This window comes from Triturus cristatus, chromosome 3_2, assembly GCF_964204655.1.
Source record: "Triturus cristatus chromosome 3_2, aTriCri1.1, whole genome shotgun sequence".
NCBI classification, from domain to species: Eukaryota; Metazoa; Chordata; class Amphibia; order Caudata; family Salamandridae; genus Triturus; species Triturus cristatus.
The window spans coordinates 891,728,249-892,881,681 of record NC_140584.1 but is presented as its reverse complement, the minus strand read 5'-3'; the positions used below and the strand labels follow the sequence as shown (position 1 = coordinate 892,881,681).

The 1,153,433-nt window shown below is 45.6% G+C and overlaps 1 protein-coding gene and 1 long non-coding RNA gene across 2 annotated transcripts; one reads left to right on the top strand and one right to left on the bottom strand.

Annotated features, from left to right (window-relative positions):
- Positions 1-189,527: 189,527 nt before the first annotated feature.
- ITGAE (integrin subunit alpha E) lies at positions 189,528-1,037,217 on the bottom strand. The gene is made up of 32 exons (XM_085649316.1): positions 1,037,047-1,037,217; positions 836,737-836,851; positions 834,416-834,534; positions 828,885-828,934; positions 807,990-808,107; positions 799,680-799,748; positions 790,795-790,890; positions 741,482-741,603; positions 611,272-611,423; positions 589,821-589,974; positions 586,463-586,613; positions 541,517-541,584; positions 534,498-534,645; positions 495,330-495,481; positions 491,524-491,664; positions 471,422-471,640; positions 468,326-468,456; positions 417,955-418,082; positions 405,554-405,702; positions 377,866-377,991; positions 364,392-364,465; positions 360,318-360,450; positions 320,415-320,525; positions 311,850-311,929; positions 303,398-303,475; positions 293,547-293,619; positions 293,357-293,464; positions 285,366-285,431; positions 280,820-280,921; positions 223,451-223,546; positions 202,809-202,919; positions 189,528-189,764 (listed from the first exon to the last, which is right to left on the bottom strand). Exons 1-32 carry the CDS (start codon positions 1,037,090-1,037,092, stop codon positions 189,723-189,725), a joined length of 3,528 nt encoding a protein of 1,175 aa, XP_085505442.1. The 5' UTR covers positions 1,037,093-1,037,217; the 3' UTR covers positions 189,528-189,722.
- On the top strand, positions 205,938-234,012 carry LOC146858399 (uncharacterized). Its single transcript, XR_014980021.1, has 3 exons — positions 205,938-206,060; positions 210,557-210,631; positions 233,886-234,012. It is a non-coding gene; the product is annotated as an uncharacterized LOC146858399 (long non-coding RNA).
- Positions 1,037,218-1,153,433: the final 116,216 nt, after the last annotated feature.

Sequence of the window (1,153,433 nt, the reverse complement as noted above, 5' to 3'; positions counted from 1 at the left end):
CCTCAAACTTAAAATAATTGTTTCGAAGGGATATTTCAGCCAATGTCATGATAAACGATGTGGGTACCCTGTGTGGTCTCTCCCTCAAGTCCAAGTAAAGTTCCATCACTTGGAGTGCCTCATCTTGGGGGATTTGGATATACAGGGATGTGACATCTAATGTCACCATCATCTGTATGCCATCATCAAATGTTGTTCCCTCCACTTTTGTGATAAAGTCTGTTGTGTCTCTGAGATAAGATTTGACACTGGGCAAGAATGGTTTAAGAAAAAAGTCGATATATTTAGAGACTGGCTCCAAAACAGAGTCACAGCCTGAAACTATCGGTCTGCCTGGGGGCGTTTGACTATTTTTATGTATTTTCGGAAGAAAATACAGTACCGGGATTCTTGGTTGTTTTTTATTCAAAAATTGGAATTCTTTTGGACCCAGGAATCCTTCATCTAAACCATTTTTAGTTATTTGTGCAATTTTGCCCTGTATTTCACGAGTGGGGTCTTCTCTCACCCGTCTGTACCACTCGTGATTCTCAACGTGAAGTTTACCCTCATTTAGATACATAGTGGGGGGCCAGATCACCACTGCCCCGCCCTTATCCGCCTGCTTGATCACAATCGAGGGGTCTGCTTTTAGGTCACGAATAGCTGTTAATTGGCCTCTATAATAAAGAGACAGACAGGAATACTATACTTCACTACACAAGTTCGCATCCACAGGGCCTAAAGGAGAACCTCCCTTATGGGCAGCTGTTGCGGATTAGGAGAAATTGTACAGATCTGGCAGAGTTTGAGGACCACGCAATGTCATTCTGTAAGGAAATGGAAAAGAGGGGTTGCCCTAAGAAACTCCTTAAGCATTCCAAAAAAAGAGCAAGGTTCACTCCTAGGGAAAATTTGTTACAGAAAAAGGAAAAGACAGAAATGGACAAACTCGTATGTGTTACAACATATAGGGCCCATACCAATAAATTCAAACAAATCATCTTAAGGAATTGGCATTTGCTTGAAAGTTTGGAACATCCCTTAGCTAAACCCATTTTCGCCATGCGCAAGAATCCCAGCATTGGCCAGCAGATAGTAAGAGCAGACAGTTACATCCCTAAACCAAAGAGTGATTTGATCACCAAGTGGAATTTAAAACCCATTTGTGGGCACCACAAGTGTGGGAATTGTGTGGCCTGCCCAGCTACTATAGAAGGAAGTCTATTTGAACACAATGGAGTAAAATGGAGACATGAAAGTTTTACAAATTGTAAGACTAAGAACGTCATTTATGCAGTGGTATGCTTTTGCAATAAAATATATATCGGAAAGACAAGCCAACAGGTTAATGTGAGAATTATACAGCACAAATCTCGAATTAGGAGAAAAGTCCTGACAGCGCCTATGGTAGAACACTTTCTAGCTGTTGAACACAGCGAAAATGAACTGCGCTGGACAGTTCTTGCATGGATTGACTCAAAATCTACATGTATTGAGACCGCTCTACTGCGGAAAGAGGCATATTTAATTATGAAATTCGATAGCATCAACCAGGGCCTCAACTGCATGAGCGAGCTAAACAGAGCTTAGATGGCTCATGAGCTGTAATCAAGTATATGGCGCTGCTGTCAGCTTCAGGACCTGTATCTCTCTAATAAAGTAAAAATGGGATCAATATCGAGATGTTGGAAAACACAACCGACCTGTGATATTGAAAAGTTTTACTTTGGGCAAATGAATTGAGACACATGACTTCAATAAACTACATCTCCCAGAAGTCATTGCAAATGCAATTAGATCATCCCCACCTGTGATTGATCAGAAATGCATCATGTGACACTGATGCACCATCACATGATGTGTCAATCAGCTCGGCGAGCTGCTAGCAATAATGGAGACAAATCCCCACTTGAAACCTCGAGCCTGAAGCTTCATTAGGTGAGCAAAACATAGTTTGCACTTGAATCCAAGTGCTTTCAGCCAAAAACGATTTTTACAAACCCTTACATTTTTTTGCCCCTGCAGCCACGAACTATTTTTAAAGAGAGTGAAGGACCATCATTTGTTACAACACTTCCTCTGTGGGGCCACGCCTTTGGGCCCCTTTCCCTGAGTGAGTAAATAATTTGTGCTCAGTTGTCACGTTTTAAACAGACACCGCGAAACTGCATGTATTATATCTCTTGCAGAAGTAAAGATCTGCAATTGCTGTCTACTGTTTAAAAATCGTTTTGGCCACGCAATATTGAAAACCAGGTAACCTTTTTTTCCCTCCTTGTCCCCAGACATAGCTATCAGACAAAAGAATTACACCCCATGAGCTAAATTATTCATAATGTATTTTATTGCAGATTGGCAACCACTGCTTGTTACATATTGCTGATGGTTACATTTAATCGGCATAATGCAGGTATGTGACCACCAACTTGTGCAGATAGAGAAAGAATTAGGGCTTTGGGAAGCGCCTTTTTTAATAAAAACTTAAACTCTGTTTTTTCCCCAACCCCCCCCCCCCTTTCTGTCACAATCAGTCTGTTCGTGAGAAAGACTAATCCAGCCCTGATGAGAGTGCGGCAATTGATTTAACCGGCACTCGAAACGCGTCGGCAGACAAAGGAACTCAACTCCTTGGTTAAATATTGCAAATATACCCCCTTGTGTCCCTGATATTTCAGAGGATTTGATTTATTCCAAATATAAGGGTGTTAGTTGTCTAATTCATCAATTTGTATGACAACTTTGTATTTCGGATTGTGTATATAATGATTGTTCTTTGTGACATTTCATTTGGTTGTTTCAATGTTTGATTATTATGAGTTTATTTGTAATTGCATGTCAAAACACATTTTTCACGTTGTTCATTTTCATTGTGTAAGTACTAATGTGGTATTTCGTGTAGTTCATTATGTGTTCTTTTTGTGATCAAAGATATTTATTTAAAAATTAAAAAATAAATAAAAGGCAGAAATTACTGCTTAGGTAAACGTATTAATTTTCGTTTACCTTACTTCATATGAATAAGTGTTGAAGTCACTAGAGGTATAGGTAATTTTTTTCTTATGTAGTATAACTGGCCCTACCTACCCTCTAATCCTTTGGGCCAAACCCCTCCTTTTTTGATAATACTTTCTAGAAGTGGCATTTTAAAAACAGTAATGTTAAATCCAGTCTCACCAGTAAGAATGATTTATCATTACCACTGCAACGGTATGAAACATGAAGTAGCTACTCCTTTTTGATCATGAATTGCCACTTAAAGGTGTATAAGGGAAGTCCTAATGATAACCTATGAGAGGAGTAGGCCTCAAAGTAATGGGAAACAAATCTAGTTGTTTGTCACTACCAGGATAGGAAAAAATAAAAGTGTATGTCCTCCTTTTCACTTACAGAGCACTCTGCCCTTAGTGCTACATAGGGCCTACCTTAGGGGTGACTTATATGTAGAAAAAAGGACATTTAAGGCTTGAGAAATAGTTTTAAATGCCAAGTCGAAGTGGCAGTAAACTGCACACACAGGCTCTGCAATGGAAGGCCGGAGACAGTTTTGAAAGGCTACTTCAGTGTTGCAGGCCCACTAGTAGCATTTGACTTACAGGCGTTGGGTATATGATATACAACTATACAAGGGACTTACAAGTAAATTAAATATGCCAAACATGTTTAAAACAACTATACCATGTTCGGAGGAGAGAGCACATGCACTTTAATACTGATCAGCAGTGGTAAAGTGCTCAACGTCCTAAAGCCAACAAAAACAAGGTCAGAAAAAGAGGAGGAGGAAGCAAAAGGTTTGGGGTGACCCTTCAGAGAGGGTCATTTTCTAACAATACCCACCTCAGAGAGGAGCATCAAGTCAGATGCCTGGTGAGGTTTAGATATTACTGTTATGGTTATTTGTTTCCACCTTTGTCCTGAAAGCAGTTGGCCTTTGTTACTAACATTTGAAGAGGGGAGAGGATGTGGCTGAAAAGACTAGGGTGGTCGATCTCAAATATGGGGAACCGGGTTCAAGTTTCGGCAATGAGGCTCAACATCCTGTGATTCTGGGCAAATCACAATCTCCCAATTCCTAACAAAAATGTATGTGTTCTTGTGTAACGTAACCAGTGCTCATGTAAAGCGCTCTGATACCTTCGGGTCAAGTTTGCGCTATATAAAAATCCTGGAAAAAAACATTTGGTGCTTTACAAAAGCTCTATACTGACATATATTTGCTAAAGAGTCCTGCTTGTTCAGAGCATGACAGCTTATATACTTTGGAATGTTGTCTGTCACGTGTGCTTTCGTTTGAAAACGCCAGCGTGCAGGGCCGTTTCTAGGTGTTTTGCCGCCCTAGGCGAGAATTGAAAAATGCCGCCCCTCCCTTTTATTACCATCACTCACTCCCCCTGTCATCCAGGCTTTTCAAAATAAAAGTAAATATTTAAACAGCGTATTTTTGGGGTGAAAATGGCCTGGGAGCTCGGGACTGGAGCTCTGTGAGGACTGAGGCTGCTAGGGGACGGGGGCTGTCAGAGGGCTGGGACTGCTAGAGGACGAGGGTTGAAGGTGCTGAGGCTGCTAGTGGATGGGAGGTCTGAGGGACAGAAAGCTCTGGGACAGGAGCTAAGAATGCCGAGGTTTCCGGGGAAGGCCCGGGCTGCTAGGGGGTAGGGAGTTCTTATACAACTGGAGCTTCTAGAGTGTGGCACCTTTAACGGACAGGAGCTGTATAGACAAAAAGGGTTTTGAGAAGACCAGGACTGCTTGAGGACAGGAACTAAGAGGACGGGGCTGCAAGGAGACATAGGCTCTGGGTGGACTGGGGGGCGCAGCAGCTAGAGGAAGGGGTCCGTGAGAGGGCTGGTGGTTGCTCCGAGAGACTCCCCCAGGGCACTGGGTGGTCCAAGGGTCAGGGGGCTGCTAGAGGCAGCGAGCTCCAAGAAGGCCAGAGCCACTAGGCGATGGGAGGTCTGAGAACACAGGCTGGGTGTTAAGGAGAGTCTCTGAATGTACCGTGTCTCTGCCTCTCATGGGCTGAGATTTGAACTCTCAGTGCGGCCTAAGCCCTGTTACAGAGTGCTTGTTCTCCAAGGAACCTGTTCCTACTTTCAAGGCCCTACTGCAGAGATGATGGACAGAATGCAGAACAAATTAAAACATTCACCCCAGTCAAGAGATCTGGGTTAAATTTGACGTTCTTTTGCTCACCGTGCCACCCCAGTTTAGACCCACCTATATGCAAATCTGTCTTGCCCCTGTTGGGAACAGTCCAGCCCGAACTGCCAGGCCAGGTCCTCCCTCGACCAGAAACGTGAAGCCTGGGACCGGTTTCGGGGTTTCACCCCTCATCAGCCAGGCTAGCTTGAATCCTGATCTGTGACTGGGGGTGAATGTTTGATTGGCTCAGCATTCCATCCATCATCTGTTCTTTTTGTAATTGTCACCCTAAGTGGGAAGGGTATGCCCAGACGTGGGTCGCATGCTCGCTACGCCACCAAATTCAAGCTTGCCTGGCTAATGAGGGGTAATGCCCTGAAACAGGTCCCAGGATGATTGTTTCTGGTCCAGGGAGGACCTGGCCGGACAGTTCGGGCTGGACTGTTTCCATGAGGCACAGGGTCAAGACTGATTTGCATGTGGCTGGGTCTAAAGTGGAATGGCGTGGCATGCAAAAAAAATTTGATTTTACCCAGATCTGTGACTGACTGGGGCAATGTTTGATTGGCTTAGCATTCCGTCCATCATCTGTTCTTTTTTGCAGTCGTCAGATTAGGTGGCAAAGAGTGTGTGCACCTACAACATCTGAAGCCACATCCCACCGGCGTGCTTTCACTCGCCCATATCCCTCCTTCCTCCTCGGCCCACCGACTGGGCCCAGATCACACAGAGCGCACTCCACGCGACGGGAGCTGTTCTTTTTGACAACCCTACCCTATCTGAAACAACAACAGTAGGAAGCAAAACCTGTCTCTGTCTGAAATATACACAAGGCTCCTACATAAAAGGTTGCAGTTAAAGTTCTCTGACTCAAAAGGATTGGTGGTATTTTACAGATGATAAAGAATGTAATTACATATTACAGAACTTCATGTATTAATGTTGGAAGTAACTCAGGTTTTATTGTAGCAGGAGACCTGTAGAGAACTGGAATTCTATTACTAAAAAGAGTTAAAGAACGAAGGGCACAATATTCCTTCTGTAAGAATGTGCAAAGGTTTCCTTGGCGACCAAAGTAAGCATTTCTGCTTCGTAATGTGACAAAGGTAAATATTCTTGTCTGGAGTGTTGATAAAACATGTCCTTTTAAGCATGTTTTGTGGTATCTGATAACTAAGGATGTGTGCATAAGGGCTGTGAGTTATGCTGAGGGCACTGTGGGTGTCTGTGTGTGTGGAATAGGTGAACACTAGGAAAACAAAAACAAACAGGTAAATAAGTAAGAGGCGAACTGATGGGGTAACAGTCAGGGACACCCAGGAAAGGTATGGGGTAGATATGAAACCCAGAGCACAGGCCAAGGAGGCAGGACATGGGGACAGATGGCCGTGGTGGGCTGTAGTGAGGGGGCGGGAGGTGTGTGCAAGCACCCCTTCTGTAGCATATTCATGGCAAATGAAACTAGAGGGCGACAAATGTTATTCGATGAGAGATAGGATCAGACTTTTAAAATCCGACCACTAACTTTGGGGAAAATAGGAAGGTGACAATAAAATAATGACCGGGGGTCCGTGTTTAGTTCTGGCTTGTCGACATAGCTGTCTCTACAACCATTGATAGTCATTCTTTAAAATACCCATTAAGTAAGCTTCAGTCAGAGAAGTCTTTCTCTCAACTCATGCTATTGGATGTTTGCTGTATCCTTTCCCTCCTATGTCACGTTTGCTTTGCAATGCATAAGGGACTATTTCACATCTCTGAATCATGTCACATTAAATTATTTTTCTCCTAAATACATTGTATAAGAAAATCAATCGTTTTTTCTTTGTTTTGCACTACTATAGGCATTTTAAAAATACATTAGTCAGGTTTCAAAATGCAAGCCACACCCATTGGCTTTGCCAATGCTTGCTTTATTAAGTAGGAAGGGGACTTTCTGTGTCTCAAGGTAAGGCTTTGGCGGAGTGGATGATAGAGTGAAACTCTGCATTGCTGCTATGTAGTGTTCGCATCTCAGGAGGATCAGAGATTGTAGGGAAACAAGGGAGGCTGACAAAGGTTGTGTGAGTCAAAAGGGGAGAACTGAAGACTCGGCAGTAGAGAAGAAAAGATACTAACGAGGGGGGTAGTAATGGTGAAGGATTTTAATTTTAAAGAGAAGCCAGAATAATCCTTATCTGATTATGTGAATTAGACTCTGGCTCATTGTGGGGGGTGGGTGAGGGCACTGAGCGAATGATGGGACTGACGGCAGGTTAGGATGAGTGCACGAAGTCAGTCAAAGTGAGATCTATCTTGCTGGCTCGAGAGCTGCTGTGAGGCTGAGAAGAATAAACCAGCAGGCGGAAGATGTCTGTGATGCCGGGTTATCTTGTCTTGCGCAGGAATGAGTGGACTGATGATTAGATGGCATTAGTGCCCTCAGAGGCGAAGAGTGAGTGGAGTGAAGAGTGAAGCGGTGGAGAGGGAGCCGAGGGGGGGGGGTGGGGGGGGTGGGGGGGTGTTCGCACAGTTATGAGACGGTTGCCCAAATTAAGCATCCGCTGTAAAGATTACATCAATATCACAACAACGACAAAGTTTGCCGCCTACTGTGTGCCTGAACTGCATGTTAGGAGTGCAGGAAAAGGCAGCCGGCCTCCTGATCTCTTATTGAATGTCAGCTGGTCCAATTCGGCAGATTTGAAAACCCCTTTTGCCAATGAACATCACCCCACCCCCCCTGCGCCCAGGCCCTTTCAGGTGCCAATATTTGGACAGCAGCGCACACAGGCCGAGGCGGTGTAAGAGAGGCCTGGGCAGGACCCACCCTTCTGGGAACAGCTTGGCCCCTCTAGGCGCTGGGAAGAAGCATGCGGTGACAGGCTGCTCCATCCACCCCCCTCTCCTGACCCAAGGCCAGGGCCCCCATTCATGCCCATCTCTTCCTCCAGGGATAAATCACCGACTGTCTCATAGGAGCAGGGTGGGGGCGTCTCACCCGTGAACCTCATGCACTGGGGTCTGCTGCTATGTCTCATTCTGGCACGAACGTCACTGGCCCCCAATTAAGTCCCTCATTTGAGCCATTCAAAGAAGGCGCTGCTTTGTTTTAGGCTCTCTTGGGCGAAGATCACACAAGCAGTCACATTGGAAGTCAGAAATGTCTCTGTGACCCCAGAGCCTCTGGAGTCTTGGGCCAAACTCATGTCTTTTGCCGCCCTCCCCCTTTTGCCGCCCTAGGCGGCCGCCTAGTCTTGCCTAATGGTAGAAACGGCCCTGCCAGCGTGTACAGAGCACAGCTGCTTATTTGCTGTAGTACATTAACTTTTATGAATACTTCAAGCTGAGGAGTTCATCTAGTTGTTAGGCTACCATTATTCTTTGTGGAGCATCAGGAAGATGATGATGGGATCACTGGTGTTTGGTACCATTTAAAAGGGTTGATGTTGGACAGCAGAACGAATTGGGCATAGACCAGTGATGTGAATGCCAGATCACTGATATCTACCTCTGTAAATGATAAGGAGAACGCAGGTCAGATGGGAACAAGGTGGAGAGGGTGGGTGCTACAGGCAGTATCTCTGTATAAGGCATGAAACACCAAATCAAGAGATATAAAGACCTTTAGAAAAACAGGCAAGAGCTCACTAAAAAGCATCTAATTTTATAGACACACGATGAAGTTGAAATCTATAGATGCATGCACCCTCCTAGTGCAGTGGTCATCAAACTTTTTAATGCAGCGCCCCGTGTAAAAAAAAAAAATAATTCATCAGCCCCCCCAAACGAATTTTTCAAAATTATTTTAATTAATTTAGCAATGTTTAAATATGTCTAAACGTATTTAAACATAAGAGTTGAGTTAAGTTCTGTTACCCCTTTCCCTTTAAAAATGCAGTCAAATGCAGAATTGACAAACATACTATTCTGGTCAGCGAGGTCTTACTAAAGTATAAAAGCATCCAAAGTGTGATTAACAGAAAAGGAAAAGAGGGGTGGGTTGAGGAATATTTGGAGACCTTCCCCTTTGACACACTCCCAGCCAGGATATCAATGATAATGGATGTTAGTAATGGCCATTGAGTGACTGACTGGCACTCATTTTCTTCACTTAAAACAAAACACTGTTATCAGCATGGTGCTTCTCTTGGCCAGATACTGATGCCCCCTAAGATCAATTAAGGCCTGCCCCTAGTTTGAAAACCTCTGTCCTAGTGTAGTGTGTGAACAGTGTAAAACACTAACATGCAGTGGTGGCTAGGCTCATATGTTCCCTAGCCTCTCTGAGCTGCCAAATTAAGGCATGCCCAGCCACGGCACCATGGTGGATATCCTCATAGAACTAATAGCTTATATTTTGGGTATATTTTAATGGGGTCCGGGATACCTCTATCCCCTAGAAACTTAGAAGAATCTCATACGCAACACTCTCAAAGAATATCCCCCCTCTAAGGGCATGGTGCCACTCCCCTTTCCATGGTGACTACACTAGCCCAGCTATGTATCTTTAATTTTAGCATTTGCCCATCCAGACCATCGTCTGGGTCACTAGTATATCTCAGACCTTGACAAGAAAGAGCTTCGGCAAGGCTTCTTCTTCTGTGGACTTGATGGGCAGAGCACATCCCAGAAGAGCTTCCATTTTCTTCTCTCACAGTGGTGAACTATTCTTGGGTATTGTGCCATAATTGAATGGAAGTCCCCTAGTCTAGCCCCTGTTCAGGTTCCTCAGGAAGCCTGTCTGTTACACTCTTTCCTTCCTTGGGTCACGGGGTGTCCATGTTTACTTATCCAGCCAAGCACAATGGCTGTGGAGAGAATCACAAAAGTGGTGTGTTCTCTTAGTTCCTAATGGGTGTATTTACCTGCCTCTCATGCTGTGTCTGTGGCCTTGAAGACCACTGACTCTGGGGCCCAGATTTATTAAGGTTTTGTGTCACGCTTCTGCCACAAGGGGACACAGAGTGACCAATACCTAGAATGAGACTTACCAAGCTACTCAAGGCCACCTTGCTTGGCCCTACGTGGATTGGTAAATCTGGAGTAATGTTAGGCAATGAAAGTTGCTTCTTTTCATTAATCTGCAAGGCGAGAGCGTCACATGGGTGGAGTGTGGGCATTCCCATGCATCCACTCATGTATTGTCAAGCATTCCCAGATTTACAAACACAGGTAGACCTGCGAATGCTTCCAAGTTGTACGCCTTCCTACCTGAGGCGCAACAAAGAGAAATATCTTTGTTTTCCCTTGTGGTTACCTCTTTCTAAATGTACTGCATTTTTCAACACACTTAGAAAGAGGGAAATGCCTCTATGGATTGTTTTGTGCAGGAAGGTGTCTCTTCATGCACAAAAACAATCCTGCCTGTAATGCAGGAAAATTTGCGCCATGTTGCAAGGGTGTCTGCATTGGTTCTATAGCACAGATTGTGCGCCTGTGCAGGCAGAGGACAGGAATGCGCGATAGCTTGCTAGATATGGTGAAATTCTGCCTTCGCCCTTTCATGCATTGCATCAAGCTGTATTGCCGCATGTTGTTACATGAAAAATCTTACAATCTGGTTCTCCATGTCTGTGCTCCATATTGATCTTGTCTAGCCCTTGGGTGGATCCTTTGCCAGTGAGTGTTTATGTTCCGTTCTTAGAACTTTGCATCCTGGGGAATGTGAGTCATCACAAGGATGGTGGCCACTGTCCTCACCCCTTCAGCACCTACAACTTACCTTCACAAGAGAGGCCTTCTAAAGGTCTGCAAGTTCACCCACGTGTCTCTGCCCCTCCCAGCAGGAGAGGGCACTGCTCACTCATGGTGGCTCCACACCTGCCAGTTTCCCCATGGCCTTTGCAGTGGTGGGAGATGGGAGATGTTGAGCATCATGGGACTATGTACTCCCTCTGCAAAGTGTATATATTCTCTCTTTCCAAGGGCCTTTCTGACACTGACACCATGTGTGTATTAGTATTCATAAAGTGCAACAAATATTGATACAACAGCACTAAAGACAGCCAGTGAGATAGAAAAGAAGCAGTTGGCATGGCTTTACAGCAGGTGTGTCACCTAGTAGGAGATGAATGAATGTTTCCATTCTCCCCATCCCTGGGTTTCCATAATCACCTTCTGGTCTTAGCGTCTGAGAAAGTTATGGTTAAGTAAGCATGTCCGAGCACGTGTTTGTCAAGTTTTGTGAATGTTTTTGGATAGGTTCTGATGACAATCCGCCTCACTCCCCGAATGTGGCTCTGCCCATACCTTGGAGGCGGTACCAAGAAAAGTCAAATCCATGGAGGGGGGGGGGGGGGGGGAGGGGGGAGAAGAGAGGGAGGGAAGAAGAGAGACTGACATCCAGGACTTCTGGCCCCTCAGATGTTATGTCTCGGGCTGCAGCTTGAATATGCAGAAACTCAGGTAATACAATGACCCACTAATCGGGGAAGGTACATGCAGCATTTTAGTACTGATAAAAAGCACGTACTATTCACAATAAGTTCATAGTAAGCATGTTTACTAACCAGCTTCAGAAAGGCAGACCACAGTGAAACTAAGCCAAGTGAATCCAAAACTCAGGAAATGGATCAGAGCTCTTCAGAGCAGGAAAGTTAACAAGCATTGGCATAGCCAATAGGTCTCGCCTTTGGGACCTTATAAGTGTTTAGCCAGGCAGCACATTATCCTGGGTGTTGTGCAAGCCAGGAATTGAAGAGCTATACAAATGCTACACACTGGTTCATGTAGTCTGAAGTTTAGAAATATATGCTCGCGTTAGTGAACAGTTATGGACACATTCTAAGGCACTTTAAAGCACAAAGACAAGTGCCTTGATGCAAGTCAACAGAGCTATAACATTCTGTATGCGGCCATCGTGAAGCTGTCTCCTTAATAAATGTTATAAAAACAGAGCATGCACCACTATCCCCCCTCTCCATGCTATTTTATGACAATGAGGTGTCCTTTGAAATAAATAAACATGTTTTAGGAAAATATCCGTCATACTCCTTGCAGTATCGTAACTAAAGAATAATCTTGGCCGGCCAAAGTAATATCTTTCATTACCATGAGAAAAAACACAATGAAAATATAATTATGAATATATTCCCCTGTCTTCAGTGCACTTGAAAGCTATTGATATTTCAAGGCTGTGTGGTCATACAGGAGCAAACATCAGCATTATAGAACATACAGCGCATTCTAAGGAGGTCAGATGAACAGGCAACTGTTTAAATACCCAGACTCCACACAATCCTTTTCAAATAAACCCACTGAACTGCACCCGAGTTTCTGCTTTGGCATAGCTTGAAATCACTTGCCGTTATAAAAGTGTTTCTGTGCCTTCTTCCTCTGAACAGAGCAGGGGAATGTTTGCATTCCTTTTAGGTAAGACTGGTTGGGACACCGGTTTGATTAATGAGGCAATAAAAGTCCTTTGTAAAGGAGCTATTAAAAGTCTCCTGTAGACAGAAGCAGATGTGGCTGCAGACGGAAGCTAGCCAACATACTTAAAGTACTAAAAAAGGTGTCGTTTTGCAAGTCAAAATATGGCAATTAATTTTTTAAGTTAGATTTTTTCTTTCTTCATTCGTACCGGAAGACAAACATTGAAACGAGAGAAGATCGCTACCTCAGCAGGGAGGCGGATGTCTGTACTGGAGTCCAGCATGGTATGCATTCCAGATTATTGATTTCGTGAAAAATATATATATAATAGATAACAGTTCCTGTAAGCATTTTATCAGGGATGGATGAATGCCTAAATCAGCTCGCCGTGTTGCAACTCCTTGTAAATCAAAACAATCTCCCCAGCTGATTCATAACTATAGTGTATTATTTATTTCATGGTAAATTTATATCACATGAAATACACATCACCAAACCAGAGCCACGAGGCAGCGTAAATGTCAAACACGCTTTGCAAACATGGTCCAATAATTTAAAACCCCAAATATCTACAAGATCTTTCTTCCCTGTCCATAGCCACGGCGTGTCATTGACCAGCTGGACCCCAATGGGTGAACAGCCCAGAACTATACAGAAAGAACACCCGCACTTCGATGGCTCTACGAGACCAAACCAGTGGCAGAAATATGCTTACCTAAATATGCCTGAAGACAAATATAATACATGACTGAAAAACGCACCAATTTCTTATCTAGCACAATGCTTATTCCCTACTACGGGTTAAACAACACAAAAAATTCTAGAACATTGCTATCGGGAACAATATTTTATTTACTGCAAATTACAAAATATCCACATTCCTGCAGTTCAGGCAATAACATCAGCTGCAGGCGTTACATTCAAAATCACACGCAAATAAATGAAGTGGCACACATTTTTCAAATAAAAGGGAAATGGCTGTGATAGTCAAGCCTCTCGGAGTTGCTCTGTCTAAAGAAACAAGCATTGGCCGCGCGGCCGTGAAAGTAACGGCCGCGCGGCCGTGAAAGCGAAAGTAATACGATCGCGATCAAAGCGAAAGTGATCGCGATCGCTAGGACGGGACGGCATGCGAGTGATGCGCGCGCATCAGTGATTGCCGGCTGCGCGCGTGCACGCTCGCGTGCACTCAAGCTTTAGGCCACAGGCAGCACTTGAAAATTCCCAGATACAAAATGTCTCTCCGAGCCAGCGCAAGCGCTGGGGCTCAGCGAGACCTAAAAAGGGAAAAACACAGCAATACGACAAAGCAAAAACAGAATCCAGAAAGCAATGTCAGCATACCCGGCAAACAGGTCATAATATAGAGGAACTGTAAAGGGGAACAATTGTTAAGATGGAGGATGGGAAGCAATGAACTAACTAGCAGCAAGCAGAGAGTCAATATATATAATATGGAATGTTGCTATGCATCTTCCTAGAGCCATCACAATGTTTAATAACTACGATATTTAGAGGAACAATAAACCTTCAGGGCCATATTCTCAAGGATCTGTCGTCGAGTTTTCGGCACCTTATCACAGCCAAATTGGCAATAAATTCTTCGCCCCATTCACAAGCTGGTGCAAACAGCCCTTATCACCAGTTTTCCGGCGATAGCATCCTCAAGAAACATCGCCACAGATGACCCCGGCAACTATCGCTAATGAGATGCAGAGTAGGCGTTACCGAGCAAAAAGCCACGACAACTCCACACCTCAACATTCTCAACGACCAGCCAGATAGCGATTAAGATCACAATACATGCGATAAGGCGCGTTAGCAGCAGGAAATTAACACCTGCTCTGACCTGGTGCAAAGGCGGATGACAACCGGTACCAGAAAAGGGAGCCCAGACCACAGCCACACCTGAAGACCAACAAATGCCATGGAGCCTCTGATCATGCAGCTCAGAGCCCCAACAGGGCCACAACATCCACCGCCACCACCATCAGGACTGCCACCCCCCGGACCACCACAGGGGCAGCGCAGACAAAGACAGCGGACCTTCAGAAAACGCAGCAGCCTCACAGACCCAACATCAGAGAATGTCAGTGCCTACTACAGGCTCAAGAGGACACCATCCCACGCATCCTGACCACCATTGCCCACAGGCAGACAGCACCAATACAGCGGACAACCAACATCCCACCTCAGACAAAGCTGCTGGCTGTGCTGCACATGTTGGCCTCTGGTACCTTCCAACCAACAACTACCAGAGTCAGAGGAGTTTCACAGCCAGCCCAATCCAAGTTCCCCACAACTATCTTGGATGCCATCATCAGCTTGGTATTACACTACCTATTCTTCCCCCACACTGCGCAGGAACAGCTGGAGACCAAGCAAGACGTCTACGCCACAGCTGGCTTCCTGCACGTGTTAGGGGGCAATTGACTGCACACATGTCCTACTTGTGCATCCTGGCATCACTGCACGCAATAACCGCAACCAAAAGCACACGTATTCCATTAATGTGCAGGCAACAGTGGACCACCGGGGAATCTCCACTAACCTCGACGCCAACCTCCCAGGCAGTGTGCTTCATTCCTACATCTTCTGACAGTCCATCATCAACCAGCGCTTCCAGGCTGGCACTTACGGAAATGCACTGCTCGTTGGCAAGTACCAAATGAACACACCACACACCTCAACTCCACAATCTTGCAACTCACAACACTGGAAATGCACACGTCACAAGCTCACATACAACATGCCCACCCACCAGACACAACATCACAACTTACTGTGGCAACCTGGGCCAGGAATGCATATAAGCCATCAATGGCATGGCACCCCAGCCACACGATAGCAGATTGTGGGAAGAGGTGGGGACCAGGCATGTGCGATGGAGGCAAGTGACCGATTAATGAGAAGGTACACAATGCCAAGTGTGGCGTGGATGTGATGGCCAGACTGCAGTATGCAGACCACACACATATCCATGTCGACATACACCGCTGGTGTTTGGAGTGTAGTCGACAGTGGACGCAACCATGTCACCCCAGCCAGTGGGGATGATCGAGGAAATGTAGCTTGTGACGTCCCCCCCTGTAAGCATGTGCGGAGTGGGCTGGCCCGGCGTATGCCAGGCCAGCATAGGGGTGTGAATAAAAAGCACGTAACTCTGGAGGTGGTTCTCTTCCGGAATGCCCAACGTCTCTTCCAGAGCGTCGCCCCTCACCCCACCACGAGGCCGACGCCTTCGCCATGAGCGGTGTTGCCTGCGATCCTGTGCGCCTGCTCCACCCCGGGCCGCTGGTCCCCGAACCAGTCCTGCCCGGCCCTGCGCACCCAGGCCTCAATGCACGCCTGCCGACACCGGCGTGTGTCTACTAGGGCCCACCACATGCCGGTGCAAGCTCCAAGCTCGAGTGCTGTGACCCTGGCAGCCTCCTCAGACCATCACAGCCTCCGCGACACAGTCCCGCAGTACTCCTTTCTCGTTGACATACTCCACTGGCAAACACAGTGGACTAGTAGGTCACACATTTGGAACTGAGTCTTGATTACAGTATGGCAGAGAACATTAATTATGGCTGATTTTATATCACTATACTTCCTTCGACCACATGTGTCTGTGGGCCCTTGATGACAACGCCTTCGGCCTATACTGCGGTCCAGCAGTCCTCACACCAATCCAATCCAGTCCGTACCAGGCAGAACACGGCATTGTCGCTGACTGAACACCCGCTCAGCTCTGGTGCCCCTACCTCCATCAACCACAAGTCACCCCTACATGCCATTTCAACGTCGTGTGTTAGAGTTCCTGGAGGAGCTCGCTGAACAGCGGTTGTCTCGCGCTGACCTTTGCCTCAGCCTACACTGCAGCCGAGTAGGTCACACTTTCAGAACTCAGTCTTGATTCATTAATGGCAGATTTGATATCATTGTACAGGCCTCATCGCAGACTGCAGCCCCTTTCAGCTCCGGTGCCACTAAGTCTGTTCCCCGACATCCATAGACACTTTGTGGTTGAACTTTGGTGGCGACTGAGTCTATGGACTGCGGGTTGTCGTCATGATCTTGTCAGTGATACTGACTTGGTGGCAAAAACGAAGCAGTAGCATTCCACTCCTCCATTTTCCATTTCCAGACGGCTTCTACCTTCTGCATCATGCCCTGGAGGACACCTTCCACTGTCCCCCGTAACCCTCCACCACATTCACCTCGGACATCGATGAGGACCCGCTCAGCTCGCGTGGTCCTATCTCACTGCACCGCAAGTCACCGTCCCGTGGCGGTGTGCCTGAGCCGACCACAGTGGAACCAGGGCCACTAACTCTGCACAGCTCAAGTCAGGGACCCTGCTTGCTGAGATATTGGATGGCCTCTGAGACGATGGCCTTGGGTCATCGGCGCCATGTGTCTGTGGCCCTGTGCTGTCCGCTACCTCCGGTCTCAACTGCGGTCCACCAGGGCTCACACGTCAAATCGAGTCCTGACAGGCTCGGATGTCGCATCACCGCAGGAGGCACACCAACTGCCAGAGCCGAAAGTGTTTTACTGACAGACTCTCAGAGTTGCTCACACCTGTCGTGGATGCCATCATCTGCCTGATACCCTGATCAGCACTACAGGTGCCACTGACTCAGTGGCACTTCTGTTTGCTCATTGGGTGACATCTGAACTTGCGCCGGCTACCACCATGATGCTCCGAAGTTGTCTCTGTAATACTGGTGTTTTCTGTTTCCGTTTTGATGGTGTTCACTGTTGTAGTTGTTGCCAGCTCCAACCACTCATTGCGGACTGGCTTACACCCCACACCCATCCAGCACAGGCATCACTATACATGTGACCCTGCTAATAAAGGGGCCGGGCGCACGTGCCCATAGCCAGTCCCACAAACTATCTGTGTGTGACTGTGTGGTCATAATGTATGCATGAGGGCCCTAGGCCATACAACATTACATTGTGCTGTGTACAGTGGCCGCACCATGTCCCTGCTGGCAGAGGGTAGGACCTTGGACGTGTAGCTTTGTCGTCACCCACTCTATACGTAAGGGGAGTGGACTGGGCTGTCGTACCGGGGTCCGGCGTGGGTGTGTGAATGATAATTCTGGGGCTTTAGGTATGATTCATTACAGGACATGTGCAAATGCATGGGTGAAGGTGGTCCCTGATGGGACTTAGACACCCACGTATGTGGTCCAGTTCGGCTTCCATGAGTTCTGACCCTACCCGCACCTGTTCGGCCATCTCCTTTTGGCATTCTGACACCTGGCATTGGAATGCGATGTGTGCCTCGGTGGAGTGATGGGAGCCAGCTGTGGTGGCGGGTGCTTCCTGCTGTGTGATCTGTGCAGGGGCTGGGGTCTCCTCTATGTAGCTTGACTGACTGCTCCTGGGGGTGGGTTGCCTAAGGTGTCCATGAGCTGTTGTAGGGCGTCGGTGTCGAAGGTGTGGTGGTCCTCTCCAGCATCACTGATGAGTTGTCTGGTCTGCTCTGCTGGAGGTGTTGTTTGTCCCTCTGCAATGTGAAGGGGAGATGCATGTTGACATTGTGTTGACATGTATGTTGGTGCATTGTGCTTGTTGACATGCAGACTGTATGACAATGTACATTGTGACTGTTTGGGAGATGTTGCAATATGAGGCGGGACAGTAGACATGTGGACTACATGACGGATGTGAGTTTGTACACATACATTTCCATCTCACAGTTTCCTGCTATGTTAGATGTGATTGGCCTGTTTCTGCGCATGGGCAGACCCAGTTGTGTCCTCTGTTCTGCAGTGTCGGTGTTGCACTTTTTCCCACATTGTCGTGGGATGTGCTGTGATTGCTATGTGCGTGTGCTGCAGTGTGCCATGGGGATGAGGGACATGATCCAGGGTCATTGTGGGTGTGCGGTGTGCTACACATCGTTGTACATGTGTGCCGTTGTGCCGTCAGCCCCGTCCCCCCAGTCCCTGGTCGTTACGCACCTTGTTGATGTTTTGTCAGGTCCTATCGAGCTGTGTCTGTACTCCCAACTCCTTGTACCGTCTCTACACTGATGAATGTGGCCTCCATTTGCTCCTGCTCCTCCTGTGGCGCACAACTCCCACCTCCAGTCGCCATTGCTGCCTTCCTGTTGGCAGCTGGTTTGTGCTTGGTTTGGCTTTTCACATCATGCCAGCGCCTCTTGTCCTCCTCCATAGACCTCCTCGACACTCCAACTGCATTCACGTTTGTCATATTGACGTTCAGTTGATGGTAGTGTTCTGTCACCTCTGTGGCGCTGATCTGGTTCTCCTGCGGACTGCACCCCGTTTTCCTCTCCCTCTTCTCCTTGGCATACCCCGACACCATTGTTCCTTGCTGGTGGTCTGTGGGGCTTGTGGGGTTCGCATTGCCCTCTGCACTCGGTCCGGGGGCTTTCATGGTGCTACTCAGTTTCTTTTGGTTTTGGTGTGTTTTTTTCTGTTGCTTTTATGGGGCATTTTCCCGCATGACGTGTGGGAATTGCAGGCCTGTTGCTGGTTTTCGCTGATTTTTGTTTCATGATTGGTGTCATCGCAGATTCTTTTGCGTTCGTGTTTCGCATTTTTGCGGCGTCGTGTTGACTTTATCGCGGACATTTCATGCATTCTTGTGAGCCTATCGCATGGTATCGCCGGCTTGTGAATACCACGTTAACACAGAGTTATTTTCCCGCGATAGACTGCGATGTGAAGGGTTGCATTAAGCTACTTTTGCTGTAGTTATTACACGTTCTTGAGAATATACCCCTCAATGTTTTCCAATCCACTTATGGATTGTGCTGTTGTAGCCAGGATGTAACTAATATGATGTGACCAAAATGTCATAAATCAGTAGTCATGATTGTCTTCCGTTTCTTTGCAAACTTCTTCTGAAGTAAGTGGAGTGCCCTCAATCTCTTTAATGGTTTCTGTTTCATTTAAATAGGAATATGATAGCTTCAGCCTTCCTAATATCCCAAAAGAAGCCCACTGCCGCCAAATCTAACAAGGCCTTGCTTTCTAATGACCCTATTGGAATGATCAAAGTAACCTACAACAGGAAATGTGCATGACTTTCTGCAGACACTTGAATTCCATTTTTGCCTGATCTTATTCTGAGGCTTAAGAGTCTTGGATTGTGCATTCCCCTGTAATTTAGGGGCAGTTTATCAGAAATTGACTTAGTTTCCCAAAGTACATGCAAGCCCTGTTCTTCCATTTTTTTCTCTGTCTTTTGTCTTAAAAGAAGCTTACATGCAATTCCAGTTTGCATCGGTTCTTCTGGAGCCACGGCAAAATGGCTCCCGGTGAGCACTGAGCATGTGCCTGTGAATCATGGTTTTCTTTCTAATCTTCTTTCTTTTATCGAAGATTAATTGGAAGCACCCAATCAATCAGTGCATTGGCAGTAGTAAGACGATTAGCGATTAGTAAAAGTGCGTCCTTTTAATCATCTTGAAGTCTATGATAAAATGGGGCTGCAGAAGCTTCATCTGTCCACCCTGCTTCTATCTTTAGTTAGCCGAAGAAACTGATATAATAGATGATATCTTTGGAGTCCTGCCGTAAACATATTCATCCTGCATGCGCCATCTGCATACTTTGCCTCACCTGAAATAAGCATAAAACTGGAAAATGGAGGTATGGGGCAGCCAGCATCATGATAGAGCACACACGTGAACACACTGGGCTCAACTCCCCACTCTGCTTACAGCTTCTCCAAGCAACCCACTGGGACCCACTTCCAACAAGGCAAGACTGCTCTGTGAGAGGCGCCAATAAATGGGGATAAGAAACCTGTTAAGGGCTGAGAAGTGAAAAATGAATGGCGACAGCAAAGCCTGAGGCCAGGGGTCAGTGGTGGCTGTTACGTAATGACGGTAGGGAGGTGGGAAGGGGATGGTTGCGGGGTGAGGAAGTAGGGAATTATTTCATTTTTTAAAATCACTTACCTGCCTGCCACCCACCGCCTCTCATTTATTCATTTATTTATTTATTTTAAAGGTTTAATATAGCGCTGACTAGACGCGGGGGTATCAAAGCGCTTTACATGAGCCTAAAGACAGTACAGGAATAAAAAACAGTTGGTCAATAGCATAGCAATTAAGACAGTTTAGATTAGGAAAAAGAACAAATTAATTGATAACAAATTGATTAACAGGGTGGCCAAAAAGAGCTATCTACATAAATAACATTGTGTATAGGTAAGCAAATTTAGCACACTGATACGTGATGGAGGTAAGCTCAAAGGTCTGCGGGTAGTGAATAATTGGTTGAGAATAGGCAGGAGAGAAACAGATAGAGGAAGGTTTGGTAGTATAGATGGGGAGAGAATTATGGGAGGGGGTGGGTAAGAATATTTTGATGAAGGGCTTTGTGCGTAATGCATGCAATCTTGTAGGAGGATCTGCCCTCGACGGGAAGCCATTTAAGGGCTTTAAGGGCTGGGGAGATGTGGTCAAAACGTTTTCAGTCAGTGATTAGCCTAGCCGCTAGGTTGAGCACAGATTTGAGTGGGGCTAGGTGAACTTTAGGGGTTCCGGAGAGGATAGCATTACCATAGTCAATTTTTGAGAGGACTTGTGATTGGGCTACCGATTTGAAATCGTCAGCGGGAATGAAAGGTGAACATTAAGAGTTGGGTTTTTGTCAACGATGATACCAAGAGATTTTACTGAGTTGGATAGGGAGAGCGAACAGTTGAGGGCATTAAGGTCAGAGATCCATGTTTGGATGGGGAGCGGGATGTTTTTTGGAGAGATGAGGATGATTTCAGTTTTTTTAGGGTTGAGTTTGAGATGGTTGGAGTGGAACCAGGATCGGATCTTATTCAGGGTGTTGTTAGGATGCAGAACATCAGAGTGAGATTTTATCTTATAGTGAAGTTGGGTGTCATCGGCATAGAGGTGGTCCTTGATTCCAGCTTGATTTGGAATGAGGGTAAGGGGTTTCATAAAGAGGTTGAAGAGAGAGGGAGAGAGAATAGATCCCTGGGGGACACCTAGGAAGGTATAGGGTTTGAGAGGCAGTCGCAGATTTTGATTTGCTGTGTTCTATGTTGGAGTAATGAGGCGAACCATTTGAGGACAGGACCATAGAGGCCAAAGCAAAATTGAGCGTGTTAAGTAAGGCAGAGTGGTTAACTGTATCAAACGCAGCAGAGAGGTCGAGGAGAATGAGTAGGCAGGTCTCGCCATTGTCAAGGGAGTAGTGGATGTCATCAACTATATTTAGCATGGTGGTTTCTGTACTGCAGCCTTTTCTGAAGCCGGATTGCAAAGAGTCAAGTGGGTTGAAAGTGTCCATGTGTTTATCCAATTGGAGCAGGGCACATTTTTCAAGGGCTTTGGAAAGAAGGGGGAGGTTATAGATGGGGCGGAGATTGTTAGGGTCATTAGGGTCGGCATTGGGATTTTTGAGAATGGGAGTGATTTTTGTCCGAGTTGGAGGGAGACAGGGGCACACCCAGTGGCAAGGGAGGAGTTGATGATAGTAGTACAATATGGGGCAATGATGTGCTTTAGATCTTGGACAAGGTTAGAAGGGAGAGGGTTTTTGGTGTGAGAGGATGGTTTTAGTTTAGCAGTGATGTTAAAGACTTCAAGCTCAGTTACGGGGTGGAAATTACGCCAGGAGGTATTGTTTTCTAGCTGTGAATTGGAGAGGTTGATTTCAAGTGGGGTTATAATGAGTAGGTGAGAGGAGGAATCAGAGGGTAGAGTTCGTAAGGAAGTTATTTTGAAAATAACATCATCAGAAAATTGGGGGTAGTGTGGGATCTGAGTTAGAAGGAAGTAATGATCTATTTTGGTGATTTTTTCCCATTTGAGGCTGTCAGCTTTGGGGGGCAGAGGATGTTTGGTTTTTAACAATGTTGAACAGTTTGCATTTAGGGAGAGAGGGGTGAGAAAAAGTTGTGCTTGGAGTTTAGTCTCCAGTTCCCCAGGGGGGAGAAGATTGATATTTCTGGTCCATTTCATGGGTTAGATGATTTTAGTAGGGGGGAGTGGGGCCGTGGTAGTGATCTTGAACAGAATGAGGTGATGGTGAGACCAGTTGATGGGGATGATGTTGGAAAGGGAGACCAAGTCATTGTTGGCAATGATGGGTTGGGGAATAGGATAGGATAGGATATGTATTTATAAAGCGCTCGAATGCCGAGGCGTCTTGGCGCTAATGTAAGTGAAAGTGGTGCAGCCTACGTTACAAAGACTATGTTGAGGCAAACAGCCATGTCTTTAGTTCTTTCCTAAATAATTGTCTGTTAGACTGGAATTGCATGGCTGTTGGCATTTTATTCCACAGCTTTGCTGCACAATTAGAAAAGGTTCTTCCACCCCATCTCACTCTCCTAATCCTATCAATGTGGAGAAGACCCAAAGTGCTGGATCTTAGGGAACGGGTTGGGGTATAGGGCCTGAACATTTTTTGGATATCTTTAGCTCCCCCACCATAAAATGGTTTGTGGACCAGGCATAGCGCCTTGAATTCCACCCGTTGCTGAACGGGAAGCCAGTGGAGTGCTCTGATTCCAGCAGAGGTTGGTTGACCTCTAGGTATATTTAGTAGCAACCTCGCGGCGGCATTCTGCAATGATGACTGCAGCCTACTCATCTGGGTTTGTTAACCCCAGCAGCAGGCCATTACAGTAATCAAGCTTAGATAGTAGGAGAGCCACCACCACTGTCTCTTGTAATTCCTGCCCAATGAAAGGAAAGATCTTTTTCAGAATATTTATTAAGAAGAAGCAGGAGGAGGTAAGACTATTTACCTGAGCGGAGAAATTTAGCTGGCAGTCAAAAATAACTCAGAGGTTTCTAACCTTACGGACAGGGCTGGGGCATTCTCCTGCTCTCACTGGCCACCAGGAGTCGTTCCACAGGGGTCGCCCCTGACCAAACTCAATGACCTCCGTCTTGTCAGTATTGATTTTTAGGAAGCTATGGTTCATCCAGGTCATAATCTCAACAAGGCACGCATGAAACCTGATAGCTGTATCTTCAGGCTGTTTGGCTATCGAGATTATAAACTGGGAATCATCTGCGTATGACACCAGGGCAAAACCATGCTTCCTAATAAGTCTGGCCAGGGGCATAACATAGATGTTAAACATTGTTGGTGACAACGCTGCTCCCTGTGGAACCCCACAGGTCAGATGGCTGTATGCCCTCCCAATGCAGGCTCTGCTCCCTCCCCTCCAAAAACGATGATAGGAGGGTCAAAGCTGAGCCCTCGATCCCTACCTCCTGCAGCCGCTGCACTAACACTGTGATTCACGGAGTCGAAAGCCGCCGACAGGTCTAATAGTACGAGGACTGCTTTGCCCCCTCTATCCACTATTCCTCGAATCTCCTCAGCTGCTACAATCAAGGCAGATTCTGTAGAATGGTATGATCGAAAACCATGCTGAGTCGAGTCCAACAGATTGTTGGTGTCCAGGTACTCAGTTAGTACCTTATTCATCGTCTTCTCCAGGATTTTAGCTGCTATAGGCAGACCAGCTATCAGGCGGTAGTTCTTGGGCTCCGTGGGATCTAAGGTGGGCTATTTCAAAATGGCAACATTGTTTGAGGTCACTAATCTCTTGAAGATTAGAGAAGAGGTTAACTCTGGGATCCTCAACATCATTCCAGTGGAGGTTAAAATCTCCTAGAAAGCGATTTTTTGAGTTAGAAAGTGAGGATTGTGTAAGAAGGTTGGATAATTCCTTAGCAAAGGGAGGAGGATCACCAGGTGGGTGATAGATATTATGTAGTCGAATTGGGGGAGAACCCTGGACCTTGAGTTCAGCTTCAAGGTATTCAAAGGTTGAGTGGTCTGAGTTCTTTACAATGGAGTGTTGGAGTTCGTTTTTAAAGATTATAGCTATTCCACCCCCTATTCTGTCAGGTCTGTCTTTTCTGATGATAGAGTAACCAGGGGGGAAGAGTAAGTCAAGGATGGACGTTGTGTGCACATTGAGCCAGGTTTCCGAGAGGAAGGCGATGTCAATAGCTTCCCTAAGGATGGTTTCAGATATTTCCGTCGCATGTCGGACAGCCGATCGGCAGTTCACAAGCCTGCAGGCGAAGGGTTTAGAGTTGTCTTTGGGGGAGAGCAAGGGTGGATGATGGTAAGTTGAGGTGGGGATCTGGGGGAGAGGGGAGAGGAGGGGGTTCTGCGAGTTCCCAGAATCACGGGAATGCTGGAGTGAGGGAGGGGAGGATCAATAATCAAAGGATTAAGAAGGTAAGAGTTGCATAGGTCAGAAAGGTCGGAAGAGGAGAGATAACTTGAAGTGTGGGGAGGCCTATGTGAGTGGCTGCAGAGCGGTGCAGTTCTCCAATGCTTAGGATTCGAGATGTTTTGTAAGCGAGGACCGGGGGAATTAGAATGATTGAGGAGGTCCTGGAGTTGAGGGAGTTTAAATCCTCTCTAAGTTGTGTGAGTTAGGTCGTCAAGGTTGAGAGATTTTGTTCTATGTTGGACAGTGTCTGGGTTATAAGAATGAGGGGAGACGCAGTTGAAGGGAGGGGATAGGGTATGTTCAGTGTTGACCGGGAAGGAAGTCTGATGTGCGGAGGGGGTGAGAGGCCAGGAGGGGGGTAAGAGGAGTGCTCAGGCTTTTGGACGAAGGGAGGGACATGGATAAGGACGGGTAATTCGTAGGGACAGGAGATGTGGTTTGAGATGATAAAAGGGTGAGAGGGGTGTTGGAAGAGACAACATCGGGATTAGGAGGTGGAATGCGGTTCAGAGAGGGAGGTATTGGGACCAAGGGGGAACAGTGGGGAGATCCAGGTGGGGGTGCCGGGAGGTAGGAGCGAGGTTAGAGGTAGCGTTAGGGGTTGGAGGGGATCGGTCATTAGAGAACGAGTGTGTTTGGGTGATGGTGTGCGCAGATGAGATGTCAGGGATGGGGAGGGTCGCTAGAGAGTGAGTTTGGATGACGGGGTTTGGAAGAAAGCATTAGCAGTTGAGATGTCTAGGGAAGGGAGGGTTAGAGTCGGGGAGGGGGAGAACAAAAGGGCATCATGTGTTTGGGAATAGGTTTGGATAGTTGGTAGGACAAGGTGCTGAAATGATGCTCAAAGATGGTGAGGTGGAATTCAGAGGCTTGTATGAGGATATTACCTGTTTTGAATATAGAGATTTCAATTTCACTAAGAAAAGCTGGGGAAGGGGAAGTTGAAAATTTGAATCCATAAAGAATTTTGCTAGATTTAGTGACTGGGAGGTGGCGAAGGAAGATGCTTTTCCATTTGGAGGGGCGTTTGGAGTAGAAGATGTAGTTGGTTTTTATAGGGGAGGAGAGGCTGTGGTAGTTATCGACAATTAATGTTTCAGGGTGACGGATCAATAATTTATGTTTAAAAATGTTCTTGCCGTTTTTGGAAAGATTGGGAGGGTAAAGAATGGACCAAGAGTTGGGGCCATGACTGGTGAGGGTAGGCTCCTGTGGGTTGAGGGAGGGATTGTGGGGGGCATGTTAGGTCGATAAGTTGAGGGAGAGGGGGAAAGAGGAAGAGGGGGGTGGGATGAAAATAAATAAGGTGAAGGGGAGTGGAGAACTTGGGGGGAAAAAGTAAGAGAGAGAGAGGTCAGTGCTAGGGGGAAGAGAGGTGGAAGTATCAGTGTAAACACAGAGAGAAAGTTAATAATCAGAGTAGACACAGTAAGATAAATTACAATGAGAGAGCATTACAGGAGTTGTAAACCTAGACAATGTTAAACGCTAGTTGGTGCAAGGGAAAACACAGTTATGGGTACTTGAAGATCCATGGATAAAAGTGATAATCAAGAAATAAAATAATGATAAAGCTAAGAGAACAAAGTGAAGTTCCAATACAAGAGTGGTTTGAGAGTTGAATTGAGCACAATGGAAATAAATAAAAGAACAACACAAGTTACCTTACAAGAGTGATTTGAGAGTTCAATAGAGCACTATGAGAGATCACTTGAGCATCCGTGGAGGTTGCCTGACAGCTTACAAGGGGGAAAAAAATTGTCTGTGAGTTGTGGAACGAAAGATCATGGACTAAGAGATGGGTAAGGAAGATAGGTAGATCAGGCAAAAAGAAGATGTCTAATGGGTTTATTCAAGCAAACAATGCCGTCTTCTGGGGTAGTCATACAGGAACTGTATTCATAGTATAGGTTATTGCTGTGAGGATAAGCTATTGGGCTTCAGCGACATCGAGAGCCGTGAGTTCTTTAGTTAGAGATGAGGGTTCCAAACTTGGGCAGTCGTCTTAGGACACTGGTCAAGTGATTTGGGGTGAGTTCAGATGAGATAATGTGTTTCAGCGTGGTAGAGAGCCGTGAGTTCTTTTTAGTTCGAGAAGGGGACTCAAAATTTAGGAGGCCATCTCATGGCACTGGTCAAGAGATTTAGGGTGGGTTCAGGCTGGTATAGCACAGGGCCAGTTCAGAGAGGCAGAAGGTACGAGGTTAAACAGTCATTCAGAACAGCGACAGAGGCACAGAGCCGGATCATGGGGTCCGGAAACAGCCGGGAACAAGGGCAGCAATTCCGCCTTATCCAACGATGGTCGGGCTGCGATTAGTACAAAGATGGGGCTAGAACCAGGCGTAGCAGGGTCTGGGAATAGTTGGCAAGCAGGAGGCCTCAGCAAGGTTGGAGCGAATGCTGTACTAAGAGCTGGTTGTGGGACAGATCGTAGCCAACGGTGCCTCGTCAGGGGGACCCAGTCAGATCCCCATCAGAAGGAGCTTTGGATTTACGGAGGGTCCACAAACACAATGGGGAGGCTGAGGACAATGTGGTGGCAGGGTGTCGATACAGCCCTAGTATTCCCGCAGTTGTTTAAGCAGAGACCAATAAAGGGCAAATATAGCAGTAAGAAAACAGATTTCTACTGTGAACTCATTGGGGAGTCAAGGGGATGGTCGTCACTCAGGCGACACCATAAGTAGGTCGTCTGGCGTGAAGACAAGGGAAATCACTCACCATGGCCATGAGTGGGGGGCTATAAGTAAAAGCATTTTGGCCTGATCCGAAGATCAATTTTCGGATCCGAGAGTACAAGGTCTGTGCGGCAGCAGGGCATAGATTCAGCCCTGAATGTCCTGTGACTGCTCGGGAGTAAAAACAAGAGAGGCCTCATAACACGGGATAAACAGCGTGCCACTCAGGCCAAGAAGTCGGAAACATGCGATAGGTGGCGGTCTCACTCGGGGTGGGTCCGATCATTGCCTTCAAGGGCGGGCTTAGTAGGGGGATCGGAGATCAGGCAAATTGAGCCGGAAGGTCATAAGGAGGGAGAGATGGGAGTGACTCACCATGTCCTCAATTGGAGGGGACTGTCGTTCGCCATCTTGTGGAGCTAGGTCAGGTGGGTCGCCGCCATCTTGGGGTTCAGAATAGGTCAGAATTATCAATCACACAGTCGAGGCAAATGGAAGGCCGGCGAGTGCGAAGGCTGCAAGTTGGAAGTGCGCAAATCCGGACCAAGTGTTCCTGCGGTGGATCAGGTGGAAGTCGTGAGGCTCATCGATACGGGCAAACGGGTCAGCAGGAGGACCGGGGAGGGCAAGGGCTGTGCAGTAGATAGACGCTGTTCCGGCCCCAGCGGTTCCGTTGGAGGATTCGCTATTGTAAAGGGCTCCCCAAAGAAAACGGAGAAGCAACCAGAGATTAGTCACCCCAGCAGTGAGGGACCAGGGTGATCACCACTATTGGGCCATCTTCAGTGTCGGTGTTGTGGAGGAAGCGGCAAGTGTGAAGAAGTGCACCGGCTCTCAAAGGAAAAACTTCAGGCAATGGAGCGGTATGTCCGATGGTAGACCGGCCTTGAATCGGCGTGTTAGGGGGGTGTGGGCATTGTTACGCGTCCGGTTCGGTCCCCACTCAGAAAGTATTGATCCTGGTGGGCCTGATCCTGGTGGGGAGCAGAGAGGAAAACGTCTGATCTCCGGAGATCGCCTCAGGTCCGGCTCGGTTGGCTCGATCCTGATGAGGAGCAGCGAGGTGGACACGGAGATGGCACGTCGGATCCTTGTGGATCGCCCCTGACGATGAGACACTTTTCCAAAGTAATTCCATTGTTAAGTAGTTAAATGTAAGCAGATAGGAGTCGGATGGTCGTGTAAACAGGGGGATAACTACCGATTCAGTAAACCGCAACCCGGGAGCTCCTGGGCAGAGCTCCTACTCGGCGGCCATCTTGAGACCAACGCCTCTCAGTCTTCTTTGACCGCTTCCAGGACTCCAGGGGAAGGATGCACTAACAGGCAGCACCCAGGCTTCCTGACTCCCCTAGCCAATCACAACGCTGCTGAAAACTGCATTGTTATTGGTCTGAAGACTGTGGTTTGGCACTCAGAGAGGGAGTGTGAGGCTGCGCATGTACTCCACCCAGGCTGTACAATGTTCTCCACATGCAAAGTGTGCATTAATGTTTGGCCGGTTCAAGACGGCCGGCCAAACCGTCATGCACACTTAAGAAATTGCTCACCACTCCTCCCCCTGCTCCTCTGTTACAGCCCAGCCCTGCCCCATCCCTAACCAGCTGAGCAACGACGGAAAAATAAAATGATAATAACAAGGTATTATTATAATTTTATTTTTTCCTTTTTGTCCTTCTCACAGAGTAGTGGGGCGCGCTCCTCCGCATTTGAAGTGGATCGGCCCCATATTGGTTGCCCAGAGGCATCCTGAATGGCAAAATAACAAAGGGAAATAAAGATATTTCTCCTCGTTGCACCTCTAGTGGGAAGGCCTACAATTCTGGCCAAATTCAGGGCTAGAAAGCAAAACACACAATTGATGGACGGAATGCAGAACAAACCAAAACATTCACCCCCAGTCAAGAGATCTGGGTTAAATCCATCATTCTTTTGCTCACCATGCCACCCCAGTTTAGACCTGGCTATATGCAAATCAGTCTTGACCCTGTGCCTTATGGGAACAGTCCAGCCCGAACTGCCAAGCCATTTCCTCCCTGGATCGGAAACAATCATCCTAGGACCGGTTTCCGGGTTTCACCCATCTTCAGCTAGGATAGCTTGATTCCAGTGTCACAGTGAGCCCAGGACTCACGTCTGAGCATGCCTGGCGCACTTAGGGCTAGAAAGCAAAACACACAATTGATGGACGGAATGCAAAACAAATCAAAACATTCACCCCCAGTCAAGAGATCTGGGTTAAACCCATCATTCTTTTGCTCACCATGCCACCCCAGATTAGACCTGGCTATATGCAAATCAGTCTTGACCCTGTGCCTCATGGGAACAGTCCAGCCCAAACTGCCAAGCCAGGTCCTCCCTGGACCGGAAACAAGCATCCTCGGACCGGTTTCGGTGTTTCACCCCTCTTCAGCCAGGATAGCTTGATTCCAGTGGCACAGTGAGCCCAGTACTCACGTCTGAGCATACCTGGCGCACTTAGGGCTAGAAAGCAAAACATACAATTGATGGACGGAATGCAGAACAAATCAAAACATTCACCCCCAGTCAAGAGATCAGGGTTAAATCCATCATTCTTTTGCTCACCATGCCACCCCAGTTTAGACCTGGCTATCTGCAAATAAGTCTTGACCCTGTGCTTCATGGGAACAGTCAAGCCCGAACTGCCAAGCCAGGTCCTCCCTGGAACGGAAGCAAGCATCCTAGGACCGGTTTTGGGGTTTCACCCCTCTTCAGCCAGGATAGCTTGATTCCAGTGGCACAGTGAGCCCAGGACTCACGTCTGAGCATACCTGGCGCACTTAGGGCTAGAAAGCAAAACACACAATTGATGGACGGAATGCAGAACAAATCAAAACATTCACCCCCGTCAAGAGATCTGGGTTAAATCCATCATTCTTTTGCTCACCATGCCACCCCAGTTTAGACCTGGCTATAATTCAAGCATTACATCCATCACCTAGTTTCTTTTAGAGATGCATCTTGCTTTGGTGGTTTACAGCCATTATAATCTACTTTGCCTAGATGATTTAAGCACAGAAATGACTATGGTATCAAGCTGTGCTGTGGGGGTCCTGTGAGCACTGTGTCACTCTAGCACATTCTCCAATAGCCCATGCAGTAGAGCTAGATCATCCAGTATACCATTTGTATTTCTTTGTTCTCTTTGAGATGCTATTCTGGGTATGGGTTAACTCGTGACCATGAGCCACTTGCGTTCCTATAGCCCAGCCAGAGCCACCACCAATTCTTATGTATTACTGGCTTGAATGGAATGTTAATGCAGAAAGTTCTTCCAAGGACTTCTCGGTTTTGCACCTTCTCTCCTAACGAGTTATCTGGTTATGTTCCCTTTTCTTGGGAGCCAGGTCAGGCATGTGTACCATTCTCCCTGGTCTAAAGAGATTGCCCCCATTCAAGGCTACAAGGTAGTATACATTATTGGGAGCTGTCACTGATCCTCCACTGAACTGAGCTCTATTGAGCAATGCGCACTGAAATGTGAGTCTACTTTGAGCCTGCTCTGTATCCCCGGCTACTTCTCCCCCAACGTGGAGCCCAATGGCACTCCTAGCCTCTGTTGTACACTGATACCAGGGAGCTATGATAGCTTAATCTATATAAAGTATTAATCTAGGGACAGCCCCAGTTCTTCTGTTATTGGCTGCCATGTGATTAGTCTGTGCGGATATACCCTGAGCGCAGTTCGGCTCATTTATGCTTGGTTGCAGCCTAAATCAAGATGGCATCCCTGGCGCTATTCTACTACCTGCCACTCCCACCGGGGTTCTCCACAGTCCCAGATCACCTTTTCCAACTGCTGGTCTGAACCCTTTGTGGTGGGCTGTTCCCTGAATTTGAAAGACACACAATTGATGGGCGGAATGCAAAACAAATCAAAACATTCACCCCCAGTCAAGAGATCTGGGTTAAATCCATCATTCTTTTGCTCGCCATGCCACCCCAGTTTAGACCTGGCTATATGCAAATCAGTCTTGACCCTGTGCCTCATGGGAACAGTCCAGCCCGAACTGCCAAGCCTGGTCCTCCCTGGACCGGAAACAAGCATCCTAGGACCGGTTTCGGGGTTTCACCCCTCTTCAGCCAGGATAGCTTGATTCCAGTGGCACAGTGAGCCCAGTACTCACGTCTGAGCATACCTGGCGCACTTAGGGCTAGAAAGCAAAACATACAATTGATGGACGGAATGCAGAACAAATCAAAACATTCACCCCCAGTCAAGAGATCAGGGTAAATCCATCATTCTTTTGCTCACCATGCCACCCCAGTTTAGACCTGGCTATATGTAGATAAGTCTTGACCCTGTGCTTCATGGGAACAGTCCAGCCCGAACTGCCAAGCCAGGTCCTCCCTGGAACGGAAGCAAGCATCCTAGGACCGGTTTTGGGGTTTCACCCCTCTTCAGCCAGGATAGCTTGATTCCAGTGGCACAGTGAGCCCAGGACTCACGTCTGAGCATACCTGGCGCACTTAGGGCTAGAAAGCAAAACACACAATTGATGGACGGAATGCAGAACAAATCAAAACATTCACCCCCCGTCAAGAGATCTGGATTAAATCCATCATTCTTTTGCTCACCATGCCACCCCAGTTTAGACCTGGCTATATGCAAATCAGTCTTGACCCTGTGCCTCATGGGAACAGTCCAGCCCGAACTGCCATGCCAGGTCCTCTTGACTGGGTGTGAATGTTTTGATTTGTTCTGCATTCCGTCCATCAATTGTGTGAGGCCTGGGCTCACTGTGCCACTGGAATCAAGCTATCCTGGCTGAAGAGTGGTGAAACCCCGAAACCGGTCCTAGGATGCTTGTTTCCGGTCCAGGGAGGACCTGACTTGGCAGTTCGGGCTGGACTGTTCCCATGAGGCACAGGGTCAAGACTGATTTGCATATAGCCAGGTCTAAACTGGGGTGGCATGGCGAGCAAAAGAATGATGGATTTAACCCAGATCTCTTGACTGGGGGTGAATGTTTTGATTTGTTTTGCATTCCGCCCATCAATTGTGTGTCTTTCAAATTCAGGGAACAGCCCACCACAAAGGGCTCAGACCAGCAGTTGGAAAAGGCGATCTGGGACTGTGGAGAACCCCGGTGGGAGTGGCAGGTAGTAGAATAGCGCCAGGGATGCCATCTTGATTTAGGCTGCAACCAAGCATAAATGAGCCGAACTGCGCTCAGGGTATATCCGCACAGACTAATCACATGGCAGCCAATAACAGAAGAACTGGGGCTGTCCCTAGATTAATACTTTATATAGATTAAGCTATCATAGCTCCCTGGTATCAGTGTACAACAGAGGCTAGGAGTGCCATTGGGCTCCACGTTGGGGGAGAAGTAGCCGGGGATACAGAGCAGGCTCAAAGTAGACTCACATTTCAGTGCGCATTGCTCAATAGAGCTCAGTTCAGTGGAGGATCAGTGACAGCTCCCAATAATGTATACTACCTTGTAGCCTTGAATGGGGGCAATCTCTTTAGACCAGGGAGAATGGTACACATGCCTGACCTGGCTCCCAAGAAAAGGGAACATAACCAGATAACTCGTTAGGAGAGAAGGTGCAAAACCGAGAAGTCCTTGGAAGAACTTTCTGCATTAACATTCCATTCAAGCCAGTAATACATAAGAATTGGTGGTGGCTCTGGCTGGGCTATAGGAACGCAAGTGGCTCATGGTCACGAGTTAACCCATACCCAGAATAGCATCTCAAAGAGAACAAAGAAATACAAATGGTATACTGGATGATCTAGCTCTACTGCATGGGCTATTGGAGAATGTGCTAGAGTGACACAGTGCTCACAGGACCCCCACAGCACAGCTTGATACCATAGTCATTTCTGTGCTTAAATCATCTAGGCAAAGTAGATTATAATGGCTGCAAACCACCAAAGCAAGATGCATCTCTAAAAGAAACTAGGTGATGGATGTAATGCTTGAATTAATCTTCACCACTGGAAATGTCTTGGGTTTCCTTACAGTCCATAACATATAGTTACTGTGCCACTCTAGAAAAAGACCCACCTGATGCAATTTAGTACCAACCTTGCCCCACATGAGACCAATCCATCATGAACTGCCAGGCAAGGTCCCAGACAAGCCACCCTCTAAAAGGGACCACATGCAACCCCCGATGGGTTTCCACTTGCACATTATAAAAGGCAGCAAAAGTGACAAAGGCGACAAAGCACCAACATGGAGCAAACATAGACGTGAGACAGTCTCTACCATATTACAGGAATTCGTCCAGCAGTTTCTGCAGGATATTAAAGGAGAGGTGGCGACAATCAGAAGCAAGCTGAAAGAGTATCTCAAGGAAATACAAAAGGATGTCCAGGAGCTGGGAAGGAGGGTTGAGGATCTGAAAGGCACAGTCCGTGATTGAGGAGGGAACTCCATCAAAAAGAGATCTGCTTGGAGACACTGGAAGAGCAATAGGAGGAACGATCCCTGGGACAAGAAGATATAGAAAACAGATTGTGATGGAAAAACGTAAGAATTAGGGGCCTACCCAGTGGAGCTGAAAGATCTGATGCCCAAGCATATGTGCAACAACTACTACATCTCATTTGTGATTGCCCAGAAGACCCACCTATCATGCCAGAGCACATAGAGTGGCTGCAATGTGCATCTGCAAAGAGGCCCCACCTAATCCTATCGCACAGATCCACTTCCATGAGGATAAGTAGGAAATAATGATGACCCGAGATGGCAACCCAGCTGAATTCAATGGCCATAAACTTCTATTCTTTAATGACTTAGCAGCCAGTTTGCGCCGGCACTGGATGTAATTCAGATCGTTCACAAAATACTTGTGAGCTCTCAAAATACCATACCAATGGGGCCATACATTCCATCTAATTTCCTTCTGGAACTCAAGAATACACCAATTCAAATCCTTGAAAACAGCAGAGAAGTTTGAGGGATTCAATATGAAGTCAACACTTCAAAGATCCCCAATGGTGAATATAATCCGTTCGGGGGAGGTCTAGACAGTGGTCAAAAACAAGAGCATGAGATCTTCACCAACATCGATAGAAATAGAGCAAGCTAAGATGGTCATGATCAAGGAACTGGGAAAACATGACGATGGTACAAGTGAACAGTGACAGGAAATTGTGACATTTGTGCAACACCAAATGTACCCATTGGCGCCGAAACCGTGTTACTCGCACTGCCCACCAATGCGACGTTCCACCAGCCTGATCCTTTGCGCTACAGCATTGGCCGCTTGCAGGGATCTATATCGCAAATCGCCAGCCTGACCACTCATGACGACAATAGGATCTTCCCACTACAACAACGTCTGTCCGCGACGGCAGGCCTGCTCTTTGTGCTGCGTTGGCAACCATCCGCAATGCTTCCTCTCTCCTTGCGGCCTTCTACACAGCGACCGAGAAGGTAACTTTTCAGCAGAACTAACCTGGTCCCTTGATCCGAATCACGCCCCATCGGAATCAGCTTGAACTTGTGACTTTCTACTGTTCCACCCGACCAGATAGCCGAAAGGGTTGCTCTGGACTTTTTGGCGTTATTTTCACTGAAATCTTTAAAACTGCATATCTCTGGATCTACTTATTGGATGTTTGTCGTTTTGGTCTTGTTTTATTTAATAATATTTACTCTATCTTTCTAAATCTGTTGTCAGATCATTTTGTAGTGTGTTTTCACTGTGTGACTTTTTGAAGTGTTTCACAAATACTTTACAAATTGCCTCTGAGTTAAGCCTGACTGCTCTGTGCCAAGCTACCCGAGGGTTGAGCAGAGATTGATTCAGTGTTTGCTTGTGACTTTTTGAAGTGTTTCACAAATACTTTACAAATTGCCTCTGAGTTAAGCCTGACTGCTCTGTGCCAAGCTACCCGAGGGTTGAGCAGAGATTGATTCAGTGTTTGCTTGCTCGCAGGCATTGACTGTGTTTACCACTGTGTTGGGACTTCATTTGGCCGGTGCTCTGTGACCAGAGGGGACGCTCTGCTGCTAACGGAGGGAACCGAGGAGGTATTACTCTCGGGACTGCGAGGACCAGGGTGCTCACCGTCAACCTCATCCAGCACACCTGCTTCCTCTTCCCGACCCCGCCTCCATCATCTACTCCACGCCTCGCGGCCCCCGCTTCGCGGGAGCCGCTCGCAGGCATTGACTGTGTTTACCACTGTGTTGGGACTTCATTTGGCCGGTGCTCTGTGACCAGAGGGGACGCTCTGCTGCTAACGGAGGGAACGCCGAGGAGGTATTACTCTCGGGACTGCGAGGACCAGGGTGCTCACCGTCAACCTCATCCAGCACACCTGCTTCCTCTTCCCGACCCCGCCTCCATCATCTACTCCACGCCTCGCGGCCCCCGCTTCGCGGGAGCCGCTCGCAGGCATTGACTGTGTTTACCACTGTGTTGGGACTTCATTTGGCCGGTGCTCTGTGACCAGAGGGGACGCTCTGCTGCTAACGGAGGGAACCGAGGAGGTATTACTCTCCGGACTGCGAGGACCAGGGTGCTCACCGTCAACCTCATCCAGCACACCTGCTTCCTCTTCCCGACCCCGCCTCCATCATCTACTCCACGCCTCGCGGCCCCCGCTTCGCGGGAGCCGCTCGCAGGCATTGACTGTGTTTACCACTGTGTTGGGATTTCATTTGGCCGGTGCTCTGTGACCAGAGGGGACGCTCTGCTGCTAACGGAGGGAACGCCGAGGAGGTATTACTCTCGGGACTGCGAGGACCAGGGTGCTCACCGTTAACCTCATCCAGCACACCTGCTTCCTCTTCCCGACCCCGCCTCCTTTTGACCTCCCATCTATTATCAGGGTCCCGCCCATACGCGCTAGCGGTACGCGCGCGGGACGCAGACCGGGCAAAGAGCGGGCCGTTTGAGGCCGTTCGAGTACGGGCGAGGTAGGGCAGGGTCTACTCCACGCTGCTCCGGCCTCTACATGGTAATTGTGAACACTAAACCGGCAAGGATGTCTGCAAGAGAAACCAGAAGCAAAACAGCGCAGGCCATGGGGCCCTCATCAGGTACTCTGGACACATATTTTGCAAAGGCTGGTTCCTTACTTATAGATGAAATTTCTACACTAGAAAGGCGTATCTCTCAAGAGATTGAATGGGTCCGAAGGTCGTCTCTGGGTCCCCTACAACATGCTACAACTCCAAACCCTTCTCCGAGGCATACTTTGGCATTAGGGGGAGAACCCATTTCAATACCTAACGTCACAACTGATCAATCTGTATTATGTAATGTTAGTGTCCTTATAAATGATTGTGACATCTCTGCTCAATCCGAGCATAGTTTATTACCCCTCCCGCTGCCCACTCCATCTAGCTCTGTTACTAACCCCATACCCAGGTTAATGAATAAAGAACACTTTGCTACTAGGTCTCCCCAGCCTGATCTAACATCACAACACACCCGAGAAGGGGCTATCCCGAAAAGAAAAAGAGGGCCGCAAATAGTAGGAGGGCGCAAGCCAAAGAATCCCAAATTAAATCCCAGTAGTGAGAATAATCGACCCGGAACGACCAAAAAGGGCATGAGCTATCCACAAGAACAAGGGTCAACATTCTCTAACATCCTCCCCCAAAAGAAGCCTATCCCAAATGCCACACCGAGGGAGGAGGGGTTTACTCTGTTGAAGTTTGGCGCTCTCCTCAAGGATTTACTCGCTCCGCTTGAAAATTGCCCAGTAAGGATTGAAACTAGCTTGATCCTTCTTCAGAAGGGGATCTCTCAACTAGCAGAGAGACCAAACGTAACTAGTAAGACCTCTAGTGATATACTGTCTGCCGCGTCTGTGCCCCCTCCGCTCGTAACTCTAAATAGTGAAGGCTGTCCGATTTTAAATGATACACATTTGCAACAGCCAACCCTTGCCGTTCCAGAGATCCCACATTCTAATCCTCCAACGAATACACAAGGCCCAGGCCTCCAATCCAAGCCTATTGAATCTTTAAATGATGCCCATGGCAAAGATGTAAATTATCGACTTATTGACTTGCCACCTGAGGCCCTCCCCTACACAGTAATTCTCACGGGGATCCCAGAACTCAATCCTTCCACCCGTGAATCACAAGGGGCATTGAAAAACAAGGTAATACACTGGCTTTCTGCCAATAGGCCCCTTCCGGAAGGTATTCACAGTGAGGTATTGATGGTGAGGCGAGTTCCATGGATAGGAAGTACTAGAAAGTTAATTCAAGGAGATTGTGTCCTGATTAACTTTAGAGATCCCCGCACCGTCTCCCATATATGTAGTTGGACTCACCAGGCACATGGGACTTCAATCCACTCACGTCCTTTATCTTTCTTTTACCCACTTGCCAATTGTGAACAGATAAAGGAGCGTTGGGAATTTGTACCCAGAAGGCTAGGCAATCGGGATTCAAGGGTTATATGGGCAAATCCTTCTCCCATACCATCGCGACTAGACCATTTTCCCACCTTCAATAGATTCGCTACCCTTGACATGGTGGATTGACCGCAAAAGACGAGGGGGGTGGAGGTTAAGGAGCATAGAAGGGCTACTAAAATTCAATTATGTAGATCTGCTTTCCCAGAGAAAGCTAGAGCCAACTGGGACCACTCAGGTATGGAAAAAGGGGCTAGGACCCTCTCGGTCGTGCCCAGTTTAAGTAAGGAACTTGCACCCCAAGTAGCCAGCCCAGCCGTTAACCCTGCAACAGGGCAAGATGTGGGTGTTGATGTGATTTTAAATTCACAACCAGAGAAAACCAACTGTTCCTCCCTTAAGATTTTATCTTGGAATGTGGCAGGTCTGGGCAATAAAGTTAACTGCCCGGACTGGTGTGCCTATATACAGGCCCAAGACATCTGCCTCTTCCAAGAAACCTGGGCGAGAGAACATATTACCCATCTAGGTTTTGCATCATTCACTCTACAAGCAAAATGGAGTGGTATAGGCCGTCCTTCTGGAGGTCTGGCAGTATGGGTGGCTAACGATTTGGGATGTAGGGCCACTGTCTGTCCACAAAAATCGGAGGACATTTTAGTTATTCGGCTCGAGTGGCCGAACGCTAATAGTCTCCTCCTGATTAATATATACTCAAGGCCAGTTAACATCTCGCAGGTATCGCGTACAATAAAGGAATTGGCGCAAGTTCTAGACGAAGTCACCCAGGGCACCCACATCTTAATTGGGGGAGACTTTAATTGCCACTATGAACCCCTTCCGAGTGTTATGGTGGATCTGGCTCAGGATGAGGACTTGGAGTGGTCTATACCCCCGCTGCAAGCATCGGCGCCAAGAGCATGGACACCACTGGTCACACAAATAGTTTCCCTAACATTAAAATACGGTTTCCGGGCCTGTAACGGTAGGACAAATCTGGATTCCCCAGCTAGTTTTACTTATAACAGACCCGGTAAGGAGTCAAGACTAGATTACATTCTTGTCCCATTAGCTTCGTGGCCGCATATTATCGACTTCCGTGTGACACCTAGGGGTGATAGCGACCACAATGCGCTGGAACTTGAATATGACCATCCTGGCCTCGACCCCAGGGAAAAGCAAAGGGTGTCAGCCGAAGCGGGGCTTGTCTTAACCCAAAATAGACGTAGAGTGAAATGGGAAAGATTAGTCTCCAACCCAGAGAATTTACCCAAACTTTATGCGAGGGTAATTCCCATATTCGAAAATATACAGGCACTCATGGCCCGGAGTGCATACATACACCTAGGGCATTTTCATAAAGATCTCACTAACTCAGTATCCGAAATTCTTACCTGTCTCCCAAAAAGAATTAATGGAAGCGCGGCAGGCCCAGCCTGGTATAACAAGACCTGCCGAAAGGCGAAAACCAGCCTAGTGAACTCCATTAAGGCGGGATTGGGAACTGAGGTTATTAGGGCCAAGAGATCTGCTTACAAAACCCTAACGAATAATGCGAAAAATGAATGGGAACACGATAAATGGGAAACACTTTCCACTTCACTGGCCATTGGGGACTCACGCAAATTTTGGCGCACTGTTAATAACGGTTCGGTGGACTTGGCGCCGGCAGTGGAGCCGAACATCTCAGCTAGGGCATGGTCAGATCATTTTCAATCATTATACCATTCACCTGAAGGGAACATAGTAGCTTCCTTGTCAACGCCGGATGATGACATTCTGGACGTGGAGCACTTTACAATCAGCGAAGTCAGAGCAGCCATAGCCGGGTTGGCACCAGGCAAGGCTCCTGGCCTGGATGGCCTTCCGGGGGACCTCTTCAAACAGGAGCAGGATGTTTGGGCACCTTATCTTGCCCTATTATTCAACTCTATCATGGATGGCATGGAGGTCCCAGACACTTGACTGGGCGCAGAGATCGTCCCTATTTTTAAGAAGGGTTCGCCTCTGCTCCCAGCCAACTATAGACCTATTAGTCTCATCGACGTTCCACAAAAAATCTTCGGAAGACTGATATTAAATCGTCTTCAGCTCTGGATCGATGAGCACGAAATCTTGAGTCCATTCCAAGCGGGGTTTAGGAGAGGTGTTTCAACGGTGGATCAGATCTTCTGCTTGAATCTCCTTTATTGGAAGTCCGTCTTAATCGAGGGGGGTAGCTTATACACAGTGTTTGTTGATCTGCGAGCGGCCTTTGACTTAGTCCCTCGGTACAGGTTATGGGCCGTTCTGACGGATCTAGGGGTACCTAATGACCTCTTGTCAATTCTGAAGTTATTACATAGGGGCAATTTTGCAAGGGTAAGGTGTGGCAGAGGAGGAACCCTGTCGGATGTCTTTCCCGTTGACAGGGGGGTTAGACAGGGCTGTGTGCTTGCACCGACCCTTTTCTGCCTCTTTGTCAACGGGGTCTTTGCCCACCTGAATGAGCTCAATAACATCGACTCCCCCAAGTTGGTTGGCACCAGGGTGCCCGCAATTATGTTTGCGGATGACACCCTGCTGCTTTCCAAATCCCCTATGGGTATTCAAAGGGTCCTGGATGGCTTTGTGGACTTTTGTAACAAACACGGATTGGAGATCAATGCTGGAAAAACCAAATATATGATCTTCAATCCCCCCCCCCACAGCACGACCTAGTCCTCGGATAGGGTCCGCTAGCCTGGAGAGGGTCCACACGTATGAATATTTGGGGGTTATATTCAATCAGTTCATGACGTGGGACTCACACCAAACAAAGGTAAAATTAAAGATGACTCAGATGACGGGCGCCATCTGTAGGATGACCAAAGGTCTGAATTATAAGCCTTTAGGACCTCGCCTTCATATTTACAAAACCCAGGCGAGGTCGGCCGGGCTTTATGGGGTAGAAATCTGGGGTTACACTCCAAACCAGGATCTCCAGGTAATTGAGAACAACCTCCTAAGACATTTGACAGCTCTACCGTCCAGTACACCCCTACTGCCACTAAGATTAGACTTGGGTTTAAAACCCATCTCAGAGGAGCTTGGCCTTAAACCAATCATCTTTTGGCACAAACTATGGAGTACACCAGAACTCATGAATTATAGAGTGGAACTCCAAGATATCCTGCGCCTTGTAAAAATTGCCCAGGTGCCATGGCTAAAATTTGTTAAACATACCTGTGAAATACTAGGAAGACCTGAATTGTGGTCTGACCCAGCTAATGCATGTTGTAAGATCTCACGCAAAACTCTAAAATTGGCCTATCATGAGCACAATTTATGTGTGGCAATCATGAACATGCGGGTTGGATCTTTGTCTGACAAATTCCTGACTTTTAAAGATACATACCACCAGGAATCTGTCTTCGACGATATAAGCCCCCCATTGACAAGGAAACTTTATTTCCAATGGCGCTATGGCACTCTCCCTCTTAGGGCACACATGGCTAGCTGGTCTCATTCACAATTTGCACCCCAATGTCCAGCATGTGGCTATCCAGCTGAGTCTGATTTGCACATCTTACTTTTTTTGTCAAGCCTACAAAAGACCAAGGAAGTATTGGCTGGTTCCATTATCAAACAAGCATTTACAATGCAATGGTCTCGGCATTGGTAAAGTTAGAGCTATTGGCATTGCTCATGACATTATTTTTGTTTATGTTTTTGTTTTTAAAACATTTTAAGAAACGGCATTGTTATTTACAATGTCAATAGCTTAATCACTCTCCAATGCGAGACCTATTGCATTTGCACCCACACACAGATTAAGCTATTGACATTGTAAATAACAATGCCGTTTCTTTACATGTTTTAAAAACATAAACAAAAATAATGTCATGAGCAATTCCAATAGCTCTAACTTTAACAATGCCGAGACCGTTGCATCAAGGGGAAATCTCTCAGCAGTGGGAGGACTTAAAAGGGCACGCCGGCTGGCAGAAGGAGAGCTATTAACCACCACACCGGAAAACTAGACCAGGGCCGGCCTTTAGCATGAGCCAGCTGGGCCCAAGCCCAGGTCGCCAATCTTCTGAGGGGCGCAGAAGCTGTGTGCATTAAAGTGATGCCAACAGCGCCCTTCTCATCTTGTTTCAACCATGTCTCTGTCAGTTTAAAGTGGCTTTATCCTTCATTATTATATATCGGGCGATGTTATTAACACCACTTTTAGCTCCCTTCCTTGCCCTCCCTTCACCCTCTGACCCCTGCTGACACGTAAACAAAACCAAACATCTGCGTGGGACACCCAAGCTTTCAGGTGATTTAAGCGCGCTGGGGGAGGTCCCGGGATGTTTGTGTTCAGGGGCCAGTCCCTGCTCCTCAGGGTAATGACCTGTAAACGCAAAAGGGACCCCCTGCTAACTCATTTAATTCACCACACAAGTACGCCACGTTTCTCTCCTCTCACGCCCAGGGCGCTATCGTACCAAAGACCGGCTCTGAAACTAGTATTGGCAGCGTTCCTAAATCAATTTTTCGTTTTATCAAAGCTTGTTTTATCATGGTTTTTAAAACCTTTTTGTTAGGGACGCTGTTGTGCTATCAATATAATAAATGGTTCAAGCAAACATTTTTGGGTCTCTAAAAGCATACAATGGCATAGTAGTCCACAACCACCGAAAGAATAATTATTGTGCACACGTGCCCCTGGTGTTAGAGTATAATGCTCTCACAGTGAAATTAACCAATGACTTATGTGGGCAGAACAGTGGACGACAGTGTATGAAGAAAAATGTGAACAACATCACCAGAACAATGGATAAAAATGCTGGCTAAAAGCCTACATAGGTCTATAATGCATATAATTTTAGTAAAATCTAAAGGCCTGATGTAAAGGCATCCCTGAAGAAATGTATGAACACACGCAAACACCACTCTGCCTTAGTCAAGTAAAAACTCGTTTGAAAACACTTCAGCAGGGGGCAATCCATCAACTCGGTTATTTTTCCATACTTTGAGGCTGGAATGATTCCGTGCATTTAGTGGCACACAATTGTTGACCCCCTGAGTAAACGAGGAATATTTGTATTTTTGTGGTGGCCCTTGGTGGGGAGCTCTGCTCGCATCACCGCAGCACAATGGGCGCCAGGGGTACGAAAAGGGGAGGGGCAGGCTGTGCAGCAAAGCCCTGAGCTACGGCTGAAGTCATGGTTGTGTTTTCTGTCACTTCCAGGTCACCCTGGTCCGCCTGTGGTCAGGGCATGTGCCAGGGATAGCTGCACGTCAGCTTTGACGCTTCTCACAAGCCAGAAGCGCAGAGTATTTTTGCTGCAGTGCTCTTCTGGCCGAGCTGTTATTCTAACCACTGGAAGACCAATTGTTCCTACTGTGGGAAGCGGTGTCACACGTGGTCATGGCTGCCAGCGGCAGGAAAGCTGCGAAGCCGGGTGTCGATGGCGGAAACGCAACATTTGGAGACCTCGTTAGAGAGCAGTTCAGTTTGAGGGCAGAGTGAGCCGGGCACTCACCCCACCCCCTCCCCCCCTCTCCCCCACCTACGTTGGTGGTCCCGTCTCCAGTGGAGACTAAACATCACATGTGGGGTACAAAGTATCGAAGAGCGAGTCAAAGATGCAAACATCAACACACGCAACTCACGTGCCGCGGGTCACATGCAACTCACAGTCCTTTCACTCCGACGTGCGCTCCAAGGGAACAGAAGACACACAGGCGCGAACTATCTTTAAATGAAGTGTGTGAAAGCCGTGGTGTGCAGCACCTCCGTCTCACTGAATTCCTCAAATGGAGCGTGAAATGTAGTGGACATTCAGTGGAAAAGCCTCGGCCAAGGCCTACACCCTGGGCACATCACTGATCCTCATGTAAAGCGCTCGGATGCCTCCAGGTCTAGCCAGCACTATATAAATATTGCAAATAAATATAAATAACTACATGTCCAATCAGAACGAAAATGTAAGTAAAACGCAGGTGCGTGCACCGTCACTTACGTTTTTCAACAGTATCTGGCCATGTAACCTAGTGTAGGGCGTAAGGAAACTTGAGGGGGCCCCCCTGCAAGGTACTTGGAGGGGCCCCTCTGGACTCATTCAGGAGCTCACCTACCAGAGTATTGTGCTGAGGGGGGAGGGCTAGAGCTTGCCCCGCCCCCCCCGCACACCGCGAGGGCTGCGTGGGCCTGTGTTATGCCACCCGAGTGCTCTATTTCTTACTTTCGCTTTCACTCTCGGGAGCCCAGCTTTTCAGTCACTGACAGGGTGTTCTAAAACCTGCTGGTTTGATACAAACCGTCGTCACTGCACACACGAGATCAGCGGCGTCTGCCGAGGTAGTCCTGAAAGTTTCAGTACAATTCAAGTTACTATATCTGTTAATGAACTACAAGGAGCGCATATTTCGGGTGTTTCCGCTTTTGGGCCACAGGCTGTATTTCACTGCAATGTAAAATGTTGCCGTTCATAAGGATCACGGTGTGGAAGGCAAAGGGAGGGAGGAAGCGGAGGGAGTCTCGGACAGGAAGTGCAGCTTTGGACAATCCCGTAGCGGCTGCAGCCCGGGTTCTGCACTTTCAAACACCAGCCTCCCTACCCAAGGAAGTGAGGATCCGAAACAAGCCGCGCACCGGAGCCAAGACCAGTGCGAGTCCTAAAAAAAACGAGGGCACCGGAAGACACCACCGCCTTTCTCCGAGGCACAGCAGAAATGCCTCGGAGAAAGGGAGCGTCCTTTTCGGATTCGGGGGCGTGTTTTGCTGTTGTCTCCTCCCTGAGACTTTTCGCAAAAAACACGCCCCCCGATCCGAAAAGGACGGGGCAGGATTGGAGTGACGGGACCTCTTCTCCAATGGCTGGCCAGCATTTACTAGGCCAGCCAATGGAGAACAGGGGAGAAGAGGGGCGGGTTCAAGCCCCTCTTCTCCCAAGTCATTATCTCTCGCGAGCGAGACTGCGCAAGCGCAGCCATCACTAGCCGAGACCTAAAAACCTAGGTTTTACTCAGCATCTTCCAGCATACAGAGTTTTAAAAACAGAATTATTACCTCCCATAATATTCGCAGTTGCGAAATTTTTAACAGCCATGTGGTTCACCCGCAGTTACTATATAAAACTGAGTAGCATGTCTGAATGTTGTTCTATATAATTATGGTACAATTGGCATTTACTATGGCATCTTGCTTTTTGAATTTTATATATTTCACCGCAGTTGCGAAATTCTAATAGCCGTGTGGTTCAACTGCTGCTACTGTATAAAATCGAATAGTTTGAATGCTGTTTTTTTGATACTCATGGTACATCTCTCATTGATTTATTGTACTTTGTCTATTGAATTTTATATATTGTACTGCATGTAAATTTGTTTTATTCTTTTATGGTCCTAGTGACCGAAATAAAGCTGATAATGAGTTTGCTTGTGACTTCACCTAGAGAACAATTGTGATTGCTGCTTGAGATGGGTTCCACCCCCTCAACCAAACAACCTAATTTCTTTCATAAATTATTCAACAAAAATATAGCGAAAAAGGAGAAAATTAAGATTCCATGAAGGATGTGGCAATAGTGGTAATGCCAAAACCAAGAAAGGGCTGGACTACGTATGCTCATATAGGCTGATATTGTTATTGAACTTTGACAACAAACTATTTACTAGCTTACTCACCCTACTGCTTGGTCAAATGATGCCGAATATAGTCCATGCAGATCAATCAGGCTTTAAATCCATAAGGTAATGAGACAATAATACTAAAAAATCTATTATGCCTTATCAAAAATGTCCGAAGGAAGTGAAAAAAATGTACATTTTCCTCTCTTTAGACACAAAAAAATGTTTGATCAAGTTGACTGGATTTGTTTGCAAAGGTTTTCCGTACACCCTAGGATTCGATAGTGGGGCAAAGCAATGCACTGATCCCTGCCTAAACAATTTACTCACAGGAATACAAATGTAAACTATTGATAAAATAGACTTATATTAAATTCTGGTCTGTGCATAGATTAGCAAGGGGCCCCTATGCTCGTGAGGCCCTCAGGCAATTGCCGAACTTGCCTATCCATTCAGACGGTACTGGCTCCGATGGCAATTCGCCTCACCCCCCAGAACGTGATTCCTTCTCGCCTTCTGTACCAAGAAGGATGTATTAGACAAAGTCAAACACGGGAGGGGAAGGGGAATGGGGTTAACAGAGAAAGACAGACACATACACAACATGTCGATATTCGAATTCGGAATGTGTTTCTAGCAGAGCATTGTAACGTCTGGAGAAATGGATTAAATGCGCACACAGCAACAAATTCATAATTTCAGCCATATACAAACAACTAAGGGGCAGTTAGATTAAAAGTAAGACTCCGGACCAAAAAAGAAGGGAACTGCGGAAGAATATAACAGACAAAGAAAGAGTGAGACTAAATCTTTCACAGAACATTTGTTGCAGTTAGAGCTTGTCAAATAAAAGAGAGACAATACAAACTCCTTCCCTATTAGTATAGGACACAGCATAAATGAGCAGATTGGGAGAAAAGTCAAAGAAGGGACTTGTTGGCAGACCTGTTTTGACATTGCCCGAAATTGAAAAGATACTAGGAAATTAATTTGAAGGACGTAGGAGCTGCTTTTGAAAAAAACATAGGGCAGGATCTGGAACCGATTGCTGGGTCCCTCATATCTGGGGAAGAGATTATATAAGTCACTAAGGAGAAAGCAACTAATTATAGCCCTAACGATCACTGCCCCGGTTATTGTGACAAAGTGGAACCCACATTCTTCACCCACACACGATGAATGGCTTAATAAGATGTGGAATACGCCAGCCATGTAAATAATGACTCAAAAGGTAAATCTGAGACACCATACCTACCACAACGACTGGGCACCATACATTACCATCCTATGTGAAGAATACCATGAAATCAGCCAATTTAAATACCTTTAAGTTCTACATCACATGCCGGACTACCAGTCTTTGCTTTTGGGAAGTGAAATAAACAAATAAATGGGTTTACGAGTGAGAGAGCTATAAATAGAATCCCCCCCAGTGGGCGCTCAACTTCAGATCGTAATAATCGAGAGCTGCCAAAACAACCCGCTCTCTTTGACTGTGCTGGCTGTCCTGCCTAAGAGTGGAATTCCGGGAGGTGTGGGGGCCTGTTGGGTGGGGTATGGAGGGGTAATATGACATTATGGAATCCCAGCAGTTCAAGGCACCTTGTTGGCCATTGGTTGTAGGTGATGGTTTGTGTTATGAAACATCAATATAATGTTTTAATACTAAACTAATCAATCAATACATTGTGCGGGTGCGGTCAGGGTACAATAACAAGGGTGTTGCCCAGATACAAATAACCGTTTGTTAAACAGAACAGAATGGAGCGGTCTTTGCAGAGTCTGAAGCAACTTGCGCGGCTCCGTTAGAAAATGTAAGATACATTGCGCTAGAAATGATTTAAAATATTGTGGATTCCTGCTAAACTTCTTAGGAGGAATCATTCCTTTCAAAGGAGATTCACACATAGCAGCAGGAGGCGGCGTTGTAGAATCACACCTGGATTCAGCAGGCGGTGGAGCTGTACAATCACACCTGGATTCAGCAGGTGGTGGAGCTGTACAATCACACCTGGATTCAGCAGGCGGTGGAGCTGTAGAATCACACCTGGATTCCACAAGGGAGCGAGCCAGAGAAGCATTAGTTGCTTCTCCTGAGTGTACAGAAACATGATTTAAATGATTTAATAAGTAAGCCTGCTCGCTGCGATCTTTAGATCCTCTGGGATCGTCACAGTATCCTGTGTTTAGCCGGCAGCAGGTTGGAATCGGAACTCATGTCAGCTTGGGGGAGGGCCTTGCAAACTGCCAGGTTTTCCTTTATCTGACGAGCTCTGACCAGGGACGCCTTATAGGCCCCCGGGCAAAGCAGTGCACTGGGCCCAGCCTACACAACCACTCAGGAATAAAAATGTACATAATCGATAAAATAAACTTATATTAAAGTCTGGTCTGTGCATTGATTAGCATGGGGGCCCTATGCTTGTAGGGCCCCCGGGCAACTACCCAGTTTGCCCATGCGTTAAGACGGCACTGGCTCTGATGACAATCCGCCTCACTCCCCAGAGAGCGATTCCATCTGTACCAAGGAGGATGTACCAGGCAAAGTCAAACACTGGAGGGAAGGGGAATGGGGTTGACTGTGAAAGACAGATACATACACAGCAAGCCTAGGTCTTCCCCATCACAACTCTCCCAGTCTCTCACGTAGTACAACAAGGTACATGCAGCATTGTATTATGGATGAAATGAAATGAAATTAAATGAAATGAATGAAATGAAAAGGTGATTTGTATAGCGCGGCTGCTGCCCGAGGGCGTCCAAGCGCTGAGTAGAGGGCAAAGTACTCTGAGGAGGGGGGTGAGGTGCTTAGTTTCTGAAAAGGAGGGTTTTTAGGTCTTTGCGGAATGAGGAGAGAGTCTGATTGGATCTTAAAGAGGGAGGAAGGGAGTTCCAAAGCTTGGAGGCGTTGAGCTCGAAGGACCTGCCTCCGCCCCTAGATCTTTTGATTCGGGGAACTGTGGCAAGGCAGGCGTTAGATGATCGCAGCTGTTTGCCGGGGTGGTATGGAGTGAGAAGGGGATGGTTGATCTGGGGGCCAACTCTGTAGAAGGCTTGGTGGGAGATACAGAGGGCCTTGAATTTTATTCTTTCCCTGACAGGGAGCCAGTGGAGAGATCGAATCCCTGCCTTGACTGATTCTCTGCGGGGTATCTGTAATAGTGTCCTGGCTGCACAGTTCTGGGTCCGTTGAAGTTTTTTTAATACATATTCTGGTGCTCCTAGGTAGAGGGCATTGTTGAAATCAAGCCTAGATTGAATGAGGCCCTGAATGACTATTTGTTTGGCTTCGAGGGGTAGGATAGGGAGGATTTTTTTCAGCATCCGAATCAATCCGAAGCAAGTTGCTGAGGTCTTGGTTGCCTGGGTATTAAGAGTCAGGGATTTATCAAGCCAGACTCCTAAGCTCTTGATGTCCTCCTTTGGAGATGGGGGTGGGCCCACCCTGCACCGAGGGGGATGCGGGGGCTTATCTTACGCCACTGTGAAGATGCCAGAAATGCCTCTTATTTCAGTTATGGAGCTATCTCATTAGAAAAACAACAGACCTACAACTTCGGGCCATAAGACATCCACTTTAACACCAGGTAAAAAACAGAACAAATTCATTTTGCACTGACATAGCAACAATAATTAGCCCATAGTAAGATTATTCTATTTTGGCCACAGCCCAAAAATAGAAAAACGTTCTCATATGCCCCGGCAGTGAGGTCTGTGGGACTAGCAGGTTTCTGTGCCCAGGGAGGTCTGTGGGGACTGGCAGGTTTCTCTGCCTGGGGAGGTCTTTGGGACTGGCAGGTTTCTGTGCCCAGAGAGGTCTGTGAGACTGGCATGTTTCTGTGCCCGGGGAGGTTTGTGGGACTGGCAGGTATCTGTGCCCAGAGAGGTCTGTGGGACTGGCAGTTATCTGTGCCCAGAGAGGTCTGTGGGACTGGCAGGTTTCTCTGCCTGGGGAGGTCTGTGGGTCTAGCAGGTTTCTCTGCCTGGGGAGGTCTGTGGGGCTGGCAGGTTTCTCTGCCTGGGGAGGTCTGTGGGACTGGCAGGTTTCTGTGCTTGGGGAGGTCTGTGGGGCTGGCAGGTTTCTGTGCCCGGGGAGGTCTGTGGGGCTGGCAGGTTTCTGTGCTTGGGGAGGTCTGTGGGACTGGCAGGATTCTGTGCCTGGGGAGGTCTGTGTGGCTGGCAGGTTTCTCTGCCTGTGGAGGTCTGTGGGACTGACAGGTTTCTCTGCCTGGGAAGGTCTGTTGGGCTGGCAAGATTCTGTGCTTGGGGAGGTCTGTGGGGCTGGCAGGTTTCTCTGCCTGGAGTGGTCTGTGGAGATGGCAGGTTTCTCTGCATGGGGAGGTCTTTGGGACTGCCAGGTTTCTGTGCCCAGAGAGGTCTGTGAGACTGGCATGTTTCTGTGCCCGGGGAGGTTTGTGGGACTGGCAGGTTTCTCTGCCTGGGGAGGTCTGTGGGTCTAGTAGGTTTCTCTGCCTGGGGAGGTCTGTGGGGCTGGTAGGTTTCTCTGCCTGGGGAGGTCTGTGGGACTGGCAGGTTTCTGTGCTTGGGGAGGTCTGTGGGGCTGGCAGGTTTCTGTGCCTGGGGAGGTCTGTTGGGCTGGCAAGATTCTGTGCTTGGGGAGGTCTGTGGGGCTGGCAGGTTTCTCTGCCTGGAGTGGTTTGTGGAGATGGCAGGTTTCTCTGCATGGGGAGGTCTTTGGGACTGCCAGGTTTCTGTGCCCAGAGAGGTCTGTGAGACTGGCATGTTTCTGTGCCCGGGGAGGTTTGTGGGACTGGCAGGTTTCTCTGCCTGGGGAGGTCTGTGGGTCTAGTAGGTTTCTCTGCCTGGGGAGGTCTGTGGGGCTGGTAGGTTTCTCTGCCTGGGGAGGTCTGTGGGACTGGCAGGTTTCTGTGCTTGGGGAGGTCTGTGGGGCTGGCAGGTTTCTGTGCCTGGGGAGGTCTGTGGGGCTGGCAGGTTTCTGTGCTTGGGGAGGTCTGTGGGACTGGCAGGATTCTGTGCCTTGGGAGGTCTGTTTGGCTGGCAGGTTTCTCTGCCTGTGGAGGTCTGTGGGAGTGGCAGGTTTCTCTGCCTGGGGAGGTCTGTGGGGCTGGCAAGATTCTGTGCTTGGGGAGGTCTGTGGGGCTGGCAGGTTTCTCTGCCTGGAGTGGTCTGTGGAGATGGCAGATTCTGTGCCTGTGGAGGTCTGTGGGACTGGCAGATTTCTGTGCTCGGGGAGGTCTCTGGGGCTGGCAGGTTTCTGTGCCCGGGGAGGTCTGTGGGACTGGCAGATTTCTGTACCCTGGAAGGTCTGTGGGGCTAACAGGTTTCTGTGCATGGGGAGGTCTGTGGGACTGGCTGGTTTTTGTGCATGGGGAGGTCTATGGCACTGGCAGGTTTCTCTGCCTGGGGAGGTCTGTGGGACTGGCAGGTTTCTCTGCCTGGGGAGGTCTGTGGGGCTGTCAGGTTTCTGTGCTTGGGGAGGTCTGTGGGACTGGCAGGGTTCTCTGCCTGGAGAGGTCTGTGGGGCTGTCAGGTTTCTGTGCTAGGTGAGGTCTGTGGGGTTGCAGGTTTCTGTGCCTGGGGAGGTCTGTGGGGCTGGCAGGTTTCTATGCTTGGTGAGGTCTGTGGGGCTTGCAGATTCTGTGCCTGTGGAGGTCTGTGGGACTGCCAGGGTTCTGTGCTGGGGGAGGTCTGTGGGGCTGGCAGATTCTGTGCCTGTGGAGGTCTGTGGGACTGGCAGGTGTCTGTGCTTGGGGATGTCAGTGGGGCTGGCAGGTATTTCTGCTTGGTGTGGTCTGTGGGGCTGGTAGGTTTCTGTGCCCGGGGAGGTCTGTGGGACTGGCAGGTTTCTGTGCCCTGGGAGGTCTGTGGGGCTAACAGGTTTCTGGGCCTGGGGAGGTCAGTGAGACTGGCAGGTTTCTGTGCCCTGGGAGGTCTGTGGGGCTAACAGGTTTCTCTGCCTGGAGAGGTCAGTGGGACTGGCAGGATTCTGTGCTTGGGGAGGTCAGGGGGACTGGCTGGTTTCTGTGCCCGGGGAGGTCTGTGGAGGCTGGCAGGTTTCTCTGCCTGGGGAGGTCTTTGGGACTGGCAGGTTTCTGTGCCCAGAGAGGTCTGTGAGACTGGCATGTTTCTGTGCCCGGGGAGGTTTGTGGGACTGGCAGGTATCTGTGCCCAGAGAGGTCTGTGGGACTGGCAGGTTTCTGTGCCCGGAGAGGTCTGTGGGACTGGCAGGTTTCTCTGCCTGGGGAGATCTGTGGGTCTAGCAGGTTTCTCTGCCTGGGGAGGTCTGTGGGGCTGGCAGGTTTATCTGCCTGGGGAGGTATGTGGGACTGGCAGGTTTCTGTGCTTGGGGAGGTCTGTGGGGCTGGCAGGTTTCTGTGCCCGGGGAGGTCAATGGAACTGGCAGGTTTCTGTGCTTGGGGAGGTCTGTGGGGCTGGCAGGATTCTGTGCCTGGGGAGGTCTGTGTGGCTGGCAGGTTTCTCTGCCTGTGGAGGTCTGTGGGACTGGCAGGTTTCTCTGCCTGTGGAGGTCTGTGGGGCTGGCAAGATTCTGTGCTTGGGGAGGTCTGTGGGGCTGGCAGGTTTCTCTGCTTGGAGTGGTCTGTGGAGATGGCAGATTCTGTGCCTGTGGAGGTCTGTGGGCCTGGCATGTTTCTGTGCTCGGGGAGGTCTCTGGGGCTGGCAGGTTTCTGTGCCCGGGGAGGTTTGTGGGACTGGCAGGTTTCTGTACCCTGGGAGGTCTGTGGGGCTAACATGTTTCTGTGCCTGGGGAGGTCTGTAGGACTGGCTGGTTTTTGTGCATGGGGAGGTCATGGCACTGGCAGGTTTCTCTGCCTGGGAAAGTCTGTGGGATTGGCAGGTTTCTCTGCCTGAGGAGGTCTGTGGGGCTGGCAGGATTCTGTGCTTGGGGAGGTCTGTGGGGCTGGCAGATTCTGTGCCTGTGGAGGTCTGTGGGACTGCCAGGTTTCTGTGCTGGGGGAGGTCTGTGGGGCTGGCAGATTGTGCCTGTGGAGGTCTGTGGGACTGGCAGGTGTCTGTGCTTGGGGATGTCTGTGGGGCTGGCAGGTTTTTCTGCTTGGTGAGGTCTGTGGGGCTGGTAGGTTTCAGCGCCCGGGGAGGTCTGTGGGACTGGCAGGTTTCTGTGCCCTGGGAGGTCTGTGGGGCTAACAGGTTTCTGTGTCCTGGGAGGTCAGTGGGACTGGCAGGTTTCTCTGCCTGGAGAGCTCAATGGGACTGGCAGGATTCTGTGCTTGGGGAGGTCAGTGGGATGGGCTGGTTTCTGTGCCTGGGGAGGTCTGTTGGACTGGCAGGTTTCTGTGCCCAGAGAGGTCTGTGGGACTGGCAGGTTTCTCTGCCTGGGGAGGTCTGTGGGACTGGCAGGATTCTCTATCTGGGGAGGTCTGTGGGGATGGCAGGTTTCTGTGCTTGGGGAGGTCTATGGGGCTGGCAGGTTTCTATGCCCGGTGAGGTCTGTGAGACTGGCAGGTTTCTGTGCCCGGGGAGGTCTGTGGGGCTAGCAAGTTTCTGTGCCTGGGGAGATCTGTGGGACTGGCTGGATTCTGTCTCCTGGGAGGTCTTTGGTGCTGGCAGGTTTCTCTGCCTGGAGTGGTCTGTGGGGATGGCAGATTCTGTGCCTGGAGAGGTCAGTGGGGCTGGCAGGTTTCTCTGCCCGGTGAGATTTGTGGGTCTGGCAGGATTCTATGCCTGTAGAGGTATGTGGGACTGCCAGGATTCTCTGCCTGGGGAGGTCTGTGGGACTGGCATGTTTCTCTGCTTGAGTTCTGTGGGACTGGCAGGTTTCTGTGCTTGGGGAGGTCTGTGAAGCTGGCAGGTTTCTGTGTTTGGGGAGGTCTGTGGGGCTGGCAGGTTTCTCTGCCTGGAGTGGTCTGTGGGGATGACAGATTCTGTGCCTGGAGAGGTCAGTGGGGCTGGCAGGTTTCTGTGCCCTGAGAGGCCTGTGGGACTGGCAGGTCTCTGTGCCTGGGGAGGTCTGTGGGGCTGGCTGGTTGCTCTGCTTGGGGAGGTCTGTGAGTCTGGCAGGTTTCTGTGCCCGGAGAGGTCTGTGGGGCTGGCAGGTTTCTGTGCCCGGAGAGGTCTGTGGGGCTGGCAGGTTTCTGTAGCCGGAGAGGTCTGTGGGGCTGGCAGGTTTCTCTGCCTGGAGAGCTCTGTGGGGCTGCCAGGTGTTTGGGGCAGGATTCTGGGTGATCTTGTCACACCCACAGAGTCAGGGATTTGGAGCCATTTATGGACCAGAAACATTGATCCTTTTACTGCTACTGAGTGGAGTACGACGGCTTCAGGGCGGGAAAGTGCATGGAGCGCCCCACAGTTCAAAGGTCGCAAGTGAGGTTGGTTGTGCTGGTGTTAAAAAAAAAGTCCAGAAAGAGAAGAGAGTTACACACGCTGGTGCCTGTTTCCACGAAAGTCACGTGCAACCTCTGGTAGAACATGCTTCGTAACATAGAAAGGCCGTAAATGTTATTTTTTTCCTTTCATATCAATGGGGTAGGATTGGTGGCTGTTTGCGACAGCAGTAAACAGAGGGGAAGTACATGGTATGCAGTGCCATGAGAATTATGCTGCAGGTACTCAATTATGCAGCAGGAAAAGGCAAATTATGCGGTCTAATGCCGCACATTTTGTGATACTTATACTTAATTTTTTTAATTTTTGCACCTTTTAAGACTGTTTTGGCAAATGTTTCACCTCAGTCTCAGTTTAACAACCAAGCAACAAAGAGTAACTGAAAGATGGCCTGTCAATGTTAGCGAAGGGCATTCGACTGTGCAGCAATGCATGTTGCTGTATTTTAGTAACTTTTAACTGTTTCAGCTAGAAACCATTTTATCTGCAAGCTGCAATTTATGTAGCACCACTGCCACCACAGCCCCAATCCTCCCCCTCTCTGCCCCACTCACACCCAGATGTCCAGTTCAGCTGGACCTGCCCCTTCAGAACCGACATCACTTGACAACTAGAAATCAGCAACAAGAAATTGGGTTAGTTTTGGGGGGAAGTGGGTATCACTTTGCCTTGACAAAGTCGGGCGAAACCGGGAAACTTCTCCCAAAGTCACAGACTAAGGTGTAAATTCATAGGTGAAGGGTATATTTTCTTGTGCCCACAAACTTCAGTGACGATTTTTGTGTTTTCTGTAAAATCCGCAAATCAATATAAATCGCAGGTGAAACTGATGACACACACTTTTAATCTTTAATGTGTAACATAACCCCCGCTCATATTTTCCAAACAACCTTCATGTACCAAAGGCGCCTTTCTTTTACTAAATGCCTTCACACTAAACTGGAGACCTTACGCACACAAGTGGTCGTCGCAATTAATTTTGGGTGTGGTGCACTTGTCTGCGGGGGGGGTGGCATAGACTGGGCGAACAGACAGACTCACCTGCGCGAACCGCAGAAGACAGGGCAAACAAGGCTAGCCAGAGAAATAATTCAATTATGGCAGGTAGTCGCCGCCGCACGTTACCTCTCAATTGTCTCCACTCTGGCCTCTGGGATGCCTCCTCGCTTCACCAGTCAGCAATGCGCATGACAATTGGTCACCAGCCCCACCCTAAGGGTGAAGAGTAAGACCGCGCAGACGCGGCGACGGAGACATCTGCACGCTGCGCAGTGTGCACCATTACCATTTTTTAAATGTTACCATTTAATTTATAAAGAGAAGTCTAGAGCAAGCGTAAGTTACATAACCTACCTATATTAATTAATTACCTATCCTAGACAGTCACGGATTTGTGGTGCTTGCTGGCACCGCTGAGGGGGCCTCTGGAGCACTGGGGCCCCCCCGCAACACGGGAGCTGTGGGGGCCTGTGTTACGCCCCTGGGGCCTGTGTTATGCCCCTGCTTATAAATCCACACTGCACAATTGAACTATAAATAATTTAACCCTACAACATTCCATACCACATAATTACAATCCAAAAAATACACATATTTCCACTTCACTCCATACCACATAATTCCACTTCACAGAATCACATTCCACACAATTTAATACCACTCCCAACCACATAATTACACTCCACATAACATATTTACACTCAACTCTAAAACACATAATTACCCTCCACAAAATACAACTCTGCAACATGTTGCATAATTCCACTGCGCATAATTATACACCACACCATGCCACATAATTCCACACGTCACACAATTCCACAATTCATCCCCACACAATTTATCACACAGCATAATAACACTCCACATAATACCACTCAGCTCCACATAATTAACCTCCACATAATTATGCTCTACTCCATACTGCATACATACACTCCACATAAATCCAGTCTATGCCACGTAGCAACACTCCACAGAGCTACACTTCACACCATGCCTCATATTACCACTCAACATAATTTCACTCAACACCTCAACTTCCACGTCACAACAAACTACATAATTCAGACTAACACCACAAATGCACGACACACCACATACATCCAATCTACACCACAAATTCCACATCATGCTATAATATTTAACAGCACACCACATAAGGAAACTCCACTACATACCACTCCACAACACAAAATACCATTCCAGATAATCCCACTCCAAGACACACAATCCCACTCCACTCAATACCACATAATTGCACTGCACACCATGCCACATTATTTCACTACACAGATCCAATCCACGCGACACAATTCCACAACCAACAATTCCAATCCAAACCATATATGTCCAATTGACACCACACACATTCCCTCCACTCCAAACAGAAAACGCATAGGTAAAATACATTGTCCATTACAACATCAATAGCTCTAACTCTCACCTTCTGATGTGTCCCAGCAGATCCTGTTTCTGGAGCTGCAAACTTGCTGGCTGAAGTCAGCTCTGTGCTGCCTCAGAGGAGCAGTGCCCTGTGGTGAATGCTGTCTCTGGGGCCCCCACCCCCATCAATTGCCCTGTCAGCTCTCCTCTGTGCTGCCTCCTGCCTGCTGTCTCTGGGGCCCCCACCCCCACCCCCATCCTTGTCCTCTCCCTTCTCAAAGGCAGTGCCCTGTGGGAAATGCTGTGCTGCCTCCTGCTCTCTCTGGGGCCCCCACCCCCATCCTTGTTCCGGGACTGGCTGGTGGCTCTGACTGAAGAGAAACAATGTAACTTGTTACATTGTTGGGGGCGCTAGGTGGCGCACAGCGGAATGGCTGCCTTCGGGTGAAGCTCCCGCAGCCCAGCGAAAAAATCCTTAATAATCCTTCCTGAAAGTCGCATTTGATAGCCCACGCGGGCCTGTGTGGGTGGACCGACATCCCCACCGCAGTTGGAGCGCTGTCTCATCCCTGGCGACCCGGAGATATCGGACTGCGAAGCCGCCACAAGTTGTGCCGGCTGTGGAGGACGTCTTGCTGGAGCTGTGTCCGGGAGGCTGCTGCGACGCGAGTCTGGTGCTTCTCACGTGGGTGACAGGCCCCACCTCCGGATCCACGGCTGCGGGCGGCGGCCCTGCGACGTGTCAGCTGGGGGCTCGCTGGGACCCGCGTTAGATCCCCCCCGGCCGGGGGCAAGAGGACGGACTGGACTACGGCGGGATGCACAACAGGCGCGGGCGTTGGTGAGTGGCGCGCCCGGCTGAATCCCCGGCTGGGGTCGCCGCCTTCCCTGCCCGCGCCGGATCCTTACTGCGGCGCGGTGCCGTCCCGCTCGTACCGGCCTGCGCGGACCCCCCCCCCCGGCTGCTGCCCTACTGCTAGCCCACTGGGGGCGATTACACGACCGCCGGAGGGACAGATCGGAAGAGGTGCGAGGCCCGGAGAGACTGTTACCTGCTGCGCTGACCGCTGACCCTCCTGCGCTGGGGCCTTCGAGGGACTTGGATCCTCTTTGCCCCCATATACCGGACTCTCTTCTGCTGACGCTCCGCGCGGAGCTCATCCCATTCACTCACGGAGAGTCGCTACTGGCCGTGGAGGTGAGCGGTGTGCTTGTGGGGTCGCGGTTGGCCCCGGGGAGGGCGGCTGGTCCCCAGCGAGATCCTGCGTGGCAGGTGGAGGGGGTTGCACGAGGTGCTGGTGGTTGAGCCAGTGACCCGCTACACGATCTGGCCGATCTCCCTCTTCCCTAGGCTGCCACTCCCCCCCTCCTTGGCCGCTTGCCCCCGGGGCCCACCCGGGCGTCCCCCCCGATCCCACCGCGGGTGGCCTGGTGGCGCCGCCATGGGGAAGCCGGACAGCCGACAGCCTCGCCTTACTTTTGAGTCCAAAAAGCAGACCAGGCCGCAGACGGAGGCTACTGCGGCGGGGTCGGAGCCGGTGGAGGCCCCGCCGGGGGATGATGTCAAGTCCATCTTGCTGGACATGCGACAAAGTCTTGCGACCATAGTCGACAAAATGGATTCCATGCAATCCCGCATGGACTCGATCGTACATAAGGTTGACAGCCATGGCGAACGCATCACGGAAACGGAGAGACGTCTCTCAGACACCGAGGATCGCACAACGGAACTGTCTGCCGCTATGGCGCGCATGGACAAAATCCTCCATGTAATAGCAGCCAAAAACGAAGACTTGGAAGCGCGTAGTCGGAGGAACAATATCCGTATAATTGGCATACCAGAATCGACCCACACGGGCAAGATGGAGGACTATGTGGAGGGTCTCCTGCGCGAGGTGGTGGGCACGGACTCCCTATCCCCCCAGTTCATAGTGGAAAGGGCGCACAGATCTCTGGCCCTGAGGCCACCGCCGGGGGCTCCCCCTCGCCCTATTATAGCACGCCTGTTGAACTTCCGTGACCGAGATGTCGCGCTTCGGACGGCGAGGGAGAAGAAGAGCCTATCCTATGGCGGCAACGCCTTCACCATTTTTCCGGACTTCACCCCGGTGGTTCAGGAGGAGCGAAAGAAATTTGTCCAGGTCAAGCATAAACTACGCGCTGCACAAGTTGACTATGCGCTTCTTTACCCTGCCCGCCTGCGCATCACGCATCAAGGAAAACAAATCTTTTGCACTAAACCCCAACAGGTGGAGGAGTTTTTGAAACGACTCAAGAAACGTGACCAGGACTGCTCCTCACCGCTGGCATCAGACTGATGGGCCTGGAGTGTTGACCTGTCGATTTTGAGACTGAGGCCTGTCGGCTGGTAAGGCGGTGCGAATATCTGCTATCAAGGGACTTGATATAGTGACCCATGGGCCCGGCTTTACTCACTGTGAGGGGCTGATAGCGGGGTGTAGAAACTCTTTTTCTTGCACTAGACTCTCAGGAACTTATCGCCTCGCTGGGCACCCTCTTTGATCATGGGGTGAGCCCGGCCCAAGGGCGGGAAACTCTCTCCTGGATCGAGGGGTTTATTGTGTATTCACCTAGACTGTCCTCCCAAGGGTATTACCCAATTGACTTTAAGTTTTCATGTTGCTCCACTGTGGCCTTTGCTATGGACGGAGTTCGTTAGGGGGGGGGGGGAGGGGGGCCGTCCAGATAGCATGTTTGGGATGCTGCTGTGGGAGGGGGGAGGGGGGGGGGCGTTGGGGATTTGTACTGTTTGTTAAGTTTGTATGGGATGTGGCGCTGTTGGCATGGTCTACTACATACGGGTCGGGGGGTGGCGTTTGTACTATATTGCTGGGTGTGAGTCTTTTGGTCTTCCATGAGTGATCCGCAAACACACAGGGTCTCTACTGGGCAGCTTAACTTTTTATCCTGGAATGTGAGGGGCTTGGGGGACCACAGGAAACGCAGGCACGTCCTAGCATACCTGGACAGGCATCACGTGGGTGTGGCCTTTCTTCAGGAGACGCACTTAGATCCCTCCAGGCCGGTGCTATTTGCCTCGCGCTGGGCGGTGCACCGTACCTTCTCCTCCTACTCCACCTACTCACGTGGGGTGGCCATCCTCATTAGGAAACATACCCCGTTTGTGCACATGGGCGAGCGTATAGACCGGGAGGGCAGGTATTGTATTGTTTGGGGGCGCATGGGCACGGATACGCTCACTTTAGCGTGCTATTATGGTCCTAACACTGATGATCCGTCTTGTCTTCAGGCGCTGTGGGGAGAGATTCTGCGTATCGGTTCCACCCACCTAGTGTGGGGGGGTGATTTTAACATAGCTGTTGACCCCGGGAGTGATAGGTCGAAACCGAACCCACACCACTACTCCCGCTCGCAAGCATATGTGCATGACCTTCTTACTGAGCGTCATCTATTAGACACGTGGCGCTCTAGGCACCCGGTGACAAGGGAGGGCACGCACTGGACTGCCGCGCACTCCACGTGGGCGAGACTGGACTATATCCTGGTTTCACCGGGGCTTGCCCCCGCGATAGGCTGGGTAAAACACCTCGCTCGCACGTACTCCGATCACGCCCCGGTCCTGCTGAACTTTGTCATGACTGACCTCGCCGGGTCTCCAATGGCGTGGAGATTGCAGCCCACTGCCCTGCTGGATGACGTCTTCAGATCAGAAATAGCGCAGGAAATTGAGAGCTTCTTCCAACGCAACGGTGGCACGGTGGATAGTGTTGCCGTGGTGTGGGAGGCCTTTAAAGTCACGATTAGAGGACTGTGCATCTCTAAGGGGGTGGGGGTCCTCAAGGTTTTACGTAGCACCCTTTGTAAACTTGAAACTGACTTGAAAGACTTGGAGAGTGCCCCCACGTTTCATACTGATGCTGGGGCTCAAGCCCGCTTTCGGGAACTGCTGACAGAATATAAAGACACAGCGGACAGAGAGGTCCGATTCAGGGGGAAACACTTTCAAGCTCGTAGATACGGGGAGGGGGAGCGCCCGGGTAAATACCTCGCTTGGGCAATCCGACCGCCCCGCTTTAACAACCAAATCCTCGAGATTCAGGATGGATCGGGGGAGCTCCACAGAGACACCCGGTCTATTATGCAAACATTCGTCACTCATTATACTGACCTGTACTCCTCCGCTCACACGGCACCGCCGGAGCTGGCTCCCTATTTAGGGGAGACCACATTGGGATGGCTATCTGATAAGCAGAGGAAGTTCCTCATGGCACCGCTCGGGATTGACGAAATTCGTGAGGCCATCATGCAAATGGCCTCGGGGAAAGCCCCTGGCCTCGACGGGCTCCCGATCGAGTTTTATAAGTCATACATAGATATCCTTGCCCCGATCTTGAAAGAGGTGTTTGAGGAGGCCCACACGCTGGGAAAGCTCCCCCCTACCATGAGAGAGGCATTGATTACTTCCCTTTTGAAGCCGGGTAAACCGGCGGCCTCCCCCGACTCCTACCGGCCTCTGTCCCTCCTTAACTGTGACGTAAAGATCCTCTCTAAAACTCTGGCTAACCGGCTGTCGCTCCTTATGCAGGGGCTAGTACTCCCGGATCAGTCGGGTTTCATACCGGGCAGGGCGACGTCGCACAACCTGCGCACGCTATTCGCCACTCTGCAGAACGTTGACCCCAGCCTCCAGATGGTGGCCGTCTTTTTGGACGCGACGAAAGCGTTCGACTCCCTAGAGTGGGATTACCTTGTGGCGGTGCTGACTAGTATGGGTTTCCCCCTAGTTTTCCTGGGCTGGATAGCTATCCTTTACGGTGGCCCCCGTGCCAGGGTATTGATCAACGGTAGGACGTCGGAGCCCTTTGGAATCGCTCGGGGGACCAGGCAGGGGTGCCCCTTATCCCCTCTCTTGTTCGCACTGGCGGTGGAGCCCCTTGCTTCGCGGTTGCGACAGCGTCATCAACATAGGGCGCTGATCTGCGAGCAGAGGCAGCTTCTGCTGTCGCTCTATGCAGATGACATAACTTTGTATGTGCGAGACCCCCAAAACAACCTGAACCCGCTACTCAGGGAATTCATCACGTATGGGGAAATGTCAGGCGTGCGAATCAATTGGGCCAAGTCTCAGATCCTCCATTTGACGGATGGGTGTCGGAGGTTCTCACTTGACTATCCCATAGAATGGTGTGAGTCTGACGTAAAATATCTAGGCGTCAGGATATCTCGCGACAGGGACGAACTGATGCGCTCTAACTATGGTACGGCACTGACACAGGTCTCCTCCTGCGTAGACCGCTGGATAGCGCTCCCCCTCTCGATGGCTGGACGTGCTGCCTTGATTAAGATGGTGGTACTCCCCCGACTTTTGTATCTGTTCATGAACATTCCCTTCCCACCGGGTCGGCACTTTTTCAATCGACTGCGCTCGGAATTGATTCGGCTAGTTTGGGGCGGGAAGAGACCTCGGCTGAAGTGGGAGGTGCTGACCTCCCCCTACTCCCGGGGGGGTTTGGACATACCGGATCTGGAGTTGTACTACTATTGCGCTCAAGCACACTATGCATATTACTGGTTCCACCCCATTGCATTCATGCCCCAACTCGCTGCGGAGGACTGGCTGGCGGCTCCCCTGCCTCTGCACGGTCTGCTGCATAGTACTCTCCCTTATAATACCTCGGACTATAATGCGTTGCAGGGAACGGTGCGGGCATGGCTGGAGATATCTAAGCGAGTTGCGAGCTCGTTCTTGTACTCGCCCCTTCTCCCCATTGCCTACCACCCGCAGCTGCCTCTTCTACAGGAAAGACTGTTTCAAGACTTGATCCACAAACTGGGGATTCAAAGGTGGGGTGATCTATTCTCGGCTGGGCGCTTTCGAGATCGGGAACACTTCTTTGATGGGTACGCGCCTACCCCCTTGGAGCTATTCACCTACATGAGACTGAGGCACGGCATGCGGTCCATATTACAGACATTCCCGGAGGAACCCGAAATCACTGACCCATTGCACAGAGTCTTACAGGCGTCCTCGCCCTCCCACCTGGTCTCCACACTATACCACACAATCCGATCTGACACTGCACTTGACGCCTCACGGGCTCGTGGGGAGTGGGAGCGGGAGTTGGGGCTGGAGCTGGGAGATGACAGGTGGTCATACTGTTGCATACAGACAGAGCAAATCTCTGCAAGCAGCAGACATCGTATCATACACTTTAAGTTCCTAAATCGTCTGTACTGCACACCGGTCACCAAACACAAATTCAAACTGCAAAACTCGGATACTTGCGAGAGATGTCATGCCCCACATGCGGACTTTCTGCACTTGTCCTGGGGTTGCCCCGCAATTCAGGCCTACTGGACCCAAGTGTTCTCCGCTGTCTCACAGATGGTGGACTTACTCCTTGAGCCCGACCCGGTGCAGGCCCTATTGGGGTATACCAAACACATTCCGCGGGCAAGCCGCAGGTTTGTCACGGCGGCGCTGTTGTTGGCGAAGCGGAGGATAGCGTGCCGTTGGGGGCGGGGGAGGGCTCCGAAATTTAAGGAATGGCTTAAAGACCTTGTCTACTGCCAAGAACAGATCCTGGCATACTCCGACCTGCTCCCGGCTCGATCCCGCCCCGCCGATATATGGGGCCCACTACAATGTTACCTACTGCAATATCCAGAGGCCCTGACCGGGGATGCCCCTCCCCCGGCCCTTGATGGCGTTGCTTCTGCTGCTCATGATTCACAAACTACGCAAGGGATCGGTTGAGCTGTTGCGGTGCTGTGGGGGCGGGAGTTCTTCCACGATTGCCAGGCTGGGATGATCGGGTTGCATATCTGTTACACGTGTCTTAAGGATTGCAGTCATGCCCTGGGAGAGGTATACTGTATGGGGAAGGTCCGCTGAAGAACCCCTCAGGACTACACTGTTCGCTTTTCTTGTGTGTGGCTCTGTTGCCGGTTTTTCCTGCCCAGGGTCCCTGTGCTAAGACTCATGATAATGTCTATTTTGCTGTTCCCGCCCCCCCCGGACATGCATTGGATATACTGATGTAATGATTCAGACCTTGAAATGCCACCGAAGTTTGATTATGATAACTGTGTGATTGTATTGTTTTGATGCAAAATCCAATAAATAAAGTTTTAAAAAAAAAAAAAAAAAACTTGTTACATTGTTTCTCTTCAGTCCTGGGTCAGCGCAGGAGCTCCGTGCAGGCTGCTTTAGTTAGAGAGAGAGGCTTGATTTAGAGCAAGCCTCTCTCTCACAGCTCTCTACCGAAGAGCTGAGGGGGCCCCCTTCATTTACTGAAGAGTGGGGGCCCCCCCGCACCGCGGGGGCGGCGGGGGTGTTTGTTACGCCCCTGCTTCCATGCAGGATGCCATGTTGACTAGTGGGAGCCTGCTGTTCTTCTGTGCCAGGGAGACCACGAGCTGGGTATCGTCCGCATATGATATGATCTTGATACCATATTGACGAACGATCCCAGCCAGCGGTCTCATGTAGACATTAAACAGCGTGGGGCTCAGGGAGGAGCCCTGTGGCACCCCGCAGCTCAGAGGTTTGCTGGTGGAGCAGGAGTCGCCATCGAAGACCTGGAAGGTTCTCCCACTCAGGAAGGATCTTAACCATGCCAGAGCATTTCCAGAGACTCCAAGATCGAAAAGTCGATGCAATAGAGTTTTGTGGCATACCGTGTCGAATGCGGCACTGTGGTCGAGGAGGACCACTGCCACTGATCCCCCTCGATCCAGGATCCTTCTTGATTCTTCTACCACGGCTAGCAGAGCTGTTTCCGTGCCATGTTTTGGGCGGAATCCTGTTTGGGTGACATCCAATAGGAGATTTTCTTCGAGGTGTTTGGTTAGGTGGTGATTAAAATACTTTTCCAGTATTTTACTTGCCCAGGGTAACAGAGAAATGGGACGATAGTTAGAATCGTTCACGTTGAGGTTGGGTTTTTTTAAAAGTGCTTTCACCATGGCCTTTTTCCATATGGGGGGTACTATTCCCTTTTCCAAGGAGCAGTTCAGTAGCTCTAAAAGGGTGGGGAAAATTGTTTGGCTAGCCATGGTCATCGTGAGGGGGGGTGCTGGGTCAGAGGGAGAGCCAGATTTTATTTGAAGTGCAAGAATTAGAAGCGATTCCAGGTCTAACGGTGGGATGTCACTCATGGTTGCTAGACGCAGAGGGGTAGTATCTATTGAGAGCTGGGGCTCATTGATGATTGGGTCGGATGCGGAGGTGGTGAAGGAGGAGTATATTTTGTTGATTTTTTGGTGGAAGAAATCGGCTAGATCGGCCGGCACTGAAGGGGGGGGAGATTTTGGAGAGGGTTTTGACGATTTGGTAGATTTCTTTGGGCTTGGATCTGGCGGAAATAATTTTTCCATTGTAATAGGTGGATTGGGCTTTAGTGATCCCAAGTTTGTATGCTTTTATGGTTTCCTTGTATCTGGCTTTGTCAGTGGTGGAGTATTCAAGGCGCCATTTCCTTTCCATCCTTCTACACTGACGTTTGAGTTTCCTTAGTTATTCTGAGTACCAGGGAGCAGTTTCCTGGGCTCTTTTTAGTACTGTTTTTCTGGCGGGAAGAACGGTGTCAAGGGAATCCTCGATCCATTCATTAAAGATCCCACTATCCAGTAGGGGATCCTGAGTAAATGAGGGTTTCGTGGCCGTAAGTTGGCTGCCCCATTGCTCTAGAGGGATTTTTGACCAGTTCCTCTTTGTGCGTGAGGTGGGGATTTTAAGGGTGGGTTTATGGGTGAACCAGGTGAGTGGGATGAGAAAGTGGTCTGTCCACGGGAGCTGAGTGATGGACCCTACTGAGAGGTTGGGACAGTTACTGAAAACAGGGTCTAGCAGATGACCTTTGTTGTGGGTGGGGTTTTTAATTAGTTGCTCTAGCTGGATGGCGGCTAGGCTTGAGACTAGCTCATTAGTAGTGTTATCAGACCGGTCGTCAAAGTGCAGGTTAAGGTCGCCAAGTATAGTGAAGTTGGCGGAGGACAGCTAGCATCGATGAAAAGCTAGCATCAATGAAAAGCACATAATACTCACAATAGGCACATAGAAAGCGTGTATACTCACCAGCTTAGGAAAGGCGGGCCACACATACCTAATCCAAGCAGGAGCAGAGCTAGTGAGTCAAAACTCAGGAAATGGATCAGGGAAGGGAAAAGGGGAAACACAGCAATACAACAGAGCCAGAGCAGAATCCAGAAGGAAATGTTAGCAAAACAGGCAAAGCGGACAGAACACAGACGAACCATAAAGGGGCAAAATAACAGAGTTGGGGGACAGGAAGCAGTAAACGAACTGGTGATGAGCATAGGGTAAATACAACATGGAAAGTTGCCAGGCAGATTCCTAAAGCCATCACGATGTTTAAATACAGTGCCTATGTGTTGTGATTAAGAGGTCCTCTTGACCCAGACTGGTTTGCCATTCATGATGCTCCAGCCATCACAGTCTTAGAGGAATACACCTCACAGATGTTCTCAAAGCCATCCTCAAACCACAGATACCTTGCTGATTTCTGACAGTTCTTTCCATTTAAAGCTCTGTTTGTCATTTGAAAGGATTTCAGAGCAGAAATCCTACTATTATTGGCATCAGCAGATTTTGTTATTGCTTGCAGTGTGGGCTTTAGTTACAGAGAGTTTTACAGATCAAAGTAGACGTCTGGACCTGTGATGTGGCCAGCTACTGCGCTGCGTATTCTGTAATTTCTATAAAATGTGAATTGATCATTTATGCATGCAAGAGGGCATTACAATGATCCAGTGATCAATCCGTACCATGATTGCTATAACCATAATTGCTGTATATACCTGATATCTTATGTATATAGATATATATATATATGTCCTTATTTTAACAGAAGAAATGTTGCTGGGAAACAATAGAATTCTGACCTCTGGGTGAGAGCCTAGGAGCATGATTCTTATCATTATTTACAAAGCAGGTGTCGGGTAAGGTGTACATGTAGGGGTAATGTTTCTTAAAGAGATGTGGCTTTAGTTCTTTCTGAATTGCAGGAGGGTATTCATAGTTCTAATGTCAATGGGAATATTGCTGCAGATCCTTGGTAGCAGGGAGGCTCCTGGTATGGCACTGTGCACCCGAGGGTTTTTGTTTCTTGGACAGGTATGTCGGGTGTTGTTTCTGATGGCCTTGTAGGTGATAAAGCTAGTCGTAAAGATTATACGGGCTGGAAGTGAAAGCCAATACAGTTCCTTGAGTTTTGGGGAAAGGAGGTTGAACTTCTTCAAACCATTGTTGAGGCTATGTGTAATTTGCCTTCGCGTGTGCTTGAGGCATCTGGTATATCTGACCACTTCCTCTACTTGACTTTTCATGGTCAGATGCGCTCCAACATGCATCGCAAAGTCTGGACTTTAGGATGCGTACGGGTGGAAGAGATGCGAAGCAAAATATTTGTTCTAAATCTGCCATCTTCTTGTTGCCTGTCAAGTTCATCTCCATTTTAGAGCTACCTAAACTTTGCCAATTAAGCTTCATCCAGTCTTTGTTGTACCAAAAACAGAATTTAGCAAAGCAGTGTCTCTGCTGATACCACTTACAAATGTAATATATAGCCGAGAGGCATTTGCAAAGCAGTAAAACCCCATGTTGAGACCCCCACAGCAAACTTTAATGGGGTCTCAGACAGTGTTTTCTCTAGCACCAACAAGTCACTTTGCAGCCATTTAGGAGAGTATTGTTGTACAAGTCGATGTGTGGAGAAAAACTATGATGAGATTTGCAAATCTCTCTGCATTGTTAATATTTTTACGACGATCAAAGCATATGTCACATTTGAATGTTGGGCTGCAATCCATCAAGAGAGTTGTGAGATTTTCAGTCTGGATTTCAGCTGACAAGCATCTGACATCTGCTCACAATGTGGAAAAGCCACTATTCAGCTTTAAACAATCACTGCATTTTGTAGTCTCAGTTCTTGGTCAAATGTTTGTATGAAAAGTTACATTTTCAAAAGCTTTCAGAAGAGGTACAGGATTGTCAGAGCTGTCAGAAACCGCGTGAGGACATTCGAAACTCTTGTTAATCCCAGAGGTTGAGCTGTATCTTTTGATAGATGGGTTGTGGGTATGTATAGAACCCCAAAGCCTTGTTCCATAACACCTTGTGTATTGTGCAGAGGATTTGATTTCACACTGAGAGCCAGCGGAGCCTGTATGTAGCATCTTTCTTATGTTTAGGTTGAGTGTCTGCCTGACTGTTTGGTTTTGCACACATTAACATCCTAATATTTGCCAAGGAAATGGACCACCATGCCCACAAAGTAAATTCAAGCATTATAAACAAAATAGGGCACAGCAGTCCATGCTCGGACCACGGATCATCCTAAACCTTACTCCTACTATAACACATTCATAGGACGCTCCCCTTTCTCGGTGCAAGCCACCAAGCTCTAGAATGACAAGATTCAAAGCATTCAGGAGCATTTACACTTCAGAAGAGAGGTGAAAAGATGGCTAGATAGAATCCAGAAGAGTAATCGCTCCTTCCAGCACATTCTTCAGTCCACAGATATGGAACAACCCAGGCAGCACACAACTTTCTATGTCCAGGAGAGTTTTGAAGGGCTTGCTTATGTTTACCCTAGGTCAGGGTTCTCCAATGTCGGTCCAGGAGGGCCGAATCCATGCCAGATTTTAAAGATAACTACATTTATCTAGATGGAGATATGCTAAAATTCTGGCATGGATCCGGCCTTCCAGGCCCGACTTTGGCGAACCCTGCCCTAGGTTTTATATAGAAATGTCAGGTCAGTTTCCTTACCTGAAGTGTAATTCGTAGTAGTCACCACTGAGTCTAAAAATGAACCATTAATTATGCTATTCTTAATGAAAGTCGAATATGCTGTGGGAACACACCTGCGAGAAAGAAAGCAGGGTGAAAGAAGGAAGGCTGCGGGAGCGGTAGAGACAGGAGGGTGATCAGAGGGCGGGAGTCCGTGGTTATTAGTGACAGCAGGCGCGCCTGAGGGAGGCGGCAGATTGGTGAACGGGCATATAGTGCGTCAGGGATTACACAACACCCCAGAAAGCAACTGCATAAAAACACGCTCAACGTGAAACTCCGGGAGTGCAGAACCGGTTTTAATAAGGAAAGTGTCTCGTCATTGAGCAGTGGGTGGACTCCCTGTCGTGCGTTAAAATCCATCCCACGCTGCTGCGCGCCTCACGTCACGTGACTGCGATAATTGCTAACCAGGGAAAGAAAAGGGCGTGTTTCTGCAGATACAATCTCTGTTTTTTGCACGTATAGAACATAACGTCTTGTGTGCCGGGTTAAGGCTACTTATGTAATGCCAAATGATACCCAGAGGCAGCTCTGAGCTTTGAAGCGCTATATATTGAAGACTGGAACTGGAACACACAAAGACGTGAACCAGCCCCAGAATTAATGAGGCGGATTCTGAACAAGCAAAATAAATTGGTTTTGTTGAAGTGGGAATGGCAGGGCATTCCAAAAATGAACTCCATCAACAAGCAGCCCAAATGTCTATTCTCACGAGGAAGCTATATTCTGGGATGTTGATATGCTGCCTGGGCCCAAGGACTGTCGTGTCTAGGTATATATTAGGGAGTTTGCCTGTCATTTTCCAACGCTTTTGATCCTAGGGGATAAATTATGAGAATTCTATGAGTGTAGATGCATCTATGGATAGCAGATTGCATTGGTGCGAACTTGCACCATTTGAATTGACTTGATCGGTGCAAAATGTCATGTTTGCACTGGTCAGTGGTTAAAAATGAATTGTCAGGAAAGCAATGACATGAGTTAACGCATATTAAATTATATATTCAGCCCTACATTAAGGTCAGGTCTAGTCAGTTTGTGGTTTCTCATCAGCTAGCGAATTACAGAGCAAATATAAATGCGTTGTGTGATTAATACATTAATGCCCAGGGAAGCAGCTAATCTGTCCAGGAGCTTGTCCACAGCAGATCACCTTCTGGTCAGGGGTGACCAGTGTTCTTATTGTCGCAACTTCCCTATTCCAAGGCCATTAACCACTACTGATCCTGTGGACATACTGTTTACCTTACAGGTAGGTGAGCAACTAAGGAGTGAGCCAGATGTCCACTGTGGTTCGGTCCTATGTCCTCAGGAAGACTAAAGCCAAACGTGAACTGACCTGAGACAATGTAGCTTCTACCTCCCAACCTTTGTGCACTGTCGCATCATTCTCCAAGCCCCTATGGCAGAGAAAGGTCTGGTCAGCTATTGGTATTTCCACTATCAAAATACACAGGCATTGGCGAAGCCAATAGGCCTCACCTATGCAAGAGTTATTGGCTTTCCCAATGTGTATTAGGCATCTTGTATACCAGTATGGCTGCTGTTGAGCATGGCAAAAAGTTATTGGCATAGAGGAGAGTGTTGTGGAGTGGAGTGTTGTAGAGTGGAGTGAAGTGTCTTGGAGTGGAGTAGAATAGAATACAGTTGAGTAGAGTGGTGTAGAGTGGAGTGAAGTAGAGTGGCATAGTGTGGAGGAGCGTAGAGTGGAGGGGCATAAAGTGGAAGGGCCTACAGTGGAGAAGAGTGTCGTAGAGGGGAGTGGCGTAGAGAGGAGTGCCACAGAGTGGTGTGGCATAGAGTTTTGCAGAGTGGAGTGGCATAGAGTGGTGCACAGTTGAGTGGTATAGAGTAGAGTGGAGTAATGTGTCATCGAGTGGACTGGCGCAGAGTGAAGTGGTGTAGAGGAAGCTGTGTGGAGTGTCATAGAGTGGAGAGTCGTAGAGTGGAGTAGAGCTTCGTAGAGTGGCACAGAGTGTAGTAGAGTGTCTTAGAGTGGACTGTCATACAGTGGAGAGGAGTGGCATAGAGTGGAGTGGTGTAGCGTAGAGTAGAGTAAAGTGTTATAGAGTAGAGTTGATTGACATCACGTACAGTGGAGTAAAGTGTTGTAGAGTGGTGTGGCATAAAGTGGATGGTGTGGCATAGAGTAGAGTGGTGTAGAGTGGAGAAGTGGAGTAGCGTTGAGTAGAGCATGGTAGAGGGGAGTGGCAGAGAGTGGAGTGGATTGTCAGAGTGTTGTAGAGTGACGTAGAGGGAATTACGTAGCGTGGAGTAGAGTGTTGTAGAGTAGAGTGGCACAGAGTGGAGTAGAGTGTGGTAGAGTGGAGTGGCATGGAGTGTTATGGAGTAGGGTAGAGTGGAGTAGAGTGGTATAGAGTGATGTAGAGTCAAGTAGGGGCTTCCGGTGCTAGCGCTGTGTGGCGAGTCTCCCACCCTGCAGTCCAAGATAATCTCCACAGCGCTATCCGCCTCACCTTGGGACAGTGCGTGGCCGGCATCAGTGACCTGCAGATCGCGCTTTCCTGCCTTCCGAGCTCCCACTGCGTGAACTCGCTGCTCTGATCCTGCCGTGGCTGCTGCAGGAAAATGTCTTCTCTCTTCACGCTGATGGCAGGCAGGTATGGGGCCTCCAGTATTGGGGGTGGCACACTCAATTATTGGTCACAGCCTTTGTGTGAATGTCTCGTCCCCCTTTGCATTACTCAGCCACGCTGAGACCACCTCACCGTCATTGCGGACCGATGGGCGGTGCGAGTGCATGACTTTGTAGGCCGCTGCAGAAAGAAGCACTCAAAACGGGCGTTGCTGGACAGGGCAGTGGTATAGCAGCGTGTGGGGCACTGTGGCAGCTCCAGCGATGTTGCAGGCGCCTCTCAGTCCTTGGCGGCCCCCCTGGAACCCTGAACTCAAATGGCACTCTGCAGGTGGAGGCAACTCGTGGGCGCAGTTCCCCCTCTCACGAGGCACAGCAGCGCAGCAACCAGTATACGGGCGGGGTCAGACCCCCTTCGTCGCCAGTGTTGGGTCCTGGGCTCTAGGCCCACATTCTGTAGGAAGGACGGCATGGACACTGGAATGTGGTACTAACAACTAGCCCAGAGCACGTACACTCGGGCTCTTTTATTTGCGGGGTCACCTGACTGGTGACACCCGTGTTGGATGGGTGAGTGTGTGTGTGTGTGTGTGGGCCAGCCATCGGGGGAGTGGCTGGCACAAACACTAGACTGTGTCCAGCAGGACACAACAAGGCCCATTCACAAAAGTAAATAAACATGCATAGATTTACTCACATGTGAGTCGATTCAGAAACCGCATTTTTTAGTACGTAAATAGTACTACAGTAGCATTATTTGCATACTACAAAATGCAATCACCAAACCTACGCATATCATTCTACACCTCCGCCTCTCCTACTATTTTTTACAGGGAGATCCTCACACCTGCAAGTTTATTATTCAGAAAATGTGGGAGGGGCCAAGAAAGTTGCTGGAAAAAGGGGCATACTTATTTCTAAATGGTAGGGGTTTAAGGAAGGGAGTGCACCCACCAATAAAATAGTAAGCCATTGCTATTCATAAACTGCACTTCTGAAGTTACTATAGTCAAAAAGGACCCTAAACATCACAAAATGTACTCAAGCTCAGAACTGTATTAAGTCTATCACCACACATAGCCAGCCAATGGCACTGCTACACCCTTCCACCACAGTGCTGTAGCATTTTGCTTATCTTCTTCTACATTTAAAATGTATAACATTAATTTACAATAATATTTAGCATACAAATATATTTACTGATTCTTTTCAAGTTTAATACACTTTTTTACTTCTCCCTATACTTTTCCTTATGTATAAGGAAAGCTCTTCCTCAGGAGCAGGGGCGGTTCCACCGTAATGATGGAGGATTATCACCCTTCCGGTCAGAGTGAGTCAGTCACAGAAAAATGAAATGATCTGAAAACAATAATATAATGTTTTTTCTGTGACTGGCTCTGGCTCAGGCATGCGTGCATGTGGGGCGGGACCGGGCCATGACAGAGAAGAGTGGTGGGCACTTAGAAATGCGCATGTCAGTTTAGCCAGCTGTCTTAGTCCGGCCAAACAAACATGCGCACTTCTATTTTACCAACCCGACTGTGTTCCCCAGCTGAGTTGGAGAAAATCCACAGGCTCCTAGGCACTGTGTGAGTGGCAGACCAGGCAGCTCAGATCAATCCTGGTGCTGCTCTCATAGCATGATAGCAGCGTCTGGATTGGGTGGTGAGCCTGTGCTTTCCTAGAGACTGTCAGGAGTGAAGCACCGATGCGGACTTCGGTGTTCGGGCAGCGACAGGTACGTTTTTTTATTTTTATATTATTTTACCCTAAATACCCCGTCCCGATTCCTACCCCACTTTTGTTGGGCTGTGGCCGCCACTGCTCAGGAGTCACAGAATTGGTAAACCCTGACATTGTCAAACACCACTGGTGTGCGAGAAGCACAGTGCTCTGAAGGCCAGCCCCCAAAGTATGATTAGCTGTTTTATAATGTATGGATTAAAAAAAAAAGTATTTTAAAAAGTAAAAGCTCAAAAATGTCTTCTTTGATTCTCTGTATAACTTATCAAGGAGTGCTGTGAGTTAGAATAGTAAATACACACTTCAGTGTGTCTGTGTGTGCATGTTTGTCCTACAAACACCACCTAACATGTCAAAAGACAAAACACAGCAGTCTATACACAATTGATTTTTTTTTAAAATCAGCAGAAAATAATAAACATTGACAAAAAGATGATGAAAGGAAATACAGCAGCTCAAGAAAATGATGAGTGAGCGAATGAGTTTTATAATATAGCCTCAAAGCAGTTTCAGGTAATTTCTTTGAATGGAAGAGGATTGAGAATTTTGATATTTTTTTCCCTAAATGGCAGTGTGAACGACTTTGATGCGGATGTCAAATAGGGCATTTTCCAAAGCTGGGGACCCTACACACCAATCTGTACTCTACATTTCAAGCTAATGCACATTTAGGAATCAGAAATAGTTTTTTTGTTGCAGAAATATTGCATGTCGTTGTTGAGGTATAGTGGGGGTTTTATGTGTATGTATTTGTGCGTGAAGCAGAAGCTTGACACGTAGAAAATGTTCTGATTTCAAAGCCATAAAGGTGGCATTTCTGGGCTTGTTTCCAGCAACACTCTTTCATCAGTGTCCGGGAGCGTTTTAAGGCCAGACCAAGTTAAGAGTTGGTGTAGTCAAGACATGAGTTAGTGGTGACTTCCATCACTAAAGAACAGACCTTCGGGGGTGGAGAGAACGAAAATGAGGACGCGATATTGAAAGAAGTAATATTGTTGGCATGCCCTGACCCCGGATCCAGCCCAAGTGGTAAGAGTCATGCCTGAGTAAGAGATGACTTGTGAGAATTTGACCTTGCTGTTGATAGGGATAGATTGACTCATTATAACTGGCCCATTTTGGAAGGATTAGAAATTGGCGCGTTGCTTGTTCTTTGCTTCCATTGAGCTCTAGTAAATTCATAGTGATTCATGATTCAGCTGCAGACAGGCAGGTGTTTAGGGACTGGTAGTGGTTTTGCTTTTTGCTGACACATAAATTTGAGTTGTGTGTCACCAAAATAGGGATAGTGAAGTAGGTCATGTTTACCTGTGATAGTCAGGAGAGGAAGAGGAATACATATTGGCAACAGATGAGATCCTTGTAGAACCTGACATAAAACATGATACAAATTGGAAAGGAAAGGACACAGCTGTTTTGTTAGGTTGTTTAATAACAGGAAAGGCTGAGAGATCAAGGATTGGTGAAATGTTAATGGCTGCTGTATTCCATGCCCCAGGGGCATTTCAGGAAAGGAATGCGCTGACATCTCCAAGGCTGGCCTGGAAACCAAAATCAACCCTGGCAAAAAAGAACAAACCAGCCTGCACTGCTGGGAGCCATGACTTGAATGAGGCCATGGGGGTACGACAAGGTCATGGAAGCCCATCCTGTTCTGAAGCAGCCCCCTAGCCTGCAATCCACTGGAAAAATGCCCGGTAGGCTGATTGCCAGTCCAACCCTCATGATATCAAGCTGATCAATATCTTTCCTATGTGTGGCTACCATTGCTCTAGAAATTACCAGATTAGTGGCTAGAGAAGAAGCGTGCAGTTATGTTAAACATTGAAAGTCAAATAGCAGATTGTAAATGTGATTGATTCTTCCATGCGGAGCCAGTTTGTATAGGAAGAGCAGTTGTGAGAGGCGAATATGTGTTACCCCGAAGTCCACTGATCGCTCCATGCAAAATGGCTATTAGTGGCTGAAGAGTTTAGAGAGGATGTCCAAAGAAAATAGATTTTCCACAGCTCAAATCAAACTGTGCTTGAACAAGTGTCTGTCAATGAGTGGTGGAGACATAGGGTTCATATAGGGACAGGGTCCATACACTTCAATGGCCTGCTCTGGCTCCAAAGGACAGATTTGTATGGATGTGTTTCAAGTGATTTGAGGTTGTAGGAGGATTTTTCTTCACCTCCATTTTGTCAGTTGAGTAACAACAGCCTCCACAACCCCCTTCCCCCCCACCTCCTGGGGGCCTCCTCAAGCACTGTGCATGGGTGGCGACTGAGAGCTCCTGACTTGGCCCAGAGCGTGGGGTGGGGGGCTCAATACACTTTGCAGGGGGAGTCCCCTCAGGTTTTGTTACGCCACTGCATAGTGTGACTGATAGGTAACCGTGAAGATCAGGCATAGAAATAAAGTTGAATGTTATCTTATTTTGCTCTCCCATATTTTAATGCCTTATTATTTATGAGACATGGAGAGGAGGTCTAGAAGCACTGCTGTATAGAGGTAATTTAGAAAGAATGTTGTAAAACACAACTATTTACGATTCTAAACCCAGTTCTAGACTACTCAGGTAAAGTGTTCTTTTGGGCAACCCTGACGAAGCCTGGGCAAGCTGGTGGATTAAAAATATAGATATCTCAAGAACAGGTCTACGTGCATGTAACCTAAGGAAAGAAAAACCAGAGAATTAAAAGGAAAAGCTGAGCCAGTTGTGTGGCTTGGCTCTGAGACCCAAATCACAAGCTGGTAACAATCATCATGTGAATATACTCTCACTTTCTCTCATTCTCCCTCAATCTCACTATTTGTCTTGTCTTTCTCTCTCCTTCTCTTGCTGACTCTCTCCCTCCTTGTGTTTGTTTCTTCCTCTGTCTCTCTCTAATTCTTCTCAATCTCTCCCCTGTTTCTTTCTGGCTCCACTTTCACTACACTCTTGGCTTTTTCTGTTTTTTTTCATTCTCTTTATCTGTTTCTCTTCTGAACTTTCTCACTTTCTTTTGCTCCAATTTCTTATGTTCAATTACCTCCATCTTGTTGTCTGTCTTTCTCCTCTCTCTTCTGTTTCTCCTTCTATCTTTCTTGCTCTCACAATCTCTTGCTCTGCTATAAACTTATTTGTCAGCTGTCTTGAATTAAGTCCTTCCTTTCGGCCTCTCCTCTTCCTCCCTACCACTCCCCTAGGTGCCACAGAGGAGGGGCTGGACAGTGCAGCTGGGAAAAGACTTCATGTGGACATTCTGAAAGCTACCCTTTGCTTAAGTTTGGCTTTGTGGTTTGTAACTCACATTTACTTGCTTTCTATTTGCTGACTTTGTTTCAGGCAGTCCAGCATGTCTGTGTCCCGCCTGTGGAGCATAGTCTGTATACCTTGTATACTTCTACAAGTGCACGCTTTCTATAACCAGACCTTTAAAATGTGTTCATATCTGTCACATTTGCTGTGCGTTCAAAGACAGAGGTCAAATGTCAGTCTCTCTCTTCTGGAGGAGCTTGGTGTTTCCTTTCCTTTTGCAGACTTCAAAGTGGGAGAATTTATGTGACAATCTTGCTGGATACTGGGGATTGGAAAGGATTTTTTTTTTAGCACAAAAAAATATAAACATCAGTAACGGAATGGTGCAAATATTTCAGAATATATCGGAATTAGGAAAGCCCAAATGAACCACATTGCTTTGCAATCCTGAAGTGTGTTGGAAACAAATATTTGAATAAGATTTAAAAAATCAATACATGAGGTGATGCCATTTCCAGACATTATTGCTTGTGTGTTGCATTGTTTTTTTAGTAAAACTGCATGTGGAACTGTCATGGTCATTTCCATTGAAAATGTGTTGTCTGTAATGGCAGTAAGCTACCACACCTTGCATACTCCACTTTACACCACTCCACTCATCAACACTCTACTCCACTCCACTCTATGCCACTCTACAACACTCCACTCAAAGACACTCCATTCTACGACAGTCCACTCTACAGCACTCCACTCTATCCCACTCCATTCTATGACACTTCTGTTAGACCTGGCACCTTGGCGTGAGTTGGTTGGATTCCATAATTGGCTTATTTGGTTTACTGTCAGACCCCAGTAAAGTGCACCAGGAGTGCCCAGGGCTTGTAAATACAAATGCTGCTGGTGGGCTTGCAGCACTGGTTGTGCCACCCACAGAAGCGGCCTAGTAAAGTGTGTCTAAGGTCTGCCATTGCAGAACCTGCGTGCAGTCTGGTACTGTCATGCTGACTGGGCAAGTGTACCCAATTCCCAGTCCCTAAACCTTCCCTTAACTTCATATTAGTCACCCCTATGGTAGGCCCAAGGGCAGGGTGCATTGGAAGCATAAGGTAGGACAAGCCCTGATGTGTGTGGCATGTCCTAATAGTGAATTACAGCCATTTTCGTTTTTCACTATTGCAAGGCTACCTGTTCCCATAGGCCAGAATGGGCTGTTAGAGTTGTTACATCCTATGATCCTAACAGACCCAGGGAACATGGTAGAAATTCGAGTTTAGTATGCCTGAACTCAGAATAATAAAATACATCTTTTAGTAAAGTTTATTTTAATATTCTGTGTTTGCAAATACCACTTTGAGAAAGTTGGTATTTGCTTGCCTAACCATTTCAGCCCGCCTCTGCTATGATGTGTATCTGCCTGTCTGGTTTGTGTGAGTGACAGGGCTGGGGAAACCCAGAGGGGCAGGGCTAGGTAGCCTGGTGGTGAATCGAGAGATTGACATCCAGATGGGTGGGAGGAGTGCACCTGGACTCTGAATAGGGCTGTGCTCTGCCACCACAATGCTGGCTCCACCGCCTGTGGAGCGGCTGATGTCTCTGCCCTGCACCCTGAATAGAAAGTCAGAGTCATGTCAACAAAGTGCTCAGGAACTGGTTTGGACTGGGCAAAGGCCCCTCTACCCCAGAGGAACAAAGGAATTAGGGGTATAAGTATTGGGACCCTGCTCCCAAGAAATTAGATCCTGCTTGACAAGAAGAACCTCTGCCTGAGGAGAAGGAACTGGGAAAGCTGTAAGGAGTACAGTCCTTGACCTGGGGGATTGGCCTGCAGTGGTTGCCTTGCTGCTGAAGGAGAGGAGAAAGACTACAAAGACTTTATTTCAACTTCTGCTTAAAAAGATCTCCAAGGGCTTGGAATAGAGTTTGCCTCCTGCTGAAGTCTCAGGAACAACAGACTTTACCCCCCAGCTTCCCAAAGCTCTTTGGAAGTGCCTGCTGCTGTTGTTGGGCCTTCTGAGGGACTGCGTATCGCAAGGAGCTGGAAGCGCGACTCAAGGAGGAGAAGCGTGCCGCCGTCAGAGCTGCTGTCATCGCATCTCGTAAAGTGTGTCGCCGCTGCAGCATCGCATCGAGCGGAAGCGTCTCGCATCATCCAAGAAGTGTCTCGCAACGCTGAAGAAGCGTGTCGCCATCGCAGCCATCGTAGCTGACGCATCGCACCGCATCAAGAGAAGAGTCTCGCATCGAGGAAGAAGCGTGTCGCCATCGCAGCCATCATAGCTGTCGCATTGCACCGCATCAAGAAAAGCGCCTCCCATCCACGGAGAAGTGTGCCGCCATCGGAGCTGCTGTCGTTGCATCGCGTAATGGGGTGTCACCGCTGCAACATCGCATCGGGCGGAAGCATCTCGCATACGTCGGAGAAGAGTGCCGCTGCCAAGGCCGCTGTCGTCGCATCGCGTAAAGGGTGACGCTGCTGTAGCTGACGCATCAAGTCGAGTCTTCTCGCAACATCGGAGAAACGTAACGCATCTGGAAGATCTTCACGTCTTTATTTCCTTGCACCAAAAACTTCATCGCATCAACATCGTTGCAACACTTCATCGCATCTAAAAGGTACATTGACTTAAAGTGTCGCATTTAAGAACTTAAGAGAACTAAGCAAAAGTCTACCACCTAAAATAACAGTATTGTGTATTTTTGTTGTTTAATGGTCTTGTGGTAACTCTATATAAAGAATCCTTATTTTTAATATAAAAACTGTGTGGTGTCCATTTGTAGTGTTGTCACTTGGTTACTGTATGTGTTCACAAATGCTTAACCTATAACGCTCTGAGATAAGCATTGTCTGCTCGCGCAAAGCTACCTAGAGGGTGAGCAGGGGTTATTTTAGGAGTGTACCCCCTTATCCTAACTAGAGGAAAGGTTCCCTGCTTGTCACAAGTACCTACCTGTGCGAACCAGAGAACCCGGATTCTAACATTGGTGGTCAGCGGTGAGGATTCTGGACTTGCATTTGTGACTCATGTACAGTGATTGGTGAACACTACTTAGTGAGTGCAGACCTTAACGCAACCAATACTTGTTGGTAGATTTCTTTTTGGGACTTTCTATTTTTGAGTACTGCCAAGCTTAACCATGGTGGGGAAAGCAGCATCCATAGTCTCTGTTGATAATGAATGGGAATGGGAAGAAGAGAAACTGGACAGCTACCCAGTTAAACAGCTAAAGTTCTTTTGCAAAAAATGTAATGTTTGCACAACTGGATGCAAAAATAAACCGGAGTTCTACAAGGCGCTTAGGGCCTGGGTAGAAGCAAGGAATGCCACTGATAATGATAATGCAGAGGAGCAGCTGGATGGGCCAGTGGGTCCAAGAGGAAGGAGAACCCCTTCCCCTGCCGGTAGCTGTGTTTCTAGTAAAAGTCTATCTCTAGAGGAGCTGGCAGATAGAAAAGAGTGTAGGATGCATGAATTGGAGCTGACCAAGCTCAAGTTAAGTGAGCAGTTAGAATTTGAAATGCAAAGTAGAAAATTAGCCCTAGAAGAAAAAAAGCTACAGTATGAACATGAAAAGGTTTTGAGGGAGTTGGAGCTGAAAGCCCAGAATTTAGAAAATGCTCCCTCTGGTGGCAGCACACCGTCAGTGCAGGTAGAATCAAGGGTGTACATACCCAAAGATGTGGTAAAAGAATTTTTTAAAAATGATGACATAGGGCAGTGGTTCAAAGCCTATGAAGTAGCCATGTCTTCCCACCGGGTCCCTGAGAAGGATTGGGGAGCAGGGTTGTGGGGACGGTTCCTTAGTGAGGGGCGGGACACACTGCTAGACTTGCCTTCAGATGATTATAATTCTTATCCCCATATGAAGGCAGCTTTGATGACTATATATGGGTTGTATAGGCAAAGGTTCAGGGGTTGCACCAAGATTCCAAACCGTACGTATGTTGAGTATGTGACTTTTTGTTGCAGAGCACTGGATGGTTGGGTGAAGGGTAGCAAGGTTAATGATTTTCAAGGGCTTCTTGATTTAATGGCATGGGTGCACTTGTCCAGTAATTGTTTTCCTGAGCTATGCCAGCACCTGATTGATAGTAGGCTGACTAACCCTAGGAAGCTTGCTGAGGAGGCGGATCGCTGGGTCAGTACCAGGGTCCACAAGGGTCCAGTGGGAGACTCCGCTAAAGGTGGGCAGGGTCCCCAGCAGAAGAGTGGGGAGGACAAGGGTAAACAGAGGGAGTTCCCAAGAAGGCCCCAAAGTAATCCCCAAGGGAACCAAGGGAAAGGTTCTCAGCCTCCCCCACCCCAGAAACCGACCGGGTCCAGACAGGTCCACCTGTTCAAAAGGGGCCCATAAAATGTTACAAGTGTGGTAACATGGGGCATTTTGCCTCTGATTTAAAGTGTCCTTTGTATGGTAAACCAGCACCCACTGGTGCTCTGCCCCGGCAGATGGCTAGTGTAGCCTTGGGGGAGGAGATGGCAGTCCAAGGTGTGTGGGGTCCGGCAGAGATGTCCCTTGTCTCATTAGGAGACTGTGAGATGGTCCCCCAAACCCAGCTGCCTGATAACACTACGAAATACAGCCAGTGGGTGACCATCAATAGCCGTAGGGTGGAAGCTCTCAGAGATACAGGAGCCAGTGTGACAGCTGTCAAGTGTCACCTGGTGTCTCAAGAGCAGATTGTCCCAGGAGCATTCTATCCAGTTGTTGCCGCTGACAACACAGAGAGTCACTGCAAGGTGGCTCAAGTTCCCTTTGATTGGGGGGGTCTCTGGTACTCTTCAGGTAGCTGTGAGGCCCGCCATGCCTGTAGACTGTATGTTAGAGAACTCACCTTGGGCTAAGGTGGAGCGGAGTGCTCACCTGGAGATGTTGGGTATGCCGGATTGGGCGTGTGTCACCACACGGTCCATGGCAGCAAGTAGAGGTGCTTAAGAGGTCCTGGAGCCTGAGAGGGAGGCCCAGGGACCGGCCTTAGAGAGAAGAGGCAGGGGGCGTGGGAAACCGGCCCCTGAAGTTCCCACGGCCCAGGAGGAAGCAGACCTTGAGGGGGATGCCCTAGAGCCTACCGGGAAACAGATAGCTGAACTGGGGGACCTGCCTGAGCTGACCCATTGGCAGTAGGAAGGAGGCCCCTCTAGGGAGGACTTCTGTAAGGCACAGAAAGAATGCCCTTCTCTCGTGGTTATGCGGCAGCAGGCTGCAGACCAGGCCGCAGGTGATCAGTCTGGGTCACATTTCATTTACTGGGAGAACGACCTCCTATTTACAGAGCCTAAGGTTGCTGAGCCTGGGTCAGCCCGTGCGCTGGTGGTACCCCAGGACTTCAGAGGCTTCCTACTGGGGCAGGCTCACGATGTGCCATTGGCAGGACATTTGGGGCAGGACAAGACCTTTGAAAGGCTTGTCACCCACTTTTATTGGCCTCAAATGTGCAGGAGTTCAGACACTCACTGCAGGACCTGTCAGACTTGCCAGGCAAGTGGAAAGAGTGGGAGGAAGCAGAAGGCTCCTCTCCAGCCATTCCCTGTGGTCAGTACCCCATTCCAGCGAGTGGGGATTGACATTGTGGGGCCAGGACAGCCATGGGCAACAGGTTTATGCTGGTCCTGGTGGACCATGCCACCCGGTACCCGGAAGCCATCCCTCTGAGGACAGTGACGGCCCCCGTGGTAGGACGTGCACTGATGGGAATTTTCTCCCGAGTGGGATTCCCTCTAGAGGTGGTGTCTGACCGGGGTACCAATTTCATATCCAAGTATATGAAATCCCTTTGGCAAGAGTGTGGTCTAACCTACAAGTTCACCACACCTTACCACCCCCAAGGAAACGGGTTGGTTGAGAGATTCAACCGAACCCTCAAGGGCATGATAATGGGTCTGGAAGAACCCATGAGGCGTAAGTGGGACGTCCTCTTGCCATGCCTTCTCTTTGCGTACCGTGAGGTGCCACGGAAGTCTCTAGGGTTCAGCCCCTTTGAGCTCCGGTATGGCCATCCAGTGAGAGGACCTCTAAGTCTTGTCAAGGAAGGCTGGGAGCAATCTCCCATGAAACCTCCTCAGAATGTATATAGCTACATGCTGGCCTTCAGAAATCAGACTAGGCGATTCAGGCAACTTGCTGAGGCAAATCTGGAAGCCAGCCAGGAGGAGATGAAGCGGTGGTACGACCAGAATGCCACTCTGGTAGAGCTTCAGCCTGGACAAAAGGTGTGGGTCTTGGCCCCTGTGGAGCCTTGTGCGCTCCAGGATAAGTGGACCGGTCCCTTTGAGGTTGTGGAGCGCAAGCGTCCAGTTACCTATTTGGTGGACTTGCGGTCTCCAAGGAACCCCTTAAGGGTCCTTCATATCAACCGCCTCAAGCCCCACTTGGAGAGGTCCCAAGTGGGCATGCTCTTGGCAACAGATGCTGGGATGGAAGAGGAGACCAAGCCTTTTCCTGACCTCCTGTCAGCCCAGGAGCAAGATGGGTCAGTGGATGGTGTCATCCTCTCTTCCGCCCTGACCCCTGAGCAACAGAATGATTGTCGCCAACTGCTGGGACAATTTTCTGATCTGTTTTCCATGGTTCCCGGTGTCACTGATTGGTGCGTCCATGATGTGGACACTGGGGATAGTATACTTGTGAGGCACAAGGCCTACAGGGTGACTGACAGGGTGAGGGCCTGCATCAAGGAGGAGGTCTCCAAGATGTTTGCACTCAGGGTAATTGAGTCCTCCAGCAGTCCTTGGGCCAGCCCAGTGGTCTTGGTCCCAAAGGCTGCAGCGCTGGGAGCCACACCCGAACTCCGGTTCGGTGTGGACTACAGAGGACTCAATTCAGTCACTAGGACTGACGCACACCCCATCCCCAGAGCTGATGAGCTCATAGATCGGCTAGGGGCTGCCAACTACCTCAGCACGTTTGATTTAACGTCTGGGTACTGGCAGATCGCCTTGACCGAGGGGGCCAAAGAGAGGTCAGCATTTTCCACCCCAGATGGGCACTTCCAGTTCCGGGTTATGCCCTTTGGGATGAAGAATGCCCCTGCCACCTTCCAGAGGTTGGTCAACCAGGTGTTGGTTGGACTGGACTCGTTCAGTGCAGCCTACCTGGATGACATCGCAGTGTTCAGCTCCACTTGGGAAGAATACCTGCGCCACCTCTGGGAAGTGTTGATGGCGCTGCGGAGGGCAGGCCTCACAATCAAGGCGAGTAAGTGCCAGATCGGGCAGGGTTCCGTGGTGTACTTGGGGCACCAGGTTGGGAGCGGCCAGGTGGCGCCCCTTCAACCCAAGATAGAAACCATCCTGAATTGGGAGTCGCCCAAAACCCAGACAGAGGTGAGAGCCTTCCTAGGTCTCACCGGGTGCTACAGGAGGTTTGTCAAGGGGTATGGCAACATTGTTGCCCCCTTGACGGCGCTGACTTCTAGGAAGCAGCCCAGGAAAGTGATTTGGACTGACACCTGTCAGAAAGCTTTTGAGGCCCTGAAAGCTGCTATGTGCACGGCGCCCATGCTCTTGGCTCCCAACTTATCCAAAGAGTTTATCATTCAGACAGACGCTTCAGAGCATGGTGTGGGGGCTGTTCTTTCACAGATGAATGAGGCGGGCCTAGATCAACCTGTAGCCTTCCTTAGCAGGAGGTTACTTCCACGGGAAAAGAGATGGAGTGCTATTGAGTGTGAGACATTTGCTGTGGTCTGGGCGCTGAAGAAGCTAAGACCCTACCTGTTTGGGTCTCACTTCCGGGTTCAGACAGACCACAGGCCCCTCAGATGGTTGATGCATATGAGGGGTGAGAATCCAAAGCTGTTGAGGTGGTCCATTTCCGTACAGGGTATGGATTTCACGGTGGAACATCGCCCTGGTACAGATCACGCCAATGCTGATGGTCTGTCCAGATTTTTCCGCCTTAGTGATGATGAACTCCCTGGGGTAGGGTAGTTCTCCCCACTTTTCAGCTGGAGGGGACACGTGTTAGACCTAGCACCTTGGCAATAGTCTCCCTTCCACTTTTTGTCGCTGTGCCTCATGTGTTTTTCTGGTGTTAGCTGCTCAGAGCACTGTGCCACTGCCAACCAGTGCCACAGTGCAAGTGCTCCCTATTTAAAATGTATATGTTGGTTGGATTCCATGATTGGCTTATTTGGTTTACTGTCAGACCCCAGTAAAGGGCACCAGGAGTGCCCAGGGCTTGTAAATACAAAAGCTGCTGGTGGGCTTGCAGCACTGGTTGTGCCACCCACAGAAGCGGCCTAGTAAAGGGTGTCTAAGGTCTGCCATTGCAGAACCTGCGTGCAGTCTGGTACTGTCATGCTGACTGGGCAAGTGTACCCACTTCCCAGTCCCTAAACCTTCCCTTAACTTCATATTAGTCACCCCTATGGTAGGCCCAAGGGCAGGGTGCATTGGAAGCATAAGGTAGGACAAGCCCTGATGTGTGTGGCATGTCCTAATAGTGAATTACAGCCATTTTCGTTTTTCACTATTGCAAGGCTACCTGTTCCCATAGGCCAGAATGGGCTGTTAGAGTTGTTACATCCTATGATCCTAACAGACACAGGGAACATGGTAGAAATTCGAGTTTAGTATGCTTGAACTCAGAATAATAAAATACATCTTTTAGTAAAGTTTATTTTAATATTCTGTGTTTGCAAATACCACTTTTAGAAAGTTGGTATTTGCTTGCCTAACCATTTCAGCCCGCCTCTGCTATGATGTGTATCTGCCTGTCTGGTTTGTGTGAGTGACAGGGCTGGGGAAACCCAGAGGGGCAGGGCTAGGTAGCCTGGTGGTGAATCGAGAGATTGACATCCAGATGGGTGGGAGGAGTGCACCTGGACTCTGAATAGGGCTGTGCTCTGCCACCACAATGCTGGCTCCACCTCCGGTGGAGCGGCTGATGTCTCTGCCCTGCACCCTGAATAGAAAGTCAGAGTCATGTCAACAAAGTGCTCAGGAACTGGTTTGGACTGGGCAAAGGCCCCTCTACCCCAGAGGAACAAAGGAATTAGGGGTATAAGTATTGGGACCCTGCTCCCAAGAAATTAGATCCTGCTTGACAAGAAGAACCTCTGCCTGAGGAGAAGGAACTGGGAAAGCTGTAAGGAGGAGTACTGTCCCTGACCTGGGGGATTGGCCTGCAGTGGTTGCCTTGCTGCTGAAAGAGAGGAGAAAGACTACAAAGACTTTATTTCAACTTGTGCTTAAAAAGATCTCCAAGGGCTTGGAATAGAGTTTGCCTCCTGCTGAAGACTCAGGAACAACAGACTTTACCCCCCAGCTTCACAAAGCTCTTTGGAATTGCCTGCTGCTGTTGTTGGGCCTTCTGAGGGACTGCGTATCGCAAGTGAGCTGGAAGCGCGACTCAAGGAGGAGAAGCGTGCCGCCGTCGGAGCTTACTTATCCATACACTGTTATCAGAGATGGAAGCAACAGTGGATAGATCCCTTAAACACACCGAAGGAGATTCGTTGGGATCTAAATAAACCCCAAGATCACGTTGGTGTGACCAACTGATTAACGAGTCCCCTTTCATTGAGACATAAATCTTCCCAGCCGTGATCCTCCCTTTGTAATCTATTGTTCCCATAAAATATCCCAACAGGCTTATGACCTGACCACCATAACCTCTAGGAATAATATCAGGCTTAAAAAGCTTCACTTTGTTGATTAAGTATTTTTCATAGAAAATTTTTGGTACTAAAGTGATCTTGGCCCCGGAATCAAACAACATATCCACCTGATTGTCATTAACCAAAACCTTCTCTATAGGACCATCTGCTGACTGACTGTAAATTTGTGATACAATCAGATCGCCCTCATCTTGCTCATAGATGTCTACCTCATTCACCTTTTTTGTATTCTTGCTAGACCTACAACACTTAGAAAAATGCCCTTTTCTTTTACAAATAGAACATGTAGTTTTCCACCCAGGACAATCTTTAAAGTTAGCCACATGTCCTGCATTTCCACACCTAAAGCACTTTACTGAGAATTTTGGATTCCAGTTCTGACGTAAGATCTTAGAGGAACTTTGTCCAGATTGTACCGAAGACTTAACCAAACTATCAGAATTCACATTAGGTTTTATATTGATCTCTTTGACATCCGTGTCAGCACTTTTGTCAGAGACCGACCCCTTTTTTATGGCTTCTGAACAAGCTTTAGAGTGTTCGTGCATTTTCAAAGTAGTGATAACATCTTCCAGCGGTGGATTATCTTTCTGCCAAAGTGCATCTTTCGCCTTCTCAATCGAGGAACCCAACATGAGTTGGTCTCTAAGTCTTTCCTCCAAGCTACCAGCAAACGAGCAAGTGGAAGCTAGTTTGCGCAACGATGTAACATATTGTTCCACAGTTTCATCATGCCTTTGAACCCTCTTACCAAAATGATATCTTTCTAAAACCATGCTCATTTTTGGTAGATAATGTAAATCCATTTTCTTAATGCAGATTTCATACTCATTGAGGGAGTCTGCATCAGGTAGATCTGGAAGGTGTTCAAAAACTTCCTGGCCCTCAGAGCCCAGGCAATGTAGAAAGAGAGCTGACTTCCTCTCAGCACTCAGAGAAGTGCCACAAACCCTGGCGTAATTTGCAAAAACTTTTTTCCATTTAATCCAAGGAATGGTTGGATCCCCAGGAGAAGATAGAAAGAAAGGAGGAGCAGTAACATTTTGCATGGCTGCAAGCAGAAATAACAAGGAGCAAATAACCCAAGAAAAGATAAAATAAAATATTAGGGCAACCCAACCTCTCTTTCATACACACCTAAAAAGGTCGTGTTTGTAAGCCTAAGAAAACATGTACCTATACTGCAGTAAAAACAATAAAGCTGTGCAGATCAGCGTTGTCAACGTAACTGAATCGCTCCACAATACCTTAGGAGTTCTTGGATAATACACAAGTCACCTCGCACTCAGGACGCAGTAAAACAACCCTTGTGCCTAACAAAACAATAAAGCTGTGCAGATCAGCGTTGATTAAGCAATTGAAAAAGATGCAGTGCAGATTAGAGTAGGCCAAAAACGTCAGGAAACAGTATTAAAACACAAGAAATGATCTGCTGAGAAAACAGTAAAGCTATGCAGATCAGCGTTGACAAAGTAACTGAATCACTTGATTAGCGTAGGCCAAAACAAAAAGAAAAAAAAAGAGTCACGAAACAGTTTAAAACGCAAGAAATGATCTGCTGAGAAAAGAGTAAAGCTGGGAAGATTTATGTCTCAATGAAAGGGGACTCGTTAATCAGTTGGTCACACCAACGTGATCTTGGGGTTTATTTAGATCCCAACGAATCTCCTTCGGTGTGTTTGAGGGATCTATCCACTGTTGCTTCCATCTCTGATAACAGTGTATGGATAAGTAAGTTCCCTAAAGTGTTTGAAAAAAAACTAGGGTGTCTTAAAAAGTACGTGCACCTGATTAAACTAAAAAAAGATTCTATTCCCGTGGTGGCTAAGGTCAGGAATGTTCCTTTATTGGTAAGAGACAAAATGAAAGAGGAATTGAAAAAGTTGCTAGATAGTGAGGTCATTCAAGAAATTGAAGCCACAGAGTGGGTTTCTCCGGTTGTTATGGCCCAAAAGGCCAACGGAGAGGCCAGGTTATGTATTGATTTGAGAGAACTGAATAAGGCGGTAGTTGTAGATCATTACCCTCTTCCGAACATCACCAAAATGTTGTCATCGTTAGGTGAAGCCACACACTTTTCTACACTAGATTTATCTTCGGCCTACCATCAGGTCAGACTCCATCCCTCGTGCCAAGATTTGACTGCTTTCATCACGCCATTTGGCACTTTCAAATTTCTTAGAATGCCCTTTGGCTTAATATCGGCTGCATCGGTATTTCAAAGGGTGATGGAAAATGCTTTACGGGGTGTTAGTGGGGTCAAAATCTATCAGGATGACATCCTTGTGTACGGGTCCAGTTTGGGAGAACACAATGAAAGGGTAAATCAAGTTCTCTCTAGGTTGGAAGATTCTGGTCTCACTCTCAGGTTGGATAAGTGCAAATTTGATGTGAAGCAGATTGAGTACCTGGGTCATATGATTTCTGGCTCAGGAATTAAGCCAAAACCGTCTTTGGTAGAGGCCATTTGTAAGTTGAATTATCCTGCAAGTAGAGATGAACTCACAAAGTTTTTAGGGATGGCAGAGTTCTATAATAAGTTTGTTCCTGGGTTTGCTCAAAATACAGAAAAGATCAGGGCCTTATTAAAGAAAGGTTGTGAATTCAAGTGGGATGAATCTTGTAGTTCTGAGTTTGACTTGATTAAGGATTATCTGAAAAAAGCTCCTAATCTTTCCAGTTTTGATCCAACTAAGGATTCATATGTTATGACTGATGCCAGCTCCAAAGGACTGGGTGCTGTGTTACTACAGTCCGGTGATGGAGGGGACAATACCATTCTGTTTATATCAAGGCCTCTCAGAGGGGCTGAGTGCAATTACTCGGTGGTTGAGAAAGAGGCTCTAGCCGTGTACTGGGCGATTCGTAAACTGCGAAAATTTTTGTGGGGTAAAGGGTTTGTTGTTGTCTCAGACCACAAACCGTTGAAGGAAGTTTTCGGGAAAAAAGGGATTGACCGTGTGTCACATAGGATAAGGAGATGGGTCGTTGCATTGCAAGAATTTGAATTTGTTGTCCAGTACTTGCCTGGTGCTAACAATATTCTTGCTGACTGTTTGTCAAGACTTGGTGGGACCACTATTTCGGATGAAGGTGATGATGAGGAAGATTATTTTCTGGGTGAAGCTTCTGGTGAAGAATGGAGTGTGTGTCTGGTCACCCAGGGGGTGGTCACTGAGGATGAATGGAATGCTGTGTTGAGAGATGATGCTGTTCTTCAGCGTGTTGTTTGTTTTGTTCGTGATGGGTGGTGTGAGAAGCATGTGTGTGATGAGGAGATTAAGGGTTTTTGGAATGTCAGAGACGAGTTGTCGTTTTCTAATGGGCTCCTCTTTAGAGGAAGTAGACTGGTTGTTCCTAGTGCTGTACGCCAAAAGTTGGTTGAGAATGCTCATTCCAGTCACATGGGCATTGCAAAGACGAAAGAAAGACTGAGGGAAGCTTATTGGTGGCCTGCAATGGACACTATGATTGAAAGATTGGTGCGCTCGTGTCCTCAGTGTGCGGGTAGTGACAAGGTTCTCAAATGTAGGACTCAACCCATGGTTATCAGAAAGCAAGCATATGGTCCCTGGACTGATATAGCTGTAGACATTCTCGGACCGGTTAAGGTGAAGTCTCGAGATCAGTATGTTTTGGTCTGCGTGGACATGTTTTCCAGGTGGCCAGTCATCAAAATTGTAAACAGTGTTGATTCTGCTGCAGTCATCAACTTTCTTGATGGTCTTTTTGCTGGTGAAGGGTTGCCGGCATCTGTGCTAACAGACAATGGAGTGCAGTTTGTGTCTAGCATGGTGGAGGAATTTTTCCGTGAAAGAGGGATTTCGTATAAAAGGGCTGCATTATATCACCCTGAATGCAACGGTGTGGTTGAGAGGTTTGTGAGGGTGCTCAAGGAAGCTATGCAGCTGGCATTAGTGTCTGAGTATGACTGGGAGGAAGCTGTTGTTAAAAAGGTTTACGAGTATAGAGTCACACCCCATTCCTCTACTGGTGTTTCCCCTTTTACTCTGTTTAGAGGAAGGGTCCCCAGCACGCAGGTGAATCCTCTTTGGGTTACTTCAAGAAGGTTGGAACTGGGTGGTCCTATTGACAAAACTGAAGGTTGGAGGGATCGTGAAATGGATAAAATGGTTAAGAGAAAGGAGTTGTATGACAACAAGAAGAGTGTTAAGAAAACGGTTATTCAGGTGGGTGATTGGGTCAGGGTAAAGCTACCTGAAAGGAGGTTTGGGAAGTCAAAATTTGGTCAACCAATTAAAGTAATAAAACTTCTAGGTAATGCTGTCAGAACTCAAGATCATAGAGTGTGGAATCTTAACAGGGTTGCAAGATGTCCTTCCAAATGTGTAGAGGGAGATGGGTCTCAAGCTGTACCTGTTCCCTCCATTTCTTCTCAACCTGAATCGTCGAGACCTATCAGGTTGAGGAGAATTCCTCAAAGATTTCAAGATTGAGGCTTATCGTTTGTCACAGTGTTATTTTTATGGGTCTCAAGCTGTACCTGTTCCCTCCATTTCTTCTCAACCTGAATCGTCGAGACCTATCAGGTTGAGGAGAATTCCTCAAAGATTTCAAGATTGAGGCTTATCGTTTGTCACAGTGTTATTTTTATTCTTTTTTTTTTTTCTGTTTGCAGGTTCTTTAATGTAGAAAGAATCCAAGAGACCCCATCCTTCAACCTCCAAGAATAACTGACACAGCGTTCAAGGAGTAACATTCTCCCTCAAGTACATTCCACATTAGAATATGCAAACACAGTATGACATAGACAAGTGACCTAAGCCCACTCTAGAACATTACATCATCTCCCTCTTACAACCTAGAACACTACATCACCTCCCTCTTTTCCAAAACATCAAACCGAAAGCAAAAATAAAAAAAAAAAAAAAAAAAAAAAAAGAATAAAAATAACACTGTGACAAACGATAAGCCTCAATCTTGAAATCTTTGAGGAATTCTCCTCAACCTGATAGGTCTCGACGATTCAGGTTGAGAAGAAATGGAGGGAACAGGTACAGCTTGAGACCCTCGTAAAGTGTGTCGCCGCTGCAGCATCGCATCGAGCGGAAGCGTCTCGCATCATCCAAGAAGTGTCTCGCAACGCCGAAGAAGCGTGTCGCCATCGCAGCCATCGTAGCTGACGCATCGCACCGCATCAAGAGAAGAGTCTCGCATCGAGGAAGAAGCGTGTCGCCATCGCAGCCATCATAGCTGTCGCATTGCACCGCATCAAGAAAAGCGCCTCCCATCCACGGAGAAGTGTGCCGCCGTCGGAGCTGCTGTCGTTGCATTGCGTAAAGGGGTGTCACCGCTGCAACATCGCATCGGGCGGAAGCATCTCGCAAACGTCGGAGAAGAGTGCCGCAGCCAAGGCCGCTGTCGTCGCATCGCGTAAAGGGTGACGCTGCTGTAGCTGACGCATCGAGTCGAGTCTTCTCGCAACATCGGAGAAACGTAACGCATCTGGAAGATCTTCACGTCTTTATTTCCTTGCACCAAAAACTTCATCGCATCAACATCGTTGCAACACTTCATCGCATCTAAAAGGTACATTGACTTAAAGTGTCGCATTTAAGAACTTAAGAGAACTAAGCAAAAGTCTACCACCTAAAATAACAGTATTGTGTATTTTTGTTGTTTAATGGTCTTGTGGTAACTCTATATAAAGAATCCTTATTTTTAATATAAAAACTGTGTGGTGTCCATTTGTAGTGTTGTCACTTGGTTACTGTATGTGTTCACAAATGCTTAACCTATAACGCTCTGAGATAAGCATTGTCTGCTCGCGCAAAGCTACCTAGAGGGTGAGCAGGGGTTATTTTAGGAGTGTACCCCCTTATCCTAACTAGAGGAAAGGTTCCCTGCTTGTCACAAGTACCTACCTGTGCGAACCAGAGAACCCGGATTCTAACATTGGTGGTCAGCGGTGAGGATTCTGGACTTGCATTTGTGACTCATGTACAGTGATTGGTGAACACTACTTAGTGAGTGCAGACCTTAACGCAACCAATACTTGTTGGTAGATTTCTTTTTGGGACTTTCTATTTTTGAGTACTGCCAAGCTTAACCATGGTGGGGAAAGCAGCATCCATAGTCTCTGTTGATAATGAATGGGAATGGGAAGAAGAGAAACTGGACAGCTACCCAGTTAAACAGCTAAAGTTCTTTTGCAAAAAATGTAATGTTTGCACAACTGGATGCAAAAACAAACCGGAGTTCTACAAGGCGCTGAGGGCCTGGGTAGAAGCAAGGAATGCCACTGATAATGATAATGCAGAGGAGCAGCTGGATGGGCAGTGGGTCCAAGAGGAAGGAGAACCCCTTCCCCTGCCGGTAGCTGTGTTTCTAGTAAAAGTCTATCTCTAGAGGAGCTGGCAGATAGAAAAGAGTGTAGAATGCATGAATTGGAGCTGACCAAGCTCAAGTTAAGTGAGCAGTTAGAATTTGAAATGCAAAGTAGAAAATTAGCCCTAGAAGAAAAAAAGCTACAGTATGAACATGAAAAGGTTTAGAGGGAGTTGGAGCTGAAAGCCGAGAATTTAGAAAATGCTCCCTCTGGTGGCAGCACACCGTCAGTGCAGGTAGAATCAAGGGTGTACATACCCAAAGATGTGGTAAAAGAATTTTTTAAAAATGATGACATAGGGCAGTGGTTCAAAGCCTATGAAGTAGCCATGTCTTCCCACCGGGTCCCTGGGAAGGATTGGGGAGCGGGGGTGTGGGGACGGTTCCTTAGTGAGGGGCGGGACACACTGCTAGACTTGCCTTCAGATGATTATAATTCTTATCCACATATGAAGGCAGCTTTGATGACTAGATATGGGTTGTATTGGCAAAGGTTCAGGGGTTGCACCAAGATTCCAAACCGTACGTATGTTGAGTATGTGACTTTTTGTTGCAGAGCACTGGATGGTTGGGTGAAGGGTAGCAAGGTTAATGATTTTCAAGGGCTTCTTGATTTAATGGCATGGGTGCACTTGTCCAGTAATTGTTTTCCTGAGCTATGCCAGCACCTGATTGATAGTAGGCTGACTAACCCTAGGAAGCTTGCTGAGGAGGCGGATCGCTGGGTCAGTACCAGGGTCCACAAGGGTCCAGTGGGAGACTCCGCTAAAGGTGGGCAGGGTCCCCAGCAGAAGAGTGGGGAGAACAAGGATAAACAAAGGGAGTTCCCAAGAAGGCCCCAAAGTAATCCCCAAGGGAACCAAGGGAAAGGTTCTCAGCCTCCCCCACCCCAGAAACCGACCGGGGCCCAGACAGGTCCACCTGTTCAAAAGGGGCCCATAAAATGTTACAAGTGTGGTAACATGGGGCATTTTGCCTCTGATTTAAAGTGTCCTTTGTATGGTAAACCAGCACCCACTGGTGCTCTGCCCCGGCAGATGGCTAGTGTAGCCTTGGGGGAGGAGATGGCAGTCCAAGGTGTGTGGGGTCTGGCAGAGATGTCCCTTGTCTCATTAGGAGACTGTGAGATGGTCCCCCAAACCCAGCTGCCTGATAACACTACGAAATACAGGCAGTGGGTGACCATCAATGGCCGTAGGGTGGAAGCTCTCAGAGATACAGGAGCCAGTGTGACAGCTGTCAAGTGTCACCTGATGTCTCAAGAGCAGATTGTCCCAGGAGCATTCTATCCAGTTGTTGCCGCTGACAACACAGAGAGTCACTGCAAGGTGGCCCAAGTTCCCTTTGAGTGGGGGGGTCTCTGGTACTCTTCAGGTAGCTGTGAGGCCCGCCATGCCTGTAGACTGTATGTTAGAGAACTCACCTTGGGCTAAGGTGGAGCGGAGTGCTCACCTGGAGATGTTGGGTATGCCGGATTGGGGTGTGTCACCACACGGTCCATGGCAGCAAGTAGAGGTGCTCAAGAGGTCCTGGAGCCAGAGAGGGAGGCCCAGGGACCGGCCTTAGAGAGAAGAGGCAGGGGGCGTGGGAAACCGGCCCCTGAAGTTCCCACGGCCCAGGAGGAAGCAGACCTTGAGGGGGATGCCCTGGAGCCTGCCGGGGAACAGATAGCTGAACTGGGGGACCTGCCTGAGCTGACCCATTGGCAGCAGGAAGGAGGCCCCTCTAGGGAGGACTTCTGTAAGGCACAGAAAGAATGCCCTTCTCTCGTGGTTATGCGGCAGCAGGCTGCAGACCAGGCCGCAGGTGATCAGTCTGGGTCACATTTCATTTACTGGGAGAACGACCTCCTATATACAGAGCCTAAGGTTGCTGAGCCTGGGTCAGCCCGTGCGCTGGTCGTACCCCAGGACTTCAGAGGCTTCCTACTGGGGCAGGCTCACGATGTGCCATTGGCAGGACATTTGGGGCAGGACAAGACCTTTGAAAGGCTTGTCACCCACTTTTATTGGCCTCAAATGCGCAGGAGTTCAGACACTCACTGCAGGACCTGTCAGACTTGCCAGGCAAGTGGAAAGATTGGGAGGAAGCAGAAGGCTCCTCTCCAGCCATTCCCTGTGGTCAGTACCCCATTCCAGCGAGTGGGGATTGACATTGTGGGGCCACTGGACCCCAGGACAGCCATGGGCAACAGGTTTATGCTGGTCCTGGTGGACCATGCCACCCGGTACCCGGAAGCCATCCCTCTGAGGACAGTGACGGCCCCCGTGGTAGGACGTGCACTGATGGGAATTTTCTCCCGAGTGGGATTCCCTCTAGAGATGGTGTCTGACCGGGGTACCAATTTCATATCCAAGTATATGAAATCCCTTTGGCAAGAGTGTGGTCTAACCTACAAGTTCACCACACCTTACCACCCCCAAGGAAACGGGTTGGTTGAGAGATTCAACCGTACCCTCAAGGGCATGATAATGGGTCTGGAAGAACCCATGAGGCGTAAGTGGGACGTCCTCTTGCCATGCCTTCTCTTTGCGTACCGTGAGGTGCCACGGAAGTCTCTATGGTTCAGCCCCTTTGAGCTCCGGTATGGCCACCCAGTGAGAGGACCTCTAAGTCTTGTCAAGGAAGGCTGGGAGCAATCTCCCAGGAAACCTCCCCAGAATGTATATAGCTACATGCTGGCCTTCAGAAATCAGACTAGGCGATTCAGGCAACTTGCTGAGGCAAATCTGGAAGCCAGCCAGGAGGAGATGAAGCGGTGGTACGACCAGAATGCCACTCTGGTAGAGCTTCAGCCTGGACAAAAGGTGTGGGTCTTGGCCCCCGTGGAGCCTTGTGTGCTCCAGGATAAGTGGACCGGTCCCTTTGAGGTTGTGGAGCGCAAGCGTCCAGTTACCTATTTGGTGGACTTGCGGTCTCCAAGGAACCCCTTAAGGGTCCTTCATGTCAACCGCCTCAAGCCCCACTTGGAGAGGTCCCAAGTGGGCATGCTCTTGGCAACAGATGCTGGGATGGAAGAGGAGACCGAGCCTCTTCCTGACCTCCTGTCAGCCCAGGAGCAAGATGGGTCAGTGGATGGTGTCATCCTCTCTTCCGCCCTGACCCCTGAGCAACAGAATGATTGTCGCCAACTGCTGGGACAATTTTCTGATCTGTTTTCCATGGTTCCCGGTGTCACTGATTGGTGCGTCCATGATGTGGACACTGGGGATAGTATACCTGTGAGGCACAAGGCCTACAGGGTGACTGACAGGGTGAGGGCCTGCATCAAGGAGGAGGTCTCCAAGATGTTTGCACTCGGGGTAATTGAGTCCTCCAGCAGTCCTTGGGACAGCCCAGTGGTCTTGGTCCCAAAGGCTGCAGCGCTGGGAGCCACACCCGAACTCCGGTTCGGTGTGGACTACAGAGGACTCAATTCAGTCACTAGGACTGACACACACCCCATCCCCAGAGCTGATGAGCTCATAGATCGGCTAGGGGCTGCCAACTACCCCAGCACGTTTGATTTAACGTCTGGGTGCTGGCAGATCGCCTTGACCGAGGGGGCCAAAGAGAGGTCAGCATTTTCCACCCCAGATGGGCACTTCCAGTTCAGGGTTATGCCCTTTGGGATGAAGAATGCCCCTGCCACCTTCCAGAGGTTGGTCAACCAGGTGTTGGTTGGACTGGACTCGTTCAGTGCAGCCTACCTGGATGACATCACAGTGTTCAGCTCCACTTGGGAAGAATACCTGCGCCACCGCTGGGAAGTGTTGATGGCGCTGCGGAGGGCAGGCCTCACAATCAAGGCGAGTAAGTGCCAGATCGGGCAGGGTTCCGTGGTGTACTTGGGGCACCAGGTTGGGAGCGGCCAGGTGGCGCCCCTTCAACCCAAGATAGAAACCATCCTGAATTGGGAGTCGCCCAAAACCCAGACAGAGGTGAGAGCCTTCCTAGGTCTCACCGGGTGCTACAGGAGGTTTGTCAAGGGGTATGGCAACATTGTTGCCCCCTTGACAGCGCTGACTTCTAGGAAGCAGCCCAGGAAAGTGATTTGGACTGACACCTGTCAGAAAGCTTTTGAGGCCCTGAAAGCTGCTATGTGCACGGCGCCCATGCTCTTGGCTCCCAACTTCTCCAAAGAGTTTATCATTCAGACAGACGCTTCAGAGCATGGTGTGGGGGCTGTTCTTTCACAGATGAATGAGGCAGGCCTAGATCAACCTGTAGCCTTCCTTAGCAGGAGGTTACTTCCACGGGAAAAGAGATGGAGTGCTATTGAGTGTGAGACATTTGCTGTGGTCTGGGCGCTGAAGAAGCTAAGACCCTACCTGTTTGGGTCTCACTTCTGGGTTCAGACAGACCACAGGCCCCTCAGATGGTTGATGCATATGAGGGGTGAGAATCCAAAGCTGTTGGGGTGGTCCATTTCCCTACAGGGTATGGATTTCACGGTGGAACATCGCCCTGGTACAGATCACGCCAATGCTGATGGTCTGTCCAGATTTTTCCTCCTTAGTGATGATGAACTCCCTGGGGTAGGGTAGTTCTCCCCACTTTTCAGCTGGAGGGGACACGTGTTAGACCTGGCACCTTGGCGTGAGGCTCCCTTCCACTTTTTGTCGCTGTGCCTCATGTGTTTTGCTGGTGTTAGCTGCTCAGAGCACTGTGCCACTGCCAACCAGTGCCACAGTGCAAGCGCTCCCTATTTAAAATGTATATGTTGGTTGGATTCCATGATTGGCTTATTTGGTTTACTGTTAGACCCCAGTAAAGGGCACCAGGAGTGTCCAGGGCTTGTAAATACAAATGCTGCTGGTGGGCTTGCAGCACTGGTTGTGCCACCCACAGAAGCAGCCTAGTAAAGTGTGTCTAAGGTCTGCCATTGCAGAACCTGCGTGTAGTCTGGTACTGTCATGCTGACTGGGCAAGTGCACCCACTTCCCAGTCCCTAAACCTTCCCTTAACTTCATATTAGTCACCCCTATGGTAGGCCCAAGGGCAGGGTGCATTGTAAGCATAAGTTAGGACAAGCCCTGATGTGTGTGGCATGTCCTAATAGTGAATTACAGCCATTTTCGTTTTTCACTATTGCAAGGCTACCTGTTCCCATAGGCCAGAATGGGCTGTTAGAGTTGTTACATCCTATGATCCTAACAGACCCAGGGAACATGGTAGAAATTCGAGTTTAGTATGCCTGAACTCAGAATAATAAAATACATCTTTTAGTAAAGTTTATTTTAATATTCTGTGTTTGCAAATACCACTTTTAGAAAGTTGGTATTTGCTTGCCTAACCATTTCAGCTCGCCTCTGCTATGATGTGTATCTGCCTGTCTGGTTTGTGTGAGTGACAGGGCTGGCGAAACCCAGAGGGGCAGGGCTAGGTAGCCTGGTGGTGAATAGAGAGATTGACATCCAGATGGGTGGGAGGAGTGCACCTGGACTCTGAATAGGGCTGTGCTCTGCCACCACAATGCTGGCTCCACCTCCTGTGGAGCGGCTGATGTCTCTGCCCTGCACCCTGAATAGAAAGACAGAGTCATGTCAACAAAGTGCTCAGGAACTGGTTTGTCTGGGCAAAGGCCCCTCTACCCCAGAGGAACAAAGGAATTAGGGGTATAAGTATTGGGACCCTGCTCCCAAGAAATTAGATCCTGCTTGACAAGAAGAACCTCTGCCTGAGGAGCAGGAACTGGGAAAGCTGTAAGGAGGAGTACTGTCCCTGACCTGGGGGATTGGCCTGCAGTGGTTGCCTTGCTGCTGAAGGAGAGGAGAAAGACTACAAAGACTTTATTTCAACTTGTGCTTAAAAAGATCTCCAGGGGCTTGGAATAGAGTTTGCCTCCTGCTGAAGTCTCAGGAACAACAGACTTTACCCCCCAGCTCCCCAAAGCTCTTTGGAAGTGCCTGCTGCTGTTGTTGGGCCTTCTGAGGGACTGCGTATTGCAAGGAGCTGGAAGCTCGACTCAAGGAGGAGAAGCGTGCCGCCGTCGGAGCTGCTGTCGTCGCATCTCGTAAAGTGTGTCGCCGCTGCAGCATCGCATCGAGCGGAAGCGTCTCGCATCATCCAAGAAGTGTCTCGCAACGCCGAAGAAGCGTGTCGCCATCGCAGCCATCGTAGCTGACGCATCGCACCGCATCAAGAGAAGAGTCTCGCATCGAGGAAGAAGCGTGTCGCCATCGCAGCCATCATAGCTGTCGCATTGCACCGCATCAAGAAAAGCGCCTCCCATCCACGGAGAAGTGTGCCGCCGTCGGAGCTGCTGTCATTGCATCGCGTAAAGGGGTGTCACCGCTGCAACATCGCATCGGGCGGAAGCATCTCGCAAACGTCGGAGAAGAGTGCCGCTGCCAAGGCCGCTGTCGTCGCAACGCGTAAAGGGTGACGCTGCTGTAGCTGACGCATCGAGTTGAGTCTTCTCGCAACATCGGAGAAACGTAACGCATCTGGAAGATCTTCACGTCTTTATTTCCTTGCACCAAAAACTTCATCGCATCAACATCGTTGCAACACTTCATCGCATCTAAAAGGTACATTGACTTAAAGTGTCGCATTTAAGAACTTAAGAGAACTAAGCAAAAGTCTACCACCTAAAATAACAGTATTGTGTATTTTTGTCGTTTAATGGTCTTGTGGTAACTCTATATAAAGAATCCTTATTTTTAATATAAAAACTGTGTGGTGTCCATTTGTAGTGTTGTCACTTGGTTACTGTATGTGTTCACAAATGCTTAACCTATAATGCTCTGAGATAAGCATTGTCTGCTCGCGCAAAGCTACCTAGAGGGTGAGCAGGGGTTATTTTAGGAGTGTACCCCCTTATCCTGACTAGAGGAAAGGTTCCCTGCTTGTCACAAGTACCTACCTGTGCCAACCAGAGAACCCGGATTCTAACATTGGTGGTCAGCGGTGAGGATTCTGGACTTGCATTTGTGACTCATGTACAGTGATTGGTGAACACTACTTAGTGAGTGCAGACCTTAACGCAACCAATACTTGTTGGTAGATTTCTTTTTGGGACTTTCTATTTTTGAGTACTGCCAAGCTTAACCATGGTGGGGAAAGCAGCATCCATAGTCTCTGTTGATAATGAATGGGAATGGGAAGAAGAGAAACTGGACAGCTACCCAGTTAAACAGCTAAAGTTCTTTTGCAAAAAATGTAATGTTTGCACAACTGGATGCAAAAACAAACCGGAGTTCTACAAGGCGCTGAGGGCCTGGGTAGAAGCAAGGAATGCCACTGATAATGATAATGCAGAGGAGCAGCTGGATGGGCCAGTGGGTCCAAGAGGAAGGAGAACCCCTTCCCCTGCCGGTAGCTGTGTTTCTAGTAAAAGTCTATCTCTAGAGGAGCTGGCAGATAGAAAAGAGTGTAGGATGCATGAATTGGAGCTGACCAAGCTCAAGTTAAGTGAGCAGTTAGAATTTGAAATGCAAAGTAGAAAATTAGCCCTAGAAGAAAATAAGCTACAGTATGAACATGAAATGGTTTTGAGGGAGTTGGAGCTGAAAGCCCAGAATTTAGAAAATGCTCCCTCTGGTGGCAGCACACCGTCAGAGCAGGTAGAATCAAGGGTGTACATACCCAAAGATGTGGTAAAAGAATTTTTTAAAAATGATGACATAGGGCAGTGGTTCAAAGCCTATGAAGTAGCCATGTCTTCCCACCGGGTCCCTGAGAAGGATTGGGGAGCGGGGTTGTGGGGACGGTTCCTTAGTGAGGGGCGGGACACACTGCTAGACTTGCCTTCAGATGATTATAATTCTTATCCCCATATGAAGGCAGCTTTGATGACTAGATATGGGTTGTATAGGCAAAGGTTCAGGGGTTGCACCAAGATTCCAAACCGTACGTATGTTGAGTATGTGACTTTTTGTTGCAGAGCACTGGATGGTTGGGTGAAGGGTAGCAAGGTTAATGATTTTCAAGGGCTTCTTGATTTAATGGCATGGGTGCACTTGTCCAGTAATTGTTTTCCTGAGCTATGCCAGCACCTGATTGATAGTAGGCTGACTAACCCTAGGAAGCTTGCTGAGGAGGCGGATCGCTGGGTCAGTACCAGGGTCCACAAGGGTCCAGTGGGAGACTCCGCTAAAGGTGGGCAGGGTCCCCAGCAGAAGAGTGGGGAGGACAAGGGTAAACAGAGGGAGTTCCCAAGAAGGCCCCAAAGTAATCCCCAAGGGAACCAAGGGAAAGGTTCTCAGCCTCCCCCACCCCAGAAACCGACCGGGGCCCAGACAGGTCCACCTGTTCAAAAGGGGCCCATAAAATGTTACAAGTGTGGTAACATGGGGCATTTTGCCTCTGATTTAAAGTGTCCTTTGTATGGTAAACCAGCACCCACTGGTGCTCTGCCCCGGCAGATGGCTAGTGTAGCCTTGGAGGAGGAGATGGCAGTCCAAGGTGTGTGGGGTCCGGCAGAGATGTCCCTTGTCTCATTAGGACACTGTGAGATGGTCCCCCAAACCCAGCTGCCTGATAACACTACGAAATACAGGCAGTGGGTGACCATCAATGGCCGTAGGGTGGAAGCTCTCAGAGATACAGGAGCCAGTGTGACAGCTGTCAAGTGTCACCTGGTGTCTCAAGAGCAGATTGTCCCAGGAGCATTCTATCCAGTTGTTGCCGCTGACAACACAGAGAGTCACTGCAAGGTGGCTCAAGTTCCCTTTGAGTGGGGGGGTCTCTGGTACTCTTCAGGTAGCTGTGAGGCCCGCCATGCCTGTAGACTGTATGTTAGAGAACGACTTGGAGAACTCACCTTGGGCTAAGGTGGAGCGGAGTGCTCACCTGAAGATGTTGGGTATGCCGGATTGGGCGTGTGTCACCACACGGTCCATGGCAGCAAGTAGATGTGCTCAAGAGGTCCTGGAGCCTGAGAGGGAGGCCCAGGGACCGGCCTTAGAGAGAAGAGGCAGGGGGCGTGGGAAACTGGCCCCTGAAGTTCCCACGGCCCAGGAGGAAGCAGACCTTGAGGGGGATGCCCTGGAGCCTACCGGGGAACAGATAGCTGAACTGGGGGACCTGCCTGAGCTGACCCATTGGCAGCAGGAAGGAGGCCCCTCTAGGGAGGACTTCTGTAAGGCACAGAAAGAATGCCCTTCTCTCGTGGTTATGCGGCAGCAGGCTGCAGACCAGGCCGCAGGTGATCAGTCTGGGTCACATTTCATTTACTGGGAGAACGACCTCCTATATACAGAGCCTAAGGTTGCTGAGCCTGGGTCAGCCCGTGCGCTGGTGGTACCCCAGGACTTCAGAGGCTTCCTACTGGGGCAGGCTCACGATGTGCCATTGGCAGGACATTTGGGGCAGGACAAGACCTTTGAAAGGCTTGTCACCCACTTTTATTGGCCTCAAATGCGCAGGAGTTCAGACACTCACTGCAGGACCTGTCAGACTTGCCAGGCAAGTGGAAAGAGTGGGAGGAAGCAGAAGGCTCCTCTCCAGCCATTCCCTGTGGTCAGTACCCCATTCCAGCGAGTGGGGATTGACATTGTGGGGCCACTGGACCCTAGGACAGCCATGGGCAACAGGTTTATGCTGGTCCTGGTGGACCATGCCACCCGGTACCCGGAAGCCATCCCTCTGAGGACAGTGACGGCCCCCGTGGTAGGACGTGCACTGATGGGAATTTTCTCCCGAGTGGGATTCCCTCTAGAGGTGGTGTCTGACCGGGGTACCAATTTCATATCCAAGTATATGAAATCCCTTTGGCAAGAGTGTGGTCTAACCTACAAGTTCACCACACCTTACCACCCCCAAGGAAACGGGTTGGTTGAGAGATTCAACCGTACCCTCAAGGGCATGATAATTGGTCTGGAAGAACCCATGAGGCGTAAGTGGGACGTCCTCTTGCCATGCCTTCTCTTTGCGTACCGTGAGGTGCCACAGAAGTCTCTAGGGTTCAGCCCCTTTGAGCTCCGGTATGGCCACCCAGTGAGAGGACCTCTAAGTCTTGTCAAGGAAGGCTGGGAGCAATCTCCCAGGAAACCTCCCCAGAATGTATATAGCTTCATGCTGGCCTTCAGAAATCAGACTAGGCGATTCAGGCAACTTGCTGAGGCAAATCTGGAAGCCAGCCAGGAGGAGATGAAGCGGTGGTACGACCAGAATGCCACTCTGGTAGAGCTTCAGCCTGGACAAAAGGTGTGGGTCTTGGCCCCCGTGGAGCCTTGTGCGCTCCAGGATAAGTGGACCGGTCCCTTTGAGGTTGTGGAGCGCAAGCGTCCAGTTACCTATTTGGTGGACTTGCGGTCTCCAAGGAACCCCTTAAGGGTCCTTCATGTCAACCGTCTCAAGCCCCACTTGGAGAGGTCCCAAGTGGGCATGCTCTTGGCAACAGATGCTGGGATGGAAGAGGAGACCGAGCCTCTTCCTGACCTCCTGTCAGCCCAGGAGCAAGATGGGTCAGTGGATGGTGTCATCCTCTCTTCCGCCCTGACCCCTGAGCAACAGAATGATTGTCGCCAACGGCTGGGACAATTTTCTGATCTGTTTTCCATGGTTCCCGGTGTCACTGATAGGTGCGTCCATGATGTGGACACTGGGGATAGTATACCTGTGAGGCACAAGGCCTACAGGGTGACTGACAGGGTGAGGGCCTGCATCAAGGAGGAGGTCTCCAAGATGTTTGCACTCGGGGTAATTGAGTCCTCCAGCAGTCCTTGGGCCAGCCCAGTGGTCTTGGTCCCAAAGGCTGCAGCGCTGGGAGCCACACCCGAACTCCGGTTCGGTGTGGACTACAGAGGACTCAATTCAGTCACTAGGACTGACGCACACCCCATCCCCAGAGCTGATGAGCTCATAGATCGGCTAGGGGCTGCCAACTACCTCAGCACGTTTGATTTAACGTCTGGGTACTGGCAGATCGCCTTGACCGAGGGGGCCAAAGAGAGGTCAGCATTTTCCACCCCAGATGGGCACTTCCAGTTCCGGGTTATGCCCTTTGGGATGAAGAATGCCCCTGCCACCTTCCAGAGGTTGGTCAACCAGGTGTTGGTTGGACTGGACTCGTTCAGTGCAGCCTACCTGGATGACATCGCAGTGTTCAGCTCCACTTGGGAAGAATACCTGCGCCACCGCTGGGAAGTGTTGATGGCGCTGCGGAGGGCAGGCCTCACAATCAAGGCGAGTAAGTGCCAGATCGGGCAGGGTTCCGTGGTGTACTTGGGGCACCAGGTTGGGAGCGGCCAGGTGGCGCCCCTTCAACCCAAGATAGAAACCATCCTGAATTTGGAGTCGCCCAAAACCCAGACAGAGGTGAGAGCCTTCCTAGGTCTCACCGGGTGCTACAGGAGGTTTGTCAAGGGGTATGGCAACATTGTTGCCCCCTTGACAGCGCTGACTTCTAGGAAGCAGCCAAGGAAAGTGATTTGGACTGACACCTGTCAGAAAGCTTTTGAGGCCCTGAAAGCTGCTATGTGCACGGCGCCCATGCTCTTGGCTCCCAACTTCTCTAAAGAGTTTATCATTCAGACAGATGCTTCAGAGCATGGTGTGGGGGCTGTTCTTTCACAGATGAATGAGGCGGGCCTAGATAAACCTGTAGCCTTCCTTAGCAGGAGGTTACTTCCACGGGAAAAGAGATGGAGTGCTATTGAGTGTGAGACATTTGCTGTGGTCTGGACGCTGAAGAAGCTAAGACCCTACCTGTTTGGGTCTCACTTCCGGGTTCAGACAGACCACAGGCCCCTCAGATGGTTGATGCATATGAGGGGTGAGAATCCAAAGCTGTTGAGGTGGTCCATTTCCCTACAGGGTATGGATTTCACGGTGGAACATCGCCCTGGTACAGATCACGCCAATGCTGATGGTCTGTCCAGATTTTTCCGCCTTAGTGATGATGAACTCCCTGGGGTAGGGTAGTTCTCCCCACTTTTCAGCTGGAGGGGACACGTGTTAGACCTGGCACCTTAGCGTGAGTCTCCCTTCCACTTTTTGTCGCTGTGCCTCATGTGTTTTGCTGGTGTTAGCTGCTCAGAGCACTGTGCCACTGCCAACCAGTGCCACAGTGCAAGTGCTCCCTATTTAAAATGTATATGTTGGTTGGATTCCATGATTGGCTTATTTGGTTTACTGTCAGACCCCAGTAAAGGGCACCAGGAGTGCCCAGGGCTTGTAAATACAAATGCTGCTGGTGGGCTTGCAGCACTGGTTGTGCTACCCACAGAAGCGGCCTAGTAAAGTGTGTCTAAGGTCTGCCATTGCAGAACCTGCGTGCAGTCTGGTACTGTCATGCTGACTGGGCAAGTGCACCCACTTCCCAGTCCCTAAACCTTCCCTTAACTTCATATTAGTCACCCCTATGGTAGGCCCAAGGGCAGGGTGCATTGGAAGCATAAGTTAGGACAAGCCATGATGTGTGTGGCATGTCCTAATAGTGAATTACAGCCATTTTCGTTTTTCACTATTGCAAGGCTACCTGTTCCCATAGGCCAGAATGGGCTGTTAGAATTGTTACATCCTATGATCCTAACAGACCCAGGGAACATGGTAGAAATTCAAGTTTAGTATGCCTGAACTCAGAATAATAAAATACATATTTTAGTAAAGTTTATTTTAATATTCTGTGTTTGCAAATACCACTTTTAGAAAGTTGGTATTTGCTTGCCTAACCATTTCAGCCCGCCTCTGCTATGATGTGTATCTGCCTGTCTGGTTTGTGTGAGTGACAGGGCTGGCGAAACCCAGAGGGGCAGGGCTAGGTAGCCTGGTGGTGAATAGAGAGATTGACATCCAGATGGGTGGGAGGAGTGCACCTGGCCTCTGAATAGGGCTGTGCTCTGCCACCACAATGCTGGCTCCACCTCCTGTGGAGCGGCTGATGTCTCTGCCCTGCACCCTGAATAGAAAGACAGAGTCATGTCAACAAAGTGCTCAGGAACTGGTTTGGACTGGGCAAAGGCCCCTCTACCCCAGAGGAACAAAGGAATTAGGGGTATAAGTATTGGGACCCTGCTCCCAAGAAATTAGATCCTGCTTGACAAGAAGAACCTCTGCCTGAGGAGCAGGAACTGGGAAAGCTGTAAGGAGGAGTACTGTCCCTGACCTGGGGGATTGGCCAGCAGTGGTTGCCTTGCTGCTGAAGGAGAGGAGAAAGACTACAAAGACTTTATTTCAACTTGTGCTTAAAAAGATCTCCAAGGGCTTGGAATAGAGTTTGCCTCCTGCTGAAGTCTCAGGAACAACAGACTTTACCCCCCAGCTCCCCAAAGCTCTTTGGAAGTGCCTGCTGCTGTTGTCGGGCCTTCTGAGGGACTGCGTATCGCAAGGAGCTGGAAGCGCGACTCAAGGAGGAGAAGCGTGCCGCCGTCGGAGCTGCTGTCGTCGCATCTCGTAAAGTGTGTCGCCGCTGCAGCATCAAAGTGTCTCGCAACGCCGAAGAAGCGTGTCGCCATCTCAGCCATCGTAGCTGACGCATCGCACCGCATCAAGAGAAGAGTCTCGCATCGAGGAAGAAGCGTGTCGCCATCGCAGCCATCATAGCTGTGGCATTGCACCGCATCAAGAAAAGCGCCACGCATCCACGGAGAAGCGTGCCGCCGTCGGAGCTGCTGTCGTTGCATCGCGTAAAGGGGTGTCGCCGCTGCAACATCGGGCGGAAGCGTCTCACAAACGTCGGAGAAGAGTGCCGCTGCCAAGGCCGCTGTCGTCGCATCGTGTAAAGGGTGACGCCGCTGTAGCTGACGCATCGAGTCTTCTCGCAACATCGGAGAAACGTAACGCATCTGGAAGATCTACACGTCTTTATTTCTTTGCACCAAAAACTTCATCGCATCAACATCGTTGCAACACTTTCGTTGCTCTGCGTGTCGCATCTAAAAGGTACATTGACTTAAAGTGTCGCCTTTTAGAACTTAAGAGAACTAAGCAAAAGTCTACCACCTAAAGTAACAGTATTGTGTATTTTTGTCATTTAATGGTCTTGTGGTAACTCTATATAAAGAATCCTTATTTTTAATATAAAACCTGTGTGGTGTCCATTTGTAGTGTTGTCACTTGGTTACTGTATGTGTTCACAAATGCTTAACCTATAACGCTCTGAGATAAGCATTGTCTGCTCGCGCAAGGCTACCTAGAGGGTCAGCAGGAATTATTTTAGGAGTGTACCCCCTTATCCTGACTAGAGGAAAGGTTCCCTGCTTGTCACAAGTACCTTCCTGTGCCAACCAGAGAACCCGGATTCTAACATTGGTGGTCAGCGGTGAGGATTCTGGACTTGCATTTGTGACTCATGTACAGTGATTGGAGAACACTACTTAGTGAGTGCAGACCTTAACGCAACCAATACTTGTTGGTAGATTTCTTTTTGGGACTTTCTATTATTGAGTACTGCCAAGCTTAACCATGGTGGAGAAAGCAGCATCCATAGTTTCTGTTGATAATGAATGGGAATGGGAAGAAGAGAAACTGGACAGCTACCCAGTTAAACAGCTAAAGTTCTTCTGCAAAAAATGTAATGTTTGCACAACTGGATGCAAAAACAAACCGGAGTTCTACAAGGCGCTGAGGGCCTGGGTAGAAGCAAGGAATGCCACTGATAATGATAATTCAGAGGAGCAGCTGGATGGGCCAGTGGGTCCAAGAGGAAGGAGAACCCCATCCCCTTCCCCTGCCGGTAGCAGTGTTTCTAGTAAAAGTCTATCTCCAGAGGAGCTGGCAGATAGAAAAGAGTGTAGGATGCATGAATTGGAGCTGACCAAGCTCAAGTTAAGTGGGCAGTTAGAATTTGAAATGCAAAGTAGAAAATTAGCCCTAGAAGAAAAAAAGCTACAGTATGAACATGAAAAGGTTTTGAGGGAGTTGGAGCTGAAATCCCAGAATTTAGAAAATGCTCCCTCTGGTGGCAGCACACCGTCAGTGCAGGTAGAATCAAGGGTGTACATACCCAAAGATGTGGTAAAAGATTTTTTTTTAAATGGTGACATAGGGCAGTGGTTCAAAGGCTATGAAGTAGCCATGTCTTCCCACCGGGTCCCTGAGAAGGATTGGGGAGCGGGGTTGTGGGGACGGTTCCTTAGTGAGGGGCGGGACACACTGCTAGACTTGCCTTCAGATGATTATAATTCTTATCCCCATATGAAGGCAGCTTTGATGACTAGATATGGGTTGTATAGGCAAAGGTTCAGGGGTTGCACCAAGATTCCAAACAGTACGCATATTGAGTATGTGACTTTTTTTTTGCAGAGCACTGGATGGTTGGGTGAAGGGTAGCAAGGTTAATGATTTTCAAGGGCTTCTTGATTTAATGGCATGGGAGCACTTGTCCAGTAATTGTTTTCCTGAGCTATGCCAGCACCTGATTGATAGTAGGCTGACTAACCCTAGGAAGCTTGCTGAGGAGGCGGACCGCTGGGTCAGTACCAGGGTCCACAGGGGTCCGGTGGGAGACTCCACTAAAGGTGGGCAGGGTCCCCAGCAGAAGAGTGGGGGGGACAAGGGTAAACAGAGGGAGTTCCCAAGAAAGCCCCAAAGTAATCCCCAAGGGAACCAAGGGAAAGGTTCTCAGCCTCCCCCACCCCATAAACCGACCGGGGCCCGACAGGTCCACCTGTTCAAAAGGGGCCCATAAAATGTTACAAGTGTGGTAACATGGGGCATTTTGCCTCTCATTTAAAGTGTCCTTTGTATGGTAAAACAGCACCCACTGGTGCTCCGCCCCGGCAGATGGCTAGTGTAGCCTTGGGGGAGGAGATGGCAGTCCAAGGTGGGTGGGGTCCCGCAGAGATGTCCCTTGTCTCATTAGGAGACTGTGAGATGGTCCCCCAAACCCCGCTGCCTGATAACACTAAGAAATACAGGCAGTGGGTGACCATCAATGGCTGTAGGGTGGAAGCTCTCAGTGATACAGGAGCCAGTGTGACAGCTGCCAAGTGGCACCTGGTGTCTCAAGAGCAGGTTGTCCCAGGAGCATTCTATCCAGTTGTTGCCGCTGACAACACAGAGAGTCACTGCAAGGTGGCTCAGGTTCCCTTTGAGTGGGGGGGGGGTCTCTGGTACTCTTCAGGTAGCTGTGAGGCCCGCCATGCCTGTAGACTGTCTGTTAGAGAACGACTTGGAGAACTCACCTTGGGCTAAGGTGGAGCGGAGTGCTCACCTGGAGATGTTGGGTATGCCGGATTGGGCGTGTGTCACCACACGGTCCATGGCAGCAAGTAGAGGTGCTCAAGAGGTTCTGGAGCCTGAGAGGGAGGCCTAGGGACCGGCCTTAGAGAGTAGAGGCAGGGGGCGTTGGAAACCGGCCCCTGAAGTTCCCACGGCCCAGGAGGAAGTAGACCTTGAGGAGGATCCCCTGGAGCCTACCGGGGAACAGATAGCTGAATTGGGGGACCTGCCTGAGCTGACCCATTGGCAGCAGGAAGGAGGCCCCTCCAGGGAGGACTTTTGTAAGGCACAGAAAGAATGCCCTTCTCTCGTGGTTATGCGGCAGCAGGCTGCAGACCAGGTCGCAGGTGATCAGTCTGGGTCACATTTCATTTACTGGGAGAACGAACTCCTATATACAGAGCCAAAGGTTGCTGAGCCTGGGTCAGCCCGTGCGCTGGTGGTACCCCAGGACTTCAGAGCCTTCCTACTGGGGCTGGCTCACGATGTGCCATTGGCAGGACATTTGGGGCAGGACAAGACCTTTGAAAGGCTTTTCACCCACTTTTATTGGCCTCAAATGCGCAGGAGTTCAGACACTCACTGCAGGACCTGTCAGACTTGCCAGGCAAGTGGAAAGAGTGGGAGGAAGCAGAAGGCTCCTCTCCAGCCATTCCCTGTGGTCGGTACCCCATTCCAGCGAGTAGGGATTGACATTGTGGGGCCACTGGACCCCAGGACAGCCATGGGCAACAGGTTTATGCTGGTCCTGGTGGACCATGCCACCCTGTACATGGAAGCCATCCCTCTGAGGACAGTGACGGCCGCCGTGGTGGGACGTGCACTGATGGGAATTTTCTCCCGAGTGGGATTCCCTCTAGAGGTGGTGTCTGACCGGGGTACCAATTCCATATCCAGGTATATGAAATCCCTTTGGCAAGAGTGTGGTGTAACCTACAAGTTTACCACACCTTACCACCCCCAAGGAAACGGGTTGGTTGAGAGATTCAACCGTACCCTCAAGGGCATGATAATGGGTCTGGAAGAACCCATGAGGCGTAAGTGGGACGTCCTCTTGCCATGCCTTCTCTTTGCATACCGTGAGGTGCCACAGAAATCTCTAGGGTTCAGCCCCTTTGAGCTCCGGTATGGCCACCCAGTGAGAGGACCTCTAAGTCTGGTCAAGGAAGGCTGGGAGCAATCTCCCAGGAAACCTCCCCAGAATGTATATAGCTACATGCTGGCCTTCAGAAATCAGACTAGGCGATTCAGGCAACTTGCTGAGGCAAATCTGGAAGCCAGCCAGGAGGAGGTGAAGCGGTGGTACGACCAGAATGCCACTCTGGTAGAGCTTCAGCCTGGACAAAAGGTGTGGGTCTTGGCCCCCGTGGAGCCTTGTGCGCTCCAGGATAAGTGGACCGGTCCCTTTGAGGTTGTGGAGCGCAAGCGTCCAGTTACCTATTTGGTCAACCGCCTCAAGCCCCACTTGGAGAGGTCCCAAGTGGGCATGCTCTTGGCAACAGATGCTGGGATGGAAGAGGAGACTGAGCCTCTTCCTGACCTCCTGTCAGCCCAGGAGCAAGATGGGTCAGTGGATGGTGTCATCCTCTCGTCCGCCCTGACCCCTGAGCAACAGAATGATTGTCACCAGCTGCTGGGACAATTTTCTGATCTGTTTTCCCTGGTTCCCGGTGTCACTGATTAGTGCGTCCATGACGTGGACAATGGGGATAGTATACCTGTGAGGCACAAGGCCTACAGGGTGACTGACAGGGTGAGGGCCTGCATCAAGGAGGAGGTCTCCAAGATATTTGCACTCGGGGTAATTGAGTCCTCCAGCAGTCCTTGGGACAGCCCAGTGGTCTTGGTCCCAAAGGCTGCAGCGTGGGGAGCCAGACCCGAACTCCGGTTCTGTGCGGACTACAGAGGACTCAATTCAGTCACTAGGACTGACGCACACCCCATCCCCAGAGCTGATGAGCTCATAGATCGGCTAGGGGCTGCCAACTACCTCAGCACGTTTGATTTAACGTCTGGGTACTGGCAGATCGCCTTGACTGAGGGGGCCAAAGAGAGGTCAGCATTTTCCACCCCAGATGGGTACTTCCAGTTCCGGGTTATGCCCTTTGGGATGAAGAATGCCCCTGCCACCTTCCAGAGGTTGGTCAACCAGGTGTTGGTTCGACTGGACTTGTTCCGTTCAGTCTACCTGGATGACATCGCAGTGTTCAGCTCCACTTGGGAAGAACACCTGCGGCACCTCTGGGAAGTGTTGATGGCGCTGCGGAGGGCAGGCCTCACGATCAAGGCGAGTAAGTGCCAGATCGGGCAGGGTTCCATGGTGTACTTGGGGCACCAGGTTGGGAGCGGCCAGGTGGCGCCCCTTCAAGCCAAGATAGAAACCATCCTGAATTGGGAGTCACCCAAAACCCAGACAGAGGTGAGAGCCTTCCTAGGTCTCACCGGGTACTACAGGAGGTTTGTCAAGGGGTATGGCAACATTGTTGCCCCCTTGACAGTGCTGACTTCTAGGAAGCAGCCCAGGAAAGTGATTTGGACTGACACCTGTCAGAAAGCTTTTGAGGCACTGAAAGCTGCTATGTGCACGGCGCCCATGCTCTTGGCTCCCAACTTCTCCAAAGAGTTTATCATTCAGACAGACGCTTCAGAGCATGGTGTGGGGGCTGTTCTTTCACAGATGAATGAGGAGGGCCTAGATCAACCTGTAGCCTTCCTTAGCAGGAGGTTACTTCCACGGGAACAGAGATGGAGTGCTATTGAGTGTGAGGCATTTGCTGTGGTCTGGGCGCCATTTTGAATACCTAATTAACTTGGAAGTCGGAAATTCAGTGTGTGCACTCCGGTGACACGCACACCGATCTTTAACTGCCAGTCATATTTTACTTATCGTAAGTGCAAAATAAATAAGCAGAGGACAACGGAACACATAAGGTACTGTGCTGTGATCTGTTCTTCCTTCAAGACTGTATTTACAGACAGCAGAGTTAACTTATGTGTCGTTCAAAGTATCAGGCAAAATTATAACAATTGTCACAACGAAGTTTCATCACTTCTATTAATATTCACCACGTTCATACTAAGAGTCAACCTTGACATTAATTACGATGACAGGCACACTATTTCAAGTACTTTCCTGCCAACTACTAAACATTCACGTGTCACTGCAAATCATTATCACTGGCTCACCTCTATTATGTTTTTGACACAGTTTTACCTGCTGATAAGAACATTAATACAAAATGTGTGCAGCTCAGACCTTTTCGTTAACTCCTCCACAATTGTCTGATGTAGTTGCTTTAGTCAAAAAGGCGCAAATCACTAACAAATGTGCTAAAGCCATTTCTGAGTCACCAAAGGAAGTTGAGAAACTTACTGTCAACAAAATTAATTCGAAATCAAAAACTAAGTCTGTTAATTTTCCCACACCTAACAGAGACAACACTAAGGTCAAACCTAGTTCATCAACATTGAGGTGTTACAGATGTGGCAGTAAAAGCCATTTAGCCAACTTTAAAAACTGTCCAGTGAGGAAACAGAGATGCCTTCAATGTGGAGTTATTAGCCATTTCACGAAGACGTGTCGACGAATCTTATATAAGAAAAAAAAAGTCCATTTACTTAAGGATGATTGTATTGACTCTTCATCAACATCATCGTGTGATGATGTTTCACCTAAGAATGTTGATTGTGTTTTAGGTGTAACAGATAGTGTAAATTCGTTGAATGTTGATTGCAAATCCAAACCTGTATGTGCAATGTCTATTGGTGGTGTAGGAATACTTATTGTGGCGGATTCAGGTTCTCCGTACACTATTATTGACAAAATATTATGGGAAAAAGATTTTGTTGATGTGTTAGGGTCCACCCTATCACCTCCTGATATTTCACCTGAGAGCTTTACAGGAGAAAAAACTAGATTTATTGGGTTACAGAGAACTTATTTTTGAATTCAAGGGGAGATCTTGTAGTGGCCAATTATATGTGGCTTTAGATGCCCCCCCTGTGTTAGGATGGATTGATCAAAGGAGTTTGAATATCATCCTTAATCCAAATGGTACTGAACAAGTAATGATCTTAGATACGAACGATGATCATCACAGTGAACTTAAAAAGAAATTCCCTGAGGTGTTTTCCAACAAAGTAGGACAATTAAAAGGTTATGTTCACAAAATTGTATTAAAAGATGACGCTGTACCTACAGTTCAAAAATCTAGACATATCCCATGGTCTGTTAGAGATGAAGTCACAAATGAATTGAAACTTCTTTTAGATGATGGCATCATCGAAGAAGTAGAAGCTTCAAATTGGGTCGCACCTTTAGTCGTGGCCCGAAAGGCTAATGGCAAGGTTCGCCTATGCATTGATTTGAGGTCCCTTAATATATATATTGTAGTTGAGAGGTTTCCCCTGCACCAAATTAATGAATTAATCTCACTTACCAAAGGCATGCAATGGTTCTCTGTTATTGACTTAACGTCAGCATACCATCAAATTCAACTACATGATGATAGTAAGAGCTTGACTACAGTTATGACTCCTCAAGGGTGTTTTCGTTTCACACGTATGCCGTTTGGCCTTGCGTCAGCGGCTGCAGTGTTTCAGAAGCTCATGTTTAAGTTGTTTCATGAATTACCAGGTGTTGGACTTGGCCCTTCTGGCAGGTTCACCCCTGGACTTTTTGGCTTTTTATTGGTGACTTGGTGTGGTAATTGTTTGGTCTCTGCGCACTTTCCCTGTGTCCCAGGGTAAAGTGCGTGCGTGCTCTGAGTGCATGTGGTGAGATAGGCCTGCCCTCCCATAGGAATGCATGGGGAGTGTATGTGTCCCTAGTAGTTCCTGATGCGTGGGGTGTGCAGGCCCGAGTTTGGTATGTGCGGACTCGTGGGAGTGAATGCTGCGCGATGATGTGTGCGGCGTGCATGTACCTAGTGTGGAAGTGCCACTTCTAGAAGTGGGCACTTCTGTGTGCAGTGTGTCTGTCGTGTGATTGGCTGGTCGTGTCATGTGACGGGCTAGGGATTCCCCAGAGTCAGGATGAGTCACCCAGTGGTGAATGGGGAGATCAGCAGCTAGATGGGTGGGAGGAGTACACCTGGGTCCTGAATAGGACAGGGTTTTCCACACACAATGCTGGCCCCGCCCCCTGTGGTGCGACTGACGACCCTAGCCCTGCCAGTGAATAGAGTGAGGGGCTGAGCACATCAAGGGTGCTCCCCAACCAGCTGCGACTGGTTTTCCCCCTCACCCTGAACCCAGAACAAAGGGTTTGCCTGTATAAAAATGGGGCTGTGTCCCCACAGAAACTGTTCTCTTCCAGGATCCTCTTGAGGGGGGCCTGCTGCTGCTGGGCGCCAGGAGAGACCGCCACTGGGGACAGCCTCCCTGTTGGAGGGCCCTGTGAGCTGGCCCCTGGGCCCAGTCTTTGCCCCCCCCTGCTCTTTGCAGACTTTTTGGTTGCTGACCTTTACTTGTAGCGCCTGGGAGCGCTTTTTGAGGCTTTATAGCGCTGGGCGCGCTGTGTGGCTTGATAGCGCTGTGAGCGCTTTGATTGTACCTGCGGGTGCCCACCCCGCTTATTTGGTTAGCCTTACGGCGGGTGCCCACCCCGCCGTACATCGCATCATTGAGGGAGCCTACCCCTCGTTGCCGCTGAGAACGTCACCGCCGCGGCCCTTCGGCCGAACCGGAAGTCAGGCGGCCCGTGTTGGGACGTGGGCGGGACGTGGCAGAAAGCAGGAAGCGGACGGGAGCCTACCCCGCGCTCCTGCACTGAAGTCGGAAGTCTGCTGACTGACGCGGGGCTCCCGTGAGATCGAGGGAAGCCCCGCGCCGAGAAAAGGAACCCGCCGAGAGAAGGTGCGGGCGGGAGCCTACACCGTGCTCCCGCGATCCAGGAGAAGCCAGCCGAGTCCAGCGGAGCTCCCCGGAGTGAGGAGAGCCCCGCACTGAAGGAACCACCCGGAAGAAGCCGCGCAATCTGGTAAGTGGTGTTGGGAGCGTTCCTGAGTCCCAGAGGGGGACTCCAACGTAGCGCAGCCACAGGATAGTTGGGGGTGTGTCGGGGGCACGCTTCTCGGTGTCCGCCCCCCACTTAGCGAAATCCGAGCCCGGCAAGCGCCGTGCTCGGTCCTCCTCTCCGCTGCCCCGCCTGCCAGTGGGCAGCGGCAGCCGTGCTGGAAGAGGCATCGTCCTAGAGTCCAAAGGGACTCCAACAACCGGGGGCATCTTGTGTCTGAGCCCGTGTGGCTCCAACGTGGGGGACATTGCAGTCCTAGAGCGCGAGCGCTCCAACGAAGGAGCACAATATTATTTAGAGCCCGCGAGGCTCTAGGGGGCCGGTTATCTTGTTGAGTCCCCCGAGAGGGACTCCAACGTCGGGGGCATTTCTGTTGCACCACGAGCGGCCCCGGAAGGCAGCGGGCCGCTCCCACGACCAGGGGCCTTGGGACAGAGCCCCGTGAGGCTCCAGGGGGCTGGGGTTGTGTTTAGAGCCCCGAGGCTCCAGTTGTCGAAGGTTCACGAGCCCCGAGAAGGCTCCAACGACGGGGCATTGCAGTTCAGAGCCACGAAGGCTCTAGGGGGCATTTTGAATGGTCAGAGCCCAGAGAGGGCTCCAGAGGCACGCAGAGTGCCTGAGTTTCGTTCTACAGCTGCCCAGCACTTAGTGGGCAGCTGCAACGTTTAGGTGGTGGCCGCTGTGTTTTAGCTTGCGCAGCTTGCGCAGCCGTGCCCTGACTTTCCTGGACACAGAGCGTCCTAGCCTGGACAAGGCCAGTTGGCCCAGGGACTGCCACAGTGGTGGCTACTGTAAGTTTTTGCGCTATTGTACCTTTCCTGCACCTCTGAATGTGTTTATGCGTCATGTGCTTTGCTTTACACCTCTGAATGTGTTTATGCTTCATGTGCTTTGCTTTACACCTCTGAATGTTCTGCATCATGTGTTTATGTGCTTAGACCCCTACAGGTATTGTGATACTTAGGTGGTTGTTTTCTCCCTAACACAGGTGGTGCTAGTGAGGTCCTGATTCCCTGCGCAATATTTTCCTAAGGTGGTTAGGGTTGCGTAGGTGGTACTTACCTGATACCAGTAGTTACTGGTTGTGTGCTACATATGTTATTTTGTACTACAGTATTATTCCTATGTTCTAAAAAGTGCTAATTCCTGACAGTGGTCCAGGTGGCCCTGTCCCCTGTATATATAATCCCTTGTAAATTCTGCCCGTGCCTGTTGGCACATTGTAGAGTGTGTGTTTTTATCTAATGTGTTGTGTATAATACAAAGGCTATTTTTATAGAATACCTTGTGTGGAGTTTCCTTTGTGGTGGGCCTTGGGTGTTGTTGCTGGGTGCGCGCGCAAACGCTTTACACATCGCCTCAGGGATAAGCCTGTCTGCTCGTGCCAAGCTACCAAGGGGGTGAGCAGGGGTTATCTTTGGCGTGTAACTTCCTTGCCCTGACTAGAGTGGTGGTTTCTGCCTGACTTTGGCGCAAGCCTTAGCCAACCAGAAATCCCATTTCTAACATTGGTGATCAGCGGTGGGATTTGGACTTGCGTTTGCGCTGTACCGCAGCGGCAACTGGCCGCACTACAAAACTCTGCATTTAGATAAATCACATGGTATAGGGATTATTGTTTTAAAATTGTTTTTAATTGTCATTTCTTTGGAAATGTGGGTTTGTGCCCTGTGAGTTAGGTGTCCCTAGCTCGGGAGGGTAGATCATCCCCCTTAGTGCATTGTGTTTTCTGGATTCACCAGAGGGTGGGATCCAGTGGTGGCAGCGTAATAGGGTCCTGTACATTTGTCCCCCGCCCTGCGCCCAGAGTTGGTACCTGTGTCACGTGGTGGTCAGGTTGAGGAATCAGGGGTGGTAGAAACTGCCTTACCAGTCCGAGGGGAGGGTTGTGTGTGGATGAGTGGTGAGTGGCACTAGGCAAGTGAGTGTGAGGTCTCTGGGTTAGAGAGCTTGATGAATCTTTTTGTGAATTGTGTGCTCCTGTGTGAAACTCAGACCCCTAGGTTCCCTGTATAATTTTTACCATAACGTCCGCCAGAATGGAGCCTACTTGTGATCCGTATGAGCTAGCTTGGCGCCAGAGGCAGGAGTTAGAAAGGTACTGTACAGAGGGAGAGTCCGACACCCTGTACGAACTTCAGGACCACCTGGTCCTATGGCAAAAGGGTCCATGGGATCTTGAGCACAGTATGGAAAGGGCCCGGGCCTCACACCTGGAGGGTGGTGGGTCTGTGGGGAGCCCTGAAGATTCAGAAGAGGAGGTAGAGGATGACAATACCTGGACGCCAGTAGAGAGTGAGGACCCCATAGGTAGGGCGTCCCTTGCTGGGTCCAGCGTAGGAGGCAGCGCCTCATCCCTTTCCCTGTCCCCAGGGAGTGGGAAGATAGGAGGAAAGAAAGGGAGCACCAGCTGGCGTTAGAGAAGCTCAGGTTAGAGCATGCTCAGGCTATGGCGCAGCTGGAGGTCAAAAGACAGATGGCGGAGGCTGAGAGGGCCTTAACCAGAGAGAAACTAGCTCTGGAGGGTAGGTTATCCCCTGAGCGCAGCTGTGGTTTTCTGGACTCACCAGGGAGGGTTGAGTCCAGTGGTAGCAGCCAGATAGATTCCAGTGTAGGAAATCCCAGTCCCAGTTCCCCCAGTCTGGTACCTGTTTCCCAGGAGGAGGAGTTAAGGTTGAAATTCAGGGGCAGTAGGAAACTGTCTCACCAGTCTTGGGAGGAGTTTGTGGATAAATGTGAGGATGCACTGGCTGATTGGATAAGAATTCCCGCAGAAACTGATTTTGATAAACTGTTTGATCTGGTTCTCAAAGAACACCTGCTCAGTTGTTGTGTGCCGGGGCTGCGCCAACACCTGTTGGGATGTGGATTGTCTGAGCCATTTGACCTTGCGGATGAGGCAGAGCGCTGGGAAAGGGCTAGAGGTTCTCTAGAGTCATTAGGGAGTGACTCCAAAAGTAGTGGGTCAGGTATCTTCCAGCCCAGCGTGGTGGAAGAGGCTCAGTGTAGCCCAGCTAGGTCCCAGGATAGCGAGGAGGGTGTAGGGGCTCACTGCCTGGCTCCGTGGAGCAGGAGTGAGAGGGTGACCGAGGGTCCCCGGACGTACGAAACCCTGCCTCAGGACTTGGATGGTTCCATGAGGGAACACCAAGTTGGGGACCTAGGCTGTCCTGTTAGCCCATTTGAGGGAGATCTCCTGGTGAGTAGAGGACCTGGAGCACCTGTAACCAGGGCTCCTGTGGTTCTAGAGTCTGGCAGTACCGCTCCGGTAGGGAGGGTACAGGAGTCCAGTGTGAGGAGTGATTGGGGGATGAGTTTCCCAGTGGAAGAGCCTGTGGGTCAGGGACTACCCAGTTGGGCTAGGATCCCGTGTAGTGACCAGGGTGGCACCACTTCTGTTCTGGGGGACCTCCGCGCACTGTCAGGTGGACAGGGGATGGGAGATCAGCGCCAGACAGACAGTCGCTCGACATATGTGTCCTTTGATAGCCTCAGGGGGATGGAGTGGAAATCCCCAGAAGTCCTGGAGTGCCAGGCAATTATTCCACCAAAGGTTCTAGGCCAAAGGTTGGAAGGCCAGGTTCGGGATCAGCCTGACCTGAAGGGTGGGACGTCTGTAACCAGCGTCCCGACCAGTTCTTCTTCCAGAGGTACCGCCCCAGTTGGTAGGGAGCAGGGCTCTGGAAGGGGGTGCAGAGGGTGGGAGAGCCCACCTCTGCCCCCGGTACAACCTGAGGGGTTAAACCCTGGGTTGGAATGGCGTTCTAGGTGTACCCCTCGCCAGAGGAGGAGGAACCCTAGGAGAAGAGGTAGGGGGAGGAGAGCTTTCCCTGAGACTCCTGGTCTGCCTGAGGGTGTAGACCCTAGGCTGGAGAACCAGTGGCAGTCTAGTCCTGTCTTTCAGAGAGGAAGAGTGGAGAATGGCCGCTATGTGCCAGGGGTTACTACCCCCCACTCTGTGGTTAGGCAAAGACCAGTGGCACCTGGGTGGCCTAGGGCCTGGTCTTGGCCGCGGACAGCTTGGGAGTACCAGTGGGGTAGCCCAGTTGGTCCAGACAGTGGTGTTAAAAAGAATTCCATGGGTTCACCGTGGCGTAGAACCGGAGGGTGTCCCTGCAGTTGCGGGCCCGCGTCCGTGTTCTATCGCCCCAAGCAGGGAAGTCCATCACGGTGGTGATTGGTCTGCCCTGCGTTTTGGCTGGAAGGGGGTTGTGTTGGACTTGGCCCTTCTGGCAGGTTCACCCCTGGACTTTTTGGCTTTTTATTGGTGACTTGGTGTGGTAATTGTTTGGTCTCTGCGCACTTTCCCTGTGTCCCAGGGTAAAGTGCGTGCGTGCTCTGAGTGCATGTGGTGAGATAGGCCTGCCCTCCCATAGGAATGCATGGGGAGTGTATGTGTCCCTAGTAGTTCCTGATGCGTGGGGTGTGCAGGCCCGAGTTTGGTATGTGCAGACTCGTGGGAGTGAATGCTGCACGATGATGTGTGCGGCGTGCATGTACCTAGTGTGGAAGTGCCACTTCTAGAAGTGGGCACTTCTGTGTGCAGTGTGTCTGTCGTGTGATTGGCTGGTCGTGTCATGTGACGGGCTAGGGATTCCCCAGAGTCAGGATGAGTCACCCAGTGGTGAATGGGGAGATCAGCAGCTAGATGGGTGGGAGGAGTACACCTGGGTCCTGAATAGGACAGGGTTTTCCACACACAATGCTGGCCCCGCCCCCTGTGGTGCGACTGACGACCCTAGCCCTGCCAGTGAATAGAGTGAGGGGCTGAGCACATCAAGGGTGCTCCCCAACCAGCTGCGACTGGTTTTCCCCCTCACCCTGAACCCAGAACAAAGGGTTTGCCTGTATAAAAATGGGGCTGTGTCCCCACAGAAACTGTTCTCTTCCAGGATCCACTTGAGGGGGGCCTGCTGCTGCTGGGCGCCAGGAGAGACCGCCACTGGGGACAGCCTCCCTGTTGGAGGGCCCTGTGAGCTGGCCCCTGGGCCCAGTCTTTGCCCCCCCTGCTCTTTGCAGACTTTTTGGTTGCTGACCTTTACTTGTAGCGCCTGGGAGCGCTTTTTGAGGCTTTATAGCGCTGGGCGCGCTGTGTGGCTTGATAGCGCTGTGAGCGCTTTGATTGTACCTGCGGGTGCCCACCCCGCTTATTTGGTTAGCCTTACGGCGGGTGCCCACCCCGCCGTACATCGCATCATTGAGGGAGCCTACCCCTCGTTGCCGCTGAGAACGTCACCGCCGCGGCCCTTCGGCCGAACCGGAAGTCAGGCGGCCCGTGTTGGGACGTGGGCGGGACGTGGCAGAAAGCAGGAAGCGGACGGGAGCCTACCCCGCGCTCCTGCACTGAAGTCGGAAGTCTGCTGACTGACGCGGGGCTCCCGTGAGATCGAGGGAAGCCCCGCGCCGAGAAAAGGAACCCGCCGAGAGAAGGTGCGGGCGGGAGCCTACCCCGTGCTCCCGCGATCCAGGAGAAGCCAGCCGAGTCCAGCGGAGCTCCCCGGAGTGAGGAGAGCCCCGCACTGAAGGAACCACCCGGAAGAAGCCGCGCAATCCGGTAAGTGGTGTTGGGAGCGTTCCTGAGTCCCAGAGGGGGACTCCAACGTAGCGCAGCCACAGGATAGTTGGGGGTGTGTCGGGGGCACGCTTCTCGGTGTCCGCCCCCCCCTTAGCGAAATCCGAGCCCGGCAAGCGCCGTGCTCGGTCCTCCTCTCCGCTGCCCCGCCTGCCAGTGGGCAGCGGCAGCCGTGCTGGAAGAGGCATCGTCCTAGAGTCCAAAGGGACTCCAACAACCGGGGGCATCTTGTGTCTGAGCCCGTGTGGCTCCAACGTGGGGGACATTGCAGTCCTAGAGCGCGAGCGCTCCAACGAAGGAGCACAATATTATTTAGAGCCCGCGAGGCTCTAGGGGGCCGGTTATCTTGTTGAGTCCCCCGAGAGGGACTCCAACGTCGGGGGCATTTCTGTTGCACCACGAGCGGCCCCGGAAGGCAGCGGGCCGCTCCCACGACCAGGGGCCTTGGGACAGAGCCCCGTGAGGCTCCAGGGGGCTGGGGTTGTGTTTAGAGCCCCGAGGCTCCAGTTGGCGAAGGTTCATGAGCCCCGAGAAGGCTCCAACGACGGGGCATTGCAGTTCAGAGCCACGAAGGCTCTAGGGGGCATTTTGAATGGTAAGAGCCCAGAGAGGGCTCCAGAGGCACGCAGAGTGCCTGAGTTTCGTTCTACAGCTGCCCAGCACTTAGTGGGCAGCTGCAACGTTTAGGTGGTGGCCGCTGTGTTTTAGCTTGCGCAGCTTGCGCAGCCGTGCCCTGACTTTCCTGGACACAGAGCGTCCTAGCCTGGACAAGGCCAGTTGGCCCAGGGACTGCCACAGTGGTGGCTACTGTAAGTTTTTGCGCTATTGTACCTTTCCTGCACCTCTGAATGTGTTTATGCGTCATGTGCTTTGCTTTACACCTCTGAATATGTTTATGCGTCATGTGCTTTGCTTTACACCTCTGAATGTTCTGCATCATGTGTTTATGTGCTTAGACCCCTACAGGTATTGTGATACTTAGGTGGTTGTTTTCTCCCTAACACAGGTGGTGCTAGTGAGGTCCTGATCCCCTGCGCAATATTTTCCTAAGGTGGTTAGGGTTGCGTAGGTGGTACTTACCTGATACCAGTAGTTACTGGTTGTGTGCTACATATGTTATTTTGTACTACAGTATTATTCCTATGTTCTAAAAAGTGCTAATTCCTGACAGTGGTCCAGGTGGCCCTGTCCCCTGTATATATAATCCCTTGTAAATTCTGCCCGTGCCTGTTGGCACATTGTAGAGTGTGTGTTTTTATCTAATGTGTTGTGTATAATACAAAGGCTATTTTTATAGAATACCTTGTGTGGAGTTTCCTTTGTGGTGGGCCTTGGGTGTTGTTGCTGGGTGCGCGCGCAAACGCTTTACACATCGCCTCAGGGATAAGCCTGTCTGCTCGTGCCAAGCTACCAAGGGGGTGAGCAGGGGTTATCTTTGGCGTGTAACTTCCTTGCCCTGACTAGAGTGGTGGTTTCTGCCTGACTTTGGCGCAAGCCTTAGCCAACCAGAAATCCCATTTCTAACACCAGGTATCTTATTTTTTCAGGATGATATCCTCATCATGGGTGAGAATAAAAACATTCATGATGAGAGAATTAATTCTGTTCTGAATGTGCTGAATGAAAAAGGTCTTACTGCAGAACTCTCTGAGTGCAAATTTGGAGTAGATTCATTAGACTACCTGGGTCACGAAATCTCTGCTCAAGGTATAAAACCAAAGTCTAAACTGATGAATGTCATCAAGAATGCCCCACCTCCTGAAATTAAAGACGAACAAAGGTCCTTCTTAGGACTCATAGAGTTCTATAGCAAATTTGTTAAAACTTTTTCAGAGAAAACATTTAATATGCGTCAGTTACTAAAGAGCAAATCTATTTTTATATGGTCTGATTTACTTCAACAGGATTTTATAAAACTCAAAAATGAACTGTGTGATGCGAAGAAATTGGTTGGCTCTGATCCTTCTTTGCCTTGCACCATTACTACTGATGCTAGCCAAAAAGGATTGGGTGCCGTGTTATCACAAAAAGAAGTTAGCGGTGAGGAAAAGGCTGTTGCATATGTATCCAGGGCACTGTCTCCAGCGGAGGAACGATACTCAGTTATCGAAAGAGAAGCGCTAGCAGTTGTTTGGGCATTTGAGCATTTTAGGAACTTTATTTGGGGTTATCATGTTGAGGTCAGGTGTGATCACAAACCACTAGTGAAAGTCCTTTCACCAGAGGGGTTACTCAATGCTACTCCCAGAATAGCAAGAATGTCTGTTCGACTGTTGGATTACAGATACTCTATAAGTTATATTCCAGGGGTCAAGAACCAAGTAGCTGACTGTCTGAGTAGATTACCATTACCCTTAGAGTCTCCCACAGAAAATATGGATGATTTCAAAGTTGCTGGAATAAATGTGAGCAAGGACAATGTTACATTAAGTCCCAAGGAATGGGAAGAATCTATGGTGAAGGATGAGCTTCTTTCTAAAGTAAGAGAATATATTGTTAAGGGTTGGCCTATTAAAAAATCGTTGTGCGAAGAGTTAAAACAATACTGAGAGGTTCGTGATGAGCTATCAATTAAAGATTGCAACATACCACGCTGTGAAAAGATAATTCCACCTAAAGTGTTAAGGATGAAAGTTATTCAGTTGTGTCATGAAGGCCATCATGGCATTGTTAAAACAAAAAAATGCGTTAGGGAACTATACTGGTGGCCAGGAGTAGACATTGAGGTGGAGAGAGTTGTGAGAGATTGTTCATCATGTATGAATTCTGATAAATCTCAGAGAGTTACCATTCCTCCTTTGTGCCCAGTTGTGTGTCCTGAGATGCCTTGGGAAACCCTTGGGTTAGATATTACTGGGCCAATTGTAAAAGATGATAGTAATCTGTATATTTTGGTTGCGGTAGACTATTTTTCGAAATGGCCTGAGATCAAAGTAGTGAAGAAAGCGGATTCTGCTAGTGTGCTAGAGTTTATGGATGAATTGTTTCAAAGAGAAGGACTTCCAAAAGTAATCATAACCGATAATGGTGTACAATTCAAGTGTAGTCTTATTGAGGAGTTTCTTGAACGTAATGGTATATTACATAAAGTTACTTCAATTTATCATCCCAGCGGGAATGGTGAGGTAGAAAGGTTCAATAGAGTTATCAAAGAATCTATCCAATTAGCCAATCTCAGAAATCAAGACTGGGTGATAGGAATTAAGAAAATGGTTTGGATGTACCGAATTACGCCTACCGTTACTGGGTATAGTCCCTTCACCACCATGAAAGGACATGTACCATTTACTAAAGACAACCAGTGTTGGTTGAAACACAAGTGCAATATTAAGTCTCACCAAGGAAAATATAAATTATACTATGACTCTAAGTATAACACTAAAGAAGTCAACCTACAGTTGGAGATTTGGTACGAATTCAGTTACCTTTCAGAGTAAGGAAGGGGCAAAGCAAATTTTCAAAACCTTTTAGTGTAATTGAAATATTTAAGAATTCGGTTAAATTGTCAGATGGAAAAGTTTGGCATATTAGCAGAATTGTGAAATGCAATGCAAAATATGACAAGTGTATATATATTCAAGAAGTCAGACAACAGATGAGAAGTTTTCATTGGCTTGATTGTGGCAGGGAGAAATCTGACACATTGTCCAATTCTATACTAGAGGGAAGTTCAGTACAGAATTAAGTTCCTTTAGTTTTTACTCAGAAGGGGAGTCCTCTTAATTCAGTACAGGTTGAAGAGGAAGTTTCATCTTCTCTTGATTCTGAATCTATTGAAGGTGTCAACAATTATGGAACTAATGATGATTCTGCTCCCTTAAAAGCTGATCACTCAAAGTTGGTAGTAGCAGATGAATGTGAAATTGATTCTATTCCTGGTTGTTCATCAATAGGAAATGATCAAGTCATCAACACATTTGGGAGAATTGTGAAACCACCTGATTATCTTAAAGATTTTGTTACAGATTATCTTACTTACTTCTCTTTCTTTGTTATAGATTTTTTTTTTTATTCTTAATACAATTAACTTTTCCTTCTACTGGTGCAGGTTAATTGTGTTAAGGAATATGTGGTAGATTCTACTTCTATTACAATGTTATTATTAGTTGACTTTATTGATTATTATTGGGGGAAGATGTGTTATGTTTTAGTTGGAATGTGTTATGTCTAAGTTGGAATTAATTTAGTTACATTATTTAACTTTATTAATGTTTAAGGGGGAAGATGTGTTATGTCTAAGTTGGAATTAATCTACGTATTGTAGCGTGTACCTTGTTGCATCATTGATGACGCTCGGAATCCCCGAGTGTCATCAGTGATCAGTTAGAGATTTTACCGGTGAAGTGCAGCTGTGCGGAGCTGCGTTGCTGTGCTGGCTTCATTATCTTAATTGAAATAAATACTCTTAATTTATAACGACTCTCGGAGCATCAATACACAATGACTGTCTTTCTTCTCAGGAGCTGCAGTTCTCAACGGATGTCATGACGATTTTTTTCCTATTTACAGTACTTGTGTCTCCTGGTCGTTCTGTACTATGTCTGGTGACTGATGAGCTTTTTGCGACATTCCTGCAGTAAGACTTTTCCTCCTTTTTGGAATATGTTCTTTATTGCACCATTTTCTGAAACATCTGGAACTTTATTTAAGAATGAGTAATATGTAAAACCTTTCTACAAAGTGATTTCTCACTCATTTTACGTGAGATTTTTCCACATTGGTTGCCAATTACTTTTTACTGTGTTTAGAGCACCATCTATTATTTTCCTCGCACGTCAAGTTTCAATTCTGCATTTTACATTACAAAGAATGCTTGTCTGAATAGCACATTTGTTGCTAGTGTGTTGTGTTGTCCATAACAAACCTTCATCTTGTGTTTGGAACCACCAGTAAATCCTTGTTTGCCAACCACCGATAGAGTTACAATAAAGTAAACGTCTTCACTCCACAGAAACAAGTAATCACTGCCATCCAAATCTTCCTGTGCTCTGTTTTTTTTCTCGTCATATTGCTCACAAAGTGGAGGTCTTCATTCTCAAGTCAAAGCGCTGATATTTCATTTTAGAAACTAGCCTTTTATTCAGAACTTTTTCCTGCGACTTGCATTGAAAGTGTCGTCTTATAACATGCTTTTGTGTCATATTCTCTATGATAACATCTCGCTATTTACGCTGTGCTTATGTTGCTGCCATTTAGGAGAAGTGTGGCTCAATGATTAGAGCGGCAGACCCTGATGCAGAGGTCTAGCCCGGGACCAGGGTTCAATTCCCTGCCTCGGTGGGTCTTGGGCTCAAAAATTCCACAGACCTGACAATTCTCGCCTCGGTGCCATTCCAATCATGGAGTCCCACTCTGCAACTCTGGGCAATAGCTTGCTTAATCTCCACAACGGCCCCCACAACGCTAAGGATGCCTGGCCTCCACCTTGGGGGTGCCCAGGAGTGGACGCCTCACAGGGAAAGCCAGGATGGGTTCCACAGCGGTATCCATACAAGCTCCTTGAGACCCTTGCGGGTGAGTAGTGCGCTATACAAGTATCAATTTACATTTATGCCTTGTTCTACATTTTATGAGCATTTATTTACTGTACCATTTTAGATGCACACATTTCTTATATTATGTCAATTCTGTCAACTTTGCATATAATACTTAGTGGAATTTATGCATGCGTTTTGGGGAGTCATGTATCCCGTGCTGTGTATTTTACTTTACTGTGCGTTTCGGTGAGTCATGTACCCCGTGCAGTATGTTTTATTTTGGTGTGCGTTTCAGGGAGTCATGTACCCCGTGCGCTGGGGAGTCATGTACCCCGTGCTGTATGTTTCACTTTGGTGTGCGTTTCGGGGAGTAATGTACCTCATGCGCTGGGGAGTCATGTACCCCATGCTGCATGTTTTACTTTGGTGTGCATTTCGGGGAGTCATGTACCCCGTGCGCTGGGTGTCACATACCCCTTGCAGTGTGTTTTGCCTTGGTGTGTGTTTGAAAAGTCATGTATCCCGCGTGTTTTTGGGAGAGTCATATAACCCACGCTCTGTGTTCTACCCTGGTGTGCGTTCTAAGGAGTCTTACACCCGGTTCTGTGTACTATGTTATGTGGGTGTGTTGCTTAGCTGAGAACTGCTGCTCTCCTGCTTTTTGTTATTCCTTGGGATGCATTTTTTTTAGCTTCTTTTCCCTGTTTATTGCTTTTCGTGCCAGTCTGGCCAACTGACATGATTTGTGATATTTGGGGTTTGGTTTGTGATGTGGGATGGTGGTTTATGTGAGGTTGAATTGGCATGTGATGTTTCTGCATTGGTTTTGTTTGAGGTGATATGATGCCTCTTTTCATGTTTTATGCGAGATGTGACGTTTGTTCATTCTTTTATTTTAGTGCGAGTTGTGCTGTGTTGTTGACGTTTCTTTTATCTGTATGGTGTGATGATTTCATCATCATTCTGCTTTTATCTTTATTGTCTGTTATTCCATTTTAACACTTTATTGTCACCGTACAATTTCCATCCATTTTTTTCTGCATTGTGTCAAAGCTGTTTTGATATCTTTCCTTTGTTTATTCAGCTTGCAGTTTAGATATGTAATCATCTTATCCTATTTCCTGTTGATCTGCTTATTTGGAAATTCTTTCTTTTGTTTCATTGTTTTGAAGGAGGGAGATGACTGCTGAACTAAAACGCTGAGAATAAGCAGATCACTGCAGTTAAACCCAAAACAAAAGACAGGAGGAGTTTAGAGAGAATACTAAAACAAAAGCCTTCCTAACGTGTGACAGAATGTTGAAAACAGCCATTATCCATTGTGGCGTAGAGTGGAATGGCATAGATTGGAGTGGCATATAGCAGAGGAGGTATAGTTTAGGAGTGTGTCTTGGAGTAGAGGTTTGTAGAGTGGATTTGCATGGAGTGGATTAGAGTGTCATAGAGTGGAGTTATGTAGAGTGTGCATGTGTGGTAGTGCACTGCCATTGTAGATAGCACATTTTCAATTGAAATGACCAAATAACAAAAAGGGAAAGAAATAAAAAGAGGCAGTATGGGAAAACAGGGGGGGGGGTGTATTAAAAGAGAGAATGAGGGAACACAGAGGAGCAATAAACAGAGACCATGGGGAACACAGGACATGGAAGAAGAAAATGAGACAGTGAGGTACCAGAGAAAGTGAAAGACTGAAATAAACAGTAGGTGAGCGATCTAGAGGAGAAACATTTAAGATAGACAGTGAGGGAACAGTGGGTTTGCAGGGGTCACAGGAGCCCAAGCTAGAAACTTGTGTGCCTTATCTTCTAGATTGGAAGTTCAAGTGGCTATAAATAGGGACCAGGCAGACGGCGGGAACTCCCCTGTCTGCCCAGGGCGATTGGGAGAGTGAGGACAGAGGGGTGATTACAAAGCAGCGAAGCGGTGCTTGTGTAGCATCACTATGCATGCTCTTGCAGCATGTTTCACTTTCCCACTGCACAGCAAAGAAGGAGGATGGTGGCCACACCCCTCCTATGCCCCTTATTTGTTGGGCCTTCAGGTCCATAGTTTGTGTACAAGGCCATGCCAATCAGATGATCAGGAGCATGTGCTGTGTTAGAGAAATTTTGTATATTCCTGGGTGCTGAGACAGGTGATGAGGTTTGAGCATTACCTGAATGATTTCTAGTTTATTTGCAAAACAAGTTTGACAGATTTATGTTCACCGCCAAGACTGTGTTGGACATCTTTAGTGTTCTTTTGGTGCTGGAAAAGGCAGAGTGTCCCTGCACCCGACTGACATTCAGGGGAATTGAGCTGGACTCAGTGGTCATGATGTCACTTCTGCCAAACAGACAAACTTGACAAATCGAGGACTATATTGTGGGAAGTGGTATGTATTCAGAAGTGTGAACTATTTGAATTTTGCTTGCAAGTTGGCTGCACGAGGCTGGGCAACTGGTTTTTGAGTTAAAAGTGCTATTTAAACACCATCACAGGTGCAGGATAATCAAGGGGTGGAGTAAGGGCGTGCAAGTGTGGTTGTGTTTTTTTGGAACAAGACAATGGTGTAACTTTGTGGCATCTGAATGACCTGATGTCGTGAACAGTCAAAATCTTTTCTGACACATCTTGAGCTGGGGGATTAGGAGGAATTTGTTAAGGTATGTGATATGGTGAGTGGTGGCTGGACGACTGGAGAGAGAAGAGGCATGGCATAGCCTTTTTAGAATTCTTCCCAGTAGTGCTCCCATAAGAGTTTGGGAGAACTGACGGACAGGAGCATGGCCTCTGTGGTAGATAATGAAGGTGAGTTACACATGATAATCAAGTTGTTGACAAAGGACAATGTATGTTTCAATTGTTGAGAGAATTGGTGTGGCTTTACATGCACTGGCAAGTGTTGTTTTGTGCTAGACACATTCCCTACCTCAACAGTGAGGTAACTGTTGAGTTGTCTCGTTCGCAGTGGGCGAGGTTCCATGGTTTTCCTAGGAAATGGTTCAGCTTCTGACTCTAGTGGTGTAGGATATGTGGTTGTTTGGCTTGTAAGAGTGCTACAATAGGCTGAGAAGTGTGTTAGCTGAGACAATGAAGAGAACGCATCAAACAGCATGGGCCTTGTTTGTGGAGTCAGGGAAAGGAGGAGAAAGGGATGAGGATAGGGACTGGTGGACAGAAGAGGTGATCTGATTAATTTTCAAAAGGGATCAAGTGGAGGGCGGTCTTGTGCCAGCGACCACTTCAGGAAAATTGGTGGGAACTGCGCTCTGTGGGAAGTGTTTTTTGGGATATGAGCCTTATGGGAGTGAACTAGGAAAATGAAACGTGAAGGGGAGAGACCAGCAAAAGGGGGAAGAGATGTGACAAGAGTGCTGACAACAGCTGATATTTTGAAGAGAAATATAGCCAAAGTCATCTGTACCTGTGCATCCGGTGTCGGTTGTTTAGGGCGATATTTGTAACGATGTTTTGGGGGTTTTTGGAGTCTCACAAGCGGTGGGGGCAAAGGGCTATGATGGTTTGTTGTGGAATTATGTGGAACTTAGGGGCGACGGGATGGATGGGCTAATAGGTGTAAAACTGATTAGAGGACGAATGGGAAGGATTCTGGATATGGTTGTCAAGTGTGGCATAGATTGGCCAGTGCTTTGTGGAGGGTTAGAGGGGTGGCCAAGGGTAGTTTGCTTGTAAATAGGAAGACAAGAAGGTGACTGAAAGACAGGCGTTTGGTGTTCTGAGACTATTCCTGAGACAGGGAGGTTTGGACAAGAGCACATCTGTCACTCATTCCATCAGGACTGGTGCAGCAACTGAAGGTGTCCAGCGGGATTTCAGGGAGGATAAGTTGAAGAGAATGCAGAGATGGAGGAGTAAGATTGTTTGGGCAATGTTCTGTCCATCAATGAAGCATTGATGGACAGGGGTAATGAGGTTCTTTGTCCCTCTTCAGCACAGCACGTTAAGTAGTAGAAGGTTTGGATTTGTGAACACTCCATCATGGGCAGGGCAAAGCTAGGAAGACGTGCTATGTTTGCCTTTGAAGAAGTGGCCGAGCAGTGGTATGTCACTGGAGAAATGAGATGGGGTCAGCTGAGGCCTTCTTCGTTGGAAGTGAGAGAGAAAAATCGGAATATGTGTTGAAATGCCTAGGGAGAATGACCTGGTTCAGTTTACGGGCCTGAAAACTATAAAAATGATGACAAATAATTATAGCCTAGCAAGGAGATGGATTGTGGCAGACGGTGTTCTGGACACAATTGTTTCCAAGGAGGGTTTAGTGGAAGGCTAGGAAGCCTGCAGCGATGAACAGAGTGCAGGGAAAGATCAACAGGGCGGTGGCAGGCTACTGTGAGGTGAAGGAAGTAGGAGTATCTGAGCATACAGACAGAATGCCTGGTCCAGGTCAGGCGCGATGACGTTCACCTGCCCCTACTTGGCAACATACTGTATCTAGAGAATCTGTTGGAGGGCCAGGGGGACTTGAGTAGTGATCAGCAGTGAGGGAGAAGGGTCAGAGAAAGAATCCCTGAGGGAAGTGTTTTCTGGCAGTGGTGTGATGGTTCGGATAATAGATCTGGGAGGCAGTTAATGGAAGGGCCGGAGAAGTAGGGAAATAGTGAAAAGGTGAAACAAGAAGTATGCCTCGTCCTGAGGCAGGCAGGCAGGCATTATAAACACAGTGAAGCAGCATGAGAAAAGAAGGAGACTATAAGAGAAGAGGTACTTGTAATAGCCAAATGATGATGTAAAACATTGGAAGCCTAAAGTGCTCCCAAAGCAATCAGCCTTTTCAGGCCGAGCCTAGCTGCAGCACGCATGCGCTGCTCGCTCTGCGAGACTGCTGTAGTAGAGTATGGGAGAGAAGCCGCACCAACTCTCCTCCCATATTTTTCATTTGCTTATGTCATTGTCTTTTGTAAATGCTGCTTTCGGATTCGTTAATAGGTTTGTTAGTCCCTCCTTAGTACAGCCTTGTCTTCATTTGTAACCTCCCATGGCTACTGGCCCCTTTACTTTGGTTGTTACACGGGACCTGTTATTTAGTCTGTAAGCACTATTTACTTTATTGAGTTTCTCCTACTGCAGGCCGGACATGTGCTACTTCAGCTGAAACCGCTTGTGTGTTTTTTAAGCAATATGGCCGCCCCGTAACTTGGGCGCCCGCTTTCAATCACTTTAACCCGGCATTATCTCGTGTCTGGTTCAACCCCCTCCTTCCAAGTAAAATGGATTTAGAAATGATTAGAGAATTAAGTCATGTGACTTCCATGAAGCACAACATTTTGTGCTAATGAGCTGAAGCTGACACCAGCACATTTGTATTACGTCATCTGCACTAAGCCAACTGATGGGTTGTTTTCAAAAGTCTGTTTTATTAACAACAACAACACCACCACCAATGCCACCACCACCACCATGAATACCACCACCTCCACTATCACCAATACCACCACCAATACTACCATCACCACCACCACCACCTTCAGTACCAGCACCACTACCACCAACACCACCACCAATATCAGCACTAGCAATACCACCACCACCACCAATACCACCACCACCACCAATACCACCACCAATACCACCTCCACCAATACCACCACCAATACCACCACTGCCACCAATCCAATTCCACCACCACAAATACCAATACCGCTGCCAATGCCAATACCACCGAAAGTACCACAAATACCAATACCAATGCCAATACTACCACCACCAATACCACCATCAATACCACCATCAATACCACCAATACCACCACGACTAATACAACCAGAACCACCACCATCAATGCCACCACCACCAAAAATACCACCACAAATACCACCACCAATACCACCGCCACCACCAATACCACCACCACTAATACCACCACTGTAGTGAGTTCTCTCTGAATACGTACAGGCATTGTTAAGTTAGCATAACCACGTTAGATGTTAGAAAGCCATCTTTTTGCTTTTGCACACGGCACTGCGTTTACATGTTATTTCTTAAAACAGACTGTTGACTCGAGATTTGCTTCACACAAGCGCGATCTGTTGTTACTATCCCAAGCTCTGCGCAGCGACCTTGGTCTGTACATGGTGTGACAAACAGTCTGGGGTATTACACAATGCATGTTTTTCACTCTAGGTTGATCGGCCCACTATTTAGCCATAACACACGCGCAGCTGCAAATGCCTGAAAATTAGTGCTTTTAGTATCACAGACATCATGTTTATTATTCAGACCGAAGACGAGCCTTCCTGCGAGAAGTCTCCTGATGCTCCTGTGATGTGATTTCACTAAGCTGATCTTTGAGGTATGGGGTCCCCTATTCAAGCCTAAGAGACCTTCTATTAGCATAATAATAATATTAGCTTCTTAGTAAAGGGAAGGTGGTAGTATCCACTGTCATTATAATATGATCACCCCTTTTATATTCTATGGTATTGTAACTATGTTGCTGGTTTTGATATTAATCATTTGTCTGCTTGTATTAGCCAAAGTACTGCATCTTAGGACACGTGGTCTATAAAAATAAACCCCTTTTATTTACAACGTGTCTCTGTTGATTATTGTTGTGGACTGATGTGAGAATAATATACGAACAGGTATTTCCGATTCCCACCATTCCTGAGTATGTACTGAGTCGCTTGTTCTGGGTTGTCTACACATTGGGACCGCCGAGCTAAATCTCGGATAACACAATGGGACACTTATGCTAGCCGGATACTGGGTTCTGGGTTCTGAGGTGAGTTTCTGGTACACCACAATTCACTGAGGTCCTGGGGTTCTTCGCATAGTTCTGTGTATCAGCAGAATCCCTGCAACATGGCGCACCTAACGTTTGGTCTATGAGTTGAAACGCCTTAGTAGTGCTTACATTTAGTCCACAGCACCCTCATTCTTGTTTCCGGATAACAAGTCTGACGGATTTCAAACCTACCTAGTTCTGTTGATATAGGTTCCTTCAAGCTTGATTATTAAAAAGGTTATTGAACCCTTGTGCTACTGAATACTTGAAGTGTAGCTTGTCCTTATGGCAATTAATATTGCGGCGCATAGCCGTGCGGCCCTGAAACGTCACTTGACGCAGTATGGGGTGCCGGACGCGGGCATGGACGTCATCTTTGTGGTGGGAGCCGATGCGGCTCACCCCTTTGAGTTGTTCTACTCTTGGGTGTCGATTCCGGCAGTCAGTGGTAATGATAATACATTTCATTCTTACTCTGCCACTGCCGTGCCTGCCGCCTATGCGCCTTATAGGACACAGGAGATACCAATATCTGCTTGGCAACATCAGATTTGGTTTAATGGCGCCCTCCCCCATGTGGTTATACCGCCGAGAATGGGCCCTTTATCAATTGCGGGGGCCACTTGGCCGGTACTAGCCGGATTTACGCCTCATCCCCGTTACCTCACGGTGACGGTGGATGAATTGCGTGTACTACACACTGCCCTTATAACAGTATATAGGGCGTTAGTGCAGTATGTGTCGCGCACTGTACAGGCGGGGGCGCCTGTTAGTGCGGGACAACCTAGTGATCGTCACGCGGTGGTCATTAGTCCTGTTATGGTCAATTCTGTTGTGGGCAAGCGCCCCCTCACAAGGGATGATTATCCTTTTTGGCTTGCTGAAAAATTTGACCAAATAGAGGCGGTGTATCCGCATACAACTCCTGTGGAAAAACACAGGATCCTCACCATTAGTTTGCCTAAAGACTTAGTTCCCCATATAGATGACTGTGTATCCTGGGGTAAGATTTTTGCTGCGACGTACGCGCAGTGCTTCGGCACTCCGTCTATGTTACAGCTGCCCTCCATCATTAAACAGGTTCAAGAGGACCATGGAGCGGAGTCTGCGATAGAATTGGGGATGCGGCTCCTCGGAGATTTTGGCCTGGTGGCTACCATGATAATGGGAAACCTTAAGGGTGATGCGTTGCACTTTCAGGTTCGTAATGAACTGAAGAAGGTTGCTGAAGAGGACAAGCCGCAGGAATTTGCTAAAATAATCGCAGAAGCATATCGTGATTTGGGTCGTAGCTCTTTAGGAGTTAAGCCTGTGATCAAGAATACCGATTCTAAGCAGCAGGGTAAGGCAGGAACTTCTGGTAAGGATGAACGACCCTTTTTTCCAAAACAAAAGTGGCCGTTTAAACAACAGGGCAAGCAGCAGCAGAAACAGGGCTCTCGGCCTGCCTCTCCCGTACAGTCAAGTAGTGAACGCACTTATGATCTGCGAGATCGTGCTACTATTAAGTCTCCTGATAGATTTCAGGTTTCTGAACCGCGTTCTCCTCGTTCTTCACAGGAAACATCGGCTACACAGTCTGGTGGCGGAGGCGGTGGCAAAGGTCGGGGTGCTCCACAACAGCGTGACCAACCCCGACAGACTGAGGGTAAAGGCAAGCAGGACGAGTTTGCTCGACAAAGACCCCCGTTTCAGAAGAAGAAAGTGGCGGCTCTGACGGCAACATATGCCTCAGATAGTGCGGACACAGCTTCAGAACCGGACATGGGCGCTGACGCTACTAGACAGCGCAGCGGAAATTACCATAGTCCGTCAAGCTCTGCGTCCATTTCTGGCGGCGACAGCAACTGATGTATTGGTTACTGTTGAAACAGCTGACACCAGAGTGGCTCCCCCTGATAGACTTTATGAAATAGTCTTATTAATAGAGGGTGACATACAACGTACTATAAAAGGGATTTTTTGGGATAATCTGACCACCACCTATGATATCCTCCTAGCGGAGGCAGATTGGCCCCCGGCCTTCATTTTGGAAGCTCCTAGAGGGGAGGAGAAAATCCTCCCGTCCTTTGCGCACACGGTGCCTAAGGACCAAGCTGAAATGTACGCTGGTGAGTGGGCGCTGGCGCTTGCGCCAGCGGTATATCGTACTCAGGTGGGTTGGGACCGGTTGTCCCCCTGCCATGAGATTCCATTGCGGTCTATGCCCCAGCCTCAGCCCCAATATCCCATGCGTCGTGAGGCTAGACCTCACGTCGCGGCGATCCTTGAACAATTGGAATATCAGGGTGTAATTGAAACATGTGTGTCCCCTATGAATAACCCTTTATTCACTGTGACGAAGCCTGACGGCTCGTACCGTTTAGTTTTGGATTACCGGCACCTAAACTCCCATTGCCGGACCTGCGCGGTACAAAATACACATAGCTCGGCTCTAGTCGACAGTCTCGTGCGTAAACGATTTAAAACGACACTTGACATTTCCAATGGCTTTTTTAGCCATAACCTGTCCACACTGAGTAGCCAGTGGACAGCGTTTACTTCGGGCGGTAAACAAAAACAGTTTACGAGATTAGCCATGGGCTACAAAAATAGCCCTGGCGTCTTTTCCGCTCGCGTGGTTTCCCTCTTAGAAAGAATAGACCCCGAGGCATACTCCTATGTTGACGATATCTACCTCACGGATGACGAGCTGTTGCAGCATCTGTCTCGAGTCGACAATATTGTAGTGAGTTTTGCTGACTATGGCTACAAATTCAATTTTGCGAAGTCTCACATCGCGGAATATACAGTGTTGTTTTTGGGCTACGAGCTCAATAATGAAGGAAAGGGGTTAGCTCCCCACTTTCTGGAGAAGTGCGCATGCTTGAGTGCGCCAACGACACTAAAGAAATTACAATCTCTACTGGGCTTTCTGAATTTCGGCCGTACGTACATTCCTGATTATGCCCAGCGTATCAAGCCGCTTTACGCCTTGGTACAACCCACATTTTCGAAGTCTAGCTGGCAGCTGGAACATTCTAAAATTTTACAGTCTTTACAGGCTGACCTTCTTGCTTCACAATATTTGCTGACACGTGATAACCGCACCAACCTGGTAATAAGAATAGTGCCAGGCGCCGTGGGTTTCACGTATTTGACGTTTAATGAGGGCGATACAGTCCCCATTGCGTACAAATCCCACTTGTACACCTCTGCTGAATTACGTTTTTCCGCGGTCGAAAAAGTTCTGACTGCTGTACAGATGGCGATCCTTAGAGAACGCGCACTATCACATGGGAAACAGATTCTGGTTGTAACACCCTATCCCGCCTTAGAAGCGGTGACAAAGGCAAGTGTACCAAATTCTAAAGCTTTACATCCTCGGTGGATACAATGGGCCACAACACTGACGTCGCCAGACGTCACCTACATCTTTGATGCCTCATTACAGACTCAAGAGTTCTTGCAGTATGAATTCGTTCATCCGGCTCCTCTGTCTTTGCGCCCGCTCGAAGAATACCATTGTGTCATATACACTGACGGGTCTGCGCAGCCCGCAATTGGATCAAAGCACGCCTACTCAGCGGCTTGCGCAATTGTCGTAGGTACTTTCGTAAATGGTGAATTCCAATCTGATGCAGTGCATACGCAGTCATTGGGCGATTGTACCGCGCAATTGGCGGAGCTTCGGGCTCTAGTGCTTGCGCTGGAGTTTGCCGATCCCCGAGTCACTACTCTAATTGTGAGTGATTCTTTCTACTGTGTCCAGTCCTATAATGACAATTTACACTTCTGGTCTCAGAATGATTATCGAGACACAAAAGGTGGCACAATTAAGCATAAAACGCTTTGGGTTCGAGTGGCAGACTTTAAAGAACGTCTCCCACTCGTGAATGTAATTCACACTCTTGGTCACCAACGACTTGGTGTCCATGCTGTCGGCAACGGCTTGGCTGACGAGGCAGCAAAAACAGCAGTGGCTACATACTTAGTGGCAGCAGTAACCAGATCAAAGAGTAAGATTGATGATGACATCTTGGCAGCTATTGCTGCTACAGAAAAGGGAGGCGATTACCCGAAGGGTTTTCCTTCTCGTTACATTTACCATTTAAGTCCTGATAATGTCCCATTAGTGAGGATTAACGACGTTGGTGACAGAATTATTCCCAACGCGGACTGCAGACCCGCACTGATTCTGGCTGCTCATGAGGGGTTGGCGTCAGCCCACGCCGGAGTGTCAGCCACTATATCTCTGCTACAACAACGTTACTGGTGGTTCGGTTTATATAAACAAGCGCGCGCTTATGTTCTTGATTGTGACATTTGCCAACAGATTAAACCTTCTACTGTTGCGCGCCCATCACAAACACAGTTGTACATATCCAATAAACCATTTGGTTGTGTTTATTTGGATCACTGCGGTCCTTTTTCTTCTGATACTGCGTACAAGTACATCTTGGTTGCAGTGGATTCGTGCACACGTTTTCTGTGGGTATGGCCACAAAGGAGTGCTGACTCGCGGACTGTCATCAGAGATTTGCGTGTCTTTGTGGGAACTTTTGCGTGTGGTACCTTCCATTCTGATCAGGGCCCTGCGTTCGCCTCTAAGGCTTACAAGGAGGCTATGAGAAATTTGGGGGTCCTAGTCAAATTTTCGGCCCCCTACCGACCTGAGGGTAATAGTGTGGTGGAGCGAATGAACCGTGACTTAAAGCAATCATTGACCGCCCGTGTTTTAGGCACAGGCCGGAACTGGCTAGCCCATTTGTATAACGTTCAACGTGCACTTAATAATCTCCCTAGAAGGTCTCTGGGTGGGCGGACCCCGTACATGATGCTCTTCGGAATCAGAATGTTTGTACCAGACCTTGATGGTCTAGACATGGCGGCGTCGACCGCACCCTTTGACGTAGATGATCACTGTGCTGTTTTACAGACTCTGCAAGAAGCCAGAGACACTCTATCGAAGGAACACATGCCCTCCACATCTGAAGCTGAAGTTCAGATTCCGGTAGTCGGCTGGCTACCCCGAGTTGGTGATCTGGTCCGTGAGAAGGTGGAGAACAAAAAGGAGTTCGGCCCCTCTTATCGTGCACCAGTTCCAGTGCTTGGAGTGCAGGGTACAAGAACAGTCATTTTACCTCCACTTCCTGGTCGCAAAGAAAACAGGTACATCTCTATTGACAATGTCAAACTTCAGCGAGTGGCCGATACTTCTTAGTGTGACTCCAGCAGTTTCATGCCAGACGATGCAAAGAAATTCAATGTTGTCTCTTGCTTCTAACACCTTGCCTGATGTTGCCGTCGAGATGCAATCGGTTACTGATCCCTTGTTGATACCGTCGGCTGGTGGTTTGCCCGAAGAGACTGAGTATGCTTATCCTACACGTGGTCCCTCACCTGTTTTACAATCTACGGCGCTTGGACAGTCCCGTTTCTCCTTTGACACTAACTCATTGCCCTCAAGCCCCCCATCGAACATTGCAGTTTTTTTCAGCTGGTTTAAGAGACATTTTTTGATTGCCCCTTGGACATACATTTGGCTGTTGCTTTTCAGTGTTTTTTTGTTTATGTCCATTGGATTTGTAATAGTTTTTTTCCGTCTTGTGGATGGCCACTATCTGAGTGAGAGATCGACAATTGGACTTATCAATGGAACTTTGGCCCCCCACTCCTCGTCCCACATCATGAAGAGGGACCAGACTTTTGTGAATATTACTGCCTGGCCCGTCTTGGATGGAATCGCATGGGATGCTGTTAAATTCCAAATTCATGGGCCTACAGAGGTCATTAATGTACCTAATGTATTTCGTGTTTCTATGGGTGATGTGGTTAGGCAGAACATACGTTCTGATGATTGGGATGTACACGCCATTGAATCACTGTTTTCTGATTTGAAATATTATGCCGCTTTTGATGCTGAAGATTTATACGAAAATGCGGCTAATTATGCGGAACAGTATTGTTTTCAACATTATGGCAATCATTTCCTGCATAAAGCAAATACGTTTAGAAATTTTGTAAATTTTACCCAATGGGAACACTGTCCTACTCCCGAATTCGGAAGTTCACAAACACTGGTTAACAAGTATTCATGTTTTACCGATTTCAGTGTTTCCAACCCGGCAGCGTTTTATTTTAAGGTGCTGCCTGAGTCTGCCGCAAAGGTTAGACTGACACACACAAAGCTACTTTATTCTAAGTCCTTTATGGACGAGTTGTCAATCAAAGGTTATGATGTATGGAAGGCTACTATTGATCTAAAGTCGGTTTGGGGTTCCAAGCCGTGGCAGGTACAGGGTACAGAGGCTTTACATCGTGCCTGTCTTATACCAAATCATATTTTATTTTTAAATTCATCCATCTTCCAAACCACCTGTTTCGGATTGGCTACTTCTAAACAATTAAAGTCACCTTCTGTGCCAGATCTGGGCGCTTATCCCAATTGGGATAACCACACAGATCTGTCCCGCGCTGCTTTGCAATCCTTAGTTTCAAATACATCTTTCAATATTTCGAAAGTTAATAGTGAGGGTTGGTTAATTTGGCAAAGCAGTACAGATATCTGTCAACGACGTTTTCTGGGACTGAAACCGGGGTATACTCAAGAACGTGTAGACCCTCGGTTTGAGTCGTCACATACTGTCACTACATACTCTGTGGGCAAGTTATGTCAGTCTTGGCTGCGACATTCCACTTTGGCGTCTGTCAAGGATCACTTATCACAATTACATGACAGAATAGATTTGAATGATTTTGTTAAGGGTCCTGTGGGCGGCAGAACCAAAAGGTGGGCGTATGCTATTTACAACGAAGTCTGGAAGTTGTCACAGATTGAGGCGGCTTCCAGATTGAGAGCTATTGACCAAGCAAACATGGAGAAGGTTTTAGCCGTTATAGATAATAGCATTAGCACTCTCTCTTCTAGGATTTATACATTAGATAATATTGTTTCGTCAGTTGTTGATATTGTGCATGATGATATGTCTGTGTTATATCATGGTCAAAACCAGTTGCGTTCTGTTATGCAGTTTGCGTGGACATTGCAGACGTTAAAGGCAGGGAGGGTCCCTTGGGACTATTTGAACACTACATCGTTATTCCTTCCCTTTAACCTTACTGACAAGCAGCGCTTTATGTCCATGAAGGATGCTACATATTCATTGTTACATATTGAAAAATTAGAGCCATTGCCCTTCTCAGTAGCGGAGATCAATTCGGCTACGTGGCTAGCACACGGATTGATAACTCTCCCTTTTGCGCTTTTTAAGTTTACGTCTTGTATGAAACATTATGCTTTAGGTAGATATGAACCGCTAGGCACCGCTTTCATACACGAGGTTTGGTCCCTCCCCTTTGCGTATAGATGTACTAGGGACGGAACTGAGGTTTATTTGAAAGGCGAGGAATGCACCACGTCACCAGACCATTCCTTGGTTTGTAGGCACATTCAATTACACGGCGCGTGCAATGTACAAGCCCCGAATTTGGCCTGCGTTCTGCGAGGTATCCCAGTGCCTGTGATTACCCCTTCTTTCACGCTGCTTGCTAATGGTAGTTATTTAATTTTGAATAATGAAGCTTGCTGTGGGATGTTAGTGGGAATCCCATACATAGTAACTGTTTCGCAGAAAGTTGTCTGCTGCAATAATGTTCTCTTTCCACCCCCGCAGGGGCGGCTGGATGTTTCTATCTGGCCTTCGATTCCAACCTTGAAAGCAGAGTTCAACAAGTTGAGCAGAATAAGAGCCTTATTGTCCCAAAAAGAGGTGTCTTTGACTTCCTCTCGTGAAACATTCGACCTTCACGTTGCTAATACGCGCACAGAGGTACAGGCGCTTCTGAATACTGACCTCCCCCTACATTTCGGCTCTTTGATCAAAACTATTTTCAATGCCTCGTCCACGACCGGCCTGGCTCATTTTTTTAAACTTGTGGGCTCGGGTCTCGTGACCTCTTTCCAAACTATTTTTGGTGTGGTTCCGGGCTATTTTCATTCCCTTTTCTCGAGCATCTTTGGAGGTGTTCCGCTACTTCTGGCGCTAGTGGCAGGTGTGCTGCTTTTCCTTTTCATACTACGAAATGGCTGCTCCATCTGTGCCACTCGTGCACCTGTCCCGCCTGCAGCTTCTTCGGGATAGGATGCTTGACTTTTATGGAACCCTGCCGATGGCGACATTAAGCCTGGCGTATGGATTGTCCTTCCGGTATTGCTACTTCACCTGCGTACAGCCTGTGCTACACTGCCTGGATTGCCCCTTTGAATGGCCTTTGGATTTGTGCTTGACCAGCCTGGTGTCTCCGGTGCCGGATTTCGATCGACTAATGAGGCCCTTAGTGTCTCACGAGTTGACCTGTTCTGGTGTCCGGATAATGGCTTGTGGAGCAGCACATGGGATCCTGGGTAATTGGGACATCTCTACAGCTGCCTACAACTTCTTGGCTATGAGCTATTTGGAGGAACATTCCGGGTGCCCTCTGATCGTGCTGGAAGCTCCGCTGATTGAAGAACACGTGTGTTCCTTCTCGTTGATGGATTGGATGGCTGAGACTTTCGCTGGCCCTGCAAATGATTTTTTGTTGGAAGCGGTTGCCACATATGCTGCCTATACATTCATGGATTGACTGAACTATCGTCCTTGGCGCCTGTCGCTCCTGGACAGCACCCTGCCGCGGCATATACACTTTTTTATTTTCTCCCTGATGGTTGTTTTGAGTTTTTTTTTTTTTAATTGATTATGTTTTTTTTCCGGACTCCACAGTTTCCCCTGTTGCTTTTCAATTTTTTTCGTTTCAGACTTTAACTCAGTCTGAACCTTTGAATTGGTTACGCCTTGTTCTGCTCTGACGAAACTGAACTCTGCGTTCTCTCTTTTCTTGCCTACTAAATAGTGCTTCGATCAAGGGGGCGTGTAGTGAGTTCTCTCTGAATACGTACAGGCATTGTTAAGTTAGCATAACCACGTTAGATGTTAGAAAGCCATCTTTTTGCTTTTGCACACGGCACTGCGTTTACATGTTATTTCTTAAAACAGACTGTTGACTCGAGATTTGCTTCACACAAGCGCGATCTGTTGTTACTATCCCAAGCTCTGCGCAGCGACCTTGGTCTGTACATGGTGTGACAAACAGTCTGGGGTATTACACAATGCATGTTTTTCACTCTAGGTTGATCGGCCCACTATTTAGCCATAACACACGCGCAGCTGCAAATGCCTGAAAATTAGTGCTTTTAGTATCACAGACATCATGTTTATTATTCAGACCGAAGACGAGCCTTCCTGCGAGAAGTCTCCTGATGCTCCTGTGATGTGATTTCACTAAGCTGATCTTTGAGGTATGGGGTCCCCTATTCAAGCCTAAGAGACCTTCTATTAGCATAATAATAATATTAGCTTCTTAGTAAAGGGAAGGTGGTAGTATCCACTGTCATTATAATATGATCACCCCTTTTATATTCTATGGTATTGTAACTATGTTGCTGGTTTTGATATTAATCATTTGTCTGCTTGTATTAGCCAAAGTACTGCATCTTAGGACACGTGGTCTATAAAAATAAACCCCTTTTATTTACAACGTGTCTCTGTTGATTATTGTTGTGGACTGATGTGAGAATAATATACGAACAGGTATTTCCGATTCCCACCATTCCTGAGTATGTACTGAGTCGCTTGTTCTGGGTTGTCTACACATTGGGACCGCCGAGCTAAATCTCGGATAACACAATGGGACACTTATGCTAGCCGGATACTGGGTTCTGGGTTCTGAGGTGAGTTTCTGGTACACCACAATTCACTGAGGTCCTGGGGTTCTTCGCATAGTTCTGTGTATCAGCAGAATCCCTGCAACACCACCAATATCACCACCACCAATACCACTACCAATACCACCACCAATACCACCACCAGCAATACCACCACCAATACTACCATCAATACCACCAACAAAACCACCACCACCAATGCCACCACCAATACCACCACCACCAATACCACCACAACCAATACCACCACCAATAGCACCACCACCAATACCAATAACACCACAAATACCAATACCACCATCACCAATACACCACCACTGCCAATACCACCACCACCAATGCCAGAACCACCACCACCAATACCACCAATACCACCACCACTACCACCACCATTACCCCACCATCAACACCACCACCACCACTAATACCACCAATACCACCACCACCAATACCACCACCACCAATACCACCACCACCAGTACCACCGCCACCAATACCGCCACCAATACCACCACAACCAATACCTCCAATGCCACCACCACTACCAATGCCACCACCACCAATACCACTACCACCAATACCATCAATACCAGCACCACCAATACTACCACCAATACCAATACCACCACCACCACCACAACCAATACCACCACCAATACCATGACCACCAATACCACCACCACTAATACCAATGCCAGCACCTCTCGCTCATTAGTAATAGCAGGTGCAATGTACGAGGCCGGAGTTGCAGCCGAGATCATCCCTTCCTCCCTCCATGCCACCAACAACATGACCAATCGCACCAATACCACAACCACCACTAATACCACAAATACCTCCACCAATACCACCACCAATACAACCACCAATACCACCACCACCAATACCAACACCAATACCACCAATACCACCACCACCAATACCAGCACCACTACCAATACCACCACCAATACCAATAACATCACCAATACCACCACCAATACCACCAGCACCGCCAATACCACTACCACCAATGCTACCACCACCACCACCACCAATACTACCACCAATACCCCAGCACCAATACCACCACCACCACTAACACCACTAATAACACCAAAACCAACAATACCACCACCACCAATACCAATACCACCACCACCACCAGTACCACCCTGCCAATGCCACCACCACCAATACCACCAATACCAGCACCACAAATACCACCACCAATACCACCACCAATACCAACACCACCAAAACCAATATCCCCACCACCAATACCACCACCTCAGCACCTCTCGCTCACTTGTAATAGCAGGGGCACTGTACGAGGCCGGAGCTGCAGCTGAGACTATCCCTCCCTCCCTCCCTCAATGCCTGCCATAAATCACAGCCAGTCCTGCACCAGGAGGGGAAGCCAGGGCCCTACTACAGCTGGAGTGTTTTTAGGTCTCGCCTACGCAGCACACATGCTCTGCTTAGGAAAAAGATCTTTAGCAATCGAGTCGGTTTTGAGGCCAAAAACGTGTACACGTTGCACTGCTTTCAATGGCAATGCGTGCACGTTTGGCGATTCCCTTGCGGGAGCGAGCAGCAGCGCCATATGTTAGCAATTATCATGCCTTGCTGCTCGCTCCCGCAAGGGAATCCGGCGCAGGACCCCTCCTCTCTCCCCTCCCCCTGCTGTAGCGCGAGGCGGGCGCGCCTGTTTTATTATCTTTTAGCGCACGCACACAACTCTCGAGCTTAGTGCTTTCACCTGATATTGTCCGATTACATTACATTAGGCCACACCCGCTTGCCTGTCCCGCATAATTATAGTGCAAACTTGACGCAAGGGCATAATAGCGCTTTACACGGAAATCAACTCCCCTTAAACAACAGTTTTTAAGCACAGTGTAACGAAGCGATTTGCACGGAATCACAAGATGCTGCGTCTGAGCAGAGATTCTAACCTAGTTACCAGTGGCGGTGCGTCCATTGGGGGCGTTGGCCCCCCGCCTACACCCACAGCACCCTCAGCGTCTCTGAACTTCAGTAAACTCTCAGTTTAGTTAAGTTCAGCGGCTCCGAGGGAGAACTGACAATCATCTCAGTCAGCATGATGTCGGACCGCCCACCCCCTTCAGGGTCTGAAGGGGGTGGGCAGTCTGGCGTCATGTTGACTGACAGGCATTGTCAGGGGCAGGCAGCAGCAGCAGCACAAGTATGCATGAGTGGAGAAGGTAGGCGAATATTTGCGCTGTGCCCAGTCATGCACACTGGTGCCTGCTCAGGCTGGCGCATGCCCATTAGGAGAGCGAATCTCGGTCTCCTAATGGGCAGGCGGGCGAAGCGTAACACTGCCCTGGCCTGCTCTAAGTCAATCCTGGCACTGCTCCAGCGCCAGGATTGGCTGAGAGGGGTTTGCCACTTCCTAGCAGTGATGCGGCTGTTCCACTGTTGGCGCCAGAATGGACCCAAGGCAGCGCGGACCTGGTCAGGTAGGATTGATTTTATTTTAAAACTCCCCTCCCGGCCCCCACCCCCACACGACACCCCCTCTTCTTCCCCGCGAGCCGCGACAGAATATTTTTGAATGATTGCAATAGGACTTGGCACATTGTGTGATCCAAGGCGTGCTCATCGGTGGTATGTGGTGCTGTGCCGAAGGATCACTGGGTCTGTGTTAGGTCCGTGCAGGTCTCCGTGTTCTGCAGATTGTGTTTCCCTATGCTTGGATGTTTGGGGCAATTCAGGTAATAAGGAGTAGTAGGGACCGAGCCAAGCCAGGCCCGCTCGATTGCGGTGGCAATGGCCTCAGGTTTCTAGGGAAGTTCCCACCCCCCAACATGAGGCAGAAAGGGGCTTTTGACCACTCCAACAGCGATACGGGAGTCTTCACAGCCCCCTGTCTGTGACAGGCCCTCACGGCTCTCAATATCCGGCAGGCGCACCTCTCCTGAGTCGGGTCAATTCAACATGGAGGGAAGCGGGTGCTCGGGACAAGCCACGGCCACTCACAAGTGACCGCACCCCCAAGTTCCGTCACCTTTATGGCGTATGAGTATCACACCCTGGAGCACTCGTTTCGGTTTAAGTATCACACCTAGGAACACATTCATATTCCTCGGGTATGAGTATTCCATTCAGGAGAATAGTCTCACGCAATTTGGTTTAGTCTCTGTAGCGCAGTCTTGTTGTCTGCTTATGAGTCTCGGGTCCTGGAGAGGGGCCTCACACTTTCTGATAGTTATTATTGCACCCTGGAGCTCAGTCACGTTTACTTAGTAAGAGTATCACACCCTGGAGTGCAGTCTCACTCGTTTTGGTGTACCTATCAAACACTGGAGCACAGTCTTATTCATTCAGCATTATTATAAACCCTTTGGAAACCATCCCACTCATTAGCACTTTCTCGCAATGTGATCCTCAAACTCTAAAGCTGAGTTACTAATTGCATGTAAATCATGCACTAAGAAGCAGTGACTCGCTCATTGGGTGTCTAATACACTCTGGGACAATTTCACTCTTAAACACTGACTTTAGTGCAGACTACCCCTAAGACACTCTCTTTGTTAAGTGGGGAAACTGAGATTAGAATGTTAATGCATTTGATTTTCAGCAGGACTTCCCCTATGAACATACCCTCTGCAGCGGGCTCTATGTGTGTTTGCAGCTCTAGTCTCTGTGCTTCTCAAATTTGCTTGAAAATGCACCCTTTACCCTCTCTTTTTTCAAAATTTTCTCAGGGGGAACCCCCCCGAACACCTATTAATATGTTCAGGCTCGCTCACTCGCCGCGGTGCACTCCGACAGAAAGTTTACGCCTCACCACCATGAGTCTCGGGTCCTGGAGAGGGGTCACACACTTTCTGATAGTTATTATTGCACCCTGGAGCTCAGTCACGTTTACTTAGTAAGAGTATCACACCCTGGAGTGCAGTCTCACTCGTTTTGGTGTACCTATCAAACACTGGAGCACAGTCTTATTCATTCAGCATTATTATAAACCCCTTGGAAACCATCCCACTCATTAGCACTTTCTCGCAATGTGATCCTCAAACTCTAAAGCTGAGTTACTAATTGCATGTAAATCATGCACTAAGAAGCAGTGACTCGCTCATTGGGTGTCTAATACACTCTAGGACAATCTCACTCTTAAACACTGACTTTAGTGCAGACTACCCCTAAGAACAAAAATGTTCTGCTTGAAGCTTTACTTGCAGCCCCGGATCGCAATCCTGCTGCCAGCTGTGGTGAGGTCTATGGTAACGGCATCCTCTGGGCTTGTCCCACATCCCACAGCAGCAGGACGCGAGGAGGTACCACGTGCAGCCCTGAGCGCGAGGAAAAGTGCTCTTAATTGAGATAAATGGCCGCAGTGCACTGTGAGCGATTTTTGTGCTAAAGTGTGTGTTTTTTTCCAACAGAAGAATATTGAGTTTCCCTGGCCTTAATTCTTCATTAAATGTCACAGGCCAGTTCTCTTGATTGCTTCAGAAATCCCCTCTGTTTAGTGATCTAGCAGCGCCTTTGGGAGAGCCTTGAAGGGAACAGCTATAACATGCCTTATTATCTTAAGCAGAATTACATCGTTATTCACTTGTGAAAAGAGGTTCGTCCGATTGCGCATTTTGTATTAGGATATGATGTGGCATTAGGCGCATATTGTTCAAAGAATTTGACATTCTCATCTGCGTAGTCTGAGGTAATTTTCGAAAATGCTTGTCTTTTTCTTCTGCAGGCCATGATGGTAAATTACAACGTATGCGTTACTTCCCCGTATCGGAATGTGTGCATGTGAAAGGCAGTAATCAGCAATGTTGACACTCTATAAAGAGCCCATGGTATAGCTATTGTAGTTCACACTTTGAGACAATACCAGCTTTCTATTTTCAATAATTTAAGTAAATTGTCCACCGTGGTGGCAATTTCCATGATCAGTCCACAATGTTGCCTCAACTTGTTTTGGTCTCCTTGTCTATGGTGACACTCACAGCCCTACAGTGGATAACACAGCCTTGTTGTTAACTACTTATGTGCACTTCTATATGTGTAGATTTCTGTGTTTAACATTATATATTTCTTTTACTGTAGCCTTCCCATTCCAGGTACCTTAGATTCAGTAGATTGTATATAAACCCTTCACTAATGTATATCAATCTAGTTGATAAAGGATTTCTTGATTGTGCACAACTTCAGCCCAAATACTCTTTTTGGTCTGTGAGCAAGAGTACCAGCCTTACCGCATTTCACGGGAACTTAAGCAGCACACATTGCTGACCGGGAAGGCCAGGGCACAGACTATTTTTATGGCGAGAGTGCTGAACATGTAAGCAGATGTTAGAAAAATGTGAACAGAACCACGGCAAGCAAAGATAGAAGGTTTTAGTTTTATTTTTACCTATTTCTCATTCGAGTTAAACATTAGTTTACGCAGAAAAGGCTTCTGGAACAGGTTTTGGGTTAACGTACTATCTGTTTCAATGTTTTGTGCTTTTCACCTATTCGTTGATGCTTGCAGATAAAATGAGCACCACCAAGTGGGGTGATAGCAAAATGTGTGAGGCAAATTTGTGCTTTATTAAAACATCTGGTGTCGTTAGTCAAACAATGTTTTATCCATAAAACAAAGTAAGTGAAGTGGCCAGTAGAAGCAACATGTTCCACTTGCTGATATGTTGTTCCTACTGCTATGGTCTTAGCACTAGAAGTCAAGGGTAAAACATATTTTAATATTTTACGAGCTTCTGGTATACTGACTATGACTTGGACAATGTTTTTTTCGCTTGGATACTAGGATATGCCAGGTTCCTTTGTTGTCACTTATTCCATATCCTTAGAACTGAAGCAGAATTTAAATAGATGCTGAACAACTGGAGACAGGACTGCACAGTCAGGGAGTTTCCTTCCTAAGAGCTGTCACATCACCGGTGTCTGGTGGTTCTGCTGTTGTTTGCTGCAGTTGTCTTTTAATCATTGATAGGTCGATTAGTTATGAAGTGTTATTGCTGTGGCCAGCGTTCTTGTCGAAGCATTTGGCTGGTGTTCTGGTTTCTTGCCTTCCCATTTCCTGGCATGTTGTGAGTACATTAACTCTCCATCAGCACAAAACATTTTTGCTCCCTCTGTCACTTTGTCATGTTCTTCATTATGTTGAGTCTCAAGATGTCAAAGAGCAAGAGGCGCGCGTGCCTGTGTATGTCTGTATGTGTGTGTTATGGCATGTGCGACTGTATGTGTGTGTATTTGTGCTTTTTTGTACGTGATGCTTTTTTTTTTATTTTACAATGCGCTTAATGCATGTGTCGATGGTCTATGAATGTTCCTAATTTTGTCTGAAAATGTAATGAAGAAACAGGATGGGGAACTCATTTTCTGGGGATCAGTCTCTTTGTTAAGTGGGGAAACTGAGATTAGAATGTTAATGCATTTGATTTTCAGCAGGACTTCACCTATGAACATACCCTCTGCAGCGGGCTCTATGTGTGTTTGCAGCTCTAGTCTCTGTGCTTCTCAAATTTGCTTGAAAATGCACCCTTTACCCACTCTTTTTTCAAACTTTTCTCAGGGGGACGCCCCCCGAACCCCTATTAATATGTTCAGGCTCGCTCGCTCGCCACGGTGCACTCCAACAGAAAGTTTACGCCTCACCACTTTCAAATGTCAACAGCCGCCACTGCTACTTACCCAGTTGTAACATCCGCAGCCCTAGCAGCAACGGGTGTGATATTAAGAAATTTGTCATAAGAAGCAGCACTCCCTGAGCTGTGAATACGTAGTGCTTTCACCTGATATTGTCCGATTACATTACATTAGGCCACACCCGCTTACCTGTCCCGCATAATTATAGCGCAAACTTTAACCAAGGGCATTATAGCGCTTCGCACGGAAATCAGCTCCCCTTACACAACAGTTTTTAAGCACAGTGTAACGAAGCGATTTGCACTGAATCACAAGATGCTGCACCTGAGCTGAGATTCTAACCTAGTTACCCAGTTCTAACATCCGCAGCCCTAGCCGCAGCGGGTGTGATATTAGGAGATTTGTCATAAGAAGAAGCACTCCCTGAGCTGTGAATACGTAGTGCTTTCACCTGATATTGTCCGATTACATTACATTAGGCCACACCCACTTGCCTGTCCCACATAATTATAGCGCAAACTTGAACCAAGGGCATTATGGCACTTCACACGGAAATCAGCTCCCCTTACGCAACAGTTTTTAAGCACAGTGTAACGAACTCAGTGCCACCACAGCATCACTCAGCATCACCACAGCCTCACTCAGCACCACCACAGCATCACTCACCACCACCACAGCATTACTCAGGGCCAACACAGCATCACTCAGCGCCACAACAATATCACTCAGCACCACCACAGCATCACTCAGCACCACCACAGCATCACTTAGCACCATTACAGCATCACTCAGCACTACATCAGTATCACTCAGCATCGCCTTTGCACTAGTACACCACCACATCATCATCACTCAGCAAGACCTGAGTATCCTTCAGCATCACCTCAGCATCGTCTCCGCACCAGTCTCCACCACCACCACCACTACCACCTCAGCATCCCTCAGCACCACCTCAGCCTGCTCTCGGAATCTGGCATCTGTTGATTCTCCCCTAGCGTCTGGCCACTGCTAGTGTTATAATACAGGTACTAGTTCCCAACCTTCACCCTCCGATTGTTTATGCCCCCTCAAAAAAAAGCTTTAACAAACAACCATTGGAATAGGCAGAATCAAGTTGCCAGCATTGCAAGAACAAAAGAAAACTGAGGACATTTTTTATTGGAAATACTTTTTTTTAATATGGTCGTTCGGTTGTACATAATGCCTTCTTGGTCATATATAAGGTAACAAAAATGCTTCTGACACATTTTTATTAAAACTTGTCAGCAAGCTGCACAGCAGCCACACTCCTCTACAGCACAGCTTAAAGACATTGGCAAAGTCAATAGCTCTGGCTAAACACTTATAAGGCCCCAAAGGCGAGACCTATTGGCTATGCCAATGCTTGTTTATTAGGCCAAAGATAGCAATGACATTACACAATACCACACTGCACACTCAAATCACGGAGTGGGCAGGAAATAGGCCCCCTCCTGCTCTTCCTCCTGAGCCGCGATAGTGTAATCACAGAGCGAAGGTGTTAGACCGCTTTGGTAGTGTTGAAAGCTCGGATCATATGTAACTCTCACTTCACACTTTGTGTCTGTGTAATTTACAACACTTCTTCTTCACTGCACTATTTATCACTACTTTGAAGACATCGCTGGCCGGTCTCTTCCTCGGATATTTACAATCTAACAAGCGGTCTAGAAGGCCCTTTATTGCAATGCAATAGGTTTCGCATTTGCAAGAGTTTAGGCTATTAGTATTGTAAAGGACAATGCCTTTTATTTATGTTTTAAAACCAAAAACATAAATAAAAGGCATTGTCATTTACAATGCCAATAGCTCAAACTCGCGTGAATGCGAGACCTATTGCATTGCAAATGCTTGTTTACATCAGGTGTGGTGTCGTTCTGTTTATTTTCCAATGAGGGCCCCGGGTTGAGGGATTTATGGAGAAAGCCCAAAGGTAGCTAAAGGACAGGGGATAAGAATCCACCGAAGAATTGATGTGACAGGTGAGAAGTGGTGCGGACAAATGGTTGCCCTCAACCTTCAACACATGGCAAGTTAGGGGTACGTGAAGAGGCAGGGGCACCCTATGGGAGAGTACAGCAGGGTTGGATAAGGATTAGAAGGGGAATGGGAACACAGGAAAATAATCTGTAGCCAACTATACCCATGACAACCCTTAAATGCAGGGATGGGCATATGTATCCTATGCAGACCAATTTGAGTGATTTCATTAAAAATATTCAAGGGTACCAGTTAACACTTTGATGAACATGTTGTAAACCTTTTGAGGGTGAAGAACGAAGGAAAACTGTGGGAACTACTCGAGTATGCAATTCCATTGAAGGCTACATGCAAGATGCTGAGGTGCATTTTGTCAGCTCCAGTCAAGATCTCTTCCAGATCCCATCCAGCAGCACCGTTAAGCCTGCAGGCACTACCTTCCCATGGTCATGCAAAATGTTATTTCTTATGTTCAAGCCCCTTCCTGTATTTGGAACAGTGGCAGTTGTTTCTTCACGATGAAAGGCTCCAAATGACCTCTTTTGAGCTTCCTTTCCTCCCACTGAAAGTCTTCTGTCCCGGTGGTTGAAGACATCCAATCCCTCTCTTCTATGTCCTTCTTCACCACCCACTGCCGAGCAGTGCTAACCGGCAATGGTGGTCTGGTGTGAAAGTGGTGGTTGATGTCCAGTAGGAATATGTGATGTTACAACGCATGGTGTTGCCACGCGGTAGGTAACAACATGGTTGTTACATCGTCCGTGTTGTTACCACTCATGGCATTACATCGCAAGTCATTTCAACGACTTGCACTAGATGGCGCGCTGGGTTTAGGAATGGTATAAATTACTATTCCTACTCCAGTTAGCGCAACAGCTTGAAAGGTGTTGGATTTAAAATCCAACACATTCCCTGGTGTTGCACGCCACCTAGCGCAAGTCGCTGAAACGACTTGCGATGTAATGCCATGCGTGGTAACAGCGCGGACGATGTAATGTCGCGTTGTTATCAACCCGCGCGGTATTACCAGCGTTGTAAACACTGTCTCCCATCCAGTAGCAGACCACCTTACTCAAGACTGCAGCTGGAGTGCTGAGAGGGACTCAATGAAAACAATAAGGTGAAAGCAGCAAAGTGATAGATTAATCCTGCTAGAGAGTTTCCATTCTTTTACTTAATTGTCTGGCGTCCTGTCTCCATGCCATGATGCCTTGAAAGATCCCTCACCAAGAGATCTATGGATAAATACTAGGCCTGGGCTAAATTTCCGTTCCACATTTGCGGAAATTGTGATAATTTGACATTTTCGCGTTCCGCGGAGAGCGCGAAAATGTCAAAATTTCCGCATTCCGTAGCTTAGCGATAATTTGTTTCTTGCTCGCACTGTAAAATAATACATTCTCGCGTGCGCGCGATCGCCTTACCTGAATCCCCGCATTCGCCGACAAGTTTTCCCGATCCGGTCGCGTTCTCCACGAGATGTTGGATTGTTGGTAGCCATTTGCGCTGTCTCGCGACAGTTCGCACCCGCAGTAAAGTCATTGGTCGTGCGATCACGTCTTTCTTTTCACGATCATGCACCGCGAGAAGAGTGAAAACAAGATGGCCGCGCCCGCGAGCAACCGCATGGGTAAGTTGGCGAGCCGCGACCACGCAGAAAATACCGCGAACGGGCGGGAAAAAAACTTCTGCATCTTTGCGATATTTCCGCCTGTTTGCGGAGATTTTGAACATTTTCGCGATAATTTGCGAAAGTCACTTTCGCACATTCCGCCCACCCCTAATAAATACTCAAGAAAGCCCCTCTAGCTCCTTTCTTACTGCATTATGAATTGAGACTTTTCCTTGTCTGAGCCTTCCGTAGAGTGAATATCGCTTGTTTAAATCCAGAATGTGCCACCGTTAAGTGTAAGTAGGCAATGATTCCATTAAAGGATAGTCAGCCATTTTGTACAGTCATACCTTAGGTGTTGCTTCGACCATGGCGGATGGTCACCTACCCATCTGACCTATTGTGAGATTCCTATCTGCCTGGTGAGGGTCTCTGTGCTGTGAAAGAAACTGCTGCTGTGGCAGCTCTCTTCACTGCACTAAAGGTTTGCTGAGCAGCCACCACTCTTAAGGATGCTGGGCCGACAAACTCTTTTGTACTTAGAAAATAAACTCCCTAAGTTGGAGGGACTTTTCTTCCTGCTCAATAGGGACATTGTAGACGTTCCCTCAATAAGTCAGATGGTCTGTACCGTGGTCTGGTGGCCCTTTTGAGAACCAACCACCAAGTCACAGGTCTACACTGGCTAAGCCAGCAGAGACTCCATCGGGTGCACTTCCCCCAACTCTAACTAGAGCAAGAAAACCAGAGGTCTGATGGAGCGGGAGCACCGGTGAATTGCAGCAGTGCTCACACTTTGCTATACTCTCAATAAGGCCCTTAGTTAGTGCTTCTTGCTCAGATCCTCAAGGTGAGACTTATTCACTGAGATCAGTGAATTCTTTGCACCCTGCGAATTCAAATATAGTCCTATACTTGGAAAGAGTTTGCTCTCTCCTTCATAAACATTTATGCAAAGGAAGGAAGGAAAGATGCCCAAAAATTGTTCTAGCCTGACGTAGAAGACATGTTGTTTAGTTTGCCGTTTCTAACAGAATTAAGAGAAGGCAGAATCAACCTGTCAATTGTCTCCCTAAGTCCGTCATACTTTGATAGGGCCAGAGATAGGGGTTCACAGCTTTGGCCAGGATAGGTTTTACCCTATGGCATATTTAGACTTATAGGTTCTTCCACACTCAAGATTCAAGACGTCTCTTTCTATGTAGTTCAAGCAGAAGAGCTGAATGAGGAAATTTCCAGGGAGAAATGTTACCCCCCCCCCCCTCAAAATGCAGTCCTCTCAGAATGATCAACTAGTAAGTGTAAACAAAGCTAAGATGTACATATATTGAAGCTGAAACTTTCTTTGAAAGGCACAAGCATTTCTCTCCACACCACTGTGATCTAAACAGGCGCCATCTCTTGATGTCAGCTGCTATTCAGGAATTCCTTTTTTTTTTTTTTTAAAGTTTATTAAAATCAGCATTGATAATTTCATAATTACATTCAAAGAAGTTTTAGTCAATACATAATCAATACATAAAGAATACCTCAGTCAGACCCAATTAATTATTGGGGCCCATAGTGCTAACCCAAATTTCTTTTTTCTTTTGCCTTTAAGTTTATACAAAGCAATTTCCAAGTTATACAAAGCTAACAATTTAGCCTTCCAAATAGAGAAAGACGGTGAATCCGGACTTAGCCATTGGGAGGTGATACATAAACGGAAGACAGCCATACATAAAAGCAGAAACCCCTTCTCAGGAGTTGAACGCTTTCTAATATTTACCCCAAACTCCTATCCAAATAACACTAATTGAGGTGTAATATCGACAAGCACTCCCAGAGCTGAGTTCGGAAAACATTTTACCTCCTTCAGAAAAGGGGCCAGTACAGGACATTCATAAAACATGTGCATCGAATCAGCTGCCCTCAAGGCACATCGAGGACAAACGTCCCCCCGACTAGTCTCCCATTTAGCTATCTTCGCTGGGGAATAGTATAAATTGAAAATAGCCATATAACATTGACTTTTGAAACTACCTGATAAAAGAACGGCATCCACCAGGCCCAAAACAAGCTGTAAGTCAATACCTACTACCCCCAACCTTCTATCCCAACGTTGCTCGAAGTGTACAAGGTCATCCTGCTGGGTTGCCATTATAAGTTAAGATAGTTGAGAAATCTTACATCTCCCCCTTATAGACTCCAATATCGAGTTCTTTTCCAGACTAATACGCCCTCTTAAATTAAGTTTATCTAAAAAACTTCGAATTTGAAGATATTTAAAGAAGTCCGAGCGTTGCAGCCCAAACTTCTCCTGAAGTTCACAAAACTACATCATTTGATTATTTAAAAAGAGGTCCCCAATAATTCTGATCCCCTGAATATTCCATCTCAGAATAGTTGAGTCGCAAAAGATTGCAGGGAGTTTCCCTGTTATTCCTAGAGGCATATAACGATTATATTCCTTTAAAATAAACTGTTTACAAACTTTGCGCCAGACTGCAGCTGCAGCCCCAAGAATCTTAAAACGGGTTCTTTTATAATAACTTGGCTCAGAGAACTTAGAAAATAAATACCTAGCTTCAGGCCCCATGATGAGCTCATATATAGAAGGAAAAACAGCTGGGTCTTTATACATCTGAGTACCAAAAAACAATATCCCCATATGCTGGAGCATCGCAGCCCAATAATAATAACGAACTTGGGGGATATCCAACCCCCCCACCCCCTTGCTCTTGGTAAATTGAGCCGTTTAAAAGCTCTCCTTGTCCTCTTATAACCCCATATGAAACGAGAGCACATTCTTTCTATCTTTATAAAGATTGAATTGGGTAACAAAAGTGGAATTGTATGAAATAGATAAAGAAATTTAGGAAAAACAACCATCTTAATAACATTGCACCTGCCATAGAGAGATAGGTGCAAAAAATCCAAATTCTCTAACATTTTATTGGACGAGGCTAACATTGGATCAAAATTGAGATTAACAATAGTTTGTACCTTTGAGGCAATTTTGATGCCCAAATAAACAGCCTCTGTCACTGTGTTGACACCTGTCAAAACCTCTGAACCCGTAAAAATGACTTGTGTCTTTTGTAAGTTCAATTTGTAGCCTGACACGGCACTGAACTCCGACGTCAAAATTTCAATACGTCTCATCGTTTTGACCACGTCCCCTGTAACAACAGCCACGTCATCTGCGTAAGCTAATACTTTAACAGACTCCTGCATAGGTTTAACTGACATAATCACTGGGTCTTGCTCAATTTTGATCAACAGAGGCTCAATATAAAGAGCAAAAAGAAGGGGAGAGCAGGGGCAACCCTGACGAGTGCCCCTGTAAATCTTAAACTCCTCAGAATACTTCCCGGATATACGAACTGTCGCAGCAGGACGGATATAAAGAGCTTGCGCTGCCTTGATAAAGGATAATGGGAAACCTTTCCATATGAGAACCGCCCATAAAAAGTCCCAGGAGACCCTGTCGAATGCCTTCTCGGCATCCAACAGGGCCACCCCGATTGAAGCTTCAGAAACCTGAGCCCAATCCAAAAGAGATATCATTCGGCGGACATGGTCAGTAGTGCCTCTCCCCGCTATAACCCATGCTGACGTAGTGAGACTAGGGGTGCAATAACCTTCCCTAGCCTTCTAGCAAGAAGCTTGCTGTCTGAATTAATTAATGTAATTGGGCGATAGGAAGCCGGTTCAAGCGCATCCTTCCCTTTCTTTTTAAAGACTATTATGGTTGTCTTAGACCATGAATCCGGTATTATACCATTAAATAAATGCCTGCTGAAATAGAGAGAGCAACACCTCGCGCAATTCAACCTGAAAAATACTGTAAAACTCCAAGGGGATCATATCCGTCCCCATCGCTTTCCCCTGAGGTAAAGATGCCATTGCCAACTCAATTTTCTCCCAGATTATTGAAGTAGAGAGCATATCCTTCTGGACCGGCCCTAAACATGAAGAGGGGATTTCCCCCAAATACTCCCCCGAGTCCATAGTTTTTTCATTTTCATACAGCTTTTGATAGAAGTTTTTAAACACCTCCCGGACCCCAACCTCCGTTTCTTGTATTGAACCATCTCTATCCTTGATTTTATCAATCTTAGTTTGCATCTGTTTTTGCCATAATCTATTGGCCAACACCTTCCCCACCTGCTCCCCATATTCATAACATTCCCTTCGGAAAGTCTGATATTTAACGGCTGCTTCATCAGAATAATGCTGAAAAATTAGAGACCTCCGTATAGCCATGTTATTTTGGGATACAGAAGCGTCCGACCTGTCCTTAATCTTTTGAGCTAGCTCGCATTCTGCCATACTTAAATCTAGAATGCGTTGTTCCAATATATGTTTCATAGTTTTACGCTTCTGTACCACAAATCTCAAGGTTTCCCTCCTTACACCGGCCTTAAATGTGTCCCAGACCACTGTGACTGGGGGCGAATTTTTATTAACTAAAAAGAAACCTTGCAGCCAGAACTTGATATGATCCCGATACTCCTGATCAGATAGTAGTTTCCTATCAAAGGTCCAATTGGACATCGGAGAAGGCGCAACAGAAATTTCAAATTTTAACACAAGGGGATTATGGTCCGAGATTAGTCTCGGCAACAGAGTAATTGTGGATTTTTCCAATATCGCAGATGAGACCCATATATAGTCGAGCCGAAACAGTTTATTGTGGGGAGCAGAGTAAAAAGTATAGGCCAGCTGTCCTTTATTAAGCCTGCTCCAGGCGTCGTATAGACCCTGATTCCTAGCTAAGTTACACAGAGTCCTAGAATCTCTTGGCTTTCTCCCCACATACGATAAACCTGAATTAATATCGACTGACTCATCCAAACGTATATTTAGATCCCCACATAGTATGACAGGTTGGGGCCACATAGAAAGTTCCAGATTAAGGAGGTCATATATTTCAGGTTCGTCCAGGTTTGGCCCATAAACTGAACAAATAGTTAATACCTCCATATTTCCAAACATTGCCTCAATGATCACCCACCTACCCCACTTATCCTCCTTATATTTCTTACAGGACAGTACCCCCATCTTGCAAAGAATTGCCACACCCCTAGTATTAGTAGATTGTTTTGAGCACACAATCAGCTCCATCCCCAGTTTTTTAAGCCACGCCCTATTGGCCCAGGCAATGTGCGTCTCCTGGAGACAGAGAATATCCCAAGAAAGTCCTCTAGCTATCTTTGCCAAAACCTGCCTTTTTTTTAAATCGTTCAGTCCACAGATATTTAAAGTACATAATGATATCGTTTTCATTTTGTTCTTTCAAATTTGAACATTTACCCCCAGCTACATATATGGACCCTACCCCAGGTCCCCTACACCAACTTAAAAAGTACAAACATAGCTATGTTGCTAATTATTTTATAAAGAAAAACCTCTTGTCTCAAACAAAATAACATAAAAAAATATATCAATGCTGATTTTTTTTTACACCCCCGTCACCACCCCATGCACGAACCCCCAACACCACCCATACCCCCACCCCATCCAACTTCCCCCCTCCCATCCCACCCCTACCCATCCCATGAAGCACTAGGACAATGGTCCCGGTAGATGAAGAGTCGGGCCACCCACCTCCCCCACTTCGGCCCCCCAATATCCAAGACATTATAGATTCTTAAATTATAGCCAAATACAATATAGATTTCGACAAGTCCTAAGTCCGTGAAAGAAATAACTTTAGATTCTGCAGAAATTCCTTAGCAGAACATTCTTCCATGAACACTGATGACCGTCCCTTGACGACGACTTTAAGCTTCGCCGGATTTTGTAAGAAAGCCTGCGCTCCTTTTCCTTGGAACTTTGGGATGAGCTGTCGGAGTCTCCACCGGAGGTCCACAGTTGCCTGACAAAAGTCCGGACATACAAAGAATTCGAACCCCCTGGCCTGGGCTTTCTTAGTGGGACGGGCCATATCATAAAGAGCTTCTCGTGCCAAGAAATGATTTAATGAAATTAAAATAGCTCTTGGGAGCAGGTTTTCTTGACCCACCGGTTTCCTCTGATGGAATGGGAACCGGTGGGCCCTCTGAACCTCTGCCTTCCAGTCCCAGCTAGTGACCTCCGGAAAGGCCTCAGGCAAAAGTTCGGCTACAAACTTCCGAGGGTCTGAACCCTCCTTCCCCTCAGGAACCCCAAGAATTCTAAGATTATTACGCCTTAGCCTATTTTCAATGTCCGTGATTTTCCATAGGTAGTCATCCCTATGAACATTCAAAGCTGCAATCTCTTTTTTTTGAGACACCACATCGTCCCCTATTGTTGAAATCCGTGTCTCGGCTTCTCCAATTCTTATGGCAGTATCTGCGCATGACTTAGCAACCCTACAAAGGGAGTTCTGCACTTTCCTTAAAACATTATGGGTGTGAAGACTTTCTGCCTGTGCCTCTGCTCTATGTGCCATAATAACATCATAGATGGTGTCCAGTGTAACTTTCCGATGCTCTCGGCCGATAGGATCAGCAGTACCAGATAGTGGAGGCAATGTAAAGGGCTGAGTATTAATTTGGGGGTTAGGCGAGTTTAAGTAGGCCCAGTTTGAGGAATCATCGGACCCTTGTAAACTCCCCATGGCGGATAACTTTCCTCGAACACCATCCTCAGACATTTGCTTAGCTGCTAAACCATCGCCTGTCTCCTCTGCCCCTGAACTTCCCCCGTCTAACCAATCTTTCACCAGGCTTTCGACCGAAGAGTGGTCGGACAGAGAATAGAAGTCTTCTCCAATAGAAACTTTATCCAGAACTTCAGTGCCGCATCCCCCGGATTGCGCGGCACCTAACGTCGGTCCAAAGTCCCCTAGAGACTCACCATGTTCTCTATCCTTAACTCGCTCAGTGACATTCGCACCCATAGAGATCTGATGTCCATCACCGGGATCCCCTTCACTTTGCAGGGTTATAGGAATCGTACTCAAAGCCATCTGAGCCTGCAACAGAACTACAGCTCCCAAAATGCCTTTTTCTGGGTTCTCAACAGCAGGCTCCGTGCTCCGACAACTAGCCTCGGTTCCCGGTAGCATTCGCGTTAGTCACACTGGCACTGCACCCACAGTCTCGAGAACAGAACTCACACAACTGGGGGCGTCCGAGACCAATACCGAGGCAGGGGGTTGCGAGCTGCTGGGGTGAATTTCCGATGCTTTAGCTTCACCCTCCTGTACAAGCTTCTTATTCGCCCGGACTTTAAATAGAGCTGGGACTTTGGGCCGTACATCAGACACCGGGGTTTCTTGCCCCCCCCCCCGGGCACCTTGACCGGCATCCATATGACATGAGAGCCCCTCCTGAGCCGCTGCGGGAGTCTTTCCAGCTGAAGCGACTCCAGTTGATACAGGAAGCGTCTTCACCTGTGAGCCGGTCGGCTTAGGGCGGAGAGCCCGACTCGATCCCTTAGATGCCATGGAGCTCTGTAACCGGAGCTTCGACTCGGAAGGGGTCTCAAACTTTCCAGCCACACGAACACAACAACGATGAAAAAAGGTCACTTTGAAGGCAAGCGGTAGTCGCCAGAGCATCCTTCAACATTGCCCACGTTCGCGGAAACCAGAATCACTGCTTCTCAGGTACGCATAGCATAGCACTCGGAGGCCGAGAGGAAGAGCGGCCCGCTCAAGCGGCCAAACGCTTAGCCGCCATCTTGCTTCACTTCCCAAGACCTTTCTGACGCTATTCAGGAATTCCAGTGAGTTTTTTGGCATTCCTCTTCCAACTTTCTTTTCCTGGGGTTTATCAGCAACTCGACCATGTCAATCTAGACTAGTGATACTCAAAGTACGGCACGGGGGCCGCATGCGGCCCTCCTGACCTTTACATGTGGCCCCCTGGGCAGAAGCAGCACTGGGCTGCTGTTTACTTGACTCAGCACTAACATGAGAACAATGGTTAATATACAGCAAGCACTTATTTAAAGGTTAATTGAAGTTAGGGAAAGGAACTAACTAGGCCCTTAACTTTGGGAACACCTTCATTTTGAAAGACAGTAATTGTGTTCAAATATGATAGTCTTTTCAGAATTCAATATTTGCATTTCACCGACCTGTAGAACTATTTCACCTTAGTAAATCAAATGATAGCAGTGAATTCAGAAGTATTTTTATCAAAGGGATGTTTTACAAACAAGAATTTAGGAACATTCATGCTCTCCCCCTTACCCTGACAACAATGCCATTAGTGATTACAAGCACAGGAGATGGTTTTGAACAGCACGCAACCTGAAGTCTTGTATTTCGAGTTCCTCTTATATGTGATAATGAAGAAAAAGGAGGGAAATTGAAATAAAATAATTGCCCAGGGTCACACAATTTGGTCAAGTGGATAAGCCGGTATTCATCCCAGGTTTTCTGGTTTCAAATTGCGCAATTGAGTTCAGCCACTAAATATACATGTTTTTCTTCCCCTACACAGACTTTACACCCCCTATTGGCATCAGCGTGGCCCTCAGTCACAGCCAAGACCAAACTTTGCGGCACCCAGGAAAATGTTTGTGAATACCCATGATCTAGACGCTTGATTATTTGTCGAGGCTCTGAGGCTTAGAGGAGATAGTGTATGATGCACAGAGAAAGTATTTCAGGAGATTTCTCTGATCTGAAAACTACCTATCAGTAACTTTGCTAGGATTGTCAGATTGTCTTGAGCTCAATCTAAGCAATATTTTCTGATTTTCTACACTTCTGTTATGTTTAGTACCTTATACCAAGAGCAGTAAAATGAACTTCCCAAATGAAGGTATGGAGTGGTGCAGTTTTGGACTTCTATTGAAATTGGTCATTAAATCAGATACAAATAAACTAGGACTGTTCGCCTCGGTAATGCATGGTTACTATGCGGGCATTACTACGATGTGCTTTTTCTCCGCTTTTTTTAGTGCGTGTTTACCATTGCAACGAATGCGGCTATATAGCATGCTTTTACTTCGCAAATGCTTTTAGTACGCATTACTTTACTATGAGCTGTGGGAGTTACGATGAGATGGGACGTGCAGAGAGGAGAGAGAGGTAAGAGGGAGTGTGTATTTTTTAAGGGTTGGCGTTTGAGTAGTAGTCTTTTTAGTTTTGGGGTAGTGCAGGGGGTAGAGTTTTAGGGTTTAGGGTAGTGTTGTAGTGTTTGTGTAGTGTAGGGGTAGTGTTTTAGGGTTTAGGGTAGTGTGAGGGGAACATGTAGGGAAGTGTTTGAGTGTAGGGGCAGGACTGTGGCACAGGGAAGTTGTGCTAAAGGTAGTGTTGAAGTATTTAGAGTAGTGTTGAGAAGTTTGTGGTGGGTAGGGTAGTGTATTTGCATTTAGTATTTTGCGTAGTGTTGGGGAGTTTATTTATTTATTAAATGTATTAAAAACATTAAATACCTTTCTAAGTGTTTGGGTGTTAATTAAAAGAAAAAAAGTGAGGTAAAACTATGCGGTGTATTAAATCACATACACGAGGATTAATTTTCAAAATATATTTGAAATTACTCCCCCACCCAAAACCCCTATTTCACTGCAATCCCATCCCAGGGTTTAGGTAACGTTTTTAAAAAAAATATATTAAAAAAGGTTCATCTTTGCGTAGTAGTGTTATGCGAAGTAATTAACAGCGCATTAAAAGCAGATTCTTATATTTTAAATGGTTTTGCGAGTAATGGTTTGCGCATTAAAAATATGCGGAGTAATGGTAGTTGCGATGTGAAAACATCGCACTAAAAGCATGCGTAGTAATAGCATGCTAAGTAGCGTCATACATTCGTTTGCCTCCCGTAGAGGGTCTCCGTCAGTGGTGTATGCCAAAGAAAGTTAAACCTAAAAACCCTGTCACTTCTAGACCCATCACCATTCATAATCTAACAAATGATAAAGCAGATGTCTCTGCCTTTCTCAGGGTGAACAGCACATCAGCAGTCCTCAGTGCCAATCAGCAGTGGGTCTTACATCTTTAGTCCCATTTTTATTCGGATATGTCGTTTTTGGAACTTAGTCGAGCAAATTAGATTTTCTTTTAAGAACTCTCCTGGTCTGGGGAGTACAATGGAACAGTATTTCAGTTTGAGATTCCAGAAACTGGCTTCTTCACCTAATAGGATTTCATTGGATTCGAACAAGTCTGGACATGTGTATGCTTTACCTATTAACGTCTTCTTTAAAACCTTTCACTCTTCCACATTTGGAAACCGAAACCACACCTCTTAGCCAAGCGGTTGTACTGGTTTGGCTGGCTACGTTTTGGTTTCTTCTTCCATTTTCCTCTCGTATTTTGATGCACATCTTCCCCTAAAATCAGAAAATCTTTTGGCAGACACAGAGGGCCTTAGGGATCCACTAATATGTTAAGGTAACCTAGACCTGAGGTTTCCCAAGCTCTCCCAGTCCTTCCGTCAGATCTTGCAGCTTTCCATCAAGACTAGATGCTTTTTGCAGAGCACAGGTCTAGCAAAGGGCTTTGGGTGCGAGTTAGCAGTAAGAAGTGTGCCACTTGGGTGAGGGCATATGGCCTGAGGAACGATATCATTTCTATAATCATAGATGAGGTTACGCTTGTGGAGGTAATGCAAATTCAGAAGTGCTGGAATGTAAACAATGTGTAAACAGCAGTGGCAGCTGTTAGGGAGCGGTGGAGGGGGTAGGTTGAGGGGGAGAGGAAAATATATATATATATTTTTTAAAACGTACCTGTTGGTCGCGCCGCCAGCCGCCACCTCCCTGTCACCTCTCCTCCTCGCAGGGGAAGCACCCGGGCTTCCAGGCTCCCTGAGCCAATGACAACGCTGCAATGCAGCATTGCGATTGGTTCCCCTAAGTTCCCCAAAGCCAATGACAATGCTGCATTGCAGTTTTGTGATTGGTCTGAGTGCCATGGTTCGGCACTCAGCTGGGGACAGGGAGCCTATGCATGTTCCCTAACAGGCTGTGTAATGCAGCCTGGTGGGGAACATACAAAGTGTGCATGAATGTTTGGCCGGCCCAAGAAGGCTGGTAAACATTCATGAGCACTTTGAGTGGCAAACCACTCCTCCTCTGGCCTCTGCTCTGGCCAGTCCACCCCTCCCTGCACCTAGACATGTAAAAAGAAAATGATAATAACTTTTCATTATTATCATTTTATTTTTCCTCTGCACTGCCTTAAAGCAGTGGGGCGACGCTCCTCCGGCTTAGCTGCCCCCAGTAAACAAACGATGTGCCAGAACTTGCGGACAATGCTTGATGTCCAATGACTTCCATTTTAAACTTTTATGCACTAATTAGAAGTTAACATATTAACATTCATGGACATTTTGTGCACATCTACAATACATGGATACACAGATTCAAGGAGAAGAAAAGAGATAAAACAATAATTCCAACATTCGACCCTTACATTGTCTAGGCTTCCTGGGCCTCATCTACAAGAAAATGATGCAGCGTGGCACCGCAAGCCATTTAGCTGCGCAGTGCTGCGTCATTTTCAAAGCACAGGGATGCATCGTATTAACAACACTACAATGCATCACTGAGCTTTCCCCTGCACTAGCACACAATGGGCTGCCATGCACCAGCGCAGGCACCCTTGTGTTATTTTGTAAGGGTGCCTGCACTGCGGGATGATTTTCTTTGTGCAGGAAGGGAGACCTTCCTGCACAAAAGCAATCATTAATGGCATTTTCCTCTTTCTTACGCATAGGTAGAAACAAAAGTATTTCTCCTCATTGCGCCATTCAGACGCATTCCAAGTTTTGCAAAATGTTGTAAATCTGGGAATGCATCTAGTTCCATGGAAATCACAGCAACACTCATGGAACGCCTCTTTCATGTGGAGCAATGAGTGAAAGGGGCCCATATTTACAAGGCCTTGAAAAGTCACACAGGGTGACTTTACGTGGCCTTGTAAATATGGGCAAGACCATTGGGCTGCCGGAGTGTCAAAAATAGTGACGCACCGGCAGAGCAATGGGCTTGCAAATAGGCACCCTTGTTTTCAAGAGGTCTGGCGAGATGGAAAGGTTTCACTGCCAGCTAATGTCCTGCATTGGTTGTTACTCTCTATGTGTGATATAGTGGGTCTAGAAGATGACAAGGGTCAGCAGCATTAGCCAATCTAGGTCATTTCAGACAGGTTGAAGTAATCACATTTCTTTATTAGTTTAATGAAGAGACACACAGCTGGCAGAACTGTCTGTGTGGCCAGGACTGAGTTTGTGACGTCGGAGAGTAGAGTGTTGGCATTGTTGGGTGAGGTAGAATCAAAGCTTGAATTGATGTTTTGTAGCCAGTTTAAGAGCAGGAGGATTTTTTTTTCTACTGCAGTGCTGACATTCTACTGTCTGGGTCAGAAACAAGGCCAGACAATGTAGTTCAACTAAATATTTGGGCTCTTGGTGTGTAAACCAGAATTAAAGAGTGGAAGCCTTTTTCTGGGGTTGAAGAGTAGGAGGCAGGCATTTTGTGTTTATGCATGTATGTGTATAGAAAAAGCAAAAAGTTCGCTATCAGACAGTGGAGTATGACAAATGGCGCACCAATGTGCACATGCAAATAGATCATAAAAAGGGGGAGGAGCAGGAGTGCGGCCAACAAGATGGCGTGTCCTACCGCGGCGAAATCCGGCATTATCCTGGGGTGCTGAGTAAGCACCGGCCTCACCTTCAATAAACATCTGATTTGGAGTGACCACAAGCCGCTTATATCCTAGAAGAATACTATAGCGGGCGGCTGCGGCGAGCAGAACACCGAGGACGAGGGCCACCATCTTAAAGGGCGCAGCCAGGTCTATGAAGCACGCTGGGTTCCCCGTTTGAAGTATTGCCGATGTGCCGGGGGGACCTACGGGGACAACGGTGGAGGCAATGGGAACCTCAGGCTCTGGCGGCCATATGGTAATGCGTGCGGTCAACGGCAAAGGACGCAGACGCGGGGCATGGTGAAGAGGGCCCATGTGCGCTAGCTGGAGATCAGGGCCAGACGCCGCAATAGTAGGAAAAGAAAGGCATAGTGTACATTCAGCCACGACCAGAATAACCCGGGGGCCAGGAGAACACGGGGCTTGGGAATATCACCACATACCGCCTGTGACGAGCGGCAGCGCCAATTGATGTGGCTAGCAGTGTAATAGGAGCACTTGAAGTGGTCACACCACCAGATCCTGTCTGGCAACAAGCATAGCCCAAGAGATACCAGGATTTGGCTACTCAAGGGTCCTCCGTGAGGAAGCTGGGAGCACCAAGAATGGACAGTGAGTAAGCAGGGGGGCACCCAGGGAAAGCTCTGCATGTGAAGTGGGGCCTACTGCTGGGCTATTAGCCGGAGAGGGGGCCGATCATTAAGGCACAGGGCTGTGGAAGCAGAAACTAATCTATACTAAAGAAGAGCTGACCAGATCGCCCTCATCTGATAGCGGATTAGGTCCTGGAAGGTGGCCATAGTCGGACTGCTGCAGGAACTACATCAGGTAACTCGGGAGGTTCAGCAATGTGAGGCGAGAGACTTGAGTGCCCAGAAGTGGTGATGGTGATGTATGCGTTGACACTGCCCCTGCATTGATTGGAACATTGAAGAGACCTATCTGCAGACCCCTGATTGATAATTATTGGATCCGGTAGACATGGTTGGTAAACCATAGCATGCATGTAGCCTAACTAAAATAAGCTGGGGATTTGGGAAAAGCTGACACCAGTTCTGTCTTTTGTCTGGCCGGGAGTAATGTGAAATTGCCGGGAGAGTGGTCCTAGGATCACGTGGCAGATTGCAGTCCTGGTTGTATACTGATGACTCCTGACACTCGGACTGAGCAACGTGCAGACCCCAGCAGGGGCACCGGGTGAGGCCCTGGGTGTAGGACGCATCGGAGTGATAAAAGGTGAAGGATAAGTGGGCGACGGCCTAGTATTGCGCGCAGGTTGAACAGACCTGGGACAGTGAAGAATACTAGCACTAATCATGGGGAAGGATAAAAGGCGCTAGAGCACAATCGAATACTATATCGAATTACGCACAGCCTCTCCCTCAGGGCTCTACCCAAAGAGACACATGAAGCAAAGCAGATGCAGAGACGGTGCTGGGTGGGGAGTCAAGGGTCCCCTCTCTAAGTGATATTCTGGCGGCAGTACAGACGGCAAGAAATGAAACGGTGACCAGAATCAATGCTGTGGCGATCAAAGTTAACCTCCTCAGATATGATCTGTATATGGTCTCAGACAGAGTCACCACGACAGAACAAAACATGGATGTCCTACAAGCGGGACACAGTGATGGACCTCCAGAGGAAAGCGATCAAGCTGGATGAGCGGGCTGAAGACCAGGAGGGACGCTCGCAGAGGAACAATCCGAGATTTGTGGGATTTCCGGAGCGAGCGGAAGGGCCATCCGCAGAACTGTTTTTAGAAGAATGGATAAAGAAGGTCTAGCTCCGGGCAAACTATCTAAAGTTTTCAGTATTGAAAGGGCGCACAGGGCGCTGGTTCCTCCATCGCACCCAGGAGCGCCGCCACATGCCATAATAGCCCGATTCTTCAACTATCGGGATCAGGATATGCTTCTACAGTCCACCCGTAATAACTCGAATCTACACTATGAAGGACATCATATAGCAATATTTCTGGATTATACACAGAAGGTACAGGACCAGCTATGTACCTTTCTGGCAGTGAAAAAACACATGAGGGCAGCTAGGTTAAAATACAGCCTCCTTTACCCAGCCAAGCTCTGAGTTGAATATAAAGGCATGGCTCTGTTCTTCGGGGCGGCTGGAGACGCGTCAGACTGGATGGAAAATACGGGAGACCAAGAGCCTCGACGACACCCACAGTTGCATCCAAAACAAAATGAGGAGTCGATGGACCGAACGGGAAGGCGAAGAAGACTGTGTGGGGATCGGGACTCAGAGACACGTGCGACTCCGGGAAGGCCGGGTATGTGAAAATGGGACTTCATGTAGTAACAGGGTCAATGAATTTGGACCTGACAGCGTCGGAGATCATACCAGACACTAATCTGGGCTGAGCACAGGATGGAAAGGGAAGGGTGGTTCATGGGCTATGAACACTCAGATAAGTGACTCTTGTCAAAGGCTGTTAAGTATAGTAAATTTCCTAATTTCATGACTCTGGGTGAGGAACGTTCATATATGTGTGCCGCGGTTGGGAGGGGACACGCGCCTCAATAGTGGCTGGACCCCGTTCGGGGAGCTGGAGGCCTTGGCCTCGCCCCGGCCGGGAGTCCGACCGCTTGCATGGCACCTATGCGAAAGTTTTTGGTCAATACATGACTCAACGGGATTTAATTGGCATTTTGTGTTGGGGAATGTTAATGCTGAGTTTTAAAGTAATACTCAAGAATCCCAAGGGGGTGGTATAGGGCAGGGGATAATGCTGCTCACTCGTTATGTTGACAGAAGAGATGGTTTTATTACACTGCCCAGTGGGTGGGGGGGATAATAGGAGTTCAATTTGTTTAAATTGTTATACACAGCTATTGGGGTAGTTTAGGGAATCCATGTCTGGTCTGCGATAGACAACAGTTTGTTCAGTCCAATGGGCAGCCGCGGCCTGTGGAGGGAGTTCCGTGGGACAGAAAGGCGGGGCGGGGGAGCGTTAGGGTGGGGGGTTACTAAAAACGGAATATGGATAATTGGAGGTAAGTAAACAATTAAATAAATAAAACGAATTTCGTAGCGTGCGCTCTGCACCGCAAAAGGGCGCGCTACGAAATTTGTTTTATTTATTTAATTGTTTACTTACCTCCAATTATCCATATTCCAGTTTTTAGTACCCCCCGCCCCACCTTTCTGCCCCACGGAACTCCCTCCACAGGCCGCGGCTGCCAATGGGATAGTACCGGGGTGGGACGCCAAGTTGATAGTCATATGGCTCCTTCTCTGATGAAACTCCTCACCTGGAATATTCGGGGGATGGCATCACTGGAAAAGCGCAGAAGGGTGTACTCCTATATACAGAGATATAAAATAGCTATAGCAGTACTACAGGAGACACCTGCATGGGATGACACACTGCTGTAAATTAGACAAAGGTGGCGTGGCCATCTATATGCCACTTCCTACTCTGGATTTGCTAGGGGGGCATTGATCTGGGTGGCCCTGGGAACTCCTTTTCAGCAGGTACACCATCTCCTTAATCCTGAGGGATGTTATGTGATATTATATGGAAGGCTAGATGGGCAGGAGATATGTTTCATAAATGTGTATGCACCTAATGCAGATGCTCCTTCCTTTTTTTACACCATGTTGGTGGCAGACACTCCATACCTGGGCGGGGACATTATTCTCTTTGGGGATGTTAATTGTGTAATGGATGGGGTGTTGGATCGTGAACCTCCCCGAGCGAACACTAAGCCGGGCATGACTGGGGTACTAATGCATGTAATGAGAGAGATGGGGCTTGTAGATGCATGGTGGGTTAGAAAACCCAGATACTACGACGTTCTCATGTCATACTTCCGCTACTAATACATACAGCAGACTTGACCAGGTCCTGCTGTCACAGAATTTGATGCCCAGGGTGGAGGAAATAGTGTACCTCAAAAGGTACATCTCGGATCACTCACCATTACTACTAACTTTAAATATGGGCCGGCCCAGGGCGGCAATTCCCACGTTGCGGCTCCAAACGGAGTCCCTCACTGATCCACCATTCATCGGGAAACTCGAGTAAGAAATCTCTAACTATTTTGCAGTGAATTGGGGTATGGCATCATCAAGGGGAATGGAATGGGAGGCACTGAAAGTAGTGGTACATCGGTTTTGCCTTAATACGACCTATGGGGTCTGGAAGCAGCTCGAGAGAGATATTGAGGGGGTAGAAAGGAGATTCACTGAGCTGGAGGGGTACTACCTATGAAACCTGACCGACTGAATGAATGGCGGGAGGCAAGGGAGGAGTTAGTAGCGGTGTCGTGTAGACTGAAAAAGTTTCGATACACTGCGTACCAACTACACCTACATGCGGAGGGGGATCGTTTGGGAGCACTTCTTGCAAAGTTGATCCATAATGAGACGCCGGAATCACCTATTGTCCAGATGAAGACTACTGCTGGGCGCACGGTGTACAGCCAACAGTTAATTTCGGACACTTTGGAGGAACAACTGGCCGGAGTATACACAGGGGGACCGGGTCCGGCCCTGCAGGAACTGGAGCAGTTCCTTACTGCATTGAACCTTCCACAGTTAGATAATGAGGCCAGCCAGATGTTGGATGATCCGATTTCAAAGAAGGAAGTAATGGGGAGCCTTAAGTCCCTGAAATCAGCCAAAAGCCCCGGATGTGATGTCCTCCCGGCCAAATTTTATAAAAGCTACGCCCAGGTTTTGGCAGACCGCCTACTGGAGGTATATAACGAAGTGATTAAAAAAACATACACCCCCGCCCTCCCTGAGTGAGGCGATGGTGGTGATGCTTCCCAAAGCGGACAGAGATGCACAGCTTCCGGGGTCATATAGACCCATCTCCCTGTTACATATTGACATGAAGGTCCTTAGTGGGATCATGGCAGCATGACTGCAACCATACATGCAGAGGCTAATACATTTGGATCAGGCATGTTTTATCCCCAAACGCAAATCAACCCTTAACTTAAGGAGATTGGCTCATGTATGGCATTCACCCACACCACAACAGGAGGACTGTGCTCTGGCACTGTTAGATATCGAACAAGCGTTCGACTCCGTGGGATGGGAATACCTCTGGGAAGTACTACGGGTAATGAGGGTAGGAGAACAATTCCTGCAATCGGCACGGCTTTTATACTCGGAAAAAAAGGCTAGGATTAAAATGGGAGAGTTGGTATAAAGGGCATTTTAGCTGCAACGCGGCACTAGACAGGGATGTCCCCTGTCGCTGTTACTTTTCGCTATGGTCATGGAGCCTTTAGCAGTGCTCCTACAGGGAGAGTTGGAGGCTTTTGGGATTAAGTTGTGTGAGACTAACCATGTGGTGTCTATGTATGCAGATGACACTTTTGTGTACGTTCGGGAGCCTATAAGTGCGATCCCAGTTCTGCTGGGCGCCCTGAAACGGTTTAGCCATGTGTCGGGCTGTGGATTAACCGGGGAAATCTAAACTGATCCCATTGGGGAGACTGGCTACACTTCCAGATGAGGAACTCCCAGAGGTGGGACTCCAATGGGTAAGAACCGTGCCCAATACCTAGGGGTCAGGCTGGCAGAGTCAGCTGAACAGTACTTGCCGCTCAACATAGGTAAAGTAGTACAAGGGTTGCCTGGGTCGGTGCGTTTCTGGCGAGAGCTGCCTCTGTCTCTCATGGGGAGTGTAGCCCTGATTAAAATGGTGGTCTTGCCCAGGTGCCTGTATGCGATGCAGCACTCTTTCTTTAGGATTCCTCGACACTTCTTTATCATACTGAACAGGTTATTGACTGACCGATTGTGGGGACCCAAGCGTAAAAGGGTCAGTGTAAGCACATTGCTGAAAAGTGGCAGAATGGGGGTTTGGAAGTCCCATGTTTGGAATACTATTATGCAGCCTCGCAGCTACATGGAGTACATTGGCTTGATGGAAACGATAATTGGGAAAAGACGCTGCTGGCGGGGATGCTTGGCGGCAGAGATCTGCCTGAGCTATTAATGTTGGGGGCGCGGGCGCCCGAGACTAGTCCTTATATTGTTCAACACTTGGCGGGAATATGGGAATCGATAGTCCAGAAAGTGGTGAAGAGAGCCCCGTATGTCACGGACATGCCATTGTGGGTTGTCCGACCCTTCCAGCAGATATCTGTGACCATGTCAGTACAGAGGTGGCGTGTGGGGGCTGCTTGACTATGGGGGATCTTTATGATAATAATCAGTACTTTACACGTGAGCAGGCAATGGAAACCTTTGAACTAGGCCCAGGACAGTTCCTACCATATGGCAAAATAGCACAGGTGGCAAGGGAGCTGTGGCCAATGTCTCCAGATGAGCCCCCTGTCTCTAAGGTGTTACAGACCCTGCTAATAATGGCCCAAGGGCATAGATTGATCTTGCATCGTTATTGGGCAATCCGAGCGGACGGGGCGATCAGGGTATTCCCAGTACAAGCGAGGTGGGAGGTCCTTTCGGGGAACCCCATTGTTGAGAAAGATTGAATTAAAATACATGAAGGGGTGAAGCAGGTGAGTTTGAATGTGAGGTTTAAGTTAATCCAATATAATTAAATACACCAGGTATATTTGACACCCAAGATGCTACATAAGATTTACCCGGTACCTCACCTCGCCGCGGAAGTCGCTCAATGTGCTTTTTGATGTCCTTACTTCCTTCGGGAGAAATTCGGGGTTGATAATCAACTGGTCCAAATCTTGCGTGTATCCTATCTCCGGTGGCCTTCCTCTCTTACCGCCTCGGCTTCCGATTCAAACATCTCAATCCGGCTTTAAATACTTGGGGGTGTACGTTTCGTTGGACCCGGCGGTCCGCTACGAGCAGAATCTCCTGTCTCCCATCCGGCGTTTGAGGGTGGATACGGCTCGGTGGTGTAAGTTGCCCTTGTCTCCACTCGGTCGCGCAGCACTGTTTAAAATGATGTCCCTTCCCAGATTTCTTTACGCACTCCAGAACTCCTTCGATATCATTCCGGCGGCCTACTTTAGGGAAGTGGAGAGTTTGCAGAGGAGACTGGTTTGGGACGGTCGTGCGCGTATCGCTTTGGCAAAGCTGACTCTTCCCTGGTATGACGGGGGCATCGCGCTTCCTGACATCAGAAGGTACTATTGGGCCTCCCAGCTGTCTGCCATTAACCATGCTACGTACGCTCCTGGTTCGAACCCGGCATATGAGATGGATAAATTGCTGCTTCCCGGCGGCAACTATAACAGAGCGCTTTACTCTCGATCTGCCGGGAGGACCCTTACGGGCCCTACTAGGATTGCGGTACGTGTGTGGAAGGCGGCGAATGTAGCTGTGGGCTGGAGTGAGCGTTTAACGTGTGCTACTCCTTTATTCGCCTCAGAACGCTTGGGAAGCCTCTGGACAACGAAAGGCTTTGAGCACTGGGATACGATCGGCATTAGCAGAGTGGGGGACCTATGGGTTAAAGGCGCGGTTAAATCCTTCGCGGCGCTTCAGAGCGAGTACGAGCTTAGTGAAAGGGAGTTCTTCCGCTATGCCCAGGTACGGCACGCCTTACTCTCTGTCTTTGGGGAGGGGACCACGGTCCCTGTTTCTTCGCCTCTCGAGGACCGTATACTCGACGGACACGTCCCCGACAGCACTATCTCCCTGATTTATAAAAAACTAATAAATAATCGGGCTGATCTCTTGGTGCGTCTTCGGGAGGCGTGGACGGGGGATGGGGTTGAGTTGGACGACGAGGACTGGCAGTCTGCGCTGTCATCCCCTAAGGAGGTTGCCATCCCGGCCCGTCTCCGTCTTGTCCAGCTTAAGATTCTCCATCGTGTCTATGTGACGGGTCCCCGTTTGGTCTCGATGGGGTTTTCTGACGATGGGCTCTGTAAGCGTGGCTGCGGGCTCAGTGCCACCTTTCTCCACATCCTCTGGGAGTGCCGCGAGGTGGCGGAATATTGGCGCCGGTTGCATGATGTTATGAAACGAGTCACTGGGGTCGCTCTGCTGCCGGAGGTGCGCCGATGTGTTCTGAATGTGTGGGAGCCCAATGACTATAATGCGGCCCAGACTCGGTGGGCGGCCCTTGGGAACATGATTGCAAAGAGAGATATTGCGCAGCTTTGGGGTTCCCGACGGCCTCCCACCGTGTCCGTATGGAAGGAGAACATGGACTGGTGCATGTTCAGGGAGAAGACGGTGTATGTGGCTCGCGGTAAACCGGGGGCGTGGGGTAGAATCTGGGGTCAGTGGAATGTGTATCGAGGGACTATCTGTTCTCCCCCCCTGGTGGATACGTCTGAGGTTGCCTTGTCCCCCTGATCCTTGAGGGTTCCTTGCTTAATTTGTTCATCTGTGTACAGTTTTGGTTTTCCCGTGGCCCCCCCCTCCCTCTCAGACCCCCCCTTTTTATTGACCACCCTGTGGTGGTCGGGTGTGGAGTTCCTCTGCTGTGGTTAGACGCCCTTTCAATGTTTTTCGCCTTGCTTTTTGTTTTTTTTATTTACTTTTGTTGATATTTATATAAAATGGGTGTATCCTGACGTCCCTTATGTGCAGTCTGATCTCCTGTAATTTGGCGGAGCCCCTGTGGGCCAGTCATTGTTTTTGAACTGCTTGACCATTTCTGGATACTAGCGGCCGGCCCAGGAGGTTGTAGGCCCGTGCTTGTACCTTTTTTCTCTTCACAATAAAGCTTTTTTACCCAAAAAAAAAAAAAAAAAAAAGATTTACCCGGAGCGTTCGGGCAGTGCCCCAGATGTGGAGAAGCAGATGCGGAATTCATCCTTATGGTCTAATCTTGCCCGAAATTGCAAGGCTTCTGGACGGATGTCCTGAGTACGCTGCGAAGAGTGACAGGGTGGGAGATAGTAGGAGAAATTCAAGTGGTGCTGCTAGGCTTGCTGCCCAGACCCAAAAATAAAGGCCTGAGTAGGAGATTTGTCCTCGTGGGACTGGTGTTGGCAAAAAGGCTGACCTGATCTGTATGTTTTGTGTGAAATCTGATGCCATTTGTTGTCTGGAGGTGCATGTTGCAGCATCTCTATGTGATTGTCACCATATTTGTGCCTGTGATCTCTCTTGGGACTGGTGTTGGCGAAAAGGCGGATTGCCATAGCATGGCTGAGCCGACGACCGCACAAAATGATGCAATGGAAACGGGACATGAAAGAATGGGCGACGGCAGAGATGCTCAGAATGCAACAGACTAGGAGGGATGAAAAGGTGGAGGATGACTTGAGGGTATGCAGGGCGATGTTAGGTGAACTGGCAAATGACGGTGCGGATAGTGAAATAAGCGAGGAAGATGACTGGAATGCACAGGCAGGGCACGGATCACTGGGTACGCAGGAGATAAGGGAGGCAGTCCATTAGGACTTATTGGATAATGAACAGATATGGACTGTACGGGTAAGAGATAAGTAGTTATACTGAAAGAGAACATCCCAGACATTGCGAGGGAGGGGTGTTTGTAGTTGAGGGTGGGGGGCTTTGGGGGGTATTACACAGACACTGGCCGGCCCCGGAAACTCAACAATTTGGACCTCATGGGACAGCTCATGGGGGCTGGAGTGGGATAAAGGAACATCTATGCAAATGGAGCGCTTTTAGATTATGATTGGTTTAGAAGATAATATGTGATGTAACCATACTCCTCACACTATGTTTATTACGTTTTGATGGTCCTCATATGTGTTCGCGAGAACATATACATTGTTCTTGTAATGGTAATGCAAAGGTCAATAAAGACATATTCCAAAAAAAGAGGGGGAGGAGCTGGTGGGAGCAAAGGCTCTTGTATTACTGGATACTCTAGCAGTGATGGATGAGGCGCGCCTTGGAAATCTTAGGTTTTAATTCTGTTCTGAAGCGCAAGAGCTGGGCCGAGCTTGGTGTTTGGTAACAAGCTGGTCCAGCTCCTTGGCTCAAGCCTGTAAACCTCTTGTCTCCGGAGCTTTTTGCTTCTCCCTCTCTGTACTTCTAACGCATTGGCCTCTTCTTTGACCTGGTACGGAGGGCCATTGCCCGGTACAGGATTATGAGCAATGGCGCAGGTCCTGGACCACAGACGTGCCCGTAGGGGTATCCATCGAACACACGTAGCTATCAGACGTCCTTGTGAGTGGAGGATCATATGATGACATTTCTTTAAAAAGCAAAGGAAGTTTTCCCTTTAGAGATGTGCCACGTTTTGAAACTTAGTAACTCGCTGCAAATTTTCATAATTTTTTATATTTTAACTTTGCTAGATTTGCAAAGTGCAAAACTAGCAAAATAAAAAATAAAAGATAAAAAAGGAGACGTTCCGGTGTCTGTCATGAGTGCAATTCACGAACCAAGTCTTAACAGTTCCCGATGAGCCCCACACTTCAGATTACTCACTGGTGAAAGTCGTAGGGCGGGACTTCCGGCAGTGGGAAATGGGAAGTGTGCAGCTTGTGGGGTGGTGTCAATTGTTTTTCCTCACTGACATTCTGGGAGGACAGCCCTGAATGACAGTGGGCTAAAATAACGTGTCTTTTTATAATATTGTAAAACTTGGCCTCTCTTCATGAAAGGTCAAATATGCCAACTGGGTTTATTTACAGATACCCATAATTATGACACATTCTTGAATATGAGACTAATAGCCCCAGATGTTCAGGTGATGGATGGGGGCCATCGACGTGCAATCCAAACATTAGCTTGTAGTAGCTGAACAGATCAGTAGCTAGCTGCTGAACACATTGAAACACTGGCAACACGTATGAGATGTGTGTTGTCACCAAGTTGAACTTGTCAAGATAGATTTGTTCTGTTAGGAAGGACTCTTTCCATTTTAATTGGGATTCACATGATGCCCTCTGTGTTTGTATTGTCTGTAAGAGGAAGGGATGTTTGACCGTGTTGAACCAATGATTTATCTACAAGGATTAGTGATGCTACTTCCTGTAGTGGAATGAGTTGCAGTGCAATTGTCTGATAGCCATGAGAGTCGATAGCTGTCCACTGAAAATAGGCTGATTTGGGACCAGAAACTAATTTGTATTTGTATTTGTATTTGTATCTGGGTTTTGTATCGCGCCAACTCACCGACAGGTCTCAAAGCGCTACTGACCAAGTACAGAACAAAGATGGAAGAGATAGAAGGTGGCGGGTCTAGCAGCTCGTTATTGAAGTGGGAACGCGTTCTTGAAGAGTAAAGTCTTCAAGGCCTTCCGAAAGCGGAGGAGATTGGGCTCTCTACGAAGAGCCTCTGGCAGCTTATTCCAGTTGATGGGGGCCTGTACTGAGAATGATCTGCCTCCTTTGGTCGTTAGCTTAAAGCGTGGTTGAGACAATAAGAAGGAGCCCGCCGATCGCAAGACGCGTTTGGGTTCGTGGAGCTCGAGCCTTTCCTTTATATAGGCTGGCGCCTGTCCGTGTAATGCTTTGTGGCAAATACACATGCTTTTGAACTCCACTCTCTGCAGCATGGGTAGCCAATGTAATCGATGGAGCAGGGGGGAGGCATGGGTCCTCCTTGGAACTCCAAAGACCAGGCGTGCTGCGTCGTTTAGAATGACCTGGAGACGGCTAATGGAATACTTCGGAAGGCCGAGGTACAGCGCATTTCCATAGTCAATTCTAGACACTATTGTGGCTGACACGATAGTTTGCAGCATATTTCTCGAGAGCAGGGGGGCAAGTTTGCGTAGCTGCCTGATTAAGTTAGTGCAGCAGCCAACTACAGCAGAGACTTGATTAGCCATTGAGAGATCTTGATCGATTTTCATCCCAAGACTCTTGACATTGGGGCAGGATTTTGGGGCAGGGCCTAGCTCTTGGGGCCAGTATAGGTCGCTCCAAGGGGACACAGCAGTTGCAACAACCAGGACTTCTGTTTTATCCGGATTGATTTTCAACAGATTGGACGACATCCAGTTCACTGTGAAACGTAGGATGTCTTTGGCCTCTGATTGTGCCGATGAAGTGTTGTCGATGCTCAGCAGTAGCTGAGTATCGTCGGCATAGTTAAATACTTTGCACTTCATCTTTGCCAGCGACTCTACCAGTGGTTGCAAGTAGAGGTTGAATAGGAGTGGCGAAAGCGCTGACCCCTGCGGAACCCCACAAACTAACCTGCCCACCTCTGAGACCTGGTCTGCCAATTGGATCCTCTGCGTCCTTCCTGTTAAAAAGGCTGTGAACCATTTTAGCGCCTGTCCCCCTATCCCGAACCCGGCCAGCCTACCCAGGAGCAGTGCATGGCTGACAGTATCGCACTTTACCTAGCTTACCGGTCTGAGGGGCATATTACCAAGGGCCATATCGCCGCTTTTTTGGCTTTAAAACCCAGAAAAGCGGCGAGATATTCATTGCACTATTAACAAGCTCACGCTAACCCCTGTTAGCGCTTGTTTTCGCGCGATGGCTGACGTTTTTTTTATCGCCCTGCATGCCATCGCTAATGACATGCAAAGTAGGCGTTCCTGAGTAAAACAGCATGGGGGGAGAACTCGCTAACACGGCTTCGCGATATTATGAAGCCGACAGCAGACCCGCGAAGCGATGAAAATAATCGCGCTAAGCCCCCTTTATCGCAGGAATTTCACTCCTGCTATAAAGTTGACTTAGCCATCTTAATAATGGGAGGTGGATTGCAAGGCTAAGGCCACAGAATGCATCTCTTTGACCACTAAACGAAAGCACAACTCACAAGGAACGATGTTCCCCAGATGTTGGTTTTGGGCCTCTGAAAAGTTTTGTTCTTGAATATGTGGCTTTTTGAAAAGCCAGCGGGGTCATAAGAGCGTATTCGTTCTTATGCAAATGTCACGTGACATCAACATGCGAACAATATCATCGAAATGCATGCAAATATGCTGCTAGTGAATGTATACAAACCAAAGGCTTTGAATCAGTTTAAACACAGACTATTAAGGCTAAGGTATTCCCGAATCAGCGAGTCACGTGACATTACGATATCGACCTTGTCATCAATAAGCACCGATGTCCGTTTTCCAAACACGGGCTCCGGAACGTACAGGCGATCGAACACGGTGAGAATCAAGATAGCAGAAGGTAAACGCCGAACGGTTGGAATTTTGAGACGGACCCTTTTAACAACTCGAGTCGGATGTAAGAGGTATCGCCTGACACTGTCCCTCTTTGTTCATTTGTACAGACTGAGAACTCCGCTTCACTGCACAAACATGGAGAGTCTACGGGGCATGATATGCATCTAGAGGTATGTCCTGCGCAATGCGAAACAGCTCGATCAAACAAACCCCTTTTTTAAAAAACAACCAGCACCAGGGGCTGCACTAATTAAAGTATGTACTCTCTTTTCTGTTTACGCTGTACTAGGCTGATCGCCAGAGACCGCTTGGGTAGCCCCTTTTTCTGCAAGTATCATTCGGGTCCACTAGCGCTTTCACAAAAAGTAAGTTGCAACAAGGTCACTCTGAAGTTGGTTTGCGTTGGAGTTTAGACTAGCAACTTAATGAGTTCCTTCTCCTTCTTTGTTTTGGCTTAGATAGATTGACACGAACCAGAAACCGCAAAAGTAGCGTGTGCCTCATGTGATGCCTTATTTGTGATTCGTTAAAGGTAAAACTTGTTTTCAGATGAGAATGAGATAAGATTGAGTGCTCCCGAATTGAGTGATCTGTTTGGTAACACATGCCCCTTTTTTCTTTTTATCTCTTCCTTTCTAGCTTCAGCTCACATTCCAGGTCCTGAGGATAACCCTAAAATATCTCTGGGTTTGAAACGCATTGACCGTTAGCTTGTGTCCAAACAAGTAGTTCATGTCAAATTGGGATATCAGGTCTATAATGTGGTTTGACAACTAATGAAATTGATTTTTTGCATGACCTGAATATTTAACTGTTTGGCCTGCTCCTTTTCCCCACACCAAAACAAAATGGTGTATCCACAGTCTTTCAGCACTTCCCTTGGGTGTCTATTCTTTTTCTTCTCTTTTTTCATGTTTGTTGGAATCTGAGCTTTTCCACACTTAACTTTTTTTAAAGAATGTATAGTATTTTTGGTGTAATTTAATTACTCTATGTTATATGCTTGTGGTCCTTTGAATGCTTTAAATGTTCAGAAAAAATAACATGAACTACCTTTCATACATAATGTTCTAAAAAGCTAAAAATATTTAAAAAGAAAATAAAACATTTATTTGGTTTCCAATTCCCGTTGCGTGACATGTGTGTTTGGTATGAGTGAACTTGAGAAAGAGTATCAGTATTGGCAGTTGTGTTGTATCGATAAAGTTGACTTAGCCATCTTAATAATGGGAGGTGGATTGCAAGGCTAAGGCCACAGGGGCGTATCAGCGAGGTTTTCATTATCGCTCAAAATATATTTTATTTCCCACGCTATTCCCGCGTTTTGCTGCTATCGCTGGATTTTTTATCGCCTCTGAGTTAAGTGTTGATAATACTGCGCTAACTCGGTGATGAAATCCAGCGATAGCCGGCAATAGAAATAAACGCGCTATGCGCGCTCTGCGATATTTATCGCAGTTTGTTGATAATATGCCCCTTTGTATTTTGCACTCTGACAAACCAACTGTGGTAAAATGTTGCACAGCATTAGAGTGCACACGAGCGGTAAGCGCATGCCTATCCTTGCAATAATTAAGGTATAGCATTCCACAACTTATTTCAGAGGCAATTTGTTTGCTATTACTTACTCCCTCTGACCCCTGAGTCTCAAGTCTGTTCCCTGATGGCCATTATTGTCAATACGCGATCAGACCTGCTCGTCCTGGTTTAGCAGAGAAAAGATGCTCAGTTTGAGCAGTTCGATGCTTCCAGGTGCCCTACTAGGGACCACGAGTGAAGTCCAGAAATGTGAAATATCAGGTGGATGTGATCGCCAGTTCGCCACCCTCTCTTTCGGCGCTCTGTCCATTAATGGAGCGCTTTATTTGAGCCCGTGGTTTCCCCTTGCTCGGCACCGACACGTAATTGTCAATACCGGAGCTTGTGACAGTCTGCCTGCTGTCAGGCTTATCTACAGGTAAGCACAACAGCAGTAATTATTAATACAATATACATTAAAAATGAGCATATTACCTGCCGCCCAAGCCATTCTTATAGCTTTGGGGGCCTGAAAAAATGTCCGAACTGTGGGGCATATTATCAAGGACGGCGTTAAAATTATCGCCAGAACATGGACCTCTATTGGAATTCTCCAGGGCATATTATCAAGCCCATTATCGCCGCTTTAGCTGCAGTTTTCTGCCGCTAAACCAGCGATAATTTTTAATGCCGTCCTTGATAATATGCCCCAGACACACTTGTAGCAGTTGTGTTGTTACTATCATTGGCAGTATTGCAGGGGCAGTGTGTGGTGCACCCTGCAGAGAGCCCTAGCACTTACTTTTGTGTGTGCAAATTAAGCGCTGATTTCCTGTTCCTCGTCTAGATCGCTCAGACGTGGACAGGGTGTTGGGTGGGGGCACCGGGGGTTGTCATTACTCACGTCCTTGTTGCGGGTGTCCCGAACGGGATCACACAGCACTCTGCGGGATTGAATCCGCCAGAGTGATTGCGTTGCTTTCGGCACTGTTGATAATTTATTGCCGCAGAGGAAGTCCAACACTTTTTATTTGGCCCCTTGAGATGGACAGAGCGCGAGCGGCTGCTGCAGTGACACCGGTCTGTACGGATGATATACGGCCTGGTCGGGCGGCAGACCTCCAGGGAGAACGTCCCCTCTGCTGGCCGCCAGGAAGGGCTCTGCGGAGATGTGAGCGAGGGTATACAAGAATACATTGGGGTCGGTAACACCCGCATAGGGCTGCTCCATTTTTAATTACAGGTGGAGTTTAATGTCACAACTCGCTTGTACTAGGCAAAGACTCCGCTAGGTGCCTTAATAATTAATTACTGTTGACGCCACATTAGACTCCAGTGCAGTGCTGCTGAGTCACAGCTCTGTTTTGTATCTTAAGAATAAGCCCTGGTGAAATGTGTGTAACAACGGCGTGATTAGTGTAATGTTGGTAATTTCGCAATGCTCCTTTTTATGCGAAATTCCCGAAATTAGCCCCCGAGTCTACTTCGCATCATTACAAGCTCTTCATGGTAAAAAATTACCAGAAGTGCAGTTTGTGGTAAAACTGTACCACAAACACACAGGAAACACTCCAATGACAGGTCGCGAGTGGCTGTTGTATGCAGTGGGTTTTTGTGGGCACTTTTTAAAGCACAAAATGCATCCTCGTTTCCAAATAGCAGTTTTGCATTTCTCGTTATTATTCACAATTGCATGACATTTTGCCAAAATGTTGCTTTGTTAAGCAAAAGCAAATTGCGTGAATTTTGTCCACCCCTACTCAAGAACTGTCAGTGAGATTCAAGCCTCGCAACAGGCATCTGAATAGTACATTTATGAAAACGAATGGATTCTGCTCCAATGCCGCAAAAAACATAAAACGGTGTTCACACTGAGAGACAGCCAGGTCGGAAACTCCCATTGCCTGATCAGAGATGGTCCCTTACTAAACTCCCATTGCCTGATCAGAGATGGTCCCTTACTAAACTCCCATTGCCTCATCAGAGATGGTCCCTTACTAAACTCCCATTGCCTCATCAGAGATGGTCCCTTGCAAAACTCCCGTTGCCTCATCAGAGATGGTCCCTTGCAAAACTCCCGTTGCCTCATCAGAGATGGTCCCTTACTAAACTCCCATTGCCTCATCAGAGATGGTCCCTTACTAAACTCCCATTGCCTCATCAGAGATGGTCCCTTGCAAAACTCCCATTGCCTCATCAGAGATGGTCCCTTACTAAACTCCCATTGCCTCATCAGAGATGGTCCCTTACTAAATTCCCATTGCCTCATCAGAGATGGTCCCTTGCAAAACTCCCATTGCCTCTTGAGAGATGGTCCCTTGCTAAACTCCCATTGCCTCTTGAGAGATGGTCCCTTGCTAAACTCCATGGGGCACATCAACAAGCAGCAGCGATATTTATCGCTGACTGCTTTTAGCATGATAAATCCTAAAGCCGTCTATCGCAGGATTCTTTCGCTCGGTCAACGCACAATTAACAAGGCGCATCGCCGAAGTGATAGAAATCTGGCCAATAGCAGCGATAAGCGACAATATCATTGGAATTCCAGCAATAGGGAACGGCTTTAGGGAAAAATATTGTAAATAGGGAGATGTGGACTCAGGATAATAATCCACCTCCCATGATAGATATGGCATAGTAGGAAAAAAAGCAGGTGTAAGAAACCGGCAAAAAACCTGGTTAGCGCAAATTTTTTAGTCGCTAGTCAGGAAGCTGTGTTAGCGATGATTTTCGCAGTATTTCAGACGGGCACGCCTACCTCGCATCTCATTAGCGATGCAAGCCAAGACGCAAAGGAAATGGGCGAAGAAGCATGGATTCATGCTTTAGTGTTTCCTTGCTAATAGGGCGTTAAAATCATTGCCGCTTTTCGTCCGAAAACGGACGCTAAAGCGGCGATAATTTTAACTCCGGGCCTTGTTCATATGCCCCCATGTTAGCTAGCTGTCCTGTCTTTATTTGTTCCCAGAAATCGTGTGATTCCTTTTGGCACCTCTGAATTTCAAGCCCTAGTTCCCCAGCATTTGAAAGAGAGGTTGGGCTGGTGGGTTCAGACCAGGTTATTATTATGTATCTGTAAATATTATCCTTGCACCCAATGTATAAACAGGTAAAGGAATGGCCAAAACTAAGAGGCCCGCAGCTTTATGCCTCTGCATCAGGCAGCCAGCTATGCAGAACCTTGATATTGTAATTATACTTTTTGTTGAAAAAAATGCTCGAGTTTAGATTTATAAGTGCACCCGGTCAAGTTATGGGCTCATTAATCCAAAATGATGTATATAATATTATATATCCGTAAAGATCTTTTTCAAATACAATTGATATTTTTTTCAGGCACTTCACCTAATGACTTGCAAATTTGAGTATTTTTTCAAATTGTAATAAATGGCTGCACACATAGAGAGTTAGCATAGGTCTTTTCTTTATATATTTGTTCAACTCTAGATACAGCATTTGAGAGGACGAATATTGTAAGGAATAAAGTACGCCCAAATGCACATCATGTGGATGTTTGCAAGTTCCATGAGTTCATGAACTCTGCAGCCTCATTATGGAACTCTTCGGTGACAGTGGCGGCTGGTGACATTTGAAAGTGGTGAGGCGTAAAATTATTGTCATATTGCACGGCAGCGAGCGAGCGAGCTCAAACAACCTAAGGTGGGTTCGGGGAGGTTTTACCCCCGAAATTTTTTGAAAAAAGAGTGTACAAATGGTGCATTTTCAAGCAAATGAGAAAGCAAGAAGGTTATAAATGTACTTCTACAACATACAGGCAAAATGATCTTCAGGTATAACCTTTGTGACTCGAGAAAACAACCGCCGTCATTGCTACCATAAAGATATTTTTTCTGACATTTAACTATGATCAAGCTGGCCAAAATCTACTTACTTGTTTCAAAATGTATATTAAGATAATAATTGTTTATAAAGCGCCTTGTTGGTTCTGTAAATAAAAACAGGTTTTGTTTCTGTGAACCTGAGAAGGAACCTTACTCGGTGTCAGTAGAAGAGTGACTTCCTACCCTTATATTTGCATCACATATGTCTTTGATTGACACTGCAATGCCCACGGAGCACACACTCTCTGCATAGGCCCCCTCTCTAGCTTAGATACAGGGTAAAACATACAACCCTGTTTATTCCCAAGCACGGATGGCAGCAAATAGAACTCAATGTGCAACAGGATGTAACAGCACTTGTAATCATTCAGGGACAAGACACTTATGAATGTTTATTGTTTGTCCCCATGTATATGTTGTTTTTTGGGATCAGCCTGATGTGCGTGCCTAGCTGCATTGTTGGTAGTGTGCGGTTTAACTGTTTTGTGCACTTCTATGGAGGATACAGATGTGTCTATTGTGTGTTTTACCCTTGTGTGCCGTGTGTGTACTTGTTACATGCGAGTTGCCATTTGTGTTATCACAGCTAGACGTTTGTTGTCCACCCCCAAGCATGCCTGTAGTGTAGTGTTTCCTGTGAAGTTCTGCATGTCTGTTGCCAGGTTGGTGTGCGTGAACTAGGACAGTACCAGAGCTCCGGGCAGGTCTGAGCCTGAAAATATAAATATAACTCACTGAAAAGGAAGAAACGAAACCAGCACATCACAGGAGGGAGGGGAATGTGCACATCTCTCCATGCAGACACAGGTGTGCCAGAACCACCAATCACCCCAGATATCACACCCTGCTCTGCCACAGCACCCCAGACCTTATGTGCAGCGCCACTACAATTCCAGACCAGTGGTGAGACTCGCACAGACAGGCCTGCCAGTGCACCTCAACCCTTCCAGGCTGGTGTACAACTAACTGTGCCGCTGCTGTTCAGCATGACTGCAAATAATTATTTTAAAAGTGCTATGACGCAGCGGGCACTAATGCGCTTAATGGGTTGGGTGGTAAGGCAACAAACAGAGGAAGGGAAAGAGCCATCTGCACGACCAGAACCTGCACTCCGCGGCTCTCGTGCCGTGCGTGCCACCCACGTGCCCAGAGCACAGATTGTGGGCAGAGAAGCCCGTCTGTAACAAAACACCAACAACCTTGAATATTTGCACCGTGAAGACTAACGGAGCGGCCTCTGGAAACCTACTGCTCCCCACTCACTGAGATGATCTCATGCAGCCTGAAGGCTGCTGACAAACAGACTGGTCTCTGAGGGGAAGTGAGGAAGAAACTAGAAACTGAAATTCACCCTGATCAGCGAGTGGGCACCGAAACCAAAAACAAAGTGTAGCAGAATTTGTAATATCTGTTCTTGTCTACTGGCGCGCAGTGGTGTTAAATAATCAAGACGTCGAAAATGTGACATTAATGATTAGAGGCTCAAACGTGCTGGGGTTTTTAAATAATAAAATCCTACCTGTCCTGGGCAGGTCCAGGTCCGTCTGCGCCGCCTCGGGTCCGTTACTTCTGGCGCCGCCGTCACTACACACTCACTCACTGGAACAGCCCATCAGGGCTGGCATTGCAACTTTGCAAGACGCCTCTCAGCCAATCCTGGTGCTGGAGCAGCACCAGGATTGGCTTAGAGCAGGCTTACGCTCTGCCTGCCTACCCATTAGGAGACCGAGGTTTGAGCCTTGGCTCAAACCTCGCTCTCCTAATGGGCATGCGCCAGCCTTTGGAAACACTAGTGCGCATGACTGGGCACGGTGCTAAAATCGCCCTCCGTCCCCACTCATGCGCACTTGTGTGCTGCTGGCTGCCTGTCAGTCAACATGACGCCAGACCGCCCACCCCCTTCAGACTCTTAAGGGGGTGGGCGGTCCAACGTCATACTGACTGAGTTCTCCCTAAGCGTCTCTGAACTTAAGTAAACTGAGAGTTTACTTAAGTTCAGAGTTCAGACTAGAGACGCCGAGGAAGCTGGGGGCAGGGGGCACGGGTGGAGGGGCAACGCCCAAACGCCCCCAATGGACGGACCGCCACTGTTCGGTGACTTACAGCACCATGATCACGTACAGTTAGGATAATGTTGTTTATACCTAGTGGGCTATGCAGAATCACAACACCACAGTACACACCACATCACATTAGCAAAATATACTCCTTGAACTTGCACAAATGTATCCTCCTCTTTGATTTTCTTGAGGGCTAATTTTAATGTTTGTTGAGGTTGCCAGACAGGCGCATCACAACCTAAAAACCTCTGAAGCAGTGCACGCTTGTCACACTGCACACCGGGGCAAGCTTCTCACACTGTCTACCAGTGCCAACATTTCATATTGCCTTCAACTTCATGCTTTTCATCCAACTCACCTATATGGACTACTCATATTGCCTACCAGTGCCAGTTTTCTCATTTTGTTTGCCAGTGGTAGCTTCTTAGAAATGCCACCCAGTTCCAGCTCACTTATTGCTACATATCAGTTGCAGAGAGGACCATTTTCCTAGTTGCCCATAAGTAGCAGCTTGTCATGCTTCCCACTAGAGGCATCTCATCATATATCCTATGAGTGCAAGTGTGTGCATTACTCATCAGCGCTAGCTCCTCATACCACCCACTAGGACCAGCTTATCACACTGCCACCAATGTCATTTAATACATTGTCATAAATGCCATCTTTCTGCGCTGCCCTCCAGTGTCATCTCATCACCCTGCCCATCAGCACCAACTTTCGGTTTTATACGAATGTACCAAGTCCTCCCACCAGGACTAGCTCCTAACAGTATCAGCCAATGCCTCACTCTACCTAGCAGTGCCAGTTCCCCCCCTAGACACCAGTGCCAACTACTCACTTGGGCCACCGGTAGGCATCAGAGCAGTTCTGGAGAGCGCATTTCACACTGTATGTGATAGAAACAAGGTCACCTTTCTACTGAGACTGTCAACATGAGCATCAAATAGACCGTGTCGACTAATGGTCATGGTACAGCGGTGCACACACACATAACTTTGCTTGGCAACCAAGAAAATCCACCAAATGTGAGCTAATTACAACCTGCACCCAAAGGTGTAAAGCTCTGTATAGCTCTGTATCCTCGTACCAAACCATTGAGCACTCGAGCCCGCTTGTACGGCCCGTTTCATAAAGGGACTTACGACTCATAAAGTTTCGAAGAATCTCTGCACTGACCACTGCAGTGTGGAGATTCTGCCCAAAAATGCGGAGACTCCGCCCCAAGTGCAGAGGCTCCACACTTGTAACTTTACGAGTCGTAAGTGCCTTTGTGATCCATGCCACATAGAGTGCATGGTCACAGCCCGGCTGTTGCCTTCTTAACCCTTGAATGATAGGAAGCTGAAGATGCTATTTATTGAGAGACCCAACTGCTGAGGGACAAAGGAGGTGATATTCCACAAATTACCATACTTTGATGTAAAATACTCACTGTGGACACTCCTTTCAGAGAGGCAATAATCAAATTACCTATATGAGCACATTGTGTACTATGGTGGTGAGCATTTGTAACCTTCCACTGTGTGCGGGAACTCCCGCTCGAGTCTCGTGCTCAGGTTACTTTCCTCAGCACTGAAGCCACATTCTAAATGCAACTTAGAACCGTAGCTTTTTAAATTCTAAGTTACCACCAGGGCCGGACTGGGAAGTCAGACCAGCCCTGGCAGTTATGGGGGTAGGGGCGAATACTGGTAGGAAATACTGCTGCTGCCTCTGACACAGGGGGCCGGTATTGCAGCACCGCTGCAAAACTGTCTCCAAGCAACAAACAAGCATTGGCATAGCCAATAGGTCTCGCTTTTGGGACCTTATAAGTGTTTAGCCATGCAGCAGTTGCATAACTAAATACTTACAAGGTCCCAAAAGCGAGACCTATTGGCTATGCCAATGCTTGTTTAGCTCACAATCTGTATAATATTTGCCCACCCGCTTATACAGAGATGAATGAGCAAAGTGAACTGTAGCAAAATCACCTATGGCAGTGGTCATGGCAAATTTCTTCTCCTTTTTTTCACAATTTACTAACAAACACAATGTGCCTCAAGCTGTCTCGGTGCATCTATCAAAACAGAAGAAGTGTGCCACTTACTAATTGATTCCTGTGCGTTCAGTTATAGAAAATATATATTTGGGTTAATTTCACTAAGGCCCTAGGATTTGAAACTGTTATGCGCTAAATAGTAAATCGTGCTCACTGCTTGCAAAGTTACTGTATAAACAAATATATCAGTGTTTGTGCAGGGCACAGCCTCATAATCAGCTTTTTATATTTGGTATTGGATTTTCAGGATGTTTCTGACGTTAGCGATCCGGGATTTGTGCTTGTCTGACAAACATGACAAAATATTGAGCAATGTCTAACGAACGTATAAGCAAATGCCAAAATTATGCCAAATAATAAAAGCGCATGTTTTGGTTCAACGAAAGGCAAAGGGGGCATGCGTTAGAACAAGCAAATAGGTAAACATTGCAGAAAAATAATCTGGCACACAAGTGAGGAAACGCCCCTTTGTGGAAAGGGTTAAAGTTCTCGCCCATAACATAACAAAATATGATGGCATACACAAAGAAACCCGTTTCTTAACTGGAAGTTCCCTGGTTCACTTTGTTTTTAAATTAATTGTTATTACATCAATATTTGTAGTGTTAAATTCTTTGGAAAGGCAAGTTGCCGAAAGCATTTAAAATAATTCTCAAATGTCTAGCTTTTATAAGAATATTCTAACTAGAATTCTTCCTTTTTTTGGACATTTCTTTTAAGGTACGTTTACAATTGCAGTGAGAGCTTGCCAGATAACTTCACGACAGGGGTTTGTGATGGATTACTTCCACCCACTGCGTTTGTATACAAATAATGGTTTGGTCTCCACAGAAACAAACACTGGGATGAACAGCTTATAAAAGAATATTTTGGTATTTTCTTTGAGGGTGAAGCTAAGTTTAGTTGACATTCTGACATGTTCTCTTGCAGTCTTGCTATAATACTATCAGAGAAAGCATCGTCCCACACAGCAACAAAAAAAAAAAATCGGGAATCTCCCGCATGCATCTGCTTTATATACCTGTATGTCACACAGTTCCAGGTAGCACCTTATTACCAGGCCAGACCTTTGACACCGCATGACTCAGATCCCAACAGCCTCACACAATACCTGTCATTCCGTTTCCTCTAATCGGCGCTCTTTATCTGGTTATACAACTGTGTCTTACTCACAGGTTGCTCTTGTATGCCCTCATGCGCAAACATGTGCTGTTCTTGTGCAATGGATGGGTTTCTTGACCAATACCAATACGGCTAAAAACTGTCAGCACACAGTGCTCGTTGTGGAGCCTAACAGAACAAGTAAAAGAAAAAAGTTTTAAAGCTGCAACTCACAGCCAACCAGCCCTACATCCTTTATGTAGTGCCATAACACGGACTAAAACAACTTTGTATTGTCACGTCAGAATCACAAAGTGTGTGAGAAGCAATCCAAGGGAAAGGTTTAAAAATGTGAATATTTTGGCATTTTATCTCATTACTTACACAAATAAGTGCCAGTTGTATACGGTGGCCGCTGAAACATTCCCCCAAAACGTGATTGCGCACGCTGCTTGTTGAATAAAAAATCCTTTGCAATGAGAGTACAATGATTTAAAACCATACACCAGCAAAGTCTTAAGGCGTCCATAAAGTTAACAGCACATAGGAATATGTTATGTTCGTTATTATGCCAGGTTGGCACAGGGAACAAAAAGAGGCAAAAGGCGCGTAATTTGGTGGAAGTGACATACCTAAAGGATCATAAACATAAGGAAGGTGCACTCAATACAAGAGTCATTCAGATTCACAAATATTATCCGTTGTTATTTCAAATTTATTCCAAATTTAATCGGCAAACAGCCAACGCGTTTCGTCCCTTTTGCCAGGGGACTTCTTCAGGGCTAAAGATCAGATGAGATAAGGCTACTTTTCGCCACTTCAGCTCAATAAATAGCCAAAGCGTCCGCAAACCGCGCAAAGTTCATCATATGTGTATCCCAATATATTCATCAAGGGTATATAGCAGCAAGGTAAATATCGTCAGTGGTAAATTCTAGATTGGAAGGAGCTTCATAATAATTGCACTCCCACTTTGTCAATAGAAGAGGAGCAACAGCGTGATAACTGGCCTTCAGGATCATGACACGGTCTAAGGACAAAGACGATCTAATGTTAACCTTTGAATTCCACCAAGCCAGCCCATGATATTGTCATCATTTAGAGGGTGTGGTGCATATACCAACTGCTAGAAAGTCAAGCTTCACTCCTCAATGCTGGTACAAAGGGCCACTTGCATCGAGATACAGAAAGGCAGCAATTACAGGCTATGCCAAGCGGCTGTACGGCCGCGAAAGTGATCGCGATTGCGATCAAACATCAAAGCGGCCGCGAAAGTGAAAGTAATCGAGCAGCGCAGCAAAGGGCTGGGTGAGAAGGGAGGAGGGAATGCAATGAGCAGAGGAGCAGCTGTGCACGTGCACGCCATCGTGCACTCAAGCTCTAGGCCAGCAAATCCATGTGGGTAGCACTTTTGAAAACCCACTTACAAAATGTCTCAAAGAGACAGCTTTCGCTGTCTCAGCGAGACCTAAAAAGGCCCCCTACCAGTCCAAACCTGGCACCCACCCTTCCGGCCCACTGGTGAAATGCCCGGTGCGCGCTACGGCTAGTCCAGCCCTGGTTACCATAAATTTGGCTGACAAAGGCTGAAAGCAAACCGTGTAAAAATCGTAACCTTCCTGCACAGTTGTCATTCTGCTGTTTATCTGTTTGAAAGACACGGACAGGGCTGGTGGAGGAGGCAGGAGTCCATTCTAGGAGGGGGCACCTGTCGATAAAATGGATTGAAAATGATTACTGGAGACTTGGACAAACTTGCATATCTGAAAGGCTTGTAGGGTTGGGGGTGATTAAGCCAGCGCTATTACCCACCCCTGCCTTAGATATTTTCAAGGCAACAGGTCAGCTACGAAACAGCCTCTAAGGTCAACTCAAAACTGCTGTTACTGTTAGTATTCTAAACTTCAGTTTTGCATCTACATTTCGTGTCTAAGTTTGTACAAAATCATCATAATTGCAGCCATGACCTAAACAGATCACCTGCACCCAAGCCGGTTTCCTCCCTGCAAGGAGTTCTCAAAGTATGGCGAATGGGAGGTCTATTAATGTGCTGCTCAAACAAGCCTTTCACACATCATAGGTACACTTAGCCCAAGCCAGGGCAAATGATCCCATGTACTTTAATAGTCAATGCAAGAGCCACAACACCGATGAGCACCACAAAAGCAGCAGAACAGAAAAGGCTGAAACAGCTTTAATATTCATGACAAAGCCCAGGTCGTTTTATCCCAGTACAAAGTTTGTCCCATGCAGATCTTTTTTCCCCAAAGTTCTCCAAGTCCGTCCGATGACTTGCTGACGATGGCATCACTGGGAATGAATGTGTCAATGATGAGGACACTGGTGTGAATGGGGCGCCTCTTCTCCACTGCTACTCCCTCAAATCTTTATAGCTTCGTTTGAAGAAGCCGCACTGCAAGAAAGCGGAAAGAGAAAAGAGAAAACTGAATGAACGAGGAGACGTGCATTAATGCCATACAAGGGCTCTAAATTTTCCATATTTCATCAAAACATTCTGATAAAGTTTTGCTAAGGCCCAGAGGTGACAGTTTCAAGTTTATTGTTCCTCATGCGGAGCGAATTACATTTAAGACCATTAACCCCTTGTGTGCCACGCCCTTTCCCCGCCCTGTGCCGGCCGTTACATTAGCGGGCGGGGTTCATGACGAGCTGGACTCGTCATGGGCACAGCGCAACCGCGGCCCATGACGAGTCCAGCTCGTCATGGGCACACAAGGGGTTAAATGAGTTAAAAACAATATTATGAAAAATACAATAAATTATTAATATACATTCACAATAAAAGCACCTGGTGACTGCATCGTAATCAGAATCTGACCGGCTCGCAGCTCTGTTAAAGTGCCAAGAGCTGGCGTTCACGCTTGTGTTGTTCGAATTCTGCACCCCTATAACAGCTTGCCTGCGTGTGAGTGCTGATAATTGATTAAACAGATTCCGGAGCAGATGACGTCATGCACTTAATTTTTTTTGTTCTTTTTGTTGCATATTTATATAGCGCGAACTCGACCCGAAGGTATTGGAGCGCTTTACATGAGCACCGTATTTACATTACACATTCAGGCACAAGGAGATTAAGTGATTTGCCCAGAATCACAGGATGCAGACGCGACACCGAGGCTCGAACTCTGGTTTTCAGCACCAAAGTCGGCAGTTTAGCCGACGGACCACATCCTCTCCCCAATAATAATAATGCTGGCACTATGCATAGGACATGGAGTAACGCTTCTTTGGCTGCGCCACAAGCCTACAAGTTTCATCACTGTCAGTTTTGTGCCTTGGTCTGTGGCTGGCCATTGCTGAGTGCACGCCAAATATGTGTAGTAGAAATGTGCTCTTTAAGGTTTTAGAAACGGAGGGCCTCATTTATGAAAAGTGACGCATCACTGCGTGAAAACAGTGATGCGTCACTTTTCACTGCGCCCTCCCTGCGACTCCAATGATGCGTCATATTTACAGTATGACGCATCATGTCGCAAGGAGTCACAAATACGTCAGTATTTCTGAAGTATCTGTAGGCGCAAACGTGACACATTGCTGGAGTGTGTCCCAAAAGTGACGCAACTCCAGCAATGTGTCCTTTCACATGGGGCAAGCCCCATGTGAAAGGGCCTGCGTCAGTCTTACGCCTGCTCTGAGGCAGGCGCAAGATATTGATGCATTTGCACCCTAGAAGTGGCGCAGTGAAATCTGGTAGATTTCGCTGCGTTACTTCTACGATGCTTACGTACGTGGGAACGCCCACCCTGCATACATTATACCTGACGCAGGTATAATGTAGCGCAGGGGTTTACAAAGTGACGCATCTACCTAGATGCGTCACTTTGTAAATATGGTGCAACAAGGTCCAGTTTTTACGCCGCTGATGCGTCACAAAAAGTGACGCACCGGCGGCGCAAAAGTGACGCAAGGACTCATAAATGAGCCCCGGAGGTATTAAGGTACAGTTGATGTTTCAAGTTGGTATAAGTACTAATGACTTGCCATGAATGACTCCTTTTTGCTAATGTAGCTTCATCCTCCAAAAAGGATTCCTGCACCGTGACCTTCTTCAGAGCACCTTTCAAGAGTGTGGTCATCAGTGGCTGAGACCACACGTTGTCCACCTGTAAAAACGATGGAGCGATTCCTCCAAGCTGCGATGTTTAGAAGGTCCCTTGCATTTGAAGCTCCTCTCATGCCTTGTGAGTGAATCCAGGGTGTCTAATTGTGCTGGTTGAAGCCTGTGTTAAGTATGTAAAAATGAGCTTCTACTCGCTGGGTCTTGTTTGGTCAAGCGGCCAAACTCAAGAGGTACGTGAGCCTGACAGTTGTAGATAGGGAGTCTGAAGATATATCTATAAAACGTGGCTATTTCCAAGTCCAGGAGTGTGGAGAACAACTGATCTAGGCATCCTCATTTATGTTCGAATTGAACTCTCTGCTTGAGCCTTTGTTTATGGCATGAATCGGCAACCAAAAATCTTGTGAGTCTTGCTTTTTATTGGCATGCAATATTTTTCTCTTGTACCTCTCATGGCGCGCCTGCTTGGTTATCCAGACCTCCTTTGTTACCGTTTTTCCTCATAATTTGAACAATTGTGCCTATACTGAAAGGAATTCGACAACTCGTGGAATTCTTGAGGCGATTGTTTATCCAAGTATTTTTAGGTCTTACACAGGCAGTGCATGCGCCGCCTCTCCGAGGCATTAAGTAATTAGTAATACCAGCGAAACTCCACCCATTACATTTCTTTTTGGTTTTTGCTTGCCATTGGTCTAATCTGGCATTGCTTTTCTTACCTCACTCATTGTTGGCTAGTGGTCCCATCCGTCACTTCCGTTTTTTTTCGTTTCTGCAGGAAGCAGCATCGACCAACTACATTAGACGTACACTGCAGGGCGATATCTTTTGCTGTAGGGACTACTTTGTTGTTTTATAGGTCTCGCAGAGGGATCACCGAGAGCCGCGTGGACATCTGCTGCCCGAGTGCGCTGAGCGCCTGCAGCCCCCGCCTCGTCTGAGCTGCAGCCCCCAGGCCCTCTGTTACTGTTCTGTCCGCACCGTCCGCAATGCTTTCCCCCTCCCGCTGTCCGTGCTCTCTTGCCCCTCTCTCCCCTGCTTCCGCGTTCACCCCCACCTGCAGCATCTGGAGGATCGCCATGTGGGTGCACTACACAGCACAGCACACCGCGCTTCATTTTAAAGATGGGTGCTTGTTTAACTCGAGTCCGAGGAATTCTAGCTGTAAGCATTCTTCTTTTTCCACAATCCTGCGCTGGAGGGCACGGCGTAGAGGGAGAGTGTGGTGGATCATGCTGTGGACGAATCACAGTGTGGCTCCTCGAGTGAGTGGCACAATAGAGAGAGCAGGCGGTTTACGCTGCCTCCGGGATGCAGAGTGTTTGTTGCGCAACATCGGCACTTCCAGGACGTAGATGAAAGTGAAACACAGGCTGTAGCATTGTGTAACCCTGCAGGACTCGGGTGGTGGCAGCGCCCGCCCTGTCACTGCACGATGTACAAACTACAGAGTGCAAGGTACCCTTGCAGGAGTAGCGAATGAGGGATGCACTCTGGTGAAGTTTCTTGAGCATGGGGGTCACTGGAAAGCCGCCTTCTTTGCTAAATAAAAACATTTACATAATGTCAGCGCGCCTCCTACATACTAAGCATACACTTGTGTTACGCTTGCCTAGAGGCCGTGGTCCCAAATGTAGTGTACATTTTTTTCTCTTGTTTTGACTGCAAAATCTGAACTATGTGAAACCCTACTGTGGACGACAAACTTGCTTTCTTTAGCATCTACGACGCTCCGGCTCTTCTGAGAGCCTGGAGTGTCTGCCAGCAGGTACCCTATTCCAAAGTGGAGAAAGCACCGAGGGCTGAGAGCATGGCGGTCGTGAGACATATTAAAGTGGGATAGCCTTCAGCTGCAGTTCTTTTTTGCGAAAGCCAGTAATAGTTTGCTTTCTCCTTCCATGCTTGCCACAATCAAAATAGTAATAGGAGACATCCACTCCCATCCTGAGGGTGCCTTGTGACGTTCCAAGAAGTGAAAGTGTCAGTCTGGCTTATTTGCCCTCAGGGTGGCAACAATAACATAGGCAGGATAAGGAGGGCTATGAAACAGTAAGCAACCTAGTGACAACAAAGGAAATTGGAGTATAGTATTTTAGAGCATCTTTCCCACCACAAAATATGTGAGTGCTATTGTGCATTTTGCAGCGCAACATTACTAATGTTTGCTAGAGATGCAGAGACCAAACATGCCTACATGAAATGGAAGTATGCTACATTCCCACACTTCCACTTTTGGCAGTCACTAAGAGCATTGTCTTTTGACAGCTGCAAAATGCATGCCATTAAAAAGAAAAATGCCTCCTCGTTGAAACACTAAATAGGCATTTCACCTTGTAGAATAGAACTCCTATAACTGTCACGCTCTTGCTTCCCTGTTTTAATACTGTTCGTTAGGAAGAACTTTATAAACATAAGTGCCTTAAAAGGATAGCTAAAGGTGTGGAATAAGTGCCTTGCTACATTAGTCTGAGGTACCATATGATCTGACGCTGTTTTCTGACGTCATTGCTACTAGGGATGCTAAACGTGTCTGTTTTCCACGTTTGGTTTGGGGGTGGCATGGTGATTAGTCGATTTTCCTGCTGCAGTGCTAGTCATGGAGGAAGTGCGTAACAGTGGCCACCTGTGTCCCCAACCCCTCCTCCTGTACATACAATCTTGCCGTTTAAGTGCCAGTTCCAGCCAAGATACTATTCTTCCTAAAGTATTTCGCTCCTGCATTAGACCCCACCTGGCCTTCTAAGTAGCCGCATTTAGGTCATCTGGTTGCCCATACCCACCACCACCCCCGTCCTAGGAATCAGTGGGGAAAATAGACATCAACGTAAAAATAATAATAAATACGTGGAAGCATGGATGACATTCATTCAAGTTTATAAGTTTGAGTGTGTCTTTATGAACAATTTCACGATCTGCATTACAATTCAGCTTGGGGCCCGTGACTGCAGATCATGTTGGTATACAATATAGGGCATGCAACTATAAGAAAAACAATCTCACCCCTCCCACGCGTACTGCTGCTCTCCCCCACAGTCTCCCAGTGTTAAAATGACAATGTTTTTTACTTGCGTGTTTCTATTAGCAGTTAATTAATCATATTTGCATAGTGTTATTGCCATTGGTATAAACAAGTAAAACTAAAAACGTTGTCTTTTTCAACGCCAACAGCTCTAACTTTAACAAATGCGAGACCTATTGCATTGAAAATGCTTGTTATAACCTGCTATCCTCCTTGTGTTAACTGTGATGGGATAGGACACCAGTAGTAGATTGACAAACTGCTCCCACACTGTGATTCACTTACTCTTTGTGTGATTGCAGTCTTCTAGTCACTTTCCACATCTTACCATTACAGAAGAGATACAGGTGTTCCATATTGACCTCTTTAGGTTATCCGAGTGGGCATCTTCCATCAGTGAGTTTGCCATACTAAAGGGGCAAATTATCATTTTCTAGTCGATAGTCTACTTTGTAGTTAGCAATACATTTGAATACATCGAGGCTCAATATTGTCTAATCAGTGGTTGTATTTGTAGTTGATCTAAGGTGCATGCAGACTGGTGGCTGATTATCCTTAAAGTGCTCATTTAACACTCTTAAGTGACATACATGATTCGGCCAGCTTTTCTCCCATAGCATCCCGGAGAGTTTGCTTCAGAGTTACCTGTTCCGGGATGCCACGCACAGCGACTTGCATAGAGATGCATCTGTCGTGGCTTTACTTGGGAAGTAGATTTAAGTTAGTCACCTGTAATTAGAATAAGGGAGCCATGATGATCGCTTACTAGGGTGGGAATTAGATCCTCCAATTTAGCAACTTGTACTGTATTCTGTACGGCTTGGGTGTATTCATACGCTGACTAGTACAAGAGGCTTGTTTTGTGGATATGACCAGCCTGTTAATTTTACTGCTTGTATGCAGTTTTCTTTAAGGTCCACTGGTGTGACAGTTATCTCGAGTTTACACTTACATAGAATTCCAAGCCTCCTTTCGGCCTCCCCTAAGGGTTTGCACTAAAGGCAGGGCAGTGAAATTCCAAAAAGGCTGGAATGGCTCTCGATGTCATGGCCCAAGCCTCAATCAATCAATCAAAGCATTTATATAGCGCGCTACTCACCCAGAGGGTCTCAAGGCGCTGGGGGAGGGGGGTCCGCTACTGCTCGAACAGCCAGGTCTTGAGTTGCTTCCTGAAGGCGAGGTGGTCCTGGGTCAGGCGGAGGTGGGTCGGGAGGGAGTTCCATGTCTTGGCGGCGAGGAAGGAGAAGGACCGTCCCCCTGTGGTGGCTCTTCGGATGCGGGGGACGGCGGCGAGGGCGTGGCTGGTCGATCGAATCTGGCGTTTGGGGGCGTAGAAGTTGAGGCGGCTGTAGAGGTATCCTGGGCCTTGGTTGTGTAGGGCTTTGTGTGCGTGGGTGAGGAGTCGGAAGGTGATTCTCTTGTTGACCGGGAGCCAGTGCAGGTCTCTCAGGTGACCGGAGATGTGGCTGCGACGGGGGATGTCCAGGATGAGTCGTGCTGAGGCGTTCTGGATCCGCTGGAGTCTCTTCTGGAGTTTGGCGGTGGTTCCGGCATAGAGGGAGTTGCCGTAGTCCAGACGGCTGGTGACGAGGGCCTGGGTGACCGTCTTCCTGGTCTCGGTGGGGATCCACCGGAAGATCTTACGTAGCATGCGCAGGATGTTGAAGCACGACGAGGAGACGGCGTTGACTTGTCTGGTCATGGAGAGGGGAGTCCAGGATGAAGCCCAGGTTGCGTACGTGGTCTGTTGGTTTGGGTGCGTTGCCTAGGGCGGAGGGCCACCAGGAGTCGTCCCAGGCGGAGGGTGAGGATCCCAGGATGAGGACTTCCGTCTTGTCCGAGTTCAGTTTCAGGCGGCTGCTCTTCATCCATTCGGCTACCTCTTTCATCCCTTCGTGAAGGTTGGCTCTGGCGGTGGCGGGGTCGTTGGTGAGGGAGAGGATCAGCTGGGTGTCGTCGGCGTAGGAGATGATGTTGAGGTTGTGCTGGCGTGCGATGTCTGCGAGGGGGCTCTTGTAGACGTTGAAGAGGGTTGGACTGAGCGAGGAGCCTTGAGGAACGCCGCAGATGACTTCAGATCTGAACGGGGGGAGGCGGACTCTCTGTGTCCTTCCGGCGAGGAAGGAGATGATCCACTCCAGTGCCTTCTCCTGGATTCCGACGTTGCTGAGTCGCTGCACTAGTGTACGGTGGCAGACAGTGTCGAAGGCCGCGGAGAGGTCTAGGAGGATGAGGGCCGCTGTTTCTCCGTTGTCGAGCAGCGCTCGGATGTCATCGGTGGCTGCGATCAGGGCGGTCTCGGTGCTGTGGTTGGCCCTGAAGCCAGACTGCGAGGGGTCGAGGGATCCGTTCGTCTCGAGGAAGGCGGCCAGCTGTTTGTTGACGGTCTTCTCGATGACTTTAGCAGGAAACGGGAGCAGCGAGATGGGGCGGTAGTTTTTGAGTTCGGTGGGGTCGGCTGAAGGCTTCTTCAGTAGAGCGCTGAGTTCGGCGTGCTTCCAGCTCTCCGGGAAGGTGGCGGTGTCGAAGGAGGTGTTGATGATGTCCCGCAGGTGGGGTGCGATGATAGCGTCGGCCTTGTTGAAGACGTGGTGAGGGCAGGGGTCGGTCGGAGATCCGGAGTGGATGGAGTTCATCGTGCGGACGGTGTCTTCGGTGCTGATCGGCGTCCAGGCGCGGAGGGTGGTGGTGGGGGGCGGAGGTTTGGTCGTGGCGTGCGTCGGTTGAGTGCTGAAGCTGTTGTGTATGTCCGCGATCTTGTTGTGGAAGTAGGAGGCGAGGGAGTTGCAGAGGTCTTGCGAAGGGGTGATGTCGTTGTTTCCGGCGTTGGGGTTGGAGAGCTCTTTGACGATGTTGAAGAGTTCCTTGCTGTTGTGTGCGTTGTTGTCCAGTCGGTCCTTGAATGCAGTTTTCTTGGTGGTGCGGATGAGTTGGTGGTGCTTTCGGGTGACGAGCTTGAGGGCCGCCATGTTGTCCGGGGTTGGGTCTCTGCGCCAGGTTCTCTCGAGGGCTCGGCAGTGCTTCTTGGAGCTCTTGATTTCGTCGGTGAACCATGGGGCCTTCTTGCTGCCGTGTCTGCTAGGCGGGGTCCTCGGGGGGCGAGGTCGTCTGCGCAGTTGCTGATCCACTTCGTGAGGTTGGTGGCCGCCTGGCTTGGGTCCGTTGTGCTGGTGGGGGGGTTCATGCTCAGGGAGGACGTGAGCTGATTGGCTTTGATCTTGTTCCAGCTTCTGCGTGCAACCTGTTGCTGGTGGTGGTGGATCGTGGTCCTTCTGAAGCTGAAGTGGACGCAGCTGTGGTCCGTCCAGTGGAGTCCGGTGGTGTGGCTGAAGGCGATGTCCTTGCTGGATGAGAAGACGGGGTCGAGTGTGTGTCCGGCGTAGTGGGTGGGGTTGGTCACCAGCTGCTTGAGTCCGAGGTTAGCGAGGTTGTCCAGCAGGGTGGTGGTGTTGCGGTCGTTGTTGTTCTCTAGGTGGAAGTTGAGGTCCCCGAGGAGGATGTAGTCAGCGGAGAGGAGTGCGTGCGGGCTGATGAAGTCGGAGATGTCTTCGCTGAAAGGTGTGCGTGGTCCCGGGGGTCTGTAGATGAGGGTGCCTCTGAGGGTGGTCTTGGGGTTGATGTGGACCTGGAAGTGAAGGTGTTCGGCGGTTGTCAGGGTGTCGTCGGTGTTGGTCGTGATGCGGATGGTGTTCCTGTGGATGATGGCGATGCCTCCTCCGGTCTGGTTGATGCGGTCCCTTCGGATGATCTTGTAGCCGTCTGGGATGGCGATGGCGATATCGGGCGCTGAAGAGGCCTTCATCCAGGTTTCCGTGAGGAAGGCGACGTCTGGGGCTGTAGTGTCGAGCAGGTTCCAGAGCTCGATGGCGTGCCTGTGGACGGAGCGGGTGTTGAGCAGGATGTTGAGCTCCTGCAGAACAATTACTTAGAAGATGAGCTAGCAAGTGAAAACGTTGCTGTCAGTCAGTTAGGAGGATAGTCCTCCACATTCCATTAGCAGATCTTCAATGAAGCTAGGAGGTCCAACTGTGTGGCAGTGGTTGTTGATAGGGCGATTCATGCTTTGGGTGCATTTGACAATGCTGCTGCGAGCCAAGACCAGTCAACATTGTATGTCATGTGTTCCCCTGTGGCTTTCTCTGTGAAGACATCAAGTGAAGCTCTTCATTTTCTCCTTGCTGCATTTCACAATTAAAGCTGGGTTTTACCTTTCCCAAGGGTTTTGTAGAATTTAATGTGGCCCTCCTACTCTTGCGAATATTGTGGCGACATTCAGATTTGATGTGTCCTCTTTCTTCTATTTATTCCTTACCTCAAATCCCTTTTTGTTCTCTCCAGCATGCCACATCCCTACACTCCTATTAGGGTGCTTTCTTAATTGAGCGTAGTCCATGGGCTACCATGGTGAAATTATTAGCATGAACAACTCAGGAGCGACCCATGCAGGGAAGAACGGTGGAGCGAGGTGCGGGGGTGGAAGGGACTTGACAGACAACGACGAGGGAAAAATCATCATCTATTTAATTTTCCCTCATCTGTCGAGTCCCAACCCACCCCACCGCTCTTACCTGCACGGGCCGCTCCTGGAACAACTAAACGTTTTGATGGTAACTTGTGATTCTAGAACAATAATGTCCTATGGCTTCACTGATCTCTGAGACAGCATGTGCCATGGAAGGGGTTGAGAATGTGACCAATGTTGGTCTTGTTTGCTGGTCCCCTCTAGGCTTGAAGGATTCTATGGATATGAGGTCTGTGGACTGCATGGCATTCAAGTTGTCTTTCTAGTTGTAAATCCTTGACTATTAAAGGGCTCCCCTGTATTCGTCTCTTCTTGCAGTGGATCTAATAAGTCCCATGTTTTGTGGTCCACTATGGGTTCAAGGTCTCACATGGAAACCTTGGTGTCACCTACTGGTATCCCCTCTTCCATCATGGGCAATGTTCCTTGTTCCACATCCATTTCCAACATGTTGGGAGCTTTTACTTGAGTCATTTTGGGTTTTACCCACTGTTCAGTAAGATTCCGCTTTAGAGTTGTTGTACAAGCCGCCCTAGTTTCACAGGGGGTAGCTTCTCCTCTCTGTGACGGACTTGGGTGTTTGTCACATGATGGTTGCCAGGGGTGTTGTCGAGATTCCTGACAAATGCTTATTGGGTCTTTGCTCAATGATTTTTTGTGCTGAAAGCATGGTTCTAGAGTGGATACCTCTGCATATGTAAGCCTGGGGCACTTGGGCCCTGCTGCTTTTCCATCCTGCGATAGTTAAGCAACTGATCATTTTTCCCAAATGTGTTATGTGTTATGCTCTGATGATGATCATGGGTGGCTGCTTCTGTTGGCCCTCCCGGGCCTCATTGAGATGCTATAGTTTTCATTCGGGCCATCAGGGTATTTAGGACCTCCGGAATAGTACTCAGTTTTTCCACAATGAGTGAACAGGGCCTGATTGCAGGTCCTCATACTGTTGATTGGGAGCCACCTGCAAATCTTACGGAGCATGCGTAAGATGTGAGAGCAGGTAGACAAGACTGCTTTTACCTGTTTCTGCATAGATCACTTGCTGTTCAAGATGATGACAAAGTTGCAAGCGTGGTCTGTTGGGGCAGGGGAAGGGCCTAGGTCAGCAGGCTACCAAGTGTCATTCCATGGCGAGGTGTTGTTCCCAAAGATGATGACTTCAGTCTTGTCCATGTTAAGCTTGAGACAGTTGTCCTTCTTCCAGTCGGTGATGTTCAACATACATCTATGGAAGTTGACTTGGCGGAGGGGTCTTCTGACAGTGAGAGGATAAGCTGGGTGTCATCGGCATAGGAAATGATGGTGAGTCTGTGCGATCTGATGATTTTGGCCCAGTGGTCATGTAAGTGTTGAAGAAGTAAGGTGTTAGGGATGATCCTTGGGGGATAGAGAAGATGATCTTCTTGGGTTCCGATGTGAATGCTGGAAGACGGATTCTCTGGGTTCTTCTGGTGAGGAATGAGGCGATCTTTTTGAGGGCATCTCCGTGGATTCCGATTTGGTGGAATCTGTTCATCAAGATATGGTGGGAGACGGTGTCGAAGGTGGCTCATAGATCCAGCAGGTTTAGGGCTGCTGCTTCACCGCAGTCCAGGAGTTTCAGCCTTGATGTCATCAGTGGCTGCAATCAGGGCAATCTCGGTGCAGTGGTTTGCTCGGAATCCGGATGGGGAGGAGTTCGGGAATTTGAGGTGTTCCAGGTGTTCAGTGAGTTGCTGGTTGAGTGCCTTTTTGAGAACCATTGCTGGTAAGATGAGCAGGGAGATGGGACAGTAGTTCTTTGGACCTACTGGGTGAGTGGATAGTTTTTTCAGGAAAGGCCCCACTTTAGGACTTTCTTGAGCTCGTCGCTAATCCTCTTGCTCCCAAGGTTGAAGATGTGGTGAGGACATGGGTTCATGGATGCTCAGGAGTGTACGGTAGTTCATGATGGCGATTGCGGCTTGAGTTGTGAGAGGGTCCCAATGGGTGAGCAGGTGTTCGGGATTTGTGTTCATGGATGTGAGTAGGCTGATGCTGTTCACGGTGGGGGGTTGGGGCTCGAAGTTCTCATAGATGGCGGACTTCTTGTAATAGAAAAAGTCTGACAGGGTGTCACACATTCTTAGAGAGGGGATAATGTCATTCTCTGTGGCTGCAGGTTTGGAGAATTCCTTCATTATGGTGAAGAGCTCTTTGCTGTGTTTTGTGCTAGCTTCTATGCGGTCTGCTAGAGCATTTTTCTATGTTTCTCTCACAAGATGATGGTACTGGATGAGTGGTGTTTTGAAAGTGATATGATCTCCTGTCTTTTTGCTAGTACGCCACTTCCTTTCTAGTTGTTGGCAGTTGTGTTTGGAGGATTTCAGCTCTGCGCTGAATCAGCTGGCTCTTCTGGCCAGTACTTTGGATTTTGCTGGCTTGGTGGGGGCAAATGTGTTGGCGCATTCTGTGTTCCACTGGGAGAAGTTCTTCTCAGCCTGTTCTGGGTCAGATAATGTGTCTTGGAGGTGGGAATTGAGAGCGTTATTTCACTGGTCTTCTGATATCCTTTTCCAGTTTCTGGGTGTGGAGCTGGGGGTGTGATACTAGTGTTGGTTCATCAGGTACAGATGGTGAAGTGGACACTCTTTGTGGTCAGTCCAGAAGACCTGTGAGACATGGCTGTACTTGTGGGTCCTGCGATGTGGGTGAGATCGGTGGCAAGTTGTTGGAAGCTGATGTTGCTCATGCTTTTCAGGAGGTCGATTATGTCGGTGTCATCGTGGTCATTGAGGTGGAATTTAAGATCTCCTAGGAAGATGCAATGCTCTGAGTCGATGCCCATCAGGGCGATATGGTCAGGAATGGCTTTGCAGAATCTTGTGCATGATTGCGATGGTGTTTATGGGAGGGTACCTCTGATGGTGCTTTTTCCATCTATGTAAAGTTGGAAATTGAGATGCTCCATTATCAGGTTTGGGTCATATGGGGAGGTTGCGCAGCAGATGGTGTCTTTGTAGATGATGGCAATTCCACCCCTATGTTTGATGATTCGGTCCTTGGTGTGCTATCTTGTAGCCTTCAGGTGTGGCAATGGTGATATCTGGCAAGGAGGCAGGGTTCAGCCAGGTCTCTGTGAGAAAGTTGACGTCCAGGGTGAGGTATGAGATCGTATCCAAGATCTCCATGGCTTGTTTGCCGAGCGATCGTTTGTTGAGTAGAATGTACTGGAGTTGTGCTGTGGCGGTCTCAGTCGACATGAAAGGAAGGAGGAAGCAGTGGAAAACGAGGGAAAAGCAAGGAGAAAGCACTCAGAAAATGGGGAACAAGCAAGGAGAAGACAGGAGCAAGAGCAATGCAGCAGCACCGGAAGAGCTGGGCCTGGGACCTGGTGATTTGGTGGTGTTTTTTATTTTTTAATAGTTTTGTTGCTTTTAAAGGTAGGCTCCAGTAAATCCTAAGTGAGCTAAACAGAAGCATTAAAAGTACAGGGTTTGTGGAAACATTATCATAAAATGAAAGGTGACATGCACAATTACACTGCACCCCACCTCCTCTAAACATAAATAATTAAAATACAACACACAGGCTCAGTGAAAGCTGTCTCCTTCTATCCTCCAATGCCTTCTCTTAAGGAGCGGACTTTGTTTAGTAGTGATGATGCTCTTCTTTGATCAAGATTTGTGGTGCATTGGCATCTTTCTGACTTCACCACACTGTGTGAGCCCTATGTAAAGTGTGTTGTCATCCCGCGATTCAGAACTCTTTTCTACTAAATATGGTAGCTGGTTGAAGTGAAAACCTGTATATATGTAGTCAAAAACTGATAACAGAGCAGAAAACTGGATGCTTCCATTTGCACACAAACACTCACCTTCCACATGATGATGACAATCAGAGCCAGCAGCAGCAGGCCACCAGCTGTGCTACCTATGATTAGTGGCAGGGTGACAAATACGCGGTCTTTCAACAGCATCACTGTGATCTACAAAGATAGAAATTTCTTTTATTTATAGAAAATATGAAACTGTAAAATTATAGATAAAATATCATCAATTGTTAACTAGGCCTGGGCGGTGAACTCCGCTCTGTTTGTGGAGTTTGCAGAGTTTTCCGCACTCCGAGGAGCATGCGGAGTTCGCAGAGTGGAGTTTTTTTCCTCGCTCACGCTCGCCAACGTCAAGTTGGCAAGCAAGGAAAATCCACCTCCTGGGGAGATTTCTCAACGCGGAATATCTACTGGAGTGGCAGAAAAGAAGCAATACCCTCTTGCGCTGTGCATGGTGCTATCCGCGCTGATTTAACTGCGCAACACAATCATCCGGCACTGAAAATCATTGTGAAAGGCATAAACAAACGCCCTCTGCCGCTTGCAAAACATTGCATACCGTGGCTGAGTTTGTTTGGTCACTTCGCTGATTTCTGAGCAGCGAAACTCCATGAACTCCGCCCAGGCCTATTATTAACACACCATTCATCATCTTAAGATCATCTCCAATTTTCATGTCACTCTCAAACATTTTACTTAAACCTTTAATAGAGAGCACAATAGAAAATGAATTCACAATTTATGAACAGGGGCCGCACTGAGGTACTCTGGCAATAGAGACAAAATTATGCCATTGTATTATGTAGTACTCTACAGTACTACCCATATCAAGCTAAATCTGTAAGATACTTCCACTATTTTGCTTATCTCCAATATAATTCCTTATTGTTGTAGTAGGAAAAAAGAATTATGTTGGTATGGCTACTTCCCTCAGTTAAATGAAAGAATGATTTTGTATGAAGAAGGCAGGATGAGCAGCACCACATACTGGTTAACCTGGTGGTTAGAATAGATGTATTTTCAGTTTACTCAGCATTATTCAATGTTATTTAATAAAGGAATATATTCTTAAAAAATTCCCGGGTATGTTTTGTGATTTGATGTTTAATTCAGTACTAAAAAGTGAACAACCTCCATGTTTTACTGAATATGTCTTGAGGTAACAACCACATTTAATACAAATGATTTTAGTAGTTGCCTTGAACCGGTCTTAGAATTATCAACATTAATATATTAGGAATATTTTAGATGACAGTAGCATTAATAAATCTGATAAACGGATGCATTTAAACATGTTTCCATTATAATTCTTAGAATCATTGCTATAAGTATTAAAATTCTCCCTCAGTAGTACTTGATTATGAAAGTTTGCTATAAATACATAACCATACTCATCATTGTATGCTGTAGGGTTTTGAACACTGAGAGGCCCTAGTGGGATGCCATGTTTTATAGAAGCAGGACTTAATTGAACTTAATTAAATTGAATTGAATTAATTTGAATTGATTTAAATTGGGTGTTTCCCCCATTTTAATTTTGAATGTGGATTGTTCACTTCATCCGTAAACTCACATCTGATTCACAGGCCCGACTGACATATCCTCTGCTAAAATGTGTTTCTTCTACCTCACAGGGCAGCTCTCAGTACTACTGGACTGTCCTATCAGAAATTCAGCTTGATACTATTGAATTAGAAAATGGTAATAATAAACGTATTGTTGGGAAATGCAGTAGTCTGGGCTGATGCACTTTCAGATGCAAGACTAAGGTATGACTCAACCTGTATGTTATGTTAAATGTATTTTATATAGCACAAAAATCACATTCAGGCCTCTAAGCGCTTTTAGAGAGAGTCACCAGGATCACTGATGGCAACTGGTAACACAAGGCAGCAGAATTACACTGTGACTAACGTCTCCCTAAATAGGAGCGTTTTAAGTTGTTTCCTAAATGTGAGGAGGACGGCTTCCATCATAGTAATCCACTTTCCTAATTATAATGGCTTGCTTGTAAGAGGTGAGAAGGGCTTTATAGGTAATTAACTCAACTGAGTCAGCCAACACTTCAGACGTTACTGTGACTAGCTCTCCCAATCTTTCAGTGACATGTGAATAATCGGCAACCAGCTCTACCAGTCTATCAGAACCAAATTTTCCACATGACTGACTCTCAGACCCTTACCCACCCCTGCTGGCATTTTATAGGTTTCCCTGCCATGTGATGACTATTCCTCAGTTCTGCCAATAATAATGTTGACATGTGATAAACCCTGCCAAAAGGCTGCTCAGCTTTCAGAGATCATCCTGCCAGGTGACTGCAGTATTCCGAAGTTCTCTCAAGGCACCTTCAGTCAGGCTTTTAGTCAGCAGCCCATTTCCTCTTGTGACTTCTAATTTAGCTTTTTTACTTCATAACCATGAGCTCTAATCTGTTAGCAAGTGCACTGCTGTTTGCCTATCAGCCAGAACTGGCTGTGGATTTAACATTACACATGGGTCCATTAAGCAGATGAGTGACTGTTTCCCAAGAACCAAAGATACTCCAGAGGAAGGTTCGGGAGAGACAGTCATCCAATAAAGCAGAAGTCGTTTTATTAGCAAAACCTCCCATACAAATTTTGGACTGGCAAACACAAGGACTATTAAAATTATACACACCCTGTAGCTCTGAACATGGCGCTCCCTGATTTAGTTCCATTGAGCAATGTGATTCCTTATGAACACTTTCAAAATAAACAGAGAGATAAAGGTCAGATCCAGGTCAATGCCAGCTGGCTATCAAAATCAGGTATGCAGATGTTCTACCAGTTCAAAGGAATACTAACTGGGAAACTGATTCACTTGCCATTTTTTAGAAGTAGTGAGGCACCACGCACTACACCTCAATAAACGTTCCTCGTCAATGTGACTGGGGTAGGAGATATAAAGTGAACGCGGGAGTAAAGGCTGTGCTAACTTTTAATGGATTAAAATAGGATCATCGACCAATGGTGTGCTAGAGTTCTAGCTCTCTTTTCAAAAAAAAAATTAAATGTGTCCCACTTGGAATTTAGAACCAGCATAAAAGAAGAAAAGGATGGTGTTGTGATCTGTTTCTTTAAATGTTGTTCCATTCAAAGAATGCTAAGCATGTCAGCATCGGAACGCACTGACTTCATTAGATGGAAGTCAGTTGTAGCGTCTGGCTGCTGACATGGACTCTCTGGTGGGTGCACGAATAAACAAATCTACAGGGTGCTAATGGTGAGATTCGTGCTGATCAGCCGTCTATGGACAGACACACACATAGTGGTGATGGTGAGTTTCGATCTGACTTTTCTGGACGTCCTGTTAGGTCCAGATGGCCACCTTCGCATTTTCAAGATTTTATTCTCAAGTAGAAATGTTACTTTACATTTTCATTTTCATTGTTATTTGTTTTTTGTTTAATGGTTGGTAGATTTCATTGCTCTTATTGATTTTTTATTGATCCTTTTATCTTTCATGTTTTTTCCTAACTCTTTGTTCTTTTTCTTTTCATGCTTTATTAAGGGAAGATGTGTTGTGATCGGTTTCTTTAAATGTTGTTCCGTTCAAAGAATGCCAACCATGTCAGCATCGGAACGCATTGACTTCATTAGATGGAAGTCAGTTGTAGCGTCCGGCTGCTGACATGGACTCTATGGTGGGTGCACAAATAACCATATCTTGAAGTTCCCTTTGGATGTCACTTCGTTTCATTAGATGGAGAAATATATCAAAACCGGCACTCCTAAAAGAAAATCTGCTTGCTTTAAAAAACACAATGAGACTAGGAAAGCTGCATCTGCCTGAATCTTAGCCCTCCAGGACTTGATTCCAAAGTAACATTTGGGCCAATCCTGCCAGGCACGGCAGCCTGCCTGCTTGGGAGAGTACCTCTGGCGAGCCTGGAACTCAGACTAACACTAGCTGTGGGATCCTGGGAGTTTATCAAAACGAATTTAAAGAGGAGTGGAGCCTCGGGGACCAGTCCTGAATTACCAACCTACACAAACATTTTAGTGAAACTAACCTGAACTTTGAGAAGCTACTTCCTCCCAGCAACAGCCTACACATCTGGATTACAACATAGATAATAATAGGCAGTGTACAGTACTCAATTAGCTGATGACAGTCACTCCTAATTGCCTCTGAGAAGCTTTATGCGCTTACATTCCCTAATAAATATACTTGGAACATTGCTGCCCTCTAGTGGACACATGATTCAAGAATTCTCTATATTGTTAATTTATATAAGGACTACTTCTGGAAATGGTTGCTAAGCTTTTACCTTCGTATCCATTTCTCTTCATTTTTGCAGTTTTTCTCAGTTTAATTTTAGGTGGTGTGGGCTCTTAAGTTCTTTATTCATTAATTGTGTTTTTGTCTTTGCTTTTTGCTTACTCAAACCACCGTATAGATTTTCTTTTACTAGTACTGTTCTGTGTGGAGTAAAATAACAAAGGTCACCTTTATTAAAGTTTGCCTCTGTAGAATTCTCAGCTCACAACACTACTGTGACCTTGCCCTCTGATGGCCTGCCTACCTGTGGTTTTCCCTTTGATTATTAATTACATTTAAATAAACCTTGACTCATACATATTTGCATTCATTTACGATTTGCATCAATCACATGCCCTACAAGCAGATTACGAGAGCATTTACAGTTCCATCTTCTGTGACATATTTTAATGACCTGAAACTGAGGTACCAATTTAATAGGCATAGCCTAGGATGAATCTGTATAAATATTTTCATGAAAAGACTGTTTGAGAAATGAATGCATAACATAGGGCCTGATTAGGATGGCAGTGGCACCGCCACCGACAGGCCATCGGTAGCGATCCCACCGTCATTCAGCCCATTGGATCCTTTAGAGATGGTGGCGCCCTGTGCAACAATCTCTGTTGGCGCCCCCTCTCCCCACACATCAAACTATGCATTTCTTTCTTTGGTGCGGTCTGTAATCTCACAGCGGTGTATCCGCATCATTTTCCATAGAATAATAATTTTAGTTGGCCCATATGTGACCCTTATTCTGTCTCCAGAGCTGTCAGCCATGTGCAGTTTGCATGTGCTCCCGATTATCTCCTTAACAGGGAGGGCAGTGGACATGGGATGGATGATGGAGTGTGGGATGAGGAGGGAACACACAGGAAAGGGGGGGGGGGGATCCACTGGCCCATGTGTAACCACTTTCATCTCCCTCCTCTTGCAAAGTGGCCAAGGAATAGAGGAACATGTAATTTGATAATTTTCTGACGTAGTGACAGGCACTTACAACGACATACACTGGTTTCAGTCTCAACTCCAGAGCTCTAAATTATGTCCCATCCTCAACATCTGTTCACACTTTAAAATCGCACCATACAAGGATCGTTGAATGAAAACCAGAACTACAGAAACTCACCAGAGAAAAAGAAATACTCCTGGAGGTTAGGGGCCCATACCATGCAACGTGCTCTAAAATGAGTGATCTGTAAAACAGAACTGTGTGGCTGCCTTGAATGACATCAAGGGTTCTTACAGTCTTTGCCGAGAATCAGATCAGAGTTTTTTATTTGTAAAGTTAAAGACTTCAATCTAAGACAGCATAGAATCACATTTCAATGGCAGGCTGTATTTACTGTCGGTGCTTACCATTAGCATGGCCCTTCCCTGCACACAGCACAGTCAGGAATTTAAAAGTAAATGCTTCTTTCAAAGATGCAGGCCGATGACTCTAGTGTGCCCCTTCTCCCTCCCCCTTTCAGTGTTTTGAGTGGGATGGAACAGGATTGTAGGGGGGTCTCCAAAAGGACCATGGCCAAAGAAACCTAACAACTGTTCAATTAATTTTGTGACTTTAAATATTTGAAGTAGAATCCTGTTCTTTTGATTTAGTGCTACCTGTAAATTATTGTGTGCCTCACTGAGTTTTCTTAACTGTATCCAGATAGATCGCAGAGCAACAAACATGTGCCTAAAACAAGCCAGGCCTATTGGCTTTGCCAGTGCATATTAACAGTCTCACATAAATAAATAACACCATGTGAATAATTAGAATTGAAAATCAATCAATTCTTAAAATATAAGATTGTGAATTAAACATTTCCAAGTTCTTTGGAAGGAGTTTCTTTCGAAGTAAATTATTTACTCCAGTTCTTCCTTACGTACCATTTTCCTCTGCATTCTCTCCTTCTGCTACACACTTAGACCCTCTTATTCTCTGCATCTTTCTGAAATCCTCTCTCAAATCTCCTTCATCACCCTTTTCACTCAGACCTTTAGCATTTGATTCCTTACGTCACCTACTCCAGCATACTTTTGTACGCGCGTGTACACACACTCTCTCTCTCTGTCTCTGTCTCTCTCTGTCTCTCTGCGTCCTTCATCTAGAAATACAGAATTTTCTTTTCCTTTTTGATCGCTCCTAATACCCACAACTGTGCACCTCCATCACCCACTTTCACATAAATTAGTCATTACTATCAGCACACAAGTAAACATTGATCTGATCTACTGACATGCACTTTGAAGTAACTCCTACCTCCTTCAAGTGGTACCCTGCAATCACCCAGACACCTAGAAGTGACTCAATTCAGCTTAGGCGTGATAAGAGTAATTTGGGACATAAAAAAACGACAAAAACACACATCTATAAAATGCAACCATTGTAGAAGATGAAAAATAACTAAACCCAGGTACTGTCCCGCTGCCGTGGATTACCTTAAGATGTATTACAATACCGAGAAACAGATCGGTGTTTTAGAGACCAAAATGAATGACTTTAACATATTGCCGAGAATACACTTGTTTGAAAGTTATTTTCTTAGCAGCTGTGGCTCTCCTGATCGTTTTTTTCAAGGCAAAAAAAATCCCCATGGTAATGGTGCAGCCACAAGGGCCTCCTGCTCCCATGACAGGCCTATGACACCTCTGGCCCTCTTCCGCACAGAATGTGCATGCCATGCTGCACACCAAGAAAAAGAAAAGCAAGCGCTCGTCTTTTTAAATGACAAACTGCTTTCGTAATCTTTCTCCTGGTATGAGGAGTGGCACGCACGCACCCACACAGCCTCTAAGCTAAAGGTCAGAAATATGTGCGAGCAGGCACCCACCTTGCCTCCTCCAAAACCGTGTGTGTTGTAAGCGCCCAACCAAAGCTTGGCACCCGGTGCGGTGGTACCGGCCGCACCGCCCTAAAGCCGGCCCTGATTGGATCCGATCGCAGCATTATGATGCAGGCGTCGGATCTCGGCTGACAAGGAAAAGACAGCGTCCGACAGGATCAAATATCCCGTCAATGCGGGGGTGGGACTTCTATTCTCTACAAAGGTGCGGTGCATGCTCAGGCACCGCCGTAGGGATTAGGATGTCAATTTCCGCTGGTGGAAATTGACTTTGGTGGCCTATAGCAGGCCCCCTTCTGCCAATGCCCTCCGCTATGAGCCCTGCCCCTGAAACATCCCTGCACCATGTGGGAGACACAGCATGGTGCCTGCCACATAGGGCAGGGATGTTTGGAATACGTATATTTTATACTGCGGCATGTGCTGCAACCCGCAGCACACACCGCAAAGCAAAGTATACACAGTGTGACCGCCGTGAAGGCGGTCGCATCCTAATGTGGGCAGCGGGACCACCGACATCTAGTCGGGTGGTCCTGCCCCGGCATTGAATTAGGCCCTTAATGCCCATTGTCATCAGTAACACTGATTCAAATAAATGTATTAACAACAGAGGCTTGAGTATATTCGGTCTTTAAAATGCATTAAGTAAAAAAAAAGCTTGCTTATTTTTCTCGTTATCAGGAATAAGCCGTTTGAAGAATAAACAGATGCCCTCTGACTCTCCGGCTCTTTGTGGGTGACAATCAAACAGGCAAGGTAAGCGCAAAGAGACAATTCATGCCTAGGACTTTAGATATGCTGTTTCAGATTTGTTAGCATCGTCTCCACACACAAAAGCTAAAACTTCAAGACAAATGCACAGGTGTTTCCTCAAGCACAGACTCCAACAGTGATTTTACTAAAGATGGGAGGAATTTGTTTTATGTGAAGAAATGTAGAACCTAAAGTTTTTTTTTTACAGTATGTGAAGCTACTAAATATTACAATTGAGACATAGGGGCTGATTTAGTATGGTTATAACTCTGAAATGGCTATGGTGTAAAATATTCCTTTGCCCTGACAGATTAACGCACTCTGAATTTAGATGTCCACTGCCCCTGTGGACATCTTGTACACTGGTAGGAATTGCTGTCAAGGCAGTTCCTGTCAATGTATTCAAATTCTGACGGACTGCTCAGTCAACATGACAGTCCTATTGGCCTTGGTCCTTTCTGAAGGGTCATCTCCTATCTTTTTGGCTTACAGCCTTCTGTTTTGCTGACTTTAGGACTCTGCACATTTTACCACTGCTAACCAGTGCTAAAGTGCTTGTGCTTTCTCCTTAAAATATAGTAGAAATGGCTTATATCCAATTGGCATATTTGATTTACTTTTAAGTTCCCAGTAGAGTGGTACTAGTTGTGCCAGTGCCTGTAAATTGAATGATGCGAGTGGACATGAAGCACTAATTGTGCCACCCACTTAAGTAGCCCTTTCAAACTTGTATCAGGTGTGCCACTGCAGCCTGTTTGTGCAGTTTTAAACTTTCATGTCAACCTGGCAAAAAAACCTTTTGCCAAGCCCAAAACTTCATTTTTAATACATGTAAGTCACCTCTAGGCCAGGGTAAGCACTGGACAGCCCAGAGGGAAGGTATAGTGTATTTAAAAAATATTACCCGCTTTTTTTTAGGTTTTACATGTTCTGGTAGTGAAAAACTCTCAAATTCATTTTTCAATACTGCAAGGTCTACCCATAGGATAACATTGGAGTTACCTTATTACATTTAATAAGTGATAATTTCTAAGTGGGAGCAGGTAACCAGTTTATGTTTGATGTATTTGGAATTATAATGATAAATCCTCTCTCATGGTGAAGTCGGACTTTAAATTTAAAAAATGTAAATGCCACTTTTAGAAGATGGCATTTTCCTGCCTTAGAATTTTATTTTAGTGCCTGCAGCCTGTCTGTGGGTCACATGACTGGGTGTAGCTGACAATTGGGCTTTGTGTATTCCTCCTAGACAGCCTGAATGGGCCATCACTGACAGGAAGGGGGGGAGAGCTGGGCACAGCTTAACTTACGCATGAATAGTCTGTGCCCCTCCTCCACACACAGGGCTGCATACTCCCTGTAGTTTATCTGGGGCCAGGTCAGAGAAGGTGGGAAACCTGTCTCCTTCAAATGGAAAACTCCAGAAGCTTCTCCCACTTCAAAGGAAGATCTAGGTATAAATATTGAAACCCAGGCACCAACTCTCCAGTACACATCTGGACCTGTGGAGACTCTGCTAGGAAGAAAGGCTGCTGTGCTGCTGAAAAGGACTACCGCTCTGCTGAACTGCTGCCCATCTGTGCTGACCTGATGCCCCTTTGTCTGGGTTAGAAGGACTAGACCTGCATATATTGAACCTAGGACTCCAGAGTGACTCGAAGGGCTAGTTGGCTGGCCTCCTGGCTAGAGCCATCGGAACAGAAGGCTCCAACAACCTTAAACCCGACACCCGGACTCTACCATCTGTGAGGCCTACCCTGTCAACTGGTGATGACAAGGGCCGGACCCTTGGAAGTGGGCCTGAAGGGGCTCTGCCAGCCCCTCTGTGGATCCGTGGCTCTCCTCTGCTGTGCTTTATTAAGCAGAGCAGAACCGATGCATCCCCTCTGCTGCAAGGATTCTCTCAACCCAAGAACTCCGCATCGACCTTGCAGCCTGCATCGGAACTGCCGCTGTGAGAAGCTGCCTCAATTCAGGCCTTCTTATCACAAATCTGTCATCGACGGCAGCTGCGACGGCGACACAGGTTCTTGCATCAAAGCCTTGCAGCTCTTTGGAACCAATGCATCACCTCATGTGCGCGACACATCCTCCACTCTGGACTTTGCAGCAAAAACCCTCATTGGTGGGATCCTCAAAGATGATGCAGGACTTCTCATCAGAATTTCACAGCTCCTCGTAAACAACACATTGCCTCGGCTGCATGACGCATCCTCAGCATGGGACTTTGCAGAGATCTGCAAGCAGGATTTAAGTTAATCTTGTTTAGCGGGTGTTAGAGTCGGGGATCTCTGGTTGGCGCAAGGTTGCCCTTGTGTCAAGCAGGAACCCTATCCTCCACGTCAGGGCGCAGGATAACCCCTCGCGAATGACCCTTGCTCACCCTCTAGGTGCGTGGCGTGAGCAGCCAAGGCGATTCCTCAGGCGTTGTTGGTTAAGCACTTACAATCGTACACACAGTAAATACATCAATCCCCCCCAGAAACGGACACCAGACTTGGATATATATAAAAATACGATTCTTTATGTAAAAATAAGGTATATATATCTCAGCAGACTTATCACAAGACCAATAACGTTTCCGCTATGCCACCAGGTTGTAAAGCAGGCAAATGTTCGTTGTTCGTAGCTTCAAATGGGTACTTTGCAGTCTCTTGCAAATGTTACTTGTGGTTCCAGTACTCACAGAGTTCGTCTCCTGCGAACGGGGAAATAAGGCGTTGCGGGCCCCGAGCCCGATACTGGAACTTCTTTCTTGATGTGGAGAGTCGGCCCAGGTCGGTGCGACTCTCGGCTTAAGAAGTGTTCTTGGGTCCTCAATCAGCAGGTGTGGGCAAGTAGGCAGGCGCGGCCCGCGACCCTTTAGCACGGCGGTGCAGGAGGGTCTCCACAGCGGGGGCGGCGCGGCCTGAGATGTCCGAGGATAGCGAAGCGGGGTCACAGGGCACAGTCAGTGCAGCTGGATGACCCGGCGTAGATCACAGTCGTCGGACGGCTTCCGGCAGGAGGGGTGATAGCGCGTTCAGCGCGCTCCAGTAGCAGGCGGTGACAGGGATGCAGGCGGCCTGGCCCGGGGACAGAGAGCGGCTCGGGACGGAGCGGGGCTCTCACGGGTGGGAGGCAGGCGAGCTTCTGAGTGTCACGGCCCTAGGAGGGGCGATGAGGGGCGCAGTCTCTTTTCCAGCGGGATGCCCACACGGCTCGAATTGGAGGATGAGCAAGAAGCACAGAGAACCCACTGTTCCTGGGGTTCAGTTCAGGGGGCAAGCTCAGATCAAGCCCTTGGAGAATGTTCAAGCACAAAGTAGCAAAGTCTTTTCAGTAAGTCTCTTCCTCTCCTTTCTCAGCAAGGCAAGCAGCAGGCCAGCTCCTCCAGCGTCTTCTTCTCCTTCTAGTCGGGCAGAGGTTCTTTGTGGTAAACAGGATTCTGATTTCTTAGGAGCCAGGCTCCTACTTTTATACACCAATTCTTTTGTTCTTTAGCGCCAGGGGGCCTAGGCCTGGCTCAGTCCAGTTCTGGAGCACTTTGTTATGGTGACTCTGCTCTTTCCTTTCAGCAGCAGGGCAGAGACATCAGCCGCCCCACAGGGGGTGGCGCCGGCTTTGTGGTGGCAGAGCACAGGTCTATTCAAGAGTCAAGGTGTACTCCTCCCACCCATCCAGGTGTAATCTCTCTACCCACCACCTGGCAGCCAACCTGTCTCTGGGGATCCCCCCACCCTGCTCCTTACTGTTGCCAGGCAGAACACATACACACAGCAGAGGCGGACTGAGATGGTCAGGTCAGTAAATACTAACTTTCTAAAAGTAGTATTTACAAACCCAGGATATTAAAATAAACTTGACTACAAGAAGTATCTTATCATCCTGAGTTCAGGCATACCAAACTTGACACTCTACCATGCTCTCTGAGTCCACTGGGGTCACAGCGTTGGCGTGATCCCAGCAGCCCATTCTGGCCTAAGGAGAGCAGGTAGCCTTCAATAGTGAAAAACGACAAGGGCTGTAATTCACTACTAAGACATGCCACACACATCAGGGCATGTCCTACCTTATGCCTACAATGCACCCTGCCCTCGGGCCTACCAGAGGGGTGGCTAACATGTAGGTAAGGGAAGGTTTAGGGACTGGCAAGTGGGGGCACTTGCGCAGTCAGCGCGACGGTCCCGGACCGCGCACAGGGTCGGTGGTGGCAGACCCTAGACATACTTTACAAGGCCGCTTCCGTGGGTGGCGCAACCAGCGCTGCAAGCCCACCAGCAGCATTGGCATTCACAAGCCCTGGCACCCCTGGTGCACTTTACTGGGGACTGACAGTGAATCCAATAAACCAATCATGAACATCAATTACAGGTACACGTTACTTAGGGAGCACTTGCACTGCGGCACGGATTAGCCGTGGCGCAGTGCCCTGAGCGGACAACACCAGCAAAACAATCGAGGCACACCATCAAAAAGTGGAAGGGAAACTCACGCCAAGGTGCCAGGTCTAACACGTGTCCCCTCCAGCTGAAATGTGGGGGGAACTACCCTTGCCCAGGGGGTTCCTCGTCACTAAGGCGGAAATACCTGGACAGACCGTCAGCGTTGGCGTGATCTGTACCAGGACGGTGTTCCACCGTAAAGTCCATACCCTGTAGGGAGATGGACCACCTCAACAGCTTCGGGTTTTCACCCCTCATTTGCATCAACCATCTGAGGGGCCTGTGGTCCGTCTGAACCCGGAAGTGAGACCCAAACAAGTAGGGTCTTAGCTTCTTCAGCGCCCAGACCACAGCAAATGCTTCTCGCTCAATTGCACTCCACCTACTTTCCCGTGGAAGTAACCTCCTACTGATGAAGGCTACGGGTTGGTCCCAGCCCTCCTCAGTCATCTGTGAGAGAACAGCCCCTACACCATGCTCTGAAGCGTCTGTCTGTACTAGGAATTCCTTGGAGAAGTCAGGGGCCAGGAGCACGGGCGCCGTGCACATGGCAGTCTTCAGGGTGTCGAAAGCTTTCTGACAGGTGTCAGTCCAAATCACGTTCCTGGGCTGCTTCTTCGAAGTCAGCTCTGTCAAGGGGGCAACGATCGTTCCATAGCCCTTGACAAACCTCCTGTAGTACCCAGTGAGCCCCAGGAAGGCCCTCACTGCGGTCTGCGTCTTGGGGGGTTCCCAAGCCAGGATGGTTTCAATTTTGGGTTGCAAGGGTGCCACCTTGCCACTCCCCACTTGGTGTCCCAAGTACACCACGGAACCCTGCCCGATCTGGCACTTGCTTGCCTTGATCGTGAGGCCTGCTCGGCGCAGCGCCATCAACACTTCCCAGAGGTGGCGCAGGTGTTCAGGCCAGGTGGCACTGAACACCGCGATGTCATCCAGGTAGGCGGCACTGAACGCATCCAGCCCAACCAGTACCTGGTTGACCAACCTCTGAAAGGTGGCAGGGGCATTCTTCATCCCAAATGGCATGACTCGGAACTGGAAGTGCCCATCTGGTGTAGAGAATGCTGACCTCTCTTTGGCCCCGTCGGTCAAGGCGATCTGCCAGTACCCAGACGTTAAATCAAACGTACTGAGGAACCGGGCAGCCCCCAGCCGATCTATGAGCTCATCAGCTCTGGGGATGGGGTGCGCGTCAGTCTTCGTGACTGAATTGAGTCCTCTGTAGTCCACACAGAACCGGAGTTCAGGTGTGGCTCCCGGCGCAGCAGCCTTTGGGACCAAGACCACGGGGCTGGACCAAGGACTGCTGGAGGACTCAACCACCCCTAGCGCAAGCATTTTGGAGACCTCCTCCTTAATGCAAGCTCTGACCCTGTCAGTTACCCTGTAAGCCTTGTGCTTCACAGGTACGCTGTCTCCTGTGTCCACATCATGGACGCACCAATCTGTGACACCAGGAACCAGGGAGAATCGGTCGGAAAACTGTCCCAGCAAGTGGCGGCAGTCTTCCTGTTGTTCGGGCGTCAGGGTGGGTGAGAGGTTAACTCCATCCACTGACCCATCTTTCTCAGAGGCCACTAAGAGGTCAGGAAGAGGCTCGGTCTCCTCTTCCATTCCATCATCAGTGGCCAGCAGCATGCCCACTTCGGTCCTCTCTAAGTGGGGCTTAAGGCGGTTAACATGTAGGACCCTAAAAGGGTTCCTGGGAGTCTGCATGTCCACCAAGTAGGTGATAGGACTTTTGCGCTCCACAACCTCAAATGGACCTGTCCACTTATCCTGAAGTGCACAAGGCTCCACTGGGGCCAAGACCCACACCTTTTGTCCAGGTTGAAGCTCTACCAGAGTGGCATTCCGGTCGTACCACCGCTTCATCTCCTCCTGGCTGGCTTCCAGATTTGCCTCAGCAAGTTGCCTGAAACGCCGAGTCTGGTTTCGGAAGGCCAGCATGTAACTATATACACTCTGGGGAGGTTTCCTGGGAGATTGCTCCCAGCCTTCCTTTACCAAACTCAGAGGTCCTCTTACCGGGTGACCATACAGAAGCTCAAAGGGGCTGAATCCTAGAGACTTCTGTGGCACCTCTCGGTAAGCGAAGAGCAGGCATGGCAAGAGGACGTCCCACTTACGCCTCATTGGACCGTCCAGGCCCATGATCATGCCTTTGAGGGTTCGGTTGAATCTCTCAACCAACCCATTTCCTTGGGGGTGGTAAGGAGTGGTGAACTTGTAAGTTACCCCACACTCCTTCCACAGGGATTTCATATATGTGGATATGAAATTGGTCCCCCTGTCGCTCACCACCTCTAGAGGGAATCCCACTCGGGAGAAAATTCCCATCAGTGCCCGTCCCACCACGGGGGCCGTCACTGTCCTCAGAGGGATGGCTTCAGGGTACCGGGTGGCATGGTCCACCAAGACCAGGATGAACCTGTTGCCCAGGGCTGTCTTGGGGTCCAGAGGCCCCACAATGTCAATACCCACTCGTTGGAATGGCGTACCGACCACCGGGAAAGGTTGCAGAGGAGCCTTGTGCTTCCCTCCGCTCTTACCACTTGCCTGGCAAGTCTGACAGGTTCTGCAGTAGGAATCTGAATTCTTATGCATTTGGGGCCAGTAAAAGTGGGTGACAAGCCTGTCATAGGTCTTGTCCATCCCCATATGTCCTGCTAACGGCACATCATGAGCCAGCCCCAGTAGGAAGGTTCTGAACTTCTGGGGTACCACCAGCACACGGGCTGACCCAGGTTCAGCAGCCTTAGGCTCGGAATACAGGAGGTCACTCTCCCAGTATACGTAGTGTGTTTTGGCCTGAACACCATTGGCCTGGTCTGCAGCCTGTTGCCGCATACCCACGAGAGAAGGGCATTCTTTCTGCTCCCTGCAGAATTCCTCCCTGGAGGGACCTCCTTCTTGCTGCCAATGGGTCAGCTCAGGCAGATCTCCCAGTTCGGCAATCTGTTCCCCGGTAGGCTCCAGAGCATCCCCCTCCGGGTCTGCCTCCTCCTGGGCCGTGGGAACTTCGGGGGCCGGTTTCCCGCGCCTCCTGCGCCTTCTCCCTAAGGCCGGTTCCTGGACCTCTCCCTCAGGCTCCAGGACCCTCTCAACACCCCTACTGGCTGCCATGGACCGGGTGGTCACGCACGCCCAGTCGGGTAGACCCACCATCCTCAGATGCGTGGTCTTCTCCACCTTTTCCCAAGGGGAACTCTCCAGGTCGTTCCCTAGCAGACAGTCTACAGGCATGTCAGTTCTCACAGCGACTTGTAGAGTACCAGAGACCTCCCCCCACTCAAAGGGAACTTGAGCCATTGGACAACGACTCTCTACGTTGTCAGCATTGACAACCCTACAGTAGGCATTGGGTACAATTTGCTCTTGAGACACCAGGTGTTGCCTCACCGAGGTCACGCTGGCTCCCGTGTCTCTAAGAGCCTCAACCTTCTTTCCATTGATGGTCACCACCTGCCCATATTTCTTAGTGTTAGAGGGCAGGTAGGTTACAGGGACCATCTCACTGTCTCCTAGCGAGACTAGGGTCATCTGCCCGGGACCCCCACCCTCCTGGACTGCGACCTCCTCCCCAAAGTTAACACTAGCTACTTGCCGGGGGGGAGCACCAGTGGGTGCGGTCTTGCCAAACAGGCGACACTTAGGATCAGAGGCAATGTGACCCAGGTCACCACACTTATAACAATTGAAGGGCCCCTTTGGAACAGGTCTACCTGTCGGGGCCCCGTTCTGCTGCGGGGGTGGGGGAGGCTGAGAACCCTTCTGCTGGTTCCCTTGGGAATTACTTTGGGGGCCTTTTTGGAACCCCTTCTGTTTACCCTTGTCCCCCCCACTCTTCTGCTGGGGACCCTGCCCACCCTTGGCGGAGTCTCCCACTTGACCCTTGTGGACCCTGGTGCTGAGCCAGCGGTCCGCCTCCTCAGCAAGCTTCCTCGGGTTGGACAGCTTGCTATCAATTAGGTGCTGGCGTAGCTCAGGAAAACATTGACTGGACAAGTGCTCCCATGCAATTAAATCAAGCAGCCCTTGATAATCATTCACTTTGCTACCCTTCACCCAACCATCCAGCGCTCTGCAGAAAAAGGTCACATATTCCACATACGTACTCTCAGGGATCTTCTTGGTCTCCCTGAACCTCTGTCTATATAGCTCCGGAGTTAACCCATACCTGGTCATTAAAGCTTCCTTCATATGGGGGTATGAGGTTTGGAGATCTAAGGGTAAATCTAACAGTGTGTCACGCCCTTCAGCAAGGAACCTTCCCCACAACCCCGCTCCCCAGTCTTTCTCAGGGACCCGGTGTGAGGACATGGCCACCTCGTAGGCCCTAAACCACTGCCCTATGTCATCCTTTCTGAAATACTCCTTTACTACATCTTTGGGGATGTACACCTTGGACTCTACCTGCGCTGGTGGAGTGCTGCCACCAGAAGGAGCGGTGTCCAAACTTTTCGCCTTCAGCTCCAACTCCTTCAATCTGATATCATGATCCATTTGGCGTTGTTGTGCCTCCAGGGCCAACTTCTGCTTTTCCATTTCCATCTGTCCTGCCAACTTTGCCATCTCCATTGCATGCGCCCTGTCTGCTGCCCTGTCTGCCAGCTCCTCTGGCGACCGGACTCTGCTGGGCTCCTCAAGGTTGTCGGGTGGAACGATGTCCCCCGCATTCCGTAGGTCTCGTGACTCCTTCCAGGCTCTCAACGCCTTGGTGTACTGGGGCTTCCTCTTGCATCCAGCATGGGGGACTCTGAATTGTACACTGTAGCCTTTCAATTGCTCCATCGTGTAGCCTTCCAGTCTCTCCCAATCCACCTCATCGATTCCAGAAATCACAGAGAGGGCCCTCCCAGCGGAGTGTGAGCCAGGCATGGTTGCAGTAATGGCAGATGTCTCAACAAAGTTCAACAATTACAAACCTGTGGCTGCGTTATTTGGTCTGCTCTCACTATCTGGTGATTAATAATTCACTGTATGTAAATTACAAGTGCAAATCCGAAATCCCACCCGCTGCCAACAATGTTAGAGTCGGGGATCTCTGGTTGGCGCAAGGTTGCCCTTGTGTCAAGCAGGAACCCTATCCTCCACGTCAGGGCGCAGGATAACCCCTCGCGAATGACCCTTGCTCACCCTCTAGGTGCGTGGCGTGAGCAGCCAAGGCGATTCCTCAGGCGTTGTTGGTTAAGCACTTACAATCGTACACACAGTAAATACATCAATCCCCCCCAGAAACGGACACCAGACTTGGATATATATAAAAATACGATTCTTTATGTAAAAATAAGGTATATATATCTCAGCAGACTTATCACAAGACCAATAACGTTTCCGCTATGCCACCAGGTTGTAAAGCAGGCAAATGTTCGTTGTTCGTAGCTTCAAATGGGTACTTTGCAGTCTCTTGCAAATGTTACTTGTGGTTCCAGTACTCACAGAGTTCGTCTCCTGCGAACGGGGAAATAAGGCGTTGCGGGCCCCGAGCCCGATACTGGAACTTCTTTCTTGATGTGGAGAGTCGGCCCAGGTCGGTGCGACTCTCGGCTTAAGAAGTGTTCTTGGGTCCTCAATCAGCAGGTGTGGGCAAGTAGGCAGGCGCGGCCCGCGACCCTTTAGCACGGCGGTGCAGGAGGGTCTCCACAGCGGGGGCGGCGCGGCCTGAGATGTCCGAGGATAGCGAAGCGGGGTCACAGGGCACAGTCAGTGCAGCTGGATGACCCGGCGTAGATCACAGTCGTCGGACGGCTTCCGGCAGGAGGGGTGATAGCGCGTTCAGCGCGCTCCAGTAGCAGGCGGTGACAGGGATGCAGGCGGCCTGGCCCGGGGACAGAGAGCGGCTCGGGACGGAGCGGGGCTCTCACGGGTGGGAGGCAGGCGAGCTTCTGAGTGTCACGGCCCTAGGAGGGGCGATGAGGGGCGCAGTCTCTTTTCCAGCGGGATGCCCACACGGCTCGAATTGGAGGATGAGCAAGAAGCACAGAGAACCCACTGTTCCTGGGGTTCAGTTCAGGGGGCAAGCTCAGATCAAGCCCTTGGAGAATGTTCAAGCACAAAGTAGCAAAGTCTTTTCAGTAAGTCTCTTCCTCTCCTTTCTCAGCAAGGCAAGCAGCAGGCCAGCTCCTCCAGCGTCTTCTTCTCCTTCTAGTCGGGCAGAGGTTCTTTGTGGTAAACAGGATTCTGATTTCTTAGGAGCCAGGCTCCTACTTTTATACACCAATTCTTTTGTTCTTTAGCGCCAGGGGGCCTAGGCCTGGCTCAGTCCAGTTCTGGAGCACTTTGTTATGGTGACTCTGCTCTTTCCTTTCAGCAGCAGGGCAGAGACATCAGCCGCCCCACAGGGGGTGGCGCCGGCTTTGTGGTGGCAGAGCACAGGTCTATTCAAGAGTCAAGGTGTACTCCTCCCACCCATCCAGGTGTAATCTCTCTACCCACCACCTGGCAGCCAACCTGTCTCTGGGGATCCCCCCACCCTGCTCCTTACTGTTGCCAGGCAGAACACATACACACAGCAGAGGCGGACTGAGATGGTCAGGTCAGTAAATACTAACTTTCTAAAAGTAGTATTTACAAACCCAGGATATTAAAATAAACTTGACTACAAGAAGTATCTTATCATCCTGAGTTCAGGCATACCAAACTTGACACTCTACCATGCTCTCTGAGTCCACTGGGGTCACAGCGTTGGCGTGATCCCAGCAGCCCATTCTGGCCTAAGGAGAGCAGGTAGCCTTCAATAGTGAAAAACGACAAGGGCTGTAATTCACTACTAAGACATGCCACACACATCAGGGCATGTCCTACCTTATGCCTACAATGCACCCTGCCCTCGGGCCTACCAGAGGGGTGGCTAACATGTAGGTAAGGGAAGGTTTAGGGACTGGCAAGTGGGGGCACTTGCGCAGTCAGCGCGACGGTCCCGGACCGCGCACAGGGTCGGTGGTGGCAGACCCTAGACATACTTTACAAGGCCGCTTCCGTGGGTGGCGCAACCAGCGCTGCAAGCCCACCAGCAGCATTGGCATTCACAAGCCCTGGCACCCCTGGTGCACTTTACTGGGGACTGACAGTGAATCCAATAAACCAATCATGAACATCAATTACAGGTACACGTTACTTAGGGAGCACTTGCACTGCGGCACCGATTAGCCGTGGCGCAGTGCCCTGAGCGGACAACACCAGCAAAACAATCGAGGCACACCATCAAAAAGTGGAAGGGAAACTCACGCCAAGGTGCCAGGTCTAACAGCGGGTCTAACTCGGTCCCTCTAGCTGGGCGCACTCCAACACAGTTGGCCTGAACTTGTGACTTTGTCACGGTCCAGCGTGACCAGTTGGCGCTTTGTTCTCTTTGGCTCTATTTATACATAAATCTTTAAAATTGCAGATCTCGAGGACTACTGATTGGATTTTTTGTCATTTTGGTCTTGTTTTATTTATAAAAATACTCTAATGTACTAAATTGGTGGGGGATTTTTCCTGTGTTCTGTTTTCTCTTTGTTATTGTTTGATGTTCTGCATAAATTCATTGCACATTGCCTCCAAGTTAAGCCTGACTACTCTGAGGGTTCAGCTCAGGTTAATTTAGGGTTTGCTCGTGGCTCACCCTGACAAGGATTGTGGTTCTTGCTTGATTAGGGTTTTACTCCTGCTACCAGAAACCCAATTTGTCACAGGTACCATCTATCAAGCTTCTAACATGTTTCTTTATTTTCAGAAACAAAATTCCAAGGCGGAATTTTGTTTTTGAAAATAGAAAAACTAATGACCCCCGCACACAATCTGAGTTTTATCCCATAGTGTGGGGGCTGCCCCTTACTGCCAGGATTTACCTGGCATTGATGATCAGTGAAAAGCAGCCATTTGACTGCCCAATCTAAATTGGGCATGCATTCAAATGGCCAAACCACCAATGGCCCTCCCTCCGTCGTTCATCAGGGGAGTATGTCAGCGATGGAGATGTAGTAGTCGGCCGTCATTGCTGTATTGAAGGTCCACATTCATTCTAAGTGAGGCGAGTAGACCTTCCGTTTAATAGAGAGGGTACTATGTTTCAAGTGTGTAGAAGTACCCTCTCTGCCAAATTCTAAATCAGGCCAATACTTCTTATAAAGATGGCTTTTGTGTTTATATTTTCCTGCAAAACGACATCCCTGCAAATCAAGGTGCTGGAAACATCTGGATTAAATTAAAATACATTCGCTATTGCTTCATTCAATATTTGAAAATAACAGAATAACTTTGCAGAGACTAAAAATTTGCTGCAATTCTTATGCATGTCTTTTTGCTAGAATATTTAACTCTGTACAGTTCAATATACTTGTGGGTATTTCTAATTTTACAGGCAAGCAGGAAGAATCATAGTGGCAGATGTCTCATGAATTTTCCTTACCGTTTCTTTGAGATTGCTTAACTTTAAGGCTGCATAGAGAGATTGGTTGTAGTTTATTTCAGCGCTGACCACCAAATCTATTTTATCTTCTACCACCTGAGAAATAAGACAGATAGGCCATTTAGTAAGCTGGCATTCGGACAATGGCAATGGAAGAAACAGAAGGGCACTGCATATCTAAGTAGAAACCACACGGACTGAAGAGCCTCTACTGTTTACCGTAATAGAAACCTTTAGTAGCAATTGTAGTGGAATTTTGGTTATCCACAAAGAAATAGTCACTTTTTCTTGACAAAGTGGGATCCCACGTCCAAACGTTATCTTCTTTGAACTGGTTCGAAGACCTGCTCGTTTCCGTCATCCTCATGGGGACCAACCAATTTCCCCTTTACCTTCTCCTTCGGACGCAACTGGAAGTATATGTACTTTATTTCAGTGTTTCCTTCAGGACTGACTTTTACATACACTTACCTGAAGCACCAAGAATACTAAAGAGCGAAAGTGTTACTATACAATATTTCACTATAATTGTATACACAATATATATATCTATATATAGATTATATATATATATACATACATACATACAAACTTGATAGGGAGCAAGTAGCAAAAAATTATGTAGAAACAGGGGATGAATGAGAATGATTCACAATATTGGTGTAATTGTCTCTCTAGCATTACTCATAGATTTAGGCCGTCATTACGAATGGTCCAGTGCTAGGTGCGATATTTATTGCACCTGATAAACAATCATACCGTGGAGTACGTTATTTATTGGGTGAGATAAACAGTACCAATTACAGGTTTTCCCCCAAAATGGGGCATACCCCACCAACATCTGTAAGTCATCGTGTTTTTGGGGGCCTTTATTTTCCTTTAAATTCCTGCAGGCTTAACCTGCTAAAAATACTGTTGTGGTTTTTCTTGCACCCAGTATGTAGTGAGTGAGACAAAAAAAAATATAATTCTGATAAGTGTGATACTATAAGTTATCACAGGTATCACAAGTTATGGAACTGCCAGCAATGAGTGATCCAGAAAATCTTCTGAAGGGGAAGGTGATTGCTCCCACAGTGGTTCAAAAAAGGAGTTCTTCTACTTTTAGAGCCAAAGAAAATACCCAATACCAGAGCATACAACTTCAAATGTTAGATTTATTGGTAACAGTGGAATGAAAGTCTTTGTTGCAAGACATAAACTTAACATAACTATTTTATAGTAAACTCCACCTTTACAAGGTAATATTTTCATATAGTATCACTTCAATATAAATTATTGTGGTCAATTGCTCTTCTTTTTAAATGCAAATCAAGAGTACTTACGTTTTAAAGTGTTCACTGATCCCCATAATTTGAAACAACTCTATTTATAATAATAATAATCTGATATATAAAGTGCCTGGTTACGCTCAAAGGTGTGTCCCTGCGCGAGGGAAAAGCCCAGAAGCCTACAACCCAACAATCCTCACCTACTAACAGTCACAAAGCCTGAAAGCTTCCATCACCCTATCTTACCCAATACAACCTTGTTCTATAGCAAACTGGAAAAACCATGTTTTAAGCCTCTTTCAAAAGAGTTTTTCCGAAGGTTCCATCCTCAGCTGTAGAGGCAGAGGATTCCATATCTTTGCCACAAGGAAACCAAAAGATCAACCGCCCATCCAGGCTTCAGCTCGTATGGTGGCATTGCACGTGAGGCCAAATATCGTGGGCCCCGGCCTTTGAACATTCTATGAAAGAAGCCTATGGCTTTAAAAATAAGTTTTCTTACTGAGTGGCAGCCAATGTAAGGTGGCATGAGCTGGACCTGCGGGTGCACATCTAGGTAAATTTAACAAATGGCGTGACGCCGTATTTTGATCCCTCTGCAATTTCTGCAGTTTCCCCTTAGTTGCTCCCCAGTAGAGGACCTAGTGGTGCCCGTCCTTTGGTTAAATGTATATATATATATATATATATATATATATATATCTGAGAATTCCGCCTGAAACACTCCTGCAATTCGACAATCTTGAAGAAAGCAGGAATAGACGAAGACTGACCCAAGTTGCGAGTGAGTAATATGATCTTTTTATTTATCTCACAGCATTGCCTGCATGACGCGTTTCAGCCTTCCAGAGGCCTTGATCACATGACGCCAGAGGAGTATGCAAGGTCGTATTTAAAGTGCTTTAGTGCAAATGAAAAGTGTAACACCATTGGCTAATACACACATAGCACAATAGACATAGAAGAAATGAGGTATGTCAGAAACGATGCTGTTCAACATTGGGTGGCAAGCAACATCACAATATGAGCACAGATCACAAATTAGTTCTAAAATCCTTATGAACATATAAAACACACATAATAAGTGTAGTCATATTCAAAGGTAAAACCAAAGGAGAAAAATTTAAAAACTATACATTGAGTTAAAATGATCTCCTGTCTGTGCAAAGATGTACAAAATTGTGCAAAATTAGCTATTTATATATAGGCTTACGGTTGCAGATGAATTGCGTTTTTAGGTCTCGCGAGCCAAAGGCTCGAAAGAGACATTTTATAACTGGGCTTTTTCAAAGTGCTGCCGTGGCCTAAAGCTACAGTGCACGTCAACGTGCACGCGCGCAGCGCCATGTGTCTTTCCTCCGTAGCGATCGTAATCACGATCACTTTCACTTTCGCGGCCACGTTTCCAAAGCTTGTTGTGCTTGACGCTGCTTGATCCCAACAACAATGCTCTTCGCGCTTATCTTGTTTAGTGTTTAGGGATTTCAACCATTTCAGGCTTCCGTCCCTATTTCAAGTCTGCCATGGTTTAATTTTAGCGTTACGATCGGCATTCGCGTTGCACTGACCTAGTTTACTATTTAAAGGGAGTTCAACCATTGCCGCTAAGTCTGCCATTCTTCAATTTTATTTTCACAATTGGCATTTATTTTTTGTACGCACAGAAGAGCTGAGACTCGAACCTGGTTCCCCAGTCACTAAGTCGGCAGCTCTGTTAAAACTTTCGGCGCGCGCTTTTTGTGCTTGCCGCTGCTTGATCCCAACAACAATGCTCTTCGCACTTACCTTGTTTAGTGTTTAGGGATTTCAACCATTTCCAGCTTCCGTCCCTATTTCAAGTCTGCCATGGTTTAATTTTAGCGTTACGATCGGCATTCGCTTTGCACTGACCTAGTTTATTATTTAAAGTTTCTTTCCCTGGGTGTGGCTTATTGTGGGCTTGTTATAGTCCACAGATGTGAGGATAGGAGCCAGATTATGAAATATCATCTCAGCACTCTGTGATGTATTGTGTTCAGCTACAGAGCAGCTGTGCATTGCAAAGCTTAATCGGTCTTTTGGCAGTTATCCATACTTATTATATGTTACTTCCCTTCGTCACTGCCGCTTTGCCGTTGTATTTGCTTTCCCGTCCACCCTCACTCCTCTGGCGCAGTTACTTGTTTAAATATTGCCTTCAACTCGACATCAAATTATGTTATATTTGTTAATTATGTGGAATCTATATATGTGTGTTTGCACACAGAGAGGCTATGTTGTTAGTATTGTGCGTACGGCGCTTACTAACTAAAACAGGCTTATAGGCAGAGGGAAAGAAAACATTTAATTGAAAACATTCTGCATGGTATTTCCAATAGCATCGGAATGTTGTTTACTTCTGCATTTGTAAAATCAAATGTTTGTTTTGGTTTTCACTGCTGAAGCTGGTTAAACCGCCACTCACAGGCTTTCAGGCGGGTTCACCGCCTCTTGGAGAAAGATACCCGTGGAGCCTGAAACAATGGCGCGTGGGTTCTTATGTGTTTCTACAGTACCTACACCATCTTTAGTGCGTGGTGTCCTGGCTTCCTAATCCAAGGCATGCTTCAGCAGCCCTGTAAACCGTCTTGGTCAGGGGCGTATTTTATCCAGCTCAGGTTTTTAACGTTGCAGTCAGTGGTTTGTAATCCTTATGACATGGGTACTTCAAGTCCCATGATGCAAGGAAAATACCTGGCCTGGATGAGCTATTCAAGTATGCCCTGGCATAGGAAACTTTGTGAGAGCTCTGGCAGTGAAAGCACAACCAGCTAACCGGCACAGCAGTGGTTAACAACATGGTGCCACTTTTGGTTAAAAAAAGGGTTTTCATGAATATAATGATGCCCACCATAAGCGTATGGCAATGGCGTGGGGTCCTCTTCCAAATGTAAACAGACCACAATCCGCGTTTATAACCTTATCTGTTCCTGAAGTAGAAGTAAATTGAAGAACTAATAATATTCAGAATATAGCATTACCGACGAGTACAATTTGCTTTTATTTAGTTGAATTTTTACAAACATAACTTTCGAGTATTTCAATAACTTAAAACATAGCGAGGATGATGATTTGCATACGGAATTAGCACATAATAGAGAGCGGATGGATGTCATGTTGGTTTCTTATTTCTTCCACTTCTGTGAACATGAGGCAAGGTGATGTTAATTCCTCATGATTGACGGCACAGCACAATGTTACAAGGTAGAGCAAGGGGCGGACGAGAACAGCATTGTTTCTGTGCTAAAACAGGTTGGCGATTTGACTTGATTTCTCTATATAGGTGTGCAGCAGACACGTTCAGTTTTTCAAGTTGTGTTCCCCAAAGCATTTGAAATTATGGGCCATAGCTGCCAAGTTTTGAGCTTTCTTAGGTGTGACATTTTTTTCTCCCTCTATCAGGCCCCTTCTGCTTTTGTGATAAACAGTAAAAAAAGCTCTGGCAGGTAACAATAAATGAAATATATATGTGTCTAGCGCCAAAGCACTCTTAGGACATCAGTGCGCTGCACAAGTGACTTCCATTCCAGTATAAAACCACATGTGGAAATGCACAGCTCCGCAAACAATGGTGCCTTAAACCCACTGCACTGAAGTTGTAATCTTGGTACGTGTGCTCCAGTGGCCCCTGTCTCCAGCTGCTCCTCTGTCCCTGCGCCTCCTCTCCGGCAGTAAACACAACCCCCCGCCCGCAGACAGGGGTATTTAACACCGCCCCTGCCCAACCCCCCTTCACTGGTGGCTAATGAGACCTGGACTGGAAGAGCAGGTTCTCTTTGAAGATCCCCATGAACCAGAGGCCGGCAGAGCCCAGCCCCCGACCAGAGCAGCAGATTGGGAACATGTGGGGTGGCACTGCATGCCCTGCAGCTATCGTAAGGGGCACTGCACACCCTGCAGGCACGGGCACAGCACAGCACTGCTACCATGCTCACAGCACTGCATACCCTGCAGCCACGGTAAGGGGCACAGCAATGTTATAGTATTTATTTATATTTATAGCAGTTTTATGTAGCGTGAACGTGCCCAAAGCATTTACAATGCAATATGGCATTGTAAATGACAATGCCTTTTATGTATGCGTTAAGAAAACCTGCAAAGTGTGTGTTTACGCGCACCACTTACGGGTTTTCAAAACACATAAATAAAAGGCAGTCATTTACAATGTCAATAGCACAAACTCTGGCAAATGCGAGACCTATTGCATTGCAAATGCTTGTTTACAATTAGATCGGAGAACAGACCATCGAACAATGAGAGGAAGACCAAGAGGAAAAGGAAATAGAGGAGAGGGGGCCAAGGATGCAGAAGGAACATGAGGAGAAACAGCGAGATCAATGCGCTCCAACTCAAAACAAAAAGCCAAACAGTAACAAAAAGCAATACGATCATCAATTTAAGCCCAATAGATCTATCTAGTGAAGATAAGGAGACCCTAGAATTAGGCCTGTCCTATTGCCATAAAATGTAATTTAATTATGCCAATAGCAGGATGGATCTATATAGATTTGTGAAGAAGCTAAAATTGATGAAATTACATAACATGAAGAATACGACACATAATGTACAAGAAAGAGAAGAGATGCCTCTCCCATTTGTCCCAACAAATCTCACAGTGTCAGATCTACCAATCTTGGAGGACATGTGGTCACTACAGAATGAACATGAGAACGAGGAATCAATATTTGATGACCATACAATGGACTCCACAGATCTAGTCTTACAAGCAAAGGATTACACCCCTTTTTCGCCCTCGGTCAAGCTATACACCACAGATAACTAGGGATAATCTGCATATCTTTTCAGAAAGTGTCACAAGGGATTTGAGACTACTATACCAAGAGGTAGCAAATCACAATAGTTGTAAGGATCCAAAAGAATTGAAAATTTTAGGCACAATCAATAAAATCAACAAGGAACCTGAAATAATACTGAACCCCTCTGATAAGAGAGGAAACGTAGTCTTGTGGGGAAAATATCTCTATAAAAAGGAAGCCCTAAACCAATTAAACAAAGATTGCTACAAGAGGATTACACTGATGGATTATGAGGGAATGAAAGAAACATTTTTTGAAAGATTGAATACGTGGAGGGAACAGGAATTATTGAGCTGGGATGAATATCAGTTTTTAAAACAAGAACATCCAGTCATTCCTGTTTTCTTATGATCCCCAAAATCCACAAGGATATACGCAACCCAGTAGGCCAATAATATCAGCTCCAGAAAGTCTTTTTGAAAAATGTCTCTAAATATATTGACTTCTTTCTAAATCCAATTGTAAAGACACTTCCATCATATTTGAAAGATTCAGCAGATTTTCTTAAGCGAATATATTTGGTTAAATGGGAACAAAACATGGTGCTCATGACTTTGGTCATTTCCACTCTTTATACAAGCATCAGACATGGAGATGGATTGAGATCAACTGAACATTTTCTCAGAATGAAGCCCATGAGATTCTCGGATCACAATCGGATGCTGCTTGAAATCATGGAGTAGTGCCTGACAAAGAAAATGTTCTTGTCTGAAAATGAATTGTTTCAGCAAGAACAAGGGACGGCTATGGGCACCTGCTTTGCCCCCAGTTATGCAAATGTACGTCTTGGCTGGCGAAAAAGAGCAGGTGCTCGGGCCCGAATTTGTGACAGTGGACAGAAAAAATATTAACGTGATTGAGATTTATTGATGACATCTTCATGCTGTGGCCTGGCACAGGGATGGAAGCAGACCAATTTATTTGTGATTAGAACAGGAATTAATTGAATTTAAAATTTTGTGGGGCATAAGAGCAAGACAGAATTCTTGGATATAAAGGTTTAGGTCAAGGGGCACAAATTGGAAACTATAATTTTTAGAAAGTCAATGGTGGGGAACACAATTTTACACACTAGGAGTTTGCATCCAACAACCCTTATAAGAAGCATCCCCTTTGGAAAATTTTATAGAGTGAGGAGGGCATGTAGTACCCTAGACGAGTATGATAAAGTTGAAGATTAAATGAAATGTTGTTTTATTTAAAGGGGTTATCCACTTTCAGATTTAAAAACAGCCTTAGATAAAGCGATAAAGTTAAATCGAGAGAATGTATTGTGTGAACCATCTAAAACAGCGGTTAAAAAGAAGTACACGAGAAAAAATAGTAAACACAGACTCATAATAGCATACAATACTGACCATAAGAGATTGGGACAGATTTGAAAAAAGCGCTGGTACTTTATCAAGGAGGACCCTATAATATGACAAGAGTTGAAGAGATATCCAGAAATAACATACAGAAAATCCAAATCCTTGAGGAATTATCTGGTTGGAAGTGATTGTTTGGGGGGTATATTACAACAGGCCTGGTTCCTACAGAAACAACGCTTCTGAGAATGTTTAAAGTGTAAAGCATGTCAACATGGGAAAATATTTCATCTTTTCAGACAGTGTTTGACAAAACTGTAAAAATACAAGGATTTTTAACGTGTAAAACTAGTTTTGTGGTGTACATTTTAAAGTGTCCCTGTAGAAAAATATATCTCGGTAGTACCACACTAATGGCACATAAGAGGATACTGCAGCATAGGAGAGCCATTATCAATAGCGATCATAGTTACCCAGTGGCTAGGCACTTTAAGAAGGAACACCAGATTGATCCATTATTAATGAAATACAGCTGTTTAGCACAAGTGCCTACAAACACAGCAACAGTGAAAACACTACAAAAGCAGTTCATACCGGTTCAGAAAAATAGCCAATATTGTATCTGAATGAAACAAGATGAAAACAACAAAAGTCCAACACACACAAGCAAAAATGTCACTTTTCAAATATTAAATACGTTCAGTCCATAGAAATATCCTGATGCGTTTGTTTTAGCACAAAGTACCTAGGAGAGGTAAAAATTAAAAGACGAAACAGGGACTGGGGTGGTAAGGCGCTGGAAAAGCAAGGCGATGCATTGGTTCATTACTCCCAGGAGAGGTGATGCATCGGTTTATTACTACCAGGGGGAGTGATGCATCGGATTCTTACTGCTAGGCAGGGGAGGTGATGCGTTGGTTCTGTACTGTCAGGGGAGGTGATGCCCCGGTTCCTTACTGGAAGGGGGAGGGATGCATTGATCTCCAGACACACAGCCTTGGTTCCTTACTGCTGGGCAACGTCGATGAAGAGACGGTGTAGAGGGATGATGCATCAAAAATCCAGATGTGTCATCATTTATTTGAATTGAACTATATAAGAATGAAGGGTAAGATCAAGAAGCTGTTGGAACAATGGACCCCTATCGATAGTGGGTAGAGTTTCATTGATTAAAATGTCCATACTTCCACTGCTTATCTTTTTGTTTACTAATGTCCCGATTAAAATAAACCACTCATACTTTAGGGAAATTGATACCTTACTTAGGGAATTAATTTGGGGTAAGAAAGCTCCAAGGATCAAATTGAACGTGGTACAATTACCAATAGTTCAAGGGGGTTTAGCGTTGCCGTATCTGAGAACTTATTATGAGGCTGCTTCTTTAGATTTAGTGTCCGGCTTGATAGGATATAACTCTACTAGAGACAGATTTTTTATAGATAAAATGACACAAGAAATTGGATCACTAACTCAAGTGTTTTTAAAAATTTCCAAACTTCCTAAAAAAAACACGTTATAAAACTTTAAAAGACTATTTTTTTAGACTTCAGTCCTTTTTAAAAAAGATGGGCTTGTCGGGTCTCCAGTATTTAAAATTAAGAGAATGTACAAGTCTCGGTCTCCAATTGCAATTAAGGCATATAAATATTTGGGAAGGCTGTGGACTTTCCGAGCTAAGGCATTTCATAGTTCAAAATTGGCCGATTTCCTGGCAAGAAGTAATGGCAAGGGCGGAGAGCCATCGGAAGCCAACCTTTTTTGAATATCTACGAGTTGTTCATTTGTTAAAAAATACAAGTGGTATTTTGAATACCCCTAACCAATTTGTGGTAGCTCTTTATGGGGCCAATGTTAAAGGGGTAGGAAACTGGTATAGGCTGCTACATAAGCAGGGACAAGCTCCCGCGATAGAAAAACATTTGGATAAAATAGCTTGGGAGACTGGATGTAGGCTGGCTGGGAAGGAGTGGGAGTCCATCTGCAATTTAGGAAGCAAATCACTGCGTGCTGCAAATTTCAAAAGGATGGCCTTCCTATCGAGATGGCTTTCCTATCTAACTCCGGCCGCCTTAAAAAAATGATTCCCGTGAGCTGAAAATAAGTGCTTTCGCTGTCAGATAGATGGGGAAGGCGGGTGGCACCATACTTTTTTTTCCTGTTCAGATGTTATGTTTTTTTGGGGAGGCAGTTTTCTCGGATATTAAGCAAGCAATCAGAAAGAGTATTCTGCTTGAGACTGAAGCTGCTTTGTTTGGAATCTGCAGAGATGAAGCGATGCAATCCGAACCCGAAAAAGCCTTTGTATTTATTTCTTGTTCGGTGGCTCGCTCCCTAATCCTGCAAAATTGGAAATCTAAGGAAGCTCCCTCTCATTTGAAATGGTTTAATAAAATTAAAAGAACACAAAAATTCGAAGAAGCCTACCCCAGGAGGGCAGGAGATACTAAAAAATGTGAAAAAAATTGGAAGTTTTTTAATGAATTGGAAAAGTTTAAAGAGAGATCTTAAAACTAGGGTTGGTAAATCAATGTAGCAGCTTTTACCAAAAATCCATTAGCACTTTCTCCTATCGCACTTTAGTAGCACTAGCACTTTCATAGTTTTTGTACTTTATAGAATGATGTATTTTGTATTTTTGCCAAGGGTGTAATGAGCCGTTATAGCCATAAGTTCTCGTTTTTTTAATAAAGTGTCGTACCTATGATGGCTTTAGGCGATAAGATGGCACTAGCACTTTATTGGTATTGCACTTTAGATGTATTAGGAATTTTCCTCATTGCTGCTATGTTGTAAGATAAATTTGCACTTTGTTTTGTGAATGACTACCTGCTTTAGTTTTTAGCTTTCTTGTTTGTTATGTATTGAGAGGCTGTCATTTCGATTTTTTTTTTGTAGAAGCTGGTGTTAATAATGATTTCAAATATATTATGTACTTCATGAACCGAATGCTCTGCTCAATAAAAAATTTATAAAAAAAAAAAAAATCCTGATGTGCTGTGTCAATGTGGTTTCTATCTCACAGCCGTGAACAAGTGATCAGTCGATTCTTCAGCGGCGAAGCAGGGTCTGAGTCGGAGCAGGAGCCACAGACACCGGTGACACTGTTCTTGGGCCTTGAACTGTGGTCATTTTTCATCTGCAAAGCAGGCAATGTATCAATTCTTTAGCCGCATGGCAGTGCTGCGTCAAGAAAACAGGTGCTGAGAGTTGATGCATGGATTTTCTCTTCAGATCACCAGATTCTACTTTCAATGGCCCAGGAACTGGATTTGGCACCACTCGGCAAGTCATGGCTCTCAGCAGAAGAGCCCAGGCACTGGTAGGTGAAGTCTTTGATGGCCCTGAGACCTCTTAACAGGAGGCAAGCACACACAAGCCCTTGGAGAACCTTGGAAGCAGGATGGAGAAAGCAAAGTCCAGTCCGTTCACTCCCAGGACAGAAGCAGAAAGCAGCAGGCCAACACAACAAAGCAACAGGCACAGTGGCAGTCCCGCCTACTGCATCGAGCTCTTCTTCCTGGCAGAATGTCCTTTAGTCCAGCAGTGTTCTGATTTTGGGGTGTCAGAGGTTCAATACCTATACCCCTTTGTGCCTTTGTAGTAGGCAAACTACAAAAAAAGTCTTTGTAGTGCACAAGACCCTGCCTTACCCTGACCTGGCTACGGACACACTACAGAAGAGTGGAGACAGCTTTGTGTAAGGACAAGCACAGCCCTAATCAGGTGTCAGTGACAACTCCTCCCACAACTCTTGCTCAAGAAGACCCATTAGCCTGGTGATTGCTGTTGGACTTGGCCCTTTTTGCAGGGTCCTCCATGAACTTGTTGCTTTCCTCCTGTATTGTTTCTGACCTGTTTTTGTTGGTTTTAGGACTCTGGGCACTTTACCACTGCTGATCAGTGCTAAAGTGCATGTGTTATGTTAATTGGTTGTCCATAATTGGCATGTTTGCCTTACTAGTAAAGTCCCTAGTAAAGTGCACTATGTGTGCCAGGGCTGGTAATATAAATGCTACTAGTGGACATGCAGCACTAATTGTGCCACCCACATAAGTAGCCCTAAAACGAATTTCATTGCGTGTGCTGAAACGCCAAATGCGTTTCAGGGCGCGCAATGAAATTCGTTTTATTATTATTATTTTTTACATTACTCTGGTTGGCCGTGAGCTGGAGTTTAGTAAGCCCCACCATGCCCCTCCCCCGCCCCACGTCACAGCCCCGCAGAACTCCCTCCTCGGGCCGCTATTGCCCCCACGTAAGGCCTGGACTCCGGTCTGGAGCCGCAAGCCTGTGTGGCCTGGGGAGGCGTGCAGGAGGAGTGCAGGAGTGCTCCGATCTCTCTCCCGCTGCACCGCATTAGATGCGCTGAGTCCCCGAGCGGCCCGTACCTGCCCAGCAGTACCGGGGCCGCCCTTTAAGCTTATGACCATTGTCTCTGCTGTTGGGGCCTAGTGGTGCCCAAGTTGACCACACAGATTGGCTTACCGCATTATTCTTGCATTACGAACCGCATTATTCTTGGACTACGAACCGCATTATTCTTGCAATACGAACTGCCTGATTCTTGCATTACGAACCGCATTATTGTTGCATTACGAACCGTATTATTCTTGCATTACCAACTGCCTGATTCTTGCATTACGAACCGTATTATTCTTTCATTACCAACTGCCTGAATCTTGCATTTAGGACTGTCTTATTACTATATCAAGAACTGCATTACGAACTGCATAGCCTTGCATTAGGACTGCAATAGAGATCGTGAATTGCTCATTAATACCGCAATAACCTACAAGTGATTGCTGGCCTAATAACCGGCAAAGCGAAATATTACGAATATGCATATGTTGGATTTCTATAGTTTGGGCTCATCGTATTCCTTTTTATAAAGATACTGCTATTTTTATGAAACCAGTGTGGTGTTCATTTGTGGTGTTATCACTGTGTTACTGGGAGTGTGGTTGCAAATACTTTACACATTGCCTTGGAGATAAGCCTGGCTGATCGTGCCAAGCTACCAGGGGGTGAGCAGGGGTTATCTACGAGTGTGTCCCTCCTTACACTGACTAGAAGCAAGGGTCCCTATTTGGACGAAGGTACCTACCTCAGTCAACTAGAGACCCCCAGTTCTAAAAATAGCCCATCTGGATATGCAAGGAACCCCTCAGCTTCCTTTGTGTGGCTGTAGAGTGAATGCACAAGAGCTCAACTGTCATCCTAACCCAGGCATGGATTCTACAGACAGGCAGAGGCACAGAATGGCTAAGCAGGTAAATGCCCACATTTCAAACATGCAATTTAAACACCAAGTTTACCCGAAGAAGTATTTTTAAATGGTGAGTTCAGAGACAACAAACTTCAAATCTCTAACTGCTCCCAATGGGAAATGACACCTAAAAGATATTTGAAGGTGTTGGACTTGGCCCTTTTTGGCTAAAGTTCCTTAAACTTTTTGCTTTCTCCCTAGACCCTTTTTTCTGACATGGTGTTGCCAACTTAGATGCTTTGGGCACTTTGCCACTGCTGATCAGTGTCAAAGTGCAAGTGCTCCCTATGTAAAGTGTAATGGTAATTGGTTGTCCATGATTGGTATGTTTGCCTTATTAGTAGTGTCCCTAGTAAAATGCACTATGTGTGCCAGCGCTTGTAATGTAAATGCTACTTGTGGACATGCAGCACTAATTGTGCCACCCACACAAGTAGCCTTAAAGAGAGAACTCAGGCCTGCCATTGCGGTGCCTGTGCGCAGTTTGTTAAACTGCCATTTTGTCCTGACAAGTGCACCCACTTGCCAGGCCTTACCCCTCCCTTTCTATGCACATCATACACTCCTATGGTAGGCCCAAGGTACCCCCTTGGCAGGGTGCAGTGTATGTGAAAGGTAGGACAAGTACTGAGATGTGTATCCAGTCCTGACAGTGAAATACTCTCCATTTCGTTTTTCACTGTTGAAAGGCCATCTTGCCCATCAGACAGAAAGGGGAGGCTACGTAATATGTTTCCAGCCTATCTTCCCAAAGGCTTAAGATGGAGAGGTGTAGTTTAGTATGCCTGAACTCACAATTCCATAACACATCTTTTTGTGAAGGTAGTTTTTGCATAGTTTGTTTAGAAACCACTCTTTTAAAAGTGGCTGGGTTTTTGTGCTCTAACATTTCTGTGTGTCTCTGCCTGGTTGTGGATTGACAGTCTGGATCTGAAAGTGATAGGATCTGGGGAATGTCTTGACCCAGGGGAGGAGGTGAGATAGCAACAAGCTGACCTGCATCTGGAGTGTAGGGGAGGAGTAGCCCCTGGAGGTGAAGAGGACTGGGCTGCCGCCATAAAACAATGGCTCCATCCCCTGTTGAGTGATTAAGGATCCAGACCCCCGCAATCAAAGGAATAAGGTGTCACTGGCAGGGAGACACCCAGAACTGGTTTAGACAAGGGTCAGTGCCCCCATAACACAAAGACTTCAAAGACATTTGGGGGTATAACTATGAAAGATGAAACCCCTGAACGTTGGATTGATCAAGACTGTAAAGGATTGAAACTACTTTGTGGTCAAGAGGAACCTCTGCCAAGGAAGAAACAGCTGAATAGACTGAAAGAAAGAATTGACCCTTGCTGTGTGTTCTGGGGCTGGCCTGCAGTTTTCTGCTTTAACCAAGGAGAGGCTAAAGGGACTTTGCTGTGTGTTGTTTACCCCAGCTTGAAAGGGCTTTGCTGTGCTGTGTCCTGAAGTAACTTAACCCCAAGTGCCCGAGGTGAGGTGGCTCCCTGTTGTGGAAACTCAGGAACACAAATGTTTCCAGAAGTGTCTCAGCGACGCTGTGTGCGTGTGCTTCGTGCAGCCTGAGACCTTTGTGAGTATTGCCCTGGGACCATGCACAGTGAAGTCCAAGAGTGTCTCAGCGACGCTGTGTGCGTGTGCTTTTTGCAGCCTGAGACCCTAGGAAGAATTGCCCTGTGATCGTGGGCACCAGAAGTTCAAGTGTGTCTCAGCGACGCTGTGTGCGTGTGCTTTTAGCAGCTTGAGACCCTCGAAAGAGTTGCCCTGTGATCGGGGGCGCCAGGAGTCCAAGTGAGCCTCAGCGATGCTGTGTGTGTGTGCTTCGTGCAGCCTGAGACCTTCGTGAGGATTACCCTGTGATCTTGTGCACCCGGACTCCAAGTGAGTCTCAGCGACGCTGTGTGCGTGTGCTTCGTGCAGCCTGAGACCTTTATGAGGATTGGCCTGTGATTGTGTGCACCCGTAACTTAAGTGAGTCTCACCGACGCTGTGTGCATGTGCTTCGTGCAGCCTGAGACCTTCGTGAGGATTGCCCTGTGACCGTGCACACCCGAGGCTCAAGGGAGTCTCAGCGACGCTGTGTGCGTGTGCCCTGTTGCAGCCTGATATCCCGATAAGCCGATACGCCGTGTGGAGGAGAGGAGAGGCTGCTGCAGCTCCCGCGGTCCCCGAGGCCGGCAATCCATGACTGCGGCACTTGAGGAATTGAGGACCAGCATAGCCACAACCAAAAGCTGGTATCTCACTTCCCACAGCCCACCCGCTCCCCGGAGCTGCCCGGAGCTGCCAACACTGCCGACCCGCATCCCAGCTCCCTGCTCCTCTTGTGCACTGAATCTGAGCACAGGCTGCCGAAGTGCTGAAGCACCGTCAATATCGCACTGCCCGCCCACAACTCCTTGCTGCAATGGAGCAAAACGGTGCAAGGAGTACAGAGGCAGAGGCAGGGGACGGTTTGTGGATGGTTTGTGGACTCGCAGGATACAGAGCAACGGAGCGAGCAGGCTCCAGTGCTCCTAGTGCTCCATAGTCCCTCTGTGGTGCCCCCTGCGGCAGAACGGGATTTGGAGCATCTGGAGTGCTGGAGTGCTGTTGGAAACCCTGTGTCTGGAGTGCTGGAGCGCTGTTGGAAGCTCTGCTGTTGAGCTCTTGCTGTTTGAGCCCTGCTGGTGTGCTGAAACCCACTGGACCCAGGTGGACCCTGGGGGGGGAGTGGCGGTGAGCTCAGTGTAAGCAGCGGGTGTCGGTGCAGGGGCAGGGAAGGGGAGGGGTAGGAGTGGGTGCGGGCATGGGAGCGGGTGAGGGCGAGCGCATTGCGGTGTAGCTTTGGCGCACAGGGTGGCACAGGGTGGCGGCAAAGGCAAAGGCATTCAAACAGCTAGTTTAGCCAGCAAGCTGCCTGTGTTGCCTGCCGCATCCACTCATGCACCGCTCCATAGGGGATTTCGGCTCACCACACAGCATACTCAAACTCCAGCTGGGTCTACTACCAGAGTAATGGAAAACAGTAAAATGGCAATCGGCAGCCGGCTGACGAACGTGTACCAGCGCAACAGTAGCGCAGTTGAGACGCGGTGCCGACAAGATGGCGACAACCACAGCTGTAACAAGCGGAAGCAACGAAACGCAGCCTGCAACACATTCAGGATAACGCACAGGAGAGCACAGGAAAAACATACAACAGACTGAAAAGGGATTACACCACTTGGGACAACATGCGGGAGATCACATAACGCAAAATAGCCAGACAAGCGATCAGACACGCGATCACACTACTCACCTCGCTTTGAGCGCTCTGCATGGCTAATCATTAAGGGTGGGTACGTGGAATTCCACTAGTGAATTCTGCAACTTCGCTCCGTCGGAGTCCCAATTAATAAAGCAGAAACATCATATACTTTTGGTATAATAACAAATATCTCTGTCTTTACATGCTAAAAAGCATATAGTCATTTCACAAAAGTGAAAATTTAGCAAGCAGTGAGAGAGGTGATGATTTTGGGATCCTCCATAACCTAGGGAGAGAACCAAGCAGATGCCTTGAAAACAAAGAGCAAATCTTGCTGAACGATTCGGTGGTGGTCCCATCCTCTTAGGACCACCCCAAGCACAGTTATGGGCAAAAATACAATCCCAACCAAAGGCCCTGCAAAGCATTATGGGACGAGATTTGCAGTGAGCAGTGAATATTATAGTATCCAATATCAAAATAATTCTGCAAAAAGAGCTACAGTTCAACTAGTCATTACTAGGTGTCCCTCACAAGCTTTTTAGCATGTAAAGTTGCTTTATCAAAGGATTTGTGGGTGCAGTTTAGTATCTGACTCCACAGAGTTCCGTGTTTTTAATGGAATGCACAGTTAACAAATCTCCGCAAACTCTGGCAGCGGAGCGGGAGTTCATTACCCAGGGTTACAAATCATAGCCTTGCCCAGGGTTACTAATCATAGCCGCTGATCTGCTCTCCAAACCATGGAACGAGAGAGGCCATGCCACCCAAACAAAAACTCATTGCAACAGATCAAGATCAAAGTGAGACAACAGCACGGACGGGACTTACCGGCGCCACATGCTCCAACCAACCCAAGATCTACACAAAGTTTAACTTTCTAAGGGATGCAGGGTCAGTTCTTTATTCCAGCAATGCAACCCTCAAAGGCCTGCAACCTCCACTGCTACCCCTACAGTCGCAAGTATCTGTCTCAAGCCTTTTGCCCTCAGATGAAGGCAGGGCGCCACAGCAGCAAGGACAGCAACCTCAGCTCAAGCCGCAATCTCCAAAGCACCCTACGCGGGCACAAATGGCAGGCATCACATCCCCTATGGCCCCCGCAGAAATGCCTGGGAACTTAGGATTCATCCCAATAAAAACTAGCCAACAGGGCAGCACTCAGGGGACTCCAACTGTAGAATACAAGCTCCAAAAAATAGCTGCACCACTACTACAACCTGATGACAGGGATGGGGACTGGGCCACCAAAGAAACCAAGGACGTGAGCGACGCCAAAGAAGGTTCAAGGAGAGTAGATGGCGAACAAATCAGTGTAATTAACTCCAGCCCCACAATCAATATGATGATTAGCAGCCATAGCACTCCCATCAAAATAACTGATTCAGCAAGTACAAAACCCCATTACTCCTTGCTCAAGAAAGTCTTCTTACCCAACAAGGAGGAGCATGTGCAGGGATACCAGACCCAAATCAGAAAGAGGAGGGGAGGGCGATTACATCCTACTTAAACACACAAGAATGGGAAGACATGCTTGCCACCTATACATCAGATCAGGACCAGGAACAAAGGGGGCACTCTCCCCAAGAACTTCCTCGGGACTCAGTTTCTACAGGCCAGACCAAAAAAGTCTGAAGGAGAGTGCGCAAATAAAGAAATAAAACGCTGGCATGTGGACTTCCCTATTAAACACAATTCAACTGACCGTCGAAGCACTGCAATATCAGTCAGAAAAGATGGAGTTCCAATTAACTTTATTGAACACATTGGCAGTCTTCACTGCAGGTATCGACGAAAAATTGGAAAATCTGAACGGCCTGATAATAAGAGCGCAATGAAACACCCACCTTAGCTGCAACTGTGACCAGGTTGTCGACAAACTATCCACCCTGCCCTCAATGCTAAACGGCCTGATAAAAGACATCAAAAGCGTAACAGTAGGAAACACAACAAAAGGCCAGGGCATTTCCAACAGCATGGAGGGAACAACCAATGGTCAATTAACCAGCAACACGTATACGGATGTATGACGTTACAACGCACACTTTTACAACGCATGCACTTACAACGCATTTTTTACAACGCATAATCCATTACAACGCATGACTTTACAACGCAGGACACTACAACGCATTTTCAAAAAATACCTTTACAACGCATTACCATTACAACGCATACTACCTTTACAACGCATACCATTACAACGCATAATATTAAATTACATTTAAGGTAAGTATTAGATAGTATAGGGGTAAAAATTACTATTCTAACTCCAGGGGGTGCAACAGTAGGGTAAGTGTTGGATAGTGTAGGGGTAAAAATTACTATTCTAACTCCAGGGGGTGCATCAGTAGGGTAAGTGTTGGATAGTGTAGGGGTAAAAATTACTATTCTAACTCCAGGGGGTGCATCAGTAGGGTAAGTGTTGGATAGTATAGGGGTAAAAATTACTATTCTAACTCCAGGGGGTGCAACAGTAGGGTAAGTGTTGGATAGTATAGGGGTAAAAATTACTATTCTAACTCCAGGGGGTGCATCAGTAGGGTAAGTGTTGGATAGTATAGGGGTAAAAATTACTATTCTAACTCCAGGGGGTGCATCAGTAGGGTAAGTGTTGGATAGTATAGGGGTAAACATTACTATTCTAACTCCAGGGGGTGCATCAGTAGGGTAAGTGTTGGATAGTATAGGGGTAAAAATTACTATTCTAACTCCAGGGGGTGCATCAGTAGGGTAAGTGTTGGATAGTGTAGGGGTAAAAATTACTATTCTAACTCCAGGGGGTGCAACAGTAGGGTAAGTGTTGGATAGTGTAGGGGTAAAAATTACTATTCTAACTCCAGGGGGTGCAACAGTAGGGTAAGTGTTGGATAGTGTAGGGGTAAAAATTACTATTCTAACTCCAGGGGGTGCAACATTAGGGTAAGTGTTGGATAGTGTAGGGGTAAAAATTACTATTCTAACTCCAGGGGGTGCATCAGTAGGGTAAGTGTTGGATAGTATAGTGTAATATTATGCGTTGTAATGGTATGCGTTGTAATGGTAGTATGCGTTGTAATGGAATGCGTTGTAAAGGTAGTTTTTAAAAATGCGTTGTAGTGTCATGCGTTGTAATGTCATGCGTTGTAATGGATTATGCGTTGTAAAAAATGCGTTGTAATGGTAGTGCGTTGTAAAAGTTGCGTTGTAAAGGTTGTTCCCCCACGTATACAGGCGACACTAATGTGGACATTGTGAAGACTGGAGGGTCCGGCAATGGAGAGTTATTAAAACTCAATGCTATGCAACGCCATCAACAGAAAAGGAAAGAGCACAAACAAAAGCACCACACAAATGTAACAGCTTATTTCCCTATCTTTTCAGGTTCACAGAACAAACGGGATACCAACTCAGGAGATGCAAGTTTTTCAAATCAAGCACTGTTGCCTCCAACCATCTCCAAACATCTGCCAGAACACGGAGGTCCCCCAAAACAGATATCCGCAAGCAGGGCACAAGTGGAAATTGGTGAAGAAAATGGACAAGGACCCCCACCCAGGGTCAACATAGAACACAAAGAAGGGAAAAGACAAGGTATCTCAACCACCCCCCAAATAACAAAACCCGACAAAGGCCACAACAAACAGTCAACACATTCCCAAGACCAGAGGGGTGAGACAAAGGTCTTATCCAATAAACTTGCACTCTTACAACAGTCAAGTGGAGAGGCGCTCAACCCTGGGGCCCCAAGGCTGACTAAAACAAAGCAAAAAGTCACCAACACGGTCAGAGAGTTTAGAGGGCCTATCATAACAACCAATGTTAGCCCCAGTCGGAAGCTACAGGAAAAAGGGGCACAGGACGGGGGGGCAAGATTTAAAACAAACATCCCCCATATTAATAACATTTAAGGTAAACTCAAGGAACTCTATGGCAGAAGCACCAAGTAACCAACTGGAAAAACAGCTCAAAGAAGTATCTTGCTCCAACCTTCTAACTGAATTGATGGCCACAGCTGCCGGCAACACAATCAGTGAGAACTAGACAGCAAGAAACAGAGGTTTTGGTTTTTTATCCTCTATTTACTTCTAAGGGCCGTCGGGATACGTTAAATTAAGGTAATATTCTAAGACCAATGAAGTCAATTCCAAATCTTGCCGGCATAAGATCAAATGACCTACTTTCCGTAGAGTTTATACACACTGCCAACCCTCAAAGCCCGAGGCAACAAAGACAACGTGGACCACAAGCAAAATATCAGAAATAATTCTAGCAGAACTGGGCATATTCCAAAACTGGGGCATTGACATTGCCCCCTTTCAGAAACCAGCCTGCCCATTCCCACTACTAAGTAACACAAGCCCTGGACCAAAAATACATCAAGCACACTTAAATTGTGTACTTAGAGGCGCTCGGCAGAGATCGCAACAACAGAGTGTCAGCAGCCAGTGGGACCGATCAGAAATAACATCGAAGGCAGTCGCCTCCATAAGCCAAAGCTTCAATAGGGAAACATTATCCCGAATCATAATTACACGCACAGAGGAAGATTGACGATATTCACAAGATAGAGTCTACAGCAGGGTAAAGGAGTCCCCTCTCAGACTATGCTCGTGGAACATCAATGGCTTACCAACAAAAATAGAGGACTACATTTCTTGAACTATGTTACAACCTTCGATATAATCTTGCTGCAAGAAACTTGGCTCACGGACCCTCAGCACATTGAGGGTTATACATGCTTTGCCATATCAGCAACAAGGACCGGCAGATTTGGCCACTGCTCTGGTGGGCTGGCCACGTACGTCTCTACGATGAGCATACCTTCAGCAACTCTCATGGATTCGACATCAAATGTAACAATAGCAGTTACAATTATTATCTCCCTCAAGGAAGAAGAAACGGAGGTGTACCTAATCAACTCGTATGTCCATCCCAAACGCAATGTGAAAGATTAAAAAAAACTTAATAACCAAGTGGCAAACTATGCCACAGAGATGGAAAATCCGACGTTTATCTTGACAAGTGACTTAAACCATTATCTCATTGGCTCGGCAGAAGGGGAGGAGACATCTGCTCAAATTGGAATCCACAACATCCCCACACAATGCATTCCACTGCATGGAAGGAAGAAATGCTGAAACTGCCACCTCCTTGATGACTTAGAACATCTAAACCATTGAGCACTAAACGGAAGATTTCCAGATGACTCTCCTCCAGTCGATTCATTTTACTCCGCAACAACAACCTCCATATTGGATTATACCTTTGCAAGCCTTGCTCTGTTCCCATACATTCTGGTGTTCAAAATGGGGGATAAAGGCGATAGTGACAATCGCCCCCAGGAATTTCAATTAACAGCCACGGTACCTAGATCAATTAGGGAAGATGTAACCTTGGGGCCAATTATCACCTCCAACTTAAGAAGGATCAAATGTACAACAACCAACACAAATTTTCAGGCCGAAGCTGCGATTCAAATGTTCAACCCGCAAGCATCCAGCACAGATGACCAAATTGTCTACTGGGCACAGTTTACCGCCATACTGCAAGAGCAACTTTCCCTATAAAAAACAATGATCAGAAAGCAAGCGGAACAAATAAAATTCTGAAAACCCAAAGAGTACAGCTCAAGTCTCAAAAAATCAGGGGCGTGGCCAAGCAACATGGCCGACAGGACGTGAGCTCCTTTGGCTCCCGACCAGCCAGCCAACAAATCCTTCATTATCCTGTCTGCTGACGCCCACGACAGTCCCCCTTGAGCGGCTGGGACTCTACACGCTGCGGGGGCGCCCTGGGGGAGAGCGGTCGGAGGAAGTGCCTGGACGTGGCTGAAACGACTCCGCGCCCGTCGACCCGATCAGCCTAAATCACGCAAGGCCAGGGATGAGGCCTACACCAGCCTGAGATGTGCGCAGGTCTCGAGGGCAGCGATTCCCTCTCTGCTTGCCCCGTGACTCCGGTGGCTGCCGAGGAGGCGCCCTCTGCTATCTGGGGCCTCCCGACATCTAGTGACCCTGGCCCTAGCTGTTGGGCCTTAAAGAGTAGCACGATCCCCGAAGGGCCTTGCGAGGCATGGGGGGCCAGCCTGGAGTGCATCTGGGGGCCGGCCCTGACGCCCACTGAAGAGGGGTCCTCTGTCGCTGGCGGTTCCCTGTGCGAACTACGAACCTGTGCCCCCCCTGCTGGCCTTGGAGTGAGCTGCGGATCGCGGGCTGAGCCGCGAGACGACCCTGGACGGGTGCCTCAGAGGAACAGTACACGGCGGCGGCCACCCGGAGGTGGCAGGCAGTCGTGTTCTCCCGCTGACCTGCTGGGGAGTCCCTGAGGCCGAGGGGTCACGATCGGCCTCGCTGGACAAAGGAAATCTTTTCTCGGCATCAAGCAGGGGCTGCGTGAACTCCACCTACAGTACATGTTACTGTACCCTGCGAAACTCAAGGTGATAACACATGGAAAGGCCCAATTCTTTGACTCTCCAGAAGAGGTATGGGAGTAACTTGAGATCAGGGGAGAGGCCCTCCCCCAGCGCGAGCAGAGGGGATCCCAGAGTACCTGGGGGACCAGACCTCCCGGGAACCGCAGGAACAGATGCAGGAGTCAGGTCGTAGACGACGCCCAAGCGGAGGGACAGCGGATCACGGTGGGGGACGACACCGCCCTCCCCCACAGACTGTGACAGGGACTCATGAGGAGAGCCTGGTACCAGAGACTCTCCTGTCCACCACCCATGTGGTTCCAGGAACAGTCATGGGCCCACTTACACCCACTACAGCACCGTCCTGAAGATGATATCCTTTTTTCTCTTTTCCTACTGCTGGGGTGGAGGGGGCCGGCCCTTAGAGGCCTAGTGATTATTGCCTCACAGGGACTTGGGAGAATTATTTGTTGAAATAGTGCTGATGTCGTAAGCATTTTGTGGGATTTGCCTATCAATCTGGCATAAGTGTTTCACTGGTACATGTTTGGGCAGTTCGGGACTTTGAACTATGCCATGAGGCGGCTGGTCTGAGTCAGGAGTTGGACCTGGGGGAGGGGGTTTTCTTCTCCTTTTGTAGAGTAGTGTTGGCCCCGTTTGGGCTAATGGGACAGCTGTGCACGTCCTGGCACCAGCATGGGAAGGGCATTTCTGCATGTTTTGTTGTCAGTAAATTGCTCGTGGGAGGGAGGAGGGTGTTCTTAGGGGGGTGTTTTTCCCCCCAGGCATTGTATGTATCGCATTTAGGGCACAGGGCCTAGGTAGCTACATAGGACACGGAACACACAGGGATTGGTTACTTCACCACATATGGGGTTTACATTTTTAAGCTGGAATGTGAGGGGGCTTTCTGTATGTAGAAGCTGACATCCATGGGAGATATCTGCTCCTTAGAGCTAAGCTAGATGGTAGAGATGTTGCCATAATGAACATCTATACCCCAACACAGATGACCAGGACTTTTTTCAGTCCCTGCAGGAGGTCCTGGTATCAGAGCTGGAGGTTCCACTACTTTGGATGGGGGATTTTAATTGTGTCCTAGACCCCGTCCTTGACAGGTTCCCACCCCGCACTGGCATGAAACCAAGGATGAAGACGAAACTCCGAGAGGTCATGGGGAATATAGGAGCCCAGGATGTATGGCGCCAGAGACACCCAACCCAGAAAGTGTACACCTGTTTTTCATCCACTCATACTACAAAAAGTCGCTTGGATAGGGTCTTACTCGCAAATCCTGATGCGGCTATGTCCTTTAAGGTGACCCATCAAGCGTTATTCCTATCTGATCACTCCCCTGTGGTGTGTGTGGTTAACTAGGGGGGCCCAATATGTCGCCCACGGACTTGGAGGTTGCCGGCAGAGATTCTCGAGGACCAGGTAGGAAAGCATCACCTAGAAACTGCCATAACTGACTATATTGATCTAAACTAGGGCGGGTCGGATCTATCACAGGCCACGAAGTGGGAAGCCCCGAAAGTGGTAGTGAGAAGGGCATGCATAAGCCTTACATGCGAGGTTCGGAAGCAGCTCCAACAAGAGCTGCAGGAGAAGGAACGCCACCTCTTGGAAGTACAGACCTCTGAAGCCCCTGACACAACTGGGAGGGATGGGGAACTTGACATCTGGGAACGCATCCATGACATTTGGGACAGGCTTGACAAATACACCCTCACACAGTACAGACAACGCCTTCATAGGGAAGGAGATAAATTGGGCCGTCTTCTGTCCTGGATTCTCCGGCGGGAACACGCCCCTGATGCGATTGTGGCTTTACGGAAGCCCACGGGAGGCCTGGTGCACTCTGAGGTGGGACTGCTGCGGGTCTTCAAATCCCATCTCCAGTTGGTGTGTACCGCAAACCCTGCAATCTGCGAGACCTCTTATCTCCCTTACCTTCATGGCCTGACCTTACAGTCTATCCCTAAATTGGCACAGAAGGAACTTGACGAACCCCTACCACTGTGGGAGGTACAATCCGCCCTGCAACACCTACCATGAGCCAAATCCCCGGGTAGTGACGGGTTCCCTTCTGTGTTCTATCAAGCATTCACTGAAACACTTCCCCAACTCCTGTTGCAGGTTTACCTCGAGACATTTGAACGCGGAGTTCTCCCACCAAGCATGACACAGGGGGAAATATGCATGATTCTAAAACCGGGAGGGAATGCTCATGAGCCCTCATCGTATTGACCGATCACGATGATCAACACAGATGTTAAAATCTTATGCAAGCTTTTGGCCTCCCGATTAGCGCTATACATGACTCACTTGGTCCATGAGGATCAGTATGGGTTTATACCGGGACAAAACATGGCTATGAATCTGCGACGGCTAAATCATATTCTGCATGAGGTGCGGGATTGAGAGGAACAGATGGTATTGGTATCCATTCACCTTGCCAAGGCGTTCGACACGGTGGACTGGGGATACCTTCGAGGTCTTATGCGCGGTGTGGTTGAGTCACAAATTTTGTCGCTGGATTCGCATTTTGTATACAGCTTCCCGCGCCAGGGTAAAACTTGGGGTGCGAGGTCAGAAGAGTGCCAACTGGGAAGGGGTTCACGCCATGGGTGTCCCCTTTCGCCTTCATTGTTCGCTCTGGCCATAGAGCCCTTCGCGGTCCGGGCTAGGACTGACATGGAACAGTGGGGATTTAGAGTGGGTGACATGAGTCATATTATTTCCCCATATGCTGACGATGCCCTGTGTTATTTGGCTTCTCCCCGGGACGCACTGCCCGTATTGCTGCGCCAGCTAGACTGGTTTGGAGAGGTCTCTGAATTACGACTTAACCACGGTAAGTCCCTGATCTCTTCCCTTGGTGGGACTGGCCTCAGTGTCCCTGGGGGATCTACCCGACCTCGGGCTGCGCTGGGAACAGACAGGGTTCCGTTACCTTGGGATACAGGTGGCCCTGACGGACACACAGGCACTAGCCCAGAATGTAGACCGCATAATCACGTCACTACAGCAGTCGGTGACATTTTGGAACACTCTTCCACTCTCCTTGATGGGCAGGCTGGCCATCTCTAAGATGGTGATGCTTCCTAGGACAGTATATGTACTCCAGAACTCACTCTGTCCGTTCAAAACTCTCAACACGTTACTCATGTCTCTGCTCTGGGTGGGCCGGTGCAATAGGGTAGCTCTCAACACCATCATTCGCAGCTATGAGGAGGGCGGTCTGGAAGCTCCACGCTTCTACCTATATTATTATGCGGCCCTTCTACAACATGTGGCACGTTGGCTTACAGACACAGACAATTGGGAGAAACGCCTTCTCTCTGACAGGGTGGACAACCAGACGCTGCAGGAAGCACTGATGCAGGGCCAGGGGTCGGACACATCTCTTCTCTATATCGTGCGACACACAGCTGGTTTATGGCAGCGGTTTGTTGAGAAGTTCTTAAGAAGGGCACCCTTTCACAGGGCGCTCCCGATCTGGATATTATCCCCCTTCATAGACATGGGGCAATACATGTCCTTTCAGCCTTGGAGGGAGGGTGGGTGTGAAGTTCTTGCCGACCTTTTCCCCAAGGAGACCTTCATCATTTACAAACAGGCGGAAGAGAACTTTGGCCTTGGACAGGGCCACTTCCTACACAACCGGGGAATTCATGATGTGGTGAAAATCACCTGGCCTCAGTACCCGGACATTCCACCACAGACGCACACCCTAGATATCCTACTTTCATGCAGTACAGGTCGCAAATTGATTTCTCTCCTCTACACAGCTATGAAACAGGATTCCCCCTCCCCCCCCCCTTCCCCTCCCGGTACCACTATCTCGGAAGAGAAACAATGGGCACTCATAGGCTCCCTCACACGCACAGTTTCCTGTAACGCCAGGTTTAAGTTGATGCACTTCAACTTACAACGCACCTATCTAACACCAGTATCCTTGAAATGCATCTCTAGTGACAAGGGAGATTGTTGCCCTATATGTGCCGCAGAGAAAGCAGACTTTTTACACTTGGCATGGGATTGTCCAATGGTCTGGCAGTTTTGGGTGGGGGTGGTGTGTTGCAGCCACAGGCCTTCAGATGACGCTTGAACCCTTGCAGTGTTTACTTGCATTAGTCCAGAAGCCCAAGAAAAAGAAGCTCCCATAGAAGCTCCTACAATTAATGCTGGTGCTCACTAGGCGCAGGGTAGCTATAACTTGGATCGGGCAAAGGGCCCCAGAAGTGTCCATCTGGCTTAAAGATGTCCGTTAATGGTCTCTGGCCAAAGAAGCCCACATGAAACTCACCGGAAGGGACGAGAAACTGCAGGAAGACCTAATGGCTTGGCATGACATGTGTACCTCTGGATTGGCAGAGGGGGAGACCTCCTCACAGGATACAACTGACAGTGAGGAGAGTGGGTTAGACATAGCCAGTGGGTCTAATCCCAGCGGGGAGCGAGAGGGCCAACCCCGGTAAGGCCCGCATTGGAACTCAGTGCCATGCCCGGCTTCCTTCCTCACTGTAATATGCTTGCAAATGATTTTTCTTTCCCCATTGTACCTTCCCCCTCCTGATGCTGCCTTCTGTGCTATGTGCCATTAATAATGTCATCGATCCGCCTACATACGCTGATGTAAACTGAAAAAAAAAGTTAAAAAAAAAAAAAGTCTATAAATTCAACTCTGCATAGGCTGAGAAGATTCCCAGGGAATGCCAGCGCACACTTACCCCTGAAGGACCAAAGAGCAACACTAAAAAGTTTGAAATGGAACATCAATAGAGATCATGAGAATGAAATATGGGCAAAACTCCTATACGACACAAATTGTAACAGTGCCTGCTTTTGGAAAACTGTGAATGGGATCATGCGCCCACAACATAAGGGCATTGGGTCACACATCTCGGAAGCAAATTGGGTAAAATTTCTTACTACTCATTTTAACAACCAAACAGAAAACGCCGGAGTACAAATGGTTAACAGTTGGACTCTAGAGGGCCAAGCTGGAGCAAGTAAAATTGAGATAAAGGAGCAGGAGCCTCCAGCAACAGAAAGCATACCATCAGGCGCAGCTAGCTGCCCTCTGTCACTCTTAATTAAAAAGCAGATTACCAAAGGGAGAAAAGAAGGAGCTCCGGGACCGAACGGCATTCCACCTGCCTTGTTCAAAGCAAAGAGTGAAGACTAGGCGGACATCCTGCAACCTCTCTTTCTGGAAGTCAGGCTGCTGAACAGAATATCGGAATCTTGGAAGGGCTCGACAATAGTGCCAATTTATAAAAAAAGGAGATAAGGCTGAGCCCAGCAACTATCGCCTAGTAGCTCTGATAGATAATGAAGCGAAATACTTTGCGGGCATCATCTTAGAGGAGCTCACATCCTGGGCTGAGTCGAATCAGATAGTACCGCTGAACCAGACCGGTTTTCGAAAAATGGCCAGCACATCAACAAACATCCTCACAATCTCTCTAATAATCGACGCAGCAAAAGCCTCTAAATTACCACTACACCTATGTTATATTGACTTTAGTGCTGCCTTTGATAATGTAGAGAGGGGCAGACAGTGGTGGAAACTGGCGCGATGGGGCATACCACAGCCTATTTTAAACATGCTGTGGCTTCTACACACAGATACCTGGGTGCAGGTGAAATTAGGCGGCGGCAACCAGCTCTCCTCGAAAGTTCCCACAACAAAAGGACTGAAACAGGGTTGTGTGATTGCACCAACCCTGTTTAATCTATTCATGGCTGACCTTCCAAAGGTGCTTGATGTCTGCAATTCCCATTCACCCAGGATAGGAGGAAAAACACTGACCAATCTCATGTATGCAGACGACGTAGTTCTGCTTCGTCATACTCTTCGTTCCCCAACATCTACTGACGGAAATGCAGAACTACGCAACAGAAAATAATTTAAAAATAAAAATAAATCTGAGTAAAACTCGGACAATGTCAATAAACAATTTTAAAAACCTACAGAGGAATTGGTTCCTAGGCGGCACCAAACTGGAAACAGCTCACCAGTACAAGTACCTAGGAGTTACATTCGACAAGGAAGGGTCGGTTAGGCACCAGAAAGAGGAAATAAGAAGGAAAGGTCTGTTGATCGCTATAACGATGAAAAATCTTGCAAATAAATTGATGGGGCCGACTTTGACCCCGCTCCTGAAGGTAGTCCAGGCTAAACTTCTCCCCTCGATTGGTTATGGCAGCGAGGCAATACGGGGAAGAGACGCTAAGGTCCTGGACAACACGCAGGTCAAAGCTTATAGAACTATGTTCTGACTTCCCCTTACACATCACCTGCTCAAATAAGGTTGGAGTTTGGCTTTCAACAACAAGTCTTAGCCAGGTATGGTGCTTACATCATCTGCTGGCATAAGATTAGAAGTGCCACTACAAATACGCTAAACTACTTGCTGTGGCACGACATACAGCACAGGGAGTCCTCCCAAGCCAGAAGCTACCTTCAGTTAGCCCTGGAATATACCAAACTCACGGGTCTTTAGGATGCACAACTCAGCTATTTGAACTTTAAAAAACTAGCCTGGAAAACGATAAAACAAATTTCCCTGGTGGAGGACAAGGCATGCTTTTCATAGATCTCACGCCTGGATGACCCTAAACTCCTACAAATAACTTGCCCCACAAACATTTTTTAATCAGGGTTATCCCAAGGCCATAACAATTAACTTTTTAAAGCACAGATTGGGGATTTTTGCATGTGCTCAGCATCTCCCACCATGGCTGAGGACAACAGCACAAGACACGTGCAGGCTGCGTAACATCAAGAATGGTGACATTCTACACCTAATTTGCTCATGCAAGGAACTGCACCAAGCACAGCAAGAAAAAATGCCCAAAATACCAAAAAATGCTCCAAAAAGCTCTGTCGCCGCAGGCTGTCCAGGAGACGGGAAGAGGCTTTAGCTGGACCATACCAAGGATATACTACCGGCAGCATAGGGACAATCCTTGTAACAAGTCGAGACAACTTGAACAATATACTTAATACTATTTGACATGTGGGCAAGCATGGCCAGAGCAAAAAATCTGCACCTTACAGTATCCAGCTAGCTAATGACATTCATTATTAACTACAACTGATTCTGATCTTAAATTGTAACAAATGTTTTACCTTGGATTTTAATTGCTTTTATTTGAAGATCTTTTTCTTTACAAAAATAAAAAAAAAGGGCAGCAAAGGTGGACGAAATCATATTGAATGTCTGTTTAAAAATTTTATTCTTTTAAGTGTTAATATTGCAATGGTTTTAGTTAACTAAGCAAAAATAAAGAAACTTGAAACTGTTGCAGCCTGAGATCTTCGTTACTGTCGTCGGCCTGGAATCAACCAAGTCGCATCGTAGGCCCAAGTCGCGAGAGGCGGAGAGGAGAGCGAGGTCGCACCCCCCAGGTAACGTGTGTCGGCACCTGGGGCGGGGTGCGGGCTTGGATAGAGACGCTCTCGGCCTCTCCCCTTCTTGCAGTGCGAGCCTCTGTTCCAGATCATATTGTGACCTGTACGTGCCAAGGAGTGGCTGTACCTGGGGCGGAGCGTGGAGCTGCATTGTGGTTTACACCAGACCCGTGTTGGGGGCATATGTTGACGGAAACTGACCGCGAGTCAGTACGAGGGGCGGAAAGACCATCTGAAGCACCGTGATAGGTGCTGGAGAGTATTATGCATTGTATTAATTCTGCATTACGGACTACCTGATTGTTGTACGCATTGCATTAGTTTGCAGAACGAACTACCTGATTGTTGCATTACGCATTGTATTATTTCTGCATAACAAACTGCCTGATTGTTGTATTACGTACTAACGACGTAGAAGCAAGGGTCCCTACTTGGCCTAAGGTATCAACCTCAGCCAGCTAGGGGTCCCGGTTCTAACAGAAGGCAATCCCTGTGTAACCCTATGGAAGAGATAGTCCTTGTAATAGAGAAAAATTAAATTAGCAGTATTTCAATATTAGGACATGTAAAACACAACAGTGCATGTCCTTCCTTTTAAATCCACTGCACCCTGCCTCTGGGGCTGCCTTGGCCTATCTTAGGAATGACTTACATGTAGTAAAAGGGAAGGTTTGGGCCTGGCAAGTGGGTGCACTTGACAGATCAAAATGGCAGTTTAAAACTGCACTCACAGACACTGCAGTGGTAGGTCTCAGATAAGTTCGCACGGCTACTCCTGTGAGTGGCACGATCAGTACTGCAGGCCCACTATCAACATTTTATTTACAGGCCCTGGACACACCTGGTCCACTGTAGGGACTTACTAGCAAATCAGAAAAGCCAATCATGGATAAACCAATCACCAAAACAATTTAGACATACAGTATATATGCACTTTTGCACTGGTTAGGAGTGGTAAAGTGCCCTGAGTCCTAAAGCCAACAAAAATAAGTCCGAAAAAATAGGAGGAAGAAGGCTAAAAGTTTGAGGATAACCCTGCAAAAAGTCCCAGGTCCAGCACAGTATATTACCTACTGGCGGTCGGCAGTAGGTAGATATAGTTAGGACCATGTTGCCATTGGAAAAGTGTTTTTTGACTTGCCTATATCTTTGGCGCCCTTTGACGAATCTTCATTAAATGTTCCACAGAAAGTGTGCCGGTGATTCTTGTTGTGCATGAGAAGGTTCAGGGCGAACCCTCAAGTGGGGGCCAAGTAAAAGGGGATGCAATAAAGTGTGTTTCTCATGTTAATTTCCATAGAGTCTTTGAACACACCTGCAGCCAGAACCACTGGATGGAAATACACCTAATTTGGCAAAAAGCTAGATTTTGGTCAGCAGAATGTGCCTTTTGTGATTTGGTGTGAATCCGTTTAGTAGTTTGTGAAAGATTAAAGGAAATCCAAATTTGTGTATCTACAACCTAGAATAATTTGTGAATACTGATGAGATCGTACAGAGATCTGCAGAGCTCAGATTGGCTGCCAACACTTAATCCAGGAGGTGTTGACAGCCATCATTGAGCTTGGCTCAGTCCCAAAACAAATGTTAAAAAAAAAAAAAAAGAAAAAGGGTCTGGGTACAAATACCCTAACCCCCTAGCATTGGTCCTGGGGTTCCAGAAGGACAAAAAAAACATTGTTTTCCAAATATTTGCAGCAAAATCATGAACAATTCCGAATTTGCTGAAAAAATGTAAAAAAATATAAAATGTGAGCATGGACTCCCGTGCTTGTTTTGACAATGCCCTCCTTGGTGGGCCAGGTCCCTTGGGCATTCTATTAAAAAAAGGAGGGTGCGCACACAGCCACCTCCTGAGGCTGTTTGAGCCTGAGGGACCACCATCTTTGGGTGGACAACCAGACGCTGCAGGAAGCACTGATGCAGGGCCAGGGGTCGGACACATCTCTTCTCTATATCGTGCGACACACAGCTGGTTTATGGCAGCGGTTTGTTGAGAAGTTCTTAAGAAGGGCACCCTTTCACAGGGCGCTCCCGATCTGGATATTATCCCCCTTCATAGACATGGGGCAATACATGTCCTTTCAGCCTTGGAGGGAGGGTGGGTGTGAAGTTCTTGCCGACCTTTTCCCCAATGAGACCTTCATCATTTACAAACAGGCGGAAGAGAACTTTGGCCTTGGACAGGGCCACTTCCTACACAACCGGGGAATTCATGATGTGGTGAAAATCACCTGGCCTCAGTACCCGGACATTCCACCACAGACGCACACCCTAGATATCCTACTTTCATGCAGTACAGGTCGCAAATTGATTTCTCTCCTCTACACAGCTATGAAACAGGATTCCCCCTCCCCCCTCCCCCCCCCTTCCCCTCCCGGTACCACTATCTCGGAAGAGAAACAATGGGCACTCATAGGCTCCCTCACACGCACAGTTTCCTGTAACGCCAGGTTTAAGTTGATGCACTTCAACTTACAACGCACCTATCTAACACCGGTATCCTTGAAATGCATCTCTAGTGACAAGGGAGATTGTTGCCCTATATGTGCAGAGAAAGCAGACTTTTTACACTTGGCATGGGATTGTCCAATGGTCTGGCAGTTTTGGGTGGGGGTGGTGTGTTGCAGCCACAGGCCTTCAGATGACGCTTGAACCCTTGCAGTGTTTACTTGCATTAGTCCAGAAGCCCAAGAAAAAGAAGCTCCCATAGAAGCTCCTACAATTAATGCTGGTGCTCACTAGGCGCAGGGTAGCTATAACTTGGATCGGGCAAAGGGCCCCAGAAGTGTCTATCTGGCTTAAAGATGTCCGTTAATGGTCTCTGGCCAAAGAAGCCCACATGAAACTCACCGGAAGGGACGAGAAACTGCAGGAAGACCTAATGGCTTGGCATGACATGTGTACCTCTGGATTGGCAGAGGGGGAGACCTCCTCACAGGATACAACTGACAGTGAGGAGAGTGGGTTAGACATAGCCAGTGGGTCTAATCCCAGCGGGGAGCGAGAGGGCCAACCCCGGTAAGGCCCGCATTGGAACTCAGTGCCATGCCCGGCTTCCTTCCTCACTGTAATATGCTTGCAAATGATTTTTCTTTCCCCATTGTACCTTCCCCCTCCTGATGCTGCCTTCTGTGCTATGTGCCATTAATAATGTCATCGATCCGCCTACATACGCTGATGTAAACTGAAAAAAAGGGTTTAAAAAAAAAAAAAGTCTATAAATTCAACTCTGCATAGGCTGAGAAGATTCCCAGGGAATGCCAGCGCACACTTAGCCCTGAAGGACCAAAGAGCAACACTAAAAAGTTTGAAATGGAACATCAATAGAGATCATGAGAATGAAATATGGGCAAAACTCCTATACGACACAAATTGTAACAGTGCCTGCTTTTGGAAAACTGTGAATGGGATCATGCGCCCACAACATAAGGGCATTGGGTCACACATCTCGGAAGCAAATTGGGTAAAATTTCTTACTACTCATTTTAACAACCAAACAGAAAACGCCGGAGTACAAATGGTTAACAGTTGGACTCTAGAGGGCCAAGCTGGAGCAAGTAAAATTGAGATAAAGGAGCAGGAGCCTCCAGCAACAGAAAGCATACCATCAGGCGCAGCTAGCTGCCCTCTGTCACTCTTAATTAAAAAGCAGATTACCAAAGGGAGAAAAGAAGGAGATCCGGGACCGAACGGCATTCCACCTGCCTTGTTCAAAGCAAAGAGTGAAGACTAGGCGGACATCCTGCAACCTCTCTTTCTGGAAGTCAGGCTGCTGAACAGAATTTCGGAATCTTGGAAGGGCTCGACAATAGTGCCAATTTATAAAAAAAGGAGATAAGGCTGAGCCCAGCAACTATCGCCTAGTAGCTCTGATAGATAATGAAGCGAAATACTTTGCGGGCATCATCTTAGAGGAGCTCACATCCTGGGCTGAGTCGAATCAGATAGTACCGCTGAACCAGACCGGTTTTCGTAAAATGGCCAGCACATCAACAAACATCCTCACAATCTCTCTAATAATCGACGCAGCAAAAGCCTCTAAATTACCACTACACCTATGTTATATTGACTTTAGTGCTGCCTTTGATAATGTAGAGAGGGGCAGACAGTGGTGGAAACTGGCGCAATGGGGCATACCACAGCCTATTTTAAACATGCTGTGGCTTCTACACACAGATACCTGGGTGCAGGTGAAATTAGGCGGCGGCACCCAGCTCTCCTCGAAAGTTCCCACAACAAAAGGACTGAAACAGGGTCGTGTGATTGCACCAACCCTGTTTAATCTATTCATGGCTGACCTTCCAAAGGTGCTTGATGTCTGCAATTCCCATTCACCCAGGATAGGACGAAAAACACTGACCAATCTCATGTATGCAGACGACGTAGTTCTGCTTCGTCATACTCTTCGTTCCCCAACATCTACTGACGGAAATGCAGAACTACGCAACAGAAAATAATTTAAAAATAAAAATAAATCTGAGTAAAACTCGGACAATGTCAATAAACAATTTTAAAAAACCTACTGAGGAATTGGTTCCTAGGCGGCACCAAACTGGAAACAGCTCACCAGTACAAGTACCTAGGAGTTACATTCGACAAGGAAGGGTCGGTTAGGCACCAGAAAGAGGAAATAAGAAGGAAAGGTCTGTTGATCACTATAACGATGAAAAATCTTGCAAATAAATTGATGGGGCCGACTTTGACCCCGCTCCTGAAGGTAGTCCAGGCTAAACTTCTCCCCTCGATTGGTTATGGCAGCGAGGCAATACGGGGAAGAGACGCTAAGGTCCTGGACAACACGCAGGTCAAAGCTTATAGAACTATGTTCTGACTTCCCCTTACACATCACCTGCTCAAATAAGGTTGGAGTTTGGCTTTCAACAACAAGTCTTAGCCAGGTATGGTGCTTACATCATCTGCTGGCATAAGATTAGAAGTGCCACTACAAATACGCTAAACTACTTGCTGTGGCACGACATACAGCACAGGGAGTCCTCCCAAGCCAGAAGCTACCTTCAGTTAGCCCTGGAATATACCAAACTCACGGGTCTTTAGGATGCACAACTCAGCTATTTGAACTTTAAAAAACTAGCCTGGAAAACGATAAAACAAATTTCCCTGGTGGAGGACAAGGCATGCTTTTCATAGATCTCACGCCTGGATGACCCTAAACTCCTACAAATAACTTGCCCCACAAACATTTTTTAATCAGGGTTATCCCAAGGCCATAACAATTAACTTTTTAAAGCACAGATTGGGGATTTTTGCATGTGCTCAGCATCTCCCACCATGGCTGAGGACAACAGCACAAGACACGTGCAGGCTGCGTAACATCAAGAATGGTGACATTCTACACCTAATTTGCTCATGCAAGGAACTGCACCAAGCACAGCAAGAAAAAATGCCCAAAATACCAAAAAATGCTCCAAAAAGCTCTGTCGCCGCAGGCTGTCCAGAAGACGGGAAGAGGCTTTAGCTGGACCATACCAAGGATATACTACCGGCAGCATAGGGACAATCCTTGTAACAAGTCGAGACAACTTGAACAATATACTTAATACTATTTGACATGTGGGCAAGCATGGCCAGAGCAAAAAATCTGCACCTTACAGTATCCAGCTAGCTAATGACATTCATTATTAACTACAACTGATTCTGATCTTAAATTGTAACAAATGTTTTACCTTGGATTTTAATTGCTTTTATTTGAAGATCTTTTTCTTTACAAAAATAAAAAAAAAGGGCAGCAAAGGTGGACGAAATCATATTGAATGTCTGTTTAAAATTTTTATTCTTTTAAGTGTTAATATTGCAATGGTTTTAGTTAACTAAGCAAAAATAAAGAAACTTGAAACTGTTGCAGCCTGAGATCTTCGTTACTGTCGTCGGCCTGGAATCAACCAAGTCGCATCGTAGGCCCAAGTTGCGAGAGGCGGAGAGGAGAGCGAGGTCGCACCCCCCAGGTAACGTGTGTCGGCACCTGGGGCGGGGTGCGGGCTTGGATAGAGACGCTCTCGGCCTCTCCCCTTCTTGCAGTGCGAGCCTCTGTTCCAGATCATATTGTGACCTGTACGTGCCAAGGAGTGGCTGTACCTGGGGCGGAGCGTGGAGCTGCATTGTGGTTTACACCAGACCCGTGTTGGGGGCATATGTTGACGGAAACTGACCACGAGTCAGTACGAGGGGCGGAAAGACCATCTGAAGCACCGTGATAGGTGCTGGAGAGTATTATGCATTGCATTAATTCTGCATTATGGACTACCTGATTGTTGTACGCATTGCATTAGTTTGCAGAACGAACTACCTGATTGTTGCATTACGCATTGTATTATTTCTGCATAACAAACTGCCTGATTGTTGTATTACGTACTAACGACGTAGAAGCAAGGGTCCCTACTTGGCCTAAGGTTTCAACCTCAGCCAGCTAGGGGTCCCGGTTCTAACAGAAGGCAATCCCTGTGTAACCCTATGGAAGAGATAGTCCTTGTAATAGAGAAAAATTAAATTAGCAGTATTTCAATATTAGGACATGTAAAACACAACAGTGCATGTCCTTCCTTTTAAATCCACTGCACCCTGCCTCTGGGGCTGCCTTGGCCTATCTTAGGAATGACTTACATGTAGTAAAAGGGAAGGTTTGGGCCTGGCAAGTGGGTGCACTTGACAGATCAAAATGGCAGTTTAAAACTGCACTCACAGACACTGCAGTGGTAGGTCTCAGATAAGGTCGCACGGCTACTCCTGTGAGTGGCACGATCAGTACTGCAGGCCCACTATCAACATTTTATTTACAGGCCCTGGACACACCTGGTCCACTGTAGGGACTTACTAGCAAATCAGAAAAGCCAATCATGGATAAACCAATCACCAAAACAATTTAGACATACTGTATATATGCACTTTTGCACTGGTTAGGAGTGGTAAAGTGCCCAGAGTCCTAAAGCCAACAAAAATAAGTCCGAAAAAATAGGAGGAAGAAGGCTAAAAGTTTGAGGATAACCCTGCAAAAAGTCCCAGGTCCAGCACAGTATATTACCTACTGGCGGTCGGCAGTAGGTAGATATAGTTAGGACCATGTTGCCATTGGAAAAGTGTTTTTTGACTTGCCTATATCTTTGGCGCCCTTTGACGAATCTTCATTAAATGTTCCACAGAAAGTGTGCCGGTGATTCTTGTTGTGCATGAGAAGGTTCAGGGCGAACCCTCAAGTGGGGGCCAAGTAAAAGGGGATGCAATAAAGTGTGTTTCTCATGTTAATTTCCATAGAGTCTTTGAACACACCTGCAGCCAGAACCACTGGATGGAAATACACCTAATTTGGCAAAAAGCTAGATTTTGGTCAGCAGAATGTGCCTTTTGTGATTTGGTGTGAATCCGTTTAGTAGTTTGTGAAATATTAAAGGAAATCCAAATTTGTGTATCTACAACCTAGAATAATTTGTGAATACTGATGAGATCGTACAGAGATCTGCAGAGCTCAGTTCGGCTGCCAACACTTAATCCAGGAAGTGTTGACAGCCATCATTGAGCTTGGCTCAGTCCCAAAACAAATGTTAAAAAAAAAAAAAAAAAGAAAAAGGGTCTGGGTACAAATACCCTAACCCCCTAGCATTGGTCCTGGGGTTCCAGAAGGACAAAAAAAACATTGTTTTCCAAATATTTGCAGCAAAATCATGAACAATTCAGAATTTGCTGCAAAAATGTAAAAAAATATAAAATGTGAGCATGGACTCCCGTGCTTGTTTTGACAATGCCCTCCTTGGTGGGCCAGGTCCCTTGGGCATTCTATTAAAAAAAGGAGGGTGCGCACACAGCCACCTCCTGAGGCTGTTTGAGCCTGAGGGACCACCATCTTTCCTCTGCTTTATTTTAAATAAAGGAGGGGGCCCCTTCCTGGGCTTTCTAGAAGCCCTGGTGACCACCACCTCCCCAGGGCTTTGTTTTTAGTAATGAAGGGGGGGGCATGTGGACCCCCTTCCTGGACTTCTCGAAGCCCTAGGGACCACCACCTCCCTGGGGCAATATAATCCCCAAACACAAACTCTGCTCCCAGCAGGCTGGAGCGGTGAAATTGCTCTAGCTAGCTGCAGGTGGAGATTTCATCTGGTTCCCTGCCCATTGTCAAGTTGGCAGGGAAAGAAACTAAACAATTGCTTTCACACACAGGGACCTGCATGTTTAGCAGCTATCTGTGTATGAGAGCAGTCTCGCCATCTTCTGGTGAAAGCAGAGTCCATGGTTCTTCCTAAGTATGCAAATGTCAATAATCTATAGTGCCACTCACACACCCACTCACAGACCCACAAAAGCACTCACACACACACTCACAGACCCAAACGGCACTCACACACCCACTAACAGACTCATAGCACCACTCACACACCCACTCACAGACACACACAGGCACTCACACACTGACTCATGGACCCGCACAGCCACTCACACAGCCAATCACAGACCCATAGCACCAGTCACAGACCCACACAGGCACTCATTCACCCACTCACACACCCACACAGGAACTTACACACCCACTCACAGTCCCACACAGACACTCACGCATCTACTAACAGACCCACTTACAGACACACACAAGCACTCACACACCCACTCACAGACCCATACTGCCACTCAAAGACCCTGTCACAGACACAAACCCATTCACAGACCCACACAGGCACTCATACACCTAGTTACAGACCCACACAGGCACTTGCACACACACTCACAGACCCATACCACCACTGACACACCCACTCACAGACACACATAGGCACTCACAAACCCACTCAGACTCACGCACCCACTCACAGATTCATTGTGCCTCACAGAGCCAGTCACAGACCCACACAGGCACTCACACACCAACTCACAGACCTGTACAACAACTCACACATCCACACAGAGACCCATACAGCCACTCACGCACCCACTTACAGACCCATACAGCCACTCATACACTCACACACCAACCTATACAGCCACTCACACACCCATTCTCAACGTTTACAGGTTACAGTTAGGAAATAAAATTTGAACAAGAAGCAGTTCACTGAAGAAAACAAAGGTTACAGGTATGTTATAGTTAGGAAATAGAATTTAAAAAAAACTTATAAATTCACAAAAAAAACAAAGGGTACAAGGGCATTATAGGCAGGCTCAAATTTAACTTGGATAAAACCATTGAAATTCAGCAGTTATAGTTACCTGAGCAGACTATAACGTATGACCCCGGCAATGCACTGTTTATGACATCACTGATGAGATCATGCGCAGAACCACTCACTCACCAACTCACACCCCCATGCAACCTCCCATACACCCACTTCCCTTCCCACACACCAACTCACTTACCCATTAACAGGCCAAACAAATACTCAAACACCCACTCATTGATCCATAGAGCCACTCACACATCCACTCACTCATACATCCCCTCACATACCCACTAACTCACCCAGACAGCCACTCATGCACCCACTCACTGGCCAATACATCCTCTCAGACATCCACTCATGCAGATATACAGACACTAACACACCCACTCATACACCCATACAGACAGTGGTTATAAAAGAAAACACAGAATAAATGCATCAAACAGTACAAATGACACATTATAAAAATTCTTTGACACTAAAAACACACTTAGGGCCCGATTACGTGTTTAGCGGTGCGGCGCCAGGTCTACCCTGCCACTGCACCACCAAATCATTGTTCTTCTCTTGTTAGAACACTCACAGCAATAGATTTTCTAGTTCTAATAGCGGATTTAAAAAAAGAGGACATGCTAAAACATACATCGGAAGAATTCAATAATTGCAGGTGAAACATGTCTTCTCTACACCGGTGGTGCCCTGACTTTATCAATAGGGGCTTCAGAAAGTGCTTCCAAGAAAATTTGTAGAAGCGGCAGGATAAAAAAGCGCAAAAGTGACTACTCAGATTTATGGTCAAATGGACAGAGCGATACGTCATTCGCCTCAATATTAAATACAGTTTTGAAATGCAAAAGCTAATGTATTGTTCCTGTGTCTGAAACACAATAAAAGTGATATCTCTCATCAAGGGAGGTCTAAAGTTAAATATAAATCAGTTTCCACTGCAGCGAAACATCTAGATAATTCAACCTTCATTCTAGTTTCTTCGCAGTGCTCAAAAAAGGTGGTTTTACCCTTTAGTTTGGCCAAACTATAGATGTTATTAGGATCGTTGATCAGAGGGGACAACCCCAGGATGTCTAGTGATTTGCGGATATAACTCAGCCACGGAATAGTGGCACCGTTCTCCAGGCTGAGACATTCCAAAGAAAAATCCGTAAACAAAGATTCTGCCGGGTCAGTCCATACACTGCCCACATCAATAACAGCGCCAGCTGAACCTTGTCTGCAATATGACCCTATTTGACCTCTGAGTCGATGATATAGCTTGGAGTAGACGTTGGTATTTGCAGAAGTCCATGGACAGTGTGGTTTTCCTCCACCTGCAGGGAGGAACTGTTGTGTAGGCCCCAATTCCCAGCTCCATGTATGGCTGTAGAAACACATTAGGAGTTGTACATTTCAGCATAGGTGAAATAGCCCCTCTGCTTCCAGATCTTGGCAAATTGAGCACTGCACCAGCTGACCTACTAAGTTTGAGGCAGGAACTATTAAGATGAGAGTGCCATGATCCTAGACAGCTACAAACTATGCCTAAATAGCAAAAAATCTCTAAAACTGGTAAGGACCTGGCCGCTGATGTTTAAATTTGGTTAACCTGGATTTACCGGGCACTGATGCTATAAAATGTGACTTACCATAGATAGTCACTAAATCAAGGTTACTCATAAAAAGGACAAAACGGTCTACCAGTAATCTCAAAGCATTAGGAGTTGTGCTAAAAGGACCTCATCATCAGCATAGAGTAGCCCGGGCACCCGCATGTTTGCGATCCTTGGTATATCTACTAGGTTAGAGATCAAGTAAGTGGATAAACTGCGCTTTGGCGCACCCCCCATTTCATGGAAAATTCGGGAGACAGTTCACCATTGGTACTCATACATACTTTTTCAGTTAAATCTTTGCATAAGGAGTGTACAAAATTCACTAAAGAAAGATGCAAGCAGAGTTAGTAAAATCATTGTTATAAAAGTTGATTAAATTAAGTTAGTTACTCTATCTCGTATTTTAAAAACTAAGACGGCTGACTGTTATGTCTACACAAAGGTTTATACTAGCCCATACTAAAAGACCACAAAGGCCCTGCCTCTGATAAAAGGAGTAGCAGGCTTAGTATAACAGGCATACCCCTCAAAAAATATAGGGGTAAGAGAAGAGGGTTTCCTGCAGTGCAATTATATGAAAATCGAAATACAAACGCCCACCAATCAGGATTGTCGATATTTCCTTTAGGACTTGATACATTCAAGCTAAGGATGGATTATGAGCACCCTTGAATGAGCTCTAAGGGGGGCAGTTTGAGCTTCCTGACCAATAGCTCTTGTGACCTAGTTTGAGTCTTGATTATCAGCTTCCAGGAGTCAATCCAGGTCAGAAAGAACTTTGAACATGTTAGATGTAGAAATAGAGGGTTGCTTGCGTTGAATGAGTCGATTATGGGTGCATGTGGACGTGCCTTAGCTGGGACTCGTACTAAACATGCCATATTTGGGTGAGGTGCAGATGGGTGTTAAGATGCCCGTGCAAACTTAGGATAGGTGTATGGGTGATCCGACAGGGAACCTGCTATGGGGGGGGGGGGGGGGTACATCAGTCTCATGGGATGAGGGGGTTTATAAAAGTATCCTGGGGGAGAAGGGTAATCAAGCTTCTCTGTGAAAAGTGAGGGTTTATATTAAAAAACAAGTTATGAGCCAACTATGGAAATCTAAAATTCACGACAACACAGTCCCCCAAACTGTCAGCCATGCTATGCCCAATCCAAGCACACCTTCGTTCAAATAAAATGTCTTTAGCATGATAAAAAAACAGGCCCGTTTGGCACACCAACCGGTCCAAAGTTTTGTTAAATAGTTCCTCATAAGAATCAGACTTGGAGGCTCGAAAGTCGGAACCCCACTTTTAGAAAACAATCACAATTGCTGTATGATGTCATTGTTGATGCCATTTTAGATGTTATCAGTGATCTCATCAGTGATATCACTGACCATGTTATGGATGGGTGATGTAATATTTGAGGTCATAAGCAGTGCATTGGGGGGGCCTAACTTGATTTTATTTAATGTTTCTGTTTTTTATTTTTAGTGGGTGCATTCTAAACTATCACTACACTCATATATATATATATATATATATATATATATATATATATATATATATATTACCTACTGGCGGTCGCCAGTAGGTAGTTATAGTTAGGACCCCTTTTCCATAGGAAATCCGCAACATTCTATTTTGAATAACTTTGGCGCCGGTCGATGAATCCTCGCGAATTTCTCAAAATAGGTGGGGCGCTACGCTCCGCTCCTACCCTGAAAGTCTCGGGGGGATTCGTCAAGCGGGGGCTGAGATAAAAGGGGGGTCCCAAAACGCGTTTTTCCCATGCATTTTTCCATAGGACCTTTAGAACGAGCTACAGCCCGAACGGCTGAACAGAATTACTAGAAATTTGGCAGAGAGGTAGTCCCTAGGTCAAGGAAGTGCCTTTTGTAGGTTTGGTGTAAATCTGTTCAGTAGATTCTGAGAAAATAGCCTTTAAATCAATATATATATCTGAGCCCGCTTACGGTACGCTTACCGTACGCTTACCGTAAGCGTACGGTGGCGTGCGCGAGCGCGATTCTGATTGGCTTTTAGATCTTAGTAAACATTCGAATCGGCCGAAACCAGGAAGCGGCGTCCGCCATTTTGTCTCTCGCACTGAGTGTTATTTATCAAACATGATTGCCAAAAACATGTTACGGGGCTGTTTTGACAACTCCCTCCCACATAGTCATGTTGAGGGAGTCCACAAACATCCCCCAAGAGCAAAAACGGTTTTATTTTTTTTTCGGCAATTTCGCGGAGTACGCTTACCGTACGCTTACCGTAAGCGTACGGTAAAAAAATTAAAATTAAAAAAAACACTATCCACACTTACCCCACCCCCTGTGCTTTTGGTGGCCGCAGGCCACCAAATGTGCAGGGCTTATTAAGAGAGAAAAAAAACGTAATTTTGGCAACATGAAATTATAAAATCGAAATAAAAAAAACACTATCCACATTGACCCCACCCCCTGTGCTTTTGGTGGCCGAAGGCCACCAAATGTACAGGGCTTATTAAAGTTGATAAAAACCGTGCACGGAACGAACTGCGTTAAGTGGGCGCGCACGCCTCGAATGGCGTAAAGTAACTTAGCATTTAAAAAACCGTACAAATTCACTGAAAAAACCATAGGTTTCACACACGTTATAGTTAGGAATTAGCATTTAAAAAACCTTGCAAATTCACTGAAAAAACCATAGGTTTCACACATGTTATAGTTAGCGGAAATTTTACTGATAAAAAACCTGTGAAATTGCCCCGTTATAGTTAGTGCTGGCAACTATAACTCACGCGACCGCAATCTTCTGCTGATGACATATGTGTCTTTATGAAAAAAAAATATTTGTAATATATGTATAGCTAAAAATGTATGGAAGAAGACATGGGCAAATAAGTGTCTAAATACAGTATTAGCATCAGCAGAGGATTGCGGTCGCGTGAGTTATAGTTGCCAGCACTAACTATAACGGGGCAATTTCACAGGTTTTTTATCAGTAAAATTTCCGCTAACTATAACATGTGTGAAACCTATGGTTTTTTCAGTGAATTATATATATATATATATATATATATAGATAGATAGTTTAGAATGCACCCACTAAAAATAAAAAACAAACATTAAAAAAATGACAGGGGTGGGTGCCCAATTATAAGTAAACTATACTTAAGTGGCGCAGCCACTTGTTGTATAGTCGCTACAACCTCTTGGGAGCACCCCATAAGGCTCTGTATGAACTTTATTTTTATATACTCTAGTTGTCCTGGTGCCCCAAGTAGGGACAGGAGAACCACCAACAAATTACAAAAGTGTACTTTAGAATATGGCTATTGATAAATTATTGTGACAGTTACATATGGACATGCTGCAGGAGGAAGATTAATTACTGCCCAGTCAGATGTGATAGTTGTAGCAACATTGCTATTCGATAACGGTTCATTCCCAATTGGAACTGATGTGCCGGAACCCTGTGTGGGGTTAACATCGTGCAAAGAAATTCCCATGGCTTTAACAGAGAAATGTGCTGGAGAGGACAAGTAAGACAATGTTTCCTGAAGTAACAGATGACATGCACAAAGGGGCATTTGTTTCACCAATGGAGGCATGTTTGTTACTTATTCACCAATCCAGCCTCTCAACATAACCATTGACTCACCCATGCAACTACTAACACACCCACTCACACACCTCCACAGTCACTTACAGACCCACGCACTCACTTGCCTATGCAGCCACTCACACGGACACTTACCTACCCATACAGCTACTCACACACCCACTCACTCGCCCTTACACCAATTTTGCACCCACTCACTCACCCATAAGTCACTCACACACACCAGCCTCACCTATACAGCCTCTAACATACCCACTCGCTCACCCATACACAACTGACTCACCCACTCACTCACCCATGCAGCCACTCACAAAGCCACTCACTCACCCATGCAACCACTCACACACCCATAGAGCCACTCAGACACCTACTCACACATGGATACACACAGTCACTCACACAATATGTATTACAAATAGTATCACTCATTAGTAGTACACAAACTATATTCATTTAACTTTTGAAGTGTCTTAGTATATATATTTAACGCTCAGCAACTTTTAGAAAACACTCACAATTGCTGGATGATGTCATCAGTGATGTCATTGTAGATGTTATGAGTGATGTAATCGGTGATGTTACTGACCATGTCATGAGTGATGTAATATTTAAGGTCATAAGCAGTGCATTGCGGGGCCTAACTTATAGTTAGCTCAGGTAAGTATAACCGGTGAATTTCTATGGTTTTGCACAAGTGAAATCTGAGCCTAACTATAACGTCGCTGTAACCTTTGTTTTTTTCAGTGAATTTCTAAGTTTTTTTAACTTGATTTCCTAACTATAATGTCCCTTTAACCTTTGGTTTTTCGGTGAATATATATGCATGACAGCCGGAACGCGTGGATGCCATTGCTCCAAAATAAAAGTTGAGCAAGAAAAAAAAAACCTGGAGTGCTGGTTTATTTTCCTTTCAAGTTGAGAATTGCTGTGTGATATATATATATTTTGCATATTTTTCACGTCAGTCAGCGACGTGATTCTGAGGCCCCCACTTTACAAGTTGGCCACGGACATTGCTGGTGGCTGCGTTTGCAGAATTGTTTGGGATCCGAGGTATCGGAAGGTCCGCGGCCCGCCTATTCAGGACACCAGACGGTGGCGATACATAGGGCGGGTTGCATTGCCTCTCCTGCCTCTGCCGTATTTGTTGCCTGAAGTGTGGGGCTGAAGCGGTGTTTGGGGACCCGAGGAGACACCAGGAACATTATTCAAGCAGGAAATTGGCAAGTTTCTTTCACCATTGTTTGTCCTGCACCCCACAACTCCATTTGGACAGCATATCCCCCCAGCAGCACCTACCTCGATCACGGATGCATCCTGGGACCTGTAGTTCTCATGAGTTGCAGATCGGTGAGCAAGAACTAGATAAGGGGGGCGGAGCAGATCTCCACCAATGGGAAAGCTGCTGGATATTCATAATCAAGTTGTCTCAAAGCGCCTGACATATAGGCATCTGAAGAAGGCCGGACAAGGCTGAAATGCATTATGCCGCATATTTCCATTAAAGGTGCTTCCGAACAGTCCCCCGTGAGGCCTCTGCTCTTTCTTTTGGAGGAGGTGTTTGGGATATATATCTAGCATTATGCAGAGCATTATTCAGTGCTCCCGAGAGGGAGTAGGGAATATACAACGAGTGGCCGTGCCACTTCAGTATAGTGTGCTTATAGTTGGGCACCCACCCCTATGCTGTCCCTGTCATTTTTTTAAATGTTTTTGTTTTTTCTTTTTAGTGGGTGCATTCTAAACTATCACGAGTTTAGAATGCACCCACTAAAAAGTAAAAACCAAAACATTTAAAAAAATGACAGGGACAGCATAGGGGTGGGTGCCCAACTATAAATACACTATACTGAAGTGGTGCGGCCACATGTTGTATATTCCCTACTCCCTCTCGGGAGCACCGCATAATGCTCTGCATGGACTCTATTTTTACATACTCTAGTTGTCTTGGTGCCCCATGGAAGGACAGGAGAACTACCAACAAATTACAAAAGTGTACTTTGGAATACGGCTATTGATAAATTGGTGTGGCGACTTGGAGTATACCAATAGGTCAAAATTCTACTGTAAAAACCAAAGGTTAAAGTTAGGTCACAACGTCAGTTACAACTAGGGGTGGGCGGAATTTGGATAGTCACGTTACGCAAAGTTCTGCGAAACGGTAAAAAATCTCCACGAGCTATGCAGAATCCCGCGAGCACGCGGGATTGCTTGTTCCGCCCGTTCGTGATGTGTTTTTCCTGTTCGGGGATGCTGTTTGCGTGCTTGGGGGGGAATATCTCGCGAGCTTGCCCATGCGGTCGCAAATTGGCGCGGCCATCTTGTTTTACTTGTCCCGCCCCTTTGCAATGTGTGTTAACTGTTTGCGACCGCGAATGTCCAATGGCACGTCCGAATGATGTGTTCGCGATTGCACACTCTCGCGGGATCGCGCGGGCAGCTACCAAAATCTTGTGGCGCATGCGAACGGATAGGAAAACTCGTCGGCGAACTCAGGGATCCCGGTAAGTCGCTACCGCGCGTGCGAACATGCATTTTGAAAGCGCGAACAAGGAAAAAATTCCTCTACGCCACGGATCGCGGAATTTTGGGCAATTCTGTGTTCTCAGAGGAATGCGGAATTGCCAAAATTCCGCAAATCCCACGAGCGGAGCGGAATTTACCGCCCAGGCCTAGTTACAAGCTAATGTTTTAAACCAAAAAAAAAACACTGAAATTCACCAGTTAAAGTTGACTTACATAACTATAACTTCCGCCCTCGCCATGCACTGCTTATGACGTCATGCAGTTTGATAACATCACTGATAAGATATTAAAGTACATCATTGATGACAACACTGTGCATGGCAAGGGAGCAACTTATATTTACTTCAGTTAAGTATAACAGGTGAATTTCAGTTAATTTTTTAGTTTAAAACATTATGTTTTAACTGACATTTTGGCCTGACTTTAACCCTTTGTATTTTCAGTGAATTTTTGAGGTTTTTTTAATGTAACGTAAGATATTATTACTAGATTGCCAGACCTAACTATATATATATATATATATATATATACACACACACACATATATATATATATATATATAAACACACATATATTATCTACTGGCGGTCGCCAGTAGATAGTTATAGTTACAACCTAGTTTCCATAGGAAATCTCAAAATTCTATTTTGAATAACTTTGGCGCCGGTTGACGAATCCTCGCGAAATTTTCTAAACTAATGGGGCGCTCCGTTCAGCTCCTACCCTGAAAGTCTCGGGGTGATTCGTCAAGTGGGGGCCGAGAAAAAAGGGGGGTCCCAAAACGCGTTTTCCCCATGCATTTTTCCATAGGACCTTTAGACGCAGCTACAGCCCGAACGGCTGAACAGAATTACGTGGAATTTGGCAGAGAGGTAGCCATAAGGTCAAGGAAGTGCTTTTTGCAGGTCTGGTGTAAATCTGTTTAGTATTTCCTGAGAAAATAGCATTTAAAAGCATATCAATATCTATACGCGCGCACCGTGCGCGCACGGTGCGCGCACCCTGCCGTGCGCGAGCGCAATTCTGATTGGTTGTTAGATGTCGGTAAACATTTGAATCGGTCGAAACCAGGAAGTGTCGGCCGCCACTTTGTCTCGCGCAGTCTGAGGGGGTGAAAAACAAAGGTGGAGAACGTGAAAAGGGGGCAGAGTGGACAGTTCCTGACCTCCTAGCCTTGGTCAGGGGGTCACAGAAGGAACCCCAAGGGAGAAAAAAACAATTTTTTTTTTTTAAAATCGTGAGGTGCGCGCACCCTGCGCGCACTGCGAGCACCGTTCACGCACCGAGTGCCCACAGAGCGTGCACGGTGTAAAACCAGAAAAAAAAAATAGAAATAATAAAAACATGACTTAGCATTTAAAAAACCGTACAAATTCACTGAAAAAACCATAGGTTTCACACACGTTATAGTTACGAATTAGCATTTAAAAAACCTTGCAAATTCACTTAAAAAACCATAGGTTTCACACATGTTATAGTTAGCTGGACATTTCATTCGTAAAAAACCAATGAAATTCCCCCGTTATAGTTACTGCAGGCAACTATAACTCACGCGACCGCAATCCTCTGCTGATGATGTCAGATATTACATCACTGATGACATATGTGTCTTTCTGAAAAATAAATATTTGTAATATATGTATAGCTAAAGATTAATGGAAGAAGACATGGGTAAATAAGTGTCTAAATACAGTGATGTAATATCTGACGTCATCAGCAGAGGATTGCGGTCGCGTGAGTTATAGTTGCCTGCAGTAACTATAACGGGGGAATTTCATTGGTTTTTTTACGAATGAAATGTCCAGCTAACTATAACATGTGTGAAACCTATGGTTTTTTAAGTGAATATATATAAACATATATATACACACATACATATATACGTCATGTCGGACTGGCTCGAAGATATTCAAATAAACTAACTTGATTGGCACTGATCCTTGGGTCCGTTCTTCGTCTTTTCGATAAAGGCAGCAATTCAGACGATCTTTACCTTCATCTAAATTACCGAGGAGCTTCAGCGGTACGAACGGAACCCCTCCCCTTTGTTTTGGGCACAGCGGCAGGAAGCAGTTGATTCCGGTTTCCGGAACCTTTTTGGATACTCTCGAGAGGAGGAAGCCGCCGTAGCCCCTGAGAACTGTATCAATTACCTACTTCTGCCACGGAAGCTGGGACGTTCATGGTCGGCCGACCGGAGAAGTGTTCCTGGCATTTGGCAAAGGTAGGAGACTACAGACATCCCAGTGGGGAGAGTGCACGGCGTGTGATTGGGACATTGCGCCGCGAATCCACGACCGCAATCACAAGTGTATTGTTAATTATTCCAATTTAGCCAACATGTCCGCCGACGCGTTGCGACACCGAGAGGAGGCATCAAGCTCTATGTTCCTGGACACCCCGGCTGGGGAGTCAATATGGAGTGAAAGCCCTATGAGCCAACCAAGATGTGCTACCGTTAAAGAGCATTACAAAAAATTGGAGAAACTCATGCGAGCAGAGCAGTCCAGGTGGTGGGAACACAGGTCTTTATCCCGCTACTTGGACGTAGGAAGAGTTCCTGAAGGTCTGAGAATCACCCTGGCGCCGAGCTATGAGAATCCAGACTAGGCCTGGGCAGCAAATTCCGTTCCGCTCGCGGAATTTGCGGAATTTGCGGAATTTCGCGTTCCGCGGAGAACGCAAAATTGCTCAAAAGTCTGCTTTCCGCGACTTCGCGAAATTTCTGCTTGTTCGCGTTCTCAAAATGCGTGTTCGCGAGATATTTCTCCTCGAGCACGCTAACAGCAATTGCGAACAGGAAAAAAGCATCGCGAACAAGCAATTCCGCGTGTTCGCGGAATTTCTGCGTGTTCGCGGAGATTTTTTACCGTTTCGCGGAGATTTGCGTAACGCAATTACGCAAATTCCGCCCACCCCTAATCCAGACCCGGCAATGCTTGCCGAATGGGCAGAAACGAATCTGGCATCTTCGAGCAAACTGATGACGATTTTAATCAAATATGCGGAAAGTGACCGAGCGAAGTTACAAATACAAATTGACGCTCTGGAAGTTGAGATTGACAGAATGGAAAAGAATGAACAAACAAAGAAATTGAGGGACGATATGCTGGCCCGCCTGAGCAAAGATGAAGACGCAATTAAACGGAGAAAAGCTTTTAAATTTGAAAGGGACCGCGCTGACTACCAGAACGGCCAAATATTCACATATGCACGCAAATATGATGCGGTCAAAGCGAGGGGTAAGAGGCCCACACAGAGAAATATAGGTGAAGCAACAGCACTATCTACTTCGGCCTCAGAACTCAGTTCGGCTGCGGAAAGTGATCTCGAAGGGGATGCCACTAGAACACAACAATTGGGGTTTATCAAACTATCCCTCGCCCAGGAGGTCGACTGCTTATGTCAAGACAGACGAGAGACCCTAAGACCTCGTGGACCTTTAGCAGCAAAGAACAAAGACACAATTACAAACGAAATCAGAGAAGAAAATGTGCCAAAAGAAAACAAAAACAAAAATGTGGGCAGAAAAGCGTCAAGGGGGAGATGGAATCGCTTTCAAAACAAAAATTGAACAGCAGTAATTACCCAAATGCAGTAATTAATCTAACTAATGTACAGATATCTTCAGCTGAAGAGAAAATTGAGCTTGGGATTATCATTCTGTCCACCATGTGACTTCAACTATGTGGATACCAGATTAGACACCTATTGCTTTGTGAGAAAGCTTAAGTTACACAAATTCCACATACTCCAACCCAAAAAGGCCACAATCCCTTCTACCTCTAACCCGAACAGTCCTCCTTTACTCACAGCGGGGATGCAGCTTTATTTTAAGATGCTTGGTCTCTAGTTGCAGAGCAAGTGGAAGGAATCACAACAAGGGAGCCAGTACTAATTGACAATAGAGGAACTTGTGAAACCCCATTCAAACCTAAATCTACCTTTCAGTCCATTTTTTTGCACGATAATTTGGATGTATACCACGAGTTGGTGACCCAAGATCTGAAAAAGCTGTATACATCTTCTAATAGGACTTTTCGCAGTAGAAACAAACACAACCTTAACTACCAGAATCTCATTAAAAAACTGGGATCTGATACCAATGTAATTGTGAGACAGGCAGACAAGAGCGGAAATGTAGTCCTATGGCCACGCCAGTTATACATGGATGAAGCGAAATTACAACTTGATGATATAGCATGTTATCGGAAGAGCAATATTAATGTGGTTAAAGCGGCATGGCAAGAACATTACTTAAAACTCCTGGCTTGGAAGAGTGGAGGATTATTGACAGAGGCAGAATATCGGTTCTTAAAGAAGGAATACCTAGTTATCCCTACATTTGATCTGATTCCCAAAGTGCACAAGAGCACCACAATTCCACCAGGTAGACCGATAATCTCAGCCATTAACAGCATAATGGAAAATTCCTCCAAGTACATAGACTTTTTCTTACAGGAATGGGTTTGTAACTTAGCCTCATATGTACAAGACACTTCAGACTTTCTCCGCAAAATTGACGATTTATCGTGGGGTGATGATATGTTTTTGATGACTTTAGATGTGACCTCCTTATACACTTCGATAAGACACTGCGATGGTCTCAAAGCAATAGAACATTTTTTAAATTTGAGACCTATGAACTGCGCAGCACATAACAAAATGCTCATGTCGATGGTATCTGCGTGTTTGGAGAAGAACTTTTTCCTGTTTGATAATCAGATTTATCATCAGATTAGAGGTGTTGCGATGGGGGCCTGCTTCTCCCCCAGCTACGCATGTTTACACATGGGGTTGTGGGAGGAGCAGGTCCTTAAGGGTGACCACCTGGCTATCATTAAGGAACACGCTGTGTTATATTTGAGGTACATTGATGATTTGTTCTTTGTTTGGAGGGGCACAGAGCAGGGTGCAAAGGATTTTGTAGACTTACTCAATGTTAATTGTTTCAATCTCGAGTTTACATCTTCAATCAGCAAACAAGCGATATGTTTCTTAGATGTTGAGATTTTTGTAGACAACAATACATTAGCCACTAGACTTTACAGGAAGTTGACTGCAGGCAACACTATCTTGCATGCCTCAAGTCACCATCCTCAACACCTCATTCGGAGCATCCCCTATGGGGAGATGCTCCGCATCAGGCGCATTTGCAGTTCTGATTCAGAATGTGACATTGCCCAGGAGGCAAGTAAACAGAGATTCCTTGCTAGGGGTTACTCTCTCAAGTCAGTTGAATATGCCATTCAAAAAACAAGACTTTTATCTAGATCTAAAGCAATGTCACCAAAGGTTAGATCAGACAAGGTATTGGAAAAGACCTCTAGCTTCCAATCGAGAGTAATCCTTACTTTTAGCAGGCAACATCAAGAACTAAGGAAGATTTTTAGCCGCAATTGGAATTTGATCCAGGGCGACCCGGTTATTGGGGGTACCATCAATTGTAAACCAGCCATAACATTCAGAAAAGCATTTTCAATGAGTGATGGTCTAGTAAAAAATAGCCCTGAGTCTGTTCCCGCAGTTACTTGGATGTCTCAAATGAAAGGCTTCAGGAAATGCTCTAGCTGCAAAGCATGCAAATTTGGTTGCAGCAAAACTCATTTTTCAAGTCCATTTAAATCGCCACCTATTGAGATTAACAAAAGACTTACGTGCAAAACCGAATTTGCAATTTATGTGCTAGAATGTCCCTGCGGGCTTAAATACGTGGGCAGCACTAAGCTGCCGGCTCACAAGAGAATATTGCAGCACATCAGAGCCATCTCCAACAAGGATCAGGCCTACCCCGTAGCAAGGCATTTCGAACAAAAACACAATGGCAATCCCAGTTTCCTACAATATTATGTCATCGACTCAGTATTACCGATGAAACGGGGTTGCAATCGGGAGGCTAAACTTCGGTTATTAGAAACTAGATATATTTTAGAACTAGACACGAAGAATCCGATAGGTCTGAACTCAAGTGAGGATTTTTTTTACTTGTTTATAGCTCTTTTTACCTTAAGCCATTCTTTGGAGGGGATACAATGTGGGCTCATGTTGTCATCCCGTAAAGAATTTGGAGACTTTTTTATAGGAGTTCTTTCCATCTTTTCCTATAGTCATTAGAAGAAGCAAGCATGGATTTTTCTGCAGCTTGCTTTTGGGTTAAATATTGAGAAGAGATACAGTATAAATTTGAGGGGGCATAACAACGTATTCAATGGAACCCATAAATCAATAGATTATGAATAGAGGAATATCAATAAATATTTAAAGAAAAGCAAAACAAAAAATGGAAAATAATAATAAGAACTCCAATCTAGATTGTAACAACTTATGTATAGTTTTCAGAAGAATTTTTTAGATATATTCTTGGTGTGGGATTTGCAATGAGACAGGGTAGACATTCCTTGCCTTGTTTGTCATTGGGTGGTTTTTTAATATACACAATCAAAATCTGTTTTATTAACACCCAATGAGTTTTAGCGGGAAATTTTGGGATTACATTGTAAAGTGATTTTATGACCATTTTGGGATGTGTATTGGCCCACTTGGGCATTCATCATTGAACAGAAGGACAGCATGCACTTTAACTCCTGTTATCACATGGGGGTCAATTTGTTCCGAAATCATCACATTGCACAATGAATTATTTTATCTATTATCCATAGATAGATGTATTTGGTTCAATTTTTACAGCTGTGGTATTTTATGGATATTGCTGTATTTATGTGGTGTTTTTACAAATTTCAAATATTTATTTTTGATAAGAATATTTATTTATTTATATTTATATATTTATTTGTCTATAGATATTTGTAAGAGCCATGCTATATCTACATTGTGCAAAGTACCTCATTTATTTGTACCGTAATGATGAGAGAAAATTGTATGGATGATTTCAAGTAACTCTTCACTGTCCATGACAACATCACACTAAGGTCATATCCGGATGTATTTCCCTTTAAATGCTGCTATTTCCCTTTGCAACGCGTCATGTGATCAAGGCCCGAGTGGGGGCTGAAACGCGTCATGTCGGACTGGCTCGAAGATATTCAAATAAACTAACTTGATTGGCACTGATCCTTGGGTCCGTTCTTCATCTTTTCGATAAAGGCAGCAATTCAGACGATTTTACCTTCACATATATATGTATATGTATGTATATATACATATATATATATATGATATATATTAGATGATAGTCGTATACTTGCATTTATGCAGAAATATCAGCATTACCGGATCCTTGTCTATAGGTTGTAGATTGAAATGACAGCAACTTTGCACATAAGTATTATCAATAATATTACTGAATGGTTTTTAATATTCTAAATATATTTATATATTTTATATTTCTATCTTGTTACAGATGAAATTCATATGAGTGGTTGCAATGTGCCGTCCATACAACTATATATTATGAGATTTATCTCAGGATCTGGTGTTCCCGATTTTGAGAAGAAATTCAATATGAATTCTTAAGGACATTTTATGCATATTATGTCTGACATGCACTAATTTCGTTTTCACCCTAACCAAATAGGATGTTAATTCAACACAGCAACAATGTTGAATTAAGGGGCACTTTTTGAAATGAAGGCAATGACATCACAGTAAAAAGACTGAGACATCCTTTTAGATATTTACCTTACATTCGAATGTGTGCAGTATTGTGTTCATGTTTATTCACGTTGTGTGGTCACATGGGTGTAGCATCACAATTTAAAAATGGCAATTTTACCTCTATTCGTTGATGTGAACAAGGGCGAGTGACACCCGAAACGCGTCTTCAAAGGATTCTACAGCTGAAATAAACTTATTGCTGCTTTAAATCCGTGGTTTGTGATTCCTTGGTGACTGGGTCGGCGAAAAGGAAAGCTGCAAGTTTACTAAGGATCAGGTGTGTTTCTATATATATATATATATATTTTATTTTTTTCTATGTAGACACAAACGTTCAACAGGCTACACCTAGGGCACATTTTGACACAAACTAAGTGGTGTCAACATACTCATTTTGTGTTTCACGGCGCTCAGTAGTGTGACCAGGCGTTTTCACCTGAATCATGGGCCCATTCATTTAAAGTTCAGTGGCTGTATACTTAGCTATTTATATCTTTGCACTGACAGGTACCAGTTTCTATCATGACCTTTACATTATTTAGAAATGTTGCATTTGTGATATCCATGTGTGAACGTTTTACGTAACTCAGACGCTTCGCCAATATCGCTCCACCTCTCCGATTAGTTCTACACTAGGGGGATCCCTAGTGAGTAAATTGTACCTATGTTATTCAGGATGACGCGTACATGTAAATTTATTCTGTTTTTAGGGCATAGTTTCTACAATGCATTATTACATCCGCTGCTTTTTCACATAGTTTTTAGCCCTCACTTTTGTACCTTTGCACTATATTTAAATACTGCACATTTGCACATCCTTTTGCACTGATTTCTGCACATTGACATTGCACTTTAGACTTGACTTTTTTACTGATGTTGCACTCTGATGCTTCATTGTTAATAGAAGATATTTTATACTATATTTACATTCCTGTATTTGTACATGTTATTAGAGTTGTACTTAGATACTACAACATGGGATTGATGAAGTTTAACTACTCTCTATGTTTTTACAGAATACTACAAAAGGATATTTTTGGATTTTAAACTCCTGCAACATATCGCCATATTTTTAAACACAGTATATTTCTGCATTTGCGCATTTTATGTCATATATTGATGTTTTTATGGCTTAGCTTGAATGTATTATAACAGAATGCCAGGTATAACGAATTTTCGTTACTATTATCAGTGGGAATGTTTGAATTTAGATTTCAATCCTTTTAACAACGTTTGTATTCTGTCATGAATTCTTTTTCACTTTTACTCCTGTGTTATGTATATAACAAGTATTTCTTCCATGTCCATGCCTATAGCAGACCAATAGTCACATGGTACGTGGGTAGCCAATATAATCTTCACTTTTTCGTAATGCGATCATGTGACCAAGGCCACTGCATTGGCCGAAACGTGTTATGATCGACTGCACCGTGATTTGAAAAAATAAACGCCATATCGGTAACTGGATATATATATATACACACACACACGTATATACATATATACAAATATATATATATATATATATTTTTTTTTTTCTCTGTAAACATAAACGGTATTTAACAGGCTACACTTAGGGCACATTTTGACACAAGCTAAGTGGTGTCAACATACTTGTTCATTTAAAGTTCTGTGGCTGTATACTTAGCTCACTCTGGGCCTACATGGATTGAGTGTAGGGCCGGAAAATGCATGATACTTGAATGTGAGTGCTGGGTCTTGTGTTCCTGTGTATGATATATGACATGGAGGCAAGGGTGTTCCATTTTGCAAACACAGGGCCTGAAGAGTTTAGGAAAGGTGTGGACTGCAACCCTCAGTCAGGAAATGTGTTCCTCTGACATTCCTGAGGGATGGGTTGGTAAAATTAACTGTAATAAAGGTAGCAGAGCATCCTCGTGCACATAAAAGGCTTATTTCAATTCCAGAATGTGTTGCTAGTCAGTGGGACATGGGCACATTGTCGGAGAAATGTTGACTGACAAGGTTGACACTGTGAACCAGGGAAACTTGATAGAGAGGAAGGCTTAGGCCTTTCCTTTGAACCTTCATAAGGGATATTCCAGTGTAGGCTGACACCCAGGTGTGATTCATGCCTACTCCTGTGACCTGTGGTGTCGGTCAATTAGAACCAGAGTTTCTCATGTTGTGGCAAACGTTTTCTTTGACAAAGAGCAGAACAGAGGAGAGAGAGCTTCTAGGGACATATTTAAAATAAAATGGAGAAGTGTGGCATTAGGCAAACATTGCTAACGCCACGCTTCTCCATTCTGAAAACGCAGGGATGCGCCGTATTCACAAGAACGAGGCGCACCCCTGCATTTCAACTAGCGCTGGTGCTTAGTTCAGCTGCCTAGCGCCAACGCAGGCACCCTTGCACCAAAGTGCAAGGGTGTCGGAGTTGGGAGTGGGGTAAAAGTATTGTTTATGTGCAGGAAGGTCTCCCTTCCTTCACATAAACAATCATTCATGGCGTTTTGAAACTTCTATGTGTGCTGCTTAATGCAGATCAGATAGAAGTTGCAAAACGTCATTTTTTTTTTATGCCAATCAATGTCAATTTGCTGTTGCTATGTGTGCTGCATGAGGCAGCACACATGGAAACAGCAAAAACAAGGAGAAGGAAAGCATTTCTCCTTGTTTCGCCAGTGTAAGACCAAGTTTTTCCTGGTCTTAATGTTGGCACTCTTGCCTATTTACGGCACCCTTGTAAATAGGGGTAGCGTCAAAATCAATGTCAAAATCAATGGATGTTGCAGTAGAACGCCTACCGCAATACCCAGTGCCCTCCCCATTCACGCTAACTGTAGCGTGAAAGGGGGCTTATTTACAGGGCAGCTTTAAGCCACCCTAAGTGGCTTAACGTTGCCTTGTAAATAAGGCAAAGCCCCTATCGCCACTACAACGTCACTAAAAGTGACGCTGTGGTGGCGATAGAGGCTTGTAAATATGCCCCCTAGAATCTTCTGAAATCGACATTATTTTGACGAATTAATTTGCAGCGTTATTCTGAATTTACAAGTAAGGGTAAAAGAAATGCCAAAGAATCAGGTGGTGGCAACAGCTATGATTATACATTGGTGCATAATATCAGATATATTATAATACTAGATATTCACACTGTACCTGCTGAAGAGCCTCTAAATCCAGCTCTGTAAACACGATAATGTCTTCCTTGCTGGTCACGATGGTGCACTTCACGGCTTGACAGGTGTCTGTGTTGCAGGGCTGGAATTAAAACACCAGACAGATTACCAACTGACCTACAGACACGGCTCGCGGCACTCAAACTGCATTTATCTGTCTCGTCGGAGATCTGTTCTACAGAGGCAGCTAACCTAAGGCTAAGTGTCGGCATGGAAATGTCCTCTTGTGGGGATATACGTCCCTTACACCATTTGTAAGTATGAGGGTGTTTCCCAAATAACTGGCTCACATACTCCAGTACTGTTAGCACTAACTTAAATGTCAAAAATGAGTGTGAGCTCCCAATGGGAATACCAATAGTAAGACTTTCCCAAAATTCCCCCTACCTATTCCCTTACCTCGGACCACGAATCAAGGCGAGTCCAAACAGTGCCAGCTTTTTAAAGGAGAAAACTACATTTATTGAAGATTACTTCCTTAGATTCCCATAGAGGCACTTTCACAGCCAAAGATTCAAGACAAATATATAGCACGCAATATATTGTGCATCATGGCAGACAGTGCAATAGCATTATATGAGAATGAGAGAATGAGAATGGCACTTATAAAGCGCATGGCCACACGAAGGCCTCCCAGCGCTGAGAACCAGACCTAATCAGTGAGCGTTTTAGATGGTTGGGAACAAAAACGTCTTTAACTGTCTGCGAAAAACGAGGTGTTTTTCTTCCAAACGAATACGGTCTGGAAGAGCATTCCACCTCTTGGAGGCAATATAGGAGAACCGTCGACCCCCACTTCTGGCCCTGTGAATTCTGGGTACTGTGGCCATCCGTTTGTTTTCTGAGCGAAGAGCTCTGCTGGGATGGTAAGGGGAAATGATAGACTGTAGAATTGGTGGGGTTTTGGAGGCCATAATCTTGTGGGTAATGCAGAGGGGTTTGAACTGAATCCTCTCTGCAATTGGCAGCCAATGTAAAGAGGCTATAGATGTTTGCGCCGCTTCTCTGTGGGGAGTATGAAGAAGCAGTCTGGCTGCACAATTCTGAACCATCTGAAGTCTTTTTATAGTGGATCGCGGAGAGCCCAGATGAAGTGTATTTGCATAGTCCAGGCGAGAAAGAATTAAAGCCTGGACCAGCAGTTTCTTTGCACTAAATGGGAGTAAGGGTAGGACTATCCTTACCACCCTAAGTAATCTGTAGCAGCTGCCTGCTACCTTCTGGGCTTGTACCTTTATGTCTAGCTTGTGATCCAACCAGACTCCCAAACCTTTTATTTGTTCTTTGGGCGGTGGTATGCTTCCCAGGCATTTAGGCCATAGGGGGGTGAAACCTACTGGAGACGGTCTCCACAGAAACATCACCTCTGTTTTTGCTCCATTTAGTTGTAAAAAGGAGCACTCCATCCACGCCGATACTTTTTCCAAACAATTCGCTAAGTTGTTTGGCTTGTTTCCAGGTTGATAAAGGGAAACTATTAATTGGGTATCGTCAGCGTATGTATCAATTTGTATGCCAAAGGGTTCAACAATTTTGGCCAAAGGGCTCATTTAAATGTTGAAAAGAGTGGGACTTAGGGATGAGCCCTGCGGCACCCCACACCTCAATGGCATACTCTTGGAGATGGAGTGGTCCTCGAAGACCTGAAATGAGCGGAGATCTAAAAAAGACACCAGCCACATTAGCGCAGTTCCTGATACCCCTGCCTCTCTGGTCCTGGAGATCAGCAGTTGATGGTTCACGGTATCTATATATATATATATATATATATTTTTGTGATCTTCGTCCCCTAGTTCACTGTTGTCTCATAACACAAAGGGTCTGATTCCAAGTGCCCTTGTAATTTGCGATCCCTGCGCAAGCTGATGTTTGTTCACACCCGGGGCCAGATTTACTCATTTCTCGCACAGTGCAGCAGCCGCGAATGCAGTGTGAGAAGGAGAGCGCCAAATTTACTGAAATATGACTCTCCTCCCTAGCGCCGGTGCCACGGAGGCACCTTTGCACCATAGTGAAAGGGTGTCTCTGTGAGTGAAGCATAGGTTTTTTACTGGAAGGATATCCTTCCAGTACAAAATACTATGCTTAGACGAATTTTAAACCTTTTCTCACTTTGTATGTGCACTGTAAAGTGCCGCACACATGCGAAGTCGGAAAGTGAAGGAAAACCAAAGTATTTCTTCATCATAGCACCTGGTTGAAGGGTGCGCTATTTTCTGACGCTAAACTCTACTTTCTTTAGTGAATTGGGTTTAGCATCAGTAACTTTGGGTGGTTGCATAGGAACGCCCATGCTCCACCCATGGTACGCCCCTTAGCGCTAAGTAATACAAAGCAGCGCATATGCAGCTTCGTGTTACTTTCCTGTTAAAATCAGACAAAATGATTTTGCACCGATTTGAGTTCCTTTTATGATGCTAGCACAGCGTAAAATCTTAGTAAATCTGCCCCCCAGTGTTAAATGTCAGGATGGCAAACCTCCCGAAATTTAATGGAGGAAAACGGTCTGGTATTTACAAACAAATGCAGATTTGGGTGAAGTTAGCACCAACATCCACACGTTATTCCCCATTAAAGTGAAAATGCTTGGAATAGGTGTTATTTATTGCATCTGAAAAATTCCAAACCCAGGACATCAAAGTTTATCGGGAGCGCTAAATACCACCTGTCCCACCAAGGAACTTATAAGGTGGTTCTAAATTTAACTATTCAGCAGTGAACCCAAAGAGTAAAACCAAAGTCATCTAAGTTAAAAATCTGTGCCAGAGGAGGCCTAGCTGCACAAAATGATGTTTTGTATGGCGAAAGGTTATTTATTTAGCCTCCCAACAATTCATGCAATAAATCACTTTCCTCGTTCAATCAAAGTTTGATTTGGCACGTGAAGTCTAATTTCGCAAAATCTTCTTCAATTGCAGCAGAACGAAGCAGCCAATCCCGGAAGCTTCCCAGGTGCCACCACTCCTGTGCTGCAAACAAACGTTCTGTTGTTCGTCTTTTGAAAGTATCTAAGACCAGCATAGGGGCAAATTGTCTGCAATTAGTCGTCAAAGACTTCCATAACTGTCATTGGGGCAGATTTACAACTTCTGGCGCATCCCTGTAAATCAGCAGGGATGCGCCAGAAAAGATACCACACGCAATTTCCTCCCTGCGCCACCACAAATGCGCCTTATTTACAATGCGTGTCGAATCCTGTGGCGTAAGGGCGGCGCATTGCTGGACTTGTGTCGCAAGCGCAACGCGGCTCCAGCAAGCCCTATGCTGCGTCACTCCTTACGCCTGCTTTAAGCAGGCGCAGGGTTTTGACGCAGCATGGACGTAAAAGTGACTTCGGCGTCACTTTTACGAGGCGTTCCTGCGACGGAACGCCCACCCTGCGCCGGAATTCCCACATGAAACCTAACACAGGTTTCATGTGGCGCAGGGCTTTACACAACGAGACGCATCTCCCTAGATGCGTCACGCTGTAAATAAGGTGCAACGTGGCGCATGGTTTAAGCAGCCGCTGCATCACAGAAGTGACACAGTGACGGCGTAAATGTGGCGCATGGGGCTTGTAAATCTGCCCCATTGTGTTTAAATCAGTGGGCGTGCTCCAGTTCAAAGCACAGTTCAGCACATTTCTGGGGAGCAGGGCTTTACACAACGAGACGCATCTCCCTAGATGCGTCACGCTGTAAATAAGGTGCAACGTGGCGCATGGTTTAAGCAGCCGCTGCATCACAGAAGTGACACAGTGACGGCGTAAATGTGGCGCATGGGGCTTGTAAATCTGCCCCATTGTGTTTAAATCAGTGGGCGTGCTCCAGTTCAAAGCACAGTTCAGCACATTTCTGGGGAGCAGGCCATAAATATCGAGCTAGCCCTCCTATGGGCTCGAGGAAAGACGAAAAAATAGTTCAGCAAGGCACAGCTTTCGGCAGAAGCAGTTACTTTCATATTAATCTGCTTCCTTGGCCTTTTATTTTTCATTTTCTCGAAACGCTGCTTACTTTTGGAGTTTATCTAGTATTTCTTCACAAAAGAGGCAGATAGTGCATATTATTCCTACTGAACCGCATACAAGGGATATAAAAGTTGTATCATGAGTTTAATGAACGTGCTTAGATTTATTCTGTTTCATTAATATGAAGCCAGGTTGACTGACATTTCCGTTGTTTTTACATATTATGGTATTTTGTACACAGAAGGATTTACTGTTAGCAAATATTAATCTGTGTTTTGCGTGAGAGTGAGCATGGAGCATATGTCCTTGTGGTTTCCAGATACAGTAAAGTCATACACATTCTGTGCCTGCTTCAGCTCACAAGCTTTAAAATTGCTCCAGCCACAAGGTCTTGAAACCCGGGTGATCCCCCCCAGAAGCCCTTTCCACCACCTAGCTAAGGACACCAGCTTAGTTTCTAATTAATACAGTGTCTTATTTTACACTGTAAATATGGAGTCACTATGTATTTCCTGTGCATGAATGCCATCTTCAGTGTAAGATTTGTGCATTAAAATTATGTGTACATTGTTCTTACCGATGAATCAATACTTTTGTCTGAACGGGAAAAAGTTGCATCGGTAATGTTGCACTGCGTAGAATTCTGGAAAATGACAAAAAAAGAGCATTCTGAGCAATCTGGGGAACAATAAACATCCCCAAAACATCTTGAAATGGAATTACACAAAGGTCTTATTGAAAAGGGATGATTAATATAAATAATGATCCATTATTTACCGGTAATCCTCATTACTCCGGCTCCCGTTGTCCTTGTCCCATTTATTACAAAGTGGAGATAACCATCTCCCAACAGAAAAAAAGAAGAGAGGAATGCTGGGACCCTAATCCCAGCCCATCCCACTGGGAGTACATAAGCAGTACTTACCCAGCATTCCGCCTCAACTACCAAGCCCCCAGCAGGAAGGCCGGCCGTCCGGGAGGGAGGGTGGGGCGTATGAATGGGACGAGGATAACGGGACCCGGAGTATTGAAGATTACCGGTAAGTAAAAGAGCATTACCCCCAGGTCCCTCCTGTCCTCGTCCTAAACATTACAAAGTGGAGAATACCAAAGCAGAAACCTGGCCTCCCAAAACCCACAAGCACACCCATGAAACCACACCAAGGCAGCACGCACGTAAAGAAAAACAGAGAACACCAGGAAACAAGAGGCAGAGCATCCAGACAGGAAAGCACCCCACCAAAACAGGGACGCTCCCAACAAAACACACAGTAGACGATCAAGAGGAAGACAACCCACAGAGGGCAGCCAGGACACACCAGGAGCCCCACCGAGAGAACAAGGGAGGGAGAGAACAAACCAAACAAAACACCCACAGAGGACTGACAACAAAGGACAGGCGAGGAGGCCAACCAAAAAAGAAACAACCCAGTGGCCTCACCGACCACCAAGCCAGCACAGGCCAGCCGGGACACAAACAAGGTCCGGAAACCGGGCCCATGGAAAACCGAAGGCGAAAGCAACAACCAGGAGACAGCCAACCTGAAAAAACGGAAACAGAGAACCCAGGCCAACAAAAGGGAAACTCCAAACCAGCAAGCCGAGGGGAGGAAGCAAAAAGGCGACCAAGCCAAAAAAGGGAAGCCAAAAAGAGGAAACACCCCAAATAGACCACAAAGGCAAAAGCCCCAGAAGAGAAACAGGCGCCAAGGCCATTAATATTCCGTAACGCAGCGGGCTAAAGAAGACGAATCCCCAACAGGACACAACCAAGGGAGCCCACCCGACCAAAAAGGCCGACAACCACATGCACCACAAGGCAGACACACCGAACCCGGCAGCAACCCAGACACAGAGCGAGCCCCCAGCAAGAAAAGAAGGAAAGCCCCGACAGCCAAAGGGAGCAACCCCACAAAGGAAAGGGGAAGAAAGGAAGACCCCACAGTCCCCGCCACAACCAGGCACAAAGGTAAAAAAGGGCCAACCACAGGACAAACCCAACACCACTGGACAGCAACAGGGCAAGGGCACAGACCCAAGAACCAACCAAGGGCAGGACCACCCAGACCAAACCAGGAAGGGGGGGGGAGCACTGACCAGGCACCAGCCCCCCAACCAGAAGGACCAGGCCCCCAGAGAACCCAGAAGACAAAGCCCCCAAAACACCACAGAGGAGGACCAGGCCCCTGGAAATAAAGGCCAGCACCAACCACCAGAGCCGCCAACCCACAAGCACCCAGCCAGGGAGGAGGAGCCAAAGTGAGAGCCCAGGAACAAGCCAAGAGACACACAAGGAGCCTGGGAAACAGAAACACAACCCCCGGAATGCCGTCCCACAAAGCCCACAGCAGAAAGATCAAAAGACCAACCAGAAGGACCCAACAGCAAGACCCCAACGAAACCGAAATAGGGCAGGGGAAGAGCAAGAGACCAGAAACCAAGGAGACCCAATGCCCTACAGTGAACAAGGACCAAAACTAAACTTGGGCCCGACAAGCCACGCCTGAACAACCCGGGCAGGGAAGACAACCCCTAAGGCCACAAGATGAAAGCAAACAGAAAACAGCAGAAGAACAAGCCAGCCAGAGATGCTTCCAAAGAGACCAGGCAGACAGGTGCCCAAACAGGCAGGCCAGCACAAGACCGGGGACCAACAACCCGGAACCCACACAAGCCCGGAAGGAGTGGGACAGGGCCAACGGCCACAACCCCAAAACCCCCAAACCAAAGGGGAGGCAACAAATCCCCAAAACCAGCCAAGTCAGAGAGGCAACAGAAGCCAGGGCGGAAGCCAAGCAGACCGCCCTGGCCCACAAACTCCACAGCCCAACAACACACCAAGGGAGGGCCGGAGCAGGGGAGAAAACTCCTAGGGCAGAACCAAGGCAACCGAGCGCCAAGCAGATGGGAAGCCAGGGCCAAAGCCAAGCAACGCGCCCGAACCAAAAGACCCAGTGCCCAACCCATGCCCGGGGAAGGCCCAAAGCCAGTAACACACAGGCAAAGGCTAAGGGCAGGGAGGGCAACAGAAACCCCTAGCACAGAACCGCTGGACCACTCAGGATCAAAACCCAACAAGGCAATAGCCCAGGGCAGGAACACAACAGGCAGGCCCAAAACAGAGGCAGCAGACACAAGCCCAGAACCAGACCTGGAGCCCAGCACCCATGGAGGACACTCGACCCCCACCGCTCCTCATGGGAACAGAGACCGGAAGAGGCCAAAGGCGAGAAAGAGCCACAAGCAGGCCCACCAGACACAACCCGAAGCCGGGGAGCAAGCAGCCCTGGGGAGAATACAACTGGCGAGGCAGCCCGAGAGACAAGAGCCCAGGAACAGAATGAAAAAAGCACAAGGCTCCCCCCCCAAAACACAGCCTCAGACCCCGGCAAACCAGCAGCCAGGCCAGCGGGCAGGCGCCGAGACAAGACAAACACCCTGAGACCACCCCACCCCGACAGGGGGAGGGGAGGCACCGCCCAACAAACACCCACAAAGGTAGCAGGCCCACAGGGCCACACAGGAAGACAGGAGCAGACGGACAGGCCAAGACAGGCCCCGCCGCAACCAAGAGGCCATAACGGCCGGAACACCACACCCCCAACAAGTTCGGGAACCTGACAGCAGAGTGACCAGCCACCCAATAAACGGACACCACGCAAGCCAAGACACTGACACCAGAAACCAGGGGGGGCAACGCCAGGCGAAATACACACCAGAGCAGGCACAAACCCACAGCACAGCCGAAACCAGCCAGAAGAGCCTCAAGCAAGCGCACGGGAAACTCAGAGCAGACAGCACCCGGACACACAGGCAGACCCCAAACCAGGGATAAACCAGGGCCAACCTATCCCTAGGGCAGGGAACAAGGTACAACGGAGGGACAAAGCTAGAAAAAACCCTAACCAAGGAGCCACCGCAGGGGGAACAACCCAATCGACAGGGGAACCCCAGGTGAACACCCACCGACCCCGGCCAAACAGGACAGGCCCATGTATTAAACAGGCCCAACCAGCACAACCCTATACAGCAAATCAGAGCAGGGGCGACAAGGGAGGAAAGGCCGGAGGCCAAAAGCAGGCACAGAAGACAACTAAAGCTCCACACCGGAGCACCAGAAGCATGACAGAAGGCAGGCAAAGCAAGGCACGGAGAGAGGATGAGAGCAGTCCACAGGAACAACCGAGCCCCACCACAAACAGGAGCCAGACGCCGCAACAGTAAAAGCCACCACTGCAGCCAGAATACACAGCAGCACCCAAAGTAGGGGTAAAGAGTCCCAAACCAACGGAAGAGGGCCGCAACGCGAGGAAAGAGCAGCACCCTCCCCCACAGGGCAGCACAACCGCAGGCCCCAAATATAGGGCCAAAGAAACAAACCAACCAGAGCCCCACATGAGGAGGTGGACCCCGGAGGACAACACTGGCACCCAGAGCCAACACAAGCATGAACACAGCCGAGACCAACACGCCCGAGGAGGCAGGCGAGGAGACAGCCCACGACCAGGCCAGAACACTGAGATAAGAGCCAAAAACCGAGACCCAACCAGGTACCCCAACCCCACGGATGACATGAGCCCCACGCTCACCGGGAGGGAGCACGCCACTGGAACGCAGGCGGCAGTGCCAAAAGCAAGGTGCCGCAAGGCCCAGGACGTGACCAGAACAGGACCAAGGGGGGAGTACTCCAGGAGCAAAAACAAAAAGGAGACAGTGGGAACGGGAGCCATGGAAACCAGCACAGACAGACACCCAGACTCCTCTCACCCAACCCCGCAACCAGGAACTTCGGCCCAAGAGGCCCCAAGTGAGGCCACACTCAGCACCCCAGAAAAGAAGCAGAGTGTGAGAATGCTGGCCCCAAAATGCCCCGAAAGCTGAATACCAAAGAAGGCAGGCCACCAAGCGGGGCCTCAAGCGGCATGCAAGCCAACCAGCACACATCAGGCTTCATAGTCACCGTGACAAGGGGCACAGGACCAAGGCCCCACTGCACCGGCACAGAGAACACCATCCACAGCCGGCAGCCAGAGAATGCAGGAATGCAATGAGGCACACGCCGGGGAGGGGACCGGCAGACCGCAAACAAAGCCCCCCACCCCAACTTCCACAACCAGACCAAGGAGCACACATAATAGTGGGGAACTAGCTCAGTAGTAGAGCGCACGCTTCACATGTAGGAGGCCCCGGGATCAATCTCTGGCATCTCCAGGCTACCTCATGCTTTTTCAAGAATTGTGTGTGAGGAAGAGAGAGCTGAGACCAAATCCCCCACCAGCACAGCGGCAGGAGGCAAGCTGCAACCCAGGCGTGCAGACAAATACCGCATGGAGCAGCAGGAAGAAAACGAGACCGCGCTACGTGGTCCTCACCGGAGAACGGGGCCCGGAGACAGGAACAAGGCACTCCGCCCCTCCGCAAGTCAGACCCAACAATCCACGCAGTGCAGGAGGAAGCAGGAAGGCAAGAAAAACAGCGTTTGTGGCACGCCATCCACCCATCCAGGCCATAGGAAGATGCGCCAAGCAACCCGGAAGGAAACAAGAGGTCGGCGCACCAGCAGCAAAGCATGCAAGAGCCGGCCGGGAATCATCCAAGCCTCCCAGCAAGCCCAGCAAGCCTGGAGGCAGACCAGCAGACACCCCGTCCACACAGCCAGGCAGCTGGACGGGGTGTGGAAGAAGAAACGCCACTCCAGCCCAGCAGGAGCAGCACCAGCACCTCATCCCTATTCTGTCGACAGACAGAAAAAAAGAACAGGCGGAATGCTGTGTGAGTACCGCTTATGTACTCACAGTGGGAGGGGCTGGAGTTAGGGTCCCAGCATTCCTCTCTTCTTTTTTCTGGTGGGAGATGGTTATCTCTACTTTGTAATGAATGGGACGAGGACAGGAGGGACCTGGGGGTAATATAATATTACATAAAAGTTTTCTTTTCCATTTTAGCAGACATTGGTTGATTTTGATAGAGATCTCTAGACACTGTCCTCATGAGAATGATAATTATATCATGTAACAACATTCCAGGTTCCCCCTGCAAGAACCAGATATCACATAGGTGATGACATTATTGGTTTGAACAGACAAAATCCAGGACATCATATAATAACAATAAGGTCTTTATCTGTCAATGTACTGTACGGATTTGGCGTAACATTTTTTGTTGGAATTCGCAATGGAAATCTGACAAGGTAAGACAGCAGAAAATTAGGGGGAAATTTACAAAGGTGACGCAAACGAAACACAAAGTGTGTTACGATTACATTTTTAATGCAAACCTTGATTTGCGTTAGAACATTGCCTATAGTAAAGCAAAGTAGTGCTATGGGCTACTTTACTCTTCTTTGTTTCAAGGGACCTGGGTGGTGCACGAGCGGTCACATGAAACCATCAATACTTATTGATGCAAACCGTTATCTACTAATATATATGTAAACAGGGACATGTGCCCAATAATTACGTCTCCTTGATGTCAAAGCATAGTTTTTGTACTGGAAGGGTATTCATCCAGTACAAAAACTATGCTGGACAGAACGCACACACCCTCGTGCTATGGAACAATGGCGTGTGCTTTATTATATGGCAACCTAAAGAGCCTCAACGCTGGGGGAGAGACAAACAGCACTATATCTTAGTAGATATGACACTGCTTATCTCTGTCCCTTAGACGCAACGCAACAATGCACCTTTGGTTGATGATGGTTTGCATTGCACCAAAAGTTTGTAAATTTGACACTGTGGCCCAGATGCACAAAGCTTTCCGTTTGCATTTCTTATATAGCGACTCCATAGGAATAGCTGTTTAAGGAATGCAAAAGGATATGTAGTAAATTTGCGATTCCCTAATAGCGATTCCTACAAAGTAGGAATCGCTATTAGGGAATCGCAAATAGGAAATGCCATTGCTTTCCGGCCTACGGGCAAAATAGGAAATGGTTTGCATTTCCTAAATTGAGATTTCCTAATAGGAAATTGCAATTTAAGAAATGCAAAGCCAAGGGTGCCTCTGGGTTTAAGGACCCCATGGAGGCACCCCAAATTTCCTACCGCACATATGCCCTAGGGAAATATGTGCGCTTCATGTCACATTAAAAAAATGCAATTTTAAATGCATTTTTAAATGTTGCACATGGTTACCAAGTCAATGGTAATGGCATTGCCTAAATGCCCTATTCGCATTGAGGAAATGCTACATACATGTGCTATAGGAATCGCAATTTGCGATTTATAAATCACGGTCGCAATTTGAGAATGCTACTGGGTGGAAATCACAAATTGCAACTGGTTTTGGCACTTTGTACATTTGAAAAGGCCATTTAGCATTTCTTAATGGGCCGCCCGTTAAACTATTTCGGCCACCAAGAAATGCTAAATGGCTTCATACATCTGGGCATGTATGTTTATGTAGATATGTTAAAAACTAGATTGATCAACATTAGTAGGCATCACCGTTGTGGCCATGTTTAAACTTTAGGGTTGTATGAAATAAGATGACCAAAAGAGTTGCCTAATACATATTCCTGTCCTGAAAACATATAAATAATTGCTAATTTGCTTGGCCTGATAATCACCACCACTAAGATGCTTTCTCTATAACCAGTTGATCATTTACAATTGCATGAAAGCTGTACAATTTTATCAGACATTGGGGCACGTGCATCAAACATTTTTGCCTTCGCAAACGGGCTGATTAGCAGAATAGGCCCGTTTGCAAATGCAAAAAATGCTTTACAGATGCAGCAAACCCTATTTTGCGATTTGGTAACCTGTTACCGCATTGTAAAATGGGTTTGTGTTTCGCTATTAGGAAGGGGCGTGTTAAGGGCGTCCTTTCCTTATACCAAATCGCATCAGTATGTAGGAATGTTTTGTGACCGAGATGCGATATCAAAACATTTGCATTTTACCACCTACTTTAAGTAGGTGGTAACCCATTCGCAAATCGGAAGGGGTCCCTAAGGGACCCCTTCCCCTTTGTGAATGTTTGTTACAATTTTTTTTAAGAGACAGCAGTGGTTCCACAGACCACTGCCTAATCTTCAAAAAAGACAAGAAAACTTTAATTTTCCTTTTTGTAAGGCATCTCGTTTGGGTGCTTTACAAGAAAAAAAGACTGCTTTTCTTTAGCGCAATCACGGACATGGTGGTCCTCAGCAGGCCACCATCCCCTTGATTTTTGCGATTCCTATGAGGTCGCAAATTGTGATCAACCTCATTATTATTAATGAGGTAGAGCGATTTGCTAATCCCTAGCAATCGCTTTCTGAAACTCTTTGAGTTTTATAAATTGTAAATCGTGATTACCTTCTATTGCGATTCTCAGGAATTCGCAATTAGGTATTCACAATTTACAATTTTGATACATGTAGCCCATTATCGTTAGCAAAAAGTAGAAGGGCCTCCATATTGGCTACTGATGCCAACTCTTGAGTGACATATCTTAAAGCCCAACTTCATTGGTGTTCTAGTTATCATGATAGTAAACCCTACTCCCAGCAGTGCCTAAGCAGGGATGTTGCAATGCATAAGCCAGCATCCTGTTTCAGCAACAGAGAATGGAAATGTGTACCTGGGTTGACTGCACTTCCTTTAGTACTGTGACTTTGATGCCTTTTATCATAACAGGAATCCAAACTGTTAATTCCAATTGAGCGCCGTACTGGTTCTCTCCATTAATCTACAAGAGAAAAGAAGCTTATGAGGACAGATCCACCTTCACACAAAAGACCAGGGAGACCCTATGGTTTGAGGGCACCCACGTTAAACTCGTATTGGATCTCTCTGTTCTTGTTCAACGCTTGGCTGATGTTCACCTCAATGACTGGCCTTGGCCTGCAAACACGAAGAGACAAAACATGGTTAACCCCAAATTCTCTCATTCTACTTAATATAGTTTGTTAGACTTTGTGACAGAAACCTCACTTAATATAAGCACAGTAGGATACAAAAATCAATCAACCTATATATTTAGCAAATAATAGTATACAAGTGTGAACGGTAAACAAAATTTGCAGCATTGGGGTGTGGTAAGAGGGGAATAAAGGAGTACAGGAAGTTTGTAAACGAAAAAACTTGTCATAGTATTAAGACAGTCCCATTGATAGCAGTGTGAATTAGGGAAAAGCATGGCATGCAGCTTGCCCCACTTGTATGTCAAACAAGAGTCTGGGACATTCAATTGATAACAGTCATAAATTACGTATTCGGTGTGCACGCCGTACCTAGTACTGCACTCCAGGTCTCAGTTCCAACTCCTAAAGAAATGGACCAAGTATCTCCAGCACTTCCATTTGTATATTGTTTATGTAAAATCCTTCAGTAAAGCTATACCTGTGGGGCACTATACTTTCAGGAACACCTAGTTGACATTTCTTGAGGTGGCAAAGGATCTCAGGGTCCCTTGAGTGGTGTAGCAAGGGTGCATCAGGGGCGTAACACAGGCCCCCACAGCCCCCGTGGTGTGGGGGCCCCCAAGCTCCAGAGGGCCCCCTCAGCACAGCACTCTGGCAGCAGAGCTCCTGATTGAGCCCGGATGGGGCCCCTCCACGTGCCTTGCAGGGAGGCCCTCTCGAGTTTCGTTACGTCAGTGGGGTGCATTACACCCTCATGCAAGAAAGGAAATTGTGCCCCCTCGCACCTGGTTTGGTAGCAAAAAACAGCAATTAACTGCAATGGAGTATGCTTACTCAAGCCCCGGGACTATTGAAAACTACCGCTGTGAGTCCCCTGCCCTCAGGCTATGAGTATTCTAGTCAGATTAGGTCAGTTGTTTTTAAACAGGGCCAGAAGAGGATGCTGTCCCTCTATGTTTAAAAATCACTGCAGATTAAACTTTAATCTGTAATGGTTTTTAAATATAGAGGGATTGCTCCCTCTACCAGCCCTGTTTAAAAACCAGACACTGCAGATTAATTTTTCAGGCGGATCAGCGGAATTTATTAGTAATTCCGCATTACAAGAATAACACGAAATTGCCAAATTGCTCGAATTCTGCCAGCGGAACTAAAAATCCCTCCAACTCTTACTTTTAATAAGGAAAGTCAGAGGATCAAGGGGGGGCCACTTGTAACTCAGGAAAATGTACGTAGCTCCATGCAAACTTCGAATTTACCAACTTTTTTCAACCATTTCTAATCTCAAAATGCTTTTATACTATTTGAGATTTCACTCCAGTCCCAAGCACAGCTATATCCGTGATTCACAATGTATTGGCTGGTAATCTATGTTTATGACGAAAATAATACAAAGATATTCCAAGGACATTTCCTACGTTGCTTTTAGTCGTATCCTCACACGTAGGGTGCAGGGGCGTTTTAAAACAGTTTCTCAGGCTGCGGACATGCCTGACCGGGCCTTACTTCCGAGCATGCAGGAAAACACGCCATACATCCCGAACTCTCAGCATATAAAACCCAATGCATTTTGGGCCTTATAAAAGAACATTAGTGTTAAATTCATGATTATCTGTGGCCCCATTACAAAACAATGTTTTAACGTGTAACGCATGAACTTGATTATCTGCCCAGTACAGTGTTTTCCCTCTATCATCAATAGATGCCTAAACTAACCTCTACCATGTTAAATCACCAAACCTCATTTGACAATTACTATTAACAGGTAACCACCCCAATGCCTGGACACCTCATTTGCCCAATACCCTCTCTCTCGCGTCACAAAACACCTTGGTGCCCCTCATACCTGAACAATTCTTAAGGCCAAATCTGTTTCCATGAATCCTTCTCTGCGAAAACAGCGCGTATTCAATGATCTCCACCCTCTTTAAATGCCCAAACCATAGGTCCACCCTTCCCTCTCAACCAATCGCGCTTGTCCCGCATTCATGATGTTAATCCCAAAAAACTACCGTGCCCATCATGCACTGCTGGAGCTTACTGAAATGTAAACATGATCTGGACCCGCTACCTGTACACATTCGAGAATTTCTATCACATTATTCATTAGGCAATAAAATTTGAATACTCTGCCCTCCCTCTGATGTTACATAAAGCTGATGATGTAAAATAGACAGTTTCAATATTAATAACACGTAGAATGGAGTCCTTAATACATTTCTCAAAGTTCTTGAGCCACATAAATATATCATCCGAAGATAATACAACCACAGTTCTTTAGTCTGTTCCTCAGGATGTAGCTTCCTGCGTGTGTGCTTGTTGAAGTTTTCATACCGTTTAACTCAAGGTACAACATGTAAGTAGGGCAGTGGCAATTACAATAACATTTGTTGTCATAAACATGGATTACCAGCCAATACATTGTGAATCGCAGATACAGCTGTGCTCGGGACTGGACACTTTTTCTTGTAATTGCCACTGCCCCACTCATTCAGTAGCCTCGGTCTCTACAATTATACCCTTGTCATTTAACGCCTTGAGTTTTGTGCACATAGACTCACTCAAGGCTAAGGCCACACCCCGCACTTTGCATCAGACTGGGACAGTATGCCTTTTAAGTGTGATTTTATGAGTGTAATCTGAGAGACACTTCAGCTTCTCATCGAACACTTGTTTGAACTCACAGCTTAAGTCTCGGTCATCCTCACCTTTATTAGAAACACAAGAGATGGTATCTACAGAAATCTTAGCAGTATCAACATCCTTGAGGACTATGCACAGTTCCCCCACAGGAACTAAGATTACACCCAGATCGCCCTGATGAACCCAGCTGATTATGCTATCACCTCTTCAAGAAATGTAAATTTTACATGCTGTGAACCTGCCCTTATAATCCATGTCACCCACAAAGTAGACAAAATGTTATATTGGTTGGCCCCGTGTGCCAGGGGCTTGATGTCAGGCTTGAACCGTACCTTTCAAAGTCTTGTCGAAAAAGTCTCTTGGAACAAGAGTAATTTTTGCCCCTGAATCAAATAGCATTTTAACACTATATCCATTAACTTTGACACCATCAATAAGACTCTTGCTTTTATTTTGTTCAACCTGAAGTACCACTTCACCACAGTGCAGTTAATCAAACTCACAATCACTCTTATAATCTAGGATGATATCTTACACTTGCTTGTCTTTTTTTCCCTTTGGGGACCTACAAACTTTGGCTAGATGCCCCACTTTATCACAAGTATGGCATTTAAAAGACAGAGCAGGGCAACTCTTATAATTTGCCAAATGCCCAATCATATCACATCGAAAACACCTGCATTCAAATCCTTTTTTGACATTACGTACAGGGATACTAGGGTTCACGTGTTCGGCATGTTTAGAGACAGTCTTGTTCACACTCTGCACCTTCTCAGTCGTGAGGCCATTCTCTTTCTTTATAATATCTACACACGCAAGGGAGTGTTCCATCCTTTTAGCAATCTTAACCACCTCATCTAATTTAGGATCATCTTTCTGCCACAATTCTTTCTTTGTTTTTTCTATATTACACCCCAACATGAACTAATCCCGATCCTCTTCTCTAAGAATCCTTCAAATTTACATTTGGTCCCCAACTTGTGAAGTTCCGTCACATATACTTCAACCGACTCTTGAGACTTTTAGAATCTCTTCCCAAAGTGGTACCTTTCCAATACAGTACTCACCTCCGGTAAGTAATGGTTGTCCAACTTTTTCAAACACACGTCAAATTCATTCATATCCTCTGACTCACTCCCGCCAAGAGCAGGAAGATGCTCAAATACTTCCTGGCCCTCTGGCCCTAAACAGTGCATCAGCAAGTCTGACTTTCTTTCTGCACTTAAGGATACCCCACACACACAAGCATAGTTTAGGAACACTTTTTTCCACTTGGACCAACAAATGTTTGGTTCACCAGGAAAAGATAGAAAGAATGGTGGCGGATTAATATTCTGTATGGTTGTCACCGATGTAGACACTGCACACGATCCTAGAGAAGGATATACAGATATGCAATATGACATGAGCTAAGCCATATGTGCATATACAGTAATTATACTAAAAACACACGAGGAAGACACATAGGTGCCGATTCCGATCCTGGAAAAGCCGGGTACGAACCGTCGGTCGGAGCGTTTTCTCCGTCCGACTCGTACCCGGGAAAAAAACCCTACAAACTTGCAAGTACGATTCGTACGGAAAATACCATTTCCGTACGAGTCGGAAAAAACACCGACCGACTGAAAAATACATACGAATGAGATCCGGACGTGATGTCCGGACGGAGGTAGGCTTGTTTTTACGCACCAGCAAGTACGATTCGTACCCACAGCAGTCCGGACGGCAATATTTTTACGGCACCCAAAAAGTGCCGGAAAAGCTAAGTATGCCGCGATGCCAGCGGAATAGGGGGCCCGGTACGCGCCGTACCCACCCCCAGCCCCCGTATGTACGCGCCGAACCCCCAGCCCCCCCCTTGTATGTACGGACCGTACCCCCCGTGTATGTACGGACCGTACCCCCGTGTATGTACGCACCGTACCCCCAGCCCCCGTGTATGTACGGACCGTACCCCCACCCGTGTATGTACGGACCGTACCCCCAGCCCCCCGTGTATGTACGGACCGTACCCCCACCCGTGTATATACGGACCGTACCCCCAGCCCCCCAGCGAACCCCCCCGCTACGTGCTGGGGGTCTGCTCCGTACATACACGGGTGGGGGTACGGTCCGTACATACACAGGGGGGCTGGGGGTCCGCTCCGTACATACACGGGTGGGGGTATGGTCCGTACATACACAGCTGGGTGTACGGTCCGTACATACACGGGGGGGGGTTCGGCGCGTACATACGGGGGCTGGGGGGGGTTCGGCGCGTACATACGGGGGCTGGGGGGGGTTCGGCGCGTATGCGGGCACATGTCTCCATGGTTGCTATGGGAGTTCGGTCCGTACGGTGTTTTTTCCATGCAGTTGTAACATCGGACGCCCGGTACGGATCGTACTTGCGCGCTCGGACTTGAGTTTTCACATTTGTACGTAAAATCGTCCGGGGACGTGTCGGAAACGTTTTCCGACCCGAGGATGTGTGGGGGAATTTTCCCAATACGATTCTTATGGAGTTTTTCCCATACGAATGGTACTTGCCAGTTTGTACGGTATTTGTTCGATTCGTACGGAAAAAAATTCGGATACGATTCGTACGGGGAAATTTTTTCCAGTATCGGAATCGGCCCCATAGTAGGAGTGACAAGAGCCCTGGAATGGAGAAAAGGAAAGTTTCTAGGAAAGTTATTTCAATAAACGGAGTCACTGCCTTTCGCACTGATGAGCAACCCCTTTGTTTTCCTTGCCCCGGTGTGCGATATCACACCTGAGACTAGCTCACTGGTGTGCGACAGTCGCACCCAAACACCACTGTAAACTCCGCAGATTATCTAACCAAAGTAATAAGGAGAAGAAACACAAGAAAATATACACACATCAGAAAGTAACGAGTTTGTGGTGTCCTTCCGTGGCTTGGTAACCCTTGGTATACAGTGAATCCGGGGAATGTCAAACTTCACAGTGTAGAAAACACCGATGAACACAAAGGAGTCAGGTGTTGGCATTGAAACCAAAACGTGCTTGACGAAAGCGAACCTGCCCTAATCCATGACAGACGCTTCGTGATGGACGCATGGTGAGAAACGACGTACACAAAAGAGTCAGGCATTGTCAGGAAAACTAGCCCATGGCTGACCAAAGCGCATGTGCCTAAGATGTGTCATAAGGCGTGCTCCACTTTACCTGACTTCCGGCGTGTGACGTGCTTCCTTCAGCTTTTAGAGGACACCGAATTAAGTGCAGCACGCAATCGCTGCCAAGTGAGAGTACTCAATGACGCAAGGTGAGGGTTATCACTTGCAGGCATGCGCCGATTCTCGTGAGCAAAGTACATCAAAAGATACCAGAAACAGGGTCCTCTCAAACTTAAAGTCAGAGCTATACAGGCTCACTCAAAATAGCACAGTACCTTTCTAATAGAAGTAGAACTTAGTGTATGTTGGGACGTTTTTTCTATGATCCTCATATCTGTCTAAATATGGAGCAGGGTCCTTGTTCCTCTAACTTGTCACCAGTGTAGAGAAGTCACACACGTATACCCCAGGAGTTGGTAGTTAGCTTCTTTATTGAAGAAGTTACAGGATATACAAACGTCCCATCCATCGGGAGACTAACAAGCAACTGATCAAATAGAGTTTTCATACAAAGAGACAGAGAAGAGCATTATAAGAATTCCCAATGGTTGCAATGGGATACCACAGAAATTAACTGGCACCTCAGATACATGCCTTCATCATCGTAAGTGTAGTCATGAAGATATTTCTATGGAAAGACGGAAACCCCCGATTATGCTTCTAATCTTGCCACTTTTTTTTAATAACTATAGAAAGACAATAAACTTCATTTCCGATGAGGCTTCGGAAAAAAAACTACAAAAGAAGCAAGACCCAACCCGAGTCTATGATGGGGTCCCCTGTAGTAGTGACATTCTCTTTTCCTGCTGCTCATATCACTGATATGATACGTACTGTGGGGTATAATTACAATGACCCTGCTGCACTTATATGCCACTGGAGTGTCACTTTTGGGATGCTCCGGAGGCGCAGTGTGCCGGCCCATATTTACAAGGCCACGCAAAGCCATTATGAGGTAGCAGGTAGAATTGCTTGTGTCCTTTCTTATTGGCAACTGATTTCAGCAGATCCTTGGATCTTATAAATAGTCCAGGGCTTCGCCATAGAATTCAATTCAATGCCTTTTCTGACATGTTTTCCCAGGCCCCTCTTTGTTCTTCAGAAAAGTCAAAGTTAATGTCAGCTGTGGAGTCAAACCGAGATGTTCTTTTCATTTAGATAGTTTTGTAAGGAACTTATTTTCAGTAAAAGACAAAAACAAAATGTTTTGTTTTGTTACATAGATAAGAAAATTCAACTTTTTTGTTTTATATTGCTACTTCAAGATGGAGACTCTCATCCAACTTAAAGATGTTCTGCTCCCAGAAAACATCTAGATATGAAAGTCACTTATCTCTTGACCTTAGTCTGTCAATTACAGGTGTTCAGGTTTCTGCCCCTTACATTTCGCTTTTTACCAAGCTTCTAAAACTAGTACTGGCCACTCTCTGGCCTCAGGCTTTCAAACCTCTTATATATCAAGACATTATCTTTCTCGCCTGCCATTGGTTTACCTTGGTCTTTCAGATTCAGTCAGCAAAAGAACATCTTCAAAGTCTTGCTTTCATTATCAATTGGGAAAATTCATCTATCTCTGATTCTATCCTAGCAGATGTTTTTCCTAGGGTAAGGGCGGGTTCAGAGAGGGAAATACTACAGCTAACAGAATTCAAAATAAATTAAATAATTTAAGAACTCAGAATAGTAATGTTATCATCCCATATAACACACGGACATCTACCAAAAATTGCCAACTTCTGGGCATCTTTGATACAGGCCGTCTTTCTGGGTCCACTAGTCTACTTCACTATCATGGTCAGCAGTGATTACAAATTAGACCCCTTCGGAAAGGTCTCACTTATGCAGGTAGATTAGACAAGAAATCCAGGTGGAGATGGGTTGGTGGCTGAACCATTTAGAACCATGGTATGGTTGAATAATCTTTAATATTTCCCCAAGTCTATGCTTAGAATAAAACGTCAATTAAATATCAGCAGACGGTGTAGGGGTGCAACGCGTGCCCATGTTCTGGACAGGTACCTTCTCAGAAACCATATACCATATTTTGCAATCATAGCAACCAACAGATGTTTGCTATCCATTTAGAAGCCAACCTACATTCTGGTAGTTATTCCACAGCTGTGGACCATTAATGGACCCTTCCCCTATTTATAGGAGGGTCTTATCTGTTTTTAGGTTTCGTGACCTATGATATGTGGACCCATTCTAGAATGTAATGTTGGGCATTTACTGCATGAACACTTTCCAGTGGGTGTTTCCTATTCTCTGTCCTCTTGATGATGACCCTGTACAAACAACACTAAATGGTCGCAACATTGACACTATCATACTATACTGTGTATATGCAATTCAGAAGACTGCAACTCTAGATTAAAAACTGGGCAACCTCCACAGTCACTATTGATGTGTATATTGTATAGTACTGGCACACTTCTCACTCACTTACCTCACTCTCCCTGTGCTGTTACATCGCTTGGGAAACACCTCTCTAATCAGAAACTGTACCTGTTATCAGAGCTCAATGAGTTTGCCTTCCTACGATTATAAATAATTCACATTTGAATAAAATTGTATGTGCTCTAGCAAAACTAATCCGCTGATGGTTATTTACTAGCGTTTCCATGAAGTTGAGGTGTACACTTTTCCCTTCAGGGAACATTGTTTTCTTTATCAAATAATTCAGGTCGGTGGAATTACGGGCCAGTTTTCACTGCTCATCACTGACAGAAAAAACCTGATGGTAAGGGGCAGTGAAACCTGCTAAATGCTCTTCTCACAATGGGAGAGGACTCCCACGACGAGAGGATTTTATTTATGAAAATAAAAAAAGAGCCTGTTTGGTACAGGGCTTTGTACCGCTGATGAAGCCCTGTACCAAACAGAAAAATGCATTAACAGGAACCACTGGGACAAGGAGGAGAACAGGGAACATGAGGGATGAGAAATGGCAAAGGTAGTAAAAGAGAGAAAGGAGAAGGTGAAAAAGTGAGTGAATGATAAGAGAAGAAAGTGAGGGGAGAAAGGAAGTGATTGATGGCTTGAGCTTGAGAAAAAAGAGGCAGGAAGTAAGAGAGGGAGTTAATGATACAAACAAGTAATGACGAGGTAAAATGCACATAAATGATTACAGAGGCTGGGTGAGAAATATAACAAATTATCAGGGGTGGGTGGAGTTGGCCGAGTGCCACTATGTGGAATTCTAAAGAATTGCCTAAAAACTCAGTGGAATTCCGCTCCACTCTGCCCCCTGCATGCAGCATGATGCAGGCAGCAGACCTGGAGGGTTCCTGACCCCCAGACTGCCACCTGCTTGGCTTACCTGGTACATTCCCACCATGCCCGGGCTGGTCTCCTCCTGCCGGCTGTCTCCTCTCTTCCTCTCCGGGTTCGTCCGTGCAAAACGAAACCCCTACGATGCATGCACAGTCCTCCCAAGATATACAGCGTAGGGGTTTCGTTTTGCACGGACGAGCCAGCCTGGAGAGGAAGAGAGGAGACAGCCAGGAGGAGGAGGACAGCCCGGCCACAGCGAGAACACACCAGGTAAGCTGTGGCGGCCTCGCTAGGGGTGGGTGGCAGAGGCAGACTCCGCGACGTCGCGGAATCAGAGTTTTTGCTGAACTCCGCGTTCCCAGCGGAGGGCGGAGTTGGCAAAACTCCACAAACTCCGCTGGTGTAGCAGAGTTTGCCATCCACCCGTAAAAATTATAGGAGGAGTAAAAGGGATGGGGACAAGGGAGATCAAGGGTGGAGGACAAAAAGACGGAGAAGAGAAGATGGATGAGAAGGCTGTGTGGACGAAGTAGAAAACTGTGAATGGTAAAATAGAGAGTGTGAAGAAGGGAGCAAATGTAAGCAACAACGACTAAGGGAGGAGAAGTGGGGAGCCCATGATAGGAGTTCAGAGTACAAGGCAGGCAAAGTAGAGAATGAATGAGAGGAGGAGAGAGAAAGAGATGGAGAATGGTCAAGGTAGATCTCAACGTTTCTTACCTAGAGAGAGCGGCTGTGAAGGAGTGTTTGACAGGGAGCCTCTTCTCCTTGGTCACAGGAATTGCACCTTCATTGATACTAGAATAAAAAACAGTGAAACATTGGTTACAGTTCTGTCGGCTGGGTGTTCTACCTTATTGAGTTCCGAGGCCTTCTTTAATGTTAAGGATATGCCTGGGGGTAATTATAGGCTGCCAGGAGCTTCCCGAATGTGAGGAACCTGTCTCTGAGTCATTTCATGGAGCTAGACCCTTCATGTATGTGAGGGAACTGTGTCCGACTCATTTCCTGGATGTGGGCCCTTCTGGAATGTGAGAGACCAGTCTCTGATCATTTCATGGAGCATGAGCCTTCTTGAATGTGAGGGACATGTCTCTGACACATTCCATGGAGCTGGGCCCTTCTGGAATGTGAGAGACACATCTCTGATTAATTTTATGGAGCTGGGCTCTTCTTTAATATGAAGGAACTGTCTATAAGTAATTTCATGGAGCAACATGGAGCAAGGCCCTACTTGTACGTGAGAGACCTGTCTCGGACTCATTTCATGGACCTGGACCCTTTTAGAATGTGAGGGACCTGTCTTTGACTCATTCCATGGAGCTAGGCCCTTGTTGAATGTGAGGGTCTTTGTTTCCAAGTCATTTCATGGAGCTAGGACCTTCTTGAAGGCGAGGGATCTGTCTATATGTCATGTCATGGAGTCGGGCCCTTCCTGAATGTGGGGAACCTGTCTCTGAGTTTATACAGACAACTAGATTTTCTTGACTGTGTAAGACCAATTCTGTTACTAAGCCAGAATTGACCACGTATAATACACAGTAGCCTCATAAATAAATAAACAAAGAGCAGTGTTTTATTAAACCATTTACCATACACATTAATACCTACACCTTAAAAATAGATAAAATGACTTCCTACCCAAAGGTATTTTGTATCTTCTTTTTGATTAACGAGTACCTGGCATTTGCATTAGAAACCGTAAATTGTGCATTTCCACCTATTAGGGTAGCTACTTTTAGCACCCAAAGTGTGTCCATGTGATTGAAATCTATCTAGTTCACCGCATCATAACATGTAATTCAACACAGCATACCAGGAAGTCTATCAACCAAGTATTACAGACTATTAACCTAGCAAAAAACCTTGACTCGAGTAGAACCTATTTTCCCTATCTAGCTCATGCCATCAGTGTTGCTGTTTAGACCTTATAGCCTTTGAGGAGTGTAAATATGTTTTTCATATAGTGCATTATAGAGCACTTCTGATAATTCCAAGCACTATAAATAACTTATGTTAATATTACCCAGTTCAATGGTCATCAGTTTATCACCTTCAAAAGGGAGGAAAGCTAGCATTGCCAGCTTTGCAATTCAGGCCCTGCTTATCACTGCAATATTAACAGAAAGCATTTAACTCACTGAGCACACTTACCTGATTACTGTTGCTGTCTAGGAAGCTGCACCTTGCTTTGGTTGCATTCAAAGGATGATAGATACACCTTCAAAATGTGGCAGATATCCTGTCCGCCTAATTACAAATGCCCGAGACTATAATGCACTTGTAATGTGGCAGACGGGACACACAACACATTTGTGATGGATTATCTCGTCAACCAAACTCTAAATAAGGCCCTAGGTCTAAAAATCTGTATCATTCATATGCCACACAGCAATTGCAAACTTTAGAATGAAAATGTTGCACATTGTACAAGATTTCCTTCCATGAAGGGAAAAATTAGGAATATTTCTGTAATAACTGTGACAGTACACTCTTTCAGATAGTATATTTTAATTATCCACTACTTGGTGTCATTTGCTTTCAAAGTGAAGTGTAAAGACACTAGAGTTTCAAATAATAGGTGGTAACTGTAATTGATAGAAATTAGCTGGCAAGAGTCATTTCCTGTAACGTAACATCGGTCAAAGATTTTCTGATTGAATGACAACACGTCTTTCGCAACATTATCAATCAATAAGAAGGCCCTTCTTCAGGGCTTACAATATCATCAGTTTGACAGTTTAACAGATAAACCTGATTCTAAATGTAACAGTTGAAGCTGAGGGTTTCTCGTACATATTTAGGTAAAATCAAATGGTGGTAACAAATTATAGAATCAGATAAAGTGAAAAGTATTCAATGGCAGTCGTGCAAGTAACGTGGTCAGTGCCATGGTGCAATTATGCAAGCATTACACCCTGAACAAGAGAGAAGTCCTATTCACATCAAAGAAGCCAATTGCTGATTGCCAGTAATGAGAATTATAGTGCTATGAAACTGTTTTCACGACTCTTACATTGGCCTGAATTTGAGGGGAAATCCCATATTTCTTGGAACAACGGTGAGGCTCATCCACTTGGATTAAATAGCTCACAATTTAATTGAAAATATGTAATTCCCATAAGAGTGAATTGAAAACATCTGTTTGCTGGCTTGAGTTAAATAACAAGCAGGGAATTAGTTCATTTCAATATGTATTTCGAACAGTTGCCCTACTTAACATAAAATTAAAACTACGGAAACTGAATACCTCAGAATTTTAGATCAAACTGTATTTAGGTGAAAGGCAGCTGCTAAATAATTATGTATGTCGATGATTCAGATATTGGAGAACACACACATAAAAATAAACCTAGAGCACCCACAACATTCAAAGGCAAAGAATTATTCTAATCATCAGGTGTCAGCTTAGAGGTGAAAAGGAAACTGATTGGATAGGAAACAGTGTTTAAAATGTATTGTCTTCAACAAAAACTACTGCATGAATTTTATCCCAAAAACTCATTTGAATCATTGTAAGGGAAGCTACTTTTTAATAAGGGTATGAGCTGGTGAAAGGATACCAGAAATGTTGTTCAAACACCCACTCTATGTCATAGGAAGGTTAGACATGTAAATGAGAAAATTAAACAGGTTAGTTATTCCTCCTATCATCAAACCCACATTTCCATGAACCAGTAAAGTATGCCTGGGAAACAAAGAAGGTTCCGGTGACCAACTGCAAATATTCAGCAAGACAGAAAGACTTGTGTGACACAATATTTGTTTTCATTCTGACAAGCCAAAATACACTTTCCTCACACAAAAATGACCACCCTACCCAGCATGCACAAATTAACATAGACACATTACACTGTTGCTAGCTTCTAAGTAGCCTTCATCCCAACAAATATGCCATTAATCCCTGAAGGGTTTATGTGAGTTTATAGTATAAACTGCTTGGTTGGACTCACTGTTTCCTGGGATCAATAAATCAGGTAAGTGATATTATATCATTACGCGTGTTTCTCTATGTCCCAAAAACACAGGCCTAAAACATTCAAGCTGTCAAAACACAACCATGCTGAGCATCATCTGATAAACTGATTCAAGATTAGGCTAACACAATTCAACATTGCTATGGGAGCAGGACTAGGACTATTTTGCATATGGAAGGTCTTTGTCTACAGTGGCATAATGATGGACGAACAGCAATGCAATGAAATGCTTGAGTGATCACCTGTGACTGAGATTAGTTCAAGCTTCCTTCCATCTCTTTGTCGTTTTTTGCACTCTGTTACAATAAAGCATACACACTGTCCAAGAAATGTGCTCTCATCCTCAGCCTCTTACTCTCTCATTCGTTTGCATAATCAAAATACCTTGAAGAGGCAGAGGTGTGGTGGAGTCAGATTCTGCAGATTAAGACATTTGACAGACCCTTCAGGTTTTCACGATTTGCCAAAAAATTGCAGAATTGGAAGTTTTGTAAAAATCCGGCACTTTTTACAAAAGTGCCCGCGAAATTTGAGAATGCGACCCTCCTTGTATTGGTCCAGTGGCTCGTCACTGGGCCAATGGAAGAAAGGTTTCTTGCATTCCTGCGAGGGTGGCGACGACTCAATGCCCCCTGGGTCCACCGCGGGCCCTAATATTTTAAATGCCCTGTGGGCCCACTGTTTGCCCTGTGGGCGGAGGGCCTAAAATATATTTTTTTAAATGCCTCCTGGACCCGCCGTGGGCCCCTTGGGCAGCAGGCTCAAAACTTGATACAAATTAATTCCGCACCTGGGCCCACCGCCCAAGGGGCACCAGGGGGGCATTAACTTTGATCAAATTTTGGGCGAGGAGCATTTATCTTATTAAATGTTTAGGGCCCACCACCCACGGGGAACACAGCAGGACCAAGGGACATTTATTTTTATCATGTTCCCCAAAACTTGATAAAAATACATGCCCACTGGGCCCTCCACGTGCCCTTTGGAGGCGGGGCATAAATATTTCAAAGAATGCATGCCCCTGGGCCCGCTGCCTGCCCTGTGGGCCCAAAACCTGATACAAGTTAACGCCCTCAGGTGCCTTGTGGGCAGCGGGCACAGGGGGAACATTAATTTAGACTATGTTTTGGTTCCGCCACCCATGGGGCACGCGACGGGCCCAGGGGCATTTAAAAATAAAATGTGTAGTTGCCTGTTGCCCATGGGGCAATCGGCAGACCGAGGGGGCATTTTTTTTTTAAGATGATTGGATCCGATGCCCACGGTCACGCAGCGGGCATTAATTTTTTAAAAATGATTAGGGCCTGCAACCCACAAGGCATGTAGCAGGCCCAGGGGGCATTTATTTTTACCAAGTTCCCCAAAACTTGATAAAAATACATGTAAAAAAAATGCCGCACAATTTCCATATTTGTGCTGCAAAAATTGCTGATCCATGCCTCAATATCCTGTTGGGGTCTGATTAGGAAGTTGACAAAGTTTTTAAAGCCCATTCGTGCTCCTATTTCCTCAATGGAGCAGCCAACATTCCAAAATTCTAATAGAGTAAGTACCTTAAATTATCGAAACAAATTTACATCACAACAGAAAATGACTTCTGGAAGCAGCTCCTTTATGTAGATAGAATTACCGGCCACCTCTGACTTGAGGGCCCTTTAAATATTAATTGTTGTAGCAAATACCCCAAATTAATGTTTTCTACCTCCTTACGACGTTACAACTATGTTTGCTGACAATTTCTACAGCAAAGAGGTAAGTCCTAGGACAAGTGGAAATGCAGTATGCAATAATTAGCATTGAAATCATAGTGACTTTGCTCCATCCAATGCAGGCATTAAAATATCCATACATTAGTGCTTTTGCAGAGAAAACATGATTTTTGAATAAAAGAGCTTTCACTGCAAACCAAAAAGACTTTCAAATATATGCTTTTTTGAGTTTTATATAGCGTAAAATGAGCACCAGTTTCGTTACAGATAAGCACATTCATTTTTGTTAGGCATGTGGAGATTAAGTGATTTGCCCAGAATTATAGGATGTTGAACGTCGTTGCCGAGACTCGAACTCGGTTCCCCAGCTTCGAGGTCGAGTGCTCTAGCCATAAGGTTACATCTTCTCCCCATCTTTTGAAATGAGAGCTCTGTAGCTCACCACAGAAGCACGCACAGCAAGCGAGTATGAACATCTGCAATGACGTCAGCCTAATGGGGATTCTCCAAGTGCATTTTTGAACAAAATGGAGCACCATACCGTTATCAAGTAGCATTATTGCCCTTCAGCAACAATACATTGTGGGGCAGATTTACAACAAAGTAACACAGCACGGTGCAGCAAGTCATTTTGCTGCGCCATGCTGCTTTATTTTGGAAAGCACAGAGATGCGACATATTTACAAGAATATGTCGTATCTGTGTTTCCCCTGCGCTGGCGCACAAACTGCAGCCATGCGCCGGCGCAGGTTCCCCTGCACCATGGCGCAAGAATGCCTGCGTCGTGGGGAGATTGTTTTTTGTGCAGGAAGGGACACCTTCCTGCACAAAAACAATCACAAGAGGCTTTTTCCTCTTTCAATGTGTGCTGTAGAATGCAGCACGCATTGAAAGAGGAAATTAAAATATTTCTCCTAATTGCGCCTCGCTTTACACGCATCTCTAGATTTCCGATTTCTCGTAAATCTGGAGATGTGTCTTGTTCCATGGGTGTTGCGTGGGAACACCCACAGCAACACCCATGGAATGCCCCTTCCACACACAGTGCTGTGTGTGAAGGGGCCATATTTACGAGGAGAGGAAAAGTCACGTAGGGTGGCTTTTTCTCTCCTTGTAAATATGGAGGAGCCTCCTGCGCCACCAGTGTTTCACGAAAAGTGACGTAGTGGTGGCGCAGGGGGCTTGTAAATCTGCCCCTTTGTGGCAGTCAAACAGGGCATTATTCCCATTGGTGACCAAGAAAGGTTCTATAATTTTTAACACTTGAGGCAAATTTTGAATATTTTTAGTTTATTGTTTTGAGCTTCCCCGCCTCAGCACTTCCCAGCAATGCAACTTTACAACTTGTCAACCCTTTTTAAAAACACCTAAAGCACTTTTGACGTTTGCCAAAATAATCTAGAAACGGAGTTAGAATAGAAAATTTGCATTCCACACACCCACGAAACCCACTGCTTCCTCCATGGACCAAATGAAGGTAAGAGACTAAAGTGTGGAAAATTGAGCTTATAGAGAGGGTCACATGCACTGACAACTGCGCCTTATTTTACTTGCCCTTTTTCAGTTATTTGGCCTTCCAACAGGTGGCGCCCTAGAGCATCTGCTTTAGTTAACCTAATGAAGATTCCCTACCCCGTCCTGCATCCCGACCCCAGAGCAGGGCAACTGGGTTGGCCTTCAAGAAATCAAAGTTCCTAAACAAAAAAGTAATAAAAGGACCAGTAGACCTTGTACCGAGAACAAATGAACACACTTTTTAGGTCTTGCTAGCGTAGGCTGCGCACATGCGTAGTCTCGCTGGCAAGATTGAATGTTTATGGGTATTTTCTGTAAGGGGCTTTAAGCCCCGCCCCTCTTTTCCATTCGCTGGCGTCACTGTTTATGCTAAACGGTGGAAAGCCATTGTAAAAGAGCTTGTTGTGACGTTTTCGCTCGGCTTTTTGAGCCGTCCCACTTGGACGGCCTCGTCTGCTTTCCTTCTGAAGTAAAAGGTTTCTTATCTTTATGGGGCCAAACATATGGCCCCATAAAGATAAGAAACCTTTCAGCAGGCGAGGCCGTCCAAGTGGGACGGCAGAAAAAAGGCAAAAGAAAACGTCATGGTGAGCGCTTGTTTATTTTGGACAACGAGGCCTGTTTATTGCCCCTGTCTGACCCTGGGTGACAGTAAAAGTGATGCCATTGTACATAAGAGAAACTGTTTACACTGTTTGCAGCAAGGAAGAAAAGAAGGGAAAATGGTGCTACTGCTCTGCATTTCATAATTTTTCAGGAAGGATGCTGAAGGAAATTAGCTATTAGACTGTTTTTGCAAGCAGCAGTAAAGCAGGAAGATAGTGCTGCTTGTTTGGGTATATTTGTTTCTGGACGGCCAAATGCATACCAACATCTGGCTGGCATGAGTCCTGTTTTCAAAATGAATTGTGTAGCACCTGAGCGAGGCTCCCGTCCAAAAGACCGTGCTCGACAGACATTCTTTTGAGTGTGTGGCACTGCGTGTCCATTGGTTGCGTCATCACCTAGCAACCCCGGATTTTTTGCCAATAGTGAGAAGAGTGACAGACTCATACGTGGAAAGAGACGGTATTGTTGTCAGTCTGATGACGGTTTGGAGTGCCAGGCTCGTGTCGCAAAAAAAAGTGAACTGTTTCACAGAGACTGGACGAAACTGCTAATTAATCCTATTTGTGCAGGGAAATTGTGTATTTATTTGCCATTTAGAAGACCACGTGCGTTCCATTCGCTGGTAATACTTGTTGTTGAATAAGTAGCATTTAAAACTGCAATTCGTGGTTAGGAAAATGCATACAGCTTTTGTGTTACTGTGCATAGACCTTTTTACAGATGCATGGCAGAAAGTATATGCATGCATGTTTATACATGGTGCTGTAGAGTGTTACGGATGTTTTGTGCTTCGACATAGTGCAATGTGCAGTTATTTTGAGTGTTTCGTGTGCCGGTTTTGCTATTTTGAGCAATAGCACTTGTGTGTTAAGCCGAGATGCAGTTTGAGTGATTCCTGGATCAGACTGCTTCCACCGCCAATCCATTGTATTATTTCAGCGTTTGACAGCAAATGTGTAACATGAGGCAGGCACGCAGGGTTTGTGTATTTTTAGGTGTATGCTTTGTGAGTTAAGTGCTGAGGATGGGTATCTTTGCTGATGAAAGATCCTCGTCACAAAATCGTGACCACAGTCAGAGTGTGCATGTTTTCGAGAGAACCTCATGACAAGCATTAAAAATGCAATAGGTCTCGCCTTTCATTAAGTTAAAGCCATTTGCTTTGCTATGCAATACCATTAGCAAAGCAAATGGCTTTAACTTAATCAAAGGCGAGACCTATTGCATTTTCAATGCTTGTTTAACAGTGAGCACGTTTCTGCTTCGATATGCATGGCCTTCTCCTCAGTGACATTTGCTGGTGCATCAAGTATATTGGTATTAGCGACTGCTCCCTGGAGCTCCATAGCATTACTTTCTTACCTTGTCACATTGACATCAAATGTTGCAAAAGTTCCTGGAAACATAGCTTCTTCTAATTGCCATGTTATGGCAAAATGGACCTGCAGGTGGAGGAAACAATTACAATAGTTTAATCGTAATGAGAAACAAGGCAATCTGGCACCACACAAAATTTCCCTTCATAACCATAGCTTCATTCCCATAGCTTACTCAAAAGCAACTTATTTAATTTTCCTGGCCAGATGCAACTGTTATCATCATTTGATTTCAGCAAGCACATACACTTTTGGCAGGGTTTTGCTTCAGACTGTTATTAAACCATTAGCTCCCTTCCTCTCACATTTGTTTTATAGTTGAGGCATGCCATTGCACTGTGGTGTTGGGCAGTGGTTAATTTGTAAAAAAACTGTAAGTGCCACCCAAGGTATTCCACTGCAGCCAGAACCACCCACAGCTCCTGCCACTGCTGCTGAATGGCAGTGCCAGCCTTACCTACTAACCATCACCCTTTAGAAAGCTTGATATATTGCTCTATTGCAGGGGTGATATGGTGGACTATTGTAGGCCACCCCAAGCTGTAGGAGTGGTCTAGAAGTGTGAGTATAATTATGTTTTAACACACTGAATTATTAAATTCTCGTGCTGTGCTAAAAAAACGGCTGATAGCGCCACCATGTGGTGTATTCTTATTAAGAAGTGCCAGTGTGTAAAATAGGTGTCAGTACTGAGCAACAGCAAACCCCAGCACAGATTAAGCAATGATGTTGGAACAAATTCCAAACTGGGAGTGCTGACCTGTGGCAGCAGCTCACTAAAATCAAAGGAGTTTAATAAAATGCCTCTGTTACTGAACACGCAAGTGCAGCAAATGCACAAATAAGTTTATGGGGTTGGGAGGTGATGGGGTAATAGCCAGAGATAGATTGGTACAAACATGGTCCAAAAATGTGTTATAAAGCAAATATTAAAAATCACCTGGAATAGAAAAGGATATGTGAATCGGCTGGGAGTCGAGAAGAATTTGCCTTAACGGTGTGGTTCAGAACAGAAGACGGTACAAGTACTTGTCAATCAGAGTCCATCTCACAACAATTTCTCCATACACAAAACTACATTGCAAGTGCATTATAGCCAAGGGCACTACACTCTCCATATTGTTCAGGCAGAGCAATCAAGGAATTCATGAGAAACGTAGTCAGAATAATTCCACAGTTGATCAATGCTACTCCGGCTTAGGGTTTCAGTACATTTCCATCAGCTCTGTGAGACCTCTGCTTGCAGGCAGAGTCTAACTGAAATAATTATTTTAATGACAAACACATTGGAAAGAAGGGTTAGTTAGATTTAAGCCTTTGCCATCAAGAACCCTACAACTATTTTCAAGATGACATGTTTGTTCTAAAGAAAAAAAACCTTTATCCCAAATATATAATGTAACCAAATCCTTTTACTTAAACAAACAAGTCGAGCGACCTTCCCCCACCCCTATTCCCACATCATGTCACCCCTGCTGAGAACTCTTTACTTACTCTGGACATTAAGGTCCCAATTCCTAGACAGGCAGATTGGAATGTGGAAGTACCTGCTGGCTGGGATTTACAAATCCAGTCAGTATCATTATACATAAATTCAACCATTATGATTTAATCCCATTTAATGGAAATAACCCTGTGAACTTGGGTTTTTGGGGGTCAAACTCCACATGGTATTCCTTTCTCCATACGTATTTACCCTCTCATTGACAACCAGATATCTGCAGCTGGTAAATACGAGTGGGATAGCTGGTGGGGGGTTGGGGGTCATCGGTAGTAGTTTAAAAGGTGGCAGAGAGCAGGGAAGGACATTCCCTGCCAAGGAAGAGCGTTGCCCCGTGCCATAGAAGGGGCAGCCAGGGGTGTGGGGCTGGGCTGCACGTGCAGCTCAAGCCTGAAGCAATTATATTAGAGGATTTTCCAGCTGGTAAAATCGGGTCCGGTATTCCAGGTGCTGAGAAATCTGGGTGTGGGAACACCAGCCCCTTGGTAATCCAATGGTGGGGTTAGCCCCCAGGGGATACCGCCCAGCGGACTCAAAATCAGACTGACTCGTAATCAGGGCATGAAAGGTGTTTTAAGTTCCACTAGGACAGGACTAAAGGCTTTCACAATCCAGATCAATTGTTTGAAGCATTTGGTAATCGTATTTGAGAACAGTGTGTTATATCTTGGTACAGTGTGTTTCTTCCTATTTACTTCTCCATCAGTGGAACACTGGGTGATGATGTCATGTGGAATGTTGATCTGTGAAACACACAGTTGGAGATGGGCTGAGCGCCTGGCTGGCTGCTCCTGGTGGGGCTCTTTAAGGGCTCTTCCCTGGCTCTTCACTGTCCTAACTCTGGCTTTACACTGGCTGTACTACTGATCCTGTAACTAACCTGAATAAATCATCTGAATCATACCTACCAGTGTGGACCTGATTACTACATATTTTTGGCGACAAATTTAAACTAAGAACCTGTTTCTGCTACCTCTGTTACCTTCAATGTCAAGTCTACAAGAGAGGAGTTCCTACTATCAAGCTAAAGCAACTCAAGGAACTACAGCTGCGTTTATTCAAATACCTGGCACATCATAGCCCCACCAGTGACCTCTACAACGGTCGCCCTCAACTCTACAGTGCCAGTTCCGGTCTCTACTGCAGCTCAAGTCTCTGTTTGCTGTACCTACAGCGTCTTTTTAGTTGCAGATCTAGCCTGACATTCTTCAAAGCTTGTGTCAGGTGCTGTGCCCTCAAGAGAGGGTAAGCCTGTGCTCTGCTGTGCCCTCAGGTGAGGGTAAGCCTGTGCTCTGCTGTGCCTTCAGGTGAGGGTAAGCCTGTGCTCTGCTGTGCCCTCAGGTGAGGGTAAGCCTGTGCTCTGCTGTGCCCTCAGGTGAGGGTAAGCCTGTGCTCTGCTGTGCCCTCAAGAGAGGGTAAGCCCAACGCTTTTGTCAAGTGTCAAGCCTGTGCTGTGCCCTCAAGAGAGGGTAAGCCCGACATTTTTCTACGTTTTGTTCCTGTGCTGTACCTTCAGAGGGTAAGCCTACCTACAACTACAACTTGTTTTAACTACAGTTCAAGTCACTGCAAACTGTTCCTTCAGTTTATTAACTAACAAGGTAACTAGCGACTGCCGGCGTTTGTGTCTCCAGTAAAGTACTTCTGTGCTAACCTCTTCTCTACAAGTGCCTCACAACTTCAATATCGCTTGGGATTTCTTCAAAGCACCTAATTGAATGCTGCGCAGAGTGTACCTACAAGTTGAGAGTATGCCTGATAATTGCGTTAGATAAGACATTCAATATAATGATGCTTCCCTGAAACCACACCGACTCCCTCATTCCCATCTGTGGCGGTGGTTGGAAGAGTGAGGTCTGGTTACAAGTCGGGTCTCAGCTGGGGCAAGGAGAGGTGAGACATTCTTTTCGGCATATGTCTTTTTCGTGTGTGCCTTTGTTTTTCACTTTAATTTTGAACAATGCGTGTGGGGCATTGTTGAATTTTTTTTTTTTTGTTGGTCTCTTCAGAGACATCGACTGTTTAACGGCCTCGTGGCATTTCAAAATGCTAGCGCGAGCATTTTCCAGCGTGCGCACTTACCTATCTAATGCTGCCGTCCACGGAGCCTCTGTGACGTGTTGCCTTCCTTCAGCGATGTTGGGGAGCACCTGCATGCCGGGAGCCACCCGGCGCAACGTGATCGACGTGCCGCCATGTTATGTCTGGCGATTTACTGCACATTTCAATACATTTGCTGGTGCTCTATTCCCGCTTTATGCCAACCACGTTTTAAATAAAGTTTATTTAAGCTTTAGTTTGGCAGGAACGCCGTCGTGGGATTGAGCTCGCTTTTACTTTGGTCTCATAGGTACTTTTCTTTTCCCTTGTCACATTATAGACGCTCTGCAACATTTATAACCTACGCTCTTAGTCACAAATACTGGTTTGGATGAGATAATTTTTCATGGTTGCTCTTGTGCATTTAATATAGGCAGTGACTCGTTTTATTGAGATGGCATTCTTTACTCGAGTGCAGTGATGTCCTGTCTAGAATTCTGTTGATTATCAAAAAAACTACCTGAACGAGTCAAGTAGACAGGAACCTAACCGGGAAAGACAAAAGGTGTAGGAAACAATTTGATCCTTAAGGACACCGTTTTAGAAAGAAAGGGAAAGATTATCTCTTTCTATAGTCCCATCACTCACCAGGGTTTCCCCACGGTGACATGCTTTATCATAGGGGTCCTCCCAGTCCTCTACGGACTGAGGCGTGCTACGACTTGCGGTGTTACGTAGGAGCACTAGAAACTTGTGGACTATGTGTAGTGAAAGTGAAGTAGTGGTGGAGTGGGATAATTAAAATAATCAGCTAGTGGGCTACAAAATAAACTTTATTGGTGCTCTAAGCTGAAAAAATTAAAAACGGGGTAATATGACAAGGGACCCTAACTGTAATGGAAAGGTGTGCCTAGCATATATTCAGGTCAGATAATTTTTCATGGTTGCTCTTGTGCATTTAATATAGGCAGTGACTCGTTTTATTGAGATGGCATTCTTTACTCGAGTGCAGTGGTGTCCTGTCTAGAATTCTGTTGTGTCTTACGCTGCCATCTAGTGACATTTTTTCACATTACGAGCTTGAAGCTCCATGGTCAATATATATTATCTTTCAGTATTTGTATTCAATTATGATGGTTTGAATGTTTTTGGGTTAAAATGTTTTGTTATGTTTACATACTATTCTGTTTAACCCTATTACTTATTATGCACAATCTCTTTATCTCTCCGGTGGTGTGTTGTGGGGGTTTTTTCTCCACTATCTTGTGCATGTTATTTTTGTCCTGTGTGTAAATCGCCCTGCGTCTCATGTTTGGACTATGTGTAATCCGCCCAGCGTCTCATGTCTTTTGTTATGTATAAGTCGCCCTGCGCTGCATTTGTTCTTTAGTGTATAAGCCGCCCTGCGCCTCACGTTATATCTATGCATAAGCCGCCCTGCGCTTCATGTGTTTTGCGTTTTGTGTGTAAGCCGCCCTGCGCCTCACGTTATTGTTGTGTATAAGTCGCCCTGCGCTTCATGTTAGTATAAGCCGCCCTGCACTTCATGTTATGTATGTATAAGTCGCCCTGCGCTTCATGTTTTTTTTTCTCTTTTGTGTGTAAGTCGCCCTGCGCATCACGTTACTGTTAATGTAAGTCGCCTTGCGCTTTAACTTCATGTTCACTGGGTGCTAAGATCTTTCTTTGTTGTTTTAGCCAGTGCTGTTAAAAAATGTTTTGTTATCTTTAATTCTATCAAAGGGAAGCATGATTAATCTTACGCATTCTTCGTCTTCTCTGTCATGTTGTTCTTACTGATGTGATTGCTCTCTCGCACACCCACCTGGCCAGTTGGAGTGCAGAGGGAGTACTCATTGACGTTTTTTTTTTCTCATTTGTAGAAAGGAGGATGGGAAACAAGTTAGGTTATTTGTTTCTTTAAGACCTTTGCTTGTTTTCTGTTTCCTTAAGAACTTTGCTTGTTTTCTCTTTTTCTACCTTCGCTCTGTTCGCCCTTGTATCCTTCTATTTAGTTTGGTTCTTCTGTGCTCTTTATCTGATCCTTTATTTCTTTGTTTCGTTATTCGTTTGGAAGGAAGGAGGATATGTTATATCTTGGTACAGTGTGTTTCTTCCTATTTACTTCTCCATCAGTGGAACACTGGGTGATGATGTCATGTGGAATGTTGATCTGTGAAACACACAGTTGGAGATGGGCTGAGCGCCTGGCTGGCTGCTCCTGGTGGGGCTCTTTAAGGGCTCTTCCCTGGCTCTTCACTGTCCTAACTCTGGCTTTACACTGGCTGTACTACTGATTCTGTAACTAACCTGAATAAATCATCTGAATCATACCTTCCAGTGTGGACCTGATTACTACATATTGCTTATTAAAACAGTTTGTTGCCTGCTGGATTGCATCTTATACAAACCTCTTTGAGTCTAGAACAGGAATGTCTCTTTTTGATGGAGAGTACAGTCTACTAGAGAAATGGTAACCACATTTCCAATTTACCAATATTTGTAAGACTGTAATGTGAAATTGTCATACTTTCAAAAAACATTACCTTAGAACAGAGGTCTTCAATCTGGGGGGCCTTAATCGATCCTGAGGGTGGAGGGATACCAAACTCTGGCCAAGAGATGCATCGTGCTGATAACAGTGCTTCGTTTCAAGTGGAACAAATGAGGGTCAGTAAGCTGCTGTGTGATAGGCCATCGCTGTCCTCTATATCCTGGCTGGGAGTAGGTGTCAAAGGGGAAGAGACTCCAAACATTCCTCAGGCCTCTCCCTCCCACACAATATTCACTCAGTGGATACAGTTACACTTTAGTAAGGCCCGGCCTACCGGAATAGTAGGTATCGCAATGATGTATTTTATTTCTTCTTTAAAAGGAATAACAAAACTTTAATGCTATTTTTAAATATGTTAAGACATATTTAAACTTTGCCAATTTAACAGAATAATTGTGAAAATTGTGGGACAGTGATGATTTGTTTTTTTCTTTTACACGAGAGGAGGGGTGGCATTAAAACGTTTGAAGGCCACGTCCTTTAGGCCAAGAAATGCAAGAGACTAAGCAACAGCCAAATCTCACTGTTAGATCTCTCTGACTTGGTTATAATAATTCTGGAGATCAGTATATGAAAGTTCCAAATCTGGAGCAGCAAAAGTTACAAACCTTTAATTACATTTCTTCAGTAGTGATAATTTCATAGATTCATATGCCACCCTCCCTTCTCCCTTTTTAATGAGCCTCTTGTGATTACCTTTCACCATAGGGAGTGAGGCTCAGAGCCTCTCCACTTTATTGGCTCTCTGCAGGGCAGCAGCTGTTTCTTGTCTAGGGCATGGGGGTTCCGCCCACCCTATTTACATACGAGTGGATGGTGATTGCAAACAGCAAATACAGCATGCACCTTTCTTTTAGTATGCTAAGTAACACCAGTGGCATTACTTAGCATTCGAAAAGAAACCTGGATGCTCTGCACTCAAATGCATGTCTATTGTGGTGAACTTCTGTTCACGTGGCCAGTAGGCCCATGTTGTATCATTGCACTGGGGAAAAGTATCAAAGTAACGCCTTTATAATACTCTCAAAGATACTGAGGCTAGTATGTAATCAGGCAGGTGCTATCCTTGCAGCTCTATTGCTTTCTACAAGGAAAGGCTAGTTACAAATATATCATAAATTGCCATTTTACAATAACACATGAGATTTATGCAAAGGTTCTCAGAGTGGGACCTACAGATGAAGTGAAATAGACATACAGAAAGCGCAACATCTTGGGGATTCGTGGATAGCATAAGGATCTTGCCACATCCTGTTGGAAATAGGGACTTAGCTAGGGCTGTGTGAAATTCGCTTAATATGCTTTTGTGTAATTACAGGAAGTTTCTGTAAAATTGCACAGAATTACACGTACTTCCGTGAAACGCAAATCCATCCTGTTACTCTACATTTTAGCTCAAAGTATGTCCTCGGGTCACTTTTTTAACAAGGGCGCATTTTGTGGTAAAGAATAGTGCAAAAACAAACAGCTGCTAACGTTCCTGTTTGTTGTTCCTGTGTGTGCAAAGTAATTTTTTACCATGAATGGTGCCTAAAAAATCAGAAAACGACTAAATCAGTACTTTGCAGCAGCTAGATAACCCGAGTTTAGCACTGTAGGAACGTGTCCACGTAACAGAGCTAGACAGCATGGCGATATCCCATGCCATGAGTTTAAATGAGGCCCTAAGATGACAATAGGGAAACATGCCCTATGTTGCGCAGAACACTAGGGGCCTCATGTAGGTAGCATACCAGTTACCACTTCTAAAATACCGAACGATACCGAATCGGTATTTTAGAAGTGGTAACTCGTATGTAGGTAATGAGTCGGTATTTTTTACCGATTCGTTACTATTCGGTAATTACCGAATCGGTATTTACCGATTCGGTAATGAGGCATACCTTCCCATTGATGGGAAGGTATGCCTCATTACCGAATCGGTAAATACCGATTCGGTAATGGGGGGAACACTTGCATGGGTGGCAGGGTGTCACATTGACACCCTGTTGCACCCCTGATTCGGCCATGTGTGCACATGTGGCACACATACATGCCCTAAGGGCATGTATGTATGCCACATTGCACACTGCTACGCGCGTAAAAATGCATTAATACATACTTTAATTATTTACCACCAACTAAAAGTTGGTGGTAAATACCGACTCTAAAACACACCCACACACTCCCCCTACATCTCGATTTTGGTGTCGGAATTTACCGAATCGGTAAAATTACCGATTCGGAAAAGTTACCGATTCGGTAACATTACCGATTCGGTATAATTACCGATTCGGTAATTTTAACGATTCGGTAAATTCCGACACCAAAAATTGTCCCCCTACATACCATTAGCCAAAATACCGGTCGGTAACGGTAAAATTACCGAAATTCGGCCGTTACCGACCGGTATTTGGCTACCTACATGAGGCCCTAGATCTCTCAGGCTGCACAGGTCTGGTGATTTATTGACCTACCTCTGATTTTCTGAATATTGGGTAGCCGATCTTGCAGCTCACAGATGACAGCAAGGATGTCGCTGGAGAGGGCTCTGCACATTTCACGCTGGGCGAGCTGGCAGAAGAGGGCTAGAGAAACAACAATACATTTATGGTTAGTACAGAACACAAGAGAATGCCTGTCCTCAGGGCTGCTAGGAAAAGCATTTTCCACTCACAGCAGCAGGTGCTTCTGCAGGATGCCAGAGTGCCTTATTCATAATGTGAAGGGGGAGTAGTGTGAAGGTTTGCTGCTGAATTGTATTGATGTTGGACTAGTACAATTGTACACCATAATTTCCAGATTATGCATCTTGCACTGGTGCAATTTTAGAGCAGCAGTTAGGATGACGATTCAGTGAAAAATTCTGATTGCACTCAGGTTCGGACGGGCCAGCATGGCAATCTGGCATTGCCAGCGGCTGGTCTGACTGCTCACTGTGTGGGCTGTGTTGTTTGTGCTGTTTGTGGGCCTGTTGTATGGTATGGTGGCGAGTTTTCCACAATTGATTTCGCTGTTATTACCTAAAACATTGCAACAGATATGGGACCCCCTTAGAATTTACTTCAGGTCAGGGAAAAGGGGAAAACAAAATAATCATAGCAGAGAAATTCCCTCACGACCTCTATTACTGGAAAACAATTTAATTGTGAAAGGGAAACGCAAGGGCCTACACAATAGTGATACAAAACACAAAGAAATATTTTTCAATTTATTACTTTTTTATTTTTTATCATTTACCATTTTATGTTTTTCTTTTTTGAAAAATTCAATATACTTCTTTTTCTTATCACAAAAATAAATTTCAAACTTTTTAAATTTCACTGACTGAATGCATTACAGTGAATGTGCATTAAATTAATTAATAATTAGCAGTAGTCCCTGGGACAACCTAATATAGGTCACGAAGGATCTATCTCATCCCACAGTCACATCTACACACATCCCACATCATTCCACATTCATACACATTTCATAAAAACATCGAAAAAAGGCATAATTTTTTGTTATCGTTAATTGAACATTGGAGGTACAAGATATACAATAACCTCCTGTGACTAACAAATCAACTGCAGACGCAGAATAGTAGTGTCAAGTCAATGGTCGACGCGTTTCGATGGCGTAGGTGCCACCTTCATCAGGACCACAGATGTATTCAGAAACGATAAAGCCCAGGGAATACCTGCAATAATATATACATAAAAAGGATTTTTTAATTGCCCAAAATTCCCTATAGATTAAAGAGATCCTCACAGGTTAGGTGATCACTAAGTAGGAAATTTCAGAAAAAGTTTTTACAAACAAAAAAGAAAACAGAGAAAAGGGAATATATACATGTTAGAATGGGGAACCTCTGGTTGGCACAGGTAGGTACTTGTGACAAGCAGCGGTCCCTTCTTCTATTCAGGGCGAGGGAATTACCCCTTCAGAACAACCCCTGCTCACCCTATAGGTAGTGTGGCGCGAGCAGTCAGGGCTAAACTTCAGGGCGCTAGTTAGTTAAGCATTTATGATAACACACAGTAAATCACAACGATCCCCCACAAACGGACACCAGGCGTAAGTTGTATCAAAAATACGGATGCTTTATATAAAAGATTCTTTGTTACGCAGGCATGTACAAGACCATCAATAACGGTTGCGAAATGGAAGCCACAAGATGATAATTAGGCACTGTTCTTGTCTTTGGTAACTTATTCGATCACGAGCGCTTCACGGGGCTCGGTTGAGTCGGTCCAGTCACGATGATGCGCAGGGCACCCAGGGTACAGTGATACGGGGAAATCAGAACGTTGCGGACCCCGAGTCCGATAGAGAGTTCACTGTACCTGGGAACGTGCGATGTGCTTGGACGAGACTTCAGGAGAGATGCAGGTTCTGCACCTCGTGGGTCTTCCGGATCAAGAATTCAGCGGGCGGCTCTCGGTAGACAGGTGCGGCCCAGGGCCTCCGACACGGACTGTGCGGGAGGTCACTGCGGAGGGCGGCACGGTCAGACTCAGGCTGGGAGGTGAAGCGGGGCGGCCGGATACGTTACGACGTACGGGCGGCCGTCCGAGGCTGGATTTCACTTCCCCACTAGAAATCCGGCGGGAGGGCGAAAGGGCACCAAGCGCGCTCCAGTAGCAGGCAGGTGACAGGGAAGCGGGACGGCCAGACTCGATGGGTCCAGAGCGACTCAGGTAGAGCGGGGCTCTCGGCGAGTGGAGGCGGCCAGGCTTCTGGGTGTCACGGCCCTAGGAGGGATGCGAAGGTGCGCAGGGCACTCCGGCGGGAGAAAGCACACGGCTCGAATTCTCAGACGAGCGGAGACACGGTGAACCCACTGGTCCTGGGGTTCAGTTCAGGGGGCAAGCTCTTCTTCCAAGCCCTTGGAGATAGTTGAAGAACAAAGTGCAAAAGTCTCTTTCAGTCTTTTTCCTCTCCTTCCTTAGCAAGGCACCTACTGCAGGCCAGTCCCTCAGGTCAGGGAAAGTTACTCCTCCTTCAGCTTCTTCCAGGTCCTTCTAGTCGGGCAGAGTTCCTTCGTGGTTCAATCTGGATCTGATTTCTTAGGAGCCAGGCTCCTACTTTTATACAGGGATTCTTTTGTTCTTTAGCGCCAGGGGGCCTGGGCCTGGCTCAGTCCAGTTTTGGAGCACTCTGTTGTGGTGACTCGGCTTGTTCCTTTCAGCAGCAGGGCAGAGACATCAGCCGCTCCACAGGGGGCGGCGCCGGCTTTGTGGTGGCAGAGCACAGGTCTATTCAAGAGTCAGGGTGCACTCCTCCCACCCATCCTGGGGTAATCTCTCTACCCACCACCTGGCAGCCAACCTGTCTCCTGGAATCCCCCCAGCCCTGCTCCTGTACTGTTGCTAGGCAGAACACACACACACAGCAGAGGCGGACTGAGATGGTTAGGCACGCAAAGGCTAACTTTCTAAAAGTAGCATTTGCAAACCCAGGATATTAAAATAACCTTTACTAAAAGACGTATTTTATTATCCTGAGTTCAGGCATACTAAACATGACTTTCTACCATGCTCTCTGAGTCCACTGGGGTCACAGCGTGTAGCGATCCCAGCAGCCCATTCTGGCCTATGGAGAGCAGGTAGCCTTCAATAGTGAAAAACGAAAGTGGCTGTAATTCACTATTAAGACATGCCACACACATCAGGGTATGTCCTACCTTATACCTACAATGCACCCTGCGCTCAGGCCTACCAGAGGGGTGACTAACATGTAGTTAAGGGAAGGTTTAGGGACTGGTAAGTGGGGACACTTGCTCAGTCAGCGCGACGGTACCAGACCGCGCGCAGGGTCTGCAGTGGCAGACCCTAGACACATTTTACCCCGCTGCTTCGGTGGGTGGCACAACCAGTGCTGCAAGCCCACTAGCAGCATTTGGATATACAAGCCCTTGACACCCCTGGTGCACTCTACTAGGGACTGATAGTAAACCAAATAAACCAAACGTGGAAGTCAATTCACATAATACATTTTACCATAGGGAGCACTTGCACTGTGGCACTGGATGGCAGTGGCACAGCGCCCTGAGCAGCTAACACCAACACAAAAACACATTGAGGCACAGACAAAAATGGAAGGGTGACCCACGCCAATGGTGCCAGGTCTAACACGTGTCCCCTCCAGCTGAAAAGTGGGGAGAACTACCCTACCCCAGGGAGTTCTGCATCACTAAGGCGGAAAAACCTGGACAGACCGTCAGCATTGGCGTGATCTGTGCCAGGGCGATGCTCCACCGTAAAGTCCATACCCTGTAGGGAGATGGACCACCTCAACAGTTTTGGGTTCTCACCCCTCATTTGCATCAACCATCTGAGGGGCCTGTGGTCGGTCTGAACCCGGAAGTGAGACCCAAACAAGTAGGGTCTTAGCTTCTTCAGCGCCCAGACCACAGCAAATGCTTCTCGTTCTATCGCACTCCACCTTTGTTCCCGGGGAAGTAGCCTCCTGCTAATAAAGGCTACGGGTTGGTCAAAGCCCTCCTCAGTGATCTGTGAGAGAACAGCCCCTACACCATGCTCTGATGCATCCGTCTGCACCAGGAACTCTTTGGAGAAGTCAGGAGCCAAGAGCACGGGCGCCGTGCACATGGCAGTTTTCAGGGTGTCGAAGGCTTTCTGACAGGTGTCAGTCCATATCACTTTTCTGGGCTGCTTCTTCGAAGTCAGCTCTGTCAAGGGGGCAACGATGCTGCCATACCCCTTGACAAACCTCCTGTAGTACCCGGTGAGTCCTAAAAAGGCCCTCACCTCCGTCTGGGTCTTTGGGGGCTCCCAAGCCAGGATGGTTTCAACTTTGGGTTGGAGGGGCGCCACCTGGCCGCTCCCCACTTGGTGTCCCAAGTACACCACTGAACCCTGCCCGATCTGACACTTGCTTGCCTTGATCGTGAGGCCTGCCTTGCGCAGCGCCATCAACACTTCCCAGAGATGTTGCAGGTGTCCTTCCCATGTGCCGCTGAACACTGCGATGTCATCCAGGTAGGCGGCGCTGAACTCGGCCAGCCCAGCCAACACCTGGTTGACCAACCTCTGGAAGGTGGCAGGGGCATTCTTCATCCCAAAGGGCATCACCCGGAACTGGTAATGCCCATCTGGCGTAGAGAATGCGGACCTCTCTTTGGCCCCATCAGTCAAGGCGATCTGCCAGTACCCAGACGTTAAGTCAAACGTGCTGAGGTACCGTGCAGCCCCTAACCGATCGATGAGCTCATCAGCTCTGGGGATGGGGTGCGCGTCAGTCTTCGTGACTGAGTTGAGTCCTCGGTAGTCCACACAGAACCGGAGTTCGGGCGTGGCACCCGGCGCTGCAGCCTTTGGGACCAAGACCACTGGGCTGGCCCAAGGACTGCTGGAGGACTCAACCACCCCTAGGGCAAGCATCTTCGAGACCTCCTCTTTGATGCAGGCCCTGACCCTGTCAGTTACCCGGTAGGCCTTGTGCTTCACAGGTAAGCTGTCTCCCGTATCCACATCATGGACGCACCAATTTGTGATACCGGGAACCAGGGAGAACAGGTCAGGAAACTGCCCCAGCAGCTGGCGGCAGTCACCCTGTTGCTCAGGGGTCAGGGTGGGTGAGAGGTTTACCCCATCCACTGACCCGTCTCGCTCTGAGGCTACCAAGAGGTCAGGAAGAGGCTCGGACTCCTCTTCCGTCCCATCATCGGTGGCCAAGAGCATGCCCACTTCGGACCTCTCCAAGTGGGGCTTCAGTCGATTGACATGTAGGACCCTTAAGGGGTTCCTAGGAGACCGCAAGTCCACCAAGTAGGTGACAGAACTCTTGCGCTCCACAATCTCAAAGGGTCCTGTCCACTTGTCCTGGAGTGCACAAGGCTCCACAGGGGCCAGGACCCACACTTTTTGGCCAGGTTGAAGCTCAACCAGAGTGGCATTCTGGTCGTACCACCGCTTCATTTCCTCCTGGCTGGCTTCCAGGTTTGCCTCAGCAAGTTGCCTGAAACGCCTAGTCTGGTTCCGGAAAGCCAGCATGTAACTGTATACATTCTGGGGAGGTTTCCTGGGAGATTGCTCCCAGCCTTCCTTGACCAGACTAAGAGGTCCTCGTACTGGGTGGCCATACAAAAGCTCAAAGGGACTGAACCCTAGAGACTTTTGTGGCACCTCGCGGTACGCAAAGAGAAGGCATGGTAAGAGGACGTCCCACTTACGCCTCATGGGTTCCTCGAGACCCATAATCATGCCCTTCAGGGTTCGGTTGAAGCGCTCAACCAACCCGTTTCCTTGGGGATGGTAAGGTGTGGTGAACTTGTAGGTTACACCACACTCTTGCCAAAGGGACTTCATATATTTCGATATGAAGTTGGTCCCCCTGTCAGACACCACCTCTAGAGGGAATCCTACTCGTGAGAAAATTCCCATCAGTGCCCGTCCCACCACGGGGGCCGTCACTGTCCTCAGAGGGATGGCTTCAGGGTACCGGGTGGCATGGTCCACCAAGACCAGGATAAACCTGTTGCCCATGGCTGTCTTGGGGTCCAGTGGCCCCACAATGTCAATCCCCACCCGCTGGAATGGGGTACTGACCACAGGGAAAGGTTGGAGTGGAGCTCTCAGCTTCCTTCCACTCTTGCCACTTGCCTGGCAAGTCTGGCATGTCCTGCAGTGAGTGTCAGAACTCCTGCGCATTTGGGGCCAATAAAAGTGGGTGACAAGCCTTTCAAAGGTCTTGTCCTGCCCCAAATGTCCTGCTAACGGTACGTCGTGAGCCAGCCCCAGTAGGAAGGCTCTGAACTTCTGGGGTACCACCAGCGCACGGGCTGACCCAGGTTCAGCAACCTTAGGCTCGGAGTATAGGAGGTCGTTCTCCCAGTAGATCAAGTGAGTTCCGGACTGATCACCATTGGCCTGGGCTGCAGCCTGCTGCCGCATACCCTCTAGAGAGGGGCACTCTTTCTGCTCCCTGCAGAATTCCTCCCTGGTGGGGCCTCCTTCTTGCTGCCAATGGGTCAGCTCAGGCAGGTCCCCCAGTTCGGCTATCTGTTCCCCGGTAGGCTCCAGGGCATCCCCCTCAAGGTCTGCTTCCTCCTGGGCCGTGGGAACTTCAGGAGCCGGATTCCCGTGCCTCCCTCGCCCTCTCTCTAAGGCCGGTTCCTGGGCCTCTCCCTCAGGCTCCAGGGTTCCTTCAACACCCCTACTGGCTGCCATCGACCGGGTGGTCACACACGCCCAATCAGGCAAGCCCACCATCCGCAGGTGAGTCGTCTTCTCCACCTTTTCCCAAGGGGAGCTCTCCAAATCGTTACCTAGGAGACAATCAACAGGCATGGCCTCTCTCACAGCCACTTGCAGAGTACCAGAGACCCCCCCCCACTCAAAGGGAACCTGAGCCATTGGACACTGACTCTCTGTGTTGTCAGCGTTGACAACACGGCAGAATGCGTGCGGGACAACCTGCTCTTGAGACACCAGGTGCTGCTTGACAGCAGTCACACTGGCTCCAGTATCTCTAAGAGCCCCCACCCTCTTGCCATTTATGGTCACCCACTGCCCATACTTTTGAGTATTGGGGGGCAGCTGGGCCTCAGCGACCATCTCACTGTCTCCTAATGAGACTAGGGTCATCTGTACGGGATCCCCCGCCCCTTGGACGTCTATCTCCCTCCCCAAGGCTACACTATTCACCTGCTTGGGGGGTGGAGCACCAGAGGGTGCTGGTTTACCATACAGGGGGCACTTGGGATCCACGGAAATGTGCCCCAGGTTGTTACACTTGTAACATCGGAGGGGCCCTCTTTGAACAGGGTTACCTGTCGGGGCCCCGGTCTGCTTCGGGGGTGGGGGTGGCTGAGAACCTTTCCCTTGGTTCCCTTGGGAATTACTTTGGGGCCCTTTGTAGAACTCCCTCTGTTTACCCTTGTCCCCCCCACTCTTCTGCTGCGGACCCTGAACACCCTTGGCGGGGCCTCCCACGGGACCCTTGTGGACCCTGGTGCTGATCCAGCGGTCCGCCTCCTCAGCAAGCTTCCTCGGGTTGGACAGCTTGCTATCGATCAGGTGTTGGCGTAGCTCAGGAAAACAATTATCCGACAAGTGCTCCCATGCGATTAAATCAAACAGCCCTTGGTAATCATCCACCTTGCTACCCTTCACCCAACCATCCAGCGCTCTGCAAAAAAAGGTCACATATTCTACATAAGTGGTACCAGGTTTCTTGGTGCAATCCCTAAATCTCTGTCTGTACAATTCAGGAGTCAACCCATACCTTGTCATAAGAGCCTCCTTCATGTGTGGATAGGATGTGTGGACATCAGAGGGGAGGTCTAGCAGTGTGTCCCGCCCCTCACTCAGGAACCTTCCCCACAACCCCGCTCCCCAATCCTTCTCAGGGACCCGGTGGGAGGACATGGCTACTTCATAGGCCCTAAACCACTGCCCAATATCATCCTGCTTATAATATTCTTTGACTACATCTTTAGGAATGTGCACCCTTGACTCTGTTGAATTGCTGCCACCAGAGGGTGAGTTGTCTAAACTCCTGGCCTTGAGATCCAACTCCCTCATTTTTACCTCATGCTCCATGGCCAGTTTCTGCCTTTCTCTCTCCATGTGCAGTTTTGCCATCTCCACCTCATGTGCTCGGGCGGCACTCCTGTCGGCCAACTCCTCTGGCGACAGGCCTCTGCTAGGCTCAGAAACACCTTCTGGGGGTATCACCTCCCGGGCATTCTCTGGGAACTTTGATTCGTGCCAGGCTCTCAGCGCCTTTACGTACTGATCCTTAGTGGTTAGTCCGCTTTGTTTAATTCGGTACTTGGAGAGATATCCTTTCAAGATATCATTGTTGCACTTCCGCAGTGCGCCTTCCTCCCAATCGATGTCATCAACTCCAGAGAATACGGAGGACGCTCTGCTCCCACTGACTGAGCTAGGCATGGTTTCTTAAGGTGGAGATTCTTCTTTAGCAACAACTGTCAATCAATCTGTGGCTGCGTTATAGGTCTGCTCTAAGTGGTGATCAATAATTCACTGTATGTAAATCATAAATGCAAATTCGAAATCCCACCGCTGCCACCAATGTTAGAATGGGGAACCTCTGGTTGGCACAGGTAGGTACTTGTGACAAGCAGCGGTCCCTTCTTCTATTCAGGGCGAGGGAATTACCCCTTCAGAACAACCCCTGCTCACCCTATAGGTAGTGTGGCGCGAGCAGTCAGGGCTAAACTTCAGGGCGCTAGTTAGTTAAGCATTTATGATAACACACAGTAAATCACAACGATCCCCCACAAACGGACACCAGGCGTAAGTTGTATCAAAAATACGGATGCTTTATATAAAAGATTCTTTGTTACGCAGGCATGTACAAGACCATCAATAACGGTTGCGAAATGGAAGCCACAAGATGATAATTAGGCACTGTTCTTGTCTTTGGTAACTTATTCGATCACGAGCGCTTCACGGGGCTCGGTTGAGTCGGTCCAGTCACGATGATGCGCAGGGCACCCAGGGTACAGTGATACGGGGAAATCAGAACGTTGCGGACCCCGAGTCCGATAGAGAGTTCACTGTACCTGGGAACGTGCGATGTGCTTGGACGAGACTTCAGGAGAGATGCAGGTTCTGCACCTCGTGGGTCTTCCGGATCAAGAATTCAGCGGGCGGCTCTCGGTAGACAGGTGCGGCCCAGGGCCTCCGACACGGACTGTGCGGGAGGTCACTGCGGAGGGCGGCACGGTCAGACTCAGGCTGGGAGGTGAAGCGGGGCGGCCGGATACGTTACGACGTACGGGCGGCCGTCCGAGGCTGGATTTCACTTCCCCACTAGAAATCCAGCGGGAGGGCGAAAGGGCACCAAGCGCGCTCCAGTAGCAGGCAGGTGACAGGGAAGCGGGACGGCCAGACTCGATGGGTCCAGAGCGACTCAGGTAGAGCGGGGCTCTCGGCGAGTGGAGGCGGCCAGGCTTCTGGGTGTCACGGCCCTAGGAGGGATGCGAAGGTGCGCAGGGCACTCCGGCGGGAGAAAGCACACGGCTCGAATTCTCAGACGAGCGGAGACACGGTGAACCCACTGGTCCTGGGGTTCAGTTCAGGGGGCAAGCTCTTCTTCCAAGCCCTTGGAGATAGTTGAAGAACAAAGTGCAAAAGTCTCTTTCAGTCTTTTTCCTCTCCTTCCTTAGCAAGGCACCTACTGCAGGCCAGTCCCTCAGGTCAGGGAAAGTTACTCCTCCTTCAGCTTCTTCCAGGTCCTTCTAGTCGGGCAGAGTTCCTTCGTGGTTCAATCTGGATCTGATTTCTTAGGAGCCAGGCTCCTACTTTTATACAGGGATTCTTTTGTTCTTTAGCGCCAGGGGGCCTGGGCCTGGCTCAGTCCAGTTTTGGAGCACTCTGTTGTGGTGACTCGGCTTGTTCCTTTCAGCAGCAGGGCAGAGACATCAGCCGCTCCACAGGGGGCGGCGCCGGCTTTGTGGTGGCAGAGCACAGGTCTATTCAAGAGTCAGGGTGCACTCCTCCCACCCATCCTGGGGTAATCTCTCTACCCACCACCTGGCAGCCAACCTGTCTCCTGGAATCCCCCCAGCCCTGCTCCTGTACTGTTGCTAGGCAGAACACACACACACAGCAGAGGCGGACTGAGATGGTTAGGCACGCAAAGGCTAACTTTCTAAAAGTAGCATTTGCAAACCCAGGATATTAAAATAACCTTTACTAAAAGACGTATTTTATTATCCTGAGTTCAGGCATACTAAACATGACTTTCTACCATGCTCTCTGAGTCCACTGGGGTCACAGCGTGTAGCGATCCCAGCAGCCCATTCTGGCCTATGGAGAGCAGGTAGCCTTCAATAGTGAAAAACGAAAGTGGCTGTAATTCACTATTAAGACATGCCACACACATCAGGGTATGTCCTACCTTATACCTACAATGCACCCTGCGCTCAGGCCTACCAGAGGGGTGACTAACATGTAGTTAAGGGAAGGTTTAGGGACTGGTAAGTGGGGACACTTGCTCAGTCAGCGCGACGGTACCAGACCGCGAGCAGGGTCTGCAGTGGCAGACCCTAGACACATTTTACCCCGCTGCTTCGGTGGGTGGCACAACCAGTGCTGCAAGCCCACTAGCAGCATTTGGATATACAAGCCCTTGGCACCCCTGGTGCACTCTACTAGGGACTGATAGTAAACCAAATAAACCAAACGTGGAAGTCAATTCACATAATACATTTTACCATAGGGAGCACTTGCACTGTGGCACTGGATGGCAGTGGCACAGCGCCCTGAGCAGCTAACACCAACACAAAAACACATTGAGGCACAGACAAAAATGGAAGGGTGACCCACGCCAATGGTGCCAGGTCTAACAATACATCCAAAAGAATCTTATCATAGTGAAATAACTGTCCCCGCATTACCGTTGCATAATCACAATTTCGACCCATTATGCTTAGACTACATAGAGGTGGCAGTTTTCTAAGGGACACGTCTTTACATAGGTACAACGCATCTTGAAGCGGGATACAATACCACCATCAATAAAAACTTAAAACACCACGTGTATCACTGACATTGTAGTCCTCTGTGCCATACCTAGACACCACCGCTATAATTAAAAGCAGGGGAGCAGAAAGCTTACTTGTTTTAAAAGATATTCTGTTCAGAATGTCTCGTCATACGCTCGATAGAAGGAATTCATAACTCTGTCAACACAGTACATAAACTCATTAATTATAATTTTTTGGCAGGGTCACAGTCTCTATAAATGTATATCCAGAAAAGATCCTCTGTGAAGCTAGGAGAATAATATGTACTGGTATTTTTCAACTTGCACAAAAAAGTGAAAAAAGCCACTATTAAGTTTATTTTAATCTGTTGCCACGTAGGTGTAATACCACTTCTAAACAGATTTCTGCCGAATTTGTGTATTCAGTGGAGACACAAATAACATATTTAGCAAGTAAATATTTCACAAATAGTGTTCCTATAGACCCATGCCTACATTTTAAAGACCTTTTCACCATCTACTCTTTTTATCTAGACAGATCTATTTATATAAATCACTATAAGCATGTGAAACCCACTAAGGCAGCTAACTCGATTTCCTAACGGTACTTTATATAAGACAGTAGTTGTTCTGAAAAACTTATTTGTTAATTAGAGGCTAACCTTAATTCGATCCCGGAGTCGTATTCATTACCAGTTATTCACCAAGATTTGCGGCCGTTATCCTGTTGTATCTAGCAACACCTCAACACTAAATGGAATTGAAACTGGAGTCATCTTTTATTTGTTATAACGAATTTATAAAAACAGATTTTTTTTTTTTTTTTATTATTACAAGGATATGCATAGTACTACCACCTCGTCATAGGCAAAACAGGCGCCAAAAAGGCTTACCTTTTATGTTAGAAATTCTTTTCCTCCAAAAACCATATAGATGTCCCAGAGATAGCGGTACGGTAATATACCCATCCCAATCAAATGTATCCAGAGCTATGTTGTTAGTCTTTCACTCGGGGACGCGTTACATCTAAAAAAAGTCCAACCAGGACAGCATTAACTAGTTTACTTGTTACCAAGTATTATTAACTAATCAATAAAAAGAGGATGTAGCGGCCCAAGCGCCACTCTGTCAAAAAGTTTGTCTATCTAACGGTTTACCTTCTTTTTTAGAGTCCCTTCTCCGTCAATTGTTTCTCAACCTCGCGGTCTTCCGGGTAGACCACCGATAGCAGTACGGCAACACGCAGTGACGTCAAGGCCTACAAGATAATATATTCGTTGCTGGCCAATCACAACGGCTCAGCCAACGAGTAGGCGGAGTATGATTAAAACATCAAGTAAAGGAAAGAGGACTGTCTTACATCGTATATCAGCACCATTTTGAAACGGGTATTATGTAGTCATTCAAAGGCGTTTTTTTTAAAACCAGCTTTATTGTACCCTACTGGTTGACAGGAGATATATTAATACTTATGGATTTAATTTGGATCAAATGTATCTGTTTCACGCATGCGATCGTTCCGAACGAGCATGTGGTATATATTACCACTGCAGAGAGATTGTATAGTCTGCAATGTTACGAAAATGCGGGTTGATAAGGACCTGCATAGTGAACAGTTGTGTCAGTGTTTGTTCACTGAAAAGAAAAAATTAGAGGACTACAATGTCAGTGATACACGTGGTGTTTTAAGTTTTTATTGGTGGTGGTATTGTATCCCGCTTCAAGATGCGTTGTACCTATGTAAAGACGTGTCCCTTAGAAAACTGCCACCTCTATGTAGTCTAAGCATAATGGGTCGAAATTTTGATTATGCAACGGTAATGCGGGGACAGTTATTTCACTATGATAAGATTCTTTTGGATGTATATATTCCCTTTTCTCTGTTTTCTTTTTTGTTTGTAAAAACTTTTTCTGAAATTTCCTACTTAGTGATCACCTAACCTGTGAGGATCTCTTTAATCTATAGGGAATTTTGGGCAATTAAAAAATCCTTTTTATGTATATATTATTGCAGGTATTCCCTGGGCTTTATCGTTTCTGAATACATCTGTGGTCCTGATGAAGGTGGCACCTACGCCATCGAAACGCGTCGACCATTGACTTGACACTACTATTCTGCGTCTGCAGTTGATTTGTTAGTCACAGGAGGTTATTGTATATCTTGTACCTCCAATGTTCAATTAACGATAACAAAAAATTATGCCTTTTTTCGATGTTTTTATGAAATGTGTATGAATGTGGAATGATGTGGGATGTGTGTAGATGTGACTGTGGGATGAGATAGATCCTTCGTGACCTATATTAGGTTGTCCCAGGGACTACTGCTAATTATTAATTAATTTAATGCACATTCACTGTAATGCATTCAGTCAGTGAAATTTAAAAAGTTTGAAATTTATTTTTGTGATAAGAAAAAGAAGTATATTGAATTTTTCAAAAAAGAAAAACATAAAATGGTAAATGATAAAAAATAAAAAAGTAATAAATTGAAAAATATTTCTTTGTGTTTTGTATCACTATTGTGTAGGCCCTTGCGTTTCCCTTTCACAATTAAATTGTTTTCCAGTAATAGAGGTCGTGAGGGAATTTCTCTGCTATGATTACCTAAAACATTGACAGCAGCGAGTGCAAATCCATACAATCTCCCATACCTTGCAAAACACTTACACATCATGGGAGAGATGTACGAGGAATTAGCAATTCGCAAATTGGTCGCAAATCGTTTAGCGAATGCACAAAACACCTGCATGCAATGTATGGCAGGCATTCACTAAACAAAAATAGCGATGCGGCCGTTTTGCGACTCGTTAAATATTGAGCATGGATTTTGCGAGTCGCAATTAGGGAATCTTTAATTGTGATTCGCAAACTGCATGTACAAACGAGTCGCAAATTGCAAATAGCAGTAAAAAGACCTGTTTACACATGCAATTTACCTCCAATTCAAGATAGGTGGCAACAGGGCCCAAGCTAAAAAACACAACACCAGAATCTATCTGGTACTTTCACTATGTCTGCCCTGTGCGTGATAGTGAGAAGGATGCGCGTAATAACTGCTCAGCAGAGGAGGCAGCGATAGGAGATGATATTCTGAGTCAGGCTGACCACATTTGAGAAGACAGAGTAAAAGATATACAAGCAGGCTTAGTATCAATGTGATCTTGGAGCTAATAGCTACCTTCAAGCCACACCTTGAAGGCAAGATGCAGAGCAGCAATGCAATTCCCACCCATGTCCAGGGGCTGTGCTCCCCCACCTATTAGTGTGCTTTCATATTTTTTTCGCAATATCCTAGACGCCCTACTCCTCTACACAGAACAACACGTCAACCTACACAGGCATGATATGGAAATGCAAACTGTGAAAATTCAATTCTACCAGACAGCTAAATTCCCACAGGTCATCGGATGCATAGAAAGGACTCATGTGCCCATATGTCACCCATCCCATATTTAGGAACCGTAAGAACACCCATTCCCTGAACATCCAAGTTGTCTGCAATGCACACAATATCATCACAGATATCGTGGCAAAATATCATAGGAGCACCCATGACTCAGGCACAGTGGCATATACCAGTGACTAAAAAGAGGGGATTTTGATGAAGGTTACCTACTAGGTACTGAAATGTAAGGTCGAAATTTCAATGTATTTTCAGCCATCACTCCCTGTATGTGTGTGAATGTTCTCTCACCATATAATTGCGTAAGCAGGTGACATTCTGTATGCCCTGAGACCATGGATCCTCACACACTTACCTTTCTCCCAACAACCCACATGAAAGGCAGTACAAGATGGCACATAGGCTCACCAGGTCTGTGGTTGTGTGCACATTTGGCATCCTCAATTCGCGCTTCAGGTGCCTGCACAAGAGTGGGGGAGCCTTGCAGTATGCACCTGAGATTGTGTGCATGATTGTGGCAACCTGTGCCATTCTCCACATCATTGCCTGCAGGAGTGGCTTACCCATTGAGGTAACCAGATCAGACTCGGAGGATGATGATCCTGGCCACCTGTCTAGCAGCTAATCAAGGAAAGCAGAGCAGCCAAGGGAAGAAGTCGCAGGCCCAACATAGCCAGACATTACTTTACATGGTAAGACATCCCTATTAACACAATACGTACACAAAATGTCACAACAAGTAGTCGGATACTCAAAATATGCTCCCTTTAATGTCAGGGTTCACCAACACCCTGTTGAACAACCTGTCCATCAGACAAAAGATATGTCCTTTGGTTGCACATGTTGTGCGGTTACATCACCGCAAACAGGTAATAAAGAGAACACAACACACTGTCACTCTGCATTCATTTTTTTGATGTACGTCCTGTTTTGGAGCTGGTGCCATGTGTAGTTGCAGGTGAGAAGCTGCTTCTCCAGCGCAGGACACGGGCAACTGATGCTGAACGACTACTGAGGAGTGAAACCTCACTGTCTGGGGCCTCAGCACTAACCCCAGTGTCAATGTGGGCTGTTTGAATTACCTCCACGGCTGCTATAATCTGTGCCAGGCCCTGTGATGCATCACCGCTGTGGTGACCCATCTTGTCCCATAGGGCCACGATGCACTTGGAAAGTGTTGTAGTTGCCTGTGCAAGCCTCCCTATTGTCCTTGTCATGGCCTCCAACCTGGCGCCTTTTCTCCCCTCCCTGCGCCTTTGCAGGCTCCTGTCCTCATCCAGCTCGGTGCACAGTTGGCCAATGGCACCTGCAAGGGCATCCATTTTAGAGTCCATTTGGGCGTGGTTTTCAGCCAACTGTTAGGTCAAGGTGTTGAATCCCTGGGTGAGTTTTTGTTAATCAACCATATCTGTATCTGCTACAGGTGCTGAATCTGCAGCATTGCTGTTAAATCCAGTTCAGTATATAAAATACCACAGGAATTTTAGTGATGATGAAGAAGTGAGGTTCTTTATTTGCCAAACACGCAGCCTCAGGAAGAACGTGGCACTCAGGTCCGGAGATATCCATCAACTGCCTATCTCCGAACCTGAACGCTCGAACCTGGAGCACAGAACACAAGAGTATTCCAAACATGGAATACAACACATCTTCCCCCTTAAACATCAAACACAAAATGATCCCAAATACAGTGAAAATGAATCAAAATAAAAACTCTAAAGAAATATCAGGAATGATACATAAAACCCCATAAATGGTGGATGCAAACAAACAATTGCCATATAATCTGAAATGATAACTAAACAACAAATTGGGCTTACAAAAAAACATCAATGTAATACATAGTCTTTCAAATAATGAGGGAGACGAATAACTCTTGAGCTACCTCTAATTTCTTGAACTCCATGTGGAAGCTCTAAACTCTCCTCCCTTCCAGTAAACAGAACATCTGAATCATTATTTTCACAAATGTGTTCATCAACATCCACATCATGAGTAACAACATTGTCATTTCTGGTTATACAGCTTTGCCCAACGGAACTCTTTGAAAAATGTAGATTAGAAGAAAAATGTTCATTGATATCATTCTCCCCATTAAGGTCATGCTGAACATTATTCTTTATTAAAACCACATTCCTTTTACTCCACCATTTCCCATTTTCAACCAAAACTGCATTCTTGGAAACTTTAACAATGCGGGTAGTAGGAAAAAACTTAGACTTGGCCTTTTTAGAACCAAAAGGTCTTCTAACTTTAACTAGATCTCCCGACTGAAAATGGAGTTCTGTGACCTTTTTATTTGCATCATAAACCCTTTTCATTTTAGATTGTGCCATTTCTACTGAATGACGAACACGGTTGATGTCTGGTAAATTACCAGAAGAATTTGTTTGTTCCAAAACCCAGAAAGGAGACAACTTAGACGAGCCAAAACGTCCCTTGAGAAGAACAAAAGGTGGTGTACCAGTGACAGAATGAGGAGTGTTGTGATAACTCCAAAGTCTATCTTGGATAGCCTCAATTATGTTATCCCCTTGCACAGACGCAAGTTGGATAGTTTCCTTAATCATTCTATTTACCCTTTCTACCATCCCATTACCTTGTGGGCTGTAAAGAGCAACAGTCAAATGTTTAATGCCTAAATTTTCCAAGAAATGTGAAACAGCATGAGATTTAAACTGGACACCATTATCAGAAATTAAATTCTTAGGAATTCCTTCCCTATGAAATAAATCCTTCAATAAATCAATAACAGCTAACGTGGAAGGTTGTGGAAGAAATTTGCACTCCACCCATTTTGAAAAATAATCGACAACAACTAAGGCATATCTTAATTTGGAATCAACATTGTACATTGGCCCTATGAAATCAATGCCTAATTTTTCCCATGGACCATCCGGGAAGTCAACAGGATGAAGAGGTGTATTCCGAACTTTTAGGGACTTGTCAGACATAGCACAACTATTGCAATGACCTACAAAATTTTCTACCTCCACATCCATCCCAGGCCACCAATAAAATAATCTCAAACGTTTTTTTGTACCTGTCATACCCAGATGACCCTGGTGTGCAAAATTGATTAACCTAAGCCTTAGTTTAGCAGGAGGAATTAAAAGATTCCCCCTCAATACAATATCACCTTCACTAGTGAGATCCTCTTTTATTTTATAAAAAGGTCTTAAACCTTCGCTTAACATTCTTTCCTGTGGCCAGCCTTTGACAATGAATTTCTTAATCAAACACTGCAGATTGTCTGCCGCAGAGCATTGTGTCCATTCAGAATAAGTAATGGCCCCATCCAAAACTACTAATCCATCAATTAAACCTACTACACATTCATTGTCATCACACAATACGGAAGAGGCTTCGTCCAACAAAGGACATCTAGAAAGAAAATCCGCACGAGTATTTTTACCTCCAGGAATGTGCTTAATTGAAAAATTAAATTCATACATTTTTGAGAGAAGTCTGACCAACCTGGGACTAAGTTTGTCATGATCACTTTTAGATAGAAGAAAAACCAACGGTTTATGATCCGTGATTAAAACGAACTTCCTCCCCCAAAGAAATGTTTCAAAATGTCTAGCAGCCCACACACAAGCTAGTGCTTCTCTTTCTATAGTGCTATAGTTGCGTTCAGCTCGAGAAAGAGATCTTGAAGCGAACCCTATGGTGTGTTCAACACCTTCCACCAATTGAGTTAGTACAGCACCCAAACCAACACCACTAGCATCCACTGTGAGAATAGATTGAATGTCATCTCTAAATGAATGAAGAGCAGGAGCTTTCACAATTAGTTTTTTTAAATTAGAAAAAACTACAGAATGTGTTTCATCCCAAGTAAATTCTACATCTTTCTTTAGTAGTCTCCTTAAAGGCTCCGTTTGTAAAGAAAAACTGTCTATGAAGCGCGAATAATATTCGCAGAGTCCAAGAAAAGATCTAAGCTGATCCTTGTTTTCTGGAGTGGAGCTGTCTACAACTGCTTTAACCAAATCTGATTTAGGTTGGATACCCAATTCCGAAATATGGTGGCCTAAATAGTCAATGTTGTTAAGAAGAAACCTACACTTTTCTCTTTTTACTGTAAACCCATTTTTCTCAAGAGTGTTCAAAACATCACGCAAAATTTCAATATGCTCATCCCTTGTTTTGGAAAAGATGAGAATGTCATCTTGATATGCTAAAACATTCTTAACATCACCAAATAAATTGTACATCAATTTTTGAAAAACCGAAGCAGCCGAAGCAAGGCCAAAAGGCATTCTCAAAAATTGAAAAGCACCAAAAGGAGTATTAAAAGCAGTAAGTGAACGTGAGTCCACTGCCAGTTCTATTTGGTGGTATGCTGATCTAAGATCTAAACAAGAAAAAAATTTAGCACCACCCAGTTGAGCTAACATTTCATGTATCTTTGGGAGAGGAAAACAATCAACTAAAATGTTCTTATTTAGCGATCTCAAATCAATGCATAATCTGATGTCGTTGGTATCCTTTTTCTTTGCCAAAACAATCGGAGAAATCCACTCTGAAGAATTTATTGGTTCAATTACTTTCTCCGATACTAGCTTTTCAAGATGTATTTTAAGTTGATCTCTTATCGAGAGGGGTACATTTCGTACCTTGTGAATAACAGGTATAGCATTCTTTTTTAATATAATTTTATGTTCAAAATTATGTACTGAACCGAGTTTATCTTGAAAAAGCAGTTCATGAAGAGACAAAAGCTGTTGAAGATCATTGTCTGGATTCGAAATGTCAATTAACGATATAGGACAGGAAGTGCCCGGTCTGAGAACCATTCCAAATTTACCTTGATCTCTCCAACCTAATATGTTGTAACCTTTCTTTGCCACATAAATTTTTGTAAAAATAGATCTGTCTTGAAATTTAATGTAGTCGTTGAAAAATCCTAACATATCAATGTTGTGTCCTCCAAAAGCAATGGTGTGAATATCTGGGGGATTCAGATGTACATGACTCCAATGTTTGAAGAAGAGAACATCAGTGATGAAAGTGACAGGCGAACCAGAATCCACTGTCACCTGTAAATCAATATTGTTTATGGAAATGTCACAAAACGGACCACTTTCAGAAGGTTCTGCATCCACTGCTAAAATAATCTTTTTTGTACATATAATGGAACAAACTGTAGAGTCATGAACTCTTGTATCATTTTCAACATTTCCAATGGTGGCAACCTTACGAGGGACTTTGCACATTTTTGAGAAGTGTCCAACTTTGTTGCAATTGACACAAAGTTTACCTAAAGCTGGACAATTTTTAGCATTGGCCCAATGAGTAGAAGAGCCACACCTATAGCATACATTTTGTTTTTTTATATCATGAGTTTTATTGAGATTAAAAGCTTTGGATTTGGCACCAATCGCCATAACAGGTTCAATAGAGGTTTCTTTTTTATTTAGTTCTTTCTGTGCAACTACAGATCTTTCAATCCCTTTGGCTAATTCTAGAGTTTCTTCAAGAGAGGGATTTCTGCAGCAGAGGAGTCTTTCTTGAACCTTTTTATTGAAACAGTTGACTACTAATTGATCCCGGAGATAAGGATCCATACTGCCATCAAATTCACATGTAGCTATTAAGACTCTTAGTTCAGTTAAGAAAGTTTCAATGGTTTCATATTCAAATTGACGTCTAGTGTAAAACTTGTGCCTTTCCACTATAACACTAGTTTCATCTTTAAAATGATTCGAGAGTCTACAAACTGCTTCCTTGTAAACATCCCAATCACCTTCATTAGATTGAGTGACAACAGGTAAATGATCAAATATACGTTGTCCTTCAGACCCTAAATTGTTATATAATAGCGCCAATTTCCTGACTGGGTCAAATTTTGTGCCATCTGAAGCTATTATATAGCTAGCAAAACCTTTGAACCATTGTTTCCATTTTATTTTAATTGGACCTGGTTCTGCTAAAAAATGTGGAGGAACAGAAATATTTTGCATTGTGGCCATGGTGGAATTATAAATAACTCACAATCATAAAATTTTCCAGAAGTTAAATCAATTGAAAACGACCTCCAAAACTTGTTTAATAATTATGACTTAAATTTTCAGATGTGCGCCGAAGGTGTATAATGTTCAATTTCATAGCTTAGTATTTTAAATATAAGGTGTGCGCGTCACCGCGCAAAATGATGGCTTCAAATGAATTTCAGCAAGCAATGCGCTCTGCGGCGCTAGGACCCAGCATAAAAATATCTGAAGATGGAGGCACGTTTAATTACGTATGACGCTCACGTCGGATATTGCAGATCAACAAAAGAACGTGTGAGAGCAGCGCTCACAGGAATGCGCTCGAGCCCACACTCGATAGAAGGCAGTTGTCGAATTGAACACACACAGTTTGAAAATAGAGGGAGAAATACAACCTGTGCCAAAGATTGAGGTATTTTCCGGTTGTACTTATTTTCCTTTGCGATCCGTGTTAAAATATGATTCCTTCTATTAGCACTTGTCCACCGAAATGTAGCTGGATGCTGCACGGGTGATTGGCAAAATCCCGATCGTCGCCATATGTTAAATCCAGTTCAGTATATTAAATACCACAGGAATTTTAGTGATGATGAAGAAGTGAGGTTCTTTATTTGCCAAACACGCAGCCTCAGGAAGAACGTGGCACTCAGGTCCGGAGATATCCATCAACTGCCTATCTCCGAACCTGAACGCTCGAACCTGGAGCACAGAACACAAGAGTATTCCAAACATGGAATACAACAATTGCCTCCTCCAGCCCACCACACAACGTCTGGTCATTGGATGCCGCCTGAGACCGAGATGCCTGCCTTGCCTGCTGGTGCCTACGTGCCTGTTGAGTGAAGTTCAGTTGCCGGTCCATAGTGACTGGATTGTATCTAGGAGTGGGTGGCTGCTGGATCTTCTCCAGCTCTGCTGCAGCTGCCAATGGGGAGCTGGATCCTGGTCTGTTCATGTGATGTACTTGTGAGACTCACAGGCACCTCACTCTCCCCTTCCTCCATCTGGCCCTCGTCTTCTCCCTCATCTGCAGCCAATTCCTGTACTTCCACAGATGTATCTATGTGGTGAATGGGGGGATGAATAGAAGTTACGTATGAAACACTATCTCATTGGTTGTACATTATTCAACTGATGTCTGACAGTAACTAAGGGTGGGCGAAATTTGCGAAAGTGCCTTTCGCAAAATATCGCTAAACAGCAAAAAATCTCAGCGATCACGCGAAATTTCACGTGGTCACTGAGATTTTGTGCTGATTAATGCGTTACTGAATTTGACCTTCAATTTGGGCACCTGCTTTATTTATATCTGTAAGACTTACAGATATAAATAAAGCAGGTGCCCGAGTTGAAGGTCAAATGCTATAGGTGCTTCCTGTTGGAGTTTAATTTTTGTGACAGGAGCATCGTGCCAGAATAAATCCTGCCCTGCATATTTATCCAAGAAGATGCCACCGTTTTGTGCAATACCTCTACTCAACTGGAGTACTTTCTACTGGCTAATCAGTAAGTGCTACCTCGTTGGGTAAATGTATAGTAAGGGTCAGAAGAGTTGTCTCCAGCGACCATGTGTGTCTGTAACTTTGCCACCGCGCCGATGGGCGCCGGGGTCCCTCGAGTGAGCTGTCCATCATAGTGGAGAAAGGGCGGGAGGATGTTGCACACCGCCAGTGTGTGGGGTGGGGCTTCTATGCAGTTCACATGCCTCTTGTTTATAAAGGGTCAGAGACCGACCAGAGCAGCAGATGAGGAGACAGAACCTCCTGGTGTCAGGAACTACACGGGGATTACGCTCGAGAAACCCATGAATGCACAGACCTCCATCAATGATTACAGCAAATTGCTGACGGTAGATATGGGGAGAAAGCACACCTGCCTAGCCTCCGCTGTGTGCTGATTAATGCATTACTGAAAGTGACCTTCAACTCGGGCACCTGCTTTATTCAGATCTGTAAGACTTACAGATATATTATAAATAAAGCAGGTGCCCGAGTTGAAGGTCAAATAGTGTGCTTCCTGTTGGGGTTTAATTTTTGTGACAGGAGCATCGTGCCAGAATGAATCCTGCCCTGCATATTTATTCAAGAAGATGCCACCGTTTTGTGCAATGCTTCTACTCAACTGCGGGGTGGGTGACAATTTCTGTTCCCTCGCGGATCGCGGAAGTTTCCACATTTTCGCGTGGAATGCGAAAATGTTGAATTTTTGCAATTTCCGCGAGCGGAATGGAAATTGTCGCCCACCCTTAACAGTAACTGCATTGTTTATATATGTGACTACATTTCCCATAATGTACCATGTGTGACATTTTGATCATCTACATGGACCATTCAGATATATCTGGGTAAGGGTCTGTTGCATGCAGGTAGACACCAGGTTTAAGGGCATAAATGTTGGCATAGTAGTAGTATTGCTCTTACCTGGTGATGGTGGAGGGGCAGACGTGTTGAGGTTTCAAAATACTGCCACTGCCTCAGCCTCAGCCTCAAGGGTCATCTCAACCATAGGCTCTGCAGTTCTGGATGGGTGTACATGCGAGGGACCACCTTCTGTTCCCTGAGAGTGCCGCAGGCGTGTTGTTACCCTCTCCTTGGCACGAGAGCGCAGGTCATACCAGCACTTCCTGATTTCCTCAATGGAACGGTCGACCACTCCCAGGGCATTGACTCTCTGCTGCATGTCCCTCCATATCTTCCTTATTTCTGACATCAGGTATAGTCATGGAGGCACATCTAAATAGCTGGTTGTGGTTATTACAGCATTCCTCTTTAGGATTTAGAGTTCCCTCTAAGAGAACTTCCATTTTCTGCATCTCTCCCCTGCTGCCTTCTGAGACTATTGGGTGACCATTGCAAAGGTTTATTTGGCAGCTGTATGGGCCCCTCTGCTCAGTTGGTGTGTGCTGCTGGACTATCCACTGCACTCTGGCTGCTCTCACGGCTTATCTACGGCCACCACTTTCTGTCTTTTGTGTCCTTCACCTGAATCAGGAAGTTGAAAGGCTCTTGCTACTTGCGATAGCTACAGCAAATTGCAACTGCAGTCGCTCTTTTTGACCTGATGCTGACTCGCTATTAGTGATTTTGGTATTTGCGATGCAAATTATTAGTGAGTTGATATTTCAGCCCCAGTTTTGTGCATACATCAGATTTTGTGACTCGCTAATTGGGAGGCACTAAAAATCACAATTTGCGAGTCTCAAAATCTGACGATCGTACATCTGGCCCTTTTTCTTTATAAATTCAAAACTGCCCTGATTTGCAGAATGTGGGACACTTTTTACCTATCTGACTTGCTAGTGGGGACCACTTTTAATTTGGTGCTTGGGCCGATTTTTTGTCCCAGTGCGAGGCTGTTTTTACTCTTCAAACCGTGCAAATATCATGTTTGCTCCAGAACCAGTGCAAATTATATAATTCTGAAATAAACGGTCCAACATCTTACTGCTTCAATCTATACATTGTGTATAACTTTAACAATGAGTACTGTGGAGCTTATTTATCTACCACTGTAAAAAAAGATGACTGGTGACTTTCACCCTGCTGTCTTGGCAAATCATTGTCACACCTACATCCAATGTACAAATTGCAATTACATTTGTCAGTAATTGGAAAGCCACATGCACAGCATAAAAGTGGAACATTGTAAACAGTCAGTGAATCCTATTTACCTTTTTTAAAACTATGCCACAAGAGTTGGACAGAAAATCAAAATGAGTTGCCCCGGTGGTATTTGTTGTGTTCAGTACGTCTTTTGTTTTTTTTTAAATAATTACATTTCAGTAAACAGGGTGAAGGTATAGGTGACCTTCTGTGGTTGACTCTGAAGTTTATATTTGTGCATGCCGTGAGGTTAGTCTTTACCTGAGTCTCTTATCATAGTAATTATATCCACAGGGTCCATATAGTCTATACATAGCATTATGCAACTACAATATATACAGATTTTGAGGTTTGGCAGGAAGTTAGCACCTATGTCTGTTTAAGAGTTTGAAAGAAAAGAGCAAAAATACAATTTTGGGATCCATGTGTAAGTAAAACTAACACATTAACTCCATTAGCAAGAAACCCATTTATTCTACTTGATTACCAAGTGTTAGGGCAATGGCATTTAATTATTATTTTCGATTCACAAAAAGACTCAGATTCAAACCAATTGGTATAGTATGGGGTATGGGGTATGTCGGATACATCAACCTTACAACGAATAGAGGATAGTTTTCTGATAAGGTTAGTAGGTCTCCCGGAATCCTGCTCCACTTATAATTGTTACTCTGAGCTGGATGTTCCCTATATAACAGACCAGGTCAGTACGGCTCCAATTTTGTTGTGTCATTCAGTTTGGGGGAAATAATCATTAAAACTAACCAAAGCTATCTTGATGGATTGCCTGAAGTTAGATGGGGTAGGTAAGATAAAGTGGCTCTAATATATTAAGAGCACACTACATTCAATTGGTTTTTTAAAATTATTTGAGGGTCCGATTACATGCCTGACTATCTCAAGGAAGGACCTGAAGGGTCGATTATTAGACAAATTAGAAAGAGATAAATGGGAGGTAAATAGTAAAAATAATATGGTCAAACAATACCAACTAGCCCCTAGCATAGATACAACTGTAACCTCATATCTGTGTTACGAATCCTCAACACAGATATGTATTGTTGAGGTTCTGATTAACATATATTCCGCTTATGCTAGGATATCCTTCTAATACTTACTCTATTGATGCCCTCCCTGTCTGCCCATGTGATGTACAATCTACCCAATGCAATCTCCATTTTATATTTTTTTGTAAGATGTACATCGAGGAAAGGAATAGACATGTTCTTCTGCTTAAGTGTAGTCTTACCTTAAGACAATGTTGCCCAGCTCTTTATTACCTACAGCTTTTGCTTGACCCCCTCACATGCTATTGTTTGGCATTGTTCCTTTGGTCTGCTATAAGAAGGAGGAGTCTGTACCCATAGTCTTGGAATATAAGGAAAGCAAGGGCTAAGGCGGATTACATGTGTACACATATATATGAATAATTTCTCTTTAAAAGCTGATTGTTTAAAATGTTTGTATTTTATTTGTATATGAATTGTATGTAGCTATTTGCTATTTTAGCCTATATTTATTTTAACAAACGAGGATTAATTGTATGTAGAATACGTTTTATGCAGTTGTTGCTTCGGCGAAATAAAGTTTGGTTGATGATCATGATGAACACTCAGTGCTTTAGACTTTTGTTCCTTCATGTTCTCATTCTTCATTGAACCACAAAAGCACCGAGTTGCATCCTTCACATGTTCCGCAGGACAACAACTGTCAGGTCAGAAACATTCAATAAATTCTAAGTTTTGAGTGCTCTCGTTGTGGGTTGAACATTAACCAATTTCTTTAAATACCTTCTTTTGGTCTACTTAATTTAATGCATATCTTCAACATGAACTTTATTACTAATGCTATCTCAACGACAATAATAATAGGAGCCAATCCTGTTAAAAAGTGGAAAAAGTATTGTCTTTAATAAAAGAAGGTGGATATGTTGTTTGTAGCAACTTTTTTTTCTGTTTGCAATATGTGCAACGTTTGTGGTGTATTTTTTAAAATTTCTAATAATCATTTTCCAGCCACTTTAAAGTCCCACTATTCCTTGTGTATTTGAAAAATAAAGTATTGTCTTTACTAAAAGAAGGTGGATATGTTGTTGGTAGCAACTTTTTTTCTGTTTGCAATATGTGCAACTTTTGTGGCTTAATAACTACATTATGCTATAACAGCAATGATACTAAAGTTGTTAATTTTCAAAATTTTCATACAGGTAAAAATATTTCAGAAATTTCTATTTTTGGTGAAACTTTCAATTTGGATCTTTTGGATTTGTTCCATTGCATTTGTCATATAACATTATATATTTACCTCATAATGATATCCCTAAATATCTAGTGCAACCTCATGTGCTTAAAAATACATTGCATATGGAATTCATAGGCTTATTTCACAAGAAAATTGTGTACATCTCTCTTTATGAGACAACTGTTAAACTGTGATAGACAATTGAATTAACTATGTAATACTTGGCTTTTCATAAGGGGTGAAAGCAGACAATTCAAATTCTTGTACAGAGACTACACTGCTGTGGAGTCTTTTTCGCATAATATTTTTTAATGCTTACTTAAATTGTAAGTTTCAAGGATAACAGAATTGTTAATTTAATTTCATAGCACTCTGTGCAACTTCACAACCTGTAAATAAGACTATAATGCAAATATTAAAATATATTGCTGTGCTCCGTGTTTTTAACTATCCACTGTCTCTTTCACAATTTTAAAATCAGGCGAGGTCATCTCTAAAACAAAGTATAGTTTCTTTGACATCTGTTAGACTTGTCAGCTCAAGGGTGATCTTCCTCCAAACCTTTTGTTTTCCCCCTTCATTTTACTAATCTCTTTTTTTGCTGGCACTAGGACTTTTTGCACTTTAACACTGCTAACCAGTGCTAACGGGTATATAGTCACTCCTTAAACCATAGTGACATTGGTTTATCCCCAAGTGGCATAATTAATTTACATATACATCTCTAATAAGGTGGTACTACATGCACCCAGGGCCTGGTAAATTCAATTCAACAATTGGGCCTGGAGCACTTATTGTGCCACCGGCATGTTTCAGGCCTGCTATTGCAGCCTGTGTGTGCAGTTGTAAACTTCCATTTCGACCAGGAGAAATAAAGCTTTTGCCCGGCACAAAACCTTTTTTTTTTAAGTATATGTAAGTCAGCCGAAGTGTAGGCCCTGGACAGCCCAGCAGGCAGGGTGCAATGTATTTAACCAGTTGCGCATGTCCGTTTAAGCTTTACATGTCCTGGTAGTAAACAACTCTTAAATCTTTTTTTCATGACTGTAGGGCCTAGCTCTTCCATTGGATAGCATTGAATTGACCTTATTATTTTTTTTTCTGTTTGGAGTTTTATATGTCGCGATCTTCACCCAAAGGTATCAGAGTGCTTTACATGAGCACCAGTTGCGTTACACAAGGACACATTCATTTTTGTTAGGCATGGGGAGATTTTTTATTTATTTAGTTTTTTTTGATTTTCAAAGACCTTTATTGAGAAGTTAGCACAACAAAGTTACAAGATTACACCATGTCAAATCAACATGCACCTAAATGCAATCAAATACAGCGAAAGGTTACCTCATACACATATCACTTAAAATCAAAACAGAGGCAAAAACTTCATGGAAGCACTGAAACAGTGGAGGGAAACGCAAAAAAAGGCACAATGTGTGGAGAGGGGGAGGCAGGAGGAGCAAAGGGAGGTGAAAGCAGGAAGGAGGCAGCTCATTGACCTTCACCAGCGGCCAGCACCGGCAGGGAGCGTGGGAGAGGTCGCAGGGCGCTGGGAGTCATGACTCAGAAGGTAGGACACGAGCGGGCCCCATATATCGAGTAGGCGGGTTCTGGCTGGCATAAGGTCCCAGAATTCGAACAGGAGTGTCTGGCAACATGATGCATCCTCCAGCCAAAGGGCCGCCGTAGGTGCAGGCTTGTGACCCCAACACATGGAAACCCTAGGCCGCGCAAGGACCAGCAGCATGGCAATCTGCGTGAGACATCTGAGCAAAATTTAACAAAGCCTAAGAGGCAAAGCAGAGGATCAGGTTGGACCAGTGATGAGGTGATCTCAGAAATAGCAGCGCAGACCTCACACCAGTATGCGGAGACCTATGGAAACAGCCAGGCAAGGTGGGAGAAGTCAGCAGCAGGCGCAGAGCATCGCAGGCATCTATCGTTGGCAATGAGTCCCATCTTGTGCAGTTAGACAGGGGTCTGATAGAGCCTATGTACATACTTAAAGTGAATAAGGCGCAGACAATAGTTAGGGGATAGATGTTCAATCTGAGTACAACAGTACAGCCAGTCGGCTTGGGAAATTTCAACGCCTAGGTCCTCGCCCCACGCCACGCGCGCCTGGTCAGTGATGATGGAAGACGCCGCAAGAGTAAGAGCGTAGATTTTAGTGACTAGCTTCTTTGGGGAGGGGGACGTATGGAGGAGGTCGAGAGTGGCCATCGTAGGAGGAGGCTGGCGAAACGAGGGGAGAAGTTTCCAGCAGACAGCCCTGAGCTGATAGTAAAGCAGGGTATCCATGGGGCCGGAGTCAGGAGCAGGTGCAAAGAATGTGTTCCCAGGGTAGAGATCGGACACTGTAGAGAGCCCCAACGGGTGGCGTGTTTAACCATCCCAGAAGATTGGAGAGGAGGGAAGGCCGGGTGATGAGCGATTGGCATCGTATCCGCGGAAAGCGTGTCAGAACCTGAAATTTTACGGAGCCCTTTCCAGGTCAAGCATAAGGTCTCAACAGTATCAATCTCAGCACATGGAGGTTTCGCCGGGGCGAATAAGGCAGTCGTGAGCGGTCAGGGGGCGGTTAGGTCAGCTTCCACCATGATGTGAGGCTGGAACGGAGTTGTAAAGAGTCTTCCAGACACAATCCAAGATGTTTAGTAATATCTTTAATTGAGCTTGTAAATCAGCTTCCACATCTATCCCAGTACATCCATTGAATGCCCCTTGAGCATTCCTTCAGTCTTAACATTCTTTTGGAACTGATGACATCATAGTGTCATTTACACAATACTACATTCTCCCCCCTCCCCCTTAAGACAAATTAAAAAAAAATAAGACAAATAATGTGAACAAGGTAAACAGATCAACAATGTTCAATTAATCTTTTTGGTCTTTTAGCAATTCTTTCTGATTTTCTCTGAGTCCATTCTTCTTGTTGATTCTTTGTAGAGTAGTCTCTTTTTTTTTTTTAAGAGAGAGAGAGAGAAAGTCACTATACAGTTTGTTTCCAATGTAAGTCTTGTATAGTTCATGCGATTCCTGTAATTATGAGATTCAGCTTGTTGAGAGGAAGAGAACTGTTATTGCTGGTACTTTGTCCACTGTTATGTTTTATAACAGATATTTGGCCATGGACGGATTTCCTGTCTATTTAACCCTTGTCACCAGGCCGACACATAAATTTGTGCTGACCAGACTGAGATTGGGAATAGTGCACCACTTGGTGGCTCATCCGATAATGAAAAAATATCCATTAGGACCTTGTAGATGTGACGGGATTTCCAAGCAGAGCACAATGCACTTTTTATTATTCTGTAAGCTGTACTCTAATTTTCATATTGCCCTGCTAAAACCCATGTTTATCAAATATGGAACACGTACGGTTGAGCACGCAATGAAATTGATTTTTAACTTACAATCTGCGGATATTTGTTTTTATACTGCTACTTTTTTAAACAAATGCATCAATTTGAGGAAAAGCATGTGTTTTTTAGATGTCGAAATGTAATTTTAAATGTGTAAATTAAATCACTGTTTTAACTAATCATAGTGTTTTTTAAGTGTATGATTATGTCTGCTATAAGTCGTTCATATTTTGTATATTTTGATTCTGTGATTGTGTATGCTTTTATGGTCATTAATTTGTACCGAATAAAGCTGAATTGAATTGAGATTCAGCTTGCATCTTTACCTACATAGGAAATACCGATTTCTTAATACCGAATCGGTAAAATTCGGAATTAAGGAATCGGTATTTCACATTTACCTACATCTGGCCCTATATTTTTTAAGTCTTGCATAGGCAGCGCATGCGCTGCCTCTTCGAGGCATCAAGTAATCAGTATTACTATTGAAACTCCACCCATTGGTTTCACTTTGTTTTGTTGCTTGCCATTGATGAAATCTGGCATTGCTCTTGTTATCACACTGATTGTTGGCTAGTGGTCCCATACGTCACTTCCGTTTTCTTCCGTGTCTGGAGGAAGCAGCATCTACCAACTAAAGTTAACTTACACTACAGGGCGGTATCTTTTAATGTAGGGACTACTTCGTTGTTTTTTCGCAAAGGTGCCTGATCTGCGCATATGTTTAATATGCACGCTCGCTTTCCTCTGTATTTTCACCCCCCACCACCACCCGCCCCTCGCTCCTTGTTTTTCCTGCTGCTGCCTGGGAGCTGCTGTTAATTTCGAAACCGGCTGTTGCTGCCAAACAGCGCAGTATCCCTCCCACTTTTTTTATTTGTCTCTCCCCACCCCCTGTCCGAGATCGCTGTTTATTTCTGCTTACGTCCTTTGATAACAATGGCAGCACTCGGGCTATTAGCTTGAAATATTTTAAGCTAAACCACGGGCGCCGGGATTACTGCAAAAGTAAAGAAATAGAAAAGCATTTTTTTCTATTTCTTTACTTTTGAAGCAATTGCGGCACCCGCGCTTTAGCTTATAATGTTGAAAGCTTGGGTGCTGCCCACGCAGTGCTGGCGACTGGCTTCAGGGACCTCTAGGAGCGGCCAGTTGTATTACAATCTATTGCAGCCAATGCTGGTGTCTGGCAGTGAGACCTTTAGTGACGACCTGCTGTAGTGCAGTCAGTGTTAGTGTATGGTGCTGTGGACCTCTAGTGATGGTGTGTGGCACTGCAACTCAATGCAGTCAGTGCTGGCGTCTGGGTCCAGGAACCTGAGGTGGGCGAGCCAGCAAATTAATAGCTAGAGCAGAGTCAGTGCTACTAGTGCCTGTCACTAGCGAGCATGTTGCATCGATTGCAAGCTCTTGTTTCCTCTGCCTGTTTTTGCTTTTTCCCGTGTTCTTTCTATATTTTGAAGTCGCCCGCATGTGTTCTGTACTGCCATAAAAAGACATCAATAGGGTATTTTGTTTTATTTTGTTTTCAGTTCTTTTGTGAATTGGTATTCCAGTGTTATGTTATGTTATGTTAGTTACATTTTAATGCGCACAGCTGCTCCAGCGAAGGAGCGTCCTGGCGCAGGGAAAGGAAAACACAACACAACACTGGAACCGGTGACAAAAAGCAAACAAAATAGAAGCTGGAAATAATTAAAACAAGAGGGTTTTCAAAGCTCTGCGAAAAGACATTAGGTCGTTCGAAAGACGGATTTCCAAGGGGAGAGCGTTCCAGAGGGATGCGGCTTTCACACGGAAGGAGCGACCCCCCATCCGACTAAGTCTGAAACGGGGGACGACCACCAAGGACTGTCCAAGGGATCGTAACGAACGGGTAGGCACATAAGGAGAGATCAATGAATTGAGTATTCCGGGTGCCAACTCTCTCAGAATTTTAAAAACCAGGCAGAGAGCCTTAAATTGAATAATTGAATTGTAATTGAATTAAAGTGTGTTTTACTTCATCAAGAAGGGACATCTAGCAGCAAAGTGTCTCCTTTGCAGTTTTCACAAGGGACATCTATTGCTGGATTGGTGCCATCGCAGCCTCTTTAAAGGGACACAATAGGCAATGCTGGCGTCTAGATCAAATGACGTCTTGTAACTCGCGCCCACTGAGGCACAAGTGTTGCACTTCCAACGTGGGTGTCTTGCTTGACACACGAACGGGAACTTTGTGCAAGATCAATAGAATCCTTCTCTTAAACCCACACAAGATAGAATAGCACTGCAGTCAAAGCACTATCCAGGCTGTACAGGTCGGAGGTCAGAATTCATCTGTTTGCCTTCAGACACTCAGCAGTCTGGAGGCACATCGCTGTCTAGGGAAAGGATGAACCCACTTTAGTATGTTTTGTATACACTAGATTGGCTCTTGGTTAAGGTGTAAGCAGCATGTCAATACATAAGAGCTTAAGTGGCAGGGACCCACAGCCGGGTGTCACCACCTTCACAATAAAATACACACTCCTGTTTGCCGCAGCATTCCTTTTGCTTGCGTGTCCTTTCATTTAAACAGTTAAATACATCAAGGTCTTTTGCAAGACAATATTTTGGGGGGTTTTTGCATTAGAAACCACAGTATTACTTTACATGCAAGTTTTGTGATTCAATATGATTTAATACCTACGGACTATGTCATGAAAAGACATCAATAGGGTATTTTGTTTTATTTTGTTTTCAGTTCTTTTGTGAATTAGTATTCCAGCGTGTTTTGCTTCATCAAGAAGGGACACCTAGCGGCAAAGTGTCTCCTTTGCAGCTTTCACAAGGGACATCTATCGGTGGATTGGTGCATTGCAGCCTCTTTAAAGGGACTTATTTGTATACTAAGCACGCTTAGTCTAATCCATTATATTAAGGAATACTCCTTCTGCAGTGCACCTTCCGATCAGTGGATATGTGCAGAAGTAATGTATAATATTCTGCATATCTAAACACTTATAAGGTTCCAAAGGTAAACACATAGATAAAATACATTATCATTTACAATGCCAATAGCTGTAACTCTCCCAAATGCAAGACCTATTGCATTGCAAATACTTGTTTGTCTTGCAACAACTATATTTTATGTGACATCTAACCAACCGGCTACTCCCATTGAAGGAAAGACACAGTAAGGGTGACTTGGTGGATGTTTAGTAGAGAAGTGCATAGTAATCAAAATATCAAATGCATGTGGTGCTTTATTGATAATCACAAAGAAATCCTTCTTCACAATTGGTATCAACGCTGGAGCAGTAAAAAGCTGAGCATTGCTTTGTGGATTTTTTACTTTCAACCAGGAAAAAAACTATAATTTTCTTCTTAATGCACTTTCCCTATCTTGCCCTCCTCTATTCTTTTTAAGTTTACCCTTTTCTTGTTATACAGTTACCTCCCGATCTGCTTAGGTGGAGAAATGGGAGGGGCAGGAGACAGGAAAAGGAGTGGTGAAGGGACTGATGTAGTTAGAGAGGTGAAGTGGACGGAGAAGGGAGTCAGAAACAAAGCAGAGATAGAGAGATTGGTGAAGTGCGGAGAGACATAAAGGAGAAGGGGTGAGATAGCAAAAAGAAGAGACTTAGAAAGAGTAGGAAGTGGATAAAGATATGGGTGCTGGAGCAGCATAATTTAGGCTCCACCCTTACACATCACAGGAGCTAAACATTTGTACTACTAAAGTCCACTCACTGTAGAAAACTAGAGATCCAGAAAATATGTGCATATTAATATTTAGCTTAACCATGGAGACACGTAGTTTTCATATATATTTACACATATATTTACACTAAAAACCTCGAGTTCTGCCGAAATATGGGGATGAGTGGGTGATAAACTGCTGCGGTGGTGGACTTGGGGAGATACGCGCAGCCACAAGAGGAATGGCTCTCACCTGGCAACGCCACAAGGAAATTATAGAGCATGTAAGGCTCCGTGTTCACCCCTCAGTGCTGACTGAGGTCCTTCCCAGTGCTTAATTCGGGCCTGTGTCTGCCAGTGCTCAGCACCAGCACTTATTTCATAACACTAGCACTTACTTCTGACAGTCCAACACATGGCGTCGCTGTTTCTCTATTTTTTTTAACACAGCACCTACGCAACAGTTAGTAACAATAGGCTATACATTAAAATCAATAGAAATACCAGGTCGCACAGGTCATTCTCACACTTGGGCGACCTGGTATTTTTATTGGGGAGATGGAATGGTTTAAGTGCTGAAATTGTGACAATTTGATGGTTACTGGAAATCGATGGCACTAGCATCTGGAAGATTTGTCTAGGGCTGTGGCTGATGCAATGTGCGAGGTGAAATACCTTGGGCCCTGCAACTTATTTTTTATTTTTTTCACAATTTGTTTTACAAATGTAGCCTGAGACCTCCCCCAACAACTTAGAGGTGATGGTGTTCATAGTGCGCATGCTCACATATTGTTCACACACATAGGAAATGACAGGACCCTCAATTTGGTCTTGTTTCTTTAACCTATTTTTCAGCCATGCAAATGAGAAATATCTGCTGCAGTCAAATGTCATCTTGAGCTAGAGTAAGGTAACTCGTGTGAATAACATTTTTACATCTGATGAGTAATACATGTGATATACCGAAATGAAAAAATTACATGTTCAATTTGATAAAACCTCATTTCACAGCTTCACTGCCTAAAGATCAACATGTGCATTGTCAGCTGTTAAAAGTACGTCAGGGCAACAACTTAAGTGAATTCGGTAAGATAGAAAAGTCAAAAGACAGAGTACACTGGCATGATCAAAAGTGACTACATCTGGTGCATGTAAACAGGTAGAGCAGCCCGATTGGAGCTCTCTCTGAAAGTAGGACCACCAAAATGTGAGCAACCTCAGGGGCAGAGCTATATGGTGAAGGCCGGCCGGCCGGACCCTCTGCAGATTCAGGCCTGCTCTGCTGATTTTCTTTCGGGCCGCTCCGATTTGCGGCCATCCCCCAGCTCGGATCTTCATCTCCTGGCCTGCTCGGTGCTCGAGGTAGGCCTGGGGTTGCACCTGAGGCTGCAGGCCTGGGGTGCCGTGTGACGCCAAAGGGGCGACATGGGCCTGCTTGTCTGAAGCCTGCGATGGCGGTGAAGCACCATTTTGCTTTGTAACTGGGGCCGGCCCGGCGGAACTGAACAGGAGCATGCCCCGATAGCCGAGCATACAAATTAGCCTACCCTGGTGGCTTGCTGAGACATTGCTCTTGAAGCACCGCATTGCAGTGGCTACTGCGAATCTGGTGAACCCGCCTCCCGGAGGGAATGTCCAAAGCCTGCCTGGGTAGAGCTGGTCTAGCGTTTGGGCCGCACCGCACCGGCTGTCAATATAATCCTGGAGGCATAGACACTCAGCCAACTGCCTGGACACTGACTGCCTGCAGCCTCTACACGTTGTGACCTGGTGACAAACGGAGGAAAGCTGCCGCTGCCTGGGACATTGGGACGCGGTGCACGAGGCCGCCTGAGCCAACAGTGAGTACCCTTTGGGCCTGCGGAACCTTGTGGTGCTGCGTATGCACATGTGGGCCTATTGGCTACCCCTGGGTTACGTGCTAGTGCCTTGTGCGGGGGCTGTGGGTACTGTGCTCCGTGCGCTGGGCTGTGGGGCCTACACGCCAGGGGTTACTCTTTGGGGCTGTGAGGGGCGGTGGTCGGTGCTGGGTCAGGACGCGGTGAGCGCTACGCAGCTGGCCCCTGTGCGCCCCTTTCCCTGTAAATTTGAGGCCTGTGTGCGGTCGCGTACCTGCGCCACCCATGGCCTGGTGCTGGCATCTGTCCCACCGGGAGACCCACCGGGGAGGTCTTCGCATGCTCACATAGCAGCCAAGAGACACCCTGCGGCGCTGTGATAGGAGGTGGTGTTGCTGAAAACAATTCTACAGGCGCACATCATGGGGAAGAACGACTCAAAGCGACCTAAGATCACGTTTGACGAAAGACGTCACACTCAAAACATGGACCCTGGCTCTGAGCCTGACCTGAAGTCCTAACCTCGCAAGAGGAGGATCTGTGTTCCATCATGTTGGAAGTGCAAACAAATCTAAAATCCATTGACACTAAGCTTGATGGTCTTACATCCCGGTTAGACTTTGTGAAACGTCAAGTTGATGTGCACGAATTGCAGCTCAAAGCTTTAGATAATCATGCGACAGAAGCCACCAAATTCCAAGTGGAGTCCAAATAACACTTCTTCAATATGGAAAAAGTCCTGTCTATTATACAAGACAAGAATGAAGACCTGAAAGTGTGCTCTTGGCGCAACAACCTCCGTATAGCGGGCATACCAGAAACCACAGCTATAACTAAAATGGAGCCATACGTTAAAGTGCTACTACAAGATTTGTTTCCTTTGGCGCCATTGATTGTATTTGTTGTGGAGAGAGCGCACAGAACATAGGGCCCCAGACCGGCGGTCGATGGCACACCTAGACCCATCATTGCGCGTCTCATAAACTACAGCGACAGGGACTCTATTTTAAAAGCAGCCCGAGAACACAGCCCCATTAACCACCAGGGCAATAATATTTCCATCTTTCCTGATTTCAACCCCTTGGTCCAGGCTGCGCGCAAAGAATTCCTCTGCAAAAAATGCCTCTTACAGTACGCGGAGATCTCGTATGCCATGCCATATCACGCCAAGCTCAAGATTTCGTACTAAATTTTCACCGACGCCAAATCAGCTTTTAAATATGGCAAACTTATCTGTGATGGACAACGTTCGCCCCCCTCGTCTCAAACCGTCGAAAGGAAGCAGGCCTTAGAGACAATAACTGATGAAGGAGAAATGCAAACTTGGAACGATGCATCGCACCACTCCTGCCACTGCTGACTATTTTGACTTATCCGTTCATTTTTGCACTTGGGTGCGGTAATATAATATGCTTGCTTCTGCAGCTCATTTCTCTATCCTGTATATGTTCTCTGCACCTACAATATGGCCCAGCCACCCTGTCTCACAAGCAGGGGTGTTTGCTGGCAACTCATGCCCCCACAGGGAGAACTCCCATGGTTTCATTTATCTGTTTTGTTTTTGGGACTATTGGAGTGGAGGGAGGGGACATGTTCTCAACCTAACTGGGGGTTGGTGTGGGAGGGGGGAAGACGCCGGGGTACAGTAAGTTTACTGTGAAAGTTGGGGTAGGTAGAGGGTGGGGACATGTACACGACCTAATTGGGGGGTTGGTGTGGGAGGGAACTACAAGGGAGTTAAATTGTTATGTTCAGTTATTTACAGAGACACACGCGCAGCACCACCCGGCTGAAAACAGAAACCTTATTCGCTTCACCTTATACCTATACATGCAACTGGCATCGAAACACTTCTCCCACGGGCTACTCATTATCGACATTTCTCTACTAACAGTAGACAGGCCTGAGATTAAGTACCACCTAATGTTACTATGTCGTTAAACACTACGCCAGCCCCATACAATTTTTTTGCCAGGAATGTCCGTGGGCTTAACAATCATAGGAAGGCGTGGCTTGTCTATGCCTACCTGGTTCGTCTGCAAATAGACACGTGTTTCCTACAAGAAACCCATCTCCTACCATCAGACATCAATAAACTGAGGCACAGACGATGGGGGGAATATCACTCTTCCACCTACTCTAATTACTCGAGAGGAGGAGCCATACTCATACAACACAGCATATACTGGACTCACACATCGACATGGATGGTCGGTATATCGTGTTAAAGGGATCTCTGGGTGGCACGCAAGTGGTCGTGACTGCAATCTACGGGCCGATATTGATTTCTTCTATGAGGTATGGGCTAAGATTGTTGCCATGGGTTGCGATACCATCATTTGGGGAAGCGAATTTAATGCTATCCTATGTGACGAACTTGATAGGCTGTGCTTGTCTCGGGCACTCCACCCCAGGTCTAGCCAAGCACTCAACTCGCTTATTTCAGACTGTCACTTGGTGGACATATGGAGACACTTTAACCCGTGCAAACGAGAGGGCTCATATGTTTCAACCCAATACAACTCCTGGTCCAGACTGGACCAATGGTTGATGTCTGGGGATGTTGCAACGTGGGCAGTAGACACGCAGATCCTCCCTAGAAAGTTATCCGATCACTGTAAAACTGCCTTTCCTACTTCCATTAGGCATGAATTCACATATAGACTACAACCACACGCCTTACTTGACGCAGCGTTTCAAGCTGAAATTAGAATTGACATTGTTGAATACTTTACATTAAATACAAACTCTGTTTCATCTCCATCTGTACTTTGGGAAGCTTTTAAAACTGTTATCCCCTAATTACAAGCCACGCCTCATACATTTGAAATATTTGCACCGCATTTACAGAACACATTTACAGTTTAAGCGAATGGGTCTCCGCCCAGAGGCGAACTGCTGGAGATGTGCATCACCAGATGCGTCCTTTTTGCACATGGCTTGGAACTGCCCAGCTACTGCGCGCTTTTAGAATGAAATATTTGCATCAGTAAATGAGATCCTAGCGACTCACCTTATCCCTTCTCCCAAGCTATGTCTTCTGGGATAAGTTCAAGAGGCCATACCGGGACATCGTAAACTCGTAGCCATGTTGCTGCTTCTGGCTAAACACCGGATTGCGATGCATTGGGGTGAATGCCAACCACCTGCCACTAAAACATGGATACTAGACACCACGTTCTGCAAGGAACAGTTAAATATATACTGGAAACTCTTGCCTCAGGCATCCCAACCAAAAGACATATGGGGTCCATTTTTAGCTTGGTTGTCCTCGCGCAATACAGATGCTGCACTTGACCCCGACGCTTCTGTTGCGTCCCCCTAAAAGACACACACTGTGCATGTTTTGACCATATAAGCTGCAATATGCCTGTGTATTGTCCCACTCTTACATTCTACTCTCCTGTGAACCCCGGTCATCTAACAAGTCTGTGATGTATGATGCCTCGTTTGTAGATTGCAATGATGTTTCTCACATATATCATTGTCAATTGTGATGCCTCTGTTTTTGGCTTTATCTTCATTTGTTCAATTACGACTATAACTGCTATTACTGGATTACTCGGCACTTCGTGCTACTTGGTATGTACTTGGTCCTGACACAATGCCAATAATCAAATACAAAATAAAAAAAATAAAAAACAATTGCAGGTGAAAGATGTTTACTTCTGCCTGTGTACTGTACTCACTAAGAGCTTTGGTTTGCCTGGCACTGCCTGACATTAGCAATGGCTGGTAAGCGGGATAAACCATGTAACCATGCAGGCCCGCCACGGATTCCACTTGGCTCTTTTGAAATCAGTAAGAATGGTCAAAGATTCACCGAAACTATTTGCTCTCCCTGGATTGTCTTTTGTTTCCTTACATATATGAGGCCACAAGCCACCAAAATAGTGGGCACTCGAACTGCAGTTTCCAATTAATTCTGGGACGTCCACTTCTCCGCCCATAAGCTAATGCCAGCTCATATTACTAAACCTAGAGCAGGTTTGAAGGTACTGCAGGACTATGAAGGAATTTGAGATCACTCCGTGGGAACAGTTCTTAAAATCCGCAGTGTAAATTTATGATGTGACTCTATCTAGAAGAATGAGCTGTTGGCATCTTTCTGAATTTTCTGCAGTTAGGGTTACATTGGTGAGAAGCCTTTCCATACTAGTTTGTGGTCATATGATGGTGCATTTACATGATTTCCTGGTGATTAAATCTGAGACGTATAAAAGATTTAGATTTTGCAATGAATTTACTCTAAAACTTTGAAGAGGTTGCACCCTCACTCCGACCTCAAACTTAAAATTACACATTTGATTTTACTCAACCAAGCCAAGATGTTTTCGCCAATACCTTGCCTCAAGGCGATTCTGCGTTTTGTATATGTTGATCAGCTCTGTTCCCCACACCCTACACACATTTTATTTCAGTAGGAATAAATGCTTCTAACGCCTGCAAGGTTGACATTGACAATATTGGGGTCAGGAATTGCCAAATAATTTGAGCCTCCCCCACTGAGTAGATGCTTTGCTAACTAGCTTGAAGAAGTTTCTTTCACCAGATAGTGATGGATCCACATCCTGCTATCTTCATTCACCCTATCTTTCAGCTTTTTGACACACAGATAAAAACTATATGTTCTAAAGGATTCTGTGGGAAATAGATCTGGAGAGGCAGTTACTGCTATGGCATACCATGCAAACTTAAGGGGCCAGAATTTCTACTGTTTGAGAGTGCGTGATGCATTTGACAGGATTCCTCATTTCCAATCCAAGTTTTAAACCAACATGAGCTTGCCGTATACTTTCTCTTACCTCCATGATCTTTTTGATCTGCAGGCTCCTCGGGTAAGTCAAAATCAAGGTTGTCAGGTAGGAGTTATCAGCATTGTTCACCAGGGAAAGGTTCATGAGTAAGTTTTTGGTGTCCCCAACTACCAGCTCCTTCCTAAAGGTAGAGAAGAGACATGAGCTCATTGGCCAGTCCGTGAGAAATTGTTATTTTTCTCTCTCTTTGAATATGTGCCCATATCTCTACTCATCCCAGGCAACCAAACACAAAATACAAGATTCACATTTAAGTGGTGGAATGCCCAGATCTGAACAGAAGGGAGCCCATATTAACAACACCCTATTCTGCCATAATAATGGTCTAAAGGACTAACATAACATAGAGCACAGAAGGCAAACACAGAACTCTTCAACATTACTTCAGGAGGGAAATTCGCATTGATTACCATGGGACAACTTCTGATCTCACTAAGCTTAATTCGTTTTATGGCTGTAAGAGAGCTCGGAAAAGTTGGATGAGTCAATACACTAAGCAGTCTACTCAACATGTACTCTAGTTATTTAAAATTAAGCTAATTTATGTACGTTTTTATTTACCTGGCGGAGAGAGGGTGGGTAAGATGGAGTTCGGATTTTATTTTCTTTCTTTGTGGAAGATACTGCTACCTTCTGTCTTGAGCAATGCTTAATTAAGATGTAGGTTACATGAGAGGAATCAGAGGGAATGATATGGAAAAGAGCATGTGGGCCTGACTCTTAACAAAAGTAATTCATTGGAAGTGCAGCTGCACATCCTCACAAAGGAGGTGAGGAGGAGACTTAAGAGTTTTAAATACTCATAATAGTTCCAGAAGTGTGACTGTAAAACTGTGTGAGTCCCATACTTACCGGCATATTGCAAGAGGGTAAATTTGTAAATCCCTTTTGACGCCTGCGCCAGAGCGTTCCGCCAACAGAAATATACCTGTTGTACACTTTTACCTTACAGAGTGAAAAGCCATAGCTTTCTGTTTTTCCTCAACCTGTTCCCCTTGCACACCCACCTATTTGTAGGTTTCTTTATCATTTCCATCCTGGAAAAGTATTTGCTGGTGCCTCTGGCAGGAATGCATTTCTGATCATAGGGAGCGAAGGGATCAGAGAGTTGTTTGAGGATACTCACACACACTGGTGTTGCAAACACTTGGAAAACTAAACTCACAAATGCCCCTTTCAAACTCTTGGGTGAGATTTACTCATGCGTCATATAATACCTTTTTGGGGTAATATTGCACCTGGTAAAAGGATTTATGAGGGGCAAGATATCCTTTTCCAAATATCTTGCATTCATAAATTCAGCCATCTCTACATGACTCAGGCGTATGCATCCAAGCGGCTTCGTGAAGTGGCTCTGTGTGTCACTAGGGAGCCAGGAGGAAGGCTCACTCTTTCTAGTCTAGTGCTTGTACGTGTCCCTTGGTTAGGCTCATCCAAGGGATTTACGTGCAGAAACCCTCCTTACTCTTACAACCCCATTTATTTCCTAGTGGGCTAATAGCCGTCTACTTATTTTGATGAAAAGGTATTTGCCTACTTCATTTTTAAATGCACATCTTCATATTGAGATGGGGCTTTAAATGAAAACCACTGTCTGTATAATAAGTAGCAATGCAGAGCACTGTTCTCACTCTGTGGTGAAGGGCATCTGTGCACATTGCTCCTGATCTAGCATCTTACGCAATCAATTAAATGTGCCCAGACCAGGGGTACAAGCTTGCAAAGCTGCTTGGAAAGGGGAAATAATACTTTGGGTATTATCCAATTTAGTGCCAGAAAATGAGCAGTACAACTGGCCACCTCTGGTAGAGGATACCAGATTCCATAACCAGAGGAACAGAATGAGAAGGAGAACTGAAAAGGCCAGAGAGCGCTGCATGTCTTTTTTTAAAGTGATGCTTCTTGCCTTTGCTATTATAGCGTTGCATAATGTAATACATTTCAGTATAAGCAATATCTACATAATGACCTATTTCAGAAATGTTCTGATTCTTGTTATTGAGAATGGGCGTCTTGAAAAGAGAGAAGGTGCTGTTTTTTAAATCAGATGTGTTAAAAACTTTCTTACGTCGCAGTTTACAGGTAAACACGTATTTTATAACAGAGATCATTGAAAGATAAAGTAGCATTTATTATAACCCAAACAGGGCATACTTTTTAGATTTATTCTAATATTTTTTCAGAAGTGCTTAGTTTCTTTCTAATCTGCAAGGCTTTCACAAAACACAGTTATTTTCAAACCTGGCCAATGCCACTTATATATGCAACATCATTAACGGTGATTAACAAGGGCTGGGAAGACAAACTGCCTAAAAGAGAATCATGCGAAATGTGTCTGTCTCCTAAATAGTTTGGCGACCAATGCAAATTGGAAAAAAAGATAGATTTCTTGCCTAAATACCTTGTTTTCAGGCTTCCCTGTACCGCGAAAAACGGAGGAGTTTTCAGAGGCGTTCTGATTACCAGCCGAAAGCCAAATCAAACCAGCTAATATACAAACTGCCTAAACATCTCACAGGCTGGTCATTTTTGCTGTTGTCTATGGAACACTATAAAATTACTAGCTGCAGTTTGCTTTTCCTCTTTGCCTGTGGTAAGCAGGTGCAGATCTTTTCAAATATGGCGGATTTTGTGCCATCATTCACATCTGCAAAAAAAAGAAAACAACATTTCCCATGCGTATTGCTAACTTATCCATCTCTAAGATGATCTTTGGGAATAATATTAGCTCTGGCAAAAACCTCCTTACAGCATTGTGCTATTAAAGGAGCTGGAGCACAGTGTGAGGTCAGACCCAACTACCCAACATTTACCTCCGCCTCAGATGGAAACAGTACATTTTCTGGTAAGGTAGCCTCGATTTGAATCCAGGGCGAATCCTCAATACTCCACAATTATACATTTTCTACAATTGTATAGAAATGTTAGGTCCAGTTTTCACACAATATTCCAACAGTATATTGTGTAAAAATATTGTGAGACGCAAATATCATGTCAAAGATATTGTGGTGTCAAAAATGTAATGGGACTAAATACACAAGATAAAATGATCGCCTTTGTAGATCTTCTATATATTTTTACTTAAATGTAGTTGTACATAATATTGTTTATTTAATTATTTAGTTTTTGTCATAAGTTGCTATTATTTTAATGTTAAGTATGTTTAATGTTGTTTTGATTATTTGATAGGTAATTTTAACAACATGCTAATACGTGTTTTTACTTGTTAAGTGTTTAATTGTATGATTGAGTTAAGTATTTGTTTTTCTTAAATTAAATTACAAAAATTACTATGTTCAATATTTTTATTAATTCTATTGCATTTTATATATATTTGTATTTTTTATGTTACTAATTGAATTTGATTTTTTGGTTGTTGGAACTTTAGGGTAATAGATTGGGAAGTATTTTATATTTCTTTAATACGTGTTTTAATTGATTTTATTTCTAAATATCAATGAATGGCTAATATGATATGTTTATTTAATAAATTCAATTTTTCATAGTTTATACAATGTATTTACTTTTTAATAATTTTGTTTATGGAAACATATATATATATATATGTATATATGTATATTTTTATATATAGAGATATATATATAGATATATATGCGCAATTCCTTTTCTATTAATTTAGGACAGGCAATATTAAATCTGAGCTTTCTAAAATGTCATTTTGGAATAGTAGCTTCCACCCTTCCAAAATCCCACATTTTTCCTAGTTTTGCTTATGTCAGAATGGAAATAGTGAACCTAAACCATCCAAAATCAATCAATCTCTCTAGTGTTGGTCAGGCTGGAGTGAGAATAGTAAATCTAACTCCTTCAAAGTTCAGCACTTTCCCTACTGTTGGTTATGTTGTAGTGGCTATTGTAATTCTGACCGCTCCAGAATCCATCACTTTGCCTGCTGTTGGTTTTTCTCTATGTAAAACATTTTTCACATGGAGAAGAAAATATATAGATGTTATGTTGGGTTTTCAAAGAATGCTGATCCCTTTGAGCTCACAAAATAAAAACAAGTCATGCAAACCCCAATCAGACGTTATAAGCACTTACTCAGAGAATCCAGTGGACAGCCTGAGGTCTGCAACACATACTGCCTTATTGTTACAGTCCTTCATATAGGGCAGCTGGAAGGAGACAATGACACATAGAGTGAACAACACTATGTTAGCCTATTATTTTCCTAATATTATTGATAAATGGCTAATTTGTCACATAAGTGGATAATCAACTCATTTTCTGTATGTATGTATCGCTTTTAAAAGCAATCAGGTAATTGCAGTGTTCTCCATATTTCTTTCCATTTGTTTGCTGTTATTCTGACCTCGCTTGTGGTTGCAACTTGGTAACTATGCCCACCCACATGTGTTCTGTTGAAAGAATAGTTATTTTAATTCCAAGATTGCTGTTTTGTATACCAACTGCCTGTGTGCAGAATCCTGTGCAGCTAACACATAATGTGATTGCTGATCGCAGGACCGATGCCCTGTTGTCCAAAAGATAATGCAGCATTGAACTGTAACTTTTGATAGGAAACTGCTATTAAAACTAAGGGCCTATTACGATGTTGGGTGGAAAATGTTCCGCCCGACACCGTCTCGGATTCGGTATCCGACCGACTCACGGTCAAAGGTTCCTCCCGACCAATTGCGATGCTTCCGAACACCGTTCAGAAGGACTCCTATTGGCTTCAATGGGAGCCTGTGTTCCAACCGACAACACAGGCTCCTATGGGGAAAATCGGTGACTGCGGAAAACCTTGCACCCAGTGGTGGGTACCCCATGGTGCCTGTCACACTGTGCATGGTTTTACAGGAGGGTCCCTTGGGTACCCCCTCGACCCCAAACCGGAGGACTCAGGATGAATATATGACATTAGAATACAAACATTTACAACACATGCTTTCACAACGCGGTTTTTACATCGCAACTACCATTACAACGCCTGATTTTACAACGCATGCCATTACAATGCATTTTTAGAAACTACATTTCACAAAGCGTACCATTACAATGCATACCATCACAACGCATGTCATTACAACACATAATACTTTTAGAGCAACAGTAGGGTAATAGGTAGATAGTGTAGGGGTGAAAATGACTATTCCCACTCCAGTGAGTGCAACAGTAGGGAAAGTGTTGGATAGTGTAGGGGTAAAAATTACTATTCCCATGTACCCCAAAACCTATCCCACCCTAAAACTTAAAAGATCTCCATTACTTACCTTATAATGCATTGTAATGCCATGCGTTGTAATGGTATGTGCTGTAATAGCATGCGTTGTAGTAAAATGTGTTGTAGTGGCTGCATTATAATGGCATGCGATGTAAAGGCAGTTGAGTTGTAACAGCTGCATTGTAAAGGTAGTGTGTTGTATTGACTGTGTTGTAATGGATGTTTCCCCTTAGGATGAAGGGGGGCCTGGGAGGGGCCCCCAAAGTCAGTTTCCGACAACCTTTTTGTGTCGGACAGACTGAGTTGGAAAGCTAGTCAGAATCTGACGTCGGAACCGGTCGTCGGAAACGCTGCCCGTAGAGCTGTACGGATCGCTTCAGACCGACTTGGATTCTCCGATTGCTGGTCGGAACCGATTCGGAATGACCGAATGGTTCCCCTTTCAACCGCGAGCATCGTAATCTGTATATACGGGTTGGATTCCAACCGACATCGTAATGAGGCCATAAATCTGTAGTGAATTTGCAGTGAAAAGGTAAATTGGGCCAAATTGGTCAGTGGTACAGTTATGGTTGTTTCACCAACACTCACCCATATTTCACACCTTGTTAGGACCTTCCTTTACACCTACTAATCAAAGGATTGTCTGCATAAAACCCAAGATGTAGAGGGTGAAGTCTTCTGGGGTCTGCCAAGTGAGACATCCTGGCCTGAATCCAGTCTATAGCAGGTTTCCTCATTCAGAACAGATGCCAGATAGACTCAGTAGAACCATGTTGTTCAGCGAGAGGGCTGCAGAACTGGAAGGGCTACAGGTAAAGCTGGGAGGTAGAGGATTGATCAGCTGACAAGGGCATTTTGGAATGTTGGTGTATAGAGCACTCAGATAGAATATTCGAGATAGTTTTCATGCTACAAAACACATAAGCAGGATATGAAGGGCATAATTCTGTTGAAAACGTGAGAGCTCTTGTTGTGGATACTATGGAGGACTGGTTTACCCTTTAAAAGGCCATGCTTAACCTAAAAAACAAGGTGAGAATCTAGCAGTAACTGAAGAAGAAAGAAGACTTCTCCAGGGTGTCTGTCATAGATTCACATGCTTGAATATTCCCCGTCGTCGAAGTGGGAGTCCCACGGTACATAAAAAAAGCAATAAGCCTCATCTATATATATAGAAATATATATGAATAAAATACATATATAAATAAATATTTTATATTTTAAAATAACATACAAAGTCAAAAGTACCATAGGATAACATTAACACATAGGAATGCATTGAAAAAGAAATCACTTTACTGACATATCCATGTCGTTTTTATAGTCCAAACTCCAGCCAATCAGGCACAAACACCCTCTAGAACCTTCTCCTCAGAAGCTCAGGCCCTCAGATTTTCTACTGCACGTCGTGTGAAGGGAGTCTCCCTGAGCTCTGCTCAGTTTTTCTCTGGTTTTGGATATCTTCAGTTTTTCCTGATGTCTTCAAGTAAGAAGTCTCTTTTCCGTCCTTGCGCTTCTTGTGGGAAGTTGAGGCTCTTTTCAGAGGACCCTCACGAGAAGTGTATATACTGCCTCTATCCAGACCATGAGGTAGGAAACTGCAACATTTGTAGGACTTTTTCTCAGAAGACTCTAAAGGATAGAGAGGGCCGCCTCCTTCTGTGGCTACAGAAGTTGAAAGTCACAGATAATCTGCCGAAAGTGTGGCTTCTGGACGCACTGGAGCCTCCTCTAAGCGTAGCAGTGTGCATGACTTGCCCTCCCCCTTTCTTAAAAGAGGAAGCTTCACCTTCTGGAGGTTGCTAAAGTGCCACTACACTCTGCTGCTACACCCATGCCCCGAGATCTCACTCTCAGCCGTCTGTGGCTCTTCCAGCGCATGTTTCCGCTCATAAACGTGCCAGACCCTCGACGGGCTCATCGACGGTCACTCCGTTGACGAGATCTACTGCTTCTAGTACTTCGTCGACGACGGTGATGACGGCTTCCAGCAGGTTCCTTATGCCTTCGACGGCGGCTTCGTCAACGCTATCTTCGCCGACGTTGGTTTGTGTCTCCTTAAAATCTGTCTCGTCGACGATTCTTATATCGACGAGGAAGAAACCTGAGGCTGTCCTGTCGACATCTAAATCTTCATCGACGACGATCAAGAAGAAGGCTTCGTCGACGGTGGTTTCGTCGATGGTGGTGGCTTCGTCGACGGTGGCTTCGTCGACGGTGGCTTCGTCGACGGCGTTGGCTAGTTCGTCGACGGCAGGTCTCTCGTCCACGCCAAATTTTGCATCTCTTCCATTGGTGCCTGTTTCTATGCCAACGCCTGCTTCTGTCGATGATTCACTCCTGCAGCGTCGTCACGCTGTTTTGGATTTCATTACAGTGCCACCAGCCACTCAACCACCGCCACAACTGTTTCCCTCTGGCAATGAGTATGATTCTGCCTCGGATGATGAAATACATAACACATTCCGGGATGCTCGCAGTCCATCGGAACTTTTCATAAAGTGTCAAGATTACGACAATGTGGACCAGGAGGACCTTTATTATCAGGAGGAAGAGGAGGAACCTCCTGCACAGATTGTGATGGCACAGTTGCCATTATCCCTCATCTCTAATCTCCAATTTATGCTGGAGGATTACAACCGCCGTTTCCCACCTTCTTCCCACGGCTCTCCACGAGAAGCGCCTCCGAACACTCCAGCTCCTCCTCTGCCGGCGGCGGAACCAGCACCATCCGTCCCTTTACTAGTACCTCCTACAGAGGGTGACGCTGACGTCCTTCCGGTTAGAGAAGACGGTGAACTCCTGGGTGAGGATGATACTATGGCTGATTGGGACGATTACCAGATACATTCGCCGTCTCCGGGGTCACCAGTGAATTCTCCTCCTGTTGATATCACAGGTTTCCATCAATTTATGGAAAGGGCGGCACAGCGTTTTCCTCTCCCAATGGTAGTGAAGGAGGAGGATTGCTTTTTATATGATGTTAAAACTCAGCCGCAGAAGCAAGTTCGGGCCGTGCCCATAGTTGATTTCATCTGGAACGAGGGTATGAAATTGATGAAAACACCAAATTCAATTCCTGCAGTTCTCCCGCGGTTGGAGAAGAAATATAAGGCTCCAGACTCTTCTCCTGCTTGCCTGGTATCCCAGCCAAAGCCGGATTATGTGATAACCTAGGCGGCACAACGTCGCTTGGATGCCATTGGAAAAAAAAATTCAACCATGGCCTCTACAACTGTCAGATCAGTGAATTCCCTAGCCATCTTGGGTCGCTACGACCGTCAAATGTGGTCCGACATGGCTGCTTTCATAAACCTCATCCCAGAGCCCTCTAGAGCGGACGCTCTAAAGATTCTTTAGGAGGGAGAAAGAGCATCTTCCGAGATTATCGATTGCTCTGTGGATATTGCCTCAAATGGTTTTCGCCAGCTAGCCGGGGCAGTTGTTCTAAGGAGGCAGGGTTGGCTTCGCTCTACTTCTTTTCGCCAGGAAGTCCAGGCGAAAATCCTTGACATGCCCTTTGATGGGGAGTCGCTGTTTGGCCAGCACGTGGATGAGGCGCTCCAAACAATAAAAAAGGACACGGAAACAGCTCGTTCCCTTGGCACGCTGCAGTTTAAAAGACAGCCTTTTCGGGGTGCTCGCAGAAGCAGCACCAACTCCTCCTTTTGTGGCGGATCAACACAATACCACCCATACAATCAAGGAAATCAGCGTTTTTCCTCCCAGATTCCACAGTCTTATCGACAACAGACTAACAAGTCCTACAGGGGAAAGTCTAACTATCGGGGAAGCTCTTCCAAGAAACAATGACTTTCTTTGCTTACACCCCCCTCCTCTCAAGGCCCCCCTATAAGAGTTGGAGGACGAATCTCGAAATTCTTTTCAAATTGGTCGCTAATAACTTCAGACCGTTGTGTATTGGACATTGTTTCAAAAGGCCATGCTCTGGAATTCATCAAATTCCCTCGGAACTCCCCCCCAACCGGTCCTCCTCCCGCTCATCTCAAGGAGCTTTTCCAACAAATCAAACTAATCCTCAAAAAAGGGGCCATCGAAGTGGTTCCAAAGACTCAGAGGGGGCTGGGTTTCTATTCCCGTTTTTTCCTCGTGCTAAAGAAGTCTGGAGAGTGGCGCCCTATCCTCGACCCGAGGGCTCTGAACAAGTTTCTAAAGGAGCAGACTTTCCGCATGCTTACATTGAGGGAAATTCTTCGGCACCTCTCTCAAGACGACTTCATGTCGCTAATCGATCTTCAGGATGCCTATTTCCATGTGCCGATTCTACCACGCCACAGAAAATACCTGCGCTTCCGTGTAGGCCAGAGAGACTTTCAATTCAGAGTCCTGCCCTTTGGGCTCCGCTCCGCCCCCCGGGTCTTTACGAAGGTTCTCGCCCCGGTGGTGGCCAATCTACGATTGCGAGGCATGCAAATCTTCCCATATTTGGACGATTGTCTAATCAAGTCTCAGTCTTACAATCAGGCATCCTTAGACACTCAGTTTTGTCGGACTCTGTTCCAATCTCTGGGACTGTCAGTCAACACACAAAAATCTCAGTTCACGCCAGCTCTTCACAGAACTTTCCTGGGCGCTACTCTCAATACCTCCATGGCCATGGCTTTTGTTTCCGACGACCAGCAGAAGCGGATCCTGCAGCTCGCAGCTCACATCAGATCAAAACGGTCCGTTTCAGTCCGCATCTTGAAGTCCTTTCTGGGGATGGCGTCCTCCTGCATTTCTTTGATCCCACATTGCAGACTGAAGAGTCGTCCAATTCGGGAAGAACTGGACAAGCAGTGGCGTAAGGTGTCCGGATCATTCAGCGACCGGATCTTCATCACCGCTCGCATGGAACAAGCCCTTCGCTGGTTGACGCAACCTCGCAACATCGCAACCGGCACTTCCTTCTTGGCAAGGGCTCCAGAGCTCGTCCTTACCACAGATGCCTCCCTGGAAGGGTGGGGCGGTCACCTTCAAGGATTGTCCATCAAAGGCAAGTGGAATCTGTCCCAACGTTCTTGGCACATCAACAGGCTAGAACTGATGGCGATCTTCCTTGTACTCAAATCGTTTCGACTTCTGCTTCAAGGGGAATCAGTGCTCATTCAAACGGACAACACCACGAGCATGCACTATCTAAACAAGCAGGGGGGTACTAAATCTCCGCTGCTTTCCCAGCTAGCTCAGAAGATCTGGGATTGGGCCATAGTCCATCAGATCAAACTAACAGCAGTCCACCTACCAGGCATTTCCAACATTCTGGCGGATTCTCTCAGCAGGTCTGCGTCATCGACCCACGAGTGGGAGTTGCATCAGCCGACTCTGGACTTCGTCTTCCGCCTCTGGGGTCACCCGGGCTTGGATCTCTTTGCAACTCCACAGAACAGCAAATGCCAGTCTTACGCAAGTTGGCTTCCCCACAGCTGGTCATGCGGGTATGCCCTTTCGATAGACTGGTGCAAAATATTTGCCTACGCTTTTCCGCCAATCCCGCTGGTACCTCGAGTGTTGTGGAAAATGCGGAGACAACCATGCCACATTCTCCTGATTGCTTCCCGGTGGCCTCGGCAGGCATGGTTCTCGGAGTTACTGCTCCTCTCACAATGCGAGCCCATCCTTCTTCGCCCACGGCCGGACCTTCTCACGATGACCAACGGTCGAATATGCCATCCGAACCCCAGTTCGCTCAAATTGTCAGCCTGGAACCTGAGCACCTTGAATTTGCTCACTTAAGTATTTCGCCTGCCTGCAGAGAGATTCTTGCCAGGGCGCGGGCGCCTTCCACGGTGAAGACCTACAAACTAAAGTGGAAACGCTTCAGCCATTGGTGGTCGTCTGCTAACATCCACCCAGTGCACGCCTCTCCGGCACAGCTTCTGCCTTTCTTTTTGCAGTTGGCAGCAATTTCTCGTTTTCGCAAGGACGGCTCTTCCTCTCTCTATTCGTGCGAGTGATTCAACAATTCTTTAAGGGATTGTTCCGGATGTTTCCAACCATTCGGCGTCCCCCGCCCACTTGGCGTCTTAACATCATATTGGCGCAACTTATGAAGGCGCCCTTTGAGCCAATCCACTCAGCAGATTTTAAATTCTTGACCTGGAAGGTTGCCCTCCTGCTTGCTTTGACTTCCTCACGTCGAGTGAGTGACATTCACGCCTTCACAATCCAGCCTCCTTTCCTCCAATTTAAATCGGACTGTGTTATCCTTCGAACTAACCCAGCTTTCATGCCGAAGGTGCCGTCCGACTTTCATCTTAATGAGCCTGTGATTTTAAAAACCTTTTTTCCTCATCCACAATCTCCAGCGGAACAGAGTCTGCATTCTTTGGACTTAAAGAGATGCCTCAAATTTTATATTAGCAGAACGGCACCCTTTCGCCAATCTGACCAACTATTCGTTGACTATGGAGGAACCTGTAAGGGACATTCTGTTACCAAGCCAACAATTGCACGTTGGATTTCTTCAGCGATATCATTCTGCCATCAGAAGGCTGGCAGGCCTCTTCCTTCCGGAGTGAGGGCGCATTCTACAAGGGCGATGTCCTCCTCTATTGCCCTATTCGCTGGTGTGCCGATTCATCAAATCTGCCGGGCAGCTACGTGGTCCAGCAGGCACACTTTCACGAAGCACTACTGCCTGGAGGTGTTCAACGAAGCTGATACAGCAGTGGGCCAAGCAGTTCTTCGTAATCTTTTCAAATAAGGCGAGCCTCTGTTACTTCCCTCCTCCTTGGGTTGTTATCAGTTTTGTGATTCTGTGTTGCTATGTCATTGTATTTCATGCAACTTTGATACTGCCTCTTCAGGCTGCAGAGTACAGCTCACTATTCTATTCAAGCATGTGAATCTATGAAAGACACCCCGATACTGGAGAAGAACAAATGTTACTTACCTGTAAACTGTGGTTCTCCAGTATTGGTGTCTTTCATAGATTCACATGCGACCCACCCTTCCTCCCCTCAGAGGCTCTCTTCTCCTCATAGACTCTTTTGTCACTCTTGTGCTACGAAAATCTGAGGGCCTGAGCTTCTGAGGAGAAGGTTCTAGAGGGTGTTTGCGCCTGATTGGCTGGAGTTTGGACTATAAAAACGACATGGATATGTCAGTAAAGTGATTTATTTTTCAATGCATTCCTATGTGTCAATGTTATCCTATGGTACTTTTGACTTATATGTTATTTTAAAATATAAAATATTTATTTATATATGTATTTTATTCATATATATTTCTATATATATAGATGAGGCTTATTGCTTTTTTTATGTACCGTGGGACTCCCACTTCGACGACGGGGAATATTCAAGCATGTGAATCTATGAAAGACACCAATACTGGAGAACCACAGTTTATAGGTAAGTAACATTTGTTCTTCTCTGACAGCTATGCTGAAAAGTTTCTACCTTGCTGCCACAATTATTTCCAGCTCTCAATCAATCTCTGCTTCCAGCATTTTGCTCCAAGACTGGTGATGCTATGTTTGCTGACCCACACGGCTAAGGTATTTAAGGCGCTGCGAGGAAGACTACTTGCCCAAACAGAACTCCTTTGAGGCTGGAGAATACGGAAGAAAGCTGATGCCTTCCTGAAAAAAGTTATATTTTTTCTTTATATTTATTTTGATTTTACAGTGCAAACAAATGGCAGGAACTAATCTAACTTCAGGGTATCATAAGTATAAGATCACAGCACTTACACAAACAATATATTAGCAAAGTCAACAATAACAATGCCATGAACGCAAAATGTAAACAATAAAATCAATAGTCATCAACAGAACTGAAATTCCAGATGCCCCAATTGTCCAGTGTACTTTTTGTAGATCTAAAACCTGAATTGCAAGCAAACCTCTTAAAACTTAAACAAGTGAACAGAAGTCTCAGACGCAGGTCTTGAAGAATTAATAATTTTAAATCCAGTAGTACCTCTTCCAGAACCTGTTGAAAATCTTTGAACTTTGTCTAAAACCTCCACTGGGTAACTGAAACAATCCGCAGGGTCTCCTTGAAGTAAAAGCAACACAAAGGGGTGAATTGTTACTGTTTTCGACCTTTTTGGCACAAGGATTGAGTCTACAGAGGGACTGCTAGATTATCACTTCTGATTTAGGCAGCTGGAGTCTGCACATAGGGCCGGCCTTCACAGGGCCGGCATTTTCCAAAATAGCACCCTGCGAGTGGGCTGAGGGCATGAATTTGGCGCCCTTGCTGATGGTAGTGAATTAAAGAGACAGCAGGGAGTCCCTTCCAAAACATACTACAGAATTCAAACATATCTAGGTACTCAAAAGTATGGCATTCAAAAATGAACTTGTATTCCCACTTACAGAGAAAATAATGTTTTCAGAACGCAAGACTGGTGCTAAAATTCAAAACTTATTGCCATATGGATAGGGCCACCAGGGGAATGATTGCAGTCGATAGCGGCACTGAACACATTTCCCGAAGAGAATTGTTCAAGATTCAACTTGTCTCCAAAGTTAATGTACAAATAGCAGGATCATGGCTGCACCCAAATTAGGTATCCAGAAAAAAAACAAATTTCAGGGCTTGTACTCCACCTCGTGGACCCACCTGCTTTCACCTAAAATTGGGGGACCATGGGGAATACAGCAATGGCTTCAATGGTCGTGCCTGGCTTGTATCTTCCTAATCAGGAGTCAGTTCAGTTTTACACTGCACAGTGACGCCTCCTAGCCAGTGTGACGGGCCTTGTGTGGTTTTGGCCTAGCAGGGAGAGGACCACAGAGGCACGCAGCCACACAGAGTAATGATCTGGACCGGAAGTCTTGAGACGACCTCTGCCCATTTATTTATGTAGTTTTCTGAAAAAATTAGCATTTGTCTCTGTAAAGGGTAACTCCGTGTTCTGCGAGACATTGGAGTGTGGCTCGGAGGTGGCGATGGTGCTCTTCTATGGTTGCTGAGTGTATTAGAATGTCATCGCTGACATTCAATACTCCTTGGAGCCCTGACAGTATTTCTGGGACAGCGTTTTGGAATATCTCTGTCGCTGATGAGATCCCATAGTCCAACCTCTTGTAGAAGCACAGGCCTATGTGGGTCGAGAAGGTTTTGAAATCCGGCTCTCATCAGCTAACCTCAACTGACGGTACCCTGCATTGAGGTCCAGATTGGAGAACCAGCGGGACCCGTTCAGGTCAGCCAGGATGACATCGACCATTGGAGTCAGGTGTCTTTCCCGCTTGACAGCCTGGTTGGGCAGGCGCATGTCGATGCATAACCGGATTTTGCCTGGCTGCTTTGGCTTCTCCGCTATCACCATGGGTGAGACCCATGGCATCGGGCCGGTAACCTTCTATATGACTCCTTGCTCTTCAAGGTTGTGGAGTTCTAAAGTGGCCAGAGGTGAAAGTGTATGCGTCTGTGCCGCAAGGCCACTGGTTTCACTGCCTTATCTATTTGGGGTTTTATCAGGGTCCTTTTAATGCTTCCCAGTCCTTGGAATAGCTGTGGGAATAGTTCTAGAATGTCTTCCGTCTGTAGGGTCTTGGACTGAATTGGCAAACGTGACTAGGCGAGATCTTCTGCTGTGTGGCTTCCTACTAAGATGTCGGCAGGCCTTGGGTTTAGTCGTTTGTACTGTTGGCACCCCATTACATTAACTGATGCTCCTGTGTCAATCAGAGCGGTGACCTGGGATCCGGGAATCTCGAGGGTGCACGTGGGCTGTGGGCGCCTTGGCGCAGCTTGAATAGTTCGTAATCCGGGTTCAGCTGGGGATCGAAGTGCGCGTTTAGGGCCCTGACCGCCACGTTGTAGTCATTGGGCACCCCGGTGTTGGGTAAGTGAGCAAATAACTTGTATATTTCTTCCCCTGCGAAATTCAACAGTAGGGACCTCTTGAGTGGGCAATCGGTATCCCGCCTGGCTGCAAAGTAGTTGTCTAGCCTGCTGATCCAGATGGTCCATCTGGGGGACACGGTGGCTGGATCTATTAGCTCGCTGAATGGGGGTAGCACATTTATTTGGGAATGCTGTGGCGAGGGCTGCATGACTTGGTGCCCGCTTGTTGCGCAGGCTGAACTTTCTGTAGTGCTGCCTGCCCTGCTTTAATCACTATGATTAGGCCTGCTCCTTTTGTTTAGCGCTGAGACTCCTTTAGCCTGTAGTTTGGGGGGTAGTGGCACTCTGAGAGATATAGACGTTCTCCTAGATGGACTCCCACTTGTCTTTGCCTTCTTTTATTCCCTTTGTGGTGTGGCTGTATGTGTCTATTTCCTTTGCTTATAAACTTTGTTTCTTTGTTTACTCTCTGTGTGTATCAGGTGCCACACGCTTTGATAGGCACTGCCACTGGCTTTATTTCAGTCGTCACGCTTTCCAGGCTGTGTGGGAGGCCGCTTGCTGATGCGCAGGAGCAGGAGAAATGAAAGGCAACCTCTCGTGCACTTCTAGTGAGAGTTTCATATGCGCTCAGGGGGCTGGCTGGAGGGTGTCCTGCGTGTGCACCCGTCTCCTCTTCATCCAGGCTCATAGGCTCCAACTGGGCTCTCACCGGGAGCTTCAGAAGGGCGCTGAGCATGGCAGCGGAGGAGCGGGGCCTAGGCAGGGGACACTACCTGACTCCTGGGCATCCTAGGCGACAGCACGCTCCGTCGACACAGGCCGCGTCACTTGCTCCGGTGGGGGCTCGATGGATGCAGAGCACGTCCGGGCTCTTGCTTGTGGCGGTGCCTTCCACCTCACGGATCCACAGGTACGGGATGTTAATGAAGGATGGGTGTAGAGAGTAGCAGCCCGTGGGTTGCACCGTGAAGTACGCCCATCCTCATGGCCAGTGTGACGGGCCTTGTGTGGTTTCGGCCTAGAAGGGAGAGGACCACAGAGACACGCAGCCACACAGAGTAATGGTCCGGGCCTGAAGTCTCGAGACGACCTCCACCCATTTATTTAAGCTCTCTGGCCACGCCTGGCTAGAGAGTGATGCAATGTGTGTAAGCCCTTCCGGGTTGCAGGTCCAGGGCTACCCTCCCTGTGGAATCTAAACCGCTACAGCCAGGTTGCAGTAAAACAACTTCTTCTAGGGCCCTAGGCCTCCTCCAGCAGCTTATTTCAGCCCAGTTGCTGGTAGAGATCTGTTACTGCAGACCTTATACAGAGGTCTAGATGATTACTGCCTCCTGGCCCAGGGATGGAATTTTTATTGACAAAAGAGAGAAGGTGTGAAGGCTGAGCCAACCAAACAGTTTGACAGTGTCAAAATCCACCCAGGCAACTCAAAAAAGGTTCACCCCAGCTTTCTCAGCGAAAGAATAGTGTCAGTAGTCTAACATTGGTCAGAGTATATTCCAAGGGGACAGACTGTTTCTTTTTTTTCTTTTTTTTCTAGGCAGTCATGGAGTGCCAAATGCTGGCTAGATATTCCATCAGGGGTAGCTTGTCACAGAGCAGTTATGCACACTGTCCGTCTAAAGCAGAAAAAACACATTGATCAGCCTTTTGTTCTCCTGCCTGTGGTTGAAGTAGATTGAATACACCCTCCTAGATGGAGAGCATGGAAATTCAAGGTGAAGCTTAATTTAAGTGTCATGTCTTTGAGGTTAGAAGGGGGAGACCATCCTTCTTTTTCGATCTTGGATCGGAAATGGTACCACCTACACCTTACATGAACACAACATGAAGTACATGCAGGCCGCTAGGCCCAACTCACCTCATACACACAAGTAGAAGTGAAGCAACACAGAAAACGTGGGCTGGGTGCATTATACTCAGTGGGGGTCAGTGGCCCCTTTCTTTTGGGTCAAGTAAAAAGTCCAACTTTCCTTGCCATCAAATTTCAGTCTCACTGTATCACGTAGAGGGGACAATTGATGCCCTCTAATACTGGTGGTAGTACACTTTGAGTGCCCCACTGGCCACCAGAGACATGCACATTGCTGCTGAAGTATTAGAAAATTTTAACTCTAACAGATTGTCAAGTTTACTGAGAGAAAGATACAAGGGACAGTCAGAAAAAAGCAACAAAGAAAAACAAGGTTGTCCTCAGAGTGCCGGAACTTTCAATGCTGTAAGGTCTCAAAATAATGAATGGAGGAATGACACAATTTCTGCTTTAGTTTTAGTTAATTCTTTTTCCTTTAATATCTAGTATTCCCTAGCTCCCTACATAGTCTTCGCTAGCTATTTCGAATCTTTTTACATCAATTAAAAGAACATACAGCTACATGCTGTAAAGCTACTTAAATCAAAGCTAATAATTCAGGATTGCTTTGAAGACCACAAATTTTCAGTTGACTGGAACAGTCCACCCTCCATCACAGCACCCAATGAAGGTTTATTAAGTGCAGAGGCGGCTGCCTCTAATGAACAATCAAGTCCATACCTCGAAGTACCTCTGGGTGGTTGAATACTTATCCAGGATTGGAGCTGGAAGATCCCTCTTTCGATCCACCGTCAGAGAATAGCTGATGCTGATGTTGATGCTGGTGAAGCAGTCATACTTGCAGGGCTATAAACATTTGAAATATGAATAATAATAGTGTGTTAAGGTTACATTTCCTATTGATAGTAGAACGATGAGAATCCATGTGTAAACAAAGATGTACAATGTAAATAAAACAAAATCAATGGTCCCGGATGACGTCCATGTTTAGCTGGCTCATCGAACACTCTACTGACAAACAATGGTTTCAGTTCAGCTAGTGACATCATCAATGAATATATTCCATAAGTACAAGGATGGCCTCGCTGCTTCGGTGGATGTGATGCACGGTGCACGTTATGGCAATACTGCACTACTCAGACCCACATTCTTTGTCTGACACTGAAGATAGAAGAAAACACAGGAAGGCTCTTCCTAGTATAATTCTAACAGGATGCATAACATGGCAAAAGGAGGTTCATTAAAGAACAGTGATTACGTGTTTTTAGAGCCCAGCATAATAGGGGAAGCAGCGATCAAGTTTTGAAGATTATTCAAGAGTGATCACAGGAAAAAAATATGAAAAACTATGACCATTAATACACCAGATGATCAGTAGGATTAATCACTTGCATTGCATTCTGAATTATTCCCCCCACACTGTTACCCTGCGTGGGTATTCTAAAGGGTAGATTAACAAAAGTTTTGCATAGGCGCTTATGTGGTGCAGCGCAGCACAAAACGTAGTGCCTGTTTCCTATAAATAATAGAGGTCCACAAGCAATGTAAAATGACGTTGCACCAAGTGAACGTCTCCCAAAAGATTAGTAGGTCTATCCATGTCAGGGTTATCTGATATCTACTTGAATCTGACTTCAAAAAGGGGCTTTGAATCAGGCCCCTTTGAATATTGTAAGGTTGGAAGTGTTAGTCATACTAGTGAATATGGAGATGGTGTAGTAGTTTGTAAATGATGTATGCAGTTTTGCATGTTGACGGCAGCTGAGATTGGTCAGTGGTTGTTGAGTTTTCCTAGTGATGGTCAGCAAACTCTGGGGCATATTTATAAGGACTGCCGCTAAGCAGTTTTGACGTTGCTTAGCTTGAATTATTTTACTGCTGCAGATCGCTAAATCCTAACGCTATGTTTGCAACATATTTACAAGAATGCAGAATGGAGCAGCCAGGATCAAGTTCAGCACAGGTCAACAACCATTCCCTAATCCCCCCAACAGCCAATATGACCAGCCTGAGTCCAAGAGAAGAGGAAATGCAGAATCAGGGCCTCATTTAGGAAACGTGTCGCATCGCTGGGGAAAAATATTGATTCAGCACTTTTCATTGCACCATCCATGCGACAGCATGGCGACTGATACCTGGAATCACGGACAGTCCCTGGGGCCCAGAGGTCTCGCTGGACCTGCGTCAGAGACCAGGAGTGGGGGACATTCGCTGTCACAGATCCCTTATTGTTGTTGTCCTACATGCATGACACAATTGTTACGCTCTCTCAATGGTTCAGTTGGGTAATGTAACTGCTCTCTCAGGATTGTCCCTGATGTTTTGGAACTTCAGAGGCCTCAACGATAATCGCAAAAGAAGACACATTATTCATTACCTTCACAGGCATACAGTAGACAATGACTTTTTACAAGAAACGCACTTACCTAAAACTGACCTGCTCCGCTTTGACCTTTTTTCTGAAGAAGTGCACGAAGCCATTGAAGACTACTTCACTATTAATACAGGTTCGGTTGACACTTGGGCAGTCCTGTGGGAGTGCTTCAAAGCTTACATTAGAGGTGTCTGCATCGCCAAACACGCAGGAGTACTTAAAAGTCTCCGTGCCATGATCTCCCGCATTGAACACAACCTCGCTGATTAAGATGCCACTACATTTCACTCCTCTATTCCATATGCGGCAGGTCGACGTGTAGCTCTACTTTTGGAATTCCGGGAAGTCGTGGACTGCGAGATATTATACCTCGGCAAATATCAGACTGCCAGGTGATATGGTGTGGGGGAGCAGCCCGGTTGGGTACTGCCACAAATGTTGAGACCCCCTTACAGTAAAGCCTGCATCACTAATTGCGTTCTTCTACAAATCAGACGCTCTCCTCCACGTCAGAGATTCGTGATGAATTTCTGAATTATTTTACGGCCTTGTATGCCACCAAGATAAAACTTGACTCTTCGGTGCAGAAAGAATATCTGTCGGAAATTGCATTGGTTTATCTGGAAAAACACATGCAAGATTTCCTTGCACAACCAATCTCAGTAGCCGATGTTCTCGGTGCAATCAATACCCTCTGCTGTGCCTCGGCCCCTGGGCTGGACGGCTTCACAGGGGAATTTGACAAAACATTCAAAGAGCTCTTGGCCCCACAGCTGATCGAGGTTTACGCTGAGGCCCTCGAGAAACAGATTCTGCCCCCCACACTTCGGGAAGCGGTGGTGATTCTTCTCCCCAAACCTGGCAAAGATCCAACGTTATGATGGTTCTACAGTCCGTTATCCCTACTGGACTTAGATTATAAAATCTTAGCTAAGATCATTGCCAATCGTATATCCCAATTGATGGAATTTATCATATCCCCAGCCCAATCTGGCATCTAGTCCCTTTTCACTCTCCCGCGGCACCCGCCAAGGTTGTCCCTTATCTCCGTTATTGTTTATTTTAGCCATGGATCTCTTAATAAGGCACTTCCAGGAAAGTCATCTACAGAGAGGCTTACAATTCAACACTGGCCCCCTCCTTGTCTCGCTCTACGCCGACGACACTATCTTCTATGTCAGAGATCCTTGTGTAAATCTAGACCCGCTCACTAGAGAAATACTACGATTTGACCACTTCTCCGGCCTAGGCATTAACTGGCGTAAATCGGCGATCTTCCCGTTAATTTCCATCACAGCCCAATGGGAGTGTGAATTCCCTCTTGAATGGTGCACTGACTCTGTCAAATACTTGGGTATCCATATCCATCTTGACACTGCCCAGATCTTCCGCCTTAACTACGGACAAGCCATCACAACCCTTGAAGCCCAGGTGGAGAGATGGTTGAGTCTGCCATTGTCCATAGCTGTCAGGGTAGCGATCCTTAAGATGATAGTGCTCCCCAAATGTTTGTATCTTTTCAATAATATCCCCATTCCACTCACTAACAACTTTTCTTTGACATTACGTTCGCACCTCATCAGATTAGTCTGGGGTGGTAAGCAGGCTCGCGTCTGCTGGCAGGTTCTCACCCTTCCATATGATAGAAGTGGATATGGTGTGCCGGATCTTCAATTGTATTACCTGGTGGCCCAATGCTGCTATGCATACGCATGGTTTCACCCAGACGCCAGGATCCCATATCTCCGCCCGGAGGCAGATGTTGTCCACCGTTGTACCCAAATGTGGTCCCAGGGATCCCAATGACATACAGACAGTTTCCACTACCAGCTGGGCCTAGGATAAGCTTAGACGGGTCGCCATCAGCCGCCTCCTGTACTCCTCTGCCCTGCCTGTCCCAAACACTCGCTGGCTGCCAATCACCGGCGAACAGTTAGTACGACGCACCTTAACCAAATTTAATATTTCCACAATGGGAGACTTATACCCAGAGGGGCATATTTTCTCCCCGTCAGAAGATGCCCATTTTGAAGATATCACATTTATGGACAGCTTTATGCTGTGTCGAATCCGCTCGGCACTGCGTGCTACGATGCCCAGTTTCCCCCTTGAACCGGACTTGTTTACACCTCTCACACTGATAATTGAGAACATGGGTGGGGCTCATCTAATTTCTAAACTGTATAAGGCATGCACATCACTGCGGCCTGTAAATGATGACAAGGTTCGCTCGGACTGGGAGGTGGATTTAGGCCACCCCATAACAGACGATCAGTGGGCCAAGTGCTGCGCAGTAACAAAGGACGTATCCCTCAACAGCAGGCACAAACTGATTCATTTTAAATTCTTACGCAGAATCTACATTACCCCAGCCAAAGCTCACAGACTGGATCCGGCCAGACCTCATACCTGTCGCAAAGATGCTGCCCCACATGCTGGTTTTGCACACCTCAAATGGACATGTCCAAAACTCCACACATGCTGGGAAGAAGTACACAGCACGCTAGGGGCCATGACAAAGCTGACCCTCACCCCCATACCGGAAATGGCACTATTGGGTTACACGGTGAACTTCCCCAAAAATGTCAGACGTTTTGCATCCCTCTGTTTGCTCCTTGCCAAAAGAGAAATTGCTCTACTGTGGGGTCGCAAATCAGCTCCTATCCTTCAGGGCTGGCTGCGCAGCCTGGGTGTACTGTAATACCAGTTGTGAGATATACGCCGGTTTTATTTCAAGCTCTTCCCAGCCTAAAGACATTTGGGGTCTGTTAAAAGGTGGTTCTGACACTCTGAGCCTCCTGGATTTTTTGCTTTTTGAGCACCTATTTGTTGAGCTTTTACTGTGGGAGAGCCTCATAAGTTGGAACTCACCCACAGTGAACTCATGATGAAAGAGACTGCGTGTGGATTTTACTGGTGTCCCCCTAGCTTGACTAGGCTGCTGCGCAGTAGCTGGATTAAGGGGCACTGGGCTGGTTCCATGCAGACCCATGTGTACATGCGTGTGCACATGTGTGTGGGCTGCGCAGGGGAGATTCCAGGAGCAGCCACAAAGTGAATGGTGTGGCAGGACTTATGCAGAATTGGGTGGTGACATGGAATAGGCTTTATACAGTGGGAAGAAACATGCCAGGGAAAGTCAGTGTGCTTTACAGTGTTTATTCCATTATTCTCTTATGGGGATAGGGAGCACATGGGCTAGTTTTACTTTCCTAGGGCCTACAAATTCCAGACACGCACCAAAGTCCACTGTAACCTATGTGAGAAGAAGTATTCTGCAGAGTCCAGAGTCATATTTGTACTGCTTTTGGGTCATCCAGAAATGTTATATTTCTCTGAGTCAGCTCATAACCAGGGCCTGGCTGAGGGCTGACCTCAGCAGGCTGGATTAATGACCTTTCTTCCAAGAGCAAATACCTCCTCTCCACGGAGCCGTGGCGCTCCCTGTGAAGATGTGGCAGCGGGGTGCCGGGAACCCACCATGGCCCCCGAAGAAGAAGGCAAGCCTGGGAGCGCCGTCGTGTTCCCGTGAAGATATGGCCAAGGGGCGCAGGACCCCATCTCTGGGCCCCAAAGGGCGAAGGAAGAATGGGGGAGTGCTGTCGCACTCCCCCGTGTCTACAGGGAGGAGGGGGGAGTGCGGACGTACTCCCCCGAGACAAGCGGGACTGGCGCTGTCCTTCGCGTCTGCCCGCCGGAGCAGGCAGACCAGAAATCCGGTGGCGGCTCCGGCAGCAGCATGCGAGGGTGCTGGACGGGCAGGGAGCCGGCAGCAGCAGCCGGGGTTGGGCTCCCCGGACTGCTCTACAACCTGGAGAGCTTGTGGGGACCCCGAAAACAAGAGAGGAGCGGCAAGGGGCCCAGGTGGGACCGGGCCCCAGACAACTCACAGAGCGGCCGGGGTGGGCTCCCCAATTCGCGTCCCCTTACCTGGGGGTCCAGGTGGGACCAGGCACCCCAACGAGCATGGCGAGGCAGGAGGGTCCGGGGTGGGACCGGGCCCCTGCGAAGAAGTGCAAGTTGCGCGGCTCGCCACGGCACAGCGGGAGAGCCGCTATTCTAATATGCAGGGCTAAAGAGAAGCGCCCCATAATGCCTTGCAGGCCTGGACCGGCCTGCAAGGAAAAGCCAACGTTATCTCTGCTTGTGGTGGTCCCTGGAGGATGGGTCACCACCACATGTGTGACAGGGTGCAGGGGGAGCTGCAGGAGCAACGTAGTCTTCCCGAGCACAACGTGAAGAAGTCCCTCCCTAAGACTCATGGGGACTAAGAAGAATAACGCCTCAAGGGCTCAGCAAGGAATCATCTGCATCCCATGGCTGAAACGTTTGATCTACAGCTGGGGGTGCTTCAGGGACTGCCTCAAGGAGTGAAATGCTAAGTTGGGGATGTCTGGAGAAGGGCATCCCCTGGAGGTGAAGAGGTATAATTGCACCCGTAGTGCATTGACTAATTTCTTTCTTTCAGAGGGACTGAAGGTCACATGTCTAATGTGAAGTACATGTGTAATGTGATGACCAAATGGGGTTATGTTGCTCGATATTCCTGCTAGGGTGTCAGGGCTGTTTATGTTTAATCCTGTGATTTCATCTGTGATGCCTTTAGGGGCTGTAATTGCAATGCATTCTAATGACCAACAAATGTGATGAGTACTGTCATTATAAAGTGATGCTTAAACATGTATTCTTGCTGCTGCACTTAGGTGAAGAACCCAGACTGTTAGCTCTTAAGATGTAGAGGTGTATACTTTATGGTCAGTAGGAAATGCTCAGTCAGGGTTGTGTGTCACCAGGGCAGGTATGCCTATTTTCTCAGGGCCTGTTCTCGCAGCGGAGAACAAAGAAGGGGTCTAGGTTCCCGGGGTGGTTTCCGTGTGGAGCTACTGACGGGGGGAATGAGCTGTAGGATGTTGAGGTCATGAGGTGGGTCGCCCCTGGTTTGATGTCAGTGCGCAGGGCCCTCGCCCCAGGTTATGTTCAACGAACTGCATTTGGGGGCAAGATGATGTGCATACATGGGAGTGGTGGTACTAGACCCCACCCCCCTCGGGAGGGGTGGAAATGTTATGCAATGTCACAAAGCAATTCTGACAGCTTATGTATATTTGTAAATTGGTGCATAGTATTGAGTAGTGTGTGTGTTTCATAAATGTACTCTTACTTTTATAAAGCAAAGTACAGACTGGACAATCAATTATTGAGTGTTATTGCTGCGCACCTGTAATGGTGAATAATAGCCCACACCACCTCCCTTGAGTAAGCCTCAGACTGCTCTGCGACGCTACCCTCTGAGAGTCAGGTCCCACAATTGGGTGTTTGGTTCCCAGTGAAGGACAAATGTAGTTATGTTATTTGTGCAGGCCTCACAGATACTGCCTCGTTTTCCAACAGGGTCCCTATAGATCATATGTTGAATCCATTTGACAAGCCTCTATTTCTCAATTAGAGCAGGGCTTGGTCCCGGAAGGTATGGGGTGAGGGGCTCCTCTCCCCATAATATTTGTATTTCACACTCTTCTCACTCCTCGCAAGGTTTGGTTTTACTGTCACTATGGCACTATTGGGCTATGGACTGATCCAGGGACTAGACTTTAGCCTTCACTTGCTGTTACCATGATATATAGATAGGGATGGACCTGTGGGATTTTGTATTCTTTATACCGCATTTCTACTCCATTTAATTCCTGCCGCTTGTGTCATGTCTGTTTTGTAAAGATAATATTATGTTCCTTCTCAGTATTCTTTTTGCTGTAACGTCACCGACAGTGAATGTGTTATCCTGAGCTGCCTTACTTATTGCCAAAACTATACATAAAGTAAAAAGAAAAAAAGAGACCAGGAGTGCGAGGCGCTGGTGCTGTGCAGTTACTGTGGCCTGCCGATTGAGGCAGGCCTCATCGGGCCCGAGCCTGTGGGCTGCGGAGGTATACATTGAGGCATCAGCAATCGCCCTTACCTGGTAGTGAAGTCTGGCAGGTCACTTGGAGATACATTGCTGACCTGTGTGAGAAGACTGCCTGGTGGCCCTTGGAGCTGTGATCTGTAGAAGCACTCATGTGTACTGACATGGGGAGGTCTGCATTGCATAACATGTGCCACCACTACACCAAGGTGCATGGAGGAGATTGCCGATGGTGGGCCACGCCTCTCTGTATCACAGGCCGGGGAAGGTGGTGCTGCCCGGACGCTGTGGAGGGTGAGGCCCCTGAGCTGCGCTGAACTTGTGCGGTGGGAGCACCTCGACTTCACACCTAGGAGGGCCCTGTTGCATCACCTGCATCTGGAGGTTCCCCAGCGGACTCGACGGTGACTGCTGTACCCAGGCTTGTGAAATCCAGCCTGGCTGAGGCTCCTGCTGTCTGAGTCACAGATTCAGAGACAGCGTGGTGGATTGAGCCCCGGTGTCAATGTCCAGGTGAGGAGAAGGTGGGACAGGTAGTGGAGAAGGCCCGGGTGTCATGTTGGGCATAGGTTAACACATGTGGGTGGTGCACACTGTGCCCTGAGCAAGTCCAGCACTGCAACAGACCCACATCGCTGAGGACACCGTACAAGGCTGGTGGCCGACTCCACTAATTGGATCAATTCACTGATATCGGTGATTGGTGGCGGAGGGTGCCAGGGGCACGGAGGTCAGTTCGGGCCCAGGCCCTTCGTGAGGTAGCTTGATCCGCTGTTACTTGCTGGGGCCCAAGGGAACACAAAATCTGGTCGCCACTGTTAGGCTGGAGGAGGTAACCGAGTGGTGCTGCCTTTCCTCGTCCCCTGTTAGTGTGCTTTTGGGTGTATGTGTAATTTCCCTCAGTGCCGCCCAAACAAAGATTCCTGGCTAGCTACACCTGACTGGAGGAGAGGGGCCAGCTGCCATACTGCACTGCATCGCATATCGTACATAGTGCCTAGGCGTCTGGCACTACGATGGCCATCTGCACACGGTACGGTGTCGACACCTGGCCGCTCGACCGTGTTGGTGGACCGAACGGCTGGGGGTCGCTGACTGCCAGGGCAGGTGACAATGGATACCCTGGACTCCAAACTAGACTCTGTACTCGTGCCTGTGGAGAAAATAGGTACCTCCCTCAAACAAACACGCGCTTCCTTTGAGGGCTGCATCAACAAAATCACAGTCTACTTCAGACTGCAGCATTGGAGGTACAGCAGCTAATGGCACATGTGTAGTCACTAGAAAGAAGAGTGAAGGATGAGGAGGGCCGCTCCTGGCAGAACAACGTGCGGGTGGTGGGTCTGCCTGAGAGAGCAGAAGGAGCTGATGCAGTGGCATATACTGGGACCTGGTTGCGTGACCTACTGCCAGCAGGTGCACTCTCCCCATTCTTTGTTGTGGAGTGGGCATATTGAGTGATGGTGAGCCTCCCGCCAACAGGTCCTAGACTCTTTCTCTTCTGCCTCCTACAGGGATCTTGACACTGTGCTGAGGGAGGGACTCAAGCTGGGGGAGGTGAAAGTGGATAACGCCACAGTACTTTTCTTCCCTGACTACGCCACCGGGGAGCAGAGGCAGAGAGATCATTTCTAGTGGTTAAGCAATGCCTCAGAGAGTAGGGCATCAAATACCCCCTACTCTTCCCGGCAAGGCAGCGAGTGGTCTTAGAAGGTAACACATGATTCTGTGACACCGCTGAACAGGTCTTGACCTGGCTGGAACCTACTGGTCGCCAGGTGCTGTGGACAGGGAGTGAAGAGTCTGTGCAACATGCTGTCATTCACTGAGCCAGTCGTAGTGGGTGGCATAGGAGGAGCTGGCATCCCCTGCTACAACTACCTCCCACAACTACAAGCCACCTGCAATCTGGAGCAGGTTATACAAGAGAGTTGGAAGGTGCTGCATGCAGTGGCGACAATGCTGGATTGCACTCAGAGACAGGATCCCGAGTATCCCTTGAACGCTCCCCCAGCAATGATGGCTCCACCGAGACATGGACATCCGATGTAGAGTCCGAGTGACCCCCGGATGTGACTCCTCAGACAACCTAATTTAAGGTTGACTGGCTGTGCGTCTCTCCTTCTTCCACGGTTCCAAATGACTCCATAGAGACTCTGGCTTTCTGCATTTCCCGGTTTCCATCTTCCTGTTCCTGACGTTCTGGTCTACTGAGGTCAGTATTCAGAGGGGATCAGGTCCAGTCGTCACACAAAGGGAATGGAGCAGTTGTTCCTGTTAGTGACGCATGACAGGGATGGTGGTGGTCTCCTTGGTGCTCCTAACTGCAATAGCAGGAGGTCCATAGCGTTGTTGACCTTGCCAGGGATGAATTGTGGGAGTTCTTATAGGCCCTAGCGGCACTTTTGCACCACTGGAATGTCATTTTTTGGACGTTCTGGTGGTGCAATGTGCTCCTTTCACTCATAAAACTGCGTGAAAGGGGTGTTTCATGGGTGTTGCTGTGGGCGTTCCCACCCAAAATCCATGGAATCTGAAGCATTCCCAGATTTACAAGAACCTGTAAACCTGGAAATGCGTCAGAATCGAACACCACATCAAGGGTGGCATTTGGGAGGCGCAACATGGATAAATGTTTTCATTTCTTCTCTGTCTTTCCTATTTCTATGAGTGCAGCATTCTGCAGTACACATAGAAAGAGGAAATCGCCTGGATTGATTGATTTTGTGCAGGAAGTTGTCCCTTTCTGCACAACATCAATCAGCTGCGCAATGGAGGCACACTTACACACTTGCACCATGGCGCAAGGGTGCCTGTGTTGGTACATGGCAGCCATTGTGCGCCAACGTTGGGGAAAAAGACAGGATTGCGCCCTATCTTATGATAGGGCACATTCCTGCCCTATTGTTTTGTCGCAAGGCAGTGCAACAGGATTTCTTTCAGCGCAGTCCTGCACCAAAACCTCTTAAATAAGGTCCCAAGTGTGTTTGCACCATTTTCAAGACCAGCTAATTTCTAACGTGAAAAAACTGCCTCTAATGGACTGAGCAGCAGTTTTTCTTTTATAGCGACATACAAGGAAATCCTTGTAAACATTGCGTTGTGTGTTTTGTGAGACTTTTTACGCAGGAATGCCTACTCTGCATCTCATTTTCGGTAAGTCAAGCTAACAGAAGTACCGCTATGAAAATATCACCTTAATGCAGAAAAAATGCCACCAACTGGACTTTGCGGCAACTTGTAATTATGGTGATTAAAAAAAGCCACCATAACATTAAAAAGTGATGCTACGGTGGTATTAAATACTTGTAAATGTGCCACTCTCTTTTTCTTTCTTTGTGCTCTTCATGAGGGTGACCACATGGTCCCTACAGCTATTGCTCTTTTTTAGGTGTCTTTCACATGTTGGATCAGATCAAGGGACAGCATGTAGAGAAAGAAAGCAGTACATGCTGGATTCAGTTGAAGGCTGGGCCAGGGCTAGTGTGGTGGAGAAAACAGCAACATTCCTAGTTATTAAACCCGTCTAACATACCCATTGGATTGTGTGGGGAGACCCTGTAACTTAGACGGAGGCACATGAATGTGGTGATTTGGCAAACATCTTTGATGAGGGAATACCACTCACAAAGCAATGCAGTTCGTTTCCTGGCCGGTCATGATGTTTAGTTCATGGAGAACCTAGAGACCTACAGCATGACCTGTGGAGGACCAGGGTCCCTTCTATAGGGGGAGGGGATGCTTCCTGGTACAGCATTACTCCCTCTGATATGGCCATATCCCAGATCACTCTGCTCAGTTGTCAGCAGAAGAGCAATGCAGCACCTGGAGACTCTAGCATCTCCTTTTTGCTTTCTCTGGTCCTGCACAGAGGGTGGGAAAACAGGATGGGGGTTCTGGCTCGTGGGTTGTTTCTGACTTTGTTTTTCAGTGTTGGAGGAATAGGTTTGCAGAATTCAGGTGAAATGTCTGTGTGTGTGTCTGTGAGACTGTGGATAATGTAATGGGATCAAGAGAAAAGACATATGAGGTGATTTACATGTACTGCAAAACACGTCTTTTCTGCCCCTTGGCCCATTTTAAGCCCTAGCAATCCTAAAAAGAAGTTGCGCTGCAAAGCACCCTTCTCTAGCAGAGGCTGGCTTGGGGCACACTGGTTGTCTGGCAGTTAAAGGGCATAGGGCACATTATGCAGTTCACATGGGGACTTCCCTGTCAGCCAGAGTAGACAAGTTGAACAAGTGGAGGATGCCAGTAATAAAAACGAAGAAAGGGATTTATGGAAATAAACTGCGGGGATGTCTGTGCTTTTTTGTAATACTGAACACATATGAGTGCTTGGCATCATTGTTCACAGGTGCTAGTTCATTTCTAGGTGATGTTATACTTTGAAACTTTGTGCATGATGTCACAGTACACAAGTCAAATGGGGACTAAATATCCAATCAGGAGAGGCAAGCTAGACAAGATGAAGGATACCGAGTGAACCAGGAAGTAGGACAAAGAATTGCCTGAGATTCTGCATTATTGATGCAGCCCTTCGGTTGTGACTGGCAGTGGAATAGCTTGGTCAGTATGATTGGGAGGGGTGGTGAGCTTCTGATTTCCCAGCAATCACTCTGGGACATCTTGTTAAAACACATTGTATGATGAGCAGGACATGAGGGGGGCTTAAGGGACAGAAAAAAGAGAGAGGAGTGCATATTGTTAAGTGTACTTAAAACGCAATATTTTTCAAGCGAATCAACTATTCTTAAGGCCTTCAAAACATATACAAGACAGTGTGTATGTTTTTGTCAGTGTGGATGTTAGAAATGAGGTATGTGGCAGGCAAAGGAATACACCCGGGCCAGGCAGAACCCACCACACTAGTCAGGGTAAGCTAGAAACACAAGTGAGATAACCTGTGCTCATCCTCAGAAAGCTTGGCGCAGAGCAGGCAGTCTTATCAAAAGAGGCAATGTGTAAAGTATTTGTGCACCCAGTAACACAATGACTACACCACAAAAGACTCCACACAAGTTTATAAAAATAGTTTGATATTTTATAAACGCATTGAGGTCAAAAGGCCGAAGATATACGGTCTTCTTTTCAAGATATGCACGTTTTAAGAATATCACCCTAAACACAAAGTTTAAATAGCCATTGTGATTGTCAAATGGTTGATGGTCATGTTTAGACTGGGGAAACAACAAGGATCTCAGCAGTGGGTCTGGGATGGTTCCCGTAAATACGTTATGGTTCTGTTAGGGCTACAAAGTTATTTATGAACTAACGGCTCATGCTGGTCTCTCAAAACCGGGGGAAAACTCCCAACTCCTGCTGCATGCAACACAGTACCTGTTTAGGAGGGCCGCTGGGGTTGAGGAGACCAAAGCATGGGGCACAATGAGGAGCTGCAGCGATACCTCAGGGCCTCGTAGATGAGGCCTGTGACGTAGAGTTTTCCAGGCGGGGGCTGTTGATAGAGGGAACACTGCTGTGCCTTCTCTTCTATGGAGATGATCTGAGATGACTCCGATGTCATTTGTGAACTCTGTGTCGCCACGCGGGGGGGAGTATCGAATGCACTCGGCTCACATCCCGAGGGATGTGCTTTTCTCACACGAAGCGCTGGGTTTCACAGCATGGACCGTTTGTCGTTTGGTGAACGAAGTGCTTGGTTACACAGATTCAAGCTCCTATGCTTGTCTTTCAGTAGAACTATGCGCTGGTTTAGAATAAATCAAAGCGCTCAAGCTTTGATAACACCAGCTGGTGATCAGGAATGCTCTGATCTTTGTCACAGGCGGCACTGCCAGAGTCCCACGGCAGTTGTAAGTCATTGAAAGCCCTAAGAGGGGGCAAGCCAACTAGCGCTTGGATAACAAATGTAGCTCAGCACAGCACAAAGGTAGCAGAAACAGGCCAACTCAACAATGCAGGTCACAGACTGGCTGTCCCTCCTGCAGCACAGCAAGCAGCAGACCAACACATCAAAGCAGTTAGCAGAGTCGCTGTCCCTCCTGGCAGCACAGCAGTCCTTCTGGCAATATGTAGATGTAGAATCAGTAGTGTCTGGTTACAATCCCATGCAGTGTCTGATTTTGGGGGGGTCACAGACCCAGTACTTATACCCAAAAGAGCCTCTGATGTAGGGGGTGATTTCAAAGGAGCTCTCTGAAGTGCCCTTTGTGTGTGGACAGGACACTACCTATTGAAGCGTAAGTGTCAGCCCTTCCCATTCCTCCCTGCTGAGGAAGAGCACCAGAAAGCAGGTGAATGCAGATGCAGTTGAGTGTCCTGTGTTGTGGCTGTATGGAATGCACAAATGTAGCTGTCACCCAGCTCAGCCTAGATGTATATTGGAGACAGGCTGTCAGGCACACAGTGCACAGAAATGTCCACTTTCTGAAACTGGCATTCCTAAAACAATAATGTAAAATACAACTTCACCAGTAAGGAGGATTTATGATTACCATTCCCAAGATATGGAACATGAAAAAGCTACTCCTCTGTGATCAGAAATTACCACTTAAAAAGGTATAAGTGAAATCCCAATGCTAACTTATGAGAGGGGTTGGCCTCACAGTAGTGAAAAACGAATTAGGCTCTTTGCCACTACCAGGACATGTAAAGAATAAAAGTACATGTCCTACCTTTTATGCACATAGCACCCTGTCCTTAGGTATACTTAGGGCCTACCTTAGGGGGGACTGATATATAAAAAGGGGAGTTTGGGACTTGGCAAGTAGTTTTAAATGAAAAGTGGCAGTTAACTGCACAAACAGGTCCTGCAATGGCAGGCATGAGACAGGTTTGAAAGGCTACTTCTCTGGGTAGCACAATCAGTGCTGCAGCCACTAGCAACATTTAACTTACAGGCCCTGGGTATATAGTATACTACTTTACAAGGGCATTACTAGAAAAAATATGTTGATCAGGTGTACACCAATCATAGAAATGTTTAGCATAGAAGCATATGCAGTTTAGGAATGGTTGGCAGTGGTAAAGTGCTCAGAGTTGTCGGGCCACCAGAAAGAGAATTAGCAAAACAAAAGGTTAAAGGCAGAAACTCTGGAGAAACAACACCCTAACGATGCCAGGTCTACAACGTGTCCACACAAGCTGAAAGTGTGAGATTTACAAAACCTCTATGGAGTTCTTATCAATAAGGCAGAAAAACCTAGATAGACCGTTTGCATTGGGGAGGTCTACCCAGGGTCTGCGTTTCACTCTGGAGTCCATACCCTGTACAGAAATGGCCCACTTTGGGATTTTCACCCTTCATTTGCATTAGCCACCTGTGGTGCCTGTGGTCTGTCTGAATCAAGACGTTAGTGCCAAACAGGTATGGCCTCAACTTTTTCAGTGCCTAGACCACAGAAAAAACTTCTCTTCCAGTAGCACTCCACCTTTGTTACAAGGGGAGTGGTATTTGGACAAAATATTGAAACAAAATTATCGAGAGGCAAACATATTGAGTTCTAAATATTGTAATGCACGAATATTGTGTGAAAAAATATTGCTGACAGGAATATCGATTTCAAGGTAAGTAATACCAATATTAAAACTATCTATGATGTTAATATCGATGTGAAAAATATCTATGTTGTTAATATAGTTTACTAAAATATTGCTGTTAAAATATCATTTTAAAATAATTTTTATGTATTTTTATATAGATTTTAATTGTATATGTGGTAAATTGTATAAAATATTGTTAATGATTTTAATATAGTTTGCTAATTTTTAGTTCTTTGTTAAATTAAATGTAATAGTTTATTGTTATTTTTAGTGCCGTAGCCGTTTGTGGTGTTTATAGGGGTTCAGGGTGGGAAGTACATTCATTATAATTCATTAATAATATATTTGTAATTACTAATAATTATTTCATTGATAATTAATGATGTCAATTGTGTTGTTTTTTTATTACATTACGTTTTAGGTGCAGGTTGTGGGGTTTGTATGGGTACAGGGTGGGAAACCATTTAATTATAATTAATTCATTTTTAATTAGTATTAATTCTTTAATTGATAAAATCTTTTGTAAATTATGTATTTAGTCGAATTATTTATTTATATTTTTGGTGTAGTTTGTTGGTTTTGTAGCGGTAAAGCGTGAGAAGGAATTAATTATAATAACTTATGTTAACTATTAATGATTAGTTATTTATAATGAATTATGTCAATTGTGCAATTATGATTTTTTGGTTATATATTAGGTGCAGGTTGTTGTTTTTGTAGGAGTATATTGTGCAATTATGATATTTTTTTGTTGTATATTAGGTGCAGGTTGTTGTTTTTGTAGGAGTATAGGGTGAAAAGTTAATTAAATATAATTAATTTGTTATTAGTTACCTGCTATCAACTTTTTATTTGATAATTAATTATGTAAAATTTGTAAATAACATTGATCCCTTTATATATTAGATCACATTGTTGCATTTCTAGGAATAAAGAGTGGGAAGTTAATTAAATATAATTATTTCATTATTATTAATTAATATTATTTATTTATTTGATAATTAAATATGTACAATTTTTAATTATTCTTTTTAAGATATATTTTAGGTTTGTGTTGTTTCGTTTGTTGAGGTACAGGGTAGGGAGTTATTTAAGTTATAATAAATGTAAAAATAGTTATTGTTTTTTTTTAAGTATGTTATTTATTATGGTATTTGATAATTGTGTTATGCTTTTTAATTGTAAATTACATTATATCTGTTTTTTGTTGCGATTCTTAGGATATGGGGGCTGATTTTGATGTTGGTCGGGCCGCAACCGACAGTCCATCAGTGGCGGTGCAACCGACAGACAGACCTGCGGTCCAACCACCGCATTATGATGCAAGCTGTCAGACCGTTCTCCATTGGAGGGGAGACCGCCGTCCCTGCCGGGATCAGTGATCCCAACAGGGCTGCGGTCGGGATCATGATGTCATTTTACGACAGCCTTTTCATGGTGGTCCGACTGCCATGAAAAGGCTGTCAGAAAGGGACTTTGGGGGCCCCAGACAGGGCCCACGTCCCTCATGTGCTACAGCAAAGGGCCCAGTGCCCCCACACACATCCATGCACCGTGTGCCGTGCACCACATAGTGCATGGAACACGGTGCATGGGTGTGCACAAAGTGCTCTTTAACACTGAGCCTTGTGCTGTTGCCCTTTTCCTAGACACAAGCCGTTGTGTTAAAGAGCATTTACCACCCACCATCACGGAGCTCCTATCATAATTGGGTAGTCGGACCACCAGCTGCTTGTCGGGCAGTCTCCTTACTGCCATGATGGCAGGTTGCGGTCGACCCACTATCAAAATATGGTTACACAGTGTGGTGTTTTAATTACATATATATATTATTATGTTTCAAATATTTATTAAACATTGTAATAATTATGTTTTTTTAATTGTATATATATTTTATTTTTAAATATTCATAATTCGTGTTATTTAATGTTGTTAAAATATTTAATTTGTTTGAAGTGAACTCTCTACTGTTGCACAGACTGGAGTGGGAATAGTACATTTCACCCATCCACAATGCAACACTTTCCCTACTGTTGCACTGATTGTAGTTGGAACAGAAAATGATTACCCCTGCTGAGTCCAACCTTTTCCCTACTTTTGCACCGACTGGAGTGGTAATAGTACATTTTACCCCTCCACAATACAACACTTTCTGTACTGTTGCACAGATTGGAGTGGGAATAGTAAATATTATTATTAGTAGGGACAAGCCTTGCAAAGGTCTTGTCTTGGCCCAGGTATCCTGCCAGGAGAGTTTAGTGAGCCAGCTCCAGTAGGAAGGCCCTGGAGCATTAGGGAACCACCGGGGCCCTTATTGCCCCATGCCCAGGAGCCTCAGGCTCACTGTAAAAGAGGTTGTCCTCACAGTAAATGTGATGGCTCCCAGAGGCATCACCTGATGCTTGGGCTTGGGCCTGTTGGCTCATACCCTCAGGGGTGGGGCTCTTTCTCTCTCTGTCCTACAGAACTCATTCCTGGTGGGTCCTCCTTCCACATGCCATCCATCAAGCTCTGGTAGGTCAACAAGGGAAGTAATGTCCTCCTCAGAGGACTCCTGGCCCTCACCACTCAAATGGAACGAGGGCTACTGGAAAGTGACCCTCTCTGTTGTCCGCCAACAGAACTTGGTGGAATGCATGGGGAATTACCTGCTCAGGAGAAACCAGCTATCTGCTTACCATAGTCATACTGGATCCTGTATCCCTCAGACCCTCAACCCCATGTCCACTGATGGTGACCCATTGCCTATACTTTGGAAAATTAGAGGTCACAAGGATCTTAGGAACTATCTCACTGTCACCCTGGGCACTAGGGTAAGACCACTAAACCCCCCTCATTAATTGGAACAAACCCCCCAGTACTACATAAGCCACCCCTGAAAATGTTGCGCCACTGGGAGGTGATGCTCTTTTTGGACACTTGGAAACCCTCTTGTAATGTCCATACTCGAAGCACTCGTAGCACATATGGGTCTTTGGCTGCTGCCTTTTGTCAGGATAAACTTTCTTCTGGTGAGCAGATTGAGAATGTGAACCAGACCCCTTCACTTGTGAGTTGTTTTGGGGGCCTGAAGAAGACTCTTAATTTTTATCAACCCCCCTCCTTCTTCTGACCACCCTTTTGGGATCCCCCCCTCCCAGTTAGCTTAATGGACACTCTGGTGCTGACCAGGATGTCAGCCTCTTCAGCAAGCTTCCTGGAGTCAGTCAGCTTGTTATCAACCAGGTGTTGGTGAAGTTCAGTCAAACAAGTATCAAATCAAGAATATGCTCCTTCAAGAACAAATTATACATTACCTCCTAATCATTTGCTTTGCTGCCCTTTACCCAGCCCTTCAGTGCCTTAGCATCATAATCCATGAAATCTACCCATGTTTGTGTGGAATGTTTGTGACTGGCCCTGAATCGCTGTCTGTGCTTCTCAGGGGTCAGCACAAACTTACTGACAAAAATGGCCTCCATGGCACAGCTAGTCTGGTCCACCACCTCTAGTGTAAGAAGTGTGTTCCTCCCCACAGTGGGCATGTACTGCCATAGACCACCCTGCCAGAACTCCTCTGGGACTTGGTGCACTTTTAATGCCACTTCGTAGGCTGCCAACCATTTATCAATATTCCCCCACACCATAACTAGGCACTTTATCTTTTGGGATATGGAATCTGAACTCATGTGAATACACTGCAAGTATGCTGTCACCAACATTGTTGTTACTGGACCCCACTTGTAGAGCTCGATATACAGCTCTCTGAGGCTAAGCTCATGGACCATCTTTCTTTCCTCCATGGCCAGCGTCTTCTATTCTAGAGCTTGATCTCTCTCCATTTTAGAAAGTGCCTGCTCCTCGTTCAGCTTAGCAAGAGCCAGAGCCTGCTTCTGGGCCTTTTTATTCTGAAGTTTGGTAAACTCTAATATGAGTTTCCTCTCCTCCCTCCTGTCCCCCAGTGACTCTGGAAACAGGCCCCTTGAGGACACACTGCTGCCAGTGCTAGAGTGGACTCCTGGTCCTGGGAGAAGATTGCTTCCCCCCTGTAGGCTGCATGAAAAGATCCTCCTGGTCCTGCTCTAATACTTCCTCATTTCTAGATCCTCCCTCCTCATCTACTTCTCTCTCTGGGTGGGCTTCCATCCTTGCTCGCAAAGCTTTCTGGAGTTCTGCATTCCATATTATCAGACAAAGCCAAAGACATGGTAGAAAGACAATGGAAGTTGGAAAAGATTTTTTGGGGTAAAATCAAAGATGTCATATCAGGCAGAATGGAAAAAAGGCTTGAATTGGTCAAAGTATAGACTATTAGTGAGCAATGAGTTACTGTATGATATTGCACAGACACAAGTCCTATCCTCACCATTGATCTCCATTGTTAGCAATGGGGTTTCTGGTTGGCTAAGATATACATCCAGGCCGAACCCACCACTCTAATCAAGGTAGATACACAACTGAGATAACCTGAGCTCACCCTCTGGTAGCTTGGCACAGAGCAGGCAGGCTTATCAAAAGAGGCAATGTGTAAAGTATTTTTGCAACACATACACACAGTAACACAATGAATATTCCACAAAGCAACTCCACACAGTTTTACAACAATAGCTTGTTGTTTTATAAACACATTAATATCAAAACAACAAACATACAAGGTATACCTTTCAAGATATGCACGTTTTAAATATATCACTATAAGCACAAAGTTTAAATAGGCCTTGTGATTGGCAAACTGTTGACAGTGCTGTTTAGACGTGGAGAGATGACAAGCAACCCAGCAATAGGCCTGGGATGGATTTTTATGGTCCAATTAGTGCTCCAAGGTTATTTACGAACAAATCCGGGCCGGTCCCTCAAGTCTGGGGGGAACTCCCAACTCCTGCCACCCGTGACACAGTACTTGTTTAGGAGGGCAGGTGGGTTGAGTAACCCAAAGCGTGGGGCATTAAGAGGAGCTGCAGTGATACCTCCGGGCGTCCTAGGTGTAGCCCATGATGTATAGTTTTCCCGGTGGGGGCTGCCAATGGAGGAAATGCATTGTTTCCTTCTCTTCCATGCTGGTGAGCTGAGGGGGCTCCGACATCATTGGTTAACTCTGCGACACCTCAGCCACGTGCTGGGCGTGGGTGTTGACTGCACTTGCTGTCCAAGTCATTTACTTTTCGCACACAAAGCACTGGTCCCCACAGTGCGGAACATTTGTCGTCTGGGGAGCAAAGTGGTAGCTTACACAGATTCGAGCTCCTATCTCAAGCAGAGCGATGCCTTTCTTCCCACATAGCGGAATACTTGTCTTTTTGCAGAACGCCACAATGGTTTTCAAAAAATCAAAGTGCTCAAGCTTTAGCAACATCAGCTGGTGATCAGAAATGCTCTGATCTTTCTCACAAACACCGTTGCCGGACTCACAAATGGCAGAGTCCTACGGCAGCAACATCTAGATGAAGTCTTTGATGGCCCTGAGACTTTGCAAACAGGAAGCAAGCCAACAAGCCCTTAGAGAACACATGTAGTTCAGCACAGTACAAAGGTAGTGGGCATCAGGCCAGTACAACAAGGTAGGCCACAGTGTGACAGTCCCTCCTGCAGCACAACAATCAGCAAGCAGCAGGCCAACACAGCAATGTGCAGATGTAGAACCAGTAGTTTCTGGTTGCAAGTCCAACACAGTGTCTGATTTTATGCCCAAACGTGCCTTTGATGTAGGGGATGACTTCACAGAAGCTCTCTGAAGTACACAAAGATCCCTTTCAATCCAGTCCTGTCTGCCATGCTGATGGTGAGGTGGGGGACGCAGTTTATCAGCCCTTTGTGTGTGGACAGGACACTACTTTTTAAAGAGTAAGTGTCCACCCCGCCCATTCCTCTCTACCCAGGAAGTCGCCTTAGATTGCAGATGAATGCGGTTGCAATTGAGTGTCCTGTGTTATGTTCCAAAACAAGTTTTAAAAACAAATAAACTCACCAATAAACTTACAGGCAAAGAACAAGGTGTGACCAGTATACACATGCAAAACAGAGTTACTTATTTCAAAGCACTTCTGCACCCAAAGGAGAGGTTCATACCAGGTCTAGCGGGTCAGAGTACAGCTCGACGAAGTTTTGATCCCTTAACAATGTGGGATCATCAACAGGACAACCAATAACATGTCTGAACTAAAACTCAATAGTATAATCAAAATTAACACATGGCTAAATTATCACTGATTGTGTGGATATAATGAATTAGCTGAGTAATATAGATGCATTTTGATTCACAATTGGAAGGACCTCTGTATAAGCAACCATTTATTCCAAGGGGGTAGGGTTCCAGCCATAGTCCAATGAGGGATCATCGATCAGAGCCGTATGTCAGCAAGAGTGGTACAAAACACTCCGGATGGGAGTATTGACCATGCCGCTTTGGTGCCGCCACAACATGCTGAACGTGGTCCACACTTCCATCCGGAATGTTGTGTACCCCTCTTGCTGTCATACGGCTCTGATCTTACTGTATTAAATGGTTGTTTATACAGAGGACTAAACCGCCATTCATATTAATAGTTTTAGGACCGCCAGCGGTGTAATGGAGGTCTTTGCTCCTTCAAAAAGGCTAGCGATCCTGAAACAAAGGGGGACCTACAGTATCCCATGTTCCCCATGTGCATGGGAATGCACACAGGGTAGCACAACATGTGCCCCCCTGTGTACATGCACACCAGTTTCTGCACGGCATTGACTTTATAGTCTACGCCATGCAGGAACTGTTTTGGTGTTCCCCTTGCGGTGCCCATTTTTAGAGGCACCGCCATAGGTACGCCAAAACTCAGCAATTCAGACTGGAGGAAATATGGCAGGTGGCCCGACCACAGCTTTGGTGCAGTGGGAATGTGGCGGTGGCATACCACCCACTCCTGCTGAGCCAAAAAATGTAATCGGGGGCAAAGCGATTTGCCCAGAATCAAAGAATGTTGGTCCAATGCTGAGACTTGAACCTGGTTTCCCAGCTCCTAAGTCAGCAACTCCAGGCCATTTCCATATTTCTCAATTTCTATGTGAAAGTCATACAGAAGGGGTGTTTGATCATACAGAAGGGGTGTTTGATCATGTTGAGTGAGCACATTCGCTCATTAACGCTTTTGTTAAGTAAAATAAAACAGCAGCAACGAATCCTGGAAAGTTCACCCGGAGTCTTGCTTGGGAATACTAGCAGGGATGTGTTTTGCAACTGGACTTAGGGGCATTGTTCAGCACCTTTGCAATTTTACACATACTTGGCTAATCATTTGAAATATTATATACATATAGACCACAACTTTTGCGACCCACCAAAAATTGGCTCAAGACCCACCGGTGGGAAATGCTGCCTTAATCCTCATAAAGAAACCCATAGCTGGCTCCAAGGTGCAGCCAAGTACTAGCCGGTCTCAAACAAGACAAGTGGAATGTTAACTAGAACAGCAGCATCTAAGTGCACTATCTAAAATCAAAGAGTCAAGCAAGTGGTCCAAGATTAGGGCTGCATGTTGTGTACCTGAGAGAGCTTCTCTCTTGCCATTCGTGTTTGGCCTGTGCTCGGTTAAAGCTCTACCCAGAGCTCCAGAGGTAAGCTGTCTACCTGGAAAGGGAATTTGCTAATTAGGCTAGGGAGTACAGGGTGGAGACACCTCATTGAATGATGCCAAAGCATGGGCGGACTCCAAAATAATGCTGCTGGGAATGGCCCCAGTGAAGGCAAAAATAGTATAGAACCTGGCAGCATTTTATTTCAGTAACCAGTCTTCAGGTCCCACATGGCACCAACTTCCAAGTATCCTGCTTCAAGCAAGAATATGTGAAACATGTATTCGTAGCAATAAAGTGGCTCCTAAAAGCTCAGATTTAAAGTGAAATCATCTGCGCCATGCACACAATGTTTCTAATACAAGTCCCTTGTAAAGGCATTATGTTCAAATCAAGATTCCCCAGTCACAGGGCTGCTGCTCATCCAGTGATGCCCTGGACAACAGGACCCAACGCTGCATCACAAACACCTTGACCGAGAGCAAAAGATGGAAAAACACCACACCAAAATCATTCTCATTGGTTTTCTTGTTTTAAACGCAACGCTTGTAATTGTTAATTGAATTTGAAATTGTACCTGCCTGTGACGTGCATTTTCCCTGCTGATTGCACCCTACCTGGTCTTCAGCACTTCCGCTTTGCTAACGCAGTCTAGTGCCTAGGGGGTGATCAGCTGTTGCAGTGCAGCTGTGATTGGTGGGCGGGGGGAAGGGAACATCTCAATTGTCACGCTGAAGCGGAGGCGCGCCCGACCGGGACTAGGGGCCAGGACCCCTGGCCAATCACTGATATATTCAGCGGAAGAACTCCTGGCCCTATCCACCGGGAACTGCCCCTTAGGTAAGAGCATAGTAGATACACTAAGAGCAGAAAGAATACTGGGCACCAACTGGGATGACGGAACCATGACTCCGCAAACATCCTATCACAAAAACATTGTGCCCGGTAAACCACCTGGACTTAAGATGACTGTTCTTAACACACGCTTACTACAAAAGCACTGCCGTGAAATTTTCTTGCTTCTCCAGGATGGAGAGATTGACGTCCTGGCGCTCACAGAAACTTGGTTAGGAGACACTGCAGTCCCAGACATGATTGCAGCACTCCCCAGGGACTTTGATGCCCTATGGTACAACAGACAAGACAAGACTAGATGGGGTGGAGTGGCTATCCTCTATAATAAACGACTGTTGGTAACTAAGATAGTGACAGAGAGCATAGAAAACGCAGACACTCTAGGAGTAAAAATCTCGTCTAAGACCTCCTGCCTCGTACTCCTGGTGGTATACTGCCCCCCCGCAATCTACCCCCAGGTTTAACAAATTATTCTCTGAAATGGTTAGTGATCTTTGCTCACTGTACCGACGACTCCTAGTGGTCGACGACTTCAACTACCACTGGGACAAAACACCTAGGGGCATATTTAATAATAAATTATCGCCGCTTTAGCGGCCGTTTTCGGCCGAAAAGCGGTGATAATTTTATCGCCTAATTAGCAAGGTCACGCTAACGCGTGAAACCTTGCTTTAGTGTGGGGATTCCGAACACCCAGCTTTGCATCTCTAATGAGATGCAAAGTGGGCGTTCTTGACCTGACATGACAGGAGAAATGTCACTAAGCGACATTTCTCCTATCATTAAGCCCCACACCATGAAGCCTAGCGTCAGGAAAAGTAGCGATAACCCCTGTTATCGCTACTTTCCTTACGCCTGCTTCAGGACTGACTTAGCCATGATATCCTATAGAAGGTGGATATCATGGCTAAGTTTGTGAGTCCCTATCAGCAAGCTAACGTGAGATTATCGCTGGGTTTCCAGCGATAATCTCACGTTAGGCAGTTAGCGTGAGGATTTTTATCGCTGAGGAGATAAGCGTTGCTAATAGCACGCTATCTCAGCGATAAAAATCCACGTTACCCGGCGATAATTATCCTCACGCTAAGAGCACTGAGGGATAATTATCGCCGGTTGTTGCTGATATGCCCCCTAGAGAGCTACTGGTCAGCCAATTTGAGTTAGCTATGAGCTCAATGGGGCATCACCAATTGGTTGATGCCCCAACCGACATCAAAGGCCACACACTTGACCTTATCTGGACTTCAAAGCCACAGGCCAGTATTACTGACATCAGCCCGTGTGCCTGGGCTGATCACTCACTGATCAGCTGTTGGGTCCCACTGTGTAGCCAACTATTTCAGCCGCCCTCTGACTGGAAAATGGTGCAAAGTTGGAACAACATTAAGGCAGATAAACTAGTGGGCACCCTAATCGGACTCCCCCAAAAAGAACCCATGATAGGTAACCTTGACCAGCAGTGTGCAGCTCTCACCAACACTCTTAGAAGAGCCATCGATCAGGTGGTACCAGCACGGAGGGTCAGAGTTAGTAATAAGGGAAAGGGAGCCCCCTGGTTCAATGAGGACCTGAGGGGCAGGAAGCAAACTCTCCGCCAAGCCGAGAGGCGGTGGCAGAAATCAGGCAATCAAGCCGAGCTTGCTGCCCACAAACTCTTGCTTACCTCATACAAAAAGCCATCATGACTAGGAAGGCTGAATATTATGAGACAAGAATCACTGCCGCGGCAAATAAACAGAAAGAGACCTTTAGAATACTAAAAGAACTCAACCAGAAGTCAGAACAGAAATCCACAGCTACACCAGCAGACTGCAACACATTCCAGACCTTTTTTTTGCATAAGGTTGAGAACATCCTGGCTGAGATTGATATCCCCCGATCAACCAGGACCCCCCAGACCAGTACCATGCACCCCTCATTCCCGGCACTCTGCTCCCTTCCTTCCCTAATTTAGACCTGGCCTCCCTGTCACTTCTGATGAGCCATGCTAAATCAGGCTCACAAGCAGACCCCTGCACGCCGAAGGTATTCTGGCCCTCCCCGGACTAAAAAGACAGATCCTCGCTTCATTAAACCATTCTCTGGAGACAGGCTACATACCTTCCGACCTGAAGGAAGCCAGGGTCACTCCCCTGTTGAAGAAACCAGGGGCAGATGTCACCATTCTTAAAAACTTCCGGCAAATCTCCCTGCTCCCCTTCTTGGCGAAAGTTGTACAGCAACATGTTCTAAAAATACTCTTGGCCTTATTGGAGGAACATCAGCTACTCCAGGGGCGACAGGCTGGCTTCAGGGCTCACCACAGCACTGAGTTGGGGATGCTGTCCATACTCGATGAGCTAAGAGTTATGGCCGACAATAAAAAACTGTGCGCCCTGGTTCTCTTAGATCTATCAGCGGCATTTGACACAGCCAATCATGCACAGCTCCTGGCACGTATCACCGACCTCGGCACCAGTGGCTTGAGTCCTTCTTGTCAGGCCGTTCCCAGAGGGTTCAGCTGGGTGAGCAGGTGTCAGACAGGGGCGCCCTCACGTGTGGGGTCCCCCAGGGCTCAGCACTGTCCCTGATCCTCTTTAACATATATCTCCAGTCATTGATAACTGCCCAAGCACGCATGGATTGCCAAGTTTTTAACTATGCGTATGACACACAGCTCATCCTTCAGATTGATAACTCCCATCAGGCCTACTCACAGGTACAACGCATCCTCAGACACACAGTGAATTGGATGACAGACAATTCTTTGAAAGTCAACCATGAAAAAACAGAGGTCCTTGTCATCCCCTCAAAGACCAACCCCTGTAGTGATCTGTTCTGGCCCCAAAAACTCGGCACAACCCCTAAACCAGTAACGGTCGTAAAAAGCTTGGGCATCAAGATTGATGCTGATCTTTCCATGACCAATCAAGTTGCGACTGTGGTTGGAACTTGCACAGGCCTGCTGAGACAGATGCGGAAGCTTTCCCCCCTCCTCTCAACTGCAGCGCTCCAGATGATCGTATCAGCCACAATGGTGTCCAGACTGGATTATGCAAACGCCCTATACATTGGCCTCCCGGAAAAGCTCACCAATAAATTACAGGTGACTATGAATGATGCAGCTGGATTGATTTTCAGGCTTCACAGAAGGACACACACAACCCCTTTGTTGCGCAAGCTACACTGGCTCCCCATCAAGCAGAGAGCAAAATTCAAGGGCCTCTCCATTGCCCACAAAGCCATTTACGGCCAGGCCCCAGCCTACATCAAGGAGCGCCTTGGGAATTATGTGCCGGGCCGTAAACTCAGGTCACCCGAGAGCTGCCTCTTGGCAGTCCCACGGTTTAAAACTGCATCCAAGGGAGGCATAGCCCTATCTGTCCTACTCCAGCAGCTCTGGAATCAACTGCCTGATTGCCTCCGCAAGGAATGCGCACCCTTCCCCTTCAGGAAACGTCTCAAAATGCTCCTGTTCAGGGAGGCTTTGGATACAATCTAATCATCTGCCTCACAGGTTTTGTGACTGCTGGTGATCTGGGCCACCCTCTCTAAGTGCTAAGAGACCTGCTGGTGATGATGCACTATAGAAATAACAGTTAACATAACATAACAAAGGGGAAAGAAGAGGAAGAAGAGACGGAAAAAATCATCACAAGGGGAAAAAACAGGAACCTGTAAGAGCGAGATAAGGGAACAAGGAGTATCTAGTAGTGATTTAAAGAGGCATGAGGTGGATTCAAGATTACCATTCGGGTGCCTACATTTATTAGCACCGGCCGTTGGCTTCTGAGAATAGCTTTGGGCACCAGCCTAATTCTTTTACAAATTCAGCACTGTGGCTCTCTTTTTCATCTGTTGACAGAAGGTCTAATACTGGACCCACACGTTAAATGGCTGTATCTCCACCTCCCCTCCCCCTTCCCAGGGGAAAATGCCCAATGTGGTAAAAGGCCAATCCGGCTCTGAATAGAGGATAGGAACTTGTACATTCTGTAATACGACTCTTAAATCAGAGGCACTAACATAACTGTTTCTGCCCTCCAGAACCTTCGAAGGTTGGTACTTGACTCAGGACATTGTGCACCTCAAAGATGCTCCTGCTCTGCTACAAGTCCACACTTCCTGGCCAATCACTCTTAGAGTGAAACTCTTCCATGTTTTACAGTATTAGATCTGAAATGCTGAGTTATACATGAATACTTTATTGTTTATTGATAATGCTATCTAAGAATGTTAAACAGAATAAAATAAATGCAGAGGTTACTCACCAGCACCATCAGCTTGTGCGTTGCGCAGTCACCCTCTATCAAGATCTCGCCTGTGTGTCTGGGTTCATTGGTGCCTTCAAACATTATCCTTTTCTGCACCTTGCCGATATCTAAGTCCATAGTATAGACAATGCGTGATTTCTCAGTGTCTGGGGAAGGTAGCAACAGAATGGAATCAATTTCCTGATTTCATTAATACTCAGAGATATTATTCCAGCAGCAAAGTCTCATTCTTCATCAAAATCACATTCTTCAGCAGTGTTCCTGGACACCTGTGCCATGTGTTTGTTCCCCAGTGGGCTGAGTGCTTTAAGAGACTATCTTCCTACCAGTGCTCTGTGGACCCCACCATACAAAAAGTTCCCAATTTGTATTTAATTTGTATTTAAGAAAGATCAGTGCGTTGAGGTCCAGCAGCAGAGATCTGTGCAATACCAACAATCACATCGTCATATCTCAGAAAGTAAGACACAATACTTCGCTGCTCTGAGGTCGATTTATCTAATTGAGCATGGTGACTAAACCAGAACTAATGGGACAACTGTGAACTGTATATATGGGGTCAATATTTTCAGGTAATTCTGATAATGCAGATCAGCTCACATTCTTCAAATTGTACAAGAAGTCTTTTGACCACTGTTTCCAGGTCACAGATTAAGAGCTGCCTACTGCTTTACCGCCATGGTCTATTTACCTGTCCACCATCTTGTCTGATGCTCCTGTTATTTGTTTGTGCTTTTCTCTAGGATGCCATGTTGTGCTACAAGTTTCTTTTCTTCCTATACACCTGCACCCATACCTTTCCTCATATATCTTCCACCACCCACAATCTCTGCATAGGCTGCCCCTTCCCCATTCTGCACAATGTAACCACTGTGTTGAAACAGCAGTTGCCGATTGTTTATTCGGCTTCTCCTGGTCTCCCATGCCCATCACATGTCTTTCACCATATGGCCCTTCCCACACACCACGACCACCAGGTTGTGTTGGTGGTCAATGCTTGTGTTTTTTTTCTGTGCCTTTCGTCCATGCTCAATACCACACCATCTGCATCGGCTGCACTTGCCTCTTAATGCACAGTGTGTTGGTGCTCGTAGGTTGTGTTTTTTCCAGGGCATTCCCAATACACTCCCTTTATGCTGTCTATTTTCTGCTTTAAGGTGGTGTCAACATCACTGCCTAACTTCCTGGCTATGATTGAGACTGCAACTTAGTGGTTTGTGGTCTTTGTTACTCCACAGTGCTTGTTCCATCTGGCTGCAACAGAAGTAAGAACGATCATTCTTCACTACTCTGTGTTTCCCTGTTGTCTCTTTTCAAACCCTTCTTTTTGTGGGGCTCATTACAGGTTGGCTGTACTTTTGTTGTGGAGATACGAGGGCTGGAAGGTAAATTACCGTATGGAATCTCTGCAGCAAAGTCTCCTGGTCTGGCCATTAAGAATTTCCCTAAAATTCAGAGAATAATTGCTTGGACCAAGAGTTGCTGGGTTTTTCACAATTTCAGCAAAAAATCTGCAGACTTTTTACACCTGTTCCGGGCAGGCAGAGAGCGTCTGCAGGACTACCAGTGGGGTGTGTGTGTGTGGGACTCAGAGGTGAAGAGACCACTTGTGCCTGTCCGAGGGGACCATTATAAGCTCCCCAGGCTGCCGTGGATGCCCGACAGTACTTATATCCACGAGCCGTAGTCATGCAGCTCCTCTTACAGGACCAGAATTTTAATCATGAGAACTTGGGTTAGTTCACCCGAATGCATCACTCCAGATTAACTAACCCAACTTGTAAGGAAGCCCTGTGTCTTTTCACCTGTCCTTGCTTTATTATACGTGATTATGTTCATTCTCTCTGTGATACTCAACTGTCTTGATTCGTTCTTCCTCCCCCTGAGTTTTTCCAGTGGCTCTTTTCTCTCTCCCCTCTGCATTACCTATGTTGTCTATTCATCCCCCATCAGCCCTTATAGTATCTTTTCTTTGTCTACTCACCTGTCGTCCAACAATATCCCTGTACATTAGTTCTCTATCACTCTCTGTTAGAAATGGGGGTCTCTAGTTGGCAATGGTTTGCATCTTTGTCCAAATAGGGACCATTGCTTCTAGTCAGGGAAAGGGGGATACACTCCTAAAATAACCCTTGCTCACCCCCTTGGTAGCTTGGCACGAGCAGACAGGCTTATGTCAGAGGCAGTATGTAAAGCATTTGTGAACACGTACAGTAACACAGTGAAAACACTACAAATGGACACCACACCAGTTTTGAAAAGTAAGTAATATTTATCTAAACAAGACCAAATGGCAAAAATCCACAATACAGTATCAAAAATAAGGTTCTTAAATGGTAGAAATAGTTCAGTTCAACACAAGTTGTAAATGCAACACTTTTCCAACAAAGTACCTTAGATGTGCCACGCAAAACGAATAAAAGGGTCACAGGGAACACGATGCGTCAGTTCCTTGCTTCAGGGGAGGTGAGGCACCTGTTCCTTACTGCAGCGCAGGGGAGGTGATGCGTCTGTTCCTCACCGGAGAGGAGGGGATGCATCTGTTTCTTACTGCATTCCGGTTACGATGCAACAAGATGGTGCTTCGATGCGTGGCGATGATCCGGTGCGATGCGACAAAATGGTGCCTCGATGCAACGATCCGGACGATGCGGGAACGTTTGCAGCCGCACGGCAGGTGCTGTGACAATCTTCTCAGCGATGCGTCGGGACTCGTGTGGATGCGGCGCGCTTCTTCTCCATGGCTCGGCAATGCGTCGGGACCAGGTGCGGATGTGGCACGTGTCTTCTCTGTGATTCGGCGTTGCGTCGGTAATCGGTACGGTTGCGACACGCTTCTTCCTCGTTGCGTCGATCTTCCAGCTCCCAACAACAAACAGTCTCCAGAGGTCCTAAACAGCAGCAGGCACCTCTTTGCAGGTTGGAATTACCAGCAAGGAAATTTAGGGGAGCTGGTGATGAAGTATTTGTATTCCTGAGACTTCAGACAGGAGGCAAGCTCAGTTTCAAGCCCTTGGAGATATTTTCCTCAAGCAGGTGACAAAGCAAACAAAAAAATTCCTTTTTCTTCTTTCCTTGGCAGCAAGCAACCACTGCAGGCCAACCTCAAACAGCAAACCGCACAGGGGCAGCAATCCTCCTTCAGCTTCTCCGATACTTCTCCTTGGCAAAGCTTCCTCTTGATTTCCCAGAAGTGATCTAAAGTTCAGGGGTCTGGGTTCCCCTTTTTACACACACAAATCCTTTGTCTCTGAAGGCAGAGAATGTCTGTACCCAGCCAAAACTCTTTCTGTCCTCACTGGTGCAGCTTCCTGGAAGGAGGTGGAGACAGCATTGTTGAAAGCAGACCTGGCTCAGGCAGGTGAAATGAAATCTCCTCCCCCGACTCTAAATTCAACCCAGGTCCCATTCAGCCCAGCCCTGACTCATCAGACTGCTGGAGCCGTAGCCTTCTCCCAGCTCCTGTCACTCACAAGCCAGACATGCAATACACAAACCTAGGTGAGGCATACAGGATGGTTAGACAAGAAAATACCTACTTTCTAAAAGTGGTATTTTCAAACACAGAATGTTAAAATCACCAACACTAAAAGATGCACTTTCACATTCTGAGTCCAGGCATACTAAACTTTATTTTCCCATCTTGTTTCCTGGATCAGTTATGTTCATAAGAGGTTACAAACAAACTGCCCATGCTGGCCTATGGGAACAGATAGCCTTGCGATAGTGAAAAACGAAATTGGCAGTAATTCACTATCAGGACATGCCACACACACCAGGGCATGTCCTACCTTTCACATACAATGCACCCTGCCCACAGGGGTACCTTGGGCCTATCTTAGGGGTGACTAACATGCAGAAAAGGGAAGGTTTAGGGACTGGCAAGTGTGTGCACTTGCCAAATCGACATGGCAGTCCCAGACTGCACACATGCTCTGCAATGGCAGGCCTGAGCCACATTTTACAAGCTCTCTTTTGTGGGTGGCACAATCAGTGCTGCAAGCCCACCAGCAGCATTTGATTTACAGGCCCTGGGCACACATGGTGCGCTGTACTAGGGTCTGACAAGTAAATCAAACAACCAATCATGGAATTACAATTCCATACAACCATTTACAAAAGGGAGCACTTGCACTTTGGCACTGAACAGCAGTAGCAAAGTGCTCAAAGCATCTAGACCAGCGAAAAACAGACGAGGCAACAGCAAAAAGTGGAAGGGAGACTCACGCCAATGGTGCCAAGTCTAACACTCTCTAATCAGACCACTTGACCCTGTAGCAGGATACCAGCAGCAGGTGTGGTTTTTCATATTTTCAGAGCAGAAAACTCACTTTGGATTTCATCAATTCAGCAGTTATCAGAGATTTAGCCCCTGGGCTATCATCCTTACTTTTCAATTCACCTCCAAATATGAACCCATAGCTGCATGCTCTTAGATGCCTGTGGTTAGGGGTGAGTTGGTCCAAGACCTGCCTATTTCCAGTACATCCAGGTTGCCTGCTACAGCACTTTGTAGTGGACACGCATCCACTCTGCTGGGAGTCACGCACCTTTAAGTACCTGGGGATTAACATGTATCATAATGGCAATCTGACAAGAGCCATTGCCTCTCTCAGTCCCCAGTTGGTGTTCTGATGTGCCTTTCATCTCTCACGGAAGAGTGTCCCTGTCGAAGATGGTGCTACTTCCCCTTCTTATTTTCATAATCTGCTGATGAGTATACCTCAGACCACCTTCCACACATTACATGCCATGTTAGGGGGTTTCCTCTGGAATAAGGGCATGCACTGGACAGCACTGAGCAGGATGCTGCTGCCAGCGGAGATGGTGTGGTCTGGGGCCCCCACCTTCTAACACTGCCATCTGGCGGAGAAGTTGCGGTGGCCTGCTCACTTATTTAAAGGGAAGCTGGTAGGAGAGCTGGGTGAGCCTGCAAGAGATCCAGCGCAGCATCTGGTGAGGGAAGCCATGGAGAAAGTTGATGCCACTGCATCCAGAAGGAGAAGAGACCCAAGAGACTAGAAGTCTCACCAGCATAGTCCAGAAGATGGTTCATGCTGGTGCACCCAGAAGAAGAGTCTCTAGCAATGAGAAGTCTCAACCGCATCATTGGAAAGAAGGTGCATGCTGGAGCACCGAGGTGAAAGAAGAGAAGGAAGTGTCAGTGTGACCTGCCGGATCCCACTAGGAAATGTGACCTCTGATCAAGCCAAGAAACAGAGAAGATCAAGAGGGGCGAGGCCTGAAGACACACCTGTGAAGACCCTGGCAATTGAAGAAGCACATCTATTTACATGAACAAGCCACCAAGTAGAAACAACAATAGGCTGGTGACAGCAAATCGGGAGAACTGTGAGTGAGCCATAAGCATACGCAAACTGAGTCTCTGTCCCAACCCCAACGGGAGAACCGAGAGTACGCCGCAAGTTGTAGCCACCTGTCGTACAGGTTCACCACACGGCTAGCAAGCCCCATTGTGTCGGCCCTAACTAGAGTGTCATCACTGCCACCCATGGAGCATCAAACAACCGGAGTGGAGTCTGACACCCTTGCTATACCAACAGACAAGACGCACCCGTGAAGCGGAAGAAACAGTCAGCCAGCGACTACTTTCATAACCGTGCCTGCATTCTGATCCCTGGGGTGAGAGCGGGTCTTGAACAGGACCCATGCAGCCAGAATATTCCTGGCTCCCTGAGCCAGCTTTTGTGTCCGGAATCACTCGGGTTAAATTATGAATGTGAGCAGAGAAGTTCTGTTGCAGCCAGCTTTATCAGTTCATATGTCCGCAGCTGTCCTGCTGATTGACTCTATAGACAGATGGACAAAGTGGTGTCCAGTTTATTTTTGTTTTGTTTCCACAAGGTGGCCCATTCTTTTGCTTTTTGGGAGGAATGTGGAGTACTGCTGGATATGCCATGCTGCAACCCCTCCCTAGGGGCAGTACTTACTACATACACCCATCCAACACAGGCATCATCAATCAGGTGACCCATTTAAAAACTAGTCTGGGAGCATGTATTGGAGGCCACTTATGCACCCACCACACTAGTATCCGTGTTGGTATTTTACTTGGTATGTGGGCCTAGGGTCAATTACTTTACAGCGTGTTCTACCACACCTTAGAACAAAGAATCCGCCTGAAGAGAACTGCACAAATTGGACCCTGAATCCTGCAGCAACAACATGTTTGCCATCAACATGATGACTGTGCTCATATCTATTTCAGGCCTTTGCAGCTAGCAACCATTTTGTGTATATTACTGTAGGCTGCTGGTACTGGGAAACACCTCAAACTACATAGATAGCACTTCTGCTGCTGAGAACCTCGGGTTCACGTGTAAGGGAAGCATTGGATTCCCATGCGACTCCATGGTGAAATATTTTCCATTTTACTCCTGTTCTCCAATATGCTCAGTCCAGAGAGCTCTGGATCAGTGGAGCCCTCAGGGTAAGAAAGCAATTTCTTCAGAGACTTTTGAGCTGACTTCTGAGAGGTCAAACATTTAGTTATCTGAAGGCTTCTGTTGACACCCAAACATGTATGACTTCTGTCAGAGATTAGGAAAGGATACATAGAAAACAGAAGAAGAGTCTGCTTTGCTTTACATTCACTTCAGAGGGTGAATTTCTTTTATGTCACACAACGGAGCACACACAAACACAGTTCATATACCAGTACGAGCTCCCTTAAAACGTCTTGTCTCAGCAATCTAGGCTAAATTAAGCTGCAAGAGCCCATCAAATTACCAGTCCATAACCATGCCTCCCTGTGTGTTTCGGCCTCTCTGTCTGGCTGGCTGGAGGAAAATAAAAGGTAAGGTGTAGACATTTAAATTATGCCGACGTAATTTGTGTAATTTTGAGAATTACAGTGAAACACAAAGAACCAGAACATAAGCACCTATTGCTCACAATTATTGGTTTGTTCTACTTCTTTTAGCACATAGTGGGTTATCGCTTAAAAAGTTGATGCAATGATACATTTCATGTTAAAACATGGCGCTAATTGATGGATTAACATTTTGTGAAATTGTGCATCATTTTCCAGAAATGTTGTATTGTTACATAAAAAGTTAATTACACAAATTTTGCACAGACTTTATCTCAACTTGTGTGCTCCCAGCATTCTCAATGCAAAGAAAACAAGCAATAGGTGAAAACAAAAATGTGGAATACACTAATATGAGGTGTGGATCACATATAATAGACTACATCATCACAGTCCAGATGGCAGGCACATCAATGTGAATTGAATTGGGTTTGTGCTGTCTCCAACTTCTCCGAACATTACACTGGCATCAAAATCCAGGCTTTGCACTGAAGTGTCGAGTGGAGCATCCCACAGGTTGGTAATCTCTGGAGGGCATGCACCTAGCAGCTTTCAGCCACCAGCAAGGTGGCTAAGATTGACAAGCTTCTGGCAGTGGGGTAGTGACTGCCGGTGGTATTTGCCAAAGTTCTGCTATTTTGGCGGGGACACGAGGAAAGTTGTGGTCCTGGGGAGACCCAGTTGCTGGTTGTTGTCCTGCTCAAATGACAGGTGAGGTGCCAGGAGGTGGTGATACACTCAAATGGAGGGCACTTCAGAGATTGGAGACGGGAGAAACTACCACTACGACACAGAGATATTCTGGGTGCTTTGCAAATCAGAATAAACTGCAGAGTAACGGAAGGAAGTCTCTAAATCTGGTGCAAAAGAGGTGCATGGTGGTCGCATACTCGGATCACCCCACACATTTGTGAATGGGTGTAGATTCTAAAGCACATCTATCTTCAACAGAGCACATTCCCCCACTGTACCTCTTGGCCGTGCAGAAAATGCAGCCTCCCACTTGCTCATTGCTGCTGCCCATGGAATGCACAATGAAACATCATTACCCGAGATCAATGGGTAAGGGGGTGAAAATGAATGGGAGTGAAGAGTTAAGGAAGGACCAACAATCAGTGCAGTCTACTGACTCGGATTCATACACACAGCTCCATGCCTGTAGCTCACAGATAATGTAAGGCAATAATGGCAAGGCGCTAAAATCCCACATCAGGGTACCCTTCAGCAACACCTGCATATGTTGCACGAAAACAAACTAGGGAAGCACAACAGCTGGAAAAATGCTAATACTCTTACAGAATGCAAGATGAAGTAAAAAACGTGAAGTGTGACCAGGGACTGCATTGCTAACATGGATTACCATAAGGTGTTTTAGCCATTGTTAAGAAATTGATTAATACTTTTGCCTGTAAAGTTAAGGAAGACTTGAAAATAGGGCCGATAGGGCCAAAGTTGGTTTAGAATTACTACTATGTGTGTAATCTGGCCACAGGATCTATCATACTTAAAGCCCTGACTGGTTCCTGATCCAACCACTACACATCCGCCTGTCATTTGCTTTGCCCTTCTACAGTACCAAGAGTCGATACTCAGAGTTGGGAGGTGCTGTGGTAGTCGGGGTGGCGTGCCACTCCACCGCACCTTCTCTGTGGGCTGCCTGTGATGTACCAGGCTGGCTGCGGGAGATCTTAGTCCACAGAGTGGCTGCTACTGCCCCACCTCGCTAGAGGTGGATTGGTCCAAGATTTATCTGGCTTGTGACAAAAGGCCAAGCCCTCACTGGCTGTACCAAACCAAAAGTGAAATGGCTTGCCCATATGTAACTATCCCATGAAAGCAGCCAGTATCATTGCTCAGAATACTTTAATTTCATCAAGTAATTAGGACAGGTTGAGGTGGCACATTTCATACTGATGACGTGTTCATCACCCAATCAACTCTCAGTGTCAGTCTAAGCAATGCTATTTTCATGCATGTACCTGGGCAGGGGAAAATAAGGCAGAGCAGGCATTGCGAATCTTTGGGGCTGTAGGTATGTTTTGTCATGACAGATATGATTTAATTTTGGAATTGTGCACACAGAAGAACAAAGAGTGCTGGTGGCCTGAAAAGAGTGCCCGTGCCGCCCCTGGCAACCACCAGCTCAAATTACGTACTGAATGCACTGCAATCACTCCATAGAAAGTGAAATGGTTCATTAACCAGCTAGTACCATGACAGTGAGAAAGAAACACTCCTATTGGCTGAGCTAAGATGTGATTGACAATGTCTCAACAATTGCTGAAAAGTCTGTTCCAAATGAGGCAATGGTTGCAGAGGGATAACTCATACCCTCTCTGTATAAATTGTAAGCAATAGTAAGCAATACATCGTGCATCTAGCTCAACTGACTGTCAAAACAGCCCTAAACACTTACAGTGCAATAGTACATTAAGGTTGTGGCACTTTAGGATGATGCCCACCCACTCTTCGGCTACTAGGGCAGTTTCTGGTTCCATTGAGATGGGTACTTTCAACACGTGTATGAAATTGAGTTCCTGGTTGACTGGAGTGTGAGCCCTGGTCAAGCAGTAACCACGATCGTAGTCAGGTTAAAGCACCAACAATCCCCAAATTAACTTGTGCTCTCCCTCTGGTACTGTGGCACAGAGCAGTCAGGCTTAAATTGAAGGCAATGTATAAAGTATTTGTGCAACACTGCAAACAGTAAAAACTGTGAAAACACAACACAAAAAGAGTCCACACCAGTTTCGAAACACAGAGAATATTTTAAGAAGTAAAACAAGACCAAAACAACAATAATCCAATATGTAGAACCTGAGTTAGGAATTTTTAATTAATAAACTGTAAAATAACGCTTAGAAGCAATAAGCACTTACTTGGGATATCTGGTCACGCCTGAGCAGGACATAGTAAAAAGTTGAGACTGACTGCAATAGAGCGTGGGCCGGATACAGGGACTCAGCGAAGCCCACTAAACAAAAGTACCTTAATCTTGGTTGCGTCAACATTAGGGATGCATGGTGCAGACAAGGCAATGAGCCGGCACTGATCCATGCAGTGGCGGCGATGCTCTCGTCCTTATCCGCTCAGCAGCGGTGATGAGTCGGCTCCAATGAGTGGGGTGCCGAGATGCGGAGGCTCTGTGTTGTTATTGAGGCTGCCAATGCCAGATATGCGAGGGCCCTGCGCTGGAAAGAGCATCGTGCAGTGGTGGTTCCGAAGGTGATGTATCGGATCTGATCCAGAGACCAGCAGTAATGCGTTAGTGTCGATCCACACAGCAGAGGCAATGAGCCGGTTTTGATCTAAGCAACAGGGGTGGTGCTCGGGTTCTGAGTCATGCAACAGTGGGGATGAGTCAGTTCAACAGAATGCGTCGGTTCTGCTGAAGCAAGCACCTCAGGCCCACTTCCAAGCGTCCAGGACTGGGATGGCACCACTTGGATAGGTAGAGTCACAGATGGAAGAGTCCGGGTGCAGAAGCAGGGTGGTTGGAAGTCTTTTATGTCCCTGAGATTACAGATAAGGAGGCCAGCCAAGTTCCCCTTGGAGTCACTCTGGGTAGTGAGTTCAAGTTATGCACCTCTAGCCCTTCTCACCCAGGCAAGAGGGCAGCAGGCAGCAGATCAACACAGCCAAGCAGAAATCCAGCAGAGTCACAGTCTTTTCAGCAGCACAGCAGTCCTTCTTCCTGGCATACTATCCACAGGTCCAGAAGTGTACTGAAGTAGTGGGGTCTGAGGTCCTACCTCAGGTGGCTTTGAAGTGGTGAGACTTCAAAGAAAGCCTTTGAAGTGCACGTATGCCCTCCCTTCTTGCCCTGGTTCCAGACTCACTACAGAGGGGTGTGCAGCCCTTGTGTGTGGACAGGACACAGTCTATTCATGTGTAAGTAAGGCTGTGTCCAGCTCCTCCCTCCCATCCTGCCAGGATGGCCCATCAAGTCACACCTAAGATCCCATTGTGTGTGGCTGTCTAGGGAGAACACGAAGCCCAACTGTCTCCCACCCCAGACATGTGTAAGACACCAAATGGTTAAAGTAGGAAAATGGCAACTTTCTAAAAGTGGCATTTTCATAATTGCACTTTAAAATCCGACTTCATCATAAGTTAGGATTTTAAATTGTGATTCCAGGGACACCAACCTTGAAGGGGTCTTCTCTTCCATTTGGATATCACTCTCATAAAACGTAATAAGGCAACTCCAATGTCATCCTATGGGAGAGACAGGTCTTGCAGTAGTGAAAACACTATCAGGACATGTAAAATGTAAAAATATATGTCCTGCTCTTTAAATACATTGGGGCAGATTTACAAGAAAGTGACGTATCTGTCAAGATGCGTCACTTTCCCTGTGCCACTATGGATGTGCCGTATTTACAAAACGGCGCACCATGGCGCAAGGATTGACAGATGCGTCATAAATTCGGATGCATCTGTTGACGCAAAAGTGACGCATTGCTGGAGTTGTGTCGCAAGCACGACCCAACTGCAGCAATGCAGGGGGAGGCCTATCCACATTGTGCTGCGTTACTCCTTACGCTTGCTTCAAGCAGGCATAAGAATTTGGCACAGTGCCATCCTAGAAGTGGCGCAGTGAAATCTTGTAGATTTCACTGCATCACTACTACAAGACTTTTTTGCATTGGAACACGCACTCTGCATACATTATACCTGACGCAGGTATAATGAGACGCAGGCCTTTACAACGTGATGTGTCTCCCTAGATGCGTCACGTTGTAAATGGGACGCATTTTTACGCTGATGCTGCGTCACAAAAAGTGACACAACGGTGGCACAAAAATGACGCAAGGGGCTTGTAAATCTGCCCCATTGTACCCTGACCTCTGGGCTGCTCAGTGCCTAACCTAGGAGTGGCTTATATGTATTAAAAAAGAAGGTTTGGGACTGGCAAGAGGTTTAATTTGCCAGGTCGGTATGGCAGTTTAAAACTGCACTCACAGGTTTTGGAATGGCAGACCTGAGACATGTTTAAAGGGCTACTTAAGTGGGTGGCACATTAATGCTGCAGGCCCACTAGTAGCATTTAATTTATAGGCACATGTAATGCACTTTGCTAGGGACTTATAAGTAAATTAAATATGCCAATTGTAGATAAACAAATGTAACCACTTTTTAAAGAGAGAGCAGATGCACTTTAGCACTGGTGAGCAGTGGTAAAGTGCCCAGAGTCCAAAAACCAACAAAAAACAAATTCACCAAAAAGGGGAAAAAGGTTTGGGAGAAACTGCAAAAAAGGGCCATTTCTAACAACATATATAAAGCATCGAGACTGAGTCAGTGTCAGCTTTACAGTCGAAAAATTTACCCAGTGGCAAACAGCGTCTGTCTTACTACTATTATTCTCTTTCTGTGTCCCAATGCAATTCTGTCTCTGTCTTTCAATGCCCTTTTTTTAAAATAGTTTCTTTACTCCACTTTTCTGTGCCTAAAGTTCCACTTCCATTAGTGCACAATAAATACTGGTCTACACAGTTTGTTTTCAAAAGGGAATACAAATCATTAGATAAACACAATCTCTATGTATGAACATGTTACCTACCTATGTTTTCAAAAACAGATTCTATCCCAAAGCACAGCTGCACATCCATGGTCTTGTGGTCAGACATAATGGGCACAAGAGACGGCGCGAACACAGCATTGATGTTGAATCTCACAACAGGCCGTGAGCTAAAAGGGAAAACAATGAAAATTATATTGGTTCTACTTCAGATTGCAGCATATTAATTTGTATTACAAAGATAGTGGATTATAACATCAGATTTGAGACTTATCTGTCCTTGCAGGTGTCCAGCCTTCTTGAATGTGTGGAGTTTGGTTATTGTAGACCGTTCAACCCATGCTACCACACCACTATGCACTACCACAGCACTATCAATGCCCAGTCACTAAAATGTAATTCTTAACCTTTTCTTAGTTACTGTCTGACCAAGATGGCTTTCATTTGCCATGTCGTACAATCTTTTACGTACACCATTGGGTGGAATGATCTTGATTTGGTCAGCTACTGTAGACAATTCATCTAACAATTTGTTGAATGGCCTTAACACACTTGGTAAAGTGCTCTGTCTTCTCACACCTTTTCTTTATCAGAACGAACTAAAACTGCCTTCAACACTTTATAATTCTCCTTGGCACAAGACCAGTCTGATTTGTCAACAGCTCCCTGACTCCACTCCACCACATCCTCCACCCTGGCCACAGCTCCTTCCCATGCACACATGGTTACCCCTTCCTCATCCACACTCTTCCAATCCAGCTGCAATTCTGGTATACATTCAATAACGAAATTGTATTCTTGCAACATAGAAGCCAGTCTTGCAAGCCTTGCAGAACTTTTTTCTGCCCAATGGAATATGGTCAGTGCGGAGAATATTCTTGTTTTCCCACATATATGTCCTAAAATATTCTGCAGCCCAAACTGCTACCAAGGTCTCCTTCTCAATAACAGAATAATGACGCTCAACATCAGTCAAGGAGCATGAAGCAAATACAACAGTTTTCAGAAGATCCCACTGTTTGTGATTACACTGCACTAATTTCAGTGTCACTGGCATCCACATTTACAATGGTGTAATCATTGATGTCAAACGATACAAGGATACCCGCACCACAACTCTCTTCCTTTTTGTATTCCTCCAGCACCCATTCATTAATTTTACAGCATTCTTTCATATTCCACATGCACATCGCTATTAGTTAAAATGTCTCCTGGGAAGTCTTCTTTGATACATTTTTTTCAAGACAATTAATAACACTTTTGGTAGTGGGAAAACCAATGGGTTCTACTTTAAGCTACCTGCAAATATGATCAATTATAAAAATAAAATATTTCATGTTATGAGGTAATATATAAAAATGTCCTAGCATATCAATCCCCAATATTTGCATGCTCTACTAGGTGAGGGAACAAATGATTCAAGTACTTCTTATGTGACTAGTACTTTATCTCTAGTATTGCATCTTACACACATTTTACATATTCACAATTTCACCAACCATTCTTGGCCTCCGAAAATCACTTCTTATCCTCCTCTTGGTAATGGTTGATTCTAAATGACATGTATGGGCTGTAAAAAATATCCAATGTTTAAAACATTCAGGAAGTACTAATTTGTTCTCCCCCACTACCTTTCCACCCTCAATGGATAATTCTTCTGACACTTTCCAGAACATCTGCAGATTTGTTGACATGTCGTTTCATAATAAAACTGGAATACTCCACACCTTACACATTTTTGGTACAGCTCCATCTTTGAGCTTGGTTTTTATGTTCAAACCCCTGTACATTCCCAATAGTGCGTTTCACCTTTTTTCCTGACAAAATATCCACTAATGGTCAGAGATCAGTTTTCAACACAAATGCTCTTCTCCACAAATATTGTTTACATTTTTCTACATTCCATACATATGCAAGAAGTTCTATTTCAACTATGGAATATTTACTTTCCACTGTACATAAAGTCCTTGAACCTATAGTGTTGTCATGTGTACCTTCACTTTGTGACAATACAGCTCCTAAACCATATTCATAAGCATCCATCTTCACAACGGTCTTCCTCCCTTCAACAAATGGTGAACCCTAAATAATATTCTATTTCATGTTTTGTAATACCTCTTCACATTCATTGACAATTCAAATACAGCTCTTTTTTAAAAATGATTTAAAACATTCTGTATTTCTGACACAGTCTTTAAAAAATGTGGCATAGAATTCACACATGCCTAAGAAGGACATACGTTGTTCTTTATTCTTTGGAGCTGGAGAGGTTCTACAATTCTTCTAACTAGGTCACGTTTGCGTTTCACACCTTGGTCTGAAATAATGAGTCTTAAATATTCTATTTCCCCACTCTTGAAAATACATTTGTCCTTTGTTAAAGGTACACCCCTCTTCTCTAGAATCCTCAAAACGTCATCCAGAACAGCATCAAGTTCTACCACAATCTTGGAAGAAATTAAGATGTCATCCTGAAAAACGATTTCATAAGGAGTATCCTGGAACATTTCTGACATTAATCTCTGAAAAAAGTCTGCTGCCAATGCCAGCCTAAAAGTTCAACTGCAAGATTGAAAAACATTATCAGGGGTGACAAATGTTATTAGATGGCTTCACTGAACATCTAATTCTACCTGATAGTAAGCACCGTTTAAGTGTAGTTTTGTTAACCAGCTGGAACTACCAATTTTGGATACCAAGTCCTCTATCCTCAGTAATGGAAAGCTATCAACCCAGAATGCTTCATTCAAACTTCTTAAATCAAAGCACATTCTTAAGTCTCTAGTTTTTTTCTTGGCTAGAAATATAGGGGAAAGCCACAGTGTTGCTTTCACCTTCTCAATGATGCCTCATTCAGATAAATCTTTTAACGCTTTTGATAAATCTCTCCTAGCACTAAGTGGTATTTTGTGCAATTTGTGCTTAATGGGTACTGCATTTTGCTTTACTCTATTAGTGTGGGTGCAGTCTGTAATTGTTCTTAAACTGACCGTATCTCAATGACTATTCCAAATTCTCCATAATGGTGCCAGTATTCATAAGTTAATTAATAGCTCTCTTGTCGATAAAAACAGGTTTGTCCCAACCAGGTTTAATGGTTGAATTAATTTCTCCCAGGTGTGCCCAGGCAAGAACATTGATCCCTTTCTTAGCCACATAATCCTTCCCCTGAATGACTTCCTCCAATACTCCAATGGAAGCCCAAAAATATCCCAGTAGGTCTATTTTACTCCCTTCAAAGACTACTGTTAAGACATCAGGTGGGTGCAACAAGCTTTTATCACAGAATTGAATTAATTTGTCTTGACAAACAATGGTAATGCGTGCACCTGTATCCACCAGAAGTTTGATTTTAACCTCCTCAAACAAAACATCAACATCAGGATCGGCAATCAGTTTACCATTCTGAACATCTGTGTCTTTAACTACTAACACATGCTCCATGTTACTATCCTCTTTATCATACTCATGGTCTTCACTTTTTTTAATACACAACTAATGTGGTTTCTTTTTGCTCCCCAACACACTCTAAAAAAGTGCCCCTTATTTCCACAATGTCTACATTGTTGATTAACAGCAGAACAATTTTTGAAAGACGATACACGTGACAAAGAGCGACACCCGTAACAGCTGGTTTTTTTGGTTGGTGGTTGGTTGACTGGCGGTTTTGGCTTGAATGAAGGATTTCCCCCCACCTGCGAAACTCTGTTTCTTGCTGTCACTACTTTGACTTAAAGTCAGCTTCTTGGATACTACACCTGATATAGTAGTGTTCAATAAGGACACCTCCAATTGTTTTGCATCTTCCAATGAACACTCAACGCTTTTTGCAATCTTGACAGTTTTGTTTAATGAAGGATCTTTACAAGTTAAGTCTTTCTTGATTTTTTTTAGAATGACACCTAGCAATAAATTGATCTCTGATTAATCGCAAGGTGAAATTCACAAGCTCACATTTCACAGTCAAAACTTTTAAAGCTGTAATAAATGTATCTATGCTTTCATTAGGTTTCGGTACTTGCATAACACATTTATACCTTTGTACAACAATGTTTTATGTTTGGTAAAATATTCCGCACCTCAATCCGGATTACGAATGCTTTAAACTGGGCCAGGGCAAGCACACGACATGTTTTATACTTGCCTACGAAAATTGCCCAGCACGTGCACTGGCATCAACCAACATGTGGAGATACGTGCACAAATCATACAGAGCTGCACGTCAGTTACACTACGGCGGCTCATACTTAGACAACCGGGCATCTCGTTCGATGAGACTCTGATCCTAGCATGCTTGCATGAACTATCAAACAGTCACGCAGAAGAAATGGAGGCTGCTCTCTCCAAATCTGCTTCCACCACAGCGACTCAGAAGGTGACAAGCATGAAAGAAGAACGGGTCAATGCTATACAGAAGTGCTCAGGGCCGGTGGAGCTGAGAGGGAACACCAGGTCACCAAGTGGCGACTGTGGCCTATGGCACAAGAACACAAGAAAGTGCCCTGCAAAAGGAAAGGCATGCTCGAGGTGCGGAAAAGCCAACCATTTTGCAAGGTGTGCCGTGGGAAGCAACGGCCTGGGAATTAATAATCCCAAAGGACCACGGCAGCTCTGCGTCAGCTCAAGCTGGAAGACACTGCAGAAACTAACATTTTCTCACCAAGGAGCAGGTGCTCAACAAGATGATGAAGATGACAAGCAACGTATTTGTAATCTCCTTTGCAGGGTGACACAGCTGCAAGAGACGACCTTAACCTATGTGCACCATCCATGTAAGAGACACTCCAATGGTCACCTTCATAGACACCAGGGCATCTGTGAATGTGATTGTTGGAACTTGTACCTTCTGGTTGGCTTATGCAGTGCCCAAGCCTGGCAAAACCTACCACTCCTGTCAGGGTTTGGTGATTACACTCACTATATAACCTGCACTCACCCTTGGGTAGCTGGGCACTGAGCAGTCAGGCATATCACAGAGTCAATGTGTAAAACATCTGAACAGCACTCGCACACAATAAATACACTGAGGGGCCGATTCTGATCTGGGTTGGAAAGCTCTCTGACCGAGCCGGATCTGGAGTGTTTTCCGACCAAGCCAGAGTCCTGCAGTCCGACCGAGCGAGTACGATGCGGCCGCATGTTGCCGGACTCGGTTCGGTCGGACTCCCATAGAAGTCTCGCACAAGGCGCCCCCTACAGTGGGTATGCGTTGGTGCCATCCGCACCCAACATGCCTGTGTTGGGGAGACCCTTGGGTCTCCCCCTGTGTCCGAGTCGTAAGCCTACGGGTGACAGGGGGTCTGACGTGGAACACCAAAGGCAACTTCCCGGACGCTTTGCGAGCCGGAAACTTCATCTCGCACCGGCTGTCCGACGCGTGCATCGTACTGGCTCGGTCGCAAATCGCATCCATTGCATGGCACGGATTACTTACGGTCGAGACGTACAGAGCAGTTCAGACCCGGAAACGACTCGTTGGTGAATTTCACGTTGCTCGCATCGTACTTGCTCGCTCGTACAGCTGTACGAGTCGGGCGGAAAACACGGGTACGGCTCGTACTTTTTCCAGGCGGATCGCGTTCGTGGCCTTCTGAGCGAGATCGGAATCGGCCACTGAGTGTCACAAAAGAGCGTTCACACATGGTGTATGAAAATAAAGGTTGTATTCAACACGCACATTAATGAACACAACGTGAACATCGTGTATCTCTGGGCATAAATCATATGTGGAAATATTATTAGCAGTACTAGGCTGAACAGTGTTAAAATGACATCAGTAATATGCACACTTGGGAAGAATTTTACCCTTATGCAGTGCAATACATTGTCAGAACTGAGCCTACCCTAGCAAATAACACAATTCAAATTCACACATTAGTAGGGTGCAACCCAGGTAACAACGATATCAGGAATGTGTACACACAGGAATATATAACACTTTTCGTCAGCACTGTGGTCCAAGGCCTCACGGGTCAAACCATTGTCAAAACGGTGTATTCATTAGGTGATGAAACAACCTAGTAAAACAACACCGCTGTGTGGTGCAACTATTAGCAGACTGTTCTCATGCAGCACACTCTCCTGCACTCACACAACACAGTAACGCAGTGCTAAGGATATCGGCAAGTTCGTAAGAAGCATACTTGCATGCACACGCACTCGGCAAAGTAATCTGGCAGGTCAGTTGATAATATGAATGCTGAACCTGTGGCACAATCCCTCCCTTACCTCCCAGTTACCCCCTCCATTAGTTTGCCCACAGGATAGAGTAAAATAAAAACACCCCTCACTATATCAGTTTAAGGCCGGATAACACTTAGTCAGGGCCCCAAGGGAGAAGGCTGTAGTCACTATCAGGGTAACCAGGCAACAGTTGATAAATAGGTGTTGGCTACCACTCGGGAGGTTCACCCACTTTATGCAGAGCAGCAGTGGCTAGAGGCTGTCCCAGTTCAATTAGGAGATCCCTCAATTCACCTTACAGCACCAGCCCAGTTCTGCAAAGCACAGGGGGTTACACAGTCTCTTGACCTGCTTCCGATTGCTCTCTGAAGTGTTCCTCAGCCCAGTCCCTTACTCTCACCACCCTGGCCTGATCCAAGTGATACTACCTGGCAACTCGAATTCATTGGGCCAGGGGACGAGAGAGCAGTTGGTTTGCTGCATTGAGGGCAAGACAGACCGCTCAGTGAATAGGGGGTGCAGCTGACCCTGCACTCCACGGGAAGTGATACACAACGTCTGGTGCACGTTGATCCATGTTGCAATAGACAATCCGGTCACAAGGAACCAAAGGTTCGGTTCACCGTACCTCCCTGTAAATGAGGCACAACATCTGGTGCCCAGCAATCTGAGTCACACCAGACAATCCGGTAGTCAACCCACAGTCAGGTTTGGCGTACCTCCCTGGAATGAGGCACAACATCTGGTGTGCGATAATCTGAGTGACACCAGACAATCCGGTTCCACACACACAGTCACAAGTTCAGTGGCACCGCACGAGGCAGAATGCAGCACTACTATGGATGCGCCGTCCCTCTGAGGGTCACAACCTATGAATTGGAGACCTACACAGTGAAAATGCTGTCGGCGTGTCACACGAGAGAGATGCAGCACGGACGATGAAGTAGGCCATGCTAGGTCCTGCAACCAGTTAATCCACTCACTGCAGAGATGCTTGTGCATGCTGTGGCCCCACAATGCAGGGGCCACACTCCCTAGATGCGGACACTGTTTGAGAGCTACGCACAAGGCAAGCCGGTCTCCAGGCACAATACTTACTTCCACTCTCACACCGAGCTGCAGTGGATCCCGTTGACAAGGTAGGCATTAATGAGGGCACCGTTCCCCAGGTGAAACATGTAGATGGTGTAGGCACCTCACAGGAGGTCTTTGATGTTCCTGAGACCTCCCCAAAGAACTGGGTGCAAGCCAAAAATCCCTTGGAGAGCAGCCTACCGGGTGCCACACAGCAGCAAGTAGTCGGGCCAGGCCAGCCACTATTCAGGTAGAGTGCACAGTCCTTTCCAATGGTAATCTGCTCCTTGTGCACAGCAGATTCCTCTGCCAGTGTGAACCATGCAAACCAGGATGTCTGGTTCAACGTCCCCACAAGCATATCTCTACCCAGCTGAAGTATGGCACCAGTAGTTATATTGTAGTGTGCCTTTGAAGTTGGCAGTTATTCAGAGGTTCACCTTTGAACCACAGATGTCTCTCCTAAATTTCAGTCCTGTCTCCCATGAGGCCTTGCAATGCAGATCTTACTATTTAGTGGATCCATGATCTGGCTTTCCCGAGGCCAAGTGTCAAAACCTCTTCCCCCAATCTATTCAGCCATGTGCTAAAATGGCAGAGACCTGTCATTCCAGTTGCATGCCCAATGTTTATAGCAGTCTCTGGGAAATGCATAGATGTACTCCCCTATCCCTCATTGTGGATTGGGGTCAAACTAAAAGGCACACAAAGAGTTTAGCACATAGAAATGCTCACTTTCTAGGAGTGGTATCTTTAAGCTATTAATGACAAATCCAGTTTTACCACAAGCGAGAATTTACCATTGTGAGTCCAGTGATAGTAAACAACATGAGGCTGCTCCACTGCATGCCACCACTGCAGCTTAAAGTAAATTTAGGAATTCCCCCAAGTTAACCTATGGGAAGAGCAAAGTGCCCAGACTCCTAAGGCCACGAAAAAAGAATCAACAAGGAGGAAATAGCTAAATCTTTAGGGAAACACTACCTCAAGAACATCGGGTCTACCAATGATGGACTCAGAGCAGTTCAAGAGTCTCAGGCCACGCCCTCCACTAACATCCAGCCAGGTGAATATCTGCACCTTCGGTGGAACGGAACTGCTATCCTTAGGAGGAACCATGGAGGTGAGGGCCAATCCACTAGGGCAAAGTTTCCCGTAACGGAGGGCAGGAAAGGCATGCCACTCGGATCCCAAGCAACAAAAGTTCTGGAGTTGGTATTCTTTGTGAAATAGATATATGAGCCACATGTGGATGATTTGCTGGCAGAGTTTCCAGAACTATACAAGGGTCTAGGCAAGTTGAAAAGTCAACAGGTGAAGCTGCATATTGATCACTCCATCAAGTCTACTGCATTTAGGCGCCAGTGAGTCCAGTTTCATCTGAGGCTACTGTTTGAGTGTGAATTGCAGGAGCTCAAGAAACATGGAGTCATCAAGAAGGTATCAGCTTGTTATTGCACCAAAATCCAAGCAGCCAGGTGCAATACGGCTATGCGTGAACATGAGGCTTCCATATTAGGCCATTCAAAGGGAAAGACACAAACACCAACAATAGATGACATACTCAAATGACACTGTGTTGTACACGTTTCGTTTTTTAAGAGCCTCCATTAGGCTTAGGGCAAGTTGTGATTAATTCTGACATTGAGATTTATACTTTTTTAGCCTGTAAATAGGTCATATTGGCTGTATGGTGTTGTTATTTTGTACTCCTGTGTTATTTTGTCTATATGCAATGTTTTATTGATGTTTGCACAACTTTTATGATTTTATTGGAAAAAACGAATAAAGTTTCATAATTGAAATTGAAGTTGGATGACATACTGGCGGATCTTAATGGGCCAAGTGGTTCTCTAAACTGAATCTTAATTCAGGAAATCACTAGCTCAAGCTTGCCCCGGAGAGTCATTACATTACAGTTTCGGGGTCTCATCCGCGGCAGAGGTTTTTTCAGAATGCTATCAGAGAAGCTCTTTCTGGGCTGATGGGCATAATGTATCTGAATGATGGCATCCTCATATTCTAAGTTTCTAAAGAACTTTATGCTTGACTGAGGGCCACCCTCCAGCGGCTGGCAGAAAGTGGTCTCACATTGCACAAAAAGAAAGACTTCTTTTATCAGAACTTATTCGATTTCTTGGATAAGTGTTTGCCTGCGGAGGGCTCAAGATGGACCCAAAGAAGTCAGAGGCGATATGCAATGCACCCACACCCCAGAACCCAACAGAAGTGCACAGTTTTCTGGGGATGGTGACATACTGCAAGAGATTCATCCTGAACCTCGCCACAATGGCGGAACCTCTGCAGAATCCCACAAAAACAGATGTGTCATCGACCTGGAGTCCAGATGCAGAAAAGCCGTTCCAGGCCATCAAAGGTGCCGTATTGGACAAAGACACCATGGCCTACTTCCACCCTCAACGAAAGACTGAACTAGTGGTTGACGCCAGCCCAGTAGGGCAAGGGATCATGCTCCTGCAAGAGAATGGAAAACAAGAGTGGGCACCAGTGGAATACACCATCCACGCACTATCATCCACTGAAACTCACAATGCCCAAATCAAGAGGATGGCCTTTGTAATCAGGTGGGCCTGTCATCGCTTCCATCTCTATCTGTGTGGTTATGAATTCAGAGTGGTGATGGTTCTCAAGCTCCTCATCCAATTATTCACTGGCACCTCCCACCTGCCCCCCCTAGATCGAGAGATGGACTGTGCAGTTACAAGCATATGCCTTTCAGACTGTGTACCGCCCCGGAGTCAGCAACCCAGGAGACTATCTGTCCAGCCATCCCACCCCGTAGAATTCGAACACTTTGAGGCAAAAGACTTTGGGCCCGATTACAATTGCGGAAGGCCCGCCACCTCTAGCCATGCGGTGGTGGTCCTTCCGCAATCGGACCGCGATATTCCCTCTGCCGCAGTACGATGGCGGAGGGAGTCGCGCATGGACTGTGTCTAACGCAAAGACCGTCCGCCACGGGACTGCCAAAAGCAATCTCACAGATTGCTTGGTGGATGGACCACATAGCGTAAAATGGTGGCGATGCCTAGCAGGCACCGTCTACCAAATTAGGATGCTGGCCTGTGCAGGCCTTCCCATGGCGGCAACACTGTTATGGAAAGGCTGGTGGGGATTAGTGATGGGGGCCTGTTGCGGGCCACCCTTGTGTGGGGGGAGGTGAGGGTGCACTTGGGGGGGTACCCATGGTACCCCCCTACATTTCACAGCACTACGTGGCAGGCACCGTGTGGTGCCTGTCACGTAGTGCTGTGAAATATACAACATGGCATTTTAACATTGCGGAGGGTGCTGCTGTCAGCAATGTTAAAATGCAGGATCCAACCGCCATGGTGGCTGTCGTATCCTGATAGGGTGTGCGGGACCATTGCATGCTTGGCATTTACTTATAATGTAAATAAAACTGTTTGAAAAAAAAATTGTTGTTACTAATATCGTTTAACAAAATATCATTTATATATATATGTTAGACCTGGCATAGCTTGGCGTGATTCCCTCTGACTTTTTGCTCGATCCCCTTTGTATTTATATGCTTTGGGTACTTTGCCACTGCTAATCAGTGTCAAAGTACAAGGGTTCCCTGTGTAAAGTGTAGTGGCAATTGGTTAGCCATGATTGGTATGCTGCCTTACTAGTAAAGTCCCTAGTGAGTGTGTGTGCTAGGGCTAGTAATGCAAAGGCGCACAGAGAAGGGACCTCAGGCCTTCAGTGAAGGGCCTGCGCGCAGTGTGCTAAGTTAGCATGTTGTCCTGACAAGTGCAACCACTTGTCAGGCCTGACTTTCCCTTTTACATACACACTGGGCACCCCTGTGGTAGGTCCTAGGTAACCCCTGGGCAATGTGCTGTTTAAGTAAAAGGCAGCACATGTACTGAGGTGTTCTGACAGTGAAAAACATTTTGTTTTTCACTGCTGAAAGGCCATTCTGCCTATAGGACAGAATGGGGGAGGCTGGGTGTTGTGTTTGTTAGCCTAGTTTCCTGTCAGTTTAAAATGGAGAGGTGAAGTTTGGTATGTATTAACTCACAGTGTCATAACACATCTTTCTATGAAAGTGGTTTTGTCACTGTGTGTTCAGAAGCCACTCTATTAGAAAGTGGCTGAGTTTTGTGCTTTAAGCATTTCTGTGTGTCTCTGTTGAATGTGGATTGACTGACTGGATCTGTGAGGTGCTAGGAGCTGGGAGAGGTCTTGAACCAGGGAGGGGGTTGAGATAGCACCAGGCTGCCCTGCATCTAGAGAGTAGAGGGAGGAGAAGCCCAGGATGGGAAAAGGCCTGGGCTGGTGCTATAAACCAATTGACCCATCTCCAGCTGAGTGATTAAGGATCCAGGCTCCCAGTATCAAAGGGAGAAAGGTGACACTAGGAGGGAGACACCCAGAACTGATTTAGGGAGGGGTCAAGGACTCCTGAGCACATACAAACTTCAAAGACATGAAGGGGTATAACTAAGAGAACTGAAATCCCTAGAATTGTGTGTCGTTTTGAATGGCGAGATGGACAGGTCGAGTGTTGCAGAGGCTCTGACCTGTGCCATGGTCAAGAAGAACCTCTGCCAAGGAAGAACTTGCTGAAGAGACTGCTGGATAGGACTGCCCTTGCTTCGTGATCTGGGGCTGGCCTGCAGTTTGTAGCTTTTACCAAGGAAGAGACTGAAGGGACCTTGCAGTGGGTGGTGCCCCCCCCTTCTTGAACAGGACTGTGCTTTGTGCTGTGTCCTGAATCCCAAGAACCCGAGGTGAGCTGGCTCCCTGTTTGGAAATACAGGAACATAAAAGTTTCTGGATGAGTCCTAAGCAACGCGGTGTGCGTGTGCTTTTGCAGCTTGAGACCCTCAGAAGTTGTGGCTTGTGATCCTGGGCACGCAGGAGTAAGCTACGTCTCGGACGCGCTGGGCATGTGTCAGGGTGCAGGCCAAGGCGTTGGTAAGGAGCGCCTGGTCATGGTGTGCACGGGGAGCCGAAGTGAAACTCGGACACTCAGGGTGCCTGTCAGGGTGCAGCTCGGGCGTTGGTGAAGAGGGCCTGGGCCTCGTGTGCACCAAAAGAAGGAGTGAGCCTCAGACGTTCAGAGTGCATGTCGTGGTGCAGCCAGGGCGTTGGTGAAGAGCGCCTGGACATCGTGTGTACAGGGAGAAGAGGTGAGACTCGGACGCGCGGAGTGCGTGTCGTGGTGCAGCCAGGGCATTGGTGAAGAGCGCCTAGACATCGTGTGCACCAGGAGAAGAGGAGAGACTCGGACGTGCAGGGCGCGTGTCAAGGTACAAGCGGAGCGTTGGTGAAGAGCACAGGGTCGTTTTGAGCACCAGAGAGGAGGCGAGTCTCAGACGCGCGGTGTGCATGTCGAAGTGCAACCTGAGGCACTGGTGAGGAGTGCCTGTGTAGGGTGTGCACAGAATTTGAAGTAAAGTCTCCACAGTGCTGAGGGTGGATCTTGGTGTGGACTGAGACCGCCGAAGGAGGGCCAAGTCATTGGGCCCTCGGAGTAGAACAGCAGCGGCCCGGACCGGCAGCACCAGAGGAGCTGAGCCGTCGCAACCCGTGACGAACTTCTGGATCAAGGCCCAAGTTGGCTGACGGCGGGGAAGAGAGTGGGGTCGCGCCCCCCCAGGTAACGTGGGTCAACACCTGGGGGTGGGGTGTGGGCCCGGAGGGACACTTTCTCGGCCTCCCGCTGTTTTCAGCTGCGCGAGCTGTTGCTTCGGATCGGATCCCGGCCTGTGCTGACCCAAGGAGGGGCAGTACTGGGGCCGGAGTCGGAAGCAGCACTTTTGTGTCATCATTTGATCCATAGCGGGGGCACTGTTAATGGAGCACATAAAACTGTCGTATTACACTTTGCATTATTGCTGCTAATGAACTATCGAACTGTTGTATGGCGCCTGACCTAATTTGTGCCTGACGAACTACATGCTTGGTGTGTTACGCACTGCGTTACTTTTACCTTGCAGATTACCTGATTGTAACGTGGTGTATTGCATTATTTCTTCAGTGCACAGTATCTGATTATAACGTGGCGCAGAGTATTATTTCTTCATTGCACCGTACTGGATTGTAGCGTGACACATTGCTTTGTTTCTTCCTGGTACAGGGCATGCTGGTGGTGATACGCATTGCATTATTCCTTCAATTGCAAAGTACATGACTGTGGCACTATGTATGGCATTGTTTCTCTGTTGCACAGTATAAGAGAATATCATTACGCATTGCAGTATTTGTTTCCTTTTGCAACGTGTGTGATTCTAGCAATACGACTGGCCTAACCTTTTGAAGAGGGTTATGAGTGAGCTTAACTATTGGTTAGAAGCGGTGGTTGGGATTATGACCTACCAACCCACCGGAAAGAATACTACCCATTCTTATATATTGATTTTGTATCGCATGGTCGTATTGTATATTTGCTGATATAAAGATTATACTCATTTAATCAAAACTCGCATGGAGTCTATTTGTGGTGACATCATGGGGTTACTGTGAGCGTGGTTGCACATACTGTACACTCGTGCCTTGGATATAAACCTGCCTGCTCGTGCCAAGCTACAAACGGGGGTGAGCAGGGCTATCTCAGATGGTGTCCGTACTTAGCCTAACGTTGAAATGAGGGGTCGGGGACTTCCGCCTCCAGCATTTGGTGGCGGTGGTAAGTGATAAGGACCCCCACTTCCAATGATATATATAATACATATATATATTTTTACACACACACACATATATATATATATACTTATAAATAGTAAACATAAAGTATAATAAAAATTAGCAGTAATAAACTAGCAATTAAATATATTTAATAATTTAAAAGTATATATAACTATTCTACTTATACAAAACTAAAACACACATATATGTATATGTGTATGTTTATTACATATATCTAGTTTAAAACCAATATTCAAATAATAATTTTAATGTATCTTATAATGTATTTATTTTTTTAAGTTTAATAACATAACATATATATACATATATATATAATACCATTCCCACTCCAGTCAGTGCAACAGTAGGGAAAAAGTTTTGGATTGCGGAGGAGTAACATTTTCTATTCCTATACCAATGCAACAGTAGGGAAAGTGTTGGATTGCAGAGAGGTAGAATATACTATTCCCACTGTACTCTGTGCAACAGTGGGGAAAGGTTTCAACTCAGAAGGGGTACAAATTTACTACTCCCACTGCAGTCTGTGCAACATTAGAGACAGAGTAGTTCACTTAAAAAAAATATTTTGAAAACGATATTAACTAACAAAAAATATAAATATTTAAATATCAATATTACATATAGAAACTTTTGATAAAATTAAACAAATTACATATGCATTACAATGTTTAATACATATTACAAATTAATACAAGTATTATTAATATAATTAAAATATCACACTATGGGCCCATTTACAATATCTGGCGCTCAGACTACCAACAAGGAGACCGCCCAACAAGCATGTAGCTGACCGACTGCGGCATTACGATGCAGCCACCGGACTTGCGGTTGCAAAGTGCTACTTTACATGGTGTTGTGTGCTGCAGGCCAGGAAAAGGGCCACAGCACAAGCCGCAGTGTAAAGGAGCACTTCCTGCACATCCATGAACCGTGTGCTACGATAGCTGGATGCGGCGGTCTACCCCCGACTGCCAGGATTGTAATCCCCAACCTCTCGGTCCGATCGATATCGGAATTGGGCCCTCTATTCTCAAAATAATAACAAGCAACAAATACAATTTTATTTACAGTTAAAAAGCATAACACAATTAACACATAACATAATAAATAATACATTTTTAATGAATAATTATCCATTTTAAATTTGTTATTGTATAAATAACCTCCTACCCTATACCCCTACAAACTACACAGAACACACCAAAAATATATTTTACATATTAAAATTACACATTTTACATAATTATTAATTAAATAATTAATTAATAGTAATTACCTTATAGTAAAATTATTATATTTAATTAACTTTCCACCCTTTATCCCTACAAACCCAACAATCCACATCTAATATATAACATAAAAAATATCTTAAACAATTTACATAATCAAATTATCAATTAAATTATTATTAGAAATTAACATTAATTAATAATTATTATAATGAATTTCCTGTACACCCTTTACCCATTCAAAAAACACATCCCACACCAAAAATAGAAATACAAATAATATTTATTACACATTTTACTTAATTAATGATCAATTAAATAACTAATGATCATAAAAAATATTTATTAATTATTTATAATAGTAAAATATAACTATACTCATACAACCCCCACAACCCGCCATGAAAAGGCAGGTGGGAAGGGACATCATAATCCCTACAGCTGTGCCTGCTAGGCACCACCAAGGGATAGGATTCCCCTCCAATGCACCGGTAGGCTCAAGGAGCCCGTCGGATGCGTGGCAGTCTGTCTTTCCGATTGCCAACTAGCCACCTGCCATGGTAATATGGCGAGCGGATAACATGGTCCCAATGGCGGTGGGACCGCCAGCGACGGGCTGTCGGTGGCAGTCCCACCATCATCATTATCGGCCCCTAAGTTATAAAAAAAAAAAAAAGATATATAATTATATACTTAGCTTGCATGTACTTACCATGTATGCTAAAAGCATGCATGGTAAAGGCATGTATTGTAAAGGCATCTGTGTGGTAAAGGCAGTCTGGAAAAAGGACAAGGCAGGCATGTAAACTCATACATTCATTTGTGGGGCCTGCTCAGCTTGAGCTGCAGAAGCTTATTTTTCTCCCCAAGAAGTAGCCCGCATTGTGTGCTTATCCTGTGTTGAGTAATCATGTGCATTACCAGAATGTTGCTCGGCTTGACAGGTGTCAGTGGGGGCATTTTTGTGGTACCTTAGATCTATTTACAGAATAGTCAGTAAAAACTAGCAGATGTGGTGAAATTGTATTGTATTATAATATACATGCAATTATACAGTGCTTTATTTTCCTGGAGCAACACCAAGACACACTAGCTAACAGGTGGGCTGGTGCACGGTAGGGAGTGCTTGGTTGGTTTCGAAGAGTGCAAAATTGCAGTGTGGACTATATGAAAGTATTTTAGTGTCATGCATGACTGTCCAGAGAGGTGTGTTCATTCAGACTTAAGCCCGGTGACAGACAGTATTTTGATCGGGGGATGGGAGGGCCAACACCTACACACAGGCTCTCACTAACCCTCTAATATACACAGTTATACCAATCCATTCACAAGTGAGCACAAATTGACCCACCATTCACAAGCTCATACACACACATTCACAGTATCCATGCACAAATACACATAACAGTGCTTAATTTGTCAAAAAGAATCAGTGCCAGGGCTCACGTCAGGAAGCCACGGCAACTTGCAGCACACATTGCCCCTGCCATGCAGCCAATGATAGTAACAACACAACTACAAATCCTCACACTCCTAGAAGTGGGAACATTTTGACTATTCCAGGCCCACAAAGGTATAAGAATGTCTTGGGTGGCAGGTAGTAATAATTTGTAATGTATGTTGATTTAATAATTAACAATTTTTGTGGTCATCTGTAAATTAACCACTCAGTGCTACCTTGTGGCAGACTGTCAGAAGCATGAGTGTTTACAATTAAGTACTGATGCAGATCACTGGAAACCGCCGGCTCAAATTAAGCACTGATACATAAATACGCACACACACACATCACACACACACACACACACACACACAAACACACACACACACACACATTTGAAAAAAAAGCTGCTGCCGTGGCATCGGGTGGTGGGAGGTAAGCCTCTGTGGCACTTGGAGGATTGGGACTGCCATCTCCTTTCACTGGCTGACCTTGCTGTGGTCGACCAATGAGAGAAGGTGGCAGTCCCTGACTCGTCACAGATTGGTATGGGGTCAGTGAGACTGTTCACCCTTCCCCACTCTGCGACGAGGTATAACTGATGGACAGACGGACAGACAACCCTGGGCACTACTTGGCCTAAAGCTGAAGCGCCCATGTCTGGGTCTTTCTGTGGCGCACCACCTCATCATGAGGGGGAGGACCTCCAAGTGCTTACCTGAGCTGAGGAGGAGCTGTGAAATCTTCAGCCTGGCATAGTTCAGTTCAGGCAGCCAGGCTCCTGTGCATTCAGCACATATATAGCATCTGGCTGACTGACTCAGATATGAATTGTGTCTGTTAGTCCGACCTTTGCTTAGTCTGACAGAGAATCTTCATGTTTGCAAAAATTGAGGGGTTGGCTGGCCCCTCCACCCCTAATGACAGTCCGCTACTGCTTAGGACATTGTGATTAAGTTTGTTGTGGATGGAAAAGGACTGAGGGCTAGAAGCCAGGTGAAGGGCTATAGGCATGCATTTGTATTGCCAGTTTGTGTGCAAGAAACTGCTCTCTCTTGATGGCCACTAAAACAATATACAATAGGAACGAGACTGAACCGTTTTAAACAACTTGCAAACTGAAATTAGCATTGACCCGGCATTGAAAAAGGCAGTCCGCCGAAACGTGTCTGCTAGGATGTTGCAACCCGCTGAGTGCTCCGGCTATCCCTTCGTGGTATATATATATATATATATATATATATATATATATATATACATACATATTACCTACTGGCGGTCGCCAGTAGGTAGTTATAGTTAGGACCCCTTTTCCATAGGAAATTCGCAACATTCTATTTTGAATAACTTTGGCGCCGGTCGATGAATCCTCGCGAATTTCTCAAAATAGGTGGGGCGCTACGCTCCGCTCCTACCCTGAAAGTCTCGGGGGGATTCGTCAAGCGGGGGCTGAGATAAAAGGGGGGTCCCAAAACGCGTTTTTCCCATGCATTTTTCCATAGGACCTTTAGACAGGGCTACAGCCCGAACGGCTGAACAGAATTACTAGAAATTTGGCAGAGCGGTAGTCCCTAGGTCAAGGAAGTGCCTTTTGTAGGTTTGGTGTAAATCTGTTCAGTAGATTCTGAGAAAATAGCCTTTAAATCAATATATATATCTGAGCCAGCTTACGGTACGCTTACCGTAAGCTTACCGTACGCGTACGGTGGCGTGCGCGAGCGCGATTCTGATTGGCTGTTAGATCTTAGTAAACATTCGAATCGGCCGAAACCAGGAAGCGGCGGCCGCCATTTTGTGTGTTTCACTTAGAAAAAAAAGAGTGAAAACAAGAAAAGGTGGCAAGGAGGAGAGTTACAGACCCCCTTACATTTGTGAGGGGGTCAAAGAAGGACTGTAAAGTACAAAGAAAACATTTATTGATTTTTAAAAAAATCACGGGGTACGCGTACGGTAAGCTTACGGTAAGCGTACGGAAGAAAAAAAAAATTAAAAAAGAAATGAAATGCAGATTTAAGAGTTTAGATATTAGGGGGCTCTAAAAAGAGCCGTTGTGTTTATGAAGTGATTTTTTAAGTGGTACCTACAAGTAAGTACCGATGCAGAGTCTAAGGTTCAAGAGGAAGACTCTGTTCCCTTCATCATTGAAGTGCACACCATCTCCTCTATAAATGTCTTGCATGTCATAACGCAAGTTGTTGTGGTAAATGGCACCCATACCATAGTCACGGAGGAAAGCAGAAACAGATTTGTTGACGTGCTTTCTTGCTTTGTCAATTTGCGGACAGAAATGATTGGACCAGTTCCATTTTTGCCTTTGGCATATGTTGGAAAACACAAAGGCAGTTTTAGGGAAAAGTGAAAACAGTTGTGCAAAGGTGTCCTTCATAAGCATTTCCGGACCTACCCCAGTCAAAGTGCCTAGGTCATTGCCACCACAGTGCACTATTATGAGGTCAGGGTGTTGGATTTGCATGAAGGATTTCACCAATGGCATCAATTGGTGCCACTTTAACCCTCTCTGACCAATCCATTTAATGTCTACATTTGGCAAAGCAAGGTCTCTCACCATACCTGTTTTCTCTGCAAACTTTTCACTCCAGAAGACATAGCTGTGCCCTACAATCCACACTGTGAACATCTTCAAAGGAGAACTGGATGCACTCAGGAGGTGTCTTTCAGTAGAATGGCAATATGAAAAGAAAGACAGTTTGGAAATGGAGGCATACATATTTTTTTCAAAACAAAAAGAACTGATTGGCTGTTTCATACCATTCTAGAATAAAAACTAGGCTGTATGTGTAAATTAATAGAAGCATGTTTTGTATTGGTACAAAAAAATGTGTTACCAAAGAACAGTACTATGGATTTGCTGTTAGGTTTGAAAAGTCAAGCACTCTTGCTCTGTGGAATTGAAACATTGTGTGGCGAACTTCTGACCTAACTCCACACAGCAGTGTTCCATGAGCTGTTGCTATGGTAGCAGGCAGTAGTCAAGTTGGGGGAAGGGTACTAGGCAGAAGTCAAGTTGGGGGCAGGGTACTTTTGGAAAAGGGTTGGTTTTCAACCAATAGAAATGTGTGATTACATTTGAAAAAAAGGGGGAAGCACTGAGATTTGAAACTTACATGTATATGTGTGGAAAAATAGAGGGAAAGTTTGCCATTATCTGGTTCTGCTGAGAGGAGAGAGGTGTAGAGAACAGAGATCCTGGCTCTGATAATCTGCTGTTTGAGTGCCACATTTCTTTCACAACTAACTAATTTTAAAGGTGAGTTTAGAGTTTGAGAGGGGATGTATATGGTAAATTAAGAAATGAATAATAGAATTGGAATTCCTTTTGTAGAAGTTGTGTTTATTATTTTCTGTTTTGGGAGAAATATAAATGTGAGGAACATGTAAAACAATATGGACTATTTTTTCATGATAAATTAAGGTGTACTGGTAAAAATAAGGAATACTTTAAGGGTTTGAGGTTGCAGTCAGTAATGCAAATACATTCAGCATCACTAAGGCTGGTTGCCCTTGCTGGAGTGTAGGCAGTCACCGAGGATACACATGGTGGTGGTCTGAAAAAGCAGTTTGGACATGGGCTTTTTAAAAAAATCTAAAAAGTGGATTCATAATGTGTCAGTCTGTAAAAGTGATTTTCACTTGCCAAAAAAAAAGAGCAGTAAGTGTGCATTTAAATTGGCAAAGAAATTTCGTTTTGTGACTAATGTGAAAACATGACTCTGTGTGCAAATAGGAATTACAGGCAGAGATTTATTGCGTTTTGTTCTGGTGATTTCACAGTTGCATTAGTAGGAAAAAGGGGGAGCGATTTTTTGGGGGAAGAAGCAGACTCTTAGCACACACCCAGCTGCTTGCCATGTGGAATCATGCACAGTATTTACAAGCGAGTGGGGTTTTCAGGTTTCAGTCTGTAATGCAAATACATTCAGCATCACTAAGGCTGGTTGCCCTTGCTGGAGTGTAGGCAGTCACCGAGGATACACATGGTGGTGGTCTGAAAAAGCAGTCTGGACATGGGCTTTTTTAAAAAAATCTGAAAAGTGGTTTCATAATGTGTCAGTCTGTAAAAGTGATTTTCACTTGCCAAAAAAAAAGAGCAGTAAGTGTGCTTTCAAATTGGCAAAGAAATTTCGTTTTGGGACTAATGTGAAAACATGACTCTGTGTGGAAATAGGAATTACAGGCAGAGATTTATTGCGTTTTGCTCTGGTGATTTCACAGTTGCATTAGTAGGAAAAAGGGGGAGCGATTTTTGGGGGGAAGAAGCAGACTCTTAGCACACACCCAGCTCCTTTCCATGTATAATCATGCACAGTATTTAGAAGCGAGTGGGGTTTTCAGGTTTCAGTCTGTAATGCAAATACATTCAGCATCACTAAGGCTGGTTGCCCTTGCTGGAGTGTAGGTAGTCACCGAGGATACACATGGTGGTGGTCTGAAAAAGCAGTCTGGACATGGGCTTTTTAAAAAAACTGAAAAGTGGTTTCATAATGTGTCAGTCTGTAAAAGTGATTTTCACTTGCCAAAAAAAAAGAGCAGTAAGTGTGCATTCAAATTGGCAAAGAAATTTCGTTTTGGGACTAATGTGAAAACATGACTCTGTGTGCAAATAGGAATTACAGGCAGAGATTTATTGCGTTTTGCTCTGGTGATTTCACAGTTGCATTAGTAGGAAAAAGGGGGAGCGATTTTTTGGGGGAAGAAGCAGACTCTTAGCACACACCCAGCTGCTTGCCATGTGGAATCATGCACAGTATTTACAAGCGAGTGGGGTTTTCAGGTTTCAGTCTGTAATGCAAATACATTCAGCATCACTAAGGCTGGTTGCCCTTGCTGGAGTGTAGGCAGTCACCCAGGATACACATGGTGGTGGTCCGAAAAAGCAGTCTGGACATGGGCTTTTTAAAAAAACTGAAAAGTGGTTTCATAATGTGTCAGTCTGTAAAAGTGATTTTAACTTGCCAAAAAAAAAGAGCAGTAAGTGTGCATTCAAATTGGCAAAGAAATTACGTTTTGTGACTATTGTGAAAAGAAATGTAGTAATATATTTAAATAAAATAAAGGATTTTTTTTTTAGTTTTTTTCAGGTATTGCTGAAGAGCAGTGGACAAAATTTAAGATGCCTACAAAATCCAGAGTTCAAAAAACGCACAAAAAAAACCTATATTTGAAGACAACTAGAGGACCAAAGTTAGTAGAAGATGCTCATGTTGGGAAAAAGAAAAAATCTTCTGGTAAGCAGAAAAAACAATATATAAAAATATATTCAAAAGAATGAAAAATGTACAAAATGTCTGTACTCGAAAGGATGTTTTGAACAAAAAAGGAGAGGAAAAAATTGACAATTTAGTTAATGCAAATATACCTTCAGCAACTGAAAAGATTTATATAAATAGAAAAACAGCGTTTAAAGAGATACGTAGAAAAATGTTTCAGAGAAGAGTTATGTCCAATTTGATGAAGGATGTGAAGAAATATAAGAAAAAGACAAAGTTTTATAAAAGAAAAAAAGAAATAGAAGCCATTGCAGCAAAGGCATTAGAATTAAAAAGGAAACTATTCATTTTAATTTTGAATAGGATGCGTACATTAGACAAAATGGTTAATGTACTGAAATCACATAGCAAAAGGAAAAGAGTAGTGAACAGAACAAACTTTTGTAAAGTGTTTTTAGGAAAGTGGATGCATAGTTCAAGTAGTGAACCTTTTTTTAATGAAGAGAGCTATTTTCAAAGTAATAGTTTGCTGCATGCAGTTGACACCAGAGGTCGTTCTTACGAAGTAAAAAATGGTTGCATAATGGAGAAGGAGATAATGGTTCCAAGAGATGAGGTACAAGTGATGGCAGATGAGGCTATGGGGAGACGTCCTAAAGCCCCAGTGTACACTTGGAATTGTAGTAGTATTTGCACTGTGCGTCAGGAATCTATTGACAAATTTCGAGAGTTTCTAAGAGAATATAGTAAAAAAAGTATAAAACAGAAGATTAAGGTGCTTCAAAGTCTGGATCCATGCAGAGTGAGAGAGAATACTAGTTTGCAGGGTCATTCTCTGGCTTGTCTATCTAGAAAAGTGTGCAATAGTGTTTTCCATCATTTTAGGATGCTGGCTGTTCATCATACTGAAATGAGAAAGTTTGTGAGACGGTTGTATTTTGCCAAAAGTCCAGCAATAAAGTTAAATGAATTGAATAGGGCTCTGTTCCGAGGAACGGTATCAGATGTAGAGAAGGTTGTTGATGAAATTCAGTTTTGTTACTTTGGTCCTGAACAAAACAGTGCAGAGAAGGACACAGTAAATGAGGAAGAAGTGGAAGAGAATGTAGAACCCTCTGTAAGTAACACATTTAATGATCACATAACAAAATTTGCAATAGTCTCTAATGAAAGACCAAATTTTACTTGTATTTGTTGCCGCAGAACTCATTATAGAAAACAAACTAGGAATGTTGATCTCTACAGAAAGAGTGAAAATGAAGATAATTATAAGTGGAAGGATTTTGCCACATATATATTTCTAGAAAATTGTTTTGATTTGGGTGAAGATCAGCGTATTTGTAAATACTGTTACAACAAGTTAGAGGAAAATAGAATGCCGACCAGAGCTGTACATAATAATTTAGAATTGGATGCTATTCCTGCTGAACTTTCTGAATTAAATACATATGAGTCTATACTCATTCAATGTGTTCATCCGTTCCAGACCATAGTACGTATGGAGCCCAAAACTGGTAAATTACCTCCTTCTGATTTACTGAGAGGTTTAAAAGGAAGAGTGGTGTATTTGCCCTTGGATTTGAAAAAAAATATGGAAACTATTGATGCGGATACTTTGGAAACTGAACCATTAGTTATTCTGGTTAATGGTGTACCTACAAAGAATAAGAAGATTTGGCAGGAGCTGGTAGATGTGCGGAAAGTACAAAGAGCAAATTTGTATTTGAAAAGGAATTAGAAATGGTATGAATCAATTTATATAGAAGAAGAAGAAGAAGAAGATTTACAAGAAGACACAGAAACACCAACTGGACAAATTGAAAAAGTGGACAAGTCAAAGGAAGAAGAAATTTATGAACATTTTAGCATACATCCTCTTCATTCAAAAGAAGTTAGGGGAGATAATATTGATCTCTTTCAGATGAAGAAAGCAAAAGGAACTCCCGTGAGTGTATGGGAGGAGAGCTTGGAAGCTCGATGTTTTCCCCAGCTGTTTCCTAAAGGAAAAGGAGGACGATACGATGAACGTCCAGAACAGATTCCAGCTTCTGAGTATCGGACTACAAGACTATATGCTGAAGATCCCAGATTTCGACAAAGTATTCCTTATTTGTTCCATCTTTTATTTGAAAGCGACTTGTCTGCACTGTCTTATGCAGTAAATCACATTTTAAAAAGTGGAGTACATTTACAAAATGTGTCTGCTAAGGATTTTATGGAGAAAGTGCAGCACCGAGATGATCATTTGGAAACACAACTGATCAATCTGATGGCTTGTCAGCGTGGGACAAATGAATATTGGTACCGACGCCATGGTGAACTAAAATGCATGTTACGGAATTTAGGAACACCAACATGGTTCGTTACCCTAAGCTGTGCGGAGTACGCTTGGGATGATTTACTGGATTTTCTACGAGAGGCAAATTCAAACATTAAAAACATCGAATACAAGACAGCAGGAGAACTGTGCTCATTGGATCCGGTTAATGTTTGCAGATATTTCAATCATAGATTTGAGGCTATGATGTCCTTCATCTGCAATAAAAAAAATCCACCTCTTGGAGAAGTAGTAGATTTCTTTTGGAGAAAAGAGTACCAGGCAAGAGGTGCTCCTCATATTCATATGCTGTTGTGGATCAAGGATGCCCCAAAGTTTGGAACAGATACTGATGAAGCAGTGTTATCTTTCATTGAAGAATATGCAACATGTGCTATACCAAAAAGCACAGAAGAGAAAAAGTTAAAGGAGCAAGTTTTACGTTTCCAAAGTCATCGGTGTGGAAAATACTGTCGACGGAAATACAAGAGCAAAGATAAATACTACACTAAATGTCGATTTGGATTTCCTAGACCTGTTCTTTCAAATGGAAGAGTCAACAGTTTTATGTCAGCTGTGAGACATACTATCACAAGAAAATCACCTAAGAATACCTACAACCTAAAAAGAAAAGAAGAATCAAAAAATATAAATGACTACAACCCAGTCATTTTATCCATGTGGAACGCTAACATGGATATACAGTATGTAGCTGACAATTCCATTGCTGTTGCTCGATATGTAACGTCTTACATTACGAAATCAGAAAAAGCAGAATTGAAGGAAATGTGGGAAGAGATTTCTCACGAGAAGACTGTCAGTAAGAAGCTGTACAGTTTCAGTTTGAAGATGTTATCGCATCGAGAAATTGGATCCTACGAATGTTCAGATAGGTTATCTTCTGCAAGTCTCTACTCGAAGTCAAGAAGAATAATTTGGGCAAGTTTAGGCCTTGCAGCAATGAGAAATCGGGTACTGAAATCTGTTGGAGAAATTGAATATTTGGCCGAGAATGACCCAGAAAGTACAGATATTTTGAAATCAAACATGTTGGACACATATTATCCCAAGAGAAGTCAACATCTGGAGAACATGTGTCTCTATGAAGTGCTGCAGAACTACATTTATTCACGGAAAGCCGCAGAAGACATCAACAATGGAAAATATAAAGTCGTTGGTGAGGATCACAGGAAGCTGAGTTGCGACACTACTGACAAGAAGGAATTTTACTACTTGGCTCTTTTACAGTTGTTTAAACCATGGCGTACAGAGGATGAACTACTGGGAGAAAGCTATGAAGATTCTTTTAATGCTTGCAAAGACAGCATACAATGCAGTACATTCTCAAGTTATCTGCAAATGTTAAATGAAGAAATTGAACAGGAAACTACAATTGCAGCAGAAATAGCTAGAGACAGTTCTCAGGACAGCCAAAGTTCAGGAACACTCAGTCAAGATCCCCTAGGACAACCAATCGTTGAAAATGAAGCATCAATAGCCATGAATGAAGTGGAAACGGCTATGAATCAAGCTCAAGAAGAATTTATAGACTTAGAAAATTTGGAAAGACAACTGAATCAAGAGCAGCAACAAATTTATGAAGAGATCAGAAACAAAATTGATCACGGATTTCTACATGAAAAAAAAGAGTGCTCATGCACATCATTTCATCCAATCAGGATGTATGTAAGCGGACAAGCTGGAACTGGAAAAAGTTTCCTTATAAAAGTCATCAGAAGCTACCTACAGCAAAAAACAGATTCTACTTTGTCTTGTGTGGTTACTGCTCCAACTGGGTTAGCAGCATATAACATAAAAGGAATCACTTTACATCGTTTGCTAATGTTACCAGTGGAGCATGAGAACAAAATACAATACAACAAGCTAACTGGAGAAGCATCCTTGGAAGTTTCAAGAGTATTGAAGAAGATGCAAGTTCTCATTATTGATGAGGTGAGCATGGTATCAAACTTAATGCTTGCCTTTGTGCATTTAAGAATGCAGCAAATTTTGAAGACAGACTATGACATGTTATTTGGTGGAAAACACGTCATAGTTTTTGGAGATCTTTTGCAACTTACTCCAGTTAAAGGACAACCAGTGTTTAATACTGTCACACATGAAGACACGAAGAAGTCATTGGGAAGCATCGGAAATACAAATATTTGGTCCTTCTTTGAGTACAAGGAACTTACTACTAATATGAGGCAAGCAAGCGATGAAGAATATGGAAGTATTCTGAAAGATATCAGAATTGGACTACTCACAGAAGTTGGCAAAAAAGCATTACAGAGTCGGCTGCTACTTAATTTATTTCCAAAGGAAGAAATAGTTGCAGAGAAAATATACAAGAACATTGCAGAAAACAAAAGTGTCATCTGCTTAATGCCAACTCTACGTGAATGCTCAATATTTAATGAGGAGCTTTTGAAATTGGAAAAGGAAGAGATCAGGAAATTGGAAGCAGTGGACAAAATTGAGGATGGAAGAATTACTGTCACAGTAACAGGCAAACTGAAAAATAAATTGGACTCACTAGAGAAGAACATCTCCAAAACAGCTGGATTAGAAAAAAATCTATATGTTTGCATGAACTGTAGAGTATTTTTAAGAAGAAATTTGGATGTTGAAAAAGGTTTAGTTAATGGAGCTATGGGAAGAGTTGTGGGTTTTATTAATTATCAGAAAAAAGATGGAATTGAATGTTTAAAAATAAAATTTGATCAGATAGAAGAAGTTAAAGATATTTGTCGTTGTACAGTTCGTTTCATGCTTGTGAAAGACTTATATGTACGTAGGAAGCAGTTTCCGTTTTCTCTAGCATATGCTGTAACTATTCACAAGTCTCAAGGATTGACTGTAGATTGTGCTTTTGTGAACATTGGTTCAACTGTGTTCAAAGAAGGTATGGCTTATGTAGCTTTGTCACGAGTGAAAACATTATCTGGTTTATTCATGATAGACTTTGATGACTCAAAAGTTAGTGCTGATACAAACTGTGTAAAGGAGTATAATAGATTAAGAAGAAGCTATGCTCCTCATTTAGGTCAGTATCCTGTGTTGGAGAAACGTGTAGTTTCTCGTAAAAGGAGAAATGAGAATATCTGTAATGAAGATGTAGAGAGGAGGAAAAAAAAGAGGAGTGATGTAATTGCAAGCAAAAAGAAAAAGGAAAATGAAGAACAGGTTGTAGGATGTCATTTTGAAAATAGCTCTGGTGTCAACTGCTACGCTAATGTAGTGCTGAATGTTGCATTTTATCTGGAAAGTTTGCAAGAGCAGATAATAGTAAATCAGGGAAAAAGATTCTGTTCTGAGCTGAGTCTCCTTTTTCAAAAGCTGAGTAAAGATAAAACTCAAATAGAAAGTGCTACTGAAATTAGAAAACTTTTAGATATATGTTCAGGACGAACACAGTTTTCTCAAAATGAACAGCAAGATGCACACGAATTTTTGATGTATTTTCTTCAAGTACTGGAAGTAGAAGAAGTTGCAATTGATATTTTATTTGGTCTCTCTTATAAATGGGAACATAGTTGTGAAAACTGTTATAATATATGTGGCTCTAATGTTGATAATGAAAGGTTTATTTATTTGACATTGCCAGAGAGTAAAACAGTCACTTTTGCAAAATTAGTTAAAGATGCTAATCATAGCATGAAATGCGGTGAGTGTAAATCTGACATGTTTTCAACATTAATTTTAAAGGAATACGGACAGTATGTAATTTTAATGATGCAACGATGTAGAGCTGATGGTTCAAAATTGGATACTTTAATAAAGAAGTTTACAGGACAGCAATTATCAATTTCAGGAAAAACTTTTGTAACTGTTGCAATAATTTTCCATGATGGACCTACTGTTACTTCTGGACATTACACAGTGAAAAAGGCTGGACACTGTGTAATGATTCCCAATTGATTTTCAAACAACGTTTGCCTTTTGATTTAGCAAATTCCTATCTAATCTTCCTGAAACCTAAATTTTAGAGAGACTTGGCAAGATCTGGACAAAATAATTTTACCATTTTACTGGATTACCATTGGAATTTTCTAAAAAAAAGATTTTTTAAATTATCATTTGGCCTAATGGAAAGATAACCAATTGTAATGTGGACTTTTTTAATTTTTAATGAAACTTTCAAAAACCAATAATTTAGAGATAATCGGTAACATCTGCACAATTTAAATTTTGGAATGTTATTGGAGTGCCATTGGAAATGTTTTCAAAAATGATTTTAAAAATTACTATTTGGCCATGCGGAAAAGTAACCAATTCTATTGTGGACTTAATAAATTATTCAAAATTTTTTCGTGAACCAAAATGTTACAGAGAATCGGTGAGATCTGGACAAATTAAACTTTAGAATTTTATTGGATTACCGTTGGAAATTTAATCCAAAAATTTTTTTTAAATTACTATTTGGCCTAAAGGAAATGGAATCAGATGTATTGTGGAGTTATTTGAGATATAATATTGTGATTATACTTCTGAAACAAACATATCAGACGGTATTTTAAAGAAATAAGTATTGGTATTAGATGATATTTTTTTAGAATATTATGTATTTTTTATAATGTTAAGTTTAAGTAAAAAGAGATTCTGGGCTTTTTTAATACAATCTTTGAGATTGTTATTTTTTTTTGCCCGCTGTAAAATGATGAATGCAATTGCTTTCACAATTTATAGTGAAATGCAATATATTCTGAAAACAGCAAAAATAAGGCAAAAATATTTTTTGATAAATATGTAAATATGTGTACTGTATTATAAAATGTTTTAAAAATATTAATACTTTTTTCTTTTTTTTCAGATTGATATAGAAAATTTTCGAAAACTAGAACCATTTTTAAAGCAATTTTTTTTTAAAACAAATGAATAAATATTTTTTTGAGGGGGTATGGTAAGTCAATAATAATAATTGTAGTCTCTCAAGGACCTTGTAATGTGATAATTGATTTTTAGTGTTTTTTAAAAAAAAAAAAAAAAAATTACGCGCACCGTACGCGTACGGTAAAAAAAAAAAAAAAAAAGTTTTTTAAAAACATATATAAAAAATAGATGAAAGGTAAGGTTGGCTCTTAAAAGAGCCGTTGTGTTCATGCAGGGACAGAGGAAAGAAAGATTGGGAATATTAGACGGTACGACAAGTGTGCTGATCTATTTTACTGTTCACTAGGGAAACACTGGTCTCCCTATAAGTAATTAGATCGTGACAATGGGCGCACCGTACTTCAACCCTCGCAAACCGAGGGTTAATTTCCAGAGGGCCAGCAAAAGGAGATGCTCCCCCCACAGATGAAGGGCTCACCTGACCTGCAGAAGAAGGAGTCAGCCCTGCAGATGATGGTCCAGGCTGAGCTGCTGTGGATGTGCTTGGTTCACTTACTGAAGGGTTACCTCCAGTAAGTCGAGCATGTGTCCTCTTGTGTACATCCTTGAGGTGCCTCATCATGGTATGATTCCCAAAGGAATACTTCCTGTCAGGATTACCTCTTGAAAGTACACGCTTACACAGCCTACAAGTTACTAAGGGTGCATTTACCTTTTGCTGGCCTTCAGGAAAAGTAAAATAATCCCATACATAAGAAGTCTTTTGTTTCCTCGCTCTCTGCCTCAAGGTAGTGCTGCTAGTGCTAGCCTCACTCTCAGAAGGGCTCTGCTGGTCTGCCATCGTATCACAAAGACAACCCAGCTCCTTCTCCTAAGGGATCACAAGCAGAAATGAGGGGAATGGGTGTGGTGTAGGAGAGTTCTAGAACTGAAAGTAGTTTCAACCAATCAAAAGTTGTGTTTCATGATCACATGACCTACCGTACGCTTACGGTACGCTTACGGTACGCTTACGGCAAAAGTGCGCATGCGCGTAAAAAAGACACGCGCTTGCGCGCATGCGCATAACAGTCACTACCCGACACTTCCGCGTAACGTGCGCGTGTAGCGTACACGCGTACGCGTCCCACGCGGAGTACGCGCGGCTACGCAAATTGCGTAACTATACGCAAACAGCGTAGATAAATTACGGGCGTTGCGTAAACCGTACGCTTACCGTAAGCTTACGGTACGCGTACTAAAAAAAAAAGGAAAAAATGTACTGGAAAAAATAATAACATGTTTATTTTATGAAATATATTTAAAAAAACATATTAAAGAATTTTAAAAATTTAACCATAGTCTTTATAAAAGGTTAGAACATTAAATTAAAAATATGTTTAAAAAAATAGAAGAAAAAAAAAAAAATTAGCATTTAAAAAACCTTGCAAATTCACTGAAAAAACCATGGGTTTCACACACGTTATAGTTAGGAATTAGCATTTAAAAAACCTTGCTAATTCAATGAAAAAACCATAGGTTTCACACACGTTATAGTTAGGAAATAGCATTTAAAAAACCTTAGAAATTCAATGAAAAAACCAAAGGTTTCACACACGTTATAGTTAGCTGGACATTTTACTCGTAAAAAACCATTGAAATTCCCCCGTTATAGTTAGTTAAGCTAACTATAACTCGCGCGCCCGCAATGCACTGCTGATGACGTCACATATTACATCACTCATGACATGGTCAGTGACATCACTCATGACATCACTGATGACATCTCAAATGACATCACTGATGACATCACTGATGACATCATCCTTGTGATAGAGTGGCAGACCTCCTCTCACCTAATATAACCTTTGATACACACATTTATAAATAGAGACTACAATTTTCAAAACAATGGACATACCAATACCAGTTACAACAACCTCTTCAGTAATTCTAAGATCCACATACACATACACTCATTCACCAACAGTCCTATACAGTCACTCATACATGTACTCACTCATCATATGTACTCATACACCTATACATCCTGTTACACAATGCTACTCATCCGTAGACTTACTCACACACATACTCACTCATGCTAATAAAGAATCAAACATCCATTTACTTGCATATACAGTTATACACACACCACCACACTTACTTCTACGGAAACTTGCACATACTTAGTCTTTTAAACAATCACTTATAGAAACACATACTTATTCACACAGGAACTCTTTCAATCTCTCACTCTCACATATACTCACTTATATACACCAATAGTCACATATACTAGTTTAAAACATATGTAGTTACTCATAAAGACACTGTAGAGACAGTCATTCACTCACTAACACACCCATACACACACTCATCCACCCATGCAGTCCTGCATACATACTATCTTCAACACATACAAACAGTGAGTCACTCATTCATGCACCTATGCACTACGTAATACCCCCCACCGAACCATACAGACACTCAGACTCATACTCAAAAAAACAACTAATAACCTATATAGACACCCATGTAGCTGCTCACCAACCCATGCAGCCACTTATACACAAAGTGAGAGACTGATACAGATATATACATATTTAAACATTACTCACTAAGCCATGTATTCACTATGATACACCTAATCAGTCAGTTACACAATCAATTTTTCAAAAACAAATCATCCATTTAGACACTTATATACCCATTTATTCTTCCATCGACCTTGAGATATACATATATAAAACATATTTAATTTTCAGAAAAACACACATTCACGGGATGATGTCATCAGTGATGTCATCAGTGATGTCATTTGAGATGTCATCAGTGATGTCATGAGTGATGTCACTGACCATGTCATGAGTGATGTAATATGTGACGTCATCAGCAGTGCATTGCGGGCGCGCGAGTTATAGTTAGCTTAACTAGCTATAACGGGGGAATTTCAATGGTTTTTTACGAGTAAAATGTCCAGCTAACTATAACGTGTGTGAAACCTTTGGTTTTTTCATTGAATTTCTAAGGTTTTTTAAATGCTATTTCCTAACTATAACGTGTGTGAAACCTATGGTTTTTTCATTGAATATATATATATATACATACATATATATATATATATATATGAATAAACAAAAATGCCCGAAGCATTTGAGAAGCACTCAACAGATCTCTGCCCTCCGGGCTTCCAGGTCAGCATGCCTTTCCGCATCACAAAACATTAAAACGCCCGACGCGTTTCAGGGAACCACGCCCTTCCTCATGGGCTGCTGTAAAAAGACACTCGATGTTGCACCATTAACATTTCGACCTTTTATTAGAACAAGCCCCCCTGTGGGCGTACACCGCCGTTCACCAGCATCTTCAGGAAATCAGGCATGTAATTAAAATTCACAATGAAATGGTAGCTTGCTGTTGTCTTAAGTCCTGACGCGTTTCGGATTGTTTTCAAGCCTTGTTCACAGGTGAGCCATCTTTGTTAACTGCGGCATTGCATCATGGTTTTATGCACTCAGAGACTTCAAAATAGTCTTTATTGTGAATATTAATTAAATGCCTGATTTCCTGGTGTGCGGCACTCTTCTTTTTGTATGGAGTAAGAAGGTATGGTGGACTATATATATATATATTACCTACTGGCGTTCACCAGTATGTAGCAATATGAACAGCTTATGTTAAAACTTAAACGGAATAAAAACATCATTATTCGCCAAAGTGATAAGGGAGGAAACATTGTACTGTTAACGAGGGAACAATATGACCAAGAAGCGTATTTACAGTTGAATGATAAAGACTGCTATGCACGGACCACCACAGCAGCTATCCAAGCATCTAATAATTAATTTTATTGTAAATTGGCTGGTTGGAAGAGACAAAAACTAATTTCTGAGGCGGAACATGGTTTTTTGAAGAAAGATAATCTGGTCATTCCCACGTTATATTTTATCCCAAAGGTTCATAAGGATTATAATAGGCCTCCAGGCAGACCGATTATATCTGCCCGCAATGGGATGTATGAGAATACTTCGCAGTACATTGACTTTTTCCTACAGGACTTTGTCAAATCTTTAGATTCATATGTACAGGACACTGGTGATTTTTTACGTAAAATTAGCAGTACCAAATGGGAAACTGGCTACTGGATGTTGGCTCTGGATGTGACGTCATTATATACTAGCATCAGACATAGTGACGGCATCCAGGCCACCAGGTATTACCTATCACTCAAACCAGTACAATTTAAGGATCACAATGAGATGCTAATTAAGAAGTTGGAATACTGCCTTCTCAACAACAATTTTATGTCCAATAACCTTTTATATCGCCAGTTGAGAGGTGTAGCTATGGGAGCTAGTTTTTCCCCTAGCTAGGCCTGTCTGCATATGGGTTTTTGGGAGGAGATGGTACTCAAGAACAATCATGCCAAATATCTGAAAGAGAATGTAATTGTCTGGTTACGGTTTATCGTTGACTTATTTGTGATATACTTTACTTTAGGAGCTGCTTTCCACCTAAACTTGAGAACAACCCAGAGCTCTCTGCTTCGTTTTTGCATAATTTATTCGTCACTCTATGCCTGAAAGGGTATTTCTTTGACTTATACTGGATGCTCCCTTGTGTCTGGACAAAGCTATACCTCTCTGAAGAGCTCTAATTAGAGCGAAACACTGTGTCAGGGGTTGCTTTTACTCATTTCAGGTTGGCTTGATTGGTATTTTGCCAATTCAAAGCTGTAATACTGTGCCTGGAGTGGTAATTGGCTTTTGTAATTTTATAGCTCGGCAAGGACAGCACTGTGCTAGTCCTATGCTTAAAGACTTTGCTGTACAAATGGCAAAAGACTTTGTCCTTTTCTATCTCGGCGTGGATGGTACTGTGCTAATCCTATGCTTAAAGATTTTGATAGAAAAACAGACATTTGAGGTGAGCCGATCTAGAGTGTCGCTGGTGTTGAGAGTGCTCCATACAGGAGCTGCTTTCCACCTAAACTTGAGAACTACCCAGAGCTCTCTGCTTCTTTTTTGCATAATTTATTCGTCACTCTATGCCTGAAAGGGTATTTCTTTGATATATAGATATATTTATTTATTTATATATGTATATAAACAGGTACGACTCGGCGCTCGGGAGGAACCGCCCAGTCTGTATTCCACCTCACCTTCTTTCTCCATACAAAAAGAAGAGCGCCGCACACCAGCATCTTCAGGAAATCAGGCATGTAATTAAAATTCACAATGAAATGGTAGCTCGCTCTTGTCTTAAGTCCTGACGCATTTCGGCTTGTTTTCAAGCCTTGTTCACAGGTGAGCCATCTTTGTTAACTGCAGCATTGCATCATGGTTTTATGCACTCAGAGACTTCAAAATAGTCTTTATTGTGAATATTAATTAAATGCCTGATTTCCTGGAGATCCTGGTGTGCGGCACTCTTCTTTTTGTATGGAGGAAGAAGGTGTGGTGGACTATATATATATATTACCTACTGGCATTCACCAGTATGTAGTTATAGTTAGGACCTACTTTCCATAGGAAGAGCTTTTTTCATTTTCCAATAACTTTAGCGTTGTTTGACGAATCCCTGCAAAATCCTCAAAACTAATACGCCAGTCACTTTAGCTCCTGTCTTGAAAATTTCGAGGTGATCCCTCAAACATTGGTTGAGAAAAAGGGGGAATCCCAAAACTCTTTTTCTCGATGTCAATTTCCATAGGAAACTTTAGACATGGCTACAGCTTGAATTACACCACATTTGGCAAAAAGATAGCTCTTGGTCCAGAAAGCAATCTTTTTGTTAAATGGTGTAAATCCGTTCAGTAGTTTATGAGAAATGTAAAGATTTCTCAGATATAAAACTGGCTGCGGGGGATCCGCGATCCTTCCCGATCTTGTGACTGAGATCTGATAGGCTGGCAACACTTCAAACTGGGAAGTGTTGGCAGCCATCTTGTGATTCGGTTGACCCGAAAAAACATTTTATAAAAAAGGAAAGGGGGCAGGGTAGAAACACCCTGACCCCCTAGGACTGTTTAAGGGAACCCACAGCGCCCCTAGGGCCAACAAAAGTATTTTTAAAAATAAATTCCAGTAGGAGTAGTGTTGGATCTGCGAATCCCGCTGAAAATAAAAAAAAACACTAAGTGCAGGTTGCTGCACTTCGTTTGATTAAGCCCCCGGGTAGGCCAGGTCCCGGGAGGCAATTACAAATAATAATGCACCTTAGTATATATACATTTAACACTCATTAACCTTATAAAAACAGTCACTGGATGATGTCATCACTGATGTCATTTGAGATGGCATCACTGATGTCACTGACCATGTCATAGGTGATGTAATATGTGAGATCATAAGCAGTGCATTGCGGGAGCACTAGTTATAGTTAACTCAGGTGACCATAACTGCTGAATTTCTTTGGTTTTGAATGAGAAAAATCTGACCCTAACTATAATGTCCATTTAACCTTTGTTTTTTTTTAGTGAATTTCCAATTTCCAAGGTTTTTTAATTCTGTTTGCTAACTATAACGTCCTTGTAATATATATATATATATATATATTGTAATCCAAAATGCCCCAAAGCAACGGGACGGCACTCGACGGCACTCTCGTTAGTGGCAGACCTCGCTGCAACTCGCCTGCCTGCTCCCAGGAAATAATCCACAAAGCCGACGCGTTTCGAGGCGTTACGCCTCTTCTTCTTGGGCAGACAAAAGTACACTGAGCACTCACCATTGTATTTTTTTATTTAGTATACGCACTTAGTAGGCGTGGCTACATTAGCCTGATGGTATGCTGGGACTTGTAGTCCTAAATGGTGAGTATTCATTATTTTCCTTAGTAGGTGCAGCGCATTATTTGTCTCTTTAAAACCAGTTAAACTTCCTTGGTAGGATGGGATGCAGGAAAACTGGCTTTTATTTCTGCATGAGAGCGCCATGCTTCGTGAGATGAGAATGTTCTCTTCACAGCCTTTTCCTTATTGTAGAGAAAATGGTGCTCTGTCCCCACGGCAAGGGCTGTCATTTGAGATGTCATCAGTGATGTCATGAGTGATGTCACTGACCATGTCATGAGTGATGTAATATGTGATGTCATCAGCAGTGCATTGCGGGCGCGCGAGTTATAGTTAGCTGAACTAACTATAACGGGGGAATTTCAATGGTTTTGTACAAGTGAAAAGTCCAGCTAACTATAACACCCCTGAAACCTATGGTTTTTTCAGTGAATTTCTGAGGTTTTTTAAATGCTAATTCCTAACTATAACGTGCCTGAAACCTATGGTTTTTTCTGTGAATTTCAAAGATTTTCTAAATGCTAATTTCTAACTATGCCTACAGAGATAGGACATGTGAAGAAAGAAGAAAAAATGCACAGAAAGAAAAAAAAGCAGTGCAGAAAGAAGCAACAGAAGTCCTCAAAGACGAAGAAAAGTGCAGGAAGAAGGATAACGTGCAGAAAGAACAAAAAGAAGAGCAGAAAGAAGCCTTATTGCAAAATCATCCTGTACCCTCAACTTTTTCAGACGGATACTGGTGGTAACTGAGTTTGACTAACCAGTCCTAGAGCCAGTGCTATGTTAAAAGACACTTAGAATACAGTGAAAACACCTACATACACTAGGGAACATTATGCGTTGGGGTCCCCCTGTGATTAGCATGACCTCCTCTGTCAGCCCCTAGTATATAATAGGGCAGGGGGGTTAAAACTAGGCCTGGGCAAAAATTTCGTTCCGTTCGCGGAAATTGCGATAATTTGACATTTTTGCGTTCCGCGGAGAGCGCGAAAATGTCAAAAATTCCGGTTTCCGCAGCTTGGCGATAATTTGTTTCTTGCTCGCGCTGTAAAATGATACATTCTCGCGCGCGCGCGATCGCCTTACCTGAATCCCTGCGTTCGCCGACAAGTTTTCTTGATCCGGTCGCGTTCTCCATGAGATGTTGTATTGTTTTTAGCCATTTGCGCTGTCTCGCGACAGTTCGCGCCCGCAGTGACGTCATGCGTCGCGCGATCACGTCTTTCTTCTCGCGATCATGCACCGCGAGAACAACTCAAAACAAGATGGCCGCGCCCGCAAGCAGCCACATGGGTAAGTTGGCGACCCGCAACCATGCAGAAAATCGCGCGAACATGCCGGAAAAAAACTTCCGCATCTTCGCGATATTTCTGCTTGTTTGCGATAATTTTAAACATTCTCGCGATAATTTGCGAAGGTTAATTCCGCAAATTCCGCCCACCCCTAGTTAAAACTACCTCTTAAAACAGGCCACAGGGCGTTTTTGCACACGTTAACTCAGGCCCCGTCCCCTCCCTTCACCACTGTGTAAACACGCCCTGTGTCCGTTTTTAGTTGGGAGATTAAGTTCATTTGAATCCTGAGGGTCCCTAGGGTCCAACTAGCCCACTAGGTACCTCCAGTAAGTGCCACAGAGCTGCGTTGCAGAGAGGTGTAAAAAGTGGCACGGCCTGGACCACCTCTCTGCAATGCAGCTCAGTGGCGCTTACTGGAAGCACTTGGTGGGCTAGTTAGCCCCCAGGGGCCCTCAGTATTGAAGGAAAATGATATCCCCAATTTAAAACGTGCCATAGTGCGTGTTTGCACACGTCACCTCAGGCCCCGTCCCCTCCCTTCACCACTGTGTAAACGCGCCCTGTGGCTGTTCTAAGTTGAGAGATTAAGTCCCCTTGAATCCTAAGGGTCCCTAGGGTCAAACTAGACCACTAGGTACCTCCAGTAAGCGCCACAGAGCTGCGTTGCAGAGAGGTGTAAAAAGGGGCTTGGCCTCAGAACACCTGTCTGCAGCGCAGCTCCCTGGTGCATACTGGAGATGCCTGTTGGGCTAGTTGGCCCTCAGGGACCCTCAGTATTGAAGAGGAATTAATTCCCCAACTTACAACTCGCCAGAGGGCGCGTTTGCAGAGTGCTGCAAGGAGGGGGCGTGGCCTCCCGCACGATGCCAGTCTTTTATTTATTTTAATTTTTTAAGAAGGGGGGCTGTGTGGTTCCCCTTCTTATTCTAATTTATTGGCCCTGATGACCCCATCCCCCAGGGCCTGTCTTCTAGTTATATTTTTTTGACCCCAATCCCCAGGGCCGGCCACTGTTTTTTATTATTTTAAAAAAATATATATTTATAGACACACCTAGGACATGCTGGACAAACCGTACGTACCTATCACCATGACGATTTGCGTGATATTCATTAAAAGGCGACTATGCATACAATGAATCCACGTGGAATGTATTTACACCACTAGTGAAGCTCTAACATGTCTGATGCCCTACCGTGCCTAATCCCGGTAGACACCCTTGTCGTTTATTTATACAAACATGGGTAGCTATTGACGGGCACATTTAATACACATGCACACCAAGCCATTCAAAGGGGATTCGACAAAAATTCGACCAAAACTATGCAAGAAACCCCCCTCACGGTTAATAAAACACACATCCACTGCCGGATGTGTAATACTTTTTATTTTACTCTCTGGAAAGGGGACGAACATCACTTGAGAGTCACAGCGCGCTCCTGGCAGAGCCCAATGCTGTGTTACACCCACCATTGCCTGCTGAGTGCCACACACCTCTGTGTTGTATTCCACTAGCTAGTGCATATGCTATGACACTCTCTAGCCCATGTGCACTGTAACACCACCCCGTGAATATGTCATGCCACACTTGTCTTCGCACGGGTTATATTGCCCCATGTAACGTGCCTTCCTCGATGCCTATGTTATAACGCACAGTGCTATGCTATACATATTACAATCTGGGATCCATATCTTTGTCACAGTGCATATGCAACGTTACACTCCCCAGCACATATTTTATATTACAACTTTAGAGACTAGTTAGGTTACACAAAACTGCCCTGTGCATATTACACTCCAAGGCGCATATCGCATAGCACGCGCTAGTGCCTGTGCTATCTCGCGCTCTCCAATGAATCTGTCATTGCGCACAATGTATTGCATATTATATTTCACGCCCGGTTCATCTTATATCACACTTTTTGGTGCATAGTTTATACCATATACTATATCTAGTTTTCATTTTCAATCGTGCTCTCAGGACTATGTTCTTTAAAACACTGTGTTCACCTACCCTTTTCACGGGCATTACATTTTGCGATAGGGGGTGGAGGGTCAGGGGGTGTTTCTGCCAAGTGAGCCCGGAGTCACAGTCACAAACGTCCTCTTCTTCCTGAATAAAAGTGAGATTATGCTGCATACTTGTTCATATTTTAAGTAGTTCGCACAGACACACGTTTGAAAAACAATAAAGTTCCTAATACCCGCCTTCTCTGAACAGTTAGCTTGCTGCCCCATCCCCCTCCTCCCTATCCTCTGTTGTGTGAATCCATGGACTAGCCTCCTCCCTCCTGCCATGCATGGTCTGATGTGCTGCCACTGCCCTCAATTTAGTATGATGTACCAGTCCACTCCTCCTGCCCTCCATTGCCCAATTCTATGCCCCATCATTGACCTCCTGCTTAAACTCTGTGCTTAGCTTGCTGCCCCTATTCTCCTTCCCCCTGCCCTCCGATGTCTTTGTGTATGCCCCTGCTCCATCCTTTTTGCCCACCATGTTCCATGGACCTGCCACTCCTATCTACTCTGAGTGTTCTGTTGAGATGCCACTCCCCTCCCACCTGCCTAGCATTGTCAGATGACTGTAACCTGTCCCTGCCACCTCCACCCTGCCTGTCCACATGCCATGCCCCTATCCTCTTCCTCCTGTCCTACATGGTCCATTGTACTGCCACACCCTTCTGCCCTCCCTAGTCTGTTGTGCTGCAACTGCTCCTCCTGCCTGCCCCATGCGGTCTGTTGTGAGGCCCCTTCCCCTGAACTTTCTTGTGCACAGGTCCTGACCCTCCCTTCTATCCTCCATCGTCCTTTGTGCATGCCCCTGCACCCTCCTTCTTGCCCATCATAGCCATTGTGCTACCACTAATCCTCCCACTTGCCATGCATGGTCTTCTGTGCTGCCATGGCCCCTCCCACCTTCCCTGTGTGGTCAGTTAGCTGCCCCTGAACCCCTCCCACCTTCCCTCCATGGTCTGTGTGTATGCCATCACAGTCTCACTGTTGCTCTTCATGGTGTGTCTTGCTTCTAGTGCCCATCCTGCCTGACCTCCATGGCTATCTTGCTGCTCCTGCCCTGCCCCCTTGCCCCCAGCCCTCTGTTTACATGTGCAGACCCCTACTCCCTCCCTCCTGGCTTGTTTGTTCCATTGTAATGCCCCTGATCCATCCCTCCTGCCCTTTATGGTCTGTTATGCTGCAGCTTTCTCTCCTGTCTGTCCATTAAGGTCCTGCCTCTTGCCCCTCTGTTCTCTGTTGTCCATGTGCATGGTCCTGTCCCCTCCCTCTTGCTTTCTATGGATTGTTGTGCTGCACTCCCGTCCCGCATGCCCTGTGTGGTGTATTGTGCTGCTGCAAACCCTGATGCCTGCCCTGCAGGGTCAGTTTGGTGCACCTCTCCATGTCCCTCCTGTCCTCTGTTATCCAAGTCCATGTCCCTACCCCATTTCCTTCCATGATCCAATGTACCATACTTGCGAACATTTTGAACTTGGTAAGAGGGAGATTTTGAAAAAAAACTGGGGTATTGATTTTCCCCTTTGAGTTACATTGAAAAAGAGGAGATTGTAGACAGGAGACAGATAAAATAAAGCCCATTTGAGCTTAAAAACATTGGACGTTTCCTGGCTGAATCGGGTCTGTTGGCATGTATGGTTGTACTACCATTGCCTCTTCCTTCTGCCCACAATGGTCTATTACATTGCCACAGCCTCTCTTGCAAGTCCTGTATTGTTGGTTTGTTGCCCCTGCCCCCCTTTCCACTGCCCTCCATAGTCTGTTGTGCTGCCACGGCCCTTCCTGCCTGCTCAGTGTGGTTAAATTGTTGCCTTTGCACCCTCCTACCTGCCTTAAATTTTCAGAGTCCGTGCCCCTGGCCTCTGCCTCTCAACAGTATCCTAATGAACAACTAGATTGCTAACATTCTATATTTATTACAAAAGTGTGGAACGCCTGACGTCATCTTGATGTAATCAAAACTGTAATACCTAGAGCATTTCCTTTAGAAATTACATATATGAGAGGGTCTTATTGGCATCAAAATTATGGTTAGTGCTCTAAAAGACTAAAATAAGGACATATTTTCTGAGTTTTCAAATAGCGAGAAAGCACCTTTATGTTTTTTTATCCAGTTGACCACTTGATTAAATGTTGCACTTAGGGGAGAGGATGTGGTGTTACTTCCAGAACTGCAGACTTTGCAACTGGGGAACCAGGTTGGAGTTTCTGCTTCAGCTCGACATTCTGTGATTCTGGTCAAATCACTTAGTCTCCCCATGTCTACAACCAAAATGAATTTGTTCTTGTGTGATGTAACCAATGCTCATGTAAAGCACTCCAATACCTGACAAGTCTGCACTATATAACACTGCAAAAACACAAAATAATAAGTGTTTTGCACACTTCTGTCATTGGGCTATATTTGGGCTACATCTGGGTGATTTTGGGCTACATTTGGGCACTTTTGTCTCCGGTGGCCATCTTGGGAGATTTATTTGTTATGAAGTTTCCTAATTTCCTCATGTACTGCAGTCTCCTCAGTAGGAAATGCTTTCAGTTTTTTACTTTGATTCCATCATGAAGGTATTCAGATATGTCACACATTTGCCATAAATTCTGAATGTTAGCACTCTAGTTGCTCATTAGATCACTGTAGTAAAACTACTGTTCACCATGGAAGTCTGCTCCTGGTATTAAAAGTGCATGTTTCAGTCTGCATGTCAGAATTTTTTAATGAAATAGAAGAGGATTTGAGAAGTCACTCAAAATGTGCCCTCATTTTCTTTCTTCAGCATTAATCGTAATTTCTATGGCAAAATGAACCCCCTCATTGTGTTCCTTTTTAAATTAAATGTTTTAAGTGTTACCAGTTTATTCCAATCAAGATGGCTTCAGGTGTGCCATACGTTTGTCATAATGAAGACAGTAAGCGCTCTAGTTGTTTTTAAGAACACTCTGGGACATTCTGTCATTGGGCTATACTTGGGCTACATCTGGGTGATATTTGGGCTACATTTGGGCTCTTTTGTCTCTGGTGGCCATCTTGGCAGACTTATTTGTTATGAAGTTTCCTAATTTCCTCATTTACTGCAGTCTCCTCAGTAGGAAATACTTTCAGTTTTTTACTTTGATTCCAAAGGCATTCAGATGTGTCACACATTTGCCATAAATTCAGAATGTTAGCACTCTTTTTGCTCATTAGATCACTGTAGTAAAGCTACTGCTCACCAGGGAAAACTGCTGCTGGTATTGAAAGTGCATGTTTCAGTCTGCATGTCAGAATTTTTTAATGAAATAGAAGAGGATTTGAGAAGTCACTCAAAATGTGCCCTAATTTTTCTTTCTGCAGCACTAATCATACTTTTTATGGAAAAATTAACCCCCTCATTTTGTTCCTTTTTAACTTAAATGTTTTAAGAGTTACCACTTTAATCCAAGCAAGATGGCTTCAGGTGTGCCATACGTTTATCATAAGTAGGACTGTTAGCGCTCTAGTTGTTCTTTGGAACACTCTGGGAAGCTGCAGTAGAACACAAAGGAATCAACTGACAGTCTCTGCCCTTGTGGATGTACATGTTTTACTGAGAATGTCAGACTTCATTCTCACATGACTGAGAAAGATAATGTGAATTTACAGAAAATAAGCTCTCAGTTTAGCTTATAGATCACCTTCCAAACCTCTGTGGGAAAAGCATGAGAAAATATTTTTCTCTCAATCATGATATCCCAGCAGAAGGCTTTTTCACATGGTGAAATCACCTTAGAACATACAACAATTCCTAAAATGAGTATGGTACCATCAACAAATGATTTATAATGTAACTAAAGTCTTAAAACCTTCTATTAACTGCAATGCTTTCTAATGAGGTGCTATCATGTATATTGGTCCCAAGATGGCTGCCAACACTTCTTGGATGAAGTGCTGACAGCCAATCAGATCTCAGGATGAGATGTGTGGTTAGGCTCCGCCCACATATATATATGATTTTACTTTTGATTTTCTCAGGAACTACTGAACAGATTGACACCAGACCTGCAAAAGGCACATCCCTGACCTTAGGACTACCTCTCTGCCAAATTTCAAGTAATTCTGTTCAGCCGTTCGGGCTGTACCTTGGACTAAAGGTCCCTATGGAAAATTGCATGGGGAAAATGCGTTTTGGGACCCTCCTTTTTTCTCAGCCCCCGCTTGACGAATCCCCCCGAGACTTTCAGGGTAGAAGCGGAGCGGAGCGCCCCACCTATTTTGAAAATTTTGTGAGGATTTGTCAACCGGCGCCAAAGTTATTCCAAATAGAATGTTGCCGATTTCCTATTGAAACACGGTCCTAACTATAACTATCTACTGGCGTCCGCCAGTAGATAATATATATATATATATATATATGCCAATATATGGCCAATAAGATATAAGAAGTTAACAAATAATACATTTCACAAAGATGCGCAAAATATGTCCCCCATGTGCGCATGGTGCGCGAAGCGCATCGTGCGTACATGGCCCATCCCGCTTAACGTGGGCACGCGGTGCGCACAGCGCACCGCGTGACCACTGTGCGTGCACGGCACTAACTGCGTAAAGTGGGCGCGCGGTGCGCGAAGCGCACCGTGCGTGCACGGAACGAACTGCGTTAACTGGGCGCGCACGCCACGAATGGCGTAAAGTAACTTAGCATTTAAAAAACCTTGCAAATTCACTGAAAAAAACATAGGTTTCACACATGTTATAGTTAGCTGGACATTTTACTGATAAAAAACCAATGAAATTCCCCCGTTATAGTTACTGCAGGCAACTATAACTCACGCGACCGCAATCTTCTGCTGATGACAGCATCAGCAGAGGATTGCGGTCGCGTGAGTTATAGTTGCCTGCAGTAACTATAACGGGGGAATTTCATTGGTTTTTTATCAGTAAAATGTCCAGCTAACTATAACATGTGTGAAACCTATGGTTTTTTCAGTGAATATATATATATATATATATATATATATATATATTCACTGAAAAAACCATAGGTTTCACACACGTTATAGTTAGGAATTAGCATTTAAAAAACCTTGCAAATTCACTGAAAAAACCATAGGTTTCACACATGTTATAGTTAGCGGAAATTTTACTGATAAAAAACCAATGAAATTGCCCCGTTATAGTTAGTGCTGGCAACTATAACTCACGCGACCGCAATCCTCTGCTGATGCTAATACTGTATTTAGACACTTATTTGCCCATGTCTTCTTCCATACATTTTTAGCTATACATATATTACAAATATTTTTTTTTCATAAAGACACATATGTCATCAGCAGAAGATTGCGGTCGCGTGAGTTATAGTTGCCAGCACTAACTATAACGGTGCAATTTCATTGGTTTTTTATCAGTAAAATTTCCGCTAACTATAACATGTGTGAAACCTATGGTTTTTTCAGTGAATTTGCAAGGTTTTTTAAATGCTAATTCCTAACTATAACGTGTGTGAAACCTATGGTTTTTTCAGTGAATTTGTACGGTTTTTTAAATGCTAAGTTACTTTACGCCATTCGTGGCGTGCGTGCCCACTTAACGCAGTTCGTTCCGTGCGCGCACGGTGCGCTTCGCGCACCGTGAGCGCACAGTGAGCACGCGGTGCGCTTCGCGCACCGCGCACCCACTTTACGCAGTTAGTGCCGTGCCCACGTTACGCTAGATGGGCCATGTACGCACGATGCGCTTCGCGCACCGTGCGCACATGGAGGACATATTATGCGCTTCCTTGTGATCGGTAATCTGTTGAATTTTTTTTGGGAATTTCTGTGCTCTAATAAGCCATGCACAAATGGTGGTCTGCGGCCACCATTTGCACACGGGGTGGAGAAAGTGTGGATTTTTTTTTTTTTTAATTTTTGACCGTACGCGTACGGTAAGCGTACGGTAAGCGTAATCGGCGAAATTGCCGAAAAAAAAATAAAAACTTTTTTGCTCTTGGGGGATGTTTGGGGGCTCCCTCAACATGACTATGTGGGAGGGAGTTGTCAAAACAGCCCCGTAACATGTTTTTTGCCATCAGGTTTGATAAACAACACTCAGTGCGAGAGATAAAATGGCGGACGCCGCTTCCTGGTTTCGGCCGATTCGAATGTTTACTAAGATCTAAGAGCCAATCAGAATCGCGCTCGCGCACGCCACCGTACGCTTACGGTAAGCGTACGGTAAGCGTACCGTAAGCGGGCTCAGATATATATATTGACTTAAAGGCTATTTTCTCAGAATCTACTGAACAGATTTACACCAAACCTACAAAAGGCACTTCCTTGACCTAGGGACTACCTCTCTGCCAAATTTCTAGTAATTCTGTTCAGCCGTTCGGGCTGTAGCTCGTTCTAAAGGTCCTATGGAAAAATGCATGGGAAAAACGCGTTTTGGGACCCCCCTTTTATCTCAGCCCCCGCTTGACGAATCCCCCCGAGACTTTCAGGGTAGGAGCGGAGCGTAGCGCCCCACCTATTTTGAAAAATTCGCGAGGATTCGTCGACCGGCGCCAAAGTTATTCAAAATAGAATGTTGCGGATTTCCTATGGAAACGTGGTCCTAACTATAACTACCTACTGGCGACCGCCAGTAGGTAATATATATATATATATATATATATATATATATATATATATATATATATATATATATATCCTACTGGCTGTCACCATTAGGTAGTCATAGTTAGGACCTAGGGCCAGATGTATGAACACATTTTCCCATAGACATGGATTTGATACATCTGGCCCCTTGTTTCCATAGATGAAGCCTTTTTTGTTTTGCTAATAATGTTAGCGCTGTTTGACAAATCTTCACGAAATTTTCAAAACTAGTTTGCCACTCACTTCAGCTGCTGTCTGGAAGCTTGTCGGTCGATCTGTCAAGTGATGGCCTAGAAAAGGGGGGGGGCCATGAAATTTCCCATAGGGATTTTAGACACAACTAAAGACCGAACCACTGGACAGAATGACATCAAATTTGACCGAAAGCTAGATCTTGGTCCAGAAAGATCGCTTTTTGCAATTTGGTGTAAATCGTTCAGTAATTTTGGAGTTATTAAAGGGGAAAAATGTATAGACATCTAGAGACGCTGATCCATCTAAATGGATCTGCGGGTCTACATGCCACCAGCAATTGAGTGTACCCTACCTGTAAGGAAGGTTGCGGCCGCTATTTTATGTATCAGGACATGGTCCCGGGGCCTGAAATTAAACATGAAAAGTAATAGAAGGGGCCAGGGTAGAGGAACCCTGACCCCATGGGTGGGCTAGAGGGGTCACTGAGGGACCCCAATGGGCAAGAAACAGCTAATTTTGTCCATGTGCGAGGATCCTCGGATCCATCGCAGGGCCCAGTGTGGTCCCCCTGTGTCAATCACAATGGATCTGCAGATCCATCCTAAATTTTAAAAAAAATATACACACACTCATAAACTCATAAACCCACTTACACACTCTTTCACACCTCAAAGGCAATGTGCAGTGTGGGGTTGGCTCCATTCGAGGGGTTGGACGCAGAGCCTGGCTGCAGGCTAAGCACTTCAGTCAACCCCTCCATCCTGCACGGCCTTCAGGGTGTGAAAGAAGGTGTAAATCAGTCTGTGTGATTGTATTTTTTTCCCATTGGAGCTGGAACTGTGGATTGAGGCTGGATTAACATATGAAAATTAAGTATTACTTTTGTTTAAAAAAACCCTAGAAAGTCAGTAAAAAAATCTAGGAATAATCATCTACAAATCATTGTCGATGCGTCCTCAGATTCAACATCTCTCAGGCATTTGCTTCGGTTTACTCCGAATGTTGACAAAATTCTTGCCGCTCCTACCGCTGGAGAGCAGAAGTATCGTTGTGCAGGCTCTTGTGGCATCTAAGCTCGATTATGTCAATTGGCTGTACCTTTGTATCACTAAGTCTCTGACCCAGCGTCTGCAAGTGATCCAAAATGCGGCTGCCAGAGCCATCATGCGATCTAGTCTTAGAACATGAATGACCTCGGTTCTTAAATCTTTGCACTGGCTCTGCATCAAAGAGCGGATTGACTTTAAGGCCTTGACTATCTTTTTCAAAGCTTTTCACATGGATGGTGCTGTATACCTTAATAAACGTGTCAACCGGTATTTAACGTCCAGGCCCTTACGGCCCTCTGATACTAATTTGGCCATTATGCCCAAAATAAATCTTACTCATACAGGCGGCAGATCCTTTGGTTTCCTGAGTGCAAAGTTATGGAACAACCTGCCTGAATCCTTGAGGCTTGACCATAACTTACTTTCTTTTAGAAAGAGCCTTACGACATGGTTGTTTCAATAAAACTACTGGCCTTTCTACTCCTCTCTTATCGCTGCGTAAGCGCCAGGACACTGTTGTCTGAGTAGCTAAGGGCTCTACTAAATACCCGTTTTCATTTCATTTCATGTTTGAAGCAGTTACACATAGCTTATCAGATATCTTGGGCTGAGATTTACTTGCTCACGCAAGACTACTGTAAGGATAGAAATTTTGAAACTTTTTTTTCACAATGCAAACAACATGAACACGAATTTGGAAGACTTTACAAGTAGTGCATACTAGAGTGAATTTCAGTGACAATGAGCAATTGGTGTAGCAGAAGCACTGTAAAAGAATGCTTGTATAAACATAGAGAAGTATACATGCAAATTTACAAACATATAAAATATGAGGAGACAATGAACAAGGCCTAAAGACATAATGTGCTATGAGAAAGGAACACAGTAGAAGAAAATGCGGTGGTATTGATACTGAAATGCATGTTAGAAGCTTGAACTTTTGTGTAATGATACTAGAAGTGATGTAGATCATGAATAACTAAAAATTATATTGATCTTTGAGAAAATCAGAACGTGATAGATTTGATGATAAAACCTATACAGTAATAGGGTATATTCAGTGATAAATAGCATTTGGCATATGAAATAAACGTGCATTAGTAATGGATTATGAAGAAATAATGAAATTAAAGCAAATGATTTACTGTACGACATGATAATGTGATTCTACAATTGTGCAAACCTTCATTGGTCATATTGACTAGTTCAAACTCCTTCTAAGCTGAACAATGGTCTACTGATATTAGAAATTGTTATAATTTCCCTATGCTTGCTGAAGTGGACATTCCAATGTATGTAATGGGATTCAGTTCTCATGAGAATATCTAGACCTTGGTAGCTATGCTAACTGTAGGATGTATGTTACTATTATTGGTTCTTTTCAGCATTTGATAATGGACTCGTACTTTTCCGTTCTCATGAACAGCATTAGAATATTCCTTGATGTATCTACTTTCTAAATGAGCTAATTATACATTTTGGACTGGTGAAGCGATGTAATGGTGGTGTGACACCACCTGACATGAACATTTTCAGTCAATCTTATAATGCAATGCCTGTTTTTCTTTGGCGACGCACTTCATTTTTCATGGTCATTACTTTTGGATGCACTTCATGCTTTGATGCAGCGCTCCGCCACTTCTGAAACACAGGGCTGCACTGTATTTACAGCACTACAGTGCAGCCCTGTGTTTCCCCCTGCACTGGTGCTAAGTACAGCAGCCTAGCACCAATGCTGGCACCCTAGGACCATAGTGCAAAGGTGTCTGCTTTGAGGGAAAGGATTTTTTATGTGCAGGAAGGTGTCCCTTCCTGCACATAAACAATCTAAAATTGGGATTTGTAACTTCTATGTGTGCTGCTTTAACTTCTTCGCTGCGGCGCAAATTCCGCCGCAGCGTGCTGAACATTCCAATCGTGGGCGTGGTCATGACGGCTCCCGGCCGTCGTGCGCACACGCCCACCGTGACTCATGACGGCCAGGAGCCGTCATGAGCATGGAAGAGGTTATGCAGCACACATACAAGTTGCAACTCATCATTTTTTGGGGGGGGGATTGTTTATGTGGACATAAACAATTAAGGGTGTTTTGCTGTTTCTATATGTGCTGCACAATGCAGCACACATAGAAAAAGCAAAAACGAGGAGAAAGAAAGCATTTCTTCTCAGTTTGCCAGGTTAAGATCAGGCTTTCCCTGGTCTTAATTTTGGTGCTGCCCCTTATTTACGACACACATGTATATATGGGGCAGCGTTTAAATCAATGGATGTAGAGGTGGAATGCACACTACAACACCTATTGCCCACCCCTTTCATGCTAAGTATAGGGTGAAAGAGTGTCTTATTCACAAGGTTGTCACCGCCTTGTGAATAGGGAGAAGCCCTTATCGCCACAGGAGCGTCACTAATAGTGACGTTCCTGTGGTGATAGGGGCTTGTAAATATGCCCCTTAGTTCCTTTTTGGATTGATGGCTTAATGCTATATTCGATAGCAGATGGACTAAACTTTGCTTTGCAGAACCAAATAAACTTTTGGATTTGAGATAGACTCTTTCTTTAGCTATTGGACATCTCCCTTAGAGACTTTATCCATTCCAAATCCTGGATTAGAGTAGTATTTTCTTGTTAAGTCCTGGAGAATATTCCTCTACCTATGAGTAGTAGGATTGTGTACCTTTGTATTTGCTTTTGATTTATTTTGCTCAAATGCTGAAAGCTGTGATTCAAGTGATTGTATTACTAACTGAATTATTGAAAAGTGTCTTGATATTGATGCATTTTGAATGTTTAATACAATAACTAAACTAATTACTGCCTTGTGACTTTTATTTGGTGTCCACTTCATTTTATTGAACGGCGTAAATTACTCAAGAGGTAGGGAGACAGGGTTTTATGGAGTGAGCAGGAAAGTCCACTCCTATCGTCAAAGAAAGGTCCATTAGAAGGGTGGGTACCTTAAATGTAAGTAAAAACTAATTAAGTAACTGTCTGTAGGAGGGCCCAGTGCAGTCAGATTAGTGGAGAAGTAAATAAGCTTTACGCTTTCGCACAGAGAAGTAATGATAAAAATATAGAATAGAAAAATCTCTAACACTACTGACGTGACTTTAGGAACACAATCATGTTGAAGAAAGTAAGACCTCTGTCTCATTGTTCACTCTCTCTCTCTCTCTCTCTCCCTCTCTTTCTCTTTTCTCTCCACTCCTTCCTCTTAGATGGCTTCTGGTCATGACTTACTCACTTTGAAAGTTGTTAACAATTTATGCCATATAAAAGGAGGACAATGGATTTGAGGGATCTATGTGGCATATAGTAGCATCATTCTTTGCAAAGGTGACTGCAAGCTGAAATTTTAGGGATGAAACTCTTCCACCTCAGACAGATTCCTTTACCTTCCACTGCCTTATCCTCCCTCCTTGCATCAGACCTCCAGTGATTGTACTGTCCTTGAGAATACACACAGTAAGAAGCCACTCAACACCATACAACCATCCTCATGACCCACCGCAACACAAGCATATGTCCAACAGCCCCAACGGTAATGTCGACGTAGCCATCTTCAGTGAAGTCCAAACCTGAGGCAATGGATTGTCCAAAGAATTTCAGCCCCTTGGAAACATCTTTTGCTCTGATTCTCTTGGGGAATAATAAGAACAGATGATAAGATGTAAAGTTAAATAAACTTTGTTATGATGATTTCAACATAACACATTGATCCAAACCGCATCTTAATGTTTTAATAAACAGTTTCCTCAATAGCCAACAAACAAAAGGCAAGGCAGTGTGATACAAAAGACGTGCCTGAGCTTTTCAGCTTTACCATATAGAGGAGGCACTTATTTCACACCTTAGGTGTGAATATGCAGTGCATCTCAAGACTATAACCGGCCTGGTTGAATAGTGTCAAATGGATGTTTTGTTGGTTACTTTAAGATTTTGTGAAAGAAAAAGGATCTTCAGAAAGTACAGGGGTGAAATGCCTTTGCCTTATCTCCAGACTGCCCCTTCTGCATACCCAGCAATTCTGACAACTAAAATGGCACTTTGAGCTGTATTTTAATGCAGGAGCTTTCTCGTTTGCGAATGGGTTACCACCGCCTACCAGGTGTTGGTACAATATTAATGGTTTACAACCGGAATTAAGTCGCAAAACATTAATACATACCAATTCAAATATTTGGTATTTGGAAGGTGTGCTCTAACAAGCCCCTTTCAAATATCTGGATTGCAAAACAAAACTGCATTTTGGTAACAAGTTATCAATTCACAATCTGGCTTTTGTACGTCAAAAAAGCATGTTTGCAGTCGCAAACAGCCTAATAGTGAGAAGTGGGCCATTTGCAACCACAAAAAAGCTTCATACATTTGAGCTATAGAACTATAAAGATTCACAATGGAAAGAAAAATGACTTCCCACAATACTGGCTCTTTTAGGCCCAAAGTCATGATTCACAGGCGTCATTTATGACTGTCTTAATTTATGCTAGTTTTATCTCTTAAGTTAAACCTTTTGTGGATATTCACTAACGTTCCCTTTGGAAATCGATGTAACTTACAACTTTTTTAAGAAATCATGTGACATAGGACCTGACATATATTGACAGAGAGGATACTCTGTCACAACAGCAACAGAGTTTGCTTCCCCCCAATATAGTGGTCGGCCTGCCAAATTTAATTGCAGACTGGCCTTAAATTTAGCCATGGCACAGACTACTATGTCTCCGCTGTGACCAATCTTCTCCAATGGGCCTCGGGAGTAAGGGCCATCAGAGAAATGGCTACATGTCAACTCACCCAATTTAGATGTGCGGATATAATTTTTTACAGTTCCTTACCGCCAGGTAAAACCTGGTGGTCAGGAACAGTAAAACCCTTCTAATGCTCCTCTCACATGGGAAAGGCCTCCCATAGAGAGTAGAGCATTTAAAAAAAAAAAAAAGAAAGAAAATGCTATTTTGCGATTCTCTTTTTGAAAAGCGAAAAATAATACTGTTTGATGCTTTGTGTAAATGCGCAATGTGCACCAGTTTAGGATATGTACATTTTAAAATTAGAAATTCTTTCTTCTGTCATTTACAAATATTGTCCCTAAAGTGGTATTTCTTACCAATCCTGTAAACCGTGGGATACTTGGTATTCCTCTCATCTCTTCTCCAACAATAACCTCTATACTTTCCTCTTACACCTTACATGTGCAGGTAGGTTTAGGAAATGCAATTAAAAAGTTGGTGAAAAAGGTTACCCATGACAGTGTAAGTGTCACATTTGTGATTACTCCCCAGACACACCCACGGTGACTCCCACCGGACAAACTTAGGAGTGTTTAATTATATACCTGTACATTAGCTAGGGTCTTAATTCAGTGTCTTACACATTTTTTTACTTTCGTTATTATGGTGTAACTTATGAAAATGTGTACACAATGGATGGCATCATTTAGCCTCTACTCTGCCAACTGGAGTGGGAAGTGTGTAGAAAAAGAGGAAAGGAAATGAAAAGAAAGAAAGAAAGGGAGGGAGGGAAGAAGAAAGAAAAAGAAAGAAAGAAAGAAAGAAAAAGAAAATAACAAAGAAAGTGAAAGAAAGAAAAAAGAAGCAAAGAAAGAAAGAAAGAAGTAAAGAAAGAAAGACAGGAATTACTGAATAAAACAGGGAAAATAGAAGAAAGCAATGCTGAAAGATCAGAAAAATTAAAGGAAGAAAGAAAGGAGGGTAGAGGAGTGGTAAAAGGTACTGAAGGGGGAGGAAGGAAGAAAGAAAATATGTGTCACAATAAGTGAAGACGAAGTCAAGAAAGAAAGAAGGGGAATGTCGAAGGCAGAAGAAAGAACAAGAAATTAATAAAAAAGAAAAAGAAAGGAAGAGGGGCGAAGAAAGAAAAGAGGTGAGAAGTATGAAAGAAAGAGAGAAGGAAGAAAGGAGGGAAAAGGGAAGAAAAAAGGCAATAAACAACGAAAAAAGAAAGTTGATAGGATAGATAGTGTGAAGAAAGTTAGAAGACAGAAAGGGGAAGAAGAAAAACTAAATCCTTTCCATTATCTAGGCCAAACCATGCTTGGGCGCTTATTATGAGTGGACCCCTAAATGGGGTTGACATTTCTTGCGCCTGATAAAATAAAACTCTTTGGATTTTTTGGGTGTGATAAATAGCACACAATTATGAGTTCTGGGGAAATAACATATAGATTTTGCCATGTCCGATACCAAAATCCTCATATTCCAGTAACTACCAGGCATTTTCCCAAGATAGATACAACCATGTTTGACCTGCTAATATTTATGTCAAAACTCATAATTGCGAAGTTTGCAGTGATAGCAGTTACTGCACACATCGCAATTAAACGGGTTGCTCATTCCGAGGGCCTCTATAGTAGAGGCCATCTCTGGCATATTGTGTCCACGCATGACTGTTTATAAACTCCCTGGCATAAGGGGGATCTATTACGTTGACTAGCAGATACAAATTATCAACTAAACTATGCTGATTTCCAGACTGATGAGCCCTGCATTTACACAGTTGTGTTAGTGCTGCCAAACACTAGCAGAAGTAGTTGAACAAGAATTAGTGTGTTCTCATGGCACGACGTGCTCTGCAATCCTACCTGAGACCAGGGCTCTAGGACCCCAGAGTTGCAGCCATTGTAGATGTACACACTCCCTGAAGAGCTGTGATCGTCAGAGTCCACCTCCATGGGGGCTCCAATAGCGATGTCCGCGTAACCGTCTCTGTTGATGTCACTGATTGTGGCTATGGCAAAGCCGAACCTTGCAAAGGTGTAGCCTAGATGGCCATTAAGTGATTTCACAGAAGTGAACTCATCCTGTAGAAAGCATTTTCAGGGTTATTTCCAGCACCCACACACCAACAGCTTGAACAAATTCACTTTGTATGTTGCTTCTAAACATATGTGCTTCTTATCTGAACATTCCAAAATAGAATAATAATATTGCTAATAATACACATAGCAGTTACAGGTTAGTATTCCTAAAGTCGGTACATATTTGGGGAATTGACTATAGGCAGCTAGCACAGAGTTTTTGTTAACAATACCAATAAATGTATTGAGGGTTTGTCTTGTGGAATTTACCATTGTGGAGTAAGATGAGAATTGCATGTCTGAGTGGACTGTCCTATTCACTGATAAGTGTAATATTACATCATTGAAGACAGACACGTCTATCTATCTATCTATCTATCTATCTATCTATCTATCTATCTATCTATCTATCTATCTATCTATCTATCTATCTATCTATCTATCTATCTATCTATATAGAAATATCTATATTGATATAGATATAGATATATATATATCTATATATATCTATATATAGATATATATATATTACCTACTGGCGGTCGCCAGTAGGTAGTTATAGTTAGGACCACGTTTCCATAGGAAATCCGCAACATTCTATTTTGAATAACTTTGGCGCCGGTCGACGAATCCTCGCGAATTTTTCAAAATAGGTGGGGCGCTCCGCTCCGCTCCTACCCTGAAAGTCTCGGGGGGATTCGTCAAGCGGGGGCTGAGATAAAAGGGGGGTCCCAAAATGCGTTTTTCCCATGCATTTTTCCATAGGACCTTTAGACAGGGCTACAGCCTGAACGGCTGAACAGAATTTAATGAAATTTGGCAGAGAGGTAGTCCCCAGGTCAAGGAAGTGCCTTTTTTAGGTTTGGTGTAAATCTGTTCAGTAGATTCTGAGAAAATAGCCTTTAAATCAATATATATATCTGAGCCAGCTTACGGTGCGCTTACGGTGCGCTTACCGTACGCGTACGGTGACGTGCGCGAGCGCGATTCTGATTGGCCGTTAGATCTTAGTAAACATTCGAATCGGTCTAAACCAGGAAGCGGCGGCCGCCATTTTCTCTCTCGCACTCTGACAAGGGGGTTGAAAAACAAAGTGAAAAAATATGTAAAGGGGCTGTTTAGACAGCTCCCAAGCACCTAGCCATGTCGAGGGAGTCCCCAACGATCCCCCAAGTGAAAAAAAGCAATTTTAATTTTTTTGAAAATTTCGCCGATTACGCTTACCGTACGCGTACGGTAGCCAATATTTAAAAAAAAAAAAAAATATCCACATTATCCCCACCCCGTGTGCTACTGGTGCCCGAAGGGCACCAGTTGTGCATGCCTTATCAATTTATTAAAAAACATATATTTTACCTGTCACAACGATGCTCATCATATGTTTCCTCCATGTGCGCACGGTGCGCGAAGCGCATCGTGCGTTCAGGGCCCATCTAGCGTAACGTGGACACGCGGTGCGCGAAGCGCACCGCGTGCTCACTGTGTGCGCACGGTGCGCGAAGCGCACCGTGCGCGCACGGAACGAACTGCGTTAAGTGGGCGCGCACGCCATAAATGGCGTAAAGTAACTTAGCATTTAAAAAACCGTACAAATTCACTGAAAAAACCATAGGTTTCACACACGTTATAGTTAGGAATTAGCATTTAAAAAACCTTGCAAATTCACTGAAAAAACCATAGGTTTCACCCATGTTATAGTTAGCTGGACATTTTACTGATAAAAAACCAATGAAATTCCCCCGTTATAGTTACTGTAGGCAACTATAACTCACGCGACCGTAATCCTCTGCTGATGACATATGTGTCTTTATGAAAAAAAAATATTTGTAATATATGTATAGCTAAAATTTAATGGAAGAAGACATGGGCAAATAAGTGTCTAAATACAGTATTAGCATCAGCAGAGGATTACGGTCGCGTGAGTTATAGTTGCCTACAGTAACTATAACGGGGGAATTTCATTGGTTTTTTATCAGTAAACTGTCCAGCTAACTATAACATGTGTGAAACCTATGGTTTTTTCAGTGAATCTATATATATAGATATATATATATCTATATATTGCAGAAGTATTTTACTGAAAGGACTGCCATAACCATAAGGCCCTGCTTTACCTGTGATACTCACCTGAGTGTTATTAAAAGAGATATAAAGCGGCGCTTTGGTGGTCTCGTGAGATTTTGTGTGCTGCTGCCCGTGAACAAGGAAAATATTTCTGAAACGCGTTGGGCAACTTATACAAACACGGAGGATGCATGCTGTCCTTGAGATGCTTTGCTCTATTTTAAATCCGGTGAGGAGTGCGCTTATGTTGTGGACAAATGTGGACTTGAATATCTATATAGATATATATATAAATATATATATATCTATATATATAGATATAGATATATATAGATATATAGATATATAGATAAATATACGTTGCAATCTCTTGGGATTCCTATTGCCTTACCAAGGAAAACAGGTTTTAATAACAATAACTGAGTGTTGCTAGATCATTAGAAATGTTTCCTACCATTAGGTATACACATCGGACCACTTCCAGCCGGGTATCTACCATTAATAATATGTAGTTGAAATATGGGTCTACACTTCTTTTTGTACTGACATTACTTATTGACTTTGTCAAAAAAGATAACAATAGCCATCCCCAACCATGTCACATAGATGTACTGTCAGCACAGTTTGTGTCAGTCAATATACCATGTCCTCCTCCACCTTTTCATCCCATCTGCATTTCTTCAATCGCACCTCCTCGGCCATCGCCTACTCAGATATATTCGCCGTCCATCTCTCCACACTAGGCCCACCGTGACTCAACCAGGTTATCGCCACTCGCCATTTAGCCAATAGAAATAACAAATGGAAGAACTAAAGCTCCATTTTCTGGCCCTTCCACAGACAAACATCATCAAACAGGCAAATGACAGGATCTGCCGCAACAGGCGTCTGCACCATAGCTATCACACGTGCCACCAAAGTCAGCCAAAATGCAAGCACCGCGACAAGTCCAAGCCAAATGACGAAAAAAGGGCATGAAGCCTGGCACCTGGGACAACTAATCAGTTTACCGGGTCCACTTTATGTAGGAGCACGGGTGTCACATACATGCGGAGCAGAAAATGAAAGTGTATACGTTAAAAAAACTACAGTTACGTGGTATAGACTGTACTAACGCACACATGTTTGTTCACTGTGTAACCTCAAGTAGTATCCCCAGATCCCCTTCCAGGATGCCAGTGTAGGGAATGGGACACGCTCTCAGTCCACCATCATGGCTCTGTATAAATGATACCAAATGGTGGCCCCCACCCAGTTCTAACAGTCCTTGAAAAGTAAGTGACCTGCATGGCAACTCCGGGAGGGTGGGCCAGATATCCCTGACAATGGCTGTTATACTGGCATGTTGTGGAAATTTTCAAAGCCCTACATGAAAGCAATTCCATGTGGCCTCAAACGTAAGAAACTCTTAATTGGGATACAAGTCACCGAGGGCCAGATATATGACCATTCACTTTAGCGAGTTGCAAATTGCACCGATTTGCGACTCGAAATTTGTGACTCGCTAAATTGAATGTACAATAGTGTCCCAGACACTGTTTGCGATTCTCAATGGGGTCGCAAATTGCATGCCTCATCAATATTCATGAGGCAAGCACAATTTGTGACCCCACTGGGAATGGCTAGCATGGTGGCCTGCTGGGGTCAGCAGACCACCATGTGTGTGACTGCTTTGTAAATAAAGCAGGTTTTTTTTGTTTAAATGCAGTCTGTTTTCCTCAAAGGAAAACGGGATGCATTTAAAAAAGAAACATTAAACTTTTCCGTTTCATTTTTTAACGGTAAGCAGTGGTCCTTGGGACCACACCCTGCTCTTAAAAAATATTTTCGCACACACTCAAAAAGAGGAAGGGGTACCCTGGGGACCCCTTCCCGTTTGCGGGTGGTTACCACCTACTTAAAGTAGGTGGTAAACTGTGAGTATTTTGCAACCGCTAATGCAGTTGCAAAATAATAGTACATGGCATTGAGACTCGCTATTAGGACGCCCCTTCCCAATAGCGAGAGCCACAAACGCTATTTTGCGAGTCAGTGACTCACAAAATAGCGTTTGTACACACCAGGATCCATTTTTTGCGGTGGCAAATGGGCAGATCTCCCATTTGCAAGCACAAAAAAGGGTCGTAAATCTGGCTCCTTGTTTCTCGCAATGGCCTCCCCATTGAAGGCAGACATATCCACTGACGCTGCCACTGATCGATGCTGGTAAATCCCAGAAAGTGAAGTCTCTGGCAAAGGGGGCCTTCCCCAGTACTACCTTTACAGTACATTCCCACAAAGAGGCTGTATGTTTTAAAAGGTGCGGCACTGGAATCACATCTGGACCCCAGTCATCAGTAGCAGCAGGAGAGTCAGCTCCCTCCCCCTTGTCCTGCAGCTCCCCCACTCCGTGAGCCAGTGCCCACCATGCTGATTCTGAGAGGCTAAGTAGCATAGCTCCAGGTTGGGTACCACCAATCCTCCCTGCTCCAAAGTCTGGAATTGGGAGTCTCTTGCCATTTTAATCCTACTCCCTCCCATATCAATGTGTAGTCTCCAAAACACTGTGCCGTGAAACGTGTCGAACGAATGTTGCATAGAGTACAGACAGCGTGGCAGCAGGAACACCATCTTGGAAATAGCCTCTCGTCCCAGAGAGACAAGGTATTCCAGAAGTGGCCAGAGGACCGCAAGCACTCAGTGACCCACTCAATATGACACTGCCTGCATTTCTGTGCCTTATGTACCACCATAATCCCTAGGTATCGGAACTGGTCAGTCTCCCACTGCAGGGACAAATTTAGCAATGCGGCCGGCTCATGGGAAACAAAAGCCCCCAGAGGAAACAAAAGCAACTTCGTATGATTAATCCTTAGCCCTGACAATTCCACAAACAGGTCCAAATTGGACAATAGGAGGGGGAGGGACCATTGTGGGGCTGAAAGATAGAAAAGGGTATCTGACCCCACTCTGATTACCCACTCAGACATACATGATCAGTGGGTTTGGATGACCAGGGGTTCCAATGCTATAGAAAAAAGGAGGGGGGGGGACAATGGGTCGCCCTGCCATGTACCTCTGCCCACCACCCATGGATCTGACCATAATCTACCCGCCTTTACCCTAGTGTGGGTTTGGTATGTAAAAACTGCACTCAAGCACTGAAGTGCATTTCAAACCTCCTAAGATAGTGCCAGTCGACTGCGTCGAAAGCTTTGGCTATATCACTAGAAACAACAGTAATTTCCACATCCCTACCCTCCACCTCATGTACGACATGCATTATCTTTCGTAGAGTCATAGTGGTAGAAAACAAATTTGTCTTAATGAATTAACTGTGAAATCACCTGGCATAATCGGCGGGTGAATGCCTTGCAAACTACCTTTCTATCTGTGCTTATCATCGTAAGTGGTCCATAGGAGGACGGATCTGACGCATCCGAACCCGTCTTTTAGACCATCGAGATGCAGCCATCTCGCATAGATGGAGGCAGCACCCCAGCGTCTCTGGCCTACAAAATATACCTCCTGTTAGTTCCACATAAGAATGGGGAAAACATCTGATAAAATTCAGGCAAGCAAGTGCCATCTGGATTTCTTCCAGAGTGAGAGTGGCATCCCGTAGTGGCGTAACGAAAGTTGAGGGGGCCCCCCCTGCAAAGTACACAGAGGGGGCCCCCCTTCAGACTCACTCAGGAGCTTTCAGGCCAGGGTACAGTGCTGCCGGGCCCTCTTGGAGCTCGGCCCTCCCCCCAAGTGTTGTTGGTAAAAGTTGCACTTAATATATTTTTTCCATTCATTTAGTCGTTCATTCATTCATTCATATTTGTTTCTGAGCACCTGGAACAAAGGCTCGCTGTCAAACAAAAAAAAGTCATAGGAAATAGCTGTGAGCCAATGTATAGTGGTGAGTGGGGCAGCTCTCCACTTTTGTTTAAGAGACAAAAGAACATTGTCAATGTCTTAGCAAAAGGCTCTCTACTCGCCAGCCCAAGCATCACTGAATTCAAGATCCCACGCTGAATTATCACCCCGGCATCTCTAAGCCATGGCTTATTTACAAGGAGCACCCCTTTAACTAAAATGCGATAGTCCTTGTGCCCCTGAAATTCGTCACCTGTCGAAAGGAGAGCATCAATAGGCTATGAATTCTTGGATGACCCCCGCTGGGTCAAGTAATAAGTGCTGAAATATCAGAGGAGGAGGCAGCTCTATTCAAATGTAAAGCTGGTATGGTTGCCAGGCCTTTGAGAACCAGAATGGAGTCCTCACTTCACTAAACAAATATCCAAATCACCCAAACATTTTTTTATTTACAACTAATTCCTAATGGAAGCATCTGGTAACAGACTCCTTTCACCAAATATATACTATAAGTACTCCGACGACGTCATCCCGGCGCACGACGCCGACGACGGACGCGGAGCCGCAGACGACGCCTAGCGACGCGCAGGTGTATTGCTGACGAAAACCTTTCCGGATCCAGCCTGACGCCTGGGGATATTCTAAGGTGAGGAATCTAACTAACGTGTTTCTTTCAGATGTTTAAAACGCTGAAAAACGCTGGAGTGTCATATCCTTTGGCTGGAGTTCTGAAAGTATCTGGGTTTTCATTCTGACCAGAACTGGGCCAGTCTAAACAAGTAATGTGCCTGAATAGATGAGTGACATGTAACTTTGCAGTTTACACTTCATTCTTTGATGAGCATACCTTAATATTTTTCGGATCATAAAACGCTAGAATGTTGACAATCCTGAGGGGAAGGCAACACTACAGCTAGTAATTGGCTAAATGCTTCAAGGCACAGGCCCATTGTCCAATCCAGTTAGGTGATGTAGAGATCTTTCTATAGTGGAGATGACTGAAGCTTGTGGAAAGAGAAAACCCCCTCCCTGGCACAAGGCCTTAGTACTGCACGTGCAGGAAGGGGAGTGGAGCAGACCCCTTGTAACCCTCAGCTCTGCAGAGACAATAGAGCCATTAGGAGAGAGAGGTCTGCAATCAACGAGACACTCCTCTGGCAACATAACTATTCCGAGGTCATTACTACACAAAGCCTCAATAAAATCACTGTGCTGAACCTTCTTGGAATACTTACTGTGGTGGAGGAGGCCACTCCAATGGCTCATGGGTGCTGTTTAAATGCTAGCAACAGCTTAGCATGACGTGGCCAGATGCCATACTAGGACAAACACCGAACAAGCAATAGGTAAAAAAAAGCCCATTCCACGGGGGAAATCGCTGCACAACCACTGGACAAAATTATAACAGAACTATAACTGGGTAAAATAGTGAACAGGGCACTAAAGATGGGCAACTTCTGATAGTCAATCCATGCATCGATTTGGTGGTTAAATGATGTTACTGTGGGATTAAAATAATCAATATTTTTCCTGACATCAGTTGCTAAAATGCATTCAAATCTTACTGTAACTCTGCTATTGTAACCTGCAGGGGTGGCACACCTAAAAGTCATATTGAAATCGTAATATAATTCATGGAATACATTGAAAGTTATTCTCATCTTGATTGGTAAATCCATACATACTATGACTTGTTAATAGAACCGGTAAATATAAAACGTATCACAAATTAATTACTCTCCAGTGGAAAATTGTGTATTTAAACTATTCAATGGAATGAGAAACAGTCATACTATTTCCTGTAAGAGATCAAATACTACAAAATGGCTGCAATGCGAAGATCATCAGCATCATTTTGCTGGTAACATGCAAGCTATGTTCACATTGAAGTTAATTGCTCTTTAGAGGGACATAGTGTTTCAAGTATATCCCGCTACCGCTTACCATAAAAACAAGCGTTGGCAAAGCCAATTTGTTTCGCCTTTGTGAAATCTATTGGTTTTGTCAATGTTTTTTTAGACATGTTGAACAGCAGAGCGAGTCTAAAAAAACATTGACAAAACCAATAGATTTCGCAGAGGTGAAGTTATTGGCTTTGCCAGTGCTTGTATAAAAGTGAAGCAACCTGTATACAAATGGCAGCTGCGGGGCCCTGGGGGAGCAATAAAGGAGCGGTTGGTAGTGAAACGATGGTTATCAGGCGAGGCGAGCAACAGGAGGCAAAGGAACGGACCAGAGGTTGGGGAGGATCATTTTTTTAAAATCTAAAGAAAGTCAAGGAGAGAAAAGCACTGGGCAGTAGGAGGGAGCAACACAGAGCAGGTCGAAGCGGGAGAAATAAAATGCAGCACAGAAAGAAGAGAGAGCAAATGGGGAGGGCGGAGCAACATGGAGCGCTCAAGGCAAGGTGTGCAGGGCTTTGGTGAAAAGGAAGCTGCACACGAGCCCTTGAGTTCAGTGAGCGTGAACAACTCCTACACACTAAACATTATAGTGCCGTACTTTAAAAATGCATTTACGACCAGACAGAGCTGCCGACTTCGGAACTGGGGAACAAGGATCAAGTCTCGCCGTCGACTCACCTTCCCGTGATTCTGGGCAAATCATGCAATCTCTCCTTGTCTAAGAGAAATCTATCTGATTTTGTGTAATTTGAGTGGGGCTCCTGTAAAGTGCTCTGATACCCGCTGATTGGAAGAAAAAAAAAAACAGTGCAAACATACCAATTGCTATTATCTTACTTATGATTCAGAGAACAGAGCTCCTCCCCCCCTTATGGATTTCAGGAACCCACGGACAGCCCAACTCTTCCATATGTATCTGAAAGGCAGTGTGTCAAACTGATCCGACTGTGGCACAGACACACTTTCAGTTTACTGATGCTGTTTCTTGCACTTTGCCTGCAGTTGTAAAGCACATTTCAACAAGGAGTAGGTGAGCCAGGCTACCGCTGAGCACAGAAAGATAAGGGGTTCTGTAGTTACAAGGCATCCCCTGCATTGGACTGGTTCTCTTCCCCAAGGCCTCCATCAACAGTAGAGGAGGGAGGGGTATACAGAGGGGCCTCCCGCTCCGGATTTAATCCAGAGCTCTCAGGCCTGAGTTCTGTGATGAGGGGCCCCCCGCAGCTCGGGGGCCCCCCGCACTGCGAGGGCTGCACAGGCCTATTTACGCCCCTGTCATCCCGATCCTGCACAGCAGCCTCCTCCAGTCACAGAAGCGGTAGAGCAGTCAGGATGGCAGCAACTCGCTCCTGTGTCGTGTTACCGCAAAGCACGATGCACCTTCTCCAAATGAGACTGAAGGGTGTCCACTATCTCTCGCTTTTTGTGTATACCTCTGTCCCCTAATGAGACTTAAGGTGAAGAATGGGAGGGTGAGCCAACTCCCAACCGTAGGATGCAGGCCAACAACTGCCCTGAGCTGTCACCCTCTCTATGGAGGAGGAGCCGATAAGATTTCAGGGTGTACTTCTCCAGCCTATCCCAGTCACAACCTGCAGCTGAGCTGGTACCTTCCCTTGGCATCCCTCCACATTGTCCAGAGGGAGTCACTTTATACGCGCCAGCTCCTTCACCCTAAAAATGAGCTTGACCTGTACCAAACATCGCACCCCACAGGAGAGGCTTATAAAGCGTCCCAGGATCACAGCCTTCATTGCCTCACACTCAGTTGATTGATCAATTGTAGAGGACCAGTAAATCTCAAAACAATCTGTCAGAGCACAAGATATGGTCGCTCTGTCTTCAGCATCTTGCAAGACTGCTGGGGGTAACCTCCAAGTTAACGGCTCTCGAGTACCATTGCCTCAATCAATCTCACGGCAGGCAGGGCAGGATTGGATAAATATCGCAACAAGTGCATCACTGTTATGACTCTAGTACCCAGGGGAGATGGTAGTAAAATGCAATGAAGTCTACGGAAGGTGCTATTCTGGTTATAACAGTTATGTTACCTAGAGGTGGGATGGGAGGCCCTCTAAATATCGCAAAGCCCCAATTGAGCAGTAACCATCCTGCAGTGAGGAGGTTATCTTAGGCCTAGTGTAGGACATTGGTATGTAGATCGAGGACTCCATCCAACACACAGTTTAAGTTCCCCGCACATAGTACTCTGGAATCCAAAGCAGGTGAGAGAACATCTCGCATCTTCAGACAAAATGACTCATCATCAATATTGGGCCTGTATGTGTTGATCATAGCATTCTCCTCCTCATCAAGTTTGCCTGTAGCAGGAGATAACAACCCTCCACATCCACATCCATGTAGGACAGGGCATCCCAAGTGTGACCCATATGAAAACACCTTATGAAAAGGTTGAATAGCTGGCAATATAGACCTGACCCCCCAACTTCCAACTTTGTGACCTCTAGATCTGTAAGATGGGTCTCCTTCAAGTAGGCAACATCCACACAGTGCCTCTAGGGGAGCGAGTGAACCCAAACCTTACAGAGGTATGTATAATTTCCCAGCCCACACACATTCCAAGAGAGGAGTTTAAAAGTTTCAGGCCTATTTATTAGGACGTATTGTGTGTAGACAGACCAATGCTTCTCTCCTCGCGACAAGATGGCAACAAATCCACAAAGCAACAACATCAAAAGTGCAGCTAATAAATTCCCCCCACCTCGGACAAGTGGGACTAAACCACAACATCGTACATGATCAAAATAATCAAAGTGTCAGAACTTACATCATTGCTACCCAATCCCCAAAGAAGACCACAAGAAAGAGGGAAATCAATCCCTCCCTGCCACTGGTGACAAGCACAACCCGTGAGAACACACATGAGGGTAAATAACAAGTCCAGTGAAACACTGGTATCATTGCTATCATATACCACCCAAGCCCCTCTCGGGTCAGCAAATCATGTGCATAACAATCAATCATCCTCTGCGTAAGTGTGATCAGAACTGCTTCCCTCCCGCAACAGTTGCTGAGGCAGTGTATTCCACTCTACCGTTAGTCCCTCATTGAAGACAGGCAATCCAACACCCTCTCTGCCCGTCAATTCAGGAAAATCAGTCAGCAGGATGTCCCTCATAACCAGGAGCCCAGTAAGCAATTTGTCAAGATGGTATTGTATCAGCAATGACATCACTACAGTGCGAAGGAGCATCCCAGACCTCGTCGTCTTGCGTTGGCCCAGTTAGTTTCACCGGTGGGACCTTTAGGGAATCTGTCCCACAGTGTCCATGGGGCCATCATCCTGGATCACAATTTGTCCAGTGCTCCCTGCTGCAGGCTGGCTGACACCTCTGGCTCAAGGATACCTGTGCCCAAGACACCCACCATGCAAATGAAAAGGCTCTACTTCACTCAGAGGGCGCACTGGTAGCCCATATGACATATCCAGCCGGGCGACCAGACCTCTTCAGGGCTCTCAAAGAAATGTGACTCTCATGCTGCATTGACACAAAGTTTACCTGGGTAGAGGAGCATATACTTAAGGTCCATTGCATGCACTCTCTTCTTGCCCTCTAAGAATGAGTTACATTTCTCCTGCACCCTCTGTGTATAGTCAGGGTAATTTGCAAAGTTTTGGTTCTCAAACTGTGGAACAGGCAATTCCCTTGCAGTTCTAAAAATCGCATTCCCTTTCTCTGTAGTTCAGTATCAGAGCAATTAGTGGCTTCAGGGGGGTCTGAAGGAGGGGCTGGTACTAATGCAATGTGCACCCGTTCTATAACAAAATAGTCCGACAAGTCTCTAGGACGCATTTTATGTCTTACACATTGTTCCAGAAAGAGCTTGAAGGACTGGTCCTCCACTCATTCTTGATAACCCAACAGGCATATATTATTCCTCCGTGTTCTTCCCACGGTGTCCTCTAATTGATGCTCCAAGGTGTCAGAGACCTCCGTCAGCCTTGCGACCTGTTGTTTGAGCTATCGTACCTCAGTCTGCAAGGAAGTGATGTTGGACTCTGCATCCTCCACTTTGTACGCCACACTGCAGAGGTCAGCACCTAGCTAGATTGACTTCAATAGACACCACCGCAATTTGACCTTTAAGAGCCACTGTAGAGCCCTGTATTGACTCCAAGATGTTGGCATGTGACTGTTCTTCTGGTCACTCTGGGGAATGTTTCATGGTGCCCGAGGTGTCCTGCTGACTGAGTCTATATGTGTCCTGGTGAGGGGTGGTGTATTGAGCAATATTATTCTCCTGCTGTTGTCTCTGGGGTCTGTCCTTCCCCACATTGCTGGAGTGTCAGTGCGACTAGTAAGTACCAAACATTCAACAGAGTCCAGGATGATAAAGTCCCCATAGTGCCTCTCAGTCTAGGTAGTGACTTCCATGAGGGAGACTAAATGCTTTGCAAGCCTAATCACCCAAGCATACAATCTGTCACCCAAAGGTCACCCTCAAAGCAACAGGGTGCAGGGGCTATGTTCAGGTCTACAATAGCGATACCAAAGGGGATGATGGACGGAGCATTTGAGCAAATCAAACACTCCCCCCCCCCCCAGTCACCTGATCTGAGTTTAATCCATCATCATTCTTTAGCTCACTCCACCACCCCAGTTCAGACATGGCCATGTAATGAAATTTCATGTAATTACTTGAAAGTAAATTCCGCAAATTTCATATACCCATAAAATAAATATATATAAGGAGTCTTGCCACTGGTTTCTCTAAAAAAGGCTGAGTGTTTAATTTGCCTTTCAAATGCTTCTTTTACCTACTGCATTGTGTTTTACAGTCCTCTGCGTTGACCTCTGTGCCATTTATACCAATAACTTTATTATGCTGCAACATGGAAATTAAGGCGGGATATGACGATTTATTCTAACTCATTGTGTTTTTGTTTTTTCCTATGGATATGATAGAACACCTTTTATTCATCTCAATTTATTCTAATTCATAGTGTTTTTCTATTTTTCCCATACATCTTTTCGTATATACTGTATATGTACTCAGATTTCATTTGTTTTTTGGTTCACCATATTATCGCATAACCTGTTTTAACTATGTACTCTACAGAATAGACTAAATAATGTAGCCATACTTTTACTTTATATTACGTTATATAATTCTTATAAAGGAAATAGCTCTGCACAAGTGTCCTGTTGGTGTTAAATAGTGTAAGTGACCTATGTTCAATACAAAGAAACACAAATAACACTTTTTGGCTGCTTGAGAGTCAATGAAGGGAAGCCAACGCCTGAGAAATGTGGTCATTACATCCCAGACAGAGAGCAAAGATAAATTCTAGAGGCATAATCTACTTGTGACAGTACAATGGGAACTAGATCTGATATGTGAAGGTCAAAAGAGGATAAATCCTTCAAAGTAATTTCAAGTAGACAAAAATACTCATGTCACAAGCATTTACAAAAATATCTGCATTGATGTAGAGTCACACATTTTTTAGTTGTTGCACCGTGCCAGACAAGCACTAAGCACATCACCCGGCCAGATGCCAGATGTCAGAAGTCCACAGAGTAGGACCACACACCTATTACAATGATTTCTTTTGGATCCGTTCAGTTTCAGCTTATTGTGGGCCATTCACTGTTATATATCTGCCAGACAATTGATGATGTTACCTCTCAATTCATCTAGTGAGGGTTTCACTTTGATAAGGAGTGAGGTTTTGCTCCCACAGTTGTATTGAGCACTCTAATCAATGGACATGGACATTAAAGGCAAGAGCGACATATTGGTGCCTTGTTGAAAACTTTACTTTCTGATGACATCTAATGATTTAAAAGGCGTAATTGTCACTGGCTCTTCTTTGCCTAATGTAAGGACTGTATGAAAACCGTTGCATCACGATCAACTTAGACATCTTGGGGCATATTATCAAGCACGGCGTTAAAATTATCGCCGCCTTAGCGGCAGAAAACTGCCGCTAAAGCGGCGATAATGGGCTTGATAATATGCCGCATAGAATTCCAATAGAAGCCCATGTTGACACCAGAACATGGGCTTCTATGGAAATTCTCAAGGGCATATTATCAAGCCCATTATCGCCACTTTAGCGGCAGTTTTCTGCCGCTAAAGCGGCGATAATTTTAACTCTGTTTCTTGATAATATGCCCCGTAAATAGTCTCATTTGCTCTAGCCTTTTGTAGGCAGCAACTAAAGTATTGCTCCTACTCCTCCAAAGTTTGGCCTATGCTCTGATTGTTGATTATTCTTACCACCACCATTTTGCCTCCTCTCACTAGCCAAAAAAACAGTGTGAGCATCACACAGGATGTTCTGAAAATGTACAAAAGACTATGGGCCTAATTACGAGTATGGCGGTTCTGGGACTGCCGTGCCTGTGGATGGCGGTCTGACTGCTGCCATTGCGGAGTGCCTCCAACCCGACTTTGATGATGGCGGTGGGACTGCCACAAGACTGCTGCCACCGCCAGGATCCTATGGCAGTGGGAAAAACAGGTGGGAATCGCGGCGGTGCCAATGTCGGCACCACCAAGCAGATTCCGACCTGCCTTTCCACCAAGCATTTCATGGCGTGGATCCCACCATAACATGCTTGCCAGAAAGGCATGTAAAGAGGCCCCCAACAAGTATGTTTATATATGTTCAAAATTGTGTCCTTTCCCTAATGTGAGAATGGTATATTAAACGCCCTCCAAATATATGCTCTTTTCTCAATTTATGTTTTGCTGGAGATAGACTAGTGAATCTGACACCTCCCTCCAAATATATACACTTTGTTCCCAATGTTTGTTGGACTACAGTTAAAACAGTAAATCTGTGCTCATCTTTAAACATATGCACTCTCTTCAATCTTTGTGGGATTGGAGCTAGAATACTACATTTACATTGCATAGCTTATATATCTGTAAATCAATATAATAAAGATGTACTTTTAAGGAAAATGTTTTGGAAAATTCTGTTCCAAATCTTTTTTTTTAATTTCCTCTATTCTCCTCCTTGGAAACTAAGATGTGTATTTTATTTTCCAGTAAAGCATTTGTTGGATTTCATACTGTATCTTACCAATGTGAATTGCTCCGTTTTTGGGATAGATCGATTTTTACATTTTATGTGGTATTCACATGAAGATTAATGGTTGTGAAAAATGATTTCTCAGGATGGCCATCAGCTACAACATGTGAGTACCGATTTTAGTTATTTCTATTTGGGAATGTAGAGGTGGGGTTATTTATGCTGTGTTTAATGTGTTCAATTGTGTATGAAGAAGGTATTGGTACTAAAATGATTATGTGCTGTGTCCCGGACTGGTCAGGAAAATATTCTTCAAATGTGTCTTGACCCCGAGGAAGGGGACAGCTACTGCACAGACTGACTAATGGCTACCAAAAGCGGGCAGTGCCACAAGAAAGAAACTGCTGCTAATTAAGGAAAAGGCCAAAGCACAAAATCTCCAGAAATAACAGCAGGGCAGAGATTTCAACAACTCTGGAGCACAAAGAGAAACTTGCAACAAGCAGAAATAGGACACAAATTAGAGGAGAACTAATAGCGGAGCAAAAAGGTGCTCTAACAACAGTCAGAGCGTTTACAATGCAAAATATCCCAGGCAGAATCCGCTTACATAACCAAACTTAACTTGAAAATGATTGGCTCCCACTGGAGCCGCTCCTCCTCTCTATTGAGAAGAGAAGAAACCCATTACTAAAGTTATGTGGAGCCATCTTTGATTTGGATGTAACTAACAACCAAGATGGCACCCATGTATGGCAGATTCTGACATACTGGCCCCGGGCCCGGAAAGAGGAGGAAATGCAGACACAAGGGATACCCAGAGAACCCAGATGATTTCCCAGCTGTCGGCACCATGCAGTAAAGACACGTGTTCTGTTCCCGCATGCAATCAGTTAGAGCCTGGAATGACGTCTGACAGTAATGTGTACTTTCATTTTAGAGTAAAACAGTTATTATTTAGGTTGATGTGAAAAAGTACTTATAGTAGTGTGCTTCATTCATGAAGTTTAAGATTTTGTTTAAATTATGTACGTGTTTTATATGTTCTTTTGTATTGAATGAATTATAATAGATTGGTTTTGTGTTGAGGTAACAGATTTGTTAGTACAAGGTTTTTAATTCGGATACTGGGACTTGTAGTTTAATTAAAAAAATTCAAAAAATTAAATCGAACCTAATATTTTGGAGAACTGATGTGAAATTGCGTTTATCAATATCAGTTTAGGATACAGTTGTTTAATATTCTGTGGAAGTTGTTTGGTAGTGATTTGTTGCCAATTATTGTGTTTTATTAGATTAGGCTGTGGGCGATGGAGTCTACATAATCAAGGTATTTCACAGTTTAAAATATGTGCAGTTCTTAACTAGCATTTTGTGCCTGTGCCTGCTTGTTTTGAGATTTTGGATTTTCAGGATTGTGATAGGGCTTGCTCTAAACTCTTCATAAGTTTGTTCTTTTTGAAATCCTTCTGTGAATTGGTATTGTGCTAAGTGGTGTCATCTAAGTGTATCTAGAAAGGAGTTGTGTCACTCTTCAGTGACAATGTTGGTTTTGGCTTCTTGGTTAAGGGTATTTTGATAGACGTTTTACTATCGAACTTGGAACCTACATTCGTGTCTGTCACCTGACAAGTGCAGGTGACAAACCTGTGTCTTCAAAGTAATCAAGAAGTTGTGACACTTGTTGTTAATTTTTTTTTAAATGGGTCAGTCAAATGATAAATCATAATACTTTTTTTTAATTCTGAGGAAGAGACAGACCAGGCCGATGAGTTTTTTTTTTCATTTTGAATGTGAATTATGTTAACAGTGGATTTTTGTAGGTGTCACAAAAGTGCTTGGTTTATATGAAAACGGCACCCTTGAATTTGCATGTGATGGTATGGATCATAACATGTTCAAAACCTATAACTATTTTTTGAAGAGTATATATTAATTCTTTGGTGAATTATAGTGAAAACCCATGGTATGTAGACCTTTGCTTGTTGGTGAGTAGTCAAACAATTAATGGTATATTAATATTTTGGATCGCCCATTTAATACTATGTAGATTTGGTTAAAGGGTGGGTTATGTTTTTAATGTGCCATCTAATAACCAAATGGGTGATTAGTTAAGGAGAAGAGATTATTAGCTGTGGGAATAATTATTTTCCTTTTTTCATTATTAAAACAGTTTTTTAAAATAAAGTCTTTGTGGGGGTGTGGAGTGAGGTGGGGATATGTATGTCTCCATATTGCTGGTATTGCTAACCTCTAGTGCTGGTATTGTAGCCTGTCTGCTCTTCTTTTTCTAGATATTGTACAGTTTGGGTAGGAACTGCTAAAGTTGACCCATTATTTAGGGATGACATAGGGCCTACTTACGACTTTGGCAGTGTGGGAGCGGGCCGACCAAAGTTGACCACCCACCAGGTTAGGATTTTCTCCGGGCCTGGCTGGTGGTCCTTTGGTGGTCCCACAGCACTGCCCTTCTAAGACTCATAAGTTAAAGACAAAATTGTAGGTCACCAAAGATGTGGCAGCTGGATAATGTGTGAGTCAACAGTTAATACTAAACAATTTATACATGGCAATGTAGTACATAATCTAAAGGATCATTCTAATAGTAATTCACAGAATGTGATTTATGCACTATGGTGCCCTTGCAATTTTTTTATGTGGGTCAAACACCTCAAAAGGTTAAAACCTTTCTTTCACAACACAAGAGCCGGATTGGGTGTAGGAATGAACATGCTCGAATGAAATTCCATTTTCTTTATCACAATCATTCTCCTGACCAGAAAAAATAGCAGATAATTAAATTGATACGTAAACCACCATGAGGTGGTGCTATCCAGCAGATTCTTAACAAAGCAGAATGACGTTGGATCTTGAGGTGCGATACCATCAATAAAGGTCTAAATACACTTGAGGAATGTATTCCTTCAATTCTACACTGAGAACAAAAAGATGTTTATCACACTGTTTCTTTGCAAACGGTCATTGTCTTGATGCAGTTTGATGTGTTTTTATATACATACATGTATATATATATGCAAATTTAGCATTGTATAATTTTATGTTCATAATGCATTCTGATTGTACATTGGCATGGTACCATTTTAATGTATTTAGATATGATATTAATCAAATTCAATGCGCTACTAAATTGTTTATTTATAGTTGATGTTGTTTCTCATGTTGAAATCAGTTTTGAATTATGAACCTTTGTCTAATCAGTAATTGAGCATAGCACAATGCAAAATTTGTTGTGATATTGGTATATATTCATATGCTTATGAATTCATATATGCCCCTTCTTTTGGTTGCCTCCTGTGCAATAGTCCTCGTCTTTAAGTTCCACCTTATTAAGGAGTGTGAAATCTTGTGTTTCCTCTTTTCTTTTTATTAACCTCACCATCCTTCGGCTAACAATTTTGTTATTGGATTTTTCATTGTTGATACACAGATAGTGCTGCTAGTGTTGCACATGCACAGATCGGTAAGCGCCTCTTGTTTCTTTTTATCTTATTTTTAAATCTGTTATTCAAAGAGGGTAAACCATTTAGCACATAAACTATTACTGGGTGATGCTCTCGGTGTTGGATGAGCTCAGGCTTGCGGCCGACAAGAAGAAGCTCTCTGCTTTGATCCTGCTGGACCTAAAATCCGCGTTTGACACGATGAACCATGTCCAACTGCTGGCTCGTATTCAGAAGTTGGGAATCTTTAGTGTGGCGTATCAATGGATTTCCTCCTTCTAGAAGGATCGGACACAAAGAGTTTAGCTAGGGGGCTGTGTGTCCAGTAAAGGTGCACTGCCTTGTGGAGTTCCGCAGGGTTCTGCGCTGTCCCCACTTCTTTTTAACATCTATCTCCAGCCACTGGTGGCAGCCTTGGACTGTCGAGTGTTCAGTTATGCGGATGACACTTAATTGATCCTTTGGATCGACAGTTCCCTTCAAACGCAATCTTGTGTACAGAACATCCTTAGGTATACAGTGAACTAGATGACCGCCAACTCGCTTAAAGTAAACCCTGACAAAATAGAGGTACTAGCCATCACAACAGGAGTCAACCCCTGGTCTAATCTTTTTGGGCCACAAGAGCTGGGTACTACACCCACTCCGGCTTCTGTCGTGAGGAGCTTAGGCATTAAATTAGATGCTAAGCTTACACTGTCAAACCACGTGAGCACCATAGTAGGGATCTGTGTGGGCCTTTTGAGGCATCTCAGGAAACTTGTACCCCTCCTACCACTCTCAGCTCTGCACACTGCGGTGACGGCACTTATTGTTTCGAGGTTGGACTACGGCAATGCATTATATATTGGGCTACTTGACAAGCTGTTAGGTAAGCTGCAAGCAGTAATGAATGACACAGTAAGATTAATTTTTAAGCTCACAAGACGTTCACATGCCACACCACTACTAAAGCAGTTCCACTGGCTCCCAATTAAGCAGAGGGCAAGGTTTAAGGGCCTATGCATTACACACAAAGATCTCTTTGTACGGGCACCGGATTACATCAAGGACCGCCTAAGGAGAAACATGCCGGGACGTGACTTCCGCTTGTTCGAGGCAGGCCTGCCATCCTTCCCACTGCTTGACAAAGCCACCATGGGCGGACGAGCTTTCTCAGTTCTGAACCCCCAACTGTGGAATAAGTTGGCGGAAAGTCTGCATAGGGAAGCTTCTCTCCTTCCATTCAGGAAAAAACGAAATACTTTTTTTGTTCACACAGGCTCGGGGACAAGATGTGCTCCGACCGGGTAGACACGCTGATTAGTAACTGCTGGTAGGGTTCTGCAATTCTCTCAGAAGTGCTAAGAGACTGTTGGTGATGAGGCGCTATAGAAATGCCACTTAACATTAACATTAACATTAACAACAATTATACAAACAAATTAGAACATATACAATTAAAATGCAAACTAAAATACATAAAGATTTTTGACAACGATATTACTTAACTTAAAAAAATAATTATTTCTGCAGCACAATATTTATGCATCACAATAATAAAAACTCGATATTTGTGTGACTCGATATTGTTGACTTAAAATGTTGTCCAAATGCCATTTTTCTTACCTTCTGATCAAATTTATAGATATAGACTTTTCCTTCTTCACCTTTTATATGGTAGAAAGGGGCCCCAATGAGAAGGTAGTCTGTCAAACCATCCATGTCTACATCCAAAGGACAAAGCTCAGATCCAAAGTATGACCCCACCTAAGAGCAAATGAAGAAAAGTCTCTTTTGAGTGTCTGCAATGTCTTCATCTGTCAGAGAGATGAACTCATTTTGTCCATCACATAGCTCAAAGAATCGGCTAGAAAATGCCCCCAGACTCTGGTGCACACCACTTCTGGAAGCTTGATGCAGGGAACCCAGGACAGACGAATAACACTTTACAATTGCATAATTATTTTTATCGAGCCCCCACCATGCTCTATAAGCAACAGACCCACTGGTTAAATGATGGTGCCATAAACACAGACGGTATAAGCTTTTTCGAGATGTATGGACTACTTGTACCCAGTTTATTGTAGCTCTGTGTCACCGCACTCCGTTAAAGGTGATCCAGTGTAAATATGATGATAATGATACGTTTGTCCAAGTTAGGATATGTTCCAAAAAAGAACTACTGAACAGCAGAGTCAAAACCACCTACAAAAATACTGCTTCAAATAAATATTTCTGAGTAGGGCACCTCTTCAGCAAGAACGTTCTTAACTAATAACATTGCCACTGATCTAAAAAATGAGGTCTACAAACTATTCCTGAAGCTCTTTCTCAGAAAACTCCATAGCTGAATTAGGAAAATGGTCCCCATTTCTAGTAATTCCCCCAACTCCAGGTCCCTTTAGGGATACCTAAAAATCACTGTTACTACATTGCACTAGCAAGATCCAGGGGCCTAGCAAGGGTGTCATGAGCTCTAGCGCAAGCAAGCAAACATCATGATAGTCAGGAACCAGTGGTTCCCTCTGGTCTCTGGCCCGTTGACACTGCACCTGCTGCTACAGTGACAGATGTGACTCTGCAACACCTCCCTAAAATGTGTGATATTAAGAACGAATTTAATCTCCATTGAGTAACAATAATAACTCCCAACAGAAACTCAAGGACAAACTCTATTGTAGTGTTAAGAATGGAATCTCCTCCCCCACCTACGTCCTCCCACGAGAATAAATAGTAACTCCTGTATATGGTTGAGCTATTTAAGGAACCCTCTTGAATCTCCTTCAACCAAATTGTCTACCTCAATGCTATAGTACAAAAGCTTCCCATTCAGTTATCCCCTCTTCATCTTCACTCTCATTCAAAGGAATGAGATAGATTTCCCCTCTCTAGGATCTTCACATAACTACATCCTGTTCTGCTGATTCGGTTTCCTCAGCGTGGATGCAGTTTTAAGTTCATAAGGGGGTCACAGCTGTGAGTCCTATAGTCTTTGGCAAAATCAGAAGTTCTATATTTGTTACTGTATGTTGCATGTTGCAGCCGCACACACATTAAACTTAACCAATAAGCTACTGTCTGCTAATACAGTTTTCTAAATGTTTATGCTCTGGCGGTCAACTACCAAGGCTCCTGGACCTAACACTTTCAAGATTTCGCTGAGAAAATTCTGTAATCTGCATCAGTGGCAGGCAAACATGCTCTTTGTTCCACTTTTCAGTCGTCCTCACATTCTACAGTGTCCCGACAATTATTTATGAAGAAATGTTTACAAACTGCACCAATTGCCACTACATTCCAAAGAAGCTGCGTGAGAAGAACCAGCACCCCTGCTGTAAACATTATGCACTAGCCTCATCACCTAGTGTGCTGGCACATGCCCCAGATCAGGGCCGGACAGGCCTTTTAATCCACCCTGCGAGCACCCGGATGTTGTGTTGTGGGCCCTAGGCCCACATGCTAGGGAAGGACTGACGCAGACACAATATCTGTAGTCATTCAACTGGCCTCGAGCATGTGCACCTGGGCCCTTTTATTAGCAGGCTCATGTCACTCGTGATGCCTGTGAGGGATGCATGTGCGGGTGCAAATGTGCCCATTCCCATAGGGGAGTGGCTATAAACTCTATGCCTGTCGAGACAATAGAACGTGTCTCGCAGGACATAACATACCTCCCAAATTTTAATACAAGAAAACTCTATAGTTCAACCTGTAGGGATAAACAGTAACAAAATATAAACCACAGGGACCATCAATTTTTCTGATCCGGCATCAGGAAGACAGCAGACCAGGACTGGTGACTCTGACTGTGGCAGGACACTCTCAGCAGGTATTCATCATTTAACCTGATCGGTTAAGGATACAAATTCTTGCTTGAAGATGTCATCTGCGCACTCGGACCGTGCCAGTGTAAACTTGTCCTTAAGTCCCACGTAACTTCTATCCGCTGACCTGGATGATGGTATGTGGTGTGTAACAATAGTTCATTAGCTAGGTGCTTCGCACCCTGATTCTACTTTTGCCCGCACACGAGGCGGTCGCCGCAGCCTCTTTCGTTCCACTCGCTGTGCTGGGTGGGGTTGGAGCTGCTACCTGGGGACTGCGTAGCTTAGCTACGGGACAGGGTTTACTTTCTCCTCAGGGTTGAGATGGAGCGGGTCGCTGCTACGCTCTCTGTCCTCCCCTCGCAGGCTCACATTCCGGCTGATCAGTACACCGGCACTTCAGATGCAGGGTGGACACCCGATGACCGCATGTCATTAGGGTCACTCCTCTCGCTTCAGCCCCATGACACCTCACATTCCGTGGCTCACCTTTCGCCAGGTTGGGCTCCGCTCTGCACTTTCATCTGTTGGGGCTCAGCGCGGCGAAGACCTGGCACCACATGGTCTCTGCACACTTGTGCCAGCACGCTAGGTGTGGGGTGGGCTCCCAATCACCTCTTCACCTCATCCAGGCCCAAGGCTCCTCAGATGCCCCCCTCAGGCCCTCCCGCGTGTCGTGCGCCTCCTCACGGGGGGTGCCCTTGCCACGTAAGCATTATCCCTTCTTGTGATGGCAGAGGCGCAGGTGCCAGTACACCCGCTGGGTGTCCTTCATCCGGTCCAGGCACCGCACGCCCGAGGCATGCAGGCATTAGGGGGCCCTGAACAGGGCCCTCTCCCCTCAGAGGAGGCTGCTTCTCGGGGACACGCGGGGCAGACCCGCCTCGTCGCCAAATGTTGTGTTGTGGGCCCTAGGCCCACATGCTAGGGAAGGACTGATGCAGACACAGTATCTGTAATCATTCAACTGGCCTCAAGCATGTGCACCCGGGCCCTTTTATTAGCAGGCTCACGTCACTCATGACGCCTGTGAGGGATGCAGGTGGGGGTGCAAGTGTGCCCATTCCCATAGGGTAGTGGCTATAAACTCTGTGCTTGTCGAGACACTAGAACGTGTCTCGCAGGACATAACACCCGGAAGCCGGGTTCTAGAGCAAAGGGCTGCTCCTGGTGCCTTTGTCACTTACTTCCCAAAAGCCCCCAGAGGTTAATTACAGCAGGCACATGGAGGCTTCCAGAGTGAGGGAACCAGAGAGAGAATGAGGGGGAAAGGTAGAGGGAAAGCGATCAGAGGGGGAGAAGAGAGAGACGAGGGTGAGAATGGATGAAGGAAAAGAGAGAGAGATTGTGCAAGGGAGAAGGGCTAGTTTGAGCATTTTGCCGGGGCTGCTTTGTTTTCCCAGTCCAGCCCTGCCCTGTATCAGACCACATTTCCCCTGAGCTGCTCCTGGCCGCACTCAGTAGGCACACGACCCTACCCACAGTGATAGAGCCATGGCTTTTTACGCAGTGTTCTCCAGCCCTGCCATGCTAGTGGACGGCCTCTCTGCCACCTTAGGACTTTAGTGTTTTGACACCAGGGCCCCTCGAATCTGGGGTGTAAATCACCTGTTCCCCTGGAAGTCGATGGATGGGACGGTAGGAGTGAATGTCCTTTTCAAAGACCAGCACTTTCCCTGTGTTGCTGTGCCGGGGCGCTCCCGAAACATACAGGGGCTCTTTATTCTTCTGCCGCCCATGCACTAAAGCCAGGGAGTATCCTGAAAAACAGAAACATAAAGATTACAATATGTGGAATAACTTGAACCGTGATCCAAATGTGCATCATCATCTCTATATGAATCCTAAAGTTACCCCTAACTTTCTAGGGAAGAAAAGCAGGACATGTAGGGTCTGATTGCAATTACTCAAAAATAAAATAACCTTGTGGTAACATCCTCCCAGTGTCATGTAATTATGAGTAAAATCCCATTGTACTGGAATTACCACGTGAAACTGGATTTACCAGTCATAAAACCACAACGGAATCCCAAATTACTTTGGGTTTAACGCATACATCAACCATCTACACTAAGGTGGTAAATCTATGCTGAGGCCTAATTGCGGGTTGATGAGGGCAGAAGGTGCCGAGGGGAGTGGTGGGCAAGGGGGTGCTAAATTCTGGAATGGGGGAGCATGGGATACTCCCAAACCAGAAAAAAAGGGGAAAAAAGCCAAAGAGATTTTTCGTGTGAAGTTACCACCCAGTACTATATGCCATAGTGTTCCAACCCAGGCGGGAACAAGGGTGCGAACACCAGCCCGCTCAGAGTCAGGCAGAGTGGAATCCCATATGGTAATTCCATTGAACCTGGCTCATAATCAGGGTCTAAGTGTGACCGGACTGACACATCAGTGCAGTACATTTTTAGAGGGACAATAAATGATAGATGTAAACATTACATATAATTTCACTGTTTTTGAATCACCAGCAGGAAAACACAATTTTTCATGCATACAAATGAGGACACAGACCCAAATAGCGATCAATAAAAGCATAACCATGACACAATACATAAACCAATGCTTTGAAGAACCAGTCACCGCATGTCAGGAGCATACACTATTTTATGGGCATATTTTTTTAAAGTTTAAAGTTTAAATATATGTATTACAAATACATTTGCTCCTTTACTTGTGAAGGTAATCCAAGGCCACCATATATGAATTGAAAGCTGAGTTACATCCTTACAGTGAGAAGTAATTAACTTAATATCTGAGGAAATTAGAAAATCAATTACTTTCTTGTGACGTTGAGAAAGGTGCGAAAGCAATAAAAAAGATCTGCAAAAATGACTGAGGGCCTGACTACAAGTCGCGCAATAACTACTCCACGCAATTATTTAGCGTAAAAGGCCATTTATTAGGACAGGGTTGAACAACATATAACACAACATCAATCAACCCCCCAACAATCCCCAACGTCGTGTCTCTCATCCTTCCATACGCTCCCATACTCCAAATACTCACTCCTGCATCACCCGGCAACCTCCTCACTTATCCCATTCGCTTCATCACTTCTCTTCCAACCTCCTCCATCATCTTCAGCCATCGCACTCCTGCATGACGCACCCCCGCCTTGCACCCGTATCCCCCTCCCCGGAAGGGTGAGCATGCCCGTCATGGACTCCCCCCCTCCCAAGTCCTGCCACACACACTCTCAACCCGTCCTAAACTGGCACGCTTTATAACCTACACCCGATCCAACCACCTGAACTGTAGGGTGGGCAGGTGGACAAAGAACCGCTACCTAAACCACCCCGGGGCGCTGGGGACAGGAAGAGGAAGAACTTCCTCTCCAGCCCCCTTTATCCTCTAACCTGGCCCCACCCCTAAACTACCCCCTAACTCCCTGTCCCAGTATCGCGTTAACTCCCCAGGGGAAGACTGGTCTGTCGACCTCACTTCCCCTGGGGGCTGCATTATGCAATCTTACGGCTGCCCCGCCTGGACAGAGTACACTGCAGAGCAGGTGGCCCTTCCCGCCTGTCACATTGAGACTTCCTCGCGGGGCGGACGGTATCACTGCGGTGGAGTAATGACAGCAGTGCGTGACACTGGCACGCCGTAAGCCAGAATGCACACAATGTGATTCCAGTCAGTCAGTCAGCCATATGTTGTTATTCGTAAAGAGCTGTTTAATATAGTGCACACCCTAACCAGAGGTATTGGAGTGCTTTACATGTGAACCAGCACCAGTACACAAGGGCACAATTTTAGGGCACATTTACTGCCTGTCTACCGACGCACGCATGGTGCTAACCCTGCTAGGGAAAGGTGGTCGGAAAGGCAGTTTGTAACTAAGCCGGTGGAAAAAATGAAGGTACCGCCTCCATGGCCTGCCTCTGACTCTCCCGCCGTGGGAGCAGAAATGTCAGTCGATGCGCCAGTCTTGAGGCCGTCTCCCCACTCACTTCACAATTCGGCAGTCGGATCGCCAGGGAAGAGGGCGGGAAGACTGCCGAAAAGCGACAGTGGTTCCCTTATCATCGCAGTCAGCCCCTAAGTTGTATGATAAAAGTAAACATCTGAAATATTAAGAATCTTTATTATAATATTCCAAACACAAGACCAACATTTTGAAACATGTGAACAGCCAAACAAGATATGTTTTACCAAATCTTCAGAAGAATGACAATTACAGCTAGTTGAAGAATCTGATAATTTAGCTATAAATATGTTTTGAGGAGCCCACTAGCAGTTCTTTAGCACAATTTGTTAGCCTGGTATATAATGGCAGGTAACTGGCCTGAGGTACAAGAAAACTAAATGCACTGATTGTCATTTTCAGATAGAGATTATGAGAGATTATTAAAAAATTTACAAACCGTAAGTAAACTAGATGTTTTAAAATATTGGAATATTTATATATTATAGAAATAATGTGATCAGTGCTGGTGAACGTTTTTAAACAACTTTCAAGATCTGAAGTAAAGGTCACTAGTGAAACGTGGGAAAAACTATTCAAAATGGTGTTGCATAATAGTTCATATTTATGATAGTCTGATAAAGGTATTTAATATCTATATTTCAATTCGGAGAATGATAAAAACTTATCTCCCTGGTAGGTAATATGTAAACAGATAATTCTAGCCTAAATACAGGAATGACACAACCTAAATTTGCTTTAAATGTAATTAGAGGATTATACAATAAAGAGGATCTTTTAGTAGTAACAATACTGATTTTGAATACAGAATCCAAGTCTAAGAGTGCCAGTTTAGTTGTTTTAATGAAGGAGGAGAATTGTGGCAGTACATTAGAGTTAGTCACAGATAATAAAGAAGGTAATGAAATTGGATGCGTAATGTTTTTTCCAATTTGAAGCCATTTGGGTAATTATTTTACAATCAAAACTCTTTTATAAAGAAAAACATTATGTGCCTTTTTATAGGAAAAGCCTTATTGTGTTAGAGACAATTTGGTAAACCAATACTGTCATGTGGTTTACAAGTTCTCAGGTAATTGCAGTTGATCCTAGGATTTTGTTATTCAAAGTAAATTTGGATATCGCTCTCTCTATGGATTTAAAGAAGGTCATAGGAAAATGGAGAGGAAGCATAGACAAGGCACATAATAGTTGTGAAACTATTACTATATTAATATCCTCAATTTTACCCCACCAGTTCAAATATAGTGAGGACCACCCCTCACGTTTTTCTTTGAGTTTAGTAAGAATGTGATGAGTTTTATAATTTTGTCTTTACACCAAATAATGTTGAAGCGGTAAATGATATCTGAGGAACATAGGAAATGTAGCGGAATTATTTTTTCTTAATGTTTAGAGTATAACCCTGAACAGTAACATAGTTATTTATATGGTTTAATGGAAGAATCAGGATCTTTAAGAGACAATACGATGTCATCAACATATTCAGAAGTTATGGGTAATGTTCCAGCAATTGGAGCCTCTATACCCATCTGAGTGTCTTTAAAGACAGAGAAGGGGTTCAATATCACATATCAGACTATCAGAAATAATAAAGGTGATAAAGGGCAGTCTTGCCTATTACATCAGTATAGCTGAAAGATGATGAAAAAGATCCATTAACATATAGTTGGGCTGAACGTTGAGTATATAAAGCAGATACTATTCTTCTGAAGTTATCACGAAATTGTACAAATTAAATAACATTGAACAATAATTGCCACTTAACATTATCAAATGATTTTTACTCATCTGATGCATGGAGGCCTTTGGAATACTGCATAGATGGAGAGGTCTCTATCAGATGACATATTAGCCTGATAATGTGAGATGAAATCTATCTTTCATAAAGCAAGCCTGATAAATATCAATGATGAAGGATTCTAATAAGTCTGTGAGCTAATATCTTGGCGTATACTTTGCAGTTTCAGTTTATTAATGAGATAGGTTGAATATTAGATACTACAGTGGGGTCTTAATCCGGTTTGGATAATCCAAATACCAAAGCTTCAATAAATGAACCACAGACTTGACCCTTCTCACTAAATTCTGAAAAGAAAGGAAGTAAATGAGGAGTTAACTGTGGCAGGATGGGTTGGTAAAATTATTCAGGTATCCCAGCAGGACCAGGTGCTTTTTGAGTTTTAAGAGATTTTATTACCATATTACGGTCTTTGAGAGTGACAGGATGTTCTAAACTTAATTTATCAGACTGGGAAAGAACAAATAAATGACAGTTTTATTTTGGCACAAGCCATAAAAAAGCAGAAAAATTGATAAAACATGCAGATGCAACATGACACTGCATGAATACATTTTGAGCCACAGTTAAAAACTTAATAGGATAATAAGATAAAAAGGATTAAATCAGATACATCTAAAACTTCTCTTGTTCACAATGTGGAAACTTGAGAGTAACGTTAAGATATCCTCGGCCTCTGTGGAAAGTAAAAAACCTTTCCCCAATTTACATAAAGTGTGACATTTTTTCCCACTACCTATGTATTCGGAGTGCACAGGCTAGGGGGATAAAGAATGACAAGAGATCAGTATGATCAATACAGAAGATGATGTTACTATTAGTAGTTTACTGCCTCCAAGATTCCTCCTCCTCCTATATTGGTTGGCTGGATGCTATATTTTTGCCTATTGGTTGACTTCGGTTTGCAAAACCCTGAAGGCAACCCGATACTGCCTAATACCTATTTTGCAGCATACTGGCATCAACCAATTTCACCTGGCCATCTTTTTTTTTTTTTTTTTTTTTTTTTGAAAAACCTTTATTGATGTTTCAATCATTTACACGTATGGGCCTACAACCCCCCGGGGCCGGCCGCTAAGTAACCAGGATAATAAAAGCAAATGTCAACACAGGCGGCACCTCGGAGAGCAAAGTCTTCAATCCAATATAGTCCGGCCAATGAGCCGCGCAGGTAGGACACCAGGAGAGAAAGGGTTTTTCATTTTATGATAAGACAAAACAGTAGGATCAGGTGCCAAACAATTTCCCAACAGCGAGAAGGGGCAAGGATAAGAGACGTAAACAATAAGCAGCAATACATTGAATCAATGGCGCAGGCGCGGGAAAGTACGGATGTGGAGAAATATCAAAAATAGTTGCGCCTGCAGGTCCCCGTACCTAAGGCCCAGCGAACCCCCCGGAAACTGTGGCACACATGAAGAGCAAACGATTCACAATCAGGGTGGTGTATCGCACTGATCCCAGAAAAATAAGCAAAAAGAAACAGAGAAAAAAGAGGAGGCCATGGAAATAGAGATAAAGACTAAAGAGTCCCCTCCCCTATCCCCCCACCCTGCACCTCTGCGAATGAGTATGGCCCCACCCCCCAGCAGTGTGCCTGTCGCCCTGGAACCAGACCCGAAATATAGAAGAGACAGGGAAAAAAGAGAGTGAGAAAGAGCCCCCCCAGACGGGGGGGCGGAAAGAATATAATAAACTGGAGGAGGGCCTTAAAAACATACCCCCGGCTTCTCCCTCCCGCACGGTGAAGTCTCCCCCCAGCAAACAATTAGCAGCACCAAGTCGACCATACCAAAACAGGGGGGGGGGGAATGGGGAGCATTATACACCAACTATGCGAATAACCACGAGAGCGCGCAACCATGAGTCCGCCTGTCTACTAGGTGACCACCCCCGAAGGATCGGCCTCAGCCTTGACCGCTTTTTGCGATTCTGCCCATGCCTGCCCCTCGACCCAGCACCATGTCCGATGTCCCAAGGTACAGGAGTGTCCAAAAACAGTCGGGAAGCGCCGCACACGGGTGGGGTGGAAGTCTCTGAGCATCCGCACAGACCGCTTCATGGAGGGGTGTCTTTTCCAGTGCCGCCCCAGGATCTGCGCTGCACACAAGGTCCAGACAGGCTGAATCAGCCAAATGAGACACACGTTGCTGGAATTGTCCCCGGGCCGCCGGAGACCGCGCACGGGACAAGGCCACCATCTTCCGCTCAGGTCCAATACCTCCGGAACAGATCAAGTCCACAGTTAGCCGACCACACGGTAGCATATTGTCCGGAGTGTCCGGCTGTACACTAATCGCGGGGGGGGCCGCAACATCTTCCTCTTGTGTGCAGTGTGAAAAGCCACTGTGTACCTGTGGACCAGCATGCCGCCACTGTCCCAACGCTGTTACCACATCATCTAGCTTCCCCCCCAGGATCCCGGCGCCATGAGCCAAGGAGTAATGAAGGGCACCAAGGGCCTCCAGGAGGTCGCCGTACCCCAGAGCAGCTCCCTCCGATCGCTCCGCCACACTCCCGAAAGTCACACACCCCCTGTCTCGCTGCGTCCCAGCGGAGAGGATGGTAGGCTGCATCGTGACAAAATGGCCGCTGGGAAGGCCCGACTCGTATTGGGGCCAGGACCCCGGGAACAACGCCTCAAGGTCCACGTCGCTGAAGACAGGGATCCCGGGGCAGGTACAGATTCAGCCGTTGCGCGGTCACGGGCAACAGTCGTCTCCGCCACGGACCAGCTCCCGCGGAAAGCCGGGAGCAGCCCTTAAGGATCAGGGCGAGCCAGGGACGGCGTCCGGGCAGCTCACCGTCAAAGGCAGGGGCAATCGCCACAGAATCCGAGAATTGTACACCCGGGCATGTCATCAGTCCGCAACAGCAAAATGCAGGCCGAGGGGAGCTCCGCTTCGGTGGACCGACTCCACCCAGTCACCACAGGCCGCTGTTGTTCAACTGCCACCCGGCCAAGGCGTCCACTCGAGGTCCCGGCTTCGGGACCGCACGGGCCGCAAAGTTCAACCGCAGAGTTCTCCGGTTGTACGGCAGTCAGAGACCTCGGAGTCATACGATCGGTTGCCACTTCCGTTCACGAACACGATTTCGTAGCGCAGAGTAAGGATCTCATGCAGGATATCCGTGCGGGATGCGGAGGTTCACGGAGCCGGGAATCTACGCTGCCATCCCGGTCGCCATCTTGGCTCCTCCTCCTCACCTGGCCATCTTATATGCTGGCCAAAGGAAAAGAACATGGGTCACAGATTCTGAAGGCGCACCACAAGAAAAACATACCTTTTTTGCAACTTGACTGACACCAGCCCAGTTAGCAGTAAAGGAATTTAATGGCAGGGTCCCAAGCTTAAACGTAAAATGTAAAATGTAAAGCTTCCTTGCCAGGGAAGATTGTATCTCGTCAAGAAACTGTTCTGCTCTATAGTCATCCTTCAATTGATGTTCACAGTTTGGAAGGTTCTCAGTCTAAATTGTAGAAAGTTTCTCTTAAGTACTCTTAAGTACTGTTTTGGAGGTTAGGGAAGTGTCCTCCTCTCCTTGGATCCAACCTTGAACTTTCGCTCACCATTTTCTTTAGGATTTCTCCAACATACTTGTTCCAAAGAAGGTTTCTGGAACCTACTCTACTGTGTATTTCTTCCAGCCTTTGCCCTTGCCAATTCAAATGCAGTTCAGGAGTGGCCCAAATCCTTCTCCAATGTAGAATTGGTCTAATTCCCGCCCCATCAGATATCAGTCTTAGCCCCACATCCAACCTGAGAGGAAGTACGGGGTACTGACAGGAAAGCCCAGCAATTGTCTCAGAAAACTGTTCTCCGCTATTACTAAAGCCTTCACATCCTTGCGCCCCCATAACTCAGCTCCATATAGAGCGGCCCCCCGGTTTGATATTTATATACTTGGATCACCGGGGAAAAGGGTCATGAATAGGAGCCCCTCTACACTTTTTTTCAGCCTCCCAATGCAATGGTCTAATTTTATCTGCGCCTGGAGATGTGGGCGGCCCACTCTAACCACTCGGTCAGAGTGATCCCAAGATACTCAATTGTTTGTACCAGTTCAAGAGGAGCCCCCTTCAGAATTGGATTGGATCTGGTAGTCAAACAGGAATTAAATACCAAGGGCCTAATTAAGATCTTGGTGGAGGGCAATAATCCATTACAAATTTGACAGACATCCCGTCCATCGTTTTACGATCCCTTTAGATCCTATGGAGATCATAATACGGTGGACAGGATATCCGTCACGTCTGTGATGGAATATTCCATCCCCGAGATCGAAATAAAGCCCCATGTATTTAGTTTTTGGTGCATTGATGTCAAAGCCTCTCTGCCTACAGAAGTTTCTAAATCTATCTAAAATATGTTGTTGATACGATGGAGATTTTGATAACAGCAGCATGTCCTCTGCAAACGTTAAGGCAGGGACGTTTGCGAGTCTGGGGGCGTCATTCTCACTGGCATTTAAGTGGACTATTAAATCATTCCTATTCGGAGGGGGCGTGGCGCGAGGCGTCAAGATGGCAGTTGCACTCTAATAGTGCTCCGGACCCCTCCGTCATCCGCCTTGCATTCTCTTGTCAGCGGCAGGGGGAACAACCTTTACAACGCAACTTTTACAACGCACTACACTTACAACGCATTTTTTACAACGCAACATCCACTACAACGCATGCCATTACATCGCAGGACACTACAATGCATTTTTAAAAACTACCTTTACAACGCATTCCATTACATCGCATACTACCTTTACAACGCATACCATTACAACGCATAATATTATATTAAAACCCCTACACTATCCAACACTTACCCTACTGTTGCACCCCCTGGAGTTAGAATAGTAAGTTTTTACCCCTATACTATCCAACACTTACCCTACTGTTGCACCCCCTGGAGTTAGAATAGTAATTTTTACCCCTATACTATCCAACACTTACCCTACTGTTGCACCCCCTGGAGTTAGAATAGTAATTTTTACCCCTATACTATCCAACACTTGCCCTACTGTTGCACCCCCTGGAGTTAGAATAGTAATTTTTACCCCTATACTATCCAACACTTGCCCTACTGCTGCACCCCCTGGAGTTAGAATAGTAATTTTTATCCCTATACTATCCAACACTTGCCCTACTGTTGCACCCCCTGGAGTTAGAATAGTAATTTTTACCCCTATACTATCCAACACTTGCCCTACTGTTGCACCCCCTGGAGTTAGAATAGTAATTTTTACCCCTATACTATCCAACACTTGCCCTACTGTTGCACCCCCTGGAGTTAGAATAGTAATTTTTACCCCTATACTATCCAACACTTACCCTACTGTTGCACCCCCTGGAGTAAGAATAGTAATTTTTACCCCTATACTATCCAACACTTACCCTACTGTTGCACCCCCTGGAGTTAGAATAGTAATTTTTACCCCTATACTATCCAACACTTGCCCTACTGTTGCACCCCCTGGAGTTAGAATAGTAATTTTTACCCCTATACCATCCAACACTTGCCCTACTGTTGCACCCCCTGGAGTTAGAATAGTAATTTTTACCCCTATACTATCCAACACTTACCCTACTGTTGCACCCCCTGGAGTAAGAATAGTAATTTTTACCCCTATACTATCCAATACTTACCTTAAATGCAATGTAATATTATGCGTTGTAATGGTATGCGTTGTAAAGGTAGTATGCGATGTAATGGAATGCGTTGTAAAGGTAGTTTTTAAAAATGTGTTGTAGTGTCATGCTATGTAATGCCATGCGTTGTAGTGGATGTTGCGTTGTAAAAAATGTGTTGTAAGTGCATGCGTTGTAAAAGTGTGCGTTGTAACGACGTACATCCCAGCGGCAGCAATCGGCTTTTCTTACCTGCCTGTGGAGGTTCCCTATGCCGAGGGCGCTGCTCCGGTCTGCTAGGCTGGCGATTCTGAGCCCCTGATGATCGGTTCTGGGCTCAGCCTTCCCAATGTTCCGAGGCCGCAAGATGGCGGCCTCCGCCGAGACCCAGCAGTGATTGCGGCGTCATCGCCCCATGAAGCCACTGGTGCTGCATCCCTTTCTGCTTTAAACCCTCTGCAGCGACTGGCCTGGCTCCTGTGTGCTACCCTGCCTGGCTGGCGTTGCTCCGGTGTCAAACCCTTGCCCCCACGCCCTTTATACATGCAGCGTCGACGTCTGGGACCGAGGCTGTGGGGCTCCGGGTACCTGCTCGACACCCATGGGAGGCCAGTGAGTGAAGTGCACCTTTCGGGGCCAAGGCGCTCCAGCTGGGGAAGCCTTACCGATCTTCGACCTGTGTGAGGCGAGGTGCCAGTCCTGTGAGTGGGGCCAGCCTGGGGTTCGGCTACTTCATCGGGTAGCAGTGCGGGAGGCAGACATCGGTGCTCCTGCCCCCCCCTCGCCGGCTTGCACTGTTCTCCTCCGCGTGGCCACCTCCTGCGTTTGAGGGAGCAGGCGTGAGGGGCCTGCTTCGTCATCCCCGTCTGAGACAGCCTCTCTGGTGCGCCGGGGCCGCAAAGTGGAGGCCTCCGTTGCAGCATACCACTGGGCGAGATGCCTCTGTCCTGGGAGGCCCGCCGGCGCTGGGTCCCCCTCCTCTGTCACGCACACCCTGCAGCGCCTGGCCCAGCTCCACCGACTGCCCATGGTGTCACGATCTAACCCCAACACTTTCGGTGCATGAAGGGCAGGCCTGGGGGGCCATGCCTGGCGACCCTGAGATCTCCGTGACCTACATCTTCTGGTCTGCCCTACATGGGAACGGCGAGGCTGCGTGGAGGGGTCTTTTGGAAAGCTTCCCTGGGGCCAGGATCCGAAAGAGCACTGACACAGACTGCATGAACCCCCGGCGAGGGAAGACCTGGGGTCTCCATATGCACGCTCCTCGGTGGATGAGGATGGGCCTGGGGATCGACTGCTGTGTCGAGTAGCCCTCTGCTCCTCTCCGGCTGGCCCACAGCCCCTTGCCTCTGCCTGATCCTTCACGCCTACACCACAGCTGCACGGACGGGTGCTGTGACACCTCCCCGGGTGGACGAAGTCACTGTAGGTTCCCGCCTCCTGCCCACCGGGCCCTCCAGACCCGCCTGGCCATACCGGAGACCCTCGCCCGCACCTTGGCACAGGTGCACACACAGACAAGGAGCCCCTGCCTGGACTCTGCCACACAGATCGGAAGGCGCGGAGGGCCTCGAGGAATTGCGATCTCCCCACCAACACTGGGCGATGAGACCTCCTCTATCACCCTCCCATCGTTTTCCTTTGCCTGGCAGACGGTTGCTCTCTGGGACTGTCCTCGTCCCTCCGGCGGACTGCAGAGATGGGACTGCTTTGGTCGTGCCCGTTGACTGGTGAGTGACCCACAAATCAGGCCCTTCTGATCTCCACCTCTGTCCGGCCGGGCATTCGCTGCTCCCGGTGGCTCCGGGGCTCTCCCCGTGGGATTGGCCGTCGATTCAGGCGGCAGGAGTAGGAGCCACATCCCTGAGTGCTGTCGTCCCGTGATGCCTGCAATCTCCGACTGGGGTGGTTTCCATGCCCGAGCCTGAGCTCGTCTGCCCCCCCTGAGGTAGGAATCTGTAGCTTGTGATCCTTTCATCCACCTTGAGGGCTATCCAGGTCCAGTGCTCACAATGAAGATGGGCAGGGACCATGCCCCAAAAACACAGGCGCTAAAAACTCAAACTAAGATGGACCAATACACTACTGGTGGTAAGTGATCTCCCAACCATCCTCCAGGCGATAGGCACCACTGAGGCCTCTGTGGAGAGCAAGATCGGTGAGGTGCAGGTCGATGTGGCCCTTGTCCACCAGGACCTCCGCAACGCAACGGCGCGGTTGTCGGAGCAGAGTCGCGCCTCTCCACCGCAGAAGATGACCTGACCCAGTTGAAAACGCAGGTTGCCTGCCTGCAAATTCAGACCTTGGAGCTGCACCGCTGGGCGTAGGATGCAGAGAATCGCTCGAGGCGGAACAACCTGCGCCTCATAGGCTTTCCTGAAAATGTTGAACAGGGCTAAGCGGACACCTTCATTGAGACATGGATTAGGTCCTGGATACCTGCGGAAGCCCTCTCGCCGTGGTTTGCCATTGTTGCGCACACCGCTCTCTGGCGGCCAAACCCCCCACCGGGGCACCTCCACATCCTATTATCATCCGGATTCTCAATTTCCGCGACAGGAACGCTGTCCTGAGAGAAGCCCGACTCCATGGTTCCTTGAAATATCAGAACACTACCATAATGATCTTTCCGGATTACACAAGGGACGTTCAAGCTCAGCATCGTACTTACACACAAGTTAAGCAGAAACTCCGTAATTTGGGCCTGCCTGCGGTATAGGCTCCTCTTCCCGGCTCGCCTCAGAGTCATTTTTCAGGACAAGGCAATTTTCTTCGACACACCTAAGGTGTCCTGAACGTGGCTCACGGAGTCCATCCTACTTCTCCCCCTCCTATGTCGGGCCCTTCCCGACCACCTCCTTCTCCGCCCAAGCAGCAGCGGTGGCACAATTGCTCCCGTAGGAAGGGGGAACGGCGCGGAGATCACTCACGATCACCTGGGACTGGCCTGCAGCAGTTGATCTCCTCTGAGGTCCCTTCAAACCTGCGCGACCCTAGTCGGGCCAGTTCCCTGCTGAGGTTAGCCCACGACCGAGATCCCACTTCGACGCTGCTCTCTCTGACTCAGATCTATCTGGAAGCCCGGCACTCTGGGAAACCGGAGACAGTGCTGGGCTCTGACCGGGAGGTCCCATGGCAGCAACACTGACTTGAAACTTATGGTGCTTGTGGCAGTATTATTTAAATGTTGACAATGTATTATCCGTCTAAATGGAGGGGTCCATTGCCGTCGCCACAACTTGCCCAGCTATCCGTTTTAGGATAGCTTCTTGTTTAAGTTTGGGGCGACAGATGCTTCGGGTTTGGAAGTATAGGGTGGGGGTGTTTGGGGGGACCAGGAGAGGGGGGGCCGTTGCCCTTCATCTTTTGTTTAGTTTGACTCCGTTTGAGTCACTGTATGCAGCTTTACACATGTTATTGTTTTTGTTTTTCATGACAGCCCTATACACACTCACACCGTCTTCACCAGTAGGAGTTACACAGCTAGGCTCCAACCCCGTCCCTCTCCTCTGGCCATGTTGCATCCTCTTAGGTCTCTAGGCCTCTAGGTTTCCTCCTGCCCTTTTCACTTCTTACCAGGCACTCCCTAGACACACTTGCAAGGTAGGTCCCTCCAGGTCCAGTCCTGGAACGTCAATGGATTGCTAGACCGCATTAAACGTACAGCCGTCCTTAGGAGCGCTTAACGTCAGTCCCCTGACGTCCTCCTCCTGCAAGAGACACACCTCCTGGGAACCCAGCGCTCCTTCCTTGCCCGCTATGGGTTTGACAGGGTATGGCACTCGGGCTTCGCGTGGGGCTCCCGGGGGTGGCTATATTGATCCGGCGCGGGCTCCCCTTCACACCTCTTCATGTCTTGACAGGCTCGAGGGAAAAATCTTTAATTTCCTCTCAATATACATTCCCCCGCCACGGGGACCCCCTCCTCTTCGCGCCTCACCTGTTCAAAATGACTCTCAAACTGGTCATCCGCCCTCGGGCTCGGCGACGCCTGGAGGCTATGGCACCCCCAAGAGGCACAGTACACTCATACCTCCGCAGCTCACCACACCCACTCCTGTATTGATTTGCTTCTTCTCCCTGCCACCGACTGCCAACTGATCTCCGGTGTTTCTATCCTTCCATGAGGAATTTCGGACCACTCCGCGACTTCTGTCCGCTTTGGTGCCAATTCCGGAGGGACACGCTCGGTCTGGCGGTTTAATGCCTGGTTTCTGCAGGACGCAGATACTAGAGATGCACTTGAGATAGAGTTGAGGCACTATTTCTTGGCCAACAGGGGCTCCGTCCCCTCCATCGGCACGCTGTGGGAAGCCGGCAAAGCCACCATATGTGGGGTGGCTAGAGGCCTAGTCCATTCGAAACAGGCGGAGCAGACCGCTCGCTTAACTCAGCTTGAAGCATAGGCCGCGCTACTGAAGGCTGCCTCAGGCGTTGCGGAGGATGCCCACTCAGACAGACAACTTGCGCTGCTTCGTGAGGAGATCTACCAAATCTCTCTCGACTCGGCCAAGACGCTCTGGTGCTCTTCTGTGGCTCGTGTCTATGGGTGGGGAGACAAAAACGGTAAACTGCTTCACAACCTGGTCTCCTTCCCTAGAGCTAACAGAATTGTCTCCAAAGTCTGGGATGCCACCGGTATCCACCACTGTACCTTTGCAGCCATAGCCCAGACCTTTGCGGGGTATTACGCCCAGCTCTATTCGGCTCGACCCCCTGCGACATCTTCGGCCAAAGTTCTGGACCGTGCGGAGGTCCGACTCCCCTGCCTTTCCCAGTCTGACTCGACAGACCTTGACCGTCTCTTTACTCCGGAAGAGATCCAGGGTGCCATTTCCTTGTTACACTCCGGGAAGACGCCGGGGCCTGATGGTTTCCCGCAGGAATATTATGCGGCGTATCGGGACCTCCTGGTTCCCCACCTCACTGATCTCTTCCAACATGTGGTCAAGGTGGGGACATTCCCTCCAGAGACTGATGTGGCCACCATCGTGGTCCTTCCAAAGACTCAGCCACCCTTCCTGTCCTGTACAGACTATCGCCCAATCTCCCTTATGAACACCGAAATGAAAATTTTTGCTACAGTCCTAGCCCAACGTCTACGCCCCTTGCTACATGACTTGATCCATCCCGATCAATGCGGCTTTATGCCTGCACGTGGCACCCGACACTGCATACGCCGCCTTCATTTGGCCCTAGCCAATCGCCACCGACTTACCCCGTACTTAGCCCTGCTGCTAGTAGACTTTGAGAAGGCCTTCAATACAGTTGACTGGTCCTACTTAGGAGATGTCCTGACCAAGATGGGCTTCGGCCCCCGCTTTCGGAGCTTCATTCAGGTCTTGAACTCAAACCCTCAGGCAAGGGTCCTGACTAATGGTGCCCTTTCTGGGGCGTTCCCCATCCGAAGAGGCACCCGCCAAGGCTGTCCTCTTTCACCACTTTTATTCGCACTGGTGATGGAGCCGTTGGCATGCCTCTTACGCACTGATCCCCGGATTCAAGGGTGGTCTTGGGGGTCCCAGCAGACCAACAAAATCGCCTTATACACAGATGACATTCTGCTTTTCTTGGCTGACCCGGAAAATTCCGGCCCGCGTTGTCTGGAGGTGCTCCGGTCCTTTGATGGAGGTATGGGAATGACCAACCTCCATCTCTATTACCTGGCTTATTGTCATTCACGATTGGTTTGCTGGGAGCTGGTGTGATCCGGCTTACCGGACCGAGCTTGGGACCATGGACTTCCCTCAGCTGCAGGCCTACCTGTACGGTTCCCCTATCTCACAGACTATTCCACCCATCACTAGGGCGGTCCTAATGGCATGGCGCTCGGCCCTGCGCTACACACACTGGGACAGGAAACTCACCCAACACACTCCCCTATGGTACGGGACTTGGACCTCAGTGGGTTTCGCCAGTGGGACTGGATTGGGATTACACTTCTTGGGGACATCTGGGTTGGTGACCACATCCCGGCCTTCTCAGATCTGAAGCTGCGTCACTCCCTCTACCCGACACAGTTTTACAAATATTTGCAACTCCTCCACGCCCTCCTTGCACATGTTTCCCCCGGTACCTCACTCCCCGAATTCAATCCGCTTGAGGCACAGGTCATGATGGGCTACTTGGGGAAGCGGGGAGTGTCGTGGATCTATCATATGCTGGTGAGTAACGGCCCAGCCAGCTTAGATGCACTGCAAACTTGTTGGGAGGGATGGGTGGGCCCCCTAGAAGAAGCAGATTGGTGAGACGCCTTAATGGCACCCAAAACTCTAACTACCGCCTCTAAATTGCGCCTTATTCAACTCTACTACCTCCACACAGCATACCTGACTCCGGAACACCTCCATAAGGCGGGCTTGCGTCCCCTACCAGACTGTACCCGTTGTGGCCATGTCCCGGCCGATTTTATCACATGGTCTGGCAATGTCCAGGTCTTACCTCCTTCTGGGTGGTTATAGAATCTGAACTTACAAAAACACTGGGTTGGCAGGTACCCCACGCCACCTGCGCCTCCGCCTTGGAGTATTTGATGGATCTCGAGCTGACAAGCGTTTCTTGGGTACGGCGGTGGCGGTTGCCAAGCGGGATATCGCTGCTGCTTGGTCCCAAGCCAAGCCTCCTACTGTTCGTAAATGGCGCAGAGGGGTGGATTGGCGGACTGCCCAGGAGGAACCCCTCTTTGAGGTCAAGGGGTGCCCTGAAAAGTTCGAGAAGATATGGGGCAAGTGGTTAAATTTATCGTTTTGAGTTTTGTGTTAACTTTTGCTTTTCATGGCTGCCTTTTCCCTCTGCAGGACACAATGTGCTTATGGACGATTTCCTTGGCTTACGCCTCCTATTGTTTGATGGTGTTGATTTCTGCTATATTGTGTATTCTTTGGCTGTCCTTTTATGTCCTAGGTTTTGAAAATGTCAATAAAATTGATTATCCAAAAAAAATCATTCCTATTCAAGGTGAAAAGGGTGGGTGCGACTTCACCCAGCCTGCCACATCTGACCTGAGCAAAGGAGTCAGTATATCATTGGCCTCCATCTACTCTTGTAACCTATTAAAAATGATTCTGCTGTACACTTTTTGAGCACTGTCGATAAGGATAATTGGCCTATTATTGACCAGCAGAAGTGGTGAGCCTTTCTTAAAAATAAGAATTCGTTTGGCACCCACCCAGGTTGGAGGAATTGGAGACCCTCGCCTGATAGCCTTAAAAAGGACTGTGAAATAGGGGCCCAGACATCAATCTCAGGGAGATATAAATCACCAGAAATCCTGTCAATCCCACGTGCTTTACTGGGGACAATCTTTTTAATTGCTAAACACACTTCCTGATGAGTAAACGCTGGGTGTTCAGCACCTGCACTCGACCATTGCACCCTTATGTCAAGATAATCAGTTTCTGTTATCACAGGAGAACTTTCTCCACCATTCGGGGAATAAAAGGCAGTGAAATGCACTATACAATCAGCAACAAGGATATTGTTCTCTAGGGGACGGTATCCCTCCTTGCTCCCAGTGTTTACCAGATTCCAAAAAGCATGTTGGTCCCCTATCTTAGTTGCTGCCAGGAGACCCCCCACAGCCCCTATTTCCATTCCTTTTTGGCTTCTACAATAATTTTTTATATGCCACCCTCCTGAGAGGAATCCGCCTTTTATCCTGTTGTCTAATGGAGACAAGCAAATCACAGTTCACCTGTCTACAAGAGCGATTAAGGTGTTTTTTTGTAAACGAAGGAAAGAGATCGGGGCATGCACCACAGTGAACCCCTGAAGAAGGGCAATGAAGCAGCCCGAAATGCATTGGGAATGACACACCACTGAGGATGAAATATGTATATGTCCTGCTTTAGAGAAAAGGCCTGGATGGGCATACCTACAGCATCAGATTTATACACATAAAATGGATTTCATGTGACAGAAGGAACTGAGATAACAAACTAAAAGACTGGAATAACTTGAATAGAACCATTTAATGGAATTATGGTGGCATAGTTTTTACGATGCAATGATGGAGCAGTGCTTCCGGCATGGGAACGATAAAACGCTCCCAAATAACTGGATTTTTTCCCATGTGGCCGTAGGGCGGACCGCATTACCGGGATGCACGCATCAAATGATCAAACTGATGAAACAAAGATGAAAATGAGTGCACTTCAACTTGCTGTTTTGAAATACAAGAGCGATTAAGCCATGAAAGGAGATGATCTCCTACCCACCACTGCTGAGGCATCCACCTCAAAGTGCTTCTTAAGGTCCTCAAACAAAAGTGTATGCAGTTGCCTTATCTTATGTAAGAACTCACTCTGGGCTAAATCTAAGTCAATGTTTAACAATGTTCTGAATTTCAACTAGCTTGTACACTGGACATAAATGCTCATGGGAGTTAACCATGCTACACCATTTGACTCTGATTGGCCTACATCTAGCCGTAGATATTCTACAAGGCTAGTGCAATGGGCCCGATTATAAGTGTGTTTTCCCTCTTTATCGGAAGGAGTTCTGCCATTGCATGCTCGAATTTGGTAGTTAAGGGCTAAGGCATTTAATTGAAGAGCCAGGGAGGACCCCTTTCTAATAGGAGGCATTGCTAGTTCTGGAATGAAGGGGCTCAAATTGGCAGTTAAAATCCGTGCCCACTATTTTGAGTGTGGCTTCCGGCAGGGACAGTAAACGTGAGGACAGCATTTTAACAGTTGGGGATTCTTGCCTATTCCCCACCAGGTTAGGGTAGACATTGTATACAAAAATAACCAAAGAAGGGGGAAAAGTTAAACTAATACATAGTATGTCATCATTAGTGGTTGTAATCTCCTTAGCAATGCACCCAAGGATTGAAGCTAACCCAAATTGTGAGTCCCTTCGACGGTCTGCCATTACTCTTCGTAGATGTCCTTTACTAAAATTAGCATAGGATACATGGTGCGCCTTTGTGGTGAGCCAGGTCTCCAGGAAGAGACAGAGATCATGTGGATCCATAAAATGAACCCAATCAAGGAAATCCAATCTGGAACCTACCACAGCCACATTCCATGAAAAGATTTTTATGTGAGGCATGGAGTCAGTGTGCAAGGGGGCAACGATATTTGATTCACATCCGGAATCGCAACTGGGGCAGAAATTAGAGGCAATTCCCTTCCTTCTATCTTTTCCTCTCTCCCAATAATAATAAAAACATAGTTGGTGACATGCTTTATTTCCCTTTCACTCTAAGAACAACCGGCTCCGCTTTAATCAGACATTGAAGCACACTTTGAAAGCACTCAGTTTCCAGAGAGGGAACCTAAAGATGAAGCATGAAACCAACTAGGTTGGTGAGTTAGGGTTCTTTTAAAGGTTTCCTCTTCATTTCCGTAAGTGAGACACTCTAAAGGATCCTTGGCTAGGTAAATAAGGTACTCGCTCTTGTTGTTTGGTATATATAGTCAAGGGAGGACAGGAGAATGTTCTTTCTCTCTCTCTTTTTCCTGTGTGTGAAATTTGAATTACCCCGGAGTAATCAGAGTAATTTCAGTAATCATCCATTAATCTTATGAGTCGAAATAACTGAAATTATGGGAGTATGTCAATTTGAGTAATTAAGAGTAATTTTGGGCAAAAATCCTACATCAAGAGCACAGGAGCAACGAAATATGAGAGAGCAAGCGGCTTCTGGCTTCTACTGTTTGTGACCTGTAGCATTTAGTGCTACTTTCTAAGCATAAAATACATCCCAAGGGCCATTTTGGCCATGAGAGTGCATTTTGCAGTTAAAAGCTAGCCCTAAATGCTAGATTATACTTCTCACATAAATATGCATAATTAGCAGTCATTTTGCTGTTACCACGAGTAATTACGCAAGCGTGAATTATGCCAGTTACACCCACCCCTTGTGAGATAGAGGAGCAAAGGTTTCTGGATGATTAGAGAAAATCAATTCTGGAGTGAGAACAATTAGAGGTGGAAAGAAATTTAGAGTCTTTATGGGTAAGAAGGTGGGGCCTCCATTGGTCAATGACTTTGGTGATTTAAAAAAAGGCTTGAAACATCTGAGTAGATTTTCGAGATTTGTATTTAACACTCAACAGTCTGTCCAATAAAGGGTCACATACTAGATGAAAATCCTCTCCAAAATTTAGAGGCACAATACCTATATTTAATATATCTGTAGTTAAAAAAATTCCTGTAGGACCATATATATTAACTATGTGAAGAACACAATTACCAATTTCAAGTTTCACATGTATGAAATGACCTTCCCCATCAGAATGTTTGTCCAATATTTGTAGAACTATCTTTTTAGAGAATAAAATAACAGGAAGGAAGGAGAGGAGATAAAGGGGCCAATTATGATGTCGGTCGGAAATCCTCCGACCACTACTCAGAAGCTTTCTGACCGCATGGTCGATTTGCAGTCCGATTGCTGAATTACGATGTAGGCGCTCGGAGCGTAAACTGCCCAGTCATTCTGACGTGGTTCCAACCAGCTTTCAGAATCTTCCGGCCGGTTGGACCCACACCGTAATCCTCTATGGACGACGTTTCCGCCGCCTGGATTACAATGTATGTTTCCGACAGCCTTTCCATGTCAGCCTTTCTGGAATGGAAAGGTTGTCGGGAATCAGGGCCCTTTGCCTCTGCAGCATATGGTTGGGGGCCAAGGGGGTACCTAGGGTGCCCCCCTGTGAATTCCTGCACTGGGCGGCAGGCACCATGGGGTGCCTGCCACAGGGTGCAGGGTTTTACACACACCCCTATTTCTTTATGGCAGCCTGGATTATGGCCGTAGCACAAGCTCCCATAGAGAAAATTGCATTGTAATCAGGCGGTTGGAACCGCCGACCAGAGGTCGGCCGGTCCCAAGACCATGACGGTGCTAGTCGGAGGGAACACCGACCGACATTTTAATTGGCCCCTAAATCTCCCACCCATCCATTTTTCATGCATGCTAAAATTTTAACATCAATAATCAATATGTGATCTCTTTATTAAGCAAATATCACTTTTTTGCCTAAGTAGATAATCTATAATCTTTTTCCATTTGACAGGACGTCATAAGCGTTTCACATTTAAAGATACCATTTTTGAATTATAAGACTGAGCCATATGATGTGAGGATCAGAGGTAGCTATTTTATCAAAGAAAATGGAATCAAGATACAAAGAAAAAAAAGAAAAAGTAGACGAACACATATGGAATCAAAAGACCAAACAAACAAGCATAGTATAACAAGAACAGACAGTGAACAGATATCAAATGTGAGAGACATCAAGGCACATACGTAGGACAGCAGCACCACAAACCAACTAAAATAGATGGAAGATAGTAGAGTGCAGTATACTGAAAAATAGGTAGCCAGGTAAGAGTATCTTCTGAATCGTAAGTTTCCATCAACACAGGATGATGGAGATCCAAGTAGTTAGTAAAATATGGTGGGATATGGTGGGTGCTAGAGAACCAAGCAGCACAATAGCCACTGTTAAAAGTGGCTCTCCTAGCCAAGCGATTAATCCGCTAATTTCCCAGTGTCAGAAGAGGGCTCTTCTGGCATTGATCTGCAGCCTAGTTTGGCCTAGTATGTACCCAGGGGCTTGCAAACCTGTTATGGGGCTCGAGGGGCCTGCAGCTCGCCTGGCTGTGGAGGAGGGCAGGGCCAGTGCTTGACACTGGTGTGTGAGGAGCAAGAGACTTTCCAAAGGAGGCTCGCCTACAGAGGATAGACAAAGTAAGTGGAGCTGTGGCAGAGCAGGCCCATCTTTCAGAGTGGCCACATTAGCGGGCTGAGTACGAATGGAGTGGGAGAGGCCAGAAAGTACTGGGTGATTTGATGGGCCCGGTGGGGGATAACTAGCTATCTGTTTAGGCACTCTTCACTGCCATTGCAACACATAGCCCTGGAGGAGGTCTTGTACTCTCTGAGCAGCACCTGCTGTATCACAGGCCCCAGAGGATCAGCGTCCAGTTGCCCTGACCATGCAACAAGGCTGAGTTCCCGGTTGCACTATAGCCCATGGCGTGGGACCCTTGAGGAAGGGAGGGGGCGAAAACCCACAGGTGTTTTGGAGAACCCATGGGACCTTGGGCCTGCGTGTACCCTCCTTGCACAATTTGTGAATCTAGGGTGATGTGGTACCTGGGTCCTTGCATGCAGACTGCTTGCCGACCACTATGGCCTTCATTGGCTGTTTACTGCATATTTGACCTCCTCTCTGAAATAGGCGAGCAAAACAACCTACGATCTCGTTTGGAATCCCAAGGCTACTGCTATGGATAAAATGGACACCTATGTTTAGTCAATGTTCCACTCCTTGTTCGGTAAAACCATGTTGCATATGCTTGCAATCCAGTTCGCCCATTGCTTGCTTGGCTCTCAGTCCCACCAGGTGTACCATTGTGGCCGATAATAACTAAGGGTGGGAGTTCCAAAAAAACTTGTACCGCTGCATGGCAGAGTTTTTCTTGCCTGCGACTCACCAAAGTTAACTTGGCGAGCACGAGCAAGAAAAACTGAGTGCTGGAAGTGGCTAAGGTGCAATTTCTCAATGTGGATGGTCACGACAGGTGGCTATTGTTTCCATTGAGAAAATCTACTTGAGTGACAGAAAGAAGCTGCTCCCTCTGGTACGGCGCATGCTGTCATTCATGCTGATTTTATGGGGAGAACAAGTTCCTGTTGTTAAAAATCAGCATGAGCAGTGTGACGTGCCGCAGATCCTAAGGCTGCTTTGAATATTTTGGTCAAATTAGTGGCCTCCTGGGGGATCCACACGCTTCGCCTTGGGTCGTTCAGGTGGCAATTTCAGCACCAATGATTGATGATGATATTGAAGGGATTAAATTGGATCCACTGAGGCGGGGCTGGAGGAACACTGGATACTCAAATTAGAGACTTCTGCTGTGGATAAGGTTTCTTTGAACCTTCGCATCCGCTGTTGACTATCTGCAGATATCCCTATATGCATATGTTGACCTTGGCCCTAAGCCGGAGTCCTGCTCTCTCTTCAGTTTTTGTCACTTTTGGTCTCTGATATTTCTATCTCTCATCCTCGCCCATCTAGCCTGTAATTGCTGGGCTGTTCACTAGGCCAACCGATGCCCCGTGGGATAACTTCCTCTCAGTTTTCTTATCACCAAAATGCTGGAAACGGTTAGGGTGGGTATGGTTTGTTCAACTTGTTGAGGGGGTTGAAGTGGGAAGGGGTGTTTAGTTTTTTCTTTGTTATCATACCACATGTCATGCACACTTCCAAGGCTGGCCGTGCACACGTTGCTCCATGCACACAGGGCACATGCCACTTTAGCACTACTGCAAGGACACATGCCTCCTCACTCATCGACAATCTCCTTTAGGTGCTTGACCTGGAATGTCTGTGGACTGAACTCTCGATGTAAGGTTTGCAGGTGCTGACTTATCTCAGCAGACATCACATTGATATCTCTTGCATTCAGGAACTTCATCTAACTAATGTTAAGCATCCCCGTCTTCATGACGGCTGATTTGCAGAAACACTATGCCGGTGGAGTAGCCGTACTTATCCGCAGAGGTCTCTTGTGACATATGGACATGTCTGTATGTGACAAACAGCATAAATACATTATATTACATGGCATCCTTCAGGGCCATCAGCTTACCCTGACATCAGTATATGGCCCTAAATTGATAGTCCTGATCTCTTTGAAGGAGTGTGGAAACTGATCCGTAGTGTGGAGCCTGGGCCTGAACTCTGGGGCAGAGATTTCAACGGAATTCTAGACCACCTGTTTTTGATCAGCCAAGTGACAGGAGACACTCACACACTGGGGCTGCAGCTCAAGTCCACCTCATCATGAGGGATCATGACCTCAAGGACATATGGAGACTTAAACATCCACAAAGAAGGGAGGGTACTTGCAAAGGCATCGCATGCAACACTTGATCTAACATTGACTACTGGTTAGTCACAAAGGACGCTGTTTCTTGGACCACTACAATTGAGCACCTTCTCAGAACACTGTCGGATAACAGTCAGGTCCTTCTGGCGTTTGTTCTCACCACCGCCTTCAGAGACCCCTGTTTTTCAAAAGGCTGTGCTGACTCTGTCTTGGTCCAGATGACTCTGCTGCTCTCTAGTCAGGGACAGGTAGGGAGACTGTGTTTAAATTGCTCTAACCAAGAACAGGGGAAACTTCTTTCAGGTATCTTCCTCGGGCTCAAACATAAGCCCACTTCCCAAACAAAGTAAAAAGCAAACCCGCTTTATTGGTTAAAGTCAGAGGTAGAGATAACTGCGGATGGCAGCTCCAATCTCCATTTAGTATTAAACCTTCCTACACACTTTCTGGTGTTGCACTTGTGATGCTTCCTAGTGCCAAGCATCTCAGGCACTCTTTGGTTTGGATTGTCCTTCATAGTTCTCAATGGGACCTCAGCAGCGGCAATATGCAATCATCTGTGGTATAGAAGTTGCCGCAAGTGGCCATACCCCAGCACAGATTCAGGGAGCAAGCAATTTCACTCTGGGGCACACTGCAGGGAAATCCAGGTTTACTTGGCCTCACCACATGGCCTGGCAGTGCAGATCTCTATGCACTACAGGGGGTGAAATTAAATTCTTCCAGTACCGATCTTTATGGTTCTCTTTTCTAGGCAGTTTATCCTTTGTGCAAGACATTTCCAGTACTTCTCCCCATTCTCAGCAGCAGTCAGTGGAATACTTAACTCAAGGTGGTTTCAAGTCAGTTCACTCTGGGAGGTTGCAAAATTCCAGGTATACTGACTGGCCATTTAAGACCCATAGTTACACCACGTTTGCATCCAGGGTTGGTGCATTGAAAAGGACCAGTTCTAGGGCCAGTTTCAGGCAATCCTTGTCTTTTATGTATTCCTCTGAGACTGATTAACCCACAATCTATGACTTCAAGTGTCAGCATGAAGGTGCAGGGGAGCTGTGACTTCCCTATCAAGGAAATCCAAAAGAAAAGGCAGAAAAGAAAGATGCTAAAGCTTACCAACTCTGCTACTCTTCAACCTGTGGGGAGTAACCAGTGTTTTATTCATAAAAGAAGTTCAATAAGTGCCAGTGACCTAAATTGGGAGATAGGCCTTATCAGACTCACTGCCACCCGGAGACTCCTCCCCCCTAACCAGCAGCCTACCCATCAGCTGTGCTGTCAGCATGGTGGGTGACCAACAGCTGGGAAATAGAAAGAGCTGTAACTCTACTTTAATTTCCATCGTGGTTTATGGAAATAGAATAAGGGCATCCAATACACTGAAATAGTGGAGGATCACTGTGTTGGATGTCCTTCTATTTCCATGCTCATACGAAATAAAGCAAAGACTAATGTGCTGTCTCCCATTGCTGAGACAAGGATCGGGAAAGTGTAGATGTGGCAACGAGTTTGCGTCCTCTGAAATAAGTGCCAAAGGTGTCTCAGGCAAACTCCAGCACAAGGTATCCTTTGGGGGGTAACACATATGGTGAGTAGGAAGGAGGTAAAAGCTTTTAATAAACTTCTATCGCCTATGCTTCACAACCTAAAGTTCGGTACACCACAGTAGACCTCAGGAATGCTTTGGAGAAGACCTGCAATTCACAATGATGACTGGCAGGCTCTCTTGAGCCTCCATCTTATGTATTAGTCACATACAAGAAATCCAGAATGGATTTCTGAGTTGCAACAGTACATACGTTCCATGTTCATACAAATACACGCAAGTAGGGTAAACATACATAAGTCATCCATGCCCCACATGGTCAACGGGAAGGACCCAATTGCAGGTGTCTAACAGACAAATTTAAACAAGGGAGGACAGTAAGCAACCCTTCCTTTGCAGGCCACAGGTAAAAAAACATGTCCTGTATACGTTGATCTGACGGCCTTCACGCTCAGTAAAGAAGGGTATAAATCATGTACCATTCTAAACAAGTAAATCCAGCTCTGGAACTTGACGAAGGATGTCCAAATTCTTTGGAGCCATGTGGTGGACCTTTACCATCCCAACAAACCCTATTACAGACTAAGGACCATCAATCAGTTTGTTTGCATAGCACCACAACAATAGATATAGACCCTGATCACTGCAACAGACACACGCACCTTGAGAAGACGAGTTTTCAAAGCCTTCAAGCACCTGTTTGCATAAAATCCCTCCAGGGGGCTATCCCTAATAGCATCACCTCCAACATCTGAGTTGCCGTTCCTTGGCCTTCTGTCTGTCCAGAACTGTACTATTGCCTTGTCCCGGCATTGCTTCCTCAGGTGTCTTGCCCTGTGCCTACTCCATTTGCAAATATATCTGCAAGATAACCCTGCTTAGCAGCGTCTGCAGTGATAGTGAATTGTACGTTTGGGGTCTGTTTAATGTTGTTGGTTTTAGGCTAGTAGACATTTGGCCTTGCATTCCTGGCTCTATGTCTAGCTGCTAGTGCTCTGGGTTGGCTGCATCAATACAATTAGAATTGCACATTAGCCAAGCCTTGTCAGGATTACCAGTGGCACACTACAAATAGTTTCAAACAGTGATACGATACAATGAGTTTAGACATTGAACCCCATTGCCCTCATCAAATTAGACAATTTAACTTGTAAGATGTTGAAAGTATATATCCAGTTGGAGACATTTGTGTGCTCAACCTTTTCTCTGTGGTCCTTTATCCTTAGTGTCATGTTAATTCCAGGTAAAACGGATTGCGGTGAGTGTATGTAAATCCTGTACACTGAGTGAAGTTTCAGTACTCTCTTGCAGGAGAAAGTGGGGCATATGCCTCAGATATGGACCAACTTGAAAATCCTTCTCTCCTCTGCCAGGTGCTGCCATGCCTCATCCTGCATGCTAGGGCAAGGATGCTAGTCAATACACCATCTGCCTGCACATGCCTTACACTCCAGTACCCAAACACTCCCATAACTACTCACCAACCATTGCTTACATTTTCTTATTCACCTGCTTGCTGAGCCATCCCAACCATCCCTGATCATGACTTAGGTGTGGGGAGTAAACCATGAAGGCTCACATTGTCCTATCTGGAGAGTGAGACTATACTATAATATGTGTATCTCGGAGTGTTAATAGTTTTATTTAAATATAGATTTTTTCATATTTATAGCCAACATTGTGCTATGATTTCAAACAAGCAACAAATTTGTATTACATTCTTCACACCAAGATATTACATTGATATGGTAGTTGCTCCTCTACTCCAGGCCCCACATCCCACGTATATATTCTTCTGGATCACTGATGAGATTCTGTAAAGATCATATCTCAAGAAACAAACATCAACCATCTTCAAACTCTGCAATACTCACCAATAGTAGCACAGTAATTTATTGAACGTCATCGTGTACTGAAGCATTATCACACCCCTATTAGATTCCTCAGATTATGTACTTGAGCCAATCACCTCTGAAGTCTTCTATCATTCCACAAAATCTTTTATCAGTTTGGCCCAATATATACCAATCCTGTAGAGCTTGAGTACTCCAACACCAGTCAGAAATCTTCTTATGTTTGTTTATTTATCAGCTAAGGTCAGCATATCTTTATTGTAATTTCCACCATACACAAGCCAACAAGTGTTTCATCTCTGGACAATAGTATTCCAGTTGACCTCATTAGGGTTAAAACAGTAATTCATATATTATAATACAATCTTACTTCTAAATAATGTATTTAATTCCTCCACCATGTCCCCTGTGACTGAAACAATTAAACACAGTGAAGTATACATTAAAAAAGAGAAAGTAAGAACTGGAAATTTCCATAACAATTATATGGGTAAATAAACATTTCAAAATAGTAACCAAGATATCCAGATTATAATTATAGGTGAGGTCAATATTCAAATTTATTGTTACAAAACATATATTTGGATGTGACACACCGTCAACAATTGACACTCACAAGATGAATTATGCAAGAATAGTAAACACCTATTTAAAGAATCACCCTAATTACATCTACCAAGTGCAAATTACAGGGAGCTTGCCTGATTATAGGAAACTTTCCAAATCATGTATGCAAATATCATACTGACTCAGATGTGTAAACACTGCAAAATAATAGTCATATCTGTTGAAAATAGTCCATCTCAACTTATATCATCCACTTTTAAAAACATACCATATTAAAAAAAATGTTGGCACAAGATGCATTGAAACAAGTGAAACCAACATTCTGATCATTTTTGATCTAAAGATCTGCCCAAGTAAAAAGAGATTAAATCCCAAACAAGTATCCATGTACAATAACTTAATAATGAATCAAACATATCCCAGAAAACCAATAGCCAAGCCACTTAATACAAGAACAATTTATCTAGATTTTCCTTACACACCTGATAGCTAAAGAGAAGATGGGCTGTGGACTTCCCCCTTGGTCGTCACCTACCCAGCCGGACTTTGGGCAGACTTTCCTTCATCTCTCCGTCGTATTCTCCCTCCTACCCCTTTACCCTACCCTCTTTCCCCCCTATGCTCCATTTATCTTGTCCCATATGCTCTCTAAATGTTTTCCCGTTGAGACCTAGCTATTTTGACCGATGACCGGTGGAGCTACCTGATAGCTATAGAGGAGATGGGCTGTGGACTTCCCTCTCGGCCGTCACCTACCCAGCCGGACTTTGGGGCAGACTCTCCTTCGTCTCTCCATCCTATTTCCCTCCTACCCCTTTACCCTACACCCTTTCCCTTCTAAGTTCCACTTGTCTCATCTTCTACGTTCCTGAAATGTTTTTCTAGTAACTGATGTAACTTGTAACTTATGTAATTTTCTAACTTTGTGGAACCTTATGTAAAGTGCTCTGATTCCTCCGGGTCTAGCCAGCGCTATATATAAAAAACTGAAATAAATAAATAAATAAAATGAAAAGGAATGGTTTAGTAATTATGTTTCTCTGTCTCCTATAGTCTTTGTTTTAAAATATGTCTTGATGGGATCAGTGTCAAAAAATCGAAGGACTAGAAATCGACCTACAATAATATCGGAGCAGAAATATTGATGTCAAGAATATCGACATCCTATCTACAACATGGTAAGTACAAAAATATCGAAATTAAAATATCGATGTCAAAAATATCGTAATTAACTAATATCGTTTTTTCTTTAGTTTTAAAAATTATGTTAAATAAACCAAATAATACTTATAAATAAAATAAACATAATTAAATATATTTTATAATGTTTAAAATTAATAATTAATATATATAATTTAATAAAACATTAATTAAACATATACATATAATATATGATATATATACTTACTTAATAATTATTTGTAATAATTATTTCAGTAACTTAGAATTTTTTTTTTTTTTTATAAATTACCAATACATCTATACACATAAAACAATAACATGAATACAAATTAAATAATTACATATAACAAATTTAAAAATGTACTTTTAATTAGATTTTTTTTTATTACTAATGATATATTACATTAGCTAAAATAATCCAAAACATATTAAATATCAGACAGAATAAAACTACTACTCCAACTCCAAAAAAAACAACAGTAAGGAAAATGTTGGATAGCGTAGGGCTAAAAATTACTATTTCCACTCCAGGGAGTGTAACAGTAGGGAAAGTGTTGGATAGCGTAGGGGTAAAAATGACTATTCCAACTCCAGAGAGTGCAACAGTAGGGAAAGTGTTGGATAGCGTAGGGGTAAAAATTACTATTCCAACTCCAAAGAGTGCAACAGTAGGGAAAGTGTTGGATAGCTTAGGGGTAAAATGACTATTCCAACTCCACAGAGTGCAACAGTAGGGAAAGTGTTGGATAGCGTAGGGGTAAAAATGACTATTCCAACTCCAGAGAGTGCAACAGTAGGGAGAGTGTTGGATAGCATAGGGGTAAAAATTACTATTCCAACTCCAGAGAGTGCAACAGTAGGGAAAGTGTTGGATAGCGTAAGGGTAAAAATTACTATTCCCACTCCAGAGAGTGCAACAGTAGGGAAAGTGTTGGATAGCATAGGGGAAAAAATTACTATTCCAACTCCAGAGAATGCAACAGTAGGGAAAGCGCTGGATAGCGTAGGGGTAAAAATGACTATTCCCACTCCAGAGAGTGCAACAGTAGGGAAAGTGCTGGATAGCGTAGGGGTAAAAATTACTATTCCCACTCCAGTGAGTGCAACAGTAGGGAAAGCGTTGGATAGCGTAGGGGTAAAAATTGCTATTCAAACTCCAGAGAGTGCAACAGTAGGGAAAGCGCTGGATAGCGTAGGGGTACAAATTACTATTCCCACTCCAGAGAGTGCAACAGTAGGGAAAGCGCTGGATAGCGTAGGGGTAAAAATTACTATTCCCACTCCAGTAAGTGAAACAGTAGGGAAAGCGCTGGATAGCAGAGGGATTAAATTTACTATTCCCACTCCAGAGAGTGCAACAGTAGGGAAAGCGCTGGATAGCGTAGGGGTAAAAATTACTATTCCCACTCCAGTAAGTGCAACAGTTGGGAAAGCGCTGGATAGCGTAGGGATTAAATGAACATAATAATGAATTAAATAATTTGTTATTAAAAAATAGCATATTAATAATTAATTTACTAAATAATTTTTAATCAATACCAATAAATTAAAATAAATATTTAACTAAATAACATTAAATTACATCCCACACTATTCCCCCTTTAACACACATCACACTACACATACAAAAAACACAATTAATTTAACTATCAATTAATCAATTAATAACAATTATTAATACTTTCTTTATAATTGATATAGTTACAAATTAACTAGTTAATACATATTAACTACCAAATAACAATTATTCACCAATTAATTATTAATTAACAATAAATTAATTAGCAATAACAACAAATAATAATTATTAATACATTAATAATATATAATATATTTAACTAAGTAATAACAATTAATTACCAATTAATAATCAATTAACAATTAATTAATAATAAATACCAATAAAAAAACAAGATCATTAATTAATTTAATTTAATTACATCCCACCCTATTCCCCTATAAACCCACAACCCACTACACATAAAAAATCACATAATTAATTTAATTATCAATTAATCAATTAATAAAAATAAATCACCAATTAATTAGTAATTAACAATAAATTAATTTACAATGACAATAAATAAAAATTAATAAAAAATAATTATAACAAATATAATTAACTAATTAATAAACATAATTTACAATTAACAATTAATGGACAATTAATTAATGATAAATACCAATTAAAGAAAACATATTAATTCATTAATTATAATTAAATTACTTCCCACCCTATTCCCCTATAAACCCACAACCCGCTCTGATACTAAAACGCTAAATTTACTTTAACAAAATTACTAATTTCTAAACATTTATTTTTAAATTTATTAAAATACATTACAAAAATGTTTAACATACATATAACATACATATTAAAATACATAACACACAAATAAATATCGATATTATTCACAACGATATTTTTGCTTGCGATATTACTTACTTCGATATTACTTACTTCGATATTTAAAAAAACGATATTACTTACCTTGGGGTCGATATTCTGGTCAACGATTTTCTTGACTTCGATATTCTGTCCCTACGATACTAAAAACTCGATATTAATGTAGGTCGATATTTAAAACTCGATATTTTGTCTAACCACCGTCTTGATGAAGGTGGTGTGAACTAGATCAGTGTCCACTGAAACGCCCTGTCGAGAGATTTCTGTTTTAATTAGTACATTTGGGTGCCGATTACGATCCGGTAAAAATGATCCCCGTACGACTCGTATCCGGTCTTTTTACCGTACGAATCGTACAAGTGCCGTACAAACTGCCAATTACGATTCGCATGGGAAAAGTCCATACGAATCGCATTGGGAATTATTCCCCACACGTCCTCGGGTCGGAAAATGTGTCCGACACGTCCACGGGCGATTTACCGTACAAATGTGAAAAGTGAAGTCCGACCGCGGAATTACGATCCATCCCGTGCGTCCGATGTTACAACCGTATGGAAAAAACACCGTCCGCACCGAACTCCCATAGCAACCATGGAGACATGGGCCCGCATACGCGCCCATCACTCCCCCCAGCCCTCCTATGTACGAGTCGAATCCCCCCCAGCCCCCGTATGTATGCGCCGTAGCGCCGTACCCCCCCAGCCCCCGTACGTTCGAGTCGTACCCCCACCCGTGTATGTACACCCGTGTACGTGTCGAACCCCCCGTGTATGTACACCCGTGTACGTGTCGAACCCCCCCGTGTATGTACACCCGTGTACGTGTCGAACCCCCCCGTGTATGTACACCCGTGTACGTGTCGAACCCCCGTGTATGTACACCCATGTACGTTCGAGTCGTACCCCCACCCGTGTATGTACACCCGTGTACGTGTCGAACCCCCGTGTATGTACACCCGTGTACGTTCGAGTCGTACCCCCACCCGTGTATGTACACCCGTGTACGTGTCGAACCCCCCGTGTATGTACATCCGTGTACGTGTCGAACCCCCCGTGTATGTACACCCGTGTACGTTCGAGTCGTACCCCCACCCGTGTATGTACGGTGCGTACTGCGCACCGTACATACACGGGTGGGGGTACGACTCAAACGTACACGGGTGTACATACACGGGGGGGTTCGACACGTACACGGGTGTACATACACGGGGGGGTTCGACACATACACGGGTGTACACGTACACGGGTGTACATACACGGGTGGGGTTCGACACGTACACGGGTGTACATACACGGGGATACGACTCGAACGTACGGGGGCTGGGGGGGGTCGGCGCGTACATACGGGGGCTGGGGGGGGGGGTACGGCGCGTACCGGGCCACCTACTCTGGTCGTTTCGCGGCGTACTTCGCTTTTCCGGCACTTTTTGGGTGCCGGGAAAATATTGCCGTCCGGACTGCTGTCGGTTCGAATCGTACTTCCTGGGTCGTGAAACGCTGCCTGAAAGCGTCCCGATGTCACGTCGCAGCATTCCCGGATCACATTCGTATGTATATTTTCGTCGGTCGGTGTTTTTTACGATTCGTGCGGAAATGGTGTTTCCGTGCGAATCGTAATTCCATGTTTGTAAAGTTTTACAACCGGGTACGAGTCGGACGGAGAAAACGCTCCGACCGACGGTTCGTACCCGGTTTTTACCGGATCGTAATCGGCACCTTGGTGTAAACAGGAAATGATTCTTGTATCTGAACAGTATGAGAATGTAATAGGGGATGTTTAATTATTGGATGTATTTTTAACATAAACAAGAGGTGTATGTTCTAATTATATAATAAATTATATTTGTTTAACTAGAGTGAGACAGAGATTGATTTCATAATGGGTGTACATTGTTTATGATGTGTATTCATGTGGATATGTTTTAATCTGCAATAAAAAGGTTGCAGTAGAGAAGTTAAGCACAAAAAGCAAATTAACTTTTACTTGTTGTTGTAAATTACCCTTTCCTTTCTTTCCAACAAGGGTGACGGATAGTACTACCAACATACATTTTGTGGCATTTGCACAACAAGATGTATATCACAAATTTGGTACCACATTTTATGTTATTCCTAATTTCAAAAGTTATTGTAGAAAAAGGATGTAATCTTGTCCTTTGCTAATATGCAAACTCGACAATGACCACATTTTTAAAAGCCATTTGTAACTAGAAACCACCAGGGTACAACATTTGAAGAGCCAGGACAACTAGGACTGATAATATCCCTTTAAAAATAATACTGGGTTTTGGGTAAATATAACCATTAATCATGTTATATACCCTCAAAAGATGCCAATGTGTTTTTAAAATCTTACTGAGTTTCTCAACTTCCCTACCATATGATGTGATGGGTCTTATTGTATCCTGGGTGTTAGGCTTACTGTTACATGTATCCCTAAAGGTATTTCCCTTATATACTGTCTCACCCTACGATATTTCTGATTGCGAATGTGCCCTGTTCAAAATTACTTTATCACACAACTTCACTCTCTCTGGGCTTCTCATTTACTGTCCTCCAGTGACGGACAGGACCTTTCAGGAAGCCCTAGCTCTTACCACATCTACCCTGGCCCTAGAGACAGCCAACTTTAGCATTTTAGGCGATCTTAATTTACATCTGGACCGCCTTGACTCCCAGGAGATTACCAACTTTCTAAGAGACATGGACGCTTGTCAACTAACTCAACTAGTAGAGGGCCTATCACATCTCGCAGTCCACTTACTGGATCCAGTATTTTCTAATATCCGTTCTCTCAAAGTCCACGCCCTCCTTTCACTAACCTGGACGGATCACTCTCTTATCCATATGTGCCTTAGGCTAGCTGGTGCCCCCTCAGCAGATCTCCCATCTGCCTTCTATGAAACAACACTGACACAAACTAGACGTATCTAGCTTTCTGTCCAGTCTAAAATCATCCTGCTCCGCCTGGCCCATCGACTTGGAGGAAGCAGATAGAGCATATAGGGGCTGGATTAACAACTCACTTAACCACTGCATCCCTAAGAAACTGTCTTGCGCCAAGCAAACACAATCGCATGCCTGGTTTAATGAGAACCTAATGATGGGAAAAAAACACTGTAAAACTCTGGAACGCACCTGAAGGCGTACCTATGACCCCATAGCTAAAAAGATCTATAGGCAGGCTATCAAAGCTTACCACAAACTTGTACAAAAGTCCAAAGCCGCATTCTACACCAATCTGATCACATTGAGTCCTAATCCCTCCAAAACCATTTAATCTCTCATAAATGACATGACAAATCCCCCGGCAGTAACTAATAATATCATATCTACCAACCTGCACTGCGAATCTTTGGCACGCTCATCAATAAAGTAGAGTGCATCTACAATACACTCGACTCCAGAAGGGCTGCCTCCAACCACCCACTTGATCTCCCCTACTCCCTACAAGTCCTACCATCTATGTCCCTCAAAGAGCTGGAAACTCTGGCAGCTAAGGTGAAATCAGGCTCCCCTGATGATCCAGTAAAACCGGACACCTTCAGGAAATTACAGGACTGTATCATGTTGGAGGGTAGGGAACTGATCAACAGATCGCTCCAGTCGTCAGTAATTCCCAAATCTTGGAAACATGCCATGGTTGTTCCTTTACTGAAAAAGCCTACACTGGATGCTTCTCTACCAGAGAATTTCCGGGCAGTTTCCCTGCTTCCTTACCTGGCAAAGGTCATGGAATCCCACGTTAATATCACTCTGACCAAGTATTTGGAAGCCAATGAGATTTTGGACAGATCACAAAACGGGTTCCGGCCTAAGCATAGTACGGAATCCGCCTTGTTGGCAGTCACAGAGCAGTTGCTGGCATCGCTGGATGAGGGCAACACCTCGGCACTGATCTTACTCGATCTGAGTGCGGCCTTCGACATGGTCTCCCATGAGATTTTGCTCCAACGACTCTGGGAGATCGGGGTCAGTGGTAAGGCCTGGGCCTGGTTTGCGTATTTCCTATCCGATCGCTCTTTTCAGATCCACGCCCCTCCCTATATGTCCAGTACCTATCCCCTCAGCAGTGGTGTCCCCAAAGGTTCTGCTCCGAGCCCCACGTTGTTTAACATGCACGTCCGCCCTTTGGCCCTCCTGGCCAAAGCCCGGAAGATCAATATGATATAATACGCGGGCGACACGCAACTGCTATTCACTTTCACCAATAACCCAGCCCAAGACCAACTAAAATTTCACCAAGATGTCTTGGCTATCTCTGATTGGATGGCAGAAAACTACCTCCAACTTAATTCTTTAAAAACGGAGGTGCTTCTGGTTGGCAGGGATCCCCATAAATGGGGCGACCAGTGGTGGCCCGCTGCACTGGGCACTCCACCCCAACCGAAAAGCGCAGTTAGGAATCTAGGGGTCCTGATGGACAACTCCCTCTGGTTTGAGCTCCATGCCAAAAAAGTGGCAGGTACATGCTTTGGCCACCTACGTGGTCTGAAACCCATTTTGGTTTTTTTTTACGCTTCTACCCGTCAAATGATCCTTCAATCGGTGGTTCTGTCACGTCTTGACTACTGTAACGGACTGCTACTTGGCGTAAATAAAACTGTCACGAAGAGACTTCAAAGGGCGCAGAATGCAGCTGCCCGCATTCTTGTCGCCCTCCCTAAGCATTGTCATCCCTCCCATCTCCTGTCTCGCTTACACTGGTTGCCTATCGAACAGAGAATTCAGTTTAAAACTCTCTGCACCACTCACAAGATCCTACATGGCAGGGGCTCTGCACATCATATGCCCCAACGTGAGTTCTGCGCTCTGCAGATCTGCATCTGGCATGCACTCCTAGGGTGCGCAGGAGCAGAGGGGGGCGTTCATTTAGGGCCCTGGCCCAGCCCTATGGAACTCTATTCCAACCACGGCACGCAGATCACAAGATCATTGGGCATTCTGAAAACAGATCAAAACCTGGCAGTTTTCATCCATCAGGCACTTAAAAGTTGGGCTTGCGGCGTTCTTGCCCCCTAGGCATTTAGAAACAGATAATACCTGGCTGTCCTTCCGTCTGGCTAGCAACACTTCACCTCGGCTACCCGTTCTTGAGCGCTGGGATGCCCCGTTGCTGGGGCAGCCATGCGCTATACAAGTACTCTTAACATAACATAACATAACATAGCTTTAACACTTGTAGATGTCCCTGTTTGTCTATCATAGCCTCTTATCAGAAACCTCTGCACAATATCATGAACATTCTGTTTAAATTCACAATCAAACTATTTCTTCTAGCTCATACCATTTCTCCAAAAGGATTATCCATCAGTTGATTTCTCAGGTGTGCACTAGATGCATGTAACACTGAATTATAAGAAGTTTCCTTACTGTACATTCAACTTTGAAGTGTCATGTTTGTGGTACCAATGTCCATTATATAAAACACATTGTTCTAAAAAATCAAACGAATCATGTGTAATATCACACACATGTGTGATAATGATTCAGTGGGTCTCTTGTTGAGAAAATGTTTCACTACTTGTAAGCCAAAATCATGCAAGATATTTCTACATAAAGACACATCAACTAGAGTGGCCAATAGTATGCCTTCTCCCCAGGAAATATCACATAAAAGATTAAGGACATGTTTAGTGTCCCTAACAAAAGATGGTAAATTAAACACATATGGTCATAAGAATATAGCAACAAACTGTGAAATCCTCTCTGTTGGTCCCCCTATACCTGAAATATTAGCTCTGCCTGGAGGAAAGCAATCTTCTTTGTTTATCTTTGGAACAATTATTTCTCATGCCACTTTTTAAGTTAATAAGGTAGGTAATTTCTGTGCTATTCTTGCATAATTTGTCTTTTGGGTGTTAATTGTTGATATATTTTTGTAGCAATAAATGTGGATATTGACCTCACCTATAGCTGTAATCTGGATATCTTGGTTACTAATTAGGAATGCTTATTTACCCACGTAGGGCCAGATTCACAGAAGTAATCTGAGACAAAATCCTAAACTTACTACTTTTGCTATTCACAGAATGCACTTACTACTTTTGGTTAAACGTACTACTTTTGGTATTCACAGAAGGTATTTAGTAGTAGTAAACTAACTTTACTACTACTAAATGCCTTCTGTGAATACCAAAAGTAGTACGTTTAGGTTTTTGTCTCAGATTAGTTCTGTGAAGCGGGCCCATAATGTTTATGTAAATTTCCAGTTCTTACTTTGCCTTTTTTAATTTATACTTCCCTGTGTATTATTGTTTCAGTTGAAGGGAACATGGTGGAGGCATTACATGTATTATTTTGATGTAAGATTGTATTGTAATATATTATATTAACTACTATTCTAGCCCTGATGAATTCAACCGGAGTGCTAGTGTGACAAAACACGTGTTGGCTAGCGTATGGTGGAAATTACAATATGCTGACCTTAACTCACGAATAAAGAACATATGAAGATTTATGACTGGTGTTGGAGTGCTTGAGATTGTTTCTTTTGTATATGGACATTGTCTTTTTCTTCATCGCTGAGCACTCAGTCGCTTTACTTGTCATTGTATGTATTATTTATGTTTATTACATTTGATACTGAGTGTGTGTGCGCCAAAGTTACCAAGCCGCCACCTTCTTGCTTTGTCATGTGGAGCTTGAGTGTCTGTCCTGACTTCTCACATTATTAGTTCCTCAACTAAGCCAACTCCAACTCATTCCTTCAGTCCTTGTTTCACCGTCTGGCCAATTTTAAGGCCGGAAGCACAAATATATATTGAACTTTCTTTAATTTTTGGTTTGGCGATATTTTCCCAAAGATACTGCCACACACAACCATCCAAGCTCACCCATCACTTTTTTCATCTTAGATACAATCCCACTCCAATGTGTTACAATAGTGTTGCAGCATCGTGCACAACCATGTCCAATGAAGGAATACAGCCTTTATTGCTCCACACCTATTACACACACAGGGCACATGCGGATACATCTTGTTTAATTTTACTGTTTTTAAGTTAAGTTTGGTTGGGGTAATTAACACGCATTAATTTGAAACTTTTATTGTTAGAAACCTCCTGCCCCTGAGCACTTGGTACTATTTGTTCACTTTCCGCCAATGGAGCGTCCAGATCTGTGTCCTAGTGTGGTCTGACTATCAGGGATTTATCCCGTCGGTCTTGTACAGACTATCCTTTGATATTTGTCCATGTTTCCGCATAAAAGCTGGTTAATCTTTACATGATTTAAAAAACGATTTGGACAATGAAACAACAAAGTGCAATATGTTATACAAATGAAATGAAACTTTCAGTATATATACTTCATACTATTAGGGTCGTAGATTTCCTAACACAAACATTTTATATTGACTTTTGAGAATAAATTAGATGTAAGCATTTTCAAACTTTTAGTAGTAAGCCATATTTGAACATTTATATGCAATAATTGTTAACAAAGATTTCAATACTTTCACTATGTGATATGCTTATTGAATTTTGCTATGCTGGAACTTAATTATGAGCTCACTTACTAAATAAGAAATGTTCTGCTTCTCATACTGCAGGAATGGTCATGGATCAACCCCAAATGCCTCCTAGGCTTCCTTAAGGATTATAAATTCCTAGCCCGTGTGAATATCCCCAAGGGTGTGACATCCCCATCCCTCCCCATCTTCTACTGACACATCTCTAGCAATGTTGGGGAATGGCTACAACCTTAACAATATCTTCCTTTATGGCTGCCAGGAGTGTTAATAGTTATGTGGTTTTGGTGAAGTAAATGGGCTACAGGTGGAGGAAATCAATTTTATTCTGTACTATTGACTAGAGTAACACCTGCTAGCTGAATTCAAAATCACACAAGTAACACAAATAGTGTAAATGGATTTGTTTCTTGTGCTGCACTGATAAAACCTTTGTGTAATGTTGCCCTGGAAGAACAAAAAAGATTTTCACAAATGGATAAAGCATGGTTAAAATATACATCGTCCACAACGGTTGAATGAATATTAAAAACAAGTAAATTGTTTACCTAAGTAGCTGTATTTGGCAGAGTGTGCATTTTCCCAAGACTCGTTAAGAAAAGCCACCTCATACTTATCGTCTGCTTTCTCAGTGCTGTACCGCAGAAGACCCCCAGACCAGTCAAATGCACCAACGGCTCCGAACAACAGGGATCGCTGAGGAATATAATGTTTAATGTTAGAGGAATGCTCCCAATCAGTTGTCTCGCCAGCAGTTCCGGCCTACAGTGGAATACTTTTAGATGCTCAATAAAATGAAGACCTTAATTGGCACATTTTAGTCCCTTTAGAGTGGTTATTCTGCCTAGTACTCTTAGGAGTGCACTGGGCACCTCCACACTAAGGGCCTGATTTTGAATTTGGTAGACATTGTATTCTGCCACAAACGTGGTATAGAACAGTGTCTGCCAAAATGATGGTCCACTCGCTCTGTTGAGAGTCAGGTGGGTCATAATGTTTCCTCCAGTGGAAGTCTTCCACTGCATAGTGCTTGTTTTGTAATGAAAAAAAGGTTACTGAAAGACCGCATGAAGCATGGCGGTGGTATCTCTGAAGGCATGGAGATCTCTGCCAGGCAGGTGGGGGTCTCAAAATATGCCCAGCGATAGTCTGCCTCGATAGCAGAGATCATTACCCCCACTCCCCTGGAGGATGATGGGCTTACCACCAGAGCCTAAATCAGGCTCTTAGTCAGGTGCAAAGAAGATTTCAATGGTGACACACAGAATGCTAAGTGTTAGAAAACAAACGGAATCATGGAGAGAGCTAATGTTTAATTTGTGCTGATGTTTGCTGGTGATAGGTACCGGAACTCTTTTTTGGGATTGGTGCTTAGTCTTCATCAGTCATTGACCCAGATCAAGAGAAAGGCATTAAAAGGAGAAAGAAGGAGGAAGTGGAGATAGGAAAAAAGAGACACATGGTGATATCAGGGATAAAAAATAAATCAAGAGAGAGTGAAACAATAGGAAGTGTAGGATGGTGGCATGAAGGGGCATACATTGGAATTATGACTGGACAGCCTTTGCATTCGGCAAACTCAGCATTCAACAGTGAATTGGTGTGCTCCTAAGGGAAACTTTAGACACATACATTTTCTTTTCTAACAAATTAAGCACTGGAGCAAGGCAGTGAGAGGGGGCAATGTTAAAGAAGAATGTTTATGAAGCATATTCCTGTGGGGTGTTTTTTGAAGATTCTTCATTCTACAACAAATCCAATTACAGTGTCTAGGCCAAGCTGGTGTGAGTCGTAGACAGTGTACAACTAGCCATCCATGTATACTGACCCTCTACCCTGACATCTTGCATGTGGCACACAAGAAGTAACCAATCACTAGAAAAAAAGTGAAATCACAATTAAAGATTCCATTGGTCTGGCCCCCGAAACAGCATTCTCGCAACTTGCATAAATTTAGACCCACATACTTTCTCTGTTTTGTCAAACCCAACTGGGTCTCCTCTGCTACAGTGGAGGAGCGTCGCTCCACTGAGTTCAAAGGAAAAATAAAATGATAATAGCGCAACGTTAATAATGCTATGTTATTATCATTTTATTTTTGTACAGATACCTAGCCAGCTTAGGGCATGGCTTTGCTGTCCTAACGGGGAGGAGGAGTGGTTTCTGCACCATAAGTGCATGTGAGGGTTTGGCCGGCAGTTTCGAGCCTGTCAAACCATCATGTGCACTTAGCATGTTCTCCACCGGGCTCTAGTGCAAGGCCAGGTGGAGAACATGCATAGGCTCCCACTCCCTGACTGACAGCTGAACCAGGGCGCTCAGACCAATCATGATGCTGCTGTTATGCTGGTGACAGCAGTGTTGTGATTGGCTAGACGAATATGGGAGCCTATGTGTTTCCTGCAGACTACAGAAGAGGACGGAGGAGAGGAGGTAACCGGCAAGTAAGTGAGCTTTTCTTTTGTTTCTTTTTTACTTTTTTTTAATTCCCCCCAGCCCCTTGTCCCACCACTGCATTTCCATAGCGCCGCTCCTGTTCATACCTATTATTCCCTTTTTAGGTCTCGCCTAACGTTGCAGCGCGAATGCGCTTCCATCGCTTTGCGAGGCATGCAGTATACACTGTAGTGTGGAAGCTTCGTGGAAGCTCCGCCCACTCTCTGGCCCATCTTCTTCATTGGCTTAGGTCATAAATGCTGCCTTTCCGATTGGTTTTAAGCTTGTTAGTCCCTCCCCATGACAGCCATGTCAGTCATTTGTATCCTTCCATGGCTACTGGCCCCTTCACTGTGCAGACTACTTTCTTCCCGTCCCTCCCTACCCCCCCACCACAGTCCATGACTTCTTGGGGCCCCACACCTCCCTCCCACGCACTCCCGGTCGTGCTCGTGCCTTCTCGCGCCCGCCCTCACTCCAGGATTTCAATTCAATAGCACTCGCGTAAATACGAGTCCTATTGCATTGCCAATGCTTGTTTTAGCTTGCATCTTTGTTTAAGTTTTGACTGTGCCCAGACCCAATACGTAGACGGAAAGGAGTTGGTTCTTGCTCCACCGGTGCACCCTCTGCCCCGTGCTTGCATTAATCCGCTCACTAGTGCGAAGGTGTGCTCTAAGAAGTCTCCCTGACACCTGGGGATGCCTCGGTTCTTGACTGTGCCCAGACCCAACACGTTGACGGAAAGAGGTTGGTTCTTGCTCTACGTGTGCACCCTCTGCCCCTGCTTGCATTAGAGATGAGGGCACCAGGCGGGAAGGCGTGGCTTCCAGTGGCAGCTCCCACTGACGTTCTGTTTGATGTGTCTGGATGCTTGTTAACATATCAAAGCACGTCCATACATAACGTGCATTTATAAAGCGCACGAGTCACCCAAGGGTATCTTGGCACTGAAAAACAGCCGTCCACGTCAACATCTTCACCCCAGGCAGGCATAAAACTGGGCAGAACCTGTCTGTGATTAATGGATGGCCTTGAGAGCCGCAGTCTCTGACAAAGTCATCACTAAAGTAGCACGTCTATCGATTGTGCTCTTCGGACTGTTCGATAGCTCTGTGGATTAAAGCAGAATCTGCAGTGATGTATTATATTCATATCAGCGCCTAAGGGGGATTCAGTGCGCTATATAACTGAGTAGGGTATTTGCGCTCTCGGGTTAATGGGACTTTCTTATTTGTAAACAATGCCGTCAGTATCTGTCAACATTAAGTTTAATGCACGTCTTTTTAGTTTTCATCAATATTTATTTTGTATTCGGTGAAAACATTAAGTTTCAACTAGAATATTTCCATTCCTATTTACTGTTAAATGCGCAACCACTTATGATTCCTGGCAGCTTTCAGCACAATAGGAAGCCGTTTTTCGCAGTCGTGTGAAAACATTCGAGTATTGTGCAAATACAAGTGCTCAGTTCTAGTTACTTAAGGAGCACCCCTTTATGTGACCCTTCCTCCCCCCTCCCCCCCTGTGTGCACAGACCCTGGCCTGGCTGCAGGACAGCGGCCTGGGGAGACACTCGGAAAATGAACTGTATCTTGCATAAAAAACGAGTCCGGTGCGAACAAGGTTAAACCTCTGCGTTCACGTGTAATGATACTTTTAATTGTAAAGTAGGAGTCTAATCAACATTAATTGTTTTAGATGTTTCTTTAGATTCAGTGAACCCCCTTTGCAGGGACACTTCCAGAGGGCACAGCAGCTTCCAAACTATGCCCCCTTCCTTAATTTCCGTCAGATTTCTTTTGAATTGCACAACTGCTCTCACATATTTGTAAAAGTACATTACTATGTCGTAATTAACTTGGGATTTATGTACATTAGGCCTCTTCCTGGTACCATGTGAACGCACTAAAATTGAATTTAGGTGCACAGCTGCTCTTCGCACAAGTATAACATGCATTTTGTTATTTAAAAGATGTGACTTTACACAGACAAATGGATTTACTCACTAGTACACTTATGAGATCATGGTGTCATTTGAAGTGTGTGAATATCTACACACAGAGGAAAGGAGTAGGTGTTGTGATGCCTTGAAAGTAGCCTAGGCAACCGCCCATAAATTGCTGGTTTCTTATGTGTGTTCTTCTACAAATGATTGTAAAGTAAATTCCAGCCTTGAGTAACGTCAAAGATTTACTTCTGTGTAGGTAAGAGTGGGGAGAGAACAGAAAGGGCTTCCCACATGAAAAGAAAAAAACACTACACCTGTGTAAATACTGATTTACCCGTGCACCGATGTACACCACGTGCACCACTAAACCTGTGTAAACACTGATACAAGAGGGAACCCCGACTATCTGCGACTGTCTTCACAAGAGTTTCCTTTAAACTACTTGTGAATTCTAAAAAAGTTGGATATTGACTCTAAATGTGTACAATGTACATAATCCAACAAGAGTGAACGTTCTAGTCACCTTGACAACGAGACAATAGTATGTCAGAGTGTGCTTGAGGTGTGAGCTTGTCCACACAAATGTATCCAGGTAATCCCTGAATTTACACAAACCTACTGTTTTTGAGAAGTTCGTGTGATGACAAAGAGGTTCCAAAGATGCTCAAATAAAAAGTGCATTTATTGATGTATTACTTTTTTTTGTTCAAATATTCTATTCATCGCTGTCCCCTTTTCAAGTCTCTCCTCCACTTCACTTTTCTATTTCCCACCCTCTACTCCTCTCATCTGCTCCCCTTCTGTGTCTCTCCCTCCTCTCATCTAAAACTCACTCCTTTCATCTCCTCCTTCGTTCCTCCCTCTTCTCTGCCGGAATTTCTTCCTCAACTTTTGACTTTGCTGCTCTATGACTTGTCTCTGCACACGACCCCACCACCCTTTTCTTACTCCTTGTCTTCCCTTCTTACTCTCTCTCTACTCCTAACTTCTTCATCTCCTTCTTCTCTTTCCACCCGTCTGTCCCATTTTTAGGTCTAGCATTCGAGACCTCTTGTATATACTTTAGTATATACTTATATATTATTATTATTAGTATGCACTTATATATATATACTTGGTGGGCTCTGGAGATCAGGCCTAGGACTTGTCTGCTTCCGGTTAGGGACTTTTTTTTCTGTTCAACTGCCTCTATTTAACTGTCTTGATAGAAAACCAGTAGAGATCAGTAAAATACCAGAATTGCTTTCTACTGTGAGACTTTCTTTTTTCTATTTTTCTGGCAACTGCCTCTATTTAACTGTTCTGATAGAAAACAACCAGCAGAGGTCAGTAAAATACCAGAATCACTTTAGCATTCTCTAGATTCCAGTCAATAGAAATTGTCTTCTACGAGCACCCATAGACAATAATATTTTTTTTAAATCTTGTATTTTCAGTGATATGACCACCGAAGGCCCTGAGTTTAAATCAAAAACAGAGCTTTGGACTATATGATTTCCTGCTCAAAGGCAATTTTTCTCTCCATGTGTTCCCATACCTGGTGTGTCATGCAGTTTGGTGCTTACTTTCCCTCCATGTTAAAGATCAGTAAATGTTTCAAAACCCAGGCTAATGTGCTACATAGCTAAATACATATAAAGTCCCAAAAGCGAGACTGATTGCATTTAAAATGCTTGTTACTAGTGTGGTCACTATGCGCTGAGCCCGACACTGCCAACTTCAGTAGTTGGAAAATTGGATTATGCTTTGTTTTGAAGGTTAGAATTAAATCCATGTGTTCTTTAATTGTGCATGTGATTGTCTGCATGCCATTGCTGCTTTTTTTAAATGGTTATTTTGTATAAACATTTGGTTGTGAATAATTAAACATTTACCCCTATCTCCTTTGTTAAACTAACCCAGTGAGGCCATTGGTTAGGCCATTGTTGTTTGCAGTGGTCAAAGTGCATTCAAAAAAGATATGAGAATTGTGATAGACTGCACAGTGGGGGTGGATGAATTAGCATAGGAGAGTGGTCAAAGGCATGGCTAAAAAAACCCTAAATATTCTGTACCTTTTTTCAGTCTTTCACCATCAGGTAACTACATATAAAATATTGCACAGCTTAGTGGGAAATGCACTATCGTACATTATGAACCTTGTTTTAGTTAATGCACTGCACCAGAGAGCCACAGAATCGAATCCTGGTTGGGTACAGTGGAGAATAGTGACTTGTGTTTTTTCAGTGCTACAAGGTCCCACAGTCTGTGACAGAAAACACTGTGAACATGTGAGTTATCATTTTAAACTTGCATTACACACAGTATAAGGTAGGCTGCTACAAAATGTTCATAGGCTGCTACAAAATGTTCAAAAAGGTTTAAGATAGAAAAAAGCTACCAAAATATAGAATTTAGTAATACCCAGATTGTATGTAGTGCAAATTGTTTTTATGACTGTCTTTTAAAAGCACACACTTTACGGTTTAGCTGGTAGCTCCCTTACAAGACCTCTCAAAAAGAATAACTGTGTCATCAGGAAGCTTCAAGTGATTCCATCATTTAAAGCCAATACTGGCTTCCAAGCACCCTTTACATCTGCAGAGTAACCGTTTGTGCAGATTTATATTTCTTTCAGGCAAGAAGGCACCCTGGCAAATAGGATTTTTTAGCTGTCTGCCTGTCCCTCAGTTTCACAGCATAAGAGTCTCCCTGCCTGACACTTCAGGTGATGCATTTCAAATCTTGGAATTAACCATCCTGGGACACTTGTCTTATCACAAAGTAGGAGAACTAGTCTTCTAAAATTAAAACAGTAGGGGCACATCGTGCCCCTCAGATCGCCCTAACATCGACCACTGGTTGTTTGTACATCTGAACCTCCAACACTGGACAGAAAGTAGTCACATGGCCGTTGGCCCGGGTATCCCACAATAAGATGTTCTGCTGCAGTGACCTTGTGTTTCGGCAATTTCAATGCGTATCTCAAACTGTCCTAAATAAAAAATTTCAGGACAACGGTAACAGTTCAGCTGTGGCAGTTTTGATCAGAATTGCTCTTTCTAGTGTTTATCCCTGGCTTTAACCATTTGAAGTAATAATTATTCCACAATGTGGATCAACATCCTAACTTGTAGACCTTGGGTTCACCAAGGCGCTATATGCAAAATCAGTTGACTGATTAAAGAAAAACGTGCATACCTGGTTAAGTATCTGACTGCTGAAACCCAATTCTGCCAGATCAAACTGCAGGACATCTCCAGTAGTGCCTAGGAAACAGAGAACATGATCATTGACTATGTGAAAGCAGGCAGCTGACTTGTTTGGAATAGTTTTGTGGTTGGGTTGTCTTTTATAGTCAGACATGTAGATTTTCCACTGGGGGGGCAGAACATCTGCATTCTATTCAATAGACAGACTCTGTTACCATGCAATATATCCTTTATTGCACCACACTATCTGGTTTAATGTACCATGCACAGTAGCTCCTTCAAGTGACATAGACCTTATCATCATTCCAAAGTTCAATAAAAACACTGAGCACACAGCCATCTTCCTTCATATGGTTGCTGCAAACACAATACTGAACAGCAAAAGGTTTTATTTCCTAAGTAAACTTCTCTTCAACTTCACAACACAATACTCTAATTTTTGGATTCCACCATAACCTCTCTGTACATCAGGGGCGTAACACAGGCCCCCACAGCCCCCGTGGTGCGGGGGGGCCCCCACGCTCCAGGGGCCCCCTCACTCTCAGCGGAGGAGACGGCTGCGCCTGCAAGCAAGCCTCTTCAGCCTCCCCAAGTCCCCATAAATTAAACTGTGAGCTCATGCCCCGGTGACGGCCTCTAAGCCTCCGAGTCTTCCCTCTCTTTCTGTCTCGCTCCTCAGTTAGTGAAAACCAAGACTTCAAGAAACGGGTATTACCCTCTCTTTCCTCCTTTGGTTTATTTACTCCCCTGTCAAATGGATCCAAAAAACAATAACATTTTTGCTGGAAACGTGTTGTGGAGAGAAATAAAACATTCCAAATATGAAAAATAAATAACTAATTAAAGCAAGACAGAGTGGTTGCAAGGTGGCCAGATTGATTTATTTACACCTAAACACATTAGCGCCACTTTGCAGTGTTTGCCAGTGAAGTGATACTTTTGTTTACTCCTCTCTCTTCGAACAACATTGTTTTCCCTGTGTGGGAAAGTGCACCTTGCCTGGAGGTACTGAGATACCTGCCTGATGGGTGAATTGGAAAACAAAATGTGTACAGCGATTGTGTGTTGACGAATGTGGTCTTTTTAAACCATACTGCCTATGTTTCTGAAAGGATATAAGCAATGGGAACTGAAACGGGTCCCTTCTGGGCCCTGTAGTCATGGCCTTACCTTTTCATGCAAAAGCACTCACTAATTTCAGAATAATGAGTGTAAAAGGAAAAAGGTAACCATGTTGTTCCTGTTTACATTTCACATGTCTTGCATGTCCTGCATTCCCTATGAGTGTTTGCTTTTTAGGTCTCGCCTGACCCAGCGCATGCGCTGGTCTGGCGAGACTTATTGAGAGGGCTCCAAAAAGTGCTACCAGGCCAGCCTAGAGCTACAGTGCATGTGCGCGGGCGCGCGCGCCGCGCTTTTCCGCCATTACTTTCACTTTCGCGGCCGCTTTGATGTTTGATCGTGATCACTTTCACTTTCGCGGCTGCAGGGCCGCTTTGCATAGCCAATAGGTCTCGCTTTTGGGACCTTTTAAGTATTTAGTTATGCAACTGTTGCATGGCTAAACACTTATAAGGTCCCAAAGGTGAGACCTATTGGCTATGCCAATGCTTGTTCTAGGATGTTGTTAATTTTTTTTAGGCAGCATATTGCTCTTGTCTAGTGCGTAATTAGAATTGAGTCACATCCAGGTGTTTATAGCGGGTCAGTGCAGTGCAAGTTTCTCTCAGTGCGGCAGTATGGTGTTCAGTGGGGGAGAGGATGTGGCGCTATGGTCAGAGCTACTGAAGTGGAACTGGTGAACCAGGTTCAGCCTTAATGATCAGGCTCCCAGACCACTCTCCTGAGGGAGCACATTCCTGTGCTACACCTTAGAAGGCGCCGCAAGATCTTAAAAGCCCTGGTGTCTTAGCACCAGCAGGTGGACCTTAGTGGTGGCAACTGTGGATAAACCTTGAAGGCCTGTCCACCACTATCCATGAAGTTCACTTCCAGTCTTGGGGATAGACCTATGAAGCAGCACACCATAGAGTGGCAGTGACTCTGTCACTGAGGTCACAGGACCCTTGAGCAGGGTGGCTCTAGGGCAGTGCGACCGCACCGGGCGCTAACTTCAGGTGGGGGCATCGTGTTTGTAAGTATATTATGGTTTTAAAAGTACTTGCTACCCCCTTCCTGGCCTCCAACATTTTTGGGCAACAATAAAAATGTATTGATAACTCCAGTGATTAATGTTCTTAGTAGAGAGAGATGGTGTTTTGTCTAGTGGAAGGTTTGACTCATGAAAAGGAATGGCAGAGGTGTAATGTGCATGCTTCTAAGAACATGTGCCATGCAGATCACAAAGTGAACATAATGTGAATAGGTCAGTGGGTTACTGCTTTTGTCAGAGAGACCCTATTGTTACTTGCAGTTAATAAGTTAAATCCTAACATAGAACAGTGAGCTATTAACTGTCATGTAAGATCTGCATGCAAACACCAAGATATAAATTAGAGTGTTATGTTTTTTCCCCAGTCTTCGATTATCCTAATGTAGCAAAAAAGGGTTCATTTGGGTAGAAACCAATTCTGATTATTAAAGAGAACTCCATAACCATGGTATTATGTTTTTAATTCTGAGTTTGTGTTTCTGCAGACCAATCACTATTAAACTATGCTGCCTACCAGTATGGTTGTCATGTGACTCCTACACCTTGTAGTCCTTTGTCTTATGTAACCATTCCTACACAGTGATTTACACACATATGAATAGTTGTCTCTGTGTAATATGTGTGATGTCAAGTGCTCTGATACCCTACACTGGTATTAGTGGTGCGGTAAATTTTCTGATACTTCATTATTTTTAAATTTTTACACATGCTAACAGTCTCTGCAAAGATGTTTCCTTATTAGTACTAGTGGAACATACAACTGCAGCAATGAGAAAGCTGACCAGTCAACCTTTGCAAAGGGCCCTCCACTTCACAGCAGCACAAGTCACATTTTTTAGTAACTTTTGATGTGTTTGAGCTATAAACAATTTATTAGTTAAAATCGTCAGATTATGCAGCAGATGATGTATTATGTGGCAAATATGGCAAAGCCATAGTTATGTGGAAAACATTTGCAAACTAGGATATTTTGCCATTCATGTTTGAACTCTCTCTGTAGGCATCTTGAAGCTGGAAAACTTCTGCATCCATCCCAAAATGGGTTTCGCCCCTCTCACGGGACTGAAACAGCCTTACTGGCAGTCGCGGAAGATTCTAGAAGGATTCTTGATGCAGGTGGTTCTCTAGCCGTGATATTGTTAGATCTCAGCGCGGCATTTGATACAGTTAATCACCGCATCCTAATTCATCGGCTCAAAGATCTGGGTGTGACAGGAACAGCCCTAAATAGACTGTGCTCTTTCCTCGAGGGTAGATCCTTCCAGGTCTTCGAGGGCGAGGCCATTTCAAGCCCTAGGCCCCTTTAATGTGGAGTGCCTCAGGGGTCGTCCCTGAGTCCCACTCTCTTTAATGTTTACATGGCTTCTCTCGCGGACATTGTTCTACCCTTTGGGGTGCATGTAATTACATATGCCGACGACACTCAATTAGTGGTGGCATTTAACTACAAAAGCAGTTCCCCTACTTGTCTTGGCCCATGCCTCGAGGAGGTGATGAGGTGGATGTGCCATTCCCATCTAAAACTGAACGGTGATAAGACCGAGCTAATGTTGCTCGGTAATCCCTCCCCCCTCGAGGTTTCCTCTATCTGGCCAGCATGTATGGGCTCTGTGCCTGTCCCCAAATCCAAAATAAAGAGTTTGGGTTTCTGGCTTGATTCTGAGCTTAGCTTTAAAACCCAAGCAAGGAAAGTTGTTGCCTCCTACTTCGATATTCTAAGACTGCTGCGTAAAGTGTTGCCTTTGCTACCCCCTCAAGCAAGAAAGCTTGTGGTCCAGGCACTTGTCTTATCCCGCCTGGACTATGGCAACGCTCTTTATCTCGGTGCTCCCTGTGCGGTCTTTAAGAAACTTAAAATCATGCAAAATTGTGCCGCAAGGATTCTTGAGGGTACTCCAAGCCGCCAGTCAACCAAAGCTGCACTTAGGTCTTTACATTGGCTTTCTATTCAGGAAAGAGTCCACTTTAAAGCCCTCTGCACCACCCATAAGATGCTAGGATGTGTCGGACCGGCTATCATTTCTTCCTTTGTCCAGCCCTACCAAGCCAACAGGCGGTTACGTTCAAATGACCTCCACCTGGCGTCTGTTCCCAGAATCAAGAGGTCCAGAAGTTGCGCCCGGCTCTTCTCTTACAACGCCGCTAAACTCTGGAACTCCTTGCCGCTTCAGCTATGTAAAGAGCCAGACCACACCGTCTTCCGCAGGAGGCTCAAATCCTGGCTTTTCCCTAATTGATTGCCACAGCTTAGTTCGGTTTCTGCCCTAGCGCTGGGATGCCTTCGGGTAACCATGCGCTTTATAAATGCTATTTCATTTCATTTCATTCATTTAATTTCATTTCATTTCAACTGCTCTTGTGGAAAAAGGGAGGAGAAGTGCCGATGACAGAAACTCCATGGCTGGGAGACAAATGTATTTTAAATGCTAATAACACATATTTAACCTTAAATAAACATGTGTATCTATTGGTTAAATTAAGTAATGTAATAAGCTGTAACCGGTTAGTGAAATGGGAAACAAATACTACAAATTTGGATATTTTGCTCTTTCTGCCACACCTCTCACTCCGCCCACTGACCCAATCCATTGGTTATTCCCATCCTCTGATTCTCCTCCCACAGTTCTCCTACTTTTCCCTCCCCCCACTTCGACCACTGCCTGGCACTAACATGCATTAGAGACAACTGTGGGCTTTTACCACTAGGTCTCTTAGAGAATGACATCTCAGGTCCAGACACGGGGGCTAAACACAGCACGTTTATGGGTTCTCCGCACAACGTGTTTGCTATTTGATGCCAGACTTCTGCAGCTTGTGTTGAGGAAATTAAACATCCCCTTGTGCTTGTATAAAAAATAGCTGCCAAGTGGCATTGGCACCATGTCGTGTCCATTCGTAGCTTTTATCCAACAACACTTTGCATGCTGGAATGTTTAACCCCTTACTTAGATGGTCACAGCACAACTCCCAGAATGCAAGGCGCTGTTGGCTTAAAATCCAGGCCTGGCTGGCGGTGTCACACGTCACGATAGAGCCATTTGGAGGCAATGGGGAATCTGTAATTTAGCAGGCGTGTCTATACTGTTAGTTAATTGTAAATACCGCCAGTGTTGACACACTGAGGTCTGATGCCTCTGTTTGTCATGAAGTGAGGCCCTGGTGGTTCAGGTCAGTCCTTGTGAGGGAAGCTGCTGGACTTCTTTTTACCATGCACTTTGAAAGTATTTTCACCTTGATGCAAGAAGAAAGTTGGATTGTTTTACAAAACATGCTTGATTTTTGTACATTGCTGGACTGGTGATTGCTTTATTTTGCCCTTTGAAAGTATTTGCACTTTTTCTTTTGCTTTACCAACTACAGTTTGTATAGATTGTCATTAGGTACTTGCTGATATGGTTTGTTTTTATTCTACATGCAGTGTTATTTAAGGTGTTGCTTGCACTTGTCTGTAATACGTGTATCTTAAATCTTGTATTTAGCATTGTTTACACTACAGAAATGATAAATTAAAACAGACAAACATCTGCATCAATGTTCTGAAGCATCCAAACAGTTTTCTTCCTCAGCCTTGTTTGCCTGCCTGTTTTTCAGTGCTTACTAATAATGACATTATGATTGAAATTGCTTCCTCATTTCACGTTATTATCATGCACAACCCTTGACAGTCGCCAGTGTGTGGCATGCAGATAATTCACCAGTCTATTTCGCTTGACTTTCGCAGGATACTAAGTTATAGCTTGTGTACTTCTCATGTATATTGTCAGTCGAGTTTTTATGGAATTGCAGGTTTGGGTTGGTCTTTCAAAGTTTCAAGATATTGTCAATTCTATTTCAGACCCTTCATAGTTGTTCTTTGTTGTTCAGCAATAGACAGTGTACCTGAGACAATAGGATTGCTCCTTAGCATTGTTCTGATTGCTGCCTCAGTTAAATAATTTGCTTTTGACAGTATTGTTACAAATGGCATAGCTTGTATGTTAAGAGTGTTTCCCACTTTCTCATTAGAACTTCGAGAAAGACAATATAGAGGCATTTCATTTAAATGTTGAAGGTTTCAAATCAAAATATGCTAGATTTCTGGCTGGTAGGTCAAAGTGGTAGATAGTGGGCCGCACCGCCGTGGGAGGGGGGCCCCCTCCATGTGCTTTGCAGGGTGGCCCCCTCAAGTTTCGTTACGCCACTGCTGTACATCTGTGGAATTCAACCTAAAACTGCAAGAAAATCAACCAGATAAATGTTTACAGGACTCTGTAAATATGGCCAGGAAGATTTAACCTCTGTCTTTAATAAAATCCAGATTTTCTGGCATCCAAGTCAAGGGTAACCATCACTTTATTTGCCAAAGAAGTTCTAGAACATTCTGACCTAAACTTTATAAAAATATCTTTTGGGATTTGTCTACACAACCACAATTCAATATACTCAGCTACATGATTAGCTGGATTCCACACAGATGAAAGCGGATGGTTTTATTAAAAAGGATCAAAAATGCTATTTGCCGGGGGATCTTTTTCCCTCACCTCCAGATTAGTAACCCTTTCATCCTCAGTTTTTGAATCCTAATCCTTTGACTCAAAGTCTGATGAACAACTGATCTCCACTCCTGCAGTGCCAGATGACTCATTGCATCGTACCACAATATTCTTCTTCATCATATTCATTGCTTTTTAAAACCCTTCTGGGCCTTTCTTTTTCCCATTATTTGTGCCCACTGCACAATCCTGGCCTGTGAGGCTACAGAGCCATGTTCTGCCTCAACAGATCCATATTTCTTTGCCAGAAATATACTATCATCACTATGTTTCATCTTACAAGACAACTCTTCCCATGCTTCCTATTTTATTTTTGTCTGCATTCATAGCTGACCAGAATTGCTTCTTCTCTGCACCATGTGGCAACCCTTGGGAAATTAACATCTCTAATTTTATCTCCATCTTGCTACTAATTTCAGAAGAGCATCTATCTATAGCCTTATAAATGCTGTCCTTCTTGAGATCATCATGTGATCTCCCCGATTTCTCATCCATTTTAAAGTTTTTCAATTTATTAATTATCCTGCCAGTAAGCAAAAACGGTCAGCACTGACTGACACTCAATATCCACAAACGTATGAATCACTAACTGACATAAATGATCTCCTCATGAAAATATATAGCAATTGTCCAAAGTAATAAAATGGCAGCTGTACAAACCAGCTCTCTGCATGTACAGAAACCAAAAGGAATCAAAACAACACTTTTTACTTGAACACATGCTATGTTAGCTGTGTGCGTCCAGAGCTATTTGTGCATGATGCCAAAGTCCCGTCGAGCCTCCACCCTTAGCAGAGATATAGTAAACACACATGGAAGCCACAAGCAGGCATCTGATGGTTGATTACATTTATCAACCATAATACGCTCAACTGTGCGCACTGCTTAGATTCTGAAGCACTCTGACTAAAGCCCAATCAAAGATCATGCAAAATCAATGTAAGCCCGATCTTGAATCGTGCCTAAGACCACATCCATCACAAAACCCCAACAAAATACATTTTTCTTCAATGCCATTCACTCATTAGACAACATGCCTCATGCTGTTACCATGAAAATAACATGTATTTACCATAACGCATCCTAAAAAGGTTGATACTTTTCCATTCTTTATGAAAACACAGCCATAAAAGTCCCATACTAGATAATAAACTTCATAAAACACATCTATCTGTTGTGAGCAGTAACAATAAAAGAAGGACGATGACTGTATGCTCGATGTTTTATTGAACTTTGGAATGTTGATGAGTTCTATGTTCTTTGGAAGAGGTGTTGTGAGCCGTGCAATAAAGGAGATACAGTGGTGAAATAAAGGACTATTGCATAATGTTAGTCTCTTGTTCTTGACATAACATTCTCATAAGCTTAGGTAGGGTTTTGGATTCTGAGAGAACAGAGATATAGAGGTTCAAGGGCAGGTGCTTATCAACATGCAGAAGTATTCTATTGTTTTCCAAGGACACTTTGCCACCAAAAAGTTAGGGCATCTCTGTTTAAGAATCCCTCGGATTCTCTAGTCAAGCATAGGCTATACTTTTAAGAATCTCCAAGGTACTCTTTTGTAGAATTTTCAGACACTCTCTTTTTGAAAGTCCATAGTAGTCTGTTGTAGAATGGCCAAGCATGATATATTATAAAATATCCAGGTCCCTCTGTTCTAGATACTTCAGAGGGCTTGACTTAAAATCGTCATGATGACCTTTCCAAGATTCTTAAGGGGTCTCTACTAGAACCCATAGAGTTTTCCTTTCTTTTACCTTCAGGGTACTCTCTCCTGGAATCCTTGAGGGATCCTTTCATAGAAATTCCTTTGTACTCTGGTTCACAATATCCTGAGCCTTTCTTCTTAAATCACCATAGCTCTAAGTTCTTGGATCTTCATAACATTATTTTATACAAACGCCTGGACAGTCTGTTATGGAATTCTCACGATTTCCCTTCCTCGAAATCAAGAGACTTTTATTAAAATTCGCCTCACTTGTCCTCTTAAACCTTTTGTTCTAGAATCTGAAGATACAAGACAACAAGTTCTGGAATCCTCAGGACACAGTTCTAGAATACACAGGATACGTTTCCTAGAAATACCAGCACCCTGTTCTGGAAAGATATTCCTTTCTAAAATCTACTGGACACTCTCTTCTAAAATCTCTAAGTTCTCTAACTCATAAGGTTGACTGTGCTTTTGTTATAGACTTTCCTGGACACTTTTCTTAGAACATCAGATGACTTCTTCTATTCCTGAAATCTCATGGCAAGCAGTTCGAAAAGAAGCTGTATTCTAGGATTTCCAATCCACAATATTGTTTAATGTTGATAGCACTTTGCCATGATCAAATCTTGTAGGTACTCTGACCCAGTTATATATCCATGACTACTTATTATAGAGTCTCCAGGCCACTCTGTCCTAGAATTTCCAGGGCACTCAATCTTATTAGAACCTCAATGCTACGTTTTTCCTCTCTTTTGCAGAATCTTATGGGCATATTGTCAACCTGGAATATTTATGGTACACTTCTTACCTCTGTTATTGCTTACCATAGACACCCTCTAGACTAGTAAGGGCTTTCTCTTCTGGGATTACTGCAGGACTATATATCTCTCTGTAGTGTGCTATGTTCTAATATCCTAAGGGGGACCTATTATGGAATCTCATTTGCACTCTGTACTGGAATCTGCAGAGCACTCAATAATAGAATTCCTACAGCCTTCTCTGCTAATACAATGGACGCTTTGTTCTAGAATCTGCAGGACACTAATTTTTAAACTTTCAAGGGCACTCCATTTTATAGTATCTTGAGCACTGAATTATATAATACTCAGATTATCCTCTTCTCGAATCTCAATACCACAGTATTCTAAATTCTCCAGCACATTCTGTTCTCCATTCTGCTAGGCACTTTATCACAGCATATGTAGGGAACCCTTTCTAGATTCGCCAGAACACTCTATTTTAAAATCTCCCAAGTGTGCCATTATAAAATTGTTGTAATACTCTTTCTTAGAAATCAAGGGAGCTCTGTTGTAGAACTACTTAGTTTTGTATTCTGGAATCTTCTAGGTACTCCATTATAGAATCACATGTGTTAAGTTTTAGACGTTCCAGTGCACTACGTTCCAGACACTGCACTGCAATAGTTCTTAGAATTTTTAGAGCCTTCTTTTTTAGAATGCAAATGTGTTTTATAGTACAATCATTTTAGGCCATGATGTCATGCAATGACGATTCTCTAAAGTTAGGTAAGAGATGACTCTTGATATAAATGAAGACAGGAAGATTAGCATTAAGCATTACTCTTAATTGCCCTTTTCACAGCACTTTAAAGCATACCCTACATGTAACTGAGCAACTTTAGACTTAGAATGTCTTTTCATTTTTCTTATCCCCCAAGGAACTTCAACATACCTCCTCTTTGACTGCTACAAGACTGTAAACCCCCTCATTTCTTTCCTTTTCCTTCCTTTGTTTAATCTTACTCTTCGCTCCCCGGTTCTATTGCCCTTCTGCAAACAAAGCAAATCAAATTTGCCCCTACCATTTTCTTGCTTTTATCGTAACCTCATTTTTTTCCCCATGTTTTAACCTTTCTCACTTAGAAGTAGTAAGAGGAATAATGCTCCCATAATATTGGAGGGTCATAATATTTTTTCAAAACCCAACCAGTTGTCATGTGTTCACTAGGGGGCCCCCTCGCTTACTCCACCAATGGGCTGACGGACTTGGGACCATCAAATACGCGACCCTATTTGGAACAGAAAATCGGATGTAGTGTTTCTTCTGTTCAGGGCCGCAAGGAAATGCTTGGCTGTCCTGAACAAAAAAGGAAAATGACCTCCAGATGCTGGGAGAAACTGCACAGGGCCTTGAGATCAGTAGTATTTTGTTTTGCAAAAATAAACTCCCACTTTAGGAGTTTGTTTTTCAGAAAGAAAAAGCTTGCTGAGCAGCCACATGAACCATGATGGTCTGTCAGCACATTTTCAGTAACATTTCTCCTTTGCAGGCACAGAGATCACCACCAGGCCAACAGAGACTTCTAAATGTGGTCTGCCAGAGTAGTAGAGGTGATGATCTTGGCCACCGTGGCAGACAGCAGGCTGCTTGCCATACTCTAAATGAGTGCCTTAGTTCAGGGGAGGCTCCACTTGTCTGAAGACCTTGCAAAACCTATTGCATTTCACCAAGCTGCTTCTTTCAAAATGTCTTCCACCCTTCCTCCACTTGCAAATACCATACTTATCATAGCCTCTCAAACAGAATGGGCCTTGAATGTAGATGCATCCACTCCAGACTCCTCGCACCCACTTCACAATCTTTGCAGCTGACACTCCTTAAAATGGCTTTACATATGAAATTAACAATGCACCTTACCGTCTGGTCTATAGTCTTCCATGTTATTTTCATATATAGAGCTCATCACAAATAACTTTTTATTTTTTATCAAAACAAGTATAAAATATGGACTCACTCATAGTCCTTCACCTGAAATAACACACCAAAACGTATTAGTCACCTCGAAGGCACACAAGGTGCAGCCAATTTCCAACTTAATTTTTTGAAACTCAAAAATCTATCAACGGACGAGTTTTTTTTTTCCACCCAACATCCCATATAGAGTTGTTCCTTGTTCCAGGAGGCCTCCTTGATGTCATTCCTTTAAAATGTTTACATATCAAAACATCCTACCCTATGGATCTGCTTGCTGTTCATTAACAAATTACCTGCTGCTATTGCGGACCTAGAACAATTCGCAGTTCGATAGCCCAAATTATTCTAAAATAACTCTATTAGAAAACTAACCGCTCTATACCAGAGACCGCCACAGGATCCCTTGCCTTCTTCATAAATCATACTACTTTATGCTTTGCACAACGATGATGCTCCTTTCCTTCTAATCCTATCAAAAGGCCATTGTCTCCAGACTAGAAAAAGTTCTTCTTCTGAAGAATCCACAGTTGAGTTGTAATACCCAGATAGACACATCTGTCTTCTAACATCCATCAAAATTCTCTGAATCATCCATGATAGCAGAAAAGCATTATCACAACTCCTGTGCAGAACCTGTTGAAATGCATCCACTGATATCACTTCCAGATCTGGTATGTAATTCAAATAGTCCTGCAACTGTGTTGCCAACCTGGACTGAAAAATATCTATCCCTAGTGAACCCCAACCTGCTTGGATCTTCAACTCATATTTTAGATTTAGCGTCTACACTTTGCAAACTGTGTAGTATCTTGAGTTCCAATCCATTACCACATTCTTGAGACCTGGTAAATATTTTGCTTTGAGTGATACCGTGTGTTCTAGATACTAACACCATCTTTCTAATCCTAACTTTGTCAATTGCTTCGACCTGTTTCATCACAGATGGTTTATATACCATATTACCGAAACTTTGTCCATATGTAATAGCACCATACTCTTCTCCAAAAAAAACTGAAAACTATTGATTGCAAAAATACAGTTTTCTCTTCCAAACAATTACTGTGTTGATACCTCTCTTCTACTCTACACTTACCAATTGTTGGGGAATTGAGATCCCCAACTATGGCAGCTCAGCTCTACCTCCAAAGCAAATTCTGAACTTGTTTCAATAATAGCTCATCCATTTCATGTTTCCACATTTTCTAACCACCAATGCAACCCTTTTCTTCCTGTGTAAATGGCACCATGTCTCTGTGCTAAAACCCTCTAGTAAAACTATTGTTTTGTTCTGGTGAAGCACCCTGTAATGCAGGGACTTCAGAAATGCTAACAGTAAACCTATAACTCTTGCCAATGCTCTCAAATGCATCTCCCCTCATTAACTGTCATAATTCTCACTTTTAACATCACCTTCCTTCTTGGTATCCTCAGAATTGCTCAAATATTGTCAAAACTTAAAAGTGCCAAAATCCACTTGGGATTCAACACCACCGCCATAATTATTATAAAACACAAACTTTCCAGCATGCTCCTCACTATTTGAATATGCACTTTTAACAGCTCGATTCTCTGAGACATTACCAGAATGCTGTTTAAATATATTATCAACCTCACTCCTCTTTTCCTGAATGCAACAGAATGGTAAAACACCATGCAAAATAGTCTCAACACAAATGTATGAAGCTGGTATGTCCATCTAAACTGCAGGTAAACCCAACTCTTTTCTGCATCAGGACCATAAAATATGCATTTTTCAAATCCATCTTGACCAATCTCGTTCTTTCAACAAATCTCTTAACCCCATAAGTGATAACTCTCCCCTCCCCATTACTGAGCCCTTTCCTTTTTTCACATTTTGTGTTATCTTGGGCTTAAGCCTTCATAACTTTTTTCACAAATGCGAGCCAGGCCAAATTTATGTCTTTTTTCCAACATGTTATGAACTCTAAAGGTACCCAGGGTTTCCAGATTTCCCTGAAGGGAACTGAGAAATAGCAGAAACGTAAAATTGTTTTTTTGAATAATGGAAAGAAAGTGCTGTGAATGAATGTTTAGGAGTTTTTCTTTTCTAAAAATGACATCAACAAAGGTTGCTGTGCAAAGATCCCCTTCTCAGTTTACAAGAACAGATAGAGTTGTTTTTGCCACAGTGTTTTGTAATTTTCTATTTGGTAGTCAATATTTTCTATTTTTGAAATATCCACCTACTTGCAGTTTTTGGGGCAAGAACTCATGGTTGAACACAGAAACCATGTTTAAAAAGTGGACAGACTACTGAATTCAGCAATGAGTTGCCGTAGATCACTTATGGTTTTCCCAAAGAGACTAAGGGGCCTATTACAATGTCGGGCGCACGTGCCGTCTCGTAAACAGTCCTGACCACCTCATCATGATGCGATCGAACACTGTTCAGTCACATACTCCCATTCCTCTATGGGAGCATGTGTTACGGTCGTTTAACACAAGCTCCAATAGAGGAATGGGAGTCTGTGTTCATCTCTGCACCGTGTGACAGGCACCTCATAGTGCCTGCCACACGGTGCAGGAATGACCAGGGGGGCACTGTAGGTGCCGCCTTGGCCCCCAACCGGAGGCTGCAGATGCAAGGGGGCCCAGCTAGGAGCCCCCATACTGGCTCTCCGACAGGTTTTCAATGTTGGAAAGCCCGGCATGGACAGCCTGCAGAGACCGAGTATCGCAATCCCAAGGACGGAAACACCACCTCCTTGAGCCCATCAGAAGCCAGCTGGAATGACCGGCCAGTTTAATTTTTGTCTGCAAGCATTGTAATGCAGCGGTCAGAAATTAAACCGAGATGCGGCCCGTGATTGTTGAATTAACAATCTAATGAAAGTAAGTTGAAAGATATAGAAATACGTGACAATGTCTTCATCTACAAGTTTGTGCTCTGATCACTGACCTACAAAATGAATACATAGTTATGTCTGTCAGACTCTTACAGTCACAGGAATGAATAGTGTTTTGTGTCTGTCCAGTAACACACAAACTTGGATCGATCAAACTAGCTACATCTTATAATAATTTTTCTTTGTATATTAACCATGCATCAATTCATATGGTAAAATCTTATAAATGAGAAAGGGTATGAAAGAAAGCTATGCACTTTTAAATGTGCCTACGACTGTGAGTTTAGGAATAGTGGGTATTTAGAGCACTCTAAATTTGAGGTTACACAAAATATCATGTCTTTCAGAGGGCATTTCGCACAATTTGTGCTTTCTAGCACAATAAGTTACATTTGGAAGCAGAAAATAGAGAGAGCTTCAATAGATAATAACACATTTCCTACTATTCTATATTTTCTCACCTCCATTGATAAAAACTGTACTCCATTTGGCTCTATCATATGTGACAGAAAACACCCCAAAATGTAATACAGAGACATCAACATTTTTTCTTTGAATTTCTATCTCTCTGGGGATATAGGTAGCTGCAGTTATTGGGTCTAAGGTTGACTGATGCCTAGAGAAATCTACCAACCCCGGACACTTCTGAAAATGAAACACGCTGTCTAGGGTTGTGTGGCTAACATGGATCCCATCACTTTTTCTTACCCAGAATTCCCCACAAACATCAAAGTTTTACAAAATAAAAGAATATCTTCAATTGTTTTAAAGGGAAAGCTACAGAATTTATGGAGATTGACAAAAGTCTTACCACCCTTCGGTCTCACACTTCTGATAAAAACAGTACACTACTTATATTGGAGGGCCTATTATCCACAACAGGAAAAGCCCCAAAATATAACATGAAGGCATCAAGATTTTTCCTTGGAATTGTGATCATTCTGGGGATGTGGGTAGCTGCGGTTTTTGGACCTAGGGTCATCTGGCACTCAGGTAAACCAATATGAATTCTTCCAAATGGAAAAGGAATCAACGCACACCTTTTTCATTATCCTTGGTAATAATGTAAACCAAGTTGGAAATTTTCGTTGATGAAGATTAGGTAAATCCTCCTGAGTTGAGGATAAATCAATGAATGATGTGCACAGTCCCTAGATAGGGGAGGGTCTCCTGATCGCACTCTGATTATTGATTCAATAAATTCACCCGATGCAATTTCAAACGTTTCTGTGTTTCTTTATTTCTTCTTTTTCTTTTGTATTTCTTTTTTTATCTTCTTCATGATTTATTACTTGCTTCTGAAATATTAACCTTTATATACATAATTCTTAAGGTTTGCCCAATGCATTTCAGGCTGTGCCCTTCATCAGGGTCCTTTCTCTGAAATCATAGAGTTTAACAGTCAGCATAATACAGATTATACATGAGGTAAAAACTTCTGGGTGGACAAATTACCAGCATGAGGAGCCGGGCAAAACTTTGACCATGTGAAGTCAATATGGTCTTAGTATGGTTTTCAAATGGTTTCACTTTTAGTCTGCTTTTATGGCGTGCATTAGTCCAACCCACACATAGGAGGTAGCTTTTTGTCAAGTACTTGAAAGAAGGCTGATAAAAACTTTCTCCATTGGCTGTAAGTGTCTGAGATTTCTGTCCATAAACATCAGAAAAATAATCTTATTGTTACCCATACTTTGATATTTACAAGGCATTCTGGGTGCCCACACAAGCCATGCAGCCTTGGGTTTCCCTGGGTCACTTGTTTTGAGAAATGCCCAGGGTTAGTAAGGTTCCTTGGATGTTGGCTGACCCCAGCCAAATGTAGAGGCCATCCCTGTTAAAAGAGAAAGGAAATTGGTTGTTTTAGGTCTTTTTTTATGTTCGTGGGGTATTCTGTGTAAGAAACCATGCCGGGACTCATGCAAAAGACCATAGATTCCCCAGTGTCTCTAGACTTTGGAATGCCCAGGGGTGTTAGGGTTACAAGGTGTCAGCTGACCTTGGGCGGAACATTTTCAGCCATTCACATTGGAAATTCAGTGTTTATAGGCATATGTTAGACTGTTAGACATTCACAGGGCTCTCTGAGTAAGTAAATGTGCTAGGATCCATACAAGTCTCAGCACCCTGGATTCTCTCATAAGGCTTTGGGTTTCCAAAATGCTAGGGATTGGTGGGGTTTCCTGGCTACCAGCTGACCCAGACCAACTAATGCAGCCATTCCCTTTCACGAATAAAAGGAAATGGGGATTTATTTGGACACAGTTTTGACATATGAGCTTCCAGACGGGGGTAAACTACCCCATTTTGCCTCCCAATGGGGCAGAAATACTGTCTCATTAAAAGGGTAGAAGTACTAGCTGGTGCAAAGGATGAGACCATATGGCAAGACAATCCACTCATTTTTCTCACTAATTACTTTGTTAGGTGAGTGTGCTTTTTTATTTTTATCCATTAGGTGGGTAGATTGGGCCAGTTTCCGCCTATCTGCCTATTCTGAGTATTGGTGGACAGAAAGCACACCAAATCATCAGTGATAAAAAGTTAGAAATGAAATGGGTGTGGGACTTCCCCAAACTGACGCTGGATTGCAGCCCTCACCTCTGGCACCAAACCGTCTTGTCACCTCCTTAGGGACAAGGTTGGGTGGTTTATCTCCTATTGTCTGGCCCTGGGAAGCGGAAAGCAATCTACACACCAGGGATTTTGTCCCAATAAAAGAATGGTGTGGGGCTCCAGCTAGTCTTAGCATTGGGTCCTATACCTGGGCATGATCTTTTTGCCACCTTGAAAAAACAAATTCCTCATTTCTGCACACTTGCTATGGAGATGGCAAAGTATATGGGCAACACCAAAGGGGATGATGAACGGAGTGTTGAGCATTGCAAGCACTCACCCCCAGTCAACTGAACTGGGTTTAATCCATCATCATTCTTTAGCTCACTCTGCCACCCCAGTTCAGACTTGGCCATTTGCAAATCAGTCTGACCCTGTGCCTCATGGGAACAGTCCAGCTTGAACTGCCAAGCCATGTCTTCCCTGGACCAGAAACAAGCATCCTAGGACCGGTTTCTGGCTAATCAGCATTCATAAGCCCGGCTAACATGAATCCAGCGGCAAAGTGAGCAAGGGACCCACGTCTGGGCATACCCTGCCAACTTAGGGGGAACAAAGCAAAACCAAAGGGGATGATGGATGGAGTGTTGAGCATTGCAAGCACTCAACCCCAGTCAACTGATCTGGGTTTAATCCATTATCATTCTTTAGCTCACTCCGCCACCCCAGTTCAGACATGGCCATATGCAAATCAGTCTGACCCTGTGCCTCATGGGAACAGTCCAGCCCGAACTGCCAAGCCATGTCTTCCCTGGACCGGAAACAAGCATCCTGGGGCAGGTTTCAAGGTCAAACCCCTCATACACCAGGCTAGCTTGAATCCAGTGGCAAAGTTAGCAAGGGACCCACGTCTGGGCATACCCTGCCAACTTAGAGCGGACAAAGTAAACACAAAGAGATGATGGACGGAGCGCTGAAACGTTTCAGACACGTACTCACAGTCACAGATCTGGGTTGAATCCATCATCATTCTTTAGCTCATTTCGCCACTCCCGGTTCAGAACCGGCTATGTGCAAATCAGTCTTGACCCTGTGCCTCATGGGAACAGTCTAGCTTGAACTGCCAAGCCGGGTCTTTCCTGGACCAGAAACAAGCGTCCTGAGACCGGTTTCGGGGTAACACACCTCATCAGCCAGGCTAGCTTGAATCCAGTGGCAAAGTGAGCAAGGGACCCAAGTCTGGGCATACCCTTCCAACTCAGGGCGAACAAAGCAAATACAAAGAGATGATGGACGGTGCACGGAAACTTTTCAGACATGCACTCGCAGTCACAGATCTGGGTTGAATCCATCATTGTTCTTTAGCTCATTTCGCCACTCCCAGTTCAGACACGGCTATGTGCAAATCAGTCTTGACCCTGTGCCTCATGGGAACAGTCCAGCCCGAACTACCAAGCCAAGTCTTCCCTGGACCGTAAACAAGCATCCTGGGGCAGGTTTCGAGGTAACACCCCTCATCAGCCAGGCTAGCTTGAGTCCAGTGGCAAAGTGAGTAAGGGACCCACATGTGGGCATAACCTGCGAATTTAGGGTGAACAAAGTAAACACAAAGAGATGATGAACGGAGCACTGAAACTTTTCAGACACTCACCGCCAGTCACAGATCTGGGTTGAATCCATCATCGTTCTTTAGCTCACATCGCCACCCCAGTTAAGACCCGGCTCTATGCAAATCAATCTTGACACTGTGCCTCATGGAAACATTAATGCCCTGTGCTGTAAGAAAGCACAGGACAACTCATGAAAAAGGCCTATTGTACTTCCATGAGACTTTCTGTAATACGGCCCCTGGCGCCAAGTAAGCTTTGTACCGCACAGAGGGCAGATTGAAGGTAAATCTTGCAATCTATGGCGGGAGCGGAGGGTACAAAGACTATTGGAGCTAAGGGTCGGTGATGCACCTGGATGCCAGGACACATTGGCCCCCACCACGTTTTTTTTTTAACTATTTCTATCTCTGGTGTCTAGTGTGCTTTTTGTACCCCAGCTGGGCACACAAAATGTTCTTTTGTTATTCCTTCAAAAAGTTCTCTAATGGTTCTTTCTTCTTTCTTGCCTCCTCCGCAAGCCATCCTGCAACTCAATGCAGTCTCCAACACCCCAAGGATCCCATGTAATTGACTTTCATTTTGTTTTAAATACTGCCTCTTACAGATATGTGCGAAGAAATAAACTCTTCATACTCACTTTGGGTTCTGCACTGCAATTCACAATATACTCTTGTGGCTTGCCACCTACTAATCCTTCCTTTCTGTATATAAAAACCTGTTGTGATTTGAAACCAATAGATAGCTGCTCTATTCTGCAATTGCAATAAAGCTCTTGACCAGAAGAGTGTTCCCTTCTTCTTACCTATCGGAAAAAAGATTGCTAACAAGCACCTTCCTCCTTAAATACTGAGCTTTATCCAAAGCTGTGAAGTTATTCAAACTCTTCCCACTACTCTTAACCAACATTTTTCAGGAGCATGGCAAGATGACAATTGGGTGAATTGCATGTAAGCGAGCTCTGCTGAATCACCCCAAAATAAATATCCTGCAGATGGATTCCACCGCTCTCTGAGTCAGAGTGGGGTGACGACTGTGGTCGATAAAAAAGTAAGAGGCTGCCATTAGGGGTAAATGGAGTTGTATCCTGAAGCAATGGTGGCCACCACGGCATCGTAGCCTGGCAAGCAGGAGATGCCACAGCCTCAGGTGGACAGGGGCTCCCCCATTCCACCATAGGAGTTCACATAACTGCGACAGAGCAGTTGGGGTGAAGGGATGTGGCTGCCACTGCAGAGGCTCACTTGCCCAGATTAGCCCACATACAAAGGCAGCGCTAGTAAAATAGGATGCCTGATCTCACAGGAAGTTCAGATTCAGGGTTGACTATGTTGCAAAGATAAGGAGGGATGAGGGAGGGCCATGGATTGTCCTCATCATTTCCTGAGGCCCTGTGACAAAGAGGGGAGGACCTCTCAACTGTCTGATCAGCAGGGAGAGGCTGCAGTGATGACGCTCGGGCCATGTACATCTATTGAAGTCTATCTCGGGTAAAGGATCTGGCCTACTGCTTTTTTTACTACTTGGCCCTGAAGGGAGTGCAATAGCAGTTGGAGGCCTCTACGCTGACAACAGGTGGTGGGGGACTAACACATTAACTCCAAAGTGAAATCGGGCTAGGGCTCGCACCGTCCTGCCTTAAATTACATATATGAGGCAAGCAATGCTGGAAATATAACACAGGATTGCTGTTAATATTGAAAAATTAACAGGAAACAGGAAAACCCAGATAGATGCCACAGAAACACAGCAACACCACAATGGTCTCAGGAGATTTGCCCCAACAAAACACATTTGGCCGGAGGGGCGCATGTTCCCAAAACACCATTAAGTCAAATGCCACACTAAATTAGGAACGCACAGCCAATCAGAACACAGCATGCGCACTACAAACAGTGATCACACACTGTCCATGCCGGACATCTGGACACGTACCCACTGGCCCCATATTGTGTCCATGAAAGGTCGAGAACCACCTGCGCTTCTTATCAAACAATCAGAATTATGGCCCTGTGACTAGGCCCAGATTTCTGTCTCCCAAGGAATGTACAAATTACTTTATGATGTTTCATGTACTGTATGAAATGACGGTTGATACCCATGTGTTTTGAGACAGTCTTCAGACCCCGACTCTGTTACATGTTCTTCCGGCTGCTACGATTAATTAAACTCGCATTTGAGCAAAAGTGACTGGAAACAACCTGCTGTTTGAAACTAGGTGACATGTAGTGACACCCATAGATCAACGGGGAGTCTGTGGGGGCTTTTTCATAAACCCTGTAGAGTTTAGTATCGCACAGCGGTCCCCCCATTTTGCAATGTGGGGTTGCTGACGGGCAGTGCTTCACAACAGCATTCTTGCAAGTAGGATACTACACAGCTTCCCTCTTTAAACAAAACTACCTTCTTACAGAACATCGAACTAAACAAATGTATGACAATAATAATGCTAAAGAAAGAAACCAAACTACTCATAATCCTTCAAATATGCAGGTCTTCTGGAGATTCTTTTTTCTGGAAAACAACCAGCTGGACATGCAGACCGTCCAGATACACCAGAACAGGAAGACGAGGAGACTTCCTAATGGGTTATTCCAAAGTTAATCAGTCTTTCTACAGAACCTGTTTAATTAAGCAAAGTGATACTACTTTGCTTAATTAAACAGTAATAATTGATCTTTAATCAACCAATAAGGTTTCACCACATCCTTCACATATTTTTTATTGGTCAATCTTCCCTCAAGAATTTACAACACTGCATGAGTATAACATCTTGCTCCAAATCCAGTTGCCATTCTTCTTGCAATATGCTTCCAACCGCTATGACACAAACGCTTTCAATATTCTAAATATCATCATAAAGACTACAGTCTACAGTCAACCATCACTAACCTTTATAAATAAATCAACCACGCAATTGTCCATACCTGGGATGTACCCCTTATTTGTAAAAGTTTGCTTCAAGGGTACATGGTCTGTCCAGAGGGAAAAATGAGCACCCCACACATAATTCCAGAATTTCTGATGGCCCAATGTACAGCTGGTGCAGCCCTTCAATTACAGAATACTTTGCCTCTGCCTATTTAAAGGTAATAATGTTTTCTTATCCCTCTATCTCTTGTACAAGTACTGCACCCAAAGCTTTGTTACTAACATCAGGATTGAGTTTGGTTTTTATTCCCTCTACAAAATCACTCAAATATGGGGCATGGTTCAACCTCAACTTGGTTTTCCTGAATTTTTCTCACACTCCTCAGACCACACAAATTCCATATTGGTCTTACACAGAGCTTGATGTTCTAGGTTTGGTACCATCAGATAAGTTCTGTATAAAACCAGCATAACATTTGAACATTCCTCAAAAGGTTTGAGCTTCATCCTTGTTTAAAGTTGCACAAAGATTAAAACTTGAATCAACCCACTCTTTTTTTTTAATTTGACCGCATCTTTAGTTTTTTTATTTTTTTATTTTTTTAAAACCTTTATTGATATATAGTAAATGGACAGGTCAGATCGCCGCGGGATCCCATGGCAATGGGATGACCCTACAGACCAGCAGAGTGGTTCAGGTGTCTCTTACACGGCCATTCAGCCGACATCCCGGAGGACCGGCGGCATTGCAATAAAAACATCACACACGACAGACCAGACAGAATGACTTCTGAGAATGGAAGGTGCATTAGCCCCCAGTCCATACTACAGCCTGACGTGCTTGAATGGCAAGCCTAGTGTTATCCACCCTCTCCTACAAACCTGGTCTAGTTCCTGAGAATTTGTAACCTTATCCCAACACCCACCCACCCTCCCCACCCACCACACGCTCGCTGTCTCCTCCTTTGTTCCTTCTGCATGTCTACGCGTCCACAAGCCCTGCAGCCAGTAGTGACCAGCCACTGCACCCCCCGCTTTCAGGCCATTCACAACCCTGCAGCTCTCATTCACACCCCACATGGCCCCTTCTAAGGAGCGCCAGCCACAACTGAGGGGCCCCCCATCACCCCTCCACTGACCAGCGTCCATCCCAGCCGGTGTCCCGGCATCACACACCATCATGCTACAGTAGGGTCCTGTTCTTGTGTCGCGCCCCCCTCCGTCCCTCTGTGAGCACTGGGGTCTACGCTCTGTGTCTCCCCCTGACCAGCCGTCTCGGGGTCTCCGGCAGACAGGTATGTTCTATACAGCCCCCAGAAGTTCTTGGGACGACTTTTCGGGGGTAACAATTCGCTATATGTCTCCGCCTGCGTGCTGCAATACAGCATGTCTCTGGCCCATCTTTTCTTAGTGGGAAGTGGCCCTCTCATCCAGCAGGCCGCCACAACTCGCCGCGCCATCAATAACGCCATGTCTGTCAGACGTCGCAGCGCTAACGGGAGAGGCCTGGAGTAGCCCAGCAACGCCAATGCCGGATTGGGTTGGATCTCCGTTTCCAGTATCTGACTCAATTCCCGAAACACCGCCGTCCAAAACCGGGCCACACCGGGGCAGAGCCAGGCCATGTGCAGGAAGTCAGCCACTGGGATATGACAGCGCCCGCACTCCGCCGTTGGGCGTAGCCCGTACCTATGCAGTCTTTCAGGGGTGTAATAGACCCGCTGTAAGTACTTAAAATGTATCAACCGGTGTCGACCATTCAAGGAAACCTTTTTGGTGCTAGAGCAGCAGTACTTCCACATCTCATCCGAGATGTCCATTTCGAGGTCGGCCTGCCAGTCTCGCCGTGCTGCGGAGCACTGGTGTGCCCTGTGCTGGTCACCGAGTTTTTTGAAGGTCGTGACCAGTTTGGACGGCGCAGCTGTTTTAATGACATAGGTAAGTTCCGGGATTTCCGGGGGCTCCGCCATGCCCGGCCCCAACAGAGCCGACAGCGCACTACGGACCCTGTGGAACTGAAAGCGCTGGAGTAACGTGATCTCAGGCCGAGTCGAGCCGATACTCTCCCATGTCTTGGCCACTCCGTCCAGGAACAGATCCGCCATCCTAACAACGCCCAAAGCGCTCAACGCCTGCAACACTCCTGCCTCCCACAGGGGGGGGGAGCCACACCGCCCATTCCACCTGCATCAGCGGGGAATACAATAGTTCTCGGCCTTGCGTCCTCATTAACGCATGCCACGCGTGGTTTGTGGCTCTAAGGGAATCCAACGTTCCTACCCTGTGATCCACCAGCTGGAAGACCGTCGCCGGGAGAGGAAGCGGATCTGCAAACAGTCGCTCCAGTAGCACATGCGGGACATCTGAGTTGGCATGTATCCACGTATGCAGGTGGGCCGCCTGCGCCACTCTATAATACCTTTCCAGGTCTGGGGCTCCAAGCCCTCCCATCTCGTAGGGAAGCGTCAACACTTTCCACTGAACTCTAGGTTGTTTACCACCCAAGGCCAGCCGAACCAGGGTCTGAGTCAACTGCGCGAAGAAGGCCTTAGAGAGCACTATAGGGATGCTGTTGAAGAGGAACAGAAATCGCGGCAGGACCCCCATTTTCATGACAGCTATTCTGCCCATCAGCGACAAGGGGAGCCTGTTCCACTCCTCTACATCGTCAATGAGTTTGGAGTAAGCTACTCCGTAGTTTTCCCTCAGCAGAACATCCGGATCCTTGTGGAGCCGAATCCCTAAGTATCGGATTGAGTCCGTTGTCCACTGCAAGGGGTATTCCATAGGGAACGGCAAAGTGGCCGGAGTCAACGGGAATGCCAGCGACTTGTTCCAGTTCACCTTGAGACCCGACAGTGCCCCAAACCGGACCACCTCTCGCAATATGGAAGCGAGATTCTCCTCCGGGTCGCGAACGTACAACAGCGTATCGTCCGCGTAGGTAGAAATACAAATCTTATAGGAGGGAAAGTTAATACCCTCAAATCTGTGATATTCTCTCATTGCGCATGCCAAGGGTTCCGCCACCAGCGCATATAGGAGTGGGGAAAGGGGGCAGCCCTGCCTGGTCCCCCTGGAGACTTCAAAGGCCTCCGTGACTCGGTCACCGATTCGCAGCCGAGCAGTAGGTCTAAAATACAATGCTCCAAGCATCTGCAGAAAAGGCTCTCCCAGGCCAAGCTTCCTCAATACTCTCACCATAAAAGGCCATTCCACGGAATCGAACGCTTTCTCCATGTCTAGGAAGAGCGCTAAAGCCTTACTCTCTGGGCGCACATGCTGCATGACCCCAAGGACTGTGCGGATATTATATGTGAGGTTACTGGACGGGACAAAGCCCGCCTGTTCCGGCGCCACGAGCTCCGGCACTAGCAGTGCCAAGCACGTGGCCAGGACCTTAGCATACAACTTTATCAGGGAGAGTGGCCTGTAGGAACCGCACAGGTTAGAGGGTTTCCCGGGTTTTAAGATGGTAACTAACAGAGCCTCTCGCATTGTGTCAGACATGCAACCTTCAAGACATATATCATCAAAGAGAGTCATAAGGTGCGGGAGAAGCTTATCCTGAAAGGCCTTATAAAAGGCCACCGTCAGCCCGTCCGCTCCCGGGGCAGTGCCCGCTTTCATGCCCCCCAGAGCCTCCAGGATCTCATCCTTCAGTATGGGCAGCGCCAGGAATTCCCTCTGTGAGTTAGTCAAAAAGGGCATTTTAATATAACTGAGGTAGTCCTCTATTTCCTCTTCCATTTGAGAGGACTTAGACTTATACAGTCCGGCATAATAGGTCCTGAATTCGTCTACAATCCCCGTCTCGTCGGTGATCACATCGCCTGAAGCAGCGACAAGTTCGCCGATGACCAGGGGCCGCCTAGAGTTGCGGAGTATCCCCGCCAGTAAGGAGCCCGGGCGCTCGCTTTCCCCGTAGGTACGGGCCGTAGCATACTTGCCCATATGTTGCACTTCCCGATCCGCTGCACTGTTGAATTCGGAGACCAGGATCTGAATCTGCGCTGCTATCTCGGGGTCTGCGGATACCCCCTGACTCTCCTCCAACCGCGCAAGTTGCATATCCAGAGCCCCCAGCCGCTGCCGTATGGATTTAAGCACACCAGAGTGCTTAGCCATAGCTACACCGCGAATATAGGCCTTAAACGAGTCCCACACCGTTTGGAAACTCTGGACTGATCCTGAATTTATCTCGAAGAAGGAGTCTATGTCATCCGCCAATTCCCCCCGAAACACCTCATCTAACAGTGAGTAAGGCGCCAGCCTCCACGTGAACGGCGGAACTCGTCTGATTGGAGCAGCCAGCACCAGAAGAAGGGGGGAGTGTTCCGACAAAGTGCGCGGTAAGACCTCGCATCCCCTGACGACCGCCAGCAAGGACCGCGATGCTAACCAATAGTCTATTCTGGTGTGCACATCATGAAATGCCGAGTAATGCGTGTATCCCCCTTTACCAGGGTGCCTGTGTCTCCAGACATCCACCATATCAAGTCTAGTTAGCTCTGCCTGCATATGCAAGGCAGCAGCCGCTGGGCGGCGCACCTGCCCCGAGGAGCGGTCCAAGTCCGGGTTGAATGTAAAGTTAAAGTCACCACCCCACACCATGCCAGCGTGCACGTACTGCCTGCATTGTGTCGCCAGTGCGTCGTAGAACTCTGGGGTGTCGTAATTGGGGCCATACACATTGACTACAATTAGGTCATAGCCTTTCCCGACGCACCGCGCGATTAAATAACGCCCGTCCGGGTCGGCGGTCAGCAACGCCAACTCGATCGTGGGTTTACCCATGTGACCACCCCTCTGGAGTGTGATGTAAAGCCCGCCGCCACGCTGCTGCCCACCAGCCCCCTCGCCGACAACATTTTACTAGTGAGGGGGAGGTGGGTCTCCTGTATTAGCGCCAAATCAATGTGATGCCTGTGGAGATAATTCAGTACTTTCCGGAGTTTGCGGAAATCGTTCAACCCCCTTACATTCCATGTCAATGCCCTAATGGCCACTTCACCAGTGTCACCCATCAACGCTCCGAGGCCAGACATGCCTGCAAAAACATACCGTAACCCCTGCAGCTTAAGGGCCGAGCGGGAGGTCCCACCCACCATTCAACACCGGACAACATAGATCAGCCATACAAAGATAGGTCAGAAGACTTGTCTCTCAGCGTACCGTGTGGATCCCAGTCCCCAACCCCAAAACGTCCCCCTAACTTCCCTACCCTCCTCCCACAGCCGACCGCCCCCAACCTGGCCAGACAGGACCCCATTCCTACCCCCCTCCCTACCCCACAACAAACACATTGAACCTTCCCCAAACCAGCCCCCGGAGGGGCCATGTAAGCTATCAGCGCTGGGGCAGAGGCCGCCGGGGAACAGCTACCCTAACCTTTCAACAGGCCACAGTATAAACTTGCCCCCACACCCTTGCCCCAAATCTCGGTACAGCTCGAGCTATTCTCACCTCACCTCCAGTGGTTCTAGGGGAGTCCCCAACACCCCCATCAGGATCGAGCCGCCCCATCCAGCGAGGCAGGCCTGTCAGTCCAAAAGTTTCCCCGTATTAACATCCAGTCCAGCGCCCAATAGTCTCAAAGACAGGCCTGCACGGCAAACGTTAGGAGTCGACCTAGCGGGAGCCCCTCAGTGATAAAGGCCACGGGGCAACCCAGCTGGCGGCCAGCCAGTGCAAGCAGACCGGCCCCCCCAGACCCACCGAGTCTAGGTCCCTGGCGCCAGGGCACCCCCAACATATCAGAAAGGTCTCACCCAGCAGCGGCTTCGAAGTCCTCAAGGATGGTCGCCACTTCTTGCGCCTCCTCTCAGCTCCAGTGGACATGGCTCCGCCGGGGACGCTGATGCCCCCCGTCAAGCCGGCAAACCCAAGCCGGGCGGCAATCTGCAATTGGAAGCCACAACCGGCAACCTAGTCCTGTTCCTCCAGACTGGAGGCATATGCTCGAGTGTCAATGCGGCCCTGGGGGCCACTCCGCTGTTCCTTAGACCACTCCTTTAGAGATCGCTGCCTCGGATCCGTGAAAAAGTGCGAATGTCCCTGCCTGTTGATCCGGAGCCTCGCCGGGTATAACATAGCATAGTCCAGGCCCAAGTCGCAAAGTTGTTTCTTGTAGGGTGCAAACTGCCTCCGTTCCTCCTGGACCTTCGCCGTGAAGTCAGGATAGATGGAGATGTCCATCCCCTCAAACTGCAACTTCCCCTTTTCTCTTGCCACCCGCAGGGCTGTGTCCCTGTCTCTGTAGTTCAGCAGCTTAGCTATGATGGGTCTTGCAGGTGCCCCGGGCTTGGGGCGGGGGCCCAGCGAACGATGGGCTCTCTCAACGACAAACATTGGGGAGAACACGTCGTCTCCCAGCAGGGCCCGCAGCAGTTTTTCCACGAAGGGTTCCATCCGCCCGGTGTGCGTCGACTCCGCCACGCCCGTTATGCGGATGTTTGACCTCCTCGAGCGGGCCTCTAAGTCCTCCGACTTGTCCTGAATGATCTGCAGCAGCTTACTGAATTGCCTGCGGTCCGAATCCCATTCCGTCTGGGCCTCCTCCACCTGCGTTATTCTCTTCTAGGACGTATCTAGCCTCTCCGAGTTCTTGTCCACCCGCTCCAACATTCGGTCCATGCGGCAGGTAAGCGCATCGAGCTTGGTGTCTATCGCAGTCAGACTGCCCTGTAGCCCCTTTACCATTGCCGCCAACATCGCTTTGATGTCCGCGCACATAGAGCTCTCCGAGGCAGCTCCGCCGGATGGCATCTCCGGTGCCGCAACATCAGGCCCCTTCGGCTTGCGGGGGTCAAAGGACAGTTTGGGCTGGGTCTTATCGCCTTTGCCCATGGCGGTGCTGAGGGTCAGCGGCTACCACGAGCCCGCCGCTCCGAGTCAAGCTCCGGCTCCAGGGGGGGACCACACAACAAGCAACCCCAGCGAAGCAGGCCAAGGGGCTCACCGCCACACCCCACCAATGTTCGAACCGCTAGACACACCGTGTCACGATGCCTCTCTCTGTTCTCCTCTCAGCCGCAGTCTCCAGCCAGCCCGCAGGGTCCTTGGCAAGCCTTCGCCACAGGTGGCCCCCGATCACTGCCGCAGGCCCGAGCAGGGGGCGGCTCTCCTCGCCCAGGGCGGATGTTCCACGCTCTGCCACATTATCCGCCGCAGTCCGGTACCGGGGGGGCACCCCTGGGTCGGCAGCCAGCAACTGTCAACAGCGAGGTCCGCTCACAAAGGGCCAGTGACAGCAGTCCGTCCCCGTCCAGGCGATCGCCCCGCAGGCCTCCCCGAGTCACGCAGCCAGGCCGCAACCGAGGTCGAGGGAGCGAACTCTCCGGGCACCCACCGCCACCTACCGCACTGTCCGCGATGCAGAGACCGGCACCCCGCTGAGCAGGGGGCAGCCGGGGAAGGCGCTGGAAGAACCAGGCCCAGCGCGGATCGAAGATGAGCGGCAATCTCTCCGCAGTCCCCGCTGTCCAGGATAGTCGCCTCGGGAGGAGGGGGGAGTACGCCACGGCCAAAGGAAGTCTGTAAGGGCCCACGTCCCCCAGGGACCAGGTCTCGTCACCGCAGCACTCCTCCGCCTGCACTCATCCCGCAGGAGCCTCGCACTGTTCTGAGGGGACCGAGGCGTCCAGAGGAAGGGACGCGGCTGGCGCAGAGCCCCAGGTGAGCCAGGGGGGCCCGTCCCGGTCCGTCAGCCCCCAGCGTCTCCCCCGTTGTCCAATGCAAATGTTCCTCTGGTCACCCCGAGTCGGGCAACACTCAGCCAGTCAGGATCCACAGGGGCGCCAGGGGCTCCACGCGCCCGAAGCAGCCGCCGCCGAGGGGCTCGAGACGCGGCCCAGCCGGAGGACGGGGGGAGATCCCGCGCCACCCGCTCCTCACCTCCTGCGGGTCCGCACACGTCCGTCACCCCCTCCGGTGCAGTCAGCACCTCTGCTCCGCCTCCTCTCCGCTCCACAGCCGATGGTCAGGGCCGACCGGGTCCGCCCCCTCCAAGTCCGCCGCACGCCGAGCGACGCACGCTGGGGAGAGCCGCAGGACAGCTCGGGGACCGCGGCCCAGTCTGCCAGTCGACACGCCGCTCGCAGTTGTCGTCTCTCCGGGCCCCGCCGGCCGCCGCTGGATATCTCAGGTGAAGCAGCCTGGTGTAGGAGGTAACCCCCCCGCCTGTTCACTCGCCAGCTCCGCCGTACAGGATAATTAACGGATGGTTTTGGGGCTAGTACGGGGAGCTCTGTGCTCACACGTCCACCATGGCCGACGGCAAGCTCCGCCCCCTGACCGCATCTTTAGTTATACAGTGACCCAGAAATGTTATTTCACTCTTTCCAAAAACACATTTTTCAGCATTCAAAGTTAAGCCAGCTTCCTTAAATTCGTCCAGCACAGCACAGACATGTTCATTGTGATCATCCCAATTTGACCCAAAGCTTAAAACATAATCTTGAGAACAATGTACTCCTTTTAAATTTCCTAGAATAGTATTCATCACCCTTTGAAATACCGACGAAGACGAAGCCAGCACAAAGGTCATTCTAAGATATGTGAAAGAAACCTCAGTTGTAACGAAACTAGAGAGTTTGTGATAGTCTGGATGCAACCGAATGAATGTAAGTAAAGTTTAACTGTGTCAAATACTTCCTGAAAAATAATATAGTCAGGACGACAAACATCATTGAAACCGATAAGTTACTGACCATCAACTTCTGTGTGTGACTCCCGGGGTTTTTGTTGCAAAATTACAACACTACTTCCTCACACATTTCTTTCACTGCACTAGCCTCTACTGAACGTTTACTCTTACTGAACTTTTACATTTCATAAAATGGCCTTTACGACCACATTTCCTGAACATGTGTCTAACAATTTGGGGACTCAGTATCATTGGTCATGTGCCCCGTAACTCTTCACCTACAGCATTGACCTTTGAATTCATTAGTATACCTAAACCCAACACGTTTGCCAACAGCACCCACTTCATTGCTGTGGTAACCATCCTTACACTCCTTTTTTAACATCCCCACACAACTTATCAAGTGTTTTACTGTTTTAGCAGTAGCAATAATATCCTCCAAAAGTGGATTGTCCTTTAACCACAATTCTTCTGGGATCAGCCAGGGCTGCTTCTTTAGGGTGCCACCCTTGGGTTTTTCTGAATTATTGAACAATGTGTTGTATTGCCATCTTTAACTCTATTTTTAAAAGTAGCATTATTAAAATGTACTTTAAAGTTGGCAGTACAATGTCGCAATTCAATATTGGCTGGCTGTCATTCTCTGACCCTCCTTTTAGTGAGTGACACATCGCCAGGCACTGTTCAACAAGCACCTGTGCAAGTGCGCATGTGCTTGTCTTTGAGTGCAGTAGATCAATTAAGATAGGGTTTGCCTTTGCCCAGCCCAGACCTGATGTTTTGGTGGGTCTTCAGGTCACCCCTTTATGATGCACAGAAATGTGATTTTAAAAGGCAGCCCAGGCCCTTTGGGCTTAAGCCCTGTCTTCTTGGGCCTGCATGCCAATCATCGCTGCCTCTGACGTCGGAGTCACGTGCAGTTAACTTCACTGGCAGAATCAAGCACAGGGTGAAAGCACTGGATCCTCAACTCATGCATGCACACTGCCCACTGGTAAGCCCTTCTTTCTTTAACGTGGTATTGTTTAAGTGTAGTTCATTAAATTATTGCATTAATGTCACTGCCAGCGTACCAATTTAATGCACTAAACGGAACACTTTTGCATGTTAAAGAAATGCAGTATTTTTTCAACATACCGAAGCATTTAAGTTTATTGCTTTAAAGTATTGCACTGCTGCTGACGCTACCAACGTAACAAGTTAATGCACTAAAATAAAACGCTTGCAGCATGATAAAGAACTAATGCATTTCTTTAACATGCAAAGCGTTGCAGTTTAGTGCATTAGATTGTATAATTTGAGAGGCATTTATTAGTAATGGTAGCCTCTAAACGTGAACAGTTTTTGCCCCTGTTAGACCTGGCATCATTGGCATGAGTCTCTCCTCCATTTTTTTCTGTTTGCCTCCTCTGTTTACGATGTTTTTGCTGGATTATTGCTTTGGGCACTGGGCCACTGCTGATCAGTGCCACAGTGCAAGTGCTCCCTATGTTAAATTGTTACATTGATTGGTGTTACCATGATTGGCTTGGTTGACTTACTGTTCAGACCCTAGTCTAGTGCACTGCGTGTGCCAAGGGCGTGTAAGTTAACTGCTGCTGGTGGGCTTGCAGCACTGGTTGTGCCACCCACGGAAGCAGCGTGCAAAATGTGTCTCAGGCCTGCCACCGCGGCGCCTGCGTGCAGTCCCTGACTGCCATGTCGACTTGGTAAGGAAACCTACTTACCAGTCTCTAAACCTTCCCTTTGCCACATTCCAGACACCTCTATGGTAGGCCCTAGGGCAGGGTGCATTGTTGGTAAAAGGTAGGTCATGCCCTGATGTGTGTGGCATGACCTAATAGTGAATTACAGCCATTTTCGTTTTTCACTATTGAAGGGCTACCTGCCTCCAATAGGCCAGACTGGGCAGACTGATTATTAACTCCATTATAATCTATCTGACTCAGGGAGCATGGTAGCAAGTCGAGTTTAGTATCCCTGAACTCAGAATTTAATAACACACCCTTTAGGATGGATGGTTTTTAAATTCTATGTTTGAAAATAGCACTTTTAGAAAGTGGCTATTTTCTTGTCCAACTATCTACCGGTCTCTGCTGGTTTGGTGTGTGTGTCAGGGGCTGGGTGGCTCCAGAGGTCTGAGTGAGTCAGTGTGGGGTGAATGGGGCGTTTACACGTAGAGTGAGGGAAGAGTAGCCTGCCCTGCCTGACACAATACTGGCCCCGCCTCCTGCTGGGCGACTGATAGCCCTGCTCCTACCAGTGACAATACTGGCTCCGCCTCCTGCTGGGCGGCTGAGGACTCTGCCCTGCCCAGTGAATAGGCCAGGTGCCTCTGCCTGGCAACACCCACAACAAACCTGAGATGGTGGGAATCGCCCTGCTTGGACAAAGGGAACAAAGGGAAAAAGGGGTATAAGAGAAGGACCCCTGAACCAAGAACTCAGATCACTTCTGACAAGGAAACCTGTACCAAGGACAAGAAGCCTGCTGATCTAAGGACTTGCCTCCCCTTTCTGCCAGAGTGCTGTTTTGCTGTGGAGGAACCTGAAAGCTGCTTCTTTATTTTTGCCAAGGAACAAGGAGAGAGGAACTTGGTGTGTACTCTCTGAACACTTGCTAGGAAATCTCCAAGGACTGGAAGAGTGCCAGTCTCCTGCTGAAGTCACAGGGCCAAAGGACTTCACCATTTGCTGAATTGCTGGAAAGTGTTGTTTCCAGTACACAAGGGAAAATCTGCAGTCTCGACGCCGCCGACGCCGCCGAATCCAGCTCGACATCGTGAGGAACGGCTCCAGTGTCCCGAGCCTTCGACGCCGGCCGCCGGGCCCGATCGACGCCAGCAGCAACGCCAGTGAGCAGTGGGTATCGGCCCCGGCTCCAAGTGACCCCGTCTCGACGCCGGTATCGACGCCAGTGAGGAGTGAGTATCGGCTCCACCTCCAAGCGACCCCGTCCCGACGCCGCTGCTGATCGCATCGACTCGACGCCCTTCTCGACGCCGTGAGCGCTGCTCCGGCCCGACATCCCTCAACACCGCTGCGGATTGACCCGACTCCGAGGCACGATCGACGCCGACCTCGACGCCGACATCTCGACGCCGTGGATCATCGTTTTCTTCGTTTCTCGAGGTACTGTACTTGTGGGGTCTGTTGCAACTCCAGGCTCGACGTAGCGCTCCTCGCGGTCGACGCCGAACCTTGGGAATCTTGTAGACTCGACGTCGTGTGACTCCTGTGGGGGTTACATTGTTGCCAAAGAACTGTGCTCAGAAGAATACTTTGCTAAAGAACTATTTGCCAAGAAGAAACCTTACTTGAACTATTATTTTTTCTTCCAAAGAGTATTTATTAAGACTGTGGTATATTTTTGTCGTTATTTGGTCTTGTGCTAAGCCTTATATAAAAATACTATTTTTATAATAACTTCTGTGTCGTGTCCATCTGTAGTGTATTCACTTTATTACTGTATGTGGTCATAAATGCTTAACACACTGCCTCTGAGATAAGCCTGTCTGCTCTGCCAAGCTACCAAGGGGGTAGCAGGGGTTATCTGAGTGTGTAATCCCCTTTCCCTGACTAGAGTTGGTTGGTCCCTATTTGTCAGAAGTGTATACCTCTGCCAACTAGAGACCGCCGGTTCTAACATTGGTGGTCAGCGGTGAGGATTGAACTTTGCATTTATGACTCATGTGCAGTGACTAGTGTACGCTACATAGTGAAAGCAGACCATAACGCAGCCACAGTCTGGTTGGTAGGATTGCCTATTTTTGTTCTCCGCTTTCCTGGAGCTTATTTTCTTAAACACTGCCAGTTTTGACCATGGAGAATGCCGGAGCTGCTACACCTGTGGAGAATGTTGTGGGGGAATTCGATAAGGAGAAGATAGATTCCTACACGCTAAAAGATCTAAAAGGATTTTGCAAGCAGTTTAAAGTTCCTACCACAGGTGTCTCAAAGAAAGAGGGCTTCCTCAAAGCGCTGAAGGCCTGGTTAGAGGCCAGAAATCCCTCTGATCCGGTGGTGGTACCGGAAGAGGAAGAAGAAGAGGAAGAGGAAGAGCCCACAGGTGGGCCAGTGTCATCTCCAGGCAGTAGTGCGTCCTCTAGGAGCCTTTCCCCCGAAGAATTAGAAGACAGGGAGAAGGAGAGGGGGTACAAGTTAGAAATGGCAAAACTTAAATTAGGAGGGCAGTTGGAATTAGAGAATGCAAGAAGCAAGAGAGAAGCTGAAATGGAGAGCAAAAGATTAGATTTTGAGAGAGAGAAATTAGCGTTTGAACGTGAGAAGATGGTGAGGGAGATGGAGCTTAAAACTAAGAGTTTAGAGCTGAATCCCTCTGGTGGCAGCACTCCATCCGTGCCTGCAGAAAGTAGGTTTTATTTTCCTAAAGATGTGATCAAGGATTACAGTAAGAATGAAGATATTAGCCAATGGTTTAAAGCGTATGAGTTAGCATTGTTGGCCCACCGGGTCCCTGAGAAGGATTGGGGAACGGGGTTGTGGAGCCGCTTTACAAACGAGGGGAGAGATACCTTGTTGAGCCTTCCTGCTGAGGATAGGATGTCTTATACTCATATGAAAGATGCTTTAATGCTGAGATATGGCTTAACTCCAGAAAAGTACAGACAAACCTTTAGAGAATGTAAGAAGTTGCCTGGTACTACGTGGGTTGAATATGTGTCTTTTTTCTGCAGAACCATGGATGGTTGGATAAAGGGTAGCAAGGTTGATAGTTATGATGCTCTTTATGATTTGTTTGCTTGGGAGCACTTGTCTAATAACTGTTTTCCAGAGCTACGCCAGCACCTTGTTGACAGCAAGCTATCTAACCCTAGAAAACTTGCTGAGGAGGCGGACCGCTGGGTCAGTACCAGGGTCCACAAGGGTCCAGTGGGAGACTCAGCCAAAGGTGGGCAGGGTCCCCAGCAGAAGAGTGGGGGGGACAGGGGTAAACAGAGGGAGTTTCAGAAAGGGCCCCAAAGTAGTCCCCAAGGGAACCAAGGGAAGGGTTCCCAGCCTCCCCCTGTAAAGAAACCAGAGGCCCCGACAGGTAAACCTGTTCACAGGGGCCCCATGACCTGCTATGCCTGTAAGCAGGTGGGACACCGTTATTATGATCCCCAGTGTCCCATGAAGGATTCGAATGCACCGCCGCGTGCACCCCCTCGTCAGGTAGCGAGTGTAGCCCTGGGAGGGGAGGAGATGGGTGCCCCCGGTGGGTGGGGTCCCGCAGAAATGTCCCTGGTCTCTTTAGGAGACGTGGAAATGGTCCCTCCAACCCCTCTGCCTAGTAACACTAAGAAATATAGGCAGTGGGTGACCATTAATGGCCATAGGGTGGAAGCTCTCAGAGACACCGGAGCGAGTGTGACAGCTGTCAAGTGTCACTTGGTGTCCAGAGAGCAGGTGGTCCCTCATGCATTCTACCCCGTTGTAGCTGCTGACAACTCACAGAGTAAGTGTGAGGTAGCTCAAGTTCCTTTTGAGTGGGGGGGGGTCTCAGGTACTCTTCAGGTTGCTGTGAGGCCCGCCATGCCTGTTGATTGTCTCTTGGGCAATGATTTGGAGGACTCCCCTTGGGCTAAGGTGGAGAGAAAAGCGCATCTGGAAATGTTGGGTCTGCCTGAGTGGGTGTGTGCGACCACCCGGTCCATGTCAGTCAGTAAGGGTGTTGATGGGGCCCTGGAGCCTGAAAGTATGGCCCAGGTCCCAACCGTGAAGAGAAGGGGCAGGGGGCGCGGGAAACCGTCCCCCATCGTTCCCGCGGTCCAGGAGGGAGCAGACCCTGAGGGGGATGCCCTGGAACCGACAGGAGAACAAGTGGCCGAACTGGGAGACCTGCCCGAGCTGACCCATTGGCAGCAGGATGGTGGTCCCTCCAGGGAGGAATTTTGTGCTGAGCAGAAAGTGTGCCCTTCTCTTGTGGGTATGAGGCAGCAGGCCTCAGCCCAAACGACAGGTGATCAGTCAGGATCACATTGGGTCTACTGGGAGAACGACCTCCTGTATAGCGAGCCTAAGGCTGCTGAACCTGGGTCAGCCCGTGTGCTGGTGGTACCCCAGCGCTTCAGAGCCTTCCTACTGGGGTTGGCTCATGACGTTCCGTTAGCTGGACATCTGGGGCAGGACAAGACCTATGACAGGCTTGTCACCCATTTTTATTGGCCTCAGATGAGAAGGGATTCAGATATCCATTGTAGGACCTGTCAGACTTGCCAGGCAAGTGGGAAAAGTGGGCGGAAGCAGAAGGCTCCCCTCCAACCTTTTCCCGTCGTCAGTACCCCCTTTGAGCGAGTGGGAATTGACATTGTGGGGCCACTGGACCCCAAGACAGCCATGGGCAACAGGTTTATCCTGGTCTTGGTGGACCATGCCACCCGGTACCCGGAAGCCATCCCTCTCCGAACAGTGACGGCCCCCGTGGTGGGACGGGCACTGATGGGTGTTTTCTCCCGCATGGGGTTCCCCAGAGAGGTGGTGTCAGACCGGGGCACCAACTTCATTTCGAATTATATGAAGTCTCTGTGGAAGGAGTGTGGGGTAACCTACAAGTTTACCACTCCTTACCACCCTCAAGGTAATGGGCTGGTTGAGAGATTCAACCGGACCCTAAAAGGCATGATCATGGGTCTTGAAGAACCAATGAGGCGTAAATGGGACGTCCTCTTGCCATGCCTGCTGTTTGCTTACCGTGAGGTGCCACAGAAGTCTCTAGGGTTCAGCCCCTTTGAGCTTTTGTATGGTCACCCGGTAAGAGGACCTTTGAGTCTGGTTAAAGAAGGCTGGGAGCAATCTCCCAGGAAACCTCCCCAGGATGTATATAGTTACATGCTGGCCTTTAGGAACCAGACTCGGCGCTTCAGAGATCTTGCTCAGGCAAATCTGGAGGCCAGCCAGGAAGAGATGAAGCGGTGGTACGATCAGAATGCCACTCTGGTTGAGCTTCAACCTGGTCAGAAAGTTTGGGTCATGGCCCCTGTGGAACCTTGTGCGCTCAAGGACAGGTGGACCGGACCGTTTGAGGTTGTGGAGAAGAAGAGCGATGTCACCTACTTGGTGGACTTGAAATCTCCCAGGAACCCCTTAAGGGTCCTGCATGTCAACCGGTTAAAGCCCCACTTAGAAAGGTCCGAAGTGGGCATGCTCCTTGCCACAGATGCTGGGATGGAGGAGGAGAGTGAGCCTCTTCCTGACCTCCTGTGTGCAAAAGAAAAAGATGGGTCAGTGGATGGTGTTGTCCTCTCTGACACACTGACCCCTGAGCAGCAGCAAGATTGTCGCCATCTGTTGGTACAATTCCCTGATCTGTTCTCCTTAATCCCTGGTGTCACTCAGTGGTGTGTCCATGATGTGGACACCGGGGACAGCACTCCTGTGAGGCACAAGGCCTACAGGGTGACTGACAAGGTCAGAGCATACATCAAGGAGGAGGTCTCCAAGATGTTTGCCTTAGGGGTGGTTGAGTCCTCTAGCAGTCCTTGGGCCAGCCCAGTGGTCTTGGTCCCAAAGGCTGCAGCGCCTGGTGCTTCACCAGAACTTCGGTTCTGTGTGGATTACCGAGGACTCAATTCGGTCACCAAGACTGACGCGCACCCCATCCCCAGAGCTGATGAGCTCATCGATCGGTTGGGGGCTGCCCGGTACCTTAGTACGTTTGATCTAACGTCTGGGTACTGGCAGATCGCCTTGACTGATGGGGCAAAAGAGAGGTCTGCATTCTCCACACCAGATGGGCACTACCAGTTCCGTGTGATGCCCTTTGGGATGAAGAATGCCCCTGCCACATTCCAGAGGTTGGTTAACCAGGTATTGGCCGGGCTGGAAGATTTCAGCGCCGCCTACCTGGACGATATAGCAGTGTTCAGCGCCAGCTGGGAGGAACACTTGCGCCACCTCCAGGAAGTGTTGTTGGCCCTGCGCAGAGCAGGCCTCACAATCAAGGCTAGTAAGTGCCAGATTGGGCAGGGTTCAGTGGTGTACTTGGGGCACCAAGTAGGGAGCGGCAAGGTGGCCCCCCTGCAACCCAAGATAGATACCATCCTGGCTTGGGAACCGCCCAAAACCCAGACTCAGGTGAGAGCCTTCTTGGGTCTCACGGGTTACTACAGGAGGTTTGTCAAGGGGTATGGCAACATTGTGCACCCCTTGACCTCGCTGACTTCCCGGAAGCAGCCGAGACTTGTGATCTGGACTGACGCCTGTCAGAAAGCCTTTGACACCCTGAAAACTGCAATGTGCACAGCACCGGTCCTCCAGGCACCCGACTTTTCAAAAGAATTCATTGTCCAGACGGACGCTTCAGAGCATGGTGTGGGGGCTGTTCTAGCACAGATGAATGAGGAGGGCCGAGACTTACCTGTAGCCTTCATCAGCCGGAGGTTACTTCCCAGGGAACAAAGGTGGAGTGCGATAGAGCGTGAGGCCTTTGCTGTGGTCTGGGCGCTGAAGAAGCTAAGACCCTACTTGTTTGGGTCTCACTTCCGGGTTCAGACAGACCACAGGCCCCTCAGATGGTTAATGCAGATGAGGGGTGAGAACCCAAAGCTGTTGAGGTGGTCCATTTCCCTACAGGGGATGGACTTTACGGTGGAACACCGCCCTGGTACAGATCACGCCAATGCTGATGGTCTGTCCAGATTTTTCCGCCTTAGTGATGAGGACTCCCTGGGTGAAGGGTAGTTCTCCCCACATTTCAGCTGGAGGGGACACGTGTTAGACCTGGCATCATTGGCATGAGTCTCTCCTCCATTTTTTTCTGTTTGCCTCCTCTGTTTACGATGTTTTTGCTGGATTATTGCTTTGGGCACTGGGCCACTGCTGATCAGTGCCACAGTGCAAGTGCTCCCTATGTTAAATTGTTACATTGATTGGTGTTACCATGATTGGCTTGGTTGACTTACTGTTCAGACCCTAGTCTAGTGCACTGCGTGTGCCAAGGGCGTGTAAGTTAACTGCTGCTGGTGGGCTTGCAGCACTGGTTGTGCCACCCACGGAAGCAGCGTGCAAAATGTGTCTCAGGCCTGCCACCGCGGCGCCTGCGTGCAGTCCCTGACTGCCATGTCGACTTGGTAAGGAAACCTACTTACCAGTCTCTAAACCTTCCCTTTGCCACATTCCAGACACCTCTATGGTAGGCCCTAGGGCAGGGTGCATTGTTGGTAAAAGGTAGGTCATGCCCTGATGTGTGTGGCATGACCTAATAGTGAATTACAGCCATTTTCGTTTTTCACTATTGAAGGGCTACCTGCCTCCAATAGGCCAGACTGGGCAGACTGATTATTAACTCCATTATAATCTATCTGACTCAGGGAGCATGGTAGCAAGTCGAGTTTAGTATCCCTGAACTCAGAATTTAATAACACACCCTTTAGGATGGATGGTTTTTAAATTCTATGTTTGAAAATAGCACTTTTAGAAAGTGGCTATTTTCTTGTCCAACTATCTACCGGTCTCTGCTGGTTTGGTGTGTGTGTCAGGGGCTGGGTGGCTCCAGAGGTCTGAGTGAGTCAGTGTGGGGTGAATGGGGCGTTTACACGTAGAGTGAGGGAAGAGTAGCCTGCCCTGCCTGACACAATACTGGCCCCGCCTCCTGCTGGGCGACTGATAGCCCTGCTCCTACCAGTGACAATACTGGCTCCGCCTCCTGCTGGGCGGCTGAGGACTCTGCCCTGCCCAGTGAATAGGCCAGGTGCCTCTGCCTGGCAACACCCACAACAAACCTGAGATGGTGGGAATCGCCCTGCTTGGACAAAGGGAACAAAGGGAAAAAGGGGTATAAGAGAAGGACCCCTGAACCAAGAACTCAGATCACTTCTGACAAGGAAACCTGTACCAAGGACAAGAAGCCTGCTGATCTAAGGACTTGCCTCCCCTTTCTGCCAGAGTGCTGTTTTGCTGTGGAGGAACCTGAAAGCTGCTTCTTTATTTTTGCCAAGGAACAAGGAGAGAGGAACTTGGTGTGTACTCTCTGAACACTTGCTAGGAAATCTCCAAGGACTGGAAGAGTGCCAGTCTCCTGCTGAAGTCACAGGGCCAAAGGACTTCACCATTTGCTGAATTGCTGGAAAGTGTTGTTTCCAGTACACAAGGGAAAATCTGCAGTCTCGACGCCGCCGACGCCGCCGAATCCAGCTCGACATCGTGAGGAACGGCTCCAGTGTCCCGAGCCTTCGACGCCGGCCGCCGGGCCCGATCGACGCCAGCAGCAACGCCAGTGAGCAGTGGGTATCGGCCCCGGCTCCAAGTGACCCCGTCTCGACGCCGGTATCGACGCCAGTGAGGAGTGAGTATCGGCTCCACCTCCAAGCGACCCCGTCCCGACGCCGCTGCTGATCGCATCGACTCGACGCCCTTCTCGACGCCGTGAGCGCTGCTCCGGCCCGACATCCCTCAACACCGCTGCGGATTGACCCGACTCCGAGGCACGATCGACGCCGACCTCGACGCCGACATCTCGACGCCGTGGATCATCGTTTTCTTCGTTTCTCGAGGTACTGTACTTGTGGGGTCTGTTGCAACTCCAGGCTCGACGTAGCGCTCCTCGCGGTCGACGCCGAACCTTGGGAATCTTGTAGACTCGACGTCGTGTGACTCCTGTGGGGGTTACATTGTTGCCAAAGAACTGTGCTCAGAAGAATACTTTGCTAAAGAACTATTTGCCAAGAAGAAACCTTACTTGAACTATTATTTTTTCTTCCAAAGAGTATTTATTAAGACTGTGGTATATTTTTGTCGTTATTTGGTCTTGTGCTAAGCCTTATATAAAAATACTATTTTTATAATAACTTCTGTGTCGTGTCCATCTGTAGTGTATTCACTTTATTACTGTATGTGGTCATAAATGCTTAACACACTGCCTCTGAGATAAGCCTGTCTGCTCTGCCAAGCTACCAAGGGGGTAGCAGGGGTTATCTGAGTGTGTAATCCCCTTTCCCTGACTAGAGTTGGTTGGTCCCTATTTGTCAGAAGTGTATACCTCTGCCAACTAGAGACCGCCGGTTCTAACAGCCCCTCTCCTCACCAACCTGATGACGAGGCCAGTAAACACGGAAAGACAAGTTATTTATCATGGGCACCTTCAATGTGGCCTAGGTTGCAATGCTAGATGGAGCAATGCTGTAGTCTATTGTTTCAGCATAGAACATCCTGAAATATTTTAAGATACTCTAACAGTCCCGGGTTCCCACTTGACCAAACTGTGTGATCCTGGCCATTTTGTTTTATTTCATTGTGCCTCTTTGTCCTCTATCATCACATTTGGTGAAGTAAGTTAATTGCCTGGGATCACACAGTGTGATGATAAAGAATAAAGAAGCAGAGTGAAATAAGGCAATTGCCTAGGATCACACAATTGGGTCTGGATGGGATTAATGACAGGTTTCTTGCTTTAATGCAATCCAATTCAGCTACTAGATGGGTATTATAAACATCGTGCTGGAAAATGCACCATTGCGCACAATGGTATAAAATATTCTCAAGAAGAGAACCTCCCAAAAAGCCCAGCTTGTTTGCCATGGTTACTCACCAAATTAGATTTATTGGTCTTACACCCCACCACTATAAAACTTCACCAGTAAAACTTCACCAGCCGCCACTGCTCCTCCAGCGGTATGGAATGGTGTAGAAAGGGGTTTTAGGGTGAAGGAATGGATGGGATTAGGGGTAGTTAATGATTTTGTGGTTCAGGTATGGTGCATTTGTGGGATAGAAAAGGTTTAGGGGCTACAGGAATGAGCGTAGTTTAGGTGTGGGGTGAGGGGTTTTAGAGGGCAGGGATTAAAAGCATCTGAAGTAATTGTCTGACAATGTAGACAATAAAATATGAAATAATGTCCCCTGAAGTAAAGCACTGAAATACATTTCTGCAACAAAAATGGTTCTGAAATTAAGACCTGCAACCATTGCATTTACACACAATAAATAAGCATTCAAAATCCATTTGGACCAAAAAGACTTTCTATGAATTGGTTTCTATGAAAAGGTAAATCTCATTCATTCTGATAATTGCCATTAAACAGTTTAGATGAAATGGTTTCTCAGTAATGGTATTCCATGAAATATTTTTTCTATGAAATCCCATACACCCATGAGGACAGTAGTGGAGTGCCAAGGTCTAATGCCAACAAGGGCCTCAAGAAATGATTCTCCATAGATTGCAAATAATTTTGGTTTCAAAAACACTGCACCATACAATGTAGCAGATACAGCGTTCTGTCTAGAGATCTACGGATACAGACTTATTGATTGGCTACATGCCTTTTGTTTGAACCAGAAAACAGACCTTTATGTTTATAATAATGTGGTATATATTCCCTAACCATCTGCTCTTTCAATCTCAATTGTTTCTCAAAGCGTATACCCAAACAGTGATAGTATGGTACACATTCTATTAATTCACCATGCACCATGGGCCTCCTTCTTAGGGGCTGATTTGGCTTTATTAACATAACTTTTATTTTCTTGGTATTTATAGCTAAATTGTTTTTGTTCAGTTGTTTGTAAAACATTCCAATAGTTTATATAATGCATTTTCAGTTCATGGTAACAAAATGGCATCACCTGGAAAAAGGAGAATCAGAACTTTTTTCTAGCGATTATGTTGACATCATTTAAAAATAGCCTAAAATGGCCTTGGGCCAGCAAACATTCCTGCCCGAATACTTTCCCAATCGAGAATATGTCACTACGTTTGCCTTAAGGTCCATATCAAACTCTAGTCATGTTGTTAACGTAAAGCCTTGCTATTGTGCCCAGAAGATAATTATGGAATCCCAGCTTATGAAGTGAGTGCCACAGTTTCCTAGAACTTAGGGTCCTCCTATAGAAGTAGAAAGGAACTAAATCGGTCTCCCGTGCTCTGTTCCTTTTCATACTTCAAGTAGCCCCTTTCTATTGTTGGTACCAGCATTGCCAATGAAAGGTTAACACACTCAAAACATTCTATTTCATATTTAGGCATTCTTCATCTAATCAGCTAGAGCTGCCGGGGGTGTCCTGTCTGGATTTAAATGTTTTAACAGAAAGTGACCATAACATTTTTAATTCTGTCAGCCTTGATCGGAAGGATCCAAAGATTGCATCATCATCTCCCAAAAGATTCACCAAGGATAATGTTGTTGAATCTTAATACTAATGCATTAGCAATGGGATTTCTTCCTGATTTTGTCTGTGATTCTAGCAGACAGATCTCCTATCATTAGTTGGAATAAGATCTGGATAGTGAGCAACATTTTAAGAACTTTGAAACAGAGAGGATAGAAAGTGTGTGTATGTTTTTGTCTGTGTGTGCATTTAAAAATCCCTTGTGAAATCCGACACACACCTCACCATACACGACTGAAAGCACCTGTACCAAACTATTTACTAGAGAATACCTTTATTAGGGGGGTTGTAACGCCCCAAACAACCCCCTGATTATCAAGTGACTTCTTGAGCTGGGCATTGCAGACGAGTGCCTAATCCGCAGCCCACACATGCTTTGCAATTTCAGTTTTCAGTATGAGGGGCACTTTATTTCAGAATCCCTATGATTATCTATTTCAGAGGAACAGAAAACTTAAAACTTTTTTCTAGAGTCAAAACGTCAGAAGCATCACTGCACTGTATTATAGAATTTGCATTTTTCTCTTTGTACCTATCCAGGGAAAAAAAATTCTTCTAGGGTGCAAGCTCCTCAAATTAAGATCACGCCTATGTCCAGAGGTGGGGATGTTTTTTATTTAGTGTAGGCCAATGCGAATAAAAACATCTACAAGCACTGTGCTACTGTTCATGTCAAAAGTAATGAACAAAAAAACTTTACTAACTTTATTCATTTACATTCAACATTCTTTGTCTATAAACTGCTGGATGTGTCAAGCCTATGTACCCTCGCACACATCTCTCAGCAACGTCTCTTTGTAAATCTTTATTATACAGTTTCTTTCCCCTTTGCAGACATGTTTGTCAGTCACTTTGTTTATCATGGAAAATCGAGCCAATTTTCTCGTTCCACATTCTTATGTCTGGCTGGCCTCAGCTTTATTGTCTACCAGAACTCATGTGATGGCAAAAAAAGAGGGGCCTTCAGTGTAGACATCATACCTTACATCAATATCTTCCTAGAATAAGACTTCTAATTAATGCCTCTATCCAACAAAACCTACTTAATGCATATTGGATTATTTCACTAATATAACTCCAGTCTTCCCATATTTTGGTGAGGTTCTTGGTAGTCACATCAAATGTAGGCCGCTATTTGTTTAGAAAGACATCTTTATGGTCTGTGTTTTGATGTCTTCACATGCTTTCATGTGACTTTCCTGCAAGCACTTGCTGTTAAGTTTGCTTCTTGTTCAGTCCAGGCTGCACTTTAGCTAAGCTGCCATTACTATGGACCTCATTAGGATGTCAGGCGAACCGCCAACTATAAGTCATCGGTGGCGGTCGGTGGCGGTCCGCCCAACATCCCAAAAAACTGTCCAACCTCAGAATTAAGATACCAGTGGTCAGAGGAAAGCAGGCAGGGAGAAAGACTGGCACCTCTGACAAGCTCAAGGAGCACGTCGGGTAGAGGTCGCACAATAATCCCTACTATGCAGGCACCGCCGTAAGGATTATGATGCCCATTTCCCACAGCCTTTTCATAGCGGTCCCACGGCCATGGAAAGGCTATCAGAAAGGGAATTTGGGGGCCCCTAGGAGGGTCTACGTCCCCGTGAGCCTCTGCTATGTGGCCACGGGGCACATGTGGTGTCCCCCAAACATCCATGCACTGTGTGCCAGGCAACATGAGGTACGATGCATGGATGTTTAAAAACATGCCTTTTACAACTGAAGCTGTGGCCTTTTTCTGGCCATAGCACAAGCCGCAATAGTAAAGGGCATGTTTCCAACTGCCTACACGGCGGTCACATCATAATATGGTAGGTGGAGCCACTGGACGCTCGTCTGACCACCATTGTAATGAGGCCCTATATGTTGGAGCTTAAGTTAGCACTAGCACCGTTGTTAGTGTATGCTCCTATTAACCACAGCAGCCCTGCAGCTTAGCCTCAGTCATCCCGACTTCCTTTCAGATGTGTCTGCACCAAAAATAGAAACTGAAAACAGGAAAGCCTAAATATACTGCAAATGTACACAATTCCCAAATTCTTGGGAAATGACTGAATCAATGTTATGTGAAGAAAAATGTGTACAGCATATTTAGGTTGTCTCTTCATGTGGTCTCTGGCCTTAGAGCCACTGCCCTCGACTACTGAGAACTGCTATCATGGGAAACAATGATGTGTCCTTACCCTCAATTCCCACAAGTTTCTGTTCAAGGGCAGACAGCAGCCCATCCAAAGCTGAGTAGTTAGTGACTCGGAAAAGATGCTTGTCATCTGGGTCTGATGCAATCAGCTGCAGCTCATCCATTGCTTTCGGTAAGTTGAAGGCATTTCCCACCTGTGATGAATACACAGGATAATTCCATCAAGGCACAACATAACAATTGTCTACTGTCAAAGGTTCTGATTCAGATTCATGGTCAAGAAATGCAGAGAATGAGGCCATTCTAATACTTATAACAATCATATTGTAATATTTTCCCTTTCTCTCAATTTATTTGTACTTCTTGGCCCAACTTCCATCATCTACAACTAGCCAGTCAATATTTTTAGAATGCCCTTTTGTACAAGGTATCATCATTGTGTAATAGGTATAGATACATTGTTTCTGTTGCACACAGTAGATAGTTTAATTATTTCAAGCTGCTCATTGCTGCGTATTGCCATGAATGTCATGTTTTCAGGGTATGTCAAGTCTTCAGCTGGTTGTTTGGTTGTTACAATGACCATGCCTTGTTCACAAAACAGCTTCCAATGCCAAAATAGAATTGACATTGAAAATTGACACAATTGCAAACACCAAAATGCTTTACATAGCATAGTGCAAATTTCCTGATAATGCATGCAAAGTTGCGGAGATGAAAGGTGAAAAGCAACATGTGTAACCTGCACTCATTCCCTGCCATAGTGGACTTTGGTTACACCTTGTGACCATGGGTGATGAGGCCCTGTGCAAATTCAATAAACCTAGCAGTTGTATTCATCATAGCACACAGAAAAACATTTAGGCCCTATTTATGTGTTTGACGGTCCATGGACTGCCAAACTCACTGTGGCATGCAATGGCGGTCTGGCCATCTCTGCACCGGCGGTCAGACCTCCGAATTACAACTTTGGCGGTCAGGCCATCATTGTACCTCTGCAACCACCAGGAACCCGTGTTCCCTGGCGGTGCCACAGCGGTCAGGGGCTCACAATATGCTGGCTCACAATTTAACTTCCCATGCCGTCTATCTGCTCAGCTGGAAATCACAAAGATAGCATGGAGAGTCACCCCCATGCTACACAATTTTCCCCATGTTTCTACTTTTAAAAATAAATATAGACAGGAAATACATTGGGGCTAATTATGAGAACGGCGGTCCTGGGACACCCGTACTTGTGGTGGAAGTCCGACCACTGCCACCCATGTGGGTCTGCCCGCTGTACAAAGATAGCATGGAGAGTCACCCCCATGCTACACAATTTTCCCCATGTTTCTACTTTTAAAAATAAATATAGACAGGAAACACATTGGAGCTAATTATGAGAACGGCGGTCCTGGGACACCCGTACTTGTGGTGGAAGTCCGACCACTGCCACCCATGTGGGTCTGCCCGCTGTATTCCAAGAGTGGCGATGGGACTGCCACAGGACCGCACCTCCGCCTGGATCCAGGAATATACTGGCACCGCCGAGAATATTCAGAGTTGCGTTTCTACCGCTCATTTCATGGCAGTGACCCCGCCATAAAAAGTGTGGCACACATGCAGCCCCTGGGTGAATTTGCACAGGGGGTGCATGCGGGGACACATGTTGTGCCCGCACTGAAATTGCACCCTCGTTCCTGCACAGCGTGGCAGGCACTACATGGTACATGCCACACTGTGCAGGAACGTTTTGCAGGCACTCTCATTGCAGCGATCTAATATTAAGGATCTCCTATGAGTCTAACACAGCCGCCATGATTAGACTGCAACAGCACCGCCTGCCCACCCTGGATTCAACTTAGAATCCATTGGGCGGGTGCACCATGGGCTTGGTGGTCCTTCTGGGAGCGCAGTAGTGTCGGTCCACCAGGAGAACCACCAAACTCATAATCAGGCCCATTGTTTTCTGTCTGTATTTATCTGTAAAAAATTAGGAGCCTTAAATATAATAATTGAAAATGCATATTTTTTTATGAAAGCTGCGCACAGGGGCAGCCCTTTGGGGCCTGGACTCCCTTCAGCAGAGGCCATCAGCAAGGCCCAGTCCAAGTCCAGTTGGCACTGGTTACCTGGTGACTTCAGGAAAAATACCTCTTGCAGCTTGTTGTGTCCCTGTAGCCACACAGGATCCCACTGACATTTGGAGTTCAGTTCTTTGTTCTGGGTACAAAAAGGAGCAGGTCCAGTCCTTCACTGCTCCTCTCACATCACAGCAAGTAGGGTCCAGTCCTATTCTGTTTTACTGCTGGTTCAGAAAGTGTTCTGAGGAGGGTTTCTTTGGGGGTGTCACATTTATGTCTGGCACTAGTCAGTGGGTGGAGGTGAGCCCCGGACATTCTCTAACTAACGGGGGAAAACCCTACACATATTTTTAGCACTTCCTGTTTGTCCTATAGCAAACAATCATACAGTGTCTTTCACTCCTAAAAGCCAAGGTGGGAAAACCCTTTCTCCCTTGAGCAGAGCTCTTCTGTCCACCCAGAGGTGTGGCCAGGGACACGAGCAGTCCCCACCACTGCATAAACTTCAAACCAGTTCTGGGGGGATATACCTTCTTTCCTACTGAGTTTGGTGCCAGCCAAGGTTGTGTCGGTCTTGGGGGCAAAGGCTTTTGATTGTTCAGCTCTCCCCTCCAACCTAAACTATGAAAGGGCAGGCTTCAACACAATCACTTTCAAGTTAATGAAGTTTATGGGCCCTTGGAGCTGATAAGAATCAAAGCCCTCCAACTAGTCCATTCTGTCACCAGTTCTAAGCCACTGTTCTGCTCCAGGAACAGTTGCCACACCTCATTGAGGTCAAGCACTAGTTGAGAGTTACCATCACTACAGTTATCACAAACACCACTATTACCACCACCTCCATTATCATAATTAGTACAACACCATCACAACCATCACCATGACCACCATTACACCACCATTATTGCCACTATTATCACTACCCTCACAATCTACACAAACGCCATTGGTATCCCTACTACACTTTCACCACCATGGTGTTCTTATGCGTTTGTAGGTTTCAAATCATTGTGTATTTGACAGTGGTGTGTGTGTAAAATAAATGGTTATGTGAACATTTGTGTGAGAGAATTTATCTAGGTGCTTTAATATGATAAATATTATATAAGTGCCTCAATGGTATGAACTCAGGCAAACAGCATTTGTACATGCTGGTGAAGTGTCTTCAATTTCAATTCAGACCTATTGTTTGCTTGTATTGAAGATCACCTTGTGTCATGGGAATCTTATGTATTTACTGTGGATCACTGTTAGGATGTAGACAGAAGGAGGTAGGTTTTAGTCTGTGGAATTAATCTTAAATGTGAAATGTTATATTGTTTGAAATGAACTCACCCCTATTACATAGCGCTCAATGTTCATCATCTGGGTCGACATGATTACTGTTGTCAGGTTTCTTTCATCCATGAATGTCGCCCCATCTGTCAACACAATGATGATTTTCTTTGCATTCTTTTTTGAACCATGTTCTTCTATGAAGATGGAATCCCTGTGAAGAAACACTGGGGGGTTAGTGAAAGGGCATCACAGCTTTTATAGCAACACAGAGGAAAGTGATAGGAAAGCATTGTAGAAGAGGATGTTCTTAGGCATTTGAGCTTTCCTATTTGTAAATAGGGCATTAGCAAAGTTGACAACACAAATGTATGGGCAATAATTCTAGGTAGGAGGCCTATAAATCTTGGCACTGACCTCCGAGTTTACTCAGATAGAAACCCCTCTAACTTTTGTATCTGCTTGAACTAACAAGACTAAGGACATCATTACGATGCTGGTCGGAATCTCATCTAATCGGCACAGTAATAGAAGCGTGACCACCTCAGAGGAATTTGGCGGTACCGCTGCCCAAATTACAATGCAACCATCTTCACTGCATCCTCAAAGTGTATATTTTCAATTGTGACTTGTGCTGCGGGCTGCAGCACAAGCAGCAATAGAAAATGTACACTTTAAAAACATCCCTGCACCGTGTGGCAGACACCATGCGGTGCCTGCCACACAGTGCAGGGATGTGCCCCCCAGGTGCCATAGCAGAGGCCAGTGTGGAAGGGGGCCCGAGCAGGGCCCCCCAGAGTCACATTCTGCCTGGTTTTTGCCCGCCATGAAAGGGCAGGCGGAAAGTGACATTCGAATCCCTACGGCGGTCCCTGAGCAGGCACCACCCCTATTGTAGGGATTACTGACTCTCCGTCGGTCCAACAGGCTCCTTGAACCCACTGGAAAGTGTTGGACTGTCCCTTCACCTGCTGCTCCGACCACACGCATTGTAATGCGTTGGTTGGGCCACAGCAGTAGATGATGGTCGGGCCGCATCTAATAAGCAGTCAGATGTGGACCAAACACTATCAGAATGACCCTCTAAACATTGTTCAAAGAAGATACCTAGGTTAAAAGCTTGCACACATAGAGTAATGATATCTCACACTCCACTTAGCTGTGAAGAATAAATATTATAAATTTGACAAATATTTCTCGCATGTATATTCTTACTCCTGCACATTTTCTTTCTCATGAAGCATATCTTAAATTCATACAGGATCTGGAAAGTTTGGAACTGTTCGAGTGGCACTTTTTCTGCCTGATGTAAAGGCAGACGTCTTCTAACATTACTCATACTATACATCCTCCCAACATATCTGTTCAGACCTATTTCCCATACCCAAAATCCAGTGAATGGCAGAACTACATCAGAAATAGTTAGACCCAACATGGAAAATGCGAAGATAAAAAGGAATTTTAGGGAAAGGGATCAATGGATCAATCAAAAAAACGTTACAGAGGGCTAGTAAGGTGTTCTATTCATGGATACGGTGGCATCTAGTTTGCTGGTGTACTGTAATAGAATGTTTGGGCCACATTTCATCCCCAGTGATGTTATTAATGTAAGGTTATGTTCTTGCCAGTTGAGCCTGGAGTTCAAGCTGATGGATGTGCGGTGCTCCTCCTACTTTTACCTATATGTTAGATGGTCCTATTTTACAGATACCATCTACCAACAGATTTCTTATCTTATCAGAGGCCCAAAGAATAAAGCTATCAACAAATTGGAGGAGGGAAAAGGAGTAAGTGAACTGAAATGTAAAGCTACATCCAATAATTCTGTATAACCACTTGATAAAAGAAACTTCTTCTCAAGCAATGGAGTGAACAGTGTAATGTGTGAATAGATGACCACATATCCATCAGACAGGGTGTCCAGGGAAGAAATATCCATCTGAGGATCTGAATTCACATCAACCTGGAGTGGGCCCTGAAGCCTTCTGTGATTTAATTACTACTAAGTTGTTAACATAGGTTGAGAAATATTACAATCTGGCCACCTTAGAAATGTCTTTGCACCATTTTGCATCTATGAAACCCAAAAGAACTGGTGATGAAAAGTACATAATTTTGTTCGAGAGACATAGAAACTCAATACCATTTTACAGTCAAACCAATGAAACCTTTCCCCTGTTTTAGAAGCAGGTGCCATATGGAATTTTGAAATAATTGCATGCAGACTGAGGGCCACAGAAGGGCATTTTCTCTTTGAAACAGGTGAGATAGAAGCTTCTACAGACAAGAACTGAAGCTCGCCCATTCAGCAAGATGAGGTAAGAAAAAGAAATGGGCTTCATTATCTAGATTTTCAAGTTCCAGGAGTACATAGACTCAAAATAAAATGATTGAGGGAAGCCCCCATTAAACAGTTAAGCCCCATATTCAGGTCCCAATGTGGAACCACTTGCTGTTGTGGAGGAAACCTATTCAGTAGCCTTTTCAGAAACTGGAAAAGCATAGAAATCATGAAATATAAAAAATGTTGCAGTGTCATATTAAAGCAGATAGGACAACCAGAAAGACTTGACAGTGCAGAAATCAAGGCTGCCCCAAGCTAGCAACAATAGAAGTTCAGAAACTGTACCAAAAAGACATAACAATTACCCAAATCGTATACTATGGGCCCAAACTCAAAACCTTTTCCAGGAGCTCAAAAACACAAGGGAAAGATCTATTGATGTTAAGTAGAATATCCAAAGTATTCTCTAATAGTCCCAATTTCTGGTAGAATTTTCCAATTGAGCATCTTCCAAGATTGGCTTAATAGTTCTGAATAGCATGACATTCTTGCTTCATCCAGAACTATGAGGTTCATGGAAAACCCAACTAACCTCAATTTCTTCTAAAACAACAACGATCAGAGGAAGCAGCCTAGAAGCACTCAGGAGCAGAAAGTCTCAGCCAACAATCATAGCACATTCAATTACTCTTAATATTCATATGAGACCCAAAGCATCAGTCATGAACACACAAACTTTATATTTTGGTACATCCATGTCATGATATCATGCTGCCTGTATGTGGGTTCAACTTTGCCAGAAGAAAATAGACATATTTCTGGAATTTTCCAACAAAAGTGAAAATGTCTAGGGCAGCATGAACCTGGCTTTTGAAGCACTGAAGCTCAAACTCCATGAGACGATCACCATCCCATTCATTTAGTCATTCTTCCAATACTCCATTCAGAGGGACGGAGGTTAGAAAATGCATTAGAGTGATCCTTAATACTAGAATCGGAATCGGCCCCTTAATGTTTAAAAGATTAGAAAAAATAGGGCCAAGTAAGTGACCAGCTGAATGAGTGGCGCCAGAATTATGAAGTAATATATTCATTGCCACTAGATCTAAGATCAAAGTAGAACTGACCCCGCAAGTAGAGTCATCCAAACGCAGATTTAGGTCACCCAAGATGGAAAAGTTGGCAGAATTTAAAAGATAAGGGGCCGTTAAATCAGGAAGGGCGGTGGCCCACAGACCTGATCCACAAGTGGTGTGGCCAAAAAGGAACACCACCCTCTCATGTAAGCCTTTGCATTTGACGCCATCTGACTGAAGGAGCCTTGGAGGGATTCCTCGCAGAGGTAATATATACTCCATAATTACGAAGTTAATTAGAGCATATCCTTTCCTCAAATGAGCTTTAAACAAGTTTGTCAATCATTGTGACAGGTTGAGGAGTGTGTAGCACATCCTGCGTAGCACATCCATAGCTTTGACCACTGCTCACCTGTAGGAGGAAAATATATGATAGGATTCCACAGAATTGGTGGCAAGCTCAAGCTCGGCTAACCTGTGTAGACTACTTGTTTCGCGAAAGTCAAAAGGAGCACCTATCTGAGGAAATTGAGCACATAATTGGCATTGCACTAACTGTTACAAACTGTATTGCAGGGTCATAAATACAGGGAGGTGGCTCCCAAAGTTTGCTCATGCAGCAGTGTGGTAAAGTTATGGTTCTCTGACATAATATCACAACCAAAAATATCATGATACAGAAATATCGTGTTAAAAATATAATTTTTATATTTATATAATGGAAAGTACAAACATATATTTAAAAAATCGTTTTACACTCATATCGAAAATATATATATAGAAAAATATTGTTTTCATATATATATATACATATACATAGTTAAAGACAGTAAATATGAAATATTTAACATATAACATTAATACAATGTACATTAAATAGTGTTTAAAAAAATATATATATATATATATAAGTGCATACTTAAATTAAACAAACATACACATATATATGAATGTGCATATAGTTATATACACATATATATTATAAAACTATAAAAAAATATATTAATTATAATCTATATTTTCTTTTTTTCAAACGTTTTTAAATATAACCATATATATAGTACCATACCACGTGAGTAACGGATGTGAGCACCTCCCTGTGGCAAACTCCACTCACCTGTGATCAAGGCTATATTAGCCGAAGCGCGTAAGGAAAGGTGTTTGCTGCATTTCCACTGTGAACATAAACGCATGGGTTTCGTTTCCGAAATCAGGCTCTGCATCTCTTTTTGTTATATATATATATCTATTACATACTCAGAAAAACTGAATAATAAATGTAACAAATAAACTGATTTGTTACATTTTAAATTAATTGCACATACCATGTAAACAATAGCTAAACAGGTTTTACTAAAACTATGTTGGAAAGTTACATATATCTAACAACATAAAAATTATGAGAAGTTGGCCTGGTATATGCTGTCCACTAGTTATAGTGGGCACCTTGCACCAGTCCAAACAACCCCTTATTGATGATAGGTTAAAGACAACCTTATTTGAAAGCTATCCTAGTGGTAGCTATGGAGAGCAGCCTTCAGGCTAAGTTTTGAAGGAATGTAAAGCAGCTTATTTTACCAGTCTATAATCTCTTTAGTGGCTAAATGAAAGGAGACCACACCAGGTATATCTATAAAATATATGTATTTATTCCTAAACACACCCATACATCTCTTTATGAGGCTAGAGGTAAAAGCACATATATTACACTTCAAATATTACAGTACTTTAGCACAATACACGTTAGGCCCTAGGGGCGGACCAAACCATATACTAAGAAAGTGGTATAAGAACCATGACTTGACTAGACACAAGGCCTAGAGCCTGTAGAATCGCTGGGACACCAAGGAACCACCCACACAGGGGACCCACAGGGGACGTGTGCAGTGTGAATACCCAGCCACGAGCTCCCGTTAGTTTCTATGGGGAAAGTCGCGGTTTGAATTTTTAAAGTTTAAGGACACTTAGGAGTGGACAAGGAACAAACCCTTTTGGACTTAGATGGTTCTAGGGCCAACACCCACAGGAGCACCGGAGTACTCATGTTACCTCACCCAGGGAAGCCGGGTGCACAGGTGTCAAATGGTGTCGGGTCGCGTCGTCGTTTTCAATGGCAGGAGACTGAAAAGTGCTGATGCCGGGAAGAGGAGAAGTGTCCGAAGAGATCAAATCCTGGATCGAAGATGTTAAAAACCTGAAAGCAGAGGGGACAGAGTCTGGGTCACTTGCCAGTGACCAGGGGCACGACAGACGAATGCCCACCGATGTCGGGTGCTTCAGGCGCGAAGAGGGGAAGCTTGACTCTTCAGCCACGAGAACCAGGAGGCGTTGAGGACAACCAGGAGCTGGATTCGAGCTGCCCCACAAAGGATGTCAAGTGCTGCAGTGTCAGTGCCTGGATTGGACACAACAAGCCTTGGCAACAGCAACCCATGCAGGAAGAGAAAAGATGCTTCGGTGCAGACCAGCAAGGTCCTGGGGACTCCCCAAGCAATGGAGAGTCAGGGCACATCTGGAGCAACCAGGGTAGCCCAATTAAAGTAAGAGTTGTCTTCGTAGGGACCCACCAGTCAACAGACCAGGGTTCGCAAAGGAGCCTCTAGCAAAACCAAAATGAGCCGGCTCATGGAACACTCGGGAGTGTAGGCCAGCAATCTTCAGTGGAAAAGATGCTCGGGGTCTGGGCTACAAGTAACCCAATGCACAGCCTCAAGGGACGTCGAGAAGTTGATGCACTTGCAAATGTACACGGTGTCCAGGGGTTCCGGTTCCACAGCACCCACGAGGGCTACGGGTCAGCCTCAGTGAAGTCTGGAAACCCACCTCCTGTGTAGCAAATTCTTCGGCGTCCGGCGGGAGCTTCGGAGATGCAGACCGGACAGATCAGTCTTTGGTGCCTGCCAAGCAGGGGAGTAACTCCTTTACTCCAAGGGAGATTCTTCAGTCATCTAGTCATGTAGATCATCAAAATTTCGGGATTTCTGTAGCAGAGTTTCATCCAGGTATAATCTAAAGTCCTAAGGAAATGGGGTTCCTTCTTTATACCCAGGGAAGGGGTTGGACTTACTCTGGGGACCCACCTATGGGAGGGTTTGGAAAGAGGGGTGGCTACACCCATTTCCAAAGTCCAGTTTCGCTCCAGAGCAGGGGTTGGTAGCCCCTGCAACCGGTTTGAGCTGGACTATGCACAGGGACACCAAAGTGAAGACTTCAAAGCACTCCTGGAGTGCTCCCATTCAGCCCTAATCCACTAAGGCCTGTCTGAGAGGTGGTAACACCGCCCTGTGACAGGAAACCTATTGTCCGGGCATCCCCTGCCAGAGTTTCGGTCAGCAGCAGGAGGCCAGACCCGTGTCTGTGGCTCGCAGCTTCCATTTTGTGATGCCAGGGTTCTGTTAGCTGGTACCGGGAATACCAGTGCTGTCATGTCTCTCCCTCTATAAGGGTGGGATCATACTCCCACACCAGTTACTGGTGTGGGGGTATGATTCCAAGGTGTTTAACATCAAACACAACATGTTTCCGTGCAGCCAGTCCAAAGTTAGCATTTACCGTTTGGTTACAATGCACTTAAGTGTAAATGGTCAGGCTGCATCACAGATCACCCCGGAGAAGAGATTCCGAAGGCTGCAGAGGGGCTCTGCTCATGCTGGGCATCCTCTCACACAAAACCAAGCACCCTGCCTTCAGGATTGATAAGGCCTGCCATAGAGGTGACTGATAGGTTTATATGTGCAGTGATAGGGTGAGGTATAGTGAACCTATACCTCAGTAAGGGGTGCATGCACCACCTTACCCAGGCTGCAGTAGCAGACCTGTGGTGTCATTTTGGAGGGCTTCCCAGGGGTGGCATAATACCTGCTGCAGCCCCTGGTAGGCCTCTGGGGTACCCATGCCGTGGGTACATAGTATACCATATACTAGGGACTTACAAGGGCACCCCAGAATCAAATCTTTGTTGTACCTAAGGTACATGGAATCAATTTAGAGAGAAAGCAGCTAGGCTGGGGTCCTGAATAGCAGGGCCCCAGCCAGACTAAAGTCGAAAAACAGTGAAACATCAGCAAAAAGTGGGGGTAACCATAAGAAGCAGATCCTACTCTCCAACAAAAATAAATACAAAATCACATAATAACAATACATATTTAAATAATACTAAAAAACTATTAAACTCTAATAATCATGAATATACTATTCCCATTACAGTATGTGCAACAGTAGTGAAAGCGTTGGACCGGAAAGGGTAAAATTGTCCATTCCCACTCCAGTGTGTGCAACAGTAGGGAAAGCTTTAGACCAGGGGTCTCCAATCATTTGTTTAGTGAGAGGTACTTCTGATCAGTGAAAATCATCGTGAGCTACTAAAGTCCAAGCAAATCATGCATTGGTTCCAGAGAGCTCGCACAGTCAGCTTTATTAACTTGAAGCCTAATTTCCACAGGTACAGTTAGTTACAATAAATCCCTCTTAAAATATCACCATGATTAACATGTGTCACATTGAGATTTGCATGCTATGGCTGTTAACTAGACCTTATCACAAACATTCGGTAATGTTTCTGAGAGACCAAACTGTGGCAGCATCTCTTGTCTTTGGACATATTCCAGCCACCTTCAGCCTGAGAGTCTTTACAAATGGTGAATGCTGAGGGTTCACAGGTGTCCAGCAGTGGAGCTTCCGGCACTTTCAGCCTCTAATCTAGTAAGAAGGGGTACCCAGTCTGAAACATGTTTAGTGAAGACAAAGGAAGCTTCAAGTGGACATTTGAAGAATATTAAAATGATTTAAAAATTGAAGCACTTATTTGCAGTCTCTAACAGAAGGTTTTGGGATCCTTTAGCACCAGTTGCATCATAAAATCAGGCACAGGAATCACAAGATTTGGGCCACCATTGAGATTCAAACCAGGCTCCCCAGTTTAAAATAAGCATCTCTGACTAGAAGGCCACATCCACTTTTCAAACTCACTCCTCTCTCTATTTAGAGGGCACGAATTAACAGATAAAACGGAAATAAGCACAAAACAAATTACAATACCAGTGTGAAAAACCCCCGAGTCCAACAAAGAAAAGCCAGGCTGTTCCATGCTCAATACGCTGGTACAACTAAAAAGATAAATTAAATGAAATGTTCTGACGTGGGACTGAGTTTTGATATAATGTTAAAACATAGGCAGCCCAACAATTAGTGAATAGCAAATACATGAGCAAGATGACGATTTGAGGTGAAGGGCCTAGTCACGATGCTTTAATGTAACCACAATGATTAAATGAAAGCAGCGTTTCACTTGTTTAAAATAAATAAAAATCCTCTCCCATTTATAATTTCTCCTAGCGTTTTACACATATATTTTTTTTATAATGAAGTACCTCTCATGTGTTGGAAGTCATGGCATTGCCAGGTTTACACTGGTTGTGCTCTTGTGCTGAGAACCACGCCACCTGCATGGCATGTACACCAGAGCCCCATGCCTTATAATAAGGCTCTCGTGTCAGAGCTGCCACTCCGCTTTTCTGGTGATCCAGCCACACGTTGTGAAGGATGGAAGTTCTGTGCCTAGCTGCAGAAGGCAGAGAGCTTGGTTTTCAGTGGGAAGTCAGTGGGAAGTCTAATACTGCTTATAGTGGGCTTTTGGCAATGACATCACCTGCTTCACCCCTCCTAACTTCAGTTCAGCCAATCTCAGCAGCTGGTTTTGGCGAGGGTGGACAAGCATTGAAAAAAGGCCTTAAATTAAGCAAAACAATAAAGTTGGGATAAAATAGGGCTAAAAGGAGATGTCGGATCATGAGCTACTCAAAGGTTATCAGAGAGCTACCAGGAGCTCGCAATCGACTGGATGGAGACCCCTGCTTTAGACACTAGAGGGGTGAAACTCACTGTTCCGCCTTCAGTTGCTGCAACTGTAGGGAAAGCATTGGACCAGGAGGGGTAACATTTACTATTTCCACTCCAGTGTGTGCAACACTAGAGAAAGCGTTAGACATTAGAGGGGTTAAATTTACTATTTCCAATCCAGTCTGTTCAACAGTAGGGAAAGCGTTGGACTAAGGAGGGGCAAAATGTACTATTACCACTCTGTAACATAACATAACATGTGTATTGGTAAAGCACACTAGAGTATCTTGGTGCTGAATAACAGATCTTTATTGTTACCCAAACTCAATGTTACTTGTTTTATCGAACTCAGAAAGATGAATGGTGGAGTGGACCCATAAGGATTTGAACCTGTGACCATGAGATAAAACACAGGCCCCTACAGTGGATGCATTAGCCACTAAGCCACCAGACCTGGCTTTACAACAGTAGAGAAAGCATTGGATTCAGGAGGGGTTCAAAACGATTAAACTCTAATAATAATAAATATACTATTCCCACTCCAGTATGCGCAACAGTAGAGAAAGGGTTAGACACTAGAGGGGTGAAACTTACTGTTCCCACTCCAGTCGGTGCAACAGTAGGGAAAGCATTGGACCAGGAGGGGTAAAATGTACTATTCCCACTCCAGTGTGTGCAACACTAGGGAAAGCGTTGGACATAGGAGGGGTAAAATTGACCATTCCCACTCCAGTGTGTGCAACAGTAGGAAAAGCATTGGACTCAGGAGGGGTTACATTTACTATTCCCACTCCAGTAGGTGCAAGAGTAGGGAAAGCGCTGGACTCGGGAGATGTAAAATTTGCTATTCTCATACCAGTTTGTGCAACAGTAGGGAAAGTGTTGGACTCGGGGGTTAAATTTACTATTCCCACTCCAGTATGTGCAACATTAGGGAAAGTATTGAACACAGGAGGGAAGGCGTTAAAAATACTATTCCCACTCCATCTATTGGTACAGAACAGAGAGTACTTCATTTTAAACAAATAACATATTTGAACAACTCTATCAAATACTCCAAATAAAAAATTATAAATATAAACATTGAATGTCTAAAAACAAAAAAACATAAATATTATTTTTTTTATAATTATTATCAATTAAAAGAAATATTCTTATTATAATTCGAATAGCACACTATGGGAGTCATTACGATAGTGATGGGACAGCCACAGGCTGGACGTCGGCTACGGTCTCTCCGCCGACAGGCTGTCGGTCCGACTGCTGCATTATGATGCATGCGGCCGGACCATCAGCTGTCATGGGAGAGACCGCGGCCTCCGGCCGTATCTAAGATCCAGTCAGGGCGCCGGTCATAATCGCTTCAGTTGAATGGCGGCAGTGTCTGCGCAAGCACCACCATCAGGATTACGATATCCCTTTCCAACATCGTTTTCATGGCGGTGCAACTGCTATGAAAAGGCTGTCAGAAACTGACTTAGGGGGCTAAAAAATAGGGCCTCTGTTCCTCGAGGGACCCATATTCCCATATACATAACAGCCAACAATTAAACTGTAATGGAAATAAACAAAGTATAACACAATTAACATAATGAATAATACAAAAACTATTTTTAATACATGAATAAATATTCTTTTAATTTATAATGTAATGTAATAATAAAATGTAACTTAACAAATATGATAATTTCACAATTGACATAATTATCAATTAAATAATTATTAAGGGCCTTATTACGAGTACGGTGGTCCCAAGACTGCCGTAACCGCAGTTGTGGTCCGACAATCGCAACGTCGGAGGTCCGACCGCCCGATTATGAGTCTTGCGGTCTGACCACCATCAGCCCAACACAAGACTGCCACCACCACCAGGATCCTGGATCCCGACAGGGCGGAGGCGGGGAAAGTGGTGGTCTGCAGCGGCAGTGCTAATGACGGCACTGGCATGCAGATTACAACCTGCCATTCCGATAAGCTTTTCATGGAGGGGACCAAGGGCGTTTTAGCCCTGGGGGAGTTGCATGGGGGTACATGTTGTGCCCCTCTCTGCTTGCACTGTCGTTCTTGCACTGCATGCTATGCATGACATGGTGCATGGTACACAGTGCACCGATGTGCAAGCAGCGCTGCCACAACGGCAGCATGTGCAACAGGCACCACCAACACAAAACTGCCAACACAGCGGTGTTCTCATAATACAGCAGTTGGGATGCTCCTGGATTGGCGGCGTACTCACGACTGCCACAATGGCTGGCCAGCAGTCAGACCGCCAAACTCGTAATCGAGTGAGTCCATGTTACACTACAAAAAGTGTACCAAACTGGTCGTGCTCAATAGTGAGTAGAAAAGAGAGGAGGCCCCACCGACCAAAGGGACCAGGGCACTACTTAATAGTGAGGACAAAATATATGTCCCTTGGAGAGGAAAACAAAATCAAATTCACACAAGTACAACTTCAATCAGACTCATAGACCCCAAACAACTGGGAGTGGGGGCTGAGTTTACCCAGCCCCCATACAAATGTTGATTGCCCACCTGTAGATATATGAGTTTATGGCAGCATGCCATCTTTACTTTGCCCCACAGTACGTAGCTAAAGGGCGATGAGCGGGGTTTGAAAATTATGGCAGTACTTGATTTGCCTCCGTTATAGCTATTGAATTCTAGGGCTGCATATATTTAGACATGTTTCTTTATGTCTTTGTTTAGAAACAGTGTACACGGGTTGTGGACAGAAACCCGGTGCGGTTACCCAGATACTGAGGAGGTGGGACCGCTGCTGGTACCAAAAGCCTTTTCTTTACCTTTACCATAAGGAATTAGCAAACAGCCACATCTCTGGTTATTCAGCACACTGGTATTGATAGCACTTTATGTGATATGGTCCATTCAGGACCCAATATCCAATGTATTCTTGCTGTGCTATAGGATTCTGTCTCTCAGGTAAGATCATGCACGCACAGAGGATTAGAACATGACTTGTACCTATCAACCTCTAAATTGTACGGTCCATTGGCCCCACATTCATGTAGATAATGTTTCTCTCTGTTTTTAGAACCGAGGACAGAATTTACCTATCCCGGTAGAAATAAGGATAGAGTATTTGTTGTACGAATTATTTGATGCTATCAGGAAGCACATCACTAATTTTGGTGAGTGCAGTTTCTTTACAACTTGAAAGGAATAACCGATATTACTAAACGGGAATTGAATAATTGTGTATGAAAGAAGTTTGTGAACGAAAGCGTCAGGGTCTAACTATGATCCACCATACCCGATTACTGTATTGACAGATGCCCTAGGCGGGAGGTTTATGTCTGCTCTATTAGGATTTGTTTTTGGATTTTTAAAGGAATTCAGAAATATATTCTAAATGGGTGGTTAGTTCCTGAAATGGGTTATTATACTAAAACATTATTTTTATATATTTCTTCCCTATTGTTCTTTCTTCTTTTCTTAGATTTGAGCTATTTGTAGTTCCTCTAAGAGGGAGGTTCTAATCCCTGATACACCTTTTTGGTCCTGAAGAAGGTGGGGTTTATAGTGCCAAGACCACCGAAACGCGTTGACACTGTTTCCAACTACGAGAAAGAATATTGCAAGAATAATGATGGACACAAATAAAGATATGAATTCTACATAATAAGTTGGATTAGGTTTTGTAACAGTACCTCTCTAGCTGTGTAATAGGATCTCCCTGTTAGGTCTTTATAATGTTTCTTCTATTGTATATTTCTGTATAAAATGTTTTTTTACTATACCTAATAATTTGCTTTTATGGTTTATATGTGCGTCACAACAAAAGTAATGAGTTGGTTTTAAATGTATATTGGATTTACTGTGCTCAGTATGAACTGTGTTTAATGCATATCAGAGTTATTGTGTTTTTTAGAACTGTAAGACAACTAAGGTTTATAAATGAAAACTGTGATGTTTATAATAGGAGTCTGGTTTTTATAAATCGGAATAAAGCCTCTGCCGCTACATTCATGGGCCTGGTGGTGTTTTAGTTGAATGATTTCAGTATATGTGTACTCCCAGTTGTTTGGGGTCTATGAGTCTGATTGATGTTGTACTTGTGTGAATTTAAGTTTGTTTTCCTCTTCAAGGGACATAAATTCTTTCCTCACTATTATGTAGTGCCCTGGTCCCTTTAGTTGGTGGGGCCTCCTCTCTTTTCTACTCACTACGGAACAAGCAGGTGGCCAACAAGGCACAAATTTTACATATATGACAAAAAAATATTACGCTCCATGTTTCTTTTTGTAGACGCCCTCTGCGATGATTGTCATCATTGTTACCACAAGACAAAGTCAGCATTGAGCTGCTTCCATGCCTTCTGGTGGTAGTGAAATGCTATTTAAATCTAGTCTGCCTTTAGTCCTGAGTGTTTTTTCAATGAGACCAGGGAGTTACAGGAGGAAGCTATCCTTTATTAACGCTGTGCTTGCTTCCCATTTATGGAAATACAAAGCTGCTTCGCCAAATGATTCAGTTCAATAGGCATATATTCTTTTAAAATTACATAGGATGAACTCTTCCCTTTTTATCTTGGCCGTTCGGGCACTTGATATAAAGCTTGAAAAACCTGGATCAGAAGAAGTGAGCTATAACCTGTTTCCCTGCAGAGCCAGTGCATGATTCTGTGTTTGGTGCCTGTCGTGACCAGGTTATTCAACAAGACATAAGTACTTACTTGGATATTTGAACTCATACAGGGTCAACTATTTTTAGGCCTAGCTTGACACCGAAGCTTTCGCTAGACCTTCTGAGATCAACTGAAAAAACTTTAGGAGTTACTAATGGAGAAAGGTTTTGACTCCTCCTATAAGTTGATTCCTTTAAATACAGATTTAATACATATTTTGATTTAATAGATGTTCTGAACTTCTACTCAAAAAGTGCTTGTGTTACAATTTTTGTCTTGTTCGAAAGCTTATGAGCGATACAGTAGGTTCTGAAATGGTTATGGTGAAAAGTCAATGTTACCAATTGTCAGATGCTATAATCTGGTCTGTGTAATGAAACATCACAAAAAAGGAAATAGAGCCTACTTATTTATTGTGAATAGCACTCTACATTTGAGGTAGCAGATTCCCCGTTAGGCTCACTTGGCAAGAGTGTATTGTTTTGACAACTGTACTTTTCTACATATATATATATATATATATTTTTTTTTTAATTCTATAACTGTATGACAATAGTTGCTTTGTGAGAAAGCCTATATTCAATACAGTAGGCCTGAGATGGTTATGGTGAGCAAGCCAACGATAAAGTTTTAGGCCTGATTGGTTCATTAGGAAACGTTATGTCAGATGTTGTGAATCTGATCTGTTCATTATGAAAAATTAAAAGAAAGCCAATAGGCCTTACTGTTTATAGTGAAAAACACTTCTTAACGTCAGTAGACCCTCAAGGGCAGATTGCGATTATGCCATGTTAAAGCCTGTAATCAGGTATTTTGTTACACAAAATCTCATAAATACCATAGTAGGAAAAGGTTTTTGGCATCGATTACTCCCTTTGTCAAACCATGAGGGTAAAAGGTTTGCATTGTAATAATCTTTATTAGGCATTTTAGTAGACTTTTAAATTGATTCCCAACTATACTTTGGAATATAGTTTTAATTTTATGACTATTGCCTTGTGGGAATAATGTATGCTTAATACATTAGGCCTAGTTCAGTTAGTTTGGCAAGCCAATGAGAAAGGCCATTGACTTGATTGGGTACTCGGTGGGAGAAAGGGGATCAACAGTTGGGGTGGACTGGTGGCAAGTACCACAAGTGATAGGTCCAGTCAAAGATTTCTAGGGGCATATTATCAAGCACACGTTAAAATTATCGACGCTTTAGCCGGAGAAAACTGCCGCTAATGCGGGGATAATGGGCTTGATAATATACCGCAGAGAATTCCAATAGAAGCCCATGTTGACACCAGAACATGGGCTTCTATGGGAATTCTCAAGGGCATATTATCAAGCCCATTATCGCCGCTGTAGCTGCAGTTTTCTGCCGCTAAAGCGGCGATAATTTTAATGCCATTTCTTGATAATATGCCCCTTAGTAATTTAAACCTGAGCTCAACCCCTGATAGCTCTGGTACAGAGCAGACAGGCTTAACTTAGAGAAAATGTGAAAGGGATTTAAAAGTACCAAAGCAGTTACAAAGTTAGAGGCAAAAACATTACAAATTCCATTTCAATTTAAAAAAGTGAATTTAAAAAAATGTGAAAGAAAGAGCCAAGAAAAAGTAAAAGCGCAAGAAAAATTGAAAGCACCAATGAACACAATTTCAGATCATCTGTGATGGAGCCCAGGTCCAATACACAAAGGGGCAGATTTATGAGCCCCTTGCGCCACTTTTGCGTCACTTTTAACATGGGAAAAGTGACGCAAAAGTGGCGCAAGGGGCTCATAAATCTGCCCCAAAGTGTGTTGGTCCTGTTGAAAGTCCGGAAGTCAGAAAGTTTGAAAATGTTCTAAGTTCCACTGTAAGTAAGTACTTTTTAATTGTTTAATTAATTAAAACCTTAACAATATGTGCGTTTTTAAAACAAATGTAGTGAACACAGTCACATAAAGATAAGTGATGCTTGACAAAACCTCGAAAATAATGAGTACACAAATTAAAAACCTTCCTGAGTCTTATTGCAATGAACATTTCGTCTAAAATCAGTACCATGTGCAAATGTTTTTTTTTTAAAGTGGTATGACTGGAAAGTTTTCTAACTTTACTTCTGGTAATCTAACAACCTTAGGAGAATAGTTCAAAGGCCTTCAGAACCTCGGGGTGGCGGTGGGAGAGAGGTAGTGGGGGGAGGGGACTCTCAAAGTAAAACGTTCGGTCCAAATTCTAGTTTCCACTGGTCAGCTGGAACTTTTCTGGGAAAGATCCCTTGCAGCTAGGTGTGACTCCATAGTCACAAAAAAGGTCAGCCAACTGACCTTTGAAGTTCACTTTGATATCCTAGGTAGAAGGGAGAACATGTCAAGTCCTTCAGGGCTCTTCTCAGGTGACAGATAGCTGGTCCAGTTCTCTTTTGTTCTACTGCAGGTCCAGAAAGTATTCTGTGGAGCTGCTTTGGGGTGTTTCATTTATGCCTCTAACCAGCTAGTGGGTGGGGGTCATTCCTGTGTTCCTCCTAACCAATAAGGTGTGTGTTCCCTGGGGCAACCCATCCCATTTTTCCCGTAGTGTTTGTTTGCTTTACCATACCAGTCCAAACGTGCCATGTGACAAGGTAATGCCAAAATGGCCGAAGGTTTCAGCCACACTACACTTGGACTCTGAAGTAACCCTGGGCAGAGTTTGCAGAGTTGCACTACGCGGCACTCCGTGAAGTGCAAAAAAAACTCGCAAGCTGCAGAGTACGATAGAAATAGAAAAATGCAGTTCGTGGTGATTGCACAGTGATGGATGCTTGTCCGCACTGTGCAATCATTGCGAACGGCACCTTGCACAGTGCAAGCGGTCCCTGCTTTTCCTTTTCTGCCGCTCGAGTAGATTTTTACTCGAGCGGCAGCTTTCTCAACGCGAACGGCCAGTTTCTCAACGTGAGCAGTCGCGAGCATTCGCGACCACTCGCAATGAGAAACCTGACCCCCCTGCGTTGAGAAATCTCGTCGGGAGGTTGATTTTCCACGCTCGCGTTCGCCATCTTGATGTTGACGATCACGAACGAGGAAAAATCTCGCCGGGAGGTTGATTTCCCTCGCTCGTGCTCGCCAACTTGACGTTGATTAACGCAAGCGAGGAAAAAAACTCTGCTCCACTACACGTGGAGTTTTTCAGAACTCCGCGAGTTCCATCTAACGTAGAGTGCAGTAATCTCCGCAAACTCCGCGAGCGGAGTGGAGTTCACTGCTCAGGGTTACTCTGAAGGCCTTTGGGGTGTACTGGACAGGGACTCCATTAGTGTCCGACCATAACTAACACTAGCATCCTCTTTGAAGCCAACCTTGTACCAAGAACAAACCAGGAGGCATACAATCAGGTAGGAAGAAAGCAGGGCCTTTCAGCATCCAGACAGGGGATGCACAGTAATTAATCTAGCATCCTGTTTCCGCCCTTTCAAGTGCAGCAATGTGTTGCATGTGGCCCAAATAGACTTGTCAAGCAGGATTTGAAATTGTGGTGTTAATAGGGTGGTTGGCCCTCACCCATCTGCTGAGCTCCAAGGAGTCATCTCTGCCCATACATGTCAACCTGTCAATTACAATGACATATTGGATACTGTCAGGGAGGAATTTCATACATTATTACACCTTAGTCAGGCCAAGTAAAGGATGCAAAAGCTGGTTAATTAATGCAAATAACCTGCCAGGACAACGAGGCAGGGAAATGGTAACTTTTTAAAAAGTTACTTTCCTTTACATTTATTAAACATCCGTCTTTACCATTGAATTAGGATTTTAATAACCACATGTTTACAATTCTAGCAGATCTCATTTCCAAGATTCAGTATTAGTATTTTAAATTCCACTCCAATTGTCTACATATGGCAACTAGGCCTGCCACAGTGAAAGCTATTAAGGCTTATCACTGTCACTGTAGCTACATGGTAACATAAAGGGCCTCATTAAGATGCTGGGCAGAAAGCCTCTGCCCGACACCGTCTCGGATTTGGGCCCGACCGACTTGTGGTCAGCGGTTCCGACCACCGGATTACGATGCGACCGAACACTGTTCAATTGGATTCCCATTGTTTGTTATGCGAGCTCGTGTTACGCTCGAGAACCAGCCGTAACACAGGCGCCAATGGGGAAAAGGTGTTTGTGTGTAAAACCCTGCGCCCTGTCGCTAGGGGGCCCATAAAGTCCCTTTCTGACAGCCTTTCTGTGTCGGGAAGGCTGGCACGGAAAGGCTGTTGGAAACATACATTGTAATCCCTACGGCGGAAACGTCGTCCATAGGGGTTTACGGTGTGGTTCCGACCGACAGGAATACTCGGCGAGTCGGTCGGAACCGAGACGGAATGACCAGCCGGTTTACATTCTGACCGAGACCATCGTAATCTGGCGGTTGGACTGTAAACCAACCGATTCAGTCAGAAGGGCTCCGACGCATTCAGGAAGATTCTGACTGTCGGGTGGAGGCGTTCCACCCAACATTGTAATGTTGCACATTCAAATACCATGCACTTTACTTTGTGGGCTATGTGAGTGCACCGGGAACTAGAAAATCTGCATCTAAGCATGACAGTAGCTTGCCTAAACATTGGGTGGTTCAGTGGTAATATTCAAAACAGTCAACTAGAAAGGGCTAACTCAAAATGGGAGTTTGAGAGTTGAATTTTGAAAAACTATGAAGCTTTAAATTCCAAAATACAATACAGAAATAGTATAATGTAGATACAGCAGCAATCTCATTTACTTACACAAAAGTAATTTGCCATGAAGGCTATCAAATTCAGAGTAAAATAATAATAGGCAAAAAAATCAAACAAATTGTAAGTCTCAAGCATGCAGCAAAATTCAGGAAGAAATAGGACAGCATCTCTAGAAGAGATGAAAAATTGCTGGCGCCTTCAAATTTAAGGGTTAATATACATTTTATTTTGCATATAAATGAGTAAAATTACAAAGTCAGCATGGTATGATTAATGCTTCACATTTTAAAACGTCACTTTACCCTATCACCTTAACACTAACCCACTTCATGAATATTAATTCACCGTTTCTGACCTAATGTCATCTGTGTTAGAACAACAACAGAAAATCATTGTGGATGAATGCAATTCAGTGTGCAAGCTGAAAGACCTTAGATATTGTAGCAAAAGGCTCCCTCTAGTGAGTCCTTTGAGAACAGTGTCATACCGAAGTGAACAACACATATCTTGCTGCATATAGTGTCAAGGAGAAATATCAACACAGAATGAACATCACGATAATGGAATCCATTTTGAACAAATGGTGTCAAGGCTTAACTAAGGCCTAGGTAGGCCTTAAACAGAAAAGACACTTCAAATCATCATAACGAGTTTGTTTTTACTGCAATACCCCAATGGCATTATACATGTGGGAATCAAGGGCAGAGCAACTGATATTAATGCTCATTTTAGTTAGAGCGCACAAAAGTCCTAAATCTAAAAGCCTACATTGGACTTACTTATTAATATTTGAAAGGACGGTTTATACATGTAAAAAAGGGTTATTTTGGCAGGTAGCATTGCAGATTTATAATACAGCAGTCAGGCTACAATGGCAGTGCTGAACCCCTGGTTTCTTGTCACCCAGTGAATGACACAATAAGTGCTGCAGTCTTCAGGTGACATTTAACTTTCCATGCCATGGGTGCAATTTCTCACCATATATTATGGGTTTATAAGAGAGTTAAATACACCAATCAGGGATTAACCAATTTCTACATGTTTTAGGAGGTCATAGCACATACACTGGGCACTGGACAGCAGTGCTCCAAGGTGCAGTCTACAGACCAGAAATGAAAATGCACAAAAAATGGGGGTGGTCATGCAAAAAGGGCATTTTTCACACTTGGGGAAAATTATATCTGATGCTATTGGTCTGCTCTCTTTATTATAAAAGATTGCCATAAGGAAATTATGCATGTTAAACCCAATAGGTCTTTTAGGGTGGAATATGATTATACTAGTGATTGCATTGTGGCAAAGTTTATGCTCTATACAGTTGGCCAATATTGGTTATGGTGACAAGCCAATATTAAATGCTGCAGACCTGATTGCTTAGTTGGAAAAAGTTATGTGAGTTCTGTTTATTATGAAAAGCAATGGCAAATGCCGTACCTATTTATAGTGAGTAACATATGTTAAAGACAATAGAGCTTTATTGCACTGGGTTAAAACCAGTGTCGGCTCATCGGCTCTTTGAGCAGTGCAAAAAAAAAAAAAAAAAAAATTATAATACCATTGTTAATATTATTTTATGTTTTGTAGGTGTGTGGCCGAGTTAGGGCAGGGCGTGGCTGGCCAGATCAGGGGGAGGAGTTGTTTGCACTCCCTAAGTGCCGGCCAAACAGTCATGCGCACTTTGCATCTTCCCCACCAGGCTTTAATGCACAACCTGGTGAGGAACATGCACAGGCTCCCGTCTGTGGGCCGAACCACGGCATTCAGACCAATCTCAATGCTGCATTGCAGTGTTGTGATTGGCTTAGGGGAGCCTGGGTGCTTCCTGCTTTGGGACTTGCCAGAGGAGCGGAAACACAATGGTGGAGAGACGGTCACAGCAACTATGAGGAGGTAAGTGATTTTTGTATTTCCCCCCCGGCCACCCTGTTCTCTGTCAGCCGCTACTGGTTAAAACTACTAGTTAGGAACTTTGTTACTTCAAATCTGAAAGATTATTCTAGTCGGCAAGGACTGTGATGTTTCTTACTCCCCTCTGACAAGCCCTGGGGGGTAGAAGATTTGCCTTCAAAAATCCTTGGTAGGCCTAGGGGTTGCATATTGTTTTGCCAACTGTATATTTTATAAATGTTTGTAAATATATGCATAGACTTTAGCAACATGTGTGTTAAAGTACTTTTTAGATCAGGTCTGACAGCATTAGCCATCCGCTATGCTCGTGTAATAAAACAAAACTCACATACATTTATAGAAGGTCTGTGGGTCAGTCCTCTTCAGCCACAAGTGCACATCTACCAAAACCTGGGTGTGCTTCAGTGCCAGGGTTTGTGCCAGTCACTTCACTTTACCTTTGCATTTTCTACTTTTCTACTCTCCAAATGTGTCATTCCTTCTTTTTTTAATTTGCTTGGCAGCTCCACAGACAATGCTGCCAGACCACTTGGTTACTGCTCATTTTCTCTGCAGTGTAACACATCCTGCTTGGCCACTGTTTCTAATATGGGCAACCAACCTGAAGGGTATTGTCCATGGTGTATGACTGTTTTACCGTTCCAAGGTGACCGACACATTTAGAAACAACTTGTCAGCCATCTTGGATTAATACAGCAATTAATCACTATACATAATGCCAGTCTAAGACGGCCTCTCACAATATTTCATTTTTGATATACTCTTAAGTGCAAGCACAGGCCCACCATGTTTATACAGAAGATTTTTCTTTTTTCTGTTTATTATTATTATGATCTGCATTGCATATGCTTGCTTGTGTACATTTTATTGTCGATGGCTGAGTGGATTAATGTAAGAATGACAGAGGGTAGAGGTGAATGGATATATAAGCACAAGGATGAGTTAAAGAGTGCATGTTTGATGAGGTACAGAGTACCTACACTCATCAGTAATGAAGAGGCAGGTTCAATTATAAGCTAGACCTATTTGTATTGACAAAGCATGTTTAATATGCCTTTTCTTGCTGGTACTCACATAACATGCTGGATGGCAGAGGCTGTTTTGGTCACATTGTACACCTGCTTGATGTCTTGAACTTTACGCAGAGCTGCTTGGCTGTCCCGGCTCTGTCGCAGGTCGAACTCTGTTCTGATTTCTGTTCCATACTGCACTACGGCAAACTCGCACTGCAACAGAATGTGAGAGAATAGTTTGCTACACAGGCATAGGAAAGCCCCCCCCCCCAACCACTGTAGTGCGTGAGGGCCACCATGGCTCCCCAACATGGCAGAGGCCCCTCAGTCAACTATGCACAGGCAGATCAATAAGGCAAAGTAAAGAACAACTACTGCTGGCACTGGGATGCAGCCTTCACTGTGGAAACTCCTTGTCAGTGAGCAGAAAGCAACAACATTGCAACAATTTTGATGAATTGTTGTAGTATACTATATATAAGGCTCTGCTGAGAAGGTGAGCCCCTGAATTCTTTTTGTCCTTGAGCATGTGACTGGGGAGGGAGGGCGTGTGGGGGGCTACAGGGAGTGAAATAGAGGCAAAAAACAAGTTGAGAAAGAGAAATGGGTGAGAACAATGCAGAAAAATCTCAGAAAGGGAGCGAGAGAGAGAGGCTGTGCAAATTCAGGTTAGTAAGAGACAGCTGAGAGAAGGAGAGCGAGACGGACTGGAGAGGAAAGAGAATTAGACCATAGAGCAAGAGAAGAGACAGAGAGAGAGAATAAAGAGAGAAGTTATGAAGAGACTGGTGAGAAAATAAACTAAAATATGGGATATTAAGAGAGCAGAGGCAAGAAAGGCGAAATAGCACAGTGGAAGAAAAAGAGCTTAATTGAATAAGAGGACACCACAGACTGACCACTAGTATGTGAGAGAGAAGTAATAGTGTGCGTGCGTGTGTGTGTGCATGTATGAGATCTGCTCTGACAAATACATAAGAGGCGAAAGTATGACCAGGGGTGTAGCTTGGTTAGGAAGATTAGGGGGGAGGAATGAGTTTCAGATTTTCCGACAGTTAGGCTGGCATATAATGTTAAATACATTGTATGACAAGCAAAGTGCATGAGAGCGGCAGTAGAAAGGAAAAGGAAGGCGGATTTATAGGAGTACCAAGAGAGACAACATAATATTTTGTAAAATAACCAATATTTTTGAGAACGTTCAAATCAGAGAGCGAGAAAATGTGTGCGTATTTTGTCTGTGTATGTAAACATTTCTGATGAAATCCGACAGACATCTCATCATACCTGACTGAAAGCACCTGTACTCAAATATTTTTGGGAAAATACATGTATTAGGTGGGTGTAACACCCCAACACCACCCCCTCAATCAACATCCCTGAGTATGACAGACAAATGAGAGAGAGTAGAGATGACCAATAGAAGAGAGGTGACATTACAGAGCAAAACGAGTGTGTGAAAGAGAGGTGATTAAAATAGAGACAGATTGGGAAATAGGGAATGGTGTTATACAAATCCCCTCTGTCCTTGTGGTGAGGGTGGGATCCTGCCTTTGCCGTCCCGATGGGGGGCAAATGTGTGTGTTTGAAAGAGATTCCAGTAGACTAACAGACTGCTCAGTTTACCATGAGGAGCTGTTGAGGAGCTGTGATCCTAAACCATCAGGGCACACCAAAGTTCACATGAAGTCATACTTTGTTAAAATGCCAATCTCCTGGGTGTTGTGTGAAGCTTACACAGCCTAAAGACCCCTTTTATCTGTGGGACTAGTGCAGTCCACGGAGCTCCCACGCCCCTACTGTCCACAGACCCCCTTCTATGTTTGGAGCTATCGCTATCCACAGACCACCCTGGGAGTGGAGCTGCCCTACCTCTGTCCACAGGCCTCCTCCCATTTGTGTAGAGCTATCACTGTCCAGAGACAATACCTTTTGTATCTCTATCCTGATCTGTTCCCCGCAGTCCTAGCTCGCTGATCAGACACCGGAGCCCCTGAAATGCTATCCAAAACCATGAGATCCACCAAGCTCCTCCAACAAGGACTCTGTGTCCTAACTGTTGTCCCACTACTGACACACCACCAGAGCGCTCACAATAAGCCTATGGTGTGGATTGTACTAGGCAAGATATTGAAGCTCAGAGATATGTCAAATATCAATCATCTGTTATGCCCTGCATGGAAAACAAATATCCTGTTGCTGTGACGGCTATACAAGTCCTATCATCTTGGACACAAGTAGTGACAAATTGAAGCCTTTTACTCCTCTTTCCTGAGTGCAAAGTGGAGTTACTGGAATATTTGTATGGTCTTGGAGATCTGACTATCATAATACATTTCCAATTCAGTATGGAGTCTGAGATTTCAAGTCCCACTCCACCCACAGCACTGTGGTTTTCAGAGACTAACAAAGCTCCTTCAATACACCTCTATTATATCTTGCATCATGCTCTAGCATTTTAACATAAACACATCTCCCAGAAAGCATCTGCAGCCTGAATTGAGGTATACACTGATTCACTATGAGCTCTTGAAAACTACCTCTTTGCTGACTTACAGAGTGCACTGGTATTTCAGTGCTATTCTGTGGCACAGGTTGTACCAGTCTTCTTCAAAACTATATCAAAGTTTTAAACTAGAGTGTGTAAAGCCAACGCACCTCTTGCAGAGATCTATGTAACCTGTAAGCTGTAATCACCAATAAGTACCATTGTTATTATTCAACTCAATGAGTAACGAGATGCACATTGCAAATATTGAGCTTATAATGGTTCAATAATTCTGCTCTCAGAATCACCAGCATCATGGAGATCTTTATTTTTGGGATGCAGAATTACTATGTGATTCTAAGCTATCCCTTACAGAATGGGGTTACAGAATGGGGAACACTGTCGAAAATTGGTGTATCTGCACCTATTTTGGCATAGCATTTCCAAAGTGGGACCTTTTCTGGGGACTAATTCCGCTATTTCTGATCTAGCAGATTTGTCATAAGAAAAATCCAGGGAAATTACATATAAGGTAATACTTCACACACAATCACCGCATTTCCAGTAATACTAATTTGAGTATTGGTATTCAGTGGCCACTGTTAATAAGAGCCTAAGACACTGGCTGGTTAGAAGTCACTATCGGAAAAGAGTAAATATACTTTAGGAGGCTCCATCTGTGTACCTTGTTGTGGGACCCCCAGAGGTTTGGTCACGCCACTGATTTGTTAGTGAAGCTGATATGAAATTATTTACCAATGCAAGGGACACTGTCATCAGCTTATGGAATTATGTGAATTTTTCCCCATCACAAGCAACTTTTGACATCAGTTGCCAACCCGAAAAAAGTGCTTGTGTGCGCGCACTGTGCAGTTGCCAGTTAAGGCAATCTCGTCAGCAGAAAGCCTGTGATAGAACCTCCCACCAACCACTACAGTGGGAAGCAAAAACAATGCTCTACTTAACCTACCTCTTAAATGTGACGCTGTTTGTACTTTCCAACAAGCAGTCCATTTCCATATGTGCCATTCTCAAACCGCTGGTTGATGATGGACTGCCGGAAGATGTTGGAGTCATGAACACTCCCTGGAAACTTGGCTACGACATTGGTGAACAAGCCTCGGTGAGCAATGGTCCCTGGGGCACTATGCATGTGAATATCCATGGGTTCAGAGAGGAAGGGTGGCAGTCTGGTTCCTTGGCTGCTGCCGGTGATGAATGATCGGATACATTCAAGGGTGGTTCCTTGTATGCCTGCGTCATGTAGTCTGCCCGCTACTGTGCGGTGGGAGACGGTGTGGAATGCTGCTGACAGGTCAGGTAGAATCAGGGCTGCATTGTGGACTTGCTGAGGAGGATGTGGATGTTGTCTTTGGCAGCGAGTAGAGTAGGATGGTCTCGGTGCTGTGGTTGCTTAGAAATCCAGACAGAGACGTTTCCAGGATGGCATTGTCCGTGGCTTATCTAGTGGTTTTGGTGAATTCATGGATGACGTTGAATAGGTCTTAGGAGTTGGTAGAGTATGCAACTATTATGTCGTGGATGAAGCTCCTGTCAGTGCTACCGGTGCATTGGTGGTATTTGGACATGGTGTTCTTGTATGTCTAGAAGTTAACGTGTGTCTTGCCGTTTCTCCTGTTTTTCTCCAGTGGTCTGCAGGTGTGTCTGGAATATTTGAGTTTGTTGGTGAAATATGCGGAATTACTGCTGCGCTGTCTGTCAGAGTTGTGTGGCAGAGTGAGTTTGTCTGCGCATTTGGAGATCCATGTGTGGGATTCATGGGAACGCGTTTGGCATCTGCTGCAGTGGTGGGGGAGTTTTAGTTGATGGTTAAATACATCTGCTCATCGGTGACTCAGCTCCAGTTCCTTTGCGTTGCACGATGTGCTGGTGTGCCTGGCTTGGTTTTGTTGCCAATGAAGTGCATGCAGTGATGGTCGGTTCATGGGTGCTGTGTGGTGTAGGGGTGGGCGGAATTTGCAAAATTCACTTTCGCAAATTATCGCGAAAATGTTAAAAATCTCCGCAAACACACGGAAATATCGCGAAGTTGCGGAAGTTTTTTTCCCGCCCGTTCGCGGTATTTTCTGCGTGGTCGCGGCTCGCCAACTTACCCATGCGGTTGCTCGCGGGCACGGCCATCTTGTTTTCACTTGTATCACGGTGCATAATCGCGAGAAGAAAGACGTGATCGCGCGACGCATGACGTTAGTGAGGGCGCGAACTCTCGCGAGACAGTGCAAATGGCTACCAACAATCCAACATCTCGTGGAGAACGCGACCGGATCGGGAAAACTTGTCGGCGAACGCGGGGATTCAGGTAAGGCGATCGCACGCACGCGAGAATGTATTATTATACAGCGCGAGCAAGAAAAAAATTATCGCTAAGCTGCGGAATGCAGAAATTTTGACATTTTCGCGCTTTCCGCGGACCGCGAAAATGCCAAATTATCGTAATTTCCGCGAACGGAACGGAATTTTGGCCCAGGTCTAGTGTGGTGTAACTGAAGTGTACGCAGTTTCCTCCTGCAAAGAAAGTGTCGAGGGTGTCTCCTGCCAAGTGGGTCGGTGTGGGTAAGAGTTGTGTCATTCACATGTTGGCAAGCTCTTCATCCAGAGGGTAGTGGAGTTGGTGTAGGGTTGTTGAGGTGGAAGTCTAGGTCTCCGATGAGTTTTGTAGTCCATGGAGGTGATGGCATGGGGTGCAAAGAGGTCGTTGATAGTGTTGGCAAAGCAGTCCATGTGTCTGGGGGGTCTGTAGGCAAGTGTGCCTCAGAGTGTGGAGTCGGGCTGGGCTGGATCTGGAAGTGCATGTCTTCCGTGGCTGCAAATGTGTTGCTGGAGGTGAAGAGGCAGAGGGACTTTTTCATGCATGATGGTGAGGACTCCTGCTGGGTGTTGGGGGAAGTCTTCCCTCCAGATCTTGTCTCCGTCTGGGATTGTGAGGTCGATGTCAGGGGCAGAGGAGTTGGTGGTCCAGCTGTCCAAAAAGAAGGCGATGTTAGGTGATAGTGTGTCCCGGAGGTACCAGATGTCCACGGTGTGTCTGTGCAGGTAGTGCATGTTGATGAGGATGCATCTTAGTGCGTTGGCGGTGTTGGCGGTCGTGGCGGTGGTGAAGGTCATGCGGCAGTGGAGGCAGGATAACTCCACTCATTGTGTCCTGTTGTCAGTTGTACTTCCTTCTGGGGTTGAGTGCGACAATGGCGGATGAGTCGTAGAGGTAGACGTAATGAGATCCAGGGTCCCTGGTGCCGATTGTGTCTGGGTCACGGACAGACACTGAAGTGCTTGCTTTTTGTGTGCCTTTGTTGCACCAGCAGTGCTAATGTGCAGACGCAGCCATTACATAGGGTAGGGGGTGGATGAGCAGCTGGGAGGCAATGTAATTTGCATTGATGCTGGCCAATTGTCTGAAGCTGCACATGGCAAAGCTAATTTACCTAAGTAGCACAAATCACACACACAAAAATAGGAACACTGCAAACACAGCATGCACATATACTAATGGACACATCTCTCCATTTCATATTACAGGTGATCGAGGATAAGCACTATCTCCATGGCTGATGACACCCCTCAGAGCCACAAATACCCAGGCACAGAGACATTACAATGTCGCACTTGGGCGCACCAGGTCCATTGTGGAGAGAACATTTGGTGTACTCAAATCACGGCTCAGGTGCCTCGACATCTCAGGCGGAAGACTGCTGTACAGCCCTGAAATAGTATGCAAGATCATCGTGGCATGTTGTGTGCTGCCAACATATGTGTCCACACCAATGCACCTTGGACAATCCTGAGGATGATGAAGAAGAAAAGGCTGATGCTGCACACCCCCAGCCATGGCTGCAGGAACAGCATGAAGGGACAGAATGATCCACAATTTTTTCACATGACCACGTAAAAATATGACAACCCTTTCTTTGTTTAGACTGTGCAAAATGCACATGAGCATTGTTCTTCAAATAAAACATCTCAACACATAAACCTTGTGTGCATGTTCATACTCTGCATGAGTACATACATTTGACAAGTGAAAGTTTAACAATGTGTGTTATCATTGTTAAATTGTATGTTTGGGGGTGGATCTGTGTTTTGGGGTCAGAGATGAAATTTAGGGTGTGTTTTGGGGTCAGAGATGAAATGTACAGTCTGTTTAGGGGTCAGATGAAATTTAGGGTGTTTGTTGGGGTCAGAGATCAAATTTAGGGTGTGCTTTGGGATCAGAGATGAAATCTAGTGTGTTTTGGACTCAGAGATGAAATATAGGGTGTGGTTTGGGGTCCGAGATGAAATTACAGCAAATACAGTTCATCTGAGGCAAAACTTGCAGTTAGCGTCCAGATCTTTGCCGCATTCATGTTAACGCGATGATTTTTTCATAACCGCAATAGGAAAATATAGCGAAATACATGTGAAAACACGAAATATTATCACAAAATCCATTTTGCATGCAGGAAATAATCGCAAACTCAAACACACAGGAAGTGATGCCAGCATGCATCCTGTTGTCTTTAGGAGTACTGTGAACTTTCACTTTCACTTATGAGCACACTTCTTGTGATTGTGGAGAGAGTTGAAGGTTTTTGGTGTTGTTTGCTGCTGAATTTGGTTTTGAGAGTGTGGTTGTGTCCTGTGAACTGTCCCTAGTGTCCCTGTGAAATCTTGCGTAGTTGTCTAGTACTGTATTTTGTTGGGTATTTGTCCAAGGGGTATTTTAAATTATTTATCGTTGTTGGGGTATATATTGGGGTTTTAAGTTTTTTAGGAGTGGGATTAGGTGTGTGCTGGGAGATGGTGGGTGTGGGTAGGGAGGACAGGATGTCAGAGGGGGCATTAGGGGGCTCTCTCTGGCTGGTGAAGCACTACCTGCCATTGATGATTGAAAGTGGGAGTCGGATCCTGCAGGGCTATGCGGTACGGGTGAGGAAGATGAGGTGGGAGAATGTGAGCAGCCAGGTGCTGTGGGTCTTCGGTGTGGACAGGACTGTCCAACAGTGGAAACATCGATGGCAGGATTGCGTTGGCTGTGAGGGTGACATGTTGGACCACCTTGGAGTCCTCATTAGCCAACAAGGTGGTAAATACAACCTCAAAATAGTTGAATGAACACTTTGGTCACTAATAATAAGTGCTGTCTGTAACATAATGGGGTATATGTATAGGTACTTTGCGGAGTGAGGCGTTCTACATCATGCCTTCTGGCCTACCTTTCCCACTGCAGAGATGCAACGCTGCACCATGTTTACAAGCATATGGTGCAGGTTTGCGTTTCCACCAGCGCTAATGCAAAAAAGTTGCAGTGTAGTGCCACCCCAGGCACCCTTGCACCATAGTGCAAGTGTGTCTGCGTGCCGGGAAAAGATTGTTCATTTACATGAAGTGTGACCTTACATGACATCAACAATCCAATGCATTATGATCATTCCATGTGTGCTGCACGAGGCAGCACATATGTAAAGATCATAACAAATGAGGATTAATGCTTTTCTCTGAGTTTTGCTGAGATAGGAATAGCTATTCACTAACATCCCATGTTGGCGCTGACTACTATATACGCTGCCCTTGTACCTCTGTCTAGAGTACCATTGTATGAGATATGAAAGTTAAAATATTTAGCATATGACTTCTCAAGAGTGACATACACCATCAATAGTTTTGACACACCCTTGTGCAATCTCCATCAATGTTATTGAGAAAAGAGCATGGAGGACAGGATTATGTTTGACCGAACAGGGCCTTGGGAATGTTTCACACAAGTCGCCTGTGCAAAATGTGTGAATGTGCAAGCATGATTGTGTTGTTTGCCCTCACTCAACATTATCATGTCTTGTTGGAATAACACACAAACCCAACACAATCATGTATGCCACATGAACTGCAAAAGTACAGTTACAGAGCATTTACATTACATTAAAGGTGATCAATTGGATGATGACTAGGACACAGGTGTGAATTATTTTCTTGGTTACCAACACACCTTTTGTTTTATGTCTCACAGCCGTAAGATCACTCATCACAAAGGGGGACATCGACGCCTTCAGGGACCCACACGCCACTGGTGAGTACACCCATTAAATGTTGTCAACGTGAGATGTGATGAATTTCATGATCTAATCATGTCCTTAGAACCAGGCAGTATGTGTGTGTATCACATGTACCTTGACTTCAGTGTGATGTGCTTTGGTGGAAGTGTGAAGGGTGTACAAATTAGTAAGTGAAGATGGAGGAATGCATATGTCTTCCTGATGTTTGTTTGCACATCCCCAGTCAGTGATACACATGCACGAAATATCAATGTGGTCTGAGCACATGCAGGCTGATTCCAGAGCGTACAGACAGGAGAGGGGACATGTGAGTGGTGTTGGTGATGAGTATGACCAGACATGGAATGCGTGTACATCCTTGGTTGAGATGACTGTACAAGTGTGCCAGATTATGCACAAGTAGGTAGTGTTTTTCTGGCTGTGCGGTGTCAGATACAAGTCTGCACAGTACTATTGTATGTATGCTGCATAACAACTTTAAATGTTTTCCATGACTTAGCTTAAAGCCAAGGCTTCCAATGGCACGTTCACCTACCAACAAGATGGGCCTATTTATGGAATTGGAATGTTTGGTCACTACAACGGTGTTGAAAAGATGTCTCCCTGGACTCATGCCCTTTATTTGACTCTAGGTCAAATGTACAAGCCACTCTTGCAGAATCTGTGGCGTTACCCTATATGCATTTCCAAGGCATGCTTTTTACCCCTTCAGTGCTCATGACGGCCGGGAGCCGTCATGAGACACGGTAGGCGTGTGCTCATGACGGCTCCCGGCCGTCGTGACACATGGCCCCGGAAATACCTCTGTTGCGGGCACCAGAGGGCTTTACACCCTAAGAGCCTCTGGAGCTGGGGAAGAGCTTCCCAGCTCCCGAGCCCCCCCCCCCCCCCCCGGTTTCCCTGAAATGACGATCGGCGCGCACGTTCTGTTGACGTCTTTTCAGTGAAACCGAAACTGAAATGAGCCAAGAGGCTCATTTCAGTTTCCCTTTCTACGTGCTCAGGGGGCTATCTCAACCCCCTGAGCACGTAGAAAGACGGGAGAGGTATTGTTGGAAAGGGGAGAATCTCCCCTTTCCGATGGTAGCCCTTCCAGTGGATCCCTGCTTGAGGATCGCCCCAGGAGGGCGATCCCCAAGCAGGGATCCACCCACTAGACGCGAGGGATGGGGGAGCGGCCCCTTGGGCAAGGGCCTTTGCTCCACCCAATAAAATTTGGCACAATTTAGTCTTTTTGCCATGCCCCTATACCCTCCGCAATCATTACAGCATTTCTACCCCCCCTGCGGGGAAGATGGGGCAGTAACCCCCAATCTGCCCCCCCTGGGGGGGGCAAAAAGCCCACTAGACAGCAGGGATTTTCTTTTGGCATATTTAAATTAGGGTGGGGGCTGCCCAAAATTGGCAGTAGCCCCCAATCTGCCCCCCAGAGGGGACAGAAAGCCCACTAAACATCAGGAATTGTTTTTTGCACAATTTATTTTAGGGTGGGGGCTGCCCAAAATGGGCATGTCAATGCCCCCACCCCCTGCCACCATTACAGCCTTTGGGGGGCAGATGGGGGCTGTTGCCACCAATCTGGCCCCCGGGGGGGGCTGAAAGCCCACTAGAAACCAAGGATTTCTTTGTTTTATTCGTGTAGTGGCTGCCCAAAATGGGCATGACAATACCCCCACCCCAACCCCAGAGAAATTCCAGTCTTTCTGCCCCCTGGAAGGGCAGATGGAGGCAATGGCCCCTGATCTGCACCCTGGGGGAGGGCAGAAAGCCCACTAGGCGCCTGCGATTATGCAGGCTTTTTTATGCGTGGGGGCTGCCTAAAATGGTCATACCAATACCCCCACCCCCACAAAAAATAGCCACAGTCTTTCTGGCCCCCTTGGGGGCATATCGGGGCAAACTTTCCTCCCCCGATTAGCCCCAGGGCTGCAGAAAACCCACTAGGCTCCGACAGTTTTTTAGCAATGTGCCTACCTGTGGATTTTGGGTCATAGCGCAGCTGGCACGTAGGGAAACCTAGAAAACCTGTACATTTTTAAAAACTAGACACGATGGGGAATCCAGGATGGGGTGACTTGTCTGGCTCTCACCAGGTTCTGCTACCCAGAATCCCTTGTAAACCTCAAACTTTGTAAAAACAAAACACATTTTCCTCACAATTCTGTTGTGGCTAAGTTCTGGAATCTGCGTGGATCCACACATTTCCTTCTACACAGAATTCCCCCAGGTTTCCCGATAAAAATGGTACCTCACTCGCGTGGGTGAGTCAAGTACCCGCGAAAGGCAAGGGCCAAAACCTAGTGAGGCGACATCAAAATTACGCCTCATGTACAAGTCAGTGTTCATACACCGAATGTTGTTTTGCCATGTGTGATGCTTGATGCAGTACCAGTGAAAGTGACAGTAGGGCTTCTCCAGGATTGTTCATGTGCATGGAGGGACACCTTCCTACCCATGAACAATCATCACATTCACACAGACACCCTTGCACTCTGGTGCAAGGTTGCCTGCGTTGGCGCAAAGTAGTTAAACCTAGTATCATCGCAGGATGAAAGGCAAGGCTCCACCGTATTCTTGAGAATACGGTGCAGCCTTGCGTTTCAAAAGTGGCGGAGAGTGTCGTTGAGCCAAGGAGGCTAACGACACGATCCGCCACTTCCTAGTACATCCTCCCCTGTTGTTCATGTACAGGAAGGCACACCTTCATGTACATATACAAAACATGGCATTTTGCATATTGCATGTGTGCTGCACAAGGCTGCACACTTTGAACAATCAACTAAGATGAGAAATGCATTGGTTATCCTCCTTTTGACTATTTTAACCAGGTTTATTAAGGTCTTATTTCTGGTGCTGCCTCATATGTTGGCCACCCTGGTACATAGGGGGCAGCGTCAAACTGGACGCACTTTTCACACTAACCATAGTGTGAAAGGGTGCCTGATGTACAAGACGGCATTAAGCCACGGTACGTGATGTACTTAATGTGCAGCCCCTTTCTCCACAATAATGTCACTGAAAGTGACGTTATGGTGACGATAGTATATATTAGAAAACAAGAGCAACCCATATGTCCTCGTGAACTGGGTAAGTACATTAGTACCAAAAAACAATGTTCACAAGGAACTCATTCATTAAAATCAATATAAAATTCTGCACCTATATTAATTGCTCTGAATAAATCATTAACGAAAGTTATTCTATCAATTAATAACTCTCCATCAAATCCAAAAGTTATTCACATTATTATTTTCTTCACACAAGTTAATTAAAGCCCATAAACTTGTTTATCCGATTTACCTAACTTCAGCCGAAGTAGGTAATTTTATTTATGCAATTTAAGTATATATCACCAGTTCACTTATTATATACAATCCATAAGATATTTACATACTATTACACATTTAGCAACCAAATGTGAACCCCAGTGATGTGACCATAACCTATTTTAGTGAATATTTGTGTGACATAGTGAAAAAAAGGGGGAACAGGTTATTGGTAAAGTACAAAAGGATGAGCCTAATACATTAATGATGACTTGTTATATGCTCTCTCTCTTGTCTGTTGTCAACGGCGTTTCGATCCACTTTAGATATGGGGTCTCATCAGGACTGGGTTCTGGGGACTGTGGGGATGGAAAATGTGTATAATTGGAATTAACTGAAATGAAAATTTAAAAAATGGGCTTTTATCAAATTAATGTGAAAGTACCTCAGTATAATATGAGATCAGTGGTACAAAAATGTTAGTGAAGGCACATAGCCGAGCGCAAGAATGGAACTCACATGATTCGTTGATCTTGTGGGTGGAGTGTTCTGATTGGAGCTACTGTCGTATTAAAAGCGTCCTATGATGCATGATGTGATAACCACATGTTGATCCACAATTTTGGCACCACAGGTGCCAATCCACAATGTTGGCAACCTGGATAAGAAATGAAGGCATTAGCTAATCGCAAGGGATAAATCAATGACATTGAAGAAATGTGCCTGTAGTGCACATCACTTGCTTAGTATCACGTTATTAGGTTAGATGACGGACAGTTGTTTATCCACCCATCGCTATTATGTCCAGTGTTGATTCAAAAAAGGAGATATTTTAATTCACGTGTTACTGGGTTGCACGACGGGCAGTTAAATATCCCGCTGTGGCTATTCAGTTACACCTTCTACTTAGTCAATTGTACTAGAACGTTATATCAATAAGTATAATGAATTGGGATATTAAACTTATGAGTATAGCAGACAGTATAGCAGACAGTCTAAGATAAAATGATCGCTGTGCGGCGTACACTTACTTTGTGGTGCTCTTTCGAAAATAACGGTCGGCTTGACTAAATGAAATGGCGTTACTCTCTTGATTGAGAGCAGTATATTTACAGACCCTCTACTCGGCCCCAATTGTATTTTCTAAGATACGGAACCTGGATGAAGGACAGCAGACTGAAGCTGAACTCAGACAAGACAGAGGTCCTTATTCTCGGACCCACCCCATCAGTCTGGGATGACTCTTGGTGGCCCACGTCACTAGGCACAGCCCCGGAACCCACAGACCACGCACGCAACCTGGGGGTCATCCTCGACTCCACTCTCTCCATGACCAGGCAAGTAAACGCCGTCTCCGCGTCCTACTTCAACACCCTCCGTATGCTCCGCAGGATCTTCAAATGAATCCCCCTCGACACGAGAAAAACCATTACCCAGGCCCTCATCACCAACAGACTCGACTACGGGAACGCCCTCTACTCAGGAACTACAAACAAGCTCCTGAGATGACTCCAACGCATCCAGAACGCCTCGGCCCGACTCCTCCTCGACGTCCCCCGCCGCAGCCACATCACACTCCACCTGAGAGGCCTGCACTGGCTCCCCGTCAACAAAAGGATCATCTTCAAGCTCCTGATCCACGCACACAAAGCACTGCACAACACCGGACCCACCTACCTCAACAACCGACTCAGCTTCCACACCCCCACCCGAAGCCTCCGCTCAGCCAACCTCGCCCTCGCCACAGTCCCTCGCATCCGAAAAAAACCACCGCCGGCGGCAGATCCTTCTCCTACCTCGCCGCCAAGACCTGGAACACCCTCCCCACCATCCTACGACAGACCCAGGACCTGCTGGCCTTCAGAAGACTCCTCAAGACCTGGCTCTTCGACCAGTAGCACCCCCCCCTCCCCAGCGCCTTGAGACCCTCTCGGGTATGTAGCGCGCTTTACAACTGCAGTGATTGATTGATTGAACCTGTATCAGAAAAACAGAAGGTAATCACTAACGGGCAAGTGAATACTCTGTTGTTTAAATTATGACTCTCTGACACGCATATGTCGGACAGGCACTTACTTGATAATTCGCTCCTGTATAAGTCACGGTCGACTTCAATGAATGAGTCAGCAGTCACGATGGACTTGAATGAATGAATCGGCATGGGAGCCAAATAATATGAGGTGTAAACCGGATGTTGCAGCCACCAGTCGGCATGTTTCTGGGATACCTATTCTCGTGGCCACAGCGGCCATCTTGTAGTAGTGTTTTCGCTAATGTTAGGAGCCATATCTGCGTATCCATTAATGAAATAATATCATATATTTATTCGAAATCTATTAGTGTGTGGAATTATATTCGCGAATAGCACTCTTTAGATGTCTGTTCCTCAATGTCACCCTTGACTTTAGTTAATGAGGCGGCATGTGGAACTGATAATAGGAGGTGAATCTGAAATCATAATATTAGGATGCCTATTACCGCAACAATGTCGGCCATCTTGAAGTAGTATAATTTCTACTTTAGGGGAGTAAAGATACGTATCTTCCTATGGGTCATCCTATAGATATTCAGATTACAATATTGAGAAGAACAGTGTCAACCAAAAAACTGCAGGTATAGTGCTTATTTTAAAAAAGATATATAATAAGTATATTTACAAAGTAGACACATCATTACCTAAAAGCTGGTTGTTTAAATAAAAACCACACTTTATCCAAGTGATAATTATATACAGTGAAACATAAATTATAAAACAATATAATACAATACATCAGTTGATCATATATCTTGGTATCGTGTTCGCATTGCTGTTCCTGCAGACAGTGATGGAATAATATAGGCATACATTACGTCATATTACATTTAAAATTCATTCTCAGTTTATAAGTGCTTAAACTGTATCTGTTCTTAACTATAGATGTTCTTTTCGCTGAAATCATGTCCGGAGTCCGTGGTTACTAGATCGTCGCAAACAAAACCTGAACTGTGGAAACCATACCCTAAAGAGCGACAAGACAGAAAAGAATTAGATTCACCATATCATTGAGCCCTGAAGAAGTCTCATGGGAGACGAAACGCGTTCGCTATGGGTATGAAAATATGAAATATGACATGGAAGAAATCTTCATTCAAAATCAATAAAGAAGAAAAGAAAAAAATTTACATGTTAAATGTGTCGTATGCTTTATTAGAAGTTTACTCATTACCTGGTAAAGACACAAAAGTGTATAGGTACTTGGAGATCTTACCATAGTACATAGTGCTGAACCTCCTGTGTATTCATCTGTTCTTAACTATAGATGTTCGTAGAACTGTTTTTAGACAGAGCCCTGTCTTAACTAACTTGATCTATTCAACATAGCTTAGTATAGGCTTATATACCTACGCCATTCCTCAAGACTGTTTAAACCATTTCGGATTGACCCACACTTGTCTATCCACTTGCATTCCAGTGACTGTAGAATAAGTGTAATATCGCCTCCCCTGGGCGTTATTCTAGCTCTTTCTATCACTTTCCATTGTAAGTCATTGGCAGAGTGACCTTTTTCTTTGTAGTGGTCAACAAATGGCGCATTCTCCACCTGACAGCGGATTCTACTACGATGTTGTCCAATCCGTGCTTTTACTGGTTGTGTTGTCTGGCCTATGTATATCAATCTACAAGGGCACCAAATACAGTAGATTACGTTTGGTGTTGAACAGTTTGACAGTGACTGGAGTTTCCATTTTATTTCCCCATGTACGAACTCTTTTGTCTCTACTGTTACACTGCAGGCAACACAGTTCCCACATTTATAGTGTCCTGTCATTGGGGGTAATGACCATAGGCCATGGAAAGTATCTTTGTCGCGTTTGACACTGGTATCCGAATGGACCAGATGGTCTCTGATATTCTTACCCTTTTTAAAGGAAAACATGGGTAAATCTTGACATGAATCTAAGGTACTTAGAGTAGGCCAGTGTTTCTTAATGGTTTTCTGCATTTTGGTACTAACTGGACAGAAGGTAGTGACAAATACCTTACGTTTAGTACTCTCTTTGATGGTTTTATTGAGTAGTACTTCACGGGGGCTGAACCAAGCTCTCTTCATTGATGTTCTTATTAATCTCTTGGGATATCCTCGTTCACGCAACCTTGTGCTTAGTATATTTGCTTCTTTAAAGAAGTCTTCTTTCTCTGAACAATTGCGGCAAATTCTTAGATACTGGCCATATGGTAGGCCATCTTTCAATGCCCTGGGGTGAAAACTTTTGTATTGTAGGAGCGTATTCCTGTTCATGGGTTTCCGGTATAAAGTTACATTCAAATGGTTGTCACAGCATCTTATTTGTAGGTCCAAGAATGGAACCATCTCTTTATATTTATGGTCATTACCCCCAATGACAGGACACTATAAATGTGGGAACTGTGTTGCCTGCAGTGTACAGTAGAGACGAAAGAGTTCGTACATGGGGAAATAAAATGGAAACTCCAGTCACTGTCAAACTGTTCAACACCAAACGTAATCTACTGTATTTGGTGCCCTTGTAGAGTGATATACATAGGCCAGACAACACAACCAGTAAAGGCACGGATTGCACAACATCGTAGTAGAATCCGATGTCAGGTGGAGAATGCGCCACTTGTTCACCACTACAAAGAAAAAGGTCACTCTGCCAATGACTTACAATGGCAAGTGATAGAAAGAGCTAGAATACCGCCCTGGGGAGGCGATATTACACTTATTCTACAGTCACTGGAATGCAAGTGGATAGACAAGTGTGGGTCAATCCGAAATGGTTTAAACAGTCTTGAGGAATGGCGTAGGTATATAAGCCTATACTAAGCTATGTTGAATAGATCAAGTTAGTTAAGACAGGGCTCTGTCTTAAAACAGTTCTACGAACATCTATAGTTAAGAACAGATACAGTTTAAGCACTTATAAACTGAGAATGAATTTTAAATGTAATATGACGTAATGTATGCCTATATTATTCCATCACTGTCCGCAGGAACAGCAATGCGAACACGATAGCAAGATATATGATCAACTGATGTATTGTATTATATTGTTTTATAATTTATGTTTCACTGTATATAATTATCACTTGGATAAAGTATGGTTTTTATTTAAATAACCAGCTTTTAGGTAATGATGTGTCTACTTTGTAAATATACTTATTATATATCTGTTTTAAAATAAGCACTATACCTGCAGTTTTTTGGTTGACACTGTTCTTCTCAATATTGTAATCTGAATATATATAGGATGACCCATAGGAAGATACGTATCTTTACTCCCCTAAAGTAGAAATTATACTAATTCAAGATGGCCGACATCGTTGCGGTAATAGGTATCCTAATATTATGATTTCAGATTCACCTCCTATTATCAGTTCCACATGCCGCCTCATTAACTAAAGTCAAGGGTGACATTGAGGAACAGACATCTAAAGAGTGCTATTCGCGAATACAATTCCACACACTAATAGATTGCTAATAAATATATGATCATATTTCATTAACGGATATGCAGATATGGCTCCTAACATTAGCGAAAACACTACTACAAGATGGCCGCTGTGGCCACGAGAATAGGTATCCCAGCAACATGCCGACTGGCGGCTGCAACATCCGGTTTACACTTCATATTATTTGGCTCACATGCCGATTCATTCATTCAAGTCCATCGTGACTGCCGACTCATTCATTGAAGTCGACCGTGACTTATACAAGAGCGAAATATAAAGTAAGTGCCTGTCCGACATATGCGTGTCAAAGAGTCATAATTTAAACAACAGAGTATTCACTTGCCCGTTAGTGATTACCTTCTGTTTTTCTGATACAGGTTCCGTATCTTAGAAAATACAATTGGGGCCGAGTAGAGGGTCTGTAAATATACTGCTCTCAATCGAGAGAGCAACTCCATTTCATTTAGTCAAGCCGACCGTTATTTTCAAAAGAGCACCGCAAAGTAAGTGTATGCCGCACAGCGATCATTTTATCTTAGACTGTCTGCTATACTCATAAGTTTAATATCCCAATTCATTATACTTATTGATATAACGTTCTAGTACAATTGACTAAGTAGAAGGCGTAACTGAATAGCCACGGCGGGATATTTAACTGCCCGTCATGCAACCCAGTAACACGTGAATTAAAATATCTCCTTTTTTGAATCAACACTGGACATAATAGCGATGGCTGGATAAACAACTGTCCGTCATCTAACCTAATAACGTGATACTAAGCAAGTGAGGTGCACTGTAGGCACATTTCTTCAATGACATTGATTTATCCCTTGCGATTAGCTAATGCCTTCATTTCTTATCCAGGTTGCCAACATTGTGGATTGGCACCTGTGGTGCCAAAATTGTGGATCAACATGTGGTTATCACATCATGCATCATAGGACGCTTTTAATCCGACAGTAGCTCCAATCAGAACACTCCACCCACAAGATCAACGAATCATGTGAGTTCCATTCTTGCGCTCGGCTATGTGCCTTCACTAACATTTTTGTACCACTGATCTAATATTATACTGAGGTTTTAACAAGGTACTTTCACATTAATTTGATAAAACCCATTTTTTAAATTTTCATTTCAGTTAATTCCAATTATACACATTTTCCATCCCCACAGTCCCCAGAACCTAGTCCTGATGAGACCCCATATCTAAAGTGGGTCGAAACGCCGTCGACAACAGACAAGAGAGGGAGCATATAACAAGTCATCATTAATGTATTAGGCTCATCCTTTTGTACTTTACCAATAACCTGTTCCCCCTTTTTTTCACTATGTCACACAAATATTCACTAAAATAGGTTATGGTCACATCACTGGGGTTCACATTTGGTTGCTGAATGTGCAATAATATGTAAATATCTTATGGATTGTATATAATAAATGAACTGGTGATATATACTTAAATTGCATAAATAAAATTACCTACTTCGGCTGAAGTTAGGTAAATCGGATAAACAAGTTTATGGGCTTTAATTAACTTGTGTGAAGAAAATAATAATGTGAATAACTTTTGGATTTGATGGAGAGTTATTAATTGATAGAATAACTTTCGTTTATGATTTATTCAGAGCAATTAATATAGTTGCAGAATTTCATATTGATTTTGATGAATGAGTTCCTTGTGAACATTGTTTTTTGGTACTAATGTACTTACCCAGTTCACGAGGACATATGGGTTGCTCTTGTTTTCTAATATATTGATTGTGCAGGTCCCCCTGCAAGAGCCTTAGTAAGCTATTGCTCAAACTCAAATATTGGGTCGTGTGTTTATTGTGTTTTGTTTTTTTGTTTTGAAAAACCTATTTTTTTGCTTTTTACATTAGTTGATGAATAAGCATTGAATATGTCAGATAGAGAGGCTACACTATACACTGAAGAGTACATTGCAAGAGTAATTAGTGGTCCTTCACTTTTTTCCTCTACTTCACAAGTAGTTAACACCAACCCTAGGGTTGTTCTCCTTGATAAATTAGAAAAAGCAAAGAAAAAACATGTCCGTACAGAACTGCATGCCCGAATGCTAACAGAGTATTTAAGAGCCAATATCATCCCTCAAGGGCTGATAGTGAGGAATATACCTGGTATCTTTAGAGACGATAAAAAATTTAAAGGAGCCTTCTCTCACATATCGACTACATGCTCAAGACATTGGATGGTCTTGGGCATAGAAACTGCATTGGAACATAGTAAACAAGAACTGATTGAAATAGAGAATTTAGAAAAGGAACTATTTGGGTGTGATAATATTGAAGAATCAAAGAAGGCCGTTGATAAATTGAATAAAACAATACAGGAGTTCAATTCTTTTGAATTAAAGAAGAAACCTGACAAAGTTCAGAAAGACATCACAGCCTACAGTAAAGAAAAAGCTTTTCCTTATCTACAGGACGAATTCTACATTCAACCACAACAGTTTAAGAATAGTGTCACCTGGGGTCGATACAAAAACAACAATTTAGTAGGCTTTTCCGAATCTTCAGCCGGATCGGATTCATCTGACGACGCAGCTGAAGGCACTAGTGGACTGCAAAGAAAACAACAGCAGTCTTTTTTAGGACAGGCTCAGAGGGGCAGAGGCAACCGGAGTCAAAGGAGAGTGTGGCACCAGTTTGCAGGAGAAAGACAAACGCGCCCCCAATACTACACATGGGGTCCAGAGAGTTGAGACCAATGACTGAAACGAGAAATTTACCTGCTATTTCAGACACAAATCCGATGAGGGATGTAGAAGGTGAACAATCAAGAGAACATGTGAATAATGTGGATATTTTCAGGATGAATCAATCCCCACATAGTGAGAATGTTACCAACCCGGAGAGATGCGCTGATCTTTCCGTAACAGAAAATATCATCCCAGTTTTCAACCTGTCCTCTCACATAATGAACAGCAATGAACTATCTCTTTTAAGTAAAGGCCTATCATATGTCCTAACTGAAACTACGGATTTCTTCGTACTTCAAACTGAGCTGCATAAATTCTTTAGAACATTAAGGCTGAGAGTGTTCTTCGGTAAACAGGAAGAAATCGTACCTACTTCTAGATCCTTCATGTGACCAAAATCCACTTTCATACCCACTAATAGCATGATGCCACCAGAAATATTGGCATTTGAAAAAGGCGTATTAGAGGATGTCATGAAAATGAAGGAAGAAAGAATCTTTACTCCTTACAATATTACGAAACTGGAATGTGAAGCCCTGATTTCCTTGAAAAATAATGAGAACATAATTTTGAAACCGGCGGATAAGGGAGGTGGCATTGTTATTCAAGAAAGGACAAGATATGAAGCCGAAATTATGAGACAAATTAACAATGCAGAACATTATAAAAAACTACCTCGAGATCCCCTTCTAGACATTCAAAAACGGATAAACAGTCACTAAGAATGGACTGGATGAAGAGTTCCTGACGAAAAAAGAGTTTGATTATCTAAACAAAGAGCACCCACGGACCCCGGTATTATATACCCTTCCTAAGATACCTAAGGATATTCATAATCCACCAGGAAGACCGATTCTATCTGGTTGTGGTTCAGTCATGGAACCACTAGGACATTACATTAACAGTTTTATCAAAGAATATGTCCCGGACCTTCCCACTTATGTAAGGGATAGTACATACATGATAAATATGGTTGAAGACATGGAATACAACCCCATGGAGGAGATCCTAGTCACTATGGACATAGATTCGTTATATACGAATTTTCCGCAAATTGATAGTATTAACGTTATCAAAACTATCTTGGATACCCGTCCAGCACCAATGGAGGTACCCACTGAATTTATCAGTGATCTCCTGGAAATAGCACTCACCATGAATTACTTCAGATTCAACTCTAATTACTACCAACAATGCTCAGGCACGTCAATGGGAGCTATTTTTGCTCCAAATCTAGCTAATTTGTATGTGGGTGACTTGGAAGAAAAATACATCAGTAACAACAATAATCCTTTTTTGAGTAATATAAAATGCTGGAAACACTACATCGACGACATTTTTTTCATTTGGGCTGGTACTGAAGAAATGTTGGATACATTTGTCGTATATCTCCATACTTGTCAAACAGCATTAAGGTTCACGTACCATAAAGATAAAGAGATGGTTCCATTCTTGGACCTACAAATAAGATGCCGTGACAACCATTTGAATGTAACTTTATACCGGATAACCACGGACAGGAATACGCTCATACAATACAAAAGTTTTCACCCCAGGGCTTTGAAAGCTGGCCTACCATATGGCCAGTATCTAAGAATTCGCAGAAATTGTTCAGAGAAAGAAGACTTCTTTAAAGAAGAAAATATACTAAGCACAAGGTTGCGTGAACGAGGATATCCCAAGAGATTAATAAGAACATTAATGAAGAGAGCTTGGTTCAGCCTCCGTGAAGTACTACTCAATAAAACCATCAAAGAGAGTACTAAACGTAAGGTATGTGTCACTACCTTCTGTCCAGTTAATACCAAAATACAGAAAACCATTAAGAAACACTGTCATACTCTAAGTACCTTAGATTCATGTCAAGATTTGCCCATGTTTTCCTTTAAAAAGGGTAAGAATATCAGAGACCATCTGGTCTATTCGGATACCAGTGTCAAACGCGACAAAGATACCATCCATGGCCTATGGTCATTACCCCCAATGACAGGACACTATAAATGTGGGAACTGTGTTGCCTGCAGTGTTACAGTAGAGACAAAAGAGTTCGTACATGGGGAAATAAAATGGAAACTCCAGTCACTGTCAAACTGTTCAACACCAAACGTAATCTACTGTATTTGGTGCCCTTGTAGATTGATATATATAGGCCAGACAACACAACCAGTAAAGGCACGGATTGGACAACATCGTAGTAGAATCCGATGTCAGGTGGAGAATGCGCCACTTGGTAACCACTACAAAGAAAAAGGTCACTCTGCCAATGACTTACAATGGCAAGTGATAGAAAGAGCTAGAATACCGCCCAGGGGAGGCGATATTACACTTATTCTACAGTCACTGGAATGCAAGTGGATAGACAAGTGTGGGTCAATCCGAAATGGTTTAAACAGTCTTGAGGAATGGCGTAGGTATATAAGCCTATACTAAGCTATGTTGAATAGATCAAGTTAGTTAAGACAGGGCTCTGTCTAAAAACAGTTCTACGAACATCTATAGTTAAGAACAAATACAGTTTAAGCACTTATAAACTGAGAATGAATTTTAAATGTAATATGAAGTAATGTATGCCTATATTATTCCATTTCTGTCCGCAGGAACAGCAATGCGAACACGATACCAAGATATATGATCAACTGATGTATTGTATTATATTGTTTTATAATTTATGTTTCACTGTATATAATTATCACTTGGATAAAGTATGGTTTTTATTTAAATAACCAGCTTTTAGGTAATGATGTGTCTACTTTGTAAATATACTTATTATATAACTTTTTAAAAATAAGCACTATACCTGCAGTTTTTTGGTTGACACTGTTCTTCTCAATATTGTAATCTGAATATATATAGGATGACCCATAGGAAAGTAGAAATTATACTACTTCAAGATGGCCGACATCGTTGCGGTAATAGGTATCCTAATATTATGATTTCAGATTCACCTCCTATTATCAGTTCCACATGCCGCCTCATTAACTAAAGTCAAGGGTGACATTGAGGAACAGACATCTGAAGAGTGCTATTCGCGAATACAATTCCACACACTAATAGATTGCTAATAAATATATGATATTATTTCATTAACGGATACGCAGATATGGCTCCTAACATTAGCGAAAACACTACTACAAGATGGTTGCTGTGACTACGAGAATAGGTATCCCAGCAACATGCCGACTGGAGGCTGCAACATCCGGTTTACACCTCATATTATTTGGCCCCCATGCCGATTCATTCATTCAAGTCCATCGTGACTGCCGACTCATTCATTGAAGTCAACCGTGACTTATACAGGAGCGAAATATCAAGTAAGTGCCTGTCCGACATATGCGTGTCAAAGAGTCATAATTTAAACAACAGAGTATTCACTTGCCCGTTAGTGATTACCTTCTGTTTTTCTGATACAGTTTCCGTATCTTAGAAAATACAATTGGGGCCGAGTAGAGGGTCTGTAAATATACTGCTCTCAATCGAGAGAGCAACTCCATTTCATTTAGTCAAGCCGACCGTTATTTTCGAAAGAGCACCACAAAGTAAGTGTACGCCACACAGCAATCATTTTATCTTAGACTGTCTGCTATACTCATAAGTTTAATATCCCAATTCATTATACTTATTGATATAACGTTCTAGTACAATTGACTAAGTAGAAGGCGTAACTGAATAGCCACGGCGGGATATTTAACTGCCCGTCGTGCAACCCAGTAACACGTGAATTAAAATATCTCCTTTTTTGAATCAACACTGGACATAATAGCGATGGCTGGATAAACAACTGTCCGTCATCTGACCTAATAACGTGATACTAAGCAAGTGATGTGCACTGTAGGCACATTTCTTCAATGTCATTGATTTATCCCTTGCGATTAGCTAATGCATTCATTTCTGATCCAGGTTGCCAACATTGTGGATTGGCACATGTGGTGCCAAAATTGTGGATCAACATGTGGTTATCACATCATGCATCATAGGACGCTTTTAATCCGACAGTAGCTCCAATCAGAACACTCCACCCACAAGATCAACGAATCATGTGAGTTCCATTCTTGCGCTCGGCTATGTGCCTTCACTAACATTTTTGTACCACTGATCTAATATTATACTGAGGTTTTAACAAGGTACTTTCACATTAATTTGATAAAAGCCCATTTTTTAAATTTTCATTTAATTTAATTCCAATTATACACATTTTCCATCCCCACAGTCCCCAGAACCCAGTCGTGATGAGACCCCATATCTAAAGTGGGTCGAAACGCCGTCGACAACAGACAAGAGAGAGAGCATATAACAAGTCATCATTAATGTATTTGGCTTATCCTTTTGTACTTTACCAATAACCTGTTCCCCCTTTTTTTCACTATGTCACACAAATATTCACTAAAATAGGTTATGGTCACATCACTGGGGTTCACATTTGGTTGCTAAATGTGTAATAATATGTAAATATCTTAGGGATTGTATATAATAAATGAACTGGTGATATATACTTAAATTGCATACATAAAATTACCTACTTCGGCTGAAGTTAGGTAAATCGGATAAACAAGTTTATGGGCTTTAATTAACTTGTGTGAGGAAAATAATAATGTGAATAACTTTTGGATTTGATGGAGAGTTATTAATTGATAGAATAACTTTTGTTTATGATTTATTCAGAGCAATTAATATAGTTGCAGAATTTTATATTGATTTTGATGAAAGAGTTCCTTGTGAACATTGTTTTTTGGTACTAATGGTGGCGATAGTGGCTTGTACATATGCCCCTGACAGGGTCATGGGGTTGTGACACTACCAGTCACATGCAATGAACTGTCGTGACAGTGTTGCCAACATGTTGTAACTGATTATTGATTCTACATTGCATTGTACATGTTATTTTCAAAATTCACAAACTTTTGTTAGAGTGTAGGCTCCCACGTTCCACTGACCCAGTGTTTCTGTGTTAAGTGAAGATAATTGACATAGTCTTCATGACTCTCATTTGCTCATTGCTCTTCTTTGACAGACAACATGTCCCCAGAGGGGGCCCATGCATTCAGGGTCAGGAAGGACCGGTATCTCCACATCCGCAAGGTGGCGAACGGTTACCGCAGCATGTCAAGGAAGTATCAAGCTGACCAAGCAGCTGGTAGGTGAAAATGAGTGACCAATGTAGGCCAAGGACACAGCCAGAGTGTGACACAAGCCAGACCTGGTACTTCTGGCGAGATGCGTGAGTTCCCAACATGGGCAAGGATCTGCACATCCCCCTGGAAGATCACCGAGACAAGCTATAACCTCAGTATCCGGAACACATTCTGGTGCCCCCTCACAGACCCAGGGACAAGCTACATTGGCAGCAGCAGGATCTGATCAGGTGGTCCTGTTTACCATGCGGGACCACCGTGCTATAATCGACATTAATGTCAGGGTGGCACGTTTAGAAAGTGAGATGTCTGAGCAAACCACCCACATGCAGAACATAAAGGCTGCCCTGGGTCTCCTATTTTGAACTGGCCAATGGAGACCCATCCACCTTTTCTACGTTCCCCCAATGTCATTTATACTTAGTAGTTAGTGATACGTTAGTTTTTTAATTGTTAGATAGTGTAGTTGTAGTGTAGTGATAGGTAGTGTTAGATTTTAGCATCGTTTTATATGTATTATCTTGTAGTATTTGTGGATAAGTTTCCTTTTCCTTTGGGTGGGGGGGCTGATGTCTTTGTTCTTCAAAAAAATATAGAAAAAACAAAAAAAGATATATTTGTGTATGATATCTGTGTGGTTAGTTTATGTTTAGCTGAGATATATTTTGTTCTGTCTTCTGATGTGCTTTAAGGGTGGAATGGGGATTGATGTCTCAGATATGTTGTTGCATGTTCAGTATTAGTAGAGTTAGATAGTGAAGGTTATTATTCACTTTGTCATAGTTAGTTAAGATTAGGTAAGTTGTAGTAGTGCTTGGTGTCAGTTTAGGGAAGTCTATTTGGTTAAATGTTAATAAATTCATACTGTTTTGGAATTCAGTTAACACTTATGTCTGAAGTGGTTTGGTGGTGTGTTGCTTTTTACCTTGTTTCCCACTTCTTCAATCTCAGTGCAATCATTTGAATGTGTATATGTGGTCATGCCATGTTACTAAGCTGGACGGATAGTGTCAGGATCCTTTTGATTTGAGCACAGTGAACTTTCATGCATTACAGTGTGGCAAGTTGGAGTCATGGCCTAGGCTATGGACACTCTTTGGTAAAATTGAACATCTCATGTGTGACTAACAGAGTTGTAATGCACATTGATGCACATTTGCAACACAATGTTGGAACATGGCCTTGAACAAACATTGACATTGCAACTCCTGTCCATTATGATGATGGATGTCTGCACTGTGTTCCACAGATTACGTCCACACCCTTCTTATCCTAAGAGCCTGGCGCTGAGTCCATATAACATGCACAGACATAGGCACACTTGCTGCGTAGTGCAAGTGTATCATCATAATAGACATTGGTTGTACCTGTGGCTGGTGGCTCACCCTCCAGCCCATGCACAATGATGTAAATTAGCTGGTCAAATGTGCATGGCACCAGGCTAAACACAGATCTGCCGCAAACAGGAGGGAAAATGTAGCATTGCTCCCTGTAATGCCAGTGTCATACCCATTTTTTCACGCTATTACTTTTGTCATTGCCTCATAATGATGCCACACTTGAAATGGTGATACAGCATCTGACTATGTGCTAAGTGCAGTGCACTACACATCCCTGGACACATTGCCCTCTCCTTTCACAGTGAGCACAGTATGAGAGGGTTCCTTGTTTCCAAGGCATTGTTAAGCCACGGTAAGTGTCTGACAGTGGACTTGCACTTAAGGCTAAGTCCTTTTAGCCAACACAGCTTCACTGAAACAGACATTGTGATTCCAATAGCAGGTGGGCGATATGTGCCATAACGAATCGTCATCTATGTGCATGTGGTATGCTCTATCTTGTAATGTGACATGCAATGACCCCCATCACAACAAGCTTTGTCCACCCTGTAAAGTGTGAGTAGATCTGCCAAGTGAGACTTGTTATCATTGCTAAATGGAGACACTACTTGTGGCATGCAGCAGACTTGAACCTATTTCCACACATGCTTATTGCCATCATGTACGGAGGGCCATGTAGAGATATAGCAGTAGGTCATATTTGATCAATGAGGGCACAGATAGATCTCACATGTCCAGTCATCTCAGTACCTAACTGTGACCCAGTTTAACACGAACATTTATCATGCGTCACTCGGTGTACATTTGGATGGATTCCCTGCTCAAACATTATTGGAGACTTCTATGCCTGAATGGTCATGATAAACACACATCTGTGTAAATTTTAGGTTTTAATTAGCAAGTGCATTGGCTTTGGTGAAGACTGCCACAGTACTTGGTCAAACAACCACCACATTTCATAGATGCCCAGTGTAGGGCCTGATAGAGTCCTTTGTGTGGAACATTTTCAGAGAAAGAGGCAGAGTTCAGTCAGCAGGCTGATTGCAGTATCTTTGGGTACAACACAAATTATGGCAATCCATATTAAGGTCCAAGGCGAATGTCATAGTGTAGAGCAGAGGACATTGGAAGATGATGTTCCGTGGCATGATGCTAAGCACAGATCAAAGGCAAAACTGACCATTTGGCATTGATGAATTCTACCGCTTTCTTCTTAGCAATATTGCAGAATCATCAACGTCTTCGTCCTCTGATGTGTCATGTGCCTTCGGTGTGCGTGGTGGTAGATTGTCAGCAGCACTGTGAACTACTGACACATCAGGGGGCGTAGATGTAGATGCTGAAGCAGCAGCAGCATTCATTTGTGCCAAACCTTGTTGCAGCACTGCTGTGACGAGCAGCTGCAGGGCATGAAAGATTCCAGCAATGTGTCTGTGGTGTTCAACCATGGCTGCCATTAGCGAGGCTTGCATCCACTCCATGTTCTCCATGCTCATTCGCATGTGATGCAACTCCTTGCTGACATCGCCGGGGCCACTCAGACTGGACAGTTTTTCTTATCTCTGAGTCAGTACTCCAGCAATGTCAGCCATGGAATGCTGGAGGGCATGGAGCGGACTGTGGATGTCTGTGATGGTTTGTAGGTTATCCCGGATTGGACTGAGACACCCACGTAACCCATCTAATTTGGCAGCCAGGCTGTCAAACCCCACCCGCACCTGCCCAGCCATCTCCTCTACTGCATGACGTTGAAATGCCAGAAGTTGGTCCTCAAGGTCCTGGACTGTGTTTGCTTGGATCCCCACCTTCCTCCTGCTGTCCGTTGTTTGTTTGGTTGGTTCCCACCACTGCTATTCATTTGTTTATTTGGTTGGTTCAATATATGGACAAAATATCAACTCAAAAATAATGTCATACATAAATATAAATATACAGAAATGTAATTTACAAAAATATCTGAGTTGTTAATATCGTTTACAAAAAATGGTTGTAAAAATATAATTTTTAATTAGTATTTTGGTTTATATGTTAATTGTCTGTGTAACTGTTGTGAATATATTTGAATATAATTTGTAATTTTTTGTTTTTTTTAAATGTAATTTAATTTTTAATTGCAATTAATAGTGTCGTAGCTGGTTGTGAAGTTTGTAGGGGTACAGGGTATGAAGTTAATTAATTATAATGAGTTATTAATTACCTTTAAATTAATATTAATTATTTAATTGATATTTAGTTATGTACATTGTGTCATTAATATATTTTTAAGTACTATTTTATTGTTCAATTGATACTTATGTAAATTGTGTAATTATTATATTTTAAAAGTTATATTCTAGGTGCAGGTTGATGGGTTTGTAGGGGTAAAAAGTGAGATGGTAATACAGTATTATAAATTAAGCATTCATTATTAATTTAATATTAATTGGTTGACTGATAATTAATTGTGTAATTATTATATTCTTCAAGATATATTTTCGGTGTAGGTTGTTGGGTTTTTAGGGGTAAAGTGTGGAAAGTTGATGAAGTATAATTAATTACAATTAATTAATAATTCATTATTAATGTATTATTGTAGGACTTGGCCCTTTTTGGCTAAAGCTCCCTAAACTTTTTGCCTTTCCCCTAGACCTTTTTTCTGACATGGTGTTGACAATTTAGATGCTTTGGACACTTTGGTACTGCTAATCAGTGTCAAAGTGCAAGTGCTCCCTGTATAAAGTGTAATAATAATTGGTTGTCCATGATTGGTATGTTTGCCTTACTAGTAAAGTCCCTAGTAAAGTGCACTTTGTGTGCCAGGGCTGGTAATGCAAATGCTACTAGTCGGCCTGCATCACGAATTGTGCCACCCACACAAGTATTCCTTAAAAAGGGAACTCAGCCTGCCATTGCAGGGCCTGCGCACAGTTTGTTAAACTGCCATGTTGTCTGACAAGTGCACCCACTTACCAGACCTTACCCTTCCCTTTCTAAACACATCAGACACCCCTATGGTAGGTCCAAGGTACCCCCTGGGCAGGGTGCAGTGCGTGTGAAAGGTAGGACATGTACTAAGCTGTGTACCTTGTCCTGACAGTGAAATAATCTCCATTTCGTTTTTCACTGTTGGAAGGCCATCTTGCCCATAGAACAGAATGGGGAGGCTGTGTAATATGTTTTCCAGCCTATCTTCCCAAAGGCTTAAGATGGAAAGTTGAAGTTTAGTATGCCTGAACTCACAATATAATGACACATCTTTTGATGAAGGTGGTTTTTGCATTGTGTGTTTAGAAGCCACTCTTTTAGAAGTGGCTGGGTTTTTGTGCTTTAACATTTCTGTGTGTCTCTGCCAGGCTGTGGATTGACTGTCTGGATTTGAATGTGCTAGGCTCTGGGGAATGTCTTGACCCTGGGGAGGAGTTGAGACAGCAACAGACTGACCTGCATCTGGAGTGTAGGGTGAGGAGTAGCCCCTAGATGTGAAAAAGGCCTGGGTTGCTGCCATAAAACAATTGTCCCATGTCTTGCTGAGTGATTGAGAATCCAGACCCCCACTAATCAAAGAAAGAAGGTGTCACTGGCAGGGAGGCACCCATAACTGGTTTGAACAGGGGCCAGTGCCCCCCTGAGCACAAAGACTTCAAAGCCATTGAGGGGTATACCTATGAGAGCTGAAACCCCTGAACTTCGGAAAATGGCTTGATCAAGTTTGAACAAGACTGGAGCTACTTCGTGGTCAAGAGGAACCTTTGCCAAGGAAGAAACAACTGAAGAGACTGAAGGAAAGGACTGACCCTTGCTGTGTGTTCTGGGGCTGGCCTGCAGTTTGCTGTTTTAACCAAGGAAAGGCTAAAGGGTCTTTGCTGTGTGCTGTGTCCCCCTGCTTGAAAAGACTTTGCTGTGCTGTGTCCTGAAGTAACTTATCCCCAAGGGCCCGAGGTGAGCTGGCTCCCTGTTGCAGAAACTCAGGAACACAAAAGTTTCCAGGAGAGTCTCAGCGACGCTGTGTGCATGTGCTTGTTGCAGCCTGAGACCCTCGTAAGCAGTGCCCTGTGATCTTGGGCACCTGGGGTCCAAGCAAGGATCAGCGACGCTGTATGCGTGTGCTTTTTGCAGCCTGAACCCTTTGTGAGGATTTTCCAGCAATCGTGTGCAACGGAATCCAAGTGAGTCTCATCGACGCTGTGTGCGTGTGCAGCGTGCAGCGTGAGACCTTCGTGAGGATTGCCTTGTTATCATGCCCACCCGAAATCCAAATGAGTCTCATCGACGCTGTGTGCGTGTGCTTTGTGCAGAGTGAGACCTTCGTGAGGAATGCCTTGTTATCGTACATCCGGAGTTCAAATGAGTCTCATCGACGCTGTGTGCGTGTACAGCATGAGACCTTCATGAAGATTGCCTTGTTAACGTGCACCCAGAGTTAAAGTGAGTCTCAGCGATGCTGTGCACATGTTCTTCGTGCAGCCTGAGACCTTCGTGTGGAGTGCCCGGTGATAGTGCACCCGAAGTTCAAGGGAGTCTCAGCGAGGCTGTGTGCGTGTGCCCTATGGCAGCCTGAGATCTTTGTAGCAGTAGCGGCCCGGACCAGCAGCCTCGGAGAAGCTGAGCCGCCGGCCTGAGCCCGCCATTGCCAATTCACAAAGATTGCATCGGAGGCCCAAGTCGTTGGACGAAGAGAGGAGAGTGAGTTTGCGCCCCCCAAGTAATGTGTTTCGACTCCTGGGGCGGGGTGCCGGCTCGGAGGGAGACGCTCTCGGCCTCTCTCTCCTTCCGGCAGCGCGAGCCTCTGCTTCGGCTCATATCGCAGCCTGTATTGCCAAGGGATTTGCACTCTTTGTTGCACCATACCCATGTTGGGTTCAACTGTTGACAGAGGCTGACTGCGAGTCAGAAGGAGTGGCTGAGAGACCGCCTAAGGCACCGTGATTGGTGCCGGAGTGTATTACGCGTGATCCTATTTCTGCATAACAGAGTACCTGATTGTCGTATTTCACATTGCATTATTCCTGCATAACAAACTACCTGATTAGTGTATTACACATGGCATTATTTCTGCTTAACGAACTACCTGATTATCGAATGACACATTGCATTGTTTCTGCATAACGAACTACATGATTAGTGTATTACGCATTGCCTTATTTCTGCATAACGACGTACCTGGTGGTTATATTACGCTTGCATTAATTCTACATTGCCAAGTGCCTGATTGTTGCGTTACGCATTGCATTATTGTTACATTGCAAAAGTGCCTGATTCTTTACGAACTGCATAATATGGTATTAGGATTACAGGGGAATGTTTAGAAGTGCTCATTAATATCATCAGAATCTACAAGGGCTGGCTGGCCTAATAACCAGCCAGGAGAAATATTACTCATACTCATATGTTGGATTTATATCATGTGGTCTTATCGTATATCTTTTTATATAAAATGTAAACTTGTTTTTTTATAAAACTCATGTGGAGTCTATTTGTGGTGTCATCATTAGGGGTGGGCGGAATTTGCGAAATCCACTTTCGCAAATTATCGCGAAAATGTTAAAAATTATCGTAAACACGCGGAAATATCGCGAAGATGCGGAAGTTTTTTTCCCGCATGTTCGTGAGATTTTCTGCATGGTTGCGGCTCGCCAACTTACCCATGTGGTAGCTCGCGGGCACGGCCATCTTGTTTTCAGTTGTCTCGCGGTCCATGATCGCGAGAAGAAAGATGTGATTGTGCGACGCATGACATCACTGAGGGTGCGAAATGTCACAAGACAGCGCAAATGGCTAAAAACAATACAACATCTCATGGAGAATGCGACCGGATCAAGAAAACTTGTCGGCGAACGCAGGGATTCAGGTAAGGCGACCGCGCGCGCGAGAATGTATTATTTTACAGCGCGAGCAAGAAACAAATTATCGCCAAGCTGCGGAATGCGGAAATTTTGACATTTTGGCGCTCTCCGTGGAACGCGAAAATGTCAAATTATCGCAATTTCCGCGAACGGAACGAAATTTTCGCCCAGGCCTAGTCATCATTGGGTTGCTGTGAGCGTGGTTGCAAATACTTTACACATTTGACTTGCAGATAAGTCTGGCTGCTCGTGCCAAGCTACCAAGGGGGTGAGCAGAGGCTATCTCAGAGGGTGCCCTTCCTTTCCCTGACGTGGAAACGCTGGTCCCTATTTGGCCTAAGGTACCTACCTCAGCCAACCAGGGATCCTGGATCCAACAATTATTAATTGTTTAATTGATAAATAATTATGTAAATTGTGTAATTTTTATATTTGTCAAGTTGTATTTTGGGTGCGTGTTGTTGTGTTTGTAAGGGCACAGGGAGGGAAGTGAATTAAGAAATCATGTATTTAAAATTATTTATTCATTTATTATCAATTATTTAATTGATAAGCATATACATCCTGTAATTATCATATTTTTAAGGTGCATTTTAGGTGTGAGTTGTTTAGTTTGTAGGGGAATAGGGTGGGAAGTTAATTATTGGTAATTGATTAATAATTATTATTTTTTCTGAAATATTTAATTTATTGGTCATTTTGTAAATTATTTAATAGTTTACGTTTATGTTATATATTAGGTGTGTTTTGTTATGTTCTTTAGTAGAATAGGGTGAGAAGTTGTTTAAGTAATAATAAAAGAAAAATGATTCATGTATCAATCAATAATTGTTTTATTTCTGATTGATATGTTAATTGTGTTTCTTTTTTTATTTCATTTACATTATAATTATTGCCTGTTATTTTTGTGGCAATATAGTGAGGCATTTTATTTAAATTAATAATATTTGTTTAAATTGATAATAATTAAAAAAAATGCAATGATTATGTTTTTAACATTTTTTATTTAGTCATAAAGGGCCTGATTACGATGCCAGTCAGACTGACATCCGCTGTCCTGTCAGAGGCAGTCGGACTGCCGGTTTCTCATCCGAAGCGGTTTATGCATGCATCCTGTCTGTGAGTCTTGTATGCATTTGCAGCCACATATTCGGGGATATGTGCTCCATCGTAGATGCGATCACCGCCGTAGGAGCGGATGCATTGTAATACGGCAGGGGGAAGCTACCCAGACTAGGCGGTCGGGAAAGTGCTCGCATGGACGGAGGTGGGTCCGACTGGCATCATAATCAGGCCCATAATTTTTATATACTTTGTTTTACATTTTTGCTTAATTAATAAATTATTACAATATGTTTTTTGTTTGGAGCAAACTATTCTCTCTCTACCGCTGCTGCGAGTGAAGTCGGAATAGTAATTTTTACACCTTTGGTGTCCGACACTTTCCTTATTGTTGCTCAGACTGGAATAGGAATAGTAAATGTTACCGCTCCTGTGTCAAACGCTTTCCCCACTGTTGCACTCACTGGAGTGGGAATAGTACATTTTATCCCTCCACTGTCTAATGCTTTCTGTACTGTTGCGCACAATGGAGTTGAAATAATAAATGTAATCCTTTCAGAGTCCAACACTTTCTCTACTGTTGCACAGACTGGAGCGGGAATAGTACATTTTACCCCTCTGGTGACCACCCTTCCCCTAATATTACTCAGACTGGAGTGGGAATAGCACATTTCACGCCTCCCGATTCCAGCGCTTTCCCTACTCTTGCACAGACTGGAGTGGGAATAGTAAATTTTGCCCCTCCGGTGTCCAACGCTTTCTCTACTGTTGTACAGACTGGTGTGGGAATAGTACATTTTACCCCTCTGAAGTCCAGTGCTTTCCCTACCATTGGACAAACTGGAGTGGGAATAATACATGTTACCCCTCCGGTGTCCAATGGTTTCCCTACTGTTGCACAGACTGGAGTTGGAATAGTAAATGTAATCCTTTCGGAGTCCAACACTTTCTCTGCCGTTGTACAGACTGGATTGGGAATAGTAAATGTTACCCCTCCGGTGTCCACCCTTTCCCTAATATTACACAGCCTGGAGTGGGAATAGCACATTTTACCCCACCGAAGTCCAACTGTTTCCCTACGGTTGAACAGATGGGAGTGGGAATAGTAAATGTTACCCCACCGTTGTCCAATGCTTGCCCTAATGTGGTACAGATTGGAGTGGCAATAGTAAATCTTTCTCCTCCAGTGTCCAACGCTTTCTCTACTGATGCACAGACTGGAGTGGGAATAGTAAATGTTACCGCTGCTGTGTCAAATGCTTTCCCTATTGTTGCACAGACTAGGTTGGGAATAGTAAATGTTACCCCTCCTGAGTCCAATGCTTTCCCTACTGTAGTATACATTGTAGTAGAAATAGTATATCTATTTTTACAGATAGTACTACTTTTTTAATATTGTTCTAATATATGTATTATTATTAATATTATTATTTGTTTAATTTCGTATTAGTTTTTATATCATTTATATATAGATATAATAGATATATTTGTTTTTAAAATTTCTAAATCATGTTTGGTAAAGTGGATTTTTTGTTTAATTTGTTAGTTATTTTATGTTATATATATATATATATATATATATATATATATATATATAAAGTTATTCCAAATAGAATGTTGCGGATTTCCTATGGAAACACGGTCCTAACTATAACTATCTACTGGCGACAGCCAGTAGATTATATATATATATATATATATATATTACCTACTGGCGGTCGCCAGTAGGTAGTTATAGTTAGGACCACGTTTCCATAGGAAATCCGCAACATTCTATTTTGAATAACTTTTGCGCCGGCCGACGAATCCTCGCGAATTTTTCAAAATAGGTGGGGCGCTACGCTCCGCTCCTACCCTGAAAGTCTCGGGGGGATTCGTCAAGCGGGGGCTGAGATAAAAGGGGGTCCCAAAACGCGTTTTTCCCATGCATTTTTCCATAGGACCTTTAGACACAGCTACAGCCCGAACGGCTGAACAGAATTACTTGAAATTTGGCAGAGAGGTAGTCCTCAGGTCAAGGAAGTGCCTTTTGTAGGTTTGGTGTAAATCTGTTCAGTAGATTCTGAGAAAATAGCCTTTAAATCAATATATATATCTGTGGCAGCTTACGGTGCGCTTACGGTGCGCTTACCGTACGCGTACGGTGACGTGCGCGAGCGCGATTCTGATTGGCTCTTAGATCTTAGTAAACATTCGAATCGGCCGAAACCAGGAAGCGGCGGCCGCCATTTTCTCTCTCGCACTCTGAGTGGGGCAGCATAAATGAAGCCCAAACATGTGAAAAGGGCCAGTATATTGAGTTAATAATCACCCAGCAGTGATATACGGGCCCCCAAACAACCCCCAAGGCCAAAAAAGTATTATTTTTTTTTTCGAAAAATCGCCGATTACGCTTACCAGACGCGTACGGTAAAAATTTGTTTAAATAAAAAAAATTATCCACACTCTCCCCACCCCATGTGCAAATGGTGCCCGAAGGGCACCATTTTTTTGCATGGCATATTAAACCAACGAAAATAATAATCAAAACATTTCCCAACGATGCGCCTAATATGTCCCCCATGTGCGCACGGTGCGCGAAGCGCATCGTGCGTACATGGCCCATCCCGCATAATGTGGGCACCGCGTGACCACCGTGCGTGCATGGCACTAACTGCGTAAAGTGGGGGCGCGGTGCGCGGAGCGCACCGCGTGCTCACTGTGCGCGCACAGTGCGCGAAGCGCACCGTGCGCGCACGGAACGAACTGCGTTAACTGGGCGCGCACGCCACGAATGGCGTAAAGTAAGTCAGCATTTAAAAAACCGTACAAATTCACTGAAAAAACCATAGGTTTCACACACGTTATAGTTATAAATTAGCATTTAAAAAACCTTGCAAATTCACTGAAAAAACCATAGGTTTCACACATGTTATAGTTAGCTGTACATTTTACTGATAAAAAACCAATGAAATTCCCCCGTTATAGTTACTGTAGGCAACTATAACTCACGCGACCGTAATCCTCTGCTGATGACATATGTGTCTTTATGAAAAAAAAATATTTGTAATATATGTATAGCTAAAATTTAATGGAAGAAGACATGGGCAAATAAGTGTCTAAATACAGTATTAGCATCAGCAGAGGATTGCGGTCGCGTGAGTTATAGTTGCCTACAGTAACTATAACGGGGGAATTTCATTGGTTTTTTATCAGTAAAATGTACAGCTAACTATAACATGTGTGAAACCTATGGTTTTTTCAGTGAATATATATATATATATATATATATAATCTACTGGCTGTCGCCAGTAGATAGTTATAGTTAGGACCGTGTTTCCATAGGAAATCCGCAACATTCTATTTGGAATAACTTTTGCGCCGATTGATGGATCCTCGCAAAATTTTAAAAATAGGTGGGGCGCTCCGCTCCGCTCCTACCTTGAAAGTCTCGGGGGGGTTCGTCAAGCGGGGGCTGAGAAAAAAGGGGGGTCCCAAAACGCGTTTTTCCCATGCAATTTTCCATAGGGACCTTTAGTCCAAGGTACAGCTCAAACGGCTGAACAGAATTACTTGAAATTTGGCAGAGAGGTAGTCCTCAGGTCAGGGATGTGCCTTTTGCAGGTCTGGTGTAAATCTGTTCAGTAGTTCCTGAGAAAATTGCAGTTAAAAGTACATATATATCTATAAGCGCGCACCGTGCGCGTACGGTAAGCATACCGTACGCGCACGGTGCCGTGCGCGGGCGCAATTCTGATTGGTTGTTAGATGTCAGTAAACATTCGAATCGGTTGAAATCAGGAAGTGTCGGCCGCCATTTTGTCTCTCGCAGTCTGAGGCAGTGAAAAACAAAGGTGGAAAACGTGAAAAGGGGGCAGGATGGACAGTTCCTGACCCCCTAGCCTTTGTCAGGGGGTCACTGAAGGACCCCCAAGGGTAAAAAAAACAATATTTTTTTTCGAAAAATCGCGGAGTGCGTGCACCGTACACGCAAGGCACGCACAACGCATCGTGGGCGCATGGTGCGCAAAGCGCACCATGCGCCCACAGAGCGCGCACGGTGCGCGCACGGTGAAAAACCTGGAAAAAAAAATATATTAATAAATACATAACTTAGCATTTAAAAAACTGTACAAATTCACTTAAAAAACCATAGGTTTCACACACGTTATAGTTAGGAATTAGCATTTAAAAAACCTTGCACATCTCGTTATAGTTAGCGCAGGCAACTATAACTCACGCGACCGCAATCCTCTGCTGATGACGTCAGATATTACATCACTGATTACATATGTGTCTTTCTGAAAAATAAATATTTGTAATATATGTATAGCTAAAGATTAATGGAAGAAGACATGGGTAAATAGGTGTCTAAATAGAGTGATGTAATATCTGACGTCATCAGCAGAGGATTGCGGTCGCGTAAGTTATAGTTGCCTGCGCTAACTATAACGGGGGAATTTCAATGGTTTTTTACGAGGGAAATGTCCAGCTAACTATAACATGTGTGAAACCTATGGTTTTTTAAGTGAATTTGCAAGGTTTTTTAAATGCTAATTCCTAACTATAACGTGTGTGAAACCTATGTTTTTTTAAGTGAATATATATATATATACATATCTTCGTAACAACTTGGCAGTGTCCCCCACCAGAGTGTCCACAGCACAGAGGGATTCCACAGCATGGCAGGGCAAGTAATTTAATTTATATTTATTTTTTCATTTTTTTCTTTTGACACCAAGTGCAAAAACAACAGGGACGGTCGACGAGTTTCGGCAGATGCCTATATACATATATACATATTTAAATTTCACAAAAACACACATTCACTGGATGATGTCAACTGTGATGTCATCAGTGATGTCATTTGAAATGCCATCAGTGATGTTATGAGTGATGTCAGTGACCATGTCATCAGTGATGTAATATGTGATGTCATCAGCAGTGCATTGCGGGGGCGCGAGTTATAGTTAGCTGAACTAACTATAACCGGGGAATTTCTATGGTTTTGTACGAGTGAAATGTCCAACTAACTATAACGCCCCTGAAACCTATGTTTTTTTCTGTGAATTTCTAAGGTTTTTTAAATGCTAATTTCTAACTATAATGTGCCTGAAACCTATGGTTTTTTAAGTGAATTTCAAAGATTTTTTAAATGCTAGTTTCTAACTATGCCTACAGAGGTAGGACATGTGAAGAAAGAAGAAAAAAGGCACAGAAAGAAGCAAAAGAAATGCAGAAATAAGCAACAGAAGTTCACAAAGACAAAGAAAAGTGCAGGAAGAAGCAAGACATGAGCAGAAAGAACCAACAGAGGAGCAGCAAGAGGCCTTGTTGCAAAATCATCCAGTGCCCACAACTTTTTCTGATGGGTACTGGTGGTAACTGACTCTGACTAACCAGGCCTAGAGCCAGTGCTATGCCAAAAGAAACTTAGAATACAGTGAAAACACCTACATACACTAGGGAACACTATCCTGTGAATAGCGTAACTTCCTCTGTAAGCCCCTAGTACATAATAAGGTAGGGGGATTAAAATTACCTCTAAGTCAAAGAGGCAGAAAAATGCTACTTTAACTAGTAGTCGCGTTTGCAGAGTGGTGGAGAAAGGGTGCTGGGCGTCCAACCAACACTCAGGAATTCCGCTGCATAGGACTTACAGGAGGTACCAGGAGGGATTCTTGGCCCCCAAACTCCCTCAGGACTAAATTGGACTTCATCCCCCATCCCGTAGCCTGCCACGAGGCACGTTTGCAGAGTGGTAGCGAAAGGGGGCCATGGCCTCCGAAGACGTCTTAGCAAACCCACTGTGTGGGACTTACTGTAGATAACAAGAGGGGTAGTTGGCCCCCAAGGACATCCTTGGGGGCCAACTTCCCAAACTATTACCTCCAGTCAGTCCCACACAGCAGCATTGTTAAGTACTCGTACCAGGCCATGCCCACCACTCTACAAACGCACTCCCTGGCATGCTCTTGGATGGGAATTGAAGTCTCCTTTACTGCTGGGGGTCCTTTAGGGGCCAACTAGCCTACCTTTTACCTCTAGTAAGCCCCATGCAGTGGGATTGGTGAGAGGTAGACAAAGGCCATGCCCCCTTTCTCCACCACTCTGCAAACACGCCCCCTGGTGCATTGTAAGTTGGGGGATTAAGTTCCCTTGAGTCCTGAGGGTCCCTGGGGTCCAACTAGCCCACCAGGTACCTCCAATAAGCGCCACGGAGCTGCGTTGCAGAGGTGTAAAAAGGGGCTTTGCCTGGACCATCTCTCTGCAACGCAGGTCTGTGGCGCTTACTGGAGGTACCTGGTGGGCGAGTTGGCACCCAGGGGCACTCAGAATTGAAGGGGAATTAATTCCCCAACTTAAAACGTGCCTCAGGGCGTGTTTGCACACGTCACCTCAGGCTCCGCCCCCTCCCTTTACAACTGTGTAAACGCACCCCGTGGCGCGTTTTAAGTTGGGGGATTAAGTCCCCTTGAATCCTGAGAGTCCCTGTGGTCCAACGAGCCCACCAGGTACCTCCAATATGCACCAGGGAGCTGCGTTGCAGACAGGTGTTCACCTGATGTACTAGGAATGTGTTTGTTTTTGAGGAGTGAATGTGTATACCCTTATGAGTGAGTGTAATTATGATTGACAGCTATGATTGTTATATGTGGGACACATTTATTTATATTCTTATAAAAAATATTGTATGTTTTATTCATGTATTTTTGTATTCTGACAATTAAGTATGACATTATTAAAATAAAAGAAAAAACATTTTGTTAATCAATCATTCCTCTGAAATCTTGAGTATATGTGTTGGTCAGCCCCAGGTGTTGATATGAAATACTAGGTCCCTTCTTTGGGCCTTTTGCAATTTCCATGGGCGGGTGATCCTTCTTAGTGGTGTAATTTCGTGGCCGGGGACAGCATCCCCCGGGGCATGGCCATCATTTTTTTTTTCAATCTAGGATGGGGGCTGATTGGCCTCCCTCCTGAGGCCTCTATTATTAGCCCTGGGGACCCCATCCCCCAGGGCTGTGCCTCTCTTTTTATTTTTTTTTATGGAGGGGAGCCGCGTGGCCCCCCTCCTAGGCCACTTCTGGCCCCAGGGCCCCCATCCCCCGGGGCATGGCCATCCTTTTTTATTTTTTTTGGGAGGGGGGCCGCGTGGCCCCCCTCCTCAGACCAAATATGGCCCAGGGACCCCATCCCCCGGGGCCGGCCCTCTACTTTGGGGACCGTGGGGGGGACCCCAATGCTCCCGCGGTCCCTGCCGGCTCCCCGCGTCCTGCAGGAGCCGGCATTGCTTTTCCACATGGGGAGCTGCTGACATGCAGCTCCCCATGTGGAAAAGCAATCTGGTTTGGATTTTGAAAGCGAGGGCAGATTTCCTGCTCTCGCTTTCAAAACCCAAACCAGAGTTTGCTATGACAGGGCGGGAGCCGCATGGCTCCCGCCCTGTCATATCAAACAGCAGTGTCCCGGGTGTGGGCACCCTGGGACCCTGCAGGAGCCGGCTCTGGGGGGTGGTCCCCAGGGCCATCACAGGCTCCGCGCGGCCCCCCTCCCATCACATGCACAGTCCCAGGGAGGTGGTGGTCCCCGCAGCTTGGGGTCTGTCACAGACCCCCAAATTTGAATATTAGTGCCCCGGGGAGGTGGCGGTCCCCAGGGCATGTGGGGGGTCTCGAGCCCCCCACAGGTGTTGGTTTTTTTTATAAAATAGCCCCGGGGTGGCGGTCCCCAGGGCAGCGGGGGGGCCGTGTGCCACCCTGCAAATTAAACAATAAAATCCCCAGGGGGTCGCGGTCCCCGGGGCTTGGGGGGCCTTGGAGGCCCCCCACCCATTCAAGAAGAAGCCCCGGAGGGTGGCGGTCCCCGGGGCTGTGGGGGGCTGCATGCCCCCCGCAACTAATTAATCAAGCCCCGGGGAGGTGGCGGTCCCCGGGCAGTGTTGGGGGGATTGGGCCCCCCACACTTTTTTTTCTCTGCCCCGGGACCAGGCCCACCCGGGGGCTAAATAATAATGAAGCGCGGAAGGCCGCGCTTCGTTTTTTTTACTTTCGCGTGAGGATCTGCAGAACCTCCGCAACTTTTGCCGATTATTTTTCTTTTTTAAATGCTTTTTTTGGCCCTGGGGGTCCTTGTGAGGTTTCTACCCTGCCCCATTTTCTTGTTTTTATGCCTTTGTTTCCCTGTTTTCTTGTGCCTCAGTTACCGGATCTTTAAACTTTAAACATTAAAAGAGCAAATGAACATTTGAAATTTTAATAAAATGAATACTAAATCTCACATTAAGGACCTGGTGTCCCAGCATGCATCATAATGAATTGCACTTGCCTACTGGAGGGCTGTTATATAAATAAATAAAACCGTAAATGCTATGAAAAGTAATGCGAGCTTCAGATGTGATAATTGCTGCTGCCCGAGAAGAAGAGGATTTCACCTCGAAACATGTTGGCATATAAAATATTGTGTGGAGCTTGAAGGCAGACTACATGACAAATGAGTGCCGTCGAGTGCTCTCCCAAGCTGCAAGGCCATTGTTTCAAATATATATATATATATATATATATATATATATATATATATATATATATATATATATATATATATATATATATAAGAAACTGCAGAACAGTGCAACTGCACTGTAAAAAGCCTTTCCCTTACCACTTGTGATGGCGGTCCGCGGTGGGGAGGCAATCCTATAAACATCAGCAGAACGCTGGATTCTTGTTTCCACAAAACAGCAAACCGCGGACAACTTGATGCTTTAAGGCGGTGATTTTATTAAAAAAAGACGCCGACCAACTCGACGCGTTTCGGGAGTAAATCCCTTGTTCACGAGTGAAACGCGTCGAGTTGGTTGGCGTCTTTTTTAATAAAATCACCGCCTTAAAGCATCAAGTTGTCCACGGTTTGCTGTTTTGTGGAAACAAGAATACAGAGTTCTGTTATATATATATATATATATATATACATATATATATATATATATATGTATATATATGTATATATATATATCCAAGACCAGAAACCTTTCCTTCACGACCTATATATATATATATATAGATAGATATGCATCTTTTATTTTTTATTTTTGGTCAAACTTGTTTTTATTGAGTTTTGCACAATAAGCATCATAGCATATGGTAATACATATAATCGTTCTGCCCGTATACAGCTGTCATAGCGCTAATTCCGTGTACAGAGTATTGCGGTTGTTACGGGTCATAGCTTTCTCAGGGAGCCATATACGAATTACCAGTACATTACTGACAACAGAGTCTTCTTAAACTAACTCTTGCTGTATAACGTAACCCTCCCCCTCCCCAAAACCCAGCCCCTTTGCCAAAGAGTCACTCCTACTACTGCTTAGAGGATAGGGGAGCCTGAGAAAGAAAGCCCCCAACTGTGTGAGAACAAAACACAAAAACAAAGGGGGATCATCTAACCCAGTCTAGTGTGGGATGAAGTCTGTGATGTACTCTGGTGTGTGACAGTACTCTGTTTAGAATTGGAACAGGTGTAGAGCTCTAACCCTCGGGGAGCAGGTGGGGTGCATCTTTTATTTTTAAATAAAATAAAAAAAGGTAAGACAATGCGCATTTTCTTTTTATTAATAGCATTGTTATATATATATATATGTATTTATCAATATCCAAACATATATATATTTCTGTTTGTATGTTTATGCAAGTATATATTATATCTAATATAAAATGTTACTTACATTTATGCATTTTACATTATAGTTATGTTATGTCCTAAAATATTTAATATATACTATTTTAACCTATATATTTCTATTGAAACTCAATATTTATGTCTTTTCTAACGATATTTATGTGAAACTATATATTTTTCGGCATTTTTGTACTTACCTTTATAGCTATAGGAGAACGATATTTTTAGGATCGATATTTTTGACACAATATTTCTCACAACATCTATGTTCTTGATGGTATATCACTGAACCATTGGTCCACTACCCTCGCTCTCTTCCCGCTGTCGCTGTTAGTTCCCCATTCCCCAGCCCTTCTCCCTCGTGTTGCTTGAGCACCCACCCCTGTTTTGTTTTTACACATATTGCACAGTAGCGCCAGCTGCTGTGTAACATGGCTTAAAGGGAATAAAAGCTTTAGGACACAGTCATATCGCTTCTCTTTTTTCACAGCTTGTGCTGCCGTGCAACAAGTCTAACCCACATATTGACAAAGCCAATAGATCTCACATAGGTGAATCCTATTGGCATTGCCATACTTCTCTTATAAACTTGAAAGATCAGTAGTAGGAGGGATGGAAAACACAAATTACCAAATGGATGACCAAGTTTAAATTGGCTCAAAACTAAGAAATGTGTGCCCTGTGGAAGAAATAAAATAACAATTCAGCTCTGAAAGAGAGAAGCAGGCCAGAAAAAGATCAGAAGTGTGCAGGATGCCAGAGAATCTAGCTGGGTGGATTGACCTCGAGGACCCTTGGCTGCTGTTAAGTTTGATATTTACAGGCAAAAAATTAGGCTGCCAGTGATAGGCAAAGAAATACCTTGGTTTTTCAAGAGGGGAGGGGAGGCTACCAAACACCCCCCAAAAGAGGAATACTCCCCGAAAATGAGTCCAGAGAACTCAAGCACAGCTTGTCATAGTAGCTAGTAATCACAATCCAGTGGTCATAGATTTTAAATTCTTCTTTCATTTTGTCAAAATATGGTCATCTCTAGCCAACACATGTTTTGTCCTTTATTATTTTAAGTGTCTATTTATCGAATCATGTATATGTGGCATCCTAAGTACTTGTCGGATATAAACTAGGATCGGACGACTTGGACCTACGGAAGTAGAATTGTTGCAGTGAGATTATAAAAGCCCTGAATCTGTCAAAAATGATGAAACACATGTTGGGCCAATTTAACGATGTTTTAGGGGGAGAGCACAATCACTTAGCACTCGTATTGCAGGGGTAAAGTGCACAGAGTCCTAATGCCAAGAAAAAGCAGTTCAGCAAAGTAAGGGAGTGAAGGCAAAAGGTTAGGGGAATACCACATAAAGTGTGTCAGGTCTAACAAGTGCCCCCCAGCTGAATGCAGGGAGAACTACCCACCCTCATGGCAGTTCTCATTACTAAGGCAGAAAAACCTGGAAAAACCATCAGCCTTGGCATGGTCAGTCCTAGAGCAATGTTCCACCATAAAGTCCATTCACTGTGGGAAGATGGACCACCTCAACAGTTTGGGATTCTCACTCCTTGTTAGACCCGAAGGCCTTGGTGTGGTCTTTCCTCAAAATTGATGCCTACTTCTTTCCTGTTTCCTGAATATTTTTGTTGTCGGCATTAGTACTCTGTGCACTTTACCACTGCTAACCAGAGCTAAAGTGCTTGGAGAAATTGACTTACACCCAATTGGCACATTTAGTTTACTTATATGTCCCTAGTAAAGTGGTACTACATGTACCCAGGGCCTGTAAATCAAATGCTTCTAGTGGGTCTGCAGCACCTATGTTCCACCCACTAAGGTAGCCCTGCAAAGCATGTGTTAGGCCTGCCATTGTAGCCTGTAGTGCAGTTTTAGACTGCTGGATTGATGTGGCAAAATAAACCTTTTGGCAGGGCTAAATCTTAATTTGTAATGTATATAAGTCACACTTAAGGTAGGCCCTAACCAGCCCATAGGTCAGTGTGTATTGTAATTAAAAGGTTGGGCATGTGCTTTAACGTTTTTCATGTACTGGTAGTGAAAAACTCCTAAATTCATTTTTCACTACAATAAGGCCTACCTATACCACAGGATAACATTGGGTTAGCTTTTAACATTTAAAAAATGCTACATTTTGATAGTGAACCTATAGAAAAGTCATGTTTGGTGTCCGAGGAATTGTAATGTAACCCTTGGTAATGGTAAAGTTAGATTTTAAGTCACAGTCTTGAAAATGCCACATTTAAAAGGATGGCATTTCCTTGTCCTGATCATTTGGTGCCTGCAGCCTGTTTCCTGGGTCACATTGGCAGTTGGCCTTTGTGTATTCCTCCCAGACAGTATCACAAAGGAGGGTCTTGGTGTTTGCAGGATGGGCCCTCTCTGACTTGATAGAGGGGTGGAGCTGTCACATACCACACTTGCACTTTAAATACATTGGCTCATCTCACATACAAAGAACGTCACACTAACCTATTGTGCCCCCAGACAGACTGGGACCAAGGCAGGGAAACAGGACATTTCAGAACCTTCTCCTACTTCAAAGCGGGCACCAGGCATGTAAAGGGGACCCTCAGACCCACTCTTCAGTACACTCCTGAACCTATAGATACCACAGAGGACACCCTGCTGGTCCTGTGCTTGAGGCCAGCCCTGCTTGCTGAGAAGAAAGACTGGATCTGCACCCTTAATCCCAGGCTCAAGTGACTCCAAAGCTGACTGACCTCCAAGGCTGACTGACCTCCTGTTCTGAGCTACAAGGTCTCAATAGGCTCCAGAGGATTTCATGCAAGTGTCCTGCTGACCTGCTAAACTGGACCTGTCTGAAACTGCAACTAGTCCTGCCTGAGCCCAGTTGGCCTCTGCTGCAAAGAATTCCTGATCCCCAAGAGATGCTCCTCAGCTTTAGACCCTTGGTGTGGCATCAGTTGAATTTTCCTTGAAGAAAAGGAGAAATCCTGAAGTTTTGGTCTCTTCGCCACCGCATTAGCTCATATTCATACTAAGATCGTGCTGCCTGCACCACCCACTAACGCAAAGCTCAGTTGAACCCAACTCTTTGTGCTATGTGAGATCTGCACCTCGCGCTTTAGCATCGGCAGCCCGCACGGACTGCAATGCGGATCTCCAGCAACGACTGTCTATGACACCCATGATGCTTGGCCTGTTCTTAGAGCTACAGCACGACCACCCACAACCCTCTGCCCACTCCTCGCAATCTCTTCCACTGAAGGAACACTTTGAGCTGGTCTATCAAAGGTAACTTTTTCATCGGGACGAACCTGGTACCTGTATCCAACCCATGTTCCATCACGGTTGACCTGAACTTGTGACATCTGGTCTCGCGCTTTGTGCTTTTAGTTGCTATACTTCCCTTAAATCTTTTACATTTATATCTCTGTTCCTTGGATTTTCATTGTTTTTGTTTCAAATTATTTATAAAATTTGGCCTATTTTTCTAAGTCGGTGTGTGGAATTTTTATTGTGGTGTGTTTTCACTTTTTTAGAGTTTAAGTGCTGCATAACATTTTACATATTGACTCTAAGTTAAACCTGACTGCTTTTATGCCAATCTACCAGATGGTTAAGCACAGGTCAATTTGGTGACTTTTGTGGTTCACCCTGACAAGGATTGTGGCTGTTAAATTAGAAGGGCTCACACTCTCTGTAACCAACCACCCAATTTCTCACAGGGCCCTTACACAACTCTTTCGTTTTATCCCTGCCGCCCCCCTTTTTATTTGGGTGAGGACCACATCCTCTGTGTTGGTTATCCCCCTGATACATTCAACCTGGGTACTGAGTCAGTGATCCACCTCTTTTGACAGCTCTTGGGGTACAGTAAGCAGGGAGTCTATCAGGTGTTGGTACAGCTCTACAAAACAATTACTGAACATGTGCTCTCTTACAAAATGGAATGTATGGCTCATTATAATTACTCATTACTGCCCTTCACTCAACCACCCAATGATTTTCAAAAGTAATCCACAAAATCCATCTAAGGCTGGAGAAACAGCTTCTGGATGTCCCTGAACTTCAACCTGTACTTCTCAGGTGTAAGACCATATTTCCTGACAAGGGCTTCCTTCATGAGCGGGTACCTCATCCTGTTACTCTTCTCTAGGGCCAAGAGAGAATCCCTCCCCTCAGTGGGTATGGGTCCACAAGCTCCACAATCCTCCTCAGAGACCCTATGCATCTCTAGAGCAGCCTTATATGCCTCCAACTTCTTGTCTATGTATTCCCTACGACAAACTTAGGTACCAGGTTCTTGGGTTGTGTACCATCATATCTCCATTAGACACTGGGTTGTGGCTGCCACCATTGTTGCTGAAGCAAGCTGTTAAGTTTTTATGTCTAGCCGCATCTGACTCAGCTCAATGGCAGCAACATTTTTTTCTCCTCTAAGACCCTATCAGCTGCTTTCGTTTCTGCTTCTAAGACAACATTTTATCCTCCAAGGCCCTCTCTGCTGTGGCCTCCTCCTTTGCTGCCTCTAATTTCTGCTTGACTAGCTGCAGCTTAAATACTCTCTCAGGTCTCCTGTCTTCCATTTCCTCAGGGGTCAAGCTGGTGGAAGACAAACTGCTGCTGGCATGGGACCTTACTCCTGCAGGCACAGGTTTTCCTCTTTCTCCTGCTTGCAGCTCTGGACCTGTGTGCATGACATCTCCTTTGTAATCCTCATCTTTATCACCTCCTTCTCCTCAGGGTCATTACCCTCTCGCTCTTTTGTTCCAGCATATGTCTTGCGGTCCTCCTGATATTCTCTGAGGGCTATTTGAAAGTCTGTTTTTGTGGCCCCCTTCTCCAAAGGAAGCCCTCTCTTTCTCAACTCTGCCTTCTTGAGATTGTCAAAGCTGCTAAGCTCCAACTCTTTGCAGGAAAGTGTCACTGGTGCACAAATATGGGGCAGGAATTCAATTTTTTAAAAAAAAGGAAAAATATGGTCAATCAAGAAGAATTTAATAAGAAGTCAATTCTGATGTGAGACTATTTATATTGGATTTTTGGCTTCCACAAATCCCTGAGTGTCACTGCACAAACACAAGTATTTAATCCCACCATTGAACACCAATGTAAGAAATTGGGTTGTTAGTTGAGAGATGTGGAAGCCCCACTCAGCGGCAACCACAATCTTTGTCCGGGTGAACCACAGATACTCAAATTAGCCTGGCACAAAGCAGTCATGCTTAACTTAGCAGCAATATGTAAAGTATTCATGAGGCACACAGACAGCAATAAAGTGAAAACACAACAGAAGAAAAATCCCAAACCTATTTAGATAAATTAGGTACATATTAAGAGATACAATTGCCTCAAAGTGATTACAATCTAATCAGTAGAGATCAGGGGGCAGATTTATGTGGGACTTGCGCCCCTTTTACGCCGCCATTGCGTCACTTTTGTGACGCAGCGGCGGCGTAAACCCTGCGCCACTTTGCGACCGTTTTACATTGTGACGCATCTATGGAGATGCGTCACGGTGTAAAGCCCTGCGCCACGTGAAACCTGCGTCAGGTTTCATGTGGACGTTGTGACACGGGGGGCGTTCCGTCGCAGGAACGCCCCTGAAAAGTGACTCAGTGAAATCTATGAGATTTCACTGAGTCACTTTCCCAACGCTGATGCGTCAAGACGCTGCGCCTGCTTGAAGCAGGCGTAAGGCTTGACGCACCATGTTAGGGATAGGGTAGGTTGGAATAGTGCTGGAGTTGCATCGCGCTTGCGACACAACTTCAGCACTGCGCCAACCTTACGCCGGCAGATACGTCACGCATCTGCTTGTCCTTGCGCCACAATGCACCGCATTGTCAATGCAGCGCATCTGCGGTGGCGCAAGGGCAAACTTGCGTGACGCATCTTCCCTGGCGCATCCATGCTGATTTGCAGGGATGCGCCAGGGAACATAAATCTGCGCCAGAGTTTTTAAAGTTTCTATAGAAAATAGGGCCAAAAAAGCACAACGTGCTACTTTGTATTTGGTCATTCTGAACCAGGCCAAAGTCACAAGTTCAGGTCAACCTCATTGGAGTGCATGTCAGATATAGGGGCCATGTTCGTCTCAGTGGAGGTTTACCTTCTCACAGACTTCAATTTCCCTCAAGAAAACTCAACCGGAGCTTCACATTGGCTGCAGCCGCATAGAGCTTATTGTCGGCCCAAAGAGCAGTTCACCATTGGAGTTCAGAGTTGTGGGGACACGGGCAATAGTTGATGCGAAGAGTAGGTAGCTGACATATTTTCACACTGGCAGGAGATGCAGGTGGTCTTTTGCAGTCTATATTTTCATTAAGGGTAGGCATAACTTGCGTAACTCAGTGTAGCATGATCACAGATAATTACCTAAAAATTCTCCGAGATTACAGATAATTGCGTGAGAAGAGTAATTATATCCAAAATGGGTGCAGGAGTAGATTTTGAATAAAGAAATAATGCTAAGAACAACAAAATACAAATAGCATCCGACTAAGATTGTCACCCAACTTGCCCTCGTCATTTAGCGCTATTTCATTATCGCAAAGTGCCACCCTCACCTCTAAAATGGGTGCGAGAAGGCATTTTGCGCTAATAAATGTTGCTAAATTTGCTGCTGGGGTAGAAGTTTCTTTCAACTTACTCCTCACATCTAGCGCAATTTTCCAAAATGAACGCAAGGATGCATTTTGCATTAAGAAATATCGCTAAATGCAGCAAAACACAAATATCAAGCACAAGCCGCAGCTCGAGGTCACCAAATGTGCTCTTGTGGTAGGATTGTTCTCTCCCAAGTTACTCTTAATTATGCAAGCAGGCGTAATTATGTTATTTTCAGTAAATTCCTCAACAAAGAAAAACGTGGAATTAGCAAAATTTCTCCAATTACTCCTTTGTAATTAAAAATACTCCCAGACCTAGTTTTCCCTTGGTGTTCAGTTTTTTAGAATTCATGTTGAAGGAGTAGACTCTAACACCGGCCAAGGTACCAGGATCTGGGGAGCCACCTCATGTTTTTCAGGACTCACTCCAGCTGAGACCAGAAGCAGGGCTTAGACAGGTCCAATTGGTGCTGGTCAGCTGAGAAGCTGCAGGAAAAGCCTGTGGGGGCTTGCTGTGTCCCTGCAGCTCAAACAAGCAGTCAGTCAACTGACCCCTGGAGTCCCTTCTGGTGATCCTGGATTCAAGACAAGCAGGCCAAGTCTTTCTTCTCCAGATAGCCGGTCAGTCCTTCTTCTAAATCTTTCACAGATCTAGGAGTGTTCTGATGAGAGGTTCTCATGTTGCCATGTTTATACTTCCTGCCATTCTTTATGTGTGTGGGGGGGGTGGGGTAATCCCTGGCCTACTCCCAAATTGGTTCTGGTCATTTCTTTCCCTTGATTTGACTACATTCTGTCTAGTGTGACAAAGACAAGGGCAGGCCTGGGGTTAGGGTCCCTTGTGGGTGCTGCATGCATGGTTCTCTGAGGTGTAATCAGGGCAGGGCATAATTCCTTCCCAACCATCCTGTCAGCAAGACCTACTCTCTCTAATCACAGGCCCCCTTCTGTCCCCACATCTGTCCGGAATACAAAACACACATCAGGGGAGTAATTCACAGACGTGATCCTGAACACTGGAAGGAAGGCTCATTTGGGTTAGACAATTTTCTATAAAGTAACACTTTAAAAATAGTAACTTAGAATCTTACTTTACCACTAAAGAAGATTTTAAATTACAATTCATGTGAGTGGAAGAAGTATTTCTCTATCTGTTCCCCAACTGAAACTATCACTTATTAAGTGTAATAAGGCAACACAGTGTTAGTCTATGGGACAGAGAGCCTTGTTACAGTGAAAAATTACTATAAGAGCTTCTTGCTGTCAAACTATGTAAACCTTAGGTACACATTTCCTATTTTTTTTTAAATATCGTGGACCCTACCATTTAAGCCTTTTTTAAGACCTACCTTAGGGGTGACTTATAAGTATTATAAAAGTAAAGTTAAGGCCTGGAAATACATATTATTTTGTCAGGTTAAAATGCCAGTTTAAAACTGCATTACAGGCTGCAGTGGCAGGAATGAGGCATTGCTTTACTGTTCTACGTTAGTGGGTGGCACAATGAGTGCTGCAGCTCACTAGTAGCTTTTCATTTATAGGACCTGGGTTCATGTAGTACCATATACTAGGGACTTACAAGTAAATAAATGTGTAATTTGGGTATAAGTCAGTTTTACCATGTTTCAGGGAGAGCACAACCAGTTAGGTATATGCCAATTTTATCATTTTGTTTTAGGGAGAGCACACATACTTTACCACTGGTTAGCAGGAGCAAAGTGTGCAGAGTCCTAAAAGCCAACAAAAATGGGCTCAGCAAAGGATTATATTTTTGGCCCCCAGGGTATGGAGTCACTGGGGCCTCTTAGAGGCTTGGGGTGCCCCCCTTTCCCTAACATATACGCCATGCATCACCCCGGTTCTGTCCTACACAGGGGTGTGTTTAGAAAAACAGGTGGGAGCCCACGCCTTTTAAAAATGTTTACTTGTATTCACGTATACTCCATGGATTTACGTGAAAATTAAAAAAAAACATCTGGGACCCCACCACCAGGTCTAGGTGCTCAAGGTATCCGCACCCTGTCCCTATGTCTGGTTTCTGTGTTTTTAGGACTCAAGCCTGAGTCCTTAGAATGCTGCCACTACTTCCTGGTTGTTGTGGTGGTAGCCAATCATATCTCAGCAGGATATCTGTCAGGTCTGTGGATCCACTGCTGCATGATATATACAACGTTTTTTAACCTTAATTTCTCCAAACTACTAAACGGGTTTATACCAAAGTACATACAGTACTCTTTCTGGACCAAGATCGATCTTTATGCCTAATTTGGTGTAAATCTGTTCAGTGTTTTGCACAGTAGCTGTGTCTAAAGTTCCTTTGAATAAATGAATGGGGAAAATAGGCCGTGAGACCCCCATTTTTGTCTCAGCTCCATTTGACAGATCAACCCAACACTTTCCATGCATAAGCTAGTAAAAAAGAAGCACTTTTCAAAAAAGTTTTGTGGAGATTCGTCAAATGGCATACATGTGATTAGCAACACAAAAAAGGCATTCAAGATGTCATCAGTGATGTCATCAGTGATGTCACTGGCCATGTCATGAGTGATATAATTTGTGAGGTCAAAAGCAGTGCATTGCGGGTGTGCAAGTTATAGTTAGATCACTAATTAGAATGGCTGAATTTCTGAATTTTGATGAGTGAAATGTCAGTCTAACTAGACCGTCCCTGTAACCTTTGTATTTTTCAGGGAATTTGTAAGATTTTTTTAATGCTTTTCCCTGACTATAACACCCCTGTAACCTTTAGTTTTACTAATGAATTCTCTAGTTTTTTAAGTGATAGTTGCGTTTGCAGAGTGGTGGAGAAAGGGGGCAGGGCCTCCAAACAGCTCTTAGGAATCCTGCTGTGGAGGACTTACAGGAGGTACCAGGAGGGCTTCTTGGCTTCCAAGGTCCCTCAGAAGTAAAGTGGACTTTATCCCCGAACCAGAAATGCACCACAAGCCGCATTTGCAGAGTTGTGCAGAAAGGGGGCAGGACCTCCGAAGACCTCTTAGGGTAGTTGGCCGCAAGGATGTCCTTGGGGACAATCTGACTGTGTGGGATTTACTGGGGGTAACAGAAGGGGTAGTTGGACCCCAGGGATGTCCTTTGGGGCCAACTACCCCTTCTGTTACCTCCAGTAAATCCCACACAGTTGGATTGCTGTGAGGTTTTCAGTATGCATGCCCCCTTTCTCCACCACTCTGCAAACGTGCCTCCTGGCGCACTACTAGTTGGGAGATTAAGTCCCCCTGGCTCTTGAGGGTCCTTGGGGGCCAACTACCCACCCTGTTACCTCTAATAATTCCCACGCAGCTGGATTGCTGAGAGGTCTTTTGAGGACATGCCCCCTTTCCCCACCACTCTGCAAATGCGCCTCCTGGTGCACTACTAGTTCGGGATAAAGTCCACTTTACTACGGAGGGCCCATGGGGACCTACTACCCCTTCTGTTACCTACCGTAAGCAGGGGTGGTTCCTGCCTTAGGGCCCTGGGGTATTGCCTCACTGGTAATTTCCCCCATTACTTTGAATATATAACAGTAAGTAGTAGTAAACTAAACTTACAAAAATTGAAAGCACCAGATTCAATTAGCGCGATTGTTGCGTGGGAATGTGAACGGGGAACTGACCAAATCAGATCACAGTGGGCTTTAGCACTAATTTGAGACGAGGGTACAACTGCATGTATTTTAACATTATCAGTTTAAAATACTGATTGACTGACTCGGTGTCTCATCCATCTTCACAGGTTCCTTGCTTATGTAATTGAACTATTTGCGTCACTGATAGGCTGTAAAACAACCGGGGTAGGAACGAATGGCGCACAAGCAGGCAGCAGGGTAATATGGCCAGGCTGCGGCTGAGCACAGTGGTGCACAAAGCACCTTCCATAGCACAGAGGCAGCTTCATTAATCTGTCAGTGCCCAAGGACTCCAGGAGGCTCTCCATAAACTACTATACACACAGCTCTCCTCATCACTCTGGATAATGTGGGTATTTCCTGTACAGAGTGCACTTCACAACATGGCAATGCTGTGGTCAATAGCACATTGTCACAAGCCTGGAAACATTGAGATTGGCAGCAGCTGTCTTCTTTTTGCCTCTGCTAAAATAGTGCATTAATGATGCTTATGTTTGTATCCCTCTGGAAACTGAATGCAGCAATATTATCCTCCTTTGTGGTCTTGTTATACCTTGGTTTCAGAAGAAATTAAGAAAATGTTATGTTTTGACTATTTCACTTTCAGTCACTCGTGAGCATAATATTCTTGCAGTCTGCAGAGCACTAATATTAGCTGCATATACGTTAGCTTGAGAGTGTGGGTGGTTCTTGGTGGAATGAGGGGGCGGGGTATCATGATGGGACAGGCAGCCTGAAACAGTCTGCACGTTTTCCATCTCTTTACCACAGGACAGGAAACGCAAGCAAAGGATAGCCCGGGTAGATGTCTTTCTTTCTATGGAGTTAATGTTAATTGAGTAACATTTTATTGTCCCCTCATTATCCCGCTGCGCAGTAAATCAGCCCCAGACCAGAGCGCGTAACCTAAAGCAGCCGGGTGTCATTCACCACTCGCTACTGGACACTGATATGCCCTGGCCCTGCGACATCCGAAAATACAGTGTTGGAAAGTAGTGCGCCAAAGATGAATGTGTGCAGCTTGGTTGTCAGGATCTGTTTTCATATTGCACCATTTGAAAGGTCCCAGCAGGCAGCAACAAACATAACGGGATCTGAACAAAAGTTGCTCAACATTGTTATCTCTAAGTCTGTTATGAAGTTCTCTGGTTATACTGAATAAGCAGCTACCTATAATATTATCATATAAAATCTCTTTATTGGTGTCATAACTATACTTTCACAACTACCTTATTAACCTTCTTGCTCTCTCAAATTTGCTTGAAAATGCACCATTTGCCCTCCCTTTTTTCACAATTTTATCGGGGGAGAACCCCCGTACACCCTTATGACAGTTGGGCTCACTCGCTCGCACAATCACCACAGATCACTCATCCAGACATTTTACACCCTACCACTTTCAGATGTCACCAGCCGCCACTGACTGTAAGTCCCACATAGCTGGATTGCTAAGAGGTTGTTGGAGGCTACACCCCCTTTCTCTGCCACTCTGCAAACACACCCTGTGGTGCACGAGTGGTTGGGGGAAGGAGTCCACTTTAGTCCTGAGGCCCTCAAGAGGCATGGGGACGTCATTCCCCTACCAGCAGTGCACAGCAAGGCACATTTACAGAGTGGTGGACAGAGGGGGCATGGCCTCCAGGTCTTTTCAGCAATCCCGCTGTCTGGGACTAACTGGAGGTATCGGAAGGGGTTCCTGGACCCCATGGACCCTCAGCATCCAAGGGGACTTCATCACCCAACCACCACTGCACCAGGAGGCGTGTTTGTAGAGTAGTGGTGCAGGGAGTATGGCCTCTGGCAACTTGCTGGAGGTTTAACAAATATACATATTAAGGGAGGGGGGTTGCGTGGACCCGTTCCCTAGGCCATTTTAGTCCATGGGGAACCGATCTCCCATGGCCTGGCCTTTTTTTCAATAATTCATAGAGAGGGGGACAGAGCGGCCCCCCTCCCGAGCCGATTTGAGCCCCCAGGACCCCATTCTCCAGGGCCCTGCCTTACTAAAAAAGAAAAATGGGAGAGGGGCCACACAGCCTATTCCAGCTTACAGACCCCTTCCCCTGGGTCCTGCCCCCTTTTTTTTATAAGGGAGGGAGGACGCGCGACACCCCTCCCAGGCCAATTTTGGCCCTGGGGAACTATCCCCATGGCCCGGCCTCTCTGCAAACAGTCTGTACTTGGGGCTGCCAGCATACCTGCTTAGAAAACTGCAAACAGTGCAGAACGCGGCAGCCATGCTCATAAGGAACATCCCTCTAAGACATCACATATCTCCTCATTTGCGTAGTCTCCACTGGCTGCCTGTCAAGAGAAGATCTGAATTTAAGGCACTAACTCTTGCATACAAAGCACTTAATGACACTGGCCCACAATACCTAAAGAAGAGAGTTTGCAAATACAATCAGTCTAGGACCCTAAGATCCAATCATCGTGAATGCCTTGTCATCGCCCGTTTTTCTAAATCCAGAATTGAAGGACGGTCCTTTTCTGTCAAAACTACAACCCTATGGAACTCCATGCCTGATCATATCAGAAAAGCCAAATCGGAACTCAACTTCTGGAAGGCTCTGAAGACTTGGCTCTTCAGCCTCCCTTAGCAAACTAGGGATCGACAACTCTAAACTGCCTTCACCCTCCCTGTATCTGCAAGCGCCAGCACACCCCCGTTGGGGGTAGCTGCGCGCTATGCAAGCTTAAATACATACATACATACAACAACAGCAGGGGTCTGCCATGGGTACTTGTTTTGCCCCGAGTTTTGCAAACCTCCACAAGAGGTGGTGGGAGGATCAGATACTCAATAACACTCCCTTGGGAAAATTGAGCAACAATACCATCATGTGGCTCCGTTTTATTGATGACATTTTTATCATTTGGCGTGGTGAAATCAGCGCAGCTGAGAAATTCGTAGAAGAAATCAACGACAATAATCTAAATCTAAAATTCACTAGCTACATCAGCAAAACCCAGGCAGAATTTCTAGATGTACAAATCAAAATAGCTGAGAAAGAAATTTGTACCTCGTTATACAGAAAACCAAGTGCAGAGAACAGTTTATTACATGCCCTCAGTTTTCACCCGAGAAGCCAGATCAGTAGCATACCACATGGAGAATATCTTAGGGCCAGGAGAATCTGCTACCCTGAGAAAAGTTTTACCACTGCCCAAAAAGATATGATGTAAAGGTTTCAAAGAAGAGGTTACAGTAGAGAGACTCTTGACACCACAGTGGAAAGGGTAGCGAAAATACCTAGAGAGACCTTATTGTACAGAAACAAATGTAGAACTGAAAATAAACCAGAACATCAGTTCATCACTACCTACAATACAGCACATTCGAAAGTCAGATCCATTTTACAGAAAAATTGGCACATAGTTAAAGGAGATCCCAGATTCCATACGTGACAGGTTGGTACACAGTGACGTAAGGACAAAAAAGAAAACCTGGCTATGCCCTACAGAAGGCTTTTATAAGTGCACTAAGTGCACTTGAGGATATCCCAGTTCCTAGAAAGAATTTTTTTGATGTTATTGGCATCCGAACTGTAAGTCATAATCATTCTGGTTTGACTCTCTGCACTGCCAATGTCAGGCTCGTGTTTGTCTGCGATCGTTTCTGCCCTGTCCTTCAGCTTGGCTCTTTCAGTAGCCTTTTTGAGTACCCACTTGGGGTATCCTCGCTCGCTGAAGCGGTTAATGATGGTGGTACTCTCGAGTAAGTATGCTCCTTCTGTGTTGCAGTTCCTCTTTGCCCTCAGCAGCTCCCCTTAGGGGATACTCCACTTAAGAGTGTCTGGGTGACTGCTGAGGGCATGTAGGATGCTGTTACCTGCAGTGGATTTTCTAGACAAAGATGTGCAGACGGATTTGTTGGCTATCTCAAGTCTCACATCTAAGTACTCTGCCTCTGTGCTGCTGATCTTACCGCACAATATGATGTTGTAATTATTCCTATTGAGTTTCTGAATGAAATTTGTGGCTTCTTCCTCAGACCCCCTCCAGACAATAAACAGATCGTCGATGTAGCGAAGCCACATCTGTACCTGTGTCCAATCTGATCGAAAATCTGGTTGGGATCTGATCTCTTCCTCCCAGCGACCCATGAACAAATTGGCGAAGCTTGGAGCGAAGCAAGATCCCATTGCAGTACCAGTGACCTGTCGAAACAGGCCACCATTAAACATGAAAATGTTGTTTGTTAGACAATATTCCATCATCTCCAGCAGCATATAAGTGTGCTCGCGGAATCTGATGGTTCTGGTGTGCAAAAAATGTCTGCAAGCATCGAGTCCCTGTTGATGGTTGATAATGGTGTAGAGGCTGTGGACATCTAATGTGATGAGCAATAAGTCATCATTCCACATAAGATCCTTGATCTTATTGAGGAAGTCCTTGGTGTCCCTGATGTAACTGGGAAGGGTCACCACGAAATCCCTCAAGAAATGATCAATGTACTTGGAGATATGTTCTGCCACTATGGCACTCAATAGCAAGTACAGAATCTCGTTATTATCTATGGATGTTTTAAGTAATAGGTTTTTCCGTCTGCTACTTATGCAAACGGCAAGCGCAATATTATTGTGTAGAGATTCTGACTTGACAGCAACATCTGGCACATGCCTAAACTCTTGATAGCGCACTACTTGGCTATTCCAGGTTCTCGCACATGCGCGATTGCCAAGAGGGAAGTAGATCGACACTACCATAATAACACAGACAGACTGCAGCACTCATATGAGCGGACATATCTACATCACACTATAAACATTGCCTTCTGAAATATAGATTTCACCACTTGTTACATCCCATGCAACAACGGTTTTAGCAGCATGACTCGTCACCTAAACAACCATTGACGCTTTGTAACTTTATTGAGACCCCAGTCTCTGATGAGAGCAATCCGCACACAGTTGCAGCCACAATATGTATGCCACTTGGTTTGACTTGTTTTCAGTCTTTTCTTTAACTATGATACAGTTTGTTGTCAGAATATTATATATTTCAGCAATTTGGACAGACTGTACCAGGAGCGCGCTGAACGTATACAGCGCATGTCAGCTTTAACATCGTTGTTTGCTAAGATGGGTGTATCAGTTTTATCACTGAGAGATGTCATGTGTCATTCTCAAAATGTGATGCTTACATGTATATTTGCGACATTTATGGTATAATTTAGAACGTTACAATATGTCCGACCCAGCGTGCGCGCAAGTCCTATTTCTATGGTCATGACGTTTTGCCTTTTTATGCCTTTTTATGGTTTGCACATTGGTTCTTACATTCACGTGATCAAGCTTCTTTGGAGGTGAAACGCGTTGTGAATAAACGGAGATAACTTCTATCTGTACAGAGTCCCTCGTTTCCTGAGAGTGTGTTTATTGTTGTATACAAGTAGGATTGCTACAGCCGGCTTGCTTCGCCGGAGCACACGCCACCCCCCACGGGTCCGCAGGAGTTCAGAAGAAGCGTGGATGAAATTGTATTAATATATATATATATATATATATATATATATATATATAATATATATATATATATATATATATATATTGGGTTTCAAACTTGCTTCTGCAAACCACCACCTCCTGAACGCAAGGCGCGTCGGCGTTAATGGACCTCCGAAGCCCGGTCCAGTAATATGATACGAACTCCAAAGAAATGGAATGTCGACGCCGTGTCGTTTGGAAAAATAATTTTATGTCAGCTGTTAAGAGTCGGACGTGTTTCGCCTGCCCAGCAGGCTTGCTCACCAACAACTCCAATAAAGTTTTTTGCCACCATTTAAACTCGTGAATCAGTTCCGTGTCACATGGTAAACTACAACCATAAACAGTGAAGACATACTCGTAGTTTTTGATTACCACACATATTAAACTCTTGTGCGTTATTCTCTAATGTGTTTAAAATTTAACATATCATGATAGCATAGCGGATAACACATATCATTTTTACAACGCTGCTCAATATTGCAATAGCACATTTCTCCAGTGAGAATAATTATTTTAAAATAACATATGTCAATCATACGCTCTACCAAAATAATAGGTTCAGTGACACAAATTACTCTCAATAATATTCAAAAAGCTCATTTAATAGCCTACAGACATTATTAACAGTCGACATCTCTAATGAGAATAATCACTACGCTAGTGCCTCGAAATTAAAACGGTCTTTCTGAGATCCACTGCGTCACAATTTATCAAGCATTTTTCACAGCAATACTACCCCAGTGGGTTATCATGTGAATTATCCCATCTTTACTTGGTATTAGGTTAATGTATTCACGCGCCAGTGCGCAATCATAACCTTGTTTTTTCTTTGGAGTATACCATTATGCATTAAATTTCCTTACTAGATTGTCTCCACATTATTCAATATTCGTGAAAAGTGAGAACCAAAACCAAATTAAAACATTATTTCATTTTTACATAGCAAGAGAAAATAGGATCATGAGGAGAATTCATAAATACGTATACAAATCTTCTTCCACATTCAACCCCATAGGGGTTTTTGTGTTAAGCTTAATAATGTAACTAGATTCTAATCTGCGTAGGGTTTTCTGCCGATCACCCCCTCTAATGTTGATAGGTACAGCATCTATGACAAAATACGTCAAACCGCTCACATCTTTGTTATGTTTTTGACTGAAATGGCGGGCAACCGAATACGATTGGTCCGCATTCTTTATAGCCCGCAGATGTTGTAACACCCGCTTGTGTGCTTGGAGAATAGTGCTGCCTACGTACCTCAGGCCACAAGGGCACTGAAGCACGTAGACAGCAAACTCCGTTTTACAAGAGAATTGTCCCTTGATTTTCTGCTCCCTCTCCGTGAAGCCAGAAACATAACTGGTAGTATTCTTCCCAAAAGTACATAGATGGGTTAAATGCAGTCAGATATTTCCTAGGCGAGAGATCTGCACAATTTTGGCATCACACAGAAATGCTACTATCTATGACCACCACATGTTTGCAAAACAATTTTTTTCTTTTTGGTGAAGATCTTTATCATCAAAAGTGCGGTACAGCGATGGGCACCTGCTTCGCCCCCAGCTATGCTAATTTGCATATGGGCTGGTGGGAGGAGCAGGTGATCCAATCGCAGAAAATCAAGGGACAATTCTCTTGTAAAACGGAGTTTGCTGTCTACGTGCTTCAGTGCCCTTGTGGCCTGAGGTACGTAGGCAGCACTATTCTCCAAGCACACAAGCGGGTGTTACAACATCTGCGGGCTATAAAGAATGCGGACCAATCGTATTCGGTTGCCCGCCATTTCAGTCAAAAACATAACAAAGATGTGAGCGGTTTGACGTATTTTGTCATAGATGCTGTACCTGTCAACATTAGAGGGGGTGATCGGCAGAAAACCCTACGCAGATTAGAATCTAGTTACATTATTAAGCTTAACACAAAAACCCCTATGGGGTTGAATGTGGAAGAAGATTTGTATATGTATTTATGAATTCTCCTCATGATCCTATTTTCTCTTGCTATGTAAAAATGAAATAATGTTTTAATTTGGTTTTGGTTCTCACTTTTCACGAATATTGAATAATGTGGAGACAATCTAGTAAGGAAATTTAATGCATAATGGTATACTCCAAAGAAAAAACAAGGTTATGATTGCGCACTGGCGCGTGAATACATTAACCTAATACCAAGTAAAGATGGGATAATTCACATGATAACCCACTGGGGTAGTATTGCTGTGAAAAATGCTTGATAAATTGTGACGCAGTGGATCTCAGAAAGACCGTTTTAATTTCGAGGCACTAGCGTAGTGATTATTCTCATTAGAGATGTCGACTGTTAATAATGTCTATAGGCTATCAAATGAGCTTTTTGAATATTATTGAGAGTAATTTGTGTCACTGAACCTATTATTTTGGTAGAGCGTATGATTGAGATATGTTATTTTAAAATAATTATTCTCACTGGAGAAATGTGCTATTGCAATATTGAGCAGCGTTGTAAAAATGATATGTGTTATCCGCTATGCTATCATGATATGTTAAATTTTAAACACATTAGAGAATAACGCACAAGAGTTTAATATGTGTGGTAATCAAAAACTACGAGTATGTCTTCACTGTTTATGGTTGTAGTTTACCATGTGACACGGAACTGATTCACGAGTTTAAATGGTGGCAAAAAACTTTATTGGAGTTGTTGGTGAGCAAGCCTGCTGGGCAGGCAAAACGCGTCCGACTCTTAACAGCTGACATAAAATTATTTTTCCAAACGACACGGCGTCGACATTCCATTTCTTTGGAGTTCGTATCATATATATATATATATATATATATGTATGTATATATATTTATATGTATATATATATATATATTTTTTTATATATATATTACCTACTGGCAGTCGCCACTAGGTAGTTATAGTTAGGACCCTGTTTCCATAGGAAATCCGCAACATTCTATTTGGAATAACTTTGGCGCCGGTCGACGAATCCTCGCGAAATTTTCAAAACTAATGGGGCGCTACGCTCCGCTCCTACCCTGAAAGTCTCGGGGGGATTCGTCAAGCGGGGGCTGAGAAGAAAGGGGGGTCCCAAAACGCGTTTTCCCCATGCATTTTTCCATAGGACCTTTAGACACAGCTACAGCCCGAACGGCTGAACAGAATTACTTGTAATTTGGCAGAGAGGTAGTCCTCAGGTCAAGGAAGTGCCTTTTGTAGGTCTGGTGTAAATCTGTTCAGTAGTTCCTGAGAAAATAGCATTTAAATCAATATATATATCTGTAAGCGCGCTCCGAGCGCGCACCGTAAGCTTACCGTACGCGTACGGTGCCGTGCGCGAGCGCGATTCTGATTGGCTGTTAGATCTTAGTAAACATTCGAATCGGTCGAAACCAGGAAGTGTCGGCCGCCATTTTCTCTCTCGCACTCGGAGGGGTGGAGGAAAAACAAAGTTGGATATCATAAAAAGGGGGCAGGCTAGACAGCTCCTAACCACCTAGACTTGGTCATGGTGTGCCAGAATGCCATCCAAGGCCAAAAAATAAAAAATAAAAAAAATTTTTAAAACGCCGAATACGCTTACCGTACGCGTACGGTAAAAAATTAATTAAAAAAAAACAAAATCCATACTTTCCCCCCCCACGTGTGCAAAAGGAGCCCGCAGGGCACCTTTTGTTCATGGCAAAATAATACAGAGTGAACATTTAATACAAAACCTTTCAGAAGGAAGCGCATAATATGTCCTCCGTGTGCGGACGGTGCGCGAAGGGCATCGTGCGTACATGGCCCATCCAGCCTAACGTGGGCACGCGGTGCGCGTAGCGCACCGCGTGCCCACCGTGCGTGCACGGCACTAACTGCGTTAAGTGGGCGCGCGGTGCGCCAAGCGCACCGCGTGCTCACTGTGCGCGCACGGTGCGCGAAGCGCACCGTGCGCGCACGGAACGAACTGCGTGAAGTGGGCGCGCACGGCACGAACGGCGTAAAGTAACTTAGCATTTAAAAAAACGTACAAATTCACTGAAAAAACCATAGGTTTCACACACGTTATAGTTAGGAATTAGCATTTCAAAAACCTTGCAAATTCACTGAAAAAACCATAGGTTTCACACAAGTTATAGTTAGCTGTACATTTCACTCGTAAAAAACCAATGAAATTCCATGTTATAGTTAGTGCAGGCAACTATAACTCACGCGACCGCAATCCTCTGCTAATGACATATGTGTCTTTATGAAAAAAAAATATTTGTAATATATGTATAGCTAAAATTTAATGGAAGAAGACATGGGCAAATAAGTGTCTAAATACAGTATTAGCATCAGCAGAGGATTGCGGTCGCGTGAGTTATAGTTGCCTGCACTAACTATAACGTGGAATTTCATTGTTTTTTTACGAGTGAAATGTACAGCTAACTATAACTTGTGTGAAACCTATGGTTTTTTCAGTGAATATATATATATATATATATATTCACTGAAAAAACCATAGGTTTCAGGCCTGATATAGTTAGGAATTAGAATTTAAAAAACCTTAGAAATTCACTGAAAAAACAATAGGTTTTAGGGGTGTTATAGTTAGCTGGACATTTCACTCGAACAAAACCATTGAAATTCCTCCGATATAGTTAGTTGTACTAACTACATCTCGCGCGCCTTCAATCCACTGCTGATGATGTCACATATTACATCATTCATGACATGGTCAGGGACATCACTGATGATATCTCAAATGACATCACTGATGACATCATCCAGTGAATGTGGTTTGGTTCGTTATTTAAATATGTATTATATATATATAGCAATTTGCATTGAAGAATGAGTGGATATATAAATATAAATATCTGGATGGTGGATTTAGTAGCAGTGTGATTGACTGTTTACTTGACTTATTTATAGTGTCTCACTAAATATATTGGATAGTGACTAAACTGTGTGAATATCTGTATCACTTTGTAAGTTGTTGTGTAAACTGCTGCACCAGTTGGTTACTAGCTACGTGAAAGTCTATATTATTGATTGATTAGTTAACTGAGTATTTGTATGGGAGAGTGAATGTGTGTGTGGTTCGGTGGGGGGTGTGTGACTGCCCAAAGATGTGTGAATAGTTGATTCAGTAGGTATATGAAGTTAAAACTACATGTTACCACTTATGGCCCCGGGGACCCCATCCCCCGGGGCCTGGCCTCCGTTGGGGGCCGTGGGGGGGTCCCAATCCCCCCACGGTCCCAGCCGGCTCCCCGCCTCCTGCGGGAGCCGGCATTGCTTATCCACATGGGGAGCAGCTAACATGCTGCTCCCCATGTGGAAAAGCAATCTGCTTTGCTTCATTGAAGCGAGAGCAGGTTTCCCTGCTCTCGCTTCAATGAAGCAAAGCAGTTTGCAATGGCAGGGTGGGAGCCGCGAGGCTTCCGGCCCTGCCATTGCAAACAGCAGTGTCCTGGGGGTGGGCACCCCGGGACACTGCAGGAGCCGGCCCTGGGGGGTGGCGGTCTCCAGGGCCATAATTGGCTCCAGGAGGGGGGCCCCCTCCCACATAATTTAAAGCCCCGGGGGGTGGTGGTCCCCGGGGCTTGGGGGTCCGTAACGGACCCCCTATTTTAAATAATTAGTGCCCCGGGGAGGTGGCGGTCCCCAGGGCATGTGTGGGGGGCTCGAGCCCCCCCATACAGGTTTAAAAAAAAAAACAAGCCCCGGGTGTGGCAGTCCCTGGGGCTGCAGGGGGGCCACGAGCCCCCCGCAGACATTCACTTAAAGCCCTGGGGGTGGCAGTCCCCGGGGCTTGGGGGGGCCTTTGAGCACCCCCACTCATCTATAATGAAGCCCCGGGGGGTGGCGGTCCCTGGGGCTAGGGGGGGCTGAGAGCCCCCCACATATTTTAACAAAAGCCCCGGGGGGTGGCGGTCCTCTATGAAAAATTGCCCCCGGGACTTGGCCCCCCCGGGGGCTAATTGTAAAGGAAGCGCGGGAGCCCGCGCTTCATTTTTTTTCCGTCAGAGGGATGCGCGGACCCTAAGCGCATCCCGCAATTTAAAAAAAATCTTTATTTTTTTGGCCTTGGGGGTCCTTGTGGGACCCCCTGAGCAGGCCTAGGGGGTCAGGGCGCCCCCTTGTCGCGTTTTGCTCCTTTTTTCGTTTTTCTTGTGCCTCGGTTCTACCGAGGCACAAGATGGCTGCCAACACTTCCTGATTCAGAGTGTTGGCAGCCAATTAGCATTCAGCTCGTGCACGGCAGGGTGCACGCTGGGTGCGGGGAGGGTGCACGGATCCTCCAAGGCCATAGATATATCTAACTTTTTAACTCTATTCTTCTCAGGAACTACTGAACGGATTTACACCATTTAAGCAAAAGGCACGAGTCTGAACTGAGGACTACCTCTTTGCCAAATTTGGTGTAATTCCGTTCAGCAGTTTGGGCTGTATCTGCGTCAACAGGTCCTATTGGAAAATGCATGGGGAAAACGCGTTTTGGGAGCCCCCTTTTTTCTCGGCCCCCGCTTGACGAATCACCATGACATTTTCAGGATAGGAGCGGACCGGAGCTGGCCAAAAGTTTGGAAAATTTTGCGAAGATTCGTCCATCGGCACCAACGTTATTCCAAATAGAATGTTGCGGATTTCCTATGGAAAATAGGTCCTAACTATATCTACCTACTGGCGACCGCTAGTAGGTAATATATAAATATCTATATGAACAAGGATACTGTGTTATCCGAAACGCGTCAGAAGAGCTACAACTGCAATAAAGACCTGATTTGCCACAAAGAAAACGGGTGTCCGTGACTCTCTCTTCTTGGTTTGCCGGATGGGAAGCGGGATGAGTTGGGACAATGCTTTATATATATATATATATATATATATATATATATATATATATATATATATATATTCGCTGAAAAAACCATAGGTTTCAGGGGCGTTAAAGTTAGCTGGACTTTTCACTCGTACAAAACCATTGAAATTCCCCCGTTATAGTTAGTTCAGCTAACTATAACTCGCGCGCCCGCAATGCACTGCTGATGACGTCACATATTACATCACTCATGACATGGTCAGTGACATCACTCATGACATCACTGATGACATCTCAAATGACATCACTGATGACATCACTGATGACATCATCCAGTGAATGTATGTTTTTCTGAAAATTACATATGTTTTATATATATATATCTCAAGGTCGATGGAAGAATAAATGGGTATATAAGTGTCTAAATGGATGATTTGTTTTTGAAAAATTGATTGTATAACTGACTGATTAAGTGTATCTTAGGGAATACATGGCTTAGTGAGTAATGTTTAAATATGTAAATATCTGTATCAGTCTCTCACTTTGTGTATAAGTGGCTTCATGGGTTGGTGAGTAGCTACACGAGTGTCTATATAGGTTATTAGTTGGTTTTTTGAGTATCAGTATGAGTGTCTGAGTGTCTGTATGGTTCGGTGGGGGGTATTACGTAGTGCATAGGTGCATGAATGAGTGACTCACTGTTTGTATGTGTTGAAGATTGTATGGGTGGATGAGTGTGTGCATGGGTGTGTTAGTGAGTGAATGACTGTCTCAATAGTGTCTTTATGAGTAACTACATATGTTTTAAACTAGCATATGTGACTATTGGTGTATATAAGTGAGTATATGTGAGAGTGAGAGATTGAAAGAGTTCCTGTATGAATAAGTATGTGTTTCTATAAGTGATTGTTTAAAAGACTAAGTATGTGTAAGTTTCTGTAGAAGTAAGTGTGGTGGTGTGCGTATAACTGTATATGCAAGTAAATGGATGTTTGATTCTTTATTAGTATGAGTGACTATGTGTGTGAGTAACTCTATGGATGAGTGGTGTTGTGTAACAGGATGTATAGGTGTATGAGTACATATGATGGGTGAGAACATGTATGAGTGACTGTATAGGACTGTTGGTGAATGCGTGGATGTTGTATGTGGATCTTAGATTTACTGAATAGGTTGTTGTAACTGATATTGGTATGTCCATTGTTTTGAAACTTTTAGTTTCTATTTTTGAATGTGTGTATCAAAGGTTATATTAGGGGGAGAGGAGGTCTGCCACGCTATCACAAGGATGATGTCATCAATGATGTCATTTGAGATGTCATCAGTGATGTCATGAGTGATGTCACTGACCATGTCATGAGTGATGTAATATGTGACGTCATCAGCAGTGCATTGCGGGCGCGCGAGTTATAGTTAGCTGAACTAACTATAACGGGGGAATTTCAATGGTTTTGTACGAGTGAAAAGTCCAGCTAACTATAACGCCCCTGAAACCTATGGTTTTTTCAGTGAATTTCTAAGGTTTTTTAAATGCTAATTCCTAACTATAACGTACCTGAAACCTATGGTTTTTTCAGTGAATTTCAAAGGTTTTTTAAATGATAATTTCTAACTATGCCTACAGAGATAGGACATGTGAAGAAAGAAGAAAAAACGCACAGAAAGAAAAAAAAGAAATGCAGAAAGAAGCAACAGAAGTCCTCAAAGACGAAGAAAAGTGCAGGAAGAAGGATAACGTGCAGAAAGAACAAACAGAAGAGCAGAAAGAAGCCTTGTTGCAAAATAATCCTGTACCCTCAACTTTTTCTGACGGATACTGGTGGTAACTGAGTCTGACTAACCAGTCCTAGAGCCAGTGCTTTGTTAAAAGACACTCAGAATACAGTGAAAACGCCTACATACACTATGGAACACTATGCGTTGGGGTCCCCCTGTGATCAGCATGACCTCCTCTGTAAGCCCCTAGTATATAATAGGGCAGGGGATTAAAACTACCTCTCAAAACGCGCCACAGGACGTGTTTGCACACGTCACCTCAGGCCCCGTCCCCTCACTTCCTCACTGTGTAAACACGCCCTGTTGTCATTTTAAGTTGGGAGATTAAGTCCCCTTGAATCCTGAGGGTCCCTAGGGTCCAACCAGACCACTAGGTACCTCCAGTAAGCACCACAGAGCTGCGTTGCAGAGAGATGTAAAAAGGGGCATGGCCTAGACCACCTCTCTGCAACGCAGCGCAGTGGCGCTTACTGGAAGCACCTGGTGGGCTAGTTGGCCCCCAGGGTCCCTCAGGATTGAAGGGTAATTATTTCCCCAACTTAAAATGCGCCACAGGGCTTGTTTGCACACGTTAACTCACGCCCCGTACCCTCCCTTCACCACTGGGTAAACACGTCCTGTGGCCGTTTTTAGTTGGGAGATTAAGTTCATTTGAATCCTGAGGGTCCCTAGGGTCCAACTAGCCCACTAGGTACCTCCAGTAAGCGCCACAGAGCTGTGTTGGAGAGAGGTGTAAAAAGTGGCATGGCCTGGACCACCTCTCTGCAACACAGCTCAGTGGCGCTTACTGGAAGCACCTGGTGGGCTAGTTAGCCCCCAGGGGCCCTCAGGATTGAAGGGGAATTATTTCCCCAACTTAAAACGCGCCATAGGGCGTGTTTGCACACGTCACCTCAGGCCCCGTCCCCTCCCTTCCCCACTGTGTAAACACGCCCTGTGGCCGTTTTTTAAGTTGGGAGATTAAGTCCCCTTGAATCCTGAGGATCCCTAGGGGCAAAATAGCCCACTAGGTACGTCCAGTAAGCGCCATTGCAGAGAGGTTTAAAAAGGGGCACGGCCTGCACCACCTCTCTGCAACGCAGAGCAGTGGCGCTTACTGGAAGCACCTGGTGGGCTTGTCGGCCCCCAGGGTCCCTCAGGATTGAAAGGGAATTATTTCCCCAACTTAAAACGCGCCACAGGGCGTGTTTGCACACGTCACCTCAGGCCCAGTCCCCTCCCTTCACCACTGTGTAAATGCGCCCTGTGGCCGTTCTAAGTTGAGAGATTAAGTCCCCTTGAATCCTAAGGGTCCCTAGGGTCAAACTAGCCCACTAGGTACCTCCAGTAAGCGCCACAGAGCTGCGTTGGATAGAGGTGTAAAAAAGGGTGTGGCCTCAGAACACCTGTCTGCAACGCAGCTCCCTGGCACATACTGGAGATACCTGTTGGGCTAGTTGGCCCTCAGGGACCCTCAGTATTGAAGGGGAATTAATTCCCCAACTTACAACTGGCGTTTACAGAGTGCTGCAAGGAGGGGGCATGGCCTCCGGCGCGATGCCGGTCTTTTATTTTATTTATTTTTAAAGAAGGAGGGCTGTGTGGCCCCCCTTCTTTTTCTAATTTACTGGCCCTGGGGACCCCATCCCCCAGGGCCTGCACCCTAATTTTTTTTGTCAAAAAAAATACATTTGGCCCTCCCAAGGCCTTAATCGGCCCCGGGGATCCCAACCCTCGGGTCATGGCCTTTTTTTGTTTTTTAATTCTTTAGGAGGGGGCTGCTTTGCCCCCCTCCTCAGGCCACTTATGGCCCCGGGGACCCCATCCCCCGGGGCCGGCCTTTGTTTTTTATTATTTTTAAAAAATATATATTTAGAGAAACACCTAGGACATGCTGGACAAACCATATGTACCTATCATCATGACGATTTGCGAGATATTCATTAAAAGGCGACTATACATAGAATGAATCCACATGGAATGTATTTACACCGCTAGTGAAGCTTTGATATGTCTGACGCCCTACAGTGCCTAATCCCGGCGCCCTCGCCGGTGGGTACTCTCCAAGTAGACACCCTTGTCGTTTATTTATACAAACATGGGTAGCTATTGACGGGCACATTTAATATACACGCACACCAAGCCATTCAAAGGGGACTCGACAAAAATTCAACCAAACTCTGCAAGAAACCCCCTCACGGTTAATAAAACACACATCCACCGCCGGATGTGTAATCCTTTTTATTTTACTCTCTGGAAAGGAGACAAACCTCACTTGAGAGTCACAGCGTGCTCCTGGCTGAGCCCAATGTTGTGTTACACCCACCAGTGCCCGCCGAGTGCCTCACACCTCTGTGTTGTATTCCACCAGCTAGTACGTATGCTATGACACTCTCTAGCCCATGTGCACTGTAACACCACCCCGTGAATATGTCATGCCACACTTGCCTTCGCACGGGTTATATTGCCCCATCTAACGTGCCTTCCTAGATGCCTATGTTATAATACACAGCGCTATGCCATACATATTACAATCTGGGATCCATATCTTTGTCACAGTGCATATGCAACGTTACACTCCCCAGCACATATTTTATATTACAACTTTAGAGACTAGTTAGGTTACACAAAACTGCCCTGTGCATATTACACTCCAAGGCGCATATCGCATAGCACGCGCTAGTGCCTGTGCTATCTCGCGCTCTCCAATGAATCTGTCATTGCGCACAATGTATTGCATATTATATTTCACGCCACGGTTCATGTTATATCACACTATTTGGTGCATAGTTTATACCATATACCATATCTAATTTTCATTTTCAATCGTGCTCTCAGGACTATGTTCTATATAACACTGCATCCACCTACCCTTTTCACTGACATTACATTTTGCGATGGGGGGTGGAGGGTCAGGGGGTGTTTCTGCCAAGTGAGCCCGGAGTCACAGTCACAAACGTCCTCTTCTTCCTGAATAAAAGTGAGATTATGCTGCATACTTGTTCATATTTTAAGTAGTTCGCACAGACACACATTTTAAAAACAATAAAGTTCCTAATACTCACCTTCTCTGAACAGTTAGCTTGCTGCCCCATCCACCTCCTCCCTATCCTCTGTTGTCTGAATCCATGGACTAGCCTCCTCCCTCCTGCCATGCATGGTTTGATGTGCTGCCACTGCCCTCCATTTAGCATGATGTACCAGTCCACTCCTCCTGCCCTCCATTGCCCAATTCTATGGCCCATCATTGACCTCCTGCTTAGCCTCTGTGCTTAGATTGCTGCCCCTATTCTCCTTCCCCCTGCCCTCCGATGTCTTTGTGCATGTCTCTGCTCCATCCTTTTTGCCCACCATGTTCCATGAACTTGCCACTCCTATCTACTCTGAGTGTTCTGTTGAGCTGCCACTCCCCTCCCACCTGCCTAGCATTGTCAGATGACTGTAACCTGTCCCTGCCACCTCCACCCTGCCTGTCCACATGCCGTGCCCCTATCCCCTTCCTCCTGTCCTCCATGGTCCATTTTACTGCCACACCCTTCTGCCCTCCCTGGTCTGTTGTGCTGCAACTGCTCCTCCTGCCTGCCCCGCGCGGTCTGTTGTGAGGCCCCTTCCCCTGAACTCTCTTGTCTGTGCCCAGGTCATAACCCTCCCTTCTATCCTCCATGGTCCTTTGTGCATGCCCCTGCACCCTCCTTCTTGCCCATCATAGCCATTGTGCTGCCACTAACCCTCACGCTTGCCGTGCATGGTCTTCTGTGCTACCATGGCCCCTCCCACCTTCCCTGTGTGGTCGGCTAGCTGCCCCTGACCCCCTCCCACCTTCCCTCAATGTCTGTGTGTATGTCATCATAGTCTCACTGTTGCTCTCCATGGTGTGTCTTGTTTCTAGTGCCCATCCTGCCTGACCTCCATGGTCATCTCGCTGCTCCTGCCCTGCCCCCTTGCCCCCAGCCCTCTGTTTCCATGTGCGGACCCCTATTCCTTCCCTCCTGGATGGTCTGTTTCATTGTAATGCCCCTGATCCGTCCCTCCTGCCCTTTATGGTCTGTTATGCTGCAGCTTTCTCTCCTGTCTGTCCATTATGGTCAGCTAGCTACCATTGCCTCTTTCCCCTCTGTTCTCTGTTGTCCATGTGCATGGCCCTGTCCCCTCCCTATTGCTTTCTATGGATTGTTGTGCTGCACTCCCGTCCCGCATGCGCTGTGTGGTGTATTGTGCTGCTGCAAACCCTGATGCCTGCCCTGTAGGGTCAGTTTGGTGCACCTCTCCATGTCCCTCCTGTCCTCTGTTATTCCAGTCCATGTCCCTACCCCAATTCCTCCTGCCTACCATGATCCAATGTACCATACTTGCGAACATTTTGAACATGGTAAGAGGGAGATTTTGAAAAAAAACTGGGGTATTGATTTTGCCCTTTGAGTTACATTGAAAAAGAGGAGATTGTAGACAGGAGACAGATCAAATAAAGCCCATTTGAGCTTAAAATCATTGGACGTTTCCTGGCTGAAACGGTTCTGTTGGCATGTATGGTTGCACTACCACTGCCTCTTCCTTCTGCCCACAATGGACTATTATATTGCCTCAGCCTCTCTTGCCAGTCCTGTATTGTTGGTTTGTTGCCCCTGCACCCATTTCCACTGCCCTCCATAGTCTGTTGTGCTGCCACTGCCCTTCCTGCCTGCCCAGTGTGGTCAAATTGTTGCATCTGCACTCTCCTACCTGCCTTCAATTTTCAGAGTCCGTGCCCCTGGCCTCTGCCTCTCAACAGTATCCCAATGAACAACTAGATTGCTAACATTCTATATTTATTACAAAAGTGTGGAACATCTGACGTCATCTTGATGTAATCAAAACTGTAATACCTAGAGTATTTCCTTTTGAAGTTACATATATGAGAGGGTCTTATTTGCATCAAAATTATGGTTAGTGCTCTAAAAAACTAAAATGAGGATATATTTTCTGAGTTTTCAAATAGCGACAAAGAACTTTTAAATTATTTGTAATCTTTATGTTTTTGTATCCAGTTGACCACTTGATTAAATGTTGCACCTAGGGGAGAGGATGTGGTGCTACTTCCAGAGCTGCAGACTTTGCAACTGGGGAACCAGGTTGGAGTTTCTGCTTCAGATCAACATTCTGTGATTCTGGTCAAATCACTTAATCTCCCCATGGCTACAACCAAAATGAATTTGATCTTGTGTGATGGAACCAATGCTCATGTAAAGCACTCCAATACCTGACTAGTCTGCACTATATAAAACTGCAAATACACAAAAAATAAGTGTTTTGCACACTTCTGTCATTGGGCTATACTTGGGCTACATCTGGGTGATATTTGGGCTACATTTGGGCTCTTTTGTCTCTGGTGGCCATCTTGGGAGATTTATTTGTTATGAAGTTTCCTAATTTCCTTATTTACTGCAGTCTCCTCAGTGGGAATACTTTCAGTTTTTTATTTTGGTTCCATCAAGAAGGCATTCAGATGTGTCACACATTTGCCATAAATTCTGAATGTTAGCACTCTAGTTGCTCATTAGATCACTGTAGTAAAACTACTGCTCACCAGGGAAGTCTGCTGCTGGTATCCAAAGTGCATGTTTCAGTCTGCATGTCAGAATTCTATTATGAAATAGAAGAGGATTTGAGAAGTCAAAATGTGCCCTAATATTTCTTTCTGCAGAACTAATCATAATTTCTATGGCAAAATGAACCCCCTCATTTTGTTCCTTTGTAAATTAAATGTTTTCAGCGTTACCACTTTATTCCAATCAAGATGGCTTCAGGTGTGCCATACTTTTGTCATAAGTAAGACTGTTAGCGCTCCAGTTGTTCGTTAGAACACTCTGGGACATTCTGTCATTGGGCTATACTTGGGCTACATCTGGGTGATATTTGGGCTACATTTGGGCTCTTTTGTCTCTGGTGGCCATCTTGGGAGATTTATTTGTTATGAAGTTTCCTAATTTCCTCATTTACTGCAGTCTCCTCAGTAGGAAATACTTTCAGTTTTTTACTTTGGTTCCATCAAGAAGGCATTCAGATGTGTCACACATTTGCCATAAATTCTGAATGTTAGCACTCTAGTTGCTCATTAGATCACTGAAGTAAAGCTACTGCTCACCAGGGAAGTCTGCTGCTGGTATTCAAAGTGCATGTTTCAGTCTGCATGTCAGAAATTTTTTATGAAATAGAAGAGGATTTGAGAAGTCAAAATGTGCCCTAATTTTTCTTTCTGCAGCACTAATCATAATTTCTATGGCAAAATGAACCCCCTCATTTTGTTCCTTTGTAAATTAAATGTTTTAAGTGTTACCACTTTATTCCAATCAAGATGGCTTCAGGTGTGCCATACTTTTGTCATAAGTAAGACTGTTAGCGCTCTAGTTGTTCGTTAGAACACTCTGGGAAATTCTGGCATTGGGCTATACTTGGGCTACATCTTGGTGATATTTGGGCTACATTTGGGCTCTTTTGTCTCTGGTGGCCATTTTGGGAGACTTATTTGTTATGATGTTTCCTAATTTCCTCATTTACTACAGTCTCCTCAGTAGGAAATACTTTCAGTTTTTTACTTTGATTCCATCAAGAAGGCATTCAGATGTGTCACACATTTGCCATAAATTCAGAATGTTAGCACTGTAGTTGCTTATTAGATCACTGTAGTAAAGCTACTGCTCACCAGGGAAGTCTGCTGCTGGTATTGAAAGTGCATGTTTCAGTCTGCATGTCAGAATTTTTTAATGAAATAGAAGAGGACTTGAGAAGTCACTCAAAATGTGCTCTAATTTTTCTTTCTGCAGCACTGATCATACTTTCTATGGCAAAATGAACCCCCTCATTTTGTTCCTTTTTAAATGAAATGTTTTAAGAGCTAACATCTTTATTCCAACCAAGATGGCTTCAGGTGTGCCATACGTTTGTCATAAGTAGGACTGTTAGCGCTCTAGTTGTTCTTTAGAACACTCTGGGAAGCTGCAGTAGAACACAAAGGAATCAACTGACAGTCTCTGTCCTTGTTGGATGTACATGTTTTACTGAGAATGTCAGACTTCATTCTCACATGACTGAGAAAGATAATGTGAATTAACAGAAAATATGCTCTCAGTTTAGCTTATAGATCACCTTCCAAACCTCTGTGGGAAAAGCATGAGAAAATAGTTTTCTCTCAAACATGATTCATGATATCACAACAGAAGGCTTTTTCACATGGTAAAATCACCTTAGAACACACCACAATTCCTAAAATGAGTATGGTACCATCAACAAATGATTTATAATGTAACTAAAGTCTTAAAACCTTCTATTAACTGCAATGCTTTTTAATGAGGTGCTATTATGTATATTGGTCCCAAGATGGCTGCCAACACTTCTTGGATGAAGTGCTGACAGCCAATCAGATCTCACGATGAGATGTGTGGTTAGGCTCCGCCCAGATATGTATATGATTTTACTTTTGATTTTCTCAGGAACTACTGAACGGATTTACACCATTTAAGCAAAAGGCACGGGTCTGAACTGAGGACTACCTCTTTGCCAAATTTGGTGTAATTCCGTTCAGCACTTCGGGCTGTACCTTCGACTAAAGGTCCTATGGGAAAATGCATGGGGAAAACGCGTTTTGGGACCCCCTTTTATCTCAGCCCCCGCTTGATGAATAACCCTGAGACTTTCAGGGTAGGAGCTGAGCGGTGCGCCCCATTAGTTTTGAAAATTTCACGAAGATAAGTCAACCGGCGCCAAAGTTATTCAAAATAGAATTTTCAGATTTCCTATGGAAACTAGGTTGTAACTATATAACAATCTACTGGCGACCGCCAGTAGATAATATATATATATATATATATATATATATATATATATATATATATATACATATATATAATTAAAGTTAGTAGAAGTATGATGAAGAATATATCTAAATATATTGATTTCTTTCTCCAACAATATGTGAAACATTTACCATTGTATGTAAAAGACAATGGGGACTTCCTGAGGCTGATTTATGATATCTCTGTGGGGAGTGAATATGTGCTAATAGCTATGGATGTTTCATCACTGTATACCAGTATCTCACACATCAATGGAATGAGAGCTATGTACCATTTTCTTCAAAGTAGACCAGTTGCCTTGTATAAGCATACTCAAATGTTATTAACCATGGCTAAGAGATGTTTGGAGGGAAATTACTTTATGTTCGGCGGAGAGTTGTATCAACAAAAACAGAGAACTGCTATGCATACACCGGTTTCGGCCCCAGTTACGCTTGCTTGCATGTGGGAGGAACAGGTGCTCCACAGGTAACATGAAGATATATGGGCAGAGCACAATATAATTTGGATCAGATTTATAGATGATCTGTTTGTGAAGTGGAAGGAGTCCGTTGACTCGGCAGAGCAGTTTGTAAAAAATCTAAGTCTTAATGATTTGAATTTAACTTTCACATATGATATAAGTACATCCATGGTAACATTTCTTGACATTGAGGTATATGTGCACAAAGGGAAACTGGAAACGAGATTACATAGGAAAGACACTGCGGGAAACACAACCTTTCATACCTCCAGTTTTAATCCTACCCACACAAAGCTGAGTATAACCTAAGGGTGAAATTACACATGCCAGAAGAAATTGTAGCACAAATCATGACTTGAGAAAATGGCAGGATGAAATTAAGAGCAGGTTTGAGCAGAGGGGGTTTAGTGCCACAGCAGTGAAGGCTGCGCGAATAGCAACCAATAGAAGAACGAGGGAAGAAATCTTGTTTTCTAAACCAAACATAAAGAAAACAAACAAAGCACAGGCAGCAATAAGATTTATAACCCCTTACAATAGCCAGGAAAAAGAATTAAGAGCATTGATGAAAAAAACTGTCATGTAGTCAGATTAGATCTTGTAGTAGGCAAATTGGTACCAAAATATCCCCTGATAACATACAAGAGGGCGCACTCTCTGAAGGATGTGGTGGTACTCAGTAGCCCAGAGACAGAACGGGAACAAAGGTGGTTACTTCCGCAATCTGGCTTCAGAAAATGTGCATGCTTTAGGCCAAAATACCTCAACATTTGTGTTAGACCTAGCATCATTGGTGTGGGTTTTCCCTGTATTTTTGCCTTTGCCTCCTGTTATTTTGCTGTGTGTTGGACTTTGTTTTTCCTGGTCTAGATGCTTTGGGCACTTTGCCACTGCTGTTCAGTGCCAAAGTGCAAGTGCTCCCTGTAAATTGCTGTTATGGATTGGTGTTTCCATAATTGGCTTATTTGATTTACTAGTCTGTCCCTAGTACAGTGCACTGTGTGTGCCCAGGGCCTGTAAATAAAATGCTGCTAGTGGGCCTGCAGCACTGTTTGTGCCACCCATATAAGCAGCCTTTAACTCTGACCTGCCACTGCAGTGTCTGTGTGCAGTTTGGTACTGCCATGTCGTCCTGGCAAGTTAGTAAAACCACTTTCCAGGCCCTAGCCTTTCCTTTTCTCTCATGTGAGTCGCCCCTCAGGTAAGCCCAAGGTATCCCTGTGGGCAGGGTACAGTGTATGTGAAAGGTAGGGCATGCCCTGATGTGTGTGGCATTTCCTGATAGTGAAATACTGCCGATTTTGTTTTTCACTATTGAAAGGCTGTCTGTCCCATATAATAGAATGGGAGTTCAGTTATAACATCTTATAAATATAACTTCCCATTGGGACACAATAGGACAGTAAAGTTTAGTATACCTGAACTCAGAATATAAAGATGCATCTTTTAGTGAGGGTGATTTTTACATTCTGTGTCTTGAAATTACTACTTTTTAGAAAGTTGGTCTTTTCTTGCTTAGCCATCCTGTGTGCCTCTGCTGGTTTGTATATTGACTCTCTGGCTTTGGAGTGACAGGGGCAGAGGGTGTGCATTCTGTTCAGATAGCCACTTGGGCAGGTGAGGTGTGTCCTGCCTTTCCAGGGTGAGTCAGGGCTGGGTTTAATTCAGAGTAGGGGGAGGGGATTTATTTCACACCTGAAAGGGCCTGGTCTTCCTTTGACAATGCTGTCTCCACCTCCTGCCAGGAAGCTGCACCAGGGAGGATAGCACTGGTTTTGGCTGGGCAAAGTCTTCTCTGCCACTAGAGAACAAAGGGTTTTGTGCTATAAAGAGTGGGGCCCAGACCCCTGAACTTTAGATTACTACGTGAATTCAAGAGGAACCTTTGCCAAGGAAAAGAGCTGGAGAAACTGAGGAGAAGTACTGCCCCTTTGATGTGTGCTGTCTGGGGTTGTTCTGTGTCCCCTGCTTGAGGAAGATCTCCAAGGGCTTAAAGTAGAGCTTGCCTCCTGTTTTGAAGACTCAGGGATACAAAGACTTCACCCCCTGCTCCCCTGAACTGTTTCTGCAGTTGGGAGCTGGAAAAGTCGCACAACGAGGAGAAGATTGATGCATCCGTACCTGTTTCTGATGCATTGCTGAAGAAACTTGTGCACCCCACATCGAGTGCACCAATCTACGCAGGCCAAAATCACAGCACTGATTCCTATGCAGGTGCCGCAGCTGCATTTAGAACTAATGCATCCCCGATCCGCATGCATCGCATGAGGCTCAAAGTCTACAGGGACACCGGGGCAGCAATAAGAAACAGATGTATCACCTTCCCGCACAGTAAGAAACCAACGTATCACCTCCCCTCCAGTAAGGAACCGATGCATAACCTCCCCTGCATGGCAGTAAGGAACTGACGCACAACCTCCCCTGATGTAAGGAACTGATGCATCACCTTCCCTGCGCTTAAGGAACAGACACATCACCTTCCCCGCAGCTGTTCTTTCTTTAGATTTTTGAGGCATCCAAGGTACTTTGTGTTGAAAGTTTTGCATCTGCTATTTGCTTTGAACAGAACTGTTTCTACCTTTTGAAAGTCATATTTTGATTACTGTACTGTGGATTTTTGTCGTTTTGATTAGATAAAGATTACTTATTTTTCTTAACTGGTGTGGTGTCCATTTGTAGTGTTTTCACTTTATTACTATATGTGTGCCAAAATGCTTTACATACTGCCTCTCAGATAAACCTGTCTGCTCGTGCCAAGCTACCAAGGGGGTGAGCAGGTATTATTTTAGACGTGTAGCCCCCTTACCCTGACTAGGAATAAGTCTTCTTACTTGGACAACCGTGCAAACCATTGCCAACTTGAGACACCCATTTCTAACAGTATGTGACACCTTTTGATACAAGAGCGATAAAAATCAAGGGATCATGCAACTGTAAAACCGGATTCGCAGTGTCCATTTTAGCATGCACTTCCAATAGTGACAATACACATCCGGTGGCACGCCGCTGTGAGATGTTTCACCAGAAAGACTCAAATCAAGTGTTTTGCCAATGATGCAATATCTGCCAGTACAAGAGGGGGGGACCACTCTAAATTACTGAGAGAATTGGAGATGAAGTACATCATAAAGTTAGATTGGAATATACCGAATCGACTGAATTATGAGGTGGAATTACATTCAAGTCTCTAAAGAGGTGAAGGATATTAGGAGGATGGTAGACATGGGTAAATAGAAGATAAAACCGGTACACCCAGTCAGATTTTTCAAATAACTCCTCTTTGCTTGGTCTCTTTTCCCTTGCCTTTCTGTCCCCAGTATGGTATCCTTATTTCTTAAAGTCTATTTTTATATTTACTTTCTTTTTTTCTTTTCTATCCAGTGGGTAGTATAGGTTGAAACAGTTAATGATTTCAGAGCATTAATACAGTAAAGTGAGAATTTTATCAAGGCAAGAAAAATATTAATATCTGGCACATAATACAGAGAGTTGATCAACAATGGAGAGAGGGGGTGGGGATTACTCAAGATTTTGCACATAGATGTAAGTGCATCATTGGTTAGGACAATACCAGGTGTAACAGCATTCCGCTACAGCCAGTATGAGTAATAGATGGCCAGAGATATTAAAATCATAAGAATTGAGGATATTGAATAATGTTAGTAGCTATTAAAGTTACAATATACCCCATCATTTAATTATTTAGGCTATTGTAGATGTAAGATTGGATACTCATGGGGGCACTAGCATACAAAGATAAAATTTGGGGCTGTGCGGAACAATGCAGTGGATTGGCACTTGCCAGCATATACAGACCCAGGAATAAATAGAGGGTAATATTGTTTGTATAAATCTCCAAAACAATGCCCATGCATTTGGACATGCATTCCTCCAGCTGGCGATTTAAACAAAATCATTTATTCACAAGGAACAGGCATTTTCACTCCGATTGCTTAGTCCTGCTGCCTGACGTGTTTGTGAGCCTTCAAGCTCTTTCATCAGAGTGCGTGTCCAAATGCATGGGCATTGTTTTGGAGATTTGTACAGGGCTAGTCCAGGCCTTGGGAAGGTCGCACCGCCCTTCAGGAAGATCAGAGGGGCCTGTCTTACCTGAACTGTTCGGTGAGAACACGGCGCAGCTGGTTCTTTGTACTACAAGAACAGGATTGTTACTCTGAGGCCCACTGGAGGGCTGTTAATGGGTCCTGGAAAAAGGTTTGAAAGTGCACACAAATCCACTGGAGGAAATAATTAACTTTGATCGTGACCACAAGGTCCGGCATGCACGGTAAAGATTTCTATCAAGAATGGCACACCAGAGGCCAATTACGCTGTGTGAAATGCAGGGAACTGTGGGAGCTGAATAATATTGGTGCATGCAAACTGCCTCTGATGAAAGATCTCGGAGGCTCAGAAACGCGTCAGGCAGCAGGACTAAGCAATCAGAGTGAAAATGCCTGTTGCTTTTGAATAAATGATTTTGTTTAAATCGCCAGATGGAGGAGTGCGTGTCCAAATGCATGGGCATTGTTTTGGAGATATATGTATATATCTATATATATGTATATATAGATATATAGATATATATTCTTCACAAACTCTCTTAGAAAAAGAGTAGAGGTGGGCACGCCAGGCAAAGAAACAATCTTTATTTTTTATGTTCTAGTTACCGTGTCTGAACTCTGAACTGACCTTTGTCACAGATATATATATATATATATATATATATATATATATATATATATATATATAATCTACTGGCGGTCGCCAGTAGATAGTTATAGTTAGGACCGTGTTTCCATAGGAAATCCGCAACATTCTATTTGGAATAACTTTGGCGCCGATTGACGAATCCTCGCGAAATTTTCAAAATAGGTGGGGCGCTCCGCTCCGCTCCTTCCCTGAAAGTCTCGGGGGGATTCGTCAAGCGGGGGCTGAGAAAAAGCGGGGGTCCCAAAATGCGTTTTCCCCATGCATTTTTCCATAGGACCTTTAGTCCAAGCTACAGCCCGAACGGCTGAACAGAATTTCTTGAAATTTGGCAGAGAGGTAGTCCTCAGGTCAGGGATGTGCCTTTTGCAGGTCTGGTGTAAATCTGTTTGGTATTTCCTGAGAAAATATCATTTAAAAGCATATATATATCTATAGGCGCGCTCCGTGCGCGTACGGTAAAACTTACCGTACGCGCACGCTGCCGTGCGCGAGCGCGATTCTGATTGGTTGTTAGATCTTAGTAAACATTCGAATCGGTCGAAACCAGGAAGTGTCGACCGCCATTTTGTCTCTCGCAGTGTGAGGGGATAAAAAACAAAGGTGGAGAACGTGAAAAGGGGGCAGGGTGGACAGTTCCTGACCCCCTAGCCTTTGTCAGGGGGTCCCAGAAGGACCCTTAAGGGCCAAAATGTATTTACATTTTTTTACAAAAAATCGCGGAGTACGCTTAGCGTGCGCGTACGGTATAAATTGGAAAAATTCGCGAATTGCGTAACGTGGGCGCTCGGGGCGCGAAGTGCACCGAGCGCCCACAGCGTGCGCACGGTGCGCGAAGCGCACCGTGCGCGCACGGAGCGCGAACGGTGAAAAACCTTAAAAAAAAAAAAAAAATACATAACTTAGCATTTAAAAAACCGTACAAATTCACTGAAAAAACCATAGATTTCACACACGTTATAGTTAGTAATTAGCATTTAAAAAACCTTGCAAATTCACTTAAAAAACCATAGGTTTCACACATGTTATAGTTAGCTGGACATTTCACTCGTGAAAGACCATTGAAATTCCCCCGTTATAGTTAGTGCAGGCAACTATAACTCACGCGACCGCAATCCTCTGCTGATGACGTCAGATATTACATCACTGATGACATATGTGTCTTTCTGAAAAAAAAATATTTGTAATATATGTATAGCTAAAAATTAATGGAAGAAGACATGGGTAAATAAGTGTCTAAATACAGTGATGTAATATCTGACGTCATCAGCAGAGGATTGCGGTCGCGTGAGTTATAGTTGCCTGCACTAACTATAACGAGGGAATTTCAATGGTTTTTCACGAGTGAAATCTCCAGCTAACTATAACATGTGTGAAACCTATGGTTTTTTAAGTGAATTTGCAAGGTTTTTTAAATGCTAATTCCTAACTATAATGTGTGTGAAACCTATGGTTTTTTCAGTGAATATATATATATATAAAATCTACTGGCGGTTGCCAGTAAGTAGTTATAGCTGTACATAGTTTCCATGGGAAGAGCGTTTTTTGATTTGCCAATAACTTTGCTGTGATTTGATGAATCTTCTTGAAATTTTCAAAACTAATGGTGCAGTTAGTTTAGCTGCTGTCTTTAAAACTCTGGGGTGATTCATCAAGCGGATGCAGAGAAAAAGGGGGTCCCAAATGCTTTTTCTCCATGTTAATTTCCATAGGAAACTTTAGATACGACTACAGCCCGAACTGCTGAACGGAATTACACCAAATTTGGCCCAAATGTAGCCCTTGGTCCAGAAAGCACTATTTTCGTTAAATGGTGTAGATCTGTTTCGTAGTTGCTGAGAAATTGGAAGATTTTTCAGATATACAGCTGAGGCCATGGTGGATTCACGACCCCTCCCGATCTCATGCCTGAGATCTGATTGGCTGCCAACACTTCAAAACAGGAAGTGTTAGCAGCCATCTTCCTTCTCGGTTGAACTGAGTCACAAGCAAAAACACCCAAAAAAAGAAAAGGGGGCAGGGTAGAAACACCCTGACCATCTAGGACTCTTGGGGGGGGGCAAAAAAAGCATTTTTTTTTAAACAAATTAGGCGGGAGTCCAGTTGGATTCACGTTTGCAGAGTTTGCAGAGTGGTGGAGAAAGGGGGCGTGGCCACCGAACATCTCTCAGTAAACCCCCTGTGTGGGATTTACTGGAGTTAAGAGGAGGGGTTGTCGGCCCCCAGGGATCCTATGCAGCCAAGAGGACTTCTTCCCCCTACTGGTAGTGAGCCAAGACCCATGTTTGCCCATTGGTGGAGAAAGGGGATGTAGTGGCTGACAATCTCTCAGCAATCCTGCTGTATGGGGTTTACTTGAGATAACAGGAGCAACAGTTGCCACCCAATGATGTCCTTGAGGGCCAACTACCCCTCCTGTTACCTCCAGTAAGTCCAACACAGCGGGATTGCTCAGAGGTCTTTAAAGGCCACGCCCCACTTTCTCCACCACTCTGTAAACGCGGCTTCACTTTTGGTGCACTACTGGTTGGGGTAGGAAGTCCACTTTATTCCTGAGGGACCTTAGGGATAAGAAGTCCTTCTGCTACCTCCTATAAATTCTACACAGCAGGATTCATGAGAGTTGGTCGGAGACCCAGCCCCCTTTCTCCGCCAATCTGCAAACTGCATTACTACTTAAAAAAAACATAGAAATTCACAGAAAAATAACAAAGGCTGCAGGCACGTTATAGTTAGGAATTAGCTTTTTAAAACACCTTGGAAAGACACTGAAAAAAACAAAGGTTACAGGGATGATATAGTTAGGCTCATGTTTCACTCACACAAAACCTGAGAAATTCAGCAGTTATAGTTAGCTGAGCCACCTATAATTCACGCCCCAGCAATGCACTGCTTATGACCTCACATATTACATCACTCATGACATCACTGTTGTGCATGGAAAGTTTTGGGGTGATCTGTCAAGCAGGGGCCGAGAAAAAGGGTGGTTGAAATAAATATGATTTTCCATGTTAATTCCCATAGGAGCTTTGAACAAGACTACAGCCCGGACCGCTAGACCGAATTACATCAACTTTGGCAGGAGGTAGATTTTTGTTCGCAGATCACTCTTTCAGTAATTTGGTGTAAATCTGTTTACAAGCTGTCGAGAAATGTAAGGGAAAGCAAATAAAGATATCTGGGTGGAGCCTGAGCACACATCTCATGGTGAGATCTGTTTGGATGTCAGCACTTCAACCAGAAAGTGCTGGCAGCCATCTTGGGGCCAATATAAATGATAACACCCCATTGAAATGCATTGTAGTGAATGGCAGGTTTTGAGGGTAACAAAAAGGAGAAATAATTTGTTGATGGTAACATACCAACCTTAGGAATTGCGGTGTGTTCTAAAGTGATTTTAGCCTGTGAAAAATCCTTCTGCTGGGATTTCATCAATCATGATTGAGAGAAAACTGTTTTCTCATGATAGAGGTTATAGAAGGTGATCCAGAAGCTAAATTGAGAGCACATTTTCTATAAATCCACAATGTTTGTCGGCTGTATGAGAATGAAGTGTGACATTCTCAGTAAAACATGTACTTCCAACAGGATTAGCCTGTCAGTTGATTCTCGTGAGTTCTAGTGCAGCCTCCCAGAGTGTTTTAAAGAACAACTAAGCGTTAACAGTCTTACTTATGACAAAATGATGGCACACCTTACGCCATCTCGATTGAATCAAATTAGTAAAACTTAAAACATTTAATTTAGAAAGAAACAGAACAGGGGGTTCATTTTGTCATAGAAATTATGCTTAGTGCTGTAGAAAGAAAAATAAGGATACGTTTTAAGTGAGTTCTCAAATATCTTTCTCTTCTATTTCATTAAAACATTCTAACATGTGGACTGAAACATGAACTTTCAACACCATTAGCAGACTGCCAGTTAACTACCAGGAGATCAGCATCTTACTACAGTGTTCTGTAACTAAAGTGCTAAAATTCTGAATTTATGACAAGTGTGTGGCACCTCTAACTGCCATCTTGATGGAATCGAAGTGGAAAAAAAATTCTACTGAGAATACTGCAGTAAATGAGGAGATTAGACAACTTCATAACAAATAGGTTTCTCAAGATGGCTACCAGAGAGAAAAGAGCCCAAACGTAGTACACATATCACCCAAATGTAGCCCAAGTATAGCCCAATGTCAGAAATGTTTAAAAGACTTAGGTGCCGATTCCGATCCGGTAAAAAGATTTCCCGTACGAATCGTATCTGTATTTTTTTACGTACGAATCGTACAAGTCCCGTACAAACGGGCAAGTACGATTCGTACGTGGAAAATACATACGAATGACATTGGGAAAAGTCTACGACACGTCCCCGGACAGTTTTACGTACGATTCGTAAAACTGAAGTCCGAGCGCACAAGTACGATCCTTACCGTCCGTCCGAATATACAAACGCAGGTAATACGCTCCGTCCGAATATACAACCGCATGTAAAACGTCCCGTACGGAGCGAACTGTGTACCACCCCTACCCCGGGCACACCTGGGCGAGGAATACGAGTCGTACGGCCCCCCCAGCCTCCCACCCCTCCCGCGTTCATCCGCACCATACCCCAGCACCCCCCCATGTCCGCGGGGGTGGGGGTACGCACCATACATATGGGTGGTGGTGGTACGCACCGTACATACGGGGGTGGGGGTACGCACCATACATACGGGGGTGGGGGTACGCACCGTACATATGGGGGTGGGGGTACAGCGCGGACATGGGGGGGTGCTGGGGTACGATGCGGACATGGGGGGTGCTGGGGTACGGCGTGGACATGGGGGGGCTGGGGGTACGGTGCGGATGTGTAGGAATGGGGGTACGGTGCATACCGGGCCCCCTTTTCACCGTACATCGTGGCGTACTTAGCTTTTCCGGCACATTTTGGATCCCGTAAAAATATTGCCGTGCGAAGTGCTGTGGGTACGAATCGTACTTGCTGGTCCGTAAAACGCTGCCTGACTCTGTGCAAATGTCGCGTACGCGGTGTCCCGGATCGGAATTGTGGGTATATTTTAGCCGGTCGGTGTTTCTTACGATTCGTACGGAAATGGTGTTTCTGTACGAATCGTACTTGCGGGTTTGTTAGGTGGTTTTCCCGGGTACGAGTCGGACGGAGAAAACGCTCCATCCGACGGTTCGTACCCGGGTTTTACCGGATCGGAATCAACACCTTAATTGTTTTGTTCTTTTGCTGATTTATAGAGCACAGACATGACCTGAAGGTATTAGAGTGCTTTACATGAGGATCAGTTACATTACACAGGAACACATTCTTTTTGGGATTTAGGTATGGGCAGATTAAGTGATTTGTCCTGGATGGATCACTAACATAATATCGACTACCAAAATATAGACATACAAAAATATCGATGCCAAAATATAGAATGCCAAAAAATAGAATCCCTATCTCCGAACAGGTAAGTACAAAAATATAGAATCCAAAATATCGTTGTTAAAAATATAGTTAGTCAAAATATTGAATTTTTTAAATGTCTTAAAAGTAATGTAAAATGAATGAAATAATACATATAATTAACTGACACATACTTAAAAATACTTAAATAACATTAAAATTAATAAATAATTAATGTAAGTAAAAAAAAATTATACACATATATATTAACGTAATATTAATTAAAAATATTCAATATTTTCTGCGTAGGATAGAGGGCGGGTAAAATTTACTATTACCACTCCAGTAAGTGCAATAGTAGGGAAAGCGTTGGATAGCGGGAGGGTCAAAATTACTATTCCCACTCCAGAGAATGCAACAGTAGGGAAAGCGTTGGATAGCGACAGGGTAAAAATTACTATTCCCACTCCAGAGAGTGCAATAATAGGGAAAGCATTGGATAGCGTAGGGGTAAAAATTACTATTCCCACTCCAGTGAGTGCAACAGTAGGGAAAGCATTGGATAGCGTAGGAGTAAAAATTACTATTCCCACTCCAGAGAGTGCAACAGTAGGGAAAGCGTTGGATAGCGGGAGGGTAAAATTTACTATTCCCACTCCAGTGAGTGCAACAGTAGGGAAAGCGTTGGATAGCGTAGGGGTAAAAATTACTATTCCCACGCCAAAGAGTGCAACAGTAGGGAAAGCATTGGATAGAGTAGGGCTAAAAATTACTAATCCCACTCCAGAGAGTGCAACAGTAGGGAAAGCGTTGGATAGCGTTGACACATACTTAAAAATACTTAAATAACATTAAAATTAATAAATAATTAATGTAAGTAAAAAAAAAAATTATACATATATATTAACGTAATATTAATTAAAAATATTCAATATTTTCTGCGTAGGATAGAGGGCGGGTAAAATTTACTATTACCACTCCAGTAAGTGCAATAGTAGGGAAAGCGTTGGATAGCGGGAGGGTCAAAATTACTATTCCCACTCCAGAGAATGCAACAGTAGGGAAAGCGTTGGATAGCGACAGGGTAAAAATTACTATTCCCACTCCAGAGAGTGCAATAATAGGGAAAGCATTGGATAGCGTAGGGGTAAAAATTACTATTCCCACTCCAGTGAGTGCAACAGTAGGGAAAGCATTGGATAGCGTAGGAGTAAAATTTACTATTCCCACTCCAGAGAGTGCAACAGTAGGGAAAGCCTTGGATAGCGGGAGGGTAAAATGTACTATTCCCACTCCATTGAGTGCAACAGTAGGGAAAGCGTTGGATAGCGTAGGGGTAAAAATTACTATTCCCACGCCAAAGAGTGCAACAGTAGGGAAAGCATTGGATAGAGTAGGGCTAAAAATTACTAATCCCACTCCAGAGAGTGCAACAGTAGGGAAAGCGTTGGATAGCGTAGGGGTAAAAATTACTATTCCCACTCCAGAGAGTGCAACAGTAGGGAAAGCGTTGGATAGCGGGAGGGCAACATTTACTATTCCCACTCCAGTGATTACAACAGTAGAGAAAATGTTAGATGGTGTAGGGGTAAAAATTACTATTCCCACTCCAGAGAGTGCAACATTAGGGAAAGCATTGGATAGCGGGAGGGTAAAATTTACTATTCCCACTCCAGTGAGTGCAACAGTAGGGAAAGCGTTGGATAGCGTAGGGGTAAAAATTACTATTCCCACTCCAAAGAGTGCAACAGTAAGGAAAGCATTGGATAGAGTAGGGCAAACAATTACTAATCCCACTCCAGAGAGTGCAACAGTAGGGAAAGCGTTGGATAGCGTAGGGGTAAAAATTACTATTCCCACTCCAGAGAGTGCAACAGTAGGGAAAGCGTTGGATAGCGGGAGGGCAAAATTTAATATTCCCACTCCAGTGATTACAACAGTAGAGAAAACGTCAGATGGCGTAGGGGTAAACATTACTATTCCCACTCCAAAGAGTGCAACAGTAGGGAAACCGTTGGATAGCGTAGGGATAAAAATTACTATTCCCACTCCCGAGAGTGCAACAGTAGGGAAAGCGTTGGATAGCGTAGGGGTAAAAATTATTATTCCCACTCCAGTGAGTGCAATTGTAGGGAATGCGTTGGATAGCGTAGGGGTAAAAATTACTATTCCCACTCCAGTGAGTGCAATAGTAGGGAAAATAATACATTAATATTTTATTAAAAATAAATGAATTATTAATACCAAAAAAAGTATTAAAATTAATTACCAATCACACAATATTTAATAATTAATTAATTATAAATACCAATACATTTTTGATTAATTAATTACCTATTAATAATTAATTAACAACCAATTATTTTTCTATAACACACATTAATAAATGCGAATAATACCAATTAATAATTAATTAATAATATATTAATTATCAATATACACAAATTATTTAAATAATTAATTTTTTATAATTATATTACTTCCCACCATATTCCCTTATAAACCCACTACCCGCTACAAATATTAAATGAATACAATTAACTTAATTATCAATTAAACAATTAATACAAATTAATTACCAATTAATACAAATTATTTACCAATTAATAATTAATCAACAACCAATTAATTTTCAATACCAATTAATAATTAACTAATAACAATTAAATTACTTCCCACCCTATTCCCCTATAAACCCACAACCCGCTACAGAAGTAAAACGCAAAATTAAATTAAAAGTAATTAATAATTCCTATAAATTATTATTTAATGTACTATAATTAAATTACTTCCCACCCTACTCCCCTATAAACCCACAACCCGCTACGGGATTAAATTACACAAAAATGAAATAACATAAAATTCATTACTTTAAAAATATTCTAACATACATTCCAATATTAATACATACTTTTAACACATATACTAACACTTAAAACACTATAAAAAAATTCGATATTTTTAACTACTATATTATGACTGTCGATATTACTTACTTCTATATTATTTAAATCGATATTTCTTACCTGATTTTCGATATTCTTCACCACTATATTTTGGCAATTCGATATTCTGTCCATTCTATATTAAAAACTCGATATTCTGTCCAGTCGATATTTTTTTTTCGATATTATGTCTATTTACCGTCCTGGATCACAGGATGTCGAGCTGATGCTGCAACTCGAACCTGGTTCCCCAGTTAGAAAGTCTGCAGCTTTGGCCGTAACGCCACATTCTCTCCCCTAAGTGCAACATATAATCAAGTGATCAACTGGATAAAAAAACATCAAGATAGGAAATCATTTAAAAGTGCTCTGTCGCTATTTGAAAATGCAGAAAATATGTCCTCATTTTAGGTTTTTAGATAACTAACCATAATTTCTATGGGATCCTCTCATTTTTATATTTTCTAAAGTAAATGCTTTAGATATTACAGTTTTGATTACATCAAGATGACGTCAGGCATGCCACACTTGTGTAATGAATATAGAATGTTAGCAATCTAGTTCTTAATTAGAATAGTGTGGGGAGGCAGATGTCAGGGGCATGGACTCAGATGATTTAGGGCAGGGAGGAGGGTAGAGAGGCAACTAGTTGGCCAACCTGGGCAGGTGGGAGGGGCAGTGGCAGCACAACAGACCATGGAGGGCAGGGGAAAGCGGGTCAGGGGCAACAAACCAACCATGCAGGACTGGCAAGAGAGGCTGTAGGAATATATCAGACCATTGAGGGCAGAAAAAAGAGTCAGAGGCAGTACAACCATACATGCCAAAAGACCCTTTTCAGGCAGGAGACTCCTAGTGTTTTTAAGCCCAAAGGGGATTTGTTTTAGCAGAAGTGAGTGGCAGCAAAATGAACCCTGGAGGGCAGGAGGGAGAGGATAGGGGCATAGAACTCAGACATGTAGGGTGGAGGTCACAGGGATAGGAAGCAGTCATCTGATCATGCTAGACAGGTGGAAGGGGCAGTGGCAGCTCAACAGAACATTCAGAGTAGATAGGAGGGGGGTTGCAGGTTCATGGAATATGGTGAGCAGGGAACAGGGGCAATCACACAGACATCGGAGGGTGGGTGAAGGAGGGTATGGGTAGCAAGTTGAGGGACGTTAGAGTTACATTTAGATTTTACACGCTCAAAACCATAGAAATTCAGCTGGTATACCTAGAGTTATTTTAGGTAACTATAACTCGTGCCCTGAGGCAACTAACTATAACTCGGGCACTTGCCATGCACTGTTAATTACCACAGATATTACATCACTCATGACATCTTCTATGACATAATTTATAAGATAGCTGTAATATTTGCAGTAAAATTGCTGATGAGAAAACTGTGCAAGGTGGGGGCGCGAGTTATGGTTACCTTGGGCATGAGTAATAGTAACTTAAATTAACTAAACAGCAAAATTTCTATTGTTTTGTGTGTATAAAATCTGAACCTAATATGAAAGTCCCTGTAACCTTTGTTTTTTTTCAGTGAATATATATGTATATCCACTAAAAAAAAACAAGGTTAAATTAATGTTATAGTTAGGTGTCATAAAAGATCTGTTTTTGTTCTAAAAACGCAGAAATTCACTGAAAAAAACAAAGGTTAACATAACATTATATTTAGGTGAATTTCTCAGTTTGAACTAAAAAAAACACAGAACTATACCAGTTAAAGTTATCAGCTCTAACTATAGCCTGTGTCCCCGCCATGCTCTGCTTATGACCTCACATGTGACATTACTCATGACATGTTCTATAACATCATTTATGGCATCACTGATGCCATCTCAAATGACATCTTTGTTATTTTCAGTGAATTTCAGGGCTTTTTTTAAAGTATGTTTTTTTAAAGTATATATATGGTAGAAAAACTGAATAATATATTCTGTGTGTGGACATTATTCTGAAAGGGAATTGTTTTTGTATTGTAACTTAACAGGAAAGGGTGCACACTTAACAAAATGTTTCTAAAAATATTATTTGAACATAAAACAGATTAATACAATATATATTTGTGTTGAGATTGTTTATCTCCTCAGTTTTTCTGACTTTCATATTGAGACATATTCTAAGCACGTACATTAATATTCTAATAGCATACTTTCCAGAGACTTTGGGGCCGATTCCGATCCTGTATTTTGTTTCCCGTACGACTCGTATCCATATTTTTTTACGTACGAATTGTACAAGTACCGTACAAACGGTGAAGTACGATTCGTACGGGAAAAATATATACGAATCGCCTCGGGAAAAGTCTGCGAGACGTCCCCGGACAGTTTTACGTACGAGTCGTAAAACTGAAGTCCGAGCGCACAAGTCCGATCCGTACCGGCGTTTCGAATGCACAAGCGCATGGAAAACGTCCCGTACGGAGCGAACTGTGTACGAGCCCTACCCCGGGTACACTTGTGCCCGGGGTACGAGTCGTTCGGCCCCCCCACCCCCTCCCTATGTACGCGCCGAACCCCCAGCCCCCGTATGTACGCGCCGTACCCCCCCCATATGTATGCGCCGTAACCCCCCCGTATGCACTGGGGGGGTACGGCGCGTACATACGGGGCTGGGGGTATGGCGCGTACATACGGGGCTGGGGGTATGGCGCGTACATACGGGGGGGCTGGGGGTACGGCGCGTACATACGGGGTTGGGGGTATGGCGCGTACATACGGGGGGCTGGGGGTACGGTGTGTACATACGGGGCTGGGGGTACGGCGCGTACATACGGGGGGCTGGGGGTACGGTGCATACATATGGGGCTGGGGGTACGGCGTGTACATACGGGGGATGGGGGTACGGCACGTACATACAGGGCTGGGGGTACGGCGCGTACATACGGGGGGCTGGGGGTACAGCGCGTACATACGGGGCTGGGGGTATGGTACGTACATACGGAGGCTGGGGGTGCGGCGCGTACATACAGGGCTGGGGGTACGGCACGTAAATACGGGGGGGCTGGGGGTATGGTCCGTACATATGCAATGTTGGGGTTCGCACCGTACATGATGACACGTACGATGTGGGTGATGGCGTGTACGGCGCGTACCGGGCCCCCTTTTCCTCGTGCATCACGGCGTACTTAGCTTTTCCGGCACTTTTTGGCTCCCATAAAAATATAGCCGTGTGGAGTGCTGTGGGTACGAATCGTACTTGCTGGTCCGTAAAACGCTGCCTGACTCCGTGCGGACGTCGCGGACGTGCTGTCCAGGATCGGAATTGTATGTATTTTTTAGCCGTACGGTGTTTTTTACGATTCGTACGGAAATGGTATTTCTGTACGAATCGTACTTGCTGGTTTGTACGGTGGAATTCCCGGGTACGAGTCGTACGGAGAAAACGCTCCGTACGACCATTTGTACCCGGGTTTTACAGGATCGGAATCGGCACCTTTGTGTGTATTTTTCCATTAAAGTCATAATTATATTTCAGAAAGAGTAATCACTTTTTGTAATATATATATATTTTTATTAAAGTGGTGACTCTCGCGAGACATTCACGGGAATCAAACACATAATCCCCTGCGTGGACTCCAAGAGGAATGTAGTTCCTGGTCGGCTCTCACGAGATCATATATTTGGGCTTAAGGGCCTGATTTAGAACTTTGTGGATGGATTACTCCACGACAATGATGACGCATATCCTGTCTTCCAAAATAAAAATCCAATAGGATATAATGGGATTTATATTTATGGAGACGGGATATCCGTCACCGATGTGTGTGAGTACCCCATCTGCCAAGATCTAAATCAGGCCCTAAGTTAAGTACAGTGTTTTCAGGTAGTTCTGGGCAAAGTAACAGATTACAGAACTTGATTATATTAGTAAAATTGATTGTGATTTGTTCCATTGAATATATAAAGCAATAATGTTTTTCTGATCTCGGGAGACGCTCACAGGAGTCGAACACACAGCTCCCTGCATGAGATCCGAGGTGTCTGTAACTCCTGCTTGGCTCTTGAGATCAAACCACCAGAGCGCGCATTTGCAATTAGGTTAATAATAGTAGTTTCTTGTAATTCTGAACAAATGAAGACATTAGAATAGTTGATTAGTTTGGGAAAAGTTATTAATAATTGTTCCATGAAATATATAAAGCAATAGTTTTCCTATGATCTCGCGAGACGCTCATGGGTACCTCACAAGAGGTGCGAGAGAGGAGCCACATCCTAAGGAAGGATTCTGATTGATTGAGATCTTTATTTTGAAGAATATTCCACCCTTTTTGTTTATTTCACCATTGGATTTTGGTGAGAGTGGACATATTTGGCTTCCAGTTTGCCTCTCTCCACAAAGATGACTTCATCACATTCAGATGAACAACCAGAGGCTTCGGTACCATCTCAGCCACCCAAAGAATCCTTTGTGTGGCAATTCTTTGAAATGAGGCCAGGTAGCAAGAAAAGTTCTGTGAAGTACGTTGAAGCAAAGAGTTCAGCCAGGGGAGCAGAAATAAACAATATACCATGAGTACCACAGGGACGTGGAAACACCTGAGGTCAATGCATCCGCAAAGGCTTGCACGGGCTGAGTTGGCCCATGCTGCAGAGCTAAACAACTAAACAGGGCCTTCAACATCATTTGCTCCAGGAGATACTATGCCTGTGCACAAGCGTGCAACAACCCTGCTTTTTTTAATTAAGTGCTATTTTCTTGTTTGTCTAAGCAGATCACTTTTTCATTAGAGAGAAGCAGGTCTGCCCATGAGAAACTTTAACATTTTTTGTAAGTTTTTCTCCTTTTTGTTTTTAAGGAAATGCTGTTGATGTTGGTTAACACGTCATGGTTGTTTTTTTTATCATATTATTTTACAAAAAATTAAAATAACCCAAAAACTGAGCTACCGTATAGTTTCATGAGCTATGTTGTTTGTACTATGTTTCCCTTCCCCAAAACACTTGTGAGACTTTCGCAGGAGCCAGGGAGGCAACCCCTAGGTGCAGTCAGAGGGGGGCAGTGCTTCCTGCTTTGCTCTCGAGAACCTCACGCGATCGTATATTCTATACTGGGCTTTACATTTTTACACTGAATATACACTGATGTAGTAAGCATAATTTATATACATCAGAATAGTAATAGTGGGCCAGATATACGACCGTTGGATTTAGCGCCTCGTAATTTGTGATAATTGTGAGTAGCAAATTGCGAGGCGCTAAATCCAATGTACAACAGTGTCAGAGACACTGTTAGCGATTCCCAATGGGGTCGCAAAATGCGAGGCTCATCAATATTCATGAGCCACTCGCAATTTGAGACCCCACTGGGAATGGATAGCCTCACAGAGATGGTGGCCTGCTGGGGTCAGCAGACCTCCATGTCTGTGACTGCTTTTCAAAAAAGCAGTTCTTTTTTTTTTAATGCAGCCTGTTCTCCTTAAAGGAAAACGGGATACATTTAAAAAAGAAAAAATGAAACATTTTCGTTTCATTTTTTAAGGGACCACTACCTACCCTTAAAAAATATTTTCCCCTGCCTTCACAAAGGGGAAGGGGTTCCCTTGGGACCCCTTCCCGTTTGCGAGTGCTTTACCACCCTTCTGATAATGGTGGTAAACTGCGCTTGTTTAGCGACCGTAATTGTAGTTGCAAAAAAGTCATTCATACCTGGAGGACTCGCTATTAGGAAGGGATGCCCTCTGAACATCCCTTCCTAATAGCAACTCGCTATTCCTATTTTGCGAGTCGCTAATAATTTACAACTCGCAAAATAGGAATAGTACATGGCCAACTCGTTTTTTGCGGTTGCAAAGGGGTCCGAAACCTCTGTACGACCGCAAAAATTGATCATACATTTGGCCCTGTGTGTTTAGTTTAATGAAATGCAATCCATTATATAATTGTGGGGGGAAATAAATCTCTTAAATTTATTTTAAAAACCACTTGTTTTATGCGCATGAGAGGACCATTAGTAAATAGCACATATTGAAACTCATGTATTTACTTTAAGTCCATTTATTATTATTAGAAATAGTTCAATCACTACTTTTTTTATGATCCTACGAGAGTCTCGCGAAATCATATATTTGTTTAGAGGAAGATTTTAGACTTTCCTTTATTATATAAGTACGTATTCCTTATAGTAGGGTGTTGGGAGAGAGCATGCTCTCAAATTTGATCTTTTCATGGTATAACAGTGCACAGTAGGGTCACCTCTCTACAGCCTACCAACTGTGTATGGTAGACTATGGGGTGAGACTGACCTCTCCAGTGAGACATTGCATGAAGGTAACCAGTGTGTAGAGTAGGGTGTAAAGAGACACTGGCTCTTTATTGACACTTATCCCCAGGCTCAGCAGTATGCATAGTAGGGTGGGGAAGTTACACTCCTCATATGTAAGACCTTAGTATTTTTAAGTAAGTATAACAAGTACTGACCTCTCCACTGAGACCTCTTCCCTGAAACTTAACCATACATATTAGGGCGTGGGAAAGGATTTGACTGTCCAGTCACAGCTTTCCCCAGCATGACAGACACATCTTGTAGTGTGTAGAGAAACATTGTCTACTCCACTAACACCTGTCTCCAGGACAACATGGATGAGCAGTACAGTGAATGAATAAAGTAGTTTTATAAAGCGCACAATACCTGAAGGTGTCCTAGCGCTAAACTGATCAAGACCAGGACAGCCATCAGCCTAAGGGGATATCTTAGGTATCCCTCAGTAACTCTATTATGAAAATATCCAGGTCTTCAGCTGTTTCCTGAATTGCTGCATGATGGGTTGTGAGCGAAGTGCAAGAGGCAAGGGAATTCCATAGATTCCCACCACAAAACATGAGCGTTCTTCCGCCCCATTTTGCTCTGTTAATTCTTGGGACCATGACCATATGTGTGGAGCTTGATCTGAGGTTCCTGCTCGGCATGTACCAGGAGAACGGATCCTGAAAAAGAGACGGACCGGCTCTGTATAGGGCCTGGTGGTTTAAACACAGAACATAGTGTGTGCAAGAAATGCCTCTCTACTGATACCTCTCCCTAGAGCAACAGGGATACACTGTGGTGTCTAAGAAGGGAGTGACCTGTCTGCTAACACATTTTACCAGGGGAAGAGGTGTCTGTAATAGGCCTTCAAAAAAAGTTACCTCTCTGCTCATACCTCTCCCCATGCTCAGGTATGCATAGTAGGCTGTAGGAAGAAACAGCCTTTTTAGCTGACATATCTCTTTTGCATCATAAGTATGCACAGTAGGGAGAAGAGACTTGGCTCTGTCATGTGACCTGTTTCTTGGATGATGGGTGTGCAAATTATGGTGTGAAAAAAGCTAACCTCTCTGGTCACAGCTTTCCCCAAGATGACTGCAAAAAGAACGATTGATGGACAGAATGCAGATCAATGTCATACATTCACCCCAGTACAGAGATCTGGGCCTAAATCCATCGATTTTTCTGCTCACCATGCCATTCCAGTTTGGACCCAGCCATATGCAAATCAGTCTTGACCCTGTGCCCCATGGGAACAGTCCAGCCTGAACTGCCAGGCCAGGTCCTCCCTGGACTGGAAACAAGCATCCTAGGACCGGTTTCGGGTTTCACCCCTCTTCAGCCAGGATAGCTTGATTCCATTGGCATGGAGAGAACGGGACTCACGTGTGAGCATCCCACTCGGGTGACAAATGCAAAAAGAACTATTGATGGACAGAATGCAGAACAATGTCATACATTCACCCATGTACAGAGATCTGGGCCTAAATCAAGATGACAGCTGCACAAGTAAGGTGTGGGTATGAAATTACCTCTATGCTGAGAAGTCTGTCTTGCTTTAAACTATACAGACTATGATATAGAAAAGCACTGTCTTGTCAGCTGAAACATCTCCCCAGAGTAACACATGTACAAAGTAGGCTGTAGGAAGAGACTGCTCTCTCTGCACATACTTCTCTTTGTAGTGATAAATGACCATACTAGAGTATAAAATGGAGTGTACTCTCTGTTGAGAACTGCCAGTTTTAGTCAATGTTGCAATACTATATTAGAATTGAAATGTATAATAAGTGTTAAAAAAAGAAATCAAAAGTAACTTTAAACTTTTTTAGTCCTACAAAAAAAAAACAATACAAAACTGTAACTATATTGGCAAACTACATCAACAACTATAAAACAAACAACTTTAGCAATATAGAAGTGTTTTCTTTGACGCTGATCAGCAGGGGGTAGTGTCTCTCCCGTTTTTGCTTCATTTGTCTACTGGATTTTGATGTAGGTGGCACTTCTTTTCCTGTCTTTTAGCCACCTTAGCCTGCCAAAGAGTATTCAGTTTCTTACTGTTTCATAACAGGCTAGGTGACAAAATAGTCTCAGCAAAGTAGCATATCTATAAAGTGCAGTTTAAAAAAAATTGTTTACAAAGCAGTTATTTTGTGCTGTTGAGCTGGGCAACTGTTCGGGCGCTTCAACAACCTTCCAACCTGAATTGACTGTGCCTGAATAGGTACGTATTGCTAAACAGCACAATAATACTGCTTGTCTTAACAAGGCTCTTTTTTGCTGCTTATGTAAGCAAATCATGTTTGGCCCTCTGGGGAATTTTCATTTATCTAATACTCCCTGAATGTGGCATGGTGTGGATGACTTCCTTCCCCAGCTGCGGGCGTGGGATGTGGTTCCCTTCCCCTCTCCTCCTCTCTCCCCCCCCCGCTCCCCCTAGGGAAATGCCTTGCGGCACTCAGACTGATTTTTAGTGGCGGCATGTTTTGGTATAGTGGGTAAGTTTAGGGTGGGGTTGGGAGTTTCGGGGGTTGTGGGAATGTTAGACGGGCAATACCCCCCCAATGAGTACGATATACTGAGAGATGGGTATACCATACATTGCAATGTACCAGGTTGCTGGACCTCCGGGGATCCTGAGGTGATATGTGGCTGCAATCCCATACTTACAACATTTATTCACAGGTTTGACTTTTATCACCTGCATTTTCTCCCCTACCATCTATATGTTTAATGTGATAAATGCAATTTGTAACCCAATGCTCCTTCTCATGAAAACTTAATAAAGTGGTTTTTTTTTAAAAAAATGCAAGCAGATCATGTTTTCCTCAGAGGCAAGTTTTCATTTTCCTCCTAAAAAAAGACATAATAACCTAAATGCTAAAATATACATACTGATCAATAATTGATAACAGAGATACATCACTATACTGTTTAAGCTTTACTGTTTTTTTCACCCACAAACACATATTTATATCTAGTGCACCAGTAACTTGTTATTCCTTTTTCCTGAAAAATACCAGATTCTCAACCACTTTATTTTTATATTTTCAAAATTAAATTGTAACATTTTCATCGTCACACACCTTTTCTAACACTCGCCACAGTGTTTCACACTAGAAATAGCAATACTCAAACACCTCATAGGACTAAAGTATATGTAAAGTGAGATTCATAAAACACTAGGGCTTATATTAACAGATTCCACAACCTTTCTTTTATAGTTTGAGAAACACTGCTTCCTTTACTTACAAGGAACACTTAATTTTCCTACACAATCTGCAATACTTGCTGATTCCTCTTTACATTCTAATGTCTATTTCTCAAAAGCTATATTAAGAGTTCTACACCCACCCAAACAGCTTTTCACACTGTAAACATGGTGTTGGATAAGTTTACCAACATTAGTGCACTTACTGACCCTTCACAACAAAGTTTTAAATATATATTATCAACCATGCTCCAGGCAGGTCGCTCCCCACGCTGCTGCTGGTGTGCTCAACCCGGTGTATTTGGTCTGTTTCCTTCGTTGTATTGTATTGTATTGTTTATTCTGCTGGATTCTGTTTTCTAATTCTGCTTTTTCCTTCATTGGAATTTTATTGTACTGTTTTATTTTGTAGGAGTCTGCTTCTCCATTCCGCTTCTGCATTACTGTTTTCAGCATTCCTTCCCGCCGCTGCGACCCCTGCGTCCCCGCCCCCCTCGGCTGCCCATTCGCTAATCGCTACCCGCCTCCCAGCTGCTCCTCCTTCCCACCTCCCCTTATTATGGCGCCCGCTGCGCTGTGAAGAGAGCGACCCTTGACCCTGCTTGAGGCAGGTCGCTCCCCACACCGCAGAGCTCCACCTGCTGGTGCCCGTGTCCCTGACCTCGCTGCTGCTGGTGCGCTCACCCCGGTGTATTTGGTCTGGTTCCTTCGTTGTATTGTATTGTATTGTTTATTCTGCTGGATTCTGTTTTGTAATTCCGCTTTTTCCTTCATTGGCATTGTATTGTACTGTTTTATTTTGTGCGAGTCTGCTTCTCCATTCCGCTTCTGCATTACTGTTTTCAGCCTTCCTTCCTGCCGCTGCGTCCCCTGCGGCCACGCCAACCTCGCCTGCCCATTCGCTAATCGCTACCAGCCTCCCAGCTGCTCCTCCCTCCCACCTCCCCTTATTATGGCAGCCGCTGTAAGGCTGCGTGCAGCAGGTGCAAAAGGCAAAAGGCAAGCCTGTCTGCGTCCGTCCGTGCCTGGACCGTGCCAAGCGCCAGACCCCCTGGCTCCCGCGAACGCCACGTCACCCGACAATGCTACAACGCCAGCACCCTCCATGCACTCAACGCCGGCCAATCACACACCTGCTTCCGGACCATCCTGAAGCGCACCCAAGGACCCTTCTCCTGCCGGAGCTGCAGCTACACCAGCCTCCAAGCCGCCACCCCACCCACGGGGGTAAGGTGCAACAACCTCAGATGCATTCTACTCAACACCCGTTCCGCCCGCAAGCACGCCATCGAACTCTGGGACCTACTCGACTCCTCCTCCCCGGACGTCACCTTCCTGACGGAGACCTAAATGAACCCCTCCTCGGCACCCGACATCGCCATAGCCATCCCGGACAGCTACAAGATCACCCACAGGGACCGCAACAGCAGAGCAGGAGGAGGAATCGCCATTTGTCCAAAGAAACACCCTCAGACACTCAGTGCCGCCTGAACACCTGCACTTCCAGATCCACATCGACCCCAACACCACCCTCAGAGGAACCCTCATCTACAGACCTCCCGGACCCCGGCTACAGTTCAGCGACTCCATCGCTGACTTCGTCAGCACACACGCCCATGCATCCACGGACTACATCCTCCTCGGGGACCTGAACTTCCACCTCTGCCAAACTCCAGAAACGACTGCAACGCATACAGAACGCCTCCGCACGCCTCATCCTCGACATCCCCCGCCACAGCCACATCACACCCCACCTGAGAGACCTGCACTGGCTCTCCGTCAACAAGAGGATCACCTTCAAGCTCCTCACCCACGCTCACAAAGCACTCCACAACACCAGACCAACATATCTCAACGAACTACTCACCTTCTACACCCCAAACCGCCAGCTCCACTGACCTCACCCTCGCCACCGTCCCCCACATCCAACAAGCGACCACCGGCGGCAGATCATTCGCCCACCTCGCCGCCAAGACATGGCACCCTCCCCACCCGCCTGCAACAGACCCAGGAAGTGCTGACCGTCAGGAGACTTCTCAAGACCTGGTTGTTCTAGCAGTAACAGCACCCCCCCCCCCACCCCAAGCGCCTTGAGACCCTCACGGGTGAGTAGTGCACTCTGCAAATGTTGATTGATTGATTGATTGATTGATTGATTGATTGATAACTGAACTTGAAGTTCTTTCACAAAAGCAGATGAAGGCTCCAGACTTTTTCAGCTCCACCTAAATTCACTTCTGCTGAGCACAACTGAAACAGACTTCCTTCTCCTTCAAAGCACCAAGGCCAAACTGAGCTATCTCTGGTTCTGCACCCAATCACATCACAGCATTTCTTCAACAATGTAATCACAATGGTAACTATTGGTTGAGCCTTACCCCTTTATTTTTATTTCTGTCTATCTGATCTCACAAGACTGTTGTGGGATCGTAAAACACTTTGTGGCAGGCCCAGCTATTTCCCATATGGGTCTTGCCAGTGGCTCACGGGGTCGCACAAGACTTATGTGGCAATCCTCACCCCCTGAAGCTCGTATTCTACTCTTACTAGACTAGTTGGATTGCAACATACTTGTGGGGAAATAGTAGTATGTAAAATGGACTAGCCTCTTAACTGAGACCCCTTTCTTGAATAATGGGTGTGTATACTAGGGTTTGGGAAGGGACAGCCCTCTCCTTTCAAATCTCTCTCTCAAATGACTAGTATGCATTGTAGGGTATATGAAGGGACTGGCTTCTCTGTTGAGACCTCTCTCTTGGATGATGGATGGGTATAGTAGGGTGTGTTGAGGTACTGGCCTCTCCAATAAGACCTGTATGTCAGATCACAGATATGCATGATAGGGAGTGTGGTGGGACCAGCCTCACTGCTGAGACCTCTCCCTGTAATGATGAGTGTTCAAAGTAGGGTGAGGGGAGAATCTGGCCTCTCCCGTCAGACCTCTCTCTCAGATGATTGGTGTGCATACTAAGGTGTGTACCTGTACTGGCCTCTCCTGTCTCTCTCTGTGATGCTGGATGTGTGTATTAGGGCGTGGGGAGCGACTGGCATCTCCTTTTAGACCTTTCTCTCAGATATCATGTGTGCGTGGTAGGGTATATGGAAAGAGACTGGCGTCTCCACTGAGAACTCTCTCTTGAATGATGGGTATGCATTGTAGGGTGTCTAGATGGACTGGCCTTTCTTTTCAGACCTCTATCTCAGATGATGGTTGTGTGTAGTAGTGTGTGGAGAATGAGAGGCCTGTCCTTTCAGAACTCTCTCTCATGCATAGTAAGGTGTGTTGAGAGAGACTGGCCTATCCGCTGACACCTCACTCCCAGATGACGGGTGTGTGCAGTAGCGTGTGGAGAGGGACTGCCCTCCCTGCTAACACCACTCTTTGACAATAGGTGTGCATAGTAGGGTGTGGGAAGAGACTGTACTTTACTAACAGCTTTTACAAAGCCGATGGCCATAAATAGTAGATTCTGATAAATACCATCTCCAGTAATACCCCTTCCTACAGTAGCAAGTGTGCATACAACAGTGTATTCAAAGATCACCTGCTCATTTCTACTTTTTGTGGTCCCGCACGAGCCCCATGGGATCGTAACATTTACAAAAAAATTTAATTAACCTTCTAATCATCAGAGTACTTATCTCTTACACACTTCCTCTCAAAAATAAGGACCACAATATGCATTCCTACTAATAGGGTTTATTGAGAACACATCTACTCCTCTTTACTATTTACCTAATCATTCAGGCACTACTCATGCACTCGTTCTGTAAAATATGTCTCTATATCTGTTTTACACGTTGTCGTTTGTAGTCATGGCTACTGACGACATTGAAAACTCCGTCATTGCAACCTGTTGTGAAGAAGGAATACATTTTTTATGTAATTATTTTGACAAAAGAATGCAAAGGGGAAACTTAAATTAGTATCCTACTAAATAGCTACACTGAAACTTTATGTAAAATATGTCTATATATGTATTTTACACTTTGTCAAAAACACACGGTATTCACGGTGTGTCCTTGGCAAATGCAACATCATCGTGAAAATCAGATATATCTTCAAATAAAACGAATAATGTATTTTTTCACTAAATAGATGACAAATACAATAATATGTGGTGCACCATGCAGTTGTAAAATACAGGTACAGTAAAAAACGTAGAAATTCACTGAAAAAATTCAAGGTTACAGGGATGTTATAGTTACGAATTCACGTTTAAAAAACATAGGAATTCACTGAAAAAACGAAAGAATAGAATTATAAAAACTTTTTTTTTTTAGTTTTATTTAGCACGAACTAGACCCGAGACATCAGGTATCAGAGCCCTTTACATGAACACCAGTTTCGTTACATGAAGACACATTCATTTTTGTTAGGCACGGGGAGATTAAGTGATTTGCCCAGAATCACAGGATGTTGAGCGTCGTCGCCGAGACTCAAACCATGTTCCCCAGCTTCTAGGTCAACGACTCTAGCCATAAACCTACATCCTCTCCCTCTCACCTTAAAAATGTACTGGAAAAAAAAGGTTACAGGGACGTTATAGTTAGGCTGAGATTTTACTGGCACAAAACCAGAGAAATTTAGTAGATATAGTTAGCTGAGCTAACTATAACTCGTGCCCCCACAGTACACTGCCTATGCCCTCACATATTACATCACTCATGACATTGTCAGTGACATCATTCATAACATCACTGATGACATCTCAAATGACATCACTGATTTCAACCAAAGTGTAGAAGTACGTACAGTGTCTCAACACTGTAAATCCAAAAACACAACTTAAGTACTATTTGTGTGCCTCTCTATCTCTGTGTCACTGGTATATTTAGTATCTCAATATTATTCTACTTAAATGTATCACATTTAAATTTTGGGAAACGTTGCATATAAAATGCTGCACATTAATCTCTATCACAGCATATAGCTCACTAATTCTTCCGAGTAGTCTAGATATCACATGTGATATATAATTTGATACATGGCTCTCTAGGAGCATACATGCTCTGTTATTCAGCATGCACATGCATTGGTACGTTTCTAAAACTGAAAACAACAATTTTCACTTTTCCAAAGCACAAAATCTTTTCTTAATGGCACACCCACATCATTTCTCAAATATTTCTTGTGTCTTTAAAACATATATTGAGCATTTCTCAAAGAAAAGTTGCACACCAAGTGAAGCTAGCACAAGAACTCTCAAGAGATATTCTGCACTATTAACCTCCTCAACTTTAAACAGAGCATGTTTAAAGAACTGCACCACCCTCACCATATACATGAAAATTTCAACAGCCTTACAGAATATAGATCACCATGTAAACATATATGTGATTTCATGATAGATATACATCTTCAGGCCATCTTTCCAAAAATATATAGTTCGCTACATCTTTAAGTAAACTCAAGAGTCTCACGTACATATAAGTATCTGCAACCAGTAAAAACAAATCTCACCATCTAAACATATGCAAATAAGTCATATAAGTTGAAACCCACATTGACAAACACTTCCTAATAAATACCTAACAAGTACTGCTCCTTTATAATTCACATAAAAGTACAGCACATTTTCTTATGTTTTATTCATGACAACACTACTCCTGTTTAATAATGTGACTAAAAGTACTATAGTTTCCAGAATGCAAATAACATAGATCTGTCTGTTATGCACATGATGCTCAGACATTTAAAATATTATCATTTACAAAGGCTTTGCTCATGGTAATTTTCGACAGTACTAACATCTTAAACACATACCCTCTGCCAGATACAGTTCATCTGATACATTTATTTCACATCACTGCGATACTTTTTTTTTACCTTTTCCTACACCAGCTATATTTATCATTGCCCCTGCATGTTCATCGCTTTGTTACAAACCAAATTAAAATCTGAGCTTCATTCATATACCGCACCTCCTGATTATTAGTTGTATGAAATCTTATTGCCTCGTTTACACAATTCCAATTTTGTACCAGTCATGCCCAGCATAACTCTCCATAAACTTATCACACCACCATTGTGTCGGCTATACTTATAATGTATCCCAGTTATTTATCACCCTTGCACAGCATTACCAGCTACACTAATCTGGAATTCTCCAGTTGTAACCTAAAGATTACCAGCCAAACTTAAGCCTATAGCATCAGTTACCCACCACACTCCTTTTCTGTAAGTTATATTAAATTCAGCTGGCCTGGAAATACATAAAACAACCAAATTAACAGCTACACTAAACCTTACTTCCCAGTTACAAATCATTCTTATTCTTTGCAAAGTATGCGAAACACTTTGCCTTAATTCCATGCCACACATGTTTGTTGACAGCTATATGAAACAGCACTCCACAGTTATATATCACACCACCTCAGTACCAGATATACTAAACGATACTTACCAAGTTACACATCATATGTCCTAAGTACATTACTAGTGGTTATAATATCACTGTACAAGTTCCAATCAAATCTCCTAAATAGCTATGTTAACTCAGCTCCTTGGTTACACATGACACATCCTTTGCATTGTCATTACTCTAGCATATCCACAAGTCACATATCACACTTCCACATTTTGAGGCTTTATGAAACTCTACTACCCGGTTAATCATCTTACGCCCTTCTTATCAGCCATACTAAAACCAACTACATCAACTCTTCTCTACTGCTCCACTTATGTGTCACTGAGTCTCATTGCCAACTGCACTAACCATCATTACCTTGTCATGCATACAAATGTTTTTAATTTAATTAGCTCTGTTAATTACAACTCTCCCAGTTACACATCACACGTTCTTAGCTACACTACATCCATCTCCTCCCCACCTTATTACCAGCGACCCTACCCTACTGCCTTAGTAGCCCATAGCACATGCAATGTCATTTTTCCTTCCCAGATAAATATGGCACCTTCTTGCTTCTAGATCAGTGCTTCCCAAACTTATTTGAACCACAACCCACTTTTTAGAATAACAAACCTATGCAATCACCCTAGCTTTAAGGAACATGAGCCAGACAATATTTTAATGTAACTATAGCATTGTGTGGTAAAGCACTGTCATTTGCAAACATCACGTTTTCCATTGAAATGTGCACTAAATTTACACAGACATAAAGTTTAAGTGATCAAACTACATTGCTCACAAATGATAATCTGCAGGAATCAGATATCTGTGAATATTTAACATGTATGCATTGCCACGTAAAGTGTTGGGATTTGATCCTAATAAAATCTTTGTTTCCATCACACCCCAGAATTACCAAAAAATGTGCTTCTTTTTTGCTTTCCTAACTGCTGAATTTGTACAATTAATTTACAGATATTTACGTGCAAGATTGTCTCATAGTTTACTATACTTTTCTTTCTGTGGCACCAAAGTAAGAGAAGTTTGTAAACACCAATCCATGTGATAAAATATGCAGCAATTTGTCAGAAGACACAGCGTGACAAGTGACCTCTGTCTTCGAAGCGCAGCAAATGTTACAAGATAAATGCAGAATTTAAAGGCATCTTTATTTATTGCTTGGACTTTTACGACTCACCAAATATGGGCTAACAACCGAACAAAAGTTGGAGAAACACTGCTCTATATTCTAAACGTTCCTTTCTCCGGAAAGCTACTAAACTATAATCTCTTTCTTCCTTTTCTTATTCTTCCCACTCACTGAATACTGAGGGGTAGATTTACAAGAAACTGATGCATCTGTAGAGATGCGACAGTTTCCCTGTGCCAGCCTGCGATACCCTTGCACCACCATGGATGCGCCGTATTTACAACACAAAAAGAACAATTGATGGATGGAATGCAGAACAATGTCATACATTCACCCCAGTACAGAGATCTGGGCCTAAATCCATCCCTTTTTTTTCCTCACCATGCCATTACAGTTTTGACCCAGCCATATGCAAATCAGTCTTGACCCTGCGCCCAATGAGAACAGTCCAGCCCGAACTGCCAGGCCAGGTCCTCCCTGGACTGGAAACAAGCATCCTAGGACCGGTTTCAGGCTTTCAGCCCTCATCAGCCAGGATAGCTTGACACCAGTGGCATGAAGAGCACGGCGCCACGTCTGATCATACCCGTCCCACTCAGGGTGACAAATGCAAAAAGAGGAATTGATGGACAGAAAGCAGAACAATGTAATACATTCACCCCAGTACAGAGATATGGGCCTAAAACCATCCCTTTTTTTTCTCACCATGCCATTCCAGTTTGGACCCAGCCATATGCAAATCAGTCTTGACCCTGCGCCCAATGGGAAAAGTCCAGCCTGAACTGCCAGGCCCGGTCCTCCCTGGACTGCAAACAAGCATCCCAGGACCGGTTTCAGGCTTTCAGCCCTCATCAGCCAGAATTGCTTGACTACAGTGGTATGGAGAGCACGGGACCCACGTCTGGGCATACCCGTCCCAATCGGGGTGACAAATGCAAATAGAACAATTGATGGACAGAATGCAGAACAATGTCATTCATTCACCCCAGTACAGAGATCTGGGCCTAAATCCATCCTTTTTTTTGCTCACCATGCTATTCCAGTTTGGACCCAGCCATATCCAAATCAGTCTTGATCCTGTGCCCAATGGGAACAGTCCAGCCCGAACTGCCAGGCCAGGTCCTCCCTGAACTGGAAACAAGCATCCTAGGACCAGTTTCCATTGGGCACAGGGTCAAGACTGATTTGCATGGGGGCGTGGCCAACCGCCGAGAGACATGACCGCTTTCTGAAGCGGCTCCGACCGAGCGCCCGTCACAGTGTAAGTCCGTCCAATAACCCGTCCCTATACTGGCAGAAAAGAATATCGTTTAGAATCAGAACCCACCACGGTTCGAAGGAGCCATGACACCGCCGATTCCAGCTGGCAGCTCCGGCTCTCGCCCTGACGACGCGCATCGCATACAGGCAGGGACTGTACATGTGAGGAACCCGGACTGCCGACTGCGGCTCTGCTCCGGACAATTGGATCTGCCAGAGTCGGCCGCGTCAGTACCTCCTTGCGGTGCCGGGGGCTGAGTGGAGACTGGGCAGCACCCCCTGGGAGAAAGCAGTGACAAGCGGTGATCGGCTGTGCCTAAAAGCCGAACCGCTGCCTAATTGAACATTGCGTGGGCCTCAGGGCTCGTACTGTGCAACCCGCTGGGCTCTGCCCTTTGAAGCGCCCAAAACAACACTGGGCACTGAAGAAACCGGAAGCACAGGGTTCTTGCCTGCATCAGGGGCACACAGAGGCCTGCCACCCCACTGCATCGAGGGTGTGGCCCCACAACCAACTGCTGGGCCCCGTTGCGAGTGAAATAACTGGCTGCCTCGTGACGAGTGGCTTCAGTCCTGGGCGCTGCCCGCTTCCTGGGACTGGGGAAGGGGGGAAGGACGCAACCCCAATAGTCCCTCGGTGCCTGGTCACCGTTTACCACCTCCTGGCCGATTGTGGCCCCGGTCTGAGGCCGCCTTGAGAGGCAGGGGCAGCCGCAGTTGGACGCTGACCAAACGGCGAGCTCACCCCCGCGAAGTTGCATGGTAAACCACCTAGAGGCCTGGTGGCTGGATCGTGCTCCCGGCAGATGAAGGGGGCTGAAGCAAGCGACACTGAAAGGTGAAGTCCGGTTGCCATTGCTACTTTTTGGTGCCATGCGCAGAGGATGTGACAGCCTGTTAACTGGAGGTGGGTTTGAGGCCTGGTCCCCGGGGGTGTAGTTTATCAGCCCACTACTGCCTGTTCCCTAACAGCCCTTGACTCATAGCTCCACACGCAGCCCCGCAGGAACAGCTCTATTGGCAATTGGCATAGATCACAAAACTAACATATATTCCGGGGTCTGTTCAAACAGCTATCTGACATAAAAAGAGTAAAGAAACTGGCCACCTATGTCAGCAGGAGTAAAACCATAAGGAATACAGAGAGTTAAAGAATGAGAAGAACCTTAATCGAGTTTGGATTCCCATCACTCACCAAGGTGAACGTTATCATCATTTGGGTTTCCAACCAACCTACCATTTACCCTCTTGATCATAGAGGTATAATAGGTAGATTGTGTCCCCTGAAGAGTCACAAAGAGGAAACAAAAGGACAGAAAGAAGTTTAACTTTCATCCAGCTTATGAGGAAAATTCCAAAATATGTGTGGGAGTGAGTGAGTGTAGTGCAAAAAGTATGAACGTGATTAAAATAGGAATTACAAAAAAAAGAAACTATATTTATTAGGATATCAATTGCAATCCTAGTTAAAAACAGTGCAAATATAGCAGTTTCAAAAATAGCTGCTATCAAAAGCGGTCGACATGTTTCAGCCTTCTGGATAATCTGTCCACGGCTTTCTTCAGGACCTATCTCCAATAAACCAAAACCTGTGTTTTGAAATTAATAAGAAAAGTGAGAATAATAAGAATAAATAGGAAAAAATGTACATACAGGTTGGAATCAATACAATCTCTGATGTCATATACTGATCTTTCGTATCAGCGAATTGGATAGGACATCTGTAAAACACAAATAGTAATACTCTCAATGATACAACAATAGAAAAATGACCAAAGATTTACGGTCTGTGGTGTACAGCTACTTCACAACTTCATGATAGCTATGCATATGTAATGTGAATTCAAATAAAATATTATTGCTCACCCGTCTGATACGAGGACTATGCCTCACCTCGTCTGGCACCAGCTCAGGTTAATAAGGCCTCGCTCTAATAAGCACAAACAAAGGAAAATCAGTAAGGATCGGATGCAGCCATCGCACCCTCCTTTCCTGTATTCAATGTATTTGATAAAAAAATATCAAAATCTCTCTCATCAGGGATGAAATGTGTCTTAAAGTATACCAAAATAAATTTGTAAGCCCATATAAGACATGGCAAAAGGAGACTGACGATAAATCTAACTGTGGTTGCTGAAACTATTGATAGAAACTGCACCAAAATGTATGTCTATCTGTGATTCAAATATTCTGAAATGACAGCGCTCAAATGAACTCTATAAGCGCAGTCTGCCAACAAATGTAAATGGCCAAGAGTGTCGTATTTATTTATGTTTCTTTGTCAGCAAGATAAACTGTCATATTTGTTTATTATTTGTCAACATAATAAACTGTCCAAAATATGGAGCAAAAGTATAAAAACCAATCAGCTATCCTGTCACAATATCGAGATGTCAAAGAAACGGATAGCTATCTCGTAAACATTGTTTTCTGTATGCATTCAGACAGAAAGTACAACCCCCTGTCTTGTTATGTAAAGGAATAGCAATTAATGAAGTACAAAATAAGCAACTTGAGTCAATATCTAGAGTGCAGTTGTATCGGGGAAAAGAAAGGGGAGAGCACCAAACACACTTACTAATATAGCGTAAAATGAAAGTCCCCTGGCCAAACCTTACCTGTCCGTCGTTACCTCGAGCTCCGACCGAGCGGGGAATGGAGGTAATGGACAGGGAGGTTGGCGGTTCTTATGTACTGTGTAATTTCACAGGTGTTTGAAATTCCCATCGGTACGGCACTTGCTAAACCCATCACTTCGAACTACACAGTGACGTCACCGATGCTGGGGAAGGTAGTTCGTATGCCATATTTGAACGTTATGTATTCTTTCGGTGCGAAGAATGTTTATGTTATTCCAAAGATCGCCTGCAAGTTTATAAAATACATGACAAAACACGCGTAAAGAGATATAATATGTATGCCATGATGATGGTAGGTCATCTACAATTTTTGCGAAAGTCGTGCATATTATTATTTAGAGACATCGGGTAACAAGGGGAATTTCTATTATCTGTCACTCGATTTTTGTCACTCTACAATTGATGTCAATTCAGAAAAACACCTAAAGGAATGAAGTCCATTCGGAAAACGCCTAAAGAAATGATAATTCAATAACAAATGAGGCAGAGGTCACACGCGCTATTAATTTGGGACTACAAAATGATGCAATGTCTATAGGGAATTGTAGTTCGAAATGTTTAGAAAACACCATGCTCTTGCTTCCATGTAATAATATATAGCTAGATCGTATTTAAGGTGGACGTGAGACAATCAGACTTAGATGCCTCTTCTTCAAAAACTCCTTAAATGTAAACTGATTTTTAGAAATAAGTATTTATAAGTAGAGATATCCAGAAAACTAGAGAAAACTAGAGAAGACTTGGGTGTAAATGAACTGTATTTCTTCACAAGATTAACATATGCAAGTGATATACTTATTTATATACACATAAATTGCATGTGTGTATAATACAGTTACTACCCAGCAGAACACTGTATCTTATTTCTTATCTCATGTAGATATGCTGTGCAACAACTCTTATAGAAAAGCCTCTCATTTCTTCAAGACCTCTATATGTGTAATGAGATCCAAGGAATGGCAACATTGAGGACTAGAGTGTCACTTGAAAGTTTGAATACCCACTTCTGCTCACGCAGAAAGAGAAATTTGGATATGTCACTAATATGTGAGCGAATATAGGGTTTATCTAGCACTGTCCATGTAAAATCCTCAGCTCCATGATCAAGGGCAACAAAGTGTCTCATCAGTTTAGTCATTGTCTTCTTGCATCTGAATGTACTCTTGTGCTCCAAAATGCGTAGCTTTACCTTTTGTGTGGTCATTCCTACGTATTGAGTCTTACAGGGACACGTGATTAGATATATCAGGTTTTCACTATTACAATTAGTAAAGCTTTTCTAAGCCCATGGTCTACTGGTCCCTATATCTATAGTTGTGGAATGTTGAGTTTGTGGGAAGATGGCACAGGACCCGCATTGAAAATGGCCCTGTACTGCAGGAAGATCCCATAGTGTGCCTACAGCTCGTGTTTGCAAACCTGCCGGTCGTGTGTGTACTAATTTATCTTTTATGTTAGTACCTCTTTTCGGAAACACTGGAAGATTCTAAAAAGTTGTACTGACAAGATACCTCTTCCACTCTTCTCATTGAAAATAGGTACTAACTTAGATTCATCATAACATGAACACTCTTCAGACCCAGACCCCACATTTAATATTACCAATGATTTTAAGGTTTCAAGAACAAGAGATTCTTGGGGTGGCAATTATGATTGATTCTGGTGCTACTGGCAATTTTTGCGATACAAAATACGCCAAAAAGATACGTAAGGAACAAAAAGAATCAGTTCGGGCAGTGGACGGGACTAATCTCTCTTCAGGCCCGATTACCCATCACACTGAATTGTTGGAATTAATTCAGTCCAATGGTCATCGTGGGGTCATTCAGTTTAACTTGATTGATGTTCCACAATTTCAGATAATTTTGGGGCTTCCCTGACTTTCCTTGCATAATCCTACAATCAATTGGGAGGATCGAATAGTCGATATTGATTGGTCGTTCTGTGCAGAACACTGCTTCACTTCTTCGACTCATGCCCAAGAGCCTTCCTTGTCCACTTTATTGTCTTTTAGTGGAGGATCTATTGGAGTTGTTAACACCTTAGAAATTCCAACAGAATACCAAGAATTTCGAGAAGTTTTCAGTGAGCAAGAGGCAGACAGACTCCCACCACATCGTTCATATGATTGTACCATCGATCTCGAGCCAGGGGCCACACTACCTTGCAGTCGGATTTATGCACTGACGGAAGCTGAGAATGGCTATCTAAAAGACTACCTTGACCGTTACCTGGCTAACGGGTTCATCAGACCGTCACTGTCCCCAGTTTCTTTGCCCCTTTTCTTTATTCCTAAGAAGGAGGGGTATCTTAGGACGTGCATAGACTATCGAGCAATAAATCGGGTCTCTGTCAAGAACCGCTATCCGCTGCCCTTGATTTCGGTCCTGCTAGACCAGTTGAAGGACGCCCAAATCCTCACCAAATTGGACCTTCGTGGGACGTACCATCTCATTCGTATGAAGGAAGGTCATGAATGGAAGACTGCCTTTAGGACCAAGAATTGGCTGTTTGAATACCAGATGATGCCATTTGGCCTGTGTAATGCCCCGGCGGCTTTCCAGCACTTTATAAATGACATCAGGGGAGATCTGGTAGATCGAATCGCAGTAGTTTATTTGGATGACATCTTAATAAATTCCAATATTGCAGGAAGATGAGATGTTGATGTATGGCTCCTTATGGGGGCCGTTTTTTGATTACTGGGGACGGGCGCGTGCTGGAAGCCCAATTGAGGTCTGGTTCTCTGAAGCTAAGTGCGCCCTTCCCGCAAGTTTGTGAGGCTGTAGCTCCTTAAGGGGGTAGAGGGAGCAGTTGAGCAGTAGTTTGGATGGGTTCTAACATTGTAGGGTCTGTTTTGGGGGGGGAGTTGGGGAGATGGGGGGTGGAGGGTGGGGGAGGACAGGGACACCGGTGTGCTCCTAGATGGAGGATGTGTGCAGGGGGGAGACTGGGGGACAAATGGGGTCAACACATGATTTGAAGTGTATCACATGGAACGTGCGGGGGCTCCACACAATGCATAGGCGACACAAAGTGCATGCCTACCTAGTGAGACGAGGGGTGCAGGTGGCGCTCCTACAGGAAACACATCTCAGACGCTCTGAAGGGGCAGCATTGAAGAAGAGGTGGAGGTGGCAATTATTTTATACAACTTACTCGGCCTTTGCCAGGGGTGCACTGGTGTGGGTCAGAGCGGGGGTCCCTTTTCAGCCAACACAGCACTTGGTTGACCCAGAAGGTCGGTTCGTAGCGGTAATGGGCAGGCTGAATGGAGTGGAGGTGGCTCTGTGTAGTGTATACGCTCCCAACGTAGGCCAACCCGCCTTTTTCGAGAAGCTGTCAGGGAGCTTGGTGCTGTACTTAACGGGTGCGGTAATACTGGGGGGAGATTTCAATTCCATTGAGGATGTAGACAGGGATAGATCACACCCGCCGCTTCCCAGTGCTCCAGTACATAAGATTTCCAGGGCACGACGGGCATGGCAAGGTAATTGGGGGCTGGTCGACATCTGGTGAGCGCAGCATGCGGAGGAAAGGGATTGCTCCTACTATTCCGGTCTACACGACCTGCATGTGCGCTTGGACGCTATATTAGGGACTCCGGATGTTCACGCTAGGGTGATAGGGAGTGAGTACTTAGCAAGAACGATTTCGGACCATAATCCGCTTTTGGTGCGGATGCGATGGAACCAAGAGAGATCACCCATACCGACTTGGCAGCTCAGACCGGAGGCACTAGAGGACCCGGTTTTTAGCCAGGAGTTGGGGGAGGGTATTGCACAGTATTCTGAAAAAAACTAGGGAATGGCAACCTCGGCATCTATTGAATGGGACGCTTTCAAAGTGGTGGTCAGGGGCATATGCATTAGTAAGGTAGTGGGCGTGAGGAAAACATTATTGGAAGACCTGGAGAAAACGGAACGGCGACTGAGGGAAGTAGAGAGAGACAGCCCAGGGCGGCCCGGGGCGCAGACAGAAGTCCAGGAAGCTAGAGCGGTGGTGGCAGTGCAGGTGGAGAAATTGCGCTCCTACGACTATAAGAACTATAGAGCACGGATGCATGCGGAGGGAGACAAAGCGAGCGCTTTGTTGGCATGGTTGGCTAACCCGGTCCCCAGGGGAGAGATGATACTGGGTTTGGCGTCAACAACGGGGGAGGTTCTCCATACGCAGGAGGGGATAAACAGGAGGTTCATGGAATATTATGCTGCGCTCTACTGCACACAACTGGATAGAAGACCCGACAGTATAGGGGAGTATCTTGAAGAGGTGGCCTTGCCGAGTTTGAGTAAAGAGGAGGGAGACTTGTTGGGTAGTGAAATCACAGTGGGAGAGATTAGGAGCGCGATTAAACATATGGCTCGCAACAAGACGCCAGGGGTGGATGGTATTCCCATAGAATTTTATGCCAAGTACGTTGACTGTCTGGCCCCGCGATTACAGGTGGTTTACAAGGAAGCCCATAAAATAGGGAGGTTACCGGTGACGACTAGGGAGGCTATTATTATTCCACTCCTGAAACCTGGGAGAGAAGCCACAGATGTGAAGGCTTATCGTCCGCTTTCAATGGTGACGACGGACTATAAAATCCTGAGCTGGATTTTGGCAGCCCGACTGCTTCCACATATGTCGAGGCTGGTGCACGGGGATCAATCGGGATTCATACCCAAATGCAACACGGCAATTAATGTGAGGCAACTGTTGCGAATAATGGAGGAACAGCAGGCTCTGAAATCAAAGGCGGTGATCCTATCAGTGGATATAGAAAAGGCATTTGACAGTCTGGAGTGGCTGTATCTATTTCAGGTGATGCACCAGATGGGTTTGGGGGAGGCATTTGTAAGATGGGCTTGAATCCTGTACGACTCTGCGACGGCTAGAGTACGAACGGGGGGGGTTGGTATCGCCACCCTGCTCGGTGGGACGAGGGACGCGTCAGGGCTGCTCGTTGTCACCACTCCTGTTCGCATTGGCGATTGAACCATTGGCGATGCGAGCTAGAACAGGGAGGCATTATGCTGGGCTGGAAATTTGTGGGGAAACTCATTACATCTCGCTCTACGCTGACGATTTGCTGATGTTTCTGGCTGGCCCCGGGGAGGAGCTCCAGGGAGCGACGGAACTATTGTGGTCATTTGGGGAAGTGTCGGGGTTGTGGGTGAATTGGGAGAAGACGTGCCTGTTCCCGGCAGTACGAGCAATGGCACCCCCTGATGGTTTGGAGAGAATAAGGTGGGAGCCCTGTTGCCTCCGATACCTGGGGACTAACATATATCATGAGCAGGCGGATCTATTGGAGGGTAATGTGACTAGAGCAGTGCGAGGGGTCAAAGGGAGTATGGCATTTTGGAGCACCCTGCCGCTGTCAGTGGGGGTAGAGTCGCGCTGCTGAAAATGGTAGTGCTGCTCAGACTTTTATATTATTTTAGGACACTACCGATTTGGATCCCAGGTGGGGTGTTTAAGACACTTAGAGCCATGGTAGGTGTTTTTTTGTGGGGGGACAGTAGGCGGCGAGTTGCACTGGCCACGATGACGAGACCCAGGGCGGAGGGAGGATGGGCGGTCCCGGATCTCGAGAGGTATTACCAGGCGGCCCAGCTGCAGTGGCTTACACAGGCGGTGGCGAGAGAATATCGGGGCCCAGGTGGCTCGGAGGGCAGCTGGATACCGAGGCATGTGTTGGCGTTCATAGTGCTTGGACAGCGATTGCGGATGGAGTCGTAAGGGACTGAGGAGAAAACATTAAGAGCTTGCTGGAATAGATGCAGGCGAAGGAGCGGTAATAAATGTCCATACGGTCCGGAGATCCCCCTGGGCATGTGCACGGCCCTACCGCATGGCGGGGACTGGTCGGCGCTAGCAGAATGGGAGGAGATGGGGTTGCAAATGTTAGAGGATTTATATGAGGAGGGGGTTCTATTGCCTTTTCAGACACTACAGGACAGGTATGGCTTACGGAGGGGCGCCTATTTGTTGCATGCTGCACTGATCGCTGCGATTCAGAAACATTGGGGAGAAGGGCTATCGGAGCCAAAGACATCTCTGACGAGTCAATATGTGGTGATGGCAGCGGGGACCATTAAGGCAGTAGCATGTCTGAGTAGGCGAATGGGGACGGAGAGACTACAGCCACTGACTCAGTTGCGCAGGAAATGGGAGGCAGACCTGGGGAGGGATATACCTGAGATGGAGTGGGCCAAAATAGTGGAAAGGGCATGGAAAGGCACACGGAATGCTCGGTTCCAACTTATTCATTTTTATATCATCCATAGGGCATATTTAACCCCGAAGCAGATAAATAAATACTTTCAATTGGAATCAGCAAGCTGCCCCAGATGCAATAGGAAAGCGGCAGACTTGCAACATATGCTCTGGAGCTGCCCGCAGCTAGGAACATATTGGGAAGAGGTAGTTGAGGCCTTGAGTGGGGTGACAGACAGACAGGTAGAGCCCGACATGGGGGTGTGCATATTACACTGGTTCCCCCACACGGCGAGAACTAAGGTAACGAGTAAATTCATTGATTTGGGGCTCCTATTGGCTAAGCGGGAGCTGACAAGGCAATGGAAGTCGAAGCAGGGCCCCAAAGTGGAGCGTTGGAGGGTGGAATTCATAAAATAGGCGGCCAGTGAAAGTATAATACGGTTGCAACAGGCCAGGAGAGCGAACAATGAAAAATCGATGGAAACAGCACGGGCATGGGAAGCATTGGTCACTCAGTTGCAGACCCCAGATTCGGACTCGGATACAGATACCCTAGAGGAGGCTGGGGACAATGCAGGAGAGCATAGAGGGTAGCTAGATAGATATTTGGGGGTGGTACAAGGGAGAAGGAGAGTGAATCGAGTAATAGGAAATAGAAGCACGCCATCCCTGGGATCAGAGGTCAGCATACCCCTGCACGAAGGTGATGAATGGTTATCCTAGGTACAATATTTGGAGCACACCGGTGGAAGGGGATAGGGGGTAGGGGGAGGGAGGGGTAGGAACACATAGGGGGCACTAAGGTTGAGAGTACGGAGTTGTTCAACAGTAGTCGAAGGTAAACATTGATGTTTAAGGCCCCGGGAACAGAGGGAGAGGGAAACTCGTTAGGAGATTGATGTATGAGGAGGAAAGTGTTCACTTGGGCAACAATATAAAGTATGGCAATGTAAAGAAGGACAGGCATTCAACTGAAGATGTGCCCTATATGTGGGGGGGTAATTGTGTTGTAAAGAAAGCTTAATAAAAATATATATATTTTTTTAAATCTTAATGAATTCCAAGGATCCTCAAGAACATTCTGACCATGTCAAAACAGTTCTTGAGAGTCTACGAAGGCACAAATTGTATGTAAAACTAGAAAAGTGTGCCTTTAGTGTGCAGACGGTGGAATTCTTGGGATTCGTGTTATCTCCCGGAGGCATTACAATGGAGGCGAAGAAGGTGCAAGCAGTGGTAGATTGGCCCTCAACAAAAGATGTCAGAGAAATTCAGAGATTTCTGGGATTCGCTAACTTTTATCGGAAATTTATCCAGAAATTCTCACAGAAAATCATTTAAATTACCAGATTGCTCAAGAAAGGAGTAAAGTTTCATTGGTCTGAGGAGGCTGAGCAAGTCTTTAAATTTCTCAAAACCAGTTTTACTTCGGTGCCCATGTTGCTTCATGCGGATCCAACTGAGCCCTTCTTTGTAGAAGCCGACGCTTCAGATCAAGCAATAGGTGGAGTCCTGTCCCAACGTCACAAGTCAACCGGGCAGCTACATCCTGTGGCATATCATTCTCGGAAACTGAATCCTGATTAAATAAACTACACAATAGCCGAAAAAGAACTGTTGGCAGTAAAGGACACTTTTGGAATGGAGACATCATTTACTTGGGGCTCGACACACTATAACGGTGTTTACAGATCATAAAAATCTTCAATTCCTCTAGTCTGCAAGAACCCTAACTCCGCGTCAACTGCGTTGGTCCCTTTATTTTGCAGATTTAGATTTTGTGATTACATATCGCCCTGGAAATAAAAACGGAAAGGCGGACGCCTTGTCCAGGATCCAGACTGAAAGCACAGAACATTCGGTAATTCCGCAGCCCATTATTCCTGAATCTAAGTTTGTGTGCACTTTGTCTGTGGCAGATTATAAAGAAGGGGTCGGAAGACAGATGTCAGCAGCAGAAATGACTAAGTGGGCTAGTCAAGAAGAAGGCAGAGGCGTCAAGGATTCTTTGCCTTTTCGGAATGGAACCCTTTACTTACCTACTATTAAGATTCAAGAACAAGTGTTGAAAGACTATCATGATCATGCCCTAGCAGGCCATAAGGGAATCTTGAAAACCACAGACCTAATCCAGAGATACTTTTGGTGGCCCAATATGAACTCTCAGATTAAAGAGTATGTGGAAACCTGTGAGCCCTGTGCCAGAGGGAAACCGAGTAGACAAGCTCCACAAGGCTATTTGCAACCCTTGCCTACACCTGAACAACCTTGGCATACTGTCACTATGGATTTAATTGTAGATCTTCCACTGAGTAAAGGGTATAACACAATATTGGTAGTAGTAGACGGATTTACCAAGATGAGTCATTTTATTCCAGTAATCAGCTTCATCTTCCAGTAATTTATTCAGCTTCAGAGTTAGCCCGGCTCATCAGGGAAAACATAGTGAAGATTCATGGTGTTCCAAAGATAGTGATTTCCAACTGAGACTGCCAATTTGTGTCACAATTTTGGAAGGCATTTATGAAGGGGTTGGGAGTGGAGGTCAGGCATTCCACCAGTTATTACCCTGAGACAGATGGCCAGACAGAGGGAGTGAATCAAGAGTTGGAACAGTACTTGCGTCTGTTTCTTTTGGATCAGGGTGGTGACTGGTCTGAATTACATTGGATGGCAGAGTTTGCACATAACAATGCCAAGAATGTTTCCACAGGTTATTCTCCTTTCTTTCTAAACTATGGGCGGCATCCAAATCCATTCATCAATCAGGGAGATTTTGGGGTCCCGGCAGTTAGCAATCTGTTGACAGACTTAAATTCTGCTCGCAAATCTGCAGAGTCCAATTCATTAAAGGCTAAGGAGGGCTACAAGAGACAGGCAGATAAGCACAGGAGAAAGGCACAACAGTACCAGGTGGGAGATTCAGTATGGTTGTCTTCACGGCATCTTAGATTGTAAGGAAATAACAAATTTCAGCCTCTTTTCATAGGCCCATTCTCCATTGAGCAAGTTTTAGGCCCAGTCACTGTCAAACTTAAACTACCTACTCAGTTAGGAATCCATCTTGTGTTCCACGTATCTCTTCTGAAGAAGACAGCTTAAATCTCCGACTAGATAAACCTCCGCCCCCCTTGATGATTAGAGAACAGTTAGAGTATGAAGTAAAAGGGATCTTAGATTCAAAAAGAATTAGGGGGAGTTTATTCTATTTGATAGATTGGAAAGGTTATGGACCAGAAGAAAGATCTTGGGAACCTGCAGAGAATGTACATGCTCCTAAACTGATAAGATGATTTCATGCGCAACATCCTCTGAAACCAAGACCGATTGATCGGTCTTTGAGAGGGGGTACTGTCAGGAAAAACTTGAATGTCATCACTCTTAACAATCAAACTGAGAGAAGGCACCGAGTAATAGTGAAACCCTCTCTCTTCAATTGCTGGTCTACTGTTTACTAGAAAGATTGACCTCCGACAAGATGGCCGCTTTGTTTCCCCTCTATTGAGAGATTCTGAAGTCTCGCGGGAAGTGAGACTTCGTGTTCTGTGGAAGCGTGTTCTGTTGCGCACTTCAATTTACTAGCACCTGAGAGGAGAAGCATTTCCGTGAGTCCCGTAGAACTTAAGTTGGAGCGCATTTAACCTTTGAACCGCCGTGAGTAAGAATCGCGGAAGGAAGATCTTTGCCTTTATCACCTCCGCGAGTATAATCGCGGGAGGAAGCTCCGAGAGATTTGAATAACCCTAAAATAGAAAATTCTTTCCGTCATATTCCGGCGGAATAGAATTACAGATACTTCCTGAGAAAAGAAAACATTCACTTCTGCCAGCTTGGAAACGAGAATTCAGAATTCCTGAAGACGTCAGAGTCAAGAGGCTGTGACAGGTAATCCAGGGTCTCCTTTACTCCAGTAGGCTTACCGTCGAGAGAAGGAGACTGAAGGCAGCCTGGTGAAATAGATTAAGACTACAAGAAGCAAGTAAGCAAAAAACTGATTGTGACTCTGCGTCCTATATTCACTCGCCTTATATTTGAGTTCTTGACTGGAGAAGACAATTGAGCCTACTTTTGCTTAACTCCTTGCCTCCCTTGCGCTTTTCCTACTCTCTCCTTTACCAGTTATCCTTTCCCTGTCCCTTTTTGCGCGTCACCTATTTCAAGTGAAGCAGTGCGAACTCGGTGAACTACAGATTCTTTACAAAGGAGAAGTTGCTGTAAAGACTTGGAGTAAGCTTATCTAATGGACAATTAATGTACCCACAAGTTGAAATAAGTTAAAGATTAGCACGACCAGAATAATAGGTAAGAATGAGATGAAATAGAATTAAGTAGTTAAGAAGAGAGAGTGTAAGAATAGGATTGTCTTACCTGTGATTATATCTCCCTGTGCATTAGGTCACATCCACTATATTTCAGCAGTGGACAGCCTACTATAAAGAAGAGAAGCTGAAACTCCTGTGAAACCTGGTAAGGAGGATAACGTATGAGTAGGTAACAGAAAGAGGAAGAAGATAAGCTAAGGTACAGAATTGAAATGTTGTTTCCCTCTGTGCATTAGGTATCCTTGAACTACCTTCACTTGACAGAAGATGGAGTCCAGGCCAGCACAAGTGTCTCTTCTCTGTCCCAATTCCCCTTTCCTCCTCTCTGGAGCAGCTGGTCTTACGCAGTGTGTTCTGGAGGGTGGACAAGAGAATCTAGCATCATTCTGCCTCCGTGAAGAGGATTGGGTGCAGCACTCCTGACAGATTGAAGTGCCCACGAAGTGTTCTTCACCCGGGTAGAATGGCGGAGGTGCAGCACTCCTGACACAAGTCTTCTCTAGTTTTCTGGAGGTCTCTACTTATAAATACTTATTTGTAAAAATCAGTTTACATTTAAGGATTTTTTGAACAAGAGGCATGTAAGTCTGATTGTCTCATGTCCACGTTAAATACGATCTAGCTATATATTATTACATCGAAGCAAGAGCATGGTGTTTTCTAAACATTTTGAACTACAATTTCCTATAGACATGACGTCATTTTGTAGTCCCAAATAATAGCGCGTGTGACCTCTGCCTCATTTGTTATTGAATTATCATTTCTTTAGCCGTTTTCCGAATGGACACCATTCCTTTAGGTGTTTTTCTGAATATACATCAATTGTAGAGTGACAAAAATCGAGTGACAGATAATAGAAATTCCCCTTGTTACCCGATGTCTCTAAATAATATGCGCGACTTTCGCAAAAATTGTAGATGACCTACCATCATCATGGCATACATATTATATCTCTTTACGCGTGTTTTGTCATGTATTTTATAAACTTGCAGGCGATCTTTGGATTAACATAAACATTCTTCGCACCGAAAGAATACATAACGTTCAAATATGGCATTCGAACTACCTTACCCAGCATCGGTGACATCACTATGTGGTTCGAACTGACAGGATTAGCAAGCGCCGTACCAATGGGAATTTCAAACATCTGTGAAATTACACAGTACATAAGAACCGCCAACCTCCCTGTCCGTTACCTCCATTCCCAGCTCGGTCGGAGCTCAAGGCAACGACGTACAGGTAAGGTTTGGCCAGAGGACTTTCATTTTACGCTATATTAGTAAGTGTGTTTGGTGCTCTCCCCCTTCTTGTCCCCGATACAACTGCACTCTAGATATTGACTCGGGTTGCTTATTTTGTTCTTCATTAATTGCTATTCCTTTACATAACAAGACGGGGGTTGGACTTTCTGTCAGAATGCATACAGAAAACAATGTTTACGAGATAGCTATCCGTTTCTTTGACATCTCGATATTGTGACAGGATAGCGGATTGGTTTTATGCTTTTGCTCCATATTTTGGACAGTTTATTATGTTGACAAATAATTAACAAATATGACAGTTTATCATGCTGACAAAAAAACATAAATAAATATGACACTCTTGGCAATTAACATTTGTTGGCAGACTGTGCTTATAGAGTTCATTTGAGCGCTGTCATTTCAGAATATTTGAATCACAGATAGACATACATTTTGGTGCAGTTTCTATCAATAGTTTCAGAAAACACAGTTAGATTTATCGTCAGTCTCCTTTTGCCATGTCTTATATGGGCTTACAAATTTATTTTGATATAATTTAAGATACATTTCCTCCCTGATGGGAGAGATTTTGATATTTTTTTATCAAAATACATTGAATACAGGGAAGGAGGGCGCGATGGCTGTGTCCGATCCGTACTGATTTTCCTTTGTTTGTGCTTATTAGAGCGAGGCCTTATTGACCTGAGCTGGTGCCAGGCGAGGTGAGGCATAGTCCTCGTATCAGACGGGTGAGCAATAATATTTTATATTGAACGCATATTACATATGCGTAGCTATCATGAAGTTGTGACGTAGCTGTACACCACAGACCGTAAACCTTTGGTCATTTTTCTATTGTTGTATCATTGAGAGTATTACTATTTGTGTTTTACAGATGTCCTATACAATTCGCTGATACGAATGATCAGTATATGACATCAGAGGTTGTATTGATTTCAACGTGTATGTACATATTTTCTTATTTATTCTTATTATTCTCACTTTTCTTATTAATTTCAAAACACAGGTTTTGGTTTATTGCAGATAGGTCCTGAAGAAAGCCGTGGACAAATTATCCAGTAGGCTGAAACATGTCGACTGCTTTTGATAGCAGCTATTTTTGAAACTGCTCTATTTGCACTGTTTTTCACTAGGATTGTAATTGATATCCTAATAAATATAGTTTCTTTCTTTTGCAATTTCTATTTTAATCACGTTCATACTTTTTGCACTGCACTCACTCACTCACTCCCACACATATTTTGGGAATTTCCTCATAAGCTGGATGAAAGTTAAACTTCTTTCTGTCCTTTTGTTTCCTCTTTGTGACTCGTCAGAGGACACAATCTACCAATTAAACCTCAATGATCAAGAGGGTAAATGGTAGGTTGGTTGAAAACCCAAATGATAATAACGATCACCTTGGTCCAAATCCAAACTCGAATAAGGGTCTTCTCATTCTTTAACTCTCTGTATTCCTTATGGTTTTACTCCTGCTGACATAGGTGGCCAGTTTCCTTACTCTTTTTATGTCAGATAGCTGTTTGAACAGACCCCGGATTATATGTTAGTTTTGTGACATATTGGATATGGGGATTTAATCCATGGAAGGTCTATAAAATCCCTTGGACCCTCTATTACGTTTTTGGTTGTTTTTGTTAATTGGCATAGATCACCAGCTGCGCAACACTGATTTGCTCCTTTCCATCGGATCATATGTGGATCAAGACGGCTTGATAATGGCTGGGGGTCGTGGCACCAAGACTGCGGTCCAGGCCAAGCTGAACAAATTTGCATGGGACAAGGCCCCTGGGGCAATCCCGAAAGCGGGAACGGCCGCAATGGAAAAGCAGCATTCCGGAGAGGAGGGGAGAGAAACAATACTGCAGGACATCCTCACGGCCATCACGACTGTTCGCACATCGTTGGAGTCGCGAATTGACTCCGTTTCCACTGACACCTCTGAACTGCTGCGCAGGATGGACAACTTTCAGGCCCACACTATCAAACTAGAAGCGCAGCTGGACGATTATGAAGGGCGCTCAAGGCGAAATAATGTCCGCATACTGGGGTTCCGGAGAGAGCAGAAGGCCAGCGGCAGACTTGTTTGTAGAGGAACTGGTCACCACTCACCTCAAACGAAGCGGACTATCCATCTTCTTCTCCGTGTAAAGAGCGCACCGGGTGCCGGGCGGCTGGCCAAAGCCAGGGGCCCCTCCGCGACCCTTATTGGCTAGGATTTTTAATTTCAGGGACAGGGATATCATCCTGCAGACAGCTAGATCCGCGCCCCCACTGAAATTTCAGAACAGTCAAATCACCTTTTTCCCGGACTTCACCCTCAAGTTGCAACAACAGCGACGCAGCTTCCTCGACGTCAAAAAGGCACTTCGCGAGAAAGATCTAAAATACGCCATGCTATTCCTGGCCAAGCTGAGGGTGGAATCGAACGGAAAGGCTTGGTTCTTTGTTACCCCCGAGGAGGCCTGGGACTGGTTAGGCGGATGGCAAACTGCAGGCCGAAGCAGCAACCGCGCCTGAGGAGCAAGGGGCGAGAGGGCACCGAAGAATCAGATGGAGGCAACCTGCCTGGCGAGCAGGAAGCGGAGACGGGAGGGTCTGAATGACTGGTCTGTATGGTACTCTATCTGTGGGTTGGGGATCTCTCTGCTTGCCGCGGTCCGAACCCTCATAGTGAGTGAACCATTAGTGTTCTGAGGTTCCGGGACTCCGTCGTGATGAACACACTGTGATTTGAACATTGAATTATAGTCTAATGAGTATTTTTGACTAAATTACATGTCTGACAGTTACTCACGTTTCTGGAAGGGGTGCCCGGTTGGTCACGCGCACCCATAAAGTTTAAGCGGTAGGCGATATGCACTCAGCAAGTTCGGGTGGGCGGGAGGTTCTGACACCGCCATGCAGGGAGGCAGGGAGGGGGGTTCATTTTAATGGGTTCGGGGTGTTTGCGAGGGTTGGGGGTAGTTATCATTTGTATTGTTGTTTTTCTGTTTTACAGGTATGACACATATGACTTGATCCGTGAATGGGCAATAACTGGCTGCATGCTTTTGGTATTGCTGTTTATGAAGGGTAATTGGTCAACTTGGGTGTCTCCTCCTGGGGGCGCTCGCGGGTGGTTCCCCCTGAGATTGAGCGAATACAAACTGAGACGTGATGGGCAAGATGATTAGACAGGGATTAAAGCTGCTGTTGTGGAATGTTAATGGGCTGGGAGACAAGATCAAGAGGGGCATAGTGGTCCAGTTTTTGAAACGGCACTCCCCAGATGTAGTCCTCCTACAGGAGACGCATTTGCTTGGAAATGCATGCAAGGCCATGTCACGATGGGGTTTCCAATTGGTGGCACACTCGGTTTTTGGTTCTGGCTCCCGGGGAGTGGGTATACTGGTCCGGAAATCATTCCCCATGACAATTGACTTGATCTGCACCGATGTCCTGGGTAGATTTGTTGCTGCCTCCGGGACCTGGGAGAGACACATACTCAATCTCCTTTCGATCTACATACCGCCGGGACTGCACACTCAGGCCTTCGCAGACCTTGGGGATCTCCTTTTAGATTTGCCGGATGGTAGAGTCTTGCTAGGGGGCGACTTTCACTCTATTGTCTCTGAATCCCTCGACCGATGGCCACAAAGAGCCTTGCCGCCTCCTTCATGTGTATCTACAGTTTTCTGGGTGCAATGGGCCTGGTGGATGTCTGGAAAGGACTCCACCAGACTGAGCAGCAAAAAACCTTCTACTCAGGCCCACACCGTGCCATGTCCCAAATAAACTATGTGATGACGCTAGCACACCAACTCCACAACGTAAAAGAAATACAGCACCTGGCCAAGGAAATCTCTGACCATTTGCCAATCTTGTGTCGCCTCGAAGTAGGGGAGCCCTCGGTTGGCCGCTCTGCCCTGATAAACTCCTGGTATCTCAAGAATCCCCAAACCAGGGATAATTTCTTGAGTGAGACGGACCTTTACTTTCAGGAGAACGTGCGGTCAGTAGACTCGATGGCAACACCTTGGGAGGCCAACAAGGTTGTTATACGGGAGGTGGCTTTGGCCCAGATAGTGGGACAGCGTAAGGAAAAGGGTGCGGATATGACTCGCATGCAGGGGGAAATCTTGGACTTAGAGGACGCACTTCGGACGCATGACTCGGTTGAGGTACAACAGAAACTGCGTGTCAAAGTCAGAGTTCACCGATCTGGCTACTGAGGCCGCTAAGAGGCATTAAAGGGCCACGCTTAGCAGAATTTATGACATTGGCGATAAGGCAGGTAAATTGCTAGCTTGGCTAGATCGCAGGGAGCAGGCCCATTGCGTCGTAGTTAAGATAGAAACAGACTCCCACTCCCGACTCACCGGCCCCAGCGGATGCATTCGGCCAATACTATCAGACTCTTTATACTTCCCACACACCGCATACGGAGGAAGAAGCTGCCTCTCTTCTCCGTGATATTTCATTGCCATCACTCACTAACGAGGAGCGTTCTGATCTCAACCTAGATATCACTGTTGCGGAGGTTGAAAAAGCCATCCATGACCTACAATGGGGGGAAAGCATCAGGCCCTAATGGCTTGCCCATCGAGCTGTTCTAGCTCACAGCGGGAAGGATGGCACCCTATCTCACTGAAATGTTCCTCGAAAGCAGGGAGGGGTCATCCGTCATTAACAAAGTGGGCAAACCGGCCAACAGGTGTTCCTCCTACAGACCCATCTCGTTGCTTAACTGCGAAGCAAAAATACTAGCGAAGGTTCTTGCCTCCCAACTGCTTAGTGTTCTTACCTAGTTGGGCCATCCGGATCAATCGGGATTCATGCCTGCCAGAAACACGTCCCTCAACTTGCGCAGACTCCACGGAGTGCTGTGCCGTGCCGACACAATCAGGGAAGACGTTGTTGTTGTATCCCTTGATGCTACCTCGGCATTCGATGCCATCGAGTGGCCCTACATGTTCGCAGTCCTTCACAAACTGGGTTTTGCACCCGGATTTACCAGTTGGGTTCGACTTCCATACCACCAGCCGCTTGCCAAAGTGGTAGTCAACAACAGGAAGATTTCCGTTTTCACTCTCTGCAGAGGCACCAGACAGGGCTACTCTTCAAGGGCCAAAGCAAAGAGAGGCAGAGACACCGCTTCTCTTTGCCTTGGCCCTTGAGCCTCTGGCAACGTGGGTACGCCAAGACCCTGTCATAAGGGGTCTCAAATGGACGTCTGGATGGGAGGACCGCATATCGCTATATGCGGACGATATTTTGCTTTATCTGGCCTCCCCGGCTGCCTCCCTCAATGTGATCCTGGACATATTTCAGATGTTTGGTAGATTTGCAGGTTATTCAATAAATTGGAATGCTTTATATCCTTTATGGCAAGCAGCCTTCACTCCCTTGGGGCTGTCAATTGGCAGAAGCCACTGATGGCTTCAAATACCTGGGGATCTGGGTCTCTAAAGACCTGTTCAGATTTTACGATTGAAATCTTCTGCCGCCTCTAGTGCGTCTCAAATCAGATGTCCTACATTGGAAGTCATTTCCATTGTCCCTCCTGGGGCGCGCGGCCCTATTCAAAATGATGTCCCTTCCCAGACTCTTGTATGCGCTACAAAACACTCCACAACTGGTTGGCTTCGCGTATTTAAAGATCTCGATTGTATCTTACGGGACTTGCTGTGGGAGAGTAAACCGCCTTGTATTGCAACACACAAACTCACACTGGGGTGGTTTGACCGGGGCATCGGACTTCCTGATATAAAGAAATACTACTGGGCATCACACCTCGCTGCAATCAACCAATGTATGTACAGACCGCAGGATGACCTGGCCTTCAGATCGACAGGTGGCTCCTCCCGGGTAATAGCTTTGAGGGGGCTCTTTGTGTGCGATAGTTGCAGCCTGCTTTGACTGGACACGGGGCACATGTGTGGAAAATAGCTACCAAAAGCTTGGGATGGGAGGGAAGACTCACGCTGGCCACACCACTCTGGCACAGTGAGCAACTGGGCAGACTGATTCGTTCAAGGGAGTTTGATCGTTGGGACCTCATAGGTATATCCAGGGTGGGTGATTTGTGGAAGGCGGGTGAGGTGGTCCCATTTTCGTGGCTGCAGCAAGAATACAAACTTGCCCAATCAGAACACTTCAGATATCTCCAAATTAGACATACCTTGCTTGCGGTTCTTCCTAAAGGTAGTACACTCCCTGAGTCCTCCCCGCTCGAGGACAGAGTTTTAGATGACGACCTACCCGAAAAGGCCATATCACTTATGTACAAAAAGTTGATCAACAACATGACAGATCCCCTAACTCGCTTGAGGGCCAAATGGGACCACGATGTGGCGGATTGGATGATGAGGAGTGGCTGGCTGCAGTGGCCTTCCCTCGGGAGGTGGCCATCTCCTCCAGACTCCGCCTGATGCAGTTAAAGCTTCTCCATAGATCCTACCTGTCTGGGCCCCTGATTGTTACCATGAGATATAGTTCAGATGGTGGCTGTGTAAGGCAGTGTGGGCTGGAGGGCACCTTTATCCACAACCTTTTGGAGGGCACAGCTATCCAGCGATATTGGGAGGCGGTGGGAGGCGGCGGTGCACCTGATGGAGGAAGTGTTGGGGCAGCAGATTGATTGCAATATTAAATTGGCTTTCCTGAATGTGTGAGGCCCCACTGATTTGAACTCCAGGTATCGAACATGGGTTACCTTGGGGCTGATGGTGGCAAAAAGGAACATTGCAAGAATGTGGAGGGCTCAGAACCCACCAAATATAACAGAATGGGGCCAAGATATGGGCTGGTGTTTGGTCACGGAAAGTCCATATACAAAGCCAGGGGGTGCTCGAATAAATGGATGCAAATATGGGGGCAATGGAATGTCCACAGGGGAGAGATATGTGAACCCCCGAGATCGAGAGTGGACATTCTCAGTGAGACCTAAGTGTGTTCAATTTGAAAAATGTCAATATTGTTTTGATATAATTATGATTTAATGTACCACTCGCAATGTGCCGAATATTGCCCAGCTGTGTATAACTTGATTACGTATATGTCATGCCTTGTTTTCAATAAAAAAGAGTTGTTAAAACAAAAAAGACTGATTTGCATATGGTTGGGTCCAAACTGGAATGGCATGGTGAGCAAAAAAATAATGGATTTAGGCCCAGATCTCTGTACTGGGGTGAATGTAGGACATTGTTCTGCTTTCTGTCCATCAATTCTTTTTGCAATTGTCAACCTGAGTGGGACGGGTATGCCCAGACGTGAGTCTGTGCTCTCCATGCCACTATAGTCAAGCTATCCTGGCTGATGAGGGCTGAAAGCCTGAAACCGGTCCTAGGATGCTTGTTTCCAGTCCAGGGAGGACCTGGCCTGGCAGTTCGGGCTGGACTGTTCCCATTGGCTGGGTCCAAACTGGAATGGCATGGTGAGCAAAAAGAGATGGATTTAGGCCCAGATCTCTATACTGGGGTGAATGTATGACATTGTTCTGCTTTCTGTCCATCAGTTCTTCTTTTTGCATTTGTCACCCCGAGTGGGACGGGTTTGCCCAGACATGGGTGCCGTGCTCTTCATGCCACTGGAGTCAAGCTATCCTGGCTGATGAGGGCTGAAAGTCCGAAACTGGTCCTTGGATACTTGTTTCCAGTCCAGGGAGGACCTGGCATGGCAGTTTGTGCTGGACCGTTCCCATTGGGCACAGGGTCATGACTGATTTGCATATGGCTGGGTCCAAACTGGAATGGCATGGTGAGCGAAAAAACGATGGATATAGGCCCAGATCTTTGTACTAGGGTGAATGTATGACATTGTTCTGCTTTCTGTCCATCAATTCTTCTTTTTGCATTTGTCACCCCAAGTGGGATGGGTATGCCCAAACATGGGTCCCGTGCGCTCCATGCCACTGGAGCCAAGCTATCCACAAAGCTATACTGGCTGATGAGGACTGAAAGCACGAAACCAGTCCTAGGATGCTTGTTTTCAGTCCAGGGAGGACCTGGTCTGGCAGTTCGGGCTGGACTGTTCTCATTGGGCACAGGGTCACGATTGATTTGCATATGGCTGGGTCCAAACTGGAATGGCATGGTGAGCAAAAAAACGATGGATTTAGGCCCAGATCTCTGTACTGGGGTGAATGTATGACATTGTTCTGCCTTCTGCTCATCAATTCTTCTTTTTGTATTTACAATACGGTGCACTATTGCACAAGGATTGACAGATGCGTCAAAAGTTCTGAAGCATCTGTTGGCCCAAAAGTCATGCATTGCTGGAGTCGTGTCGCAAGTACGACGCAACTCCAGCAATGTATTAACTCACTGTACTGCATCCCTCATTACGCCTGCAAGGTTTAGACGCAGCGGCATCCTAGAAGTGGCGCAGTGAAATCTTGTATATTTCACTGCATCACTTCTATGAGGCGTCCCTGCACGGGAACACCCACCCTCCATACATTATACCTAATGCAGGGCTTTACAACGTGACGCATCTCCCTAGATGCGTCACATTGTAAATTGGCCGCATTGTTTGCCCCGCCGTTGCATCAAAAAAGTGACGCAATGGCGCCACAAGGAGGTCTTCACAAGTTTACTCATCACATCTTTTAAAACTCTACTCAATCTTTCTATCTTCATAATGTCACATAGCTGTATTCCACACCATGAAACCCTCTACTTCCATAACACATCACAGTTTACTGCTTTCAGCGATAAAGCTCTTCTCCTGTAATAAAGGATTACACCATCTTAGTAGAAATTGTGAGTATCTTATTACTGGTTAAGAAGCACCTTCACACAGGTAGCATTGATGGCACATAACTCTTTCATGTTAGTAACTTTCCTTCCAGGTACCCGAATTCAGATACGTTTCTTTTGAAGTAATGAGGGATTCATATTTTTCTTTGTATCTGCACACATTTTGCACAGTCATCTAAATAACACTTCCCTGTAAGTTTTATTTTGGTCTCGATTAATATGTCAATGACACTGCCCATAGGTTGTCCCAAATACTGTACAAATTCTTGAAATTTGCTTGTGTTCTTGAACCCAGTGATTAACGGTGCCAAAAATATTTTACCTCCAAACATTTTCCCCAAAATTTCTTCATCATGTTATAGATGAAATCTTTGGCTCTCTGAAAATCTTCAGCCTCAATGCTGCCAGATCCATCCAGAACAATGGCAACCTCTGTCCCCGACTCTGTTTCAGCAAATAAAGGAAAAGGTTATTTGGCTTTGTGGACTAATAATCTGGAACACAATGAAAATGATCTGACAATTATTCCTTGTGGGATTGAGGGCATAAGAGGGATCATCACTACTTCAATAAAAAAAGTCCACTAGGTGTCTATTTCTAAATAGATAATAGATCCACCATATATTAACAGCATATATAGAACCACCATGCCCATAGAGTCAGCCCACCTCTTTTATTTGGTTGAGCACTGAGGCTCTGTGCTTTCTCTAGAGGTACTCTAATGTCTGTGTTAGAAATTAAGTTGTTGGTTGACAGTTTGTAAACCTTAGTCAAACAGCAACCACACCCCTAGTCAGGGTACATGTCAGGCAAATCCTTAATTAATGTTTTGCTCACCCTCTGGTAGCTTGGCTCAGAGCAGTCTGACTTAACTTGCAGGCAGCGTGTAAAGTATTTGTGCAATACTTGAGACAGTAAAACAGTGAAAACACCACACACAAAAGATACTACACCAAATTGGGAGAATAGTTCTGACTTTTATCAATAAAATGAGACCAAACAACAAAAATCCATTAATTGGAACTTGAGATATTGATTTTTAAAGGTTTTAAGTGAAATTAGCACTAAGATGGCTAAAGTGCTAAAATGGAATTTCTCATCGCTCTGGATCTGGGACAAAGTCAAAAGCTGAGGCCGAGATCGATGGAGCACAGGTCGGATACAGGAACCCAGATTTGCCTGCTGAACACAAGTACCTTAATCTGATGTTGCGGAGCGCTGCGTGGGTTCGGATTGAGGCAGATTTGATTCACCGGTTCTGAAATGTAGCAAAGATGGTTCCAAAGGTGTAGTGCCAAGTCCACTGCATGCAATGGCGTGGAGGCACTGTTTTCACTTCATGCACAGGTGAAGATGCGCCGCTTCTAGCCCCCGCCACATCAAAGATGTCCCATTTTCAATGAGGATGGCAGAGTCCAGGTGCAGTATTAGGTAGGTTGGAAGTCTTTTATGTCCCTGCGACTTCAATCAGGAGGCAAGCCAGCAAGCCCTTAGAGTCAATCTGGTTTCAAGTGATGCAGGTCCAGTCCTTCTCACCCTGGAAGGGGAACAGCAGGTAGGAGGGCACCACAGCAAGGCAGGTGTCCAGCACAGCAGCAGTCCAGCAGAGAAGCCGTCCCTCGCCAGCGCAGCAGTACTTCTTCCTGGCAGAGACTTCACAAGCCCAGAGGTGTATTGAAGTGGTGGTATCAGATGTTCAGTACTTATGCCCAGTTGTGCCTTTGAAGTGGGGGAAACTTTGAAGGCATGTCTTTGAAGTACACATAGGTCCTCCCTTCCTGCCCTGTCTCCAGACTCACTACAGGGAGATATGCAGCCCTTTGTGTGGGGACTAGACACAGCCTATTCTGATGTAGGTGTGAGGCTGTGCCCAGCTCCTCCCTCACATCCTCCCAGGATGGCCCATTGAATCACCCCTAAGCTCCTATTGTGTGTGGCTGTCTTGTAGGTATACACAAAGCCCAGCTGTCACCCTCCCCAGGCATGTAACAGGAACAGGCAGCAGGCACTAAAGGGCTAAAGTAAGAAAATTCCAACTTTGTAAAAGTGCTAATTCAGAACTACATTTTAAATCTAACTTCACCGTAAGTTGTGATTTTAAATTGTGACCCCATAAACACCAAGCTTGAAAATATCTCTTCACAATTTGGAATTAACTTAAAAAGTGTAATAACGTAATCCCAATCATATCCTATGGGAGAGATAGGCCTTGCAGTAATGGCAAATATATTTGAGAGTTTTTCACTACCAGGACACGTAAAGCTTACAAATACATGCCCTACCAGGGGTGGGGAATTTGTATCGCCCGACGCCCTGGACATGAGGATTCTTGTTGCGGACAAGAAGTTTTATTGTCTACTTAGTCCTCCGGACAAGTAGACATTCTCTTTAACCCTTGTGCATCTAATATAATCGCAAACCAGTTATTCCAGATCGGAATCGGAAATCTTTGTAAATGCGCCTTTTTTTAGGTAATTACGGTAACCAAGCTAAGCGGGGCTGCAGCTGTGAGAAACTTTGTGCTCACTGTCAGTCCGAGAGGTCACACTTCAAGGATGCCAATTAGCGATGCCGGCTCCCATATTAGTTATGCTTTCGGGTGCTAAAAGTTGCAGAACGTGCGCTCATTGTTAAACGATAAAGATACGCCACTAGTGGTGCTGGGCAGATTCCCCTGCAGTGGTAGAGGCAGGCGCGCAACACCCATTGGATTGACAGGGCTTCAGCCCCCCCCCCCCCCTCGTGTGTGGCAGCCCGGTATGAGACACCTTCCCGGGCAAAAAAGCAGCCGCACCCGAGCACTTCACAGGTCTTTAAAAGACCATTTGCATGTTAATGAGGCCTCGCTGTTGTTTCACCCCTCCGAAGAGCCCCTGCAGCTCGACTCTGCCTATTGCTTAAAGTTCAGCCCCCCCCCCCCCCGAAATTTTTTCTCAGCCCCCCCCCCGAAATGTGGCTCTAGTTGCGCCTCTGGGTAGAGGCCTACGTGAGCGGCGTCAGGGAAGGTGCATGTCGTACGTTACGAGTCCTTGAGAGTGGACAGGAATGCTGTGTATGCAAATTCTCGGAAAGAGTTCGAAGTCAGAGGAGCCCTGCGAGCTGAAGTTGAAGGGAAGCTGAACAAGGAGGTTCTGGTGACACTGGACGCCCTCAATTACATAATGGGTTACAGATATCAGATGTACTTCTCTGATAAAACATACACTCTCACTGCTTAAAAGCCCCTGAAGTCAGCTGTGTGTGAAATAGCACCAGAGAGCCTTAAAACCAGTAATGCAGGAAGTATTTGATGCACTTGTATAGCGTTCCGAAGTCCCCGATTCAAGGAACTGCTGGGATATTCCTCTATTTATTGTGCAGAAAATTGCATGCTGCCATCTGAAGGCATGCGTGATGCCATTTTCCACAGGAAAGCCCTTTCTGTCCAGGGGAATAGATCGATTAATTTGCGTAGTAGGCTCTGAAGACCGACCGAAAATAACGGGCTTGTTGGAAATATATGGTGGAGATAAGAGAGATGGGAGAACTGCTGGCGTACGAAGCCTAGGCAAAAAACAACAGGAGGACAGAATAAGGAGCAGAAGAGGCCCCTCATTCTTCACCTACCCCTGCTGGCACAACGATGAGCCGATAGTAAGCACCGCACAGGATCTAATTATTTGACATCCTCACTGTGGCTTCGACCATACATGCTAACAATCTGAAATTATAAAGAGGGTGATTTAAAATAAATAAAGATCGTGTGACTGTATTTTACTCATAGACCTTTACGGAAGCAGAGGCATTTTCAGGCGGCAGACAAAATGCTCAATGCTTCTTTTACTACATTGTCTTAAAGGCATATGTTTCCCAATGGAGGTGGTACTGACTTTTCTTCACTGAGAGCTCGCTGTTGGTGGTTAGTGCACCCACTGTGTCTCCTAAGCTGCCCATTCCTCCTTCTTCTCCCGGTCTTCTCCAGTTTCCTAACTTCACTGTATTCTGTTCCCGTTCAAGTAACCTAATTTATCAGCTGCTACAATTTGTGTTTCACCATAGTGGCTCACTTACCCTGAGCACCAGCCTAGACTATAATGGGGATTATCAGGTTCCCCGGGCCAAACACTAGAAGTCTGACCAGCGCTCTCTCCCCCACTTTCCTCAGGTATTTGGATCATTTTCTCTAAATGCATCCTCTGCTTAATGCCGCACCATAATCATCAATGCCCGCCTAAAGCTGATCTCTAGTGCCCCCATATCTGCTTTGAATCCTTCAGTTGCTAGTGCCCAGCCTCTCTCTTCCTCCCACACCAGCGGCGTAGGAAGGGGGCTGCGGTGGGTGCGGGCCGCTCCGGATGTCATCACGGAGGTAGATGACAAAATGGCAAAAATAACACTTGCAACTGTAAGTATCTTATTTTTCCTTCTTTCATTAACTTCAATGTGTGTGGGGGGTGACAAGAAATTTTCTGCACCGGGTACCACCTGACCTTGCTACGCCACTGCCCACCACTCACTGAACTTTTAGCACCACATTCTACAGTGTTGTATCCCAGTCGTTCACAAGTTCTCCCCTATTAGCCAGTACTTGTTGTTATTATAGTGCTTCGCACTTCACTTGTGTTCTTTTCAAGCACTATAAAAGCAGACTTTATCACTACTTTATAGGATGCGATTCAGCGACCTCAGAAGGATAAATGACGGAGATTGCCCTGCCAGGGTTTTGTAATATTCTCTTCCAACGTGAGCACAAAACTAAGAGAACATTTAAAGTGCCATCATCCCTCCTTATGGTCGAGTATAATCCTGGGTGGACGCTATCTAGATCCTAACACCTAAATGCCAAAGTAATGGGGAAACAAAGGCACACATCTTGTTATCATTTACGTAAAAAAAGCTACGATTCGGAGGCTGGTTTTTGATTTTGTACAGCTCCTATATGTAACACATATGCATGCACTGTAAAAAAAATTCAGCTGTATCAGTGCGTATGGGTATTTACAGGTATAACAAATTAAATAGCACTTCCTAATTTTTAAAAAAATGTAATACTTTCATAGCGCTACTCATCCCACTGTATGGTGTCAGAGCGCTTTAGATCACACACACATTATACACTGACTATTATCATACAAGTGTGTAGTGTCACAAACAGTCTTTACTGGTAGGGATTATATGCTACGATTGTATAGCTGGTAGAAATTGAAAGTTGGGGTTTAAAATATAACAGTGCCTGGGATGGTCCATTATTAATGCTCAAAAAACTTTTTAGCAGCCTTATAATAACAGATTGAGAACAAACAAGGTTCTAAACCCATGTCTTGCAGTTTACATGCAGGTGCTTGATACCCGTTTATAGCTCACTGTGCTATATTAGAAAGAATACAAATTATGAGATGCAAGTAATAAAACAGTGTCCCACTTCCCGGTCTACATACCATAATAATCTGTCATCTGCATGTGACCTGATGTGCCTTGCAGGAGTGAGGACACACATTAACACTCTATGCTACTTTAACAAAACACAGATCTCTCCAGCAAGTGCTTTAACCACCAGTTTCCTTACAGTTATTATTATTATTCCCTGAGATTTACTAGGCACACAGAGCTTGCAGCACATGCTTTAACCCCATAAAATATTTTAAAATGCAGACGTTGCAACCAATTAAGCCAGAACAGACTTTGTCAGGTTTCCTCTTGGTGCCAATTTTTTTTAAGTTTAAAAAAAAAATGTACAAGTTGACTGCTTTTCAGGACTCCGCCCCGTGTGACTTCATCATCTTTTTGTTGGCCACTTTGATCCCCCAGTGTATGGGATCTCAAAGTAAAGTTTTGCCAATTCCAGTACTGCTCATGACCTTACAAGTTAAGAGCAGGGAGTTAGGGCTCACAAAGACATCTTGCTTTCGTGTATTTGCCTCTTCTATAGACTACCTCTCCTCACTGGATCACAAGCAAAAGCTCTCATCGCTCCCTTTGCCCTCCAGGCTATAAGGCTGATCTTCATCTGGCTAAGATTATTATATTTAGGGTTTGTTTGTACAGCGCTGTTAATCACCAGAGGTGATTTCCGAGTGCTTATCTGACCTATGTCCTCTGGCACTTCTCCCTCTGATCTGGACACGGCTCTTCCAACAAAGTTTCCACTTTATTTTGTACCACTGATGACTTTTACCATACCTATTCTTCTGCTTCTGCAGTCCATCCCTTCCTATAATTTGGTTTTATTTATAGTGCTTAATAATCTCCTTCTGTTTTTAGCACTAAAAATGATAGAGCTAATTATTGTTTATGTAATAGTACTCAATTTGATATCCTTAAATGGAGGGAAAGCAAAAAATGTATTGCCAAAACCTGAACTCACAGTGTGCAGACCACAGCAGTTGTATGAAGTAAATCTTAACCCACTGAGCCATCTAGCCAATTTGCTGATTCTGCCTAAACAACTCTGTTTTCTTTCTTTGTGCTGTCATCTCGTCACCTTCTCTCCTAAGAATATCTGACCTTCTATTTACTGGACTCCATGGTTTTGCTGCCTTTATATTTCTGTTGCCAGCCTTGTTTCCCTACAACATCCTCTGGTGTTTCTACCCTTGAATTCCCCAAGGTTTTCTCCAGAACCTGTGTGTCTTTTTTCCTAGTACTAGATCCCTTCTGTCTTAGTTCTTCTTCAATTTAGTCCTTGGATCTTGCTGCAGGCATCTCCATGTATCCCTACCCTAATACCTAGCCAGCCCTCCTCTCTTGAATATTGCCTGGTGATTCTTTCAACAATTCACAGCGCGGGTGTCTGTTCTATCCAGCTCAATCCAGCCTGGCCCCTTGAGGTCTGCCTCAGTGCAATCTGTGAGTCTCTTAACATTCCCTTCATTGAGTCGGGTATTATGCTATTGAAATATCCACTCGGAGCTGTATTGTCCAGGCTTCTCAAATTTGACTCCTTCCTCCATGGCCAGTCATCGTGCTCCTTGCCACTCCCTTCTATTGCCCTTACTGCACAAATCTGAAACAGACACATTTCTTTGCCATCACTGCGTTATCATCAATACACTGGTCACAATAAGTGTCTACATGTAAATGCCTCGACCTGTGCTGCTCTTTACATGTCTTTACTACTAGGGTTACTGTGGAGGCAGTTAGCAGGGCTGCTGGAAGGCAGGAAGCAAAGTGAGCTGGTTAAGGTAAAGGGATTGCTCAGAGCGCTTAGATGAGATTGCAGAGGGGGGTAAAGAAGACTGAGCAGCCTGTGATAAGCTGAGGCAAGGTAGCAACAGTAGACAAGAGAGGGGTTTGGAAGGGATGAAGCCTATGGTGAAACTGGAGAGGGAATAAAACCTCTTCTAAGAGGGGAGGAGAACCTGTAGTGAAATGTGCAAGGGGTACAGAGCCTGTGATGAGGGAGTGGGGAGAAGTTCATGAGATGGGTAGTGATATGGATATCCATTCCAATGAATATAGTGTGAGGGTATATTTGTAGTAAGGGAGTAGTGTACTTTAACAGTAAGTGTGTTAAGCCCTTGTTGTGAGCAAAGAGAACAGACGGGTGATGAACCCTATGATGAAGATGTGGAATTGGTATGGGCCCTATGGCAAGTTAGTGGACAGACAAATGTTTTATTGCTGATAGCAAGAAAACAGTGTGGAAGGTAATACTTTATAATAAGAGTTTGCAAGAGCAAAGAGGCAGAGAGGGTAAAGTTTACTTTGGGTTTTATAGTTGACTAGTAATGAGTCCTTGCTAGTCTGTATAGCTTTTAGTTTTATAGAGAACGTGGGACTAGTGGATTTCTTTACAGGGCTAGCAGATTATTGTATCGCTTTGTCCCTTGGACAAGTACAGTTTTAAAAAAATTCCACACCCCTGACGGGTGATGAACCCTATGATGAAGATGTGGAATTGGTATGGGCCCTATGGCAAGTTAGTGGACAGACAAATGTTTTATTGCTGATAGCAAGAAAACAGTGTGGAAGGTAATACTTTATAATAAGAGTTTGCAAGAGCAAAGAGGCAGAGAGGGTAAAGTTTACTTTGGGTTTTATAGTTGACTAGTAATGAGTCCTTGCTAGTCTGTATAGCTTTTAGTTTTATAGAGAACGTGGGACTAGTGGATTTCTTTACAGGGCTAGCAGATTATTGTATCGCTTTGTCCCTTGGACAAGTACAGTTTTAAAAAAATTCCACACCCCTGCCTACCTTTTAAATGCATTGCACCCTGCCCTCTGGGTTATCCAGGGCCTACCTGTGGGTGATTTATATGTATAGAAAGTGAAGTTTTGGGCCTGGCAAAAGGTTTATTTTGCCAGGTTGAACTGTCAGTGTACTCTGCACACACAGGCTCTGCAATGGAAGGCCTGAGACATGGTTAGAGAGCTACCTAAGTGGGTGGCCAAGCAGTGCTGCAAGCCCACTAGTAGAATTTAATTTGAAGGTCCAGTGCACATGCAGTGCACCTTACTAGGGACTTACAAGTAAATTAAATATGCCAATTGGGAATGACCCAGTGTTACCATGTTTTAGGGAGAGAGCACATGCACTGGTTAGCAGTGGTAAAGTGCTCAGAGTTCTTAGGCCAGCGAAAACAAATTCAGAAAAAAGTGGACAGACCACAGAAGAGGTTTCTCCTTCAATGGCACTCCACCTCTGTTCTAGTGGAAGTAACCTCCTACTAATGAAGGCTAAAGTTTGGTCTAGGCCACCCCTTATTCATTTGTGCTACGACTTCCCCTATGCCATGCTCTGAAGTGTCTGTATGCACTATGAATTGTGTGGAGAAAACAGGTGCCTTGAGTAAAGGTGCTGTACTCCTGGTTTCTTTGAGGGTATGAAAGGCTTTCTGACAAGCCTCTGTCCAGATCACCAATCTGGGCTTCTTCTTAGACGAAAGTTCTGTTAAGGTGGCAACAATGGTGCCCCGTCCCATAATTAGTCATATGTAGTATCCTGTGAGGCCCAGGAAGGGCCTCACCTCTGTCTGAGTTTTAGGTGGTTGCCTGGCCATGATAGTCTCAATCTTGGCCTGGAGGGGCTGTACATTGCACCCACCTTCCAGGTAACCCAAGTACACCCTGCCCAATCTAGCACTTACTGGCCTTGATGGTCAGGCCTCCCTGTTGGAGGGCCTGTAGCACCTTGCAAAGGTGATGCAGGTGTTCCTCCCAGCTGGAACTGTAGACTGCGATGTTTTCTAAGTAAGCCGCCTTACCAGCCTGGATCCCGTTACCCAAACTTTGGAAGGTAGAAAGGGCATTTTTCAAGCCAGTGGGCATCACCTGAAACTGGAAGTGGCCCTATGGGATTGAAAATGCTGACCTCTCTTTGCTCCCCTCAGTCAGAGCAATCTGCTAATACCCTGATGTTAAACCAAAGGTACTAAGGAATTTGGAAGTGCCAAGCCTGTCAATGAGCTCAACAGTTCGGGGGACGGGGTGTGTCCATCCTGGTGATGGAATTGAGTCCTCTGTAGTTCACTCAGACCCGCAGTTCTGGATTGGCCCCCGGTGGGGCAGCCTTTGGTAACAGCATGACAGGGCTGGACCGGGGCAAGTTGGAGGGCTCATTCACCACTAATGCCAACATCTTGGTGGCTACCTCCTTGACGTTGGCCCTCACCCTGCCTCACCCTGCCATACAAACTGTACATTTTGTTCTTCACAGGTGGACAGTCTCCAGTGTCAAAATCATGGAAGCACATATGTGTGAGTCCAGGAGTGAGTGAGAATAGTGAGGCAAACTGACCCAGAAACAGGTAATAGCCATTCTGCTGTTGTGAGTCAAAGTGAAAGAGAGTCTTAAACCCTCCACTGACCCATCATGTTCCTTTGCAGAGAGGAGGTCAGGAAGAGACTCGCTCTCCTCTTCCACCCCCTCATTTGTCACAAGGAGCATGGTCACTTCGGACCTCTCAAAGCTTGAGTCTGTTCACATGGAGCACCCTTAAGTGGTTCCTAGGGTCTGGAGATTTACCAAGTAAGTAGACTCCCCCTTCCGCTTCTTGATTTCGTATGGGCCGGTCCAGTGGTCCTAGAGAGCCCTGGGCTCTACTGGTTCCATGACCCATACTTTCTAGCCAGGTTGCAACTCCACCAGCGTGGCCTTTTGGTATTATCAGAGCTTAATGGCGTCTTCACTGGCCTACAAATTACTTTTTGCCTTTTTCCAGAAGTGATGCATCTGGTTGCAGAGGGCCAGCATGTATTTGACCAAATCTGAGGGGGTTTCCTGGGAGTTTGCTTCCACCCCTCCCTGATAAGGCTGAGAGGTCCCCTAAGAGGGTGGTCATAGAAGAGTTCAAAGAGGTGGATCAGACACATTTCTGTGGCACCTCCCTTTAGGCAAAGAGAAGGCATGGCAGGAGGACATCCCACTTATGCCTCATGGGCTCAGGCAAGCCCATAATCATGGCTTTCAAGGTATTGTTGAATCTCTCCACAATACCACTGGTCTGGGGTTGATAGAGTGTGGTGAACTTGTAAGTTACACCACACTCATCCAGCATTGACTTCATGTACGCAGCTATGACATTAGTGTGTCTGTCAGATATTACCTTCTTGGGGAATCCAACATGGGTAAAGATTCCCATAAGAACTCTAGCCACTACAGGGGCAGTCACTGACTTAAGAGGGATGGCCTCTAGGTAGCGGGTGGCATGGTTCACCAAGACCAGGACTAACCTTTTGTCTATGGCTGTCTTGGGGTCTAAGGGTCAAATGATGCTGAAGCCAGCACTCTCAAAGGGGGTCTCAACAACCGCTAATGGGATATGGGGAGTGTTTTACTATTGCCCTGGATTTCCTACTGGCTTGGCAGGTGGGACAGGACCTGCAGAATGCAACTGAGGCTATCTTTATTCAGGGCCAATAAAAGTGGCAGACAACCCTGGTGAAGGTCTTATCTTGCCATAAATGTCCTACCAAGGGGATATCGTGAAGCAACCCCATTAGGATGGTTCTGTAACATGAGGGGACCACAAGCACACGGGTTCCCCAAGCACCAGGAGTCTCAGGTTCGCTATAGAGAAGATTGTTCTCACAGAAGATAATGTGACCCCAGAGACTCCACCTGCTGCAAGGGGTGAGGCCTGTCGCCTCAAGTCCTCAACATAGGGACACTTCTGCACTTTGAAGAATTCCTCTCTGGTGGCCCCACCCTCAACTTGCCAGCTAGCAAGGTTAGATAGGTCACCTAGGAAGGCAATGTCCTCCCTGGTTGGCTCAGGGGCCTCCTCCTCAGGGACTTCCTCAACCTCCAACGTTGGAACTTCAGGGGCTGGTTTCCCACACCCGTTGTACACCTCCTTGGTAATTGTCAGTGCCATTGTTCCAGGGTCCAGACACCCTTGACTCCCTTTGCGAGCAGCCATGGACTAGGTGGTCATACAGACCCACTCAGGCAATCCTGTCAACTCTAAGTGTGACCTAAGCACTACCTCCTTCCAGGCAGTGTGCTCCAGCTCATTGCCTAACAGAAAATCTACAGGCATGTCAGGGCTCACAGCTATTTTCAGAGAACCTGAGAGCCCCTCCCCACTCAAAGGAAACCAGAGCTACCAGTAGATAACTCTCACGAATGTCAGGGACTATGACTTGGTGGGATGTGTTCAGAAGGACTTGCTTTGCTGACACCTGCTGGCACTTGACAGTAGTCCTACCGGCTCCTGTGTCTCACAAAGCCTCCACCCTTTGCCCATTGTTGGTGATCCATTGCCTATACTTGGAAGTATTAGCATTTATATAGGCTTTTGGCACCATCTCTTCCCCCCCCCCCTGGAAACTAGAGTCACCTCTGTCAGTCTCCCAGAGCTAATTGGGACTACCTCCTTCCTAAGTGCTAAACTTGCCAACGCAGGTGTATGCCCTCTGGTGGGGGCTGTGCCTTATTGTAGTATTTGGAGTTGCCCTTGTAGTGCCCATATTTGTAGCACCCAGTACACTGGGATACAAACCTCACCATCTGCTTGTCACATAACCCATTCTTTTTAGTATCAGACTGGGACTGGTTACCACTACTCCCTTGAGAATTATTTGGGGGCCTTTTGAGAACTCCTTATTTTTGTAGGTTTTCTCCCCACTCTTTTATATGGTTGGAACGCAGACCACCTTTGTGGGAGTCCTCCAAAGATACCTTTTTAGACACTCTGGTGCTAGCTCATAGGTCCGCCTCCTCAGCAAGCTTCCTAGGGTCAGTTAACTGTCAACTAGGTGCTACCACTAATCTGTAAAACAGATACTGAGCATGTGCTCTCTCATGATTAAATTGTACAACCCAACATAATCATTAAACTTTCAGTCCTGCACTCAACCATTCAGTTCCTTACTGGAGTAGCCCACAAAATCTACCAAGGATTGGTTGGGGAGCTTTTGGCTATCCTTGAATCTTTGGTTATGCTTCTCAGGGGTAAGCCCTAACTTGGCAATTAAAATAGCCTTCATGCGGGTGTACTTGATTTGGTCCCCAACCTCTAATGCCAGAAGTGTGTCCCTCCCCACAGTAGGTATGTGTTTCCACCGACCATCCCCTCCCCAGTGCTCTTCATGAACCCTGTGAACCTTCAGTGCAACTTCATAAGCAGAAAACTAAGAGTCAATGTCATCTCCTGGTAAATGACTGGGCATCAAATCCCATGCAAACCCTTTTTTGTCCTGCAGGTACTGTGGGTATGCTGCTACCATCACTGCTGAAATCAGCCTTGATATCCACCTCCTTTAGGCTCTCTCACGAGCCAACAACTTTTTCACTTCCAATGCCCTTTCAGCCTTCTTCTACATGGCCAACTTTCCTTCATCCATTTTTAATTTGGCCAGCTGCAGGTTGAATTCCCTCTCTTCCTCCTCTCCGCCACTTCCTCTGGGGTTAGGCTGTGGGAATTGACTCTGCTCCCTGCCCTGATAGGGATCTTGAATTTAGGGTTTTCACCCTTAGCACTGCGTGTGTTTTCTCAGAAGAGCAATTCTTAGGTTTCCCCAATCCATCATCTTCAGTTGTGGGGTCATCCACCTTGGAGCAATCTTTTTTCCATACCCTCAGCGCCTTTCGTTACTCCACCTTCTTGGTGTACTCTTGGCAGGAAGCCCAATCTCGTTGCAAAGGTTTTTGAGCTGGGCCACTGTACAGGTTTCCAACTCAAAATCCATTCTTCCAGATGTAGAACCAGCAGCCAGAGACATGATTTTGGAAAAAAATAACAAAATGCCAATTAGGGAGAATTTAAAATTTGAATTGGTTTTTTGATGTGGAATAGTAGTGTACACCAAATCAATGTATGGAACTGCACAAACACGAGTCCTATTGCACCTCTGATCACAAATGTTAGAAATTGGGTTGTTGGTTGACTGGGGTGTAAATCTTAGTCAAAAAGCAATCATAATCCTAGTCAGGGAAAGTGTCAGGCAAACCCTAAATTAATCTTTTGCTCAGTGTCTGATAGCTTGGCACAGACCAGTTAGGCTTAACTAAGAGGCAGTGCGTAAAGTATTTGACAACATTTCAAACAGTAAAACAGTAAAACTACCACACGAAAAGATACCATACCAAATTAGAAAAGTAGTTCTGACTTTACTGAATAAAACAAGATCAAAACAGCAAAATACATAGAACTTGAGAATTTTATTTTTAAGGGTTATAAGTGAAAATAGCACTAAGAGGTGTAAAGCACAAAAATGGGATATCTGGTCGCGCTGGACCAGGACAAAGTCAGAAGTTCAGGCCAATCGAAATGGAGAGCTGGCCGGATACAGGGACCCAGTTAGGCCTGCTGAACAAAAGTACCTTATTCCAAGGTTTCAGAGCGTTGCGTTGGTGTGGTTCGAGGTTGAGTCATGCAGCAGAGGCGATGTGCCGGTTCCAAGATTTGTGGATGCTTTGGTGCAAAATCCTGATGTGTCAACATTGAGGATCCTTTGGATAAGGCTTGCATTGGTAAGTCCACTGGCAGGGATGCATTGTGCAGTTGAGGAAATGCATCGGCTTCGATGTGTGAGGGGCTGCAGTGCAGGGTTTTGTTGTCATCGTCGAGGCTGCTATCGACAGGGATGTGAGGACCTTGTGCCGAGAAGAGCTTTGCGCAGTGGAGCTTCTGAAGGCAATGCGTCGAGTCTGATCCATGAAGGCAGCACCGATATGTCGGTGTGGATCCAAGCAGCAGCAGTGATGCACCGGTTCCAATCCATGCAGCAAAGGCGATGCATCAATTCGGCAGAGGAGGAGTTGGTTCCAGTGGACCAAATGCCTACGCCCACTTCCAAGGGTCTAAGACTGGAGTGGCACCACTTGGCATGGTAGACCACAGATGGCAGAGTCCAAGTGCAGAAGCAGGCTGGTTAAAAGTCTTTTATGTCCCTGAGACTTCAGATCAGGAGGCCAGCCAGCCAGCCCTGGGAGTCACTCTGGGCTCAAGTGATGCAGGTTGTCCTTCTCACCTAGGCTGCAGAACAGCAGGCAGCAACACAGCAATACAGAGGTCCAGCAAACAGCAGAGTGCCAGTCCTTTCAGCAGCACAGCAGTCCTTCTTCCTGGCAGAGTAGTCACAGGTCCAGATATTTACTGAAGTGGTGGCGTCTGAAGTCCAGAACTTATACCCAGTTGTGCCTTTGAAGTGAGGGAGACTTCAAAGATAGGCTTTTGAAGTGCACAGAGGTCCTCCCCTCCTGGGGGTATAGACCATTTGTGTGGGGACAGGACACAGCCTATTTAGGTGTAAGGGAGTCTGTGTCTAGTTTCTCCCTCCAATATTGCCGGGATGGCCCATCAAGTCATACCTAAGCTCCCATTGTGTGTGGCTGGATAGAGATAATACACAAAGTCCAACTGTCACCCATCCCAGATATGTGATCAGAGGCAGGCAGCAAGCACTAAATGGGTAAAAGTAGGAAAATGACAACTTTCTAAACGTGCAGTTTTCCGAATTCAAATTTAAAATCCAACTTCCCCATAAGCTGTGATTTTAAATTGTGATTCAAGAGATACCAAACTGTAAAAAAATATTTCTTTCAGATTGTGAATTACCCGTATAATATGTAATAAGGTAAATCCAATGTTATCCTATGGGAAAGATATGCTTTGCAGTAGTGAAAAACGACTTTGGGAGCTTTTCCCTACCAAGACATGTAAAATGTTATGGTACATGTCCTGTCTTTTGAATACACTACATCCTGACCTCTGGATTTTCCAGGGCCTACCTTAGAGGTGACTTATATGAATAAAAAGGGAAGGTATGGACCTGGCAAAAAGTTTATCTTACATGACACAATATGTGTTATCTAGAACTAGATCAACTTCCCCTCTTCACACACCTTGAATTGTATCCAATATTTATACCTCTCCATACCTTCTCAAATTTTGCATGAAGTACTTTATTCAATCATTGTTGCAATGTCATGTTCATCGTGTTCAGTAGTCACACATAGAGACGTAAATTGGGTTTTCTATTTGTTGAACCAATCCCAATGCATTTCGGGATACAGCCCTTCATCAGGGGCACTTATCCGATAATATAACAAAAGTGCATATAATCAATGATCCTAAAAATGATCTCAACCATTTTAACCAATTCAAACAAAGAGGATATCCTACCAGAATTCTTGAAAACGCCATTGAAAAGGCCAGGAAGAAAGACAGAAATCAGCTCTTAACGGTTCAGAAAATCAGCTAAAAATTCTGAAACAATGGTATTTGTTTCTATATTTTCTACTAGAAGTCAACGGATAAAGAATATTGTGCTGAAACATTGGCCAATGTTACAAACAGAAGTTGATTTCAGGGGGATTTTTAAACATCCTCCACTTTTCGCTTACCAAAGGACTAAAAATCTTCAAAAAAGCCTCAGTAAACCAGTTAAATCTACCTTAACTGTTCACAGAGGAACCACACCTTGTTTGAACTGTGGACATTGTAACAACATCATTATAGGTAACAGCAATATGCACCCCACTCAAGGCACTTCCATCAAACTTTACACTACAGCCACGTGTGATTCTAAAAATGCTGTTTACATGTTGAAATGTCCATGTGGCCTGGTCTATGTGAGCAAAACTGAGCGCAAGATGGATGTACGACTCACAGAACATGAAAGTAATATCCCTACTCATTTCGAAAAATCATCGGTCGCTGTACACTTCACTAAATACAAACATGATGTTGGTCAATTGCTGTTTCTTATTCTAGAAACCGTGTCTATCCAAGATAGAAGAGACAACAAAAAACGGTTTCTTCAGCGAGAATCGTTTTAGATAAACAAACTTGATTCATGTAATCCGAAATGTTTAAATGAGCGATTGGATCTAAGCTGTTATCTATAATGTGCAATTTCTGATTACTGTCTTCCTTCTTTTCCACATTTACATGTTTCCTATCAATCACATATTCTGCATCTCATTGTTAAATGTATATGGTTTCAATTTATCCTGTTTAATTATCTGGACGTTTCTTTCAGTACAATCTATCTACACTGGATTACCTTTTTGGTATATTCAGCCACTTTCGCATGATTTGATTCCGACATTTACACGGTTTGTCATTTTTTGGCGCATTCATTATCATTTGCTTTCTTAAGATGGCGGATATGGGCGATTACGTTTTGTTACTGTTTAGTCTGCTTACATTCAGTCCTTTCTCTGTTTCTTTCTTTAGGTGCGTCGTGAAAATGGCCGGTCTTTGAATGGAGGGTAGGCTACTGCTTGGAGTGACGCCTGTTTCTTTCTCTTTCACTCTTTTTTTGTTGTTTACATTCATATTCATGAGCATTGCAGCTTTAGTCACACTCATGGTTTGGGGTTTTCGGCTTCTTAATCGTTTGTTTCACACTTTTTTCGCTACAGACTAACACAGTTTCAGTAATTTGGTTGACTTTCTCTCACAGGATGTTTTCCTGAATGGTGAGGTGGTCTCCACGATTGAATTTTCGCATTTAAGAGGTATTGCATACATTTGGTGCACGTCTTTACGCACTCCCCAATTTTTTCATCTCGTTTGATTAATTTAAGAAAGTTGTTCCGTTCGGATCATTGATTGGATGCACATTAGTTATATTATAGGATAAGTTCCCCTAATGAAGGGCTCTGTCCTGCAATGCATTGGGATTGGTTAAACCAATGAAAAACCCAATTTAAGTCTCTATGTGTGACTACTGAACAAGATGAACGTGACATTGAAATAATGATTGAATAGCGAAGTGGGGACATTGATATAGTTCTAGACAACGCATTTTGTGTTGTGTTGGATTTTATGCTCCTGATCAGAGGGCTATACCCAATGCCACCCTACACCGGGTTTACTTTAAAGAGAAGAAACACAATTTGTTTACAAGAGAGGGCCACTATTTAAATATTATATTTTTTTAAATGTTTATCTTGCCAGGTCGGCATGGCAGTTTGAAAGTGCACACATAGTCTCTGTAATGGCAGGCCGGAGACATGGTTAAAGGACTACTTAAGTGGGTGGCACAATCATTATTGCAGGCCCACTAGAAGCATTTAATTTACAGGTTTGGGCACATGTAGTGCACTTTAGTAGGGACTTATAATTAAATTAAATAAGTCAGTTGGGGATGAGTCGTTATTACAATGTTTAGTGGAGAGGGCGCAAGCACTTTAGCAATGGTTAGCAGTGGTAAAGTGCACCAAGTCCTAAAGCCAACAAAAACGAGGACAGAAAAGTGGGGGAGGTAGGCAAAAAGTTGGAGGGAAGACCACACCAAGGCTGTCAGGTCTAACAGTCTGCTTCTGATGTTCAGATACATAAATATTGATGGCAGGGCCAATATTCTATTCTGTTGGAAAGTGCTTTATTAGTAGTGATAAGTAGGGACCTACCACTAGTAATAAGGCCACACACACAATAAAAGGTTTAAGACCAGATGTGTGGCGTGATTTTGCATGCGCAAAGGGGTTTGCTACCCTTTAGCGCATGCAAAATCACTGTGGGCCATGTACAAAGCCAATTTAGCGAGTCGCAAATTATTCCCTTCCTAATAGCGACCGCAAGCCCATGTATGAATGTTTTGCAATGAAATTGCGTTCGCAAAACAATTGCAAATGACCACCCTCTTCAAGGGGTGGTAATGCACTCGCAAAAGGGAAGGGGTCCCTTTGGGACCCCTTCCCCTTTGCAAATGCAGGGTAAAATATTTTTTAAGGGCAGGCAGTGGTACCAGGGACAATTGCCTGCCCTTAAAAAATTAAACAAAAACGTTTCATTTTATTATTTTTTTAAATGCAGCCTGTTTTCCTTTAAGGAAAACGGGCTGCATTTAAAAAAAAACTGCTTTATTTAAAAGCAGTCCCAAACATGGTGGTCTGCTGAGCCCAGCAGGCCACCATACCTGGGAGGGCCTGCGATTCCCAATGGGCTTGCAAATTGCGAGAGGCTCATTAATATTCATGAGCCTCGCAATTTGTGACCCCATTGGGAATCGCAAACAGTGTTCAACACGCTGTTGTACATGCAAAATAGCGCCTCGCAAATTGCACCTCGCAAAAGACTCGCAATTTGCGAGGCACTATTTTGCGCATCGTACATCTGGCCCTGAGTCGAGGTCTCAATAGATATTTCCTTTGCTCAACCCTTGATAGCTGGCAACAAGCAGGCAGGCCTAACTTAGGAGACAAGTGTGTAAAGCATTTAAAACACGAATACATTAAATAAGTAAGACACAACACACAATAAAAATCCAACACCAATTTATAAAAATAGATTATAGTTTTATGAACAAATGGACACCAAAATGATACAAATCCAATGTAACGAACCAGAGATATGAATTTTAAACATTAAAAGTGAAACATGCTTAGTAGCAAAGAGCGCTCAAAAGATTAGCAAAAAGGTTGTGCTGGACCGAGAAAAAGACAAGAGTTCTTTACACTAACTTCCAGAAGTGTTTCTTGATGCAGGAAAGTTGTCCAAAGCACCAGGCAAGGGTTCAGATGCTCTGGTTTGCCTCTTGCGATCTGGGACTACAACTCCCAGAAAGCTCCTGGTCAGCTTATGAGATTTTTGTAAATGTTGCTCCACATTTCAGGATCTTCTTCCAGAAGGTCCCCTTGAGGGTTCAAAATGTCTGCAACACCAATCCACGGGTCTAGAATCTCTAAGGTTGTCCTTGGGATGTTGGAACTAGGGGTGGAAGGCAAACTCTGCTCCACTGGCAAAGTTCACAGAGTTTTTGCAACTCGGCGCTGCGCTTGATGGGCGTAGTTTTGAAAAAAAACGTTGCCCATCCACCGGCAGAATGGAGTTCAGCGGCATGCTCTCCGCTAAATCCTAAAAATTGGTGCAGTCTGCTATAGCATCGCATTTACCTTTGGATGGCTATTGTTCAGAGATCAGTCAGTGGATGGAAGCTCACAGCGTACTGAATACTGAATGATGACACCCCCCTCGAGAGACTACCGAAGGCAGGGAGCAGTCATCTCTTGCACGTCCAAGGGGCGTGGGAGGGGGAGCTGACACACTGGAGGCAGTACAATGATTAGGGCACTGCCCCAACCCTGGTGAAGAATCAGGTTCAAGTCTGTCGTGCAGGACAAATTAAATATGATGGGTGGTCTCAGTCGAGTCCTTAAAACCAGTTCAACACACAGCGGGCTAAAGTGGATACCAGCGCTGATGCCCCAACTTATGTGTTTTTAACAGTGACTTGAGATCAGAGCAGATTTACTACAGTGTATCCACAGCTTTAGGGAGGAAAATTGCATATATTTATCTTTTATTTCGAGATCAACTGCCTTCTGGCATTTAGTTAGCCTCATGCATTGCTGTGCACAGCTGCTGCTCCGTGTCTCATTCACGTGCACTTTGAAGTCAGGGGAAAAAAACACTATCGAAAAAGTCAAAGAATGTTGGGGTTAGACTTGGTGGTATTCTACCTTTACTACAAGCTCATTACTTCGTATTACCATTAATACACATATTTTAGTTTGCAGATGCCATTACTTAGCATGCATTTACTTAGCATGCATTTACTACGCATGTTCCATTACTTAGCTTACTTGTACAAATTAAGCAAAAAATATTTAATGCAAAACGGGATGAATAAAAATAAACATAATAAACTGAAATATTAATATCTTTTTAATGAGTGATGGCAGTGTTGTGTTTGTGTAGAGTAGTGTATTTGGGTTTAGGGTAGTGTTAGGGGTCGTGAAGGGTAGTGTTTTGGAGTAGGGAAAGGACTGGGGGTAGGGGCAGGCTCGTGCTGGGGGTAGTGTGTTTGGGTTTAGGGTAGTGTTGTGGTGGTAGTGTAGGGTAGTGTTTCAGGGTTTAGGGTAGTGTTGGGGGGGTTGTGCAGTGTAGTGTTTCAGTCTAGGGAATGGACTGGGGGTAGGGGCACGGTCATGCTTGGGGTAGTGTTTTAGGGTTTAGGGTAGTGATGTGGTGTTTGTGTAGTGTAGGGTAGTGTTTTAGGGTTTAGGGTAGTGTCGGGAGGTTGGGCAGGGTAGTGTTTCAGTGTAGGGAACGGACTGGGGGTAGTTGCAGGGTCGTGCTGAGGGTAGTGTTTTAGAGTTTAGGGTAGTGTTGTGGTATTAGTGTAGTGTAGGGTAGTGTTTTAGGGTTTAGGGTAGTGTTGGGATGTCGTGCAGGGTAGTGTTTGGGTGTAGGGACAGGACTGGGGGTCGGAGAGTTGTGCAGGGGTAGTGTTTTAGGGTTTAGGGTAGTGTTGTGTAGGGTAGTGTTTTAGGGTTTAGGATAGTGTTGGGGTGTCGTGTAGGGTAGTGTTTGAGTGAAGGGAGCGGGCTGGTGGAATGGGGAGGGTCGTCCAGGGGGTAGTGATTTAGAGTTTAGGGTAGTGTAGTCATGTTTGAGTAGTGTAGGGTAGTGTAGTGTTTGGGGGTTGGGTAGTGTTTTAGAGTTTGTTATGTGTAGGGTAGTGTATTTGTATTTAGGGGCAGATTTACAAACCCCTTGCGTGACTTTTGCGCTGCAGTTGCGTCACTTGTTGGACGCAACAGCGGCGCAAACAAGGCGGCCTATTTACAACGTGACGCATCTTGGGAGATGCGTCACGTTGTAAAGCCCTGCGTCACATTATACCTGCGTCAGGTGTAATGTATGCAGGGTGGGTGTTCCCACGCAGGAATGGCTTGTAAAAGTGACTCAGTGAAATCTACAAGATTTCACTGCGCCACTTTGAGGACGCCACTGCGTCAAAACCTTACGCCTGCTTCAAGCAGGCGTAAGTAGTGACACAGTGTAGTGGGAATAGGCCTCAACACGCATTGCTGGAGTTGCGTCGTGCTTGCGACACGACTCCAGCAATGCGTGACTTTTCCGCCAACAGATGCGTCAGAATTTCTGACGTATCTGTCAATCCTTGCGCCATAGTGCGCCGTATTGTAAATACGGCGCATCTATAGTGGCGCAAGGGTTTCTAAGGGTGGCGCAGGGAAAGTGACGCATCTGTACAGATGCGTCACTTTCTTGTAAATCTGCCCCTTGGTATTTAGTGTAGTGTTGGGGTAAATGTCTGTTTTTATTTGTATATATGAGAAAACAGTGATTCCAATGGATAATAGAAGAAAATGATTCAAGCAATGAATATGCACAATCGCGATAGGTGTGTAAAGGACCTGATAATGTCAGAGGGCAAAAATAAATTTTCTACACAGTATATTCGATATAGTATTTTATAAAGAACAGCGAATAGTATATACACTTCTTTAAGTCAAAAGCGCAAAACTTTGTGCATGGTGTCCCCAAGTGCAAGTTGGAACCAAAAAGTGACTGTACATGGTGAAATATTTTGTAAAAGGTTTCCATAAGTTTATATAGAACGACCATTCAAATATATTTTTTCAACAGTCTACGTATACAATGATACAGGCTGGGTGATGGTCCGTTCTATGTACTGGTTGACGGCATTTCGACCCTTCTGTGAATGTAGGGTCTCTTCAGGACTAACAATGTAGGGACATCTAAAATAAATTGATAGGGGTTAGCAAAAGGCCCATATACCGGCACAGATGCGAGAAACTATAACTAAGGACTTCAATAGAAGGTGGTTACCTGGATTGTTAAAAGGGGTGCAGCCTTGGTGAACGTGAAGTGCCCCAGTGGAAAGTGAAGGAAAGAACTCACACGAGGACCCAGCCGGGTTCTTCAATGGTGTGTTCAAAAGGAGGAAAAGCAATGGTATATTATTTGCGCTGCGTGAATGTATGATGGCTAATTACTCACATACTAGATGCACTCATGGTGGTACCTGAAGTATAAAATTGAAGGTTACCTCACGTTGTGGAAGGCCGGCTCTTTAAGGATAAGGGTAGGTCGGAGGACTCTTCGAATGTGTTGCTACAGCTGTAGCAAAATGCTTCTCATTAAGGAGCTGGGATCAATTTGGCCCTATATTCAGAGGTACTCTGTGTAGTAGTACCCCGAATGGGTAGCTGCAAGAAGTAAGAGGTTGTATAAGATATGGTTGGTGGAGGGGAGGGGAGGGGAGGTGAAGTGGCACTAGCGCACATAGCGCACAGGTACTTACTTGGGGAAAAAGCGAGCGGACAAGTCTCCGCGGGTGGCGCTGCTGCTGTCTGGATCTGTTGCAGTCTGAGCTGTTGCGTTGGGCGCTAGGCCCTCATGCTGGGCAAATGACTGACACGGACACGGACTGGTATGGTGCAGTAACTGGCCCAGGGCACGTGCGCCCGGCCCCTTTTATTAACAGGGTCACCTGACTGGTGACGCCTGTGGTGGGTGGGTGTACAGTGTCTTACTTCAGCGGTGAAACACTAGAATGCATCTAGCTGGATGCAACATCCCTCCCAAACTTTAATGAAAAACCAAACAAAAGTCCAACCTGTAATAAAACACAGAAGTAACACACTAACACCAAGTGAGTCTATATGGGCCGTCAGCCAGTCAGCGCTGGAGCCTCAGACCGCCCGGTCGGGATGCCTTCAGTCGCTTTGGTGGTGTTCTTTAGACCGGCCTGGTCTCGCGGTGTCGAAGTCTATATCTACAAGTTCAGTGTTGATGCATCTGGAGCTGTGGTGAGATCCACTTTGGTGTCAGAGACGATCTCTGTGGGTGAGGCCTTTCTGTGGGGGATTACGTGCTCGGTGACCTCCTTACTCCTGACTGCTGATCGACGCTCGACCTGCCTCCCTCGCCCGGACTCCTCTGCCACTGGAGCCTCTTGGGTGGCTTTGCTCACTGGCTGTCATGGGACCGTGTGGACCGTGCGGGGCTTCGTGGGAGCCGCGCGAAGGCGTCGCTGAGGAACTGCCAGCGGACTCACAGCCAAGTCGCTCATGTAGCCTCCGAGGGTGGTGTCGTTGTCTGGGCATCCTCGCAGTCTGGACTAGGGTTCTGCACCTTTCTCTGGTGATCTTGCGGGTGACCAGTCTTCAGCCGTGACCTTCGTGTTTCCTTCACCTGACGTGGAGCTGCGACCGACACATCTCTCCTACTCGGACTCCCTTCGCACGGGAGCTCCGTTGAGGCCCTTGTCCCCTGGACTGCCACGTGACCGCGTGGGCTGTGCGGGCCGTTGCGTAGGCCACGCTTAGGGGTCGCTGCAGAACTCCCAACAGGGCCACGGCCAGGTCTTGTGTAGTCCACAAGGGCGGTTCTTCCAATGGTCGGGTGTGCTCGACTTCGGCAGGCTGTAGGTTGACTGGGGTGCACAGACTGTTCCTGGGTGATTCGCTTCGTTGCGCTCCGGGTGTTCGGGGCGTGTGTGGATTCACACGGGTGGTGCGATGCTCCTTGTTGATGATGCACCTGGGAGGTGGTAACAGGATGTTAGTTTTCTTCGGTGGGCAGACAGGCGGTGATTTTCTGTCTGGGTGACCTTAGGGAGTGAGAAGGACTTGATGGACTTCGTGGCACCTCTCCGTTGACTTCAGGCAGGTGCATTGCGAGGTGTGGTGCTATCGATACCAGGCAGTCGGTGATAGGTGAGAGGACGGTCGAACTGCGAAGCGTGGGGCTAGGACGCAGATTGCGCTTGCTCGCGGCTTACGGTAGGTCCTGGGGCCAGGACGCAGATTGCGCTTGCTAGCGGCTTACGGTAGGTCCTCCCGCGGAGCTGTCTCCAGCGACGTCTCTGCACCCCGGTGGCTGGCTTGTGTGGATGAACACCTTTCTCAGTGCTGGTGCGAGTCCTTGGTCTTGTTGCCCTTCTCTGTTCCAACTTGCATGCCTGTTTTGGTCGTCTGCCCTGTGGCGTCATGCCACTGTTCTTTCCTCCTTTGCGGAATGGCATTGTGCCATGCCCTTCTCCTTCTTCTGACCAGGCTCTTCTTTGGATGTGGCGTCCTGCCACCTGTCTCATGTTGCTCCACATGGACATTGCACCGGTCGCGTCTCTCTTGCGACGATCTTCCTTTTCTGTTGCGGCCTACTGCAGGCCTGTCCTGTTGGTAGGACTTGCGTGTACCTCTTGGGGACTTCCCATGGCACCAGCCCCTCCTCAGGGATTTTCGCAGGATCCCTCTTGTCCGGACTGTTCGCTCTGTGTGAAGGGCTCCTTGCCTGCTGTGCGCTGTGACGTCTGGTCACGTGTCGCTGTGCTGTAGGAGAGTCCGTTGCCGTGGCGGCCTGCCACGTGTGGTGTGCGACTCCTCTCTTGCTGTCTTGGGTCTCTGCCGACTCCGTCTTGACGCAGTGCGAGGGAGGACACTGTTTCCTTCGGCCCACTGGGGCGGTGGAGATGTAGGGGACCTCCCTACAGTGGTGCTTCTTTCTTGCGACCGTCTGGCCGGTCGGCTTTACTTTTGGCGCGCATCCGACTGCGCTCTTCATGCGCTTCACAGGACGCGGCTTCAGGGGTGCGACCATGTGGCTGGTCGGCTTGATGAGGTGTGTCACGTCGTGTGACTACCTGTGTTCGCTGCCTTGTCAGGCGCTGGTGCACGCTCATCTTCGTACTGTCGTGGTACATCTTCAGTGTAGCGTTGCTCCTGCGCCACTGGGTGTGTCTCTTCATCCGTACCCGTCAGTGTCGTTGGATACTTGCTGCGCGCATCTTCGTCAGTGGATTCCTCTCTTGTAGGCGCTGTTGCGTACCTTCCGCGTCCGGGGTACATCTGTGCTATGTCCTTTAGCTCTCGACAGCGCAGTCCTCGCTGGGGTGGATGTGGCTTGACACCGTTCTTCTTTCTTCCTCCTTGTCGCAGTGGGATGGTGCTGCATCCCTGTGGCACACTGTCTCTTCTTCCCTGCGCTTCTGTCGCGTACCTGCGCTTCTGGCGTATTCCTGTGCGCCTCCATCGCGTTCCCGTGCGCTCACCATCGCGCATCGGTCAGACCTTGCGGTGCGTGCCTTGCTGCCTCTTCTTCTTTACGCTGCTATCCATCGGTCCCCTATGGCTGCTGGACTTCCTTGGCTTGCTGCGGGCTTGTTTATTTCTCTTGTGCTGCGGTACCCCCTGTGGCCACTAGATGGCAGTGTTACTTTAACCTGCTCTCAGCAGCAACCTTCTTTGCTACTAGACTTTCTTTCCGTGTTGTTTTCCCAGGCTTTGGCAGAGTGCAGACGGGCCAGAACCACAGCAGGGCAGTGGAGGGCAGGACACGTGGCAGCAGGTAAGTCTTTCCTTCTTCTTTCTTCATTTATTTATTGAGAGGCAAGGGGGGCACAGGCACTGATGTTACGCTGTAGGGGTTGGGGCACTACTCAGTCTGTGTGCGCGTTGGAGGGGGGGGTGTGAACTCGCAGAGCTCCTCATCGGTTTCGGGCGTTTTATCAGGCATTGTGTGCACACATGTGCTTTATTTGTTGCAGGAGGGTGTGGGCTCTATAGCTCCTCCAGTCCTTGCCTCACTGCGGGTGGGCTCCGCTTTGACGCTCGTCCTGGCAATGAGGTGCGGCTGACGGCGGCTATTCTTTACTTCCGCGGCAGCTCTTCGCAGTCCTCGCCTGGCGGGGAGGGGGTGTCGGCATTTTAGGCTGTATGCGGGGTAGGCACCCGCTGGTTCACTTTCTTCCCGCTGCCTTCAGTGTTGGATGAGCGGTTACTTCGCTTTCAATGCTGCGGGGACATAGACGCCGGGGCTGCACTCGAACTTGGCGCCATTTCAGTTGCATCTAACATCGCGCTCGCAGCGCTCTGACCCGGCAGCTCCCTTTCTTCGCCTTCGCCGCGCTCCGCGCACATCGCGCGGGGTGGGGGTGTGTTCGTGCTGCCCCCGGGCTGCTCGGCCTCCAGGGCTCACCTTCTGCCCGGTTGGGCGTCCTCTAACGCGGGTGGGCTCCGCTTGGTTCCCTCAGTCGTCACGGCTTCCCGCGCGGGGTCACTGCGGCAAACTCGGGGTGGGCACCCGACGTCCTCTTGCATTTGGGGCCCTCAGTCGCGGCCGATGCGGGTGGGCACCGATCGGTCCGCTATTCCCCACCGGGCACGGCGGCAGGCTCGACGGGGTCGGGGTGGGCACCCGACCTCCGCTTGCAGGGTCACAGCTTCACGGCAGATGCGGGTGGGCTCCGCTGCGATGATCGCCGCTCTCCCCGGCGCTGCTGGCTCTGTAGGCGCGGGGTGGGCTCCCGGTCACCACAGGACACGCTGCGGGCTCTGCCTCGCCCCGCAAGCTTCTCGGCGCGTCGCGCCTTCCCACAGGAGGGTGTCCTCACTGGGGGCACTCCTCTCTCCCTCCTCGTTTTTCTGTCGTCGGTGCGCCGATCGGGGCTGCACACGCGGGGTAGGGTACCCGCCTCATCGCCATTGTTGCGTTGGGCGCTAGGCCCTCATGCTGGGCAAATGACTGACACGGATACGGACTGGTATGGTGCAGTAACTGGCCCAGGGCACGTGCGCCCGGCCCCTTTTATTAACAGGGTCACCTGACTGGTGACGCCTGTGGTGGGTGGGTGTACAGTGTCTTACATCAGCGGTGAAACACTAGAATGCATCTAGCTGGATGCAACATGAGCGTACGGATGCGCTCCTGGTACGATGACCCAGAGCGAAAGCTGTGCACTGATTTATATCCGGTGATTCCAGCCTTCTCTGCCTGCCGATCAGCAGGCAGAGTGGGGTAGAGCGCTGGTAGAACGTGCGATCCGGTGAACGGAAAGCCGATGGAATGAAAACTGAAAACAGACTCGCTTCTTTTGCGGAGGTGTTCAGTTTTGGGAAGAAACGATATGCCTACAGTGGGGATGCAATATTTGCAATTTGTGAAAAGGGAGTCAATGCAAAGGAATAAAAGAATAATGCCGATCTGAATTATGTGATGTAACGCCAGACTGTACATACAATGAGACAGAACAACATGCGATTGAGTGAAGCAAAGGTTTCACGACTCCACCGGAGAGGTGTATAGTGAATGTGTATGCGCGGCGCTTACTCACGCCCTGCTGGGTCCGAATATTAGACGTTGAGCATTTGCTCATGGTAGAACGACATGTGACAGGATAGTGATTACATTGTAGGTTATCGACATGTTCCGCATTGTACATAATATACATCTGCTATAAACCTTATATCTGTCATATACCCCCGTTTGGAAGATTTATGCCCACATTCTATAAACCGTCATTACTTCATGGGGCAAGCATATACAGTAATAAGAATGGTGTTGTGCATGGCGTGATATGTAAAAAGGTGTCATTACGGCAGATACCAGGGTGAGAACTCTACTTGCCTCAGTCAGAGCAGCATGTATGTGGCGTCTGAGCTGTTATGTTGGTAGTGTGCACAGCGTTGTGGTGCACTAAGTTGCAGAAACGTTCTTAGATGGGATATCAGACGGGAGTAGCGGTATGCTAAGTAACATCATATATTCGATCTGGCACATGGTATCGTTCTGTGTTATCTTGGCATGCGGGTTGTAGCATCAATAAAACTGTAAATGAGCCACTGACATGACTGGAATACTTTTTTGTCTGGCACACGAGTGCATTCGCAGGCATGTGCTCACTTGTAATGGCATTCAGATGTCCTATCACTTTGCAGTCTGAGCGTTCCAGAGTGACAATAAGACAAGATCAATCAGGCAACTCACAGGGTATGGTGCAGTGAGATGCCGTAAGTCTGAGCATTTAATTTACAGGACCAAATCTAGCACCAACAGATGAAAGGTGAATGTGATAATCCCCATTGCATCGTTTAGTGGCCAGAAGCATTCTGTATTTCTGTGTAGTGCTAGAGATTGCTTTGAAGTTGGTGGAAATTGACAGACACTGTCAGCCCCTGTTAGCTCTTTGTACCCCCACCCATGCACCCTTTTCAGAAGGGGACTTGGTCTCACAAACTATAGTGTATCACATTGCTCTACTGCTGTGAAGTTTCACAGACACAGACTGCTCAGGGCTATGCATAATGCTGGGGGCCGACCACATTCTTGTGTGCAGTTTTTTTCCAAAAAGCATGTATTGATGTACTACTAATGACTGTGGCTGCCAGAGTGCTGGTGACCCAGCATCCTCGTACCTGACCAGCACCAACAGAGAGTCCGGGAGCAGAACCCAGGCATGGCACATGCAGCTGCCACCGCTGAGCCACCAGGAATGGACCCGCTGTGCTGTGCTGCCCCAACGTGCCTTATCCATCTCCCCCAGCCGGCTCTTCCCCTGTGTCCAGGCCACTCGCAGCCCACTGCTGCCTCCTAGAGCATGGGCGAACTACACTCTCCAGGACACAATGTAGCAGCCTGAGCCCCGCCTGAGGTGAGGAAGATGGAGCAGCCGGTGTGTGCAGTACCCACAAGGATCCTTGGGGGGGGCAGCTGACCTGGATGAGCTGCTGCTCGGCCCTCAGGCCCCAAGGAGCCTGGTCATGCAGCCCTCACTCCAGTCCACGGGATCCAAGAACAAGAGTGGCTTCCAGATTACCAGTATAATCCCAGCACAGGCTCCAGCCAGCCTGAGCTCCAACAACAGCATCTCTGAGGACATGGAGAGCTACGACTACCTGGACGAGTCGCACACCTCAGTTGTGCGAGTTAGCTAAAGAATTTGGACTCTTTTGAATGCTCCAGCACACACTTCAGTACTGAGATGTGCTATATTAGGCACTTTGATTAAATAATCTCCTTTATCCTCTACCCATTGCCCTTATATTGTTGTAATTAGGGGTGGCTGAGCGATACTCCGCCCACCAGCCGAACTATGAAGAATTCCGTGGAGTTCTTCAATGACTCCACGGAATTCCATAGAGTGCGACTCTGCCTAGTCCAAGTTGGGACCACAATTCCCACAATGCGCCTTGCCAAATCCTTAAAAGTCCACTGGACGCACTCCAGGCTTGGGAAATCTTGGTGGAGATGATGCAGGTGGGGTCTGTTAAACTGTAGCTTTCAGGGAGTCCACTGCTTATTTCTTGAAAAGGCAGGCAAAGTCCTTAGGGCTGTAGATCGAGATTGTGCAGCAGGAGTAGTCCTTCAGAGTGCAGAACTTTAGGGTGCAGATCAAGTTTCCAGCAGGGCAATCCTTATTCTACTTATAGTTTCATGCAGCTCTCCCATATGTATTTACAGTTTATGGGCATCAAGCAGGTGGGCATCACTGATCAATGAGATGCAGGGTGCCACCCAGTTGTATGACCACTTCCTACAAAGTGTGGCATACTTTTGTCCAGGAAAGCACCATTCCCTCAAAATCCAGCATGGAGAAAGTGTCTCCTTTGGCGTCAGATCTGGCTAAGCCAACCCATTGGTGTGGCTAAGTTTCACTAATACACCCCTTCCAACCCCCTGACTAATCTAATTACTGAGGTTCCTATGTGGCTGTGTGTGCAAGATGTGGGGGTCTGCCTGTGCTGGTCCCAAACTTTCATTCTCCCTCTGAAGACCAGTTTGGCTCCCCAACCCTCTTCCAACTTCTTTGCTTTTGCAGCTAAAGTTCTCCACCCACAGGAAAACCATTTTTTTCTCTGACAGGACACTTCACACCTCATCGAGCAGCTCTGGCTCAGCCTGGGAAAGGCTGGGCAATCAGGAGAGGGAATATGGAAAGCTGGATTTTGGCTGACAGAAACGAAAGTTTAATAACTTATTTCCCATAATAGTTATAAATCTAGCAGTGGCAATTTGTTGGGTTTATCTTAACTATGAATTAGATTACTGGATGTATATTTTAGGTGGCTCCTGTCAATATATTTACTTCAATAAAATATTGCAATGTTAGCCTGTGGAGCCATTCACTACATTGGGGGAAAAAAGGAATTGGCAATTTTTGCACTTGCCAGGGATTATAAAACATCTTTTATAATGTCCCTGCTTACCGCAGCCTACCACTGGGGCTCTTAGGAGAGACCTTAGGGGTGACTTATATGTATGGCAATGGGGTAGTTTGAGACTTTGGAAGTACCTTTAATTCCAAAATCGAATTTGCATATAATAAAAATTTAAAAGCATCCTGCAAGATGGGGCTGGCTTTTAAAATGGCAGCAGGTAACAAAGCAGTGTGCACTCTAGTGCAATAAATCTACTGGGCCTCTAAACCTCCCTGCCATATTACATACTAGAAACACTTATAGGTAGATTGAATCCCCCTTGCCTTATTGTATACTAAGGACGTGCAGTGGTCTGCCATTGCTAATTATAGTTATACCTAACCACGTGCTTCTAATCAAAGCACAGGTCCTGGAACTGGTTAGCAGAGCCCTGGGCACAATCGGAGTCACAAAACCAGCACCTACTAGTCAAAATTACGGCCTGTGACAGCTTTCCAGCACTCCTGAGATGCCAGCAACGGAGCGAGAGGACTCCAAGTCCCAGGCTCCTCCGGGGGTCACCTACTGCCGACGCCAGCATTTTCGTGCCAAGAGGCACTTGAAAATCATCAGCGAGAGCGCCGGCCCCATCAGAGGCAGACTGAGGCAGGGCAGGGCCACCTCTCTTCGCTGTGGCATAGCACAAAAGCACAACAGTGCAAGAGGGTAAGAACGTTTAAATTATATTCCCCATTTTGGACCTTGTTAATTGGATTAGCTGTCATCTTCCAATTGCACTATTCGTTCCAGGAATGATTACAGCAAGTTATAGACTTTGAACTTATTGACCCTAGCTTGATTTTATTGAATTTTCCAGCCTATACATGAAATTTGTGTCTTAGCCTGTACGGTTCTCAAAGGTTGTTGCATTACGTACTGACTGGTCCATTGTTCTATAATGATAACGCCTTACTTGGAGCTATACGTATGCAGCAAGAAGCACCGTAAAGATAATTGATCTACTTCCACAAGGTTGGTGCTAAGAACTGAGACATAGACTTGATATTTTGCCCAAGACTGCTTTCAATTTTCATTTTTCCCTGTAATTTGGTTATATAGCTGTGCATTTTAATATAAACTTAATATGTAGCTGCTATAGAGGTTGCAAAAGGCTGATAGTTTGAAGCGATTGACGCGATTGATGACTTAATTGAAGAGGTGGAATCCTTGATAGCAAATGAAAACGGCACCGCACCCAAGGGTACTAAAAATATTTCTACATATTTCAGCAAACCTGGCAAAGCAAGACCTACGAAGCAAAGTATAATGCCGACTACACCCCCAGTAGTTGTACACCATACCCCGGCGATCCTTATTGCTAGACAAATTGATCCCCCTGAAAAATAGCCTCCTTAAGGCAAAATATTGTAGAGGACATTGACAGTCCACTTAACACTTTACACAGAATATTACTTCAGTCAGAGCCTAATGTTATTTGCACAAATAGGTTTACTCTCCTACTGGCCCTATCTGACAAGATAGTGGAAGACCAACACCAGCATTGCCCTAAACCGACAGTGCTGACAACAGTTGATTCTAATTGCTAAAACTAGCTACACCAAGCACACACCAGATTATTGTGGACCTGAGGGTTGAAGTAGGGTCCTTAAGAACGATGATTGAGGGACTTACCACACTAGTTAAAACACTATAACATAGTACGCCTCCCAAACTTCCGGTCACACGAGAGACATGAGCTACAGCAGTGCGATCGCAAGTGGTATCACAAGGCATGAGTAACCACCTCCAGCCAAATAAAGCAAATACCACCACCCAGGGGACAATTCACCATCACCGGTACCCTCAAATAATTCCAGCAGCTGCTGCTCATCTTAACCAAAAACCCACTGACCGAAATGGAAATACTGCTAATCGTTATCTTACATGAGCAGGTGCACCTGATACATCCATCCATCAGAGGGTTACAATTTGTCTTAAAATCCGTTGCCCCCTCAGTATAGTAAGAACTATCCAGTACATACACACTGCACCCAATTGTTGCCAGCAAACAAAATCTTTATGGCTAAAGTTCCAAAACTAAGCACAAAGCAGGGACTAGAGGGGGAAGACTCCTTGATAAATAAAGCGATCCATTGGATTCGCCATCTCAGGGGTTGCTGCTCGATAATCCGAGAGGACATTATCGGGGCGCGCAGGTGTGTATTATCAGGACAAACAGTAGACTGTATAGAGATGACACTAATAGGGCCAGAATTGGTAGACAACTTGCTCACTCTAGAATTTCGCACCTGCTCTCCAGACTCTTCGTCGATCCAATTTAGATGCTCCATCCCCCATAGGTCTGCCCAGCTACAATTAGCACAAGATAAAAGACTCAGTAGCTCTAGCCTAGACAAAAATAATTGACTCCTGGAGGAAACTCACCGATGCACTAGATTTCAGCCCCCTCTACTAACCGAGAGTGATACCAGATTGAATAAAGAACTCCAACTCATAGTGCCCAAATCACATGCTAGTGACTCTCAAACGGCTATAGAGACAAAGAGTGTTGTTAATGATCAAAATGACTCAAACAAGCCGGAGGGGACCTCAAGATGTGAGGGTGCATATTCAATCACAGATTCTAATACCCAAACAACTAAAACTATCGCGATAGGTCAGGAAAGTATAGCTATAGTATCCTGGAACATAGCGGGCCTAAAACGAAAGCTTGAAGATCCTGATTGGCATAGCTACATAGACAAATTTGGTATCTGTCTTTTTTAAGAGACATGGCTATTGACACCTGCACATAAGTTTGCGTATAAAACATTTTATAAGAATGCAATTCCCACGCAGAGAGGGAGACCATCGGGGGGCCTAGTAATATGGATTAAAATTACATTGGCGACTCGATCCTCGTACCTTAGTATAGATTCCCCTGACCTGTTGGCAATATATCTAAAAGATAATAAGGAAAATCTGTACCTGTTTAACATCTATAATAGACCAATAAGGCAAACATTAAACTCTGGGATTATTAACACACTAAGTAATTCCTTTGATCTTGTAGACCCTTGTGACACTGTAATTGTATGTGTTGATTTTAACTGTGCCTATGAGCCATTAATTGGATTAGGATGCGCCACAGAAGAAGAAGATACGGCTTTAGGCCTTCCTCAACTAGTGGCTGGGCCCTCTAAGCCCTGAACTAATGCAGCGCTACAGATAGTACAGTTAACGGTAGAACACCATCTGAGGGCATGCAATGGAAGGGTATTCAATAATTGGGATGAAACTGCCCCTCTCAATACTTTCAAGCGCGGCAGTATACAGTCGAGAATCGACTATATAATGCGCAGCATCCATAGTTGGAGCAGAATAGTGAGCTTTAAAATAGAAATGAGGGATGACAGTGATCACCGACCATTATGCTTGCAAGTAGTAGGCCATATAGCGAAGGATAACCAACCAAATACTGATTTACATGATGTGCAGCCCTTAGTAGGGAATAATCGAAGATCTATAGGGTGGCCGAAAATCACAGGAAGTCCAGAAATTATGACTAACATCTATAATACTTTTGCAGAAATAAGAGCCCCTGTTCACCAAAAACAATGGGAAGAATTTGAACTCTAACCCTAGGTCAGGACAAAAGTTAATCCCATGGTACACAACCGAATGTAGGAAATCTAAGTCAGCCTTACTGGATAAATAAAGCAGGGAAGCTCTGACTCAGTGAGGCATGCCAGGGATGTACACCGGAAGCATTGACTATTGCCAAGCGGAATTGGGAAGAAATTAGCTGGTTGGATCTCCTGGAGGCAGCAAAAACAAATAACCAGGCAGAGTTTTGGAAAATCATAGCATGGGGTGGGAAGGACCAAGTACAAAGAACAGAGCATTATCTGGACTCAGTGACTTGGACCGACCACTTCACTGATTTGTACTCACATTTTAAGGCCCATTGTAGCGCCAAGCAGAGAAAGACGGCATACCCACATAGAGTGAGTGTTAGACCTAGCACCTTGGCGTGGGCCTCCCTTCCATTTTTTCTGTTGCCTCATGTGTTTTTGCTGGTGTTAGATGCTTTGGGCACTGTGCCACTGCTGTCCAGTGCCACAAGTGCCCCCTATTGTAAACTGATGTGTGAATTAGTGATTCCATGATTGGTTGGTTTGGTTTTCCTGTCAGACCCTAGTACAGTGCACCAGGAGTGCCCAGGGCTGGTAATCCAGATTCTGCTGGTGGGCTTTTAGCACTGGTTGTGCCACCCACAGAAGCAGCCGCTAAAAGTGCATCTAAGGCCTGCCATTGCAGAACCTGCGTGCAGTCTGGTACTGTCATGCTGACTGGGCAAGTGCACCCACTTGCCAGTCCCTAAACCTTCCCTTTTCTTCATATCAGACACCCCTATGGTAGGCCCAAGGGCAGGGTGCATTGTAAGTATAAGGTAAGACATGCCCTGGTGTGTGTGGCATGTTCTAATAGTGAATTACAGCCATTTTCGTTTTTAACTATTGCAAGGCTACCTGTTCTCCATTGGCCAGAATGGGCAGTTTGATTATTACATATTTCATAATCCTAACTGACTTAGGGAACATTGTAGAAATTCGAATTTAGTATGCCTGAACTCAGAATGATAAAATACATCTTTTAGTGAAGTTGGTTTTAATATTCTGTGTTTGAAAATACCACTTTTAGAAAGTAGGTATTTTCTTGTCTAACCATCCAAACCTGCCTCTGCTAGGCTGTGTATTCCTTGTCTGGAGTTTGAGTGACAGGGGCTGGGGGATTCCAGGAGACAGGGTGAGTCAGCACGGGGCTGAATAGAGAGATCTGCATCTAGGTGGGTGGGAGGAGTTGCACCTGGGACCTGAAAAGGGGCCGTGCATTCCCTCTACAATGCTGGCTCTACCTCCTGTGGTGTGTCTGATGTCTCTGCCCTGCACTCTGAAAGGAAAGAAGGAGTCATGTAAACAAAGTGCTCCAGGACTGACCAATACTGGTTTGGACTAGGCAAAGGCCTCTCTGCCTTCAGAGAACAAAGAGAAACTTGGTATAAATATTGGGACCCAAACCCAAGAACTTTAGATCACTTTGGGAAACAAGAAGAAACCTTTGCGGAGGAGTGGAACCAGAAGAAACTGAGGAGAGACTATCCGTAAGCTGAAGTGCTGCTTGGGGGATTGGCCTGCAGTGGTTACCTGACTGCCAAAGAAAGGAGAAAGGACTTTGTGTGCACTTTTATTCAACTTGGGAATGATCTCCAAGGGCTTGGAAAAGAGCTTGCCTCCTGCTGAAGTCTCAGGGGCAACAGACTTCACCCACCAGCTCCCCAAGAGTTCTTTTGAAGTGCCTGCAGTTGTGCTGGACTTTTTGAGGACTTGCTTGTCGCAAGGAGGTGGAAGCGCGACTCAAGAACAACAAGCGTATCGCCGAACTGCCACTTCACAACACGAAGCGCCTCGCATCGCCGGAGAAGAGGATCGACGTCGCATCAGACCCCGCCGCATCACCGGGAAGTGTGTCGCAGAAGAATCGTTGAGACATCACAGGTCCACCGAAGCGCCTCGCATCGCCGGAGAAGAGGATCGATGTCGCATCAGACGCCGCCGCATCTCTGGGAAGTGTGTCACAGGGCCTGTCGCAGCGGATCGCCGGAGAAGAGGATCGACGTCGCATCAAGCGCCGCCGCATCTCCGGGAAGAGTGTTGCTGGGCCTGTCGCGGCTCGCATCATTGTGGAAGCAACTCGCATCGCCGGGGGAGAGGATCGACGTCGCATCAGATGCCGTCGCATCACTGGGAAGCGTGTCGCAGGGCCTGCCGCGGCTCGAATCGTGTAAAGCAGCTCGTATTGCCAGAGAAGAGGATCGACGTCGCATTAGGCACCGCCGCATCACCGGGAAGCGTGTCGCATCAAAAAAAAGCACCATCTTTGTTTATTTGCCCTGGATCTTCAATGCATCACCGTCCTTGAAACACTTTCGTTGCCCTGCATGTTGCATCTTAAGGTACATTGAACTCTTGAGTGTCGCATTTACCATCTTAAGAGAACTAAGCTAAATTCTACCATTTTAAAGTAACAGTAATTTGGATTTTTGTCATTTATGGTCTTGTGTTAAATCTATATAAAGAATACTTATTTTTTATATAAAACTTGTGTGGTGTCCATTTGTAGTGTTGTCACTTGATTACTGTATGTGTTGACAAATGCTTTACACACTGCCTCTGAGATCAGCCTGTCTGCTCGTGCCAAGCTACCAAGGGGGTGAGCCAAGGGGGTGAGCAGGAGTTATTTTAGGAGTGTACCCCCTTACCCTGACTATACGCAAGGTTCCCTATTTGTCACAAGTACCCACCTATGCCAACTAGAGACCCCCAAATCTAACAGGGAGACAGTGAGGTGATCGTCTTCTCATTGCAAGAAACATAGTATGCTATAAATTCCATTCAACCGGGAAAAGCACCAAGACTAGATAGACTCCCCGGTGACTTATTTAAACATGATAAAAAGGTATGGGTTCCATATGTTAACGCTCTGAGCAATGCAATATCAGCCGGTGCCCCAATACCGGGAACGTGGAAAGGGGCTGAACTTGTCCCCATCCACAAAAAGGGCAGCAAACACAAACCCAAGAACTATAGACTAAAATTAGCCTGATAGATGTACTCCAAAATATCTATGCCAGGCAGGTACTGAACAGGTTTAATGGCTGAATAGAGACTAATAACATACTGTCCCTATATCAGGCAAGATTTAGATCTAGTACTAGTACAATAGATCAAGTCTTCAGACTCCTGTGTATTATCTGGAAATATGTTAAAATCAGGACCCTTATGTGGCATTTGTTGATCTGAGGGCAGCGTTTGACCTCGTACCCAAAAGCCTATTATGGCAGTCACTTGAAAAACGAGGTGCCCCCCCCCCCCCCGAATTTGGTCACGCAGCTAAAATAGGAAGTACGCTAGAGTTCGCTGGGGTATGAATGGGGAACTAACAAAGCCAATCCCAATAGAGAGAGGAGTGAGACATGGTTGCGTACTTGCTACCACCCTGTTCTCACTCTATATTAACGACGTGGTGGATCACCTACAAGATCAAGTAAATGATCCACCAAGGCTAAATGGGAATTTGGTGCCGACGCTGCTCTTTGCAGACAACACCATTCTGATATCACAGACCATGAAGGGGCTACAAAATATGTTGAACGGTTTTAATAGATACTGCACAGAAAAGGGCTTAGAAATAAATGCAAATAAAACTAAGTACATGGCCATAAACCCACAAAAGGCCTTAAAAAGAATCTTGTGCTGAATAATCAGAAAAGAGAATATGCCACCAATTTTACTTACTTGGGCATATTACTAGATACAAAAACTAGCCTGGAATCAGCAAATTAGCCACTCAGCTTTAAGGTTAGCCCAAGGGTCAGGGGCAATCTATAAGAAGTATAGCTCTTCTACAAGCCAAGCTCTGACACCATCACTCGAGATATACAAAGGTCCAGGCTGCAGCACTGTATGGATCAGAGTTATGGGGCATAATTGACATCAGACAACTAACAACTGGGGGAAATAAGTTTACGAAGAGAATATTAGGATTACCCCAATCAACACCACTTGTCCCAATGTTCCACGATCCAAATCTGAAGCGAATAGGACATCTCGCAACCCTATGGCCACTGCTCTATTGGATACGGCTATGGACTACGCCGGAATACTAGCATATAGAGGAGGTGCACGCAAAATATTGGATATTGATACATGTCTTACCTTCCCATGGTTAAGATTTGTATGTAAATGGCTGATAGGCTTTGAATCATACTGGACTAACCCGCTCAGTTTAACGCCAACCTGCAAAGGCAATCTGAAGGGTATTTATTGGCAACATACATTGAATGCACTCTACTGCGATCCAAGATTAGGAAGGTTAACAACTGAATTCCTTTCTCTCAAGCCAAATCCGAATTGCGAGGATTTCCTTGACCAGGTAAAACCGTTTCTAGCAAGAATGTTGTACCTAAAGCTAAGATATAACATACTACAGATCAAGAGCCATACTGTTAAATGGGGGGTTAAATTGCACATATTTTGTTTTTCTGCCCGGCATATGATAGGACAAGGAGTAAATGGATTCGACCACTATGTAATTTGTAGGGATTTAGAAAATCCCAAGAGGCGCTGAGGGTACTGACAACAAGTACCCTACTGTAGGAGAGTAGGGTCTGCTATCCTATGGTCACCCCAAATTTTTGCTTTTTGCTTCACTGGTTTTTGACATATTGAGGCTGTGGGCCTGCCAATCAGACCCCCAGCCTGCTGTTCTCTCTACTAAATTAAAACTATGCACCCTAGGTGCATAACCAATTGGAAGTGGATCACCCTGTCAGCCCCTGTACCAGTGTACACTAGGTACCCAGGGCATTGGTGTACCCAAGGCCTGCCAAGGGCTGAAGCATGTATTATGCCACCCCAGGCTTGGCCTAACAATTTGACACAACTGGCTGATCACTCAGCTGGGGTAAGTTGGTGTAATCACCTCTTACTTAGGTGTAGTATACCTATACCTAACCTTAAATGGGACACCTGGTAACCTATAAGTCACTCCTATGGCAGGCCTTAACAATCCTGAAGGCAGAGTGCTTGGTTCCATGTGAGATGGTGCTCTGGCATGAGCTGAGCCTGTCTGCAGTGGTCGGAACAACTTCCTTCTACTGTTTCCAGATATCGTCATACCATATACTCTTAAGTGCATTATGAACCTCGCGGTTAAATGCTATCTTTGGTTTGGCTTTATCAAAACATGTCGAGTAAGGTGTCATACGAATTGGAATACTAACCCCTCGCCAATTCTGGCGACGGGGTTAGCATTCCACCCTTCTAGAGGGACACGACATGTACAGTACCTGAAACCCGGGTAAAATCAGACATAGCCTCAGCTCCACAAAATGGATGCTGCCACCACAGACACAAGTCTGCCCTCCTGCTGCTGGGAGTCCTTCCAGCTTGGGAGGTGTGGACAAAGGGTTTCCTGCCAGGGGAGGTGCGTGCACCACCCCAGACAGGATTTTGTGTATTGGTCAGGTAGGGCTTGAAAGAAACCAGACATGCCTGTGGCTCACAAGGAGCCTCGGTGCATATGCCAGTTCAAACCGGTCCTGGGGCACACCAGTCCCGGGCCTGGGGCGAGCTGGACAAAGGATTGGGGGTGTAACCACCCCCCTTCCTGGTCCCACCCATAGGGAGGGACCTAGCAGGTAGTCCGGCCCCTAGAATCCGCTTAAAGGTAGGAGCTGTGTCCTAAGACTTCAGACATCCTGAAATCAACTTAAAACTAAGAAGAAGACGGGAACTTCGACGCTCTACTGCACAGAGGACTGAAGCCAATCTCCCCTGTGGTCAGGGAGTGACCACCTTGCTAACGCAAGCACCATCCAGCGAATCAACGTCTGCTTTGCCGCCGCCTCCCGCCGGAGCCCGAGCCCAGAGACTGACAAGACCTGGACCTCCAGACCTCACACCGCCCGATCCACAGTCCCTGAAAAGAGGAGACCCGTGGAGGCACCGAGACACGTGGAGCCAGCCATCTTGGATCGACTACGACAAGCTGACAAGTGCAACAACCGAGGCTCCCTCCAAGTTGTGCTTTGGGAGCTGAGAAGCCCAACACCCGAGCAGCATCTGCACCAAAGGTGAGCCCTCCAGCATCTCCACGATCTGCGTGGGGCCCTTCTGCATTTTGCCACTCGACGCGCCTAACCGGTTGCTGGCCCGCTGGCTAGTGGCCATCTTGGCGACGAACTCTACGAAAAACACCGCTGGTCTGGTTGCTCCAGACTGGCCCTTGCTCCCCTCCAAAGGAGCAATCCCTCTGACCTTGCTGGTCAGAACCAACAGCTGATTTCCGAATCCTCCTACAATTGCTTTTGCCAAGGCTTGTTTGCTTCGACCAAGTCGCCGACACCGCCGACAGCGAGAGCCTGCGTGGGACAGCTCGTGAGCCGACTCCTGGACGTCGTCGACCTTCAGAGACCACGTGGCTGTGGAGACAAGCTACCCCTCATCACCTGTTTGCACCCGACATCGCCTGGTACCTACCTGGTGCCACGCCGGTCACTGGCTAGTGACTGTGAACACTGTCCCCTCTGCTTTCAGGTCTTCTGCAACTCCGATCCACCCTTGGATCCACCGCATCTCTCCCGGACCGACCGCCTGCAGCATCTTTGTCCCAGGCTCAACGGAACAGATAGAAGAAACCCGACGCACTTTGAGGCCTATGCACCCGCTTCCTGTGGGTGAGGTAAAGCTGGTACTCCGGTGCCCATGTGTAGTAATACATCTCTAGTGCCTGTGTTCCAAATCTTAAGTTCCTAGTCAACCCGGAAGATCTCCTTTGCAGTAACTTTGTACTTTTTACGCACCCATTGAAACCTATGGGAGCACGCGTGTGACTATTTGCTCTGCACACGCCACCCGTGGACCTCCTGGTCACTAACTAACGTTAGCTCCTTGTAGGCCCAGCGATTCTAGAGGCCCTAGGCCTTTTCCCTTTTCTGTTCGTGGTACTTATACCACTATTTTAGTATATGGTTCGAGTGGCCACCAGGGCCTATCCATATAAAGTGCAACTTCTGTGTATTCTGTGATAATCTTGTTTGACGATTTGTGCTCCTGTGCTCATAAAGAGACTAGGGGTTACTTTGAGAAATAAATACATATATATTTTGAATATATATCTGTGTGGTGTCCTTTCATTGGTATAAAAGGGGGTTGCATTTGGTAAAACAGCTGGCTTAACACGCTTCACGAGTTTAGCCTCAAAGACTGCTTAGCCTACGCTACCACTAGGGCAGCTAGTCCGAAAAGGTTGACTTACAACCACACCATAAGGGTTGCTTGGCATGGTACAAGGTGATCACTTTAACTAGTGAGCATCATATACCAGGCCAACTTCTCACATTGGTGAGCAGCGGTTGGATTTGAGCTTGCTGTGTTTTACCATTGTAATCTCTTGGTTACCAATTGAAAGATCACATAGGTACCTATAGGTACATATAAAACAAGATTAGATATACATAAGTTCTACTGAACTTAGTTGTTGTAGAGCAAAGGGAGTAGCACACCCTGACTACAACTACTAGATAGGTTTAGTAGGTAAACCCAAGTGTAGGTAGATTGCAACACATCCACCCACACTTAAGAGCAATGGCCGGGGCAGAGGGGTCCACTGTACCCATCTCTGTTGAGAGTGACCCCCAGAGGGCACCATCCAGCTTTGCTACCCTTAATCAGAATGAGCTCAGGCATTTGGCAACTCTTAGGGGCCTTAAACAGCCCAAGAACCCTAACTCTGCTGAGCTCAGAGAACTCTTACAAAATGATGAGAATCAGAGAGAACTCAAGAAAGCTTCCCAGTTAGCCCCCTTAGGGTCAGGAACAGGAGGCCCCCCTTCTGAAGATACTACAGAGGTACCCAGTTCCAATAGCCATCCCTTAGATGAGAATCATACTACAGGGGAGGAAAGTGGTGAGGATACAGAAAGTAGTGATGATGAAGGGAGAACTAGCCCAGTGCCAAGTATTATACTTGGCCCAGCTAAACTAAGGCTATTGGGGACTGACAATGGGTTTACCCCATTGGATCTCCCCAGTGGACTTAACACAGGGCTTGGGAGGCAAAGGAATCGCTCAGGTGACTCCAATGCTTCTCATGGCTCTAGAGGCTCTCAAGGTCACTCCAGGAAAAGGATGACCACCCCTCAGAGGAGGGAACATGAGGCCAGAATGCAGGAAGCCCAGCTGAGGATCAGGAAGCAGGAGCTAGAAGTAGCCCTGATGGAAGAAAAACTGAACAAGGCTAGGCAACCTAGAGAGAGTGGGTCTATACCCACTGGTGGCAGCATTGTCCCTAAGGACAAAGATAGGGTCTTTGATAATAGGAACCTGTCTAAGGTTGTGCCCCCCTACAAAAGTGGGGATGACATCCACAAATGGATAACTGCTCTTGAGAGAGCCTGCAAAGTACAGCAGGTTCCTGAAGACCAGTGGGCAGCAATCCTCTGGCTCTCCTTTGAAGGAAGAGGCAGAGACAGACTCCTCACTGTTAGAGAAGAGGATGTCAGAAATTACAGAGTCCTGAAGAGTGTTCTGGTAGATGGGTTAGGCTTAACCACTGAACAGTACAGGTTAATGTTCAAAGACACCCAAAAGACACAGACTCAGGACTGGTCTGAATATGTTGAATGTGCCACTAAGGCTTTGGAGGGTTGGTTGCTGGGAAGTAAGGTATCTGATTTTACAGGATTGTATAATTTGATGATGAGAGAACAGATTTTAAATAACTGTCAAAACCAGCAACTGCATCAACACTTGGTTGACTCTGATCTGACCTCTCCCCAAGAATTGGGAAAGAAGGCAGACAAATGGGTCAGAACCAGGGTTAAGCAAAAGAACCAGAACCAGGGCCAAGGGGGTGATCAGAAGAAAACAGACCAGAAGGGTGGAGATCAGAAACCTAAAGACCAGAAGTCTTCAACAGGGCCCCAAACTACTACTAAGGAGGGTGGGTCCCAACAGTACAAAAAGAAGAAAGAAGGTCAAAAGAAACCCTGGTGCAATCATTGCAAGAATACAACTCACTGGACTAGTGATTGCAAAAAGGGTGGAGCCCCCAACACTGTTGCCCCTAAGGCACCTGCTCCCAGTACTACTGTTAGCAGTGTTGGTCCCCAGACAAAGGGTGTAGTGGGAATCACTATGGGAACTGAAGGAGATTCTGACTTAGACAGAACCCTGACACAGGCAGTCTTGATCTGTGATGGGGACATTGATTTGTCCCTGACTGTGAGCCCCAGTAACCTGGGCAAGTACAGACAGACTCCTTTAATTAATGACAAAGTGGCTCAAGCCTACAGGGACACATGTGCCAGTGTCACTATGGTGACACCAGGCTTTGTGGACCCTGGACAGTACATACCAGGTGAGAACTACCTGGTGACCAATGCCAGCAATGCCACTACTTCACATAGTGTGGCAGTTGTTAACTTCTCATGGGGAGGGGTAACTGGCCTCAAAAGGGTTGTGGTTAGTGCAGACCTCCCAGTAGAATGTTTGTTGGGCAATGACCTAGAGAGTTCTCTATGGTCAGAAGTGGAGTACAGGACTCATGCAGAGATGTTAGGTATATCATCACATGTCCTTGCTGTGACCAGGTCACAGGCCAAAAAGTGCCTCACTGAACCTCAGGTCTTGGATCCTGGAACAATGGACCAAGCACCTACCAAGAAGAAGAACAGGAGGGTCAAGGCTGTGCCTTCCCCCCTGCCTCAGAGTGATGATCAGCCTTCCCAGGAAGCTGATCTAGAGGACCCTGAAGGAACTGTCCCTGAAGAGCTTGAACCTGATCAGGTTGAGTTTCTGGGGACAGGGGGACCTTCAAGGGCTGACTTGAGGCAGGCTCAGTTATCCTGTCCCTCTCTTGAACCCCTCAGACAGCTGGCTGCTGCTGAGGCTGCTGGGAATGCTCAAGGTACCCATAAAGTGTATTGGGATGAAGGGCTCCTTTATTCAGAGGCTAGAGACCCCAAGCCTGGTGCTACCAGGAGGTTGGTTATACCTCTGCAATTTAGGGGCTTCCTTCTTACCTTGGCCCATGACATTCCTTTAGCAGGACACTTAGGCCAGAACAAGACTTGGGACAGACTTGTCCCTCACTTTCACTGGCCTCACATGAATGAAGATACAAAGGAGTTTTGTCGCTCCTGTGTTACCTGCCAAGCCAGTGGCAAATCAGGTGGCACAACAAAGGCCCCCCTAATACCACTACCTGTGGTGGGGGTCCCCTTTGAAAGAGTGGGAATAGACATAGTGGGTCCCATGGATCCTCCCACTGCATCTGGGCACAGATTTATACTGGTGGTAGTGGATCATGCCACCAGGTATCCAGAGGCAATTCCCCTTAGGACCACTACAGCACCTGTTGTGGCCAGGGCCCTGCTGGGAGTATTCTCCAGAGTGGGGTTTCCTAAGGAGGTAGTATCTGACAGAGGTACCAACTTTATGTCAGGATACTTAACAGCTATGTGGAAGGAATGTGGTGTCAACTACAAGTTCACCACCCCTTATCACCCACAATGCAATGGGCTTGTTGAGAGATACAACAAGACCCTAAAGGGTATGATCAAAGGATTACCTGAAAAGCTCAGGCGAAGATGGGACATCCTTCTACCATGCCTTCTGTTTGCTTACAGAGAGGTCCCACAAAAAGGAGTTGGCTACAGCCCCTTTGAATTGTTGTTTGGGCACCCTGTGAGAGGCCCACTGTGTTTGGTGAAGGAAGGCTGGGAGTTACCTCTCAAAAAGCCTAAGCTAGACATAGTGGACTATGTACTTGGTCTCCGCTCCAGGATGGCTGAGTATATGGAGAAGGCATCCAAAAACCTTGAGGCAAGCCAGGCCTTACAGAAAGCTTGGCATGACCAAAAGGCTGTCTTGGTTGAGTTTCAGCCAGGACAGAAGGTATGGGTGTTGGAGCCAGTGGCCCCAGCAGCACTCCAAGACAAATGGTCTGGACCCCATACAATCCTGGAAAAGAAGGGAGAGGTCACCTACTTGGTCGACCTAGGAACTCCCAGGAGTCCCCACAGGGTACTCCATGTTAACAGGCTTAAAGCATATGTTGACAGGGCAGACATGGGCTTGCTCATGGCTACAGATGAGGGACAGGAGGAAGAGAGTGACCCTCTCCCAGACCTGTTGTCTCAGAACCCTGAAGATGGCACAGTTGAAGGAGTGACCCTTGGAGGCAACCTCACTGCCCATCAGCAGACTGAATGTAGACAGGTTCTACAATCATTTTCACATATGTTTTCCTTGATACCTAGTCAAACTGACTGGTGTACCCATGTGGTGGACACTGGTGACAGTCTGCCTGTAAAGAACAAGCTTTACAGACAACCTGACCACGTCAGGGACTGTATAAAGGCTGAGGTACATAAAATGCTGTAATTAGGTGTCATTGAACCCTCAGAGAGCCCCTGGGCTAGCCCAGTGGTTCTGGTCCCCAAACCTCACACCAAAGATGGCAAGAGAGAGATGAGGTTCTGTGTGGATTACAGAGGACTCAATGCTGTCACCAGGACAGATGCACACCCTATTCCAAGGGCAGATGAGCTCATAGACAAACTAGCTTCTGCAAAGTTTTTGAGCACATTTGACTTAACAGCTGGCTATTGGCAAATCAGATTAGCTGAGGAGTCTAAGGCCAAAACAGCATTCTCAACCCCAGGTGGGCACTACCAGTTTGTGGTGATGCCCTTTGGTCTGAAGAATGCACCTGCCACCTTCCAAAGGCTGGTGAACCAAGTCCTTACTGGGTTGGATGACTTTTGCGCAGCATATCTTGATGACATTGCTGTCTTTAGCTCCACCTGGGAGGATCACCTGATCCACCTGAAGAAGGCTCTTGAGGCTCTGCAAAGGGCAGGCCTCACTATCAAGGCTACTAAGTGCCAGATAGGGCAGAGTAAGGTTGTATATTTGGGCCACCTTGTAGGTGGAGGCCAAGTTCAACCACTGGAGAGTAAGATACAATCCATCAAGGACTGGTCCCCTCCAACCACCCAGACTCAAGTTCGAGCTTTCTTGGGCTTGACTGGGTACTACAGGAAGTTTGTTAAGAACTATGGGTCCATTGTGACTCCTCTTAATGATCTGACATCCAAGAAGATGCCCAAAAAGGTTCAGTGGACAGTAAGCTGTCAAAAGGCATTTGATGACCTGAAGGAGGCCATGTGCTCTGCACCTATCCTGAAAAGTCCTGACTACTCCAAAGAGTTTATTGTCCAAACAGATGCTTCTGAGTTGGGTGTGGGAGCTGTGCTGTCACAACTTAATGTAGATGGTCAAGACCAACCCATTGCTTTTATTAGCAGAAGGTTGACCCCCAGAGAGAAGAATTGGTCAGCTATTGAGAGGGAGGCCTTTGCTGTGGTGTGGGCCCTGAAGAAGCTGAGGCCATACTTGTTTGGCACTCACTTCAAGATTCAGACCGACCATAAGCCCCTCTTGTGGCTAAATCAGATGAAGGGTGAAAACCCCAAACTGCTTAGGTGGTCCATTTCCCTACAGGGGATGGACTTTACAGTGGAGCACCGGCCAGGTACTGACCATGGGAATGCAGATGGTCTCTCCAGGTACTTCCACTTAGGACATGAAGACGAGACTGGTCAAGGCTAGTTTAATGTCCCAGCGTTTGGGGGGGGTTGTGTAGGAGAGTAGGGTCTGCTATCCTATGGTCACCCCAAATTTTTGCTTTTTGCTTCACTGGTTTTTGACATATTGAGGCTGTGGGCCTGCCAATCAGACCCCCAGCCTGCTGTTCTCTCTACTAAATTAAAACTATGCACCCTAGGTGCATAACCAATTGGAAGTGGATCACCCTGTCAGCCCCTGTACCAGTGTACACTAGGTACCCAGGGCATTGGTGTACCCAAGGCCTGCCAAGGGCTGAAGCATGTATTATGCCACCCCAGGCTTGGCCTAACAATTTGACACAACTGGCTGATCACTCAGCTGGGGTAAGTTGGTGTAATCACCTCTTACTTAGGTGTAGTATACCTATACCTAACCTTAAATGGGACACCTGGTAACCTATAAGTCACTCCTATGGCAGGCCTTAACAATCCTGAAGGCAGAGTGCTTGGTTCCATGTGAGATGGTGCTCTGGCATGAGCTGAGCCTGTCTGCAGTGGTCGGAACAACTTCCTTCTACTGTTTCCAGATATCGTCATACCATATACTCTTAAGTGCATTATGAACCTCGCGGTTAAATGCTATCTTTGGTTTGGCTTTATCAAAACATGTCGAGTAAGGTGTCATACGAATTGGAATACTAACCCCTCGCCAATTCTGGCGACGGGGTTAGCATTCCACCCTTCTAGAGGGACACGACATGTACAGTACCTGAAACCCGGGTAAAATCAGACATAGCCTCAGCTCCACAAAATGGATGCTGCCACCACAGACACAAGTCTGCCCTCCTGCTGCTGGGAGTCCTTCCAGCTTGGGAGGTGTGGACAAAGGGTTTCCTGCCAGGGGAGGTGCGTGCACCACCCCAGACAGGATTTTGTGTATTGGTCAGGTAGGGCTTGAAAGAAACCAGACATGCCTGTGGCTCACAAAGAGCCTCGGTGCATATGCCAGTTCAAACCGGTCCTGGGGCACACCAGTCCCGGGCCTGGGGCGAGCTGGACAAAGGATTGGGGGTGTAACCACCCCCCTTCCTGGTCCCACCCATAGGGAGGGACCTAGCAGGTAGTCCGGCCCCTAGAATCCGCTTAAAGGTAGGAGCTGTGTCCTAAGACTTCAGACATCCTGAAATCAACTTAAAACTAAGAAGAAGACGGGAACTTCGACGCTCTGCTGCACATAGGACTGAAGCCAATCTCCCCTGTGGTCAGGGAGTGACCACCTTGCTAACGCAAGCACCATCCAGCGAATCAACGTCTGCTTTGCCGCCTCCTCCCACCGGAGCCCGAGCCCAGAGACTGACAAGACCTGGACCTCCAGACCTCACACCGCCCGATCCACAGTCCCTGAAAAGAGGAGACCCGTGGAGGCACCGAGACACGTGGAGCCAGCCATCTTGGATCGACTACGACAAGCTGACAAGTGCAACAACCGAGGCTCCCTCCAAGTTGTGCTTTGGGAGCTGAGAAGCCCAACACCCGAGCAGCATCTGCACCAAAGGTGAGCCCTCCAGCATCTCCACGATCTGCGTGGGGCCCTTCTGCATTTTGCCACTCGACGCGCCTAACCGGTTGCTGGCCCGCTGGCTAGTGGCCATCTTGGCGACGAACTCTACGAAAAACACCGCTGGTCTGGTTGCTCCAGACTGGCCCTTGCTCCCCTCCAAAGGAGCAATCCCTCTGACCTTGCTGGTCAGAACCAACAGCTGATTTCCGAAAATTGCTTTTGCCAAGGCTTGTTTGCTTCGACCAAGTCGCCGACACCGCCGACAGCGAGAGCCTGCGTGGGACAGCTCGTGAGCCGACTCCTGGACGTCATCGACCTTCAGGGACCACGTGGCTGCGGAGACAAGCTACCCCTCATCACCTGTTTGCACCCGACATCGCCTGGTACCTACCTGGTGCCACGCCGGTCACTGGCTAGTGACTGTGAACACTGTCCCCTCTGCTTTCAGGTCTTCTGCAACTCCGATCCACCCTTGGATCCACCGCATCTCTCCCGGACCGACCGCCTGCAGCATCTTTGTCCCAGGCTCAACGGAACAGATAGAAGAAACCCGACGCACTTTGAGGCCTATGCACCCGCTTCCTGTGGGTGAGGTAAAGCTGGTACTCCGGTGCCCATGTGTAGTAATACATCTCTAGTGCCTGTGTTCCAAATCTTAAGTTCCTAGTCAACCCGGAAGATCTCCTTTGCAGTAACTTTGTACTTTTTACGCACCCATTGAAACCTATGGGAGCACGCGTGTGACTATTTGCTCTGCACACGCCACCCGTGGACCTCCTGGTCACTAACTAACGTTAGCTCCTTGTAGGCCCAGCGATTCTAGAGGCCCTAGGCCTTTTCCCTTTTCTGTTCGTGGTACTTATACCACTATTTTAGTATATGGTTCGAGTGGCCACCAGGGCCTATCCATATAAAGTGCAACTTCTGTGTATTCTGTGATAATCTTGTTTGACGATTTGTGCTCCTGTGCTCATAAAGAGACTAGGGGTTACTTTGAGAAATAAATACATATATATTTTGAATATATATCTGTGTGGTGTCCTTTCATTGGTATAAAAGGGGGTTGCATTTGGTAAAACAGCTGGCTTAACACGCTTCACGAGTTTAGCCTCAAAGACTGCTTAGCCTACGCTACCACTAGGGCAGCTAGTCCGAAAAGGTTGACTTACAACCACACCATAAGGGTTGCTTGGCATGGTACAAGGTGATCACTTTAACTAGTGAGCATCATATACCAGGCCAACTTCTCACACCTACCACATGTCATATTTGTGTCATCAAGATATTTGTTTAGAGTGGGTCTAATAAGAAAGAGAATGGGGTTAAAGCTGTGACATATTAAAGATTAAGATATCTGTGATCGTGGAACTTACCTTGCACTGTATGAATAACTAGACATCTACTCCATGTATATTTTAAAAAGTTTTTATTGAATGAAACTGTTCTATTGCAATTGCCGATTCTTTTATTGAAATCATGTAACATTTGGCTGGATACATTTTAGATTATTTATGAATGATGTTTTATAATGAAACCTTTCATGGCCTTTGGCCGAAATAAAAAATGTATACCACCACGGCAAAAAGTGGGGAGACACCTCAAACTGATCTTGATTTCTCGCATGTTCCATGCCTGCTGCAAAGTCTACGGAGTCTGTCTTTTAGCCGATGTGCTGATAACTACCCTCTGCCTAACCCAAGTCGTATTCAATAATGCTACTTAAATTTGATTTCAGCACCTTACGTCCAAAATGATTCATAACATCACTTGTATTCAGTCCTGGCAAAACACTCAATAGAAGCCAACACTTACCGTCATCGTCGTCCTCTTCACCAACGTTGTTATTGTTATTGGAGTTTCGATTGGCATCCCTGATCTGGTTTATCCCTCCAAATCTGGAGAATGCAGCTTAAACAAAGAGACACACACCTTCATTTTCAAAATAAAAGAACAATCTTAAACTCAGACAATTTACTTTTAAGTTAATAGATGCCGATTTTTTTGTTAAGAGGAATGAATTTTGCCACCAGGTATAATCAATAAATTGCACTAACATAGCTTCAGTTGTAGGAATTTTATGGTTACAATCCAAAACCTAAAAAACATTCTAATTCCCCAGTTATTCTAAACTATGCCACCTTTTTTTTTACATTTCATTGTTTTTATAGAGCACAACACTCGTCCCAAGGGATATCACGGCACTAGAAGAGCTGAGGGGCATATCGGCAACAACCAGCGATAATTATCGCTAAGCGCACTTAGCGCTAGGATAATTATTGCCGGCTAACGTGGATTTTTATTGCTGAGATAGCGTGCTATTAGCAACGCTTATCCCAAAAGCGATAAAAATCCAAGCGCTAACTGCCAAACGTGAGATTATCGCTGGAAACCCAGCGATAATCTCACAAAGGTTGGCGTTAGCGTGCTGATAGGGCCGCACATACTTAGTCATGATATCCACCTTCCATAGGATATCATGGCTAAGTCAGTCCTGTAGCAGGCGTAAGGAAAGTAGCGATAACAGGGGTTATCGCTACTTTTCTTGCCGCTATGCTTCATAGCGTGGGGCTTGATAATAGAAGAAATGTCGCTTAGCGACATTTCTCCAGTCATGTCAGGTCAGGAACGCCCATTTTGCATCTCATTAGAGATGCAAAACTGGGCGTTAAGAATCCGGGCGCTAATGCAAGGTTTCACGTGATAGCGTGACCTTGCTAATTAGGCGATAAAATTAACGCCACTTTTTGCCCTAGAACTGACGCAAAAGCGGCGATTCATTATATATCACCTCGTTGATGATATGCCCCTTCCATCCTGTAATGAAGATGATTAGATGCCAGAGACATCAGCAGGTGGAACCTGAGCGATAGACAGCGAGGCGTACCTTCCCTCTCAGACCTACATATGGCCTCGCAGGATGCCCAGTATCCCCTGTGTCCAGAGAATGGCCTGCTGCTATATTCTGAAACCTGGAAACCTGTGACCCTGTTCCAGGTGCATGCTTGTCAAATTCAAGAGCTGTCCCCATATTATAAATAGTAAGGAACAAGTAGAAGAAAAGATGGTGCACAGTGACTGGAAGTCAGGTTTTACAGCTTAGTATAATTTCAGAAGAGATCGAGCATGTAAAAATGTGGAACGCAAGGAAACTAGCATAAAAGTTATTGTGAGCAATGTATTAAGCAGTTTCCAGCAGCATTTGGTCAAAGACAAAAAATAAGCTGCCCTTATGGGCCCTCCAATGCTTCATCCAGGAAATCAATGTTTAATTATGAGGCTCTGATATCTGTTGGAAATGGCGGAGCATTCAGATTGATAGAAATGTAGAAGCAATAAATTACTACTCGGCGTCCCTAGAGGGAGCCAAACTATGACTAAAATAGATATTCCTAGAAAAATTACTTACACTTTCGTAGCTGACAATGTGGCACTGCACGATAAAATATGTGCATGGATGCACTGCACTCATCCCTAAGGCCACACATTAGCATTTGCAAAGACTTATCAATCTTTCTACTAAATTAGCATTTCACTTTTCAGTTAAAAGTATAGTAATAAACTTTGAAAAGGGAAACTCTCTAAAATAAAGAAAAAGTGGCTATTCTAATTTCTTCCAGACAACCATGAAAGGTACTTTACAAAGGGCCAAAAAGATTGTATTTCGGGAACCTGCTGTAGACAAGTACAGGCAAAGCCAATAGGTCTGGCCTTGGCTGCTGACCTGTGGATTTTCCAATTCATAATTTATTTGTCTGAAGGTTTTGTACTCATGCATGCATTGTATAAATAAAGCATTGTTGAAAAGCTAAAAAATGTATCTATTTTTAAGTAAAGGCACACAGTGCACAGCAGTCTCTGGGACCAAGAGGGACTACTTATTGTGTAGTTGTACATAGTATTTAAGAGAAGAATGCCGTCTCTCGCAGTCAGTGAGCGAATGGCTGAAGAGAGCTGACCTGTGCCCCATGGGGTATGCTGCTGTGGGCAGAGGCAACATGTAAATGACACTCCAGGAGCTCAATGGATGAACAGAGCTGGCTGAAAACCTCGGTCAGTAAATATCTACAGAATTCAATTAAAAACAAAATGTCCAAAACAGGAAAATGTAAAGGAACAGAGTATTTTTCATTTTTTTCTCCTCTTCATCTTGAAGAGTCTTCAAAGTGGTTGGATAGATACTTCATTGTGATTTGAATAAGAATAGACACCGCTAATGGCTAAGGCCAATACATTGGTGCTAAAAGAAGGTTGTATGGGAACAATTTACTAATATGCACTAGACTGCTAGTTACTTGATTCACATTTATTCTTTGAGGGAGATATTTTAAATGGATATTGAGTAAGGTAAAAAGACAAAAGTGCATGCTCCAATGGAGCACAGAAGGCAGGGATAAAGATTATCTATAAAATTGCATATCAATTTGATTTAATAGAGATGCAGGGAGATGAGCAGCCACCAGAGTAAGCTTCTGATTTTAGTCGTTTTCATTTAATTAAATTTGGCGGGTTTTTTTTGTAATGTGTCTTACCTTTCGGTTACATCAGAGGTCTTGATCGGTATATCGAGTGTGCAACCAGCAGAAATAGTGATGGAGTGGGTGAAAGCATGGATCACGGCGGGTGTGTTTCTCAACGGGTGATCTGCTATCGTAGGCTTTGACAGACCATCAGGTTGCTGAGGCATTGAATCTGAATAGTTCCGTTTTCTGAAACACATGTGAGTTTGGTTCCAGTAGAGGGACCCCCAGGGAGCTGTCTCTGTATTCTGGGGGCATATTCTCAAGACAGGCGATGCCGCTAAAACGGCGATAATGGGCTTGATAATATGATCTATGGAATTCCAATATAAGCTCAGGTTAGATGTCCTTCACATCTAACATGGACTTCAATTGGAATTCCATAGAACATATTATCAAGCCCATTATCGCCGTTTTAGCGGCAGCTTTCTGCCGCTTAAGCGGCGATAATTTTATCGCCTGTCTTGATAATATGCCCCTTAGTTGTTTGAATGAAGGTAGCTGAATCAAGTTGGCAAATGATGAGCAGAGAATTCTCACTGGTATGGACTTCATTTCTACAATGATGTTGGTGCTTTAACCAGGAAGACTCTGTGAATGCTGGAGAAACCTCCAATGTATCCGAGCTTCAACCAGTGGCCCATGAGGAGCATTCACAGGCGGCTTTATGCGCTCTCTTTCCAGACCGTGGTAATGTACAATTTGGGAGGGCGGGACAATGGAGTAATGAAAGTCCAGACAGACAGGACGAGCGCTTTGTTCAACTCTACACTAGAGTCAGATTTCAGCAATAGGAGGGTTTTAGGAAGTAGGAAGCGTTGGAAATTGATCCATTTGACGCATGTTTTGGCTTGTCAAGGAGTATTCCCAGGTGTCTAGTTTGAGAATTACACATGAATTCATATGATTTTTAACTGACAAAATCATATGTGACACGTTATGAGTGTCTGGACAGATCGTTACAGGATTAAGCTGCTTTAACGATTAGACTCCTACTAGTAGTTCCACAAACATGTATTCATATTTTTGACTACACGAGTTTCTTGAACCTGTAGCATTTATTGATAGTAACCAGGAAGTTATTATTGGTGTATTTCAAATGAATGAAGCCTTAGTGTCCTCCAAACTGGCTTTAGAGAAAGTCTTTAAACTCTGAAAAAGACGGCCATGTATGTTTACACGTAGGTGAGAGAGGCACACTAAATGCTGGACACATTTAGAACAGGAAACTAAAGACTTGTAGGACAACTTGCTATCCTTTGATTTATGAAACCTCTGTCATAATCCCACATGTGGCCCACTAGGCCAGTAGCATTGTAATTCTAGGCATCTCCCTGTGCCTGAAAGTACGACCATCTCTTATGTAATCTGAATATTTTAGAACGCGGGGGCTCAGTCTGCTGGATTGTACTGTCACAGTCACATACTCCCTCCATCCTGTTACTTGCTGGTTTGTGTCATTGAGTCTCCGCTAAACCCCACTCTTTTATGGACAGCATGTCATGTTTCAGATGCTCTATCGGCAATCAAATATTTTGTGCAACTATCGCAACTATCTCGAATACCTAAAATAAACATAAGTAAACACTGCTGACAGGATACTGAATTAGATTTGAAGGCACAGTTAGACAGGGGCGTAGCTTGGTCAGTAAGACTGAGGGGGGAGGGGTTTGAGCTTCAAATTTTCCGTCAATCACCCTAGCATATTATGTTAATCATTATATCAGAAGCAGCGCATTGGAGGGGCTTAAGGGGCAGTGGAAAAGGAAAGGGGTGTGGATTGTCAGAGGGTACTTAAAATAGTATTAAAACATTGTCGAGTGTCTGTGTGCGTGTTTTTGTCTGAGTGAGTACTTAAAATTCCATGGTGAAATCTGAGAGGCACCTTACCATACTCGACTGAAAGCTCCTGTGCCCATCGGTTTATTAAAAAGTACATTTATTAGAAGGATTATTCGCCCCATACTCTCCCCCCCTCCCCCCACCCCCCAGCCATGCTCCTTCATTAAGAGTTTGGAGCTGTATTCCATTATGCCAGGCAAGATGAAGCATGTACTCTACTGCCTTGGTAGAGTCCACCATATTTTGAGATGTAAGTTTGCTGAGCGGGTGTCATTTTTAATGTGGCTGCGCTGCAAAGTTAGCTTTTCAACAACAATCTCCTTTTTGTTCTCAGCCCTAGCTTTTCTTAGCAATCCCGAACAGGAAAACACAGTAAGTCGTCCACTCTAAATAGGGTAGATGGTCTGAGGTACTAAGACCTATGACCCGAACTCCTTTGGGCCATCAGTCTGAGGTTTCTGCTTTTCTCAGCACGCTGGGGCGCTGCCAGCGGAAACATGATGTTCCGCCTGACTCTAAATAGAGCAGGTGGACCATCAGTTTGGCAGACAGGGTACTCTTCCATGTGGGTACACTGCTAGATAATTGTGTAAATCAAATTACTAAATGAATTTACAGAATCTTGTAATGAATAAATGCAGTTAGTGAGTCCTTTATATTATCAAGAAAAAGACAGAAAGGCCATCAAAGTGACTCATGTGGGAGGACACTATTTGAATATTGAAAACCTTCTTCAGAAGCTTTTGATCACACCAGAAGAAGAAACAGGCTGTCCATTGATTGTATGACACTAGCCCTTCAAGCCTAGAAGGCCAAAGTAGGCCACAGTTTGTTTGTTGATTGTTGTATTGTTCTGACATCTGTTCCATCTGATGCCTGCGTTGGTCAGATACTAGCATCCATAATGTAGGTCACTGAAATGTATCCCGTGGGACCAGGGTCAAATAAATGGAAAAGGATCAGCAAACCCTCATCCATAGATGGGGGTTCATATACTCCCTTTAAATAGTCACTGTTGTTTAAAGGAGAGGGTCTACATTTAATTTCTCACTCTCAGAATAATAACCCATGGCATGAAATCTTTGAAGAACTTTGCTAGAACTGTCAGTGATCCAGAGGTGCCCTTGGGCCTCTCCTTACAACTACTTCCCTGACACACCCAATTACATTCCTTTAACAATTCTACTAAAGGCAAATCTTACCCAATGAACTCATGGCTGGCGATATTCCCTGATCATTCCCCTTTTTAGGTTGGGCCTAGCGCAGCGTGCATGCGCTGCTCTGCGAGGCTTCTTGTAGCTACTCTGTGTGGGTCTGACTCCTCCCACGCATTGGATTGGCTTTTGCTTGTTTCTTTTCAGAATTAAAGCCTGCAAATGGCTAAAGGTGGGTGCATGTCCCACCTCTCCTGAAAGGTTCACTCCCATTGCGTTTTGCCGCGGGAGCGAGCAGCAGCTCGCAGGGCGGAAGCTGCAGTGCCTCCTCCGTATGCCCGCCCCACGACTCCTCTTTATGTCCCTGTGTCTCAAATATCAGCGGCGTAGACAGCCTTCTGCCCCCCACTCGTCCCCTTTCCAAGGAGCTCGAGGTAGGTTCAAGAGTGTGCTCCGGACGGATCACTTCGAACTGTAAACTTTAGTTTATAGCATCTGTGCATCAAAGTTGTGTTTGCAGCGCTATGTGAAACCAAGTGCATGAGAAAGAAGCGCTTTCAAATCACGATCTGCATTGTACTTGAAATACATATAGGCAGAAGCTCTCCACCGGCTGCATTTAAGACTTGTGGCCTTTTGAACCCGCTGACTGCTTCATATCTGGTGCTCTGCATGTAAGACTGGTCGTGAAGTTGCTTTGACCTGCTGCATAACTCTCTAAAGACTAAAGTTTCCAAATGACAGTGCTGCACAGAATTATAAGAGAGTCTGTAATATGTTATCTTGGGTTGTGCTTGCCTTGTGGTGGACGTGTGGTGTGATGCCTGCATGCAATCAGCAGTGATTATGTAAACACTCCCCTGCACACTCAGATAGTGAGAGAATGTGAACCCTTCTTTAAGCCTGATGTGGGCAAGGCAGGTCGTGCTGCCTGCTTGTTTACCTTCATTATTGGTCAGCCGTGAAGGTGAAGGGGCTGAGAGGTTATATGCGGGATAATGAGATGCCAGCTCTTCGTCACTTGTTGCAAGCAGCTTGTCGTTTTATATCTCTCCATTTATCACTGTGTGGTCTACTGGAGATGCTCACACTCTCCTGCATTTATTGAAGCTGCCCTGTGTGTTTGCATTAATCCGCACAGCAGGCCCCGGCCCCCGTGAGGGCATCTGGCTTTGATCGGAAACATGGGCGGGGGGAAGGGGACGCTTAACTCCCAGCATTCCAGCTCAGGGCTTCTCGGCGCCAAGAGGAGCATAAAAGTGCACATTATTACCTCCCAGGATGTTCATTGTTTCAGTTTTAGTTGATACCATTGTATTTTGATGGGGGTAGGGGCCTTCAAAAGTCTCTAACCTTCCGCCAGCATACCTACAAATTGTTTCTTTCTCCACTTCTAGTGAAACCTTATTGCTTCATTATTTTGTGATTTTGTTTTTCGGTTTGGAATGTCGCCACCGCTTTTATTTTAACTTTTCATTAATCTGCACAGCAGGGGCCGCGCTGTTATTCATTGTTTGCCTTTGTCCACCAGTTGAATTCTTGTGTTTAGCAGGTTAATGTGTCCAGTGATTGCTGATGACAAACTTTTCTGTGTCGCCATCCCCATCCCCCCAAACAAGGTGTGCTATATTCACTCCCTTACCCTCTGCTGTGCCTTTAGCCCCCATCCCACCCACTGCTGTGGCTAAAACCCTCCATCCCACCCACTGCTGTGGCTAAAACCCTCCATCCCACTGTCTGTTTTAGGTATATCCCTCCCCCATGCTGCCTGTTTTATATATATCCTCCCACATTCCACCAATTCCATGTGTGGGCTCTCTGCTTGTATGCCACTAGTTACTTCTGTGTCAGGTGCTTGCCAGTTTCCTTCTGTACTGTGTGACTTAGAGCCATCTGCTTCCTTGCAGTGTGTGGTTGTTTGGCAACCTGTCTCTATGCATTGTGCCCATTCGCTACCTTTTGTCTCGTCCTTTGGGGATTACTGCTAGACCACTCCTGTGCATCACTCAGCACCAACTAAGCACCAGCATCTCTTCAGCCTCACTCAACACCACCAAAGCATCACTCAGCACCACCTCAGCATCACTGAACAACACCTCAGTATCACTCCGCACCACCTCTGCACAAGCACACCACCACCTTAGCACTACGTCTGTTTAACTCAGCATGACCTGAGTCCCAGCGCAATACCACCTCAGCACCAGCGCAATACCACCTCAGCACCAGCGCAGCACCACTTCCGCACAAGCACACTACCTCAGCACCAGCACAGCACCATCGCCCCACAAGCACACCAACCTTAGCACTACGTCACTTTAACTCAGCATGACCTGAGCACCAGCGCAACACCACCTCAGCACCAGTGCAGCACCACTCAGCACAACACTGGTGCAGCACCACCTCACCACCAGAGCAGCACCACCTCACTAGCAGTGCACCCCCACAGCATCACTCAGCACCACCTTAGCACCAGCGCAGAATCTCCTCAGCATCACTCAACACCACCCCAGCACCACCTCCACATCAGTGCACCACCAACAAAGCACCAACTCAGCACTTCTGCAGCCCCATCACATCATTGGCGCAGCACCACCTCCGCACCAGTGCAGCATCACTTGAGCATTAGCGCAGTACCAGCACAGCACCAACTTAGCACCACCTCCGCATCACTGAGCACCACCTCGCAAAAGCACACCACCACCTCAGCACCATGGCAGTATAACTCCGCATCACCTCAGCACCAAGACAGACAAACTAGAAGACATTGTATATGTTAATTCTTTTTTTAATAGGGTTGTTCATTTGTACATAATGTTTACTTGGTTATATATAAGGTAACATAAATGCTTATAACACTTTATTACGGCTTTTCAACATGCTGTACAGCAGCCGCACTCCTCTACAACATAGCTTAAACTCATTGGCAAAGCCAATAGCTCTGGCAAAACGTTTATAAGGTCCCAAAGGCGAGACATATTGGCTATGCTAATGCTTGTTCATTTGAGTAACAGCAGCACCCTTCTTTAAATTGGCAGGAACTGCTGAGCTATTTAAATTCATTCAAGGGTTAGACATCTGAGAGTGATGGGTGAAGTCAAGCAAGTATGGCTGCACTAACCTTTGGATTTGGTCCGTTAGAAGCAAATTGAAACTTTGAAATGAATTGTTACCGAATGCCCCTTACCTCTGCTTTCAATATAATCCCCATTGCCGTTGTTGTTGTTTCTGTTTCTGTGTCCCAGGCCTTCCTCGGCTAAAAAGCAAATATAAACATTTCAACATTATCTTCGTACATTCGCTGTATACATCTTTTGCACGTCAACCATTGTTTTAAATACTTGCAGTCGTGCGTTTATGGCTATGAGCAAATGTTGCCAAATCTTTGTCTGTGAACCTAACTCCTGGCTTAGGGAAATGCTAGTCTCTACAAATAAAGGTGTGGGAGGTAAGCCATGCCTTTACCGCTTTACCGGATGCACCAGGACTGCAGAGCTCAGATCTTTTTAGGCAAAAAGACAGAAATGTTCTTCTAAAAAAAATGGTTATAGTTAAAATAATTGAATCTTGCACTTTAGACTCGTGGAATCTGTGTTCATTTTTTGACTTGTATATCATGGCACATATTTCCTTGTCACTACTCCAACAATTTTTTGTGACAAAGTACCAATGTTCTAGCCATAATTATTTTAACCAAAGTATAGAATCTTCCATACAAGAACAGAGTCTGAAGCACAGTATAAACGTAATTTCAGCTATTGGCAACTAGTGGCCAATGGTGGGATCCTGCTTTAGAGGGGGTCTTATATTATTCTCTTGCTATGGTTGTAGATCGTGTCTGCCACTGGTGTCGTTTATTTTTTATTTTTCTGGTTGGTTTGAGTGGGTGCAGGGGCAGTTGTGCATTACTTCACTTACCATGGCTGCATGTGCCTTGCCAGGGTGGACCTGGAGACCGAACCCATAAAGATGCTCTATTTCCCTTAGTTTGCGCACGTGGACATGTGCAGGCCTGCTATGCATGCTGGGGTGTGCATAGGCAGGTGCTAGATGAAAACACTCTTGCAAGTGAACGTAGAGTTTCAGAAATGTGAAATGCCTATCGTGGTGACAGGCGCAAATGTGACGTTGGAACCGCATGTTATCAACTGTATATATTGTGGTGCTATTGTGGATGTGCACATGCTTTGGGGTTTGAGAAGATGAATAGGGAAGAAGGCGGAGCACTGATTACGAGTTGGGTTATTTCACCTGGAGAGAAAACTCCTGGTAGAATAACTCAGTTCCCCAGTGAAAGTGTGCCCAGGCCCAAACTTATTTGGGGCTGAACAATTCCAGGTTCGGATTCACTCTGGTCTCAGTGGCATAATAAAACCTCCCACCGCCACCGTGGGTGAGGCGTGAGCTCTGGGGGCTCCCCGCGGCACTGGCTGAGCTCCGGACTGGGTCCGGAGATTGGGGGGCCTCTTGCATGTACTTTGCATGGGGCACCCCCTAAGTTTCGTTACGCCACCGTCTGGCCTCTCAAGTTCAGCAGAAGCCTTGGGCAGCATCCCAACACAGCCGTGCCTGACCCCTGCAGTAGTCCCGGGGAGTGGGCAATGCTCCACACGGGCTCCACGCCGACAGGCACAAGCCCGCCCCAATACCTGAGCTGCCTCACGTCACCCTCGACCTGCTAATTGCCCCTCCTTCCACTCTACTCATGTTCATAAAGAGCAGAAAACGCCAGCGTTTTTCTCCTACCAGAATGGGGAAAATTAAATATACACGATAAAGGACCCAGTATTTCTCAGTCGGAGCAGTTATTGCCGATTTCAGGGGAAGAAGTCAGGATAGCAGTTGTTTATGCGGCAATACTGCCAGGGATTAGAGATGCTGGCCTTCCAGTATTTCCAAACCAATAGCTGGCTCCCGTATAAGCAGCCCATAGAACATTGACACTAGAGTGAGGAGGCAGCGTCAGTCTACTTTTGAGGCTGACCTTTGCCTCAGGGTTGACCTTTGCCTCCGGGTTGATCTTTGCCTCTTAAGCAGAAATAAAAAGAGACGGCATGCAGGAAGGATAGGGGTACATGTGTTTTAATAAGAGCAGGAGCAGCTCGTAGGACATTAGTGCGTTTGAGCTAATACGGCACATTATTGCCCGATGCACCGTGCACAGGGCTTGAAACTCAATGTAGTTCACCAGTGGCAGCCAGAGGTGTGAGTCTAAGGAAGGTAAAATCTGATCATGGCTTCTGAATGACATCAAGAGTCCAGCTCTGGAGGACATATATTTCATCTGAGATATACAATATTTTCGTAATACAGATGTGATGGTACCAGCGAAATGCTTGTTTGACTGTGTGGGATCTTTTGAGAAACAGAATGACTTTTAGGGTTCTCATGTGGAAGAAATCCTTCTTAACCACTTCATCAATCTGTGCGGTCACACAGAAAGTGAAGTCAAACAGGACACCACAATCTGTGCAGGAGAGACTCTTTTTTAATCTGTTGTTTGTCTATCCCTGATTAGAAGTCAGTGCATCCATGCTTTGCTGATTGATGGGTTGAGAGTCCATTGTTTTAGAGTCAATAGAATGCAATTCTATAACAAGACCGGACGATCATACATGGTGGCCATCCCTAGAGGTCAGCTCAAGCATCTATCTTTTAGTTGGTTGGAAGCGTTTGAAGGTCTCTTGAAATCTCAGTTGTATAAAAGGAGCGTACACAATAAAGAGCCTGCACAGCTATTGGGCACATTACGAGAAAGGAAGGAATCTGGATAAACAAAAACACTATCTTTGGCATAATATGGGAAAAGGTAGAAATCAACGCGTTCATAAAGCACCAGCAAACAAATTAGTTTTGAGAATGGGAATACTGTCAAATTTACCAGATAAGAGGACCTTGAAAAATCAAGACCAGGTTAGATGTTGCTTTCTATGAATATGCTAAATTCCCCTTTTCCCCCCTGCGGTAGGTAGACATAAAACTGCAGACAATTTTGGTATTTCCATGTCTGCCTGCTGCAGATTGGAACAAGCATTAACAATGCAATAGGACTCACCTTTGATTAAGTTAAAGCCATTTGCTTTGCTATATAATCAATCAATCAATCAATCAATCAATGACACTTATAAAGCGCGCTACATACCCGTAGGGTCTCAAGGCGCTGGGGGGGGGGGTGCCGCTACTGCTCGAATAGCCAGGTCTTCAGCTTCTTCCTGAAGGAGAGGTGGTCTTGGGTCAGGCGCAGGTCGGTCGGGAGGGAGTTCCAGTTCTTGGCGGCCAGGTAGGAGAAGGACCTTCCTCCTGTAGTCGCTCTTCGGATGCGGGGGACGGCGGCGAGGGCGTGGTTGGCTGACCGGAGGTGGCGCGTGGGAGCGTAGAAGTTGACTCGGCTGTTGAGGTAGCTCGGGCCTTGGTCGTGTAGGGCTTTGTGTGCGTGGGTGAGGAGGCGGAAGGTGATTCTCTTGTTGACGGGGAGCCAGTGAAGGTCTCTCAGATGTCCGGAGATGTGGCTGGATCGTGGGATGTCGAGGATGAGTCTGGCTGAGGCGTTCTGGATCCGCTGGAGTCTCTTCTGGAGCTTGGCGGTGGTACCGGCGTAGAGGGCGTTACCGTAGTCCAGTCGGCTGGTGACGAGGGCCTGGGTGACGGTCCTCCTGGTCTCGGTGGGGATCCACCAGAAGATTTTCCGAAGTATGCGTAGGATGTTGAAGCACGCCGAGGAGACGTTGTTGACCTGCCTGGTCATGGAGAGGGAGGAGTCCAGGATGAAGCCCTGGTTGCGTGCATGGTCTGTCGGTTTGGGTGCGGTGCCCAGGGCGGGAGGCCACCAGGAGTCGTCCCAGGCGGAGGGTGAAGAGCCCAGGATGAGAACCTCCGTCTTGTCCGAGTTCAGTTTCAGGCGGCTGGTCGTCATCCACTCGGCTACCTCTTTCATCCCTTCGTGCAGGTTGGCTCTGGCGGCGGCGGGGTCGTTGGTCAGGGAGAGGATCAGCTGGGTGTCGTCGGCGTAGGAGATTATGCTGAGGTTGTGTTTGCGTACGATGGCCGCGAGGGGGCTCATGTAGACGTTGAAGAGGGTGGGGCTCAGAGATGATCCTTGTGGGACGCCGCAGATGACTTCGGAGGCCTCTGACTTGTACGGTGGAAGGCGGACTCTCTGTGTTCTTCCGTCGAGGAAGGAGATAATACCATTAGCAAAGCAAATGGCTTTAACTTAATCAAAGGCGAGATCTATTGCATTGTCAATGCTTTTTTTTTCTTCAACTGGGAAACAGGGGGACTGTTTTCTATGCTTGCTGGAGGGTCGGTGGCACACTTGCCCCACTACTTGTCCTCAGTCCATATAATAAGTCGAATACTATACTCAGGGCCACTGGAATTTAACAGGAGGTGAAAAACAAATTAAGTGGCAGGGCTGACAATTATGCAACAAGAACAAAATCAAATTATATGGCCTAATGCATGACATTCTGTTAGTATTTCCTCATTATTTAGAAATTGTTACATATGCTAACACTATCTGGGCAAAGGTTTCATCTCATTAGTACCACTTCGACACCCCAAAACAGAAATAAGCAACAGAAAGGTGAACAGTCCACCTTTGTAAATGTCCTTTCTCTGCGTGGTAAGAAGTGTCACCACTTTTTAGTAGCTTTTGAACTGACCCTGCTAGTGTTACCAACGCCTCAGCCCCCGTGTGCACCGCTACAGAGGCAGTGCCAAAACACGACTAGGGCCGGACTTGAGGCACTTTTTACCCTGGCAAATTAGTCAAACTAGCTTACGGATGCGCCTTCCCGTGAAGCTCCCCAGCCTTGTGCTATGCACGGAGACGCTTTAAGCCTTAAAGCCCTGTGTGCCCATGCCTTAAAGTTTATGGCATGGGCACAGAGGGCAATTGCCCACCTTCCAAGCCCCCCCCAAATATTCCAATTGTATTTGTGACCGTGATAAGTTTTATTATCGTTTAGTTTTGTTTGAAATCACATGGACTTAAAGTGGTTATAAAAGTCCAGATTTGTTCCGTATCGGAAACCCTAGAATGTTTTTCCAGGGCCCTCAAAATTCTAAAGGGACACTCCACACACAGATATACACGTACAAGCTTTTGCATCTTACCCCCCCCCCCCGTTTGTGGACTATTGGGTCCACTGTAGGGACCCGTGGGCACCTAATGGTCACAGGTTCAGATCCCGACAGCCCCTCTCAGCCTTTAATCCTTCTGGAGATCGATAAAATGAGCACAACTGAGGTGGGTAACAATAAACATCTATTGTTTAGCACCAAGATACTCTTAGGTGAACGTGCACTTTACAAACACACGTTATGCTACAACATCCCCGAGCGCAACACTGTCTGTAACCAACAGATCCGTCATACGTGTCACTGCAGTATAGTGGTATGGAAGCTTCTTAAGGATAGGTATATGATGTTTTACCCATTGGTAACCACCAGACAGATCTGATTTTGCGCACCAGACCGATTAACCCATAGGCAGAAGCTACAGGATTTATTAAGGGGGGAGGGCTCAAAATGAGAACGCGGCAGGGGCTGACCTTTCCATTTCCGTGCAGCACGCGGGTGTCCTGTGTTTTAATTCCCCGCCTCGGCGGAGAAGGAATGCAGTACAGGTCTGTTCAATCTGGGACGCAGCAGATGCTAGTCAGGGCACCGCTTGTGGGGGACCCAACTCCCCAGGGCCCCAAAATCACACACTGCTGGAGAGACCCGGTTGCGGGATAGAAATCCAATATCCTAGCTTTTAATAAAGTGAGGTGTGGGGGAGGGGTGCTCAATCACAGACACAGCTTGCGCTCCCCGCCCCCTTTCAGAACTGTGCCAGACCTTTCCGCTAAGGCCCTCTAAAAAAATATAGCAAAAGTTTACAATAACCATGTGTAGTGTTCTGTATTAATATAAGTACTTATTTTCCCCTAAAAACGTATACAATAAAAGCATGTTCTTAAAAACAATAATCTCCGACACTTGAAGCACATCAGATAGTACATTGATAGTTCTCAAGCAGCGACTTCAGGTTGGACTCTTAAGGGATGGGGCGCTTCTAATCACGGCAAACAAATCTGTACACGTAGACAGGAGGCCGGCGTGTTCCTTGAATCCTGCAGACAGTGCCTGCCTTCATGGCCAATCCACCACAGCCCTTACTTATCACTGGAGGCCGTGCGGGAAACTGTGAGACGTGCCATGCACTAGCTCGATCGCAAGGTGTGATCCTGGGCAAGAACAGCTGGGAGTGCTTAGCTATGAGAACAACGCTACTGGTTTGCAGCACTATTTTACAAATAGGCAATCCCCATTCTGCAGTACTATGCTAGTGCCCTGTGCAGGGCGTGTGATGTACACTGATTCTACACTTCATGCCCACATGTGGTGTACCTGCACGCAAGTTATGTGGTTCATGAGGCATACGACGCAAAACTGGAGCGAACTCCGAGCGGCCCTGCCATGTTGGTGGACTCCGCTGGAAGTAAGTTGGCACGGTACCCCCGCAAGAGATGGTGCCAAGCTATGCCAGGCTCCGTGGGCACTCTAGGATGAACACGCTGTAAAAGCCTCAGGTGACTGGATGTTTAAGGCTTCCTCTGGAGTCCTCGGGGGCCCTGCTCTCTGTGGGGTACCAGCAAGCGCACTGGTTGTATGACACACCCCTCCATAGCACCTCGCCACCCCCACCAGTAACTGTAGCTTATACGGCCGAAGTTGAACAAGCCATATGCTCTGCCTGGCCCTTGTTATTCGGTGCACTACTGCGGTCTGGGCACCTGAATGCCACGGCCTGACAGCTGGGTGTATCACACATCCCCTGGTACCCGTGCCCCCCTCAGCCCACCCTCCACCGTGCACCCCATCCCTATGTGCCCCCTATCTGGTGCCCATGCCCTCGTGCCTGTATGTTGCCTCCCAGCCCTCTCCCCCCCCCACACACACACACACTCTGCGCCCTCTTACCTTGGCATTGCCGAAGTACACCAGCGTGGCCAGGCTCCAGTTGAGCACAGTGAGGAGCAAGTTCATGATTCCGGGACTAGACCCAGGAAGAAAATCCAACCCCGGGAAGGAAGGGAGAGAGCAAAGAAAGGCAATCCGGCCCTGAGGGCAGAGGGAGGCGCAGCAGCCTCCCCGGAGCGAACCCCAAACACCTGGTCAATCCTGGGCAGGCAGGAGCCCAAGCACCGCCGGACGCCCCTTTAAGTCCCTCCGGAGGAAGGGGCCCTCCATGGCCCCAGAGAGCAAAGGAAACAAACACCGAAGGTCAGGCCACCGAAGCCATTCTCCCGGCACACGCGATCTGCGCACTTAAAGCGATGCGACTTGTAACAGACTGCTCCCAAAAAGTTAGCAGAAACAAACAAAAAGTTTTCAATCCATTTTCGCTCTGCAATTTGGATTTCTTTATTTTTGCCGCCCCCGATCCTCGGTGAAGCCGGACACAGATCTATCTGTTTCAATCTCTCCGCAGATCCGAATAAATAAACAAATATGAGCGGGTTCGAGCTGCGAACACCGGTCCGCGTCCCCTTGCGGTCTGATCTTAGAGGGACTAAACAAAGCACGTTGCACATAAAAAAAATAAAAATAAAGGCAAGTCAGATTTAAAACAAGTGCTCGCATCTCTTGTCTTTATGGGGCCATGTGTTTGAAACACATGGCCCCATAAAGATAAGAAACCTTCTGCTTCAGTCGGAAAGTGGACGAGCCCGTCCAAGTGGGCCGGCCGAAAAATGGAAAAGTCTACGTCACAAAGTGCTCTTTCCCAATGGCTAGCCACCGTTTAGCATAAACAGTGACGTCGGCCAATGGGAAAGAGGGGCGGGGCTTGAAGCCCTTTACAGAATTCCCTCTAAATCATTAAATCTCGCCAGCGAGACTGCGTATGTGTGCAGCCCACGCCAGCCGAGACCTAAAAAGGGTGAATACAGCTGAAACACCCTTTAAACAAGGATCCCTTTTTCTGGAAATTCAAGAATGCAAGGAATGAGGAATTCCTGATCCACCGGCGCTGTCAGAGACCGGCCATTGTAATTAACCTAATTGTAATTACATACATTTATTTACATTGGCCAGCACCTGATAGTGCTCTTCAAAGAAACGTTCCTGGCAGGGGAACTGAGAGTGGTGCCTGCCAGTCCGGAGGTCCCTGCAGGCAACCATTGCACACAGACTTCCCTGCCCAGAAAGTTGCTTTAAAGTGCACTGTCAAGAGTCCTGGCAATGTATTTACCTTAATGCACTCAGCAATAAGGTCAAAACATTGTCTAGCGCCTCAAAGTGCTTCTAAAAGCAACTGTGGTTTATGGGGCTTTTTTTCTTCCTGCGGAATAGCTGGTCAGACCCTTTTCCACTCCACTGGAGGAAAACAAAAAGGGGGGAGGGACAAGCATACGTCTCACTTTCTGAGAAGGAATTTTCCCACGTCTACTGTATTTGGATTTGCTGTTTGGCCAAGAAAGGTGAAGTAGTATAACTCTTTACATACCAATCTTTGAAAGATTAATGGAGGTGCTGTTCTGTAGGCCCACTGTGAAGAGCGAGCACTGTCCATTCAACTCGCCAGTCATGCTTCTGAGCGGCAAACTCTTATGCTGCACGCAGGTCTATCAGAAAAAAGCAAAACGTTACAATTAACAATAACAACAATAAACATTTCATGTGTAATTTTTGCTGAATTTTAAAAAGTTGTTTGTGTTAAACTTATCATGTAATTAATCTTTAAAAGGAAGTTAGCCTTATCTATTTTCAACAAGAAACCCGTTGGGAGATTAACTATGCAGTAACGTTTTTAATGGCTAGCTTACACATACCAAATGAGTTTCTTTCTTAGGCTGAGATTTGATATGGAGTTGAAAGCTAAGGTTAAAACCTGCAGGTTAGCACAAACCAACACAATTGTGCTTGGCTATAGTTGCACATACACTATTATTATACTTAATTGGCATAATTAGTGTCTTCTTGTATTAATTTTATACTATTTACATTTTATTTTGAAAATATTAATAATAACATGCTATTCTTGATGTTCGTCAGTGGGTTATTAGTAGTGGTAAATTGCCTCTACCACTGGCAATAAGGCCACTAATACAGTCTAGGGCTCAGTACAGGTCCCAATAAATTATTCCCATGCTCAACCCTGGGTAGCTCGTCTGCGAGCAGACAGACCTAACTTAAGAGACGGGTATGTAAAGCTTTTAAAAACACCAAGTCAGTCAATAACTAAAACACAACACACACAAAAAAAACACAATTTATAAAAATAAGAAATATTTGGATCTTTAAAATGGCACCAAAACAACAAAAATCCTAAGTAGGGAACCGGAGATATGATTTTTTTTATAGATTTAGCACTTAGAACCCTATAGCACCACTTTGGGACATCTGGTCGCGCTTGACCAGGACAAAGTCAAAGTTTCAGGCCGACCGCGATAGAGCCCTGCTCGATTACTCCTCATGGTAGGCCTCGGTTGAGATTTTACCTTCGGACTTAGAAACTTTTCTGGAGCTTTTCCTGCTTGGGTCTCTCCATGCTCTTCACCAGTCTGGATTTGGTGAAGGTTGGCCGGTTTGCTTTTCAGGGAGGTCCCAGGCAAACTCTGGAAGTTGGAACTCTGTAGCTTTTCAGCAGGGCAAACCAGCAGGTGGCCGACTTGGCTCTCATGGTTGAGTCGGTCCCCTTATGGAGTTTTTTCAAACATTTCTCCAAACTTCAACAAACCTCTGGATCTTCTACCTGAAGTTCCTCTTGAGGGTTCAAAGTGTCCAAAACACAATCCAAGGGTCTGGAATCTCCAAGATGGTCCTTGGAAGGGTGGGACCACAATTCCAACAATGCACTTGGACAAAACCCTTACAGATCCACTGGACGCACTCCCGGCAAGGGATGTGTTATCATCTAGTTGTTGGATAATGCTTCCTCCCTATTGTGGTTCTCTGCTAGCTGCTCAGTCAATGGTGATGTCATTTAGAATCTTCAGAGTGTTTGTGTTGAAGGGAGAATCAGTTGGAGTGGATGGGATGAGCAGCTAGGAGGCTGCTTCTGGTGGGGCATAATATGGATCATATCATCTTCCTGTAGCCTGTATCCTATGAAGTAACTTGACAAATAAATCTACAGCCTTTTATATACAAGACCTGCCTGAGTATCATTCTTCCTTGTAACACTGGCGACATACTGTAGGAATCTCCGTGTGCTACCTGAATGGACTGGTACCTGTGAAACCTAAAGTCAATAGAAACTGAAGAAGCGGAATTGGAAGAAGCTAGCTGGCAGCCCTGAGACCCCCTAGTGACCACATGACCGGTCGGCCCCCAACCTGGGTGTACCAGTTTCTGCTCTTTCATCAATGAAGCTGTGGCAATTCATGCTGTTTTTGATGTTTTGAAGCAACATTTGTAAAAAGCACCCACTCTGTGTCTCTCAACAAGAACTACGTGAAAAAGGAGTCACAAGTCCATGATTTTAGCAAAGGAGTCCCAGAGCCCTTTCTTCAGGGCCAGAAGGATGATGTGTCCCCTTTGAACGTGTCCAGAGGCGCTGAGGGGAGGAGGAGTGACACGCATTCTGTGTGAAGAGGTGTGACTCAAGAGATTAGGGAGCAGCGCTGTGCTTGAAGAAACAGGATTGTGCACAACAGTCCCTTGACAGGTTTGACTAGGTGGAAGCGTTTTAAAAAACATGTGTATATCGTTTTGCAACTTTCCCGTCTTCACGTGTTTTACCTTGATTGCTGTGCATTATGTTTTTGAATTTTACAACTTGCAACCGCCTCTTACCTTCAACGGTCTTTTCACCATCTTGGTGAATTGCGTGAGCCCTCCTTTCAGTTCGTGCAGTGTCCTGCAACCCCACGCTGAGCTGCTCAGACGTGCCAAGAGCCATCCGGCTGTACGTTAAACTGTGTGCCTCCATCTTGGTTTTTTTTGCTAATCAAGACAGACGCAGTTTCCTGGACCCGAGATTCCTCGCTACTTATGGAGCGGATAATGTTTGTTGCTCCGCTTGATAAAGGGATTGGCCAGCCTCTACTTTGTGTTTCCTCATTGTGTGGTGTGTGGGTGTAAATTATCCCACGTAAAGCTGAGGAAGTCTTTTGCCTGGGTTTCCTGTTGTGCCTATATTTGTCGGTGAGCAACCCTTCACGTTTGGACTCTTGGATTGTTAATTTTTTTTTCACATGCTGGTGAGTGTGCAGTCAGCAACTACGAGACTTTCTTTCATCGGAGTCACCATTTGGAAGAGTTTGAGGGGAACATTGGAGGAAATGTTGTAAAAATTGTTGTGGGGGATAACTCAGTCTCGCAGGGTTACCACCTGAGAATGTGTTTGTGAGTTGACTTTCACTCTTGAAGTCACTCTGGTTATCCTGTGGTCGTTGTGGTGAGGTTGTGTATCTCACTGTTTTAGGGTTATTGTATAATTAACCTTTCTGTGTGTAGTTTGGAAATGGGAATGAGGAGAGGTGGTGTGAATTACACTAAGAATGTTTTGGATTTAAAGATACCCTGAGAATGTTTTGCGTTAAAGGTACCCTAAGTATGTTTTGGGTTTAAAGATACCCTGTGAATGTTTTGGGTTTAAAGATACCCTGTGAATGTTTTGGGTTACAGATACCCTGAGTATATTTTGGGTTTAAAGATACCCTGATAATGTTTTGGGTTAAAGATACCCTGAGTATGTTTTGGGTTTAAAGATACCCTGAGAATGTTTTGGGTTAAATATACCCTGAGTATGTTTTGGGTTTAAAGATACCCTGTTATGGTATGGGTTGAGTCATATTCTTTAGTTTTGAAGTTAGACTTGTCCTGCCATTAGTATTGTGCCTTGAGTGTGAAGCGAGGTGGTGTTTGGTATCCACTGTTTAAGGGTTGTGATGTTACCCTGTGTTTAAGTGCAGTAGAGGGCTGAGAGTCCCCTGGGCCTGCCGTAGCATTGTGTCTTGAGTTTGAGGCGAGGTGGTGTTCGGTATTCACTGTTTTGGGGTTGTGATGTTACCCTGTGTGTAAGTGCAGTAGAGGGTGGAGAGTCCCTGGTCCTGCCGCTGTGTGTGTCTGAGTGTGAGGTGTGATGGGTACTCTTTGTTATGTGGTGGTGTAGTACCCGTAGTTGGTAGAGTGAGTTGTGTATGGGGAAAGAATTAATGTGGGTGAGCATCCACTGTTTTAAAGAATGTAACACTTTTGCTTGTGTTTTACCTATTTTTCCTTCATTGGATGGGTATGTAGTTTTCTGATGAATTTATTGCACATGTTGAATGTGTGTCTTATCATCTTGCATACATTTGATTTTCTATAATCATTATAAGGGGGGGAGATGTGTTATAATCTAGTTGTTGGATAATGCATCCTCCCTATTGTGGTTCTCTCCTAGCTGCGCAGCCAATGGTGATGTCATTTAGAATGTTCAGAATGTTTGTGTTGAAGGGAGGATCAGTTGGAGTGAATGGGCTGAGCAGCTAGGAGGCTTCTTCTGGTGGGGCATAATATGGATCATATCATCTTCCTGTAACCTGTAACCTATGAAGTAACTTGAAGAATAAATCTACAACCTTTTATGTACAAGACCTGCCTGAGTATCATTCTTCATTGTAACAGGATTCTTGGTGGTGATAGTCCAGGTGAGCTCTGTTAACCTGTAGCTTATAGGGAGTCCCCTCTCTAATCCCCTTGAAGCAAGGTACATACAAATGGCTGTAGTTCCAGATAACGCAGCAGGCACAGTCAGTCAGAATGCAAGGCCTTTTGGTGCAAATCAAGTTTACAGCTTGACAAGCCTTCTTCTTCTTTTAGTTTCAAGCAGCAGATCTGAAAGGCTCTGCTCCTCTCACATATTTATTCAGTGTTCACTGGGGTCAAGCAGATGAGCACTCCTGTCCAATGAGGTGCAGGGCAACACCCCAGAGCATGACCACTTCCTCCAAAGTGTGGCTTAATCTTCTCTCAGAAAGCACTATTCCTCTACAATTTAGTAAGGCTGAAATCTTAGCAGAGGAGCTTGAACTAGTTAAACCAACCTCCAGAATGGCTCATTCCCATATCTATCCTCTCCCAACCATCTGCAAATTCCTGCCTTAAGCCTGCCATCTGGCTGGGTCAGAGGGGCTGCCAGGTAGATGGACCTGGTATTCTCTACCTGTCCTATTACTCCTATGAAGCAGCTCATGCTTTACAACCCCTACCCCCGCTCTGGAATTCCTGTGTGGCAGAGCTCTCTCCAGCAGATAGCGTCTTTCGGGTGAGCCACTTATCACTTCATCAGGGGAGACCACAGGAATGCTGAATTTTAGCTTGCAGACAAGAAAGTCTTATAACTTCTTTTCTGTATATTTTTGGATAAATTTAGCAATAGCATATTCTTGGATTTATCAATATCATTCTCCTATGTCCTTGAATGACATTTTCATCAATTCCTAGCGATAGTTATCCATTCATAAACTATTGCCATGTTATCCTATTGGGCTATGTATCTACAATGGGGAAAATAAATTGTGTACTTTTTCCATCACCAGGGCATATAAAACATATTTATCAAGGTGTTGCTTATAGTTACATGAGCCCACCCCTGGGACACGTAAGGGAGACTTTAGGAGTCCTAAATATGCAATTATAGTGTAGATCCTCACTCCATAGTGCTCCTAGCACCAAAGTCGATTTTGGGAGGCACTTCACTACAATGGGGAATGTGAAACGTGCAATTTCTCTTTCCCCATGGCATATAAAACATATTTTATAACGGTTCTCCTTATAATGACATGACCCCCACCCCTGGTACACCTATGGGAGACCTAAAACGCCAAAATATTATAGTTTATCACTTTTTAAGTGCCACTACCACCAAAGTCGAGTTTGGGCACAATTTACATTGCTTTAACACAGGGCTGCCTTCAAAATGACCTCAGGCTCTCAGCAGCGCACACAGGCAAGTAAAACTCATGTCCTGTGCACACGCTATTTGTTTGGTAAGTTCGGCCCTAGTTTAGCCAGTTTCATGAAACAATAAACAATTATATTCAACACATATTCCTATTATTCAAGGATTTTGCTAAATATTCTTTGTTTCTTTTATTCAATTCGATCGCCCAGCCAACACGTGTTTCGTCGTGGGTGATTGCCCAAACGACTTCTTCAGTGCTGTTGGGAAGCTGAAAATATGCTTATGTTCTCCCCGCCTGTTTTAATGTAATAAGAGTTTGGCCCCTGGTTCTATGATTTCTAAATTGTGGGCAGATGCTTTATTCCCGATTAGTGAAACTTCTGACCACTGACCTGCCTATTGCTGCTGCCTTCACGCCACACACAATCACCGGTTCCAGAGGAGGGCGGGACTGCGAGGACCAGCTTCCCCAGCGCCAGGAGCAACATCGGCGCAGCTGGGTCCTCTTCCCTGGCCCTCCCCCTTGTTCAACGCAGCGACTCGCGGCACCCGCTTCGCGGGCGCCACTCGGTGATATAAACTCGTGGTGTGTGAAGAGCTCTGTGTGCCCTGACCACTGACCTGCCTATTGCTGCTGCCTTCACGCCACACACAATCACCGGTTCCAGAGGAGGGCGGGACTGCGAGGACCAGCTTCCCCAGCGCCTGGAGCAACATCGGCGCAGCTGGGTCCTCTTCCCTGGCCCTCCCCCTTGTTCAACGCAGCGACTCGCGGCACCCGCTTCGCGGGCGCCACTCGGTGATATAAACTCGTGGTGTGTGAAGAGCTCTGTGTGCCCTGACCACTGACCTGCCTATTGCTGCTGCCTTCATGCCACACACAATCACCGGTTCCAGAGGAGGGCGGGACTGCGAGGACCAGCTTCCACAGCGCCTGGAGCAACATCGGCGCAGCTGGGTCCTCTTCCCTGGCCCTCCCCCTGCTGCACCTCTCCGGACAAATACCGCCCACTTCCGTCGCGCTAGCGGAACGCGCGCGGAATGAAGCGCGGCGCGAAGCCCGGGCCAAGGGCGGGCCCGTTGTAGCCCGTTCGACACCGAAAGAGACCGGACCGGGCCCCCTCTCTTCAATCCTCGGACTAAACTGTATGTGTACCATTCTAGTTATATTCTTGCTATCGCTCTGGGAACGTGGCACCTCTTATTTACAGGTTACAGCGGTATTTACTGGTGCATAATACTACTCCGACCTAATTTTCCTGTTCTCTTTAAATTGACAAATGGCAACCAAAGAGAGCAGGATCCCTGTTTCAAATGGTAATCTTACTGGCACCCTTGACCACTTTATTGTAAGAGCAAACTCCGTGATTGATCAAGGTATTGATCTTATGCAGAAGAGTGTCACAGGATCTTGCCCTTGCTAGGAGATCTTCGCTGGGCCTCCTTGCTACTGCCCGCTCTCCAAATGGTTCTGGTGTTAAAACTACCACGTTACCCCTCTCCCAATTCATGGATGATACATCACACAGCGATTCCCTGAGCTGTGATGATCTCGCAACTACTTCAAGAGATCTATCACCTCCCGTGACTAGACAGGGTCCAATCCTTCGGAATAAAAAGGGAAACGCTAAAGAGCCGATTCCTAAAAATAAGCCCAAACCCTCTAATGAAATTAGAACTAAAACTGGGGGAGTTAAACACGTAAAAAGGCGAAATAATACAATCATAGAGACTTCAAATGTGGTCATAGAAGGCCAGGGTAGTCACACCTTATTCCCATTGACGACCCATTTGAAGCCTCACGGGGACCCTGTAAGCCAGGCACATGTTGATTCTTTTGTTTTATCGTCAAACGTAGAAGGAGAGGCAACAACATTACACAAAATAGATACATTACTGCGCACTCTCCTTGGTCCATTGGAAAAAAGGCTAGATAGCTTAGTGACCCATATTACAAAGCTCGAACAGCAATTAAGGGGATTCATAGATGGTGCCAACAACAAAGTACGCCCCACATGTTCCTGTAATTGCATTCCTAAAGGTAGGGCGGGAGGGGTAGTGAATGACACCTCCTCCTACTTAAGCTCAGACATTCGGCCAGTCACTAATTCGCACCTTGTTCCCCAGGTAGTTTCTGCCACTACACGTAATCCTCCACAAGCACAACACGAAGCTAGACCCCCTGATAAGCAAAATTTAAACAATTTTGCTACGGGAAAGGCCTCCCTGGCTGAAGAGAATGACAATGGAAGGATGGTGCAGAAGGGTAATCAGGGAGAGGTACTTGGGTTTACCCCGAGATTCGATCTGCCCCCGGCAGCAAGCCCTTATCTGGTTGTCCTTACTGGGGTACCAGAAATTAGTGACCCTAGCAGCGAAGACTTCACTAATTTGAAAAACAAGACAATACACTGGCTTAGCACTCATAGACCGTTGCCCCCTCATGTTAAAAGTGAGATCATCATGGTTAGAAGGGTGGGCTGGGTGGGGTGTACCCCTAAAAATTTAACTGGTGACTGTGTTATAGTCAATTTCCGGGACGTCAGGACAGTAGACTATATCTGTAAGTGGGAAACATCCCGCTTTGAAACAAAAATAGGGGTGCGCCCCCTCTCCTTTTTTTACCCATCCGGTCATTCGAGGCCAGAGGGAAATGGCTGGACCTATATCCCACATTCTCGCAGGGGAGGCGATGGGAAATTTAGGCGAGATCCATACGCCCTGAAATGGTCCCACACCCCTTGCTCAAACAGATACAGTCTTCTGGATCAGGTTGACTGACTGCCCAGGCATAAACAAGTACTACAGGGAACAACGGGGGGTAACATTTCGGGACCTGAGTTAATTGAGGTAATAGGGGAAAGCAATCTGTCAACTTGTATCCAGGGGCCCTCCTCTGATACTACGGGGATTACCAACAGTCTCCCCCCAGAGAAAACCACACTGTCTCCGGGTGTTCTGTGTTTGCCTGATAACTCAGATAGCACTAGTGCTGTTCCAGCGTGGCCTATTGAACTACAGCCCCAGAGGTGTCCATCTTATCAATCAGATTCTTCACCAAATCCCCCGTGCCACCCTCAGCTTATGAACTTAATATCATGGAACGTGGCGGGTCTGAAAAACAAGTTAGCCTGTCCAGAATGGGGTACCCTTATTGATACCTCTGACGTGATCTTATTCCAGGAGACTTGGGCTAGGGAGGAGGCGCATAGATTGGGGTTTGTGGCCTTTAATATCCCAGCCCGTTGGGGTGGTAAAGGCCGCCCCTCTGGAGGCCTGACTACGTGGGTCGGTATACATCTGGGGTGCAGCGTGGATCCGATTAAAACAAACTCGGACGACATTTTATGTGTCCTTATGACATGGCCCTCCTCATATAAATTGGCTGTAGTGAATGTATATTCCCGGCCAACTGCATTGGCAAAGGAATCTAAGACCATTGGGGAACTATCAGCTTTCCTTGAATCTCTAAATCATGATATTCGCTATGTGATTGCAGGAGATTTTAATTGCCACTACGAGCCCCTGCAAGGGCTGAATGAGGGGGCATTATCGGGAGAGGATGAGTTTTGGGGAATCCCTCCCTGTTAGACTAACTACGCAAAGGCCTGGACCCCGTTGGCCATGCAGATTATGACTTTAACTCTTCATCATTCGGTCAGGGCGGTGAATGGTCGGAAGTCCTCAGATATCCCCTCCAAGTATACTTATAATAAAAAAGGTCAGGAATCCCATCTAGACTATGTCATGGTTGAGACCAGGCTGTGGCATAAGATAGTGGATCTGGAGGTATTGAACAGAACGGACAGCGACCATAACGCACTGTTGCTGAAAATGGATATCCCCAATATCTTGAATAGCCATTCTGAACCGACCTCTGACCCTGGCCTGGTCATTACCAATAATAGGAGGCGGGTCAAGTGGGGGAACCTGCGAGAGAGGAGGGACGCTCTCTCAGGTTTATACTCACTCATCCTTCCTTTTCTTATAAGGGCAAGTGATATCTGGGCACATGGGCAGCTTACCGGTACACCCAAGAACCTGATTACTGTCCACAAGGAATTGGTCGACACTCTGGCAGGCATTTTTAACCCTATTGTTACTTCGAGTAAGCCTAGGAATTCCCTAATGTCTTGGTATAATGCCATGTGCAGGAGAGCTAAATCCGACCTGATTTATGCCATCAAAATCGGTAGTGATAGGCTAACCATCCGTGCCCTTAGACACTCTTACAAAGAAGTTATGAAACAGGCTAAAATAGACTGGGATCGGGAGAGATGGGAGAATTTAGCCACAGCACTTGCCAATAAGGAAGCGCGGAGATTTTGGGCCATCGTGAACACAGGGTGTGATCAACCCCGTAACGCGATTGAAGTTAATCTAGATGCGGGGGTGTGGGAATCTCACTTTAAATCCCTTTATGCAGCAACTTCCGATCTAGATCTCTTGCCCTTCCATGCTCCCCCTCCAGGGGATGATGAGGCCCTGGAATTTTCTTTAGAGGATGTCACTAATGCTCTTGCAAAATTGATGATGGGTAAAGCACCAGGCATAGACAAACTCCCTGGGGACATGTTTAAAGAACAGCCAATGATATGGGCGCCGTATTTATGTGCTCTATTTAATTCTATCCTGTATGGTGCTGAGGTTCCGGACACCTGGCTGGGAGCAGAAATTATACCGATTTATAAAAAGGGTTCTCCCCTGCTCCCCGTCAATTATAGACCCATTAGTCTCATTGATGTCCCCCAAAAAATATTCGCACGTCTTATTCTAGATCGTTTGCAGGAGTGGATCAATGAGTATGAAATTCTTTCTAATACAACAAGGAATCTGTCAGTCTGAAAACATGGGCACAGTCGCTAAAAAGGTAAGAATAAGCGAAGAGTTTGAAAAAGGAGCCTCAGAGTGCTGTAGGATTTATTAGGATTTCCATCAAAAACCAGTGTTTGGTGAATATCATCATCTGGATATCCACACCTTCCCACCACTGTGATTCACTCCATCTTGGAGTTTAATTCGTGGTTAGTTGATAACCGGAGCACATTTTTGAGGCCCATGGAGGGGGAAGGAGAGAAGACAGCCAAGCCGCTAATAGGGGCAAGATGTGTGATATATACCAAAATGATATATAAGTGGTGCAGTGCAGTAAGGTGAAATATTAAAAAAGGATAAGGAGGAAAAAAAAGTTTATTGAGAAATATTCCTGCCAATCCTTATCTAAAAATGGTGCAGAAACCTTAGAGACAAATTGGTTCATACACGACCCCGCGAAGTAAGACCACGTCCCATTGGCACTTTATGGGACCTACCTGCAGTACAAGGACACCACCCATGCGGGACGTGCTCAATATGCCCACAGACTAGCCATTCTACAACACTAGACATAGGCACGAACACACCATGGGAACAAAGATCTTTTACCAACTGCAATAGTGACAATCTAATCTATATGATCGAATGCCCCTGTAAACTCCGGTATATAGGGATGACCACTCGTAAAGTCAGACTGCGAATGCTAGAACATAAAAGCACCTTTCGCTGTAACAAGACTAATACGAGACTGACACGTCACTTCTATGAGGTAAAGCACCAAGCCAACGATTTTTGGTGGACAGTCTTAGAGAAACCCTTTATCCCATCACATGTAAGTGATACATCTCGCTTTTTGTTTTTAAAAGAACAACGCTGGGTGTTCAAAATTGGTACTTTTCAAAAAGGATTGAACGATGATATTCCGTGGATCTCATTATAACTCTCCACTGATCAAGGTTCATCCTGAGATAGTGATTAAGTTTTTAGACTATCTGCCTCTTACAAGAAAAAGTACATGATGCATTTACAGCGCATGCTATACTCATGGGTTACATCTGATTAATGTCGACTGTGGAATCCCATGGTATGGTGATTAATATTAACCTCATTTAGATCTATGACTTGAACTAATCGCTAGATCCAATCTATCTATCATATGGCGGTATGTTCGCGTCAAGCTGATTGATAAAGTTTCATCACCCGTATGCACACATATACGGAACTACACCTTCCTGACACGCTGACGTCATTCTGTAGTCATTCTCGAAGTCCCGCACGACCTCGGGCTTTACATGACCCTATCGGAACTACACCTTCCTGACACGCTGACGCCATTCTGTAGTTATTCTCGAAGTCCCGCGAGACCTCGGGCTTTCCATGGCCCTATCAGAGGCCATAACAAACCAAACACAGTAACCCATTGGTCCCACGTTGACGAATCAGGTCGTCGCTTAACCAAAGCGTATGTTTTTAACACCACTCACCTGTGATGCCGGTTACCTCCCAAACGGCTCAGACTTCACATCGAGGTACCGACGGAGAGGTAAGCGGTCTAAACTTAAAAACTTTGAAACTCTAAAACTTTGTAACAGACGTGGCGTAATTGTGCACTGCGTGTTCCACCACTGTCAGAACATTTGCGCGTCTGCAAAGTTTATCAACTCAGGTGTTGTCTTGTTTTCTTGGGTGAAGTCACTTCAGCGTTCAAAGCAGAGCATGTAATGGACATTCAGACGAATGTCTCAATTTTTAGATTTTGAACCATCGTATCTCATGGTTCATCGCACTCATTCTCCCCACATTTTATTCAACTTTGTAGGGCGGGGCCTCCTTCAAACCTGAGTCATTACCGGGTGAGGTGAGGCTCACTTCTCGTGCTGATCAGGTAAGCACTTGAGATTAAGGCACAGCGTTCTAAGCGAGAGTTTGTCCGATGGTTTCACTCACTTTGTTGCTTTTTGATTCTCTTTTCGTATTTCCGCAGATGTTCATATACACACTGACAGTACGAAGAAGTTATACACCATAATAAGGTTGTATTTTTTAACATTACTTCACAATTTATAATTTTCTCACTCACTTTTGCTGCAGTAGCGATAATATAATGAAGGTCCTGACGAAAGCCATTTGACCCTCCAGGCAAGCAGGCTGAAACATGTCGACCCTATTGTCAAACAGCCTATTTGTTAGAAGCTGTTTCTGCACCATTTTTAGATAAGGATTGGCAGGAATATTTCTCAATAAACTTTTTTTTTCCTCCTTATCCTTTTTTAATATTTCACCTTACTGCACTGCACCACTTATATATCATTTTGGTATATATCACACATCTTGCCCCTATTAGCGGCTTGGCTGTCTTCTCTCCTTCCCCCTCCATGGGCCTCAAAAATGTGCTCCGGTTATCAACTAACCACGAATTAAACTCCAAGATGGAGTGAATCACAGTGGTGGGAAGGTGTGGATATCCAGATGATGATATTCACCAAACACTGGTTTTTGATGGAAATCCTAATAAATCCTACAGCACTCTGAGGCTCCTTTTTCAAACTCTTCGCTTATTCTTACCTTTTTAGCGACTGTGCCCATGTTTTCAGACTGACAGATTCCTTGTTGTATTAGTAATTGTATGGGGGATTGAGTCTGTCTTGGTCTTTAAATTTTCCCTCGGACCCTCCCCCCCTTTTTTGTTATTATGAAATTCTTTCACCATATCAGGCGGGTTTTAGGAGCAAAACATCCACCATGGACCAGATCTTCCGTTTAATAATGCTGTATTGGAAGACTGTGACGGTAGAGGGTGGCAGCCTCTACATGGTGTTTGTAGACTTACGTTCAGCGTTCGATACTGTCCCCAGGGGTAAACTCTGGGCTGTCTTGCGGGATTTGGGAGTTCCGAATTCTTTATTGGGGCTATTGGTGAGGCTGCACACCCAAAATTTTGCACAGGTCAGGTGTGGGAGAGGGGGTGTACTGTCTGCTAGGTTTCCGGTAAACAAGGGTGTCAGGCAAGGGTGTGTCCTGGCACCCACCTTGTTCTGTTTAAATGTAAATGGGATGATATCTTACTTGGATGCAGTGCCAAACAATGATGCACCCAGATTGCAGGCAAGAAAGTCGCGGCTATAATGTTTGCCGACGACACCTTGCTATTATCTAAGTCACTTATGGGGATACAACGCATACTGAACGGTTTCTACAACTTTTGTTGTGAACATGGTTTACAGATAAACGTAGACAAGACCAAATTTATGATCTTTAACCCCTCATCACACACCAGACCACCACCCACCCTGGATTCGGTTTTACTGGAGAGAGTCCACACATTTCAATATCTAGGCGTCACATTAAGTGAAAATCTCTCCTGGGGCCCTCATCTGGCCAAATCACAACTTAAATTGACCCAAATAGCTGGGGGAATACTAAAAATGACAAATGCCTCCACTTATAAGCCTATAAGCCCTGGGCTTGAAATTTATAAATCGAGGGCAAGAGCGGCGGCATTGTATGGAGGGGAATTATGGGGGCATGCAGAGAGACCTGAAATTACCAAAGTAGAGAATAGATTTCTGCGGCAGCTGCTCCTGCTTCCCCAAAGTACACCTCTCCTACCGCTAAGGCTTGACCTGGGTCTACCTCCTATTCAGGAGGAATTAGCCATTAAACCTCTTAGGTTTTGGAGGAGGCTTTGGCTGACGCCCGAACTTCTCCAGTACAGAACTGAACTCCAAGAAATATTGGGTCTAAGCAAAGCAGCACATATTCCCTGGCTCTCTTATATCAAACAAGAACTATTGGCAATGGGCTTTGCGGATTTGTGGTTCAACCCGGCAACAGCCTGTAGTGAGATTTCAGGGAATTCTTTTACAGAGTACTACAGATCTCGTTGCTCCAGTGTTTGGTTGCATGATTCGCAGAATGGTTCAATGGTAAAAGCATTCTTAGAGGTTAAAATTGTATATTCATTTGAAGATTATTTGAATGTGATTTACCCTACTCTGGCTAGGAAGCTTTACATACAATGGAGGTTTGGCTCCCTTCCTATTGCGTGTCTTACCAGCAAATGGTCATCGTCAGGGACCTCCCAATGTCCAGGCTGTGGTATGGATAATGAAAATGAATGCCATATTTTATTTTTTTGTCCTCTCTATAGTAGAGCCCGCAAGTACTGGATAGTACCAATCTGTAGAAATTTAGGCTTCCGGAAATGTTCTGATGCACTAAGGATTTTCAAAACTGACACTGCAGGGCATATTGTGTTTGCACTCTCTAAGTATTTGCATACTATTTGGATCAAAAGGAGCTTCTTAATTTCAAACAGTGGTTAGTAGTTTTGGTCTATATTAGACCCTGAAATTGTAGTTATTGCTCACTACTGTATGTTTTATTGTTATATTTTTTATCTGTTCTTTTATGGCTGAAATATTGCCGAAATAAAGATTTATTGATTGATTGAAACTTCTTCAATTTAATGCCGGTGTTTAATCCTCCAAACTATTATTTTCACCAGTATTATTAGGCATAGGATGATCTCATAGCGAGTACGCTAACGATGTAATAGTCTCCGTGGGTGTGCGGGTGAACCCGGGAATAAAGCATCTGCTGACAATTTAGAAATCATAGAACCAGGGGCCAAACCCTTATTACAGCTGGGCCGGAAGTAAAACCGGCGGGGAGAACAAAAGCATATTTTTACCTTCCCAACAGCCCTGAAGAAGTCATTTGGGCAATCACCCACGACAAAGCACATGTTGGCTGGGCGATCGACTTGAATAAAAGAAACAAAGAACATTTCGCAAAATCCTTGAATAATAAGAATATGTGTTGAATATAATTGTTTGTTTCATGAAACTGGCTAAACTAGGGCCGAACTTACCAAACCAATAGTGTGTGCACAGGACATGAGTTTTGTTTGCAGTGGACCTCATCTTGGGTCCATATCTGAGGTTTTAGGGTGTTAGCTTCCCTCACCTATGCACCGCACTAATACTTGGAACAAAAAAACGGCATACACTAGGGAGGCGCCATTTCCTCACTCAAAAACACCCCAGGGGTTTTTGTAAACTAGCACACATGCAAGTGCCACAAAGGCTGCTGGCCTATAAACTGCCATGCCGAACTATGTGCTTAGGACTTAAAGGTAGTTTAAATCCCCCTGCCCTATTATGTGCTAGGGACTTATAGGGTAGGCCATGCCAATCATAGGTGTACCCTAACACATAGTGTACCCTAAAGCATGTGTATGTTTTCACTGTGTGTTCATCCTAGAACTGTTTCCAACATAGCACTGCTCCTGGGCCTGCCCAGCAGAGCCCTGGGCACTTTCAGACTCAGAAAACCTGCATCCAGGGGGTCTCAAATGGGGCAAAAAGTGGGGGACATTGCAAACAGGTCATGATTTCTAACACTTGAGGTATGGTATTCGTTAAGTGCCATGGTGTTTGTAGATGCTTCATCTCATAAAACTTTAAATTATTTTAAAAACACTTTGCAACTTCATTTAGAATTAGTTGCAAATACATTGTTTCATGCGTGATACATTGTACCTGAGCTAAAACTGATGACCTTTAGTATTTCTATTTCCACTGAACTATTTCTTATTCTACTTATTTTATAGTCCTACTTGGATCATTTAATAATGCTGTAAAATGGGATTGAGAATTGAAGATGTCCCGAAAGCAGCATTCTTGCCTCCAGCTATCCCTCCATAATGTGTTGCAGATTCATAAATAGTACTTTATCCCTTTGACAAAACGCATAGGAACATTATTAGTTCAGAAACAAGCTGGCCATCAAACACCAAAACCACAACCCCTGCTGCCAGGCATGGACTACGCCAAGCAGAAAATTACAAATCAACTTACAGCTAAATCAACTACATTTATCAAGCTACAAATCAAACCAAATGTATCTATTTGTTTATGGTTTTTACGCTATATGGTATCTTCAACACTTGCGAACAGCAAGTGACTCAGACACAGAAAGTTAAGAAAACATGAGAGTTGTGATACGTTATCTTTTCTTCTATAGCGTGGTGACTCACTCCCAAAGGAGTATCTCAGCACTTGCTAGAGTTAGAGTCCTGATAGATCTGACATTCTTTATTTAAATGTGAACTTCCATTTTACAAGTGCATTAGCACCTCCTTTGACGTGTTGGTCAAATATGAATGTTTTGCGACTGGATTTCAGTTGTCAAATATTGATATAAAAGATGATGATTCAGTATTCGCTATGGTCACTGTTAGACATGTCAGCCTTAGTGTGGTCTTTTCCCAAACCTTTTGCTTTCACCACTCCAATTTTTGCTGATCTCGTTTTTGTTGGCCTTAGAACTATGTGCACTTTACCATTGCTAACCAGTGTTGTAGTGCTTGTGATCTCTCCCCTAGACATGGTAAATTTGACCCCGGGCCTGTAAATTAGATGATACTAGTCAGGCTGCTGCACTGATTTTACCACCCACTTATGTAGTCTTGTAAAACCTGTCTCAGGCCTGCCACTGCAGCCTGTACCCGTTTATTTAAACTGCCTTTTATTTTGCCAAGCCCAAACCTTCCTTTTTATAGATATACATCACCCCTAGGGTGTAACATATTAAAAAATGTGGATATGTACATGGAGTTTTAAGTTTTACATGTCCTCGTAGTGAAAAACTCTTAAATTTGTTTCTTCGCTAATGCAAGGCCTACCTCCCATAGAATAACATTGGGTTTCTTTATTTCGTTTAATAAATTATAATTTTTAATAGAGAGCAGATATTAATAGGTCGAGTTTGGTGTCTAAAAAGATGTAATGTAAAGCCCTCTCTAATTGTAAAATTGGCTTTTAAGTCACAATTCTAAAAATGCCACTTTTAGAAAGTTGCCATTTTCTTGTCCTGACCATTTGGTTCCTGCAGCCTGCCTCTGGGTCACATGACTACGTGTAGCTGGCAGTTGGGCCGTGTGTATTTCTCCCATACAGTGAGATAAAGGGAAGATAGGTGCTGGCAGAGTGAGCCACTGTGACTTAATGAGGAGACAGAGCTCTCCTAAAACACTTGCACATCAGAAAGGTCCTGCCTAAACACACATACAAAGGGCTTGTCACTAGTCTTTTGTGTCCTCAGACGAGCTGGGCCAGGACAAGTAGAAAGAGGATGCCGTACACCTCAGGGGGTAGAAACCTTTATAACCTACTTTTACTGGGCATCAGGTATAAATAGTATACCCTCAGACCCAACCCTTCAATAAACCTCTGGACCTGTGGAAGACTCAAAAGGCTTGCTCTGCTCCTCTGCAAAAGGCACTGCGACTCTGCTGCCCTGCTACCCTGCTGCCTGTTGTCCTGCTGCCTGAGTGTAGGACTGGACCTGCATATTGAACCTAGGACCACCAGAGTGACACCAAGGGCTAATTGGCTGGCTTCCTGATCAGAAGCCTCAGGGACAGTACAGGCTCCAACCAACTTGCACCCAGCACCTGGGCTCAGTCAATCAATCAATCAATCAAAGACATTTATAGAGCGCACTACCTACCCGTAGGGTCTCGAGGCGCTTGCGGGGGGGGGGGGTGCCGCTACTGCTCGAACAGCCAGGTCTTGAGCTTCTTCCTGAAGGAGAGGTGGTCTTGGGTCAGGCGCAGGTCGGCCGGGAGGGAGTTCCAGGTCTTGGAGGCCAGGTAGGAGAAGGACCTTCCTCCTGTAGTGGCTCTGCGGATGCGTGGGATGGCGGCGAGGGCATGGCTGGCGGATCGGAGGTGGCGTTTGGGGGCGTAGAAGTTGATTCGGTTGTTGAGGTACCTCGGGCCTTGGTCGTGGAGAGCTTTGTGTGCGTGGGTAAGGAGGCGGAAGGTGATTCTCTTGTTGACCGGGAGCCAGTGCAGGTCTCTTAGGTGTCCGGAGATGTGGCTGTGTCGTGGGATGTCGAGGATGAGTCTGGCTGAGGCGTTCTGGATGCGCTGGAGTCTCTTCTGGAACTTGGCGGTGGTTCCGGCGTAGAGTGCGTTGCCGTAGTCCAGTCGGCTGGTGACGAGGGCCTGGGTGACGGTCTTCCTGGTCTCTGTGGGGATCCACCAGAAGATCTTCCGAAGCATGCGCAGGATGTTGAAGCACGACGAGGAGACGGCGTTGACTTGCCTGGTCATGGAGAGGGAGGAGTCCAAGATGAAACCCAGGTTGCGTGCGTGGTCCGTTGGTTTGGGTGCGGTGCCCAGGGCGAGGGGCCACCAGGAGTCGTCCCAGGCGGAGGGCGAGGAGCCCAGGATGAGGACCTCCGTCTTATCTGTGTTCAGCTTCAGGCGGCTCGTCGTCATCCACTCGGCTACCTCTCTCATCCCTTCGTGCAGGTTGGCTCTGGCGGCGGCGGGGTCGTTGGTCAGGGAGAGGATCAGCTGTGCGTCCTGTCCCACAGGTGGTGTCACCCCAGTCCTGTACCCTTGGAAGTGGACTAGTTCCATTTTGACATGCTCTACCTTCCAACAGCTTGGACAAAACTGGGCAATATAATTTTTTCCTCAGTTCAGAGGTCCGGGCAATGTAATCTAGATGTATTGAGCCTACCCATTCAGTAGGTTGACTGTTAAAATGCAAACATATTTAATATTGTTTCTATTAAAAATGTAAAAAATATTCTTAAAAACACAATCCCAATGCTGGCAGTCCCAAAGTCGTTTTTATCCAGATAATGGAACAGTCAATGCTTCCAACATGCATTATTTGCTAACCATACAACAACTAAAAATATTCAGTAAATCCAAAGTCAGATTCTAATCTTCAAATGACCTAACACCAAATACAAACTGGCCACGGATCCAGTGTCTAATTTAAGTTAAGAAATAACCCAAACGTAAGTAAAACTTTTCACTATACAAATCCCAATTCACCTACATCACAAAACAAAAACCAATTCTCCGTCAATCTAACACCTGACACAAAGTACAGAATCACCCCCAACCTAATTAAGGTTTGCAGCCAATCCAATAAAGAATGGAAATCCACTACAAAACTAAGCAATATTTTTACAGTTTAATTAAATCACGAGCTACCACAACATATAATCTGTGCCAGACATATATAATCCTATTTCAAAATGTTTTAGCTGAACTTGCAATAAGAAAACCATCATATCTTTGCTTGCTTGCGTAAAGGACAATTTAACTTGATAGCAACAATATTTGACATAAATAACTTAATGGTGTCCTCTTATGTATTATCATTATTCTACACTCTTCACAACAGTAAAATACAATACATATATATTTGTGTTTGTTGTCCAATAACTAACTTGGGGACATATCATCAACAACCGGCGATAATTATCGCTAAGCACAATGTTTGGCGCTACGTTGTTGATAGGGCAGGGCATACTTAACCATGATATCCACCTTCCATTGGATATCATGGCTAAGTCAAACTAAAAGCAGGCGTAAGGAAAGTAGAGATAACCGCGGTTAGCGCTACTTTTCTTATCGCTATGCTTGTTAGCGTGCCAATTGATAATTGGAGAAATGTCGGTTAGCGACATTTCTCCAGTTATTTTCGGAAGGAACGCCCACTTTGCATTAGAGATGCAAAGGGAGGCATAGGGAAAAAGGGTGCTAACATGCGATTTTGTTGATAGGGCGATAGTTTTATCTCCTTTTTTGGCTTTTCAAGCCAAAAAAGAGGAGATAAAGCCCTTGCTGATATGCCCCTTCAAAACTAATGAAATACAAAATAGCTTACAATAGATCAAAATGTAATTCAACTGAGGTGCTTGCAACTAATTAATTATTGTCATGCAGAGGATACCAAGAACAACAATGTAAGGGGACAGTATAATTTCATTTTAATTACATATGCTGTTAAACACTATCTCTATGAAGGGCCTGATTACAAGTATAGGTGCTATTTATCGCACCTGGTAAATAACGATACCACGGGGTTTGCTAATTATTGGGTGAAATAGCACCTATTATGAAGTTCTCGGGAATAACATGCAGATTTTGGTGTTAAATTTACGCACGGGTAGGAATATTAGAGAAACTCGTAATCAAGCCCTAAATATTATTTTCTGTAATGCGATCTAGATAGTTACTCATCATCTAATAGCCTTAGTGCCTGACTATGAGTAGGTTGGTTAATTCCAAAACATGCGTAAACCCCTGTTTACGCATGGGTCAGAACCCCTGTTTATGCATGGGTCGGATTTACAAGTTTGAATGAGTTTGATTTATTGTATTCGATAATGATAGAATGCGTAACATTCCTCAACCTTTGTTGAATTTCTGCTAGTCAAACCTGCCAAAATTTAGCAGAGGAAAGCCTACATTTACTGAATCACGTGGATTTTGGTGCATTAAACACCAAAATCCATATGTTATTCCACATTAACTTTGCAATAGGTGATATTTATTGTACGCAATTAATAACATACCTCGTGGTATCATTATTTATCAGAGGCACTTAATAATGCCTAATCTCGTAACCAGGCCCTAAAGATAAACCCTTATTTTTCATAAGATTTTAACCTGGAGTTAGCTTCTGAAATTTCAAGAGTTTTGCTCAGTATTTGACAAATTGTGTGCTTTTTGTGTGACTCCCAGCACAGTGTAAACACAGTGTGGAGATGTGTGCATTCTGTTATTCTACTCGCAAATCCTGAACAATACTAGCCAGTTCCATTCGCAACTCATTTATTTAGCAGCGCAACTGATCCACCAATATACTTACTCACCAAAAAGGAGTTGGAATGTCTTGCAAGAGATGCGCTGGGCCAAGCTTTGCCTGTAACAAGAGGTCAAACAGAAGCATAAGTAAAAACGTACGGCTGCTTTCAGTTACAAAACTGTTTTCTTCAGCTGCACTTGCTGTCTGAATTGTTGTCTGACTAATGTGCACCGAGATTGTGGTTCTACAGCATCTCAGGACGCGTTTGACCTGTACACCTGGGCTGAATATCACAGATTGCACTCGTAATAGAGCACTATTGTTTCCGGTTTACGTACATTGCTCTCGTGCTGCTGCTAGCTTGCACCAGCGTTGAGTGACAGGTGTAAAAAAACATTGGTACAAACATAGGTGAAAAATGGCACTGGCGTTAATGTAATCGACATAATTCAGAAATGCTGTTGCAAAAAACTAAATACTCCATATCGAAAATGGATATAAAAGGTAAATAATAATTTTTCATGTATTCTTTGCTTAATGTACATTTTCCTTTTGCTCAAATACCTGCTCTTTATTTATTTGTTTTAAAAAAAACTGCATCTCCAAGAACCATTGTTGTTCACTGTGCTGCCCTTGAGGAGTATATTTCTCACAACTAATGCTATTGGATTTTTGATTGTATCATTCCACTTCGTATGGGATACTTGCATTACAATGTATGACCAAACTCAATCATCAGACATTCAATGTATTTTATGCCCTTGGTACATTGCACACCTAAAGCTATCCTTTTTAGACCTGAGCTTGAGACTTAAAGATGGCTGCCAGATTGTGCATCTCTTGCAGGTGAATTAAGTCGAACCAGGGTTGGACAGGTCTATAGGGCAAATAGGCAGTATTTGATGGGCTGGTCTGACAGATTGGTGTGTGGGCATTTTTTAGCTGTTCGTAGGCCTGTTTTGTGGCCAGGTGGGTCAGATCATACTGATGATTATTCTGATATTACAGCAATCATCCCCTGCACTAATCACTATCTGCAGTAAACACAAATCTATGCAGGCTCCCATACCTTGCAAAATACCCAGTGTGTCTTTACTATCTGGTTCCCTAATGAGGGCCACTTTTATTTTGCTACCAAGGCCAATTTTTTATCATAGTCCGATGCTGATCTGTCTTCTTATGAGATCAAAATGAGTTTTCTGATTGCCACAGTGCTCTCTTGCTTGTATTTTTCAGTTGAGCAGTGTTTATCAAAGAATGCGGTAACTGGTTAATGACATGCCATGGCTCAGTGGGTCCCAAATCTTTGACTTCTGGGGACCCCCACTTAATCATTACTGGAATCCGGGGACCCCCACTGAATAATTTTGGACCCCCCCACGATTCCTTACTGGAAGCGGGGGACACCAGACTAAGCCACAAAACAATACACAAAAAATACAGCAAAAAACATTCAGCAAATAAACACTCAAATGTTGACCCATTTAATTGGCAAACACATATAAAAATATATATATATATATTTTTGTTTATTTTAATAGAAAGGTTGGAGCTTTTCTAAAGTCAATTGTGGCCACTTTTCATCCATACTATATTCTGTTTGACACACCTATACTGCTGCCACAAATCAATCTGAGATACTACGTTAATTTTTAGCCTCCAATTTCAAATTCCTTTACATTTACAGTACGTTTTAGTGTTCAATTGCACATTTAGCTTCTTTATTTATATACACCTTATTAATCTGTTAATAATATGTAATTATCTAAGTAGCTGCGGACCCCCTGAGGAGGCTTGGCAGACCCCCAGGGGTCCCCGAACCACAGTTTGGGAACCGTTAGCTCATTTCCACATAGATAAGGGCTTGATATGACATTTAAATATATATCCCCACTGATAGTGCCTAGGGATCATTCACGTTCTATAAACATCTTTAACATGAGGACATCAGGGTATTGTCAAGTCTGCCAAAATGAATGCACTTCTGACATTTTACATATGTTGGTAGACTTGAACCTTTGATCTCCTTTCGTCTCAGTCCACAGGTATTGCTGCTCATAAGCATCGCCCTTTTCAATGAAGAGCAACTGGGGCTCAACAGCACTGTAAGGAATCAAACTCCAACATTTAGAGAAGCAGCTTGACTACTTGCATGATGCCAGCAAGCTTCTGTTTGGACTGTATCATCAGCTTTCGGTTGCCCCGCCTGTGACAGCCCGACCACTGCACAGTTTGGAAATGTAAACTTTTACCAAACCAGGCACAGGTGGCCAGAAACTAGGGTGAAATTGTTTTCAATCAGTCATCCCTTCATGGATCTCTTTTATGAGGCGTTTCTTTTTAAGTTTGTGCCTCAATAGAAATAAGCAAGAAGGAAAATTGGGATAGTAAAGCTGTTCTTGTTTATATATTTCGTCACAAACAAAATGCTTTTTAAGGTATTTCAGATGGTCAGCACTGGTTAAGTGGACTGAAAATCAGGGGGGGGGGGGGAATAAGGTCTGTAATCCAAGAGGAGTGCCTAAGAATTGTCTATAAGAGTTCTTCTACATCTAGCATAGAATAACATTTGCCACCTCCTCCTCCTGGTGTTCTTCCTCTGTTTTTCTTGGTTCTCCTCCTATACCTTCTGCTTCTCCACATTCTCCTCCTCCTATTCTGTTTCTTTTCCTCCACTTAAATATCTTCAACATCCTCATCCTCTTCTGGCTCTACATACCCCTTCCCATCCTGCCCTCCTCCTTTTCTATTGACTCTGGTCAGCCCCCTCTTTCTCTACATGTTCCCCTTGGTGCCCCTTCTCGCCCTATTCTGGGTCCTGGGCCTTCTTGTCTCTGCCTCTTCAAACACCTGGTCTTCCTCTGGACCCTGGTCCAATTCTCCGTAGTCTGGATCCTCCTCCTCATGGCCACACCTTCCTTTTGATCCACTTGGCCTGCCTCCTTATCCTTCCAATCCTTATGGTCCTCCTCCTGGTCCTTCTTCGCCTGGTCTTGGTTATTCTCTGGGTCATCCACCTCATTGTCCCTCTGCTCCTCCGAATCCTCCTTGTCCTGATCCTCCTTTCTGGCTCTTGTCCTCCTGGTCCCAAAGGTCCTAGTTCTTACGGTCTTGTCCACCTTCTAGGTCATGATCCTGATCTTAGTCCTTGACATTCTACTACTCTGGTTTCTCTTTCCCACGGATATGTTCCTTGCCGTCCTGGTCCTCCTGGAGTTGTTCTTCCTGACCCCCCTGATCTTGGCCCTCTTGCTTTCAATGGCCTACTTAATCCTACTATTTTCCACTCACAGTGGTGCACCTGATCCTGCTGCCCCGCCCCCACCCAGGTCTCCAGCCACATCCTCATTTTATGATTCCTGGTGCGCCTCATCCACCTTCGGTGGACCATGTTATGAAGTAGTCTTGGTCCTCCGTCTCCTTGAACTTCCACTTCTGATCCTATTTTTCATTTTGCCCCTACATCTCCTCCCGGACCTCCAGGTACAGCTGCTGAGCACACTGTGTAAGAAGGTCGAATTCCAGCCTCTGCTCATCATCTTGTGAATTCTGGAAAATCACCCTGTGTTTAAAATAAAACGTGTAACTGTGTCTGTTGTGAAGCACTCTTACATCCTTTGCCAGGGTTTGTGCTATATCAAACTGCAAAATAAATGGAAAGACAACCCCTTAACATTTGATGCTAGAAAGAGATACACATCTAGTGGCTGAATTGCACAGTGTGAAACATTTGAGGTCAATCCCAGCTTCCCTGCTTGACCAAATTGTGTGATCATTGGCAAATACTTTATTTAGGCAAACTTCCTTTTGGTTCTATATCACTCAAGAGAGCACCATCACATACGAGCTCAGGATGTACGTTATACAAAAACCTCTCTTGTGTTTGATTTAATATCCTGTATTGTAGTTCCATCTATCATAGGAATCTACGCCACATATGGGGATGGCTTTACTCTCATTTTATTAATAGCATTGTCATCACTTTGGAGACTGTAATGTTTAACAGTGCATGTTTAAAATACTACTTTTAGTAAATACTTCTCAAATAGGCGTATGTATTTGGCTAAAACGCTTCCTGAAGACAGCTTATCATATTCTAATATGATTTGTTGCATGATTTACACGCCAAATATTTTTAAGGCTCGGCTCGAGGCATGGGCTCTTAGAACCAGAGCCGACTCTTGGCTCGGCTCTGGCTCTTTGTCAGCTCGCTCCTGTTAATTTGTCATCTCTCCGCTTGCCCACCTCTGCCATGTAGTGGAAGGACACTTCCAGCACAGATTTCACCTGCAAATGGCTCTTGAATAAGTTCAGTAGTATTGGAATTAGCTTTGTTCATCATAATTAAGTTTTCATTTGGTGTCTATGTGAGCAAGCAGTGTATGCCCTTCCTAGCTGGCTCCAGTATTTTTCAACATTAAATATTGCATATTAGTGTTCAAAGCATTTATGCCTTTGTGCTATGTTGCAGCCCAGTGATGAATCCTCATGTTTTTTAGTAAAAGTCAAGGTTCGGTTAATTAAGGGCATTAATTTTGAAGAGGAATTAAAAAATGACTTTTGCGCTCAATCTCAGCTTAAAACGTTTTTTAAAATAGTAAATTTAGTGAAATATGGAAAAATGTAAAAACTTTCGCAGTCAAATACAAACATGAAATTTCCCATTTTAAGCGCTGAATGTTTGAGAGCAGGAGCCCCAATACTTTTAATACATCACATAGGATTCAATGGGTAGGTTAACTTGTCAATTGTTGTAACACCCTTTTCTAAAACCATATGGTAAAGCTTGGTCGTTTTTACCCTCTACTTATTAATCTGACGGCTACTTGAAGCCCAAGTATTTATAGACACCGAAATGCATTCTAATATGTGAGTGTTAGAAATATTTTCTTTTCCGACAGTAACACATTTATTTGTACATTGTACACATTTTACATAAACTGACTATTCTTGGAACTGTACATGCATGGAAACAATATTCATAATATCGATGTGATGTCTATGTGCTCATCATAGTCCTTGTAGTAACAAACGTGCTTCAATTGGCATTCCTACCGAAAAATAACTTGTATGTTTATAGACAAGGTGGTTTTTAGTGTATCCTTTTGGATATTTCAAGGTCTTTCTTCCTCATATTGTGCCTAGATCACAACACAAAATTAAATACCAAGCTCATATAGCACAATCATCTCACTGTCCTTTCCCGCCGCCTCCTAGTGTTCCCTCTCCTCCTGGTCCAGGTCATTTTTTCTCATTCTTGTGAATGCTTCCAGGTCCCTGGCTTCTTTCTGCTTCTCTCCTGGTCCTCCTCCTCCAAGTCCTGAACACAGTCCTTTGCCTCCTGGCCTTACTCTGGCTGATCCTTTGCCAGTCTTTCTACATGTCCTGGTCCTCCTGGTTTCAGTCCTCTTGCTAGCCCAATGCTCCTGGACTTGGGTTTCCGTGATTTTGCACACAGACCAGACGTACGCCACAGGACCTAGACACATTCACTGGTCACATAGCGCTCAGAGGTTGCTCCAAGACCAAAACCCATCTTCAAGACTTAAGCCTGGCGACAACCAGAACAGAAATACATCCTCAAACAATCCAACCTACCTCTAGTAGTATCCAGTTTTTCACATTTACAATTCGTCTCTTTTGGGATCACTTCACATCTGTAGACGCCTCCAAAGATTCGATTCTGGGTGCTCTGAGATGGGGAGGTCACTAGGATCCTAGAGCAGTAGAAAGCGAGGTGTGGTTAGGTTTATTTTACATCACCCCGTGATAATTATAGTACTTTTTCTGTTGTGAGAGGTCATGTTTATTGCTTGAGGGGAGGACAGCGGTTCATGCTGTGAGAGGTGGATCGCCGTTCATGTGAAGACACATGAACTAGTGCTTCTGCCGCAAGGGATGGATGACTGTTCATCTTGAGAGAGATGGATGACTGCACCAAGAAACATACATGGAAGCTACAGAATGACGGCTGCTCGTGTTATAACAGATGAAGAGCTTGAACAGTCATGGGAAGGCAATGGCTGTTCATCATATTCTGGTAAATGGGTGAATGCTCATGTGATCAGAGGTAGATTGATGGATGGCTTATTTTTTTAGGGGCATGTGTGGGTGGGAGGTTGTCTTATCCTGAGAGGCGTATAGCTGTTATTGTGAGTACCACTAAATATGATATTTAAAAAAACAAAGAATTTTTGAATTTCATTTGAAAATTTATCATATACAAGACCCACATATGTTAATTCATTCATACTTTTAGCATCATCAAATATTTGTCCTTCACAAATGTACTAACAAAAACAACAGTTGATGGACAGAATGCAGAACAATGTCATACATTAACCCCAGTACAGAGATCTGGGCCTAAAGCCATCGTTTTTTTGCTCACCATGCCATTCCAGTTTGAACCCAGCCATATGCAAATTAGTCTTGACCCTGTGCCTCATGGGAACAGTCCAGCCCAAATTGCCAAGCCAGGTCCTCCATGGACTGGAAATAAGCATCCTAGGACCGGTTTCGGGGGTTCACCCCTCTTCAGCCAGGATAGGTTGATTCCAGTGGCATGGAGAGCACAGAACTCACGTCTGAGCATACCCGTCCGACTCGGGTTGACACATGCAAAAACAACAGTTGATGGACAGAATGCAGAACAATGTCATAAATTCAGACCAGTACAGAGATCTGGGCCTAAATCCATCGTTTTTTTGCTCACGATGCCATTCCAGTTTGAACCCAGCCATATGCAAATCAGTCTTCACCCTGTGCCTCATGAGAACAGTCCAGCCCAAATTGCTAAGCCAGGTCCTCCCTGGACTGGATATTAGCCTCCTATGACCAGTTCCGGGGTTTCAACCCTCTTCAGCCAGGATAGCTTGATTCCAGTTGCATGGAGAGCACGGGACTCACGTCTGAGCATACCAGTCCCACTCGGGGTGACACATGCAAAAACAACAGTTGAGGGACAGAATGCAGAACAATGTCATACATTCACCCCAGTACAGAGATCTGGGCCTCAACCATCGTTTTTTTGCGCACCGTGCCATTCCAGTTTGAACCCAGCCATATGTAAATCAGTCTTGACCCTGTGCCTCATGGGAACAGGCCAGCCCGAATTGCCAAGCCAGGTCCTCCCTGGACTGGAAATAAGCATCCTAGGACCGGTTTCGGGGTTCTACTTTCCTGCATCTAATCCGATCTTCATTAGTACTACCACTACTCCTCAGACACTTCCTTCGTCTTCTACTACTATTCAGCCTTTATCAGAACTTCATCAGCCCTAAAGGCCTGCCCTTTATCATATATTTCACCATCAGCCTTAAACAAAGATTGCCTTTCACCTAAACCATTATCACAATCACAACATAACTACTACCTCTCTGTCATCTGTTATCATCATCATTATCGCCCACACTACTGTACACTTTCCTTAAGGAAACTTCAACATCGCCCCCTTCACCTAGGACAGTTATGCACAATTTATTAACTCTCTATGCTTCTCTTTTGCATCATTCTTCATCAACAAATCCCCACGTCTTTTTTCTCCTATCCTTCAACTCTTGCACTATCATCAGCAGACCTCTTTCTCCCTCATCCTTTCAGCACATCAACACCTTCAGAAGCATTGTCTCCATGCAGACATACACACACATCATTTACTAACATTTCATCATCTTCGTCAAACCTTCCTCAAACTCTTCATGGTCATCATAGTCATCATCTTGGTCACAACTCAACATCCCACTCCTTTGTCCAACAGGTCAGAATCGCCAACTAACATCATCCTTCAAGTAGGCATCGATCATCCACATCACATCAATTGCCGCCCATCATCGTTCCTTATTTCTCTATTGCTTCTTTTTCATCCTCGCCACAACCTCACAATTACCATGTGACAGAGTCTGGCTAGAGACATGTCTTACCAATTTTGGGATCCATCATTGTGCTGCATAACCTGATGCCCGAAGAGGGAATTCTTACTTGCATAGCTCCACACCTTTGCTGTGTCAATATTGAAAGTCCACATCACTGCTGTATCTGTAAAAATCAATGTTGAGTAAACAAGCTGTGACTTTCATATCGGACTGGACAAACCTACAAACTCATTTCTAATTTTAAAAACATTCCTCTGTTTCAGAATCTTTTCCTGCAAACAAATCACATAGATCTATATATAGCAGTATCAGCCCTCCCTTTGAGGAAACAATCAGAGAGATATTTGTGTTTGCTAAATTCAATACTCTATTGACTAAAATGCAGTTAATGTTTAGAGAAAAACATAAAAGAGAAATTCCTATGTAATGCGCAGTGCAATCCAACATGACTAATATGTTGGACTGACTAGATCACCTTTCAGGGCCTTGCAATGCTAATTCTCTTAAACATGTTGATGTCTACAGAGAGACTGGTGCTTGGAGCAGTAGGAATGATAGCTGACTGCAGCCACTCCTTAGAGGCATCAAAAGAAAGCTTGACTGGCACCAAATAATATCAGCTGAAGTGAGGTAACTGGTCGTATTCCGGATCGATTCATTTCCCTCCGGCCCCCTTTAATGCCTTCAGTCACTGTTTCTCATAAGCCCCTCAATGCAATGTGTGTTTGCTTGAGTGTGAAACAATAAGTGCAAGTGTCCAATGAACAAATATGTTGAGCTGCACACCACACTTCATAAACTACAATATGTGTATTTAAATATGAGGCTGCTTTCTTAAACCTACTAATGTGAGCAATCTTCCATATATGTATTGGTCTTTGCTCCATGACCAATGAATGAATGAATGAGTTAATGTGCAGAGCGCATGGCTACTCAGCAGTTTCCCGACACTAAGGACTACTGGGACGTCCCAAAACAGAAAAGCCTGAACTGGAAAACCCAAGATAAGACAGCAAAAAGTAATATTTTCAGTTTCCTGTGACAAGCCACGTTCGAAGACAAAGTGCAACAGTTCCTCATTCTAGGGGAAGTTAGTTCCACACTTTAGCAGCCACAAAAGTAAAGGACCCCCCCTCCACTTTCTGAAGCACGCAACTCGCAGCACTATCACCAAGGCTGCCAACGCCGAATGCAGAGATCTGGCAGGATAGTAAGGTAAACATCTGTCAGTGAGACAGTCAAGCCTGGCCAGGAAAAGTGCCTGATGAACCCAGGGTAAAGACTTTTGCTTCTCAAAGGGTACCCAGTGGGAAGATCTTTAATAAAGGGGAGATCAAGGTCTGTTTAGGCAATCTCAAGATGAGGCACGCGGCAGTTTCCTGGACAACCTGGAACCAACCGAGCAACGCTTCTGGCACCCAAAGATAGAGAGCTTTAGCATAGTCCAGCTGTGATATAACTAATGCATGGATCACTGTCTTCTTGTACTGTATAGGTAACATAAACAGAAATTTCTTGAGGAACCAAAGCAATCCAAAACATGTGCCGAGCAGGGCAGAAATCTGTCTCTTAAAAGAAAGTTGTTTCTCAAACTGGACTTCCAAATGTTTTGCCACTGAGGCTGGGGAGGGGGAGCAGGCAGAGAAGTAGGCCAGGTAGCCTCCCACCAGTTGGCTGTATGAAAGCCAAAAAGGAGAATTTCTCTTTAAGTGAGTTATATTTCAGCTGGCTGCTATGCATCCAGTCAAAAACCACTTGCATGCTATCTTTGAATGACTTCTCTACCAAGGAGAAGGCACCCTCAAAGCCAAAGAAACTGAGCCTCATCGGCATAAGAAGTATTCTCGCATCCAAAGTATTCCAACATCAATGACAACTGAGCCATAACATTTTTATGGTTTAAATATTTTTATTGAATCTACAGCCAGTGTATCAATGTGACATGTGAAGAACTTCAATGCATGGGCTTTACAGAGCCCATAAGAGAGCTTTGGCACAGATCACTAACTGAGGATGTAGAAACGAAACATGTAACAATAAGGATAACAATGCCTCTTCCTCCCAACGTCACCCACCAAAAGCCCCCCCAAACTTCACCCCGTCCACTGCGTGTTGGGAATCATGTTTGGGTGCGCAGTGTTCACTGTTGTGGCGGTTCCCGCTGCATGTTAGCGTCGAGTGAGGTAAGGCGTAAAAAGCAGAGGTACCAGGGGCACTTAAGTTCCCCGTATTTTTGGACTAGAATAGCTAAAAGTGGTTGCCAGAGCTCTCCAAATGTTGAGCTCCTCCCTGCCAGCCTGAGTGATATCTTCTCTATCTCCAGGATATGCCACAAGCGCTGAAGCCAACCCATGTGTGAGGGTATCCGAGGGGTCTTCCAGTGTAGTAAAATGTTTTGAGTGGCCGTGCCAAGCGCTATCGCTATCTGGCACCCTCTTCTAGACCTGAGGGGGTATGTTATGGGGTTTGGGACTCCCAAGAGGATGTATGCAGGGAATCTGGGGAGTTCCGTATCTACGTGTTTATCAATTTCATCTAGGATCTGAGACCAATACTGTTGTAAATGATCACATTCCCACAGGAGGTGAACCAACGTTCCGGTTTTTCCACACCCCCTCTAGCAGGCCGCACTTTGCGTGGGATCAGCTTGGTGCATACGTTCTGGGGTGTAATACCAGTAAGTGGCTAATTTGGTTAGCGTTTCTGTGAGGCCCATGTTGCTTGCCAAGAGCCACGCCCTGTAGTATACCCCCTCCCATTCTTTGCTGCTGAGTTCACGTCCAAGATCCCTCTCCCAGTACGTGCGGCCTGCATTGCATACATGCCTGTATCGAGTGAGCAGCATAATATATAGGTCCGAGATCAGTTTCTTTATCAGATGACCTTTTAATGAGCCATCGTTCGTAGGAAGTAAGGTGTCTCTGTGCCTGCGGCCTGATGTCTGAGTGTAGTGCCCATTGTCAAAGTTGCAAGTAATGTAGTATAGGACTTGGCCCTTTTTGGCTAAAGTGCCTAAAGTTTTTGCTTTCCCCCTAGATCTTTTACTGACATAGTGTTGCCAACTTAGATGCTTTGGACACTTTGCCACTGCTAACCAGTGTCAAAGTGTAAGTGTTACTTGTATAAAGTAATGGTAATTGGTTGTCCATGATTTGTATGTTTGCCTTGCTAGTAAAGTCCCTAGCAAAGTGCACTATGTGTGCCAGGGCTGGTAATGCAAATGCTACTAGTGGGCCTGCAGCACTATTTGTGCCACTCACACATGTAGCCTTAAAAAGGGAACTCATGTGAAACTACCATGTTGTTCTGTCAAGTGCACTCTGTTACAAGGATGGAGTTCAGGTCCAATAAATTTAAAATGGATTTATTTTTAACAAGTTTTCAACAAACTTACTGTAGTATTCACACATTCCTGTGAATGATAACAACTGTTCCTTGTTCGATGGAGGGGGAGCCTTCACTATTCCTTCAACATTAGATTTCTTAGGTACTACCCCATCCTTAGATAAAGTGTGACCTAAATATTCAACTGAATCTTTAAACATTTCGCATTTATCTGCTTTAAGGGTTAATCCACAGCGTCTTAACCTTCCACACACCTCAGTTAAATGCTTGAAATGTTCTTCCTCATCTTTTGAAAAAATTAGGATGTCGTCTTGAAAACACTTGACGAATTTGTCCACATCCCTAAATATGTTAAACATCACTTTTTGAAACACCGAAGCCGCTGAGGCTAACCCAAACGGCATTCTAGTGAATTGATATAAACCCTGGGGAGTGATGAATGCCGTAAGTGGTTTGGAGTCTTCAGTGAGGCAGATTTGATGGTAGGCGGACCTGAGGTCCAAAGTGGAAAATACTTTCGCACCCTCTAACATTGAAACCACTTCATTTATGTTGGGAAGGGGATGGCAATCAATTATGATGCCAGCATTGAGTGCGTTTAAATCTGAGTTCCATACGTTGTAAAGCTTCTTTGTATACATTAAAACCCTCTCCTTCTCCTTCCAACGGTAGTACTTGAGGTAGAGCTCTAAAAACCATTTGACCCTCCGAGCCCAAACAATGTAAAAAAATGCTTTTTTTTCTTTCTGCTCCCATGCGTTCCCCATCTATTGCCTTCATATAATTTAAAAATTCTTCTTTCCATCTTGTCCAAGGCATTGGAGGATCACCTTTGTTTTGTAAAAACTTGTCGGGCGGGTCGAATTGCATTTTGTTGTTTTGAATCAGTAAAGCACACAGACTTGCAATCCAAAATAAAATATATATATATATATATATATGGTTATATATTTATACAAGGAATTAGTTCACATTCATGTGTATATAATTGCAAACCACCTTTTTTTTTTTTTATTTGTTGCTCTTGAAACCAGAACGAAGAAACAGCACAAAAAAAAATAGAGTAAAAACTGTTTATAATAATGACTAGTAGTATTAACTGGTGGCAACAAAACTTTCCTTTATATTTGATGAACTCCCAATTTTGTTGAAAGTGCTGTTCTGAACTTAGTGCTTTTTTTTTATTCCGGTGACTTCCTTCGTTACCAACAGTTGTCATGTAAACAAGTCAAGCCTTTCAAACCATAGAAGACACACGCGTAGTTAAAAGCTTCTATTTTTAACCATGGAGATCGTAATCTGCCAGAATGTCTCCAGAGACAATCACGCTAATTGAGCCTGAAATGCATGCGCAGAGCTGACAACCTTCCGATCAGAACACTTGGCATTGTTCAGCCTGCGTGAGTTATCTCCCTTGAAGATTCCAGGAAGGCCGAAGGGCAAGGTATTTACTTTTAAAGTACACGCTAGTTTCCTCCCGCTGAACACTTGGTAAAATAAATATGTCAAAATGCTCAAAATAGATTAACTCACGTTGCCAAGCACATGGAAAAGTCCGGTTTTCACCACAAGTAACAATCTTGAAGTGTCATTTTTAACAGCAGGGTCCGTTTCAGAAGGTCAATAAAATCGGAATTTAAAGAACACACAACACCTGTGCTGTAGTAGTCTGGTTGGTCAGGTGTTCCTCTCCTTCATAACTCGTCGCCATTGTTACAAGGATGGAGTTCAGGTCCAATAAATTTAAAATGGATTTATTTTTAACAGCACAGCAACCCAAGGTGACTGATCAGCATCATCCAGACAGAGATAACTGCCCAGAGCATCACAGTCCCTTAAGGTTCCAAATGGAACAAGAACTGTTTCTCATAAGATGCTACTATGCCATAACATAACCATGTTGAACAACAACCATTGAAAATGCAAATGTAACACACTCACTTGCTAGACCTTACCCTTCCCTTTCTGTGCACCTAAGACACCCCTATGGTAGGTCTAGGGTCCCCCTGGACAGGGTGTAGTGCATGTGAAAGGTTAGGACATGTACTAAGATGTGTGTCATGTTCTGACAGTGAAATAATCACCATTTCGTTTTTCACAGTTGAAAGGCCATCTTGCCCACAGGAAAGAATGGGAGGGCTGTGTAATGTGTTTTTCAGCCTGTCCTCCCAAAGGTCCCAAAGGCTTAAGAAGGAAAGGTGAAGTTTAGTATGCCTGAACGCACAATGTAATAACACATCTTTTTATGTAGGTGTTTTTTGCATTGTGTGTTCAGAAGCCACTCTTTTGAAAGTGACTGCGTTTTTGTGCTCTGACATTTCTGTGTGTCTCTGCCTGGCTGTGGATTGACTGTCTGGATTTGAAAGTGATAGGATCTGGGGAATGTCTTGTCTTGACCCAAGGGAGGAGGTAAGACAACAACAGACTGACCTACATCTGGAGTGTAGGGGGAGGAGAAGCCTTACAGGTGAAGAGGCCTGGGTTGCTGCTATAAAATAATTGGCCCATCTCCTGCTGTGTGATTGAGAATCCAGACCCCCACTATTCAAAGGAAAAAAGGTGTCACTGGCAGGGAGGCACCCAGAACTGGTTTGAGCAGGGGTCAGTGCCCCCTGAAGCACAAAGACTTCAAAGCCATTGAGGGGTATAACTAAGAGAACTGAAGACCCTGAACTTTGGAGAATGGCTTGATCAAGTGTGAACAAGACTGGAGATACTTCGTGGTCAAGAGGACCTTTGCCAAGGAAGAAACAACTGAAGAGACTGATGGATAGGACTGGTCTTGCTGTGTGATCTGGGGCTGGCCTGCAGTTTGCTGTTTCAACCAAGAAAAGGCTAAAGGGATTTTGCTGTGTACTGTGTCCCTCTGCTTGAAGGACTTTGCGGTGTGCTGGGTCCTGAAGTAACTATCCCCAAGGGCCGGAGGTGAGTTGGCTCCCTGTTCGGAAACACAGGAAAACCAAAGTTTCCAAAGAAGACTTTCAGAGACGCTGTGTGCGTGTGCTCTGTCTAGCCTGAGATCTTCGTATGGCGTGCCCTGTGATTGTGGCACCTGGAGTCCTAGTGTGACTCAGAGACGCTGTGTGCGTTTGCTCTGTCTAGCCTGAGACCCTCGAAGAAGTCGTCTTGTCACATCGGAATCCACACCGGAATCCAAGTGAGGCTCACCGCTGTTGTGTGCGGGTGCGTTGTGCACCGTGAGACTTTCATGAGGATGTGCCTTGTTAACGTGTGCACCGGAGTAAAGTGAGTCTCAGCGACGCTGTGCGTGTGATCTTTGTGCAGCGGAGACTCGTGTGTGGAGTGCCCAATGATCGTGCACTCAGAGTGAAGGAAGATTCAGCTTGTGCTTGTGCTTCAGCTTGTGCTTTTGTGGCAGCCTGAGATCTTCGTAAGTGAAGCGGCCCGGACCGGCAGTCCTGGAGGAGCTGAGTTGCCGGCCTGAGCCGCCGTTGCCATTCCACAAAGCTGCTTGGAGGCCCAGCCGCTGGACGAGGAGAGGAGAGTGGGTTCGCGTCCCCCAGGTAATGTGTGTCGACTCCTGGGGCGGGGCGCGGACTTGGAGGGACACGCTCTCAGTCTCTCGCTCGTGTTGGCAGCGTGAGCCTCTGCTTCAGCTCGTATTGCGACCCGTATTGCCAAAAGGAGTGGCGTTACCGGGGCTGGAGTGCGAAGCTGCACTTTGGAATTACATCGTACTTTGTTGGGGGCAACTGTGAGAGGCTTACTTAAGGTCAAAATAGGAGGCGGAGAGACCGCCAAGGCCCGGTGATCGGGGCTTGAGTGTACTACGTAGTATTCCATTTCTGAGAGCGGAGTACTTGACTGATGTATTACACATTGCAACATTTCTGTATAACGAGCTACTGGATTGTCGTATGACGCATTGCCTTGTTCCTGCATAACGAACTACCTGATTAGCATTTTGCGCATTGCATTATTCCTGCATTACGAATTACCTGATTAAGTGTATACGCATTGCTTCTTTATTACAGAATGACATATCTGGTGGTTGGGTTACGCATTGCATCGTTTTACCTTGCAAAGCGCCTGATTGTTGCATTATGCATTGCATTCTTTTCATTGCAGAGTGTCTGATTGCTGCGTTATGCATTACAGTATTTTTACATTGCAAAAGTACCTGATTCTAGCATTATGAACTGTATGACATGTGATTGGGAGTACAGGAGAATGTTTAGAAGTGCTCATTGACATCACCTGAACTTCCAAAGCCTGGCTGGCCTAACAACCGGCCAGGAGAAATATTACACAAACTCATATGTTGGTTTTATATTGTGTGGTCTTATCGTATATCTTTTTACATAAAGTTTATACTCGTTTTATCAAACTCGTGTGGAGTCTATTTGTGGTGTCATCATTGGATTATTGTGAGCGTGGTTGCGAATACCTTACACATTTGCTTTGAAGATAAGCCTGGCTGCTCATTCCAAGATACCGAGGGGGTGAGTGAGGCGATCTAAAAAGGTGACCTTCCTTTCCTGACGTTGGCCTAAGGTACCTACCTCATCCAACCAGGGATCCTGGGTCTAACATGTAGCCTCTCAGACTCTGGGAGTCCGTAGTCAGATCTAAGTTGGGGAAAAGGGATCATACCCTCTACATCAAATAAGTGTCCCAACGCTCTGCATTCCGTGGTTCACTAGTGAGTGAAAGAAGTCTCGCCTATTCCAGGGCTAAAGTCCGGGTTGTCAAAAAGTGGTGTGAGAGAAGAGGGGAATGTAGTCAGCTCGTGTTTCTTAATAGTCTGGTCCCATGTTGTTAAAATAGTGCGCGTAATGTGGGAGGCATTGAGGTTGGGGGGGTCTGTGCGGTTTCCGAAGAAAGGGGATCTTTCTGAGAGATGTGCCACCACCGCTCGGTCCTGAAATAGCCAATGTTTCTCTGATTCAGTGCGGTTCTATTCAACCAGATGTCGCATCTGAGTGGCTTTATAATAGAGCGTGATGACGGGAATCTTCGTCAGGTGTGAGGATTCTGATGAGCTTCTTCATTCATGGCTTACGACCCTGCCAAATGAAGAGGGAGAGCTCTGACTGTACCGGATTCAGCCAACCCTGTGGGAGGCCGTAGGGAGAGTGTCTGGAAGAGGTATTGGATTTTAGGTAAGACGGTCATCTTAATGGCCGCTATCCTCCCTAGCCAGGAGATGGGGTAGTGCTTCCACCGCTGGAGATCAGAGCGAATTAGAGTGCGTAATTTGGTGTTGTTAACTGACACCGTGGGTTGCAGAGTGTGTGCTAAATGGATTCCCAGGTATGGGACCGTGTCTCCGGACCACTGTATGGGATATAGACTTTGGAGGCATGCCTGCACGTGCGGTGATAGTGAAAGGTTGAGGGCGGTAGATTTTGCGATATTGACCTTGAACCCGGAAGCCTTCACAAAGTAGTCCAGCTCTGTCAGAAAAGCTCCCAAGGCTACAGCCGGGTCAGCTAGGGTGACGGGGACATCATCCGCGTAGAGGCTAATGGTGTGTATATCGCCCCTGAATCGGATGCCCGTAATGTGTGGGTGTTCACGGACTCTCTGGGCTAACGGTTCCATGTACAGTGCAAAGAGCATGGGTGAGAGAGGGCACCCCTGTCTTGTGCCTTTACTTATGGGGAACGAAGCTGAAGTTTGTCCGTTAACTCTCACTGACACCGTAGGAGAGTGGTAGCAGTTGAACATTTGCGACCTTATTCGCTCCGCCAGGCCAATGCGGGTCAGGGCTTGTTCTAGGTATGGCCAGTGGACTCGGTCAAAGGCCTTTTCGGTGTTGATGGTAAGGAGCATGTAGTCCCAGGGGGATTTGTGATGCCTTCTCAATAAGATGTAAGACCCTCTTAGTGTTGTTGCTGGTCTGTCTTTGGGGATAAATCCTGCCTGGTCAGGATCTATTAAACCAGGCATGTACGGAGCGAATCTACACGCTAAGATTACAATGTTGAGTTTCAAATCTATGTTCAGGAGGGAAATGGGTCTATAGGCCCGCAGCTAGTTTTATCCTTCCATGGCTTGGGAATGACCACGATTGCAGCCTCAAGTATGGATCTGGGGATCGCCCCGGGGACACAAAGGTGTTATAGAGCCTGGTAGGTAAGGGTACTAAAGTGGAGCAAAATTGTTTATAAAAAGCCGCAGTGTAGCTGTCTGGGCCAGGAGATTTAGCTAGCTTCAGTCGTGAGATGGCCGCTATGACTTCTTCCACTCGTATGTCCTTGTCTAGGTGTTTCGCCTGTTCCGGGGTCAGTGTAGGGAGGTGCGCTTGCGTCAGATAGGCATCAATGCCCTCCTCTGCCAACCGCTGCCAGGTATAAAGCTGGGCGTAAAAGTTTCAAAATGTCTCAGCAATAGCAGCGTCTTACTTGACCACCCTCCCCATTTGATCTCGGATCTCCTGGACCCCCTGCAACTGTCTAGCCTCCCACAGTTTATGGGCTAACAGGCGCCCACATCTATCCCCTCCAACGGAAAATGAGTGGCGTAAGCGCAGCGCTGTGCATTCTGCCCTGTCGCGGTCGATGGCCGCTAATTGTGCCCGGGTTGCTGTCAATTGGCGCCAGATTCGAGGCGCCCCTGTGCATTGGTGGATTTGTTCTAATTCCCTCACTTTCTGGGTAAGGTCTTCTCACTTTCGCCTGCGTTCCGCGTTCTCTGCCATCGAGGTGGCGATCAGTTCGCCTCTGATCACGGCCTTAAGCGCTTCCCATCTGGTGGACAGGAGAGTATCGGGGTTGTCATTATGCAATAAATAGTCGTCGATCGCCCACTGTATCTGAGCAACTACGTCTGCACGCTGCAAAAGGGTGTCCCGGAGGCGCCACTGTCGCAAAAGCTGTTGGATAGGCAGTAATCAAGTCGCCCGTACGTTTTATGGCACTAGAGTAGTAGGAGTATTCTCTGAGGTGGGGGTGGTGACATCTCCAGAGATCCACTAGACCCAAGTCGTCCAATCTGGTCAACCATGCAGGGGAGAGTGCGTCAACCTGGGCAAAGCGCTGAGCCGACCTATCTAAAGTGTTGTCAATTACCAGGTTAAGGTCTCCTCCCAAGAGGATCTTATGCTCTGGCATAGCGGTAGCCTCGGTCAGAGCCTAATGAAGAAACCGTTCTTGCCTTTCGTTAGGTGTGTATATAGACTCGATGACTATTATGTGATCCCCAACCGCAAACTGGTAGGATAGCAACTACTCTATTTAACACCAGGTTGAACACATCTACTGCCAATGTTCACATCGCAGGAGGACAATGGTCGGGGGAACCAGATTTATAAATCAAGATTGCAACTGCAGGTTGCTTGAGAGAAATCACCTTGAACTGAGAGACTAGTGATACGCTATTATTAAACAAATTATCCGTGCTGCACTTTATTCAATGAAGTTGATCTCCTTTTGAGCTGTTTATTTATGATGGATGGCAGGGGGGCTTTTAATTGAGTTGTAATGTTTTTGTGACGTTGGGGTATTTGACTGGGTAATTTGTCACTGGTTCTTGTCTTTTTCAGGTAGTGTTATTCCTCATATTGCAGTCTCTTGGTCAAGACCTTTTATAATTTTAAGAGGAAGGTGATTGAGCGAGTTTTGTGGCTGTGCGGTAGGACCCAGGTATCTCAGGGACATTTCCATTGCAACAGTAGTCCTCAGCTGCTCTCATTGTTTAGGGCACTAGAGGTCCAGGTGGCCAATTTTACTCCTCGCATCTTACTAGAGATGTAATTTTAGGAAGACTCCGCTCTAGTCACCCTGAGAGACGGATAACTACTCCTTAGGTAAGGAGCACCACAGAGAAGATGTGCAAAAGGCAACCCCGTCCGCGCCTATTTGCATCTGTGTCGCACGCATCCTAGTCATGCCGTCGGTAAGACTATAGCCAGCACACATGGAATTAGTTATTTGGCGCAGGAGCTGGTAGTGCTCAGGCCACCTTTGCATTGACCAGTTAAGCTGGAGGTAGGGTCTTCCTTGGGTGAGTTTGCTTGTTCTCATTGTCACACTGAGTTCCCTGCCAAGCGACATGCTGGGCAGGCAGCAGAGGGAGGTCTCAGGCAGGTGGTGGAGGCAGGAGTGAGGATTGGTCAGGTAAGCGAGATATCAGCCATGCTAATCAATGTCTGTTCTTAGGATAAACATGCACTGAATATCTTCGATCTTTTGAGTAGTCCACAACTGGATGTGCTTTTTATGACTGAGACCTGGCTTTGCAACTCGGCTCCCCCTGATATTACTTTTGCGATCCCTGTAGGTTGCTCTCCGGTACATTTAGACAGGAACCCTCAAGAACGAATGGGAGTGGTGATTGCTTTTAAGAATACACTACAGTGTTCCTCTTTTGAGCTAGCTGCCCTCCTGGAAGCTGAGAGTCTGGGATTTCACCTCTTGGTCTTGGCACAGCTGTCTCTTAGAGGTGCTTTGATCCATCGCCCTCCGGGCTATGCCTGCGATTTTGTTAAATCTCTTGATTCTGCACTGGCTCACCTTACAGTGCAATTTGCCAACTTTACCCTGCTAGTTGATTTTAATCTTCATTTTAACAACTCAACTGAAAAGTTTGTAACTAACTTAGTAGATATGATGGCTTCACCTCATTCATCTCAGCTGGTTACACTCACCACTGATTCAGCAGGAAACATAATTGATTTGTTTTTTTCGATCAGTCCGATAGTGGTCAGTCCTTCTCCGGAGGTGCCCTGGTCAGATCATTCTATAATTCCGTTTAGGAGGAGGTTTGAAGCCTTTATTCAATAGGCTAGGCTAGGCTAGGCTTTGAGAATAGGAGATCTTCCGAGCCTGGAAGAAAGTTAAGGTTAATGATTGGTCAGAGTTTTTAGCCAGGGTGGCTTCTTCTCATACAAATGAGATTGACTCGAGTGTGGAGGCTGTAATTAACTGGCTTGAAGAGACAAGAAAGAGAAGAGGGAAGGAGCCTCTTCACCCTTGGTCTCCATCTCCCTTGCTGCTGAAAGGAGAGCGAGCAAGAAATTAGAGAGAGACTGGTGTAAGGGCTACACAGTGGATGACAGGGCCAGATATAAAAATGCTTCGAGGCTTTATCATGCTTCTAGCAAACAGGCACATATATCTTACTTTGAAGGTAAAATCAGAGCTGCTTCTATTAGGGACAGCTGAAGAGCATTACACTGCCCCTCTCTATACATCTGATCAGTCCCCATAGCCAGGGCCTTAACATCCCTCTGCATGCATCTTGAGTGTTATGTTTGAGTTCATGTGTAGTGTCCTTGAGGCTACGCCTGAGAGAGGTCATATATAACAATTTCAAACATCTTTTGTGCCCCTGCAACAGGAAAAGCCCTACTAGAGCATAATAGTCTGACTTAAACTAGTTAAACCAGCTGGTAAAATCTACTTCCAGATCTGCCTTTAGATAGTTGATCTTCCCTCAGGATATCTGAATTACATGAGGTCCAAACCTCTTGTAGACTCTGTAGCTAACTCTTTCTTATCCCCTTGGTGCTTCACCACGGACTGCTTGCCAATAACAGAAACACTACTCAGAGAAATTTCATTGCCTTACATGTAAGCCACTTTTTGTTGACAAGACTATACCTGTATTCCCCTCAATTGTGAACACTTCAGAAGAAATCTAGGGAAACTCTCTCTTTTTTGTTTGATATTTTTTCTAATTTTCTATCCTGGCACCCCATTTTGTTTAGCCCTGGGTGTCTGCCAGTGCTCCTGGTGTAGATACTGCTATCCTAAGCCAGTGCGTTAGATTCATCTGGATTTCAATTGAATCTCTGCTACGCCAGCAGGCACGAGCGCCTGACCAGGATCAAGAATCTGTAATTTGCTGCCCTTCCTATAGCTCCACAACAAAGAATACGATTAGGACTCTGGAAAAAATAGTGCTGATATCACTCACCCGAGAGACTCTTTGGTCTACGTTCCGACCACAGAATGTGGTTATATGATTTAAAAAAGCAGGCTTCTCCAGTCAATGTATAATGCCTCAGCAACTGGTGGCCACAATACTTTGATTCAGTAGAGAAGAACTGTCTTTTCCTTTGAGAGAACGTGTTTCCCCTAGAACGAGGGACCTGCATGAGTTTTTTTTTTTATTTAGGGCCCACAAATGCTTCTGATCTACCTAGAAGGATGAGGATGATGAACCACTCAGTTGGAAGAAAAGCTGATCGCTGGCTTGAAGGACAAAAGCAACACTCAGTCTGCTGAGTGAGCCGCCCAGAACCATGATGGTCCTATAGCCAAACTTGACATATGACTTTTCTTAGCATCAAAGCCAACATCTTAAGAGACCATATCTGGTGTGTCATTTACAGCAAGAATCTTAATTATTGAAATGCACAGGCCGTTAAATCCTTCCTAGTGTTATTAATAATAATCAGATCATACATAATTTTTAGCAAGGGGATTTCTTGCCATGCGAAACATATAAAGGATGCCAGAGAATGCTGAATGAACAAGGGATCCAATGATCACATACTTGAAGGGAGTCCTTGTAGGATATGATATCTGCATTTTTAAATAATGCATGACCCGGTTTCTTCTTGGCTGCCTGTACAGAAGGCAAAATAGCATAAAGTGTATTATTTTCTGTAAAATGATGTGATTGCATATGAAAACACCAGAGAAATACCTGTTTTCCCAATTTGTAGTATAATAAATAGATGCTTCAAAGTTTAACAAATAGGTTCTTATATCCAGTCGTCATCCTAGACAGAAAAAAATGAATGAAATCCAACCCTGAGCCAACGGGCAACAACATCAGGCTCCTTTGTGATATGAACCAGCCTCTCTGTTCCGATGGCTTTGTATTAGGGGTTCAGTCACTAGACCTATTTAAGCTTAATTATGGCAACTCAAGAATAAACTAGGTTCCACTAAAGGCACCTCTTCTAAACTAGTCTCATGGACTGGAAGATCTGGACACATCATCCCAGTCTTTATCCCTCTTAAAAGCTTCCCATTAAAGTCATTTTTTATTCAAGCTGGCCGACATAGTTCACAAAATACTCTACTGTGGAGCCATAAACAAGCTTGCTCTAACATTCGTGACCTCAGGAAGTTCTCTCTCCGTTCAGTGCTGACACTCTGTGCCTTGAAACCGCTGTTTTCAGAAAATGTAGAATTTTAAGGCAAATGTTCTCAGGAAGGTTAGATGCCAGATTATCAACCCCCCAAAATCGATCGATATATGCACCCTAACCATCATATCGGCATCCAAAATATTGTCAACTATTGATTTACTGCTGTTCACGTCACTCTGTCAACATTATGTCAGAATGTATGTGTAGATTTATTATTTCAGCGATGGTGGCTTGGTACAGCACGTCTAAAACTGCATCCAAAGTGAGGACTGCCGTTCCTCCTTCTAGGAGGACAAATTCCTTCTAGGCTATTTAAAAAAAGATCTTAAATCCCTACTTTTAAACGTCCTTACTAAGTATGACATACCTTGATGTCATTGCACTGACACTTAAGTCCGATTTGAAATTAGTACCTTTCTCTGAACTTGTGCATAGTAAATGTTTCTGAAATGGCTGATACCTTGTTAAAATTTTATTTTTAAGTCACATTGTAGTTATCTAAACTAAATTACCGTAACATAGACCAGTGTTTTTTTGTTTGCACTATATTACAGTAGTGTACCGATGTAAAGTGCTGTGCAAGCCGGTTTTCTCTGATTTGCGCTTCATATAATAACAAATGATACAATATTTTGTATGCCATGGTAGTGAAAATAAATGTAGTCCAATAACATGTTATTTAGAGGGGAAACGGCCACTACAACGCGGCCGTTTCCACACATAACATTAACCACGCATGCATTACAACGCATGCGTGGTTACCACGAATAGCCTTTACCACGCATACCTTTACTACGAAATACATAATAAAGGCCTGTGTGGTAAAGGCTATTATTAAAAAAAAGGGGCTTGGGGGGTCTCCTACCCGCCCCCCACCCCCCAAAAAAAACCAGGCGAAAAAAGAGGGGGGCTAACGTTCGATTTTACCTAAGTGCACAAATTTAGCCCCCTGCATCCCGAGGTTGGTCAAAATAACTTTTTTAACAAATAAACTTAAGAAAAGGCCATGGCAAACTGTGGTCAACGCTCGGCCAGATGGTAGCCATGCGGAATATCGCTCGCCTATGGGGAGCAACATCACCACCAACGCTTGCTTAATGGAAAACTGATATGGACTGGTGTATGATAAAAGAAAAAACTGTGTATGTGTCACGTGGCTGTCCCCGAAAATGGAACAGCAATCTGGAAAATATGGAACACCTATCATAGCAACATATGTGAACCCCCGTATATACCCACGCTTGACGAACCATTGACTCCCTGATGTGTATTTCTGCTATCCTAACCATTCTTTCTCACTGTACTAGTGATCGAAGCAACCTCTCATTGGCGTTGATGTGCTACACATGTATTTCCTGACAAACTGATTGTATGCAGTGACTGCTCCACCTGTTTTGTTGATAAAAAGATTAAACAAGAAAAGGCCATGGCCTAGATGTGCAGTGTGTAATATACTATTTAATATACATTATTGATGGAGGGAAGGGGCATTAGGTACCACGCAAGTCCTCGACTCTCATTAACAATGGCCCCTCCCATGATAAAACATGGTAATAAACAGCATCGTACACTTTACACATCCACATATATACTGTACATAAAGCCATTCAAAGTCTATGGTTAATTCCTGGCGTGTTTCTGATGCAGGTGTGGCTACCAGCTCGTTGAGGCAAGCCATGCACGAACCACCATGTGGGTTAATTTGAGGCATTAGTTAATAAATATTGGGCTCCATGCAAATGTATCCGATATTTGCATAAACTCCAGCACAAGCAGTAACCGCGTCATCGGCATGCCTTGGGCCAGGTTAAACAAGGCCCTCCGCTGTTGGTTCACTTCTGCCCCTTGAGCTCTGCCTGCTCTTTGTGTGCACAGCAGCAAACCATCTCCTCATGACTGGCCCCAATCAATAATCATCTGGTGAAGGGGCCACTGACCCCCTACGGGCCCCGGGGCCACTGCACCTTTAATAGCTTGATGGCCTTAACTTTTTGTTCCACTGCACAGTTTATGAAAGTGGTCATGATTCATACACAGCCCAGTGGGTGAGAGCCGTCTGGGCCCTTCGCAGGCGTCGGAGGAATGTGGTATTTATTCAACTTCCTTTCTCGTCAGAGGCTGATTGTCAGAAGTACTAGCACATTTACCGAAAACTGAGCGCACATGGAGGGGCTGAAAAATGATGTTGGAGAAAAGGCTGCCGGTCGATGGGGGGTTGTGGGAGTCTCACAACATAAACGTAGCCTGTTGACGGGGACCTGCAACTCGCATTGATGCAAATTAAGTGTAATAATGTTTTCTTCTATGTTTCTCTATTTGCTTATATTTTTGAGTCAATGGTGCAAAATAAATATTTTAATTGTTGTTTTGAAACTAAAAAAGTACAAATGTTTTGCTTTAGGGCATGCGAAATTTCAAAATGCATATGCCCTTTTCTAAGTGGAAAGAACAGTTTGCAGAAGTGATGTAGGCCCTAAAAAAGGGGTAAAAGGAGCGTTTTTTTGTTATAAAGCGTGGTTTCCGGTGATCTCGTGCCCAAAGTACCTCGGCTGACGCTTGCGTCATCCGTTTGTTAGTCTGCTCTTGTTTCTTGTGGGGAGCCGCTTCCTTCCTGGCTTGATATGGGTTAACTTGAGATCTGAAATCATCAAGGCTTCCACAGTGCTTAATTTGAGCCAGTGCTTGCTGATAGGGGCCAATGGCACTTATTTTTTGGGACCAGCACTTACTTCTCCGTATCAAATATTTGCCAAGTACAAGAGGGAAAACCACACAGATCAGAATAACAGGTATGAGGAAGACAGCAAACCCAACACAAAGGGAGAAAGCAGGAACCTGCAAGAACAAGAAAAAGGAGCAGGGAGTGTCTGGTAGTGGATTAAAGACTACCAGCCTTGGTATTTAATGCGCAGACGTTTAATTGCACCAGCTGCTGGCTTCTGAGCAGAGTAAGGTGACCACCTGGCATGGTGTAGTGGGCAAAAGAACGATGGATTTAACCCAGATCTCTTGACTGGGGGAGAATGTATGCATTGTCAGCATTCCGTCCATCATTTGTTTGTTGTAACGCTTTTCGCCCTAAGTGGGATGGGTATTCCCAGACGTGGGACCCGTGCTCACTACGCCACTGGAGTCAAGCTATCCTGGCTGATGACGGCTGATAGCCAGAAACCGGTCCTAGGATGCTTGATTCCGGTCCAGGAAAGACATGGCTTGGCAGTTCGGGCTGGACTGTTCCCATGAGGCACAGGGTCAAGACTGATTTGCATATGGCCATGTCTAAACTGGGGTGGTGTAGTGGGCAAAAGAACGATGGATTTAACCCAGATCTCTTGACTGGGGGAGAATGTATGCATTGTCAGCATTCCGTCCATCATTTGTTTGTTGTAACGCTTTTCGCCCTAAGTGGGATGGGTATTCCCAGACGTGGGACCCGTGCTCACTACGCCACTGGAGTCAAGCTATCCTGGCTGATGACGGCTGATAGCCAGAAACCGGTCCTAGGATGCTTGATTCCGGTCCAGGAAAGACATGGCTTGGCAGTTCGGGCTGGACTGTTCCCATGAGGCACAGGGTCAAGACTGATTTGCATATGGCCATGTCTAAACTGGGGTGGTGTAGTGGGCAAAAGAACGATGGATTTAACCCAGATCTCTTGACTGGGGGAGAATGTATGCATTGTCAGCATTCCGTCCATCATTTGTTTGTTGTAACGCTTTTCGCCCTAAGTGGGATGGGTATTCCCAGACGTGGGACCCGTGCTCACTACGCCACTGGAGTCAAGCTATCCTGGCTGATGACGGCTGATAGCCAGAAACCGGTCCTAGGATGCTTGATTCCGGTCCAGGAAAGACATGGCTTGGCAGTTCGGGCTGGACTGTTCCCATGAGGCACAGGGTCAAGACTGATTTGCATATGGCCATGTCTAAACTGGGGTGGTGTAGTGGGCAAAAGAACGATGGATTTAACCCAGATCTCTTGACTGGGGGAGAATGTATGCATTGTCAGCATTCCGTCCATCATTTGTTTGTTGTAACGGAGAAAAGGCTGCCGGTCGATGGGGGGTTGTGGGAGTCTCACAACATAAACGTAGCCTGTTGACGGGGACCTGCAACTCGCATTGATGCAAATTAAGTGTAATAATGTTTTCTTCTATGTTTCTCTATTTGCTTATATTTTTGAGTCAATGGTGCAAAATAAATATTTTAATTGTTGTTTTGAAACTAAAAAAGTACAAATGTTTTGCTTTAGGGCATGCGAAATTTCAAAATGCATATGCCCTTTTCTAAGTGGAAAGAACAGTTTGCAGAAGTGATGTAGGCCCTAAAAAAGGGGTAAAAGGAGCGTTTTTTTGTTATAAAGCGTGGTTTCCGGTGATCTCGTGCCCAAAGTACCTCGGCTGACGCTTGCGTCATCCGTTTGTTAGTCTGCTCTTGTTTCTTGTGGGGAGCCGCTTCCTTCCTGGCTTGATATGGGTTAACTTGAGATCTGAAATCATCAAGGCTTCCACAGTGCTTAATTTGAGCCAGTGCTTGCTGATAGGGGCCAATGGCACTTATTTTTTGGGACCAGCACTTACTTCTCCGTATCAAATATTTGCCAAGTACAAGAGGGAAAACCACACAGATCAGAATAACAGGTATGAGGAAGACAGCAAACCCAACACAAAGGGAGAAAGCAGGAACCTGCAAGAACAAGAAAAAGGAGCAGGGAGTGTCTGGTAGTGGATTAAAGACTACCAGCCTTGGTATTTAATGCGCAGACGTTTAATTGCACCAGCTGCTGGCTTCTGAGCAGAGTAAGGTGACCACCTGGCATGGAGGCAAATTTTGGGCACAATGGTAAAACATTCAGGACAAAAATTCAAGACCAAGGTGCCAATTCCGATCCGGTAAAAACCGGGTACGAACCGTCGGACGGAGCCCTATCTCCGTCCGACTCGTACCCGGTGCTAAATCCATCCGAAAATGCAAGTACGATTCGCACGGAAACACCATTTCCGTACGAATCGAACAAAACACCGACCGAACAGAAACTAAACACAATTCCGATCCTGAAAGGCGCCGACCTGACGTCGGTACGCATCCAGCCTACGTTTCACGAACCAGGAAGTACGAATCGAACCGACGTCATCCCGCACGGAAAATATTTACCGGCTGCCAAAAACTGCCGGGAAATCAGGACGACACACGCAAGGAGCAGCTGGACGCGACGAACAGACATGGACCCGAACCTACGTGCCATCCCTGCCCTCCTAGCAGTCCACCTGGCGTACAGGAACCGACGCAGACGCCGCAGAAGGTCAGCACAACAACCAGGGGCAAAGGGGGGGGCAGGGGCAGGACACACAACACCAACACATGGTACCAAATCACACATGGCCTGGACATACCTGACCATCAGGGCCTGGTCACTTCCAGGGGGTGGGGGCGAGGCCAGCAACGCAAGCGTCCGCCACAACGGAAGTGGATGGTCACGCGAACCGGTACGTACCCTACCCAGGCCGCAAGAGCGTGGGTACGGAACGTACCACGCGTCCCCCTACGTCACTCCAACAATGGCGGTACGGCCCGTACCCACGTCAGAAAGGCCTTGGTACGGCTCGTAACAGCATTGCTGGGGTCATGTAGGGGTACGCGTGGTACGACCCGTAGCCACGCCCCCAAGGCCTGTGTACGGTGTGGACCCCACGGCACCGCAACAATGGGGGGACGCACCGTACCCACCCACCAAAGGCATGGGTACGGGCCGTACCCAGGCACGCAGAGCGTGGGTAGGGGTATGTACGGACCGTACCCCCACCCGTGGAAGTACGGCCCGTACCCCCACCCGTGTATGTACGCACCGAACCACCACCCCAGCAGTGTATGTACGCCCCGAACCCCCACCCGTGTATGTACGCACCGAACCCCCACCCGTGTATGTACGCACCGAACCCCCACCCGTGTATGTACGCACCCAATCCCCACCCCAGCAGTGTATGTACGCCCCGAACCCCCACCCGTGTATGTACGCATCTAACCCCCACCCCACCAGTGTATGTACGCCCCGAACCCCCACCCGTGTATGTACGCACCCAACCACCACCCGTGTATGTACGCACCGAACCCCCACCCGTGTATGTACGCACCAAACCCCCACCCGTGTATGAACGGACCGAACCCCCCCCCAGCCGTGTATGTACGCACCGAACCCCCACCCGTGTATGTACGCCCCCGAACCCCCACCCGTGTATGTACGCACCGAACCCCCACCCGTGTATGTAGGCCCCGAACCCCCACCCATGTATGTACGCACCCAACCACCACCCGTGTATGTACGCACCGAACCCCCACCCGTGTATGTACGCACCAAACCCCCACCCGTGTATGAACGGACCGAACCCCCCCCAGCCGTGTATGTACGCACCGAACCCCCACCCGTGTATGTACGCACAAAACCCCCACCCGTGTATGAACGGACCGAACCCCCCCCCAGCCGTGTATGTACGCACCGATCCCCCACGGGTGTATGTACGCCCCCGAACCCCCACCCGTGTATGTACGCACCGAACCCCCACCCCAGCAGTGTATGTACGCCCCGAACCCCCACCCGTGTATGTACGCCCCCAAACCCCCACCTTTGTATGTACGCACCGAACCCCCACCCGTGTATGTACGCCCCGAACCCCCACCCGTGTATGTACGCACCGAACCCCCACCCGTGTATGTACGCCCGAACCCCCACCCGTGTATGTACGCACTGAACCCCCACCCGTGTATGTACGCCCCGAACCCCCACCCGTGTATGTACGCACCTAACCTGCAATAAGAATGGTGTGTGCCTAACACCCCCAGCAGTGCCCAGAGACAGGAGGGGTGTGTGCAGAGTCCTCCCAGCAGTGCCCAGACATAGGACAATATACCCCATCAACAAGTTCAGTGACCAACAAGGGTGAAACCCCAGATGCAGGTGGAGCCTTCGCTGAGCCAGCATGGCTATATTGAAAGGCAACCCTCACACATCCAGGAAATGTAGACACAGCACAGCACAGCATTTGGGAGACACCCTGCAGGGAAAATGGCCTGCTCCACAGAGGATGGAACACACCTTGGGACAATGTCACCATACAGTGAGAGCAAACATGACCAAATACCATTGGCAGAGACCTTTGTGATGGCACGCAGATGGCAGGGTACACCCCATGACCAGCACACTCCAACATTTCACAGACCCCTAACACTTTATCACCACCCCAACTCAGGGAGCACCAGCACCAACAGCAAGTCCAGGAAAGCATCAGTGTGCAAAACCAAAAGAAAAGGCTTTATTCAGCAGGAAAATATCTCTGAGAAAATGTCCACTATGTACAAGGGCCATGGGCCAGGCCAGCAGCAAAGTCCGGGGGGGTACACATCGGGACGTGTGTCCCCTAGCTTGCCTGCACAGTTCACATGTCCATTTCATCCACAGAAGAGGGGGCATCAGGGGGGAGGGTGGAAACAGGCACCGCAGGGACAGGAGGGGCAAGGGTAGGTGTTGTGGGTGCAGGGAGGGATGATCCTGCCACAGGGGGGGTGCCAGCGCCAAAGGTGGAGGACAGAATGGCGCTGCACACGTCGGCAAGTTCCCCCAGCGACTCCCCCGCACCCAATCGAACCACAGGCCCCAAGGAGGGGGGGGGGAGAGGGATGGGTCGCAGCGCCACTGGGGGAGGGTGTGGACAGGGTGGGGGACTGAACTCCCCTGGCCGGGTCCCGCCTCCACCGCTTGCGGGGTGGTGTCATCCTGGGGCTGGGGGGCACACTTGCAGTGGATGATGCTGTCACCGACTGTTGGCCAGGAGAGCTAAGGGGAGTGGATTTGGAGGGAGTGGGTTGTGTGGACTGCGGACTCCCACTGTGGCTGCGTGTTGTACGTTTCCCCCCGACCCAGTGGGTGTGCCTACATCACCCTGTGTGTGCGTGACAGGAGGTGTGCGCTTCGACTTCCCTGGTGGTGTGGTGCCTGTGTCTGTTGGGGTGCGTGCACGCTGACGTCTGGATGTGCGTGGGACAGCCACGGGAGTGGGAATTGTGGATGGGGCAGGGGTAGGAGGGGGTAGGCAGCGCTGCAGGAGATCCAGTCCTGCAGTCAGTGTGGAGTCTATGGACCTCAGCAACTGCCGTTGGTCAGACTGCGCAGCCGACATGCCCTCCATGCATGCCTCCATCTGGGTCAGCACCTGGGTGTGGGCATGGAGGACATTTAGCATCGCAGTCTGACCAACCTGCAACTGCCTCAGGATGTCCACAGACTCCGCACTCACCGCAGCAGTGGTGACAGGGGCAGGGGGTGCGGTGCCTGGCAGGAAGGAGACATGTGGGGACCGAGCACGGAGGGAAGGGCCACGAGCAGGTGGGAGGCCGGTGATGGAAACTGAGGTGGCGGGGGGATGTGGAGGGCTGCCTTCAGCTGGGTCGGCAGACTCCGCCACCTCTGGGAGCTCAGCCTCGGACCCGTCTGCGTCATAGTCTGTGTTGGCAGTCAACAGGTCCTCTGCCTCACTCCCCTCGGACTCCGTGCCACTCCATGTGCCAGAAAGGACAGCACTGCTGGCACTGGTGCTCAATCCCTCCTCCCGGTCCGTGCTAGTGTCTCCTTCCGTGTCCCCCGGCGATGCTGTGGGCAAGGTGAAGAGACAGGAGATAATCAGACACCTGTACACATATGTCACATGAGTCAAAGATACATAGGTCACATTGCATAGCCTGAAAAGCAACAGGAGTTACACCTACAAAACAATGTACACATGTAGGCCATGGAACACACAGTTTGTCAACCCACCTTGCCACTGAGAAACAATGGAGAGCATGACACAATAGCAAATCACTTCACTTCAAATTTTACAGAGGAGCCAGCCTCTGGGGACAAATGTGCACAGCATCTGCACCACACTGCGTCGTCAAAAAGGGATGAGCAGGAATCATATCCATTTACTCTTGGCACATGCTGCAAAGGCAATACATGAAACCATGCCAAACATGACCGGGTCACTGCACCTTGAGCGTATGTCCAGTCAAACATCACACACAGGCCAAACCCAGCAAGGAGGATGGAGCTCTTGACATGTAGGCCTTGTACGCACAAACCACCCACACCTGAGACAATCTCATGGAGACGGAGAAAGTATGTACACCCCTTACTCTGGGATGAAAACACATGGCCTCCACTAATTCATGACTGTACACACACTGCCCCTCGTGCGCCTGTCCACACATCATTGACAAGCAAACATCATCAGATTGTCTTAACAACACACACAGGTAATGCCCACTGTGAGTATGCACAAGCAAAATGGGTCCCCCTGTACAGTGGACACATGTAGCAACCTGTAGGTCATAACAGTTGAGCCCAGGGTACAATGCCACCCTACCCAACCCCTGGCGAAGACACAGTGAATGTCCATATTGTTTGATGACGCACATGATACCTAGGAAGAGGTGCCCCAGGGCACAGTAGTGGCCACACTCCTCCATGGTCCAGGATGGACATGACTGCAAATTAAGCAACCGTCCCTGCACTTAGCAGGCCTCCCACTCAGGCACATCATGTCAGAGGGCACACAATTGGACATGCATGCTGGAAGGCTGTACACTTTGGAGACACACCCCTATGTCGTGATTCACAATCATTGCCAAGTGACATGGACCCCACAATGACTGAAATTGGCCATGGCACACGCAAGGTCCCCAGACCTGTGACACATCACCCCCACACATGATGCTGCTAGCATTGGGCACCAGCATAAACAGCCTGCCTAAATAACCTTGTGCAACAGTCGCTACACACAGACCAGGGAACACATGGCAAGGAGGGGAAGGGAGGGAGTGAGAACAGCACCGGGCTACTTTGGGGAGAAGTTGATGCACTGCACAATCAAACCCTGGCAGTGTATCCATGCAACTGCACACTTACATTGGCTGGGGACACACAACTGACACACATGTACCTACCCCCTTCCTGCTGCTGCTTCTCCTGTAGGCGCCTGTCCATATCGGGGAAGACCACCGCCAGCACACGCTTCTGGATGTGGGTCAGACGACGGCGCCCACGGTTCTTGCGGCTCTCAGGTGAGTCCCCCAGCAGGAGCCGTGCAATCCTCCTCGTCCAGCACCGGATGTCCTGCCAGCGTTTCCTCACCTGAGACAGGCTCCGCCTCCGACCCTCTGTACCCCTCACGGCACTGACGGCTTCCCTCCAGATCTCGCCCTTGGCAATGGCGCCTACCTGTGAGGATGCAAAAGTGAGAATACATTAATCCACATGAGCAAAGACACAGAGACACACATATAGTACAATCCTCATTATGAACAGGCCATGGTATGCATGCAACTGATTGCACCTTTGTCATAGGGACATTATCCACTGTGGAAGGCCAAATGCACTACGTGTCATTGAAAGTACACGGGTGGCATGAGGGGCACCACACACTCACTGACCAGGGATGACACTGTGCCTCACAGGCTACACCAGGATTATGTACAGCACCTCACAGCAGTCACCTGCCCCAGCACACTGATGCTACCTCAGCAGAGTACACAGACACACACAGGTACAGGACAATCACATGGCATTGCCAACTGTGGATACACACCTCACTCTGCCCTTGTGCCAGTAGACGGGGGGTGTCACAGGTGTGGGGCTGGCTCAGCACGGCATGCACACAGCACTGCTCCCTGCTCACATCAGATGGCCAGGCTATATCCATCCCTCATGCTGCTTGTGTGCAACACTCCCCATATGCACTCACCCACATGACAGGGGACTTACACACACACCAATGTGCAGGGGACGAACACGGCCTTTGGACACTCACAGCACAGGTACACTGAACAAACACACATCCATGGGTACTGTCACCTGTCACACTGGGGGGAACACAGGATCACATCAGGACTGTGGAAACAACATCCCCAGGAGGAGTATGCAGGCAGAATGTGGCATGCACCATGCATTCATTGTCACAGTAGGCACTATGCAAGTGAGGAGTGCACACAGGAAACACAGCATGCTCTGCATGGGTGACATGAGGCCTTCCACACCCTGGGACCCACTCTAAACAACAGTGCATGTCTGTCACACATGGACACAATGCCAGAATTCACTGTCACACAAAAGGGGCACAGTCTAAGCTAGTGGAGTCTGCACTCACCTGAACCCCTGGTCGACCATACAGGCTCTGGAACTGTGGGAGGATCACATCTATCAGGGCAAGGTTCTCCTCCTGGGTGAATGGCTGTGACCTCTCCACAGTCCTGGACATGGTGCCAGAGGAATCACTATCAGCAGCAGTGGTCATGGATGAATGGATGTGCAGGCAAGTGCTCTCTCATGGGACCTGGCTGCCTTATATATGCCTGGCTGGCCTGTTCATGTACAGGAGTACAGATTGATTGGACAGTCACATTTGCATCCTACGTTTCATCCAATCCCTTCAAACCTACCCCAGTGTGTGGCTTTGCATGGTTTCAGTTTTGATGATGATGTCAAGTCAACATCCACTTTGCAACAATGTAGATTCTTTCAAACTGACTTCTGCTGGGCACCTGGTGCTCAAATTCAAAATTCTAACTCAGTCTCCATGGCAACCATCATGCATTTAGGCCCTTATACTTGTCCCTCATGTGTCCCCTATGTGATTTCATACATTTACACACAGGTACGGTGCGTTCCACGCCCTAGGGCACCCCACAAGCAGTGATACGGACTGTACACGCGCTTGTACGGTCCGGATCACAATATGGGCGCTGGCGTATGCGTACGCCACAGTAGTACGGACTGTACACGCGCTTGTACGGTCCGGATCACAATATGGGCGCTGGCGTATGCGTACGCCACAGTAGTACGGACTGTACACGCGCTTGTACGGTCCGGATCACAATATGGGCGCTGGCGTATGCGTACGCCACAGTAGTACGGACCATACAAGCGCTTGTACGGTCCGTACTACTGTGGCGTACGCATACGCCAGCGCCCATATTGTGATCCGGACCGTACAAGCGCGTATACGGTCCGTACTACTGTGGCGTACGCATACGCCAGCGCCCATATTGTGATCCGGACCGTACAAGCGCTTGTACGGTCCGTACTACTTTGGCGTACGCATACGCCAGCGCCCATATTGTGATCCGGACCGTACAAGCGCGTGTACAGTCCGTACTACTGTGGCGTACGCATACGCCAGCGCCCATATTGTGATCCGGACCGTACAACCGCGTGTACAGTCCGTACTACTGTGGCGTACGCATACGCCAGCGCCCATATTGGCCCAGGGACCCTATACACGCACTCAGAGCGTATGTACAGTGCGTTTCACACCTGTCAGTGGTGACAGGCGGCACACAGACAGGAATGGAGCGCTCAGATTTTGCCAAGGGTGGACACCAATGCATTGTCTGTGCAATACCACATGTGTGTGACACAGGTGTGTCAGGATGTGATGTGGCACTTTACCCCTGAGGTGTGGGCAAAGCATATGTACGATGAGCTGTGTACACATGTCGTGTGTGATGGTGCGCATTGTACCACACATCCCCTGCACTCCTTTGACATGTGTGCATGTCGTACACACTAGTGGAGCCATGAGTCACTTGCATGTCCCTGTCACGGACACCCGCACCTGTCCCCTGATGCCAGGTACACGCAATATTACACATGACATGTGTATGGCTGCGTTTCACGCTGCAACCATGTCATGTGTGTGGCATGTGTTTCCATGATTTTGCTGTAGGTGTGTGGTCCAATGCATCAGCAGTTCCTGCTGCCAACATGTGTCTGTGTGTAGATGGCCATGGCACACTGTTCCGCACACCAGCCCACATATGTGATCTGCCATGAGGTGTGTATGTATGCAACTACACGGAGTATCAAAACAAGTACATATCCACATGCTCTCTATGTATGTTCTGTCTCGACATGTACTCCTCCAAGGCAATGTGTGTGGCCTGTCCTTTTCCTATGACATGTGACCAGTGCATATCGCATCCACCAACCTGTCTGTACCATACGCATACTACTTCTGCACATGTGTGGATGTCTGTGAATCCTGTGATGCGTGTGCATGTGCACTTACACTGGCCCACAGCTAGTCTCATGCCATGTCATCGTGAGCTTGCCCCACTCCGTTAGTGGCTGTCCCTTGGTAGGAGTGTCACCTGACTGGCGCACATGTCCAGGAAATGTGGCACAGACCTGACTCAGAATGTGGCATTTGTGTATTGGCTGTGTAACATGTGCTCAGTGCATTGACAATGTCGTTGTACAGTGCTCACTCTTCGGTGTTCCTTCCATTCCACTGCAGGGCTCCGCCTCTCCCTCGACGTATGCCAGACATGGCTGCCCTGCATGAACGGGACTGTATACGCCGCTACAGATTCAGCCAACGGTTAATTGATGAGTTGACTGGCCGGCTGGAAGCACAACTCCTCCCGCGCCCCAGGTATCCCAGTGCACTGAAACCCAAGTTGAAGGTGATGGCAGCTCTACATTTCCTTGCCACGGGTACGTTCCAACATACCATTGCTGACGTCGGGGGCATGTCCCAGACGATGTTCAGCCGTGTTCTGCATGATTTCTTAGAGGCCATGTTGGTTCACCTGGATGAGTACATTAAATTCCCAATTCGTGAGCAGTTGACAGATGTCAAGCGTGAGTTCTATGCCCTGGGAGGGATGCCCCATGTCATTGGGTCCATAGATGGGACACATGTTGCGTTGGTACCACCACAGGCACAGGAGGTGGTGTATAGGAATCGCAAACATTATCACTCCATTAATGCCCTTGTGGTGTGTCTGTCCAACATGGTGATTTCACATGTCTGTGTTCGCTTTCCAGGATCAGCACACGATGCCTTCATCATGAGGCGTAGCAGGCTGCCTGAAATGATGCTGCAGCTGCGGAACGAGCGAGCATGTATTGTTGGTGGGTAGACTCTGGCAGTTCAGTGTTTGGCGTCATCTTCCAATCTCACTGCCTGTGCTGACACACTTCTGTCCATGATGTTTCCTTGTAGGGGACGCTGGCTATCCCAACATGCCATGGCTGATGACGCCTGTCCGCAACCCCAGCACGGCTGCCGAGCACCGCTACAACAACGCCCATGGTCGGACCAGGAGAGTCATTGAGAGGACGTTTGGACTTCTGAAGAGCCGATTCCGGTGCCTCCACAAGACCGGCGGAGCACTCCCATATGCCCCGGTGAAGGTGTGCAAGATCATCATCGTCTGCTGCATGCTGCACAACATGGCAGTGGAGGAAGCTGTTCCACTCATACTGGATCAAGATGACCAGGACCATCCACCCGTGGAGGATGAAGGCCTTGGTGACGGGGCAAGTGATGTGGAGGAGGAGGAGGCTGTGGAGGACATGCGGAGTCGGCTCATACGCAACTTCTTTGCTTAGTGGTGAGTTCCAGTGTCTGAGTGTGCACGCATTGGGCCGTGTGTGGCATGTGTTGCAATGTGTGTGTCCATCTGCATGTCTGCCAAGTGAGTCAGTGGTGTGTATTGAAGTGTCACTCGAGTGATGGCGCAATGGAAGGATGTTGTCAGAGAGTCATCATTGTCACCTGTCATGTTGACAACATGATACGTGTTGAGTACATGCTTGCGGATGTGCTCCTTTGGGCTGACTCCTTGTGTGTCTCTCTTCCACAGGTCCATGGGCATGCTGTCTGCTGGTGGCATTGTTGTGCTCCTGCTACTCCTCATGAACACAGCAACATGTGCTGATTCTGCGTCACATGCACGGGCAAGTTTGGAAATCTCCTTAGGGTAAGGGATGCCTCACGGCGTTTTGGGTGTGTAAATTGTTTGTAGTCTGTGTGCACTTCTCCGGTTCATGTGTGGTCAATTTGCATACATGTGGATCCTACATGGGGAACATGACATGGGGCAGGCTTCACCTGGAGCCATGGTCAGACTTGGTGACTGTCATGTGTCAGGGGATTGGGGATTGTGATGAGGCCATCAATGTGTGTAACACTGGCCTTGGAAACATACAGGTTGCACCGGGTTCACATGGTGTGTGATTGCCCCATCAGGGCCTCAATGGTGTATAGCAGCCTCTCCGTGGCAGCAGGGGGTGTTTAGCTGTTATCCGTCACTTGTGTGCCAGTTCAATTGAATACCAGCATCTGTGTTGCAATGGGGGGTGCCAGTGTTGCTCCCACATGTTCATCCACATGACCTGTGTATGTGTTGACAGAGTATCATTGTCATTCCGACACACATGACTAATAAATTTGTCCCTCTGTCTCCAAGGTGCCTCTTCCCTGTCAATGGTGGCCTGTTGCCACTGTGCGTGCGGCATGTCTGGCGTAGTTTTCAGAGGTGGTGCATATGTGTCTATGTGTAGAGTGACAAGATGCTAGCGGTTTGTCAGGGAGTGGAAACTGTATTATGCACAAGATGCACAGTTCCATCCACCTCAAGGCAAGATAGACCATCCCACAGGGCAACTACAACATCCGTGTCGAATCCTACCCTGCAGTCTACGGACATGTGCCTTACGACTCCCATGATACTTGTCCATATCCGGAGTGCATCTGCACAGCTCTGCTACTGCATCGGGCAACCAGGCCACATCAACGTCCAAACGGGATGGGGGGAATGATTCATAGCCAGCTGCAGGATGACCTTCTCGATCCACGCCCACACTCATGATGCAGCCCACAACCCCAACACAACCATGTGGCACTGTGATCCAAAACTGCATTCTGGCATCTCCATGCATCCAACCTTGGCCTAGCCACCATTCTCAACATCCGCCTGACGCTAGCATGCAGGACATGGTAGGGACACATGTCTAGACATACCTGGGAGCGGCAAGCCAGGTCACTCCACATGATCCCTGACCTCTGCGCATGACTGTTGCTCCCCTGAATGTGTCTGTAGCCACAGTTGTGCGGGAACCACTCAGCTGGTTGGGCCCAGCACAGGTGAGTATGGTACTCCATGTCTGTATCAGATGATACATTGGGACCCATGTGTGTCCTGGGCAAGACTGAGACCCCACGGTTTGGATGGTTGGAGTTAAATCTGAGATCAGGCATGCTTTGACTTTACGACACACACATGTATTGTAATAATGCAGAATCACGGCATCATCTTGTAAGTGTGATTAATTTATTTGTGGTGGGGTACGGGTTTGTGGGGATGACAAGAGGTGCACAGCGGGAGTGTAGAATCCAAAGTTCACTGGGGGAGTTGGTATCCTTGCCGTAGCGAAATGTCAGAGTCCATGCCACAGTCTTCGTCAACATAGGTCAGACAGTGACCAGCAAGTCCATGTGGCAGAGAATGTCATGTGCTGCTATTGGGCCAGAGGGCCAGGTGCCAGGCCAGGTGACCTGGGAGATGGTGATGTTCTGCTGACTCTCACAGTCTTTTTTGTGGACGACCCACCTTCCTGCGGGGACCCTCGGAAGCAGGCCGTGACGATGTCTGTGACGCTCCGTCGGATGAATCCTCCTCCTCCTGATCCCTCCCTGTGTCTGGTAATGGCCTTCGCCTGGTGCCACAGGGAGGGTTGCCCATGTTGTCGGCAATCCGACGGAGTACACCGGTCATTTGGGTTTGCACCGCCACGAGCTCAGCCTGTCTATCCTCCATCCTTCCTTGGTGTTGCAGTTGACAGGCATGTTGCTGGGCCTGCAGGGTCTTCATCTCCTCGAGGGTCCCCTTGATGTCATTGAGGGTGGACGCAATCTGGTCCATGCCCCTGGTGTCGCGCCGGTATGTATCCAGGATGTTGCTGACCTGGGACACTACCGGGTCCTGAGCTCCCTGGTCAGGTCCGCGCCTCCGCCGTCCTCCACTCCCGCCACCCCTGCCCACGTGCACCTGGCCTGCCGTTGTGGGCGCATCGGGTCTCCGGGACCCCTGAGGGATGGCATCTGCGTTGCCGCCTGCCTCCTCCTGGGTGCCCGGAGGACCGTGTCCCTCCTGGGCAGACTGGCTGGGTGGTCGTGTGCGGGCAGGGCTCCTGGACGTCTCCTGGGATGTGGCAGCAATGGGGGTGGTGGTTGGCACAGTTGTACCTGACGCAGGTGCTGCAGGTGGTTGGACACCAGAGGGGCCAGGTTGGTCTGGGTCATCCACGGAGTGGTGAGAGTCGTCGCTGGCGGTGGGGTCCTCATCCCGCGGAGCCTGGTCCTGTGAGACTTCCCCCCCAGTGTTGGGGGGTGATCGTCGACGTTGACCTGTGTGTGAGAGAGACAATGTTAACAGTGTTACATGTGGCATCCATGTTTCATGCATTTCTGATTTGGCACTCTTCCTCTGGGTAGTTGGATGTGTCTTGCATTCCTCTCACAGTGCACTTGTGCATGGGTATGTCCCTTGGCCACAGCTGTCAGGGCTTTACGCATGTGTGACACAATCTTAGTTGATGCATCTATTTGGGTACACAGTCAGCAGTGTGGTGTGCGGGCGTAGCGAGCCATGCAGAGGCGCCTTACGTGTTGCACTGTACGTGGCCAAATGGTGTTTTGCCAAGGCAATTTGATGTTGCAGGTAGGTGACTGAAGCATTTGTGACAGGGTTCTTACCGACACAGTGGGTGGGTATACTGGGTGTGTGGTTAGGTCTGTGCCTGCAGCACGGATGGACTCGTGCACAGATTGACACATGGACCGGTCGTCATCTACGGTAAGGGGGGGGTTGAGGCACTGCCAGACCTTGTCTGCATGCACACAGTCCACCGGCTGACGAGTGGACATGGCCACACCACCCAAGGGTGATTTAGTCTCCCTGTGTCTCCCTTCCTCCCTCCCTCTGTCACCCTCCTCCCTCTGTCGGTCTCCCTCTGTCACCCTACTCCCTCCCTCTGTCTGTCTCCCTGTGTCCCCCTCTGTCTCCTTCCCTCTCATTCCCCCTCTCCCTCCCTCTATTTGTCACCCTCTGTCACCTCAGGCCAGCTTCCTGGCCACACACAGTTAGCCGGTCTTTGAATGGCCATTGGCTTGTTCATGTGAGTTAGTCCCTGTTCTCCGGGAACCCATTGGGCAGTGTGTCTGAGTGTAGGCTGCTGCTGTGGCGGTGTGTGCTGTGACTCTATCAGAGCGATGCATCTTCATTGTCTGCTGTTATGTGCAAATTGTGCCTTCAGACCCATGTCATCCTGCATGGCAGCCACCATTTGCAGGCAAGACAGTACTGTGTGGGTACACACAGTTTGTATGGCTGTGCCCTGGGCCATATGGGCTGAGGGCATTGTTGTGTGCTTGTGAGTTGCTCAATGTTAGTTTTGATGCCCCCACTCCCAGCATCGGCCACATCCTGTGTTGTGTTGGTGTTTTGTGTGGCCTGTGACTTGGCATGGCCCTGATTGATGCATGGGGCATGGAGGCGCTAGTGGCATGTGTGTGTTTGTGGAGTGTTGTTGTGTCCGGTGGTGGCTTGGGGGGGGTGGCATGCATGATTGATTGTGTATGGCATCCCCCCCATGTGAGGTGAGTTGTTTGTGTACTCACCAGGGTCTGGGAGTCCTGGTAGTCCGTGTAGTCCCTCCACCGCCAACGTGGACATCACCTTCTCCTCCCAGGGATGGTATTGTACCGGTCTGGGGGGCGGCCCTCCTCCAGTGATGTTCCCCTGGTTGTGATTGTCAGTCATCTTCCTCTTGACCGTCCTCCGCAGATCGTACCACCTGGATTGGCACTTGTGCCTGGTCCTTCTGGTGGTCCCAACAGCATTCACAGAATCAACAATCCTCTGCCACATGGCCGTTTTTTCGGATATGCTGGTCTGTCTGACCAATGTTCCGAAGAGCTGTGGCTCGACTCTGAGGATTTCGTCGACAAGGATCTCCAGCTCCTCCTTTGTGAACTTTGGATTCTTGGTGGTGGACATGGCGTGGGGTGTGGGTGTGGATGGTTGTGGGGGTGTGGGTGTGGATGGTTGTGGGTGTGTGGGTGTGGTAGTGGAGGTGTGTGTGTGAATGTGATGAGGGGGTGTTTGTGTAGGTGGTTGTGTGAAGGTATGCAAGTGTGAGGTTCAAGTATGGTGGTGTGGGTCGTCTGTGGGCTCTGGCAGCAGTGGGTCTGTTGCAAAGGCTCATGGTTTGTGTGTGTGGTCCATTTTTATTGGTCCATTTGTGGGTGTGGCTGTGTTTGAAATTTGTGTGGGTGTGTTATGAGGAGTGATTGAGTTTTGGGCCTCTGTTTGGCAGTTTGGCAGTTGCAGGTCAGTGTATGTGATGTTTGTGGGGTTGTTGGGCATGTTTGGTGGTGTGGGGAAACTGTAATTGACTCTCCTTGTGTAAATATGGTTTGTCCTGGTTCAGTACGTGTGTTTTTGGCGTCAGTACGGTCCGTACATGCACTGGTGGGGGTACGGTCCGTACATTCCCTGGTGGGGTGTGGGTACGGCCGTACATACACGGGTGGTGGTTTGGTGCGTACATACACGGCTGGGGGGGGGGTTCGGTGCGTACATACACTGCTGGGGTGGGGGTTCGGTGCGTACATACACGGGTGGGGGTTCGGGGCGTACATACACTGCTGGGGTGGGGGTTCGGGGCCTACATACACGGGTGGGGGTTCGGTGCGTACATACACGGGTGGGGGTTCGGGGCGTACATACACTGCTGGGGTGGGGGTTCGATGCGTACATACACGGGTGGGGGTTTGGGGCGTACATACACTGCTGGGGTGGGGGTTCGGTGCGTACATACACGGGTGGGGGGGGGTTCGGTGCATACATACACAGCTGGGGGGGGTTTGGGGCGTACATACACGGCTGGGGGGGGGTTCGGTCCGTTCATACACGGGTGGGGGTTCGGGGCGTACATACACGGGTGGGGGTTCGGTGCGTACATACACGGGTGGGGGTTCGGGGGTGTACATACACGGGTGGGGGTTCGGGGCGTACATACACGGGTGGGGGTTCGGTGCGTACATACACGGGTGGGGGTTCGGGGGCGTACATACACGGGTGGGGGTTCGGGGCGTACATGCACTGCTGGGGTGGTGGTTCGGTGCGTACATACACGGGTGGGGGTTCGGGGCGTACATACACTGCTGGGGTGGTGGTTCGGTGCGTACATACACGGGTGGGGGTTCGGGGCGTACATACACTGCTGGGGTGGGGATTCGGTGCGTACATACACGGGTGGGGGTTCGGGGCGTACATACACTGCTGGGATGGGAATTCGGTGCGTACATACACGGGTGGGGGTTCGGGGCGTACATACACTGCTGGGGTGGGGGTTCGGTGTGTACATACACGGGTGGGGGTTCGGTGCGTACATACACGGCTGGGGGGGGTTCAGTGCGTACATACACGGCTGGGGGGGGGTTCGGTCCGTTCATACACGGGTGGGGGTTAGGGGCGTACATACACGGGTGGGGGTTCGGTGCGTACATACACGGGTGGGGGTTCGGGGCGTACATACACTGCTGGGGTGGGGGTTCGGTGCGTACATACACGGGTGGGGGTTCGGTGTGTACATACACGGCTGGGGGGGGGTTCGGTGCATACATACACGGCTGGGGGGGGTTCGGTCCGTTCATACACGGGTGGGGGTTAGGGGCGTACATACACGGGTGGGGGTTCGGTGCGTACATACACGGGTGGGGGTTCGGGGCGTACATACACGGGTGGGGGTTCGGGGCGTACATGCACTGCTGGGGTGGGGGTTCGGTGCGTACATACGCGGGCGGGGGGGTGGTGGGGTGTTCGGCGCGTATGCGGGCACATGTCTCCATGGTTGCTATGGGAGTTCGGTTCGGACGGTGTTTTTTGTGTACGGTTGTGAAATGGGGAGGACTGGAGGGATCGTACTTGCGCTGTCGGACTTTATTTTTCCGCACGGTGGGTTTTTCGACCGGGGACGTGTCGGTGACTTTTCCCGACCCGAGGACGTGTGGGGAAATCTTCCCAATGCGATTCGTATGGACTTTTTTCCGTTCGAATCGTACTTGGCAGTTTGTACGCTACTTTGACGATTCGGACGGAAAAAAATCCGGATACGAGTCGGACGGGGAATTTTTTTACCGGATCGGAATTGGCACCCAAGGGTCAGAATTCAGGACAAAGGGTGATTTTACAGACACATCCAAGGAGAGGTCATACCCTACTACTTTATCAGTGCTTTTATTTACTGTTTTCTACACAGCACTAATTATTTACTAAGGTCTTTATGTAATTGCCTCTGGGTATGCTACTTTCAGGTAGCAAATTATGTCCTTGTTCAATAGAAAATGAATGTCCTTGAGCACGGTGTCAAAGGCAGCTGCGGTAGTGGGGAGGAAAGGGGGGTAGGAGGGACGAGGGTTTAAAAAAAAAGTTTACTTACCAGCCTTCATCCTCTTCCTGGCTTCTAGACTACAAACAGGAAGCAGGAAGCACCCAGGCTACCTAAGCGAACCACAACGCTGCAACGCAGCGTTGTGATTGGTCTGAGCTCCGTAGTTCGAAGCTCAGGCAGGGAATGGGAGCCTGGGCATGTTCTCCACCCTGGCAGCTGTAATGCAGCCTGAGTGGAGAACATGCAAATTTCGCATGACTGTTTGCCCGGCTCAAGACGGCTAGCCAAACAGTCATGGGCACTTAGAGGGTGCCACCACTCCTCCCCCCTACGCTGCCTAGCCCCGCACCACCCCGCAACACTGCCTCAGCACGAAAAATAAAATGATAATAATTTGCGTTATCATTTTATTTTTCCTTTTTTGAAGTGCTGAAAGGCAGTGGGGCGACGCTCCTCCTCATTAGCGACAGAGCTGCCCCTGAAGGCATCACCCCAACCTAAATCTATCCAATCTTTCTTTTTTTTTACTCTTTATTATACATCATAACAAATGGCACAGCTATGCAAAGAGGCTATAACATTGGATCAAAAAATAAAAGCCAGGTAGATTGTACTCAGCAGTTTGTACCACATTAATGCATGACTCAAGTATCTCACCCTCGATGCCTGCTGGGCCATGCAATCTATCTATGCTGCATTGTAGTTCCACTGTCGGAGACAAGCATATCTCCCCTCTGTACGTATTCCAGGCTGTCCATTTACAGTCCCATTTTTTAGGGCATCCTCTATGTTTGAACACCTCTTTTTCAGCAACCATAGCTCTGTCTACATTGGCCACCCACTCCCTAATCGTTGGTGTGTCCCCCACGCCCCATTTTTGTGCAATGTTTTGTTTAGCTATAGCCCACCCCAGCGAAGCCCACTCCCTCTCAGTCTGGATAAGGTCTGTGGCCTGCCATATATTTAGAAGACAGAGTTTCGGGGTGATTGTCAATGTTTTCCACCAGCACGCTCCAAGTGGTCTATAATCTTTTTCCAGTAGGTTTGAGCAACTGGGCACTTCCAAATAATGTGGAAGAAAGTTCCCTCCTGACGACAATGTTAGAGGCAATAGGGATCCGGTCTCCTACCCATTTTGGCCAGGACTCCCGCGGCCAAATAAACGCGGTGCAGAACGTTTAGTTGGATGAGCCGCATTCTCCTAGGGATGGCAACATCCCGTGGGGATGTTAGGGTGTCTTGCCAATCCTCCTCCTCTAACTCTCCCAGGTCCGCCTCCCACTGCTGTCGCAAGCCCACTAGGAGATCAGGGCGGTTGTTGATATTTATTTTTTATATGTTAGGGATATGGCCGCCTTGACCATAGTGTCCTGTATCAATCTATCCTCCAGCGGGGAAGCCTCCGGAAGCGGACCACCCCTGGTACTGCTGATTTGAGTGCATGGCTAATTTGCATATATCTAAATGTTTCGGTGGACGCAAGGTCAAACTCTTTTTGTAAATCCGTGAATGTGATCAGTCCCCTGGAGTTCCACATGTCCCCCACTGTTGAAATCCCTATCAGGTCCCATTTGTCGAACCCTGGACACGTTCTCAGTCTCCCTAACTTCTCGGGCTCCCAGAGAGGAGTAGCGTGTGTGATCTTATTGTGCCATCTCAATTTTTTATTAACTGTGTACCAGATTTCAATCACGGGTGCCGTTGGGCCGGTAAGGCCCAGTTACCTGGGGTTCATGTATAGCGCCCTGTGATATCCACCTTGTCCCATAAGTCACCAATCTGTGCAGAAACTCAGGTCCCCCCGCTCTCCATGTGCCCAGAGGTTGATCACCACAAGTTGGGACGCTGAATATTATGATATAAGGTCTGGCAGCGCTATTCCCCTGTCGTACCAACCCCTCGTTAGTTTCTGTAGGGTTATGCACGCGTCCCACAACAGGGTTGCCACTGTGCTGTCAATACTAGAAAAGTAAGCCTCAAGGATTCGATACGGAGTATTTTGTAATGCATAAAGGAAACGAGGTAGCGCCAACATTTTAAAAAGGGCTACTCGTCTCAAGAGTGTCAGAGGTAGGGAACGCCAATGTGTAACATCCGCTCGGAAGCGCCTCAAGAATCCCAGTATGTTTGCCTTATAGAAACGGTTGGGGTCCAGCGTGATATATATTCCTAAATAACGGAAGCCCTCAGAGGCCACTAGGATATCATATGCCTTGGGTACCAGAGGATGGGGGCCCGCAGTAAGTATATATGCGACTTAGACCAATTTATCGTTTATCCAGAGTGATTGCCGAATATTCGGAAAATATGAAGAATGCGATGGAGAGTAGTTGTTGGAGAGGCCATATATAACAGTATATCATCCGCATATAACAAAAATCTATCTTCATGATCCTCGGTCCATTTGAGTCCCCATATAAGGGGATCTCCCCTCATCCATACTGCTAAGGGTTCTAGCACTAGGTCAAATATTAAGGGTGATAGGGGGCACCCCTGCCGTGTTCCCCTTCCTAACTCAAACTGTCTGGATGTGTGTTTTTTTACTACCACTTGAGCAACTGGGCAAGAGTAAAGTAATTTAATCCACTTTGTGAACTTGGGCCCAAATCCCATTCTCTCTATGACCCCAAGCATATAATCCCACTCAATGGTGTCAAAGGCCATTTTGGTGTCCAGAGACAGCAAGGCCGCCTCTTCTCCAATCGTATGGTGCTTGCCCAGTACTCCATGGAGGCGCCGCAAATTAAGGGTGGTATTACGACCAGATATAAAGCCAGACTGGTCCAGGTGTATCAACCCATTGATCAGTGGGATGAGTCTATTGGCTAATAGCTTAGCAATGAGAAGGGAGATAGGTCTATAACCCTTACAGTCGTTGGCCGGTTTGCCCAGCTTAGGTATAGCTACAATTGTGGCTAGTCGGATCTCTGCTGGCAACAGCCCTTTATCATAGCGTTCTGTATACATCTGGCAAAGGTAAGGGGCTAACTTGGAAGCCATTGACATAAAAAACTCGATTGGGAGCCCATTGGATCCCATAGCTTTACCCGAGCTTATATCACCAATGGCATGTTGGATTTCATAGTCTGTGAGATCCTCCTCAAGGGGGTCACTCTCCTCTGTCGATAAGCAGTTGACTTTAATAGTAGAGAGGAGTTTCCGCGCTGCGTGCACTAGGACCTTCTTCGCTGAGGTATATACCGAGTCAAAGTGAGTGGCGAATGCTTCAACAATTTGACCAGATCAGTGACTTCCTCTCCTGCAGGGCCCTGCAACCGGGACACCCACCTCAATGCCTGTTCTTTTCTTTCCAGTCAGGCCAATCGTTTTCCAGTTCTCTCCCCGTGTTCATAGATCCGATGATAGGTTGCCTTCTGTCGTGCTCTAGCCGCTTCTGTAAGCAGTTGTTTATAATCTAAGGTCTTGACTGCCAATAATTGCTGAGCCATAAGATCAGGGGGCTGTGCTAGGGCTTTCTCCCCTCTCACGATTTCTACTTCAAGCTGATTGATACGTTTCATCAATTCCTTCTTATGGCCGACCATCAGGGCAAGTGCTCTGCCCTTAATGACTACCCCAAACCCGCCCCATAGGATCTGGGCAGAGGATACTGAGCCATCGTTTTCTTTAAAGTATAATTCGGTGTCTTTAATGAGTGCCACCCTGATGTGGGCTATTTTAAGCACCCAGGGGTTGATAGTTAGGGTCGCATACCTGGGTTGGGGACTTACCGTTATTTTAGTCAGGATAGGGGAATGATCCGAAATCCCCTGGCTAAGCAGCGGGCCTCACTGAATTCAGATAGGTCCTCGGCAAGTGTGGCAATGTAGTCTATTCTTGATTGGCTGTTATGTGCCCCAGAGCGAAAAGTGAATTTATTTGTGGTTGGATTGAGGTGTTGCCAAATGTCTGCCAGTCCTAGAGCTGCGAGGAACCCAGCCAGTTTAGACCCTGAACCAGGGTCTCTTCGTGGGGGCAATCGGTCAAGTGCGCCATCCAGAGTAAGATTGAAGTCTCCCCCCAAAACTAGGTCGAGAATAAATGTACTCTAGTCTTGCAGACTGGCTGCAACGCGGGGGACATAAATCAAGAGCACGTTCAGTGCCCTTACCTCCCAGGAGCCCGATACTGCCACAAACCTGCCTTGCCCACCAGGCCACGTTCTCTTGACTATATAGGGACAGTTCCTACGTAGGAGCACCCCTCCCACTCGAGAACCAGATGTAAACCCAGCATGCACTATCAACTGATAACCCCATCTGTTCAGGGCTTTGCATGTATTGCCAATCAAGTGGGTTTCTTGCAATAGGACGATGTCGGGGGTCTGCCTCTTTAAGTATTGAAGGACTATTCCACGTTTGTTTATCTCCAAGGCCGTTTACATTCCATGAAAGGAACTTAAGTTCCTAGCCCAATCCCATTATTAACGGTGTTAGCAAACGCTTTGTGTGCTAGCCACTGGGATGAAAGTATAGTTTGAAGTGGGAGCAGACCAGGAAGACCAGTTCTGTGGTTGAGTGTAAAGTTGCATATTGACTCAAGGTAGAGTCTAACATCAATTTGTAATCCAATATAACTGGTACATTGCTGTGCTGAACAAAAAATACAAAAAATACAACTAATCTCACCACCCTTGACTCCCTCCACCCCCCTCCCTGCCCGTTGCCCACTCAACCCTAAATTAGGGGAAAACCATGGCCCCACCCCGCTCTCCCTGTGGAATCCTGCGTTAAGCCACAGGAGTGTACATAAACAGTGAGGTATACTCATCACAGTCCCGGAGTGACCTGTTCGTTCGTTGATGGGACTCTGCTTCATCCCACCCCAATGCCGGGTCACAGCATCAGCCATTACGTTGATTGGGCAATGTCAATCACAGTCAATCTCAGACCCCAGATGTATCGTCCACGCTGCCAGATACCAGAGTGGTGGGCTATGAGTCGAGGACCAGATCAAACTGCCAAGGTGGTCTCAAGGGCCACCCAACTTGCGGTGTTCTTCCAGTTCCAGGGCGGAGTCTTGTCGATGCTGTGTTTTCGTCCCTCGTTGCTCTTGCCGCTCCGATCGTCCCTTCTCTCCCACTCTCTGCCAGCCATCGAGCCAGTCATTCATGTCTGCAGGGTCTGTAAAAAAAACGCTCTTTCCGTCGTCTTCTACCCGTAATTTCGCCGGGAACAACATAGCGTATTTAATTGCTCTGTCGCTTAAAGCTTTTTTGACCTCCAGGACAGAACGTCTTTGTTTCTGTACCTTGGCGGTAAAGTCAGGAAAAAACATGACTGTGGTATTTTCGCACTTGGGTAGGGGCACATCGAGCCGCCTGGAGGATGTGATCTTGGTCTCGAAAGTTGACACCCTCGCCAAAATAGGCCAAGGGGGTGCTCCTGGCCGAGGCCTTTCCCTGGGAATGCGGGGAGCTCTCTCAATAGAGAAGTAGTTAGAGAGTTGTTCAGGCTGTAGGTGCTTAGTCATGAGATCTTCCACAAAGAGGTCCACCGCAGGCCCCTTTGCCGTTTCTGGCACCCCAAGGGTGCGGACATTATTACGCCGCAACCTCCCCTCATAGTCGTTGAGCTGCATCGCTAGGAGCTCTGTGCAATGTTGTAGTTCAGAATTATTATTTTTTCTAAATAGAAGCGTCAGTGACCAATTTTTGCGTGGCATTTTCCACTTCTTTTACATGGGAGTCCATATTACGCAGGTCCGCTCTAAGCAGAGATATATCCGTGGCGACTGCATCTGTGCGTCCCTCCAGGGATGTGCGCACATCGGTGGTTGCAGCGAGAATGTCTTGGAGCGTGGGTGGCTCCTGAGCACCAGCTCTCTGTTGGGTATCTTGGTTCGAGGCTGCACAAGGCTGTCCCCCATCCTGAGTCTTCTGCCATGCAAACTTGTCGATCTTTTGCTGGTTCGCACCTTGGCTACCCTTTGCCATCGCCATTTTTGACTCTACAGCCAGGGATACTCCCCGTCTAACGCAGCAAAAACCACGTGGCCTGTCGGCTTCCCCTTCACTGCTGAGCAATAGTTTCTTGTTAGAGGGCCCTTCCGGTCTAGTTATCTAAGCTAGGCATTCCAGTACCTGGTCCTTACTGCCGGAGAAGGGGCGACCCCAGATCGTGCTCCTCCTCAGAAATAGTGTTCATTGGTGGCCTCAAATGGTTTCAGGATTCTTCATTACCCCCTGGCGCTCCCCCCGGGGCCCAGCTCACCATCGCAAGGGTGCATCCCCCTCTAGGCCGATGAGATGGCCGACCGATGGTTCGCCTCGATTCAGAGGCACAATGATCAGGGTCCCGGAACAGACGTTAAGGGCTACCCGCTTCCCCGCTTTTTCTTTCTTGTTTTCAATTGTGTATTGTTTTCCCCAGTGTATGGGGAGATCTGCGAAGCCGTGATACTCACCCCAGCATCAGGCAGCTCCCTGCGCGAGGCCTCGGGTCGGGAGAGTACGCAGTCCCGGCCACTACTTTCCTATGCTAAATCACTAGAGGCCCAGGGAGGATCGAATTATGCCTCCCCTTGTCGTCTTAGCCATATTCCCAGGATCCGGTCTAATCCCCAGTCCTCCAGCCACCTTATCGACTGTGGGGAGGGGGCTTCAGCATACTGCCCTAACCGACAGTCGATCGTGCCTCACCTCTATCTAGGGCTCTCTACTTGTCTCTGCTCTCGTGGACAGTTAATCGGGGTCCCTACCAGGTGCTGCCCACACGCTCGGTCACCGGAGCTGAAGAGGTCTCGTTAGTGTGCCTGGGCTCACCGTCCTACATCCGGGGGGCCCAGCTACTAGAGATGAGGGTCGCTCGGACATCTCAGGCCGCCGTGCCATCGCCATCTCTGTAGGACCGCAAAACGCCGCAGGGACCACGGAAATCACTCCTCTGCGCTTGCGCTGACTCCTTTGCAGTGATTTCACCTCCTGTGGCCGGATATTTGATTGGATAGTTAGGGGATAGAAGACGCTAGGGCTGAAGACGCACTAGAGAGCGTCCATTTTCTCCGGCAGTTGGCCACGCCCCCAATCCAGAAAGCGAGAAAGCAACAGTAACATTTTAATTACGTTTTTAAACATTTTAAAATCCATTCCAAACAGTTTGGGAAACATTAATGCAAGTTATAATTTGCTCGTTTAGACAATTGAACGAAAACATCTGACTCATCTCAAACTCCTGTGGACGTTAAACATAAAAACAATTAATGAGCAGATGGTGTGGGTGATATTCTCACACCAAATGTCAGGATGGGAGATACCCACAACTTGTCTATAGTCTCACTGCACTTGAGTGTGAAAGTGCCAAAGTACATGCAGAATCTTCGAAATATGTGGGATGTAAATTACACAAACAAAATGTAAGAACGTGATAAAGTTTCTCTTCAACATATGGTAGTATTTTTCCCTTTATATACAATTAGATCCCAGATTGAACGTGGAAATTAGTTCCATTTTGATACCTAGGGATTAATATCTGCCATTCCCCCACTGATTTGCAAGACAGAAATCTGGGCAGAGTGACATGTTCCCTCCGAGCCCTGTTTTCTTTTTGATCTTCTCTTCCACTTTCAGTGTTGGGCTGAATGGATCTAGTAAAGATAGTGGTGCTACCCCAGGTATTGTATTATATTATTTAGCAAACCTTCCCTGGGTCATCCCTTGTTTCTTCTTCAGACACCTTGACCTGTGCCACATCTGATTTTGGCGCCTGGATGCTGCCGGGTAGCTCTTTCCACTCTAAATCTACCTGTGACTGTGGGTGGATTAGCACTTCTAGACTTAGAACAATATTTTTTAGCTGCACAGTTCCAGTGGGTGTTTCGTGGCTGTCTGGCCAACCCCTGCATTAGACAGGGTTTACTCCTAAAGACTTTAAAGGAAGGCTTACTGCACCACTCATTGTTTCTTACTGACCGCTCTACCCAACGCCACTCAGGGTTATTCCACATGACTTTCTCTTGCCTTATTGGAACCAGTAAACTCACTGACATGAAGAAACCCTATGCTCCTGTAGTACTTTTGCTAGGCCTCCCCACTCACGCAGGATGGCTTCCCTCAGGACAACTCCATCAGTGCTATCCTGCAGACCTCTCAAAATTGGGGGATTTGCTTGTTGACGGTGAGCTACTAGATTTCCAAACCTTTATGGCAGACTAAAGTCTTCGCCCGTGTCACGAACACCTTAAAAAAATCAGTTCAGTTCAGTTAGTCTTTATTGCAATATTTCTCAATCATTAAAGACACAATAGCAATACATACAAAACGTTAAAAAATTATTTAATGCCATATTTCATGTCCGCCACCGAACACCAACTCCACATGAGATGTACCAGACGCTCTACACCATAGGGACTGGTGGCAACTGATAAGACGGGCTTACAGTGCTTTCCTGCAACATGGGAACCACTCCACAGCTTCCTCCCTACTAACTGGGAGACTGTCATATGCAAACCTCTGCACGATGCTGACTATTATAAAATAGTGCAATGTTCCTACAAAGTATCCTGCAGCTCCCGTTTTAAGTATATTCAATTGAATATTCTGAATTATGCCTTCCTAACATCTGGTAAAAATAACCAAACATACTTTGAAGCCACAGCTGCATGTCTTCACTGTATGCAATTTGATCCCGGTTTGCTTCACATCTTTTGGTCTTGCCCCATATTGCTTTCAGACTGGCACAGAGTTCTCAAGTTGCTGTCGACCACAATGGGCCATGTACTAATGAATTCCCCGGAAGTGGTCCTATTGGGCGTATTCCTGGCCCTAAGTTCGAGAAACCCTCCATTGAGATCCTCAACCTGGATATTCTTCCAGCAAAAAAACTATATTTCACTGCGCTAGAAGGATTCATGTCCTCCGACTATCGTTAAATTTGACCAAGGTCTCGCTCTCTTGGTTTCAATCTGACAGCACCCTGTTACATGGATAGGAATGAGCTGGTATGAAAAAATATTTTATTTTACAGGTGACATTTTGGTGGAGGGCTTTAAAGACTGCTCCAAGGATGTTACTCTCCCTTTGTAATACACACTGACACAAACACTCTTGGTTTCTAAATACTATTTGTTTATGACACATCTAAGCAACTACACAAGGCAGTGGTCTAAGGGCACCTATCTCCGACACACTGTCATGAACACTTTCTTCTAAGCACCACAGGGTTCCTTGCTGAGGTTTACTGTCCTGATAGTTAAGCCAGCGGTGAGTGGGCAGAGGGGTGGCGATGGACAGTTTATTATGGGTCAGTTGTTGCAGAGAAAAATGTAAAAACTGCATGCTAACTCTTCATAAATAGCCCAGCAATGTGCTTCTGTAATTGTATGATAGAAGCTATTGCAACATACCTGGCTACTGTCATGCTTTGTAACCTCTTTTGGTATACAACAAACAATCTTTAAAAAACACATTGCATCAATATTTATTTGAAGTGAAAATTTCTAAACATGAACTTTAAAGCATGAATTAACCCTCCCTCTTTGAAGTTCACTAAAAAAACGATAGGTTTCAGGGACGTTATAGTTAGTTGGACATTTGACTCATATAAAACCAGAGAAATTTGCCTGTTATAGTTGGTTGAGCTAACTATAACTCGCGCGCCCGCAATGCACTGCTGATGTCACATATTACATCACTCATGACATGGTCAGTGACATCACTGATGACATCTCAAATCACAACACTGATGATATCACTGATGACATCATCCACGTGATAATCTGATGCACATACTGATGCCCTAATATAAACTTTGATACACCCATTGTAAAATGCAGACTACAATTTTTGAAACTATACACACAACAATGCCATATACTACATACCACTCACTGTTTCCTAGGTCTACACACACATCCAGTCACTTATACATGTAGTTACTCATCAATACAGTAGTATAATATGCACTCATACATCTATGATTCTTTGAATGTATTCTTTTAAACGCACGCTCTTTAGTCAAACACAGCCTTGAGTGTCACATGTAAGTATGGGGTCGCGCCCGCTGCGCATTGCGTATGCGACGAGTGCACGCTGCCAGGCCCTGTGTTACGTCATAGACGTATGGTGTCGTGCCGGGTACGCCATTTCCTCATTTTTTTTTTATGTCTCAAAACTATATCTAAATAACTTTAAACTGTATATGAGAGCAAGCGATAATCTAAAATATTTGAAACATTTATATATTTCAAACTGTAATAAACTTATATTATGATAAATATATTTTCTCAAAATCTTGTCGGGTGCGGCCTCCTTACGCTTTCGATGCACGATTGCCATGTGACCTTAAAAAAAAAGCATTTGATTAGTTCATAACATTTTCCATTGTAACAGTTGGAGGACCCCACCCATTTTAGTCATTCTCTCTACAGCGTTTGATGAGACACACCCCTTCTGCTTAGAGAGCTTTTTTGAAAAGTTTTTTTGCTGTGTACACATATCTTCTACTACACGCAACATGCAACGATCATCTTGATCAATATTCATTTTCTGTACATTAGCCTTCCACGTGTGATGGCCATGCATCTCAAACGTTACATCTAAAATCAAATGTGTGTTACACGATGCCCATCAAAAATCAAATGTGTGTTACATGATGCCCCTGGTGTGTGTGTGTGCACATTATTGTGCTGCCTTTCAGCCTGGGTATTGCTGGCCCGAAGGGGTATCATCAGCCACGGGCAGAGTGCACATCCTAGACCACATGTGACAAACAGTAAACTGTAATGTGTACATTTGTATTGCTGTATTCTCTGTTGTCAGGCTTTACCAGTATAGTAGTGTGTCATATGTGAGACTTTCAGATTCACATTTGGCATGCATTGCTTGACTATAATGAACGTTATCACAATTTATGACGTAGCCTCACTGCTGATCCTCCCTCCATCCGAGCACATTCACATGTGTGCGCTTCGCGATAGCAACACTTTCAATAATACCACACACCATTGAATTGAGTGTCTGCGCATATCCACAACCTTGACAACGACATGTGATGTTGGCCATTCAATGTTTTCGAACAGCATCTCATTAGCGATAGTTGCCGCCCTCCCGGTATATGCTACATTAATGTTAATTGCGCATTCTGCGATGTTAAAACTGCAACAGAAACACACATAAGTACACTTCCTGGCCAGGCAGGAACTGAACAACGCCCAGGTCCCCGGAACTATTATTCACACCCCTACGCTCGCCTGGCGTACGCAAGCACAGCCCACTTTGCGTACGTATAAATAGGATAACGACGATTCCACATGTCCCAGTTCTTCTACACTGCCTCAGGTGATATGGCCGCATCCACCTCGCATATCACAATGTGCAATAAAATAGGGATCCATAAGGTGTACACCATCGTCACAATCAACACTGCACCTGAATTGTGAACACTGCTGCCCGTCGTGTTTGGACACAAGGTAATGACAGCAGGTGAGCAGTGGGGCCTGGGTGCACAGGGGCTGCAATTGAGCGTGATGCTGCGGGAGGGGTTGGGTGCATCAGCCTGGGTGCGCAGGTACAAACAAGCGATATTGCCCTGCTTATGTGTTCTCTGACCTCATTTAGTCACATGTCTGTCTCATTTTAAGGACCTGCTGGACCGTACTGTAGGCCTGAGCCAGCGGGCAGCGCTGCCCCACAGACACGTGGCATTGGCTTTTGAGGCACTGTAGTGAGCTGATTACTAAGGTGCCGATCACGATCCGGCAAAAAATATCCCCGTGCGACTCGTATCGGGTCTTTTTACCGTACGAATCGTACAAGTGCCGTACGAACTGGCAATCACGATTCGCATGGTAAAAAGTCCATACGAACCGCACTGGGAATATTTCCCCACACGTCCTCGGGTCGGAAAATGTGCCCGACACGTCCTCGGACGATTTACCTTACAAACGTGAAAAGCCAAGTCCGACCGAGGAATCACGATCCATCCCGTGCGTCCGAGCGTACAACCGTATGGAAAAAACACCGTCCACACCGAACACCTATAGCAACCATGGAGACATGTGCCCGCATACGCGCCCAACACTCCCCCCAGCCCCCGTACGTCCGACACGTACCCCCCGTGTATGTACACCCCCACCCGTCTAGGTACACCCCAGTACGTTCCAGTCGTACCCCCACCCCAGTACGTGTCGTACCACCGTCAATGTACACCCCCCACCCCTGTACGTGTCGTACCACCGTCAATGTACACCCCCCCACCCCAGTACGTGTCGTACCCCCGTGTACCTACACCCAAGTACGTTCCAGTCGTACCCCCACCCCTGGACGTGTCGTACCACCGTGAACCTACACCCCAGTACGTTCCAGTCGTACCCCCACCCCAGTACGTGTCGCCCCACCGTCAATGTACACCCCCCCACCCCTGGACGTGTCGTACCACCGTGAACCTACACCCCAGTACGTTCCAGTCGTACCCCCACCCCAGTACGTGTCGTACCACCGTCAATGTACACCCCCCCACCCCTGTACGTGTCGTACCACCGTCAATGTACACCCCCCCACCCCTGTACGTGTCGTACCACCGTCAATGTACACCCCCCCACCCCAGTACGTGTCGTACCACCGTGAACCTACACCCAAGTACGTTCCAGTCGTACCCCCACCCCAGTACGTGTCGCCCCACCGTCAATGTACACCCCCCCACCCCTGGACGTGTCGTACCACCGTGAACCTACACCCCAGTACGTTCCAGTCGTACCCCCACCCCAGTACGTGTCGTACCACCGTCAATGTACACCCCCCCACCCCTGTACGTGTCGTACCACCGTCAATGTACACCCCCCCACCCCTGTACGTGTCGTACCACCGTCAATGTACACCCCCCCACCCCAGTACGTGTCGTACCCCCCGTGTACCTACACCCAAGTACGTTCCAGTCGTACCCCCACCCCAGTACGTGTCGTACCACCGTCAATGTACACCCCCCCACCCCTGTACGTGTCGTACCACCGTCAATGTACACCCCCCCACCCCAGTACGTGTCGTACCCCCCTGTACCTACACCCAAGTACGTTCCAGTCGTACCCCCACCCCAGTACGTGTCGTACCACCGTCAATGTACACCCCCCCACCCCTGTACGTGTCGTACCACCGTCAATGTACACCCCCCCACCCCAGTACGTGTCGTACCCCCCGTGTGCCCACACCCCAGTACGTTCCAGTCGTACCCCCACCCCTGGACGTGTCGTACCACCGTGAACCTACACCCCAGTACGTTCCAGTCGTACCCCCACCCCAGTACGTGTCGTACCACCGTCAATGTACACCCCCCCACCCCTGTACGTGTCGTACCACCGTGAACCTACACCCCAGTACGTTCCAGTCGTACCCCCACCCCAGTACGTGTCGTACCACCGTCAATGTACACCCCCCCACCCCTGTACGTGTCGTACCACCGTCAATGTACACCCCCCCACCCCAGTACGTGTCGTACCCCCCGTGTACCTACACCCAAGTACGTTCCAGTCGTACCCCCACCCCAGTACGTGTCGTACCACCGTCAATGTACACCCCCCCACCCCAGTACGTGTCGTACCACCGTCAATGTACACCCCCCACCCCTGGACGTGTCGTACCCCCCGTGTACCCACACCCCAGTACGTTCCAGTCGTACCCCCACCCCTGGACGTTCCTGGCGCACCCCCAACACAACCTCCTAAGTACGGAGCGCACCCCATGCCCCAACATCACAACCGCATGTACGAGTCTTACAAAGCCACACACAAGGACAAAATCGTACAACCAAATGGCCCATGTACACACCGTACACACGCTCAAAACGCACGTACACAACCAGGACACAATAAAACAACACAAGAATACACCAGTCGAAAGGCACACAGCCACTAAACATGGCCAACAACCACTTAAATAACACAATCACTGACCTGCAACTGCCAAAAACAAACAGAGGCCCAATACACCACCACTCCTTATAACACACCCACCCAAAATTCAAAAACTGCCACACCCACCCATGGACCAATAAAAAGGGCCCACACACACAAACCATGAGCCTTTCCAACAGACTCACTGCTGCCAGACACCACAGAACCAGACTACAAGCTACACCACACCTTACACTTGCACACCTTCAAACGACCACCCTCACAAACACCCTCTCATCACATTCACACACACACACAACCATCCACACCCCCCCCCAACATCCACACCCCCCCCCACACCCACACCATCCCCACCCACACCCCTCACCATGCCCACTACCAAGAATCCAAAGTTCAGTCACCGAGAGTTGGAGGTCCTTGTTGATCAAATCCTCAGAGTCGAGCCACAGATCTTTGGAACATTGGTCAGAAGCACCAGCCAGGCAGCCAAAACAGCCATGTGGCAGACCATCGTCGATGCTGTGAATGCTGTTGCGGACACCAGGAGGACCAAGCAGGATTGCCAGAACAGGTGGTACGATCTGCGGAGGAGGGTCAGAGCCAAGAGGCAGGAGGAACACGACCAGGCCAACGCCACCGGAGGAGGGCCCTCCCGCAGAGCCGTACAGTACCATCCCTGGGAGGAGAGGGTGATGGCCATACTGCCGGTGGAGGCAGTTGAAGGAGTAGAAGGACTCCGAGACCCGGGTGAGTACACAAACAACGCACCTCACATGGGGGGAACTGCAACCACAACCAAAATTAATAACAGGCACGCAACCACCACAAGCCATCGCATTACTCAACCACACTCCATGAGCAGGCACATGCCACTGCTGCCACCATGCCCCATGCACCCAGCTGGACAATGTCAAGTCACAGGCCACAGAAGACAACAACACATGACACGGTAACCCGGATGGCGGGAGGCTGGGCACCAAGAATCACATAGTGCGACTCCAAAGTAGACAACAATGCCCTCTGCCCATATGGCCTAGGTCACAGCCAGACAAACACTGTGTCCCAACACAGGAATGACTTGCCAGCAAATGGCGGACGCCTTGCATCAACACATGGGGGTGAAGGCACTGTTTTGCACATGCCAGCAGCTAATGAACAGCCAACAGTGTGAAAGAGTGGCAGCACACACCACCACAGCAGCAGCGCACAGACACACAGCAGACAAAATGGGTGCCTGGAGATCAGAAACAAACTCACATCAACAGGCCAAGGGCCACTCAAAGATCTGCTAACAGTGTGTGCCCAGGAAGCTGGGCCAAGGTGACAGAGGGTGACACACGGAGGGAGGGAGAGGGGGACACAGAGGGAGGGAGAGGGGGACTGAGAGGGAGGGAGACGGACAGAGGGAGGAGGCTGACACACAGAGGGAGGGAGAGGGGGACAGAGAGGGAGGGAGAGGGGGACAGAGAGAGAGGGAGACACAGGAAGATGGACAGAGGGAGGAGGCTGACACACAGAGGGAGGGAGAGGGGGACAGAGAGGGAGGGAGAGGGGGACAGAGAAGGAGGGAGACACAGGGAGAGCAAATCAGTCCTTTGGTGTGTGGGAATGTCTGCCCGTCAGCAGGTGGACTGCGTGCATGTAGACAAGGGTGGCCAGTGCCAGAACCCCCCCTCTTCATCATGGCAAAACGCAGGGCCATGTTACAACCTGTACACGAGCACAAGGACAGCCACCTGCATCATATGAGTGTGTGGATCCACTCCATGTGCACATGTACAGTGCTACAAGGAAGGCGCAAATGCATAGCTCGGCACACATGCACACTCCACTGCTGACTGCAGTCACACTTGACGCAGCAAGTAAGACTGTGCCACACATAGTTAAAGGGGCCAAATTGGTGCCCAAGGGACACACACATGCACAAGTGCACTGTGAGTGGAATGCAAGACAGATCCAAATTCCAAGAGGAAATGTGCCAACTTTGTAACGGATGAAACATGGATGTTGCATGGATCAAACTTAACATTGTCTCTCTCACACACAGGTCAACGTCGTGCTGCACCCCCCAACACTGGGGGGGAACACTCACAGGACCCGGATCTGCAGGAGACCGATCCCACCGGCAGCGACCACTCTCACCACTCTGCGGACGACCCCGACCGACCTGGCCCCTCTGGTGTCCAACCACCTGCAGCACCTGCGTCAGGTACAACCGTGCCAACCACCACCCCCACTCCTGCCACATCCCAGGAGACACCCAGGATCCCTGCCCCAACACCACAATGCAGCCAGGCTCGCCAGGAGGGACACGGTGTCCCGGGCACCCAGGAGGAGGCAGGCGACAACGCCAATGCCACCCCTCAGGGGTCCCGGAGACCCCATGTGCCCACAAGTGCAGGCCAGACGCAAGTGGGCAGGGGTGGTGGGAGTGGAGGACGGCGGAGGCGCGAGCCTGACCAGTTGGCTGGGGATCCGGTATTTTCCCATGTCCGTAACATCCTGGACTCATACCGGCAGGACACCACGGGCATGGCCCAGGTTGTGTCCGTCCTCGAGGGGATCAAGGTCCAGCAGGCCCAGCAACATGCGGAGCTAATAGCCTGTCTACAGCTACACCAACGGAGGATGGAGGACAGACAGGCTCAGCAAGTGACGGCGTCCCAGGGGATTCACGCTGAACTCCGTCGGATGGCCAACACCATGGCCGACCCTCCCTGTGCCAGAAGGCGGAGAACATCACCACCCACAGGGAGGGATCATGAGGAGGAGGAGGAAACATCCGACGGAGCATCCCAGACGTCGTCACGGCCTGCTGCTGAGGTTCCCCGCAGGAAGCCGGGTCGTCCACGGAAAGGACCGTGAGGGTGGCTGCTACATCACCATCTCCCAGGACACCTGGCCTGGCACCTGGCCCACTGGAGCAACAGCATCACAGCATCAAGAGACATTCTCTGCCACATGGCCCTGCTGGTCACTGGCTGACCAATGTTGACAAAGACTGTGGCATGGACTCTGAGGATTTCCAATGGCAAGGACACCAACTCCCCTACTGAACTTTGGATTCCCTAATCCCGGAAAGCCCCTCACTTGGCCCCCCCCCCCAATAATAAATCACACTATTAAGAGTAGATGCCTGCTGGTAGCATTATTACCTAACATGTGACTTGTACAGTCTAAACATGCCTGAGTCATCTGTTCACTTCAACCATCCACACCCTGGGGCCTGAGTCTGGCACAGGACACATGGGTCACAGTTTTCTAGGCAAGACAGACATGGAGCACCATACACACCCGTGATGGTCAGAACCAGCTGAGGGGGTGGCCGAACAACCGTGCTGACAGACACATTGAGTACAGCAACAGTCATGCGCAGAGGTCAGGGATCCTGGCCCGTGTCCTGGGGGGCACCCAGGTACGTGTAGACAGGTGGCAGAACCATGTCCTGCAAGCTTGAGTCCGGTGGATGCAGAGAATGGGGTCATGGACAACGTTGGATGCATGGGGATGGCACATGTCACAATACCCACACAGTCATGGACATCATGCCCATTACACAGTCTCAGCACACACACACAGCTTGCATCTTGCCACTCGACACATTGACACATAGCCACAATCAGGGAATACCATGCCAGACATGCAGGATGCACCGTGCCAACACACCAGCATTGACTGAGAAGAGGCACCTTGGAGGCATAGGGACACCTTTAATAGTCATGTGTTTGGGATTGCAGAGGCAACTTGAAGTACACATGAACACACCATGTGGAGTAACATGTGGCTCCAACACTGGCACCCCCCTTCTGCAGCACAAATGCGTGATAGGCATGGAACTGGCACACAAGTGTCGGATAACAGCTAAATACCCACAGCTGCTCACGGAGAGACCGCCATACACCATACATCCCTTGATGTGGAAGTCCCACGCCATGTCAAGACAATGTTAACCGTATGTGTCCGAGGGCAGTGTCACACACATTGATGCCTTCATCACAATCAACTATCCCATCACTGATGACTGACAACCAGGCAGCCCATCTATTCAGGTGTACCCAGCTGCATGTCGTGTCCCATGGGGATGCCACATGTCTGCAGAGGACCCAAACCCCGACCGGGGCAGTGTGCACACATCGTGAACAACTGCCACACCCAATACACCCCAGATGCATCCCTTACCCCATGGAGACTTCCAAACGTGTCCGTGCCTGTAACGCTGAGTCAGCCCACGATGCCATGTCCATGAGGAATATCAGTGCCACAACAATGCAACCAGCAAACGGCATGCGCAGGTACCTGGGGAAGAGAGACACACAAGAAGTCAGCCACAAGAAGCTCAGCCACTTGCATGTGCATTCACTCGACACATGTATGTATGACAACATGCTAGGTCACAATTATGCCTGGGGAAATACTACCATCACTGCCACCATCACTCCAGTGACACACCCACACACACCTCTGACCCACGTGCCATACATGCAGGTGGAGACACACATCACAACGCATGCCACACGGGGACCAATGCGTGCACACTCAGACCCTGGTACTCACCACTAAGCAAAGAAGTCGCGTATGAGCCGAGTCCGGATGTCCTCTTGCGGCTCCACATCCTCCACATCACTAGCCCCATTGCCAAGCCCTTCGTCCTCCACGGGTGGATGGTCCTCGTCATCTTGATCCAGGATGAGTGGCACAGCTCTCTCAACTGCCATGTTGTGCAGCATGCAGCAGACCATGAAGATTTTGCAGACCTTCGCCGGGGCATAAGGGAGTGCACCGCCGGTCTTGTGGAGGCACCGAAATCGGCTCTTCAGCATGCCAAACGTCCTCTCTATCACTCGCCTTGTCCGGCCATGGGCGGTGTTGTAGCGGAGCTGGGCCGGCGTGATGGGGTTGCGGAGAGGTGTCAGCAGCCAAGGCATGTTGGGATAGCCAGCGTCCCCTAAATGGAAAGCACATGGATATCGTTAGAACTGGCGAAGCGGTAGTGCTGCTCGGCCAAACAGAATACAGATCAGACAGACTGTACCCACCAACAACACATGCCCGTTCGTTGCGCAGCTGCATCATCATATCAGGCATCCCGCTACGCCTCATGATGTAGGCATCGTGTGCTGATCCTGGAAAACGAGCACAGACATGCGAAATCACCATGTTGGACAGACACACCACAAGGGCATTGATGGAGTGGTAGTGCTTCCGATTGCGGTACGCCACCTCCCGTGCGTGTGGTGGTACCAAACCTACATGTGTCCCATCTATGGACCCAATGACATGGGGCATCCCTCCCAGGGCATAGAAACCACGCTTGACCTCAGTCATCTGTTCAGGGGTTGGGAACTTGATGAAGTCATCCAGGTGAATCAACATGGCCTCCAAGAAATCATGCAGCACACCGCTGAACATGCTCTGGGACATGCCACCAACATGAGCTATGGTATATTGGAAGGTACCCGTGGCAAGGAAATGTAGGGCAGCCATTACCTTCAGCTGGGGTGTCAGTGCCGTAGGATACCTGTGCTGCGGTTGCAGGTGTGGTGCCAGTCTCGCCGTCAGCTCCAGAATCAACGGTTGGGTGAACCGGTAGAGCCGGATCGTGTCATTCTCCTGCATGGTGGCCAAGTCTGGAATTCTTCGGGCAACAGGAGGCGCTCTGCAGTAATTTGGAAGTGACAAGGAAGAGTGAGTGCACTACGAGAACAACTCATGTCTACTGAGCACATGTAAATCTGGCAATACACACATGCCTCATAGGGAGTCAGGCATGTGCTACATGCCCAGGACAAGTATGGATGCAAGGTGACGCTCCTTCCAAGACCCAGCTACACACGGTGATTGAGAACCTCCCCATGCCACGCCATGAAAATAGCTGTGTCCCAGTGCAAGTGCACTGCCCGACGCAAGACAGGAGTGACATACACCCACACATCAGCAGAAGCGTGATGCTGATTGCAGATACTGGCAGCGGAACACTTGAGCCACAGGTCACATGACATTACACTAGTCCAGCCCACACACCTTGCCATGAAGGTGCACATGTCATGACTCCCCACACATTCCTTGTGAGTTTGCTGACATGGCCTTGTCACGCTACTCCGTGTCCCTTGCATACATGTGCACCTCACATCCGGTAACACATGTGGCATGGTGTTGGGAACAGTGTGCAATGACAATCTACACACAGCCACATGTTGGTTGCTGCAACGGCTGCAGCTTTTGAGGGTGCTACAACATCAACCCGATGTAACTCCCGGACACATATATGGCATAGTCACATTGTGCACTGTGGGTGGTGATGAGTCATGTGTCATGACCCCTGTACCGGGCATCATGGGACACTTCCGTGTGTTGGTGTCCGTGCCATGCCAGTGACGCTCATCCCAAGTGCGCAGTCCCACATGCACACATGTCAAAGGAGTCAAGGGCATGCCTGGCACACATTGCACCCTCACACAGTACACATGTACACATCTCATCATACATCTGGTGCCTTCTCCACTCAGGAGGCATGTTCCACATCACAGCCTGTGACACCTGTGCCCCACACATGTGGTAATGCACAGACGATGCCTTGGTGTCCATTCCTGGACAAGTATGTCCATCCATGGACAAGTATGTCCGCCCTATTCCGACATGTGTGTCGCCTATCACCACAGTGATGTGTAAAATCCGCCGTACTGCTGCTGAGAGGGCCTGTGCATGTTCCCAAATCACTGTGGGAGTGCTGCCGTATGTGTACCCATCGTGATGGCGAGCGTAGATGCGAGTGTACGGTCCGTACCACTACGGGTACGCATACGCGTGCAGACCCATAGTGATAGAGAGCGTAGATGCGAGTGTACGGCCCTATCACTATGGGTCTGCACGCGTATGCGTACCCGTAGTGGTACGGACCGTACACTCGCATCTACGCTCACTATCACTATGGGTCTGCACGCGTATGCGTACACGTAGTGGTACGGACCGTACACTCGCATGTACGCTCACTATCACTACGGGTCTGCACGCGTATGCGTACACGTAGTGGTACGGACCGTACACTCGCATCTACGCTCACTATCACTATGGGTCTGCACGCGTATGCGTACACGTAGTGGTACGGACCGTACACTCGCATGTACGCTCACTATCACTACGGGTCTGCACGCGTATGCGTACACGTAGTGGTACGGACCGTACACTCGCATGTACGCTCACTATCACTATGGGTCTGCACGCGTATGCGTACACGTAGTGGTACGGACCGTACACTCGCATGTACGCTCACTATCACTACGGGTACACAGACCCATAGTGATAGTGAGCGTACAGGCATTTGTACGGTCCGTACCACAACGAGTACGCATACGCGTGCAGAACCATAGTGATAGTGAGCGTACAGGCATTTGTACGGTCCGTACCACTACGTGTACGCATACGCGTGCAGACCCATAGTGATAGTGAGCGTACATGCGTGTGTACGGTCCGTACCACTACGTGTACGCATACGCGTGCAGACCCATAGTGATTTTGAACGTAGGCATGCATGTACGGGCCGTTGCCATGCATTTGGGGTGCCCTAGGGCCCGGAAACGCACCGTACCTGTGTGTGATTCTCCTAATTACATAGGGGACATGTATTAAGGCCTACATGCATGCTGGTTGTCATGGCGACCAGGTTCAAATTTCGATTTAGTTCTGGAAGGTGCACAGCAGAAGTCAGTTGGAATTCTTCTACTTTGTTGCAATGTGTTTGTGGGGCTGACATCATGCAGGAGAATGAAACCGATAGAGAACCCACAGACTGCTAGGTTTGAAGGGATTGGTGGAAACATAGGATGCAAATGTGAGTGACCAATCACTCTGTACTCCTGTGCATGAGACTGGGCAGAAGGCCACATATAAGGCAGCCAGGTCCCATGAGGGATTACTTGCCTGCACATCTTTGCATTTGTCGACCAAGCTGCTGCTACTGATTCCCTGGAACCATGTCAAGGGCTGTGGAGAGGACACAGCCATTCACCCTGGAGGAGAACATGGCTCTGCTGGATGTGATCCTCCCACAGTACCCCATGCTGTATGGGCGACCAGGGTATCAGGTGAGTGCATAGGCCACTGCCACAGACTGTCCCTATGTTGTGACTGTGTCTTCAGGCATTGTGACCCGGTGTGACACACATGCCATGTACTGTCGGGGGGGTACCAGGGGGGGGGTGCCTGATGTCTCCCAGCAGTGCCCTGAGACAGGAGGGGTGGGTGTGGAGTCCTTCCAGCAGTGCCCTGAGACAGGAGGGGTGGGTGTGGAGTCCTCCCAGCAGTGCCCTGAGACAGGAGGGGTGGGTGTGGAGTCCTTCCAGCAGTGCCCTGAGACAGGAGGGGTGGGTGTGGAGTCCTCCCAGCAGTGCCCTGAGACAGGAGGGGTGGGTGTGGAGTCCTCCCAGCAGTGCCCTGAGACAGGAGGGGTGGGTGTGGAGTCCTCCCAGCAGTGCCCTGAGACAGGAGGGGTGGGGACCTATCACTAACAGCAGTGCCCTGAGACAGGAGGGGTGGGTGTGGAGTCCTCCCAGCAGTGCCCTGAGACAGGAGGGGTGGGTGTGATGCACAGTGTGAGCCTTGATCATTGATTGTGACATTGCCATCATTCCACCTGAGTACCCACTATGGCACGTACTGCCTTTTCCCTCACCAGAGGATGATGTCCCTATGACAGAGGTGCAATGCGTTGGCTGCATTACATGCCATGTAGTAACCAGCTATTATGTTCACATATGTCTCTCTGTGACATGTGGCTGGTGTATTGATGTGGTGTCACTTGTACTTCCTCACAGGTAGGCGCCTCTGCCAAGGAGCAGATCTGGCTGACCGCCGTCAGTGCCGTGAGGCGTGTGGATGGTCGGAGGCGGAGCCTGTCCCAGGTGAGGAAACGCTGGCAGGATATCCGGTGCTGGACGCGGAGGATTGCACGGCTCCTGCTGGGGGACTCACCTGAGAGCCACAAGAACCGCGGCCGCCGCCGTCTGACCCACCTCCACAGGCGTGTGCTGCCGGTGGTCTTTCCAGACCTGGAGAGGCGCTTACAGGCGATGCAGCAGGCGGAAGGGGGTAAGTACATGTGCGTTTGTTGTGTGTCACCGGCATTTGTAAGGGCACAGTGGCATTAATTCACTGGCAGGGTTTAAAGGTGCTGTGCCCATCCAGTTTGCCCAAGTGTAGCGCTGCGCCCCTGCCACCCTTCCCCTCCTTGCAATGTGTTCCCTGGTCTGTGTGTAGTCACTCCTTCACAAGGTAATGTAGGCTGGCGCTTTGTCCACGAGAACAATGACTGTAGCATCATGGGTGGTGGTGGTGGGTAACAGGTTGTGGGACCTTGCCTGTGAACTGTCAAGTTCACTGCATGTGGGTTCCATGTCAGTTGGCACTGATGCTGGCTCCAGACATGGGAGTTGGTCTCTCATGTGTCATGCCTTACAGCGCGCATGTCCTATGTAGTGGCCTGTGACATGATGTGCATGAGTGTGCGCTACGCATAGTGCAGGGATGGTGACGTGTGTAGCAGTCATTCCCATTCAGCCATTCAGTAGCATGTAGTTGCGTGCCCAATACTGTCCCCTGGGGCACCTTATCCTCAGTGTTGTTTGTGTCATCATCAACGTGGACACTCTCACTGTCTACAGCGTAGGTTGTGCTCTGTGCCATTGTCCCCTGTCACCATGTATATAGACGTGCTATTATGTACAGGTGTCCACTGTGCAGCCTGACCTGATTGTCCCTCTTCATACTCACAGTTGCCAGTGCCTGTGTGTCTTGTTATACTCATCTGAGGATGGGCACTGGTACCTCATTATTTGTACAGGCGCACCTTTGCTGTTTTGCGTCCAATCTTGCCTTTTGCCTGCCACTGTGTTTATCACCCAGACTATGAGATGTTGGTGCCACCTGTGTCTCAGCAATTAGCATCGTGTGGGGGTTGCTTGGGGCGGGCAATGCCTATGTGTCAAATCCTGATTCCTAATTGCTGGGTCTGGACAGTGTGTGATGTTACTGGACACACACGCAAGGTGCAGTGACCGAGTTATGTTGGGCATGTTTGCAGCATTACCTATGCAGCATGTGTCTCAAGTTCATGGATATTGTCCCTGGTCATAGGTATTTTCACAAACGCTGTGTGGTGCAGAGGCAGTGCAGGATTGTCCCCAGGGCCTGGGTGCTATGTCAGACTCCGTTTCCTGTCATCAGCTATTGTCTCATGCTCTCCATGGTATTTCAGTGGCATGGTGGCTCAACCAACTGTGTTTCATGCCCTACATCGGTACCTTGTTTTGCAGATGTTAGGGATCTGCCTCTTCAGGCTATGCAATGTTGACTATGTAGATTGGACTCATGTGACAGATGTGTACAGGTGTCTGATTAATTTCTGTCTCTCCACCCTGCCCACAGCATCGTCGGGGGACACAGAGGGAGACATGGACACGGACCAGGCGGAGGGACCGAGCACCAGTGGCAGCCGTGACATCGGGGCTGGCACATCGAGTGGGACAGAGGCGGAGGATGGTGTGGCCGAGGACCTGTCGACTGGCACATCAGACTACGAAGCTGACAGGTCCGAGGAGGATGTCTCAGAGTTGGCGGAGGCTGCACCAGCAGCTGACAGTGGAACAACACCTGCCACCGCCCCCTCAGTTCCCACCAACCGCCTCCCACTTGCTCGTGTCCCTTCCCAGCGTGCCCGGTCACCGCATGTCTCCTTCCTGCCAGGCACCGCACCCCCTGCCCCTGTCTCCACTGCTGCCGCCAATGCTGAGTCCATGGACATCCAGCGGCAAATGCAGGTTGGTCAGGCTGCGATCCTGAATGTCCTCCATTCCCACGGGAAAACCCTCACCAACATCGAGGCATTCTTGGAGGGCATTCATTCTTTGCAGGCTGAGCAACGCAACTTGCTGAGGTCCCTAGACTCCACACTGACTGCAGCAGTGGGTCTCCTGCAGCGCGACCTCCCCCCACCTACCCCTGCCCCATCCACACTTCCCACTTCCATGCCTGTCCCACGTACACCCAGACGTCGGCATGCACCCACCACAACAGACACAGGCACCACACCAGCAGGGAAGGTCCACCGCACTCCTCCTGACACGCACACACAGGGTGAGATAGGCACACCCACTGGGTCGGGGGGCAAACGTGTGACACGCAGCCAGAGTGGGAGTCCGCATTCCACACAATCCACTCCCTCCAAATCCCCTCCCCTCAGCTCTCCTGGCCACATCTCCCCCAAGGACTCCTTCATGGCCGCTCTGTCCCTGAGCCCCACAGTTACGCCACCACGCAAGCGGTCAAGGAAGTCCTCGGTCAGGGTGGTTGAGTCTCCCCCCCTGTCTCCACCCTCCCCCGGTGGCGCTGCAACCCATCCCTCTGAACCCCCCCCCTCCTTGGGGCCTGAGGTCACTTCGGGTGCAGGGGACTCCCTGGAGGACCTTGCTAAGGTGTGTAGTGCCATCCTGGCCTCCGCCTTTGGCCATGACACACCCCCTGTGGTTGAGTCCTCCATCCCTGCACCCACAACGCCGCCCCTTTGCCCTGATGTCCCTGCGGTGCCTGTTGCTTCCCCCCCCCCTGATGCCCTCACCAGTATGGAAGACGATGGCATTTGACTGTGCAGGCAAGGTAGGGGACACACATCCCACTGTGTCCCCCATGCAGCTGGGAATAATTGACTGCCCTATGGCCTTTGTTGACTTTGAACTGCCGTTGATCCACGGACATTGTGCTCATGCTGATTAAAGCTTTATTTTCTTTTTTCATTATCACACTCCTGCTATGGTGGTATTGGTGTTGGTGGGGCTGCTACATTGTTTTGGGTGGTGTTTAAGGCTTTGGGTGTGTGGGATTTGTAGTAGTGTTCTGCTCTTTGGGGCCACCCTAGGATCTGTGTGCCATCACAAGGTGTTGGCTAACTTCCTTAGGTCATGTCAGCAGTTACTGCATGGTTCAATTGTCCCAGGGTGTATTCCTTCCTCTGTGTACCCAGTTTCTTCCCTGCAGGGTGTTCCCAATGTTTAGCGCAGAGCTGTGTCTACATGAGCTGTGTGTGTGACGGAGCCCTTCTACTTTGGCCATGCATGCATGGCCATGTCTCCACCTGCAACAATCTTGGCATCCTTGGTGATCACTGTACTTGTGTGTGGAGTCAGTTGACATGAGTTCATGGGGACATGTTCCCTTGTAGGCAGTATGGATGTGGGTAATTGTGGCATCACACACATGTGTTACACCCCTCCTGGGTGTGGACACTGCTGGGAGGACTCTGCACCCACCCCTCCTGGGTCTGGACACTGCTGGGAGGACTCTGCACACACCCCTCCTGTCTCTGGGCACTGCTGGGAGGACTCTGCACCCACCCCTCCTGGGTCTGGACACTGCTGGGAGGACTCTGCACCCACCCCTCCTGTCTCTGGGCACTGCTGGGAGGACTCTGCACCCACCCCTCCTGGGTCTGGACACTGCTGGGAGGTCTCTGCACCCACCCCTCCTGTGTCAGGGCACTGCTGGGAGGACTCTGCACCCACCCCTCCTGTCTCAGGGCACTGCTGGGAGGACTCCACACCCACCCCTCCTGTCTCAGGGCACTGCTGGGAGGACTCTGCACACACCCCTCCTGTCTCTGGGCACTGCTGGGAGTGATGGGCACCCACCCCTCCTGTCTCAGGGCACTGCTGGGTGGACTCTGCACACACCCCTCCTGTCTCTGGGCACTGCTGGGAGGTCTCTGCACCCACCCCTCCTGGGTCTGGACACTGCTGGGAGGACTCTGCACCCACCCCTCCTGTCTCTGGGCACTGCTGGGAGGACTCTGCACCCACCCCTCCTGTGTCAGGGCACTGCTGGGAGGACTCTGCACCCACCCCTCCTGTCTCAGGGCACTGCTGGGAGGACTCCACACCCACCCCTCCTGTCTCAGGGCACTGCTGGGAGGACTCTGCACACACCCCTCCTGTCTCTGGGCACTGCTGGGAGTGATGGGCACCCACCCCTCCTGTCTCAGGGCACTGCTGGGTGGACTCTGCACACACCCCTCCTGTCTCTGGGCACTGCTGGGAGGACTCTGCACCCACCCCTCCTGGGTCTGGACACTGCTGGGAGGACTCTGCACCCACCCCTCCTGTCTCTGGGCACTGCTGGGAGGACTCTGCACCCACCCCTCCTGTCTCAGGGCACTGCTGGGAGGTCTCTGCACCCACCCCTCCTGTGTCAGGGCACTGCTGGGAGGACTCTGCACCCACCCCTCCTGTCTCAGGGCACTGCTGGGAGGACTCCACACCCACCCCTCCTGTCTCAGGGCACTGCTGGGAGGACTCTGCACACACCCCTCCTGTCTCTGGGCACTGCTGGGAGTGATGGGCACCCACCCCTCCTGTCTCAGGGCACTGCTGGGTGGACTCTGCACACACACCTCCGATTTCTGGATATGTGCGCTTGGCACATACACGGTGGGGTTACGCACACTGCATTAGAGGTGAGGGTACGAGTCTACTGACACTGGTGTGGTGGGGGTACGCTCCGTACGTCCGCGGGTGGGGGTACGGGTCGTACTTGCACTGTTGGGCTGGGGGTACGCTCCGTGCGTCCGCGGGTGGGGGTACGGGTCGTACTTGCACTGTTGGGCTGGGGGTACGCTCCGTGCGTCCGCGGGTGGGGGTACGGGTCGTACTTGCACTGTTGGGCTGGGGGTACGCTCCGTGCGTCCGCGGGTGGGGGTACGGGTCGTACTTACAACGTTGGGCTGGGGGTACGCTCCGTGCGTCCGCGGGTGGGGGTACGGGTCGTACTTACACTGTTGGGCTGGGGGTACGCTCCGTACGTCCGCGGGTGGGGGTACGGGTCGTACTTACACTGTTGGGCTGGGGGTACGCTCCGTGCGTCCGCGGGTGGGGGTACGGGTCGTACTTACACTGTTGGGCTGGGGGTACGCTCCGTGCGTCCGCGGGTGGGGGTACGGGTCGTACTTACACTGTTGGGCTGGGGGTACGCTCCGTGCGTCCGCGGGTGGGGGTACGGGTCGTACTTACACTGTTGGGCTGGGGGTACGCTCCGTGCGTCCGCGGGTGGGGGTACGGGTCGTACTTACACTGTTGGGCTGGGGGTACGCTCCGTGCGTCCGCGGGTGGGGGTACGGGTCGTACTTACACTGTTGGGCTGGGGGTACGCTCCGTACGTCCGCGGGTGGGGGTACGGGTCGTACTTACACTGTTGGGCTGGGGGTACGCTCCGTACGTCCGCGGGTGGGGGTACGGGTCGTACTTACACTGTTGGGCTGGGGGGTACGCTCCTTGCATTCGTGGGTGGGGGTTCGAGTCGTACTTACACTGTTGGCATGGGGGGTACGCTCCATGCATACGCGGGTGGGGGTACGGGTCGTACTTACACTGTTGGGCTGGGGGTACGCTCCGTACGTCCGCGGGTGGGGGTACGGGTCGTACTTACACTGTTGGGCTGGGGGGTACGCTCCTTGCATTCGTGGGTGGGGGTTCGAGTCGTACTTACACTGTTGGCATGGGGGGTACGCTCCATGCATACGCGGGTGGGGGTACGGGTCGTACTTACACTGTTGGGCTGGGGGTACGCTCCGTACGTCCGCGGGTGGGGGTACGGGTCGTACTTGCACTGTTGGGCTGGGGGGTACGCTCCTTGCATACGGGGTGGGGGTAGGGTCCGTACATATCCGTCCCCACGCTATGTGATGTTTGTGCGGCCCGTACCCAGGCCTTTGCCACGTGGGTGCGATCCGTCCCGCCATTGTTGGGGTGACGTGTGTGGGCGTGGTCCGACTCGTACCCACGCTCTTCAGGCGTGGGTACGGGACGTACCTGTCTGGTTGTGTTGCCGGTTCGCGTGGTGACGGACTTCCGTTGTGGCGGTCGCTGGATTATCAGGACACGCCCCCACCCCCTCGTGGTGACCAGGGCATGGGAGTCAGGTATGTCCAGGCCATGTGTAGTGTGTCACTCATGTGGTTGTTTTGTGGCCTGCCCTGGTCGTGCCACCCCCACCCCACCCCACTTTCCCCCCTCCCTTAGTTATTCTGACCTTCTGCGGCGTCTGCGTCGTAACCTGTAGAGGAGGTGTACTGCTATGAGGGCAGGGATGACTCGTAGGTTCGGGTCCATGTCTGTCCGTCGCGTACTGGTCCTCCTTGCTCGCGTCGTCCTGTCGCGTACGGGTCCTCCTTGATCGCGTCGTCCTGTCGCGTACGGGTCCTCCTTGGTGGCGTCGTCCTGTGTGTCCGTCACGTACTGGTCCTCCTTGTTCGCGTCGCCGTCTGTCCGTCGCGTACTGGTGGTCCTTGTTCGCGTCGTCCTGATTTCCCGGCAGTTTTTGGCTGCCGCAAAATATTCACCGTGCGGGGTGACGTCGGTGCGAATCGTGATTCCTGGGTCGTGAATGGCTGGCTGCGTGCGTCCCGACGTCAGGTCGGCGCTTTCCCGGATCGCATTGGTAGGTGTTTTTTGTTCGGTCGGTCTTTTTTACGATTCGTACGGTAATGGTGTACCCGTGCGAATCGTAATTCCATGTTTGTATATTTTGACGACCGGGTACGCGTCGGACGGAGAATATGCTCCGTCCGACGGTTCGTACCCGGTTTTTGCCGGATCGTGATCGGCACCTAAGTGTACGTGCACACAGGCTTGCGCCACTGCATTACACGCGCATATTATGCTTCTACCATGAGCTCTGTTCCTTTGTATGTGAACATTGGCATGACATATTATTTAACCTTGTGTATTCTCATGCACTCCAACTCCTCTTTGAACCACGATTACCACTAACAGTTCGAAGATTGTAGTTCAAGAAGGAAGGATGCACTCAAATGGTGTTCTCTATTAACGTTGAACGAAACCTTCATTTACCTCAAGACGTTTCCAACATTAAATTTCTTCTCCCTTTTCAGACACTGGGTTAGTGGAGCCAAAATGGGCGGAGCGGGTGCTCATCCCATGAGGAAGCCCTGGGCATTCTGACGCCTTCCATCGTGGTATCAAGACACCGTCCCCAATGTAAGACCAGCTGTGCCACCCTGAGAGGCACCCCAGACTTGGTGCTAGCACCGGCACGTCGTTGGACACACTGGTGGTGGCAGGTGAGCAGTGAACCCTCGGCACGCAGCGGCTGCAATTGAGCACAGTGCGGAGAAAAGGGCTGGGGTGCAGCAGCCTGGGTGCACAGGTGCAGGCAAGTGATGTTGCCATAGATAATAATGTAATCTCTGGCCTCATTCATATCTCTGTTTCATTTTAAGGACTTGCTGGACCGCACTCTTTCTCGCGGACCCCAGCGTCCCAGGCGACGACGAGAGTGACGGGAGGTGAATAGTGAGGGCTGGGTGCAGTAGGCCGTTGCTCTGTCTCCTCCTCCCTCTGTTCTTTTCACTCTCCCTTCCACCCACTTGCTCTCTGTCTCATTCTCACTTTCCTCCGTTCATTCTCACTACCTTTCTTTTTCTCTTAGACATGGCACACATTCTTATGTTTCTTTTTTGTCTTGCAGGTTTTGTACGCTGCTTCCGGAGGAGTCCCACCCACTTCTTCCATGTTTTACTGTTGTTCGAAAAAAGTTACATTTCCATTTATTTGTGTTGTGTTAATAAAAGTAATTTTTTTTTACCAATAAATACCTGTGTGTATGGGTCTTCTTTTTCTGACAACACTTGTCTGTAGTTTATTGTGAAAATCGGCGGTTGATAGTAGGTTATAAGGGAAATTTTGTTTAATTTTCCGGTGCACCTACCAAATATAAACCAACATACTATTACCTAAATGAAGCCTGGGTAATTGTACAACGGCAAGAGTTCTATGAGTGTATCACTTTATAACACCATGAGTACTGCCCGTTTGATTTCAGAACCAATAAGGCACTGCCTAGGGCCACCGAGGCTTCAAGAACTGGCGAGGCCCACCCTGCATACTTAAATAGACCCCCAGAGGTTGCCGATCCCCGGTCTTGAGTTGGCCTCGAAGCCCCCTGAACAATTCGTAAACAATACCCGGGGAGGTGTCGATCCCCTAGTCTGCGAAACGTCTGTGCCCTCCCGTGCCTAATTTACATGTGAGATTAAGATCCCCAGTGCTGCAGAGACCCCGCAATATAATATTAGGACTAGCCCCGGAACATTACCCACCAGTGGGCTCATTTAAATGAACGGGTGAGACCCGCTTCATTTTTTTTTTTCGCCATTTTTACAATCCGGTTCCGCTTTATTGAAACGATACCTGGCTTCCCTGCTTCCATTGTGCTTCCATTGTGTGATCTGAGGCAAATATTTTACTTCACCAAAACTCTTTTTTTCTTCATTAATGCATATGAAATCTGTTTCAAATATGTCAGTTCTGAATACCAGGGGAGTCATTAGTATGGCGGGTGGAAAATGGGACCGCCCGCAATGCTTGAGGCGGTCTCGCACCTACAATTAGGATGCGCCCGCCACCCTGGCGGGCGCATCCCGTATTTGTAAAAGCAAGTTGTTCCTTTCAATGCACAACTTGACAGGCACCACACGGTGCCTGCCACGTTGTATATTGAAATGCAGGGGGGTACCATGGGTAACCCCCATGTGCACCCCCACCCCCCAGAATCCCTGAGGGCCCGCTATGGGCCACCAATGTCGAAGACCGCATGCCTTTCCGTGGCGGCAACGGCATGACCCCACCTACATACTAATATGGATGGCGGTGTCTACCAGACACCGCCACCATATAAACAGCTTTTCCGCCCGGTAGGCAATCGGGCGGAAACCCCGGCGGACAGAAAGGCCGTCCGCCCGGGTCCCCCCGTAGTAATGGGGGGGGGAATTGGCATGCGGGCGGGCACAAATGTCGGGCGGATCGCCACCGCCATGCGGGTGGTGGCGATCCGCCCGACATGCTAATGGGCCCCCAGGTGTACAAAAACCTATTGGATTTGTATTTAATAGACTATATTGTGAAATATAAGCGTCAATGCTTCACATTAAAGAAATACACTTCTTTTGACTTTGAAGCAACTTTATCATATTTTACGTGATGTTTGGTATATTATTTACATAGCAATATATCAGGGCTCAGCTCGTGGATGGGCTCTAAGATCCGAGACAGACTGTTGGCCTGCCTCTTCTCTTCTTGTTAATTTGTTGGCTCGTCAAACTCTAAGCTATTCAATGCAGCAGTTGAAGTGCATTAAAAAAAGTATGGCCACTGCAATCGGGACGGTGTTAGCGAGCGTGGAGGTGGAATCATAGGTGTGGCTAAAAAGAACAAAATATTCTGTAACTATTTTGTTGATCTTTCACTATCAAGTAACTACATATAAGATTATGCACACATTAACTAAAAAATAAATGCAAGTTAAACCAATCGGCAGGAAATTGTTAGACCTGACAGCCTTAGGGTTGTCTTCTCCAAACTTTTTACCTGTTTGCCTCGCCTTTTTGCTGATTTCTTTTTGTTGGCCTAAGGACTCTCTGCACTTTACCACTGTAAACCAGTGCAAAGGCCATGTGCTTCTCCCTAAGGCATGGCTTGATTGACTTATTTACAATTGGCATATTAAATTGATCTATAAGTCCCTAGTAGAGTGTGCTATATGTGTCCAGGGCCTGTAAATTAAATGCTGCCAGTGGGCCTGCAGTACTGATTGCTCCACCCACACCAGTAGCACTCACTTTAAACATGTCTCAGGCCTGCCACCGCAGAGTCTGTGTGTGCAGTTTTACTGCCATATCGACTTGCCATTTAAAACTCCTTGCCAAGCCTTAAACTCTCCTTTTATTATATATAAGTCAACCCTAAGGTAGACCTTGGGTAGCCCATAGGGCACGGTGCTGTATAATTCAAAAGTAGGACATGTACTTTTAAGTTTTACATGTCCTGGTAGTGAAAAACTTCCAAATTCATTTTTCACTACTGTGAGGCCTATCCTTCTCATAACATTGATATTTCCTTATTACACTTATAAACTGTAATTCCTGATTGAGAAGGAGTAGCTCTGTCATGTTTCATATTATTGAAATGGTAACGACAAATCCTCTTTACTGGTAAATATGAATTTATCACAAACCTTTTAAAAATGCCACTTTTAGAAAGATGTAACTGCAACAAATGATGGACGGAATGCTGAATGATCCAAACATTCTCCCCCAATTAAGGGATCTGGGTTAAATCCATTGTTCTTTTGCCCACTACGCCACCCCAGTTTGGACCCAGCCATATGCAAATCAGTCTTGACCCTGTGCCTCATGGGAACAGTCCAGACCGAACTGCCAAGCCAGGTCCTCGCTGGACTGGAAAGAAGCAGCCTGGGACCAGTTTCGGAGTATGTCACCCTTCATCCGCAAGGCTAGCTTGAATCCAGTGGCACAGTGAGCAAGGGACCCACGTCTGGGCATACCCATGCCACTTAGGGTGAATAGTGTAACTGTTACAAATTATGGATGGAATGCTGAATGATTCAAACATTCTCCTAGGATGCTTGTTTCCGGTCCAGGGAGGACCTGGCATGACAGTTCGGGATGGACTGTTCCCATAAGGCACAGGGCCAAGACTGATTTGCATATGGCCAGGTCTAAACTGGGGTGGCATGGTGAGCAAAAGAATGATGGGTTTAACCAAGATCTCTTGACTGGGGGTGAATGTGTTGATTTGTTCTGAATTCCGTCCATCAATTGTGTGTCTTTTACTTTTAGAAAGATGGCAGTTTGCTGCTCTTAGCTCTTTTTGCCTGCAGTCTGCCTTCAATACACTTCTGGGGTGGGTGACAGCAGGACCTTCTGTATTCCCTCTAGACAGCCACACACAAAGGGAGCTTAGGTGTGAATGATGGACCATCCACATCCTGATGTGTCATCCTGGGCAGAATGAGAGGGAGGAGCTGACACTTACATCTGAATAGGCTGTGTTCTGTTCCCACACAGAGGGCCTAGTTGTCTAGCTTCACTCGTCCTCCCCCAACGGGCTTCTTGAATTCAATTTGCTATCTGACAACTCAAAACAGACTGACTAAAGCTCACTGACCATCATATATTACACGCATACTTTTTGACTGTATCCAATCAGCTCACATTCTACCATGTGTGCACCTGACCCATTCATAAGCAAGTGGTCCTAGCAGCACAAATGAACCTGTCTCACACTGATTGACCATACACTGTCTATCCAATTGGTAACAAGTTCTCACTATTACGAATGAAGGTCAGATCACCTCAGCTCTTTCATCCAAGTGTTCATTCATTCTTCTTGCTCTCATTTGAGAGCTATCCTACCCTCAGGTATGACTGTATGCAGAAATAAACCCCATAATCCACTCAAAGAAAGCCTTTCACCTAAAGATGCCTATAGAAATTCATATCCATTCTCAAAATGTATCTAAGCCTGTTATTGAGCAGCTAACACCAAAGTACTTTGTTTTATTCCCACCTATTTTATCCGCCAAAACATGGAAATTGCTGGGACCTGCCAACATTATTCACAAATCATGTTAACTTCATCTCACAGAGCAGCCACAAACCAAATGTGAAGAATCTTGGGTTAATGGTTGAGGAGCATGAAACCCTACTCAAGCAGCAACCACAATTTCTATCAGGTTCAAGTCACAAGCAAATTCTATATTAATTCTCTGGTAGCTTGACATGAAATCAGTCAGGACTAACTTAGAGGCAATGTGTTAAGTATTTGTGCAGCACTTTAAACAGTGATGAAGTGCAATGTGTAAAGTATTTATGCAGTACTTTAAACAGTAATGAAGTGTAAACACAACACAAGGAAAAATCGCACACCAATTTAGAAAAATTGAGTAAAATGAAATAAATTATTTGTGAACAAAACAACAAAAAATCCAATCAGCAGAACCAGAGATATGCAGTCTTAAAGACCGAAGTGAAAATAGGTAGGCCTGGGCGGTGAACTTCGCTCCGTTCGCGGAGTTGCGGACTTTTCTGCACTCCACACTCCGCGTAGCTCACGGAGTGCAGAAAACTTCGCTTCGCGGTATGCAGTGGAGTTTTTTACTTGTGCGCGATCGCGAACAGTAAGTTCGCGAGCGCGGGCTGCCGCTCGGGAAGAATTTCTACCCGAGCGGCAGAATTACCAGCACAAACTGCAGTTCGCACTGCACTCTTCCATTCGTGGAACTTCGCTGAATTCCGCGTAGCAAAACTCCGCAAACTACACCCAGGCTTAAAAGTAGTGCATCAAAGCACCAACGGTGGTTATCTAGTTACACTGGACCAGCACAAAATCACAAGTCCTGGCTGACCCCAATGGAGAGAGGGGCCAGTAAAGGCAACATGTTAGTACTGCTGAACAAAGTGTCTTAAATCTTGGCAGCAGGGCAGCACGCAGCAGGACAACAGAGTAGCAGTCCTTCTAGCAGGAGAACAGCATAGCAGTCCTTCTGGTTCTTCCAAAAGTCCAGAGGGGTACTAAAGAATTGGGTCTGAGAGTCGACTATTTATCCGTTGTGCCAGGGTTGAAGTAGAAAAAGGTTCTGGAGGTTTCCACACCCAGAGGTGTTTTGAATTTCCTGCCTCCTTACCCTGGCCCCAGTTTGCCTGGGAGCACAAAAGACTAATGGCAAACCCTTTGTGAGTGTATATGATGTGTAAGTTTGGTAGGTGACAACTCCTTTGCCCTCATCTAGTCAGAGATGGGTCATCCAGCCAACACCTATTCCCCCTTTGTTTCGCTGTCTGTGAGCAATACACAAAGACCAACTGCCAGCTACACCTAGTCATGTGACCCAGTAAACAAATGACAGGCACCAGATGGTTAGGACAAGAAAATGTAAACTTTCTAAAAGTGGCATTTAAAAAAAAACATGACTTTAAATCGAATTTTACATTTAAAGAGGGTTTTAAATTACAATTCTTTAGACACCAAATTCGATAGTGCTACATGCTACGAATTGAAATGTATCACATATTAAAATGTAATAAGGTAACCCAGTGTTATCCTAAGGGGGAGTTAGGCCTTGCAGTAGTGAAAAAAGGAATTTAAGAGTTTTTCACTACCAGGACATGTGAAAGTTTTTAAAAACACTGCACCCTGCCATATGGGCTGCTTAGGACCTACTCTAGGGTTGAGTTACAGTAATTAGACCTAATATGGAATTTTTAATATCGAATTGCACTAATATGTAATTTTTTATATCGATATTATCATTATATCGAAGTAATTGATATCGATGTAAAAAATATCGTATTTTTTGGGGAGGAGAAATATCAAAGTAGAAAATATTGAGTCAAAAATATCGTCATTAGAAAATATTGGTTTTTAGTGTTGTAAAAAATATCGGAAAAAAATATAGAATGTGTAAAATATCGTTTTTTGTAAATATCGAAATAGTATTTATTGATATTAATATATTATTTGTTTTATTGTATTAATATTTGTATGAAATTGTATTCGAATAATTATTCTAAGATATATTTTAGGAGCAGCATGTTGGGTTATTAGGGCTAAGGGTGGGGAGTATTTTAAAAATATTAGTATAATAGTATACATTAAATTAAAAATTAGAAATGTGAAACTAATTTAAAATAAATGTAAAATTAAATTAGAAATTATATTTTTGTTTTAGGAGTGGGATGTTGGGTTATTGGGGATAAGGGTGGGGGAGTGTTTTAAAAATATTACCATAAACTTAGATATTTAAATAAAAATTAGAAATTAGAAATTAATTTAAAATGATAAATTTATATTTAAATTTGAAATTATATTTTGTTTTAGGAGCGGGATGTTGGGTTATTAGGGGATAAGGGTGGGGAATGTTTTAAAAATATTACCGTTTAAATAACATTTAGAAAATTGAAATTATTTTAAAATTAGAAATTTAAATTTAAAATAGAAATTTGTATTTTGTTTTAGGAGCGGGTTGTTGGCTTTTTAGGGGATAAGGGTGGGAAGTGTTTTAAAAAAATTACTATAAAATTACATATTTTAATATAATTTAGAAAATTGAAATTAATTTAAAAGTAGAAATTTAAATTCAAATTAGAAATTATAATTTTGGTTCAGTAGTGGGATATTGTGTTTTTAGTGAAAATGGGTGAAGGCTGTTTGAAAAATAAACTTATATATTTAAAAAATAAATTAAATGCAGAAAATATTTTAAAATTAGAAATTTCATTTGAAATTAAAAATGTTGTTTTAGGTGTGGGATGTTGGTTCATTAGGGGATAAGGTTTGTGATTTAATTTGAAAAATTAATTTATATTTATTATTTTAAAATTTACAATAAGTTTCTTTAGGAGTAGGATGTTGTGTTATTAGGGGAAAATGGTGAGGTAGTTAAAATAGTAAATTATAAATCTTTAGGGGCCGATTAGGATGGGACCGCCCACCAGTGGTGCGGCGGTCCCGCACCTGCAATTAGGATGCCACCGCCACCGTAGTGGTGGCATCCTCTATTCCCAGCATTGTGGCGGGCGGTGTTCACAGCACCGCCCGCCACAATGCTGGGAATGCACTGTGTGCATTGTCATGCACAAGGTGACAGGCACCGCGCGGTGCCTGCCAACTTGTCCATGACAATGTAGGGGGGTACCATAGGTACGCACCATGTGCACCCCGCACCCCCCCTACCCTGGGGGCCTGCATCCGCATGCCATAAAGGCTACTTCCCGCACCCATGCTAATATAGATGGCGGTGTCTAGCAGACACCGCCACCATATCTAGCCCCTTTTCCGCCTGGTCGACCGGCGAAAAACCGGCAGATGGTCTTTCCGTCCGCCGGGGTCCCCCCACCATACTAACGTGGCAGGCGGAGGGGAATGTAGGGCGGATCGCGATCCGCCCTACATCCTAATCGACCCCTAAGTGGCCAGCAATTTCTCTGACTCAATGATTACTGGAGTTTGAATAGTAATTTATATATGTTTTGTGTCCAGCACATTCCCTGAATTAATACTGACTAGAGTGGGAATAGTAATTTGTATATGTTTAGTGTCCAGCACCTTCCCTGAATTAATACTGACTGGAGTGGGAATAGTAATCTATATATGTTTAGTGTCCAGCACCTTCCTGGACTTAATATTGAGTGGAGTGAGAATAGTACATTATGGGGTCGATTAGGATGTAGGGCGGATCTCCACTGCACGCATGGTGATGGCGATCCACCCTACATCCTTCCCCGCCCGCCACCCATTTCCCCCCGCCATATTAGTATGGCGAGGGGACCCTGGCGGACGGAAAGACCATCCGCCGGTTTTCCGCTGGTCACACAGATGACCGGGTAGAAAAGGGGCTATATATGGTGGCGGTGTCTGCTAGACATCGCCATCCATATTAGCATGGGCAGCGGTGCATGGCTTTCCATGGCGGAGGCCCCGCCATGGAAAGCCATGCGGAGTCTGCTTTTGGGGGCCCGTTGCGGGCACACACACATGTAAACCAAGGGGACAGCTGACATATACGTGAAGTGTTCTGCATGTCAGTAGGGGACGTGGCAGGAGTGTACCATACACAAATAGAGGTAGTGCAGACTCACAATGGGTAGGCATCTGAAGCACAGATAGGGGATGGTATGAAACCACACACAACATGCCATACTGGAGGCAAAAAGGCACCATGTGACAGCAATGCATGAGAAAACACAACCACAATGGTAGTGTGGAGCAGCAGGTCTGCACAGTCTCCACGAATATGTATCAAGACACATGGATAATCAACAAAACACAACACTGACTTGCCAGTCACACACTCTGCATACTCACAAGTGACAAAAACAACAAGTAGGAGTCAGCCAGAACTGCAAGGACACACCAACACACTGCACAGTGCACAACATACAACTCACACATGTGCATACAACCACATCCACAGGGCTAAACAATCAAAACAACAGGCAAACAACTCCTGGGTGACACGTGTCTAGTTGACAATGCAGGGCACACACACATCAACACTCACGACAAAGTCACCCCCTTCACACTGCACACTTCTTAACCACCCAAGAGCACACATTGAAAGTAAGCCATGGGGCTGTGAGCACTGCCCGCCACAATGCTGAGAATAGAGGATGCCACCGCCACAGTGGTGTTGGCATCCTAATTGCAGGTGCGGGACCACCGCACCACTGGCAGCCGGTCCCTGCACCGCTAGGGTGGCGGGTGGACTAAAGTCCGCCCGCCATTCTAATCAGCCCCTATGTATCTTTTTTGTCCAGCACCTTCCCTGACTTAATATTGACTGGAGTGGGAATAGTAATTTATATATGTTTAGTGTCCAGCACCTTCCCTGAATTAATACTGACTGGAGGGGGGACTTAATATTGGGTGGAGTGGGAATAGTAAATTATATATTTTTATATTTATTTATTTTTATATATTTTTTACTGAGAAACACCTTCCCTGACTTAATATTATTTGGAGTGGGAGTAGTTAATTAAATATGTTTACTGTACAGCATTTTAAATATTGAATAGTAAGTACTCTTAAGCAATATATATGTTGATATGGTATTTTTAGACACATAAAATATAGATATTGCATTCAAATAAATATTTAGGAACATAAATAATGAAAAATATTTCATAGAGAAAGAATAACACTTTTTATTTTTTAAGATAATTGTATTATTTATTAATAACAATCTTTTGGAAAAAAATATTTTATTAAGGTACTATTATACAATTGATGAAACATAGAAAGTAAATATATATTTTTAATACATGAAAATGAAATATTTAGGGGTCCATTAGGATGTAGAGCAGATCGCCACCACCCGCATGGCAGTGGTGATCCGCCCTACATCCTTCCCCGCCCGCCACCCATTTCTTCCCCGCCATATTAGTATGGCGGGGGGTAGCGCGGCGGACGAAAAGACCCTCCGGCGCTTTTCTGCCCGGTCGAGTCGACCGGGCGGAAAAGGGTTTAATATGGTGGCGATGTCAGCTAGCACCGCCATCCATATCGGGATGCAGATGGGAGGCAGCCTTTCAAGGCATGCGGAGTTTGAAGTAGGGGGCCCATTGGGGGCCCCCAGGATGTTGGGGGAGTGGGTGGGCACATGGGGGGTACCTACAGTACCCCCCTTGCATTTGCATGCACAAGGTGGCAGGCACCGCACGGTGCCTACCACGTTGTGCATGCAAATGCACAACATGCATTTGTGACATCGCGGAGGGTGCTGCTGAAAGCACCACCCACCGCAATGTCAGGAATGCGGGATGCGCCCGCCAGTATGGCTAATGCGGGACCGCCGCATACATAGCGGGTGGTCCCATTTCCCGGGCCTATGGCGGGCGGACAATGAGCCCCTTAGTATACATATGTTTATCCACATACAATATTTTTTTAACATACATGTTTTTTACATGTTTACATTTTAAAACATAGGTATAATATTTTTGAATTAGGAAACATTTTTGTTTATAACATTTGTGCAAGAAAATAAATTTTTACATGTTTTTACAGTATTATTTTTGTATTTGTAACATTTACAAAATATTGATGAATGTTTTTGTATGTTTAATACATCATATAATACATATTTTCACATAAAACAACAAAAACAATATAATAATTTTATAACAGTGTATATATTTTAAATTAATAATATTAATTTTTGATAAATTAATAAAATGAATTAGTACATTTGAACATTTTATACAAATATTTTCAAAAGGTTAAATTAATTTTTTACATTTTAAGCATTTTTAGATATACATTGTAAATGATACAATTTAATAAGTAAGTATAATAATAATTAATATTTTTTATTTTAATTACTATAATTTTACAGTACTTGATTTTTTTTAAAATAAGTATATTATTGTAATATTTTCAGAAAAAAAATGGTTTATTTATTTGTTTCCTTTGTTTTACATTTATTTAGTATGTTTTTAAATATGTAAGCAGCCATTTTTGTTTAACAGGGACTATTTTTTAACCGCTCACTGTTGTTTTGGGTCATTTCAAAGGGGAGAAGCTCACGGTTAGATGCTGTGTTGCGTCTATGAAGGAAAGTTTATATTTACTACCTTTTTATTATATATTTACTAGTAAGTGCTTGTTGTTTAGTGGTAGTTAGTATGTCTAATGGTATGTTGTTGTGTTTTTGGTGCGTTTTGGTAGTTAGTTGTATTTTAGTGAGATATCGACGTATAGGGGTCGATTCCGTTCCTGGTTTTTTTTTTCCCGTACGACTCGTATCCGTATTTTTTTATGTACGAATCGTACAAGTCCCGTACAAACGGCGAAGTACGATTCGTACGTGAAAAATACATACGAATCGCCTCGGGAAAAGTCTACGAGACGTCCCCGGACAGTTTTACATACAAATCGTAAAACTGAAGTCCGAGCGCGCAAGTACGATCCATACTGCCCGTCCAAAAGCACAAGTGCATGGAAAAGGCTCCGTATGGAGCGAACTTTGTACGAGCCCTACCCCGAGTACAATTGTGCCCGGGGTATGAGTCATACGGCCCCCCCCAGCCGTCCACCCCTCCCGCGTACGTCCTTACCGTACCCCCAACCCCCGTATGTACGGCCCGTACCCCCACCCCGTATGTACGGCACGTACCCCACACCCCCCGTATGTCCGCACCGTACCCCAGGCGTACCCCCCACCCACGTATGTCCGCACCGTACCCCAGGCATACCCCCACCCGCGTATGTCCGCACCGTACCCCAGGCGTACCCCCACCCGTGTATGTCCGCACCGTACCCCAGGCGTACCCCAATCCTAGCGTATGTACGGACCGTACATACGCGAGGATTGGGGTATGCCTGGGGTACGGTGTGGACATACGCAGCAGGGGGGTACGCCTGGGGTACGGTGCAGACATACGCGGGTGGGGGGTACGCGCCGTACATACGGGGGTGGGGGTACGCGCCATACATACGCGGGTGGGGGGCACGCACCGTACATATACGGGGGTGGGGGCTACGGGCCGTACATATGCCATGTTGGGGTACGCACCGTACATGATGATACATACGATGTGGGTGATGGCGTGTACGTCGCGTAGCGGGCCCCCTTCTCCTCATGCATCACAGCGTACTTAGCTTTTCCGGCACTTTTTGGCTCCCGTAAAAATATAGCCGTGTGGAGTGCTGTAGGTACGAATCGTACTTGATGGTCCGTAAAACGCTGCCTGACTCCGTGCGGATGTCGCGTACGCGCTGTCCATGATTGGAATTGTATGTATTTTTTAGCCGTACGGTGTTTTTTACGATTCGTACGGAAATGGTATTTCTGTACGAATCGTACTTGCTGGTTTGTATGGTGGAATTCCCAGGTACGAGTCGTACGGAGAAAACGCTCCGTACGACCATTTGTACCCGGGTTTTACAGGATCGGAATCGGCACCTTTGTGTTTGTGGCCTAGTGTAGAAATATAATGCTATGTTTTTAAATGTATGTTTATTTAATATGTGTTGTTTAATGTACTGTATGTGTATGTTTGTGTGGGTGGGTATGTTTCTTTCTCTTTTTGTAGGTTTTGGTGGAATGTGGAATTTGGGTAGTCTTCTGTGACCTGATCTGTGCAGTCTTCCTACCCAGGTATCCTCAAAGTAATTTAATTGTGGGCTTAGTTTTTCTTTGTGTCTTTTGTTGTAGGGACTTTCAATTAGGATATTGTAGTGCTCTGCTACCTCTGTTACTGGAACATAGGCCAGTGCTATTAATTTTTTAAGTAGATATGCACAGGTACTGTCTGTAGCATGCTCAACACTTAGGAGCCTATTAGGATGGCGGGCGGTGGCACCAGCGCAGCGCTGGTTCTGTGTAAAAATTACTTTTACTGCCCGTAGGCAGGGGACCTCACGCCCGTCATATTAGTATGGCCAAACAAAGCCCATTTCCTGACCGCCGCGGTGCGACGCGAACCGCCATCAAAGTGTGCCCGCCACCGCGGCGGTGTGAGCCAATGGAGATTCACCGCCATGCGGAATGACGTCCGCCCCGCTCCACAAATTAGGATGGCCCAAACAACCAGTCGCACCACAGCGGAGAAACCGCCCAACCAGAGACGGCGGAAGCTCGACAGCGGAGCGCTAAACCAGAGTCCCGGTCCACACCACCCGGACACAACCACAATGCACCCAGCCCTGCACGTTTTTCTGGTACTGTACCTGATACATCACCAGCAACTCGTGGACGGACGCAGGTACGCAATAACACAACCACAACACACAACTCATGGGCTGATACAGGGTCCAAATCCACATCAGACACCCTGGTGGGGACAGGAACACATCCACAAGTGTACCCACACATGACCCACCTGCCACCAAGTCACCCCTCCGCATCCAGGACACACATTGTCCGCGATCATGCAGCAATGTCCCGGTCACGTCACCGCAGCGGTGAAGACAAGGGAATACATGCACACAATGCAGAAGGCAGGGCCAGCTCCAGTCATGGGAAGGGCACAAAAACCACAGGGCCACACCTCCACCCTCCACACACTAGCCCCCCCAAAGGCACATGCCATGTGCCCCTCCTGTGCACCCCATGCACAACAAAAAGCCAGGTGAATCCACACCCTGCACCACACACCAAACAACCAGGAAGACAGCCACAGCAGGAGTGGATGCAAAGGAACACACAGCACAGAAGCACAGGGCCAGGGAAACACACACCACAATAACACCACACTCATGGCAAGAAAAATGAGTACAAGCACCAAATGAACACACACACATTCAAGGAACAAACATCCTACTGGACACACAGCCTGCCAAGTCACACAGACATACCAAATACTGACACAGACACATACACACACCACATGCCACCAGCAACGGAGCACAAAAAATAGGAAAGCCAAAGTGGGGTGCACACAAATGGAAGGCCATGGAGACAACCAACACGCATGTGTACACCACATGCAAGACAAGGAACATAGAACAACACCCTCAGTCCATCAAAGCACACATGGCTGGCACAGTGAGTGAAGTCAAACCACAGACAACTCAATTCAACAACACAGGGAAACAGCAAGGCAACCCATGTATAGGCACAAGGATGAAAGGAAGGCCCTGAAGTCAAAATGTGAACAGCCACACATATGTATACAACTACTTCACAGGAGTACGCCAGCAGCACAACACACAGGGCCCATTGACACACTCCATGACTGCCAAACACTAGTAGGAATCTACACACATACCCCCCTCACACCAGCAGCACACAACACCAGTGTCAAACACACTGAAGGGTGGCAATACTTGCCAGTCAATACACAGACAAACAATCACACACCCTGGGGATAGCCACAAACATCACACACACACACAGGGATGCCAGAACAAATGTCTGCACAAAAAGCAACAGACAAACACATAACCCAATAGAAACACACACAGAATCACAGCAAGACCACATATGCCCTGTGCAGCTAAACTTTGGAAAGGCAATGGGACCACAGACACAACAGGAGTGGTCAACCTGATCACTCAGGAACAATGCACAGACAACATACCACAACACAGACAGAAAAACACAGCCACATCAAACAAACAGCTGCACACACAGCACTGCATGCACAACAAGCAGTGTGTGCACACCAAGCATACCAGCCCCACACAGACATGAGTGACATAACATTAACCCACACAACACCAATCCGCACAGCACAAAGACAACAGCACACCCAGGAAGTGAAGCAGTACCACAGCTAACACACATTCATCCAACACAACACCAAAAGATGCACAAGTCTGGGACAGAAAGTTGGAAACAACTTGACCAGATGCCTGGGCAGCACACACAGTTGAAGTGCATATGAGCAACCATGACTGCCAAACAGCACAAGAACATCACATGTAACCCATTGGGGAAATGCCCTGAGTGACACATTGATCTTGGCCAAAGAACTACACCACAAAGCACAGTGTCACAAATGAAGTGATGGGGAGGCACACACACATGTAAACCAAGGGGACAGCTGACATATACGTGAAGTGTTCTGCATGTCAGTAGGGGACGTGGCAGGAGTGTACCATACACAAATAGAGGTAGTGCAGACTCACAATGGGTAGGCATCTGAAGCACAGATAGGGGATGGTATGAAACCACACACAACATGCCATACTGGAGGCAAAAAGGCACCATGTGACAGCAATGCATGAGAAAACACAACCACAATGGTAGTGTGGAGCAGCAGGTCTGCACAGTCTCCACGAATATGTATCAAGACACATGGATAATCAACAAAACACAACACTGACTTGCCAGTCACACACTCTGCATACTCACAAGTGACAAAAACAACAAGTAGGAGTCAGCCAGAACTGCAAGGACACACCAACACACTGCACAGTGCACAACATACAACTCACACATGTGCATACAACCACATCCACAGGGCTAAACAATCAAAACAACAGGCAAACAACTCCTGGGTGACACGTGTCTAGTTGACAATGCAGGGCACACACACATCAACACTCACGACAAAGTCACCCCCTTCACACTGCACACTTCTTAACCACCCAAGAGCACACATTGAAAGTAAGCCATGGGACTAGGATAACTGGCCATCACAAAATGACCACACACATACACTACTGGGCACACATAAAGGAAGAATACACATACATGATGACCCTGGCCAGCCTGCCTAAAATACTGTGGTTAGAATCCCACCCTGTGCTGGCAGTGCCCCCCAACCTGACATGTGTACTATATAGCCAACATGAACAAATTAAGAAACTGACAACTGCTTTCCATTTGAAATTGACTTCATTGCCCCCACAAGCATCAGGGTCAGGAAGAACTGAGGTCCCTGTCACCCCTGTAAAGAATTGAGTAAGTGAGCCAAGACATTGGCTATGTTGAAGTGGCACACAGAACATGTGGCACAGTAAACCAAATACACACAGCAAAATAACTTTATTCAGTAAGGACATTGACAAAACAGACAACAGGAGCATCTGTCTTTATTCACATATTGCACAGATAGGCACCAAGAGTAGAGAAGAGCAAGGCACAAAATGCAGAGTATATCCATGAGAAGCTGCACAGGCAAGGGCAAAACAGCAAGTCCAGTGGCCAGTTCGGGGTGCAGAGTATGTCCATGAGAAGCTGCACAGGCAAGGGGCACACAGCAGTGAATGACAAGGCCAGTGGGCAGGGCAAAGTGCAGAGTATGTCCATGAGAAGCTGCACAGGGAATACTTGAACACAGCAAAAAGCAACAATGCCAGTGGCAAAAACGAAGTGCAGAGTATGTCCAGGAGAGGCTGCACAGGGAATACTTGAACACAGCAAAGAGCAACAAGGCCATTGGCAAAAACGAAGTGCAGAGTATGTCCAGGAGAGGCTGCACAGGGAATGTGTATGACTGTACCTTTCCATGGTCAGCAACACAATGAGGGGGTAACAATGTGCAGTACAGGTGTGGGAGGGTGACTACGACTCAAACTTGGCTGTCAGACAGACTGGGAGCTGGCTGTGTCTCGGGGACTGTTGGGGCACTTGGGGAGTGAGCGGACCAGCTGAGGTAGAGCTATCAGTGGCTTTGCAAGCTGGAGGTCTGCTTGGACCAGGTGGAATAGTGGCACGTGGAGGTGGAGTCATGCAGACGGGAGACACTTCTTGGGGATCCTAACTGGCTTGACTGACTTTGGATCAAAGGGAAGTGGTGTGGACACAACAGGCACACTCACCACCAAAGCTGCATCAGGTGCAGACGCTGGCACACCCTCTGGTGATGTGCTGGATCCAGCGGAATGCTTTGTCTGGCTTCGCCTTTGCCCCATCATCCCCTGTTTACTAGGTGTTACCCCTTTAGTGCCCTCCTTCCCCCCTGCTTCACTGGGCTTGGAATGGGAGTCGAGGGGGTGGGTGAATCTGCCTTGAGGCCTTCCTAGGTGTACACATGGCATGCACCACCTTCTCGGTGGGCACAGAAACTGTATGCTTCTCTTTGCAAGATGCTTTAGGGACAGGAGAGTCCTTGGCTGGGGATGCCTCTGAGGCATGTGAGCCTGAGGTCTGCTTCTTTGCATTTTGGCCCCTGGTGTTGCCTGATGGGCTTTTGTCTTTGCGCTCTGGGGTGGCTTTGGTCTTCTGTGGGGATGGTGTCTGCACCCGGGACTGCTTGGGTTGTTGCTGCTGTGTGCTTCGTGTGCTGTATTGTGACTTTGAGGAATGTGGACCGTGGTCACTATCATCAGATGTGGCCAATGCCTGGGGGGGTGGACAAAGGGACCGGAGCTGGACCGTGAGTATGTGCCTGTTGAAGGGCTGACGTCACTGTGGAGGACAAAGCCTGGACAGTCCGGTGCAGCCCACCCACGTCTGAATGTATGCCCTCCATGAAAGCAATCACTGTGCCAATTATTTGTTGTGGTCAATGAATGCATTGAGGAGAGCTGTCTGGCCTACACACAGCTGGCGCAAAAGGTCCACAGACTCAGCACTGATGGCAGCAGTGGGGACAGGGGCAGGGGCAGCGGTGCCTGAGGTAAAAGACACTCTTCCTCTCTTATTGGGGCGAACACGGGCAGCACCAGAGGAAGTGGCTGGGAGGTTGGGCCCTGGATGCTGTGTGGTGGAAGATGATGCAGAGTCCCCGTTCCCTGTGCCCGCCAACATAGATGCATCCCGTCGGGCATCAGATGATGTGGTACTTTGCTTCTCAGGCTGGGATTCCTCGAGCGGACTCCTGTCCCCCTCTGAGGCGCTGGTGACATCTGTGTCACTGGGCTCCTGTGCAGTTGTTGTGCTTGTTTCACCCCCACTGGTGTCCGTCTCCTGTTCCTCCGTGACCACGGGAGATGCTGCATGAGAGAGAGAGATGTAGGGTCAGTTCAGTGGCAGCAACAGAACAAACATATGCAAGCAAAGCATCAGAAAAGATTACTAAATCTACATGTTGGACAGCACCCTGTGCAATCACATTGTGCTAACTCACTATACTGACTCAAACAGTGCGTGGAAACTGGAAATTCAGGCATAAATGAGCCATGTGATGACCACACAGCACAACACACTGCTAGTGGCTCCGTTCAACCAGACACACAAATAGCTCTGAGCACACCTAGGGACATGATGGGGGCACACTACTTGTTGCCACTGACAGATCCGGATGGAACAGGAGTGGACAACACAGACACAGACTACAACATGACATTCCACAATGGCCATGAGCCCATGCCACACACCATGTTGTACTTTGGGGCTCATAGACTGGTGCACATTGTTGTCAGATGTCTAGGCCTCCCAAATCTGACTGCAGTTAACGGACGCATTGATGAAGGCACAATCAGATCGGACACACTGCCGTTCCCTCCCATGAGATTCCCCAGACTACCCCAATGCAGACGATACCTGAAGACCACGACTTAAAATGCAATGGGAATGCACAGTTCTCAAATCACCTTTGTAAGTACAGGTAGGGCAAATGCGTAACACCTGCACCCAGCCCAGCAGCCACTTACATGCCACTGCATCATACTACCAACATCACATCGGCCAGCGCTGGCACAGGCTCTGTACACATGCAGCCACTCCCAGCCAAAGTCACCCTTCCCAGAATGCTCACCCCTGGCTTGCTGCTGATGCTCCTTCAAACGTGCATCCAGCTCAGGCTGTGTCCCCGCCAAGATGCGGCCCATTAGTGATGTCATGCTGCGCCGTGCCAAAAGCCCAGTGCGAGGAAGCGGCCCCAAGGTCATCTCTGCCACGTTCTTTGCCAGCCGGCTGATGTTGTCCCACCTCTTGTGGCAGTGGGTGCGCCGTCGGTTTGAGACACTCTGAGCCCTCACCTTGGCCGCAATGGCCCTCCACATGGCCTTACGCTGGTTTACCTTGAGCTGCAGGCATGGGAGACAAGAGGGGGTAATGATCAGTGACACAGTGTTATGTACCTTCATCTCTCAGTACAGCAGCAAGATACAAACTCATCACAGATCCACAGATATGTCTAACAGAAGCAAGAATACATCTCACATGGTACATCGGCATGGGAAAAGCTGATGTAAATGCATGCAGGTGTGAGGGGGAACACAGTCCCTGCACATCTCACACATATGCAGGATGCCAGCACTGAAACCCCTGTGTAGCCTGCGCACATCTCCAATCCATTTTTAGGTTGAGCAACACATGCATCACATATCAACCTGTGTCTGGGGTAGACTCACTGTGTCCAAGACTGCGCAGCCCTCAATGTCCATGCCCTGTGAATAGATAACTTTGTCATGGATGTCACATTGAGGGACATGATCTCACAAATCCAAAATCCTCATCACAAGGCCGGTCGTGTGCAATCTACAGTGCTGAGATGGCTCATAGCTGGAGTGCAATGAGAAAAGATTGATGTAAATCTCTGTAAGTGAAGTGATGTGTCCTTGTCTTTTTGGGTGGGGACTGTGCAGGCCAGCTGGGCACACACTGAGATGGACAACAGGGACACACTCAGCCATTCAGCCAAGCAATCACTGTCCTGACTCCTGCATGAACTACTTTCAGCGTCACTGTATGGCTGACAACACAACACAGGTCACTCAAACATACATGTGCAGGCAAGGAAACCTGTGGTATTGGGAACACACACCTTCCCCCTGGAGACAGCATGTTAGGCAATGCATGACATAGCCACACACTCTCAGGCACATACTTTATCAGTCCAACTACATGTGTGCCCCCCTGCCCTCCCCCCCACTGTTGAGGACTTACCACAACATTTGGGGCACCATATAGCCTTTGGTACTGTGTGAGCACCTCGTCCACCAGGACCTCCAGCTCCTCGCTTGTGAAGGGACTGGCACGGATCTTCTCTGTCCTTGCCATCACTGTGGACATGAGACAACAGTGGCGGAATTGGGTGGTGAGGGGTCTCTGGCAGCAGTCCCTGGAGGCAGCAGCAGGTGAGGGGTCTCTGGCAGCAGTCCCTGGAGGCAGCGGCAGGTGGGTGGTCACTGGCAGCAGTCCCTGAAGGCAGCAGCAGGTGAGGGGTCTCTGGCAGCAGTCCCTGGAGGCAGCAGAAAGTGGGTGGTCACTGGCAGCAGTCCCTGGAGGCAGCAGCAGGTGAGGGGTCTCTGGCAGCAGTCCCCGGATGCAGCAGCAGGTGAGGGGTCTCTGGAAGCAGTCCCTGGAGGCAGCAGCAGGTGGGTGGTCACTGGCAGCAGACCCTGGAGGCAGCAGCAGGTGAGGGGTCTCTGGCAGCAGTCCTTGGAGGCAGCAGCAGGTGAGGGGTCTCTGGCAGCAGGCTCTGGGAGCAGTGGAAATGTGAGGCTTCCTCCCACACATATATAGCCCCCTGGGGCCGTTTCAAAGGTGCCAAGCTGCAGCAATTGGTGGTCCAGGTCTGCCTTTTTCAAACACATCCAATGAACGCCTCCGCGGTAGCGGAGCACGCCTACCGTGATTTTCAAAATTGCATCATGCCAGCGCAATCCAGGTTCCTATTGGCTGTAAGGGCATGCTCCATGGCGGAGACACACCGCAGGGGCCAGGCAGGCGCTACCGCGATGGTGCATCTTTCAATAGCATCCAATGACCGGCTCCGCAGTGGCGGAGCACGCCTGCCGCGATTTTCAAAATTGCATCATGCCACCGCAATCTAGGTTCCCATTGGCTGTAAGAGCATGTTCCATGGCGGTGACTCACCGCTGGGGCCAGGCGGTAGCTACCGCGATTTGGGTGCCATACATTCACATGAGGCACCGCAATTTGGGTGGCGGAGCATGCCAACCGCCATTTGGGCATGTCTCCATGGCTATCACTACTGCACTTGTGTATATGGGGATTGCTGGTGACACCGCTGGGGCCAGGCAGTAGCTACTGCGATTTGGGTGCCATAGATTCACATGAGACACCGCGATTTGGGTGGAGGAGCATGCCAACCGCCATTTGGGCATGTCTCCATGGCTATCACTACCTCACTTGTGTATTGTGTATTGCTGGTGACACACCACTGGGGCCAGGCGGTAGCTACCGCGATTTAGGTAGTGGGGCATGCCAGCCGCCATTTGGCTATACATGGATATGAATCACTACCACACTTGTGTATTGTGTATTGCTGGTGACACACCGCTGAGGCAAGGCATTAGCTACCGTGATTTGGGTGGTGGGGTATGCTAACCGCCATTTGGCTATACATGGATATGTATCACTACCGCACTTGGGTATTGTGGATTGCTGGTGACACACCACTGGGGCCAGGCGGTAGCTACTGCGATTTGGGTGGTGGGGTACCCCAACCACCATTTGGCTATACATGGATATGTATCACTACCGCACTTGTGTATTGTGGTTTGCTGGTGACACACCGCTGGGGCCAGGCAGTAGCTACCCCAATTTGGGTGCCATGCAATGGCAATGGCCATCTGGCAAACATCAACAGTGCACAGTGGCCACATGGTAAATGGCACATCATTGTGCACACCATGCCAATGTTCAATTTACTCCACTGGTGACTACACATGCCATGTTTGTGTATGTAGATTGGCATGTACTCCCTCACATGTCACTTGTGATATTGATGGTCCTGTACACAGGACAGTGTTGTTATGGACTCTATAATGTGTACACATGTCAATGTGTTGAGGTGCTGTGACAATAACAGCAATGTTTGTCTCAATGAATGATGTTCTTTTTTGCATGTCCTCTCATGTCTGATCATGCACACAATTGTCATTTCTGCTCAGACTGTGGTCATTGTGTTATTGATGTGTGCCAGGTTCAAATGATGCATGAAGGTGTGTCAGGTACAGCAGCTAGGTATGAGACAGTGGGGTTGATTTGTTACACATATGCTGGATGCTATCATGGTAATTGTGGCCATATCCCTATGTGCATTCACATTGACCGAGGTGGTGTTTGAGGGACTTGCTCTGTGTAAGTTTACAAGTGTGCCATTTGTGCAGCTGAAGGTGTCCATACATGTAGGCTGGTCTGTAACTCAATTTTGATGACAGTCATTGTTGGCGTTGTGTCATCCAGGACGTGAGATGCTGTGCCCATCTCATGATGTATTGCATTGACATGTGTCCACTTTCATCTGAACTAGGAGGAGACCAAATCTGCTTCGTCACTTGACAGTGCTGGAAGACATGGAGGATGAGGCGATCATCCAGAAATGCCATCTGGATAGAGCCACCCTAAAGACCCTCTGTGATATGTTGGAGCCCCACCTGCAGCCTCGCAGAACGTATCCAACAGCTTTCACCCCAACGTATAAGGTGATGGCGGCCCTGCATTTTTTTGCCACTGGATCGTTCCAGCACACGGTGGCCAGCGCAGGTGGGATGTCACAATCGACGTTCAGCATGTTGCTGCGTGATGTACTGTCCACCATGATGATCTACAAGGACAGATATATCCATTTCCCCAGGGGGCATGAATTAGCTGCTGTGAAGGCAGATTTCTATCCCCTCAGACACATCCCCCATGTTGTTGGTGCCAGTGATTGCACCCATGTTGGGGTTGTGTCACCACAGACACGTGAGCACATTTACAGGAATCGTAAACATTACCACTCCATAAATATGCAAGTTGTGTGCCTGGCAGATATGATAATCTCCCATGTGTGTGCCAAATTCCCAGGCTCGGCCCATTACTCATACATCCTGCAGAACAGCATTGTACCCCAGCTGATGTCTAATCTGCTTCCCGAGCGTGCATGGATAGTGGGTGAGTATGCCTAGTCATATGTCGTGCTGGGTGTGTGACCTGCTGCCCTCTGCCTCACCGACATAACAATGTGTTCGAGGCATATGAGCTGCAGATCACACACTGTAGGATAAGATCGCCATCTGGTGTTGGGCTCGGATGTTTGCAGGTTGTTGTTGTCTTCGGTAGAAGCCTTTGGTCACGAGATAGGTGACTCCTCCTCCGGACAACAGTGCGCATGGGCATCCACTCCATCCTCAGATTGTTTTTTTCCGCCATTGGGTTCGGATAAACTTTTTTCCGCTCCAGCAGAAAACTTCTAACAACCCCAAACACCTCAAAAAGGAATCCATCGGACCGGCTCCGGAGGCGGCTCATGGAAAGGACACCCTTTAAAAAATGCCCCCAATGTGGTGCAAAGTTCCCCCACAGTGATCACCACAAGGTTTGTAACCTCTGCCTCTCGCCGGACCACAACGAGTCCAAGTGTCCAGCTTGCGCCGCCTTCCGTTCGAAGAAAACCATCCGGGACCGAAGAGCTCGACACCATATTATGGCAAAACCGGCTCCAGAACCCGATGACATCTTTGCCCAAGATGTCCCAGACGATGATGCCGAAGACTTACAGATCGTGTCCAAAGAGGACGATTCTGATGACCTACTCACTCCGGGGCAGCACGTGAGTATCAGCCCCCCCTCACCCAACCCCACAAAAACAGACATTGGTCAAGACTCTGCCAGCTGGGCCCAGTCGTGACCCAAAATCCTCTTCAGAAGCCCCGCCCTCCGGCCCGGCTCCGAAGAAAATTGTGCCTCAAGGTGGCTCGGGCTCGAGCAAACCCCATGCTATGGTGACTATAACACCTTCGGCACCGAAACCGGCTCCGAGACCGAAATCCCCATCGGCGCCGAAACGTCACTCGGCGTCGAAGTCTCCACCGACACCGAAACAATCTTCGGCACTGAGGTCTCCGCCGGCACCGAAAAGTTCGTCGGCACCGAAGTCTCCTCCGGCACCGAAAAGTTCTTCGGCACCGAAAGGTTCATCGGCACCAAAGGGGTCATCCACACCGAAAAGCTCTTTGGCACCGAAAAGTTCTTCGGTGCCAAAACCATCCCCGGTGCCGCAAAAGACCTACAAAGACTCTTCCGATCGATCCAAATCAAGATCGGAACCCAAAAACCCGGCGCCGCAATCGCCCTTGGACTCTGAGGAACTATTCCACCCAGATCCTGTGCAGAAAAGGATTTACATCAATCCTAAAACCGGACATGTCATGGCTGTGTCATACAAGAAAAGGAAACTGGGCACAACTGCTCCACTACAAAAAAAGGACTGTGCTACTTCGCCCATACGTCCTTCCTCTCTTGTCTTACCTCCCATCCCATCCCCCCCACCCCCACCCCCATCTCCTTCTCCTCTACAATCTCCTTATCATACACCACCTCCACAGGATGATGATGATTTAGGGGGCGGAGTAGACCCGGATTTCTTTCAGGATCCTACTGATCTTAATGATCCTTTCACACTTCCAGACTGGGCTTATCCTCTGCCTGACATCCCTGATCCCACACCATACCCATCCAAACCCTCTCCTCCAGATGACCATTTAGGGTTTGGTCAGCTAATCAACAGGGCGGCACTGTACCATGGCGTCACCATGCACACAGACACACCCGAGGAAGACTTTCTCCTCGACACCTTTGAACAGTCGCAAAACACTGTTCATATACTACCCATGATTAAGGGTGTAATAAAGCATGCCACGGAGGTTTTTAAAGACCCTGTTAGGGCCAGGGTTCTTAACCCCCGAATAGAGAAAAAATATAGACCAGCCCCACAGGACCCCGCCTATATCAAGGCGCAGCTCCCCTTAGACTCTTTGGTCGTGTCAAATGCCAGAAAACGGGCGAACTCCCAAACAACAGGAGACACACCGCCCCCAGACAAAGAGTCTAAACTCTTGGAGGCTTCAGGCAAGAGGGTGGCCGCACAAGCTGCTAACCACTGGCGTATTGCCAATACGCAAGCCCTATTAGCCCGATATGATAGGGCTCATTATGATCAACTAGAAGATCTGTTGCAACACCTACCTGATCCATACAAAACCCAGGCCACTGATCTCATCCAAGAGGGCAAATTGATATCCAATGCCTCAATCAAATGTGCATTAGACGCAGCAGACACCGCCTCTAGGGCAGTCAATATAAGCGTATTACTCAGACGACACGCATGGCTCCGTATTTCCGGCTTTAAGCCGGAAGTACAGACAACCATTCTTGCTCAACCTTTCAATCAGGAGCAACTCTTTGGCCCCGCAGTAGACACTGCATTAGAAAAGATGAAGAAGGATAATGAGACTGCCAAATCCATGGGAGCTTTACAGTCTGCTCAACCCTGAGGCTCCTTTCGACGCTCCTTTTATAGGGGAGCCTCCAAAAATCTGGGAACAGATACCTCTTCCACTTTCAAAACCACAGGTCAAACATCCCCTAACAGAGGATATTTTAGAGGAGGTTACAGGGGAAACAATACTAAAGGACGAGGGCGGGGCAACAACAATACCCGCACCTCTCCAGCCACTAAACAGTGACTTGCCCCCGCTCCCCCCAGATCATTCCACTCCAGTCGGGGGAAGACTCCAGCAGTTCCTGCCTGTCTGGAATTCCATCACAACAGACAGGTGGGTAACACAAATTATCCAGTCTGGCTACTGCCTCGAACTAATAAACACCCCCCCAAATATACCACCCAAGCACCGTCCCATGTCGTCTCAGTACCTCACGCTCCTCAAACAGGAAGTTCAGTCTTTGCTTCAAAAACACGCAATAGAACCAGTGCCACTCCAACATCAGGGCACAGGAGTATACTCCCTATACTTCCTCATTCCCAAAAAGGACAAAACCTTAAGACCCATACTGGACCTAAGACTATTAAACCAGTATATACAATCAGATCACTTCCACATGATCACTCTCCAGCAAGTCCTTCCGTTACTTCAGCAAGACGACTTTCTGACCACCTTAGATCTCAAGGACGCATACTTTCACATCCCTATGCATCCCGCGCACGGAAAATATCTATGATTCGTGGTAGACAGCACTATCAGTTTACAGTTCTCCCATTCGGAGTAACAACTGCACCCAAGGTGTTCACCAAATGCTTAGCAGTCGTGGCAGCATACCTCAGAAGACAACAAATCCATGTCTTTCCCTACCTGGATGACTGGCTCATCAAAGCCAGTACTCTCCACAAGTGCGTTCTCCACACTCACCGCACTATTCAAACCCTACACAACTTGGGATTTACCATCAACTATCCCAAATCTCAACTACAACCCTCCCATGTACATCAATACCTGGGAGCCACCATAGATACATCCAAAGCCATAGCCTATCCCAACACAGTCAGGATAGCCAACATGCAAAATCTCATCAAAAAATTTCAAACGCAACACTCTCTTCCAGCAAGAGTGTTTATGCAACTCTTAGGCATGATGGCCTCATGCATCTCCATAGTGCCCCATGCCCGCCTTCAAATGCGTCCCTTACAGGAGTGCCTAGCACAACAGTGGAACCAGGCTCACGGACAACTTACCGATCTGGTGTTGGTGGACAGCCGCTCACTTCGCTCACTGAAATGGTGGAACACCATCAACCTGTCCAAAGGACGGCCGTTCTTAGAGCCTCTTCCCCAAATTGTGCTGACCACCGACGCATCTCTCAGGGGCTGGGGAGCCCACCTCCTTCATCACACCACTCAGGGCAGGTGGACCACTCAACAAAAACAACTACACATCAATCACCTGGAACTTCTGGCGGTGTTCCTAGCACTCAGATCCTTCCAAATGTATCTAAACAACAAAACTGTCCTCATACGCACTGACAACATCACCACAATGTATTACATACAGAAACAGGGAGGTACACATTCTCTCCAACTCTCCCAACTTGCACAACAAATTTGGAGATGGGCAATTCCCAAAAACATCTATCTACTAGCAGAACACCTTCCAGGGGTTCAGAACCAAGTGGCCGACCTTCTCAGTCGCCACACACAACAGATACACGAATGGGAATTACACCCCAAAGTCCTACTCCCATTCTTCCAAAAGTGGGGTCAACCAGACATAGACCTGTTCGCCACACAAGAAAACGCAAAATGCCCAACCTTCGCTGCCAGGTTTCCACACCCACAGTCAAAGGGCAATGCACTATGGATGAACTGGCCAGGCAGATTTGCTTACGCTTTTCCGCCTCTCCCACTCATTCCATTTGTGGTACGCAAACTGAAACAGCAGTCGCTGACACTCATCCTAGTAGCTCCCACTTGGGCACGCCAGCCCTGGTTCCCCACACTTCTCGAACTATCTCTAGTTCCACATCAAAAACTACGCCTCTCCCAGGCTCTATTAACACAGAACCATGGAGAAATCAGACATCCAGATCCTCAGACACTGAACTTGGCAATCTGGCTCCTGAAGTTTTAGAGTTCGGATACCTCAACCTACCTCCAGACTGTATGAATATCATAAGAGAAGCCAGAAGACCTACTACTAGGGCGTGTTACGTGGCAAAATGGAAGAGATTTGCCATTTACTGCACTAACAATGACATACGTCCACTATATGCTTCCATCCAAAATATCATTTGCTATTTATTACACTTGCAAAGATGCAATCTAGCGTATTCCTCTATACGTCTACACCTAGCGGCATTAGCAGCCTACTTGCAAAATAGACAACACCTGTCCCTCTTTAGGGTGCCAGCCATTAAAGCATTTATGGAAGGTCTCAAAAGGATTATTCCTCCAAGGTTACCACCGTCACCAGTGTGGAAACTTAATATTGTTCTAACAAGGCTCATGGGCCCCCCCATTTGAACCAATGCACAAATGCGAACTGCAGTTTCTAACATGGAAAGTAGCTCTCCTTGTCGCAATCACATCCCTACGAAGGGTAAGTGAAATACAAGCCTTAACTCTTGAAGAACCCTTCCTACAACTACATCGTAACAAAGTGGTTCTTAGGACAAACCCAAAGTTCCTTCCTAAAGTCATCTCCCCTTTCCATCTAAACCAATCAGTCGAACTACCAGTCTTCTTCCCTAATCCAGACTCAGTAGCTGAGAGGGCACTTCACACCTTAGATGTGAAAAGTGTCCTCCTTTATTACATTGATAGAACGAAACCTTTTCGAAAAACCAAGCAACTGTTTGTTGCTTTCGCTCCACCGCATAAAGGCAACCCCATCTCCAAATCAGGTATAGCCAGGTGGATAGTTAAATGTATCCAAATATGTTATCAAAAAGCTAAACGTACTCTTACAGTTCCCCCTAGGGCGCACTCCACGCGTAAAATAGGGGCTTCTATGGCATTCTTAGGGAACATCCCCTTAGAAGATATTTGCAAAGCAGCCACATGGTCTACTACACACACCTTCACTAAGCATTACTGTGTTGATGTGCAAGCAAAACAACAAGCTTCAGTAGGCCAAGCTGTCCTAAAAACTCTATTCCAAACTGTTGCAGCAGATACAGGTGACCACCGCTAGGGGAGGCACTGCTGTATAGTATATCCTACAGTGTGTGATCTGCAGCTCATATGCCTCGAACGGAATATGCTACTTACCAGTATGCATCTGTTCTTGGCATGTAGAGCTGCAGAGCAACACATGCCCACCCGCCTCCCCGGGACCTGTATCTGCTCCAGCATTGTCTTAATTAGACACTACACATGGACATCCTTTCTCTTTATTTTTTATACACTCCATCATTTCCCTTCATGGCGAAAAACAATCTGAGGATGGAGTGGATGCCCATGCACACTGTTGTCCGGAGGAGGAGTCACTTATCTCGTGACCAAAGGCTTCTACCGAAGACACCAACAACCTGCAAACATCCGAGCTCAACACCAGATGGCGATCTTATCCTACAGTGTGTGGCTCTGCAGCTCTACATGCCAAGAACAGATGCATACTGGTAAGTAGCATATTCCTTATTTGTGTTTGTCCCACCTACGTGACTCTGCATATCCCAACCATCCCTGGTTGCTGAGCCCACTGCAGAATCCAAGGACCCCGGCTGAAGTCCGCTTCAATGATGCCCATGGGAGAACAAGTTGTGTGGTGGAGCGTACTTTTGGTCTGCTGAAGTGACGTTTCCGCTGCCTGGACAAGACTGGAGGTGCACTGATGTACTCACTCAGGAAGGTGTGTCAGATTGTAGTGGCATGCTGCATGCTCCACAACCTAGCCATTCGCAAGGAGATTCCGCTGATTCTGGATGATGATGAGGACCCAAGGCCCCCGCCTTCACACCAACCCGTGTCCAGTGATGAGGACAGTGGAGAAGAGGAAGGTGTTGGACTGCGTCAACAGCTCATCACCCGCTACTTCACTTGAAGGTGGGTGACAATGTACAATGTACCCATTGTCTGATGATGTTGCTGTTGTTGTGAAGGTGTATGTGAGATTTGTGACAGCAGCCGGTTGCAGACTCAGTGGTGGCTGACAATGTTTCTGGGACAGTTCATATAGGAACATCTACAGGATGTGTATGTTGACACTTGTTGCCCATTGTGATGTGTGCATGAGGGATTTTCTTGTTGTGAAGTGTTGTGTTATGTCTGTGACGCTACATCCAGACTAGTGAATGTTGTTCGGTTGTGTTTTCCTAGGTGCCTTCAACCTATCTTTGCTTACATACACTCCAGTCTCCTGGTACTTTGTAATCATGGTGAAGACTGTACATCCTGGAATAAAGACGGAGCAGACACAACAACTTGTGTGTAAGGATTTTTTATTTCCAATGGTCACATGTGAAGGGGGGTGAACATTTACATTGAGGTGATTAGTGGAGCAGTGAGTTGACCGTTGTGGTAAATGAGATAGTCGAGTAGTCACAAGATTGATGTGGTGACCCAGTCCAACAGACAGATGCCATTCACAAGGCAGTGTGGGGAAGGACAGTCAATAAAGTCAATGCAGTGGTGAAGAGGGTTGCCATCATGGCTTGCTCTGTGACTGGCGTTTGCCAGGTGCTTTGCCTCCTGTTACTCCCAGGGTTTTCTTCGGGCGGCCCCTTCGTCTCTAGGCAAGGGGGGCCCCTGCTGTAGGGCCAGTGGGGTCTGAGGACTCACCCCTCTCTGTGGCCGCAGGGGAGGATGGTGAACTGTCATCCTGCAGCCCATCAGAGGGGGGTGGAGGTGTTGGTTGTGGAGCAGGCCTGTCCCTCAGTACCGCTACTTGCTGAGCCAAGAGGTCCACAATTTGTCCCATGCGGGTGTCGATGGACCTCATAAGCAAGGATGAGCTCACGGAACAGTTCGTCCGACCGGCCCGTTCGTCCCTGGGCCTGTTCATATGCCCCAAGGACTCTGGTGATGTGGTCCAGGGATTGGGTCCCAGTCTCTTGTTGTCTATGGGTGACCCTGCCCCTCCCACCTTCCCTGCTGCCACAGACCTGTTGCCTCACCACTGTAGGCACACGCATCCTCTCCCTGCCCTCCTCAGTCGGTGGTGTGGGGTGATCATCCTCTGGGACAGGGAGGGTGTTGCAGGCAGCACTGGTGGTGGTGGTGGTGGCGGTGGTCACACAGGCTGTAACAGCAGGGCTCTGCAGTGATGTTGTTAGTGTAGCAGATGTGAAGGGGGGAGGATGGGGTCCTGGGACCTGCGCCCTGGCACACCAGATGGACCGGCATCGAGCTCATCGTCCAGAGACTCCCGGGAGTCAACATCCGAGAGTCCATGTACCGAGGTGGGGGACTGGCTGTGCAGGTTGCTGGTGTTCTCCTCTGCAGTGAGTTCTTGGTCACCTGTGGGTCAGATGGGAGATGGTCATTGCAGTGCACACCGAAAGCTTTGTGTTAGCTGTATGTCATTTACTGTTTGTACACCACACAGTTGACTAATCATCATACTTTGTTGTATGTGCACTACTGTGCCTCCTGACATGGTGCTGTGGTACATGCATTACTTGTCCATGGTGTGAGTTGTCAATACCTACCATGTGCTACGTGCATGATTTCTGAGTACAGGGACATGTTGCCATCTAGGAAATAGTGCAGGTAAAAATATCTGTGAGGACTCTTTTTTGCTCACTCAGCCCTGTCAGACATCTGGCCATGAACAGGCCATTGTCATCTACTGCATACCTCTTGTCATGTGCATATCTGGATTTGTACCACCAAGCATGCTTTGTACTTTCACATTTGGTCCTTGCTGCTCTGGCCCCATGGCACTTACACATGGAATTCAGTGCTGTGCATGATCGTGACCAGACATTCTCCTACATGTGCATTGGTGTCACCCTTTGGTTGCTGTGACAGTCTCATTGGCTTAGCTGTGTGCACACTGTGAGTGGCAATAGAATCTGTGTGTATCAGGGCGGGACTTGGAACCACAACCGGCCCTGGCAAAGTGCTCGGCTGCCCCTCCCCCCATCTAGCTCTTTGCCAGGGCCGGTTTTTGGCCGATTTTGTTACAGGGCCAATTTTTCAGCTATGCTGCAAAAACAGCCCTGTAACAAAAACGGCCCCCAGGGGCCTAAATCCGGCCCCCATCCGTGCGGCGCACCGGGGGATTGCCCGGTGCCCGCTACGGCCAGTCCGGCCCTGGTGTGTATGTGTGTGCAATGAGGGGGCTGGTGTTGTCATGTGGCACCATGTTTTTTGCGGACACTGGCTGTGTGCACATACTGACTACTTACATGTTCTGTTTTCCCATTTGGCTTTGACTTGACACATCTGTGTGTGTGTGTGTGGTGGGGGCTTGCATCCTGCTCAGGGGTGTGACTAGCAAGCATGATATGTCTACCTACCTGTTATTTTGTTTGTGGTGATACAATGGCTGACACATGCATCTGGGTGGGAGGGGAGGCTCCATCGTGATGGTCTGGGGGACGAGTTGGCCTGGGGTGAGTTGTTGTTCAGGCATCCCACCCCCAAACTGCCCTCCTGGGGAAGATGGATACCTACCTGTAAGTTTGTTTGGTGTACTGCAATGGGTTCCAGCTGCTTCAGGGTGGGGGAGTGCTCCATCCTGCTGAGGTGTGGGACATGTGGCAGGGTGGGAGTAGTGGTACAGGCCTACCACCCACAAATACCCTCCCAGGGAAGATGGCTACCTACCTGTAAGTTTGTTTGGTGTACTGCAATGGCTTCCAACTGCTTCAGGGCGGGGGAATGCTCCATCCTGCTGAGGTGTGGGATGGGGGCATGGTGGGAGTAGTGGTACAGGCCTCCCACCCACAAACACCCTCCCAGGGAAGATGGCTACCTACCTGTAAGTTTGTTTGATGTACTGCAATGGCTTCCAGCTGCTTCCGGGTGGGGAGTTCTCCATTCTGCTGAGGTGTGGGACAGGGGGCATGGTGGGAGTAGTGGTACAGGCCTCTCACCCACAAACACCCTCCCAGAGAAGATGGCTACCTGCCTGTAAATTTGATGTGGGTTATGTAATGGCTGACACATGATTCTGGGTGGGGTTGGGAGAGGGCTCCCTCTTGCAGATGCTGTGGGACAAGGGGGCCTGGTGGGAGTTGTAGTACGGGCTGCCTGTACACATGCCCCATGGTAATGTTGCTAGCTACGTTTGGGATGAATGGGAGTGAGTGGATGTTGGATCTGTGAGACATGTTTTTGTGAGTGTGTGGTGCAGATGAATGGAATTTGCCCTAGGTGGTGTAGCTTTGTGGTTGAGCAAGACAGTACATAGCAGTGTGGTGGTAGTCATTTGTTTTTACTTACCACCTCCACTTCCCCGGGTACTCCTGTGAGACTCTCTGGAGGCAGTATCGCAAGAACCTTCTCTTCCCATGGTGTGTATGGTTTTGGTGGAATGGGAGGGCCAACACCAGTCCTGTCAGCCAGCTCACGGTTCTTACTCCTCCTCTCTTTGACAACCCTCTTTAAGTCATGCCACCGCTTCATGATTTCCTTTTTTGATTGTGGGATGATCCCTACTGCATTACCCGTCTAGACTATCCTTGCCCACATGTGTGTTCTTGTGGCTAATGGTGTCTGTTGGACCAGGCTACCAAACAGTTGTGGTTCCACTCTGACTATCTCATCTACCATGACTGTCAACTCACTCTCTGTGAATTTGGGCATTTTATGTGTTGTCATGGTGTGTGGTGTGCAAACTGGTTGTGGGTGCAGGGGTGTGAGTGGTGGGTGTGGTTGTGATGTGTGTGGTGTGTGATGTGCAGGGGGGTTAGTAGTGCAGGTATGGAAGTGGTGGGGGTGCTGTGTGTGGTGTGGCTAGTGATGTTGTGTTCTTTGCCTCTCCTTTCAGCTGGTGTGTATGTCCCTTCACTCCTGGAGTATTGCAAAGGTTTGTGGTCAGGGAAGGGGCTGGTTTTATACTCCGCTATGTGGGTGTGTCCAAAAGGGCTATTGGTGTCAGGTATATTGTGTGTGTTGTCCTGGAATTTGTATTTTTCTTTTTGCCATGTGGTTGTGTCATTGGGGTCTGTTTTGTGTTTTTGGGGTCATGGCTAGTTTGCTGTGTGCACTTTGTGGCCTTATTGTGGGTTTTTTCATTCGGCTGCCATATTTTTCACGGATCGACTGCAGCGGTGGCTGTGCTGCAGCTCTTCCGCCGGCTCTCCCATTCATTACTGTTTGCGACCACAGCGGTCGGAAACAGCGGAAAGTACCGCGGGACCATCGGGGATATCCAAATTTTACGTGCGGTGTCTCGGCTATACTTGCGGCGGGTTGGTGTTTTTCCGCCGTGAATCCGACTGCCGCAGACGGATTTTGGCCATCCCCGCCCACTACGGGAGGTTTATCTTGGCCCCGTTCCGCCGCGGTCGGTGTTTTTTGGCAGTTGATCCTAATTTCCCTGCCGGTTTTTCCACAGTACCGGCGGGCAGTTGTTTTCCACATCCATGGCGGTCAGGGTGGTTTTCCGACCGCCATCCTAATAGATCCCTTTGGGTTGACTTTTGTAGATGTCTCCAGAGACACTGATTAAAGTGGTAACAGCAACCCTGGATTGTTGTACGGGGGTAGCATTTTAGTATACTATTGATCATGGCATGCTCAAAATCAATAATTATTTTCTGGGGGAAATAATTATTGGTTTTATCTTTTATTTGGTTTAAAATTTCCAAGTAGGTAGTTTGATTTTTGTTAGGGAGATAGTATAGACAAATGGAATCTTAGTGTTTTGGTAAAAGCCATGTATTGTGTATAACTGATAGAATGGTTTGGGACAAATTTTAAATGTCCCATCCATCATCCAAGTATTACATTGTTGCAATTTTACTAAATTGTTTGCAGTAGCAAACATAATAATTTGTTTGTTATTGCATTTATTGTCGAAAAATATGAATGGTTCATTGGTGTGTATGACACTTAGCTCAGGGGGAATCTCAACCTATTGAAATATTCTAGGGGCAGGTGTACTAGATGTAGTGGCTTTATTTTGTCTTGCTATGGTTCGTTTTAAAGAGCCAATAGTTGGCAATTGACTCGATGCATGTTGGGGTACTGTTAGTAATTGCTCCTTCAGTATCTCAGTGGTAGGTCTATCTGTGCTGGTGCTTGCTTCTGTTATATTTTCAAGGGCACGTCTAATTTCTATCTCTGTTACATTTGGTGCATGATTATGTTCTTTAACAGATGTAACAGTTGTTTCCTGCATAATATCCCTACCGTAGCATTTATTAGAATAATATTTACTGCATTTCCAAAATACTTTTAAACCACTTTGTTTTCCTTGTATGTATACATAACCCATATAACACAATAACATTTTGCCTTTTTGTGACATAACAAATTTGGCTCCTTAAGTCATGGTGGTTTGTTTAGGTCTAAGAAAAATATTTCAACATATTAATTGATATCATATAGTGCATATTAAAGGAAAATACATATACGTTTCATTTTATATACTTACTATGTTGCTGTTCAGGTCACTGAAGATGGTGTTGTTTATTTTCAAACTTCTGTTTTCTCTTATTCAAAAATATTTCTGTTGGTAAGAAGAAATATAATGTTATAATGTTTGTTTTATCAATATATAGGTGTTGGGGAACTTGGGAATAAGTGGGGGTCTTAGTGGGTATTTTAGGGAATAGTGGTATCTAAAAGAGAAATGTACCTACTTTGTAAATGACTTTTCTGTTGATGTAGTAGAAGTAGTTTTGAGATGCCTTTTAGGAGGTATCTGTAGAGGAGATATAAGTGCAAGAGAAATATATTTGTAAATGACATTTCGATATATTTTTTAGGGAAAAGTATAAGTAGTTTGGTTGTTTAAATTGCGTTTTACTTACTTGGTGCTGTTGTAAAATTCTTTCAGAGCAGTAAATCTGCTTTCTGTGAGTAATCCGGCAGAGTTTCCTCTTCTTTTTTGTGTAGGGTTGTAGTTTGCATTATGTGTAAAAATGTGTTGTTTATATAGTATTTGTTTAATTGATGAATTTGTTTCATTGGTTTATTTTATTATTTTGAGGTTTCTATTCGTTGTTTTGTATTTTTTAAAATGTTCTGGCATATGCTTTCCATATATGGAAAACGCTAATTAGGAAGTTGTTAATGCTAATTATTTGTTTTAAAGGTATTTCTTTGCTTTTCTATGTTTAATATTGTTTAAAATGTATAGCATTGTATGTTTTAATTTTAATAATATTTTATATGAAGTTTAATAGTGTGGTTAGTAAAGTTTTGATATGTTTTTATGTTATAATACAGGTTTATAATAATTATAATTTGTGTAGTTACATTTTATATAGTGAAAAGACGTTTTGGAGTTAAGTTATGCTCATTTTAGCTAATTTTGTAAATGTTGATATTTCAAGAAAACCGATATAATTGTTGTCTACATTTTGGTTTTCGATATTTAGGTTATTTTACTCTTTATTCAAGGAACATCGATATTTTTGTTAACCATATTTGTTTTCGATAATGTGTTATTCTATATTACTGATGTATGATATTTTGGTGCCGATTCCGATCCGTTAAAAAAATTTACCATCCGACTCGTATCCGTATTTTTTTACGTACGAATCGTACAAGTCCCGTACAAACGGCGAAGTACGATTCGTACGTGAAAAATACATACGAATGACCTCGGGAAAAGTCTACGAGATGTCCCCAGACAGTTTTACGTACGAGTCGTAAAACTGAAGTCCGAGCGCACAAGTCCGATCCGTACCGGCGTCCCGAATACACAAGCGTATGGAAAATGTCCCGTACGGAGCGAACTTTGTACGACCCCTACCTCGGGTACACTTGTGCCCGGGGTACGAGTCGTACGGCCCCCCCAGCCTCCCACCCCTCCTGCATACGTCCGTACCGCACCCCCCACCCCCGTATGTATGCACCGTACCCCCAGCCCCCCCGTATGTACGCGCTGTACCCCCACCCCTGTATGTACGCGCCATCCCCCGTATGTACGCGCCGTACCCCCACCCCCATATGTACGTGCCGTACCCCAGCCCCCCCGTATGTACGTGACGTACCCCCACCCTCGTATTACGTGCTGGGGGTACGGCGCGTACATACGGGGGTGGGGGTACGGTGCGTACATACGGGGGGCTGGGGGTATGGCACGTACATACGGGGGTGGGGGTACGGCGCATAGATACGGGGGGCTGGGGGTACAGTGCATACATACAGGAGGTACGGCGCATACCGGGCCCCCTTTTCCTCGTGCATCGCGGCGTACTTAGCTTGTCCGGCAGTTTTTGGCTCCCGTAAAAATATAGCCGTTCAGAGTGCTGTGGGTACGAATCGTACTTGCTGGTCCGTAAAATGCTGCCTGACTCCGTGCGGACGTCGCGTACGCGCTGTCCAGGATCGGAATTGTATGTATTTTGGAGCCGCACGGTGTTTTTTACGAATCGTACGGAAATGGTATTTCTGTACGAATCGTACTTGCTGGTTTGTACGGTGGAATTCCCGGGTACGAGTCGTACGGAGAAAACGCTCCGTACGACCATTTGTACCCGGGTTTTACAGGATCGCAATCGGCACCTTTGTGTTCGAGATTTGTGTATTTCCATTCATAAGTATTGGTATTTGATATTATTGTAATCAATATTTTGGCGCCGATATTTTGGCTACTCAATATATTGTTTGTCGATATTATGTCATTGATTCTGGAGTTACATGTATTAAAAAGGAAAATGTAGGTCTGTAAAAAGGTTTCTTTTGCCAGGTCGAAATGGCAGTTTAAACTGCACACACAGGCTGTAATGGCAATTAAAGATGTTTAAAGGACTACTAAAGTGGGTGACACAAAAAGTGCTGCAGGCCCACTAGTAGTATTTATTTACAGGCCCTGGGTACATGTAGTACCACTGTACTGGGGATTTACAGGTAAATTAACTGTGCCAATTGTATGTAAGCCAATGTTACCATGTTTTAGGGAGAGAGCACATGCACCTTAACACTGGTTAGCAGTGGTAAAGTGCACTGAGTCCTAAGGCCAACAAAAACGAGATCAGCATGAAATGGCAAACTAAGGCAAAATGTTTGGGGGAAGATCACCCTAAGGCTGACAAGTCTAAAACAGTGCAATAGGTCTGTTATTATTGAGGATGTTTTTAAAGATACACCCCTTGGGTGACCAAATTAACTTTTAAAGTGTCACTAGCATTGTGATTATGCTGAAGTTATGAGTGTTTTGGTGAAAACGTAGAGACAAAGTTGGTGTCCTCAAATAAAAATGTGCACCAACACAGCTGGTGCTTTCATTATATGTTGACATCTCTACACAGGGGTGAGGCAGGATGTGTGGAGGGGGTGGATGATCACCGTGGAAGGTGTCTTATACTGTGCAGTGGCTTGCCATATCTTTGGTACTGTTTGTGTGATTCGAAGAGACACAGTGTGCTGCGATTTGCAGTATTTTACAACATATCTGTTTTCACTTAGAGTAACACTAAAGACTGTGATGGGTTCGAAGGGGATATTTGATTGCATAATTTCTATCAAACCTGTTTGAGGTGAGAAACCAGGATATAATGATATTTTTGCATTTAAAAATTACACTCTCACCAGACAGAGGTTTTAACTCCACTCCTCTTTTCCAGCCCTGTTGGCATGTTTGTCCCTGATCTTTCATAGACTTCAGCCAGACAAGTCAGGAAATCCAGTCTACATCACTAAACATATAACATCTCTAAAGAAGTCTTAACCCTCGAGATCTTGTGAAATGAATGGCGTGCCACTTTCTTTTCACAATCTTTGCGATAAAGAGAAAATTAGTTCATTCAATGTGAGAGAAAAGGACGTTTTTACAACTCAAACATATTATGAAATAGACACTCTTCCTCCATCATCTTTACAGCCTGAATTTGTGTTTTTAAATCATCTACGATGTTTCTTGGAATGATACAGCATTGGTGGATGTATTTTTAGGAATTTAGAGAAATACAGGGAGGCTACCATAAGTGGGAACTAGGAAGTTACTATTTTCTAGTTTTAGAACAATATTGGCAATAGTTGTACTTAATTGTTTATACCTGCTTAAAATTGACCTTCTGCTGAATATAACTGTGTCGGCTCTTGCAACTAGGAGAAAGTTTTATTGTATGCCTTTTTGCAACCTTACTGATTAAGGGGGCCATTTAGACCCTGCATCATGCTGGTCCCCAGGGAGCAAAGTGCATGGGCTCCACTGCCCGGGCCCTGGCCCTATTTAGAGATATCAGTCTTTCTGGCTGAGGTCAGCAGACCACCATGCCCATGATTACTATTACTGTGGGTCAATCCAAAAGGGCCACTACGTGGTTTCGCAACACTAAGAACATCAATCTTTTCAGCAACTCAGCTAAGATGGCACATCCAGACATCAGTCTCAACTCTGACGGTGTTGACGTGACTGCCCAATGTCCCACCAATCTTTCTGTCTTGATAGACAACTTAGGACCACTTCAAAGCAAAATGAAAAGGTCCACACCATCTGCCCCATTGTTCAATAAGTCCATCTATGATGAAAAGAAAAATCTAAGATACCTGGAGAAGAAATGGAGACAGTGACTCTCTGCTATTAATCTTTCTGATATCCGAGATGCTAAATCATTCTGCTACAAACACATTTTCTGTGAAAAATGGAATTACTTCAGAACCCTCCTTTACTTTGCTAATAACAGACCAAAGAAACCTTTTGACTTAATCAGAACTACCACAAATACCTCCTCTTCAACCACCAGATTTGATGACTCTCTCAAGAAAGCAGCAGGACTTCTTCAATTATTCGATACAAAAGTTAATTTGCTCTTTGGTCATACTTTACATTCAATCTCACATGAGGAATGCAAATCCAAAGGCTCCTGGCGCAGCTTTGATGTCATCACCTGTGATACCCTCCTCAAGAACATTTTAGAAACAAAACCTTGGTATCACTATATGGACCCTATCCCAAGCGACCTCTCAATAGACCTTTATACCCACACACTCCCCTTTTTGGTCTAACCTCATTAACATCTTTCTCAGCCAAGGTTCCTTTCCTGTTGTCCTCAAAATAGGTCAGGTGACCCCATTACTAAAGAAACCAACCGCCGATGCGAATGACATTAATAACTTCTGCCCTATCATTAACCTCCCCTTCCTTGCATAAATCACTGAAAGATGTGTAGTGAAGCAGCTCACCCAACACATCAAGGACAATAACCTTCTTCATGATTTTCGATCTGGCTTCATTCATGACTGCAGCACAGAAACAGTGCTACTACATATTGTTGACGATGACCTCCGAGTACTTGACTTAGGTAGCTCCTGTCTCTTGATCCTGCTTGGCATCGCTGCAGCCTTTGACACTGTAAACCATTACACACTTCTCCACACACTAAAACAAAGAATGGGTCTTGAAGGTGTAGTTCTTTAATGGTTTGAATTATTCCTCACGCACAGATCTCAGATGACCAAAATTGAAAACTGTCTCTCAACATCAAAGGATGTTGATCATGGTGTCCCTCAAGGCTCTGGCCTTGCTCCCACACTTCAATCTCTACATGAAACCTCTAGGAGAAGTACTACAAAAGTGTGGGATCCGTTATTACTTCTATGCTGATAACACCCAACTCTACTTCCAGGTGTCCTCCAAAAATGACATTTCACTCCTCACCACCACCCTCAACTCCATCCAAGAATGGATGACATCTCACCACCTAAAATTAAATCCTTTGTAAACTGAGTTCCTTTTTATTTCAAAATCAAACTCCCCCACCTCCCGTACAATCTTGGTTTGATAATCCGACCATTCTTAACTGCAAACCTACCATAGCTGACAGTGCTAAATCCCTAATCTCTGGACAAGAGACTTAACCTCCAGTCTCAAATCAACACCATGCCCACAAATGCACGCTGCCAACTATGCCTTCTCAGGGGTATCTGATGTTTCATTCCTGAAAAAGACCTGAATAGCATTGTTCAATCTTTGGTACTCTCCGGACTTGACTATTGCAATTCACTCCTTTTTTTTCTTCCGGAGTTTTAAAAAGCGCAAATTTGACCCGAAGTTATCAGAGCACTTTTACATGAACATCAGTTACATTAAAGAAGGACACATTAATTTTAATTTTTGTTAAGCACTGGGAGATTTAGTGATTTGCCCAGAATCACAGGATGTTGAGTGTCATTGCTGAGACACGAAGCCGGTTCCCCAGATTTGAGATCGAATGCCCTAGCCCGTTAGACCACATCCTCTCCCCACCCCTCCTTTGCAGGCCTTCCCAAGATCCACCTTTCTCCTTTAAAATCCATCCTTCATTCGGCGGCTCACTTCGTCTACAGAGCCAAAAGAAGCAACCATATCACGCCTATGCTGATAACTCTTTGCTGGCTTCCTGTTGAAGCCAGATCAATATATCAGACTTCTTGTATTACCCATGAAGCCATTCATACTTCCATCCCTTGCTACCTAGCTAACAAACTCAAAATTTCAGGTGGATACAGACCCTCGCATAATGCCAAAAACCTACTGCTCGAACATCCGACTTTCAAAAGGGAAAGACTTATGGCATAATCTTTCTCAGGAAGTGTGACCCGAATTTGGAACTCACTTCCTCCATGTCTTCGCACTACCACCTCTTTCCAAATCTTCAAAAAGGACCTTAAAAATCTTCTCTTTCAAAGACACTACTACCGATAATTCTTTGACTCTGACTGTTTCATTTTCCTCACTGGAGAACTAGTGTGACCTTCCACTCAAAATGTGGAATATGTACTTTTGTAAGCCTAACCGCTCCAACTTTAGTTTGTAATGTGTAATGTTTAGTGAATTTATAGTCTGGGAAATATGTAACCATAATATCAGATCTATATACTTTGCTCTTTTGTAAAGCGCTCTGAGACCTCTGGGTAAAGTACGCGCTTTATATATATATTTAAGTTTTTTTTTTTTTACATTCAATGTTTTATCACCTTCTTTGAAGTGTCAGTAAAATATCAGTGTTTTGCAACAGGATTTCGTTCACTAAACAATGATACATAGCATACCGATTCGAAATATGGAAGGGAAAACAAAAGACACACAACTGATGGACGGAATGAAGAACAAATCAAAACATTCACCCCCAGTCAAGAGATCTGGGTTAAATCCATCATTCTTTTGCTCACCATGCCTCTCCAGTTTAGACCTGGCCATATGCAAATCAGTCTTGACCCTGTGCCTCATGGGAACAGTCCAGCCCGAACTGCCAAGCCAGGTTCTCCCTGGACCAGAAACAAGCATCCTAGGACCGGTTTCGGGGTTTCACTCCTTTTCAGCCAGGATAGCTTGATTCCAGTGGCACAGTGAGCACAGGACCCATGTCTGGGCATACCTGGCGCACTTAGGGCGAGAAAGCAAAAGACACACAATTGATGGACGGAATGCAGAACAAATCAAAACATTCACCCCCCCCATCAAGAGATCTGGGTTAAATCCCAGGATGGTTGTCTGAACTGAGGTGGCAAAGTGAGCTAAAGAATGATGATGGATTCAACCCAGATCTGTGACTGGGGGCGAGTGTCTGAAAAGTTTCAGGGCTCCGTCCATCATCTCCTTGTGTTTGCTTTGTTCGCCCTAAGTTGGCAGGGTATGCCCAGGGTGGGTCCCTTGCTCACTTTGCCACTGGATTCAAGCTAGCCTGGCTTATGAAGGGAGTTACCCAGAAACCGGTCCCAGGATGCTTGTTTCCGGTTCAGGGAAGACCTGGCTTGGCAGTTCGGGCTGGACTGTTCCCATGAGGCACAGGGTCAAGACTGATTTGCATATAGCTGGGTCTGAACTAAGGTTGCGAAGTGAGTTAAAGAACCATGATGGATTCAACCCAGATCTGTGACTGGGGGTGAGTGTCTGAAACGTTTCAGTGCTCTGTCCATCATCTCCTTGTGTTTGCTTTGACATTTGGAAAGGGCGCATAGAACATGCCCTTTACAAATACAGATTCTGTTTCCATTTCTTAACACATTTAACAATTTGGAAACACTTTTCAGAATCACAAACAGCACTTAGTACATACGGAAAAGAGTTTAACCTTTTGCAACTCCTCTGATTTACCAATTCAGTGGGTTTGCAAACGCTAAAACCCTTTGTACATCTAATCCTTAGTTTCAGTGGGTGGGGGTAGTCTTCATTTTCCCTACCCAAGTCCACCATTCTTTTCCCTGGCTGCCACCTCCATTTGTAGCATGATGGACACGGGCAGGGAATATTTGTGGCGGTCACCCCATCCTCAACAAGTCAGGATGACTAATACTGTGACATGATGGTCCTTCAGCTGTTAGGCAGCCATGTCAGAGGTAAACAAAGTGCTTTACTCCATGTTTAGAGAGGGTCACCCCAAATCTACAGTGGTGAGCCTATACTGCTAAATTCTAAATGTGCCCCTAAGTCTAGTAGCACAACACATTAACTCTACTTTGAGAGCCTTATTCACAAAGGTAACCTTACACTTTTGTGCAATTTTGCAACTTTTTGGTATTCATAAACTACATGCAGAGTTTTACAACTTTGCGCTCCCTATGATTATCTGTGCGGAGTTCTCCTCCCCAACTGCGGAGTACTCTGCACACATAAGTATATAGGGAGTGCAGACTTGTAAACCTCTGCAAATAGTTTATGAATACCAAACAGTAGTAAATTTACACAAAACTGTAAGTTTACCATTGTGAATAGGCCCTGTGTGCATGTACTATGTGTAACTACTCCAATTATGTAACTATACTAACTGTGTAAATTTACTGTGTGCATTTACAGTGTCCCTAATCTATGTAAGTCTATAACTAAAACTCTACAATTAGTGCATATGTACTATGTACATTCAACTATGTACCAATACATAGGTTGGTTGTCACAGCTGCATGTTGAAAGTTACTGAAAGATGTCAGTGGTTTTATTTTAGTCACTGTAGAAAAGAGGGCAATTTCCCTTTCATATATGTAAATAGTTCAGCAAATTGGCTAGGCCACACATAGAAAGCTACATTTTTTCTGAAACCTGCATAAGTTGTGTTAAGTGTTAAACACTATTGCAGGGACTGCAGTGTCACGGATATGATTAAATGTAATGTAGACAGCGGATTCAATTAATATTTAGTGTTCCAGGGACAGTGTTTGGGTTCACAGAGAGGGAAGCAGCTGACTGTCTACGTGGAGAGGCAGATTTCCCAGGGCTGCGCTTCTAACGCTCACTTTGCCATACAGTACCTGTAAGGAGGGTGTTGTCATATCAATTGACCTGAAATGAGTAACAGAAGAATTTGTAGTTAACTTACCACAAGGGGGAACAAGTATTTGAAGGTGACCACCACTGACTGAACTGTGTGATGACCACTAGGTAGATGAATGATGCTGTGAATAATTTCTTTGAGTTCAGACAAAATGAGAAGTGTGATAGAATAATAGTCTTTTGAATAAAAGCATTGGGGTTTGATTTAAGGAAACGTAGCATTCCTTTCTTATGAGGGGCAAGTAGAATGTAGTACTCCTTTCTTTTAGTGGGGGGAGGTTCAAGTTGTCGAGGTATTATCCCACAGGCCAGAGAATTTGGATCTTCATTGCGAGAATCATATTTGTGGTCATACTGTACTAAAGTACTGTTTGCTCTTCCTCAGGGACATTGAAAATGTATCAAGAAGCCACAGACGTTTTAAGACATGGGCAAAGTGGGCTACGGCCCCCACCTTTCAAGGGGCCTCATCATTAAGCTTTCAGGACCGTTCCGGACAGTGGCATACCACAAACATGTTGGGGCTCCATGCACAATATGAAAAGGGGCTCCCAGGTATCCAATATTTCATAAATATTCAAAGGCTTTGCACTGAATGTCCCCTTAAAGGTTTGGGGGCCAGCGAAGAGGGTTGTGAATGATCAGATCATTGTTGCTGAGGGCATGAATTAGCTGAAGTGGATAATAAATTCTGAGTTTATCCGAGCAGGGGGCCCCAAATTATGTTTGGCCCAGGGCCCCTAAAATTCTGAAGGCGTTCCTGTGTGGAGCAGCTCACAGCAAGTTCCATGCAAATAGAGCTAGCTTAATTTACTATAGGTTATCCTTACAATAAGCTTCAGGTATATTGATGTACCTTATGTCTCCAAGGACATCCATTTATTGAAACAGCTGGGTTTAGATGAGATTTTAGCCTCATACAGTCATGGTAGAAAACAACTGTGTTTAAGCTGTGTTAAGTTTTTCAATTTCCAATACACACTAATAACTATGCAAATCTCCTGGCTTTGAAAAAGATAAAGAAATCTGAATAGAAAATTATTGACAATATAACCAAGTTTTCATGGAATAAGCCAACAACCCAGAGGCAGGTAATAAGCGGTCACCTTATATGCCGCCTCCGTATCTGACATGTCATGTGCCGTGTAGTGTGCTCTGTAGAAGATGTCCTGCCCTTCTTTGCTTGTGAGGTGCCTGCCTAATTCTTCCTCCCACTTTAACTGCCCCTTGGTCTTTGCGGGAGAGGTACCCGAGGAGAGGACTGCTTAGAGTTCCGATATAAGGCGCCTATCGTCTTCTTTAGTGACGAGCCACTTTTCAAATGGTGTTAACCGTTGTGAGGCCCCGGGTCTCACTTCTGAAGATGTTACCCAGTGTCGCACTTGTTGGTACATATAGCAGTCCGCCGCTGGGATTGCATAGTCCACCTTAAGCTGAGCGAAAGGGATAAGCCCCCTCTGATTGAAGAGGAAGCCCACCCTTTTACAGCTCATCTCACGCCATCATTGGAAGGATTCAGATTTACACCCCGGTGGGAAATCCGAGTTGTCAATCAGCGGAGTCATCAGGGAGGGGAAAGTGGTAAGCCCATGCCGGATCACTGTTGCATCCCATACCTTTAGAGTTGTTGCCATGACAGGAGAGGAGTACAGACCCCATACCCTGTGCTTACGTGAAAGCCAAATTTCACACCAGACATTTCTATCCGCTATTGTTTGATCCATAAACGTTCAGTGTTTCTCAGTCAGGCGACGGTTCCACTCCATGATGAAGCGCAGCTGAGAAGCTTGGAAGTAACGCAACACCACTGGGACTCCCATCCCCCCTGTCGAGTTTCTTATTTGCAATTTGCGCAAAGCTGACATGCTGCTGCTTCCCAAACCAGATAAAGCGATTTATAGCTCGTTGAAGGCTCTGCAAAGTGGCTCGATAGGGCTTTAGGGAAATTGATGAGGTTGTTGGATGAAACCATCAATAGGAAATTAGAAACCCTTTCACAAAAAAAACAACTAAGTGATCAAGCAGGGTCCTCTTCTTGGGCAGACAAGCCCCAGAGAAAAAGATCATCAGGTGAAGACCCTCACAAAAAACAAAAAATCGAAAGGAATAAATGAGGGTTTACCGGAGGAAGCCGGTGATGGAGCCCGGTTTTCCCAATATCTAGCGAGTCTGATAATGACGAGACATATGAGCCAGAGCTGGGATTGTTCTGCTCTTCAGAGTTTGACTCTGACTATGAAGACTCCCCCACAACAACAAAAAAGGGACATCTAGGGCCATATGTACGTAGCCTAATACCGGTCGGTAACGGCCGATTTTCGGTAATTATACCGTTACCGACCGGTATTTAGGCTTCTGCAATGTAGGGGGCACATTACAGGATTCGGTATTTACCGAATCAGTAAAATTACCGAATCGGTAATTTTACCGATTCGGTAATTTTACCGATTCGGTAAATACCGAATCCTGTAATGATATGTAGGGGGAGTGTGTGGGTGTTGTGGGGATTCGTTATTTACCACCAACTAAAAGTTGGTGGTAAATGACGAATATGTGAAAAAAAGCATTTTTGTGCACGTTTAAGTGTGCAATGTGGCAGACATACATGCCCTTAGGGCATGTATGTGTGCCACATGTGCACACATGCAGGAATCAGGGGTGCAACAGGGTGTCACTGTGACACCCTGTCACCCTTGATTGTGCTCCCCCCATTACCGAATCGGTATTTACCGATTCGGTAATGGTAACTGGCTTCAAGGGATGCATTATTACCGAATTGGTAAATACCGGTTCTAAAATACCGAATTTTACCGATTCGGTAATAATTACCGAATTATTATCTACATAACATTTACCACTTCATAAATACCGAATCGGTAAAATTCGTTATTTATGAAGTGGTAAATGTTGGCCTACCTACATAAGGCCCCTGATGAGGCATCAAAAGCCTCTGGGTCAAAGAAGGGGATTCTTGACCCACTAGGGGACAATATGTTTGATCCCCTCTTTATAAAACATCCCCTGTCACCTGAATGGACCCCTTCTCAGCACGTGGCTGAATATATTACCTTCTAACTAAGAAGGGAAATTCCTAAATAAGTGAGGTCTCACCTACGTTCCGAATACCCTCGGCCATCCCTCCCTGATAATATAACTGTTACAGCCGAAGTTGACTCAAAGGTTGTAACCTTCATTAACAAAGGGGGAAAAGACCCTAGAAGAGGCCTAGATAGAGGTCTAAAGTCCTGCCAGGACCGACTGCTAGACATTATTGGCCCTCCTATCAAGATCTTCGAGAGGGCCGAGACCGCTTACCTCAGCGATACACAGGTGGACCCCAAGAAACAGCATGAGTGGGATCAGAGAGCAGTTTGCCTTCTAGGAAACACAAATACAGCTCTCTCAAATGAAAGAAGGAAAAGTGTCCTCCTTAAGCTCGAACCCAAACAAATGGAACTTGCCAATAAAGAAGGAGGACCTTTCTCCCAGGGTTTTTTGGCGATGATTTTATAAAGGAGATGGCAAAGTATGTGGGCATTTTTAGTTCAATCCAGAAATCTCAAAAAGAGATAAAGGTTTTCCACAACAAAGGTTTTGGAAGGGCGGTGCGAGCAAGGGGTTGGTTCCCTGGCCCAGGTATTCCTTCCTCAAGACCCTTCATTGCACGAGGGAAAACATTTTTTCAACCCACCTATGGCTCTTACTCAAACTTCTACCCCCAAAGACAAAAAGGTTGTTTGAGGAATACCAGATGTGACAGAAGACAAAAAAGCTTTTTATCAGGTAGGTCATATGGAAGAACCTTTAGATTCCCCTATAAAGGTGGGAGGGAGACTGGCCCAGTTCTGTGGGAATTGGAACTTAGTGACACAAGACTCTTGGGTGTTACAAATGGTCGAAGGATCCAAAATAGAATTCATAGACACTCCTATTCAAATCAAGACTCCAAGGGAAATCACTTTTTCCCAAGAGCACTCAAAGTTGGTAACAAAAGAAGTAGAGGACCTACTAGCCAAAGACACCATCATGGAGGCTCTCAATCCAGGGGATGGCTTTATCAGCAACATCTTCTTGGTAGAGAAAAAGGACAAGGGAATGAGACCAGTTATAAACCTCAAGGATCTAAATGAATGGATGGTCTACCGACATTTCAAAATGGAGGGAATTTATTTGTTAAGGGATATCCTAAGAAAAGGGGGCTGGTTAACAAGATTAGATCTCAAGGATGCTTACCTTACTATTCTGTTCTGGCCCCCTCATCGAAAATACCTACGCTTCACATGGCAAAACAAACTTTGTTAGTTCTCCAGTCTCCCGTTCTGACTATCCTCAGCACCTTGATGCTTCACAAAGGTACTCCGCCCTTTAGCAGCTTGGCGTAGAGCAAAAGGGGTAAGGTTTATAATATACCTAGACGGCATCCTGATAATGGGTCAGTCCAAGGAACTTGTATCCCTCCATACTCAGTGGACAATAGATATCTTAGAGAAACCAGGTTTTGTAATAAATCTAAAAAAATCATGCTTAACTTCAGCACAAGACACTCAGGTTCATCATAGACCCTCTTCACACAGAACTATGCTTACCCAAAGTAAAGCAAAAAAATTACGCAAAGAATTAAAAAAGGTCTTATCATAAAAGAGTATTACTTTAAAGACTCTAGCAAAAATTCTAGGTCTTCTATCCTCAACCATCCAAGCTATATTCTCGGGTCCCCTCTACTATCGAGCCCTCCAAAGACTAAAAAGGAAATGTCTACATAAAAATTTGTCCCTAGATCAGGCATCAAGGGAAGAATTAGAATGGTGGCTCAAGAATGCACAAGCTTGGAATGGGAGGGCATTCTTCGGGGACGAACCCGAACTAGTAATAGATTCAGATGCAAGCCAAAAGTTGGGGAGTGAAATGCCGAAGGTTTTACGCAGGGGGACTTTAGTCAAACCAAGAGAAGAAAATGCACATCAATTGCTTGGAACTCTTAGCGGGTGTTGGACTTGCCCCTTTTTGCAGGGTCATCGCTAAACTTTTTGCCTTTCTCCTAGCCTTTTTTCTGACATGGTGTTGGTGGTTTTAGGACTATGGGCACTTTAGCACTGCTGTCCAGTGTAAAGCGCGTGTGCTCTCTGTGATAAATATGGTAAGATTGGTCTACACCTGTTTGGCCTATTTAATTTACCTGTCAGACCCTTGAAAAGTGGTATCTCATATACCCAGGGCTGGTGAATTAAATGCTACTGGTGGGCTTGCAGCGCTGATTGTGCCACCCAACAAAGTAGCCTTTCAAACCTATCTCAGGCCTTTGCCATTGCAGGGCCTGTGCGCGCAGTGTTACTGCCGCTGTGACGTGGCACCTAAAGTGTGTGCCATGTCTGCGACCCCCCCTTTTACTACGTCAGTCACCCCTAAGGTAGGCCCTAGCTAGCCCTATGGGCAGGGTGCATTGTAGGTAAAAGGTAGGACATGTACCTTAAGTGTGTGACATGTCCTGGTAGTAACAAACAGCCATTTTGGTTTCTCACTGCTGTGAGGCTGCCCTGGTATGTTTGGAATAGTAATAATAAATGCTACGCAATGGTGTGCGCAGATTTATTATAGCTATTTTAGAAATCACACTTTTAGAAGTTGGTATTTCTGTGTGCTATGTGTCTGCCTGCCTGATGTGGATTGCATGTCTGACTTTGGAGTGACGGGGGCTGGTGAGGTGTGTGTGGCTCCAGGAGGGGCAGGGTGAGTCAGCGCTAGGCTGAATGGGACATCTGCGTTTGGAGTAGTGGGTGGAGAAGTCCCTGGTCCCTGAATAGGTCTGTGCCTAGCCTGTACAATGCTGGCTCCGCCCCCTGTGGTGTGTCTGATCACCGAGCCCCCACCTGACACAGGGGAAGAGGAGCCCTGTAAACAGTGTGCTCCAAAACCCCCCAGACCAGTTGGGAATGGTTCCCCAAGCCCTGTGCCAGGGCAGACAGAGGAAACCTGAGTATAAATGTAGGGGCTGTGACCTCATGTTTGTTATGGTGTTCCTGTACTTGCTGGGGCTTGCTGCTGCTGTGGACCCAGGAGGAACCACCACGAGGGCTTGCCTCCCTGCTGGAGGGCCCTGTGTGTTGGCCTTCCTGGGCCCAGCTGAGCCCCTTGGACCTTTTTCATGGAATCCAGCGCCTTGTGGGCACTCTGATTTGTTGGCCAGCAGAGTAGGAGCTGGTGTCTGCAGCGTTAGGCTGTGAGGGAATTCTGGCGTGTGGGATCCCCCCCTTGCGCTACCGATCGAGGGGGTGCCCACCCCGTGTTTGGTGTTTGATAGCAGGTGCCCACCCAGCTTCATGCCTATTTTCAGGAGGCGGTGCGCAACCTGCACTTGAGCATTACTGGAAAGCAGGTGCCCAACCCGCATTGCGCCGCCGTGTAAAGAAACCGGATGTCCGGTGCGTCCGCCTGACTGTGGGGAGAGTCGCAGCTGGGAGGAAGTCTCAAAGTCGGCGTTTTCGTGAGCTGGCCCCAGTGAGCTGTGGGAGCCCCACATACCGCCCGAAGAGGAGGACGGGAGCCTACCCCGCCTCCGTGAGCCCAAGCCAGGCGAGCTGGTGCGTGCTGAAGGCGGGGCTCCCGTGGCCGGAGGAGAGACCCGCACATGTGGCCTGAGAAGAGAAGACGGCCCCGGTGTGAGGAGACGCCACAGGTGAATGGGGCCAAATTGCAAGCCTTGAGGGGGAGGTGTGTCGAGGCACATTGTCGGTGCCTGAGCTGTCCCGCAGAAGAGCGGGCCGCTCCAACGTGGGGCACATTGTTTTCGGGGCCCCAGAGGGGGTACAGAGGGCACAGAAGTGCCAGTGCCTCTTTGTTTTTGTTCACAGCTGTACTGCCATAGTGGCAACTGCAACATTGGGCTCAGTTGTTTTACAGGGCCCCAGTGGGGGCCCAGAGGGCACAGAAGCGCCAGTGCCTGTTCTGTACTCCAGTTGTGCCGCCGTAGCGGGCAACTGCAACGTGGGGGACATTTGTTTTGGAAAGTCCCTGTGGGGACCCAGGAGGCATAGTCGTGCCAGTGACATTATTTCCTTGGGAAAAAACTTGGGGGGACTAATTCAGTTGAGGAACAACAGGGGCTGGAATTCAAAATACAACAAGCACAAATAGGAAAGTATTCACTTAGAGTCTAGACACAGTACGTTGCCTACAGTAAAGTTCCACTACAGAACATCATTACATCAAGAAAAACTTTTTTTCAACTGTGAATCCAGGTATACATAAACATATTACCATCACCACTAAGATTTTATCCAAAAGGTTATTTTTAATTCAATTATTCATAACCATTGCCACTTTTTTATTTCTTTTAAAGAAAATATCATTTTCGTTATTACAAAAATTAAAACGCCACAAAAACATTATTAAATCATAATTGAAACATGTGTGTGCCTGCACTGATCACATTGCTCACGTTTTTAAGTAGCTCCAAAAATACAAACGTTATTACTCGGTGTTCGGCTATCATAAAAACCTACACTAGCTTGATACAGGCCCTATAAGCCCAGTTTGGCTGATCTGTCTATATGCCAGATGAGATAAAATAAGACAGCAAGATCGATACCCCTTTGTAATGCCTTTGAAACCATGTTGCAAAAAGAGAGATATATATATACATGTATATATATTTTTTCTGATTTACAGAAATTTAGAAGCATAGGCAGCGGCTGCTGCCTTCATTTAGAACAAAGTGGTTTCTTCAAAAAGCGACCTGCAATTCCATCTTTTCAGGTATGGAAGCTCTACGATTTACCCTTTTGCCTTTCGCATTTTAGTTTGCAAACTGCACTTTTTTCTTTTATAGTCAGTATGTTGGATAATACTAGTAGGTACCATACTGATCGTTATTTGATTTTTTTCTTTAGTGTCCTACACAAAGTAGTGCAGCCCTGAGGAAGACCTTCCTAGAAAAGTATTGTGGTCCTCACACTGGAACGTCGAAACGCATCGGCTTGCTTTTTGGTTTAATCACACTTTCTCAACTTTTCACAACCTTCTCCCTTCTTCACGTATGAGGTCAAGAGCAGCAACAGGATATAAGTTTTGGAGACTTTATGAAATGTAAAAATGTACTGAATTATTTGCGTATTACTGTTCACAATCTATTCCAATGCTATCTCTTACCTCTCACTTTTTGGACCGTTAAAATGAATAATCAATCGAGGAAACAATGATGTATGATTTCCCGATGTATGATAAATATCTGGTTTCGCCAACTTTAGGACCAACAAAGATGTTAAGAATTTGTGTATATGTTACTATTTATGTCTCAATTATGATTTAATAATGTTTCTTGTGGCGTTTTAATTTTTGTAATAACGAAAATGATATTTTCTTAAAAAGAAATAGAAAAAGTGGCAATGGTTATGAATAATTGAATTAAAAATAGCCTTTTGGATAAAATCTTAGTGGTGATGGTAATACGTTTATGTATACCAGAATTATTTCCTTGGGGGCATTTTGGAGACAGGGGTGAGTTGCACCCCACTCCCCAGCGCAATTGCGCGCCCTTTGATTTTTCTGCATTGGCAGCCAAGGCCTGACATTCTGGACACAAGGGCATTGGGCCCCAGAGAATGACCAGTTGGCCTGGGGTCACGGTGGGTACCAGTGTTGGTAGGGTGCAAGGCCCTGATGTTATGCCTACTGGGATTGTTAGAGTAATTTATGCACCCTGTGTTGATACATAATATTATGCACCGTGATTTATGCATAATGTGTTTATGCTAGTGAGGCCTATTGTGTAATGTGTTTATGCTGGTGATACCTACTGCGTAATGTGTTTATGCTGATGAGGTTTGGGCCTAATGTGTTTATTCCTAATGTCATGCTATGATATTTTAGGATGGTGTCTAATGCTAATGTGATAATGCTTAGGTCATTATGGTACCAGTAGTTTCTGATGGTTCTGACCATGCCCCGGTTGGACTGGTCCTGTATATAATCCCCTGTGGATATTGTCTAGTGCCAGTTGGCACAGTGTAAATGTGTGATTATGTTTCTAATGTGTTTATGATAATACAAAGGCTATTTTTTATATAACCTTGTGTGGAGTTTCTTTTGTGGTGTGCCTAGTGGGTTGCTGCTGTGTGTGTGTGTGTGTTGCGCAAATGCTTTACACATTGCCCTCTGGGATAAGCCGGACTGCTCGTGGCAAGCTACCAAGGGGGTGAGCAGGGGTTATCTTCAGCATGTAGCTCCCTTGCCCTGACTAGAGTGGTGGTTTCTGCCTGGCTTAGGCGCAAGCCTTAGCCAACCAGAAATCCCATTTCTAACAGCGGACCCCTTTGCAGTCCACAGTTTCACACAAGAAAGGATGAAATGTTGTGTAATGCTACGCATGGACAACGTTTCAGCAGTGTAATATGTCAGCAAGATGAATGGACCACATTCCAAAGACCGAGCAGACTTAGCGAAAGACTTTTGGGGTTATTGTTTGAGCAAAGGAATTTCAGTTGTAGCACAACACATTCCTGGTTTGAGCAATAGAGTAGCAGACTGGTTCTAAAGGAACTTCAGTTACTCCAGCAACTGGAGACTGAACAGGGAGATATTCCTAAATATCCAAAACATATGGGGTCCTTTCAACATAGATCTTTTTGCAGACAGATTGAATACTCAACTGACTCTCTTTCAGCTGGAATCCAGACCCTCAAGCTGCTGGGGAGACGCCTTCCTACAGAACTGGAGAGGTCAAAGGCCAAATGCCTTCCCACCTTTTGCCATGCTACCCAGATCCCTCCTGCAAACAAGCAGATTCAAGCATGGTTCCCGATAATTCTGGAAATGTCAACAGACTTCCCCTTACTATTACCGAATTTCGAGACCCTAATTCTAGGCCCTCGAGGGGGAAATTCATCCTCCAATAGAAGAAGGCTCCCTCACACTGATGGCATGGAAGATTTCCGGAGACAATTGGAAATCCCTGGCCTTTCACCAGATGCTTTCAGACTCATATCTGAGTCGTGGGCATCTGGCACAAGAAAAACATATAGACTGGCGTGGAATAAATGGATTCATTGGTGTGTTCAATGGGGTATCAATACTATTTCAACTGATCTAGTCCATATAATTAATTATCTAACAGAACTATTTGAGTCAGGATTACGGTAAATATCTATAGATCAGCCATTTCTGCTGGTCACTGTTTGATAGATGGACTACCTGTTGGCCAGAATTCATTACCAAGGAAGATAATGAGAAGCATTAAGGTCCTGAAGCCGCCCATACCAAAGTACACTTCTCTTTGGGATGTTAATTTAATCCTACAAGTATTAGAGAACTCTGGTGATAACCAGTCTTTATCCCTAAAACAACTGTCTTACAAACTCACAACCCTTTTATGTCTGGTTTCATTTAGATGTACATCTGACGTTAGAGCTTTGGATGTGACATAGGGCCATATGTAGGTAGCTAAATACCGGCCGGTAACGGCCGAAAAGCGGTAATTTTCCAGTTACCGACCGGTATTTAGCCCTTTCTAATGTAGGAGGCAGGTTTTAAGGTTTCGGTAATTTACCTATTCCTTATTTTAAGGAATCGGTAAAATACCGAATCCTTAAAAGCTATGTAGGAGGCACTCAAGTGAGTGCATTTTTGCATTCAGGATTCGTTATTTACCACCAACTACAAGTTGGTGGTAAATACCGAATACCTTTAAGAAAGCAATAATTTGCTTTTCTCAAGGCGCCATGTGGCAGACATACATGCCCTTAGGGCATGCATGTGCGCCACATGTGCACACATGCACGATTCAGGGGTGCAACAGGGTGTCAATGTGACACCCTGCCACCCTTGAATATACTCCCCTTATTACCGATTCGGTATTTACCGAATCGGTAATAGTGAATGGCTTCCCATTCATTCCTATGGGCCTCCAGGCCCATAGGAATGAATGGGAAGGTGGTTCCTTATTACCAAATCGGTATTACCGATTCGGTAATAACGAATATTACCGAATCGGTATTTTTTACCGAATTATTAGCTACATATGAAATACCGATTCCTAAATACCGAATCGGTAAAATTCGGTATTTAGGAATCGGTATTTCATAATTACCTACATCGGGCCCACAGTCACTTAATAAAATCCAAATTTTCTGCTCGGTGGAAAATCTACATTTTATGGCATGACACGGAGGCCAATATTATGCACATCAATTGCCTGGAACTCTTAGCGGGCTCCTTTGCAGTCCGCAGTTTCACACATGAGAGGATGAAATATTGTGTATTGCTCCGCATGGACAACGTTTCAGCAGTGCAATATGTCAGCAAGATGGGGGGACCACACTCCAAAGACCTGGCAGACTTAGCGAAAGACTTTTGGGGTTACTGTTTGAGCAATTGAATTTCAGTTGTAGCACAACACATTCCTGGTTTGAGCAATGGAGTAGCAGACTGGTTCTCGAGGAACTTCAGAGATTCCAGCAATTGGAGACTGAACAGGGAGATATTCCTCAATATCCAACACATATGGGGTCCTTTCAACATAGATCTTTTTGCAGACAGATTGAATACTCAACTGACACAGTTTTTCAGCTGGAAACCAAACACTCAAGCTGCTGGGGTAGATGCCTTCCTACAGAACTGGAGAGGTCTAAGCCCATATGCTTTCCCACCTTTTGCCATGCTACCCAGATTCCTTCTGCAATCTCGCAGATTCAGGGAAACGGTAGTAGTGATAACCCCACTTTGGAAATCCCAAGCATGGTTCCGAATAATTCTGGAATTCTCAATAGGCTTCCCCTTACTAATACCGAATTACGAAACCCTAATTCTAGGCCCTCAAGGAGAAATTCATCCTCTAATGGAAGAAGGGATAACCAAGTTTTTAAAACCTTGCTCAAACATTAATGTCCAGAAAGTTTCAGTAGGGTCAAAAGAGGCATGTTCCGCATCTTTGCAGCTACTACTGAAAAAGACCTCCACCCAAACCAAGCCCAATTGAATCCTGGAACTATCACTTAGGAGACATCAGAGGATCTGAGATTACAGCTAATAAAAGAACTTATTTTTAAGGAAGCTGGGTCTCGAACTGTACAAAGTTCTATGGACAAGACACATAGATATTGCTTTGATCCATGTAGTGACAAGTAGCCAGTGCAGGGTGTTCAAAGTTGCTCATATAGAGGGAAAAACGGTTAGTCCCAGAGCCAGTCACGCCACAGCATTTTGAATCCTCTGAAGTCTTGTCAGCGATCCAGCAAGCCCTCCCAAATAGAGAGCATTGTAATAATCCAGGCGGCTAAGCATAGTCACCTGTACCACCACTGGGCACACAGCACAGGGAAGTAGCAGGAAAACGTTCCTCAAACCTGAAGCAGGAAGGAACAGATGGAGGAGAGATGGTTGATCTGCTGTTCAAGAGTCAGCTTATCATCCAAAAAGAAGCAGAGAAACTGAAATCCTTAACCAATTCAGAAGGGCAAGAAGTATCAGCCAAGGACGGGATCAAAAATCAGATGGAAAAGGGTGAATGGAAAAGTTGTCTCTGATCCAAAGCACCTCTGTTTTGTCTGGATTAAACTTTAGGGTATTATCCCTCAACCAAGTGGTTAATGCCGATATGCCCAGATGAAAGGTCTCAAAAGGGGCATTAACCAATTGATCTTCAGCAGTGATTATCTGGTTATCATCGGTGTAGTTTATGCAGTCAACTCCAATAGATTTTACAAGGTTGGTCAGGGACTGGATGTAGAGGTTAAAACGAGTGTGGCTAAGTGCTGTCCCCTGAGGCACACCCTGATTCAAGGTCTGATTTACACCTTTATAGTATGATTCCACTTATCCCAACTTCCCCCAGTTCGTAGACCAAAATGGGATGTGAGATCATAGTGGATGGAGCAGGAAGATCCAATAAAACCAGGGACATAGAGTGCCCTTTAGCTGCCGTCATTTGAAGGTCATGTAGCACTGATACCAAAGACGTTTCAGTGCTATTGTTAAAGATTTTTGTGCATCGTTTAAAATATGCGGGATGTATTTTCATACTTGACCACCCATGTACACACTGATATAGAAATTATTTTTTGGAATAAGCTTCCCATGTTGTTTAGAAGTGTGTATTTCAGACCCTTCTTAACCATGCCTCGATTTGGGCCTAGCCATCATGATTTTCAAAATGGATGTCACCCTTGTCTCCCCCCTGCATATCTCACTGCCTGTTGCTTCTGCAGCATGTAGTCAAGCAGAATATTATTTGTTCATTTCCATTGCCATTGTTCATACTGTTTTCGCTGAACTTTCCCCGACTGAGGGCCTTCTTATGATCTTGGTTGACAGGATTACTCCATCCCAAACTTGATGGATTATATCCTATGGCACTTGTAATATGATGGGCGGGATACCAGTCACGTTTCAGACGGAGTATTCCATCAGCCAAGATTGTAATCAGGCCCTCAGTCACAAAACTGCAACTAATTCTTCAAGGTCTTTCTGCTAGATCACTGTTACCTATTAATTGCTTTAAAACACTATTGTTTATGTATGTAGTTTTCTATAGTATCTGCAGGTGAAATTAGCATAGAGGGAGCAAAATAATTATTCATGTAGTGGGATAGTGCTTAGGTGCTAAGGCAATATGATGTTTTATGAGACTGTGCTCTGATTTGCTAATCAAATTAAACAGTTGCTCACATCACATTGATTCAGCAGTTCTGTTAATTTCATATGCCAAAATAATGCATATATTCCCTCGATTTTGGGGGAGACGCAAAGACTTTCCTGTTCTACTAGCAATGCTGTCCATTTTACTTCTGATTTTACTTAACCTTTGGGACTTAGACTAATGTTTGATGTTGCATTCCAATGTATTGCCCTATTTACAGAGAACCCTCATTGCAATAATTCTGTATTGCCTTACTTTTGAATTTCATAATGAAACCCTTTTACAATTATGCTGACCTAGAACTCAATTATTGAGTGGGCTTTTTTGTTTTATTCACTATATTTCTGATATTTTTGATATGTGGGGAGGTACCTTACCTCGGGGACACATAGCCTCATGAAATTGAGGTTTAGCACCATCTCCAATTCATCGAAACTGTTGGCGTCAGGTTGATGTAAATTTTGGGGTGTCTAAATTGCAGGGTTCCCCGTGCCTATACTATGTCCACTTTTGATGAGTTGGCCCTGCCATTGCTTAACATATCCCTAAAGCCATCATAGCACTGAGAAACTTTAGAGCCTGGTAGTTAGAGGATACTTGTGCTCAAAGTTTGAAGTCGCCAGATACTATAAAAATGTAGTGGGCTAAGATCAAGGGCAGCAGAAGGTCCACCAGAGCAGTGGTGAAATCTCCCAAAGGCACAGGTGGGCAATAATACATGACCCCTCTTAGCAAAACATGTGCTCAGGAGGCGATAGAAAAACACAGTGGCCCCGCAGCAGGAAGCTCAGTGATCTCACATTCTCCAGCCATGAGCTCCATTTAATTATAACTGCAACACCTCTCCTGCTTTTTAAGGAATGACAATGCAAAATGTTATAGCCTGTCAGACATATCCCATCAATATCAGGAACAGTTGCACCTGTAAACCAAGTTTCACTTAGAAGCATAGCATCTATAATGCCAGAATACAACATGCTTTGAATAAGCTTACTGTACATTTTGAAGTTATATTTGATTTTGTGAATACCAATGGAATATTTGTCAACCTATACATTTGGGTAGACTGCAATTAGATTCATCAATGTTGTTCAATTGGCTACTACTGCTATTTTACTGTAGTGTTCACAGGAGTGAAGGATCCAGGTTGAAAATAAAAAATTGAATATCATGATTCCCACACATATATTACGGATGATCCTATCCGAATCGATTTCATTCCAGCATGAAGCTCTCTTCCCCTTTGCATTGCCTTCAAATGTATTCAACCACACCGATCTTTTCTTCTCACTTTTAATGTTTCCACTCACTCTTGGGAATTCCTGCCATGTCTGACCTTGAAAGCTCCTAAATTATGAAATTCCCTCCTTCCATCTATCTATGATACATCCAAATTGTCTTGCTTTTAAATCCAACTGGAATTTTCCATTGGTCCCTTTTTGTTGTTTATTCCCACATAATCACTGCAATCCCACTGCGTAAACTTCATATGGTTTAGATCCCAACCATTCAATGAATTGCACCAAAGAGTATGGTTATCATAGCTATTGAAAGCAACAGTAGACTTTGCAATTCAGAAAGTGGAAAAAGGACATAAATGTTCCCTAGTGTGTATTTTTTAGCCAAATTAGAACTTAACATCTTTCACCACTTTTTATCTAGAACAGTGGCAGAACTGTCTTGAATGCTTCACAATGGAAATACTATATTGTAAGAAATTGGGTTATTAGATGAGCGGGGTGGACACTCGACTCAAATAATGAACACAAACCTTGTCAGGGTGAACCACAAAAGTCGCTAAATTAACTTGTGCTTAACCATATGGTAGCTTGGCACAAAGCAGTCAGGCTTAATTTAGAAACAGTTTGTAAAGTATTTATGCAGCACACAACCCGTAATCAAGTGAAAAATACAACACAAGAACAATCCCAAACCAATCCCAAACCAATTTAGGAAAATTAATTACATTTTAATAAATAAAATGACACCAGAATGACAAAAATCTAATCAGTAGAATCAGATTCCTGGGGAAAATAGCAACAAAAGGCGCAAAGTACCAACTGTGGCTACATGTTGCGATAGATCAGGACAAAGTGACACATTCAGGCCAACTGTGATGGAGCACAGGCCAGGTACAGGACTGAGACTTGCCCAGTGGGAGTGGTACCTTATGTCCTTCATGTGCTGTCCGAATGGCCTTGCTTTGCAAGGCTTCGCCTTGCTCGGAGTCGGTTACAATGCAGCTTTCAGCCATATGACGAGACTTTGTGGGATCCGTTCTGGTGAAGCTTCCAGTTGGAAGGCGAGGCTTTGCGTGGCTCGGCGTTGGATTTGACAAAGGCTTCAGGTAGTAATGCAGGGCTGTACGGGGCTCAGCGTTGCTCTGTGATGAGGGGTCGGGTGCGTTTGGAAAACACTATAGCTGCTTTTATTACAGGGAGCAGATACTGCAGCTATACTGCAAAACCGGCCCACGGTAACAAAAACGGCCCCCAGGGGTCCAAATCCGACCCCCACCCTGGCGGCCCACCGGGGAAATGCCCAGTGGGCACTATGGCCAGTCCGGCCCTGGCTGCACACAGAGCACTCTGAAGTGCAATCAGGGCATTGGACAACTACTCCCAAGTCATCCTTGTGATCAGTTGGCCTGATATATGCTGTCCACAAATTCAAGTGGGCACCTTGCGCCAGTCCAAACGACCCTTATGATGTATGAGGCAACCCACGCAGGAAGGTCATGCAGGTTACGGTGAGAACCAGCAAGGTCCAGGGGACTCACCAAGCAATGGGGAGTCAGGGCACGTCTGGAGCACCCAGGAAAGCCCAATAGAAATCAAGATGACCCTCAAGAAGACCCACAGGTCGAATGACCAGGAGTCGCAAGTGGAACTCGGGCAAGATCACGGAGCACTCGGTGCGAGGAGGCTGGAGTTCTTTGGTGAAAATACTGCACAGGGTCAGGACTACACAGAGTCTAATGCACAAGTTCAGAAATTGCCAACAAGCATATGCACTTGCAAAATTATGCGGTGCACAGGGGTTCAGGTTATGCAATCCCCACGAGGGATACTGGCCTCAAACTCAATCAGAGGGTAGATCAACCTCAAGGAACTTCAGATCCCACCTCCTGTGTTGCTGGAGTCTTTGAAGTCCGCAGGAGCTCGGGATCAGCAGACCGGTCAGTTGCGTTCCAGTGCCTGCGAATACAAGGGAGTGACTCCTTCACCCCAAGGGAGATTCTTCAGTTGTCCTTAGTGCTCCACAGGTCCTGCTCAGAGCCTGTATAGTGCAAGGGCACAGAAGTTGCTTTGGACAGAGAGAGAGATGAAGTTGGGCCCAATCAAAGTCCAGCAAAGTCCAGAGTGTCCAGATGGTTGAAGGTCAGTGGTTTCTTGTTTCAGAATCTTGTTCACATCAAATCTAAGGTCCTACAGCCAGGTAAGCCCTTATGTACCCACAGGAGAGGGTTGGACAGATTTAGGGGACCCTCCTAGGGAAGGGTCAGGACAGTGCGGGGGGTTACTCCCATGTCCTTTGTCCAGTGCGCACCAGAGCAGGAGCAAACGGCTCCCAGAAATGGTTTGAGCTGGACTATGCACAGGGACACCAAATGTGCCCCGGGTGCAGACTTTCAGGCACTTTGGAAGTGCACCCTGCCAGCCCCAAAACACTAAATCCTGTCTTGGCTTAGCAGCAGGAGGCCAGAAATGTGTCTCTGGTCGGCAGCATCCATTTTGTGCTATCCGGGTCGAGAAGGCTGGCACCAAAAAGGCCAGTGACCCCAAAAAGCTTGCTTCAGAAGGGTGTAATCATACCTCCCACACTGGTCACTGTTGTGGAGGTATGATTCAAAGGTGTTTGATACCAAACACAACATGTTTTGTTTCAGCCGTTTACGAGATAGCATTTACCACAAAGTTATAATGCACCTCTACCTGTATGTCTAGCTGAGTCTCCGAAGGCTGCAGAGAGGCTCTGGTCATGCAGGGGCACCCTCTCGCGTAAAACCCAGCACCCTACCTTCAGGATTGTTAAGTCCTGCTGTAGGGGGTGACTTATAAGTTTTAAGTGTAGTGACCTATAGATATAGTGAACCTTTATCTAATGTAAGTGGTGCAAGCACCAACTTCCACAGGCTGCAATGGCAGACCTGTAGTTCCATTTTGCATGGCCTCTCATGGGTGGCATAATACATGCTTCAGCACATGGGAGGCCTCTGGGGTACCTATGCCCTGGGTACATGTGTACCATATACTGGGGACTTGTAAGGGTACCCAAGTATCCAATCTAGAGTGTACCAAAGTACATGGAATAACATTTTAAGGAGAAATTAGATAGACTGGGGTCCTGATTAGCAGGATCCCAGTCAGACTAGTCAAAACAGTGTAACATCAGTCAAAATGTGGGGGTAACCATAAGAAGCAGATCCTACTTTCCTACAATCCTGCTTGGTGGACTCACCTAGGCTTCCTTTGTCTCACTCTCTGGAAGCAATATACAACCCACAATAGCAGAGCCATTCACAGTCATGTAAACCAGGACTCTGGCAGGAAGGCACAGTTGGTTTGTGCAAGAAAATGTCGACTTTCTAAAGGTTGCATTTTCAAAATTGTAACTTTATACTCAACTTCACCATTACAACAGATTTTAAATTACAATTCATTTTAGTGTTAGTAGTGTATCTCTATCTGCTCCAAATCTGAAGTTAGTACTTATTAAATGTAATAAAGTAACCCAGTATTAGGGTATGGGAGAGACAGTCCTTACAAAAATTACATTAGGAGTTTTTACCACTAGAACAATGTTCAGTAGTTCTGTTGTAATGATTGTAGGAAAGTGCTCTTTTTTCCAGATCGCCCCTCTCCCCACTTGTTGCCCAAATGCTGATGGCCAGTGCTCTCTCCCTAAAACTGTTATGTATGAATTGACAATCCCAATTAACAGGGACTGTACCCCCTTTATAAATCCCTAGTATATGGTAAGAGTGGTACTCGTAGCATGGATGGCAAAGGGGTCCCAAGGGCGTGCAGAACTGTTTGTGCCACCCTGAGTGACCCAAATAAACTAGTGACAGCAGGCCTGCCATTGCAGACTGCAGGAACAGTGTAAACTGTTCAAACTCAACTTTATCCTCACCATGTGTGTCAAAGTTAATGCACTATCGCTGATGTATGCCTGTCACCCCTAAGGAAGGCCTCCTAATAACCAGGAAGCAGGGTGCATAATATCAAAGAGATGGACATGTAAATGCAATCTTAACATTAAAGGACACTATAAGTGATAGACGGCCCATAGGATAACATGGGCTGGCACTTGGGCAAACATGAGGTTGGTAGCTCCATTATGGTGCCGCCTAAATATGTTGTGTTTGGTATCAAACCGCGTGCCTTCTCACCCCTGACACGAATCTCATGTCGAAGGCGACGTGGAAAGTACCCAGGTGGCTACCTTAGAGGCTGCCACCAATACTGGATTCTGACCTCCTGCCAAGCAGTTTGATCACTCCCAGGAATCAGGAACAAAAACTTGGGCAGGAAGGAGGTCACACCTCCCTCCTCCCAAGCAGGCTAGTAAAGTGGCACATCAAGGCGGGGGGCTTCAAAGGCTGCACTTCCTTTGATATGCATCAGGGCAGACTCCCAAAGGCGGAAACAGCCCTCCACCTGCCCCAGGCACATTTGCACTAGGACAGGCAGGAAATTAGTTATTCAAGGCGGTGTGCACCCCCAGAAGGCTAGTCACACCTCCAGGGTTGGCAGACTGGTCTGTATACTATAATTAGATTACTGCCATCTTTAGGAGTAGGAGAATAAAGGGTTCTGTATAGAAAAGGTGACCCACACCCCTGGATGCGGTCAGTGCAGGGCAGACCAGCTAAGGTACTTGCAGCCCATTGGCCACTTGCTCCCACATCCCTAAATTCCCTAAATCTAGCATTTAAGGGGCAGCTCTGATTCCAGAACCTCAGCTCTGAACAACCTGCATTAAAGAGGACAGAAGAAGAGACCTGTGTCAGGGACAACAGAACAAAGCAAAAGAGGGATACCTCACACCTGTGGCAAAGCTCCTGGAACTGCCTGATTGAGACTCGTCCTAGGCTATCACTCTGGGGGGTCTGGCAGCATATACCAGTGCACTATCAGAGTCATAACCATCAGCATTTGGGCAGCAAGTGGGTAGAGGGGCGACCTAGAAAAAAGGGCACTTGCCTACAATCAGTACAACAGAACTACTGAAAATTGTCTATTTCATAATTGCTACCCGATTTACATTTAACATTACCTTACAGGTTCAAATGAAGAAGGCTATTTCTGAATAGGGTCGGAGTGCATAGCGCTGCAGCCTCTTCTGCCACTTTGCAATGTACCCTTCAAAAACACTGTGACCTGAGGCAAGGGTCAGTGCACTAACTGTGGTCTAAGATTACCAGCTACCTAAGCATAAATTAATGGGGGCTTTACATCTCCTACAAATGCCTCAGTGATCACAAATGAAAGCAATTTATTTATCTTCAGGATCATTTACAAAATTTTGTGCACAGGCTTTACAGATAATTTAATTAGTCATGTTACATATAACCAAAAAAGAACATTTTGAATAATAGACAGTGTAAGAAATTACCCTATGTTTGTTGTCGTCTTCCAATTTTTGAACATCTGGATTTCCTAGCTTTAGAACTCTATGCACTTTACCACTGCTCAACATAAGTGAAGTGCTTGTACATCCCTTCTAAAATATATGCTGGACATTAGGGCTCCCTATTTGACCTACACCTACTGCATGAAAAGCTAAATGCCATGTGGACTGTGGTGTGCGTTTTACACCAACCACATGCACAACAAAAATGTGTTTTGACCAGGAACACACCTGTTTTCTGGCTAGACTGCAGTTTAAATGCAGTGCAATACATATGGCATAATGCCTTTGCCATGTAGGAAAAGCCTATTTTTATGTATTCATAAGTCATCTCTAAAGCATACCTTGTAAGCCCACAGGACCGGGTGGTAATGTGTAAAAATAAATAGGGCACACTGCATGTAGGATTTGTGTGCTCTCACAGTCAATACAAACTTAAATCTATTTCACTATGTAGGCATGGCTAGACATTTTAGACCTGGGTGGCATGAAAACCTTTATGTTTAACCTCCACATAGGAAAGGGCGTGACCCGTGCATCCCAGGTTAATTAATGCTTTTAAATCTGACTTAAAGGTGAAATCAGTTTTTTGATAGCTTAAACAGAGAAGTCACGCTATGAAAATGTACTTTAAGCTGTTTGAGCAAAACAGGCTTATAACCAGTTGTGCCACCCATCCCCTGATCACTCCTGCAAAGCTGGAATACACGTCTTAGGCTGGGAGAGCTAACAACTTTGGATTAGAGGACAATATCTTGCATCTGGCCCCAGTGAGGGCCAATAGGTTTTAAATGTTTACCACTTAGCAGGGAATAGGTATCTGGGAGTGGAAAGGAACAGACAGCAAAAGAAAGGTTAGCTTTAGCACTACCTGTTTTGACTTGGAGATTCTAGGGGGTTGTTCTACTATTCATTCTTAGGACCCTCCTAGACAGTCATCCCGCAGCCACAGTAGAAGGGAAACACCAAGTTGACCCTGTCAGGTAGGGGCCAAAAACCTGACGACAGTCCTGTCTGGTGGCAGCTGGGTCCTGCATCATTGAAACTGGAGCTTCTGGGTGAAGCAAAGAGGACGTGCTTCAAAAGGAGGTGGGAGGCTATGGGGCAATTGCTAAGAATAGGTGGTAAAATGTATGCAATTACTGCCAAGAAACACAGGTTGAATATGGCACTGCCATCACAAGAACATTCCTGACACTAGGAAGACTCTATCTGAAGTGCAATTTTTATTGAGATTCCAGTGGTTATATTGAGTCAGCTCTCATGCAGGGAGGCTTCTGCTGCAATTTGTACAGAGACAGTAAATGAAAAGATTGATGCCCCAATGGGAAATATGGGCACAGGAGTAAATAATAAACTATACCACCTTGAGAGACTATGTGAAAAAGAATTGAGAAAATTGTGGGAAGCCCCGTCATTACAGAAATACATTGATACAGATTAAATACACCAGGTGACTATACATATATACCACAATGTTCTATGAAAATTCCAATCATTAGGCGCTTGAAGAATGAGCAGCACATTGTGCAGCCTCTGCAAATGATGTGGTTAAAATTCTGGTGCAATATGCATGGAGCGATAGAGACAGTGTTTTGCAACAAATGAACAAATTAAAGAATTGGAGGATGAACTTGTACAATTAGCTGATCGGGAGACAATGAGTGACTTTAAAGACCATTTGAATGATAGACTTTAAAATTCTAAAAAGAGATAAAACTGAGAACACAACAAAAAGGTATGTGCCATAGACAGGATTATTTAACAGGAAGAAATCTTACTTTTTAAAAACAAGTTGAGGGAACGCGAAGGGAAGCACAAAGGTATGGAAACCTCGAGACACAAGAAAATAGTGCAGGGAGTCAAGCACAGGAACAAACTGAGACACTGGTGCTTTAAGAAGTGATCAAAGTGAAACTACAGTGAGGTTCCTGAGCTTCTCTTTTTTTGATAAGTTCAAACTTCTGAGACAGACCTAGAGGAAACGCCGATAAAGGCACTACAAATCAAAAAATAAGGAAGACAAGAATAAAAAAATAAATCCAGAGCAACAGAAGGAATCAAAAAATGTCACAAAGAAAGGATAACAACGAGAGAAATGCGAAGTAAGAGGGGAACAAGAAATTAAGGGAGGACAATTATAGCACTGTCATCAATTTAATGTAAAGGAAGATGATTGTGATAGAACAAGAGTTATTAAACCGTGGACCTACTTTCTGTCCTTCCACATAGATCTACTATTCCCAGACCCAAATTGAGCTATTCAAATTTGTGAGGAAATTAAAACTAAAGAATGTACATCTGCTGTCCCAAATGAAGGAATGGGCACCTCCTACTCCCAGTGAACAAATTCTTGAAAACAATTTAACTTTTAATGATACAGAGATACTGGAAACTTTGGACATGTTGATAGAAGAGTCGTCTACCCGAACCAATAATTCAGAGAAACAAAGAGATATCAATAAATTATTGGAGATTTTAGAAATTCAATAAACAAGTAGTGGAAGTTGTCTTAAATGCAGGTCGAGACATATTATACTCAGAGCACATGATGCCATAGACAGCTTCCATGAAGCTACCCTGAAGGAACTCAAACATTCAAGAACTGAACACAATGAGTCATAAAAATATAATCTATTTTGGTCTCGAATTATAGCATTGAAAACATTAAAGGAGAATCAAACTATTGTAATTAACCTACAGACAAGGGGGACAGTATTATCATATTAGACAGAGACAATTATATTGTGGTCGCACACATACAGCTCCAATTCTCTGAATGTTATGAACTGATTTATAAGAAAACCTATGTATCTACAATTCACATATCTTTTTACTTTCTTATGGATAGAAAGGACAGAGGCAGATTAGAATGTGATGAATATGGTTCGCAAATGTGGTAACCCACAAATGCCTACATTTTATCCCTAAATGCCTACATTTTATAGTTTACCAAAAATATACAATGATCCCAGCCATCCCCCACCCCTGGGCACCCCATAGTGTCATCCAAACAGACTTTACTTGAAAACATGCCTATATACATAGACCACTATCAGTTGCACCCTGTACAAACACTAAATTAATATGTCTGGGACATTAAGGATTTTAAACAAAAAATAAGGGAGGTAGAATGGGAAGAGAATTTCCTGGTGATTATAAAGGATGTAAACAGGATGTAAACATATACAAGTGTACAACACAAGGAGGGAGTTAAGGTTTGAGCACTATACAATTGTACCAACACAATCACATGTAGCGGAACATGATCAGATTTGTCTTACAGAAAATCTGTTTGTATTTGGTGGTGAATTCTATTGACGGGCCGCAATGGGTATCTGCTTCGCCCCTAGGTGTGAGGATATGAACATGGGCTGTGAGAGGAGCAAGTAGTCTAAGCAGAAAACATGAAGCAATGGACAGATCTCATAATTCTCTGGCTCTGCTACACTGATCACTTATTTGCCATCTGGAAAGAAGAAGAAATGGGCTGGCATTTTCTTCCTAAACTTCATTGCAACATACTGAATCTCAAATTGACAACAACTATAAGCAGATCCCAGGTGGAATAGATAAATTGGATGGTGATGGTAGGACACAATACATTAGAAACCAAACTATCTAGACAATCGACAGCAGGTAACAGCACCCTACACAGCTGTAACAGACACCTGAAACAAATAAAGAGGAGCATCTCCTATGGGGATCTCCTGAGAGCTACAAGTAACTGCAGCACAGAAGAAGACTCTATCACCACAAGGGTGTGCATGATCAGTAGGTTCCACTCGAGGGGCTATCTGGAACCTGTATTCTCAAAAGTGATAAGCAGGTTAGCGAATTTCCACCAGGAGATTCTATCGAAAGAGAGGACACATGATGCTCAGGACACAACTGTTTGGGTTGTAATATCAAAAACACAAAAAGTAACAAAGGAGTGTTTAAACATCGGTGAGTACTGACTATTCTAAATGCAACACACAAGTACTTTGGTCTGTCCCTCAGTGTTGAAAAATGCTGCCAGTCTGCAGGAGAAAGAGGTGTCTCTGTTGCTAATGAATGCAAATATCTGTTGAGGACGAAAACCCTCACTGTCTCTTAGGTGGCATGCTCCTTCTTAGGGTACCTCCTCATGTCACACCATTATGGTTAACTGAGTGTCGTGGGCTACAACTCCCTCAAAAGGAGGGGCTTTTCAGTTTAGCACCTCCAATGTGTACTGAAGGTATGGACGGTGGTGCAGAATGCAAAACGTGAAGTTGGGGTGTGAATTAAAACTGCCTCTTGGTGTAACTCCACTTATTTATTGTGCCCCCAAGGGATAGGATTAAAAACAAAAGAAACGGAAGAACTTAAACCATAGTTTGAGAGTGTGATCAACATGTTTCTGCCCTTCTACTACCTGTTAAAAGGTTTGTGGCATGTTTCATCGCTCTGCTAGAGGGGCTGTGCATTATAAAATAAAAGAAAAGGAGATAGTAAAGGTAAATAAAGTACAACCAATGGTTCAGTAATTTGCAGTGTGAGCCTACTGTTGTCTTGATCCTGAATACTAAGCTTGAGGTCTCAACTCGGGGCACGTTAGCAGAAAAAAGGGAAATGGTTATAACCTCATGGTCCCCTGTCTCGTGGTCTGCTACCGGGTCGAGTATTTTTGTGTCACTGGGGGACAGACCTAGATACTAATTGTGTGTTGCAGTATATAATACCATACTGTACAGATGCATCTGTAGGGTCAAGGGTGCATAGAAAAACTGGAACATCCTCACGAGTGAGACTGTCATAGGTAGGGCACTACAACATATTCCAAAGTCACATTCAGGAGAGCCCCGTTCCTTAGGGACCATTTGGTAGATAACCACTTTATCAACAGGCAGAAAAATAACTGGCTGCGACAAAGGAAAGGGTTTTTCACCTGTTCCAAAAGTAAAGGCGTAACAACAGTAAGAACAGAGACAAATATGGGGTGCCATTTAGATGGGGAGGAAAATGTATTACCAAATATTTAACTTGCAAAGAGTGGCATGTAGGTAACACCATACAACCAGGAAAGTATTAAAACACATGAGAGTCATCACTAATCAGGTTCCTACCTACCCAGGTGCACACAACTGTTTTTTTTGGGGAGCTTTATATAGCAGGAACTCGACTCAAAGGTATCAGAGAGCTTTACATAAGCACCAGTTGCATTACAGACCGACACATTCATTTGTCCAGAATCATAGGATGTTAAGTGTCCCTGCCGAGACTGGAACCCGGTTCCCCAGCTTCAAGGTGGACTGCTCCAGCCGTTAGACCACATCCTCTCTTCAAGGAAAAGCAGAAGAGTAACGTAGATATGTTACAATTTCATTGTGCAGACATATTCTATTTAAATGCCAGGGGTGCGATAGAATTAGAGCACTTAGAAATCTAGAATGATGATATATTATTAAACTACATGCCAATGCCCGGAGGGGCCTTAACACTTATGAAAAATTGGTAATACATGTGCTGTACGTTACCTCTCTGCCTAAAATTTAATATGGTTGGAGATTTCTGAATATAAACGTATGGCCGTTGGACTGCGTTGAGAACAGCATGAATAATCATGCAATAGAGGGAGCTGCCCACTAGAGCGAGGCACTTACAGGCATTTGACCTGGACATTTGCTTCAAAAGGAAGTTATGAGCTTACTTGGACTCACAAGAGCATAATTAAACTTTAATATATACATGTTATTTTTACCAAATATACATTTAATTGAATGTATAAGCATTGCAGGGTATTGACAGCCTGTTGACAGTCTACTTTCTATGTTTAATCAGGACTATGGTGAGCCTAAGTCCATCTTCACAGATTTTTTTTACACTTGTGCGCCTATAAAAGAGAATGGACTATCAGCTCTCTCAAGCTAAAGGCTTTAAAAAGTCAAAGTGCATCTTTGATAACCACATTTAGACGGTGTCTTTTGTTACCAGAGTTCACGTATCCAGCAGTTTTTGTAGGAGAGGTGATTATATGGTTACACACACCCATGGAAGCTGCACCTACCCTGTTGTGCAGTCAACAACATGCAAGAGTGTTAGGTGATGTGTGTGTCTGTCTGTCTGTCTGTCTGTCTATCTATTCACTGAAAAAAACATAGTTTTCAGGGGAGTTATAGTTAGTTGGTCGTTTCACTCGTACAAAACCAGAGAAATACCCCCGTTATAGTTAGTTCAGCTAACTATAACTCGCACCCCCGCAATGCCCCGGGGGGTGGCGGTCCCCGGGGCTGCGGCCCTGCAAATATTTAATGAAAGCCCCGGGGAGTGGCAGTCCCCGGGGCTGTGGGGGCGTGCCTGGGCCCACGCGATTTAAATTTTGAATGCCCCCGTGACTTGGCCCACCCGGGGGCTAAATCATAACAAAGCACAGGAGACGCACTTTGTTTTTTTTTTTGCGGCCGAAATTCGCACTGGGTGCGCGAACCTTGACGGTTTTTAAAAAAAACATTTTTTTGCCCTGCTAGTGGGACCCCATGCGCAGGCCTAGGGACCGGCAGTAGGTAATGTTTTTATATATATTACCTACTGGCGGTCGCCAGTAGGTAGTTATAGTTAGGACCCTGTTTCCATAGGAAAACCGCAACATTCTATTTTGAATAACTTTGGCGCCGGTCGACGAATCCGCGCGAAATTTTCAAAATAGGTGGGGCGCTGAGCTCCGCTCCTACCCTGAAAGTCTCGGGGGGATTCGTCAAGCGGGGGCTGAGATAAAAGGGGGTCCCAAAACACGTTTTTCCCATGCATTTTTCCATAGGACCTTTAGACACAGCTACAGCCCGAACGGCTGAACAGAGTTCCTTGAAATTTGGCAGAGAGGTAGTCTACAGGTCAAGGAAGTGCCTTTTGTAGGTTTGGTGTAAATCTGTTCAGTAGATTCTGAGAAAATAGCCTTTAAATCAATATATATATCTGAGCCAGCTTACGGTGCGCTTACGGTGCGCTTACCGTACGCGTACGGTGACGTGCGCAAGCGCGATTCTGATTGGCTGTTAGATCTTAGTAAACATTCGAATCGCTCGAAACCAGGAAGCGGCGGCCGCCATTTTCTCTCTCGGACTCTGAGGGGGGGATGAAAAACAAAGAGAATAAACATGTAAAGGGACTGTTTAGACAGCTCCCAACCACCTAGGCTTGCTAAATGTGTCCCCAAAGAACCCCCAAAGGCCAAAAATTTATTTTAATTTTTTTACGCAAATTCGCCGATTACGCTTACCGTACGCGTACGGTAAAAAAATGTATTAAAAAAAAAAATATCCACAATCTCCCCACCCCGTGTGCAAATGGTGCCCGTAGGGCACCATTTGTGCATAGCATATAACAGCTAATTTAAACTGTATATAAATATTTATCTTTCACAACGAAGCGCATAATATGTCCACCACGTGCGCACGGTGCGCGAAGCGCATCGAGCGTACATGGCCCATCCACGGCACTAACTGCGTAAAGTGGGCGCGCGGTGCGCAAAGCGCACCGCGTGCTCACTGTGCGCGCACGGTGCGCGAAGCGCACCGTGCGCGCACGGAAAGAACTGCGTTAAGTGGGCGCGCACGCCACGAATGGCGTAAAGTAACTTAGCATTTAAAAAACCGTACAAATTCACTGAAAAAACCATAGGTTTCACACACGTTATAGTTAGGAATTACCATTTAAAAAACCTTGCAAATTCACTGAAAAAACCATAGATTTCACACATGTTATAGTTAGCTGGACATTTCACTCGTAAAAAAACAATGAAATTCCCCCGTTATAGTTAGTGCAGGCAACTATAACTCACGCGACCGCAATCCTCTGCTGATGACATATGTGTCTTTATGAAAAAAAAATATTTGTAATATATGTATAGCTAAAATTTAATGGAAGAAGACATGGGCAAATAAGTGTCTAAATACAGTATTAGCATCAGCAGAGGATTGCGGTCGCGTGAGTTATAGTTGCCTGCACAAACTATAACGGGGGAATTTCATTGGTTTTTTACGAGTGAAATGTCCAGCTAACTATAACATGTGTGAAACCTATGGTTTTTTCAGTGAATTTGCAAGGTTTTTTAAATGCTAATTCCTAACTATAACGTGTGTGAAACCTATGGTTTTTTCAGTGAATATATATATATATATATATATATATATATATATATATATATATATATATATATATATATATATATATATATATATATATATATATATATATCCAAAACAAGAAGCACCAGACTTGGGAGAGCCAACACCTTGTGTATTGCTTTATTTCCGCCAGGCAGCTTTGCTCATAAACAGCCAATGCACAGAATTCATGCCAAGAGTTACAGTCCTTTCGCGTTTCTGGCGTCTTGCGCCCTTGCTCACAGGAATCTTGGTCAAATGCGGAACGGCAGACTACCGTATCTCTTAAATACCAATTTATTCAATTTCGCCCGGTGGGCGTGTCCGCTCATTGCATCATGGTATTTGGAGTTCTTTTAGCAAGATGAATCTTTCGTCGTTATGGCTGCTTGGTTCCTTCTTTGAATTTAAATTACCTTCGTGGGTTTCTCGTGTCTGTCACTGGTTTGGTCAGAGCTGTTATTGATCCTTAGTTGCGGAAAACAAAAAGCTCCATCTCGCTGAGTTCGATAACCAGCTGGACACCGCTGTATATGCGGGGGGCTCTTCCGCGACCCGGGCAGGCCGCAATTAATATCCAAAACAAGAAGCACCAGACTTGGGAGAGCCAACACCTTGTGTATTGCTTTATTTCCGCCAGGCAGCTTTGCTCATAAACAGCCAATGCACAGAATTCATGCCAAGAGTTACAGTCCTTTCGCGTTTCTGGCGTCTTGCGCCCTTGCTCACAGGAATCTTGGTCAAATGCGGAACGGCAGACTACCGTATCTCTTAAATACCAATTTATTCAATTTCGCCCGGTGGGCGTGTCCGCTCATTGCATCATGGTATTTGGAGTTCTTTTAGCAAGATGAATCTTTCGTCGTTATGGCTGCTTGGTTCCTTCTTTGAATTTAAATTACCTTCGTGGGTTTCTCGTGTCTGTCAGCGGTTTGGTCAGAGCTGTTATTGATCCTTAGTTGCGGAGGCAGCCCTTTTGCAGCCGGGTCGGCCGCATATAATACAACAAACAAAATTACCCTGAAGAGCCGCACTGCAAGTTAAATGATCCGCTTTATTACGTGAAAGGCAGCAATCAGACACGGTGGAAAGAACATCACGGTATTCAGCCAGCCAGACGCGTTTCGAGACTTGATCTCTTCCTCAGTGGCAAACTGTTGACTGTAAAGAAACGGAAATGCTGGCACACCTTGATTTTCACTGTTCCTGCCCCAGTGGGCGTTGCCAGAGGCATTCTGGATCATGTGAAAGGCACAAACAAAGCAGCATGCCACGTTATGGACTGAAACGTCAACCCACTGGGGTTTTAATTTGTTTTATTTGAGTTTTCATTACTGGCACCACATGATCCAGAATGCCTCTGGCAACGCCCACTGGGGCAGGAACAGTGAAAATCAAGGTGTGCCAGCATTTCCGTTTCTTTACAGTCAACAGTTTGCCACTGAGGAAGAGATCAAGTCTCGAAACGCGTCTGGCTGGCTGAATACCGTGATGTTCTTTCCACCGTGTCTGATTGCTGCCTTTCACGTAATAAAGCGGATCATTTAACTTGCAGTGCGGCTCTTCAGGGTCATTTTGTTTGTTGTATTATATGCGGCCGACCCGGCTGCAAAAGGGCTGCCACCGCGAAGCGGGTCCATGGAGGTGCTTACGCACTTCCACAGGAAGCAAGTTGCAGAAGTGAAAGGCACAAACAAAGCAGCATGCCACGTTATGGACTGAAACGTCAACCCACTGGGGTTTTAATTTGTTTTATTTGATTGCAACGAAGCGGACTCACTCGAGTTTTCATTACTGGCACCACATGATCCAGAATGCCTCTGGCAACGCCCACTGGGGCAGGAACAGTGAAAATCAAGGTGTGCCAGCATTTCCGTTTCTTTACAGTCAACAGTTTGCCACTGAGGAAGAGATCAAGTCTCGAAACGCGTCTGGCTGGCTGAATACCGTGATGTTCTTTCCACCGTGTCTGATTGCTGCCTTTCACGTAATAAAGCGGATCATTTAACTTGCAGTGCGGCTCTTCAGGGTAATTTTGTTTGTTGTATTATATGCGGCCGACCCGGCTGCAAAAGGGCTGCCACCGCGAAGCGGGTCCATGGAGGTGCTTACGCACTTCCACAGGAAGCAAGTTGCAGAAGTGAAAGGCACAAACAAAGCAGCATGCCACGTTATGGACTGAAACGTCAACCCACTGGGGTTTTAATTTGTTTTATTTGATTGCAACGAAGCGGACTCACTCGAGTTTTCATTACTGGCACCACATGATCCAGAATGCCTCTGGCAACGCCCACTGGGGCAGGAACAGTGAAAATCAAGGTGTGCCAGCATTTCCGTTTCTTTACAGTCAACAGTTTGCCACTGAGGAAGAGATCAAGTCTCGAAACGCGTCTGGCTGGCTGAATACCGTGATGTTCTTTCCACCGTGTCTGATTGCTGCCTTTCACGTAATAAAGCGGATCATTTAACTTGCAGTGCGGCTCTTCAGGGTAATTTTGTTTGTTGTATTATATGCGGCCGACCCGGCTGCAAAAGGGCTGCCACCGCGAAGCGGGTCCATGGAGGTGCTTACGCACTTCCACAGGAAGCAAGTTGCAGAAGTGAAAGGCACAAACAAAGCAGCATGCCACGTTATGGACTGAAACGTCAACCCACTGGGGTTTTAATTTGTTTTATTTGATTGCAACGAAGCGGACTCACTCGAGTTTTCATTACTGGCACCACATGATCCAGAATGCCTCTGGCAACGCCCACTGGGGCAGGAACAGTGAAAATCAAGGTGTGCCAGCATTTCCGTTTCTTTACAGTCAACAGTTTGCCACTGAGGAAGAGATCAAGTCTCGAAACGCGTCTGGCTGGCTGAATACCGTGATGTTCTTTCCACCGTGTCTGATTGCTGCCTTTCACGTAATAAAGCGGATCATTTAACTTGCAGTGCGGCTCTTCAGGGTAATTTTGTTTGTTGTATATATATATATATATATATATATATATATATATATGAACAAAGTTCGCCGTCAGCATTAGCCTCACACGGACCAAAGGACGAAAACCGAACCTCCAATTGTAAGTGCAAATCCAATTTTATTTCGTGCCAAGCAAGTCCGCCATTACGCGTTTCGACCCCCACTCGGGTCTTGATCACATGACGCGTTGCGTAATCAAAAAGCGTCATTTAAAGTGATAAGTGCAAGGATGTGACGACAAAGAGTCCAAGTGCATGGTAACTGAAAAGTTACTAGAAGCAGCATATAACATTCAATTGCATGTGCAAACTTAACACATTTAAAATACAGTCAATAAATATATAAAATATATAAATATATAAATATACTGTCAAATGCTAAAACAATTGTTATAAAGCACATAGTGTGTAAGAAAGCCACTTTTGTGGTTGATCCTGAGTTTTACAAACTTAATCCATATTTACAACAGATAAAGAGAACCCTCATCTTGTAAGCATGTGAAAAGACAACATGGCAATTAAAATCTTGTCTGGTGTACCAATTAGTTCTACACACAGCTGAAAATGCCTACTCATATCTCGTATATGTGTCTATCCACTTCATTGTTGCTATCAACCACAGTGATTTTTTTATAGAAATACTGTTAAATGCGTAAATTCCTTTGTGCTGCTTTGTATGCTGTGCAATCATGCCCAAGTGGGCCTTCTTATACTAATGTCAGTCATATAATATCCCTACATTAAAATCACCTAGTCGATCTTAAATATGTGCAAATAAGTGCAAAAAAGCAAAAACTAGAAAAAATAAGAAAAACAGGGGAACAAATCCCTATAAAAAACATTGAAATATTGTTGGAGGAGATAAACCTATACATTCCAATTTCAATGAAAGTAATAGTAATTTACATTGTGAATCATATGTACAAAAAGCAGCTGATACAGACATACAATATAAATGTGAGCTCACATTTTGTTATAAAATCCAACATTTCAAATTCTCAGAGACATGTGTAGAAATCTTCGCTGGCAATTAATCCCAAAGGATATTTGGTGTCAAGCTCCAAAATGTATCGGGTTTCCAGCAGGCGCAATTTGGCCTCTCGGTTACCCCCACGTTTAAGCGGTAATACTGTGTTAATTACATAATATTGGAGATGAATGGGATTGCTATCATGTTTCTGCTCAAAATGCCTAGCGACTGGGTAAGCCTGATCTTTGCTATTAATTGTTCTTATGTGCTGGAGTATTCTCTTATGGGCCGGAAGTTTAGTACTGCCAATATATTTCAGCCCACAGGGACACTCCAGCACATAAACAGCAAATTCGGTTTTACATGTTAGCCTTTTATTAATCATGATAGGGTCATGCTTGAAGGGACTGCAGTATTGAGTTTTGTTGCAGCCAAATTGGCATGCCTTACACGTAGGACACTTCCTAAAGCCCTTACACTGTGCCAACCAAGTGTTGGGAGCTACCAATTCAGGGCTATTTCTCACCAGGGTACTACTCATTGACGGTGCTTTTCTAAAGGTCAATGCTGGTTTGACTGGAACTAACATGCCAATAACTGGATCCCCCTGTATCAGATTCCAATTTCGGTAGAAGATTTTCCTAAGTTCCTGATGTTGGTTATTAAACGTCAAGATAACCCTGGGTTGTATTGTGGTATGTACCATATTGTCCACTGCAAGTTTTGATTTGGGGTGAGTGCCTCCCTTCTGGACAGATTCTTAACTTTCCGGATAGCGCTGTCAATAATCTTGTGTGCATAGCCTCTAGCCAAAAATCTCTGCCTGCATGCTTCCTGTGCAATCTCACATTCAAGGTCTGTGCTGCAGATCCGCCTAATATGCAGCATCTCACCATATGGGATGCTGCGTATTAGATGATGCGGATGATGGCTAGTCGCATGCAGGACCGTATTGCCTGCTGTCGGCTTTCTGAACAGTCTAGTAGCCAAATCTTCTCGATCTACATAGACCTCTACATCCAAGAAACAAACAGACATGGTACTGATGGTTGATGTAAATTGGAGATTAAATCAATTGCTATTCAGTGAATCCACAAATTCTTTGGCCCTTAGCTCTGTACCCCTCCAAATTAAAAACAAATCATCAATATATCGTAGATATACAATTGCATGTTCATCCATAATCTCTCTATTCTTTCCCCATAGGACCTGCTCCTCCCACAGCCCCATATGCAAACAAGCATAGCTGGGGGAGAAGCAGGCCCCCATTGCGACTCCCCTGATCTGCTGATAGATCTGGTTATTGAATAGAAAGAAATTTTGTTCCAAGCATCCCTGTATCATGGCAATTAACATCTTATTGTGCAAAGAATAATTCATTGGACGTAAATTCAAATAGTGCTCCACAGCTTTAAGACCATCACAGTGCCTAATAGAGGGATAAAGTGATGTTACATCTAAAGTAATTAAGAACATATCCGAACTCCACATCACATGTTCAATTTTGCATAGAAAATCCAAAGTGTCCTGAACGTAGGATGCCAACCCTTTGACCCAATCTTGTAGAAAAAAGTCTACATATTTAGAAGTATTTTCCATTATACTATCAATGGCAGAAATGATGGGTCTTCCGGTTGGTTTGTCACTACATTTGTGGATTTTTGGTATTAAATAAAGGATAGGGATGACCGGATGTTCCTTTTTCAAAAAGCGATATTCATCGTTTGTGATTAATCCTGCACTTTTCCAAACTAATAATTTATGGTAATCTTCATTCCAAGCCGTTTTGACAGTATGAATGTTGTTTTTCCTATAGCACACCGGATCAGCCAAATGCTGTGTAGCTTCCTCCATATAGAGTTGTCTCGGCCATAACACTACATTTCCGCCCTTGTCTGCTTGCCTCACAATGATGTTATTGTCGGATTGTAGTTTCTTCATTAGTTGTTTATAACAAAGATTTTGTTTGTCTATACTATGGCGAACTCTATTGGTTGCTAAATACAAGTTTTTCAGATCTCTGGTAACTAGATCATGATATGTATCTAAATTGTCATGTAGCATGATCGGCTGGAAAACAGATTTAGGTTTAAAAGGAGTAGTGCAGGACCCTCTATTGATCAACAGTTCTTGATCCATGATAGGTATTTCATGTTCCTGTTCAATCTGAAGGGACCAAGCATCCTGAAATAGACTGTAATCTCCAGCAGTCAAAAGTGTCGGACTAGCAATGGATCCCTCCGTGATGGCTGCTGTTTTCTTTCTAGGTTGCAATATGTGGAATTTATTAAGTTTTAGTTTTCTCACAAACCTAAACATGTCCATGCGGACATCCGCATATTTGAAATTGCACGGTGGGCTGTACGATAATCCTAGCCCCAAAATCCGTTTCTCTGCTGGAGTTAACTGCAGATTGGTTAGATTGACTACTGCTTCGATGCTTGCGCCTGTGCTTGTTTCCGATTTTGAAATCGATGCCATCTGCACCTCGTTGGTTTTTTGCCAGCATCTTTGCCTACTTTTATGGCATTTTCTTCTCTTTCTGCGTTTAAAGTTGTGTTTTTGGTTACGCTGCCAAGCGTTCCCCGTGGCCTCAGAGTGTCCCTTCTGTCCTAACACTGGCAGTCCACTTCCTGTGCCAGAGACAATTTGGTAAACCCCAAGGTGTACGCCCTTGAAGTATCTCCCTCGGGTTCACTTTCGGCAGCAGAACTTAAATCCGAAATTGAAGTAGATGCTGCGGTAACATCACTGGCATTCCTTTGAAGCGGTCTATTTGCCCTTGCTTTGACTGCATCATATCTACGGGCAAATGTGAACACTTGCTCGTTTTGATAGTCTGCCTTGTCTCTCTCAAATTTGAAAGTCTTACGCCTCTTAATTACATCTTCATCTTTACTTAAGCGGGCCAGCATATCTTCCCTCATTTTCATAACATGCTCCGTTTGTTCCAGCTTCCCACTTTCCACCTCCAATAGTTCAACCTGGGCTTGTAACTTGGCGCGATCACTTTCCGCATATTTTACCAATATCGCCATAAGTTTGCTGGATGATTCCAAATTAGATTCAGCCATTCAGTGAGCATGGCAGGGTCAGGGTTCTCGTAGCTTGGGGCTAGAGTGGTTCTCAAACCCCTCGGCACTCTTCCAACCTCCAAGTAGCGAGACAATGATTTATGCTCCCACCACTTGGACTGTTCCGAGCGCATTAACTTTTCAAGTTTTTTGAACATATCTCTGGCGGTGGGACTTCCTGATGAAATAACACCTGTATGTACAGCAGCTGCCGCCCCCCCAGCCGGAGAGTCATTAAACATTGAAGTGGCCGCCTCCTCACGATTCCGCAACGCATCGGCAGACATCGTTGCTCAAAGGATGTGGCTTTAAATAAACTGTATGGAAACGGTCACTAGTATCGTAGAACAGTGTCCTGACTTAGCGCCGTGCACACTCCCCCACTGACGTGTCTGCTCGATCCTACCTTAGCAGAATGCCTGGCGCTCAAACCGGTCAGACGACACGGGTTACACCGACTTCCGCATAGAAGGCAGGTCAATATGCAGCAACCAGGGGCTCCCGCAGCTTGCTCCTCACCAGAGTTTCAATAATCAGTTCCGGGTGACCAGAACCGGCTGCTTCCTGCTGCTGTGCCCAACCGGGGGAGGGGTTCCGCTTGTACCGCTGAAGCAACTCGGTACTGTAGATGAACAAAGTTCGCCGCCAGCAATAGCCTCACACGGACCAAAGGACAAAAAGCGGACCTCCAATTGTAAGTGCAAATCCAATTTTATTTCGTGCCAAGCAAGTCCGCCATTACGCGTTTCGACCCCCACTCGGGTCTTGATCACATGACGCGTTGCGTAATCAAAAAGCGACATTTAAAGTGATAAGTGCAAGGATGTGACGACAAAGAGTCAAAGTGCAAGTGCATGGTAACTGAAAAGTTACTAGAAGCAGCATATAACATTCAATTTTTGGAGTGGTGTGGCTCACTGGTTAGAGTCGGCAGACCCGGAAGCAGAGGTCGGCCCGGAACCAGGGTTCAATTCCTGACGCGGCAGGGTCTTGGGCCAATGTCAGCAGACTCGATAATTCTCGCCTCGGTGCCTACTCTAACCATGGATCCCACTCAGCAACTCTGGGCAATAGCTTGCTTAATCTCCACTTACGGCCCCATCAGCGCCGGGGATGCTTGTCTTCACCTTGGAGATGCCCAGTAGGGACCATCTCACAGGGAAAGCCAGGATGGGTTCCCCAGCGGTATACAGCGCCGGGACGCCCCGTTGCTGGGGCAGCTGTGCGCTTTACAAGTATACGACATTTACATTTACAATTGCATGTGCAAACTTATTGCATTTAAAATACAGTCAATAAATATATAAAATATATAAATATACTGTCAAATGCTAAAACAATTGTTATAAAGCACACAGTGTGTAAGAAAGCCACTTTTGTGGTTGATCCTGAGTTTTACAAACTTAATCCATATTTACAACAGATAAAGAGAACCCTCATCTTGTAAGCATGTGAAAAGACAACATGGCAATTAAAATCTTGTCTGATGTACCAATTGGTTCTACACACAGCTAAAAATGCCCACTCATATATCGTATATGTGTCTATCCACCTCATTGTTGCTATCAACCACAGTGATTTTTTTATATAAATACTGTTAAATGCGTAAATTCCTTTGTGCTGCTTTGTATGCTGTGCAATAACAAAGCACAGGAGACGCACTTCGTTTTTTTTTTTGCGGCCGAAATTCGCACTGGGAGCGCGAATCTTGACGATTTAAAAAAAAATATGTTTTTTTTGCCCTGGGGATCCTTGTGGGACCCCCTGTGCAGGCCTAGGGACCGCCAGTAGGTAATGTTTTAGATATATATATATATATATATATATATAAATCCCAAATTTGCCCTGAAGCAATATATATATATATTATCTACTGGCGGTCGCCAGTAGATAGTTATAGTTAGGACCGAGTTCCCATAGGAAATCTGAAAATTCTATGTTGAATAACTTTGGCGCCGGTTGACTTATCTCCGTGAAATTTTCAAAACTAATGGGGCGCTCCGCTCAGCTCCTACCCTGAAAGTCTCGGGGTGATTCGTCAAGCGGGGGCTGAGAAAAAAGGGGGTGCAAAACGCGTTTTCCCCATGCATTTTCCCATTGGACCTTTAGTCGAAGGTACAGCCCGAACGGCTGAACAGAATTACTTGAAATTTGGCAAAGAGGTAGTCCTCAGGTCAGGCATGTGCCTTTTACATATATGGTGTCCATCTGTTCAGTAGTTCCTGAGAAAATTGCAGTTAAATGTACATAAATATCTATATGCGCGCACAGTGCGCGCACGGTGCCGTGCGCGAGCGTAATTCTGATTGGTGGTTAGATGTCAGTCAACATTCGAATCGGTCGAAATCAGGAAGTGTCGGACGCCATTTTGTGTGTGGCAGTGAAAAAGAAAGGTGGAGAACGTGAAAAGGGGGCAGGGTAGAGAGTTCCTGACCCCCTAGGCCTTCTCAGGGTGACCATGAAAGACCCCTTAGGTCCCCAAAAAAATAATATTTTTTATAAATATTGCGGGGTGCGCGCATGGTGCGCGCACGGTGCGCGCACGGCGGCAATAAATTCATTAAAAAAATAGAATTAAAAATCAAGTTTAAGTGTTTAGATGTTGGTTGGCTCTAAAAAGAGCCGTTGTGTTCATTGAGTGTTTTTTTGTACCTACAAGTAAGAACCGATGCAGAGTCTGAAATTCAAGAGGAAGACTCTGTTCCCTTCATCTGTGAAATGTACACCGTCTCCTCAATAAATGCCTTGCATGTTGTAACGCAAGTTGTTGTGGTATATAGAACCCATACCATAGTCTCTGAGGAAAGCAGAAACAGACTTATTGACGTGCTTTTTTGCTTTCTCAATCTGCAGACAATATTGATTGGACCAGTTCCACTTTTGCCTTTGACATATATTAGAATATACAAAGGTAGTTTGTGGAAAAAGTGACATCAATTGCACAAAGGTGTCCTTAACAAGCATTTCCAGACCTACCCCAGTTAAAGTGCCTAGGTCATTTCCACCACAGTGCACAATTATAAGGTCAGGCTGTGGGAGATGTAGAAAGGATTTCACCAAAGGAATTAATTGGTGCCACTTTAACCCTATCTGACCAATCCATTTAATGTCTACATTTGGCAAAGCAAGGTCTTTCACAATACCTCTTTTTCTGCATACTTTTCACTCCAGTAGACATAGTTATGACCTATATTCCACACTGTGAACATCTTTAAAATGGAGGCTTACATACTTTTTAATAAAAAGAACTCATTGGCTGTTTCAGACCATTCAACACTAAAAACTAGGCTGTATGTTTCAATTTTTAAAAGCATGTTTTGTATTGGTTCAGAAAAATATGTTCCCACAGAAGATTACTTTGGATATGCTGTTAGGTTTGAAAAGTCAAGCACTCTTGCTCTTTGGATTAGAAACATTGTGTGCTGAACTTCTGACCTCTCTGCTCACACCAGTGTTCCATGATCTGTTGCTATGGTAGCAGGCAGAAGTCATGTTGGGGGTAGGAATCATTTGGAAAGGGTTGAAATTTGCAACCAATAGAAATGTGTGATTCCATTTTAAAAAATGTGGGAAGCAATGTGATTTGAAGTTAACATGTATATGTGTGAAAAAAGAGAGGGAATTTTTGCCATTTAGTGGTTCTGGTGAAAGGAGTACAGCTCAGAGATTCTGGCTCTGATAATCTGCTGTGTGAGTGGCACATTTCTTTCTCAACTAACTACTTTTAAAGGTGAGTTATGAATTTGAGAGGGGATGTATGTGGTGTATTTTGATAAAAATAAGAGAAATTTGTTTCTTCTTTTAAAGTTGTGTTTTACATTTTATGTTTTGGAAGATATTTAACTGCCTTGAACTTGTAAGATATTATGGAGTATGTCTTCACCATAAGTTAAGGTGTACTGGTGTCATCCAGGAATACTGTTTTGTGCCTAGAATCACACCATGAGTCTGTGTGCACACAGGAATTGTTGTCAGAGATTTAATTCATGTTGCTCTGGTTCTGTAAGACTTGCACTCGTAGGAAAGGGGCAGCTTGTTTTCTTGAACTGTGATGGTTAGCATTCAGCAGAAATCACTATCTCACAGATGCGAGGCAATTGCTAACACATTTGAAAACAACAGGGTAGATTTTCCTTCCACTTCTGCAATGGGTGAGGTAGTTCAAAACTGCAATTAACCTTTAGCACAGGTGATCTTACATACATCTATGCAGTCTTCATGCAGTTGTGCAAGCGTCCATGCAGATCTCTCTTGCACCTGACAATACACAGTCTCCAGAAACACACTCTTAGCACACAGCCAGCTGCTTCTCCTGCACTCCCATGCTTACTATTCAGCACTGTGTGGTATTTCAGATAGCAGTGTGTAACGCTAACACATTCAACATCACCAAGGCTCATTTCCTTTGCTGTAGTCTAATCACTCACCCAGGTTCCACATGCTCATGGTCTCAAGTAGCTGTTAGGACATGTGCTCTTTTCTGCCTCTCTAAACTATAAGGAAAATGTGTTAGGCTGTTACAGTAATTATCACTTGCTCTACCACAGTAGTAAATGTGCTTTGAAATTGCCAATCAAATATCGTTTTCTGCCTAGAATCACACCATGAGTCTGTGTCACACAGGAATTGTTATCAGAGATTTAATTTGTGTTGCCCTGGTTCTGTAAGACTTGCAGTCGTAGGAAAAGGGCAGCTCATATGATAGGATTTGAAAAGCTCAAAAAAAATATAGTAATATATTTAAATTACATAAAGGTATTTTTTTTTTGTTTCCTTTAGGTATTGCTTAACAACACTGAAATAAATGAAACATGCCTATAAAATCAAGAAAGAGAAAAGAACAGCAAAAACATCTATATTTGAAGACAACTGGACAACTAAAATTAGTTGAAGATCCTCATGTTGGAAAAAAGAAAAAGTCTTCTGGTAAGCAGACTAAGGATTTTTTTTAAAATATCCTCAAACATAGAAAAAATGTAGAATGTATATCCTCTGCAAATAGTGTTTCAAGAAGAAAACAACAAGACAATAGAAAGGAAATACTAAATGCTAATGTAGAATCAGAAGCAAGAAAGAATGACTTAAAAAGAAAAACAGAATTTCAAAACATTCGTAAAAAAATGTTTCAGAGTAGAGTGGTGTTCAATTTGTGAAAAAAATAGGAAGAAAGCAATATTTTATAAGAAAAAGAAACATATTGAATCAATTATTGCAAAGGCTTTGGAATTAATAAGAAAACTATTCATTTTAATTTTGAACAGGATCCGTACATTAGATAAAATAGTCAATGTAATGAAGTCAAAAAGCAAAAGGAAAAGAGTAGTGAAAAAAAATAACTTTTGTAATATGTTCTTAGGAGAATGGAAGCATAGTTCAAGTACTGAACCATTTTTAATGAAGAGAGTTATCTTCAAAGTAATAGTTTGCTGTATGCAGTTGACACCAGTGGTCGAACTTATGAAGTTAAAGATGGTTGTGTAATGGAAAAGGAGAAAATGGTTCCAAGAAATGAGGAAGAAGTGTTAGCTGATGAGGTTATGGGGAAACGTCCTAAAGCCCTAGTGTACACTTGGAATTGTAGTAGTATTTGTACTGTACGACAAGAATCTATTGATAAATTACGTGACTATATATACGAGAATATAGTAAAAAAAGTGTTAAACAGAAGATTAAGGTGCTTCAAAGACTAGATCCATGCAGAGTGAGAAAGAATACTGGTTTGCAAGGACATTCTCTGGCTTGTCTTTCTAGGAAAGTTTGTCAAAGTGTTTTTCACCATTTTAGGATGCTGGCAGTACATCATACTGAAATGAGAAAGTTTGTGAGAAGATTATATTTTGCTAAAAGTCCAGCACTAAAGTTAAATGAGTTGAATAGTGCTCTGTTGCGTGGATCTGTATCAGATGTAGAGAAGGTTACTGATGATATTCAGTTTTGTTACTTTGGTCCAGAACAAGAAAGTGCAGAAAATGACACAGTTATTGAAGAAAATGTGGAAGAGAATGTAGAACCCACTGTTAGTAAAAATTTTGAAGATCAAATGACAAAATTTACTATCATCTCTAATGAAAGACCAAATATTACTTGTATTTGTTGCCGGAGAAGCTATTATAAAACTCAAACAAGGAATGTTGATCTCTATAAAAAAAGTGAAAAATAAAATAATTATGAGTGGAAGGATTTTGCTACATATTTGTTTCTGGAAAATTGTTTTGATTTGGGTGAAGATCAGCGTATTTGTAAATACTTTTATAACAAGTTAGAAGAAAATAAAATGCCAGCTAGAGCTGTACATAATAATTTAGAATTGGTTGATATTCCTGCAGAACTTAGTGATTTAAATACGTATGAGTCCATACTCATTCAATGTGTCCATCCGTTTCAGACTATGGTTCGTATGGAGCCCAAAACAGGTAAATTACCTCCTTCAGATTTACAAAGAGGTTTAAAAGGAAGAGTTGTCTATTTGCCATTAGATTTGAAAAAAAATATTGAAACAATTGATGCAGATAGTTTGGAATCTGAACCATTAGTTATTCTGGTTAATGGTGTACCTACAAAGAATAAGAAAATTTGGCAGGAGCTAGTAGATGTACGAAAAGTACAAAGAGCAAATATATATTTGAAAAGAAATAATAAGTACTATGAATCAATTTATATGGATGAAGATGAAGAAGTTTTACTAGCAGACACAGGAATACCAACTGGGCAAATTGAAAAAGTGGATAAGTCAAAAGAAGAAGAAATTTATGAACATTTCAGCATACATCCTCTTCATTCTAAAGAAGTTATGGGAAACACTATTGATCTCTTTCAGATACAAAAAGCAAAAGGAACTCCCGTGAGTGTACGGGAGTAGAGCTTGGAAGCTCGTTGTTTTCCCCAGCTGTTTCCTAGAGAAAAAGGTGGACGATATGATGAACGTCCAGTACAGATTCCTGCTTCTGAGTATCGGACTACAAGATTATATGCAGAAGATCCAAGATTTCGTCAAAGTATTCCTTATTTGTTCCAGCTTTTATTTGAGAGTGACTTGTCTGCACTATCTTATGCAGTAAATCACACTTTAAAATCTGTAGTACATCTACATAATGTGTCTGCAAGGGACTTTATGAACAAAGTGCAACAGTGAGATGATCATTTGGAATCTCAATTGATTAATCTGATGGCTTGTCAGCGTGGAACTAATGAATATTGGTACCGACGCCATGGAGAATTGAAATGTATGTTACGGAATTTAGGAACTCCTACATGGTTCCTTACCCTAAGCTGTGCTGAGTACGCTTGGGATGATTTACTGGATTTTCTTCGAGAGGCAAATTCAAATATTGAAAACATCCAATACAAGACAGCAGGAGAATTGTGCTCATTGGATCCGGTTAATGTTTGCAGATATTTCAATCATAGATTTGAGGCTATGATGTCCTTCATCTGCAATAAAAAAAATCCACCTCTTGGAGAAGTTGTGGATTTCTTTTGGAGAAAAGAGTACCAAGCAAGAGGTGCTCCTCATATTCATATGCTGTTGTGGATCAAGGATGCCCCAAAATTTGGAACAGATTTTGATGATGCAGTTTTACCTTTCATTGAAGAATATGCAACATGTGCTATAACTAAAAACACAGAAGAAAAAAACTTAAAAGAGCAAGTTTTACGTTTCCAAAGTCATCGGTGTGGAAAATACTGTCGACGAAAGTACAAGAGTACAGATAAATTCTACACAAAATGTCGATTTGGATTTCCACGACCTGTTCTTTCAAAAGGAAGAGTAAACAGTGGTATGTCAGCTGTGCGACATACCATTACAAGAAAATCTCCGAAAAATACCTATAACCTAAGAAGAAAAGGAGAGTCAAAATATATAAATGACTACAACCCAGTCATTTTATCCATGTGGAATGCTAACATGGATATTCAGTATGTAGCTGACAATTCTATTGCTGTTGCTCGGTATGTCACATCTTACATCACTAAATCTGAGAAAACGGAATTGAAAGAAATGTGGGAAGAGATTTCTCACGAGAAGACTGTCAGTAAAAAGCTATACAGTTTCAGTTTAAAGATGTTATCGCATCGAGAAATTGGGTCATACGAATGCTCAGATAGGTTATCATCTGCAAGTCTGTACTCCAAATCCAAAAGAATAATTTGGGTAAGTTTAGGCCTTGCAGGAATGCGAAATCGGGTACTGAAATCTATTCGAGAAATTGAATATTTAGCAGAGAACGCACTAGAAAGTACAGACATTTTGAAAACAAATATGTTGGACACATATTACCCAAACAGAAGTCCTCATCTTGAGAACATGTGTCTCTATGAAGTGCTGCAGAACTACATTTTTACACGGAATGCCACAGAAGACATCAACAATGGAAAATATAAAGTCATTGACGAGGAAGGATGTTTGGTGAAACAAACAAAAGGAAGTTTGATTAATCACAGGAAGCTGAGTTGCGACACTACTGGCAAAAAGGAATTTTACTACTTAGCACTTTTACAGCTGTTTAAACCATGGCGTTCAGAGGATGAATTATTTGGAGATTTTCAGAGCTATGAAGATTCCTTTAATGCATGTAAAGATAGCATAGAATGCAGTACTTTCACAAATTATGTACAAATGTTAAATGAAGAAATTGAACAAGAAGCTACAATTGCAGCTGAAGTAGCTAGAGACAGTTCTTAAGACAGTCAAAGTTCTGGTACGCTCAGTCAAGATCCCCTAGGACAACCAATCGTAGAAAATGAAGCTGCAATAGCCATGACTGAAGTGGAAACAGCAATGAATCAAGCTCAGGAAGATTTAATAGACTTTTACCAAATTTGGAACAACAACTGAATGATGAACAACAACAAATTTATGAAGAAGTCACAAAACAAATTGATCATGGATTACTACATGAAAATAAAGAGTGCTCATGCATATCATTTGAACCTATCAGAATGTATGTGAGTGGACAAGCTGGAACTGGAAAAAGTTTCTTAATTAAATTAATTAGAAGCTACCTACAGAAAAAAACTGATTCAACTTTGTCTTGTGTTGTTACTGCTACAACTGGGTTAGCAGCATCTAACATAAAAGGAATTACCTTACATCGTTTGCTAATGTTACCAGTAGAGCATGAGAACAAAATAGAATACCACAAGCTAACAGGAGAAGCATGTTTTGAAGTTTCAAGAGTGTTGAAGAAAATGAAAGTTCTCATTATTGATGAGGTAAGCATGGTATCAAACTTAATGCTTGCCTTTGTGCATTTAAGAATGCAGCAAATTCTAAAGACAGACTATGACGTGTTATTTGGAGAAAAACATGTTATAGTTTTTGGGGATCTACTGCAGCTCACTCCAGTTAAAGGACAACCAGTATTTAATACTCTTTCACATGAAGACACGAAAAAGTCATTGGGAAGTATAGGTAATGTGAATATTTGGTCATACTTTGAGTACAAAGAACTCATTACCAATATGCGGCAAGCAAATGATGATGATTATGCAAGTATTCTCAAAGATATCAGAATTGGACTACTCACAGAACATGGCAGAAAAGCTTTACAGAGTCGATTGCTATGTAATTTGTTTCCAACAGAACAAATAGTTCCAGAGAAAATATACAAGGAAATTGCAGAAAAGAATACTGTAATCTGCTTAATGTCAACACTACATAAATGCTCTATATTCAATGAAGAACTTTTGAAATTGGAAAATGAAGAGATTATGAAAATGGAAGCCGTGGATAAAATACAGCATGAAGGAATAACTATTATATTGACAGGCAAATTGAAAACTAAATTGGATTCTCTAGACAAAAACATATCGAAAACAGCTGGTTTAGAAAAGAATCTTTATGTATGTATGAACTGTCGAGTAATTTTAAGACGTAATTTGAATGTAGAAAAAGGTTTAGTGAATGGAGCTATGGGTAAAGTTGTGGGTTTTGTTAACTACCAGAAAAAAGATGGAATTGAATTTTTAAAAATATAATTTGATCAGATTGAAGAGGTTAAAGACATTAGTTGTTGTTCAGTTCGTTTTTTGCTTGTGAAAGACTTATATGTACGTAGGAAGCAGTTTCCGTTTTATCTAGCATATGCTGTAACTATTCACAAATCTCAAGGATTAACTGTAGATAGTGCTTTTGTAAACATTGGATCTAGTGTGTTTAAAGAAGGTATGGCATATGTTGCTTTGTCACAAGTGAAAAAATTATCTGGTTTATTCATGATAGACTTTGATGACTCAAAAGTTAGTGCTGATGCAAATTGTGTAAAGGAGTATAATAGATTAAGAAGAAGCTATGCTCCTCATTCAGGTCAGTATCCTGTGTTTGAAAAACATGTTGTTTGTCGGAAAAGGAGAATTGAGAATATCTGTAATGAGGATGTACAGAAGAGAAAACAAAAGGAGAGTGATGTGATTGCAAGCAAAAAGAAAAAGGAAAATGTTGAAGAGGTTGTTGGTTGTCATTTTGAAAATAGCTCTGGTGTCAACTGCTCGCTAATGTAGTGCTGAATGTTGTATTTTATCTTGAAAGTTTGCAAGAGCAGATAATACTAAATCATGAAAAAAGATTTTGTTCTCTGCTGAGTTTCCTTTATGAGAAGTTGAGTAATGAGAAAACTAAAATAGAAAGTGTTTCTGATGTTAGAAATCTTTTAGATGTATGTTCTGGATGTACACAGTTTACTCAAAATGTCCAGCAAGATGCACAGTAATTCTTAATGTATATGCTTATGGTACTGGAAGATGAAGGGGTAGAAATAGAAAATATGTTTGGTCTCTCTTATAAATGGGAACATTGTTGTGAAAAATGTATGAACACATGCAGCACTAATGTTGATTCTGAAAGGTTCATACATTTAACATTACCAGAGAGTAAATCAGTGACTTTTAGTAAATTAGTTAAAGATGGAAATCACAACATGGAATGTTCTCAATGTAAATCAGAAATGTTATCAACGTTATTTTTAAAGAAATATGGACAGTATATAATTTTAATGATGCAACGTTGTAGAGCTGATGGAACAAAATTGGACACTTTTATAAACAAGTTTGTAGGAAATCAATTATCAATATCAGGAAAGACTTTTGTTACAGTTGCAATAATTTTCCATGATGGACCTTCTATAACTTCTGGTCATTACACAGTTTATCTAAAATGTGAAAAAGGCTGGACACTGTGTAATGATTCTCAATTGATTTTCAAGCAACGTTTGCCTGCAGAATTACCAAATTCCTACTTAATTTTTCTAAAACCAAAATTTTTTATAGAAATTGCAGCAACTGAAGAAACCATTATTTCGATTTTATAGGATTATCATTGGATATTTCACCAAAAAAGGGTTTAAAAATTACCATTTGGCCTCATGGAAAGGTAAATGTTTCTATTGTGGACATCTTTGACAGATATTATTTTGGTGTATGTGCTTAAGCAACAAGATTTACAGACGTTATTTATTGCAAATAGTTATTGTTCTTAGAAGATATTTTTAATATATATGTTACATTTCTATCAAGGTATGTTTTACTGAGGATAGATTCAGGGCTTTTTTAAACAATCTTTCAGATTGTTTATTTTTTTGCCCGCTGTTAAGTGATGACTGCAATTGATATCACTATTTTCAGTGAAATTCAATATATTCTGAAAACAGCAAAAAAAGGGCAAAAAATTACTTTGTTAAATATGAAAATATGTGTACTGTATTCTAAAATGTATTGTTAAATATTACTACTTTTTTTCTTTTTTTTCAGATCGAGAGAGAAAATTTAGGAAATTGAATCCATTTTTCTTGTAATTAAAAAAAACATTTATTTCTAATTAAGTTATTTTGTTGGTCAGGTAACTTTAAAATATCTGTATTTCTCACCCCTTCACTTTCATGCTCCCTTTTCTTCACTTCTCCTCACTCTGCTTTTCTCATTCCCCTTCCCTCTCTCTTCTTCCTTAACTGCTCTTTCGTAACTCCCTCACTCCTTCTCTACTACTCCCCTAGGTTTACTGCCTCCATCACTATTTTTTCAACCATGTTTCTCTCCCTGTCTCTATATGTCTCAGTCATTCTAACTGCCTTACTCCTTCTCAGTTCCTTGCTCTCTGTCTCTGTTTCTGTCTCTCTCCCTTTGTCTGTCTTACCCTTAATTTCCTTAACATCTCTGGGGCAGCTTTATGTTTCCTGGCGCATCCCTGCAAATCAGCAGGGATGCGCCAGGAAAGATGCGTCATGCAAGTTTACCCTTGTGCCACCACAGATGCGCTGCATTTACAATGCAGCGCTTCGTGGCGCAAGGATAGACAGATGCGTGACGCATCTGATGGCGTAAGTGCGGCACATTGCTGGAGTCGTGTCGCAAGCACGACGCAACTCCAGCAATGTTTAGGGGCTGCCCATACCTAACATGCTGCGTCATGCCTTACGCCTGCTTCAAACAGGCGCAAGGTTTTGACGCAGCAGCGTCGGAAAAGTGACTGAGTGAAATCTTGTAGATTTCACTACGTCACTTTTCTGAGGCTTTTTCCGCTGGAACGCCCACCCTGCATACATTAAATTTGACGCAGGTTTAATGTGGCGCAGGGCTTTACACCGTGACGCATCTCCATAGATGCGTCACGATGTAAATAGGGCGTAACGTGGCGCACGGTTTACGCCGCCGCTGCATCACGCGTGACGCAACGGCGGCGTAAAAGTGGCGCAAGTCTAACATAAATCTGCCCCTTTGTTTCTACCACTCCTCCTCTCTCCATCACTCATTTTCCATCTATGTTAATTTTTTAACCTTCTCCATCATTCTCCTTCCCTCACCTTCCCTAACTGTCACTATCCTTTACTCATAGTGCCTCCTATTCTCCTACTTCACTTCCTTCTGTCTGTATCTCACACCCCTTCATCTTTTGGCATTCTTTCCTTCACTCTCCCTCACTCTCCTTTGCTCATTGAAATCCTGACTCCCTTTCTCTCACTCCAGTTTCCTAAATCCCTCCATCCCCTCACTCCCCATCTCTCACTTTCCCTTACCCCCTTTTCTAATCCTCATACCCCTTATCTCACCATCACTCCACTTCTCTTACTTTCAATCCCTTTACCCTGCTGTACTTCATCCGCTTCATCTGTTACTCCCTTTTCCTATCTCCGTCCCTTACTCCCCTTTTCTCACTTCCCCTCCATCACTCTCCATTACTCACTGCCAGTTCCTTACTCATTCACTCTTCTTACCTGTATCCTCTACCCTTAGTCCTTTTGTTGCAGTCAGTCTTTCACTTCCCTTTCATGACTGATCATACTTTCCTTTTCTCACTCATTCTGTCTGTCCTTTCCTCCCCTTCACTCAGTCATTTCAATCATTTCAATCATTCATGTATACACTACACATTCATTCAATAAAATGACAACACAGTATATTGGGAATATAGCTCTTCTTGGAGAAGTGAAGTGAGTTCTGAAAAGAACTGTTTTTTTTGTCTTTTTTGTTTTGTATTTTTTTTTTTAGTTTTTTAACAATTTTGTATTTTTTGGGGATTTTTTTAGAGCACCAAAAAAAAACTGGTGATGAAAAACTGTTCAACAGGAACAAAAAAACAAATGAAAAAAATTATGGGCTGGAGCATGTGTGCTGCTGTATTCTGTTTTCAATCAAGTTTATGCTGCTCTCACCGTAGCAAATAACAGCATTGCACACATTGCAATGTATGTGCACCTTCTTGAAAAGGGGGCGGATGTCCAGTTGCCTGGTGCACGGTGAATCTGCGGCTGTGGCTGAGCAGGTGGAGGGTTGTTCCTTAGGGCTGTAGTTGTTTCTTGAGCATAGCGGATAGGATGCACTGTTTTGAAGTGCCTCAGCATGGAATAAATACTAAAGGAGTATTTTTTGCTCGGATCTCCTCTAGATAGGACACTTCCGCAAATAGTGCATGTCACCTTCGGCGCATTCACCTTCTTTTGGCCCTCTGGAAATGTGAAATAATTCCAGATGAAAGAGTGTTTTTGTTTGCTCTTCCTTGGTGGTTCCACAAGGTCTCCTCCTCACTCCCTGAAGTTGACTGCTGTTCTGCCATTTTCAAGTAAGATTTCACTCGAGTAGCTGTTCAGCAACCTTCTCCCAGGAAATAAGAAGAAATAGTGAGGGGAGTGGGTGTGGTGTTTGAAGATTCTGGAACAGAAACTACTATGAACCAATGAAAAGTGTTGTTTCGTAATCACATGACTTGCCGTGTGTGCACCGTGCGCGCACCGTGCGTGCACGGTGCTCGCACGCATGCGCGCACGGTGCACGCACGGATCAGAAATGAATTACTTTTAACCCGATTTCTAAAACATGAAAAGGAGGCAGGGAAGACACTCCCTGACCCCTAGACCTTCTCAGGGGGTCCCTAAAGGACCTCGTAAACAAAAAAAAAACATTTCCTTTAATAGCCATTCCATATTACAGGATACAGTCAATCTATAACTATATACATAGGTAGTTTATTGTAAAATAAATAGATACAAAATATAAAAATACATAGATAAATTAGCATTTAAAAAACCTTACAAATTCACTAAAAAACCCATAGGTTTCACACACATTATAGTTAGGAATTAGCATTTAAAAAACCTTGCAAATTCACTGAAAAAACCATAGGTTTCACACATGTTATAGTTAGCTGGACATTTCACTCGTACAAAACCATTGAAATTCCCCCGTTATAGTTAGTTCAGCTAACTATAACTCGCGCGACCGCAATCCACTGCTGATGACGTCACATATTACATCACTCATGACATGGTCAGTGACATCACTCATGACATCACTGATGACATCTCAAATGACATCACTGATGACATCACTGATGACATCATCCAGTGAATATGTGCCTTTCTGAAAAATAAATATTTTTTATATATGTATATCTAAAGGTTAATGGAAGAATAAATGGGTAAATAAGTGTCTAAATGGATGGTTTTTTTTGTAAAATGAATGGTATAACTGACTTATTAACAGTATCTTAGTGAATACAAGTATTAGTGAGTAATGTTTAAATATTTAAATATCTGTATCATTATCAGCTTTATTTCGGTCACTAGGACCATAAAAGAATAAAACAAATTTACATACAATACAGTATATAAAATTCAATAGACAAAGTACAATAAATCGATGAGAGATGTACCATAAATATCAAAAACAACATTCAGGCTATTCGATTTTATGCAGTGACAGCAGTTGAACCACATGGCTATTAAAATTTCGCAACTGCGGGGAAATATATAAAATTCAAAGACAAGGTGCAATAGTCAATGACAAATGTACGATAATTATCAAGAGCAACATTCAGACATGCTATTCAATTTTATATAGTAACTGCGGGTGAACCACATGGCTGTTAAAAATTTCGCAACTGCGAGTATTATGGGAGCTGTTAACTCTGTTTTTAGAACTCTATATGCTGGAAGATGCTGAGTGAAACCTAGGTTTTTTAGTAATGGAACCAGCCAATACTTCCTTGATCTCTGGTAGGCTTGACAATAAAATAAAATAAAATATGCAAATCAGACTCAGCTGGATGGCCACATGCTGGACATTGGGGTGCAGGTTGCGGGTGAGACCAGCTAGCCATATATGCCCTAAGAGGGAGAGTGCCATAGCGGCATTGGAGATAAAGTTTCCTTGTTAATGGGGGGCTTATGTCGTCAAAGACGGATTCCTGATGGTATGTGTCTTTAAAGGTCAGGAATTTGTCAGACAGAGATCCAACCCGCACATTCATGATTGCCACACGTAAATTATGCTCATTATAGGCCAATGTAAGAGTTTTACGTGAGATCTTACAACATGCATTGGCTGGGTCAGACCACAAATCAGGTCTTCCTAATATCTCACAAGTTTGTTTAACATACTTTAGCCATGGCACTTGGGCAATTTTTACAGTGCGCAAGATCTCTTGGAGTTCCACTCTATAATTCAGGAGTTCTGGTCAACTCCATAATTTGCACCAAAAGATAATTGGTTTAAGGCCAAGCTCCTCTGAGATGGGTTTTAAACCCAGGTCTAATCTCAGTGGCAATAGGGGTGCACTGGACGGTAGAGCTGTCAAATGTCTTAGGAGGTTGTTCTCAATAACCTGGAGTTCATGGTTTGGAGTGTAGCCCCAGATTTCTCCCCCATAAAGCCCGGCCGCCCTCGCCTGAGTTTTATAAATATGAAGGCGTGGGCCTATAGGCTTATAGTTCAGACCTTTGGTCATCCTACAAATGGCGCCCGTCATCTGGGTCATCTTTAATTTTACCTTTGTTTGGTGTGAGTCCCACGTCATAGACTGGTTGAATATAACCCCCAAATATTCAAACGTGTGGACCCTCTCCAAACTGACGGACCCTATCCGAGGACTTGGTCGTGTTGAAGGGGGGGGATTGAAGATCATATATTTGGTTTTTCCAGCATTGATCTCCAATCCGTGTTTGTTACAGAAGTCCACAAAACCATCCAGGACCCTTTATATACCCATAGGGGATTTGGAAAGCAGCAGGGTGTCGTCCGCAAACATGATTGCGGGCACCCTGGTGCCAACCAACTTGGGGGAGTCAATGTTATTTAGCTCATTCAGGTGGGCAAAGACCCCGTTGACAAAGAGGCAGAAAAGGGTCGGTGCAAGCACACGGCCCTGTCTAACCCCCCTGTCAACGGGAAAGGCATCCGAAAGGGTTCCTCCTCTGCCACACCTTACCCTTGCAATATCTGTATCAGTGTCTCACTTTGTGTATAAGTGGCTGCATGGGTTGGTGAGTAGCTACATGAGTGTGTATATGGGTTATTAGTTCGTTTTTAGAGTATCAGTATGAGTGTCTGTATGGTTCAGTGGGGGATGTTACTTAGCCTATGGATGCATGAATGATTGACTCACTGTTTGTATGTATTTTGAAGACAGTATGTGAGCAAGACAGTATGGGTGGATGAGTGTGTGTATGGATGAGTAAGAGAGTGAATGACTGTCTCAATACTGTCTTTATGAGTAAGTCCATATGTTTTGAACTAGTATATGTGAGTATTGATGTATATAAGTGAGGATATATGAGAGTGAGAGATTGGAAGAGTTCCTGTATAAATAAGTATGTGTTTCTATAAGTGATTGTTTTAGAGAGTAAGTATGTGTACGTTTCTGTAGAAGTAAGTGTACTGGTGTGTGTATAGCTGTATATGCAAGTAAATGGATGTTTATTTGCATATGTGAGTATGTGTGTGAGTAACTCTATGTATGAGTGTAGGTGTGTAACAGGATGTATAGGTGTATGAGTACATATGATGACTGAGTACATGTATGAGTGACTATATAGAAGTGTTGATGAATGAGTGGATGCGTATGTAGATTTTGGAATTACTAAATAGGTTGTTCTAACTGGTATTGGTATCTCTATAGTTTTCAAAACTTTAGTTTGTATTTTTCAATGTGTGTATCAAAGTTTATATTCGGATAAGAGGAGGTCTGCCACTCTTTCACAAGTATGATGTCATCAGTGATATCATCAGTGATGTCATTTGAGATGTCATCAGTGATGTCATGAGTGATGTCACTGACCATGTCATGAGTGATGTAATATGTGATGTCATCAGCAGTGGATTGCGTTCGCGCGAGTTCTAGTTAGCTGAACTAACTATAACGGGGGAATTTCAATGGTTTTGTACGAGTGAAATGTCCAGCTAACTATAACATGTGTGAAACCTATGGTTTTTTCAGTGAATTTGCGAGGTTTTTTAAATGCTAATTCCTAACTATAACGTGTGTGAAACCTATGGTTTTTTCAGTGAATATAAATATATAAATATATATATATATATATATATATATATCAACAGGTCCTATGGGAAAATGCATGGGGAAACCGTGTTTTGGGACCCCCCTTTTTTCTCGGCCCCCGCTTGACGAATCACCGTGAAATTTTCAGGATAGGAGCGGACCGGAGCTGGCAAAAAGTTTGGAAAATTTCGCGAACATTCGTCAATTCGCGCCAATGTTATTCCAAATAGAATGTTGCGGATTTCTTATGGAAAATAGGTCCTAACTATATTCACCTACTGGCGACCGCCAGTAGGTAATATATATATATTTATAAGTTCCACTCTTCACATCGAGTCAAGGACACAACAGCACAGCCAGGTATCGCAAAATCCTTACTTTAACTGAATTTATATCACCATCAGGTGCAGACATGAGACCAACGCGTTTCAGCAGTAACCTTCAACAGGGTCATAGAGTTTTACATGAGCAGAAAGCATTTTTAAAGGGGAAATCCCCTTAACTCCACCACCATTAAAAACAATGACTACACTGCTGCATTATTTACAGTTGTGGCATAATCTCTCTACCATGTTGTTTGTGATTCATTTCTGGAAAATTTCCCTCAACCTACTTTACAGTTATTTGAATATACAGTTATTTACAGATCTATTTTCAGTTTTTTCGTATTTTTCTTCGTGTCATGCATTTTATACAATTTCTCTGAAGTCAAAATTAATCTTTGATAACCTTATATGAACACTGTTTTTTGTTCACGTATCAAGCAGTTTTTGCAGGAGGGGTGATTATATGGCTTCACATACCCATGGAAGGCGCAATCGCCCTGTTGTGCAGTCAGCAACATGGTGGAGTGTTTGGTGATGTGTGTGTGTATATGTATGTATGTATGTATATATATATATATATATATTCACTGAAAAAACCATAGGTTTCACACAAGTTATAGTTAGCTGTACATTTCACTCGTAAAAAACCAATGAAATTCCCCCGTTATAGTTAGTGCAGGCAACTATAACTCACGCGACCGCAATCCTCTGCTGATGACATATGTGTCTTTATGAAAAAAAAATATTTGTAATATATGTATGGCTAAAATTTAATGGAAGAAGACATGGGCAAATAAGTGTCTAAATACAGTATTAGCATCAGCAGAGGATTGCGGTCGCGTGAGTTATAGTTGCCTGCACTAACTATAACGGGGGAATTTCATTGGTTTTTTACGAGTGAAATGTACAGCTAACTATAACTTGTGTGAAACCTATGGTTTTTTCAGTGAATATATATATATATATATATATTCACTGAAAAAACCATAGGTTTCACACATGTTATAGTTAGCTGGACATTTTACTGATAAAAAACCAATGAAATTCCCCCGTTATAGTTACTGCAGGCAACTATAACTCACGCGACCGCAATCCTCTGCTGATGCTAATACTGTATTTAGACACTTATTTGCCCATGTCTTCTTCCATTAAATTTTAGCTTTACATATATTACAAATATTTTTTTTTCATAAAGACACATATGTCATCAGCAGAAGATTGCGGTCACGTGAGTTATAGTTGCCTGCAGTAACTATAACGGGGGAATTTCATTGTTTTTTTATCAGTAAAATGTCCAGCTAACTATAACATGTGTGAAACCTATGGTTTTTTCAGTGAATTTGCAAGGTTTTTTAAATGCTAAGTTACTTTACGCCATTCGTGGCGTGCGCGCCCAGTTAACGCAGTTCTATCCGTGCGCGCACGGTGCGCTTCGCGCACCGTGCGCGCACAGTGAGCACGCGGTGCGCTTCGCGCACCGCGCGCCCACTTTACGCAGTTAGTGCCGTGCACGCACAGTGATCACGCGGTGCGCTGCGCGCACCGCGTGCCCACGTTAAGCGGGGTGGACCATGTACGAACGATGCGCTTCACGCACCGTGCGCACATGGGGGACATATTTTGCGCATCTTTGTGAAATGTATTCTTTGTTAACTTCTTACATGTTTTATGCCATACACAAATGGTGCCCTTCGGGCACCATTTGCACACGGGGTGGGGAGAATGTGGATAATTTTTTTTTTTTTACAATTTTTTTTTGGCTTGGGGGTGGTTTGGGGACCCCTGTATCAATGCTGGGTGGTTAGGATCTCATGAAACTGCCTCTTTACACATTTTTGGGGTTCGTTTTTGCTGCCCAACTCAGGAAGCGAGAGAGAAAATGGCGGCCGCCGCTTCCTGGTTTCGACCGATTCGAATGTTTACTAAGATCTAAGAGCCAATCAGAATCGCGCTCGCGCACGCCACCGTACGCGTACGGTAAGCTTACGGTAAGCGCACGGTAAGCGCACCGTAAGCTGCCACAGATATATATATTGATTTAAAGGCTATTTTCTCAGAATCTACTGAACAGATTTACACCAAACCTACAAAAGGCACTTCCTTGACCTGGGGACTACCTCTCTGCCAAATTTCATTAAATTCTGTTCAGCCGTTCGGGCTGTAGCCCTGTCTAAAGGTCCTATGGAAAAATGCATGGGAAAAACGCGTTTTGGGACCCCCCCTTTATCTCAGCCCCCGCTTGACGAATCCCCCCGAGACTTTCAGGGTAGGAGCGGAGCGTAGCGCCCCACCTATTTTGAAAAATTCGCGAGGATTCGTCGACCGGCGCCAAAGTTATTCAAAATAGAATGTTGCGGATTTCCTATGGAAAATAGGTCCTAACTATAACTACCTACTGGCGACCGCCAGTAGGTAATATATATATATATATATTACCTACTGGCGGTCGCCAGTAGGTAGTTATAGTTAGGACCACGTTTCCATAGGAAAACCTCAACATTCTATTTTGAATAACTTTGGCGCCGGTCGACGAATCCTCGCAAATTTCTCAAAATAGGTGGGGCGCTACGCTCCGCTCCTACCCTGAAAGTCTCGGGGGGATCCGTCAAGCGGGGGCTGAGATAAAAGGGGGTTCCCAAAACGCGTTTTTCCCATGCATTTTTCCATAGGACCTTTAGAACGAGCTACAGCCCGAACGGCTGAACAGAATTACTCAAAATTTGGCAGAGAGGTAGTCCCTAGGTCAAGGAAGTGTCTTTTGTAGGTTTGGTGTAAATCTGTTCAGTAGATTCTGAGAAAATAGCCTTTAAATCAATATATATATCTGAGCCCGCTTACGGTACGCTTACCGTACGCTTACGGTAAGCGTACGGTGGCGTGCGCGAGCGCGATTCTGATTGGCTCTTAGATCTTAGTAAACATTCGAATCGGCCGAAACCAGGAAGCGGCGGCCGCCATTTTCTGTGTTTCACTCTGAAAAAAAAAGAGTGAAAACAAGAAAAGGGGGCAATGAGGAGAGTTACAGACCCCCTTACATTTGTGAGGGGGTCAAAGAAGGACTGTAAAGTACAAAACAAACATTTATTGATTTTTAAAAAAAATCACGGGGTACGCGTACGGTAAGCTTACGGTAAGCGTACGGAAGAAACATGGCGTGCGCGAAGGAGATTCTGATTGGCCCATAGATCTTAGTAAACATTCGAATCGGCCGAAACCAGGAAGCGGCGGCCGCCATTTTGTGTGTTTCACTCAGAAAAAAAACAGAGAAAACAAGGAAAGGGGGCAATGAGGAGAGTTACAGACCCCCTAACATTTGTAAGGGGGTCAAAGAAGGACAGAAAAGTACAAAAAAAACATTTATTGATTTTAAAAAAAATCACGGGGTACGCGTACCGTAAGCTTACGGTAAGCGTACGGTAAAAAAAATAAAAATAAATAAATGAAAAGCAGATTTAAGAGTTTAGAAATTAGGGAGCTCTAAAAAGAGCTGTTGTGTTTATGAAGTCATTTTTTTAGTGGTACCTACAAGTAAGTACCGATGCAGAGTCTAAGGTTCAAGAGGAAGACTCTGTTCCCTTCATCATTGAAGTGCACACCATCTCCTCTATAAATGTCTTGCATGTCATAACGCAAGTTGTTGTGGTAAATGGCACCCATACCATAGTCACGGAGGAAAGCAGAAACAGATTTGTTGACGTGCTTTCTTGCTTTGTCAATCTGCGGACAGAAATGATTGGACCAGTTCCATTTTTGCCTTTGGCATATGTTGGAAAACACAAAGGCAGTTTTAGGGAAAAGTGTAAACAGTTGTGCAAAGGTGTCCTTCATAAGCATTTCCAGACCTACCCCAGTCAAAGTGCCTAGGTCATTGCCACCACAGTGCACTATTATGAGGTCAGGGTGTTGGATTTGAATGAAGGATTTCACCAATGGCATCAATTGGTGCCACTTTAATCCTCTCTGACCAATCCATTTAATGTCTACATTTGGCAAAGCAAGGTCTCTCACCATACCTGTTTTCTCTGCAAACTTTTCACTCCAGAAGACATAGCTGTGCCCTACAATCCACACTGTGAACATCTTCAAAGGAGAACTGGATGCACTCAGGAGGTGTCTTTCAGTAGAATGGCAATATGAAAAGAAAGACAGTTTGGAAATGGAGGCATACATATTTTTTTCAAAACAAAAAGAACTGATTGGCTGTTTCATACCATTCTAGAATAAAAACTAGGCTGTATGTGTAAATTAATAGAAGCATGTTTTGTATTGGTACAAAAAAATGTGTAACCAAAGAACAGTACTATGGATTTGCTGTAAGGTTTGAAAAGTCAAGCACTCTTGCTCTGTGGAATTGAAACATTGTGTGTCGAACTTCTGACCAAACTCTACACAGCAGTGTTCCATGAGCTGTTGCTATGGTAGCAGGCAGAAGTCAAGTTGGGGGAAGGGTACTAGGCAGAAGTCAAGTTGGGGGAAGGGTACTTTTGGAAAAGGGTTGGTTTTCAACCAATAGAAATGTGTGATTACATTTGAAAAAAAGGGGGAAGCACTGAGATTTGAAACTTACATGTATATGTGTGGAAAAATAGAGGGAAAGTTTGCCATTATCTGGTTCTGCTGAGAGGAGAGAGGTGAACACAACAGAGATCCTGGCTCTGATAATCTGCTGTTTGAGTGTCACATTTCTTTCACAACTAACTAATTTTAAAGGTGAGTTTACAGTTTGAGAGGGGATGTATGTGGTAACTTAAGAAATGAATAATAGAAATGGGAATTGTTTTTGTTGTAGTTACACATGGTGGTTTCATAATGTGTCAGTCTGTAAAAGTGATTTACACTTGCCCCGAAAAAAAAAAGAGCAGTAAGTGTGCTTTCAAATTGGCAAAGAAATTTCGTTTTGGGACTAATGTGAAAACATGACTCTGTGTGCATAGAAGAATTATAGGCAGAGATTTATTGCGTCTTGCTCTGGTGATTTCATAGTTGCATTAGATGGAAAGGGGGAGCGAATTTTTGGGGGAAGAAGCAGAGTCTTAGCACACACCCATGTGCTTGCCATGTATAGTCATGCACAGTATTTAGAAGCGAGTGGGGTTTTCAGGTTTAAGTCTGTAATGCAAATACATTCAGCATCACTAAGGCTGGTTGCCCTTGCTGGAGTGTAGGCAGTCACAGAGAATACACATGGTGGTGGTCTGAAAAAACAGCTTGGACATGTGCATTTAAATAAATCAAAAAAAGTGGTTTTATAATGTGTCAGTCTGTAAAAGTGATTTCCAATTGTAAAAAGTGATTTTCACTTGGCCCGAAAAAAAAAGAGCAGTAAGTGTGCTTTCAAAATGGCAAAGAAATTTCGTTTTGGGACTAATGTGAAAAAATGACTCTGTGTGCATAGAGGAATTATAGGCAGAGATTTATTGCGTCTTGCTCTGGTGATTTCACAGTTGCATTAGATGGAAAGGGGGAGCGAATTTTTGGGGGAAGAAGCAGAGTCTTAGCACACACCCATGTGCTTGCCATGTATAGTCATGCACAGTATTTAGAAGCGAGTGGGGTTTTCAGGTTTAAGTCTGTAATGCAAATACATTCAGCATCACTAAGGCTGGTTGCCCTTGCTGGAGTGTAGGCAGTCACCGCGAATACACATGGTGGTGGTCTGAAAAAAACAGCTTGGACAAGTGCAATTAAATAAATTAAAAAAAAAGGTTTCATAATGTGTCAGTCTGTAAAAGTGATTTTCACTTGCCCCGAAAAAAAAAAGAGCAGTAAGTGTGCTTTAAAAATGGCAAAGAAATTTCGTTTTGGGACTAATGTGAAAACATGACTCTGTGTGCATAGAGGAATTATAGGCAGAGATTTATTGCGTCTTGCTCTGGTGATTTCACAGTTGCATTAGATGGAAAGGGGGAGCGAATTTTTGGGGGAAGAAGCAGAGTCTTAGCACACACTCATGTGCTTGCCATGTATAGTCATGCACAGTATTTAGAAGCGAGTGGGGTTTTCAGGTTTAAGTCTGTAATGCAAATACATTCAGCATCACTAAGGCTGGTTGCCCTTGCTGGAGTGTAGGCAGTCACAGAGAATACACATGGTGGTGGTCTGAAAAAACAGCTTGGACATGTGCATTTAAATAAATCAAAAAAAGTGGTTTCATAATGTGTCAGTCTGTAAAAGTGATTTCCAATTGTAAAAAGTGATTTTCACTTGGCACGAAAAAAAAAGAGCAGTAAGTGTGCTTTCAAAATGGCAAAGAAATTTCGTTTTGGGACTAATGTGAAAACATGACTCTGTGTGCATAGAGGAATTATAGGCAGAGATTTATTGCGTCTTGCTCTGGTGATTTCACAGTTGCATTAGATGGAAAGGGGGGCGAATTTTTGGGGGAAGAAGCAGAGTCTTAGCACACACCCATGTGCTTGCCATGTATAGTCATGCACAGTATTTAGAAGCGAGTGGGGTTTTCAGGTTTAAGTCTGTAATGCAAATACATTCAGCATCACTAAGGCTGGTTGCCCTTGCTGGAGTGTAGGCAGTCACAGAGAATACACATGGTGGTGGTCTGAAAAAACAGCTTGGACATGTGCAATTAAATAAATTAAAAAAAAAGGTTTCATAATGTGTCAGTCTGTAAAAGTGATTTTCACTTGCCCCGAAAAAAAAAAGAGCAGTAAGTGTGCTTTAAAAATGGCAAAGAAATTTCGTTTTGGGACTAATGTGAAAACATGACTCTGTGTGCATAGAGGAATTATAGGCAGAGATTTATTGCGTCTTGCTCTGGTGATTTCACAGTTGCATTAGATGGAAAGGGGGAGCGAATTTTTGGGGGAAGAAGCAGAGTCTTAGCACACACCCATGTGCTTGCCATGTATAGTCATGCACAGTATTTAGAAGCGAGTGGGGTTTTCAGGTTTAAGTCTGTAATGCAAATACATTCAGCATCACTAAGGCTGGTTGCCCTTGCTGGAGTGTAGGCAGTCACAGAGAATACACATGGTGGTGGTCTGAAAAAACAGCTTGGACATGTGCATTTAAATAAATCAAAAAAAGTGGTTTCATAATGTGTCAGTCTGTAAAAGTGATTTCCAATTGTAAAAAGTGATTTTCACTTGGCCCGAAAAAAAAAGAGCAGTAAGTGTGCTTTAAAAATGGCAAAGAAATTTCGTTTTGGGACTAATGTGAAAACATGACTCTGTGTGCATAGAGGAATTATAGGCAGAGATTTATTGCGTCTTGCTCTGGTGATTTCACAGTTGCATTAGATGGAAAGGGGGAGCGAATTTTTGGGGGAAGAAGCAGAGTCTTAGCACACACCTATGTGCTTGCCATGTATAGTCATGCACAGTATTTAGAAGCGAGTGGGGTTTTCAGGTTTAAGTCTGTAATGCAAATACATTCAGCATCACTAAGGCTGGTTGCCCTTGCTGGAGTGTAGGCAGTCACAGAGAATACACATGGTGGTGGTCTGAAAAAACAGCTTGGACATGTGCATTTAAATAAATCAAAAAAAGTGGTTTTATAATGTGTCAGTCTGTAAAAGTGATTTCCAATTGTAAAAAGTGATTTTCACTTGGCCCGAAAAAAAAAGAGCAGTAAGTGTGCTTTCAAAATGGCAAAGAAATTTCGTTTTGGGACTAATGTGAAAAAATGACTCTGTGTGCATAGAGGAATTATAGGCAGAGATTTATTGCGTCTTGCTCTGGTGATTTCACAGTTGCATTAGATGGAAAGGGGGAGCGAATTTTTGGGGGAAGAAGCAGAGTCTTAGCACACACCCATGTGCTTGCCATGTATAGTCATGCACAGTATTTACAAGCGAGTGGGGTTTTCAGGTTTAAGTCTGTAATGCAAATACATTCAGCATCACTAAGGCTGGTTGCCCTTGCTGGAGTGTAGGCAGTCACCGCGAATACACATGGTGGTGGTCTGAAAAAAACAGCTTGGACAAGTGCAATTAAATAAATTAAAAAAAAAGGTTTCATAATGTGTCAGTCTGTAAAAGTGATTTTCACTTGCCCCGAAAAAAAAAAGAGCAGTAAGTGTGCTTTAAAAATGGCAAAGAAATTTCGTTTTGGGACTAATGTGAAAACATGACTCTGTGTGCATAGAGGAATTATAGGCAGAGATTTATTGCGTCTTGCTCTGGTGATTTCACAGTTGCATTAGATGGAAAGGGGGAGTGAATTTTTGGGGGAAGAAGCAGAGTCTTAGCACACACCCATGTGCTTGCCGTGTATAGTCATGCACAGTATTTAGAAGCGAGTGGGGTTTTCAGGTTTCAGTCTGTAATGCAAATACATTGAGCTTCACTAAGGCTGGTTGCCCTTGCTGGAGTGTAGCACTCTGGACATGGGCTTTTTAAAAAATCTGAAAAGTGGTTTCATAATGTGACAGTTTGTAAAAGAGATTTTCACTTGCCCAAAAAAAAGAGCAGTTTGTGTGCATTCAAATTGGCAAAGAAATTTTGTTTTGTGACTATTGTGAAAAGAAATGTAGTAATATATTTAAATACAATAAAGGATTTTTTTTTAGTTTTTTTCAGGTATTGCTGAAGAACAGTGAACAAAATTTAAGATGCCTACAAAATCTCGAGTTCAAAAAACGCTAAAAAAAAAACTATATTTGAAGACAACTGGAGTACCAAAGTTAGTAGAAGATGCTCATGTTGGGAAAAAGAAAAAATCTTCTGGTAAGCAGAAAAAACAATTTCTTAAAAAAATATTCAAAACAAAGAAAAATGTACAAAATGTCTGTCCTGGGAAGAATGTAACAAAACGAAGAGAACAGCAAAAAATTGAGAATTTAGTTAATGCAAATATACCTTCTGCAACTGAAAAGTTTTACATAAACAGAAAAACAGCGTTTAAAGAGATACGTAGAAAAATGTTTCAGAGAAGAGTTATGTCCAATTTGATAAAGGATGTGAAGAAATATAAGCAAAAGGCAAAATATTACAAGAGAAAAAAAGAAATTGAAGCCATTGCAGCAAAAGCATTAGAATTAAAAAGGAAACTATTCATATTAATTTTGAATAGGATGCGTACATTAGATAAAATGGTTAATGTACTGAAATCACAAAGCAAAAGCAAAAGAGTAGTGAACAGAACAAACTTTTGTAAAGTGTTTTTAGGAAAGTGGATGCATAGTTCAAGTAGTGAACCTTTTTTTAATGAAGAGAGCTATTTTCAAAGTAATAGTTTGCTGCATGCAGTTGACACCAGAGGTCGTTCATACGAAGTAAAAAATGGTTGCATAATGGAGAAGGAGATAATGGTTCCAAGAGATGAGGTACAAGTGATGGCAGATGAGGCAATGGGGAGACGTCCTAAAGCCCCAGTGTACACTTGGAATTGTAGTAGTATTTGCACTGTGCGTCAGGAATCTATTGACAGATTTCGAGAGTTTCTAAGAGAATATAGTAAAAAAAGTGTAAAACAGAAGATTAAGGTGCTTCAAAGTCTGGATCCATGCAGAGTGAGAGAGAATACTGGTTTGCAGGGTCATTCTCTGGCTTGTCTATCTAGAAAAGTGTGCAATAGTGTTTTCCATCATTTTAGGATGCTGGCTGTTCATCATACTGAAATGAGAAAGTTTGTGAGACGGTTGTATTTTGCCAAAAGTCCAGCAATAAAGTTAAATGAATTGAATAGGGCTCTGTTCCGAGGAACGGTATCAGATGTAGAGAAGGTTGTTGATGAAATTCAGTTTTGTTACTTTGGTCCTGAACAAAACAGTGCAGAGAAGGACACAGTAAATGAGGAAGAAGTGGAAGAGAATGTAGAACCTTCTGTAAGTAAGACATTTAATGATCACATAACAAAATTTGCAATAGTCTCTAATGAAAGACCAAATGTTACTTGTATTTGTTGCCGCAGAACTCATTATAGAAAACAAACTAGGAATGTTGATCTCTACAGAAAGAGTGAAAATGAAGATAATTATAAGTGGATGGATTTTGCCACATATATATTTCTTGAAAATTGTTTTGAATTGGGTGAAGATCAGCGTATTTGTAAATACTGTTACAACAAGTTAGAGGAAAATAGAATGCCGACCAGAGCTGTACATAATAATTTAGAATTGGATGCTATTCCTGCTGAACTTTCTGAATTAAATACATATGAGTCTATACTCATTCAATGTGTTCATCCGTTCCAGACCATAGTACGTATGGAGCCCAAAACTGGTAAATTACCTCCTTCAGATTTACTGAGAGGTTTAAAAGGTAGAGTGGTGTATTTGCCCTTGGATTTGAAAAAAAATATGGAAACTATTGATGCGGATACTTTGGAAACTGAACCATTAATTATTCTGGTTAATGGTGTACCTACAAAGAATAAGAAGATTTGGCAGGAGCTGGTAGATGTGCGGAAAGTACAAAGAGCAAATTTGTATTTGAAAAAAAATAACAAATGGTATGAATCAATTTATATAGAAGAAGAAGAAGAAGACGAAGATTTTCAAGAAGACACAGAAACACCAACTGGACAAATTGAAAAAGTGGACAAGACAAAGGAAGAAGAAATTTATGAACATTTTAGCATACATCCTCCTCATTCGAAAGAAGTTATGGGAGACAATATTGATCTCTTTCAGATGAAGAAAGCAAAAGGAACTCCCGTGAGTGTATGGGAGGAGAGCTTGGAAGCTCGATGTTTTCCCCAGCTGTTTCCTACGGGAAAAGGAGGACGATACGATGAACGTCCAGAACAGATTCCAGCTTCAGAGTATCGGACTACAAGACTATATGCTGAAGATCCCAGATTTCGACAAAGTATTCCTTATTTGTTCCATCTTTTATTTGAAAGCGACTTGTCTGCACTGTCTTATGCAGTAAATCACATTTTAAAAAGTGGAGTACATTTACAAAATGTGTCTGCTAAGGATTTTATGGAGAAAGTGCAGCACCGAGATGATCATTTGGAAACACAACTGATCAATCTGATGGCTTGTCAGCGTGGGACAAATGAATATTGGTACCGACGCCATGGTGAACTAAAATGCATGTTACGCAATTTAGGAACACCAACATGGTTCCTTACCCTAAGCTGTGCCGAGTACGCTTGGGATGATTTACTGGATTTTCTACGAGAGGCCAATTCAAACATTAAAAACATCGAATACAAGACAGCAGGAGAACTGTGCTCATTGGATCCGGTTAATGTTTGCAGATATTTCAATCATAGATTTGAGGCTATGATGTCCTTCATCTGCAATAAAAAAAATCCACCCCTTGGAGAAGTAGTGGATTTCTTTTGGAGAAAAGAGTACCAGGCAAGAGGTGCTCCTCATATTCATATGCTGTTGTGGATCAAGGATGCCCCAAAGTTTGGAACAGATACTGATGAAGCAGTGTTATCTTACATTGAAGAATATGCAACATGTGGTATACCAAAAAGCACAGAAGAGAACAAGTTAAAGGAGCAAGTTTTACGTTTCCAAAGTCATCGGTGTGGAAAATACTGTCGACGGAAATACAAGAGCAAAGAAAAATACTACACTTAATGTCGATTTGGATTTCCTAGACCTGTTCTTTCAAATGGAAGAGTAAACAGTTTTATGTCAGCTGTGAGACATACTATCACAAGAAAATCACCTAAGAATACCTACAACCTTAAAAGAAAAGAAGAATCAAAAAATATAAATGACTACAACCCAGTCATTTTATCCATGTGGAACGCTAACATGGATATACAGTATGTAGCTGACAATTCCATTGCTGTTGCACGATATGTAACGTCTTACATTACGAAATCAGAAAAAACAGAATTGAAGGAAATGTGGGAAGAGATTTCTCACGAGAAGACTGTTAGTAAGAAGCTGTACAGTTTCAGTTTGAAGATGTTATCGCATCGAGAAATTGGATCCTACGAATGTTCAGATAGGTTATCTTCTGCAAGTCTCTACTCAAAGTCAAGAAGAATAATTTGGGCAAGTTTAGGCCTTGCAGTAATGAGAAATCGGGTACTGAAATCTGTTGGAGAAATTGAATATTTGGCCGAGAATGACCCAGAAAGTACAGATATATTGAAAACAAACATGTTGGACACATATTATCCCAAGAGAAGTCATCATCTGGAGAACATGTGTCTCTATGAAGTGTTGCAGAACTACATTTATTCACGGAAAGCTGCAGAAGACATTAATAATGGAAAATATAAAGTTGTTGGTGAAGAAGGATGTTTGGTGAAGCAAACCAAAGGAAGTTTGATAAATCACCGGAAGCTGAGTTGCGACACTACCGACAAGAAAGAATTTTACTACTTGGCTCTTTTACAGTTGTTTAAACCATGGCGTACAGAGGATGAACTACTGGGAGAATTTCAAAGCTATGAGGATTCATTTAATGCTTGCAAAGACAGCATACAATGCAATACATTCACAACTTATCTGCAAATGTTAAATGAAGAAATTGAACAGGAAACTACAATTGCAGCAGAAATAGCTAGAGACAGTTCTCAGGACAGCCAAAGTTCAGGAACACACAGTCAAGATCCCCTAGGACAACCAATCGTTGAAAATGAAGCATCAATAGCCATGAATGAAGTGGAAACAGCTATGAATCAAGCTCAAGAAGAATTTATAGACTTAGAAAATTTGGAAAGACAACTGAATCAAGAGCAGCAACAAATTTATGAAGAGATCAAAAACAAAATTGATCACGGATTTCTACATGTAAAAAAAGAGTGCTCATGCACATCATTTCATCCAATCAGGATGTATGTAAGCGGACAAGCTGGCACTGGAAAAAGTTTCCTAATTAAAGTCATCAGAAGCTACCTAAAGCAAAAAACGGATTCTACGTTGTCTTGTGTGGTTACTGCTCCAACTGGGTTAGCAGCATATAACATAAAAGGAATCACCTTACATCGTTTGCTAATGTTACCAGTGGAGCATGAGAACAAAATACAATTCAACAAGCTAACTGGAGAAGCATCCTTGGAAGTTTCACGAGTATTGAAGAAGATGCAAGTTCTCATTATTGATGAGGTGAGCATGGTATCAAACTTAATGCTTGCCTTTGTGCATTTAAGAATGCAGCAAATTTTGAAGACAGACTATGACGTGTTATTTGGTGGAAAACACGTCATAGTTTTTGGAGATCTTTTGCAACTTACTCCAGTTAAAGGACAACCAGTGTTTAATACTGTGACACATGAAGACACGAAGAAGTCATTGGGAAGCATCGGTAATACAAATATTTGGTCCTTCTTTGAGTACAAGGAACTTACGACTAATATGAGGCAAGCAAACGATGAAGAATATGGAAGTATTCTGAAAGATATCAGGATTGGACTACTCACAGAAGCTGGCAAAAAAGCATTACAGACTCGGCTGCTACATAATTTATTTCCAAAGGAAGAAATAGTTGCAGAGAAGATATACAAGAACATTGCAGAAAACAAAAGTGTCATCTGCTTAATGCCTACTCTACGTGAATGCTCAATATTCAATGAGGAGCTTTTGAAATTGGAAAAGGAAGAGATCAGGAAATTGGAAGCAGTGGACAAAATTGAGGATGGAAGAATTACTGTCACAGTAACAGGCAAACTGAAAAATAAATTGGACTCACTAGAGAAGAACATCTCCAAAACAGCTGGATTAGAAAAAAATCTATATGTTTGCATGAACTGTAGAGTGTTTTTAAGGAGAAATTTGGATGTTGAGAAAGGTTTAGTTAATGGAGCGATGGGAAGAGTTGTGGGTTTTATTAATTATCAGAAAAAAGAAGGAATTGAATGTTTAAAAATAAAATTTGATCAGATAGATGAAGTTAAAGATATTTGTCGTTGTACAGTTCGTTTTATGCTTGTGAAAGACTTATATGTACGTAGGAAGCAGTTTCCGTTTTCTCTAGCATATGCTGTAACTATTCACAAGTCTCAAGGATTGACTGTAGATTGTGCATTTGTGAACATTGGTTCAACTGTGTTCAAAGAAGGTATGGCATATGTTGCTTTGTCACGAGTCAAAACATTATCAGGTTTATTCATGATAGACTTTGATGACTCAAAAGTTAGTGCTGATACAAATTGTGTAAAGGAGTATAATAGATTAAGAAGAACCTATGCTCCTCATTTAGGTCAGTATCCTGTGTTGGAGAAACGTGTAGTTTCTCGTAAAAGAAAAAATGAGAATATCTGTAGTGAAGATGTAGAGAAGAGGAAAAAAAAGAGGAGTGATGTAATTGCAAGCAAAAAGAAAAAGGAAAATGAAGAACAGGTTGTAGGATGTCATTTTGAAAATAGCTCTGGTGTCAACTGCTACGCAAATGTAGTGCTGAATGTTGCATTTTATCTGGAAAGTTTGCAAGAGCAGATAATAGTAAATCAGGGAAAAAGATTCTGTTCAGAGCTGAGTCTCCTTTTTCAAAAGTTGAGTAAAGATAAAACTCAAATAGAAAGTGCTACTGACATTAGAAAACTTTTAGATGTATGTTCAGGACGAACACAGTTTTCTCAAAATGAACAGCAAGATGCACATGAATTTTTGATGTATTTTCTTCAGGTAGTGGAAGAAGAAGGAGTTCCCATTGACATTTTTTTTGGTCTCTCTTATAAATGGGAACATAGTTGTGATAATTGTTATAATATATGTGGCTCTATTGTTGATAATGAAAGGTTTATTTATTTGACATTGCCAGAGAGTAAAACAGTCACTTTTGCAAAATTAGTTAAAGATGCTAATCATAGCATGAAATGTGGTGAGTGTAATTCTGACATGTTTTCAACATTAATTTTAAAGGAATACGGACAGTATGTAATTTTAATGATGCAACGATGTAGAGCTGATGGTTCAAAATTGGATACTTTAATAAAGAAGTTTACAGGACAGCAATTATCAATTTCAGGAAAAACTTTTGTAACTGTTGCAATAATTTTCCATGATGGACCTACTGTTACTTCTGGACATTACACAGTTTATCTAAAATGTGAAAAAGGCTGGACACTGTGTAATGATTCCCAATTGATTTTCAAACAACGTTTGCCTTTTGATTTAGCAAATTCCTATCTAATCTTCCTGAAACCTAAATTTTAGAGAGACTTGGCAAGATCTGGACAAAATAATTTTACCATTTTACTGGATTACCATTGCAATTTTGTAAAAAAAAGATTTTTAAAATTATCATTTGGCCTAATGGAAAGATAACCAATTGTAATGTGGACTTTTTTAATTTTTAATGCAATTTTGAAAAACCAATAATTTAGAGATTATCGGTAACTTCTGCACATTTTAAATTTTGGAATGTTATTGGACTGCCATTGGAAATTTTTTCAAAAATGATTTAAAAAATTACTATTTGGCCATGTGGAAAAGTAACCAATTCTATTGTGGACTAAATAAATTATTCAAAAAATTTTCGTGAACCAAAATGTTACAGAGAATCGGTGAGATCTGGACAAATTAAACTTTAGAATTTTATTGGATTTCCGTTGGAAATTTATTCCAAAAAAAAAATTAAAATTACTATTTGGCCTAAAGGAAATGAAATCAGATGTATTTTGGAGTTATTTGAGATATAATATTGTGATTATAGTTCTGAAACAAACATATCAGACGGTATTTTAAAGAAATAAGTATTGGTATTAGATGATATTTTTTTACAATATTATGCATTTCTATAATGTTAAGTTTAATTAAAAAAAGAATCAGGGCTTTTTAATACAATCTTTGTGATTGGTATTTTTTTTTGCCCGCTGTAAAATGATGAATGCAATTGCTTTCACAATTTATAGTGAAATGCAATATATTCTGAAAACAGCAAAAATAAGGCAAAAAGATTTTTTGGTAAAAAATGTAAATATGTGTACTGTATTATAAAATGTTTAAAAAATATTAATACTTTTTTCTTTTTTTCCAGATATAGAAAATTTTCGAAAACTACAAACATTTTTAAAACTATTTTTTAAAAAAAGAAATGAATAAATATTTTTTCAGTGAGTATGGTAAGTCAATAATAATAATTGTAGTCTCTCAAGGACAATGTAATGTGATAAATGATTTTTAGTGGTTTTTTTAAAAAATAAAAAAAAAGTACGCGCACCGTACGCGTACGCGTACGGTAAAAAAAAAATAAAAAAAAGTTTTTAAAAACATATGTAAAAAAAAGATGAAAGATAAGGTTGGCTCTTAAAAGAACCGTTGTGTTCATGCAGAGGAAAGGAAGCATGGGAAAATTATTCAAAGCGACAAATGTGCTGATCTATTTTGTTGTTCACTAGGGAAACACTGGTCTCCCTATGGCAAATTAGATCTTTACAAAATGTGCAATGAATATCAACCTTCCGAAATCGAGGGTTCATTTCCAGAGGGCCAGCAAAAGGAGATTCTCCCCCCACAGATGAAGGGCTCACCTGACCTGCAGAAGAAGGAGTAAGCCCTGCAGGTGATGGTCCAGGCTGAGCTGCTGTGGATGTACTGGCTCGTCTTTCTGAAGAGTTACCTCCAAAAAGATGACCATGTGTCCTTCTGTGTACATCCTGGAGGTGTCTCTTCATGGTGTGATTCCCAAAGGAATACTTCCTGTTAGGATTACCTCTAGAAAGTACACGCTGACACAGCTTGCAAGTAACTAAGGGTGCATTCACCTTTTGCTGGCCTTCTGGAAAAGTAAAATAATCCCAAACATAAGAAGGCTTTTGTTTCCTCGATCTCTGCCTCAAGACAGTGCTGCTAGTGCTAGCCTCACTCTCAGAAGAGCTCTGCTGTTCTGCCATCGTATCCCAAAGACAAACCAGCTCCTTCTCCCAAGGGATCACAAGCAGAAATGAGGGGAATGGGTGTGGTGTAGGAGAGTTCTAGAACTGAAAGTAGTTTCAACCAATCAAAAGTTGTGTTTCAAGATCACATGACCTACCGTACGCTTACGGTACGCTTACGGTACGCTTACGGCAAAAAGTACGCGTGCGCGTAAAAAAGACACGCGCTTGCGCGCATGCGCATAACAGTCACTCCCCGGCACTTCCGCGTAACGTGCGCGTGTGGCGTAAGCGCGCACGCGTCCCACGCGCAGTACGCGCGGCTACGCAAAGTGCGTAACTATACGCAAGCAGCGTAGATAGATTACGGACGTTGCGTAAACCGTACGCTTACCGTGAGCTTACGGTACGCGTACTAAAAAAAAAAAAAAAAAAAAAAAAAGAACTGGAAATAAATTTTACATGTTTATTTTAAAAAATATATTAAAAAAAAATATTTAAGGATTTTAAAAATTAAAGCATAGTCTTTATAAAAGGTAAGAAAATTAAATTAAAAATATGTTTGAAAAAATTGAAGAATAAAAAAAAAATTAGCATTTAAAAAACCTTGCAAATTCACTGAAAAAACCATGGGTTTCACACACGTTATAGTTAGGAATTAGCATTTAAAAAACCTTTGAAATTCAGTGAAAAAACCATAGGTTTCACACACGTTATAGTTAGGAATTAGCATTTAAAAAACCTTAGAAATTCAGTGAAAAAACCATAGGTTTCACACATGTTATAGTTAGCTGGACATTTTACTCGTAAAAAACCAATGAAATTGCCCCGTTATAGTTAGTTCAGCTAACTATAACTCGCGCGCCCGCAATGCACTGCTGATGACGTCACATATTACATCACTCATGACATGGTCAGTGACATCACTCATGACATCACTGATGACATCTCAAATGACATCACTGATGACATCACTGATGACATCATCCTTGTGATAGAGTGGCAGACCTCCTCTTCCCCTAATATAACCTTTGACACACACATTCAAAAATAGAAACTACAATGTTCAAAACAATGGACATACCAATACCAGTTAAAACAACCTTTTCAGTAATTCTAAGATCCACATACACATCCACTCATTCACCAACAGTCCAATTCAGTCACTCATACATGTACTCACTCATCATATGTACTCATACACCTATACATCCTGTTACACAATGCCACTCATCCATAGAGTTACTCACACACATAGTCACTCATGCTAACAAAGAATCAAACATACATTTACTTGCATATACAGTTATACACACACCACCACACTTACTTCTACGGAAACTTACACATACTTAGTCTTTTAAACAATCACTTATAGAAACACATACTTATTCATACAGGAACTCTTTCAATCTCTCACTCTCACATATACTCACATATATACACCAATAGTCACATATACTAGTTTAAAACATATGTAGTTACTGTTTAAAACATATGTAGTTACTCATAAAGACAATATTGAGACAGTCATTCACTCACTAACACACCCATACACACACTCATCCACCCATACAGTCCTGCACACATGCTGTGTTCAACCCATACAAACAGTGAGTCACTCATTCATGCACCTATGCACTACGTAATACCCCCCACCGAACCATGCAGACACTCAGACTGATACTCAAAAAACCAACTAATAACCTATATAGACACCCATGTAGCTACTCACCAACCCATGCAGCCACTTATACACAAAGTGAGAGACTGATACAGATATTTACATATTTAAACATTACTCACTAAGCCATGTATTCACTATGATACACTTAATCAGTCAGTTACACAATCAATTTTTCAAAAACAAATCATCCATTTAGACACTTATATACCCATTTATTCTTCCATCGACCTTGAGATATACATATATAAAACATATTTAATTTTCAGAAAAACACACATTCACTGGATGATGTCATCAGTGATGTCATCAGTGATGTCATTTGAGATGTCATCAGTGATGTCATGAGTGATGTCACTGACCATGTCATGAGTGATGTAATATGTGACGTCATCAGCAGTGCATTGCGGGCGCGCGAGTTATAGTTAGCTGAACTAACTATAACGGGGCAATTTCATTGGTTTTTTACGAGTAAAATGTCCAGCTAACTATAACATGTGTGAAACCTATGGTTTTTTCACTGAATTTCTAAGGTTTTTTAAATGCTAATTCCTAACTATAACGTGTGTGAAACCTATGGTTTTTTCACTGAATTTCAAAGGTTTTTTAAATGCTAATTCCTAACTATAACGTGTGTGAAACCCATGGTTTTTTCAGTGAATATATATACACATATATATATATATATATATATATATATATATGATCCCCATTCACTACATCAAATGACACTGAGACAGCAGGTACCATCAATGATGCAGTGCTTTATTTTCAGAATTTCATAAAACAGCAACCAGTCAGTTCATGGCTAGTGCCCAGCATTACGCGTTTCGACCGTGTTTCCACGGTCTTGATCACAACATATATATATATATTTACAATGACTTCTCTCGCCACACCGCTTCAACCACAACACTTCTTTGGCATGGCTCAAACAAGGGGCAGCACAACTCTAGAACTTGCGCACTGCTTATGACCTCACAGTTTACATCACTCGCAACAAATTCAATGACATTACTGATGACATAATTGATGACATGTCAAATAACATCACTGATTTGATCAATGATGACGTCCTCCACCATACTGATTGTAGGAAAGTAGGCTCTGACTGCTAAGTTACCCCCACTTTTTTTGCCTGGTGTTTTGCTGGTTTTTGACTAGTCTAACTGGGATTCTGCTAATCAGGACCCCAGTCTATCTGCTTTCTCCCTAAATTGGTTGTGTTATGTACTTTGGTACACTCCAGATTGGATACTGGGGTACCCTTGTCAGTCCCTAGTATATGGTTCCCATGTACCCAGGGCATAGGTACCCCAGAGGCCTTCCATGGGCTGAAGCATGTATTATGCCACCCATGAGAGTCCATGCAAAATGGAACTACAGGCCTGCCATTGCAGCCTATGCAAGATGGTGCATGCACCACTTACTTAAGATAAAGGTTTACTATATCTATAGACCACTACACTTAAAACTTATGTCACCCCTATAGCAGGCCTTGACAATAATGAAGGCAGGGTGCTGGGTTTTACGTGAGAGGGTGCCCATGCATGAGCAGAGCCCCTCTGCAGCCTTCGGACTCCATTCTCCAGGGTTGTCGGTGACGCAGCCAGACATATAGAGGTGCATTATATGCTTGCGTAAAATGCTATCTCGAAAACGGCTGCAACAAAACATGTCATGTTTGGTATCAAACACCTTGGAATTATACATCCACACCGGTAAACGGTGTGGGAGGTATGATTCCACACTTCTTAAGCGAGCTTCGTGGGGTCACTGGTCTTTCCGGTACCAGTCTTCTCAACCCGGGCAGCACAAAATGGTTGCTGCCGACCAGAGACACATTTCTGCCCTCCTGCTGCTAAGCCAAGCTCAAGCAGGGGAAGGCAAGACAATAGGCATCCTGTCACCGGGAGGTGTGACCACCTCCCAGACAGGATTTAGTGAATTGGGGCTGGGTGGGTGCACTTCCAAAGTGCCTGAAAGTCAGCATTTGGGGCACACTTGGTCTCCCTCTGTATAGTCCAGTCTAAACCAGTCCTGGGAGTCATTGGCTCCTGCTCTGGCGAGAAACTAGACAAAGGACAGGGGAGATTCCTCCCCACTGTCCTGACTTTCCCTCTGGGAGGGTCCTATGAATCTGTCCAACCCTCTCCCCGTGTCCAACCCTCACCCCGTGGATACAAAAGAACTTACCTGGCTGTAGGACCCTAGATTCAACGTGGACACGTTTCTGATCAAGAAACCACTGAACTTCAACCATCTGGACACTCTGGACTTCGTTGGACTTTGACTGGTCCCGACATCGTCTCCCTCTCCGTCCAAAGCATTGTCTGTGCATGTGCACTATACAGGCTCCGTGCAGGACCTGTGGAGCATCAATGACATCTGAAGTATCTGCCTTGGGGTGAAGGAGTCACTCCCCTGCATTCGCAGGCACCGTAACGCAACTGACCGGTCTGCTGATCCTGAGCTCCTGCGGATTCAGAGGCTCCAGCAACACAGGAGGTGGGTTACTACATTCTTTGAGGTCGAGCTGCCCTCTCACTGAGTTTGAGGAAGTATCCCTCGTGGGGACTGCATAACCCGAACCCCTGTGCACCGCATACTTTTGCAATTACACATGCTTGTTGGTGGTCTTCAACTAAGTGCATTTGGCTATTGATAGCCCCAACCTCTGCGCACATTTCGTTCAAAGGACTTTGGGGATAGGTAACTCTGGTACTTCTGTATCCATGGGTGGGTTGGCTCCCCAACCTTAAATGTTCTAAAGGGTTTCTTCGTAATCCACTGGGAAGGGTCCTTAAAAATTAAAACTGCAACTGCGACTCTCCCATTGAATTGTACGTAGCACGTAGTCGTGTTCTCACGCTGCACCCATCCTCCGTGGGGTCCCTACTTACTCACCTTGGGTGGTTCCTTGGGGTCCCAGCGATTCTACAACCTCTAGACATTGACTTGACTCGAGTCGTGGTTCTTATACCACTATTTTAGTATATGGTTTGGTCACCCGCTGGAGCCCACTGTGTATTAGTGCTACTTACATTTGTTTCTGTGCTACAGTATTGTGTGCTTTGTGTTTATCTGCATGTAGCAGATACTGTGAGGTATTTAAGGTGTGTTATAATAATAAATACATATTTTATTACTTCTGTGTGGTTCTCCTTTCATTTAACCAATACATTAAGGTTGCATTCTGGTAAAACAAGCTGCTTAACATTCATTTAAGACTAAGCCTGAAGTTTCCTCTCCACAGCTACCACTTGGATAGCCTTCTAAGGTTATCTTTGACCTATTAAATCACAATAAGGGTTGTTTGGACTGGTGCAAGGTGCCCACTTTAATTAGCGGACATCATATACCAGGCCAACTTCTCACACTGATGTTCAATTTACTCCACAAATCAGTACAGCCTTTGAAATATGTAAATAACTACTAAATGACACAGAATCACATAAAACATAAATTACATAAACATATGTGATTATATTAAATAATTAGACAGTAGTCTAAACCCTCTTGACACACAACCTTATTAGGTAACCAAGCCCCTACTTCTCAGTGTGCATAAAATGCCAAAGGAGAAGACACCCAAGCCCTATTAGATGTTCAAGCTCCAACTACACACAGCCTTCACCTTGCTTAAACCTTTTCATGGAGACCCTACTCATTCCGGACACCTAAGCCCCATTACGCGGTCAAACTCCTACTATTTACATCCTTCGTCCTAGGCAGAGCTCTTCACAGAGAGGCTACTTCTTCCAGGCACCAAAGCAGTATTAGTTGGCTAAGCCCCTACAACGCTTAGCCTTCGCCCTGTGCACAATTTTATAAGTAGAGCCCACTAACTACACTATCTCAAATCCTGGTAGGTGCTGAAGGCTCTACTACGTACAGGCTTTGTCCTGGGGACAACTTTTTATGGACAGCCCACATCTTCCACAAACGCAAGTTCCATTAGGAGAACAATGAGTGTGCAAAAACGAACACTCATTAGCACCACAGAAGCCGTAGAAAAGGTCCTCTAGATTTACCTATCTAAATATCTTTCAGTGTCAGAAGAGTATAGCAAACTGTCACACTCATTCGTTGATGTCATCAGTGATGTCATTGGTGATATCATCCATGGTATCATTTGAGATGTCATCAGTAATGTCATCAATGATCTCATTTCTATGGTTTTATTTATTGTTAAGTAAGATATTATCATACCTAACTTTAACATCACTTTAACCATTGGTATTTCAGTACATTGCTAAGGTTTTTCTTAACGTAAAGTAAAATATTACTAAGAGACCTAACTGTACGTAGTAGGACCATGGCTGCATAAGGAATCTTAAGTATATTGGGAGGGAGGGCTGTCCATAAAGAGCTGTGCAGAGAACACAGGATGTGTGTAGTAGAGTCTTCCCATCTGATGGAGGTTAGGTATCTAGTGGGAATGGGCTGTACACACACTCTACACTCATATTGTAGACTGTGCATATTAGTATTTTCTCGAAGACCTCTGTACAGGGCAAACTCTGTGAGAAATAGGGTTTGGGGATGGACTGCCCTCTTCATGAAGATCTCTGTACAGGGCAAAGACTGCGTGCATAGTACGGTTTTGTGAGGGATTTGGCCTGGCCACGAAGGTCTCTGTACAGTGCGACAAAGGCTGTGTGAAGTAGGCTTTGGTGAGGGACTGGGTCGCTCTGCTCAGACCTCTGTACAGGGTGACAGACTGGATTCTCTATGAAGAACATTATAGAGGGCTGTGGCTGTGTGTTTTAGGGTTTGGTGAGGGACTGACCTCTCCACGAAAACCAATTTAAAGGGCGAATGCTGTGCATAGTAGATGTGGTGAAGAAATGGCCTCTTTTTAAAGACCACTGTACAGGAAAAAGATTGCGCGTTGTAGGGTTTGTTTGTTTTAAAAAAATAATTTTTTGTTTGTCCCAGTGACAATCCATGAGAGTCTTGAGGGACTTGGCAAGACCACATGGCTGGATCCCGCAAGACTCCATCAGGATGAGAGCAACCACAATTATTTATTTTTATTTAACCCCAGTGGCTGTCCCTCTGGGACCCCTCAGAATGGCCAGGGTGTCAGAGTACCATTACCCTGCCCTCTTATGCATGTGTTATTTTTTCCCCACAAGAGTCCCGCTAGACTCTTGTGGGATTTCCATAGAAACAGATATCTATAAATTCTGAACCTTAATTATTCAAAAACTACTGAACAGAATTACACCAAATCACAAAAATAATTCTTTTCGAGTAAAGATATGGGTTTCTACCAAATTTGGTGTATTTCTGTTTAGCCCTTTTGGCTGTAGCCTTGTCTAAAATTCCCTGAGGAAATTACGTGGGGAAAAGCATTTTGGGAACCCTGCTTTTTCTTAGCCCCTGTTTGACAGATCACTCCAAAGCTTTACAGGAAGGAGCGAGGTGGGTGAACTTTTCATGGAGATTCGTCTACCTACGCCAAAGTAATTAGCAAAACCAAATTGCTCTTCCTATGGAAAGTCTGACCTAACTATAACATACATATACACACACTCACACACACAGAGACACACAAACACACACAGACACGCACACAGTAACTATGAAAAATGTAACTATGAAAGAAACCAATCAATCACAGCACATGGAACTACACTAATTGCATATCTATTGTAACAGTCTAATTTTGTAACTATATCAATAATCTTAATGGGCAACTATACTATTTAGCTACGTCAGTGATAGCCACGTAATCCACGTAGATTAATTAGGGTTGGACGCATGCTAGACATTCAGGATTCCCACATTTAAAAAACTTAAATTCAAAGAGTATGAATGCCTCCTATTTACATAGAATTTATTTTGAAAATCCGTCATGATTCCAGATTTATATGCTGTATGTCCATAATCAGTACTAACAAAGTATCTGATTCAGAAAGACTTTCTTTGAGTGAGTAATTTAGTCCAGGAAATTCAGGAAAAAGGCAAGCTTTGTTGTAGTAACTTTATTTCGGTCGAACGACCATTAAAAGTACAGATACATACAAAAAGAGAATAAAAAAACATGTAAAACAATTAATTTAAAAAATTCTGCCTAATACGCCACATATACAACAAATAACGGGAAACAGCAAACACAATGGGAGGGTGGGTGTCATAGGTCAATATCCTACAAGCATGTGTGTAATACAAAAAAACCAAAATCCTACAAATAGGAATCAACCAGCGTTTTCTAGGTACAGAATAAGCGGGACAAAAAAACAAAACGTGGGAAATATTCTCAGTATGGTAAGTACATACAGGGCAAGCTAAAATATTTGATTTAGTCCACTTAGAAGTGAAAGATCTTATAGGAAGAGTGCCATAACGCAGCTGAACATACAGCTTACGGGCAGCTGGGGGTTCAATTAAGTCCATAAAAACCTCGGACCTAGGCTCTGTTTTTATTAGAAGGAACTCAGATGATAACCTACCCACGGAGGATGAACTCATCAGCGTCTGAAGATTTGACATGTAAATGTAGGAGAGGAGTGTCTTCTTAGATATCCCAGGGCAGTTAATCTCCGGCGTGTCCCATAATCCGGGGAAACCAAGCCGGGTACAGAGTGCTCTGATATGTCTAAGCCAAGGGATCATTTTGGATCTAAGGGTATGCCAAATCTCAATGAATTCAGCTCTATAGTCAGCCAGTTCAGGGACAGACCATAGCCTCTTCCAGTACATAATTGGCCTAGCGCCTATTATCTCCTCTATAGGGGTTAATTCAAGATCAAATCTAAGAGGGATCAGCGGTGTACTGGGCGGTAGACCAATTAAGTTTCTAACAAAAGACTGTTCCACCCTTTTAAGATCAAGAGACTGGGACTGCATATGCCCCCAAAGTTCAGCCCCATAGACTGCTGACATTCTTGCTTGGCGACTATAAATTGTAAGTGCAGGGGAGACCGGCCTGAATGTAGATTCCTTGAAAACTTTAGTTAGTCCCCCTGCTAGCTGGGTAAGCCTAAGCGTTGATCTATCAATGTGTTTATGCCAATCAAATTTCTCAGTAAGGCTAACGCCTAAATATATGAACGTTTTAACCCTTTCCAGAGGGCTACCACAAAGCACAGGATTAGGGCGGGTACGTTTTGGGGGGTTGAAAATCATAAACTTTGTTTTTCCTATGTTGATTTCCAGCCCCCGAAGATGGCAAAACTCTACTAAGGCATCGAGGATATTTTGAATGCCCGATGATGTTCTGGACAACAAAAGTGTGTCGTCCGCGAACATCAAAGCGGGCACTCTGCCTGTAACCAATCTAGGTGCATCGATATTGGGTGCACCATTCAGATGTTCAATAAGGCCGTTTATATAAAGGCTAAAAAGGGTAGGGGCCAAGACACACCCTTGGCGAACTCCTTTCAAGACTGGAAATTGTTCTGTGAGTTCTCCATTCCTTCCAGACCTAACCTGAGCAAAGTTGTTTTGGTGTAATTTTATAAGAATGGCTAACAGATACGGCGGGAGACCCATTTCCGCAAGGACATTCCAAAGTTTCCCACGCGGGACCAGGTCAAAAGCTGCCCGCAGGTCCACAAATACAAGGTAGAGGCTGCCACCCTCCACCTTAGCTGTTTTCCAATACAGGACCTGTAGGCGAAATATCTGGTCTAAAGTAGAAGTGCCAGGCCTGAATCCTGCCTGGAGAGTGGATAAAATCCCCTTTTCCTCAATCCACCCGAGGATCCTGTCCAAAATAACCCTCCCCATCAGTTTTTGTGATGTATCAATTAAACTGATGGGTCTGTAATTTGAGGGGATTAAAGGACAACCCTTTTTGTGAATCGGCACAATTTCGGCTCCTAGCCAAGTAGGCAAATCGTCGCCCAGCAAAATCCCGTTAAATAGGGTGACCAAGTAAGGAGCCCACATTTTTGGTTGTGTCCCAGAAAGGTCCCCAGCAGTTTATCCAGGCCGGGAGCTTTTCCTGGGAGTAGATTTCCTAGGGCGATCTCAACCTCACGGAGAGTGATTAATTCCTCAGGTACGAGACATTGGCTAGCCACAGTTAACCGGGCAGGTTCTTCAAGTATATTAGGGCTATAGGGTTGCTGGGATTCAATAACGTTGTTAACCATATCCCCACACTCAGAAGTGCCATAAAGGGCACAGAAGTGGCTTTCCCAAGCGGAGGGGGCAATGTTAGGGGCGGGGGCCAAACTGTGGCCGCTAAGTCCAGAGGCTACTATGGTCCAAAAAAGTTTCGAGTTATTGTTACCAAGTGCAGAGCCCAGATTCTCCCACTTGGCAACTTCCCAATCCTTTTTGGCATCACTAAGCGCCTTCTTGTACGCAGAGCGATGTAGCTTACTGGCTTCCCTATTACTAGTTTTTAAGGCTCTAATAAGAGCCTTCCTGGTGGCTCGACAGGAGGCATTATACCACTGTGGGGACGAAGTCCGTTGAAGGTTGGCCCTCCTCACGGGACAAAAGATGTCCTTAATTGCTGCCACCAGGTTGACATGAATATCCGACGCCCTGCCTAGTTGTTCAACTTTTCCCATTTCTTCTATGTAAGGGATAATGATCTTATATAAGGCGGCTAACTTTGCATCGGACATCTGAAAGTCTAGCCATTTAACTCTTCGTCTACAATTTGAAATAGTTAAAGGCACGGTGACAGAATGTTCAGCCAAAGTTTGGCATTTAAGCCCAAAGCTCCCTGCCCTAAGTGAGAGTACCAAGGCATTGTGGTCGCTGTCAGTTCTTTCAATAATTCTAAATTCAAGAGCCTTATCCCAGTGCCTGGCTTCTAAAAAGATGTAATCAATTATGGAAGACTGGTTATGCCGATTAAATGTCACCTTTCCCGGTCTGTCAGGTTCCACCCTTCATTACAGGCTCGAAATGAAGTTGTTAGTGCAAATGACTGCAGTTGTAAAACTAGCGGTGTCCAAACCTTGACCCGGGGAACCAGTGGATGGGGAATCCCCCACAATGAATCAACGTCATCTGAGTCACCCATGGACAAGTCCATCAGTGGCTCAAAGTGACAGTTGAAATCACCGCCCACGATCAACACAGTGGATGGGTCCATTGTGTGGATAAGAGTCATCAGAGTTTCAATGGCCTCTGAAACAAAACCCCGCCTAACTGTCCTTGAGTATACATTAAATAATGCAATATTTTGCCCATCTAGTGTAGTCAGCAATACACACTGAACATCCTGCGAGTTAGTACTTATTTGTGTTGCAGTCACTCCTAAGTGCGTACCAACCCATATGGACAGACCCCCTACCGGTCTACCCCTCTCACCCTTACTAGCCACGATATCAAATGTAGCAAAACCCTGGGCTTGATTACTTTTCAGTGCCCAAGTTTCTTGTAACATACAGATATCGTGGAGGGCCATAAAGGAGCCCCATTCATGAATGGGCAGTTTACTCTTAATGCCCGCCACGTTCCAGGAAAGGATTTTTACATGGCAGTTCAGTAGATCTTGATTAGCTTGACCATGGGGCAAAGGGCTACAGGGATCATTAATCATAGCAAATCCCTCTTCTGGCGCAGAGGCATACTCATAGGGCAATACGTATAGATCAGATTGGGATGAGACTGTTCCAGAGGGAATAGATTGTTGCAGGGAGAAGGTCTGCGGTGGGGGAATCAACTCGGTATCCACAGCCTGGTGGCCCAAAGTGGTAGGCCCACTAATTAGGGATCTCCTCTGTCAATCACAGTCATCAAAGCCTGAGAGGGCATCGAATCTATTTGCTACTTCCAGGGGGGTAAATGGTGGCCAAAGATCAATCCTCCTGGAACCGTATCGGTGGCTCCCATAGGGCACAGTGACCCAATCGGATACACTTTCGTGAGCCGCAGGGATAGGTGCATGGGTGAGGTGCTGATTATCAAAGGGTATAGGTAATACAGGAGGGTATGACTGCATTCTAGCTGGGGCCCTGGAATATACCCTTTGAAAGACTAAGGGTCTTGGGTAGAAGTATGTCAATTCGCGAGGCATAATGGACCCACAGTTTTTGGTCGGAGTATGGTCAAGGATATGTGTAACTACTCTGGGGTCTCTAAAGTTAATAATAATTATATCCCCCTCAGTATCCTTAGCTCTACGTCCCAAACAGGGAAGTCTCCGGACATGCAGTATCTCCCCATTTACATTAAAGGGAAGGGGCCTGTTTAGGGTAAGCCAATGCATGGTCTTGTTTTTAAGCTCAAAAAAGCCTTCCTTTTTACCCTTTTCCAATGGCGGAACTCTCGTAAGCACTACCACATATGGGACCGCTTCCGGTGGTAGATCAACTTGATGCCTCGGTTGATCCACTGCCCTAGCTGAAGAATAAGTATCTCCCCTTACATTTAGGATGTTTCCTGAGGTAGATTCTAACACTCCCTTTGGCGCTTCACCCATATCTTTTTGTACTAAATAATGTTGAGCTGTATTGGGAGATGTAACCATAGATTGGCTATCAGAGATGACCTTATCGTTTTTCCTAGTGTGGATGGAGGATGTCACTAGTGCCGCGGGGGGGAGCAAAACTAGATGTGCCTGATCTTTACGTGCCCCCACGTGTTCAGTGATAGCCAATTCTAGATCCCCCAGGCGTTGCTCAATATTTTTTAATCTTTCCATTATGGGTAGAGCAAATGACCTTAGTAGTTGTTCAATGCTCTCAAGAGGGGCAACATGCAAACCTTCATTAGTTGGACAATGTGAGGGACAGTTTGAATCAGAGGATGAGGGTGCCAATGGAACAATGGTGCTTGTGGCCATAAGGGGCACTGTAGATGAAATAGGTGGTGCACTAGACTTTGGCATGCATACAGTGTCTAAAATGTGCCTTGGTCCCTTGCCAAAGTCAGAATGATTAATCTTGTTCCTTAAAGAGTCTCCTAGCCTCTTTCTTCTTTTAGTAGGAGGGGGTCTATGAACTTTGGACACAGCCACCCTCCCCAACTTCTTTTTGGTAGCCTTAGCCTCGGATTGAGAGGAAACAGTGATCATATCAATTTCCTTATTAGGAGTATTAAAGGGAAGTGGATTGATGGAAACATGCAAATTGTTAAGTTTATCAGGTGGAGATTGGGTGTCTCGGAGCAATATGGGAACATTATCAGTGGCTAATGACTCCTGAGTGAGTGTGAGTGGACATGGCTGGGAAGGAGTAGTAGAAAGCAAAATGACTGTTGGATAGTCTATTTTTGATGCATTCTATAGAACGACGTCGCTCAGCCCTCCGTTCAGCTAAGATAGTCTCCTTCCCAATAGTCACAACAGCCCTGGTAAAATAATCATCCAGTGTACCTTTATTGGTACCTCCTCCAATTATGAGTGAATTTGTGGACAAAGTCTCGGCCATACTTAGCGTGGCAATAAACTGTATCAGAACTCACAATAGTTGGTAGAGATGATGGATTCCCCCGGTCCGGTCTCCTCGTGCCTCTGAGGGCCTCAGAGGGCCCGCTCTTTGCCCGGTCTTCGCCCCGGGCGCGAACCGCTGGCGCGTTAGAGCAAAATGGATATACTAGAGGAGGGGTCCAAGAGGGGGGCGGGGCCGGGAAGAGTCTCCAGGTGTGCCAAGTTATTCGATCAGAAGGCACCCTGGTCCTCGCATTCCCGGCCTCTCAAGCTCCAGGGCAGCACCTCCACAAGCAGCGCAGCCCACCCCTCGGTCGATGAGCAGCAGCAGGGCGAGAACAAACTCCAGTTGCAGTGTCAGTATCTACGAGCGGCAAGCATAGGTACATCTACGTACTTCCGACTAGTTGCTACTCAGGCCCAAAGCAACTATAAAGACAATATAATTATACAAATATAGTTTGTACCTATGCAGATTTACTGACTACGCTACTATGCCCATATATGAATTATGTTAAAATGAGTAACTGTGTTAACTGTACTATGTAACCATGCTAACTATGTAGCTATTTTATATATGTACTTACTATGTAACTACACTCACTATGAACTATAATATTTAACTATACCTACAATGTACCTATCTGATCAATCTGATTATGTAAATTAAGGGAGAAGTGCATAGATACAGAGTGACATATTTAGCGCATTTAAAAGAACGTACAGTGCCCCTATCACATGATGTACTCCTCAACTGAACGAGAGTAGGCGAGTATATGCCGAGGATGGCGTGCCCTACAAAATAAGGATTATTTAAAATAATAGCTGGCTGGTTGGTGTCAAAAGGTACAAAGGGCCAAATGCTGTTTTGGCTGTGTGGCACATAGGTGTCACCAGCACTTCCTACCCTGTCTATGGCAACTAGTACAGGCCTCCGCCCATCTCTTCTTGCAACACCACAAACTTCGGCAATAAAAACCGGGGCCAATTGTCTTTGCCAATGCTTGTTTGAGTTTTTCACAGACAAACGTCCCTTGGAGAGTTCCCATTCAAATTATTCCAGACCATTTTTTGAACCCTTCTTACACCTTTGTCCCCCTTTATTCGTTTTGTAGGAAATCTAGTATTATTACCTGAAGACCTATTTTGCAAAGCTTAGTGCTTATTGGTCTCAGTTGAGACGAGGTTATTGGTGACATAAAAATGGCTTTTCCTGAGGACTGTCGTGTCACTCTCAACCATAACCATAGAAATGTGAAAACCACATCTGTAATACCGTTGTAATTAATATATTAATCAATATTGTCAACTTTCTCCTTTGGCGTCATAGAGAATACCATCTAGATTTTGTATGAATTTCCGAAGGTTTTTTGTGTGATTTTTTGGGAATTGCCCAGTGTCTTGATGGTAATGTAGAAAGTATCTCCAAGAATAATTGCCTCTGACATTATGATGACACTTAAGAAGTGTCATGAGGAGGAGGACAGCGCTAATATTAAAGTCTTACTTTCAACTCTTATTCAAATCTTACAAGACGAGTTTGTTCCTTCAGTGGTTCCCAAAGTGTGCGCCGCGGCACCCCGGTGCGCCGTGATGAGAAGCCAGGGGCACCACGCCGCCGCGCAGGATGTGGGAGATTGCAGCCGCAGCGCAACACTCGTTGTAACAGACTCCGATGCAGTAGCAAAGCTCAGATACCCAGCACACCTTCAGCCCTTCATGAGCTGTTAAGAGGTGTTTGAAGGTGACTGACAGGGAGGGGCTGCAGCTTCAGGCGCAGGGGCATCTATTCAGATGCAAACAACCCTGAATGCGTCATGTCTCTGCAATTTAGAGGGGCCTCACACATTCCCTTTCTGCCCAGGGCCCCAAAAATCGTAGAACCGGCCCTGATTACACCGAGGCAGCACGTGGTTCTCTCCACAGAGCTTAATTCCTGTTACTAAATTGTAAGCAAACCTCGAAATTTCGGGGGGGGGGGGGGCTGAGCAAAAATTTCGGGGGGGGCTGAACTTTAAGCAATAGGCAGAGTGGAGCAGCAGGAGCTCTTAGAAGGGGTGAAACAGCAGCAAGGCCTCATTAACATGCAAATGGTCTTTTAAAGACCTGTGAAGTGCTCGGGTGCGGCTGCTTTTTTGCCCGGGAAGGTGTCTCATCCCCGGCTGCCACACACGACGGGTGGGGGGGCGGGGGGCATGGGGGGGGGGGCTGAAGCCCTTTGAGTCCAATGGGTGTTGCGCGCCTGAATGTAATAAAATAAAGACATGGCACAATCGCACACACACTGATTAACAAAGTATGGAGGACAATCAGTTAAATCAGTTCTCTTGGAGTATCTCCTTTAAGTACTGTACATCCCAGTGGGGGATGGCAAAACTAACATTTTAGAAAGAGAGCCTGTCGTCTCCTTGTCTTGTCCAGGAGGGGGTGAGGAGCCCTACCCCACCAAGATGATACTAGAATACTGCATGCCCACCCATGTGCCCACCCTGGTGGATCCTGTTCCCCCTCATGTGATGGCTCCTGCCCCCCCCAGTAATGGCTCCAGTCCCCCATGTGGTGGCTCCTGTCCCCCCTCCCCTGCCTGTGATGGCTCCTGTCCCCCCCACCCCCTCCCCCCGTGGTGGATCCTGTCTCCGCCCTGGGTGGCTTCTGTCCCAGTCCTGGAATGGCTCCTGCAGCGAGGGTGAAGTTCTTGATGGGCCTCTTCTCAAAAAGGCTCAGCTCAAAATTAATATGAAAAGGTGAGTGAGTAAGTGAAGGGATGGGTGGATGGCTGGATGAATTAGTGAAAGGGTGAATGGATGAATGAAAGATTGAATAGATGGATAATGAGAGAGGATGGATGGATTGATGAGTGAGTGGAAGGATGGATGAGAGAAAAGGTAAACAGCTGGATGTACGGGTCGAAGGGTTGCTGGATGGGTAAAAGGGTGGATGGATGAGTGAAAGGATGGATGAGTGAAAATGTGGATGATGAGTGAGTAAGTGGGAGGATGGATGAGTGAAATTATGGATGGATTGATGAATTGATAAGTGCAAGGGTGAATGGATGGATGAGTGAAAGGGTGGATGTAAGGATGGATGGGTGAGTGAGTGAAGGGGAGGGTAGGTGGACAAAAGGATGAATAGATGAGTGAAGGAGTGAAAGGATAAATGGATGAGAGAAAGGATGGATGAGTGATAGGGTCAATGGATGGATTAATGAGTGGATGAGTAGATGGATGGGTGGGTGGATGGATGGAAGGATGGCTAAGTCAAGGATCGATGGAGAGAGAAAGGGAGGATGGATGGATGGATGACTGAAAGGGTGGATGGGTGGAAGGATGAGTGACTGGGTGGATGGATGAGTAAGTGAAAGGATGGCTGGATGGGTGAAAGGGTAAATGGCTGGATGGATGAGTGAATGGATGGATGGGTAGAAGAGTGGATGGATGAGTGTACAGATGGATAGGGTGAAAGGGTGGATGGATGGATAATGGATGGATGAGTGAAAGGATGGATTAAGGGATGGATGAGTGAAATGATAGATGGAAGGATACATGGTGGATAGGTTTGCAAATGGTTGAATATGTTTGGATATGGCTGGGCTTACTTATATACTACTGCGCGACCTCCTCTGATGTGTCTGTAAAACGTACCTATTGTCCTGACACCTGCCTTTTAGAACTGCACCAGCAGGACCCAGCACACTTAAAACACTGGGTAGATGGGATCTGGTGAGCCATCTTGGGTTCATCAGAGCCCACTCCATGTAAACTTCTTGTAACGCCATAGAGCTCCTTGAGCCTTTCTCTAGCAATTGAGATGTACTTTATAAGATCGTTGTGATTGCAAATAAAGTTTTATGATGGTGATGGCTACTCTCTGAATCCTTCATCACGTCTAGGCTTGATTCTTCATGTAGACCAGTGGTTCCCAAACTGTGCTCCGGTAAAAAAATGGTGGGGATCCACGGCCAACTGCCAATTAGGTCAAGGGAGCCATGGGTCAAAAAGTTTAAAAGGTCTAATTTCCATCTGCCATCCTCAGGGAAAACCAAGTGTTTGTCCTTTTGGTAACATGTGACCTCCTATTGCGTAAAGTTTACACAATAGGAGGTCACATGTTACCAAAAGGACAAACACTTGGTTTTCCCTGAGGATGGCAGATGGAAATTAGAAACTCGTCAAGCAGAAAGGAAATGTAGAGAATTGTACGGTCGTGAACTTAGATCAGTTTAATTATTGAAGGCAAAAATGTATATACAGAACATAAAGGAGGTGAAAAGAGCATATTCTAACAGGATCTCTCAAGCATCGGATCTAGTAAAAAATAATATTCTGAATTATTAACAATCTCCGCTCCTATGCCTCTGCTCACATTCTCCCATCACAGATCATGCGCAATGATTTAACTTCCAATTTTTACAATAATGTTTCAAATTTAAGAGCTACAATCACTGCAGAAATAATTCCAAAACCATCTATTTGTGATACGTTGCCTGTGCTAGACTTCAGCCCCTCTAGAGTGAGTGGTTTTGCAACTATTTTGATGAATGTCTTCTTGATGATATTGCGACCAGTCGCCCATTGAACTCAGATAAATGGTTATGCAGTTTCAGTACATTGATACTAAACAAACTGCTTACTGTCTTTAACAAGTCACTAACATCTGTCCCATTTCCAGATATTTGGCGTTAGTATCGTCTCTTTTAAAACAAAACCTTTCACTGATGCGATTGGAATAATTGCATCACTACTCCCCTGTTGGTACAAAATATTCTAGAAATATGGTGTTGCTTAAATTAAAAACTATTATGAGGGAAAAGGCATTCTTGACGCCTTAAGACAGAAAGAAATTCAGAATCTGTAATAGTTTCAGTTTTGGATGACTGTCATAGACTGATCGATAATGGTTGTATTGGTGCCTTGGTCCTTTTAGGCCTTTCTAAAGCATTTGACACCCGGGATCACACAATCTTATTTCCCAGGCTTAGTTCTGTAGGTGTCTCGGCCACTGCAGTTATGTGGACAGTCTCTGATTTGACAGAATGTCAACAATTTGTAGCATTACCAAGGTATAAATCCAAAACCCAAAGCTCTCATTTAAGGTGTTCCTCCAAGACTATACTATTGCCTCTTATATTCAACATGGGTATGTGTTCCCTAGCCCAAGTTATAACCCAGGTTGGTGACAAAGTGTACATGTACATGAATGAAAACCATGTATATTTCGGTTTGCCTGTGATTTACCTTCTTCCCCAGCCTTGTCACACAGTCTACATTAAGTAAGCTGGTGAATGTCACAAAACTAAGAAATTGAACCCTACAAAAATGGGATTACTGACTGTTTCCTGTGAGGCACTTAACTTTGGAGCATTTGTTTCAGCCGACCGTGATATGCCATTGCCCCATTCCTTCCCCTGTGGGATGCAATCTAGGCATATATCTGGATTCCTGTCTATCTCTTGATCCTAAGGTTACTAAAGTTACAAGTTCTTGTTCTTTTCAGCTTAAAACACTAGAAACATTCTCCTGGTTACTGAGGATAGATCTTATATTCCTTTCATGAATGCGCTTATACATCTTGTCTTGACTATGTAACACCATCTATTCATCATCCCCAGGAAAACTAATCAATCAGTGATTCAAAATGCTGCTGCCCACTCATCATCTGGTCTGTGATATACCTAGACATGCTCACATTTTGTCATTTTGAAATCAATTACATTGGCTGCCGGTCATAATATGGTTATTGTCCATTGAGAGGTCTTTTCCAGAGTTTGTTGCTTCTATATTTAGTCGGAATAGGTCCAGCTGCAAGTTACGGGCTAATGACCATTATCCTATAACTATTCCTATAACACGGACAGTCTCCTTTGGACATTGTGTCTCTTCCGGTGTTCCCACTAGAAAGTGGAATTCTTTGCCTCCTGCTCTTCTGTTAGAATCTTCTCTAATCAGTTTCAGGAAATGTGAAATGATTCAAATCCTTTTTATTCACCAATTAAATTAATTAGTGTTTGTCCCAGTCAGGTGATCTTAGTGCTATGACACCCCGGTGTACGGCCTATTACAATAACTTACATACATGTACAGGCGGACGAAGTTTTATTCACGTACTTGTAGTTGGGCGAAGTCAGGAAACGTTTCTTAACTGAGAGGAACACAGGGGCATATTATCAATGGCCAGCAATAATTATCGCCGGCCGTGATTAGCGATAATTTTGTCATTGTAGGCTATCTCTGGTATTTCTCACCCTGGTAGCGCGTTATTAACAACGCGTTTCTCCAGGGCGATACAAATTCCAGAGATAGAGAGGTTATCGCAGTTTTGCAGGGAACATCGCTGGTTTTCCAGCAATGTGCCCTGCAAAACGGCGATAACCTTGCTGATACGACCCGCAGGGTCGTATCAGCATAATCCACCCCAATGTTAGGGATAGGTAAGTCTGCATTTTAGCAGACGTTAGTTTTTGGAGAAACCAGCGGTTTTCTCCAAAAACTAACGTGTGCTAAAATGCTGGGGCAGCCTTGTAAATATCGCGATGTGAACATCAGCGATATTTGCAAGGTAATCCATCCGGGGTACGCTCAGTGACACCCACTTTGCATCTCATTAGAGATGCAAAGGGAGGCGTGGGGATAAAGGGTGCTAACATGCGATTATGCATGTTAGCACCCTCTTATAAATAGGGCGATAGTTTTATCTCCGATTTTTTGGCTTTTTAAGCCCAAAAAGCGGAGATAAAGCCCTTGTAAATATGCCCCACTGTTTTCCGACTTTACCCGAGGACAGCAGAGTACACGGGACGATGTCTGCACTGGACGTCCAACACGGACGCGGCAATGAATGTTGGGGAGTTGAGTTTCCCTGCTGACATCTGAGTGCCAGTGGGGGAATAAAATGGTGATTACTTGGTCCCGTCTCTCCTTTCCCCGTTCTCTGATGTCGCCCACGTGACCTCTGGCAGCGGGGAAAGGAGATGTTACGCAGGTGCCATCGGAAATAAGGTGAATGCCAGGTGCTTCCGGCTCATCACAGCAGGCGGCAAAGCTCAACTGCAGCGCGGGCCCACGTTTCAACCACAGGTGGGTTTCTTAACGCTGGGGGCTGCAAAGCTTCACATTGACAAAAATTACAAAGTTGCAAAGCTGCAGCCTTTGCAACTTCTCCCACAGTTAACAGGAAAAGATGTAACTCTGCTCGTTGTTATAAAAGTTTTTAGACACAACGAGCTCACCAAAGCATTTCAACAAATGAATTTATATTTCAAATACAACTCTTATTTTGTCATTTCCATTCAAAAAGTGCACTTAATTTGATGACAGTCCACATTGGAAATATGTTCCACCGCTTTCTAAGCATCAAATCTATATCCAGCTCTGCACTTTCCTGAAATCAGTTAGTTTAATACATTTCACAGCATTCCATTATGATTACATCAAAAGAATGTTCATGCTTTGTTAAATATAACACATCCCTACTTCATGGATAAGCAAAGCAGTCCTGTTATGAACGTCATTGACATTAAGATGCAGGCCCCGTCTGTCTGCAGTGAGAATCATGGGGCAGATTTATGAGCCCCTTGCGCCACTTTTGCGTCACTTTTAACATGGGAAAAGTGACGCAAAAGTGGCGCAAGGGGCTCATAAATCTGCCCCCATGTATTTATTCTGATCTAAAATTGAATATATGGAACCTCTGCACCTTTTGTAGATAGATGTGGACAACTCAGTCTCAAATATTTAAGCTTGTGTTGCTCAAACTGGATTCACTGTTCCTAGAAAATAAACCCATACTGTCGACATTTTAAAGAAGCCACTTAAGAGACAGGTCTCGTTCTGAACAAAAGCCCTTTCTTCGTTGCAGTTCATGAAGGTAGATGTTACGTCAGATTTTTAATAGTATAAGGTGATGGAGTGCCATGCAACACAGATAAAGAGGCGAGAAAACTGTCATTTGTGTGTTTGTAATTGCCTGTCCGGGAATTATGGATAGGGTTTTTTCCTGGTATTAAGTTCAGGGTTGGTGAGTTTAAAATTTCCCTTGCCAGGTTACGCAGCAATGACAAATCTTGAAATGTCTTTCTGAAGCTGTGAGGTTTAACTTCATACAAATTACCTGCAGGTAAAATTTTCTTGAAAGGGCAGATTTTGCAAGAGATTTTACTGCAAAAAATTGAGTTTTTTTTCTCCTACAGAACCTTGATTTTGTATCAATTTCCACCACTATTTTATAAAACGTTCATCCAGTTCGCTCACTTGGTGCGATTTTATTTTCTTAAAAATCACAAAATAAGAAACCAACATTACTAAAACAAATGTGAGTGCAAAATAATGTTTGGCCATGCAGATTTACTAGACCAGAGGGAAACATAAAATGTACTCACTGACGAGCAGGACGAGAATGCGGAGTGAGAGCCCCCTCTTCATCATGTTTGTCGCCTGTCAGCTTTGTGGGGACTGAAGTGATGCAAGTCCCGCCACAGCAAGTGCAGACAGGCTCAGAGCTACGTCTCGGTGACTTCTGCTTTCCACCAGACAGCAGCACCCCCAATGACTGCGCCGTTGCTGGTCTGTGGATTTCCTCTGTCGTGCATCAAATACCATATTATGATTGGCGTTCCCATGGCTATTTGAAATTCAGTCACTATCAGCTCACGAAGCAATTTTGACTAAATCTGCCTTTGTTTAATTAACATCACCCTCTTAATAAAGTTATCAATTCAGCCCTGGAGTCAGAATACAACAAATTGTACCACTGCAAAAATAATAATAATAATTAAAAAATTCCATCAGCTGACCAATATGAAAGTAACGTGACTTACCCACCAATCCAAAAATACTTTTTTGCGTTGATTAGTCATTCATTTGTCACACTGATGCTGTCAATGCAAGTGTCGGTGCAAAATTATATATTACATAAGCAAAGTTGTACCTATGAAGTTAAGGGTGACACCTCACTCCAAAATACATTTGCTGTTTACATTTGAATAAATATGTCGCCTTTCAGTCAGTCTGCACCAAACTAGTGGGTGAACAGTGGTCGAAATCCAAGCTTTCAGCGTGGCATATTTGTAACTTTTCAAAAATCCAGTTCCTTTTTCCATTGCAACCTTTCAGTGTGTAATCTTCTGACCCTGTCATTCTTACTTGTTCTTAATGCTGTGAAATTCCGTCCAGCCCTTGCTGACATTTAAACCAAAATGCGAGTATGCGGTGTACATGTACAATTACTCTATGGGGCATATTCTCAAGGACTTATCACCGAGTTAGCTTATCGCAGCCAAAGTGGCGATACATTTATCGTCCTATTCACAAGCTGGTGCTAACAGCCCATATCACCAGTTTTCCTGCGCTAATGATATTCAGAGTAGGCATTCCCGTGCAAAAAGCCGCAACAACACCACTTCGCAACATTCTCAACGACCAGCCAGATCGGCAATAAGATCACAAAACATGCGATAAGGCGCGTTAGCAGCAGGGATTTAACACCTGCTCCTACCTTGTGTTAAGTCTGACGACTACATGCAGTATGAAAGGGAGCCCAGCACAGAGCCACACCTGAAGAACAGAGTTACTGATCGTGCAGCTCGGACACACAAGAGGGCCACAACACCCACCGCCACCACCCCCAGGCACGCCACCGCTGCCACCGGCCTACACTGTGATCTAGTAGGTCACACATTTGGAACTGAGTCTTGATATCACGATGGCCGAGTTCATATGTCAATGGGACGTTTTATATTACTGTACTCCCTTCGATGTGGTGCCACCAACTCTGTGCATTGCACTCGAACGACACCTGTCTGTGGTCCCTTGCTGACTACTGCCTTCGGCCTACACTGCGGTCTAGTAGGTCATACATTTGGAACTGAGTCTTGATTTCTTCATGGCAGAGTTCATATCATTGTACGCAAGGAGAGGTGTAAGAGGAAGATGCGTTTCAGTCCTGAGGAAAAAAGGATCATCGTTACGGAGGTGATCGTACACTACCAACAACTGCTCTGGTGCCACTAACTGTGTGCATCTCAAGCCACTGACACATGGCTGTGGGCCACTGCTGACCGCTGCCTCCGGCCTACACTGCGGTCGAGTAGGTCACACATTTGGAATTGAGCCTTGATTTATTTATGGCAGAGTTTATATCATTGTACAGGCCTCATCGCAGACTGCATCCCCTTTCAGCTCTGATGCCACTAACTCTGTTCCCCGAAATTCATGGACACTCTCTGGTTGAACTTTTTGTGGCATCTGAGTGTATGGCCTGTGGGTTGTCTTCATCATCATGTAGCTGATACTGACTTGGTGTTAAGAAAGAGTCTGTAGCATTCATCTCCTCCATATTGCCTGTTTCTGCTTGGTTCTGCCCTGGATGAACACCTTCCGCTGTCCCCCGAAACACTCCACAACATTCACCTTGGACATCGACGAGGACCTACTCAGCTCTCATGGCCTTACCTCAGTTCACTGCAAGACACCGTCCTGTGGCGGTGTGCCTGTGCCGGCCGCCTTGCATCTGGGGCCACTAACTCTGTGCAGCTCAAGTCATGGACCCTTGCTGTTTGAACTTTGAACTTCTGATTGTCTGATCACTGTTGTAGTTGTTGCCAGCACCAACCACTCTCTGAGGGCTGGCTTACACTCACCCCAAACCCTTCCAGCACAGGCGTCATTTGACATGTGACCCTGGCAATAAAAGGGGCCGGGCACACGTGCCCGTAGCCAGTTCCACAAACTGTCTGAGTGTGTCCGTGTGGTCATTATGTATGCATGAGGGCTCCGGGCATTACCACATAGCATTGTGCTGTGTACATCGGACGCAACCATGTCACTTCAGGCAGTGGGGTAGACCTGGGACATGTAGCTGTGTCGTACCCCCCTGTGAGCGTAAGCGGAGTGGACTGGCGTACGACAGTCCAGCATAGGGGTGTGGTTCATCAACCCGGGGGTCTGGGCGTGGTTCAGTTTTGGCCTTGTCAAGGCAGTAACTAATGCGTGTGTCTCTGTTGTAGTGTCGGCGCCACTCGTCCCACAATGGACAATGTTGCAATGTTGCATGCCCCCGGAGTGTGGGCTCGGCCGAATGGGTATATGAGGGAGCGCAAGCCCGCTCGGGGTCCGGGATCATACATGCCAACTGTTGTGTATGTTGCTCTTACCACAGCATAAGCCTAAGGTCTAGCCTCAACCGCATCGCAAGTTCAGCCAGCCATGAACTCTACATCTATGTCCGCCCCATCCTTACCATAGGCCTACACACACGTAGCCGCCCACCTTCAACACACAATATCACAGTTTCGTTATCAGGCTTGTTGACATGTGCAGACAGGCATGACAATGGTGTGCCGTAGGAGTGCAAGTGATGCAACCACGCTCTGAACAATAGTAAAAGGGCTCGGGGGAGGGAGGAGCAGCAGTGAGGCTACATAATACACATTGATACCATTCATTTGCTACAAGCAGTACATGTCAAACAGGAATCACTAAGTCACACATATCACACACCACTGAACCAGTGAGCCTGCCAAAACATCATGCAGAACCAACTATTGACTCATGTCTCTCTGCACTGTCACAGGTGACCAATGATATGCACTCTGCCCTTGGATAATGACACCTCTCCAAGCCTCAAACACACAGTCCCAGAGGCAGTACAATGCGGCCCACAAACGCACCAGGGCATCGTGGAACGCACATTTGGAGTGTTGAAGTTATGTTTCATTGTGACTGTTTTGGAGGAGCTGGCTATTTGATGGGAGACAGTGGACATTTGTACTGCATCACGGATGTGAGGTTGTACTCGTACATTGTCATCTCATAGTTTCCTGCTATGCCAGATGTGATTGGCCATTTTGGACACACATGCGGCACCAGTTGTGTCCTGTGTTCTGTTGTGAAAGTGTTGCAGTTTGTACCACATTGTTGTCAATGTAGAGGTGCTCTTATTCTTATGTGTGTGTGCTGCATTGTGGGTGAGTCGCCCCTCCAGCTCTGATTTTGCTGCCCGTTATCCCTTTCAGGTGGTGTGCCTTTGACGTCTGTGCTTCTACAGTGCTGAGATGTAGCAGACTTGGGTGAATTGGGCTCTTGGACGAGTTGTGACTCTTGGGCATGGTTTGTCCGCAGATGTGTTGTTGATGTCAGGGGTTGTTTGTGCACGTGGATGTGTCAGAGTGTGACCTGCTCCTTTCCGGATGTGGTCCACAGTCAGCCACCTCAGTGTCGTGACGTGCACAATGTCATGATGATTGGACTGCAGCCATTCTAATCATCATGTAGTGTCACTTGCAATGTCAGTGTGGCTCACGAATATGCAGCTTTGCTGGGTTTCGCACGTGTGCATGTGTTGGTGGTGATATTGGTGATGTGTGGGGTGCGACCCCTTTGGGTACATGGGGTACGGGGGCCTACTTGGTGTTTGTATGTGTGCTGCAGTGTGCCACGGGGATGAGGGACATGATCCAGAGTCATTGTGGGTGTGTAGTGTGCTCTACTTAATTGTGCATGTGTGCCATTGTGCCCATCTCCCCCCGTCCCCCCAGTCCCTGGTAGGTACTCACCCTGTTGATGTTGTCAGGTCATGTTGAGCAGTGTCCGGATCCCCAACTCCTGGCACCGTATCCCGACTGATGACTGTGGCCACCATTTTCTCAATGTCATCTAGCTCCTGGTGTGCCGCTGGACCCCCACCTTCAGTGAGCGGAGCTGGTTTCATGTTGACATCAAGTTTCTTCTTGGTTTTGCCCTTCACATCATTCCAGCACCTCTTGACCTCTTCCATTGTCCTCCTCAACGCTGCAACTACATTCACATGGTCCAAGATGGTCTGCCATATTTGCGTCTTTGTTGCCAATGACACGTTGGAGGTGATAAACAGTTGTTGGTAGTGTTCTATCACCTCCGTAACGATGATCCTGTTTTACTGCGGACTGAACCGCGTATTCCTCTTCCTCTTCTCCTTGGCCTTCCCCGACCCCGAGGTTCCTTGCTGGTGGTCTGTGGGACTTGTGGGGTACGCGTTGTCCTCTGCACTCAGTCCAGGTGCATCCATGGTGCTACACAGTTCATTTTTTTTGCCTTTTTTTGTTCTGCTTTTATAGTGCATTTTCCCGCATGGCGCGTGGGAATTGCAGGCCTGTCGCAGATATTTGTATCACGCTTGGCCACATCACAACATTTTTTTTTGCGTTTTTTCGGGGTTGCGTTTATTTTAACGTGGTCATTTGACGCATTATCGTGAGACTATTGCGTGGTACCGTCGTGTTGAGAATACAATGTTGACACAGCATTATTTTCCCGCGATAAACTGCAATATGCAAAGTTGAGTTTAGCTAATTTTGAGATAATTATCACACGTTCTTGAGAATATCCCCCTATGGTTTGTTTTAGGTATGCAGTCTCTAGGGAAAAATAAGAGAAAAAATATCCAGCGCCTAAATTTAGAAACTAAAGAACCACGTATCTGCAAATGCGCATTATATACTCACTGAGGAGAAATGGGAAAAACAATTGAAAGAGAGGCCCAATGCAGCTCTGTCGCCATGCTCATGAAAACTGTAATTGCATTTATATAGCACTTACTACCTCAGAAGAGGCGTCGAAGCACTCTGACAGCAAGTAGCATGCTACTCCAGAACCCAAAAAGGATTAGTGGTGAATTAGTATAGGGAAATATGAAAATAATTTGAGCAGTGGACATGTTAGTTTGTTATTTGAATTGAAAAGGATAGTGGAGGGATAGAAGAGGGAAGGTTTTGCATTTGTATAGCGCTTGCTACCCCCGAGGAGGTGTTAAAGCGCTTTTTGCAACTAGCACGCTACTCTGGAACCTAAAAAGGATTAGTGGTAAATTAATATAGGGAAATATGAAATTAATTTGAGCGGTTGACATGTTAGTTTGTTATTTGGATTGAAAAGGATAGTGGAGAGATAGAAAAGGGAAGGGTTTGCATCTATATGTCACTTGCTACCCCTGATGAGGTGTTGAAGCGCTTTTTGGTGATTAGCACGCTACTTCGGAACCCAAAAAGGATAAGTGGTGAATTAGTATAGGGAAATATGAAAATAATTTGAGCAGTGGATGTGTTTGTTAGACCTGGAACCATTGGCGTGGGTCTACCTTCCAATTTTTTTGCTGTTGCCTCCTGTGTTTTTGCTATATGTTTTGCTGGTCTAGATGCTTTGGGCACTTTGCCACTGCTATTCAGTGCCAAAGTGCAAGTGTTCCCTATTGTAATTGTTGTAATGGACTAGTGACTCCATGATTGGCTATTTGATTTACTTATCATACCCTAGTACAGTACACCATGTGTGCCCAGGGCCTGTAAATCAAATGCTGCTGGTGGGCTTGCAGCACTGGTTGTGCCACCCACAGAAGCAGCTTGTAAAGTGTGTCTCAGGCCTGCCATTGAAGAGCCTGTGTGCAGTCTAGTACTGCCATGTCGACTTGGTAAGTGCACCCACTTACCAGTCCCTAAACCTTCCCTTTTCTACATGTTAGCCACCCCTAAGGTAGGCCCAAGGGCAGGGTGAATTGTAAGTTAAAGGTAGGATATGCCCTAGTGCACAGGTTTCCAAACTTTTCATGCTGGTGACACACTGTTTTGACATTCCTGCTTTAGTGACACGGTAATGCGAGCGAGCGTAGCGAGTGAGCCGGAATCACCACAGAGGTGTTCGGGGGGGTTTAAAAATAGTGGGCAAATGGTGCATTTTCAATCAAATTGGAGAAAGCAAGAAGGTTTAATAAAGCAATTGTGAATCTGTTATTAACAAAGACAGTGACTGGCAAAACAGGGAGTAAGGTTAGGTTTGTGCCTGAAACAAGAATATAATCATGCACACATCGACACATGCCCCAGTGATTTACAGCACAAAAAGGGCACCCCACAGCATATGGAGTGTTGGTTTTGGCAAACGTTTCTTCCTTCTTAAATACTAAAAAGAAACATGTGAATCAAATTAGAATAATTCCCAGTTAAAAAAAACAAGGCAGTACATTAGATCAACTGTCGGTTGGGTTGTGGAGTTTTTGTTTCGCCACGTTATCAAAAGAAAACCTATTTCCTGTATTGGGCCAAATATTAAGTTGCTGGTGAGCTATTATATAATAATCAACTTTAAGCATGTTGGCCTTGTTTGTCATATTCTGTCCTTTTTTTTTTAAATCCCGTCTAGGCTGCGCATATGCTGTCTCGAACAGCATGTTTTCAATCTGTGGGCTTCAGCCCGCCCATTGCCTTACCACTTGTTTGCTCCATCGTGCTCTCATATCCGTCGTTCCCGTTAGTCGATAGCATAAAAGCGTCATGCTTCTTCCTGTGTTTGACCCTCCCCCTGAACATGGACCAAGTGCTTGCGTCCTTCCACTACTCCCGTTATAGGAGCTACTATTTTCTTTGTCTTTGAGCACTCCACACGAGTGCTGGTGTTTTCACTCACTCCATCTCCTCCCGCCCGCCCCAACCCTGTTGATTCGTTCTCTTTGTAGATCGGCTTTATTATTCACCTCACTCACCGAGCCAGCAAAATGATAAGTGATGTGTACTTACCCCTTTGAGCTCATCCACTTATGCACAGATCAAGAAAATAAATGGCCTTCCTGCTAGTTAGGAGCTTGGGCCTCAGTTTTCTAAATGCACCTGTTTTAACTAGCATATTAATAATTTCCTAAACACCGCTTCATGGTTCGTTGTAAAGGAAATGTACTATGTACCTATCTACTAACTTACACTGCAAAGATCTCTTGCCCTCGCTTTTCAGTATTAGGGCACACAGGTGAACTTCATCATTACTAAAATGAGCAATAGCTGCTACATAGCGTCAAGAGATGCACATGCATCTCTTGGCACTATGTAGTAGACCGGGCACAAGTTGAGGGTAGACTGAGTCTATCCACTCTTTTCACAGGGTGATCGCAGTCTACCCTGCTATGAGATTGGGCCCCACAGAAATATGGTAAACTTGTCTTGGTGCAATTTTTAGACACCGGGACACATTCAACAGTGCCTGCACATTGTTTGCTTTTGTTCCAAGCAGCAATGTACAGACGGGGAAGGGGCTTATCAGATTCCAGCTGGGCCTATAACAAAGGTCGAAGTTAAGGGGCCATCAGGTCTCCTTTTCTTGGAGTATCCAGGCTGGGAGCTATCAGGAGCCTCACATCTAAATGAAATGGAGGAGAAACAAAGGCACATAGCTTATCACATCACATCACACAAGAGGCAGGCATGCTTTTGACTTTGTTCAGTCCTTTTATATAAGAGATATGCATGTGTGTAGGAATGTCAGATTTGTTAGTCTGTCCCAGTATTTACACAAACAATTTAAATGCCACTATTTTGTTTTGTTTCTTTTACAGCGCTATAGTGCTACTAATCCCATTGTAGTGTCAGAGTGCTTTATACATACACATTATACATTGACAATAAATGATGTGTGTAAATCAAGGGAATGTTACATAAGATGGGGAGAGTTACAAGGTGTAGGAGCCACATGTCCTTCTTGGCTCACTGTGCTATATTAGAAGAATTACAATGTATGAACTGCAAGTAACAAAAGGATCTCTGTGTTCAAAGCGCTAACTCACTTGCCCATTTACATACAATAAAAATCTGTCATCTGCGCGTTACATAGTGTGCTTTCCAGGAGACCTATTAACCCTCAATGCTACTTTGATCCAAAACTGGGACTAGACAAAACACAAACCTCTCCAGCAAATAGTTATTTTACCATTATTATTATTCCCTGAGCTTTACTGAGCACACAAAGATCTCTGCCACAGGTGCCTTAACCCCATGATATTTTAAAATACAGACTTTGCAACCAGTTGAGTAGAACAGATTTACTGCCGCATTTCTCCTTGTTGCCAGTTTCTTTGTGGCAGGATTTAAAAAAATAAATACATGTTAAGGCCCTGATTTTGCATCGGGGTTGCATAATTTTTTTGCACAACCCCGAAGCAAAATCTAATTTGTTAAATATTGTAATGAGCTCAAATGTACTTACGATAGACCTGCTAAACAAACATATAACTTTCATGTTTGGTTTCTTGTGCTACTGGCAGTGACTAATATTGATTTTTAGTTTTTGTTTTCAGCGGCAGTCATTAAAGCTGTGAGATAATGGAGAGGATTTGTTAAATAATTGATAGTTGCCCCCCTATTGACCTCTTCCTCGGATTCCCTCACTGCCACACTCCACAAGTGCCCCTGATCTCCCCATAGCCCCTCCCCCTCGTGACCTCCTCCTCGGATTCCCTCACTTTCACCCTCCACCAGTGCCCCTCATCTCTCTGTAGCCCCTCCCCCTCATGACCTCCTCCTCAGACTCCCTCTCTACCACCCTCCACCAGTGCTCCTCGTCTCTCCCTAGCTCCCCCCCTCCACCCCATGACCTCTTCCTCGGATTCCCTCACTGCCGCCCTCCAACAGTGCCCCTCATTGCTCCATAGCCCCTCCCACCACCACCTCCTCCTCAGATTCCCTCGCTGCCACCCTCCAACAGTGCCCCTCATCTTTACGTAGCCCCTCTCTCATATGCATTTCATTTGTTGTACAGCGCTACTCATGTCAGTGTAGTGTGTGTCAGTACTTTACACCACGCACACATTATACAGAGACAATGAGTCATACAAGTATGTAAATCAGTCTACAGGGAATGTCACATAAGCCAATGAGGATTACAAGGTGTATGAATCACGTCATACATACTGGTGGGCAATATATTTTAAGAGGGTTTGGTGTGGGGAAACAACTTTAGGATTTAAAGAGTATTACATGGGGGTCAGCTTTACTGATAAAAATGTATATCTGCCCAAACATACTCATTTCAGCAACATTAGAATAATGAAAGACTGAGGAAGTTCTAACTATATCACAAAACAAAAATAAGCGAAGTTCTAACTACACCATTCATGTTTGTATGCAGCTCTTTGGTGACAGTTCATTGGTCACTGTCCTATGTTAGGATTGTAACTTCTGAACTGCAAGTAGCACAAGGATCTCTGTGACAAAGGCAGTAACCCACTGAGCTTCCACATAAAATACAGTTGATCTGCATTTAAAAACTACGGACAGACAAACGATTGCCCTCCAGCAGGATCATTAATCACCAGCGTTATCTGGGCATGTTGTGTTGTCTATTTTATCCTGCATCGGTCATGATAATGATAAAAAAATTGTTTAAATGAAGCACGCACAAAGTATGTGTCCTGCTGGTCCTGTGCACATTTTAAATCGAAAAACAAATAGTGACAAATTCTCCTACCTACTTTATTAGTCAAACTGTGTCACAGCCTGGTGTGATAAACTGCTGCAGGGGTCGGGAAAGGTGACAGGAATAAACAAACTTCTTTTCTCCTGCACTGCATAGAAAAGGAAATATCCACGCAGCAGGACAGTCGGCAAAGGTTACCGGTGACAAACAAAGGATTTGTCCCTTTCGCCATGTGGAGATGGAGGGGTGGAAAAAAAAAACAAAGCCTCGTTAATGGTCTTGTAAAGACCTGTGAAGTACCCGGGTGCGGCTGCGATAATCTCAAAGCTGTCTGTGTGTGTGGGAAGCTGTCTCAGCCTGGGCGCGCGCACACACAGACAGCTCTTTGAGCTCAATTCCGTTGCGCCCCTGCCTTCAAGCCCTCACTGCGAGGGCCAAGGCTCCTGTTGCGCGACACACCCACGAAGGTCAGGCGACACAGTAACGTGTCGCGACACATACTTTGGAAAGCTCTGCCCTAGTGAGTGTGGCATATCCTGATAGTGAATTACAGCCAATTTCGTTTTTCACTATTGCAAGGCTACCTGTCTTGATAGGCCAGAATGGGCAGTTTGATTATAACATCTTATAATCCTAACTGACCCAGGCAACATGGTGGAAAAACAAATTTAGTATGCCTGAACTCAGAATGATAAAATACATCTTTTAGTGAAGTTGGTTTTAACATTCTGGGTCCGATTCCGGCCGTAAAATGTACCGACTGACACGGACCGGGAATGGAGACCGACCGACACGGACCGGCTTCGTATGACCCGTGCAGTACGATGCAACGCATGAGAATTACAACCGCCACGTACGGAATACAAGCCGTACGAGCGAGCCGTAGGGAAACCAGTGATTCGCCTGGAAACGGGACGCGATTTGCACCGACCGACACGCACCAGGAATGGACCCGAGCGACACGTACCCTTGATGTCCAACCCGTGCAGTACGATGCAATGCATGTAAAAGCAGACCGACTCACACGGAGCCCAAGCCGCATGACCGACACGCACAGATAACAGGGACCTGAAGCAATAGAGATCTCCGCGAACGACGCAAATGAAACACAGAAGAAAGTCAGCGTGAAAGACCCGGAGAAGCCCACACTAGCCAACATCAGCGTCCGTCTCGGTGAGAAGAACGTATCCTTCATGTCCAAAAAACCCAAAGGAAAAAATACAAAAAAAAAGGACCAAACAAGCAATGACGAAGTCAATAAATATTTTTAAAAAAACTTGGAACAAAGACACACCCACAACTCCACCTATATAAAGGCCACACATCACTACCATGATCCTTTGCAAATTCAAGAGAACAGCTAGCAGAGAACATCATCAGACAGCAACCACAGACACACTCACAACTCACTCATCACACAACCTGCACACCATTAGCACCTCTCCAAAAGCACTCACACATACACCTAGCAAAACTGACACTCCCCCACCCTCACTTGCACCCTCATACACACATCACCCACCACCACCACCCATCACCATGCCCCCAAAGAAGAATCCACAGTTCACAGATAGTGAATTAGAAGTCGTGGTAGATGAAATCATCAGAGTAGAGCCACATTTGTTTGGTACATTGGTCCAAAGGACACCCATGTCACAGAAAACAAAGATGTAGGCGAGGATTGTGGACAAGGTCAACGCACAAGCACCTTGTGTACGCACAAAGCACGACATCCAGAACAGGTGGTATAATGTGCGCAGGAGGGTCAAGAAGCTCATCGAGGGAGGGCATGGCTTTCAGCCAACAAGTATGGCCGCAGCCTGAATGAGCTCCTGCATCCCTGCCGGTAATCCTGTCAGAATCCTGCGCCAATACTACCGGATTATTGGGTCTGGATGTGCGGCTGAACTGAGGAACCCGTGGAGGGTGCAGGTGCAGAATTTGGGCCAGATCGGAGGCTCCTAGGCGGCGGTGCGTCGCAGCACCTGCGGGTCACGCCCGGCGCCTGGTAGCCTGCCGGAGCGGCTTTCAGCAAAGGCAGGCTGTGACAAGAGGTGCGGGTCGACGGACGGGGCAAGTAAGGAAGAAATAAGGAGCTGTATGAGGTGGAGCAGGGTTTTGGCGGCCAGAGAGCGATGTGGTGTGCACCCCGGGGCAGATCCATCTACGCGAGGCCCCGGTTTCATCACACCGGCTAGGCCCCGACTGGACTGCGGCAGCTTTTTTTAGAGGCAGGGGGCGGAAATCAGTGGCGAGACCTGCGGTTCTACTTGGAACAAGGGCCCCAAATCCTAAGTCCCCCCCCTCGTAGGTGCTTCCGAGATATAGTGGTTCTGCCCGGTGGAGTTGTGACAGGTGCCGCCAGAGGGCCCTCATAAATCTAGACCCAGGCTGCCAGAGGCCTACCAGGCCCCATTCATCCTTGGTGGGGGCGCACCAGCAAGCGACAACCCGGGGCAGAGGAGGAGGCTGAAGCCCTTCATAGGAGAAAGGTGTACACCGGAACAGCTAAGGGTGACATCCAAGTGCCTTCTTCCCCCCCCCACTCCCACCTTCCCACCCCACCGTGAGGCGCACCTTCCATCGTAGGATTGACCAGGACACTTGGGCAATCATGTAGAGACAGAGTGGCTGTGTTTGGACACCTGGGAGTGCGTGGTTGAGTGGGGAGTTGGACTACACAGGACGGCAACACCTTGAGGAAGGCGCTGGACTGTACCCTGGAGAGAGGGACCTACCAGAGAGACGTCCCCTACAACAGCACTTTTTGGGGACCGGAGGCAGGGCCTGACGCGCCCCCCCTGCCGCCCGCACTGGGGAGACCACCCTGGACCTCCGAGGGTTCACAAGGAAGGTGGTGACGGAGCTAAGGATCTGGCTGAGCAACCTGGTACACCATACCTAACTCAGGAAGGCGTGTGTTGGAAAGCAGACAGCCCTGACCCTTTCCTAGATCATGTGTGACACCCAGCTACTATGGAGATCATTGAACAGTGAGAGGTTTGGATTTGGAGAGAGGTGGAGGTAGGGAGCCAGGGGAAAGCCGACAGGCCGGTGGCGAGTTAATTTGACTCGCTGGGTAGGCGGCGGAGACTACCCCGGGTCCTTTTGGATCCCTATACTGACCTGTAAGGCGTCGCAGTGTACCAATGACAACTGGCAGGGGGCCCAAGGCCAGCGCGCAGAACAAACTTGCAAAATACCCCTGGACCAAGGTCGGTGAGGACAAAGGCACACCTCCAATAGAGAAGACCGACATACACCCTGCCCCTGCACCGGGGACGGAACCAACGCTACACGACGTCATGACAGCAATAAACGGAATGAGTACATTGTTGGACTCTGCTACCGTAGAGATTTCATTGATCAGAGCAGACTTTCGTAAAATGGATGACAGAGTCAAAGATCTTAAAATTGTTACCACGGCGTTGCAAGCCGACACAACCCAGCTTCAGCAGCAAGTGGAGGAAATGCAGAAGAGACAGGATAGAATGGCGCAGCAACTTGATGACCATGAAGGTAGGGCACACCGTAATAACATAAGAATTTTGGGAGTTCCGGAACGGGCGGAGGGGCCAGCGGCAGACTTATACGTGCAAGAATTGATAACAACTCACCTGCAGCGACAAGACCCTCTCAAGCTACTTCTCGATAGAAAGAGCGCACAGAGTGCCAGGAGGTAGGCCAAAGCCAGGTCCCCCCCCCACCCCCCCGAGACCCCTCATCGCCCGTGTCTTCAACTACCGTGACAGGAATATAATACTTCAGACGGCGAGATCTAGCCCGCCACTGAAGTCCGACAACAGCGAGATCACCTTTTTCCCAGACTTCACAGCGAAAGTGCAGGCTCAGCGTCGCAGCTACCAGGCAGTGAAGAGGGAATTATGAGTCAGAGAAGTGAAATACACAATGGTCTTTCTGGCGAAGGTGAGAGTGGAATCTGATGGTAAAACGTGGTTCTTTTCTTCACCGGAGAAGGCATGGGATTGGCTGGAGGGTTGGAGAAGGGTTGGTGCGGAAAGAAGAGACCATACCAGCGGACCTAGGCAACAAAGGGGGACCATGGACGCGTCATTGTTGGACGGCCAAGCAGACAGAACTGAGAAGACAACGGAAAGGGAATAGGCTCTCAGGAAAAGGGAAATTGACTGAAGGCTCTGCAGAAGCGTAGTATTGCAAAGGGGGTTAACATGTTATTGGGACTCCTGTGCATTTACGGTTCCTTGGTTAACTGCTTATTGCTAACTGCTCATTGTCACTTTACGTGATGTTTTGATATTTGATTACTATATGCTTACATGTTTCATACCTCACTGGGGAAGGCCCTCCTGGGACACTAACTAGTTACGGACCAAAGTTCAACTGTGACAGGCGAGATGTAAAGCAAACTTGCGGGGATGGGGATCGGCTGAGCCCACGCTCTTTCGGAATGTCGGGGGGGGGGGGGGGGAGACAGGCACTCTGCCTAGTTCGGGAGTGGGTAGTTTTGCATCGATGGGCAGGGAAGCAGGGAGGGTCGTGGGGAATGGGAGGGGGAAGGGGTGTTCATTGGTTCTAAGTTTTGTTGTAATGTTGTGTATGATTTGCAAGCTGATTCATGCCGATTTCTACACTGGTCTCAGAAATGGAGTCAAGGCACAGAGAGAAATTACTCAGGTTCAAGTGGCGCCAAGTGATAAATATCCACTACCATCAATCTACTGTATTATGTGTTACATCATGTTATGGGATGGGGACTGATAAGGACCGAGTGCTATCTGTTTTATCCTGAAATATGAACAGGATGGGGGATAAAATAAAGAAGGGTATTGTCCAGCAATATTTGAAGAGGCATTCTACGGACCTTGTGTTACTCATTTAGTGGGTACCAAAAGTAAAGCCCTCACTCGAAGGGGTTACAAACTCCTGGTACATGCGGACTACACCACTGGCTCTGGGAATCTCAGTGAAGAGAAGTACTCCCTTTATCGTACTCAAAACATGGGCAGACCCCGGGGGACGCTTTGCTGTACTGGAAGCCTTGTGGGAAGGGAGAGCTCTTAATGTTATCTCATTATATTTGCCGCCGACTTTGGGGAAGACAGCTCTGGTAGACCTTGGCAACGTATTGACCGGCCTCCCGGAAGGCACCTTGATCATGGGTGGAGACTATAATATGGCAATGAATGATAGGCTGGGCAGACAGCCACAGCGACCTGGAGCTAGACCGAATGAACTAATGGCACTAGGGCTCACTGACGTGAGACGAGAACTACAGTCGACTGACATACAATACACATATTTTTCCAGCGTTCACAACAGTTTATCCCGTATTGACAAATTTCTAACACACTTCATTGAGTAGTTTTAGGAGCTTCCAGACCCTGCCCAGAGGTATTTCAGATCACTCCCCGGTTAGACTTGAATTCACATACAGGGAACAACAGCCACACACCACTATAGTCCTTAGCCCATGGCTGTTGAAAATACCAGATATTAAGGAAGAACTGTGTGCACAGACAGACTTTAAAGAGAACGTAGGATCAGTCGACTCTGCCCAAACGATACGGTAAGCGTATAAAGTGGTCCTCAAGCGGCAGGCTCTGTCCCTGAAGACCGGATATATTAATAAGAGGCGACAGTTACTAGCTCAGATAGAAAATGACCTACACAAACTTGAGGGATATCAAGCACGTAACCCCTCAAACCGCATGCAGCACCAACTGAACCAGAAGCAAGACAAATATAGAATTAAGGCACGAGAACACATGATGGCTAAACAGCGCGATACTCAACACAGACTATATGAACTAGGGGACAGGGCGGGTAAGACCCTGGCGTGGTTGGAAAAGAGAGAACAGGGTTTGAGGTGGGTGACCAGATTGCAACTACCGGAGGGAAGGATACTAACACACCCCAGAAACATTCCGGGGGCATTTGCAGATCACCTAGAGAAGATATATTCCCCTTTTACTACCTACATGGCGGAAGACTCCCACCAGCTTCTCGCGGAAAGCGATATACCGACTCTATTGTATTTCGACAGGGACTCCCTAGAGGGAGACCTGACAGTTGAGGAGATTCAACAGGCTATCAGTCATATTCAGTCCGGGAAGGCGATGGGACCGAATGGCACCCCCATCGAATTTTTAAAAGCAATGGCCTCCCAGGTGACCCCGCACCTACGAGCAAGGTACAAGGGGAGCTACGAGAAGGGACTATTACCAGCAGATCAACATCTACCTACCATTGCGGTTATTTGTAAGCCCGGAAAACTGGCTGACAGGTGTGGTTCCTCTAGGCCGATTTCGTTGATCAATGTAGAAGCTAAAGTCCTAGCGAAAGTTCTCGCTATATGGCTCATAACAGTGATTTCTTCCCTAGTGCACCCTGATCAATCGGGATTTATGCCCGGGAGAAATATGGCCCTTAACATACAACATCTCCATAATGTGTTGGCGCGTAGGGACTTTTTAGAGGAAGATGCGGTTATCTTGTCTCTGGAAGCCTCTATGGCATTTGATTCCATAGAGTGGCCATACTTATATGAAGTCCTTACCAGGGTAGGACTGGGACCCAAATTTATCGGGTGGGTGAAACTGTTCTATACGGATATCCAAGGACAAGTTAGGGTGAATAACTATACGTCATGTGCATTCACGCTACGGAGGGGCACCAAACAGGGGTGCCCCCTGTCTCCTCTGATATTCGCTCTGATGTTAGAACCCCTGGTGGCGTGGGTACGTCGGGATGCAATGGTACGAGGCTTGCGATGGACGAGAGATCATGAGGACCGAATTTCCCTGTATGCTGACGACATACTATTATATCTAGCATCCCCCTATAAATCAATCACGCAGTCCTGAATATATTTACAAACTTTGGGAAGTACTCTGGGTACGCGATCAACTGGGGCAAATCAGTGTTGTTCATCCTTCAAGGGCAGATCGCCCGACTTCCTGCAGACTGTCCAATAGAAATAGCTGAGGAGGGATTCAGATATTTGGGAGTTTTTATTACGTCCTTTTCCACAATTATAACTTGGCACCCCCATTGGCTAGGCTGAGATCGGATGTAAAACACTGGAGGTCTCTGCCCCTATCCATGGTGGGATGAGCTGCCCTTTTTAAAATGCTGGTGCTTCCACGTTTTCTGTATATTCTTCAAAACTGCCCACGTCACATCCCGGACACTTATTTCGCAGCTGTGGATAGTGACATCCGTACGCTGCTATGGGATGGGAAGGCCCCGAGAGTGGCACTGAAAAAGTTGACCAAAAGTTGGTATGACGGTGGTTTGGCATTACCAGACCTTAAACTATATTACTGGGCCTCGCAACTAGCGGCGGTGAATCACTGGGTTTACCACCACCCACAGACCCGGCTTCTGCCCTGGACAGATACCAGATAGACCGTTCCGGGGACTGGGGGGCCTTGTATTCACATGCCAGGAAAAAGAAATACGTTGGATCCAACACACACACAATAGGAATATGGCACCAGGCGAATGCCAGGTTGGGCTGGGCCAACACCCTTACCAGGGTAATGCCACTTTGGTACACCCCAAAATTAGGTATGTTATGTTATCAGCTGGGGTTTGTTAAGTGGGACATGATCAGGATCTCAGTAGTCAAAGATTTGGTCAAGAAGGGCTCGATCGTTAAGTTTGAGGAGCTTCAGAGGCAACATCGAATGGCCCGAGGGGAGATATTCCGATACATGCAAATACGACATGCCTTGCAGGCGACACTCCCGGACTTCGCGGCCATACCGGAAGCATCACCGTTAGAGGATCGCCTACTAGATGGCCCACTGTCTACCAAGGCCATATCGTTAACATACAAGAAACTTAGTAATAATATGCCGGATAGTTTTAGTAAACTCAGAGAACAGTGGGAAAGAGACGTGGGATCAATAGATGAGGAAGATTGGCGGTCGGCTCTTATGTCCCATATAGAAGCAGCCATCACGCTCAGATTTAGGTTGATATAACTTAGGATTCTACATAGGGCCTATATGACCGGGATTACTCTGGCCAAAATAGGCGCAAGCTCTGATGACCTTTGTCTGAGGGGATGCCGACAGCCAGCCACCTTTTCCCATACTATCCGGGAATGCCTAGCTATACACCATTTATGGGACGATGCCACCAACCACATGCAGACCGAACTAGGTAAAGAAGTGATACTGATATCGACACTGGGATTGCTGAACATATGGGCTGCCACTGACCTTACCGAAACCGAACAACAGTTTGCGACGTTGGAATACACATTGATAAAAAGAGAACTGGCAAAGGGCTGGGGGAGCGAGACTTCACCTACTGTTGTTCAATGGGCGAAAGAATTTGACAGATGCATGGTGGCTCAGAAAGAGGTTTTCATAACCCGGGGTTGCCACAAGAAATGGGACAGAAAATGGTCAAAATGGAATACCTATCGTGGTGACATTTGCACATCCCCAATGGTAGAGTTGGAATTGCCTAGAAACTTGAACGGAGATGTACACAATTAATATGATTGTTTTGATGATCTCTGTAAAATGTGTTGATGACGTGAGTAACCAGTCATTTGTAACTGGCATATTTCTGTAACTGTTTAAACTAATAAAAAGAATATATAAAAAAAAGAAGCTCATCGAGAAGGATCACGCCTTGAGTCAGCGCACTGGTGGGGGGCCTCCTGCCAAACCAGTATACTTCAGGACCTTGGAGGAGAAGGTGCGGGACATCCTACCACCAGAGAGCGTCCATGGTCTAACAGACATACCTGAGCCTGGTGAGTACACAACCAATATACTCAATATTGTATGCTAGTCAGAGAAACACAATACCTGCCATCCCATAGTGACTTGTAACTCTGTCATGACATGTACAAACCTGTCATGACATGTACAAACCTACCAACAAATAGAGCAAGGCAGTGGCACAAATCTAAATAAACACTGTCAGACATTTTGCCACCACAAACACACTACCTCACAGTGAAGCTGACTGACAGGAAGGAATAGTGGGTATGCTGGTGAACTGAGTGTATCCAAAAGCATGATGGGGTTAGTAGTCACAGATAATGCTCCCCCTCCCAATTGGCCCATCAAATACCTCTCTGAACCATGCTCACGTCACAGGGAGTGGAAAATAACTGACAAGATGGCTGACACTGGGTACTGCTGTGGGGAGCACAAGGCCCTGTCAAGGGTTGTGCTCAAATAAGAAACAGGACACCACTGCCTGACATCCTGAAAGCCAGCTTGCACGCCCTGCAACGTAAGCACGTTTCATGATGGGATGTCTGGCCGGGTGTGAAGGAGGACTGACAGCTCTGACCATACTTACCAGCATGTTTGGACACACACACCCCTCAACACAAACTCCACACAACTCACCTGGGATAATGCATTGACTCACACTGTATGGAAATATCACCTTAAGACACACCACACTGGGTTCTGCTGTGTGAAGCACAGGGGCTCTCCTTGGACTTGTAGCCAAACAAACACCAGGACTGCACTGTCAGCCATCTTGCTATTACTGTCACACTCCATCACAGGGAAGCAGAGTCAAAAGGAAGAAAGTATGGGCATGCTGGGAAGGGCGGTGTAGCCAAGAGCATGATGAGAGTTGCCGTCACAGACAACCCCCACCCACCTACATGGTACAGCAAGCTCACACTGAACCATGCTCACCTCACAGGGAGTGGAAATGGACTGACAAGATGTCTGACACTGGGCTCTGTTGTGGGGAGCACAAGGCCCTGCTGGGAACTGGGTTCCAACAAACACCAGGACTGCACTGTCAGCCATCTTGCCATTGCTGTCACACTCCCTCACAGGGAAGCAGATTCAAAAGGAAAAGTATGGGCATGCTGGGAAGGGGGGTGTAGCCAAGAGCATGATGGGAGTTGCAGTCACAGACAGCACATTGAAATGCCTCATGTTGGCTAGACAATGTGCTACAACAATGTCAATCTCAGTCAAGTAGCACACAGACACACTCAAACAGCAACAGAGCAGCCCCAACACATTTCAGGCTAACTCAATACATTGACATAACAACCCTGTAAACTCACATTCAGGTGAAGAAGTTGTTGATGAGCTGTGTGTGGACATCACCCTCATCATCATCCTCACTGACATCGTGGCCCAGGCCTGGATCCTCCACAGGTGGTGGATGTAGATCATCATAGGAACACAAGGGCACCACTTTCCGATCCCCATCAAGCTGCACAGCCAATCACCAACGAATCCAATGAATTAAATTCATTATTGTTAATCCTCAATTTTATCCAAAAATATATTCATCCTTCTTTCTCTTTGTTATTCAATTCATTTTACTCATTTTCGTTTTCGTTCATTCGCTGTTCAAATAAACGCAGGAGAAAAGATGTTTTCACATGCCACGCTTTATTTAAAATCACCCAATGCATTTCGGGAAACAAATCCCTTCTTCCGGGGTTTCTAAAATACAAACATAATCATCATCAGTTCCATCATGATGTTTATAGTGCAATAAATAAGCCAAACGCAACCAAATTTCCAAAAATATTTCAGCTTTACAATTATACTGTTTTCAATCCCTATACATCATTTAATTCTGCTGTCATAACTCTAAACACGAATCCATCTAAACTATCCATGGCCACACACCTCAAAAGTCTGAGAATCTAAGCGTGGTGGATGTAGATCATCATCATCCTGGATGAGAGGCAACTTCTTCCGCACTACCATGTTGTGTAGCATGCAGCATACAAGGATCATTTTCCACACCTTTGCAGGGTCATATGGGAGGGCACCTCCGGTCTTGTCCAGGCAGCGGAAGCGGCTTTTCAGGAAACCAAATGTCCGCTTGATCACCCTCCTGGTCTGACCATGTGCCTCATTGTAGCGCATCTCGGGCTGGTGTCACAGGGTTCCTGAGGGGTGTCAGCAACCACGGCATGTTGGGGTATCCGGAGTCCCCTACAAACAAACAATTGAACAATTAGCTGAGTTTGGAAAGAGGGTGGGATACAACATTGCCAAACACACACAATGGTAAACAGTACACATCAGTACACACCGACAAGCCAGGCACGCAATGTCAATCTCTGTCCGTGACAACTTTGGACAATGCAGTGTACAGGCACGCATCCTGATGTACAGTTGCAAATGTCATGTATGTGAACCATTGATGCCAGTACAAACATAACATTGGGTGTCTCTTCCAAACACAGGTGGAGCTGGGGACACAGCAGCAAACGAAGAGGAGTCCCTGTCCCAGACTCCAGTGGACCCTCAGCTCTCTGGTGTGGATCAGTCTCTGTCCTCTTCGGATGACGAAGAACAACCTGGCACCTCCGGTGTGAGTCATCATGCAGCACCAGCAGTACAAACATCTGCACCCCCTGCACCCATGCCTCCAACATCTGCCAACAGACAGAGCACCCCCGCCAACACGGACAGACCAAGGACACAGAATTCCGACAGCACAGGGACACAGGCCACCCAGGAAGCTACGGACAACAACACCAGTAACAACACCCAAGGGGGCCCAGGGTCACCTGTGCGTGCCACTGCAGGTCCTGCCCGTGTGGCTAGGGGTGGTGGGAGGGGTGGCAGGCAGAGGTCACGGCTTGCAGAGGGGTCTGGACTCCACGATTACCCCCAACTGGCACGCATCATAGATGCATACCAGGATAGCACTGGAGGATTCGCTCAGGTAGTGGGGATCCTCAAGGACATTCAACAGGACCAGGCTGCCCATCATGCTCGCATGGAGTCGAAGTGGGATGATCTTACTGCGGTGCATAGGGACATACTGACATGCCTCCACTAGATAAGCACCAACATGTCCACACCTCCCTGTGTGCCCACAACATCTCTTGCTGATAGATCTGCTAATGCCACAGGGAGGGAGGATGACTCTGGTGGAGAGTCCTCTGCATCGCGGACGCCTGCACCAGAGGATCCCCCTGGAAGAAGAAGATGGGTCGTCCGAAGAAGGACAAGTGAGACGCAGATGGCCATGCACATCCCCCAGGGACACAAAACCTGTCCTGGAAAATGTTCCTTGTGTGCAAAACGTTCACCTTGTCGTATATAACTCAACTCGCCAACATGACATGGAGGGTTTATGTTGGTCTAATGTGGCAGATGACTGTGGACTTTACTCTGGACATTTCATCTACCAACACTTCCAACTCTTCTGTGAACTTTGGATTTAAAACCCAATGTACAGCACCCACCATCCTGTGCCCTATCCACACACGTTTGTAAATAAACTCACCAGTACACTATACTTTCCTCTGTTGTGATTCCAAGTTGGCATGTGTCATGGAGATGATGATTATGATCTGCTAAAGAACACAGTGCATGCTAACTACTACAGCAATGTGATCACCGTCATGTGAGTCATGGTGATGTGGCACATGTGAGGGAGACATACCACTAGGGCACCACAACACATACCAGGGCCATGTAACTCATCGCCTACAATGATGTTGACCTGAAATACAGTGGAATGCACAGACACCACACCTATCCACAGTCAGTGGTAACAAGCCCACAGGTGAGGTAAGCAAATGTCAGTCAGATGTGGGAAGACCGACAACGCACATAACAAAGTGTTGCACAAGTCCATTACACATCAGCAACATGTTTATTCCACCACAGTTGCAAGGTAATTCCACGTGACAGTGGACACACGGTCACCAAGTGTCTAAGAATTGAAATCCAGGGGTGTGTGGTACATCACTTATGGGAATCGACAACTTCCACCCTGGGATTGGATTCTGGGTGTTGGGGGTCAGAGTTGAGCAAACAACAGCCAAAGTACCCTGGGAAGGACAGACATAAGACACAGTCAAAAGCACAGCAGAACAGGATAGAAATGCAATACACAGGCACAAAACATGTCACAAAAAACCTACACAGAAACAAATTAGCATGTCGACACTATTCTGGAGTACAGACTACCTGAAAAGACACATCATTGCACGCATCCAGTCAAGTAGCACACAGACACACTCAAACAGCAACAGAGCAGCCCCAACACATTTCAGGCTAACTCAATACATTGACATAACAACCCTGTAAACTCACATTCAGGTGAAGAAGTTGTTGATGAGCTGTGTGTGGACATCACCCTCATCATCATCCTCACTGACATCGTGGCCCAGGCCTGGATCCTCCACAGGTGGTGGATGTAGATCATCATAGGAACACAAGGGCACCACTTTCCGATCCCCATCAAGCTGCACAGCCAATCACCAACGAATCCAATGAATTAAATTCATTATTGTTAATCCTCAATTTTATCCAAAAATATATTCATCCTTCTTTCTCTTTGTTATTCAATTCATTTTACTCATTTTCGTTTTCGTTCATTCGCTGTTCAAATAAACGCAGGAGAAAAGATGTTTTCACATGCCACGCTTTATTTAAAATCACCCAATGCATTTCGGGAAACAAATCCCTTCTTCCGGGGTTTCTAAAATACAAACATAATCATCATCAGTTCCATCATGATGTTTATAGTGCAATAAATAAGCCAAACGCAACCAAATTTCCAAAAATATTTCAGCTTTACAATTATACTGTTTTCAATCCCTATACATCATTTAATTCTGCTGTCATAACTCTAAACACGAATCCATCTAAACTATCCATGGCCACACACCTCAAAAGTCTGAGAATCTAAGCGTGGTGGATGTAGATCATCATCATCCTGGATGAGAGGCAACTTCTTCCGCACTACCATGTTGTGTAGCATGCAGCATACAAGGATCATTTTCCACACCTTTGCAGGGTCATATGGGAGGGCACCTCCGGTCTTGTCCAGGCAGCGGAAGCGGCTTTTCAGGAGACCAAATGTCCGCTTGATCACCCTCCTGGTCTGACCATGTGCCTCATTGTAGCGCATCTCGGGCTGGTGTCACAGGGTTCCTGAGGGGTGTCAGCAACCACGGCATGTTGGGGTATCCGGAGTCCCCTACAAACAAACAATTGAACAATTAGCTGAGTTTGGAAAGAGGGTGGGATACAACATTGCCAAACACACACAATGGTAAACAGTACACATCAGTACACACCGACAAGCCAGGCACGCTGGTTTGGCATCTGTGACCTCAGCGATTCAATGTGACTACTTCTCATGATGAAGGCATCGTGCGCAGAACCGTGGAAACGTGCACACACGTGTGATACACATGTCCGCTAGACATACCACCAGAGCATTGATGGAGTGGTAATGTTTCCTGTTCCGGTATGTCTGCTCATGTGCCCGTGTTGGTACCAGGGCCACATACGTACCATCAATAGATCCGACGACGTTCGGCATCCTCCCCAGTGTATAAAAAGCAGACTTTATGTCAGTGAGTTGACCTGGACTAGGAAACTTGATGTACAGGTCAAGGAAATGCAACATCCCCCCCAAGACATCGCGTAGCACACGACTGAACATAGTTTGCGACATACCACCAGTGTACTGGAAGGTACTGGTAGCAAAGAAGTGCAGGGTTGCGATCACCTTCACCTCTGTGGTCAGTGCTGTAGGGTATGTCCGGCCAGGTAGCAGATGTGGCGCCAACTGCTCCGCCAACTCCTCAATCAGTGGCCTGGTGAAGCAGTACCGTCGGATGCAGTCTCGTTCCAGCATGGTTTTTAAGGTCTGGGAACGGTCTATGGACAGCTGGTGCCCTGCAGTACAGAGATGAACAAAGGAAGATTGTCGGTTTATCCACCCATGTGGCTATGACTAGGCCTGGGCAGTAAATTCCGTTCCGCTCGTGGAATTTGGGTAATTTCGCGTTCCGCGGAGAATGCGGAATTACCAAAAAATCCACGATCTGCGGTTTCACGCAATTCTTTGCTTGTTTGCGCTTTTAAAATTCGTGTTCACGAGATATTTCTCCCCGAGCACGCAAACAGCATTCGCGAACAGGAAAAAGCATCGCGATCGGGCAGAACAAGCCATTCCGCGTGTTCGCTGAACTTTTGCGTGCTCGCGGAGATTTTTTACCGTTTCGCAGAGCTTTGAGTAGCGCGACTTCGCAAATTCCCCCCACCCCTAGCTATGACCAAGCAAAATATCACATGATACATCATGACAATACACAATGTACTGAGGTGTGTGCTGTTGGGTATGGACACATGTCACCTGCATGCCCATCATCTCACAACTCAAGTCCACATGTCTACATAAGTTCCATGTAGTGCAATGGCCAATCATTAGGCTGTATCACAGTACCTATGGACTGCTGTCATGTTCCAAACACACACCACAGTGACAAGTGAGGACTGATGTCTCCCAGGCATCACAGCTCTTTGACAGGCAGATACCCAGGGTCCCTGTATTGCCACATGGACACTGGCATGACATGCTGTATCATAAACACGCCACAAAACAACCATGAGTCCCACAGGTAGTCGCCCCTGTTGTCTCTGCAGGCCATACATGGACGTCTCTGAGACACACACACAACATCAATGTTGATGCACAAACCACATGGATGTGGAGACTATCTCCCATTGGGCACATGGGATCAGACACATCTGAGACACAACTTGCACACAGACTGTGGTTGTACATCAGAATTGTGGCTATGGGTCTCACTGGGACGTACATTCCATCCCACCCAGGACTCAGGATGTATGTGACATGTCCTAAACATATCCAACCTGCAACTGTGTCTATGACTCATGCCCATAACTGTACAGTTGCACATCACAGTGGTAATGTGCACAACACACAAAGGATTCTGTTCCCATGAACACATGCACAGCCTGGGAGTGGCTGCACCAAACAACAAACCAAATGTTGCACCCCCTACACACACAGGTAATGCAGCCCTACATGCCATGGGATACAGTGTGGCACATGCTGTGGTGTGGTAGGTGTGCACCTGAGTCCCTGGCAAGTAATTGTGTGTGGAATCCGTTAACAAGTCACGCCAATGTCAACCAACGCGGGTGACTTCTACAGAGACGCATTGCACAGTTGTGGACCGATCCGTGCACACGCCTTGGCCATTGACTGCAATGTGAACCGATGGGGGTAACTATAATGCATACTCGTCGTACAGGCATGGACCGATCTGAGCGCACGCCTTGGCCATTGACAGCAATCTGAACCGATGCGGGTGACTATAATGCATAGGCGTCGTGTAGGCATGGACCAATCCGAGCGCACGCCTTGGCCATTGACTGCAATGTGAACTGATGCAGGTGACTATAATGCATACGCGTCGTGCAGGCATGGACCGATCCGTGCGCACACATAGCCCATTGAATCGTATGGAGACGGGTGCCTGTGGATTTTCAAAATACGCGTTGTGCAGTTAGTTGAGTCATGGAGACGGACACGGATTCAAAAACTTGTATGAGTCGTGCGCTAGAAATTCAGTTGGCTGCATACAACAATGTTGCAATTCCTAGGGTGTCATGAAGGTGAAATTTTGAACGATGCGGAAGACGTTTACGAGTCGTACAATTCCATGGATTGGCCAGATTCATAGGATGCAACCGTGTTGGACCGATCACTAAGGACACATGGCACAGATTCTGCCTCTGCAGCACAGATATAAGGCTGGCTGGGCCCCAGGGAGCTCACTTACCTGCACTATATGCTACTCGACCATATCTCTGCTGCCACTGCTGCTGTCTCTGCATCCTCTGGCTACTGCTATGGCACGTACTCTGGAGAGGGCCCCAGCCTTCAGTGAGGAGGAGAACCAGGCCCTGCTGGATGGGCTCCTTCCACAGTACTGCAAGCTGTATGGGAAACCAGGGGAGCAGGTGAGTGTGCAGTCCACTGCCTTCATAATTGTGCATGTTGTCTGACTAGCAGTACTAGCAGTGTGTACACTAGTGGCAAGCATACTCACTGAGTACTTTCAACCCCCAAAGTGTGTAGGTACATGTGATGAACAGGTGTTCTGCAACAAAAGTGCATTTGTGTAATCTTTAAATTCCCAGGCAATGTTAAAATGTCAGACATACAGGGCAATTGTCCATTTCCATGGGTGCACTACCCGTGTACCCCATTTACCTTTGTGATGACTACATGTATATCCAACTGTGTGCAGCACAAATATGTGGCATGTGTGGTAATGGCCTTTCCACTTTGTCATCCTTACAGGTTGATGCCCACCAATAGCAGGAGATCTGGCTGACCATCGCCCGGGCAGTTAGATCAGTGGGGGTCTACAAGCGCCGGATCCGCAACTGCCAGAAGAGGTGGCTGGACCTTTGGGGCTGGACCCGGAGGATCGCAAGGGTCCAGCTGAAGCTGTCGCCTCCTCGCAGGAGGGGCGGACACCGGAACCTGACTCCCCACATGCTCAGGATTCTGGCGGTGGTCTTCCCCTGACCTGGATGGGCAGCTGAAGGCCACACAGCAGCAAGGAAGGGGTAAGTCCATGCCTAATCTGTGAACTATGTCTGACATGCCATTTGCAGTCTTTTTACATGGTTACACTTCCACATTACGTTGGTCTTGTAGTCCAGGACTCGTGTCCCTCAATTGTGTAATGCACCCTCCTTATCTGATCCACAGGGATGGACAAGTGCACTTGTCAGCTGCAGAGTTTGCTTTACCCATGACCTATGATTGTGACACAGTGCATACTGCTGTTGTCTGGATGCCCTGCTTCTGTGACAGGAGACAGTGATGACTGACTTCCCAGGCCTGCCTGTGTCATGGCATTGAACTTGCTATGAGGGATCCTGCATTGGAGTCAAATGTGCTCCATGCACCCCATTGTGGCATTGACTATCAGGATATGTGAACATCATTGTGTGTGTTGCTGGCAAGCATGTGAAATGAGACTCTGGCCATCCCTTCTACCTGACACCAGTATTGAGTCAGTGGCAAGAGATGTGATGTGTGTATAGTGACAAACTTCTACATGTTCACTTGCATGTCCAACAACTGTGTAGGTGGTGCATGTCTGCACATTGGGGTATTAGCATCCAACATGCAACAGACATATGGGTGCAACTCCAGGAGAGATGAGTGCCATGGTTGATGGTCAGAATGACTGGTCAGACTGACAATTGGCTTATTGGCTTATCAGCTTAACAGTGTGAGTACTTTGAGCAGTGTTCAGATGATGATGCCAGGGCTTGCCCTGTGATGTGCTGTACTCACTGTGGTGTGTGCGGTCAGTGCAGGTGACTGATGTTCTGTTTTTCCTAATTCTATCCAGATACATCCACGGCCACAGGAGGGGACAGCGCCATGGACCAGGAGGAGCCGCAGAGCCAGACTGGGACAGAAACCGAAGAGTTGAAGGGACCCAGTGGCACGGAGTGCGAGTGGAGCCACACCGAGGAGTCCTCAGCACCATCCACCCCAGCTGAGGACCACAGCAGCTCGGAGGATGACTCCCTCGTGGAGGCGGGTGTCAGCAGCCAACAAACCCCAGCTAGTGGGGCTGTCCCCACCACCACCACCACCCTCCAATTGGCTCCCATCCCAGAGGTCCGTGGAGGCTCCCGTGTTCGGGAGCATGTCTCCTTTGTGCCAGGCACTGCACCCCCTGCCCCTGTGTCCCCTGCTGCCCTGAGTATGGAGTATGCGGACTTGGTTTAAAAGATCCATGTAGGGCAGACATCATTGCTGAGTGTCCTCCATGCACACACCAGTCTGTTGACACAACTGGTGTCGTTCATGGGGGGCATTTCATTGGGCGTGTCTGCCCTACAGAGGACCAATCAGTCCATGGCCTCCTTCCTGACGGCAGCAGTGTCCCTCCTTCAACAGTCCCTCACCCCTCCTACCCCTGCCCCATCCACAGTTCCTAGCACCCTACCTGTCCCAAGCACACGCACACCAGCACATTCAACCAAACTTACAGACATGGGCAGCGCACAAACACCCAAAACAGTGTTAGACATGCACGCAGGCAACCTCAGGGAACTGATACTACACTCACAGGGGATGGTTTGCAAACACACACACAGGCATCCACAACCACTCCGCAGTCCTCCGATACCTCTCCCTCCAAGACCCCTTCCCTTGCCTCCCCTGCAACCCCATCTTCCAAGAACCTCTGTGACCTTGGCCTCTTCCCCACCGATCCAGCAGATCCAGTGTACAAGGGGAAGAGGAAGTCCCCACACACAGAGGGGAGTGCCCCTCACACCCGGACACCCTCCCCCAGGCAGACTGAGGCCCCCACCCGCAAGTACCCCCGGACTCGGAAGAGCAAGACCCCACCCCTGCCCCGCAGCTCCACAACAGTGTCTCCATCCTCCATCCCCCAGGCCACCACTCCACAGGTTCCCCCGCCACACCCTGCCCCAGGTTCCCCCACCCACAGATACACCATCCCCAAAATGCTCAGGCCCTCCCCCCTAACACTTGCTCTGCCATCCCCAACCGCCCCGGTGAGCCTGTTTGTGCCACTGGTATGGGGACCGTGCCCCCCCCTCAGTCCTGCCGACCTCACCTGAACCCCATTCCGCTCCCATTGAGTTAGGCACTGCAGTGGAGTCCACGACCACCCCGTCTGACTTGGGCACGCAGTGGGGACCCAGTCCACTCCATCTGACCTGCCCACTGCAGTTGTGCCGGCACTCACACCATCTGACTTGTGTCCCACAGTTGTGACTGCACCCACTATGTCAGGCACCTCCACTGCAGTTGCCATTGACTCTCCTGCACCCACCACCTCTTCGCTGCCTCCTTCTGCTGAGCCCTGATCCTGTCCCTGCGGTGCTTCTGGACTGCCCCCATGTATGCCCCTTCGAGTGGATGTCCCCTGTCCTTAGCAGTGCAGGCAAGCAAGGTGTGACAGTTAACACTCATACCCTATTTGGACTTTGGATATGGACTAGCCATTGGCCTTTGTTTTGCATGGACTTTGTATTTCAATTTCAAATTTGCAGAATAAAGCATTTGTACTTATCCTTGTGAATTTGATTTAGCTGTACATTATGTTGATGTTTACCATGACCTTGCTGTTATGATGCTGAATTTTCAAGGTTGAATATTGAGGTGTTGATGTGATGTACTCCATGTGGTCCATGAGATATGTGTCCTATTCTTGTCTGTATCCATGTCATTCTTTGCAGCAAAGTGGGTGTGTCATGATTAACAATTTAGGAACATATATGTGAACATTTCATTTCCATGGTCCCATCTGTGGCTTCCACCCACGCACAGATGATGTGCTTCCCATTGTCCAATTTGTCTTTTTCCCGTACTGTGGGCACATCTCCACTGGACATGCAGGTGTGGACATCATTGGTGTAGGAGCAACTGGGTCCTCTGTGCAACTTGCTAGACATATGTATTGAGTATGTGCAGATGACTTAAGGAACACTCCCGTACCCAGGCTGATGTGACCAGAGCCTTCATTGTGTGGTAACTGATGGCTGACTGACCAAGTGTTCTGCTGACATGACTGAGACCTGCTGGGACTATGTTTGGCACAGTTGAGCTTCAACAGGAGTTGAGTCCCCTCAAGTAAGTGTGTTGTTCCGTGACATTGCCTCGGCCCATGGTGTGTGTTGTGTGAGCATGTGTTTGTGTTTCCACATCCCTTTTTCTACACAGGCTGTGTGTAGTAACTAGTTGGGTGTACATATTAGGTTGCATTATCAATGCATATTTTATATGTGATGTCCTCTTTAAGAAGATGATGCTATGCTTAGTAACTGTGGAATGTTAAGATTCATTCTTGTGTTGGGAGTTGGTTGGAGCTAGCTGCCTTCAGGCTGGCTCCTCATCCATGTAACCAATAAACATCTTCTAATGAGATTCATCTGCATCCTGGCTGAATTACTACATTTTACTGGCGACGAGCTGGTTACATGGACAACCCTGCGTGCATCAAGACAACTCTACTCATGATTCCTGTCTGCTAAGTGTGTTTATCCTGTCTACTTGCCTCACAAACACACATTTTCAAGAGGGAAACATCTTTCTGACTTCCGGTGAATTTTCTACATTCGGTGCTGTCACCTCAACTGATCTTACTCGACGCTCTACAACCTGGGGAGAAATTTCTGACTTTCAAGTACGGTAGGGCGTATTGAGCGCTGTTTTTTGACTGCCTATTCCTTTTAATCTAAAGCGCTGCTTTCCGTGCCCTTTTTCCGTCATGTAAATGCTCACCGTGTAAGGCATTAACGTACGATGCATGCGCTGAGTCTCGTGCAGCCAGCATTCCTTGCCCCACGAGCTTTTCGTGACTGCAGCAACTTGCCATCTTTTGAATTCACGCTCGGAATCGTTCTCCTCAGCACATAATTTTTAACAAAGATACTGCGCATGTGCGAGTACTATTGCCCAATAGCGTTCGAGCTGAGTTCAAAGGCTCCGCTATTTTCTGTGTGTCTTTGTAAAACTCGCTGACACGCACAGCACAACTATTGTCCAACATTGTTTTAAACGCGGAGTGCGTTTCAAGCCTTTTTCGCTGGCGTGCACAGCTGCTGACAACATTTCTTGATGAACTAGTGACGCTGATGTGCACAGCTTAGTGCGTTTCAAGCCTTTTTCGCTGACGCGCACAGCTGCTGACAATATTCCTTGATTAACTTGTGACGCTGATGTTCACAGCCTAGTGCACACACACACAACAAATTGATCTCTACCCTCTTTCCACGCATAATGCTTATGCGCACAGCCCATTGTGTGCACGAACGCTGATGTGCACAGCCTATTGTGTACACAATTATACATGTCATTATAACTTTTCTTAATTTTGCTAAAAGTTTAGGTTTGTAAAATCATACAACATTGTTACAAATATCAAATAATTCCTCTTTAGTCTTCTTACAGTTGAACAATATTGTATACAGTGTTTCATCCGCTACACATAATAGGGAGTTTTACTCATTTATATTATAATGTGTACCTTACAATCTGTAAATCCTCCTCCGTCTTTTCTTGAGATGCCAGGTGAGCCAACTATTAGGTGGGAGGTGTGGCACGACGCTTTTGAAACTTATTTAGGCGCAATAGGAGCTTCCAGGTTCAATGCCGAAAGAAAAAAATATCTTCTTTTGCATTCTCTAGGTTTTGAGGGCAGATCAATTTTTAAACATCTACCAGAATTACCTCAAGAAGGTCCTGCTCGAAATGATGTCTACCTAGAAAGTGTCTTAAAACTCAAAACACGTTTTGATAAATTACCAAGCCTTATGGTCATCAGACACAAGTTTTTTAAAAGGAAACAATCTGAAGGCGAAGACATAGATTCCTATATTTCTGTGCTACGGAGATTAGCAGCTGATTGTAAATTTGAGAACTTTACTGAACAGCTCATTAGAGACCAATTTGTATGTCACTGTAGGGACAAAAATATCAGCCAAAAGTTGTTAACCATGGGTGATCCGACCTTGGATGAAACCATAAAACTAGCAAAAAGCATTGAAATATCAATGGTATCGCTAAAGGAGTTGGAGGAGAAAGTCACAGAGCCTGTGAACGCCATCAATTTAAACTCCAACAAATCATCATCAAAGGGTTTTAAATCCTCGAAAGGAAGTGCATCTGCCTCGGGAAGACCTGACAAGAACACTGCATCGAATAGAAATGAAGTGACATCATGCATGAGGTGTGGTTATTCGAGTCACCCCAAAGGTTCACGGTGCCCAGCATCTAACGTCACATGTAACTATTGCAAGAAAATAGGTCATTTTGCTAATGTCTGTTTAAAGCTAAAAAACCAAAAGAAATTAAAAAAACCAACAGTATGTATGGTCGATTCTGAGTCTTCCTCAGATTCTGAAGTTGTTTCAGTTGTGTCTGACACTAACTATCACGTAGTTAATGAAGGTGATCCTAAAGATTGTATAGATCCTATTGTAGATATAAGTGTGGGTGATAAATGTGTCAAATTGTTGGTTGATTCAGGCGCTAAGATAACAATGATTACCCAAAGCCTTTTTGAAGAAACATGGGAGGGGAACCTACCTCTTCTTCCGCCTGATCGTTCACCAGTATCCTATGAGGGCAGGAAAATTGATTTGTTAGGTTACTTTGAGGAAGAAATGTCTTTCAAAGGTAGAAGGATAAAAGGTAAAATTTATGTTGCAGTGAAAGGGCTCAACATTTTAGGGTGGTTCCACCAAGGGCTCTTTGGCATGATACTCAAACCGGGAAGAAAAGAACAAGTTTTGGTTGTTGGATGTCCGGATGAAGTACAGACCCTCAAAGATAAGTTTCCGACGGTGTTTAGTCCAAGTTTAGGGAAGATAAAAGGATTCAAACATAGAATTATAACAAAAGAAGGAGCGTCACCAGTCAAGCACAAACTTAGGGGAGTACCTTATAGCGTTAGAGAAGATTTAGAAAAGGAAATCCTACAGCTGTGTGAAAAGGGGGTCATTGAACCAATAGAATCTTCTCTTTGGCTTTCACCTTTGGTCGTGGCCAGGAAGAGGTGTGGTCAACTCAGGGTATGTGTGGACTTGAGATCCCTAAATAAAGAGATCTGGGTTGACTCACATCCCCTTCCAAAGATCCACGATCTGTTTGCATCTACAAAGGGTGCAAGAATATTTTCTAAACTTGATTTGGCAAGCGCGTACCATCAGGTCAAATTACATCCTGAATCGCTTCATCTGACTGCTTTCGTTTCTCCCTTGGGAACGTTTCAATATCGACGCATGCCGTTCGGCTTAGCGTCGGCCGCGTCGGTGTTTCAACGTGTCATGAATAACATTCTTAAAGGGGTTGATGGAGTATTGGTATTTCAGGATGATGTTCTGGTTTTTGCCAAAGATTCGTCTTCTCATGAACTTGTATTAAACAAAGTCTTAGGCTCATTCCAAGAACATGGGATTGTTTTAAAGTTGGAGAAGTGCAAATTTGGTTGCACAGAAGTCGAATATTTAGGTCATGTTGTCAATAAAGATGGGGTCAAACCCAGGCCTGGCCTCCTTGAAGCTATTTCTAATGCTTCTGTCCCCACTGATAAGACTGGAGTCAAGTCGCTTCTTGGGTTGTGTGAGTATTATTCGAGGTTCATTCCTCATTATGCCACTATTGTTCGTTCCATCAGTAACCTTCTCAAGAAAGGTGTCAAGTTTGTTTGGAATGGTGATTGTGAGTCAGCTTTTCGAGAAGTCAAAAGTCTCTTAGGAAAGGGATGTATACTTAAACCTTTCGATCCTAGTCTTCCGTGTTGCTTGACGGTAGATGCCAGTCAAGTGGGTTTAGGTGCAACGTTGACGCAAGATGAGGATGGAGTAGAAAGAACCATTGGCTTTGCGTCTAGGGTATTAAGATCTTCAGAATTGCAATATTCTGTGATCGAAAGGGAACTCTTGGCTTGTGCTTGGGCTATTGATAAGTTCTAGGGGTGGGCGGAATTACCGGAAGTGCCTTTCGCCAAATATCGCGAAACGGCACAAAATCTCCGCGATCTCGAGATATTTCGCGTGATCGCGGAGATTTTGCTTCCGGTTGGGGTTTCATAGTGGGGGAAAGGGCGGGAAGATGTTGCCCGCCGCTGGTGTGTGGGGCGCGACTACCATGCAGTTCACATGCCTCTTGTTTAGGGCCAGAGACCGATCAGAGCAGCAGACGAGGAGACAGAACCTCCTGGTGTCAGGAACTACACGGTGATTGCGCTCGAGAAAGTCATGGCTGCACAGAGCTCAATCAAGGACCACAGCTCATTTTTGACGGTAGATATGGAGAGAAAAGCACAGCACACCACGGCGCCGACGGGCCCCTCGAGTCAGCTGTCCATCAGTGGTGGAAAGGGCTGGAAGACGTTGCCCACCGCTGGTGTGTGGGGCCCGGCTTCCATGCAGTTCACATGCCTCTTGTTTATAAAGGGCCAGAGACCGATCAGAGCAGCAGACGAGGCGACAGAACCTCCTGGTGTCAGGAACTTCACGGGGATTGCGCGCTCGAGAAAGTCATAGCTGCACAGAGGCCGAGCTCCATCAAGGTAAGGACAGCTAATTTTTGACGGTAGATATGGGGAGAAAAGCACACCTGCCCAGCCTCGACCTAGCTCCTGAATGTTTTGTGCTGCTGATTAATGCTTTTGTTCAACTTACTCGACGACAATTTCCGTTCCCTCGCGGAAATCACGACAATTCGACATTTTCGCGTTCCGCGCGGAACGCGAAACTGTCAAATTGTCGCAATTTCTGCGGGCGGAACGGAAACTGTCGCCCACCCCTAATAAGTTCAGGCCATATGTGTGGGGAAAACGTCTTGTTCTCTAAACAGATCATAAACCTTTAGTTAACATTTTAGGAGGTTGTCTTACCAAATGCTGTACTCCTAGAATAATGAGGATTGTTACAAGATTACTTCAATATCAATTTGATATTAAACATATTGCGGGAGAGAAGAATGGAAGATCTGATTTTCTTTCTCGTTTTTCAAGTAACAACCCTCATGATGATAACGATGACATCTCTTTTGCTGAGTTAATTGACGAAGATTATGAAGACTGTTTGGTGGCTGGTGTTGACATTCCTGAGTTGAAGTTTTGTTCAGAAGAAGAGTGAAGGAAATGTTTTGAAAATGAGGGTGTGCTCCAAGATGTATGCAAGTTTGTTAGATGCGGTTGGCCTAGGGAAAAGGTTCTTGCCCCTACACTCCAACCTTTTGTTAAGGTTGCAGAAGAGATCTCTCTTGAGGATGGGACTTTGTTACGTAATGATAAAATAATCCCACCTCATGTGTTTAGGAAAGGGATCATTACTAGAGCCCATTAGGGTCATCTGGGAGTTTCCTTTACTAAGCGTCGCATTCGCGACACATTTTGGTGTCCTGGAATGGACTCTGAAATTGAAGAGTTTGTTTGTGATTGTGTTATATGCAAAACATCTGACAAGTCCCTTAAAACTTTTGTCCCTCCTCTCTCTCCTGTTGATTGTCCTGACCGCCCCTGGTCGAAAATAGGTATTGACATCATGGGACCCTACATGACTCTTAGTGGAAATTCCAGATTTATTTTAGTTTCTATTGACTATGCTTCCAAGTGGCCCGAATTTAAATTAGTTAGAGATGCAGACACTAAGTCTATTGTCTCTTTCTTAAGTGAAATCTGGGCAAGGGAGGGTTTCCCGGAAGTTCTTGTTTCCGACAATGGGAAACAGTTCGTAAGTAAGGATTTTGAATTGTTTTTATCCACCTCTGGTGTAAAGCACATAAAGAGTTCTTTATATCATCCACAAGGTAATGGGCTTGTGGAGAGGATGAATCGAGTCATTGGGGACTGTGTGAAATGGGCTAAAGCCAACAACCAGGATGTAGGTAATTCTCTCAACAGCATGATCTGGTTTTATAGGATAACCCCTCATTCTTTCACAAGGGTGTCTCCTTTTGAGTTGATGAGGGGGAGGAAGCCCAATACTCTGTTTCGTCCTGGGTGGATGTCTAAATGGATCAACAGTGTGTCTGATGTCAACAAATTGATGTCTCAGGTTAGGGAAAGTTTCACTCAAACTCAAGTCAAACAGAAAAACAGTTTTGATTCAAAAAGGGGTTCAAGAGTTACCTTGTTGAGTGTTGGTGATATTGTGAAAATTAAAAAATATTTTCATGTTAACAAAGGTGAGAGTAAATATGGGCCTCCTATTAAAGTGATCAAAACCGTTGGAAATGCCATTCAAGTTGAGGGTGGATGCTGGTGGAATTTGAGTAAAGTAGCCAAAGTTCTTTCCTCTTCTGATGTCACTGTTTCGAATCCTGTTACTGATACTTATGTTTGCAATGATTCAGATACTAGTGAAGTTAGAAAATCGTCCCGTGTTATCACCAAACCAGTAAGGTTTAGGGAAGGAATGTGGTACACATGTTGTTGTATATTATATTTTTATTTGGTTTTTTTTTTATTCTGTTAGAGGAAGGGAAGGTAATGTAGTAACTAGTTGGGTTTACAGATTAGGTTGCATTATCAATGCATATTTTATATGTGATGTCCTCTTTAAGAAGATGATGCTATGCTTAGTAACTGTGGAATGTTAAGATTCATTCTTGTGTTGGGAGTTGGTTGGAGCTAGCTGCCTTCAGGCTGGCTCCTCATCCATGTAACCAATAAACATCTTCTAATGAGATTCATCTGCATCCTGGCTGAATTACTACACTGTGTTCCCTTGATATGTTCCTGTCATTGATGCTTCTTGAGTTGTCCTGTGTTCATCCCACATCTTTGTCCTGGGCTACCAGAAATGTGGGTGCATGACACACTACTGTTCATTGGTGTGTCATCATTGGGATTTGTCAGTTCTGAGTGGTGATGATGTGGTCAGACGCTAATGGGACACAGTCAGAGGTCCCCATGGCACTTGTTTGTTCGCAATATCATGTAGTTGTCCCTAGGTGGTACCTTTCGGTGATTGAGACATGTGTATGTGTGTGTGACTGCTCCCACTCGTCAGGTTCTGAGGTGCAATGTTGGCAGGTGTCAGCATGTGTGCCTTGTGGTTCTCCTTGGCTTGTGCATTGTCCTGGGACTGTGGTAGGGATTCCGAAGGTTACAGGAGCTTTAACGTCATGGCCATGTACCGCATATGGTGCAGTATGTCTGTCATTCACCAGGGTTGTAGACAGTCTTTGTGTGATGAGTCTGCGTACCTTAGATCCTCCCAACATTACTGTGTTTGTCATGGGTGCATGTGCAATGTCACCAGTCCATGAGGGCTTCACTGATGCACCTTGGTGCAGTTCAGGGTGTGTGGTGTTGAGGGTGGATGGATGTGATTGTTTGCATGGCTCGGCCCCTACCTCGCGTTTGTCCCTGGATGACGGGACATGCTGAATTATTTGTGTTTGTGTAGGTGTGATGTATGTTTGTGGCACAGGACACATGTCTAAGTTTCACAGTTCGTACCACATCGGCCTTTGTCATCACAGTGTACATATGATGCAGGCTTGTGTCACCCCAATGTATGGTCCCTGTGGGTAGTGCTGTTGTGTGTCAGTCTCTTGCTGTTTTAGTTGCTGTTCATTCCAGCTTGTGTCACATGTGTCTGTTGGGATCCCTCTCATCTCACAATGCCTGATTGCCCACTGAGGGGAGCCCAATTAATGGGTTACTTTTGTATGGCACTGTGACCACATCTGTGTCCTTGTGGTTCAGCCCCCCTCATGTGTTGTGTAGTTGCCTGGGGATACTGAGACACACACACACATGTTGTGTCAGACGTGCAGTGTGAGGTTGCCTGTTTGTGTTTGTGCATCTGCCCCAGTGCATTGGTATTGCTGTTGTGGGCCATTGGCTGGATGTTGTTTGGGTGATTTTCCCTGCTTTCGCTGTGAGTCATATCTCATCATTCTGCAGATTCATCCTGGTTGTTAGGTCCCATTGATGCCATGGAAGGGGAGTTTGTGACCTGACACCTACAGTCTACACAGGATGTATTGATTTGTGTGTCTATTTTCGAGATGTGTGTATGCATTGTGATGGTCACTTCTGCTTTTGTGTCATTGTACACTGTATGCAATGTCAGCCCCCATGGGTGGTGCTTGTCTGCACATGGCCGAGAGTATGTTTGATTTTCACAGCACTGTTAGCCACACCACATTTCTGTGGGTATGGGACACAACCACTACTTTGCCACAGAAGTGTTTCATGTGTTGGGACCAGGATCATACATGCTGTTTGGCATTTGCAGCTTTGACCATGATGACACTTATCTTTTTGGTCACTGTGATGATGGTGGGTTTGGACCCCATTACCACAATGCTCAACATTTGCTGCAGTTTGGAACCTCACACTTAACTTTTGTTCTACACAGTGAGGGGTGGTTAGTGCACATTGACATAGTGTTATCGTGATGCTTGACTTGTGTAGCCCACACTCACACATTTGATGGGAGTTACATTGTATGTTCGAAGTCATATTCACTGTTGTGGGCATTTGTCACAGACTAAACACTGTTGTCATGATGTTAGGGGGATGTATTTTGCTGACATACCTAATGTTGGTGTATGATGGATGTGTGGCACATCACCCATCCTATGGGTGTGGGTGTTGATATTGATAGTCACACAGCACCCTATGAATGGGTATAGCAGTAGTGATGGGCAACAGGTCCCCTATGAGTGGATGTGGCAGTAGTGATGGGCAACAGGTCCCCTGTGAATGCGGGTGGCAGTAGTGATGGGCAACATACCCCCTGTGAGTGGAGGTGGCAGTAGTGATGGGCAACAGGTCCCCTATGAGTGGAGGTGGCAGTAGTGATGGGCAACAGGTCCCCTGTGAGTGGGGGTGGCAGTAGTGATGGGTAACATGCCCCCTGTGAGTGAAGGTGGCATTAGTGATGGGCAACAGGTCCCCTGTGAGTGGGGGTGGCAGTGGTGATGGGCAACATACCCCCTGTGAGTGGCGGTGGCAGTAGTGATGGGCAACAGGTCCCCTGTGAGTGGGGGTGGCAGTAGTGATGGGCAACAGGTGCCCTGTGAGTGGGGGTACAAAGTAAGAGACAAGGAAACCCTAGAAGTCAGACGGGACCAAGGGGAGACATATATTTTTTAAGCAACAGTGGTCCCATTTAATTAGAGTAGGTATAATATCACAATAAATAGAATAAGAAATTATACAAGTTATCACTGCAGAAGATAAATGCAATTTAATTATGATTTAGAAGCAAATAATAAGCAGAACGGTGAGTGAGCAAACCGTGACGAGGTAAAAGGGAAATCAGCCGATTTCCTTAACCCAGGCAGGTGACTTTGAAAGGTGACTTTCTGGTGCGTGATAGATTGCAAATACAAAAAAATCAGATTTATTTATTTTATTTATTTATTTAATTTGTATGGCGCGTTATAACCGCAGGGGTCTCTAAGCGCAGTCTGACCAAATTAGCGTGAAAGATGTTACATTCACTTGAAAAACCAACTATGTACCTAAGATCTGCTCCATGCTTGTTTGAACAGTACCGTTTTTAGTTTTTTTCTGAAGGAAAGTAGATTACTTTCCTTTCTGAGCTTTGGGTCCAATTTGTTCCATATAGCTGGGAGCGTATTGGAGAAAGCGCGGCCGCCCACCGTGGACAATTTGAAACGGGACTGGGACAGAAGAGTGGCGTCCGACGAACGCAGAGTCCTACCCGGTATGTAGGGGGATAGTCGGGATTTAAGGTATTTTGGTGCTTTACCATACCGAGCCTTGTGAGCGATACACAGTCCTTTAAAGACAATTCTCTGCCGAGTTGGCAGCCAATGCAACTCCTGCATCAGGGGAGAAGCATGGGCAGTCCTAGGTTTTTTGAATATTAACCTAGCCGCATCATTCATAACTCCCTGTAGTTTGTCCAGCAACCGCTGTGGCAAACCTAAGTAAAGGGAGTTACCGTAGTCCAGCCTAGCCAGAATTGTGGCCGAGACCACTTGTCTCAGAGTAGGGAAAGAAAGTAGGGCAGAGATCTTCCTTAGTTGCCTTAAAAGGCATATACTGGTGCCTACTACAGTGGCAACTTGTTTTTCCATGGATAGTTTATTATCCACATATAGGCCTAAGCTTTTAACCGCAGCTGCCGGCTTAGGTGGTGCACCCAACTCCCTTGGCCAAAATTTCTCACTCCAAGGGTTACCCGAGATGGAAATAGGCAATACTTCCGTCTTATCCGGATTGACTTTCAAGGAGTTCTCGGACATCCAATTGACTGTGGTTTTCAATATGTCCTGTAGCCTAGTGGATGCTCCTGGACCATCATCCAGCCGGATGATTATCTGGGTGTCATCAGCGTAGTTGTACACTAGGCAGTCCATCCTGTTCAAGAGAGCAATTAATGGCTGCAGGTAGATGTTGAAGAGTAGGGGGGACAGGGCAGAGCCCTGTGGGACCCCACAGGTAATCGGAGCAGGGGTGGAAAGTAGATCCCCCAGCTGCACTCGTTGTGTCCTACCTTGCAAAAATGATGTGAGCCATGCATGTGCTGTACCCACGACGCCAAAGGTTCTCAACCGCGACAGAAGCTGTTTATGACACACGGTGTCAAACGCCGCGGAGAGATCCAATAGTACCATCTCATACTCAACAATCGAATATAAAATACAGTATAGAGTTTAGAGACGTAAGTCGACGCCATTTCGATCCCCATGAGAATAGTGGGATCTCTTCAGGACAAAACGATGACAAGAATGCCTGGGAAGTTAGCGTTGTAGAGATAAGGGGGTGACCTGCGGCGTGAGCGGCGAAGACGCGTAAGCACGAGGACCGGAATCGGAATCGGTCGCAATTCAGAAGTCAGGTTAACCAGGTTCGGGGAACCGAAGTCACGATGCGGGGGAGGCGTGAGGCAAATGTGTCAAGCTGTACGCAGATGGTGTCTCAAAACATGATTGAGGTGGGTCCCAGCCGGGACCAGAGTTCTCGTTTGGAAGGTGCTTGGTACCTGAAGATAGAATCTGGAAAGAATGAAAAAGCTTGGCCGCAATCTCGAATGAGCAGGATAGGTTGCAAGTCACGTGGCGGAAGCTCGGAGTGGGGATCAAAACGTCATCGACTTACGTCTCTAAACTCTATACTGTATTTTATATTCGATTGTTGAGTATGAGATGCTGATCTGACTTTTTTGTATTTCCAATCTCTCACACACCAAAAAGTCACCTTTTAAAGTCACCTGCCTGAGTTAAGGAAATCGGCTGATTTCCCTTTTACCTCGTCACGGTTTGCTCACTCACCGTTCTGCTTATTATTTGCTTCTAAATCATAATTAAATTGCATTTATCTTCTGCAGTGACTACTTGTATAACTCCAATTTCTTATTGTATTTATTGTGATATTATACCTACTCTAATTGAATGGGACCACTGTGAGTGGGGGTGGCAGTAGTGATAGCCATGCAACCCCTACGGTGGCCTGTTGCTAGTGGACAGCATATGGATCACCTGGTTGTGTGAGACATTTGGCGGGTACGTGTCGTTTGTTTGTGTGGTGGGTGTCTGACTTACCGTCTGCACCATCCGCGTCTGTTCCTGATCCGGTCATAGATGTACAGTACTGGTATGTCCTGCACGATGGGATTCATGATATGTTCATCTTGTACATGCTGCTTGTTGCTCCGTCTCGTAACCGTTGCTAGCTGGTCCGTCTCATAGCCGTGGATAGTGTTCTGGCGTGTACCTGTTATGCTGCTTTCCCGGATGCTGTGACGTGCTGTACGTGGCAACCCGACCCGGCGCTTATGATTTGCACATCTTACTTGCTTGGCCGAAAACTGCTGTGGGAACTGCTTCCGGGTGAATCAGATCGGCGATCGGAGGTACGGCTCGTACGGGAAATGCTGTTGGATTCGCAACCTACGTGTCGGTCGGAATTGTGTCAGTTATGCGCATCGTACTTCATTGCCCGGACGCACCGGTTCCCTGAACGTGTCGGTCGCAAAGTGAGGCTACGAACAGCTCTCGGAGAGCTGTCCGACCTTGATCGGAATCGACCCCTCTGTGTTTGAAAATACCACTTTTAGAAAGTAGGTCTTTTCTTGCCTAACCATCCAGCCTGCCTCTGCTATGTTGTGTATTCCATGTCTGGTTTGTGAGTGACAGGGGCTGATGTGGCTCCAGGAGGCAGGGTGAGACAGCAATAGGCTGAATAGACCTATCTGCATTGGGAGTGGTGGGAGGATTAGCACCTGGGCCTGAATAGGGCTGTGCCTGCCTTCCACAATGCTGGCTCCGCCTCCTGTGGTGTGTCTGATGACCCTGGCCCACACTGACAAAGGAAGTTGTGCACTGGCAGAGTTCACCCAGAACTGGTTTGGACTAGGTATCAACACTCTCTGCCTTCAGAGACAAAGGATTTGTGTGTATAAAAAGGGGGGCCCAGACCCCAGAACTTTAGATCACTTCTGGGAATCAAGACAACCCTTTGCCAAGAAGAAGAACCAAGGAAACTGAAGGAGGAGACTGCCCCTGTGCTGTGCTGTTGGGGTTGGCCTGCAGTGGTTACCTTATTGCCAAGGAAAGGAGGAAAGGAACTTTGTGTGTACTTTTGCAATCTTGAGGAAAAATCTCCAAGCGCTTGAAGCGTGCTTGCCTCCTGCCTGAAGACTCGGGGATACAAGACTTCACCACCAGCTCCCCTGAATTCCCTTGCTGGGAATTCTACCTGCAGAGATGTGCCTACTGTTGTTTGGGCCCTCTGAGAAGACCGCGTGTTGCTGGGAGCTGGAAGCGCGACGCAACGGGGAGAAGCGTGTCGCCGCCGCAGCTGTTGCCGTCACATCGCCGAAGAAGCGTGCCGCTGCTGCAGATGTTCGCCGTCGCATCATCGATGAAGCATGTCGCATCACCAGAGTAGCGTGTCGGCGCCGCAGAGGTCGTCGTTGCATCACCGGAGAAGCGTGTCGTAGGGCCTGTCGCAGCTCAGAAGTTACTGAATTCGCCGCACGGCCGCCGAGCGTGCACGCATGACATCCAACGTTGTCGCATCACATCAAGACACAATTTTGTCACATCGCACCGGATCGTCATATCGCATCGAGGCGCCATCTTGTAGCATCGTCACCGGGCCGCTGTAAGAAACGACGCATCAACTCCCCGCACAGCAAGGAAGTGAGCCTCAACTCCCCTGCGCAGCAGTAAGGAACCGACGCATCCACTCCACTGAGTGTAAGGAACGGCACATCAACTTCCCTGCCATCCTATTACTTGTTTTGCGTGACTCATCTAAGGTACTTTGAGAGTAAAGTGTCACATTTACCATCTACTTTGAAGTAAGTTATTTCTACCATTTTAAAGTCTATTTTTGATTACAGTATTGTGGATTTTTGTCGTTGGGTCTTGTGTTAAGTCTAGTAAAGATTACTTATTTTTCTAAACTGGTGTGGTGTCCAATTGTAGTGTTTTCACTGTATTACTGTATGTGTTCACAAATACTTTACACACTGTTTCTGAGATAAGTCTGTCTGCTCGTGCCAAGCTACCAAGGGGGTGAGCAGGGGTTATTTTAGAGGTGTAGCCCTTACCCTGACTAGAAGCAATGGTCCCTATTCGGACAAAGATACCTACCTCTGCCAACTAGAGACCCCCAGTTCCAACAGTGTTGGTCTGTAAAAGGATAGTGGAGGGATAGAAGAGGAAAGGGTTTGCATTTATATAGTCGTTGCTACCCCTAATGAGATGTTTAAGTGCTTTTTGGCAACTAGCACGCTACTCCGGAACCTAAAAACCAAAAAAAGATTAGTATAGGGAAATATGAAATTAATTTGAGAGGTGGACATGTTAATCAGGTATTTAAATTGAAAAGGATAATGAAGGGATAGAAGAGGGAAGGGTTTGCATTTATCCAGAGCTTGCTACTTCTGATGAAGTGTTGCAGCGCTTTTCAGTGGTTAGCACGCTAATCCGGAACCCAAACAGGATTAGTGGGCAATTAGTATAGGGAAATATGAAATTCATTTGAGCGGTTGACATGTGAGTTTGTTATTTGTATTGAAAAAGGAGAGTGGAGGGAAAGAAGAGTGAAAGGCCTGCATTTATATAGTGCTTGCTACCCCTAATGAGGTGTTGAAGCACTTTTCGGCAGGCCGCATGCTACTTCGGAACCCAAACAGGATTAGTGGGGAATTAGTATAGGAATATATGACATTTAATTTGAGCGGTGGACATGATGGTCTGGTATTTGGATTGAAAAGGAATAGTGAAGGCATGGAAGAGGAAATGGTCTAGAAAGTTTTTCTTTTCTTTTTCTTTTCTTTTTTGGAATTAATAGCAGTAGAATGAGGTTTGGGATGAGTAAAGGGGAGGTGGAGGGGGGAGAGTCAGAGGGAAAGGTTTAGAAAGGCAAGTTTGGGAGATCTGAATTGTAAAAGAGGTATGAGATGCTGCAAGGAGGGTTAGATGAGGGACGAGTGTGAAAGGGTTATTTTGGGGGTTAAGTAGTGGAATGGGGTTTGGAATGAGTGAGAGAGTGCAATTGGAAGCAAAGCAATAAATGTAAAGATACATAAGTACATGGAAAGTATATATGTATAAGGAAGGTGATATAGTTGTTTTTTAATAAACTCAGACTTTCAAGTATTGCTGTACTTTAAGTGTTTTTTTTGTAATTCAATAGTAAAGCAATTGTAGATAAATAGTTAGAATAAAAGATTTACTTCTTGCAGTCAGCTATGTACATGTTAAACATGGAATAATATAACTCTAAGCAATATGTTTATTTGTTAAGAAGAACTAACGAATATCTATATACTTAAAAACATAATGATTATACATGTTTATACAAAGCAAAACACATATGTATACACATCTATACTCCAAATAAATTCTTATATACAGAGTGATATGCTGTATATTTAGGTTTGAGTTTGGTGGTTATGTGGGAAAGAGCCAATTCTTGAGTAGTCTTCTGAAGATAAGGTAGTTACCTGTGGATCTTATGTTTAGGGGTAAAGAGTTCCATAATTTGGCTGGTTGAACAGAGAAGGATGTGCCACCCATGTTTTTTTTCTTGTATAGTGGGATTTTGAGGCGAGGTGCCAATCTATAGCGGAGGTTCCTCTGTTGAATATATTTGGTGATTTTATTTCTGATGAGCGGACTAAGGTCTGGTTGCGGAAGAGAGACGTGTTTTTATTCTAGTTTGTATCTATGTGCTTTTACTTAGGATTTTAGACTTGCACTTTAATTGACTGCATCTTGTATCAGAAAATACTAATTTCGGGTCTCTTACCTCTGTTTAAAGGCTCATTTGCACTTGCGTAATTTGCACACCTTGAACAGCATTCAAAGCTGCGTTTCTGGTCGGCCATGGCTTCTTGGTGCCGATTGAGCAGAGAAACTCAGCCCCCCCTCCCACAGAGGCCTCGCCCACTTCCAGCAGCTAGCCCGGCCAGTGGCGGGGTCCTCGAGGTGCTTTTAAGCCGAATGCTGCACCGGACGCACAGCGGGTGTGCCACTGGCGTGCCAAAGGCAAGCCCGTCTTCTCCCGTCCGCATCCGGAACGCGGCCAGGGCCAGAAATGCTGCTGGTTCCGGACTAATTCACCCATATACCACGGAAGAGCTATTGGCACTTAACTCACCAGTCAATAACTGTCAAGCCCCCCGTGTACAGAAAACATTAAAGGCCCTCTTACCTGCATTACTTGTAAACACACTGTCAATCATGAGATTAGTACTACGATTGGACACACCGCTCCTTCCAAGGGAAAGATACATCACAAACAGGTGTGCTGTGGCCTCATAAATTCCAGATCCCTAGCAAAAAATGCTTTACATATTCAGGACTTGTTGACAGACTGGAATTTGGACTGCCTTTTTGTCACCGAAACATGGCTAATGGAATGTTCTAATCCCGATGTAGTACAAGCCCTTCCTCATGGTTACGCTATCTCGAGACTAGACAGAAAAGGGCAAAAAGGCGGGGGGATAGCTGTAAAATACAAGGATCATTTGAAATGTTCAGTCTCTACTAATACAGAACTGAAAGACGCAAAAAGCTTTTGTTTTAGTTTTAAATTAGACAGCTACACTACACTTGCGGGGGCTCTGATTTATAGGCCCTTAACTTTTTAGATATCTTGGGGTAAAGTATAAGCTCCCTAGTGATCAGGTATTCAAATTTTACAATCCAATACAAAAACTTTTACAGACATCATAAACACATTGGGACTAAAACAACAGATAAAGGGGTCCACACACTTTGCAGGACATACCCTTTATGGGATATGTACCAATGCCGCCAATCTTACTGTCGCCACACCTGTCTCGATAACTTGGTCAGACCACAAGCTAATTCCGTTCAAATTTGTCTATGATAATGTCCAATTAGGAAAAATTCCCAGGCAATCGGGCTCCACACAGAAGTGGAACAGCATGCTCTCAAATCCCAACCTACTGAGCATGGCAGAAGCCACAAAGCCTACTCTCACAGGAAATCCGGAAACTGACAACAATCTTTTTAATAACTTGATGCTGTCATTAGCCAATACTTTAGCTCCACTAAAGAATATCAATACCAACAAAAAATCAGCCCCTTGGTTAACCCCCCATCTAACAGCTTTGCAAGGACAATGTAGACAAGCGGGAAAACAATGGCGAAAACATTATGAAGCAGAAGACCTGAGGATTTTCAAACTAGCGCTCAGTTCATACCATCAACAAATTAGAATAGAAAAAAAGACACACTATTCCAATTGAATAAATAGGGCAGATAATCAGAAAACAATGTTTTTAATATTGTGAAATAGTTTACTAATCCAACAAGCCTAGACCAAGAAATTCCTCCTTCACAGGACCTAAGTGATAGAATCGCTGAGTACTTTGACAATAACATAAAAGACCTACAAAATGATTTCACAAATATATCATCTCAGCCAAACGAAGCTCAAGCTTTAGAATCAAAAAAGGAAACTCACATGTTTTAAGGAGGTTAATTTAGAACAATCTAGGCAAGCCATCCTCTCCTGTAAGTCAGGTTCGCCTTTCGATCCATGCCCCCCAAAAATCTTACTTGCATTGTTGGATATTGTAAATCCCGTTATCAATCAGATTATCAATTCCACCTTCAGGCTAGCAAAAATCCCTGATATCTGGAAAATTGCCACTGTGAAGCCTTTTCAAAACAAGAAACTGTCTGACCTTACTACCCTCTCCAACCTCAGACCACTTTCACTACTGCCATGTCTGAGTAAAATAGCAGAGAAATTAGTCAATACCCAACTTAATGATTTCCTGCAAAAAACCAACACCCTACACCCTATGCAATCTAGTTTTAGACCGGGTCATTCAACAGAATCAGTGCTGCTCCACACCACTGATACCTTAAGGTTTGCCCTGGATCAGGGTAAGGATGCAGTACTGGTTTTGTTGGATTTATCGGCAGCATTCAACACTGTCTCTCATGACATCCTGAGAGACAGGCTGGCACACAGCGAAGTCACAAGCAAGGCATTGGCCTGGATCACATCTTTTTCAGAAAACAGGCATCAGATTGTAACATTGGGAAGTTACAAATCGGGAGAAAATGGTTGTCATCAGGGGTGCCCCTGGGCTCATCCCTGAGCCCAACCCTTTTCAATCTTTATATGACACCACTTTCCTCTCTGATGGCCACGTTTGATGTTGCATCCATTGCCTACGCAGATGACACTCATCTGTTTCTCACTTTTGATAAAAACTCCTCAGTGGCGGAAGACAATTTTCACCACTGTCTAACAGCAGTGATGGATTAGAGGAAACTGAATCATCTTAAATGTAACAGCTCTAAAATTGAAAGTATGCTGTTTGGAAAGTCCAACTTATTTAGGCCCAATCAGTGGTGGCCTTCAAATTCGGATGCGCCTCCCACAACAGTAGACACAGTCAGAAATTTAGGAATCAAATTTGATCCCACATTGTCTTTTCACAAGCAAGCACTTACTATGGCAGGCTGTGTTTCCAAACAATAAAAACTCTCTGAAAATTCCTGGACCTGCTCCCGGTGCCAGTTTGGAAAACGGTTGCAGCAGCCCTAATTTTATCCCCCCTGGACTACTGCAATGGTGTATATTCAGGAACAAAAAAGACGGTAGTAAAAAGATTGCAAGTGGTCCAGAATGCTGCAGCAAGGTTGGTACTTAAACTGCCTAGAGACTCCTCCTCCGCCGCAGCACTAAATACTCTTCACTGGTTACCGGACCATAAGAGGATTCTTTTTAAAATCCTGACCATCACCTACAAAGCCATAAGCGAAACTGGACCAGAATATCTAAGATCTAGAATCAAGCCATACACCACCCAAGGTACTGTGCGGTCATCCTCAGAGAATTTGTTAAAAGTCCCCGATTTCAAATTGAAATCCAGAGGTGAAAAGACTATGGCAGTCCTAGGGACCGAAGCATGGAATGCCCTGCCCACTCAGCTGAGACACGCATAAACAGAACCTACCTTTAGGAAGCTTTTAAAAACTTGTATTTTCGTTACCCCAGATCATACGGTGTTATCTTTTATCTAAGCACCTCTACTTATTTGCTCTCCCCTCTGCAATCCTCCAGATTTCCTTCTTCCGCTAAAACGCCAAGATGCTCCTTGGAGTGAACGTTGCATTATACAAAAACCTTTCATTCATTCATTCATGAAGAGTGGTCCAGTTCCATGTATTCCTTTGCGGGTAATACTTGTGGGTTTATTTGTAAGAATAGTCTGGCAGCAGAGTTCTGAATCCATTGTAGTCGTTTCATAGTTGTTAAAGGTGATCCGTGGTAGAGGCTATTGGCATAATCAAGTTTAGACAGAACAAGAGAGCCTGTACCTTTTGTGGAAATCCCAGGTGGGGGAGATGCGTTGCAGAGTTTTTATAGTAATAAAGCTTGATCTTGCTAGTTTGTCCACTTGGGCATTCATTGCCAGCTTGGAGTCCATGGTAATTCCGAGGTTTCTCACTTCCTTTAATACTTTAGGCGGTGTTCCGAAATCATCAGACCAGGAAGCGAGTGGGTCATAATTTCTCCAATCGCCACAAGTGCATATTTCCGTTTTGGAAGCATTCAATTTGAGATGGCTCCAGATATCCATTGATCCAAGGACAACTGAACATTTTTGAGTTTCCTATGTCTTTGGGGCTTTCCAGTTTAGGAATTATTTTTTGTCATCTGCATAGTTATAGCATGTGAGGTGACATTGATTGATCAGTGTTGGTAATGACTTCATTTAAATGTTGAAAAGCATGGGTGAAATGATAGAGCCTTGAGGGGCCCCTGCTGTTGTGAAGTACGGGTTGGAAGAGAAACGGGAGGTGGGTATGAATGATATTAGTTCCGTTGTGAAGGTAGGAAGTGATCCAGTAAAGAGCAGTCCCCTAATTCTGGCTTTGTAGAGTCTTTGTTTTAGAGTGTCATGGTCAACTGTGTCAAAGGAAGCTGAGATGTTCAGGAGAAGTAGTGCAGCAAGCCCATTCTGGTCAACTGTGTTCTTAAGGTCATCCCAAATGGCAACAAGGGCAGATTCTGTGCCTCTTCCTGGATAGAATCCCTTTTGGAAGTCTGAAAGTATGGAATTGTCTTCAATAAATTGTGACATCTGAGCGAATGCTACTCTTTCTATCAGTTAGCCCAGTAAAGGACTATTTGTAATCGGTCGGTAGTTGTCATGGTTAAGCGGATCCAGGCTTGTTTTCTTTAGTAATGGGCGTGTGTATGACTGTTTAGTTCTTCTGGAAATATTCCCATAGTTAAGGAATTGTTTATAATTCTTCTTACTGGTGTGGCAGCGGAGATAGATAGAAGAATTTTCTTGAAGGTTTTGGTGGACACAAATCTGATGGGCTGCCAGCCGGCCTGCTTGCATTGACCAGGTCCATTAATACATTCTGTGAAATGTGTTGGAAGTAATGGAGAGGCTGTAGCGTACTCTTGGATTTTTGTTTTGGAAAAGGGCCGATGCTGGTGTTTTTTCTTTGTTTTAAATAGGAGTCCAACGTGGCTGCTTTGCTGGTGTAATGATTTGCCAGTTTATATGTGAAATCTTGAGTAATGAGATGAGCTTCTTCTAGGCAATTTGGTTACAAAAGTCTGTGAGAATTTTATAGAATTATTTATTTGAACATTTAAGATTTTGAATTCATACATTCACACATTGTTCCTAAGCCATCCATCTTGACACTCATAACTGAACTGAGTACACAAACATAGGTCATATGGTGTCAACACCACATTCTATCAAGACACTGTTTTGGCATTAGGTGTGAGGGCACTCATTGTTTCACATCTGGAATTATGTTCACTTAAAACATCCTAACAAAGAAATTGAAACTCAGCCCATGTGGAACCATTTGGAAAATTTGTTCACATACTGTCTGAAAACTAAGCTGAAGCTAGGCCTTCCAAAGAAGTGAAAATCACCTTTAGGAAGCTAACTGAAAAAACACACTTACAATTAAGTTGTCCACTGCACACGTCCTCTCCACACATAGCAAAATGTGGCCTTTGCCCTGGCTCATTTCGTCCCTGGACCTGCCTCCCCCCTGCTCACTGGTTGAAAGGCAGTTTGGATGACTTGGGCAAGGGTGAGTCACAGTTCACTTGACCCCCTTCCTGCTTTGCTGATGCACATGTGAATGTTTATTACTCACCCTCTCCACCTTTAAAGGGGTCTGTGAGAAGTTGGCCTGGTGTATGCCGTCCACTAATTCAAGTGGGCACCCTGCAGCTTGTTTTACCAGAATGCAACCTTATAGTATTGGTTAAATGAAAGGAGAACCACACAGTAGTTATAAAAAATATGTATTTATTAATATACACTATCTAGTATGACACAATATCTCCCACACGAAGATAACCACAAAGCACACAATACAATAGCACAGAAGTGAAAGTAAATAGCACAAATACACAGTGGGCCCCAGGGGGGAACCAAACCATATACTAAAATAGTGGTATAAGAACCACGACTTGAGTCAAGACAGTGTCTAGAGGTTGTAGAATCGCTGGGACCCCAAGGAACCACCCAAGGTGAGTAAGTAGGGACCCCACGGAGAATGGGTGCAGTGTGGGAACATGACGTGTGCTCCGTACAATTCTATGAGGAAGTCGCAGTTTAAGTTTTAGAGTTTAAGGACCCTTCCCTGTGGACTTTGAAGAAACCTGTGGAAGTTAGGAGGTTGGAGAGCCACCCCACCCATGGACACCAAGGTACCCGAGTTACCTATCCCAGGGAAGCCGGATGTATAGGTCTGGAGTGGCATCGGAAACCGCAGTTGAACACAATGGAGGACTTGAAAGAAGAGCCGCTGTTGGAGGGAAGAGGTGTGGTGCCGCGGCCAGGGCGACTGACTCCGGAATCTGGGGATCACAGTTCGATACCCGGTGCCGGCAGCAGCTTAGCCCAGCAGCATGTGACTCTGGGCAATAGCTTGCTTAATCTTCCCCACGGCACCCCAGCACCTAGAGACCCTTACGGGTGATTGTTCGAGCTTTACAAATGTGGATTATTATTATTATTGGAAGGAGGAAAAGTGTCTGTTGGAATCCAAAGGTGGATCTTGTTGAAGAGTACCTAAAAGCAGAGGGGACAGAGTCTGGGTCACTCAAGAGTGACTAGGGGCTCAGTAGACGAATGCCCACCTATGTCGAATGCTTCAGGTGGTATGGGTAATGGTATGCGTTGTAAAGGTAGTATGCGTTGTAATGGAATGCGTTGTAAAGGTAGTTTTTAAAAATGCGTTGTAGTGTCATGCTATGTAATGGAATGCGTTGTAATGGATTTTGCGTTGTAAAAAATGCGTTGTAAGTGTAGTGCGTTGTAAAAGTTGCGTTGTAAAGGTTGTTCCCCCGCTGGAAAGCACACCCACCCAGCCCTAATACAATAAATTCTGTCTGGGAGGTGGTCACACCTCCCTGTGACAGGATGCCTATTGTTCTGCCTTCCCCTGCTCGAGCTTAGCTCGGCAGCAGGAGGGCAGAAATGTGTCTCTGGTCGGCAGCAACCATTTTGTGCTGCCTGGTACTAGAAGGCTGGTACCGGGAACACAAGGGACCCAACGAAGCTCGCTTCTGAGAGGTGGAATCATACCCCCGCACCGGTTACTGGTGAAAAATAGAATTTTGGTCTGAAGCAGAGACTGTGGTTTACTGAAGAGATCATTTAATTGCTGCTTACAAAAGTAGCAAGGGTTGTTTCCGACTAGAGGTTTGTCAGTTATATGTGTCCTGGTGAAGACCTTCAGACCACAGTCTGCGCACTGTTCTCAAAGTTATACTGCATGCATTACTCAAAAATATACAATGAGTTATTTAGCTGATTCATCATGTTTAGTGTCAAGAGCATTCTAAATATGTTATTTTGTTTGCATTTGGATTCTGGTGCCTAAGATATGTAGGCGTACATTTATTTTACGTGTGTGGCACAGGAAAGGAAATAGAAACATGTTTCACTTTTCTGCCACTACTCGAGAGAAGGTTGCACCATTGGTTTGCATCATACCATAAAGAACGTTGGTGTTAGCATGGTGAACTGATAAACTTTGCAATAAATGTTTAACAATACATAATATTCCAGAAAATGGATAGGCTCCATAGTTTGATTAATCTCTCCAAACACAATGAGCTCATGCACAGCAAAGTGTTCTGCTGAATGTAAACATATAAATATACATATTACAGTTAGCAGTATCTTCGTAACTCTTGCAGTATTGTGGGAATCCATTGGGCAATGGTGGTAACTCTAGAGATAGAATGGTCATCCATGAAGCCAACACTTTGTGTGAAGCTGGCATTATGGGATCATTAATGACATATTGTGGCAATGCATGGCATGATGAAATCACCCTCACCCAAATACTGTCGCTGGCTTAATGGTGGCAATTCCTGTCATACTATGGGCATTATAGTGCCAAAATACTAATCTAAATAAATGTGAATGCATTAAAGTTCAATCGGGATCCCAAGATGGATTAGTGCAAGTGAACACATAAAATGCGAACATTAATGTAAATGATTAGTCTACCCTCCCTTCACAACATAAGACAGATTACATTCCCATACAATGACAATAGGCAGTAAAGCGGCCGCCAAGACTAAGTTTTTCTGTAAGGGGGCTGAACAGTCGAAAGTGTCTACTTTTTCCTACTAGGGGGTGTTGTTTGATGATGATGGGACCTGGGCTGCACAAAGGCAACTGAAATAGAATACATTGGCAAGAGCATATGGAGCTGTATGGGATTTCGCCAAAAGGTTGGGATCTAAACCTATACCCAATCTACTCAAGATTTATAAAGAAAAGTGCATACCTATGGCGACATACGGGTGCAATGTTTGGGGTTATAAGGACATGAGGGATATTCAGGGGGTTGAGAATAAATGTATGCGCTGCCTCCTTGCTGTCCCCTCATGTACCCCTGCCTTCATTTTGCATGAAGAGCTTGGCTTGGGGTAAATCTCAGATCACATCGCTGTCGCAACACTGGTACGTTGGTTAAGGATCTGGTCGAGTTTCTCTACCACCCTGAACCAGACGGGACTAGATGATTGCATTTCTCTTGAGGGGGCGACTCGTATCCCGTGGCTGAAATATATTAAAGAGCAAATGAGGGATTTGGGCTGTCCAGACTTATATAGCAAACCTAGACCACTGGGACTGGCAGCCATCAGGGATGTGAAAATGAAATTCTCAGCCAGGCAGCAGGCAAACAGGGAGGGCTTGGAATTGGCTATGGTCTCAGTGAGAAGGTATGCAATTATAAGTCTGTCCACACAGCTACAGCCCTACCTGTCATTAGATGCCAACGCACAACACCACTTTGCCATAACAAGATTCCGGTTAAATCAGGTGCCTTGTAGCTTAGAGTGTAGTATTTTTTCTAATGTATTGATATCTGTTGTTTGTCCTTTTAAAATATGTCCTCTAAATTAATTGCAGTATTCGTAACCATGTGCTGGATAGACCCTCTGTTGGACAAGCGTATCCCCTCTCAATGTATCAACTGTATGTTATAAGGTGTTTTTTTAATATTCTCTTTTTATTAAACAGTTGTGATGGTACAATGTTGGGCCACAAGGCCACACAGCAAGAACATACAGTGATAAAAGCTTGTAAGCATGTTTGCAGATTAAATCCCAACTCGCTACAACATTAGATGGTAAGAAGATCAATGTCCAACTCAGTTTTCCTCATTTAAACTAAAGAGGATACACATATTTCACCATGTGACGTATTCCATTTGGCCCATTTGTGATCCCATTTTGCGGGGCAACCTCTGTGTTTAAATACATCCTTCTCCGCAATTATCGCATTGTCCATGTCATTAGCCCATTTTGTAAACTTAGGCAAATCTCCGGTCCCCCACCCTTGTTCTATATTCCTCTTACCAAGGACAAATCTCAGGGACGCCCATGTGTGCTCCATGTGAGTCAAGTCTGTGGCCTCCCACACATTCAGTAGGCACAGTCGCGAGGAGTGGACAATGTTTTTTCCACTTACCCTCACCAGTGTAGAGATAATTTTCACCCAGTAAGGTTGCACTTTTGGGCACTCCCATATCGTGTGGAAAAAGGTACCCTCGGCTGTGCACCCCCTAAGACACCCAGGATCCGGTTGACGACCCATCTTGACCAGTGTGTGTGTGGACAGGTAGGATCTAATTAGGATTTTAAGCTGACTATACGGTACGCCTGCTCAGACGGTGGGGCGAAGACCCACTGGTTAACCACCCCAAGCTGGGAGGCCCAGTAGTATTGTTTCAAGTCAGGCAACGCAATTCCTTTGTCATACTACCCCTTGGTCAGTTTGTGTGTCGCAATGCGTGGGTTTTTCCCGTTCCATAGGAGAGTTCTAACCTTGCTCTCCACACTGATAAAATAGGCGTCCGGGACCCTCTGTGGGGGCTGTTCTGCCGTACATATAAAAATCGAGGCAGAGCCAGCATTTTGAACAATGTTGCTCGACCTAACAAAGTGAGTGGCAGTGACCGCCAGTGAAGCACGTCCTTTCGAAGCCTGGTCAATGGGTTCTTAAGGTTAACGTCATAAAATGTGGTCGGGTGTGGGGTGACGTAGATGCAAAGATATCGGAAGCCCTCAGTAGCTACTGTAATATTGGTGTCCTTAGGCATCCATGGCACTGGACCCTGCAACATAAACAGAACAGACTTTGTCCAGTTAGTAGTGTAACCCAAGTAGGCAATTAAAATTGCAAAAATATGCAGAATCCTGTGGATCAAAGCTGATGGAGCCGCCACGTATAACAGGACATCGTCGGCATAGAGGGAGATTCTGTCTTCGTGTTGGTCTGTCCATTTCAGACCCCTGATCATGGGGTCACCCCTGACCCCGGTCGACAGAGGCTCCAGCATTAGGGCAAATATAAAGGGTTTCAGGGGGCAGCCCTGTCTAGTCCCCCTCTCTAGGCAGAATCGTTGGGAGGTATGTTGGTTGACAACGACTTGGGCCGCTGGGCCTGTGTACAAGAGCTTAATCCATTGTATAAAGTGTGGGCCGAACCCCAGACGTTTGAGGAGGATAAATAGATAGGGCCACTCGATGGTGTTGAACGCCATTTTTGCATCCAATGCTGCATCTTCTAGGATGGTATGAGTTCTCCCCATCAACCCATGGAGTCTTCGGAGATTGAGAGCCGTGTTGCGTCCAGGCATAAAGCCCAATTGGTCAGGGTGTACAAGTTTACATATTACGGGGATTAAGCGATTGGTCAACACCTTGGCCAAGATTTTTACTTTGGCGGTCAACAATTGAGGCCAGCATCAAGTCTTGGGGCAGAGACCCTGTTTGGTAACCCTCTAAGTACATAGCACGAAGAGCAGGCGTTATCTTGGAGGACACTAACTTAAACACTTCTAGTGGGAGCCCATTGGGGCCCATGGCTTTACCTGACTTAATACCGCTTAGGGCAGTCGCAAGTTCCTCCTCTGTGAGGTCCCCCTCCAAGGAGTCACTGTCATCCGGGGTGAAGGTGGCAACCGGGATAGTGGCCAGGAGGTCTCTTGAGTCTTGCAGAGTGGTATGGGTAGTGGAGGAGTATATGGAAGTGAAGTGGGAGGCAAAGGCCTCAGCAATGTGTTGTGGGTCTGTCACCAGTTCACCCGCATCTGTCTCAATAAGGGGTACTCATCTCCGTGCGGTTTCTCGCCTCTCCAACCATGCAAACATTTTACCAGTAATGTTGTCCAACTCATATATTTTATGGCGAGTTGGCAGTCTCCGTCGCTAACTGCTGATAGTCTTGGTGTTGAACACTTAAAGTGTGGGTGAGCTACTCGTCGCTAGTTGCCACCCGTCCTCTAACTCCCTAATCTCCCGCTCCAAGGTGTCTAATCATGCCATCCGTTCCTTCTTGTATCCTGCCATCAGTGAAAGTGCCTGACCTTTGATAACTGCCCCGAAGGCCCCCCATAAAATTAGGTGAGATTGGACTGAATGTGTATTCTCAGTAAAGTAGTGATCTACTCCCTTGAGCAGAGCGCTTCTAACCTGTGGGATCTTCAGACTCCATGGATTTATGAATAGGGTGAGGCGGTGATAGTCCTCGGGCAGAGTCAACTGAGTCAGAACAGGGGAATGATCCGAGATACCACGTGCCAGGGACTTGGCTTCAGTAAAATAGGAGAGAGAGCCTTGGCATGTGTGAGCAAATGGTCATTTCTGGACTGACTGCCATGGGCGCCGGAATGAAAGGTAAAATTCTGTGCCAGGGGGTTAAAATGGCACCAGCTGTCTACTAGGCCAAAAGCCAGCAGAAAGTCCATCAGGGGAGGAGGTATCATGTGGATCTTTTCAAGGGTGATACAGGTCAACCCGGCCATCCACCGCAAGGTTAAAACCACCTCCCAACACCAGGATGCTGACCGGAAGATCAAGTAGGAGTTTACCCAGGTAAGCCAGCGTGGCTGTTTTCACCGCGGGAGAGATATAGTACGTTGAGGGGTTTCCCCTCCCATGTCCCAGCTATCGCAGTGTATCTTCCCTGGCCATCAATCCAAGTGTTGTTGATTATAAATGGGCATTGCTTGCGAATAAGAATGACAGTCCCTCTTGAGCTAGACGTAAAACCTGTGTGTGCCACCAACCTGTAGCCCCATCGTTCAAGTGCCTTGCAAGTGTTACCGATTAGGTGCGTCTCTTGTAGTAGAGCGATGTCTGGGGCCTGCCTCTTGAGGTACAGGAGAACAACCCTCTCTTCAATTTGTCCCCCAACCCGTTGACGTTCCATGTAATAATACGGAGTATTCTCTTCACGTTACGGTCTGACATGGTGCATGTAAGTGAGTTCGGGCTCTAGCCACCCATATCCAGATGCCGGTACTCCAAGTCTGCCAGCCCTGAGTGTGTCTGAGTGGATGATACGTCTTGCACAACATCCATCACGATAGAACAACAACAAAAAGGAATTAAACAAGTCCCCCCACCCCTAAAATACCCCTCTCCCTCCCCTCACCCTGCCTCCCTGCATGACGAGCACTGAACCTCCCGCCACCCTTAAAGTAAATGGGAATGTGATCCAACCCCACTCCCTGGGGCATCAATTTGTTTAAATGCATTTACCCCTATCATTAGCCCCTTGAACATCAGACTGAAGCATGACAGACTGAAATATTAAGAAAACCACAATACCCCTCAGCAAGAAGCTAGTAAGGCCTTAGAGCTGTTGGCAGCCATGCCAAGGAACACAAAAAGTTCTGATACTAGAGAGTTCTGCAGCGAGTGGCGCAGGGACCTAGTAGCTTAGGTCATAGCGACTGGAAACCGCCATTGCACACCCTCAATATGCCAGTCTCTATTCCACTGGACCCTTCGCGTGGATTCGCCGCCCGGTGGGGACCCAGGCTGGCGGCTCGACCTGTCTTTATTCCCAGTGTCGCTGGTTGTTTTACACTTACGCTTGCCAACCGTGCACCAGCTGTCGAGCCTGTCCTATGCGTCCTCGGGCCTGGTGAAGCACCATGCTTTCCCTTCGGATTCAACACGCAGTTTTGCCGGGAACAGCATGGCGTATTTGATTTCTTGGTCGAGCAGTGCGTGTTTCACCTCCAGGAAGCTACGAAGTTGTTTCTGCACTCGCAACGTAAAATCTGGGAAGAAGGTGATTTTGCTGTTGTCTATGGCGATCAGTGGGGCCGCTCTCGCTGTTTGGAGTATGACGTCCCTGTCTCGGAAGTTGAACACCCTTGCCAGGATCGGCCTAGGCGGTGCACCAGGTTTGGATCTTCCGCCAGGCACCCTGTTTGCCCTTTCGATAGAGAAGTATTTGGACAGACCCTTTGGCTGGAGATGTTGTAGTATTAGGTTTTCAACAAATAGGTCCGCCGCTTGCCCCTCCGCACGGTCCGGCACTCCCAGTATTCGGACGTTATTGCGGTGCATTCAACCTCCGTAGTCGTCTAGTTGTCGTTCGAGCACATCTTCATTGGTTTGGAGCTCAGCTACTTGACGTTTGAGGTCAGTGTCAGTCATTAATTCCTTGGTTGTGGTTTCAACCTCTGTGATGTGCTCGGCCATCTTACGCATGTCCGCCCTGATCAGGGAGACCTCAAAGGCGACGGTATCAATTCTGCCGTCCAGAGGTGCGTTCAGTCGTTATGGCTGTTAAAATGTCTTGTAGTGTGGGGTCCGGCTGGCCCCCCACAGGTTTGGGGTTTGTTTGTGTCTCCTCTTGGCCTTTTTGCAACGCATATTTTTCCAATTTTGCTTGGAGCGCGCCCCAGTCGTGGCGGCCGCTCGCCATGTTGTAGCCAGTGTGTAGGGTGCGCTATATGAAGGATCGGGCCATACTGGCTACTCACCGCCGCCTACGTAAGGGACAAAGCCCTATCCGGCCTGTCTGGTTTCACCAGTTAGGCCCACACCAATGGAAGACACATTCCATGCGGTGTAATTGTCTCTGTTGGCCACTAAAGATGACACCCTCCAGCGAGCCCTGATTGCATGAAGGTCTGTGGTCCAGTTCAGTGTGGATGGAAGAACGCAGCTCCCCCCCTTGCAAGCAATCCTTATGTCTACCACCCGCGCAGACATTCCACAGGAGATCAACAAGGTCCCACGGCAACTCGCACTCCCACCGCAGGAAAAACAAGATGTCCGGTGGATACCTGCAGTCTTCTGTCCCAAGAGGGCAGCCAGGTGAAGCAAGTGCCGTAACTGCGCCGCAATGCGGTGTCCCAAATCACCAGACACACAATATCTGCCGATGATAGTGGGGAGGCTGGTGTGCCAAACCCTGACCCTCGCGAGGGACGGGACACTCCCCGGTGCACAGGAGTTCAATCAGTTTACTGCAGCCGCAGTATATGCAGTGTGTTGTGGCTGGAGGCCTGCAGGACACACAGTGTCTAAGCTGGAGAGCCCACAGAGGTGAGTGAAGGTAGTTGACGACAATGCGTGGACCTCTCGGCAGGCCCCGTGGGCCAAGCTACCAGCCGTTGCAATGTTTGCTAATGCGGGTGGCAACAGGCCCTCGGTACGTGCTCTCAGTCCGGCCTGCACATAGTGTGAGTAGCAGGGGCAGAGAACTCATTGGAGCAGAAGCGGCCGGTGATCTGGCGGTGTACGGCCCCCTCGGCAGGGACGGAGGCCCAGGGTGTGTACAGCAGCCGTGGTGTCCTCGCCTTCAAGCGGCTGGAGGCTTAGGAGGCGCGCCCCACGTCCCCAGCCGCGGGAGCCCGGGTCCGGCCAGCAATCTTCGCCGGAACACAATAGGTCAGGGAAGCTGTTGGTACAGCGCCAAAACACGCTGCGTGGGGTCATATGAAGTCTGTTTCAGCTTTTTTGGTTTGGGGCAAATCTATTTAAACTGGATATTACTGGAGTAGTGCAACGAAGTTAAGCTACTGTGCAGACATTTCCCTCAGCAGCTGGCCACGCCCCCCCAGTTTTTACTTGCCGAATAAAGTATTTATGAATTGAACTGATTAAATATTGTTAATTTGCAGCTGGAGAGAAGATTGAGCAAGGTAAAACCTGTTACTTCAAGTAGCCGATTGTTTAAAATGTTTTACTTGGCCATTTATTTTAGGCTCTCTGTATAGTTCTGCTTGTTACAAAACCAATTTGAGCATGGCTAGGCGCTTTAATATTGATAAATACAATGTCGATGTACACTATGATACATTTACGTTAGTTTAATAATGAGCTTGCATCTCCGTTGTTGAATTCACCCAATATCACCTTCCCCTCAATACCGGGTCAGAAATGCGTGGTCAGGCAGGCCCTTTGACTTAGGCCTGAAGCAACTGATTGACAGATCACAGGTGTCGGGGGGGGGGGCACGTAACCCTTAGAAAAATGCGACAACAGCAAAACCCATATCAATCCCGCAGATTGGCAGCGACACCACATTGGTCTCAGAGGATTGGCCTTAATTATAAAACACGTTACGCTTGAGCGGCGCACGTTCCCAAAAACACCATAAAGTCAGATGCCGCACTAAGTTAGGAACACACAGCTAATCAAAACACAGCATGCACATTACACGTTGTGATCATGTGCTCCTCGGACATCTTGACACATACCAACTGACCTTGCATGGTGTCTGCACGAAGTTGAGGCCCACCTGCGCGTTGTATCAAATGACCAGATATATGGCCCTATGATTAGGCCCGTATGTCTGTCTCCAAAGGAATGTGCAACTGTTTTATGACACAATATAGAAGTCTGATCCACTCACAGAATCGCTGGCCAAATCTCAATTTAGTCAGGGCAGCAAATAGATAGGGCCACCCAATACTATCAAATGCCCTACATGCGCCGAGAGCGAGCAATTTTGCCCTCTTCACACTTTGGGACTCAGTCTTGTGCAGTACGCCATACAGGTGCCAGAGGTTAAGTCGAGTGCTTCTATGGGGCATGAATCCTGTTTGATCAGGATGAACCACAGAGGTTATACCTGTTCTTACTCTGTTTGCCAAGGCCTTCGCCAGCATCTTGGCCTCTAAGTTCATCAGAGATATGGGCCTATATGAACTAAACTCCTAGGGAGGTTTGCCTTTTTTTGGAATAACCACAATAGTTGCCAGCCGCTGGTCAGCTGGCAAGCAACCCTCCTTCCTGCCCACCTGAAACATAATGATGATTGGTTTCTCTACCTTCTCCATTATACCTATTTATAGCTCCATCGGCACACCGTTAGGGCCAGCGTCCTTACCAGATTGCAATTCTCGAGTAGCCCCCTCTATTGTTTTGACCATTGGTCCTGTTCCATCTCCCCTCGGTCAAAGCAGACAGAGGAGGGAGAGGGAGATCCCTAAGAAGCTTAGTGCAGTCGTCTCCCATACTTTTGGAAGTCGACATATACAGTGTCTCATAATAAGTATCAAATACCTCAGCTATATCAATCCCAGTCGAGTGTGCCATCACCTCAGGATTCTGAAGTGTGTCCCTCTTTTCTAGCCAGGGTATTGATTTGTTCACTTGATCTCCAACATCAAAGAGCCTACACTGCATTGCTATAGCATGCGCTCTGAATTTGTTTTCAGCTAGATCTTTCAGTTTTTGTGTATGTTTTTATTTTCTAGGGGAGAGCCGGGCATTTCCTCCTGCATCACCCGTGACTCCAACAGAGCGATCTCACTTTCGAATTCATCAGACCTTAGTCTTTGTTCCTTCTTTACCCCAACTATCATTGTCTAAACATGGCCTTGTATTACATCCTTAAAGGCTTCCTAGAGAGTGCTTTCAGTATCCACCGTTCCCTCATTCTCCTGAAAGTATTTATCAGTCTGTTCCTGTATCTTATCCATGAATGTTTTATCTTGTAGCAGGACCTCAACCAGGGAGTGGTCTGATATGTCGTGTGCCTTGTGTATTGCGCCCCGGAAATAGCCAGCCTGTGTTTGGTAAGTGAAATGATGGTTCATCTAGGAGTAACTGCCATTGGTGGCTGATTGGTATGTGTATTGACATGCTATGGGGTTATGGTCACACCACAGGTCTATTATCCCCATCGCATCTATGAAGGCTCTCAGCAGTTCTGGGCAGGCTTCACAGTCAGAACCAAACACTCTATCTTTTTCTGGGTCCAATGTGCTGTTCATGTCGGCCCTAAGTATGAGGATGCCTGGTGGCATGCCGAGCAGGAAAGATCTAAGTGCTAGAAAGGTCTTAGCATATAGCCACGGTGGTGTGTAAGTTGAGCATATGCTAAGTGCATGACCCTCCCACGTGCCAGTCAGTGAAATGTATCTGCCAAGCGAATTGTGCTAGGTGCCACCGGGGACAAAGGGCCCTGATGTCCTAATGAGGATGGCCATCCCTCTAGAGCCCGAGGTGAAACCTACATTCGCGTGAAGAGTATACTCAAATCTATTGAGTGCTTTATAGGTATTACCCTTAAAATGTATATCCTGCAGGAGGACTAAGTCTGGTGCTGCAGAACTATTGTGCATTTCATTTTGTTACCAGGACTGTTTATTTTCCATGTTACAATCCGCAAGCTGGTACTTGCTCGGGATTCCATAGGACATCTAAATGTTATGTATCATGTGGCTCACCCCCCCATGCCCTGTATCCCTGCATCGCCCAGCAAAACTCAAGTAGTGCATATAATCTAAACATTGAACAACAATACAATTGTCTACCCCTAATGAACCCCCCCACCCTGCTGCCCTGCGCTGTAGCCCTTGAACTGCCCACCTCCCCATTTTGCAGAGTGCCTGTCGCCCATCCAAAATCATCAAACTATCTAGAGTTGTCCGCCACCGCCATATCAAGCTCAGCAGCGCCAAGTCTCACCTCAATGACACACTGCAATATCTTCAGAACTACACAAAGAGAGTCTCATTAGTATTTCCTGTTCTTTGTTTGCCATATGAAACAATCACTTTCTACACCCTTGAGGGCACCACCTTATTTGGGATATCTGAGTCTCACGTGTGCTCCCAGTGTCTCCCACACACTGTTCAATTTTACTCTGGTTACATAGTCAATCAGCTGCACAGTACTATTATTAAGAGGGACTCATTGATTGATTGTCCAGCAAGTTACTCTCTACCACTCGTTCATTGCTGTGTGCCTAATGGTTGTCTTGTCGTCACTTGCCTGGGTGCCCCTTCTTTCTCTCTCACTGAGACCGCTGACCAAGCATGAGCCATTCCTCAATCCACTCCCAGGTCTCGTCTGACATGGTGAAATGCGATGTCTTTCCTTCAACCACCACACAAAGTATCGCTGGATATAACAACATATATTTAAGGACTTGGGCATGGAGGGCCTTCTCGACTTCATCAAAGTTATTCCGCTAACGCTGTACCTGTAGTGTGAAATCCAGAAAAAAAGGTATCATTGCAACCTCAGAAGTGAGGTCCCAGTGGGAGGCCTGTATGATAGTAATAGCATCACACTCACAATGGTTTATAATGCGTGCTACAATCGTCGTTGGTGGATCTCAGGCTTGGGTGGTGGTATCTGTGCTCTGTGTGCTTACTCAACAGAAAAGAAATTAGAATGGCGCTTGGGTCTCAGGGTTTTAAGGATGAGGTCCTCAAGAAAGAGATCTACACTGGGACACTCCACCCCCCTCAGGTATCCCCACGACCCTGATGTTATTCTTTCGAGCTCCACCTCCCTGGTCCTCTAGCTTTGCCGTCATCACCATGTTCTGTTTCATCAAATACTGGACTTGCTCTTGAAACATTTTGGATATGGACTGAAGCTGACTGATGTGTGTTTCTGCAGCGGTAACTTTTCCTGACATCTTTTTAAAGTACGCCCTACGGAGATTTACATCTATGGTCACAGCGTCCAGTTTGGGTTCCAGGCTAGGTTTGAGGTCGTGGACGGCCTCCATTATGGAGCCAAGGAATGGCTCTGTGAAGTTCCGACTGTTCCGTGTCTGGTGAAGACGTTTCTAGCATTTGTCTAGGCACCGCATATTTGTTGGACTGACTGAAAGGGTGCCCCCTTAGGTCTCACTATAGCCCAGCAGAAGAGGCATCTGTGTTGTCCGCTTTACCATGTCTAAACAAATCAGGGATTCCAGCTCTGAGCGCTGCTCAGGTCCACCACCTCCCCAAATTCAAACTTATCCGTATACTCCCGGCGGCCCCCTCCAGCACCATATAAATCTCGTCCCCTTGAGTTCTGTATCCCCCATCTTGGAGCAAGGGCCAATGGAACAGCAGCTCAGGCGCACAACCAGTCGCACCAGTTGCACTTTAGGATCACCATTCCCTGCGCACATCACTCCTTCGTTGCTGCGCCTATGTGCAGTGTCTCTTGGCTCCTCTCCTTCTCACTCCCTCCTCTCAGTCACCGGGAGGGGGGGTTCCACCTAGGTCACGTTGTGATAAAAGGGTGGTGGGAACAGTCACAAAATGCTATGTCCCACAAGTTCCAGGTTGCAGCCTTCAGGGTTTGTAATGGCCGCCCGGGGACCTTCAGCTCCATCAATCATGGCAGGACAGCCTCCCATCACCACAGTTTCCTTTGCTGCCCGTATGTCCTTCAACACTGCGAGCCCCTCCCAGGCAACTCAGCTCATTCAGCTACTTTCGTATCGAGGCCTGCTTTTCCACTGCAGGCCTTGCATGTACCTCCGTAATTCAGGCTGCAGGCGGGAGAGCATCCTCGGGTCTTGCCGGCTTTGGTATCAGAGCATCTTGGACAGCCCTGGATGGGGCTGTCGCCTACCTCAAAGTGGCCCCCAGCAGGCTAGCGCGTCTCACCACAGCACATTTTTGAGCCCCACACCAGGGTTCAGCCCCAGAACCCAGACGAGTGAGCCCCATTAGCTCTAGGCAGCCGGTTTAGGCAAGAGGCCCGCATCTGAATTGCAGACTCCTTTCAATTCCTCGTGACTCAAACGACAGAGCAAGGGGGACAGCTGTGGGTGGATAAGACCCGAATCGGGTCATCCCAGTCAGGATTGGCCGGGGCAATTGCTTCTCCCTCGCCGATTCTCAATGAGGGTACTTGCCAACCCAGAATTAGGCTGCTGCACCGCCTCCGAGCAATAAGCTTGCTCACCTCTCCATGATTACGTCCCAGGAGAGCCGCAATCGCTCTCCCCAGCTTCCGACCACACTCAGGCACTCCGGTGGGCACTTTAGTGTAGTTCTGTTTGGAGATTGGTACGGATGATGAGGGTTAATCTAAAGGCTGCTGTGGGGCTCCTTTAAAGCACGGCCATCTTGGCTGGTGTCAGGCCACGCCCGAGTTGTTTTAATTCTGTCCTGTGATTGGGGTGTTTGGGGTACTGTTCATTGTTTTATGGGTTTTGTGTGCTGGATTGCCTCCACCTGTCCTGCCAGAATATAAGCACAGTGGTTCTGGATGGTCTGCCTACATGAGGGATTGAACACCCGACCAGTGAACTATGGTGCTACCTGAACCCTCACTTATGGCGTCCACCTTGACCTACAATATTATCAGTTGGAACACAAGGAGCCTAAAAACACGGCCAAACACTACAAAAGGCTCTCACACTTGACAAAAAAGGGAGCGCACCTTACCACCACAGAAAAGGAACCGATACATAAGAGATGGTTGGGCGAATATATGCCACATCACACACAGCCATTGCTAGAGGGTAGTGGTGTGGATTCGACCAGGGGTGCCCTTCCAAGCAACAAGCAAGGTGATAGTTTATAACGTGAGGTATGTGGTGGTGTTGGGTCACCTTGTGGGCCAGGACTTGACTATGTCAGGCTCTTATCAGGTTCTATTCACAGGAGTGAAATGGATACGCATTGAATTCCCAACCTCCCTACAGGTCAAGCAGGTTTAATTTGATTAATCTGTCCTGACCCATGGGAACAAAGGGACAGGCACTGGTGGGCATCTGTCTGTCACTACAACTTCTGAGTTGTCTTGACCACAAATATTTAAGAATCAATAATCACAATGGAAGCTGATTATCTACGAAGATTTTCATTATAAAATTACATAATGTCCCTTCCTCCTGTGTTAGATGTGCAGAGTATTTCCAGGAATGCATTCACTGTATCGATATGTTCACTAATGAGTGATGACTTCTTGCTTTACTGATTCACAAGATGCTTACACAGAATAACATAAATTCTTCTCCTCATGGAATACATAGGGGACACTTAAACAAAACAGGCAAAGCTTCACTCAGGTAACCCTTGTAGGATTAATTTCCAAAACAAATTTAAGACTTTTCTCAAGGTGTGCAGTTTAAAATTGGCAGTCTTTTTGCACATAAATATAAGTAATTAACATCAAATATTGTGTAACATAAATATAAGTCATTAATATCAAATATTGTGCTTTTGTTTGTTTTTCTAGACCTTTTGCAGCATGGGAAGAACATACAAACTCTCATTCAAAAGCCCACCAACAATCCGTCAGATAGGTATTTTATATAGTTTAAGTCAAGAGCTAGAAGCACGTTACCAAAATGAAGAGTTTTCAGCTTTTTTCTGTTGTTTTTCTCCTTTGTCTTCCAGGTAGCTGCTTCCAGTAAATCGTCCAAAGAGAAACGAAGCACGATGGACCCAACGACTATGGTCGAACCCAACACCAAAACCACAATGACCTGGAATGCTGGAACTCCACTGGAGCAGCAGGACACCGAAACAACAGGTGGGTAATTACAAAATGCCTTCTGCCGGAACGATGTGCAGTCGTTTGTGGTGCAGCACTCCGTCCTAAAGGTTGCGCGCTCCACCCACTAAAGGGACTGCTCCACCTGGGCGCCGAGACTGCAGTGGCCCCGACAGTACACCCTCTCCCAACTAACATGGGTTTATCAGGATAACAGCGATGAAAAATGCTTAGAAGACGAGGAGCGCGCACATGAGATGCAGCTTTCCAAATACAATCTTCTGATCCATATCCTTTCCAATGAATCAGATAGTATAGCCTATGATATGTTCTTTTAGAATTCATTATTTCTTCCCCTTCATAATGAGGTTCATCATCCACATCTAGAGGGAAGCACAGTTCCTGGGGTAGCAGGTTTTAACAATGACACATGAAACACAGAAGGCACTCGTATTTGTGGAGTAATTCTAGTCTCATGGAAACGTCATTGACCTTCTTTACAATTGGATAAAGGCCTATAAATCATGGTTGGAACTTCTGCAGTGCTTTCAAATTAAAATGTTGTGCGGATAGCCAAACTTGATCACCAACTTGATATCCGGGTCTACGATGTTTAACTGCGTATCGGTTATAAGCAAGTTTAGCTTGATCCAAATTGCTTTGTGCTGTTAATTGGAAGCCGTTGATCTGGTCTAAATAATCCTGAACCGATGGGACCACAGTAGCAGAGGAAGGTGACAATAACAGGAAACAAGGGTGAAAACCATCATTACATTGAAAGGGAGTGGGTTTGATTGAACTTTAATGCACATTATTATAAGCAAATCCTGCTGCCCACAAGAATGTATCCCAATCTGTAACATTGAATAAGACTTGACATCTTATATGTTGTTCTAAACATTGATTCACTCTCTGCATCTGACCATCCCTTTTGAGGATGATAACCAGTAGATAAATGAATCTCAATCTGTAAAACTCTGCACAAAGCTTTCCAAACCCTTGAGACAAATTGGGGGCCTCGATCTTATACAATTATTGACTGTAAACCATGTAAGCTTTCAATAGATTGTAAAATATTGTCTGCAAGTTCTGTAGAATTAGACAAACCTGATAATGGAGTCAAATGAGCCATCTTGGAAAACGTATCTACTGTAACCATGAATGCTGTGTGGCTTTGTTCGAGCTTTGGTAAATTAGTTATAAAATCCATAGAAACAGTATGCAATGGAAGTGAAGGAGTAGGTTGTGGATGTAACAACCCCGCTGGTACTTGATGTATGTCTTTGTTTTGTGCGTATACAGTACACCTTTGAAAGAGCTGTTCAGTGTCAAGAACTAAAGTAGGCCACCAAAACTGTCACCAATGGAAATCTAAAGTCTTCTTTTCCCTTTGCACGTCCAGTTAATATTTGTGCATGAAACCATTGCAGTGTTTGTTGCTTTAAGGCAGTTGTGGGAACAAATACTTTTTCTTGTGTGTAAAATGCATAATTTATTTGTTTATTATCATGACTCTCCATGACCACCTCTTCTTTGGTTTTCTGTGCTGCAGCTACCTCAGTTAACAAGCATTTGCAATGCAACTGGTCTCGAATTTACGCGAGTTTGAGCTACTGGCATTGTAAATGACAATGCCTTTTATTTATGTTTCAAAAACCAAAACATAAATAAAAGGCATTGTCATTTACAATGCCAATAGCTTAAACTCGTGTAAATGTGAGACCTATTGCATTGCAAATGCTTGTGTTATATATTTCACACCACTCCGGATCAACTCCGATCAGTATATTTCACATCATTTTTGAATGTTTTTTTCCCCCTTTTAAAATGTTGCAGACATACTTTTTTCTGAAGCGTGAGTGCAAAAACAGTATTATTTGCTTCGGACATTTGCAGTTTTCCTTTAGAAGAGATCAAACAAAATATGGCCTTTATGGCACTATACAGCTATGTCGGCTGCATGTGTTAACAAGTATAATATAAGTGAGAGCACTTGTGGGGTTTCCACTAAACCCCTGCACTGTCCTGATATTAAAGTCTTAGAGCATAGCGCCTACTCACTGCATGCCATTCCACAGCGCTGTTAAGAATTATTATTATTGTTATATTGTTATATTTTGCATTGGAGCGCTTTCTATGATCACCAATTACGTTACACAAGGACACTTTCAATTTTGGTAGGTTCAGGGAGATTAAGTGATTTACACAGAATCACAGGATGTGGAGGCGAAGCCGAGACTCCAACCTGGTTCCGCAGCTTCAAAGTCGGCAGCTCTGGCCGTTAAACTACACCCTGTAACTAGCACCCTATTTAATGGAAAGGGGACGGACACTACTGACATAGCATGTGCAATGGAGGTGGGAGGGGGCCACGGAAAGAAAGCCTGCAAGGGTGTTGAAATGCTGGTACCAGGAAGTAGAGATGGTGGTAGGAAAAGGGGAGAAGTGGGAGCAAACGCGATGGGAAGAGGTATGGAATGAATGAGGCAGCAAGTGAGAAGAGGAGAAGAACTGAGGCAAACTGTGTTTGGTAGAGGAGTAGGGAGAACTGCAGTGTAAGAAGATGGAAAGGGAAGGATGCAATAGAGAGGGGGGAGTGATAGGGAAGAGTGAGGGGTGGAGGACGCAGGAGGAGGGGTGAAGGGGAGATATAAACGCGAGGGAAGATGAGGTGCGAGTGAATAATGAGAATGAGGAAAATAATTGAAAGAGAGAGAGGGGGAGGTGGAGTGAGAGCCCCTAATGATGATTCACAGTGATAAAGTCAGTTCATGGGAAGGGGGTATGTATCTTGGACTGAAATCAGAGGTGATAATGGATTCTAACAGCTGCTCTTTCAAATGTCAGACCTGTAAATCAAGGAACAGAGACACATGTCTATTTCTACAGGTAAAGGTCCCAGCTTCGCCACTTCACCTGTGATCTTACGTATGTGATAAAGTGAAAGCATGTCATTTCGCCGCTTTCCCAAAAGGAAGGTGTCAGGAAAGTGCCAAGTGGCAGGTCTAGGCCTTCCTTGAGAAAAATTCTTACTATGGCAGATATTCCCAAAATCCGAGAAAGCTGCAGCCTGGAATGGCCCGTTTTGTTCTGAAGGTAAAAACACACTTTGTTACAAACCACAAACCGCTGCATTCTGGGACTTGTGGTGTGGCCGCTAATAATCCACACATACAAGGTGCTGCTGGCTGAAAAAGCCAAGACTGGCTGAAGGTGTCCCATCTGACACTAGGCAGTTATGAAAGGGGGGTGTCATGAAGGAAAGAAAACTACCAACTAACGTCATATGTCTCAGCCGGTCATGGGGGTGACTGTCAAACAGTCTTGGGTTTTCAGTCAACAGCCCAAAGCCTCCTGGTAGTTGTAGTTTGTTTCCAATCTAAGAGAGAGCCCATGATGCTAAGTGTAGCGAAGGAGAAAACTAGGACTGGCTAAAAGTCATCCTCCTTAATGGAAATAGTAGGCAACTATAAAAACTTTTTCGCGCACTATGTAATTCTAAACAGCACCAGGACGCCCTCCAAAATTAAAAAATATAATTATTAAATAACAAAAAAAAACGGAACTATCGGTTGGCCAGCACTCAGGTTGCTAAAGTGCCAGTCCCCGGGTGCCATTTACAAACCGCATTGAATTCTGGAAGTTGTAGTTTTGTTGCTTTATAGGCGCTTGAACTGAAGAAGAGGATTATTACACCTGCCGATAGCTGCTACAGGAAAATCGGAGACTGTGAACATGACGCCCTGCTGACTTTAAACGATCTAATTAACCGAGATTACAGACGTTCAACAGGAGATCCTGGACTCATTTGTACAATATCACACTGTTGTCCTGAGCCCCAGTATCTGCGCCCCCAGTTCAATCTGTGTCTGCGCATTTGCGAGGGGCGTAGAAAACAGCCGCTCCGATACAAACGTTGTAACACCTCGGGTTTTGTATTTGTAATAAAATAACTGCAATTGGGGTAGCTGACGTAGCAAACAGTGAATGTTAGGACATAGTATAAAAAAATAGTAATGCTATAAAAACAAAATGAAACACCTTTTACGGTTTTATCTTTCAAAGTGTTAGGATTTGGTGAGGGAAACGTCGTTGTGGAGAATAATAAATAAAAAATAATTTGACATACAATCGGTAGACCTCCCTTTTGTAGATGAACTTGCGTAAACGCTGTTGCCATAAAATATGTGCTAAAACTCGTGTGTGTTTATTTTCAAAAACCCCATTTGCCGGGAGATAGATGGAGAAACGTGCACAAGACAAGCTAAGGGATGGCTGTTTCCAGACTGGCAATGAAGACACGCATCGGAAAAAAAATTAAGGCGCTACATTTTTAGGGAAATGTTTATTCAAATTTTGTTGGAAATGTTTATTCAAAAACAGGAGAAAAGAAAACCTTTGTTTTCATTTTTTTTCCTCACTATCTTGTTTTTTGGTAGCTAAGAGTTATGTCTGGTATTCAGTAAAGATATGCATAAACCAATAGAAAAACATATTGTAATGACACCGCGACTATAAGCCACTTTGAGTAAAATAGCCCAATGCTGAGCGTATAGCTAAATAGAAAGACCATACAAACTGCTCTAGTTAATCAAGAGGTCTCAGAACTGCTTTTAAAAGTATGATTTAATGTGCATTCGCTATGAAACTAAAGACCGGCTTCGTAGCGCAAATACACATAAATCAGCCAGGAAGTAGCCGGGATGGTGATAAAAATATTGCACGTGCGCAGGCAGCGTAAAACCAATCCGGATGGCTTTCAACTTTTCACTGAGAAATGGAATTAAATTATAGTCAAAGGTATGTTGTTTTCGCTTTTAACGCTCTGATGCAGCCTCACGGCAGCATAGCCAGCCGTTTTATAATTCTGGCAGATAATGCAGAATTTGATTTTTTAATAAGTTAAAAAAAAAATGTAATAGAAAGGGTATTCGTTGAAATCGTTTTATTGTAACGATCGATGAGTCAGAAAAGTTCTAGACCAATCAACAAACACCCAAGGGAGTGAGTCAGAATGGCAGAGCCTTTTCTGCTGTGATAGTTTTCGGACACCCCGCGCGCTCGCTTACCTCAAGCCAAGCTGTGGATGGTTAGGCACATTGTAGTGCAAAAAATAAAAGACAGCAATTCAACAGAGATGCACAAAAGCATTAAGATTCTTAATGACTTGTGGGAACATCGGGTTTCAGCACTTCCGGCCAACCCCCCACTGCTTGTACGGCCTGGTCTAAAACATGTATGCTAACTTCGGTCATCTTTTCAAAACGCGGTTCAGTGTTTCTACAGCGCCTACATGTCGCTGAAATGCAGCTTCAATGCGCAATGTCTTTGAACGCACCTAGAAGGTTACTCGTGGCTGATTGGAGCACAGATTCTTGGGCAAACCGCGTGGAACAGAATATACATAGAAAGTTCTCAAGTTAAAAACAAGTGTACAGCGAAACAGCACAAAACTCAGACAAACGTGCAGCACACCAAGGCTCCCTCGAAGAGCACGTCAGGAGCCGCCAACGCATGTGCGGGAATGGCATGGTAGAGTCTCGCCATGCCTGGCTGAGCAGCTAAGGCACGGTCGGCTTTCAGTTTCGTCCTTCGCAAAGCTTTCTTGTCTTTATGGGGCCATATGTTTGAAACACATGGCCCCATAAAGATAAGTAAAGCTTTTACCACAGACGTAAAGTAACCGAGCCAGTCCAACTGGGACGGCTCTAAAAGAGAAAAGTGTACGTCACTAGACGCTCTTTTCCAATGGCTGGCCACAGTTTAGCATAAACGGTGACGCCAGCCAATGGAAAAGAGGGGCGGGGCTTAAAGCCCACTAGAGAAATCTACCCTAACTCATTAAATCTCGCCAGCGAGACTGCGCATGTCTGCGCAGTCTACGCCAGGCGAGACCTACAAATGTGTCCTCAGAAAACAGTGCTCCAACAATACATTCTGGGGGTATTATAAAAGGGCACTCTGTTTCATGTTCTTTAACCTCATGCCCCAGGGGGTCCAATACCACTGTCATGCAGGTGAGACCTTCGTGGCATCTAGGGCCCAGGAGGTTGGTTTGTTTATGTGGGCAGTGTGGGAGCAGTGTAAACAGCACACAGATCTTGATTTGTGAGCACGGAGGGGTGCTTTGTAGCCAGCACCATTGTAACTTCACTGTGTTTTGAACCATTAACACAAATCTGGTGCCAACCTTGCACCCTGGCACAGACGGGTGTCCTGAAAAAGAAAAGGAGATGCAAGAACTTTACTATAAGTTGGCAACAGAGTGTTTGATTGATAAGCACCATTGGGAAGTAGACCAGGGAGATCTTAGGGGCACCTTTGAGTATGGAGTTGGCTTTTATAACACATTACATGATTTATCTTGTCACGTTTTATAAAAAAAGCAATAATTTATGTTGTGTTTCCACTGCAGAATGCTTTTTAAATGAGTTAGTCATGTGAGACAGACCTATGGGCTATTGACGGTGCTTGTGTGATGAATTTCTGAAGTCCCGTAGGTAGATAAGGATCCACAACATTGAGAGCGAGCACACTATCCCTGCTGCCTTCTTTTGAACCGTAGGGTCATCTGAATATCACGGAGCCTGGGCAGGTTTTAATAAGACGCAACATTTAAAAAAATGTTTCTATGGCAATTTTGAGGCGCGGCCGTGGGGCTTACAGCTGGAAATAAAGAGGCAGATTTGTTCCTCAGATTCTGCACTTGGGACTCTGGTTGCAGACTACTTGGCCCACTCACAGAACTTTGCTGAATCTTGCGGAGTTTTCGGTACCTCAGTGGAATTTTGCAGAGTGAAACTCCATGAGCTTTGCCCAGGTCTGGGGTGCATGACTCCATGGCTAGAAAGACATTCACGGTAGATTTGAGGAGTACTACAACACTTTATATGCCCCACTGCCAGACTTTGCCCCCTAGATTCTGGCCAACTTCCTGAGCCCAGTGGACTTACCGCTGCTTGTGCGGAATGAAGCAGATGAATTAGGAGGTGCTATCACTCTCCAGGAAGTGCAAGCTGCGATTAAAGCCATGACGCGATGCAAGGTCCCAGGGGTAGATTGCTTGACTGGTAGAGTTTTAAGCAGCGTAAGTTGAAGAACTGGCACCAAAGCTAGTCGATGTCTATGCTACTGCCCAAGAGCCAGGCCACTTATCACTTTCTACCAATGAAACCCTGGTGATCTCGGTACTGAAACGATGTCAAGGCATACTGCCCATTATCCATGCTTAACCTGGATTATGAAATTCTGAGCACATACTGGCCACCTCCCTTTTGCCATACATGTCCAAAATGATTCATACTGACCAGGCCCAGTTCATCCCGGGGAGTAATACGGCGATTAATATCCGTAGGCTTCTTTCAATCCTGGACGCCAAATTGGTAGACAAATGTAGGACAGTGATAGTTGCAATTAAGGCCAGCAGTTTGACACAATCTGGGGCAGACTCTAGCCTTGCACTACATTTCCAACTAGCTAGATTGGAGAAACTATCTAAAATTAAACTTAGTAAATGGCGGGAGGTGACATTTCTGCAAAACTGGGACTGAGGATATTTATTATTCCCATGTATAATAACCCTGATTCTGCTATGGTAGACAAATGGATAAAGCATCTCACAGCCTGCTCCAAGACAATGCTTAATATTCTGATCAGATACACTGGGTCTGATAAGGATAAGGCACTAAATTAGACTGTGCAAATCAATGTGTGGTTAGCGGCACAAAAATAACAGGGCACAGTGCCAAATTTAAAGCTGGCATGGAAGCACGGCGGGAGAAACTTGAGACAGATATTGAAATGCGCAAACAGAGGAAATACAGAAAGGATCTGCAGGACTATGCCACTGACCACATTTTGACATTCAATAAAAAGTACGACAGCACCTATGACAAAACAGGCAAAAAACGTACCTGGTCAGATAAAGCATCCAATCGAAACCTTTGGCTCAATCAGAGAAACACATGAGGAAATTAATGCATTTGGAACTGGTGGAGCGAGCACATCGGAAAGTGATAACACCAATAACAATAATTTTTTACGACAATTGCACTTCCTGAGGAGGGGGTCAGTAACACATAAACAATCCTCGTGGGGCAGAGGAACAGGAGCAAGAGGTTGAGGTAGAGGCACAAGAAGAAAAGAAGACAAGAAGAAAAGAAGAAATTTTATAGGAAGAAGAGACAATGCAGAAAACAACCCCATGGGAATCTTCAAGAGGGGTCCACTGGCAGGACAGTGAGTATGGTGAACGATACTATTATCAACCTATCTGACAGACCTATGACACCCACAGTCTTTAATGTATTATGCTTTGGCTTTTCCTTCTGTTCGACAGAAAGATTTGATTTTGTAAAAAAACAGGATTGACATTTTCAAACTGAGCAGGCATCTGGAGCTTAAAAAAGCTTTTAAATTGGGTATAAAACCTAAAGAAACCAAAACAGTGAGCATGAGTAACTGTAGTGGTTATGGTGACCTGATGGTGGGGGATGTGGACTTTCTTACCACTATATATGAACAAAAAGAGTACAGAGCCCAAAGATGATGAGCAAATTCTGAGAGAACTTAACATTTCTTATGATCTTAATGTGGAAATTCATTTCAAACCTAAGTCTAAATTTACACCTACCCTATCTTTGGACATGATCAATGCTTTTAATGAGAGTGTAATTGCAGATAAGAACAAGAAATACCAGAATAAGGAAAATGTCACCTGGAATCAGAGAAAAGCTATTGAGAATTTAGCCGAGGACACCAAGATGGTCATTAGGCCTGCTGCCAAGGGAGGGAACATTGTGGTTCTACATATTCACATGTACATTACAGAAGCCGAGAGACAATTGGATGATATCAACTGTTACGAAGTAATCAGCCAGGCTGATTACAGAAGTGCCATAGTACAATTTTGTGAGTTGCTTTGTACATGGAAAGAAAAGGGGCTTATTGAAACTGAGGAGTACTTAAGAATACCCATTCAAGATTACCAATCCTTTACTTACTTCCTAAGGTTCATAAATTCATTGACTCCCCACCAGGGAGATCAATTGTATACTCGAGGAATAGTCTGCTTTAAAATACCTCTCGGTGCATTGACTTTTTAATCAGACCATTTGTCAGTTCACTCCTCTCCCACGTTGAAGACACCAAGTATTTCTATAAATGAATTGAGGGAATAAACTGGGAGAAGACCTTTATGCTTATGACACTTGATCTCAAATCATTTTATACTAGCATACAGCTCAGGTATGGGATTACAGCATGTGAGCCTTTTTCTGAGGTCCATGCCTATTAGTCTCTATGCCCAAACAGCTATGGTTCTTAATATGCTGGACTATAGTCTCAAGAACAATAATTTCTTATTCAATGGGGTATTCTATAGACAGAAACAGCAGATGGAAATGGACACCTGCTCTGCCCCCAGCTAGTCCAACTTGTTGATGGGCAAGAGGGAGTAGCATGTGTCCTCTGCCGCTGAATGTAAGAAAGGCATGAATAGGGTTGTCGTGTGGGTTATATTCATAGAGGAATTTTATATGACAGAGCAGCGAGACACAAGTCAACCGCTTTGTAGATCGCTTGAACAACAATAACTACAATTTGGAGTTCACTAGTACCATCAGCGGAACCAGTGTAGTCGTCCTAGATGTTGAATTTATGGTATCAGGAGATACACTGATATTCAAACTGCACAGAAGGCCCCTGGTGGGCAAAAGTGCAATGCATGCTTTGAGCAGCTATCCAAATCAATTGAAGTGGAGCATCCTTTGCGGAGAGCTCAGTAGAGCTAAGCTCAATTGCAACTGTAACAAGGGTTTCCAAGCTGAGCACAAAAGTAATTCTGGAAAGATTCAAACAATGTGGTTATCCTCAATTGGTGGTAGCCAAAGCAACACTTAAAGTGGAATCAAAATCTGTCACTGAATTACTGTTTGGTCCTAGCAAGAAATCCTCCAATGTAGTGGAGGGGCCTATCAGAATGATAAGTACTTTCAACTATGAGTCTCGCACTGTTAGTAGGGTACTTACGCAAAACCAGAATCTACTCAGTTGGGACCCAAAGATTGGCGACTCAGTGGCCTCAGAGACCTTCTATCATCTACCAGAGAAGCAGGTCCTTGCAAGATGCCCTCTTTCACAGTGATAACACCAACATTAGACCCTAAATTCAAGTGTTCTACATATGCAGCAATGGCAAAGCCTGCTCTAATTCCACCAGTCAGTATGACCATGAGTTACGTTGCAGTAGGACACACAGAAACATAACACAATTTATAACTTTAGCACCAGTCATGGAGTGTATGTGTTCGTGTGCCCTTGGGGTCTAAGATATGTGGGGATCACGTTCCACCCAGTACGTAAGAGAATACTTGAGCATAGATGGTCTATCTCGAAACATAATACACACTATCCAGTGGTGAGACATTTTGAACAATACCACTATAGTGATCGGAACCAGCTGAGATTCTATGGCATAGATAAACTCCAATCCTTTTACATTATTGATCTCAACTCCAAAAGCCCTTGTGATTTAAATTCTAATGAAGAGCTATATATTAATTTAGATTGATTTTGAAACCCCTCATGTTGATCAAATTGCTAGCCCTGTTGTGTATAGCAATAAATTATGTTCTTAATTGAGTGATGTGTAATAGTCTGTATTTTAACATTGTTTTTCTGCTCTCTTGTTGTAGGAGAGGAAGGGGCTCTCTAACCTGGCTTTGCTTGGTCGGTGAGGGGCTGTCCAGGTGTGGGCACCCTACCCTACTCTTCCACAGAATAACTGATGATTCACTTTATTCGGGTTTACATTTTATGTTAACATTTGTTTTGGCACATTTCTACTTTATGGCTTGGTTTGTTGGACTGCAGTTGTGGATGAGTTGTACACCCAATCCTGAGCTGGCTGAACTCTAGTCCACTTAGGTGGTGTTCGTGGACTTGAGAACCCTATCAGTGATGTTTCCTATTAGATTGTAAGCATTTGTGCAAGTGGGCGGGTGTGATTGTGCACTTTATTTCAAGCAACACAAAAGTAATTATTTACTGGCTAATTCTATTTTTGCTGAATTCCTTGGAACACGTGACGTTTCCAGCCCTAGCTAACCAATGGACACATGGTTGCTATGCGGATCAATTGCCTAGTTACCAAGGTGTTAAAGTTACCGGTTCATTTTTTTTTAAAAACAAAAACTTTATGAATATCCGCTCATTCACGCTGCGATACACACGGGGAGCCGATCCTTTATCTACGGGTATTTCGTGATGACGAGGGAAACTCCAGGAAGCGTAAGTTAATTTTTACTTACAATTTCCCTTCCCCTCTTGAAAAGTCCCGTCTTTTACATTTCTTCTTCACCGGCACGCGTAGATCCTTTTAGGGTTGCCTTTACTTTTCAATCGTCGCCAAATTGTAGAAGTTAAACAGTCACTGAAGCGTTGGTTGTAGAGTTAACGTTTATTAGACAACCCTCTATCAGCTTCCCCACAACAGCAGTAACTGATCAGAACCGAACACCCAGCACAGGACATTCCAGCGTTCTGGAATACTACGCAGAGAATTCCACCCCGATAGAACACAAGACATCACCACAACCTCGCAGGGATTTGGCCTATTTTCCAATACAAACATTTACTCATGCTTTGGATCGATCGTAAGCTCACAACCTTTTAACTTCTACAGCCAACTGGGGCAGTATACAATATTGAATTGGTTCACTCAATATGTCTGACAACTCCCACATGTCAGGACTTACTTATGCTTGGACCACACAACGGAAGTGAGCATGTTGTGATACTCACCCATGCAGACATATTCTCCAGTAACAAGGTTGTAGCACTATCTTATTTAGTGTGACGCACTACATTTAATATTTTTATGTATTATTTACCATTTTCTCAATTATGGTGCTTTGAATTCGCACTACGTGATGTGTGATCAAGGCCAAGAAGGCCGAAACACATTGCATTGAATACAGTGGTGCCGGATGATTCTATACTCTTTGTGTGTGTCTTTATCATTACGAATTGGAACATTTTCTGAAGTATTTATATACATACACACACAGATATATATACATACACACACACACACATCTATATATAAATGTAATACAATTTTGAAAATATCTATTTCATATTAGATTTTTTTTGTTTCATTCTTTAAATTTACTACTATAAAAAGCACATTATATATAAGGGTGGGCGTAGTGGGCGTAGTGGGGCTACGTGAAGCAGCACGTAGTGTGCCCAAATCTACGCACACTACGCGCTTCGCGTAGCCCCACTACGTGCCACCCACCTCCCGCCCGCCCTCCTTTTAAATAATATCAGCAATGTAAAATAAATTAAAGTAAAGCGACTTACCATAAGCGCGGCGTCTCCGGGGCTCCCTCTTCTTCGTTTCTAATTTCTTCTGACAAATGCGCATGCGCGGACACCCGCGCATGCGCATTTCTCGCAAGAAATGCGCATGCGCGGGTGTCCGCGCATGTGCATTTGCCAGAAGAAATTAGAAATGAGAAAGAGGGAGCTCCGGAGACGCCGCGCTTACGGTAAGTCGCTTTACTTTAATTTATTTTTCATTGCTGATATTATTAAAAGGAGGGCAGGCGGGAGGTGGGTGGCGGGTGGCAGGCAGCTACGCTTCGCCCTCGGCGTGTGCGTAGCGCTGCCCTGCTTCGCCCACTTCGGAAAGTGCGAAGCAGGCAGCGCTACGTACACTACGTGGGCGAAGCGTAGTGCTACGCCCGGGGTTAATTATATATCTAAAAAAATGTTAGTAATTCAATTCAAAAACATGAAATAAATTACCAATCAAACAACATATATAAAATTTAAAAAAAAAACATTTACAATATATATTCTAATACATTTTAAGAATATCTATAAAATGCAAATCATAAACAAATAAATAACAAATATATTTTACTAGTATTAGGAAAAGTACTGAAGTCTGGAAATAATAGATATCCTATTCCTACTTCAGTTTATGCAGCAGTAGAGAAAGTGAAGGACTTTGGAGAAGTTACATTTATTATTCCCACTCCAAACAGTGCAACAGTAAGGAAAGTGTTAGACTTTGGAGGGGTAATATTTACTATTTCCAATCCAGTCTGTGCAACAGCAGGGAAAACATTGGATTTTAGAGGGGTAAGATTTACTATTCCCACTCCAGTCTAAGCAACAGTAAGGAAAGCATTAGATTTTGGAGAGGTTACATTTACTATTCCCGCTACAGTCAGTGAAACAGTAGGGAAAGTATTGGACTTTGGAGAGGTTATATTTGCTATTTCCACTCCATACATAAAATTAGTAGGCAAAGTGTTGGACTCAGCAGTGGTTTGATTTACTAATCCCACTCCAAACAATGCAATATTATGCAGTGTTGGATTTCGGTTGGTTAAAATTAAATATTCCCACTCCTCTTTGTGTAACAGTAGGAAAAGCATTGGACTTTAGCGGGGTAAGATTTACTATTCACACTCCAGTCTGTGCAACAGTAGGGAAAGCATTGGACTTCGGAATTGTTAAATTTACTATTAACTTTTAATTAGAATTTTTTTTTAATTTAATTATAGTTTATTAACTTTTTTTGTTGTTGATGATTTTTATTAATTTCAATAAAGTAACATCAATAATATCTGCATGACGATTCAATCTGGCTTTTGACATTATAGAATAGCAATAAAATCGAATGGCATAGGTAGGGGTATAAGGAGACACTAATTTAAGGGCATGATAAACATTCCCCAGCACACGTGATTTTCAAAAAATGACAGTTTCAGATGTTATTCACATGTAATTCAATACACGAAAAATCAATCAGTCGTTTCTTTCGTCCTTTGTTCTTTCTTCAAGCCTTTAATGAGTGAACTGTTCCCAAGCCAACACGTGTTTCATCGCCTCTGTATGGTTGCACATGCGACTTGTTCACGGCTTAATAGGTTCACTGAGTAGCAGTATCTAATGTGGCGATAACTCAGGGCCACACTAATCCTGTGGCACGAGGTGATATATAAAGTCTGCTGGGCTTATAATTCTGTTACCACCGACTCTTCGGTGTTTTTGCTCACAAATCTTATTGCCAAGTCGCCGATCCGCTTACTCGCCCCGCACTCCGCTTCTCCTTGAGTGCAACATTTAGGGCATCATTAGGATGGCGGGCGGACCTTGTCCGCACGCCATCCTATCGTAGAATGGGACCGCCCGCCATAGTCCCATGGGTGACATTAGGATGCGCCTGCCACACTGGGGGGCGCATCCTGCATTCATGACATTGCGGCAGGCGGTGCTCTCAGCACCACCCGCCGCAATGCCAAGGCACAGGGTCAAGACTGATTTGCATATGGCCATGTCTAAACTGTGGTGGTGTAGTGGGCAAAAGAACGATGGATTTAACCCAGATCTCTTGACTGGGGGAGAATGTCTGCATTGTCAGCATTCCGTCCATCATTTGTTTGTTGTAACGCTTTTCGCCCTAAGTGGGATGGGTATTCCCAGACATGGGACCCGTGCTCACTACGCCACTGGAGTCAAGCTATCCTGGCTGAAGACGGCTGATAGCCAGAAACCGGTCCTAGGATGCTTGATTCCGGTCCAGGGAAGACATGGCTTGGCAGTTAGGGCTGGACTGTTCCCATGAGGCACAGGGTCAAGACTGATTTGCATATGGCCATGTCTAAACTGTGGTGGTGTAGTGGGCAAAAGAACGATGGATTTAACCCAGATCTCTTGACTGGGGGAGAATGTCTGCATTGTCAGCATTCCGTCCATCATTTGTTTGTTGTAACGCAATGCCAAGAAGGCATGTCATGCAGTTCCATGCACAACGTGGCAAGCACCGCACCATAGGTATCCCCATGTGCACCCCCCACCCCACAGAATCCTGAGAACCGCCTGCCTTTCCACCAGGCAACACCCCGCATCATAATATGGACGACGGTGTCTACCAGACACCGCCACCATATTAACTGTTTTTACCCCCCCGCCATGGTAATGTGGCGGGGGATATTTCTATGAGGGCGGTGGTTTTTGGCGGGCGGATCGCCACCACCATACAGGCGGTCGCGATCCACCCACTATCCTAATGGACCTCTATGTGTCCATTTTGCTAGCTGGCTTGCTGCTTCACTCCGCAGAGCCGCGCAGCTGAACGCAATCAGTTTGTATGAGGCGTATCAAACAGAGAATTGGCCATTGTTCGTCAAATCTAGTTCTACAGTAAATTGCATACAGTTTCAGAGTAAATTATAAACTTGAACAATAGGAAGACAACAAAGAATAAAGGTAAAAGAATTAATGAATAAAAAAGAAAAAGAAAATAATAACCGATCTCTACTTGGAAATACCATCGTGAGTGCGTTTGTCGGTCTGATGCGATAATAAGTAACGTATGTATAATCGTAGGGGTGTAATGGGCCGTGTATAGATATGTGTATCAAGGATGAGGGAGGAGGTGCAGACGTGAGGGGGAAAACAGAGAGGAGGAGAAGCCATAGGTCACAGCAGGAGCAAGCAATTTTAAGGAGGGGGGTTACCGCAGAGAGTTTAGTCTCGATCACGGATAAATATCCCTGCCATTGTATAGGCATTTGTCTCCGGGGGGCTGACGCCCATCCCGCAGTCTCTTGTTGATTTGTATGCTCTGAGACCACTGCCTTATGAAGGTCAAGTAGCCATGCATTGATCTTGGGACCTGTTTGTGCCTTCCAGGCCATGGCAATCTTGCGTTTGTCCAAGGCCAGAGCTGAATCCAGAAATGTGTTCAGGTTCTTATGGGACGAATTGCATCTCGTGACTCCCAACAGGAAGTGAAGGGGTTCCGCCTCCACCCGCGCTCCTGCCGCTTCTTTAAGCACAGTGGCCATCTCAGACCAAAATATTTGAATGGTAGTGCAATTCAATACCATATGTGTGAATTTGTCTCCCTAGCCTCGACATCTGGGGCATATGTCCACGGCGGTGTAAATGCGTGCCAGCCTGTGGGGAGTGAGGTACTTGTGATGTAGATAATTAAATTGAGTATATTTTACCCTAGTGCCGAAATAATTTGTGGTTGGTTAAGACAACGCAACCACTGCTTGTCAGTCAGGGTGGTAGAAAGTTCCCCAATACACACACAATGTCGCCAATAAGGGGGGACCGTCCAATTTGATGGACATGTAAATGACTGTTATGGCTCGTCGGCAGCGGCCATGTGTGAGCAGTGTGTGTAGTAGGTGTGAAGTGGTAGGCTCTGCCCGATCAGTGTCCCATGCTTGCAGGGATTGGCACTCAATATGCGTCCACTAATTTCTCAAATGTTTGCAGTTGCGAGACCGCATACATGTCCCCCCATGTGTCCAACCCGTTCTCCTTCCACGCCCCCAGTTCCGTGCGTCTATAAGAGGAGTACGTGCTGGGGAGAAGTACCAAAGGCAAGCTGGGAGCGTAAGGTGCTGGACGATTCCCGGACACCACATACCTAGACCAGTGTCGTCTGCACGCTGTCATTATTAAGTTACCTCATCGCTTCTGGGTTGGAGTGATCGTTCCCGACATCCACTCCAAAAGTGTCTGGGAGTCCCAGGACATGGCTCCCATTGTCATCTTAATGAGGTTGTGTAGTATCTTGGTTATTATGCTTTACATGTCATCCACTGCTCCACCAGTGGAACACTCTTAAGATGATGTAACATAGAATGTTGGTGTATGAATGACAGTTGGAGAAGGGCTGAGCGCCTTGCTGGTTGCTCCTGGTGGGGCTGAATTACTCCTGTATAACTGATCTTGTAACCAACTTGAATAAATCCTCTTGAATCACTTCTACCTGCGTGGACCTGATTACTACAATTTTATGGCGACCAGTTGAACCAAAGAATCTGATGAAAGATGGTTGCGCATTTGAAGTGCCAGCTCTTCGGTGTTCTCGTCATGTTCCTACGGATACTCTTTATGAACTGTGCTTCCATGTGGGGAACGCAAAGAAAGATAAACTCGATAAGAGAAGCAGCATAATTTTTCCATCCTCATCTCCTCACTTCAGTCGAGAACACTGCTGTTTTCCTTCTTCTCTTCTCATGTCTTCGTGGGTCAACGTTCTACCAATTCTTAGCAAGGTACTGTTCCATTCCGTTTACTGCATCAGCAACACACTTCGATGACTACGGTGACCACTTTATTTGTTTTATCTTATTATATTGCATACCTGCAGTGGTGTCTGCTTCCAACCTGCTGCTCAGCCAGTGATGTGTGTAGAATGTTAGTATTAGTGATGATGTCATGGAGCGTTGGATGCGTGGGTGAGGGAGTCAGTTGAGTGTAGGGCTGAGCAGCAGGGAGGCTGCTCCTGTTGGGGTTTGTCACTTCATCACCTAAAAAACTACTTGAAGATACCACTTGTACCAGACCTTCTTCAATTACCACAGGTTGCTCTTGGCAAGCCATAGCATCAGCCATTGCAGTTGAACTGCAACATAATATCATTTGTAATTTGGAGCGCCCAGGCCGCCCTCCGATAATGGCAGGTATAATTTATGGACTACCACTCTGGCCCGTGAGTTTCCCCATATCAAAGATACTAATAGTGAATCCAGGTCGGGGAAGGTTCTGCGAGGCAGGCGGTATGGAAGTGTGCAGAAAAAGTACAAAAGGCGGGGTAGGAATAACATCTTGGACATAGCCACCCAGCCCATTGGAGACAGAGGAAGACCCATGCAGAAACGGAAGGTCGATCGGGCACGCGTTATGGCCCGGCTGCGGTTCCCATTTATTGTATCTGATCCTAGGTGATAAATCTGGATCCCCAAGTATTTAAAGGTGTCGAATGCCCACTTTAACGGAGTATCTGGAGCCATTTGTCTTTGTGCCGGTGTCATTGGTGACATTGGAAACCCCACCGACTTAGTCCAATTGACCTGAAGTCCGGAGAAACTTGAGTGTACATTTAAGAGGGCCATAATCGATTGCAGTATCTCAACTTTGCCGCGCAAATATATTAACGCGTCGTCCGCGTATAATGACATGATGTCCCATCGTCGATCTACCTGTAGGCTCCAGTCTCTAACCCGTTGCCCCAATTTGCACGCCAATGGCTCCATGGCCAAAGCGAAAAGGATCGGTGACAAGGGGCAGCCCTGGCGCGTTCCCCTCGCTATCGATAGAAGCAGTGAAAAGGTGCTACCCGTCTTCACCCTAGCCTGTGGCCTAAAGTACAACGGCCTAATCCATCGTAGGAAATTAGGGGCGATGCCAAACCCCGCCAATGTCGCCTCAAGATATGCACAACTTAAAGTATCAAATGCCTTTTCTATGTCTAGGGAGGTGACCCAAGGCTGCTCCTCCTCACTCTGTGCCCAATCCAGTAGTACAAACAGCCGTCGTAAATTCAGTTCTGTTTAGCGGTCTCGAATGAAGCCATTTTTGTCTTCATGGACCAGTAGGGGAGCAGTGATGATTAACCTATTCGCTAGTAATTTCCCCCGGACCTTATAATCGACATTCAGCATCGACAGGGGTCAATATGAGGCCATTTGGAGGGGGTCTCGACCCGGTTTAGGTAGAATACCCAGCGTCGCTTCCCTCAAAGTGGGCGGTAGCGCGCCTGCCTCGAAGGCCTCAGTGTACACCTTGGCCAGTCTAGGCGCTAACTGGGCGGAGAAGATGGAATAGAATTCCGCTGGCCACCCATCCGTATCGCCTGCTTGTTGATATGCCCCATAATTCTTAAATAACAAAAAAAACCGGAACTATCGGTCGGCCAGCACTCAGGTTGCTAAAGTGCCAGTCCCCGGGTGCCATTTACAAACCACATTGGATTCTGGAAGTTGTAGTTTTGTTGCTTTATGGGCGCTTGAACTGAAGAAGAGGATTATTACACCTGCCGATAGCTGCTACAGGAAAATCGGAGACTGCGAACATGACGCCCTGCTGACTTTAAACGATCTAATTAACCCAGATTACAGACGTTCAACAGGAGATCCTGGACTCATTTGTACAACATCACACTGTTGTCCTAAGCCCCAGTAACTGCACCCCCAGTTCAATCTGTGTCTGCACATTTGCAAGGGGCTAACTGCAATTGGGGTAGCTGACGTAGCAAAAAGTGAATGTTAGGACATAGTATAAAAAATAGTAATGCTATAAAAACAAAATGAAACACCTTTTACGGTTTTATCTTTCAAAGTGTTAGGATTTGGTGAGGGAAACGTCGTTGTGGAAAAATAATAAATAAAAAAAAATTTGACATACAATCGGTAGACCTCTCTTATGTAGATGAACTTGCGTAAACGCTGTTGCCATAAAATATGTGCTAAAACTCGTGTGTGTTTATTTTCAAAAAATCCATTTGGCGGGAGATAGATGGAGAAACGTGCACAAGACAAGTTAAAGGATGGCAGTTTCCAGAATGGCAATGAAGACACGCATCGGAAAAAAAAAATTAAGGCGCTACATTTTTGCGGAAATGTTTATTCAAATTTTGTTGGAAATGTTTATTCAAAAACAGGAGAAAAGAAAACCTTTGTTTTCATTTTTTTTCCTCACTATCTTGTTTTTTGGTAGCTAAGAGTTATGTCTGGTATTCAGTAAAGATATGCATAAACTACCAATAGAAAAACATATTGTAATGACACCGCGACTATAAGCCACTTTGAGTAAAATAGCCCAATGCTGAGCGTATAGCTAAATAGAAAGACCATACAAACTGCTCTAGTTAATCAAGAGGTCTCAGAACTGCTTAAAAGTATGGTTTAATGTGCATTCGCTATGAAACTAAAGACCGGCTTCGTAGCGCAAATACACATAAATCAGCCAGGAAGTAGGCGGGATGGTGATAAAAATATTGCATGTGCGCAGGCAGGGTAAAACCAATCCGGATGGCTTTCATCTTTTCACTGAGAAACGGAATAAAATTATAGTCAAAGGTATGTTGTTTTCGCTTTTAACGCTCTGATGCAGCCTCACGGCAGCATAGCCAGCCGTTTTATAATCCTGGCAGATAATGCAGAATTTGAATTTTTAATAAGTTAAAAAAAAATGTAATAGAAAGGGTATTCGTTGAAATCGTTTTATTGTAACGATCGACGAGTCAGAAAAGTTCTAGACCAATCAACAAACACCAAAGGCCTCTAATGTTTGGGGGATCTGGTCGAGGGAGTGAGTCAGAATGGCAGAGCCTTTTCTGCTGTGATAGTTTTCGGACACCCCGCGCATTCGCTTACCTCAAGCCAAGCCGTGGATGGTTAGGCACATTGTAGTGCAAAAGATAAAAGACAGCAATTCAACAGAGATGCACAAAAGCATTAAGATTCTTAATGATTTGTGGGAACATCGGGTTTCAGCACTTCCGGCCAACCCCCCACTGCCCCGCCCCCTCAATGTTTGACTGCATTAGTTAGGGTTAATGGAAGGCAAATGCTTTAGTCCAGAAGCTGCTTGTACGGCCTGGTCTAAAACATGTATGCTAACTTCGGTCATCTTTTCAAAATGCGGTTCAGTGTTTCTACAGCGCCTACATGTCGCTGAATTGCAGCTTCAATGCGCAATGTCTTTGAATGCACCTAGAAGGTTACGCGTGGCTGATTGGAGTACAGATTCTTGGGCAAACCGCGTGGAACAGAATATGCATAGAAAGCTCTCAAGTTAAAAACAAGTGTACAGCGAAACAGCACAAAACTCACACAAACGTGCAGCACACCAAGGCTCGCTCGGAGAGCATGTCAGGAGCCGCGAACGCGTGTGCGGGAATGGCATGGCAGAGGGGGTAGAGTCTCGCCACGCCTGGCTGAGCAGCTAAGGCACGGCCGGCTTTCAGTTTCGTCCTTCGCAAAGCTTTCTTGTCTTTATGGGGCCATATGTTTGAAACACATTGCCCCATAAAGATAAGAAAAGCTTTTACCACAGACGTAAAGCAACCGAGCCAGTCCAACTGGGACGGCTCTAAAAGAAAAAAGTGTACGTCACTAGACGCTCTTTTCCAATGGCTGGCCACCGTTTAGCATAAACGGTGACGCCAGCCAATGGAAAAGAGGGGCGGGGCTTAAAGCCCACTAGAGAAATCTACCCTAACTCATTAAATCTCGCCAGCGAGACTGCGCATGTCTGCGCAGTCTACGCCAGGCGAGACCTAAAAAGGTGTCCTCAGAAAACAGTGCTCCAACAATACATTCTGGGGCACTCTGTTTCACGTTCTTTAACCTCATGCCCCAGGGGGTCCAATACCACTGTCATGCAGGTGAGACCTTCGTGGAATGTAGGGCCCAGGAGGTTGGTTTGTTTATGTGGGCAGTGTGGGAGCAGTGTAAACAGCACACAGATCTTGATTTGTGAGCACGGAGGGGTGCTTTGTAGCCAGCATCATTGTAACTTCACTGTGTTTTGAACCATTAACACAAATCTGGTGCCAACCTTGCACCCTGGCACAGACGGGTGTCCTGAAAAAGAAAAGGAGATGCAAGAACTTTACTATAAGTTGGCAACAGAGTGTTTGATTGATAAGCACCATTGGGAAGTAGACCAGGGAGATCTTAGGGGCACCTTTGAGTATGGAGTTGGCTTTTATAACACATTACATGATTTATCTTGTCACGTTTTATACAAAAAGCAATAATTTATGTTGTGTTTCCACTGCAGAATGCTTTTTAAATGAGTTAGTCATGTGAGACAGACCTATGGGCTATTGACGGTGCTTGTGTGATGAATTTCTGAAGTCCCGTAGGTAGATAAGGATCCACAACATTGAGAGCGAGCACACTATCCCTGCTGCCTTCTTTTGAACCGTAGGGTCATCTGAATATCACGGAGCCTGGGCAGGTTTTAATAAGACGCAACATTTAAAAAAATGTTTCTCTGGCAATTTTGAGGCGCGGCCGTGGGGCTTACAGCTGGAAATAAAGAGGCAGATTTGTTCCTCAGATTCTGCACTTGGGACTCTGGTTGCAGACTACTTGGCCCACTCACAGAACTTTGCTGAATCTTGCGGAGTTTTCGGTACCTCAGTGGAATTTTGCAGAGTGAAACTCCATGAGCTTTGCCCAGGTCTGGGGTGCATGACTCCATGGCTAGAAAGACATTCACGGTAGATTTGAGGAGTACTACAACACTTTATATGCCCCACTGCCAGACTTTGCCCCCTAGATTCTGGCCAACTTCCTGAGCCCAGTGGACTTACCGCTGCTTGTGCGGAATGAAGCAGATGAATTAGGAGGTGCTATCACTCTCCAGGAAGTGCAAGCTGCGATTAAAGCCATGACGCGATGCAAGGTCCCAGGGGTAGATTGCTTGACTGGTAGAGTTTTAAGCAGTGTACATTGAAGAACTGGCACCAAAGCTTGTCGATGTCTATGCTACTGCCCAAGAGCCAGGCCACTTATCACTTTCTACCAAAGAAACCCTGGTGATCTCGGGACTGAAACAGGGCCGCCCGCTCACAATGTCAAGGCATACTGCCCATTATCCATGCTTAACATGGATTATGAAATTCTAAGCACATACTGGCCACCTCCCTTTTGCCATACATGTCCAAAATGATTCATACTGACCAGGCCCAGTTCATCCCGGGGAGTAATACGGCAATTAATATCCGTAGGCTTCTTTCAATCCTGGAAGCCAAATTGGTAGACAAATGTAGGACAGTGATAGTTGCAATTAAGGCCAGCAGTTTACTACAATCTGGGGCAGACTCTAGCCTTGCACTACATTTCCAACTAGCTAGATTGGAGAAACTATCTAAAATTAAACTTAGTAAATGGCGGGAGGTGACATTTCTGCAAAACTGGGACTGAGGATATTTATTATTCCCATGTATAATAACCCTGATTCTGCTATGGTAGACAAATGGATAAAGCATCTCACAGCCTGCTCCAAGACAATGCTTAATATTCTGATCAGATACACTGGGTCTGATAAGGATAAGGCACTAAATTAGACTGTGCAAATCAATGTGTGGTTAGCGGCACAAAAATAACTGGGCACAGTGCCAAATTTAAAGCTGACATGGAAGCACGGCGGGAGAAACTTGAGACAGATATTGAAATGCGCAAACAGAGGAAATACAGAAAGGATCTGCAGGACTATGCCACTGACCACATTTTGACATTCAATAAAAAGTACGACAGCACCTATGACAAAACAGGCAAAAAACGTACCTGGTCAGATAAAGCATCCAATCGAAACCTTTGGCTCAATCAGAGAAACACATGAGGAAATTAATGCATTTGGAACTGGTGGAGCGAGTACATCGGAAAGTGATAACACCAATAACAATAATTTTTTACGACAATTGCACTTCCTGAGGAGGGGGTCAGTAACACATCAACAATCCTCGTGGGGCAGAGGAACAGGAGCAAGAGGTTGAGGTAGAGGCACAAGAAGAAAAGAAGACAAGAAGAAAAGAAGAAATGTTATAGGAAGAAGAGACAATGCAGAAAACAACCCCATGGGAATCTTCAAGAGGGGTCCACTGGCAGGACAGTGAGTATGGTGATTGATACTATTATCAACCTATCTGACAGACCTATGACACCCACAGTCTTTAATGTATTATGCTTTGGCTTTTCCTTCTGCCCGACAGAAAGATTTGATTTTGTAAACAACAGGATTGACATTTTCAAACTGAGCAGGCATCTGGAGCTTAAAAAAGCTTTTAAATTGGGTATAAAACCTAAAGAAACCAAAACAGTGAGCATGAGAGGAGGAGCCTAGCGCGCAACCAAGATGGCCGCGTAGGTGCGAGGCTCCCGAGGACCTCCGCAACCTCCTACGTCTATCCTGAATTCATCCTGCCTCGGTTGAGGGGACTGTGTTGGTGAGCCTGAGCTGAGGTGGTACCCGTTTTCCGTTCTCAAATCGGACCTCGGGTGCCGGAGTGAGCACCGATTGAAGTTTGCGGCCTTCTTCTCGCCGGACCCCGGATTTGCGTTGGGGGGTGACCCAGTGGCAAAGTGAACAACAACGGCGGGCCGGGCCTGGCGAGTGGCGTACCCCGCACTTTTGCTTTCGCTTTCGCACCGTCTCTGCAAGTGAGATCGCAGAGCTCTTTGTGTTGGTGTGGCCTCGCTGAGGGACCCTGCCTGCCTGCCGGCTGTGACCCACCCCGCCGATCTGGGGTCCCCCCCCCGGAGCTCGTGGCCCTGATTGCCTGCCCTCTACGGCGTTGCTGGTGCGATTGTGGGACCAGCGGCGATGGCCACGAAACAAGATGGAGATCGGTCAAAGACCAAGTCGACCCGGCGTGGCACCGTCCATCAGGCCAACAGCATGGACCGCTATACCCTCCAGAGGGGATCTCCCGGCGGACCGCACAAGTCCCCTGAGGGCCCTTCTGATGCCCCGGACTTGCCCACGGATCTGACTCTCCACGACGTCATGGGCGCCATTTCCGAGATGAAGGCCTCGGTGGGCCGGCGGTTCGACACCCTGGCACAGAAGATCGACGCGGTCCTTGTGGATGTTGGCCTGGTGAGGGCCGATCTTTCCAAGACCAACGACCGAGTTGATTCTTTGGCCCAAACCGCATCGGGCCTTACGACTGAGGTGGCGGCACTACAAATGGAGGTGCGCCGGCTTAGTCAGGCGAGTGCACTTATGGATCGGCGCCTTGAGGATTCCGAGAGTCGGGCCCGGAGGAAGAACATCCGCATCATCGGAGTTCCCGAGGGACGGGAGGAAGCGGCGGCGGATCTATTTGTGGATGACCTGATCGCTACCCATCTCCAGCCTCGGGGACTGAGTAAATTTTTTGCCGTGGAGAGGGCCCACAGGGTTCCCGGGGGAAGGCCGAAGGTCGGAGCCCCTCCGCGACCTCTCATTGCCCGGATTTTTAACTTTCGGGACAGAGACGCGATCCTGCAAGCCTCCAGACTACATGGGCCGGTTAAGCTGGAAAATATGGAGGTGAACTTTTACCCTGATTTCACCCAAGCGGTCCAGAAGCAGAGACTGAGCTTCCTGGGCGTCAAACGCCGACTTCGGGACCTGAACTTAAAATACGCCATGCTCTTCCCGGCCAAGCTGCGAGTGGAGGTGGATGGTCGCACGCACTTTTTTGATCGTCCCGAAGCGGCCGGGGACTGGCTGGACACTCTGTCTGGGGATCGTGATCGAGATGGCGGGGGGGGGCGGCGGGAGGAGACGGCCCACTGGATCGGGACTGAGGGGTCAATATTGGGCCTCACTCTGGACGAATACGATGCTACTTTCGATCAAGCGTCTGTCTTTGTACATTCCCCTCCCATGGAGGTTGTGTGGGGTCTAGAAGGGGTACTCTTTCCTCCTCTAGGGGGTCTAGCTAGTTTCATTCTATAGGGGCGACAGGCACACTGCAAGTTGGGGGGGCTGTCCGGGCTCATGCAGGGGTGCAGGGAGGGGGGAGTTTTGTTGGAGTGGGTGGGTTGGGGTGGGGTGTTGTTCGTTTACACCACAAGGCAAATGTATCATTGTGTTATCTCTACAGTGCTCTCTGGGGGACGAGTGATGACTTCTGTTTATGATGGGGGGTAGGGGACTGAGTTTGTTGTCCTGGAATGTTAATGGACTGGGGGACAGGATAAAACGAGGTGTGGTCCTGCAGTTCTTGAAGCGAATTTCGCCCGATAAAGTTTTTCTGCAGGAGACGCACCTCATTGGCAACTCCTTTTGCGCTTTGAATCGACGGGGCTACCGCCTTGTGGCCCATTCGGGCTTCACGTCTGGTTCAAGGGGTGTGGGCATTATGGTTAAAAACTCGCTCCCGTTGGAGATTGATGAGGTGCTCCATGACGATAGGGGACGTTACACGGTTTTGGTGGGCAGAATGGAGGGCAGAGTGGTCGTTTTTGTGTCAGTATATGTCCCGCCGGGGCTGCAGACGACCACCTTTGCGGACCTGGGGCGCCTCCTCCTTGGCCTTCCAGAGGGGATTCTAGTGGTGGGGGGGGATTTTAATGCTGTAGTTTCCGGAACTGTGGATCGTCACCCCCCTAGGGATCTCCCCCGGGCCCAAGCGTGGTTATCTGGCCTCTTGGATACCCTGGGGCTGGTGGATTGTTGGCGTTTAAAACATCCCACGCAGGTACAGTACACCTTCCATTCAGGGGCTCATGGTAGTCTCTCACGGCTAGATTATGTCCTGGTCCCAGCGGCTTATGTGGGGAGGGTGGGAGAGGTGCGCCATTTGGCACGGGGTATTTCGGACCACTCCCCGCTCTTGTTGCACTTTGATATTTTGCCGAGGGGAGAGGGTAGGGTGGTCCCGATCAATCCCTGGTACCTGCGTGACCCCACCATTCGCGCAGAGCTGATTAAATCCCTTAAGCGCTATTTTGACGAGAATGTGGGGTCTGTGTCATCGGCGGTCTCACTGTGGGAGGCGTTCAAGACAGTACTCCGAGGAGAGGCCCTGTCCCTTATTTCCCACTCCCGGAGGCGCGAGCGGGAGGAGGTGACCCGTGTTGAAGCTGAGATAACCGAGTTGGAGGGTGATCTAGAATGTGGGGTGACGGATGACAAATACATGTTCTCCAACTCAAGCAAGCGGCCTATAAGGCCCTAGTCACGGAGGCGGCCAGGGGCCTCAGTAGAGAGCAACAGGGGAGACTGTATGATGTGGGTGATAAGGCTGGTAAATTGATTGCGTGGCTGGACAAAAAAGAGAGAGCGAGTCGAGTTGTCCCGTTGATTGAGAAAACGAATGGTGTGTGTGTCACTGAACCGGAAGAAATTGTCTCCTGCTTCGCGGACTATTTCCGTGGGGTGTATTCCCCGGTGTCTTCCCGCTCTGAAGAGGATTCCCATGCCCTGCTCAGAGATATCGCGCTGCCTTCCCTTTCGGAGGAGGACAGAGTGTCGTTGGACGCCGCTCCAACCTCCGAAGAAATTGCCCTCGCCATACGCTCGGTTGCTTCCGGCAAGGCCATGGGTCCTAATGGTCTTCCCATCGAGTTGTATAAACTGCGACCGGATACGCTGTCGCCGCATCTCCGTGCTATGTTCCTTGCGGCCCACTCGGTGGGTTCCCTCCCGCTAGACCAGCGTCTGGCTACCATCGTGGTTATCCACAAGGAGGGGAGGCCACGGGACCGGGTCACATCCTATCGACCCATTTCGTTATTGAATGCGGAGCCCAAAATTCTCGCCAAGGTGTTGGCCAATCGGCTGGTCGGCGTAGTGTGTGACTTGGTCCACCAGGACCAGTCTGGCATTATTCCCCATCGCAACACAGCGCTTAACCTGCGACGTTTGCATGGGGTGCTCGCACGTGTCCCGTTCATACGGGAGCCGGCCATCTTGGCGTCCTTGGACGCCACTATGGCGTTTGACACACTTGAATGGCCATATATTTGGGCGACGCTCGCGAAATTTGGGTTTGGCCCAGGGTTTATCAGCTGGGTTAAATTGTTGTACTCTGGCCCACTGGCGCAGGTGGTTGTGAACGGTAGAGTGTCGGCTCCGTTTGAGTTGGGCAGGGGCACGCGGCAGGGCTGCCCATTATCGCCGCTCCTTTTTGCGCTTGCCTTGGAGCCCCTGGCGGAGTGGCTGCGGTGGCATCCTTCTATCCGTGGTCTCCGCTGGACCCCCGAGTATGAGGACCGCGTATCTCTATACGCTGATGACATTCTCCTGTACCTGGCTTCCCCACGTAAATCACTGATAGTACTGGTTGATGTTTTGCATTCATTTGGTCGTAACTCCGGCCTTGTCATCAACTGGGCTAAATCGTGCGTGTATGTTCTCTCTGGGGAGGCTCCTATCCTTCTGCGGGGCTGTCCTATCCAGATCGCCCCGCAGGGATTTAGGTACCTGGGTGTCTTCATTACCCTGGACGCGGAGGCCCGGTATGATCGGAACTTGCTTCCCCCCCTCCAGCGCCTGAAGGAGGATGTCGCGCGTTGGCGGGGTTTGCCGCTCTCGCCGCTCGGCCGGGCGGCATTGTTTAAGATGATGTCGCTGCCGCGTTTCCTGTACGCTCTGCAGAATACAATGGACCTCGTCCCGGCGCGCTACTTCCGCGAGGTGGAGAGTTTGCAACGCCGCCTGTTCTGGGACGGGAGACTGCGTATCGCCCTGGCGAAGCTGACGCTCCCGTGGTATGACGGGGGGATTGCCCTCCCGGATATTAAACGGTATTATTGGGCCTCCCAGCTGGCTGCGATTAATCACGGCCTATACGGGCCCGCCCTAAACCCGGCCTTTGAAATGGATAAGATGCTACTGCCAGGTGGTGACTATAATCGAGCGCTCTACTCCAGCTCGCTCGACGCACGTCTGACGGGCCCCACGCGTGTCATGGTACGAGTGTGGCACGCGGCTAATGTAGCGATGGGGTGGAAGGATCGTTTGACCCGGGCGTCACCACTATACGCATCTGAGCAGTTGGGCTCCCTGTGGACCTCGAAGGGCTTCGAGAAGTGGGATATGATAGGCATCAGCAGGGTGGGGGATCTCTGGACGAGGGGGGGATTCAAAACGTTCGAGATGCTGCAGACGGAATTCCAGTTGCAGGACAGGGAGTACTTTCGGTATATGCAGATCCGTCATGCACTATGCTCCGCCTTCCCGGACGTCGCCTCCATCCCGGAGTACTCCCCTCTGGAGGATAGAGTGCTGGATGGACATGTACCGGAAAGCACAATCTCACTAATCTATAAAAAACTGATTAATGACCGCTCGGGATTGCTGACTAACCTTCGTGAGGCTTGGGTTGCCGATGGATTGGAGCTGGACGACGAGGACTGGGTCTCTGCGGTGGCCTCCCCGAAAGAGGTGGCCATACCGGCCCGCCTTCGCTTCGTCCAGCTCAAGATACTCCACAGGGTCTACATAACGGGGCCAAGGCTATTGCGTATGGGCTATGCTGTGGACGGGTTGTGTAAGCGTGGGTGTGGTTCTTTGGGGACCTTTCTTCATATTTTGTGGGAATGCCCAGAGGTGGAACGATTCTGGCGTGGTGTGCATGAGGTCCTGCGAGTGGTTACGCGTGTGTCGCTACTGCCCGAAGCGAGGAGATGCCTGTTGAACGTGTGGGAACCAACCGACTACTCGGCGCCACAGACGTGGTGGGTGACTCTGGGATATATGGTGGCCAAGCGCGATATTGCTCAACTGTGGGGTTCCCAGAGGTCCCCGACTGTTTCGGCCTGGAAGGAAAATATGGACTGGTGCATGTTTCGGGAAAAGGTGGTGTGTGTAGCGAGAGGTAAGCCTGGGACATGGGTGAAAGTATGGGGCCCCTGGAACGCCTACCGCGGGGGAATCTGTGCCCCGCCGTTATTGCCCGATCCATCGCCTGCCCCGTCCCCTTAGCCGGTTTATCTCTCCGGTACCGGGCACTGAGTCCACCCAGTCCCTGTCCTGACCTTCTCCCCCCTTGATACTCCTATGGATTGGTAGGGTCCCCCTTCTAGGGGAGCACATGCTGCTGTTTTCGATTGTGGGTTGCCTTGTGGTTTGATTTTTGTTGTTATTTATGTTAAAAAGAAACCGTTATGTGGGGTCCGGATGGTGTGGCCATCAACGCTGCTAACTCCTGTACATTTCCCTTTGCCGCAGCATGTGTTCTACTGTGTGTATCATATGCTCCTCTTGTTTGCTAGCGGCCGGCCTGAAGGTTGTAGGCCCATCTTTGTATATTCTTTGAACTTTGTAATAAACGGTTTAAAAAAAAAAAAAAAAAAAAAAAAACAGTGAGCATGAGTAACTGTAGTGGTTATGGTGACCTGATGGTGGGGGATTTCTTACCACTATATATGAACAAAAAGAGTACAGAGCCCAAAGATGATGAGCAAATTCTGAGAGAACTTAACATTTCTTATGATCTTAATGTGGAAATTCATTTCAAACCTAAGTCTAAATTTACACCTACCCTATCTTTGGACATGATCAATGCTTTTAATGAGAGTGTAATTGCAGATAAGAACAAGAAATACCAGAATAAGGAAAATGTCACCTGGAATCAGAGAAAAGCTATTGAGAATTTAGCCGAGGACACCAAGATGGTCATTAGGCCTGCTGCCAAGGGAGGGAACATTGTGGTTCTACATATTCACTTGTACATTACAGAAGCCGAGAGACAATTGGATGATATCAACTGTTACGAAGTAATCAGCCAGGCTGATTACAGAAGTGCCATAGTAGAATTTTGTGAGTTGCTTTGTACATGGAAAGAAAAGGGGCTTATTGAAACTGAGGAGTACTTAAGAATACCCATTCAAGATTACCAATCCTTTACTTACTTCCTAAGGTTCATAAATTCATTGACTCCCCACCAGGGAGATCAATTGTGTACTCGAGGAATAGTCTGCTTTAAAATACCTCTCGGTGCATTGACTTTTTAATCAGACCATTTGTCAGTTCACTCCTCTCCCACGTTGAAGACACCAAGTATTTCTATAAATGAATTGAGGGAATAAACTGGGAGAAGACCTTTATGCTTATGACACTTGATCTCAAATCATTTTATACTAGCATACAGCTCAGGTATGGGATTACAGCATGTGAGCCTTTTTCTGAGGGCCAGGCCTATTAGTCTCTATGCCCAAACAGCTATGGTTCTTAATATGCTGGACTATAGTCTCAAGAACAATAATTTATTATTCAATGGGGTATTCTATAGACAGAAACAGCAGATGGAAATGGACACCTGCTCTGCCCCCAGCTACTCCAACTTGTTGATGGGGAAAAAGAGGGAGTAGCATGTGTCCTCTGCCGCTGAATGTAAGAAAGGCATGAATAGGGTTGTCGTGTGGGTTAGATTCATAGAGGACGTTTATATGACAGAGCAGCGAGACACAAGTCAACCGCTTTGTAGATCGCTTGAACACCAATAACTACAATTTGGAGTTCACTAGTACCATCAGCGGAACCAGTGTAGTCGTCCTAGATGTTGAATTTATGGTATCAGGAGATACACTGATATTCAAACTGCACAGAAGGCCCCTGGTGGGCAAAAGTGCAATGCATGCTTTGAGCAGCTATCCAAATCAATTGAAGTGGAGCATCCTTTGCGGAGAGCTCAGTAGAGCTAAGCTCAATTGCAGCTGTAACAAGGGTTTCCAAGCTGAGCACAAAATTCATTCTGGAAAGATTCAAACAATGTGGTTATCCTCAATTGGTGGTAGCCAAAGCAACACTTAAAGTGGAATCAAAATTTGTCACTGAATTACTGTTTGGTCCTAGCAAGAAATCCTCCAATGTAGTGGAGGGGCCTATCAGAATGATAAGTACTTTCAACTATGAGTCTCGCACTGTTAGTAGGGTACTTACGCAAAACCAGAATTTACTCAGTTGTGACCCAAAGATTGGCGACTCAGTGGCCTCAGAGACCTTCTATCATCTACCAGAGAAGCAGGTCCTTGCAAGATGCCCTCTTTCACAGTGATAACACTAACATTAGACCCTAAATTCAAGTGTTCTACATACGCAGCAATGGCAAAGCCTGCTCTAATTCCACCAGTCAGTATGACCATGAGTTACGTTGCAGTAGGACACACAGAAACATAACACAATTTATAACTTTAGCACCAGTCATGGAGTGTATGTGTTCGTGTGCCCTTGGGGTCAAAGATATGTGGGGATCACGTTCCACCCAGTACGTAAGAGAATACTTGAGCATAGATGGTCTATCTCGAAACATAATACACACTATCCAGTGGTGAGACATTTTGAACAATACCACTATAGTGATCGGAACCAGCTGAGATTCTATGGCATAGATAAACTCCAATCCTTTTACATTATTGATCTCAACTCCAAAAACCCTTGTGATTTAAATTCTAATGAAGAGCTATATATTAATTTAGATTGATTTTGAAACCCCTCATGTTGATCAAATTGCTAGCCCTGTTGTGTATAGCAATAAATTATGTTCTTAATTGAGTGATGTGTAATAGTCTGTATTTTAACATTGTTTTTCTGCTCTCTTGTTGTAGGAGAGGAAGGGGCTCTCTAACCTGGCTTTGCTTGGTCGGTGAGAGGCTGTCCAGGTGTGGGCACCCTACCCTACTCTTCCACAGAAAAACTGATGATTCACTTTATTCGGGTTTACATTTTATGTTAACATTTGTTTTGGCACATTTCTACTTTATGGCTTGGTTTGTTGGACTGCAGTTGTGGATGAGTTGTACACCCAATCCTGAGCTGGCTGACCTCTAGTCCACTCAGGTGGTGTTCGTGGACTTGAGAACCCTATCAGTGATGTTTCCTATTAGATTGTAAGCATTTGTGCAAGTGGGCGGGTGTGATTGTGCACTTTATTTCAAGCAACACAAAAGTAATTATTTACTGGCTAATTCTATTTTTGCTGCATTCCTTGGAACACACTGTGTGTTACAAAATAGACCTCGCAGAGATTTGGCCTATTTTCCAATACAAACATTTACTCATGCTTTGGATCGATCGTAAGCTCACAACCTTTTAACTTCTACAGCCAGCTGGGGCAGTATACAATATTGAATTGGTTCACTCAATATGTCTGACAACTCCCACATGTCAGGACTTACTTATACTTGGACCACACAACGGAAGTGAGCATGTTGTGATACTCACCCATGCAGACATATTCTCCAGTAACAATGTTGTAGCACTATCTTATTTAGTATGACGCACTACATTTAATATTTTTATGTATTATTTACCATTTTCTCAATTATGGTGCTTTGCATTCGCACTACGTGATGTGTGATCAAGGCCAAGAAGGCCGAAACACATTGCATTGAATACAGTGGTGCCGGATGATTCTATACTCTTTGTGTGTGTCTTTAGGTTTACGAATTGGAAGGTTTTCTGAAGTATTTATATACATACACATATATATATGTATACATACACACACACACACACACACATCTATATATAAATGTAATACAATGTTTGAAAATATCTATGTTATATTAGATTTTTTTTTTGTTTCATTCTTTAAATTTACTACTATAAAAAGCACATTATATATCTAAAAAAAATGTTAGTAATTCAATTCAAAAACATGAAATACATTACCAATCAAACAACATATATAAAATAAAAAAAAAACAACCATTTACAATAAATATTCTAATACATTTTAAGAATAACTATAAAATGCAAATCATAAACAAATAAATAACACATATATTTTACTAGTATTAGGAAAAGTACTGAAGTCTGGAAATAATAGATATCCTATTCCTACTTCAGTTTATGCAGCAGTAGAGAAAGTGAAGGACTTTGGAGAAGTTAAATTTATTATTCCCACTCCAAACAGTGCAACAGTATGGAAAGTGTTAGACTTTGGAGGGGTAATATTTACTATTTCCAATCCAGTCTGTGCAACAGCAGGGAAAACATTGGATTTTAGAGGGGTAAGATTTACTATTCCCACTCCAGTCTAAGCAACAGTAAGGAAAGCATTAGATTTTGGAGAGGTTACATTTACTATTCCCACTACAGTCAGTGCAACAGTAGGAAAAGTATTGGACTTTGGAGAGGTTATATTTGCTATTTCCACTCCATACATAAAATTAGTAGGCAAAGTGTTGGATTTAGCAGTGGTTTGATTTACTAATCCCACTCCAAACAATGCAATATTATGCAGTGTTGGATTTCGGTTGGTTAAAATTAAATATTCCCACTCCTCTTTGTGTAACAGTAGGAAAAGCATTTGACTTTAGAGGGGTAAGATTTACTATTCACACTCCAGTCTGTGCAACAGTAGGGAAAGCATTGGACTTCGGAATGGTTAAATTTACTATCAACTTTTAATTAGAATTGTTTTTAAATTTTATTATAGTTTATTAACTTTTTTTGTTGTTGATGATTTTTATTAATTTCAATAAAGTAACATCAATAATATCTGCATGACGATTCAATCTGGCTTTTGACATTATAGAATAGCAATAAAACCGAATGGCATAGGTAGGGGTATAAGGAGACACTAATTTAAGGGCATGATAAACATTCCCCAGCACACGTGATTTTCAAAAAATGACAGTTTCAGATGTTATTCACATGTAATTCAATACACGAAAAATCAATCAGTCGTTTCTTTCGTCCTTTGTTCTTTCTACAAACCTTTAATGAGTGAACTGTTCCCAAGCCAACACGTGTTTCTTCGCCTCTGTATGGTTGTACATGCGACTTGTTCACGGTTTAATAGGTTCACTTAGTAGCAGTATCTAATGTGGCGATAATTCAGGGCCACACTAATCCTGTGGTACGAGGTGATATATAAAGTCTGCTGGGCTTATAATTCTGTTTCCACTGACTCTCCGGTGTTTTTGCTCACAAATCTTATTGCCAAGTCGCTGATCCGCGTACTCGCCCCGCACTCCGCTTCTCCTCGAGTGCAACATTTAGGGCATCATTAGGATGGCGGGCGGACCTTGTCCGCACGCCATCCTATCGTAGAATGGGACCGCCCGCCATAATCCCATGGGTGACATTATGATGCGCCTGCCACACTGGGGGGCGCATCCTGCATTCATGACATTGCGGCAGGCGGTGCTCTCAGCACCACCCGCCGCAATGCCAAGAAGGCATGTCATGCAGTTCCATGCACAACGTGGCAAGCACCGCACCATAGGTATCCCCATGTGCACCCCCCACCCCCCAGAATCCCGAGAACCGCCTGCCTTTCCACCAGGCAACACCCCGCATGCATCATAATATGGACGACGGTGTCTACCAGACACCGCCACCATATTAACTGCTTTTACCCCCCCGCCATGGTAATGTGGCGGGGGATATTTCTATGAGGGCGGTGGTTTTTGGCGGGCGGAACGCCACCGCCATACGGGCGGTCGCGATCCACCCACTATCCTAATGGACCTCTATGTGTCCATTTTGCTAGCTGGCTTGCTGCTTCACTCCGCAGCGCCGCGCAGCTGAACGCAATCAGTTTGTATCAGGCGTATCATACAGAGAATTGGCCATTGTTCGTCAAATCTAGTTCTACAGTAAATTGCATACAGTTTCAGAGTAAATTATAAACTTGAACAATAGGAAGACAACAATTAATGAATAAAAAAGAAAAAGAAAATAATAACCGATCTCTACTTGGAAATACCATTGTGAGTGCGTTTGTCGGTCTGATGCGATAATAAGTAACGTATGTATAATCGTAGGGGTGTAATGGGCCGTGTATAGATATGTGTATCAAGGATGAGGGAGGGGGTGCAGACGTGAGGGGGAAAACAGAGAGGAGGAGAAGCCATGGGTCACAGCAGGAACAAGCAATTTTTAGGAGGGGGGTTACCGCAGAGAGTTTAGTCTCGATCACGGATAAATATCCCTGCCATTGTATAGGTATTTGTCTCCGGGGGGCTGACACCCATCCCGCAGTCTCTTGTTGATTTGTACGCTCTGAGACCAATGCCTTATGAAGGTCAAGTAGCCATGCATTGATCTTGGGACCTGTTTGTGCCTTCCAGGTCATGGCAATCTTGCGCTTGGCCAAGGCCAGAGCTGAATCCAGAAATGTGTTCAGGTTCTTATGGGACGAATTGCATCTCGTGACTCCCAACAGGAAGTGAAGGGGTTCCGCCTCCACCCGCGCTCCTGCCGCTTCTTTAAGCACAGTGGCCATCTCAGACCAAAATATTTGAATGGTAGTGCAATTCAATACCACATGTGTGAATTTGTCTCCCTAGCCTCGACATCTGGGGCATATGTCCACGGCGGTAGTGTACATGCGTGCCAGCCTGTGGGGAGTGAGGTACTTGTGATGTAGATAATTAAATTGAGAATATTTTACCCTAATGCCGAAATAATTTGTGGTTGGTTAAGACAATGCAACCACTGCTTGTCAGTCTGGGTGGTAGAAAGTTCGCTATCCCAATACACACGCAATGTCGCCAATACGGGGGGACCGTCCAATTTGATGGGCATGTAAATGACTGTTATGGCTCTTCGGCAGCGGCCATGTGTGAGCAGTGTGTGTAGTAGGTGTGAAGTGGTAGGCTCTGCCCGATCAGTGTCCCGTGCTTGCAGGGATTGGCGTGTCAGCAAGGCATGTAATAGAAAGCAACCCTGTGGCACTCAATATGCGTCCACTAATTTCTCAAATGTTTGCAGTTGCGAGTCCGCATACATTTTTTAATATCCACATTTGTAAAGCGCGAACACTCACCCGTAAGGGTCTCTAGGCGCTGGGGGCCGTCGGGAAGATTAAGCAAGCTATTGCCCAGAGTCACATGGTGCTGGGCTAATCTGCCACCGGCGCCGGGGATCGAACCGTGATCCCCAGATTCCGGAGTCAGTCGCCCTGGCTGCAGCGCCACACCTCTTCCCTTCCGCATACATGTCCCCCCCATGTGTCCAACCCGTTCTCCTTCCACGCCCCCAATTCCGTGCGTCTATAAGAGGAGTACGTGCTGGGGAGAAGTACCAAAGGCAAGCTGGGAGCGTAAGGTGCAGGACGATTCCCGGACACCACATACCTAGACCAGTGTCGTCTGCACTCTGTCATTAATAAGTTACCTCATCGCTTCTGGGTTGGGGTGATCGTTCCCGACATCCACTCCAAAAGTGTCTGGGAGTCCCAGGACATGGCTCCCATTGTCATCTTAATGAGGTTGTGTAGTATCTTGGTTATTATGCTTTACATGTCATCCACTGCTCCACCAGTGGAACACTCTTAAGATGATGTAACATAGAATGTTGGTGTATGAATGACAGTTGGAGAAGGGCTGAGCGCCTTGCTGGTTGCTCCTGGTGGGGCTGAATTACTCCTGTATAACTGATCTTGTAACCAACTTGAATAAATTCTCTTGAATCACTTCTACCTGCGTGGACCTGATTACTACAATTTTATGGCGACGAGTTCCACCAAAGAATCTGATGAAAGATGGTTGCGCATTTGAAGTGCCAACTCTTCGGTGTTCTCGTCATGTTCCTACGGATACTCTTTATGAACTGTGCTTCCATGTGGGGAACGCAAAGAAAAATAAACTCGATAAGAGAAGCAGCATAATTTTTCTATCCTCATCTCCTCACTTCAGTCGAGAACACTGCTGTTTTCCTTCTTCTCTTCTCATGTCTTCGTGGGTCAACGTTCTACCAATTCTTAGCAAGGTACTGTTCCATTCCGTTTACAGCATCAGCAACACACTTCGATGACTACGGTGACCACTTTATTCGTTTTATCTTATTATATTGCCTACCTGCAGTGGCGTCTGCTTCCAACCTGCTGCTCAGCCAGTGATGTGTGTAGAATGTTAGTATTAGTGATGATGTCATGGAGTGTTGGATGCGTGGGTGAGAGAGTCAGTTGAGTGTAGGGCTGAGCAGCAAGGAGGCTGCTCCTGTTGGGGTTTGTCACTTCATCACCTAATAAACTACTTGAAGATACCACTTGTACCAGACCTTCTTCAATTACCACAGGTTGCTCTTGGCCAGCCATAGAATCAGCCATTGCAGTTGAACTGCAACATAATATCATTTGTAATTTGGAGCGCCCAGGCCGCCCTCCGATAATGGCAGGTATAATTTATGGAGTGCCATTCTGGCCCGTGAGTTTCCCCATATCAAAGATACTAATAGTGAATCCAGGTCCCGGAAGGTTCTGCGAGGCAGGCGGTATGGAAGTGTGCAGAAAAAGTACAAAAGGCGGGGGAGGAATAACATCTTGGACATAGCCACCCAGCCCATTGGAGACAGAGGAAGACCCATGCAGAAATGGAAGGTCGATCGGGCACGCGTTATGGCCCGGCTGCGGTTCCCATTTATTGTATCTGATCTTAGGTGATAAATCTGGATCCCCAAGTATTTAAAGGTGTCGAATGCCCACTTCAACGGAGTATCTGGAGCCATTTGTCTTTGTGCCGGTGTCATTGGTGACATCGGAAACCCGACCGACTTAGTCCAATTGACCTTAAGTCCGGAGATACTTGAGTGTACATTTAAGAGGGCCATAATCGATTGCAGTATCTCAACTTTGCCGCGCAAATATATTAACGCGTCGTCCGTGTATAATGACATGATGTCCCATCGTCGATCTACCTGTAGGCTCCAGTCTCTAACCCGTTGCCCCAATTTGCACGCTAATGCCTCCATGGCCAAAGAGAAAAGGATCGGTTGCAAGGGGCAGCCCTGGCGCGTTCCCCTCGCTATCGATAGAAGCAGTGAAAAGGTCCGACCCGTCTTCACCCTAGCCTGTGGCCTAAAGTACAACAGCCTAATCCATCGTTGGAAATTAGGGGCGATGCCAAACCCCGCCAATGTCGCCTCAAGATATGCACAACTTAAAGTATCAAATGCCTTTTCTATGTCTAGGGAGGTGACTCAAGGCTGCTCCTCCTCACTCTGTGCCCAATCCAGTAGTACAAACAGCCATCGTAAATTCAGTTCTGTTTAGCGGTCTCGAATGAAGCCATTTTTGTCTTCATGGACCAGTAGGGGAGCAGTGATGATTAACGTATTCGCTAGTAATTTCCCCAGGACCTTATAATCGACATTCAGCATCGACAGGGGTCAATATGAGTCCATTTGGAGGGGGTCTCGACCCGGTTTAGGTAGAATAACCAGCGTCGCTTCCCTCAAAGTGGGCGGTAGCACGCCTGCCCCGAAGGCCTCAGTGTACACCTTGGCCAGTCTAGGCGCTAACTGGGCGGAGAAGGTGGAATAGAATTCCGCTGGCCACCCATCCGTCCCGGTGTCTTGCCCATTGCCAACTGTCTAATTGCATCTGTGATCTCATTATGTGCAATGGGATCTTCTAGGACATCATAGTGAGCTGGGGTGACCTATGGGAGTTGTATCCCTGTGAGAAATTCCTGAATGGAGGTAAGGTCCTGTGTGGCTGGGGCCGCATTCAACGTTGTATAGTATTCATAAAATAATTGGTTGATGGCAGCCTGTGTGTTTACTAGGATCCCAGCAGTCGTGTTTTTTGGCAGTAATAGGGGGCTGAGCAGTGTCAGATCGCCGTAGCCATGCCAGCAGTCTCCCCGCCTTATCGCCCTCTCTATGTCTACTCGCGAAATACGTTGTATAGTCTAATGCACAGAGGTCATCCATCGCACTTCTATATGCTAAGCGAGCCTGGGTGAGTGAGGGGCCAATCTGGGGGTCAGTTGGAATACGCTACTTGCAACTCTGGATCGTTAACTTTTTTTGCGGGCACTGTATGTGGTCTCAATGGCATGCCCATAAAGTAAGATGTGATGGATTCTAGGAGGGTGGCCCGGTAGGATGAATTGGCAAGTGCTGAGCTGGGCAGGCGCCAGGTCGAGATCTCAGGACGCTTCACGCCCCAAGTCAGGTTCAGTTTTAACAGGGCATGATCAGAGAGCGCCCGCGCCAGATAAGCAGCATGCACTACACTTATCCGAGCAAAACCCTATGTCTCTCGTGCAGTGCCAAATAATGGGAATAAGTGCGTGTCAGGGGATGTAATCTGTGCCATACATCGTGAACCTGTGTATTGGATGTCCATTCCGACAAGATTGTGCCCCAGCAAGAAGGGGGCAAGAGCGATCTAAGTCAAGTTTCTGTACCCCATTAAAGTCACCTCCCCAGGATGTGGGGACTGTGGGGTCTGTAATCAAGGATGGCGTGAGTGTTTGTAGGAAGTAGATTGTCCTGACTTCAGGGCATAAAGGGAAACTAACACCAGGGGGGATCCATTCAGGAGACCCTCCATTGTAACAAAACAGCCCTGTGTGTCCACCCTGGAATGTGTAATTTGTAGCGGAGTTCCCGGAGCAACCCATATGAGCGCTCCTCTGGCGTATACAGAGTATGCCGTGCCCAGGATCATGCCCTGCCAACGCTTACGGAGTGATGCCAGTGTCAGTACAGTAAGATGTGTCTCTAGCAGCAATGCAAACATGATCACATAACTTCGCACGTATTGATAGACTTTGTGTCGTTTAGCGCATCCCGCTAGTCCCCTCACATTCCAGGTCAAAAGAGAATAATCTCCAGGTGCCATCTACATGATCGTAGGGTAGAACACAGTGAATAGCCCAGCACTGATTGATAATCTCCACCCCCTCTAATGCACCCACACCCCCATGCATCATGACCCAAGTGTAGTCCAGCACCTGACCCCGCAGTTTTCAAACATGGAAAGAGATCAACATAATAACCAGAGATTCCCTAATTTCCCACCTCAGGCCTAGTTGCCAATGGGCAATGGGCCATTCGCACTAAAATGCAGATCTAATAAAACACCAATTATAACGTAAAGCAAAGAAGAACAAATGAGTTTCTATATCAGCTACTTATCACTTGGGGAGGGTATTGCAGACTTCAGGTACAGTGCCTTTGCCGTCTCCCGTGACTCAGTCTGGCACTCAGGAGGCGTGTGTAGGCCGACCGGCCACTACAACGGAGAACAACTCTGAGTTCGGAGTCATCAGCCCATTGCTTCTGCTGTTTGTGGGGTGAGGACCGGGCCGCCCCCGCCAATGCCTCGAGCTGCGAGGTCGTGAGCTGCAACGTGCGGTCCATAAGTGTATCAGAGTCCGAATCCTGTCTAGGGGGAGAATCAGGGGGGCCCAAATGTTCTGCCGTTTTGATGGCCTGCGCTTTCGTTGGGCGGCGCTACTGATTTCTACCCCGGCCCCTATATGCTGCAACTAATGTCCATGGTTAAGGAGGGTCCATCGATAATGCAGGGGGATCATGTGCCAGACCGTGTTGATCAATCCAGTTCCATGCCTCTTCGGGTGTATTACAGAACACTGTGCCCGCCTTGGGGCAGATACGGAGACGTGCTTGATATTGGAGGGAATATTGGATATCGTGGTCCCTTAGACACTTCTTGACCTCCAAGTACAAAAAGTGGCAGCTTTGCACAGCCAGGGTGTAGTCTGGGTAGATGTGAACGGTGGTGTTGTCGACTTGTCAAGGGCCTCTGGCCCTAGTGATCTGTAGCACATGGGCCCTGTCACAATAATTGAAGAATCTGGCCCCCACCGGTCTAGGAAAAGCACCCGGGTGAAGGGGGCCCCTGGGACCCTGTGTGCCCGCTCCATTGAGAAGAATCTTGACATCTTGCCCTGTAGGACATCTCGTGAGAATCAGTCTTCAAGAAAGAGCTCCGTGTTGGGGCCTTCCGTCCGCTTAGGAAGACCCACGATACGTACATTATTTCGGCAAGAAAGCCCTTCCTGGTCCTCCACGCGTGACTTAAGGAAGTCCACCTCCTGTTGGTGGGATTGCAGTTGGGTGGTCGCTGTGTTCACCGCGGGTCGTATTGACGCCAATGCGGATTCAATTTCGTCCACTAGTCCCTTCAGTTTCTTGTGGTCCTCCCGCAGGGAGTCAATTTTGGTGCCCAAGGTGGTTTTAATGTCGAGTATCGCTGCTAGTAGTTCATCAAAGCCATGCGAGTCATCATTGCGGTCTCCCTGAGCAGGAGGCCGTGGGGGGGGTCTGTATTTCTGTGTTCTGAGGATGCCGGTTCCACCTCCGGAGGTTGCGTCTGGGACTTCTCTGCCCTGGGTTTACCCATTATGCTGTCTGCAGGAGACAACAGGCCAGTTGCTGATTTATGTGTATGGACGGAGATTGGGGGTAACCATAAGTTGGGGTGCAAGATGAGGTGCGTCGACAAATGGTTGAGGCGTCACAGATGGTCAGGGTAGAAACACATGTCTGACCGTGTTCAAGGCGTCCCACACCGTGGTACTCCACAGCAACAGACCTTGCGATCGTGCTATCACCAAGGTATCTTACACACTATGGTATCAGTGGCGAGTCCAGGATACAAGGTTCACGTATGTTCCCCAGTCACACCCCGCTCAGACCCCTGCCAACGCACTTGTTATTGTCGTGAACGCCCTCCTGCAGCCCTCAGGGAGATGTGGACGGGCTACGGTTCACCAAGGGGCACACATCTCTCACAAGGTTCCTCTTTTATATATCAGCACATACATGGGCCTCGTTCTGGTTCAACTCCCCATTCCAGAATCAAAAAGAGGGACCAGGGATTCGGGAGTACCTCCTCCTCTCGCATGGGAGAGTCTACAACTGGACAACAAGCTCTCGCTGGCCCCAGAGTTCTCTCCAATTCGGGGCAGTCCACCGGGACCGTGCCCGTCGCAAAATGGTGGCCTCGGTTTCACTGCGCACTGCGGACTGGGGTGCGCAGGCCCAGGGGTCCAGCCGCAACTCACTCAATGCTCTCTGAGATTTGGGGGTAGTCAGAAGGGGGGGCCACAGGCATCCACTCACCACGTCCAGATAAAGAATTACAAATATCAGCCAGGTTTATCGGCCCCGTAACTCCTCTGCAGCAGGTCCAGCTATCGCAGGTCGCCCGGCACAAAATGGTGTCCCTGGTCTCGCAGCCCACCTCGGACCGGGGACCGCAGGCATCTCGAATTAGGGCCTGGGACACAGGTTGCCGAGCCTACAATTATGGAAGGGAACAGGCTCGTGCAGTGTGCGATCCGGTCACGGCCCACGGCGAGCCGATTCCATCTCCTCAGGAAGCTCCGGACCTCAGGAGCACTCCTGCTCGCGCAGCCAGGGACCGAAGTTCGTGGCGGTCCCGTGGAGACTCCAATAGCTCTGAAAACTACGGGGTCGGGCGCCGGTGTCCACCCGGTCTGATATCTGTGGAGGATGTTGGGCCTGGCAAAAGGGGAACAGGATATTTCCGGCGGGCATAGAGCGGAGCTCAGAGCTCTGTGTCAGCTCTTGCTGCCATCTTGGCCATGCCCCATTATAACTTATTAACTTGCCACCCTACACCTCTACAAACCTAGCAACCCACACCTAAAATATAACTAAAATAAATAAGTATAACAGAATTAACATAATTGATAAGCAATTACACAATTAAAAACGTCATTGTTAATTAATTATTACTCAATTAACTTCCCACCCTATAATCCCACAAACCAAGCAGCTCACACCTAAAATATGGAATTATTGCACTATTTACATAATTATTAGGCAATTAAATATGTATTTATACATTAATAAATATTATTACTCAATTAAGACTTCCCACCCTATACTTCCACAAACCTAGAAACCTGCAACTAAAATATAACAAAAAGAAATCAGTATTACATAATGTATTTAATGAATAATACATTTAATAATCATTAATAAATTAATAAATAATTGTTAATTATTATTTCCTAATTTACTTCCCACCCTATACCCCTACAAACCTGGCAGCAAGCCACACCTAAAATATAATATACAAAAGCAAGATCAGAGCTGCACCACATGAAAAACAAAAAAGTAACATTTCATAGTAGAATATATCACAGTTTGAAAATAACAATTTCTGCACGATCCAATTATGTTCTTCCTTTATTGTTGTGTCATGTCATAAACATCAGCCAACGTGTTTCGTCTAGTAAAACATTGGACTTCTTCAGGGCTGTAAGTTTAATAAATACATATACATTGTAAACAAACTATACAACTTCACTGCACATTTATATACATCTATGTACAACTCAAAATGCGTGACACCTAGTTGCAATTAAAAAAGATCAAAAGACAAACCCATGACATCCCGTTTACGAAATGGAGGGAACAGCACATTGCTGGACCATAACAAATGAGCCCAAAGAGCTATACACCTTACGTTATATGTTAAAGAGACTGAATACGTTTCTCCATAGATGCCCTCAGGGTGCTCTCCACCTTAATATGGCGGTTCCAGTTACTTTTCTTTTTCTTTTTATAAATGTCCTGATGTTATTGCGCATTTAATTTCTCTCACTCTAATGCTTTTCGGCTTGCCCATGATCAGGCATTTCATTTCGCGATGCAAACAGATTTTTTCGTATAGGTTTCATTCACAAACGGCTACAATTTGTCTTTTCCTTTTACATTGAAAAGCGTACTTACCCCGCTTTTAGGAATTTAATCTGTTTGTTCTTTTGATTACCCTTGCATCTCTTAACAATCATTAGATTAGACATTCAGCTTACTTTAACTGAGAGATTCTCCTATATTTATGGTTTTCCTCATTTGATCTTCTCTGTGCGTACTTCATTCCAACATTGCGAACATATTCAACGCATTCACTTGAGTCCCTGGGAGATCATGTGACCATGTCAAGTTACTCACGTCAATCAGCAGACCACGTAAAAGACATGGATGAGCCAATACTGGTTTGCTCGCTTCTTCGAAATGGATGTTGTGTTCCCTAGTCAGTTTTCCCGACCCTGCTGACATCAATTGCAGTAAGTAGACACATGCTATGCCACAGCGTCTTTCATTGCCAGACTCCTTAGTCTTGAATCTTGACCCATTGTTAGGAGTACATATATCTGCCCTTTAGTTGCGATCTTTTTTGATCTTTCATCAGGCGAATTGTACTCCCACCTATTGTCATTGCCCTCTTCACTGTGCCACCTATCCACATAATCCGCCCATTCCTGGCTTTGGCTTCTCAGTTGTTTTATTTATTTATAGGTGCATTCGGCAGGGTGGATAATTCTCCATTCAAGGGCCATATATTAGTGGAAACCATACATTGAATGTTTTCTGGACCCGCTAGTTGCATGGACAGTAGCCACTTATGACCTTTGGATGTTCTCTTGTCTCGCTAACAGCTTGACTATAAACATCAACCTTGATACTATACAGGTAGGCATTATATTACCCCTTACCTTGGGCATTTCTACAATAATTATACCATACTTTGCTCTTACAAGGCTCGTGTTTATGATTTACAGATGCCTCATATTGGCTCGTAGACTGAGGAATGTTTTTCGACCACCTAATGAGATAATTAGAATGGCATTGACGCTTAATATCTTTTCTGGTACTTGTCTTACATATATGATCCTTCAACATGTACGTCGGGCACCGGCGCCCTGCTCTGACTCTCACCTGTGATATGGGACTTTTCCATAACTTTTGTATTTTTAGACATTGTAGGTATTATGCTATCAGGTTCACACAATCTATATCCAAGACGGCCTCTGCAACATTGGGTGGCATGTCTTCTGGGAGAGAATGTTCTTTCGAATACTTTGATTGGAAAACATCATCGATATATTAAACGTATATTGCTCCGGGATCTTTGCTGGGGAGCACTTTTTTGCCTACCTTTTTCTCAACACAATTGGTGTTTTTCTTGCTCTTTCTTACTTGACACAGTTCTTACCACTTTCCACAACTTATTGGTTCTATACTCTCTTTTTTATGTTGTTATTATGCATGTTATTATGTAAATGTTCAAGTGGTTTTACCTTGTATAGCTCTTTGGGCTCATTTGTTATGGACCAGCAATGTGTTGTTCCCTCCTTCTCATAAGTCATGAGTGTCATGAGTGTGTCTTTTGATCTCTTTTAATTGCAACTATGTTTCAACCATTTTGAGTTGTACATAGGTGTATATAAATGTACAGTGAGTTTATATAGTATGTTTACAATGTATATGTATTTATTTAACTTACAGCCATGAAGAATTCCAATGTTTTACTGGACGAAAAGGGTTGGCTGATGTTTTTATGAATATGACATGACACAGCAATAGAGGTAGAAACACAATTGGATCATGCAGAAATTGTTATTTTCAAACTGTAATATATTTTATGGTGAAATTTCACTTTTGCTTTTTTCATTTGGTGCAGCTCTGATCTTGCTTTTGTATATCATATTTCCCTGGTGAGGGAGGCATTTTTGGGCAGAAGGTGAACACAGAGAAGTGCACGTCAGAATAAAAAATACTATCCAACAATAACATTTAATACAGGTGATTAACGGTGTGGGTGCTCTGTTTGGGCTCAGGTCCACTGCCCACGCTTACGTTTTATTGTTCACACCTAAAATATATGTAAAATAAATCAGTATTACAAAATGTACTTAGTTATTATCAATAACATAATTATTTAAAAATTATTAACCAATTATTAATTAATTATTAGTTAATTACCTTCACACCATATCCCCCTACAACACAAACAACCTGCTAAGGCCCTTTAAATTACTATTAACAATTAAATACAAATTTCAAAATCACTTACATTTAAAACTGTGTTAAAAAAAATATTTGCAATTATACAAACTTATTATATGAACTATAACCCATTAAATAAATAAAAAGCAATATTTTTTACAACTATATTATTGAAAATTATATTAACAACAACAAAGATAATCTAAACAACTATATTATTTACTTGAAAAAAACGATATTCTCGACAACAATATTTCTGCATCACAATATTTCTGTTTCCCAATATCTACAACTCAATATTTTGTCCACATACCGTCTGATCTGCTTACTATTAACCGTTATTACAAAGGCAGTTGGACTAGCTTATTGATAAAAAGCATTTGTTAAAGCAAGTTTCGCAGTTGGATGTTGTCACATTGTGTGACAACTATAGACACATAATTATTTAACATGTTATCTCACAGATTACAGTAGCAGACAGGGATTGAGGCATTTAATTTGCACTTTACCAAATCCTGGGAGCTTTCACTGTGATGATTCTTATTAGGTCCTATTGAGAGCGGATTTATAGAGGTCTGCAGGCTGTATTTTCTCTCATTTATTGTTTTGATAACCGTTTTCATGACAGTTCCCAGTTTATGTACACTTAAATAAGCCTGTGCTGGGTCAGGTGTAAAGCCAATGAAAATGGGTAAAGGGTTAATCAGTTCTTTGGGAAAAATCATGCCAGATTTCAAAAGTTTGATCAATTTATTAAGAAACATCATAACAAAGCCATGTGGCCTGACCTACGTATTGTAAAAGGCACGTGTTAGCAACAACAGGCTTTTAAGGATGTGTTTTAATTACACTGTTCTAAGGCCTGTAGAGAGAAATTGTGTTACATGGAATTTCACAGATAATTGTATTAGGGTTTTGGTGTTGGTCATTCACCAGACTAAACCGCGTGGAAATAAAATGCATACTGCGATAATTCTTTTTTGTCTCCCTTTGGAAAGATGTTGCTTTTGCAACTTTATTTTGAATACATGTGTACTTTTATGACTGTATGCCATGTGGTTGCATAGTAGGAAGTTTACTCTCAGTAGAGGAAGCTTGAGTTGGTTATTGCGACATGCAAATGATAAAGGTTACAGTCCTGAGTGTTTATTATGGAATGCTGTGAAAAAGTCAGTAGGCCTGGCACATTGTTTGTGAAAAGCATATGTTAACTTCAACAGGCATTTAAGGATGAAGTGTTACTAATTCCACTGTGCTTGGTTCACTAGTAGGAACATTATTTGTGATGCCATAGAGCTGATCTGTTTTTTATGATAAGGTTAACATAGTAGGCCTGGCATATTAATTGTGAAACACATATGTTAAAGTCAATCGGTATTTAAAGGTAGATTGTTTTTTTCTGTATTAAAGCTTATTGATAGGTATTTTGTCATATGAAATGTCACACAATTACTTTTGTTGGGAAGGATTTGGTGACGGTTACCGCCTTTGACAAACCCTGGGGGGGAGATTTGAACTGTAATAATTCTTGCTCAAATCTCTTCTAAGCTGTCTGCCAGGATCTTATAAGAAAATCATTAAACATAGATCTATATATATATATATAAAGGCCCTCTATGTACCTATATATATATTCACTGAAAAAATCATAGGTTTCACAAATGTTATAGTTAGCTGGACATTTCACTCGTAAAAAAACATTGAAATTCCCCCGTTATAGTTAGTTCAGCTAACTATAACTCGCGCGACCGCAATCCACTGCTGATGACGTCACAAATTACATCACTCATGACATGGTCAGTGACATCACTCATGACATCACTCATGACATCACTGATGACATCATCCTTGTGTAAGAGTGGCAGACCTCCTCTTATCCTAATATAAACTTTGATACACACATTGAAAAATACAAACTAAAGTTTTGAAAACTATAGAGATACCAATACCAGTTAGAACAACCTATTCAGTAATTTCAGAAAGACACATATTTACTGCATGATGTCATGAGTGATGTAATATGTGACGTCATCAGCAGTGGATTGCGGTCGCGCGAGTTATAGTTAGCTGAACTAACTATAACGGGGGAATTTCAATGGTTTTTTACGAGTAAAATGTCCAGCTAACTATAACATGTGTGAAACCTATGATTTTTACAGTGAATTTGCAAGGTTTTTTAAATGCTAATTCCTAACTATAACTTGTGTGAAACCTATGTTTTTTTTAGTGAATTTGCAAGGTTTTTTAAATGCTAATTTCTAACTATAACGTGTGTGAAACCTATGTTTTTTTTAGTGAATTTGTAAGGTTTTTTAAATGCTAATTCATGTATGTATTATTATATTTTTTATATATTTATTTTACAATAAACTACCTATGTATATAGTTATAGATTGACTGTATCCCGTAATATGGAATGGCTCAGTTCTTTTTTTTTAATTTGGATAAAGCTGAACAGCATAGTTAATATCTTTTATAAACTTATAAAAAGTTAAATTATTTTTTTTTTAAGGGTTTTTCAACAAAATGTTTTTTTTTTTTTTACGAGGTCCTTTAGGGACCCCCTGAGAAGGTCTAGGGGGACAGGGAATCTCTTCCATGCCTCTTTTTCATTTTTTAGAAATCGGGTTAAAAGTAATTCATTTCTGAAGCGTGCGTGCACGGTGCGCGCATGTGTACGAGCACCGTGCGCGCACGGCAAGTCATGTGATTACGAAACAACACTTTTCATTGGTTCATAGTAGTTTCTGTTCCAGAATCTTCAAACACCACACCCCCTCCCCTCACTATTTCTTCTTATTTCCTGGGAGAAGGAGCTGAACAGCTTTTCCAGTGCACTATTTGTGGAAGTGTCTTATCTAGAGGAGATCCCACAAAGAAATACTCCTTTAGTATTTATTCCATGTTGAGGCACTTCAAAACAGTGCATCCTGTAGCTTATGCTCGTGAGTCGACAAGAGCCATAAGAGACAACCCTCCACCTGCTCAGCCGAGCACATCATCTGCGGCCGCAGATTCCCCGTGTACAAGATCACTGGATATCCGCACACTGTTCCAGAAGGTGCACATACATTGCAATGTGTGCAATGCTGTTCTTTGCTACGGTGAGAGCAGCATTAATTTGATTGAAAACAAAATTCAGCAGCACACATTCTCCACCCCATAATTTTGTTCATTTATTGTTTTTGTTCCTGTTGAACAGTTTTTCATTCCCTGATTTTTTTGGTGCTCTAAAAAAATAAAAAAAAAATACAAAATTGTTAAAAAACTAAAAAAAAATACAAAACAAAAAAGACAAAAAAAACAGTTCTTTTCAGAACTCACTTCACTTCTCCAAGAAGAGCTATATTCCTAATACACTGTGTTGTAATTTTTTCAATGATTTTTTTGCCACCGTGCGCGCACGGCAGCAAAAAACTCAAAATGGCGGCTGGGTGGTGCGCGCACCGTGCGCGCACGCCGGAATTTTTTGAAAAAAAAATAAAATGTTTTTTTCACCCTTCGGGGTCCTTCAGGGACCCCCTGAAAAAGGCTAGGGGGTCAGGAACACTCTACCCTGCCCCATTTTCACGTTCTCCACCTTTCTTTTTCACTGTCACACACAAAATGGCATCCGATACTTCCTGATTTCGACCGATTGGAATGTTGACTGACATCTAACCACCAATCAGAATTACGCTCGTGGACATTTGGTGCGCACACGGTGCGCGCATATAGATATTTATGTACTTTTAACTGCAATTTTCTCAGGAACTACTCAACAGATTGACACCATATATGCAAAAGGCACATGTCTGACCTGAGGACTACCTCTTTGCCAAATTTCAAGTAATTCTGTTCAGCCGTTCGGGCTGTACTTTCGACTAAAGGTCCTATGGGAAAATGCATAGGGGAAAATGCGACCTAAATTATTGCAGCGTGCAGGGCAGTGGACGTAAG

Excerpts from the sequence above, each read along its gene's own strand:
- ITGAE (XM_085649316.1), bottom strand. The coding sequence starts at position 1,037,092 with ATGATGAAGAGGGGGCTCTCACTCCGCATTCTCGTCCTGCTCGTCA. Across the intron at positions 808,108-828,884 it reads GACATTCCAACTCCTTTTTG|ACCTGCGTGCAGCATAAGAG; the intron begins GTGAGTAAGTAT and ends TTTTTCTGATAG. Across the intron at positions 611,424-741,481 it reads TTTGGGGAAAATGTTTGGAG|TGCGAGTTTGCCGTAGTGCA; the intron begins GTAAAATATTTT and ends ATTCTGTTGCAG.